A 950,660-nucleotide genomic window follows, 5' to 3' on the forward strand; every position below is an offset into this window, starting at 1 on the left:
TGCCTTTTCTAGGGCTACTTCCCATGGAATACGGAGGATCACAGCAATTCTGGATCCTCAATCCACTGAGCAAGGCCAGGGATCGAACCCACAACCTCATGGTTCCTAGTCGGATTTGTTAACCACTGCGTCACGACGGGAACTCCATTTTTTTTTCTTTATTGATGTTCTTTATTTAGTGAGACATTATTCTCATTCTTGACTTTAATTCTTTTTTTTTTTTTTTTGTCATTTTGTCTTTTTAGGGCCGTACCCTTGGCATATGGAGGTTCCCAGGCTAAGGGTCTAATCGGAGCTGTTGCCACCAGCCTACACCACAGCCAGAGCAATGCCAGATCCGAGTTGCATCTGTGACCTACACCAGAGCTCATGGCAACGCTGGATCCTTAACCCACTGAGTGAGGCCAGGGATCGAACCCACAACCTTATGGTTCCTAGTTGGATTTGTTTCCACTGCACCATGACGGGAACTCCGCCTTTAATTCTTTATACAAAGTTTTCTTTAGTTCTTTGAACATATTTATCATAGCTGATTGAAAGTCTTTATATAGTTAAGTCCAACATCCAGGATTCCTTAGGGACAATTTCTATTGACTGCTTTTTTTCCTATTTATGGGCCATACTTTCCTATTTCTCTGGCTTCTTATAATTCTTTTCTTGAAAGTTGGACTTTTTTCTTGAAAAAAAATTTTATTGAGCCATATACCACAATATTCACACTTTTAAAGTAGACAATTTCAATTGATTTTACTATACAGGTATACCTGGGAGATGTCGGAGGTTCAGTTCCAGACCATCACAATAAAGTGAATATTACAAGAAAGTGAATCCCATGATTTTTTCCAGTACATATAAATGTTATGTTTACAGTATACTATAGTCTATTAAGTATGCAGTAGTATTATGTCTAAATAATCTATGTATCTTATTTAAAAAATACTTTATTGCTAAAAAAAATGCTATCACCTGAGCCTTCAACAAATCATGGTAGTACCATCACAGATCACTATAATATAATAATAATGTAAAAACATGAAATATTTGAGAATTACCAAAAGGTGACACAGAGACAAGAAGTGAGCAAATGCTGTTGAAAAAATGGCACTAATAGATTTGCTCATTACAGGCTTACCACAAACCTTCAATTTGTAAAAAACACAATATCTGTGAAAAGCAATAAAGTAAAGCACAATAAAATGAGGCATTCTGATATTTACAAGGTTGTGCAACCACCATCACTAATTCCAGTACATTTTCACCACCCTCAAAAGAAACTCTATACCAATTAGTTGAAAACTGGACATTTAAAGTAATATAAAGTGGCAACTCTGGAAATCAGATACCACCCTCCACCAGGGTTTGTTGTTGCTGGTTAGTTGTTATTGTTGTTTGTTAGTAACTTTCCTGGACAAATTCTATAAAATATGTATTCCCATGCGTGGCCACTGAAGTGTCTGCTCAGTTAACTTAATGGTCAGCTAATGAATGAACAATTAGCCATTCCAAAGGGGTTGTGTGTGTGTGTGTGTGACCGTGCATGCACGTGTGCATACACACACATGCACTGAGACACACTTCGATGCTCCTGCAGTTCACAACTTCCTGCCTATGTAGGTCCTCAAAAGCATATACATAGCTCTTTACGTGTGTAGCCTTCCAGATGCCCAGTGATATAGTAAAGCTTTTCAAATCCCCCTATGACCATCTCATTCTCAAGGTCTTTTAAATTTCTGGCCAGGCTCTTGTTTGCCCCAAGGTATGCTTCTTTAGTCAGCCACAATGTTAAACAATTACTATTCACTGTTTTCGACAAAAGCCCTGGGTATTAGATCTCCTTTCCATCCCTGCCCCCAGTGAGCTGTGAATCAGGTCAAATAATAAAAATATCTTATTAATAAGGCTTTTTCATGGAGCTGCAAGACAGGTAAAATGGTGACAATCCTATGGGTATGGGGTTTTTTGAGGACCCCAAATCATGTCTACCCTTCCAGTGGCTGCAATGCTATTCATACTCATAGCTACTGAGACTGTGAAGCTGCCAGTTTTCAAGCTATTTCAGAATGGGGTTAGGGGTATGGGAATAGTGCAAGTTAAAATACCACGAAGGTTGCTATTCCTACCGAGATTCAGCAATTTTTCTTGAGTAAGTGCTCCTTGGGTTGTGGCAATTCTTTGGTTAATTTCCAGATTTCAGAAAAGTTGACTTTGATAACTTTTGCAAGTGTTCTTGTTGCTTTTATGGAAAGACAGATTTTCAGTAGTTCTGACTCCACCATTCTGGAAGCCTCCAAGGTCCACCTCTTTAAGGGAAGAGTACCAAAGAATTTGTGGGCATATTGTAAAACCTCCACACAACATCTATACTCAGAACCAAAATCCAAAGTCTTAACTTCCAACCTGGCTCATAGCTGCCCCTAGCAGTTATAAGATTTAACAGTAGATTTAAAGAGGTGGGGAGGCCTTACTGATGAACATTTTCCTTACAGCTGAACCAGATGTTTTTTATGGGGACTTTATCCTCTATTTGACCACTTGGAAAGCCTGTGCCCTCTGAAACCACCTGCCTGCCTTTTAGGGTAGGGAGGCCTCTACAATCAGGAGGACTGCTGGAGCCTCTCGTGATATAAAGATGAGCCAAGGGCAACCCAGGTGTCAAAGATCCATGAGCCTCTTGGAACCTCTAGGCTTTCCCAGTGAGGTTACCCAGTGTGCCTGGTAACACTTCTCCTTGCCTAGATGGTGCCCTACCAATTACTAGTCATATTCTTACTCTTGGCTAGCCTTCATGGCACTTTCTGTGTAGTCCATGGCACCTTGATAAGAGATTTTATGTGGTCTATAATACTGACCAGAAACAAGCCTCTCTGCTATTGGACAAATGAAGAAGTATTGTGGCTTCCATGGGATTATTTTGGAATTGTAACTTAGATCTGTACATTTGACCTAGAAGTAGCTGTCTTCAGAGTGGCCCATTATAAATTGTGTTCAGTGTGAGAACTAATCAGCAGAAGCTCCACACCCTTGGCTGAGCCATGTTTCCAGAAATGAATGGCTGAGACTAGGCTGATTATAACCCTTTCATGATGAAGGGCCTTCCTAGGAGATCCAGGTTGACAGTTCACTGGAGGCAGGTGGCCTTGGTTTGTGTCACATGTAAATATTAGATTGATACTACAGGGAATGTTTTTTGTTTGCTGTAATAAACCTAATATTCTATGGGGAAAGAGGCTGAGAGATTTCTGTTTTGCAATATACTTACTGGGAGGAAATGGCCCACACTGTAGAGGTGCCGAAGTATAACTGGAATGTACCTGCCAGACCTTGACTTCCTGTCAGTCCGTAACTAGGGAGTGTGGCAGATTAAAGATGGCTGCAAAGTCTTTGCTATTCCTCCTATGGAGAGTTGGAATTATTACTGGTCTATTACTTTCAGACCTTTAGAATATGGCCGAAGTGATTATATGCTAGTTTTAGGACTGGCCTTGGTCTTTTGGTTCCCTGAATCATCAAGTAGTAAGTCCAACTGGCCTGCTGTAGAGATCATGTGGCCATTGCAGCCAAAGTATCAGGCATAGGAGTGAAGCCATCTTGGATGCTGTGGACAGACCAGCAGCCAACTCAATACCACCAACTGACCCTAGTTGATACCACACAGAACAGAATTCCCTAAGCAATCTCTGGATCCATAGAACCATGAGATATAATAATAGTTTTAAGCCATTAGGCTGGGTTAGTTTGTTACATGAAGATATATAACTGGAACTGGGAGCTAGTGCCCTTCTGTGAGTGTCTTAACATGAGCAAGGGTCCAGAGTTAGACTCTGACTTTTCTGCAGCTCCATCTAAATGGGGTCCTCCTAGACCCTCCTAGGGTAGCAGGACTAAGGGGACTGCCCTGTGCATCACAGGATGGGGCTCCTAGGAGGCTGGGTGGTGTGCAAGCCAGCCACACTGAAGGAGGGTCCTCTTGGTGGATAGACCTTGTGCTTATGACCAGCAAATGAATATCTAGATAGGAAATTGCTGCGTTGTGAATGTGTCAATTTCTAAGGTTTCTGATGCATCCTGCCAAAGCGTATTCGGGAAAGATCCTACCAATTTCTAGTTCCTCCCACAGTCTATGAGAGTGCCTACTCCATGTCCCTTGAGTGAACACTGGTTGTTCTCAACTGTCATCTTTTCAGGAGTGTCATCCATTTGCACAACCTCAGTTTGTTCCCTTTGTATCCATTGTACCTTAGTGTCTGGAACAAAGAATTACACAATAAATTTTTGAATGTACAAAGTCTCCTAGGGCTGCAAAGCCCTCTCCTGTCTCTCTACTCCTGTCCTAGACGTCCCGCAAGGGCCTCACATTCATCATCCACTCAAGCTTGCTTCTCCCCCCGCAACACATGGGGTTTCCCATCACACTGCCTGGCTCATCCTCTCACCATCGGTTCAGTTAACCCAGCTAGAAACCTGGGAACCTTCCTTTGCACCCTTACCACTTGTGCTTACTCACCCCCTTTGAGCCAACACATGATCACATCCTGCCACTTCTACACATTCTTTACCTATTCGTACATTCTAAAAATATTTCTTGATGATCTACTATGTGCCAGAAACTGTTTAGGTGATAGAGATACAGAGAACAAAAGATGCAAAAGGCTCTGCCCTCTGAGAGTGCATATTTTACTTGGGGGAAAACAAAAAATAAACAAATTAACAATGACATTATCTAAGATGTCTGATGGTGATAACTGCTATGCTATGGAGAAAATTAAGCAGAGAAGGGTGATAAGGTATGGGGGAGGGGCTGCTGTGCTTAATAGGTGGTCAAGGGAAGACTCACCTGGGAGATGAAACTCAAGTAGAAACCTGAATGAGCAATCACGTTTTTCAGTATCTTCTACGTCTATCCACTCTCTGTACCTGCACTGCCGTCACCCTAATTCAATCCACCACCATGTTCCTCCTGGATTATTACTAGTCTCCTTGTCATCCATCTTCCAATTCACTATTTATCTTCTTCCCAGGGTAATGCTTTTTAAGTCAAAACCTGATCCCACTCTATTGTTTAGAACCCGTTAGCGGTTACCCCACACTTCTCAAGGTAAATACCAAAAACTCATTAATATCTCCAATGGGTCCCTAAGTCCTTCTCCAACTGTATGTCCCTATGGCTCCCCTCCCCACCCCAATAGCTCCAGCTACTTTTCATTCCTTCAGTAAGTATGACGCTGAACTTTTAAAAACCTTTTTTTTTTCGCCTTTTCTAGGGCCACTCCTGTGGCATGTGGAGATTCCCAGGCTAGGGGTCTAATCCTCCCTATAGCCACTGGCCTACACCAGAGCCACAGCAACACGGGATCTGAGCCACATCTGCAATCTACACCACACCTCACAGCAACACCGGATCCTTAACCCACTGAGCAAGGCCAGGGATCGAACCTGCAAGCTCATGGTTCCTAGTCAGATTCATTAACTACTGTGCCACGACAGGAACTCCTTAAAAACCTTTTTAAGCCCCTCTCTTCTTATTCTACAAAGAAAGTTATGAGATTTTATTTTCGGTGTTGGTTCCTTCTGATTTGGATGTAAGACACATTTTGGAGAACTTGGTTCCCTTTAAAAGAGCCATTCATTCAGAAAGGGTGGGTTTAGGGGCAGGATGAAATTTCTCATCAGTAAGGTAAGAGCTAATCATGCAAATGAGGGACGTTTCTAGCTTAACTAAGTCAGGGGCTGCAGCTTTACATTATTAATAAGCTATGGGACGGTGGCATGGCCCTGGATATTAATAAGAAAAGCTAGATGGACTCTAAATCTTGGTGTGACAAGTGTACAAAGCTCTGCATCCTTGAACAGGGAGTCAGTTTGCCCCACCAGTAGGGGTTAGGTTGTGGGGGGCGCTCTCTGCACTAGCTCGTGGGGTCTCTGAGTCAGGCTTCCTGAATGGGTAGTTAGAGTGAGGGCTTAGTGGGTCAGAGAAGCACCGTATAACTGGGGCTGAGCTCAGCCTTGTTTCCAGTGGACCAAGTCAGTGTCCTTAAGCTCTGAGATAGGTTGGGACTGCAGCCTGCGTCCTGCCTTGCAAATTTGAGCTGTGGGTCTCAAGGTCTCAGGGACTGCTCAGTGCAAAGCCATGTCCACAGCTAGGAAAACTGACAGTTACTACATGTCCTATTGTGGGGGTTTTAGAAACTGGTACTAACACAGCATCTGAAGGGTCAGATATTAACAAGGGGCAGGAGAGCCCAGGCAGGTAGCTCCCTGCAAAATGCTGTCCCCAAAGACCAGCCTCAGAGGCATCCTTCCAGAAGCTGTTCTCCATAGGCGGCTGTGGGAAACTTGTAAAATCATGGCCTCTAAATCTGACCAGTATCAGAGCATTGTTTAATTACCACGAGAAGGGTTAGAAATGAGTGGTGAGGGAGTTCCCTTCATGGCACAGCGGAAAAGAATCCTAATAGTATCCATGAAGATGCAGGTTCGATCCCTGGCCTCACTCAGTGGGTTGGGGATCCGGTGTTGCTGCGAGTTGTGGTGTAGGTCTCAGACACAGCTCAGATCCTGCATTGCTCTGGCTGTGGTGTAGGCCAGCAGTTGTAGCTCCCATTTGACCTCTAACCTGGGAACTTCCATATGCCCTGAGTACAGCCCTAAAAAAGAAAAAAGAAATAAAGAAATGGGGGGTGAGATGTGTTCAAGACATAAGCTTTAGCTGATAAGACAATATAGGCTTTACAACCATCTCATGAGTGAATTCAAAAATAAGAAAACCTAGAACTTGACAGCTACAGGATAGTACTTGGGGTCCTTGATCCTGTTTAATTATGGAGAATTCTGTCTCTAGATCTGCCTAGAAGATGAGGCTGATCCAGCTGTCAAAACATTTGTGTTTGCCTTGGAATGAACATTCCAGGAACCATGGTGGCAGGGAGGAGGGACAGAGAGTGGGGACTTGGCCGAACCTATGGAGCATGTTGAAAGGTGACTTGCTAAACGTTGTCCGTGGCTCACTTACTGTGCAGCAACCTATCCGCCAGCAAAGCTGTGCAGAGGAGGTATATTCCTCCTACTCACTTCCTACAGCGGAAGGAAGGCTACTGATCTTTACCGAAGGAATCCTACAAAAAGGAATCTCAAAGTGGCTTAGACCCATGCCATGGCCTAAGTGTGTGTGTTCCCTCCAAATTTATCTATTAAAATCTTAATCTTTAAGTGATGGTATTAGGAGGTGGGATCTTTGGGAGGTGCTTAGGTCATGGGGGTGGAGCCCTCATAAAAGGATCAGTGCCTTTGTAAAAGAGACCCTACAGAGCTCCCCGACCCCTTTCACCGTGTGAGGGCACAGCAAGAAGGTGCCAGCCATGAATCTGAAAGCAGACCCTCCCCAGACATCAGATCTTTTGGTGCTTTGATCATGGACTTCTCAGCCTCCAGAACTGTGAAAGATAAATGTCTGTAGCTTATAACCTACTCAGTCTCTGGTATTTTGTTCTGGCAGCCAGAGGGGACTAAGACGATCAGCCCCAGACGGAGGGTGGAAGATGGAGTGAATTACTTAGATGCTCTTTCTTGTCTTCCAAACTCTGAGTAGAGTTTGGGACGGTGTGTAAGCATCTGAGAGACCTGCTGGAGCACCACCTGCAGCACGCATAACTGTATCCAAGAGACACAGGAATGAAAATCTAGGAAAATTGTAACAGTTCATAATCCTGCAACAAACACTTAAGGATTTCTCTAAGCCCTGTGAAAATACTTTAATGTCTGTTATATCAGAGATGAGCGAATCAGAGCTCTTTAAGCGCCAAAAGGCCTACTACCTTGTACTTTATTAGCCTCTTAAAAATGGCTGAGTTAGCAGGATTTCAGTGCGACGTTTCCTCATTTTCAAAGAGCAACATCGCATCTCCTTCAAAGTCATTACCATTTCCTTCTACTGGGACATCAGAGAAATACAAGCATCTCAGAGCTGTTGGAGAAGAGGGTGGGAAAAAAACCAGAAAATAGATTTTTCTCCCAGTCTTTTCAATGTTTCGGTGAATGGGCCTGGGTTGTCAGAGGATAAAAACTCAATTCTGAGGACTGGCACTGACTGGAAAGCTTCCAAAGAAAAAGGGGCTGATAGAGTGAGGTGATTAGACCTCAGTGAAAATATAGAGGTTTTAAGCCTTAATAACTGCTAATTGTAATAGATATTCATTTTTTCTCTTTGGGCGTTGGATATCTATAGAAGCTTTCCTATGAACTGTTAGAAACACTGCACTAAGACCTATGTATATGTTTAGTAACATTATAGGAGTTCAAGGAAGGAGGCAGAAAAAGCCAAAGACATAAATAAACCAGGGGCGCCAGGATTACCTCTTGAGTGAACATCCCTGTTGCTTGTCTCAAGGACAAATACGCTGACCGAGGATGTGACACTGACAAATCACCACCTCTTTTCTCCTGAGCCTCCAAATTTGGCTCCTGTTCCCATCACTCCACCCAAATAATTCTCTTTGACGTGATAACTCATCCTTCTTTAAAACTCCCATGATCTTTCCATTCTCCTTATCATGGTCAGTCTCTTTGCTATGTGCATTAGTCAGGATAGGCTAGGTTATGCTGCACTAACAAACACCTTCCCAAATTTCAATGGCTTAAAACAACAAAGATTCATTTCATGCTTACATCACATGTCCACTGAGGGTCAGCTGGAGCTCTGTATCTTCCTCTCTCTGGGACCCAAACACTGAGTGGTCACTCTCTGGAACATTGCTGGATGTCATGGCAGAGGGGGCAGTGAGCCCTGGAGGGCTGCACAGAGGTAATTAAATGCTTTGGCTGGAAAGTGGCACTTCTCGACTCAAATTCATAGGTCACCTAGTCAAATGGTCCCAGCCAAACAAAGGAGCCAGGAAATGCAATCATACTATATTCCTGGAAGGTAGAGAACAGGAAATATTGTAAATCTGACTAAAAATTTCACACCTTTGTTTCATATAACACACACATAAACCATCCCTCCAAATGACACATGTCATCCCAAGAGATTCAAAGTTCCTGTGTATCCACTGACTCTCAGCAAGGTTTCGAACAAATAATTAAAAGAACAACCAATGTGCTGGCCCTCCTTCCTGACTAGTTTTCCCTCTGGACTAGTTTTCAGAACTGTACTCTGCTGATCCTTCTTATACTTCTGAGAGTTTTCTTTGGTGTTTAATTTCCTTTGCTTCCTTTTAAAAGAAAATTGCAGGACTTGTGAAAACACACCCCTTCAGCTCAAGTCCTCCCACCACTACCCTAGCTTGACACTTTCTTCAAGACTGTGGTCTAGTTCCTACCCCTCCATTAAGTTGTATTTGGCTAAGAGTAGTCAACAGTATTCTTTTTTTTTTTTTTTCCCTGAATTCCTCAAGTATTTGGTCTAAACCCTCAATGAGCTTTCAGCACCATGTTGGGTTGCAATATTCCATTGTTGGTTCATGTCTGTTGCCCTGTTCTTTCCACGTGACAGTCATATATTTGAAGGCAGGGTGTTGCCTTCTACCCCTTCACCTGGTAGCCTAATAGCTCCCAATGCAGGCTCCCTGGGATTGGCACTCAAAAACCTGGGTGCTGGTCCTGCTTCAGTCACTGAGTGTCCCCACTATCTTGTGTTCATATTTTTCACTTGACCCCCTCAGCAAACTGAGATGGTTGGGATGAAAACTCTCCAAAATTCTGTCTAGGTCTTATAAATCCATGACAGAGTGAATTACCGAGAAATTAATTGATGTCATCTCTTAACCCCCAGGTAAAATAAATACCCCTGGAGTTCCCGCTGTGATGCAGTGGGTTAAGGATCTGGCATTGTCTCTGTAGCTGCTTGGGTCACTGCTGAGGCATGGTTCAATCCCCGACCCAGTGCAGTGGGTTAAGGAACACCACAGCTGTACCAGATTCAATCCCTAGCCCCAGAACTTCTATGTGCCATAGGTGCAGCTGAAAAAAATAAGTAAAAAATAAATCCTCCCTCCCTCTTCTGCCTATGGGAAGGTTATCTGGGGACTGCTCCTGGAGCCCAAAGGGGCAGAAGAGGGAAGAGACGGGGCTCCCTCAAGCAGGATATTGCTATGAAACATCTAGGATCTCCCAGTGGCAGAAAGAAGGGATTTTGCCCTTTGGAAGAAAGAGGGGAGAGATGTCCAACCTGGACCGGTGCATCCCTGAAGCTGAGAAGAGACACAGGGGCTGTAGATTCCACGGTGACTCCAACCCATGCCCAGCTCAGTGCCTCCCAGAGGGCAGGACCTTGGGTGGGGGTCCTGACCGGGGGTCACCTGTGGAGGCTGGACTCTGAAGCCTGGGAGCACTGGAGAGGACCTCCACATCCAGAGCTGCGGCACCTGAGGGCAGCTGGCACGCAGAGCAGGTGATCAGGACACGCTGCAGACCACGTCCCCTCCTGGAAGCCTCCCCTTCCCCGCCCCAGGATGAAACCACAAAAAAACCCAGAGGTTGGACGTTTGCTGAGAATGGTAACTGAGAGCTCGGAGTTAGATTGGATTTTGGAAAAAAAAAAAATTTAAGTGATGTTTCCCACCTTGGTTTCCCATTTGCGAACTTGGAGATCCAGGATGGGACATTCCTCAGCAGAGGTGGCAGGAGTGACAGCAACCTCGAAGCCCAGGCAGAGGCCATTTCATCTGCTAAGACCTGGTCCCTAGATCGGACTGGAATCTTCGCTTTTAAGGAGAGGCGCATAATGCATGAGCAGACAATGACAGCTAAAAAGGAAGCCGGCCTGAGGAGCCAGACACGGAAGGCAGGTGTCCTGTGGTGGGGAGGGGGCCGAAACAGCGGAGTGACAGAACCAAGAAGGGTTGTTCGGCGGGAGCTTCAGGCTTCTAAATCCTGGGCTCCACCTGGCAAAACTCAGCCCTTTTTAACAACAGGGCCTGTCAGGGTGGCTGTCCTGTGCCATAGCAACAGGGCAGGTTTCCAGAGAGCCAGTCAAGAGCGCCTCAAAGAAACAGGTAAGATAATACAATTATTAAAATATTATATATCATGTATCTATAATACTTACTATGCGCCAGGCACCAAACACCCTCTTTTACTTGACAGAGTGACACTACTGGAGAGGAGCTATTACGGTGACTATTCTTCCATCTCGCAGATGAGGAAACTGAGGCTTAGGGCATGTAACGACTTGTGCAACAGCAATCCCCTTGTAAAAGACGCAGGTGCCGTCCAGAGCCGAGGTGGAGCAGAGTCTAAAACCCAAGCATCTTAGGCCCCGCCCTCCTGGCGACTCCATCCATTGGCAGAGGTCTGTGTCATCTTCCGTCTCCAGCCGGCTGGCCTCGGCCCCTGGGCCAAATGCTTTGGTTTCCAGGTTATGGTGATGTACAGGGGTGGGCGCTGGCGGGCGGGGGACTGCTGAGGAGAAGCTGAGGAGAGAGGTGACCCCAAAGCCAGTCCAGGTATGGCTCTGTCGGGGTTTACAGGAGGGGACAGAGCAAATGACTAGAGACTGTCCCCTGGACCTCCAACACAGCATGTGAGGTACCCTCTCTTTTCTGTAGGGATGAGGAGTTTTGGCCCCCGCTAAGGAACAGAGGGGTTCCAAACACGAACATCTGCCGGGGGTCCAGTCCTTACTCTGAGCCTTTATTTCCTCTGTGAAGGAGGGTGACCCTAATACCTGTCTCACAGGATTAGCGTGGGGATTTTTTCTTTTTTCTTTTTGCTTTTTAGGGCCGCATCTGCGGCAGGCGGAGGTTCCAGGCTAGGGGTTGAATGGGAGCTACAGCTGTCGGACTATGCCACAGCCACAGTAATGCAGGATCCGCACAGAGGCTGTCACCCACACCACAGCTCACGGCCACGCCAGATCCTTAACCCATGGAGCAAGGGCAGGGATCGAACCTGGGTCCTCATGGATGCTAGTCAGATTCGTTAACTGCTGAGCCATGGGAGGAACTCCAGCATGTGGATTAAATGGAAGTCTATGGTAAAGCATTTAGCACAGCATCTCACACATATTCAGTGTTCAATAAATGGTGTCTAAAATAACAGCAACTGTAAAATAAAAACCGTGAACAGAAAACAGGTATTAAGGGGTTTCCTGCTCTCTGGCGGTAAATAAATCCTCGTGAAAGAAAATGTGGCTGGTAGGTAATGAAAGAAGTTTGAGATGAGGAGGTTGCTAATTTTTCTCCTCCTGGAGTATCTATTTGCAAAGTCAGCAGGAATCTGAGGCCACATTTCTAAATGAGATGGAATATAATGGCCACGACACTCACGCGACAGCACCTGACTTGATTTCTTTTCAGTTGTGTGGACATAAATAAACCATATACACATTAAAAGAAATCCATGTGCAGCTTTTCCAGGTCATGGTGTTCTCAGGTTCCCAGGGACTCCTGCTCCAGGTGGGGGAAGGTCCTGGCATCCTGTGCAGTTTCAGACAGAAGTCTTCGGCTCAGGGGCGTGAAGGCAGGTCTTTCAATCAGGCACACTTCCTCCTACTCACACCCGGCTCCATCGGTGGAAATTCTTCTCTTGGGTTTGCAGCTTAGCTCACTTTGAAATTTCCAGCTCAACTCCAGGGGCTTTGGCATCTCATTACACTCCTGATAATTAGCTCCATCTCATTACACCCCGGCCCAGTCGGAATAGGATGAGCTGCTTTCAGGTGTACGGCTCTCGCTGCACCTCCTCAAAACTCCAGGCGGGCCTTCTGCCTCCGCCAAATTAGAACAACTACCTCCAGCTGTGCACACTTCATCACCACGTCCAGCGCCGGAAGAGCCGCCGCTGTACTTCGCATCTGGTCACACGCTTATTAATTACGTACTTCGTAGAACAACTGTGCCTAATTAGAAGGGAGTCGAGACCTTCGCGGAGCGCAGTCATCCTTTGTTTTCTTGCTCTTGGTCCCTCATTACCCTCCCTCCAAATGATGCCCGGTTTGTTGTGCATCCCTGCCACATTAAGACAGCTGCGCCCAGGTGTGCGTATTACTGCACACGCTTTGCTTTCCAAGCAAAATTGTGTTGATCAGTTCGCTTCTTGTTTTCACATCCTGCCAGAAGGACCGCCACTTTGCTGGTCTCCTCATCACGTCTGCCTCCAATGGAGGGCTTGGTGTGAAACCCTGGTAACCCCCCGCTGTTGACTGTGAAATATCCGTGCCCTGGTCCTGGGGAACCAGCCACAGCGCTATCTCAGGGCACGACTGCTGAATGCACATGGCCTTGGTACATTCCTAGGAACTGAGGCAGGAATCCATTTGTTCCATCAACTTCCAGGTACTTTGCTAGTTAAGGAGGGAACAGCAAACAATGAGATACAGTCCTGGGCTTACAAGAAAGGCAAAAAGAGTAGCGGAGGGTTGGACTGAAGATTTCAGTTCTCAATCCTTAATGAAGGGTAGCCTTAGGTAATCTGGGCTCTGGGGAGGACAAGACCGGAGTGGAAGTTGCGTGACTCTTCATCAGAGTGGAAGTACCAGCACCTCGTCACAAGGGACTGTCTCTTTTGTTGGCCATTGCATGAATCCGTGTCAGGATTTGTTACTGCCATAACAGGCAATTATATCTCTTGGACTGACAATGGATACCTTGGTGCTAAGACATTCCTGGATATGACCTGACAGTAAGAATGATCAGGCTTTGGTTGCCAATTCAACTTGGCTGTATTTGTGGTTTTCTTCTCAAGCTATCTGAAACATAAATAATGACTGGCTGAGAAAGCATCCGGCAAGAAGGAGAGGTTCTGGAGAGAGGCTGGGGAGTCTGTGCACGAGGTCACTCTACAGAGGGCAGTAATTCCAAGTGGGGGGGGGTCCCCACCAGATTCTTCATGACTGATTGTCTCAAGGGTATGGGCTGTGGGAGCTTAGGTCTGATCCTAGGGTTGATCCTCAGGTCAGAACTTGAGCTGACCTGGCCACTCCAACATGATCTTGTCTTTCATAGCCTGGAAGCAGGTCTTCTTCGGCCAAGGGCTGCATGAGGAACATATAACCTTGCTCCTTGTGAATCAGCAGAGATGTAATCGTATGCGGGAAGGAAACGTTCCACTCGGGCAATAAGATTAAAAAGCCCCATTGTAAATGTGGCATAAAAGCACGGTCCTAGGGTGAACGTCCCTGAGAGAAACTGCATGCATAGCACAGGTATCAATGAATGGCTCCTGGGGTGAAAGGGCACAGTATCAGAATACTATTTATAAATTAAGAGGTCCAGTGACAAGGGATAATAAGAGAATTAAAAGTAACAAAACCCTGCAGAAGGAGAAACCACAATCAGCAGTTCTGGGAACACAACTTGATTTACAAAAACCTCTCAAGCGCTGGATCCGATCCTCTGAATGAGTACCTCTGCTTCGCGGAGTTTATTCCAAGGGGTGCTAAGTTGGGAGAGACGCCATTAGTATTTTCTGATCCCCTGGATATACGAGGAAAGAAAGTAGTATGGGTGACACGGTTGCTGTGAGTACAGAATGGGACAACGTGTGGTACTTTACCAGAGAGTAGATGACAGTGACACAGAGAGAAGTGAGCTCTCTCGGTTGCTGGAGCTCGGGGAGCTAGTTCTCTGATGACCAGGCTGGACCTCGCCCCACAGTCCTCCCTCCTCTTGCTCCTGTCTGTTGTCCACCTCAGGACGCTTCCTCGTGCGCCTTCTCCATGGTGCTGTGACAGTCGTGTTTTACACCTGTTGATCCCCCTTGTCACCTCGTAGGAGAGAAAGACAAGAGTTTGCTTTGTTTTAGTGCCCTTTCTGGGGAGGCCTATTTTCCTGACCCTTTAAGCTGCAACAGGACCTTTGGGGAGTGGTCTTCATGGCTGGAAATGAACTCCTGTGGCTACATATCGGTGTGAGCACATGCTGGCCTCCACCCGCGGGGGGTCTGGCGCTCTCTAGCGATTTCCGGTCACGGCTTCGAGCAGCACACAAGCAGTCACACAGAATATCCCCAAACTAGGACCATAACAAGAAGAAATCCTCACTGTGTCCCCAGGGAAGGCAGGTCCTGAGGTGGCTGTGCCATCTCCATCCACCTGACCACCCACGGACTGTGGCAATGGCTATTCTTGATCAGTTGGCGAATAATGACGGATGTACCATCTTGCATAGAAATGTGGGCCTTGAAGGTCTTGGAAAAAGAACTCTAGATTGTTTTTTCTGTGCAGAATCACCATTTTTCAATCCCGTCATTACTATAAGCAAAGCAGGGAGTCTACTTTCCGAAATGATCTCTTGAAGCAGCATGTTCACCATTTGTCCGCTGGTTCTCAGTGATCTTGGCCTTTGACTGTCAAAACCCACATCCCTTTCCAGAGCCAATAAAATGCTCCTATAAACTCCCCCAGCCCACCCCTGGCTCTTCTGGCCTTCCTGTCACCACTCCAAGGTTGTTTTTCTAGGGAGGACAGAAGAGGGCAGGGGCAAGGCACGGAAGCTCTGGGCACAGGCCACGGCCACGGCGATCAGCACTGACCTCCCCCTGTCTCCTGCCTCCCGCCCCACTTCCAGGGAGATCACCTCCAGCAATGCTGCTTAGGACATTTTTCCATGATGGTCTCCCACACAGATTCAGCTTCTTCCCACCTGGGCCTCTGACGCCACATAGATTTACAACACTCCTTCCCGAATCCCCTGGAAGACTGTCCTCCAGCTGCCTGCTGAAGTCCCTACACAGCTACCCCACTGGCTTGATTTCCAACCCAGCCCCAAGTGCACACCTCTTGGGATCTGGGTCAGAGTCCAGATCCCATGCTGTCTTCGATGTAGGTGGAAAGAGTGTTCTCATTATCTTATTTCTGCTCCCACGCCCAGCAGCATTGGGTAAGGCTCTCAGGGAATGTTTGCTGAATAAACACAAGAGAAACAATACACGACACCTACGCTTCTCGAAATATTTTTTAATTTTCTGCTTTTCCCACCAAGACCTAAGTTGAACAAACAGGTGCGAAATTCTGGACCATCAGATCATGAGATATGACCTCATCTGGTCCGAGTTCTTTCAGCTCTCCCTTGCCTGTGTTTGCAAGCTGTGTCCCAGTCAGTGCATTGCTTTCTTCTGTGATATGACAGCCAGAGGCAGCAAGAAGGCTTGGAGATGTGGGGTCAGTGGGGAAGGCAAATGTGCCAGGAGCAGCGTGCTCCCGCGCCAGCCCAGTATACCTCAGAAACATCCTCAGCTGGTGGCTGCACAGAGGAAGGATATCGTGGTGGTTTTACCTTCCCTGCACCCAGTTTGGGTACCTTCTAAGGTGAGAAAGACCTTGGGTGAAATTGGTACAACACTGTAAATCAACTGTATGTTAATTCAACAAATATGTTAAAAAAAAAAAAGTACACACACACATGCAAGAAAGAAACAGACAAAAAGAAAAAAAGAAAAGAAAAAAAGACCCTGGGGCTTATAAGGAGGGTGAGCATTTAAGAACCAGTCACACCCAGACAATCTTTCCAGTGAGATTAAAAATTCTCTAACAATCATTTTCTCTTGGAGAGTGAGGAAAAAATCAGGAAGAGGGTTGAATTACCTTTTGTTCTTGCATTTTCATCATTCATTTCCTGGTTCTCAGTTTTAAGACAGTAGAAATAAAAACAAAAAGGCATCAAACCAATCCATAAGCTGTGTCCAGGCTACTGCATACAAGACTCTCCCAAGGTCTGACATAAGAGGACTTCCTCCCCCCAGCCCCAAAGGGGAAATTTGCTGAAAACTACCGCCAGCTGAGAAGCCATGGGCCCTGGTGACAGAAAGCAATGCACATGCACTTGCTTCACTGAACTGTCAATGGACAAGGTCAAGAGCATAAAAACCCTACTGTTTATGCAATAGAACCCTATTGAGAGGTTTACATAGGCAACAATCTATACTTATCCGAAACGGCTGGGCATTAGTAATCGTGCATGCATCTTGTTCTGAGTCCAATGTCACACAACCTTCCTTCCCATCCCACCCCCGGACCCTTTGCAATGGACGGCATTCCAATAAACGGTCGATCCCAACATTCTGTACTGCAAATTCCCTTGAGAGTTTATATGAAAAGCCAAAACCAAAGCGGAAAAAAAAAAAAAAAAAAAAAATCCTTCTACCTTCTCTCCACTTGAGCATCCGTGTCGAGAAAACTAAGTCAGCTCAGACTACACCCAATAACACAGCCAGAAAGGAGTATGACTAAGGAGACAAAAACAAGCCGTGCCCCTGTCCCCCTTCCACGGGGCGGCGGTTACACTGTAGTTATCTTCTTATCCTTGGTGGCTTGCTTGATGGCCGCCTGCTCGCAGATGATCTCCTTGAGCCGCTGAAGCCGCATGTTCTGGGTGGTCTGGTCTCCCACCCCCGTCTGGCTGCGGTGCAGCAAGGTCAGGGCGTGGATGTACTCCAGCTCCGTGTACTTCACGCCCTGGTCCACCACCAGGTTCAGGAGCTCATCGGCCGTGTTGTAGAGCATCTCGTAGTACTGCCTGGGAAAGCGAGACACAAGACCGGCTCTGTGGTCAGCAGTTTCTGTTCTATCGGTGCCAGGGAAGGCGCTGTTTCTAAGCCACTCAGTCCACCTATTCAATGAACATGGACTGATCACGAGACATTGTTCCAGGCCCTGTGGCAACAGCAGAGAACAAGACAGGCACAGTCTGTGTCCTCCTGGCACTCACCTCATGAGAAGCCGACCTAAATGAAGACCCAAGGAGACCACTCATCATTCACAGTCTCAGTTGACGCAAGACTTTTTCCTAATTTTGCATTTGCCTCAGGGGATCAAAAGAAAGACAAGTTTGGGCAGAGAAGCAAGAGAGAAAAATAATCACCTGGTAGGTGTTGCTAGCAGTTTCTGTCTCATTCAGTCCTTCATTCATTGGCTCATTCTTTGGAGGCTCTGAGAAATACATAGTTTTCTCCATAAAGTAGGCTAATAACAGGACCTCTTAGGGTTACAGGACCTCTTAGGGTTATTGGAAGAATTAATTAATCCATATCGAGTACTTAGAAAGGTGCCTGACATGATTCTACATGCTCCACACACATTAACTATTATTGGCAATATGTTAATGATGACGAGCGAATGGTAATGCAATAGTAGTAATTGTAGCATAAAAAAATGATGAGGACACGGTCCTTCCCTCCAAGAGCTCTGAGACAAGTAGAAAAGGTAGCAGAAAGCGAGAAATGGTGATTGCATTTCCATTGGCAAAGTTGATTTCTGTGTACGCTGTCAGGTAACCCTTACGACTCCTGGTAAGGAGTCCTTACCAGGTAAGGACACTGAAGCCCAAGGCAGTTAGAGGATGTGCCCAATGTCATAGAGATAGCCAGTGGCTGTGCCAGGATGAACCCAGGTTTCTAAGTTCAATACTCTTCTTCATGGACATGGACAAGCATGTTCCAAGGGCCTCGAGTGAGGTGTCAATGCTGTGAATTTACAGCAGAGGGGGAGTTCCTGCTGTAGCTCAGTGGAAATGAACCTGACTGGTAACCCTGAGGAGGCAGGTTCGATTCCTGGCCTCGCTCAATGGGTTGAGGATCCAGCGTTGCCGTGGGCTGTGGTGTAGGTCACAGACGTGGCTTGGATCCCACATTGCTGTTGCTGTGGCTGTGGCTGTGGCCAGCAGCTACAGCTCTGATTCCACCCCTAGCCTGGGAAGCTCCATGTGCAGTGGGTGTGGCTCTGAAAAGACAAGACAAAAAAAATTACAGCAAAGAGAAATCACTCCCTGATTGAAGGGTCAAGGGAGATTTCATATGGGGTAGGATACTGTCAGGCAGGGCTTCTGGGAAGGAAATTCTAGATGAAAGGAACATAAGAGAGATGAAAAAAAACAGGGAAGAGTCATCTGGTTAGCTTGAGGGGTGCAGCTGAAGAGCGGAGAGGCGTGGGCAAAGACAGTTAAAACCAGAGATAGAGAGCAGCACATCAAGCTAGTTAAGTCAAAAAAGAACTTTAGGCCTAGCTAAGTCAATAAGCATCCCCTACCGTGGGGCCTCAGGTATTAGTGAGAACAGAGGCTGTGCTTTGTTAATAAGGAACAGAATACAGGATGGACTGGGAGGGGACCAGATGCAATTTCGCAGTAAGGAAAGGGCTTGGGGTCCCGCTAAGGCACAAGGCATTGAGAACCTGAATGCAGCAGCTCAGGTGGCTGTGGAGGCATGAGTTTGATCCCTCACCTGATCCAGCATGGATGCGGTGTGGGTTGGATTCAATCCCTGGCCCAGGAACTTTCATATGTTGTGGGTGTGGCCATAAAAATAAAAAAAAATTAAAAAGTTTTTTAAAAAAGAAAGAGAAGAAAGGACTTGAGAATCATCTGGCTCAAGGCCATGGGCCCCGGTGCTGGACAGGAGTGGTGTCTGTGAGGTGGCAGGGGTTAGGGTGGGTCTGCAGTGCAGAGAGATGAAGGCGGGGGTCGGGGAGGGAGAAGGCTGCTACTCGCCAAACTTAAAACCAACAGGATGGGACTTCCCGTCATGGTTCAGCAGAAATGATTCTGACTAGCATCCATGAGGATGCAGGTTCGATTCCTGGCCTTGCTGAGCGGGTCAGGATCCGGTGTTGCTGTGAGCTGTGGTATAGGTGGCAGATGTGGCTCGGATCTCATATTGCTCTGGCTGTGGCTCAGGCCAGCAGCTACAGTTCCAACTCAACCCCTAGCCTGAGAACTTCCACGTGCCACAGGTACAGCCCTAAAAAGACAAAAAAAAAAAAAAAAGACCAACCCAACAGGAATGCACTAGCATCCCCCACTGAGTCTGCTGGGCCCTGAGGCCACAACCTGCCCAGCTACTACCAATGACCCGGGAAGGAGAATTCAGGTCAGGCTCTGAGCCAGTGACGCTATCTATCCCAGCCAGTTAGCCAAGGGACTGAGAGGCCTCCTCAGCTTACTTCCTTTTCTCTTCCTCACAGGAAGGGTAGTTTGGCCAGGATCAAGGGGACAGAATAAGACAGTGGGTCCAAGGCAACCCAGGGGGTGAAGGGACCTTGCCAACCAATAGGGATCATTTACTCAAACATCCTGTACCACTGGACATGGGGCCTTGGGACCTTGGATTTCTTTATCAGGAACGTCTTGGAGAAAGGAATATCCTTTGGGAGAAACAAGCCGTCCCTGAAGAAAGAACCATATCCTGGGAACTTGGTAATTTCAAGAGTGTTTTATAAATTGCTGCTACGCATGGGGATGTGGTAAGGGTGCTGGTGTCTTTTCAGGTGGCCGGTTCCTTCTCCTGTTCTGCTAAATCTCCTTTTTGAATGAACACTATCTCTTTAAATGGGACAAATGATATTAAATGATACTCGTCTTAGATTGCAGAATTTATGAGTGATCCTTGGCAGCAAACAGCTCAGCTTCCTAGTGGAGAGGATTTTCCTGGGGCTGGTCTTCTGCGGTGGTTCCAAAAACCTCATGGGGACACCTACTTAGGACAATGGTAACCTTGAACGTGGACAGAGGTACTTCTGAAAGAAGAGGTGAAGGAACTCTAACCTCCAGAGGTCTGGAAGTCCAGTGTGAGCCATAGGCAAGAATTTTCTTTTTATCCTTTTCAGGGCTACATTGGGACATACAGAAATTCCCAGGTTGAATCAGAGCTGCAGCTGCCGGCCTACACCACAGCCACAGCCACAGCCACGCGGGGTCCAAGCCGCACCTGTGACCTATGCTGCAGCTTGCTGCAACGCCGGATCCTTAACCCACCGAGCAAGGTCAGGGAATGAACCGCAATCTTCATGGATACTAGTCAGGTTCTTAATCTACTGAGCCACAGTGGGAACTCCTGGCAAGACCTGAAACTTCTCGTTAGCATAAAACTCATGTGAACTATCCCTACTCTGTAATACCTCTGCCGTAATAGAAACATACTATTTTTAAGAAAAACTTGATGCTGAAGGAAGATGCATCACGTGGACCCCATGCCTTCACAGGTCCCCGGCACACTCTGGCTTCCTTCCTGACACCAGCCCCTTTTGAGAAACGAGGCCCTCCATCCTCTAATTCTTTTTCCTTCAGATGCACAGTTGAGGGAGAGAGCTGTCCTTTCAGAGAACCACCTAAACCTACATTTGAAAAACTGTTCAAGAAGAACACATCCCTGAATCTAGATTTGCCACACGGAATGAGGAAGAACTGGGGGCTCATGGATCTTTCAAAGCTAGAAGGGACTTGATAGCTGTAGTTCTAGAATGATGGTTCTCAAACTGCAGAGTTAGTGGGGAGCTCATGAAAAGTACAAATTCCTAAGGCCCCATGTTCAGATACCGTGATTCCCAAAGGCTTGGAACCAGCCAGGACTCTGAGCCAGGGTCTGTGTGGTGCTGGAACAGTTACAGAACTATTTCCATCACCTTGAGCCCAGGATGTAATAGCATTAGAGAAAGAGACAGAAGCAATAAGTGGGTTGTTATGCTTTTAACTGAGATTAAACCAAAAGAACTGGATTTCTTTGTATTACGATGTTGATATTTTCATCATTTATCTTAAGAAGTAACAATGAGCCCATCAGACCAAATGAAATTGGATTTCTTTTGAAAAATCTGTTGAATTGTTTCCAGGGATACGGGCTGATTTTCTACAGAGACTGCTGTTCCATGCTGGGAGTGGACAACAAAACAAAGATGCCTGGATTTCTAGTCCTGGATCCTCCAGTGTGATAAGTGATAAAGGGTATGCCACTTAAATCCTTAATGTCTCAATATCCTCTGTGCAATGAAGACCTTTATAAATCCCAGAATGACACTCTGAAGGGGCCTGAGAGACTAAAAGAGTCCTCAAGAGCCTCGGATGAACAGTGCCCCAGAATTGCAAAGCTGAGTTATTAAACAAAATTGACAGGTAACTGATGGTGTATTTTCTATAGTTACCGGGAAAAAATTCCCCATAACCATGATGATATATTAGATCATAAAGAGACATAAATATTTAAAGACAGAATGAAATTCATTCATCTTTCAGAATAGTCCCCGGGAGCAAAGACTATACTAAATCAACACGGCAACAGTTCTACTTGGAGGTAGAGAAAGGGTGCTACGAGGTGCCCTAAGGAGGAAAAGAGGAAAGTGCCGCCAACTATACAATTAGAATGAGCTTCCATGATAAACACTGACACACTCAAATGAACACGTAACCCATCTGGGATAAATAATTTATCAGAGCTTACTGAGGCCCCCCCAGAAAATGAAAGCTCGATCTTTATCATTACAAACTAAAACAGCAGCCAAGGCTTCCAGGGGACCGTGTTTCATACCGGATAGCACTTTACCGAGCTCCCTGGATGGGACCAGGGAACACACATTTGATTTAGATCTTTTCTGGCTCCTGACTTGTGGAGCAAGTTTCTTCACAGCCTGTAAGATTCAGGGCCCAACTGCTAGACATGGACCAAATATCCCATTCCAGAAACCACAGACCTATGGTCCCCCTGAGGCGGGGAACATGCTGTGAGGAGATGGTTCTTTCCCGTGGTTTCTCACTCCCTTTGCTGTGTGCCTCTGAACGGAGTTCCCAACGTGTAATGAGTGGAGAGGGAGGGGGTGCAGAGATAGAAAAGTGACCGCGGGATGTCACAAAGGCCGGTCTCCCGGCCTGTAACACGGCAACATGTATATTTTGTTCTGGTACAAATTATTTTCTCATATCTTCCTCATGTTTCCTTTATCCACAGACTGTTCTTCCCCATGTTTTTTTAAAAATTTTTAGTTGTATTTTAATGCTATTGTATTGCAGCCTTTTCTCCCCAGTGATTATGTCTGAAAACATTCATACCGGCAAGGCATTTGGGTAAGGTGGGCAGATCTCCTTTATAAAGTGTAAAGTTAAGTTTAGTTTGGGGTTCTGTGATTGGAAAATTAACATGTGTGTAATATAGGATACAGACTATACAGAAAGATTGAGCAGAAAACATCACTCATATAATTCCATCGTAAGACATACCCCGTTTTGGCATCTTCTTCTAGATTTCCCTCCCATATGCAGTGTTCTACCTAATTCTTTCTTATAGTCGAAATATTTAGGTTGACACACTATTGGACACTTCAGTGGTTTCCAATTTTAAAAACCTTCCTTCCTGAGGACAGATTTCAAAAAGGAGAATTAGTCAAAAGATAAGTATATATTTTTAGGACTTTGGCAATGCTGGCAAATTGCTTTCTAGAAAAGTTGTATCAGTTTATCTTCCTATCAACAGCATATGACAGCATCTATCACCTCATGTTCTTTTTTGATTTTTTTTATTATAGTTGATTTACAATGTTCTGTCAATTACTGCTGTACAGCAAAGTGACCCAGTTGCACGTGTATGTGTGTGTGTATGCATTCTTTTTCTCATAATGTCTTTCATCATGTTATATCACAAGTCACTGGATATAGTTCCCTGTGCTATACAGCTCCTCATATTCTTTTGATTTACATGAGGTTGACCAATTTTTTTTATCTAAGTATCAGTTTAATGTACATGAGTATGCACATATATATAAGCAAACTGTGGATCTTTGTACCTTTTGCATGTCAGTGGTTTTTTTTTCTCTTTAAGAGCTCTTCATAAATTTCCAGACAAGAAGCAAGGAGCCTTCTTGTTTCTCATCCCTGGTTCTTCCTCCCACTTTACCATACTCAGTGTCAAAGCTTTCCCTGCATCTCTGAAAGCTACTAGAAACAGGTTCAGTTCTCTTCTTGGTCAAGTGATGGAAGAAAGCCCTAATACCACCAGTTATTTCCAACCCAGGCAATTCTCATTCCTGAACCTGTAGGTGGTCCATAATGTTTGGGTGAGGGGGTGAAAGGAAGGCACCAACTGGGGGGACTGTCCATGGTCCCCGGGGAGTGCTCTGCCACCTGCCTCCCTCTTGTAGGTGGAGTGCAGATGCCTAGATCCCCAAATGGAAACTGTATTTTCCACAGATATACAGCCATGTCTCATGCTGACTTTTAGAATCCGTCTTGACTGTATTAATTGCTACTGGTAATATCCAACTTTTAGATGCCTGAGCATATTCAACCCTTTGAAATAGCTACCACCAACACTCACACTTTATCGATGAGCAAACGGAGCTACAGACAGAGTGAGTGATTTGTCGAAGGCCTCAAAATAAAGGACTTTGAATCCCGTACTTGCTCCAAAGCCACCATAATTCAGAAACATCTGAAACTGTAAAAAGCAAATGTACTCACTGCAAAGGATATTTGTATAATTAATTCACTTTGGGTCATGATTTAGGAACTATGAATTAAATAAATATTCACATACTAACTCAATTCTCTGCCTTCCATTGTAAAGGAACAAGCCGGTATTGTGGCATTTCAAAATTCATCTATACCCTTCGCAGTAATATTTGAATAGCGCTGGATTTGATCTGGGAATTCAGTGCTCTAAGCCAAATAATGAAGTCAGGTGGTCTATTCAGCACTCGAGGGCTACAGGAAGGATTTTTGGCTTCTTCATTCTGCCACCTCTCTTTATGTCTCCATTTTTGCCCTTCCACTCTGGTAATGGACAAGATGACCTTTCTTCCCCAAAGTTGGCTGCCTTTCTGATTCATTACTTCCTCAAGGAAGAGGGATAATTAAGTCGTTTCATTTTGAAGACCTTCTGTTCTAGGCCTTCCTGAGTTAACGGTAGTATTAACGCCAATAAGAGAACTGGCTCGGAAGCTGGCTTCTTACATGTACGTTTCAAAGGAAGGAAAATTTACCTGAATGTAACTTAGTGTTGCCTGTAGCTCCTCAAATCCTTTTAGGCCAACAGGTGCCGCAGCATTATGAGCAACTTAATAAAAATCCTGTAGCAGGTGGGTCACTAAATTGTTAGGTAAAACATTCAACTCCTGTTTCCTCTGCTTCCTCAATAGGATATATGGTAACAAGCAGGGAAATGGGAAGAGAAAAGAAAGGAACTGAATAATCCATAAACTAGATAATCATCCCATAAATAATTGAGAAGTAGTTACTGCAGAAAGACACAGAGAAGTAAATACTCAAGAGATCAACTAAGCTCAGATTCTAGTTATGTCTTTCATTCTCCCCCTAACTAGCTGTGTGACCTTGGTCAATTGCTATCAGCTCTTTGAACCTTGCTTCCCATATGAAAGACAAAGAGGCTATAGGAGATGCTTTTAAGCACTGGTATTTTTGGATTTTTAAGCCTTTACAGCATCTTCTGCTTGGTCCTTTACAATCACGGGCTTCCATCAGAATTAGGTGGTATCGATTTTCCCTAAACCATGGTGAGCAAGATGTAGTAGTGATGGATTTGAAAACATTCTGAACAAGTGTAAACTTAGCTCAGATGTACTTTCCAGACCAATAATAAAGTAGATGGTAATTCTGTGTGTCAGAAGAATAAATTAGTTTATTAAAAATATAATATAATTGCTCTCATTTGTCTTCCCCTTCAAAGAGCTTAGAGTTTATTACAGACATGATTGAAAATTCTAATTTGAAAGAGTTATTTCCCTTTCAGCAGTGAGAAAACCAAGGTGGAGAAATGCTAAATAATGTTCAGAGAGTTAGGGGCAGAATTAGATTCATATTCCATGTAGGGATACTTACTAACACTCCTTATAACAAATTGTGCAGTTTTTGTTCGGACCAGAACAATCCAGAAGGAAAATAAAGAATGTTCTTTAGAAGAAAACAGTGCAGAAATTCCCTCAGCTGAGCGAGGCCAGGGATGGAACCTGCAACCTCTTGGTTCCTAGTCGGATTCATTTCCACTGCGCCACAATGGGAACGCCTACCTACATTTTCTTTATACAACATGGTGTGCGTACACACACACACACACACACACACGCTGCCTCCATCAATGGCCTGGAGTTCCTTACATGGAGTTACCCACTGGCCTGGTTCTGATAACCACCATGCTTCAGCAGTACTAGGGGGTGTGTGTGTATGGGGGTCTTTCCTGTGAAAATTTAAGTCAGCTGCAGACCTTGGTACTTTTGACAGCAGCGGTCAGAGCCTTGCTTTCTTTTTCTTCAGAAAAGACAACCACTCAAAGGAATCCCTCTGAGATTCAGCTCTTTGGAGACACTGACCCTCTCCCAAGCTCAGTTACAGATACTGAAATGGGGAGAAAATGTCTTTCTGTTCCCTTGGCTAGAAATTTTGCTCCCCACCTTTGAAGCACATCCTAAATCTATACATTTCTATGGTTAAAATTGCCTCCTCAACAACTTAAGGATTCACATGTCATTCTCTGCTATATCAGATAATTTTTTAAATTAAGTTTTCTACAACAGGGTTGGAGGAAGATCTGCATTTTAAATTCGTACAATTAAAACTGTGTCTCTTTGGTCTGGCACTGCCTTTGGTCAAACCCCATTTGTATGAATAATTATTCAGTCCATTAAGAAGTCTGCTCCACTCCTTCTCCCATTTTGAAGGTTTTAATAAATATTGATCAGGCACATTTCTGTTTGCACTTGCCAAAGCAATTCTGATGGATTCATCTTCTGATGTTATCAAATAATGAAATATGAAAGAGTGAATAGAATTACCCTCTTGTTCTGTGATTTTTTATTTAGGTCCTTCATTTTACTTTCATAATTGTGTTTGTCCCATACTCCTGTAAATGCTCTTTTGATTATCAAAAGGTGAGTCCAGGTTAAGGAGAGCTATGCTGTGCTGAATATCAGATTCTTTTCCATTAAAAATATATTTATTGAATATCACTTTAGAGAGTCTTTTCCATTAAAAAAAATTTATCTAATATCACAGGTTGATAAAAAGACACAGCAGGATGTATTTCAACGGCCTCAACAAGACACATTGTCTACCAATTAGCACAAGGCCTTTTGATTGGATATTATCTATATTTCTCAGATTAGCCATCTAGAAATAGCCGAATAAAAATAAATCAAAGGCCTTATGGCTTTTTCGGTTTTAAGTAATGAAATGGAATGATCAACTTTTCAATAAATAATGCAAAGAATTTCTTCAAAGGAAAATCCAGTATTATTATTACTAATGCTTAGGAAGAAGCTCTAATAACACTTTAAATGCTAATATAATATACGAAGGTATAGTCCTTGGCTTCAAGAAGCTTTTTTAAATCTTTAAAAAATAAAATCCAACCCAAACCTAGATCAGAGGTCTCTAAGATACCAGGCAAATGTTTTAACTTCAAGTACCAGCCTGCCTGCTAATTCTGCTACTTTCTTTTGGTACAGGAGAGAGGAGAGGAGTTGAAGGGTCCTAGCCAACGTACAGAAACCAAGGTTACTGCTTCAAGTGGCAATCAGAGTTAGGAAAGGGATGGAGAAGTGAAGCAGTAACAGGTGGTGGGTTTCTGTATGTATAACACAGAGGTTCTGCTCTACCTGTAGTATTTGGGGAGAAAGTCAGAGAGGACTGCATGACTTTGAAGGAAGAGCAGAGCATACCCATTAGAGTATTATGCCAATGAAGCCAGGATAATGGGTTGATTCTGGCAGGTGCCAGTTAGTTGTATTCTTTAGCTACCTACTCTGCCTCTAGCCAGCTACCTCGCAAGTGTGTTAAGACAAAAACGGGGTAAGGATAGGTCACAGCAAGCCATTATCACTGCTGGGGGCTTAAGATGCACATGTGCTATTCAGCCAGCAGTTGGCTGAGTTACTCAAACCCTGACTCCTAACCTTTGGGTCCTAGTATGCTTCTCCATAATATTATAGGAAATTTCTCTACTTTGTCAAGACAAAAGACTGTATCTTTTAGGACTGAGGGGCCAGAAAGAAAAATGGTTTTGGCAGAGGAACCAAAAAAATCAGGGGATTATTAGAAAAGTAAGAACATATGCAAATCAGTAGGTCCCAACGGCGAACACCTGAGGGTGTATTTACTAAACCCTTACGTTATTTATGAAAGAGAGAAAAACTAAACAAACCAAAGCTACAAAATGGGCCACCTGAGAGTTAAGAACACGTGACTCAGAATGCGTGTCAACTGGGAAAATAACAGACTACATCAGAAGGCGCTAATGGAAATATGTACAATATCCAGCAGGGTTTCCTTAAAGATCCAAATACTCTGACAACTGTGATGGATAGCTTTGGAGAGCCATATGGATTTGGTGGATGGAGAGGCCACGGTGGCGATACACATTTGGATGTCAGAGAACTATCTGACACTGTGCCTCTAAAAGATAAAACTAGCAAAATGAATTTATTCTGAATGGCTACCCCCATAGGACACAGACTGAAAAACAAACAAAGGGTAATGGTGGAGGCAAATCAAATTCAGAAGAGCAAGCCTCTCCTGAATGCTAAAGACACCGCCTTATAACTCATCGCACCTAATACTTTAATCAATGCGCAAGAACATACAGAGTGTTGAAAGGTCAAAAGTTATGAAATGGGGAAAGGTCAGGAATAGCAACAAAGTAACAGAACTAACATCGAGGACCCCAGGAAATGTAGAATTAGGGGCAGCAAAGAACAAAATGAGATTTATTTTAGGAAACCCAAGTAAATTTGTCTAGAAGAAATTCTAACCTCCTATATTCAAAAGTTGGCAGACTGCTTAGAACAGCACTGTTAAAAAATGGGCCAGGAGGGTGGGGGTAGGGGGAGGCATGGAACCTGGGGGTTTTCTTATATCCTATTAAAAAAGTTCCAGTTATAGGGCAAGGAGGTGATGATAATCCCTGTCTTTGTTGGACTTCATAGTTCAGCACTGCTTTCTACTACAAGCCAAATGAAATAAAATCTGAAGAGAGCATCAAATGGGATTAAAGGGACAGAAGGCTAGAGGAAAATAGAAGATTAAAAGGGATTCAGTCCCATTTTTGCTCAAATGTCAGCTTATCAATAAGTAAGGTTTTGCCTGACCACCTGAGCTAAAATGATAGCTGCCCCAACCTCATCAAGCTTTGTCCTTTTACCGAGCTTTCCTTTTCTTTTTAGCTCCCATCCCTGTCAAAAAAAAAAATAGAATTCCAAATATATTTTAATATATATTTGATCAACTTAAAAACGTGTGTATATGTACAATTAGAGACACGGCATAATATGGTGACAAAGGGCATGGATTCAGGTGTCGAGGGCCTGAGTTCAAGTCTCAGTTTTGCTTCTAAGAATTTGCACGGGCTCGTGGAATGTATGAATCTCTAGGTACCTTCCTTTCTTCATCTGAGAGAGGACAAAGTCAATGAGGTTGTTACAAGGATCGAATGACGAAGAACAGTGGCTAGAGCAGGGCAGGTGCTGCGTCAATATTTATGACGTTGGTGTCTGCCTCCCTCATAAAAGGGAGGCTCTGAGAGAGGAGGCTGGAATCCTCCCACTCGCTGTTACCCCTGGGGCTGAGAGGAGGACATCTAGTGAGTGGTGCACACGTGAAAAGGGGTGAAGGAGAGAGCCAGGCAGTCAGCTTCACTAGGTGACACAGCACAATGTACAAAGCGGTCGATGGTCCGCTGACACTGGGAGGGAGGAGCTGGGAACCGGAGGCTGCATAAAGGGCCTTCTGATGGAATCCTGAGACCGGGCAGTGGATGTTTGGATTAACTGGTTGCCAATGAGAAAGGGGGAGGGCCCAGAGGGGAGACCTCTGCTTTTGGCTCATGATCTGCAATCCTCCCCAATTTTTTTTTTTATTCTCTGGAAGGAATAAACATGAACCCCATACCTTTGACTGAACCTCTTGGACCTTAGAAAGGTCTTAGCCTATATGAACTGCAGCATCTTATGCAATGCGGTAAATAAAATAATATCACAGGGTAGGCTTGAGGATTAAATAAAATGGCAGGCTAGGATACCTGCTATGTAAAAATGGTAAAAACAGCACACACACACATATTACAACGTTTATGGTACTTTGTACTGGCCACATAGATTATCGCTTTGGATCTTACCCTGCCATAATTGTGTAAGGTATCATACCCCCACCACCGAAAGGATTTTTTTTTTTTTTGGCTTTTTAGGGCCGCACCTGCGGCATATGGAGGTTCCCAGGCTAGGGGCTGAATCGGAGCAATAGCCACCGGCCTACACCACAGCCGTCGCAATGCAGGATCCGAGCTGCGTCTGTGACCTACACCACAGCTCACGCCAACACCAGATCCTTAACCCACTGAGTGAGGCCAGGGATCGAACCTCTATTCTCATGGATCCTAGTCAGGTTCATTAACTGCTGAGCCACAAAGGGAACTCCAAGAGGATTTTTTAAACCTTCCCACTTGACTCTTGACTCAAAAGAAGGGTTTTTTTCCTGTCTGTTTGTTTTTTCTTTTTAAGATTGGCCTTAAGTCTTTGATCCCAATCCCTCCCAATGGATCCTGCTGGGGCTTTGTTTTTATTTCTAATTTTGTATCTAGTATCTAACCCTTTTACTGGTTCTTCCATATCTGCCTTCAAACATCATTATATTTCTCATATTTTGGAAAAAAACCCAAAAAACTAAACCAAACAGCAAACTCTAAGCCCTTCTTATAAACCTTGTATCCACTCTATATCTCCTCTTGTTTCTTTTCTCCCTTTCATTGTCCAATTTCTTGATCAAACTCATTTGTATCTGCTATCCTTCAAAAGCCTCCACTTGGTCTGAAACTGTTCCAGATGGTCACCAAAGACATCCTAGCGGACAAACAGTGGCATCTCCCTCAGCATTTTCCATCCTGCATTCACCCCCTTTGAGCCCCGTCCTTAGTCTGGCTCTTCCCCCAGCCCCCTGAGCTCCTTCCTGCCCTTTGTCGGCTCTGATTCTGTCGGTCCTGGGCAGGCTCTCCCCTCAGACAGGCACTTGCCCTTTGCTCTTCTCTCTCTGCTTCTCAAAGTCTTTCTCTAAAGATTTGGTCTCTGAATAGATCAAAGCTTCATTTTCACTGATCTGCAGACATTTCTACTGGAGGCCCTACCTGATGGGTGGTTTCTGTAACGTGCAAATGTTGCTTCCTGGAACTGTGGAAAATGTCAGTGTCACTTATGAGTCTTTACTCTTCATTTCTTTGCCTGATGATCACCAGGTCTGTGGAAGCAACGTCTTATATATTCATTTCTTCTTTCCAGTGTCATTATCACGGATCTTATCCACATCACATCTCCTACTTGGTCTCTCACAATCACTAACTCCTTTTAGACTAATCTTTTCCGGTTCTAACTGGATCAGGTCACGATCTCATGTTAACACAACAACAACTTGTGCATTCACTAGTGTTATAGGATAGAGTCCCAACCCCTAACACTAACATCCAAGGCCTTGGATTTGGCCCCCATTCCACCCTTTCTCCTACGTTCCCCCTCTATCAACCTTCTCTTTAAGTTAAACAGCTACCAAAGTTCTCTGAACAAAGTTAGTACTTTTTGGCCCTGGATTTGTGTATCCAAAGCCTAACCTTCAAGATTGCTGAAATCCCCTATTGTCTATGAAGCTATCCTGAAAAATTTCTTCTTTCTCTATTACTTCTGGCATGGGTCACCCATTTAACATGTATCATGCAGAGGAGTATCTGTTTTGTAAAAAAATAACTAAGATTTTTCTGGAACTAATGATGCAATTAAAAAAAAAAAAAAAAAGAAGGTACCAGGGTATTTACTTACTACCTAAGTACACTTGTGAAAGTTACCTCTCTGGCCTTCAGTTTTCTCATCCCTAAAATAAGGATATTGGCAACACCTACCTTATAGGGTTATCAGAAGGGTAAACAAGTTAGTCTCTAAAGTGCTGAGAACAGTACGCAGGACATAATACCTAAGTGTTTGTTAAATAAGGAAAATAAAAAGTTGAAAAAGCATACGGTGCAGAGTCTCTCTTTTACTCCGGACTCTTAGTCCCCGGCCCTGTCTCCTTTTCTGGAGATAATCGCCGTTAGAAAATTTCCAGGGTATCCTTCCAAATACGTTTCATACATATACAAGCATAGGGGTGTGTGTGCACATGTGTGCATGTGTATGAGTATTTACAAACACACACACACATATTTAAAGAAAAATGGTGTTTACAAGCGCTTCTGCGACTTGCTTTTTCCACGTAACAATAGATCTTAGAGATGGTTCCGTTTCAGTACATATTGACCTGCCTCATTCTTCTTAATGGCTGCAGAGGATTCAATTAGATGGATGTACCATAATATATATTTACTATCTTCTCCCAGAACGCAGCCTTCTTGATGACAAAGACTATGTCTGATGCCTCCCTGTAGCATCCCCAGTGCTTATATAGTACCTTTCAAAATTCTTTTTTTTTGTTTATTTGCTCAACAAATAGTTAAGCATCAGTTACTCACTAGGTAGCATATAGTAAGCACTGTGGATACAGAAATGAGTAAAACACAGTTCTTGCTCTCTGGAGATGCAAAATCTGGTGTGACAGTGGCCATGTAATTATAGTTAAGGTGACAGTAGTTGTAGTAAAGGTACAAATAAGACTCTCTCAGATCACCAGCATGGAGGGTTGGGTACTTCTTACATCTTTCAGGGAAGGCTTTTTTGGAGGAGACATTAATGAGGAGGCAAACATGAGGGAAAGAAAGTACTCTTACAAGCCAGAGAGGTGGAATGTATGAAGTGCGTGGGAAAGTAGGAAGAATACGGTATTGGGGGGGAGGGGGACGATTCAGATGGTTTATCTCGCACAAGGGGTGTGTGGATGGGGAAGGAGGGAGAAGAGTTACCCAAGTAAGCTAGGGCCAGATGACAGTGGAGACTCTGGACGTCTATGACTGGGTGGAAGAATGGACGCAGGGTAACTCAGTAGCCTTGTATTTTGCCCAAGTTATCAAGACAAATAAGTATCATCTTTATCACCAGGATTTAATAAAAGACAGTATTTTCATACTCCTCAAGCAAAAAAGAAATAATCTCCGAACAAAAGTTACATGTTTTCTTTTAGGAGACTCACAAACTCACTGCATTGTCATCATTTTTCGCATTTTTCTCAGGATGGTGAGGATGGTCTGGCTTCAGTTTACACCCTGGCATTGAGAGAACAAAAGCTGTAGTTGATGGGGAGGAATCTGGGAGAGAGGATTCTAGGCAGAAGGCAGACATGATGACACCTGGGCTGTCTCCAGGTCCTTCTGCAGTGGAGGGCGCGCGGTCTGAGAAGCAAGGGAGACTTCGGAGTGTTGGACTACCCAGCTCCTCGGCTTGCTCAAATCTTCCTCTCTCAGGCCCTATCAGTCGTCTGGGTTTCCTCACAACTCCTACTCCCGAGCTTGTAGCTGAAAAAATCAACCTCAAGGAGAAGGAAAGGTGCCAAGACGCTGACAGAAAACGACCTCCGGGTGCTCACCTCCAGGAGCACTCCTGGCACGAAGGGATGACAGTACCCACTGCGGGACTGAGGTGAGGCAGACAGGAAGGGGAAGGCTGGGCAGTAAGAACAGAAGAAAGCAGGAGGGGTATTTTTACCAGAAGGCATATGCTATCCCTACTCCTCCACGGGTCTGGTTGATCTAAGATACTTACGATGACATATACAACTATAAATCAGGAGGACAAGCACCATCTCATTTAACCTGCTGACAACCACACACAGGAGGCCTGATAACCTTAGCATGGCTGACAAACAGAGGGTCTGAGAAGAAGGTCAAGTGCTTCATGAGATGGACATTGGATTCAGACACTGGCCCTTTGGATTTGCCGCTACAGTTATGGGGCGCTTCTGGGAGCTCCCGTATGCAGACTGTCATATTACCTAGCAAAATTGGCACCAGATTCTTAGTTTAGAATCCAGATTTGAGTTCTGAGAGGGTATCTGGAGGGAAATGAGACATAATAGGATAAAATTAACCATAGGGAAATTCATTCTTAGGGTCAGCAGAGAAAATAAGGCATTGAGGGACAGAACAATAATTTTCTTTTTTTTTTTTTTTTTTTTTTTTGGAAACTGACCCTTTCCATTTAAAAAGACTAATAGACTGCTCAATAATGCCATTCTCTGACGTCTGTACATAAAGAAAAGGGCCTTTGATGGTGAGAATATATATAGCATTTGCATTCTTTTTTTAGGAAGAAAAACGTATCAGATTTGGAAAACCTCCTAGAAAGGGCAACTTATGAGAGAAAGGTCTTTGAGTGCGCTTAATACCTCTATTTAAATGCTAATGCTAACCTATAGCTCTGGACCACACAGAAACTAAAGTTTTCAAGGAGCAGAAAGTGAATTTAAAATGAAAATTTAATTTCTGGAATAAAAGACTTTTTTTTTTTTTTTTAAATTTCCGCAGAAAAGCTGAAGCACAGAATTTCATGAGAGGGTTACCCTTCTGATCAGAGTAAAAACCTGCCAGCGACCCAGTAGGTGGGTTTAATGGCAGAACGGGGGCTGCCTCTAGTGCAAATGGGAATTTCCCTCTGAAGACTTGCTTCTGGAGGTGACTGTTTTCCACAAATTATATCTGGTGGAGGGCGATGCTTTTTCCCCTCCTCTGTAATGGTCTGTGCCAAGGGAGCACCGCTACTTGGAAGGAACAATGGAAACCAAGGTGGGGGTGGGGGGGAGCACAAGGTCTGGGGTCAGGTAGCCCAGAGTAACCGGGAGGACACAGGACACAGTCAAGGGCTCCTGGGAGGTTCAGTGCTGCTTTATTTCCCCTGGGAACCAGCAGGAATGAATGCAGTGACCGAGGCCAGGAGTGCTGGGGAAATGTCTGTTCTAAAATCTGAGTCCAGCAGAGGCTGGGAAACCACATACTGCATGTGGGGTGCAGGAAACCGAACTCAGAAAAATAAAATGACACAAAATCAGGAGATACCTGTGCTGGGGTAATGACTAGGAAGGGGGCACAAAGAGGCTTCTGGGGTGATTCTGTAACCAAGCAGGGCCTTGTGGGTTTCCGGGCACAAAAGCCCTTCTGTGTCCCCCATTTCTTGTTCTTAGGAAATGGGTCTCATTCAGCCTCCATGACCTTCCCTGAGTTCCTAGGGACAGGTTCAGACAGTTGCTGATCAGGGAAGGAAGGGGATGCAAAGACAGGGGAGGAACAGGCGAGAAACAATAGTGCAGCCTTGGGGCAGGATCCTGGTTCCCTTCAAGGGAGACACATAAAGTGGACGCATCTTATACTCCTAAGAGAAAACTGATATACCGTATGCTTCTTTTAGAAATGAGTACTTTAAAAGTGAACAGCTTAGGGTCCTTCCTTGTCCTTCTGCCTGGCTTGATTGCACCCTAAACTCAATCACCCATAAGCTACCATTGCCTTCGGGTTAAAGATTATTAGCACACGATGTTTTTCAGGAACTTCCCTAGTTTGTTCTAACCCCTGATCAATATGCCCTTTTCGCAAGTACTGTTATTTTAGGCAATAACCCAGAAGACCCCCGTTGTGATCATGCCGAGATCTCCTGGCTCCAGCTTTGATGACGGAGATTCCCCCAAAGAATCTAAAGCCATTTCGCAGGGTTCCACAGAGACAGGAAGAAGGCATATTTGCCCCAATCCTGATTCCTATCTGAACACCTGCTCTCTCTTTTTTAGTATAAAACTCCTTGCAATTCTTTCCCATGGAGGGCACAGTCTTTAAGGCATTAGCTTGCTGTGGCCTCCTTTGCCTGGCAAAGTAATAAAAGCCATCCTTGTCTTCTTCCCCCGCAACTCTTTCTCTGGGTTTCAGTTCGGCACTGGCAGACAGAGGCTGAATTTTGGCAGCAAGTCTAACGTCCTGTGCTTTTATCTGGTGATGGTTATGTGAGTGTATTCACTCTGCAAAAGTGATCAAGTTGTATAGTTAAGATTTGTACAGTTCACTGTAGGCAGGGAATACTTCAATAAAAATATATTACCATCCGCCTCTACCCTTTTCTCCAGCAAAAAAAGAAAAAAGAAAGAAAGAAAAGAAAAAGAGAGTCGGCAACAGGCCAGGGGCTGGGGTTGGCACCCGAATGTGTAGCACGGTCTCAGATCCTAACACTAAGACAACTGCTAATCTTGTGAACCTTGAAAACAATGCTAACTAAAACCAGTTCATCACTGAAGATTACACGCTATATTTCATTTATATAGTATTCAGTATTTATAGAGTTCAGAATAGGCAAATCCACAGAGACAGGAAGTAGGTGAGGGGTTGCTAGGGATGGTGTGGGAGGTTGGGGAGTGACTGCTCATGGGTACTGGCTTTCTTTGGGGGGGGGTAATGAAAATGTTCTGAAATTGGCTGGTGATGATGGCTATACGACCCTATGATCATACCAAACCAGCCCCCTCCCAAACTCCAAAAGATCCCCAAGTGACCGGCACACTTTAAAAGGGTTAATGTTTACGTTATGTAAGTTACATTTCAATAAAGCTACTACAAAAGTGCTAGTTCTGTGAACTAGAACCCTGTCTTAACTATACAGAGGACCTGGCCCCAGTCAATATTGTTGTGACGATTGATCCACTAATCGAGACATTTGCTCCAGCTCCGTGTTCGTCTGAGACATTTGCAGAAAAGATGCTGTAAGCTGACAGATACAGCAACATTTTCACCAGCTCACATTTTCACTCAGTGACCCTAAAACGAACTAAAGCCATTTCACAGGGTTCCACGTTTTTGTAGGTTCTGTGACTCTCTGGCATCTTTGCACTAAATGCCCTTGAACTCCTTGCATCCCTACATTCTATGGTCAAGAAAAATTTATAACAACTAATAATAAATAATCTCTACTAGAAAAACAGGTTAGGATTGGGAATAATTCTAGGTATATGGTTACAGAGTAACTGAAATATAATTGAGCCAAAGATCCACTAATGACCATATGAATGCTTTTACGAAGGGGGACAGTGACCACTTATTGAACTCCTACCACATGCCAAATGCTTTACCAGTGTACCTGATTTCATCCTCACAATTGAGCAGCACAAAGGCGAAGTACCTAAGGTCAGCAGGCTGGTGAACAACGGTCAGATCCCCATCCTCCCTCCCCTGGATCATTCCAGAAAAACTTTGAGGTGGGGCATGAGAAAACAATTTCCAGCCAGAATCAAGCTTGGGGAGACAGAAATGTTTACTCATAGGCAAGAGACTCATTATGATCGTATTTGTGACAGCCTTACATAAATTATAAAGGGCTATGCAAATATAGATAGCTGGCATGATCATATGGATATTATTATATTATCAGATGGGGGAAATTAGAAGCTGAGGTGCAGAAGACCGCTCAAAGTAAGACTGGTGGACTAACTTATGCTGAATTAAGGTTGAAAGTTGTGGTTTCTTGCCATCATCTGCTCTTCCACACAGCTGATTTCAGATCTTTATTCATGCCAATGAGGGACTCTTTAAGGTTGAGCCGAGGCTGTACTAGGGAGGAAGGTACGGGCGGGATGGGTACAGTTTTAAAGGAAAAATATATTGATCCTTAATGGGAAAAGTTGAATGTTATTTAGAAAGTAACAGAAATAGTCTGGATTCCTGAAGCCCATTTTCTACAAATACTGCAGGAGAAGGTGGTAGGAAAGAGTGAGAGGGTTCATTCCATTTCCTTTGCACTTGCTACCTGCAGAATTAGGGTCTCCTAAATTCCAGTGCTTTCAAAAACTCGAATGAACTTCCAGAGTGCTTCACATACAGTCTAGTGGAGCTCTGTCAGCAAGCAGGATGGAGCCTATGATAATTCTCCTATGTCCCCAGGGAAACGCTGCCTTGGTGATCTGAGCATCAGTAGAGGAAATGAAATGAGTCCCTCTAAAATCAAGTTCCCCTGCTGAGTTTATGAGTAACCTCTTTATCCAAAACTTTATTCCCTTTCTTGTCCCACCCCTGTTCCCTGCAGGATTGAGGAATAGCAAAGAAAAGGGGGGGTCGAAATCAAGCAGGATGCTGCAGGACCTTCCTGGGTACAAAAGCCACTTGGTGTACCTTGGTCCTTCTTTGCAGGTCCTTCTTTGCAGAGAAAGTCTTTAGTCTACTGGACCTTTCCTGAGTTCCAAAGAGCATGCAAAGGCTATTACCAATCAGGAAATCGAGGGAATGCAGAAGCAAAGGAAAAGCAGTCAAATAAGAAAAGTAATGATAGCTTAAACAATAGTGTAGCCATAAAACAGCATCCTAGTCCCTCCTCAAGGGAGATCCGTAGTAATCTGACGCCTGTCTTTGAGTTGTTCTATAGAAACAATGACCCTCACCCAGGCAGAGGATGGTGACTACATAAGGACACCAGCAGGTAGACCCTAGACTGGTTGGAACCAGAAGCTCGATGGTTCTCCAAAAGAGCCTATCACCTCGCCGCCAACCAATCAGAAGAAAGTCTATAGACTGCAATCCTCACTCCAAATATTGCCTTTTAAAACCCTTCCCCGAAAGCCACTGGAGAGTCTGGGTCTTCTGGGCACAAGCTGCCTCTTCTCCCTGCTTGACCCCTGCAATAAATGCTGTGGTTTCCTTCTCTACAACCTGGTGTCAGACTGGCTTTGCTATGCTGCAGGCCAGAGGACCCACGTTTGGTTTGGTAACAGCATTATTTCAGGTCATCTACAAGTCAGGAGTAGATACGAGATTAAGCTGCTCTGCTTGGACCCCAAAGTTACTGATCTAGTCACTAGTTTATGTCCCGTCATTGATCAGGCCCATGCCACGAACCAAGATCAACTTAAAAACCCTGCTTGGGAGTTCCCGTCGTGGCGCAGTGGTTAACGAATCCGACTAGGAACCATGAGGTCGCGGGTTCGGTCCCTGCCCTTGCTCAGTGGGTTAACGATCCGGCGTTGCCGTGAGCTGTGGTGTAGGTTGCAGATGCGGCTCGGATCCCGCGTTGCTGTGGCTCTGGTGTAGGCCGGTGGCTGCAGCTCCGATTCGACCCCTAGCCTGGGAACCTCCATATGCCGCGGGAGCAGCCCAAAGAAATAGCAAAAAGACAAAAAAAACAACAACAACAACAAAAAAAACCCTGCTTGAACTCAGCGCTACCGTGACACTCAGTAGGGGAGTGTGGCAAAAAATAAGGAAGGAACAAGTAAGCTGGCAGTCTGTCCTTTCTACACTAAGTCTCTCTGGTCAGTTTCCTGTCTCATCTCTCCACACTTCTCAACACCTTGTCTAAATTCACAGGTACAGGCGGGAACTCGTCTGCTCCCCCTCCCCTAATCTGTAGCACTTCTCAGTGTACCTATTATAGTTCAAAACCAAAGAATGTCACAGTCTAAGGTCATGCTGGGAGATGGTGCATGTTCCTTCTGGACGAGGAAGGAATTGCACTGCCCCAGGGGGGGAGGGGTCCCTGATTGTCCCAAACCGGGTAGCTAAGGGTGGCTTCCCATTCCAGGCTTATATTTCTGTTGCAATGTTGCTTTACTGGCAAACATTTCGAACATTTTCAAAGGGAAACACTTCAAATGTGGTGGTGAAACAAACACTGGTTTGTGACCCAAATGTTCCTGCAAATGTTTTCTCAGACGGTGGGGGGGGTGCAAATGTTTACAAAACATTTGGGCAGGAGAACTGTGGTGACATGTTTCAGAAATAGTTGCTCCGGGAGGCGAGGGAAATCCCAGCGTTACCAAGTGCAGCCAGGATGTCACTGAGAAAATGCCCATGTGTTCTTTTATATTCTACGGCACAGGATAGACACGCTGTGACATCTCAGGGGCATCTATTCCAGTCCCGGCCCGGCCACTAGCTAACCAGTGATCATAATCATACCACTTAACCCCTCTGAACCTCAGTCTCCATATCTGGAAAAGTAAGTGGATTAAAGCTAGGATAGAGGACATTTAACCCCACCCCCCAAAATAAATAAAAAATAAAAACCATCCCAATCCATGAGGGACACTGATGCAGGTGGGAAGGGCTGCATTATTTATTTTAGAATAATATTATAAATATATATTATATATTTAAACATATATTTGTATATATTTATATTTAATATATATTTAAATACATATATATATATAATATTATAATATATATTTTATAACATTATTTCCATTTTCCGGGAAAAGAAATTGAGGCTTGGGGAGATTAGGGCCCAGGTCACACAGCTAATCAACAGCAAAGCTTTAAATCGGTTTCTTCTAAGCCCAAAGCCTGGAACTTTTCTATCTTACCACACAGGCTCGCTACAGTTTTTTCTGGCCTGTTGGCTTCTGAGGTGTCTCTTTACAAACAACAATGCGCCCAGTCATAGATGGCCCACATTTGTTATTTGTTCTTTCCTTTTCATTCTTTTTTTTTCCTACCACACATTGTGTCACTCGGTCTGCACTGGGAAAAAAATGTGCTTTATGACAAGAGCATTGAGCTCCCTGGGAGCGTGGTAGATGCAGCTTTATCTCAGTGCATATTCAATGGGAAGTCATAGTGGCTTCCTTGTAATAAAAGGCTTTATTGTGCTTTGTAATGAAGACACAAAGCACTTAGTTGAAATCACAGTCTTTTAAACTAATCTGCTTTCTATTCTATAGTGGAGTCACAGATACAAGGGAATTCAAAGCGATTTCTACAAAACGATTTACTCAAAGAAGCCATATGCGGCAACCTCTCTGATGCCCAGGTACTCTCTCTGGGGTCAGAGCTTCTCCCCCTCTCCCTTTTCCTCCCGCATTGACGGTGGGCACGCTCTGATCTTTCTCAGTGTTTATCCTGCTTATGAGGACTGGTAGATTTCCCCACAAAAACCATTACATATTATATGATCTCAACCAGGGTATAAAAATCCTGTACCACCCACCGTCTCCACACACACACACACACAGGCACGCACACACTCGCCCTTGCACACCAGAATACAAGACAGCTAGCTCGGTGGAGGGGAGGATTTTAAAGCTTTTAAATAAAGATGATAACTGTTGTTGGACTGCACAAAGATACAGAGTAATTAAAAAGCTCTTCAAAGAATGGTTAAATAATTTTTCAGAAACACTGTAAGAAACACTTCTTGCTGTTTCGTTCTCTCACAATGAAGCGAAGGAAGAATATCTCATTTTCCAAATGGAACTTTATGGAGTTTTCAATAAGCCCCCTCAGCACTTATCTAAATCTTTAATTAGTTCTATAATATACTGATGATATCAAGCCTAATTAAATTTATATAGATAAGGCGCAATGAAATTCTAACCAAGTGAGCTGGAAAGCATATATTAAATAGTAAATTTAATGGTTCAAGCTGATAACTACAATTTTATATCAAAAAATTAAATTCAATTTACATGTTGTATTCAAATTGATTTTGAGTGTGCAAATTATTGGAAAAATCTCTTGAATAGATCAGTAAAATTGCTAATCCAGCCTGTTTAAATATCAGTTATTAATGTCTGCATTTGCAAATAAGCCACACACATTTGCATTTTTACTGCACATAGTAAAAAATTATCTAAACCTTATGCCATTTTATTAAGAATACGAAGTGATTTTTCTTTTGGCTTCATGCATAAATTAAGGAGGCAAAGAAATGACTGACTATTGGCTTAAAGAAGAAAGAGTCAGCAACTTAGTATATGGCAAGGCAAAGATGACACACACATATATGTATATAGGTTATATATACGTATTTTTTTTTTTGACTAAAGCAATATATCTTACCCTTTGGGAACAGCAATTACAATGGTAAAAGTCCCTCTTACTCACTATCAACTAGACTGGAACTGTACATGAACATATGATGTCATAATCACAGGTAGAGAGGCTGCACACAAATTTGGTGGTGTCTCCCATTAGTTTGGGGAAGAGAAACGCTTTGCTGTATTTATCAGAGGGTAAAGGTAGAAATATGCTTAGGAAGTTATATTAAATATTCACTTGACTAGTCAAAGAGAAGGCCCAGTGACTTTACCATCTATGTTGATTGACAGGAGTACCAATTCTTCATTTCCACCGGTGACTGGCTACCCCTCAAAAGCATCAGCATTAAGCATGTATAAAACATATGAGTAGTGAGGATATGACAAATATTATTAATGGAGCCTCAGTGACCTCAGAATTAGCTGTGTATTTGTAAAGTGTGTGCAGTGATCACTCTGGGCCAGCCGTTATCTGCTTTTCCCCAAACATACCTGTATTAAAGGATAATAAAGGTGTCTTTGATGTCACTGGTTAGAGAGCTATCTTTGAAATAATCAAATATTTGTTAAACACCCATTATATGTCATGTGCTTGCATCATGGGAGATGCAAAGACTATGCCAATGACTTTAGAGGACAGAAGTAAGTAAGCGAGATGATTTTAGATTAGTAGTAGTTAATCATTCCAAAAAAAGGGGTGGGAGTGTGAGGCGTTTTAAGAGCGGGCAGTTTAAGAATGAGTAACAAAGGCCAGAAGAAAGGTCTGGAGACCAGACTCTAAATCACATGTAAGGAGGACTGTGAGATCAGTGGGAACAGAAGATTCTGGAAGAAATAATGGGAGAAGAAGCTAGCCATTTAAGAAAGGACAGTAATTAACAGAATTTTTATTCAAGCCTACAAAGTCTGTGCTGGAGAGAGTGCTTATTCAAAAAGTCACTCTATGGATTGTGCAAAAAATTAATTTAAGGGAAACGGTATCACAAAGGATGGCTAAAGTGACGAGACTAAAAGACATAAACATCAGCTACTGCACTGTTGTTTTATTTCAGGTGTGATGTGGTAGTGCTGGTGGGAAAAACAGAACAGGGGTCAAATGGAGCACCATTTTGAGGAAGAGTCCACAAGGGTATAATAGGCTCACATGACACATGGATGAACCACAACATGTGTTAGTTTTTGCAATGTAAACACTAAGGTTAAGGGATGGGGAATACAACTAAGATCCAGACCTGGCCGATCTTGAGCCTGCTCTTACAGAGAACCCCAACCAAAGAGAATGAACCTATTTTTACTGTCTGAAAACATGGAGGAACAATTGCTAGGACCAGAAAAGAAGGATAGAAGAGAATTAGGAGCCAACACCTGTCTGGATTTCCCCACTGAGTGGACAACACTGTCAAGTTTAGAAATGAAAGGTTGCCTTATGAGAAGATGAGTTTTTTCGAATGTAAACTCTTCAATAAAGTGAAAATCTGTGTCTTCTGAAATTCGATGCCCATGGTAGTTCATTCCATGGGGACAGCTAAGCAAAATGATATGAACCCCTTGGTGGGGGTGGGGGGTTATCTGCTCTGAATGGAGGACCATGACGGTGGACAGTGAGGACAGGTAAGATTGGACCATTTCATCACTAGCAAGGCTGTCTGTTATGATCCCTAACTTTCTGTTCAGAATGTTCCAAGGATGACAGAGGGCCAAAGAGAAAGGCTTTAGAATTTCATAGCACTTTACGAGAATTTGGTAAAATCATGGACTGTTTTGTCAGAGAAAATTAACATCCACATCCAGATTTTGCACATAATTTGGGGGTGTTTAGGACCCCCTGAAGTTTCATCAGGCACTTCAAGTTAGGATTATATGGCTTTTACTCAGAATACCACACTCCCAGATACACACACACACACACCCAACTTATATCTACATAGAGAAACACTCATCTTCTCTACATGAACATACACTGATGTGCATGCATATGTATTTATGTACCTATGTATCTATTAATAAGGCTGCATGTAGCTCTCTCTCACCTACTTCTTTTTCTCATCAATCAGAATCTCTATTCAGACCAGATGGAAGCAGGAGACTGGGGTAAAGCAAAGGTGGGTGGATCATTCCAAGGTGCAGCAAGGAAATTGAAGGAAGAAACCTTAGTTTCATCGGGAGTAGCAACGCAAGTTATGGGATTTACTGTATGGACACACATATGGATATCTTTACACATGCACTTGGAGTGCTTTGAGATTGCTGGGTAAGCAAGTGTTCAGTTATCTTGATTTTTAGGGTCCTTGCCTAGAGCCAGTCAAGCTCTAGAGAGGGCTTGGATCAAACTGATAGCCCAGGGGTCTTACAAAAAGCCCTCGTTATCACCGCTGGTGACATATACAGGTTGGGAGTGTGCTGTGCTACGTGTGTTCTGCTTTGTGGAGGTCAACACATCCTACTTCCTGGGAAAATGAGGGTTTGGGGGGCCCTGGAGGACAGCAAAGGAACCTAAGGCAAGAAGAAGTGAAAGACGTAAAACAGGAGTTCCCGTCGTGGCGCAGTGGTTAACGCATCTCACTAGGAACCATGAGGTGGCAGGTTCAATCCCTGCCCTGGCTCAGTGGGTTAAGGATCTGGCGTTGCCGTGAGCTGTGGTGTAGGTTGCAGACACAGCTTGGATCCTGCGTTGCTGTGGCTCTGGTGTAGGCCGGTGGCTACAGCTCCAATTCGACTCCTAGCCTGGGAACCTCCATATGCCGTGGAAGCGGCCCAAGAAAAGGCAATAAATAAATAAATAAATAAATAAAGTAAAACAGAGCTGAGAAGGCAGAGATAGGGAGAGATGAGGAATCAGAATGTTATGCAAGTGATTTCTCAAAAAAGATTAACTGACCCACATAATTTAGCTCAGCACTCTAGGACAACTTAAGAAATATGGAAGACAAATTAGAGAGGCCAACGACTCCTAAAAAACTGACTCTATGCAGTGGTTTCCAAAGAACAAAAATGCAAATGTAGATGCCTACGGTATCAACACAGCCCTTCGGGAAAATATTTTTATGTTACAACGCTGGAATTAACAAAGGCTTAAATCTTTTTATGTGTTCACTGGATCTTCATGGGCAAAGACTCAGGCTGCACGTTAAAATCCTAAATCTGACGTGTGAAAGTTCAGCAATGCCAGTCCGCCCTGGTGCAGAATGACTTCAGACAGTCTCCATCTGCCAGATATGCTAATTCTTACACAGTCAATACTGCAACTCCTTAGCCTCGGGTTTCTCAGACCAGCCTCAGAAAATGCAATGTCTGTTCCACTGCGCAGTCCTCTGTGGGTGAAGGAGGCAGACACTGCACTGGATTTTGTTCCCATTTAGACCTTTTAAAAGCAGGTAGTGCAGGCATTCCTGTCGTGGCTCAGTGGTTAACGAATCCGACTAGGAACCAGAGGTTGCAGGTTCCATCCCTGGCCTCACTCAGGGGGTTAAGGATCCAGTGTTGCCGTGAGCTGTGGTGTAGGTTGCAGACACGGCTCGGGTCCTGCGTTGCTGTGGCTCTGGCGTAGGCCAGCAGCTGCAGCTCAGATTCGGCCCCTAGCCTGGGAACCTCCACATGCCATGGGTGTGGCCCTAAAAAGCAAAATAATAATAATAATAATAATAAAAGCAGGTAGCGGAAAGACAAGTTACTTATTTTAGTTCCTTGTTATTCACAGGGCTAGGTATTTTGAAGACAACTCCCTGGGTTTGGAATCAGTTTGGGTTAGTAGTAAGATGCCAAGGAGTACTCTTTCACAATTAGAAGACAGGAAATAAAAACATATGCCTCTGCAAGAACTCCTGGGCTGCAGGTGGGGATGACAACTTGTAGAAAGTCTCAGGCAGTCTTCAGTTTATTTTGTTGTGACATCCTTTTCAACTAGAGCAACTGCTCTAAGGACATTTAGAGACAGAACAAGAAAGGTGACTCTTCCACTCAGGACCAGCGAAGCCCCTGAGGAGCTGCTACATTGTGCCTGAAATGTTCGCGTAGAAAGCCACGGTGCTAAAGCTACAGGGACACTGTTGTGCCTTGTCGCCTCAGCCTAGGATGTGAAGAGCAGAACGTCTCACGCCAGGCTCTCATCGCCATTGACTGGTGACTGACACGTGTTGTAACTCATTGAGATGATATGTTTGAACTTCTCTGAGCTTCTCTACCAGGGGAAAAAATGCTTGAGAAATTCAATTATTATTGAATTATAATCCTATAACACATTTCATCCATCATCTCATGCTTTTTGATTATCTGAACCTGATTTCTTTTTATAATTCAAAGTGTCTCCATGAAAAAATAAAGTTACCGTGGTCTCCTTCTGTGAGGAGACCATTCCACGGAAATGCCCTTCAATGATGCTCCCTAGGATCCAGCTCAGGGCCATGTGGGAGCAGCTTGCGATCTTTGATTGAGAAAACTTGGTCAAAACCGCTGATACCGTCTCCCTTTGGTCTTTATCCTTGCTGCCTTTCATCTCTCCCCTTGTTACTATATTCATGTTTCAGAAGAAATTAAATTCCTCTGCCTTGCCCCCCAATTTGACTCACTTTTCAATTATGTCAACCATCAAACACATAAAAACGGGGAAACTGGATGCTGGCTATCCCTTGGCATGTTACAACAGGAAGAAACAGAATTAACAACTGCCAGCACCCTCCTCATATTTATCCTAGGTACTTCCACTTGTCGTTTCATTTACTCCTTAAAACCACCCTAAAAGTCTCAACAAGTCATTTCCATTTTAGAGGTGAGATAACTAAAGTGTTCAAAGGTTAGGAAACTACTGCATATTATACAGCTAATATAATAAGTGGTAGAGCTGGGATTCAAATCTGGGTTTGCATGTTGTTTCCACTTTACCAAGTTAACAAGACAAGAAAGTTTGGAGAAGAGATAAAAATCCTTCTCTCTCTAAAGAATCTATATAGTACGGACAGGCTATCGTTTACCTAAAGAGAAGAAGGATCTTGTAGAATCTTTGTATTCTATAGAGCTGTTTAATTAAAGAAACAAACTCACTTAGCAGTTCCAAGAATCCAGATTTGACATATAAACCAGAAAGAAGGAAACTCTATTTCTCTATTTCACAGGAAAACAACCAAAGGAGGAAACCAGACAGAATGGGCTCTGTTTTTTTCTGAATTATGTCTGTAATTGAACCGAGGACAGGAATAACACGGACAGCTTTTCTTTACTAGGTCCACTGCTATGAACACTTATCAATCAAGGGAAAGATGAGATTCAGTGTGGCCATGCTGAAGTCTTAGGTTCAGGCTGAGATAGAAATTGCCATTTTCAGGGACTTCTTGCCAAGTCAAGTCAGCTGAAGAGTGGCTGTAAAAGGGCAGCTTTCCATTTCTGCTGCCAATGACTGGTTTAGTGGAGGGTGTGGGCCATACATGACATGAGGGAAAGTCAGCTGAGGAAGTGCTGGAAGTGTCTCCTTGCTGACAAACATTTGGCACAGAAGGGTGATACTCTTTCTCCACTGGATATTTTGTGATGCTTGGAAAGGCAGGGACCAGCCCTGGACCACAGAGGGGGCAGTAGAGTACGAGGCCAACACATCTTGAGGGAGAAAGAGCAAAGAGATGGCACGGACCTAGGTTCTCAATCACATCATTGGGCCACTGAATTAGCCAACCCTCAAGCCACCCTATCTTGGCACTTGACATTATGTGGGAGACAATATTTATTAAAATACATTTTTTAAGTCACTTAAGTCAGGATTTGCTGCTACACGCAGTCAACAGTGTCCTAATAAACCTCTTGATATGAAACATAAACACAGAGCTCACTTGTAATATTTCTCTCCTCTTCCTATATTTTATTGTTTTAGTGTGAAAATGCTGTACTTAGTAATTTAAATATATTACCGAAACCATTATTTTTACTTCTAGTGTCCTGCGTGTCTCTGCTTTTTGAGATGAAGCTATTAATGACCCTTTGAAAACCCTCCTTCCTCTGCTGTCCACGAATCAGCCTTCACGCTGCCCCCATCTTCCATCCCAGCTACATTTTTACATTTGCCCGCACTGTGCTGCAACCACAGTCAAGTCTTTCAGGCTTTGTCTGCATTCGTCCTGAAAAATTATGAAAAGCATTTACATTGCTGTGTGCTCTAAGCACCCCTCTGTGCTCGGCCTGGTGCCTGTAGGTATTACATTCCCATCTCCATTGGTCAGCCATGGCCCTGGGGCCTCTCAAGGAGGACGCTTCTAGAAGTTCACTTTGTATATGGACCATACATTTCTTGTATAGCTTCCCCTGAACCCCAAAATTTCCAGCTGACTTTCCTTTTTCTTGCAGCATTTGCATGTATCATCCTGAGGGGTCCCCTGCCCCCAACTTCTCAATCCTCCTCTCTACGGTCTTGATTCTTGCCCCTCCCCAGAGACCCTTCCGAGCAGGGGTAGTGTGAGACTCCACCTTGGATGGTTTCTCTGTCCTTTCACTGCTTTTCTGCATGGAATCAAGCATTTTGTGAACACTACATCTTCTAATTTGGGGGGGGGGGTTATTTGCTTGCTTTGCTCAAATACATGCTTAATTAGTTCCCTAGGAAGAAGAGCAAGAAAAGCAAACTTTCTGAATCCTTACCAATCTGAAAATGTCTTTCTCTTGCCCTCTGAATCGGCTGATACACTCTCTGGATATATAATTCTAGGTTGAGATCATTCTTCAGAGCTGAGAGGACACCAGTTCATTATTTCCTGGCTCTTAGTGCTATTGATCGCAAGTCTGACGCCAGCTGACTGTTTTTCCCCCTCCCTCCCTCTCTGTAGCGTTTAGTAGCTTTACTTTTGGCATTCTGACCTTTGCTGAGGTTGTGTTTGGGGAGGCTGGGTTTTTTTGTTGTTGTTTTTTGTTTTTTTTTCCATTCACCACATCAGGCAGCTGGTACATGCTTTTACGATGAGGACGTGTGCCCTTCCCCAGTTCTAGAAAAGCATTTCTACTAATTCTGCAGTGCTTTTCCTTCCCCTTCGTGTTCTGATCTTCACCCGAGACTCCAATTAGTGGGATGCTAGGCCTCCAAATATCGGCTCCTAAAACGCCTCTTCTCTGGGTGGGAGGTGTTCTGCCAGGGAGGATCACGTGGGTGGTGCAGCAAGGAGTGCTAACAGGTGGCTTTCTCCTTAGGGTGAGCAGGTAGGGTGCCAGCTGTCAGTCTGGGCACTTCTTTCTCCAGATGCTATGATGAGGAGGGTTTATTCTGGGCTCCAACATCCACACCAGAAGCCTCAATGTTCCTTAACTATTTCCCAAGATGGCTCTTTCAGGAGTAAATCCTGGATGCTGCCATGTCGGAGGGGTGAATAAAACAGTGCCATGTACTTTCTCATTTATAACATTTTCATTAATTCCCCTGTTTTCAGTTTCATTTGGTCCTCTCATTCTTCACTCTTTTTTGGGGGGGTGGGGGGATGGGTGGTAGGGGGTAACTGTTGATAGTGAGCCTGAAACTTCTCCAAAGCACTCACTGAACTTCCCAGACTGAGGTTTTATCCATTAACCGTGCCCCATCTTCTTCCCATCTTCCAGAAATCTGTTGGCACCATTTGTTCACTGGGAAATCTCTTCTAATTCTCTCTCTCTTTTTCTGTTTTTTGCTTTTTGTTTTTGGCTTTTTAGGGCCACACCTTGAAATTAGGGGTCTAATCGGAGCTGTAGCTGCCAGCTTATGCCAGAGCCACAGCAAGGCGGGATCTGAGCTGCATCTGTAACTTACACCACAGCTCACAGCAACGCTGGATCCTTAACCCACTGAGTGAGGCCAGGGATCAAACCCGCATCCTCATGGATCCTAGGCTGGTTCGTTAACTGCTAGGTCATGAAGGGAACGTCCCCCATTCCTTCTCGATTGTGGATTTGTTCCTTTCTGTTTCTCTGTGAAAGTACAGCAGTTGGTCTGCCATCTTGAACCCTACATATTGTGTAAGCCTCACCAGCTTTGTTAAAAATATCAGAGAAGACGCAGAACATTAAAAAAACTTTTAACGTATGGCACTGAAATTTGATGTACAGACAGGGAGGAGCCCAGTTTTGCTTAGGTGCCTTCATCTGCAGAAACAAAGAAAGAAGAGAGAGGCCAGGCTCCGATGTGCTGACTCTTAAAGGTGCAGGAGTCTGTGAGTGCCCAGGGCCAGCCTCATGGAAGGCCCCCCTGTTTCCACAGGTAGCAAGGTGACTATCACAGCGCCCTCACCAGCAAAGCGAGGGTCCTGGCTGGCATCACTGCTGGGAGGGTGGTGATGAGCAGTGGCAGTAAAGGGTGTCAGATGGCTCTGCTCCTGGGGTGGGCGAACAGCTTCTGCACCTTGACGTGGCATGGAGAGGTGCCAATCCATCCCATTAGCAGCAGGATGACAGTCGCAAGGGCAACAGCTTGCATGTGATGGTGATGACAGCAGCCACAGTGAGAACAGGCTGGCAGCTGCCATAGACACCCGAGAAGCAGCCACTGGACAGTGACAGCAGCTACAACTGCATGAGAAAGTGGTGACAGGCTTCGAACAATACATCCTAACACTTGAATGTAACAGATAGAAAATCACTTGCAATATATAAGAAACCGCTTTTGCGGCAACGTGGTCATGAGACTTCAGTATGCTTCAAGATCCCTATGACGAGGGGCCTCTTTCTAATACCTAGGTCAGAGGCTCTTATATAGGGCTTTTGTCACCATCTCTGTGTCAGAGTCTGATTCTCAGCTTGCAAGGAGTTAATCTGTTTCTAAAAAGGCGTGTTCTCTTTGCAAGGGCTGTACTCTTTGTTGTCATCAGGTGGCAATAAAGAGTCATAATTTATAATCCCAGCTGCTCTGGGTCACCAGGGAGATCAGACATTGAGCATTTTAAATCATGACTTTGTAACTAAACTCACTGTTTGTTAAAACAACCTGAACTGAGAGATTCGGTGAGAAACAAAGCTTAGGAAAGACAAACCTTCAATCGCAAATGCAAAAAAGAATCCCCTTACATTTCTGTAGCTGTGCTTAACTCAGTGGATCTAGAATGGAGTCTCAGATTCATTTGCACAGAAGTGTCTTTCTCTTCATTAGATGTATCTATTTTAACTTTGGAGTTCTTATTTCATGTAGCTTCTTGCAGCCGGGCTCATTTGCTATAATAAGAATGTCTTCTTCCAGTTGGGATGAAGTGTGTGTCGGATTTGGAATCAGCAATACCTGTTTCTTCCTTCCCAGTGTAGTCTATTCTTCCTCTGCCTGGAAGTTCTTTAGTCTTAATTAGATCCATAATCAACTCTTAATAACAATTTTTAAAAATCACTAGGACGAATAAAAGCATTCCCTTGCTACTAGAGGCAGTGATACAAACTTTGTGTCTTTCTTCAATCAGAGACAGAGAGAGAAAGAGAGAAAGACAGAGAGTCAGAGGGAGGGAGGGGGGAGGGAGAGGCCGGGGGAGGGGGTAGGAGAGAGAGAGAGATGGGGGCGGGTCCCTGACATTCCATACCACAACTCTCAATTTTTGTTCTTATTAGGTTTTTTGAAAACAGATTTATTGAGATATAATTCACACACTACATAATTCACCCATTTAAAGTGTATTCTTCAATGGCTTCTACCATCTTTAACGACATGCGTGGCCATCACTGCAAATTTACAACATTCTCATCACCTCACAAAGAAGCCCTGTACCTTAGCTGTCACTCTCCTGCCCCTCAGCTCCCCACCCAGCCCTAGGCAATCGCTAATATCCTGAATTTATAGACTTCCCTATTCCGGACTTTCATATGAATGCAATCATATAGTAAATGATCTTTTTTTTTTTTTCTTTTTTTTTTTTACAGCCATAACTGTGGCTATGGAAGTTCCTGGGCTAGGGGTTGAATTGGAGCTGGAGCTGCCAGCCTATGTCACAGCCACGGTAACAGTGGATCCAAGCCGAGTCTGCGACTCACGCCACAGCTCAGGACAATACCAGCTCAGGACCAACCCACTAAGTGAGTCCAGAGATCAAACTTGTGAACCTGTATCCTCAGAGACAATATCAGGTCCTTAACCTGCTAACCCACAACAGGAACTCTAGTGCGTGATCTTTTGAACTGGTTTTTTCACTTAGCATGATGCTTTCAAGGTTCATCCATGTTGTCGCATGTATCAATACTTTAATCTTTTATGGCCAAATAATAATCCATTGTACAGATATACCACATGTGTTTATCCACTCATCTAATGATGGGCATAAGGGTTGTTTCCACCTTTCGGATATTATGAATAATGCCGCTATAAACATTTGTGTACAAGTTTCTGTGTAAACTTATGTTTGCACTTCTCTTGGGTATGTACTTAGGAGTGAATCCTAGGAGGTTTTAACATCCTCTCTCATCTCAGCCACCTCTCTCAATTCTTATCCTACTGTATTGCTCCCATTAATGAGCCCACCCTGCAACATAGTGTGTAAGTGGGAACTGTATCTACATTTTTAAAACTCCAGGAACAGGAGTTCCCATCATGGCTCAGTGGTTAACGAATCTGACTAGTACCCATGAGGATGCGGGTTTGATCCCTGGCTTCACCCGTTGGGTTAAGGATCCAGTGTTGCCATGAGCTGTGGTGTAGGCTAGCAGCTGTAACTCCAATTTGATCCCTAGTCTTGGAACCTCCATATATATATATGCCTTGGGTGTGGCCCGAAAAAGACAGTCAATCAATCAGTCAATCAATCCTCCAGGAATGGTTAGCTCACAAATGTTCAATAACTACTTGATATATGGACACATAGCCCCTTGACAATTTGTCATAACCACCTCGAGCAACTGATTTCCTTAGGAAATGATACAGACATTGAAACAGTTTAAATAACATGCTTTGGTGCTTTTACCTGGCTCTGGTCATTAAGGATATCACTGGTAAGAAGCTCCCCATGGTAGATAGTTCCAGAGACATGTGTGAGCTTGCGAACAGGCTGTTTTAAAAGGACCACCCAGGTGCTAAAGTGAGGCAGAGGCTTAATGTACAATAAACGAGGGAGACATCCAGCAATGTATTTTGGATAATGAGACTATTTAATATCAAGGAACACGAGTGTGTGTCGATAGTGAAGAAAAGTCACAACTGTTATCATTTCTGCTTTAATTGACTGAAGCAAAAAAGGTTCAAATTGATGTGGGCAGAGCAGATTTTTTTTTTTTTTTTTGTCTTTTTGCTATTTCTTTGGGCTGCTTCCGCGGCACATGGAAGTTCCCAGGCTAGGGGTCTAGTCAGAGCTGTAGCCACCGGCCTATGCCAGAGCCACAGCAACGCAGGATCCGAGCCGCATCTGCAACCTACACCACAGCTCACGGCAACGCCGGATGGTTAACCCACTGAGCAAGGGCAGGGACCGAACCCGCAACCTCATGGTTCCTAGTCGGATTCGTTAACCACTGAGCCACGGCGGGAACTACGGCAGAGCAGATATTTCTAGCTCAGGGAGAACATGGCAATATCGATAATAAAAGCTAATCAAATGAATACTCTTTCTGAGCTTATTTAATCACAAGGAACACGAGTGTGTGTCGATAGTGAAGAAAAGTCACAACTGTTACCACATAGTCATTTCTCTTTGTAAAGACATGTCCAGCAGCAGTGTTATTCTGGTTAGTCTTAGAGAAGGCAAACATTAAGGGGAGTGGGGTTAACAAGACATCCTGAGGGTTGTATCAGAAAATGGGAGGGGGTGGCTTCAAACCACAGGATGAGGCCCCTTCTCCCCAGGTTGTCTGTCACAGCCCTAGGGCATCAGCGCTTCTGATGTGATGGTGCACTTGTGAGCCCTTTTGATATCAGCCTGCAGGAGGCATCAAGCTCTCCAGGAGGGAGCCTTGAATGGGGAGTCAGGCAATCAGGGCTCTAGTCCTGTCAGGACCTGTCACTGACCAGTTGCTCCATCTTGCTGTGCCAATCTCCTGCCTCTTAAAGGAAGGGGCCAGATCATACCACCTCAAAATTCTATCCAGCAAAGCCTTTCTAGGCTTTTGGAAAGACCATATGATCTAAGAGGTCTGAGAGCTCATCAGAACTCTTTTTACCAAATTCTATTTTGTTTTCTTTCTGTTTTTATTGATATAATTTACAATACTGTGTTAGTTTCAAGGGTACTGCAAAGTAATTCAGTTGTACATCTATCTATCTTCAGATGTTTTTCCATTATAGGTTATTACAAGATACTGAGTATAGTTCCCCGTGCTATATACATAGTAGGGCTTTGTTGTTTACCTATTTTATATATAGTAGTGCGTATCTGTTAGGCACAAACTACTAATTTATTTCTCCTCCTCCCCTTCTTACCACATTCTAAACCCCTCTCTACCCTCTCTGGCTTTCTCTTTTTACCAATCACTTGAAAACTGCAGTCAGTGTAGACGGTTCATTTTTTGATACTCTCTCCTCATACTCTCAGTTATCTTTCACTGTCTTTGAGACAGAGAGGAAGAGCGAGAGCTGGGCTCCTTTTCTTTCCCTCCTCTGCACAGGAGACAGGGAGTAAATGAATTCATATTCATGGAAACTTTCAGCTTCATAGGAGGACTATAAATGCAGCAATGCAGATTACTATTACATCTGATAATTTCAGCATCTATTGTTGATCAAAGTGACAGAGGACAACAAATGAATATATATTTGACAAGATTTTCTTTTCCTTTGACAGCAATGACCTGGGAAGTTTTATTTTTGTATGAGCCCCCGAAATACTTAAAACACCCACATGTTACACTCAAGGTTAAAAAAAAAAAAAATCTTCCTTAGAACCAGTAAATCTGAAACTGTATAGTATGACACCCTTCAGTAACCAAACTCTCATTTTCTTAAAGGTACAGTTTAAGGAGAGCAGTAGCATCCCCAAATTATACTTTGTAACCTTCTTTTTAATACCTTTTGGTTCTTGAGAAAGCAACCCTTCCACTCTTCATGATATCCTCCCATGGTTTTCTATATCTTACCACTTTCAAAGTACAGGTAAAAAAACTGCTTCTACATTTTCCTCTAATTATTCCAATCCACTCTAACTAGTGTCCCAGAAACACGTCTAACTTTTTTTTAAAATGCCTTTTCATAAAATAATTTTTTTAATCATCTATCTTCTTTGGCACATAATAAACTCACTTATTGGCTGTGCTACTCACATTAAATTTCACTCATTCAGCAAACTGCTATTGGAGGTAGTGGTTATCTCTTTTTGTTCATCCAGCATCCATCTATTTCTTCTGGTAACAGAACCTTTCCTTTTCTCTGGAACCTGTTCCATGAGGTCCAGGTTGGACCGATCTCTTCCTCCCTGTCTCAGTGGGGAACATAGCCAAAGTCACTTCAGAATCACTCTTCAAGGACAGTGGCATGAAGATACCAACGCTGAACACAGAACACCACATCTTGCTCTGCTGCCAGCAGAACTGGATGCTGACTGTGCCACAGCCATGGCCACTGCTGCTACCCCAGGTGACTGGAAGTTACTACTCCTGTTGCTGCCACGTCACAAGACTCTCCATCATCCCCGCACTCGGAGCCCCGAGCTCTCTGATCAGAGCTCAGAGTAGGTGCATCTGACTGCCCAGCTGCAGGTGGGTTCCGGTGGAGTAAGCAAGCCTGGATTGTGTGTTTTTATAATGGAAGGTGGGCTCTGCCTCCCTCAAAGGCCATATTGTGGGGAATTCACCGAATAAAGCATGAGATCTAGTAGCTAGGTGGTCCAAAAATGACAAATGTCAACCATGATCACAGGTGTATTTTCTTTTCTAAAATGACTACAGTTTCTCTGGAAAGAATGAAAACGCATGGCTTCTTTCTCCCCCTCTCCTTTCTGAATATGTTAAAATCTTTTGGAAAAAAACATGGCTTCTTAAAAGCTCTTTGAAGACAATTTCATCCGTCATGGTATCATCACCACATGCCGGTGTCTTACTGATACTTGACACTTTGGGAACTGAGGTTTGCATTTGGCAGTAACCGCTCTCCCCCTGTGCTGTCCGGTCTACCTTCCTCCCCAACTCAGACACCCCCTAATGCTGCTGCTGGACCAGGTCTCTTGGTGGACCTGTCTCCCCTTCTGGCCCGGTTGCGCCCAACAGGGAATGTGATCATTCCTAGACAGGGCTTAGGTGCTGTGCTAAAATCCATTCCCATGACCTTTTTGGTCTTCTTTTGTTTATTCCCACAGGCCAACAAAACAATCTCTCCTTTCATTTTCCCTCAGGAAAGATAAAAAATTGTCACCCCTCCTTTAAGCCGTTTCAGCAAGGAACCCACCATCATCATCATTTTAATAGGCTCTGTAAAATCATGGAGGCTGTGGTCTATCTTCTTGAAATACTAATGCATAACATTGGCATGAGCTGTACAGCACAACAGCTAAAGTGCAGACAGACCTGGCTTTGAATCATGATTCTGTCATTTACTAGTTGAATAGACCTCGGGTTATTTAATCTTTCAGAGACTCGATTTTCCCATCTGTAAAATGTAAATGCTAATAGCGAAGCACACCAGGTTATTACAAGGATTAAATGAGATAACGTGTGTAAATCACCTAAGTAGGGTGCTTAGTAATAATAAGAGTAAAATCATAAAAAATACTTATTTTAAGCAATTGGTTGTTACTACCTCGTTTTACTTATATGTGGAAAAATGAAGTGTGATGACAAGACTTATAGAGGAATGAAAACTTCATGATGAAAAGAAAACAAAGGGTATAGTTAATCAAATATTCTGGTCTATACTGAGATGCCATGTTGAATCATCAATTGTTTTCTTTCCTTTTTTCTGGCTGCATCCACGACGTGTGGAAGTTCCCAGGCCAGGGATCAAAGCTGAGCCACAGCAGCAACCTGAGCCACAGCAGTGACAATGCTGGACCCTTAACGCGCAGTGCCACAAGAGAACTTCAAGTCATTAATTTTGAAAAAGCAAAACTCATTACAATATATTTACTTTAGCACAGTAATACTAAAACTATGCTAAATGCCGCAGTATTCTTTAATGAAGGACAGGGTCTTCCATTCTCAGGGGCAAACGTCACAAGCCCCAATTATCACTGCGATGAGAAAACACCGACGTCCCCATTAGTGTGATTTTTCATACACAAGAATGCTTAATAACCAATTCTTACTGCTTTTCTATCTGGTTCTAAACATGACCAGTACTGCAAAGATAGAGACCGATGCAGAAAAGGGAAAAACAAACTCACGTTCTAAGAAAGGGATAGCCTGATATGGGAGGGTAAGCAAACCTTTGAAGTTAAGATGTATAATGGCTCACGGATCAGGAATGGACAAGACAGATTAGACAGAATAGAAAAACTTACTATTAATATTCATTATTTGAGTTAAAAAGAACTGTGGACATGTATAATGTATAGTTAACATTTTTAGGAGTGAGCCAGCCTCAGTGCCAACAGCAGGATACCTCTCTGCGATGGGGAGTCACACTGGCCCCTACAGAGTCCTCCCTCCGGTACCTGTGTGGGTGAGGACCCCTTTTAAGACAGGGGCCCCAAGGAAACTTCTCTCTCATTCTACAGGTGAGCTAACACAGGGCTGGGTATGATCCACGCAGATCTGCACAGGTCCCATCAGAAGAAAGAGACCTCAGGAAAGGGAGCTGCAGGTTTTACTGGAAAACTTTTTTTTTTTAATTTAAAAAAGGCAAAAGAGCTATTAGAGCGCTTTGGCTTCAGGGCCCATAATTTAAACACATGCCATCGGTAAGGAGCCTCAAAATGCCTGAGAGCACGTTCTTTCCCTCTGCACAACAAAAAGTAAATATTTAAAGCTCATTTGAGGAACTGGCAAATAGCTGATAGCCAATGGCTACACATCTAAGAAGGCAATCAGCTCCCTGGCAGACATATGCCTCCCTTGTTCAAATGTTAGTTATGTGTCATTATCATTTCAGTACTTTCATCCCTGGAGAACTAGGAAACTAAAAAAGGGGAGAAAAAAGCAAAATTTCTGAAAACTGAAAATTCTCCTATGGTCTATAGAGTTAACAGCCGAAACAGACCCACCGACCACATACGTGACGTGGAGGAGAGAAGCTGAGACTCCAAATGACTGATTTACCACAGCAAGTAATTACTTTATGTTTTTCACAAACATTTGAAACCTATTATTACTTTCACAGCGGCACACATCAACAGAAGACTGTCACCTAAGGGAGAAATGGGGAACTGGGCTGTAATTAATTTCTGGTCGAATATATCACGAAGCCTTTAACGTTGTCAATAACCTGCTCTAGCCACACACACAAGAAAGAAAGTCCCCCACACCTCACCCTCCATCCTTTGTCCCTAGGCCCCTGAACTGTTTAATCAGCATCTTTGTGAACCAGATTGCTGAAAGAGCATGAGATGCCAGTATTCATGCCAGCTGCAGAGTTGGGACCATTGATGGACTCCTTCCCGTGACCCAGGTATCCAGAGAGAGGTGTCAATCAAGAGCTGGCCTCTCCTACCCGCACTTTTTTTTTTTTTTTTCCTTCCCTATTTGACTCCATTTCCAATTGAGAAAAACAGAAGGTGTGCGATTCTTTGGAGAAATTTAAACATTCAGATGCCAAGCAATGGAAATCATTACGGCAGCAACCGAAGCCTGTATCCTTAAAGGTTAGAACACAAAGATTAAGGGTGCCTTCAGGAAAAAGTGAAATGGCTGATCTGAATAAAACCTTTCCATCAATTGGGAAACCACAGCCCGGCAAAGGCAATGAAGAGCTACAGCAGATGTGACATTTATATTTCTGAGTACCTACATGTTTATTTTTTGAATTACTGTTCAGAGCCTTATGAGACCTTTATAGGTCATGCAAAAAAGCAGGAGCCAGCTTCTCTAAGTGTCCAGCACATGTGAGAGCAAATGCTACAATCATGATCTTGGCTGTGAAAAGAAACAGGCCTACATTGCCTCATTCATTCATTCATTCATTCTTATCCACACGCATTAGTTTGTCCATACAGTCAACCAATCCTAAAGTGCCTGTTATGTACTGTGTATCTCCGAAGCCTTTACAGGGTCCTTATGGAATTTGACTGAAGTTCTCTCTCTTTAAAAGCCTTTTTACTGTGATCACCTCTCTTGAGAGCAGTGGTGGAGCTGGAGCTCTAGATCCCCCAACTCCATCTCTGGCTCTACATCACGGGAATCAGGGCAAGTCTTATCTACAAGAGACCCTAGAGTTGATCTTCAAGTCAAACCCTCATTTCATAGATAAGGAAACTTCAGCCAAGAGAGCTCAAGTGACCTGCCCAAGTTGACGCAAAAATCAGGGGTTCGACTTGTTTACCAGACAAATGACCTAACATTTTAGTTCACCCCCAAACTTCCAAGGACACAACTTGACTCTGCCTGAATATAATAATGATAAGTAAGGAGTTTTAAAGGATGATTTAACTTAATCCAGAAAGTGCCTTCAGGTCATTTTTACTTTCTCTGTCTGCAGCAGGAGGAAAAAAAAAAAAAAGAGTAAAGGGGACTAAAGGAGAATAAAAGGCTGAGAAAAAAAAAATGGCCTGGGTACTGTAGAGTCCCAAAGAACATGCAGTTGGGTCAGTATTTCTCCAAGCGTGTCCGAGAGCTACCTGGACTGGATCCCGTGGGCACTTGTTTAAATAAACTGCATGCGCCTGGCCCTTCACCTCAACTTTTTAAGTCAGAATTTTTACGGATGAAATCAGAGACTGCCACCCAAAACAAGTTCCCCAGGAAATTCTAATACCCTCTAGCTTTTTTTTTTTTTTTTGGCTTTTTGCCATTTCTTGGGCCGCTCTCATGGCATATGGAGGTTCCCAGGCTAGGGGTCTAATTAGAGCCGCAGTCGCCGGCCTACGTCAGAGACAGAGCAACGCGGGATCCGAGCCATGTCTGCAACCCACACCACAGCTCACAGCAATGCTGACTCGCTAACCCCCTGAGCAAGGCCAGGGATCAAACCCGAGACCTCCTGGTTCCTAGTCGGATTCGTTAACCACTGAGCCATGACGGGAACTCCCCCTCTAGCTTTTGAGAATCATTTGGTTAATGGGCTTGGTGTTTAATACAGGTATTCCTGCTGTGGCGCAGAATCTGACTGCAGCAGCTTGGGTCACTGCAGAGGTGTGGGTTCAATCCCCGGTCTGGCGCAGTGAGTTAAAGGAACCAGCATGGCCCCAACTGTGGCGTAGTTTGCAGATGCAGCTGGATTCAATCCCTAGCCTGGGAACATCCATATGCTATGGGTACAACCATTCGGGAAAAAAAAAAAAAGAGTGAAGGCATAGATAGCTGGGATGAAGGACAGTTTACCAGTGATGTGAATCACGTGCTGGTTCTAATGTGCAGTCTAGTTCCAGGAGCATGGTCTTGGGTGTCCAGTGCTACTGCTCCAGGACAGTTGTGTGGAAAGTGGGCAGAAGACCAACAGGTGGCACAATACCTGATGGTGAGCAGAACCAGCCCCAACACATTCCAGCCTAAGAGGGGTTTGCAGACGTCTCCAGTGACACTGTTAATTAAAGCTAATTACAACTGCTGTGACCAGAACTTGATGGAGACACACAACCAGAAAAAAATAAAGGAAAATAAAATGTTTGAGAGAAGAGCCTAATTGAAATAAACCATGTATATATATAGAGAGAGACATATATGTCTCTCTTTCTGTACATATATATATGTATGTGTATATATATTTTGTGTTTTTAGGGCTGCACCCACGGCATATGGAGGTTCCCAGGCCAGGGGTTGAATTGGAGCTGTAGCTGCCAGCCTACGCCACAGCCACAGCCACGCCAAATCCAAGCTGCATCTGTGACCTATGCTGCAGCTTTCAGCAACGCCGGATCCTTAATCCACTGAGCAAGGCCAGGGATCGAACCCACATCCTCATGGGTACTACTGGGGTTCTTAACCCAATGAACCACAAGGGGAACTCCGAAACCATATTCTAATTAAGCGAATCAAAACAGAGACCTAATATTTACCAAATGACAGCCCAGATTTCAAGTGATTAAGAAGTTCACATTCTGGGATTGAACTGACCAAAATTTAACTCTTATTATTATGTAAACTGAGAATTTACTTAGCCTCTTCAAGCTTTAGTTTTTTAAACTAAAAAATGGGGTAATATTAACTACATACTGAATCAGGGAGGATTGAGTGAACCAAGGTAGGTAAAGCATTTCCTACTGTTAATGTCGTATATTGGGGTCCATGATACAACAGTAAGAATAATTACTCTTTTATTAAAATGGTAACAAAGCATCATCATCACTGGGAGAAAGCACATAATTTAGGCCTCTAGGTGATTTACACTAAAGTTGCTTGAATTCTAAAAGTTTTTATTGTTGTAATGAATGCAGTTTGCAGTCAAAGATCTATAAGTCCAGGCACAGAGCTAAGGAGGTTCTCGGAAACGTGCATGGAAATTCGTGGAAGTTCATATTTATCAAACATGACCTGAAACTTAAATTACATTCATGAATACCTTTTTGTTGTTGTTGTTTCTGTTTTTTAGCGCCCCGTCTGCTGCATGTGGAAGTTCCCAGCCTAGGGGTCGAATTGGAGCTACGGCTGCCAGCCTACACCACAGTCACAGCAACTTGGGATCCAAGCCGGGTCTACGACCTACACCCCAGCTCATGGCAATGCCAGATCCCAGACGCACTGAGCGAGGCCAGGGATCGCACTCCCGTCCTCATAGATACTAGTCGGATTCATTTCTGCTGCGCCACAATGGGAACTCCCATTCTTGAATACTTTAGATTGCTGATTATTACAGAGAAGTACAAGAAAACAAAGTCCAGAAACCAAAATTACCAAAATATAATCATGGTAACCAGTCACAAGAAGTTTAAAATAAAGTGGGGAGGAAGAACATGTTAATAAAACATAGAACAATAAAATATTAAATGATGGGTAATCTGCACCCATATGAACACAATGTATTAATTTCAGAGAAGAGAAAATCAAGGCGGAGGGAATTATACAGAGAGAAATCGATCTGGGGGCTGACTGTTAGGGCAAGTTGAGAGTCCCCTCTCAACTTGGGTTTAGCCCTAGGGACTGGCTGGGTGCCGACCACTGAGTTCACTGCGGCCCCCGACGTCCTTCTGCGCTGTGGTCTTATCCCCTAGACTGGCAAAGGGTGTTAAGCCAAGCAGAAGCTGGGAACAGAAAGGCTTTCTGAATCAGATGAAAAGAAAGGGGGTAGAGATCCCTTCATGGCTCTGTAGAAACGAATCCGATGAGTATCTGTGAGGACACAGGTTCCATCCCTGGCCTCGCTCAGTGGTTAAGGATACAGCGTTGCCATAAGCTGTGGTGTAGGTCACAGACAAGGCTTGGATCTGGCCGTGCTGTGGCTGTGGTGTAGGCCAGAGGTTACAGCTCCAATTCGACCCCTAGCCTGGGAACCTCCATATGCTGCAGGAGTGGCCCTAGAAAGACAAAAAAAAAAAAAGCGGGGGTCGGTGGGGGGTGGTGAGGCAGGACGTCTGGCCTTGAAATGGTCTGTAAGGGAGGGTAGCTCTACTTTTACCACTACAGCCGTTGTACCTACTTCCTCCTCCTAAGCGTCAAAATTAAACACTCTATCTTTATTTAGACAACAAGAAAGGTCAGCTTCCAGCCTCCACTTTTTTGGTAAGAATTCTAGCAGAGCCAGTAAATGACCATTCTTGGGCTTTAGTCACCGAACAAGCGTAAGGTCTTTTTCTAGAACAACACACTATTTTCCCAGCAGAAAAATGGGCCTCCCTGGGGGAATTCATTTAATTTCCAAACTAAGGCGACTACAGAGGTAGTGGGGGTCTATACATAGCACAATTTGATGAGAGATTTTGGACGAGTCACTTCTGCTTTCTGTTCCTTGGGATCTTTATTGGGAATAATAACACCTGTCATCTGTGCTAATCTCTGAATCATTCCAATGTTGCAGTGGCGCTACAAAGGGAAGAAGATGACCGCGGGCTGCCAATGATCTTGAGGAATCCTAAATTATACATTGACATTTTACATATATACAAGGCACGGTGACATTAATTGAGCATAATCAAAAGAAACCTTAGTTAATCAAAGCCTCACACATGAGATAGGTTTATGAGGAATCAAACCCCAGTACTGCCGGGTATGATGAGACCCTTCCGAGTACTCGCAGTTCCCCGGTGCTCTCGGGGGATATGAAGATCGGACGGCTTACTCACCTGCCTTCAAAGAGCCCTAATTAAGCAATTAATTATCAATTAATTGTCAGAGTGCATGAAACCTACCGTAAGTGCAATAAACACAGAAAAAGGAGATGGGTAGAAAGTGGTATGGTGAGAAACAGGTATGCTCAGAAAGTCCCGTCAAGGTTTGATTAGGGAGACAGAATGCTATTTAAATCTGCTTAAAAAGATTTTTATGAAAATTTTCTCAGAGATCAAGCCATACAAATTTGTGTTTTGTGATTCAATCTTGGTAGTCCCTTCCTCCAGGCAACAAAAGCTATTTAACCCCTCGTGTTTCCCAATTTCCTTGGGGACCCGGCTAGCAAGTCTGGGCTAGCTCTGCATCGCCATTACATTCAAGGGAGCTAACAAAACTTTTCGTGTCATCAGTGAAAGAATTTTAGTAGCAAACTAATCTCTCCTATAAAATGAATCACAACGCCTCACGATTAACAATCTTGAGTCAAAAAATCAGGGGTATTAGGGGTAGAGGTTGGAAAAAGGATAGGGGACTCCAAAGGCAGAATAAAAGTTAGGGACAAATGTGAAAATGATATAAAAAAATATATCTTCAGAACCAGGAAGTTGCTCTTTAAGCAAGGTAGTCAAAGACAATTTTTTCTGATAAGCGAGGGAATTTCCTATTTGCAGCCAAGTCACCTCTGAAGCCTGCCTATAGCCTAGACAGCCCCCACCTCTGACTCAGAGAGACAGGGATTTTAGAGACCGCAGGTCCGTCTGGATGTCTGTGGGTGTCTCCAGTAGATGGCAGCATGTCATTGCTGATCCCTGTCTATTAACCCGCGCCCTGGTCACTCCAAATAAAAAAACCCATAACCTTCCCTGCAGAAAACCAAAGTATCCTTCCTGGTACAGTGGGTTTGTAGGAATTAAGTCCACCGAAGCAGTTCCCTTGAAAGGAATTCAATATTCTCAGCTATGCCAGAGGTCATTCTTGGCCTTGGAGAAAGGCTAAGATCAAGGATACAGCCAGGGTCTGAACGGATACACTTCATTTCCAGGCTGCCTTTGCTACCTTGAGGAAAGCACCTGAACAGTTTACCTCAAAGGGGGAGAGGGGGTGTTGGAGAAATTAAAATGAGAAGATGCTTTCATTTACTAAGAAAGATGCCTTGCCAATTTGTGGGCAAAGCACCATTTCAGGGCAGGCAGCCCTGTCCTTTTCCGGCTCCTGTGCTGCCGGGCCTTCCCTTCCTTATCCCCTTCAAAGGTTCCTCTTCCCTCTCATGCCCTTTACACGCTGGGGTTGCTCTGGAGATGGTCCTCCAGTTAGAAACAATCGTGTGAAGCAGTTTGAAACAACGCCCCTAAACTGAGGATTCCCCAAACTGTTGGATCCAGCCCCTCCGCCCCCCAACCCCCCTTCTCTGAGCTTCTAGCCTACACCTCCAGGTGCTTCTGAGCCATCTCCACTTGGAGTCTCACAGGCACCGTACACTTGTCACCTCCACTGCGGATCCTCCCTCCACCAAGCCTACTCCTCCCTCCCCCAGGAGGCGTATCCTGTTTGATGGTAATGAGATCCAGTGAGACACCCAGGGCAGAGAGGGGAGGGGCATCCCTGACTCTCTTCTTTTATCCGCACCATTCAATCACTCTTTAACCCCCCCCCCACACACACATTTTTGTTCATTCACACTTCTTAGGTCTGCCCCCACCTCCCCACCAGCACTGACCTAGTTCAGGCCCTGCACATCTCTCTCTTGACCGTCACCTTCCAACCGGTCTGCAAAGTCTCCAGTTTCATTGCATGGTCCATTGCCTACAGAGCTCCTGAAATAATCTGCTTAGAATCCAAATCTGACCATCTCACCCTCTGCTTAAAGCGCTTTAGTTCACCAAGAGGATCAAGTCCTAGCGCCACAAACAGTTACAAACAGTTACGGGCACGCCTCCTGCAGGCCAGGTACTGTTCTAAGCCCTGAGGCTACAGGAGGGAACCAGAGTCCCAGCTTTCGGGAGCTCACATTCTACTTCCGGTAGACAGACAAGGAGCAAGTCAACAAGTAAATATAAGACAGGTCAGACGGTGATATGTGCTGAAGACAAAACAAAACCAGGGCAAGGGAATCAGGGAGCTGGTGGGAGAGGAAAGCACGTTTAGAGAGAAGGCCTCGGACAAGGCGGGGTCAAGCCGAAGCTGGTTTTGATTTTCCCTCAGGTCTCACAGTCTGCCACTCCCTTCCTGATCTGCTCCTGTCCCCCAGAGCTGCCCTTCCTCTTCCAAAGGGCTCTCTCCCCACTCTGGATAATTCTATTGAAGGTTAATACTAATTATCACCTCCTCCAAAAATCCCCCCTGATCTCTTTTCTCTCCAGATGCGTTAGGGAAACTCACAAAGAGTCAGTTCCTTTACCAAGTTCCCCATGAATGTGATTGTAAAACTTGGGCTATTCATTTCCTATGACAAAACATTCAGGACTTTTAAAGCTTTACAACTCAATCTTTTTTTTTTTTTAATTGAGGTACAATGGACATAGATTAACTTTTTTAAAAAAATAGCTGTATTGAGATGTATTTCACATGCCATACAAATCACACAAAGTGCACCATGAAATGTCTTTTAGTGTCGTCACAAGGTTGTGCAACCATCAGCACAATCTATTTTAGAACATTTTCATCACCACAAAGGGAAACCTTTAACCAAAGCCCCCCATGCCCTTCCAATCAACCCACTCTAAGTAACCTCTTCTCCTTTCTCTCTAACTTTGGCTATTTGGGGCATTTCATATGAATGAGTTAAACCATACATGGTCTTTTGTGACGGGCTTCTTTCATTAAAAAAAGGCTTCAAGGTTCATCCATGTTGCATCATATATCAGTACTTTCGTTTTCATAGCTAAATAATATCCACTGTATGTATGGACTGATTATATTTTATTTATCAGTTGATGGTTATCTAGATTGTCTCCACTTTTTGGCTATTACCAGAAATGCTGCTGTGAACATGTGTGGACAAATTTCTGTGGACAGGTATGTCTTCACTTATCTGGGGTATACACCTAGGAGTGGGACTGCTGGGTCATATGGTAACTCTATGTTTAACTTTCTGAGGAACTGGTGAATTGTTTTCCAAAGCAGTGGATTCGTTTCTGCTGCACCACGATGGGAACTCCCTGTCTGTCTTTGTGATCATGGCAGTTCTAGGGGGTGTAATGTGGAATCTCACTGTGATTTTGATTTGCATTTCCCTAGTAACAAGTAATGCTGAGCATCTTTTTAGGCATATCTCCTAAATCCTTTGCCTATTTTTTTTATTAGTAGATTTTATTTTTTCCCAATAGTTTTAGATGTATAGAACAATTGAGAAGATAGAACAGACTTTTCCCATATAACTTACACCAAGGTTCTATCATTAACCTCTTACGTTAGTATTATATAGTTATCACAACTGATGAACCAATATTGATACAAGATTATTGTCTATGGCCATACCACAGGGAATGTGCTCAAACTCGTCTGATAAAACATCATTATTAACTAAAGTCCATATTTACATTTCCTTAGTTTTTAATCTAATGTCCTTTTTCTGCTACAGAACCCAGTCTGGATACTACATTATAGGTAGTTATCACGTCTTGTTATGTTCCTCTTGACTATAATAGTTTCTCAGATTTTCCTTTCTTTTTCTGGCTGCACCTGCGGCATGCACAATGTCCCTAGCTAGGGATAGAAACTGAGCCACAGCAGTGACAACGCTGAATCCTTAACCTCTAGGCTACTGGGGAACTCCCTAACCTTGACAGTTTGAGGAGTACTGGTCAGGTCTTTGCAGCATCTTCTTATGTAAGAATCTGTCTGATGTTTCTTTCTCTTTATTATATGGGTGTAATGGGTTTGGGAGAAGATCAGAGGTAAAGGGCCATTCTCACCCCCTCATATCAAGGGTACAGCCATCAACATGATTTATGCATGGTGATGCTGTGCCTGACCACCTGGATGAAATACTATTTGTCAGATTTTTGCACTATCAAGTTACTCTCCTCCATTCCATATGTACTCTTTGAAAGGAAGTCATTATGTGCTAAGAAGTGGGATGCTAGGCTCCCCTATCTTGAGAGGTAGCTATATAATCTATTCAGAATGCTTCTGCACACACGAGTTGTCCTTTCCTCCTCATTTATTAATCTATTCAATAATTTATTTATATTAGTATGGACTTAGGAATATTTACTTTATATGTTGGGTTATAATCCAATAATACTTTATTTATTTTGTTGCTCAAATTGTCCCAACTTTGCCATTGGAAGCTCTTTCCGCTGATTCCTGTGCCTCTTTGACACAATGTGTTACGTGTGTGCACATTTTTAGTACTTCCTTATTTGCCGGTACTACAAGACGCTCAAGGGTCATCTTGTGTATTTCCTTCCCCAGTCCTAAAATGAGCCATTGTCCCCAGGAGTCCTGCTTCCTTTTATGGAAGAATAGTACTTAGAAACCAAATTGGGGTACCAGGTGTGCTCATTGCTACTGGGATGCCTTGACCTAGTCTTTAATTAGATTATCTGTTTTTGTATTATTGAGTGGTAAGAGTTCTTTATATTCTGGATAGAAGTCCCTTATCATATATATGATATCCAAATATTTTATCCCCTCCTACTGGTTGTCTTAACATTTCTTGATTCAGTCTCTTACTGAGTGAAACAAATATGGTGTATTGTACTTCTCCATATAAACCTATGTCCAGAGGAGGCAGCTCAGGCAAGATTTTTTTCTCCTTTGGACCCTAGGTACCAAATGGTTCTGCCTTTACCACTGAGATCTTTCTGTTGTCTTCTGTGAAGCAGATGTTCCCATGTGTGGACACTAGACAAGATATATAAGCCTTCACTGTATGTTGATTTAACCAGTGAAGGCTTATATACCCTGTCTAGTGCCCATACATAGGGCACTAGAAAGGATATATACATCAGCATACATAGAAATGGCTCCAAAGCTAACACGGAGCTGCTGAAGAGGGACTGGGGCTAGAGAGGGGTAGGGCCTTAGGAGCAGAGACTGCCCATCATTAAAAATAAAAAACCACTTGGTTAGGACCCTTCTAAGAATGATCACAACTCTGCTTCATCATAGGAAATGCAAGTTGAGAACCTATGCTGGGAAGAGCAGCGCTTTCTTAGAAACCATTCAATGAGAACAGAGAGGCTGCCACTGTGGTCTTTGATATCACATTAGAATCACTCTAATTGCATTTTTGTTTTCCCTGAATGCTTCAGATCCTACCTATGGAGTTGAGGAGTGAGAAGTTTTCCCCATATATGCGTGAAGCTTGTTCCTGTACTAGGTAAGGTGCGTAGGGAAAATAAAGCAAAGCAAAAGCAAAGCATTCCATTCTCTTAGCAAGTTCACTGGTGGCCAATTCTCTGTCCTAAGCTAATTTAACCAACCAGCAGAATTTGACACAGATGAAGACCTTCCTCTTAGAACACTTTCTTCGCCTCTGGGACACACGCCTCTTCTGGTGGTTTCCCTACTTCACCGGCTGCTCCTTTTCAGGTTTCTTTGCTGGTTCTCCTGCAGTACGCCAACATCTAAACAGCAGTGGACCCAAGGACCAATTCTTGGACAGCCTTTATTTTTTCTCTACTTGTGTTCTCCTTGAGATCTCACCTCTCACTCTGTCTCATTGCTTTAAATCTCATATATATATATATATGGTAATGAATCCCAAACTCCTATTTCTAGCCTAGACCTCTTTCCTAAACTCTTGACTTCTATGTCCAGTTGTCTCTTCTTTGTCTCTCTTCAGATGTCCAATGGACATCCCAAACTTAGTATTTCCAAACCCAAACTCTTGATAGACCCTGTGTATTCGCCCCTTGGCACCCCCCCTCAACTCAACTGCCTTTCCCATGGTCTGGCTCCTTTTCGTTTTAGGAAATGAAAACTCTTATTTTTTGAACTGCTCAGAACAAAACCTTTGGAGTCATCTGTTCACTTCCAATCTGTCAGCACATCCTGTCAGCTCTACTTTTAGAATATTTCCTAAGCTGACCACTTCTCATCCCTTCTACTGCTACCATCTTGGTTTGAATCACCTTTCTCTTTCACCCAGATTATTGCAGTAGTTTTCTAAAGGAACCTTCTGGTTTTGCCCTTGTCTGCAACCTCCTCTCCTAAGGAAAAACAGAAAATTCTCTATTTTCAACAGAGCAGCCAGAGTGATTCTTTTATAAGTCAGAATATGGCACTTGTCTGTTTCAAACCCTCTAACAGCTTCAAACCTCACTCAAAGTAAAAGCCAGTGTTATTACAACCATCTTCTAGATGGCAGCTTCTTAGATTACACCTCTGGCTTTATTTCTTACTCTTTCCCTTGTTCATTCACTTCAGCCATAGTAGACTTTCTGCTGTTCTTTAAATGCCAAACATACGCCTTCCCCTAGTTCTCTGCTCTCAGAGCGCCTTTCCTGCTCTTCTAGATTATCCACGTGGCTTGCTTCTACTCTCCCTTTCGGTCTCTCCTCATTGTTACCATCTCTTTAAGGACTTTGAGAAACATTCCAAAATCGCAGGTTACCTTCCTCATACCCTGGCACCCTCTCCCTCATGTCTCATTTTTAACCAGAGTGTATATATCACCATCCGACAGACTTTGTATTATACATATTTATTAGTCTGTCTGTCTTGCTCAAAATAATGAAAATTCCACAAGGGCAGGACCTAGAGAGAAGGCACACCCAATCAATATTTGTTGAACAAATGACTATAAGGAGGAGGAAGCTTTCTTTTTCTTTTCTTTCTTTCTTTTTTTTTTAGGCTGCACCCACTGCAGATGGAGGTTCCCAGGTTAAGGGTTGAATCGGAGCTGTAGCCGCCGGCCACAGCCACAGCCACGTGAGATCCAAGCCGCATCTGCGACCTACACCACAGCTCATGGCAACGCCAGATCCTGAAGCCACTGAGCGAGGCCAGGGATCAAACCCGCGTCCTCATGGATGTGAGTCAGATTTGTTTCCACGGAGCCACGATGGGAACTCCTGAGGAAGCTTTCTCATGAGTTAGAACCTAACCCCTTCCTGAACCTCAGCTTCCATTTCCTTATTTTTTGTCAGACTCAAGAATGAGATACACGACTAGTCTAAGGAAAACCAAAAGGACCACAAAATCAAGGAGACATGAGAGAGGCAATAGGAGAGATGAAGGAGAAAAGACGGGCGACACACACAGAAGGGAGATGGAGAAGGAGATGGGAGTTCTGGGAAGGAAACGGGGATGTTTTTTCAATGATGCCTTCATACGAACTGCCGGGTCCACCCTGGGCACTTCAGTGCCCATTCAGACGTCTCCCGTCATGCGCTGCCTGGACTCCTGGGTTGTTTCAATGACTCAGTTCTAGAGAAGCACCTGGCAGCTGAGGGTAAGATGATGTGTGTTGAAGAGCACACTGGGAAAGGCCTTCCACTTCCTAAATCGTCTGTACTGATTTTTCAGGACAAGGCCCCTTGGGAGTCTAAAAATCACCGGTTGGGTAAAAAGTGTCAAAACTCCAGCAGAGATCACTACCACAGGGGACAGGGGCTCTGCCATCCCCGTAATGTTATAAGCTATCCTGATCTCACCCAAGATTTATCCACATGAGTGATTAGAGAAAAGGCGTGTATTTAAAAAAAAAACAAACAAACAAAAAAAAAAAGAGCGAGAGAGACAACTTAAGACCACAAGTAGAAGAATCAATACAGATGGAATCAGTCCAGATCTCTCATTTCTTTATGAGGAAAAGAGTGTTCTATTTTCCAGTGGCCAGGAAGGCCATGAAAATGAAACACTACAAGAGCCTTGGAACTTCTTGTTAAGTTTTCTGACACACGGCAACTAGTGATTAATTACTGTGTTAGAAGGTAACATTCCTATGGAGACTTGCTGGAAATACAGATGCTGTCCATGCTTGATTAGACATTGCTTAAAGAATGCTGAGACACGCTACTGCAGTCTATTATTTCTGGCTATTTTGGTAGTGCTGTTACATTTATTTTACATAGCTTCAAATTTATTTGAATTGATGGAGCCCATTTCATAAAACCTGTCCCTACTAAAAGCAAGAATAGAAAAAAATAAGTCTATAAAGTGTGTTTATGTATATGAGTTTACATGAGAGCAAAAGAAAATGAAGCTGAGACTATGAATGGCAGGGATACAGTACTCCTCTCCTTTTTCTGGTCTTTTTAGGGCCACACCCGTGGCATATGCAAGTTCCCAGGCTAGGGGTCAAATCGGAGCTGCAGCTGCTGGCTTATGCCACAGCCACAGCAATGCCAGATCAGAGCCTCAACTGCGATCTATACCGCAGCTCATTGCAATGACAGATCCTTAACCCACTGAATGAAGCCAGGGAGCAAACCTGTGTCCTCATGGATGCTAGTTGGGTGCATTTCCACTGAGCCATGGCAGGAACTGCCCAGTATTTCTTTTTGAAACACTTCCCTCTACAAAGAAAGAATTGTAAGGGAGATGCTCTGTGTCTCCTCAATCCACCTCGGCTGGTTAAAATGTTCAGTGCATTAAACATAAACTTAACTTTGTCATCATCTAAGCTCTTTACCACAAAAAGAAGTCTTCATTTGCTACGTATTCATTCATCCAATGTACAAAAGGAACACTTATTCTAGACCATGTACTGAGGAAAAAGAAAAAAATCTGGGCCTCTTGGAGCTTGCAAGACCAGTAAAAATGATGTGGTATCTATGCTAGCCTACCTCCCTTCAAAATCCATTCAGAGTAAAGAGTAGGGAGTCCCGGTTGTGGCTCAGCGTAATGAACCTGACTAATATCCATGAGAATATGGGTTCAATCCCTGGCCTTGCTCACCAGGTTAAGGATCCAGCATTGCCGTGAGCTGTGGTATAGGTCACATACTCAGCTCTGATCCCACATTGCTGTGGCTGTGGCATAGGCCAGCAGCTGCAGCTCCAATTCGACCCCTAACCTGGGAACCTCCATATGCCACAGGTGTGGCCCTAAAAAGCAAAAAAAAAAGTAAATAGTAATAATACTAGTATTTTTCCCAGGCAGTCAAATTTCAGCTAATCCACTTCCTTGGGTATCATTCAAAAGTCCAACTGTGAAAGGCATGGTTTTTCCTTTGCTGGTACATGGCTCATCAATGCCAACCTCAATACTGCCCAGTCAGCATTTCACTATTCAGATGGTAGGTTTTTTTTTTTTTCCCCCAGTATGTGTTCGGGCCCCACACTGTCTGACAAAAGCTGTGTTAACTTACTTACTTCAGCTAAATAAAAAAAAATCATTTAAAAAAAGGATGATTGAATTTAGGAATTATATTCCTCAGAGAATTAGTAATGCTTCTCTGTATCCCTCAGGCCTCCATGTTCTTAACGTCTGCTTGTCAATGTTATTATGAATAGACTAATTCAATAATGAGCTCATTCCCCAAAAGAGAGACCAAGTAAATGCAGCATTCGGTCACACCTGGTTTCCCTAATCTGAGCAAGTAAGGCTTTCCACCAAATTTAGCCTAAAATCGGGAATTTAATGAACACACATATGCACAAACAGGAAGAAAAAAGACAGGGAAGCAGGACAGAAACACAAAAGAACAAGGTAGCAACAGAACAGCTGGAGTGATAAATGGGAGAAGAAAGATTAAAAATGAAGATACATGGTTATATGATTTCAAAACCAAGAGCTAGCTTCTGTGTCTTAATAATCGTCAAAGTAAGAGCACATTTCGTCATCACCTTAAACATCTCAACAAATAGTTCAAATTTTCTTGGATTTCTCTTGGAGTCAAAAAATCATGTGAAAAGACAAAGAAATGCTAAATATCAGACAGGAGCATTCTGGACTATTAAAAACAAATGACTTCCCAGCCACATGAAGGCTGGTTATACCTAGGTATAACCAGCAATAAAAAGCACCAATACCGTAATCCTCTTCAAAACCAAAGATCTGCTGCTTTAAGAAAGGCAGGGAGAGTGTTCAGACCATCAAGAGAGAATACAATTAACTCTTACGTTGGAAAAAGTGTATTACAAGGAAACACTAAAATCTGAGATAAACAAACCTAGAAAAGCAAAAGCGAAAATGTTATTTAAAAAAAGAAACCTCAATTACATGAAGGAATAACCTGGAAGGAGATGAGTAACCACTCCCCCCTCTCCCCTGTCCCGAGTGAAAACAAGAAGGAAAGACAGGTTTCAACTGGTAAAGAGAGAAGAGGTGAAGAAATAGACTGATGTAAAAATACACTCACCATGTTATTAATGATGAGAGAAAATGTAAAAAATATCCAAGTGTCTACAATTAGATAAATCAGATTTACTTAGCTCATGGAACATTGGTTCAGGTGTTAAAAATAATATTTTCAAGGGATCCAAATGGACATGGGAAAAAGCATGTTTTCAAAGTATATTATTGATACTGATAAACAGTTAAATGAATAAGACACCCAATAACAATTTTGTAGAGAGAAATGATATACATGCCTAGGTATGACAACCCACCTCCACACACAGCACATGTATAAAAACCAGGAGAGACTATATCAAATATCAAAGTCTTTAGATTAAAAGTTTATGAGTCATGTTTATAGTCTTCTTCATGTTTTATATTACGTATTTTATGCAATGAGCATGCATTACTTTTAAATTGAGGAAAAAAAGTTATTGAAGTTTTATAGTAAGAGAACTTAGGTTAGACAACAGGAAAAATTACCTGCTTAAGAGTTGTTAAACATCCAATAGAACTACTGTCTCTATGACCAAAGAATATCTAATTGTTCTATTTTCCCTTTCTTTAAATGGAAGTATAATTGACATACTAGTTTCAGATGTACAACCTAATAATTCATTATCTGTATGCATTATCATCAAAATAAGTTTAATTAACATCCATTATTTGTTTCCCGTTTTTAACTCACTTTTTAAGAACTAAGAATGCATTTAAAAAAATGACGTTGTGGACAATGAGGGCTTAGCTTTGGTGTAAGGAACTGAGCCCAGTCTCCCCTCCTACCTTGCAAAATCCAGGTCTGCCTCCCGTGACATGGTGATGTTGGTCAAATTCTGCTGAAGGACAAAAATGTTCCGACACATTTTCTTGATGCCGGACTCACTGATGCGCCTGAAGTACTGGGCACCATTAATAAGGATGCAGGAGATCAGGTGTCCTAGGCCTGAGGGATCAGCACAGGGCAGTGGGGAGCAAAGAGAAGACGGATTAGTGCCATCCTGCAGAGACTGACTCAAAGGATTTCTCTCCTCCACATCTCAGAAATGGAAAACTTATCTCTGATGGTTATACCAGCTGATCTTACAATGATTTCAGAGTATTTATTCACAGCCCAAGCAGTTACAAATGGGGATACTTTTTGCTAGCAAAACAATCTGGTATATCTGTAGCTCCAGTATTGCCATACACAGCTGAAGCCACCATGCTAGGGCTTAGCGAATATGCCTGGTGGTTTTAAACTACTGATCTGCATACAACGCTTGTTTTTCTGTCTAGTTTTTGTTTCGTTTTTCTTTTTATAGCTGCACCTGTGGCATATGGAAGTTTATGGGCTAGGAGTTGAATTGGAGCTGCAGCTGTGGGCCTACGTCACAGCCACGCTGGATCCAAGCCACAGCTGTGATCTCTGCCAGGTCCTTAACCCACTGAGAGAGGCCAGAGATTGAACCTGCATCCTCACGGTGACTATGTTGGGTTCTTAACCTGCTAAGCCACAATGGGAACTCCTCTGTATAATTTTTTTAAGGTGGAGAAGAATACATGTAAATATATTCTTGGCTTCCTTTTCCTCCCACAGGACAGGCAGAGGTGTACTTTTGGCACAGAGGTGGACTGGGAACCTACATAGGTAAAAATAAATCAGTAAGAGATCAGATTATTGGTGTTAATGTTAAAACACCTCCACCCTGACAATGGAGTACATTCTCAAAGTAGTGACTAGAGAGTCTGTAATAAGAAACAAAGTGGGAGGGAAAAGCAGATCATTCATTAATTGTTGAGTGCCCATGACACACGGGCGGATTTTTCACAAGCGGCTTGTTCTCAAAGCCAAAGGACCGTCTTAAGGTCTATGAAATTTGGCAAAGGGCTGGTTAGTACATCAACAAACGAAGAGGTCCTATTCAGGTTATCCTAGGTGGTTAAGCTGCCGAATGCTGGTTCAGACAACCTGAGGCACATGTGGGTTACCCTTTCTAGAAGTTAGATTTTAACTCTAACTACTTGAAAATAAGTAAACCTCTTTTCCTTTTCTTTCTCTTATTCTTACACATCTGGACTCCAGCAGGACATTTCCCCCAGAATTCTACAGCTGGGTGGACTATTTGGGAGGGGTCTGTTATTTTTGTTTTGCAGTTATTGGGCAGATCAGAGCTCAGGGTGTAACTCAGGTTCAATGGTTCCTTCTGTCTTCAAAATGAGTTTTCCACAATAGCCAAGACATGGAAACAACCTAAATGTCCATCAACAGATGATTGGATTAAGAAGATGTAGTATACATACACAATGGAATACTACTCAGCCATAAAAAAGAACATAATGGTATAATTTGCAACAACATGGATGGAACTTGAGACTCTCATACTAAGTGAACTAAGTCAGAAAGAGAAGGACAAGTACCATATGATTTCACTTATACCTGGAATCTCATATATGGCACAAATAAACCTTTCCATAGAAAAAATCATGGACATGGAGAATGGACTTGTGGTTGCCAAGAGGGAGGGGGAGGGAGTGGGAGAGACTGGGAATCTGGGGTAATAGATGCAGACTATTGCCTTTGGAATGGATAAGCAGTGAGATCCTGCTGTATGGCACTGGGAACTATGTCTGGTCCCTTGTGATACAGCATGATGATGTGAGAAAAAAGAATGTATAAAGGTATGCGTGACTGGGTCATCTTGCTGTGCAGTAGAAAACTGACAGAACACTGTAAACCAGCTATAACGAAAAAATAAAAAGTCGTTATATATTTATAAAAAAAGAAATCAGTGAAAAACAAACAAACAAACAAATTTATCCTGATTAGGATAAATGTAGGAAAAAAAGGGACAGGAGAAGGCATTCTTTCCTGCTTCAGCTCCACTCACCCCATGTTGCTTCGAGACCTGTGACAGATTCACTTTTATGTGCCACTATTTGAAAGTGAAGTAAAAATCTTTTCCCTTGAAGAAAAAGAAACGTAATATGGATTGTACACTTAAAGTTAGATAATTTATTTATGTGAAAAAATCTCTGGAAGTCAAGTTTTGTGGCGATTCCCGTGAGCCTGTAACTTGAGGCAGAATTTTGTTCTGCTGTGGCTTAATGTGGTCTCCACCCTAAGTGTAGGCCGTGAGGGGAAGCAGTGTTTGTAGAGAATAACAACGGATGAAAGAAATAAATGTATATAATAATTACAATAATAACACCAATTAAAAGTTGGTCTGCTTTATCTTTCACCATACACCAGGAATTCTTAATGTATCTGTGGTAAAAATACCCCTCCTTGGCGGAGTTCCTGTCATGGCTCAGCAGAAATGAATCCAACTAGCATCCATGAGGATGGGGGTTCAATCCCTGGCCTCACTCAGTGGGTTAAGGATCTGGTGTTGCTGTAAGCTGTGATGTAGGTTGCAGACGTGGCTTGGATCTCAAGTTGCTGCGGCTGTGGTGTAGGCCATCGGCTACGGCTCCGATTTGACCCCTAACCTGGGAACCTTCATTTGCCTTGGGTGTGGCCCTGAAAAGCTAAAATACAAAACAAAACAAAAACCCTCCTTGAAAAGGGAACCCTCTTATACCGTTGGTAGGAATGTAAACTGGTGCCACACTATGGAGAAGAGTATGGAGGTTCCTCAGAAAACTGAATAGAGAACTACTATATGATGCAGCAATCCCACTCCTGGGCTTTATCCAGACAAAACTACAATTCAAAAAGATCCATGCACCCATGTGTTCATAGCAGCACTATTTACAATAGCCAAGACATGGTAGCAACTTGACCATTAACAGATGAATGGAATGAGAAGACATGGTACATATATATAATGGAATGCTATTCGGCTATAAAAAAGAATGAAATAGTGCCATTTGCAGCAACATGGATGCAATTAGAGATTCTCATACTAAGTGAAATAAATCAGAAAGAGAAAGACAAATGCCATATGCTATTACTTGTATGTGGAATCTAAAATATGGCACAAATGAACCTGTCTACAAAACTGAAACAGATGCACAGACATAGAGAACAGACTTGTGGTTGCCAAGGGGGACAGGGGAGGGAGTGGGATGGATGGGGAGTTTGGGGTTAGTAGATGCAAACTATTACATTTAGAATGTAAGCAATGAAGCCCTGCTGTACAGCACGGGGAACTATACCCAGTCACTTGGTATAGACTAGGATGGAAGATAATATAAGAAAGAGAATGTATTATGTATGTATGACTGGGTCACTTTGCTGTACAGCAGAAATTGGCACAACACTGTAAATCAACAATACGTTAATAGAAAAATATGTAAAAAAAAAAAAAGTACTTCTCCCTAAAAATAGAATAAAATAAAATCTCTCTTTGTCACACACAAGAAGACTGGAGCCACTGCCACCTCCCCTACTTGGGAAACTCAACATTATGTCCTTTAAATTTAGAAAATGATATCACAGATTTTTATATAGGAAGTCTCAAGTATATGATTTTTTTTTTAGATAAAAATCTCTCCTATGTCTAGGAAGTTCCCATTGTGGTGCAGTGGAAATGAATCGGACTAGGAACCATAAGGTTGAAGGTTTGATCCCTGGCCTCACTCAGTGGGTTAAGGATCTGGCTCTGCCATGACCTTCGGTGTAGGTTGAAGATGTGGCTCGGATCCCAACTTGCTGTGGCTGTGGTGTAGGCCAGCAGCTATAGCTCCAATTTGACCCCTAGCCGGGGAACCTCTATATGCCATGGATGCAGCCCTAAAATCAGCAAAAAAAAAAAAAAAATTCTCTTCCATGTCAAAGGATTAGACCTGTATTTGAAGATACTGTTTCCCAGTAGGATTAGATGTTAAGAAATGTCTGGGTAAGATGAGAGGACAGCACTGGCAATGGTGAATGTTGATACACAGGGCTTGGAAGAGCCACAGTTAAGAGCAAAAGGGAATTTTGTGCAGTAAGGGAAGTGATTCCTCAGACAGGTCCTGCAACTTCAAGTACAGAGTATTGCTGCTGCCTCCAAAGTCACAGTGCTATGGGGTTGACTAATAGCTAAGTTTTAATCACTTTTACTTTTTAGCTAAAGCCTTTCAGGGACATTCTCCCTCAGAACATATCTCTATCAATACTACATCATTCAATGGAAAAATAGTGGGGTTTTTTTTGTTTTTGGTTGTTCCAAATTTGCTGGAACAGAACCATTTCAGGAAGCAATACATGGTCATGCATTGACACTTTCTTTCCATCTCAGGCTGCCACAATTCTTTGCGCTAAGTATCTTCTTAATTGTTTTAAATAACACTGGCTGGATTCTGTGAGACGTCACAGAAACTTTTGGCCCCCACATCTTTGTACAAACTAACCAGAACAAGAAAAAGGGGGACATGATTTGAAGTCCTAAAAGGAGTCCTTTGGAGGAATCATCACGAAAATGATTTGGCTGGCAGCAGATTTGGTTAAATGTTGAAGGCAAATGCCTTTGGATGCTTCTGTCTTTCACATCCTTCCTGGCTTGCTTGACCCTGAAGCATGGATGTTTTTTAACACCTCCACCTGTGGGATATGGAAGTTCCCAGGTGAGGGGTCAAATTGGAGCTGCAGCTGAGATCTACACCACAGCCACGGCAACACTGGATCTGAGCCTCATCTGTGACCGATGCTGCAGCTTGCGGCAATGATGGATCCTTAACCCACTGAGTGAGGCCAGGGGTCAAACCCACATCCTCACAGAGACAGCATCAGATTCTTAACCTGCTGAGTTGTACGGAGAACTCTGGATGCAGCCTTCTTAAAACTACTGCTCATCAGAGGTTTCTGTTCTTTTTAGATAACAATTCATTCTCTAAGAGAAATTTTCCCCTTCCAGTGATAATTTTAGCCAATGAGGGGATCTGCCAGGGTTCGTTCTTTATTGTGTGTTTCTTTTTCCTTTATGAGCTCCTCTTGAGTTAATTTGTGGTCCGCTCCATATATTTACCCAACTCTCATGAGCGGCATATCAAGGGGGCAGCCGGGCTGCCATCTGCCTTATCTTGGATTAAATCTCCTTATCAAGAAGGAGCAGATGGCAGCCATATTTCTGCCTACCTAGCCTTGCACAGAGAGCCTAGGTATCACAGCTTTAATGCAAAAAGAAAAAAAAAAGCAACCTTTTTCTACAAGTTTTGAACTTCAGCAATAGAGGAAATCAGAGAAACCTTCACCCTTCCTTCCTCCCAAACTCCGAGGGCCAGGGCCAGGGTCTGACCTTCAAATATATACTGGAACTTGTGTTGCTGGAGGCTGGCACTCATGGCCTCTTCAATGGCGCTGATGTCTTTGTTGAGCTTGACCACCAGAGGGTCATAATCCATACTTTCCACATTGGCCACAATGGCATAGTTCCCTTCCTTCGCCAGAGGGATGAGATAGTGGAAACAGTGAACCCTGAAAAACAGAGGGATGGGGAGAGCAGTTGGTAATAATTCTTTCTGATGACAAGAATCATCTTGTCACAGAGCAGCCAAATATTTAAGACAGCAGTGGCCTGGTACATTTTCATGTATCCTGCCCTCTTTTCACCAAAATGCCATCTCAGTGATTCCATAGAAAAGATCAGTGCTCTTGAGCAAGTCAGCTTCTGTGATCCCTGCATGTTTAATCAGACACTGGGGGTGAGAAAAAAGATAAGCTCTAAAATCTTTTCAATGATGAGATCGTGTGCACCCTGTGAGAAGCATTATCTCTTTCGGAAGAATCTCTTGTAGTGAAAATGAGAGGCTGAGGACCCAAATTTTTGAAACATTGGTTCCAATTCCCATTTACTAGCTGTGCGATCTTTTTTTTTTTTTTTCCCCAGAGTCGCACCCGTGGCATATTAAGATTCCCAGGCTAGGGGTCAAATCAGAGCTGTAGCCTATGGCCTATACCACAGCCATAGCAACGCCAGATCCGAGCCATGTCTGTGACCTACACCTACATCTGGCAATGCCAGATCCTTAACCTGCTGAGGGAGGCCAGGGATCGAATCTACATCCTCATGGATGCTGGACAGATTCGTTTCCACTGAGCCGTGATGGGAACTCCAGCTGTGTGACTTTTGACTGCTCTTTCTAGGCCTCGGTTTCCTTATCTGTGAAATGGGGATGATAACAACACACACCTCATAGGGTGCTCTGAGGAGCTACCGCTAGAAAGAGTACAGCGCAGGGCCTGGCACTATTAGGACACTTATTACTGTTACTCTATTACCTAAACAAAACACTTACTGAACACATAAATCTATCAGAAATTGTGCTAGGCCCTGGGAATGTAAGACACAACTTGTGCCATTAAAGATGGCAGCTTAATGGAGTTGACCTCGGAAAAATAACCCCAAGAGGACAGCTTCTCATTCAGAAGCACATGTACCCAGGGCGCCATGGAAGTGTGCGGAGACTGTGAGGACAGGTTCAGAACGGGAGGTGATACTTGTCACAGCTGGGTGACCCTGAGGAAGGAGTGCATCCCTATGGTTGACATGCCTGAGTCAGTCTGCTCATGCACAGTTCTTAGGGTCTTTTTGGTAGGTATCACTAACTGCCAAAGAAGTATGAGATGGGGAAGGACTGGCTACACCATAACCTGTATACTAAGCTGTAATGAAAGCAAGTTTCAGGCCAAATAATTCTACCACACACAGAAGTATTTAGTAACCCCCCCCCACCCCCACACACAAAGAAACCCATCATTGTTGGCAGACATAGTTCAAACAGGCTGTTTTGTAAGTTCAGCGATTGTTTTAGGTGCTCTGTCTGACCTTGCCATGGGAAGTTCAATGGAAGTAGACATGGTGACAATCCAGAGTCAGGATTCTGTTCTGCTTAGAGTTGGCATCAGGTAACAAGAACTGCTCCTCAATAATTGGCCACAGCCTTGGGCATTATCCCTAACGACTCAACTATGGTCTTAACCTTAACTTACATCTTTGGTAAACAGTATGCATTTGGGTCTTATCGTGTTATTCAGTCTGACAATTTTAGTCTTTTGAGTATTTAACCCCTTTATATTTAATGTAATTATTGATAAATTTCAATTTTAATTTAACTTTTTTTCTTATTTATTCATTTTTTAATCTTTCTTTTTAAAGTCAGGTTTATTGACAAATAATTTACAAACAGTAAATTCACCTTATACACAGTTTTATGAGTTTTGACAAAGGCAACCGATTGTATAAGTATGACCATAATCAAATTATAGAGCAATGCCATCACCTCCAGAATTCCCTTGTGCCCCCTTGAAGTCAACCCCTACTTATATCCCAAGGCTCTTGCAACCACAGACCTATTTTCTATGCCCAGAATTTTGTCTCTTCCAGAATGCCATTTAAATGGAATCATACTGTATGTATTGGGAGTTTATTTCAGTCTGCCTCAAGCCTTTGAGGTTTGTCCATGTTGCTATTCATTCCTTCTTATTCCTGATTGGCCTCACACATGTGGATGTGCCACAACTTAACCAATCACCAGCTGACATCTGAGTGGTTTCTAGTGTGGGATGATTATGAATAAAGCCGCTTCATGTACAGATTTTGTGTAAATAAAAATTTTCATTTTCCTTGGGTTAATACCGAGAAGTCCCTTGCTGGGTCATATGGTAAATGTATGTTTAATTTCCTAAGAAACGGCCAAACTGTTTTCAAAAGAAGCTGTGCCATTTTGCTTTCCTACCAGCAATGTACAAGAGTTTCCATTGCTCCGCATCCTTACCAGCACCTACTGTTGTCAGGTTTTAAAAAAAGGAAATTCAGCCTTACTGAGGTACGATTATAAGATATTGTAGTGATTCGACATTGTGAAATGATTCTTCCCATCTACTTAATTAACACACCCATCACCTCACATATTTATCCTTTAAAAAAAAAAAAAACAATGACTCCAACATTAGAGTACCACTCTCTCAGCAAATTTCAATTATGCAATACAGTGTTATCAACTATAGTCAGACCGGTTTACATTAGATTCCCCAGACTGGGAGTTCCCGTTGTGGCTCAGTGGTCAACGAATTCAACTAGGAACCATGAGGGTGCAGGTTTGATCCCTGGTCTCGCTCAGTGGGTTATGGATCCGGCATTGCTGTGAGCTGTGGTGCAGGTCACAGACGTGGCTCGGATCTGGCGTTGCTGTGGCTCTGGCAGAGGCCAGCAGCAACATCTTCGATTAGACCCCTGGCCTGGGAATCTCTATATGCTGAGGGTGCAGCCCTTAAAAAAAGATGAAAGACAAATAATAATAATAGATCCCCAGACCTTATTTATCATAAAGATTGTACCCTTTTACCAACCTCTAATTTCCCCCATCCTCTAGCTACCACTTTTATACTCTGCTTTTATGATTTTTTCTTTTAAGATTTCACATATAAGTGATACCATACAGTATTTGTTTTTCTCTGTCTAGCTTATTTCACTTATCATAATGACCTCAAGTGTTTGTCAGATTAAAAAAAATTAGTCATTCTGATAGATGTATAGTGTTTTCTCTTTTTTTGGCTGCACCGGTAGCATGCGAAGTTCCTGGCCAGGGATTGAACCTTTGCCACAGCAGTAACGGCACTGGATATTTTAACTGCTAGCCTACCAGGGAACTCCCAGATGTATAGTGGTTTTAACCTGTATTTTCCTAGTGACTAGTGATCTTGGACATATTTTCACATGCTTATTTGCCATCCATATGTCTTTGTGCTCACAACATTTGCCTCATTTTTTATTGAGTTGAGTTCTACTGAGTTGTTTGTTTTCTTATTATTAATTTCTGAGAGTTCTTTATAAATGCCGATACAAGTTACCAGACATGCATTTTGTAAATATCTTCTCCTAATCTTTGGCTTATTTTTTATGTTAACTAGGTCTTTCAAAGAATGTTTTTACATTTTGATGAAGTTCAATTTATCATTTTTTTTCTTTCATGGATGGTATTCTAGGTGCCAGCTTTAAGAAATCTTTGCCCAAACAAAGTCACAAAGATTTCTTTCTATATTTTCTTCTAGGAGTTTTACAGTTTTAGGTTTTACACTTAGATTTATGATCCAATTTAAGCTAAGTTTTGCATAGGATGTGCTGTATTCTTATAATCTATTCATGTAAGGGAATCCAAATATCTTGACTACCAGTTCATTTTCATGATAGGTGATCATCTTAACAGCTGCTGGTCAACGAATGATTAATTTTGCCAATAAAACCTCCCTTCTCACCTTCCTGTGCAAATGATCAAAACGTATAGTTTTGATCCAGGATACCAGTAACTGCACCAGGGGCAGCCCCCTCCAGAATGTGACCTTTGTGATATAGTGAAAGTTGACCAACCCTGGAGTGGTATTCGTGACCAGGGAAACTGACTGCTACTATGGTTGAAATTTAAACTAAGAAGCTCCTAGTTGAAGATCAAATCAAGCCATCAAAGCTAAAGTGTCTTCATAGTAAATTCTAACTGCAGACAATGCAAGAGCATGTACAAAGACATGAGGGTGTGAAAGGAAGACAATTCCTTTTGATACAAACAGATCACATGACAGAGGCATGAGGTGAGCCTGGGGAGATGGGATGGGGTCAAGTACATAGGCTTTGGGGGACATCTAAGAACTCTGAACCTTATCTGAGAAGTCACAGGGAGACTTAAGAGGATTTTAAGAGGTGAAATGATATACGGTTATGAGATTTGGCAAGATGATTCTGGCACAGTATAAAGGGTGGATTAATGATGGAGAATGGCAGAAGCTGAAGTTGAGACCACTTAGGAAATTACTATGAATTGGTGGTGAGTTCTTATGAGCTCCTGAAGTGAGAGGCAGAGAGGGGAGATACAAACGGTTTTAAGGTACTACCCTCCTCTCCCAAAATGATTAGAGATGAAAGAGAAATTAAAATAGTCAGTGGCAAATATCAAGTGCAGAAAAACTAGGGTTTTTTCCTTTTGAATCCTGGCATGTTATTTCTGACCTTAACATGACTTTGGCATTAAGGTTTTCTGCAAATATGGCTGATTACATGGTGGGACGGTTGATTTTCAGAAAGTGCATACTCCTACAGCGACAGGCAGTTACTTAGAACCCTCCTGATGGTGAGAGAAACAGCTGATAAAGGTGACATTCTTAGCATCTTAGACTCAAATGGCAACTTAATTTTCTTCTAAAGTTCAAATAGGGGAAAAAAAACCTCAGCAATTTTTAATGGTCTCACCATGTCTTTCATGTCTTGGGGGTGTCACATGCCTTAAGCTTCAAACTGTAAAAAGGCACTGCTTGGTGGTTAAATGTGACTTATAGTGACACAGGTAAAATGTCGAATGCTCCTTGGATGGGTCCTTCCACACAGAACCCACTGGATTTAAGAACATTTTTTTGGTTTGAACTTTAACAATGCTAGAGAAAAAGACAGGCTGTGGATATAAACGTATTTGGGGGAATAAGACAAATTTTTGGCACTTGAAGGTGTCGTGGACTCCTTGCTAGCTTCTCCCATTCATTTTTTTCCCATTCATTTCTGTGGGGGTCTGTTCTATCTGTGCTTTCTTATTACAGTGACTTCTTGGGTAAAAGTGCCAGAGACAGTGCCTAGCCAGCCAAGTCTTCATTGCACCAGCTCCTGGACGACAAGGGCCTGAGTTCGAGTTTTCTTTCACAGCAGGATGGGAACAAAACAAACATTAGCTGGTTATGATGACAAGGAGGATGGTGGCCCTAAAGTCTCTGTCCCTCTTCAGTACGTGGTGTAGACCGCCAAGCGAAATAATCTCTAAACCAATTAATGGTCTTTAGTGAGCAAGGGGTTTTGTTGAGGGGAAGTGGCACTTACTTTATCTGGGTTTGATTTCAAGCCAGTTAATTCTCAGGAGTCACTGAAGGTTTGACTGAGCACCCATTATACAGCAGGACTGTTCCATAGCCATGAATGGTGCGCACCTGATTGCTGTCTTCTAGGCACTAATGGTTTCTTCTACAATCACCCTCCGCAGGTACCCAGGGTGCTAAGCCATCTCTATTCTAGCACTGGAATACTACTGTAAAATAATTTACTTAAGATTTTGTTTTTGGCTTTTTTAGGGCCTAAGGAAGTTCCTAGGCAAAGGTTGAGTTGGAGCTGCAGCTGCCAGCCTACACCACAGCCATAGCAACGCCAGATCCGCGCTGCATCAGCAACCTACACCACAGCTCATGGCAATGCCAGATCCTTAATCACTGAGTGAGGCCAGGGATCAAACTTGCAACCTCATAGGTGATAGTCGGCTTAGTCACTGCTGAACCACAAAGGGAACTCCAGCTTGAGATTTTTCTTATTCACTTTCTATCGTCAACTATAGAAACAAACAAAAACCGTGTTACTGTGACAAGGAATGAATAAAGTGTGTCAACATTCACTTATCGGAGCCATTCCTAGAGGCTTGAAAAGGCACTAAGACAACCTGGAGCACTTTCATAAGAAAGCAATCTGAATGGTGCAACCATGGTATAGGAAGACATAAGGAAATTTAGTTTAGAAAAAATAAACATGATTAGTGTTTTCATTGAAAGTCAAGGAAAGCTAATTCTGCATCCAGGACTCTTAAACTCAGTCTTTTTTCATTTAGCCTTAAAATGACCTTTTTTTTTTTTTTTTTCTTTCCTGTTTTTAAACTAATGGTGTAAATACAGCAATAGGTGTTACAGTATTGAATATGACCAAGAGATACAAAAATAAAAAGGGCAGAAGAGAGGTTAAGGATTTAAAGGCTCTCACTCAAATGCCTTGAAAACATCCCACTTGGAATTAACCGTACCATAAGCTGATAATTCTGAACGTAGAATACATCATGTACCCACACGATCAATAGTGTACATTTCCGGAGCTGTGAGAATAATTAATGTGATGTTCCCTTGCTTTTCTGTGTAGCCCACGTAGCAAAAGTATCAGAGTGTCACTGGATGTTTTTTCTCCCCGGTCAATTGCATTTATCTATTCACAGAAAATACCTGATTTATTCCACTCTCAGCTTGTAAATAAATAGAAAACACATCTAAAAATTATCATCAAACAAATTAAAAAGCACAGAGGTAAAGTATTTCTGAATAGCAGAATGTCAGAAATAAAATCAGAAACAGTGCTGAATAAATAGATTCTAAATCTACAATGCCACTTCTCTTGCTCTAATCACACAGCGTTTCCAAGCCATAAAGAAGTATCTCGCTGGACAAGATAATGAAGAATGAAAAAAGCAAGCAGCATACAAAAGTACCATCAATACACTGTCAGTTAAGCTTTGCCTGAGCACACGTGAAAGACAGCCAAGTTCTAACCGGTGTCCAAACATACAAACCAAAATCCTATTTACATTTTTAAAACCTCAATCTAGTAAAGACTCTAAATGAAAAGATGATACTTGGACTTCCCGTTGTGGCTCAGCAGAAACAAACCTGACTGGTATCCATGAGGATCCGGGTTCCATCCCTGGCCTTGCTCACTGGGTTAAGGATCTGGCATTGCTGTGAGCTGTGGTGTAGGTCGCAGACGTGGCTCGGATCTGGTGTTGCTGGGGCTGTGGTGTAGGTCGGCAGGTGCAGCTCTGATGCGACGCCTAGCCTGGGAACTTCCATATGCTGAACATACAGCCCTTAAAAAAAAAATAGACAATAGTGTATCCACTCTAATAATGTCTCATGGTAATACAGAAGATGGATTACTATACACATTCTGATCCTGGGGTTTTTGATCCTGACATTTCAAAGGTATATACCCAAATGTCGATGTGACATGGCCACCTAGATGTCTAATAAGCATCTCGAACTGAACAGCTCTGAAGTGGAATTCTTGATTCTACCCCCCTGCCCCCCACCAACCTCAGTCTCTCTCACCTCACTCAATGGCCTAGGCATCCACATAGTTGCTTTGACCCCAAAACTGGTGGTCCCTCTGGAGTCCTTTCTTTCTCACTGCCGCTGCTCTTGCACCCAACCCAATCTATCAATCAATTTTATCAGCTCTACCTTGAGAATATGTCCCAAAGCCAATACTTCTCACACCTTCACTTCTGTCACTCATATCTGGTCTCAACCAGTCACTCTGTCCATTCATATTTTTCCCTGCATTTTTCCCCCATACAAGAGCCAGAGTGATCTTTTAAAAATGTGAATGGGGGAGTTCCTGCCATGCTCAGTGGTTAATGAATCCAACTAGGAACCATGAGGTTGAGGGTTCAATCCCTGGCCTTGCTCAGTGGGTTAAGGATCAGGAGTTGCCATGAGCTGGGGTGTGGGTCACAGATGTGGCTCGGATCTGGCATTGCTGTGGCTCTGGCATAGGCTGGTGGCTGCAACTCTGATTCGAACCCTAGCTGGGGAACCTCCACATGCTGCAGGTGCAGCTCTACAAAAGACAGAAAGGCAAAAAAAGCAAAAACAAAAAATGTGAATGACTAAATGAATGGATGGCTCTCTCTCCCCTGCTTGAAACCCTTCTGTAGCTTCTGGATATACTTGGAATAAAACCTGAACTCTTCCCTTGGTCTGTAAGACCCTGTCATGAGCGGGGCTCCATGACCCCATGTGATCAGGCTCCCGTCTGCCTCTTTGCACCTTTCTTGCCACTCTTCACCAAGCTAATCACACCGGATTCCTCTCTGTTACTCAAAACTGCTCAGCCTGGTTTTGTCTCAGGACCTCGTGAGCGCCGCTGCCTCTGCCTGAAACGTTTTTCCACCAGGTCTTTGCACAGATGGATCCTTCTAGTTACCTTATCACAATTTCTCTGACCACTTTATCTGAGAAGCAAAATACCAAATCCACCTTTCTAGTCCATGCCAGCCATTCTCTGCTCTGTCTAGTATGACAACACTAGCTCTATGTGGCAACTGAGGACTTGAAATGTGACTAGTTCCCATTTTGATGTGCTATAAGTGTAAAAGATGCAGGAGATTTCAAAGGCTTAGTCCAAAAGAATGCAAAATAGCTCATTAATAAATTTTATGTTGGGAGTTCCCATTGTGGCTCAGCGGTAATGAACCTGACTAGTATCCATGAGGACGAGGATTCGATCCCTGGCCTCACTCGGGGGGTTAAGGATCTAGTGTTGCCGTGAGATGTGATCTAGGTCACAAATGCTGCTTGGATCCTGCATGGCTGTGGCTGTGGTGTAGGTTGGCAGCTGTAGCTCTGATTCGACCCCTAGCCTGGGAACCTCCATATGCCATGGGTGTGGCCCTAAAAAGACAAGAAAAATGATAACTTGTATGTTAATTACATGTTGAAATAATATTTTGGATATATTGGGTTAGGTAAAATATATTATTATGATTTACATGTTTCTATGTTTTCAAATGTGATTATTACAATATTTAAATTATTTCTGTGGCTCACATGAGTAGCTCACGTTATATTGCTACTTGATAGCACTGTATTGTTTTAGTTACCCCAATCTGAAATTTTCCCTTTTATTTACTCATTGGCTGTTTACCCCCAATAAGAATGTAGCTCCATAAGCACAGGGATGTGACTGCTTTTTTCACTGCTCTATCTCAATCCTGAGAACACTGCCTGGCACAAAGAGGCACTCAATAAATATTTATTGAATGAATAAATGAAAGACTGGAGATTTCCCAGTCTTTTCTTCCTACTATTTCTCCAGTGTGAGAATAGAGTCTACTAAAGCTAATCAGAATATTCTGCCCTTCAGAGGAAGAAACATAAGTCCAAAAATACCACCTCTTTGAAACTACTTTCTTGAATTATTATCAAACTTAATCTCTTCAATTGGGTTGTAAATTTTTTCCCCCCATTTCTAGGGCTGCTCCCGAGGCATGTGGAGGTTCCCAGGCTAGGGGTCGAATTGGAGCTGTAGCTGCTGGCCTATGTAGGATCCGAGCCGCGTCTGCAACCTACACCACAGCTCACAGCAACGCTGGATCCCTAACCCACTGAGCAAGGCCACGGATTGAACCCGCAATCTCATGGTTCCTAGTCAGATTTGTTAACCACTGAGCCACAACGGGAACTTCTGGGTTGTAAATTCTTAAAGGAAGGAGTCATGGTTCTTGCATCTGCATACTCCCTGATTAGCAGAGTACCTGACCAAAAATATTGACAGCAATACAGTCACCATAGTCAAAAAGCTACCGTATTTTGAGCACTTCCTTTATGGCAGGCATTGTACTTACTACTTGTTATTTCATTTATAAGGTCTCTAAGTTAGAAATTATTGTTTCTATTTTTTTTTTTTTCTTGTCTTTTCAGGGCTGCCCTTGTGGCCTATGGAGGTTCCCAGGCAAGGCGTCGAATCAGAGCTGTAGCTGCCAGCCTACACCACAGCCCCAGCAATGTGTAGGATCCGAGCTGCATCTGTGACCTATACCACAGCTCACTGGCATTGCCAGATCCTTAACCCACTGAACAAGGCCAGGGATTGAACCCACAACCTCATGGATACTAGTTGGGTTTGTTCACCACTGAGCCACAACGGCAACGCCTATTGTTTCTAGTTTTAAGCAGAGGAAACTGAGTTAGTAAAGTTAATGAGCTGATTTCCAAAGGCCTAGCCAACTGGCATGGACATTCCAATCCAGATCATTCATGTATAGACCACGCAAACTCCGAATCACCGGATTCACAATATGGCATGTGCTTTCACACTGTGAAAGTGACTAGAACCAAAAACACGGCCAGTATGATAAAAAGAACAACCTCAACAGTAAGAATTAAAACGTGGGGTCAGAGTCTCCGAGAGAGGTGATTTGCGACCCACGGCACATTTAAATCACAAAGTCTTACGCGTGGCTGTGTCATACCTGACTTCTAGGTGTAGGACCAGCAAGCAGCGGTCAGCCATATCCTGGAAAGATTTGGCAAGTTCACTCAGGGTCTGCATGATCTGCTCTGACACCGCAGGGAGATCCATGTTCACGTGGTTATCTTGAGCAGGAGACAGATCTGAGAGAAGGGGAGAGGAGAAAACACCAATCATTTCATTAGAGGCCTACGGATATTTTTTAAAGCGCCGCATGATTTTTGCTGTTCATCATGTATCAATTGGGCTAATGCTAGTGTTGGCAGCATTAGCCATCTGAGCCGTGATAGACTGTTTCTGTACGTGATTAAACATAGAAGCCCAGCTGATTGTCTTAAATCAATTCACAGAATGGCAGAAGCAGAATCTCAGAGTTGGAAGTGAACTTAGTCATCTGGCCCAACCATGTGGGTCTATGCTTGTCTTATCTGTACATCTTCAAGTGGCTGTTGAGCTTCTGGTTGGACACCTACACAGATGTTTGTGAAAGGAAACTCAGCGCCTTTGGAGGCAGCCCATTCCATCTCTGAAAGATGGGACCATCTCCCCCGCGCCATGTCTGTTTTCATTGACTTTGAATCATTGGCCCTCATTCTGCCAACTTTACAATCACTCCTCTGTGTGGGGGTACTTGAAATACTAAAGAATGGTCTTTTGGCTTCCTTGAAGTCTTCTCTTTTCTGGGCTAAATGTCCCCAGATTTTCAATGATTCTTCAAATAATACAATTGAGTCATTTTATAATTCTCCTAATTCACCAACGAAAACATTCCAATTGTACTCTATCTCTCTTGAAAGGTGAGCATCAAGATCAAACATAATGAATGCTACAGAGTAGGCCAACCTGTCCCGAGAGAGTGGTCAACTCCCCTGTTCTAGATGCCACCCTTCCTGTGTGCAAGACTAAAATTTGGGGTGGGGGGGGTGCAGTGAGGCAGCCTTGGGCTGCATTTCCCTTACCATCAGCTCATAGCCCTGAAAAGGTCTTTTTGGAAAATTTGATAAACCTACCTTCTCTCTCTCTCCCATTTGATACAATATTTAATAGCACTTGGACATTCTCTTCAGGAAAATACTAAGCAGCAGAAATGTGAACTACATTTATTTACGTCTAGACTTCTGTTGTGTATCCAGTTCCCCACAATGTCTCAAAGACCACCACCAATAATTTGGGGGCGTTCCTTGGTTGTCTAGGGGTTGGGCTCCAGTGCTTTCATTGCTGCAGCCTGAGTTCAATCCCTTGTCTGGAAATTGAGATCCCATGTTACGAAGCTGCACACCATGGCCAAAGCAACAACAGCAACAACAACAAAACCAAAGCCCGAACAAACAAACAAACACCCAATAACTCGGCATTTCATTCAAAAGTTGAGTTCTCTAGAGATTCAAAGGCTGGCTCTGAGTCCTGTCCACACTACTTACTTATAATTGTGACCAAGAGCTAATTGCTTAAATTCTGTATACCTTAGCTTATTCTGTAAAATGGAGTTAATAGCTAATAGTCCCAATGTTTTGTTGGGAACACTGAATGGTTAATGTGGATGAAACACTTAGGGGAACTTCCTTGTGGCACAGCAGGTTGAGGATCCAGTGTTGTAAATCTTTCCTGATTCTCCAGGCAGGCTCACTGCTTCCTGTGGCTGTGTTTTTCACACAGTTCTATTATACTAGTTATCACATTCCATTGATACTATATGTTTATCAGGATGTATCCCTACCAGACCATTAAGTCTTTCAAGGAAGGGGCTTTATGTATAAATAGACACACACACACACACACACACACACTCCTTCAGAGCCAGCAGAGTAATAGGAGGTATTATAGGAGCTCAATCAATGCTTTTCAAACAGAGCAAATGATTTAATTGGCCAATATAACATGATACATGATTCACATAAAAACAGATGGGACAAAGATCAGGTAAGAGAAGACTTGCCATTTACAGCTGTAACTTTTGCCGTAGTTTTGGGAGTATGTTCTAGGGTGAGAGTAGGGTTGGGGAAGCAATTTATTATAGTTGGTTTCCTGAGCTGTCTAGGAATCTTGCAGAAGTACATTTGAAAGCATTTCGGGCCAATCCCTATAGCCTAAGCACTTTTTCTATAAACTGTATTGTCTTTGGAAGTCACTTTAATTTCATGAGCAGCCCAGACCCGGGGTGGGGGGGGGTGTCTCTCTTTTCTATTGGCATAAAATCCCTGGCATATCAAATACACAGCATCTCTCAAGGAAAGCCATATACTAACTGTCATGGAGAAGCCATCAGCCTAGGACATTAGGACGTCTCAAGTGGTTCCACATCCTAATATTAACCAGACTGAAATCTGTTTAGGTCTTAAAATTAGTCAAAATTGGACTCATTCAGACCCAGAAGAGCATCTGTTTTCAAGGATGCAGCTGCTCCACTCTCAATGGCAACTTACTGTGACTTCTTTAATTGACTCATATGAGGACGTCCTTGTGCATCTGCAATATTACCTAAAATTGTTACAACATTAGCTTAGACGAGTATCAGCTGTCACGAAAGCGATAAATTGCAAAGGAGAAGATGGTTATCATGGCAGGCAAAGAAAGGTTAACTCCGTGAAGTCAAACTTTTTAGAAGATGGAAAAAGACAATAAAGAATGTTCTCATGCCATTTTCTCACTGGAAAACATTTTAGAAGATCCAATGTTGGAATCATCATCATTTTCGATTCCCCTTCCTATCTGTACAGAGAAATGACAGATACCACATAATGATCTCTGCTTGAACCTGGGATAAAACTATTTAACTTTCAATCTTCAGTTTGCCCATTTAGAAAATTATGGCACAGGACCTTCCTAACTCCTGTGTATTTTTAGGTTTTATAAATAATTTTGAGATCCTTTGATGTCTAATGTCTGGCAGACGTTATTAAAAAATAAAATTAGGGATACTGATTAGACCTCTGACATGAAGAACTCATGCGGCTAATGGAGTCAATGGACGTTGTGATAGGAGACCCTTCATTTAGCCTCTTATTTCTCCTTAAATATCTGTGCGATATGTTACTATCAAGGCCAGCGCTAGGGTAGGATTTGAAAGTGTCACACGGCTAGCTCTATCCTCAGCTTTTTTTTTTTTTTTTTTTTTTTTTGCTTTTTTTAGGACCGCACCCACAGCACATGGAGGTTCCCAGGCTAGGGGTTGAATTGGAGTTGTAGCCGCTAGCCTAACCCACAGCCATAGCAACACAGGATCTGAGCCGTATCTGCAGCCTACAGCACAGCTCAAAGCAACGCCAGATCCTTAACCCACTGAGGAAGGCCAAGGATGGAACCTGCGTCCTCATGGATGCTAGTCAGATTCATTAACTGCTGAGCCACGAAGGGCACTCCATATCTTCAGCCTTCTTAATTTCTCCGCACCCAGTGTCTCTACTCTTACTCATTCCCTTAAACTTTTTAACACCCAGCTCCTCTTTGCTAACAGTCCTAGCTTTAGCCCCATTATCAAGTCATTTATTTAGTCACTCTTTCCCATTGTCCTAACAATTTAGAACCCCATTTTAAGTTCTTTTCGACATAAGGATGGGGCCTTATCTAAGGAACATGTTTGGTAGGTTTGCTCCAGTTTGCCTATTTCAAAAACAATGGTTCTTCTGTCCCTAAAAGAAGGACTACCTCTTTTTAGTCCTGGTTACTCCAGAAATTCTGGTTGAAGCTAGCAAAGTCAGTTGATTTAGAAAACAAAAATGCCACCTCAGATTGTTTCTTGATCTGTAAAAGATCTATGACTGCAACGGATGGAAACATGTGATACATTATTCAGCCAAGACCCTGTATGTCCATGCAGACACGTGTGTATAACCAGCTCTGGAAAATCTGCCTGCTCTGAGACTTAACACCCAACCAACAGATCCTTTTATATCTCACAGCTGTGTGACAAGAATGCCAACCCTTTTCACTGCTGCCTTCGAAGGCAGCTCTCTTTTGTCCACGCTTATAGGGGAGGCAAATGGAAGAGATTTTTTAAAAGCTGGGGCAGAGAAAAGTAGAAGCAATTCATTCCTGGGAAGGAAAAAGGAGTTAAGAATGGGGGAAGTGAAGGATGCAGGGCAGGTGTCTTATTTATATTTGCTTTTCTAGGCCTAATTTACCTAAATCGATAACATATTTACGGTCAAAAACCAAAAAAAAAAAAAAAAAACCAAACACACTTCCATTGGGCATAAGAGGTAAGATCCACTTTTTTTCTGTGGTACTATTTGTTATTTAATGATCAACTGTTTGAAGTTCCTGTGTGGCACAGCAGGCTAAGAATCCAGCACTGTTGCGGCTGTGGTGGCATGGCTGACAACTGTGGTGCAGGTTTGATCCTTGCCCTGGACACTTACACATGCTGAATGTATGGCCAATAAAAAATGGTCAGGTGGGAGTTCCCACCACGGCTCAGCAGAAACGAATCTGACTAGCACCCACTGAAGACCCAGGTTTGATCCCTGGCCTCACTTAGTGGGTTAAGGATCCATCCAGTGTTGCCGTGAGCTGTGGTGTAGGTTGCAGATATGGCTTGGATCTGGCATTGCTGCGGCTGTGGCTAGCAGCTACAGCTCCAATTTGACCCCTAGTCTGGAAACCTCCATATGTCAAGGGTGTGGCCCTAAAAAGACAAAAAAAAAAAAAGATCAAGTGTTCCATCATTTCCCTCTATTAGTCATAAGATGATGGGCAATATAAATCCTCAATGTTCCTTAGAACATCTCCTGCTCATGCCTCTCTCTCTCTGAAATACCTTATAGCACCCTAACTATAGACAGAACTCTTTGGGGAAGAAAGGATATGCCAGGCACACTCACTGCTCAGCCTAAAGTCTCAAGTGTTCGGGAACATTTATTTAGGAATTTGTTATTATATGGCAAAAACAAAAATCCAAAAAAAAAAAAAAATCCAAAGATCAAACTTTTAAAGAACTTGCACTCGAGTCCAAGTACGATGCCTAATTAAGAGTCGTTTTCGTTTCCATGAAATCATACTCTATTTGGTTGCTTCCCAAAGGAGTAAATTTTATCCTTCCACTTCTTTTTTCCTTAAATGATTTTTACTTTTTTTCCATTATAGTTGGTTTACAGTGTTCTGCCAGTTTTCTCCTGTATGGCCAAGTGACCCAGTTATACACATAGAAACATTCTCTCTCTCACATTCTCCTCCATCGTGCTCCATCACAAGTGACTGCACAGAGTTCCCAGGGCTGTACAGCAGGATCTCATTGCTATCCTTCCACTTTTTATCACCATTAGAACACGTTTCTTAACAACTCTAAGTCTTGTTTTCCTCACCTCTTCCTCCTAGAGAGTTGTGAGGCCCAAATGGGGAGGGTGGCCCCTAATTCTGTGCCTGCCACAAAGCTGGAGACCGTCCCCCGAACTCTAGTAACTCCGCCTTCTTCTTTCAGCCTCACCGCTTGCATCTCGCGCTATATTTGCCTAGAGAATCCCTGGTAAATTGTGAGATCCATGACAACAAAGGCAATAATTTATTTTCCTAGCATCTCTCATATCCTATAGCCTTCCTTACATCCAGCAATAATGGCTGTTGAATTTAATCTTCAAGTTAAGGACACATCAAAGAATTTCACAAACTTTTTTTCTCATTACCTCTTCACAATGCTGTTAACCTAACATCTTCCAAAGAGTTCATCAGCCTGTGACATTATTCTATTTCAAGATAAGAAACCAAAGCTCTAGAAAGCCTATGAGGGTTTGAAACTGCAGAATTATTCCAAATACTGACCTATATGGGAAAAACAAAGGAGATTTGTATAAAGCCCATTGTGAAGAGCAAATCAAAAATAAGAACCAAGGCTGCTCTCCTTGGCCACGACCTGTTTCTGCCTTTTTTTTTTTTTTTTTTTTTTTTTAGACAGGATCATCTATTCCCTATTTTAGAGTCCACAGATAAGTGGTACCATGTGGTATCTGTCATTTTCTTTCTGGCTTACTGCACTTAGTACGAGAATCTCGAGTTCCAACCATGTTGCTGCAAATGGAGGGGGGAAGGAGGAGGGAGTGGGATGGATGGGCATTTTGGGGGTTTGGGGGGTGCAAACTGTAATATATAGTAATATATATGTGTGTGTGTGTACGTGTGTGTGTGTCTGTGTGTATATATTTGCTTTTTAGGGCCACACCCACGGCATATGGAAGTTCACAGACTAGGGGTCAAATCAGAGCTACAGCTGCCAGCCTATACCACAGCCACAGCAATGTGGGATCTAAGCCATGTCTGTGACCTACACCACAGCTCACGGCAACACTGGACCCCTGACCCACTCAGCGAGGCCAGGGATGGAACCCACATCCTTGTGGATACTAGTCAGAATTGTTTCTGCTGCACCACAACAGGAATTCCCATAAACTGTTGTATTGGGAAGGGATGGGCAAAGGGGCCCTAGTATACAGCACAGGGACCTGTGTGACTGGGTCACTCTGCTGTCCAACAGAACTTGAAGAAGCACTGCAAATCAACTATACTTTAATAATAATACAAAAACAAGAACCAAGGTTAAGAAGGATAGCCGTTGTCTTCGGCTACCATAGGAAAAGAGGCCAATTCTGAGCCTCCAGTTTCCATGACACGTCACACAGTTTCCTAGTGGGAAGATCACATCTAGTGACTCACGAAACATTGCTTGATGGTCACAAGGCTGAGCGGGCCTGGTCCTCCACAACATTTAGCTTTAGAGTCCTACCTCCGTGCGGTGCAAACCAGAGCACGGACACACACACACACACACACACACACACACACACGATTTCTCCACCTTGCAAAGGACAGAACAGACCTCAGTCTCTTTGGGTCCTGGGGGGAAACATTAAGATTGATTTTTCTTTTATTCCAAATAATCCTCCCTGAGGCTTGGTACAAAGCTAATCATCTACTAAAAAGGCATGCGGTGTGGCCAATTCAGGTCCTGCCAGACATGAAAGAGAAATAGGGGGAAAAGCTAATGAACAGCTCCTGTCCTTCTGCTGAAAGGCACTATTGTGGAGCTATATTAGATTTCCACGGACCGTGTAAGCCTTTTGTACGTCTGCAAAACCCTGCGCCAAAGAGCGTCTTAAAATGTTAATAAATACTTAACCAGCCATTTTAACTGAAAAAGTGACACAGATTTAAGTTTTAACAGAATTTTAGAGGCAAAAATATTATATGGCAAAGAGACAACATTTATCTGTGTGTTCAACTGGATCCCTCCAGCTTTGCACTGTAAATCCTCCAAAGACCCTTAGGGGATGGCTTATTCTCTGCGTAAATTAGAAACATTAGGTCCATTTGCAAATGGTGAAACTGAACCAAACAGAAATGAAGCACGGATCCCAATACGATAGCAAACAAGGGCGGCAAATAAAGATAGAACTAAAGAAGTTCAAATGCAAGTCCTGAATGTGGTCTCTCTTCAACTGAATTTTTTTTCTTGTGGCCTTTTGTTCATGAGTTTCCTGTTCAGGCAGCTGCGTCATTCATAAATATGCGCCAAGCTGAGAAAGAACCATCACCTTCTTGACTGACAGCAGGTACTACCTCCCTTTTGTCTTTCTAGACCCCTGTACACAGTGCAGTTTCTGGAGCCAGCAGTTAAGTATCAAGTTCTGTGAACAAGAAGGTACCCTTTGGAGAGAGACAGACTTGAGTTCAAATGCTGACTTTGTCTTACACCATTTGGGTGTAACCGATTCCCCACTTACAAAAGGAGACTCTTCATACCTACCTCATGGGATGATGGATATTAAATGAGAAAATGTATAAATGCTTAGAAGAGCATTTGGCACACAAGGACTTCATACACAGCAATGACTACTACTATTACATATCAATAAAGATGTGTTGAATGAAAAACTGATAAAAATCCAGTATCTTTCTCCTCTATCTATAACTTTAAGCAGGTAAGGGAACTATTAAACTAGTTTTATACCTTTAATGGCAAAACCCAACAAGCTACTGTCATTGCAGAAGAAAAACAGGCAGCATCCTAGAAGCAGCGGTCACTCTGATCCTACTGTTATGTGGACAACACATAGACAACTGACTTATCTGCAAGCCAGAGCTGTCCAGGCCACCAGCCACACCATCACCGAGGCTAGCTGTGTCGTGGGTAATGGCCCCCTTTGAAGCAGGCTGGAAGTAAGAAGCATAGGGAGAATGGACTTGCTAACACACAGTGCAGGATTTGCAGTTGTCAATCTTACGAAGAGAACGCTTGCACAGTGAAGACAAGTGCGGCCATTTCTCCAGTACGTGGTAAAGGTAACAGTTAAGCACCTCTCCTTTCATTTCTCTGCCTCCGATTTTCCCTGTGCAGCCTGAATTGATGAAGGGGTGCCACACGCCCATTGACTAACGCCTCGTGACGGTGCATAAGACACAGCCCTATTTCTGTCTTTATACATTAGTAACACGTGCGTACTGCTCACGCATCCATTCTAGTCTCGCCATATAATCCCTAGGAAGATTAACAGTTCACAGAGATGCTTCCAGAATCAACTTTCTGAAAACCGAAAGATGAACCATCTATTTTTATGCCAGTTAAGGGTAAGCTACACAGAAAAGCAATCATGTATGTATCAGAAAATTACCCTAACTTGAGGATAGTGCCTAAAAATCTAAATAATTTTATTTCCCTAAGTAAACAGATACGTGTTCTCATATTAATTACGAACCTGATTTTTCTACCTACCACAGCACTTCTTGTGGGTTTTTAGGCTCAGAAAGTAGTGGTTAAGTTCTGACTCAACTACTCCTGAGTGGAATAACCTTGGGCAAATTGTGAAAACTTTGCATTAAAGCAGTTACTGTTTTGGCCTCCAAGGGTCACTGCAAGGATTCAATAATATACAACACTCAAAGCTTTTTCTTTTTTCTTTTGTCTGTCTGGCTGCCCCATGGCATATGGAGTTCCTGGGCCGGGATCAGACCTGAGCACTGGCTGCTCCCCATGCCACAGCTCCTTTAACCCACTGTGTTGGGCCAGGGATCGAACCTGCACCCTGGCACTGCAGAGACACCACTGAGCCTATTGTGCAGGAACTCCAAGCACACATAAAGCTTTTAGGACAATGTTCAGCACATCATAAGTGCTCGGCGCTGGCCTTCTCAGTAGGAACCCTGGGAGAGTCAAACTCCAAGACTCATCTCCTTACGCATGAAAACACCTTGCAGAAAAACAGGGGAGCTGTGGGCTTAGGTGCTCATGTGGTTAATAGGCCAAAAGGAAATGACATATTGAGATATTAAGACATTTACACCATGGCAACTCATGACATTTTGACCTTCAAATAAGGAACTGCAAAGGCCTGAGAACGCCGCGGAATTTTCAAAATGTTCAAATCAGTGGAGACATGCAGGAGGACAACGGGATTCAGGGTGGCAGCCTTAAATTTTACCCTTTCATCCACAACAGGGGGAGAATGATTTTCCCCAGAGCTGCAAATCCAGTACAAGACGTGGCCTTTGGGGCGGGCATGAGAAGGTGGCACTTTGCGGGAAAGCAAGAAAAGACATTTGGAAGCAGCTTGGGAGGGGACAGGTAGTGTTTCTCACCTTATTTTGAGGGAGGAATGACAGGGATCACTCCTTTCAAGAAAAGGGTATCCCGATGCTTGATTCTTTAGCCAAGTGAACCTGGGTGTTACCTTAGGAATTCAAAAGGATAGTCAACAAAGCTCTGAAACTGTGTTTCTGAGATCACAGGGCTGCCTTGCTCACATATGGACTGAGAGGCCATTTTCCTATTTCTTTTTTTTTCTTTTTTTTTTGGTCTTTTTAGGGCCGCATATGGAGGCTCCCAGGCTAGGGGTCGAATTGGAGCTGTAGCCACTGGCCTACACCACAGCCACAGCAACTCGGGATCCGAGCCGCATCTGCGACCTAGACCACAGCTCAACACTGGATCCTCAACCCACTGAGCAAGGCCAGGGATCGAACCCGCACCTTCATGGTTGCTAGTTGGATTCGTTTCTGCTGTGCCACGATGGGAACGCCTCTATTTCTATTCGAATCAGCATTTATTTCATGGTCACGATTTATTTCCCCTCCTGCCAACGGCATTGTGACGAGAGAGAAGAAACACACATGAGTGTGTGTCCATGTGGTGCAGGCAAGGGGGTAATGACTATGAACCTATACAGCCTCTGAGATTTTGACCTGAATGATAGAAACTGGGATTTCATGTGAAGAGATGGAAACTGCATTATAAATTATCTCAATATGCACATAAAGACACCGACAAGTCAGGTCTTCTATTAAGGCTAACACAGCTGGAGTTCCTGTTGTGGCGCAGTGGTCAGCGATTCTGACTAGGAACCATGAGGTTGTGGGTTCGATCCCTGGCCTTGCTCAGTGGGTTGAGGATCCGGCGTTGCCGTGAGCTGTGGTGTAGGTTGCATACAAGGCTCGGATCCCTCATTGCTGTGGCTCTGGTGTAGGCTGGTGGCTACAGCTCTGATTAGACACCTAGCCTGGGACTCTCCATATGCTGCAGGAACAGCTCTAGAAAAGGCAAAAAGACAAGAAAGAAAGAAAAAGAAAGAAAGAAAGAAAGGAAGGAAGGAAGGAAGGAAAGAAGGGAAGAAAAGAAAAGAAAAGAAAGAGAAAGAAAGAAAGAAAAAAAGGCTAACACAGCTGAATCGGGCTTCTCTTGGAAGGCTGTTTTTCCTATTTACTATCTAGGAGACCTATTATTTTATTTGCTTTCCTGGGAATAGGTTGCCTTTGATATCACCCTAGATTTAGGTTGTGGTAGAACATGAGCTAGGAAAACACCTTGTGCCTCTCTGACTTGGCATCCTCCCAGCCCCTTTTCTGGAAGCATAGGAACGGCATTTTCCAACTTCTTGCCGGCAGGGTTTGGAGTTTAGACTCCGCCAGTGGGAGGCACTCCCCGAAGATGTAGAAGGCGAAAAGAAAGCAAAGGCATCCTTTTCATTTTGCAGTGGGAGAAAGATGCTCAAGCAGATGGCAAATAAGAGGCTTGTGGCAGCTTCCAGGAGAGCTCCGGCAACAGCTGCTTCCTCACTGCAGGCACGTGAAACCAAGGCAAGTTTTTCTATATTTCCGCGTCCCCCTGGAAGCCAGCAGCTAGTTTCCTTGCTCTCTGCTTCCTTCCAACTATTTTCCAAGCCCTTTTAGCAATTTTTAAAACATTGGATTTCTTGTATTAAATTTCCTCCTGCTTGAAATCCCTAAAATGACTTTTATTTTCCTGACTGACCCCTCTTTTTCTTGCCCTTTTTTTTTCTTTTCTTTTTTTTTAGGGCTGTACCGGCAGCGTAAGTTGGTTCCCAGACTATGGGTTGAATCAGAGCTGTAGCTGCTGGCCTACGCCACGGCTACAGCAATGCCAGATCTGTGCCACATCTGTGACCCACACCACAGCTCACAGCAACGCTGGATGCTTAACCCACTGAGCGAAGAAGCCAAGGATTGAACCTGTGTTCTCATGGACGCTAGTCAGATTCGTTTACGCTGATCCATGAAGGGAACTCCACCTAAGTGACTCCTGATGACCAAATACAACCTTCTACTTACTCATGAGGTATTTCTGCTCTAAGGCAACTCTGATCTCAGAACATCTGGAGCAGGAAGGAGTGGGCTGAAGGATCGCTAAGACTTCCTGGGCTGCTCTTTAAAAGGTGGGTTATGACCACGAAGGCAAGGATTTTCAGCGTGTGCTCTGTGGCGTTCCTCATCTCCCAGGCTCCATCCTCTCAGTTCTGTCCTCTGCCACCTGGTCACAGAAGCTCCACTTTGATGTGTTTCCCCTAAGACTTGGCAGGACAGGTCTGTTGCTTAAAGAGCTGTTTGCAAACCACTGCCCTGGAAGAGGAAGGATCTGCACAAGCAAACGACTTACTCCAACCTCTGTGCTCCAACCTCCAAGTGTCGGCCAAAGTGGGAATAAAGCCCAAACAGTCAAAATACAGTTCAACTCCTAATTGCTGGGGAGGAACACAGGTCTTGGTTCTTGCTTTCTCTTTATCATTGCTCTCATTCTTGGTAACTCTTGCCCAGAGCCCCCTGCAAAATAGATTCAGTCTTCCCTTTGGAAAATGAACCTTTTTTTTTTTTTCCCCCGTCTTTCCAGGTCCACACCCGTAGCATACGGAGGTTCCCAGGCTAGGGGTCTAATCGGAGCTGTTGCTGCTGGCCTATGCCAGAGCCACAGCAATGTGGGATCCGAGCCGAGTCTGCGACCTACACCACAGCTCAGGGCAACACCGGATCCTTAACCCACTGAGCGAGGCCAGGAATCAAACCCTCACCTCATGGTTCCTAGTTGGATTCATTAACCACTGAGCCACGACAGGAACTCCCCACAGACCCATTTTGCTGTCTAATTCTTCAGGAAACTGTACCAAGGGCTTTTCTACTATTTTCTGAAGAAATCCCAGAGCAAAGATGTGGGATCAACAAAGCAGACTTCTTACCTCAGTGAGGTCACTCAGTTTGGAGTTGCTTTCAGTGACTATACAAAAGACTCTGCTTTAATACTGAGCTATCTGACAAAATGCTCTATGCCTGTGAGAACACTAATTATGTAGGAACTCTGGGTTTCATAGTTTGGATCACCAGTCCTTTGGCAACCAGGTTAAAGGCATGAAATTTAGAATCATCTAAGTATTGAGACAAAAAAGGCTTAGATCTCTTTGTTTTTAGGCTTATTCCTTAGAACACGCACTTTTAAAAAGTTCATTATTGGAGTTCCCTGGTGGCTCAGTTGATTAAGGATCTGGAGTTGTCACTGCTGTGGGTCAGGTTACTGCTGAGCTGCGGGTTCCATCTCTGGCCCTAGAACTTCTAAATGTTGTGGCCAAAAAAAAAGTGCATAATATTCTTGAATTTTTACATCTTCCTCTCTCAGACTGACTAATAGAATTTCACTTTCAGAGAAACAATATTCTGATATTGGCAAATCTTGGGGTTTTTTGGTCTTTCTAGGGTTGCGCCTGCGGCATATGGAAATTCCCAGGTTAGAGGTTGAATTGGAGCTGTAGCTGCTGGCCTACACCACAGCCACAGCAATGCCAGATCCGATCCACATCTGTGACCTATACCACAGCTTGTGGCAACCCCAGATCCTTAACCCAGTGAACAAGGCCAGGGATCGAACCTGCGTCCTTACAGATACTAGTCAGATTTGTTTCTGCTGAGCCACAATGGGAACCCCTTGGTTTGATAAAACGTAGGAGCTAAGCTGAAGATATATTGACGTCCACCTGGAAATTAAACATACACATTTGAGAATGTGGCTAGACTCGCCTCTGCCACCTAATTATATGCATCTATGCATAGTGCACCCATTATCTCCACTGCAAATCCTGTCCAGTCTCTTTCAGGGGCCCCTGGGCAGCTAGGATGCTTTTCTTTGCCTCTTGTGAGCCCATGTTTGCTCCCAGTACTCACCACATTCTTTTCTAGGTGCCAACAATCACAGTGGTTCTAGGGATCATTGTCAAACTTTTGCCTATAGTTTCTAGAATTTCTTCAGCTTTCATCATTCGAAGAATATGACTACCTGCTGTAATTTGGTGTTGTCATCTTTCACATGCTCTGCATTTTCTCAAATCCAGCACATTTCATTAAACACCGGAAATAATGTATTTGACCTCTGCTTTAGATGCCAGATGCCATCTGATGCTTGCCTCACAACTGCTTCTGACCACAACCTGTCCTATCCTTTCATTTGATAAAATAGTCCCCTTTCTAAATAAGACAGAAACAAAAGAGAAGTGGACGGGGTGTGCTTTCTCCTAAGGAGCTTCACCACTTTAGCAGCTGTGGGGCTCGTTCCTGTTTTCCCGGCCTGAGCATCCTCAGCATCTCTAACGACCATCGAGTCGTGCTGGGTTTTTACCTCCCTGACGCTTTACCTACAGGCTCACCTTGCATTCTGCGTGCCTGCCACACACTCACCTAGGATTCCTCTAAGCGAGCTCATCGGAGAGTCTGATGGCTGCTGCACAATAGTGTCGTGGTTTAAAAGGTCAGAGTGGAGGCACACGGCCCAGGTTCAAATTCCGGCTCGACCAATTGGCAACTAGCTATGTGTCCTTGCGTACATAATTTCACCTCTCTGTGCCTCAGTTTCTCAGTATGTAAAAAAATGGAAATAACCATGGTATCTACGTTATGAGTTATTCTAAGGATTAAGTGTAGTGAGTGTGTGTGTTTTAAGAATACCCCTTGGCACAGAGTGCATTTGATATATATATAGAGAGAGACATTTATATTTTGTCTTTTTAGGGCCGCACACGTGGCATACAGAGGTTCCCAGGGTAGGGGTCCAATTGGAGCTGTAGCCACCGGCCTATGCCACAGCCACAGCCACACGGGATCCGAGGCACATCTTCAACCTACACCACAGCTCATGGCACTGACCACTGAATGAGGCCAGGGACTGAACCCTCATTCTCATTCATTAACCACTGAGCCACAACGGGAACTCCTTGATATTCTTTTTTTCTTGTTGAACTTACTTAGCATTTTATGGTTCGCATTTTATGTTGTATACTCTCCCACCCCTATAGAGTCATGAACTATATTCATATTCCCTTTGACTGGTTCTAACTACTGGATCATATCTATATTTTAAAACCTTTTTTATATTTTTTCCGAAGGTGTAAAAATGTATTTTGCTATCTTTGTTGTGTAAACTCTGATTTGTAATATTCTTCAAAGGCTATTATAACTATTTCTCAGTGAATTCTTTTTTTTTTTTTTTTGGTCAGAATTAACCACAGAACATTGAGTCTCTACATTTTTTCCCCTCTTGAGAAAGAAAATCCATCAAAAGACAAATCAAGAACTTACATCTTATCAAAGTTTAGTTGAATCAGACTTTTGAAAACGTCAAGTTAATTGAAAGCTCCCATCACCACTATCACCATGATATCGAGAAAGCATCATCCATAGTCTAGACCTCACTGAGCGGGCTGCAATATCCTTTTACAATCATATAACTGGCTTCGTCTTTTTATGTTTGTTTCACTCTTCAAATGAATGTTATTTCCAACCTCTGCTCAGAGAGGCGAATTTTCATGAAACATTTCTTGCATTTTACCTATTAGCAAAGATGGTTACTAAATTGTGGTTTTCTTCCATAGGAGAAAAAGAACTCAAAATAAATGTACAGACATTTCTACAGTGTTTTAATTGTCAGGGGCACTACAAATGGTCCATTTTGTACTTCAGCATTATTTGACATAAAAGCACTATAGATATAGCAAAGATCTGGGTAAGTAATTGCAAAATCAGTTGTAGAGTCAAATCCCAATGAACCTTACACTGGATCTCACATTTTCATTTTAGTTGGTAGCGTCAACCTCTTCCTTCATTAAACCCGTCACGAGAACTACTAATAAGTTTATTGTCCAGTGTGGGAATTACCTCTGAACCCTTACAGGTTATATATCTTATAACAAGCTTATAATTTCACATATTAATCCATAAAGAAACTCCTGTTTCACTCTATCATCTCCCAATATGGGGCAAATACAGGGCATGAAAAAAAAAATGACATGCGAATGAGTCCATTTTGATACATCCAGCAGGTCTGCTAGGAAAACACTATTAATAATTTAATAACGATGCTCCTTGCCAAAGATTAGATTTGTGTATGAGATCAATTATTATTAATACCACTATCTCTCTAATTAAAAAAATTTCTGTGAACCAGTCGATTGACTATATGTCCTAAGGAGAATTTTAGGCAATAAATTTCTAGTTCAACTAAATAATTTGCATAGCTTCCTTTAGCTGATGGATTTAGATTTAAGCTGTACTACACAACCATGATGGGCAGGAAGAGTCTGATTTTAACGACTGTCATTTTAACAAACAGCCCTACTGGTAGAGCTAATTCCAGATCCTGGCACAAAGCTTGGCATCACCAGAGAACACCCAGTTGTATCAACAAGGAACCTGGAAAGGCTTTGGATGCCTCTGTCTCCTGCCCCTCCTACACCCAACGAGGAAGGTCTGCTGATCATTCTTCCATAATATCTCCGAATCCATCCTTGCTGTTTCTGTCTTCGTCCCGTCTTTCACCATCCATCAGCCATACTACTGTAGCAGATTTCTAATTAATCCCTTTGTCTTGGGAATTAGTCCTCTCCAATGTACTCCCCTATATGGTCTTGCTGAAGAAATCGCTCTGTCTGAAATCTTTCTAGAGCTCAACACTATCTTCCAAATAAAATCCCAACTGGCCTTTGCCCAGATCTCCAGCTTCACTGGCTACTGCTCTCCCACAGTAGGCTTTCTGTTCTAGCCTTATGGAATGTGTGAACTCACTGGATTTTATTTGACTTTGTAGCCTTTTCTCCTCCCTCCCCTTTCCTTTCTTGGTTCTGCCTCTATATAATGCCTTTCTGTCTTGGTAATTACTATGTCATCGTTTAAGACCCAGATGAGCTGCCACCTTCTCCAGAAAGCTTTCTCTGGTAATTATATGCTCCTTTAAAATGTATACGTTATATATGCTCATCATATGCTGGGCTTACCCCAAAGTTGCCCAATCACAATATGGTATAATTACTCTCATGCCTGTCTTTTCCAGGACTTAGAAACCCCCTGCAAGCAGGGTCTGAGTCTTGTTTATTCACGTCCCCAAGGCCCAGCACATAGCTGGCACTGTGTTATTTGTTCAGCTGGGTTGATCCACAAATATTTACTGAATGAATGAGTATCCTCCCTGATGGCCCCATAAGACAGTGCTTCACTGATCTAGTAAATTAAACTAGATAAAGTTTCCATTTATCCAGTAGAAATTAAGTATTGGATAAATTCAATAGAACACATGATTTATGAATCCTTGTCTATACCTGTAACCACTGTGACTCACCAGCTACATGACCATGTGTCTTTTTTGTCTCCTCAGGGGTGGATACCTACTGGAGAAGATGGATGGAGGGTGAAGCAGCTGGCAAAGCCGGGGAACACCAAAGACTAGACAGAGGTCAAAGGCGAAAACAGAGAAAGGCAGATTTACTTCTCTAGGTCACACACTTCCAGCCCTTCCTTATTCTCTGCAGATTCAAACACCCCATAACACAGAAAATCACAGAAACTCCCCTAATATAGAGAGTGAAAAATCTCTAAATTTTTGCATTTGCAGTATTCATCTAAGAGCTGCTTTATGTGAACCTAAAGACATGTGAATAATGCTCCCTCCGCACATCCTACCACAGTGCGCCTTCACATAAGCTTTGAACTTAATGAAGCAATTCTGAGGTTTGTTCAAATGTCACTATACTTCTTTTACTAGGTAAGGAAATACCTTAAATGATAAGGAAGAGAAGTAAAGGGCTTTCTAATGCAGCAATTAGAAAGCACATCCAAGAATCACTAACAAATTTTTTAAGACGGCATTATTTATATAAGGCCCTTCAGATGAATGTTTAGTGAAAATCTGTCACAGGAGGAAGTGGGCATCGCAGAACAGACAGACCCATCCTGTACGATGAGGTGCGCTGAGAGGAGGCGAAGGACAGAATTTGAAAAGAAAAAGTTAGAGAAGTAGAGAAAAATGTCTTAGTTTAATGAAATGTAATGTGGCTCCACCGTCAGTATCCCAGCTCTGTCACTGGTAAGCACAGTTCCTACTTTTATGCCTCAGTTTTTCCATCCATGAAATGGGAATAAAGACACTAGCTTTCTACTTAGCTCAGAACGTGCCTGTGGGGATGAACCAAGGGATGAGTGTAGGATAAGTTACAAATGTATAGCACTCGAGAGTTTCTGTTGGGGACACAGCAGCAAGGCAAAGGGAAAGGGAAGAAAATGTTTAACTGGACGGAACAGCTTCAGCGCTTCTTTGGTAGCCACGGCGGCTCATTTCAATGAAGTCAGGAGGGATGGCCAACGGCGCTCGGAGGGTGACCTCAACTCATTGAGATGAGCTGGGCTGAGCAGGCCCGACCACCAGCTCAGCAAACACTAATGATGAAGAGACTGCAGGCTGCCACTGGCGATAAAGAGCCAGCTAAACACTCTATTAGTTTTTCATTTTGTGAATTAATGTCCTTCATGGCGTGTGTACACCAACCAGTAATGAATGGGCTCCTCGGAACTGCCTGGAGTACGCCTCTCTGCAAGAAGGCATGCATGTCACATGGAAATTATAGCACTTTTAGGGGGGGCAACAATTCCTTTTAAAAAAAAGTTTGTTTTCAATTAGTTTGTGCCAACATCCTGCCTTAAGAAAATGTGCCCTCTTCCTTCCCTCCTTCCTCTTCCTATTTTACAAAACTTACAGAAACAAGAGGCAAAACAATCTTCCATAAAATTTTATCGATACATAGATCTGATTTACATAAGGGCCCAGACAGAAGCTAGGGATACGTTTAAAAACCAACAACCTGGACACCCTGTTCGTCTTTTCCAACAATATAGGGAAATCAGTCTTTCACTAGTCAAGCCTCACACTTGAACTCCGATGATTAAGGTCCCTGAAACCTTCTCTCCCCACACAATGAGGCAGCCAGGCCGGGGCCTCTGAGGCCCCCCATCACACGTCCTATCTCTGGAGCCTGTCACTGCTGTCGCTCACAAAGGACTTCAGGGTCAAGGCCCAGGTTCGCTTGAACCAGCCTCTCCCTGGCTCCTGCACCCAGAAGATCTTTCTTGAGAAAGCCAGGTCTGGGGAAGGCCATTTACAAACTGGGGGCTTCCTTCCAGGGGTGGCTGCTGGCTCTGTGGCTGATGATCTTGAGCCAGGGAGGTACAGACGGATAAAAGTTTAAAAGCCTGAGAGGAAAAATACGGTTGTTTCTTCAACTCGGCTGGCTTTCGCTTTTACTACGAAAAGTTACTATCAAGGAGACAGTATCGTACTCTGACATAAAGATCTGTAGCCAGAAGCCCTGAGTTCTGTGATTGGTCCTTCTCCTGATTTTTCTAAGAGGCCTTTGGATTATGTTTATCCCTAGTGATTCATATACTGCCGATTTTCCTAAGAATGTGAAGTTCTTTCTCCTATATTCTCTTGTATTAGCCTTGAAGATTTTAATTAAAAAGACTTCACAGGGGCATACGCACACATCAAAAAACCATCTCATAAAATGTATAAGACAAGTCGCTGTTTCTAAACTTAGTCTTAACATTCATCCCTCGCAGTGGAACGAACTGCCTCTTTCTTTGCTCCAGCATCTTCAACATATCCTAGGTGACTGTGTCAAAAATAAAACAAAACCCTCTGTGTTCCTGTAACCATGTATCTGCATTCCCTTATGCAGATAACAGCCTGACCAGGCTCTAAGGCCCACAGGGCCTGGACCCCAGGTCTCCTGCTCACCTGAAGCCCTCTGCCTCCCCCAGGCCCTGGCACAGAGCAGATTGGATGACTGAAGGCTCCACCGCACCCACTTCACCCTCCTGTTTCCCTTCGCTGGAAGTCTCATCTCTTTCTTTTTTGACACTTTACTATCATGGATTCCTCTCTAATAATTTAAGTATAAAATCGGTTTTTCCCCCAAATCCTTGCTAATCATCCCACAGTCTAGTGCCCAGAGCATGTATGTTTAGGGCCACACCCATGGCATATGGAAGTTCCCAGGCTGGGGGTCGAATCGGAGCTGCAGCGGCTGACCTATCCCACAGCCACAGCAATGCGGGATCCGAGCCGACTCTGCGACCTGCACCACAGCCAAAGCAACACCAGATCCTTAATCCACTGAGCGAATCCAGGGATCGAACCCGTGTCTTCATGGATACTAGTCAGGTTCATTACTGCTGAGCCACAGCGAAACAACTCCTACCTGTCACTTTCCTGAAACTCCTTGCCTTACTTGGCAGACACACTTCTGAGTGCTAGCATTTCTTTTGCCCCCGGACTGCCTCTGGTCTAAAGAGAGGTTCCTACAAGTTCAAAATTCCTGCCTTCCACTACGGGACATCTTTTGTAGGTGATCATGCCGCAGTGGTGCTTATGTGAGGCTGATGGTTTTTGGGTTGGTCGATTCGCATTTATTAAACACTTAAGGGTACATTCTAAAACGTGCTCTAAAATGAAAAGGCATTCACAGAGTGGGTTTTTAACAACATTTCTGAGCCCTTTAACAGGAGCCCCATGACAACTTTTCTGGGGCATCTGATGAGGGGAGGAAGATGAGGCGCAAAGGCAGGGGGCGATGGGGGTGGGGACGGCTGTAAAGGGAGGAGCCAGGGGGAGTGGCCACAGGCTCCCTCCTCGAGGAATCAGCTCCTTGTTTGCATAATGCCTGCCACCCTCGCATCTCAAAGCCATCCCCGCATGTACAGCATGAGAAAACATATTGAAAGCCTCTCTGGATCACAATACATCTGTTCTAAGAGGCTGAATGAGAGATGCCAGGGGAACATTAACTCAGAATTTCCTAACTCGAGTGCAATTAAAATCTCAGCCACAGTACGGAATTAATGTAGCCCTTTGCATTTTAAATACATATTTTAATTAAATGACACCCATCTGTAGAATATGAGACCGCATTTTTATTGAGGATTTCAAATGATATAATCTGTTCCTATGAAGCGTAAATGGCTTGGTTCATGTTTCCAGAAACCTCCAAAGAATTATATAGATCTGGCATAAGCACATGTGGTGACACTCAATTTTGCTTAAATTTAAATCTGTTTAACTTGCATGCTAAGTGTTGTTTGTGTGCTAAGATTTAGATTATGTATAAAAGTGACAGAAAATAAGAGCACAGCCCTTTCAACGTCTTGAACCATTTCTCTGGCGAGTCTGGCAGAGGAAACACAGGGTCAAGGGCAGGGCATCTCTGCCCTAGCTCGAGCTGTACATTCGCGGTGATCATCTTTTAATTCATTTAACCTAATGAGAGGCTTCATCTAAGGTCAAAGATATGTTAATGAGCCTCGTTACTAAATTATAGACAGGACAGCTACCTGGGAGCTGCACAGTGAGTTTTGACAGAAATGATTTGGGATAGGTATGCAGTGTCTCAGGAACCTGAACTACACTGAGAGGCAGAGAGCAAATGCACCCTTGTCTCTCTGCAGCATCTTTGTTCCAGGAATTTTTTTGTTTCTTGTCACCTCTGTTTCCACATTAAGTACCTTCTTCAAGAAGATGAAGCCCTGGGAATTCCAGTTGTGGCTCAGTGGTTAACCAATCCTACTAGGAACCATGAGGTTGCAGGTTCAATCCCTGGCCTTGCTCAGTGGGTTAAGGATCTGGTGTTGCCGTGAGCTTCGGTGTAGGTGGCAGACGCGGCTCGGATTCCGCGTTGCTGTGGCTGTGGTGTAGGCCGGTGACTACAGCTCCGATTAGACCCCTAGCCTGGGAACCTCCATATGCCTCGGGAAGTGGAGGCATAAAAGGCTCTAGAAAAGGCAAAAAGCAAAAAGCAAAAAAAAGAAGAAGAAGAAGATGAAGCCCTGGAGGAGGCAGCAGGTAACCCGGGTTCTCAACCTAGTTGTGGCCCCACATTGATGTATCACCTTGTGAAAATCAGACAGTTGGTGCTCAGTTTTCTTGTCCATCAACTGCAAGAAGATGGCAAAACTCTGTTGAGATTTAAGGGTGTGGGCCTTGAGTCTAACTGCACAGATTTAAATCCTGCCTCCATCACTCTCTTTACCAGCGCTCAGCCTCAACTTTTGCATATAAGCCATGAGGATAATCACCACCCCTGATAGGCTGCTGTACAGACTGGACAAGACGGCACGGGGGAGATCTTAGACCAGGGCCTGCCCCGCTCTTGGTTGGGGTTCAATAAATGCAGCTACAATTTCAAGTGGAAGAGTGAGGTTTCATGCTTGGGAGACCCAGGAATCACACTGTCCTAGCTTCCAGTCCCAGCTTTGCCACTTACTACCAGCACGCTTTTAGAGAAGCTACTAATCTCTCTCTCTCTCTCCCCTTTATTTTTAGAGCTGCAGATGCGGCATATGGATGTTCCCAGGCCAGGGGTCCTACAGAACTGCAGCTACAGGCCTACGCTACAGCCACAGCCAACTGGGATCCAAGCCGCATCTGTGACCCATACCACAGCTCACGGCAATGCTGGATCCTTAACGCTCTGAGTGAGGTCAGGGATTGAACCCTCACCCCTCATAGACACAGGGTTTGTTATCACTGAGCCGCAATGGGAGCTCCTCATATCTTTTGAAACTTATTTTGGTCATCTGAAAAACACACAATAATATGTCTATATCAGTTTCCTATTGCTATTGTGACAAATTCCTACAAATGTAGTAGCTGAAACCAACATAGATTCATCATCTTTTTTTTCTTGCACCTGTGGCATGCAAAGTTCCTGGGCCAGGAAGTGAATTTAAGCCACAGCAGTGACCAGAGCCATAGGAGTGACAATGCCAAATTCTTAACCTACTGAGCCACCAGGGAACTCCCAGATTTATTATCTTCCAGTTCTAGAGATTAGAAATCTGATACAGGTCTCACTGGGCTAAAACTGAGGTGTCACAGGCTCTAGGGGTGAATTCATTTCCTTGCCTTAGCTAGCTTTTGGAGTCTGCCCACATTCCTTGGCTTGTGGCCCTCCCCCCAGCCCAGCCCAGCCCATGTTTAAAGCCAGTGATGGCGGGTTAAGTCTTTCTCTTATTGCATCACTCTGGCCTATTCATCTGCCTCCCACTTCTGCTTCTCCCCCTCACCCCAGTCTTTTTAGGAACGCATCTGCAGCATATGGAAGGTCCTGGGCTAGGAGTTAAATCAGAGCTGCAGCTGCCAGCCTACACCACAGCTTGTGGCAATGCCGGATCCTTAACCCACTGAGCAAGGCCAGGGATCGAACCTGCATCCTCATGGATACTAGTTGGTTTGTAATCTGGCCTACACCATAGCCATAGCAACACAGAATGTGTGTCTGCAACCTACACCACAGCTCACAGCAATGCTGGATCCTTAACCCATTGAGCAAGGGTAGGGATCGAACCCGCAACCTCACGGTTCCTAGTCAGATTCGTTAACCACTGCGCCACGACGGGAACTCCTCTCGTGTGTATTTATGCATGCGTGCAAGCACGTATAACATATGGGCTTAAAATGTTTTATCATACCTAAAAGCAAACAAACAAACCTAAGACAAATGATGAGAGTTCTACTACTTCTCATGGAATTATTGCTAATAAACTGAACCCAGCTCCATCTACTCTATGTTGGGCATCCTATTAATTTTAGCTATAACAATTCTTATGAAACCAGAAAACATCTTGGTCGAGACAGGGTATCCATGAGCAAGACAGAATATGGAAGAAGCCACCTGGGATCTAATTAAACACTGGATAGTAAAGCTTTTATCATCTCACCTAAACTCAAGCAAATAAATTCTTCTGGTAAGATTTGGGTTTGGAATAAAGATTTTTAAGGACCTATGGTTCTACAGCTCTCAGGCTGCTGATTTATATGTAGTAGTATGTGTATTCTTACAGTTTGAAATTCTTACCTCTTGAAAATCAAAATAAAAGTACAGAAAAGATTTATAATCAAAGGTTTTAAAGAACATGAGTTTATTACAGTGAAAAATTATTTCACAGTCTCAGTTTTAACCTTTCTCCACTAGGCTGGCTTTTTATTATATTATTCCCCTGCCTCCGTAAATCTTTTCAAAGAATTCCTTTTCTGCTGAACAGATTGTATTTATTAATAATAATTATTTTTTGTGTATAAAACATGATCCAACTGGTCAGCTACTGATAAATAGGAAGGAAAAAACTAGAAACAAAGAGCTTGTTTTTTAAAAAATTAACCTCGCAATCAACAAGGATCTACTGTAGAGCACAGGGAACTCTACTCAATATTCTGATAAGCTCCATGGGAAAAGAATTTAAATGGATACGTGTATATGTATAACTGAATCACTTTGCTGTACACCTGAACCTAACACAACATTGTAAATCGACCACACTTCAATAAAAATTTTAAAAAAATTAACCTCAAAAAAAAAGATTTGGGGTGGAGAGTTAACTAGGACCCCAACTAGGATCCATGAGGATGCGTGTTTGATCCCTGGCCTCGCTCAGTGGGTTAAAGATTCGGCATTGCTGTGAGCTGTGGTGTAGGTCACAGACTAGGCTTGGATCTGCATGGCTGTGGCTGTGGCTGTAGCTGGCAACTTATAGCTCTGATTCAACTCGTAGCCTGGGAACTTCCATATGCCACAGGGGTGGCCCTAAAAAGACAAAAAAATAAAAAATAAATAAATAAAATAAAACTCAAGTTTCACAGGAGAAATTGCGAAAGCCCAGATTCCAACCGACCCTGGGAAAGTCTGTTTTTCTCTAATCTGGGGATTTCTGGAAGACTGAACTAAAACTCTGTGGACAGTAGGTTCGTCACTGATTGGATCTACCTAACCTGCTCACAGAGTAGGGTAAATTATTCATTAGCATTGATTAAAACTTAAAATTGAGGATCTCAGTGAGGACTTTTGCTACTGTAATCATTTTTCAGTTCACTTCTTATTTTAATCAAATCTAGATATGTACATAGATGAAAGAGGCCAAGTAATTTTCATAAACTTCATCATCAGGCAATGACTTTTAACTCTTAGTTGAGTTCCTTAGTTGATCCCTATAGAGTTAAGGAATTTGCCTAATGTGCTTTTTGTTGTTTTTTTTTTTTTTTTTTTGGCTGCACCTGCAGCATTTGATGCAGGCAAGGGATCAAATCTGAGCCACAGCTGCAACCTACATTACAACTGTGGCAACGCCAGATCCTTAACCCGCTGTGCCACAGCAGGAACTCCATACTTGGATGTTGCTTGATTTTTCAGGCTTAGGTGTTTAGATGAGGATTTAACTCCCTCCCCATACACACTCGCTTTACTTTCTTACCAAAGTTGTCTCCTAACTGTGGTGAGAGCAGTATTTCATGTTTCGGTTACAACGATATCGAGGGCCATGACTATGGCGCATCTTCTCCCTGCACAACGGGTTTATTTTCTCCGGTGCCAATAATAATGGCCTAGTTATTTTGCATAGTTTTTTACATACTTAGGGATTGTTCAACCCCAAACGCTTCCCTGATTCAACACTTTCCTCTCAATAAATCCCAATACATTGGGTTTTCTATCAACGTCACCTTCCTGAGCAAATCTCTCCCAAGACCTTCTGAATCGCTTCTCTCTGGGCCAGTTCCTCCCTAGGCCTGCTGCCATCTTGGCACCTCCAGCCATGATCATTTTGGGTTTCTTTCTCTGTGTTAGACTCACCATTTCTTGTATATAAGGCCTTCCTATTTTTAGGTAAAATCTTTCATTTTGGTAGGTTTTGAGGAAGGCTGCATGGCACTTAAGTTTTTTGAGATCTTGTGTGTCTGAAAAAGTTTTATTCTTCCCTCACACAGAACTGATAGCATGGTCAGATATACAATTCTAGGTTGGAAGTCATTTTGCTTAAAATCTAAAAGGTATGTTTCTATTGTCTTCTAGAATTACCTTTGAGGTGTAAGTGCTTTTTTGCTTCTTGATTCTTTCTCTAAAACCTTTTCCATGCCCTGGACACTTGTAGAATTTTCTTTCTGTTCTGAGGGCTCTGACATGTTGCAATGGCTACCTTGGTGTCAACCTAGGTCTATTTTCATCCACTTTGCTGGGTACTCTTGGCCCTTTCAACTTGAAAATTTATGTTTTTTTGTCTGGGGAAGTTTTCTTAATTTTTCTTCGATGACGCTCTTTTATTTCTTTTTTCTCTCTGTGGCCCTATTATTCAGTTGTTGGACATACTGAACTGCTCCCGAGGGTCCTTTATATTTTCTATTTATCTTCATGGTATACTTTCTGTAGATATCTGTTCAAGTCCTTCTTCTAACCTTTCTTATGAGATTTTTATTTTCACTATTTTTTTAGTACCAAGAGTTCTTTTTTGTTTTCTGAATATGCCTTTCATGTGGTGTACTACTCTTATTCCATGGAGACAAGATCTTCTCTTGCTTCTTCTTCTAGGGATAGTAACTAGAGGTTTTTTTTTAAGTAATTTTTCCTTTCTGGAGAATCCTTGTTCCAAGTTATTATTAATTATTATTATTACTACTACTACTACTACTTTGGTTTATTTCAGTCGCTGTGTTTCTGATTATATGGTCTCCTTAAATGTCTACTGTCCTTGGCTGTCTGCTCATATTTAAGTGGGACTGACTGAAGTTTTGTGCCTGCGAAGATGGAGCTTATGGGTTGAGGTCATCATTGCAGGTGATCCGGCTGGTCTGTTTCACTAGAGAACCACAGATGTCAGTGTCTTATGGGTTTTGTTTTTATCTCCTGGGCTGATCAGATTCCTCAGGGAAGACTTTTCAGTCTCTTGTCTGAAGTTACAGACTTGGCTGCCAGCCACTCTGGGGAAGAAGAAAGGTCTCAACCGTCATTGAGGTGAACTTTGAATTAATTGTCCTAATGTCAGGATGGTGGCCCCACAGTCAACTGTGTCTTAATGTCTCTCTGAGCAAGGAGTTTCTTCTTAACCATTTTTAGAAAACAAATCTCCAGTGCTCTGTTGTCATTGTGACAGGAGAAATGTCACAACTATGTGAAGTAGGGGAGAAAATCTGAGGGTAAATGTCAAACATTCTTTCAGCAAGTCTTCCTAATTTTAGTGCTATCTTCTTTTTCTCAGCAGTAGCTAGCTATGCCATTTTTTTTTTTCTTTTTAGAGCCGCACCCACAGCATATGGGGGATCCCAGGCCAGGGGTCGAATTGGAGCTACAGATGCCGACCTACACCACAGCCACAGCAACACAGGATCCGAGCTGTGTCTGTGGCCCACACCACAGGTCACAGCAACGCCAGATCCCCAACCCACTGAGCGAGGCCTGGGGTTGAACATGCATCCTCACAGATACTAGGTGGACTTATTTCCACCGTGCCACGACGGGAACACCTTTTTTTTTTTTTGAATGTTACGTGGAATAACTTCGTGTTTTCTCCATTACTGGATCCCTATTTTCTTGGATTTTTCTCTTCTGTTTCCTTTACTCCCGTAGACTTATACCTTAACACTCCTTTTTTTGTTCTGTTTCAGTGGGGTTGATGGACGGAGCAGAGAGAAACGCATTTCTTTGTCTGTCATATTTTTTACAATTACTCAAAGCTCACACTAACTGACAAATTGTTCACCTTTATTAACTTCATGGTTATGTTACCGCGTGCTTGGACCTGGAGTGTACTTGACTCAAAATGGTTTTCTTCCACTTTCCCAGGCTATAGGTCCATCAATTTACCGAATGTCCCTCCTAAATTCTATGCCTGCCCCCTCCCTGGCAAACTGCATGCCTCGATGTACCAAAGCCATAGTCTACGTAAGGAACAGGCGGGCTTCAGGCATCACAACCCATCACTGTTATTTCAATGTCTTGGGAGGAAATCTGCCAGGAACAACATAAAGGATGAAGATGGCAGCTTTTATTGATTTTTTTTTTAAAGCCTCTGACTCTGGACATGAACGAGTCACAGCTGAGTCTATGAGTTGAGTTAAACACGAATCTCAGTCATCGCCTAACATTTAAGAAGGGGCTCTGGAGAAAGCCCTTCTGCTCTAGACAGAAATCCTAGAACTTGGCCTGCTCAGAACCCCTTTATCCTGTCTGTAAACCACTGCTTTGGGGCAAAAACAAAAACAAACAAACAAGGAGGGTCTAAGTCTACAAGGCATTCATCTGCTGGAATGAACTTCGAATTATTTTTTGAGAAGATACTTGACCTTGTCCTTAGCACCTCCTTTAGTCCAACTGCAGACAGGTTTTCTTAACTGGCTCTCAGAAATGCTTCCTGGATCTATGCCACAATATTCCCCTAGTGATGGCACTGCTGGTCGTCCACATCACATTATGACGGTGGGATCTCACGGTAAGGAGATGTTAAAAATCAAAACAATGTATACATGTAAGGATAACCTGACCCCCTTGCTGTACAGTGGGAAAATTAAAAAAAAAAAAAATCAAAACAAGGGTGCTCTGGGGACCTGTAATGCATCTGGGGAGGAAAGTTCTCTCTGAGATTCAGCACAGGGGACTAAGTGCTTGGAGACATTCAGATAGAAATGTGTATTTCCTCTTAGTATTATAATATGAATAATATTATTAATAGAGGTTAAGGTCTATTGGTCGGTCCGTTTATTTGCTAACTGATAAAATCCCCACCTTTTTTCGGTCCCTTCTGTGTTCTAGTTGGTGGTGTAACAAGGAAAGAGGAAAAAAGCACATACTTTCAGAGTACTTGCAGTTTGGTTGGAAAGGCAGATACAGATAGATAAATGGCATAATGCAGCATGTAAAATGCTAGAGATAGCTCTTGGGTATTTTTAGAGCTCAGATAAAGGTTACTTAATTCAGTCTGAGAAGGCCCAGTAGAGTTTCCTGAAGTGGGGATGCTTCAGCTCAATTGTAAAGGAGGAACAGGAATTAACCAGGGTGATGGGGCAGGGAGAATGGAGGCGAAAGGGCACTCAGAGGGGACACCCTGAAGAAAGGCAAGGAGGTGAGGAGTGGCATGGCATCAGGAGAACAAAGGGCAGTTCAATGCCCATAAAGTCATCTAGACTGTGAACGACCTTCTACGTCCTGCGAAGGATCTTGGACACTGGCCACAGGATGACAAGAAGCCACTGCAGAGAGTTAGCCTATCTGCATTTAGACAGATCACTTTGGTATCGCCGTTGTATCAGAGGAGGATGAGGAGAATGGGAACAGTACAACCAGTGGGAGGCTATCAAGACAATTCGGGTGAGAGAGAATGAAGGCGCACAGGTGTAAATTAGGGCAGGGACAGTAGGGATGAAGGAGGGATGTCAGATGTATAAATGTATGCTTAGAAAGTAAAATTAGCAGCTCCTCATAGGGATTATCAAAAATAGGCATTATTATTATCTCTGATTTGTAGATGAGAAAATTGAGACTTAGTGGAGATGAAAAATCATGTCCTATATCCTATAACCAGAAATAACAGTGTTTCTATGGAAGAACCATATCCAGAGCTTCTAGCAGTCAATTTACAGAAGAACTTCTGGAAGGGAACACACTCAGTGGCTGCTGAGCGACGACTGGTGCCAAAACAGGTGTTGAAGGAAAGACTGTTCGAGGAAAGGAAAGGTAAGTCAAAGTAGAAGCTCCGAAAGGACATTTTCAGTAAATAAAATGCATATTTAACAAGAGAAAATTGATATATGATTACACACATTGCTTTAAATAAGGACATTAATGACTAACAATATTGTGGTAATCGTACTGGTTAATCCTAGGGGAAACCCTTTTTTTTTTTTTTTTTTTTTTTTTGCAAACCAGAGCCACAGCAGTAGCCCAAGCCACAGCAACACTGAGTCCTAATGGCTAGGCTATCAGGGAACTCTCTTCATTTTTTATTTTGGCTGCATCCACGGCATGCAAGAATATCTGGACCAGGGGAACCCGAGCCACAGCAATGACAACACCAAATCCTTCACCACTAGGTCACCAGGGAATCTAAGGGAAATTCTTATCAAAGATAAATGGATGACTTGGGAGGAATTTTCCTGTGCTTTGTAAGATAACTTTTACTAACAATGCTTGAAATAAGAGAGGAGGAAAGAGAATGGCAGTACCTGCAGGAATAAGAAAGGGTTGGCTCATTTGGAGACAAAGATTTACCAGCCAACTCAGCAAATGGAAGAAGAGTGGCAGATTTCAAGCCCTCACTGGAAGCACTTTGTTAATTTAATTCAATTTGATAAAACACTGACTGAGTACCTGCTATACTCAAGGAGATATGCCGTGGGAGTTCTCTCATGGTGCAGCAGGTTAAGGATCTGGCACTGCCACTGCAGCACCTCAGGTAGCTGCTGTGGCATGGGTTCGATCCCTGGCCCAAGAACTTTCACATGCTGTGGGTGAAACAATTGGGGGGGGGGAAGAGCTGTACTTTGAACTGGCTTTATTATTGATACGGATAATTAATACTGGCCTTGTCGACATCGGGACTGACACGGAGTATTACTTCACTAGGCCCAGTGCGGCACATCTGGCTGAGGGCTGATTTCTACTTGGTGCTTTGATGTACAATCTGAGCCAACATGGAGTATTTGTGTGTGTGTGTCTTTTTAAGGCCACACTTGTGACACATGGAAGTTCCCAGGCTAGGGATCGAACTGGAGCTACAGCTGCCAGCCTACACCACAGCCACAGCAACAGGGGATCCAAGACACATCTGCGACCTCCACCACAGCTCAGGGCAATGCCAGATCCTTAACCCACTGAGACCAGGGATCGAACCCGCGTCCTCATGGGTACTAGTTGGGTTTGTTACTACTGAGCTGCGACAGGAACTCCCTAACATGGGGTATTGATGAGGGAGAAGAGTCTCGGTGCTAGCTGGTCTGGCAGTGGTGGCTGGGCTGTTAACTAATTCACATGACTAATTCAGTGTGGAAAGCAGAAAATTAAGTGAATTGCAACATGGGTAATTGATCCCTAATGAATTTAGGCTGAAGAGCCATTTCCACGATTCTTATTTCTCAGCCCTTCTAAATATATTATTGGGATGCATTTCTCAACTGTTGAGATGCTGCAAATTATTCTGCTGAAGTTAATAGAAGCTCTGTGATAATGAAGCCTTTTTGTTGTTTCACAATGTAAGTGAAACCTTAAGATGTGATCCCTAGTAAACGTTTGGTATACAGAGGCAAACATGGAATAATCCGTTACGTCAGTAGTGGACATAGAAAATACTATATCAGCACTCAAGAATCTTAACTCTTAGTTGAAAGACCAGAATGGCTTGAACTCCTTGGACCCTTATGAGAAAAATCCTGCTTTGGACTAAATTATCCTTTGCCATCAGGATTGTATTCAATACTACAGACTACAGTTAATATAATCTCAGTGTGTTAAAGTTACAGTAGATGTTTTAAATTAATGCATATTTATTTCTCATTTTAAAACTTCCACTGTTTACGGCATTAATGACATGTCAATATCCTGCTGTTCACCTTCCTAGGGATATTAGGGCTACTTAGATATTTAACAGTCTGTACTAATTGTGCTTTTAAAAAACAAAATAATTTATGACAGCTAACTAAAAGAAGTCCATATAATCAATCAATTCAATGTAACATGCTACAAGTTAGTCCCTAGTGAACAAGAGAATGAAGCGAAACGCACAGACTCCTTTGATGCCTCTAAAAGGCCCAAGAGGTTTAGAGCCACTACCGGCTCTGCAGTTGGACGGTCTGTCGTTTTTTGTTACGGTTTTTACTAAAACTGCAGTGCAGCAGCTTCTTCATTTCCGTATCTCCTGATACATGGAAATGCATGTCTACAGACAAAGTCATTTAATGAAAGCTGAGGTTTAACCTTAAGTTTCATTCACGGTGGCCCTGAATAAACACACTCTTACTCTGTGCCTCAGGTTCAAGGGCCACATGGATTTTGGAAGCCTGTTAGACATACGTGCTCTGATGCCATTCACGAAAGATCCCTTGACGGCAAAATGAAATGAGCAAGCAGAACGGCCCAGTTATCAACAGAGGGACAGGAGAAGGGGGAAAACCTTGAGGCAGACTGGGTGCCGCACACTGACAAACACTGTGGGCAAATATCGACAGTAAAGTCAAAGGGGCAGAAAGGAAATATTCTTAGGATGGTTACGAATAAGGAAATGAGTTTAAAGAGAGAAGCATCAGGAGTTCCTGTGTGGCTCAGTGGTTAACGAATCTGACTAGGAACCATGAGGATGCGGGTTCAATCCCTGGCCTTGCTCAGTGGGTTAAGGATCTGGCATTGCTGTGAGCTGTGGTGTAGGTGGCAGATGCGGCTCAGATCCCGCATTGCTGTAGCTGTGGCATCGGCCAGCCAGCTACGGCTCCAATTAGACCCCAGCCTGGGAGTCTCCATATGCCATGGGAGCAGCCCTAAGAAAGACAAAAAAAAAAAAAAAAAAAAAAAAAAAAAGAAGAATCAGAAGAGGAAAACTACCATTTATTGAGATCAGTGTATGGCAGGCACTGGATCAGGTGTTGTGTGCACAATAGTTGATTTGATCCTAAAGGCAATCCTGTGAGGGATTTAGAAGACAGACAACACCGTCATGATGGTAAAAGGGCCTTGTCCAAGGCCAAGGCCAAGCCCGTGCTGCTCTGTGGAGCCAAGGAAGAGAAACAAGGCCAGATGGTAATGTTAGACGTCAGCCTTGCCTCCGCAGCCCATGGCAGGGCTGAGCCAGGGGAGAGAGAGTCCGGGCACAGTGTCGAAGAAAAGCATTCCTCCCCCTGCGAGTGTGGGAACAGGAGGTGGGGTGGGAGGAGTTTCCAGCCACTGGTGGCGTTGGTGGCAGCCATCTGTCTGCTGGTGACCGGTGCTCTGCTTCCTGGAGCGAGGCAGATCCAGCAGCATATGCAAAACTCTTTTGTGGGGGCGTTTCTCTAGCACCCTTCCAAGATTTCTGTGAAAAGCCCAAAGGCTGCTGGCTTGAGCCAATGCGTTAATTGGGCTTGTGGTACCTTTAAACAAAGAATACGATGGATGGTGGATTTTTCGTTACATTCCCTCTTTCAGAAGGAGACATGACAGAAATTCCGAACATCTCTCTCTGGGTAAAGATTGAGCAAATATTTTCCTTCTAATTAGTGTATGAAAAAAAAAGAAAAAAAAATCTCTAATGTTATTGCTGTTTTGATGCTTATAATAATCCATAAATCTTAAAATTAATATTCCAGCGAGAAGTTCTCTCTACAAAATCTTTCTCAGTATTCTGATACCACTATTTAAAGACCACAGCAAAAAAGGTCCAAAAATCTTGTCATCGGTTCTTGAGGGATGTTCCCTATTTCTCTAAAAATTGCGTAAGAGATTCCCCTTGCAGAAAATGGAAAGGTCCTCAGTTGGTCCAAGGAGAGAGTCTCAACTTTATTCTGATCCTTCGTTCAGGCTGCCTCATCTAAACCTCCCGGGGATTCCTCATTACAAAGAGGAGAGACTTGATCTTAATTAGAAAATACAACTATGCCAATGGGAGGGGCCAAGACAGAACCTGGAATGAAATGTAACCACCTAGATGCACCTGCTATGAATCAGGTCCAAAGCTGGAATAAAGTACAAGCGTCTTTTTAAAAATCACTGATGGTGAAGCACAGGGAGCTGAATCTTTCCAGCCTTAAAATGGTAAGATTCTCAATAATGAGCTATACAGAAAGAGAGATTATTTGAACTAGTATCTCCTGCCCCTTTCGCCCCCCCCCAGGTGTTAGGCTAATGACTTTATCAATTTCCTTTCACTGAGTTTCTCATATAAAGACAATTTTTATATACAGAGACCCACTTACATAGCTTATCACCACCTTTCCTGAGGTTCATTGATATAATAATTCCGATAATACCTTGTCTTCTGCCAACATCAGGCTACAGAATACCTCATTTTGGCCATAACTGTGTGTTTTAGAAGAATGAGGTTCCAAAGAGACACAGAATACACATATATTGGAAAATAAAAAGAACAAAAAAGAAGAGAGGAAACCCCCAACTGCAATTAAAACACAATCGTCTTCCACGGCGTGTCCCATGCTAGTTAATACAGACGTTTCCAATAACTTTAATCTTTAAGTGGTGATTGTGGGGGAAAAAAAAAAAGAAATCAAGTTTGCGTTTCTTAAAAGACAAGAGGGAAGAAAATGACTTGTCATATCTGACTGGTTCGGAAATATAAAATCCAATTCTGAAGAAGTAGAGATAAGAAAAGTGCTGTGGAAGTGCCATCAGCTTAGCAAACACTAAATAATGAACAATGCAGAGACTGTCCAGCATGATAAAATACCCTATTAGAGGGACTGTTTTTAAATGAGTGATAATTGTGGCACGTCCACAGTGAAAGGTTATTGAATTTTTATCTGTAGCAGGAAGCTTTTGACAGACTTGCTGAAAAGTCACCTACAAATCGCACCTTCTTTAGATGAATTTGACCAAAGGGGTTTTGCAGCTTGTAACATCTTTCTGACATTTACAGGACTGTTTTGCTTCCTTGAAGAATCAGATCAGATATTCTTGGTTTCTAGACAGACACTTAGGTTTTTCATCAGTCTTAGAGGAAAGTCCTCATTATTCTTCCTTTCGGAAAAATTGGATTAAGCCGTTAGTTAAGAACTCTAGTCAAACCCACCTAGGATTCCAGGACCAGAGCTTAGAGATGTTAGTACACAGGATTAACTGCTTTTCAAAAACAGCAAAACAACACTGTGCCTTGGAGACCTACACCCGACGCATCCCTGTACCTCAGGTGAAGGAGGAAGGAGATCTTTTACATTTTGATCGCACGGTTCATAACACTGGATATAAGTTACAGTATTGCATTTAGAATAATAAAGTAAAAGAGAACCTTTTCCTAAACACCTAACTACAAAATCTGGCTACAAAATAGATCCTTGGCGGGGTGGGGGTGGGGGGGTGTTCCAGCATTGAAGCTCCAGTTTCCTGCAGTGGGTGAAGGTGAAGACGACCCCTTAGGAAGTGCATCCGATGTCATTCACAGATGCGCTCAGGGACAGCACATGGCATTCATCTCGCTGCTGGGATCGGGGGAGAGGACTGGAGAGCAACATCATCCCTGCGGGGAAACAGAGGTGCGCCGGCCTGGGGGGACGAGGCACACGAGCAACAGGCGAGTATAGGCTGTTTTTCTAGATGCTGTGGTCTGCAGTCTGAGACACAGTTGAGTTCAGTCTAAATTTTGTCACCATCTCATTGTGACCTTGGGCCAATGGCCAAACTTCTGTTTTGTAAAACTGAGAGTGTAACGGTTGTTAATTCCAGCTTTAGGCGGGGATCAGGGATTAAGAATTAATGATGATAAAGGTCCTTGAGAGTATGAAATGCAATCTAAATGCTGAGTGCCATTATTGTCATCGCGGCATCCTCTGGGACTGTCACATGCACACACATTTGCACATCCCGTCCCTCTGCTATACTTTCCTGGGGCTGGCCGTCTGGAAAGGGTCTTTATGCACTATTGATTAATAAGTAAGCTGTCTGACAAAGCAGATCCAGTGTACATTTGGGACATTTTTCTAAATCCAATCCCACAAAGGGATGGAGTTTTCTTCCATTAAATCCAGGCCAGTCCTCTATCGTCTTTCAGCCTTCGTCTCTCCCACCCACTGCATGTGTGGTAGTTTCAAGGGTGAAGAAATGAAAAGACATACTCATTTTCTGATGAGGCGTTCATTAAGTCATGGCTTCATGGTGGCTAGGCGGCTTAGCTCACGTTTTAAAGCACCCAACTATCTGAGGGCTTTTCCAGATAAGAGCTTAGATCTAATGGCACAATCAGTGTCTTTTGGTACAATCTGTGGCTTGCTTCTCATTCACTGTGAGAAGCTTTGTCTGTTGGACAGCCACAACAGTCCCCTCAGACTTCTCATTCAAGTCCTGCTGCCTTAGAAGCCACGCCTCTCCACCTTGGCTCAGCATATCAGCCTCGGGGTGTGTGTGTGTGTGTGTGTGTGTGTGTGTGTGTAATTCTGCATTTCCACCTTCAGTCCGGCTCTGCTATTTCTGCTTGCCATTTAAAAAGCCCTCTCTTACTTTCTACCTTCCTCTGCCTCCCCCTTTCCTGAGAGATTTTCATTTCTTCCTTCCTTCCTTTCTTTTCCTCCCCTCAAGTCTATGCCACAGCCAGAGCAATGCCGGATCCAAACCACGTCTGTGACCTACACCACGGTTCATGGCAACGCTGGATCCTTAACCCACTGAGCGAGGCTAGGGATCCATCCTGCATCCTCATGGATACTAGTCAGGTTCATTAACCACTGAGCCACAATGGGAGTTGAACTCCCAGAGATTTTCGTCTCTATTTTGTCTTGTTTCCATTTTAGAGTTTTGTTGGAAGATGCAATTATTCAGCTGGAAGCTCACAGCCACCACACTTAAGTCATCCATGATATTACCACATTTTAATAAAATATTTCCTTTATGGACACAAATGTTGGCATTTTCAATGAAACAGGTCCATAATTCTTTACAAGTAGATACTTAGAGCTCCAATATTACATCAAAAACACCCACAGCACGAGCCTCCTGTAGCTTCACAACTGATAGTCACCTCCTAGTGGAGAGAGGCAGGGTGCTGTTTTCTAATCAGCACAGGACAATGAAATCTACAGATGACCAGCTGATTGACAAGAAGGAATTGTAGGTGGTTCTGGCTTGTTTTTCAGCCACATAAGAATGCTCTTTTCACAGTTTTGAAGGACACAAAGGACAGATGTTAAAAGAGCTTTAAAAGCAACCTCAAGACTTGAGATAAAAGAGAACCCTGAAGGGGCAGGAGAGCACAAAGACCCAAGACTAGGACAGCAGTGCACTGAGCAAGAGCCCTAGGGACAGGATTCACAGTGGTGACCCCAGGAGCCCCATACTGAGTTCCCACTGTTTGTCACACACTGCTAAGAACGTCAAGTTCATCATCTTATGTAATGGTTGTGTCAACCCAATGAGTATGCACCACCTTATCTATTTAACATGTAAGGAGGCCTCTTGAGTTCAGATAGGCTAAATAATTACCCGCTGGTGATACAATACCTTGCCTCATTTGTCCCCAAGTGTGCATGACTTCAAAGTCATTATGTACATATGCCTCCTAGACTAAGGGAGAAGCCTGGGAAAGAGTCTATGAGTTAGAACAAGACCACAGAGGTTAAGAGAGAGGCAAAATGATCATGATCAGCGACCATGTGAAGGTATTCAATGAGAAAAAAGAGGAAACAATAAAATAAAAGGAGAAATGTTTTTAAAGGGGACTGACCCTCGTGTATCAGTACATAAGATGTGCCAAGAACAAAGGGACCCACGGGGTCAGTCTGAAGCCTAGATGAGGATCAACAGAATAGCACCTAGGACACCAAATGGGGGAGGAGTCAGAGGGCTCTGGATGTCTCCCTTATAAAGTGAGAGGATTACCGGCATCTCCACTGTTTTGGAACAACAGGGGTCTCAGAAAATTCCCAAGAGCAATCAGGTAAACACCCCGAGCCCAGGGACTTTCCACACAATTCTTTCTCCATTAAGATACATTTCCATCAGTTTACAAGTGATAAAAGCGTACAGTTAAGACTGAAAATGAACAAAGCTGAATCATCGTAAAATTATCATTTGGTGTTCTTATTCCTACAAAACATATAATTAGTTCTGAAAGTGGTATGACATGGAAAACTTGGCCACTTTCAAGTTTTGTTTTTTTGGGTTTTTTTTTTTTTTTTTTTTTTTTTTTGTCTTTTTAGGGCTGTACCCACGGCATATGGAGGTTCCCAGGCTAGGGGTCTAATCAGAGCTGTAGCTGCTGGCCTGCACCACAGCCATAGCAACGCAGGATCCAAGCTGCGTCTGCGACCTACACCACAGCTCACGGCAATGCTGGATCCTTAACCCACTGAGCGAGGCCAGGGATCAAACCCACAACCTCATGGTTCCCAGTCAGATTTGTCTCTGCTGAGCCAGGACGGGAACTCCTAAGTTTCTTTAAAAGTGATAAAGGCTCATACTAAAGAAGAAGTTGTATTAGTCAGATAAGATCAAAACCAATTCCAAACTGGACAGTAGGTGGGAAAGTCATGAACAAGGCAGAATACCAAGGGTAACATAATTACCTCAGTAAACAGCCTGCTTCTGCACCTAACCAGTGACAATGAACTTGGAAGTTGGCACCCAGAGCGGAAGAAGAAAGATAAGAGACCACAGAATGAGAGTCAGCTGGAGAAAATGACAACTAATAAGACCAAACAATGATTACGGCAGAGAAAGTCCAGCCCCAGAAAGATGATTAGAAACACTAAATACGTAGAGTTAGGCTAAGCAACTGCTGAGGAGGAGCTGGCTGATAACAGTCTACAAATATTTGAAACTTGTAAATACCGAAGCAGGAGAGGAATTACCATGCATGGAGTTTTAATTAAAAATAATCAGATGAAATTATGACAGGAAAACTCTGGCTTAATGGTTTGACAAAAGCAAAGCTGAAACAGGACAAGGTCCCATGAGATCCCAGCTAGGGACATTGCTATTCTCCTTTGTGTCAAGGCAGAAAAACAAACAGCAAGGGGAGGGGGAAGGAGTCTGCATTTTATCTTTCATTTGCTATTAAGGCAGAAAAAGCCTATGATAGCACGCTCTATTCATTTTCAATTCCTATTCTACCTTCTAGAAAATGTTAAATCCTCACTGGCCATGCACAAAGGCCTGTTGGTTTGCCACAAAACCATGCCCTTGAGGGATGGGGGTGTAAAGACACCTGCACCTTGTTCATATTTATTTTCAATGATCTAATGGACTTGTAAACACTTCCGCATTCATTCAATCCATTTGGCAAGGGCAGCCTTTCGTGTTAGGAGAGAGGCTTATTTCTGTGCTTGTTTCATTTAACTGATTTGAAAAGGGTAAGAAAGTTTTTATTTTTAATCCGACATGGGGGACAGTTTGGCTAACCAGGAATTACTGACCAGAGGTGGGTGGCTGTCCTGACTCCGGCACAGACACGAAGTACAATACTCTGAGCCGGTGTTCCTCTCTGTAAAATGGGAAGTCACGTTAACACCAAATTTTTGAGACAAGAACTGGCAAAATAACTATAATGCATTTCCCAAATATAAGAGCCCTAGAAATTTAAGAAATTTGGGGAGGGAGGTTTTCAAAAATTAGTGGGTCTCCACCTTGGCTAATTTGCTGAAATTGCCTGAGGTGATGGTTAAAAGCATGGTACCTGGGCACCTCCCCCAGAGAGTCTGACAGAGGCTCAACAGGTGTCTCTAAGAGAAGCCAAGCTTGAGTGCTAATCCTTTCCATCTGTGGTTTTCCACCACTGACCTGAATGGTCTGGGGATGCCCAGGCCGCACCTTGGAACAATTCACTGTCTATCTCTGGGAGTGGGACACGGCAACATTATTTTTAAAACTCCCCAGCTGATTACAGTTGATGTGCAGCTAATTTTCAGAAATGATATCGTAAAAGGACATTTCTCTGGAAGTACATTTCATTTGTCAACAGGTTTTTGAGTCAACATTGCATATTAGAGAAACTATTTATTTTTAATTTTTATTTTTTGGGGTCTTTTTAGGGCTGTACCCATGGCATATGGAGATTTCCAGGCTACGGGTCGAATCTGAGTTACAGCTTCTGGCCTCCACCACAGCCACAGCGACGCCAGATCTGAGTTATATCTATCTGTGACCTGCACCACAGCTCACGGCAACGCTGGATCCTTAACCCAGTGAACGAGGCCAGGGATTGAACCTGCATCCTCATGGATACTAATTGTGTTCATTACCACTGAGCCACAAGGGGAACGCCATACAACTTTATTTTTAGGGAAGAGAATTTGGGTAACTCTTAATCTCGGCATGGCTTTGTCTGAAATTAGCATGGTTACAGACATTTACTAAGGAGGGTTTAGCACACGTGGCACCAAGAAGTAGCTGCAGGTCCTGAGTGGCTTAGGGTAGGAAAAAACAGCTCCTCCCCCATAAACCCTTTCAGATACACAATCTGGATCTGATATTATAATCTTACAATATATTATAAGATATTGTAATATTTTATCATATATAAAACACATAGTATATGCGATATATAAATACACTATTATAGATGTAAATAATTATATATAATAAAATTAATATATATAAAATCATGTAATACTATATATGAAGATATAATCTTTATCAACTGCATAATCATTGAAAGTAGACTATTCTTTTTTCAGCAGTTATTCAACTTATCCAAACACTGAGCTTATAATAGACGCATCTATCACTTTAAAAAAATAGTCACTAGAGGGACAGACAAAAGCAATTCGGGGCGGGAAAGTGGAAAGTCGATCTAAAATTCAGAAGGAACTGTCTAGAAGGGACTACATGAATTGGAGGCGTAAAAATCAACCCCAGAAGATCAGCAGTGATAATTGCATCGATAGGCGCTGTCCTTGATAGATGTGATGGGAATGGTTTATCCTTTTCCTTCCCCAAATCCACATGCCCAGTCTAGTCACAAAAGGAGATTACACAGACCCCTTGTTTTTGTTTTTTATTTTTTGGGGTTTTTTTTTGCCATTTCTAGGGCCGCTCCCTTGGCATATGGAGGTTTCCAGGCTAGGGGTCTAATTAGAGCTGTTGCTGCCAGCCTACGCCACAGCCGCAGCAATGCCAGATCCAAGCCGTGTCTGCGACCTACGCCACAGCTCACAGCAACACCAGATCCTTAACCCACTGAGCAAGGGCAGGGATCGAACCCGCAACCTCATGGTTCCTAGTCAGATTCGTTAACCACTGAGCCACGATGGGAACTCCACAAACCCCTTGTTGAAGGACATTCTGCAAAATATCTAGCCAGTGCTCCTCTGAATTATCAAGGTCATCAACAACCAGGAAAGTCTAGGAAACTGTCACAGTCTAAATGAGGCTAAAGGGACAATGACTAAATGGATTAAGATATCCTAGATGAGATCCTAGAACAGGAAAAGGACATTAGATAAGAACTAAGGAAATAGTAAAAAAAAAAAAAAAAGTATAGACCTTTGTTAATAATAATGTAACAATATTGGTTCATAAATTGGGACAAATGTTAAGATGTTAGCAATTGGGGAAACTGAGTATGAGAAACACAGGAAGTATGTCCTGGAATTATGTACTATCTTTGCAACTCTAAAAGTATTCTAAATTAAAATTTTTCTTAAAAAAGTCAATTCCTGGGGTCCCACAATGGACATATGAGCATTCGTCAGTGAAGTAAGGTATAGAATTATATTAGTAGCTGGAATTTTTGAGAATTGTGAGGAAAGTGTTAATGACTGGTGAGCAGTCAGGTTTGAATCAGGCAAAAAGAAAGCCACAGTCATTTTATATGGGTTGACCTGAACATTTCTCAAAATAATTAAATCAAATAATAAAATAACCAAATTGCAACAGAAGAGCCATCTGATGGTGTGCAAGTTCGCCAGTAACATGGAATCACATTCCTACAGTACTGAAACCTGTCCTGTCTTGTGGCTGACTACATCAGGAGAAACAACAGATTCTGAACAAATTATATAAACATAGCATAGGCAGGATAGCAGTTCCCAGAAGTTCCACGTACGAAAATTCTTGTAAGACACTCTGGGTTGAGACAATTCCATTGATAAATAAGTCTGGGAAACTCTGCATTGCTAGAATTACTCTGTTAATATATTAAAAACCTTAAGTTGTACTGTGTGCAGGAACTAGATTTCATGTTCTTTAACCTAATGTTTCTCTGGTATATTTGACCATTAAACTCTTTTCCCTTTAGCATCAAGAGGAAAAATTTTGGACAATGCTAAGCCTCAAACATACTTCTCTGTCAAGGGATTTGGAGACTGAACAACTGAAGTATTTGTGCATGTCTTGATTTAACTAAGGTGGACATCTCAAGTATGTTTCAAAAAGCTAACTGTACAGACTGGCATTACTTTAGACCTTTCTCAGTAGCGACCTAGGTGATAAGTTATAGCACTAGCCGACAGAACTTTCTGTGGTGAAAGAAATAATCTGTAACTGCACTGTCCAAAACAATAGTCGCTGAGCATCTGAAATGTGGCTGGTATGACTAAGCAAATGCATTTTATATTTTAGTAACTTTAATTGATTACAACAGCCACGCAAGATTAGGGGCTGCCTAAAGGACAGTGCAGCAGCTAGAACATGTTCCTGGGGTCTCATAATGGACATGTGAGCATTCGTCAGTGAACTGAGGTATGGAATTATATTAGTAGCTGGAATTTTTGGAGTTCCTAACTTGGAAAACACTTGGAGAACAAAAAAAAAAAAAAAAGAGGGTGAAAAATTAATAAGATACTTTATTACAAGTAAAATGAAAGTCAAAAGGGATATGGGCAATACTCCCATATATTTAAAGCATAGAGAGTCTGCTTACACATAAGATAATGATGGTTAGGAATGACCATATGTGAACGGTAAGCGGTAAGCATTAAGGTGCTTCCCTTAAAACACATATCATGACCTTCCTGGACGGTTTAAGAGAAATACTTTCTCATTGGAATTGCTATCAGTGCCAGTACTTAACCTTGGTGCTGGTCAAGACACTGATAAGAGAAAATTAAACTGGCAGTTTGAGGACTTGTGTCCCTCCCAGTTCAGGCACAGACATCCCAGTTCAGGCGTGGACACGCAGACATTCTGAAGCCTTAATTTCTTCATGTGCAAAATAACTGATGATGATTTCGAGATTCTCTAGCATTAGTTCTACTTTAAGAGAGAAGTATATTTGCACACGCATGTGTCACTGCAGCATTATTCACAATAGCCAAGAGATGGAAGCAATCTAAATGTCTACTGACCGAAGCCTAGATAAAGAAAATGTAGTATAGCCATACAACGGAGTATGATTCAGCCTTTAAAAAGAAGGACATCCAGTCATACGCTATAATACGGATAATATGCTATAATATAACATGGATAAACTTTGAGGACATTACACTAAGTGAAATAAGCCAGTTACAGAAAAACAAATACGGAATGACTGCACTTAGATGGGGGTGTCTAAATGCAAAGAAAAGATAGTAGAAAGTATTTACCAGGGGATGGGGGTGCGGGGGAAATAGGGAGTTGTTCAGTGGGTAGAGAGTTTCAGTTACTCTGAAAAAGTTCCAGAGATCTGTTGCATAGTAATAAACACATAGTTAACACACTGCTGTACACTTAAAAATGGTTACGATGGTGTATTTGATGTGCTAGAGTTCTCACCACAATAAAAAAGTGAGAAAAAAGAATGGGTACATGTATGTAGTAACTGGGTCACCACGCTGTACAGTAGAAAAATAAGTGTATTGGGGAAATAATAATAAAATAACATATAGAAATAACTGCATGACTAATACTGCAATTCCTGAACCAATTCTAGGAACCCAAATTATGAGATTTATTCTAGCTGAAACTTAGAGGGATGTTCAACCCCGTGGTTTCTTATATTAAAAAAATATGATGGTAGGGCTCTTTATTACCCATGCATGTGGGCGCAGCAAGAACTGTAGTAACGGGAGCTGAGGGAGTCGGAGACGAATAAGCTTGGTGTCAGAGGAACTCGTCAATTGGACCACGTTCACAAAGGCCCACAGTCAAACCACCATCCAAGAGAGTGTTCGTGAACTTGGGCTCCTAATTCTGCTGGATTTGGTTGCCCTGGACTCAGGCACTGGGACCTTTAGGCCCCAAAATCTTTAATATCCAGAGATGGGCAGGTAAAGGCCAGGGGAATGTTTTTGGACACATTAAAGTATTTTATAGAAAAAATATTCAACATTTAATGTCTGAAGAAGAGGATAGAAGAAAGAGGCTTAGGCTGAAGCAAAGGGACTTTAATAAAAAATAGATGACCTCCTTGATGGTAAGGTTACTTAAAGAGCAGAATATATAATCAAGGAAGTTTTAGATTCTCTAATCCTAGAGACTTTTTACAGAATCCAAGACAGAGAAGAGCCCCCGCCCCGAGGAAGCAAAATAGACAAAATAAGCCTCGGAATCCCCTTCAAGTTCTCTGTAGTCTATTTGAAAAAGCAATGCATTCTTAAAACAAAAAGATAAAATACGAAAGAAAATCTTTAGTGTTCCAATTGAATACACTCTAACAATTTTTATGGAGGTCACATTAGGCTGAGAATTTTCTTAACCATAACACTTAATCTCTGCGTTTTTATTTACGGTTCTTATAGCAGATACTCCAGAGGACAGATTATTATTCTGTACGTTTGCTACAAGGTTGAAATTGAGATCAGTGGGAGAAACTGTATAAACCCAGATCTTGAATGCCCAATGCCAAACAGGGGCCTGCCTAACTTCCTGGCACTGAAAGCATATTTGTTAGAACAGATCCTGAAAATGAAGAGATTCTAGAAGAGGGAGACTGAGTCATGGAAGGGGGGATAAAGAGTCAGAAAATATGGTGTCTACAAAGAGAACCTGAGAGACCCACGAGAGAAGGTCAAACTAGATCAATCTAAGTCTTCTCTAGGACTCTTTTGGGATCTCTTGGCAAAAATGCTTTTCAGAGGGGATCAAATAATCTTGGGGCTGTGGTGGCCAAGGATGTGGTCATATGAAAAGGTCTTACCTGGGATGGAAAGCAATAGAAGGACTATACCAAGAAATACAGAAAGGGAGAGAGAGAGAGCGCGGGTGTGTAAACATGTTTGTGATGTGACATTATCTTGTGAACCTCTGGATCCAGCCACACCTGAAGTCTTTAGATGTACGAGTTTTATAAATCAATGCATTTTTTTCCCTTTAACTGGGTTGTAGGCTTTCAACAGAAATTAACTTTTTTTGGAGTGGGGGTGGGGGGAAGGCTGCACCTGCAGCATAGGGAGGTTCCCAGGCTAGGGGTCGAATCGGAGCTATAGCTGCTGGCCCACACCACAGCCACAGCAACACAGGATCCAAGCTGTGTCTGTGACCACAGCTCATGGCCACGCCAGATCCTTAACCCACTAAGCAAGGCCAGGGATCAAACCTGCATCCTCATGGATGCTAGTCAGATTCGTTAAGCACTGAACCATGACGGGAACTCCATCGGTAGAAATTATCTTAAGTAGAACAGGTTAAAGGAAGATTGAGCAGTGGAATACCACAAGCAGTGGAGCAGGAATCATGGAGTGGGATAGGATAAAAGTAAGAGCAGGTGTAGTCATATGAGGTGAGAAGACCCTTTTAAATGCAAAGACAGAGTTAAGGCAAATACTGAAAGAGATGGAAAGACTATCTTTGAAAAAAATGGTTAACTCTTATCTCCTGGACAAAGGACCAGCCAAGCCCTGCAACTAAAACTGAAACATCCTCTTCGGTATGACACAAAATATTTCAAGTGGAGGAGACTCCTGCTGTAATATCTAGAGATATTCTACTAGAAAGATAATTTTCTGCCAGCTTCATTCCCTCCCATTCATAGCTTCTTAATTATAATAAGGCATGGAATGACCATACCAAATAGTTAAAATGATGCAGACAGAAAAATCAAACTTTCACTCTTCTCTTTTAGACTTTGGCGCATCCTGAGTATCCATGAGGGCGAGCTAAGCAAAAGGCTGGCATTTGCTTCATGCTGTCTCATCTCCAGACTTGGCAACCCTTTTGTTGAGGTAATCATTTGGTTCACTTTTCAAAAGAATAATAAAAAGCTGTCCCTTATGCCCTCTCTCAAGTCGCACTGACATGGAGCCATCAAAGTAACCCATTATCAGAGAATCCCCTGCTTTGTTCAAATTATAAACATCAATGGGCATTTCTCCTGGGAATTCGTGTGGGTACACGAAGCACATTGTTCGAGAGAATAAACCAGGTTCGCTGGGTGCTTTGTTTAACAAAGACAACATAAGTAGTGATTACGGTTCACTTGGGTTTTGCACCGATCGTCAAAATGCTGCCAGTCACTTAAATCACTCACTGGGTGGAATAATCACCCTGAAAGGAACGGAGAGGGTACAAGTTGCATTATAAGATGGAACTGAGCCCATGAAAGGTATTCACGGGCATGGCCCAAGAGATCTTTGTCAGAAGAACAGAGCTGATGGACCTCATAAATTAGACATCAGCTGTAGTGGGGACTCTTCGTGCCATGAACGCGACAGGTGAACTGTACATGCACAAAGCTGAGCATAGCTGTATCTCATCCTCCTCTTTGGGAGAACAGCTGAAGCCAGGTGAGCTGGTGGGAATCACTCAGTGGCTTGTTCTAGCAGTTACGTCCTATTTTGCCTTGTGGAGCCTTTTTAGAAGGGACAGAACAGAACTCTGGAAGACTGTGCTGCTCAAAATAAGAGACTGCATTATTAATTACCAGATGGCGATGGGCCACCAAGCGAGAGGACCCCTTCTAGTCACCACTAACAAACCAGTCCATGCAGCTCTGGGTTTTCAAGAGTCAAAGGACACCAGGACAAGAGGCCTCTGGTCCCTTTTCAGAGCCGTTCATATTGCAACGAGCAAGGGGGACCATCAGGGCCTTCTGACGTTTCCTTTTTTCTTTTGGTGGAGTGGGCTGAGGCTGGGAGATAAAATGGCTCATTTCAACAACTACTTGTGACAGGTTCCCTGATCTGATGGGATTATACAGTCGAACCCCTCTCAAGGATACCTACTTAGGCAGTTTGCTCAGACCCCTTCCTGTGCCCCACTCTCCATAGTGGGTGAGTGCAGCTGGAAGAATAAAGATGTATAATCTCACCATCGACTAGAAGGAATATTTTAAATTACAAAAAGTGTAAAAATAAACATATAAACAAAAAGTAGTATTTTAAGAAAATGTCTAAAGCAGAGTATATGATCGCAGAAGCCCCTTCCACCCAATTTCCTCGCCTCTTACCGACCCCCAGCAGAGCGCCAAAACCAGCACAAATTTGTAAGTAATTAGCATGCAAAGGTCCCCTAGACTCTGTCTGTGGGGCCTTGTGTTCCAGGGAATAATTTACGCCAGTGAGTTTCATCCATATCTCTCCCTTCTCTGGGCTGGAAATCATATTTACCGCCTAAGAAGAACTTAACCAAAAAACAGTGATAAAAAAATAACTTTGAAGATCAGAGTCCAAATAATATAAGCATTTTCCTTCTAATAATCTTTCAAACAGCTCACTCTAGTATTAAGTTCAGAGCTGATTTCGTCTCTTTCATGTTCTGGCTGTTATTATGATTTGGTTTTGTTTTGTTTTTTCCTGTCCTGCTTTCTATCTCTCCGTTCAAGCATTCAAATCTGCCATCTCTTTATCCCTTCTTCATATTATTTTTTCTCTGCCTTTATTTTAACTGCTTAATATTTCTGAGCCAATGCTTTTAAAAAGTATTTATGCCATAGTTCTTATTATCATTTTTGGGGCCGCAGCACACAGCAGCTTGATGCGGGGTCTCAGTTCCCAGACCAAGGACTGAACCCGGACCACAGCGGTGAAAGCGCTGAATCCTACCCACGAGACCATCAGGGAATCCCCTCTGTAGAGTTATTGAATAAAATACACATGTACTAAAGTTTTCCAAATTATTTTCTCCGAAACCCTGGTCCCTGATAAAAGAGGTTTCCTGTTTTTACTTCAAACCCTATCCCTTAATTTCCTTGAAATGTACAATGAGGTTATCTTTCAGCCACCTCTTTTCCAGAATAAGTGTTTTTCTCATTGTCTTTATTTTCTAGCACCTTAATCACGGTTATCATTCTCTTTTTAGACACTTTTTCATTCGTTTTATATCAGTTAAAATAAAAACATCAAGCACGTGCTCAGCTTGGAGTTCTGAGACACAGTTTCTCCCCTGGAGACGTTGTAACAGGACACAATGTATTGCTTTCTGTTCTTGAGTCACAGTGGTTCGATCTTACACGATTCTGTGTTTCTAAGGTTTAATATCAGGCTATGTTAACATGGCCCGTTTTTGGCTTCCCATGTCCCGCACAGGGAAGCTGAGATTACTTCCTTTCACAGAATCGCAAAGGGCTGGAGGCTCGGCGCGAGCAGAATTCTTACACGGACCTTCTGACAACTGAGACACCATAGGAGACGGGGAGACACACTCACATTTCAAATGCAAGCACTCAATCTAGTGTCTCGGCGGTTCTCGCAAGAACTGCCCTGCAAGTACTTACTCTGGGATGTGGAAAGGTTGGAGAAGGCTGCCTTTGTTCGACCTGCCAACCATTCCAGGCTTTCATGCATGTTGGCCAAGGCTTTGAGGTCGCTGACGTCACGGAGGATGTCTTGTGGAGGGATTAACTTATCACCCAGGTTCCCAATAAGTACTTCTGACTCCTTGCCAAAGGCTGCCCTGCAAAACAAATCAGCATGGAAGAAAACGGGTGGGTAAAACTCTCGAAGGCATATCTAGCAAAATGGTTATTATCATCACTACAGCATGCTATTTTTCCTAGCCTTCATTTTGAGAGAAAATTATCATATATATATATATGTGTGTATATATATATACACACACACTGGCTCAAAATTACTCTGGTGGGAGAAAGAGCCCTTGGAAGAAGAATGAAGGGACCCTGGTGTTTGTATCTGCAACAGAAACTAGCGTGGGCCCTACCTACAAGCGACGGTCCCTGAGGAAGGGGACCGTCCATTCCTGCTCTTTTGTAGGTGTTTCCCTTGTCTCGTCTGCTGTGGAAGTTGACGAACAGCTTAGGGTGTTAAGTATATACATCATTTGAAGGTTGTTATAATATATAAAACAACCAAGCTCACCTGGAAGTGAGAAACTGTTTTAAGCTGTTCAAAAGCAGAGAGATTCTTAAATCTCCCTCTTTAAGAAAGGAGATTGTGAATTCCCACTGTGGCTTGGCAGGTTAAAAAGCCAACTGGTATCCATGAGGATGCAGGTTCAATCCCTGGCCTCACTCGGTGGGTAAAGGATCTGGTGGTGCTGCAAGCTGCAGTATAGGTTGCAGATATGGCTCAGATCTGGTGTTGCTGTGGCTGTGGCATATAGGCCAGCAGATGCATTTCTGATTGGACCCCTAGCCTGGGAACTTCCATATGCCATGGGTGCGGCCCTAAAAAAAAAAAAAAAAGAAAAGAAAAGAAAGTAGGTTTTAATTGCAATGTATACTAAGCATCGGTCATTCATTCTTTCATCCATTTACTTATTCTAAAAAGGATCTGAGGGGGAGTTTTCTCTAGTAGCCCAGTGGTTAAGGATTTGGCATGGTCACTGCTGTGGCTTGGGTTTTACCCTGGCCGGGGAACTTCTGCATGCTGTGGGTGTGGCCAAAAATAAAAGAACCAATAAAATCATAAATAAATAAAAACCACCTGAGGCAAAGAAGCTATAAAGCATGTAGGCATTCATTATTTGGACAAAGAGTCCAGTAGAAACCAGCAAAAGATTCTTTTACTAGCTGGAAAAATATAACAGAGTGGATTTCACAGAGAGCCCAGTGTCTTCACAATATTTTTTGTTTTGCAGGGGGTGGAGGTGTTGAAAAAATCAAGATGTATGGGGTTCCCATCGTGGCACAGTGGAAATGAATCTGACTAGGATCCATGAGGATGCAGGTTTGATCCCTGGCCTCGCTCAGTGGGTTAAGGATCCAGCATTGCCATGGCTGTGGTGTAGGTCACAGATGAGGCTCTGATCGGGCGTGACTGTGGCTGTGGTGTAGGCCACAGGGTAGGTGTTGGCAAAACAAAAGAAAACAAAACAAAACAACAAAAGCCTGGGATTACAGAAGAATGAAATTGCAAGGGACCCTAGAGACCACAAGGCACAGCCACCACATAGAGAAGGAACTGGAGGCTCAGAATGTTAACTGTTTGGCCTACATGACACAATTCTCACTCTCTCAAAAACAGGGGTGAAGTCACACATGAGGACAGAAGATGCTAGGGAAAAAACAAAAAGCAACAACAAAAAAACATGTCTTTTCAGGAACGTTCAGGTGGGTATGCAGAGCTGATGAGGATAGAGCCGATACCGAAAGGGTTTTCTGCACGTCCCAAAGCTTTCAAACCTCACAGCACCTTACGGAAACAGAAGCAAGGGTTTGTTTAAGCAGAACCAGCCAAAGTCAGTTTCAGGCAGGCAGCGATGATCAGCAGCTGACAGAGAGTCAGAACACTGCTTCAATGACACAGAGGCATTCAGGGCCCAGCACTACAGCAGACACCGAAAGAATAAATACTGGGAGTTAAATGCTTATTACGCTATTATTAAATGCTATCAAGTAGGGACTCATGATCAGGATTTTTGCTTCCAAAGACAGTAAGATTTTTTTTTTATTATTATTAAGGAAAAGTCAGGAGTGACTGACTGGCTTGGGTAAGTCATGGCTATGGAGGCAACAGCAGTGCAGTGGGCAGAGCACAGGAACCTTGACCGTGCGTACAAACTTACTCTGGGGTCGCGTAATAGGTCTTGGCGGGGACAGGGGACCCAAAAGTCTGCATTTCTATTCAGTTTCAGTCTCCTTGTCTGGGAAGCACACGCTGAATAATAAGGGTTAGAGCACCAGTTTCTAAAACCTGGGTCTGCATCCTGAATCTGCCCCACACTCACTACGTGGTGCTGCTTAAATGCCCCGAGCGTTGTCAGCCAGGGCTAATAGTACCAACATCCTACGAAATAATCTAAGAAGATCTTTACGGGGAAAATTTCAATTAATACCAAAGTAGAAAGAAGAGCACAAATAATAATAAACTTCCATGGAGCCATTGCTCAGCCTCAATTATTAGCAACTCATGGCGAGCACTAGTTCATTTATCCACATCTACCCCCCCACTGGAATATTTTGAAGCAAACCATTGCACTGATGCTAAGTGCATAATACAGCACAAGGAACTTGGTGAAGGCTAATACACTGTAGTTATTGTTATTCTTAGGTCTGCTGAGATGGCTAGTTTACTCAGCGTCAACCCAGGGTATGCTGTGACAAATCAATTGAAACAGAAGGGTGATCAGAAGTAAATAAATTAGATCTCAGGGCCTAGTTTTACAAATGGAATCTTGTAACATTATAGCAAACGTCACTGTGTCTCAGAGTCCAGACTTCTCAGAATCTTCAAGAGGTCAGTCATTGGGACAGAAACCCTCCATTGCCTACCTGGGGTCATGGCTGCCATAAGCCATGTACCCAGATTAAAAACAAGATGAACCGAACCAAAAACCCTGCTCGATTTCCCAGCCCCTCCTGCAGATATGGTGGTCAATGAGAGAAAAACTGGAATCAGGAAATGGGCTTTCGAGAAAATTCTTTTGAGCAGTCTTAGTTGGCAGGGACCTCTTCTGCCTTCCCCTTTCTGGAATGCAGCCATGGTAAGTGAAGCTGCAGCGGCTCTTCTTCAAACACCCGATGACCTTGAGCATGAAAATAATGCTGAGAATAATGAAGCCAGAGACGGGAGGGCATGGGGGCACTGATGACATCATGGAACTGCCAAGCTGGCCCAGATGATACACTTCTGGGCTTCATGTTATAGGAGAGAAAATGAAACCTTATTTAAGCCACAGCTATTCCAAGTTCCTGCTACTAGCCATGAAATATAATTTCAACTGACACAATTATCTAATTAGCATAAGTGATGCCATCCTCAGAAAACTTTCTCTGAATTCAGCTGTCCTAAAATCGAGTTACTGGGGAAAGCAAGACAATATCTCCTCCATGATTTGAGCCCAGCAGGCAGTTATAATATCTTCCCCTTGGCTGTCACTCAGTCAAGTTGTAAATATTTAGTTTTCTTAATCTGTCCTTATATATCAACTCTCCCAGCCCCTTAATCATCTTTGATAGATAGAACACAAAAAAATGCCTTGGAGCTGGGTGGTTTAAAAAGCAACAAGAGAGGTGAACGGCTTTGAAAACCCAACTCGGAGCCATTTTTATGCATGTAGGTGTCACCCTGGGTGGAATGTGACAATCAAGACAAATGTATTTATGTCGCAGTCTAATCTGCTTATGTGCGGATCCTGGGCCCTGGGCATGTCTGCCCCGTGCTTCCAGGGCTCGCTGCCTATCCCATTTCCCTTCGGCTCACCAAAGATTGGCTCAGCCTCCTCCTCCGACGGGAGAGCAACAGACTGAGAAAAACACAAACTGCCTCACGTTGAATACAGAGTAGACATCTCATTTGACAGGAATCCGTAATCACCCCCTAACGACCTGGAGCGAGCACAGGAACCATGACATGGAGGGTACATGATTGACAGCCAGGACCATTTCACACACACAAAATCAGTCCTTCGAGGGTTTGTGTGTGTCAGAGAGCTTGGTGGATGGTTTTTATGTGTTACAATAACCTTCAGGGGATGGCTTTAGCTGCTCAACTTCAGATTTTTTCCCTAAACCCTCTAATTTATTAAATAAATGATGTCATTTCCACACTATGGGAAACTATGCCGCTGTTAGAAATTATACAGTATAAAATACTTGGGACCCTAGAAAAATGTTTGATATAGTTGCTTTTTAGCCATAATATGCAGGTAAGTAAAATAAACTTATAAAACTGTATGATATTCAAAAAGAATATAATTATGTATCTATACGAACTGGAAAAAAGACTACATATCTATATACCCACATGTTAATTGTGTGACTGGATTATGTTTTGTGTTTCTCTGTATTCTCTATACTTTTTCCAAGAGACATATTTACTTTTTAAAGAAAGACAAAAAAACTGAAAACGCTATCACAGATGAGAAAAACTTTCAAAGGAACACATCAAGTATTTCAGCCTGGAAAATTGGAGGACTCAGGTATTACAGCTACTTGAGCCAAACCAGAGGCACTAGTTGGTCAGTCTAAGGGCTGATTTGGACTGTGGCTGCAGGCTTGCTGAGGATGCAGTCTGAAGGGAACCCTACTAACACTGCTGGTGCAAATGTAAAACGGTGCAGTCATTATGGAGAACAGTGCAGAGGTTCCTCCAAAACCTAGAAACAGAGCTACCCTATGATCTACCAATCCCACTCCTGGGCATATATTCAGAGAAAACTCTAATTTAACATGACACCTGTACCCCAATGTTCATGGCAGAACTAGTCACAATAGCCAAGACACGGAGGCAACCTAAATGTCCATTGACAGGTGCATGGATAAAGAAGATGTGGTACATAAATGCAATGGAACGTTACTTGCCACAAAAGAATGAAATAATACCACTAGGGGCAACACAGATGGACCCAGAGATTAGTTTACTAAGTGAAGTAAGTCAGATAAAGACAAATATTATAGGATATCACGTATGGATGGAATCTTAAAAAAATGATACGAATAAACGTATTCACAAAACAGAGACTCACAGACATAGAAAACAAATTTATGGTTACCAAAGGGGAAAGGTGGTGAAGAGGGTAAGTTAGGAGTTGGGAATAACAGATATACACCACTATATATTAATGACAAACGAGTACCTGCTGTAGAGCACAGGCAACTATATTCAAGGTCTTATAATAACCTAAAATGGAAAAGAATCTGAAAAATAATTGCTATATATATATGTATAACTGAATCACTTTGCTGTACACTTTCAACACTGTAAATCAACTATACTTCATTTGTTTAAAAAGCTCTCCTAACCCCCCCCCCCAAATACAGTGTCCACTGCAGGAGTGGACTTACTGCCAGCATCAGGGTCAGTATGAATTCCACTTTCTAGATCTGAATTTATATCAGGCCTCGTCTTCTATTTATCATGAAAACACATTATTTAATGAAGATATGCCATATGTCTGTGTGAAATGAGCAGCAGAATAATCATTATCCAGAGATGGTGAAGGAAGAGGGGGGCTCCGTTATGGACCGAAGACTGTCGGTCACATCCAGGAAGAGATCTCAGAACCCCAAACCTGTAGGTTTCAGGCAGAGATCCTTACAAGTGAGTAGTCACCTTTATCATCAGTAGGCCAACATCCTCAAGTAGAAGCCTAAGAAACTGCAGCAGAGTGTTAAACCTGTTAAGCTTAATTTTACCACACAATTATCATCTTTAAAAAGCTTGATCTGACAAGAATTCATTTAAGAGGATTTTGCCAAGAGTGTAAAACCTGTTTCACTTAATTTCACCATACAATTATAATCTTTAGAGAGGTCTGTCTGACAAGAATTTGTTTAAGAGAATTTTGCGAAGATGCTGAAAATGGTCTCCATTTAGTCTTTAAATAATTCTGTTATTCCCTGAAATCTTAGGAAGGAAATAAAAATGTGCACTTTCAGCAGGCCAAATGCACTTATGGAAGAAACATCACAAACACTTTCAAAGGGATGGATTTGCAGATCTGGGCTATATCTGACCCCATAACCTATAAGATCAGACCCTGTCCCCCTCCCCAAATCTTCTACCATGGCTTCCCACTGCTGACCCCGCTGAAAGATAACTGCCCCAAGAGCAGTCCCCTAGGATCCAAACAGGGCAGGAGAAGGATACGGACTGGCTCAAATGGAGAAGCAGACTGACTGCTCCTCCCTCCTCCTTGCGTCCTGGAGGGAGCAGTGCTGTACCCACACTAAGTATGGAATTGCTTTCTTCACTTCAAATGTTTCTAGCAGCACCACTATCAGGAGATTTACTCACGGTCTTATTTGTAATCACGCTATTCTATTCAACAATGTTCCTGGCCTAGAAACTTACTGGGTGAAATGGCTGATGCAGGACTCAGCTATGGTCCAGTTGGAAAACAACATTTATAAGGCTGGAACACTGGAGCACTCTGACCCAGGGACTAATATATAGTACTGTTATTCCCCACCCCCACGCCCGTAACAAGAAAATATGGATTTGGGAACCCAAGGTTTAGAAGTAGGGATGGTCCCTCTTCTCGTTATTAATATCACTCATGGCGTTTCTGCGCTTCCCCCTGCAATGCTCGGCTAAATTGGTCTAGAAGTAACCCAGGAAGGAAAGCTTCCACCTGAAAACACAACTATGACCGAACTGTAAGGGCTAGAGAGATTGTCATCCGGCTATTTTGGGCTTCTCACACCGCTGAACCAACACGCCAAGACAGGGGTCACTTTGATGCCTGGAATGACTGACGCCGACCACCAAGGGCCAAATGAATTGCTTCTATGCAGCAAAGGTAGACAGGACTATGTCGGATTCACTGGAACCCCTTTTAGTATTTCCAGGTCCATAGTAATAGCAAAAGGGAACAAAACCAAAAAAATAGCCGAGTACGAAAGACAGAACTGCAAGAACTCAGCTTTTCCAGGAACAAAGGCTCAGTTCAACGTGAACAGGTAAAACAGAGGCTGAACAGCTGGCAGAAGGTCAGGGCAACAAGGGATGGATGGCAGAAGAAGGAAGTGATAAACGCCACCAGTTAGAGAAGATACGGAGACTGCAGCAGCCCTGCATTTTTCTGCATGTGTTAATCAATGGTATCTTTCTGTTTTCCACTTACTGTACTATTTTAATTGAGTTATCATTGATGTACAATGTTGTGTTAGTTTCAGATGCACAGCAAAGTGATTCAGTTATACGCACATCTTCGGATTCTCCATTAGGGGTTATTACAAGATACTGAATACAGTTCCCTGTGCTATACAGCAGGTCCTTGTTGTTTATCTACTTTATATACAGTGGTGTGTCTCTGTTATTCCGAAACTCCTATTTTTTGTGGCAAGACAGACATAAGGTAAAACTTACCATTTTAACCATTTCTAAGTGCACAGTTCAATGCCATTAAGTACATTCATAATGTTGTATGACCATCACTGTCTCTTTTCAGAGCATTTCCATCTTCCCAAACAGAAACCCTGGACTCAGTAGCTTCCCATTTCCTCCACCTCCTACTAAGTCCCTGGTAACCACTATTCTAACCTGTGTCTATGGATTTGCCTATTTTAGATACCTCATCTAAGTGGAATCATGTATGTCGCTTGTGTCTGGCTTATTTCACTTAGCATAATATTTTCGAAGTTCACCCATGTTGTAGAACGCATCAGAATTGCATTCCTTTTTAAGGCTGCACATTTCATTGTGTGTACATCCCACATACTGTTTATCCTTTTATCTGCTGATTGACATCTGCATTGTTTCCACCCTTTGGCTATTGTGAATAAGGCTCCAATGAACATGGGTGCACAAGTATCTGTTTGAATTTCTGCTTTCAATTCCTTTGGGTGTATACAGAGAAGTGGGATTGTTGGATCATACAGTAATTTTATGTTTAGCTTTTTGAGGAACCATCAAACTATTTTCCAGGGTGGCTGGAAAACATTCCCCCCCAGCAATGCACCAGGGTTCCAATTTCTCCAAATCCTCACCAAAATGTTTCTGTTTCAGGCTCAATTTTAATTTTTTTATACTAGCCATCCTAATGGGTATGAGGTGGTATTTCTCCTAGTATTTTACATGAGGAGCTGGTAGTATTAACTTTTCATTTTTGTTCAGTGGTCACCACATATGAGGAATCACATCTGACTTGATGCGAGGGATTGCAGAGACCCTGGATTTAAGATTAAATTCAATGACAGATGAGGCTGACTCACCTTTGCTGAGGGGGAAGGGGAGAATGCCTTTATATGAGGACTAGTTAGTTACTTTGCGTCAGGCAGAAGTACCAAGTTTTATTGGATACAAAATTAAAAGGGGGTGAACCCTAAAATCCTAGGCCTGTTCACCCTAAGATTCATTCCTCACCTTTCCTCTGCTCTGATCGGCATTAGGGGGAGCTGACCCTGCCAGCTGTTTTCTAGGTTCTCAGCTGGATGCTGACAATGGGAAACCTCAGTGGGAAACTGAAGGCTAACGGGTAGGAAGTACCCAAGGTGTATTCTACTTCTTTCCCTCCCTGGCTGCCGTGGGTGATATCACCAGAGACAGATGCATCTCCTTTTTGGCTCTAGCTCTACCATGCTTCAAATTCCTTTGGGTGCCTTTGTGCTTCAGTAAATATCTCTTTGTCTCAGCACTCCATGGCTGCTTGCTACTGCTAATCTGTGGGTTCTCTAATTGCCTCCTGTTATTTTTTTTTTTTTTTTTTTGCTTTTCAGGGTCACACCCATGGCATGTAGAAGTTCCCAGGTCAAATTGGAGCTACAGCTGCTGGCCTCCTTCACAGCCATGGCAACATGGATCCTTAACCCACTAAGCAAGGCTGGGCATTGAACCTGCATCCTCCTGGTTCCTAGTTGGGTTCATTAACCATTGAGCCATGAAGGGAACTCCTTAATGTCTCCTGTTTGATGCTCAGACCCTCATTTACCTGTATAGCCAACTGTCTACATTTAATCCCCACTCGAAGCAATTTAAAGGGATACCTGAAGCAGTTTCTGTTTTCTGGGTCAGATGTATACGAGACTTACATAAAACCTAATAAGATGTCTGACCATAGGCTAAAGATGTCAGTGTGGCTGGAAATTGATTATAGTCTTTGGCATGGGATTAATTAGTTCTGTTGTATAGGTAGAGAAACAGAGACATGTTAAGGTGACCCACAAAGATCACTTAGCTATTAGCTGTCAGAGCTTAAACTGATGGAGATTATAAAAGGGTCAGGTCACCTACCTAGATTCCTAATAATACTGACTCTTACAAGATGCGACAATGACATTTCCATCTATCACTTCTGCTTTTCACAACTGTTCAATCTTCAACACGTCCAAAACCTGTCTAATTTGTCTGTGTCAAAAATAATGGAGGTGGCACCATTCTGATGGGTCCTTTAACCAGGTTTCCAAAAACTGTTTTTTCTAAAGAGATCTTGGCTAAACCCTCATAAACAGGAAGAAAGAAAACAGTCCAGTTATCTTGATTACAGTATTATTTTTTCCTTCCTAGAAACTGCTAAATCTCATCACGAAGTCTACCCTTCAGTAGTTTTCATCACATACGATACTGTGAGTAGCTATTTTTCATATTTAAGAAGTAATTGCTCCTCTTCAGAAATGTGTCTCTTTCTTCAATAATCAAAATCAAGAATTTTTTATTTGCTTTCTTTGCCTACTGTCTGTCTGCGATTTAGAAACTTGCAACACTTTGGACTGGCTGGATGTGGCTGAACAGAGGGAGAAGCGAGAATGAGGTGGGAGGGTCCTGTGTGTGTCCTTTACAAGCAAGGTGAATATGCGCGATGCCAGCAGCTTCCCCTGGGTTCTGCCTGAAACGTGTGTGTGTGTGTGTGTGTGTGTGTGTGTGTGTGTGTGTGTGTGTGTGTGTGTGTGTGTGTGTGTGTGTGTTTTGGTGGCAGAGAAATTGGGGTTTCTGGGTGTCTACTCACTCAGAGATGTCGGCCAAAGAAATTAATCATGACTATTACAAAAGTGTGTTGAGGGGTGACCACAAGCTCTTTCCCCTGTGCATTCATTCATTCATTCATTTTTGCTTTCGAGTCACACCTGGAGGTTCCCAGGCTAGGGGTTGAATAGGAGCTGTAGCTGCTGGCCTATGCCAGAGCCACAGCAATGCAGGAACCGAGCCGCATCTGCGACCTACACCACAGCTCATGACAATGCCTGGTCCTTTAACCCATTGAGCGAGGCCAGGAATCCAACTTACATCCTCATGGATGCTAGTTGGGTTTGTTAACCACTGAGCCACGACGGGAACTCCTCCCTTTTATTTTTAAATCACCTTGGCTATTGGGTTAAGCACAAAATATCGGACTTAATAGACTGATGGTGTTTGGGCACTAAGGACCTTGGTAGTCCATCTAAACTAGTAGCTAAAACCCTGGCTATACATTAACAATTTAACTAAGGAAGCTCGAACATAATACTCGATGCCAAACTCTACCTGTTGAAATTCTGATTTAATTGGTTATGGGTGGGCTCAGTCATGGGCATTTTTTTTTTTAATGGCTTTATTGATACAGAATTCACATACCATAAAATTTACCCACTTAATATGCGCAGTTCAATGGTTCTTAGTATAGTCACAGAGTCACACAATCCTACAAGTATTTGGGACCATTTTTATCACTTCCAAAAAGAAACCCCACACCCCACAGACTTCCCATTTATCTCCAAGCCACCAAGGCGACCACTAACCTACTCTCTGTCTTTATAGATGTCCCTCCTCTGTCCATTCATATAAATGGAATCACACAACAAGTCATCGTGTGTGACTGGCTCCTTTTACTTAACATGGTTTCAATGTTCATCCCTGTTCACGCATGCAGCAGTACTTCTTTTATTACCAAATAGTATTTCACTGGATATATCATGGAGCTATCTTGTGTTTCTCTGTTCATCCCTTAATGGACATTTGTCTTTTTTTCCAAATTTGGCTATTATGAATAATGCTGCTGTGAACATTCACGTCTAAACTTTTGGGTGGGTGTACGTTTTCATTTCCTTTGGTATATAAACCAAGGAGTGGAATTGCTAGGTCACACGGTAACTCTAACCTTTTGAGTATATGCCAGACAGTTTTCCAAAATAGGTGCATCATTTTACATTCCCACCAATAGTATATGAGGGTTCAAATTTCTTTACATTCTTGCCAACACCTGTGATTACCCGTCTTTTAAAATTATAGTCATCTTAGTGGGTGTGAAGTATGATCTTGTGGTTTTGATTTGCATTTCCTTGATGGCTAACAATACTGAGCTCCTAGTTACTGACCATGTGTCTATCTTCCTTGGAGAAGGGATCATTTTTACATTGGGTTACTTCTCTATTATTGAGTCATACATTCTTTAGCAGACATTTACTGAGAATGCACTTTACCCAGACCTTGTCCTAGTTCCTGTAGTATGTTCAAAGCCCACAAGAATGATGTCATAATTCGTTAATATGCCATGACTCAGAGTTTGAAAAAATATTGCGTTAAAGTCTGCCTGGCTCCGCACATATGTTTTTTTGACTGGGCCTCCCACCAAGATGACAAGCTTTTATCAAGTATTTTATAGAGAAGCTGAAGCCCACAGAAGATGTGCTCATTTTGTACAGGTGGAGCAAAGATGAAAGCAAAGCTAGTTTTTTTTTTCTTTGTTTACTAATCAGGGCCACAAACCATACTCTCTCACATAAGTTATGGTAGCTTTAACATTTCCCTTTGCCCAGGGATTTAAATAGGACCCCTTACCAAGACATACAACAATTGCTTATCATGGAATTGGACTTTCTTGAAGATTCAACTCTCAAATAGTGTTATAAGAGGGGAGACATACAGAGATCTCAGCATAGAGCCCCTTAATAATAATAGGCATCTTCCTACTTTTTAAGACAAAGATGTTTAATTGATGGGTAACTACCTAGCAAGAAAGTGAATCAAAAGGCTCAAAGAGAAAACAGTGTTTGTTTCAGGTGTGTGATGTGTTCATAATTTACAAATAATGCAAGAGTTTATGTGGGGGCAGAGAGAAGGAGGACACAAAACTTAAATTCAACATGGGTGGACTCTGAAAGAAGAGAAGGGTTTTCTGAGGCTTCCTGGGGGACAAAGGCAGCTACTTGTCCCCAACTCTGCCATCCTGGCCCTTAATCTCAACATGTAATAGGAAGGAAAACACATAGGTGGGTTAAAGAAAGTATTTGTAATCAGTCATGATCATCTTCAAACATTTAAATCATCCGGATGTGACAGCACAAAGACTGGCCCAACACCAGGCATCCACGTTAAAATTAGGTAAGGAATACATTCTCCAGTGCAAATACTTTCAATTCTCTTACCACCATTCTTCCTTTTTATAGAAGGCTTTCCTTCCAATTATGCCTGAAGCAATGGCTAGTTGAAAGCCACCAATGAAAAGGGGCAATTAAGAGAAAGAGGCGATGTTGGGAGGGAGGAGGGGAAGGATGAAGAGAGAGACGTGGAGGAAAAACATTTTTACAGAAGGATGTCAGCTAATGTTTTAGACCAAGTTCATCAGTGGATGCTACAACCGCTGGTTGAAAGGTTATAAGAGAATAGAAAAATCACATGGTCTGAAGATATTACCCCAGAGATCACTAATCACAAAAGGAAATAAATGCATCTTTACAATGGGACACCTGGCAGTCACTACCTTAACCAAACAGGCAAGCTTGGCACTGCTGGTAGCAGCACAGTCAGACTTCACGTGAAGTGACACAGTGGGAGGAACAAAATACCACTTACATGGTATTTTTGATGGAAGTGTTCATTCTGGATATAATCACAAAGAAACTTTTGGATAAATCTCTACTTGGTAATTGGCCTAGACTCTTTATCAAAGAATTCCATGTCATGAGAAACAGAGGGGGCTGATGAAGATGTTGTAGATTAGTAGAAACTAAAGAGACATAATGTGTGAATCTTGATTGGATCTTGGATTTTTAAAAATCTAGATGACCCATTTTCAGTAATTGGAGAAATTTGATTATAGACTGTATGTTGGATAAACTTTGAATAAAGGCTGATTTTGTTAGGTTTGGTGTGGTAGGCAGAGTAATGGCCCTTCCAAGATGTCTATTGAATCTTGGAAACCTGTGACTATGTCACTTTATAAGGCAAAAGAGATTTTTCAGATGTGGTTAAAGTTAAGGACCTTCAGACAGGGAGATTATCCTGGATTATCTGGATGAACCAAATCCAATCACAGCAGTTCTTCAAAGTTGAGAAGCTTTCCTAGCATGGTCAGGGGAAGAGATGTGACGATGGAAGAAGGCTCAGAGAAATGCTAGGTTGCTGGGTTTGAAGATGGAGGAGGAGATGACAGAGAATGAGGTTGGTCTCCAGAAGTTGCAAAAGCAAGGACATGGATTCTCCCCTAGAACCCCCAAAAAGGAATTCAGCCTTACAGACACCTTGATCTTGCCTCAGTGAGATCTGTGTTGGACTTCTGACCTACAGAACTGTAAGAAGATGAATCTGTGTTGTTTTAAGTCACAGAGCCTGTGATAATTTGTTATCGCCACAACATAAAGCTAATAGACATGGTAATGCTGTGGGTGAGGAAGAGAATACCCTTGTTCCTGGGAGAATCATGCTCAGGGTTTAAGAGTAAAGAGTTGCGCCTACCTCTGCATGGTTTGGAAGGAGGGAAGTGCGGGTATATATTTAGAGAGAAAACTGAGAGGTATGGCAAGACGTTAACAGTCAATCCGAGTCAGGGTATATATGCATTCGTGGGACTGTTATTTTAACTTTTCTAAGGATTTTAAAAATTTCAAATTAAAAAAATGTTTAAGCTTGGCAGAAAAATCAGAAGCAGGCAATATAGATGGAAAATTGACCCACGTTTCAGACAGGAACCCAGGGCTCGGCTCTCGGTTTTCTCGACATTCCGTAGCCCCTTTTTTGATACCAAGTAGATGAGTGCACTGACCGATCAGTGTGTAAAGACAGTGAAACATTCCATGAAAACCAGTACTAGGGAACAACAAGCAAAGAGCCAACTGTGAAGCAGCACGTTATTTTCAGGTGGATGGCACTGCTCAGACCTCTGCTATGGACTTAACTTGGAATAAAGCTGCACATGAAATGCTCTGTTAGCTCAGAACATGAAGGCGTTTGTCTTTAGCCAAATCACTCAAATGGGTCTGGCTACTAAATTTTCTTTGGAGGATGTTTTCAGGCCACACGTGATAGAAACAATAAGGTATAAGGCTTTTTTCTGTACGCGCTGGGACTTCCAGAAGTGTGTAATTTCTCTGCCAGGAGCCAAAAAAAGTTCTGCTTTCATATAAATAGCAACAGCTTTCCACAAGAACACTTCTTAAAGCTTCAAAACCAATGATCAATATACAGGATTAAAATAACCAATAATTATATGTTATACATTGAACATATACTTTTGTTTTTCAACTACTGAGAACGATTCCAGATGTGAAAGTCAAAATTCATATAGCACGAACTTGCTCATTGAATAGTCCAGCTTATTGATGATTCTGGTTATTTCTCAAAATGCCATACAATTTCGTTTTGAAAAATTTCAATCTATTCAGAATAGAGACATTGAACAATTGATCTCAAGCAGTAGCAATGATTCCGAAACTAAGCAACTAAGTGTCACGTCTTCAAGGTAGCTCTCTGGGGAAGGGGTTGAGGAATTGGTGGGGTTCTTAGGAGGAAGACAAAGAATGAGATGGGAACCTCTGGAGCAAAGTAAGATGCTACAGAGAGGAGTAAATACTTTGCATAAAACTGGCAGAAAAAGTGGAGATGGCTCAAGATTAAGATTTTTTTTTTTCAGGGATTAAAAAAAAAGTTAGAATATCTGTGTAGAGTTTGGAGAACTGGCAATAAACAGTAACAGGGTTTGAGGGCATGTGGAAATGTTTTGTTTTTGTTTTCATTTTATGGCTGCACCTGCAGCATATGGAAGTTCTGAGGCCAGGGATTGTATTAGAGCCACAGCTGTGACCTCTGCAGCAGCTGTGGCAGTGCTGGATCCTTGAATCCACTGCACCAGGCCGGGGATCAAACCCACGCCTCTACGGGGACTTGGACCGCTGCAGTCAGATTCTTAATCCCCTGTGTCACAGTGGGAACCCCTGGGATACTTCTTTAAGCAAATAAAAATTTTAAAGCTAAGTACTCATTACTCACGGTTAAACAACCAATATTGATAAGCAGTGATCCCCTGTCCCAAACCTCCTCCTCTCAGTCTTGTGCCCCAGAAAGAAGCACCTACAACTTAAAAAAAAGAAAAAGATTTCTGTTTCTAACTCTTCTACTGCTACATAATTTGTAGAACCGGCCACTCACTGATATATTCATTTGGGACATTTTATACTGACCTCCTGCTCCATGGATGGGTGAGGAATTAGCTTACTCATGCCCCCTCTTCCCACCCTCCAATAATACCAATTTCCCCTTCTTAGCGTGCGCACACACACACACACACACAAACACATATAAAATATAAAATATGTATTAATATATTATATGAATAATATAAATATAATATATATTTCAGTGTTTCTACTCATCTCTTTTTATATATACTTACACTTTATCTTTACCTCTAGTAATAGCGCTCACACTCTATAAACTATTTAACTTGCCCGCAGACTGTGAGATCCTAACACAGGAGGAAAGTGGAGAAGATGCTGTAGGAGTTGACACCTGAACTGCATCTTGAGAGCTGAACTGGACAGGTGCAGGAGGCAGGGGTGGGATGAAGAGAGGACATCTCAGGAAGAGGAATGGGCAGAGGCAAAGGTGAAAGAGCACGGTAGACCGGGAACCCGAAAAGGCTCCATGAAATCGAGGTGAGAAGGCCAGTGGTCCTTCATCACCTGGCAGGGAAGGAAGCCGCAGCAGAGAGCAGCCGTCAGTAGAGATGGCACTGGGGCGCAAACAGCGGGCAAAGAACTTGGCAGTGGTAGGTGCGGACTGTCTCATGCTGGTCCCTGTCTTAGGAAGACCCTTTCCTGCTCCCACCCAGGCAAGGCAGGTGTCCTTCCCACCGTCACAATAGCACAGAACATCCTTCTCAGCCTCGCTTTCAGAGGGGACTGAATTAGAAGGATTAAGGTTTTTTTCTTTTGTTATGATTCCAAATGAGAGAAAGAGGAATAGCATTCAATGTACATCTAAGAAAAGTTAAATAATTCCATGATCTAAAATTAAACAAAAAATGAGATGTAGAAAATACTGTATTGGTGACTTTTTAATGATATTAACAAATAATGATAATCCTCAAATAACTGTCTCAACAGACCAGCGTTTACGTACTATATAGAGATTTACATTTTTTCATTCACTGCCAATCTTATGCTAACGAGAGTACTATGATTTTGATATAACAACAAAGTGCCTAATTCAATAATCTCGAACATTAATTGATATGTTTGTAGCTGGGTCTCCAGTTAATTACCTGTCTTTTCTGTTTAATTTTGAGATTTAAGTCTGCTTCTCATCGTCTCGCCTGTCAGTGCCTGACATACACCTATGACCTTCATCTCGTGTAATCGAGATGGAAAAACATTATTTTAGCAAAGCATTTTCTACTCTTGTAGGTATTTCATATAGTCACCTTTTTTAAATTCATCTTTCTTTTTATATTTTAAAAGTCATATCGAGCCTGCAGAGACAGCAAAATAAATGGGTCTAATGAAGGTTTTGTTCTAGCTAGCTAAAGTCTTTTTTTTTTTTTTTTCCCTGCATCAGATCTTTTATCTATTCCTTCAAATTTATCTAAAGATTCTTCAATAGCTATAGTTATCTGGAACCTTTTTATAGTCATTGCTTATGTTGTTTTGAGAACCTTTAAATCTCCAAGGGGAATTTTTCTGAAGGTTATTTGTGCTGTATTTTATTAATACCATGTTAACATCCAAATACATTCCTAGGCTTACTAGATTTCGACCTCTCTTAATTGATTAATCTCAGCTACAGCTACCAAAGGCAAAACAAAACAAAACAAAACAAAAGACATTAATTTATGGCACTGCTGAGGATTAGAACTCAGGCCTAAGAGCTTCCAAAAGGAACATGTTACTACACCTGTAACTTTCAGGGAGGCCACTGAAAGCGTTTCCTTCCGGTTAAGGTCTTTGGCTCTTCATTCTTTATTTTTTATCTGAACAGTGAATGAGCCTTCCTATTTTTTTTTTTTTTTTTGGTCTTTTTGTCGTTTTCTAGGGCCATTCCCACGGCATATGAAGGTTCCCAGGCTAGGGGCCTAATCACAGCTGTAGCTGCCGGCCTACGCCAGAGCCATAGCAACTCGGGATCTGAGCCGCATCTGTGACCTACACCACAGCTCATGGCAATGCCGGGGGGATCGTTAATCCACTGAGCAAGGCTAGGGATTGAACCCGAAACCTCATGGTTCCTAGTCGCATTCGTTAACCACTGAGCCATGATGGGAACTCTTAAATTCAGTTTCTTTCATCCCACATTTACCGAGGGTCTACAATGTACTCTTTGGGTCCACAGAAGGTCAAAATGCAAACCTGCCCTCTTTTATTCTGACGCTTTTTCATTAAACATCTAGCACAGAATTCATGCCAAATAAAATCTTAGGAATTGCCTTGCTCTTTGAAAACAATATTTGTGCTGTTCTTTAAGCACTCTGAGTTCATAATTTCAAAAAATAAAAGTCCAAAATCAGTCTTGATAAACACATCACTGATATATTTCTCCAGATAAAATAAAAAGTTATCTTCTAAAGAACTCTTCAACTAAAAAGAGCTAAAAATGTCCTTTTGTTTCTCTTCTTTATTCACGTCTGTATCACACACTATTCGAAACCTATATAATTTGTTTTACATCATTTTTATATTTTTGTCCCCTTTGTATCTTTTTTCAACAGTGATTGCTTACTCAGAGGAAAGAGAAAACAATAAATTTGTTTTTTTGTTTTTGTTTTTTGTCTTTTTAGGGCCTCACCCATGGCATATGGAGGGTCCCAGGCTAGGGTCAAATCAGAGCTGCAGCTGCTGGTCTACACCATAGCCAAGGCAACGCCAGATCTGAGCCGCGTCTGCCATCTATACCACAGCTCATGGCAACGCTGGATCCTTAACCCACTGAGCAAGGCCAGGGATCAAACCTGCATCCTCACAGATGCTAGTCAGATTCATTTCCACTGAGCCACGACAGGAACTCCCAAAACAATAGGTTTTAAAGCAGCTACATTTCTGGTTTTGATATGTTGTCTTTTCCTCAAATTGCTGTCTATTCTGTTACCAATCTGTTATTGAAAAGGAGAGAACCAGCAACACCATAATACATGAAATATAATACAATTAATTATCATTTAACAAACTAAATCTATAGTAAAAGTACCTGTGTGATCAATGTCTGTGGCATTAGCATAAAATTACTAGGATGTCAGCCAAGATTCTGATGATCAATAAAAATGAAGGCATAACTCAAATGTCCAAAAGTACAAATTCTTGACCCATTTTTTAAGGCTCATTGATCACACTGTGGTAGGTCTGGGAGCCAGGATATCTGACCTCAATTTCTAGCTCCATCACTGAGGAGCCCTGTAAATTGGGGGAAGTCACTTAATTTCTTTGCACCTCAGTTTCTTTATCTGTTGAATGGGAATAACAGTGCCTGAAAATGTCCAACACTGTTGTTTAATGCCAGGTACTTACTGTCAACTCTGGCTGTTGTAATATATTACATGATCTTTCTGGAAATTCTATTCTTTATCTGCTTTCTGCATGCTAGAGCTCGAGACTCATTTGTAGGTTTCATATATTCCTTGACTTCTATCATCTAAATACTCTCCTCCCGGTCATGCCAATCACATCTATCCACCTAAGGATTTTCAAACCTGGGTCTACGGAAATGATTCTCACTCTCTGAAATTCGGGGGTCCCCGATGAAGTGGGGGTAACAAATTTGGGGGACAGCACCTCTAAGACACATGGTCTCCCCACCGCCTTTACTTCAACACCTTACCGCTTCTGCTAATTACATCTCCTGAAAGAAGGACTGCTTTTTATCAGCAGACATTCATTGATCTCAAAAGGATAAATATATACATATATATGACAGGTGCAAAGACAATGGGCTAAAAAGCCTGCTTTCGGCTTCTTTGGGGACAAAGGGATATTTGCTATTTTTCGTTTTTCTATCAAAGCCCTGGCCTGACCTATTTTCTTTTCCCTTTTATTCAAAGTTAAGCCAGGAAATAATACATTTTATTTCTTAGTCAAAAAAATAAGAACAGAAAAGGGCCTCATTTAGTAATGAAGGGAACATACCCTTTATTCAATGCAAAGGGCACTGGGTTCGATATTCATCTGGGCGCCAAACAGCCCTCTAAGCTTTAAAAACTAATTACAGGAGGAGAGTGTGATTTTTCAGTCTTTTTGGCTCACGCCACACGCTATGGTGCTCCAGTGTGCTAAATCAGGGCTCTGTCAACTCTACCACATTGGAATATCAATGAAGAGTGGCCCCCTCTACTTACCTTTGCTGTGAACTTGTAATCAGGAAAGAGAATGCGACAGGTTTACAGAAAAGAACCAATCATATACAAAACAAAATAGATCTAAATTTTTTCTTCTTCCATTAAGGCAAATATAGTTCGTTTTCAAACCATGGATGTCTGCATGCAAAATGGACAGATATCTTGAGCATGACGTTCAGCAAAAGCAATCAGACACTATGGTTAAATATATATAAAATTCGAAGGCGGTCAAAACTAAATTATGTGGTGAAAGTCAGAAGAGTGGTTACCTAGAGCGCAGGACTTCCAGGGTGCTAGGAAAGCTCCATATTTTGATTTAGGAGGTGGTTACATGAGTAAAATCACACATGAACATTTCACCGAGTCATACATCTACGATGACAATCTACTTCGTGGATATAATAATTCACCAAACCCTGAAAAAACATGTGTAATTTGTTTTGCCTCCTAATTCAAGATGGAAGGTGACGATTCAGGGAGCAAAAAAAGGAGAAAAGCAAACCAAGACCTCAAATTCTAGCTCTTCTGACTCAGAAGAATTGGGGGTATGAAGAGGTTCCTCTCTGGATTAGCGTTGTCCCTTCTGAAATCGGGTTAGAAACCCTTCCTGTAATTCTAAGCTATTGAAGATAATTAACACAATTGATTGAAAATTACTTTGCAGGGATAAAAGAAAACAAGGAGTCATATCATCATAAGCTAAGGAACATTAGGAAGAAGACTCACCATCATTTAAAGTAACCTGAAAAGTTGGGGAAAAAATTATCCTCCAGAAGTTACTTCTAATACAATTAATCAGGTTATGGCTACATTAAATGAGTACACTTCAAGAGAAAGAGTGGGGTGATGTTTACCCGGACCCCTTAAAAATCTGGCAGCAGGAAGAAAGGATAGTAACACAGCCCGACCTCTTCCTTAAGGTCAATTCGATTATTCCTACTCGGTGCTGCAATTAATCAATGTCGCCATCATTCTTTACCTCTCTTGACTGAAAAAACCATGAGGCCACTGTCTGCTACTATTGCTATGACAACATGATCTAAATTAAGAGGAAGTGTAGAGAACGGAGATAGGAACAAAAATTTTAAGAGTGTACAGCTTATTTCAGATGATGGGGAAAAACATATTTATTGCAATAAAAGTTTTAGAGAAAAACACCCCGTCCTTTAGCATAAGCAACATTCTATTTATTAAAAAATAAATTTCACTTATTAAAATTTTAAAAGTCATTTTATTTAAAGACACCACTAAAAAAGTAAAAAGGTTGGAGTTCCTGCTGTGGCTCAGCAGATTAAGAACTAGTATCCATGAAGATGCAGGTATGATCCCTGGCCTTGCTCAGTGGGTTAAAGATTCAGCATTGCTGTGACCTGCAGCAGAGGTCACAGGTGCGGCTTGGATCTGGTGTTGCTGTGGCTGTGGTATAGACCAGCAGTTGCAGCTCTGATTTGACCCCTAGCCCTGGATAGGCGGCACCCCATATGCCACAGGTACAGCCATTAAAAAAAGAGAGAGAGAGAGAGTAAACAGGCAATTTGTAAAGTGGGAATGGACATTATATACCTGCCTGTCTACCATCTACCCAGCACAAAGTGTTACATTCAAATATATATATTTGTATTCGATGCATACAAATAGATAGGGAAAATATAGACAACTTAATTAAAAATAGGCAGTAGATCTGAACAAATATGTTGTAAAAGCAGATAGTCGAATGGCCAATAAATACATAAAAGTATATTAAAATGTGTTCAACTATTCGTCATAATAGAAATGCCTATTAAACCACAATGAGCTATGTCTGCAAACCTACTAGAAGGCTAACATTAAGCAGATGGAAAATATCAAGTACAGACAATATACAGAGTCACTGGAACTTTCATACACTGCTCCGAGAGTGCTCTTGCTACCACTTTGGAAAACTATTTGGCAGTGTGCACTACAACTAAACATATGCATATTCTACAACCCAGCAATTAGATTTCTAGGATATGAAGCACAAGAAACATATACATATGACTACCAAAAAACATATAAAAGAATCCAAATTCCATTTAAAAAGAATCCAAAAACAGATTAAACTAATCTATGTATTTAAAGGTCTGGTATAGGTAACTCAGAGAGGCAAACAGTGACAAGAAGGAAGTACGAACAGGGTCACTATTGCTTTGTTCTGTTTTTTGTTGCTATCATTCTGTTTTGCGATCAAGATACGGGTTACACAATGGAAGTATGAAAGCATGAAAAATTTCCAAGTGGTGCCTTTGATGTGTGCACATATAAACTACAGGCAATGTAAGCAGAGAGATGGGAACTCTAACAAAGAATCACAAGGAAATGCTAGAAATCAAACATGGCATAACACAAATGAAGAATGCCTTTGATGGGCTAATTTAATAGACTTGGCATAACCAAGGAAAGAATCAGTGAGCAAAAATTTGCAAAATCAAAATCCAAAAAGAAAAAAAAAAACAATGGAATAACAGAACAGAATATCCAGGAACTGAGGCACAATTTTAAAAGCTGTAATGTATGTATAATGAGCCTCCCAGAAGGAGAGGAAAGAGAAAAAGAAAAAGAAATATCTGAAGCATTATAACGAGTGAGAATTTTCCCCAAAAGAATGACAGACATCAAATCACAGATCCAGGAAGCTCAGAGAACACCAAGCATGAAAAACACACATACACCCAAAAATCTACACCTATAAAATATTCAAATGACACAACCTTTAAAAAAAAAGCACGGGGGGGGGGGTTATCTTGCAAGAAGCCAGAGGGAAAAACTGCCTTACCTATAGAAAAACAAGGATAAAAATTACATTGGACTTTTCTTCAAAAACCATGGAAGCAAGAATACTTAAAGTGTTAAAAGATAATTACCAACCCAACCAGAATTTTGAACCTTGTGAAATTATTCTTCAAAAGTGAAGAAAATATATACACTTCCTCCCAAGAAAAACTGAAGGAATCTGTCTTTAGCAGAAAGGTTGATCAAAGTTCTTTAGAGAGGAAGAAAATAACATAGGTGAGAAACTTGGACCTACAATTAAGAAAGGGAGTTAAAGAAGGAACCAGTGAAGGGAAATAACACATTTAATTTCTCTTTTTCTTCATTGATCTAACAGGTAATTACAACTTATGGGTAAATAAAGTGGAAGGCAGAAATGTTATAATAAAGGTTTGGGAGGAAGGAATGGAGACTGCTTTGTCATAAGGTACTTGCATTACTTGTGCAGTTGTATAGCACAATTTAAAAGTAGACTTGGAGATTAGTTACAAATGTATATTGCAACCTCTAGGGCAATCACTAAAAATGGTTTTTAAAAAAAAGAAGTATAATTTATATTCTAAGAGAGGGAAAATGTGGAATCATACAAAACTTAAAATCCTTAAGTTTGACTTTGCTAAAATTAAAAACTTCTGCTCTATGAAAGACACAGAATGAGAGGACAAGGCAGAGACTGGGAGAACATTTGTGCACAACACCTATCAATTAAAGGACTGGTATCCAAAATATTCAAAGAACTTTTAAAACTCAACAATAAGAAAACACACAATCCAATTAAAAAATAAAAACAAAAAGCAATTAAAAGATCTGAACAGATATCTCACCAAAAATACATATAGATATCAAATAAACATACAAAAAAGATACTCAACATTACATGTCATTAGGGAAATACAGATTAAAACAATGAGATCACCATACACCTGTTAGAATGTACCAAATCCGACTGACAACACCACATGCTAGGAGGATATGGAGCAGTGGGAATTCTCATTCATTGCTGGTGGGAGAGGAAAATGTTACAGCTCCTTTGGAATACAGTTTGACAATTTCTTACAAAACTAAACATCCTCCACATACAACTTAGTTCCATTCCTCAGTATATACCCAAATGAACTGAAAACCTACATCCACACAAAAGCCCCCACTTGAATGTTCATAGCAGCTTTATGTCTAACTACCAAAACTTGGAAGCAACGAAGATATCCTTCAGTAGGTGAATGGATAAATAAATTGTGGTACACCCATTCGAGGGACTATTATTCAGAGATTTTTTTTTTTTTAAAGAACTATCAAGCCACAAAAAGACATGGAGGAACCTGAAGTGCATACTTCTCAGCAAAAGAAACCAATGTGAAAGTGCCACACACTGTTCGATTCCAACCAAACGACTTTTTGGAGAAGACAGAACTGTGGAGGCAGTAAAGGAAATGGTAGTTGCCAGGGCTTGGAAGGGAGGAAGGGGAACAGAGGATTTTTAAGCCAGTGAAACTATTATTCTGAATGATAATGAAATACTGCACTCACTGTAACCAATGAATGCATAAAATTATTACACATTTCTCAAAACTCATATAACATACAACACAAAGAGTGAACCCTAAAGTCAATGTCAAAATGTAAGCTAATATTGATACAGTACTATTAACTAGTTGCATTACTACTAGTTGACAATAATATACCAATACTAGCTTAACAGCTTTAACAAATGTGTCAAACTAATGCAGGATGTCAAAAACAGAGGAAATTTGGAGTGAGGGTGGGTGAGGGGATATATGGGAACTCTGTTTGTATTCAATATTTTCTATAAACATAAAACTTCTCCCCTGTGCAAATAAAGTTTATTAATTTAAAAAGTAAGCTATATATATATATATTTTTTTTTTCCTACATTAATGTAACTAGCTTACAAGTGTTTCTGAGTTAATGTGAATAAGAGCAAGAAAACAAAAAAGGAAGGCTTTAGGTTAAATCACAGGTGAACTTTTGAGTCTCATGAGTTTGAGAAAGTTTTAAATGGCATGATAGTAATTTTTCATGATCAAGTCTTGGCAAAAATATGGCACTACAGTGTGTGAAAATGGGAAACCTTGTGAATAGGGAAGACCTGTTTACCTACAGTTGCAATCCACGTTCTAAGAAAGAGATGAGCTCATCATACCATGATGAATTAAAAGGAAAATACTGGTCACTATTTCTCTTATTCTTTTTCTGGTTTTTGCTTCTTTAAAGCACTTTTATTTTATTTTATTTATTTATTTATTTATTTTTTTTTGCTATTTCTTTGGGCCGCTCTCGTGGCATATGGAGGTTCCCAGGCTAGGGGTCGAATCGGAGCTGTAGCCACTGGCCTACACCAGAGCCACAGCAACGCAGGATCCGAGCCGCGTCTGCAACCTACACCACAGCTCACGGCAACGCCGGATCGTTAACCCACTGAGCAAGGGCAGGGACCGAACCCGCAACCTCATGGTTCTTAGTTGGATTCGTTAACCACTGCGCCACGACGGGAACTCCAAAAGCACTTTTATTTTATTTCATTGTTTACTATTTATTCATTCACTTGGATAGGCAAAAGAAAATAAGAATAAACCTAATTCAAATGTGACAAAATATCGCCTCTACGTTTTTCCCCTACTTCACACAGCTCTAAAATGCCAGAGGGGAAACTATTTCACGCTGGCAATCCAGCCATGTGAAAATGGGGAGCTTCATCCAATGAAGCCACATTTTCATGGCTAAGTAAATAATTTAAATTGTACAAAGGTAAACACTGATTGATAAAGTTGAAAGAGAGACCTTACTTTTGTCAAAATTAGTAGAAAGCAATTGGAGATGATACACGGTATAGGAACACATTTAGGAAGCACCTTCATATTTCTAGAAAGTTCGACTAACAGCTCTATGAACTAAAGAACATGCCGAGAACAACTGCAACAGACTTAGGGCAAGACCTTGATCTTATTGTCATGTTAACTAGGTATGGTACATAAGAAGGTCCATATAGCTTTGCTGAATAAATACATAAATTAATGAATAAATTATCTGTTTCCCCTAAGAGGGGGAAAGGACCTACAAATTAAAAGATGTTTCAACTTGATTTAGTAATGTTCCAAATTTGATTCATAGCAATCCCTTCCTTTTATAGTTATGCACACAAGCTGTACTTGCACGGGAGATGAGGTATGGTAGGATTAAAAAAAGACTTTAATAAGTTCAGTTCACTGCTGTTGGATATTTAGAATTGGCCAAAATGTCACGTAAGAATTAGCTAAATGGATGTTTCTCCCCCCCCCACCCAGGTTTAGTGCCACATAGAAGCAGATCTTTTACCTTAAGAAATCTTCTTCCTCTTCTCTCTTGGACCTCAGCTGCTTGGGTTGAGCCATATTAACCCAGTTTGGAAGAGATTTCAAGAGCCTGCTGATATCATCATCTTTCGCCCAAGATGCGCTTATGACAAGTTTTTCTTCCGACTGGACAATGCCCCTAAATATGACCAACAGAAAAGAGACACTTCAGGACACTGCCTGGTTTCCAGTGAGCATTTCCCATCTTCCTTTGCTGTGGAAAAAGGATACCCCACCCATTTCTCTGGTTAACACCATCCATTATCTAGTTGGAGGCATGACATGCATTAATCAGTCACCTTTGTGGGAAATACCATTTCTAGATGCCACTCTTAGCGTCATCATTTTTGAGTGACTGCGAAACTAATAAGACGAATTTGTTCCCCTTATAATTAATCCTTTAGGATAAATGCAAGTGTATGGTAGGTTTGTTCAACAAGAAAGATGTTGGACAAATCAGTGTATTAACTGTCTAAGAAAGTGCAATTCAGTAACAACATAAATGATAACTGCGAGGTCATGGAAGCGTTACACAAGGCTGTTCTCTGACATCTTGATTTAAACTACCCATTAGCTTCAACTTGAAGGTATTTTCTGAATCATGGACACCCCAATATTCAAAGCAAATCTACCATCACAGAGAAATCTTCTGCCCCTGATGCCAGACAGGAAGAATCTCTGATTACTGCTCTCTCCAGTGGGCTTTGACCAGTGACCTAGAGTGACAGCCTTCAAATCCTGTCATAGGGCCCAGGGGTGAGATGTTAACACTCTTCTTACCGAAATGGACCTGAAAATTCATGGTACATGTTCAATTTCAGCTTAATTAAAAAGCTTCCCTTTCTGTTCAGCATTTCTCTCACTATAATTTTGATGGTCTAAAAATCCTCATCAGCAATTTTAGGTGACAGAATGACATTCATTTATGAAGGGACTGCCAATGAGCTGACTAGCCCTCGGGAGTTGATCAGAACTACAGGCGTTTTCCCTCCACCACAGGCAGGAATTTATCTTGGCAGAAGGGTTATACTGGAGGACATGATGCACTCCTAAATATTATATATTATATAAGCCTCCTTTACCCAACAGACAATTAATGTTTGTAAACACAAGTCATTGAAGCCTAAACTCCTTGACTCACGACAACCTAACTTGAGTTAACATGATTTCACACTGTAGGCAGCAATATGGCCCTGGTTCCCTGAGAATAAGCTAGAATAAATAATTGACCCAGAGTTGGTTTCCAGAAATCGCCTAACTCATTCTAAACAAAAGCAGAAATTTTCTAAGAGTAGCCATGGTCGGCGATACAAAAATTAAACCATAGACCCTGCTTCCTGGGGATCTCCCAGTGGTATCTTCTCTTACTGTTTTTTCCTTATTTTCTTGCATCTTTCCTGCAATATCTATGGATTAATCCCACAATATAATTTTAACATTTTTGTGCAAGGAGTGCTGGATGCAATATTATAGAAGGGCACCATCTCAAATTTATGGTAATCTATGTCAGAAGAAAGTTCAGTGTTCTTGGCGTTCTTCTCACCTGTCTTTGATCAGCTTCCTCTCATTCCTTCTATGGCTATATACATATTTTTAAGGGCTGCACCCATGGCATATAGAAGTTCCCAGGCTAGGGGTCTAATTGGAGCTATAGCTGCGGCCTACACCACAGCAACACAGGATCTGAGTGTGGCAAGGCCAGATCCTCAACCCACTGAGCAAGGCCAGGCATTGAATGCCTGTCCTCATGGCTACTAGTTGGGTTTGTTATCATGGAGCCACAACGGGAACGCCTGTCCATGGCTTTTTTTAAAAGCATTGCCCTTCCTTTGTCTCCTCATTGCTTACCCTACACATTCTTCCTACCTGATAAAGAAAGGAAGGGACCTAATTATATACTTTCTAACAACCCACCACCTATCCCCACAGAAACATGTTTCATCCTCATTCATTTTCAGTAATCCCTCTACCTAGTGCTTAGAGATACTTTCTCCTGTACACCTAGGGTCTCTCTCAATATATTCCTTAATCCACTATGTTATTGATTGATTGATTGATTGATTTTTTAGGGCCGCACCTGTGGCACATGGAAGTTCCCAGGCTAGGGGTCGAATCGGAGCTGCAGCTGCCAGCCTACACCACAGCCACAGCAACGTGGGATCCGAGCTGTGTCTGCGACCTACACCACTGCTCTCACGGCAGTGCCAGATCCTTAACCCACTGAGCGAGGCCAGGGATCAAACTCGCGTCCTCCTGGATTCTAGTTGGGTTCATTTCTGCTGAGCCCCTGCGGGAACCCCCATGTTTTTTTAAATAAATGAATGTCCTGCTGTCTCTAGCATTTCTCTGCAGTAAAGCACCTCTCCCTCCTTCACACACACACTGTCATCAAGTGAGTGTGGCCTCCATTCAGTGACTTCATGTTCTCACTTCCCAATCACTTTTTCAATTCACAAAGTCTCCCTCCAGGATCTGTTTTGTGATGTAACCTATGTATCCCTTTTTGCAAATTTTTCAGTGATGGTATTTTTTACTTCTAGATTTTCTATTCAGCTCTTTCACAGATCCACTGGCTTCTCCCCTCCAAACTCTCCTCTGCTGGTATCATGGATTCTGTTTCTTCCTTCATCTATTTGCAGTCTACCCCTGAGCTATGCCCTGCTCTTCCTTTATCTTTCTGAATATTTTTAAAGCAGTCATTTTAAAGTTCTTTCTATGTGGCTCTGTATTTTTGGTTAGTTCTTTGGATGTCAAATGTCCTGTTACTCGCATTTCCCTTCTTTTCTCACGATGGTGAGTTTTCTAATGCGGCTTGCTATTCTGGTCTGCAAGTTCTAGTTCAGTGGGACTTAGCCCTTGCAGGAATCCCACATGTGCCCTGCACTTTGGAGATATCACTCTTAGGTCAGTTGTATTTGTCTCTCCTGAATCCTATAGGTTTCTGGAGTTCCAAGTTAAGTTTTTAATTTCTTTTCCTTCCTTATGTTGGCTTAACACGTTCTCTCCCTACATGGGTAGTGCAAAACGAAATACTTAGTTGCACATGTCGCATGTGTAGGATTCTGATTTGTTTTAGGGCTACTTCTACTCCAAGTACGGTGGCTCATTCCTAAGCACAGAGTTTTCCTGGTTCCATTTATGGGGTAAAGAAAATGCGTAACTTCTGCACAGATAAAATTCTAGGCCATTCAGGTGTTAGTTCCTCTTTCATTTCAGGCACATGGAGAATTCTCTTTCTTTCTTGTGACTTTGGCTACATATTTAAAATATATTTTTTAAAGCATCTATTTTTATCTGGACTTTCTATGTGTTAAGAGCAGGAAAAGGGTTTCTTAAATCTATCCATTTCACACTTCTCACTGAAGTCAAAACTGAGTATTAAACCAACTGCAGTCAGGGTTCTAGAACCACTCCTCCCTGAAAACTGCTTTATCAATCCATGGGCAGGTTTTACTTTAAACTCTGATTATACAGAAGCATTTGCTATTTTTGACCAGTCTTCTTCTTAAAACATTACTCATTTGATTTCCATATTATCATCATCTTCTCCTAAGGCCTTTCTTAGTCAAACTGAGGGTTCTTTTCCTCTGTCCCTACTTTAAATATTGGTATTCCATAGCATTCTGCATGTCTCACTTGGGTCATTCATCTTCTTGCCAGACCTGACCGACCTACATTCTGTTGACTCTCAAATTAACATCTTCAGGGCAGCCTTCTAAATCTTCAGATCTGCATATCTAAAGGCTAACTGGAGAACCATACTCAAAAGTCTTAACCAGAAAATAAAATCAAAATGGGGAGCTCCATTGTGGCTCAGTGGGTTAAGAACCCATCTAGTACCCAAGAGGACGTGGGTTTGATCCCTGGCCTTGCTCAGCGGATTAAGGATCCCACCTTGCTGTGAGCTGTGGTATAGGTCACAGACATGGCTCGGATCTGGCATTGCTGTGGCTGTGGCATAGGTTGGCAGCTGCAACTCTGATTGGACCCCTGGCCTGGGAACTTCCATTAGCCATGGGTGGGGCCCTAAAAAGAAAACAGAAAAAAAAAAAAAAAGCAAATCGAAATGAATCAAAAGGAGTTAATTTATTATCCACCTTTCCCTCTCTCACTAAACATCTAATAATCCCTATTTTGGTCAATAGTCCAATTATCCATTCTGGAACTCAGAGTGAAGCTCATCACCCACAGAAACCACATCCTGCCAATTCCACGTCCTTAGTATCTTATAAATGTGTCATTTCCTGTCCAGATCCACTGCTCTTAACCTATATTTAGACCTTCATCACTTCTTACTTGGACCTGGCAGTAACCTGGTTGGTAACTGAGTGTCTCGCCTGGAGCTTCGAGACCACGGTTCAACTCACCACACTCATCAAAAGACTCATCTTTCCACAATTGTACAAATGCAATCATGTTTTCTCCTTCTTAGACTTCTTTAATGATTCCTAAATCTAAGACCAAGTCCAAACTTAGCAAAGCATGAACATCTAACTTTTACAGTGTCATCTCCTGGAACTGCTTTCCTCTTCTGTCTGCTCACTACTTCCTCCCAGCCAGACCCCTGCCTCTGTTGGCTGAACACCATACCCACAATGAGCACTCGAATCATTTCAGAATGGGACATTCGGTTTCCTGCTTCTGTGTATTACTTCTGCCTCAAGGGCCTTTTTTCCGTCTTCCTTGTTTGCCTCTGCGGATCAAATGTTTTGTCAGCTCTTCCCTTGAGATAGCAGAGGCCTCTCTTTTGTGCCTTATCACCCTTTTCCTGAGGTTTTCAACCCTGACCGCAAGGGGGCTTAAAAAAACAAAAGAAAACAATACCAAAAACTAGATGGTCTGGCCACATCTAAGGCTTAGTAGATCAGAGTCTCTGGTGGGTGGTTTCAGGGCATGAGAATTTTTACGAGCTTCTCAGGTCATGCCAATGCCACTCAAAGGTGAGCGTCACTGCCTGACACACACTCTGCTTTCACGGGCCCCATCACCCTTCTTGACGCGTTGGCATCCCTCACTAGCTGATGTGTTCTCCGAGGAAGGAGTTGATTTCTCATTAGTTTTTGTGCCCTCCGTGCCCAGCATGCTACCTGGTATTTGGCAAGTGTATAAGCACTGAACGGGACATAAAAATAAGCTCTCTTTAGTGTTAGAGATTTAGATACCTGATGAATTAGCTAAAACCATTCTAGTGGTTTTCCTTTACTACTTCTCTGCACTGAACGACTTGGGTGAGCCATCAAGCCATCTGGCATTTTGACCAAATTACAGCTCACTCTGCTATGCTCTCACCATACTTCTCTGAATTCAATACAAATCAGAATAATGGCTACAGATGTGTCCCCCTCTGGAAAAAAAAAAAAAAAAGCCCAACATAAAAAAGTCCTGACTCACAAAACAAAGAACCAAGAAAGTGATTACTGATAAGCTCTGCCCTTCCACTCCTCTTATTCACTGGTGCTCTATTATTGGAGAGTCTTCTCAAAGCCTCACTTTCTCTGTGAAGAATTGTTGACTATGTCAACCAACAGTCATCTCCCTCTTTGGAAAGCAAACAAATAAAAGTCCTCCTTTAAAATCTATCACTTATAGGAGTTTCCGTCGTGGCTCAGTGATTAACGAACCGAACCGGACGAGTCTCCATGAGGACATCAGTGCGATCCCTGGCCTCGCTCAGTGGGTTGAGGATCTGGCATTGCTGTGAGCTGCGGTGTAGGATGCAGACACAGCTTGGATCCTGCGTTGCTGTGGCTGTGGTGCAGACCAGCAGCCACAGCTCTGATTCAACCCCTAGCCTGGGAACCTCCATGTGCTGCAGGTGTGGCCCTAAAAAAACAAAAAAGACAAAAATAAATAAATAAATAAATTTATCATTTATAACCTCATAATTAGACCTTTGTCTGTATAAATGGGTTGGAAAAATAATGGTCTGTTAAATCTGCCCCATCAGCTGACTCTGTATGTGTTGTCAGCTATGAATAGTGTTGACCTTAAAAAATTTTTTTAATCAAAAGAAGAAGAATATTTTCTGACATGTGGAAATTATATTAAAGTTACAATTCAGTGTCCATATGAATAAAGAACATTGGTTGAGTGGTTCGCTTACTCCTATATCCACACTATAAGACAGATTCTGCTCCACAGAGTTAGAAGACCAAACCCAACTCAGTATTCTAGCATCTAAATCTTTGAGCCCATCCATGCTGGCCCACATCTACCCTAGGGTTCAGGGAAAACTTTGGGTCTATAAGTGTGAGATGGTACTGTGCATTTGCAGAATCTAGAATTTTTCTCTTTAGCATTGGCTGGAATGGAAAAAATAGCATAGTAGAACACTATATTAAAAGTATTCACATTATTTAGTTATGTATTTTTTAAAGACTGGTTTAATTCAATCATATGGTATTACATTACTGCCTTCACTAACATCCATAGATCCCATCTTATTAAAAAATAGTAATCCAAATTAACTAGCATGCTACCTACATACTGCCCTCAACAATACATTATTAATTCATATTGCAATGAACATCATCCCAAAAGCAATTCCAAATATTCTAATTTGAAATATTAGCATTGATTAGCAACACACGATTGCCCTAAAGGGAATTTGTTGTTCAAATAGCAAAGTCCCCATCCTGACTGAGTGCATTTATTAGTTTATAATTTTGTGCCAAACTAGATTATATGGGTTACAAAATTCCAGCATGTATGCAAAGAGCCTCAAAAAAAAGGAGAACTAAATCTACAGCAATGATTCCACAAGAGGAGCAGGGTTAATCACCACTACCAGGACCATCATCTACTAATTAATTCACAGCTCAATGGGCCACAGACAGAGCCATCTGTGTAACTATTTGTACCTGTTCCCAGAAGGAAGAGGAAAAGAGGTATATACCTCTTTGGAACAGGTGATAAGGCTGCCATGGGAAGAGTCCACCCTCTAGACACAGCTGAGTGAATTTCATTCAGAAAACATCTGTTGGTGTCAGTGGCTTTGATGTGCACTGCTTCCTCTCCGGAACAGTTGGGAAGTACAAGTGTGCCTGGTCCCTGGACACAGCTGGGGTGCTGAGTCTTTCATTAGGTAAACAACCAGGGGCAGGTGGGGCTAATTGGATTCATCGGTTTGGTGACAGCCTGGGCATAATGTTTACTTTCCCAGACTGAATCTTCTAGACACTTCAAAAACTAGGAGCCAAGCTAGCCAAATGAGCCCTGGACAAGGCTGGTCCAAATTAAGCTACTGTAATTGATATTTGACCAGTTGCAAGCCAACTGGGTAATGTCCAGTAAGACAGTGATAATGACAATGAGGGACAAAGAAATAAGAACTGGACTCTGCTATTGATTAAAACAAAATAAATGGGAGTTCCCGTCGTGGCTCAGGGGTTAACAAATGGGACTAGCGTCCATGAGGATCCAGGTTCGATCTGTGGTCTCGCTCAGTTGGGTTAAAGATCTAGCACGGCCGTGAGCTGTGGTGTAGGTCGCAGACACGCCTCAGATCTGGGGTTGCTGTGGCTGTGGTGTAGGCTGGCAGCTACAGCTCCAATTCAGTCTCTAGCCTGGGAACCTCCATATGCCATGGGTGTGGCTCTAAAAAAATAAAAATAAACAAAATAAAAAAGCAATGACTTAAGAAACTCCTTGATAACTCTGGAGATGGTAGATAGAAAAGCAAACATTTTAAGAAGGCCCAGGGAAAAGGACTTGGAATTTGAGAGCTTACAGAAGCTAACCCTCAGGGACAATTTCAGAACAACCTTTAAATAAACAAGTTCTCAAATGAAGGTTCATGACTGTTTGATATTTAAACAAACCAAGAAGAAAATAATTATATCGTAACATAGTAGATCAAGAATATAAAATCTGTCTCAACTGCCAACTGTTCACATTTTTAAACAAGCAAATTTATATGAATATCTTTAAGGTCTTTATGAAAAGATTCCAGACCAGGTAACCTCTGGTTTCAGCCTTATGTGAACATCTTGCAATTGCATTGAGACTAAAACTCAAATTCCCTGGTCTTCAAGTTCTTCATCAATGGTCGTTAATCCTGGCTGCACATTTAAAACCCTTGGGAAGCATTTTTTCAAATACATCAATTGCACATTCTGAAGTGGGGCTCAGCATGGGTATTCCTTAAGCTCTCAAGTGATTCTAGCGTGTAGCCAGAAATAATCTACATGATCTAACCCCTCTGCCTACCCAAGTTCACTCCATATTCATATTCAATCTCCTTGCTCCTTCTGTTCTGGTTACAGTAACCTTCATTCAGTTAAGTCTGTTTCCATCTGCATATCTGCTCCCTCCTCTGCCTGGAATGCTCCCCCTGTCTCTAGGTGAGTCCTCTTCATCCTCTAGAATTTAGCTCAAACATCATGCCTTCAATGAAGTCTTTCCTGATGCCAGCCCTCAAGATGAATCTTTTGTTTGTTAACCACATCACCCTTATGTCTGAGAAATTTATTTTGTGACTTGCTTATTTTCTACGTCCCTCCATTAATGAGTGTAAAATCCATCAAGGCAGGACCTTGTCTAGTTTACTCACTTATATACCCTAAGCTCTAGAATAATGATGCGCTCTGGAAGTGCTTGATAATTACGGGATGGATAAGGTAATGGGCTGAATGAGTGAATGATTGCAACTACTAAAGGACAGAAAACCAGGGATATAACAGAGGGCATAAAAATATTCTTTTTTTTTTGGCCATCTTATCAGAAAATATCAAAAATATTGTCAATGAATTAATTCAAAAGTAAATAATAACAAGAACAGCAGCAGCAATAATAAATAATAATACTGGCTGAGATTTATTTAGTATTTACCATGTTTATTTATTATTTATCAACTGGTTCAGTGGGCAGGATCTTTATTTGGCAGGAAGGCAGCTGATGTGCACTAAATGTTGGAACAATTAGGTGGAAAAAAATCATAGTAACTTCCTTCTAGAGCCCCAGAATTCAGATCAGTAACACATATAAGAATCACTTTGGGGATATTTTTAAAGTACTTTTGCCCAAGCCCCAGTGCTCAGTGGGTCTGGTGTGGGAAATTTAGTTTATGTGTTTTTTTGAAATCTCCTCAAATAACTCTGAGTCCACAGCTGAAAAATAGCATTTTCAAGAGAAAGGCATGTAAACCAACAACTGATCAAATAATACATAAAATTTCTTTAAATGTCAATACAGTTGACATTTAAATACCAACATAGAACGATGCATAATAAGTTTTAGGAGCACAACTAAAAGCTCTCATTTTCTGAGTGCTCTCTATGAACCAGAACCTGGACCTATTGTTACAAGTGTTCTTTTGTATCTCTTCAATCTTTAACAAAAATGAATATACCAATCGTAGGTAAGCCAAGAGACTGAAGGATATAACAGTTTCAAGAGGCAAACCAGAAGGCAAGCTGTCACAGAGCTTACAGATCACTTCCCTGGCCTATGCCTTTGGATCTTGTGAGGATCCAAATTAGTTAGCTGGTAAAGGCCAACTCAATTAGACTCTCACTCCTGCAGGACCCTGGCCTCTGTCTACATCAGAAACCCAAAGAGCTTCACAAGCCATCACAGCCCACGGTGTCCAGTCTCTGCTATTTATTTAGTGAGAGCTTCTTCTTTTTTTCTTTCTTTTTTTTTTTTCTTTTTTTTTAGGGTCACACCTGCAGCATATGTAGGTTCCCAGGCTAGGGGGGTAAATCAGAGCTGTAGCTGCCAGTCTATGCCACAGCCACAGCAACGTAGGATCTGAGCCATGTCTGCGACCTACACCACAGCTCATGGCAACGCCAGATCCTTAACCCACTGAGCGATGGATGCCAGGGATGGAACCAGCATCCTCATGGGTACCAGTCAGGTTCATTAACTGCTGAGTCTGGATGGGAACTCCCTAATGAGAGCTTCTTAAAACACCATTTTGATCACGGAGGTAGTAGGTCATCCTCTTCCCCAAGATCTGTGATAGTGCTCCTTTAATTACCATGAGAATTAAAACAAACAAAAACAAAAAACCTCCAAAACACCCAAACCCTATTCTTCCCATTCTTGCCCAACTACACCGCCCACTCTGGTCATTTTCATTTCTCAACCTCTCCCCCCACTCGTCCTGTCCACCCGTGCAGCCCTACTGCCTGCTCGCCCTCTTCGTCTATTGGGAATTTCCTCCTTCATTCAATAAACATCTTGAGGGCCTACAGGGATCCAGCCCTGTGCCAGCCCTGTGCCAGCCCTGGTTTCTGCCTTTGGTGATTCCAAGTTTACCTCCACGTCACTCTGCCTTCATGCTCTAGCATGAGTTCTCAGGCTTCTGTGGAGAAGTGGTGAAAGGTGGGCCCTGGTGATGGCTACACCTTCTCTTAATTAAAAAAAAAAAAAAAATGCTTGTGTTTTATATCAACTGAGCTTCTAAGATTCAAAAATGTTTTCTTTGTATTTTCCCACCAGGCCCAACACAATGCAGGAAGCCCCCTCTCCGATTTTTGATTAATGAACTAATGCTAAATTGGAACACACAGAAACCTTAAGAAACTGTGATTTTTTTTTCCATCTTCAAATGACTATTCTGGGACACATAAGCTGCTGCTGGTACCTCATGGCAAAGAGAGAGATGGAGCTTTGAAGGAGTGGACCAATATACCAGCTGCCTGGTCACTAATGTAGAGCCCCAGAGAATTCGCTGCCGAGTTTTCCTTTAAGCCCCAAGGGGTGTGATAAATTAAGAAAAAGACTTCCTAGTCCTCATCTCCCTTTTAGGAAACCTCTCTTTATCCAAAGCATGTAACATGACATTGTTACATAGAATGAGCTCTCTCTCCAGAGTGAGGTGCTCTCAGAAAGGTGAGATGTTTTTGACCTTCCTCCAGGTCGCTAAACTCCCAGAGGAAGCTCGGGTTCCCATGGTAAACTGGGAAAACACGCCAGCTCTCAGCAGAGGGCATTGTGAGCTTATGGATTGGATCATTTCTGTCAAAGATAGCTGCTGAGAAAAAAATCAGATTGCCATGTCTCCCAGCTCCCTTCCTCCTTCCTCAATGTTATATCATTTGGGATCATTTGAATTGTATATGGCTTTCTATTTAAGTCAGTCATTTGCTGGCAGCAAAACTAGAACATTTCCTGTTTTTCCTCTCACTGTAATCAGGAGTTGGCTGTCCAAATTAGGACCGCCCTAATTACTCCCTGGCAGGTGCCAATCTGGGGGAGGGCAATGAAGAGGAAGAGAGGAAGTAAGGACACTCCGCATCTTCAGGCTCATTCCATGAGGAAACACCTTCTCCCTGGCTTGAAAACCTGATTAAGTAACAGGTAACAGGCACCAGGAGGTTATATGTTGTGTGTGTGTATACACGCGTGCAGTTGTGTAACAACCACGTAAATGATTTTCTATATAATCCCCTCCAGAGCTTCACTGAATGACTTTTCCCAGTACTGAGATAAATTCATCCAAGGCCTCTAACTCAGCAGCTATGATAGACAACTACAGGTATTACCCTGTATAAGGAAGGATCTGACAATAGGTACCAATAAGTGGGCATCATTCCAGAGGATTTGGCCAGGTGGGATACCAAAATGGTACAGTCTCTTGGGGGGAGAATCATGATACTCGATGACAGTGTATCAATAATCAAAAACCACAGCTATGCTGTTCCCAAGATGCAATAAAACAGATACAGTTGCATTGCTTGGACTAATGGTGAAATACAAATGAGAAAGGGATAATTTAATTCCTGTAAGAAGGACAGAGCATGGTGAACAAAACTATTCACATTCCTATCTAAAGCTTGTTCCTACACTTGCTCCATTGCCTCCCACTCACAAACATCAGTAATTTCTCCTTTATTCTAAACGATTTTCTTCAAATATGAACATAGACTTATTTCTACTTAAAATAACACATAAAACAATACCAAAAAAACAACCCTTCAGGTGACCTCAGCTTAGCAGCTATTCCCCCATTTCTCTGTTCCCTTTTGCAGCAAAAATCACTGTAAAAGTTTTGCCTAGAAGGGATTAAGATGGCAGAATAGAAGGACTGGAGCTCAACTTCTCTCCTAAAAACAACAAAACTTACAACCAAATGCTAAGCAATCTTCAACCAAATGGACCGGAAACTTTCAAAAAGATATCCTATTCCAGAAGACAAAGAGGAGGCCACATCAAGAGGTAGGAGGGGTGATTATGCAATATAAGCAACCCCATACCTCCTGGGTGGGAAGCCACACAGACTGCAAAGTAACTGTATTACAGAGACTCACCTACAGGGGTGAGAGTTCTGAGCCCCACATCAAATCCCCATGCATGGGGATCTGGCACTGGGAGAAAGAGCCCCTGGAGCATCTGGCATTGAACGCTAGTGGGGCTTGTGCGCAAGAATTCCACGGGACTGGGGGAAAAGGAGACCCCATTCTTAAAAGGCACACACAGACTTCCATGTGCACTGGGTCCCAGGGCAAAGCAAAGTCTCCATGGGAATGTGGGTCAGACCTGACTGCAGTTCTTGGAGGACATCCTGGGAAAACAGGGGTGAATGTGGCTTGTTGTGGGAGAAGGACATTGGAAGCAAAGCTCTTAGGAATATTCATAGGTGTGCCTCTCTATGGAGGTAGGCATTTTGGGAAAATATGGCTCCACCCATCAGTGCTGAGAAGCCCCAGGCCAAACAATACTTCAGGTGGGATCACAGCCCCGCCCATCAGTAAACAGGCTGCCTAAAGACCCCCCAGGCACACATCCCCTTCTAATCCCAGCCAGAGACAAAGCCCTACCCACCAGAGGGAGAGGAATCAGCTCCACCTACCAGGGGGCAGGCATCAGTCCCTCCCATCAGGAAGCCTACAGCAAGCCCCCCATACCAACTTCAGCTACAAGAGGGGGTAGAGGCCAGAAGTAAGAGAGGCTACAATTCTATTATCTGTAAAAAGGTCACCACACCAAAAACCTATAAAAATGAAAAGACAGAGAACTATAACTCAGATGAGGGAGAAAGAAAAAGCACCAGAAAAATAGCTAAGTGATCAGGAGATTCTCAGCCTCCAGGAAAAAGACTTTAGACTGTTGATGCTGAAGATGATACAAGACATTGGAAATAAGCTGGAGGCAAAGATGGATAATTTACAGGAAACACTGAGCAAAGAGATACAAGAAATAAAACTTAAACAAGAAGAGATGTGAAATACAATAACTGAAAGAAAAAATTCATTAGAAGCAGCTAACAGCAGAATACAAGAGGCAGAAGAACGAATAAGTGAGGTGGAGGACAGATTTGTGGAAATCGCAGAGGAGGAACAGAAAAGAGAAAAAAGATTGAAAACAGATGAAGAAAAGTCTCAGGGAACTCTGGGACAATGTTAAACGCACCAACATCCATATTATAGGGGTGCCAGAAGGAGAAGAGAGAGAGAAAGGGACAGAAAAAATATTCAAAGAGATAATAGCCGAAAACTTCCCTAACATGGGAAAGGAACCACTCACTCAAATCCAGGAAACGCAATGAGTACCACATAAAATAAACCCAAGGAGGAATACCCTCAGACACATATTAATCAAACTGACCAAAATTAAAGACAAAGAGAAAATACTGAAAGCATCTAGGGAAAAGAAACAAATAACATACAAGGGAACCCCGATAAGGTTACTGGCAGAATTTTCAGCAGAAACTCTGCAGGCCCAAAGGGAGTGGCATGATATACTTAATGTGATGAAAGGAAAAAACCTCCAACCAAGATTACTTTACCCAGCAAGGCTCTCATTCAGATTTGAAGGAGAAGTTTTGCCTATATTTACATGTTCTCTACTCCCAGACTCTTAAGTCTACATCAATTCAGGTTTCACTCCTACTAGTCTATAGAAACAACTCATGTGACAATCACCAACGGCCTCCATGTTGTTAAATTGATCACTCGATCAAAACTCAGTCCTAACACTGACTAAAGAGCAGCATTTGGACCAATGATCCCTCCCTCCCAGGATATCACATTCTCTTGGTCTTCCTCCTACTTCACCAATTGCTGCTACTCAGTCTCCTTTGTTGGTTTCTCCTCATCTTGCAAACTTCTTCAGGTTCCTAGTCCTCTTCTCTGCCATATTTATATTCATTCCTTTAGAGATTTCTTCTAGTCCATGGTCTAAATTACCATTTAGATCTACTACTTATATACTGATGGCTGCCAAACATCTATCTCCAGGAAAGACCTCTCCTTTGATTCATATATCCAACTACCTATCCGTATCTCCATGTGGATGTCTAACAGACACTCCAAATTTAAATCCCGATCTGCTTGCCCCTGAACCTGCAGGGTCTTCCATCTCAAGAGCTGGCAACTCCAACTTTTCACCATTCAAATGAAAAATCCTGTGTCATTTTTGATACCTTTCTTTCTCTCACTCTCTACATCCAATCTGGCAGGGAATTCTGGCTGGCTGGCCCTTCTTAATACAGTTGACCTTTGAGCAACATGGGGGTTAGGGGCACTGACTCACGCACAGATAGAAAACTACAAACTGCCATTTCTACCTCAAAAACAAAGGATTAATAAGTGACTCACTGAAGGGCAAAAAGTTGTATATTTTGGATAGGATCAGGACCCAAAACTTAGTTCCTTGGATTCCACCAGTTGTGATCTCCAACCAAACACAAAATTTTCCCCATACTTAGTTAATTTAAAGATGTGCAAAATAAAAATACAGGTACTATATTTATTGAAAAGCCCTGCATATTAGTGGACCCATGCAGTTCAAACCTGGTTTGTTCAAAAGCCAACCATACATTCAGAATTCAACCAGTTCGCACCTCCTGTGCCACCACCAACCAGTATGAGCTGTCATCAACTCTCACCTGGATTACCATATCAGGCCTTAACCCATCTCCCTGCTTCCATACTTGTCTCCACACAGCCTATTCCCAATACTTCCATTTTAAAGTACAAGTTTGATCATGCTGCTCTTAAGCATAATCCTGCAATGGCTCCTCATTTCAGAGTAGGACCCAACATCCCTACAGTGGTCTATAAGGCCCTACATGGTCTGGCCCTTTGTTTCCTTTTGGATGTCTTTCTAGTGCCCTTGTGGATCACTTTACCCCAACCACACTCTTCTTCCTGCTATTCCTGCAAAGTGTCATGCAGAGTCATGCCTTTGTCCTCTGTCAGGGCACTCTTTCCAGGTATATTATCTAACTCCCAAAACTCTTCTAGCTTTTTATCAAATTTCAACTTGACAGGGTCTACCTGGACACCCTATTTAAAACCGCAACCTGGAGTTCCCATCTTGGCTCAGAGGAAATGAATCGGACTGGCATCCACAAGGATGCAGGTTCGATCCCTGGCCTTACTCAGTGGGTTAAGGATCTGGTACTGCTGTGAGTGGTGGTGCAGACTGCAGATGTGGGTTTGATCTGGCATGGCTGTGGCTGTAGCTGGCAGCTGCAGCTCTGATGTGACCCCTAGCCTGGGAACCTCCATATGCTGTGGGTATAGCCCTAAAATAAAAAAGACAAAAATAAATAAACAAACAAACAAACAAATAAAAACTGCAACCTCCTTCTCCTATACTTCAGGCACTATTCACCCTCTTCCATTTCTCCCTGCAGTACTTACTAACTTCTAAAATTCTTTATAAGATTATGTATTAGATTTATTGTCTGTCTCCTCCCTCTCATCTCCAACAGAGTATAAACCCCATGAAAGCACTATTTTGTCTGTCTGGTTCATTGCTTTTATCTACAAACTCTTGTATAAGTAAGCAATAAGCATTTGTTGAATGAATGAAATTACAGAAACCAAGTAAATAAATAGTTTTAAGGATGGAGTAATCAACTATGCCAAAAGTAACTCAGGTCAAATAACATTCTGACAGGTTTAATAAATTTAGGTAAGAACTTCAGGGCACAGAAATAATTCAAAGTTTAGAATCACAGAACCACTGTTAATAATCTTTGAGGCTTCCTTGGAAGATGGGAGAATTCCTCAGAGCAAATGCCCTGATATTCACAAAAGAAAAGAAGGTAAATTACAGAAACTGGATGAGTTTGGAACTATAGGCAAAATTTGAGAACTGATTATTTATTTATTTTTTGCCTTTTCTAGGGCCACTTCCTGCAGCATATGGAGGTTCCCAGGCTAGGGGTCTAATCGGAGCTGTAGCCACCGGCCTACATCAGAGCCACTGCAACTTGGGATCTGAGCCGCATCTGCAACCTACATCACAGCTCACGGCAACGCTGGATCCTTAACCCACTGAGCAAGGTCGGGGATCGAACCCGCACCCTCATGGTTCCTAGTCAGATTCATTAACCACTGTGCCACAACAGGAACTCCGAGAACTGATTATTGATGATGGTTTGTCAACTCTTAGGAAGAGTTGAATGAAGACATGGTAAATTTGACTCAAGGTCAAGAGACCATGTTTTCAAGGGTAATTTGTACACTGTGTCCAAGATGAGAATTTTTAACAAAGAGTTTCGCAGGGCAGGGGGCAGTGCGTCCTAACAGTGAAGATGAGAGGATTCTAGAATAAACAAACTAAGGACTGACCATTGTTGGGTTGTACATGCCTATCTTGAGGAGACATGGGGGAGGGTTAGCTGCATTGAAAGGATCAGAACTGGAAGGACACCAGTAAGAAAGAAATCTAAGCCCCTATTAGAGTGAACGATGCAATACAGTGGGTATTGTCATACCTGGTAAGAAAAGGTAATCTTTGTCACCATCATCGTCAATATCCAAAGAAGCGCTAATCATTTGGGGGAGGGGCTTACTATTTTACTAAAAACAGTTATAAAAGGTTGACATTTTCAAAACCCTCCTATGAGGGAAGAAGTACTATTATCACTTTTTGCACATGAGAAAACAAAGGCACAGGGAAGCTAAGCAACTTTGAAAAGTCATGTAACTATTAGGTTAAAAAAAAAAGCAAGTATATAAATTTAGGTCCCAGAGACTGCTCTTGAGCTACAGTCTGGGTTTACTGTTACAAAAACATGAACCCCCGAAGTACTGAGTAATATATGGATATCAATCTCAATGGAAATCTTGAGGTGTGCCCCCCAAACTCTCAACACAGACCCTTCTCCTGTTGAACATTTTAACAAAATGACATACACAAAGAAACTAAAAGATTGCTTATAAAATCAAGAATGACACGGAATTTGGAAGAATAGTATAATTTTTTGATGATAGAATGAGGATTCAAAAATATCTCAATAGACTGAAATGATGAGATAAACAGCATTAATGGGTAAATGTGAGAACTTGAAGTTAAAAAAAAAAAATCCCTATAAGGAATTCCTGTTGTGGCTCAGTGGGTTAAGAACACAACTAAGATCCAGGAGGATAAGGATTCCACCCTTGGCCTCCTTCAGTGGGTTAAGGGTCCCGTGTGGCCAAAGCTGTGGTGTAGGTCACAGATGCTTCTCGGATCTGGAGTGGCTATGGCTGAGGCGTAGGCTGGCAGCTGCAGCTCTGATTCGACCCCTAGCTGGGAACTTTCATATACTGTGGGTGTGGCATGAAGAATTAAAAAAAAAAAAAAAAACCCTACAGATACAACTGAGAAAAGATAAGGTTTTTTGGTTTTTTTTGTTTGTTTTTTTGCTTTTTAGGGCCACACTTGCGGCATATGGAAGCTCCCAGGCTAGGGGCAGAGTTGGAGCTACAGCTGCCAGCCTACACCAGAGCTGCAGCAATGCCAGATCCGAGCCATGTCTGTGACCTATACCATGGCTCATGGCAACATCAGATCCTTGACCCACTGAATGAGGCCAGGGATTGAACCCACATCCTCATGGATCCTGGTCAGGTTCGTTAACGGCTGAGCCACAACGGGAACTCTGAAAAAGGTAGTTTTAACTAGTATTTCTGCTTATATTTCCTCACTACTTACAGCCAAACAGTGGCCACGTCCTACAAATTCACCTCCTTAATGTTGCCTCATGTGCCCCTTCTCCTCCATTTTCCCCGCCTCCCCTCTAACTCAGGCCTCCACTGCCTCTCCCCCCTGCACTGCCACACTCTTGCCTTTCCAATCCATCTTGCACAAAGCACAGAAAAGTGCCCCTGAAATCCGCGCAGGTCTGCCCTGGCACTCCCTGTTTAGTTACTTTCAGGGACTCCCACTCCTCCATTTGAAAGGCCAAGTTCCTTGAGTCTGGCATTCAAGAAGCTCCATTTTGGCTTCGCCATCTTTTCCAAAACCCAAAGATGTATCAGTTGTTCTTTCTTGGTCTACTCGTCCCCACCTCATGACATTGCTCGGTTCCTTCATGCCGTCCCCTGAAAGCCTGTCTAAATCCTCCTCATTCTTCACGAAGCCTCGTTCATCGCCTTCACCAAGCCTTTTTGGCCTCTTTAAGTAATTTCTTCCTCCTACAGCATGTCATCATTGCTGTACCTTATTTTCTGTCATAAATTAAGGCTGTGGACATACATACATGTTTGATTTTTTGTCCCCTACTTTCTTCTCTATCTACCAAGAATGTAAGCTTTTCAAAGGCATAATCTGTAGCTGATGGACTTCTTTATCCCTTCACACTCAAATGCGATGAAAGGATGTAGTAAGAAGCCCTGTGTCCAGCACTGGGTTCTGCACAAGGAAGCGAGTGGTTTTGCACATCGGAACACCGGCTTGGGGTAGAGAACTTCTGTTTTAAGACACTGTCAGGCTAATGGCAGCAGAGAAAGACGAGTGGGACGGTCTGCAAACCCAGGACCCGTCAGAAACCGAACATGTCCAATTGAGGGGGAAAAACCAAAACTACTAAATGGACCACGGTAGCTATCTTCACGTATATGAAGGGCGTTCATGTGTAAGGATGAAACTGATCTGGAGTCGCCCCAGAAAAAAGAACTATGCCCAGTGGCTAGGGAGTAGCATTTCAAAATAACCTGTTCAACAGTGACCACGCTGCTTTGTGGATTTAGTAAGTTTCCCATCACTTGACAAGTTGCGAGGTAGGATCATAAATAAGGAAAAGTTGGAGTTCCCATCATGGCTCAGTGGTTAACGAACCTGACTAGCATCCATGAGGACATGGGTTCAATCCCTGGCTTTGCTCAGTGGGTTAAGGATCCAGCGTTGCCGTGAGCTGTGGTGTAGGTCACAGACGTGGCTTGGATCTGGCATTGCTGTGGCTGTGGTGTAGACTGGCAGCTACAACTCCAATTAGATCCCTAGCCTGGGAACCTCCATATGCCATGGGAGCGGCCCTAAAAAGATGAAAAAAAAAATTGTTCATCAAGAATGATAGACTCACAGACTTTGAAAAACTTATGTTTACCAAAGGGGACAGGTTGTAGGAGTGGGGCCTGGGAAGGGATGGACTGAGACTCTGAGATTGACAGATGCACACTGAGGTATAAACTTTTTAAAAGATTTCTTTAAAAATAACAACAACAACATATAAATGACCACCAGTGGAGCTTAGATGCTAAAGTCAATTTTACTATATCCTGCGCAGGGTATATAATGTCTCTATTATAATTCATAGTCACTGGCATTATTATTTGTTAGAAATTGAGTTGCTAATAATGAAATAAAAGAAGGAGAAGACATACCTTTGCTTTACTAAAAAGCTTAAATTTCAATGGAGGTTGAAATAAAGATAAAAAATATTTTTAAATATGTTATTTGACTCTCATTCGGTAGATGTGATATTGGTACAACCACTTTGGGGTTTGGTTTTGTAAAGCTGGAAATATAACTCTGTGGCCCAGATGTTCCACTCTCAGACAGCTAACCAAGAGCAAGCCTTCTTTTTTTTTTTTTTGTCTTTTTGGGGCCACACCCACAGCATATGGAAGTTTCCAAGCTAGGGGTTGAATTAGAGCTTCAGCTGCCAACCTACGCCACCCACAGCAATGCGGGATCAGATAGATACATGTCTGCGACCTATGTCATAGCTCACAGCAATGCCAGATCCTTAACCCACTGAGTGAGGCCGGGGATTGAACCCGCATCCTCATGGATACTAGTTGGGTTATTACCATTGAGCCTCAGTGGGAACGCCAAGCAAGCATTTTGCAATTTTCATTTGTGTATGTCTTAAAGGAATTCTGAAAAACCATATTCTCCTTCCCACACTTTAAAGGGAAATTTAGGATTTTCTTTTAGCATCAACTTAATGGTTACATAACATATAAGTTGTGGCACATTATCAATATTAATGCCTTAAATCACTATTTTAAAGTGCATCCAGTGGAATCTCAATACCATAGGGATTTGATAGCCTATGGTAATACCTTTAAGATATACATAAATGAGCTCTTTTTTAACAGATATTTTTCATTTTTCTCTTCAAATTTCTTATTTCTATTTCATTTCCTCACAAAGGTTTATTCTGACAGAATATTTATGCTTGAAAGTATTTTACTATTACTCTGTTTGCACTTGTCTGCAAAACATTATTTGTACAAATTAAAATCTAAAAAAGTCAAAGATTTCTTTACCAAAAGACTAAATGTTAACATATTTTATGTTTGAAGTGCCATTTGAATTAACATTTGGTACACAATGGAGTACAGAATAATTTTAACCTAAATGTATTATCATTCTTTTTTTTTAATTAAATTTTTTTGTTTGTTTTGTTTTGTTTGCTTTTTATGGATGCACCTGTGACATATGGGAGTTCCCAGGCTAGGGGTCTAACTGGAACTATAGCTGTTGGCCTACAGCACAGTCACAGCAAGGCCAGATCTGAGCTACTTCTGCCACCTACACCACAGCTCAGAGCAACACTGGATCCTTAACCTGCTGAGTGAGGCCAGGGACTGAACTCATATCGTCATGGATACTAGTTGGGTTTATCACCACTAATCCACAATGGGAACTCCCTAAAGTTTCTTCTCATGTTTTAAAAGTTTTATTGAAGTACAGTTGACTTACAATGGTGTGATAATTTCTGCTTTACAACGAAGTTATATATGTGCACACACATCCATTCTCTTTCAATCCTTTCCCCCATAGACCATCACAGAATACTGGGTAGATTTCTCTGTGCTATACAGCAAAGTCTGTGAGCCTATCATTCTTGATGAACAATTTTTTTTTTTTTGTCTTTTTGTCTTTTTAGGGCTGCACCTATGGCGTATGGAGGTTCCCAGGCTAGGGGGCTAATAGGAGCTGTAGCTGCCAGTCTACACCACAGCCACAGCAATGCGGGATCCAAGCTGCGTCTTTGACCTACACCACAGCTCACGGCAACGCCAGATTGTTAACCCACTGAGCGAGGCCAGGGATCGAACCGGCAACCTCATGGTCCCTAGTCGGATTTGTTTCCGAGTTCGACAGGAATTCCCTTGATGAATAATTAATGAACAAAAAAAAGGTAAAATATTATTGGGAGTTCATCACTCAGTGAGATGGTTGGGTTTCTTTCCTTTACTTGATTCATGTTAACTTGTGGATAAATACCACTTATTGCTGCAGTGAAGGAGGTCAAGCATTCATCTTTGTTGTACTGCTTGGCCAGATTAATCTTCCCTCAACACTGTAGCCGGGCTTACTTAGAATGGCTCCTTATTATCTACTATTAAACATCTAAATCTCAGTTTCATTTTTTATGATTTGCTCTTACTTTTCTTTTCTTTCTTTCTTTTTTTTTTGTCTTTTTGCTTTTTCTAGGGCCGCTCCCGTGGCATATGGAGGTTCCCAGGCGAGGGGTCGAATCGGAGCTGCAGCCACCGGCCTACACCAGAGCCACAGCAACGCAGGATCCGAGCTGCATCTGCGACCTACACCACAGCTCACGGCAATGCCAGATCCTTAACCCACTGAGCAAGGTCAGGGATCGAACCCTCAACCTCATGGTTCCTAGTCGGATTTGTTAACCACTGGGCCACCACGGGAACTCCGGTCTTACTTTTCTTATTCAACATTATTGACTACTACCTTCTCCGAGGAACTCTGTTCCATTCAAACCTCCTCCTCTTCATCCCCTTCACATGTTGAATATCAGGCGTTTGTGCTGCCTCTCCATCCATGCAATGCCCCTATTTATTCTTTCCACCTCCCTGAATCTCATCTACCTTTCTAAGGTCCAACGCCTATCGCATCTTCTGTGAGAGTTTTCCTGACTCCATCACCCTGTCACTCTCACGTTTTATTCCTTCTGCTCTTAGAGTCTGTATCATGAAAGCAGTACTTGATTAGGTGCTGTACTGCACCTATCTAGCCTTAATTATATATCACATAAAATTTAGTATTTTATTACACATTCTTTTCTTCCCTAATTGTTTCAGATCTTGTCAACCAGACCATAATTTGTTCCTATTATTAGCTTTTTTATAAGAAGTGCTACGATCTTTTTCACCAGCTCAAAGAAAAGCTTTGAACCCAGAGAAAAGAAATCGGACAGAAAACTAAAGGTTTTCAAGTTCACAACAATGACTTTTCATTTCCACTGAGGCTAAAAACAGGTGTTACCATCCTTTCATGACATAAAGAAGGATACAGATCCAACATCAGGAGGAGGACATTTGTACAAACCAAAAAGAAATCACATTACAGATTATTAAGGGCTACTAAGTGTTCAGAATTGCTTTTTTTGTTTTTCCTTTTTGGCATATGGAAGCTCCTGGGCCAGGGATCGAACCCACACCACCAGAGACAATGCCAGATCCTTAATTCTCTGTGCCACAGTGGGAACATTGAAATTGCTTCACTTCAAAGGTCTTTTAGAGTAATAAGAGGGACTAATAAAGTGCTGGAATTGCCCTGAGGAGGACACATCTTATGATTCTAGACTTTCATGAAAATCGAGGCTGAACTTTATCTAAGCCACCCAAGGGCAGTCCTCATAGCTTTGTCCCTTTGTCCTTTTCATCCCTTCTGTTGCCATGACTCCTAGTCACACATGTGTCTAGGAGACTATTTCTTTAGAGCATGTTCTTATCAGGCCTCTTGATAAACTCAAGGATGAGTCCTTTTCCATCATGATGGAAAGTCAGGCTACGAAGGCAACATCACAGACCACCCCAACGGTCAAGTTCTAAATTAATGGCTAAGCTCCCAACAGAAGCTCTACCTGTAGGCTGCAGTGCAGGTGTCTTTGTATTCCTGGAGCTTCACACACACCATGTTGAGGAACTGATCCGAGTAAGCACTCAAGTCATGCATCAGGTTCATGAGGTCTTGCACTGTCTTCTCCAAAATGATTGTGCTCTGGAAGAACACAAAGACAGAGGACACAGAAACTCATGAGTATGTTGACTCAAGTGTAGGACAAGGAAGGACAACTTTAAAAGGAGGCAATCACTTAAGACACTTGGGCTTTCCTGGAAGGACATGACATGTAAAAATATTCATTAAAACGAACAACAAAATAAGCATCGTACATAGTGCTGATCTCTAAACGTGGTGTTGTTTTGTTTTAAGGGAAGGACACAGGACAGGGATTTTCAAATTGACTTCATGGAATTCTTGGCATCCACAAGACAGCTCCGCTGCTTTTCAGAAAGACAATGCATAACAGTTGGAGGCTGATTTATCGCCCCCAGGGTTCTGCTTTGAGATTAGGGACCTATGACAGGCAGCATAAAGAAAAAGCCTTCCAGGATTTGTTTTAAAAGTTTCAAAACCATCAATCTATTAAATCTATTAAGAATAACAACTAACATTTGTATTGTGCCTTACAGCTTGTAGAATGTTTTCACATATACGGCATATATTACCTCACTTGAAACTCACATAATATGCATGATAACCATGCGCATTGGGGATTCTTACAGGTGCAAAGTGCCCGGCTAGGCGTTCTACATGCTTTACCTCATTTAATTCTCTCAATACACTTACCTGAGCTGAATCCCTTAATCATCCCCAGTGTAAAGAGGAGGCAGCAGGCTTAGAAAAAGAAAGACGCAAAGCAAGGGCGCAGGGCTTTGCTCTTTTAACTCCACCGAGTTTCTGCCTCGGAAACACTTTCTCATGAAATCACAGTATTTCCTACTGTTTTTGTCTCTAGAGAAGCAGTGTCCAAATAGACTCAGATGTGCTTTTTTAAAAATTTATTTCGCTTTTTTATTTTTTTGCTTTTTAGGGCCGTACCTGCGGCACATGGAAGTTCCCAGTCTAGGGGTCTAATTGGAGCTACAGCTGCCAGCCTTACGCCACAGCCACAGCAACACCAGATCTGAGCCACGTCTGCGACCCACACCACAGCTCATGGCAACGCTGGATCCTTAACCCACTGAGCGAGGCCAGGGATCGAACCCACAACCTCATGGTTCCTAGTCGGATTTGTTTCTGCTGCGCCACGACGGGAAGTCCATAGACTCAGATGTGCTTTAAAATGGAATTAAAAGAATAGCCACAGGAAAAAAATATACCCATCTTAGAGACGCATGGTCCTGCACATTAAATCAGCATTATACCCGAAAAAAGGCATAGTCAATATATTCTAAATCTTCGATTAAGACAGTGTTGTTTAAAACCATTAGTTTACATCTCTTTTGATAGGAGTACAATTACACTGGAGTAAATATTAATGACATGCTTAGCACTTTGGGATCCTTTGGTCAGTAACTGGTTTGCTGAATATGTATTTACATAGAATTATATAAGCAACAGTAGGCTTAGCCAGAAAAGTAAGCATTAATTTTTTTTCCAGTCTGACCAGTAACCTGTAAAATAAACAATGGCATTTTATTATGCTTAACTATAGACTATGTCATAAGAGTTTGGGGTTTCTTTTGTTTTTTCCTAAAAATAAAAAGAATGGAGCAGAGAGCACAGCTTTTCTCAACACAATGGAGGATCCACATGAGTTATGAGTTTGCATGTACACGCTTATTCTGGATTACTTATTCTTAGAGGTTTCTTCCTTCCTTCTCCTCTCCTCAAAACCCCAACTGAAATAATCAGAGGGTGCAAAGGAAGGAGCAGGTATATTCTGTAAGGCAAACTTCACAGGAAACCAAATTACAGTCTCTCTAGAATCCCCACAAGTTCAACTTCCTTTTCTGTATTGATTTTAAGATTAAAGCACCGCAGCTTCATCCTGATCCATAATCCTGTTCCTCTGAATCTGTGAGTGACAGGAATTGATTCTGCTTGGCTCCATGTCCCCATGCTGCTAAGAAGAATCTAAAATCCTTGCCTTGATTAAGGACACAGGCTCTCCTACAACACGTGGACGGCAACTAATAAAAGAGTGTGGAATCCAGCCATCCTAACAAAGGCCATTTAAAGTCTAAAATACTGCAGGGAAGATGAGCAGAGGGAGGTTGCTCAGATGACCGAGAGAAAGGGCCTGGTAGCATCCCAATGATGCTACTGCTAAGTACCTCCGGGGTTGGGTAGCCCTTTCCTTCCTTGCGACTCAATCTACTCTCCTAGTAGCTAAGTAATTTGATGACTCCTCTTCTCTACTGGTCCTCATCCCTCAGCGTCTTGGTGCTTTTAGATGGAGGGAATGTTGGGTCATGGTTCCAAGTCATCTCATGTGTGTCTGTTCTTCCTGATTATATCGCCACCTACTCAAAAGTGAGGTGGCTGGTGTTTTTACCCCGAACCATCTCCCATCTTTTCCTTCCCTCACTTGTCTATAATTTCTCAGGATCTTCAGAACAACCCTACTCATAGAAATAGTCCGGATCATTTTAGCCCCTACAAATAACGTGAGGAAGGTCATACAGTTGAGGGAGGCTAGACATAGCCATCTCTGCCTTTGGAAATGTCTCTGGGTGGATTCGGTTTGGTCTGTATTTCTCCCAGTGCTGTTGGGGGACTAGAACCCTGCTGATGACAGTCCGAGTGGAAGGGGAGACTGTTAGCACACAGGAATATCCCCTGGAGATAGAGGTTTCGAGATAAACAGGAAGGACCTACAGGGACTGAGTAGAATGACATGGTTTAATTCTCATGGTTGTGCTCGACACAGAGCCTAGGTGATGCTATATGATTAGACACAATTTTCCAGCTATCTGGTTGGTTTACCTTGTCATGGCAGCACTCTGGATAATCCATCACTACATTCTCTTCAAGGAAAATGACTCTGGTAGTGTGCCAAATGATGGGTAGTTTTACAGGGGGAAAGAACGAGTTCCCATTTTCCAAGAATTTATAACAATTTCCAAATCAGTGGCTCTGACAGACAAATACTGAAAATATCAAATTTGTAATAAGGTCAACCCTATTTTTATTTATTTGATCTCTCTGGCATCACCAATGATTTATTGTCTCATTATTAATTTGGGGATATGCCAGTGCTGATGATAATGACTTCATAATAAGTAAAACCCTGGTTTTATTCATTATAATTCCTATTAAACATATCACAAGTGATTGATATTTGTTTAAAAATAACTCAATTCTCATTCCTTGCAACTTATTACCAGGTAATAAGTCTGAGCATGACATGAAAAATGAGAAAAGGAAAAAAAAAATCCCAGGATAGCGGAGGCAATAAAAATATCATTGCTATGAAAAATCAACTAGCTAAAGTTTCTTACAGATACCCCAGGAATCTAACAGAAGAAGACTGTAGACAAGGACTCGCTCTTGTGTCTGCACTCAAAAATTTTAATGAATGAATGAAGGTGATGGGACATTTAACACCTTGCCCATGGAGCCCAAGCTCTAACAGGGTATGATGACCACTGGTTCACTTCTTTGTTTACATCTTCTTCCATCACACTACAAATTCCTTTTGACCTCGGACTATCCCTTTGTGTCACTACTGCCCAGCAGCAAGGTATCTGGCATACTGCAGGTGTTCAGGAGAGGTTTGTTAGATGAATTAATGTACATTCAGAACAGGGTGAAAAGATCAATGTAGAGAATAATTATAACGCAAAATAGTGGGTCAAAACTCTGATTTGGGGGGGTTCCCTGGTGGCTTGGCAGGTTAAAGATCTGGCATTGTTTTTTTATTTTGTTCTGTTTTTTGCCTTTTCTAGGGCCGCTCCCGCGGCACATGGAGGTTCCCAGGCTAGGGGTTGAATCGGAGCCGTAGCTACCGGCCTACACCAGAGCCACAGCAATGTGGGATCTGAGCCACATCCGTGACCTACACCACAGCTCATGGCAACGCCAGATCCTTAACCCACTAAGCAAGGCCAGGGATCAAGCCCACAACCTCATGGTTCCTAGTCAGCTTCGTTAACCACTGCGTCACAACGGGAACTTTGATCTGCCATTGTTAATGCTATGGTTTGGGTCAGTGTTGTGGCTCAGATTTGATCCCTGACCCTGAAATTTCTCTCTCTCTCTCTCTCTCCCTCACACACACACACACACACACACACAGCCTGATTTGGTAAGGTGGAATCAGATCATAATTGTATCATAATTCTCATGATTCTAAAGACTGAACATTTATTATCACTAAAGGTTTTAGACTTTTCTACAAAGACATTCTTAATTTCACCTGATTTTATTATTTCTATAATGGCAACTCATAAATATATACACACAACTAAACGCACTAAAGTTTTAAGATAGATAAATAAATTTGCAATTCAGGAAGTACAAACCCAAAAAACTTTAGTTTGGAGAATGCAGTCTCTGTATGTGTGTTGTTTTAGCCCTGGAGCAGGGATGGTTAGAAATGCCACAAAGGACCTAGGGTCCTGGTTCTTTAGGAAGAATTTGAAAGAAAACATAGAGTAAAACCACACACATGCACACACGCGTGCACACACACACACACACACACACACACTAGCAACTATGGAGGGAGGGGGTTTCACAAAGGTCTGGTGATGACAACAACACTCTTTATGGGGACATATCCAACTATAAGTCACCAAAACCTGTCATGCCGTATTATTCTTCCAATTACTATCAGCTCTAAGTTGGAGTTGGTTGTAAACAACAACTATGACAATGACAGTAAATACAGAAACTGAAAGGAAATCTGCTTTCTGGTTTTTAATCTACATTTAAAAATTCATGTGATGTTTAAAATATTCTGAATGGGTTTGCTCCTTTAATAACCTAACTGTAAAAGACTATGCATCCAGGGCTTTGGTAACTTAGGAAACTGCCACTTCGACTCTCTTCCAGTCAGTCATCCCCCGCCTCACAAGTAGAGTGATCTTTTATTTATTTTAATGAATTCACTGAGGTTTTGAGGGCAGGTAACACTATTTCCATAGTTTTTTTCTTTTCTTTCTTTTTTTTAAGGGCCATACCTGCAGCATATGGAAGTTCCAGGGCTAGGGGTCGAATTGGAACTGCAGATACTGGTCTATGCCAATGCCACATCTGAGCCACATCTGCAGCCTATGCTGCAGCTTGCAGCAATGCTGGATCCTTAACCCACTGAGCGAGGCCAGGAATCAAACCCACATCCTTAAAGACATTATGTCAGGTTCTTAACCCACTGAACCACAATGGGAAATTCACAAGTAGAGTGATCTTTTAAAAAGTTATGTCTCCCATAGAAGTGATTACTTAATGTCCATATGGACAAATACATAACTTGTCCTTCATGTCTCAAAAGGCATGAACACAAGTCATCAGAGCAGATTTATTCACAATAGCTGAACAGGTAAATCAACTGTGGTACGTCCATACAACAGAATACTGCAGGGCAAAGAAAAAGGACAAAATCTCACCACACATAACAACATGGATAGATCTTCCAGACTGTGTGCGAGTGAAAAGAGTCAGACAGAAAGGAGCACAACTCTGTGATGATTTTTGTCATCCCTGTAATTCAAAAATAGGCAAAAGGAACCCCTAGCAAGGGAAGTCAGAGGAGTGGCTATCTTTGCAGGAAGTGGTCTGATGGGGAAGGAGAGAACCTTCCAGGGGCTGGAAATATCTTGAGTGGGTGGTTGTTGCAGGAATAAAAATATTAAAAATTTTTTGCCCTTGGGACTATGCACTTTACAGTTTGTAAATTTTACATCAAAAGAAAAAAATGTAAATTTCTATCTGATTATGTCTCTACCAACTTAAAGATCTTTAATGCACTAGGTCCCATAGTCTTCATACAAGCCATTGGGCCCTTCATGGAAGGGCTTCTATCTACCCCCCAAGCCTCACATTCTGCCATTTCCCCCTTGCCTCTAAGATCTGGCCGCTTCGGTTCTATATTCTTATCTCAGAGCTTTGTACCCACCTGCAAAGGTTCTGCCCCTTGTCTTCCTTTCCTAGAGTACCTTTTCTTTTTTTGGCAGTGCCTGTCACACACAGAAGTTCCCAGGTCTGGGACTGAACCTGTGCCCCAGCAGTGACCCAAGCCACAACAGTGACAATGCTGGATCCATAACCACTAGGCCACCAGGGAACTCCCTGGAGTACTTTTTCCTGTTCTTCAGGTCTCAGCTAAAAACTCCTCTGTGTGGGAAGACTCTCCCTCACCTCCATTAGGTCCTCCTGTTAGAAACACCTAGAACATATCTATCTACCTATCCATCTCCCCTTCCTCCACTTTTGGTTCTGGTTGAGAACTCAGACTAACACTCGCTGTTGGTGGAGGGGGGATACTGACTGGGAGGGACATCTGGTTAGTGGTTATATGCATGCATGTTAAATCCCAATTTTAAACAATTTATGCCCAACCATCACACAAATGAACAGGCACCCTTTCCAAAATTTGTTTGAGAATACCATCTGTAAGTGTGTAAGTCTTCTATTATAATGGTTTTCATTTAGGGGTTATTTTTAAAATGTGAAGATGTGGCAGTATTGTTAGCAATTCGATTATAGACCACTGCTATGGATGAGAACTGTTCAGAAGGATCAGAAGTCTTGTGAAGAAAGAGCTGGGAATATAAACATTAATTAAAGGGATTGTATATTTATTAAGTAAATATTTCCTCTGTGCCCAATATGAGGCTCACGGTAGGAGATAAAAAGCCAGATGAGACAAGGTCCCTGCCCTCCAATGATCACAGAGAGGAGGAGGAGACACACACGTTCACAAATAAGGACAACGAAGGGTCACAGGTGCTGTTCTCCTGGGCATCTGTATATTGTACAGCAGGGGCACAGAGGAACAAACAGTTCATTGGACCAGATTCGAAGGGGGTGGAGGGAGTCCTGAGAAAGAGGAAGTTACAACTGACCCGGGTCCTCAAAGATAAATAGCAATGTGTCAATTGACAAAGATGCAGAAAAAGCACTTTGGGTAGATGGAGCAGCATGAAGCTGAAAATCCCAGGGGATGTGGGGAATTGCATGTGCTTCTTCATGGCTGCGGTGAAGGGTGTGTGTATGTGGGGGGGCTGGGGTGAAGGGTGTGTGTGTGTGTGTGTGTGTGTGTGTGTGTGTGTGTGTGTGTGTGTGTGTGTGTGTGTGTGTGTGTGTAGAATGGGAGGGCAGGCTGAGAGAGGCAGTGAGAAGCCAAATCCTGAAGCTTCTTTTACAATACACACATACCTGGTACAAAACATTTTGAATATCCCTCTTTTCCCCTTTTCCGCTAAGAAAATATAAACAAATTAATCCAATCTGTTGTCACTTGTCATTAGATGATCAACTTCTAGTGCAGGAGGATAATTTCAAAAGGTTCCATTCTACCATTCAGAAAAGACAAATATACTAAGATAGCCAAAAGGGAAATACATTCCAAGTTCTGGCAGACTAAAGAGTTAGATGGAATTTATAAGGAGGCTTAAACAAAGAAAATATGAGGTCAAACTTTGGGCAATCAGAAAAACCATACATCCCTTCAGAATTCACAAAAGTGTTCGTAAAATTTATTTGCTAATTAAAAACTTGGAAACTGTATGTGATGTAGATTACCACTAATATTTTTTTCAGGCATTTTGGGTAGAGGATCATTTATGGTTGAATAAAATCTGCACCTAACATATCTTATAAGCACAGCTGGCTTTTTAAGAGGTTTATTGAGGGGTGTATGATTCAGAACAAAACAAAATAGCAGGGGAGGAGAAAGAATACACAACAGTTGTGCTTAATTAGGTAATATGAGATCCCAGGGGACATCTGTATTTCCCAAGGTAAGACTAGGAAATAAAGGAGTATTTGTTGACTTACATACTTCTCATCGATGTAACTCTACAGCCAGGTTATCAATTCCCCTTGGCATATAAGAGACACAGAGGACAAGGAGATCAAGGAACAGGTAAGCATTAGCATTTGCAGGAAATATTCCCAACTCCACCCTCCCAAGCCCACAGACACCACACACAAATTGCAAAAGCACTTTTTTTTTTTTTTTGTCTTTTGTCTTTATAGGATTGCACCCGTGGCATATGGAGATTCTCAGGCTAGGGGTCTGATTGGAGCTGTTGCTGCCGGCCTACACCACAGCCACAGCAATGCCAGATCCGAGCCGCATCTGTGACCTACACCGCAGCTCACGGCAATGCTGGATCCTTAACCCACTGAGCAGGGCCAGGGATCGAACCCGCAACCTCATGGTTCCTAGTCAGATTCGTTTCCACTGTGCCAAGACGGGAACTCCCTCAAAAGCACATTTAGGTTACCTATCATGCAAACAACATAGTGTTACAGATTAGGAGCAAACAGAAGTATAACGGGACTAAAATTAGCAGCAACACTACAGCACTTCTTTTTTCCCAAGTCGTGTTCTTGGCATAATCTAGTTGGTATGACAGCATTTAGAGCAGGCAACAAGTGGTATTCCAAGAGAGTCCAAAGACAACGTAGGAGAGCAGGAGGTGGGGAGCCTGCACTGGGATCTAGAGGGGGGATTGGATATATGGAAAGAAGGAGACAAGGCACTTCAGGCTAGAGGAAAGAGGCAGGCTACGGCTGGGGATGAGGTGAAAGCTGTCTCAAGCAAAGAGAAGACAAGGGTGGTTGGCGGAGGACAAAGTGTTGACAGGACAGGAGGAGCCAGCTGGTGGCAGGAGGCCTGAATGACAAGCGGAGGGCTTTCACCTACAGATGGAGAGAAGCGGGGCAGGGTACTAGGCGGTGGAGCTTAGAATCCCAGTTCCAGAGCCGAAAGTACCTTGCCGCCCACAGTCTAATTCTCTGAAGCCACGTCATCATGATGGTCCTAGATGGAATCCTAGTTTGGACAAACCAGTCGTGAAGAACATGTCTGTGACATTTGGGAAATGTCAACATGGACTAGATAGTATTCAATATTAAGAAATTCTTACTAATGTTGGCAACAGTGGCAATGTCATTTTGATAACGGAGAAAATGCTCTTGCTTGGCAGACAAGTAATACTAACGTATTTTGGTACAAAATAGCTTCAAGTCTTGGTTTACCAGAAAACCAGAGGAACTATATGAAGCCATTGTTTTCAGATGCTGGAAAAGGAAAATAAGTGAAGGGAGCCTCACTTATTGTATACAAATCAAAACTACCACGAGATACCACCTCACACTAGTCAGAATGGCCATCATTAATAAATCCACAAATAACAAATGCTGGAGGGGGTGTGGAGAAAAGGGAACCCTCCTGCACTGCTGGTGGGAATGTAAGTTGGTACAACCACTATGGAGAACAGAATGGAGATACCTTAGAAAACTATACATAGAATTACCATATGATCCAGCAATTCCACTCTTGGGCATGTATCTGGATAAAACTTTCCTTGAAAAAGACACATGCACCCACATATTCATTGCAGCACTGTACACAATAGCCAAGTCATGGAAACAACCCCAATGTCCACTGACAGATGATTGGGGATTAGGAAGATGTGGTATATATACACAATGAAATACCACTCAGCCATAAAAAAGGACAAAATAATGCCATTTGCAGCAATATGGATAGAACTAGAGACTCCCATACTGAATGAAGTAAGTCAGAAAGAAAAGGACAAATACCATACGACATCACATATAGCTGGAATCTAATATATGGCACAAATGAACCTTTCCACAGAAAAGAAAATCATGGACTTGGAGAATAGACTGTGGTTGCCAAGGGAGACGGGGTGGGAGTGGGGTGGGTTGGGGAGCTTGGGGTTAATAGATACACAAACTATTGCCTTTGGAATGGATTAGCAATGAGATCCTGCTGGGAACTATGTCTGATCACTTATGATGGAGCATGATAATGTGACAAAAAAGAATGTATATATGTATGTGTAACTGGGTCACCATGCTTTGCAGTAGAAAATTGACAGAACACTGTAAACCAGCTATAATGGAAAAAAATAAAAATCATTACATATATAAAAAATAAAAATCATTACATATATAAAAAAACTATAGTGAGGCACAGTATAGTCCAACTGCTGAAAACCAAAGATAAATAGAAAAATCTTTAAAAAGCAAGAACGGAAAATGCGATTTGAAAGGGAAAAAGAAGAAATCAGGCCTCTGATTCTCATCACAGCATTCTCTTTACTATCTCAGACTGTGCCTCATCCTGAGGCAATGGTGTTAGGAAGACAGACCTGGTTGGCATGCTGGGGTTGACTGGAGCTCTGTCAACCCCAGTAATATTGGGGTGGCTTGGACAGTCGAGACAGGAGGAAAAGAAGACCCAACAGAGAAAACAAGAGAGGGACAAAGACAAAACAACCAAGAAAACAAGAACAATAAAGGCTAAGGAAGGAGTTTCAAGGAAGAAGGGTAGTGTGAGGGCACCTGACTTTTAAGAAACCAACCAACCACTCACAAATCCTCCAATGGAGAAATAAAGACTCCAAAAGAGGACTTACTCCTGGTAATAGTCTTTCCAGGAATTTTATTCCCCAGTTGTAACATTCTAAACATTCTCTTTCTGTTCAAAGGGCCCAATATTATTCCATGCTCTACAGTCTAGTTGTACACACATTTAAAAAACCCAAAATATTCTTTTCCTTAACCTAACCAATACAGGTGTTTTTTTTTTTTAAGTTAATTTACTCAAAAAAAAGTTCTAATAGGAAGCTGCATAAAAGTGAACAGGCAGGAAAAAGAACAGTTTAGATAAGATTGAAGAAAACATATACATTCAAAGACAATCAAATTCTAACCCCTACTTGATTGATGAAGGTAAAACACTCATATATCTTTGTTTCCTTTCTCTTATGTTGGATATACTTGTAAAAATAAAGAGCATGCATATTATAATATAAATGGGAATGTTAGAATGAGCTACCTACCCATCATCCATTTGTCAATTGGTCCAACATTTACTGAGCACCTACTATGCACTCAGCAATGGATGCTCAGTTGTACAACTGTGCTGCCCTCTGGAAACACAAGTATAATGAAGAGTGCCATAGGGTGAAGTGCTTTAATGTCTTATGTCATTTAACTCCCCATAAATTTTATTTATATAATACACATATACTATCTCTAAGATGGATACTATCATCCCTATTTGATACCTAAGGAAATGGAAACACTAAGAGGTCAAAGAGCTGTCCAAGGTCACATGACCCGAAAGTTGTGGTTCCAGCCAGGATTTGACCTCAGGCAGCCTGAATCTTTCCGTACTTGGAGGGAAAATGTGGAAATAGTAAGTGATGAGCTCATCATTCCAGACAGTCCACAGTGACTGGTGCAGCAAGGTCAAGGTGGATGAGTACCAATTACGGAAGAAGGTTACTGTGACCTTCGCATAGCAGTTCCAGTGCTGTGACTAGTGAGACCAGAACCATGTTTATAGGATGCTGTGGAGGGAGTCACTCAGTTGAGACTTCTGTCAGTGAAGGAAGGTGTGGGGGAGCTCAGCAAGCAGGCTGGATGGAGTCAGGATGGGGAGTGCAGATGGAGCCTGGTCACCAAGCTCTTCTGTATGACCAGCCATCTGCAGCAACAGGCCACTCCCATGCCAGCAGCCAAGAGACTTAGTGACAATTTTCAGCCAGCAAGGGCTCTGATCTCTTCACACTTTCCTGATACCCTGGCCTCTTAAAGCAGCCAGAACTGATACCAAAGACAAAAGGACTGGACACCAGGACATAAGATGGCCAAACAGGCTTAGGCTAATCATTCAAAGTGTCTCAAGCTTATCGTCCTGAAATTATACTCTTGTGTAATCTTCCATGCCCTGCCAACGTCATCACTGTCTCGTTCTCTAACACCCTTCTTCCCGAGAACTTGGAGTACTTCGTAAATATCTCAATCGATATCCCAACAGATTGTGAGAAAGTAGAGCAGTCATTATCATCCCTAAATTTTTTTTTAGCAAGTCTCACACTTACAGCAGTTTCAAGGAACAAGTGTAATAGGAAGAGGTTTCGAAGGACTCTAGCACACCAAGCTGCCACCAAAGGTGACCTCCAACGCTCACGTTTCGTTCCATTTCTCAAAATCTCAATCCATGCAGGCTAGTTGCTTTCATGGCACAAAGCATCTACATTCCCTGAAACCCCTCTCAAGGTAGCGATACTATTCAAGCGTTTCATGCGATTATTTTGTCCTTTTAAAGATTACATGTCCTCAGCCCCTCCATTTAGTGCCAGCAAACAAGCAAGCCCGGAAATTCGTGGCGCAGAGTCTTTACAATTCTTTTTCCTGGCAAAGGTGAGGTCTCTTCAGCAGGAGGTTCCAATGACCCACGATGGGGCACAATCCATAAGGGAAGAGCTACAGATACATAAATCAACACGTCAGAGGAGGAAGTCCGGCCGGACCCAGTGGGAGATGCTTCTGCATGCATCTGCATTTGTTCCACTCTTCGCAGGACCCTGTCTTTGGTGGCCCACACCACAGTAACAATCAATTACGCTGACAAGCTTGCCTCCAAATTGTTTCAGCCTCAGTTACTCAAGCACCTCAAAGGTGAGAGCCGGAGTCCTCTGAGGATGAGAATGAGGAGGGAGCTTGGTTTCCAGGAAAACAGAACATATGGGACTGTCTGGGGGAAAGAGTGTGCAAAGAAGCGTGCAAGTGTGCACATGCAAGGGAAATTTTGTTCAAGGCTGTAGATCCAACTCGGTTATGACTCACCCTGGGAGGGACAAAGGAATTTGAGAAGAACTGATGAATTTCAAAAAGTAGATCTTGTGTTGGACAACACTGGCTGTTGTAAATTTTGAATTCTAGCTCATACTACACAGTTTACTGTTCTAGGTGATCTGGGCACGCGGAGCACAGCAGTATGCAAGGCTGGGCAAAGGTCAAATCGCTAGCCACCGGGACACCTGGGTCCCAAACATGATTTTTAACCCCAACTGCCTTTAGGATATTGCACAAGTTACTCTGTCTTCACTTGGGTGATATTCTTTATGACTCATGGCGACATCTCCAGCTCACCTGCCATAAAGTCAGTTTGAGCTTTCCCTCATTTTCCCCCAATTTAGGAGTGGTTCACGCGTATCCTAGTTAGCAAAACACATCGTTTGTGAAGAGAGAGGCCTGTATGAGCTTAGGCATTACCAGAGTGCATCTGACGAACTCAACTCAATGGCATCCCGCCGAAGTTTGCATGAAAGGAACAGTACTAGAACCACCCACACACTGCCCAGGGAAGAAGCTTTTCTCCCGAGTCCAAGAACAGTTAGGGGTTAGAAATCAGAATATTGAAGCTTTGATATATTTCCTTCTAAGAGACATTCTTCACACAGGAAACGCCCACACCATTGGGAAAGACTCAGCCAACACGGACGTGTACAATAATTTCTAGACTTTGGGATTTCACCAACCAGGGACAATAAATGGACCGGCATAGATCCAACTTTTTACCCTGCTAAGTTAGGATGCTTAAAACAGATCACCTGCAGTATCACCGTTTTTATAGAAATAGGATAAAAGGAATATTTTAGCACCAAAATAGGAATATTTTAAATAGGAATATTTTAACACCCCCTCCCCAAAAAAGAGGAGGAAAATGATGTCAGAAAAAGGACAGTTCTTCCCCTAAAAGTAAATTTAAAAATGCTCCCCTTCCCCCTTCTCTCTCTCTCTAACCCACCTACACCCTATTCACACACCTTCCCCCCCCCACCCCCTTGACCTTGACCGAGGGGTCCCATTTTGGACTGGCTGGCCCAGGGTGGTGGATTGGCCTTTGGAAACCACAGCTCTAGAAGGGAGGTGTTAGGTATCCTTAACAGAGCATATGTTTCACAGATCACTATGCCTGATGAGATACACACGCCAAAGGAAAACGCTCAACTGCTGGGTTGTTTTCGACTTTGAGGTGGGGGGTTGGGGGGCATTCTATCAAACCAGGGCTTCATATTGTTTTGTGGAGTTTGTTATTAGACTAAGGATGAAAACAGAGACAGGCTCACGTGTCTAAACGTAGGAGAAATTAAATACACAGAGAATCGGCTGTCATGATTTTATCTCTAGGTTGTAAGTCCAACATTTTTTGCAATACAAAATTAATACAGAACTCAAAAGTACTAAATGGAATAATAAAAGTGTTCAACAGCCTCTTACTGTGGGTAACTTAGGAGGCACTTTAAGAACATGCAGATATAATTTGGAAAGAAAACTCTAATGATTCATAAAATTACCACCGTTCCCATGTAGCTGAAAACAATAGAGCCTACTGCAAAATACAGACAGAGCATTCAAATCATTTTAATGGTTTCTCATTTTTTTCTTTTAAACTCTCTGCTCCTTTTATCACTATGATTTTTTTTAATGAAAAGTGGAATGTCCCTGCTGCCCATTTTCTTCTTTCATTGTTTCCCTTTTGTTCTAAAAATGAGGGTAAAATTAAGTGCTTAGATCACTGGAGATTTCCAGATGGTCAGACAAATGAGAACTGGGCTCCTGGGCTCGCGTTTTTCATAGATATGGACATACATCTCTCACTTGGTCTCCATGGCTCTTGTTCAATACAAATTTGATTTAGCCTAAGTACCTTCAGTCTGTGACAACCCAATTTCTGCCTAGAATGAGGAGCAAAATTGGTTTAATTGCTTACATGAAAAGGGGAAATTTCTATGCAGTATAAAGTATCCCTTTAGGTTCTTGGTGTGTACATTTAAAATAAAATATACACTGTTTATACACTTTGCTTTTTGTAGATTATTCTGAAATGCAACTGTTTCTCTTCTGATTTATTTGTCTCCTTTCCTCATTGCCACCTTTTCTCCAGGTTATTTCATTAACGCTTTTCCCAGAGCTACTCATCCTGTCTTACAGCCCCAGGATATTCGTCCTCTTCTTTCTTGCTACTGTCTTAAACTGTCTACCACACAATAAGCCCGTGGGAAAGGGCTCAATAACAACAGGAACCGTTTATTAAATAAATATGCATATATGGCTTACGATAGGCCAGACATTACTCCAGGTGATTTTAAAATTATGAACTCATTTAATCCCCATAATAACACTGTGAAGCAGACACTGCCATGACCTCCTCTCGACAAATGGTGACAATGAAGCACCACTGAGCTCAGTCACAAGCCCAGGGTAACACCGCGGAGTGAATGGTAGAGCCAGACATGAGGCCAGTCAGTTAAGCTCCAGGTCCCTCGCTCTTAAGAAGAATAAAGAGGAGGAGGGAGAAGAGGGAGGGAGGTGAAAATAGAGGGAGAAAGAGAGAAATGAATGACTGGTTCACTGGGGATGAGAAGGATGGAGGGAAGGGCATCTCTAGGGCCGCCCTGGAGTCATTGTAAAAATCCGACCTGAAGTTCACAGAGCCCTGGAGCAAAGACGTGGAAGGCAGCCGTGACCACACTGGGGGAAGAGTTTTCATGGATGTGGTTCAAGATCATCAGTGACTGGAACACTGGCAGCAGTAGAAGAGGATGGCATGACTGGTCCTGTGCTGGAGAATGGGTGACAATTTTCAGGGAGATGCGGGAATCCCAGTGGGTAGTTTGCTGGTTTCCATTTGTAAACACTCCCACCCTGGCCCATTTCAAGCTGCCAATGTGATATCCCTGAACTCAGTCGGGAAGAGATGCACAGTAACCCAGCTGGTATAATATATAGCGTTTCTGCCATCAGCTATGAGAGGTACAAAAAACTAAGGACAGAGATAATAGTTAAGATGTAAAATAATCAAGCAGTGATGAGCTTGAGTATGTACTACCTTTTTTGTTGGATATCACAGAACTGACGTTTTAGTAATGGCTGTGTCTAATAACTGGCTCATGGGATTTCTGAAAATTTATCAGTCAGCTCTTGGGAACTGTGGGAGCCAGCTTCCCCACATCACTGAATGTGACCACCCAAATAATCTGGTTCTCAAATAAGTGGGTGGAGTGCTCTGGAGACTTGACCTTCCCAATGTCCCAAATTCGCCACACCAGGAAATAAATGCAGGAAGAAGGGCAACAAGCAAAAATGACAGAGCTTATAAAAAAACTGAATAACCATTCTCATCTGATGACTGGAGGGAGAGGGCAAGTGTGAAAAAGGGAGTTTAAGAAGTTCAGAGAAGGCCCGAGTCTATGTTCTCCAACATGTTATAGGTCATGAGCTGCAAACAAAAGAACTCGGTGGAAACTTGCCACTCATCCTAGCGCTGTCTCAACGAGGTCCTGCCTCTTCATGCTCTATGTAGACTCTATTCATGGGAAACAGAGATAAAGAAGGGACAGAGGATGTCTCATGAAATGACTCGCTTTAGGTGAGCCACAGCGATACACTGTATAAAAATGATGTGGGAACATCATGAATACTATTTTTCCATCAAATCTAGATACAGCCTTGAGAAAAACCGGCATGTAAAGCTCTGCTACAGAGAAAAGAAATAGTCAAATATCACAGGGAACCAGCAATCCCTGGAGAAAGCCAGTCTGATTCACTCACTAAGGTTTCCCCAGAGTCAAGCACAGTAACAATCATATTCAGTAAGTATTTTTTTTCCCACTAAATGAATCTCCATCCTCTCTTTCCATGAGGAAACTGTCTTTGAAATCCTTGTCACTTGAATACAAAGTGATGCTTGCATGTGTGAGAGAGGGAACTGTTTTTATGGAAAACGTTCTGCCTTTTTCTTTGTTGCTCAAGATTCTAGCAATATTTGAAAATTCATGAGCTCACAAAGGAAGGCACATTTAAAATTTCTGACCTCGAGTTCTTCATGTAACCTTACTAGGTGCAGCACAATGTAGAATTTTATGTATATAGCGCTTATCAAATGCTTGTCGAATGGGAAGATGAGTATAAGATCCATCTCATTACTCCAAGCTGCCAAATAATGGGCTGTTTTGCTAATTGACACCTGAACATATAATTATAACTGGCAACCCTACATAGCAGAGCACCTTAGGTCAAAAAATCAGCTAGCTTCCGGATCCCAAGTGGCAAACTGTGGATTGAATTGGAAGTTAGTTAACAGAGTTCTCACTTTTATAATTGCTAAGAGGAAGCACAGCTGTAAGCCCGAGGTTGGCTTTGGTAAAGCCAATACTGAGATTAAGGCCCTTTCAGCTTTATCGAATACTGTGTTTCTCTGTCCCCCAGTGTCCCCTTATTCAGGTGCTAAGAATTTCCTGCCATAAAATTCTGGTTTAGAGGAGGGATTCTACCTATTGTTGATGTGCTACAGCTTGGATGCAAAAAAATTGCATAATTATGTCTAATGGAGAATCTTAACTTACTTTTCCAGAACAATCATTCAGTGAATATTGTTGACCATCTGCTGCAAGAAAAACACTATGCTAAGAAGATATGAACACGGAAAGGGGGTGGGGAGACTGACCTTTATTAAGTACCTCCTATATGCCAGGGATTATGCCAACCAGGGCCACATGCTTCATCTCATTGAGTCACCAAGACCTCTTATCATGGAGAAGATAGGGAGCTTCAAGGGTGAAGTTCCTTGCCCAAGACAACAAAGTTCTGGGGCTCAGAGATGCCCTCAGACTGGTCCTATTTATTCCAAAGCCTGTGTTCTTTCCATTACACCACATGGCAAGTTAACTCATGAAATCTCAGGCAAGGCCCTGGCATGAAAAGGACTATAATCCAGTCTTCAACTTCTTGAAAAGAAAATACAAGACACATACATACACAGAACTCGAGGGATATATGAGTGCTTTTCATCATAGCCTGAGATGTTCTGGAAATGTTTTACAGACAAGGTAGAATCTGAGATGAGTCTCCAGGGAAAGAAAGTAGAAAAGGTGGACCTTAAGGGTGTGGGGAGGTAGGAAAGAAGGGGGCTGGCTGTTCCATTTTCCTCCAGTTGCCTGATGGGAGAAGCAGGGCAGGGCCTTATGAGTCAAGAGAAGAGGAATGACAGATGTACTTAGGCAGGAAGCTACTTCTGGGTAAAGAAAGCAGATTGAACATATACCGATCTGTTCTCTCTCCCTTCCAAAATCTCACTGAAACGGCAGTAAAGAGATTACTTTTGTCAAAAACACAGACTTACAAGGATAAAGGAAACAGGAGGGAGAAAGGAAAAGCAATGCAATTTCAGAAGGTGGAAAGCAGATCGGCGCGGTAAATACCTCTAATAGGCTCAAGAGAGTGGGCTCTTATGTCAGTAGCAGGAAAAGCTGAGAAGCAATTCACTTTCTGCTGCGAATTCCCAACAGCCCAGGTTCATCCAGATGTGGAGGCGAAACAGAAGGAGTGACGAATACAAGGATTAGCTGAAGGTCTATTTAGGAAGTCGTCAGATCCCAGGAGCCTCCCCGCTTCCCCGCCCCCCAGGGAACTGTCTCTCCTATCCTCTGGGAAAAGTATGAAGGTTTAATCCTTGGGAAGAGTAAAATGGAGGGTCTCTGGACCAGGAGACAGGATGAACAATGAAGGATGGGGGAAAAGAGGGAATTAAGTGAATTTATGCATATTAGATGCCAAGAACCCCCAGCCCTCTTTCGTCCTCTTCCCATTTGGTTTCCTGGATGCTGGCAGTGAGGCCTTCAACCTCCAGAGAGAAGATCACTGACTCTCTCTGCAGACTGGTCCCAGAGGAATGACCTAAAGATACTAACACTGGAGGCTCCCAAACAAATGGCCCAGTCAAATCTTCAGGGTTCTATGACCCTGGCCCAAGATAGGAAGTGAGATTAGAACAAAGAAAAGCTAAAGAGCTCTTACCCTTCATATCTGAAAAACAGAGACAATTTCTTTGAACCAAACTCCATAGAGAAGTATTAGTAAAGAGAGTTTCAAGTATTTTACTTATAAAGGAAAATTCTTGTTTTTCACCTTCTGTGTTCTTGGCAATTATTTGATTACCCGATTGATGAAATAAGCTCACATTCATGCTGGTTTAAATGAGAAGGCCATTAGCACACATGCTTTAAAGATCCCTGGGAACCGTATGGTCAGATAACACACCAAGTGCAGTGCCCAAGTTATAATCTTCCTTTAATTAAGTTAATCAATACACATTTGCTCAGGTTCTACTGAAAGGACCTGGTCTCTTTTCATATGCACACCCACCTCTGAGCCTTCTACAAATTAGTCTTTGGCAGGTTTAAGTAAGAGATAGTTTTCCACTGTTATTCTACAGGTCAGACCATGTATCACATTTAAGTGAAAGTGGCAGGAGAATCTTCAGAGAGACTGATTTCTCTTCTAACTCCCACAGGAAGCTTGGGTGTGTGTGTGTGTGTGTGTGTGTGTGTGTGTGTGTGTGTGCGCGTGCATGTGTGTGACACTCTAAGGATATTTCTCTCCTCGTCTGCTCCCACTTGTAAGAGAATAACCGAGTCTCTGCATCCTCTGGGCAAGGATTCACAGCTTCCTTTTGCTCTGAGGAATTCCCCCAAAGAAAATCTACCATTCGGGTCTCTGAGAAAGGAGCTGGGGTGCTTCAGATGAGCCTCTGCAGGCTGTGAAAGGAGTCGGGTAGTGATGGCAACAGCAACAGCGAACTTTCATGGAGTGTGGACCAGTGTGTCAGAAAGTGTTCATATTAGGAGGATGAAAGATATGGAGTTCTGTTGTGGCTCAGTGGTAATGACCCTGACAAGTATCCATGAGGATGTGGGTTCGATCCCTGGCCTCACTCAGTGGGTTAAGGATCTGGCTTGCCGGGAGCTGTGGTGTGGGTCGTAGACATGACTTGGATCTGATGTTGCTGTGGCTGTGGTGTAGGCCAGCAGCTGTAGCTCCGACTCCACCCTTAGCCTGGAAACCTCCATATGCTGCAGGTTCAGCACTAAAAAGTAAAACAAAAGAAAAGAAAAGAAAAAGAAACAAAGAAAGATAGATATGATGGAGAGACAACTATAAACTCTAAAAAGACACAAAAAGACCAAGAGAAGGTATGAGAGATTCATCAAGTAATCAAGCAAGAATGGAAAGAATAGAACTATCACCAAAACACAAGAAGACCACGTGTAATATGCTGGGGGAGAGGGGTAGATTTTTTGGTGCCCGCCTCATAGGTATCTGTTGTCTCTTCCTTTTTTTAATCTTGACACGACTTAATAGTAAACATATCTAAACATAAACCTGACTGGAAAAGTAAATCCAAGCCAAAGCAAAACCCTGGAGAAAATTCATCACACCATGTTACCCATTAAAAGACGCTCTAGAAAAAAAAAAAAAGCATAAACATATTCATATTAATATTTAAGTTAGAAATTTACATATTAATTTATTTAACCCTTGCAACAACCTTGTGAAGAAGGTATTGCCATTTACAAAGGAGAAAACTGAGGCACAGAGAGGGTAGATGCGCCGAAGGCACATGGCTAGTAAGTGGCAGAACAAGGACTTGAACCCATGCAGTCTGGCTCAGAGCCCATTGGCTTCATCATTCCTGGTGGGAATGCCTAGACTGAAGGGCTGTAACTTCCATAAGTGGCAAAGCTTCTGCTATATATTCAGGATCCCTGACGACATGGAGCCCAAGGCTATGCTATAGCCACGAGAGCCCCAGGCCAAGGTCCAGTGGTTGAGTTTGGTTGGCACGAGTGGAAGGATTGCAGGGCACAGAGGAGCCAAATGTTTTCAAATCAACTCTGAGAACTTGCAAATGTGCTGCTCAGCAAACACTAGGCTAGAGAGAACCCATTTCCATAGACAGAGCATGCACATTTCTCTCGTCATTAGAGAAAGCTGCGCAATTCTTGCAAAGCTCTAAAAACTCAAAGCTTGGGAGCACACGTGGGCTCTCCAATCCAGAAATGAATCAAAACGAGTCCTACTTTGCAGCAAGGAAAACAGATAAATAATTAAGTTGGAAGACACCTGTCAGAGCTGAGACCGAGGGAAAGAAGGAAGCAGCAATGCTCCCGATGAACCATCCCCAGGGCCCAGTTTGAAAAACCCCAAACTTCCTCACCAGGAATGGTAATGCAGTCTCACCAGGATGGCCTTTCTAGGTGGCATCACCTCTTGCCTTCTTACCCCATGATCCACAACTGTACGGAACCATACACCCTCTGCCACATCTGAGCTCTAGGACTTCCTCTTTCCAATGCCTGAAATATCCACCTCTCCTTTCTCTGCTCGCTGCCTTCCTGCTCAACCTGCAAGTGCAAAGTCAGCTTCTCTGTGAAGCCTTCCTTGACTTTTTCCAAAACAGTCATTTATTTCTTTGTGCTCCCACAGTGCTTTGGGCAAATGCTAACTGTGGGATTACTTGCTTGCCTATCTCCCAGCTATTTCAATGGAACTAGACCTTGATACAGACCAGTGGCTAAAACAGTACCTGGCACCCAGTAAGCCCAATGCCTGAGGGAGGCTAGAGGTAGTAGAGTCAGAGGCAAGAGTCAGAACGACCGGGATTCACCACCAACTGCCAGGGTCTTGCTCTGTGACCTCAAAGAGTCACTTAGTATCTCTCCACCTCATCAGTGCTGCAAAGATTAAATGAGATCCCAGCTATGAAAAGCATACGGTTCAAGAATAATGTTAGAATAATGAATGTAATCTCTCAGAGAAAACACTGAGAAATAAATATTTTCTTTATTAAGAAAACACACGCAAGAAAACAGATGTCTCCAAGTTCCCAATGGCTGGAGAACAACCAGCTCGGACCCAAGCATTTCTATGGCGGAACGGGTAAAAATAAACACACAAATGTAATAGACAGGAGGACAATCTGGTCCAATTGTATGTTGGGAGTATTAATGCAATTGAAAAGAACTGTTTATACACTGAATTTATATACACTTCTAAGTAAATTCTATGGGAGGACTCTAGAAGTTTTCATCATAAACAAACCACATGTATGTTCCCATCTGTTTGTTTCAATGCATTGCCAATGAATTGCTTAATCTTCATTTCTACAGGTATAAGGTTTCCATTGCTTTTTTTTTTTTAAGAGGATGAAAACAAGAAATTCACTATGAATAAAAAAATCTTAGAAATTATCTCACTTCTGATTGGGCAAAGGAAATGGGTCAAGAAAACAACTTTATCCCATGAAATTTATCTAGCAAAAATGTTAAGGTATTATATAATGTTAATTATCTTTCAAATTAGATATATAATTATCCTTCACTATTCATTTTCATTTTCTTAACAAAGCTTCTCAAAAATCCTAATTCCTAACAAGTGGTTTACTTGTTTCAAAATAATATTTAATAAAACAAAATTCCCATACAACCATATACTTTATATATATGTTACACTCCCATCTCTGATGCTTTTTAAAAAATATATTCATACATTTCTGCCCCTTAGAGAAGACTCCATAGGTCTCAATGTAACCCTATAGTGACTCATTAAGGATTAATGACTCATCATTATTAATACCAACCTTTCTGTTTAGTAAGGAGGCCATGCCCATAAAGACTATCAGAGCAGGCAAAGCAGTTTGTACCCCACTTAACTGGCTCTAAACAGTAGGGCATTTTATGACTGTATGTAGTTTTTCCTGTAGAGACTGGCAGTTTTAAATCTCAATACTTTGAATTAAAAATAGCAGTAGATTCTCATTGTTGTCAGTTTCTGCAATTGCTAAGTTGCTGCTCCTTAAAATAATGTGAACCAGAAAGTCAGACAGACACACTTTTCTGGAAAAAACAGGCTTTGACTAAGGGTCTGTGGGTAAAGTACATGGGCTTTGTACCTCGCTTTATTATGGTTGCTGTTCACGTAACTCAGAAGCTTTCACTTTTGCTTATACTAACCAACTTTTGGTAATTTTCTCAATCCATCATATACTTGGGGGAAATAAAAGGCAGGAGCATCACTATCCTCTCCAACAACAAGTCAGGTGTGCAAAAAGTGCTATGGATGCTTTGACGAATGGCAGGATTTATGACACAGGTGTATTTTTCATATACTTGTGTTAAAGTTCAAGTTTCTTGAAAGCAAAGCCTGGGACCATCCGTTTCTGTCTATCTCAGAGCACTTAGTGCTGTGCCCTGTGCATACATACCTAGCAATCAATTATTATTATTATTATTCTTGAAATAACCATAGGAGTAAGAGGAAAAGACCTTTTGGTATTTCATCAAACGCACCAACTGCCTTCAGTGGATAAGAGCCACACATGCGGGCCCCGCTCCCTATCAGAGTGAAGAGCACGGTAGGGGCGGCGGGGGGGGGGAAAACAACTCACAAGGGTGTAACTGGGTGGAGAAACCAGAGGAGGAAGCCAGAAGATGTGCACTTAGGGGGGTCCTCCCCCTCCACCGTCCCCAGGCCATCAAGAATGCTCACGGGGTATGGGGACTAGCTGTCCATTCCCTGGGTTTCTGCTCTCAGGGCTCTTGGGCTCAGAAATCTGATCATCTAGCCTCCTTCCTGCATTCTCACTTCTGACCATGGAAGACGACCAGATCCAAATACACCACGCGTGACAGTGTTTACGTTTCCACATCTAGCATCCGTAATTTACTTTCTAAATCCAACATTTTAGTGACGGGCAATCCATCTCTTGTTCTTGAATTATCTAAACTAACCGAACGCCTCTGCCTTGCCTAATTTGAGTACAAACATCTTAAAGGCCAGAAGAAAATGATCTGGCAACGTACTGCTTATCAGTTTGCCACGGGTTGATATTTGGTAAGTTACTAAATACTAATATTTGTAGGGAAAGTTCAGGAGCCAGTAGAATCACCTAACAATTCCTACCAACTTCTATAAATTAACAAGACCCCCTAAAACCTTCTTCTTTTTTGGGGGGTAAGATTTTTATTTTTTCTATTATAATTGATTTACAATGTTCTGTCAATTTCTTCTTGATCCAGAAGAGGCAGTGTAGTTGAGTGGGAAGAATCAGGGTTTAAAGCTCTGGATACTAGATTCTGATCTACCACTTACTAACTGTGCTAAGTTGACTGAGTCCTAAGTCTCTTTCTCTTGAAAAGCTAAGAAATAACCTACCTCACAGGTTGCTGTGCACATGACTCTGGCTCTAGGTAAAACGGCATCCAAACCATTCACTCGTACTGTCAATTTCTACATAGAAGTCAGTGGACCTAGTCAAATCAAGTTTCAGGAGCTCATGAATAAGTAGCCACAGCAGCCACACAATGCTCTGGAGCATGTCATTACTGCTATGTATGCGAAGTAGCCATCAGAGGTTACAGCAGAGATGGTCAGCCACCAGCAAAAGAAGGGACGATTGTGACAGTAGTTAAGTCCTAAGCATGGAGAGGAGAAATATCAGAATCAACAGGAGACTCTATAGTTATTATTGCTGTTAATACTGTCTTAAGCATGTACAAATGGAAAACAACGGAATGGCCACTTAATGCCTGTTGTGAAATGTTTATTCATAAAGCTCTGTTTGGTCAGTAGATTCCCGAACTGTTTGTTGTGACAATTGTCCCTCCCTAGTATGTCCGAGCTTCTAGTATGCCATAGATGGGCATGTTTTCCAAAAAGGAAAACCATCCCAAATTAGATGGAGTCCTCTAACGCTGGGAAAATGTTTAAAGGAAATGGAATACACAAACAGAAAAGTGCATTTACCATAAGCATAGAGCTCAATATAACACTGGATAGACACTTTTAGGTCTGTTTTTGTTTTGTATGTTTTGTTTTGCTCCATATCACATCTCTAAGATTCATCTATATTGTGGCATTGGCAAGAATAGGTTTGTTTGTTTTTCTTGTTTTCTTTTTAGGGCCACACCAGCAGCCTGTGGAAGTTCCCAAGCTAGGAGTTGAATTGGAACTATAGCTGCCAGCCTACACCACAGCCAAGCAATGTGGGATCTGAGCCGCATTTTTGACCTACACCACAGCTCACGGCAACGCCCGTTCCTTAACCCACTGAGCAAGGCCAAGGATCAAACTCGCATCCTCATGGCTCCTAGTCAGGTTCGTTAACCACTGAGCCACAAGGAGAACACCCAAGAATCTGTTCTTTTTCTTTTTTAAACTAAAGTGTGGTTGACTTACAAGGTTATGTTAACTTCTGGTGTATAGCAAAGTGACTCAGTCACACACACACATCCTTTTTTAAAAAATATTCTTTTCCATCATGGTCTATCCCAGGAGACTGGATACAGTTCCCAGGGTTATACACAGGACCTTGACTTTTATCCAAGGAGTCTGTTCTTTTTATTGCATTAGAGTATTCCATTAAATAACCATACCACAAATTATTTATCTTTTCTTGGGTTTATAGACATTGAGTTGTATCCAGTTTGGCTATGAACATTCTAGTCCATGCCTTCTGGTGAACAGAGGTGCATAGTTTTATGGGATTTAAACCTAGGAGTGGAACTGCTAGGTAACAGGTTATTTATTTTTATGATCACCTTTAAGAGACACTGCCAAAACGTTTCCAACGTAGTTGTGCCAATTTGCACTCCTACTACCAGTGTGTAATAACTCTAGTTCCTCCATCCTTACTGTACGCAGCATGACAGCTTTCGTTAAGCCGTTTTGTTTGATGAGTAGTATCTCAATACAGTATTTTTCTTTTTCCTTTTTTTTTTCTTTTTACAGCTGCACCTACAGCATATGCACGTTCCCAGACTAAGGTTTGAATTGGAGCTGCAGCTCTAGGCCACAGCCACAGCAACACCAGATCCGAGCCCCATGTACAACCCACGCCACAGCTTGTGGTAATGTTAGATCCTTAACTCACTGAGCGAGATCAGGGATAGAACCCACATCCTCATGGGCACTCTGTCAGGTTCTTAACCCACTGAGCCACAACAGGAACTCCTCAAAATGCTATTTTATTTTCTATTTCCCTTAAGACTAATGAGGCTAAGCAACTTTTCATATGTTTATTAGAAAAGCTTATTTTCATAAGTGCCTATTCAAGTTTGTTGCCCATTTTGTTAACTGGGTAGTCTGTCTATTTGTTACTAGTTTAAGTTCTATATACATTCTGGATACATATCATTTGTTGTAAGTATGTAGTACAAGTATCCCCCCCACTCTGTGGCTTGCTTTTTCACTCCCTTAAGGGTGTCTTTTGATGAACAGAAGATCTTAAATGAAGCTCAAATTATCCATCTTTTCTTTCAGCACTGTGCCTTTTATCTTAAGACATCTTTGCCTGAATCATGAAGATATTCTTCTATAAAAGCCTTATTTTAAACTTCCAGTTGGATACCTAGTTGAGCAAACACCAACTATTGAAAGCACACAGCCCTGCAAGGGCACTTTTTTCCAGAAATCAGGTGTTGGTTTGTTCTGACTCTCTATTCAGTTTCACTAATTTCTCCTTAATGTAAAAAATTATGCTGATCTCCTTCTAGTGCTATTTGTACTTTTAATATTCATTAATAAAGAATATTTAGGGAGTTCCCATTGTGGTGCAGTGGTTAACGAATCCGACTAGGAACCATGAGGTTGCGGGTTCGATCCCTGGCCTTGCTCAGTGGGTTAACGATCCGGTGTTGCTGTGAGCTGTGGTGTAAGTCGCAGACGTGGCTCAGATCCCGCGTTGCTGTGGCCCTGGCATAGGCTGGTGGTTACAGCTCCGATTCGACCCCTAGCCTGGGAACCTCCCATATGCCGCGGGAGCGGCCCAAGAAATGACACACACACACACACACACAAAAAAAAGAATATTTAATGGGCCAAAGATACTATGAATTTAGTAATGCTTATAGATCATATTATAGTGTAGTTGTCATTATAACGTTTATGTGTATTGACAATAGTCCACTTATGTATGAGATCTATTATTCAGATTCCTGATCCCGGCAAAATCTCAGAAACTCTTAGCCTAGTGACTGTTGATTTAGAAGTCAAATTTTCAAAGCTTTTACTCACATGTTTTTGCCCTAATATAATGTCTCACCATTGACATAAATCTATCACCGCCATCAAATGTAAAAAGAAACATGTTTGTATGTACGTATGTGTGTTTGTATGTATGTACTTGTGTGTGTGTGTAAGTATGTGTGTATGTATGTATCTACCTATCTTTAGTTTACTAAGTAAACTTGGCTTCTTATAGAGATCCTTGCAAAACTCAGGAGCAGCCATGAGTTGCACAGCTGAAAGCAGTGATATAGTTTATCTAAAGGTCATCTTTGGTGCTATAACCAGTACTTCAGTTAATCAATCAATCAATCAGCCCAATAACTAAAATACCTCAATTAATGAAGCCTCTAGGAATAAAGCTCTTTTTAGTGAAGCAGGACAAAGGGGGGACAAAGGATAAAGAAAACTAATGACATGAGCCATGTGGGCCAGTGTGCCTCACGGCGTTATCGGAACGTTGCTAATGCGACGCACACAAAGAAGAGCTGATCATGTATCTGGTCCAGGACTTTTATTCATAATCACCGAAAGACAATGGGTCTGATCTTAGACTGGACTGTGAAAGCCTCACTTTGAGGTTTCCAAAATTGCCTTCTTTTTGTGTGTGTGTGTGGGGGGGGGAGGGTTAGTCTTTTTGCCATTTCTAGGGCCTCTCCCACAGCATATGGAGGTTCCCAGGCTAGGGGTCCAATCGGAGCTGTAGCCAACCAGCCTACGCCAGAGCCACAGCAACGCAGGATCCGAGCCACATCTGAAACCTACACCACAGCTCAGGGCAACGCCGGATCCTTCACCCACTGAGCAAGGCCAGGGATCGAACCCTCAACCTCATGGTTCCTAGTCAGATTCGTTAACCACTGAGCCACGAGGGGCACTCCCAACATGGCCTTCTTTACTCTTCATTATTTGACATGTGAGCTCCCTCTCTCCACACTAGTGTTTCTCAAAGTGTGGTCCAGAAACAACTTCCCCAGGACCACCCTGGAGGGCTTATTAAAATTGTGGATTCTTGAGCCCCACTCCGAATCGAGAGAATCAGAATCTGTGCAGTGGGGCCCAGGAATTTCCACTTTTAAACAAGGTCCCCAGGCAATGCTATGCACGCAAACTTGAAAACCACTGTTTCCTACTGCAGCTTTTTCTCCTTTCCTGAAAAGCACGGAGGATCCCTTCCACAGCTCAGCACCTACTCTGCCTGAGCATAGGGTCTGCTCGAAAGGAATCTTCCCTTTTCATGACTCAGTCCCTTTTCTGACTTGAGAACAGATTGGGAGAATTACTTCTAGCTGAGGAAAACCAGGGCTGGCTTTGCGAGGTAGATGGCAGTTAAGCAAGCATATGTGGCTATTCGGAGATGGATGGAAAGACACTCCAAGGACAGAAAAGTGAAGAAGGAATAAGAATGTAAAAGCAAGAAGGCTCTCACTGTGTAAGGGCAACAAGGAGCTGCTAGGCTGAATTATTTCTAGCTATACAGAGAGAAATAAACCTATCGCTGTTGACATCATGTGCAGGATGCATGCAAGACATTTAGGTAGATCATGAGATTATGATGTGGCGATTATGATGCATGTGGCAACTCTTTTAAAAGCTTCAAGTGTTTTCAAGATTGTACATCAACTATACTCCAATAAATTGAGGGAAAAAAACATGAAATTTTTAAGTTTGAAATGTTTTGTATAAGGTATTATCGTTTCATAGACCTAAAATTTTAAATTTCATGCCTGAAAGCTGGACATAAAGAGGAAGAACAGAAATAACACCCAGAAGCACTTAAGCATTTTGATTCTATACTGGGTCCTTGACCATTTGATCGCCAATTCACCTTTCTCTCACACATATTTTCCTTTGTACAAAACCCAAACTAGAGGACATTAAGCTGGTTGCCCTCATAGTCACAGAGCAGCTATAAGGGCGGGAGTGGGGCAAGTTTGCTGTTCAATAGGCTTTGCATGGTTCCTCCCTCTCTCTCACAAATTGCAAAAATTAAAGTTTTTTACGGGCAGTGGCAGGTTTCAGAATGAGAAGCTGCTGGCTCTTTTACTTTTATCTTTAGAATCTATAGTTTGATGATCTCTCACGCCCTGGTATCCAGCGAGCTGTCCAGCCTGAGCCTGTCTGTGTCACCAGATGTTCCCCTCAGTGGAGCAGGGCTGAGGCCTGTCTCTGACTCACGCAGCTAATTGCTTAGCCTTGGGCTCCTGTCAAGGACACATGGGCTCTGGCCTACAGTCTTTGCAGTTCTTTCAAAGGGGAAAACATATCTCTGGGCTGTTGGCTTTCAGAATTCTGTTTTAAAAGCCAGCACCGTTTAGGGCAAATCACATGAAATTGCCAGTATTTGGCCTTGTGTGACCTAAGAAGGAGGTGATGTCATAACCTGGCAGAAGCGGTCCACACCTGCTCGAAAGAATTTTTTTTCTCAGCTTCCGGCTCTGCTTTCTAGACGATCACACAACTATTTGTTAACAAGATGTCTTGCCTTTTAAAGAGCTTCAGCGTACAAAACAGTGGTGACACTGACCGCTACATTTATAAGCGCGCAGAGCAATTTTCAGCCATTGTCTTATTTCATCTGCACCATCCCATACGCGGAAGACACACACACACACACAATCCCGTTCTTTCTCAACTCTTAAAAACTCCTAGAGAACCTCTTAGGCTAGGCCATTTATTCTACCTCTGGAAGGATTTTGTGATTTCACTCAAAAAAAAAAAAAAAAAAAAAAAAAAAAAAAGGCCAACCAAACCCTCCTAAGTGGTAGAGGATGGCAGGAAAGCAGCTTGCTAGCCCTTGACTTCAGTATCATTTCCTTCCGGTGCTGACGACTGGAAGCTGCTACCCTGTGAATAAGCCCATTTAGGTCTCCAATGCCAGCTGCAAATAGGAAATTAAAGTAAATGGCAAGCCAGACGCTGCTGCAGTTCCAGTGTGGGTACTGCCTCCAAGAGACACTCATCCATTAACCAAACAGCAGCACTTTCAGACCCAGCGGGAACCCGTGGCTCCCTGCTGAGAAACAGAAATTAACTTTGCGAGCAGAGAAGATAATTTGTCTTTAGATGGTTGTCATATTCAGAAAAGCTCTTCCAGGGAGGTGGTGGGCGGAGTGGGAGGAAAAGTTCCTGATGACACAGCCTCAGATAAAACCAAAGCTTATCAGGGAGCCAGGTGGCACTGCAGAGTCGGGTAGGAAGTCTGGTTACCTCGGGGATGGAGGCTTGAAATGTAATGGGAGCTGGGTGCCGTGTAACCACTAACAGATGCTCAGGAAAATGAGGACTGCATCAACAGTGGGTGCAGATTTGGCTCAAATGAAAAGGATCAATGAGACAGGTGGAACAAGGTCTTTAGGAAACAAATTGATGCCACCGGGTGGGGTTTTGCAAGGTTTTGGGGGGAGAAGAGTCCAAGATGCCAAAGATGGCAGCAAAACAACCTGCTGGAGTGGAAGGCTGTCACAAAATGAGCAACTGGAATTTGAAATGCGCCCTGGGATTGGACAGCAAGTGGCAACAGGATGCTGCTTGCTGTTCAGAACAGATGAAGCGTAAGAGAGACCTAAGACGGTGACATTATTTTGACTAACTTGAAACTAATTTAATACTACAGGGTCTGGCAAGTGCCAGGAGGATGAAAGAATGGAGAAACTCTCCGATGTTTGTGAACGGAGCGGAACACCCATTCCAATTCAGAGTCAACATTTCTTGAGCACCTGCACAATGCCAAGTCCCTACCCTCAAGGAATTTCCAAGATGTGTGATTCCAGAAGGCACTCAGAACACCTTCACCAGAGCCATCTGGCAGGTAAAATGATGCTGCGTCTCAGGGCATTAGAGGACCATCACCTACACAGATCAAATGGAGGTATTATTTTTTTAAAAAAATGCTCTATTTCCCCACCTGCACTCCTGGCTTTAGAAAAGAACCCATCAAGCGAGGAACTTGAGATCTAGAGGTGTTAAGAAGCTGAGGGATGTAGAAGGGAAGCAGAGCTGGCCATTGCCCTACCAATTCAAATTTTTTGGTTATTTTTATAAACGCAAGCGACGCTTATGAAGCGCAGCTGCCTAAAATGTATAGTAGGTGATAAAATCATGCATTTATTCATTCAACAGACTCTTTTCTAAGCTACAACATGTTAGAAACCCCACGAGGAGATGCACGTGCAATGAGCAGACAGTCTCTGTACTCAAGGAATTCACAGACCTGTGGGTGACAGAGAAGTGTGCAGCCATTCCAAAAGAGGTGACGTCACACTATCGGTAAATGGCAGTGCCAGGAAGACGCCTGGGAGGCATGCCCAAGTATACATGCTTAATGGATACGATGCTCTCACAAGTCTAAGTCGCCATGGCATCACACATACATTTTCAATTTACAATTGCACGAATAAGTGAAATCTGTACGGAACTCACATACATAATGTACTTTTATACGCATTACTCATTTAATCCCCACACTGATGCTGTGGAGGGTCAAGTTAGTACTATTTTCATTTTATAGACAAGGAAACAAAAGCTCAAGGAAATCAGGCTTCCTGTAAAAGGCCATGCAGCTAGTGAATGACAGGTCTGGGGTCTGAACCCACGTCTAAGTCCAAAGGCCATGCTTTTTTAACTATATGGGCGAGCGTCTTAAAATCAATATTCATGTAGGGTTTCACATTACAAAGTGCTTTTGCATGTTCCAGATCATTTAATCTTCCAGACAACACTATAAGGTAAATATCTCAGATTATAGGTCTATGATGAAAGATAATATAAGAAGGGAAAGTTTTACATATATATGTATGACTGGGTCACTTTGCTGTACAGCAGACAGTGGCACAAAATTGTAAATCAACCATACTTTAAAAAAAAGACTAAGTATGGAAATTGAAGCTCAGAGATGTTGCGATACCATCCTTTTATACAGCTAATAAATGGTAAAGCTAAAGGCTTACACGCAGGTGCATCTAAGTTGATGCTTTTCCCACTAGAGGCTACACATGTGACAACTGTTCACCAACATTCTTGAGTGTGAAGGGGAATGCTTTGACCGGCAGACAAAGCACGGGGAGTTGACTTAATGCCAACTTTCCCATTCCTAGCTGCTTCCAACCCTCTCCCCAAATAAAAAGGTACACGCTCCGCTTCTCAGGATCATTCATCATTCCATATTACGTTGAGTACTATTACATCACCACCTGGGCACTTAGCACAGAGAAAAGGAACTTGGAGATTTGAAGGCTACAGGCTAAATATAGATCCCAGGGCCTTAGACACAAAGCCATTATCACCTTGTGCTGGTATCCTGATAAGTGAGAGTCAGTCTTGCTTACCCGATAAGTGAAAGACATGGAGGTGGGTGCTTTTTTAGGGCCAAATCTGTGATGGAAGTTCCCAGGCTAGGGATTGAATCGGAGCTACAGCTGCCAGTCTACACCATAGCCACAGCAACACCAGATCTGAGCAGCATCCCACACCTACACTTCAGCCCATAGCAAAGCCAGATCCTTAACTCACTGAGTGAGGCCAGGGATCGAACCAGCATCCTCATGGACACTAGTCGAGTTCGTTTCTGCTGAGCCACAACAGGAACTCCTGGATGTGGGCACTCCTAAATCCTCTTTTCATATCTTATTAGACAGAAGAACTCTTCCAGGGCATCTGCTGTAGTGTAGAGGCGCAGTGCAATGAAGTTGGTTTTCTGGCTTAGATTATTCCATTATTTCAGAAAGGCTGGTGGCTTGAGAGAAGCGTGTAAGGAAGTAGAATGACTCTACTAAGTGCCTGGGAAAAGCTGAACACGAGAAGCCACCGTACACTTCTCTCTGCGGGTAACAGAGCTGATCTGTTAGCGCCTTGGGAATAGGAGGGGCCATTGACAGTTTCCCCATCAGCGAGAGGGCAGCGCTGTTACGTCATCTCCTTCCTTCAATGAGACACGGACACTGAGAACCTCGCAAGAAGAAGGGGTAAGATACTGCACGCCTCTCTAGCTGATGATCTATTAATTAATAAAGGCTTCTTCCTTTATTAATTAATACCAACAGACAAATTCTTCTTCTTTTTTTCTTTTTTTGGTCTCTAGGAAGTAAAGGGATGGTGAGGAGGATTGATCGAAACAGAGGAAATGATTAAGAGAAAGACTTGGAAGGTGGGGGTGGGGGAGGAGTTAAGGCCTTGAAAGTTTAATACGCCTCAGGGTCCCACACAGTCTCTCAATTTTGCTGATGGCTGCGCTTGTGTTTTAAAAATAAAATATCTGCTGACTGGATTAAAGGAGTGAATTGAATTCCTGAGGCTCCGATTACCTTTCCCTTTGCCAGTTTTTATCAGCCACGATCAGTAAGACTGTCAGATCTGATGTAAACTTTTTCCCTCTTGCACTCGTTCTAGTTTCAGAGCATAGGAAGCTCAGGATTACATTTTCTTTTTCTTTTGAATGGTTGAGCCCAGGAGGAGAATATGCTAGAAAAACACCTCGTAACCAGGAAACCAGTAAGAGGGGGCAGGCATGTATGTATGAGGGGGTGCTGTCCTCAGAGTCTTGGAAAGCACTTCCCTGCATCGGTCCCAGGGTCCCTACACACCCGGTGTCTAGCACTCAGCTCTACCTCACTGCCCCTGACAATCAGGAAGCAGCACAGCCAGTGTGTGGAGAAGCAGGTGCAAAATGACACTGATGATCCATCTTTAGGAGGCCTCTGCCTGCAGTCAAATGGGATGGACCGGTTCACATACACCCCCTCCTAGGAACCCTGCCTCTCTGATGGGACCGCTGCCTGCCAGCCCCTGGGTAGGGCTGTGTCCTCTGTGTTCATCGCATCTCAAAGTTTCAACCCTCTCCCTCCATTAGGCAAAAGTAAACAGTGTACCCACCAGGGACCAGGAACGGCCGGAACCTCTGTGCTCCCAGACCAGTCAGGAGAAAACACACCTGGAGGCGGAGCAATCTCTGAGGAGGGAGGAGCAAAGCCTGGGCTTGAAGACAGCGTAATTCATACCTGTTGCTCAGCTGACATGAACCAATGGGTTCTTCCCAGGTTAAACCCAGTTAGAAGAGGTGGGAAATGAGATGAATACAAACACGAGCACCTGGTAAGGGTTCAATAAATGCTTGTGGATCTGAACCAAAAGGAACCGTATGGCCAGGGAGCGGCAACAGGTGTGAATGGTTTTCGGGGCCGCAGGTATGCCGAAGCCTGATACCAAGCATCTTCGCTGTTTGGGCAAAGAAAGATTTTCTTTCCCCCAAAATGAGAGGTGATAATTACTGAAACAATAGATGAGATCTTGACAGAAACAACAGTAAGAAGGAAGAAGAGGATGCAACAGAACCCAGCCAGCTACATGAAGCAGGTGTTCCAGCTGGTGACTAAGCACGCAGTTATCTTTGCTGTCACGCTAAAAGATGGCGTTGCTCCCAAAACCTTGATGGCTAACACAGAGCCAAACTGCACTTTCACAGGCACTTGTCTACCTTAGGCTAGAATCATTTACTGGATTCTGAACATCAGGAGAAAAAGACAGGTAATTGACTAAATCCAGCTTCTAGTAATTGAACCTCATCTCAGCTCTCCCAGGCCTTTAAGGAGGACTTAAGAGCAAAGACAACAGATTGTCTTTAAATTTATTTGCTATGTTTTGTGTTTTTGTCCCTAGGTCAATGAGGGAGGGCTCAATGCATATAAACTTGTTTTGTATGAATTCATGTTGGGCATGGATTTTTAGTGAGAGCAGATGCTGCTACTCGGTTCTCTTAGAATGCTTTTGTCAAAGAAGACTCCGTGAGAGTTTTGCTTGCTCCCTAATCTCCATTCCAAAGACAGAATGCTGCCGTTGTTTTTTTCAATGAGATAAAATAAACTTTAGAAAGAATTGATTAAATTTCAATCATCTTTGGGGTTATAAGCATTAAGAAAGGGAAATGTTATCTAAGAGCTATCCTGCATTCAAGGTGTTCTGTACATTTTTTCTTTTCCTATAGGATTAGTAGACCAAATGATCTATATGTCTTCAATGACTTTGAGGGCTTTCCTTATGGTAAAAAAACGGAACAGATGACAGTTCATGGAATCAAGCATTAGCAGATGGTTGAAGAGCTTTACCGAGAAAGGGATGTTTAATGGATTCTTTTCATCCCAAAGAGATGCCCATAACAGACTACGGTCCTTGGAAGTAACTGTACGACCATTTTATGGATGACGCTGCATAAAGGCATAGAAGACGTCTTTATTCAATTTAAGAAAAAGAGAAAACTGAGAATGCCGTTATTACTGTGGATGATAAAGTCAGCATTCAACAATTTCCTGATAAGCAGGAAACCAAATCAATGAAATTTAAGAGCAACACATATTTTTTCACGTAGATTCCAAATTACTGGCTTTGTCATTAGCATAAGAAAAACATAAAGACTTGAGGTTCATAATTTATCAAAAATCAGTGGGAATTAGAAATGTGATCAGAGTCTTAGAAAAATAACAGCAACAACCAAAAATTGAGAGCTGGGCTAACGGCAGTCAAGTGTTCTATCAAAGTGCACTATCAATCTAGGTCAGATGCAATGGAATTACCCTTGAGAAGTGCATGTTACTCGCCCCTTCTCTCACTCCACCCCCCAACACGGTCTTTCCTTCCACCGACAGTACTACCCACTGATGCTCTCTTCTTGGGCTTCTGTGTATCATTCAACAACAGCTCATACACCACCTCCCTAGAGTCCTTCCCTCACCACTGATCTAAAACAAGCCACCTCCTTCCTACACACTTTTTGTCTTTTTTTTTTTTTTTTTTTTTTTTTTTAAGGGCTGCACCCACAGCATAGGCGGTTCCCTCCCAGGCTAGGGGGCGAATCGGAGCTACAGATGCTGGCCTCTGCCACAGCTATAGCCATGCCAGACCGGAGCCGCGTCTGTGACCTACACCACAACTCACAGCAACACCAGATCCTTAACCCATTGAGCAAGGCCAGGGACTGAACCTGCATCTGCATGGATACTAGTCAGATTTGTTTCTGCTGAGCCACGATGGGGACTCCCTAAATACTTTCTATCGTAATAGACATTCTTATCTTATTGCCTCATGAACATCTTTGACTCCCTGAGGTCAGCTTCCTCAATGTAGCTGTGCACTGGTTTACTTGGTTTCTCCACTTCTAGACTGTAAGCTCATGACCGTCTAGCCTTGCCTATTCTACTGCCTTCCGTATTCCCAGTGTCTGGACATGTTCCAGCCAGACTCCTGGTTCCAAAAGAATCTACTGACTAAAACGTGGAACATTTGTGCTTGGGAGACCACAGCAGACTCCGTTTAATTCTAGGGATCTCCTTTTGAGACAGTCACAGGACATTATCCAGAGCAGAGTAATCAGGAGGGTGAGAATTCTAGAAAATTCTTCAACAGGAAGAGCTGACTAAAGTAGCACTGTTCAGTTTAAAGAAGAGGAGGCTAACAGGAAGCATGACTGTTATCTTGCAGGAAGGAAGCAAACCTGTTTTACCAAAATTCAGATGGCAAAACTAGAAGGGACAATTTACAAAGAAACAGATTTTTGGTTCAGTTATAAGGAAGAGCTTTGTTTTAAGAAGAAAAAACGGAAAGGAGGCCAGAAATGGAGTGGATGGACTTTGGAGTGGTGAGTTTCCTGTGAAGCTGGCATTCAACAGAGGCTGAATGGCCACTGGGCAGGGGTCATGTAAAATGGATTTTGACATGGAGGTGGGAATCAGGAGAAGTAGCCTCGATAATGTTTTGGGGGGGGTCCTCAATTCTAAACATTATTATGATTCTGTAAGTCTGTCCATGTGTGACTGTGACAGTTCCCAAAGAGTACTGCTTGGAACATCAGGTCCTGGGGACCCTCTGGTGAGAAAAAAAAAATTCATCGGGAATTTTTCCCCCTGTAATGTGCTACAGTAAAAATACTGTTTAACGTTAAACTAATTTTTTCCTAAGGCCGTTTTTACCTTGGAACCAGTTCTTACACAAAACCTATAAACATCCCCTAGAACTGGAGCCTGTGGAACACATCTTGAGAAATGTTGGCCTGTACTATAGGAAGTGTATGATTTTCTCCTTGACGTTCCATAAAGTGCAAAGATATTAGAATCTCTAATTCTGGTCAATGCCAAAGCTTTAGGCTGAAAATATGGAAGTTATGCAGCATCTGAAGAAAATGTTATAATTTTCCACAATTTTATAAAGAGCAGTAATGTCCACATCACAGGACTTGGCAGTGTTCTGTGGTTTAGAAGAACACAAACAGATCAAAGAAATGGACATTCTACCGAAAAATAGCTCCCTAATATATTTACATTATGGGTTACCTGCCTCGTAATATATTTGGACACCATGCCTATGAAATTACTCACATACCATAAACTGTGAGATGTTGAAAATATTAATATTTCATAGGTTGAAGTGCCTAGAGATGAACGTTCATTTAGTAAGTATATTGTCAAAGCTGACCAAAACCAAGAAAACAAAATGTGGTTTTTAGAAAAAGAAACCCCGATCTTTTATTTCAAGATGTATTGATGTGGTGAGAATGCGAACAATCGGAATGATGCATTCGGTCAACAAATACCTGAATACCTACTATGTGCTAGGCATCAGCGATGCAATGGTGAGCCAACCAAGACACTGTCTGTGCTTTCAGAGGGCCTGTTACTTAAGGAAGGGGGAAGTCAGACCATTACAATATATTGTGATAAGAACAGTGGGCTGGAGCTGACTCCTATTGGCTCGTAAGAGTGAGTTACGACTTTAGCAAACCAGTTGTTAAATACAGACATTTCTAAACACACCTGTTATTACTTTTATCCATGCTCTTGAGGTTATTTATGTCTAATGCATCCATATGGTGAAAATTCCATACAATGATGTACATCTCTCGGCACTGCACTCAGCACCACGTTGAGAGGTTAAAATTGACCAGGGCAGGGAGAGCTACAACCATGGAAATTGACAAAACCACAAATCAGGACCTGATCTATTGATCTCCCTCCCATCTCCCCAATTTTTTCCCCCAGAGAGCTGGTTGTTAAACACAGTTTCCAGAACACCACTGGATAAAAAACGACTTTCAAGTCCCCAAGGTTCAGGTTAAAATAGATGAGAACTCCATTAAAAGGTAAAAGCTATCAAACAAGGTTTTTTTCTTGATATTTTCTTAGCTTCTGAAGCTAAGTACAAAAAAAATTAAAAGTATACTTTTCTGTAAACATGTTTTCACTCACTTAACACGTATTAAATGTCACACACAGGACACTAAGGGCTAAGAAAATGCCACTTATGTTTTTTCTTCATTTTTTGCTTTTTAGGGCCACATTCATGGCTCATGGAAGTTCCCAGACTAGGAGTCAAATAGGAGCTACAGCTGCTGGCCATAGCCACAGCAATGCCAGATCCAAGCCACATGTGTGACCTACACCACAGCTCACAGCAACATTGGATCTTGAACCCACTGAGTGAGGCCAGGGATCAAACCCACATCCTCATGGATACTAGTTGGATTTGTTTCCACTGCATCACGATGGGAACTCCAACACTTATGCTTTTGAGGACAGTCACCAGACCGATCAGAAACCATATTCAATTCTATCCAAAATACAATTATCTGGAGTTCCCGTCATGGCGCAGTGGTTAACGAATCCGACTAGGAACCATGAGGCTGTGGGTTCAATCCCTAGCCTTGCTCAGTGGGTTAAGGATCTGGCATTGCTGTGAGCTGTGGTGTAGGCTGCAGATGAGGCTCGGATCCCATGTTGCTGTGGCTGTGGTGTAGGCTGGAGGCTACAGCTCCGATTAGACCCCAGCCTGGGAACCTCCGTGTGCCGCAGGAGCGGCCCAAGAAAATGGCAAAAAGACAAAAACAAAAAACCAATTATCTTCCATTGCTGTCCCTTATGGGACATGTTTACAAGCTAGCTTCATTAGTGTTAAAACTATTGAAACGGGGGAAGTTTCAACATGATGAAACTTGAGTTCAAGGACGCTTGCGTTTCCTTGAGTCGAGCCAATCCTCCCTGGCTAGTTTAGAGTTTTCACCTGAGAATACTTAGGTGGGAGAGAGACCATCCCCACTGACTGCAGGTCTGACATAAAAGCTATCAAGAGCACACAGGCATCAGCTCATTCTCCTATAGGATCCTCCTGAAGTTGTGCTATCAGGCCCGAAGGGCCATTTCTGATTTCTTTCTTTTGTTCCGTGGCACATTGCTAGGGTTGCCAGCCAGAATCCTATGCATAGGAACATCTCCGGGCCAGTCTACCTCCCAGTGTGGGGCTCTTTGACAGCTTGCAGAGGTTCTGCCCACAAACTTGTTAAGTTCCAAGATACCTTGACATGGCTGTGGGAAATTACAAATGAATCCTAATCCTCTGCTCCTCTAGGAAAACTCCCCTTGCTGCTGTTAATAATATTTATCAGGAGGAGTTCCCGTAGTGGCGCAGTGGTTAACAAATCTGACAAGGAACCATGAGGTTGTGGGTTGTGGCCTTGCTCAGTGGGTTAAGGACCCGGCATTGCCGTGAGCTGTGGCGTAGGTCGCAGATGCAGCTCAGATCCCACGTTGCTGTGGCTCTGGCATAGGCCGGTGGCTACAGCTCCGATTGGACTCTTAGCCCAGAAACCTCCACATGCTGCGGGATTGGCCCTAGAAAAGGCAAAAAAAAAAAAAAAAAAAGTAATAATAATACTTATCAGGAAAAAAGGCTATGTTTACACAGTACTTCAGTGAATAAATCTTATTCATCCATGTTATTCCATTTAACTTTCTAAGGGAGGCATGAAAAGGGCTATTTCTACAAATTTTACAAATAAACATCAACGTGAGGAGACCCACATAAGACCACACTGTGATGATAAAGGTTTGTACACATCAACCACAACTCAGCAAAGGATGGGAGAGAGCCTGGGCTTACAAGGGACCTGGCTAACGTCAAGCTGACCTATGGTTTCTATTATCAGCATTTTGAGGTTTCCAGGAAACGGAACAAAGACAACTGAATAGAAAGATAGAACTGAAGACCTAAAAGATTAAATGAAAGCCTAAGGTAATGAAGCAATCGAGCAGGCTAGACATGGATTTTTATCAAACTCCAGTCTCACTTTGCTTCTTGAGTTGTCTTTTCTCAAATGCCCTTTCACTTTATCCCCTATTTCTTTGCTTGATTGAAGACTGACTACATAAATATTAGATAAATATGTTCTTTTACTATGTTTTTCTCTAATTAGAAATTTTCCCATATGTGTGTGTGTGTGTGTGTTCTATGGGGGTAATTACACAACTCATTGCAAAGCCTGTTGGGTTTACTATGGTGAACAAAGGCCTGCTTTTTATGTTCTTTTAAATCCTATAAAATTGATAAGTTTAGCCAGTCAACCAAAGATACTTCATTTCTCCCACAACAACAACAAAAAATGACTGCACCATCAGCATTCTGACACCACTGCAGCAAAGACCAGATTACTGAGACATGTGTTCTTGCAGGATTTTTCTCTTTTTTTTTTTTTTTTTTGCATTTTAGGGTTGCACCCTCAGCATATGGAAGTTCCCAGTCTAGGAGTCGAATTGAAGTTGCAGGTGCTGGCCCACGCCACAGCCACAGTCACGCAGGATCCCAGCCGAGTCTGCGACCTATACCAGAGCTCACAGCAAGGCTGGATCCCCAACCCACTGAACAAGGCCAGGGATCGAACCCGCAACCTCATGGATACTAGCTGGATTCGTTTTTATTGTGCCACAATGGGAATTCTGATGTGATTATTAAACGGACCTTTCATCTATTAAAGGAAGCAAAGCTTCCTCCACCTCACTGCCTGACCACTCAAAGTGTGCAGCTGCAGTTCAACCAAGCTCCAAACAGGTCTTCAGAAAGATGGGATTTGTTGGGAGAAAGGGAGGTGACATGGCTGGGACATATGCCAAGTGTTTGTGTCTGGGAGAACACCCACCAAGCCCTACGAAGGGTTTTCGACTTTCCAGGAGAATCAGATACCCAACAGTCTGGGATGAGTCTAAGCCACAGATCTCTTAAGTCAGTGTACCGGGCAGAGGCTGTAGCTGTCCACCTCCGCTATGACATTTCGACGGAATGGAATGTTCCCAGGGGGCCATCTGTGGTAAGAAGACCCAGGCGAAGGAGGTGCGTGAATGACGCAGCTGCAGCTCTTACACTAGAAAGAACAACATAAAGCACATGCCTGCCTGGTCTGAGTAGGCCTCCGACCGTCTGATCATCTTTCTAAAGAGGGAACGGTTTATTCAGTCTTTCACATAAAGAGAAAATGCAGCAACAGTAAAAACCAAAGTTTCCGTGATGCAGGGGCTATTTACATGCACAAGTTTCAATTTCATGGTCAAAGTTTAGACGTGCAGTCTTGAGGTAATGAAAGGCCCTTTTAAATGAAAAGAAAAAAGAAACTCACATGAGAAAGAACAAAATCCATTACAATCAAATAGAAAATCTAGGAGTTCCCATCGTGGCTCAGTTGTTAACGAATCCGACTAGTATCCACGAGGACCTGGGTTCAATCCATGGCCTCGCTCAGTGGGTTAAGGATCCGGCGTTGCCGTGAGCTGTGGGGTAGGTTGCAGATGTGGCTTGGATTCCGCATTGCTGTGGCTGTGGTGTAGGCCGGCAGCTACAACTCCAGCTAGACTCCTAGCCTGGGAATCTCCATATGCCATGAGTGTGGCCCTAAAAAGACCAAAAAAAAAAAAAAAAAAAAAAAGTAGAAACTCTAGTGTGGTTTTAACGTAAACACAGGTATTTTCACAGGTTAGTTTTGAGAGGGTCTACCATGCCTGTTTTCAGTTAGGAATGGGCTTCTGAAGAGGACTTTAAGCTTGGTTGTAAAAATTGAGGAGAATCTGAGGAAAAGGATAAAGCGATGCCGTTACCCCTACAGAGGCACGGCTGAGAGGTACGGTCGGTCCAGAACACGAGAGGACAAGTGAGCAGCAAGGACCGCACGTGTCAAACTGGTAAGAAAGGAATGTGTGCTATGGCGAAGAATCAGCCAAATGAAGCTGGTTGTCTAAAAATCTGAAAGAGGGTGTGTGGTTTGAGGTGACTGTTGAAATTAACGGAGGTGTGAAGACGGGCAAACGGGCAGGTTCTTTGCAGGACTGCGGGGGAGGTGGTGGTGACTTACACTTACCTCAATAAGTAAGTATGAATAATAACCTGTGCGTAGAATCAGAATGGGCCTAGAAGGAACGACAGCTGCAGCAGCAAAGGCCTCACCAACTGCGGATGGTCTATTCCCTATCTCAGCAAATGCCGTCTTTCTGATCAACATATTTAAATATCTAGGATCATGTAGGCCCCGACGTTTTATCCTCACCTGAGTCAGTGGCTTTGTGATTCTACTGCCTAATCCCCCCTCATACCTATTCTTCCATTACTACTGCCTTATTTCAGGGGTTTGTCTTCTTTTTAACAGTCTCTCTTACTGTAAAATATAACATATATATTTCACAATAACATATATACCACTATGGCACAGTGGAAACGAATCTGACTAGTACCCATGAGGATGTGGGTTCCATCAGTGGGTCGGGGATCTGGCACTGCTGTGAGCTGTGGTGCAGGTGGCAGACGCGGCGCAGATCCTGCGTTGCTGTGGCTGTGGTGTAGGCCGGCAGCTACAGCTCTGATTCGAGCTGATTCTGAGTCTAGGAACTTGCATATGCCAAGAGTGCGCCCCCCACCAAAAAATATATATATGTATGTATGTATATGTATATATGTATGTATTATAAACTTTCATATGTATATGGACATCTTAACCAACAATTATAATGCAAACAGCCAATGGACTCAATGGAGTCTGGTAAAGAAACAAAACTTTCCAGTATTCCGAAACTCTTCATTCCAGTCGAAACCATCTCCCTTCCCATCTGCGGCACCCTTTTGTGGTTATTTTTGATAAATATATCTTTTAGATATGTATCCCTAAACAATATAGTACGATTTCACCTGTTATGAATAATCATTTACACACACTTTTGGGTCTTACATTTTTTGACCATTATTTTGTTAGATTCATCCAGGCTCTGTATACCATGCAGTTCTATCATTTTCTCTGCTGCAGAGAATTCCATTATAGGCATACATAATGATGTAACTATTTCCCTGTTTCCCTAAGGTGCTGTTCTACCTCATGCTTCCATATCTTTGCCAATGCTTTTGCCTCTACTTCCAATATTCTCCCACCTTTCTATGCTCACCTTAGGATTCACATCCTTTACGAAGTCCTTCTTAAATGACTTTTTCTTCTGAGCTTCCAATATGCCATGCACATATATAGATCACGGCAGACATGACACGGATCTGTTAATATGTCTGTTGCTCTCTTAACAGTAATGCAGGTATAGCTTATATAAGGCAGGTATAGCTCTATAACAATAAGGCAGGTAGAGCTTAAGGGCAGGTATAGCTCCATGTCTTAGACCATGCTGAATGCTGAGTAAACATATGAGGCATACTGGCTGAATACGTGGAGAATAGTTAGGTAACTTTCAATTATAACAAGAACTTCAAAGAAAGAAAGTACGTGTGATCTACATCAACCATCAGATTAAAAAGGTAAATCTAATACACAGGCCTGAGCTTCCTAAGTTTAGACTCTAATTCTCCCATAAAGCACCTGTCACTACAGAATTGGGTAACTGGCAGGAGTCCTCCCTGGCTGATGACCCCCTCAGACTCAAGAGTATGCATAAATGGTTCTCATCTTTGGTCTTCATTCTTTGTTGACTTGAAATTCTTGTGTCCATTTCTCCACTACTGGCAGACAAATAGGCAAATGCTCACCAACCTTGCCAAGGAAAATACAGTGAAGATGAATTTATTAAGAGCACAGATTTTTCGCCAGAGCACAATCTTCAAAGCGATATGCTGCACTGTTATTATCTCATTACAGTAATTTCAACACTTACTCCTGTTAACTTATTAAAAAACATTTTAAATCATTTTCTTCATTGCAGGCACAACAAACTCTCTCATTACCCAAATATGGATCGGTGCCAAATGATATGGCAAGGGATGTGATAAAAGAAATGCACATATGCAGGAAAGAGTCATAGTTCAGAAAGAGGCGTGCACATAACAACATATAACTCTAAACCGCTGCGAGCCAAACTGGAAGTGGTTTTTTAAAATGTCACCATTATGCTCCAATAGCCCTAAAACTTTATTCTTAGTCCTCTAGAGGGAAAAGATATCATTGTTTGGCTTAATTTTTTTTTTTTTTTGCATAAGTCAGTAGAGCGCAAATTAATCTCTACCCACTTTATATATGTTCCTAACATGATAAAAAAATCTTATTCAACACTGGGATGAAAACCTTCAAGTTTAAACACACACATATCATTTCAAAGACATCGTCTAAAGCAGGGGTTGGCAACGAGGTCCGCACACCAAATCCAGTAGCTGCCTTTTTTGGTAAGTCAAGTTTTACCGGAACGCAGCCACGCTCATTCATTTCCATATAGTCTAGGGTTGCTTTTATACTACAATGGTACAATTATTCAGAGACCATATGGCTCACATACCCACATGGAGATATTTACTATCTGCCCTTTGCAGAAAAAGCCTGTTGATCCCTGGTCTACAGCCTTGCTACTCAAAGCAAGGCTCGTGGACCAGCAACACGAGCATGACAGAGTGCTTGGTCAAAATGCAGAATCTCAGGACTCCGCCAGGCTGACGGAATCAGACTGGGCACTTAAAAAAAAAAAAAAAAAGGACATCCCTTGGTGACTAACACGAATAGTAAAATTTTAAAAGCGCTAATCTAAAGAATGCACTCGGAAAGATAAATAAAATTACCCTGCCCCCCAAAAAGTAGGGCTTACTATCAGAGTCACGGTATTTTATTACTAGACAGTAGAGGAGAGAGCAGCTCGCAAAGATTTTTCTAAAGCTGAAGAAGAGGAAAAAGGAGTTGGATGACAAATTGTGGAGAGCAGAAATGTTGCATCAGAAGGGGGGAGATTCCTAGCAGCAGTGTATACCCCAGAGAAGATGAGACGTGAGCAAACTACCTCACCCCCGATGGCTCGTTTTTTTTGTTTGTTTTTTGTTTTTTCCCTAAAGAACCATTACTGCTGAAAGCAGGTCTAGGCCCCATATTACTCTCCCTAGTGCAAAAACGAGTAAATAAGAAACAAATTTGCCTATTTCAACCAAGTCCATTTGGTTGTCATATTCATTTCCTTTTTAAATTCCCCATTTTCCCTGAGTAACAGGAAAACTGTTTTTCCAATAAGGCAAATGGATTATGATTTGCTCCCTGAAAATAAACATGTTCTAAAATCCACTCTAAATCTCTGTTTTTATCATGTGTCATTTGGGTTCCATTTACAACAGGCTCTATGCTGTCATTCTGGATTTACTTTATCCGACACTAGAAGGATTTGACAAGAACTGAGTCCCATTTCCTCCAAAAAGCTACAAAGCCTGATCCATCATGGGGTTTATATTTGATATCTAAGTTTCCTAAGTTCTTAAGTTGGCAAGTTTCACCACAGCCAAACCACACACCTCCAGAGAGAAAAGAACAATAAATAAAGATGGATGAGAACCACTGTGTCATCTTTTCTTCCGGTCGATGGACAGCGAAATTCAGACTTGTGAAAAACACACGTTAGCATGAGCATCCTCACTGGAACAAACAGCTTCATAAGCGAGCAAAAAGATGGCAAGCAGGCGTTTGAGAGGGAAAGATACTGCTCCATTGCTAACAACTTTCAGTTGCTTAGAGAGTCTTACCTTGTGACCCCCAACACACCCTACGATGGGCAGTACCAGACTTAGCAGGTAGAAAATACATTCAAGAAAAAGTAACCTTTTATTTAAAAGCTTTCGGCCTGGACCATCTTTGATTTATTTCAGAGGTGACAAAGTGGAGTTCCCATCGTGGCTCAGCAGAAACGAATCTGATTAGCATCCATAAGGATGCAGGTTTGATCCCTGGCCTCACTCTGTGGGTTAAGGATCCGGTGTTGCCGTGAGCTGTGGTGTAGGTCGCAGACGCGGCTCAGATCCTTAGTTGCTGTGGCTGTGGTGTAGGCCGGCAGCTGCAACTCTGATTTGACCCCTAGCCTGGGAACCTCCATATGCCGAGGGCATCGCCATAAAAAGACAAAAAAAAAAGGACACACACACAAAAAGAGGTGACAAACTGACTTCTGTCACAGGAAATTTACTCCTTTTACTACCTCCCAATTTTTCAATTAACTCTTACAAAGAAGGAATGTAGTGCGACCTATGGCCTTTTTTTTTTTTTTTTCCCCCCAGAACATCATGGGATAGATGCTAGAAGGAAATTCTGAAGTGGCACAATATCCTTTATTTAGATGAGAAATTGAGGCCCATAGAGGTGAAGTGTGCCACCCAAAGTCACATCACAAACAAGGTGGTGGCAGAGCACCACAATGTCCAGTCCTACAGCAGTTTCATGTTAAAGCTTAGTCCCCCTTTCTTTTTCTTCTTCTTCTTCTTTTTCTCTTTATAGCTGCACCTGTGGCATGTGGAAGTTTCCAGGCTAGGAGTCGAATCAAAGCTGGAGCTGCCAGCCTATGCCACAGCCACAGCAATGCAGGATCTGGGCTGCATCCTTGACCTTGCAGTAATGTCGGATCCTTAACCCACTAAACGAGGCCAGGGATGGAACCTGCATTCTCAGAGACACCGTGTCGAATTCTTAACCCACTGAGCCAAGATAGGAACGCCAAGTCTTTGCACTTCTAATGCTCAGCCCAGTGCCTGGTATACAGTAGGCATTTGGAAATTGTTTGTTCAGGTGTATAAAGATATCTGAATTCTGGTCCAAAGTTTTTCCCATTGTACCACGCCTGAACATGTTTAACAATGGATTAATCTCTCTTTTATCTTCCAAAAGAATCAGAAGTCACATTTCAAATTATGCTTTTACACAGGTGTAATTAAATCTTTAAAAGGTGGGACGGCAAAGAAATTAGAGGCTAGAGCATAACAGACATTTTATAACCTGCAGATGCCAACAGCAGGCGGCCCACCCTACTCCACCCCCTTCCCCCACAGTATAACGGCAATTATATTCCAGGGTGAATAATATAATTATCTAAATGAAACCAGCCAGGAGGGAAAAAAAAGCACACAACATAAAAGGATTAGCTGCTCAAGGACTTGGAGTTGGGGGAGGGAGGAGAAGGGATCCAAGCTGACAATTTCATAAAGTAGCCATCAATTATTTAAATCATTGTGACTTTTCAGACAGCATTCTGGACAGTAAGAGCAAAAAAAAAAAAAAAAAAAAAAAAAAAAAGAAACAAAAAGAAACACTTTCAAATTCTGAAAAGCATGAATTAGGAGAGTTGCTTGTTATTTGGTTTTGCAGTGAAACGTGCTCTGACTTTTGAGAAAGAAGCAAAAGAAAAAGCAGAGTCACCCTCAATAGGAGGTGGTTCGAGATGACACTCTTCTGGAAGTTCAGTAGAACGAGGTATTTTGCTCATAGCACAAGTGTTAGTGCTGTTAAAAGTCCAGTGTAAATACTCAGTACATGAAAGAGTAGTGGGTCTTAAATAATCCTGCAGATAGAAAAGAAAGAGAAGCGGGGCAGCAGGAGAGAGACCTGGACTCTGCTTTTGGAGCTCTCATTTATTAGATGTGTCTCCTAAGACAAGACACGAAACTTGGTCGCCTTGACTTCACTCATAAGAGCCGGATTAAATTCTAGCGCCAAAGTTCTTTTTTTCTTTCTTGGCTGCCTCATGGCGTATGGAATTCCCAGGCCAGGGATCAGATCCAAGCCACAGCTGCGACCTATGCCGCAGCTGTGGCAACACCCTCTGTGCCAGCCTGGGATGGAAGCTGTGTCCTGGCGCTTCAGAGAGACCCCGCCAATCCCACTGCACCACAGCAGTAATTCCTAGCTCTAAGATTCTACTGGAAGCGTTCCGGCTGTGGTGCAATGGGTTAAGAATCTGACTGCAGCAGGTCAGGTTGCTGCGGTGGCACAAGTTTGATCCCCAGCCTGGTGCTGTGGGTGAAAGGGTCTGACATTGCTGCAGCTGTGGCTTGGATTCAGTCCCTGACCCAGGAACTTCCATAGGTTGTGGGCATGGTCATAAAAGGAAAAAAAGTTACACTGGAATCTAGTCTCTATATGACAGAGAATATTAACACCAACGGGGGAAATTATACTGAAGGCTAACCACACACAGTCGGTCCTTTACCAAATAGAGTTATGACTTACAAAGAATATCTGTCCCATGTACAGAGTTTGGTCACACCATCCCTGTCTGCTCTGTTCTATTTCTCATCTACAGAAACCAGCCTGTGCTTCTATGTCTAGGACCCGAAAGAAGTAAGGAAGCTGAACTAAAATAAACCTCAAATTTTTGCCACTACTCGAAATATTTGCATTTGCCAAGCTGGCTGTAAAGAATTTGATTGTTTCTACCCAGGTCCAAGGTCTGTTGCAATCAGGTTAGTATTCATGAGGTTAATCTGGTCAGTAGTTTCATGAACCAATTACCTTAGTTTTCCCTAGATAGAGCTTGTTGAGAAAGAGTAAAAATAGCTTGCAATCCAGTTACTTGAGATTATTTCTAGAAAACTCCTCCACAAGAAAGCAGGCATTATAAATATGTAACTAATCACATAAATTTTTAACAACCGCCTTTTAGACAAAAACACAGCAAGATACTTCAAGATACAGTTACCAAGGGATTAATTTAAAACTTCCACCAACTAAATTGTAACATTATAAATTACAACTTATTTCTGGTTGTTTTGTTGTTCACTTACAGAGAAATCTGGAGTTTTCTCCTCTTTCTGCTCTATGCATCAAAAAGTTTCTGATCACTTGCAGCTTATAAATTTCTTGTCCTGCAGGGTGTCGGGGAGAGTCCTTTCTATCCTTATAATTTGACCCCTATATTTATTATACTCTTTTCTATGAATTCCTCTGTAAATGAAGACAACTTGCTAATTGAAGCTGAGCTTGTGTGCACGTCCCACTGTATATTCAAGAAAGGTATGCGGGTACCACCTGTCGGGCATCCCATCTCCCAGGCGGTAAATGTACTTTCTTTCTCCCTCTATTCCACCTTCTTCGCCACTGACTGGGGTGTAAGTCACTCTCCAATTGGCCCAGTAGACTCCAGGCCACCAACACTCAAAAGTGGGCAAGCAGGAAACAAGAGGCATTTTAACCTAAAAGTAAATTTATCTATTGTTACTTTTGCCTTTTTCTTAGACTCAACAGTTGACTCTTATGTTCACACCTTTGTGAAAGCACTTACCATGTGATATACTTGGTTTTGTAAATCTGTCCCATCGCGCACAACCCCATTTATTCTATACAGAGTTAAAGCAGTACCCAACCAATTTGAAAACTTATGACCACAGAAAAATCTGAATGTGGATCTTGACAGCAACTTTTTTTGTGATGGAAGCAACCAAGATGTCCTTCAATTGCTAAAGGAATAAACAAACTGTGGTATATCTACCGTATACCACATTCATCATCCATAGCATGGAATCTTACTCAGTGGTGAAAAGAAATGAGCTGTCAAGTCATGAAAAGCCATGAATGAATCTTAGGTATAGTGCTAATTTAAAGAAGCCAGTCCGAAAAAGCTAAATAACTGCATGATTCCAATCACATGGATTCTGGAAGAGGGAAAACTAGAGAGACAGTAAAACCATTAACGATTGTCAGAGGCATGGGGAGAGGGACAAGGGCTGAGTGGATGAAGTATAGGGAACTTGGGGGGTGGTGAAAACCATTTTGTATGATACTCTAATGGCAGACACATGACATGATGCATTTGTCAAAACCCACAGAACTTTAAAGGACAAAGAATGAACCTTAGTATGTGCAAATTTTAAAACTTCATCTGGGAAGTTAAAGGATATCAAGATGAAGGGCAGAATGTGACAAAATCATCTAATTGTATTACAAATGTATAAGCCTTCTTGAAAGGAAGGTGGGAGATATAGGTGGGAACCAAAGTAATTTTGGAAATTAGTAGAAACTGTAAAACTAAAGGCAAAAGAAATTGTACATAAGGACTGCACATCCACTGATAAAGTTGTTTCCTACAGAATATGGATTATCAACTCTCCTATTGCTGTACATGAATTGAACAGTTCGGTAAATGGCTTATGGGTGGTAAGAGTCAGATTTTCCACTGTTGGAGAGGGAACTTACAGACAAGCAATGGGAAGAGGCTAGAGTAGTCTATATGGCAATGCGTTGGAGCTGGAGACCTCAGTATTAACTCAGTTACAGCTTAATAAATAAAGTAGCCACACAGAGAAATATATAGAAATAAGAATATATACAAGGATCAGTATACACACATATTTACTTTCTCTGTCAACTGAGAAGATCTAGAAGTAAGGATGCCCAAGGAGCAACACGCATACAGAATCCCCACATCTCAGTTACTAATTCTCCAAGAACAGGAACCAGAGCTTCTTGGAAAAAGGGCTGATTCTAGGACTGGGCAGGAAATACAAAGGATGGATCTTGGAGCATCTTGGAGTGTCAGAAAATAAGGAAGTGCTAAAAACAAAAAGTCACAAAGATGGTGACAGAGGAGCTTCCAGTGGTCAAAACTAGAACAATCTGAATAACAAAATGCAGTACTGAATTATAATCTATTACATGTGACACAACTCTATGAGGTCACACGGACACAGATCAATGAATGAATAACTACAGAAAGGGGAGAAAAGAGACAAAATTTCTCATGTAGAAGCATTCCCAATAACTTATGTGGGTATTCTGTCCTCCAGAACATGGAGCCCAACACCCCATTTCTTTCCTTTTTTTAATCCCTACTCCTTAAGTGTGTGTGCTGTGCATGGTGGCCCCTTTCTAAAGAGCAGACTATGGAAAGGGGGGGATGGGGAGAGTAACTTTCTGGTGGAGGAAGCTGACAAACACCGCTTCAGCCAGGTGACTGGGGTTGGCATTGACAGTGAGACGTCAAGTTGATGGCAGATACAGTTGAAGTGACGGATCTGTGGTCTTCCTCCCCAAATGCATTACCTTAGTCAAGTCATGAGAAAAACATCAGACTAATCTGTATCTCAGGAATTCTACAACATACCTAACTTGCTGTTAAGGTCATTAAAAAAAAAAAAAAAAAAAAAAAAAAAAAAAGCGGGTCCCAGAAATTGCTATGTGTGAGAGGAGCCTGAGGAGATAGGACAACTGAATGCCATGTGGAACCCACATGGCACACAGGAACAGAAGACATTAGGTAAAAACAAGGCAATCTGAATAAAAGTATGGGCTTTAATTAACAACAAAGTATTACTACTGGTTCATTATTTGTAACAAATCGACCACGCTAACATAGGATGATAACAATCCGGGAACCTGGGTCTGGGGTGTATAGGAACTGTACTATCTTTGCCACTTTTCTGTGCATCTGTTTATTTATTTCTCACCTAAAACATTTAAAACCCCTAATATTTAGAGCTGCTTTCCTTGGCAAACAGCCGAGCTTCACTTTTCCATACCCTATCCCTAACTGGGAGCTGGAAGGCTACCCCTTCACTGCTGGCAATTTCCATTTTACTCATTCAACCAATGGGTGCCTACTACGCATCAGACATTTCTTTTGGCTCTAAAGCAAAACTCTGAGAGGAGGGAAGGGAAGAGAATACTTCTTATTTGAGAAGTAAGAAATTCACACACTGTCCAGCCCTCTCTTGCTCAGGCAAGCTGCTCATTCTGGGCAAAGCCTCGGAAGCCATGGGCAGACACAGCAAGCAAGGTCATAGGAGCCCTTCTGCAAGCGCCTGATAGGCAGCCTTGACCTTGGAATGCCAAGGGGAGAACAAATTAAAAACTGCCTTGTGGGATAAAAAGGGAGGCACAATTAAGCTCCTGTGGTTGAAACGGGGCAAAGAGAAGCAGTGTGGGTCTGAAGAGGAGCACACAGAATGGCTCTCATTGAAGAGCAGTTATCTGAGTTTGACTTTGTAGCTATTTGCAAGTGAATAGGCAGGGTATTCTGGCCTCCATAGATAGGACCATCCATCCTGGGAATAGCTGTTTAACTATGGAGGGAAAAGAGCAGATAAAGACGAGGAAGAAAAAGAAAGGGAAACTTGAAGCCTGGATGGGATTTTTCTTTCTCTTCACAAGACTCTATTTCCAATATGTACAATCCAAAAAGGACACAATGACACAGACAACCTGTTAATGAGCTCGCTGCTTTTCCCCAAAGCAGGACGTAACTGACGGAGCTTCTGTGCATCTAAGAAGGTAATAAATGAGCGATGTACAGCTTGATCTTTAGACAGGTATGAACATGCTGCAAGCCCAACAGCTACTCTCATGGCCAGAGGTGAGGGAGGTCTCCACCCAGTCACTGCCTGTGAGGGCTCAGAGAGGACAACCTCATGACGACTGATGAGCACAACACTTATGCCACCAAGTAAGCCTGTCTGGTTTGTTTGGCCGAAGATGAAGATCAATTAGAAGAATGATTTCAAATGGGAACCAAAGGCTGGCGCTCAGCAAACCTCAGGCAGCCATGAGGTTACTACCTGAAGTTCCTGTCTGGAGAGAAACACTCAATGGAAATTTTCTTTCTTCCTTTCAAAGCTGAATCACTGGATTCCTGCTTTGGCTGGCCTCTTGGACTCCAGGCTTCCTGCTCTCTAATCTTGCCTGTGAACTGCCAAAGCCCACTCTCCCTTAAAAGAGCATCTATGAGAGGCAACCTTTCGCAACTCTGAACCTCTGCCCACGTCAAAAGGGACCCGTTTCACCAAAAATGAAGACCTCTGCAAGAGTCCTGTGTCTTTAACCTTACTCATCTCTCTCCCTCCCTTCACTCACCTAGACTATCTTGCCGTCACATGAACACCCCTCTTGGGTGTCTTCACTTAAGTTATGTTCCTTGTTTGGGTCACTTTCTACTCCGCCTTCTCCGTTTCTACAGGTCCTACAATTCAGGACCCACCTCTTGCCTAAAGTTTCTTGACAGCTGTAGCCCTCAGTTGAATCCTCAGCTCCTCAATGGCAAATCTTCTGACCCATCCCGTTCAGGGTTCAGGTGCAAAACACCCGCTCCCAGTATCACATTCACAGGCGTAAGGAATTCTGATTCCCTAAGTTGGAAGGTCCTGAGAAGCAGGAGCCATGCTTTCTCTCTCTTCCATATCTCCACATCTCCCTGTCCAGGGACAGTGCCATGCAGGTGTTTAATGGGTAAACATCTAGCATTTAGTCGTGTTAGAATTTCAACAGTGGACATTATTCAACTGTGCCGTGTCACTCTCATGACGGTGGATGTGTCAGACTTTCACCAGCCCATCTTAGGGTGTCTAAGCTAAGATGAAGTACATGCACGTTTTTGAGTAGGACAGGATCTTTGAAAAGTATAAGGAAAAACATTTGCTTTATTTGAACAGTTCATCTTTAACGGCCATTTAACTTTTTTTTTTTTGTCTTTTTGACTTCTCTAGGGCCACACCCATGGCACATGAAGGTTCCCAGGCTAGGGGTCTAATTGGACCTGTAGCTGCCGGCCTACTCCAGAGCCACAGCAACGCATCTGTGACTACATCACAGCTCACGGCAATGCTGGATCCTTAACCCACTGAGGGAGGCCAGGGATCAAACCCACAACCTCATGGTTCCTAGTTGGATTTATTAACCCCAGAGCCACGACAGGAACTCCCCCTATTTAACTTTTAAGCTAAGATAGTCTTCTTTCTTTTCTCATTAGAACATCTCTAAGCCAGAGCTGCAATATCCAGATAGGACAAAAATGACTTAGGAAGAGAACCTCAAAAATTTCCACTGAACAGCAGTTCTCTGCCTACACTCAGCCGGCTTCTACGAGGAATCGTGCCAGATCAGCAGCTCTGCTGCTCCCAAGAACGATAACTATCATTTACTTGGGCTGTCGGGCCAGCCTTTTCTCCCTTGGTATCTTTTGATGGGATGCTTTTCCTCTTCTCTAGTGTTGGAGGAAAAGAAAGACATCTGAAGATGCTTTTGTTAGCAAGCAAAGTCAAAGCTATTTCAGACAAAGGCTGCTCTCTGACGGTCAGAGCGACAGAGCGTTAGTGCAGTTCAGTCCCTGTCAGCAGATCTGTCATAAGCCATTACCTTCCCTCCTGCTCATCCAGCAAGGTGTGGCTGAGGCATGATCAAAACAGAGAGCAGCCAATCAATGTCTCAAAATTCTTTCCCCAAATAAGCCCTGCTACATGGAAGATGACGCCGAAGATGGCCATCGGTGGGCCTGCCTTTACCTAGAAAGTAAATTCGGAATCCTACTTTACTTTCAAACCCAGGGCTTACCTGGGTTTGACGTCATTCTGAAATAGCCTGGGGCTCAGTTCGGTTTCGTAGTACCACGCAAAGCCGGTAAACAGGTATCACGAACTGAAATTACTTTCTCCTTCAGCAATCCTCCTGACTCCTCTCTCCATGTGGATAAGCCCTTCTAGCCCACTCATTTTAAACTGACCTCGGAACCCAGATATAATAAACGAATTCTTGAAAAGTTGCATCTAAACTAAAATCTGTCCCAAACATATTATGTGAACTGATGGATTGCTAAAGAAAACATTTAGAATTTCAATGGACTTCAAAACATAAAAATGTCAGGAGTTCCCATTGTGGCTCAGTGGTTAATGAACCTGACTAGTATCCATGAGGATGCAGGTTCGATCTTTGGCCTGCTCAGTGGGTTAAGGATCCAGTGTTGCTCTGGGCTGTGGTGTAGGCCGGCAGCTACAGCTCCGATTCTACCGTTAGCCTGGGAACCTCCATATGCCATGGGAGCAGCCCTAAAAAGACCCCCCCCCCCAAAAAATTAGATCACTAATGATTCTGGCACCATGTATATAGGGTTGGCTGCAGATTATTTTCTACGGACAAAAGAAAAATAATTTCTTCATTTCTAGCCCCTCTGGGCTTTCTCCAAAACCCTAGCTGGCTATACCCTATAGAAGTTAGTTTAAATAGACACACACACACATGCACATATTACAAACTTTTTCTACCCCCTTCTTCTTGATTTACAAAAGCCACTTATAAAAGTCTAGTTAATCAGGGACTTTCTAAGAAAACTAGCCAACCAGACAACACGATCCCATTCCTTCTTCATCTAAGACTATAAATATACTTATAAAAATTCAATTTGATCATATTATGTGCTTATTCTGCTATATATAAAAATCATCCCTAACTTGCTCACTTCACAGTCTTTTTTCATCAATAGTTATGAGGGCAAGCTCCCTGGTAGCATCATATCAATAAAAGCAGTACTTATGGATTAATCATAAGCACGAGTCGGTCAATTTCCTATTCCATGACACTAAAGGAAATGTTTGGATGGGTACTTTTAGAAATTGAGCTCTCTTAACAAAGCAACTACTTTCCCACTTAATCTATTTGTCTTTATGTTCAGACTTTCTAAGTAAGATATTAAAACCCTATGAACACCACCAGGGTCGAGTACTTAGGGAATGACTAGGAATTCAATTCTGGGAGGGCTCAAGAAGTTTTCAACTTACCAGGTAGGTGATGCTGTGACACACATTGAGAAAAGTATTCACTGTAGAACCTGGAGTGTGTAGGTGGGTTTTTTGTTTGTTTTTTGGGTTTTTTTTTTTTTTGAGTCTTTTTAGATGTTTTATATATTTTCCTAATGAAATGTGGATTTAAAAAATCATCTAATTGTGTATAAAACAAACTGCTTGTAAAATCCAGTGAAGCCTTTCATTTAACAGGGAATGTTTTTCATTTCTATAGATGTTTTCTTAGCATCATTCTCTTTAACGCTAATGGAGTTTCTGAATGAGCATGTGGACGTGTGGATCAATAATAACAACAGGTAGGAGACAACAATTCCATATGTAGAGCAGCTTAGAAGGCCCTGCTGAGGACATGAGTCCTCTGAACTCCTCACCTTAGTCTTATGAGGTCATCTGAGCAGCATCATTCTCATTCCAAGGATGAGGGAAGTGGGGCTCAGAGAAGATAAGAGGCTTGGGTTTGTCTAAGGTCATGTGGCTGATAAAGAGACCAGATACCCATTTCATATGCTTTACCTATCATGCCATGGTGAAATTTACATGAGTTATTTTCCTGAATGGTTATGTAGAATTACAACAGAAATTAAAACGTGTTAACCTATTAATTCTGTTGAATTAATAATACAAAAATAACACAACTTGATAAGACAATTTCAAGACACGACAAATGTCATGAGATTCTGGAAGTCCCCATCAGCAATGGCTGAATTTGCTCAGCTGCCTCAGAGGTGGACAGGTGAGTGGTGATAGCTACCGTGACAATGCAACAAAGACAAGAACAAAGCCACCTTCCACCCCATCTTCCTGGATAAATCCAGAAGCAGCCACTAGTGCTTGGTTACATGAGGTCTCCCTATGCCATGAAAATCCAAACAATACTGTAGGTGAATAAAATAAAATTGCATTTTATTTTCATTAAGTAAAATTCAAAGAAAAGCAAAACGACAAACTGTGGAAATTAGTATTTCTTTAGGTTTAGCTAAACACTGAAGGATCAGATTAGACCCCAAGGCATCTTGGTTCTAAGACTTATTTGAGCGCAGTGAGACCATGAGCACCACGTCTCGGAGTTTACAGGGGAGGAAAAAAAGTAATAAAATCAATTGATCAGCTCTCTTTTCAACTTAATGATTTTCATGATGACTTGCAGCATACCTTAAATGGGACTAATCTATTTACGCTGATAAAAGCTGAATCTATCCCATACCACAGAGTGGAGTGGCCGGAATGCAAATACCACTCAAATCCAACATTCGTCACATTAACAAAATCTAATATGATGAAAACAATATGCTATCGCTGCTGGCCACACTTCTCTGGAAAATCAACAAGAGGTTACTGGCAGCACCCTGGCTTAGCTCAGGGAGCTAATAGGTTTGGGCATCAGTGTAATTACCTCTGGGAAATCATTATACTCTAAGCAGCAGTGTCTACCAACCTTCAACAAGCCTTAACTGGAGCTCTGGCGATCACTCTGCCTACCAGAAACTTTCTTTTGGAAGCTTGCCAACACCAAGAATTTAGGCCCCCCCGGCCCTCCTGTGATACTTCTACACTGCCCCCTGCCAGAGGTGTTCCAGGAAAATAGAGCCAGTTGAATATGTTGTTTTCTCTACCATGTGCTTCCAATCATTAACTCTAGTGGATCCAATAGTGTCCTCCCAACATTCCACATGGAATCGCAGAATGTGACTTTACTGGGAAATAGGGGCTTTTTGCAGAAGGAATTAAGGTAAGGGTGAGATGAGATCATGCGGATGAGGGTGGGCCCTAGATCAGTGAGAGTGTCCTGATCAGAGCCAGAAAAGGAAACCTGGGGACCACGGGACAAGACATGTTGAGCTGGAGGCAGAGACTGGAGTTGTGCGTCCAGAAGCCACACGGTGCCAGGACCACCTGAGGGTGGGGGAAGCGAGGGAGATCCTCCCCTGCAGCCTTTGGAGGGGATGTGGCCCCCGGCCTCCAGAACTAGGAGACCATCGGTGCTTGCTTCCAAGCCACCAAGGTTGCGGTAATCTGTTATATGTGCCCTAGGAAACTCACGTACTTACTTGCATGGTTATAAATACCGCATGCTGCTTCTGCTAACAAATGATCAGAGGGTGAAACAGAGGGCAAATCCAGGAAGAAGACAAAGGACGTGAAACAACATCATCTCATGCTGTCATCCTAGGACAGTGGGAGGCAGCAACCAGAGGTCACTGGGTAGGAGTTGGAGTACAAAGAACAGGAGTGAGTACACGGCTCGTTAGTGATGAGAGGAGATGCTGTGAACTCTAGAAAGAGGCGGCAGGGGTGAGGAAGCACACTCAGTAGAAGTCAGACGTCCATAAAGGCGAGACTTCAGGAGCAGACGTGTGACCCGATGAGGAGGCTCTACAACCATGACTCCACCTAAGCGTTAGAAATGATGCCTGCACTCCTACGACACAGATTTCATCTTTCTTGTTTTATAGAGGAAGGCCTAGGTACACAGTGGTTAGCAATTTGGTCCTACCACAAAATTATCCACTGAAACACCTGGGATTTAAATCTACTTGTATCTGATTCCCAAGTTCATGTATCAAGCTTGATTCAAATGAAATATCAGACAGAGCCCTCTGTCACAAATCCGACTGAAGAAAAGAATAACTTAATTATAATTTTTTGCACACCTTCTCTCGGGGCAATAATTGAATCTATGGAGTAAAAAGATCCAGGCCAGGCGTTCCCGTCATGGCTCAGAGGAAATGAATCTGACTAGCATCCATGAGGATGCAGATTCGATCCCTGGCCTTGCTCAGGGGGTTAAGGATTCAACACTGCTGTGAGCTGTGGTGTAGGTCACAGACGTGGCTTGGATCTGGTGTTGCTGTGGCTGTGGCATAAGCCAGTGGCTATAGCTTGAATGGGACCCCTAGCCTGGGAGCTTACATATGCCATGGGTGTGGCCTTAAAAAGACCAAAAACAAAACAAAACAAAACAAAACAAAAAAACCCACCCAGGGCAGTGGCATTAATTCTGGCAGCATAAGCTGGGATCATCTGGACATCTTATAAAACCTGGATGCCCAGGCCCCATCCCTGATCAACTGAACCAAATTTCTGAACTGGGCTCTGGATGTCTTTAGAAGGTTACGGGGTGATTCTCAAGGGTTGTGCGGTTGAGAACCACACACCCCCAGGTGGCAGTGGGAAGTGCAGGGGGCTGAGGAAGAGATGAGAGGTGGGGTGTGCAGGTGGCTTCTACCCAGCTCACTTCTCAGAAGGACTCTGACACATACTGGAGCAATGAGGAAAATGAAAATGTGCTTTATTTTCTTTTTTTGCTTTTTCAGGGCCATACCTGTCGCATATGAAGGTTCCCAGTCTAGGGGCTGAATTGGAGCTGCAGCCACTGGCCTACGCCATGGCCACAGCAATGCAGGATCTATACTGCATTGTGACCTATACTGGAGCTCATGGCAAGGCCGGATCCTCAACCCACTGAGTGAGGCCAGAGATCGAACTCACATCCTCATGGGTAAGAGTCAGGTTCGTACCCCTCGGAGCCACAACAGGAACTCTGAAAATATGCTTTAAATGTTGCAAGATTATCTACAGTTTTTACTTGCACAGCTTACAGGTTTTTTCCCTCCAATGATGCAGGAATTGAAGTCTAAGCATTAGGAAAGCTGTCTCTGTCTCACACTGCCCTACATGAGCCAGAAAATGTAGGCGCATCCTGTGTTTGGAAAGAACTTGGCAAAATTCAGCCACGTGCTAGACTAGGAAGCAGCTTCTGCTGCCACTGCAAATATTGTTTTTACAATTTCTGGGCCTTATGAAACAAAACTGAATTTTTTTTTTCTTTTTTAAGTAACTACTGTTGTTCACCACAAAGCTACCAGCCCACAGCGTTAGAGCCCAGTTCCTACCCTCCACCATGGCAGTACTATGTAAGGTAATGCTTCCAAAACTTTCATCTATGACAACCACCAGAGGGGCTGGTTAGAGCAGATTAGCCTGAGCCCCGCCCCAGAACAGAGTGAGGTTCAGGAATTGCATTTCTCACGGGCTCAGGTGATGCAGATGCTGCCAGGTCATGGACCATATTTGGCGTGGTGCTGGTACAAGGCAGTGCTTCTCAAAATCTAATGTATGTATGTAAGCAATGAGGTCCCACCGTATAGCACAGGGAACTGTGTCCAATCTCAGGGATAGAAGATGATGGGGGTGGAATGAGAAAAAGAATGTACATATGTGTGTGTGTGTGTGTGTGTGTGTGTGTGTGAATGACTGGGTCACTGTGCTGTATAGCAGAAATTGGTACAACACCTTCAATCAACCAGCTATATTTTAATAAAAAATATGTACATTAAAAAAAAAAACATCAAAAAACAGGAGTTCCCTTCGTAGCTCGGCAGTTAATGAACCAGAATCCATGAGGATGCAGGTCCCATCTCTGGCCTTGCTCAGTGGGCTAAGGATCCAGCATTGCCATGAGCTGTGGTGTAGGTGGCAGATGCAGCTCCGACCCTGCATTGCAGTGGCTGTGGCGTAGGCCGCTGGTAGCTGTTGCTCCAATTCAACCCCTAACCTGGAAACCTCCACATGCCACGGGTGTGGCCCTAAAAAGCAAAACAAAACAACCTCATGTACATACAAATCACCGGGGGATACAGCACAAATGCAGATTCTGACTCAGAGGTCTGATGTTCTTGTCCACCGACCACCAGGTAACAAGGATAAAGGGTATTCGGCTGGGGAAGGAGGGGAAAGCTCTGCTCGAATCTTCTGTTCACACAGATAAATGTCCGCTCAGCTGTGTGACAGGTGAGGGATAAAAACCCTAAGCATTAGTGCTCCCCCACTTTTCTGGATGGAGACAGTGAAGAGGAATAAATTAATTACATCCCCAAACCAATGAGAAGCTAGGAAACTGAGGGAGTGAGTGTTTCCTTACGTCTAATGAATAAAGAGTTGGTAGACTCCTGCTGGCATCTAGCACACGAGGGGGTATCCATTTCAATCACTCCCATAGCTCCACGTCCAGAAGGATAGAAGACTGACTCAGGAGAATGAGAAATTCCTCTTAATGGATTTCTTTCTTTCTTTCTTTTTTAACAGCCACACCTAAGGCATATGGACATTCCCAGGCTTGAGGTTGAATCGGTGCTGCTGCTGCAGGCCTATAGCACAGCCACAGTAATGCCAGGCCTAGGCTGCATCTGACCTATGCTGCAGCTTTGCGGCAATGCTGGATCCTTAACCCACAGAGCGAGGCCAGGGATCAAACGCGCATCCTCATGGATACTAGTCGGGTTCTTGACTCGACTTAGCCTTGACAGGCACTATGGATTTCTTGGATTTGACTCAGCAAGCTTTGCCTTGTAATGGATGGAAGCCATTTTGCAGCAGAAGCGATGGTAACAGAGGACTCTCCAATGCTAGGACCACAAAGTATACCCCGTCCTGCCTCCACCTGATAGCAGCGGAGGCATAAGAACTGTGATGTTTGAATGTAAACACTGTCAAGAATCTTAAATCCACGGCCATGAGTCTTATACTGTGAGGGCAAAAGATGCACACACATGCCCTTGCACTAAGGAAGCATCACTATTTAATTCACTTTCATCCATGGATCCATGGATTCGATACTGCCTTCTTTATAGCAGGCGTGGTTGTAGGAGTGGGAGGGAACCGTCTGTGACAAATATCCAATCTCTTCCATCTGCTGGGAAGTGCCAAAGACATTGAGGCAAATGATTGCATTTGGAGCAGATAAGCAATGAGATCCTGCTGTACAGCACAGGGAACTATAGCTAGTCATTAGCGATGGAATATGATGGAGGATCATGTGAAAAATGGAATATATATATATATGTATGACTGGGTCACTTTGTTGTACAGTAGAAATTGACAGAACACTGTAAATCAACTATAATGGAAAAAATAAAATCATAAAAATTTTAAAACTAAAAAATAAAACTCATAACACTTTAAAAAAAGAAAGAAAGATGGTTGTTTGTACATTTTTACTTCCTGGTGAGGCAAGATATGGATTCAGAACAGTGCATCTCTGACTCAAGTGAGAGGCTGGTTCCAAACCCCACCCTCATCTGTTGCAGATTGATAATTTTAGAAAATAAATAAAAATGAATTTGTAGAAAAAATGTAAAGCCCACAGTGATAAAAACACAAGTCCTCATTTTTTATGATTAGATCCAACAGACAACACCAAAGTGCTAAGGGAAAAAAAAGCATCTAAATGCTTGCTCTCAAATTCTGTACATCTCACAGGGGACTGGTAACATTTAAATTGCAGACAAGTTTGAGCCAATAGTTTGCTCTTATTGAGCAAATCTGGGTTAGGGCACCAACTCCAGGGTTAGGTTGCCTGGGTTTGAATTACAGTTTCTGGCACTTAACTAGCTGGGTGACTGTGGGCAGTTATTTAATTTCACTGTTCCTCAGTTTTTTTCCCCACAATAAGAATTATCACCTTCACAAAGCTGCTGTCATTGCGTATAAAACATTTACAAGTCAATACACAGAAAGCACTCAGCAGAGTGTCTGGCTTATAGGAAACGCTGTTAAAGTGTTAGCTGTCACCGTTACTACCATTTGCTATTATGAATGCTATCATTACTACTATTTACTACTTCTACTGTTACTATTAGTACTAGGCTGCTGAATCATTTGGAGCCAACATCTGCCCAGCTGTTTCCCCTGTAAAATGGCGCTTGTTATTTCTTCCTTCCAAATCCTTCCTTCCCTCCTACGAATTCCACGCCTAGAAAATAAAACTACCAATGTGAAAGCACGTTATCACCCAAGTAAATGCCCCTTTAAAACGAACTGCCTAAGAGTTCCTGCTGTGGCACAAGGGGATGGGTGGAGTCTTAGGAGCGCTGGGACACAGGTTTGATCCCTGGCCCAGCATAGTGGGTTAAGGATCCAGAACTGCCGCAGCTGGGGCTTAGGCTGCACCTGCAACTCGGATCTGATCCCTGGCCCAGGAACTCCATATACTGTAGGGCGGCCAAAAAGGAAAACAGAAAAAAAAAAAAAAACAAAAAAAAAAACAACCAAAACCTCACTGCCTCTTCTGACCAAATGCCATCACAGAGAGGTAAGGACCAAGTGTCCTGGGGTTCTCTGTGTCTGCACATCATCAGATAAATGGAAACAGCGCTCAGACAGCTGTCCGTCCATTCTCCCTGGAGCATCCAGTTGGGCTGATGCTTTATGACAATGCGTGCACCTCAGGGGAAAGGCCCAACACTTTCTAGGTGAACAAACAAGAGTCTAGCACAGGGAATGACTTTGAAGGACATGTAACTGAACATTTAACCCACCTGCATCTGTCACACATACATACATTGTCCAAGCTCCTTTTTTTTTTTTTTTTTTTTTTGTCTTTTTGCTATTTCTTGGGCCGCTCCCACGGCATATGGAGGCTCCCAGGCTAGGGGTCCAATCGGAGCTGTAGCTGCCGGCCTACGCCAGAGCCACAGCAACGCAGGATCCGAGCCGCGACTGCAACCTACACCACAGCTCACGGCAACGCCGGATCGTTAACCCACTGAGCAAGGGCAGGGACCGAACGCGCAACCTCATGGTTCCTAGTCGGATTCGTTAACCACTGCGCCACGACGGGAACTCCCCCAAGCTCCTTTCTTAACAATTGTTTTGGATTCTCAGCTAAAAGATTTGAGAATTACTTCTCAATCATTTTTCTTTTTTTAATAATGATTTTTATTTTTTCCATGATAGCTGGTTTACAGCGTTCTGTCAATTTTCTACTGTACAGCAAGGTGACCCAGTCACACATACATGTATCCATTCTTTTCTCACATTATCATGCAACATGGATGGAACTAGAGATTCTCATACTAAGTGTAGTAAGTCAGGAAGAGAAAGACAAATACCATAAGATATCACTTATATCCAGAATCTAATAGTTCTCAGTTTTCTTTAGATCAGTTACCTATAATTAGCTGAGAATAAAAATATCAAGGTGACAATGAAACACATTTGAGAAACACTGAAACTTGAACATGGGAAATTATGTTAGAAAAAAATTTATAATCATTATAAAGCAGGAGACTTTCTCAAAATGGGAAAGGAAAATAACCATCTACCTTGCTTTTTTAAGCTCATAACTGAGAATATTAACCAAATTCATTGATATGATCTAACTAATTTGCCTTCTCATAAAATAAAATTTTTATGAAGAAGGAGAGGAGAACAAAATAACCAAATAAGAAAGCAGGTGTTTGGGCTCTGGAAACAAATTTGGAGATTAGCAGCTTGAATGGTATTACTTTTAAGATTTATTCATTTACATATAATTATCACATCTTTTTTTTTTTTTTAATTTTGCCTTTCTTTTAGGGCCACACCCATGGCATATAGAAGTTCCCAGGCTAGGGGTTGAATTGGAGCTACAGTTGCTTGACTACACCAGAGCCACAGCAACACGGGAGCTGAGCCATGTCTGCGACCTACATCACAGCTCACAGCAACGCCAGGTCCTTAGCCCACGGAGCGAGGCCAGGGATGGAACCCTCATCCTCAGGGATCCTAGTCGGGTTCGTTAATCGCTGAGCCACAAAGGGAGCTCCCATAGTTATCACATCTTGACAAGGTCAAAGAGAGAAGAGAGAGAGCTGGAGCTCTTACCTAGCCTCAGAGTGGAAGAACTGACTTAAAGAACAAGAGGCACAGGAACATGAACCCATGGCTGGTGACGAGGTAGGGAGGCCTTGACAGGCAGGCACATGGGTAGACTGCCCAGAGATGTGCGTGACCCTGACACAGCCCAGGCTGTTGTCATCTAGTCAGCAGTCTCAATGTGTCTTTGTTACTCAAGTTGAAAATTATCCTGTTAAATGAGCCAGCATCTTTTTGTTCCCAGATTTACTCTGGGGTGCGTTCTTTTACATTTGCAACACTAAGCATTTCAAAATTGCTCTGTACAACATGGAACATGACACCTGAGGGATATACATACTGAGAGGTATTCTGATGGAGAGGAAGTTAATGATATGGTCAGACATAAGATAAATGTAAACAATTTTCTTTCTTTCTTTCTTTTTTTTTTTTTTTTGTCTTTCATCTTTTCTAGGGCTGCACCTGCAGCATATGGAGGTTCCCAGGCTAGGGGTCGAATCAGAGCTGTAGCTGCCACCCTACACCAGAGCCATAGCAACTCGGGTCCGAGCCATGTCTACAACCTACACCACAGCTCACAGCAATACCGGATCCTTAACCCACTGAGTGAGGCCAGGCATCGAACCCGCAACCTCATGGTTCCTAGTCAGATTCGTTAACCACTGAGCCACGACAGGAACTCCGAATTTTCTGTTACTCTCTCATCTTCCCTCTCTGACTCTGCAGTTAGTTAAGATTCTCAAGACATATTCAGTGTCCATCCATCCACCCATCCCCATAGCCATCTTAACACATTCATTTGACAAACTGTCACACACCTTCCTACTGTCTGACACTGTGCTATATACTTTGGGAACAATTTCTAGCAGGAAAAGATAGGAAATAATCAAGTGGGAAATAAATAATTACAGTTATGCTAAGAAGGAAAAAAGTTTAAAATGTTAAAACAGTGATTAACTGGGGGATCTACTCAGGATTCTAACAAAAAACAAAATCATTGTAGGCAGATGATTAACTCGAGAAATATCAATGAAGAAATGACGTCCAGAGGTGTGGGCAGCACTCAAAGCAGCAGCCAGACATGTGGAGGGACCAGAGAGCAGTATCAGCAGAAAGCCATCATCAAGGGACAAGGGGAAGAAATGGTGTCGCCAGAGTCCACCGAGAGCTGGAGCCAGGGAGGCAGTGTCATCTGGCAGGACCGCTGGTTACGGAGGAAGGCACGCGAAGCCAGAGCTAGGATCCAAAGTGGCTAAGAACCTTTCTTCTCTTACCCCCCAATTTCCTGCTTCCTATTGGCAGAACCTGACCATCAGTCACCAGGAGAGGGAGTTTTGGTGATACAGTCCATGATGTTTGGTTTCGGTGTTGAGATGAGCATGGGGCAGGTGGGGGTGGGGAGGAGAGGGGAATGGAGAATAACCAAGGAAGGGGCCCTACCTAGGTGGCTTCTCCGTGGAGGTGGCATTTAAACTGACACCAAGAGAAGAGGCCAGCCGTGCAAAGAGCCAGGGCAGGAGTAATCCAGCAGAGGGACGAGTGAGCACATGACGAGAACCTTCTCTCTCTGCTTCCCATACTCAGTAAAGACCCCTCACTAGGAACAGATCTAACACAGACTCAGACAATCCATATGAATGTTTTCCTAGGGGTGATGCCTTTTTTTTTTTGGCCTTTCAGGGCCACACCCATAGCATTTGGAAGTTTCCAGGCCAGGGGTCAAATTGTAGCTATAGCTGCCCGGCACAGCCACAGCCACGTGGGATTCAAGCCACATCCTCATGGATCCTAGTTGGGTTTGTTATTGCTGAGCCATGATGGGAACTCCCAGGTTTGATGCTTTCATTCAAGTTCTGGGAGAAGTGAATGCCTCTATTCCATTTTCTCAATACCACAGAAGACTTGGCTCATAAAAAAGAATGCTCATCACTAGGACAATGCCCTATGACAGGGCCAACATCTCTATTCCTTCTAACGTACAAAGAAGGAAAAACCAAGGAAGACATATATACAGGCAGGGACGGGCAGGTAACTAAAGCAGCTGTAACTCCCTTCCATTCATGTAACTTGCCTTAAGAGTTTAAGTCTCCACAGTTTGAAATATCCTCATAAATTGCAACTTATGTAAAAATATGCTATTGTGTCCTCATTCTCTTAAATGAAGAAACACTATAAAGATTTGATTCCAGAGTAATAAGCATTAATGTGTAGCCATCATGTCAATTCACACTAATGTTCTTTTTAGTTTTATGTTGATCTCCAAGTCACTGGCTTAAAGCATATGATGTAAATACCTCAAGCCTATTAATCCAAATATCTGACCATTCCTTTATACAGTGAAGGTAAACTTTTCACATTAACATGACCATCATTCAAATTAATAAATGATCTGACTTTTAAAAGCCAGTGTGCTAGGTGAGTTCCACTTCCCCGTGAGCTGGCCAAGTTCTTTATAGTAAATCTGCCCTCAACGTGGCACAGAAGGTCTATTGCTGGTAGCTGAGATTAGGCAGGGTGCCTTCCTTCCTGTGGATCCTTTGCGCTTGCATTCACCATGGGAAAAAGAATTCCTTTCAAGGACAAGTTCCAGGCAAATAATAAGAAGTTGCCTGCATGTTAATAAGACTCACCATCTCCCATATTCAAAGCTCGCTACTTTCTTCCTCGAGATCTTCAGGAATTTCCATTACCTCTACATTCGGCCTTCATCTCCCTAGTGCCTATTTAATTTCTTTCCTCTTGTTTTGTCCCTGATGAATATGGAAACAGATGGTAATTCTTCTTCGTTTTCCCATTTGTGACTCTTGCCAAGTCAATGAAACTGCTGATAAGAATGCTAAGTTCAAAATGGATTAAAGACCTAGATATGAGACCAGACACTATAAAACTCTTAGAGGAAAACAAAGGCCAAACACTCTCCAACATAAACAGCAGCAACACCTTCTCAGATCCACCTCTTAGAGTAATGGCAGTAAAAACAAAAATAAATGGGCTTAATTAAACTTAAAAGTTTCTGCACAGCAAGGGAAACCCTAAACAAAATGAAAAGACAACCCACAGAATGGGAGAAAATCTTTGCAAATGAATCGACTGACAAGGGATTAATCTCCAAAATTTATAAACACCTACTCCTCCATACCAAAGAAACAAACAACCGCATCAAAAAATGAGCAAAAGATCTAAATAGACGATTCTCCAAAGAAGACATACAGATGGCCAAAAAACACATGAAAAGAGAAATGCAAATCAAAACCACTATGAGGTACCACCTTAACACCAGCCAGAATGGCCAGCATCCAAAAGTCTACAAACAATAAGTGCTGGAGAGGGTGTGGAGAAAAAGGAACCCTAGTACACTGTTGGTGGGATTGTAAATTGGTGCAACCTCTGTAGAAAACAGTATGGAGATTCCTCAGAAAACTCAAAATACAACTACCATTTGATCCAGCAATCCCACTCCTGGGCATCTACCCAGAGAAAACCACGACTCGCAAAGACACATGTACTCCGATGTTCATTGCAGCACTATTTACAATAGCCAAGACATGGAAACAACCTAAATGTCCATCGACAGAGGAGTGGATCAAGAAGACGTGGCACATATACACAATGGAATATTACTCAGCTATTAAAAGGAACGAAATACCAGCATCTTTAGCAACATGGATGGACCTAGAAATTATTATGCTAAGTGAAGTCAGCCATACAATGAGACACCAACATCAAATGCTTTCACTGACATATGGAATCTGAAAAAAGGACACAATGAACTTCTTTGCAGAACATATACTGATTCACAGACTTTGAAAAACTTATGGTTTTCAAAAAAGATAGGTTGGGGGGCAGGGGGATGCGCTGGGGGTGTGGGATGGAAATCCTATAAAATTAGATTGTGATGATCACTGTACAGCTATAAATGTAATAAAAAAATAGTAAGTTCAACGGCTGTTATTACCTGCAGGAGAGGCCGCTGCACACCCAGCACCTTCATGGTGTCTGCATTAGCTAGGATCTTCAGGGGGTCGGATGTTTTCGTGACCCCTTCAATCTCCTTGTTGATCTCAGCCAAGACCTGATTGAGGAAGATGTTTTTGATGTACACGGTGAGAAACTCTCGAAGAGGACACTGTTTGGCTGGGCCAAGTCCCAGGGCATGCTCTATCTCCTGAATAAACCTGAAAGACACAGAGAGCACAACCGCTGTTAAAGGTATCAGAAAGATGGTTAGAGAAACATGCCCCAACATGCATGGGTATCTCTGGCTTTGGCTATTTCCACAGAGAGATGTGGGGATATTAATCAGAATTCTAAACAAGAGCAAGTCACTCTATTATTCATCTATGGATGAGGTTTTTCTTTTTCTTTATCTTCTTTTTATGGCCACACCTATGGCCTTTGGAAGTGCCCGGGCTAGGGGTCAAATTAGAGCTGCAACTGGCCGGCCTATGCCACAGCCACAGCAATGCCAGATCTGAACCTTATCCACGACCTACACTGCTGCTTGTGGCAATGCAAGATCCTTAACCCACTGGGCGAGGCGAAGGATCGAACCTGCATCACCATGGTAGTATACTAGTCAGGCTCTTAACCCGCTGAGCCACAGGAGGAACTCATTATGAGGTTGGTTTGCCTGTTTTTTTTTTTTTTTAATTCGAGTTATTTCACTTATTCCATAGAAACAGGATGAACAGAAACAGAACTTTCAAACTAGGTGGAAAAAAGAGAGAGATAAAAATATTTTTTATTAATTCAAGAAGGAAGTAAGAATATAAGAAGCAAAAGAAAGCATGATAAACAGAAAATAAATTATGATGCAAAGTAAAATGTACACCTGAGTTCCCTGGTGGCTCAGTGGGTTAAGGATCCAGAGTTGACACTGATGTGGCTCAGGTCACTGCTCTGGCATGGGTTCAATCCTTGCCCTGGGAACTTCCATATGCTGTGGGCATTACCAAAAAAAAAAAAAAGTTCACCCTAAATACATCTGTTCTTATTAAGATCTTTATATGTGTAGAAAGAACTTTAAAAAGTATGACAATAAAGGATATTCTTCAAACTTGTGAAAATATGTAGATTGGGAGGTTATGAAAGGAAACCAGATGGAAAGTAGGGGCAAAGGAGAACTTCAATCTTATTTAAAATGATCAATTTTCTTTATGAGAAACACGTAAAGCATGTATAACCGAATGTTAGTAACTGCCAAAATTCAGAGATGAGCACACAGCTATCTGTTACGGTATTCTTTGTACTTTTCTATCTTGGCAGTTCCTGCTCTGCGTGGTTCTAATATGTACAAATTTAAGTTACTACAGGTTAGTGAATAACACCGGGACCACAACAAGATTTAAAGTCTAGTTACCGCAATATATTAATTGTGACTAATGGCATGAAGTACAAACCCTAGTGCTTTCAGGCCAGAAATCCCACATAAGTAATTGATGTTCATCATAAACAATGATCATGTCGCTTCTTGCAAAGTCAATGACTGGTCACGGCACACCTGTTATTCAGTTCATGGACAGACAGCAAAGTATGTAGCTGTGTTGTCGCCTTGTCTCCCAGTGATAAACCCATGTGACAGTTTACAAAAATGGCTAAGTGAAAAAAGGAAGGATAAATAAACCTACAGAAAAAACCACTAGGGCGAGATCGAAATTGAACGTCAAGAGATCTGCAGAAGAAATAACTGACCCTGAGAACACCGACACCGGCTCCTGTTCGAGGCCCCTGCAGCCAGAGGGAGGGTGAACTTCCAGACCTTAAAAGAGAACGTGGTTATGATGAAGGAGAGGGAGACAACCCCGAGGAAGTGATGCTGGCAAAGAACATTCCCTTAAAGGAACTCTTGGAGCTATTTCATGACATTGAAAGGCAAAGAAGAAAATGCTGGCAACTGATCCAAACTGAGAAGGAAGTATGACGTCTCACCAAGGCATAGAAAAGACGCTCGCTGTGTATTGTAAAGGATCCAGCAAAAAGATGTTCGAATTACTCTCGCTAAGATTTTAACTCAGAAATAAAACACTTTAATTTTCACTGTTTCTTTTTTTAATTACTCAATGAACTTATTACATGTATAGTTGTACAAGGATCTCACAACCCCAGTACATTCCCCCAACCCCCAAACTGTCTCCTTTGGGAGCCATGAGTTTTTCAAAGTCTGTGAGTCCGTATCTGCTCTGCAAAGAAGTTGATTGCTTCTAATGTTACAGTGTACTCATAAATACTAGTTTTCTTATTTTTCATTTCTGTATATATTTACAACTGGCAGGAGAGTTTTTCATGTTTGGAGAAAAAAATTTAAAAGTCATGCAGCAGTTGTGATTTCCCCCCACTGCAATATTGCTTTGCATGGTGATCCTTACAGCTCTGCAGGGGCCTTTGCAAAGCAAGGGTGGCCTTGGACTTGACATTTTTCTCGAAAGAGTGGAAGTAAAATAAAATGAAACAACGGGAAAAATAAATTATTAACTGGGGAGATACATTTATAACTTATGCCACAGATGACAAGTGGTAAAAAAAAACGAACAACACAGTAGAAAAATGATCAAAGACATGAAAAGACAATTTATAGTAAAAGAAATACAATGGCCATTAAACACAGGAAAAAAATTTTAACTTCATTCCTAATGAGAAAAATGAAAAGTAAACTATACTGAGATACCATTTTTTACATCCATACAATGGGCTGGATTCCAAACATTGGAAAACACACACTGCTGGTTAAAGTGTGGGGAAAGAAACGTTCTCAGACATTGTCGATGGGAGTGAAAAAAATCTTACAGCCCTCATGAAGGGCAAGTTGGCACCACCATTTAAAATTATAATTGCATTTCCTTTTGACCTAGAAATCCCACTTCTGGGAAATGCTTCTGACAGCTATTATCTGAACACACATGAGATGATCTATGTACAGGTACAGAGACCAGTGTAGCATTGTTTTTATGGCAAAAGACTGGAAATAGCTTGGAAAGATCCATCAGAGATCAGTTTAATAAGCTGTGGAAGCTGTATGTATGAATGTATGTCTTTTTAGGGCCACACCTGCGGCATATGGAGGTTCCCAGGCTAGGCATCAAATCGGAGCTGTAGCTGCTGGCCTATGCCACAGCCACAGCAACGCCAGATCCAAGCCACGTCTATGACCTACAACAGAGCTCATGGCAACGCTGGATCCTTCACCGACTAAGCAAAGCCAGGGATCAAACCTGCGTCCTCATGGATCCTAGTCAGATTTGATTCCACTGAGCCACAATGGGAACGCCCCAAATGTGGATGCTTTTTGATGCACTAATGTGAAAAGATCTCCAGGATATATATTGTTAAGTGAGAAAAGCAAGGTGCATATCAATATGCATTCAGTAGTGTTTACATTTACCATACTGACCTTTGTATAAGAATTATATAGTCCTCATTGGTTTATTTTATTATAAAGACACCTTGGGAAGATTCATAAAAAAGTAGTAAAAGTGAGTACCTATGGAAGCAGGGATGCAGGTGGGATCTGACAGAAGCGTGGGAATAAGTCTTTCCAATTATAACTTTTTATAATCACTTGATTTTTAAAAATTGGACTATATTAGCTGCTCAAAGGAAATTAAATTAGACAATATAAAAATTATCTACATATATCAAAGACTTGTACTTCACAAATTGCTTTCTAATTAGACCACATTTAAAGTTTGGTGTATAAATGTTCCTTAAGTTTAGCTGTTTAACTTAATAAAGAGTTTCCTTTACTTAAGAGATAAATACATTAAGTAATATATTACTTAAAATTAAGTAATATTAAGTATATTATATTAAGTAATATATTTAACTGGTGATATGGTTAATCTTCCACATCACCAGTTAAACATGCCATTAACCTCTGGGGCGTGTGTGTACGGTGGGGGGGACAGAAGGAGAACACACAGGATTATTACAGTGAACAAGTCACCCAGGAAAGTGGAAATTGGGAAGCCATGAGAAACAGATCACAGGACATGAAGAGCAGACTTGTGGTTGCCAGGAGGGAGCAGGGAGGGAGTGGGATGGACTGGGAGCAGTTCGGGCTTGGTACATGCAAACTATTCCATTTAGAATGGATAATCAGTGAGGTCCTACTGTGCGGCACAGGGAACTGCATCCAGTCCCTTGGGGTAGGACACGATAGAAGACAGTATGAGAAAGAGAATGTATATACGTGTATGTCTGGGCCACTCTGCTGTACAGCAGAAATTGACATGACACTGTAAATCAACTATACTTCAGTAAGAAATCAGAAAGAAAAGAAAGGAAACAGCAATGAGGTTCCTTAACTGATGTTATCAATGTGGAAGGGGAAGTAAAAGGCTGACCCCCAAACAAGATACAATAAATCTTTAAGAAGAGACTGAGTAGAAGAAGGCAGGGGGGAAAATGAGGAAATAAAAAGTAAAGAGTTAACCGTGGCTATAATTTTATGACCTCCCAATCCTACAACGTGCTTTGTTGATTCCTGATCTCATCCGACCTCAGAGAAATCCTCACCCAGGTGCACCTGGGTCCCCTGGGTCTGAACCCGAAAGAAAACCACAGTTATTAATTTGATAACGAGTAAATACACCAATCATCAGAATCCCTACTGCTTTTTTTTTCAATCGGTCTTAGAAGAAGAGTTTTCTGAGCAGAAGTACTTCCACCATTTTCAAAGTCTTGAACAGTTATTAGGATGAAATTTTTATAGTTAACCTGCTCCTAAACAGAGTCACAGAAGGCTCAAAATTTTCCATTTTTCCCCCAGTCCCTTGTTTGCCTTTGTTGCCTCTAAAATATGAAACTGCTCTGAGCAGCACGGATGCTCCCAACACTTTCAGCTGCATGATTTCCGTCAAATACAAATCATTTATTCCCTAAAGCACACCCATCAGTCTAAAATGACACATCCAGGTTGATGCTGTCATCTCTAACTCGAGGGGACCCATTCAACATGTTTCCAAATCTGCTCTCAGAGCTGTGAGGGTCCTTGTTGTGCAGAAAGCAAAAAAACGCAAAAGAGAATGAAAGAGAAAAATTAGGGCTGTCTCACCAGCCTCTTCTTTACTCTGGTCAAAAAGGAGAAGCCATCACATTCAATGGGCAAAATGCCCTTTCTTGGGCAGGAGGGACACAGGATGAGGACTTCCCGGGGCATCCAGGAAATAAATCACGCTCAAAGTCGTTGCAGAGAGGAATGGTTTAGGAACACTGAGTGGCCAAGGGCAGGACACTCCAAGTGGGTATTCTTGCGAGTCTTGAATCTTGAATGGACAGACTTGGGCAGGCTACCTGGCCTGTCTTATACTCTTACTTGTATGTTCTTTAAAACGGATATAACACACTGATGACTAAATAAGGAAGTCAAAGCTAAGCACTCAGCATAGAGGTTGACACACAGTTCACTGCTATGGGGTGGCTGCTGCTATCTGCATAATTATTATCAGTACATAAATCCCAATGAGGTTGGAGATGAGAGGAAAATGTGGCATATTTTATGATTTCTTTTTTCACTTGCTCCTTTGCTTTCCCATGCAATTATCCATAAGTGGCAATGTGGAGCACTAGATTATTCCTTCGACTATTTCAGCAACACACAGCTGTAGCAATGACCAAAACCCATGTGGCCAGGGGCCGAGTGTAAATATCTCACTGCAGTATCCTCAGCATCTAGTACTCGCCTCTGGCTAGCACATAGGAGGTTCTCGGGAAATATTTGGTGTATTGGGTGAATGAAGCGTTGAATAAAATAATGAATAGGTTCTTTAACTTCAATCCATAGTTTCTGAAACTTGGGTGTGACCTTTGGACAACAGTGCCCTTCTCCCAAGGGTGGGGACTGGAGATTAAAAAAGAAGGAGCAAGAAAATCACCCCAGATCTCTATCACAGCTGCTTCTGGAGGAAAGAGCATGCCCTGGTCCCTGCCCACATTCTCACATTGTTTCTTGCTCAACGAATAGGAGTTGTTCACACTACTTATTTGCCCCAAGAGGGCAGAGGATAATCCTCATGAGACTCACTCTATCGCGCCAACGGACGTTATTAATCCAAGTACCTATGAAGGAACGTTAATGCTGCTTCCAGGTTTGATTCTAGATGACCCTACAGCGAATACCTTCATTTGGCTTCTGTTGAATTATTCCCACAAGTTAAAATACCGGGAGTAGCTCCTCATCCCTTTTCACGGGTGAGTCTCTGTTTCATTCCTCCCAGACTCCCACAGTAAGCTGCATGGATCCTTTTGCCTGTGAAGTACCTTGAAAATAATCTGTTGCATGGGAGACAGGAGAGAGAGTCAAGGGGGTAGAGGAGACTCCAAAAGGCCCAGTTTTTCCAACAATGCTCCTAATCAGCTCTATGGAAGTAAGAAAATATTGAATTTTGAACACTGAAAAGCAGCTCATTAGGAAAGAAAACATTTCACTTCAAAGTTAAGATGGAACACAGATGGAACCCTGTCAAAAGGATATTATCTAATCTCGAGAAGTGCTTTCACACTGGGGATTTCCTATCCTTGTAAGAGACGAGAAGGCAAATACAAGCTCAGGTACATCTGTGTACAGGCAAAGAGAGAAAATGAGAATCAGAGAGAAGGATCTACATAATGCTATATGCAGAGTATCTCATTACAGGATTTTGACCAACTCTGTTCAGACCAGCCTCCCAAACCTGTAGCTGTAGAGTAAGGATAAATCAAAAAACAGGGAGTTCCCGTCGTGGCTCAGTGGTTAACGAATCCAACCAGGAACCCATGAGGTTGCCAGTTCGATCCCTGGCCTTGCTCAGTGGGTTAAGGATCCAGTGTTGCTGTGAGCTGTGGTGTAGGTTGCAGACGCAGCTCGGATCCCCTGTTGCTGTGGCTCTGGCGTAGGCTTGGCAGCTGCAGCTCCGATTAGACCCCTAGCCTGGGAACCAACATATGCCACAGGTACGGCCCTAGAAAAGGTAAAAAGACAAAAAAATAAATAAATAAATAAAAAAGAAAAAGACTGTAGGAAACCTATTTTTATTGCCTTTGAGTATCTTCAGCATGGATCTTATCCCCCAAATTCTAATATTGCTATATGTGAATTTTTTTTAAAGAAAGGATCATACTTTTTAATGTGCTGAATTCACCGGAGTATAATACCCTTGACTTATTTCCTATCAAATGTGACCTTGTGTAAAAATAACCATATTCTATGATAATATGTTTGTATAGTAGGATTAGGGCCAGAGCAAAAATGAAAGGTAGAGCAAGCAAAAACATAAGTGTTCATGGAAGAAAAAAAGGATTAACAAGTCGATGACATGGAGTATGGACCTTTTTTTTGGGCTATAAAACTTTGGAAGCTCCCAGGCCATGAATTAAACCCATGTCACAGCATCAACCTGGGCCACTGCCATTTATGTGTGAATATTTAACCAAAGGTTTTTTTTTTCAGACTATCATCAACCAGGGGGCCTCTAAAAGTCTGGATACATGCAGTTTCTATATTTTAAATTTACCCTTTCTTACAGCAAATATGTGTCCTCTGGAATGCATACATGAGCACACAGTACCCACACTTGATCCAGTATTTTCAAAATTTTTATCCTGATTTGATTTCTATCTAGGAAAATTGTCAACTAATTAAAATTTCACTCAAGCTTCCCAAGCCCGTGCTTTAGCCCAGACTCTTCATCATAAATTCCATCTTCATTTCTTCCATTTTATCTCATCCAAGAATTATGACTGTTAACAGCGGAAAATATCCTTGAACACAAAGGTTTTATACTGTATTTTAGAAGCTGCAATAGAGCAATACTCAATTGAATAAAAATATTGCTGTAGGAGTTCCCTGGTGGCCTAGTGGTTAAGGATCTGTCATTGTCACTGCTGTGGCATGGGTTCAATTCCTGGCCCAGGGACTTCTACATGCTGTGGGCATGGCCAAAAAAAAAAAAAAAAAGTTGCTCTTACATACAGATGGCCAATAGGCACATGAAAAGATGTTCATAATTGCTAATTATTAAAGAAATGCAAATCAAAACTATAACGAGGTACTATCCTCACACTGATCAGAACGGCCATCCTTAAAAAAATCTACCAATAACAAATGCTGGAGAGAATGTGGAGAAAAGGAAACCCTCCTACACTATTGGTGGGAATGTAACTTTGTGTAGCCACTACGAAAAGCAGTATGGAATTTCCTTAAAAAAAACTGAAAGTTTTTTTCCTTAAAAAAACTGCCATATGATCAACAATCTCACTTCTGGGCATATATTTATAAAAAAGCATTAATCTGAAAAAAAAATGCATGCACCCCTTTGTTCATAATGGCACCGTTTACAACAGACAAGACATGAAAACAATAAATGCCCAAATATCTCTAGAATGGACCTAGATATTATCATACTAAGTGAAGTAAGTCAGAAAGAGAAAGACAAATATCCAATGATATCACTTATACGTGGAATGTAAACTATGACACAAATGAACTTATCTACAAAACAGAGAGACTCAGATATAGAGAATAATCTTGTGGTTGCCAAGGTAGAGGGGAAAGGGGGGAGTACTGGGATTAGCAGATGCAAACTATTATACACCGAATGGATAAACAAGGTCCTACTGTTTAGCACAGGGAACTATATTCAATATCCTGTGATAAACAATAATGGACAGGAATATGAAAAAGAATATATATATATGTGTAACGGAATCACTTTGCTGTACGGCGGAAACTAACACAACATTATAAATCAACTATACTTCAATAAAATTTGTTTATAAAGGGAAAGAAATAGTTGCTCAATACTTATTTACGAGTGTTCCTTGCAGTCATAGCCTACTAATTTAAAAAACTCTACGGCCAACATTGTCAGTAAAGGAACACGCTGACATCACATGCCATCTGACATGATACAGAGAACAGCCTAGTATCACCTCTCTGATATTCTTGCTAAAAATGCATTACGTGAATCCTATCATGGGGAATTAACGTCTTTCCACAGAACCGAAATGCAAAATCAAAGGCACAAATCTCAGAAAATTCAAATTCAGAATTCTGGCTTTTGGAATACAGGAAATTCCTTCATGGCTCTCTCATGAACAATGTGTCACCGTCTATTGCTAATTCTGCTGTTCATGTACATATCTATATGTAATGCATATCACACAACAAAACATCTTAATTCTCTGCACTTTGGTATCTCCTGATCTTTGTCATGTATTATCACACATATGTTTTGGTAGCTTAGGCTGAAGCATGTATACAAAATATTTATGTGAAAGGCTTGGGAATTTTCTCTTGATCCCATGTGTTAGAACCAGCAGACATGTATGATTTATTCCTCTGAGCTCCTCCATTCTGCAGAATCTCACAACGTACCATTGCCACTAAAGAAACTTCTCCTCTAGTCGTGGCTCTCTGCCGGAGGCCACCATGCTTCCTTCCACCAAGAAGCCTTGAATCTCTTCTACTGCATATTGGCTTCGAAAACAAACCATCTTCTTCCCCTCATTTTTAGTTCCAGGTTTCCATGTGACAAGTTACCAGACTTTTACAGGCCTGCAGAGGCTCTGTTAATTCGTCAAGTCCCCACGTCACCATCCTCTCTGTGCCGTGCTCCCCTGTCGCCTTTAATACACTTACACTTAATAACGTCGCAGGACACAGATATTTATAAATATCTACATTAAGAACTTAATTGGCAACAGACAGTGATGCACCACTTATGACAGAGACAGGAATAAACAATCGTGCTTTCAAAGCCCGGATTCTGAATATGAGTTTTCTGAAACCAACTTTGTATTTTGGCTTTAATGAAAAGAATGCAAACCACCGCAGTAACGAGAGCCTTAGAGCATGAATGACACAGTAGTTATGAGAGACACACAAAAAAATGCACATTTTCCCTCCCATCCAGTAAACAAATAATCTGGATGGGATTATTCACCCAGAAGGAGAATGGAACATTGAATGCCACACACGGGACTTTTCTGGAGAAACATGGGCCCCTGTGAAAAGAAGCCAAGTCACAGTAACCACGGAATCCTGCATGCTGAGGACACTTCTGCGCATCGCTCTAAGGGGAAGCCCAAGTTTTTAGGAGAACATGACACACTCAAAATCCCTGCCACACTTGATTGGCATGGAAAAAAAAAAATTAATCTACAGCCCAACATCAAATCCATTCCCAGACCCAAGCCCATGCTTGCACAAAGAACTGGGACCAGTTAGCTGCACTCAGGGAAACGGGCCTTTGGAATCAAACCCAAGTGAGGCCGGGCAAAGGCTGGAACCAACTCGGAACAAGAAGGAGTTACCCAGCAAGCACGGCTCCTTTACGACATATTTCCTACTCAATTACTCGTGGATGTGACATGTAAGGCACACAGCAAACTGAAAATAACCTGGGCAAAGAAGGAAAGAAGCCTCAGAGGGATGGACTGGAGATATATTCTACTCACTTGGATTATGTGACTCGAAAAAGATCATTTAGAAATGATTTACAAGGGACTCTTTCAGAAACAGCAGCAACAGGCATATTTAAGACCATAAATCAGTGGAACATGAAAACCGAAGAAAAATCCATAAAGGTTAATGCACTTTGGAGCATATTTGCCTCTTAATTCATGGGAGTGAGTCCCGGGCACGTGGGGAAGTGCCTCCCCCAACAGCCTGTAATTGTGCATGCTGCGTATAACTGGTGTAACTGCTTCTATGACTTCTGCATAGAGAGAGGTTTCTGGGTAAAAGTGCAAAATAAGCTCATCATCCCAGAACCCAATCATGTCCTCAGCCCATACCCTTAGGAGACAATTTGCTGAACTAATGAAAGAGAGAGCTGGGTGCTCTTATTTGCAACGAGGGAAATTCACGCCTAAGACCAGAGGAGAAAAGAGGCAAAACGCCTCAAGGAAAGGAAGAAAAGAATATTATCTGCCAAACTTGAATTGTAGGCTTGTAAACAAATTTAACTTTTAAAAATCTTACCGTGAGGGTATTGCAAGTGATGTGTGACTACATTTAAGTATTCCCTCTAGACTGAAAAGCACTTTAGGTAAAATGGAGTCAGCCTCTTTATAATGACAGCTGTTTAAATTTTTTAAGCGTGTGATTTGGAAGTTGAAATACCTCAAATGCTAACTCTTAATATCAAGCAATCATTTTTAACCAAAAAAATCATATAAAGAGCCACTATTGATATAAAACGCAGAGAAAATGATAACCCTGCTTTTCCAATAAGCCTGGAATTCTGTTTTTAGCCTTTTCACTTAACTTCTTTATAGTAAAATAAACTTTCCTTGGTATTTTTTTTTTCCGGTCTTTTTTTTGTTTTAAGGGCCACACCCATGGGCTAAGGGTCAAATCAGAGCTGCAGTTGCTGGCCTATGCCTCAGCCACAGAAATGACAGATTTGAGCCATATCTGTGACCTATGCCACAGCTTGTGGCAACCCCGCTGGATCCTTAACCCACTGGGTGTGGCCAAGAATCAAAGCCGCACCTTCATGGATACTAGTCTTAACCTGGAGAGCCACAAAGGGAACTCCCACCCTTTGTATTTTTAATGGAAGATAAGGCTGTTGGAAAATTTTTCCAAAAAATCCTAATTTATTATGAGATGTCACATCACCTGAAAACTTCTGTGTAATACGTTAAATATACTTTGAGTGCTTCACATCAGTCTGGCACATCTCCTACCTGTTGCTATGCCAGGAGGAGTGGTATTAAAACCTGCTCTACTGAGTCCTTACCATGTCCTAAATGAAGCGCTTGCTATAGATGACGTTATACAGTTCTCACAATAAGTTTATAAAGTCTGCCCTATTTTTTTTTTAATCTTTTTAGGGCCACGCCCAAGACATATGGAGGTTCCCAGGCTAGGGGTCAAATCAGAGTTGTAGCCACCGGCCTACACCACAGCCACAGCAATGCCAGATCCGAGCCGCATCTGCCAACTACACCAGAGCACATGACAACGGCGGGCACTTAACCCACTGAGGGAGGCCAGGGATCGAACCTGCATCCTCATGGACGCTAGTCAGATTTGTTTCCGCTGAGCCACAATGGGAATTCAAAGTCTGCCTTATTAATATCTGTATCTTATGATGAAACAGAGCAAATGAAAAAAAAACAACAGTAACAATAATACCTGACAGCTATACTGCACTAATAATATGCTGGCACTGTTTTAAGTAATCACCAAGCTTTGCTTCACTTATTCCCTCCAACACCAAGGAGATAAAGTACTTTTATCAATGTCATTTGGAAGAAGTAATGAAGGCATTAAAAAAGTTAAGCGCTTATAGCCAGTAAGTGATGGGGCCAGAATCGGAACCTGGATGGCTTGGCTCCAGAGCCCAAAGAGGACTTTATACAACCCTCTTCTAAAACTGTTGCCTCCCAAATGTTTGCCCCTGGAGTTAGAACTACTGAGGAAGGCTTGTGCAGGAGACACAATCACCAGAATCCACGAGGAAAACCCTAGTACGTGCGCGGATGTCGTGGAACCGTGTGTGGATTGAGGGGACCGTGTAGTGCTAAATACAAATACTGCAACACACCAAAGCCCAAGCCGCTTCTCTTGATGTATAAGAAATACGATCTCCAGCCCTAACTTCTTTCCCCAAGGCCCTAACCTGCATTTTCAATCACCTGTTAGACGGGTCCTCTGGATGTCCTCTTGATAATTCAAACTCTGTCCAGAACAGAACTTCCTGGCTGCCTTCCCCTTTTCCAATCCTCTCCTCCTGTGTTCTCTATTTTTGGAGCATCCTCATTCAGCTACCGTCTCAAACGTAATTATCTTTCACTTCCTCCTTTTATTTTCAGCCTTGCTCCTCATGCACGATGCTCCCAGACTTGGAGACATTTTCTTTATGTTAGCTCTTGATTCGCTTGTTTACCCTTTCATTTATTTAAACAACATCTATGCTGTGTCTACCTTATGCCATGTGCTGTGTCTTGGGCTAAAGCCTCCACTGTGAAAGTATCCTGGCTCAGGACCTGTCACGTACCATGGCACATGATACGAATGGCACCCCCTCAATTAGTTCCATGCCAGTGCCTGGGAGAACATTCCTGCTTCTCCATTTGTAACACCCAGCGCCATACTTCAGCCTCTCGTTGGATGAAATGATGTAGATGAATAGATGGAACTTAACATAAGGTAATTTATTGCCCAGGCCTCCCTAAAACAATCCCCTAACCGGTTTTTCCATCTTTTACCCCTTCCTCCTTCAAGGTATCGAATGTACAGCTGTAATATTAACTTCAAAAAAGGCACAGACTATAGGGAGTTCCCTTCGTGGCTCAGTGGTTAAGAACCCAACTAGGATCCATGAGGATGTGGGTTCGATCCCTGGCCTCACTCAGTGGGTTTAGGATCTGGTGTTGCCATGAGCTGTGGTGTAGGTCACAGACGTGGCTCAGATCCTGCATTGCTGTGGCTATGGCGTAGGCCAGCAGCTGCAGCTCCGACTAGACCCCTAGCCTGGGAACTTCCATGTGCCTCAGGTGTGGCCCTAAAAAGCAAAAAAAAAAACAAAACAAAAAAACAACGAAACACAAAACACAGGATATATAACTACTTGCGGTTTCATGAATGTGTCCTGTTCTCTTACTCCCAGGTCTCTGCCAATGCTGGTCCACTTGCCTAAACACTCCAGCCATACCCCTTTTTCCAAATGCCATGTGCCTATAGTCACTCCCTTAGATATTACTTTCTCCTGGAGGGCCTGTCCCTTGAGTCTAAGGTGAATGCCTTTCTCGTTGCACTGCCCACGCCCCACCCCCTGCACCTTAGGTCCACAGAGTGTTTCTATTGAGGTATCTGTATTCCCTCCTAGTGTGTAAACATCTTGAGGCGAGGAGATGTGTCTTGTTCACTGCAGAAAGGAAATTAAGAGGGAAGCACAAAGAACTCTACCCAACATTCTGTGATAATCTATGTGGGAAAAAAATCTGAAAGAGAATGGATATGTGTATGCGTAGCACTGAATCACTTCATTGTACAGCAGAAACGATCACAGCTATACTTCGATAAAACTTAAATAAAAGAAGCCTAACGTATTCCCACTTCTATTCATCAGCAAACTCTGTTTTCTGTGTACTCTCTATATTTAAAAAAAAAATCAACTACACTTCAATAAAACTTAAAAAAAAGAGTGTAACGTATTTCCACTTCTATTCATCAGCAAACTTTGTTTTCTGTGTACTCTCTACATTTAAAAAAAATTCGATGCCTTTTGGCACGATGTCCCTGTGGTCTACTTCTAGGTCCTCCATGCATTTTCTCTATTGTGACAAAAAAGCAAGAGTGGCTGTCTGGAGAACTGACTTATTCATGATAACCTCCCTTCAAGGACCCATTCAAAGCTCGCTCACTCATAAACTCTTCCTTGACTTCTTTAAGCTCCTTTATTAATGTGAACGACTTTACTTCATCACACAGCATTATTTTCCTCCCTATGTGTTTTTTTCTCTCCGATCAGAATTCAGCTCTTTCCGAGCAGCAAATGTGCTTTGTGTATTTTCCAATCATACGTGAAGCGCTTAACACTATGTCAAGTACAATGGACATCGTTAATAAATGTTTGAGGAAATAATATGTTTTGATCACAACTTACTTAGGCTTGTCTGAAAGGTCAGTGCTTTTTCAAAGGGTTACAATGCCCCGATTATCGTAAGACTACATTTGAGGGTATACATATGGGGGGAGGGGAGGCACGGAGAAGAGCAGGAGTGAAAGAAAAAAGAAAAGATGGTTGAGTTCAATGATGCACGCTACATTAGGTGACATCTATTAATGCGGGGCATTTTTAGGCGAGCTGTTAACGAATCGCATTCTGGTCACCCGCCTGGTAATGTGAAATTGAGCGAATCGGGGCTAAACGGAAGAGCGCTTCGCGATCAGTGACAGAAGTCAACCACGGGATGGATATCACATGTCAAAAACACGAACTGTGAGCCTGCTGGGATAAAATTACCGTATGTGTTTGCTGGGAGAGACAGGCTGGCTACTGGGTTCTCTCCGTTGCTCAACAGGATGGATTTCGTTATATTTAATAAATGAATGCTTTGGAAAACTCAGTTTGAATGATCTCTAATGAGCCTATTTGGCAGCTAACCTTGTTCCTGAACTTAGCTTATGATTATTTCATATCCCACTCTTATGTTTATCATCATTTGATTAGCTGCCAATGTGAATGCAAAGTGCTCTGAGAAAAAGTACCTGGGAGAAGCGTGACTGACCCCCTCATCGACAGTGATGGCACATGGGAGTCACAGACATGTCCTGCCTAAACGTCTTCCGTTTTGCCTCCTTTACTCACTAACAGTTTGAATTAAGCCATGATCATCCTCTCCTCTCACTGTTGGTTCCAGCCTCTGTTCTTGCATCCACACTTTTCCAGACCAATAGGGAAAATTATCCTGCAAATATTCACCAAGTCATTTTCTAGAGCAGTTTAAAGTTCTCCTCAAATTTGCCTCCTGTGGAGCTCCTTCCTATTTGGAAGAGATCTTCTGCTTTCCAGAGTCTCACTTTGGGCCATTTAGAGTCCTATCACACTCTCAGGGTTTCAACATGACACAATGGGTTGGAGGAACAGCAATTTGCTATTGAAAGTCAACCGTGCTAAACATTTTTAAAGCCATCTCAGCTGCCGTTCCAGTGTTATAGTCCTACTTTCCTTCCAGAGGCCTGAGAGTCATTTCCTAGTTTCATAAATAGGTCCACTTATTGGAGGGATTAAAGACTTTAGCACTCCAACCATCCTATTTATTCAACTTTACTTATCGTCTCTAAGGCTAAATCACAATTAAAAATTCTGCTCACAAATGTGAGATGCAGAAAAATATAGACTATTACATTTGTATGTAAAATAATACAGGAAAAAAATATAGCCTCTTGTCTAGCAGATTACTTGTAGGTAAATATCTATCAATCATATAGGCATTAAAATGATGGAATATGCAATATTTCTGAAGAAAAACTAGACCCTACAGAAAAATTTCGATTACAACTTTATCAGTTCCTGCAGAACTGATATTCCTCTGGATGACGCTGATGACAAATACCACATCACAGAGAAGATAAAAGGCCTGTCCAGTAGTCAGTGTCTGCAATCAGGTAACTCTGTTCAGTAAGTTAAACTCCTGGGCTGATTGTTGCTACTAATTGCAGCTGAAAACGCAAGAGAGAGAAAAAGCCTATCGAAGTAGCCTGAGATAGCAAAAGCCTATAGAAGTAGCTTGAATATGAAAAAGAAAAAACTAATGTAAGCCCTGGTTTCATCTGAGAAATATTTCATGTTTTCAAAGCAATGGAAAAAAATGCAATGAAAATATGATTTATCATAGCACAAATGTGAAGAACATCTTAATGGAAAAAATTATTTCTGAGAACGATTTTGTTTCATATTAAACTTGTGAAAAAATGTCTAGCCCATTAGACTGCAAATTCCCTCTCATGGTTTATTTTCAATAAGATAGCAATAGGTTGTATTTTATAGACATACATACATATATATAAAACATTATATATATACACATGATGACTGTTAGGATATGTTAGATATAGGATTAGGTTATATTGTATATTATATAATTATGTATTATATATTATATATAACATTATCATATGATAGGTTATATATGTAGGATTAGATTACATTACATATATAATATATGACTCTATATTATATATAAGGCTATATATAATGTAATTCAATTGATAGAATTAGGTTATATTATATATAAGGCTATATATAATATAACCTAATTCTATCATATTGAAATTATTACACAGATGATAAAATTATATATTTTATAAAATACTAATGACCTAATATTATCAGATAATATTAGGTTCCAAAGTCCCTGCAGATACCGAAATCCGTGGATACTCAAAATCTCCTCTATACAATGGCATAGGACAGTCAGCCCTCTGTATCAACCCTCAGAAGAGGGCCAACTGTACACAAAAACTGTCTATTTTTATGAGGTCAACAATGAAAACCTATAGCCATAGGCATGAAAGCCACAAGTACAAGGGTTCTACATCTATCATTTACGTATTCAGATCGTAACTATGCGCATTCAGAATTATCAACATCTTTAAGTGTTTTTATATCATTTCCCACACATGCATATTTTGTTTTGATAGCCATATAATAAGCTCCTTTTGGACAAGAGATAGCCATGGTATTTCTGTTCTTTTTAAAAAATACACAAATTTGTTTTTGATGAATTCTTGGCAATCATCATTCAGGTGAAATCCCAGCAATTACCTGACTGGGTAGTAAACCTTGCTATTATTTAATCCATTAATGAATTCAATTAACATTTCCTGACCTTGTCTAAGCCACGCCCTAGGAGGGAGGGAGTCAGGTCCTCCAAGTGCAGGGGATGCATGATGATCTCTTAGACCTCCAGTGCCTGTCAGCACTCGCCAAGGACTTTCACAAACTTGAACCTCACCCTGCCTTGACAATGGTGATTTTACCAATAAAGAAACTGCAGTTCAGACAAGTTAAGTAATCTGCTGAAGGTCACACTGCTAGCAAGTTTTAAGATTGTGTCTTGTACCTAGATCTGGCTCCTGATCAGTTCACCATTCTTTATTTTCTAGAAGAAAGATTCTTCTATTCTTTCTTTCATACCCTCAAGATGGCAAACCACATATGCATGGAAATCCAGAAGAAAGTAAAATAAATGGTCACAGATTCAGTGATTTTAAAAATTTCCCAATGTGCTCATTCCCAAAGATGAAAGGCATTATGCTTCACAACTAAGTTTTAGCTATTTTGGTTGTTTTAAAAACACTGGCAAAGTCAAATACATGCACCTTAGTTGGAAAAAATGAGTGGGCAAAATGCATGTATGAAAAGGAGAGATGTGACAGGAACGTCCACAATTGGGGTGCTTCTACAGGAAAGGATTCCAGAATGTGTTATGACCTGACACCAATGCCATACAAGGGCCTGAGGAGCTGAGAGGAATCTGGAATTTTTGGATACGCAATCACAGTGTTAGGCCAAGCACAACATCTGCATCTTTTGCCTCTTGGTTCAATGTTCTATTTTACAATGACAAAAGTGAAAGAGTAATTAGACTTTGTGGGTTTCTCTTTAACCTGGTTGGCCATTTCTTCTAACAGCACAATTACCCTGCTAATGAGATTAAATTTGGTTTAACTAGGGGATTATTCCACAGCAGAGCCCCCAGCTGACTCCAGTTCCCACGGGATCCATCTTTCTGAGGCTGCACCCACCTAACATTCATTTGCCTTAATGAAAGCCAGACAGAAGAATTGGGCAGGCACAGTGGTGAGAAAACACAAGGGCTTTTGTTTATATTGAAAAAGAGCCTCATTTAGTCAATCTGAATCTTCCTAATACCCAGTGAAATATTTATTAATGAGTATCAGCACAGCCAGCCAGAAAGTCTTATTTGCATTCATTTAAACCATAAATAATTGAAGGTAGATTTCATTCCTTAAGTCACGGTTTCAGAAGAAAAAAAAAAATCCTCAATAGCATGCTGCATAAAAAGAGACTATTAGGGAAGTAAAATGTATTAGGAGTTGAGGGTGGAAGATGTTTTGTCTACCCTTGGTCGGCATGGATTGTTTCTCAATAATACGTAATTCATTATCCTGTTAGACTCACCTCAGTAGAGGAGACACAATGAGACATGGATGCCTTCTTTTTCTGTCAGTCAGGATTATAGGGACTCTATCTGTGCTATCTGTCAGGGTGCATCAGAAATTAGTTTGGAGCAGGTCTGGGTGTCCATTTCTTTCCTCATTCACCAAACATTCAGTGTGCTTACGACATGACAAGCGCCACCAGATGACCAGAAGGAAAAGATGCACAAAACACAGAACCTGCTCTTAAGACAGAGCTCAGGCTAAAGTAATGCTGAATCCAAACCATAATTTACAGGCGAGGGGTCATGAAATAAAATGAAAGGATCTTGCAATCAGCACTGAGACACAGCGTTGGGGTGGGAAAGGACGGAATAGGATAGAAAATATCAGAGTGTATATTACATGTATTAATGGTAAATGTCAATTTGTATAATTTTATCTCAAATGTGTGTGTGTGTATTTATTTTTTAACACACAGCGAGGTATTTCCTGGTGTGAAATACAATTTTTACTGTGAAAAAAAGTATGGAAGCCACTGATCCCGAGAGTAAAGACTGAAGAATTACACTCTAGACAGGCTGACATCACTTATGGTCCTGACCACTTGGTGATGTGTTTACCCAACCTCATCCCCTCACATGACTCTGGATTCTTTGAGGAAGGATACTGATGAGCTTTATCACTGCATTACCCTCAGAGCTCAGGACAGTGTGTCAGCAGAAGCTCAGTGTAAACCTTCCCGCACAAAGGGGTAAATGAAGCCAGCTCTGAAAATATCTTGATGTAAGCCAACCAACTTGGGTCTGTGATTAACTACGTCTATGTGAAGAAAATGTATATTCATTTGCTGTTGGCTAGTGTTTACCATCATTCTATGCTTGTATCCTCTCTACCCTTGACAATTAGATCTAAATTCATTTGTGTAAGCTCTTAATTAATTCATAGCTCTTTCTGTAGGAAGCATTCAGAAATTACAAACAATACTGCTGCTAAGACAAACTGTGCCTCTCATTAGTTGGGGAGGCAGTGATGTACTGGGGAAGGGAGGGTGGGGAAGTCAGCCTATTGACTATTCATAAAGAGCAAATACAGCATATTCAACCAACAGGAGAACATAAGCATGAGAGGATGCTAGTCAATAATGTCTATCTCACAGCCAACAAGAAGAAAGTCATTTCCAAATAGAGTCCATGCCTCTTATCTCACTGCTCCCTTGGAAATTAGCACAGGAATGAAGAGCACTGTTAAGAAAGCAGTAACAAGTAGAGAGACACCTTCATGCTCTTGCATCACCCTGGCCCCACAGGCCATGCCTTCATCATCAGCCCTCACAATGTACAAGAATCTGCCATACAGGTTATGGCTTTTGGCCAGTTATCATGTAACAATTTTTTTTTCATCTGAATAAAACTAAACTTGATCAACTTTGACCAGAAGGCTGAACCATTCTATGTTTCTGTTCCCCAAGGTAATGTTTGTAAGTTACAACACTGGAAAGGAACAAACACATAAGATGATCTTAAAAAGTTCATATCTTTCTCTCTGACTTGAGAAGTTAAGCATGATTGAAACGTTGTAGTATTTTTACTAGAGGATAGAAGATGCTTGCCTGTTAGGTCCCACACGGGGAAAAAGTTTTAATTAGATGTCAACACTGTCAGTTACTTGGGTCACCTAAACCCTGAAAGCAATGACCAGGAGATGTCCATGAAATGGTGAACTTGAAATGAATGAACTTGCTTTTGACCACTGTTTCTAAGATTGTCTGAACTTCCGAAACAAAAGAAAAAAACCGTATCATCAGGAGAGTGAAAATTCAGTGCAGGAATATTACTTAGTATCACTATTATTTAATACTGTTTATGAGGAAAATAAAAGGGATATTATTAAAATGGCAAAACTTCTTTTTGGAGTTGTGGCTCTTTCACTCAGAGTATTATCAAGAAAACCAAAGTGATTTATTTTATGTCCTGAAGAAGAGAAGGAAAACTCCCTTCTTTGATCAATTAATTCTCTCCTAGAGGTGCTGTCAGAAAAATGCAAAAGGAATCAGAATACTTCGAAACTGGATCACTGGAGGATGTATTTCTTTTCAAGTGTACAAGCAATACATAAATTTACTTCTCTAATCTAAATATGATTTTAAGAGACTCCAAAAGGGATGAAAACTAAATAATAATAACCATAATGTTTCAAATTTGTTTCTAGAATTTGCATTGCTTTCATATTCATTACCTAAATCTATGCCACCAACATAGTGCTACACTATGTCTAGGGACGTAATGTGTTTGTGAGTAAACTTAGAGAAGGAAGAAAAAATATGAGATGGATGGATGAAATACATTCCAAAAAGCAATAGCTAGCTGATTCAATAATTTCTTGGTATTTAGCTTACTCCTTCAAATGGACCTCCTTCCCTTTCATGAGATCAAGTAAGGTGAAAAGGCAACAAAGTGTCACCAAACAAGTCCCCTTCTCTACGACTGGTCTCTAGTTCTGGTCTACACCCTCTTCTCCTCGACTCTTAGAACCATCTCTAAACTGGTCTCTCCCAGCCCCACTTCACTAGCCACCCCAGGCTCCACCTCCAGATTAATCCACATCAAGAGATCCCTTGCACAGGGAAAGACCATTTCTCACACACCTTCGGTGGCTTCTATTTCCATCACGTGAATCTAGAATTCTCTCTGGCTTTCAGGGCTCTCCTGTGATCTGGCCCCATTGTGTTCCCACATCTCTGCAGGATACTCATTTACTCATTAATGAAGAATCCCAACTTGTACCTGCCCTTGTCTTTTCACTTGTGTGTTCCCACTCATTCAGAGCACACCTCCTTTGAGTGAAGTTTCACAACACCCATATTCATTGTATATGAATCAACAACACACCAGCCGAAAGGGAGAGCAATGTAAATTCTGCAATGTAAATTCGCTTGCCTTTCTACCTGATGAGAATATGGCCCAGGGTGAGCAGGACAGGGAGGCATGAATCCAGGTCTCTCAGTCAGATCCAGTTCCTGGCTACCTTCGGTGAGGTCAGCATCTAGCTACTCTGAGTGTGACTCTAATCGGATATTTTAAAATATGGTTTTTTTGTTTGTTTGCTTTTGAGGGCCGCACCTGCGGTATAGGGAAGTTCCCAGGCTAGGGGCTGAATCAGAGCTAGAGTTGCTGGCCACAGCCACAGCCACATGGGATCTGAGCTGTGTCTGCGACCTACTCCATGGCTCATGGCAATGCTGGATCCCCGACCCACTGAGTGAAGCCAGGGATTGAACCCACATCCTCATGGAGAGTAGTCGGATTCGCTTCTGCTGTGCCACTATGGGAACACCTTAAAGTATGTATTTTTAATGTCCTATTAAAATAATGCCTATTATTTCTAAGGTGAATACTTCTTTGGAGCTTAACCAAAGAGGAAAAATGGAAAACCTCGCTTTTATTGACCACACTGAGAGATATAGTTCATTTCTAACTCGCTAAGTGATTTTCATAGGCAATCATGATGACATCAGATTTTAGGTGGAGGAGTAGTTTCTAACACCCACGTTTGATTGAAACGCTACGACAGCACCTACCTCAATTCCACCTGTCTCCTTAAAGCTTAGTTTCAAGTCTCTTGTCTCCAGCCTGCATTAATCTTTCTCTCTTTCCTAGCTCTCACAGACCAAGGAACGCAATTATGTGTTTATACCTCATCTTTCACTGTCTGCTGTTATTTCTCATGTAATCATCTCTTCCCAACTATATTTTCATTTCTCCGAGGACTAAGACTATGCTTTTATTTTTTTTCTCTATTTCTCATGGTTCCTAACATAATGCACCACTCAGACTAAGACGTCGGTGGTATGATCGTTTAGACAACATCATACACAGAAGAGAACACAGAGTCTGGGGTCAGACAGGCCCATCTCATCTCATCTCACTGGAATCTCATCTCTCTCAGGCATTTAACCAGAGGCCTTCTCTGACCTCCCCCGACTCCTAAGGTACAAAAGTCGAACGTAATAGCTCCCCTAGAGGGTTACTGTAAGGTTGGTAGTGATGCATATATTCAATGAATACCTTATACATGCCTTATAATGTACCTAAGCAAAGTGCCTGAAATATACTAACACTCAGTATATGGAAGATAATACTTCTAACGATTAATTCATTTGTTCATTTATTTGCAAATAAATGATAGATAGAGTATTTGTATCATGAAAGTTCAGTCATCACAGAGTCTCTCTCTCTTTTTTCAGGGCCGCACCCACAGCCTATGGAGGTTCCCAGGCTAGGGATCTAATCGGAGCTGCAGCTGCTGGCCTACACCACAGCCACAGCAACGCAGGATCTGACCTGCATCTGTGATCCACCACAGCTCACAGCAAGGCTGGATCCTCAACCGAGGGAGGCCAAGGATTGAACCCTCGTCCTCATGGATACCATTCGGGTCCTTAACCAGGTGCGCCACAATGGGAACTCCAATGAGTCTCATTAAGCAGGAATTCCTTTGAAACTTTTAAAGACTCAGTTTACAATAACAGAACTTTCTAGAGCTCACTTGGAGCTTACTCACCAGATCTACGTCTTGTGTATCATTTCGAGTTTACAGCACCCCTTCATACCTATTATCAGTCTTTCCAAACTTCAAACCAGAAACATTGGGGACCTTCAACATGCAAAACAACCTGGCAGCACCTCGAGTCTTGCTGGTACCACTGACGATACACCTTGAAATGTATGCTGGGCCTCAGAGAACGCCGGCCCCTCTGCCTGGACGGTTCTTCCTCCCAGCCTCGCAACTTACTCCCTCACTTCAGCCAGGTCTTGGCACACACGTCCTCTTCGGAAGAGGTTCGAGGCAGGCCTGACAGCTCCCCAACCACAATCTCCTTAAATTGCCTCTTCTTCTTTGCAGACCTTTTCATAACTGGATACCATATATTATTTTCTCACTTTTTGGCTGATTTTCCATTGTAAGTAAGTGTAAGCCTCAGGAGGGCAGGGACTTAGGTCGGTTTACAGATGTATTACCAACAACCATGTGAGTGAAAAAAACGTTGCTGGTCTTATCAGTCAACAAAGGATGTGTCAGCCTTCATCCCAAGACATGACAGCCACCCTGACGGTGAGCTCTGAGGGAACTCAGGACTGAAACAGGACGGCTGCAATCCAGCCGTCAGCCACCCCAGCCACCTCCCAACGGTGCACCCTGAGGAGACTCAGGATGAGAAAGCCTAGGATCCTGGCCCCAGAGAGCTGAGGTGCACATCAAAGGCATGATTTCAATGAGCCCAGAATTTTCCAGCTTCCCATGCATAGAAATGTACTCAATTCATTAACTTGAGAAGTCTGGTTTTCTTTAATTACAAGTCACCATTTGTTTGTTTTTAGAGCTGCACCAGAGGCAGGCCAGGGGTGGCATCAGAGCTATAGCTGCTGGCCTACGCCACAGCCATGTCTGAGAATGCAATGCAGAATCTGAGCCATGTCTGCGACCTACCCCAGAGCTCATGGCAACGCTGGATCCTTGACCCACTGAGCAAGACCAAGGCTCAAACCTGCATCTTCACGGATACTAGTCAGGTTCATTATCACTGAGCCACGACAGGAACTCCACCAGTCACCTTTTGATTTTCCAACTACCTGGTCTTTATTGCAAAAACGTCTATCAATCCTGCTCCTGTCTTAACTCTTGGGAGCAGTCTCTCAGAGCTGAGAGGCTGTATCTCAGGCTTAAGTCCTCAGTTTTGTCCATCAAATAAAACATAACTCCCGACTTTCCGGATGTGTGTTATTTTTCAGTCAACAACTAGGAGAGTGCAGACAGCACTGCAGGTGCTCTAGAGATATGTGTTGAATAAATGTAAACTTGCCAGGTCCTTGTCTAGTTCTAGCTGCGAACTCCAAGGGCTGGAAACTCTAGGAGGTGATGGTTCTCTCTGAAGCAATTAATGAATGAAGAGGCGTGGAAAGGCCTTTACCACCACCCCCCCAAGCCCCTCCCAGCCAGTCGTTCGGAGAAGAAGCTGCAGAGCCCATGTCCACTTCCCAGCTCTTACACTGGGTCCGTCCCACGAGCCCCTTGACCTTCGGTGGTGCCAGGCAGTCAAACTGGCCTCTGAGAGAGGAAAAAAGCGCGGCTGCGACACAGTGCTCTGGCCCTTGTCACCTTTCCTTAATGCCTCTTTGAGATCATTGTTTGATGATCATCCCTTAAAACAAGTTTAATGACATTCCTTGGGTGGGCAGAATAACTGAAATTCCTTTTGAATTATCACTGGTAGCACATTCTTGCATGTTCCAATCCTGCAGCTCTCAATCTGGCCCCCTGTAAAAAGTAACATATGCTCATAATAAATCTTTAAAATGGCTCTATTAATAGAGTGGCTCCGGTGACAGTTTTATAAATGGGCCCCATCTTTATGCAAACTGTGTTTTATTAGATTGCATTATAATGATTTGTAATAAGAACAGAGAGATGAATTCTGAGAGAAGGAACTCCAAATGCTCCTGAGCCGGTCAGGGGTTTCAAAGCCCATGAATTCTGTGTGGCGGACGGTGTATTCTGGGAACAACAGACATCAACAGATTAGTTTTGCTACAGTTGTATGCGTCTCCGCCTGCTTTTTCCAATCAGATAATAACAGTCTAATAACTGGCTTTGTGTCTGTCAATCCAATTACTTCCTATTTGGGATGTGCTGACACTTCATTAAATCGGCAGACAGATGGCAGGGTCTTTCATTACCCTCCGACTCAATCGTTAGGTTCCTGGGCACAGAACTAGGGAAGCAGCCCATCTATAAAGTTAGGTGTCTTCCAAATAAAACCAAACACACAGATCACTCAAAATAATCTCGTTAGTCTAATGTTATGTCGACGCCATGCCTAAAATAGGCAAAGCTATCTGGTTTACCCTTTGGTCCACTGCAGAGCCTGGCTGGGCAGCCTTGACCAGGAGCAGTGGTCCTTTGGCCGTATTTCCACTAGACCTTTCCCGCTAGAGATCTCACTGGTATTCACTTCGGGAAAAGTACCACCTCGGTCTGGGATCCAAATGCTGTCACTTTGGGAAAGCTAACCTGTTCTGCATCCAACCCAATTCCATTGACGAAATTAAAGGATTTTGATACTCATTAAAATAAGCTGCCTGTGGAACGAGTAAAGTACAATTTAACCTAAAACTTTTAAAGCTGAGGACTGCGGGCCTGCAGTAAAATTCAAATATAATCATACGAATTTTAACAAAGTTATCTTATAATTGTAAATCTTGATAGGATGCTTACAGAACAATTAAGAAACAAAATTTTAAGGAAGAACCATCATCATATGTCTTCACAGTCTGCACTCTATTGACCATAAGGATCAGCGTTTAACAGGTGTCTCATAAACGCTCTGTGCCTCAGCTTAAAGATGTCATAAAGAAGTTACTAATAATCATGGTAATTTTTCAAAGGAAACATGTGATGCAGTTGGGGAAATTAATGCCCCCCAATATGAGCGCTTACTCCTAAAAACCCACATGGTCGACAGAGACCCTTTTCCAGTCCTCTTCCCTCCTGGAGCAGCTATGGAACAAGCCTCTCACTGTCAAGGTCGAATTCTAGTTAGCTATGTGGCATTTCACACCGTTCAGTGGGTTAGAACCCCAGGAATCAAAGAGGTAAATGAATACGGAGAGAGCATGATGTCATGGAAAGAATACGGCCTGGGCAAAGACCTCGTCGTTTCCAGGCCGGACGCCCCGTGATAACTGTGGATCCCTGGACCTCAGGTTACTCACTGGATGAACTTGGCAGTCTTCGCCAACGCGCCCACTTTACACGATTCAATACGGGAATCGTATGATGTGGCCCTTTCCCGGGAGCTAAGCGTTATTCCCTCAGGGCCCTAAAAGGGACCTGGAATATCACCACTATCCCATTATGAATATTCATTTCCAAAGGCCACACAGACTAATAAACTGCCAGCCACAGGGCACAGAGGGTCAACGTACTAAAACAGTTCTAGAAGCGAGGAGGAGACATTAATGTGGTGAATCACTAAAGCAGACAACTTTATAGCCCTTTAATGGGGATTATATTTTTTCATAGTTGTGGTGAAATGGAAAGGCAGGCTGGTTAACCATTGGTCTTGCTTTTGTAAATGTCTTTATTCCTTAGTTATTGAGGACAATAGTTATGTGCAACAATAGTACTATATGAACTTGCATATGTAATATCTGAAATTTTTTTAAGTTCTCTGAATACACAATCTTTTTTTTTTTTTTTTTTTTTTTTGTCTTTTTAGGGCTACACTCGCACCATATGGAAGTTCCCAGGCTAGGGGTGAAATCAGAGCTACAGCTGCCGGCCTACACCATAGCCACAGTAATGAAGGATCTAAGCCACATCTGCAACCTATACCACAGCTCAAGGCCACACCGGATCATTAACCCACTGAGCGAGGCCAGGGATTGAACCCACGTCCTCATGGATACTAGTCGGATTCGTTACCCGCTGAGTCACAACAGGAATTCCTACGCAGTCTCTTTGATTGGACACTTAATAAATCACTCATAATGAGCAGCTGCTGTGAAAAACAGAGCAACGAGCCTGGGAGAAGCCCAGTCAATGGAGCCAAAGAGTGAGAGTGGAACCATGATCAGTGGGGACCGACTGTGACATACCCAGGCTGTTGCTATGTCAGCCTGCTGCTGGACAGTGGCCAAGAAAATCAATATAATGATAGAAGGAACACTTGGGCTGTAAGAACTGAAACCTGAATGGGTTGAATTGAAGGTAGTGCCAGTCAGGGCCCAAGAGAAGAGATGGAATAATTTAGTGACTAAAATTCAATATTGGGAAAAGGGTGGTTTAATTTTGAGATTTTATAAATGCTGAACATTAGGTAAGAATGGGAGGCTCTGCTTCCAGGCTCACCAGGGAGGATCAATGCTTCTAGTACTGGTAACAAGAGGCTAGGCTCTCGGTAGCTTTCTGAAGTAAATCACTGTTTTAAATGCGAGAAGAATGGTCTACAGCTCTTCTGAACAGCAGAGGTCAAAATGCCACCCTAATTACTGAAGTCACCTGAGTGTTTATGAGATGGTATCTCTAAAGAGTTATTTTTTGGAGTTCTCATTGTGGCTCAGGGCTAACAAACACTACTGGTATCCGTGAGGATGCAGAATGGATCCCTGGCCTTGCTCAGTGGGTCAGGAATCCAGCATTGCTGTGAGCTATGGCGTAGGTCGCGGATGTGGCTTGGATCCCACGTTGCTGTGGCTGCAGTGTAGGCTACCATCTACAGCTCCCATTTGACCCCTAGCCTGGAAACTTCCATATGCTACAGGTGTGGCCCTAAAAAGACCAAAAAAAAAAGTTACTTTTCCAATTAGGAGGCCTCCTGAAGGAGTCAAAGTTGATTAGCGACTGGAAATTAGAAGAAAAAAAGAAATTAGAAAACCCACTCAGCAAAATAATGTGCAAGATACATGAGGAGAAAATGGCTTCCCAAGCTCAAGGTCTTCAAATCTAACCCTTGAATCATCTCCCACCGTATCAGGAGAGCTTAGCGGGGGCAAGACCTACAAAAGGCAAGTGTATTTTCATTGTTGTTAAGAGAGTAACTTAAAGCCAAAAGTCTTCTTGGAGTCATATGTTTGAGACTCACGGTTCAAAAGTTATAGAGCGTCTGATAAACTGAGTCAAGATCAACAGAGCGTGACTGGCTCTGTTGACATCCCTTTCAAATCACTAGAATTCAAATCATCCAGGTGAGATGAGAAGGCTCCCCACCCAGCTCCCCTCTGAAGATTCTAAGTTCGGTCGGCTCTTATGAACCATTTCATTTGCCACTTAAGCCCACTGTGCTTGTTTTCCCAATAATCACTTAATTTCACAGGTAAAGGAGAAGGGTGGGGGGTGGGGTGGGAGAGGGTGCCTCAAAAAAGCCAAGGGTGGGAGTTCCCTCTGTGGCTCAGAGCTGTGGTGTAGGTCACAGCAGCTGCAGCTCAGATCTGGTGTTGCTGTGGCCGTGGAGTTAGCCAGCGGCTACAGCTCCAATGTGATCCCTAGCCTGGGAAGCTCCACCTGCCACGGGTTCAACCCCAAAAAGCAAAGTAAAAAAAAAAAAAAAAAAAAAAAGCCAAGGGAGCCTCCACCTTGCTGCTTTCTTGCACCTTGACCATTCTTGCACCTGCGGCTGTTCCAAAGATAAGCACACCCTGGGAGAGCAAAGGCCCACCTGGCACTCTCGGTACTAACCAGCTAAAGCTGACTACTCCTTTTGATACCTCCTCCTGAAGAGCTAGAAATGCATATTATTTTTATGCACTTTTTTCAGAGCCTCAAAATTGTCTCAGTTTTTAACAGTTGCATTTCCATTTAAGAGACAAAAAATGTATATTCTACAATAGCTCCACTTATGGCTTCATCACAGCATAGTAATTTATGTTTTTGCTCCCGTGAACAATTTTCTTCTAAAGCAGGTTTTTTTTCTCATTTTCCACATTTTTTTTAAAAAATGAAAATATCTTAGTTGTAAATAAAATAATCCCCTTCTGTGGACAATGTGAAAGTGCCCTTTGGGGTGTTTTAGATGATGAATCATTATGAGCTGTTTAATTCTGATCTGAGCAGAAACAAATGTGCAAGCCCCCAAGACAACCTCCCGGACTATGAGAGGGACGAAAGGAAAGGCAGCAGATTCCTTCAACCAGAGTCCTTAGCCTGGGGTCTGTCAATCACCTGAGGCCATGTGCAAAACTGCACGGGTCTCGACTTTCAAATATTTCTCCAGGGTCCACAGCTGCCATCAGATTCTCTACGGCAGCTGTAACCTCCCCCCCTCCCAATTCCCTGAATCACAAAACTCTCCTAGATTCTCATCTGCATGGAAAAAGCAATGTTCGGTTTAGTTGCTGCACATCCTACATAAGAATGAAAGTAAAGTAACTATAGAGCTAAGCTTTATTTAGAGCCACAGATGTTTGCTTTCTAAATTTTAGATAACATTTCTATTTCACAAAGAGGAAACCTACAAAGAAGCGAGCATTGTTTTAAATAATATGTTTTGTGGTGGCAACACTGTGTGGGCCAATAGCTCTGGATTCTAATCCTGATTCTGCAGCCACTCCACTGCTCAGCTTGGAGCAAGTCTTGCTGGGTCCTAAATCAGAACTACCAGAAGCAGTGAATACACCCAGAACTTAATTTACTAATTTACTCTAAGGGTTTTTTGTTTGTTTGTTTTTGCTTTTTAGGGCTACACCTGCAGCATATGGAGGTTCCCAGGAAAGGGGTCAAACTGGAGCTGTAGCCACCGGTCTACACCACAGCCACAGCAACGTGGGATCTGAGCTGCGTCTGTGACCTACACCACAGCTCATGGCAACGCCAGATCCTTAACCCACTGAGCGAGGCCCGGGATTAAATCCACAACCCCATGGTTACTACTCGGATTAGTTTCTGCTATGTCACAACGGGAACGCCTAAGATTTTGTTTTGAAGTATTTTCAGTAACCAAACCGCATTTAGTAAACAAAATTTATTTCTCCTTTAAAAAATCAATCCAAATGTTTATAACTGCCAGCTGAACTTCTGATCAGTGCATCTACCGATTTGTCCAACCATGCAACCAACAAATAAGTTCCTAGCATGTGTGAGGCCCTATTTAGGAAGCTAAGGACACATAACAGGACTAGGCAGACCCAGCCTCTGCTTCTACAGAGCCTACAGTAAACGCTACACCCTGAGCGGATAGAACCCCAACCAGAATATAAATAAACCTCTGTAATTTTGTAGCCATATCATGAAGTGCATCCATACTCATGAACAGACTGAAAATAACTTGTGAAGCTTATCACCAACTTCACAGACTTGCAGGGGATGGGCAGCCGGGACAGTCAGCTGCTGCATGAAATCAGCTGTTCGATTCCTTTTGGTTCTAAAATAGTGCAATCTCCCCATTCTAGGTGGAGGAGAGAGGATCCCTGACTATCCAGCCCTGATAAAATGAGACTTCAATAATTAAAACATGCCCACATCGCCCCAATCTACACAAATGTCTTCCTTCACTAAAACCTAATTATGTCTATAACTAAAGTAGATATTTATAATGATAATTCAATCGATGTAATGTACATCTTCCTCTATGCGTCAGAGAGTTGAGTTTAAATGCCTTTTTTGATGACTAATTATTTTCTAAGTGAGTTAATGCTTGTGAAAGCTATTGGGACCACATGCCTGAGAATGAACGTTCTGTTTCTTTGACACGCAGGTTCCACGGAGCCCCCAGGAGCACGCAGCGCAATTCTCTACCCGCAAATCTCCACCTGGGAAGGCTGGTCTTATGAAACTGAGGAATATTTCAGGCATGATTTCTTCCCTTCAGTTGCTGACTGGTTCTAAGTCTTAAGAAAGAGGACAACCCAGCTCTAGTAATAGGAGAAAAATTATATAAAGAATTTGCCTGATCATTTATTCCAAATAAAATGCATGTGACCACTCAGGAAATAATTATGTCAAGCAGGACTAATTATGTGAAGAATAAGTTTGCCTTGAACTTGCGTTAAAAGCAAAGAGCTTTGGAGTTCCCAGTATGGCTCAGTGGGTGAAGAATCCAACTAGTATCCATGAGATGCAGGTTCGATCCCTGGACAAGCTCAGTGGGTTAAGGATCTGGCACTGCTACAAGCTGAAGTGTTAAGTTGCAGATGCGGCTCGGATCCAGAATTGCCATGGCTATGGCATAGGATGATGGCTGCAGTTCCAACTGGACCCCCAGCCTGGGAACTTCCATATGCCATGAGTGTGGGCAGAAAAAAAAAAAAAAAAAAAAGGCGTCAGCAAAGAACTTCTCTGTCTTCTACCAACTGCGTGAGTTCTATCACTTTGGTGCAATTTGAGGTGTTCTGGCCACCACGTCCATTGCTCCAGGAAATCAAATCATGGGGTTTTTTTTTGCATCATTTGTTCCCGCCTACTCAGGGCTTACAACTTGTAAGTGCCCCCAGTGGGATGGGCAGAGGCTCGTTAGCAGCATCAAGCTTTAGGACTATGAAGCAATCTCAGGTGACGACACGACTCAGACTTTTCGAGTGAAAAACCCATTCATCAAATTCCTTTCCTGCCCACATTCCATTGCATGCTCTACTGCTCCTAAAAAACGCTTCTTTCTCCTCCAGCTAGCGCCACTGCAGTTCCCCCAGCACCACTGATCCACTGACCATTCTGCAGACTGTAAAGCAGGCTGACTCTGCTTTCTGTTGGGAAGATGAGGTTGTGTTGGATACATGCTTGTTATTGACTAGGCTGGAGGCAGCATCTGACTCCCTCAGGAGCCACCTCACACTCACCGCATCAAGTTTGTTACATAAGAATATACATATTTCTTCTAATTATATGGTCAATTATACGGCTAAAGATCTTGCTGTCCAAAAAAAAGGGGCAAGTCCTGGGACTCTTTAAGCTGGATGATCAATGTTAACTCCATTTAAGATGAAAGAGAAACTAAGATACAGTTGTAAGGCTTCAAATGCACAACTTTAGATAAAGTCTTGAACTACTTTCAACAACATTGTAGTTTGAGAAGCTGAAATGGAAAGAAGAAAGTCTTTTTCCATTATGTTCTACAAAGAACACCAAAATAACATTTTTCTTTTGAAATGGATAGACTTAGATGGATTAGTCAACCTGTAATTATTATAAGGTAACTCCAGCTTATAAACAAACTAAATAACTGAGGTATGGAGTTTTATAAGTTACCACGGCTATACCTCGGTCAATAGTCCTAAAACCTAGAATTTTCAAATCCTCTTCTGGTCTTCTTTCCAATTCATTGCTTTGTTTTCCTTTTTATTATCAAATGTAATCCTATGTTGTTAGTGTGATTAAATATAAAATTATACTATTTATTGCTCAGTGGGTTAAGGATCCAGCGTTGCTGTGAACTGTGATGTAGGTGGCAGATGCAGCTTGGATCCCGAGTTGCTGTGGCCGTGGTGTAGGCTGGCGGCTACAGCTCTGATTTGACCCTTAGCCTGGGTCAAATTCCATATGCTGCAGGTGCAGCCCTAAAAAGACAAAAAATACAAAAAAACAAAACAAAACAAAAAAACCAATAAAATTATTCTAGAAAGAGTGCTGGAAATTAACAATGGAACAAATCAAGAGATGCAAAAAGAAAACATGTGCCATTTTGTGGTAGCATCAGGTGAGATAAAGTGGCCTAGAATTGAATCAAGGTCCGCACAATACAAAGTGGCTCAAGGCGGAGAGTTTCTTTACAGCCTTAAGCCTGAGGAAAACGTGTTTCTCAACCCAGTGTTCCAGAGTTTTCAAATAATTTTCTTCTTCCCTCCCTTCCTTCTTTCCTTTATACTGCCTTTACTTAAGATCTAATTTACAGACCATACAATTCACCCATGTAAAGCTTGTCATCCAATGGTTTTTAGTGGATTCACAGAGTTGTGTAGCCATGACCATAACCAACTTTAGCACATTTTCATCACCCTCCCATGAAGCCCCAGACCCATTCGCAGGGATGCTCCCTTTCCCCTTTAGCCCCACCCCACTTTCAGCCCTAGGCCACCACCTCCTGCTTCTATACATCTGTCAGTTCCAGACTTTTCATATAAATGGAATCATACAAGAGGTGGTCTTTGTGACTGGCTTTACTTAGCACAGTGTTTTCAAAGTGCATCCCTGCTACAGCACGGATCTGTACTTCTTTCTCTTTTTATTCAGGAGAGTATTCCACTGTATGGATAGACTGCATTGTACTTATTTATGCATTCATCAACCGATAGAGGACTCTTGCTTTTCAACATGTTAAAATCCCTCCTCTGAGCGCTTCACTAACTTTCAGTCCACACCTATCACGATTTTTCTTTTTTCATTCATCATCACTAATGGAACAGTGACCAAGGAAACCAAGGCAATCAAAAGATGACCTGAAAGCCAGATGAAAGATAACTGAAAGGCTTTGGATCAGTGTGAATAATAACCAAATCAACTGTAAACCGTTCCCGGAATACCAAAAGAAAGCGATGTGGATCTCGGGAACTAGGTGACATTACCCAGCAAAGTGCTGGTGTGTAGATTCAACGGCATCACCACGCAACAGCGACCAAACAGAGACAGCGGGTTTCATGGCGCCTTCGCGATGATTTCTCAGCACGTCATTAGCAAAAGGCAGTGTCACGGCTGGAGCTACTCATGTGCCAGCTCCTGTGTCTTGCACATCTTTGAACCTCCGCAAAAGCCTAAAATAGCATCTGGTCCAAGTAGAGTTAACAAATATTTATTAAATGATCACATATTCCAGCTTCAGGGTTTCCTGTGAAAATGCCAGATCCATACCCTGGGATCTGACAGCAAACTTTCTAAGAGACACGCTCTTTCAGGTCACTGAAAAGTCTACAGATATTTGATCCTTGGAATTGTACTTAAAATGACTGATTTGTTTAATGTTGAATAAACGTCTGAACCCAAATGCTCATCAGTTCACAGGCATCTGTTGAGTATCTACTATGTGGAAGGTATTGTTCTAGACACTAGGGACCCAACAGACAGAGATGCTGACTAATGCAGCTTACAATCTGGTTAGGAGAGAAAGGCATGAAGCAGACATGCATCAAGTAGTGGCTGATGCTATGAAGTAAAATGAGATAGACTGGGGGATGGGAAGTGGTGAGCAGTTGCTCTTGTACCTGAGAGAGTCAGGGCAAGCCTCTGCTGAAAGTGACATTTTAAACAGAGACAAGAAAGTCAAAAGTGGTGCATTTTCTGCTAGCTACAGCATTCCAGGATGGGGGGAATAGCAAGAGCCAAGATTTCGAGCAAGAACTTATCTTTGGCATTTGAAAAACGAGAATGAGGCAAGTGTGGGTGAAGCAGAAGGAGGGAGAGAGTCACGAAGGATGACACCAGAGGAGTCAGGGGGGGCCAGGTCTAGAGGGCTTTAAAGGCCATGGTAAAGAATCTGAGTGAGTGCCACGATTGACCCTGTGTTTTAACAAGATCGATGGCCAAGTGGACCACAAAGTGGAAGGGCAAGAAAAGTAGTAAGAGCTTCAGAGAGTAATCTACTGAAACAATGCACATGAGAGATGATGCTGGACTAGATCAGAGTGGGAGCAGTGGAGACGGTGTAAAGTAGCTCGATCCTCTGTATAGCCTAAAGGTAGAACACATAAGCCTTGCTGTGTACAGGGCATGAAAGAAAGAGGTGTCAAGCATGGCATGATGAGTTTTGGTTGGAGCAAACGGATGGATGGAACTGGCATTTACGGATGAGTATGACAATAAGGAACAGGTCTGGTGAGAAACTAAGACTTTTGTTTCAGACAAGATGAGGCTGCCAGTTAGAAACCTTAGTGCAGAGTTAAAGTAGGCAGTTGGATACATGAGTCTAGAGCTGAGAGGAGAGACTGGCCGTGCAAGGTTAAAATTTAGAAAATATTAGTGCATAGCTGGTATTGAAGGTCATAAGATTAGGAAGAGCATCTGAGAGAAAAGAAGAGAGGTTCGGAGAATAAGCCCCGAGATAATGTAATCTGGAGAGAGAAAACATAAGGAGAGGCCAAAGAAGTGAGAGAGAGGGAGAACCAGCCAAGAACCTAATAATTGACAGTGTTTCAAATATATATGAACTTTATTCCCTTTCCTCTAGGAAATGCCCTAAAATGATTAAGAATATGAACACTGAGAAGAAGGATCAAGGTCATGCAATTACTACCTATGTGACTTTGAACACGTTCTTTAACCTCTACGAGCCTGTTGCTTCTCTACAAAACAATATCACCTATATGTTGATGGAGTTAAACAACGTAGCCCATAAAAAGTGCTCAATATAGTACCTGACAGTAAATGCTCAAAAAATATTATTTCTCTCTGTCGTTACCTATGAAACCTTCCTCTTTTATGTCTAAAGCACTTTCCATCCATACACTGATCAGTTGGGATTTATTTACAACCTTGAAGTATAATGGTACCTACTTCTGGGTTTATGTCTTATATTGTCAACTAAAGGGTAAGCTGTTTGAATTCAAACACTCATTCGACATCCTTATATTCTCCTCAATTTGAGCAGAATACTCTGAGCACTGAACAAGGCTGAATATATATTAGTGGACTAATTGCATTATTTTTTTTTTTTTTGACAGAGCAAAAAAGAAAATGGGTTTTTGGAATTTTCTTCTCCATTTGCGTGGATAGTTGGAAGGGAAAACTTAATATGCAACGAACTAATATGTTCCTTAGAGATTCATAAAGCAAATACCAGGGTGATAAAGTCACCACTGTGAAATCTTACCTGGTCTTTTGTTGGATGGGGGAAGAAGTGGCAAATAAGAGAATAAAATCAGTAAAAGGTAACATGACACCAAATGCAGACCTTCTATGTGGTCTTAAGCCTGAGGAAAAATGCATTTCTAGACCTACTGTTTCAAACTTGTCAGGTACTAAGATGCTCTGACAAACTTCATTACATTTCTGGGACGAGTGCTGGTCTAAAAGACACTGACACCCACTTTTTTTTTAAGTCTTTTTAGGGCCACAACCAAGGCATAAACCACAGCCATAGCAATGTCAGATCCAAGCCACATCTCTGACCTAAACCACAGCTCATGGCAATGCTGGATCCTTAACCCACTGAAGCGGGGCCAGAGATCAAACCTACATCCTCATGGATTACTAGTTGGGTTTGTTACCACTGAGCCTCGACAGGAACTCCTGACACCTACTCTTGACGAACTAAAATGAAGCCCCTGAAACCCTGAACAACGAGGACCCTTTGAGGATGGCCCACCCACGCCCATTTTCAGGGAAGAATCCATAACCCACAGGGAAGACAGACTCTTTGAAACTAGTTTTTTTCTGCTGCACGGCCCTGTCTTTATATGAAGTGACTTACATGGTATCCAGAGATATGTGGCCAAAGTGGGAGAGCTGAGTCATGCAAAGAGCACGCTGCAGAGGTAAAGTCAGACTCCTCTTGCACAAGTCCCCAGAGCTGTCCTGGTTTCCGTCCTCCCAAAGGCTTGAATTCTATCAGACATTCTATTGTCCTTCCAAAAAGTTTTCTTTTGATATTGGTTTCTTTCTTACAATCCAAAAAACCATCATTGATATAGTTGTATGAGATCTCAAGTAAAAAGACTTTTTAATGTTTTGAAAATAAAACCAAAAATAGAGAACATTTGCCCACTTCCTTCCTCTATCTCTTCCTCTGACCTCTTATTTGGTGATGGAGACAACAGCTTTCTCACGGGCTGAGGATGGAAGAAGCCAGGCAGATTCAAGAAAGGGAGAAAGGAAGGAATCTGGGGTGGTTTTTGTCCAAGTCAACCTGGTTCCTCCCTCTCTCACCACTGTCCCTGGGTTATTCAGTCAATCAAGATAAAAGCCCTAAATCATAATACAGTAAAATACACCAGACATATATGGGAAAGAAAAAAAATCTACTGAGGAAATTTCTCACTTCTATAGACGTGCCAAAGAAAATAGTTACTGAAAAACCTAAGACTTGGTTAAGTACCAGTATTATTTTTTATATGTAAAAGGGAGCATCACAACTGAAAACTAGAAAGGAAAAAAAAAGATTCATGTACAAGTATGAGCTGATTGTAGTCACATTTCTGACATACCTGATGTGTCAGCTTTTTTCTACAATCAGTTCAACAACTCTCCAGACCCCACCTGGATGTCTAACGATTTAATTCAATTCGGTTCTGATATTAACTACCCCGAGTCAGTGTTAGGCCCCACAAGTTCAAGGCTCAGTCCTACAAGACTGCCCCCACTTCAGTCAGACACCAGTCACAAGGCTCAGGCCTTTCATGCTTTGACTGACTGGCGAAATAGGAGCTACTAAGTCGTGGGACAAGGATGTCCTCTCTGGGTTTCATAATTTGCTACAACTACTCACAGCATCAGGGAATACAGTTAACGATTACCAGTTTATTATAAAGAATATCATAAAGGAAAAAATGGACAGCCAGGGGAAAAGCTACACAGAGCGAGGTCCAGAATGGACCCAAGCACAAGACCTTCTGTCCCCGTGGAGTTGGATGTGTTCACCAACCTGGAGGCACCATGAATCCTGCTGTTCAAGGGGTTTTACTGAGTCAGGCATGGTTGATTAAATCATTGGCTGTGGGGTAGTAACTCAATCTCTAGCCTCTGTTTCCTCCCAGGAGGCCAGGGGGTGAGGCTCAGAGTCCCCATATTCATGCTTGGGTCTTTCTGGGCACCAGCCCCCATCTGGAAGCTCTCCAGGGGTACCCAGCCACCAGTCACCTCATTAGCATACAAAAGACAGTGGGTCACTCCAGGGATTTAAGAGGGTTTTAGGAGCTACATGCCAGGAACCAGAGACAAAGATCAAATAAATACTTCATACCGTAGCACAGTGATAATACTCTAATTCTAAAAATTAATTCTAAAAATTGCTTGCCCCAGTAGGCCTAAAAGACGTAGTCGTATTCCAAAAGCGGTGGGCCTTTGGGCCTAATCAACAGAGGTTTTTTTCCAGAGTCCCTTTTTCTTTCTTTTAGTTTTACACTCATTATTAATTTCATAATAGGTTTGCTCTGCCAGAGCAAGTCACTCCTTCGTAATTTTCCTGTTTTAAAATGCTCCAGACTCCCTTTTGCTGTGAGACAGGAGTATGGGAGATGGGCAGCCAGGGTTAGAGATACGGTAACTAGTGATTTAATCTAGTAAAGTTAGTTGGTCCTATAAGAAGTAAAACACACAGTCTTGGTCTCACTCAAACTGTACTCCAATTAACTACAATATTCTATTCTAGAGTCATGCCGCTGCTGATAGCTTCCTGGAATAGCACAACTGTTCAGCAGGCAAGCAGTTAACTGCACTGGGGAAAGAAAAAAAAAATTTTTTTTTTTGAAAGAAAAAAAAAAAGCCTTCTTTTTTTAAAAGTTTGCCTGAGTGCAGCTGTGATTCTTGAACAGCTTGTTCTGAACCACATGGCCTTCCAGCCTCCCAATCTTCCCACTATGTTCCATGCTCAACTGGCTTTCAACAGCTTTCCTGAAGCATACTAAACTTGGGATTCTTTCACACCAAGTAACACTTTTCTCTCTTTAATGGGATAATTTAGCCTTCTGACTTTCACAGCAGATGCATTTAAGACTTAGTGATGTCATTTAATTACAGACGCTGAAGAAATCTGAAAGCATCATTATAACTAGCCTGTGCTGTCAGCTCCCTGACGGAGCCCACCAGCAACGCGGGTGTATAAGAACCGACTCCAGGGAGGAAGAAAGAGAAAAAGGCACAGGTCAAGGCCTGTGCTCCATCACCTGAATACTGATGTCTGAGGCTCTCCATCAATCATCTAGTTAAATGGAGATAAAACTCAGAAAGGCAAAGACAGAGGGTCCAAATTAGAAGGCAAATGAATGACCAAGTCAATATAGCTAGTGAATAATTATTAAGGTGTATTTTCTCAACTAGAGCGATCAAATTAAGATATCAAAGGTACATTTTTTCTGTGCTCTTAATGGTCTCATGAAGTCTTAACCACTAGAGTTCAATAACTACGATGCACCATTACAAGCAATTGCACTTGACCTTTTGCCTAGAAAGAGAGAGATGATGAAGACTGAGGGGAAAAAGTATGAGCGAAGAAAAGCCTATGTGTTCATCAAATGGGAAAGTGCTTTAAGAACAAAATTAAATGGCATAATTAAAATTTTATTACTTGAATTCCTAACATAATAAGTATTAGTAATATTATTATTGAAAATGGAAGGATAGATAAAACAGATACATATATATTTTTGTCTTTTTGTCTTTTTAGCGCCACACCCGTGGCATATGGAGGTTCCCAAGCTGGGGGTCGCCTACACCACAGCAACAGGAACACCAGATCCGAGCTGCATCTGCCACCTACACCACAGCTCATAGCAACACCGGATCCTTAACCCACTAAGCGAGGCCAAGGATCGAACCTGAAACCTCATGTTCTTAGTCGCATCCATTTCCGCTGCGCCGCGATGGGAACTCCAATAAAACAGATAATTTTAAACTAATGATTCTTTAAGAACATAAGGATGGGGACATGAAGAAATTAACACATTCAAAGTTGCCCAAAGAAAACAGATGAAAACAAAAAAAACAAATACACATTTTCTCTACTGCATAAAACTTTCTCTTGGTATTCACTGCCATAAACTAAGGGTCTGAACAACTAAATTGGATAGAAGAGTTTAACAAAATTTGAGAGCATCACAACCCCAAATCTGTATTACTTCCTCGTACTAAGAACACATATCACTGACATATCATAAAGCATAGGAAGAAAGACGAAACTATACCTGTTAGTGTGTGAGAATCCAAAACGTCCTCCTTTCCAAAATAATTTACAATTTGAAAAACTATCTACAAGCAATGATTCTACCCACTGACTCTCCACACAGTTCACTGCAGGCACACTTTATTACACCACTTAAATGCAAGAGTTCAAGAGCCCACACATGGACGAGTAATTTGGCACATGGTGAATGAGAAGAACACGCTGGCCTTTTGCCACTAGGAATCATATAAAATTCATTGTTCATAAAAGCAGTTAATGTCATGAGGGAACTGCAAGCAGATAATGGCCAGGGCCAGGGCTTGATATCATGATGTCACACACAGCAGTGCTTCCTGTGTAAGCATCAAGGTCCACATGGGTATGTGATGTGACCCCCTCTCCCTCAGGCAACCACAGATAATCCCTGGTCTCTGGATATCTCCAATCAGAGCTGGACTTGGCAGCTATGAGATTTAAGGAGGCTATGAAGATACACATGGTCTAAGTTCTCTACTACTGGGAAGGAGCTAAAAAAAAGTACAGCATTCCAGGGATACAGTGGCTCACATTCACAACAGAAGATAAAAATTATAGAAGGTTCTTTTAAAAAAATCACTTACTGAATAATATGAACTATATGAAGGGCTATATACATGCTATTACCACGAGATAAACAACTCATTTTATTTTATTGTTTGTTTGTTTATTTGTTCTCTTTTTAGGGCCACACTGGTGTTATATGGAGGTTCCCAAGCTAGAGGTCGAATTGCAGCTGTAGCTGTTGACCTATGCCACAGCAATGTTCAGAGTCCAAGCCTCATCTGTGACCTAGAGCACAGCTCACAATGCTGGATCCTTAACCCACTGAGCGAGGTCAGGGATCAAACCTGCGTCCTCATGGATACTAGTCAGATTCGTTTCCGCTGAGCCACGGCGGCAACTCTAACATCCTCATTTTCAAGCTGAAGCACAGTGACTTGACCTGTCCAAAATCAACAGGCAAATACAAATGGCATATAGTTGGGATTCAAATCCTAGTCTGCCTTAACACCTGGGTCTTTCCCCTCTGTCACCCGCTACTTCGCAATGGCTTGAGCCAGGGACCAGAGCAGGATCCACTGGTGTGTGGCCTTGAAGCCAGAGGACAGGACTGCGGAAACTCATCTGGTCTCTTTGTATATTCCATACTACACCATCAGGCCTTTGATCTCACACCTCTCTCCCAGTATAATCTATACAGTATCATTGTAGTTGCATAGGTACCTGGGTCCTAGGAACATTTAATCTAAAGACAGTGATTCCCGGCATTCTTTAACTGGATTTTCTCTACAAAATAATGCGTTTCAGGGGGCCCATTAAAGGGTGACTTGCCCCAGGCTCCTCTTCTACTGTGGATGATGCTTCCAAGAAAGTCTCCCACGTTGGGATCATTTTTCTGCCCTGATTTGAAACTTATCCTTTGACAGCTTTCAGCCTGCCTGATCTAAGTCTCATTTGTTCAAACGAGACTCCTTGCCTAGTGAGATCAACATGCAGGGAGCATCAGATAATTTCTAATTGAATTTTGCATCACTTTGATTAATGTGAATGCCCTCAAAGCCCCGAAGAGGGGTGCATTTGTGTGATTCGAAATAATCCAACAATTGTATAAAACCAAGAAAGGATATTTGCTTATTGGTAAGCCTAGAGGCCCAGGTATCTAACTCGTTTGGATCTCAGAATGACTGTATCTCCTCGGAGATAACATCTATTTTAGTAAACTTAGATATGCATAAACACAACATTTCCCGATGTAGCGTTTTGACAAATAATTACTGATGTCTGGATTGATGACTTCCTCTAAGCTATGGAAGCTCCCTTGTTCTCAACAAAAGCTTAAAAGATGCTATGAACACAGACAATACGGCAACCCTTGGCAGCCTTTTCGTATTGACCCAACTTGGTTGTATTCATCCCCAAAAATAAATTAGGTGGAAAGACCCATACAGGCCAGGATTACCAAGAAACAATAAAGAATATATCTTAGACGCCAAAGGGGAATGATTAAAATTAGAAGTGGTTAATTCTGACTCAACAATTGCTTTTTTGTGTGTTGTCATTCATGAAGCGACATTTCTAGAAGAAGAGGTATGATTTGTGTATTGTAGCTGGTGAAACTATAAATGCATTAGACAAGTTGCCCAGAGTCAAAAGAGGTGTTGAGTCAAGAAGACAAGTCAGAATTGAGACTCTGTGCCCCTCCCTCACCACAGATCACAGTCAGTTAATGCTCAGTCCCAAAGGGGAGACACTCACAGGAAAGAGGCCCCCTGCCGGACAGATTCTGTGCAGATGTAGTGCTCTCTCGCATCAGTTTCAAGTATGGGGGTGGCTGGGCTTCCAGCTACAGCTCTGATTAGACTCCTAATCAGAACCTCCATATGCCGTGGGTGCAGCTCTAGAAAAAGCCAAAAAAGAGAAAAGAAACAAATGGCATGGAAAAAGCCCCTGGACAGAATCAACAGATTTTAAAATTGACAAAGGGTCTCTGCATTCACTGGTATTTCAGTTATTGGATTTTGCAGGTAAAGAAACAAAGCCAGAGTGGCTGAGTGATGTGCTGAAGGAAACCCAGCTGGTAAGTGGCAGAGACAGATCCCAACTTGGGTCTACCACCTCCTAGCCCATTTTTTTTTTTTTAACGATTTTTATTTTTCTCCATTATAGCTGATTTACAGTGTTCTGTCAGTGTTCTGTCAGTGTTCTATTGTACAGCAAGGTGACCCAGTTACACATACATGTATACATTCTTTTTTCTCACATTATCATATGCCATAAGTGACTAGACATAGTTCCCAGTGCTACACAGCAGGATCTCATTGCTTATCCACTCCAAAGGCAAAAGTCTGCATCTATTAACCCCAAGCTCCCCATCCATCCCATTCCCTCCCCTTCCCCCTCCTCCTTGGCAACCACAGGTCTATTCTCCAATTCCATGAGTTTCTTTTCTGTGGAAAGGTTCATTGGTGCCTTATATTAGATTCCAGATATAAATGATATCATATGATATTTGTCTTTCTCTTTCTGACCTACTTCACTCAGCATGAGAGTCTCTAGTTCCATCTATGTTGCTGCAAATGGCATTATTTTGTTCTTTTTTATGGCTGAATAGTATTCCATTGTGTATATTTACCACATATTCCTAATCCAATCATCTGTCGATGGACATTTGGGTTGTTTCCATGACTTGGCTATTGTAAATAGAGCTGCAATGAATATGCAGGTGCATGTGTCTTTTTCAAGGAAAGTTTTGTCTGGATATATGCCACATTTTTAGAGAACATCATTGCAGGGTGGACAAAGCATCTTTAGATTTCAGAACCTACAGAAAGCCAATTTGCTTTCATCATGAACTCAGGAGCCCTACAAATTCTGGTCTAATCTAGAGGTTAATGACCCCCCTGGGCTACCAACCAATGAACCTGATAACCTAACTCAGCCTTGAAAAGTTTCCAGTTTCCAACAGCCTTTTGCATAAACTGTTTTCAATTCTCCATTCAGAGAGGGTTTTTTGCTTCTTGATACTTTATATTTCCCTTTCATACTGTGACTAGCTAAGAGTCATCATTTTCTTTTAGAACCAACGTGTTGAGGGGAACATAGCAGCATGTTCTACTCTCGTCACTGTGGCTGATGTGCTGGCCAGCGCCTCATGCTTCCAAAGATAACAGAAGATCATCCACTCAGTTTGGGGATGTCATATGTGGAGTCGCCATGAAGCAAGGCTTCTATAATTATATAATTAGAGGGCTCTTCAGAGGCTCAAGTAAGCACTTCGCATTTCAGGAGGCAAAATTTAACAATTCCTAGTTTTAAAAATACCAACAGGGCTTGTGGCAGCCAGGGAGATGGATCCACCTAGATGTCCCTTTAAGAGACAGCCCTGGGGGGAGCACAGCGTACCGTCAACCTCTAAGGGCCACATCCTCAGACTCCCTTGGTGTTCACTGGGGCCCACGTTTTCCAGAGTTGCTCCCAGCCAGTGACTAAGCATGTCAGGCACACCTGAGCCAGGCCACTGCAGCCCAGTGTGGGATCTTTATGATATGCTGCTCTGCTTCAAAGCAAACAAAAGACATGGCTCTTGGGAATTATTAACAGTAACTCTAGTACACACCTGGTAAACCCAGGAGAGTTGCTAAATATAATCAAGAGGTTTACTATATTGCAAGTAACAAATGCTGAAGAGGGTGTGGACAAAAGGGAACCCTCCTACACTGTTGTATATACGTTGATGTGTTCGCTATGGAGGTTCCCCAGAAAACTAAGGATAGAGTTACCATATGACCCAGCAATCCCACTCCTGGGCATACATCCAGGCAAAAGTATAATTTGAAAAGATACGTGTACCCCTGTGTTCGCAGCAGCACCCAAGGCATGGAAGCAACCTACATGTCCATTGATAGATGAATAGATAAAGAAGATGCCGTACATGTACACAACGAAATGCTCCTCAGCCATGAAAACAATGAAATAACACCATTAGCAGCAACATGGATGCAACTAGAGATTAACATACTAAATGAAGTCAGAAAGAGAAAAACAAATACCATATGATACCACTTATATGTGGAATCTAGAATGTGACAGAAATGAGTCTCTCTACAAATCAGAAACAGACTCACAGACAAGGAGAAGAGGCTTATGGTTGCCAAACGGCAGCGGGCTGGGGAGGGATGGAGTGGGATGTTGGGGCCAACGGATGTAAGCTATCATACCTGGACGGGATAACATCCAGATCCTACGGTATAACACAGAGAACTATATTCCATGGCCCGTGATAAACCACAATGGAAAAGAGTATTAAAAAAGAGTATATACATGTGTAACTGAATCACTTTGCTGTACAGCAGAAATTAACACAGTATTATACATCAATCGTACTTCAATTATTAAACAAAGGAGGTTAACCTCGAGGCAAACTATTCCATTTAGAATGGATCCGCAATGAGGCCCTACTGTACAGCACAGGGAACTATATCCAATCTCTTGAGGCGGAACATGATGGAAGATGATATGAGAAAACGAATATATATGTAAGACTGGGTGGGTCCCCTTGCTCTTCAGCAGGAATTGGCACAATGTTGTAAATCCACTGTACTTTAAAAATAATAAAAAAAAAGAGGACATTATTAACATAAAAGGGCAGTTTAAAAATATACACGTTAAGGAAGAAATCTGTTTAGTGACAAGCTCTTAAAATCAGTTTTTGAGCTCCCAAATCTAACACATCTCAGAGGCTGCTAATATCATTCATGTTTCTCTTTTCCATATTCACAAAAATAGAACAAACAAGAAAACCTCTTATTGACTTGGTAACACTGTCAAATGAAATGCTAAACATGAAGCTTTTTTTTTTTTAAGATTCTTAAAAAGCAACCAGAGGAAAAAGAAATTATTTCAAATGTAAAGAAAATGAAGGCTTTTTTTTGGGGGGGGGGAAAGCATGTTAACTGTGAATGTTAAGGCGTTTAGAGGACGGCTTGATGACTAGAAATAAAAACATAATGGATTGCAAAAAAAAAATTGTTAGTGACCATTAGTTCTATGATAATATCACTTATCAAGCAAAACCCATCCCGTTACCTTTGAACTCCTGCTTTCCCAACCTACTAGAACACACCGCCCTGCTCCTAGTACAGCATCCGGATGAGTCCTCTGACCTAGTTATCAAGAAATCCAACTGAAATTTGCCAAACGATCCAAAGGGCTACTGAGTTCTAAAAAGTTTCAAAGAATAGAATTTCAAAGATATTTGTACATTCTCTTTTTTCCCTTTACTCTTTGCTTTTTATTGTATCATAAATCCATACTTCTCACCCAGCACTACATCAAAAAGAAGAGTTAGTGGTATTGAGAAAGCCATTTAAGAAAGAAAAAAAAAAATCCTTCGTCCTTACAGACAAGGGTATTAGATGCATAGCATTTAAACTTCTCACTTATGTAATGAAGACGGCAAGTAGATATAAATTTCACAGTATCTAAAAGCAAAATGCTTTGGCCTACCAAAACAAAATTGCCTTTCTAATGTGACTTTGCAGATGGAATTTAAACTCCAAAGGTAACTTTGCATCCAGGGTACTTCCTGATACATGAATTATACTCACAAAGACGAATCAATAGAATTTATTTGATTGCTTTATCATTCCTCCATTATAACAAATTTTCTAAGGCAGCAGACAAGATTATAAAGAATGTCTGAGGATTGTTCATTTGAAGATACAGAGGAGGCAAAATCCTATCATACCTATTATTGAATAGAGCCTGACCATGAAATCCTAATTAACACTGTAACAATTTACTTAAAGTCTCTGATGCAGCCCATGTGAGGCTAAATCAGAAGGGAAACGCTGTTGGCATTTTAGAAGAATTAAATTAAAAGGAAAAAATCGACATGGCAGAGGCCACATTATGGACTAATAAGGGATTAGATAAAGCAATCATTGCTTGGGTAGTGTTTCTGCTAGGTGACAGAATGAAGGGGAAAACAGCTCAGAAACGTGGGTCAGACTATAACTTTTAGAATTAGTAATGGTGGGAAGATAGCAAATGAACCACAACTTTCTGACTCTATCCATACTCTAGAAATAGTGGGAAAACAAGATAACATCTCAGATCAAGTCCTACTAAAGTCTACAGGGGAATCATGAGGAATTTGGCTTATATTTTTTCTCATTAATTATACCCTACGATCTGAATGAAGAGACAGAGCAGGATTAATAGCAACTTGAGTAAAACTCTTAGGCTGTATCCTCTGGACCTTTCCTTTGTTTTCTTCACCTGGCGAGGGTACGGTGCCAAGACCATCTCCCGGATGACTCATCATAAAAGCGCTGTATATGTCTAGCTATTTGCCAGAGACGGTTTTAAGAACTTCATGTGTATTAGCAAGCTTAATCCCTACAACAGTTGTATAATATAGGTCCATTACTATCCTCCCCATGTACCAGATCGAAGGTCAGAGCGGTTGGTGACATGTTCAAGGTCACACAGCTAATAAATGACTGGGCCAGGATTGGACTCTAGACAGGGTATTTTGAAGTCTGCATTCTCAACCATATGCCATATCTCTCATCTATACTGCTTATCGGCCTCTTCCTACAATTCCAAATAAGTCCATCCCTGATTCTACCCATAGTCATAATATTGTTTTATTCTTTAGAATGGCACTAAGAATGTGAAAGCACTTTCCGGTTCCAGAGCAGCCCTCTGCAGCAAGTTTTTTTGTTTTGGTTTTGGTTTTTTAATCTTTTTAGGCCCACATCTGTGGCATATGGAAGTTCCCAGGCTAGGGGTTGAATCAGGGCTGTAGCGGCTGGCCTATGGCACAACCACAGCAACACCAGATCCAAGCCTCATCCGCAGCCTACACAGCAGCTCACAGCAACACTGGATCCTTAACCAACTAGGCTAGGCCAGGGACTGAACTCAAGAACTAGTGGATACTGGTAGAATTCGTTACAGCTGAGCCACGATGGGAAAGTGTTTTTACTATAAATTGTGAGCCAAAGAGATCCTCAGATTGTCTAAATTAGAACTGGCTATACAATTCAATGATAAAGTTTCCTGATCATTTCTTCCAAAAATACATCTGTAAAAAGCAAATTCAATTGATTTAAAAAAAAAAAAAAACTCAGTAGAAATTCTGATAAGTATCATGTTATTCTCCTTGACAGAAAACAAGAATCATTAAAGCTCATAGGAAAATCATTTTAAACCTTAATCTTTGCAGACTAAATATAAAAAATCAATATCAAAAGACAATTATGAAATAATGTCTGAAAATATAAGTTATGTAATTTCCTTAGCCCTCAAGTGGTCCTATATTTAGGACAAAATTAAAGTGTGTGTTCTTTTCTGTCTTCACTTTAGTTCTTTCCAGAAGGCTAAAGGGGTCTTCTTGGTACAGGAGAGTTCTGTTTCATGTTTTTAATATGGTAGTGAACGACGCATAAGTATTCTTAGATCCAAAACAGTTAGGAGGACATCGATAAAACAGGCAACAAATTTGTGGCCTATAACTGGCAATAAAGAAACATGGAAAATCATACTTTGTTAAGAACACCCATTCGAAGATCCAAAGCAGTAGGTTTCTGAACCTTATCCAAATTATTGGGCAGATGAATAGGTTTACTTGGAGCCAAATGTAGCTCTTGAATATTTGATAGCTCTTAAAAAATAATATTTCGATGATTTAAGAGGAAACAAATCATATACGGATTGAGTTTTTCATAAACTACACATGATCTTACAAATTAGAGACAGGAGTGAATGAATCCTGTCCACATTCACAATGGAACCCAATTCATCATTCGTGTGCTGCAAGTCCTTCACTCACAAAGAGGTCAATTAGTCTTCGCTGGTGGTCCCTTTTTCCACATAAAGGGATTGAACTTGGGGCAACACGTGCCAAATGTCTGGAACGAGGGACAAGATGTTCAATTAACTCCTGAAAGATGACTGCATAAATTAACATAGAACTGAAAGAAATGTACAAATCATGTCAGTGCAGTCAGCATCAGAAAGGGAGAGGAGGGGTAGCCTGAAAGGAGGATGCTGTGGTGGTGTTTTACTGCGCAACAGCATAAAGCACCACCATGTTTATTCCTAGCTACCAAAGGGTGGAATTAGAAAATAGAATGTGACAATCCACAAAGAGACAATAAAAAAGAAAGAAAGAAAGAAAGAAAGAAAGAAAGAAAGAAAGGAAGGAAGGAAGGAAGGAAGGAAGGAAGGAAGGAAGGAAGGAAGGAAGAAAGAAAGAAAGAAAGAAAGAAAGAAAGAAAGGAAGAAAGAAAGAAACCAAAGAACTCCATTTCCTCAAGTGGCTAGCCTCTTTCTTAAAGTCATACATGCTGGCAACTTTAAGTCTCCACTTTAGCTTTCTAACCTAGCTAGAGTTATAGTTCTACTTTATTTTGCCCTATTTCTTTGATTTAAGAGTGCTTTTCATCCACCGAATACTCACAAATGTTCAAAGCACCTTAAGCCCACTAAGATTATAAACAAAAAGAAGATAGATGTACTTCCTTCAAGAGAATGGATGATGTCGTTTTCTCCTAGCACTGGTTCTAATTCTATACTCCCTAGAAGTCCTTATCTGAAATTTCAAGAATGCCCAATTTCAGGTTTTCTTTGATGGATATTACAACATCCCAGATGGCTATAGTCATGACTTAGGACGTGCACTGTAGGCTCCATACCAGTCCTACTATAGCCTATGTATTCGTGGACTTAAGACAGTCAACAAAGGAGTGAATGAATAAGCTTTTATGGTTGCCCCACAAAAGACATGGACAGGGGAAAGATCTCATGAATTGTCTTGAGCATTCTGATTCCTTAACTGTGTCGCTGTCCTCTCTATGGTACTACATCCACAGAAAAACTATAGCGAGAATATATCGTAGATAACACTAATACAGATATATATATATATATATATATATACATTTTTTTCTCCCAGGTGCATACGCCACATATTTGGCAGATAAAATTAATTCGTCTTCTTGTCTAACTTCATTAAGGATGACAAACTAAAAGACAAGAGTACAAGGACAATGCTACATTGTGCACCCAGATTAAGAAAGCTGTGTGTTGACAGATCACCCTGTGGGATTATCAAATTGACTATTTTACTGAACAGCCTGAAGAGACTGCTCCATGACACTAGCTAAGAATGATCAATGTACACTCTCCTAATTTATATAAATGCTCAATGCATGGAAGCTGTGTATTTCATCCATGTTGATTTCTATTCCTTTTCCCCAAAGGACAGGCATACTGCAGATTAAAGCAAAATTAAGAAAACTTGGCATGTGACACGACATGGTAAAGAGTTTAAGAAGGAAACAAAAATTCCTCCCTTTTGACAGGACAAACTAAGGGGAAAAACCATGTAAAGTGTTGTCTACCTTTGGTTTTTTTGGCCATACCCACGGCATATGGAAGTTCCTGGGCGAGGGACCGAATCCAAGCTGCAGCTACAACCTACACCACAGCTGCGCCAACACCAGATCCTTAACTCACTGCCCAGGCCAAGGATGGAACCCACACCACCTCAGAGACGATGCTGGATCCTTAACCTGCTATGCCACAGTGGGAACACCTGTTTATTTTTTTTTCCCCAAACTGCCACAATTATGACTCCATAAAGAGTTAAATCCGCTTAAAACCCATGGACCTGGAGCCCTGGGGTAAAGGCAGTGCTCCATCTTGTTGCTTTACATCTGAGTCACTGCTGGAGGGAACAGACTTCAGTCAGGTTAACCATATTTTCATCATCATTTACTCAACTAATAAGGGGGGAGGTAAGTTGAGTGGAAGATTAGACTCTTCAGGGAAAAATAATCATAAACTTTGAAATGACATTGTGAAGTAGTCGTAAGCCTCAGTGATTCCTGAAATTGGTCCAGGGATGGGATTCATATAGCCCATTTAATTCACCTAAAAACATCTACTTCACTAAGCCCAATGGAAACATGAACTCAGGACTAATGTCCGTAAGTTAAGGATCATATACTGCGATATGCACAAATAGAGTAAGAAGTGAGGCTTCAACTAAGTGGTTATTTAAAATTGCTTTTTTTCCCCCCTAAATGCCCTCAAGTTTCCATATTTAATATCCATGGTCAATATGTCACTGATTATCAGCTATAACTTAAAACAGCAGTGGCAGAAGAATAATAACAATAACCTCAACTGGAGTTTACATTTATTAAAGGCTTACTATGTGCTGGGCTTTGTCTAAGCTAACTTTGTGTGTATATTATGCCATTATCTTTGATTGCCTTCTTTTTCCTACATCTTTATTCAATGTCATTCTACTTCCTCCTGGAACATCTTTAAAACTTTACCAACACTAAGAGTCCACAGCTGGTAAGGAAGCTGCATTCATTTGGAAAGCAAGCGAACCATTATAGTAACACACATGGAATTGGCTAAGCATAGGCTCTCTGTTCGCGGCTAAGAATGATTCAAGATACCAGCCTGGATCTTTGAGGATGTGGATGCCCTGCACCTCTGCAGCCTTCCCTGCTTTGCCCCAGCTGGTTAGCTCATAGTAGAAATGCATACAATGAGGACAAGACGATGGCTCAGTCTGCTTTCTGATACCAGCTTACTCTGCACAGAGAATAATCACACAATATCACACATCATATCCTTAATTCCAACTATGTGTTTTGAAAATATACATCTTTGATCATGAAGGGACAAGATGTAAGAGAGAATGGCTTTATTTAAACTCAGTTCTCTTACTAGGGTGGTAAGTGTGGGGAGATGAAACCCACCGCCACCACAAAACAGAACACATTCCAAACTGATAGTGGACAGCTTCATAGACACTGGCTATCTGCTCTCTAGTCCTTTTAGGTGGTAAGGGCTGTGGACAGAGGGGTGGTGGCATTATGTGGGGACCGTGGGGGCAATAGCTTTTGTAGATATGACCGTAAGGGCAGGGAAAGGAGAGTCAGTACCTCCAAGAATTAGATCATCAGCTTACTGCTGACATTTCAACCTCCAAAATGTAAAAGTTAATTAGAATCTACAAAAATGCGTCCAGAGAGTTTAGCAGCTGTTAGAAGGTAGCACATTTTGGGATCGGATCTGCTTCGGTAAGCAACATTTCCCAGGCAGTCATCCAGGGAGCTCAAAAAGCAAAAACAAATAAAAGAAAATCTAGCAAAGTCTACAGATTACTAGGCTCTGCTCCAAAACTACTATATTAGGTTTGTTCTCCAGGGGGATTAACAGGAGGAGAAAAGTAGAGTGGGGAGTGGGAAAAGAAACTCTCCAGGGAATCTTCCTTTGTCATGTTTGGAAACCACCACCCTAGACACATCAGTTGTGATACCTTGGGTTGAAAAGCTTGAATTTCTGCACATGGCTTGAGTGGCCACGAGGGGCCATGTCTCTAAAAAGAAACTGAGTAGGTAGCCTGTAAAAGAGCACTGTTTCCAACTAGAAAGGTGCCGAGAGCCTTCTTATGCCTCTTTGCAGGAGTCTGTGAGGCCCAGGCATGCCCGGGGGAACACTGACACATGACAGAAACAAGCAGAAGGCAACACAGGACCGCATGGGGACCCAGAGACAACCAGGAAGCAGCTTCCCCATTCAGGCTCCCTGAAAGAGGCAGGGTCAGCCCTACGCTCATTTTACACTTAAGGAAACTCAAGGTCAGAAAAGTCCAGTGAGGAGGTCCCTGGTGAGGGACACAGGTTTAGGATTTGGCATTGTCACAGCTGTGGCTCAGGTCACTGCTAGGGTATGGGTTCGATCCCCGGCCCCGGGAACTTGCACATGCCCCGCCCTCCAAAAGTCTAGTGATTTCCACAGTCACCTAGACATTAAGGTAAGAGGCAGTGCTGTAAAGGGAAAGGAGCAAGATTCTAGAAATCAGGAGAAGGGAGTTTCGGCTCGGGCTTGCCATGAAACTGCTGGAGCACTCTGAGCCTCAACTGTCCTTGTTTGTAAAGGGACTGGATTACATCATTTCTAAGGTCTCTTAAAATTTTTCCCATCGTATGATGTTTAAGCTGCCCCATGCAGCTGCCGCGTGGCTTGGTTTGTTTTCTAGCACAGGCAGGCCATGGTTATAGTGACGTTCAGCAAAAGGGGGCAGTGAAAATCTAGGTTGGGCACTACCGCAGGAGTTACCCAAATTTAACAGTTATATCTGAGACTTAATCATTCTAATGAATGCATGCAAGTTCGTCTTTAGTCAAGACAGAAGGAGGGGGGTGGGGGTGGGGCCTAATGGTTTGCATTCAACAGTGTAAGAAACTCTTTGTGTTCAAACGCCTAAGTTGCAACGATAAGTGGCATGTTCCATGAAACCGGGTGTGAGAGGCTGCTGTGAGAGCTGCTCTTAAATATTACCAGGGTTGCAGGAACCACTCTGTCTGCAAAATGCATGCTGGGCATAGCCTGGAATGCAGAGCCCATACTAAGTAGGACCCATAAATGTGCAGAACGGCTGTGTAATTGTTGAACTCGTGCCTCATATATTCATAGTTAATTTTGGCAACCGATTTCAGTTACGGGAAGGGGGAAGATGGGGAGGGGGGTGACTTCTCCCGTCCTTCAACTTCCCAGAAATGTATTAGAAATGACAGCCTATGATTGCTGCAGACAGTATCTAATTAACTGTCATTATAAAACACATGTCAGAGCCTGGGGCCCATGAGAGATCTGATGTCTAATTTCTCTCCAGAATAATAAGAGTCTCCTTTGAAACAAGCTGGTGAATGAATTTTGTTGTCTTATTAATCAACTGATTTCACTCTGACCCCCAATTTCCCTTCCATGCCTTATTCTTTCTGCGGCATCCCTCCCCACCCCCTAACTGCTTTGGAACTCATACTTTCGACAAGTGATGGATTTGAAACAACTTCTTGTCATCTTCTGCCTAGGCAATCTCAATAAAGAGCTACTGCAGAAATATGATATGGAAATGGGAGCTGTTTGTAAAAACTATTAACTCCATAATGAAACAATTATTCCTAAACAACCATGAAAATTACTTACAAGCCTTATTTTCTCTCATTTTGCCATACCACAGATTACAATTCTATTTTCATTCCTATTAATTAGAACAAAGAATGTAATCCTTTTCTCCTTCTATTATGCAAAAACAAGCGAGGTTATTAGGGAACTATCTAGTTGGCAATTAATTTTATTTAGGAATGAGCTGCAGAGACAGAATCAACACAGAAAGTCAGTAATTTCTGACTTTCTGTTCACTATTCCATCCACAAGATTACTCATCAGCTTCTCCACATGAGTCCATGGCACTCTGCAACTAAGCAAGGAGCAGTAACAAACGAGGCCGAATGAAATAAGAAAAGAGACTGTCATTTGACAGATGTTGTGTGAGATCCAGCATCTAACACGTCCAAGGTTACTCCCAGGCACCCCCTCCAGCACGGGTACAATGCACATCCACAACCATGTACAATTTCATGGGAGTGGAGGCCACATTTTGTACCTGGTTACTACGTGATCAAAGCATCATTTCTCAAACTACATCACAGCCAGCATGGAATGGACTGAAATGCAGTGGAGTAGGACAGAACAGAATAGAAAATACCAGAGTGTATTTTATGTAGCCATATGTGTTTATATATATATATATATATATATATATACATATAGATATATATATACATATAGATATATATGTATATATATATATAGAGAGAGAGAGAGAGAATGTATGTATGTACGCCTGTATATGGTTGGTTATGGCCAGAAAGTCTGAAAGTCCTTGCACCAAGGCAAAGAAATTGATCAAAAAATACTCCTTAAATACATAGATGACCTCAAAGCAAACCCAAGAGGCCCAGCGCTTCTCAGCTACTTCAGACTCTACTCATTAGACATAACTGATCCCATCTTTGTGCTACAAGGAGTAATCGGACAGTGTCAAAGGTCTAAAGATAAATCCATGACTTTTAATATTTTTTTAAATTTTCATTTAAATTTAATTTTTTACATTTATTTTTTTAATTTTTGATTGGAGTTGAGTTGATTTACAATGTCATGTTAGTTTCAGGTGCACAGCAAAGTGATTCATTATACATACACATATATCCATTCTTTTTCTGATCCTTTCCCCATATAGGTTATCACAGTATTTTGAGCAGAATTCCCTGTGCTATCCAGTAGGTCCTTACTGATTATCCTTTATATATAATAGTAAGCATATGTTAATCCCAAACTCCTATTTTATCCCTCCTCCCCACCTCCTCTTTGGTAACCATAAGTTTGATTTCTATGTCTGTGAATCAATTTCTGCTTTGTAAGTTCATTTGTATCTTTTTTTTTTAGATTCTACATGTAAATGATATATGATATTTATCTTTCTCTGACTTAACTTCACTTAGTATGATAATCTCTAGGTCCATCTATGTTGCTACAAACGGCATTATGCATTCTCTTTTATGGCCAAATAATAATCCATTATACATACATGCCATCTCTTCTTTATCCATGCATCTGTTGATGGACATTTAGGTTGCTTTTATGTCTTGGCTATTATAAATAGTGCTGCTAAGAACACTGGGGTGCATATATCTTTTTAAAGTATGGTTTTCTCTGGATAGAAGCCCAGGAATGGAATTCCTGGTCATACGGTAGTTCTATTTTTAGTTTTTTAAGGAACCCCCATGCTGTTCTCCATAGTGGTTATACCAATGCACTTTCTCACCAACAGCGTAGGAGGGTTCTCTTTTCTCCACACCCTCTCGAGCATTTATTGTTTGTAGACTTTTTGATGATGGCTATTCTGACCAATGTAAGGTGATTCCTCACTGCGGCTTTGATGTGCATTTCTCCAGTAAATTAGCGATGTTGAGCATCTTTTCATGTGCTTTTTGGCCATCTTACATCTTCTGTGGAGAAATGTCTATTTAGATCTTTTGCCTCCTTTTTGAATGGGTTGTTTTTTTATTTTGAGCTGCAAGACCTGTTTGTATATTTTGGAATTTTGGAGATTAATCCCTTGTCAATAGCTGTGTTTGCAAATATTTTCTCCCATTCTATGGGTTGTCTTTTTGTTTTGTTATCTAAACACAAACTTTTTTTTTTTTTTTTTGGCTGTACCTGTGGCACAAAGACGTTCTGTGGTCAGGGCTCAAACCCATACCAGAGTAGCAACCCAAAACACAGCAGTGACAACAATGGATCTTTCACCCACTGAGCCACCAAAGAACTCCCCCATAACTTCTTAGAGTCAGTTTCAACTTCTGTTGAAGAACTAGTTGAGATCTAGGAAACTGGTAAATGTTGAAGAAGCTCAATTATGTGAACTACTGAAATGTAAAGTAAGCTATAATATTTTATCTAAGTGATCATAGTAGATACTTACATTCTATTCTGAAATGCTTTGAACTTTACTTGTCAGAAGCAGTACTTAATTGTGACATTTGTGAGAGCCAATAAAATCCAGTAATCTATTTCTATATCAGATATCTACAACTGCCCGTGAGAGTACTGATAAGTAATTATTGTACTGAAAACCAAATCTGAGGTTCCCTACATTAGCTCAGCTGCAATAAATACCTTGTCCAAACTCTTATGTGGTTCTGGTCTTGGAGAGTGAAACTGGTCTAGAGATAAAACAAGGCTAATGAACTTTGTGAACCGGATTGCTGTGTACAGGGTCCCCTCAGGACAAAGTATTTCATCTGTCCACACATCTATCCATCTATCTAACTCATACTTACTGAGTGATAACCATGCATCAGGCCTCATGGTAAGTACTAAGGATATGTGGATTGAAAATATGTTCTTGTTCTCAAAAAATTTACTATCTATTAAGAGGATATCAACCTGTATACAAACAGAAGCATTAACCATTAGAGGTTCTGTGATGCAAATATATATCGTTTACGGCAAAGAGGAAAGGAGGGAGCAATTAGTTTCAGGAAGGGTTCATTAGGGGAAAGCTAGCTTAGGTTAGACAATAGTTGGAAAAGGAAAGGATTCGAAACATTTGGGCATGAGTGAGACAGAGGTAAAGCAAGGCAAATCAAACGACGACCCTGCAGAGCCAGGTCTCACATGGTTCACTGAGGCGTTTGGAAGGTACCTAGAAAGTGGGGAAGGGTAGGTAAGGTAACAAAGTGACTGGCTGGGCGTTTTAGAAAGACTGCTCTGGGAGAAAGACTAGAGTCAAGAAGTTCATTTACAAGTCATTGACTATGAACCTCTCCATTCAGGGTTCATCTTTTCAAAGTTATGCAGTCTATATCCCTCAGCACATAATTATCTAATACCCTCATGTTAGTTCCTGTCGAGACTTTATCACAGAAGAACTTTACCTAAGCCCACCTTTTTTTTTTTTTTTTTCCCAGCCGCCCCACAGCATATGGCACTCCCAGGCCAGGGATCAGATCTAAGCCACAGCCTCAAACCAAGCCTCAACTGTGGCAATACCCGATCCTTAACCCACAGTACTGAGCTGGGGATTGAACCCACATCCCAGCGCTCTCAAAAGGCTGCTGATCCTGTTGCACCACATCAGGAAGCTCCAAGCCCACCTTTTCAAAAGGAAAAAAGGGATGCCTTGAGATTTCCCCACTTACTTTTATGCTTCAATGAAAGAAATTTGACTGGACAATATTTATTTCACACATTCAGTATATTTCTATAATACCCAAAGCACCATATAGGATATTCAGAAATAAGACATCTACTTTCTAGACGAAAGAAAATTGTTTGGTGCAGAGGTGATAGTTCTCATCCTTGACGCCCAGCCTAAATGTCATCTCCCCCAGGGAGTGTACCCCAATCTCTTGGCAAAAGTACTTCTATCACCCTCTTAACTATGACACCATTTTCTTTCAACTATTTAATGCACGTGTTACATTTCACTTTTCATTCTGTATCTGTCCTACTGGGTTATGAGTTCCATCTTAAGGGAGCATTAACAGCATAAGCTTTTGAGGAAGACAAACCAGAGTAGAAACCTCAATTCTGCCCTGAATAACTGTGTGGGCTTGGCTAAGTCAGTTCTTCACTTACAGAACAGACGCCATCACTACCTACCTTTCAGGGTTGTTTGGAAGATGAATTAAGGTGCCTAGGATAGTGCTTGGTACATGGTTTGGGCTCAGAAACTGCTGCTTCCTCATCCTCCTCCCCTGACGAGGGGCTGAAATCATCTCTTTTTTGCTTAGAGTGCCCAGGAAAAGGCAACACGTCAAGGATATGTAATGTAAACTTGATGGCTGAATAGACACATAATGAAAACAATACATTAACTCAATAAATCTTCAGTTGCGGGGTTTAACTGCAGTATGAGACTCAAGGGAGAAAGACTTTTGGACGTGGTTACGTCTCTGGACCCCCTCATGTCAAATCATGAAGATGACAATCTCATGACTTTACAGAAAGACAGGTCTTATAGTTGGGGCTATAGCTTTGGAAGAGTCAATCATGTGATATAATTTTGTGGATTTCTTAGGACAGGTGATGAAACATGTTGCTAATTAGACGGAGAGACACTGTGAAATATCATGTACAACTGCCCACTGAAGGTGATTTATGAGTTTCAGTCATTACCCATCCTTCCACCACCAACCACACCACTAAGGTTGTAAATAGCAGCTTCTAAACCTCTGGCTGAGGCTTGGTTCTTTAGAGTCAGTTTCCCATGGGGCGGGGGGGGGGGGGGGTCAAACATGATACTTTTATGTGTAAAAGAAGCTAATCTTTCAGGATTTTCATGAGCAATTAATCAATGTAAGATGTCTTGTTTACAAGTTGCTGGAGAAGATGCACAGGGGCTAACTTCTTTAGCAATACAGACATTCTACAAGAGAGAATTTGCTATTAGGATAAAACAAAGAAATTTCTCGAGAGAACGGCTTCCCATAGTATCTTCTCTACATGACGATCAAGAGTTCCATAAAAGGCAAAGTAAAAGCTCCTGATGAAAGAGGACAAGCAACATTATTATCTAGATGTGAAGCTACTGGACTCCTTTGTTCTTTCAGTTTGAAAATTTTCTTCAAGATCCTCCTACCATCAAACTTCCACGCCTCACCTAAAAATACAGAAGTTGTGAAAGACATTTTATTACGGAGTGATGGAAGTTGCTTGGGTCATAGTTGAATATAATTCTTAAAATGTGTAATTCCATAATGGAAAATTAAAAAAACAAATTAAAAGGTAAGTTCTAATTGGTACTTGATTTAAAGATTATTCTTGGTCTTAACCCTAGTCCTAGATTAGAATCTCCCTTGGTAACTCATCTGGAATTCACTTCTCCAACATCAAGTCCACAGGAAGGCTTGTCAGTGGCATCAACACTTATTACAGCTAAAAACCAAAATCTCCTCAGCTATTATCAAAGTATATTGAAAAACATTCAGTGACTATTTTTTAATAGTCTTGTTGTTGGAGACAACATCTAAGAGGCTTTAGCTGGTAGGAGTCTCCCCTTTATTTACAAAGGAATAGAGCAGTAAGCTATAATCGATAGCTATGCTGAGAATCAACATGTCACTTCAATCACTTGTCGCCTTTCAAAATTATTTTGACTGTTATCTCTTTCTCAGGCCCTTTCTCTCTCTCTTCTCCTTCTGGGACCCCTATACTGTGGATGTCGGTGCATTTAATATTGCCCCCAGAGGTCTCTGAGACTGGCTTCATTTCTTTTCATTCCTTTCTCTAAATTATTTTGAAAGATGAGAGAACCCTCTGTCTTGTCCATGCCAGTTTTTTTAGAGCAGTCTACACTAGTGGTGGGTACCTCCTCAGCCACCTGAATGGCTCTCGCGAAACATGCTGGCTTGAAAGTGACAAGTGATCTCTTGATAGCGCTCATTCTCTCTGATGATGTCTCCACAGCATCTGACAGTATCACCTGACATCTCACACAGGAAGGAGACCCTGCCATTCTTCCATTCCTTGCTACACCTCCCTATTTCTTCTCTGCCACTCCTCTTAACCTCTTCAGCTTCGTTTCTTCCATCTAACTTAAATATAGGTCACCTGTATTTTTTCTTTTTAACTTTGTAGACCCACTCTTGAAAATATCATTTGCTATCATAGCTTCAAATCATCATACACACACCAATGACTAAATACAAAATTTATAACTCGTGCTTCAGACTCCGAATTGCAACTGCTTGCTGTACGTCTCCACAAGCATGACAGAGAGGAAAGTTAAATTCGAAATGGACGTGATCACTAGTGCCACCAGCTCCTCTCCCAACCCAAACCCTTGCTCTTCCTGCTGTATTCCATGTCCTGGGTAATGGCATTCCCATGTGCCCAGATGCTCAAATTAGAAAACTTGGAAGTCAGCTTTGAGGTTTTTTGCTTCATCTCTCAAATCCATCTCCTCTGTTCTTGCTTAATTACTGCCATGGCCTGGTTTCAAGTCCTCTTCATTCTGGACCCTGTTTACTATTGCAGCCTTTATGCTACGGCAAGAGGGAATTTTCCACACAAGAAATACAATGAGACGATTCCTCTGCTAAAGACCTTCCCAGGGCTCAACTACATAGAGGACCACTGCCCACTCCCTGTGGCATGCAAGGCTCTTCATCATCTGGAGCCAAATTGCCTTTCTAGCCCATCTCCCATATACACCCTTGCCACATTCTTTAATGATGATATGTCTCTGGCCTGGACTTCTGCTCCACCTGGACTGCCTTCTACTTTTGGCAAATTCTATTTTCAGTGCCCGAAGCCTCTCTTCTGTGAATTTTTTAAGTCAATCAAGTGACCACTCTTTTCTCTGGGCCTCCACATCTCCACTCACTGCGTAGGTCCGCAAGCCCCTCTGCTAAAACCCTCGGAGGTCCCTGATGTATTTCAGAAAGGAGAAAGTTCAGAATTTAGAAAAGTTGTTCAGGGCATGTACTATATATTATGTAGTAACTCCAAAAAGCCATATATAGCCTCCTATCAGTTCAGGTCAGGTTTCGGGGCTAAATGAGCCTCATACAAAAAAACAAAAACCTTTCATGTTTCAGAGCTTTTTGGAATTGGCAACTGGGTACTCTTGTACATTTTGCCAACTAAATGCAACCTTCTCAAGGTCAAGAGACAGCTTTTTTTTTTTTTTTTTTTTAATAAACTCCAGTGCCTAGTACAACGTTTGCTTATTATTAGCAAAAACCTCCTTGCTACATAAATATCTTATTAGGTCTGCATGGGTTCCAGCTTGCTTTCATTGTTTACAAACAAAACTATTAATAAGCTAGCAAGCGCTATCATCAAAGATCAAATGATGCTTAACATTAAGGACTGTCATGTGGAAGTCAACTTTAGAAGATCGTAGAAGGATTAAAAAGATGTAGTACAGGGAGTTCCTGCTGTGGCACAGCGGGCTAAGAATCCGACTGTAGTGGCTGGGGACGCTGTGGAGGCACAGGTTCAATCCCCAGTCCGGCGCAGTGGGTTTTTTCTAAGGATCTGGCATGAGGTTAGGTTGCAGCTGTGGCTCAGATTCAGTCCCTAGCCCAGAAACTTCCATATGCCAGGAGTGTGGCCATAAAATAAAAAAAAAAAAAAAAAAAAAAAAAAAAAGTTGCAGTATAGGCTGGTGTTTCAGAGCCTGGGCTCTGGAATCAAGTCGGGTGTATATCCCAGCACTGTGAGCTATATGATAATGGGCAAGTTGCTTGACTTCTTGAAGCCTTAGTTTCCTAGATAAACGCTATCACATAAGCATCTACGTGATAGGGCCACTGGGAAGATAAACAAGATAACACATGCCCGGCGCTTCATATAAGTTAAGTGATTAAAAAAATAAGTAACTCATATTAAGATTATAAAATGACTATTACATTTATAACATTTTCCTATTGAAACAGCTACTTGAGGGATTAGATACAGAAGGCTGTGCATGCTGATTTTACCAAGCTTGCTAAAGCAGCGACCCACTCTTTCCCAACATATAATTTGGTTATTTTCTTGATGTCTCTTCTCGGCAAAGTGGACATGTTTAAAATAGAGCTGATGAGGCTGGCGAACCAAAGGCACTTGCTATAACTACATGGAAAACGATTCTGTTCTGGAAAAAAGGGTGACAGATATAATCGGAGTGTGAGGCTCCCCGTGGTGACTGCTAATAGTCCTTCGAGCCTGCAAGCTAATTCCGAACAAAAATCGGCTCCTTTGGATATTAAACATTTATGATAAAGGGAATAAGGGAAAAGTTCAAAATGGTCTCAGATTTGCTTTGTTATCTAGAAAATAGGATTGATGTACTGCATTTAGAGATTTTCTTCCTCATTAGAAACTTTCTCTCAAATAAGTCTTCTTTTGCTTTCAAATGTTAACTCGCTCCCTTAGTTGTTAATAAAACGAATAATAAAAAAAAAATCATTTTTCTATCTACCGCATAGCTCAAGGCACGATGTGTGCAGACAGACTTTAAAATTGGAATAAAAACCAGACACAACCCCAGGACAGAAAGCCTTGATGGATCAAAAACATGCCTATTGCAAGCCTCTGAGAAAAACGGTGCATTTATTGGGAACGAAGCTTTCCATTCGAGTAGCCTAACCACTGGGTAGAAGCTTGGCAAGTCCAGCTGCCATCCAATACCAAAAATTGGCTTTCTTGGCAGTGAAAATCGAATTCTCAGCGTTTACAGTCATACAAACAACAATGCCCCAGGCCTCAGGCCTCAGTTAGCCCCTTGATGTTTCATTCTCACAATGTTTTGTGGTAAATGCTACAAGAGGATGTGGAAAGTGACGCTCAGAGAGGTTAAGGCACTGGGCTGTGCATGACCACTTAGCCTTGCACGTGGCTGGCGCGGTCTCTGGTGTATGAGATGGCAAAGTTGGTGTGTTTTCCGCTCTAAGAGAGAGCGTGCCCGACAGTCTCCCCCGTGTCTTCATCTTCCTAGTGCCTACTTTATCCCGAGACGCGTTTAAATGCCCCGGCCTCTGAGGTGACACCCTCTTTTCTATGTTCCCAGAGCTGCTCGTTGCATTTCCTTTGCAGCACTTAATACAATATTCCAGAATTATCCACTTCCCGATCCGACTTCTTCACGAGCCCAAGGCTCTCTGAGAAGAGGGTGCGTTCATTGGGCACGACCGCCTTTTTCCTCTTGTACCCAGCCCAGTGCTGGGTATACAGTTCGTCAGCTAAAAAGCATTTGTTGAATTGAACAGCTGTTCCACATGTGGCATCACATTTTAGGGAATTTCTCAGACTGTTTTCACGCAGCTAGTAGACACTGCTTTCCTATGACCCAAATACAAATATCAGATAACTCGGACTCCCTCTCAAAAAAACCAAACAACAAACAACAACAAGAAAAAACCCCATAAAACAACAACAACAAAAAAACCCAAACACTGTAGTATTTAGTTTTACCAATTAAAGTTCACTATCTAACCTTAGCGATGGTTTAAACTAAAGGCTTTATATATGTTAAGCCATTTGACTTGCTCTCTCACCTTACAATGTAGACTCTACTTCTGGCCCCATTTCATAAAGACCCTGAGGCTCAGAAAATTGGCAATTTACCTAAAGAGGCATGTTTTAAACCCACTTTTGTGTGGAGCCAAAGCTAAAGCTCTTGAGATAGAAGAGAAGGGTTTGTTTGGTTTTTTTTTTCTTAATGTGAATTAGGCAAAGTTAACAGGAAAAATATATTACCAAAAATGTAAGTTGGAATTTTAGAGGGAAAAACGAGTTTTAAACTCAATGAAGAAAATGAACAGCTAAGAATCAAGCCCCCTGAAGAGGTGCAAGTGTGCATGCAAAGGAAAGGGGACAGTTACATAAAGAAGAGTTCCCAACTCATCAGGAGATAAGTGGTGGACATCTTTTAAAAATATCAAGTGTCTGACAAAGAGTGGGAGGAAGAGGAAATCTACAGAACGATTTTGAAACTGAGAGAGGATGAAAAAAATAAAATGGAAAAAAACCAGCTCCACTGGGAATCTTATTTTTAACTCTAGTGAAAGACGTGCAGGCTTGAGAAAGTCTATAAACAGACCGAGTATCTTGAGGGATCCTAACCAAGGGATCTGGGGAATCTGACATCAAACAAATGCTTCAGAGAATGTGTGTATTAGAAAGAGAAGCCCGAGACACAAGGAATGGACTTGTGGGTGCTAAGCCGGAGGGGAGAGGAAAAGGGCTGGACGGGGAGGGTGGGGTGAGTAGAGGCAAACTATTACATTTAGAACGGATAAAAAGCAAGGTCCTGCTGTATATAGCACGGGGATCTACATCCAATCTCCTCGAGGAGACAATGATAAGAGGAAAAGAAAACTAAAAAGAATGTGCATACATATATTCACACGTATATATGTATAACTCTGTCACTTGGCTATACAGCAGAAATTCATGTGACATTGTAATCAACTATACTTTAACAAAAAAAGGTAAGAAAAAAAACTCAAAACAAAAAAGAAGTGCGTTTGCTGGGTCTTTAGGGATCGCTGTCAAGTACTAATTCTCCCCTTCTTTCTTCTAGAGTAGGTGATAAGGAGGTTCTGAAGGGCAGGGCAGGTTTTTCTTAAAAGATGAAAATTTATCCTTCAGTAGATGAACCGTATGTAGCATGGGACGGTGGTTTTGTCACACTGACCATTATACTCTAGAACTATGATTTCCAATTACAATTTGATATCAAAACATCTCTGTTAAGTTTTAGCCAGTCCAAATTCCGTCGAGGTCGATCAATACTTTTCAACTACCATTCTCAGGCCACATCGCTGCTATTATTTCAGAAAGCATATTAAATTGAAATTTAATTTAAATAGAAAGGGAGTTGCTTTCCTTTAAAGAATTACACTGTTTCCTGTGTTAAGCAAATAATAATTAACACAAGTACATACAGTTATAATTAGCAGGGAATTTAATTAAACAAATATGCCAACATAACCAGATGCATGACAAAGTAATTGTAATAAGCCTTCCCAATGTATTCTTTCCCACTTCATAGTCCTTACATAGTAATTATAAAGCTATCTCTGTCTTTTTTTTATAAGCACAGAAATTCTAAATATGAGCCTCCTGGAATTCATATTCAAGTAAAAGGATGCAAAGAAAAGAAATCTTACTGAAGGGGGAGCACGGGCAAATGCAATCAATTATTTGGCTCAAACTCCTGATAAAAGTTCAATAGTTCAATTCATTTTAATTCTTTAGCTCCATCCAAACGTCACCAGACTGCATCCTTACTTCAGTTTTATGGGGTAGGACCCTAAACTGGGCACCTTATAGAAAAGATTACAATATAGTGAAGGTGCTTAATGCAAAAAGAGAAAAATTTAATTAAGTCCTTTCGTGACTAACTCCAAGCACAAACGTTAACATCATGATACTATTGCTATACAAAGATGTTAAATACACTCCTTTTTTATTTTTATTTTAGATATTCAAAACACATGATGCTTTTAGCGATTAAGAAGCAAATGATTTGCCCATGGTTAAAGGGCTCATCTAGAGAGACACTTCGAATTCCTGAGCCTACCCGACTTACTCCATTAATCTTGGGTTTTCAAAGTGAGAACAAGCTGTTTTAAATTCCTATCTATTCTGCATACAATGAGTCAGCTATTCAGCTTTTAAAATGTTACCCACCACAGATTACAGGTAAATTAGTGATACATTCTATCAAAAGGCAGGTGGGTCATGACTATTTCTCTTAGACATCTCTTCCACTCCAATAATAAGTCCTGAAATCAAGGAGAAAAAAAATAGTGGTCCTAATTAGATATAACACCCAGTTCAATGCAAGTGTAAACTCTCCCAGAGCAACAGGATATGCTCATTTCAAAGGGTGTAAAAAACAAAAACAAAAACCAACCAACCTCCTCCCACCCCAAAAAAGCTTCTGTTCACAGGGTCACACGGAGATAGGAGCCAATAACCTAACAAGTCCTACCTACCTTGATGTGAAACTTGCTAAGTTTTCACAGATTTTACCTTATCTGATTGTCCAAACAACTATGACCGGCTAGCACGTGGAATCTGTGTTTAATAATGCAGCATTTGAGACCTGGAAAGGTGACACGTCCTGCCCAAGATCATCCCCCTAACAAATGACACAACTGGGATCAAAACCAGACCTTTGGCTTTTGAATATCTTGTCTTTTTCACCACCATGTAGCTGTCACACAAAGAAGAAAGGCCTGTATGTATGTATAATAGATCTCAAGACTCCAGATTAGCAAAAGCTTGATCAATATTAAGCAACTCCCAGCTGGGTTCGCTAATGGCGAAACACCTTATCAAGTGACTCAATACTCCTGACACTAACGTTCTCATTATTTCAAACATAGCTCAAAAGAAAAATAAATGGCAACTGTGCACATCTGAGATACAGTTTCTTTCCTAACTGCCTCACAGGAAATGACTTTTCTGAGACTAGGAAGTTTCTAAACTGGAAACATCAAACCAAACAAATTCCAGGGGCACGGTGGCCTCAGGAAAAATGCCATATTTCTGGGGCAAATCTCTCAGCTCACAGCTTGCTGGAGCTCTTCTAACAGGAGTCGATGGATGTGTCCCCAACTGAGAGACACCATAATGAAATACCCACAAATATTTCTTGCACTGGAAGAGAGTATAAGCCTTCGTATTTTCAGTGAATGAATTAACTTCTTAAAGCACATTGTCTCTTATTTAGCAGCACAAGTATCAAAAAGATCACTTCAAATTTTAACCTTTTAGAGTTTTTGAAAATGTATGCCAATCCTAGTTTTAAAAAAACAACAAAAAACCACTTTAACTTCCATTCAACATGGGAAAAGTACATAGAAATTGTGAAGAAAGATGAGCAGATGCGAAAGCAGGGAACTGAATCAGTTGTGTGCCTGGCAATTTGCTAGTTCATTTACCCCCAATTCCTCATTTAGTATTTATTTATTTTTTGTCTTTTTAGGGCCACACCCGCGGCATATGGAGGTTCCCAGGCTAGGGGTCCAGTCGGAGCTGTAGCTGCCAGCCTACTCTACAGCCACAGCAATGTGGGATCCGAGCCGCATCTGTGACCTACACCACAGCTCCTGGATTCTTAACCCACTGAGTGACACCAGGGATCAAACCCAGGTCCTCATGGATGCTAGTCGGGTTCGCTAACTGCTGAGCCACGACAGGAACTCCCAATTCCTCATTTAATCTTCACTTGTAACCTAGATGGAAATCAATATTGTCATCACTAACATAAGAGACATGGGCAAAAGCCACAAGATTAAGAAATTCTGATCCACAGAGAGTTATGCTTCTTTGTAGTTTATTTTTCTCTGGCTACAGAAATCAAAAGAAGACCAAAAAACTTCAAGTACTTTTGACAGGTTCCATAGTTGGTAAATCGTGGGACTATGAGGGCCACCCAAAGCAGAAATGTCCAGTAGAAATTTGTCAAATTGCTTTCAGAAAACTCTATTTTCTCTATGGCCCTTTTCTCAAGTTTTTGTACTTAAGAAAGGGATTAGAATTTCCCTCTCTTAAAAGGGTTTAGTGTTGCAATTTTTTTTTTTTTTTTTTTTTTCTGAATGCTCAAATAACTTTTTTGAAAACATTACAATGCAGGTAGTCCCATATGAAAGTCACACCTGCTGCTAATGTGTATTAAGTACTGGAGTTCCCTTTGTGGCTCAGCAGTTAATGAACCTGACTAGGATCCAAGAGGATGCGGGTGTGACCCCTGGCCTCCCTCGGTGGGTTAAGGATCTGGCTTTGCCATGAGCTGTGGTGTAGGTCAAAGATATGGCTTGGATCCTGAGTTGCTGTGGCTGTGGTATAGGCCAGCAGCTGCAGCTCCCATTGGACCCCTAACCTGGGAACTTCCATATGTTGCGGGTGTAGCCCTAAAAAGCAAAGAAAAAAGTATTAGGTACTACTCTAAAATGTGTATATTAACTCATTTCATCCTCCCAACAAATCCACAAAGTCATTTTACATATGAGCAAACCGGGACACCAATGCCACATTGCTAGTAAATTAAGGGAGCCGGGAAGTCCAAGTTATTTTTTATGGTTTCATAACTAGCCTCCTCACTTCTAATTCATTCAATAAACCAGCCAACATGACTGAAAAATTCTCTCTAGACCAGGCACTGCACCAAGTGAAGGGCAAATAGAAAGGAAAGACATGGCATTGAGTCCTCAGGACAGACACATATTAAGAGAGTGAGCAAACTGTACTCTAAATTTCCATGGGTTAGTGCTTGGTGACTTACAAAGAGATGAGCATTTATACTTGGTGCTTGGTCCTGCTTTAAATAAACCTAACCACCACTCATAACACTTTCTGTGTGGTCCCCAGACTAGCAGAAGCACCACCACCACATGGAAACTTGCTGGGAATATTCTATGGTGACATGCTAACCCCTTTGGCTAAGGAGACATCCTGATTTTATAAACTGGTGTCTGACAATTGTTTTAACTGTCTTCCCACATTATAACAGCAACACATGTTAACTGCATAACAAAATAAGTTTAGAGAAAAGAATAACCTTGGTCAATGTTTTGGTGTACTTTCTTGTCTTGTCTGTTCCAGACACTTTTCGATATCATTAAAAACAACTGGTAAATATTATTTGAATAACTGTGTAACACCCTATCATATGGATGTAGCAGGATTAATTTACCATTCCCCTATTGAGAGATAGTTTGTTTCCAATTTTCTATGTTATAAACAAGGTGTGATGATCATATTTATGCAAAAAATATTTACTCACGTATCAGTGTACTACCTGGGTATAAATACCTGTAAATGAAAAACACTAAGATTAAATATTCCCATACTTAGTGGTTATAGTAATCCATGATCCCACCGGCTGAGTCTAAAGCTACCTGTTGGCTTACCATTTAACAAAATTCAAGAAATCTGACAAAATTCAAGAAATGGTTTCTTATTATAATGCTCAGTTTTTGCTTTCTAGTAATAGTCACCAGCCATTTATGACATTTTTGCCCATATGTGATTTCATTGGTTGATTTTTACTATTTACTATTATGAACTTGTCCTTCAGTAGGTAAATTACAATTGAAAATCAGCAATTTCATATAGTTCAAACCTAACGGCTTCATTTCCATGATTTGAACTTGTCTCACACAGCGAGTATTTGGGACCCAGGACATATGCGCATGAAAACAAGAAGAATACATTCCTGACACTAGTTTCAGTATCATCTTTGTTTCCATTCAGAGCTCTGCCTCCTCCTACAACCACGTTCCTGATGGGATTACAAAATTTATAATCTCATCCTCATTGTTTCCTTTAAGAGAATGTCCGTTCCTTAGCAGAGTAAGGAAGAGACAAGGGAGCATTAGGAAAATCAGCGGAAACCTGACCCCTCCCAACCTCAGAATCCTGTGTCTTCCAGGCCAGGTCTCTACCCCTCTCACCTCTGTACCTGATATGACCTGCGTTTTGTCTCTCCTGCTCCAAAGAGACAGTCCACAAAGTCCAGGCATGAGAGAGCTGAACTCAAAGAAGTGGTGAAGAGCATTCACACAGCTCTTCACGGACTTTTTTCCCATCCCTTCTTGACACGCCACTTTGGTGAAGGTTCACATGAGAAGAGAGAAGACACGCTTTACGAGTAAATGTCCACCTGTATTAGCCAGTTGGTTAGTCCCACGTTAAGTGTAAGTAAAAAAATTACTGGGCCAGGTCAAAGTATTTGCTAATAATTACTGCTAGTAAGTCACACAGGGAGGTGGTTAGAACCCAATCAAGTCATACAGAGAATTCACTTATCAGCTATTACCTCAATCAGTGGAAGGGAGTGCACACTGCAAAGAACCAGGAAAGCAATGTGGTGGGGTGGGAAGAGCAGTGACCTTCTACTTCAGCTTTCAGGTGATCTGGGGTCTCTCCCAACTCTGGCACCCCTCTAGCCATGGGACCTGCCCTGAGTCAACAGCCAATCTATTCATCAGTTCACTCGTTTGTAAAAAGAGATAAAAGAGCTCTCAATTTTCTTTCCAGGTCTAAAGTCTATGAAGATGTTGGCAACTGGCTAATACTATAGTCAGCCTCTTTTCCTTCTAACTCTGGCAACAGTACATGTTATCAGGGGAGACTCACAACAAATCCTTCAAAGTGGGCTCTTAAGCACCCTTAAACTCTCACATATGCTAGAAAATACACGGCATTTTATGAGTTTCATGAGTCTATTGCAGATGCTTTAAGAGAAGTAGTGTTATCTAAGCTAATTAAATCATTTCATTTGTGTGGCTCTATGCAATTGTTGGGATTTTTCCAAAAATGCTCCTTAGGGGATCTTCCGCTTACGTTGTTTTGTTCAAAATTTCAGAGGTAAACATCAACAGAAAATGCTACTCGTCCTTTAAGACTTCTTAATTAGGGAAGGTTGAAGCCCCAGTAGATTTACTGTTAATGCTCAATTCTTAAATTATCAGTTGGTTTGCTCTTTCCCTGACTGTTGATAGGCTGAGGCATGCAAACTGTGCTGCAGGGTTGTGAATGTGCTGTCTTGTTTTTGCCATCAAGTCGTAAAGCCGGGTATTACAGGTCATATAGTGATTACAGAAAATCCAAAAGATGATATGGTGCTGTTTACTCTGTTGCAATGCTGTTGTACTAAATATTTCTCGTAATAAGGAGACATTTCCTAGGCCTTGAAAATATTTTTGTCACACAGACAATTTCTGTTGTCTAGGAAAAAGAAACTTTCATTTATTTTTTGTCTTTTTAGGGCTGCATCCAACACATATGGAAGATCAGAGCTACAGCTGCCAGCCCACACCACAGCCACAGCAATGCTGGATCTGAGTTGAGTCTTCACCCTGCACCACAGCTCACAGCAACACTGGATGCTTAATCCACTGAGTGAGGCTAGGGATCGAACCTGTGTCCTCACGGATGCTAGTCAGATTTGTTTCTGCTGAGCCACAATGGGAACTCCGGAAAAAGAAACTTCTATTTTTTTTTTTTTTTTTTTTTTTTTTGGTCTTTTCTAGGGCTGCACCTGTGGCATATAGAGGTTCCCAGACTAGGGGTCCAATCAGAGCTGTAGCTGCTGGCCTACGCCAGAGCCACAGCAACCAACGCAGGATCCAAGCCGCGTCTGCAACCCACACCATAGCTCATGCCAACGCCAGAGCCCCAACCCACTGAGCAAGGCCAGGGATCGAACCCGCAACCTCATGGTTCCTAGTCAGATTCGTTAACCACTGGGCCACAACAGGAACTCCAAAGAAACTTTTCAATCAGCCTCACAGGACATTAGATAGGTTGTGTGAGATTAAGAACTTTTTTTTTTTTTTTTTTAAGGAAAGACACTTTTGTGTAGAGTGGAGATGAGAGAGGAATGAAAGCCAGGAGACCCAGGCCCCGTCTTTGCTACCAATGTCTTTCCTAAATGAGGCCCAGGATGGTGCAAGGTCAGATGCCCTGGGCAGAAGGGAAGCCCCTGGAGCTGGAAAGCACAAGTGCAGGTACAGGTGACATCAGGTAGACACGTGAGAGGGGCAGAGACTGGTCGTGGGAGACACTGGATTCTACGATTCCAAGGGGACAGGCGGCCAATGATTTGACAGCCCTCGCTCCTCACTTCCCCTCGGGCTGAGAACTGACATCCTGTTAAAGGAAAAGACGACGATGTACGTATCCTTCCATATCCGCTCCCATCATTAAAACAACATTCTGAAAGAGCTTCTGTGTTAAATAAGAGTACGGGACATATTCAAACATAGTTACTGTACAAAGATACTACACCAAAATGCTGCTCTCTTCACTGCAATCAATTAAACCGACAAGAATAGGGCCCTCTCAATGCCTCTGTTGTACAAACCTGCTTTGACTCAATACCATGTGCGGTGTCCACAGGCTCTCAGGAGAGCTTTTGCTTTTTTTTTTTTTTTTTTTTTTTTCTTTTCAGGGCCACATCTATGGCATATGAAGTTCCCACGTTAGGTGTCAAACTGGAGCGACAGCTGCCAGCCACAGCCACAGCAATGTGGGTTCCAAGCCATGTTAGCTACCCACACCATAGCTCAGGGCAACGCTGGATCCTTAACCTACTGGGCAAGGCCAAGGATCGAACCCACGTCCTCACGGTTACTAGTCAGATTCATTTCTGCTGAGCCACGATGGGAACTCCTAGGATTATTGTTTTTAAGCTACAATTTAATACACGTTCGAATTACATGGCAAAAACCCTCCCTTAGAAGAATGGCCAAGCAGTTTTGACTCCAAAATCTCTCATGAAAAGAGCTGTCTGATGACTGTCCTCTTTCCCATCGCAACACGGCCATTTCCAAAGCTGAAGCATCCTCACGACACGCCTTTGAAAGCAGCTGAATCGCAAAGAGAACAGAGTCTACATCATAAATAAATGAGCCGCTTTGTATTTTCTGAAACTGATTTCTTCCCCTACCTCCTTGAACTCAGCGGAAACATCCTGAGCCATTTAACTAGAGCCATAAAATGCAACTTATGGTCAATGGTGTACATTCAAAAAATCACATCATTTCTCCACTATAATCGCATTTTAAAGTAAGGATTCACTGGCTTCCCACGGAAGATGATGATGCTGGAAGAAAGAGGGGCCTCATGTATATGAAGACTCAATGTTAGCATCCACTTCTGCTCTCGTTCCACACGGAGAACAAAACCTTGAACAACCAATTTCACAGACTGGTTTTCTAATAACATACAATGAAACTAGGGAATATACTCAGTTCCTCAGCACACATTTTTTAAAAGTAGCCATACAATTGTGATCGTGCCCACTGTTCCTCTCATTCTAGAAGCCTGAATTCAGTATTTCCAGGAATAGCTTCCAGAGCCACAATTTTCAACTACAGTAATAGTGAGTCTCCTCCGTTACATAATCAGATCACGCTCATGTTTTAAACTCATTTTGGTCAATGTTTTTATGTAACTTTACAATGTGTTCAAGACATGCTTTTCGGAATCTCTTCCCATATTCTGCCTTCTTGGTTACATAGCATTAGAGAAAAAGGTAGAATATTTCTTAGGTAGGAAATATTTTCTGAATTCTATGTCATTTCCATCCATTTTTCTTTCCTGTGCTTAGAGCAAAAGATTCTTGGTCCCTAGATGGTCTTGCAGGAAATATTTTATGTGTTTGTGCATAGGGGCATTTCTAATGAAGAGGATCCAAAGCTTTCACCATATATATTTTTTTTTGGGGGGGGGGCTACCATGTGCAGCTGCTTTATGTGGGACCTCATTTCCCAGACTAGGGACTGAACCCAGGCCAAAGCTGTGAAAGCACTGAGTCCTGACACTAGACCACCAGGAATTCCCCACCACTTCCTTAATGGAGAGCAGGACACACAAAAAACTAAAGAACTACCAATGCTATAAAGGTTTATTAAATTAAGAGTCATAGAGTCATGAACTAGTCATCATGTAAAAGGACTGAACGTCTTAGCGACAATCAAGTTCAACACCTTCATTCTAGAGGTGGGACAGTGGAAGCTCAGAGCAGTTAAGTCAATGTCGAGGAAGTTTTCTCCAACACCTTACCTTACCAAAATAAAAAGAAAGCGAGTGGCAATCGAAGCTTCTTTGGCTATTTAAACATGCCTACCTTCAACCTTAAATTCTAACTCAGGTATTTAGAGAAAAGAGGAAGTGTCGTCAAGATGGTGATTATGTGTGATTTACTTTCTGTAATGGGATAATACTGTTTCTATGATGAAAATGATAATTAGAAAAATTACATGGAAATATGGAAAATATGTATAAGAGAAAAAGCAGAATACAAATGAGTGCATGTAGCATTATACGAGTTTATACTCCTGAGGAAAATTACTGGAGGATATGGAACTAAAAAATGTTGTTAAGTTGAAAAAGAATGATAACTTTTTTTTTTCTTCACCTACACATTTCACTGGTATCACCCTGTTTTTCCAATGATTTCTTTGGGAAGGGAGCCACCATGCAGACTTGGGTAAAACAAGCTAAGTCTTGAAGGATGAAGAGGAATCAGAGAGGAGGGAGGGCAAGATATTGGGAGCGAACATTCCACCCTGAGTCAGGACACGAAGGAATTAAAAACAGGAACCTCTGGGTATAAGTTAAAAGGGTAAGTAAAGTTCAGGGAGTGGGAACACTTAGTTGTCGAGAAAAGAAAGAGACATGCATTGTGCCTATTTGCACAGGGCTTGGAGCATAGCAGGCTCCTAAAGACTCATTTATGTCTCTACAGCACTTACGATGATGCCATCAGGGGTGGAGTCTTTGGGAGGCGATTAGGTCATGAGAGTGGAACCTTCAAAAAACGGTATCAGTGCTCTTACAAAGGAGGTCCCACGGAAGTCCGTAGTCCCTTCCGCCCTGTGAGGACACAATGAGGGGTCTACAACTTAGAAGAAAGCACTCACTCAGACATGCTGGCACCCTGATCCGGGATGTCCAGCCTCCACAACTATGAGAAATCAATTTCTGTTGCTCATAAGCTGCTCCATCTGGTATTTTGTTATAGTGGCCTGAAGGGACAAAGACAATGGTATGATGGTCACAGAGCCTTCCTGGACCTTCTAGGTCATTTCATCCTTCTGGTACATCTTTACAGCATGAATGATATCTTGCTGTAACTATTAGGTATTTACATGGCTAATTTCTAGAATTTGGGGTTGTTGTTTAGACATAATCTAATCTCATCTCTGAATGTTTGCTAATATATTCCTTTACTTAAAACCATCTCGTTGGCATGGTCTCAATGTTTATATTCCCCCAACATGTGCATGTTGAAATTACAGCCCCTAAAGATGACGGTATTAGGAGTGGAGTCTTTGGGAGGTGATGAGGTCATGAGAGTGGAACCTTCAAAAAATGGTATCAGTGCTCTTATAAAAGAGGTCCTGTATCTACCAAGCATCATGTTCTGGGGTGTGCCAGTGATACCACAGTGAATAAGCTGCAGTCTCTGCCTCAGTCAGAGGGCCAAAAAGTAAGAGATTTAAGAAATACGCAGGTACAATGAAGACTACAGAGCTAGTCCTGGGAGAGAACAGCTATTTCAACTTCCTGGTGTTCATAGTCCTACTAGATGAAAGTTTCCTGTATTTATAAATTTAAATTGAAAAGATGAAGAACACATAAAAGAAGCACACACTAAAGAGATTTAGCTCTTTGATCTTTGAAAGAGATGGTCAACCCGGTGGAGAAAAACATCAAGAGCATTCTGCAGGGTAGGGATAACAGGAAGGGGGTCAGAGAATGAGGAGTGACCAGATTCGAGGGAAAGGAAGTAGGCATTAGCAAAACACGGGGCCAGATGCAGGCAGATTATGTGCACTAATGTCTGGCAGAGCAAGCTGAGGGTTCAAAGATTGAGGCACATTGGAAAACTGGGACTCTGGTGAAAGATGTGCAAAATCTGCTAAGGTCACCAAAGCATGGCCTATTTTAGCTCACCTTCTATGGAAACATCCATTAAGTTAATATTTATTTGCTCAGCAAAGTTGCTCATGACTTCTCTTAGTCTTTCCCTTGTGGCCCACCCCCTCCCCAAATTTAAAAATACTTGGATGGCTTCTGCTATAGCCTGAGTATTGGTGTCCTCTTAAAATGCATATGTTTAAACTTAATTCCCAATGTGATAGTATGTAAAGGTGGGGCTTTGGGGAGCTAATTAGGTCATAAGGGTGAGGCCCTCCTGAATGAGATGAGTGCCCTCGTAAAAGAGACCCCAGAGAGCTCCCCTTCTCCTTCTGCCATGCGAGGATACAATGAGGATGGCCACCTATGGACCAGAAAGAAGGCTCTCGCCCAACAGTGAATCCGCCAGTGCCTTGATCTTCAACTTCTTAGCCTCCAGAACTGTGAGAAATTCATTTCTGCTGTTGAAGTCACTCAGTCTATGGTATTTTGTTGTAGCAGCCCAAATAAACTAAGATAGCTTCTCTCTGTTTCTACCCTGTAATGCTCCTCTGGCATTCTGTACTCACTCTTTTTTTTTTTTGCTTTTAAACAGTGTTCATGCTACTACTTATTTAGTGCCCACTTTTCCCAAGAGATTATAGGCATCCTAAGAACAGAGACCATGTCTATCTTGCCATCCTCGGCACTGGCACAGTGCTTGCCAAAGAGCAAGGGCTCAATACATATTCTGAACAAATGAATGAAAGAATCCACAACCCAAAAAATGAACAAATGTAAAAACAAACAACACCCCAGAAAGATGAGTGCCTTTGGTCTCATTCTATGATGAGAAGAGCATCATTCTGAACTGTTAGCTAATCTGACCAAGCTCACAGAGACAGTGAGCAGCAAAGCCAGCTGTAAACCCAGAATGATTCAGACTCTCCCATGCAACCTTCTTCTTATCTGGTCACACACCTTCCCTTGGGCAGCGATGCAAGAAGAGTGAGCCATTGAGGAAAAACTAAATTCTTAAGTGCTATAGAGACATAAAGGAGTCTCATGGGAAAGGAAGACTAACCAGAAGAAAAGCTTTTAAATACTGGTCTTAAAGAAAATAAATTAGAAAGTCCAGGAGCTATAATGGAGTAGCCAATTCCAAGTGAGAAGAAGAGTAGGTAAGAGGGCAGTGTCAAGGGCTCTTGAAACAAGTTAAAATGGAAAAGTAGATGTTAAGTGTTTTGCAGTTGTGTCTTAGGACAACACATCAAAAAACCAGCGCGACAAAAAGAGCTCTATGTGAAAGTGTGGTTTTGATGAAGATGAAGAACAGCAAAGACCAAGATGCTGTTATATGTGGAGTTATTTGCTCACGTACATCCTCCGCCTACCTTTTGCTTTCCTGCTTTAATTCAGTCTCTGAAAACCAATTATACTTGAATAGAGTGGAAACCAAGCAGTTTCTTAGAAGATCGGATGCTGGTTCACACGCTGACAAACCAAATTCGGATAGAGGCAAAGCAGCAAGGAAATTTCAAACTATTTTGGGTGAAGTGTTTTCTCCGGTCTTTCCTGGCTAACCCTCGCCCTGGATATTTGACTAATTGGAACTCTAGATGTCAAGCAGAAGTCTTGAGCTGTAATTTGGCACATCTGCTTAGAAATGTGACTAGAATCTCAAACGACTCGATTGTAACAGTTGGGGATGGTGAACACCCGTGCAATTACAAATGACGACGAGAGAAATGCTAATAAATGTCACTTTGTTGGAAAAGAAGAAAGACAGGACCCAACTTCACACAAGCAATTAAAAGTGCCTTTGTGACCGTGAAATGCACTAGTCTTCCAAACATTTTTATAGCCTTCGATGAAACAAGAGAGTCAAAGGATTCAGTAAACCTCTTACTTTCCGAGTGAGGCTCCTTCTCCACAGTAACACCCTGGTGTGGGTATGAGATACAGATGACTCCTCTCCAAGTGCTCTGCCTCATGCATCTTAGGAAGCTGTACATTCTCCAATAATTGATTTTCTCAAGGCTTCCCACTGGCCAAGTTCAACACAAGTTTATAAGCCCCTTGCACGTCCACTACCCGCCTCTCATATCCCACACTGTCTTATGTTAGAAGTGGACTCCCCACAAAATGAAGCACCACAGGCATTTCTGCTTCACAAATATATTCATTCCAGAAGAATCCAGTGACCTACCAATGGTTTTCTGGGTCTCCATCCTGGGACGTGCATACAAAAATCAAAATCATCAAAGATTTCCTGAGCAATTGGAAGACACCCTGGAAAAAGCATTTTAGACCAATGATTCCTAAATGCATTGGGGTCTAAATATGCTTGAACTGTACCATACATTTCCATTAACCATTAGTAACAATGGCTCAATGTTAAGGGCATGCAGAATCCGGTCTTGGGAGAAAAGAGACAATGGGAGGCAAATGCGTTTGAGAAGCAGAAGCTCAGGTAATCTGAATCCCTAAATAATTCTACTATACAACATACCTTCTCTGCTGATGGCTAGCAAATTGCAACATTAGGCCTTGTAGCTTTCCTTCACTTCAGATAAATTTGAAGCAATCTCATTTTTAGTCTCAGACGCTTGCCTGTTTAGTATTCAAGGCACTAAAATCCACGGGCAAAGAAAAAGCCAACCAACCTTTATGAAGGCCAGTGGGGAGAAGAAGCAGGGTGTGTTAAACAAGTGGCTAGAATTCATCTTTTACTGATCCTCAAGGTACTGCAAAAGGATAAACAATTTTTTTTTGTCTTTTTTTTTTTTTTTTTTTTTTTTAGGGACATACCCTCAGCATATGGAGTTCCCAGGCTAGGAGTCGAATCAGAGCTGTAGCCACTGGCCACAGCCACAGCCACAGCAATGCAGAATCCATGTCTGCGACCTACACCACAGCTCACATCAATGCGAGATCCTTAACCCCCTGAGCAAGGCCAGGGATCGAACCTGTGTCTTCACGGATACTAGTCGGGTTTCCACTGAGCCACGAAGGGAACAAGGAGAAGCAATTTAGTGTGCAAAAAGAATTGAGTACCAACTTGACGTTAAAATATTAGTTCACACTGGATCCTGCTCAGTGCTTGAACTAGAGAATTTTAGATGTGATCCTATCCCTGTGAATTGCGACCTGCTTAGAGTCACTTATTACTGAATGACACAACCAGTCACATTTTTAGAGTTCTTCAGTCTGATTAGACATAAAGCTTTTTAATACAGGCAATTATCCATCAGGACCCAGAGACATGCGTAAAGGGGAAAAGCAGGCCACCTGTGGGCATCTCTCTCCTTTCCATCACTCCTTTGGATTCCAAAGTGCATCGGCTAGGGGAGAGAGCTCTTTAAAAAGAAGGAAAAGGAGGAGGAGGAGAAGAACAAGCACACGAAGAAAGAAAAAAGCTTGATGCTAGAATCTGATTTTAATTTCCAAGGAACCGAGTTCCCCCAAGTTACTACCACAGTGAGTCATCTTTGTTGAGGTGAGGGTGGGAGTGCTTTGCTATTATCTACAAAAAGAAGAATCTGACCTAAAGCCAACAGTCCTGGCTCCTGCCAGGGTGCCCTTTAGCCATCCAGCAAAATCACTTAAGGTCAATACCCGTGTGTGGAAAGGGACTGACACTGCAAGCCTGAGGCTTGCTACCTTGAGAAGGACCTGCCTGCAAAGTTGGCCCTGGGCTAGCATGTGGGATTTTAAATTGTGGACGTGTTCTTGCCTTTCCCTGACTGAGAAAGATGGTTTACCACGCCTAGAATGTTTGTGCAAACAGTGTGCTTCATGCCAAACACGTGCTTTCATTCTTAGTGTCTGGGTTTGGGGTGCAAGGCAGAGGGGGCCTACAAAACCCGGGGACCAGTCGCTGACTTGGGCCATCGTATCTCTCACATACGTTGTTGCATTTCTGTTGCTGGGAGAAGGTGCTCTGACCCTTTCATGGGAGAGGGAGCATAAGGAAGTTAGTACATGAATTCCACCAGACCTGTATATATATTTTACACTTATTGGCCAGTTATGTATCCCGACTTCATCACTGTCATAAATGTAAGTCATGACTACAACTCTATGCCAGGTTCCATGAGTCATAGGAATCTCCCAACATAGGAATGACCTTGGGGACTCCCAAGGGAACTATGAAATGACTTTCCAATCTTGGTCTCACGGGTTTCCTTGCTCAAGAGGGATTCATTCATTGGTGGGTTTCACATTCCCTCTCCTGAAACTTGTCCCAGATTATTCGTAACGTCTATTCATGAAAAGAATCACTGTAGCTTTCTAAGATCTGGGCCTTCCTTCAAAAGTGAATCATTTTTAATAAGTACCTCCTTCTGAAGAAAATATTCTCAGGTTCATCATGTAACCCAAAGTATTAATTCTGGGATAGGAAGATGTCAGTGCAAGAACTCATCACTATAAGAAGTACTGGAGGATAATCCAGGCTCTGCAGCACTTCAGCTCGTACTGCACCAGCAGTTTTTCGATCTGCAGATAGGGCTGGGCTTGCACAAAGGAAGGTTTTAAAGGACATACCCACAGGAAGAGAAAATCTACTGGTCTTCTAGCCTGTTTGACTGTTTAGATTCTTCTTTCTCACTGTGAGAACAGGGAGCAAAAAGTTAATGAGCCATTCTAAGTCTGAAAGACTAAATTTTCAATCAGGATGTAGATGTTGCAATTATGGTGATGGCTGATAGGCAAGAAAATAATTAATATTCTCCCTCGTTGCTGGTTTTTCTTGCTGAATCATACAGATTTTAGACACTGCCTCAGAATAGGAACAGTTATGCTGAGTTAGGGCGAAGGGGAGCAATGAAGAGGCTAAGTTGGGTTGCATGCTCAGGCTGACCTTGTGAAGAGCAAGGCAGCTCAAATCACCTTTATTTTTGAGCAGAATAATGCAATACATAAAGGGTCTGGAAAGATATATCATCATGATTTTGCCAACATACATTTTAATGTATGTGGATTTTGAAATCAACTCACAAATTATTTCATTTGACCCTCAGAGCATACCAATTTCTGATAGGATTTTTCTTTTTTTTCCTTCATCTTTTTAGGGCCACACCTGTGGTATACAGAAGTTCCCATATAGGCTAGGGGTCAAATCAGAGCTGTAGCCACTGGCCTACACCACAGCCACAGCAATGCCAGATCCAAGCCACATCTGTGACCTACACTGCAGCTCATGGTAACACTGGATCCCCAACCCACTGGGGGAGGTCAGGGATCAAACCCCATCCTCATGGATACTGGTTGGGTTTGTTACACCAGAACTCCCTCTGGTGGGATTTTAAATCAATCATGTTACTACTAATCCTCTTAGAGATTTTTATTACAAGTTAAACACACCAAATTTATTTTGTATACAAAAAAATAGTAACAGCAATATAAATCACCACAACTGCTGCCATAAGAGCAACAAGGCACTTGCCCTTTATTCTTTCTGCTAAATATTTAGCTGTCTTAATATTCGGGACTATGTTACTTTCGACAGTAATTGCTTTTAGGTGTGTTCACTGCAATACATCGCAATATTATATAGAATTTTTAAATAATAGGTCTTTTTTTGGCTTGTTTTTTAAGGGCTGCACCTATGGCTTATAGAGGTTCTCAGGCTAGGGGTTGAATTGGAGCCACAGGAACACAGTATCTGAGCTGCATCTGCAAACTACACCACAGCTCAGGGCAACATCGGATCCTTCACCCACTGAGCAAGGCCAGGGATCAAACCTGCAGTCTCATGGATGCTAGTCAGATTCATTTCCCCTGAGCCATGACGGGAACTCCTAAATAACAGGTCTTAATATACAGCAATAATGATATTTCAGAAAACTGAATCAGTAGCAATTTGGGGCTAATCTGACTTAGAGGCTCAGAGAAGAGAAGTCTGAGACCCTCAAAGCAACAAAGTGCTATTGGAAGATTCGCTACATCCAATTTATGTCACTTTTATCACAGGCTTGGAGACAGAGGTGCTTTTCTAAGTGCTTCTTGAAACAGCGTCTCTTCTGTCTTGATACACCCGAGTTCTAACCCTGCCCAGGTGGGGCTCTACTGGGCTAACATCCTTGGGAACCTCTGATTCTCCTCCTCAACATAGTTTCTTCTCTCTTTCTCCTGGTCGCCTTTGTTTGGTTTTTCTCCAAAGTGCTTCAGTGAGATCTTCTTTAGAAAAGAGACATTTCTGTCCTGACTTATGAGAACCAAGGCAGAATTCAGTGCTGTCCATCTGGCAGTGGACTGAGGAATTCTGGGCAAGATGGGATGCGTCTCTGCGACTCTGAAATGTTTCAGCAACAAGCTTTTGGCATTCTGTTTGAATTCTCTCTGTGTGCACCTGTGTGCATTGTTACAATCTGACTTCCCTCAGTTTCCCCTTCAAACTTGAGCACTGAGTTAAAGAGCTACCAGAGAACTTTATGGACCTCAGCACTGGATGCGAGGGCCCAAAAATTCACTGGAAAGCACAGAAAAAAGCATTTGCCCTCACTCGCTCATCTGCACGTAACTCAGCCTCTGGCAGAGATGCAGCGTGGCTTAGGGGGTCAAAAGAAATACTAGCTAGCAACTCTAGCGCTTGAGAAATTAATGATGAGTAACTGGCAGAAGGGATCTGTGACTTATTTTTTGAGTTAAAAACTGGAGTATTCATCTACACTAAAGTTTTAGGGTAATGCTTAACTAGCAAAATAACTGAAGCTCTCTATATAACTGGGAGCTGGTAATTATCCTAACCAAAAAAGAGTTTTAGTATGTTTAAAAAAATAGCAAAAAATTAATCTTCTTAGGATTTTTCTAGTTGGTTTTTTTTTTTTTTTTTGTTTGTTTGTTTGTTTGTTTTGACTTTTTAGGGCCACACCCAGGGCATACGGAGGTTCCCAGGCTAGGGGTTGAATCGGAGCTGCAACTGCTGGCCTACGCCACAGCCACAGCAATGCCAGATCCGAGACAAGTCTGCGAGCTACACTGCAGCTCACAGCAATGCTGGATCCTTAACCCACTCAGGGAGCCCAGGGATCGAACCTGCGTCCTCACGGATACTAGTCAGATTCTCTTCCTCTGCGCCACAATGGGAACTCCGAATTTTTCTAGATTGATAAAAAAAGCTAAAGCTAAATGTAAAAAACTAAAATAGATGAAGGCTGTCAGTTGGTATGATCCCATCAAAAACCACCACTACCAATAACAAAACAAATAAACATGTAATGTGAGAAACATTTTCCTACTATTTGCTACCTTACCATGAACTATAGCATAGCATAATAATATGCCTTTAGCAGGGCTGAGAGAAGTGTTTAAAACAGATTTTTTTTTTTAACTATTATAGAAGTTAAAAATTTTCTTTTTTTAATTGAAGGAAAGAGTCTTTAAATTCTACAGCGCTTTACAGTGTTCAAAAGTTTCACACACACACAATTTCATACAATCCCATAATAACCATTTGCTCCTCTTACTCTATACCGCTTCTCCTACCCCTCTCCCTCCTCCCACTGGTAACCACTAGTTTGTTCTCTGTATCTGTGGGTCTGCTTCTTTTTTTGTTATAGCCACTAGTTTGCTTGTTAGTTTGTTCAGATAGAAATTTTCTATTAGCATACTTGAAAAACAGAAAAGAAGTAAACACATTTATTCCACAGATATTTACTGAAGGGCTACCCCCTGCCAGACACTTGGACATGGGATGTGCAATGGCGGAAAAGGCCAGCCTGAGTCCCTTCCCTGGCAACTTCCATTCAAGAGGGAGATAATCGAAAACCAGGGAAACAGATCAATAAAATAACTGTGTACTGTGATAAGTATCCCAAATTTACAAAAATAAACAGATCAAGATTAACGGGAGGCAATGGTTCTAAAGCAAACCCTCAGTCTCTTTAAAAATGTTTCGGTGTTTATTCTTTATAGCTGTAATCAGACATCCCTTTCTATCCTATTTCGTTCATTTAAAAGATCTCTCATGAACATTTTCGATGTCATTAAACATGCCACATGAACATAACTGTATTAATAGTTTTATTATTAAATATGCTAACATTTATAGGGCACCGTGTACAAGGCACATTCTATATGCTAGCTCACTGAATCTTCCAAACAAGCCTGTTAGATAGGTACTTCTATTAGCCTCATTTTGTAGATAAAAAATTCGACAATAAATTTAACTAACTTTTTAAAGACTGCATAATTTAAAGCATATCTAAGATTCAAGCCAGGCCACTGGACTCATGTGTACTCTCTTATCCCATAATTAAACTATACTGTCTCAATAACTACGTAATATTCCATCACTCTTATTTGATACACACTTTTTATATGGTAAAAATTAAAATGACAAAGGTAAAAAAATACAGAGCCATAATAGAACCAACAGGTATGGGGGGGTGAGCAGAGAAAGAAAGAGAGAGAAATTTTCCTTGGGATGTCTAAATAAAATGGGTCAGGAGGGAGGAAGAAAATGAACATTCAAAAATTATCCCTTAGCAGACTCACAGATCTAGAGAAGAGACTTATGGTTGCCAGGGGCGGGGTGGGGGGGGGGAGAAAAGGATTGGGAGGTCGGGATTAATAGACGCAAACTATTATACATCGGACAGATAAACAAGGTCCTATTGCATAGCACAGGGGACTATATTCAATATTCTGTGATAAATCATAATGGAAAAGAATATGTATATGTATAACTGAATCACCTTGCTATATAGAAGAAATTAATACAGCACTGTAAATCAACTATACTTGGATAAAATTTAAAAAAAATACCCCACGGCAAATTTCTAAACATATTTAATTCATAAATGGCTGTGTACTTAGAACAACCTTTTTGTAAAGCAAAGGAGCAAATGCTTATGATGTACCATTTTCACGATGAAAGCATCGGCCAGAACCTTCCCAACATTTGGAATTGTGGGCAATAAACAGCAAAGATTCAGATATCACATGTGTTCTGGCTTAGCTGCGTTTGTACTTTCTCGGCCTCCGACAATCTAAAGAGTGCACAGAAACTTCTGAGGGCTTTGACACACCCTTATAAAAGTGAGACCCAGGGGAGTTCCCATCGTGGCGCAGTGGTTAACAAATCCGACTAGGAACCATGAGGTTGCGGGTTCAATCCCTGGCCTTGCTCAGTGGGTTAAGGATCTGGCGTTGCCATGAGCTGTGGTGTAGGTCGCAGACGCGGCTCGGATCCCGTGTTGCTGTGGATCTGACATAGGCTGGAAGCTACAGCTCCGACTGGACCCCTAGCCTGGGAACCTCCCATATGCCCCAGGAGTGGCCCAAGAAATGGTAAAAAGACCAAAAAAAAAAAGTGAGACCCAAATCACCAATCAGGACTGGTTTTATTTGCTGGAAATTCTACAACAGAGATTCACATATGCAAGCAAGCCCAACAGTGGTGGAATAATATAAGACCACGTGTGATGTTGAGAATTATGAACACTTCATTTCTGTCCAACATCTTAGCGAGGCGGCTACTCTACCAGCTGCTCTCCCGGCTTCGCTATGCCACCCAAGGACAATAACAAGAAGAAAGATGCCAGAAAGTTGACCAAGAAAGACAAAGACCCAGTGAACAAACCTGGGGACAAGGCGGAAAAGAAGAAGTGGTCCAAAGGCAAAGTTCGGGACAAGGTCAATAGCCTAGTCTTGTTTGACAAAGTGACATATGACAAGCTCTGTAAAGAGGTTTCCAACTATAAGCTCATAACCCCTGCTGTCGTCTCTGAGAAACTGAGGATTTGTGGTTCTCTGGTCAGGGCAGCCCTTCAGGAGCTCCTGAGCTAAGGACTTATTAAACTGGTTTCAAAGCACAGAGCTCGAGTAATTTACACCCGAAACACCAAGGGTGGAGATGCCCCGGCTGCTAGAGAAGATGCATGAACAGGTCCCACCATATACTGTACACTTTGAAAAATAAAACTTTATTAAATAAAAAAAAGAATTATGAACAATAATTCTCACCAAAGCTCGAGCTCTACCTGTGGCTCCTATCTTACTTTTCGAAGCTTCTGGGTATGTACGTTTTATTCCGTACTCTCCCATCCCCATGCCCTAGCATCACTATCATTAATTAGAGTTGCCAATACTGAGTAAAGATCATACTTCACACATTTCATCTTTCCCTAGAGAGTCTTTTTAAAGCTTCAAGTAAATATCATAATGTAATAAAAGAGTTAAGAACTTAGGCTTTGAGGAGTTCCCTTCATGGCTCAGTGGTTAATGAACCTGACTAGGATCCATGAGGATGCGGGTTTGATCCCTGGCCTCACTCAGTGGGTTGAGGATCTTGCATTGCCATGACCTGTGGTATAGGCCGCAGGCGTGTCTCAGATCTGGCGGGTTGCTGTGGCTGTGGTGTAGGCCAGCAGCTGTAGCTCAGATTCCACTCCTAGCCTGGGAACTTCCATATGCCGCAGGTGTGGCCCTAAAAGCAAAAAACAAAACAAAACAAAACCCCCAAAAACTTAGGCTTTGAAATTGGACTGTGCTGGATTCCAATCTTGGCTCCATCACTCACTTCTGATTTAGAAATTAGGTGGCAGGTTGTGGGGTGGGGTCAGTGTGCAGAAATTTTATTTCCTGTATCAAGGGAATCTTCTATAATGCTTTGTACATAGCAGGTGCTCAATAAACATCTTCCTATTATCTTCTCCCTTATCTAAATTTTCTCTGTGTATTTAACCAGATCTAATTCTCATCAACTTTTTTTTTTTTTTTTTTTGTCTCTAGGCAGTACGTACCTGGCAGATGTTTAACAGCTACATATCGGGAGTGAATGAAGTGATGTTGGTACATAATTTGGTTGTAAAGTTTATAAAGTGCCTTGAGCTGACAGAAATAGCACAAATGACGACTGTAAATGGGCATAAAACATGAAATATCTCTCTTACTAACCCATCTTTTCTCCTTAGGATTTATCTTTCCCCAACTAGGGATTCCTGTTTTCTTTCATCTGCTAAGAGGCAGACATACCAACCTCATATGCAGCAGTTAGAAACAGGGAGACCCTGATTTATTTAGAATAAGCATTGGGACACAAAAATGTCAAAGTAGCTCAAAACCAAAGATTAGGCTCATTGACCTAACGTGGATACATGGTTCACTAAGGCCCTGTAAATGGACAGTGATCCTGCGGATAAAAAAACACAAGGGGTGGTGGCCAAAGTATGGCAGTCATAGGGGTTTGAGTTGTTTCATGGCTTTGCAAAGGATGGCATCTAATTTTCCGAAACATCTTGTTTCTGGGAGAAATTCATCCACTATCCTCCACCGGTGCTTTGATACATAACATGTCACAGTGCCTGTGACTGGGCTTCTGCCAGTAGCGCAGAAACCGATGACATGAAACAGGTACCGGCAATGGCACAGCTGCTAATGGGTACATTTAAATCAACGCCTATTCTTCCCATGCCATCATGCAAAGCCCCCTTGACTGCTCTAAAACAAAGATAGCTTAATTTTATTTCCTGCCTGGCTTTGTGTAATTTTGACACGTCCTCAGTCAAACACGACCCAGTCCTTCAATCAGGCCCTATTTTTCTGGAGATGGGAAAACAAGAGGAAGCGAAAGCAATTATTGAAAACTCATAAGCAGCAGCTTTAGCCTAATTACCTTGACTTTCCTTTTTAATTTTTCTATCGATTGTTTCTTGTTAATATACAAGTATTGACTGAGCTGGTAGAGGCTGGTGCTACTATGATAAGAACTGATGCTGCTGGGAAAGAAAATGTAATTAGGAGACCCAATATTCTGCTCTTCTTCCACAGAAGCACACACTAAGAGCAGCGACTTTGGTTTAAGACCCTCTTAAGAATCACCAGCAGCACCTGCATAGCCAGGATCTTTGTTCAGTGCCTTTGCTGTCTGTTGTGCCTTGGCCACTAGGGGGCAGCTGGGAAAAAGAAAAACAACCCCTTTTCCTTTGTTCTTCTGATGTCAAAAGAATATGTGTCATCTACTAACACAGCAAACTATATATCTAATCACTTGTGATGGAACATGATGGAGGATAATGAGAGAAAACGAATGTATATATATGTATGAAGGGGTCACTTTGCTATACAGCAGGAAGTGACAGAGCACTGTAAATCAATCATAATAAAAAAATTTTTAAAAATACATTTCCCTTCTTTTCAGCACATGATCTACTAGACCTCCTGGGTCAATAACCCCAGGGGGACGAGCAACCCAAGAATGAAGGTGATGTCCCTTGGAGCTGCATGTGTTGGCTTTAAATGCTGCTGTATTTAAAGTTCCAACTTGAAAATGCCTAAGCACTACTGGGTGAGCTGCCCTGAATATTAATGTATCATTGATAAATGCTTTTAGCCATTCCTGATTCCTTTGTCAGGGAGAAATGTGACGTTTTCTTGCTGTAGAATATGAAACTCATTTTAAAAATAATTTTTTCTAAAGCACTTTCAACTTTTCCATGTCTTACATAGCTAAGTTTTCTAGAACATTAATAATGTGCTAGAGGTTGAGAGTCTTAAATTGCTAGCAAGGCATTACCTCATTATATGCAAACACAATTTAGGAACGTTGTGTGGCAATCAGTTTTCTTAGGGGCCAAGAAAACCCTGGCAAACTAGGGTGTCATGCTGCATTCTGCTTCATTTCACTCTTTAAAGCAACTCTAACAGAAGATAAAAAAGCAGGAGCAGTTAGCAAGGCTAAAATTAATCAGAGATATCTCAAAGGGGGAGTTCTCAGAAAAATATATCCTGCTCACAAATTCTACCACACAATCCAGAAGGAAAGAAGTATTCTTAAAGAAAAGACTGGAGGAGTTCCCATCGTGGCTCAGCAGTTAACGAATCCGACTAGGAACCATGAGGTTGCAGGTTCGATCCCTGCCCTTGCTCAGTGGGTTAGGATCCGGCATTGCCATGAGCTGTGGTGTAGTTGCAGACACAGCTTGGATCCCAAGTCGCTGTGGCTCTGGTGTAGGCCGGTAGCTACAGCTCTGATTCAACCCCTAGCCTGGGAACCTCCATATGCCTTGGGAGCAGCCTTAGAAATGGCAAAAAGCCAAAAAAAAAAAAAAAGGACAAGACTGGGAACAGCCATAAAAACCAAGAGAATGGTGCAAAATCCAAGAAGCAGGGGAGAAGTAATAGGAAAAGGAAGCCAATGGATCAAAAGGGGGAAAAAAAATAAATGAAAGAATCATTAGACTAAGGAAGAGAGTTAAGGACTGGTTTTCAGCTGAAATGGTGCAATGAACAGCAGAAGGAGGAACAGAAGTAGCAGAAATAGTTTAGTCCCTATAAAGCATACTATAATAACAACAAACGTCCATCAAATCTAAAGTAACAAGTTCACAGACTTGGGGGACAGTAAGTGAAAGGGCAAATGGATTTCTATTAAAATAACTTCATCAGCCCCTGAGAGCATCGTTGTCACCAGAAAGTCACAGGCATAAATACATCATCAATCCAGATCAACAAATGGCAAGTAATTATTGGAAGGTACGGAGAAAGTCACACTACAATCTGCACAACAGCAGTACATCCCATCAGAGACTAGCACAGATATTCACCTCTAATAGAGGTTTTAAACATGCATTAATGATAGGTTCAAATACCTTATATAATATTTAAGATTCAAAAAATAGCTTCAGAATTTTTCCTTTTAAGGGCCACTACATATGGAAGTTCCTAGGCTAGGGATCAAATTAGAGCTGTAGCTGCCAGCCACAGGCACAGCAACACCAGATCTGTGCCATGTCTGTGACCTACACCACAGCTTATGGCAATGCCAGATCCTTTAACCCACTGGGCAAGGCCAGGGATGGAACCCACATCCTCGTGGATACTAGCCAGGTTCTTAACTTGCTGAGCCATGATGGGAACTCCCTCTTCAGATTTTTAATTAAAGAATTCCAAAGAGTAATACTGTGATCTGCATGGAGCTGGGTTAGAACACCGAGACAACGTTGCAGCAGCTCAGGAAATATTTTCTGAAGGCCTACTATGTTCTAGACAATGAAATGTTGGTATGACCTCGTCTTTCTATCAAAGTCATCATCTCGTGGAGAGAATTACCATACAGTGTGCCAGAAACAATAGTTACCTTAGGAACAAGATAAAAAGGAGGAGAAAAAAAGGGGGAAGCTTCACTTTCAAAAACGTTGTATTTAAAGCAAATCTGTAAACATATTTGAATTGACCATCGGGAGGACAGTGTGGAAAGAGAGGTCCCAGCATCCTCAGGTCTCTCAGGCCTCCAGTGGGGAGCAACAAACTGATATTGATAAGAGAAAATCTGGATTTAGAAAGATCAGGGTGGGAAGGGAGATAAAGACGCTGCTGGGAGGCAATTGTAAGGAGACAAAGGAAAAGGCAGCCAAAAGGAAGGGAAAAAGCAGAGTCATCTTCCAGAAATTGAGTTCAATGTCTTAGCTGGTATCGGCATCCTAGTCATGGTATAATGGAAAGAACTATGGATTTGTCATCACATGACTTGGACTGCCGTCCTAGAGCCTCTATTTACTACGTACGTGACTGTTTCAGCCAGTATTCGTTCAGCCCCAAGTCATAGAAAACTGACTAAGAGTACAAACAGTTGGGGTTTCACAGGAAGAAACAAAACACACTCCAGTTTATTTTTTAAAGCAGAAATGGACTCCATGTAAGAAATTTGGTCCTTATGGTATCAGAGGAAGGGTGGATGGAGTGGGGTGGAGGCTGCATTTCCAGAAAGTACTCAAAATTAACACTAAAGAACTGACCCACCAGAAGAAGGACCACACCTGTCACTATTAGGATAGTGAGGAATTAGGAGGCTGCCAAGGTTAAGGTTATCTCTTCTAGACAGTTTTGAAATGAGTGAGTGACTTTTAACATTGTGGAAAAAACACATGTCCATTTTTGCTCCCAGAAAGAAGCCAAGCCACCCAAAATAGCCTTCCCCTCAGTTCCCCCCTCCAAAGGCCACACGAATGCACCTGATAAGAAGAACCTAATTCATCCCCTAAATTCTGCTGCAGGGAAATAAGGAAATGCAGTCGTGAAGGAACCTAGGAGGAACGTGGAATGTTCCCTGACTGCCATACCATCAGGTTCACAACTTGACTAAATAATCAAAATAATGACTGCATTCAGGACAAGAATCCCAAAGGCAGGGCAATCTCAGAATGAGTTAATTCAGCGTCTTGAACAACATCATGAAGAACTCAGGGTCTTTCCATTTTTCTCCTTTAGGATCAGAGGCTTGTCCCCTTCTGATGGCAAGATGGCTGTCATGGTTTGAGGTAACACATGTACGGTGGACATTGTGACAGAAACAAATGGGCCTCTTTCTTTCTGTTGTCTTTTCACCACAGAAAACCTTTCCCCCAGAAGCCTCTGGAGACCTTCTCTCAGATTTGCTGAACGGAACTGTATTATTTACCGACGGCCCAGATCATCTTAGTGAAAGAAATAGCATTAGCATGACTGGCCTAGAGAAGTCATGACGTACCCTGAGGGGCAAGAAAAAAGACTCTTCGCTGAGCACAAGGTCTTGCAAGAGATCAAGAATCAGCATGGGACAGCCAGGAGGAACTGGGGTGAGGGGGGGCCGGTAAAGGCAATGCAGAGGTGCAGCAGGCTGTTTATCTCCTACTCTCAACGTCTTACTTTTTCCTCAGTTCTAACATGAAGATGTTAACATCTGCTTCTTCAGCTAAGAGGACCACCGTTCCCATGGTACCCTATGCCTGTGGTCCAAGAGGGCTGTCGTCATTCGCATCCATGTGAAGTGATACAGGTAAAACCTCTGCAGATGATGTGCGATGTCATCCGTATTAGTACACGGTTAGTACCCAGGGAAGTGAGAAAGGAGACTTTTGTTCTCAGCAAGTACCACCCTCTCTGGCTGGTGTTAATTGAAAGGGCAAATGCTCGTCTTGAGGAAAAGCAATTTGCTGAGATGAGCGTTTTTTGAAGCGTTTTATACTGTCATTATGGAAAAGAGGGCTAGATTCCATCGGAAGAAAGACAATCAATAAACCATGAAACTGCCCAACAGTACTGGAGTGTTTCCAGAGAGAGAACTTTGTTGATTTGAGCTGTGTGGTTCTGGTGATGAAGCAACCATGTTTATGAAGCATGTTAAGCATCATCACAGCAGGTAGTAATGGATCAAAAGCCTGGAGTTGAGAGGACAGGGCTTACTACTGATGCACATGCCAATATCCACACAGGCTGGATATATAAAATGTGTGGATAATTGCAAACCCTCTAGAGTCGTGGAGTTTCCAAGAGTCATACCTGTTGCTTAGAGGATACAAGCTAATGCATATCAATTCCTCCTGTCAAGTTCACACTCCTTTGTACCCTCAGTGGAATTTCATTTCCTAAGGTTGTCTGAGAGGAGCAAGGCTCACTGCCCATTAATATGCTTATGGGATCTTTCTGCTTGCCAAAGTTAATTCACTGAATCAAATTACACTGTAATCGGAACTATTATTATAGAATTGATTTCATAAATTGATGATGAGACTTTTCAAAGGCATTTCCCCTGTAATATTCTCATTTATTTACTCTTCATTTTACTACATTGGAATCCTATACCCTCAAATACAATGAGCCATTATGTAGGATGCTCATCCCCACAGAAACATTAATGATGCAGTTAGATATACTGGCTATGCCTAGAATTTTGTCACACAGATGTAATGAGAAGGTTGGAAGAAGCTGTGATCTAAAGGATATTACCTTCTCCAAATGATAAAGATGTTACACGGGAAGGCTAATTTGTCGTATGGTAGTTGCGTAATGTGCCAATTTGGCCAGGCTAAACCACATTGCTCTGATTTCCTTCCCTGTGTTTCTGGTTGAGGTGGGCTGTCAAAGACTCGAGATGGCAGGGGGGTGAGTGAAGCAGTACCTACTGTTTTATAGATTGAAGAGGCTGGTCTCCTAATGCTGATGCAGGTTCAATCCCTTGGCATGGGGCACCGTTAGGCCCACAGCCACTCCACCATCCCCTGGGATCCTCTTACAGGTACTTTGACCCATATGCCAGCTGTGTCTTAAGCTCAGTGATGAAGGGGGCAACTTATCCTGTAGGATACTCATATCATCAGGGTTGGAGACAGTGAGAAGACACAACTGCTAGCCCATTCTCATGAGTTCTAACTTGTCCCCACTACCCCTTACTTATGTCCCTCTCCCCACTTCCATCTGCCCTGCAGACTTCAAACCATATATGAGCTGTAAAGAAAGTATTTAACCAGAGCCCACAACTGCACAAGGTCAAGTCCCTGTAACACATTTTTTTATTATATGTGTGTTTTTATATAATATACACACATACCTACACAGCCTTCTGCTTTTCAGACTGAACGCCAGTAATTTAATGCCATAATTAATTTGTCGGAATACCATTCAATGGCATACTGTCCATAAAGATCTTCGTTTTGAAGAGACATGACTAAAGGTAAGCTTTTTTCCTTACATTCCTACAATCCAGTAATTGACAGATGTGTGAATCATCAAGAAATGGATAGTGTAGACCTAAAGGGGCAAGAGAGATTACTACACAGTAAACAGAGATTTCCATCTGAAAGGTTCAAAAGCAAGTTTCAGCATTCAAAGTTAAACCTCAATTATCTGCTAAATTTTGCTTTCAAAACTTATGCCCCTATCATTCTAGAAAACCTTGGTGTTGCTAAACCTGAAATTTTGATTTTTCAAAAGACATAATTAGAAAAATGAAAATAGCATGAACAAGATGTTAAATATAGAGATCTCTAGAAAGGAGGAAGGCGGGAACAGCAACAGCTATTGTGCAAAGGGGTTAAATAACAGGAACCTTCTAAAGAACTTTTACTATTATAGCTAACACTCATATATATAGTTCTGCAAAAAACTTCATTAAAAATACAAGCCTGTTTCATGAGTTTCACGTGTAACCTTTCACCTCAACAACTGCTCTATAGGGAAAACTCTGATTACCCCCTTGTACTGATCAGGAAGCTAGGATAAGAGCCAGAACTTTCCTAGAATCCCCATAGGAAAGTAGCATGACAAGGTATTTTTGCCAAGTTCTGAATTCACACTCTCAGCCAAAATGCCATGCTACAATTTTTGAAATTTAAAAATGTTTTAATACTTATCATATTCAATTACTCAATAGACAGTGCCTCTTAATGCCACACTCGGATTCCCTGACTAAACCATCAACCACTTCTCTCTGATCAGCATGTAAGCTTCTTGAGGCCAAGTCCGTAACTTCTCCAGAACACTTTGGTACATCTGAAAGTAACATGCAAATAGTCACGGTTTTTATGAATCAATGGTTTGTGGTATTTAAGTGCCAACTGGTATAAGCCTCTTGATGGCAGATACCATCTCTCCTACTTCCTTGCATCCTCCTGCCTGCACATAGAACTTTAGAAACAGCAGATACTCAACAAAGCCCCAGGCTTTAAATAGTCAACTGCTCTCTAATCTGACAACAGAAGGCTGAAAACAGACACAAAACCAGATTTTTTTCACTCAAAGAAATCAATAAAACTGATATGCAGGCTCATTCACCGAACTGCTTAACTCTACGGCAAAGGGGGCCTTCCGCTGAGTCCCGTCGTGACTCAGCGGAAACGAATCCGAGTAGGAACCATGAGGTTGCGGGTTCGATCCCTGGCCTGGATCCAGCATTGCCGTGAACGGTGGTGTAGGTTGCAGACGTGGCTCAGATCTGGCGTTGCTGTGGCTCTGGTGTAGGCCGGTGGCTACAGCTCTGATTAGACCCCTAGCCTGGGAATCTCCATATGCCGCAAGGGTGGTCATAAAAAAAAAAAAAAGACAAAAAACCAACCAAACAGAAAAAACAAAGGGGGTTTATCTTGAAGCTTAAAGGTCATTTCAGAATAAATTCAAGAAAGTGTCATCAACAATGGGTAGACGTGTATAGCATTTCTTATTATTATCCAAAGAGGCAATATGGATTCAAAATTATAAAGACTGCAAAAGAGTTTTGATAAATTAAAAATACACATTCACTGTGAAAAAGACCAGGTAGGCTGATGTCACAATGTTCAATGTCATCCTTTCACAAAATGTCTTTTGTTGCCCTGTTAGGAAAACAAAACAAAACAAAAAAAGCACAGCCCTGTACTACCTGTACTCCAGTGGGTATTCTTAAAAGGCCAAGGAGAGGTAGGAGTGTCAGGTCTTGGATGACCGACCACACAGAGTCTGCAGCTTTAAGCCCTTGTAGAGTTTAGATTGCACTTTTGGATCGCAGGATTTGTTTCAGTCTCCATTTGCACCAGTTAGCTTCGCTCCCTTCCCCAGCTACGAGCTGTCAAAACAAGCCATCTATTTTATAAAATTTAATTTCATTTTATAAAAAGGAAAACCAGTCTAGAGCAGGTTCATCTCAGCTACTGAGGAAGATTCTAATGGAATGGAACACAACTTGGAGAAGGCATGTTGGTTCAGAGGGCACCCAAGCTCCTTCCTGCAGTAACCATGGATACGTAATTAACATTATCGTCACATCCGAAGAAGCTCATTGTTGGCATTTCCTTTGTGGCTTCCTGGTAACAAGCCCGACTAGTATCCATGAGGATTCGGGTTCGATCCCTGGCCTTGCTCAGTGGTTAAGGATCCAGTGTTGCTGTGAGCTGTGTGTGGTATAGGTCACAGACATAGCTCAGATCCCACATTGCTGTGGCTGTGGCTGTGGCTATAGCTCTGAATCGACCCCTAGCCTGGGAACTTCCATATGTTGCAGGTTCAGCCCAAAAAAGACAAAAAAAAAAAAAAAAAAAGAAAGAAAGAAAAAGAAGCAGCAGCTCATTGTTAAGGCAATCCCTAATAATTACTCCTTGAAAAAAGATTTTAAGTCATGTTCTATGACAATGATGGTCTCAAAATACCAAAAAGCACGTCCAAGATTATCTATGCAAAACAAGCCATGATGACTGGAACAGCTCAGCTCATGCAGAAATGCAAAGCCTGCTAGTTAATCTCTGTCAAACTCCTTATGGCAGGAAGCTCAAAGAGCACGAAGTAATCAGTTTGTCATTCCATTATCCATACCTTCAAGTATAAAGCTCATTCTGCTAAAAGAACCCTTCTTGTCTTTTAAAATGTTGCACTAAGCATTATACTGTTTTCCAGCAATGCTAACCACAAAGGTAATGATGCTGTACATTTAATTTTTCCAGCCTCCGTGTGTCTGCCAGCATTATAAATGAGTCATTAACAGTCTTGAATAGATTGACACTGTTGTTTGCCACTGCTGAGAAATCTCATTTCTTTTAAGACAGCGGGAGGACAATTTGGGTTTAATCATTGTGGGGCACAGAAAGCATGCAAAGTTAAAGGAATTTAAAAGTGTAGTGGTCCAACTTTCTCGGATATTTATTTTGTCCCTGAACTCAGAGGCTGAATGGCTTATTTCATCAAAAGGTCTGAGCTGGAAGATAGACGCTAGCTTGCAGAAAACATGAGAAGGGTCTCCAACAAAGAAAGCAGCAAAACCTCATCTTTACCTGGTATGGATCGAGGTGAAGAAGAATTTGCTAGACCAAGTCCCCGGATGTGCCATGCATCCCAATGAGCCACAAGCCGTCTTCAGATATGCAAATGCACTCTGTTAAATGATATCCAAGCAACTAGAAACCTTAAGCTACTTGGTGCCACGTTGACTTTGGAAGTCAAGTTACATGAGAAGGATCCACACAGCCTAGAACTTTTACGGCAAAAGCCCTCCTTCCTAAGGGTTTCGGAAACAAAATTAGAAAGCTTCCTAAGGTAGAACATTTATACAAGAAAAGCAATGTCAGAAAAAAGCTTAGAGGCAGGGGAACAGTAGACAGTCCAGTTTAGCTAAAGCACAGAGTCTTGTGGAAGATAGATGGAGATGGGTTGAAAATGCTGGCAGGGACCTGTCATCAACGCCTAGAATTTCCTGATAATGATATTCAATTACAGTCAATAAGGATCCATAGAAAATTTTAAAAGATACTGAAAAGGTTGGAGCTGAGCCTGAAAATTAACCTAAGAGCACTGGGGAGGACACAGGGGAGATCAGCTAAAGGACTATTGTAATTGTTCATATGTAGCCAGAAAAAGATTAATGACTGAGGAAATAGTGAAAGAATAGCAAACCAAGGAATAATTCTTAGGAGAGAACCTATATGACTTAGATAATAACTGGTAGTGGCAAAAAGGAAGATAAAATTGAAGATGAACGTGATTTGTATGTCAATAGAAACTAGAAAGAAGAAACAAAAAGTTCCAACAAGACAATAAGCCCTTCTTTGGACATGAGTAACAATGGTGTATGTAGGCAAAGATGTCTAAAAGTCAGTTTATCATGAGGACTCTTCTTTTTGGAAGAGACAGCAGAGTGATACTATATACATACCATGGTAAAGCAAAGATTTAAGACCTCCGATCGCAACTATAGAGACCAGAAGACCAATCTAGGTTCATATTTTGGGCAGAAGCAATACTTCAGGAAAAAAGAGAAAGAGGAGGCAAAAGAGGACAGAGAAAATGACCAGTCACAAAGACAGGAGAAAAATACAAAAATACAGTACACTGTTCCAACCATGAATATTCATGAGCTTAAGGAGAAGGTTTTTACCTATCTTGAATTAATAAGACAAGCCGAAAATAACACTGGGGAAAACCTATTAGGATTTAACAATTAGGGGGCTATTACAGGGATCATTAGGACCAATGGCTCTCAACCCCTGGCACATCAGCAATCTTCTGGGAAGGTTTTTTTAAATTATCAATGGGGAAGATTATCTCTGACCAATTAAATCAACATTTATCAGGGTGGTCGCCAGGCACTGGTAGGTTTTAAAAGCCATCCAGGTGATTTAAATGTAGCCACTTTTGAAAACCATTGTTGTAGACAAAATGATAAAGCAAGAATATATTAAAAGAAAGAAGAGAGAAGAGAAGGAGAAAGAGGGCAGAGGAAGAGAAAGAAGAGGGAGAAAGAGAAAAGAATAAAGTTGGGTGGCAGAGAAGAGAAACACAGTCTACTCTTTGGATAAACTTAGTGTAGAAAAGGCGGCAGTGTCTTGAAAAGACCTCAAGACAGGGAAAAGGTAGGATAAGGAGGTAATGAGTATGTATGGAGGTGGAGGGAAAGAAGCCAGTAGACAGAGAGAAAATAAATATTACGTGGGAACAGTGATAGGATTGGATTGGGGTGGACGGGGAGTCATGAAGCCAGACTCTAGAATATTTAGGAGAGGAGATTAAAAGCATAAATGGGGAGCTTAACATAGGTGGCAGAAGAAGATTTATTCCCCAGAAAAAAAAAAAAAAAAAAAAGAATAAAGGGAGAGAAGAGGAAGATGAAGAGAAAGTTTTTGAAGTTGAGTAGAGCAGGGACATAAGAGAATCCTCTTCAGATGGTCTCACTAGATTAATGAGATGAATAGGGGAGGATGTGGGGTTTCAAGGATTTGGGATTCACCTCCCAAAAGCACAGACCTCAAGATCCCATTGGACCAAGAGAGGTAAACAATCTTCTAATGTCGCTAATCAGACTTCTCAGGAGAAAAGCCAGGAAGATGACTGGAGTGCACGGAGAGGACAGATAAACTTGCCAGTCCCCAACAGGGCTCAAGATCAGAAGTCAGCCACCAATTGCGTTACAAAAAAAGGAAAGAGACTACTTGAACCAAAGTCTCAGCTGACCTCTATATTAAGTGTGAAGAAAGTCAAAGATCCAAACACAATTTTGAGTGAGGTGTGGCTTTAAAGCAGTTGATGAACCCTAAGGTAATCCTGTAACCTTCAAGAAACACTGACAATGAAGTGACAATGGTCACAATGTGTTCAATCCCTTAAAACTTCCAAAAGTTGCACGAGATCAATACAGGAAAATTAGAATATCAAGGAACCACTGGATTTCCAGAGGGCACATGGAAACGAAAAGAAACCTGAAAAAAATTCCAAAGATAACTTTTTCCCCAATAAATGGAGTCTAACAGAAACAATCAGAGATTATCTAATGTTTCTGCCTCATACCTATAATAGAAAAAAAAAAAAAATGAAGAATGTATCATGAGATAAGTGAACTTCAAAGATTCCATTTACATTCTGCCAGGTCCTGTTTAAATAAAATGGAAAGCCAATTTATGACCCATTACCATCTCCCTGCTTAGATGGGAGATAATGTGATAATGACCGCACAGGCTTAAAAGGTTTAATTTTAAATTCTTTCTAGTACTTGGGATGTTCCCATCAATAACTTGAATTTTTAAGTGTCACCAACTCTCACCCTGGGCTGCTAACGGAAGCTGTCCCCATGATACAATGAAGCTCTCCTGTGGATAACAAACAACCTACCTGCACAAATTTGATCTGCCAGAGGCGCTATTGTCTAGTGCTTGGTAAATGGTTTGTATAAAAATCCATATATTGAGTTCAGCAGAAATGAAATAAAGTCTGAGCAGTGACAGAATGTCAATTACGGAGTTGGCAAAATAGCCCTTTTAGAAAGTTGTTAACTTCGGCACTTTTTTGACTCTACCAACTTTATCTAAATATTATATTCCTCTGTCACAAGCTACATTTTAAAAGAGAGCAAAAACTGCTCAGTGAAGATGAGAACAATTATTCTTTTGGGCAATGACCTTCTTAGGACCTGACTAAAAAGGAGTAAAAATTTGCATGTTAAATTATAGCTCCATGACACATTTGGAACAGAGGGCAAATATGCAACAATACCCATCCCCTCTTATCAAAGTAACAGGTTACATGTCTCTGTCTCTTGCCTAGTTATCTTGAGGAATTCAAAGGGAAGAATCTCAATAGATCACCGCAAGATAGCTACAGAGATGCAGTGGGTTGCAGACGCTGAAAAGGAAGTCATCCTGGACTTATAAAAAGTAAAGCTTAGAGACAATAAGAATTAAAGAACGACATTCACATTTGTCAAATGTAAGGACAAAACCTCAACCTCAAGACCTGGCAAGGAAAGGTACTAAGAGGAGAACCTTCGAGGATGTGGCGTAATAATTTACACACTGACATTTAAAATGTGAGCTCTGAGATCAATACAGGAAAATTAGAATATCATAATTACCTCCTTGGTTCCCTACCAGACCCCCAAGAGGTAGGTAAAGCCAACTTCTATTCTACCCACTCTAGAGCTGGGACAACTGGGGCTCAAAGAGATGAAGTAACACTTGTCCAGAAGCAACTATCTAGAGTTAAGTGTTGGAGCCAGGATCAAACCGAGGTCTAAAGACGCCACATCCATGCTAGTGCACCATACCAGTGAGTGTTCTACTTGGCTGGACAAATGCCTACTGTATCTCTTTATCCTCTTCCTCTGTCATTGTGCAAATTAAATAGTCCTAACAGTATCATTTTTTTTTTCTTTTCTCCTTTTTCTGGATTTTATTTTATCCTTTTAAATGACTTTTATTTTTTCCATGATAGCTGGTTTAGAGTGTTCTGTCAATTTTCTACTGTACAGCAAAGTGAACCAGTCACACATACCTACATACATTTCTTCAAGTCTTTTTCTCACATTACCCTCTATCAGCTCCATCATAAGTGACTAGATATCGTTCCCAGTGCTATACAGCAGGATCTCACTGCTTATCAGTTCCAAAGGCAAGAATATTTGTTTTTCATACCCACCAATAAACAGGGTCTTCATGTAGCACCTAATACTTTATGAAGAGCCCAAGGATAAAGGACACGCTTTTATTTATGTGCTACTGTAAAGAAATCAAAAGCAATAAAAAGGGGATGGAAGAGAGTTCCTGTTTAGTGGGTAGGATCTCAGTGTGAGAAGAGGAAAAAGTCGTGGAACTGCAGAGTGGTGATGGCTGCACAACAATACGAACGTGCTTCATTCCACTGAACTGCACGCCCAAGAATGGCAAAAACTGTAAATCTGAGGTATGTATATTTTATCACGATAACAGCAGGTAATAAACCATTTTTTAAAAATCACACTAAAACTCTTTGTTGTTTGCAAAGTAAATAACTGCAAGATGCCATCTCCTACCGCTCTTCATTATCTACGTAAAGTAGGCTGCTCTGCTATTTAAAGGTGACCCTCGCTTTCAGTAAAATCTGAAGTAAAAAGAAAAAAACTAAATCTCATTTTCCATTTGAACAACTAGATTCACGTGGTAATGATCATCAAGCAAGCCCTGTAAAGTCAGATGAAGTCTGAGAGAGCAATGGAGACTGCTTCATCCTACTAAAGTACTCACGGCATTGACATGACCTGAGTACAGCTCACTAATAGGACCTATCTGTTCATGTGGGGGGATCCATGCAAAACAAGGGGGTGGGGGAGCAATAAAGGGCCGAATTCTAAAGCCTTATGATTCAACATTAGTATTTTTGGAGACTTCTTCCAAAACGCTTTGGATGGTAAGCTCCAGGGGCACAGGATTGGTCGCACTCTGCTTTGTTCAGAATTTACCAAATAACAAAAGAGATAAGCTTCAAGGATCTACTGCACAGCACAGGGAATATAGCCAATATTTTATAATAACTATAAAGGGAGTATAACTGTTAAAAATCATACATCACTATGTTGTACACCTGAAGCTTATGGAATATTGTAAATCAATGGAACTTAACAATATTTAAACACTTTAGTAAGTAAAAGCAATTAGCAAGTAACAGAAACGAGAGAAGGAAGGAAGGGGGGAGGGGGGCGGAGAAGGAAAACTAATAGCTTTATAAACACAACCAAACAGGTATCCAGAAAACTTGGGATCTGTCAAATCTAAACTGGCAGTTTACCAAGTAGACTTGATTATAAAAAGCTTTTTCCCCACTAGAGCCATGCTCAGCAGATATGGCAGCACCATTAATAACATCTTACCAATCTGTCATCTGTTTGAAAGAAATAATGGGAATTTAGACCATTTTAGTAAAGGTCATCACAGGCAATTAATCCGCAAACCCTGTGCTTGGGGATCCTGCTTGCTAACCTTTAGGATTTCCCCTATAAGATCCTTGTCTAGGTAGCGAATGTAATTTCAAACCTATTGAACAAGATTCCCATTATTGTCACCAGTAATTATTACCCTGAGCCCAGTCGTCTCATTTGTAGTATATACGTCAGAATAAGGTCACTAAAAATGCTTTATCTGTCTTTAAGATGTATAGAGGGCCTTTTTTTCCCCCCTTTTCCAACCTCTCTTGTTTTTTGCGGTTGTTAGAAATAGTACTACGGTTAGAGTCACAGGAACGCAAAGGCATGCTATTATTTGGTCAAAAGCTCCCATCCTATATTCCCTTCACCTAAGCCTAAGGAAAGTAATCACAAGAGGCCATTATTAGTCATTTGAATGCTATAACTTTTAATTTCCAGAGGTCAATTACTTTATATCTTCCTCTGGGAGGTTTCCAGATTAAGATTTAATTAATCTTATTCCTTTGACCAAAAGACGAAGCTCTTTTAGACCTAGAAAAAGAAGGTTTCTTAGTCTTCTCTGGTAAGGAGAAAACCTATCTCCTGAATCCATCAGAGTCTTTCAAAAAGGAGAATCCTGAAAGTGGATTTTGACTGTTTCAATTCTTAGAAACACAAATAAATAAAAGCCGTGAGTCTGAAGCTTAGAAAATGAGACTTACCAGGTCACATATAAAAACCTATAGCTGGAGTTCCTATCGTGGCCCAGTGGAAACGAATCTGACTAGGATCCCTGAGGATGCGGGTTCCACCCCTGGCCTCGCTCAGTGGGTCAGGGATCCAGAGTTGCCATGAGCTGTGTCGTATGTCACAGACAGGGCTTGGATCCCGCGTGGCTGTGGCTGTGGCTGTGGCACAGGCTGACAGCTGTAGCTCCAAGTTGACCCCTAGCCTGGGAACACCCATATGCAGCAAGTGCAGCCCTAAAAAGCAAAAAAAAAAAAAAAAAAAAAAAAAACCCTATAGCTAACTAAAAATAAAGTAACATCAGGAGAGTTTGGAGAAATCTTACCACACCCAAGGACCCAAGAAGATATCCTGCGAGCAACCCCCCGCTTCCAGGCACACCAGGTAATATCATTTCAACAGGAAGCATGATGACTCCGTTTCACGATGCCCTGATATGTAGTGACCCAACAGTGCCCTCTCCTCGTAGCTAAATAAGTATTTACCTCCATGCAGCTTTCATAGAAGTCTCCCTTCCCCATTCCTTCACACAGCACTTCTCCAGGTTTTCTGAGAAGTCTAAATGAGTCCAAATCCATTGCTCAGTGATGAATAAGCAAATAGCGGTGCTTTAACAATTACACAACATACCAGGGCAATAACTGTCTTCTAAAAGTAAGCTTTTTTTTAATGGCATAGTATATATTTACTCAACAGAGAGTAACCAGGTCACCTGTCAATCACTTCCACATTTCTCTTACAGCTGGCCCTGAGTTTGAACTTAGAAATGAAGCGTTTTGCATTTGCTATCTTTAACTGTTTCTGCAACGAATTCTAAGAAAAAAATACAGGGAGACGACTCATCAATAACCAACATTACCTGAGAACCTACAGGGTTTATAGGATAGAACCATGGTCTTGACATCCAAATATCTGAAGCATTATTTTGTGGAAGAAGGATTAGACTATTTCCTTAAAAACCCAAAGGCTAGAACAGGCAAGGACAGGTAAGGCCTTTTAGGAGACAGAGTGTTTGTGCTGGCAGAGTGCTTTCTAATAGGCAATTTCATTGAACGTGAATGATGAAGCACGTTTCCTCAAAAGGTGGAGAGTTCGGTATTGCTAAAGGTCTAAATGTTGGAATGGACAAAATTCAAGATGCAGGGATACTAGAGAAAGATCGCATCAGAAGACCGTGTTAGAAGATCCTCAAGGTTCATAGGAAAATGGCTTAACACAGAAGTCATTCTTACTGTTATGAGCTCTCCAGAAAGATGGTTAAAAGCCCAGAAGGAGTTTACAGAATAAACAAATTTTACATCATGTTACAGGGGGACATAAGGTAGGCTCCAAACAGCTAAAAGGCAATGTCCAGTAAGGAGAGGTTGTACCTAATAATACCAAGACAAATTACGGGCCAATACAACCATTTACCAAAGCAAAGACAGAAAACCCAGCTCCAGTCTGACAAGGGAAGGTATTGTTTGGTTGATTCAATAGAGTCAAAAAGGTCTGAGGCATTCTGTAACTCCCAATGCTATCCACAGTTCTGAAATAAAAAGCTGTCTTCAAAAAACACACTGTGACAACATGAATGGCAAGTCTCCATAAACTATCTGCCAGTACACACTGTGGCAGAAACGATCCCTTCAAGCCAACTCCTTAGCAAATAGTTATTTGGGGAAAAGCACAACGATGTTTCAGCTGAAGCTTCACAAAGCCACGAAGCACAGGTTCGGCTCCCCATGTAACTTCCCCTTTCCCTACCTGACGTACTACCATAAATTTTTAACATAACATTTTAAGGGCTAATGAAAAAGTTGTAAGTACTGACTTGAGCAGAAGCTTCTTCTCACTCAGAGACGCTCTGTTGATTAACAAGAAGAGTGTCATTTGGGGGCTGAGAAAGAATCAGATATTCATGTGTTGTTATCAAGTTAATAAACCGTCAAGTGGCAATTACTTAAGGGAACTTCAACAAAGATTGTCAAAGAAAAACAAAGAGAGAGAATTCACCTGTAATTATCTTAAGGCTTAAAAGTTAATGCTTAATCCTTTCAATGTAAACAATGTAAGAGGAGGCCCTGCAAGAGAAAGTGATAAAATTCCACTGAGGTAAGTAAGAACAGTGACCTCACACCAACCTCTTGGTGTTTGTTCCCTGCACAAACTTGGGAGCTGTAGTCACGGGCCTACACCACAGCCACAGCCATGCCAGATCCAAGCCAAGTCTAAGACCTACACCACAGATCACAGCAACGCCGGATCCTTTAACCCACTGAGCGAGGCCAGGGATCAAACCTGCATTCTCATGGATACTACATAGGGTTTCGTTACCACTGAGCCACAATGGGAACTTCCCATCTCACTTAATTCTTAACATACAAAACCTTATTTGTCTAAATTTACAGGTACAGAACTGAAGACTCCAAGAGTTTAAGTTACTTATAGCAAAGTCACAAGCTAGTCGTGGCAGAGCTGTATCTTAAAAGAGGTCTGTTTTATAGCCTTCTCCGCGCTCATCATCATTCCCCTCTAGTGCCATGCTCATGCCTACAGGGACTAAAATATCACGTGGGGATTAAAATAAACAACTAGAATCAAATGTAAGGGGAGAACTGTAGTAGAGCCATGACAAAGGTTTAAGAATGGATGAGCAGAGAGGGATGGCTGGAGCCCAAGTGGGGAAGTATTCACGGAGAAGAGGGATCTGAATGGGCCCCTAAAAGAACTGCCAAGATTTCAACAGGCAAAGAGAGACAGAATGCTGTTCCAAACATAGAGGAGTTTGAATAGAATGCATAAACAAAGAAATGTAAAATTGTAGGGCTTACTGGAGACCTGTGAATTGGTGTACAGTTCGGCTCACAGCCACATTCAAATATAAATTCCTGGGAGGTCCCGCCGTGGCGCAGTGGAAACAAATCCAACTGGTATCTGTGAGGATGAAGGATTGATCCCTGGCCTCACTCAGTGGGTCAGGGATCTGGCGTTGCTGTGAGCTGTGGTCCATGATGTGGCTTGGATCCCATGGGGCTGTGGCTGTGGCGTAGGCCGGCAGATGTAGCTCCGAATTGACCGCTATCCTGGGAACTTCCATATGCCACAGGTGAGGCCCCAAAAAGAAAAAATAAATAAATAAATACAAATAAAAAACATATTCTTGATCAAGGACTTGGAATTGATTTCCCCTTGGCAAAGGGGAGCCATTAAAGGCTCGTGAACAGAGGGTTTGCATGTTACAACCCACTAGCACTCAGTAGAGAGTGGTGTGTGGTCAATGATCCCTTGATTTGACAAATATACATGTGCTGCTAGGTCCCAGGAGCACTTGATAGGTATGGATGCATCTCTTTGACACGCTTTTGTCTGGCTGCTAAGACCTCTCCTTGCCTCTAACACACTGGGGCAGGCCAATCCTCAGATATTCTCTCTTCTTTATCAGACTCTCGCTTGAGAAGATCTTATTTGTGTCCATTTTAAGGTTTAACACCATTATTTCTGGTGACTATCAAGTGTATCTCTGCAGTCCAGCTCCCTCTCCTGAACTCCCCCCGATGCCTACCAGACTTTGCAAACTTAACGGGGCCAAATTCATCTGGGTTTTTCCCCCAATCTGCTCCTATCCAACCAAGTCTTCTCCATCGTAGTCCAAGTACACTACCACCTCTTGTCCATATCAGGGGTCAGCGAACTACAGCCCGGGGTCCTGATGACCTGCTAAGAAAGTTTCATCAAAACATGCCCATTCTGCTTCATTCTTACATCATCTATGCTGCTTTCACGCTCCAATGACACATGTGAGTAGATGTAACAGAGACTGACCTGCAAAGCCTGAAGTACTGGCTAGTCCCCGTCTGGGTTATTACAACAGCCTCCAAGGTCTTCTCCCTGCTCTGCCCTTTTGCCTCCCCATACACCCTTCTCCACGGAGCTACCAGTGAAATTTAAACTGATGCTGTCCAATAATGCTGGCCTGTAGGTACATGTTGCTGTTCAAATTAAAGCTCTATTAAATAAAAAATTTGGTTCCTGAGGTATATGAGCCCCAGTTCAAGCGCTCATCAGTCACGAATGGGCAATGGCTCCCTCCCTGAACGCCCTGCAATATTAGAACATTCCCATCATTGCGGAAAGTTCTATTGGTTCAGCACCATGGACCATATCCATCCACTTCTCTAAACCCTCTGATAACGTCTTCTGGTCAAAGTCTCGGCTAAGACCTACTATACGATCATCTCCCATCCCCAGGGCCCCACCACTGCTCTGTCCTCATCTCCTTTCAAATCCACACTCACTGTGGGTCGGGTCTTCACAGCGCCCTCCATGCCCTCCAAATGCCAGCCATGCACTGGTCTCAGGCACTTTGCACTTGGCGTTCCTTCTACCTAGACCTCTGTCTCCAAAGAGCTACAGGAATTATTCCCTCACTTCCCTTGCCCTCTGCTCAGACAGCACCTCCACAGAGATCCCTTTCCTAACGGGCCCATCAGTCAGTCCACTGCATCTGTCCATATAGCATGTCACCAGCTGACCCATGATATCTGTATTTTATCAATAAAATAAGAGCTATGCCATTATTAACATCTGTGTTTACCCACTCAAGCGTAAGCTCCAAAAAGCAGGAATTTTTTTCTCTAAAGTATCCTCAGAGCCTAGAACAATATCAGGTACACAGTAGGTACTTAGTGAATAGGTATTGAATGAGTGAGTGAGTGAATGAATGAGTAAGTGGGAACGCCCTGCAGAAGAGGCTCCAGAAGAATTCAGGTATGAGAAGCTCTGCTTTGAAATCTGCCTCACTGACCCATCTTCCAGGTGTGGGTTTAAAATTTTGTCTTTACTATCATGTGACATCATTCATATGTAGAATCTAACATATGATACAAACGAACTTATTTACAAGACAGAAAGAGACTCACACACACAGAAAACAAACTCACGGTTACGAAAGAAGAAAGGGTCAGGGAGGGATAAATTAGGAGTTTGGGATCAGCAGATACAAACTACTACACATAAAACAGTTAAACAACAAGGTCCTACTGTAAACATCAGGGAACTACATTCAATGTGCTATAATCAACCATTATGGAAGACGATGAAAAAGAATACATGCATACTCACATAGACATATATATGTATAAATGAATCACTTTGCCATACACCAAAAATTTACACAGCATCATACATCAACTACACTTCAATTTAAGAAAAAATTTTTTTTGTCTTTTTGTCTCTTCTAGGGCCACACCTGTGGCACATGGAGGTTCCCAGGCTAGGGGTCTAATAGGAGCTGTAGCCGCCAGCCTACACCACAGCCACTGCAACACCAGATCCGGGCCGCATCTTCAACCTACACCACAGCTCATGGCGATGCCGGATCCTTAACCCGCTGAGCGAGGCCAGCGATCGAACCTGCAACCTCATGGTTCCTAGATGGATTTGTTAACCACTGAGCCATGACGGGAACTCCAATTTAAGAAAAAAAAATTTTTTTTAATATTGTTTTTACTTCCACCAAAGCTTAGTTTTGCTGAGCTCTCTTTTCAGGTGACTTTGGAGTAACTGCTCATGAAATTTTCTCAACAGCTCCAATTGAATCCTCTCTGCCTCAAGCTGTTCAACAAAAAAGGCTGTAAGACTTTGGAAACCTCAGCCTGGGAAAACCAGATCTGACTGAGCAGCCCAAGGCCTCTACCAGCCCAAGGGCAAAACCTGCCATTGCCAGAACTGCCAGCCTGGGGTCATTATTAATGGTGATAAGGGTATTTCGGATTCTCACGTAATTTAGATTGTCATGACTAGTCATTGCACGTAAGATTTTTGTGTGTGTGTTTCTCTAAGTCACGGCTTCCCTAACTTTGAACAAGTCATTGTGGAAAGAGATTCCACTATTGTAGTAACTCAAGAGATTATCAGCCATCAAGTCGGGAGGTATTGTCCTATCTCTGCCCAGAGGGAGACACTACTTCTCTTGTTTTAAACTAAGTTCTCTTTCTCCATCCTAACCAGCTCCACCTGGGATTAAAGGAAGGAAATACACAGGAGGCGGAAGGGTGAAGGCAACTCTTCAAGGTTTAGTGAAAGTGGGTACCAGCCACAGCAGGGCCACCTGGATATACACCACCTGACCTCTTCTCTCTTTTCTGTCCTTTAAAACAGACTTTTGATTTGTACCAAAAATTGCAAGCCAGATTTTTTTTTTTTTTTTTTTTTTGCTTTTTAGGGCCGCACCCACGGTATGTGGAGATTCCCACGCTAGGGACTGAATTGGAGCTATAGCTGCTGGCCTACACCACAGCCTATGGCAATGCTAGATCCTTGACCCACTGAGCAAGGCCAGGGATCGAACCGGCAACCTCATGGTTCTCAGTCGGTTTCGTTTCCGCTGTGCCACAACAAGAACTCCAAGCCAGCTGTTTTAATGGGCAACAGATAAGTAGCACAAGTCTATTCACTCTTCTGACAGCTTTCATCTGGCCAATTTGCAACGGATGAATTCCAAAGCAGGTAAATAATTGAAGATTACTAATGTAAATGGAGAAGTAACATTTCACTTATAAATAATAATCATGAAAGAAAGGAATTTTTATCCTCTAAGGCATACGCATAAAAGCAAATCTATGAGATGATCATTGACCTAGGAAAAGGTTAAGAGCAGCTTAAATAATAAATGCAAAAATAGAATTCAGCCCGACATAAATTTATTTTTTTCCTGCTACTGCTCCCATATGGCAATAATCCAGATATGAGAGGCTGAACTTATGTGGCCGGGCATAACTCAAAAGCCTGCTTGTTTAAAAATTCAACAATTTAGGGTAGTCGGGAGTAATGATATGATACACTGTTCTGCATTTTGAATGGCAGGGAATTTTTACATTCATTTTCACAGAAGACACTTACATGAACACTCTAGTAAAAATTAGTGGATTATTTTCCCTATCCCAATGACCTCTGAAATGCCTAGAATTCCAACTGAAGTACCTAACAGTTACCAGGGCTGCTTACTACACCAGTTACATTTTACCAGAGACCTAAAGTTACAATCACATTTCCAAATTGGCTACTGACAGAGACATACAATTGCTCAGAGCCAGTCTAACAACAGCCAGCTTCCCTTCCCTTGTGAAAAGGATACATTTATTTCTTCTTTAACATTTCTTTCTGCACAATCTTGATTTTTTTTTCTAAAGGAGAAAGAAATGAACTATTTTCCTCCATTTAAAGAGCTTCTGCTTCCTGCCCCACCCCATTCCTAGATAAATGCAGAAGCAACAGGAACTTCATGAATTTAGGTAAAGTAGCTGTATACGTATGGCCAAAGATACTGTTTCCCACTAGTTTTTTGTTTTCTGTTTTTTTTTTTTTTTTTTGGTTTTGTTTTAAACTCTCAAAATCAAAATGCATAATCCATTGATGTCTAACATTTCATAGCAGTGAGATGAATGGTTTTAAGGCAAGTCCCAAATGGGGTAACAGGTAAAGCCTGTTTAGCAAGAAAATCTTATAGTTACATCTTATATCTTTAGTACCCCCCCGGCCCCCCACCCCTTCTTGTGGGTCAGAACTCTTATATATGCAGCTGCCAATTTCACCAGATGCAAAATTTCATCTATGCACCTTATTTCAAAATCATTATGTTCAAACGCAACTCTGTCAAGAATGTGAAGGGTCTTGCGATTTTACCCTACTTACAAGCTGACAAGTCAGCATGCCAGGGTTTCTAGGATGCTGGCAGAAGAAAAAAGCTCCCTGGGTCAGCAACAGAGTACACGTCAGTATTTTCAGCAATAATAGTAGCCAGGGTATTATCATTTCTTGCTCAGCTTCCTTGGGGCCCCTGTTTCCCCTGGAGTCACATGAGAGGGTCCAGGAAGTACATGACACATAGTGGGCTCCAGGAAGAGAGGAGAAGCCTGAGGTCAGGAAACCCCGATTCTTTATAATGGGATGCAAACAAACCTGCCCAATCTTTGCACACTGGATGGAGCTGTTATTTTTATGACGCTGGACAGTAAAGAAACCTGCCCTTTGCCCCAGAGGAGAGACACTTCTTCTTCCAAGGCTGTTCACTAAACAATCATCCTTGAGGAGACAATCCCCAACAGAACGGTACCATGCTTTTCTGTCCACGAGACGTGAAGAAACACAAGAGACCCACAGAAACCTGTCTCCAAACAAAGCTCATCTTACTATGTATTCCTGCACAGAGGTCACATGGAAAAGAGACACCTGCTTTAGCAGGAGGTCAGGAAAAAGACCACATGATGCTCTTGGCTGACGACAGGGGTTCAAAAACTTAACCGCATCAAATTACATCTGCTTGTTTCTTTCTCTAAATCCTACAATGGCCTACATCCAGTATGATCAAATCTGGTCTCTGACATGGTAACACAATTACAAGTAGGAATAAGACCTTTTTTAATTTTTTTTGTCTTTTTGCCTTTTCTAGGGCCGCTTCCGCGGCATATGGAGGTTCCCAGGCTAGGGGTCGAATCGGAGTTGTAGCCGCCGGCCTACACCAGAGCCACAGCAACACGGGATCTGAGCTACATCTGCGACCTACACCACAGCTCACGGCAACGCTGGACCCTTAACCCACTGAGCGAGGCCAGGGATGGAACCCGCAACCTCATGAGTCCTAGTCGGAATCGTTAACCACTGCGTCAAGACAGGAACTCCTTTTTCTTTTTTTGCCACACCACACTGCCTCGATATTAAAAGATTCACTATTTTATTAATGGTTCCAAGTATCAGTTTTGATTCCTAGGTTTTTCCCTGAGGACACTATATTAGCCCCAAATAGGTAACACTCAGAAAGCATGCCTGATGATGTTCCGAAGCATTTTTCTTTATAACAAGCTCCTAAGAGTATGGAAAACAGTGAACCGCAAGGTGATGCCATTGCTGATAAATGTGCAAAATATGGTTGTTTTTCTTAATCTTAATGAAAAAATGGAAATGAAGCTCCACATTTTCCCACCTCTACCCCAAACCAAGGCCAGTCCATTAATTTCGTGACAAGAAGAGTGGAGTCTCTGAATTTCAAATTCTCCTTTTTTCCTTAATTGGATATAGACAAGCGGGTGCAAGGGCACGTCTACCAGAAGCAAAAGGAACAGAGCAAAATGCCGGTCTTAACACCACACACCACTCAGCTGCACGTTTCCTGAGGAAAAGTGAAGGGTTCTATTTAATGCTAAGAAGTTCTGTTTTAGCCCCAAATTACTTCTTAAAATTATCAGGTAAATGTAAGCCCTAACACTGCATGTTTCAAAGGGCGGTCAAGTGTATCTCAAGTTGTCTGTTCCCTTGCTGGAAGGTTCGTTTTCCAGGTTCGTTCTCCAAGTGATCCACATTCTGTTTATTCACCACGGAAATGCTACCGTTTAGTAAACGCCACAGCTGGGCTGCCGTGAAGATCATCAGTGAGGTAAGAAAAATACTATTCTGACTCTCTTAAAAGGTCTTTTTCTCTGATTTTATTTCTTTGTTATTTTATTTTACTTTATTTTATTTTTGGTTTTTAGGGTTGCACCAAGGCATATGGAAGTTCCCAGGCGAGGGGTCAAATTGGAGCAACAGCTTCTGGCCTACACCCCAGTCACAGCAAGCCAGGTTCTGAGCCGCACCTGTGACCTCCACCACCGCTCATGACAACACTGGATCCTTATGCCACTGAGCAAGGACGGGGATATTTTAATAGAAAATGACTGAGGCAGAAGTGCCACATTAACTATCTTGTCACAAAGTTCTAGTCGTACTCACTGAAATATCTCCAAAGTATTTCTTTTTCTTTTACATAAATAAGAAAATAAAATACCTCCCAAATCAGATCCTAAGGTGGGCTGGTTTATGTGTGATGGTTTCCTTGTAAAAGTGGTCGTTTCCTTATGGGCAGGTGTGCCCTGAAATCTCATTGTCAGGATGGCTCTCAGGCAATATTCAGGAAACAAGCATCTCTGAATTACTTGCAGATTTAGCAAATTGAATTACTAAAATTCTGAAGTACTTTTCCTATTTTATTGGGGGGGGGGGATATTTTTAGTGGTGCCAGCAACATTGGAAGTTCCCAGGCCAGGGATCGAACCCGTGACAATACTGTATCCTTAACCTACTGAGCCAACAGGGAATCCCTGAAGCATTTTTTTAAATTAAATTTAACCTATTATTTACTAGGAAAATAAGCATTCTATACATTTCTTACAGATCAGGGAACTAAAACTCAGAATTCTTGAGTAGCCCAAGGCTCAGAATATAATCCTTTATTGGTGAGTGCTCTCAAAATACCATAATTCATCTGATTTCAGGGGCAGATTCACTTAGTGGAGACATAATCAAAGACCATTCTTTTTTTTTTTTGCCATTTCTTTGGGCTGCTTCTGCGGCATATGGAGGTTCCCAGGCTAGGGGTCGAATCGGAGCTGTAGCCACCGGCCTGCGCCAAAGCCACAGCAACGCGGGATCCGAGCTGCGTCTGCAACCTACACCACAGCTCACGGCAACGCCGGATCGTTAACCCACTGAGCAAGGGCAGGAATCGAACCCGCAACCTCATGGTTCCTAGTCGGATTCGTTAACCACTGCGCCATGATGGGAACTCCAGACAATTCTAAGCATTGAGTTAGGCATTGAGGACACAGTGAGAAGAAAAGAGGTGCAGTCCCTGTCCCAAGAGGCCCAAGGTCCAGTGATGATGATGGTGGAGACGCATTAGTCAATCATGCACCACCAGTCACAATCCAGGGGGCAGTGCTGGAAAACAGAATGCTAAGCAAGACACTGCAAACTGTTATAAAACTGAAAAACAATTATTTCTTGAAAAGGGATTGTTTCTAAGTTTGTCAGTCCAACTTAGTGAGAACTCACCAAAATCTACTTCAACCAAATGCCTTCAAATATATTATTTGGTAGTTTTTTATCTGCTCCTATGTCCTATGAAGAATAATTCAGATTACCGTTTAAACTCTTTTTTTCCCCACAATGCTAAGCTTCAAACTCTGCACGCCATGAACAGATGGACACAGGTCTGAAGGCACAGTGCAACTAAGATTACAACTAACCAGAAGCAGGCTGATGGCAAACCAAGTGGAAGTCAAAGTTCAAACAACTCACATCTGCAGCTTCCTGGAAAATAAATTACTTCTAGCCTAAAAGGTCTGTTTTCTGTTTCTTTACCTTTTAATATGCCTGGAATGCCTACCACCACATTTTTCTTCTGAAAAATTCCTCTACGTGTCATGCTTTGACAAGAAAATCTCCAGTGGCTCCAAACTGACTGGAGGATGGTTCTTTAATTTGCATCCCAAATCCAGTCCTAGCCTCCCCAAAAGGACCCTTTTCCCTGATAAAACTGTCCACCCACTGTTCCCAGAACATGCTCTTCCCACACAATTGTTCTCACTCCTCCCTTTCTTGAAGGATCATTATCCTTCCTTTTCAGCTCAAGTTCACCGAGTATTCACTCTGTGCTCAATGTCTATTTTATTTAATCCTCATTACAGTCCTACGAAGAATGAACTATTATTGTCCTAATCTCACATGTCAAAATATTGAGCCTTAGAGAGGTTAAGGACCTATGGTCACATAGCCAGTAAGTGGGCAAGTAGGGATTTGAACTGATGACTCTACTTCCAGGATCCACACTCTTAACTATTGTAGTGCAATGAGCAGGATTATCTGATGGTGACCCCAGAGCTCACTCAACGTTGCCTGGACAACAAACTAGCTGGGGCAGGTGGACACCTTTTTCCCAAGAGAAGGGACTGTACTTCAGATCAGTTCTCTCCAGTGCTAGTGGCCTCCTCCTTCAAAAGAGGAAAATGAAACTTCTCATGGGTCTGAAAGCATCTAGACCAGTTGGTGACATTCTTAGATGACTTCTGTAGGTAGCCAGGACACCAAACTGAGCTGCTTGGTCCTAAGCAGCCTAAGTATTCCTCCAGTGACAAGGATGCTTTCCTCAAACCTACGCTAGAGGCTCCTAAAGACCAAACCCACTATACCTCTGTGCGGTATGAGGGGAGAACAGAGGCAACTGGGCCTCTTTTCTCCTCCTGACTTAGCCATGTACTTTTCCATTTCCCTTGTAAAACCTATTCCCTAACCCATGCTGGGTGAGGTTGTGCAATCAGTCCTGAATCCCGGGATGTGATGAATGAAGACTTAGATGGAATCTGCTGGACACAACTACCACCTATGATGCCCTCTGGCATAAATCTTACCCAGTCTTTTAAAGTTGCACTCAGGTGCCATTTCTTCTGCAAAGAAGTTCCTGATTCTCCTTAGTGAAGGGATGATGTTATAGCAAAGATTATCCTTTGGCCTCCGTACAAAGCATACATTTTATATATAAATATATATATGTTATTAATCATGGCATCTTTTCCACAAACACAGACATGCCTCAGAGATATTGTGGGTTCAGTTTCAGAGCACCACAATAAAGTGGGTAACACAATAATGCAGGTCTCATGCATTTTTTTGGTTTTCCAGTGCATATAAAAGTTATTTATGTTTACACTGTACTGTTATCTGTTAAGTATGCAATAGCATTGTGTCTGGAAAAAATAACGTATAAACCTTAATTAAAAAATATCATTGCTAGGAGTTCCCATCGTGGCTCAGTGGTTAACGAATCCAACTAGGAACCATGAGGTTTTGCGGGTTCGATCCCTGGCCCTGCTCAGTGGGTTAAGGATCCAGCGTTGCTGTGAGCTGTGGTGTAGGCTGCAGAAACGGCTCGGATCCTGCATTGCCGTGGCCCTGGTGTAGGCTGGCGGCTACAGCTCCCATTAGACCCCTAGCCTGGGAACCTCCATATGCCACGGGAGCGGCCCTAGAAATGGCAAAAAGACAAAAAAAAAAAAGTCATTGCTAAAAAAAACATTAAGCCTCATATGAGCCTTTGGCTACTTGTAATCTTTTTGGCAATCGTTAACATCAAAGATCACTGATCGCAGATCACCATAATGAATTAATAATAATGAAAAAATTTGAAATACTCTAAGAATTACCAAAATGAGACACAGAGACATGAAGTGTGTAAATGCCATTGGGAATGACTTGTTTGATGCCGAGTTTGTAAAAAACACAGCATCTGCGAAGTGCAACGAAACAGCGTATGCCTGTACGCATTTAGATGCCAATGAAACTGAACGCTTCCCAGAGGTAGGGGAGGGGCCCTGTACATTTAGTATATTTAGTATCTTCAACAGGCCCAGTGGCAACCCTATATGCAACAGGGATTTAATGCATATTTGATGATGCTGTGGGTGTGTGTATGTATCCACATTTCATTCATTCATTAGATACATACAAGTACCTATTATTTGCCAAGCACTATAGAGTCCTGGCACAAGGAGCTCATAATCTACCAGAAATGTGAATATGCGAATGCCGCGTAACAATGAAATTATACAAGACCTTGGGGTGCAGTGGAGAGATCCTGGAGCGCCCCACCAATAGGGTCGGGGAGGGGTGCACATGCAGAAAATTCACACTTGAGTCAAGTCTTGATGAATTAAAGAGACTAAAAAGGAGCAAGCTTCTAGAACTGAATGAGAGAAATATGTGGACTCTTGAGTTACTAAATGAATAATATTAATTTAAAAGGAGAAGATTCCTATCATTTGTAAAATGATCAAGCTCACCTAATGACCAAAAGTTCTTTCGCCAGTTATTAACCTTGAATTACACAAAAAAGGGCAATCTAACTGACTTCATTCTTTGGCAGTAGCCACCTGAAAGGTTAAAGCAGAGCAATGAAACTTCCAGAAGTTCTAAGAATTCATCAATGTCTGAACTTCTTTTTCCACTTTGGGTTTTTTGGTTTTTGTTTTTTTTTTAAGGGCTGTAGAAAATACCAAACAGAATTACTCGCTAACAAGATTTTTCAAGAAACTTAAATGAATGATAAAGATAATTTGTTTATATCCGAGTCTAAGGAACACAGAGCTGGTGTAAATTATCATCAATTGCAGAAATACACTTTTAAAGATTTTCTAAAACTAATGTAAAACAAATTCTTCAATTAAAAAAATACTCTAGGAGTTCCTGTCGTGGCGCAGTAGTTAACGAATCCGACTAGGAACCATTGAGGTTGCGGGTTTGATCCCTGGCCTTGCTCAGTGGGTTAAGGATCCAGTGTTGCCGTGTGCTCTGGTGTAGGCCAGCAGCTACAACTCCGATTGGACCCCTAGCCTGGGAACTCCATAGGCCAAGGGAGCAGCCCTAGAAAAGACAAACAAACAAAAAAAACCTCTAGGACAAAACTCCAATTTGGGGGTTATTTATTTTTGTATTTCATGACAGGAAACCAGAACTACATAAAAAATCATTTTCAGCCTTCAAGTCAAACAGGCAAGGCCAGGTGTGAAAAGTGCATAAAGTTGTCCTCAGTATCCATCCCTTGGACACGTGGCTCTGATAGAAAATCCAAGCTCTTTATATACGATGGCATAGTATTGGGAGTTCCCATTGTGGCGCAGCAGAAACGAATCCAACTAGGAACCGAGAGGTCACAGATTCAATCCCTGGCCTCGCTCAGTGGGTTAAGGATCCTTCATTGCCATGAGCTGTGGTGTAGTTTGCAAAGGCAGCTCGGATCAGGTGTTGCTGTGGCTCTGATAAAACCCCCAGCCTGGGAACCTCCATATGCCACGGGTGCGGCCCTTAAAAAAAATTGATTAAATAGCATAGTATTTACATGTATCCTATGCACATCCTATATACTTTATTTATTTATTTTTGGTCTTTTTCTAGGGCCACATCTGCAGCATATGGAGGTTCCCAGGCTAGGGGTCGAATTGGAGCTGAAGCCGACAGCCTACACCACAGCCACAGCAACCAACATCACAGCTCAGGGCAACACCGGATCCTTAACCCACTGAGCAAGGCCAGGGATAGAACCTGGAATCTCATGGTTCCTAGTCGGATTTGTTAACTACTGAGCCATGATGGGAACTCCCCGCCTATGTACTTTAAATCATTTCTAAATTACTTATAATACTAATACAGTGTAAATGCTATGTAAATAGTTGTAAATACAATGTAAATGATATGTAAATAGTTGTAAATACAATGTAAATGCTACCCAAATAGTTGCCACATATGGCAACTCTAAGCTTTGCTTTTTGGAACTTTCTGGAATTTTTTTTTTTTTTGGTAGTATTTTCAATCCATGGTTGGTTGAATCCACGGATGTGGAACCCATGGATATGGAGCTGTTATTATTCTGTGAGTAGGGAGAACTTGTCTCACGGGTTCTTCTCAATGCATGCTCTTCTCTTTCAAAATTTTCTAAACTCATATTTATTTATTTTTCAAAGTTTCTGGCTGCAGCTTGTGGAAGTTCCTGGGCTGACCTGGGTGATGGACCATGCCACAGCAGGGACCAAAGCCACTAGAGTGGCAATGCAGGACACCTAAACCCCTGTGCTACAAGGGAACTCCTTAAACCTGTGTTTATGAATAGGCTGTGTTCACATATGAGTCTCTTTCATACGTACACAAGTATTTCAAGCTCTTTAACAAGCCCCTGAGACTACTCAGTTTGGTTTAGTTTGGTTTTGGGTTTTTTTGTTGCTTTTTGTTGTTGCTGTTGTTTTTCCCACCAAACTCAAAGTCCCTTAAGCTTTCTATTTAGGTCAAGGCTAAGCTAATTGCTTTAATGATTCTGCATCACCTATAAATGTTTTTTTCCATTTGAACAGGAAGAGTAGGACTATTCAACAGTACCTTTTCTATGAAGTATGCTTTCTAGAGTGAGAATAGGAGTTACCATGAGAAATAAACTGCCCAGATTCATGCGTTTGTACTACCAATATCCTTTCCTCTCCAAGTTCAATAATCAAAGGCACTGGAACCCTAGCACCCTCCCATTTCCTCCCTTCCTCACTCACTCTCTCTGTGAATGGTCCCAATAGTGAAAAGAACAGAAACAAGCAAGCAGTACCTGGAGAAATAAATGCCAAAGAGGTAAGAAGGGCTCATCTCCGAATTCATCAATTAGGACAGAAGCACATTCATTAATTAGGACAGAACGGCCCTGAGAAGTAGTTTAGGAATTAAGAGAAACACACAAAAGAAGAACAGAAATAAGGCCAAACATCTTTTAAAGTCCCTTAAAAAGAATACAAAATACAGGGGCCTTTATGTCTAAGACTCCGAATTACAGTAACTTTTAACTTAGAATTTTTAACCTTGGATCGCTCCTGTTTTTCAATGCCCAGTACTACTATCTCCCTACCCTCTCAAGAAATACTCATTAGAAAATATTCTTGCTTTTAATGACTACTTCAGGGTCAGAGGAAAATGGCTAGAGACCAGATCCATTTTTGGTGTCTCGGGTGAAGAAAGACCATTTCCAGTTGGGATTGTTCAGTGGTGGCAGCAAGGAACGAGCGGACAGTGAGGACCCCACGGTCCCGAAATAATGGCTTTGGCATTCCCACGCCTCAGAGACTGAAGTACAGAGCTGCTCACAGTTGTTATTCTCTGCCTTCTAGCTTTGTGCTAGCTACAAAACCCAGCATGAAACTGTTGCTCTCTTGTGAAGATTACAGTAATTTTCATAAAAAAGACAAAAGTGAAAAAAAAAAAATCATGGAATCCGGAGGTTTACACAAGAATATCTGGAGATCAACAGAAACAACCTACTTCACTATATGGAAGAGAAAAAATGAGCCTCAGAGATGGACATCTTGCTCAAGACCATACAGTGACAGAGGCTCAAGTCCAGAGATACTTATCCCTTTCTAGTCCAGAATCATTTTTATTATATTACGGCAGTGATTATGATATGAGTGGGAAAGAGTGCTGGAGTTGGGTTCCAAAGAAAAGGACGAGAATCCGGCCAAGCCTCGGGCAAGTCCCTTCCCCACTAGACCCTGTATTTCCACTCTCCTGTGACAGGCACGATGCTTGCTACGTGACTAGGTTACTTTCTAAAGCAATACTATATATTTGTACAGTACAGACTGTGGAATACAAATATCCAAGGTGATCTAGCCATCTGTGTGCTTCAGCAGCAAAGGAACCCAACAGGCCAGCCAATGACCTATCTCCTCATAGAGCAAGAAGTCCAAAAATGGGAGGGTGTCAGGAATGGGAAAATCAAGGCTCTTACACCAGTTGTTGTGATTCTCTTGGCTCTTCACTCCTCCACAGCCGGCCTGTCCTTAGGGTTATCATCCCCTCAAATTGCCAAAGACAGAAAAACCTCTTTTCCCACTGTGGAATAAAAATCCTTTCTTTCAGACTGATTGGGCCAGAAAATATTTTGGACTTTATCTTCTTCTTCGCTAGCTGAGCTGTTAAGACGACCTAAATAAGCAATGTTGGAAATATTTAAGGGCCATTATGCTGGCTCCCACTACAGGCATGTACACCCCAAGGCTGACAGTCTGAGTTCTTCAAAATGTAGGGGGTCTTCCACTGTAAATCAGCTATACTTCAATTCCAAAAAAAAAAAAATGTAGGGGGTCTTATTGGTATCTTGCTGAGTCTATTTTCCCTAAAAACATCCATGAATTGCTTAATACCATGTACTTCCATGAGACACTCAAAAGCGATTGAGGGTATCTTATCAGTGGGTTTCAGTCTGTGCATCCTTCTACAAAAATCCATGAAACCCTCTCCTTTTGAGTTTCACGAAATCCATTTCTCTCTTATTTCAGTCTGAGCACTGCAATCCGGCTCTACAGGTAGCAAATTGAAATGTTTAGTGGCCCATTGCAGACAGATTGAATCTGAAAAGAATACGGCCATAAGAAAGAAGCAAAGCATCAATATCATATAGTAAAGCTCTCGCCAACGACAGTGATGATGTAGGTGAATGATTGAGCATTTGTTAAACTTCTACCATCGTGAAAATAACCTATTATTTTCCTGGTTGTGCACTGAAATGCCTCAATCACCAATAGAACAAGTCAGTAAAAATGATACAGTTTATTTTCTATCATTGCTGTTCTATGGGGACAGTGTGGCATATTGTACCCACCCCCCCTCCACCCCCCCAGCCCTTGAACTCCACTTTACCAATAGTGTGCTTAATTTTCCCCTCTCCTTCCTTCACTTTGTAATATGTTTGATATACTGTTAGCGATAGCTTTTCCTTCTTTTTTTTTTTTTTTTTTTTTGGTTGTTAAAATTCAGCCCTATGGAGTCTAATTTGAAACTTCACGTGACATGGCTGTCTGATTTAGGATTACTTTTAAAAAGGAAAATGAAAAGAATGAGGCAGTCATGTCAAAGTAACACAATGGAAAATGAAATTAGCGGCAGCTGCCCTGGAATATTCTTCTTTGTCTCTGATGGACTGCACAACAAAAGCAGGTGAGGTTACAGGATAGGTCTCACATAGTAGCGGTTTGTATCTGCACCTACCAATTTATATCCCAACTAGTTTTCACATCCAAATCATCTCACCACTGAGCGTGATCTCCAGACACAGCGGGAGCCACAGCAGCTGCACTGACCCAAGTCCGTAAGCAAGTGAGCAGACACGGGAAGGTGCCTCAAAGGTCAGAAGATAAGTGTATCTGCAAGGTCTGCCCCACCATTACCTGTGCTGTTCCCGCTATGCTTCTTCCCAAGTGCTGTGGACTAAATGCTTGCGTGTCCCCCAGATGTGTAAGTTAAAGTCCTGATAACCCCCCGTGCAAAGATATTTGGAGGCAGGAATTTTTTTTTTTTTTTTTTGCTGAACTCCCAACTTATGGAAGTTCCCAGGCCAGGGACTGGATCTGAGCCACAGCTGCAGTAACAACCAGACCCTTAACCCGCCGTGCCACAGCAGCAGCAACTCCTGGAGGTAGGAATTTTAGGCAGTAATTAGGTCACAAAGGTGGAGGCTTCAAGAATGAGATTAGTGCCCTTTTCTCAGAGAAATATTCTCTCCTTCAGCCATGTGAAGATACACCAAGAAGGTGGCCACCTGCGAATCATCAAACAGGACCTCATCAGACGCGGATCTGCCAGCACTTTGATCTTGGACCTCCAGCTTCTAGAACTATGAAAAATCAGTATCTGTTGTTGTAAGGCACCCAGTCAATAATATTTGTGTTACAGCAGCCAGAACTAAAATATCAAATATTCTGTTCTAAATGCCTGACTACTACTACATGCAGTGTTTTATAAAATTCACAAGTTCTTTTATGGTTGATACAAATGTCTCAACACTCACAAACAAAGGACTGAGACTCTAAGAGGAAAGGCTCTTGTTCATCTGCCATTTGATGCTAAGAGGATAATGGACACCAATGAAATTGGCCTTGATGACGTGTCTGTGACAGTAAGAACATAGACAATCACAACTGTCCACAGAGCCCGGGCCAGGGACTCATCTAAGAGCTTTACTCACGAAAATCCTATCAAGCAGATTCTACTGCTCTCCCCGTTTAACGTAGGAAGAGACTGAGTCAATGAGAGATGAATTCATCTGTCCAGGGTTTCACAGCTAGGAAGAGATTGGCACCAAGGCATCTGGTTACAGAGCCAGAGCTTCTCACCACTGCACTAAAATCCCATGCCTCCCTAAAAATGAAATAGAAATCAAATTAGGATAGTGCTGATTCCAACACAGGAAATCTTAAAAACAATGCTGAACTCATGTAGGCAATGACTGGATATAACCCCGGAGTTACTAAAGTTTGGCCCAAAACATACTAAATACAATTAGGCCCCTTCTTCTATTGGCAGATGTAATCAGATGGAATCGAAACCTTGATGGGATGAGAAACAAGGTATCTGAACAACTTGGCAGATAACAATTCTAACCTGCTAGGGCAGAGCCTGGTGACAGGCCACTGCTAATAATCACTTTGCAGAACTTTTCCCTGTAGCTCATCAATAATGTGTGAAACTGCCTTCCCCTTCGTATCCTTTTTTTTTTTTTTTCTCTTGATGCCATCTCTTGAAGGCTAGTCCTTCACCAAGTCCAAGTATTTCTATAGCACCCCTCCATGTCAAATGGCAGACACTGCCTGATTATAATTGGCTGTCCTCTGCTATTACACAGACACACTATTAAAAAGGCAATTGCTTATCAGAACCCCTGTTCTGAAGGGAGTGCCCAATAAGAACCTTCCTGGCGTTTTTGAGGGGAAGCAATCATTTGTGCTACCAGATCAGAATAAACATATCAGATGTAATTTCTTTTGAAGACATAATCAAGCCCAATACTACGAAATGACTTCTCTGAACAAAAGCAACAGAATGATGAGCAAACTTACAGTTTTAACATCATTTAATGCCGGTGAGGTATTCTTAAAAAGACCGTGACCACGGGAGACGATATATAGCTGCGGAGCTATTCGGTGAAGGGGACAGAACAAACAAGGTTTAAGTACTGTTACCAGCTCCTGTTGGTGACTGGTTGCATTGTCTTGAACAACTTACTGAGACTCAGTTTCTTCAACTTTGAACTGCAAATAGTGGTAATGCCATAAGTTGCTATGAGACTTCTGAGAGAATACAAGTACCTAGCACAGGGCCTGTAATAAAACAGAAGCAACTCCCCCACCAGAATTCAAGCTCCATGATGGAAAAGACTCTTGTCTGTTTGTTCTCCAGAATGAAATAATTTATTGCTCAATAAATAGTAGGTCGTGATGATCATTGTACAACGATAAATGTAATAAAATTCATTGAGTAATTTAAAAAAAAGAAATGCATTTCCAATAAAGGTTGAATTTTTACATTAAAAAAAATAATAATCTGGGGAGAACAGAGATTGCAAAAGCATTGCCCTTTAAAGAGCTTATTTGATCCACGGTTAGGATATACATACCTTCATTAGAATCAGTAAAATAATGCTCCAAAATTTTATGCTAAGTCCACCAGGATAACCAAAAAAAATGGACAGCCGTTCCTTGTCCCCTTCCTTAATATATTTCCTATTCACATGAAAACTAGTTGAATGTAAGAAAAGAACAAAAGTTGAAAATAGGTGGTAAGACATCACAGACCCAGTGAAGTGCAGGTGTTAAGAAACATTTTTCTTCCCATTTAACTGACATCATCAGGAGCATACTTACCTATAATTTTGAATTTTCTTCTTTTATTTAAACATTTACATTGTAACATGACCTTTTCTCACGTTATTAAGTTTCTTCTGAAAATTTTTTAGTGGTTGCGTGATCATTATATTGTATGAATATGTCATCATTTTCTTTAGTCATTCCCCTACTCTGAGGCATTTTGTTGTTTCCATTGGGGGCTACTGTAAATAAGAGTGTAAGGAACATCTTTGTATGTATATTTTGAATAGTTACTACTGATGTATAACTAACATAATAAAATGACAAAGTGTAAAAATATAGTTAAAGAGCAGTAAAAGAATAAATGTACTGATTGCTTCTTTCCCTTTTTTGGGGGGTGGTGGGCAAGGAGAAAAAAATAGTTTTATTGCTTTGCCAAGCAAAGGAGGCCACAGCAGGCTGATGCCCTAAAGACTGCCTTCTGATTGCTTTCTTTCCTTCGAGCAATGCTGAGCCATGTTAACTTCTTTTTTCCAGTGATGTACTAAGAAATGTTTTTATTTGGACTAGGTAAACCCCCCAAACCACCTAACATCTTTGTTCTTTCCAAAATTTAGTACTAAAAACAAAAGAAGACTTTGTGATGATAAATGCCTCAAACTCCTCATTTTAGTTTACTAAGTCACTTACAAGGAATCCCTCTTTCCTGTATTGACCACAGAGTCTACTTTTTTGTCATCTTCTTCTTAATACTAATTCTTTTAGGTCAGGAAGATTCACCTGCATTATAATAGAAGGAGCAACAGATCTCCAGTGAGAAGTAGGATTTGCCTTAGCTGATGGCTGTGTGGTCCTGCCTCAACATTTCTGAGTCTGAAGGTTCTCATTAGATTTCAATAAAGCACTTATTGTATAAATCACATGAACTATAAAGCACCATACAAATTTTAGATATTAATTCTATTATTCCATTATCGAAGTAACTGCCCACTGTCACTTAAGATAATCAGAATTTCAGGTCCTCAAGTCTGTCAGAAACCAAAAATGACAGCAAAGTTTAAGAATTTGGGACTTGAGAGAAAACCAAGCAGATTTCTGTAATCTACTTTAAAATAAGAGAGTGTTAATCTAATTAGTACATCCTTGTCAACTTTTCTTTTTTTCTTTTTAGGGCCGTACCAGCAGCATATGGAAGTTCCCAGGTTAGGGGTTGGATCAGAGCTGCAGCTGCAGGTCTACACCACAGCCATGGCAGTGCTGAATCTAAGGCGCATCTGCGACCCACCCCACGGCTTACAGCAATGCTGGATGCTTAACCCACTGAGAGAGGCCAGTGGATTTTCCTCTGGCATTTTCTTAAGTAATCGCTGGTATCAAGCTGAGTTCTATAATTTTACCAGTAAAAGCTTCAACACAAACCCTTCAAAGCACTTGACAATTCAAAAATGATTCTCAGAGTTCCCGTCGTGGCGCAGTGGTTAACGAATCCGACTAGGAACCATGAGGTTGCGGGTTCGGTCCCTGCCCTTGCTCAGTGGGTTAACGATCCGGCGTTGCCGTGAGCTGTGGTGTAGGTTGCAGACACGGCTCGGATCCCGAGTTGCTGTGGCTCTGGTGTAGGCCAGCGGCTCCAGCTCCGATTCAACCCCTGGCCTGGGAACCTCCATATGCCTCGGGAGCGGCCCAAGAAATAGCAACAACGACAAAAAGAAAAAAAAAAAAAATGATTCTCTTGGCTTCAATTTTATACTGATTTTGTAAAATGAGAGGCAGGGAATGGCCACTAAGTGCATACACACACAAAATATTCTAAGAACTCTGGTTTACTAGGAATGGAGATGCGGGAAGTTTGCGGTAGGAAAGCAATTCCCATGGTATGGTCTGAATGCTTGTGCCCCCAACACCCAAGTTCACATGTGAAGTTTTAATCCCCAATGTGATGGTTGGAAATGGGACCTTTGGGAGGTAATGAGGTCTATATTAGATTTTCATGAAGTCACAGGGGTACAGCCTCCTGAGGGATTAGTATCCTTATAAGAAAAGGAAGAGTCAGGAGAGCTTCCCCCCTTTTTATCATGTGAGGACAAAGCAAAAAGACAAGCCAGATCTAAAAGCCAGAACTCCACTAAGCTGGCAACCTCATCTTAGATGTACAACTTCCGTCAGTGTGAGAAATACATTTCTGTTGACTAAGCACCTAGCTTAGGGTATTCTGATATGAAGCCCTCAGCTAAGACCTTTTTTATACTCTGTTCTATATTCATATTAACTAGGCCTGAGTGTGCAGGTGCATAATCTTTTGCGAAGAAAACTATTCAAATAACGGTGCACCTCCCACAGGAAGCTTGGTCCCAGCCCTCAGCACCAGGAATGTGTGTGGAGGCCTCCTGCAGCTGGGAAACAGGAGTACTTTTCCTCCCCAACCCGAGAAGGAATCAGCAAGGACTAGAAATTTCTATGGTTCTCATCCCTAATTTGAATTTGAAAAATGTTGCTGTTAGCAAAGAAAGAAAAATAACATAGACAGCTCTTTTGGCAGATATTCCTTGTGTCCACATACATTGAGGAAGCTGTCTTTTTTTTTTTTTTTCTTTTTTTTCTTTTTTTGGCTGCACCAACAGCATGTGGTAGTTCCAGGCCAGGGATCAAATCCATGCCCAGCAACGACTCTAGTCACACAAGTGACGACACTGGATCCTTAACCCACTATGCCACAAGAGAACTCCTAGGAAGCTGTCTTTTTTTTTTTTTCTACCCTGTGTTTCTTTCTTTTTTTTCTTTTTTTTTTCTTCCTTGTCTTTTTTAGAGCCGCACCCACGGCATATAGAGGTTCCCAGGCTAGGGGTTAAATCAGAGCTACAGCCGCCAGCCTACGCCACAGCCATAGCAACGCCAGTCCGAGCTGCATCTGCGACCTACACCACAGCTCAGGGCAATGCTGGATCCTTAATCCACTGAGCAGGACCAGGGATTGAACCCGCATCCTCATGAATGCTAGCCAGATTCATTTCCTCTGAGCCACGATGGGAACTCCTGCCCTGTGTTTCTTTTCCACTTCCTATAGTAGAGAAGCAGTGATTACTGGAGAGGCTGTTAAACCATCTATGACCTCATCTTTTTTTTTTTTTTTCTTTTTTTTTTTTGTCTTTGGTTCTTTTAGGGCCCCATCTGTGGCATATGGAGGTTCCCAGGCTAGGGGTCTAATCGGGGCTGTTGCTGCCGGCCTATGCCTGAGCCACAGCAACAAAGGATCCGAGTCGCGTCTGTGACCCACACCACAGCTCACGGCAACGCCAGATCATTAACCCACTGAGTGAGGCCAGGGATCAAACCCTCAACCTCATGGTTCCTAGTCGGATTCGTTCTCACTGCGCCACAATGGGAACACCCTACGACTTCATCTTAACTTCCTTATTCTCAAAATCCCCATCTTCCTTGCAACTCATGCTGCATGTGCACACGGACGAGCATCTCGCTGTGCACTGTCCAGCACAGTAGCCACAAGCCACACGTCCCCAGTAAGCACTTCCAATGTGGCGAGTCAAACTGAGATGTACAGTACACAGTTCTATCTAGTATGAAAAAAAAAATGTAAACTATCTTAATAATAATGTTTATGTGGATTACAGGTTGAAACGATACTTTGGAGGCACTGGGTGAAATAAAGTATATTACTAAAATTTTTCTCATCTGCTGCTTTTATACTTTTTTAAAAGATGGTACACAGTATATTTCTATAGGAAATAAATTTGGAAAGCGCTAATCTGTATATTCATTAGTCAACCATGTCTGAACTTGACTTAGGAGTCTGGATATGTGTACAAATGTAAACACTGATACACATACAAATGTGTGTGTGTGTGTGTGTGTGTGTGTGTGTGTGTGTGTGTGTCTACCACATCTGTAGGATGCTTTTGTTATTGATAAACCAAGTTTGTAAATTCCTATCAAGGAGAAGGACAGTACCATGCTGAAAGGTGTTTAATCAGATGTTTTCATCATCATAATTTTATTATATTGAGGCCAGTGGAACTAATCAAATGGAAAGGTGTATATACATACATGTGTATTTTTTCACACACAGAGACACGCATACATACACGTGGATGGTGGTTCTGAAGGGGCATTCATTCAAAATAGCTGGTAGGAAAATCCATTCGCACACCAAGAGAAAGGACAGGTGAATGCTGCACTTTTACTTAAAATTAAGTTTCATCATTTCTAAAGTTACAAATGCACTGAACTTCTAGCTCAATGCTATCTAGGAGAAAGTATAATTTAATATACAAGTAAAAATCACAGTCGGCCCAGCAAAGCCTCAGTGGAAGCAAACGCTTTAACAGTGCTTAAAGACGATTTGATTATTAGCTTTTGATCTTGTTGATCTTGTTTAATGGTGTTAATATTCCCCTTCATTAAAATCTTTAAGGTAATATTATGCTTCAGCTCAGCTCCCGTTCGAATTATCCTATCTTAGATTGTGAATTATGCAATTCTATTACGCTCTGCACAGATCTTTTTGAGGATGTGTAAGAGCTATTCAGCTAATGGGAAATTTCTAAAGCCTAAGACTACATTGCAATTTTAATTACTCAGGGAAAAATTCAACTTGGAAAATTAAGACTCTCTAGGTATTTCTAACCCTTTGGTGTAGTACCACTTATAAATTCAAAGATACTGTTTGTTTTCATTGATACCTATTTCTGCATTCTGATTCTCAAGCCTTTGCTTACCTGGTCCTTTCTGTTTATTTCACCAGATACGAACATGCTCTAAGATAGCTATTTTTAGATAACATATGAGAATTTAAACATCTAAGTAAGAGTTAAGTTTCCAAAGTACTTGCTTATGGGTATTAGATATTTATTGCAGAGCTGTGGTCACTGTTAAAACTATTCTAGCATCATTTTTAGGAGCTGTCTTCAAAAAATTAAATGGTAACATTTCTTTTTTTCCTTTTTGCCTTTTTAGGGCTGCACCCACGGTATATGGAAGTTCCCAGGCTAGGGGTCAAATCAGAGCTACAGCTGCCAGCCTACACCACAGCCACAGCAATGCCAGATCTGAGCCTCGTCTGAAACCTACACCACAGCTCACAGCACTGCTGTATCCTCAACCCACTGAGCGAGGCCAGGAATTGAACCTGCGTCCTCATGGATGCTAGTTGCATCCTCACGGATGCTAGTTGGATTCATTCCTGCTGAGCCATGATGGGAAATTCCAATGGTTAACTTTACTTTGTTTGCTACAGACTTTTTGACTATTTCAAACCATTCAAACCTCAGCCTAATGAGTGAAGCAGTAAACAAATTAGGCACTATCATCCGATATTAAAAATATATACACACACAAAATATACATAAGTATATATAAATATTTATAACTACATAAAACAATTGTACTTAATTTGGGGGTCTTTAAATTTCCTCTAAGGTAATTCCAAAGATAGATTTTTTTTTATTGTTTCAAACAATGGCAGTATTTTTATATTAAAAAAAACCTAAAGTATTTTTATGAATAAAAATTCAATCAGACTACCAAATCTGGAATGTTTAAAAATCGGTCTGTGATCATGTTTCTAACATATTGATTCAAAAATGAGAGTATGGCCAAGAAGAGCAGATTTGGGGTTCCCAGGTCAGGAGGGAGTGGGAGGGATGGGCATTTTGGGGGTTTGGGGGATGCAAACAGTTATATCCGCAATGGATGGGCAATGGGACCTTACTGTATAGCACAGGGAAACGTGTGTGACTGGGTCACTTTGTTGTACAACAGAACATGATGGAACATTGCAAATCAACTATACGTTAATAATAATTTTTTAAAAAGTTAAAAAAAATCAGTCTGTGATCATGTCTCTAACATGCTCCTTCAAAAATCAACTGTGCAGACAAGTCTGCCTTCCTTTCTTTGACCCTCCCAGCTCGGTATCATAGAATCAGTCATATTAGGTAAGACCTCCCACTTTTCTCTTAAGTAAACAGAGAGATGGAGTTGCCTGAGGTCATAAAGCTAGAAGACAGCAGAGTCTGGGGGCCTGAGGCACACTCCTCCCACACTAACTCCCAGCTAGAGCTCTCCCTTCCCTTTCCAGTCCAGAGAGACCATTCAGCATGAGTCAATTTCTCCTACTGAAATCCACAATTTCTTTTGTGTGGATGTTTTATTCCAGGCCACATTTAACCAAATGAAGCTACTTCTTCCCTTGGGGAAGCTATAAAAACTCAACTGTCCCTTCTACCATTATGAACCCACGTAGCGACAGCATTTATACTGCCTCGCACTGATGATCCTGGACACTCACGGGTTCTTTCTCTCTATGACTAGTGCTGTGGGTCCTCTCCCCAAACCTCCAATCTCTATTAGCTTTCTGAGGGTGCCTTCTCAAATCACAATATAACTACCTCTAACGACCCCCTTGTAATTAAACTGGAAATCATATTAAGCCTAGGATTTGAATTTGATAAATTTAAATGTTCTCCCAACAGATACTACGGAAACAATTTCCTGCCATTTTGGAATCTGTCAAAACTCACGGAGTAAGTCGGAGCCAAATCCAGGAAAAAAACCCACAACCAATATTTTTCCATTTCTTTTGTTCACATACAAAGTCAAGATGACTTTGACATAAATAACTTATGAACATCAGACAGAATTCATTCAGTACAGCTCCTCTAAATCGTATCTTTCAAAAAAAAATAGTTTTTTAAGAGAAGAGAAATTTTAAAGAGGGGTTGTGTTAATATATGACTTTGCAAAACACTGCATGCTATAGCCATCTCTTTGGCAATATGCACTTGAGCCCATTATAGTTCAGAAGAGTCCTGGAGTTTTTTGTTTGTTTGTTTTTGTTTTTTAAACCATTAAATTTTCTTTAACTGAAGGTTTTTTTCTCCCAATATTACACATTCTCCTTTACTGGACATGACTCCAGTTCCATAGCCTAAGGCCCTAGTGTCTGTGCAGCATAGTTTGGCAAATGCTGGTCTTGAAAAGTACATAGGAGGGAAAGAGAAATGAACACAGTGCCAACTCAGTTTAAGGAACATTCTGTATAACTTTAGCAAGCAATACAGCTGCTTTGGACCTCAGTTTTTCTAAAACCGAGAGTTATGGTGTATGTTGCTCACAGCTATATAATGCAAAATTACTCTAATATATTTTCCACTGCAAAGGCAAATCATAAACTTTATTCCTTAAACCAAAAATCAACCATTTAGTGTATAATCTTCAGACTCCACTGGGGCTCCTAGAGATGGTCCTTACATGAAAGAGCTCACATTTAGCTGAGAATTCTCACACTTCAGTAAATCACTACAGGGAGCTATTAGAGGAACAAATACTGATTCAGCCCAAAAGGGTCAGGCCCAGAAAGCTCTAAGGAGGAGGAGTGGACCTGAGGGATGAATATCAATTTATTCAAAGGGCTAAAGGTGAAGGGCATCCCAAGCAGAGCGGAGTTTAAGAATATGAATCTTTAAACAGTCTGAAAGTAAATACAATTCCTCTGTAAATACATTTCACCCTAGCCTCTTCAATGCGTGTTCTACTTCCACCCTTGCAAATATTAATATCTTATCTATCAGTGTGGCTCGTTTACAAGAAGGTTGATACTAAACAATAACAGTCCTTAAAAAATAACAGTACTTTTAAAAAGCAACCTTGGGTTAGTGCACAGTTTTATAAGAAATAATACGTGCATGGCATAGAACTGAGAAAGCATCTGCCTACTTCTATTGACTAATTGATTAATAATGACCCTATTTTCAATTTCCATATTACAGACACCCAACACACACAAATACATTAACCACCAACCCTTAAACGTTAACATTCTTTCTAAAATCTCAATGCATGGACTCAAAAAGCATCAAGAGAGAAAAACAAGAGCCAACATATGTGACACAAGAACAAACACGACATCAGATCTTGGTACAGAGTAACGGGTCCACTGAATGTTGGGAGCTATTTTCCTGAGTTTGAGAGGTAGATACATAGTCTGTAGTGCTAAAAATAAAGTTGTACAATATCTCTATGCTTCTTCTTTACATCTCCACTCAACAAGGTCTTTAAAAATAGCCTAAGGCTCTTTTCCAGGGAGAGGCACTGATACACAGAGCAAGAGGGGGGAAAAAAAAAATCATAGGTCACAAATATAAAGTGCACTTCATCTTTTTCTTTCAGAGAGCATTTGAGCTTTTTTTTAAATGAAGCATTCAACTGTGCATCTTTTCATTGTTCTTAAAACAAAATGTACAGGCAGGTAGCACAACACGTTTTTTTTTTTTTTTTGTCTTTTTTGTTGTTTTTGTTGTTGCTATTTCTTGGGCCGCTCCTGCGGCATATGGAGGTTCCCAGGCTAGGGGTTGAATCGGAGCTGTAGCCACCGGCCTACATCAGAGCCACAGCAACGCGGGATCCGAGCCGCGTCTGCAACCTACACCACAGCTCACGGCAACGCCGGATCGTTAACCCACTGAGCAAGGGCAGGGACCGAACCTGCAACCTCATGGTTCCTAGTCGGATTCGTTAACCACTGCGCCACAACGGGAACTCCACAACACGTTTTTAAAACAACTACTTTCAGTCTTAAGGTACAGCTGGTTATATTGAGAGACAAGAAGGGGGGCTCTTGAGTTATTCAACTCTGGTTTCTGAACCACACTTTACCACTCATTAGATGTGCGTGCGACCTTAGATTTTATCATCTGTAGTGATCTATGGGGGAATTTTGAAAGGGAATAATATTTACCTCACAGTGTTACTGTAAGAGCTAAACGAGATAATTAATCTCGGTTACAGTGCCTTCCCATTCCTTAAGCTTTAAAGTAAGACACTACATCTCCCCATTTCCTCAATTTCTAGTTTGTCTCCAAGAAGGAGAACAAAGAAAAGGAACAACAGAAATAAAGATAAGGACAACAGGTAAGGAAGACCAACCAGTCTAGGGAAAGGACCACTGTTGTCTCTCAACCCTGAGGGTACATGAGAATTACCCTGGGAGCTTTAACACAACCGCTTCCCAGGTCCTGGGCCTTACCTTAAAGTATCAGCATCACCAGGAATGGAGCCCAGGAATGTGTGTCGGCTCTAGTTTATTTCTTTTCAGGGCCATACCTGCAGCATATGTTAGTTCCCAGGCTGGAGGTCAAATTGGAGCTGCAGCTGCCAGCCTACACCAGAGCCATGGCAATGCTGGATCCGAGTTGCATATGCAACCTAAATTGTAGCTTGTGACAACACTGGATCCTTAACCCACTGTGTGAGGCCAGGGATCGAAGCCACATCCTCAGAGACAGCACTGGGTTCTTAACCCGTTGAACCTCAACAGGAACTCTTGTGTTGGTTTTAAAGTCACTCAGTAATTCTTTTTTATTATTTCCTTTTTCTTTTTATGGCCACACCTGCAGCATACGGAAGGTGCCCAGGCCACGGACTGACTCTGAGCCACTGCTGCAAGCTATGCCAAGCCTGTACCTCCTCAGCAATCCAAGCTGCTGCAGTTGGATTTTTAACCCACTGTGCCACAGTGGGAACTCCCCATAAGTAATTCTCATTGGAGTTGAGGTAATTCTCAACTGCAGGCTTATGTTTATAACAAATTTCCTTCCAGCAGATAACAGTCCTAGCACAAAGTTGGTTCCCAATAATGTCTGTTAAAGAAATACACTGCAAATGACTGATGGAGCCATTTGTGGTATCATTTAAAAAGAATCTCTGAAAACTAAACTAATAATGTCCCAGGCATAGGACGTTGACATATGAGAATTTTTGCCTTCAGAGTTTAATAAGGGAGGTTGACATGTAAACTGATAAATGAAAATAAAATTGTGATAAATGTAACAACAGAAACACAGCGAGAAGGAGAGTGGGATTAATGCACTGCTCTAAAGCAGCTATTTTCAAGAAACCCACAGATTATGTTACTTCAAAGTCAACAACAACAACAACAAAACCTGAAAGATTATATAGAAGAGAGACCAAAATTTAAGAGGGAATATCCATTTATTTTACATCTAGAATGTCATGCTTTAAATGCTCCTTGATTAATGGCACATTCTGTTCTTCAGCTTCCTGAGAAACAATACAAATGTGGAGAATATGTGACCCATATTTCTGTGTTAATTTTCCTTTAGGACAATAGCATTTCAAGCAATCCCTCATACAGCCACACTTCAGGGTAATAAACCAATCTGGATGGTCCTTTGGCTTTTATTTTTTACCATGATAGGATTTGATACACACGCAACATAACTGTTGAGATAAGTGTAATACAGATGCCTCGAGAACCGCATGGTCAACTTTTAAAACGCTGAGACAACTTAATGGCATCACTGATGATGAAGCCCAGAAAAGTTGCTGTCAGTAACAGCAATTACCAACCCAGACTTACTTAAGCTGCTAGTGTCTTGGTTGTGTCCCAGCCACTGCAAAATGACAGTAAGTCTTCTCTAAGCCGATAGGTTAGTTGGGAGGAGGCTCAACTTTTGAGGGTCACGTGGTCCCAGGTCTTCAAGTAGCTTCGGAACGTAATGGGGAGAGACAGACGATAAACAAGTCAAGCAAAGGGTCCCTGGGCAGGTGACAGTGAAGCTGGAAACCTTCCTGTGGTGGGGAAGGGCTTGGCATGTTTGAGAAACTGAAAGGAGGCCGGTGTGGTTAGAGCACAGCTATGTTATAGCACGTGTTGCATGTGACACAAGGATTCACATGAGAGATACATGTGCAGGTCTACACCGACCACTGGAAAGCTCAAAACACCCACCTCAGTCCACCTGAGACATGGACCAACACCAAGTCTGGTTCTGTCTGAACTTCCGAGCCACGATTTTCTTTAGCTTCCTATTTCTCATATATTGTTAAGTTCGGCTTACATACTTGTGTCTTGACAAGTCAGTATAAAAGGAAAGACTATAAACAAATGTATTTGTTCAGAGACCGAGTTACTTGATTTAGCAGAAGTGCTTCAAGAAAAGGCCTCCAGCAGAGAAAGGCCCGTGTCCCAGGAAGCAGAGTCAGCATCAGCAGCGAGGGGAGGAAGAGTGTAACAAGGAAAAAACAGCGAGATGGGGCCTCTGGACACATGTTTAGCAGCTGTTGTGGCTCATAGGTGTGGGGTTTAGAAAAGCTACCTGAAGAGGGTCTGTACAAAGTTTTGCTGCAAGATGATTTTTTTTTTTTTGGGGGGGGTGTCCTTCTAGGGCTGCACCCGAGGCATATGGAAGATTTCAGGCTAGGGGTGGAATCGGAGCTACAGCTGCTGGTCTATGCCACAGCCACAGCTGCAGCCATGTGAGATCCGAGTGGCATCAGTGACCTATTCCATGACTCATGGCAACACCAGATCCTTAACGCACTGATAGAGGCCAGGGATTGAACCCGTGTCCCCATGGATACTAGTTGGGTTCTTACTGCTGAGCCACGATGGGAACTCTGCAAGATGAATTTTGAAAAGTGATTTTTCTTCTCGTCAAGAAAACTGGTAGTCAAGATCTTTATTAATTCATAGCTGTCATGGTTAAACTGGTATATTAAGACTAGACCACGAGACTGCCCAGTTTTCTGTCATTTCTAAGTGCTAGAATAGAGATGCGAGAGGAACTGCTGAACACTAAAGAAGGCAGCTTCAATGGATCAGAGAAAGTATTTCAGCATGGTCACGGCCACTCTTTATCAAGAGGTTACTGGAGGTACTGGCTCTTTTACTTAGAGACTGAAACATAGTTTTCGAGACTGGATTTCTTTTCCAAACTATTTGACCCATAGCAATGAATCTGGAGATGAGAGGTACTGGGTTGCATACAGAAGAAATGATTTGGATCAATAGCAATATAACAGAATATACATATGGAAAGAGGACCTCTGCACAAGTTCGGGGCATAGACAGAAGACTGCAGATGCTCGAGGCATGGAGGAGAGACACCATTGGCATCCTTTGGTTTCTCGAGTATTCAGAGTGTAATAAAAATGTCAAAACTTTCACACAGAAACCAATGAAGCATCTCCTGACAAAGAGAAATGGGTCTGGACCATAGGGATAGGTCTTCTGAGATGTTTAAAATGACAGACAAGCTAAATTACATGGAAAGCTTTTATTTTTCTAAAGCAGACAAACTATATTTTTACTGATACTGAAAGACCATTTACTTGTTTAAAAAAATAAGTTCAGAGCATGTTCTTTTAGTTCCAGAGCTTCCCATACCCTCTATAACAGAGAATACTAATGACTAATAAAATTGGGCACCATGTCTTTTCTTATCAGTCCCAAAAGAGCAATAATCACCACTCTACTGCCATTTCCAGTGTAAAGTGAAATCACTAATCCACTGGGACTCAAAGTGAAAAGCTGCAAGATATGGTTTTATTGCTGCCACTTTTTCAATACATATTTCCATTTTTGCGGAAGACTTCTGTTTAATTACCCATGGACACCGATCACAGGAAAAACACATGTGGAAATGTACAGACTATATAATGCCCATTCTATACACTGTGTGCCTACAAACAGAATTCCATCTTTAGCTGGCTTCACAAAAAGGCTATCTTTTTCAGAGTTAATCATGCTATAAAAAATACTACCTTTTCCCCGGTTTTGGTGAAGATCCCTACAAAATTATGCAATGAACTCCAGGCATTGCCATTTGCATTACAGGGTGTCTAAGTCATGATTCTGACTCTGAGTTCAGTGGCATGTAAAGTGATGCTAAATAGTTCTACTCTGGACCAGCTATTTAAAGAGCGATTTAAGGCAAATACAGATATTCTTTAAGGCTGCTTAAAGGAATTTACATATGTCTGTGCACACCATTTGCTAGATGCATACGCAAGTATTTTAAGATTTAATTGAAATATTCATGTGAATAAATACCCTTACCCAACAGGCTCTTTTCTTTCAGGCACATTTCATGGCAACTGATTAATAGCTAGTTAAGCTAAGATAATGAGCAACTTCTTGAATACATTTTAAGGTCAGACTGAAAAATTTATCCAGTTTAGAGAAAAGTTAGTACTTACACTAATAGGTCCTGAGGGGTGAGGAGGGAAGGAGCTAAGGAGCCAACAGAGAGAGGGGCAAACGCCAATACAGAAACTTAAAACTCAACGTAGAGGGTATATAAGGACAGTAGAGAAATCCAATTGCTAAACTTAGTAATATTACAAAGCATAAATATTCTTTGCCTAGAGACTTATCAAAAACATAGGAGCCCATTCAAGTCTCAGTTTGTCCTAGATGATTATATGGAAATCACAGTCTGGGCCCGTACATGACTAGACGTACAAATTACATCAATTTATTCTCTGCCACAGTCACTGAGTGTTATCTGATCCACCTAAGGTGCTTGTTGATGGGGTCAGTCTAGAGACCTTGTTTCACTGTGTGAGTCCATCCTACCAAGCTAGAGCTAACTGGACAAAGGGGAAACATCTTATCCAATGGCAGCTAATTCAAAGCCAAGAGCACATTCTTACAGTCAGTAAGCTGACATTGAAATAAGGTAGTTGGTGGTGGGGGGGACAACGAAAGGATTATGATGTAGAGAAATAGTGGAAACGTTATGATATGTAAGTTGAATTTTTTAATTTTATGATTTTTATTTTTTTCCATTATAGGTGGTTTACAGTGTTCTGCCAATTTCCTGCTGTACAGCAAGATGACCCAGTCACACATACATGGAAACATTCCTTTTGCTCACATTATCCTGCTCCATCATGAGTGACTAGATATAGTTCCCAGTGCTATGTAGCAGGATGTGTAAGCTGAATTTTTAAAAGAACCTAAATTGTGAGGAAATAAAACTACCAGGAGGAAAAAGCAATCATGAAAGTTAGTTGAATCATCTACTAGGAGACAGCATCGGTGGGCCAGCCATCACTCATGTTCTGCTGTCTCTTTCTTACTCAGCTTTGCAACGTTTACTGTCATTCCTGTTTCCCCTGCCCTTTTTTTTTTTTCTTCCTTTCTTTTTAGAGCTGCAGGTGCAGCATATGGAAGTTCCCAGACTGGGGGTCGAATCAGAGCTGCAGCTGCTGGCCTACGACACAGCCACATCAACACAGGATCAGAGCCACGTCTGCGACCTACACCACAGCTCAGGGCAACACCAGACTCACTGAGCAAGGCCAGGGATCGAACCTGCGTCCTCATGGATACTAGTTGGGCTCATTTCCACTGAGCAGCAACAGGAACTCCCTCCACTGTACATCGCATCCATGCCGTAACACTTGAAATAATCTGAATGAGTCCCTGTTCTTTGCAAAGATCCAATTAGAAGACTGAGCTCAAGTTTTGCCAAAGGCTATTAAAACTGAGGTAAATCTCTAAGCTTTCACCTCCGTAACCTGCTCTTATCCATTTGACCAGATTACCATTGGAGAGAGAATAAAGATGGTAGGGTAGCCTCACATCCAGTATTCTTAGCGATTTTATAATCAGTAACTTGTTCACTTCCCACCTATCTCTTCCCAGGCTCTCCTTCCCAGCCCCATACACATCCCCTTTCTCTCCTGATAACACTCACTCACAAGACTGCATTTATTGCTGACAAATCGCAGTGACTGCCAGGTGTGAGAGAAATGAAACACAGTCATCTTCAACAAAATGTAGCAGATTATTTATTACTAAAGATATTCAGAAGACCAGGAGAATTTATGAACATAAAGGTGTTTCAATGGCACCTCTAATGATGTAAAAGTTCCAATTGCACCTTGCTCATTATCAGCCGACATGTCTCATTTCTAACAATTGCAAGTCCTCAGCCATACTGTTCTCTATTCTCTGATTTCACTTCCTTCTCCCCTCCCCTACATCCACCAAGGCTCAAAATCTCTCAATCAAGTAGAACGGATTTTATGCCACATCTGCTTTGATCTTTTTCCTATGAGTTCAAATATCCACTGAAACCAAAACGTAGACAGGATTTACTTCACCTCTATCCTGCAAATCCTTTCAGACTAAGTATGTACTTCCTTAAAGGAGATGTCACACTGCGTCCTATGACTACTCGTCGTTAAATCTTCACGTTGTTGGTCAAATTTTTATTGTAAAGTATTCAAGCAAACAAATGAGGGTAAAGCATAATAAATACTCATGTGGTTGCTACCCCGCTGGAGAAAGCAAATGTCACAGAATTAAGTGCTGGGCATGACTACATTCCTCTTCCGTCTTCACTCCCACTCCCAGAACAACAGACTTCAACGTCTGTCATTCAAAGTAAGTCTTTATATTTTGCACATGTACGGATTGCTAAAGAGCACAGGCACATATCCATATGTGCAGTTGCTCCTATTTTTAGACTTTATATAAATGCCATCACACCATATTCTTTACCACATGTTATATTTGGGAGATTGAGTCACCTTGATATACGAAGCTGCCATTCAATGACTTTTCACCTGCTGGGTACTATAGGAAGCTTTTTATTGCTGTAACATATTGAGGAATTTATCAATCCTTCCACCACCAATGAATGACTGAGATGTGTCTAGTTTTTTGCTAAGCCAACTAACGTAGTTGTACTCCACTTGCAAGTAATCTACCCTTTCTGTCTGCTTTTAATATCCTGGACTTTAGTGCTCTCCAGTTTAATTCTGCTGCATTAAGGCATGAGTTTCGTCTACCTTGCCTGCCTACAATTCATTACACTTCTGGGATCCAAAGATACATGTTTATCACTTCCGGAAATTTCTCAACTTCTATTTCCTTAGATGTGGCCTCTTTCCCAGTCTTTCTATTATCTTCTTTGGAAACGTCTTTCGGGGGATGTCAGAACTTCTCATCTTGTCTGTTGCACTTACCTACTGACGTGTGAGAAACCACTCCAAAACTTAGTAACAACAAGCATTCTGGGGTTGAGCCATTCACAGGGCAGAGCAGAGGTGGTCTGTGTTTGCTTCAGGATGGCTGGCACCTCCACTGGGAAAACTCAAACAGCGAAGAGGGACCCAGAGAGCTGGGACTGGGCTCTCCATACGGTTAAGGATTCCTCAAGACATCAGAGCCACAGGGTAGCTGGATTTCTTTCCTGTCAGCTCAGGGTTCCAAGAATAATTATTTCAGCAAACAAGGTGGAAGACATACAGCCTTTTCTAACTTAACCTCTGAGATGACATAATATGATTTATGCCACACTCTTGGTTCAAACAGTCACAGACCTGCCCATTTTCAAAGCTGGAGACTCCACTTCAAGATAGGAGTAGCATCAACAAATCCGTGGTCCTTTGTCAAAGGGCCACAGCATCCTACATATTTTAAGTTTCTTTCCTATTTTTCTTAATCTTTTGTCTTTATACACTGCATCTTAAGTAATTTCTTCAGATTTTTAAACAGTTTAGTTCTTGTTTGAGTACATCTAATCTAATAGCTAAGCCCTAATTTATTTATTTATTTTTGTCTTTTTAGGGCCACACCTGTGGCATAGGAAAGATCCCAGGCTAGGGGTCAAATCGGAGCTGTACCTGCTGTCCTACACCAGAGCCACAGCAACGCCAGATCCGAGCTGCATCTGCAATCTACACCACAGCTCATGGCAACATTGGATCCTTAACCCACTGAGCAAGGCCAGGGATCGAACCTGCATCCTCATGGATCCTAGTCAGATTCATTTCCACTTAGCCACGATGGGAACTCCTTAAATTACATTCTTAATACAAAGATGAAAATTCCATTCTAAGAGATCTATTTGGTTCTTTTTCAAGACTGCCTAGTGTTTTTCAGAAAGAAAAAAAAGCCTTATTCTTTTATAATGACTTTGATACAAATTTTATTTTTAAAATGTTTGAAACAAACCCATTTCATATTCTCTATCATTAGTAATTCTATTACTAAAGTAATTGGGAACTAATTCAAGTTATTATTTCAGCTTAACTCCAGCTCATGATTACTTATCACATGGGGCTGTGAACTCATGTACGAGGAAATTTTATCCATGGGAAGAACTAAGGCCTACATCAAGCACATCCCTCTGGAGAAGAACTGTTTGTTCCGCCAGGACAAATTTTCTTGTCATCTCCCTTTGCTGATGAGGGGATATTTTCTATTTCACCCTTTTACTGAAAATGCAACCCACCCAAAGTTCTAGGTTTAATACGGTAGTTTGAATCCTAAATCCCCTCTTGGCAAGGCCCAAGGTCCTGTCTCCAGCAGTGATCCAGCTGTGAAAACTCAAGCCTCTTGGTTAGTGAGACTGACAAATGCCCCAGGGCAGCTGCAATATCAGTATCAGCTTACTGCTCTGGATTTAAGTTTTCTCTTTATTTTCATCCCGAGGGGCCTCTTACTCTCTAACAAGGTCAGTAATACATTTAAAAGGAAGTTTATATCTTATATCCAGCTTTTCTAACTGCTTTGTACTGGAAAATTTTCCACACTTTTTAGGTTTCAAGCTTGCCAGAAACCAAAGTCCCTTCACTTTGTTTTTATGTGGTTATTTCTAATATTTTTTTTTTCCTTCCCCATTTCCTTTGACCCAGAACCCACAAATTTGTCACATAGCATGCACAGTCTTTTTACTTCATCAAACCTAATTATTAAACAGGTGATGCGGGACTTCCCGTTGTGGCGCAGCGGAAACGAATCCGACTAGGAACCATGAGGTTGCAGGTTTGATCCCTGGCCTTGCTCAGTGGGCTAAAGGTCTGGCGTTGCCGTGAGCTGTGATGTAGGTCTCAGACGTGGCTCAGATCCTGTGTTGCTGCGGCTCTGGCATAGGCCGGCAGCTGTAGCTCTGATTAGGCCCCTAGCCTGGGAACCTCCATATGCCGTGGATGCGGCCCTAAAAAGCTAAAAAAAAAAAAGTGATGCAATTTGGTAATCTTTAAAATTAGCAATCTTTAAATTGAAAAAAAAAATAAACGAATGGTAGTTTTGTAGTAAAATTGTTTTTAAAAGCATATCATCAAATTTACATTTAATAAGTTAAATCATAATTTTACATCATTTTCAAAGTTACAGGAATCCATTAAAACTGGAAGAATAGGAGTTCCCATCATGGCTCAGCAAGTTAAGAACCCGACTGGTATCCATGAGAATAGAGGTTCAATCCCTGGCCTTGCTCAGTGGGTTAATGGTCTGGCATTGCCATGAGCTACAGAGAAGGTCGTTGCAGATGAGGCTTGGATCCGCATTGCTGTGGCTGTGGTGTAGGCCTGCAGCCATAGCTCCGAGTTGCCCCCTAGCCAGGGAACTTCCATATGCCGCAACTTTTCAGGTGAGGCCCTAAAAAGAAAAGAAGAAAAAAAAAATGGCAAGAATAAACTTGTCTGGCATTTGAAATAAATTTTAAATTAATTTAAATTTAATACATCATGAAAGATGAATACTTTATCTTTCATTTGTAAAGCACTATTTCATAGTTTACATGTCATTGGGCCAAAAGGCAGAAGGATGATAAGACAGAGACATCTTTTCTGAGTTACACCTAGTCCTCATACAAATTCCTCCTATGTGTGCTAAGCAGTGTGCACTCGTTAAGCTTTCTTAAAGCAACTAATTGGATATACGCAACATGTCACACAGGCAGAATAACACACAGCAAGTGTGATTTTTCTGACTTTCTAAATGATCTAGGACAGCTTCTACACATGTCTAAACAAACTTGACAGGGCACTGTGATCATCTGCTTAATACACCACGTTTTAATAAAAAGGGGAGACACTTCTACCTTCTAGGTATTTCATTTTACATCCTCTTCTACATCCAAACATACAGGCAAATATTTACCAGCTTTTTATGTTTTGATGTTAATATTTATTACCTGCTTTTTCTTCCCATATGAAAGACAGTGTCACCCAAATGACAACTATGTTAACAAAACTGGCAAGATTGCTTTCCTTGGTTCAAGAACATCCAAAAATCTCATGTGAATTTCCCAAAGTTGGGCAAAATAGACAATGGTGTGCTGACCACAAAGCTATACCAGGAGTAAAGCGTTTAAATGAGGATTTTGCTGGAAATGATTTTTATAAGTGCTGAAAAATACTCAGTGATCAGTGAAAAAATAATAATCACCATGCTTTCTTTGGATCAAAAGCTACAGATATTAGTTATAATGGCTCAGATAAGCAGCTTATAAACCATTCATGCTTCTATTGCCGGCCGCTGGACAGTTTCATGCACACGTTGAAGAGTGAGCCCCAAGATATGAAACGACACTGCATACGAAATGAGCCCACGGTGAGCAAAATTAACAAGTCAGATGTGGAATAAGCTGCAAACTTGATACTGATCAATTACGCCCCAAGCAGAGCAATCAAGGAATGCCATCTTGAAAGCAAGCCTGTTGACCTGAAAGAATGAGAAGCCACGCTCACGGTGATTTTACCCCTTCTAATCTGTCTGATAACACTAACAAAATGTGTCAGCTGGAGTGAGCCATGTAATATAAACACAGAGGGAAGGAAAAGTGAGGGCCCCCAAAAACAGGCGGAAAAGAAGAGGAGAGATGACCATCAAAAGGGTCAGAGTGTTCAGAAAAGCAAGGTGAGAAGGGCAGTCTTTCAAAGGGGCTCTCGTATTTTTTTCTCCCTTTCATAGAAGGACAAAGTCTCTGCGAGACCAGAACACCAACTTGGTTAAAGAGAAGCATTTCCTGGTGTTCCACACAGAGGCGAAATCCATACATCCTTTTGCCATGTGTGGACCAGCTTCTTTCCTTCAAAAGCATGCATTGGAGCTTGAGAAAATAACACTTGTGCTCCAGGACCCAGCAGGTGTAGCTTCTGAATCATTTTAACAGAAAGACTCAGGCCCTATGCGGTGATAAAAGAGTCTGCTCATAAACGCTGCTTTCTATCTGGTACAGAACCAGTGGGCAAGGAAATGATAATGTGTGATGAGAAAGGCGGCTTCTGGAATTGTTCAGTGTACGCACCTCTTCCATAAAGCCACCTATACTTAACTGGGTGTTTCTTCAGTAAACATTACGGTACGAACCTGACAGTGTATGAAGTCTCAGAAGCAAGGCAAAATGGTTCGTTTGCGTATTGTCGGAATTTGGGTTTTGCCTCTGTGTGTCTCAGGGTTCCTCGTTTACAAAATGAGAGTAATAACTGTGCCTGCCCCATAGGTCATAAATTTTAGCTGTAAGGATTACAGAAATGAATCTACATAAAGTGATTTTAAACAGTGCTGAGTTGATACTACTGCAGCGTTGGTTATTCTCATAGCATTATTATTTTCATCCATGTTTAACAGACTGATTTCTAGAACATTAATCCAACCTCACTTTTCATATTTTTTATGAACTTCCATCTCAACCATGTGGATATAACATTCCTCCCAGTAAATGTAAACATATGTGTTACAACATGCATATTTCATAATGAAAAATAGAAAAGTATAATAGCAGATTTGCCAGAAGAAAAAATCCAATGAAAACATAAATAGAATGGTTTTGTTACTCTAAAATGGAAACAAAAGAAATTAAGTCAAAATCTCATCAGACTAATAACATTTTACATTGTACGGATGACATAGATTTTTCTGATACATATCATTGAATATGGTACCCAGAATGTCACTTCTTCTGAATAAAGTTGTTAAACATCTGTATGATACTTCTCATGTACTAGATGTTCTTTTTGCCATTTTATTTTGAAATAATAGTATACTTTGAGAAGAGCTACAAAGACAATACAGAGAGTTCCTATACACCCTTCATCTATTCTGCCTTATTTAACCATGCTGTAATTACCAAAACTATGAAGTTCACATTGGTATAATACTATGAACTTGTAGCCTTTATTCTTATTTCTTGGTTTTTCCACTAATGCCCTTTTTCTGTTCCAGGATCTAATCCTTGAGTTAGAGCTTTTTCACTATCATGTCTTAGCTTCCTCCAACCTATGTGAGTTCCTTGGTCTTTGTCTTCCACGATTTCAAAACTTTGGGCATATACTTGCTTGTTCTTTTGTTTCTTTGATGTTTTCCTAGGATTTGGGGGAGGAATACCACAGCAATGAAGTGCCCTTCTCATCTTACCCCATCACGGGACGCAGGATATCAATAGGCCTTATGACCAGCGCTGTAAACTTGGATCACCGGCAAGGTGCTATCTATCAAGCTTCCTCCCTGTGAAATTATTCTTTTCCATGTTCCAGACACTCTGGTTGTTAGAAAGTCAGTCACTATGTCCCGTCTAAGGGCAAGTGTTAATTCCTTACACTCTAAGGAAAGGAAATTAGCTTTGCCTCCTCTTGGAAGGAGGACTATCAAAGAATTTGTGGATTTACATTTATTTATTTATTTATTTATTTATTTATTTATTTATTTGTCTTTTGTCTTTTTTGTTGTTGTTGTTATTGTTGCTATTTCTTGGGCCGCTCCCGCGGCATATGGAGGTTCCCAGGCTAGGGGTTGAATCAGAGCTGTAGCCACCAGCCTACGCCAGAGCCACAGCAACACGGGATCCGAGTCACGTCTGCAACCTACACCACAGCTCACGGCAACGCCGGATCATTAACTGACTGAGCAAGGGCAGGGATCGAACCCGCAACCTCATGGTTCCTAGTCGGATTCGTTAACCACTGCGCCATGACGGGAACTCCTGGATTTACATTTAAAACTACCACAGTAGTTAATAAATACGTTGAGAGAGGTACTTTGAGGTGATATAAATATTCTGTTCCTGTAATTCAGATGTTTTCAAAAGCCATTTTAACCTACATCATTTCCTTTGACCTTCCCAAGAATTCTTTACCTTATGAATTGATAAACTAAGCCTGAAAAAAGATGGACTCTACTCACTACAGCAAAAGGATAAATTCACAAGTTAATGATAAGGTTATAAACCTACACGGCAGTGCGAATTCTGTCGCTCAGTATCAGCACTGGAAGACTTCACATCCAAAGACAAAAGGGGACAAAAGTAGGCAGGCAAGTCTACTCATTTAGATTAACTCCCTTCACTGCAGACTAAATTCGAATAACAGAAAGGAAAGAGGGCTGAGCTAGGAGACAGTTGAGAGCTGATAGCTGAGTTCTGTGTGCACAAAATCGTCATTCCCCTTCCAAATCGAGAGAATTATTTACTGACCTAAGAATGTTCACGTGAGTCTCTTCTCTATTAGAATAAACTAGACTCTGAACTACCTCATCAGTTCTCCATGGATACCTGAATCCCGGGGGGGATACAGTTTAGGCCGAAGCCTAAGATACAGTTTTACATAAACCTCTTTTCGAACTGTTGAATCATAGTTCATTCCTTGTTAACAATTTTAATAAATATTTTTATTAGTTAACATTGTTCACACCTGAAAGTTCATGATGCTGAAATTTTAAAAAGCACAAAAAGCCTCTGCAAACTTTTACGTCATATTTATAAAGCACTTTGACATATATTTCCTCATTCCATTCTTTCAACAATATTATGAGATAAACTGAAAAAAAAAAAAAAGATCTTATTTCCATTTTACAAATGAGACCTCTAAGATGTTACTGGTGGCATTAGGATTTGAAACTAGATAGAACTATATTATGCTGTAAATCTGCATTTGTTCTACACTGATGGACATTCACTTTTGTAATGATATCTGAATTTGCCTGAGCACACTTGGCTGTATCAGATCATTTCTTTTATTTATTTTATTTTTTATTTATTTTTTTCCCACTGTACAGCAAGGGGATCAAGTTATCCTCACATGTATACATTTTCTCCCCACCCTTTGTTCTGTTGCAAGATGAGTATCTAGACATAGATCATTTCTTTTGGACAAAACGCATGCTTGGCTACAATGCCAGAGCTATTGACACTTTGGAAAAATCATATTTTCGTCAAGTCATAAAACATATGTTCACCTGGTTAAAAATATATATATAAAATATAGAAAAAAACATAAAAAGTAGAAAGGAAAAAGAATACACAGGAATAACTATGTTTGCTATTTGCTATATTACCTCCTAGTACTATTTCACAGAGTTAAGATCATTTTTATCTATAATCACAAATCCACTTGAAACATACATTCTTTGCTGACCAAGGCTCTTCATGGACGTTTATTAGCATTTACCGCTAAGAACAAAAGCAAACAGCTATCTGCTGCTTATGCGCCTCAATGTTCTAAGTGCTTTACATATGTGAACATATTTGGTCTTCAGCTCTGCCCTAAGAGGTAGGTATTATTATCTTCATTTTAAAGAACAGGAAACTGACTTCACATAAACTATCTGAGAATACCATAACTGACTTGGCCTTCCCGCCCTTCCTTGATGTTTTGGATGCTCACAAATGATAAAACTGTAACGACCATAGTTAATGTTAAGTTCTGATACTGCACGTTATTAGTAACGTAAATGTAACATGACTGTTTGGCTGGAACTGAGGATTAGGCAAACTAAAAAGGGAAGCGCGGTCTTTTTATTTACTTATTTTTAATTTTTTCTTTTTACAGGCACACCTGCAGCGTATGGAAGTTCCCCAGCTAGGGGTCAAATTGGAGCTGCAGCTGCAGCCCACACGACAGCCATGGATCCAAGCCACATCTGCGACCTACAGTACAGCTTGTGGCAACACTAGATCCCTAATCCACTGAGTGAGCCCAGGAATTGAACCCGAGTCCTCACAGAGACAACGTCGGGTCCTTACCCTGCCAAGCCACACCAGGAACTCCACACACACAGCCTTTTTATTAGACATTGCTGAGTAAGTGGCTGCAAAAAGAAAAGGTAATAAAAAGCAAGGCCGTTTTTATACTTTCAAGACTCTTGGACTGACTATAACACTGATTCTAAGTCTCATGGCCAGAAACTCACTGAATCATGTTTTTCCTAAAGAACAGTCATTACTGGTGATGCCACCTTCCCTCCATGACCATAAGAACGGGTGGTACGGTCTTAGGAAAAGGAAACTGTGTCATGACAAAGCAAAACTACTCCAGTATGATCAGTCAGCCAACAGCCAGCTGCATCAGGAAATCATCTAGGTTAACTATGTTGTTCTGGCAGACCACACTGCCTTTCTACCTTCCAACTAAAGACAACGTTGTCAACTCCTTCAGAAATGCTTCCCTAGGAGTTCCTTGTGGCGCAGTGGTTAACAAATCCGACTAGGAACCATGAGGTTGCAGGTTCGATCCCTGGCCTTGCTCAGTGAGTTAAGGATCCGGCGTTGCCGTGAGCTGTGGTGTAGGTTGCAGATGCAGTTCAGATCCCCGCGTTGCTGTGGCCCTGGCGTAGCCCAGCGGCTACGACCCCTAACCTGGGAACCTCCATATGCTGCGGGTGCGGCCCTAGAAAAGGCGAAAAGACAAAAAGACAAAAAAAAAAAAAAAAAAAAGAAAGAAAGAAAAAGAAATGTTTCTCTAAACTTCGATGGTAAGACCTCTGTCCCTATACTAACCATACCAAAGGTTAGCTAAGTTTCAGTGAGTAGGCAAATGCGCCTTTACTGCCAGCCTGATTGTTTATAGGAATAAGCCACTGTCCTATTTTGTCATAAACACAGCCTTTTGCTCACTACAGATAGAGTATTTCTTTTTTAATGAAGAAAAAAAAAAGTTCCCCCTTGAAGCAAGCTTCCATCACTCAAAAGATACCTGGGGCTGAAATGCCCTTTACCTGCTTTATTTACATGAGAAACACGGCAGAAAGAAACTTTATGCTCTCCACCATCTAATTTCTCTGAGCTACAGCCATTGATTCTTTGTAAGTTTATTTATTCAAAACAACAGCACAAACAATCCTTTTTTCTTGGGTCAGCAGCTTAGAGAATTAACATCAATCATCAAAGGAGACGGGGCTGAAAGCAAGATGGAAGCCCATTTTCGCAGAGATTGATTTTTTAAAGCCAAAACACCCAGGCATAAGCAGGAGGCTATTTACCATTGAAAAGGTTCAACTTGAAAGTCACAGCTAAGAACTGGGCACTCACAGTACTGACCAGCTTCCTTGAAATCTTAAAAATTTTTTAAAAAAAATCACTTACATTTTTGTTTTTTGATGGCCTGTGAGAGTTTGATTACTTCACTTTATAAAGCCCACCTGAATAGATTAAAACAAGAGGAGGGGGCATTCCACAGCAGAGGGAAGTAAATCAATGTTGGTGTTTATTATAATGATTTTCTAATGGCTTCTCTACTCTCTTTACTCACTTTGATGTATTTTAAAATGGGAAAAGTTCATCAAAGACCACTTTGATTAGAAGCTTAAATACATTTAAATAACTATCTCTGGCATGCTTTAAAGGTGATTTGCTCCATAAGTCCTAGCAAAATCATTCTTTGAAAACCTTGATTTGCTCCTTGCTAGGCATGGAGCTCAATTATTTTTCCTTGCAAGGTGGGGGTAGAGGGTTCCTGTCTGAAAATGAAGTCAGAAGGGTCAGTATTCCCGAGACTAAGAACTGCAAAAAGTAATTGGTTTATAGCCATTTTACACCTTGTCGTGTCAGGGGAATGTGTTTCCTTCCTATAGCTCTTCTGGAGATTTATATAAGGTGAGGAACGTATTAGACCAAGCATGTATAAACTATTGGCCTCCTATTTCGGTAGAATGTGCTATATTCTATACTTTAGATATTTTTAAAGGTCTGCCATATTGTTAAATCAATTTCAGGAGAAAATGTGAGATTTTTCAGCCCAGGGTATAAGCAAATAAAGAAAGATGAAAGAAAGGCCCCATATATCCAGGTTGGTGAGTGGAAAGGACCCTGGTGTTATCACTATTTTCTGTCAAATTGAGACAAAAAATTTATTTCAGTTAAGAAGTTGATATCAAAGCCATCAATCACCCACTTGTCTGAGAATGAAGTGGGAACATCCATTTGCTCTCCAGATGTAAAAACAAAGATTTTTAGCCTTTAAGTCACAGGGATTATGCTGAGGAATAAGGGCCATTCCTTGGAAGGGAGAAAATAAATTCATTAAATTAAATCCATTAAAACCACAAAGGACGTTTACCTAATTTAAACACACACACACACACACAACTTGACAATGCGGTATAATCTGTTAACCATTTGGCACGTACTATTTACTCCCACCCTTAGATCACAGACAAATCAGCAAACTAACAGAAGGCATGTATTATTATCTTTGGCTATTCTGAGTAATCTTGTAGCGTCCACGTTCTGCAGGATGTTGTGCAGTGAGAAAATGCAAAATCGAGGAGAAAAACAAAAGGGCTGCCACAAAGAATGACAGCAATTTTAACAGATTATAAAGCATGATAGTTAATATAATGTCTATGCCCATCTCTGAGGATTAGGTGAAATTCAAGTGAAGCTACCTGCCCCCTCCGCCCCCCGGGCCAGCTCTTGGGCATAATCCACCAGCTTCAGGAGGAGACGCTGGAAACCCAAGCCAAAGTCGCTGTCTGCTCCAAATGGCTGTGCGGTGGCCTCCACAGTGAGAAGCGATCTCAGAGGCCTTCAGGGACGGGGGGATGCGTATGAGATCACAATCAGTTGTGAGGGGACCTCAAAGACAACGCTGTTGATCAAAATGCTCTGAGACAAGGTACGTTTGAAAGCGTGAGTTGGAACGAAAGTGGCAAAAGGAAGAAAAAGGCTTTGGTGCGCTCTGAAAATAAAATTTCCTAAGTGGCGCATCCATTCTCAGCATGATGGTCCAATCCCCAAAAAACAATATACAGGAGATAAGCATCGGACTTTCAGGGGCCGTCGGTGAAAATGTGTCTTACTTGTCCAAGGTCGGGAGCATTGAAAAACGTACTCCAAGGCAAAGGCCTGGGTTACTAACCTAAAATAGATGGGGGTTCTTTCAAACAAAACACAAGTCCTGAGACTGGTTTGAACCCAAGAAGGATAATACAGAAGAATATAAAAACAGGACATCAGAGTGAAAGAATTAACTTGAGACAGTTCCTGTGTGGCGCAGCAGGTTAAGCATTCAGCATTGCAGCAGCTACGGAGCCGGTCACAACTCTAGTGTGAGTTCGATCCCTGGCCTAAGAACATCCACACGCCTCAGAGGCGCTGGGCTGGGGGGAGGGAGAAGTAACTTGAGATCAACGAAGCAGGAAGAGAGAGGGTAGAAGTTATAAAGAGCTGGTGTGGTGACACAATGTGGAAATTTTAAAGGGGAAAAAGAAAAAGAATGAGACCAGGTGTGGGACTAAATTTACGAGCTCAAAAAAAAAAAAAAAAAAAAAAAAAATTTCCCCCAAAATAAACATAACCTTGAGAAACCAGTTACTTTAATAAAGGGGTCAGCATGAGGGAACCAGTTGGGAGTAAACTGCATTAAATAATTTCCTTGTGAGTGAACACACAGTGTAATAAGCTGTGAAGAGTGGAATTCTGTACTTACATCATGTTTTGCAAGCAAAGTGGGAAATTGAGAATTACTGAACCTTGCTTAAGTTCTTTTCCAAATGAGTGTTTCAATTAGTTAACTAAGATTTCATCTAGGTTTAGAACTGGGGCTAGGATGTGGCGCTCCATCTACGGTGCTGCAAAACGGCCCAGCCAATTCGTTATACATGGGATGAAATTTAACCAAAGAAGGCTATTTGTATTTATATTATAATATTATTTAGGGAAGATTTTCTACATCAGTCCACATATACATAACAGCTTTACTGAGATATCATTTCCATTCCATTAAGCTCATCCTTATTTTAAGGTTACTCCTAACTTGAACAAAATAGGAGAAAACAGAGGCTTATTAAAAACAGTCAATGGGAGTTCCCATCGTGGCACAGTGGTTAACGAATCCGACTAGGAACCATGAGGTTGCGGGTTCGATCCCTGCCCTTTCTCAGTGGGTTAATGATGCGGCGTTGCCGTGAGCTGTGGTGTAGGTTGCAGACGCGGCTCAGGTCCTGCGTTGCTGAGGCTCTGGCCTAGGCCAGAGGCTACAGCTCCGATTCGACCCCTAGCCTGGGACCCTCCATATGCCGCAGGAGCGGCCCAAGAAATGGCAAAAAAGACAAAAAAAAAAAAAAAAAAACAGTCAATGAAAGTTTAAGAGCACAATTATAGCAATGCATTTTAAGCCTAGTATGCTGGTGAATTCATAATAGGATATTAAATAAACGTACTAATTCACTAAATGATGAAGGCTGTCTAAGAAATACCTATCCACCAATCAAAGAAACTTAAACAAATCTTTAAGTTAAAACTAAAAAGAAAAAGGAGAAAAACCCAAGCATTCTATTTTGATGTTCTTTAGCAGAAAGAAAGGATTTAGGAGTGATTGCTTCCTTGAGTGGCTTTGGAGTGGGGAAAAGGAAAGGACCTTTCATTTATCTTTGTAACCATCAGGGTGGTTACAGTTTTCTGCACATAGCTATCACAAATATTTGCTGAATTAAGCTAAAGAATGAAGAAAGCGGAGTTCCTGTTGTGGCGCAGTGGTTAACGAATCCGACTAGGAACCATGAGGTTGCAGGTTCGGTCCCTGCCGTTGCTCAGTGGGTTAACGATCCGGCATTGCCGTGAGCTGTCGTGTAGGTTGCAGACGCGGCTCGGATCCTGTGTTGCTGTGCCTCTGGCGTAGGCCAGTAGCTACAGCTCTGATTCAACCCCTAGCCTGGGAACCTTCATATGCCGCGGGAGCTGCCCAAAGAAACAGCAAAAAGACAAAAAAAAAAAAGAATGAAGACAGCTAGAGTATAGAAAGAAAGCAAAAGCCAAGGTGAAAGAAAAAAAAAAAAAAAAAAGCAAACTTCAAAATACAAGCCTGTAATTCTGAATTGAAGCTATGGAATTTTATTCTTATGGTTGATAACTTGGATGACAGTCATTTTTTTTTTAACTGCATGCAAGACATTTGACATCTGAGAATTTCTACTACATATCCCTTGTGGGGTGATCAGGACGGCACTGACAAAGATGGAAGTGTCTAACTATGAAATCATGGAACAAATCTAGCCCAGTAAATCACCTGGATAGGGTACCCTGATCCATGGGTTTGGTAGAAGGCTTGTGGAATGACAAAGACATGGGGATTTGTCATCCGTCCCTATAAACAGCAACACATCTTAACAGTAACAGAGATGTCAATAAGAATCTTGTCCGTTTTTTTTTTTTTTTTAAGAACTTAAAAATGAGGAATAAGGGGCCTCGCTCGGTGGGTTAAGGATCCAGCAGCTGCAGCTGGATGCTACCCCTAGCCTGGGAATGTCCATTTGCTGAGAGTGTGGCCCTAAAAAGCAAAAAAAAAAAAAAAAAAAAAAAAAAAAAAGAGAGAGAGAGAGAAATAAAGGAAACAAATAACCAAACCAGTTGGCTTTATGTAATGAATAAGAAAAGAGGAGTTCAAGTGAAATAGAAAAATATTCTATAAGGATAAGATAAACATTACCAGTATAAACAAGAATGACCATCAAAACAAAGGAGGCAAGAAATTCAAAGCTTGGAGATTTATCATTTCAATTTCATCCTCTCTGTCTCTGTTTCTCTCCCATACACACACGGACAGACACACTGACTACATTTTTGTACCCACAAATAATAAGTTTGTGACTTTTTGAAAAGCTTTCTATAATATGCATTAAAACTTCTTACTTCAAATAAAAGGTCTTAATAAACTTTTTTTTTTGTCTTTTCTAGGGCCGCACCAGCGGCGTATGGAGGTTCCCAGGCTAGGGGTCTAATCAGAGCTGTAGCTGCCAGCCTACGCCACAGCCCCCACAACGTGGGATCCAAGCCACATCTGCGACCTACACCACAGCTCACGGCAACGCCAGATCCTTAACCCACTGAGCGAGGCCAGGGATCGAAGCCGCAACCTCATGGTTCCCAGTTGGATTCGTTAACCACCGCGCCACACCGGGAACTCCAAATCATAGACATTCTTTGGACAATTTTTTCACTAGTGAAAATTTTTAAGAAGATAAATAGTTCAAGGGCCTACATGCTGGAATGTCATACAGACACCAAACACCCTGTTAATTACCGTATTTACTTAATAAGAGAGAGAAAAGTAAGGCGATCTTGGGGAAAAAATGGAGAAGGCGGCGCTTAGTAAGTCCTTTTGGGAAATTAGTGAATCACAGAAAGTGTAGTTCCTTCCCCCCACTTTGTCTAGATCAAATCCCATCATGAATGCGATATTCAGTCTTGTTCCTACACATGAAAAGGACAATAATCTACTAAAAAGAACCAAAGAAGAGCAATCCAACCATAAAGAAGTCAGAGCTGTCGAAATTAGGGCTATTTAGCCTGGACATGATGCTAATGTGACAAATATATTTATGGCTGTCACAAAAGGATTAGATCTAGTCCATGGTTCTCTCCAAAATGTGTATACTAGATCTTTCACGCATTTAAAAAATACAATTCTGAGCCCAATCTTAATGTAATGGCCAGGTGAGGTAGAAGATACAAGGGTGATTGGACAAGAATCCTGTTCTTAAGGAGTATACAATCTAGAAAGGAAACTAAGACACAAAGTTACAGTCTAAGTACCATCTAGTATCTGGAAGAGTGCCTGGTATATAATGGCCACTCAACATTTTTTTTGGAATGAATGAATGACTGCATCTCTCAGCCCACTGATCTCATGACTCTCAGCCTGCCTGAGTTGCCTCAGCAGATCTGTCTGACTCATGGGCTTCAGCAAAGCCGCAGGCTCGCAGAGTAGGCAACCTTCCAAAATGTTGCCATTCTTTATTCATGAGACAAGTACAGATAATGCACAAGGCAGAAAGCATCAACTGCCAGAGAAGACAAATAGTGCTATGAGAATTTAAAGGATGAAGAAATGAGAAGTAAAAATTACAAGAAGGCAGATTTCATCTCAATCTAGTAATTGAAGATGTCCAAAAAAAGGAACAAGTATTGAACTCCTGGCTTCCAAAATCAAAATTGTACTTTCTGAAGCCTCTCATCATAGGGTTATTTTATCCTGTTCCCCACTCCTACCCTGTTATCTGGAAATACCATCCAGGGCTATTTATCTTAGCAGGGCCATCAGGAATAGAGTCTGCTCTAAATCGAAGATCTACAAAGTGCAATGATTTGTTCACACTAGAAGCAGACAACTAGTAAATCAGCCCTCAGAATCTTTCAGAGTGAAGTCAGCTCTCCCCTGATGGAGAACCACAGCCTAGAGTGCATTTCCATAATACACTGCCTGGTTGTTATGGATAACCTGGGGTTTTCTAAGGTGATTTAACATACCCTTAAATAGAAGTATGAAGACGAAAAGACTTCATAAGTTGACAGGCTATTATACACAGATACAAAGAGGTCATTCTAGTTGATGCTAAATACATCTTTATCTAGAGAAGCAACATTGGACCGTAGAGAGATCAGGAAAAGCTCTCTGGAATATCATACAATAAACAATAAAATTATGACCTTAAAAAATGGCTTTGGATGAAATGAGAAAACCCTTCGATACTTAACTTGTAACATAAGCCTACAGTTGATTCCTCCCTTTAATGGTGACTCTACTTATGATTTGCTACTAGCAAAACGCACATCACCAAGTCACTTGTCTATGATTTGATTACCATGAAGGTAAACCCTAGCTTATTCCTCTACCATCCATTGATTTCTGTATAAATACACAATAAAATTCAGCTATATTGATTTTTAAGGACTGAAAAATGCAACCTAAGTATTCTGCGTTTTTTGAGACATACGTACTCTACTTTGCAATACCTCACCTTATTCAGCACTCTTCTTTAAGAGATGCTAAGGGTTTTAAGCTGTTCATTTTCATGGAAGAGCCCTGGACATGTATCATGGTAAACAGGCATGACCAGGGAGAATGAAAATGGGGGCAGACTCAACTGGGAGAAGATAACTGGAGCGAGCAGTTCATTGTATAAACATTTTCATGAACTTATACTCTGAAGCACAATATCAAGCTGGCAGCCTATGAACCCAAACCAGAGTGCTGATGAATTTGATACGAGGCTGCAGTATTTAACCTCTAAAAATTAGATGACAATTGAATACAAGAGGTTTTTCACATGAAAATCGAAAGTATCTGCCTTGTTCTTCAAATGTAAACAATCTGGCTCCACTGAGATTAGACTCTACACGACAGAGAGGAGCTGGACCCGAGCACAGTCTGCCCGTTTAGATAGAACAAGGGTCCTCCAATTTGCCTCATCCACTCATTTATCAGCCAAGCTCCCAGAACCATGTACATCTGCACCCCTTTCTTTCATGGAACAAATATCTAACAATGGGAAATAAAGGCAAAGATAATACAAAAATAACCTGTATTGTCTGGGAATATAATAGGCATACATTTATACACACAAAGTTTTGAATATTCATGAGCTGCCTCTTTCTGGACGTCAACCATGAAATAGATTGTCCCTATTGGTCAATGACCACATTGAGGATCTGGCTTGCAGAGCCTTCATGTGTGGCCAACTGACAGTTAGGGTCACCTTGAAAACCTCGAAATTGAACGATAAATTGATAATGAAGAAATTGTGAAACAATGGCCCCCCGCCTCCATCCCCTACCCCCCCAAAAGCCCAAGAGTTTTCCATGGATGAAGGTGGTAGAAAATGCTACCTGCTTTTGAGAACACTTTCTTACTTGAATTGCTAATTCAGATTTGACATTATCTTCTAAAATGTGGCTAATATGACTGAGTCGTTTTCCTCTCCCAGTCTCATTACATTCAGATGCCAACACTAAGCATAATGTTAAGCATTGTAATTCTGCCTTTATTAGATTCAGGTATATAAATGGCATCCCAGTGAGCGTGGTGAATTCTGATCATTATTTCTCCACTCAAGTTGTGTTCATCTTCCTGCTGAGAGGATGATCATGGAGTTTTACCACAAGCCCAAGGGACTCATTATTTATATGACGTTTTATGGTGTGGAGTAAATAAATAGCATTAAAGTGCTAAATTCATTCACAGAGATGAACTGTATTCATAAACTGGAGAAATTCTTTAAATCAAGCCTAAGCTGCTAATAGGCTCTACATAAAAATGCAGAAAACATTCATTGTAACATGGCAGCAATAAAGGGGGCAGCTGAGTTAACACACAGAAATATTAGAAGGCAAACATTCTAGGCGAGGCACATAAATGGCATGTGTAACCAAATCACGAGGTTAAACACACAAACCTCACTTCGTAATCTGTCATTTTCATGTAACCGGATTGTAAAACTTCATACCTTAATGTAATTATCATAGTAGAAGAATTCAACATAAACGAAATGTGTGAATGCCTGAAGAATTCAGCAACCCTGACGCCTCCTAAGATGTCCCTTAATTACTGTGCTTTTTGTCTTAATCGGCTTGTCTTCTATTAAAAGCCCGTTGGGCAGGGAACGTGTGCGCATGTGTTGTTTGTATTGTATATAATCCACTCTCATTTCCTCTCAGACTTTGAGGGTTCTATGCAATTGCTATAAAAGATTTTCTAGCCACCAACCCTTTGGGATTTTCCTTTCCCATCCCTCATGTGACTTTTAATCAGATAAGGCAAAGCTACGACTCTGCATTTTCCCCTTGGCAGCTTGAAACCCAGTAGAGCTTGAGAGGGACACAGATTCCTCACCTCCCTCGGACTTCACTAAAAACAGCCAGCGTGGGTCTCAAGCGTCCAGCCCCCTACTCCCGGAGCACCTGCTCCTCCTTACACAGTGGTGCCCCAACACGGTCCACATGGCTGTATTTTAACAATAGGAATGACAGGGAATTTTCTGTGCCAATTATATAGCACTTGCTTAGTATCATAAGGTGGTACAATACACAGAACAAAGAAAATGAGTATTAACAAAGTATCCTCGTAAGTATTTAAAATCATAATTAGAGGACTGCCATAGGAACTAGAATCAACACATAAAAGGTAGCAAGGAGAAAGGCATGGCTGTTTTCTTTGTTTTGGAGATTTCTCCCTAAGCCGGTCAGATGACAGAAGCAATCTAAGGGGCACACAATGGAAGGTAAGACAGAGCCCGGTGCACAGAATAAAGTCACAGGTCTGGACACAACGGAGAACTTCCCAATGGAGGCATATTAGGAAAAAGCAAGACAAAGCAATGATGTGCGTGGTTAGAGCAACTAACCATCTGAGTCAGGACACAGGAACAAGGAATGGGACTGTTCCAAATTGAGGAAGAAATGGAGAAAAGAACAAGGGACAAACATAACACAAGAGAGAAGACCAGAGATACAAAGCCAACGGTCAACACAGCCCAGAAGAATCAAAAGGGAAGCTGAGGGGAAAACTTTAGATGGAGGTACCACAATACCCAACTTAATAAGCCAAGCCAATGTTTCGGGGAACCGGGGTAAAACTGCCCGCATCTTTCCAGCCATACACATTAAGGTCTTCATTTGACCTAAAAGTCAGCCCAGGCTAACTACACACAGCTAGAGAGAAAGCCTAGGGCCAGGCAGACATCTGGTTCTTTCTTGTCAACTGCTGAGATGAGAGGTGCTGATGCTGTTTCCACCCCCCAGCTTCTCCAAACCATGTCCTGTTAAAACGGGGTAGGGTGAAGTGGTAGAAAGTACTAGTGGGAAGGAGGTAAAAAGCACAGTCTGCAGAGTTCCCTTCGTGGCTCAGCAGAATCGAATCTGCCTAGCATCCGTGAGGACACAGGTTCAATCCCTGGCCTCGCTCAGTGGGTTAAGGGTCTGGTGTTGCTGTGGCTGTGGCATAGGCCAGTGGCTACAGCTCTGATTAGACCCTTAGCCTGGGAACCTCCCTGTGCCAAGATTTCGGCCCTAAAAAAACAAAAGCAAACAAACAAACAAAAAAGCACAATTTGGGATCTCAGTGCATGGACACTAAATTAGAGAGCATGTTTCCTCAAAATAAGTGTGTGGAAGCTGACTGAGGGATCCATTCATTTGTTCAATATTCCTTATTCTGCAATCACAAGGCAAGAACAACTTGCCAGGCGTGGGGATAAGCAGGCTTCAGAGAGCCAAGTCCTTAAGGGATTCAGTCTCTAATGAGGGTGATGCACAGCTCAGCAGCATTGGACAGAGTGGCTCACTCTCCTTAAAGCACTTTCTTCCCTTGGTTTCCTGGAAACCACTTTCTCTTGGCCTCTTGCTTCCTTACCATCTGTTCCTTCTTGAATGTCCTCTGCTGGCAACTCTGTCTACGTCTGCCTAACCTCTCCGCATTACAGGTCTCCACCCGCAGATGTCCTGTCTTCTTGACCCCCGCTCCCTCCAAGCAGACTGTATCCAGGCTCACGGCCTTACCCAGCACGGAAACGCTGATGACTTTCAAATTTCTATCTACTGTCTTCCATGCTGATCAAATGTGGGCATTCCAATTTAAATTCATGAAGAATAGGTAAAGTAAGACACCAATGCCTCAGTTGCACCAGCCACATTTGACGTGCTCAGTCAGGGCACATGGCTGGCGGCTACCCTAAGGGACAGTGGAGCTGGAAAATGTATTTCTATCACAGCAAAAAAGTTCTATAGGTCTAGTTCTCGCTTTCAAAATGTAGAGTCATGTAGTCAACTAATTACTCCACAGAGTCGCTTGGCTCTCTAGCAGACACCTCAAATTCGGCACCTCCAAAACGGACTTCATGACCTTACGCCCCGCCTGGCTCTTCCCACGGTCCGCGCCCTCTCTGGAAAGCATCCTTCTCGTTGCCTCTGCGATATGTGTCACTCCTCCTTCTGTCATAACCCACATTCGACCCACTGGCAAATCGTCATAACACACCCAGAATAAGACCACCGCTCAAGTCCACTGCTAGTGGTCCAAGCTAGTTTGTGCAGGTCACCATCTCTTGCCTGAAATACTGCAAGGGCGCCCCGACTCCCCGCTACTACTTTTGCCCCCTACAGCGTATTCCTCATATGGCAGCTAAAGCAAGACTTTACAAAAAGTTACATCGGAGTACGACGCTCCTCTATTCAAAACGCTCCACTAGCTCTCCACCTCCCGCAGCATAAAACCCAGAGTCCTGCTCTCCATCTACCAGGCCTGAACTAATTTTGTCCCCCGCTTCTCTGTCCTCAGCTCTCATCCTTGCTCACTCATCTTCAACTATTAGGGTCTCAGAGTTTGGGTGCTTCTTCTTTCCTCTGCCTGGAAGGCTTCTCTCCCGGGTAGCTTATGGTTTGTTCCCGAATTTCCTTCCAGTCTTTGCTTGAACACATGCACTGAGCGCCCCATGGAAAACAGCGCACCATCCTCCTCTTCCGCCCGCTTGATTCTCCTTCCCAGCACTGGCCACGCCCGAGGCATCTCTGCCTGGCTTCTCCCATGAGAACACACGCTCCATGAGAGCAGGGACTTCATTCCCTGCATTGCTTGGGACATAACAGGAACTAAATAAATAGTCGTTAAACTTCAACAAAAAATCACATCACTGTGACAAATGCCCTAAAGTGAGACGGTTAAAAAGAACATTCAGAGTTCCCGTCATGGTTCGGCAGTAATGAACCCAACTAGTATCCATGAGGATGTGGGTTCAATCCCTGGCCTCGCTCAGTCGGTCAAGGATCTGGCGTTGCCATGAGCTGTGGTGTAGGTCACAGACTCAGCTTGGATCTGGCTGGGGCATAGGCCAGCAGCTGCAGCTCCGATGCAACCCCTGGTCTGGGAACTTCACATGTGGCGGATGTGGCCCTAAAAAGAAAAAAAAAAATCTCCAGATCCATCAACTCAGTCCAGCAATGGGGAGGACTTCAATCAGGCAAATACTATCAATGAATATAAGGACTCAAGGACAAACATTCAAGAGAGCACCCCACTAATAACAAGTTACACAGGAGGAAGAAGGGAGAAGTAGGGAATCAAGGAAGGGAAGGAGGAAATTCCAGGGACTCCTGTTCCTGGGAGAGGCAAAGCAGTCTTGCATGTTGGGTGGCTCAACAAATACCCTCCAGCCAGAGGGTTTGTGTGTTTCCATCTGCTTGTTAACACCAAGCCAGGAGCACAGTCAGAAATGGAATCAAACTCAAACAAACCAAACATTTGCTGGGCCGCTAGCAAATGTCAGGACCTTTTCCAAACAGCATTTTAAGTTGACACTTAGAATAACACTGCCAGCTAGTTATGATTTGCCTCATTTTACAGATGAGGAGACAAGTTCTGGTGATTAAAGAATTTGCATGAAGTCACAAAGCTCACCAGGGGAGAATTTTCACCTAAATGTGACTCCAAAGACTCTGAAATCTGTGCTAAGTTAATACAGCTACTGAGGGCAGCATTCCACGTGGCACTGGAAGAGCCGACCTTTGCACTGGACACCAGATCACAAAGAAGCATCCACTCAAACCAGGTATTTGCAATTTGAATGCCCATCACCAAAACCAATCCTGAAATGAACTACCAAAGGTTGAGAAAACGAACCTCCAGAAAATTACCAAAATTTCATCAGAAACTTGAGTCTTAAAATAAAAAAAATAAAAATAAATGAGTTTTCTGTTTCCCTTCCTCAATCTCATAGCTACAAAGCCAAATTAGGTTAAAAAAAAAAAAAAAAACTTTATGACAATAAAACGTTTTCATTTAAAAATATTCTAAGAGAAAGAGCTGTCTTCAGAGTTCTTTTAGGTGTTCCTCAGAAATGAGAATATTCTCTCCTGAGCTTCAAGAAGCTTAAATGAATCAAGTCACTTCTGGGCATTTTTCTGAGTCATTTTTTTGAAGAGTTTTATTTTGTGTGTCAGTCTCCTATCCGCCCCATCTTTTCAACCATCCTTTTTGACCCCAGCCATACATAATTACATTTTACTGGAAATTTCTATTTTTAAAAAATAAAAATATTTATCTTTAGGTTAGATTTTAGATGATTCAGGGTCAAGGAATATACTTCCTTGTGTTTAAACAGAGTCAGGCCACTCAATGAATATGGTGCTTCATTAAGAGTGGTGTTTGAAAGTTTGTTTCCTGAAGTCCAGTTGCCCACACTGTCCAGGATCTGTCTCTGTATCACAAATTCTGATTCATCAGGAAAGCACCGAGTTTCCTTTCAACCCTCCACCACACCCCCACCCGTCTGCCCCAGCTTCGCCACGGGGTCAGCACTGTTTTTCTCTCTACACCTCTTATTAACCTCCTTCCTCACCTTATCACTGGCTTCCCCGACGCTGTGATGCGGGGATCCAGCCATGTATTTACACAGCCTCATGACTCACACAGCCTGGCTGGCTTGCCGTCGAAGCTCCTCTTCCTTACCGTACGGCTGCTAGAAACAGCCTACATGTAGTCCCTCCCTGCACCAATGCAGACGCTGTAACCACTAGAGACACATCCAGCTTGCTCCTCACCTTTTCTTCCAGCAAGGCCTCCTGGGGGAAGGCGGGCATCTGTTTGGATGCATAGTGGTACCAATGGGGGACAGAAAGATGGATGCTCTCCTACCCAAGGAAAGGGGGTTCACTCAAAACACGTTAATAACTAAAAAGGGCAAGAAGATCGAGGGTAAAAAGAGAGAGGCAAAATGGATTCCTTTGTGGCCATCAAGAAATACAGTCTATGTATGCAGGAATTTGTACCAAAGGCACTGGTTGTTGGAGCTGCGAGTAGCTGCAGGAGAAGCTTCTGATCAGGTATCATCGGAGGCATAGTGTGGTGTCACGGAAGTCAGGAGACGAGGGTTTTTTTCAGGCTCTGCTTTTAACTAGTTCTACGATCCTAGGTAGGTCACAAAGCCTTTTTCTACTAGCTTCAATTTCCTCTCAAGCTATAGGGTCTAATCATTCAAGACTTGGTGTCACGAATAAAAATAGCTTCCACAGACTGCGCATAAGTGTGAGTAGCGGGGAGGCAGTCTGCTTCCCTTTCACAGGCTGTTACTCAATCTGGGGGTGGGGTGGGGGGAACAGCTTTGTGGAGCACCTAGATGAGACCCTCACCAGCTGTGCTGGGAAAGCTGGACTGCCTGCCCATGTTCACTTCCAGTGCTGCCTGGCAAGTGGATGGTTAAAAAAAAATAGCCATGTCGTCAGTTCTTTAAGATGTGTTCCCAAGAGTACTCACTCCAAAATATACTTCTTAAGTAAGGAGATGATTGCTCCCATAAGCTTAAAAAATGCTGCATATGCTATTTGTCTCTGGAAATTCACAAGGGACCCTGAATATTAAAGGCTCTGAAAAGTTCTGTAATAAAGAGTTGTTTCAGGAGTTCCCATTGTGGCGCAGCAGAAACAAATCTCACTAGAAACCCTGAGGTTGCGGGATTGATCCCTGGCCTCCCTTCAGTGGGTCAACGATCTGGTATTGCCATGAGCTGTGGTGTAGGTTGCAGACGCAGCTCAGATCCTGCATTGCTGTGGCTGTGGCGTAGGCCGGCAGCTGTAGCTCCACTTCGACCCCTGGCCTGGGAACCTCCATGTGCCATAGGTACGGCCCTAAAAAGCAAAAAAAAAAAAAAAAAAGGTTTCAAAATCCAGCAAACAAAAAGTATATTACAATGGTACTAAGAGGGATCGAGGACTGTGTCTTAAATTTACCTTTCTGGCCACGGCCCTTAGCACCATCTCTGATATATGACAATGCTCACATTTTTTGAAAAACCAAAACAGTCTGGAGCCTGGAAATATGACCAATGTTTTTTTAACTGAGCAAAAAGTCAGATGTACTAAGAAAATGCAAATGTAAAAGTAAAGTGTACAGCAACAAACAACAGCTTTCCCTGAGGACACTAAAGTCAAATCAAGCCAGAGGTTCCTGGGAATCCCTTCCTCACTCAGTGAGGGGCAAGCCAGAGACCAAGCAGACAGCACACAGTTTATACAAGTGTTATGCTTCACATGGGCTCAATAAACATTAGCTGATGTTTCCCAGCAGTGTCCATAACTTATTTATCTAGCCTCTTAGGTTCTCAATGCCTCAATTTCCCTGTCTATAAAATAAGCAAATATTTACTGTAAAATAAAACAGCAATCCATACTCCCTGAAGAGTTAGGAGGCTTGATTTATGTTACAGAAGCATCTGGGACAGGCAGGTGATGGATGGGGTGTCGGTCACCAGTCCCATCACAACTGCTACTGTGGTCAACAGGTTCGAGAGGCGGCATACCAACGGGCTTAGCTCCTGAATTTCCTGTCATGGGGAAAGGTCCTTTTTCTAAAACCATACAGTACTCAGTTTCTTAGGGTATGGAGAGGAAGATGAGAATGGCTAGGTCAACAATACTGAGTACAGCTCAGTTCCAATGACAGGCATTAATCAAGACTTCTGTATCCAATCTCTTGTGAGAGAAGATGATAGAAGATAATATGAGAAAAAGAATATATATACATATACATATATATACATATGAGACTAGGTCACTTTGCTGTACAACAGAAATTGACATACTGTAAATCAACTAAACTTTAATAAAAAATTTTTCAAGACTTCCTTCATTAATTTCTGACAAATGTGTTTTCCTGAACACTGTGTATACATTAAATTATTTCCTAGGAACACTCAAGATATATAGTTTAAAACAATGAAAAGGGTACAGGCTTTGAACAGAGTTGAGACCAAAAAAAAAAAAAAAAAAAATCTTTGATGAGGAATTGATGGGTGCCTAATCCATCAGGTTTTAAGTTACTTGAGAACTGGGATCGTGGCAATCACTCTTCCATCCCGGAGTGTCTGGAATACATTAGGCGCTGAGGAAAGGTTGAATGAAAGAATGGATGAATGCCTCAATGTTTTATCAAGCAATAATCAAAATCTCACCAGCTCTATAAAGGCTGACAGTAATGATTCAGTTGTTTGTAAAATGCTTTTATAAATAATTTTAAATGTTACTATCCCTGTTAACATAAGCCTTAAAGGTAGGAGAAGGGAGGGGTGGAAGACAGCATTTATATACTTTATAAAATGTCCACCAGCTTAATATTTGACATGGCTATCAATCTGTACACCAGTCACCTCAATCCATTATGAAGAAAAATCATTGCTTCCACCATAATACACTAAAATAAATTTATAAATGTTAATAAAATTTTTAAAAGGTCAGGTCACTACTTCCTGAAACATATGTCAGGGGGAACCTAATACATCTCAGTATCAGGTCATTGGCAGGACAGCTATGACATTAAAGAACGGAGAAAATGAAATTTTTTCTCTTTTAAAATTAGTTAACCAGCACATCCGTCTGTTTCCCCCTTGGCTGCCTGGTATGGAGCAGCGAGCACTGAAACAGGGAAAATTTATTGAAACATACCGTTAAATCAATATGGCAGAGCGCTCTACTTTATATGGGGCTGTAAAAGTCATGCATGTGGGAAAGATGAAGGAAACACGTTGGCACTGAAAATAAGAACAGAACTTTTTTTTTTTTTTTTTAAATAAATGAATGGGTAGACTATACAAAGTTAGTAGATTAGGCAGCAAAACCCGGGTGTTGAAATTTGCCTTGTAATCCTTTCTTCTTAGACTAAAATTAGAGCTAGCCCTCTTACTCAAGAATCTAGCTTGAAAACGGCAAGCAAAAGTAAGAGGTCTGGCTGAATTATCAGAAATTACTTTGGAAGAAGGTAATAAAACTGGATTTATAGCCACAAGTCATAGCAGGGTTTTATTCAGTAACAAATGGAGATGCTATTTTTTGGTAGATCATCCACGGAGATTCAGAGGGCAGGGAGGAAACGTGTTGTCGAGTCATCCTGCAGTAGAGTAAAATGTGTTCTGAATATCTGAGAAGCCAAAGCTGAAAATACAGGATGTGTAGCTCATACTGACATTCTGAATAGATGTTCTAAAAAGTCCTAGACCAGGCCTGATTCGTCAATAGTACGGCTAACTATACCTCTTTACATATATATGTAAAACCGATGATTTCTAACAGTTGAACGTGAAAGATTTCTGTTTCCATATTCCGTTTACTTACATTTATAGAATATACTAGAAAGACTGCTTTGGGAAATCTTAAAATAATTTTAAGATTAAAAGGCATCTTAGAGATCCACTGTTCTAATAGCCACACTGGCATCATTAACTTAAAAGTTTACAGTAGTGCATAAAGCATTTCTACCCATGTGTATTTGATCCTAAGGATCATGTGCAATAGAAAAAGTTGACTAATTTAGCCAAGACCCCTCAGCTACCCATGTGAAAGTCTAATGGGGAAGAGAAAGACACATAAGTAAACAAGCTCCTCACTTAAATTAAGAATGGAAAAGAAATGCACAGAAGATGAAATCGACCAATCTGAATCACTATCACAAGCGTCTGTGAGTGAAAATAACAAGCAGCTAAAAAACTCAATTGAACAATTTGCATGACAAAGCCTATGCCTCCAAAAAGGAAACAAAAGAACGGTATCACGTTGCTACTGGGAATAAAGGTCGGAGCATTTCTACTTAATACAGCGCAGTCCCCCATCACTGTACAACAGCGCACATACCTTTTACAGCCAAGCGGCATGTGCTTACAAAAAGGAAAAAGGAAAAAGAAAGAGATACCATGAAAATCACCTTGAACTCTTGAACTTGGCTTGCAGGTTGCTTCTTTGCATGTTTGGATGCAATATTGTTGTTGGTTTGGTTTGTTCACTACCACTGTCAAGAAGAGAGAAGAATCCCCACCTTGCATGGCAGCTGAGCCTAGAGAGACCCACTTTGTCACAGGCCATTAGTGTTCATCATTACACAGCTTAATGCTGTTGTCTGTTCTCTTCAGTGAACTCTGCATAGATTTATCTTTAGCTAATGCAGCAGAGACTAAGGGAAACGACAAAGGTCTCTGGATTTGTGTGCCTTTATGAAATAGCATTTTGAAACCATTCTGGGCCATAGGGACTCCATAGAATTGGAGATGGTAATATGCACTTTTGCCATCACCCTGCCTCTACTAGGCAACGGCTGTTCATAGGGATAAAGATCTGGGTACTCAGAGGCACCTTTGTTCAGAGGTAGAAAGTCGTCATCTTGGGACTACAGCTTAGAAAGCAGGAGAAAAATTTTATTCTCAAGACGCATTTACTAACATACTCTGATTCTATCATTTCTGAAACGTCATCCACTCACTCAAACTTTCTAAGGACCTCGCCATGTGTGAGGGACCATTCTAGGTGACGGGGAAATAATAGTGACCAAAAGAGACAAAAATTCTTGCCCTTGGGTAAGTTACATTCTTAGTGGCAGGAGTTAGGAAATAAGCCAGAGGGAAGATAAAGTAGAGAGGGCGATAGAAAAAATTTTTAAAAATTGTTCTCCAAGAATGTAGACCGTGATAAGGGAAACAAAGAGCAAAAAGTAGAGCATATGCCAAGTATAAACAGGATAAGCAGGAAAGGCTTCACTGGGATGGTGACGCTTGAGAAGACTCAAAGGTATGAAGGTGGTGACGCGCAGGGACAGCTGGTGCACGTGCACTCACATTCAAAGGCTCAAGGGTAAGTTCAAGAAGACCAGTGTGGCTAGAGGAAGTGATCCACAGAGAGGGCTGCGGGAGACGCTCTCAGTATCAACCGGTAGGGGCAGACTACGTAGAGCCTTGCAAGCCACTGTAAAGAATTCTGGGTTTTGCTCTCCATGAATGACCACTGGAGAGTGTGGAACCAGAAGGTTTATATGAGGTGACTTACATTTTAACAGGACCATTATAGTTACGAGGGAGGAAAGCAAGGCATCAGGCATGAGACCAGCTAGGAGCCTAATTCACTAATCCCCGCAAGCAATGATGATGGCATAGATCAGGCTAGTACTTAACACCGAAAACGAGCAATGGTTACATTGATTTGGGGGAAAAACCAGTAACGTAAGCCGATGGATTGCTTCTGGGTGTGAGAAAAAGAGAGTGTGCCTCAATTTTTGGTCTGAACAACTGGCAAGAATGGTGTTGCCATTTATCAGAATGAGGAAGACCAAGGGATTGCAGTCAGTGAACAGATGGTGTGACATACTGGGATCTCAGTTTGGGACATTTTAAATTTCAGATTCCCATGTGACACAGAAACAGAAATGCCAAGTAAGCTAAAAGCATGTAAGGCTGGAGTTCACTGGAGGAGTCCAGGCTGGAGAAATAAATCTGGGAGTCAACAGCTTCAGATGGTATTTTAAACCCTAGCATGAGATGAGATCCCAAGGGAAATGGATGTAGATCAAAAGAGAGAAGGTGCCCGAGGACGAAAGCCTGGGTACCACAGGCTCAGAGGTCAGGTGGGTGAGGATGAAATGCACAGGCGGCCAATGAGGTGAGGGGAACATGGGAAGACTGCACTGTCCGGGTCCAATGAAGAAAGTCTTCTGAGGAGGAGGCGGTGATTAGCCACATCAAATACTACAGACCAGTTTAGGAACATGCCAAAGCAGCTGGTCAAAACAGTGGTGGCACTTTGTCCTGACCAGCAGGAAAAATGTAGAACAGGAAAGAATGCACAGAAGTGGAAAACTGAGGGTTATGTTTGTTCTATGCTCTCCCTTTTTCAATTTCAATTTCTCTATCACCAAGAGAAAAAAAAAAAAAGGAAATGAACAGCCTTGCCCAGGTCATATTTTATTTATGAGAATTGAGCATGTCTGTGCAATGCTTTGAGGACTTAGTAAAAAGCACAGAAAATCTCACTCTCCATAGAGTCCATGAACACATTTTGCACAACACCTGTTGCCTTCTTGTTTCTACTCCTTCTTTTAAGTCTTCCTGGGGAAGATTTAAAAAAAAAAAAATTCTAGTCTTATTGTTCTCGGTAAGGCAGACACCATGTTATCCCCCCCCCTTTGTTTTATATATATGTACTTATTAATTTATTTTGGAGGAGGGAAGGAATGGGACCAAAAAAAATGAAGAAAGTGTCAGTCTCTCATTTGCTAAAAAAATGTTCAAAACTCTTGTCCTAGACTAAATACACAAGGATAATCAACAAATAAACTGATCCGAAGCTTCAAAAATGAATGGCATACTGAGATGTGATTAAATGTCCTACTCAAAACTTTTCGAGGCCAAGTTCCCAAAGATGCATAATCTATCTAATAATTTCTTCTTCTTGATTTCTCTGCAGCTTTTTAAAATAACTCTCTCCTCCTCTAAACCCTCTTACATGGTTACCATAATGGGGCTTTCTTTCTACGTCCTTTGCTGTCTCATCACTTCTCTCATCCACTGAATGCGGCATGTTCTAAGATAAAAGTGACCTCAGCTTTCCACTATATTCAAGGCTTAGAAATCACCTCTGCAGAATACCTCAGGCATTAAGAGCTCAATTTAAACATCACCAAGACTTCTGTTTGAATCTCACTGTAAAAAATGACTAGTTGTGGGACCTATGGCAAGCTACAAAAATCTTGTCTGTGCCAGTTTCCTCACCTGTAAAATGTGGGGATTACTACCACCTGCTTCAGAGAGCTTTTGTGAAGTTTTTGTGAAAATTACATGAGCTAATCCATGAAAGCCTCATTACTGAGATTGGCACAAGTTGAGCATACAAAAATTGTTGGCTATCATTGGGACTCTCAACCACAAATTCCCAGCTCTAGCCTCTTTCAATTTCAAGGTTAATTTCTGTGGGCTACCAGAAGCAGTCATTTGACTCCCTCAAACTCTTTGTGAGCCAAAGACAAAATAATTAAGGGACATCAGATTAAAGAAGATCTACTATTGCATCATTAGTGAGTCAATTATAGCAAACCATTCAATAAACATTAGCCTAGGAGAGCGAATGGTCTTTCTGTAATGGAAACATAGCTTGAGATAGTAAGAATGTCTAGAAGGTGTTTTACAATCTCTTTGGTTTATGCCTCCTCCAACGATATTCCTCTATCTTCTGTGCCTCTGGTCACGTTTCATTCTTACTATTTTTGTTAAAAAAAAACAAAACAGCACATTTACTTAATCATCCCCACCTTTCATCAAGAATCACTGGTCTAGAAAATGTCATATAGAACTTCAGAACCTCATGTTTCTGTGGCATTTTCCTTTTCTTAAAAAAAAAGAAGAAAAAAAAGTACATATATTATCTTTTACATAAAAAATCATTTCCACTTCAAATACAGTATCTTATTATTCTAAGAATTGTTTTGGAGGCAACACAGAACATTTCGCACCGAAACCTGTCCTGCTCTCACCTACAAGAACATTCTAAAGTGTGTTGTCACACCAAACTTCTGCTGGACAGGTAGCTCACTGCATATTTTTAAATGAATCCTCTGTATCTGTTGTCAAAGCCTAAACTTCCCCATAATCTACTTCGAAATACAACTTTTCAATGCCATCAAAATGCTGTTATGTCACATTTATATAGCTCCTAACCACAGGTCGCTAATAACATATATCCAAAGGACCAATAAAATGAGTATTTTACCACTTCTGTGTGAGCTTTACACATTCTTTGGAGCCATAATCTTTTCACGTTTGCTCAGAAGAAGGGAGCAGAATACCACTGTGGTTCAGGTTTTGGAGGTGGTTACTAAAAAGTATAGAATTCCTCCTGTACTGCTCAATGACCCAACACAGTAAGGCGCATATGCGGTTCACTGCGATTTTGTGTCTCCTCCCCTCCAGCATCGGCTCCTAAAGGAGTGATTCCCAATGCGTCACCCTCTAAATACACAGGTGCTCTGTGGACACGGAGGAACAGAGACTGGAGAAGGTGTGCGTCCTCCCTCCTGGGATGCTGCTGAGTCCCCTCCGCCCCTGCAATTCTCAGGTGGCCCAACTCACTCACCCCCCAACCTCAAAGCCCTGGCTAGCTCGACAGCTGGGCTGGGAAGCCAATCAAACTTCCTGCCAGATAAATGTGAGTTCAATCTAAAATTGACCACGTGGTTCTGTGCTCGATGACCTTGAGCAAACCACTCTGTCTCTTTCTCAGATTCCTGATTTTTCAGAGCAAGCAACTGTTAAAAGAATTAAGACAAGATGTGGAATGCAGGAGGTATACAGCAGGGGCTTAAAAAAATGAATCCGGGCAGCTCCCTCCCTCCAGGCTATGTGGGGCCGACTTCTGCAGGCAGCAGCAGAGCCCTGCTCATCCACCCTTTCCATCAAATTCTGCAACCAGCTTTAATGAGGTGCTTCCTGCGTATCCCCATGGGATAAAACTGGCATTGAGTCTCCCCATAAAGTAATCAAAGGGAAGGAAGTTAAGAGAAGATGAAGGAGAAGGAGGAGGAGAGGAGGAGAAGAAGAAGAGGAAGGAGAAAGAAAAAGGAGAAGCAGCAGCAGCAGCAAGTGCTGAATTGCACTCAAAGGTATAGTATTCTTCTGAGTGGATGCTTTTCAAATCTGCAGAGTTCCATCAGACCCTTTCAGGAGGGAAACCATCTTTTCCACAGCTGATAGATAGCAACACAAACCACAAACAACGGTCATCAAAATGTTACCTGCCTATCATCAAGAGGTCTTTGGCATCATGGGGCAGAAATAATACCTTAAAGGGATAGGCATCATTACGGCCATTCCTTCTCGCCTGCTATTCATTCTTTTTTAAAAAATTATTGCAATAAACACAGGCACACAGCTGCCTGTCTCTGCCTCCACATTTCCTTCCGCCCCAGCTCACAGGCAGCGGTTTCCCCATGTTCACCTTTGCTTGGAAAATACTCTGTAAAGAAATGACTGGTAACAAATTAGTCATTCTACAGTCTATTGATTAAGCCACACTAAATCAGGGTCACACCGGGTGTGCTTTGGGGGAAGGGAAGCAATCAATTCAAGGCTGCAAAAAAAAAAAAAAGAAAGAAAAATGAAAAAACATGCGCAGAAGCTTCCATTCTTTTTTTTTTTTTTCTTTTTAACCTCATTTTTAACATTCAGGCTGTGGGTCCTGAACATATTGCCCAAGGGCAATAACAAGCCCTGCAACTGGAAAAGGGAAAAGCAGGTCATCAACTATTATCTCACTGAACGTGGGGAGCACACAGGTGTTAGCGTCTCGAATTTTCAAGAAATGGATGCTCGTAAAAGAACACTTATCCAGAGAGGCAGACGGTTCAGTCATACTTTACTCTTTTCTGGGAAAAAAATGTATACATTAAGGCTGCTAAACAAATAATTGAAAGTAAAGCAAGGAGGGTTTCTCAGGAATCAACGCTGCAGAGAGCTCACACAGCAAAAAGAACAGGAAAGCGACTGACTGCTAGCTTTCCTTAATGTAGCACCAAACGGCAAGTCAGTGGAACCCTGTGATCCTAACCGGTTACGGTCTTCAGTGTGCGTGTGGGATCCACCTAGAGAGCCTGGTGAAGGGGTAGATCCCCCCACGCCCCGCCCCGCGTTCCGAGTTAGCAGGTTCAAAGTAAGGACTGGGAATCCCCACTTTTAATAAGCTCCCCTGCTGATTTTGATACAGGTAGTTCTTGGAAGGCAGTCTGACAAACACTCTAAAAGGATGAAATAGAACCAAAATAAGCAATAATTTGGCTTTGAAGAAAAAAAAAAAAAAAAAAACAGAGGAAGAAATTCAAATCGTAATACAAAAGCAGTCATTTCCCCCTAGGATGAGGCGAGATGACAAGGCTCTTTGAACATCCTTAATATTTACTCACTTGGTGAATGAATGAGTAAATACCCTCATAGTTAAGTAACGGTCCCCTTTTATTGAGTACTTACGTGACTCTCAATAACTCTGTGAAACAGAAAGAGAAAGAAACAAAGATGAAACAACCTGCTCCACTGTCACACAAGCAAAACATTTCAAAGCTAAGTCTACCCTACACCACAGTCCCACCTCCTAACCATGACGAAGAATCAAAGACTAATGATTTGAGGGCAGTTTTCCTAAGAGGGGAGAGCATAGCTCCTTCTGTCCTGGAGAACCCAGACCCAATAATGGCTCTTTTCACCCTTTATCTTAATCAGAAAAATGCTTCTCACAGGACAGATGAAGGTAAGTTTTAACCTTCTGGATCCTGTAAGGCCCTAAAAACACACTGGGAGGGGTCATGTGGCCCATGAACCCCTGGTTGCATTTTCAAGCCATAGAAAAGAAGAGCAACCGCTGATGACCAAACAAGTTCACACCAGCACAGTCTGGTGACGGTACCATGGAATCCCCGAACTCGACGGTAAGCTCACAGACCCTCGAAGTCCAGACAGATGCGTGTGGATCTCTCCCTCTCCCCACTCGCTGTCTCTGCACATGCTCTGCTCTGTGACAGGAAAGTATTCCCGGCCGCTCCGGACCAAGTTCAACTCATCCTCCAGGTTGTAGGACATTTCTTCTTTTAGGAAGACGTGCGTCATTCTCAAAGGCTGAGCTGGGTTACGCTACTAGAGTCCCCCATGCTTTGGGGGCACTTAACTGTTTCCTTCAAGATTCCGTACCTCCCCTACTAGCCTATGAGCACCATGGGGTTGGGAGTACTACGCATGGCTGTTTTATGGGTGGGCACAGGCCTGAGCATGCATACCGGGCTCCCTGAAGTGGTACAAAGGGCCTGAAAGCAAAGACCATGACTTGATTTCTTCTGAAAGCTCAGACCAATGCAGACCATTAAAAGATGCATCAAAAAATAAACAAGCAAACCACCCCGCCCCCCAATATCTCTTGGTTCCAAGTATTTCCATGGAGCCTCAGTGACCATTCACTTCTCTCCCAACACTGATTCCATACTCAACCAAGGCAAGATCCACACTGATGTTGCAAATAAGAGTACAACTCTTACGGGATGAGAAAGAACTCAAAAAAATATACTCCCCCCAATGCAATATGCTCAGGAAATTGAGATCATTTCTGCTTATAACTCCAATTTATATTAAAAAGTATAATGACCCTCTTTAGTGAAAACATATTTTCTAACTTGGAACATCATTGAAATTCAATTGTGTCTGTCAAGGGGGTTGGGATAGATTAACCACTACAGAACTTCCAATGACTTTTAAGATCCGTGCTTAAAAAATGTCCTCAGCAACAAAACTCTAAGAACTTCTTCAGAGCTAAAATGCAATCTCTTTTTAGGGGTGAATGTTAATTATGAGCAGTGAGAAATTGATGTCAGTGACTCTCTTTTTCTGAACATCCTTCACTAAGTGAAGAAGACAGGAGGGATCCGCAAACGTGCAGCTGTGATCTATGCAGCTGGCATGACTTACATGTTTTAATCATGCCTCGGTTTCTAGAAGAAATGCCATTTTACCTTCCCAGACTAAGAGCAAAACAGCCAAGAAATAATACCTGCCACTTCTGTTGATCTTGTTGGCTGTTGTTATAGCTTCACAGCACATGTTAAAGTAAATGAATGCGGTTTTGTTTTGTTTTTTCTCCTAAATGCTACTTGTTATTTGGAATACTCTTCTGAATTCTTTTCATGTCAAGGCCCCAAATCAGAAATCCGTCCCTCCTCCCCCATGTCTGAATTCTTAAACCTGGAAATCCAAAGTAAAATACAGGTAAGTATGTTGTGTAAAATATTAAGATATTGCTAAGAAACCGTGCTACACAATTTCACAATGGTCTAATGGATGTTAACTAATTGAGACACATCACATAGAGTCAGGCTTGATTCAATTAGTTCAAATAATTGCAATTCTTGTTATTTCTGAAATTATCTTCTGCTACAGATGGAAACATTTTTAAATGGGTAGCCATCTATCCTTTTATTCCATAAGGGTTCACTACAGTCCTCGCAATAAGTTTAATGTAACTGTCTTTAAAGGGTAATTTCATCTATATTCTGCTGTCTTTTCATTTGCACCATTATTTTAATTAGCAGGTCATTCATCATTTTACTAGAGCTTTTTTTTTTTTGTATTTGAGGGAGCTACTGTCACCTCCATAGTATATGTATTTAGAATTTAAAAATAATTCTCACCATTCCAATTACATACTTTGGATACTTTTCTATTTCTTCCAATATCCAACTTTGCTATTGTCTTTGCAAAGGCAGAAAAGAAAGTAGCATATTCTATGATTAGTGTGTTGTGAATCTCCTCTCCAATGTTGTCTTTGTCACTAGAGCTTAAAATTCAGACCTTAATAATTTTTTTTTTTTTTTTGGTCTTTTTAGGGCCACATCCATGGCATATGGAGGTTTCCAGGCTAGAGGTTGAAATTGGAGCTGCAGCTGCCGGCCTACGTCACGGCAATGCCAGATCCTAGCCACATCTGTGACCTACACCACCGCTCATCGCAATGCTGGATCCTTAACCCACTGAGCAGGGCCAGGGATCAAACCTGTGTCCTCATGGATGCTAGCCAGATTCGTTTCCCCTGAGCCACGACGGGAACTCCAGACCTTAACAGTTTAAGTGTAAGCAATCTTTGCCCAAGTCTTCCAGGCTTCAATATAGGAGCAATATATCCTATTACTTTACCACGAATGAGCCCTGAGAGACAGGCAAAGAGGGAAGAGCTGCTGGGCCCAGTACAGAGAAAAGGGGTAGATACTCTATACTTCACCCCTCCCCCAACAGCTCCCAAATGGTGAGGCCTCTCAGATCATCTAAAAATGATAATCCATTTAACTATCCATTTTCAGCATCTATGATAATAACCTCTACAAACATCATTCAGCGAGACCTCATGTTTCAAGTGCAATTCTAAGTAACTCTGGTATATCTGCTCCTCTTCTAACAATCCCACTAAGCCAATGGCATTATTCCTATTTTACAGATGAAGAAACTGAGACTTAGGGAAGTTCAGTAACTGAAATGGGAACAGCACTTAGATGGTGTGACTCCAACACCTGAATCTCAGCAGTATTTCTGCCTTCAGGGCTAAACTCACGCACAGCTCTCAGAATTCTAATGAGCTGAAGGCACTCTTTTAAATTCCTACTGAGGCAGAGTCTTTCATGCAGAATTGATTTTTATAAACCCTCATTCACGCATGCACAGAACCAGTGCTGAGATCACCTGGCGTACTACTCGATTTCTCATTAACAAACAACTCCATACATCAGAAACCCTATTTTATGAGTCCCAAAGCGGGGGGAGGGAAACACATGTCATCTATGAGGAAACTCAGGCCTTCCCGGGATGGCCTGTATCTTGCCCAACCAGGTTTCTTAATTACCTCCTAGTGGAACATGAATCCCTCCAGCCCTCAATTCCCCGCTGTCCCAGGCACTCTGAAGCCTTTCTCCCACCTCCCACCCTTTCTCCCAATAGAGAGCTCCCCACGCTTACATAGTTCTAGTTTGCTAACTTCCAATGCTGTGCACTTCAGAAATAGGGACGCTGTCTGGAGAGTGGCAACAGAAAAATATTCATCAAGCTGGGCTTCCTTATTCTTACCTGTCAAAAGAGGGGGAAATGGAGGCAGGCAGGGGAGAAAAGTCAGCTCAAAGTATCTGCTGAACTTTGGAGAGTTTACAAGGGGTGAGGGGATGTTTGCAGAGCTCGAGACCCGAGACCCGGGGTGGGGGTGGGGGTGGGGAGGAGATTGGAAAGGTTAGCCTGTTAACCTGCTAGAGGGAAGCAGAAGTTCTAGAAGGTAAAGGAAGGAGTGAGTTGTGTTCCAACAGAAAACTGTGCAAAAACAGCACAGAGCAGTCTTGTATACCCTCTGAAAAACGACTCCGACACAATTTCACAAATGAAAGGGTGTGTTGGTACCGTGGGTGTTTTCAGCTGTGATGGGCACAGCTGATCCTGGTAAAGTGCAGAGGCCTGCCTTGGCCTTTAGGGAAAAAAAAACTTCTAAAAGCTGAGTTATGGTTTTGGATTCCAAACCAATTCTGTGTTAATAGAGAAGCTGAAAATCTATCTACCAACAAACGTAAAACGTTATTAGTAATATTAATAATGTCTTCCTTCCTCTGTGCAGTTTCATTAGAAGACACCCTCGGGCCCATCCAAACCTACAAGAAATGCTCCATACAGCTGCTCCACTGTGGGTGCAAGTATGTAACTTCGGGTTTCACAACCCTTAAAGGACACAATCTCATTTGTTTGCTCATGTTGCTCTCTTGCTAAAATTTACCCTGATTAGAAAACAATAAGCAATAACATTATTATTATATATTAAATTATTACTGTTATAATAAATGACGTCATTATTTATAGTTTTAAATTTGTCAAATGTGTTTGCCCTGGAGATTTGTAGTCTTAGGTTTTTCTTCTTACCAACTAGGAAAAGCGGGGTTAAAACTCAAGTCCAAAAAAGGTCCACTTTCATAGAGTGCCTGGCCTGTGAGTGTTTAGGACAATGCCGCAAAAGCAATTTTTATTTTTAGATCTGTAAGTAAAAATGGCTATTATGAATGAGAGCTTGGAGAATGGAGAAACAGTCAAAATTCCATTAAAAAAGGAAAACCAGCCAATTGCTCTGAGGCTGACAGACAATGAGGCACCAAAGGCCATTGGTCCCCAGGCTGCTTTTCCCTCAGCAGGTGCCACCCTGTCTCCACTTCTCTCTTACCATGTCTCCTCCTTGAATCCTGTCTCACTCTCCCCCCCTGTTTCTCCTTCTCTCTGGATCCATGACACTCTTTTCCTTCTTCTTTAATTCTCCTTTGTCACTCTCGACTCCTTTCCTTTGCCCGGTTCCCTCTAAGTGGCTTAAATAAAACTGAGAGCTTTGGGGTTCTTTAACAACAATGGTTGTGTTCATTAGAAACGCATTATAATCTCTATATTATGTTAAAGACAAATTAAATAGCCTATATTTCCCTAAGAACAAAAAGAGAGAGAGAGAGAGAGAAAACTGAATTTACCAGTATGTAGCCTTAAATTTCTTTGGGAGTCATCAAAAGAAAAAATTCCCCACCGTGTCCCACCTCATTAAAAATACGCTGCACCTCTAGGCTGTTGGTAAAAGTAATCACCATTGACTTTTTCCCCACACATACGCATCTCACAAAACATATCCTCCTATCATAAGTACTTATACGGGTAGTTTTCACGTGCACTGAGGTAAGTACTGTGGGATGTTATGAGGGAATGGCAGTTATAAACCATCAACAGCATAGCCAAATTACCTGGAAAAGGAAACCAGCCAGCTTTTCTGTTTATCTCTAAGCTAATAATGCACATCAATCTACCAAACAGTATCTGCCTCCTAGAGTTTCCGGGTTTCAACGTGAGGTCCTTGAGGGCAATTCTGGTATCAGAGCGAAGTCCTCAGAGTAATATTTAAAATCATCCTATTCAGTGAACAAACAATCTGTATCTTCATATTATGGTTTAATGCTATGAGGCTAATTCATACTACAAGTGATCCAAAGCCTATTCCTATTAGAGTCAACAATCCTTTTCTTATGATAATACCATAATTTTTCGGCTTAATGAATCATGATGTTTTTCTGAAAATGTTCAATTCAAAACAAACACGGGATCTGTCGTGCTAAGAGACTATGGAGGTTTAAGTTTTTTAAATCATTTTGTTTTGCTTTTTAATTTTTGGAAGCTACGTCCTCCGTTTCCTCTGTATGTATTCGAGTTTGAAGGAAAAGTTCCTGCCTCAGTTCAGAGTTTTGATCTTCTTGGCTATGATGTCTTCCTTGGCCCACACTCTAATGAGACGAAGTCTCCACGCAGGCTGTCAATCATCTACATCAAATGCTGAGCGTGAGGAGAAAGTGACTTTTTATTACAGAACTCCTAGCTCCTCTTTGGGGAGAAAAAGGGGGAACTGCGGTGCACAACTTCTTTCAGTGTTTCTTCTTTCGCACACGGTTGAGTACTTAGGACATACTCAAAGGAACTTTTATCATCGTAATAATTAAATCAGCAAAGAAACTCCCTGCCCCCCACTTTCTTCCCTTTCTTTGGGGATATGTAAGAAATGTCCACTCCAGAAATGAAACTGACCAATCTCAGTACCGAGAAAGTTTTATGTACAAGCTAAAATGAAAAACTTCTTTCGACTGTAGGATAAAATAACATAGAAAATAAAAATATGGCTCCTGGCTTTTCTCCCTCTTTGAATTTCTTCTACCACAGTTATTTTACAGATTCGAGTTAACGTCCCCATCCCCAAAACAGTAAATACCCAGCAGGGTAGGTTATTAATTATATTTATGGTAAGAATACGCTTTCCAGTCTGGGCTCTACCACCATATGAGGAGTCTGCCAGAATTATTAGTATAAAATCTTAATATAAGACTCACTTCCCTGTTCCAAGGCATAATTACTGTAGTAAGGGACCTTGAAATGGCCACTCCATTAGCTTTAAGTGGTGCTAATTAGGATTTATCATTTCCATCCTATGAAACACAGACGCAAATGTGAACCCCATAAAGTTTTGGCTCTTTCTATAAGAAAATACCAATCTGAAGATTAAAAATATGACTAAGTAGCCTTAAAGGGCATGATTTTCATTCGAGAAAGGAAATAAGCAGCCCCAAGTTGCTGCCAATGGGAAGAACAACTGAGTTTAAAGCTCCATTCCGCAAATTAAATTCTGGCTGCATTTTAACATCGAGCCTTTTTTTTTCCTTCCACAGTGCCAGAAATACATTCCAGAGCCAATGTTCTCAAAGTGAAAACATACAGTATTTAGACAAGCAGTAATTCGCTAGTAATGTTTCCACATAATCATTTCACACACGACTGCTAATCATGCCATGTGAGGGAAAGCTCTAAACTCGGGAACATATACTGGCCGTAAAATTAAATGATCAAAGTGATAAATCAAAGAGTGTGTTCTAAGATCAAAGTGATAAAGTGGTTCAGAGTATTAATAAAGTCCCTTTGGGATACTTACAAAAGGGGAGAAATTCAGAACATAACCAAATCTTAGAAATATAAACAATTCCTTTCTCTTATCTCTGAAATGTTTAGCTAAAACTATCCTTTTTTCCCCAAAGTAGTGATAGAATATTCAGTTGTTTCTCATTGAGTCACTTACCATGATAACTTCTAAGGACTAAAGGCCTTAAGAAATTATTTACTGGGGTCTATTCCAATAGTTTCCCCATCAAACGACATACTCCACCGTAACACACTCTCAAGCCACTAAAGGGTCGAAAGGGAGAGGTACGGGCTACACCAGAGCTTCTGAGGGCGTCCTCTTGCTGAGAAGCAAGGCATGGCATTCTAGACAACTCCATCGGCCTCCTCTTGCTCAAATGGAGAGACACAGAAGGGGGTGACTGCAAGCATCAGTGAGGGTTACAAGAAAAACACTGAGAGCAGGCATCCCCCCACCCCACCCCCGCCCCTCCCTGTCTTCTTCAGAAACACAAATGAGCACAGAAGAAGTCAAGTTATAAATAATCTTTAGTGGTTAAAAAAAAAAAAAAAAGTAGAAATGCTTCACACATGGCAGGATCTGGCAGAGTGGGTTATGGAGCCAGCTCATGAAATGCTCAGCTATCAAATTAATTCCAGTTGGCTGGGATATGAACCCTGTCACATATATTGAAAACGAGATGAAACATAACTAAACGTAATGATCAAGAGCAACGAAAGTGGTGCTGGAAAAGTAATCAGGGAGCTTCAGGCTTGTTTAATGATGTTGTCAATATCTGGAGAAGAGGAATTCCAGGGAACCAGAAGAAACCCCGGGGGGGGGGATTTCTGCAAACATTAGGAGGAAATTATATAAAGGGTTGGCAGTATCAGTCCTTTTAAAGGGGGGAGGGGGAACAGGGGATTATTTTAAGATAAAAAGCTCAAGAAAAGGCTAAGCTGAATTTTAAAACTTAAAATGATTTTCCTTTATGAGCGGTATACTGAGACTTAGCCCCACTCCAGAAAAAGTCCACTCGATAATCCCCCACAAAGGAAAACCATTCCTTTCACTTCTCTCTCTTCCTGATATTTAAGGCATGAGATGGAGAAGGACAGGAACATTAAGAGAAATGAATAAGAAAAACTAAATACCTCTACTGCTTTCCTTTCATAAATTGTTTATGGCACTGTTTCCCCACAACTTCAGGGTTTGTTTGTTTTGTTTTGTTTTGTTTTTGCTTTTTTAGGGCCACACCTGCAGCATATGGAGGTTCCCAGGCTAGGGGTCGAATCAGAGCTGTAGCCGCTGGCCTCCACCACAGCCACAGCAACACCAGATCCGAGCCGCATCTGCAACCTACACCACAGCTCACGGCAACGCCGGATCCTTAACCCACTGAGCAAGGGCAGGGATCAAATCCGCATGCTCATGGATCTTAGTTGAGTTCGTTAACCACTGAGCCATGAAGCGAACACCCACAACTTCAGTTTTTAACTGCTCCTCAAGCAAAATAACAGTTGTCCCCTGAACAACACAGGTTTGAACTGTACAGGTCCACTGACCTGTGGATATTTTTCAAGAGTAAATACGACAGTCTCACCCGGTCCCAGGTTCTTTGGATCCGAGGGAGCAGAAGGCCAACTATAACTTACAGGTGGCTCACCCTCTGCATTGCTCAAGGGTCGACTGTGTTTAATCAGCTGTCTCGCAATCTTTTCAGAAAAGGATCAACACTAAATGAACGCATAAGTGAATTTTAAAAATTAAGGAAATTTCTGAATCAAACTGCTCATCATTCACTCAAACTTTTTCAAATCAATATAGAGATGTGCCCATTTTTCCTCATAAGAGTTAGGATTATCAAGATGACACAAACAAATGTCCTGGGGTAAATCAGAACTGTTTTCCTCTCCTTTGATGGCTTCTATTCTATCATCTTGCTTTGAAATAAGGAACAAGGAATACATCATGTACATCAAGAGACAGGTATGTTTCAGGTCAACTCATAATAGCCACCATGAAGGCTAAAATACTTGAGAATTATATGATACTTGTCATATCTCACTGAAAAAAACAAGGTCCACAAGGGCAGGAATCATTCGAGAAATAACGTAATGCCACGAAATACATGGAAATGCTTGTATTTTCCGTGCATAAGCTTTTCAGACGATAATGCCAATAGAGAAGCTTCATAAAGAAGATATTCCTGCAGGTAGCACAAGGGCTCTTGAAAGTTTTCATTTCCCTTCCTATCAAGATCCAAAGCTGACAGGGAGACCACAATGTTCCATTCAAAAAATATCCAAGTGCTAATTCTTTCTTGCTATAGAGACATCCCTAATCTGTGTAGGGAAATTTTCTTTCGCATTAATTAAATTGTATCTTAAATAGGCTTGAAAATTTACCTTGGTTAAATTTATGTAATAAAGGTTATGGCATGCAAATAATTGTACCAAAACTCATCAGTTAAATTCCTAAAGTTTTCTTCGAAATCAGCCCCACCGTTTCAGACACTTATCCTTTAGAAGCAAAACCAGGAGAAGGGCATAGTGATGTCACCGTGACAAAGTACTCTGAGCGTCTGATCTTGACCTGGCCTGGGATGTCTCTGGGACCCAGAGCTGGTCATACTGCATCTTTCCATCATAATTTTCTTAAGAGAGAAATCATTTACTCTAACCCAGCTGGAGAATTATGTTTATGTACTACTTCCATGGATGAGTCCTAAAGCCTGAGAAACTTCCTATTTTAAGATTTTGGAACGGAGTCACATCCTTGAAATACAGAGCAGGAGGTCAGGACACCGGGGTATTTCTGCCTAGGCTTGAATCCTGGCCCCTCCATGTGCAGTAGGGTGATCTTGGTCAAACTCTCTAGGCTTCAGGATCCTCAGCTATGAAATAAGGAGAGGAATAATGCCTACCACATAGAGCTGTGGTGAGGCATGATAGGTTATACATATCACGAGGGCGCAATCATTTCAGTTATTTTTATTACTGTTTACCTGAGTTGACTGAGACCTTTATAAGACATGGGGAGACGGTAAAAACGACACCCAGAAAGTACACTTAGATGATCAATCCCACCCCACCTTACCCATTCCTAGAATTCAGAATGTTTCGAAGCTCTTATCTACTCCCTTACATATAATCTAAAACACAAGGATTCAAGATGTATATTCATTGCTCTAAGTACAAGTAGGAAACAATATTCGAGAAATGCAATGTTTGCATGGCGTCAAACTTGTGGTGGCAAATTGGATGTGAGCAACACAAGCACAGTCACTAGGACTGTATCAATAAACGGCCTCCTTATGACTTCAGTGATAGTTTTCCTGGAGTTTACTGTGATAATGAATATAGACAGCATCGATCCATTAAGGACCATGCCTGCTGCCTTAATACATTCCCTCAAGTAATTCAATCATGTTTGTTCAGGAGAGACTTTGAGTTATCTTAGGGACATTCAAACGCAGCTTTCTCAGGATATGCTAATGTATTTAAATTAGAGAGGGGCTTCCTGATTGCATTAGAAATGCATCCATCTTCCCCTCCTTGTCTTTGCAGAGGGCAAGCCACAGCCTTCATCACAACCAAATGCAAACTTCTAGGCTAGGGTTGCTAATTATATTTAGGAGAGCAACTGGTTTCTTTCTCTGGAGTTATCCACCAGCCACCAAACAGTGTCTGAACCAAGTGTAGCCTGCATAATCATATTTCATCCAACTCCCAGTTAAATCCATATGTGGGATTTTTTTTTTTTCAATTTGACCTCAACCACTTTTTTAAAATTATTTATCTTTTAGGTTTTTATTTTTTCTATTATCGTTGATTTACATTGTTCTGTCAATTTCTGCTGTACAGCAAAGTGACCCACTCATATGTGTGTATATATATATATATATATATATATATATACACACACACACACACATATGGGTCTTTTTCTTACGTTATCCTCCATCATGTTCCATCACAAGTGACTAGATAGAGCTCCCTGTGCTATACAGCAGGATCTCATTGCTTATCCACTCCAAATGCAAATAGTTTGCATCTGCTAACCCCAAACTCCGAGTACATCCCACTCCCTCCACCTCCCCCATGGCAACCACAAGTCTGTTCTCCAAGTCCATGAATTTGTTTCTTTTCAATATAAGGATAAGTTTGGGAGTTCCCACTGTGGCTCAGTGGAAACGAATCCAACTAGGAACCATGAGGTTGCAGGTTCAATCCCTGGCCTCGTTCAGTGGGTTAAGGATCTGGCATTGCCATGAGCTATGGTATAGGTTGCATACAAGGCTTGGATCCCACATTGCTGTGGCTCTGGTGTAGGCCGGCGGCTGTAGCTCTGATTAGAACCCTAGCCTGGGAACCTCCATATGCCACAGGTACAGCCCTAAAAGGACAAAAGACTAAAAAAATAAAAATAAAAAAGTAAGTTTTGGAAGAGAGTCTAGAAGACCAGGAAGAAGGTAAAAGGAAAAACAAAATTTTAGAACTATCAAGGCCTACTTTCCAGAGAAGGTAGGGAAAAAAAAAAAAAAAGATAATGGGATATAACTAATATTTGAAAGTAAAAATGTCCAGTTCCTGATATCACAGTTCAGTCAAACTGCTAGAAAGGATTCAAAATGTCAGCAGAGCCTTCCTTCCTCCCCACCTCCCCCAAGAATGAATCAAACTTCCTGCAGACTCTCCAAAGCCTGTGACAAAATGCTTCGTACACCTACATCGGTGATGGTTTTTCTTTTAGAGAGGCGAGAAAATACAGGAAAATAAAAATTTTGACAGCCTTTGTGATGTTCAGTAAGGTGGAAGGATGTTTGCAAACTTCAAACCTGAGTGACTTGTTGTCGCACCTTTTCTGACAGGCGACGTTAAACAAATGTCTCACATAGGAGGTACCTCTGGTGTGTGTGCTTGGGTTTGGGGAGCGGAGGAGAGAAGGCGCTTTATGTGCTGTCATGGGAAATTAACGGTCTACCTGAAGGAGTTGTATAGACAGTCACTTTAAATCAGACACAGGCAGCCTGTCAGCTAACACAAGCAGTAACGACAGCAGAAGAGGTGACTTTCTCTCTTGGCTTCCTCCTCATCTCTACAATGACCTAAATCAGAATCAATTCTCCTTAAATAACTTCGCCATAACCCACATTTGGAAATTTTGTAATTTACCTATTTGGATCTCAAAGCAAAGACCTTGAGTTTGAATACAATCCAATTCCTTTTCTCAACCCTATTCTTTTCCTTCTTTGCAAACGTCACTAGCAATGGAAGATGTTGGCATTTTCCCCTGATAAGGTTATTCTTTAACCTAACATTTTCACTAGGTATGGGTATATTATTTTCAAAATAAGACTGTGTCCAGCCCTGAGCCATCTCAAGATAATGTGTCAAGTGCCGTAATGAAAACACGGCTAAAGCAAGATAACGTATAAAATTCAAAAAGAAAGTTTCCAAAAATTCAAAAGGAAATTCATCTCATATCATTGCAAGGGTAAGTGAGTGTAAGACCAGGTAAAAACAGATAGAGAAGATGACGCCTGACTGAATCTGGAAGGACAAGGTGTGTGCCAGATAATGAAAATGAAGAGAAGGTCAGCTTGGGTGGGTAGATGTGGGACAGAAGTAAATTCAGATGGGTCCTATAGGATGACACATCTGGGGAAAAGGCAAGCTTCCGTGAGCATCTTCAAGGTCAACGGTGGCTTACACTCCACACAGAGGTATTCTGACCCGACGGGCAGACAACGGTGGTCATTCTGGCTTAGATATAAGATGGATTAGAGAAAGTTAGGTTTAGAGTAATGAAAACCCATTAGAAAACTGAGAGAGGAAAGCCATGGCAATAGATGTGGGAAGGAGAGAGTGGACTTGAGACTTAATTATGAAGCATAATTGACAGAAATGAACAACCGTGTACGAGTGGGGTAAGGCGGATAAGAACTTCCTAGATGGACACAAAGGTTGTTTTTTTTTCGTTTGGTTGGTTTTTTTCAGTCTCAATCACTGAAGAGCTGGAGGCATCATCATCTCTCAGGATAGGGAATAAAGGAAGATTAGAAGCAGGAGGAGACTGGGGCTAGGATATGAGTAGGTGTACAGCAGTAGAGATTGGGGATACAATTTTTTGACAGATAATTATTGTTCCCTCTGTTTTAGAACTGAACCTGCTTCCTGGACCTATGGAGAGAGCCTCATTTGGAGATGGCATTTCGAAAGTAAGAGCTAAGGCCACTGGATGGGTGAGACAGTGGCAGAGTGAGCAGAAGAGAGACAAGGAAGACTCTGGAGAGCTTGGGTTGAATGAGCCCAAGGAGAGAATGGAACCCTCCCTGAGAATGAATGGTCTGAAGGCGAACAAGAGGCCAGAGAGGGTAATGACAGAGAAGCAAAGAAGAAAGGTTGAAATACCAAAGCATGATCACTTGTGTAAGGTATTAATGAAATCAGGTAAGACGAGGCGGAAACATACCCTTGGGACTTGGCAGTGAGACGGTGACTGGGCAGGAGTGTGCAAATGAAGGGCAATGGAAGGAAGGAGATGAAGAGCACAGAATATACTTGAACTGCTTAGTAGGAAGGAAAAGAGAAATTTAAGTGATGTGTGGAACCATAAAAAGAGATTTTATAAAACAGGAGAGGCTGAGCATATTTACAGGTCCCAGGGAAGGAGGCGAGATAGAGAGAAAAAGACCAGAGACAGAGGATCTAACAAAAAGAACAAGGTCTCAGTGGGGGTGGAAGGAGGTGGGATTAAGTCTAGAAGAGAGAAGTTCCCGTCGTGGCTCAGTGGTTAACAAATCTGACTAGCATCCATGAGGACACAGGTTCAATCCCCGGCCTTGCTCAGTGGGTTTAGGCTCTGGTGTTGCTGTGGGCTGTGGTGTAGGTTGCAGACACAGCTCAGATCCTGCGTTGCTGTGGCTGTGGCTGGCAGCTGTAGCTCTGATTGGACCCCTAACCTGGGAATCTCCATATGCCGCAGGTGTGGCCCTTAAAAAACAAACAAACAAAAAAAAAGACTAGAGGAAAAACTGTCACTGCAAAAGGAAAGGGCACACAAAGAGATGCACGTCTACAACAGCTGAACATCTAAGAGTAAAGAGCAAAACTTAAGGAAACTCAGCACTAGTGGGTTAATGGATTTCTCTCTCAAGGATCTTCTTTTATTCTCAAATCACCAGGATGCTTTAATAGGAACCAAAACCTTCACAAAGGCACGGACAGTTTCTGGCACAGAGTAAATGCTCAATAAATACTTGTTGAAAAAAACTGAATAAATGAATAAAAAGTAACTGACAGAAAAATACGATTAAGTTGAAGAACTGCCCCCTGAAAATTCAGTTTAACTACAGTGAACTCCTATTGAAAGTCGGAGCTGCATCTTCAAAAATCAACATGTCAATCAAAAACAAGTAAAAGAGAAAATGTAATGAATTAAGGCTTACAAAGCAGAGGGCTTCCAACTTTCAAAGAAGGGTGTTGGGTCCTTTTTATTCTTCAGTGAAATCCGCATTTCAATTTTCTTTAAAGCTTCAAAATGAGAAAGAACTGTAGATTCACTCAGATGCATTTCTGAGCAATGATGCACACCTTTCTCAAACCTGCTCAGCATTTCTAATTTCATTTTAAAAAACAGATTGAGTAGCCTCTTTTCATACAACTTTCTTTGCTCTTCTTATTTCCGTTCTTCCATTTAAAAATAAATAAACTATGCAAACAAGATATCGATGGCTTTGCTGATGCCAGCACCCCCAGGCACTCTGGGCAGAAAGCAATAGCTGTCTGTGGGTGGCAGGCATCTCTGCTGACAAAGGAGTTCTAGCGGCCACGGGAGAGGCTGCAGACGGATTAAAACTCAGAAAACAAAGCAGCTATGACAAATATGACTGTACAGAACAGATGAGATTCTAAAAGTAGCTAAAGTGAAGGCAATGAATGGCTATAATTAACAAATAAGCTTAAAGTCTGAAGAGGTTAAAAAACACATATCTTTTAATAGGCAAGCATTAAATTGCAAGAGTCCAAGGCCTTCTAAAAGAGTATTTAATATCTATCAAGTTTATTTTGTGCATTTACAACCAGCCCACTCACTTACCAACGATTCATTTGCTCACTTACTCGAAACCTTTTTCCTGACTGTCCATTACAGACCGGAAGCCTGGCAGCTGGGTCCAGGCCTGCTCACTGCTTCCCCCTGGCTCCTGGTCACTCCCTCCGGTCCCACTTCTCACCGCCTCCTCGCCCACCCTGGGACTAAATTGACTGTTTCCAAGCATTAGCCACATATTGACATTTGTCAAAGAAGGTTGACTTAAAAGTTGCCATCTATTTGTCTCTGAAAAAAATTATTAGTTCAGAAGTAATAGGATTTTTTAACTTTTCTTAGCATTGAAATTCTTGTTCTTGAATACGACTGGCAAACTATATTGCTTCAAATTGTTTTTTTTTTTGTTTTTTTTTTTCATTGATTGATTCATAAAGCCCAAGTCTGGGAAATACAGAGTCGATAAATTTTAACATCCCAGGCTTTTACTTTCAAGGCTGTAGGACACAGTATACATTCATTATCTAGGCGATCTGGCTTCTGGGCATCCTGGCCCTACCTGACCCCACAGAGCCTCTCTTACTTACTCAGGTGGCTCCTTGTCTGCACAAGATAGGAAATCAAAAGATTTCTTGAATTAATTTATTCAATTTATTTTTTATGGCCACACCCCTGGCATACAGAAGTTCCTGGGCCAGGGGTTGAATCTGAGCCACAGCTGTGAACACACTGAGCTGGGCTGGAGATGGGACCTGTGCTCCCCAGCAACCTGAGCGGCTTCAGTGGCATCCTTAACCCACTAGGCCAAGGTGGGAATTTCAGAAAGGTGTTTTGAAGAAGTGTTCATTGTAAGCAGCTCTTAGGACCATCAAATCCTAAACAGTTCTCATTTATCCCAAAACAGGAATTAAATATTGTGTTTTTATAATTGCTAATTTCAGTGGTAAACTGATACAGTGACTGACACAAAGGAACCAACTTCTGCTGTTACTCCCAATTACCTGGTAAGTGACACAGACACGATGTTGCACCAAAGACACCAGACACCAAACACCAAACACCAAACAGGACTTACTCTACAAAGCACTTCATTTAGATGAAGTTCAAGCACAGGCAAAACCTATCTATCTACAACCACAGAAATTAGAATAATGACTACCTCTTAGGGATGGATATCGACTGTCAAAAGAAGGAATTCTTCTGAAGCACTGAGAATGATCTATTATCAATATTTCATATCTTGACCTAGCTTGTGGTTACAATTGAGTATATATGTAAAAATTCATACAAATATATGGATATATGTAAATATGTATGTAAGGATTCGTACATGTTAATATATGTCATATCTCAATAAAAATGAAAAAAAAGATTAGCTTTCAAAATATTTACAAATTTTGAATTTGTAGAGCTCAACTAAGTAAAATACTTCAATATTCTCTCACTAAGGAGCAATATTCCGGAACTTTGTGGCATCACACTCTTGTCTTCTTGCCAGGTATCAAACCCTTCCTTACCTATTTACAATGTAGTAGTTTGACTTGAAAGAATGCTCATTGATAGAGTTCCCGTCGTGGCTCAGTGGTTAATGAATTCGACAAGGAACCATGAGGTTGCCAGGTTCGATCCCTGGCCTTGCTCAGTGGGTTGAGGATCCTACGCTGCCGTGAGCTGTGGTGTAGGTCACAGATGAGGCTCAGATGCCGCGTTGCTGTAGCTCTGGTGTAGGCTGGTGGCTACAGCTCCGATTAGACCCCTAGCCTGGGAACCTCTATATGCCATGGGAGCGGCCCAAGAAATGGCAAAAAGACCAAAAAAAAAAAAAAAAAAAAGAATGCTCATTGAGTTTAATAATAATAATCACCAAATAATTTTCTCCCACAAATACTGAAAACTACTTGAGGACATCAAAAACTCCAGTATCTATTTCTTTGTTTTGTTTTTTTGTTTGTTTAGTTTTGTTTTTCCATTATAGCTGGTTTCGTGTTCTCTCAATTGTCTACAGCATGGTGATTCCGTTCCACATACAAGTATACATTCTTTTTTCTCACATTATCATGCTCCATCATAAATGACTAGACATAATTCCCAGTGTTATGCAGAAGGATCTCATTGCCTATCCATTCCAAAGGCAATAGTCCAGTATCTATTTCAGTTGCAAGAGAAAAGAAAGGACAAACCCAGCATTTCAAAGTTCAAAACTACTGCCCTTATCAAAAAATGAAATGGGAGTTCCCGTCGTGGCGCAGTGGTTAACGAATCCGACTAGGAACCATGAGGTTGCGGGTTCGGTCCCTGCCCTTGCTCAGTGGGTTAAGGATCCGGCGTTGCCGTGAGCTGTGGTGTAGGTTGCAGACGCGGCTCGGATCCCGCGTTGCTGTGGCTCTGGCGTAGGCTGGTGGCTACAGCTCCAATTGGACCCCTAGCCTGGGAACCTCCATATGCCACGGGAGCGGCCCAAGAAATAGCAACAACAACAACAAAAAGACAAAAGACAAAAAAAAAAAAAAAAAAAATGAAATGAAGGTAAGTAAAAATTGAATCTTCTTTTATGATATTTCTACCTCAATTCCTTAAACTGACTGTGCTTGCTTCTCTTGCTTGAATCAAAGAACTCTACTTTCCCACTTATTAAACACCAGTCTCAAAAAAATACTGTGCTTAGTTTGAGATTTCTTTTTGTTTTTAACCACATAAAGGAAAATTAAAAGGGTTTCTTGACCATAAAATGGAAAATATTTCACATTCAGTACGACATATTAAAAAAAATAATGAGTAGTATTAATGATTAAATGTTCAAATGACATTTAATGAAAGTTAGAAAGTTGAAAATGACCAAGGAAGAGCCCAAAGCAGAAATAAGAGAACGAAATAAAAAAGAAGTATGTTTTCTGAGGGGTAGGAGGAATGATAAGATAATCTTCCAAATGATATTGAGAAACAATGTATAGCCAAACACCCGAAGGAATGTAAGTTATTAAAGGGAGAGATCAGGTTTTTCCTCTAGGTATTCCTATGCTGTTTTTGATACCAAATTAGATTACCAATTTAAGTTTCAAAATCAGATGTAAATGGGCCTCTGGCTGGACGTAAACCTATTTCGATGAATGCTGAATAAGCATATTTTGGCTATTGCAGTCCAAAACAAATACATGTTCAGAATACATAAAAAGCAACACACAAATGATGTCAACATTTTGCACTGCAAAGAATCTTCTCTATAGTCTTTTATGTGTAAGCCTCCAATAATGTGCATTGATAATTATAAAATTTAATTGGTAACGATAAGAAAACCTGCAACTAAAATATCACTGTAAATCTTGATTGAAAATCACAGCAGCAGTTGTGATGGGTTTAGATTTATTTGACAATATAGCTTTAGTCCCATATTAGTTCTACAGCAGAAGCAAGCCTGCTTTTGACTCAAGAATCACTGAAAGGGTTAACTTGCAATCACATGGACCCTGTTACTGGCATAAGAAAAAAAAAATAGAAAAACAGAAAAATTGGAGCAGGGAAGGAAAGAAGAAGATAGAAGGAAGTCCACTGTGGAGAGGGGTGCAGTTCCTCTAACGACTGCTCTATATATAGCCATGACCCAAGTTTCTATCTTACCCTGGGTCAAAAGAAGAAAGTCAAAGCTGTAATGATACGGAAGTCAACTGAAACATCTTGACCTGGTCAGTGATGATCACTAGCACTAAACTGAAATATTAAAAAAGCAACCCTAATGAGCAAGATTGGAAGAAATATTTCTACCCAGATTCTGAAGCTGCATAGTATATTAGAAAGACGTCCAATCACAGATTTAAAGAATGTAAATCTGACAATTCAGCATCTTCTTAACTGCATCTTGAATTCATCTTCTGATTAAGCATCTCCAGGAAGGATACTGACTTCCAAGGAAAACTTTCCTATTTGGGGATTGCCTTATTCATCAGAAAATTCTCATTATGTAGAGTCAACATTGCTGCTGAAATGTTGAAATTGACATGTGGGCTGGAACCTTGAGGGGCTCTCTATTTCACTCAGTAATATACAATTGCCAGTTAGCTGCAATTAGTGTTTGGCCACACATCACACAACATGGTTTGAAAATACCAAAGTAGAAGAAGAGCTTAGGAAACAATTTTATAATCTCTAAAAGTTACGTTGTTTGAAAATTAAACGCATTTAACATTTATAAGTTCTAAAGGAGAGACTCAAACGTGGGGTTGGAAATCTCACTATACCACCGCTCAAGGGTTTCACGGGCCTTCACAGGTCAGACAGTCTGAAAAGAGCAATATTTTTCATAATTCTGAGGACAGGGAAAAAACCCATTGTGTTTCATAAAGATGCAACAGGGCAGCCACATTTCCTCCCATGCATGAATAATGTATGATCTACAATGTTATTTGCTAGACTGTCTAATCACCAGCATCTTTCAAAATGTCTATATAAGCTTTAGCTCATTAAGAACAAACATGTTATCTGTACAAAAATATCACATACCTGTGAACACTCAGAATAAAATTCTGCTGGATGCCAATGCGCATATCAAACTGACATGGGTAAGCTAACTTCTGTCCATTTCTCAAAGATACAAATATTGGGAAAAGAAATACAGAAGAATTTAATTTCAGTTTGTGAAATGCATTCATGCTTAATCAAACGCATGCACACACAAACACACACACACACACGCACGCACACACACTTTATCTACCTAGTACCAAGAAAGAATCAAGGGGCTATGCATCCTTTTAAATAGAAGTGGAAAAAAAACTTAACAGAAACAGAAGTGGCTACTTAAGAAAGCTTTTAAAGCAAGGTTTCTTCTATTAGAAAAGGTTTTATAATCTTGAAAGGGGCTTCCATAATTCATGAAAGAATAATAAGGCAAAGTTACTTTGTGCAATCATAAGCTTGCAATGTGATAATAAGACAAAGAAGAGGAGAAAGGCAAAAGTAAGTTTCTGATAGGTACTAAAAACAAAATACGAGATTAAATTAAAAGAGTAGTAGTTTAGGACCAATGCTGTTTAAAAAAAAAGAAAAAAAGGAAATTTCTAAATTCACCTTTTCTATATTTTATCATTTAATAAACACTATAATTATGATAGAGGTAAAATGATGTTAAAAATAGCTTGCCAGGAGTTCCCGTCGGGGCTCAGCAGTTAAAGAACTTGACTGGCATTCATGAGGACACAGATTTGATCCCTGGCCTTGCTCAGTGGGTTAAGGATCTGGCATTGCCGTGAACTGTGATTTAGATCCCAGACGAGGCTCAGATCCCAGTTCCGATGGCTCTGGCATAGGCCAGCGGCTACAGCTCTGATTGGACCCCTAGCCTGGGAACCTCCATATGCCGTGGGTGTGACCCTAAAAAGACAAAAAGACAAAAAAAATTAAAATTAAAATTAAAAAATATATATAAATTTAAAAAAAAATAGTATGCTGGAATTTCCTGGTGGCTCTGTGGGTTAAAGATCCAGCACTGTCACTGCTGAGGCATGGGTTCAATCCCTGGCATGAGAACTTTGGCATGCCACAGGTGTGGCCAAAAAAAAAAAAAAAAAAGTATACCATCTGTAGGTACAAAGGAAAGAATGACGTATTTCAATATCATATTAAAAATAATTTCCTTTATATTTTTAATAGTATCTGATTAAAAAATTCGCTTCAAATCAACAAGTATTTGCTAAGCACGCCTGTCAGCTTCCTATTCATTCTTTAAATAAATATTTATTGTTTACCCCACTTATACAGAAGACACATCTGAACCACTATCCTCTCTTTTATTTTGGACATAACATTAAGAAAAGATCCCAAAAAGGGAAGATAATGAAGGGCAGAAATCCAGGACGTTACAGGAAAACAGACCTGGAGGTTTGAAGACTTAAACGAGTCTTACCAAATTCATTCCTTTGTTAGTATCAGAAAAAGTAGAAAAGAATTTTTGTGCTAGAGTAGGTTTATATGTATGTGTATATATATATACACAGACACACATATACTACAGAGCAGGTTTAGACTAATATAATATTTAATGCATATGGAGTGACGTGATTATCCCTGATTTCTTTTTTTTTTTTTTTTTTTTTTTTGTCTTTTTAGGGTCACACCCACGGCATATGGAGCTTCTCAGGTTAGGGAGAGGTTGAATCACCACAGCCACAGCAACACCCGATCCGAGCCACGTCTACAACCTATACCACAGCTCAGGGCAATGCTGGATCCTTAGCTCACTGAGCGAGGCCAGGGATCCAACCTGCATCCTCACGGATACTAGTCAGATTTGTTTCCGCTGCGCCCCCATGAGAACTCCCCGGATTTATTTTCTGTTCAAAATGGTTAAATTTGTTGGCCAACTGTATTACAAAGCACAAAACAAACCACAGGTCTTCTGCACAGCCGTTCATCAAACCATACCACTTCTTGAAGAGAAAACAGCCATCGCTAGCTCAGCCACAACTATTTAAAAACTCTCATCTATCTGCAGTGTCACACAGAAAAACTCCTTCATCACATCTTGGGAGGCTAAAAGCATAATAACATTCACTTGACATCTGTGGATAATACTGCCCAAGTTGGCTATATAGCAAAGACTTACTTTCCACTTCAGGAGAAATAACTGTTAGGCGGGATAGAGGATTTCACTGTACCAAACAGGGGAGTGTTACTGGCTTCTCCCTTAAAAAGAGGGCTTCCTGAGAGTCCAAACTATACTAAGATAAAGCCACAGAAAACAGTTTTTACTGGGAGCCATCACAGCAGGCTTTCGAAGCCTTTGCAAGTTTCTGATCTAGTCGCCAAAGTTTCTTATAAATGTAAATACAATGTCCTCCGAGCTGTTTAAACAAAAAAGAAGGAATTTGGCCTTCTTTACCCGGTGTATATGCTCTACGCCTCTTTCCCATCATGTGCACCAGTGACATCCATCCCCATTCACAGTTCCTTGAACCTATTCTTCGTCTTCCTTTTGATTTTTTTTTTTTTTTTGGCTTTTCACCACCGCACCTGTGGCCTATGGAAGTTCCCAAGCTGAAGGTCAAAGCAGAGCTGTACCTGCCAGCCTACAGCACAGCCACAGCGATGCGGGATCCAAGCTGCATCTGCGAACTACACCAGAGCACACAGCAACACAGGATCCTTAACCCACTGAGCGAGGCCAGGGATCAAACCCGCATCCTCAGGGATAATAGTTGGGATCGTTACCGCTGAGCCACGACAGGAACACTGTCGTCTTCCTTTTCACCCACCGTAACCCCTGCCTAGGTCACTCTCCCCAGAGAGTCACATGGGGTCCTCCCTCAATTCATTTTTAAGTCTCATCAAATGCCATGTTCTCGGCATGGCCTGCCCAGTTCACCCCATCTAAAATACCATGCCTCTACTTCATCCGCCATCACGTCCCTAAATCTTTGTTGTTCTTCATGCAGCTATCACTACCTCATACTGTTTGCCATGTATATTAGTTTATTTTTTTATTCTGACTTTTCCACTAGACTAAATTCCACCAGGGAAAAGTTATTGTTCGTTAGATGGAGAAGACGTGGCACATAGTAAGTGCTCAATAAATTTTATTCAATGGATGACTGGAGTTCCTGCTGTGGTGCAGCAGACTGAGGATTTGCTGTTGTCTCTGCAGCAGTGCGGGTTCAATCCCAGGACTGTTGTGGTGGGTTCTGGATCCAGTGTTGCCTCAGCTGTGGCTCAGATTCTATCGCTGGCCCAGGAACTTCCATGTGCAGCCGAAACAAAAAGGAGAGGGGGATGAATGGATTTTTATTAGGAACAACTGTAACAATGAATTTGATATACCTCTGATGAACCAGTATTGTCAACAGGTGATATTATAAGTACCATAATTAATGAAACACACAAATATAAAATTGTAACTCACAATGATCATTGACTTTGGAAAGTCACTTTTAGGAACATGTTAATGGCATCATCAATTTGGGAGCCTTACATTGCTCCAGGCTGGGTTTTGGCCACTTCTTGACCTCCTAACTCCAAACGCTCCTTAGCCATCACGGGTATTTCAAAGCTATTTCACAACCGGGTCGTGGGTAACTTTAAACCAGTTCCCTCCACTGCGCTAAGTGGCAGTTTCTACATCTGACAAGATTAACTTTTAGAAGTTATTCTTCTCCATAATTACAGGCAAATACGATTAGGCGGTATGATTGCAATTACTTGCTGTTCCTACTACTGTTTGCACAAAGAAAGGCACGTGGGCGACCAGAGAGATGTTGTCTATCACCAAGGCTCAAGTGGTCAGGAACGTTTCATCGCCCCAACTGACCCAAAAAACCAGCCTACTCCTTACTGACCAATAAATATTTCATTTTCGGTTCTACCCAGGAAGCCTCTAAGTGCTGCCCAATTTAACGAAGTGTGGCTGAAAATAGTGAGAAATGTTCACAGTCCGGATGTGGAACATTCCAGTTGTGTCCAAAGAGAGGAAGCATCAGTCACATTTTTGCAACTTTAAATACCATCATCATCCCCCATGCCTCTAGCCTCTTACCTCTGCCAAGTCACCCCAAGACCGCCAACATCTGCTCTTCAATTTTCTCATAAGAAACGTACTTTACAAATACAAAGTGCTTATTTCCCTAAAGAGCCACACGCCTTTTAAAAGCTGGTTGAAGCAGATCAGCAAAAGAAACAACACTCTGTCGTGTGGACTTTTAAATTTTAAATGTCAGGCCTTTGGAGTCCCTAAACATTATAAAAGCATTTCTCAGTCACAAAAATCATAAAACTCGAGCGAGAGAAGACAAAATTCAGACCAACCAACCCTTGTATTTACAGCTATGTAAAAACTCAGACCAACAGTGATTTGGCCAACATCAACGGTAAAAAAGTGTCACACCTACACACCCCCACCCACTTTCAGTGGTCTATATCCCCTGTATCATGCAATTTATACAAAACTCCTTTCCACTGCAACAGCTCCCAGGCTAAAAGAATGCCTGAGGCCCTACGGGTGGGAGCATAACGGTGGCATCCTTGTTACAGGAGGCTAGGTGAGGACTCAGTAAAGAGACTTCTTTGGACCCCTGTGTCCTCAGCTCTGACCTGTCTTGGCTCTGAACACTTGAAATTTTTGTTTCCGAAGTGATGATGGGCTGCATTAAATCCCATCCTCTTTCTTTGATGATTCCCTGTTTAAAACCCAACATCTAGGTGTGAGACGGGGCAGATGCACCAATCAGATGTGTGACTTTGGCTACATCAGTAACACTCCCCACTGATGTGCCTAATTGTTTTGGAATGAGCACAATAAAAAATGCATGAAGAGAGAAAGATAAACCTAAGGCTATTTCCTAAATACTTTGGTTAGATGTTGTAATTTAGATTTTTAAAGGAGTAATTTTTGTTGTGACCTATTTTTTGTTACATGAAGGAACTGTATTAATAAATCTATGGTACAATATAATCTCTGTTTTTAGGCTTTTAGAGAATGAAGAATAATGAACAGTTAAAAAAACAAAAGGAAAACTAAATCTGCACTCCTTCCCCTCAAAACCCCACAAATAGCAGCCACAAAGTAATTTCAAATTTCCAGAAATGGCTAGATTGTATATTAATTGTAATTAAAATAACCTTTGCACAGTAAAATGAACACTTTGTTAGTAAAAGCTTATTTATACTTAGATCACAGCTAATAATTACTATGAAGTAATTATTCAAAAATAAAAATATTCATAAAAAAATCTAAATACACATCAGACCTAGACTAAAGAAAGGAACTATGTCAAATTTCAACATTAAACTAACATAACTTTCTATGTCAACTATATTCTGATAAAATTCATTTTTAAAAATAAAATCTATTTATTGGAGTAAACCCATCCATTCCTCTTGAATGTTTCCAGAAAAACTAAAAAAAAAACAAAAAGCAAAAAAAACCCAAAAACCCCAGCAAATACGCCTGGGTGGGGGGGGGGGGGGAACCAGTCCCATCATTTTCTGGGTCTATATTTTGGTGAAGTATTTCAGAATCTAGCTAGGCTTGGTTCGAAATCTTTTTATTTCAATATGCTTTTGTTCATTTAGACCCACAGGCAGAAAAATTGATTAGATGAACTTTTATCACCGAAAGCTTACATTAAGGATTTAATTGCACACAACGTCTTGTTCGGCTAAGTAAAGCAACAAGATAAAGAATACTATCACCCACCTTTCTAAAACTTTACTTCCTAAAGACAAATTGCTGGTTCCTTAACTGGAAACAAAAAAGAGTAAGGAAAAGAATTAAAGCCAAGGGGCCAAAAGAATTAATGGGTAGTGGACCAACTGGAAGTTGGTATATTTGCCTCTAGAACCCCATAGGGTTTCCTAATGATGAGACTGCAGTGGTTATGACACAAGTACAAGAGTAAGTTTGCAAGGTTACCAGATCTGGGACCTTGTACAATGATATTGTAGGAGGACAGTATGAACAACTGCTAAGAATATACGAAACAGAATAATGGGAATCTGCATCTCAGTGTTTCCAGTAGTGAAAACCTTTAGGTTGCAAAGAATGCACAGCCAATTAAATAAAAATTATGAAAATATTTTAAATAAATGAAGTACAAAAAAGTTGTATTCATGGAGTTCCTGTCGTGGCTCAGTGGTTTACAAATCCAACTAGGAACCATGAGGTTGCAGGTTCGATCCCTAGCCTCACTCAGTGGGTTAAGGAGCTGGTGTGTAGGTTGCAGACCCAGCTCGGATCTGGCATTGCTGTGCCTGTGGTGTAGGCCGGTGGCTACAGCTCCAATGAGACCCCTGGCCTAGGAATCTCTGTATGCTCTGGGTGCGGTCCTAGAAAAAAAGGCAAAGAAAAAAAATACAAAGTAAAAGGTCGTATGCTAAGTTTGAGGAAAACAGAATACAGGTGTTGCTGGACAAAGGGGAAGAGTAGCAATGAAAAAGGAAGGACCCACACACTTCAGGGTTCTCTCCTCCAACAAAAACATTTGAGATGACCCTGAGAAAGCGTGAGACAACGACATACCGTTTACATTGGTGTTGGCTTGTTATAAAAGCCAACTTGTGAGAAGTCCCTTCTAAACTTGCTTTTTGAATACAATTTAAGTTATAAATAAAGAGTAATTACTATAATCAATTAAAGAGAATTTGGATGGAAAAATGATGTGAGTCCCTCCATACAAGTAGAAACACATTAGGAGGCTACCTACTGGGTAACAGGATAGGTGACAGCTCAATAAGGTCAAACTGGTTTTGAGAGGCTGTACCGATTTACACACTGGGTATAAGAAATCCCATTGATCCACATCTCCTCCAGTAAGTGGTGTTTTCAAGCTTCTTAATTGTTCCCACTCAGACAACTACCAAGTAAGTACCTTTAAGGCAAGGATTTGATCTTGTTTCTTTTGTTTCCCCAGGACCTGGCATAGAATCAGAGGCTGATAATATAACCTGTGAGTAAAACCGAAGGCATCTCAGATTTAAACCTAGATAACCTATGGGGGTTTCCATTTTTAATTTCAAAATGTGTGCTTTTCAGTTTCTCTACCCTGTCTCTCCCGCTATATTGTCTTTTAAATAGTAAAATGTAAAATCCCTTTACTTATAACAAGCATGGACACACACACACACAAAGCAAAAGACATTCTAAAGGATGGAAAATTATATCGAAACCTATTATACTTAAAGAATCCCATAAAATTGAAAGTCACTATTTCTTAACTAGAGTCCAAATCTAATTTAGAGAAGGAAAACATGTAAGTGCTTACTAGACACTTGAATGAAGTGTTGATTATGAATAAATGAATGAGTATAGGAGAAATGAGAAAGCTTTATAATTGTAAAAATGAAATATTCTATGTATGATAATACATGCTGGTTCTTCTCATTACCAAAACTAAACTTCTAAACTTTAGCAGAAACAATAAATCCAATAGTCAGCCAACAACGAAGTGTAAAAACTGAAATTAAAACAAACCCCCCCCCAAAAAAAAAATCACTAAGAGATTTTAGTTATTTTAAGTTCCACAAGCCTATTATGAGTTTTCAGCTAAGGCCCTATAATGAGTTAGAGAAGCAAGGTTACAATTTGACCCAATGGCTAATTTAAAGTCTATAATGATCACCTGCTTAGGAAGGAATTCACTTACCTTGTAGATCATATAACTGTCTTGTGACTCCCCCTAAGAGTTACACAAAGAATGATCAACTACCTGCATTACCCAACAAAACTTTCTCCAGTTCTAATCAATAATAAACGAAAATACTGAATGAAAGTAGAGACCAAACATGCAAATAAAACTAGTAGCATTATCAAGCCTTAAAACTTGGAACATAAATATAAAAAAGGGCTTGTTAAGAATATATTAAACTCTACCTGAAATGCACTTTATTGTGTGAAATAAGTATTTTTTCCATTCTCCTAACTTCCCATTTAAAAAGAATAAGTTTATGCAAAAAAACCCAAACTCTTGAAATGTGCTTATTGACAACACAGCTAAACAAACTTCCAAAGGGTCTTCTTCCTTAGTTCAGAACAAACGTAAACATAAGGATTTCATTTACTGAAGTCATAGTGTAACCTGGTAGTAAATTACGGCGTTAAATCTAGGTTAGAAGATGCCTATAATGATTAAGCTATCTTCTCATTTTCCTAACAATTAGCAACACCAACTAAGTAGAAATCAATTGTAATTGGAAAAGCGAGTAAGTACTAAGTGAATTACCAAAGTCAGTTGATATTTATGAGCACTGTTAGTCAATTTTGGAATTCTATATGCTGTATTTATTCTCTCTCTATATATATATAAAATGAATTATGTATACTAGGTATATATGTAAATCAACTGAATTAATAGAGGAATAATTCTAATTCTCTTAATACCATGATTCTTAACTCATCTTAATTTACTTGCTGCAAATTTTGCTAAAACATATTTTTAAAGTTAGTGACATTTCTTCAAAAATCTCTTACTTTTAATTGTGTGAAAGTCAGGTATTTTTTGTAGATCAACTTATATATTTGTGTTCTTGCATTTAAAACTAATTGGGTAGGGAATTCCCGTTTGACTCAGTGGAGAAACAAAACTGACTAGTATCCATGAGGACATGGGTTCAATCCCTGGCCCTGCTCAGTGGGTTAAGGATCTGACATTGCTATGAGCTGTGGTGTAGGTCGAAGACATGGTGTTGCTCTGGCTGTGGCACAGGCTGGCAGCTGCAGCTCCAATTTGACCCCTAGCCTGGGAACTTCTATATGCTGCAGACGCAGCCCTTAAAAAAAAAAAAATTAATTGGGTAAAATGTTCCACTACAATGATTGAAACTGGTTATGTGAGTAAGAAATTTGAATTAAGCTAGTTCTAGTGATAATAATTTAGGAAGTGCTGGATAATGAGAAGGTAGGTAATTCCAGCAATAGATTGCTTATGTTTTGGAAAAGTATATACACTATTGTCTCTGGCCAATGCAGTAGCATTTGATTGACTGTTATTCCAAATGCCTCAAATATTATAGGAGTTACCTGAGAAAGTTAACACGGTGATCTGAAGTACTGAACTTCTAATGAGTTTCTGGTCCACCGCATGAAAATGCAGCCAAACTAAATACTAGTTCGTCATAGAGGCAACATAAAATTAATATTAAGTTGCAGATCTGTGTCCCCAGAATAGCCCTTTTTGTTATACTCAAAAACACACAAGACGTAACATTTCTTAACCTTTCCTCGGTGGGCAGTGCAGCAGCGGTGCGAGTTGTAGGCACATTGTTGTGTAACATCTCTGCGACTTTTTCATCTTGTAAAACTGAAACTTAATAGCCATTGAACAACAACTCCCCACTCTTACACCCCCCAGAAAGTATCCTTTTGAAGATATTTGGGACTCCGAACTTTTTTAAAATGGAAGTATCACAGATTCTTATTTTCTTAAATCATTGTTATCGCAATAAACTGAGCAGATTTCATTCTAATCACCATCATGTTACTCTTCAATATATAAAACCGCGTATTTGATTGATACAGTGTCTTTCAGTTTTTATAAATCGCATGTGTTCAGAGACCTGCCAATTCGCAAGAGGTATTTGAGTCATTAGGGCAATCAGTGAGACAGATCATGGGTCTACAATTTTTTCCTGCAAAAGGCCAGTAAGGAGGCTTTGAGTGCCATATGTGTTCTGTTGCAAATATTCAACCCTGCAACTACAGCATGAAAAAAGCTATGGGCAAATTCATAATGGATAAGCATGACTGTGGCATATAACAATTTATTTACAAAAAAAGTGACAAGCTAGATTTCTCCTGTGGGCCACTGTTTGCCCATCTCTGAAATAGTTTAGGAGGGGAAGGGAGAGACCGTGACAAGGAGCGGGGCAGAGAGTAAGAAACAAAGAAAATCAAATAAATGAATTTATGAAACATTAATCCTCAGAGAAAGTAGCTACTTAGTAGAGATGACCTTGTTTTTCTTTCTTTTTTTTTTTTTTTTTGGTCTTTTTGCCTTTTCTAGGGCTGCTCCCTCAGCATGTGGAGGATCCCAGGCTAGGGGTCTAATCAGAGCTGCAGCTGCGGGTCTACACCACAGCCACAGCAGCTCAGGATCTGAGCCACGTCTGCGACCCACACCACAGCTCATGGCAACTCTGGATCCTTAACCCACTGAGCAAGGCCAGGGATTGAACCCGAAACCTCATGGTTCCTAGTTAGATTCGTTAACCACGGCGCCACGACAGGAACTCCAGGGATGACCTTATTTTTCTATTGTTGAACTAGATTGTGAAGCCTATAAAATGGAGCAAGTTCTCTTTATGACTTATTTTAACACTGACTGACCTACTGGCATTCAGTACATCAGCATAAATAATGAAAAGGTTGATCTTACGCACATAGGATTTGGCTTACCTTAGTAATGGATGGAATATGACAGTAATATTTCTAGCTCCTGGTTTGCAGACAAATTTTGTTCCTCCACCTTCAATTAAGTTGTCATCAGGACCCCCTTTTAGAAAAAAAATAAATAAAAGGGAGATTAGCTTATTAGAACTTTTATAAAGAAATAAACCAAGGCTATCAGATGGATGTAATATTGTCATAAGGAAGACCATCTTTGAAAACAACTGCCTTCAATATTTACAAAATTACTGTGAATGACTTCGATATGACAGTCTTCCCCATAAGCAAGCTATGGATAAGCCTGTTTACTCTGGAGTGAGAGCAAGGAAGCACTGTAAGAATATTTGCAGAAGCGCCCGTTGTGGCTTAGCAGTAACAAACCTGACTACTATCCAGGAGGATGCGGGATTGATCCCTGGCCTCGTTCAGTGGGTTAAGGATCTGGCGTTTCTGTGAACTCTGGTTTAGGTCACAGAAGCAGCTCAGATCCTGCATTGCTGAGGCTGTGGCATAGGCCGGCAGCTGTAGCTCTGATTGAATCCCTAGCCTGGGAACGTTCATATGCAGTGGGTATGGCCCTAAAAAAAAAAAAAAAAAAAAAAAAGACCAAAAAAAGAATATTTGTGTATTTGAGGAAATAATGCGAGGGTATAACCCAATTAAGGCTAAAATGTTGATCTCTATTAACCAGTGTCAACCTTGGACAGCACAACACATGAAAACTTCAGAAGGAAGAGTGCCATCGAAGCTAGTCCAGGGCTAAAAAGGTTGGAGCAGAAACCCATCTAAACCTAATGATATTTCATCAAATCTACGATACACAAGGTACTATTGCTATAAGGAACACTAAGAAAAATAAAATCCTGCTATCAGAAGTATATGTTTCCTTATTACTTGAATCTTTTTTTTCTTACTTAAAGTTCTTTACTATTGAAATATATAGAACAAGGTTAAATCACTTATAAGTAAATTTAAGTCCTCATTCAGATTTTTTTTTTTTTTTTTTTTGTCTTTTTGCTATTTCTTGGGCCGCTCCCGTGGCATATGGAGGTTCCCAGGCTAGGGGTCCAATCGGAGCTGTAGCCACCTGCCTACGCCAGAGCCACAGCAACGTGGGATCCGAGCCGTGTCTGTGACCTACACCACAGCTCACAGCAATGCCGGATCCTTAACCCACTGAGCAAGGCCACGGGACCGAACCCGCAACCTCATGGTTCCTAGTCAGATTCGTTAACCACTGCGCCACGACGGGAACTCCTCATTCAGATTTTTAAAACAAAGAGATGTTTAGCACAAATCTCTCATACACATATAATGAGGAAATTTAAGAAAAGTAGTTGGTTAAGGTGTTTTTGTTTTTGTTTTTTTCAGAGCGCACTGTCGGCAAACCTAGGGGTCGAATTGGAGCTACAGCTGCTGGCCTACGCCACAGCCACAGCCACAGCCACAGCCACGCAGGATCTGAGCCCCGTCTATGACCTATGCCACAGCTGACGGCAACGCCAGATCCCCGACTCACTGAGCGAGACCGGGGATGGAACCCATATCCTTATGGATACTACAGATTCTTTTCCACTGCACCACAATGGGAATTCTGGTTAAGGTATTCCTCAAACCATTTAATGTTCAGACCCCAGCTCTTCCGAATGCCTCAGACTTGCCAACAGCTTTGCTTTCTAAACAGTGTCACTAAGTGGAAATTCTTTTTTATACACAGATTAATATAAAAATCTTTTTTTCTGTTTTCTTATCATTGCTCAGTGATAACAGTGACATGTTAGATCGGAAATCAGAATCAAAAAGAGAGAAGGCAGATATAATAAATATTAAACTCATGAAATGGAGCCTAAAGTGGAAAACTTGCCATGTGCATTAGACAAGGAGTCCAGGCCAAAAAAAGCAATCACAGCTGGTTAGTCCATGAGCCCATTCCTTTGCTGTGGTTTACAACGGGAATGAGAGATTTTAAAATCTACTGGATTTCTTAAAAGAATACATTCAGTATTTCCTCCAAGCTGCTCATATTCATTCTGAGAGGTTCACTGTGGATATGTTTCTGATGCTCTTAGGTGTTCCAACACTAACCAAGGCTCATACTCTTTCCCCAAATGGTTCTTAAGAGGTTCACTGGTGGAAATATTGAAAAAGTCAAGATGTGAAGAATGACCATTCAGCTCATCCATACTGAGGCAAAACCAACTCATTATGTCTTTTTTTTTTTTTTTTTTTTGTCTTTTTTCCTTTTCTAGGGCTGCTTCCTGCGGCATATGGAGGTTCCCAGGCTAGCGGTTGAATCAGAGCTGCAGCCACCATCCTACGCCAGAGCCACAGCAACGCGGGATCCGAGCCGCGTCTGCAACCTACACCACAGCTCACGGCAACGCCGGATCCTTAACCCCCTGAGCGAGGCCAGGGATCGAACCCGCAATCTCGTGGTTCCTAGTCGGATTCGTTAACCACTGAGCCACGATGAGAACTCGCTCATTAAGACTATCTTCTGGTCAAGAGCCATTAAGATGCCATTGATTGAAGCTATATGCTAACTTCGGGGTTTCAAATGTGACAAAAAGGTACATTTTGGGGTGCTGGGAGAAATTCTCCCCTTGCTTCCCACTCCTCATGGTCCTTTCCATTAGAATGATGCTCAGTTAAAGTAATCCTGGCCTCTTCTCCATCATTTACACACTGAAGTTAGTGAGATAACTCCTGTGACAAAACTAAGAAGAAAAAGCTGGGCATACATGGCTCAGCAACCTCCTTATTCCACTTTAGAAACCAGTGCGCCTGTGTAAAGTCAGTGCCATCTAAGTTTAGCAACACAAGTCCTGTTCTGTCACAGAAGTACGAAGCGATCCAGCACCTTTTGTGACTAAGTAAATTTGTCTAATTTTGTTTTTTTAAATTTGTTTATTTGTTTGTTTGTTTTAAGGCCACACCTGTGACACATGGAAGTTCCTGGCTAGGGGCTGAACTGGAGCTGCAGCTGCCGGCCTACACCACAGCCACAGCAACGCCAGATCCGAGCCGCATCTGTGACCTACACCACAGCTCCTGGGCAACGCCAGATCCTTAACCCACTGGGCAAGGACAGGGATTGAACCCACATCCTCATGGATTCTAGTCGGGTTCTTATCCCACTGAGCCACGTCAGGAATTCCCAAATCTGTCTAATTTTAATGTTCAATTAGCAAAGTCATTCTGCTCTCAAACTAGGCTACATCATTCAGTCTACTTTCTATTGACATAAAAGTGGCATTTCATATTCCATCCACCTCCTAATATTATTTCAACATAGTGTCAGAATTCTGAGAGCAAAGGCAGATGCTATTCAACAGACTTCCCCAAAACCCTAACAATCGACCCCTACAAGACTGCATTTCTCTTTCCTAAGTCAAAAGTTTCTTAATTATAGTTCTTTGCATGATGCCAAACATAACTAAATCTCATCTGATTTATTATCTGCCTTAATGGTCTCAGAGGTATCTTGGAAATTGACTGATAAAAACATGTGAAGCTTTAGAAATCCATAGCCTGGATCATCAAGACTTCCCGGAGGCATCTGAGTCTAGACAAATCCCATTTGGATCCCTTGTTTCCACCAACTAATCAAAGGATGGTTTTTCTTAAGAAAAAGAGAACATATAATGGCATGTACAGCTCTTGATTCAAAAATCACGAGCTGTTTGTTCTCATTTGGAAAAAAAAATCCATCTTGCATTATTATATTTGCATCGGCAATACTGGTGTTCGGCCACATTGGTAGGTTTGCTCGGTTAAAAGGAAAGCAGAGGGAGAGCATCAAACTACAACAAACAGCACATTCTAATCAAATTCCTCCTCGGAAGGTCACGTGGTGTGGCTACAAATGAAAAAAAAATACAACAGAATAAAAATATCTTCCTTATTAACACTTCTCTAAGATCATAAAATCAAGTCACAGTTGAGTCACCAGGGATGCGTGGTATGTCCAGAAGAAAGCAGGTTGTACTCTGCACTCCAGGAACAATGTAAATGACAGCCTATGAAATAAATAAATCTGCCCATAAAAAAATAACGCACTAATCTACTCAACATGAGCAGACCTTGAAAGGACAGATGTGAGCTGGACTACATCATCTCTAAGGGCCTCTAAAAACTCTGATTTTAGGTACTCAATAATTAAACACAGACCTGGTGAACCCAGCTCCAGAACAGGGGAGCACACTGTAGGCACGACCTCCTCAGGGGAGCACACTGTAGGCACGACCTCCTCAGTGCCTCGGTCCACACTGGGTTCTATCTGGGGAGCCCTCTCCCCTTCCACCATTCCTTTAGGGCCCCCTCTCCCAGTGTCCGCAATTCCATTCCCGGTGACTCCGCGTAAAGCAACCCCTACGAGCTTAACACAGGTCCCTTCGGTTACCGTCATCTGTTTTCTCATTCTTCCGTAACTCCTTCCTCACATGGAAGGTAACTTCCGGGAAAGTATTTATAAAAGCACAGGTTGTGCCGTGACTGAAGGAAGACATGACGGCCTAACTTAGTCGGTTGTTATTAGAATCAGATATGCAAGGCCACGTGCAAGCCCTCGGTGAACTGCCAAACACCCAACCAGTGTCAGCAGTTCTGCCTGTGTCCCCCAAGCCTTGCAGGCAGTAGACGTGCTACATCAACATCTGCTGATGACAATCAAAGACGACAAAAGGCAAAGACGCGATGCCAAAAATAAGGCACGGAGGCCACTGGAAATGTCAGTGAGAGGAAGATTTGGCTGTTCCAACAAACTGTAGGCCAGGATGGGCAAGGATATGAAGCAGATATTGTATATTGTAAGGTAAGTGGCATCATAAGTGGCTACAATGACAAAGAGAAGAGAAATACATGTACTCTGGGGTCCCATCACGGCTCAGCAGAAATGAATCTGACCAGTGGCCATGAGAACGTAGGTGTGATCCCTGGCCTCTCTCAGTAGACTAAGGATCCGGATTGGCTATGAACTGTGGGGTGGGCTGGCAGCTACAGCTCCGACTGGGTCCCTAACCTGGGCACCTCCATATGCAGCAGGTGCAGACCCCCCTACCCGCCCCCGCAAAAAAAAAAAAAAAAAAAAAAAAAAAAAAAAAAAAAAAAAGGAAAGAAAGAAATTCGGGTACTCTAATAATCATCTGCAAGAGGATAATTAAATGTTCAGAAAAATCACAAACGAAAATAAGGCAGTTTCACACTTTTTGTGACAGCAAAGGAAGTTTTCTAAGTAGGTCATTAAAATGGATGACTGTAGAAAAGAAACTAACATATTGTAATGCATCATAATAATATACGCTTCCTTTTAAAATAGGATCTTCCTCAGAATATTTACGTGCTATGAGCTCTGGTTCTTTTTTTCCTTTTTTTTTTTTTTCATTTTAGGGCCGCAGGTGTGGCGTATGGAAGTTCCCAGACTAGGGGAAACTAAAGGCATGAGGAAGGACAATGCATCAAGCTAGAAACTAAGAGTTTCACTTGCTCTAAATCTCTGCTAGCTACATGAAGGCTATTACCGATTCACACAGTAGGGTTAAACAAATTAAAAAGAAAAGATTGGGCAACATTATTTAAAAAAAAAAAAAAAATCTTGGAGTTCCCGTCGTGGCACACTGGAAACGAATCTGACTAGGAACCATGAGGTCGCAACTTCGATCCCTGGCCTTGCTCAGTGGGTTAAGGATCCCGTGTTGCTGTGAGCTGTGGTGTAGGTCACAGACGTGGCTTGGATCTGGCGTGGCTGTGGCTGTAGCTGTGGCTGGCAGCTACAGCTCTGATTGGACTCCTAACCTGGGAACCTCCATATGCCGCAGATGCGGTCCTCAAAAAAAAAAAATAAAATAAAATAATGGAAAAGAAAAAGAAAGAAAGAAAAAAAATCCCCTCTATTCCTCAACCTGCAACCAAAATTCCACTCTCGGGAACGTGGTATACTCTTCCATTACCAACTGCCATCAACAGTGCATTTGATGTGATTTCCTCTTTGCAGAGCGCAAGTCCAAATCTAGCTTCCTAAAGTACTAATAAACAGCACCAACCCAGTGAAAACAGTCTTGAAAATAAAGCTGTCAGAACCCAAAGCAAAGGCCACGGCCAAAGACCATATGGCCTGGGAGTCTCTATTCTCTGAGGTTTATTCTAGTATTTTAATATTCTGGGAGAGAACCAAAACCCACCTCTCCTTGCACCACCCGCCCCCCGTAACCAAGTAACCTGGGAGCCACTGTCATGACCGTTCTTAAGGAACTCGTCACCTGATCCTGAGATGAGCATGGGGAGGGCGGGGGCCTCTCCCTTCCCCTTCATTCATTATGCTTACAGTCTAATCCCGGCTGTCAGAGGCCAGGGGACAGGCACCAGAGAAAATGCTGGATGATGATGGATGGCTGCAAAGAAAGGGGACCTGACAACAGTATTACAAGCCGAATATCTATTGTACAGACAGGAGGGGAGAAATGCCCCAGTCATATTTCCTGTTCCTAATAAGGACGGCAATGGCTGACAGGCTTCCTCGGACGACTGGCAAAATGCACCAGGGCCACCCAATGGCTGTGGGGGTGACAGCAATTTAGTGCTCCTGGGCTAGGTCCTTCTTTTAGTTTAGACTCCACCTGTGTATCAGCAATGAGCTCTGCAACGTACTTAGTCCCTGCTTCGTCCCAGCTGGACCCTGATGAGGTTTCTAATGAACACCATCACATTAATAAATCAGAAAGCCCAAGTCTCAGAAAGAAACGGATATTCTCACTGAGAAGACTACGGTATACTGCAAAGAATCCCACAGATCTGGGGCAGACCCCAGATCTCTACTTGCTATTAGTGTAAGTGTGATGAAAACACCTAAATACTCTAACCCTCAACTTTCCCATGAATAAAACACAGATTGCAGGAAACTTGTTCAAAGTGGTAATATTTATGTAAGATAATATACTCCAGGGCATTCAGCACCGTGTCTGAGATCCAGTACATCTCAAAAAAAAAAAAAAAAAAAAAAAGGGGGGGGGGGGGCATCTACTCTTTCTTTTAGAATTACCAAGCAGTTAAGGATCTAAATGATCTCTCTCTCACACACACAGACACATACACACAATTATCACTGGAACATGAACTAAAAACCAAAAGGTTCAAATTTTTAAAAATGTTACCCTCGCTATCCTGGTGTTTAGGCAACACCACACCGGTCAGTATCATTAATGAGACCAATTAAAACACATCTGTCTTATTTGGTGGGGGGAAGGGGAAACATCATTGCAGTGAAAGTTTAAAAAAAAAAAACTACTGAAGAATACTTACAGTCTGACAAAAGGAAATTGGTCTTTCTCTGAATTTTTCAATTTAAAATAATCAGTATTAAATGCATAGATGTTAATTAAAATTATGAATACTTTGTGTCAAGAGCTTAGATGAAAATAACAGAATTTGATGGTCACCTGTGTTAAGCCACAGAAAGCATTATGCTTCATCTGACATTTTTAATGTGTTGTGGATTTAAAGTTGGCCTTTCCACACAGAAAAGAACCAGAGTGAAGGTGAACCTTTTTACAGCAAATATTTTGCTTCATAAATTCTTCCTAAGGATTATGAAAATGCATACAGTACAATAAATATGGAATTCCTGCTGCACCAATAAATAGGTTCTTTAATTGGCTCTAGGAGCCAGGTGAGTGGCCTAAGAATTCCCTGAATTCACAGCTGTCACCTTGCCAGAGTGTTCTTTTAGATTAAGGTCTTTAGCAAGTGCCTATTCTTAGAGCACAAATTATCATTATGACTTAATGCTGTTGCTGCTGCTACCACCACCTCCAAGTTTGTAACAAGGGTCTGTACATGAGCTTGGTGTGAGATTAAGAAGAAAATAAAGATGAAATACTTCCCTTACCCTCAGATGACTTACTATTACAGAGAGTCAAGCCAATCAGGATTGGTGACAACTTTCTATTGCTATTGGCTCTAGGTAGAAAAATCCAAGCAATTAGCCCCTTTGAAAAAAAGGATCACCTCTTACCTAGGGTATAATGATTAATAACAACACTGTTCACATACTGTTTTCACAGATGTACCCCCGTGCCTAGGATAATTCTGGCACATAATAAGCACTTGGTGAATGTTTGTTGAATAAATATGTGAATAAGCATGGACAGCACCAGGAACTATATTCAAAATCTTGTAATAACCTGTAACTCAATCACTTTGCTCTACACCTAAAACGAATACAATATTGTAAATCAACTGTGCTTCAATTGAAAAATATATGACTAAGCAAATGAACGAACAGAACATGGTCAAGAATATCTCTTTTGGACCAAATTCTAAGCAAAAACCACATAGAAACAAAGAGCAGTTGTGTTTTACAGCAACTATACTCAGTTGAGGAATCTGTTTCCATCAAGCGCTGAAAAAGTATATTAAGATACTATTTGACAGAAGACAATCTCCCAAACAGACACAAATTCGTCGTCCCCACCATAAGGGAATGGCTGGCCTGTATTTCATTGCTCAATCATGTTTTACTCTTGGGTGGCTCTGATGTTATGCTGTTGATAATTAAGACAGGCGTAAAGCATCACACAGGGGGTGGGAAGAAGATCACGAGGGGAAAAGGGGATTGGTGTTATTAAACATTAGCTAGGAAACTGGTACTGATACTCACTTAAGCCTAACAACAGCCCCATAATACTATTACCTAACGGAGATGAGGAGACGGAGGCTCATGGAGGGCTTTGGGGGATGTGTCTTGCTCAAGGTCACAAACGTGGTAGGTTCAGCATTCAAACAGTATTTTCCCAACTGCATATACTACCACGCGTTTAATACCATTGTTCGGTCCCAAGAAACTCACAGGTTGAATCAAATGATGTTGATGATGGGGCATACAGCGAAATTCTAAAATAGGAAGGAGTAAACCCTGATTTTACTGTGGTCTGACACGTAAAATGCATCTTCCATGTAATCATCACTAAATACCAGAGGTGGTTTTCCTAGTCAATGCACAAGAAGCCTCTCTGACCAAAAATGGAAGAGAAGCTTAAGATAAACAACCTTCTAGGGATAAAACCACGTAGAAAATGTTTCCGGGGGGAAAACACATTTAATGGTTCAACTGAAGCCAGAAATGACGCTTTCTAATACAGTCCCAGCACAGAACCTGGAAGTCTACTCCCCCTTCTCCAAACTCGCCACTAGGAGATGTAACGACCCCTCCGAATCTAAACTGCTGGGGGAGGGCTCCTTGGAGATGCAGAATCCTGAAGGCACAAAGACAAGAAAGGGCTGGGGGCTCCGGGGGGGAATTGGGATAGTCTACTTATATTAATACTTAACACACTGAAAGAAACTCATTTTTTTTTTTCTCCTTTAGGTAAAAAATTCCAACAGCCCTTCCTGGCTTCTTCTTTTACTATTACTACAGGTCAGTTCTATGTGTCTACTCATTGGAGACCCATACAATGTTTTACAATTGTTGTTTTTTGGTTTTGTTTTTAATTTTAGCAACAGAAGAAAAAGGGAAGATGAGAAATACATTTTTAAGAGTCTCAAAGTTCTCACAATAAAATAAGCAGTCCTAACATGTAAATGAAGCAAAGTTTATTTTTTCCTCTTTGTAAAACTTAAAACCTTGTGTTTCTGCAGTTTTACTGAGGTAGAACTAACAAAACTGAAAGATATTTAAAGTGTACCTCGTGATGATTAGCTCTATGTACCCACTATGAAAGGATTCCTCCATTCATTCACTCGTCCATAACATCACATATTATTTTTTCATAAGAATACTTAAATTTCACTCTCTTGGTAAGTTTCAGTTATAATATACTCTTGTCTCTCCTTCTGTTGTCCTTGGTAATTCTTGAAAATCCTGAGCATGAATTTGGGACTAATACTCATGAAAAACACTCTCCCTCTTCTGACCTGCAATCACCCATAAGTACACATAAACCTGGCAAACCTAGTGAGAAAACCAAGTGATGCTGGTGGGCTCTTTCATCCTCAAAACTTACAATGAAACTGAGATGCCATGTGTCACTCAGGATGCCATTCATCCTTCTCACAAGCAATGGTAGTCACTGCCAACTGAACCAGAATCCTTCTGCGTTCCAAGTAGCCCCAACAGTTGTCAGGAGTCGAAGCTTAACATCCCTGCTGCGAGCAAAAAAAAAGTGTCTCTTTCTCCACATTCTTCCTTCACTGGGATCCAAAACCAAACCCAAACAATCGAATAAACAAAAATTGCTCTCCTGGGCATTCTGTCAGAGGACTTTTATCATACAAAATAGGCCTTTCAGGGAGTACCATGAAGAAGCAAAGAAATAGGAGTTCCCGATGGGTGCATTCAGGCTAATTTCCTTAGTGGGTGAGTGGTACTGAACCGAACTAATCTTTGAAAGGACTGGAAGAAAAAATATTGAGGAAGGGTTCCTGGATAATGCTTCCATACTGCTAAAGGCCCAGGAGAGAGAACATAACTGGAATTTATAGCAACACCATATAATTATGGAACATTCTAGAAGAGAAAAAACATGTGAAGGAGAGAGACTTTGAGAGTCAGAGGTAAGGATTTACCAGCTGGATGTGTTAGAAGAACAGGGAAAAAAGGACTTGAAGGTTCTGGTAGGACAAAAAAATTCAGGTGATTAACCAGAGATGGGTCAAGACTGGATAAGAAAAGAAAGGCAGTTTGAAAAGGGCTTGAATGAAGAATATAGTGGAAGCTGACGTGTAAGCATCTCTATAAGGTCAAAGAGCATTGAGGCTGGAACGAGAGTGAGAGATTTGCAAGGAATGCAAAGTTAAAAGAGAGAAAACATCCTTAGAATTATACTCATCCTCACTTTCTCTGGGGTCACAACCATGGAGCCCTCCGTGAATGAGAAATGGGGCAGTGAATGTGGGGTCAGTTAAGTCTGATGCTTAGTAGTTAAAGAACTAGGCAGTTGCAAAGTTTGCGAGTGGGGTTAAGACCAAAGAGTGAAAGAAGGAAAGGAAATTCCAGGGGTCTCAGCTCAGAGGAAAAAGGCAAGTTCCTTTGGACTCTACCTAGCCACTCCCAGGTAAAAGGTGCAAGGTAGGGAGAGACCCTCTGAATTAGAGACTATCTAATATGAGGCTATTGTGAGAAGGACAAAGAATACACGCTTGGAAGCATAAAGAACAGTAAATATGTGCGTGTGCAGTATCATGTCTTTTGGAATTTTCAATGTGAGTAGCCTGCTCATATTCAAATGACTCATTTGAGTTTTGTTTCAAGGAAGACGATCTCGCCTAGATTTCTGGTTAAAGCCTGTGAGAAATTTTTCATAAGAAAATGAAAATCTTTTTTTTTTTTTAATTTAAATTTTTTCTTTTTTGGCTGCGCTCATGACATGCAGAAGTTCCTGGGCCAGGGATCAAATTCACACCACAGCTGTAACCAGAGCCACAGCAGTGACAATGCTGGCTCCTGAACCTACTGAGCCACGAGGGAACTCCAAGCAAGAAAATTGCTATTTTACACTTTAAGAATTGAATACATCCTAGCTCCTAAATGAGAAGTGAAACTCGTAATAATTATTACTGCGGGGTGATTTCTTGGTTTAAAAAACAGAAGGAAAAAAAAAAAAACCCAGTTCCTTAATTATCTTCCTAACAATTAAGCAGGAGAGGTTATGGAAGAGAGGATGACCAGGAACAAAGTAAAATGAAGTAATAATTTTTAAGGTTAATAATAGCCCATCCTGGAGTTCCCGACGTGGCCAGCAGAAACGAATCCGAGTAGAAACCATGAGGTTGAAGGTTCGATCCCTGGCCTCACGCAGCAGGTTAAGGATCTGGCGTTGCCATGAGCTGTGGGGTAGGTCGCAGGTGCGGCTTGGATTTGTCCTTGCTGTGACTATGTTGTAGGCCAGCAGCTGTAGCTCCGATTAGACCCTTAGCCTGGGAACCTCCGTAAGCCATGGGTGTGGCCCTAAAAAGCAATAATAATAATAATAATGATAGCCCATCCTGACCCATCAGTAAAATGTGTTCGCCTGGAGCTCTTCCACGAATATGAGTCAAACAAAGTTCCATTAGTAAGAGTGCTGACTGTTTCTGTGATGGAGTCTGCACCGGCATGCTCTATGAAGAACAAAATGTGAGATGTGAGCCAATTACCAAAGGATCCACAGTCACTGCACACAGATTTTTAAATGGTTGATCAAAAAGGCACAAGGGAGCTTGAACTGACCACGGTTGAGGAGCATTCCTATCTTAGTGACATTATCCCCCAGCTCACTTTAAGCTACATACGGGGACCACATTGATTCTTTCTTCTCTTTCCACTGTCTAACAGCTTCTCTAGTTTTAATTATCTTGGATCTATGAAACCTATTTTAGAGGCTGGTTGGATATATCTGGCTCAGAGGTTCTCGCGTGTGTAACCTGGGGTCCCCACCTTACTTATCAAGTGTGCCTGGTTTCTTAGCCTCAAGTTCGTCTATGTTGTAGCATTTATCAACACAGTACTTCATTTCTTTTTCTGGTTGAATGATATAGCCATGTATGTATATGCCACACTTATCTATTTACCAACCAAGGAACATCGGCACGCTTCCATTTTTTGGCTATTATGAACAATGTCACAGTGAACATCCATGTACAAGGGTTATGTGGACATGCGTTTCCTCTTCAGTCTATAACTTGAACCTGAACTGCTGAGTCACAGGGTAAATCTATGTTTAACAGTTTGATGAACGAGTAGACTGTTCTTCAAAAGTCTACGTCCTCATGCTCATTGTTATTGTGTTTTTAAATAATTAATTCTTTAAGAGAAAAGCTGAATGTGAGTGTGTTGGGGTGGCGGTGGGGAGTTTGTGATGGGCAGCACAGAGAAGAAGCGTTAAGTATTTTCATCTCCAGAAAAACCCTTCCCCCACCAGCCCGAGACCACCCTCGGACTCCTCCAGGGTGGCCCTGTCTGTTTTGAACCTTACGGAAACATGACTGGGTGAAGGCAGAGGCATTTGGGCGCTGGTACAACTGGGTAACTATCAGTGCTGTCTGCACTGGTTCATCACCTGTGATTAGAACAGACAATAAAGTTTCTCTCCTCACTCAAGTTTCAGCCTGCAGGAGATTTGACTGTTTGTTCAGCAGTACTTGTTAAAGTATAGCAGGAGTGATAAGAAGGATGACAGGATACAGAGAAGTTCTCTCATCATATGAGCCCATCTCCAGGCTGACCTAACACGTACATGTGACTAGTCAGGAGTCTTCTGATGATGTCTTGCCAGCTAAGCGGTAGATTTATGGTGCGAATAAGCACCGAGCTGAAAACAGACTGAGCCCATCCATCTTATTTTGCCTGTGAAATGGTCTACGATGGAGCCCAGGCCACTAGAAATGATTAGTGCATAAATATACTGGTTCATTGGAAAAAAAACGGTATTAAATGCTGCCATTGCCTCCACCCTCCAAAATGTGCTTAAATCCAAGTACTGCCGAAGTTTGAAAGGGATTATTTTGCAGGGCTTGAGGGAATGGGTACAAGGTGTAACAGCTCCAAATGGCTATCACAAGTAAGAGAGATAAAGGCTTCTTTAAATACAAGTGACAAAACATGGTGGCATTCAGCTTACTGACAAAGATAATCAGTGCTGGCACCCAAACAGAAGCAGTATTATTTCATGGCTCACTGGAAGCATCTGGATTCCTGAGGCACAGGTGGCTTTAAATAACTTTACCAGTCACTGTTTAGGTTTAATCAGCAACAGTCAACTTTCCAGGCACTCTGGGCAACAATTCTTGCAATATTCTCACAGAATTAAAATTGGTTTTCCAAGCCAGCTAAACATGGCTTGAGCAAGGACATGATCAACACTCAGAACTTCAGCCGGCAGAGGCATTTTGTTTGTTTTTTGGTTTACTGCATATCAACAGAGCACAATATAGGATTGTGCATGTCCAATGTTCAGCATATAACTCAAAACTAATCAGTGTTTTACATCCTACGTAGGCTCTCCATTCCTTGCAGTTCTCTATGTCCAATATACTTTTTTATCTTAATGGAATGTCATATTGATAAACAATTAAAAAAGGAAATACAGTCCTCGCATTTCATTTACAACTGAAATAATGATAATCAGTAAAAAAATAATAAAAAATTTAAAAAAGATGCACCTTCTATATTTGAAATCTTGACTTCTGTCCTTCATTAAATGCAGTTAAGTTCAATGTCAGCCACCCACCAAATCAAAACGGAGTGCATTTGTAGAGAATTTTTCCAATCATATTTGTTCCACATTTTTCTGGCACACGTATTTTGTACATATTCTCAAAATTTTAATTTTCCATTTGATCAGTCATGACTGTTGAAAAGCACATGCCCTAAGTGTTAATATTTCATATGCTACTTAATCCCCATATTTCGGCTCTAGGAATTTCCTCATAAGCTCAATTAAAAATGGTATCATGAGTGAAATTAAGATTTGAGAACAAGGATGTTCATCACAGAACAGTAAGTTAAACTTAAAAAAATCACATAAAAAAGTAAAACAACAAGAGAATTAATTATAAACATAAAAACAAATATGTATATATAATTGATACAAAATTTACAGATATAGGTACCTATAACTAGAATATGATGTAGCCTTATTTCTGCAATAAGGTAAGAAAAAGGTATAAAAGGCAGGACCCCATTCTGGCAAAAGGATATTAATTAAAATAATATTGTGAGATAAGCCCACATTACATGTCTCATAATTACAATACTAGAAGATTTTGCTGGTCTGCTTCTTATGTTTCTTTTTTTTTTTTTCTTTTTGCCTTTTCGAGGGCCACTCCCGCGGCATATGGAGGTTCCCAGGCTAGGGGTCCAATCGGAGCTGTAGCCACCGGGCCTCCGCCAGAGCCACAGCAACGCGGGATCCGAGCCGCGTCTGCAACCTACACCACAGGTCACGGCAACACCGGATCCTTAACCCACTGAGCGAGGCCAGGGATGGAACCCACAACCTCATGGTTCCTAGTCGGATTCGTTAACCACTGCGCCACAACGGGAACTCCTCTTATGTTTCTTACCTCTGCTGGGTCTTATTCCTGAATCCTTTTCTTCCTGTATGTGTTCTGTATCAGGTATGTATATGTTTTATAAGCTCATTCCCTTAGAAATTCATCTGGAGCAATTCTTTGAGGCCTGGTTGAAAGGTACATTCCTCCAGAACACATGAGTGATAGTAGCTTCTACTAGTTTACCTGAGGGAACTACCAACCTAAAACCCATCTGAAACTAACTTCTCACCTTGAAATTTTCTCACATCATCCAGGGGATGTATATTTATGCAAAAAACTTTGTTTTTCTAGCAATTTTTTTTCCCCTTTCAGTCTATGCCAACGTGATCAATTGTGTTTCAGTCCCTTATAAGAGGTGGCGAGTTTATGGGAAAGAGACAATGTTTCTAGATGATCCATATACTTATTCTACGTGGAGTACGGGGGTGTGTTCTACTAGATTCCCCAAGGTGAGCGGGTTCTGGGCTTTGCAGATTCACCTGGGTTTGGCAAATACCCTCAGAGTGAAAACCACCTTGGTAGTACTTTCTCTCACATCTCTCTGAAGTCTATTTATTTGGGGGGGGGGGGGGAAGGGCAGGGGCCTCAATAATCCTAAATTTCTTGTCAGCTCATCAAAGCAACTTAATGTATTTGAAATGTTTTATCCAACAGCTTTAAAAATTTTTCATGTGAAGTTCAGTGAAGGTCCCAGTCATATTGCTAGAAAGAGAAGTCTCCATATAATCTATTCTTTATAAAACAGTCTACAAATAACTTCCCCTCTGAATCCAATTCTTCCTGTGCAAGTATCTTTGGAATCTATTCTCATATTCCTATTATTGACTGTTTTTAATCAATTTTCATAGTTATCCTAAGATAATCATTACAAGTAACACCAAAAAAAGAATTAAAATAAATACGGCTCTTGCCTTAAACATTATCAGTTAACTTGATATAGTAAAATATAACAATATATAATAAAATATAAATTATAAAATCAGGTATGAGGAGAATAAAGTTCTCTTCTCAACTTTGATATCAAGTAATTATACGGCATTAAGTTGTTTAAGTACCCTGAGCCTTCTATTTCTTGTCAGTAAAATAAGGAGGATAAACCAGATAGTGTATTCTCGAGAAACCCTTCCATTTATGAATTGTTATTTTCTAGATTATAAAATTTCCTTTACAATATATTTTACCCATTGGTTTCAATTACATTTTCTGATATTGTATAACATACATACCTTTATGAAGTAGAAACTTTTGCCAATTCTTATAATCACTGAGATATCATATGCAATAATTCTAAAGGGAATTTAAATGAACTGTATTTTTACTCTGGGATATTAGTTATGCTTCAGGGAAAAATAATTACTATCATTTTGGGCTGACATTTTTACACCACCTGATTGTGATTATCTTATGCTCTTCTTCTTTTATGGGCAGCATCTTAAATTCTGCCTTAATTATCATAAGAATTCCCCAATGCAGAGAAATAAAATGGGCAAAATTCATGGCATGTCTGTGCAATTCTGAGCTACGATGTTTCTCGGTTTTTCACCCTAAAGCAAGTATCAGAACTTTAAACAAATCACTAAAATCAATGGTTTTCAAAAAAGCAATTACAACGGAAACATACTTAACAGGAAAACACTATTTAATTGAATTCAATCTGTAATCAAGAACTCAGCATTTTTGGGCCTGGGAATCAGGTCATGGTGATATAAAACTAGCTAACAGAACACCAACAAGTTGTTCACGACACCAACAAGTTCAGGTTATGATTGGAGTATAATTAAAGAACACACCAAAAGTCAGAAATAAAGTTACTATAAAACATAATGAAAGAGTGAAAGAACAGCATTCCATGGAGATGAACTATTGCTCTTGAGTTTGGAAACCAACTTGCAGAAACACAATAAAACTCAGAGAAGATATGTGAAGTTTCAGTTGTTTGGCAGAGAAAATACACCATTGTTCCTCTACAAAGTAGCCTGATATTAATAATACTAGAAAATAGATTGGCCAAGATAACACATATAATAAAGAGCTCCTAATACCTGGTATTCAATAAATACTCCATTTGGCTTATCAAAAACAGTGACTCAATCACATAACAAAGGAGCTACTTATCAACATTTTCTAAATACATCATGTAAAATTATTGCTACAACCACTTCCTGGGAAAGTACTTTTCTTTTTTATTTCTTCAACCATCAGTGAATCTACTTTTAAATGTTGTTTTTCAAAAATCTAAAATACAAACAAGGCTTTTATTAAAATACACAAAAGAACGACTTGTCAATTTAGCTCAGGAGGGAGCAGAAATAGGCGGAGATTACTAAAAAAAAAGGCTCTGAAGATACTAGACAAAGCAACTTAGGCTGAGAAACTAATGGTCCCCAAACATAGCTTCAGCGTAAACATCTTTTTATCTCAACAATCAAGCACCACTCCAGCAAAAGAGAACTAAAGAGAGACTAGAACAAAAAGACGAGAGGCGGATTAAATTCAAATACATTCACCAAGTATTTATTAAGTACCAACAATATACAGGTACCGTATACAAGGTCCTGGCAATAATAAGTGTAACATCAACCTTTGCTCATGTCAAAAACCCTGGAGTCATTCTCCCTCTTCTACTTTTTTCACGTCTCTCATCTAATCCATCAGCAAATACTGTCTGGTCAGCCTTCAAAACAAAGAATTCCAGCACTTCTCACCACCCATGCTGCTACTACATTCGACCACCAAGCCACCACCATCTCTCCTGCTTCCTGGCATCCCAACTGGTCCTCCTGCCTCCATCCTTGCCCCTTTTAGGAGATTCTTAACCTTCAAGGCAGAGGATCCTGTTAAAATACAAAGCCAATGCAGTTACTCCCTTCTCTGTAGAATGTTCCTCTCTCTAGCATCTCATTTGAATCACATCGCATTTGAAGTAAGAGCCCAACTCTTTACAATGACCTAGAAGACTCTCTACTACCAGCCCCTACACTTTTCTGGGTTCATTCCCTACTGCTCCTTCCCCGTCTCCCTCTGCTCCAGTTGCACAAGCTGTCCTGCTCTTTTGTGAACACGATGCACACGCCTCTTCCTCAGGGCCTCCGTTCATCCTGTTCCTTCCACCTGGCAACACTCTTCCCAGATCCATTCGGCTCACTCCCATAGCTCTTTCAGGTCTTTCCTCAACTATTTCCTTCCCAGGCATGCAAAATCCAAGTGAAGTATGCATTCATTTAAATAGTAAATTGAGTCAGTAGAAGGCACATGTTTCTACAGACCAGCAACTGTAAGCCTATAAAAAACTGAGGTCCTAAAATCTGGCCAGGATGATAAAATTCTGAGAAAGACACTACACAGGGAAGGCCTGCTCAAACAACACACTAACACAAGCACACAACAAAAGCATACACATAAAAAAAATTGAAACCATGCATATAGTAAAGATCTGCACCAGCTTTCTCCTCCTAGTTTTCTCTCCTGAGTATTTTCACGTCATGAATTCTTCTTTAAGGACATGATTATCAAAGGCTAAAATAGCAAATATTTTAGGGACACATCAAACAACAACCATTCAGCAACTATTACACAGCCTGTTACATACCAGGCACTATGCTGGGTGCTGGAAAAGAAGAATGATCAAAAAAAGACATGGCCCAGGAGTTTGGGGTAGTCTATTACATTTCAAACGGATAGGCAACAGAGTCCAACTGCATAGCACAGGGAATTTTTATCCCATCTCCTGGGATAAACCATAATGGAATGGAATATTAAAAAAAAGAAGAAGAATATATTTGTGTATAACTAAGCCACTCTTCTGTACAGCAGAAATCAGCACAACCTTGTAAAGCAACTATACTTTAATTTAGAAAGAAAGAAAGAAAAAAAAACCACAGAAGAGTTACAACAACAACAAATATATAGCCCATGCCCTTATGGAGTTGACCATGTGGTAATGAGACAGACACTAAGCTATCACACAAATAAATATGTATTTACCCACTGTCTTCTATGTTAGGAGATTGGAACAGAGTGGCAGGAAATGTCATGATACCTATAAAATACTTAACAACTATCTCTAAAGTATCCATTAGGGGCTAACTTAGTTCAAGGTCAGATGAAGTGACATTTACACAAAGCTTGAAAGATGAGTGGGAGTTGGTCTGTAAAAAATTGAGGAAAGAGGGTTCTAAGCAGAGAGAACAGCACGTGTAAAGGCCCCGAGGCAAACATTCAAGGCACTGAGAGTGCAGAGTTCAGTGAGCAAGAAGCGTAAAACAAGGGGGAAGCAAGCAGAGATCCCCAGAAGGTCTTGCTAAGGAAAAGAGACGTTGTAACCCTAAGTAAATAGAAAGCCATTAAAGATTTGGAGCGACAGAACAGTGTAGATCAACTATAATATAAACATTTTTAAAAGGATTTGGAGCAGGAGAGTGTCGTAACTTAATGCCAATATGAGAAGATGCTGTTTTTTAAAAGCCAAAGTAATCCCTAACACAACCCTCTCCTAATTTTTATCCTCACAAAGTCTTGCCTTAAAAATGCTTCTCATCTCTTCTCCAAAGCAAAGTGAAGTCTCCTGCAATTCTATGTGCTAAGCAGCACCCAGAGTCTGCAGCTCCTAGGACCACCATCGACAAAGCCAAAGGTGACAAGACCTCTGGCCACTTTGCCCAAAGCCTATGGCACCTCTCATTCCTACTTCATTGGCTCATCAATCTCCTTGGACAGCACCTAAGTACCAACACCCTGCTCTCCTCTTTCTAACATTCTGAATTGCTCTGTTCCTGATTCAGACCCTACTTTTCTCCAACCTCCAAAACTCCTCACCACCATCCCTGGTTTTCTACTGTAAACACGACTTCTCCACAGGCCTCTAAGTGCTAATTCTTTCCCCTCTCAGAGGCCGGAGAAGTGATACTCTAGACTGCGTGGGCTCCCTAAGCAGCTTCCAGACCCGTCCCTCCAGGACTTGAGTAACAACTTCTTCAACATTCTGACACTTTAGGGCCCCTCCCATCAGGCCGTGTCACCCCATCCTTTCTTCCTCACTCCCAGTTCACAACCTACGGCTTCCCCGGACTTCTTCCAATATCTAGGATGACGACCCCAACGTTCATGCTCATGGCCCAACAAATCAAGGCCACTGAGAGCTGTGACGTTTTCATCTCCAATGACCTCCCTCGTTTCACCTTCACCACTATGGTTGACACAGATCCGCACTACCCCGCAGAGCGGTTCCAGCTGTCGGCCGCTCCAGGGTCTGCCCCTTCAGAGCCTCTCCTCTGGAGGCCAAGCTCGGCGACTGGGCTAGGCAGGGGTATAAAGTCCCCACTACTTCAGCTTGATGCAAGACAGCAGTGATCAGTTGTGATGGGCAAGATCCATGCCGCTGATCCTTGCTGGGTTGGGAGAGGCTCTAAGGAGCCCTCCTCCAATTTCACTTTTCTCTCTGCTCCATCCTAATTCCACGCCCCTGACACTTTCCTGGGTGCTGAGTCCCACTGGATATCTGGCACCTTTGACTGAGCCTTGATGTCTGCCTCTGGAGAACCCGACCTCCCACAGCGGCCCCCTCCCGCAACCCCCGCCTGGACCCGTTAGCATTTATTCCCACACTAACCACTAAGTTCTCACTCTGCTCACACACTCTTCTTTAACTCCATCATGACTTCCAATCAATAGGCCCTTCATCTTTCTCCCTTTTCATCACCTTTTTTAATCTTTCATTTCTTCCTTATTCGACCAAGATCTCATGATGCATAATGTAAGGACCACTCTTGTTAATATCTTCACTCATCCTTCTGTCCTTTCAAAATACCATCTGATAAAAGCCAACCATGGCGGAGTCCAGTTACCTGCCCTCACTGCGTTTCCACCAACCACTGCTAAAAATCATCGCCCAGCAAGGTATACTGGGCTCTTCAACACTGCTTAGCAAGTCAACTCTATTTTTCTGGATAATTCATTCTCCCACCACCCACAACAACTCTGCCAACCCTTCAGTATCCTCAAACCCCCCAACCGGACTACGTTCACCCTCACTCTCACCAGATGGCCTTGCTTTTCACTTTATGGAGAAAATAGGTATTAACAAGCTGGATACCCTTTCGCTTCCCTTTTCCAGAAAAACAAATGTTCCTACATCTATACCCACTCTAGCTTTCTTCTAAGCATTTCAGAGTTTCTCCAAAAACTAAAGCTAATACCTAAAATTCCTGGAACATTTTTAAGCATATTACATAAATGAAAATGCAACACCACTCAAAATAACCAAAGAGAATTGATGGCACACATTAAACTCTGACAGGAATTCAATACTATTTAATGAGGTGTGACAATAAAGTAATAAGACAAGTTCCATAAACCAGATTTATTTTTTTGAAACTTATTTTCTTATTGTTTATAAAACTAACAATAAATTATTTTGAAACGCTAACATTTGAAAAGAATGGAAAGTATAAGAGAGGGTAAAATATATATGTGAAAGAGACAGAGAAAAGCAGGGGGGTAGGGGTGGAGATCTGGTTAGATTTTTAACCTATAAAATGTTTATTACATACATACGCATTTAAAAGAGTCGGTAGGTTCAGCCTAGAAGAAGACATCTTTGCCCTGTGGTATGGATCTCAATGAGAGCTGTGGCTCTACCAGAAGGGAAGTATTAAAGGCAAATCGCTTATTTATTGAAGAGCCCACCTCTAAATAATTTCCTGATGAATAATCTTTCAGAGAAGCAGACAACATGGTGATGGCTCTTCACCTCGGTGAGGTCACAAAAGCCATTCCGAGTCTGATCGAAACTACGCATCTTCTCCTCAGAAAACACACACACACATACATGAAAACAACATTTTACAAATAATTCCAGAGGGTACACAGACAGCCTCAAGACCAGAGACCCCAGGTGCAACAGAATTAGCAGACTTTCTGGAGTCTGGAAAGAGCTGGATTCAGATTCTAACTACACAGCTTCCTCTAGGTGTGTGTCCTGGGTCAAGTCTTTTAAATTTTTCCAACTTTTATTTACTTAATCTATCAACAGAATAATACATTCCTTGCCCTCAAGGACTTAATGTAAGAAACAAACAAAATTATGTATGTAACACTCTTTGTCAAATTTTTGTAAAGCACAGTGTAAATGAGAGCTGTCATAACATGGAGTCAGTTATGTGTCTTGCTAATCCCCACTCCAAAGAAGTTTCCAGAGTCAAATCCTCAGAGGAAACCAAGTTCCAATCATGGTTTTATCTTCAGACATAAAAAAAAAAAAAAAGTGGGGGGGGGGGGCTGAAGAAATGGGAAATGTTTAGGTTTGACGAATGGAGAGTGTGGGGAGGCGTGTGACTGTCTTCAAATATGTGAACGGCTACATTCGGAAAAAGGGGGTGAAACTGTATTCTGTGGTCCCAGAGACGAGATCAAGACAAACAGTTTGGAATCTTCAAAAAGGCAGATCTGACTTAATAAAAACTTACCAAGGATTACTAGAACATAAAAAAAATAAGGACTATTTTAGGAGACAGTTTCTTCCTTGTAACATAAGATCTGCATTTTTTGTTTTTCCTGAGACAAGCCAGATGTCCATCTGTCGAGGTACCATAAAGGAGATTTAAAGCAATGATTGGAAAGTAAGAATCAGTTGCAACAGTGAGATTCTGAGATTTCATAAAAATGTCCTAAGATTAAACCCATAAATATTATTAAATCAAAGACCATCACCAAAGATTCTGCAGCAGTTAACTTCCCTGAAGAATTCACCATTATATTCTGTCACAGTCACGGAGGATCATAAAACTGAAATTAAACTTGTGTCTAATTATATCCAGTTATGTCGAGTCATATCAAGAATAAAAGGACCTACTGCCCACATTAAAGAGCACATGATTATAAAGCAATGTGAACAGAATATTTTTAAAAGGCTGAGGGTACAACATAATAAAGCAATATTTAATCCTCTCATTTTACGAGTACTATAAGATAGGATTTATAAAATACCATGTACTATATATATGCACATGCTACATACATATACACACACACACACGTAATATATAAAATACTATAAACTAATATATAAAATACTATAACCATATATGGTAAAATCATATACAGTCTTCATGGACTAGAACCACTGCCGTATTAGTAAATGTTTAATAACCAGCTCTCTGAGGGGAGCAGAAGCTGATTTGTAGCCCTTGCTGATTTCTGGGGTGGAAATTTTCACATCAAGGCCAATTTCAAGCTACCAATGTGATGTCACAGAACAAAGAGCAGGAAGGCGAGGTACAGGTCAGCTCCACCCAGTCAGGGCGAGTCTGCTCTGCCCACCAGGGAGTCTGAAAGGATTCTCCAGGTTCTTACTACGTAACTTTACCACCGCCCCTTCCCTCCCCACCAAAAAAAAAAACAAAAACAAAAAACAAAAACACCTCTCCTTTCAATACAGATTTTTCCCGTTTGGACTTTAACTGTGTTTTACACATGTATGTGTATATTCATATCTCAATTTGAGAACTGCAGCATATAGGAAAATATTACTCTATTAATATTTCTCCTCAGCCGACATCTACACACTCCCTATGCTTCTCACAACAGAGGGAGAGTAGACTAATTGCCTTGGACCTATTATGAATTAATAATATCAGAAAATTATTAATAGTTTCCAACTCACAGCAGGCACAATATAGACTATAGAGAGCAGGCACAATGTACACGCACAATTGGAAATCGGCTAAATTCACAAAAGTGAGAAAACATTTGGTGTACATTTCTGAAGCAAAACCTTGAACAACTACAACTTCAATTTAAGTATGGAAATATGTCATACCTAAAACATAAAAGTTCTTGATTTTTATGTTGGATTTCACGTAATAAAATTTTTTTTTTCTACCACCTCCCCTTAGTTGGTGAATCTTTAATGAGGCAAAATATATAATGAGAGTTCCTAGCATTTCCATGGAGCTCAGGACAATATTAAACAATTGTCAGAACTGTGGCTGTCTAAGCAAGTATCCTCAGTACTTAAAGATGGATAATCAGGCATGCAGGGATAAAAATGATACACTGTTTGAGAATTGCTTGTAAATACTTCAGCAAAGAATTAAAAAGGAAAATCCAACAGGAGACGAAGCAAATAAGGTAAACCTTGATAACTACTGAATCTGGGTGATGCTTATATAGAGAAGTCATATATACACATATGAGTATGCTTATGTACGTATGCATATGTGTGTACATATATATGTCCATACACACACATACACTGTGTATATATATACACACGGTATTTCCCCAACTTTTGAGTTTGTCTGAAATTCTTCCCAATACCCCCCGCCAAATAAATAAAGCTACCACAAATACACTACAGATGGTCCCTGACTTATACTGGTTCAATTTACATGACTTTTTGACTATGATCTTCCTTTTACTATGATGATGAAACAGCAATATGCGTTCAATAGCAACCATAATTCAAATTTAATTTTGATCTCTCCCCTGGCTAACAATATACATATGATACTCTCTCAAGATGCCCAGCAGCAGCAGTGAGCCGCAGCTCCCAGACAGCCACACAACCACAAGGGTAAACAAGCAACCCACTTGCAGCCATTCTGTGCCCAGACAACTATTCTGTTTCTCACTTCCAGTACAATCTTTGACAAATGCCCTGAGATAGTCAACACTTTATTATAATATAAACGTTCTAAAAAATGTGAGATGACTTTGCCCAACTGTCAGTTCATAGAAGCATTCTGGGTATGCTTAAGGTAGGCCAGGCTAAGCCATGATGTTCTCTAGATTAGGCACATTGAATTCATTTTTGACTTACAATATTTTCAACTTAGGATGGGTTTATTGAGATGTAATCCCACCGTTAAGTCGAGGAAGATCTATAGTTGTATTGAACACCGAAAACATTTAATTTTCCCTGGATCCATTAAAGTTAGTGAATGCCCTCCTAAATCCGGTTTCGGCATGTCTGAACACTAAATATACATATTACTATTAACAATTGAAGGATAATAACACAATTTATCTACTAAAGCCGAAACTGTTCACAATACCCTCTAATTCAAACATACTTCCGTGAAGCCATAAGACCTTCCTAGGGTTCCTTTTTAACCTTGCACAGGTATCTTCACTGTATTCACAATATTAATTGTTCTCCTATTACAAGAGACTCCCTCAAGGTAAACAGCTGCTTTCAGTCATTTTCCACCTCTTTTGCTGCATACTGGCCTAGCAAATAGTACACACTCAGGGAGCCATGACTTAGGCAAAGCAGAAGGCTTGATAGCATGACACTTAGTGTGTATCATCAGAAGCATCAAGTTTAACAGGAGTTGCTTCAGGGGTGGATTCAGTGGTCTCAAAAATATCTAAGTAAAGAAATAATCGGACTTCACACATGCGTACAGTACCCCTCCAAATCATGACACAGGCTGGAAGCAAAACATCACCATTAGGTTCACGGTTGTTGCAGGTTTATCAAAACTGGAGAGAAGTTTTACTATTCTGGGCCCAGATCGAATGACTGCTCTGCTAAGCTGTTCTTAGGTATCTCGTATTCTAAAATTTGACTTCATTTTTATTTTCATTCCATTTTTCAGACAGTTAAACATCTCTCCCCCGGGGAACTGTGACCATCGCGAAGGCAGGGTCTTTTTAATCTCCTGGTTAAGTATAACGCCTAAAGCTTTAATATAGTGTTCGGTGAACAATGAACACAGTAATATACGACCGTTCTGAGGAAGCAGAAAGCAATTACCACAAACTTCAATAATGTAATCAAACACACTGTTCACCCAGACATCCTTGAGGAACCGAAGAGAATTCCTTCTTCCTGTTTTCCATGGACCCCACAAAAAATCTAGTCCTGATCTCAGATTAAAGTGTTCTATGCTAAACTAAAGATCCAGAATCTAGCTTAAAAGAAATTCCCAGGAAAATTCTGATATGAAATATTGAACAGTTTCAAGTTGAAGCATATTCTAAAATGCTTCAACTTGAAGCGCCTTATTAAACGCCTTATTAAAAAAAATCGGAGGAGGAGTTCCTTCCAGGCTCAGTGGGTTAAGGATCCACCATTGTCACTGCTGTGGCTCTGGTTACAGCTGTGGTGCGGGTTCGATCCCTGGCCTAGGAACTCCTGCATGCTGCAGGCGGGGCCAAACAAAAGTCAATAAAGGATGACTTAAAATTTCTTAAAATCATTACATTTTGCTTCCTTCCTCCCCCTGTACATCCTTTGTTGGCAAATTCAAACGTCAGAGCCATGCTTGTTTGTTTTCCTAAAATCTATTTTTGTACTTCAGTGGTACATAGTTTTATGCAATGGTTCATTTTGTATCGCTCTTTGAACAAAAGAGACAGCCATATAGCTACATTCCAAGCACAGAGCAGGTTCACAAGCACTGACACAAATGTATCCATTATGGCAATTTGCATTTCTACTGTCAATGCTTTTTATGAGACATCTATAAAGCGATTATAGTCTTCTGATCTTCTCAAAGCACAATAGAGAAGGAAAAATTTGAATGATCATAGAAGGCTCGTGGTAATACAATTTCACTCTGATCTCTTTCATGTACAACTCCATGGAGATCTCGAAGGCTCCTCTTGGCGCACTATAATTATTTACTAAATTTCTGAGCTTGGTGCCATGAAATGAATTTAAATATTGTTATGCAGATGACGCTTAGGTACAGTGTCCTCCTGGTGCTTCTTAATCTATTTTTCTTCCAGTACTATCTTGTCTAAGATCCAACACCATATGTATTGAAATAAGTTGTTCTTCAGTGTTTCAAAATCTGATTTATTAGTTGTTCTCATTCCATCTGCCTCCAAAAATGGCCATGTGCCTTAATTTTCACCGGCTGCACAAAAGGTTGAGGCTCAGTTTTCCTCCACTTTATCATCTGATCAGCATAGCTGACACATGTGTTAAGTTCTCCCCTCAACTATATAAATCACTTAAAATTCACACTTTAAAAAAAGAAGAAGAAGAAGATCAGGCCAGTACAGCAGGCGCTGGACTAATGCATTTGTCATCTTCCATATTTACTAATGCTTCAAAAAACTGGTCTCAAAAAACTGTCCTTGCTATTGTAAAAAACAGTGAAGCCAGGCTGAAAACACTGAGGCTTGCCCAAACCGGGAAAACAAAATTATTATTAGCAAATACAGATTGCATGATCTACAAGCTGGGGGGGGGGAATGGAACCAAGTTAAAGTCTGTAAATAACTACAATAAAAATATTAACAGATGGAATAATCTAAGGGTGTGGGAATTTTAGGGAGAAGAGAAAGAAAATGGTCTGGAAGGCAAGGAAGACACCTATCACATCTCTTTATGGGATAGAAAGAGCCACCATTTAGAACAGCAGCAACAGAAGCAGGCTCTCAGGAGTGAGATAGGTTTCAGTTCCAATTGCTCTAGGAAAAAGGTTAAAATAATATTCTTTTCTTCAGTAAAGACATCTGATATAGAGGATTCACAATGATGAGACAGGTAACTTCACTGGCCAGAGGAGGGAAAGGGAGATGTATAAAATGCAATTGGGGAGAAGGGGCCTGAGAACATCAGATACCTGGGGATCCAAGGCTCATTTCAGTAACTGCCATGAATGAGATACTGGGCATAGTGAGAGGGTCAGAGTAGAGCAATGAGCATGTAAGAGTTCTGGAGGATTCGGGGCCACGGGAACGACCAGGGACAGACACAGCTGTGGGGCCCTCACCTTCACTCTTTCCAGTGGAAACTGCCCTCATAAAATGGTCTTAGCCAGAGAAGAACTCTCAAGCCTCATCTTTCTTACTGGATGGAGCAGCATCAATTAACTCCATTAGCCACTGCTTTCCTGAAACACTGTCCTCCATTCCCAGGATCCTACCACCACTTGATTCTTCTTCCTCGGAGGCAGTGCTCCATTTTCTTGTGCTTCCTCCTGAGCTCCCCAACCTCTGATTAGTCAAGTACGCCAGGGCTCAACCCTTTCTCTGCTCTAAATACAGGCCATAGAACAGAGTCCCCATCGTGGCACAGAGGAAATGAATCCAACTAGGAACCATGAGGTTGCAGGTTTGATCCCTGGCCTCACTCAGTGGGTTAAGGATCTGGCGTTGCCGTAAGCTGTGGTGTAGGTCACAGATGTGGCTCGGATCTGGCATTGCTGTGGCTGTGGTGGAGGCCAACAGTTACAGCTCTGATTCGACCCCTAGCCTGGGAACCTCCATGTGCTGCAGGTGCGGCCCTAAGAGCACAGAAGACCAAAAAAAAATAACATAATAAAATAAATAAATAAATAAAGGCCACAGAAGATTACATTTAACCTTGTGGCTTCAAATATAAATACCCTCTATATGCCAACGACATCTCAATTCATAGCTCCCGTCCAGACCTCTCGCCTCAACTCCAGACTTGTACATCCAACTGGCAGCTCAGTATTTCCACTGGGAAGCTAGCAGGAACGACTCTAACTGAACACCTCCCAAACCAAACTCTGAGCAACTTCCCGCTCCCTCCCTCTCCTCCAGCAGTCTTCCTTATCTCTAAGTACTGACTCCTGCTACAACATGGCTGGACCAGAAAAACATGATGCTAAGTGACAGAAACCAAATACAAAAGGCCACAAATGGTACCGTTTCATTTATACTGAATGTCAAAAATACGCAAATCCACAGAGACAGAAAATAGATTAGTGCTTCGCCGGGGCTGAAGAAGGAGGGACAGAGTGACAGGTGATAGACAGGGATTTCTTTTTGGGGTGAAAACAATGTTCTGGAATGAGACAGCGGCGAGCGTTGCAAAACCCTGTGAACATACTAAAAATCACTGACTTGTACACTGTAAAGTAGTAAATACTGTGGTATGCGCATTTTATCTCAATAAAAACATTTAAAATAAAAATAATAAAAGTTTATAGGAACTTTGTTTTGTTCTTGTATCTCAAGCACCTGTAACATCATCTGACAATAAAGGGTACTCAGAAAATTTCTGCTGAATAACTGATGAACTTTAGTCTCTCAAATTCATGTGTGTGTGTGTGTGTGTGTGTACACTAGCTGTATATATATATATATACAGCTACTATTTTGCTGTTCTCTCTTCCATGAAAGAGGAGCAGAGGTAAGACCAAAAGTCCACCATTCTGTCTTGAAATCAGCTCTAAAAATTAATGTAACTATGAAAGAAGAGCTAAATAAAAAGTACCAAGTGTTTCAATTTTTTAAGTTCAGAACTTCCTCAAGTTTAACTTTGCTTATTTAACACTGCATTAAAGTTCAAAAATAATTTTTTTGTTGGGCACAAAAATCAATCTGCAAATAGGTATTATGAAACAGTTTTGCATACAGTATAGTGAGAGAAAAGAATAAATCTAAGATACAGTGTCCTGCCAGCAAGGAATTTATCATCGACATGGGCTGAAAATAAATACCCAAGTCCTAAAACTTCCAAAGGTAAAAGACCAGCAAATAAAGGGATAAAACGCTGTAGGATTTTATTTGGTAGCAATGCAAAACAACCTCATATCCAGTGTTTTTAATTTTTTCTAATTTGGCACTTTTTTTTTCCAGTGTGGAAAAGAACTGATTGTTAACTGGGGTACTGTGAGAGAGTCAACAACTGTTTTTATTTAAACAGCTATAAATCCAGAGTGTATCTTAAAACCCAGAAAACCACACACCTGACACTCAACAAACTTTTTTTTTTTTTTAAACACACATAAGAAAGGAGCTCATTTTCACATCCCATTGGCAGGCAAGGAGATCATCCCTAACAGCATGTGTTTCCCAAGTGGGCCACTGCCTGGGGCACTCATGCCAAGACACAGGAGACACCTGTCAAGAAGAGAGGTCCAGCTCAAGCTGAAGTATCTGTCTATCTCTGCCCTCGCCCTATCCTATTCTTCTGCCTGTTCATCCATAATCTTTTTTAGATGGGTTTCTCCTCCTTTCATCATGGCAGCATTGTTTTGTCTGAAATTCAATCACAGATGAATTAGACTTTCGGAAACATTCCCATTCTAGCTGTGGAGTCACACCAGAAACCCGAGACCCCGTGTTAATTTTGTTACAGCTTTCGGGTCTCGCATTTCAATGCAAAATCACTTTCCCCTGGAGAATGCCACTGATATTGGCAAGAGAGCAAAAGGACTGCCACACAGCTCAATCGCCAATAACAACCGGGAAAACTCAACCCTCAGCAGACATTAGTAATTACGGGAAAACGGCCAGAACTTTAATCACAATTCTTTCAAAAACAGCCAGGGATTTCAAAATGCTGTTATTCTAGGATATGACCCTAATACGGTGCTTAATCAAAGCCACTGCCAGTACAAGAATAACCTGCAGACTTTAATAAAAACCAATTTCATTAAAGTCAGTGTGTCGGCATCATGCTGAACTCAATTTAGCAAAACTCTAAAAAGTTTACATCTATACACATTCTCCAGATAAAATCTGTTGAAGATCCCACATAGCACTTCTCTACCTGGGACTGCGAATTTATACAAACACACACACATGTATTTACTCTGCACCAGCAATGTACACTGCCATGCTGGCACACGATCACACAATGATGGTTATATCATCAACAAAAGCACTGCAAAATGTGAACCTGTGTAACTGGTGACCAGCTGGGTGGGCAGGTGCAGGATCTGGATCGGATTGCCCCCACGTCCCAGAGATGGCCTGGAGGCTCTTTCTTCAAACTAGAAATTGGGGACAGAGTATTTTTGGTGCCAGGCCTCTGCTGGCAATAGACTCAGGTCCCAGATGTTCACAGAGCCACAAGGCTTGACTTAACTCTGCCACAAGCTCTATTTTTAGGCTACATCCTGGTGCAACGGCAAAGGCCATGATGGTACCTCAAGTTACAGCAGCTGCCACGACTGCTACTGTAGCTGGAGGGAGCACAGCCGAGCTCTCCTTTGTCATCAAGGAGAAGGAAAGAAAAGGGAAGCAGGATACTGCTTCCCCATCCTGCCTGCCATACCCCCTCTTTAGGATTTTTCCCTTCTCCTTGTCCCCAACTAGGAGAGAACTGAGGAAAGTAGCGGGGAGCAGAGGGGCATGGAGAGGGAGAGAGAGGCTGAACTGAAGTGTTTTGATATATTTATAAAGATGACTTCCACCATCTAACAGCCAAGTCAGAGTGGTTTATAGCTTAGTAGAATTGAAAGGAGGAGTTCCCGCTGTGGTGCAATGGGTTAAGAATCCCACTGCAGCAGCTCAGGTCACTGCAGAGGCGCGAGTGGGATTCCCAGCCCGGAGCAGTGGGCTAAACGATCCCACGTTGCTGCAACCGCAGGGCAGGTCTCGGCTGCAGCTCAGATTCAACCCCTGGCCTGAGAACTTCCATACGCGGTGGGTAGGGCCCTTGATTTAAAAAAAATATATAAACTGACAGGAGTGCGTTCACTCTTAATGCTTAAAAAACATATATGGCCATATGTGAGTATATACAAACACATACACATATGCATACACACCAAATACTTCCAAACACTCCACCAGCTCTTTCTACTAATAAAAGAAGAGAGATTCCTCTGAATAGAAATAATGTAACTCTAAGTGAATATTCTAGGCCAGTAACACCAACAAACATCAACATTAAGCATTTCAATTAACTAAACAAACAACCTGAGTTTTTTTTAATCCCTTGAAAAAGTACCCCACTCACAAAGACATCTATGGTAAGAATATGCCCAATAAATTATTTCTTAATTTTTTTTTAAGTAGCATATAAACAAGAGAGAAGCTGGACAAAGGAGCCTAGATCTGTCACATTTCTATTCACTGTTATCAGGACAATCTTTAGGCAATTATTCTCAGGATCAGTAATTCACAGCAAACCTGCTTTCAAATGTATACTGACAATATTTAATCATAACTTTCTTGGCATAATCTGTATGTAGTTTATGCATCTACAGAAGCTAAGACATGGGCTATTTCACAAATGTCTGTTCCCATCGGACCAGATGAACATTTAAAATACTAAGAAAATAAGTCAATGATGCTTTAAGCCAAAACCCTTCACTGGTTAGAGGCATAGATACGCTTCAGTCCCACAATAGGCCATGGGGGAAACAAAGGGATAAGACAGCAAAGTTATAAAGCTGCTTATTTTCATCTGAGTCACAATGAAAAATTTTTTGTTGTTCTTCTTTTGTTTCCTGAGTTATGAATTCTTGGAGCATCAAAGAGACCTGTATGTAAAAGCTGAAATATCTTCTAAACGATTCCCTCATTATCTGCCTTTCTGGATATTCACAACGTTGATTCTCTCCATTAGTGCAAATAACAGAGGGACCTCTGCACCTAGACAACTAGGCAAGTGGGAAACTGGAGCGCCCTCGTTTCACTGAAGAAGAAGATAGGTCTACACAAATAAGACCTTACAGCAACATAGCTGCTAAATGTTCAGACTGCTTTTGCAATCATCCTCTCCTCTGAGCCTTGATGTACTGTGTTATCGAAGCAGCTGATGAGTAAATCAAGATACCAAGAGGTGCAGCACGTTGCCTCTGATCCCTGCAGATGGTCAGCAGTTGAAGATGCTGGGCAGTGCAAGGAACATTCAAACATGTCCAAAGTCAAGGCACCTGTCTCATTTCCAACACCTGTCCTGTAATTAACTTGCAGTGTGATATTTGGGGGAAATAATGTGAAGCTGGACATGAATTCGTAGTTTGTAGATGAAGAATCACACTGCGCCTCCTCCCCCGACCCGCCACCGAAATACCCCATCACATGTACCAAGAGAAATGAAATAATAAATAAGAGGTAGGCTTTTGGACACAAAACACTGCACATCATTTTAATGTGTAACATCAAACTGGTTCCCCTTTAAGGTTTTTGGCAACTCTCAAGATTCTAAAACTTCTCGCCCAGTTCAGGCTGTGATAGTTTTGCCTCAAGGACACGCAGAATGGTCAGTATGACTGCCTTTGGTTTGAAGACAGTCTCGTAATCACTATTCCTCAATTCAGCTTGTTGGAAAAAATTATTTTTACCAAATGTACAGCTAGGCATCACAGGAGGTTTTTTTGTTTTGTTTTCTTTGCTTTTTAGGAGGTTCCCAGGCTAGGGGTCAAATCAGAGCTGCGGCTGCTGGCCTCCGCCACAGACACAGCAATGCAGGATCTGAGCCGTGTCTGCAACATACACCACAGCTCATGGCAATGCCGGATGCTTAATCCACTGAGCAAGGCCAGGGATTGAACCTGCATCCCTCACGGATGCTAGTCAGATTTGTTAACCGCTGAGCCACGACGGCAACTCCAATAAATACATTTTTAAAAAATCATTAAATTCTACTTCATCCTTATGTAAGCACATAAAATGTGTATTTTGAAAGGAAATTAGAATGCATTTATTCTTGTTTTAATATTTAATCAGAACAAAACACAAAATGGGTTTACTTTTATGTCCTTAATAATTTATTTTCTGTATTGTTTTTAAGATGTATATTTTACTGTGTTTGCTCAAATATGCTTGCTCATGTATTATAGAAACATGCTGTTATAAGAATTTTGGGAAAGTGAGGTGCAGGAGTTATGAGAAGTAAGTGGGTGTAACAAGAAAAGGACGGTCTCTTAAAGCCAATCCTTCTATGTGTGGAAAATAGAGAATGGAAGACTCTAACCATCAACGGGATGTCTATAATTCAAAAGCTTCTATCCATCAAGATCGCCTCTGATCATACCAATCAGCCAACTGAACTTCACTCAGCTATTCTTCTTCGTCCAGACTGCCAAAGACAGCTGATGCCCATTTTAGACTTACTTAGACTTTAGTAATTCTGGGAGCAAGACGCCCTATGGCCTCAAGATTTCCAGATGGATTATCTCAGCTCTGAAGGTTATGCCTGCTGGGGAAGGATTACCAGAGCTAATTTCAGATAGTGAACTGGAGATACCAAGGCTAAGGGAGGAATGCAAATCCCCAAATAGAACAATAACGCAGCAAGCTAGTCTTGCCTTGACAAACCTCTCCTTGCCTTCATGTATACACTCTCCTGCTGCCCTTGTAAAAACAAAACAGCAACACAATACTGCTCTGCAGTGCACAAATGGTGATTGTTGACGGTACTTTTCCTCTCCCGAGAAATGAAGATAAAAGTATTACTAAGACCAAAACAAAAGACTTTCCCAATTGTTTGAAGACTGCATCCCTTTGATTAATACCCATTTAGTTGTTGGATGGATCTTTCCAGGCTTTTCTAGAAATCCCAGGAGTGTATATCCCTGTATGCAATGTAGCAGCCAAAGGGGAATGCTTGCCAGAGGCTTCTTAGGTTGCACAGACCTCAAGTTCAGATCTTGCCATGCTTTTGTTTGGCCAAAGAATAATCCCAGCAGGTGAATTTTAGAGTTCAGAATGAAAGGAATACAAAAACTGGTAAGCAGACTCAACAGACTCAAATTACATCTTCAGGATACAACACACATCACTGCTTCATGTCTACCTATCTGAATCCAACTTGTTGCCCAGCACAGGGCAAATCAAAGCAAAAGAAACAGTTCTCAAACCTACATCCGTCAGATCCCCTGCAAACCAGCCAAATGTCATCTTTTATATGCCATTCCGCCCAGCAGTGCACAGGCCTGAGAAAACTCACTTCTGCAAACAGTTAAATAAGCCCCTTAACAAATTCAAATCAGCAACTTAATTCTAGAAGGTGTATTTTTAAAACACACATATACAGTGTTTAAAATGAAGGAAAAGAGTTAGTGTTGTTAGGAAATATGACGACTGATTATATATTTTAAATCATTCATTTAAACAGAATTACATCAACGTAGCTGAAAAGGGAGCAAAAAATGCTAGATCATCATTTCCTTTTTACTTCTCCTATTTGACAAAAAAAAAAAAAAAAACAGAAAATAATGGCAAAAAGGCAATCTTTCTTATTATTCTACTCAATGGCTAATAAATAATTATTCTCCCATACAGAAAACCAGAAATAAACAAGTCAGAAATACTGAGAAAAGTAGTGTTTTGTTTGTTTGTTTTTTAGGATGCTGTTTACTATTTCTCAAGGGTTGGGTGGGAAGGGCCAGGTGGGGAAAGAGAGGGAAAAGAAAATCATTCATTTTATGTATTTGGTATTTAATTTCCTTTCTGGATTGAACTGAGATCTGATCTCATGAATCTAAATGCTGCCACATGGCCCAGTTCCTAATGATTGGTCTATTACACTATAGTTGGATTTATTTAAACAATTAAATGGCTTGTACAAAACAGAAGGCATACCTGCCTCCCAGTAGATCAAATGCACAAATTCCCTTAGGGGATGAATATAGGACAGGAATACAAAGAAGTGTGCCTAACAATGGTAAAAATGTCAGGAAACAGAAAATGTCAAATCCCCAGGGGAAAAACGAACTCCAGCTTTGGCTGGAGCACAGGCACCACTTTTTTGTGTGATGAATTTGTAGTCCACATCTCCCCTGCGGGAAAACAACTGCTTCGACTAATCAAAGGGTAGTGTTTGGTGGATTTTCTTTTTTCAAAGTTCAAAACAAAAGCAATAGCATCAACATAGCTTTCATGTCATTGTTGGCAGGAAATTTAACTCTTCTCAAGATAACTTTTCTTTGGGGGGTGGGGGGGAGAAACCGAACCAGAAATGAGAGTTGCACATTTCTGAGTTCCTCTTTCTGATTCCAATTTCCTGCCTGGTAGGCTGGAAGCTACAGAAATCTGGAGGACAAATGTAACTGTTAATTATATATTCAAGACATCATCCGATTTTGCTGATGGGTTCCAACAATGATGCTGACGCTTGGGAATTCCACTGAATATTTGCTCAGGCTGACACGCAAACACCTTGTAAAAAACAAATGATTTGAATAAAGTTCGTTATGGACTCCCCACCTGTCCAGTCCATTTCAGTATCAGCATGAGCACTGGCGTTTCACTTAGTTCTGAGTTTAGGCAGTTTCCCCTCAGAGGTCCAGTTTTCATTATGAAACCCAAAGGTACCGCCATCCTCATTCAAAGGCTCCAAAAAAGCCATACATGCCTGATGGAGGCCAGGAGTCTTTATTCTGGTTTTGATTTTGCAATCTTAAGTGTCTGGCCTAATAAAAATTACATGAAACAAGTATTAAATATTTAACTTTCATGGAATATTATCAATCTCCTCTTAGATATGAAAGGCCCCTTTGCCACCACTTCCAGTTATACGTTGACATCGTGTCCATTTCTTGTCAGGACGATACATTCTCACTGCAGTAAAAGTGGGGTGAGAGGGGAAAAATAGAGCTCATAACAAATTTCTCCATCAGTGCAAGGAGCTCCTAACAGAGCTGAGGTCCAGGCTGAGATCTAACCACACACTCCTAGGCAAACAACAGCGTGTTATAGACTAAGTACAATGAGTCTGTCAAGTGTTTGGGGATTTCTAAAAAGAAAACTCCACAGAGAGGCCTTCCCCAGCCCCATCTGAAAGTCCCACCTTCCTTCTTCATATTTCTTTTTTTGTTTGTTTGTTTGTTTTTGTTTTTGGTCTTTTTGTCTTTTGTTGTTGTTGTTGCTATTTCTTGGGCCGCTCCCGCGGCATATGGAGGTTCCCAGGTTAGGGGTTGAATCGGAGCCGTAGCCACCGGCCTCCGCCAGAGCCACAGCAACGCGGGATCCGAGCCGCGTCTGCAACCTACACCACAGCTCACGGCAACGCCAGATCGTTAACCCACTGAGCAAGGGCAGGGACCGAACCCGCAACCTCATGGTTCCTAGTCAGATTCGTTAACCACTGCGCCACGACGGGAACTCCCCTTCTTCATATTTCATGTCTCCCTTTCCTTCTTCAATTTTTCTCTTTGGCAGTTACCCTGATGAAATCATGATCTATCTCTTGCTTATCATGCATCTTCTCTTCTAGGACGTTTGTTCCACAATGAAAGGGATTTTTGTTCATTCCGTTCACTGCTGTATTCCCACTGCCCAGACAAGCACCAAAACAACCACTTGTTGACAGACGGCACAAATGAACCTTTATGGGCATGGAGAACAGACTTGGGGTTGCCAAGGGGGCGGGGGAAGGAGTGGGATGGACTGGGAATTGGGAGTTCATAGATGCAAACTATTGTCTGTGGGATGGAGAAGCAATGAGATCCTGCTGTATAATAGCACAGGGAACTATATCTAGTCACTTATGACGGAGCATGTTAATGTGAGAAAAAAGAATGCACACATGTATGGGTGACTGGGTCACCTTGCTGCACAACAGAAAATTGACAGAACACTGTAAACCAGCTGTAATGAAAAAAATAAAAATCATTGTAATAATAAAAAAATAAAAGCAAAAAATTTTGAAAAGTTCATAAACAGACCAAAAAAAAAAAAAAAAAAAACAAAAAACAAAAAACAAAAACTACTTGTTGAAAAAGTTGAAATGAGTGAGATGACCTGAAGGGCAAAGATCAGAAATATTAACTACTGTGCTTCCCTTGTTTCACTTGGTCAGTTTAACCCACACGACAGCCTATTTTACAGGTGAGGAATCTGAAATTCAGAAAAGTAAGTTGTTCACAATTACTCAGGTAAGAGGCAGCCACACAAGTCCTTACACAAATCACTCAAAGCTCATTCAACACCACCCCCAGGCCTCCTCCTCAAAGAGGAAATAAGACTTGAATTGCTGACTTGGGCCTTTGTCTGAGCGAGAAGGAGTGAAGGTGGTAATGGAAACAGCGTAAGAAAAGGCAGCAATGAAAATTCAAATACTGCAGAATGGCAGAAACCTGGTGATTACGCTGAAATTTATGTTCCCAAAGATAAATCAGAGAAAGACTCCACAGGGACTTAAATGCCAGGACCTGTATTTTTACAAATGAACACTTTCAAACTTTATTTTTCTTAAGCAGGAAAGTTCTTTGCCATTTGAAAGCTTATAAAGAAATCTGATATACTAAGTAGATAAAAGTCTGAGGAAAACTCTAGAGACAAGAAGGGAAGTTAAGAGAAAACTACGCTAGACTCAAAGGCCTGAAAAACAATAACACAAGAGGAAAAAAAAGAAATGCCATATCTGAAAAGTACTGTAAAAGAAAAAAGCAAAAGAACTTGGTGACAGATTAGGCAAAGGCAACTGCTAAAGAGAACAAGCAATTTTGGATTCTGACTACACTGACACTGCTGTTATCCTGAGAAAACAAGGAAATTTCGGAAGAAGTAGATTTTGAGGAGAAATAACACCTACTTTAGGTAGGTGTGGTCTCCACACTTCCACGAGTGCCCAGGCCCCCGAGGTTCTGATCCCTAGTTCTTTGTTCTTCTCCTCGTCCTGAATGATCAAATACACAATCGTGGTATCAATTACTGCCGAAGTACCAGGAAAACCCAAACACGTGTATGGCCTTGACCTCTCTCCCAAGCTCCAGATTTCACATGAGCATCTCGCACATTTCAAATTCAACCACCTGAGCTCCTGGTTTCTGTATCCTGCCCTGCTTCTCTCAAAGCTAAGCCCTCCGCCACCCCATTTCCCATGCCAGGGGTCATCTCACACTTCTCCCTGTCCTTTTTACCTTCTCCTTCCTCCACCCAGTCAGGAGGAGCAAAGACGTACTGTCAACTTTACTTTGCACCTTTCTCCATTATTTGAATCTATGCAAGAAGTATATGTAACTTCCCTAACTTAAAAATCCACAGAGTCAACAGAATATAACAAGTGTGGATAAAGACGGAGAGAAACTGGAACCTATGTGCACTACTGATGGGAATGTGAAATGAAAAACAATACGGTGATTCCTCGACAAATTAAAAACGGAATTACTCTATGGTCTAGTAATTCCATTTCTGGGTATATATCCAAGAGAACTGAAAACACGGTCTCAAGGAGATATATGTACACTGTGTTCACAGCACCATTACTCACAAATTGCTACTTTTATAGCTAAAAGCAGGAAGCAAGTCAAATATAAAACCAGATGGATGAATGGGTAAACCAAACGTGGGCTCTAACCACAATGGAATATTACGCAGGCTTAAAAGGGAAAAACTTGTAACACACATACACTACACGATGAAACCTGAGGACATTATACTAAGTGAAATAAGCCAGTCACAAAAATATAAGGAGTATATTATTCTATGTATATGATGTCCCAAGACTAGTCAAATTCACTGAGACAGAACGTAGAAGGGTGGCTGCCAGGGACAGGGAGAGGAGGTAGTAGGGTCTTACTGTTTAATAGGTACAGAGTTTCAGTTGGAAAAGATGAAAAATTATTAGAGATGGATGGTGGTGCGTGCACATAATAACACTGTACTATTCACTGAGGAAGATGATAAATTTTATGTGTACTTTACCACAATTAAAAATTTTACAAATAAGTCAATTAAGCAACTTGAGAAACCCCAACTACATAATTATGATAAATAGTAGAGCTTAAAAAAAAAAGATGTTCATAGTATGAAAGATAGTCAGACTAGATCTATGCCTTACACTACACCCAAGAGAGGTCTTTTCTTAGCAAAAGAAATAATGCATTGCAAGAATAAACAAATTCAGTAATATAATGTCAGGTATTACATTTTCATTTCAGACACAAAACGCCAATATATTATACTCTATGCTTAAGTATCCTTTCACTGTTAATTTTAAATAAAACTCTTTATGGATGGCTAGAGACCTAAAAGTAAAGTATCAGTACACCATTAATATTTTAATTGAATCCATGAATATTCATAGCCATTTATTTCTTTAAAGAACAAGATAACTAAGTTATTCTAATATGCTAATTTAAGCCCTGACAAGACTGCTTACCTTATCTACATTACAAAAACCAATGCATGTAGGGCCCATTCATTATTTATGTAATCCTGGAGTTTTCCAGGTTACTAGGAGCTACTGAACAGAAGCAGCATTTTCTCAGATGGAGCAACAGTAATTGTGGTATTCCAAAGTCATTTTGCCCTAGCCATCTGAGAGCGTTGTATTTTATTTTTTCCTGACTCTAAACTCATTTCAACATCACCGCCAAAACCTGTTCTTCGCTACAAACCTAAGAGATTAAGGAGAATGCAGTGTTATAAAAGATTTGTTTCTTTGATTTTTCCTTTCAATGGCCTGGGACACTCTGGCTCTAACACTACAATGAACGCTAAGAACTTGGATGGTTTTTCCAATTGTTTTATTAAACTATTAGTTCATTTTTTTAATTATTAAAAAAATTGTATGCAAAACAACTGATAATCCCCCAAAGCAAAGCAACTCATTTTGATGCAATGGATATAAATAACCTGTTATTCAAGGACTAACCAAAGTACCTCACCACATCAGGATTTTATGTACAAATACACATAAAATTAAATCATGTTGTTATTTGAAGTGAACCATGATGATAAGAAATATAATGGCTATAAGAAATTCTAATTCTCATTGATTCTGAGATAGAAAAATACACCCCAAGGAGTTCCCTTAGTGGATCAACAGTTAACGAACCTGACTAGGATCCGTGAGAATCTGGGTTGGATCCCTGGCCTCGCTCAGTGGGTTGGGAATCCGGCATTGCCATGAGCTGCGCTGTAGGTCACAGATGCAGCTCAGATCCTGATTTGCTGTGGCTGTGGTGTAGGCGGGCAGCTGTAGCTCTGATTCAACCCCTAGCTGGGGAACTCTCATATGTCACAGGTGCAGCCCTTAAAAAAATAGAAAATAAATAAATAAAAAAATACACCTTAAGTTAAAAAAAAGTGACTGAAGAATGTGACTTGGTCAGTGTGAACAAGAAGCTGGATGTTTACTAACCCAAGAAGTAATTAGCAATGTGGATGGGAAATTCCCTTGTGGCACAGGTGGTTACGGATCTGGCATTGTCACTGCAGTGGTTTGGGTCACTGCCATGGCACGGGTTAGATTTTTGGCCCAGAAACTTCCATAGGCCACAGGTGCAGCCAAAAATAATACTACTACTACTTAGGAATGTGAAACTGGATTCAAGGTTCTGTAGCATTAACTCAAGTAAAAAGAGTCCTTTCCATGGACTAAGAATGGCCAGGTAAATCATGAAAATCCCACTAAGTATTTGATAAGAGATGCAACTGAGTTCAAAGGGAAAAATACGGCCAAAGTGGGGACAGAAAGCCATGGGCTTTCTTTTCTTTGAATCCAAAAGACAAATACTACAATTTCAACAAATTAATGTAAGAATAATAAACATCAAATGCACGTACCGAGTTGAAAAAATCTGTATCTACCTATTGGAGGGTTATGAAGGGAACACCTGTACTATTCTGAAAATCTGTAATCTCTGTCATTTTGATTCGTCTCCAGTCATGAACACATACTATCATAATGCGATGGTGCTGGCATTTGATGCAATAATGTCCTTCCAAATAAACCAGATGGATCCATCTTGGTTTCTTTCTTTAACAGAAATCAGAAAAATTGCATTTGCCAAAAAAAAAAAAAAAACCAACAAAAACCTACCTACCAGTTTCATTTATTCAGTCAACATATTTGATCTTTTTACTATATAAGGCCAGTGGGAAATAAATTTGAACACACTTGTTCTATTATTAAAACATGGATGAGGAGTTTTCACTGTGGCTCAGCCGGTTAAGAATCCAACGTAGTATCCATGAGGATGCGGGTTTAATCACTGGCCTTGTTCAGTGGGTTAAGGTTCTGGCATTGCTGTGGCTGTGGCGCAGGCCTGCAGCTGCAGTTCCAATTTGACCTTTAGACTGGGAACCCACCTACGACACAAGTGCAGCCTCAAAAAAAAAAAAAAAAAAAAAAAAAACATGATTGAAAACATTGTTAATAATGGCTAGACTGAAAACAGCACACCCTTGACTTTTACACTCGATTCATCCAGAAGGAGAACGTGATAGGAAGCAGCATGGTTAGAAACAGAAGTACTGAGTGGGAACAAAGAGATCTGGGTTCATCTGCAGACTCCAAGACTTCAATTGCTCTGCCGTCCTAAACAAGTCACCTAATTCTGGGGGTCCTCCGTGATCTCTTCTATAATGCAAACCAGACTTTATCCAAGAGACCTTCTAACTTTATTATAATCACTGGAATAACTGGTAGGAAAGGTCGTGCTGGGAACAGTTATTACATGGAAAAGAAGGAAAATGCTTTTGGTGGTGATCCAGGAAATTACAAGGTGGCATTTTTATAATTCAAAAACTTTTCCTAAAGAAAAACATTACTATAAGGGGAAAAAAAAAATGTAACTTTCCTACTTCATCATCTATTTGTCAGATTCCTAAACTCTGATGGCTGCCTTAAGTAGACTGATTATTTAAGGGTGAGTGGAAGTAACACATTTTACTTTTCTATTCTAAAATATTATCCAAACCTTAACAAAGGTGTGTCCGAGCTTTATCATCTATATAATGTATTCTTTGATGATGTCTATCTTTAAATTACATTGTGAAAGAGACAGCCACGTCCAAGTTTCTGTGTAAGTATGTAAGCATCTTCGTCCATTTATTAATAAATGAAAATAAATATCCAACGCTGAACATATTATCTTTTTCTGCTCATTCATGTACTCACATGCACACACGTAGCGAATAGCAGTACTGGAGAGGGAAAAACAGATTAAGTTAATTTATCTTAACATCTTGTTATAAGCAGAAATAAATGTCCATTATCACTAACACAGGAATTAGGTGTTACAACAAGACTGCTGTACACGCTGGTAATTACACAAAGGCTGAAAGTGGAACGACCTTAACCATGGATGTTTTAAAGGTCATCTTCTCCTGTGTCATCACTGAAGTGAAACAGATGAAGTCATTTGCCCTCAATCTCAAGGCCCCCCATAAAGACTTGCTGGGCTGTGGAAGGGCTCGGCGAATGCCAAGGACTCATGGCCCTCCCCACCCCGACCCCCAGCAGCCTGTCTCCATGTGGGCAGCCAGTCTTCAATGAGATGGTTTCACGGGTCTCGTTTCTTTCTTCCCCTGAGACGGTGGTAAGACCATCTCTAATGTAATGTGGGTGGTGAGTGTTCCTTCCCCTTAAAAACCCACCTTTACAGAACTGGGATAATCGGGATCCCCTCCTTTGCTCATTTTGATTTTGCTGGCTGTTACTAAATTGGCCAATATAAGAAAATGTTTTCAATAACTCAAGCTCAATGAACAGATGCCCCCTATAAATGGGTTAAATGAGTTTTTGTTTTTTTCTTTAAGGCACAGTAACATACTACATGGATGGTAATGTGATTGTGACGGAGACAACAGATTAAAATGAAAGAGACAAGCCAACCAATCACTTTTCTTAAGGTGTGATCTGCCAATTATCTCAACCAACACAGATCCTAATATTATCATTCTAGGCCATATGTGTAATTCTCAGGCAAAAAATATATCTTTTAACAAGTCTGTAAGAACTGTTGGCATCCATTCATGCCAGCCTGCAGTAACATCTTGAGGATTTTCTGTATTCAAAAAAAAAAAAGGAGGGAGCAGAAGAAGTGGGAGAGACCCTCGCCATAAATGTGATTTAGTTAGAGGTTTCAGAGGTAAAGATCCAAGCGATTCTTCTTGAATTGGCTAATAGCGAGTAAAAAAAATGCTGGCTGTGCTCACCCCTCACAAGCTGAGGGAGTGTGCGGGGGTCCAGAACGCTCTCAATATTCACGGTGCCCATCTGTCAGCGGCACAGCCACCCAACAGAACCGGCAATTACCAAAGCCCTTCTCAGATATAATCTGTCAACCACATCTAGTCTTCCTGCCAAGAGAAATCAGAAGAGAGGAATGCAAAAACAGACTGGCCGTATGGGACCACGGAGAGGTTCATTTAAGATGAACTTGGAGGTGAGAAAGGGAAGGCGGAAATTAGAGTGCAGTTAAAGCCACTCCCCAGAATATGCTTCAACTGTACAGGCTGGGCTGGGCATCGCAGCAGCGTGGAGGGGCAGGGGCACCACCGTAGTACAATCCCGCTTTGCACGACTGCGATTATTACTTCAAGAAATTGTCTGCTCATTCCCAGAACTGATTCTTTCTGACGCGGAACATACTGGACTGACCCCCACCTCGACAACCATCCCATCCCCGGTCACCAAAGCAGTCCGATTTTTAAAGCCGGAAACAGTATTAACTCATTAAATATTAATTAAATGTTTGCAACATCGAAAGCAGTATTGAGTGAGAAATGGCTCCACAATTGTTTTTTCAGGTGAAGAGGAGCTCTTAGTGACAGCGTTAATGCTCTGCTACAAGTCAATACTTCTGTCTACTGTGTGGTGGCGCTTTCCAGTCGAGATGTAAATAAAATGTGCTGCGAGGAGTGCAGGATACAGAATGGATCTGAATTTGGAGGGAAAACAGGAGGAGGACCATAAGGCAGGTGTGAGATGGTGCAGACCTGGGCAAGACAGTCGCAGCGAGATTAGGAAGCCACAAGAGGTGAATCTAAACGGAAGGGGAAATGACAGGGTGACAGGTTAGATCTAGGAGGTAAAAGAAATGCAGTACCTCTAAAAGTCCATTAAAGAATACATACTCATTTCCTTGGGGTGGGGGGGGGATTACTTTAAAACTTTTTAGGCTGAGAAAGAAGCACAGTGCTTTCTTTTCAACAAATGCGTATCATCATAAGTACAGTTATTTGATTATTGGTGTGCACGTCACTGATCAACCAGGGAATACTGAACAACCAGGTCATCCATTGCATGAAGAGTGTCATGTTTCTTAAGGTATTCCTTCTAACAACTTGCTTCTAACAGATTTGTTACCACCACTGAAGATAAAAGATAGCATTTTAGTTTTTAAGGGGTTCCAAATCTTCACCAAATAGCACCTCTGCAGGTGACATCTTTTCAGATGCACTTGGATGCAGAAGGCAGGGTTCTAATGAGACGAAAATGAGAGGAGCCAACATGAAACACCAGTACAACAAAATCCTAAAACAGGTGAAGACATGCATTGCAGAGAAGCCCTCCTCCTGCGGATCACCAACTGCATCTTCCATGCTTGTGGAAAGCAGACCTTTCGGGATAAAGGCAGTTAGCAGGGGTGGCAGGTCAGCAACACTTTTAGACAAACTGACTGACACATGGAAAGAAAGAGCCCTGACCTTATTTATCCTTCAGAAAAAAATCAGCACCTTCCTTAGCACTAAAACCACCGCAATCAACAAATATGTGTATCAGCATCTACCAGTGAGAGTAACGATAAGGTCATTTTAAAATGCTTGCTCTTAAAAAGCTTACGATCAAGTTCAAAAGCTTATTAAAACATAAATTGAGTCTAATTCTCTCCCTAATAAATCTTCAAAGGCATGTGTATGCATGCATTGGTATATATGCATTCAATATTTAAATAAGTATTTTATATAGATTTTTACACATGTAGAAATTGTATATATAATCATACGTATGACTATATATCATTATATATGTATGTGCATACATACACACAGACACACAGTGTTGCATTCAAAAGCCAGCGCTTCTTCATATACTACATGCTTTCTACTTACTCATTGTAAATATTGCTTATAAATAATCACATATAATTATTACCCAAACTTTTATTAAAAAGCTTATGAGAAGTCTTACAATAGCCAATTTTATGAGGAAGTATGTTGAAAACACAAAATCTCTTATGTGTACTAAAAAATAACTGAAAAAATTATAACGTATAAACAAAAGTAGTTTAAAATTTTTCAAGGCTGCAGACTATCTTCTCAGAGCAGATGTAAAGTTTCCGGCAGCTTTAATGAATAATTGACACAGGAACATACAACCCTGATGGCTATAAATCAAAACCCTAGGTTGGCGGTTAAAGGCCTGGCTCTAGGTCCATGAAGTTTAGAGGATTGCATACTTTGGGGTGCATTACCACACCTCCCTAGGTCCCCGATTCCCCACTTAGAGTCACCTCTGATGACTCCTTAACTGGATGGGCACAAGGAAACGACCAGAGGTGAAGACTTGCCAGAGGATGAGGAGGAGACCAAAGTGCTACCCTGTCTACACCACCTGTCACTGAAGCTGGTCCTTCCTCCACTTTTCTCAGTAGCCCCATGGCTCATACAGACTGGTGCTCCCCACCAAAAAGCTGGGTTCCTACTTTTCTCTGTCCATAAATAGTCAATTTCCTCCAGATCTCAGTTTACTAACATAAAAATGAGATTCCTTCCAAAGCTAACACTTTAAATGTTTGGGTATTAAATATACCATAGACTCATACTGCTTTTTATTCATCAGAAACTTTAAAAAATCAACATTTAACTGTATTCAAGACCTAATGATTATGTATTATTACAGCCATATGTGGCCATACTCTCTTGTTTTTAGAATTACTATAGTTTCAAATCACCCACATAAAGTAACTTTTATCATACAGCCATTTCCTTAAAGATTATTTTACAATCTGCTCGGGCTTCATGCTAAGTGGAAGATATCTTAAGCGAAAAATTCAAAAACAATAGACTGTTTCTCCCAAATATTTCCCAGCTTCATAGTGTGGAAATGAGTTTTTTAAACTGGAAAATTTTCCAGTAGTTCTGAGTAGGAGATATGCTCTTTCAGCAGGACAGTATTTAGAGATGTCCCCAGAATCCCAAAGGCTACTCAAATCAGTAATATATCTATCCCACAGTTTATTATTTTATTTTACCATAGTGATTTTTGCTATGTCATAAGGAATGCCTTTTATATATTTTTTCTTCATATTTCTTTATTCTGCCATAACTTTTCAAAGGCTAGAAATCTTTCATATGCATCCGCACAAACTATCAATTCTTTTTGTTTATGTTGTTCAAAGTAAAACGATTATCTAAGCAACTCATTTATTATTCTTGATTTATTGCTATTTTTATATTGAGTAAGCTTGAACAAGCTTTTTCCCTACGCTCATTGATTTTTCAGTGCCAGTCGTCTTTTCCAGGCAGGTTCAGGTTTGAGTTTATTCAATTATTCACTGCTAAGACTCAGATTCACTGTTTGCATTGCTGCAAATTTGGGACAGAAATTTAGATAACATTCTAGTCAAGAATTTAGGCTGTAATGATGGGGAAACAAAAGAAAACAGGCTGGAATGTTGTGTTAAAGTACCTCTAGCCACAAACAAGTATGACCATTCTAATAACTGCCTGCTTTTTCCTTTTTTTTTTTTTTTTTTTTTTTTTTTTTGCTTTTTTAGGGCTGCACCTGCGGCACATGGAGGTTTCCAGGCTAGCGGTCCAATCAGAGCTACAGCTGCCGGCCTACACCACAGCCACAGTAATGTGGGATCTGAGCCACATCTGCAACCTACACTACAGCTCACGGCAACACCACATTCTTAATCCACTGAGCAAGGTCAGGGATCAAACCCACCACCTCACAGTTCCTAGTTGGATTTGTTCCTGCTGTGCCACAATGGGAACTCCATGACTGCTTTCTTTAACACCTACTAACAAATTCTTTATTTGCAAATACTACTGCATTTTCCATTAAATTCTGCCCATCATCCTCTAGCTTACTTTCAGGCAGTGGCTCATTACAAAGAAAATCTTCACGTCTAACTCTTGCATGAATCCTAATTTTTCATTACATTTCCTTCAAAAGGTATTCATTTTTCTTAGTAGTTTCCACGCCCACTGGCTCCCTTCTGCCTGAAGACACTGGTCTATATGGACCATCCAAGGGTTATCTGGCCGCTGCTCTGGCTCACCCTTCTCTCTTCTCTTATGAACCCTGATATGACCTAGACCCTCATAAGTCATCACTTAATAATGTTTTAATATTGTTCCTTAACTGCATATATATCTAAGTTGGCTGTTCCCTAAGTTACTTAAAGGTAAAATTCTGAAACAATTCTAAATTCCACTGTCTAGGTGGGCAAGGCCACCTGAGATACCCAATAGGATAAGGACTGGAAAAGGTGACGATACCAATATTTAAATCAATGTCTCTAAATAGTTTCAAATTAAATCATCTTTAAACATTAGTCGTCACAGTCTTTTTTTTTTTTTTTTTTTTTGTCTTTTTAGGGCTGCACCCTCAGCATGTGGCAATTCCCAGGTTAGGGGTCGAATCAGAGCTGTAGCTGCTGGCCTACACCACAGCCACAGCAAAGCAGGATCTGAGCCATGTCTGTGACCCACACCACAGCTCACACCAATGCCAGATCCTGAACCCACTGAGCAAGGCAAGGGATCGGACCTGTGTCCTCATGGATATACTAGTCGGGTTCATTACCACTGAGCCACAACAGGAACCACAGCCTTACTTCTTTGAAATGCCTATATAAAGGCTGCTTTTTGGAGTTCCCATCATAGTGCAGCATAAACAAATCCGACTAGGAACCATGAGGTTGCGGGTTCGATCTCTGGCCTCGCTCAGTGGATTAAGGATCCGGCGTTGCCATGAGCTATGGTGCAAGTCACAGATGAGGCTTGGATCCTAAGTTGCTATAGCTCTGGCATAGGCCGGCAGCAAGAACTCCCCTATGCCACAAGTGAGGCCCTAAAAAAGACAAAAGACGAGGAGAGAAAAAAAAAAAAAAAAAAAAGGCCATTTGTGCTGGGCAATTTTACTTGGGTTATTAAGAAGCCTACATCATGCTAAGCGGTGAATCATGCTGATTTTGGCTACTTCCTAAATCTTGTCCCCAGCGTCTAGGTGGAATCAGCCACTTCATTTTCCGCAACGTGAAAACCATACATCAAAACCATGTTGAAGAGTGTGTGCAAGTCCTGGTTTCACAACTTCCTGGATTTGACACCTTGGCTATATAACATCCACGTGCTCCAGCTTCGTGTAGGACAGACTACCCTTCTCACAATGTGGCACAAGTGCCACCTTCATCTGAGTGGATACTTATTTAAAATGTAGATTCTTGGGCCCAGATGCCAGACCTGCCAAATCAGAATCTCTGAGGATGGAGCTCAGGAGACTGTACTTTTTTTTTAACCAACCTAACCATTTGGCGTGCACTGAAATTGAAGAACCACTATAGCAAAGGAGCAACATGCGCTGAAAAATAAAAAGCAATAAAGGAAGTCAGAAAACCTGATCATTAATCACACATCTCTGCCACCACACTGGCTTGTACACTCAGAAAAAAAACTTCTTTAGGTTTTCCTCTCCTAAACTGTAAAATGGGGTTGAACCGGATAATCAGTAACTGCTGAGGCTGGAAGACCTCAGATTCCCAATTCCCATTCTACAGAGACCTGGCAGCCCTTACTGCACCCAGTGTGAAAAGCCTGCAGAGGTTCTAAATACATGAGGTCGGCAGTACTCACACAGTATCATCTATCATACAGTACATCCTGGCACTAGAAATTGACTTTTTTAGACCAAATTCGAGCCATCAAAGATTTCCACTTAACCCACAGAGGCCTTTCCTGCCAGCTCACTGCCGTCTTGGCACAAAAGGAGTTAAGCAACTAAGTGCTACATTATTGCATTTTTCCATTATCTTGTAAAAATGAGAGGTGAAAAGCAAAACAAAAGTGTGTACACTCCTGATTAATATAGGTCTCATAATCAAACGCCAGTGGAGATACAGGTGTCAAACATGAGTTGTGCAAATGTACAGACTATCTAGCAGCTGCCACCTGTTCTCGGCGAGAAGTCGTGAAATCCTGAGGATTCACTTACAAACGAAAATTACAATATTAATCTTCAGGTGTGAAATGCAGAAGACAGACCAAAAAATTGAAGAATTATTAGATATTTTATACTTCTCTTGGCTCTCGGGAACAAAACTTAATGCCCTACCATAGTGTCTGTGTGTGCCTGTGTGCACAGGCACACACAGGCATACACATATACGAAACATAATCCACATATTTTTTCCCCACGATACTGAATGTTCTTCATTCTTTATTCTTTTATTAACATCAGGCCAACGCATGTTTAACTACAAAGCTATTTACCTCTACTCTGCTTTGAAAACAACTTGGTATCTTTTCCAATTGAAAATAACTTCCTGTTGGTACCTGACATCCTATTTCATACACTTTTCTGAAGCTTGTGTCACTTTACACATTTCTTCCTATGTTCAAAACTTAAGGAGTTCTCCTGTAGGGCAGCAGGTTAAGAATCTGGCATTGTCAATGCAGCAGCTCAGGTCACTGCTGTGCTGCAGGTTGGATCCCTAGCCCAGGAACTTCCACATGCTGTGGGCATAGCCAAAAAGAAAAAAGCTTTAAAACCACACACAGACACACACACACAAAAACAAAAACAAAAAAAAAGAAGCTCTTCTCTGATCACTTACATGCTTTGGACATATGTCACAACTTTGTGCTCCCGTCACACAAGTCCTGCAGAGCAACTAAAAACTCACGGCTTACTTTTAACAATTGTATCAAGTGTTATACATTTCCTCAAGTGATAAAGCTTCTTTTTCTTTATCACTTCTTTTTTTTGGGGGGAGGGGGGGGTCTGTCTTTTGAGGGCCACACCTGCAGCAGATGGAGGTTCCCAGGCAAGGGGTCAAATGTGAGCTGTAGCTACTGGCCTCCTCCGCAGCCACAGTAACATCAGATCCGAGCTGCATGTGTGACCTACACCACAGGTCACAGCAATGCCAGGTCCTTAACCCACTGCAAGGCCAGGGATCGAACCTGCATCCTCGTGGATCCTAGTCAGATTGGTTACAATGGGACTCCACAATGGGAACTCTCCCTCTTTATCACTTCTTATGTCATTCTTTCACCTAATTATCTACGGCTCTCTTTTATTAATACTTAATGGCATTTTAAAAACTCTTTATTAATTATTCTTGGTTCTCAAAGGGAGTTCCAAAATCATAAAATTGTTATGTTATTGTTCTGACACTACCATCCTCTCCATCTTGAAAACTGACTCTCTGAAGTTAGTTTCCCCAGTTTTCCTCATTAGTTTTTTTTTTCTAGATATATATATATATATATATATATATATATATATATGCATCTATTGCTAGGGATGCCAAACTTATTATAAATGTGAATTATATCATCAATCTATTCACATAATAGGCTCATCATTCTTATAACTCAGACTGTACCTGTTCTTCTAAATCAATTTTTCAGTGAGCATCTTATAAATCTAAATTGTTTCAAGACACTAATCACTTCAAAAATTAGTAGGGTCTACATATCTCCTCAGTATGAATCCTGTCCTTTATTTACTTATTTTTTTTTTAGTCCTTTGTCTTTTTAGGGCCGCACCCACGGCACATGGAGGTTCCCAGGCTAGGGGTCTAATCGGAGCTGTTGCAATGCCAGGCCCGAGCCTCATCTGTGACCTATATCACAGCTCACGGCAACGCGGGATGCTCAACCCACTGAGCAAGGCCAGGGACCGAATCCGCAACCTCATGGTTCCTAGTCAGATTCATTTCCACTGAGCCAAAACAAGAACTCCCGAATGCTGTCCTTGACACAGAAAGCGTTAACCACTAATTGTGAGTGTGTGTGTGCGCGCATTCCCAAACATCTCTACCATTGTACATATCATGCTTCTGCAAATTCTATCCACCCTACCAAGCAATAAGGTGCCCTATAAGTGCATCTAGCAAAGTTCCTAGCACATAAATGGTACACAAAAAAAATTAGTGAGGTCACAAGTAGAACAAAGTCAAAGCATAAGTCAAATGATTTTTTCATAATTTATATTTAGATAATTTCCAAATGGATTAAAAAATTTTAAGCAGGAGTTCCCGTCGTGGCGCAGTGAGGTTACGGGTTCGGTCCCTGCCCTTGCTCAGTGGGTTAACGATCCGGCGTTGCCGTGAGCTGTGGTGTAGGTTGCAGATGCGGCTCGGATCCTGCGTTGCTGTGGCTCTGGTGTAGGCCAGTGGCTACAGCTCCGATTTGACCCCTAGCGTGGGAACCTCCATATGCCATGGGAGCGGCCCAAAGAAATAGCAAAAAGACAAAAAAAAATAATAATAATTTTTAAGCAAAAAAAGAAATTATAAAAGTAATGAGAGAAATTATGAATAAATTCCTTCTAACTATATATATGTAATGTAATTTACATTACATAATCTATCATATAAATTCCTCATATTATAACCTTATAAGCCAGTAGAAATCTTTTATAGCTGTGTCATAGAAAACAAACAACCAAAACCAACAAAAGGCAAGCAAGCCTGATATTTTTTTTTAACAAACATTTCTGATGAAAAAACTATGGTAAGGAAAATCAAGAGATAAATGGAAAAAAATTGGAAACTCCTATCTCAAAGTGCTAACTTGTCTGATAAAGAATTCCTACAAATCAATGAAAACGGGAAAATGATACAATTAAAAATTACTCAAAACAAAATCGACAGTCACAAAAAATACAGAAAGTTCTTGAATGTATGAAAAAATGTTGACCTTCACAAGAAAAAGTCAAATTCAAACTAAAACAAAACAGTCTTTTACGTATCAGAATAGGAATGAGTTAAGAGTTAGGTAATACAATGTGTTGATAAGAATGTGAAGAAACAGCCTCAAACATGGCCTGGCAAAAGTATAAATTGAGCACTACCACAATAAACTGGCATAGTGCCACTATGGTGGGCAGTAGAACAGTGTCCATCAAAATCACAAATGTTCATGTCATTTGACCCCTAAACTCTACTTCCGGCATTTAGCATTCAGATACATTCATACAGTATGAAAGGACATTCATACTGCAGCTTTGCTTATGATAGCAAAGGATCAGAAACAAGTTGAATTCCCACTAATAGGGGAGTAGTGATATAAATACAATGAAATACTCTCTTATCACAAAAAAGAATAAAGAAAACTCCATGATATATTAAATGAAACAAAAAGTTCAAAACTATTTATAATGTACTACCATGTTATGTAAAAAAGAGAGAAAAGAATACACATATATTTGCTTATTTACACAAAAGATATCTTTGAAAGCAAACAAAAAGCTAATGAGGGAGTTCCCATCGTGGCTCAGTGGTTAATGAATCTGACTAGGAATGATGAGGTTGAGGTTCGATACCTGGCCTCGTTCAGTAGGTTAAGGATCCGGCATTGCCGTGAGCTGCGGTATAGGTCACAGACACGGCTCAGATCTGGCGTGGCTGTAGCGTAGGCTGGCAGCTATAGCTCTGATTCAACCCCTAGCCTGGGAACCTCCATGTGCCACAGGTGCAGCCCTAGAAAAAGACAAAAAAAAAAAAAAAAAAAAAAAAAAGCTAATGATACTAGTTTCAAGTGGGAAAGATAACAAGACGGCTGGTATTAGAGGTTGCATGGAGATGTTTACAATTTATATTTTTAAACTTTGGAATTCTGAGGCATGCGAATGTATTACTTATTTACATTGGCTTTTTTAAACTAGTTTTTTTTTTTTTTAAGGTAACATAGTATATTAAATGATTAAAAAGAAGAAGGAAACAGCAGTTAAGTGCTTCTATTCTCACATCAGTACTTTAAAAAAATGTGTAAAAACCTTTCCATTTCTTCTTGGTACTTTGTGTGATTCTGAATTTATGCTCAGATTTGTTGTTTTACATATTCTAAACCTTCGGTCTAACATTATAGCCATAAAAACTTACTCTTTCAATATAACAAGATTACCTACATCCATAAAATCTTTAAAAACAGTTTATTGAAAGTGTTTGCCAATGGCAGTCATCCTTCACTCTTTCCACAAGTACCGGATTATGTGAAAAACACTGGTCGAGACAGTAAAGATAAAACAGAGAAGACAATGAGCATGGTTCCTGCATTTTTGAAGCTAAATCTAGTAGATAATAAACCAAGGGACTACATTTAAATATGCATCTTTAATTAATGCATATTGATTTTTGCGTCATGAATCAATGCTGTTTCTTGGTCAAAAACAAAAACAAAAACAAAAAAAAAAACAAAAAAAAAAACCAACCCAACTTGATTCAGAGGATTTATTAACAATAGCTTAAAAATTTATCCACCAAAATGAAGATTTGAATTTTGTTAATCCTAATCCTATTTTAGCCAACATTTAAGTGTTTATTCCATGCTAAGCCATGTTGCATGTGTCCTCTCATATGAGAGCAAGCTTACAACCAGGCTATGGAGATAAGTATATTATTATTTCCACTATACAGATGAAAAACTGGATTTGGGGCTAAATAACTGTCCAACTCTAAAGCTTATGAAATAACTACTCTCAGATACTCCCTCTTGTGTGACTAATTTCTAGTCTCTGACTTAGAAAATATAAAGAACAGATGAGTTTCAAGTTTGGCCCTTGGCCCTCTCAGCCCAAACCTAAAATACAATTCCTGGCATTAAAAGGCTATAAATCTGAAATTCATGAAGATATGGCTAAATTAAAAACATGCTAAAAAATGGAATCTATTATTTTTACTTCATTTAGGCCAATGCATTTACATATCTTCATAAATGACACTGACTTCATATTCTTTATTTTTAAAAATCACACCACATAGCTGTAGTCCCCACTGAACTGTCACGATTTTGACACTAACATTACTGCATTTTTTTCTTTGACATCCTTTGAACTTGCAGGGAACTTTATCTACATCATGCACTGCAATTATCTGAAAGTCTATTATCACAGTCCTTAGTTCTAGCCAGGCCAGCTACTGAGAGGTTCTCAAAGTGTGGTCCTGAACCAGCAGCAGCTATGTCACCTGGGAGGGAACTCATTTAAGAGGCAAATTCTCAGGCCCCACACAGACTACAACTGTCAGATTTCGCAAAATCAAAACAATAAACAAGATGCCCAGTTAAATTCAAATTTCAGATAAACAATGAATTTCTTTTTTAGTGTATGTTCTAAATATTGCATGGGACATACTTTAAATATTAGTTGCTGTTTATCTGACACTCAAATTTAACTGAGCCTCCTGTTTTATCTGGCAACTCTACACCAAAATCAAAACCCAGGCAAAAACTCTGAAGGTGGATCTCAGCAATCAGTTTAAAAACATCCTGATTCTGATGCTTTAAGCTGGAGAGCCACTGGCTTAGACTTAACTCTCCCTGGAGCCATTTCTAACCAAGTCTGTCAAAGTTAACTCCTTTGAGTGGATAGGATCTATAATAGCCAACATATTTATTGAACATTCAATATGTCCCAGGCACCCTTTGAAGAATTCTCCATGGATGTTCTTTTAAGGCCCATAATAACCCCATAAGGTAACTACTACTATTAACTACCATCATTTCACGGATGAGAAAAGCAAGAATAAGACATTAGGTCCAGGATTCACCATGCTTGGCAGAGCCCACCCAGTTATGACCTTCCAGAGGCACGCCACCACCCATGCCCAATCCATGGGATAAGCTTCTCCCTTGGCTCCCACTTAGCTCCATTTTGCTCTAGTTCTGAATGGGAAAGTCTTTCCCTGAGTCATTATGATTCTAAAACTAAACATGGTACAACTGGATGAACCAACCCCACCAGTCACAAAATTAGAGATTTCTTCGCAATTCCCCACTCACCAGATGAGACCCCTGGGTTATCTGCAGTTGGCTGGAGCTCCTTGAACAATACCATTCAAACAGCTGGTTGTAACCTTAGCAACCTCAGCTCACAGGCCTCCACTTGCAATCTCTGTGGCAATGCTCATTGCGAGTATAATTAATATCTCTTTTCCTCTCTCTCCTCACAAGACATGTCAAAAGCCTAACATACTATAAACCTTGAAGAATTATTGAATGAACAGTGAAAATCTTAGCCTGTCTTCTACCAGTCAATTACTCACCGAAATTTAGCCTTTCAACTGGTCCTGACTTTCAAAGAGGATCACTACAAGTTGGTTTAGAAGGTACAGTTCATAGTATGATATCCAGTAACTGAAACATCTTTATTATATCAAATTTAATTTCTTATTTAAAATAAGTTGAGCAAGAGGGCAAAAAGGTGGGAACTTAACTTTGATTTGAGTAAGCAAAATAAAAGAATTCCTGCAACGCAAATGATCGTTCAATAAAGCTCAATTTGAGTCATGCCCACATCAACAAAAACAAAACAAAGTCTCAAAAGCTTAATTTTTTCTCACAGTTTCTTTCAATTTCATATGCCATTAAAAATGGCCATTAATTCCAGAGTGTGACAACCTACCAGTATAAATCAAACAAATGAAATATAACTCACTTCTATAGAATTACGCCCAAAGAAATAATTGAACAAGAAAACTCAGACGGACAAAGTGGCTGAGGTCAAAATACAGGAGTCTCAACATGCAATTAATTCAATTCCTGGCAGTTTTGTAGAAACACATTTCTATCATCACCAAGTTTTGCCTTCATGTTGAAGGTGTAAACGTGCATATTTGAACCACTATGTTTTAAGGCCCTATTTTGCAAGGTCTTCATCTAGGAAAGGAGTTGCCTCCAACCAACTTATGCCCACTGGTTTTAGCAAATCCACTTCCATGAAAACACTGGCAAGACAGACCACGTATCAGATGCCTCCCACTCAAACCGCCATAACTAGGCTACAGCTTGTGCAGATTCAATTCAATTATTAACGGGTGTTTGGAAGAAAAGGCTTTAACAGAGAAGCACGCCTGTCTTCAGGTTCTTAAAAATGACTGGTGTCTCTTAGTTTTTCTACACAAACAAACCCATCTGACCCAGGCAACGGCAGAAAAGAGAAAAGAGAGTGGCAGATGAGAGTGGACGGAAACTGGAACAATAAAACTAGAAACCTCTCAGCCAAGAGCACCTGCAGGGCCATTAAACTCAATGCTTATAGATGTTCGTGAGAGAGAATTGCCCAATTTTGGGCGGGGGTGGGGGTTAAGGCCACTCGCATGGTAAATGGAAGTTCCCAGGCTAGGGGTAGAAACAGAGCTGTAGCTGCCGGCCTACACCACAACCACAGCAACACAGGATCCAAGCCATGTCTGTGATCTATGCCACGGCTTATGGCAAGGCCAGATCCTTGACCCACTGAGCAAGGCCAGGGATCGAACCCGTATCCTCATGGATACTAGTTGGATTCTTAACTTGCTGAGCCACACAGAATTTGCCCAGTTTTGATTTACTTTTTAAAAACATATATCTGTTTACATATATCCCCCAAAAGAGCCTATTTCATTCTGGATAGGTTAACAATTAAAAACACAGCTTTCCTTCTAACACTCCAGTCTCTTTCAATTTCATCTGTCATTAAAAATGACAATTAAAAATGATCACTAGTGCCAGAGAGTGACACCCCAGCAGGACAAATCAAACCAATGAAATATAATACTCAACCTCCCAAATGCTAGCCACTGACAGCCTTTCTTGGCCTAAAACAGTCATTTCGCTTTTTTTTTTTTTTAAGTGACACAATGACCAAAATGATTTCATCCTCTTTGTGACTTGGCAAGTCAACAATCTACCCCAACAGACCACAGCATTCCTAATGAGTCTTTCTATTATTAAAATTAATTAGTAAAGTATTCAGTTTGGCCACAGGGGGGCTAGCAATACAGAAATGTGATGACTCAGGGACAAAAAATTAAAAGCTCTTATTAAGAGGCATGAAGATTACTAAGGACACATTAAGATCCTTTTATTTTAGATTTTGTAAGTAACAAGGTCCCAGTAAGATACATGAACCCATAATGCATCAGTTCCATCATTAGAAACTCCCATGACTGAGTGGCCTCAATCCTTCTTTCATTTTATTGCCTTAGTACAAAACAAGAATATTTCAGCTGTGCTTATGTGAAACTAATTGCAATTTTCCAGCTCTTTACACACTTGTGAAAACAGCCATGGCTAAAATAAAGCTAATATTTCTCCTAGGTAAGAAAGAACTCTATTTGTCAGGGGTATGCCCTGACTGCTGAAGCAATGAGACCTAATGAAAATGACAAGTCTGGAAGTGCCAGATGAATGGGATTTAGAGAACCATGGGAACCAAAAGCACAAAGCTGCAATTTTGGGAGGCAAAGGACCCTAGTAACATGGAACTCAGGCATCAGAGACGCCCCATGAGCATCTCTCTAATCCAGAAGTCAGATATGGTCCCATGCAGCTGCTGTCTTCCTATCATCTGAACAGAAACCAACCCCTGGGCAAGGGCAGTCCAGAACAGAAGAGAGCAGATGCACCCTTTACTGAAGCTCAACCATTTCTTCACAGTAAAAACAAATGGACAAACACAAAGAGACACACTATTCCGACTAAAAAGGAATGGCCAGGGCAATCTAGGATTAAAGAGTCAAGGAATGACATTTAAAACTGATGGGAATGAAATGTAAATGAGTTCTATTGTTTCTAGGACTCTGGACAGGTAGTAGGCAAGTAGGAATAATGGCTTCTTAGCAATCCTTGAGAGGAAAAAAAAAAAAAATGAAGTATTAACCAGACATAAAGAACAGGCTTGTTGCCAAGGGGGAGGGTGCAGGATGGATGGGGAGTTTGGGTTAGTAAATACAAACTATTCCATTTAGAATGGATAAGCAATGAGGTCCTGCTATAGAGCACAGGGACCCGTATCAAGTTTCTTGGGATAGACCATGATGGAAGATAATGTAAGAAAGGGAATGTGTATATACATGTGTGTATGTATGTGTGACCCACATATATATGAGTCACTTTGCTGTACAGCGAAAATTGGCACAGAACTGTAAGTCAACTATACTTTAACTTTTAAAAAAATGAAGAATTAATTAAGGGGTGCAGGAAAATAATGATTAAAGAAGATAGAGAGAAACTTAATCATCTATGGTACAAAACTGGGTTTACACAGTTTAAGATATTTTCAAGGGTGATTTTTCGCATTATTTGCAAAGATGCTGACTGGCTACCCAAGGCCAATCAACCCCACTTCCCAAGACAGAGACTAAAATGCCAAATGCTTGCTTTTGTCAACCTTATTTGTATAGAAGAATGGTCACATGAGCAGACATAAGGGAGGTGACCTGAAATACCTTTCATTTTTCTGACAAGGGAACAAACTGACATATCCCATTCCCTATCCTTCTGCCTCAAGCATGAATGCAACGACTGTCACTGCATTAACGATCTTGTGACCACCAGAGAAAAGCCAAATGAATTAAACAGGATCAGCGCTGATTTCACCTAGGCATTGAACTAACTGCCAATCTTCAGAGTTTTTATGTAAAGTAATAATAAACTCCTGCTGTAATCGGGTTCCCTGTTACCTACAAGGGAATGCATTCCTAACTGACACAAGTGCCATCTGTTGTATCCTAAAGGTTTGCCCTCTGTGGAAGATGCAGTCCCATCATTTCTCTCAATGTAAACAGTTATCCGAGTGCCAGGATTATAGGAAACCTTTGTTTACTTCCTTTACTCACATGTGTTGGCTAAATTATTATTATTCTATGAAGCAGTTATTTGCTTAAGTACAAATTAGGAATGAATATTCATTTGACACTAATACAGCATGTAAGACAATTTAGCACAAAAGAAATATTGAAAAAAAAAAAAAGATAAAGAGGCATACCACGATTGTGGTCTCAGAATAAGAAGCCAATTCTCAGCTTATAAATATAGAAGTTCAATATATTCTCAGCAAAAAAATGATGGGATGTGTAATGGAACTTGACATGCTGATTGTAAATTTCATCTGGAAGAATACCAGCCAATAAAATTTTTTTTTTTTTTTTTTTTTTTTTGTCTTTTTGCCTTTTCTAGGGCCGCTCCTGCGGCTTATGGAGGTTCCCAGGCTAGGGGTCGAATCAGAGCTGTAGCCACCAGCCTATGCCAGAGCCACAGCAACGCGGGATCCGAGCTGCCTCTGCGTCCGACACCACAGCTCACAGCAACGCCGGATCCTTAACCCACTCAGCAAGGCCAGGGACCGAACCCACAACCTCATGGTTCCTAGTCGGATTCGTTAACCACCACGCCACGATGAAAACTCCCAATAATATTTTTTTTTTTTTGTCTTTTGTCTTTTGTCTTTTTGTTGTTGTTGTTGTTGTTGTTGTTGCTATTTCTTGGGCCACTCCCGCAGCATATGGAGGTTCCCAGGCTAGGGGTCTAATTGCAGCTGTAGCCACCGGCCTACACCAGAGCCACAGCAATGCGGGATCCGAGCCGCGTCTGCAACCTACACCACAGCTCACGGCAACGCCGGATCGTTAACCCACTGAGCAAGGGCAGGGACCGAACCCGCAACCTCATGGTTCCTAGTCGGATTCGTTAACCACTGTGCCACGACGGGAACTCCCCCCAATAATATTTTTTAAAGAAAAAAAAAATAAGAAGGTGCTTGTCCTACAGTTTTGTAAGGACAACAGCACATGGCCTTAAATTGGAACTGGCAAGGGTAAACAGCTTATTTATCATTTCTAGAGAGCCTATAACCAGAACTAAATACCTAAGATACAGTAAGCATTTAAGGAAGTATTAGCCTTTTAGTATGTGCCTTCTTCTGTATGGTTCTCATTGGGCTGGCTATGTTTTTACATGACTTAATTTCCAGAAAACAATGAAGGGAGCTGACCCAAACTGAGATTTTTGGACTAGAGATGAAAAGAATCAGTCCCTTTCTGAGTATAGGAATAGCTAAGGAACCATTTATAAAAAGACAAGTTTATAGTAAGAAGAAAAACCCAGTATGTGGAGATGAGAAATGAAGACAAAGAAAATCTGATGGCATCTGAGTCACTGGCCATAGCTGTTTCCACTATTAACTATTCTGTGTTCTGATTAAACAAAACAAAACAAAAAAACCGTTCTTCTTAATAATCACCCCCTTCTTATCAACAAAATCAATGTGATACATCACATTAAAAATCTGAGGTTGCGGGTTCGGTCCCTGCCCTTGCTCAGTGGGTTAACGATCCGGCGTTGCCGTGAGCTGTGGTGTAGATTGCAGACGCGGCTCGGATCCTGCATTGCTGTGGCTCTGGCGTAGGCCGGTGGCTACAGCTTCGATTCGACCCCTAGCCTGGGAACCTCCATATGCCGCGGGAGTGGCCCTTGAAAAGGCAAAAAGACAAAAAAAATAAAAATCTGAAGAATAAAAATGATATGGTCATCTCAACAGATGCAGAGAAAGCTCTTGACAAAATCCAACACCCATTTATAACAACTTCCAGAAAGCTGGCATAGAGGGAACCTACCTCAACATAATATACGACATATATTTGCCATGTATGACAAGCCCACAGTTAACATCATTTTCAATAGTAAAAAGCTGAAAGCATTTCCTCTAAGATCAGGAACAAGACAAGTATGTCCACTCTCACTACTTTTACTCAACATAGTTTTGGACGTCCTAGCCATAGCAATCAGAGAAGAAAAAGAAATAAAATGAATCTAAATTAGGAAAGAAGTAAAACTGTCACTGTTTGCAGATGACATGATACTATACATAGAAAATCCTAATTGCTACCAGAAAACTACTGGAGCTTATCAATGAATTCAGTAAAGTTGCAGGACTCAAAATTAATATACAGAAATTCCTCATGTTTTTATACACTAATAACAAAAGATCAGAAAGAGAAATTAAGGAAATAATCCCATTTACCATCACATCAAAGAATAAAATACCTAGGAATAAACCTACCTAATGAGACAAAAGACCTGTACTCTGAAAACTATAAGACAATGATAAAGGAAATTAAAGACAATACAAACAGATGGAAAGAAATACCATGCTTAGAATTAGAAGAATCAATATTGTCAAAATGACTCTACTACCCAAGGCACCCTACAGATTCAGTGCAATCCCTATCAAATTACCAAAGCATTCTTCACACAACTAGAAAAAAAAATTTTTTAATTTGTATGGAAACACAAAAGAGCCCAAATAGCCAAAGCAATCTAGAGAAAGAAAAATGGAGCGGAGGAGGAGGAGAAGAAAGAAAGAAAAGAAACTCACAGAATGGGAGAAATTCTTCGCAAATGAAGTGACTGACAAGGGATTAGTCTCCAAAATATACAAACATCTCATTCAGCTTTTTTTATTTTATTTTATTTTTTTAGGGCCACACTTGCACCATATGGAAGTTCCCAGGCTAGGGGTCAACTTTGTAAGTCAACTATATTATAATAAATTTTTTTAAATAATAATAATTACCCTTTTTGGCTTAAGCTCACTAAGCTGGTTCCTTTTCACCTAAAATCAAGAAATCCTAATTATGCATATGGGGATTAGAATATATTTCAGGAGTTCCCGTCGTGGCGCAGTGGTTAACGAATCTGACTAGGAACCATGAGGTTGCGGGTTCGGTCCCTGCCCTTGCTCAGTGGGTTAACGATCTGGCGTTGCCGTGAGCTGTGGTGTAGGTCGCAGACGCGGCTCGGATCCTGCGTTGCTGTGGCTCTGGCATAGGCCAGCGGCTACAGCTCCGATTCAACCCCTAGCCTGGGAACCTCCATATGCCGCGGGAGCGGCCCAAGAAATAGCAACAACAACAACAACAACAACAACAAAAAAAAAAAAAAAAGACAAAAAAGAATATATTTCAAACCAATGGAGGAAGAACAGGATTGATCAATAAAAGGTGGGTAGTTCACTAATTTCACATCTCAAAAAATTAAGGTGAAGTTCTACTTCACATTCACACCAAAATAAATTCCATATGGATTAAAGACCTAGATATGGTAAGAAACACTGAATGTGCATAAAGACTTGTAATAAGGAAAAATTTACAGTCTAGAGAAAAATGTTTTTTTAATATTGAGGTAGGGAAGCTTTATTTAAACAAAATTAACAATCAAGAAGCTGTAAAGAGGAGTTCCCATTGGGCTCAGTGGCAATGAATCCAACTGGTATCCATGAGGACACGAATTTGATCCCTGGTCCCACTCAGTGAATTAAGGATCTGATGTTGCCCTGAGATCAGTGTACACTTAAGACGCAGCTCGGATCCTGCACTGTTGAGGCTGTGGTGTAGGCCGGCAGCTACAGCTCCAATTCGACCCCTAGCCTGGGAACTTTTCATATGCCACAGGCGCAGCCATTTAAAAAAAAAAAAAAGAAGAAGAAGCAGCACTAAGCTGTAAAGAAAAAAAGACGATAAGTGACAAAATTTTAAACTTTTGCACAATAATAGATACTCTAAACAAGGTTTTAAAAAAGCAGATTACAGTGGAAGAAAATGATTTTGCTATACCTGAAAACATGAAAAGTTATACATAACATATACGAATTAACAAAAACTATGGAAAAATGGTCAAGGATTAACAGCAGGCAATTTGGAAAGAAAAAAATAGAAACACACCAAATGTAAACCAAAGTTCAGGATAATTTGTTTAAAACTTCATTACTGTGCATTATCATCTATTTCCTCTTATGCCCTTTAGTCTTAAAAGAGTATAGAAGCTAATCAAGTTGGTCACATGGGACCCTGGGGTACCAGAGCTGAGCGCAGACTTTCATTTTTCTGCCCCTCATGCTTTTTTCTGAGGACAGTCAGCAGCAGCGTTTTCCTCCTGAGCAACTGCACATTTATGAAATGATCTGAAGACGTATCAGCAGTGTTAACTGTCAAACATCTTAAACAATCAGGATTCCATGATAAAATTTTTATCTCATATCCCTTCAGTGAGCATAAGCATAGCTTATGGGGACCATCAGAAACATTTTAAATTAATTCCTTTAAAATTGAAAAAAAAAAGAAAAAAGGAATATGAATAACATTTGCTTGTAATTGCCAAAAGTATTGTTCTACCATTAAAATGGGGAGGTGTTAGCTTAAACACATTCTTCCCATTAAATGAGTCAATATTTTACTCCCTCCCCCCAAATGCCACAGGTATTTCATGCATTATTCATACATTACATTGAAGAAATTGATTATTATTGAAGCTGCACCTAGAAAACGAATGTGAATTAAAATATTCAGTAACTCTTTTAATTTCAAGTTATATCTAAATTCCAGAAAGCCACAATACTAATGCAGTTATTAGATTTTACTTTTACACATTTCCTGAGAATTACATTTTTAACAGATTCCAGGGCAAAATGTTTTTACTAAAAAAAGAAAGTAAACCAAAATGCCATCTAACATTTCCCTTCAAGAAGCATTTCACCATGGGTGTTTTAAAAGACATATTTCAGCTTTGATCAAGGAATAAAAAGCAGATGAATTAACAAACATATGACAAAGGTCAGAAGCAAAGCGTGAGGGGAAAACACTCTCATTCCCAATGCATGTGCTCTTTTAAGTACAATGAAGAACAAGCTGTTGGGTTTGGGCAGTTAGTATCAGGAGAATCCTCTTTACTATTCAGAGCGCCATCAAAATCATGCATGCTTTACGCACCATACACCTGCATCTCAACATCCGGACTAGTTCTAATAACTCTATTTATTTAAAAAAAAATTCTGAAGTTCCCGTCGTGGCTCAGTGGTTAACAAATCCGACTAGGAACCATGAGGTTGTGGGTTTGAGCCCTGGCCTCACTCCGTGGGTGAAGGATCCAGCGTTGCCGGGAGCTGTGGTGTGGGTAGCAGACGCGACTGGGGTCTGGTGTTGCTGTGGCTGTGGCGAAGGCCAAGAAGCTACAGCTCCGATTCGACCCCTAGCCTGGGAACCTCCATACGCGGTGGGCACAGCCCTAGAAAATAAAAAAATAAAAAAAAAATAAAAAAAAAATTCTAATGTTTAAAAGTTCGTGAAAATGGAAAGCTTTGTTTTTAAGATCAAATCATTAGCACTGGGCTTAAGAAATCCCAAGGCAATTTGTAACATGCATATGGCACAATCAGCTCACTGGCAGAGAACCGATATGCAACCTAAGATTGCTGTGTTTGTTTTTCTTGGAGGAAGAGACGAGGCTAGGTGGTATTTAAAGGCATGTGATGGGAGTTCCCGTCGTGGCGCAGTGGTTAACAACCGACTAGGAACCATGAGGTTGCGGGTTCGGTCCCTGCCCTTGCTCAGTGGGTTAACGATCCGGCGTTGCGGTGAGCTGTGGTGTAGGTTGCAGACGCGGCTTGGATCCCGCGTTGCTGTGGCTCTGGCGTAGGCCGGAGGCTACAGCTCCGATTCGACCCCTAGCCTGGGAACCTCCACATGCCACGGAGCGGCCCAAAGAAATAGCAAAAAAAGACAAAAAATAAATAAATAAAGGCATGTGATGACCACAACACTCTGAGGAAGTCAGGCTGAATAAAATGTGTGTTGTTTATGGTGAAAGGATGGGTCGCTCGCTGCCTCTATGGTCAGTTAACTGTTTTAGGTTAGCTGCTCTCCTCTGAAGGGCTAGATGAGCAACACTGGGGCGAGAGGCACTTACAAAGTCCCAAGAAGGCCCATCCTCTAGCTGCCTAACAGCTCCTTTTTCTCTGATTTAACGGCATTCGCACTCCCTCCCTCACTGCTTGAACAGAGGGAAGCAGGAAGCCTCTGAGAAAGCCCCTCGCAGGGAGCTCAATCCAGTCCTTAGGGATCGAGAACACTTCCTTGCTGGCTTGGCGCCTTTCCTTTTCACTTCTGCCCACTCCGGATGCCCCCAAGACCAAGACCAAGTCTTCAGGCCTCTGCACTTGAATCCAACCACTCTCTCAGCATTTCCGTCATCGTTTCCATCAACACCCACAAAAAAATACTCCACTAGGGCCTTATCCCCCTCGTGTGAATAGCCCCATAATTCCTCCCAAAGCGGTTCATTCCTACCATAATGCCTCCTCCGTAGGTCTTTAGCGTTTAAGTAAAAAGGCTCCTCTTACACACCGAAACTCCTCCTTACTGTGGTGCTTCTTATTTTGTTTCTTCCAAAAACTAACATGGTACATCCTTATTAAATGTAAAGCTGGGACTTGACTTCCTCTTTCGGGCCAGCATGGGAGTCGTGAACTTGGCAGTGATGCGAGATTGAAGATGAGGTGACCACGAGGAACTGGTCAACTAAAATTAAGCTCACCTCAAAATGGGAGGAAAAAAAAAAAGAATGACAAAGGAGGGCAAGAAATCTCCTTTCAAAATAAGAAGAATTAACTCTAGATATGTATGGAAATTCCATTTAGGATAAGAATCAGCGACAGCAACAGCCAGAAGGGACTATTTGTACTGAAATACAAGCCATTAACTTGAGCCAAGCTAACAGCAAACGACTGCAGTGGCAACTGTGGGCTGCAGATAATTAGTTTAGAACCTATTTGAACATGAATATTTTATCATCCAGCACAAAACTCGTTATGGAGAAGGATTAGAGAGCCTGGATGTCCAAAGGCTCTGGAGAGGTGATCTGTCAGGTCCCAGTAAGGAGCCTTCTAGGAGAAAGCAGGTTTAGTGATTCAGCTAGACTGGATTTCATTAAAGTTACACCAATCCATTAAGAACCTATCTGGTGACAAGTTAAAGAGCACAGGTACCAAGTGACACTGCAACAACTTAACTATGGGCAACAACAGTCAAGAAAACTGAAGTCAGTGAAAAATCATCTCAAGCAATTGTAATTCCCTCAGTGATGCACACATCCCATTTCTATGAGAGACTTCTGTCATAAAAGCAGACCTACCTTATATAGCTACATATAAAAGGTAAAAATCCAAAATTCTGAAAATTCAAAATTACATGTTTTGGGCTATGCGGGACTAGATAAACTCGAATTTTTATTTTCAAAACAGTTGCACATAGGATATATGTTCAATTAGTTAACAACCATTGTTAAAAACCTTATTTGGGGAGTTCCTGTCGTGGCGCAGTGGTTAACGAATCCGACTAGGAACCATGAGGTTGCGGGTTCGGTCCCTGCCCTTGCTCGGTGGGTTAACGATCCGGCGTTGCCGTGAGCTCTGGTGTAGGTCGCAGACGCGGCTCGGATCCCGAGTTGCTGTGGCTCTGGCGTGGCCAGTGGCTACAGCTCCAATTCGACCCCTAGCCTGGGAACCTCCATATGCCAAGGGAGCGGCACTAGAAATAGCAAAAAGCCAAAAAAAAAAAAAAAAAAAAGTCTTATTTGCATTTTCTCATTTAATCCTCAGCATCACCCAGGAGGTAGATATGACTCTAGTCTGTTTTGTAGATGATGAAACAGCAAAGAGATGCTAAAGTGACTATGTTTAAGATCATGTGGCTGAATTAGTGCTGCCAAAGTTTCAACCCATGCAGTCTGATTCTAAAGTCTGGGCTGTTTCTCTGTGTATGTGTCTCAAGTGACTCTGAGGCTTCTGAATGCAATGCTAAGTTCTTAGAAGGTCAAACTTAATGTCTTTGAATATAAGCAAAAAAAAAAAAATTAAAAAAAAATAAAAATAGTAGCACATAGGTATTACTCAAAAATATTACTATTGTAAAGAAAGAAATGCAGTTTAAAAAGAATAAAGTTACAGGTTAGCTGTGAAAATGAAACATGAAATGTCTTACCTGGGAAGACAGTTAACGTATGACTAATGTACAACCATCTTCTTAACCATCACATGCTCAGCGGCCAGCAAAGAAAGTCAGCATTTTAATGATTGCTAGCTTTATAATCTATTGATATGCTTCAGTCTCTACACAGAATAGCCGCATCCAGTACAGTCCCTTAGGCAGATGGAGACTCAATAAATATTTGCTCATTGTTATTTAGATAAATAACATGCCTAGATCATTCTGTGTTATAGGAATTAACCCATACCCAAGGGGCATTACAGGCTAGATCCAATTTTGCCAATAACTTCTAATCCACTGCTTTCCTAAACATTTTTTCATCCCTAGCAGTCCTGGGGGTTTCTATTTCACGACATACTGCCATGCCGAAGGGGAGTTAGAAGATGAGGAATCCTCTGACTGTTTATCCATCTTTTGATTCCACACACACTCACGGCATGTAGGGTGCAAGACACAGGGTTTTAAACAAGAAGACAGACATGATTCCTGCCCATTAGGGTCTCACAGTTGAGTTGAAGAAAAAAACATAAATTAAAAATTACAATACAGTGTGATAACTGTTAATGCATAAGGAGCTAAAGGAATAGGAAAGAGAAGAAATTAAACTCCAAGAAATCAGGTGGAGCTCTACTGATGAAAAGTGACATGCAGGATGCTAGCCTGCAGCATCAGACGGGACTAGGGACAGAGCACGCTCAAGTGCAGTAACCAAGAGGAAATGACAACAGCCACAAAACCTAATATCGGAAATGAGCCCTGTGATTGGAATTCTGGTTCATGGTAATTTTGTTGGGGGTTGGGGGGGGGGAGTCAATTTGGTTGCACATTTTGAAGCATAGATCAGGCAGATTGGCACAGATACAGCCCAAGTACTGGAGGCTGGAGGATATAGCAATGAAATTCTCCACCAGAGATTAATTTATTTTGAAATTGACCAAGATTATAGCAATTCTACTTTGGCGTAGCGGGCTTGGGAACTTAGAGTGTAAACGTATTTTTCAAGATTCTTGTTAAATCAACCCTTCCTAACAATAAAGACTTTTAGAGAATAGTATTAAATTACTGAGAGCCAAGGGAGTCCCCACTGTGGCTCAGTGGGTTATGAATCCAACTAGTATCCATGAGGATGCAGGCTGGACCCCTGGCCTCGCTCAGTGGGTTAAGGATCCAGCATTGCCATGAGCTGTGAGGCAGGTCGCAGATGTGGCTCGGATCCTGTGTTGCTGTGGCTGTGATCTAGGCTAGCAGCTGCAGCTCCAATTCCACCGCTAGCCTGGGAACTTCCATATGCTGCAGGCAAGGCCCTAAAAAACAAAAAACAAACAAGGAATACTGAGAGCTAAAACTTAAAATCTGATCAACCTGTGATAATACAGTCTGTAAGCATTTTACAGTTTTCAGGAACAGGCCTGGGTGACACTCTATATAGACATTTCCATCTACCATGAAATAAAGTATCACTTAAGAAAAGCTGATATGTAAAAATCTAAATTTACTAACAGATAAACTGAAATTTTTCAGTATACACAATGAATTTTTACTTTCAAGACAGTTCATCTCTGTATTCCTCTATACAGCCTAGTTCATGAAGAAATCATAAGATTTATTTTAAAAAATATTTCTTTAAATTTTGCATTATATATATGCATACATACATACACACACACTGTGTGAAATGGGAAACTTACAGATCTACATACAACCTACTTATTAGGTAAAGGAAAATTTAAGCACCACAGAAGGGATGTGGGTGAGGGAAGGAGACACCAGAGGATGACAGGCTATAGGACACATAAAAATCTACCGCAACTCTCCATTTTCCAATAGTAAAATAAAACCTCTCGCTGTGTTGGGAACAAAAAAAAAAAATTGGGTCATACTGCCTCCCCCTGGCGGCCAACCCTTATTCTGGTTCCCATTATCTATGCCATTTCTAGACAAAAAAAAATTGGGTCTGATAAAATACAGGGAATAATTAAAGGCAGAAAATCATGTTTGAGGTGGACTTTGAAAGACAGGTCAGATTTTATTGAGTAGATACAAACTGAGTGTACAAAGAAGAAAAGCGGAGTTCCCGTACGGCTCAGCAGAAAGGAAGCTGACTAGCATCCATGAGGATACGGTTTGATCCCTGGCCTCACTCAGTGGCTTAAGGATCTGGCGGTGCCATGAGCTGTGGTGTAGGTTGAAGATGCGGTTCGGATCCTGCATTGCTGCGGCTGTGATGTAGGCTGGCAGCTGTAGCTCCGATTCGATCCCTAGCCTGGGAACTTCCACATGCTACAGGTGCGGCCCTAAAAGACAAAAAAGACAACAGGATTCCAGGTAGAAGTAACAGCACATTTAAAGGCACAGAGGTGGCAAGCAGAGAGTCTGAAGCACAGCAAGTAGTTCAGGAAATGGAATGGGCAGAAGAAGAGGAGCAGGAAATAACAGCTGGTGGAATAGACAGGTGACCCCATGAGGAAGTTTTGAAAAGGAAAGTAACATAATTGGAATATTATTTCAGGACTACTCTACACATTCTATAAAAGCCAGAGACAGGAAATTCATTTAGTAGAAGATTAGATATAATCCAAATGCGAAGGAGGAAAACGTGTGAATTAATTGGAACAGGGGGATTAAAAAAATTAGACAAATGTAATATGATATACTTTATAAAATACTTTATAACCGTTATCTTTTTGATTCTCATAATAAGCCTATAAAGCGAGTAGCATATAAAACATAAAATGCTGTCCCCATGTTATCAGTGAATAATCTATGCTTGAGATACTGTAACTTGACCAATGTTACCTACCCACTAGGCCAAGGGTAGTTTTAGACCCCAGTGCATGTTAACCCAATGATTCTTCAACCTTGCAAAAAGCAAACAGATTAGGCATGAGGAAGGGTAAGTTCTGCTCCCTTCCTTTCATATCTCAAACACATTTTGTTCAAATATTTAATAAAAGTCTTCAAAGATATGGGTAAATACAACATATTAAAGGGAAGACGTGCCTTGATTTCAGAAATATTTAAATGTAAAAAAAAAAAAAATCACGAGGAGTTCCTACTGTGGCACAGTAGGTTAAGGACCTGGTGGTGTCTCTGCAGCAGCTCAGGTTGCTGCTGAGGTGTGGGTTCAATCTCCATCTGGGTCCAGTGGGTTAAGGATCCGGAGTTGCTGCAGCTATGGCATAGGTCACAGCTGTGGCAAGGATTCAGTCCTTGGTCCAGGAACTTCCATGTGCTGCAGGTGCAGCCAAAATAAATAAATATAAAAAACGTGAGTTTTCTTATCAAGAAAATATGGTTTTTCTACTTTGTTCCAGACACTGTGCCAGGGCCTATGAATATGGTGGAGGATACATTCGTGCAGGCTGACTGGGCTGGCTGTGTTGATTAGCTGGCAACCATCAGTTCTATCACTGGTTTAGGAGAACTTTTCCCCACCCCCATTTCCAGTCATCACTGAATTTCAGCAAAAGGAGCCTGCACTAACAGTCCAAGCTACCAATCTCCTGTTCCTAGGAGGTGGCTCTCAGTGGAAAAGGAGGTAATGCCTAATGTATCTGGCATTTGAAGTAGCTTCAAATTATCAATAATTATGCCTCAATTTCTCTAACATGTGGGCATCGACAAAATCTCTCTGGTTAAAAGTTTCCAGTGTTGGCTAGACCATAAACGAGAAGTACCTTTTTGCTTTTACATGACGACAGTAGCACAAAAACATCTTCAATGATTTCTGCCCTGTCTATTACAACAGCTGCTTTGAAGGAAAGCTAAAACATTTAAGATGCAATGTAAAACAATGCTAGCTGACATAGAAACCAATAACTCTGTCTGGAGCTTCGAGAAGCATTTTTATGAGGTCTGAAATCCATGGTTCAATGGAGCCATGTTTTGTTTCTTGCTTTTTGGGTTTTTTTCATTTCTGAAATCAAAGGTTCTTGATGATATAAAACAACCGCAATATCATGCAGTCAGAATGCAACTAGTTTTATTACTTTTAGATGCAATCAAAATGCCAAATGCCATTCACAATACCATTATTCCTGAACCATGAAAACATACTTAAATTCATTATTATTATTACTTTTAAGGATGCCCCAAATGATCTATCTCTATCTTCTCGTGGAGACTCAATAAAACAACAAAATTAATTTCCCTCTCCACAAGTCAGAACGGATACCCTACTCCCTGCTGTTAATGAGGTGACAGAAACACTTCTGCTATAGCACAAATGCACTCATTTAATGACTTTTGTCACTTGGCAATTACTATAATAACAGCAACTCATCCCAAACTTCAGTGTTTTAACACTGGCGTATTATTTCCATTTCCATATTTAGTTTGCTTACCTTGTGGACAAATTTAAATGAATGAAAATCAGCTAGATTACAGGTGGTAAAAACCCCAAAAGAAACACCATATGGAAATCCATATGCTTTGGCACGCTATCAGCATGTGACAGAATCCTGGAATATAACTTAGAGCATAACTGACATCCCCTCTGGACTGGTGCTCTAGAACATTCACATGTGAGCCTGGTGCTAACAGATCCTACGTCGAACTACTGCATACAGCACATCAAAATGCACAGCCGTTACTTTTCTCCTTCCAAAAAAGCAAACAGAGCAATTTCAAAACAACGAAAATTACAGAAACATTATCTCCCTACACTCTAGACCAGAAAATTACCAGATGAAACTTCCCTTCTGAAGAAAAACCTGGACCGAAAAAAAATCAAATGGCAAAGCCGTGAGCAGCTATAGCAGTACGGTTTTAGGGCAGCTGCGCAACTGAAAAGTCTGCAAAATGGAGACATGTCTCACATCGCAAAGAGCCTTTTGAAACATGTAACACAGGCACAGACGGATGAATTAGGAAACATGCTTTGCATCACACTGTTCATTAAAAAATGATCAGGAATCACCTCTCTAATAGGGTGACGTATGAGTCATGGTTGAACCAGAGAAAAAGAACGAGTAGGAGACGCACATTAACAGAGTGTAAGTGACTGGGGACCAGCGAGGCAAGGCTGAAATCCGCAAGGCGGGCGCTAATCCCCAGGCAGGAGCTGAAGTTGTTGCCAGACAGAATTTCTCCTTCAGAGAAGCTACAACTCTGCTCGTAAAGCCTTTTGCTGGTACAATCAGTCCCACCCAGATATCTAGGAGTACCTCCCACACAAAGTTCCAATTGTGGGCCTTAATCATATCTACAAAATAACTTCAGAGCAACCCCTAGATTAGCATTTTATTGAATTAACTAGGGACTGTGGTCTAGTCAGGTCTACGCATCAGAAAGAGCATCACAAGTAATAATTTGGCATCTGGCACCATGCCCTTATTTGTGGTTGGAAAATAGCAGACAGCACTCCTGCACGGTAGCTTCAGCTACATTCAAGTGGGTATGCTTTCTTCTTTTTTTTGAATTCATAAAAGTGGGGGATCAAGTACCAAAACACCTTAAACTAATGATGCTGCTGGTGTTAATAAAAAATAGGAAAGCCACTGCTCTTGGCCGAAAGCTAGATGTCATTAAACACAAGATTTGCTCAGAGATGTAGCTTTCATAGTCTCAAACTTGGAGATCTAGTTTTTTGGGGTTTTGTTGTTTGTTTGTTTTTTTAAACCTTTATTCTTTAAATTCATGCAGGTAAGATAACTGTTATCTTAAAGGATGACCAGAAATATATGATCATCCAAAAATATATAATAAAACAAGCCTAGAAAAGACCTGGTATTTAATACAACTGAACACAGTACATTCTGCTAGCAAAGGAGTTGGGGTCTAGAGTTAAAGATTCTTATTTAGGGAGTACCTGCTATGGCTCTGGCACTCTGCGTGATGCTGGAGTCTGAGTGGTACACCAGGAAGACACGCCCCTGCTCTTAGAAAGCTTATTTGGTAAATATAAATGATTTACTACATAATATCTCTTCCTTATCAGTGTAGGGTTGATTAATACATACTGAAAGTGACAAGAGTTTCATAACAAACCTTGGCTTCAATTCAAATACAGAAACATCTTACAACATACTTCATGAAAGTTTTGATTCATAAGAAAAAGTCAGTTCAGACACAAAATTCATTACCACTTATGGATAATGGAAAGTACACGATCACACGTATTCCAACATTAAAACCATCAAGGAACAGAAGCGACAAGAGAAATAGGAATTTTAACAAGTAATGATAGTTTGATAGTTTCAAAGACACGTAAGTAAGCAGAACAGGTTACTAGACCATTACGTGATGGAAATCCAAGATAAAAACTATGTTCCAGACTTCAACAAAGCACCTGCCAAGATCTCTTACGGTGGCTTTGGTTAAAATATATATATAAATATAAGCAGAACAATAATGTACTTCGGTAGCTTAATTAAACCACAAGACTAAAAGACATTGAGAAGTGAATAGACGTCAACTCAGAAAATGTTATTCGTGTCAAACAAGGGTTCTGCCTCGGCTCTTGTTTTTGGTCATCCTTTTTTTTTTTTAAATAACATGGAAGAAAAATACAGCCACAATGTGTATCATAGTTACGCATGTCATGAGCTTGAAAAGACAATAAAGACAGAATCAGAATCCCAACAGACCAGCATAGTCTAGAGCTATGCACCCAAAGCTGAGATGAAGAAAATGTCAAAGAATAAAGGTCAAGTTGCACAACGAAGCAGAAAAATCGGCCTGGTAAGAAGGGAGGGGTATCGAGAAAAGGCGAACGTACAAGGACCGAAAGGGTGCCACACCTGACGGTAGGGGAAGAGACTGACTTTAATAAAGGGGCAGCAGGGAGCTTCAGAAAAGGAGTGAAATGTTCCATCAGTTGTGATTACACGACTACGTACATGTGTCAAAACGCATCCAACGGTTAACCTAAAAAGAATGAGTTTACTGTATATCAACTACATCTCAATAAACTTATTTTAAAAAATAATAAAGTGGACAAACAGAGCTATAAAACAGCACCAATGGAGAATCCTTAAAACTCCATATGGATGAACAGAGTAACTAGCTATAAAATAGATCTAGAGTAAGAGACTAATAGAAGCTTGCATGAGCAGACATACAGTGTGCAGAACAAGAAAAGTAAACCTTCCAGCTCTCCCCTGGACAGATTAAATCTGATCTGGAAAAGAATAGCCATTTTTTTAAGAGCAAACTGAACCAACTGAAATATTAAGAAGATCAAACAGAACATCAAAGGCACTGGAAAACCAAAAACATCAACTGGGACCGGAGGGCTTCCACCTGAAAAAGACGACGTTCAGTGAGAACATTCTGGCCATCCGCGTGTATCACAAGGACTGCCCAGAGAAAATGGGAAAAGACACTCTCTGAGGCCGGACGGGATCAAAGGGGAGTTCCCGTCGTGGCTCAGCCAACCCCTCTAGTGTCCATGAGGATGTGGGTTTGACCCCTGGTCTTGCTCAGTGGGTTAAGGATCCAGCATTGCCGTGAGCTGTGGCATAGGTCACGGATGTGGCTTGGATCTGGTGGTGCTGTGGCTGTGGTGTAGGCCAGCAGCTGCAGCTCCAATTTCACCACTGGCCTGGAAAACTTCCGTATGCTGCACATGCGGCCCTAAAACATAAAAAAGAGGGACCGCTATGTTTTAAGCAATGGAAAGACTGGAAAACTCCTTGAAGAAGTAATGCAGAGAGAATTCAAGTATCCCAAGAGTCGTTAAACTAGAAGGCTTTTAAGACCTTTCAATATTTATTGACTATATTCAAGTGAGTGATAACAAAAAAATCTGAACTGGGAAACCTGTAGCAAATATGGAAAGGAAGATAAGAAAACTCTGTGAATGCAAAATCTAAGTGAATCTGTGCCTATGACAATGTGAAGAAATAAGAAAAAGGGAAGTTAAACCAAGTTATGATCGTTACCATGAAAAGTCAAAGAGCCTGCTATGTATTAAACGGCTATTGGTAACAAGTACTGTCCACAGTTACTCCTCAGAACAACCCACTGAAGGAGTTATTATGACAAGTCTACCTTTAGAAAAGAGGTAACTGAAGCTCAGAGAAGTTCGATAACTTGTTCAACATCTAGAAATTGGAGGAGCTGGGATTCTTTCTTGGATTTGGCTCAAAAGCCTACCCTGTGCCCACAGAACACGAATGTGATTCCCAGACGTAGAATTCCGTTACCTGGAAAATTAACTTCTGAGAGATGCTTTGCTTCTTAATGATACTAACACATGAGGCATTACTATACTTTTTTTTTTTTTTGGTCATCTCGCAGGAGCCCTGAACCTAAAGCCTAGAAGGGGGAAAACGTGAGAAATAACTTTCACACAGTCAAAGAAACATAAACAAGTTGTTTAACCTTTTTATCTCTTGCAACTTTTCACACATCAAGCATCTATATAAATCCCTGGACTTTTAAAAGCCCAAACTGAAACAGAATGAAGAAAAAAAATTAATCAGAACAAAAGATAAAGAGTTATCTTCCTACTCATCCAAACCTTATCTCCTACTTTTTTCATATATGAGATACAAAGCTCTGAAGCATGCTGACCAGGAAAAAGAAGGAAGGGAATCTACAAATGGAAGATAACAAGGTTTTTTTTCTGCAGCCAATCACCCCAGCACATCAATATCCTGTTTCTTTAGAAACAGAACATAAAAGGTTATGGCTTTAATTCCCTTGATTTGGTTAAAACTCACACTGGACAAAATACCACCTAACCAACTTATTAACAGGGTCCTGGACATCAAGAATAGAAGAAAGGCGGGGGGGGGGGGGGAATGACAGTGCAGAGGTTCTGAAAGTTTAGCTAAAATGTAGAACGAAAAGGAATTAGATACTGCAAGGTGACCTAATTTAATTTGTTACAGGCATTGATAAAAATGGATTCTGTAGTCCTTGATCCTGACTGACAAAGAAAAGACATTTCAAAACAAAGGTATCTGCATCACATAGAGAAGTAAGGTAAATCAGTGTCCTACTGGGAAAACAAATGAATGGCGGAAGTGACTATAAAAGTCACTCTGCCAGCGGGAGCTGTACTAGATTTCAATTTAACTTGATCTTTAAATGATTACGGGACTAGAGGGAAGACAGATAAAACAATGAAAACATTAGGCCTAGACATGCTGTGATTATCAGCATTTGAAAATTTATTTTAGGTCTGAAAAAAAAAAAAAATCAAAGCATTAATACCGGATAAAAATTTATCTTGAGCAAGTTCTTTTTCAGTCTGCCTGGGTGTAATTTTTAAGTTTGGTCTCAGGCAGAGGTGATGAGGAATCCTTTGTTCTCTTCAGGAAATATGTGCTGTGTTCTTAACACCTTTATTTTTCCCAAGGCACCAGTATTTGGTGCTAAAAGTCAGGCAAAAAAAAAATATATATATATATATACACACAGACACATACATACATATGTAATAATAATCAAAATATAGCCCCTAGCCTTTACTATTTAACTTTGTTCAGAAAGGTATAATTCAAAATTTTCTAAGTAATGCTATTTCTGGGAGAAATAAGATAAACCTAATTTCATTTGCAGCCTAACTAAGGAGTGAGGGTCCATTTATCATTTTTAAAATGCTAGCCAGCAGATCAGATTAGTCTGTCACTCACAGCACTGTCAAGATGACTCAATGTGATTGCAAAGTCGATTTTTATGGCCATATTTGAACGAATAATAAATGTTCCCATAGAGGCTTCAGTCTGAGGATCTCGAAGAATGTGACTGATACAGAGGATAAACGACAAGCACACTTCTGGCAGGAGTTTCATTGTATAATCTCATCCCACTCCTTTCTAAAGAAGATCTATCTGGAAGAAGCCCCTAAAATGATTAAAGCCTGGATAAAAGTGGTATAGAAATAAAGCTTGGAGGAAGCGAGATTACTGTGGCTGAAGAAAAGACAGCATAAGGATAACCTAATAATAGTTATTAAATATGTGAAAGCTTATTGTCTGAAGGACAGGTGAAGCTGTTCAAGCAAGCAACTGAAGCAGAAATGGGAAGGAAGGAATCACGTAAAATGAAGGGACTCGCCCACAGTATAATCATTAGATACCGAAAGCTATAAAAATACTCTTCGGAAAATCAACAGTGGGGAACAGCCACGGAATAATACCGTCAGTGGAGTCAACGGAATTAAATTTTATCTGAATATTCAAGATAATCTACTGAGATTCCAAAGAAATATTGAAAGAAATAGAAATATTAAATTCAACAGAAAGGGAAAAATCTGCTTTCAGGAAAAAAATCTTAGGCCACTGAGATTATTTCAGGATACACAATTTACATTCAAAGTGAATTCCGGAAGAATTATAAAAAAATCTGATGGCCATAAGTCATTATTAAAGGGAACTAAATATCAAAAACAAACTGCAAAGCCAACCGAGAGTTCAAAGCCACATCTAAAAAGCTCAAGTTTCCCAAAACACTCAAGCTGTTATGTCTGTGGTCTAACTGAAAATATGGAACTTTTATAACTTTGGTCATCTTATGGCTCTCAATTGGCATATTTCTAGTCTAAACACATGATATTATTACTATTTTTCATCTGTAAGTTTCATTTCTGAATTCATTAATAAGTTTGAAAAAACAATTTCAATTTTTCAGAAAACATACAAATAAAACTGGTACCAATAATCAAATATAGAATTTAATGTCATCAGTTAAATCAGTTTGAAACCATTTTGAAGCATTTTGTGGACACTTTTTCTTTTTTCATTTTTTTTAGGGCCGCACCCACAGCATATGGAAGTTCACGAGATAGGGGTCGAATTGGAGCTCCGGCTGCCAGCCTACACCACAGCCACAGCAACGCAGGATCCCAGCTGCATCTGTGACCTACACCGCGGGTCACAGCAATGCCGTATCCTTAACCCACTGAGTAGGGCCACGGATCAAACCCACATTCTCATGGATATTAGTTGGGTTCTTTACTGCTGAACCACAACAGGAACTCCCTTTGTGGACACTTTTAAGTGGACATTCTCTGGCTATCTTAAAAAAAAAAACAAGAGATAACAAATGTTGAGAATACGAACAAAAAGGAACCCCTATGCATTGTTAGCAGCCACTGTATGGAAAACAGAACAGAGACACCTCAAAAAATTAAAAATAGATCTACCATATGATCCAGCAACTCCTCTTCTGGGTATGTATGCAAAGGATACATATATGTATACAACAGGCTAGCAAAGAGATAACCCGAACTCCCCATGGTCACTGCGCACTAATCACAATGTCCAAGATAGGAAGACAACCTAAGTAAGTATCCATCAACAGATTAATGGATAAAGAAGGAAGATGTGAGGTCACTCACACACAAACATAATGGAGTATTATTCAGTCATGAAAAAGAAGGAAACCCTGCTTTTTACAACAACGTGGCTAGATCATGAGGCTATGCTAAGTGAGAAGCCAAACAGAAAAAGGCAAATACTGTATGCCAGCACTCCTATGTGGAATCTAAAAAGGCCAAACTTGTAAAAATCACTGAGTTGAACGGTGGTTACCAGAGGCTGGGGGTGGAGAAATTGGGGAGATGCTGTGTAAGGGTGCACACTTGTAACCAGTGGAAAAGTCAGTCCTAGAGATCTAATGCATAGTGATTATCGTCAACGATACTGTACTATAAACTTCAAAATTAAGGGACCAGATCTTAATTGTTCCCACAACAAAAAAGAAATGATAATTATGTGATTGGATAAAGGTCTTAGCTAATGCTATGGTGGTTATCACACTGGAATATATAAACATTCAAACCAACACACTGTACACATTAAACTTAGACAATATTATCTCAATAATAAAAAGGTAAAGGTAAATGGGTCTTCTCCAAGCAATATATTATCTCAAAGTAATCTCTGAATTAAGTTTTTACCTGAGGCCTTCAGCTAGCAGCCACACTCTCTAGCCGCAGTCAAGTCTTAAGTGACCACAGTCCTGACTGGCGCCTGTCATGCGAGACCACGGGCCAGAACCAACTAGCTAAGCCGCTCCTGAATTCCTGACGCATAGCAATTGTGAGATGACAAATGTTTGTTGTTTTAAACCAAAAAAAAAAATTTATTATTATTATTATTTTTTTTTTGGTCTCATTAGGGCCGCACCTGCAGCATATGGAAGTTCCCAGGCTGGGGGGTCTAATCAGAGCGGTAGCTGCCAACCTACACCACAGCTACAGCAACACAGGATCTGAGCCACGTCTGCAACCTACACCACAGCTCATGGCAATGCCGGATCCTTAACCCAGTGAGCAAGGCCAGGGACTGAACCTGCAGCATCATGGATACTAGTCAGGTTCATTACCACTGAGCCATGATGGGAACTCTCCCCCCACCCCACCCCCAATTTTTTTAAGAAAATGCACTTATACTGTGTACTAATAGAAGAGACAGACTTAGGTGAGAGTTCAGGACCTTGGAGTTTCCTAGGAATCAAAAGTGTGTGACCACAAGAGACCTGAGCCTCTGCCTTCCCCACTGGCAGCCCTTCACTCACATGAGGCAAATAGAATGTCTGCACAAAATTTCTTTCCTCCAAATTACTCCCAACTCTGCCTAGAATTTTTCACTCTATCATCATGCTGAAACACCCACCAAGTAAAGGTCCAAGTGCACGGATAAGAATTTTTCAGTAAAATAGAAATATACCTGGATGGATGATTCACACCTTAAAAAATATATATATTTATGGGGGATCATGTATCATTATTCCCAAGTGTTTACAGCCAATAGCTTTCAAAGCTATTAGAGAGATGCTAGCGAGCAGTGCAAAAAAACTGAGCAGGTAACACTGACTAGACATTCAGAAATGGAAAATTAATGCAAAGGCCATTTGGGCACAGATTCTTGAGAGATGGCATACCTAACTTTGGTTTCCTGTGCGGTGCACAAATTCTCAAATTGTTTGGGGAAAAAATGGGGACAATCATTTCCAGTAAGAAAAAAAAAAAAAGTAAATAAAGACTAAAAGCAGCTTAATTAAACCTAATTATCTCATGTAGACAGAAATATTCAAAACATGAGCCAAGACTTTATTGTTAACATTTTTTTTTTTTTCCCACTGTACAGCAAGGGGGTCAGGTTATCCTTACATGTATACATTACAATTACAGTTTTTCCCCCACCCTTTGTTCTCTTGCAACATGAGTATCTAGACATAGTTCTCAATGCTATTTTGTTACCTATTTTAATGAGAAAACGTTCATGTGCCTAGAGTTATAAATACAAATGTTAGTGACATCAGCAATAGGGAACTAGCTAATGAGAGAAGTGCTTTGATTCATTATGTAAAAATACCCCACATATCAAGGGATTTCACATTTCAAAACATTAAGTTTTTTAAGTTTTTGGATGAGAAGAAAATAGAGAATAAATAACTTATTTCTGCAACCACATCTTTCTCGACCTTATAATGGGAAGCTAGCTATTTAGCTTTGCAAGAGAAACTGGCCAAGTCCATCAGGTCCTTATACTGTCCCATAACATGCAAACTGATAACTGCTGGCAGAAACCTTTCGGAATAAGAGACTCAAAGCTTCTGAATAAGGAAGCAATGGTAATTTACCAGAAAAACACACACATGCATATACACAATGAGCTACACATTAGTAAATGAAAGCATAGATTTGGAAATTGTGTTTATAAATTTGAAAGTAAATAAAAAGGCAACTTAGCAATTTAGGAAATGGTTATAAAAATGAAGCCATGCATGCAAAACTTATTAATGTTCTTTTAATAGTTTTCTGAGGTAATAAGAACTATGATGGGGTAATCAGTTGGAGTTACCTGGTTTTTAATCTACTTTCTTCTCCTGGGCACCCTGCACCATATGTTCCTAAAATTTTTCCATTAGTGGCTCATTGACAAATGGGACAGAAACAGTATCCTAAGGCTGGAGTTTCAAGAAAAAGACATCCAATGGCAACATTTAGATGGTATGTGGTTTACCACAGATTACATAATGACAAAAAGTGGCCATCAGGAATAAAATTGCAGCTCCTGTAAGCAATTGCATTAGTGAGGCAGGTGCTACATAAATGATAACAAGTAATGGCAACAGTAATAACAAAAAATGCCTTATGTTTATCTAGTGCCTTCCTTCTAAAGCATTCAACACTACCAACAGGAATGAGCTAACTGCTCCTCTAAGGTTTTAGAGGTTGCGGGCAGTGATATTTCTTTTTTCAGTATCTGAATTATAGAAAGGCTTATCAAAGAATCATAAAGCAAGAAGGGATTCTGGGAGATTATCTACAGCAAGCCCACTACTTCTAAAGCAGATGTGCCCCTCCGCATGCCTCCTAAGAATTTTCTGGGAAAGAGTAAAACTTCCCCAATCCAGGGACTCATAACCTTCATAGACAGTGTGAAGAACTTCTTCCAGAAGGACAACTGCAAATTCAGATTATATCCATGGTGGGATCGAGGGAAAGCTTTCACGCTTATTAATCTATATCACAATTTCCTTTCCTACAATGAAAACTGCTATGTCACCTAAAAGAGGGGAAAACTCCGAATTCTTAAATCATCACCATCTATACAGATATTACAGTTAGCTTTCAGAGAGAACCTATGTCTGAGACAATGGCTTTTCCTCTTCTTGATTAACAGGTACTATGACTGCCTGTCTTCAGTTAAATCAGTGAAGAATAGAAGGCAACTGAGATCCAAAACTCTGTGACAGGGGAGTTAAGTTCATTTGAAAGTTCAGACATTGGCAGCTATGCAAAATGGAAAGATACAGCCCAGGGGATAAGGTTAAGGACAAAATGAGATACAGGAGAGATGGTTATTTGCATCAGATACCAGCTGGCAACAATAAAAGAAAAAAACTCTTACCTAATCAAAGCATCACAGTGCTTAAAGTAGGTCAGAGTACAGAATGGTTTGATTCCCATTTCCATGCAGGGTAGGACACTCTGCCACTGCCTCCTGTCCTACTCTTTGTAATTATAAGATGATGAGCTGCTTGTGGGCATAAATATAAAATTGTCCTTTTCTAGAGTAATGGAGGAAAGCCACATCTTAAGTATGTCATGGGTACAAGACACACAGGTAAACGATAAAGGCAATTAAGTACACATTTCCAGAACCGAGAATGCCGGAGCAGAATCAGTTTATATTAAAAACATACTGGATGAAGAATACGAAAAGAAAAGAAAAACATACACATGTAGCCATTTCACCGAGGCAAGTGAGCGACCCTTTCCTCATACATATATCATGTATCCCAAAAGAAAATTCAAGCTCCTTGAGAGCATGAATACAATTTTTTAATCTATATTATCAATTCAACCATAGGGGGGCAAAAAAAGAAAAAAGGACTAAGAGCAAAAGATTTTAAGGAGAGGAAAGGAGGTCTTTGTTAAGCTATGGATGCAGAGAAAACTGGTTAACAGCAAATAAAGGAACACAACTGTACACCAGCTAACATTTTGGTTCTCCCATGAAGGATGATCCATCATTTAGGGGAAAAAAAAAAAAAAAAAAAAAAAAAAAAAAACAGCAACAGATTGAGAACTCACAAATCCGTGGTAAGTGAAAGAATGTGCCTATTTTCTAGTTCTTACACCAGAGTGCAAAAGCAACTGTATTTGGATTCAAAAGATCTAGGTCTGGATCCTAGTCTGCTGCTGACTAATTATATGACCTTGGACAAGTTATCCAATCTCTGAACCCAGCTGCCCCATCTATTGAAATAAAAGCATCCTTATGGCCTGTCAATCACAACAAAGCATGTGAAAAAAGCAGGGGAAGTTCCTGAAGTTGTTTCTGTTATAAAAATAAGACATTTAGTTATAAGAGAAAACAAAATGAACCAAAAGGATGGGCTACTGTGATCCATATGTCAAACTTTTAATAATTACATACATCTTCAAAACAGTTCACGATTGTACTTGAAAACTGATATATCTTGATAAAAATAAACTGGAAAGTTCTACAGCACCATAATTCTGGCTGAAGACAATATTAATATCCTACATGTAAAATTATTACTATTTTTTATGGCTGCACCCATAGCATATAGAAGTTTCTGGGCCAGAGATCAAATCTGAGCCATGGATGCAACTTACACCACAGCTGTAGCAACACCAGATCCTTTTAACCCACTGCGCCAGGCCAGAGATTGAACCCACAACTCCACGGGGACCTGAGCCTGATGTAGCCAGATCCTTAAGCCATTGGGCCACAGCTGGAACTTCTCCACATGCTGAATTACTTTCCCAGAGGAATATAAAGAAAATAGTTCAACATGGCATTCTGCTAGACTTGCCTGCTACGTGTACAGCGCATGATCATGATGGCTGATTCATGAGGCAACAAAGAATCTGACTAGTAGGACCACTTTTCTCTTGGTGAGAAATGAACAAAAATAGAGCACAAGTGGTATTTATTTCCAGAGATAATATAGACTTAAAAAGATGAAGCACAGTACAGAAAAAGGGACATGTCCTACTTTGCCCCTGCCTACTTCCTGATGACTACTATGTGGATATGATGGCAAGAGTTCAAGTAGCCATCCTGGACAAAAAGGAGATACTGGGAAAGGAGAGCACACGTGCTGGAACTTACTAAGAAAGAGCCGGTTCTTTGAGGATATCATGAATCAAGGCCACCATGCCAGGACTTGACTGCCAGACTTGTGTGAAAGAGAAATAAAATCCTGTCTTGTTTATACCACTGCTGAGTCTCTTATTTAGAACCAAACCTACTTTTACAGCCAAGATGAAGCAGGAAGTCTGTCAACTTGATAAGGAGAGTTTTTAAATGGATTGACAGTAAAACAGAAGCAAGCTTAGATAAAATAGTTAAGTAAAAGGGGAGACATCCGGTATGACTGGAGAAAGTAGTATGATGCAGATTATACCCAGTCATACTTTGCTGAAATGAAAAAACAAAGCCTGTTACAAACAACACTGATGAGCGGATGAGCCTGTGTATCCAAGAGCATAGACAGAGCCATCTTCCAAAGCCATCTTCCAAGTGGGTAAGCATAATAACCTCCTAGGAGTCACTAAGGCTTTGAGGCTGTACATCGAAGGAAAAAGAGAGAGGGGGATGGAGAGAGAAGGGGATGGAGGAAGAGGATGAGGGCGGGGAGAAAAGGAGGGAAATTATCCGGTTAAAAAAAAAAAAAAAAGTATGGGAAACAATACTGCATATAAAGGAAAATTATAATTTATTGAGCACACACTCTAAGGGACTGCATGCTATGTCTCTTCAGTTGACCTACTGAATCCCTGCAATAACCCAACTAATCCCTATTATTGCAGATAAGGATAGTGTGGCTGGAAAGTTTAGTAACTCAAAACGCTACTAAGTAGAGAAGCAAGAATCCCAATTCAGGCCTTTGTCTCAAAAGCCCACACATTTCCATTCCATGGATGGTGCTGCTGCCTCAAAGCTCTATTTCTGAACAAAACTAACTAGACCCAGGTATTTGATTTTTGGGGGTGCAATTTAAAAAGTATTGTGTTTTTGCATTCCTTTTCTAAAGTTTCATTGTCAGTATACAGAATGCTACTGATTTTTGAATGTTAATCTTATATCCTGCTACAATGAGATCCTGCTGTGTAGCATTGAGAACTATGTCTAGATACTTACTATGCAGTACGACAATGGGAGAAAATATTATGTATACATGTATGTGTAACTGGGTCCCTGTGCAGTACAGTGGGGAAAAAAAGTGTTGGGGGAAATAACAATAAAAAATAAATTAAAAATAAAAAATAAAGAAATAAACACACACACACCAAAAAAAAAAAAAAAAAAAAAACCTAACTAGATCCAGAACAGAAGCAAAGTAAAACACTCAGTTTGGCATAAAAGACAAGAGAAATAAATGTGACAGCACTCTATTAAGCTGAGCCACTGGAAAAGAAAGAGATAATGTGTCAGTCACAGAAATTTTGGAAGAAAATGAATATGTTCATTCAGAGTTTAGAGCAGCAACAAAATGTATGCTGGAAATGCTTAAAAAAAATGTGCACTCACTAATCTTAACAGAATGAAGAATCTTAATGAAACCTAACAGAATCACATGTTTAGAAGATACATGCGATTCTAGGGCTAGAGTCTATAAAAGAAAATAAAATCTACAATAAGGTAATGTTTTAATTGGATGCAAGAATTGATATTACTTTACAAATAGGTATTACACTGGCTTCCATAAAAGAGTACCAGAGTCCTGATCCTCATGCTGTCCTTCGTTTGAATGTAAATCCTACAGCCTCCGGAGAGAATGCTGCTATCACCCTTGCTTTCTTCAGTGTTTCCAATGTTAGTGCTTATCCTAAGTGAAGTCAGGATTCACAATGACTGTGGTCACTCAGATAGGACTGTAAGCAACAAGGTGTGAGAAACTTCCTTTTTCTCTTTATACCCATACCTGAGGCATATGGACGCTTCGGGCTGGGGGTCAAGTCAGAACTGCAGCTGCAGGCCAGTACTATAGCCACAGCAACACCAGATCCAAGCCACATCTGCAACCCACGGCAGAGCTCGCAGCAATGCCAGATCCTTAACGCACTAAGGGAGGCCAGGGATCAAACCCGCATCCTCACAGAGACAGAGACAACATCGGGTCTTAGGCTGCTGAGCCACAATAGGAACTCTGCGACATTTTTTTAGAACACATTCCTTACACCACCATTTGTGATCATGTCAACTCTAAACAAAAAACCTATCCCATCTACCTCATAGTTTTTCCATTTCTGTCCCCAAAGAGCATATTTTCAATCAAGCAGTTCTTTTGTTCGATAGGAATGACTCAAGAGGACTGAAGGTAACTATGCTGTTTATGTTGGCTGACTTGAAATCACAAGAGAAGCCATCCTCAAAATCTATTTATTTCCTCCCTTTGTTTGATTCAGTCTGATTGACTTTGAACACTGATGTAACACTACTTGTGTGTGTACGTGTGTGTGTTCGTTAGTGTATATACATGTTAATGTAATTCAATACGACGAGGTTAAACTGCAGAGAAAACATTTCTCAGCCCTTGATTAAGGCCTGCATTAAGCCATCAGGCCCCATCACAAGCCTTGCTGATGAGTAGCTATTTGGACACACACAGAGCTGTGATTTTCATCCACTTTACTAATCAGCAAGTTCAGATTTGCTGCTAATGTGACAGTGATGAACAGGAATGATGCTAATGTGACAGTGACGAACAGAAATGACAGCTCAGGGATGATTAAAATTAGCTAAGGCTCTTCATCCCCGGACAAAATGACAGGGCTATGAAAATAACTACAACCAAACGTACATCTCTGAGACAGAAAGCAAATACCAAAAACATATGTTTACCGATTATACATAAATTTGAACAAATACACACTGCAATGTGACATTGTTTACAATGTAGCCAGTCGTTATTCAGGTCCTACACAAAATCAAAAATGACAATAAACACATGACTACACCGAACAAAAGTGCTGAGCAGAACGAAACGTCGAAGGGTAGAGAATATGATTTGATTACGTAAATATAGGGCAGACTAGAAACACAAGCCAAGAGCTTACTGGCGCTGAGATAAAATTCTCTGATCTACACTAATTTAGGAAAAGCATTGTCAAATGCGACGTGGACTTCACACACTTGCTGTTCTCAGTCGTGGAGTTGGATCTCTCATCCACAGCCTTCAAGGCAAGGACCGTCCTTTCCTTCCTTTTCCTTTCCTTGCTTTTCTCACCATCCACTCCCCGAGGCCAAATCGGTACATATGAGGAAGCTGAACTGGATTTTTAAGAGTCAAAATGTAAACCTGGCAAAACTAAAGAAACTAGTAACATATGTATTTTCTGACACACTCCTCTTAAGCCAACCACCAATGTTTCTTGCAGCATATTACAATTAAACAAACAAACAAACAAAAAACAAGCAAATCAAAACCAGAAAATCTACACAGAGAAGGAGAGTCAGCTATGGCACTGCTACAGCTTTTTATGGCAAGCTGACCATGAGTAATCCACACTGTACAGGCCACCCCCAGATATCTTTTTTTTTTTTCTTAAAGTAAAAGTCCGTGAATACATTCTGCCACTGCTCAATTCTAAATAAAGTAAAGCAGATTCTCATGTTGACATTGTAGAATTTAATTCCTAAGGAGCAGATTTACTCAAAATATTACCTGCATCAAAGAATCATTCTAAACGAGCTGGCACCCATAAGCTATAAATGCCCTGGCAGAGGCCCTCACTCGAACACTCAAGTATTTCAACCCAAACATTCATATAGATGAGGTTCTACAAAGAATAAGTAAATATATCATATGCCAAAAACATGAGCCTCAGAATTCTAGCAAATTTTATTTCAGGTTTTGTATGTTACTACTCATCAATTGACATATTCTACTGATAAACACGAAACAGAAACACTAAATGACCTTCTAGGAGCCCAGAAATCTATAGATAAACCAGACACGTTTTACGAGCATTTCTGAAAGGAGGTAACAAAGGAGATCAAAGAATAAGATACACTGCTCCGAGCTTCTGTAATCAGATACGGAAAGTCAATCAACACAGGCAAACCTTCAATTACTCTATTCCCAGTGGCAATCATTGACAGGGGTGTTTCTGGGTCATACTTCATCCATGTAATTCTCACCCTGAAATCTCAGAGAAGAGACTATTTCCAGAGAGAATCTCTCAATTTAAACTCTATCTATAGTTACTCCCTTTTTAGCAGATAGTCTTTTCTCATGCATAATATAATTGTCTAAATTATCGTGTATTAGAATTCCTTCTCAAAAGCAAATTTTCTGAAATTATCTGAATTACCTTATTGCTTCTAAATAAATCAATTATAGACGCCTCCAAACAAATTTATATTGGAGTAAATAATTCACTGTGTTTTTCCTCCTGCTAAGGTAATCAAATATGATTTCCAGACCTAAGAACAGATGATGCCGATTTGTATCTTAGCCACACCAAAGACCCGTTTGCCTCTAGATGAAAAGAGTACCAAAAGCAAGCTTTCTCCTAGGTCAGAATTTCCTTTTAGCACTAGGCTTTATTTTTCTCCATTAACTTCCGACTACAGCACCATGTATGAAAAGCCCTCAGCAATTAGGAAAATAAATCGCCAACTAAACTAAGCACCACCTCTTGGTCAGTGAGGGTGGCTCCTTGACTACGCTGCTCATAGCAGGAGAATGCAGCTGACACTCATTTCCTGAGAGGGTTTTCAATGAAGCCATTTATCCTAAATCTTGTCATTCTGAGACCGCCCCTCCTTTTATTTTTCTAAAATACTGAATTATGATGGGGCACATGCGAATGGATATAGTTCCAGAGTCAAGTTCAGGCTAACAGAGAAAGAAGAAGTGCAGAGAACTTGTGCAAAGAACTGGGCTCCCTAAAATGAGAAATAATAAATGCTGGACACTTCCAAGCTTTTTGTGCTCAAACCTTATCCCTAAAAACTATTCAATGGGAAGGGTTTTTTTAATTAAAAAAAAAATCACATTATTACAAGTCAGGTTCACTGAAAAGAAGCAGTACTAATGAATTCTCAACTGTAACTCCAAGAATGATCCATATCCTGAGAACTAGTACACTTTTCACATGAAAAAAAAAATCTTTGCTCGTGCCTTTCTTCATAATGAGCTTGATATACCTGCTCACAAGCCTTGCCATAGTCTCAAAGAAGTGCTAGTGCCACAAGCCCCAACAGTCATCCTTTGCCTCCCCGCCAACTTCCACCAGCTTGTCAAATTTAACAAAAGGACGTAAATTCAATTAATGGGTGTGTAGTCAGAAGTCAAGTAGACCAAAAATGCTAAACATGAAATGGTTTATACCATATCAAAACTGGTTAAAGATAAAATAAAAAAAATTTCCATTATAAAAAAAAAAAAAACCTGATAAAGAAACATGGACACTCCGACATGGATGGTTCCATGTCAGATTCCATAAACCACAGATGGCAGAATGTATGGTTCAGAAGTTAAATTGGGAAACACCATATAAGTACATTAACAGTCAATAAAATAAAATAAAGATACCTTTTCTTATAAAAATAGTATCAGCTATATTTTAAAGGACATCAAAAACACTATGTATGGGGGGAGGGTTGGGGGGTTTTTTCTGTCTTTTTAGGGCCATACCCTCGGCATATGAAGGTTCCCAGGCTGGGGTCTAATTGGAGCTGCAGCTGCCGGCCTATGCCAAAGCCACAGCAACATGGGATCCAAGCCGCAGCTGTGACCTACACCACAGCTCATGACAACGCCAGATCCTTAATCCACTGAGCAAGGCCAGGGATGGAACCTGCAACCTCATGGTTCCTAGTCGGATTCGTTTCCACTGTGCCAGGGTGGGAACGCCAATATAATTAATTTCAATTAAAATATCTTCCTCACTAGAAATCTCACCCCTTCCTACAGTTTCGCTTTTGCTCCAGAAAATATGTATATTAAGAGGTGCTTGCATGTATACGGATATTATGAACTATTACTCCACTCAAATGTTCAATGATTAGGGTCTCTCCTGGGTCCCGCTTCCTTGAGTCTTGCCATGATGACAGAAAAGTCACAAATCTTACTGTACTTGAGGAAAAAGGATTAGGGTAAGCCCCTCCACTGCACTTGAGGTTAGCAGTTAAAAATGCCAAAGCACCTGACATCATTGCTTGTGTCCTCACGGAGGCATAGGGATGGGAAAATGAACCAGATTCACATCCTTCATCTCCTTCTATCTTTGACAAAGCTGTGTGTGTGCAAAACCTCTCTTCTTTCGCCGTCACTGCTTTTTGCTATTTTATTCTCTAAATCACCATGTCTATTTACACTCAATTAGAGTAACTGAGAAAACATATAACCAACTTTCCTGGATTAATCGCAAGTATACAAAGTAAGTACACGCGTATTTTAACTTCTCTTTATGAGATTAGTATTTAAGGAAGGACACCTCTATTGTCTTCATATTTTCTATTTTGCTGATAGAAACAGAAAATATCCAGGTGTCCAAATCATTTACCTCTCTTTTTCCTGGCTTTGATGTCGCCCATTCCCATGTTTTCAACTGCCACTTCTTGGCAAGGTAGCATAGATTGAGACAGTGATTTCTAGAATCAGATGGCAGCTCTTGCACCAACTGTACACTTGCAGGTTATATTAGGCATATTGTTTCAGTGCTTTGGCCCTCATTTTCCACCTCTCTTCCTCTACTTCCTAGGGGATTAAATGAAATAATGCATGTACGTGGCTGGCACACTGCAAACTCCAATATATATTAGTAGAGAGGTTGAAATGTTTCCCTCTAATTACAAAGGAAGCTCCAGATTACTATTCCTCATCATTCCTGCCTATTTCATCTGCAAAGAGTGAATAATCCTCCAACTAAGAAAATGACGACCTGGACATCATTCAGAATATCCAGGTGAAAGCGCTATTTTTACGCTTTCTTTAGTTGACTTTTTCTTGTTCTGAATAATCATGCTTTACAAGGAAACAATAATGCCACATGAAAAATGAACACGGATATGTGAATTTATATATCACTCACCCAAAGTTTGCATAAGTAGCCCAGAGAGAGACTGCAGAGTCAGAATGACACAGGTGTAAATCCCTGCTCCCCAATTTACTAATTGAGTTATTTGATCTTTCTGATGCTTCGTGCCCCATCTACAAAATGGAGAAATAATACTTAAAGCTCATAGATTTATTACCACAATCAAATGAAGTGATACGAATGAAGCACCTGGCACAAAATAAGCATTCAAATCCCAACTCCCCCCGCCTTGATAAGCATGATGAATTTAAATTGCAACCTCTTCCCCAGCAAAGTTGCTTTTCAAACCCAAGGGAGCAAGGATGTCTGAATGGTAGGGATTTATTTGTGGAAATCTGTTCTTAATATTCTTCTGGTTACATAAACAAGTGATGTGTACTAATTAGACCGGGGCTTTATTTTTTTGAAATAAAAAGCACAACATACACCATAAACATAACAAAAAGCCAAAGAAGAGGGAGGAGAGATAGCAAGGGAACAGCTGGTATAAACTGTGCACATCATTCAAAGAGGCAATGGGGCCAGTAGAGTTTTTCAATAAAAGCAAAGAGAACACTAGGTGGTAATGGAATGGATACTTTAGATGTGGGGAAGCAAAACATATTCACTGCTCTTCAGGATGCCAGGGGAGGCCTGGATAACATCTCCTGTCTTAATGAGCTATACTCCATTCCCAGCTGTTCAGAACAATGACAGAGTTCACTGCGGCAGGGACTCCACATACAAAAACTCCAGAGTCCCTCGAGCCAGAGGTACAGGGCAAATGCTAAATCATACATCTGTTGGTGTTTGGATGTATAAATGAAGAAGGATTTTTTTTTTTTTTTTTTCGAGAAAATCCTACCTTGCACGTCCAGGGTCTTTCTTCTCCAACAGCTGTCAAACTCATGTATATTTCTAATCCCTTCTTTTTTGCTTGGTTCTGAGCACTTTTTAAAAAATTAACCAACTTTATTTTTCAGGATAGTTTTAGGTTTACAGAAAACTAAATAGTACAAAGAGCACCTATATGGCCTTTCAATTTGTAAGGGTCCTGACTCATTTAAAGTATTAAATGGTCCCCCAGAATTTGAATGAACCAATAAATAAAATGACCAAAGTAGAGAATGTGAGACCCTATTAAGATTTGCATTAACCAAGTGATGGTGACAACAATCTGAAAATAATAATTACTCATCAGAAAAAAAAAAAATGTATAGCTGAAGATTTTACAACCCCAACGAGGGCATCACTAAAGCCAAACTCAAAATCACAGTAACGAATAAAACATTTAAAGTGTATGTGTAATAATCAGAATTAACAATACAGTATCTCCTTAAACATCATATTTGCTAAGACTACAATGAAACATTTCATAATGGGTCTTTCTCCAATCTAAAGGCTCCTGAGATCAAGACTCAGCTTTCTTTTTATGCCTATTAAATAGCTTCTTTTAACTTCTTTTGTTTTTAATAAGATGAGGTGCTCTATTGGGCCATACAGACACATTAAGCAAAAGAGCATCTGGTAAGTCATCACTTGGGCTAGGGAACAATTACACTGATGATGCAGTTCTGAGGTTCTCAAAGTGTGGTACCTAACTTGTTAGAAAGGCAAATTTAGGGGTCCCACCCTGACCCAATATTGAATCAGAAATCTCTGGGGAGGGGAGCGGCAGTGGCAGGGGAGAACACACACACACACACACACAGAGTTGTTTTATCAAGCCCTCTAGGTGATTCTGATGCAAGAACAGTTTGAGAATGACTAGTATGTTCAAGGATGACTGACCATGAAAAGAAAAAAGGGGAGGGGGGAGTAAAAAATGAACAGCAAATATGTACCCCCACTATTTTTGGCTCAAACCAGGAAAGAATTTTGACTGTTGTTAAACAATGCTGTATTTCATTTGAGAATTCCAATGACTGTCTTATAGGGCTTGCTACAGTAGCCTACTGAATAGAATACTTGCAACTACTGCCAGTTTTCTCATCCGAGAACAACTCACATTTTTCATGCATCCTAAATCAAATGAAACCCTTTGTTTCACTGATACACAATGTTTCTCTTCTATACAATCTGAAAAATACTCTTAACTGGGATTGTTAACTTATTTTTTTTTCTTTAGTTTTCCAGAGGCTTTCCAACCTTTCCAGAATACCTTCCACTTTTCTGCCTAAATCTTCTCTTTCCTTTACCTGTAGCTCTAGATATAATACAGCAGACACATCTGAAGAAGATCTGAGATAAGGGTCTCTAGGTGTATGCTCCGAGCCCTTAGTTAACAAAAGGCCCAAAATATTGCATGACTCAAATATGTATTATTTACTTCAAATCAACTACAGCTTGATGCAAGAAAGAAAAATCCAATTAATAGGGAGAATATTACGGATAGGGGCCCTAGAGCTTTGCTCTCTTGTCTATTCTCTTCTAAATCTCCTTCCCAGTAAAACTCTCCAGTAAATCAGCTTTCTTCTTACTGCTAATTCTCTCTAATGTGCCCACAGAAGTGAAATGTCTATATAAATCCATAGTTTGTTGCACTGAAGCTATATCCTGATAATCTGCTCTCTTGAGAAGTAGAATGTAGGATCAATGGAAAAAGTTTTATATAAGCTCAGGTCACATGTTAAAAAAATAAATAAATAAAACTCTTTGCAAGTCAGTTTGGTCTTTCCTCTTAGTCCAGTTTATTTCAGGTGACCGAACCTATATCACAAATGAATTCCTAGCCTGGCCTCAACTTGGATACAGGAGTCGTCGTCAACATTTATAAATGAGATTAACTTATTTGGGCAAATTGGAAACAAAAAGAGTGGCTATTTCTGTCAAACTGATTTATGCTTTGGCCTATACCATTCCAAAGAAACAAGAATTTCTCAACAGTTTGGCTAACAAAATGGTACTGGTCTCCCAAGTGAAGAAAGAGCCAATTACTGGGGAAAGGAAAATAATGACCAAACATATGTCTCTCCTGGCAGAAGAAGCTAAAGAGACTGAAGCGTTAGCAGCATTATCGGCCTCATCTGCTAGTGGGTAAGAAGTCAGCCCTTCAGGAGCAAAGAGCAGGTAATGATCTCACACTGGAATACTGGCTCAGGAAAAGCACCTGTCAGACCCGCAGGAGGCCCTGCAGAAAGGGGGAGGTACTTAACCTGAGGTCCACAGACAGAATTCAACGAGGGTATGACCTCAGATGGGGAAGAACATCTTGAATCTACTGACTGCTAGTTGGAAATTAGCATTTTCTTCAATTCTTATTATAGGCAACAACAGTAATAGTATTAACATACTGTAACTTTGTGATCAACAGAAGTCAGTACTATTTTAGTAACATATACAATTGTAGCAAGTACCTCAAAATTACACTTATGCTAACTTAACAACTGCCATTAGATATTGGATCTTTTGTTTTTTGTCTTTTTAGGGATGTTCCTGTGGCAGGCTAGAGGTGGCCAAAGCAATGCCAAACTGTATCTGTAACCTATGCCATAGCTCGCAGTAACGCTGGGTCCTTAATGCACCAAGTGAGGCTAGGGATCAAACTCATGTCCTCATGGATACTAGTCAGGTTCTTAACCCGCTGAGCCACAATGGGAATTCCCCATATATTGCTATTTCAACCATTTCAACATAGTTGGTTCCTCTTGCGCTCCTATGACTTTTAAAGTCAAAAGGGTTCATGATTCAGAAAAGGCAAAGAACTCTACCTTAGAAAGAAATAAGTAAGATGGAGAAGAGAGAATAATCCCAAGTGGTCCCAGAAACTCGAGCATAAAGCCCATCAGGAGGAAGAATTTTCCAAGACAAAAACAGGTATACTGTTCTCTTCTGAAATCCATAAACATGTTAGGAAACAATACCAGCTTACTAATCTCACTTGGAAACTACAATAAAACCTTAAAAAGCTTGAGATGTCTTATTTGGTCTCAAGAGAAATAATTTCCACCAACAGGCTTGACCTTGGAAATCTTACACTAGCAACAGTGGCTGTTCCAGGATAGGAAAAGGCAGTTCTGCAGCAGCTCTGCAAACAGGTTACACTTTCCTCAGTCCAAAACAGTACCTTAGGTACTACTGAAGTGATGCTGTAAGGCACTTCCAAGAACCATGGACCTTACGATACGGTAGTCCTGACTAGCAAATAAACCTATGGCAACTCAAATGGCTAAATGTCACACTCGCAAGCTAGGACAGGTCGAAGCTCTCTGTATAAAAAGGATTTCAAATGCCCCAAACAGAATAACTTTGTGAAATTCTAAACGAGATTAAAACAATCACAAACCACCATCTTTATAATTATCAAATATGTTTTAATAGCGCAATCTCTGTACATAAGGGATGCTGCTGAAACAGTGTTGTTTGCTTGCTTGCTTGCTTGTCTTTTTAGGGTCACACGTTCAGCACAGGGAGGTTCCCAGGCTAAGGGTCGAATCGGAGCTCTAGCTGGTGGCCTCCACCACAGCCACAGCCACGCAGGATCCAAGCCGCATCTGTGACCTTCACCACAGCTCACGGCAATGCCAGATCCTTAACCCTCTGAGCAAGGTCAGGGATCGAACCTCCGTCCTCAGGGATGCTAGTCAGATTCATTGACCGCTGAGCCATGGTTTTGATGTCAGACACTTTCAATTTGCTAAGAGCGAGCTCATTATTGAAAGGAATCTTAACAGGAAGATTTGAGTTGTCTGGGACCATGGTTAGGAAAACATGACAGTAAATTATCTCAACACTGCATGGATCTATCCAAATGAATTTACAGGGAGCTAGTAATCTTAATATAGTCAAATCCCTACAGAATCCAACATGTAGCATAGCTCTTGGGCACTTCAACATGTAGAGGTACCCAAGCGCTAACATCTCTTATTTATGTTATGAGATTTTACATTTAAACTTTTTTTGTTTTTTGAGGTTTCTTTTAGGACCACACCCGCAGCATATGGAGGGTCCCAAGCTAAGGGTTGAATTGGAGCTGTAGCCACTGGGCCTACACCCCAGCCACGGCCCCACCAGGTCGTAACCATGTATGTGACCCATACCACAGCTCGCGGCGATACCAGATCCTTAACCCTGAGCGAGGCCACGGATCGAACCTGCATCCTCATGGATCCTAGTCAGTTTCGTTTCCGCTGAGCCATGACAGGAACTCCTCAACTTTCAACTTTTCTTTCCAGCGTGATCTTTTCTTCTAACCTATTCCAGAAGTGGGTGGTCTCGAGCAATCGGTGCCTCAGAAGTTGTGGCATTTTAGAGCTATTAGCTGGAATTTTAACGGAGGGTAACTAAAAACGATCACTATATGATGCGCCTTTACAAAGATTTCTGCATGGCACTGGGCGACAGCAAACACAATAGGCAACCTGACTTGGTTCCGAAATGAAACGTTGCAAGTGCCCCTCAAATGGGACAGTTTCTGAAAAGAGTTCAAAACCAATGACCATGGCTTTCACACGGCCACACCATAGGGCAGATGGGCTTCTACTTTATTCTGTTCACTCATAAAATGAAACGACATAAAATCATGTGTGTGCGAGAACCTTACAAAGGGTTATTTCTGAGACAGTCTGTGCATTTTAAATGCTCTGCAGTGGCAAAATAATACCTCTTCCCTCCTTGAATGATCGATTTTCTACCCTACCATGCCACCTCAACTTTTTTTAAAAATCTGCACATGCAATTATAATTCAGTTGAAAACAAAGATAGTGCCACTATAATTGTGCCCAATGAGCCCAAAATATTAAACTTTTATTTTCAAGTGTGGCTTTCATCACTCCCTTCTCCAATGCGGTATATATGATAATATATTACTTGTTATTCAGAGGGGAAGAGTTCCACACAAAATGAATGGCTTCAATTGCCTTATAAATAAAACATAGATAAATGTCTTGGTAAAATAAATTAAAGGAGCATTCGTACTTGATCACTCCATCATATTACTGTCTTTATCTACAAGCAGAAGGTGTTGTTGTGTACTTCCTGAAATTCATTATGTGTAAAGTTCATAATGGAGAAAAATCACTACTAATTTATGGCTGAATCTCAAACAAATCACATATATTATGCACCCCAGAGAGACCCAAACACATTAAAGGCACAAAACTCGGAAAAGATAATGGTGGCCCACACCTGTAGTTTGGGGGGTTGTTTATATGTTTGTTTTGGGAAAGCTCTTGCCAGTGCATCTCTTTTATAAATTAAGCTGTAACACATCAGTAAAGGTTGATATTGAACTCGACTTTTACTTCTTAAAGTTTTCTCAAATTGCTGAAGAGGATGAATATTAGTCTTGATGAAATGCCTCTGTTGATTTTGATCTAGTAAATAGGAATCATGGACTATTCAAATCCATTTTTAAGGAAAGCTGAATCCACACCACTGTTATGGCACTGTTAAAGTTACAAATATAATAGGAAACAGAACTGGAATAAACAACAAATAATAAACCTCAAATATTTTGCTCAGGGGTGTAATTCTACGTTATCCTTCATTTTTCCCATTATTGTTGAAATATACTGGGAGCAATACACATTTCAAAACCTATAGAAATAAATAAGGAAAGCTGATTGTTTAAGAAAAAGCTTTTTTAAATAGAAATGACAAAAACTATTTTCAGTGAGAAAATCATGAAAGGAAAAGCTTTTTCCTCACATGCTACAGCAGGGTGATCTACAAACAAAATCTTAATTACAACCATCATGAAAGCTTAGGTAAAACAAAAACCATCCAATTTCTAAGCATTTCAAATTTTCAACTAGTGTTTCTTTCCCATAGCATAAATGGCTCTAAAAGAACGATTAAAATAACAATATTAAGTGTATTCAATGCAGTAAAAGTTAAAGGCTGATTCATACAAATGTCACCGTGCAAATTTATAAACACCGTCATTTCCAGGAGCCAGGGTTAAGCTGGCTCAGTTTACCATCCAGATCATGTAATGTGTGCATTTCAGCCCGGAAGGAACATTCCACATAACATCCTTTTATTTATTTTATACACCATCGCCAACAGTAATCATTCTGCATTTGAAGCTTATTTCCCCTCATACCAGGGCTATCTTCACAACATACTTGATTGGTTTTTACGGCTAAGTGGGGAAAGGCACAAACTCAAAACCTTCACTCTTGCTCAGCTTGTCGTGGGGAGAAGTGGGGACAGAGAGAGAAAAAGGTAAAGGAGAAAAAGGAGAGAGGTGAAATATGACAGGCAGAATAAAGCTAGGATTTCGGGAACAGAAAAGGAGACGAATTAGCAAGAACAGCAGAAAGATCTTCCGTAATTTCTACATGTGACAACTTGTGTTATTTGCAGTTATAACTTCCATTACCACTCATTTTTCACTGGACTATATATTTCTTCTTTTAATATTCTGTACCAAATACTGTATTTGGTGCAAATAAAATTTGTACAACATTTTAACCAAACACTGTTTTCCCCTTTTCTTAAATCAGCTTCATCAATTGACAAATTCATTTGTCAACATTTCATACCTCAGGAAAACAAGGGCCCCAATATCCAATTCCTTCCCACTCAGATGCTACTAAATTCCTTCTATGGGACAGATACAATACAGTAATAAAAACAACTGAGGGTAAGTATGTTGAGAGACATGCCCAGATCTTCTGGAGCATCCAAAGCAGGCTTGCATCTGCTTAAGAGTGAAATTCGTTGTTTGTGACAAAGTGTATGGAACTAGAGGGCATTATGCTTGGTGAAAAAAGAGAGAGAAAGATAAGTACTGTATGTTTTCAATTGTACGTGAAATCTGGAAAATAAAATAAATGGAAGAATATAATAAAATAGATTCACAGAGAGAACAAACTAGTGGTTAACCAGAGGGCTAAGAGGTAGGGTAAAAGAGGTGAAGGAGATTAGGAGTACAAACTACTAGGTATAAAATAAAAAAAGAAGTTCTAAGGATGTAATGTATAGCACAAGATAGTCAATTTTTTATAATAACTCTGTATGGAGTATAATCTATAAAAATATCAAATATACCTGAAACCAAAATAATACCATAAGTCAATTATACTTCAATAAACATAAACACGTAAAATACATAAATACTCAGTTACTCAGCTTTACCATCCTGCTGGTTTCCAATTAACTAATTAAATAAAATCTTTCACATATGTTCATTTTTAAAAATTAAAAATACAGTGTTAGGCTGCTGGGAAGAAACTTTAGCCTTTCTGACATTATTTTCAATTTGCTTTACTTATTATGGTGATGGCTACACACCCAGGTATATCCTACAAACCACTGACTTGTACATTCGAATGGGTGATTTCTTTGGTCGTGTGAATTATATCTCAATACAACTGTTATACATTTGAGTTTTAAAAAATAGAAACAGAATAGACTCCACTTGTCTGTCATAGGGTAAAGGAGCTGTCATCTCTCGTGATGGTCGGGAAAACTAATTTAGGTGAAGGGCCACATGCAGGGTATTTTTCATTGCTTTGTTTCTTGAGCTTCAAAGGCTATATGCAAAGGGGTGCACCAATAAAGCAATAAGAACATATAAATTTGGAACTTGTATCTTTAAATGTGTTAGTTTTCAAAAGAGTTTCTTTATGAGAACCATCCACTTATTTTAATGATCAGTATATTCCACATTCTTCGGTAACAGAATTCTAATCTGTTACAAAGGAAATCTATTTCATTATAATAACACCTTCTATTAAGGGAAAAGCTCAATTTTTGACCCAACGAACTGTCTTGCTCACCAAACAGCTCTGAATTACTACCAAATCTGTTCATTAGGAATAAAGACTTTAAAGTTTGAAAAAGCAAAAAAAAAAAAAAAAAAAAAAAAAGTTACAAAAAGTAACAAAAAAAAAAGAGAAAGATCAAAACAAAAATGCTCTCTAAAACCTTCTAGTGTTCATACAGTTGCTGAGACTGTCACATGGCCCACGTCAGAAATAGCGATGTGTCAAAATTCTTCCAACATTTTAAAAACACTACTCTTGAGAAACAATTCAAAGACCTATTGATGAGATGTCAATTAGCAACAAAAACCAATTTTCTCCTCAGATTGCTGAAACCACAGTAACTGACAACAAAGCTCTTCAGTGGTATATTTTCGTTATTTTGACCATGTTTCTAAATTATAAGACAAAATAAAAGAAAAAAGAAAAAGAAAAGAAAGTAGTTTTCTTATGGCTCAGTGGGCTAAGGATCCAGTGCTGTCACTGCGATGGCTTGAGCCGCTACTGTGACACAGGTTTGATCCCTGGCCCAAAAACTTCCACATGCCATGGGCATGGCCCCCCAAAAAATTTTTTTTTCTTCTAAAAAGACAAGCTGTTGTTAAATTCTTTAGAAACTGGCCATACTAGAATATCTATTTTTGCTACTATAAAAACGTGGCTATTATGACAAACACATGCCTTTGGAAAATTCAGTGACCTGTGCTATACTGATAGAGAGACCTCCATGGTCAAAGAATGTAAAGATCTTACAGCCCGCCTCAAGAGCTTCTTGCAATACACTGTACCATGCATCAGTATGGACCAGGTGCAAAAAATTATCAGTCCCTTTATCCCCCTCATCGTATAATAGTTAAAACCAACAGTAACATAAAGTCATAGACCGCAAAATGAGGAGCTGGTACATAGTAAACTATCTTGTAGAGATATGAAAGAAACGTGCTCTAAAAAATTTGTCCTTTTGGCAGTGGAATATACTGATCATTAAAGTAAGAACTAGATTTTAATACTTGGTTTAGCAAAATGAACTTCTCAGTAACAAAGAATACAGTAGTGGCGGCAACAAAAAAGTTTGGAAAGTTCTTAGTCTATTGCATCAGAGAAAATTTTCTTAAATGCAAAGGATCTAATTTACCAGAGTATAATGAACGTTAACTATTGAATCAAAAAATAATCCACACTCTCCTGTGGAGAACCCAGATTTTTCTCATTATAGTTTCTGGTTCCTAGCACCCTGAAGTCTAAGCCCTCAGAGTTTTACTTCTATCTAATCAATTAAAAAATGTTAACCTATACTTGGTTATACATGTTTGTATTTTCATTTCTCTTTTTAAGAACTCTGGTGGCTCTTGTTGTCTCCATGGACAGCCTCTAAATGTAGACTAGGCAGCCTCTCATCAATAATTCAGATACTGAAGGAGTTAACTGGTGCTGCACACAAGTACCTCTTTGTCAAATTTTCTAGACCATTCATTCCAGAAGTGGATTTATCAGAAATCGCATGAAGGAAAAAATAGCTGGTTGTTTTAAATATAGGGATGTGCCTCTGAGTTGAATATTCGAACTAAATTAATCAAACTGAATTATCTAATAGCAAGAAAATGTTATCACCTAGAGCAATGCCTGGATATAACAGAAACTGAACAAAGGCTGGGTATCACACTACATACAGAAATTAACAAGCATGATATTGGACCCTGGGTCAGCCACAAGTGTGCCAGGAAAACACCACTCAATGGAACAACCAGTTCTGTTCCCGGCCCAATTACTGTCCAGCAAATTGGGAGAGCAGATACAGCTCCCATATACCCAGCAATTTCATGAATTCAGATAATAATCAAGAATTGGAAGTAAACAAAAAAGGCTGCTCAAGGGACAAGATAGATGGTACAAATTTCATAAGCCTTACTACTCATCTTATGTCTATTTATTTTTACTTTACAGAAAGAGCAACACCATCCTTATACCCAATCTCTACGTCTAAAGGAAAGAATGCCAACAAAGATTACTGGCGGGAGGTAAGCTAAGAGCAGAAGAAAAGGTCTGACAATAAGAGAATGAATAAATAAACAGATAAATATTAAATAAACTCAAGAACCCCAAGAGCCAGGATACTGGATGTTTCAGATGGAGGACAAACAGACTTAAAACTTAGTATAATATTCTGTCTGAAGTTCATAATGATGACTCAAAGTTATCAGCAAAAACTTGTTTTAAGTATTCTTTTCAAGAAGAAAAGAAATACGTGAAGTATCTTAGAAAGTTTTTTCTTTTTTTTTTTTTAGAAAAGGGTACAAATTTTTAAAAGAAAAATAACATCAAACATAGGGCTAAAATGGAGTTCCCGTCGTGGCACAGTGGTTAACGAATCCGACTAGGAACCATGAGGTTGCGGGTTCGATCCCTGGCCTTGCTCAGTGGGTTAACGATCCTGCGTTGCCGTGAGCTGTGGTGTAGGTCGCAGACATGGCTAGGATCCTGCGTTGCTGTGGCTCTGGCATAGGCTGGCGGCTACAGCTCCGTGATTCGACCCCTAGCCTGGGAACCTCCATATGCCGCGGGAGCGGCCCAATGAAATAGCAAAAAGACAAAAAAAAAAAAAAAAAAAAAAAACATAGGGCTAAAATTTGCATATACTTTATCTTCAATTCTAATGGCCTCCCTTATTAAAATATGTACTTGCCCACTGCAATTAGAGCTAAAGATGGTTCTGACCTGCCAAGCCATACGAACAACCAAACAGTACAACTATTGCATCACCAGAAGTATCATCATATAGTTGCTACAGCTTCTGCTGTGATCTGTACCATCCTGTCCATAATGCACTGAACAAACTATCACTCGACAAGGCTAGTTAGTCATTTGCAGCCTTATACCCCCCGTTATCTCCACTCACGGTGCATTACTGGAAAAACAAAAAACAAACAAACAAACAAACAAAAAAAACAATGTAACTATGTTTAAGTATGCTTTTAAAACAATATTACTTATATGTCTCCACTGTTTAGGTTTCTCAATAAAGGATCCCATAATACTTCATTTAATCTTCACAGCAATTCCATGAGGAAGGCTATATCATTATCTTTTAGAGAGAAGGAAATCACAGATTTTAGAGATGAGCAGTTAGGGAACTTACCTAAGGTCACCAGACAATTAACGTGAGGAGCTAAGGGTCAAAGCCAGGTGCCCCCAAAGCCTTGCAGAGCAATGTTCAAAACAGCCAAATAGTGGCAACAATCCAAATGCCCATCATTGATGAGTGAACAAAATGCAGTATGTCCATGTGACAGAATGCCATTCATCAATACAAAGTAATGATACACGCAGACAAAGCTCAAAAACTATGCTAAATAGAAGAGGCCAGAGAGAATAAACCACATCATTGTAGGATTTTACTTATATGAAATGCCCCCCGAAGACATAGAAACCTATAGAGACAGAAAGCAGATTAGTGATTACAGCCGGGTAAGCATTTACTGTGAACAGACACAAGAGATCATATTGGGGTGATAAATAATGTTTTAAAACTGGACTGTGCTACTGTTTGTACAACTCAGAAAATTCATCAAAAATTACTGAGCTGTACACCTACCATGGGTGAGTTTTGTTATTTTTATTATGGCTCAAGAAAGTTGTTAAAAATAGAACGGGTGTCTCTGACCCTAAAAACAAGCTAGTTCACTGGGAGGAAAGAAGACGTGTAAAATGACAGGGATCCAAACATGTGGGATAATTTATAATGACCTTACAGGATCAACAGTGAAAATACCTCCTAGGTTTTAAGGATACACCCTTCTTTAAAAGGAGAAGAACTGCCACCTCCAATATTTACTTGCAAGATTTACTTGCAAATTGCAGAAAATCCAAATAAATTGCTTATATAAGACAAAGGTTTATTTCGCTCTGCAGTCTAAAGGAATAGAGTCCAGGGCTGGAATGCTCATCAGGGGCCATCAGGGACGGAGGCTCTTTCCTGCTCCACCAACCGTTAGTGCTTGGCTCCCAACATCAAGGTGGCCTCAGTCCAGGGTGGCTGTTCAAACTGCCACTGCCGCATCCCAACTTCAAGCAGAGAGAAAGAGGAAGGGTTGATAAACGGGTACCTCCCAGCTGAGTCGGCTCCTTTTAAATGTGTTCACAAAAGCCCTATCCAACTGCCTCTGCTTCTATTTCATTGATCACATCTACTTGCAAAGTACACCTGGAAATGTGTTTTTTAAGCTAGGAACACTACAGTCTAGACAAAAAACAGGAAGGGGATATTTTTAGGAAAAGGAGAAGCAACAGGAAGGTAAATGGATTCAGACTAAGCAACCAGCAAGTTCTGCTCAATTCCCTTTAAAATTGCTCAAGACCTAGCCACAGCAATTAGACAAACAAAAGAAATCAAAGGCATCCATATAGGAAGAGAAGAGATCAAACTGTCACTGTATGCAGATGACATGATTCTATACCTAGAAAACCCTAAGGACTCAACCCCAAAACTCCTTGAACTGATTAATAAATTCAGCAAAGTGGCAGGATATAAGATTAACATTCAGAAGTCAGTTGCATTTCTGTATACCAGCAATGAAGCATTAGAAAAGGAATACAAAAATACGATACCTTTTAAAATTGTACCTCACAAAATCAAATACCTCGGAATACACCTAACCAAAGAGGTAAAGGACCTATATGCCGAGAACTATAAAACCTTAATCAAAGAAATCAAAGAAGATGTAAAAAAATGGAAAGATATTCCATGTTCCTGGATTGGAAAAATCAATATTGTGAAAATGGCCATCCTACCCAAAGCAATCTACAGATTCAATGCAATCCCTATCAAATTACCCATGACATTTTTCACAGAACTAGAACAAACAATCCAAACATTTATATGGAACAACAAAAGACCCAGAATCGCCAAAGCAATCCTGAGAAACAAAAACCAAGCAGGAGGCATAACTCTCCCAGACTTCAAGAAATACTACAAAGCCACAGTCATCAAAACAGTGTGGTACTGGTATCAAAACAGACAGACAGACCAATGGAACAGAATAGAGAATCTGGAAATTAACCCTGACACCTATGGTCAATTAATCTTTGACAAGGGAGGCAAGAACATCAAATGGGAAAAGGAAACTCTATTCAGCAAGCATTGCTGGGAAACCTGGACAGCTGCATGCAAAGCAATGAAACTAGAACACACCCTCACACCATGCACAAAAATAAACTCCAAATGGCTGAAAGACTTAAATATACGACAGGACACCATCAAACTCCTAGAAGAAAACATAGGCAAAACACTCTCTGACATCAACTTCATGAATATTTTCTCAGGTCAGTCTCCCAAAGCAATAGAAATTAGAGCAAAAATAAACCCATGGGACCTCATCAAACTGAAAAGCTTTTGCACAGCAAAGGAAACCCAAAAGAAAACAAAAAGACAACTTACAGAATGGGAGAAAATAGTTTCAAATGATGCAACTGACAAGGGCTTAATCTCTAGAATATACAAGCAACTTATACAACTCAACAGCAAAAAAACCAATCAATCAATGGAAAAATGGGCAAAAGACCTGAATAGACATTTCTCCAAAGAAGATATACAGATGGCCAACAAACACATGAAAAAATGCTCAACATCGCTGATTATAAGAGAAATGCAAATCAAAACTACCATGAGATACCACCTCACACCAGTCAGAATGGCCATCATTCATAAATCCACAAATAACAAGTGCTGGAGGGGCTGTGGAGAAAAGGGAACCCTCCTGCACTGCTGGTGGGAATGTAAACTGGTACAGCCACTATGGAGAACAGTTTGGAGATACCTTAGAAATCTATACATAGAACTTCCATATGACCCTGCAATCCCACTCTTGGGCATCTATCCGGACAAAGCTCTACTTAAAAGAGACACGTGCACCCGCATGTTCATTGCAGCACTATTCACAATAGCCAGGACATGGAAACAATCCAAATGTCCATCGACAGAGGATTGGATTCGGAAGATGTGGTATATATACACGATGGAATACTACTCAGCCATAAAAAAGGATGACATCATGCCATTTGCAGCAACATGGATGGAACTAGAGAATCTCATACTGAGTGAAATGAGCCAGAAAGACAAAGACAAATACCATATGACATCACTTATAACTGGAATCTAATATCCAGCACAAATGAACATCTCCTCAGAAAAGAAAATCAATCATGGACTTGGAGAAGAGACTTGTGGTTGCCTGATGGGAGGGGGAGGGAGTGGGAGGGATCGGGAGCTTGGGCTTATCAGTCACAACGTAGAATAGATTTATAAGGAGATCCCGCTGAATAGCATTGAGAACTATGTCTAGATACTCATGTTGCAACAGAAGAAATGGTGGGGGAAAAACTGTAATTGCAATGTATACATGTAAGGATAACCTGACCCCCTTGCTGTACAGTGGGAAAATAAAATTAAAAAAAAAAAAAAAAAAATAAAATTGCTCAAGACCGAAAATAATCAACACAAAGTCCAGAATAAAAGCTCAACACTAACACACAATTAAACACCTAGCACAAAGATAGGATCTTTTCGCAGTATTTGGTCTTCTTAAGAATGTGGTAGATTTCCTTTGTGGGACGGCAGAGCAAGGATCCAGTGTTGTCACTGCAGCGGCTCAGCTCCCTGTGGAGGTATGGGTTCGATCCCTGGCCTGGGAACTTCCACAAGCTGCACGTGCAGCCAAAAAAGAAAAAAAACAAAACCGAAATTACTTAATTAACAAATTAATTAATTAAAATGTGGTGTTCCTATTACAAGTATCTAAACTGACTAATCATTTTTAACACAGAATTAGGGTCTGCAATCTCTGTCGGAACACAGAGTCTGAAAGCTGGTCCTCCATCCTTTCCCTAAACATTCTCCCATCTCCAGCTCTGCAATTCATGCGTAAAACCCAAGTGTAGGAGGCTTGCACAAACACCCAATTATAGAGTCTGGTAATTGTTAATTTGTTACTATAGCTACAGGTTTTATGTCATTTGATGGGAATGTCTCTTTTCCAATTGCTCTATGCCCAGGGGGAAAGGTGTAAGGTGGATGATCTCTTAATGCACATGTATAATTCTATTAGGTTTGATAGTCTCCAGGGAAAATATGACAATTCTTAAGTGCCCGGGTATTAAAGAGGCAAGGAAAGCAGCTGGTCAGAGACCACGGGGCTATCCTGACCAGCACCACTTTTCCTAGTTTTATTACCAGGCTTAGAGTAGAGGGTGTCAAAGTGAGTCCTGTGAACCATCAGCATCACATAAGAACATGCTGGAAGTGCAGATCCTCAGACGCTACTCCTTACTGATTCAGAAACTGGGGAAAGGGAGCCCAGTGGTCTCTGTCTTAACAAATCCTCCAGGTTTTCTGATGCGCCCTCGAGTTGGAAGACACAGTCTTAGGCTATACCCCCTACTGCAACTCTTTCTCTGAAAAGACGTCATTTTTAAGGACAAATAAGAAATGTCCTTATAGGAGTTCCCATTGTGGCTCAGCAGAAATGAATCTGACTAGCATCCATGCAGACACAGGTTCAATCCCTGGCCTCACTCAGTGGGTTAAGGATCAGGTGTTGCTGTGAGCTGTGGTGCAGGTCACCGATATGGCTCGGATCTCACGTTGCTGTGGCTGTGGTGTAGGCCAGCGGCTACAGCTCTGATTCCACCCCTAGCCTGGGAACCGCCATATGTCTCAAGTGCGGCCCTAAAAAGACAAAAAAAAAAAAAATCTATGTAGCACTGAGAACTGTATCTGGTCACTTACGATGGAGCATGATAATGTGAGAAAAAAGAATCCAAACATGTATGTGTAACTAGGTCACCATGCTGTACAGTAGAAAACTAACAGAACACTGTAAACCAGCTATAATGGAAAAAATAAAAATCATTATGTAAAAAAAAATTTTTTTAAATCTCATACAAGCTTTCACTGCCAACATTTTTGAAATAGCAAATTTGGAAAATGTGTACATGGGATCACGTAATACATATTATAAACACAAGGAACAGGAACCAGAAGGATGCACACTGAATTAATTTCTTTTTTTTTTTTTCTTTTTAGGGCCACACCCATGGCATATGGAAGTTCCCAGGCTAGGGATCGAATCGGAGCTGCAGCTGCCAGCCTATGCCACAGCCACAGCCACCACAATGTGGGATCTGAGCCGCATCTGCGACCTATACCACAGCTCACGGCAACGCCAGATCCTTAACCCATTGAGCGAGGCTAGGGATCGAACCCACATGCTCATGGATACTAGTTGGATTCGTTTCTGCTGAGCCACGTTGGGAAATCCTGCACACTAAATTTCTTACAGTGGAGAGTCTGGGCAGAGGAACTGGAGTAAGAGGTTAAAATGTTTTAGTAAATGTTTTTTAAAAGTACACTCATCAAAATGAGAACAACAATTTCACTTATAAAATTAAAACACACAATTTTACAGAGCAACACTTCAAAGAAAAAAAATTGAATCAAAACATATAAAAAAACAAGGACCTTAAGCTTCCCTTGTTGGAGCTGTCAAGGGATGGCTGGGAATCCTGACTAGTCAATTTCCTAAACCTTTTCAAGCTTCTAGGTGTTCTAGAACAAACGCGGTTTTAAAACCACTAAACTGTATTAACTCAGAAAATGGTTCCTAGTCCCACAGGAGAATATAATGTTTGGGGTTTAATACCACTAAATCCATCCAAATTTCATTGACACACATGAGTATAATCAGATTACTAGATCACTACCATGGCGTTACCTTCAATTTAAGTCAATTATACATAAATATCAGACATGTATCTTCCGCATATTCAGATATGCAAATATTTCTTCAGCATATCTCCTATTTCAAAGAAACTCCAGTTGAACAAGACTACTTGCAAGTTTGTAGACATTCCTTAAACACACAAAGGAGGGACTGTTCATTCATCCTGTACTAAATACTGATGGGCAATGACTATACAGTAAGCAGGAGACTTCAGCAGTGGTTAGTGGCAATAGTGTGGAACACAACCATAAACACGTGGCAATCAGCACCCCGAGAGGAATATGGGCAGTCATCCAAGCGATCAATCATTTATAACATTTTTTACGCTATTGAAGGGAATCCAGCTACAGAACATCAAGCTTTTGTTATTATACTATTAAGCTTCTGTTATTATGCTACCAAAGCAGTTAGAGAGAAATCTGAAAACATTAATACGATTTGTATCAGTACGAAGTTCTTAGAGGAATCAGACTGAGTCTGGAGTCTTCTCAGGCACTTGGGAGGTTTTGCAATTGCCTGGGCCTCAATGACGAGGCCATGAATGAAGAGGCCTAAGAAAGAATAAAGAGGCCTCAATAAAAGAGACAGGGAGAAATTCTTGGTGCTATATTTTAGAAAAAACTTTCATGACTCCGATTCACTTCATGCATCAGAACAAAACATTAAAGATGTGATACCATTATTTGTCCAAAGACTGACCATTATCACAATGGTCGCAGAAGCCATACGATTCTAACTCAGAAACGTGCATTCAGGAGCGGACTGCTAAAATCATTACAATAAACCCATAACTGGGCTTCCAGAGAGAGGTACAGTTATCAAAACTGACAAAAGGGCACTAGAAGCCAAAGCAAACATTTAATTATGGTTACTGGGGATTCTAAGACCTCAACTAGATGAGTTTTTTAAAAAATTGATGGGGGAAGATTTTTTTATACTCATAACCTTAGTTATCCACTTTCCTCGCTCGCCCTAATTTATTTAAGACACTGTTCATGGCTCCTGAACTATTCTTCTTCAACCAAGACTGAGTTCTGAGGTTTTCAATGCACTTGTCCCTACTTTTTAAAAAGCTTGACAACTCCAGAGTTTCTACCACATCTATCACATAGATGCTCTGTGAGTGTGCTTTTTTCAATTCCTGATCTAAATCTCTCTTAATCCATTGCTTTGAACCCTGAGGTTTCAACCTTTCATTTCAATGACCAATACTGGCTCTCATGCTCATAAAAATCTAATGTTTACAAATTAGATTGATCAGGATCTCAAGAAAATGAACATCTTTTTCCTACTATCTCTAACTGTTCCTACTATCTATTTCTGTTAGAACAGGATTATCCTTATCAGATCAAGTATTTCAGTGGGAATTGGGATTAAAGACGTGAGTTTTAGACACTCAGTAACAATGTAATTGTCCTAGTATAAATTTCAATAATAAGTAATTATAGATTTAATAGTTAAATATCTACATATACATATATAATCATATAAACACACGAGTCAATCACTATTAAAGATTGATTATATCTTAAAGTAAAAGCTTTCCTTTCCCAACATGGCCAGCCAAGATTGTTTTTTTTTTTGGTCTTTTTGCTATTTCTTTGGGCAACTCCCACGGCATATGGATGTTCCCAGGTTAGGGGTCGAATCGGAGCTGTAGCCACCGGCCTACACCAGAGCCACAGCAACGCGGGATCTGAGCCGAATCTGCGACCTACACCACAGCTCACGGCAACGCCAAATCGTTAACCCACTGAGCAAAGCCAGGGATTGAACCCACAACCTCATGGATTCCTAGTCGGATTCGCTAAACACTGAGCCACGACGGGAACTCCCCAGCCAAGATTTTTAAATAGCCTTCTTCCACGTCCATCATCCACCACTGTGCAAACTGAGCACACAGCAAATCAAACAAAGCAGAAATGCTGCCAGTAGAACAGCTGACACCCTCACCCCACCCCAGGGAATTCCAGAATGTAATATGGTTATTACCAATTGTAAGCCTCTTAAAGCAAATCAAGCTTCTCAATTAATTTATTGATTGAGCTATATCAAACTATATATTTTTTAAAAAACCTAACAACAGAGAAGGAAAAACTTGGAATACTCTTGTTTTTTTTTTTCACTCCACTAAACAATAATCCTTGCTTTCTACAAAGTGATTTATATTAAATTACCATGCCTTTTCTGATTCATTTTCCCAATTTTTATCAACTCAATTATTTCTGCCCACCTTTGATAGTCAAACATTTGAATGCAGGTGTATTTGTACTTAATTCACACTTCTTGTGAATTTTAGGATATCATTTTAGGTGTTTTTACTGAAGTTAGTTTATTGTTTTCTTCTATAGAAATAAGGCTCACGAAGTTGGGAACTATATTATATATTACTTGTAAATGTGTGTATTTACACATACACACGTAATAATAGCATTCTGCAAACCTAGTGAAAACTAGGCAACTTCTTTCCCTCCTCCCTGCAAACGTGCATACAATGACGGGGTCACAGATTCCCTGTAAGCCATCCATGAGTCCTTTACCCTAACACATGCACACATAGGTTACCAGTCCCTAATTCACCTGCTTAAAGGCTCCCTATGTTAGGAACTTGGAAATGTAGAAACATTTTCCAATGGGGGAAAAAAAATGTATAGAGCTAACTAACACTGTAAGTTCTTCAACAAGTATTCATTTGACATCCAAAAAGCATACAATTGTCAACATCCAAAAATGTGAAAATCGGCACCGAGGCTGACGATGACAAATCTAGTAAGATCAACTCTTCAGCCTTTGATTGGCAGTTTTTCCTCCTCCTTTTCCCAAGATTAAACTGCAGCCAATATTCACCCAGCCACTGATGGATACTTTCACCAACAAAGGAAGGAGGGTTAAAGCAAGACTGACACATCAAGTTGAGAATCCACAGTGGGACTGCAAGAATGACAGACTAGGTCAATGAATCATGTTCCCAAATCAGAGATGCTTTCGAGCAAGAAACGCAAAGAGCAATCACTGACTATATAGATGTCGCACGGCCTCTTCCATTCATGGTTAGCATAGTCCAGAAAATTGCTTATGAAGGTATTTTTCAAAATAACCCCAGGAATCTCACAAAAGCTCCTGCCCTTTATGGAAATAGAAAAAAACCAAGTCTGGGAGAAGAGGAAATAAACCAGATCCACACAGACCTGTTACATCTTCAACCCCCAACCTCCATGCCAAGCCTAGGAAGGTATCCTTAACCTGTGGTCATCTTAGCACTGGATGCCAACAATTTCCCTGACGTCAGTAAGTAGGGAGCCCATAAACAGTACAGATCAACAGCTTCCGGAGTCACAGAGCACCATCGTAAGTGCAAGACAACAGGGCAGTGACGGGAAGGACTGACTGGTGATTTAACAATATTGACGCGGTCCCTTGACTTAGGAATCTTAGAACCTAACAGAGGAAGAGGAGAAAAGTAAGAGAGCTACACCGGCACAGTGAGCAAACACAAAACACGCCTTGCGCCTCTATTTCTCAGCTGAAATTAGATATCTAAAATAAGAGAAAAGAAGGCGAAAAGTATTTTGCAGAACAAACCAATTTTCCTTATGCCGTACCTCCTTGGGGAACCCCAGTTATGCGTATGACAGCATCCGCTTTGTTTTACAGGAGGTCTGGGGTTGCCGTACTTCTTACCACAGACACCTAAGCTTGACCAAGGGCATGTACCATGAAACGGTAATCTGGGTTTTGAGATAGCTCACTACCGCAACTGTTCTCAAGTGATTGAAAATAATTACAAACACCAATGAAAATAAATCAACTCCCAAAATAGCAAACCACCATTTAGAAAAGAAACTTCCTTTCTTTCAATTTGCTTTCAAATTTCTAAGAAATGTGGGCCTCTCTCCAAAGCATACGAACACTCTAAATACTTGTTCAGCCACTGAATATCTAAAAGAAATCTACCAGCGAAAGACTGAATAATAAATAATAATGTAGGAACAAAATATATTGCTGTGTTTCTAAACCATATTCCAAGCAAACATTTACAACAGATACTCTGCATGGCAAATAGGCCACTATAGAATCGGGAATTTCAGGTTCTTGCATTTTCAGATTTTTCCTTCTTCCACTTCCCTGAATTTTCTATTGCCTTAATAGCAATCTCAGAATTAAAATCAAAAGGCAATTTTTTTTTTTTTACATATAATTTCACACTCTCCCACCCCCGCTTTGCTGTCAAGTGTCTGACCCTGGTTTGATAATCTCATTTCCTGAGAATCAAAAAGCTGGAAATTTAAGCTTCCTAGAGTGTTAATTGCGGCCCTGCTCCATTGCTAATCAAAAAATTGGATGTTTTGCATGAAAATGCTTCTCTAATTAATTCTCAGTCATAAATCGCCCTGGTTTTAATAACCCCTCCTTGATTGGATAGCCTTTGAAGAGACAGTGCAGCTAATCCGCAAAACTAGAAAAAACACACGCAGAGGAAATAATAAGTGGGCTTACAAAGTATGAACTAGATGATGGCATTAACACTGTCAAACCAAAAAAGTGAGTTTCGTGCCTTTCCGGCCTCCGCCTGCACCCCCAGAAAATAAACCAGGAATCTAGGAATCACCGACAGAGGCGACTGCCAAAGAGGTCAGACATCGAAAGTCAAATCTTTCCACCTTCCTTCCATAAAACAGCTCTTCTGATCATTTTTGTAAAAGAGGTTTCCCTTGACATTTTTTTTCCCCTAGAAACTGAAGATCCAGCAACGTCCACTTGTCACACTGTCTATTTTAATAAGACAGGGTTTTTGCTTCCCCCTTTCCCTCTGCCTCTGACTGACAATATATTATCATACATATCTCTAAGAGGTGCTGAACTGAATTTTCATTATCCCAAATGTCAGGATTCGTTTTTGTCATCAGAGAACACAGCTGGTCTACACCGGCAGCCCTTTGATTAATTCAAATGGAACAAGTCACCTAGACATAACTTCATTTTCCCTAGACCAGGTCTTGCATTCTGCAAGTTTTAATTTACAGCTTGTCAGTTTAAGATACCATTTGCTGCCATGGTGGCACTCAAAGAAAAACAGAAAATCTTCATCAGCAGCCTTTTGCATGAGCCCTGTGATTACTAATAAGGCAACGATTGGGATGGCTTAGCTTCAGAACAAGACTTGTTTAGAAGTCACTCACTGCTGTTGAATAATATTATACAAACTTTTAGAAGATGCTGGAAGTATACTGTAGATACCCAATAAGCAGGACTTATAGTAAGCACTGCTTTTAACATAGGAACAAGTATATACGAAGCTCTCCAGTTGTAAAATAGTCTATATCTATATACGTACAACCTTCATGGAGGTAAATATTTTAATAGTTACTTCAAAGGAAATAAGTGATCCATAGGTCTGGACCACTTATTACAAGAGAAAAAAAGACTTGAGGTGGATTCTAATCTGAATTCAGAATGCTCAAATCCACAGTCGTATTAACCTTCTACATCAAGAAAACATTATGTTAAAGACGTTCAGGCCACCACAATAAACCATCATTACACACTCATTTGCAAGTCTGAAATTACAAAGATTGACAAAACCAAGGTTGGCAGACACTGCTGGTGGAAATATAAAATGATTTCATCATTTCAAAAAAACTGGCATTTTCTTAAGAAGTTAAATACACACCTACCATGTGATCCAGCAAGCCCACTGTTGAGCACTCCCAAGGGAACTGAAAATACGCGTCCCACACAAAGACTTGTACATGAACGTTTGCAGCAGCATTACTCAAACAACCAAAAACTGGAAACAATCTCAACATACATCAGTAGCTGGAAGGATAAACAATGTGACATGTCGCTATCCGTCACAGTATATCCATACAATAGAGGACTACTCAGCAATAACAAGGCGCAAACTACTGAAATGTACAATATGGGTGAATGTCAAAATCATTATGTGGATGAAACAAGACGACACAAAATTGTATGCGGTATGATTCCATTTATATAAAATATAGAAACTGTGAGCTTATCTTGTGGCATAAACCATTTCAATAGCTGTCTGGGGCTGAGAATGAAGGGAGAAACAGGCTCAAAACGGCACAACGAAACGAAACTTCCGGGTGATGAAAATGCCTGTATCTTGATGGGTATCCATATTCATCAAAACTCATCAAGTGGTTCGCTTTTAATGTATGTGGATTATTGCATGCAAATTATCTCAGTAAAGCAGAGTGGCTCAAGCCATTTCAAATCTCAGTTATTCTGAAACTTTATAAACCTTATCTAATGAAATTAGTATTTTTTTTAATTGTTTAACTCTATCATCTATTGGTTTTGTGACTGTGAGCAGGTTCTTAATGTGTGTAAGCTATGGTTTCTTAGCCATTAAAGTGAGAAAAGAAGACCTACTTGAGACAAGGATTGTGAGAATCAAGTGATAGTTATGTACATACTCAAAAATGCAATCTCAATAACTTCACTCTCTTCTCTCAAACAATATTAGTTTCCCTTAGCTTCCTTCTTAGTATAGTCTATGATATATTACTATATCTCCTCAAGTATTATTAGCATACAGGAAAAAGTTCCAAAGGTGGAGAGAAAAGAGCTAAGCTTCAGGAGTTCCTGTTGTGGCTCAGTGGGTTAAGGACCTGACATAGTGTTCATGAGGATGTGGGTTCGATCCCTGGCTTCACTCAGTGGGTTAAGGATCTGGCATTGCCACAAGCTGTGCCGTAGGTTGCAGATGCGGCTTGGATCTGGCACTGCCATGGCAATGGTGTAGGCTGGCGGCTACAGCTCCGATTCAACCCCTAGCCTGGAAACTTGCATATGCTGCAGCTGTTGCTGTAAAAAGAAAATAAAAAAACTGTCTTAAAAACAAAATAAAACAAAAAAAGCCCCTAAGCTTCTGTCTAGTTCACATTTGGTTAATGTGCAACATTGAATTTCTTTTCATTTGTAAAAAAGCATGAATAATGAGCTTACTGTATGTCTGACACTGGACTAAAAGCTTTAAGGAAACCACAACTGACAAGGCTTCTGCCTCTGTGGAACTTAAAATGAGTAAGTATATGTTTCAAACAAACAACAAGTAATTAATTGAATAACTATAAACATGTCATGTGCTACAAATAAGGACAATAACCTTGCCTGGGAGAATTGAAACAAACAAAACAAAAACTTCCCAAAGGAAGTTAAGAAGATACAAGATACTCCATGCAAAAACATTTAGAGTACTGATTGACACATGGTAAGTACTTACTGTGTATTACACTAAAATCTTTTCATACAGCAAAGGACCACCTTAAAGATGAGAACAAGTTATGAAGGAGAAGATAGGGGTGAGCCACTTGCAAGGAAGGAAGGGCCAAGGCTGAATGAGCATGACAAGCTGAGAAGTCCAGCAGGGCTGTGGTGAGAAAGGGGGCCAGGAAGAGGCTGGGTGTTAGTGGAGGCCAATCACACAGACCCTATTAGGCATATTAAGGACATGGGGGTTAGTACAAGGGACATAAGAAGTTACCAAATACTTTGAAAGCATTCTGGTTCCAGTATAACCAATGGTTTGGAAGGGTTCAAGGTAGAGGCAGCACCAACCAAGAGGTGACAGCAGTGAGAATCTGGGCAAGGCAAGAGACCGTTTTAAAAAAAAGCAATGGGAGTTCCTATTGTGGCTCAGCGGAAACGAATCCAACTAGTATCCATGAGGATGTGGGTTTGATCCCTGGCCTTGCTCAGTGCGTTAAGGATCTGGCACTGCCGTGAACTGTGGTGTAGGTCACAGACGTGACTCAGATCCCACGGAGCTGTGGCTGTGGTCTCACTAAGCTGAAATCAAGGTGTGAGTCAAGGGTTGTAACCTTTTCTGAGGCTTGAGGTCCTCTTTCAAGCTGATTCAGATTGTTGGTAGAATCCAGTTCTTTGTGGTTGGAGGACTGATGTCCTTGTTTTCCTGCTGACTGTTGGACAGAGATTACTCTCTGCTTCTAGAAACCGAGGCCCTTGCCCTATGGCCCCCTCTTCTCACAAGAATTAGTTCCTCAAGGCTAGCATCCTTATTGCTTCTTGTCTCTTAAGGACTCACTTGGTTAGGTGTCAGGCCCAACAAGGGTAACCTCCCTTTTGATTAACTCAAAGGTAAATCATTAGAAACTTTAATCCTATCTACAAAATCCCATTACAGGTGACACAGGATGTAACCTAATCATGGTAGTGATATTCCATGATGTTCCCAGATCTGGCAGACACAAGAGGAGAAATTATAAAGATCATGGGTAATTGGGGGTCCATTCAGAGTTCTGCCTGTCACCAGTGAGAATATCAATACGATCCATGCAATAAAGATATACTTCAAAATAGAAAACCACTGACCAAAAAAAAAAAAAAAAAAAATGGCAGAAAGAGAAGAGAGGAGGTATCTTTACACTCCACCACAAAAGCGATGACGGATTAATAGGGGATTTATAACAAGAAAAGCCACCCAAGAACCCTGGGTAAGGCCACATTTACACAATCAGGACTTCCTAGGAATGACAAAGGGTCACTTTGCTAGGAAAAGCTATAAATCAGCACATTGGAAAATAGCCTTTAAACTGAAAACTCATATCCAGAAGTAGGGAGACCTCAGAAAAAAAAATTTTTTTAAGTAAAGTAGACTGCACAACCACCAGATTGCAGAAAACTTAGTAGGGTGACAAAATCATATGTTAGTGAGAATGTAGAATAATAAAATTCTCAAACAATTTCTCATTCACTTTTGTAACTGTAAAGTGCCTGTTAAATATCTTCTAAAGCTGAGCACAGGCTAAGCTCATGACCCAGCAATTCCAGTCCTAGGTTTATCCTTGAGAGAAATGCGTGCCTATGTACAAAATTCTTCAGAGCAGACATGCATATCATAGCCCCAAAGTGGAAATGATGAATGTATACTAACATGGGGAGTGGATAATTAGCCCTACAATCATACAATGGAATAGGCAACAATAAAAACAAACTATGCCCTAAATAACATGAATGACTCTCCAGACATTATGGTGAACAAAAGCAGGCAGATACGTAAGACCCTGTGTGATTACAGAGAGTTAAAGAATACGCAAAACTAAGTGACAGCATTAGAATTGGAATCCTGGTTACCTTGGGGGTGGGACCGACTGGGAAAGGGCATGAGAAAACCTCCTGGGTACTGGTTACATGATTCTGCATGCAAAATTCTGGACGTGTGTTCAAGATAAGCACACTTCACACACTTCACTGTAGCCATAGTCTATCTCAATAAAAAGTACAATAAGGAAGAAAAGGTAGAAAAAAGGGAGACAGTTCACAGGGAACCAAAGCTCAAATGTTAGAGACATAATTTCTATTTATACCACTAATATAAATACTTTTAAAGACATCTGAGGCAGTGACAGATTTCCAAGTGCAAAATAAAATAATTGTGGCTAAAAACTAAGCAAACATCATCTAAAAAGAAGCGTAGTATTCCCCTTGGGGCATTATCTTTGCCTAAAAATATCCTAGCAGCGAAGGCAAAAAAAGAACCGTACTGACCAATCTAGGGATGACAAAGGATTTCAATTTCTTAGGAAATAAGACCAAATTATCTATTTTGAGGAACCACTATCTATTAAGTAAATCAGAGTAAACAGTTTTGAAATGATCGCAGTCTGTCACTCAAATGAGATGCTAAAGAATTTTTGTGGCAGAAGATCATCTCTTGAAAAAAACTTTTTTTTTTTTTTGCTTTTTAGGGCTGTACCCACAGCGTATGGAGGTTCCCAGACTAGGGGTCAAATCAGAGTTGTAGCCGCCGGCCTACCCCACAGTCACAGCCACGCAGGATCCGAGCTGCATCTGTGACCTACACCACAGCTCACGGCAATGCCAGATCCTTCACCCACGGAGCAAGGCCAGGGATCAAACCCGCAACCTCATGGACACTAGTCAGATTCATTTCCACTGCACCACAGGGGAACTCTGAAAAAAACTTTTTAAATGATTCATCAATTATTTAAGAGAAGTTGGAATGACTGATTCCAACGGGTTCCAGTAAGAGCCATAGGTAGATGGTGGCAGGATAGATAATCACTGGTGAGTGAATGGTCCATCCTGTCCACAGCCTCGCTTTTATCAGGCCTTTTTCTACATTCACCACGCGTGGGGAGTAATGACCACACACAGTTCCCTGCTCGCCTTCCAGGTCCAGTCACAAATCCCCCTTTCAGATTAGCTGTAATTTTTTTTTTTTTTTTTTTGGTAACTTTGTTTCAGTCATACATCTTTTATTGGTTTTAAGAATTTATGTTGTTTTCAAAAGATCATTTCCATTTATTTCCCTTTAAGGCACTCATCAGAGCTCTCCGCTAGCTCTGGGAGTTTTCCACGCTAAGAGTTGTTAGCAAATCATGAGATAGAGTGTAACTTCGTTTTTTATTTTTCATGTTCACAAGTTACAAAGAAAGGATTTCAAACTGGAAGAAAGAGGAAAGCAAAACAAGGCTGTACATAAAATGTTGCCAAAGACTCGGATGTGAAGCAGTTAATTCATAACTAGAAGGAATGTCCATGCTGTTTTTTGCCATTCCTTTTTTTGCCATATAGTCATCATTCTAAATTTTATGCGTAGCAAAGTTCGGAGTTAGTGCCATTGAAGAACTGAAATAATTTTGAAGAGAAATGGCTGCTTTCACTATTGCCACGAATATTTATCTCTGGGAGGGGGGATAAATATTCGTCAGAGCAAATCACTGAGGAGTCCCTAAGTGTTACCCTCTTATGGTTAGAGATATATGTGAATTCCACCCAGACGACCACAGTGGGTGCCACTTAACATTCTAAGACTGGGGAGTTCCCATCGTGGTGCAGCAGAAACAAATCCGACTAGGAACCATGAGGTTATGAGTTTGATCCCTGGCCTCGCTCAGTGGGTTATGGATCTAGCATTGCTGTGGCTGTGGTGTAGGCCAGCAGCTACTGTTCTGACTCAACCCCTAGCCTGGGAACCTCCATGTGCCAGAGGTGTGGCCCTAAAAAAAGACCCCCCCAAAAAAATTATAAGACTGGGATAATAGGAAACATGTTTTCTCAACCCTCTAACTAAAAGGACGTCTGTCCAAAAAAAAAAAAAAAAAAAAAAAGGCAGAAAAAAGGAAAAAGAGCTTCTATAGACCACTCTAGGATATTCCACTTGAACTTATCTGTCCATTAGCATGCTTATTCATTCTTTAATTTACAAAGAATTTATCGAGTGTCTCCTACATGTGAAGAAGGATGCTAGGTGTTGGGGGTGATGGCTGGGGGGCAGTCATAGATAAGTTAACAATAATTTACATTTACTCAGTACTAAATATGTGCTGGGCACAGTTCTAAACACTTGTACACATATTAACTCATTTAACCCTCACTATGGTCCCATGAGACAAGTGTGTTATATCATAGTTTATAGAAAAAGACACTGACACACAAAGGAGTTAACGTTCCCCAAATCATCCAGATAAGAAACCTAGTTGCAGACACCACACCGACTGGTTCTCAGATCAGTGACCAAGCAGCTGAGGCTCAAGCATCTAGACCTTTGGACAGAATGGGTCACAGAAATCATTTAACTTCTCTTTACAATTGAGAAAATCAGTTAAGTGACTCATACAAAAATCATAAAGTTATTAAGAATGATGATTTTAATGATAATAAACATATAGGATATATCTAGAAATAAAAATTAAAGAATTCGCATTCTTCAGAGACTTAAGAGGGCACCAAAATGAACAGATCAGTCAAATCCTGTAAAAGAGAAAGCAGCATTTGCAATTTAAAAATAGGAAGAAGATGAAGGAGGGTAAAAACCTTTAAGTCCAACGCTCTGCGCTTTGGAAAGATAACAGGTAAGCAGACACTGCTGAAAGCCTTCGTCATGAGGCAGTAGATTATAGATCAATTCAGTGGGTTAGATTAGCTAAGGTTAGATTACCTGGACCTAAACAAAAAGGAGAAACATGAAAATAGACATTTAAAAAAGCTATCTTTGCCCCTAGCTAACACTCCATAAAAACAGCTTCTCTTCTTGTATTTCCTAACTTGCAACAAACAACACCGTGATCCACCCAAGTCACCAGATTGGAAAGCTGGGAACCAAGCCTATCTCTTGCTCAAACTCCCCACAGAACGCGGCATCGTGTCCAACTGACTCTACCTCAAAATTAGCTTTTGGATCTGTTCCCACCTGGCCATCCTCACTGCTATTACCCTTCAAAAAGCTGGCATCGTCTTCTACAAGCTCTCACCTGAACCAACACAATTTGCCTCCTTGTCTCCAATCTCACCGCACCGGTTCTCCCCCACAAGCCGCCAGACACTTTTACTAAAATGCAGAATTGAGGCAATGCCCTTGCAGCACAGGGGATTAAGGATCCAGCATTGTCACTGCAGCAGCTTCTCCGATCCCTGGCCCTGGAACTTCCACACGGCTCAGGAGCAGCCAAAAATAAAATAAAAATAAAATCAGGAGTTCCCATCGTGGCTCAGTGTTAAAGAACCCAACTAGTATCCATGAGGATGCAGGTTCGATCCCTGGCCTCACTCAGTGGGTTAAGGATCCTGTGTTGCCGTGAGCTGTGGTGTAGGTCACAGACGTGGCTCAGATCCCGCGTTGCTGTGGCTGTGCTATAGGTGGGTAGCTGCAGCTCCGATTTGACCCATCGCCTGGGAACCTCCATATGCAGTGGGTGCAGCCCTAAAAACAACAACAACAACAACAAAAGACAAAAATAAAATAAAATAAAATACAGATTTGACTATGTTAAGTCTCCTGCTTTAAAGCTTTAGAGCACCCCTTCTCAGTCACAGAACAGAAACTGTACCTTCTTGCTATCAGACCAGGTCCTAGAGATCTGCCCATCATGCCTCCTTGTCTAGGTCCAGTCTTCTCCGGGTGCTTCAAACACAATGAAATCCCTACAGCCCCACGATGCTCTCCCATAGCTGTGTGCTGTTTCACCTCTTCTACCTACCTGCAGTGAGAATCCTTCCTCTGATCAGTGCAGTTAACTTATCTTTTCCAATTTCAACACAGACTCTTCCTTTCTAACGCCTTCTGTGACACTCCTAGGAATACTGCCTTCTCCTCCACGCTCCCCGAGGTACTGACAACATTTCTTAAAACTGGCTGTTTGCATATCTTGCCTTCCAGGGCACAAAGAACCCTCCCAGATGTACATGTTCCAGGAGGAGGGCCTAGAATACCGCTGGCCTAGATATGTCACCTGCACGCTGTCGCCTCCAATACACTGCTAGACCCCGAAGAAAGAGGCAGAGTGTGTGTCACGAGCTTGTTACACAGATGAGTAATCGGGGGCTCAGAAGGGTAAAGTCACTTGAGAGTAAAAGCAAGATGAGTAACAAGTACTCTTTCCATGAAACCACGCTGCCCGCCCAACTGTTCAAAGCACAAACAGCCGCACCAAGATCCCACACATGAACCTCACTAACCAACTGAACAGGGACATGCAGATTAGTTAACTGGTGCAGAATCAGGCGTTAACGTGCAAACAAACAGGGACTTATTTGAGCTAAGTGGGCATGAATATGCAAATCAACTGGCTGCAGTTCCGTGGATGTCATCACAATTCTAGGAAATGAACATCCTATCTTATGACTACTGTAAGATTTGTGTAAGATTCATACATACTAGCCTGCATTACTGTAATATGGGCTCTTTGAGTTTAATATTGTAGGGTGAAGCCAAAAGTTACTTGATGTATATTTTCCTTTTTTTCTAAATTAATGTTGTTTTTTTTTCCATTATAGCTGGTTTACAGTGTTCTGCCAATTTTCTGCTGAACAGCAAGGTGACCCAGTCACCCATACACATTTCTTTTTCTCACATTTTCCTGCTCCATCATAAGTGACTAGATACAGTTCCCAGTGCTATACAGCAGGATCTCACTGCTTAACCATTCTTGATGTATATTTTCACCCCGCACCGCAATTACGAGCTGGAAATCCAACGTGAGCACACAGAACTCTGCCATCTCCAAGCTGCCTAAGGTGAACAAGGTACTTTGGGATGAGGTTAGGCTGGTCCTTCATGATCCAGGCGCTGCCGATTTCTCCAGCCAAAGCTGCCATGCTGAGTCTGATACAGTACACAACAATGGTTGTTTAGAAGTTATTCTTCCTATAGGACTTGCAGTGATAAAGTGGCAGGACTATACCACTCGAACAACACTCAGAAAAACCGGTAAGTGATCACATTTAGCTCTTGTTCTAGTACACTCATGACGTTGACATTCCTGTCATCACCGACACACCACTTGTGTTACAATGAACCAGAGCCAAAGCCATTCACAACAGCTGTGAGGTTCTCTCCATCATCTCTGGTTCCCAGAAGTAACAAATTATAACCAGGAGAGGTCTGTCTACATCAACTGCTCTCCTTAATTCACAAAGAAGAAAAAAAAAGTTGTATCTAATTCATGTTAGGAAACAAGAAAGGCCTATACTCTCACGTCCATGCATTTATCCTCCAAGCCCACTGCCTGAAATGCCCACCCCTCTTTATCCACAAAGCTTTTCTTCAACCTTTTTAAGCAGCTTGACCATTAAATACTTATACAAGCCTTCCTGCCTTTCCCAGAACCTGTGTGCACATCTCAGCTACATATATACGTGCAAATCCAACATGGAGCACATCACAGTCCTGTGATCACTTATTTATATGTCAAATTAATGAGAATATATGTAGGGCTGCAAGTAATAGAGAATCCAAATACTAGTGACTTAAACAAAAGTTTATTCCTCTCTCACAGACAAGTCTGGGTGGCTCCAGTCATCAGAGTGTGACTCTGCACAGTACTCAACACCCAAGCTCCTTGTAAACCATTGCTGTCCCATCCCTAAGGTGACTCCCCACAACACTTCACTCATAGTATGTGTGTGTGTGTGTGTGTGTGTGTGTGAACATCTTCACACAGCACACAGGCTTTGAGAGCCCGGCCCTTCCCTTTAAATAGAAGACCTGAAGTTACGTCCATCACTTTCACTCACATCCTATTGGTTAGAATTCTGTCCATGGCTGGTTGCAAGGAAAGCCTAGAAATGTTTGTATTTTGGGTGGCCAAGTATCCAGCTAAAAATGCTCGAAGACAAGTGCCCATCTCTGTGACACATTCACGGTTTCTCTCTGCTCTTTTGCCTTTCGCAGGCAAAACTCCAAACCTGATCCTGTTCGTTACTGTATCCTAAGAGCTTAGGGAAGTGTCCAGTTCGAACAAATACAACTAAGTCTATACTGATTCCATAAATACCTAGGAGGTCCTAGAAAACACAGGAAACAGAGTAGAATAGCTGCTGACCTCCCTTACTGCTAGGTTCTGACACCCAGATGGAAGAAGAGGAACAGGAAGGCACAGGCCAGGGGAAGGGAGCCCTCCTGACCCCGAAAGTTGTTCTTCTCATCAGCTCCTTAAGGTACGGTATTAGTTCAGTAATAACGCAGAGCGTTGGCAGGGACGTGGAGTTCCAGTGGAAGGGTGCAAGCCCAAGAACCAATCCAGCTGTCACAGAAAACTCCAAATCTGGTTTAGACTTGAAGATGGCAGCATTACACTACATCCATGGCTTTATCTCTGGTGACATAGAGGCCTTTTAAAAAAATTTTGTATTTCTACTTTTTATGAAATGTTTTATACATACACATGGATGTACATGACATTTATAAGGTTCTAAAAATACCAAAACAAGCAACAGCATTTCTATCACTTAGCTTAAGAAACAGAAGACTACTACTGCCCGTCAAGCCCCATGCGCTCCTCTCTTTGATTAAATCCTCCTCCAGAGGTGATCTCAGAGTGTCATGCCCCCATCTTACCTTCCTCACATTTTTGTCACATAAAGATGTATGTGTAAAGAAAATATTATTCGGTTCTGCTTTGGATCTCGGTAGAGATGAAATTAGACTCACTCTATACACACACACACATACTCCTATGTGATGGCTTTTGAGATTCAACCAAGTTAATGTCTAGCAGAGCTCATTCATTTTTACTGCTATGGAGTATCCCACCACGTGGAATTGTGGCTATACCAGGATTTAGAATTCCTTTCTCCTGTCTAAGGCACTTGAGTTGTTTCCAGTTTTCTGTTATTCAAACAATGCTGCTGTGAACCTACACGTGCAAAGGTTTTGCCTTTCGCATTTGGGTTCTCAACCCAGCAAAAATGCATTTTCCTAAATGATACGAGATTTAAATCCCATGTCATTTTTTCCTTTATGGATAACAATTGACTCATCATCCATTATTGATTAGTCAGTCTTATCCCTTTCAATCTATAATGTCATCTCTCTCCCAAGATCGAATTTTCTGCTGTGGAGAAGTCTGCTTCTGGGAGTGGGAGGTTTCCTCGATGTCCCCCAGAGGAAGGGGAAAGGAGCGAGTGGAGTGGGGTCTAAGCAGGCAGGGCTCCGAGCCCCCACCCCCACTTAGTCAAACCAGCTCCACTTCAAGCTGTTTTCTATACGCAACTGTGACATAAGACTTAAGAAATAGGAGTTTAAAAGCACTAGGTTATGAGCCTAAAGCACTTTTTTTTTTTTTTTTTTTTTTTTGTCTTTTTGCCATTTCTTGGGCCGCTCTCGCGGCATATGGAGGTTCCCAGGCTAGGGGTCTAATCGGAGCTGTAGCCACCGGCCTATGCCAGAGCCACAGCAACGCGGGATCCGAGCCGCGTCTGCAACCTACACCACAGCTCACGGCAACGCCGGATCGTTAACCCACTGAGCAAGGGCAGGGATCAAACCCGCAACCTCATGGTTCCTAGTCGGATTCGTTAACCACTGCGCCACCACGGGAACTCCTAAAGCACTTTTTATCATCGAAATCTACTGTTTCATTTTCTAGACATCCTAGTATGTGTTTATATCAATTTCTTCTGAATTCTGAAAACAGATCATTTCAGATAAGGTAACCTCTAACTATTAGTACTCCTAAAAGACCCAACCTTCTTTTTGAAAATGTAAAATTACCCTATGAATAGTGTCCTATTGGGACAATGACAAATTTGTTACATAGCATTCTCACTAGTTTCTGATAATTATTTTCCTCACTACATACCATAAATATTTATGGCCTTCTCTGTTTCCTAAAAAATCTCAAGTCAGAATTACATGCATCATGTAAACTATCCGAGTTGCCAAAATAACATTTCCTATGGTCCTAAATAAAAGTCCAAGAAAAAAAAGTAGTAATAGCAGTGCTATTATTTTCACATTATTAAAAAGTTAATGTGAGCCAAATGGTGAAAAATATGAGAAGCTAACTTATAGTTTTTCTGTTACATCATGATAAAAGATTTTGTTGTTGTTTTTTCATTCTTTTTTTTTAATTATAATACAGATAAATATACAGGCATATATATCACTTTCAAAACTCAAATATGTATCTCATTTAACAGCATTCCCTCTTTTCTCATAACTGTATGGATGAATGAATGGGTCCAATACAAGTTTTTTAAAAATAAGGTTCTATGTCAATGTCATTAACTAGTTCTGCATGATGACCAAGGGTCATTTCTCAAAAGTGAGGCTGTTAGGTTTTACCAAGGCTTTGTGATGGCTACTTTGCACTGTCAAGACTGATTTTTTCATGACTGGTTCAGCTACCAGAGGTTCATCCATTGGGTAGCAAGGATGTTGTATGAACTAAACTTCTTCAGAAAATAAATCTATTTTATATAAACTAGACCCACAAAAGAATATTTTAAAATCAAATAAATATCTACATTGCATAGATTAAGGCTAAGAGCTGGTACACTCAATAACAATTGTGGCATAAGAACACTTTCATTTTCTAAATGATGTGAAATAATGCATTTGTCTGTTCAGGACCTGAGGAAAGTGTATTTACTACTTACTACTTCTTAGGAACAGATAAAGTAATTAGCATTCATAAAACTCTATTATAATTTCATGACAAGACAAATCTTACATATAAGTAAGTTAAGATCTGTATTTTTAAAAAGAATGTAAATATACAAAAGGAAGATAAATCAATTTTCATACACAATTTCAGAATGTAAAACAGAAACCATAACTCTAAGAGATGATGGTTATTTTAAAATAATTATATGCAATTTTAACAAGGAAAGAAAGTGCTTTTTTTTCCTCTGTCCCCTGAATACTGTTACAGTTATTCACAAAGTCATTAGGCAAAATTTTGAAGACTACAAAGAATTTTCTAATCAAATTTCAGGATATAAAGCTTTACAAGTACTTCTTGTATGTAAAGCTGTAGAACAAATGGATGATATGAATGTAAAACCACTGTACCTCACTTCAGCCACAATGTCCCTGAAAAATGTGTACATGAAGGAAATCTTGCTTTAAATGCTCCATTCTAGAACGGCTTACTACTTCGGAGACTCCTACTATAAATCCTTTTGTCAAAAGGATCATCAGCTCATTTCAAATACTGCCTTACCTTAAGGCAAGGCCCCTCTAAGCAGATTAATTACATGGGATAGTATTAAGTATTCACAACCCCAGTTCCCAACTACTCAGAAAATTCAGGTCAGGTCAGCCTAAGAGCCCAGTTTTCCCTGATCCCGGTACTTACATATTTACTATGTAACACAAATCCTCTTAAAGAAGTCAATTCTCAACTGGTTGGACCTTTACAGAGTATTTCAATGTCAGGGCCATAGAAACGCCACTCATTAAACTAATGGGAATAAAGCTGATACTCTCAAAGGTAGTATTATTGGGTACAAAGAGAAGTACTACGTAGCCCCAAGACAAAGGAAACTGTAATCAAAGCTGAGCATACACCTCAGTTTGATCAGTGACAATTAAAGTACGATACCCATTTATGAGATTTATCATCTTGAAAAATGGGCAAAGACAGGGAGTTCCTGCTGTGGAGCAGTAGAAACGGATACATGAGGATCCAGGTTTGATCCCTGGCCTCACTCAGTAGGTTAAGAATCCAGCGTTGCTGTGAGCTGGGGTGTAAGTTGAGGACGCAGCTCGGATCCCAAGTTGCTGGCAGCTATAGCTCCAATTCAAGCCCTAGCCTGAGAACTTCCTGTGCCATGAGTATAGCTCTAAAAAGCGGGAAAAAAGGGGGGGGGGGGCAAAGACAAATCACAAATCCTAGTCTATTTATTAAAGCTCCCTCTACAGTTTCTCAAATAAGTAGGCTTGTACCTACAAAATCAGGAGATTTCAAGGTGCCTCCTTCATCATGGATTTTCTAAGTGCCTAATTCGAGCCAAGCATTGCCCTAGGCACTGGAAGGAACTAGTAGGTAAGGGAAGAAAAGTTTTAACAAGTTAACAAGATGTCCATATTTTTTAACCATATGAGGAAAATTCTTTAACTGCTGTGGTTAAGATGGATAGGAAGGGAGGGGGAGGGGAGAGAAGACACTGGAAGAGATGAGGAAACGACGACATCTGGGCAGCAGACCAAGAGCTGGAGATGTGGAAGTCACCTGCACTAGGTCCTAAACAAAGCTTGGTTTGGGCTGAGATCACCTGGGAAGGGTCTCCACAGGGAGCACAAGAAAGGTTCCAAGACTAAATCATGAGACACTCCGAGAAGCCCTAGAGAAGGCCCAGGAAGAATATGAGCAAGAGAAAAAGGAGCACAGCTGCTGAAAGAGCAAGTGAGATGAACACTGAAAAGCAAACTCTTCATCTACCAAGACGCAGGTCACTGATGACCTTGAGGAGAGCCGACCCAATGAGAAAGGGAGATTGGAAGGGAAGAAAAATAAGAGCTAAAGAGGCGGATATAGTTTTTGCCGTGCCCCAGTGATAACTTTTTTCAAAGCACCACTTCAATTTAAATCAATTATAACTATCCTCATTTTTCCAGAGTTTTAATAGCTAATTTTAGAGTCACACTATCCCCCTAAAAGAGCCAGAACTCATGACAGCTTTATTTTTCAAATGAGAAAACCAAGGCACAGGGGACTGATTAACCAAAGAGCTTATTTTGGTCCTGGGCAGCAGTAAGCATTTTGATTTTATTTTTTAACCCTCACGAGATAATGTGTTCATCAGCAGTCTTATTCTCCTGAAGAATCACATTAAAAGCAAGATGCTAGATTCAAGCTAAATGTTCCTAAAATGAGTGTCTTGCTAACCTACAACACAGCGAAGCCATGCAATGAAGCAGTGGAGAGGCTCAAAACAACAGGACGCCTATGATTAACGTCGACACATCCGCAAGCTAGAGTTCCACCTGTTACCCTGCACGCTATGAAGCAGCACCCCCACCTCCTCGGCGCAATTGCCAACAGCAAACTATATAATGAACCATCTGTAACTTAACAGAGCCAATTGAGATGGGTTGATGATACCAAAGAAATCTCATTTGTTCATTCTTTCTTCCCCTTGCGTGCTGTTAGGCTGAGGAACATTTTTAATTGCATGATGAATTAGAAATGTTGGCAGGAACCTAACTTTTGTCAGATTTGAGCGTTTTTTAATGTTACGTTGAGGCTCTGTCTTTATCGCTCTCCTGCAAAAGAAGGGAGAGCTGACCTTATGGTCCAAACCACTGGGGAGGTGAAGCCGGCAGCTCCACGGCATTAAGAGAAGACACAAAAATCAAATGTGTCTCAGGATCTGACTCAACTATTTAACCACACCTTTGCAGGATAAGCTGAAAGGCAGATCTCACTGTGGTCCTTGGACTAGCCAGATTAACAGAATAACTGAAAAAGAATGGCTGTTTTTAATGGAAAAGAGTCGTGACCCCTCCTTTTTTCCCCTGCTGAAATATTAAAAGAATTCATCAGAGAAACGTTTGTTCCTCAAGGAAACACCACCAAACTTGCACAAAAATTGGTCATCTGATACGCTCTCTCAACAAGCTTGTGATATATCAGCTCAGCTAAATTATTTTTTAATGATTATTATGAACATGATATGTTTGCCAACTACTTTCTCCCCCATTTAAATTCTTCTATTTTGCTGAACGCTGGTAAGTACAATAGACCATGGCTTGGAAGTTCCATATTACAATTAATGTTTTGAAGGATGGGAAAGTTACTGGTTAGATTACGGTGATTTTTCAATTAACCATCCTTGGAGAATCTAAGTCCGCTGTGACTTAGTTGGATTATAAAATGTTTTTCAATTACATACAGCAGTGTTGTCCTAGACCAGACAGCTCAAGGGCAATGGTTCTATTTAACAAAGCTACATAAAACTGCAAAGAACAAATACACACACACACACACACACACACACACATATACATATGTATCTATCTCCCCTCCTCTACTTTGGCTTAAACTTAAAAGCTAACGGAAACCTACGAAGCTGATAATGGCTGTCAGTGGCCCGTATCTTTTGGGGCCTTCCCTAACCTCTCAACGGTTTAGACTCTGCTGCCCTCATTCCTTCTGTCAGTGAATCAGTCGGTATTTACTGAACATTTACTACACCAGGCACTGGCCGAAGCAGAGGAAATAAAACGCTAGGTCCCTCATGGGACAGTGCCGCGGGGAAGGAGATCGCGAGGGAACACCAAAGATGTGAGCACACGGCAGGGCCCAGGGCCCAGGGGGACAAAGAGAGTGTGGGGAGGGAAGGAGGCGAAGGGAAGGGCTCAGCCGAGTGAGGGACAGCTACATTTAAGGTGGAAAGCGGAGTAAGGTTTAGCCCAACGAGGAGACGAAGAGAAGATACATGAAAATTCTCAAGCGACGGTACTAGTAATAATATAATAACAATATTGGAGGAGAGGGAGGAAGCCCTAATGTGTACCACTGGTCAGGCGCAGCATCTCAGCATGTCCAGAGCTTAACTTTAACAAGAGCCTCATTGAACAGGCACTGTTTCTTCTATTCCCAAGTAGAGAGAAGGCAACAGGCAGAGAGCTTCCGAAGCTAGGAACCTGGGAGCGAGATTTTTTTTTTTTTTTTTCTCTTTTTGCTATTTCTTTGGGCCCCTCCTTCAGCATATGGAGGTTCCCAGGCTAGGGGTCCAATCGGAGCTGTAGCCACCGGCCTACGCCAGAGCCACAGCAATGCGGGATCCGAGCCACGTCTGCAACCTACACCACAGCTCACGGCAACGCCGGATCCTTAACCCACTGAGCAAGGGCAGGGACCGAACCTGCAACCTCATGGTTCCTAGTCGGACTCGTTAACCACTACGCCACGACGGGAACTCCCTGGGAGCTAGATTTTAAGTGTTGACAATAAGGGCCCAGAACCCTCTACGCTTCACTGATTGGCTGTACTCTCTCCCAAGAGATCATGGACCACAGGTGGGAGTGGGGGTGGGCCAAAGACAATGCTTCGGCCTGGCGAGAGCAGGAGGCCGGGGGCTCACTCCCCATTCTCACGAACCAAAAGGAGAATCGACTATCCATCATTTAACCGCGTTCACGAACGATGCTTGAGTCAGAGCGAATGACAGCTTGCGTTGCCGTCCCATTAGTTACATACATGGTCTGCCTTCTCATCTCTGAGGGTCAAGTGAAGGGCTTGATCGGGGTGCGGGATGCTGAGGGGAGGGGAGGGAGCGCGTATGTGCGAACAGGCGCTACTCTCTGTACATTCCGCCCAGGTTTTCTGTGAATGGAGAAGTGCTCTAAAAAACTAAGTTTATTAAGAGACACGAAATGATCAAGATTCAGGTGAAGAGGAGGAGGAGGAAGAGACGGATGGGGGAGGCGGAGGGGAGAGGAGGAGGAGAAGAAGGAAAAGAGGAAGAAAGGCTTTGTGTGTCCCCATTAAAGGAATTTCACATACTAGAAGCCGGTGGAGAGGAATTACGGAGGTAAACTTAAACTATCCCTTCGGCCAACTCTGGATTTATAAATAGGACACTGTGAACAAACAGGCAGATAACAGACGATCTCTCCGACCCTCCATCACGGCAGCGCCCCCTAACCGGCAGTTCAAGCAGGATCAAACCCATCATTTCCTTCCAAGCCCCCACCCTCTACAGCTGGGGGACAGCTGCCTGCAGAAGCCCAGTCTCCCTCCTCCTTCCCTCCTGGTGACCAGAGAGTGGCTCAATCTTTCACTGGGCCCAAATCTAACTGCTTCTCTGTACTCCTGGACGTCAAGCCTCCAAGACACAACTTCGGGTCTTCCAGGATGCACAGCAATACTTTAATGTTAAATAAAATGCTGGCAAGCTAATGTCCTTTTCCCCATACCCTCGAACATATTTCTAGGCTTTCAGTCTGGGCAGTTGGGTCTTGGAACTGTGGAATTACTACCAGGATGTAACTGTGAGTCAGCATAGCAAAGTCTTTGGAAAAATCAATAGCTGTTTGGGTTAATACGGAAGGTGAAGGTAGGAATGATTAGGCAACAGACTTTTAAATCCAGAAAGGCTGGCTGGTTGTTTTATCATATTTCGATGTAGAATTATGATGAGTCTTAACTACTAAACATTTAATTGTGTAGGCTAGTCACTGCAAAATATTCCAAGTGCCTGCAGTGCATCAAAGATGGTGAAAGTGTTCTTACCTATCCCCTGGGAAGAAAGCCCATGGTTCCAAAATAATTTAAAGACACACTCCGTTCTCAGCGCCTCCAGCAATCTGAAGGAGGAGTCAGTTGTCACCACCGATGGCCTGATATTGGTGAGTGATATTCACTCCTTACTTTCATAACTGGATCTTAAGGCTTTTATCTCATTTCCTTGTACTCTACCTTCATCCCTTCCAGTGCTTGGATGTCTTAGAGTTTGCAGGCCCTCATAAATCTTTCTCCATTTTTTTTGCTTTTTAGAGCCGCACCCACCACACACAGAGGTTCCTACACTAGGGGTCAAATCAGAGCTGTAGCTGCCAGCCTACACCACAGCCACGGCAACGTGGGATCTGAGGCGCATCTGTGATCTACGCCACAACTCCAGGCAATGCTGGATCCTTAACCCACTGAGCAGGGCGAGGGATCATCATGAATACTAGTCAGATTCATTTCTGCTGCACCCAAACGGGAACGCCGCAAACCTTCCTCAATTGTCACCTCTACCAGGATTAGCCTCCTTGTAGTCACACACACACAGTTATTGGTCTGATTTTTTTACTTAATTAAAGTTGCATATAATTTATTCTCTTAGTATTTTCTTCTGCAGATTCTAACTTCTTAGTGACCATCCATGAGCCTCAAATATCCCGTGTGTCACAGTTAGGTGGATTGGAACATATTGTTGAGAGACAGCTTTCTTCCCTTTAAATCATGACACAGGCTGCATCTGCACATTTCCAAATCTCAAACACTCCTGCCATGTTCCAAAAGGTATTGAAAACAATAACTAAGAAGCAGCCACAGAAGTCTAGAATCCCCCAGGCTGTGACTGGACTCACGCCTGCCATCTTTAAGCAAGAAGACGCTGACCTCATTTCCCGGTGCTTTGTGTTCCCACTTGAACGGTACACCAGGTCCATTAGTCCTGTGGCCACAACAGCAGTGTGAGCTGCTTGGCAGCAGGTGTTGGGAAGTGACAGAAGAAACAGATTACCAAGTCCTTAAATCTTTGCTATCTTGAAAGAATCCCATGAGTGCAGACCTCAAATTCACATGCTATAAAGACTCCAGGTCTTCCTCCAGAAAACTCCTTTTTCCAAAGAAGGTCAGTTACCCACCTTGAAGTTCTCCACTCCGACTGTACAGCTCCCTTCTCTGTTCTCGCAGATAGGCGCTCATGCTGATGGCGTGGGAGGATGATTCGAACCTGCAACGAAGGGCAACATCAACAATACGGTTCGGCAGCAACCAAGTGGTGGGGCGGAGAGGAGGGGGAGGGGCAGCCGTGCCTATTCCAGACGTTTTCTCCTCTAGCCCGTGTGATGCTCCCTAGTGTTCAATGGCCAAGACTTTCTGGCTATTCCAGGCCAGGGCAGGCTGGGCCAGGCCTGATTTGTGAACCATATTCCTGGCTAATGCTCCTCCATGACAGTGTCTGGATCTCTGCCTATTCCCATGTCAACTGATACAACGTATATGTTGAAGTTTTCTTTAGCGGCAGAATCCTTGCCAGGATCCCTACCCGCACAGCAACAAGAGCATCCTATGAAGTCATTCTGATTTTTGCTCCTATGCTGTTCAAAAGCCATCAGTGACTGCCAGATGTCACCACAGAAACACTGGCTCCTCAGAGCAGACTTCCTGCCTTCCTAGCTACCCCCCGAAAGGGCTGTTAGAAATGACATAAAACAACTACACCAAAGAAACAGGGAATCTGTGGTCTTTCCTTAAAGTCCTCAAAAACAATGTTCGTTCTTTCTTAAAATTTTTTAAATTTACTTTTTATTTTTTTGCTTTTTAGGTCTATACCCGTGGCATATGGAAGTTCCCAGGTTAGGGGACGAATCAGGGCTACAGCTGCCAGCCTACGCCACAGCCACAGCCACACGGGATCCAAGCCGCATCTGTGACCTAAAGCACAGCTCATGGCAACACTGGATCCTTGACCCACTGAGCAGGGCCAGAGATGGAACCCACATCCTCATGGATGCTAGTCAGGTTCATTACCGCTGGGCCATGACGAGAACTCCAAAAACAATATACTTTCTAAATGGCTGCCAGGATTCTTACCTGCCACCTACCACACAAAATACTTCCAAAGATACCAAGCTACAAATGTTGTTCACACCTCCCCAGGAACTGTTTCAGGGAGTAGAAACACAGGGGATAGGTTCCTGATATCGAAGAGGTCTTTAAGAGCTAAAATAATGACTACATAATAGAAAAAAACAAATCACAGCCTTTAAAGTAACTTGCTGGTAAGGAACAACAACAGCCAAAAAAAAACCAGGTAAAACTATGACTATATCAATCCATAACTCCTTTGATGGGCAAAGAAATTCCATTTCAAACCTGAGATTTTCAAAGTCAGGATAACAGGCTGCCAGGAGGAATCCTTCTACGAATGACAGCCACGTAGGGCTAAACAGCAGCAAGTCAAAGAGTGACAATGACAACGGGGTTTCTGGCCACAAGGAAGGAGCACCAACATTTTCTTAATGACGCCTTCTTTACCCATTCTTTGACAAAGAAGATGAATACCAAGACGAATGCTGGGCCGAGGGAAACACTTGGGTTACGTGATCCTTTCTCTGCTCCCTGCCAAGAACTAAGAGGGCCCGAAAAGCCAGAAGGAAGGCAACGTGTGCAGCACTTCAAAAGTGCCACCTGCCAGTCAAGTGCCGAGGAGAAGCCACTGACCTCCCAAACGCACGCTGACAGCTATTGATCAGAAACGGCACAGGGAAAGAAACACAACTCTCGAGCAAAGAATAGAGAGGCACACATTAGACAATAAGGGAGAACTTAAAACACACTTAATTAATCCTGACGAGGGGCAATTAGAGAGAGTGATAAAGTTCTTCGCGGCTGTGATAAAAGCAGGTGACGGCTCGCCAAAATCTGAATCCGTTGTGACCTGACGCACTCAGGAATCCTTTTTGTGTTTGCAACAAGTCACAGATAGCTATCATTGTGCAGTACAAGAGGCGCCAGTGATTAGCCGGTCTCAGCTCCTTACTTTAGAGCCAAAGGCACTGAGGCCCACTAAGACAGGAGCACTATCCTGGCACAGGGCTCGTGAATGGTGGCACCCAGGCCAGAAAGAGGCACATCTCCAAGAATGGCCTAATTCTCTGTGGATGGTGCGTTTTTATCACTATGGAAAAAGTAATAAATGTGTAATGATAATTTAAGCGCATTTATTCATTTTCAATACGAGCTTCAGGACTGGATAAACGCCTGGAAATGTCTCAGTGGGTCTGAGGTTGAAAGTGAGGGGTGAGGGTTGGGAGCATGAAGTCTAAACGTGCTGCTTTTGCAATTCTCATCGAAGAAGAAGGGTAAGTGAGCTTGCGAGGGGTGTGAGGATGGGGGGGCGGGGGGGGCACAGAGAGAGAGAGAAGCCCTAACCGTGGGCCTGAGGGCCTCTGTGAGGCAGCCTTAGCCGCCTCGACAGCCACCTTCCCTCCTGCCGTCTTTCCCGCTTGCTGTCACAGCCCCATCTTCTGTGGGCCTTCGGCTTCCTGGCTGCCTCTTCATGCAGCGGGGTGCTCAGGAAGAGGGGCTCCCTCTCCAGCTGGAGACGGTCCCCAGAGAGGAACCCTGACGGGTTTCAGACCTCATCATGGTCTGTTTCCCCTGGCCAGTGACTGCTTTCGGAATGGGCCTGAGACCCAATGCCAGTTTTCTTGAGGACAATTTACAGGGGGGCCTTGTGTCTGGTGGGAAAGATTAACAAATGGTTAACTAAGAATTAATCCTTAATAATAATAATAATAAAAAGGATTTGAAATGGTACAGCCATTCTGGAAGGTAGTGTGGCAGTGTCTGACAGTGGGGTAGAGTCCAGTAATCATGCTCCGAGGTAGTCACCCAGATGAGCTGAATACTTACATCCACACAAAAACCTGCATATGATTTTTTTTTTTTTTAATGTTTTTTATGGCTGCAGGCGTGGCACATGGAGGTTCCCAGCTAGGGGTCAAATCGGAGCTACAGCTGCCGGCCCATGCCACAGCCAGAGCAATGCAGAATCCGAGCTGAATCTGTGATTCACAGCACAGCTCACAGCAACACCGGATCCTTAACCCACTGAGTGAGGCCAGGGATCGAACCTGTGTCCTCATGGATACTAGTTGGATTCATTTCCACTGAGCCACAACAGGAACTCTCTGCACGTGAATGTTTACAGCTGCTTTATTCATAATTGCAAGAAGCTGAGAGCAACCCCGATGTCTTTCAATAGTTGAATGGAACAAACTGTGGTACACATCCAGCATGAGTAGCAGTATTCAGTAATACAAAGGATGCTACAAAAAGCCACAGAAAGACATGGAAGAACCTTAAATGCATATGGCTAAGTGGATGAAACCAATCTGAAAAGGCCATGTACTACATGATTTGAACTTTAAGACATTCTAGAAAGAGCAAACTATAGAGGTAATAAAAAAAGATCAGTCATTTCCAGGGTTTCAAGGGTTAAGGAAAAGAAGCAGGAACGAATAACTGAACAACGGAAGGTGATCAGGGCAGCAAAACTTCTGTAAGATACTATAGTGGCAGATATAGGACATCATGCATTTCTCAAAACACACAGAACGATATCGCCCAAAAAAGCCAACCCTCATGGAAACGATAGACTTTATAGTGATGTATCAGTATTGGTTCATCAATACTAACTCATGTGCCACACTAACTGTGGGGAAGGGAACATACGAGAAAGTTCTATACTGTCGGCTCAACTTTTCTGTAAACCTAAAACCACTACAGAAATAAAGCCTACTAGTTTAAAAATAAATAAATAAAGATTTGCAGGACGAATCACAAGCTATTTCCTTAGCAGCACCCTTTTATCAGAGCAGGACTGAATGCAGAGACGTGGGCAGGGCTGGGTTCTTAATGATACTCTACTGATGGATTAAGGAATCCTCGATATTCAACCTTCTGTGTTGTAGCAACAACAACTTCCCTATGGGTGAATCTATTCATTTGGGGTTCGATGCTACTTGCAGACTAAAGCATTTTAACTGATATTGCATCCAGCCTCTGAATAAAACTGTTAAAAAAAAAAAAGAAGAAGAATGAAATGAATGAATTCAATAAACAGCATGGATTTTATTTCAGTGTGGGCACAGAAAAAATCTCCACTAGATCACGAGACAAATGAACTGTTGAAACTTTCCTTAATGATTAAGGAACTCTATGAATCCCTGATAAAAAACAAATCCCAGAGTGAATCAAGAGAAGATACTGGCCCTTCAACTATTCAAAAAGAATGAAATCAAGACAGTGGGGGGACACTTCTGTAGCCACTTTACATGCTAAGATTTACAGATACAACTTCTTATCTATAATTTATCTGTAACTTCTCAGACAGTGGGGGGGACACTTCTGTAGCCACTTTACATGCTAAGATTTACAGATACAACTTCTTATCTATAACTTCTTATCTGTGTTCTCAGAAGAACACAGGTCTGCCAAGGTTTAAATCTTGTTACTACCATGGGAGTTCCCGTCGTGGCTCATCGGTAACAAATCCGAGTAGTACCCATGAGGATGCGAGTTTGATCCCTGGCCTCGCTCAGTGGGTTAAGGATCTGGCGTTGCCGTGAGCTGTGATGGAGGTCGCAGATGCAGCTCAGATCCCAAACTGCTGGGCAATTAGACTACCTGCAATTAGACTCCTAGCCTGGGAACTTCCATACGTCGTGAGTGTGGCCCTAAAAAACCAAAAAGAAAAAAAAAAAAAAAAATCTTGTTACCTCCACTTGTTAACCATGTGAACTTACTAAGTTCCTGAACCTCTCCGGTGCCTCAATTTATTTTTAATGTGTAAAAGAGAATAAAAAATAGAATATACACACCACAAGACTGTTACAAGGAATGAGGAAATAAGATAATCCATGAAAACGGCTTAACACTTCGACTTGGACTAACAAAGGACCCAGTGTCGACCATGATGCCTGCTATCGAAATTTGATAGACTCCAAATTAAATTATGTTTAAGTAAGCTTATTTTGAGAAACTCACCTACCAAAGTGCCTGGTACATAGTAAGCACTCAAGCACGGCACGTAGCTATTATTATTATTAATGTTAATAATAACGTTAACTGTTAGCTATTACCAGGTGACATACACTTGGGATACACTGCCAGGTGAGGTTAGTTAATTGTAATTAGCTAAAAGAACTTCCAGACTGTTCCTTTATTAAATCAAATAAAAACCAACACTACCCAGCAAGGGAGATTTGCATGACTTTATTAACAAAGGCTGTTTCTTGGCACCTGGGGCCTTTTCAAAAGGCTGAAATACTTCATTTCCTTTCATTTCCTATAAAATTCCCCAGAAACAAGAGAATTTCATTTCTTTTCATTTTATATAAAACTCCCCAGAAACAAATTTCAAAAATTTTTATTAAAAGTTGTAGCTAGTCCCGTAACCATATTCCAAAAGAGCCACTTCCCTCGTAGAAAACAAAAGTACACAAAACTGAATCCAAGTTCACTTCCTATAAGTTATTTCAAATCAACACTGGCTTAAGTAATGGCTGTCAATCAAAGACAAAACCAGCCTACCTGAATCTAACGTGCTTTGACACCTATCTTACCAGCAGGGAGATACTTACTTGAAAAGAGAGTTTTTTGGCCTTTGAGGTTTCTTCTTGGCAAAAAAGGCTGCAAACTCTCGTCCAGTGCTGGCATAACTCAGTTGCGCTGATGGTTCAGAAGCCGTACGCGTATTTTTCATATCCAGGTACTCAGTCAGCAACATCTGTACAATCAGAAACACAACTTAGCACACATATTTATGTCGCGCGATTAAGAAAAGGCCATTTTAGGAGTTCCCGTCGTGGCTCGGCAGAAACGAATCTGACTAGAATCCATGAGGACACAGGTTCCATCCCTGGCCTCGATCAGTGGGTATGGATCCGGTGTTGCCATGAGCTGTGGTGTAGGTCACAGACGTGGCTTGGATCTGGTGTTGCTGTGGCTGTCGTGTGGGCCACTGGCTACAGCTCTGATTCGACTCCTAGCCTGGGAACCTCCATATGCCATGAGTGCGGCCCTAGAAAGACAAAAAAAAAAAAAATCTGAGCCACCTCTGTGATCTACAGCACAGCTCACCACAACACCAGATTTGTAACCCACTGAGTGAGGCCAGGGATCAAACCTGCATCCTCATGGATACTAGTCAGATTCGTTTCCACTGAGCCACGATGGGAACTCCTGAAAAACCTATTTCAAATCCATGAAAACCTAATTCTAAAACCTCCTTGAAATTCAGAAGTATATTAACCTAGTGATTCCTATTTCTAGCTGTAGACGTCAAGAAAGATTCATTACAGAAGGTCATCTACTTGCTACCTGCTCCTAAAACTGGGAACAGGGAAGCAGGGGCATTTGCACACAGGGATAAAGCGAGTGTTTTTATTGAGGTTCTGCTATGTGTCAGGCACTGTGCTGGGTGAGTTCATCAATATACTCCTTGAGTCATAATTCAATCCTCATTAATTCCAAATTATAGCAGCAGCAATGCCATAACAGTTATTGAGTTTACTTGGCTATAGGCAAGAGGCTAATCCATTTGGATGTGTTATCCTGTTTAAAATACGAATGTTTATCAGGTAAGTAAGTTTTCAGATTTTAGATAAGAAACTGGATCAGCACTCTAACAAACCTGCCAGCCAGGGTGGCAGAGGCCACAGCAGACTGAGCAGCCCCGACCGGCAGTAATTTCTAGGGCCACTATTCATCTTTAGTGCTTCAAAACAACAAAAGCGACAGCTCTTTTGATCACTACTCCCAGCAGATCCTGCTTATACACATGAATCCACCTTAGAGCCTCCAAAGTTGGGGGGCTGGGTAAGAATCAGCTATTCTACTATTTCTAAGACAAGTGTTATATAACGTTCCCACTGTTGTGAAAGAAAAGAGCAGATATGGGAAAGAAACCGCCATGGTGCCTAAGAATATATAACCTGGGACAAAAGTGTATCAACTCATTTCCATAATCGCCTGCCACATTTAAAATCGCGAGATAACCAAGTGGCATACGTACAGAGTACATGTGGGCAAACCATTCTACTCGTGACTGACGCGAAAGCTTTTCAGAGAATCAGGGTCCCATATTAAGGACTATTCCTGTTCATATGTTTATAATCAGTCATTCATTCAATAAAGGTTTGAGGACCATATTAAGCATTTCATCAAAAAACACTGATGGGAGTTCCTGTGTGGCCTAGCGGGCTAAGGATCCAGCATCGTCACTGCAAGGACTGGGGTCACGGCTGTGATATGGGTTTGATCCCGGGCCTGGGAACTTCCACGTGCCACAGCTGTGGCCAAAAAAAGAAAAAAAGAAAAGAAAAAGCTTTCAAAAACCATTTATAGAGCACCTATGAAGATACTGTTCCGAGTAAGTTTTAAAGCCAGTTCTGCCTCTATTATGAGCCCATACGCCTTACTGAGAACTAGGCAAATACCTGACATTTTAAAAACGTGATCTTACTTGATCCTCAACTCTGTGAAGTACTACTGTCATTTAGAGATGAAGAAACGGAGAATTAGTGGCATCGAGAATCCAGTCTATGTGCATGTGTGTGGGAGAGCAGCAGTTAAGGCAAAATCTCCCCTCAATTTCACTGTGAATTTTCAAGTTCTCTTAAAAAACACAAACAAACAAACAAACAAACGAAAAAAACTTACAAGAAAGAGGAGCAAGGGGGAGGAAAAGAGGTAAGGGAGAAAAACGAGAAGAGGAGACGGAGGGAGGAAGAAAGGACAGAAGGCCTGAAGGAAGGAGAGAGAGGGAAGAGCATTAGCCTAAGGTCGTCACAACGCAGAGTAACAGGCCAGGGTTTCAACTCCAGTTTAGTTGACTCCAAAGTTCTTTTCCCCATGACACTCCACTCTCACCAAGAGCAAAGAAACTACCGATGAGAATGATTACGGGGGGCGGTAAATGGACTTAATTTATTTTATTTTCCATACAATAAGGAGTTCACCGGAAAAGCATAAAACATGTTAAGAGACCAATCGATGCGGTTTTGTTTTTTTTTTTAATTTATTTATGAGGCCACTGGAGAATGACTCAGCATGCTGATGAACTAATACAATGACAAACACTATCTTGGTCCATCTATCACCCAAACTGAGTCCCAGAGAATACTGAGTGGGGTCTCCACCTGAGTAACAACTCCGATGAGGGGCTCCGTTATTCCGTGGACGTGGCAGTGCTGCTAACAAGGTTTGCAGGAATCTGAGATCAAAAGAAGGCTCGTCACTCCGAAAAGAATTTCAAATGGTTACAGCAGAGAAAACGCGTCTACCAACACCTTGTTTCACTCAAATGTTGGTTACTACACAGATAGGATGTAATTATGTTGCCATCAAAGCTCGAAGATACACTCAACCAAGTAATTCTTTGGACGTAATTATTGTCCTAGAATTTCATGACTGTCCTTGTATGATAAAACACTAACTGACCCAGGACCTACCTTTGCAGCATCCTTAAAACCCAGATATTTTAGGATCATGGTTCTTTTTCTACATATCACTCAAGTGCCCTTATTAGCGCTCAGGGTTGTTCAATTTTTTCTGTCCACCGGCTTCTCGCTTTCTATCTACACACACGTCCTGTTTCTCTACCTTCTCAACAAAAATCTTGCTTTGGTCCTCAGGTTCTGTCTATAATCTTATTTCCTTTCATCTTCAGAGTCGCAACTTTAAAATCAGCCTTCACAGGAGTCTCTTCCCTGACTCGACGCGGGTCATCCCTCATTTCTCTCCCAAGCTCCAGCCCCACGTCCCACTGCATATGCTTGACCTGGTCACATATTTCACGGAGAAAATCAACCCTACATTCTGAAACACAGTCATCTCCCCATGAAATCAGTAAATCCTTCTGTCAACTTTCGGTTTTCTAGTATTTTCTTATTCTCACTCATCTCCAGGTTTAAAACTTCAGATGTTTAATGTATCTTCTAATCCTTTGTATCCACAAAAGAATTCGTGCCTAAATTCAGTTATCATTTTTTTCTCAACTCTCTGAGTTCGCCCCGTCTGGTCCTGTCAGACAGTTGCCATCTTAGTTCAACTCAGTTTTTCTCATTGAGTTTTCTGCCTCTCATCTCGCGGTCTCCCAGTCCTCCTCCCATACCTTCGACAGAGGTATCTTCCTAAAACACAGTGGCTGCAACCATCACAGGAATCCTCATCTGATCATCTCCAAAGGTCTGACCTCAATTTTGCAAACAGACCTTATCCTCCCACGCAGGAACCCGACCCTCCAATCCAGATCACTTACTTAACCCTTACCTGAATACGCCTGAGACTGTGCCTTCCTGGAATGCCTACCCTAGATAACCCTCTCTCCTAATGCCTATCAGACCCTTCCAAAAAAGAGTTCCAGTGTTTCTCTTCAAGGACTCCTTTGCCAGGCCACTAGAGGGGTCAGCTGTCCCCTTTTCTGAATTCCTTAAGTACCACACATCATTCAGTAAGGATGTGCCTATACCTGCCCGATACTATTAGCGATTATTCAATAAAAAGATGCCTAATCATTAATAAATATGAGGAGTTTTCATATTTCTTAAAGCATTACATTTCTTAATTTCTTCCAGAGCCATGCAACATGCCAGTGAATCCAAAAGTATAGTGAACCAATGAAATGCTAAAAGCACATGATAGGAAGTTCCCATCGTGGCTCAGTAGAAACGAATCTGATGAGTACCCATGAGGATGCAGGTTCAATCCCTGGCCTCACTCAGTAGGTTAAAGATCCGGCATTGCCCTGAGCTGTGGTGTAGTTTGCAGATGTGGCTTGGATCTGGTGTGGCTGTGGCTGTGGTGTAGGCCGGCAGCTGCAGCTCTGATTCAACCCCTAGCCTGGGAACCTCCATATGCCACAAGTGCGGCCCTAGAAAGACAAAAGCCCTAGAACCACCGAATTTCTAAAAGCACGTCACCGAATTTCTAAAAGCATGTGATAAGAAGTCTTGATGTATACGTTCTTGTATGCAAATTTGAAATTGTCCCCAAAATAGAAAGAGCCCTGTAAATGAGTCCTTAACACAAAAACCTATACTGTGAGCCAAATGAAAAAGGATAGGCGTGACTTGCATCAGAGGCTTTGTGAATGTTTCCTTCGCTGTGTGCGCCTCTTTTTCCTAACACCATTCCCCACCAGCTAAAAACTACTGCTTTAAAACAGATAAAGTTCTACACTGACACCCAGTTTGGTCAAAGTGCAGATTTTTAATATCTCAAAGAACAAATAAGCCCCTACTTCTAAGAGGCTTGGATTGTGTTTGAATGAGGCTACATCCTCTACTACATAGTCTTGACACAAACGTCAGATGCCTTGTGTTAAAACATTACCAATGGTTCTTGGTGATTCTACATCATTGTGGATAACACACTGCATCGTCCAAAGTATCTATAAATATCCTAAGCACTCATACATGAGTTCAAATTTCCTTTTTTATGAAAAGAGATAAGCTCTACACCTTGTCTTTTGCCTGAGGAAAATCACCCAAGATTGGAATTCTGGGGCAGAGGGCACTACATCTAATACCAAATACATCCCGCCCAGAACATCTGCAGAAGATAAGCCCATGTGTGTTCCTGCGGTTCTAAATTCCTCCATGTCTCATTCATTTCTTTTCTCCTTTTACTTACCAGGAATTGCTATTTCTTGTTGACAAAGAGTTCAAAAAATTAAAAGTCATTGTGTTTCAAGTTTAACTTAAAAGGTATTAATTTGTAAAACCAAAGACAAGACATATGAAAATAGAATTGAAAAGCACCCTAAAATCTATAAAATCCCAATGATACCATGATTCACTTAATTTTTTTTATCTTTTTTTTTTTTTTTTTTTTTTTAGGGTTGCACCTGAGGCATATGGAGGTTCCCAGGCTAGGGGTCAAATCAGAGATATAGCTGCTGGCCTACACCTACACTATAGCTCACGCCAATGCCAGATCCGTAACCCACTGATCAAGGCCAGGGATTGAACCTGTGTCCTCATGGATGCTAGTCAGATTCATTTCTGCTGAGCCATGATGGGAACTCCAGATTCACTCTGTTTTTTTTTAATATCTGGTAAGTTAGATGGTTCTACAGTAGAAGAAAAGAAATAGAATGTGTTAATGAGAATATAAATTGGGACGGTCATGTATCTCTTCTGCTATAATACTGATCAGCAGTTGCTAAGATGCTATCAGCAATCTCATGATATATAAATCAGGGTCAAGATTTTCATATTTATAACTTGCTAGAACATTGGTAATATCATTTTGAATGAACCCCTCATTTACTTTAATCCTCTTTAATTAGCATAGGAGTTTCCCAGTGGCTCAGTATGTTAAGGATCTGGTGGTGTTGGTGTTGTCACAGCTGTGGCTTGGGTCACTGCTATGGCACAGGTTTGATCCCTGGCCTGGGAACTTCTGTAAGCTGTGGGCACAGCCAAAAAATAAAATTAAAAAAAAGACAAATAACATACTGCCTGTGGCTGCCTGTGGTTATACACATCAAATTTTCTACAAATAAATGTGAGATTTATAGACTCAGAATCCGTTCATCTCCTGTCTTCAGCTTCTCCATTTATCCAAGTAGCTACTCACTGAAACACCTAGATCCTTCTAGATACTAAAAGTGGTGGATTCTTTTTAGAATCGTCCCAGCTTACAAAATCCTTGCCTCATCTAAGGACAGTTCATCACCTACACAACAGACTTGGGTAGCCAGGACTGTACCCTGGGATCGCGCCTTCTCAGTCAGAGGCTGCTTTGTCAGGGAAAGAACCAACCTCCAACCAGCCAATCAGATTCTCTTTCCCAGAAACGTGTTAGTAGGATACAGTCTGTGCTGGTCAATGTGAATGACAAGACGTAAATACTTCGGGGTAACCACCTTTTACCATGTGGAGGAAGAAAAATCAAAGAAAGCCAATCCGTGCAGAGAGAATAAAGAATAAGCCAGACGATGAGAAAGAAACAGGAGACCCACAGAAGAGAAAGAAGAGAGTCAAAGATTGCAATCTCAGTTTTCCATAACGCAAAGGTAGTAAACCCAGTTGCTAATAAGGTTCTTATATTTTCTACTCTTGGATTTTATGACATATCCCTAGAGCTTTTAATACCTTTTCCTTATGACAACTTGAATGAGTTGCTGCTTCTTCACTAAGATATTTAGGTATAAGCGAATACATACTAATACTCATCCAGTGACATTCATATCACAAATACTATTTTGCTAAAACACTGGTATCTCATGACAACAGGAATAGTGGTTTGCACAGATTTCAATCTCTGCAACTAGGAAGACAATTCTGACTACTAACCTCAAATGTTCAATGATTCACAGCAAAGCCATACTGTACCTATGCCCACCCACCCGCCCATGAATCTGAGAATTATACTGTTTCATAATGGGGGAAAAAAAATCACCTTGGGCTCCCAACATGCACTAAGGCTCAACTTTCTTGTGCAGTATCTTAAATGTGCCTCCAGTACATACTGTTACTTTCAATAATGTACTCTTTTAAAATGCAGATGCCCAGGAGTTTGTGTTCCAGGCACTGCAAAGTAGCTTCCACCTAGACTAACCTTCATACTGATAATAACTATAAAAGCTGAAAAATGGATTAAAAAATTAATTTGGGGAATTCATTTCGTGGCTCACTGGAAATGAATCTGACTAGTATCCATAAGGACGCAGGTTCAATTCCTGGCCTTGCTTAGTGGATTAAGGATCCGGCGTTGCCATGAGCTTAGTGCAGGTCACAGACACACCTCAGATCCCACATTGCTATGGCTGTGGTGTAGGCTAGTGACTACGGCTTTTTGACCCCTAGTCTGGGAACCTCCATATGCTGGGGGTACAGCCCTAAAAAGACAAAAAAAGCAAGAAAAGAAAAAAATAAATTTGAAGGCCCTTGGGAGAAATCAAATTAGGTAGATATTGTTGGCTACAATCTCTGAAAGAAAAGTTAAGCCGACAAGGTAAGTTCCTCTGTTTTTTTTTTTTTCCCCCCAAAGAGCCCCTTTAAATTTCTAGGGAGCAAGGCTAGAACCCAAGCAGAAATTACAGTCTTACTGGGTGGAGGAGATAAGGTCTAGGTAAAGGGATTCCAAGACGTCCAGAATTTGAGAAGAAAACTCTAGAGGAGGAGGAGCAAAATCAGGGTAAAATAACCCTCAAACCAGCACTCTTGATTTCAGAAAATACTGAAAGACTGAAACAATATAACAATATTTTTTAAAAAATTAGGACCACCATTTAAAATTACTAAACACTCTCAGATTTCTCCCATAAGGTAGCTAATGGATAAAATAAGAAATGACACAGAAAATACAAGAAAAGTTATCTTTCGAGTATAACAGTCTCATTCCCCTCACTGTGTAAGGACTAAAATATTCTGTAAGGAAACCAAAAGAAAAATAAACAGTCATTCTGCAAATGGAACGGCTGCCTGTTTAATTATACTCATTATCAACTGCAATTGTATCATTAAAATCACTATTATTATGGTCTTGTGAATAGCTCCTAGTGTTCAAAGCTAAACATACCGAAAAAGACCAAGAGCACACATTTACTTCCTGCACCTCTGTCAAATTCCTGATAGGCAAAGTCTCGAGAGCTCACATTTAAGCCCCCCCGCCCCCCGACCAGCCCCAAAAGAAGAGTTTTTAACAAAGGAAACCCAGTTTTTGTTTTTGGGGGTGTTTTTTGCTTATATTTTTAGGGCTGTACGCGAGGCATATGGAGGCTCCCAGGCTAGGGATCAAAACAGAGCTACAGCTGCTGGCCTATACCACAGTCACAGCAATGCCGGGTCCTTAACCCATTCAGCACAGCCAGGGATCAAACCTGCAACCTCATTCCTAGTCAGATTCGTTTCTGCTGCGCCATGATGGGAACTCCAAGAAAACCCAGTTTTTAGACAGCTTTGGAAAGAAATCTTTCATTTATTTTAAATGAGACATATATTTACTTAATACATAAACTATGCAAGGAATTGTCCTGGATGTAAAAGGCAAGACTAGAAAAATAGAATCCTTCTATAATATCAAAACAAGTGAATTTTACTATATGTAACTACAAATTTTGGAGTTCCCGTCGTGGCTCAGCAGAACAAATTTGACTACCATACATGAGGACGCAGGTTCGATCCCTGGCCTCGCTCAGTGGGTTAAGGATCCAGAGCTCCCATGAGCTGTGGTGTAGGGTACAGACATGGCTTAGATCCCATGTTGCTGTAGCTGTGGTGTATGCCGGCAGCTGCACTTCCAATGCAACCCCTAGCCTGGGACCCTCCATATGCCTGTGGGGCATGTGTGGCCCTAAAAGCCTAAATAAATAAATGAATACATACATACGAATTTTAAGTGATTTAAAAGCCAAATCAATCAATCCTTCCCTCAATATGCCTATCTAGTAACAGAGACACACGCGAATGACTACCACACAGGGACAAAGTGAGAAGCACCGGGTCAAAGAAAGGGCTGTGAGCATTTATAGAAGGACAAGATTGCTCCCAACCAGAACAATGGAAAACTTTCAAGACCATGGCACTATAGGTCCTAAATATCACCTTAAAATATGTAAAAGGCACAGGAAAAAAAAAGGGGGGACCAATACAAATACAGAAATAATGCCAGGGAAATTCTAGGTCTCTTTAGTGGCCTTGCAAGTAGTTCAGGTAACGTAAAAATGAAGTCTGAAAGGTAAAGCCAGAAAAGGTGACAAAGAGATAAATTTCTCAGGGCCTTTAACACACCAGGCTCAGCTGCTGAAGTCCAAAATGAGGAGGCAGCAACAAGTTCTGAATAGGAAAATAAAATGTTGATAAATATACTCTACGTTGGAGTTCCCGTCGTGGCGCAGTGGTTAACGAATCCGACTAGGAACCATGAGGTTGCGGTTCGGTCCCTGCCCTTGCTCAGTGGGTTAACGATCCGGCGTTGCCGTGAGCTGTGGTGTAGGTTGCAGACGTGGCTCGGATCCCGCGTTGCTGTGGCTCTGGTGTAGGCCGGAGGCTACAGCTCCGATTCAACCCCTAGCCTGGGAACCTCCATATGCCTTGGGAGCGGCCCAAGAAATAGCAACAACAACAACAACAACACAACAACAAAAAAGACAAAAAGACAAAAAATATATATATATATACTCTACGTTAATCCACCAGCAGATACACTAACAGATTAGCAGGCAGTGGCTCATTTGGGGCAAAATTTGAGATGAAGGAAGTGTGAGAAAGGCAAGGGGACAGGAAGGACAATCCTACCAAGAAAGGAGAAATTTCAAAAAAAGAAAAGATTTTCAAGCAGTGGTAATGAGATGGTAGAATCAGGAAGATATCTGAGTCGATGCAGAGAAAAGAAAAAAAAAAAAAAAAGAACAAAATTTAACCAGTTATTCTACAAAGGAAAGAAAGGTTTAATTGCTTCAAAGAGTGTACATGTGAGGGACTAAACAATTGTAGTGCCATGAACAATGATCAGGAGCGCAGGAAAAATGAGTTTGAGAGGGACAGTGAATTTAGTTGGGGATACAATCCGTTATCAATAGTCACGTGTACCCGCAAATACGTAATTGTGAAAGAGGAAATAACGTTGATGAGATTTCCATGATTTACACATCAGTTAGCTTCCATTAGGACTGTTGAGTGTTTGTCTACAAGCCCTCTGAAGGACACTGGGAAGAGCATAGGTGTCCGAATTTTTGCAATCTGATTTTATTCCATAATATTTTTTAAAGTTTCGCTGAGATACCACTTACGCGCCACAAAATTCACCTATTCTAGTGTACAGTTCAATGGTTTTTAGGTAAATGGATGCAGTTGTGCAACCGTCACTACAACCATTTAAAACCCTGACACTTCAAAAAGTTCCCTGATGATGTTAGCTGCAGGTTTTTTACAGAACCTTTTATCAGGTTGAGAAAGTTTCTTTCCTGTTCTAATCTGCTGAAGACTTTTTTGTTTTGTTTTCTCTCTTTTTCAATCATCAGTGGGTGTCAAGTGCCTTCCTGTGTCTGCTGAGATAATTATATGGGCTTTTCCTTTATGGATATGGTATATTACATTGATTTTTTTGATAAATTCCACTTAATCATGGTACATGATACAGTTTAATATTGATAGATTCAATTTCCCAATATTTTGTTCCAGATTTTTGCATCTATGTTCATGAGGAATATTGCTCCAGCTCCCTGTGCTATTTCGCCTTTTTATCAGAGTAATAATGGCCTCAGAGGATGTGTTGGGAAAGTGTTTTCCACATCTCTCTTTTCTGAATGAGCTTGCAAAGGACTGGTTAATGTTTGATTACACTATTTGTGCACCTATGTATATGTAGGAAATAAAATTTTTAATTACTTATTTAATTTATAGCACAACTTCCAGATGTTGTGGGTTCAGTTCGAGGCCACCACAATAAAGTGAATAATACAATAAAGTAAGTCACCTGGATTTTTTTAGTTTTGCAGTGCATATAAAACACATGTTTACACTAACTATACTGCAGTCTATTACATATGTTATAGCATTATGTCTAAAAAAAAATAATGTATACACCTTAATTCCAAAATAATGCTATTGAGGAGTTCTCCTGCAGCACAGCAGGTTGAGGATCCAGTCCTGTCACTGCAGCAACTTGGGCTGTTGCTGTGGCACAGTTTCGATCCCTTGCTGAGTGAGGAACTTCCACATGCTGTGGACACCATATTAATAGTAATAATAATAATGCTGTTGAAAAAAATGGTTCTGATAGATTTTCCCAACACAGTGTTGCTACAAATCTTCAATTTCTGAAAAAAATTGCACTACCTGCAAAGCACAATCAAGAAAATTGCAATAAAACGAGACATGCCTGTGGAGTTCCCATCACGGCTCACTGGGAAATAAATCTGACTAGTATCCATGAGGATGCAGGTTCAATCCCTAGCCGCACTCAGTGGATTAAGGATCCGGCGTTGCCATGAGCCATGATGTAGATCACAGACTCGCCTCGGATCCTGCGTTGCTGTGGCTGTGGTGTATGCCAGTGGCTACAGTTCCGATTCGACCCCTAGCCTGGGAACCTCCATATGCCATGGATGCGGCCCTAAAAGACCAAAAAAGAAGAGAGTCACACCTAGATTTGCTATAGGACAATATAGATTTTCTGTTCCATCTTAAGTAAGTTTTGGCATTTTGTGTCTTTCCAGGAATTTGTCCATTTCGACTAAGTTGCCTAACAATTGGCATAAAGTTGTCCATAATAATTCGTTATCTTTTTAACTTCCATAGGTTCTATAGTAATTTCTCCTCTCTCATTCCTAATTTTGGTATTACTTGATATTTCTCTCTTTACACTCACCAATCCAGATAAAGATTTAATCAATTTTTGATCTTTTCAAACAAATTTTGGTTTCATTACTTCTTTGCATTATTCCTCTGATTTTTATTTCATTGATTTTTCACTTTAATCTTTATTGCTTCTTCCTTCCGCTTGCTTTGGGGTTGGTTTTTTTCCCTCCTTTTTCTAGAAACTTACATTGTTGGTCTTTAGGTCTTTCTCCTTACATCCATGGTGTATTCAGAAGTCTGTTGTTTTATTTCCAAATATTGAAGAGTTCCAGTTTTTTCCTACTGTTAATTTAACTCTGTTAGGGATGGAGAACACACTTTGTGTGATGTCAATCCTTTTAAAGGACTGAAACTTAGTTCATAGAGTAGGATGTGATCTACCATGAAGAATATTCTATGAACACGAAATAATCTGTATTCTGAGGTAGTTTGGGTGTACCGCATACGTCACTTTAAGTCAAGGTGCTTGATGGTATTGTCCACATCTTGTTTGTTTTTAGTCCAGTTGTTCTATTAATTATTTTAAAAGAATACTGAAGTCCCTGACTCTAGTTGGAGACTTTTCTACTTATTTCAATTCTACCAGTTGTTCCTCCATGTATTTTGGGTCCCATAGTATTTTCATGGTTTGTTATTTATACTCAGAGAAAACAGAAGGTAAAGAAGTCATGCTAGGGAAAGACACCGAAGTGGTCTCAACGCTCAGAGGCAACATCCCTAACTGCAGCTCACTATATTCCCTGTCCGTTTCACTAAAATATATTTTAAGTTTATTCCACATATTTATATCTCTTTCTCCTTTTTTCTCAAAGTTGGCCACCAAGCTCCTTGATTTTCTTATACAATTACAAAAATGTCAGCTTTGCTGTTACAGTCTTACTCTGTACTAAGACACACAGGCTTCATCACAATATGTTAATGACTCCTTTTATTAGTACCCAGTCTTTCTCAGTCTCAATTCCAGTGAGTGGCCTCTACTCTATTATTCTTGACGTTCTTTCTCCTTTGGGAATATTCTAAGGTCTCTAACTCTCAATTCTCCTCTCTGACCACAATGTTTTATCTCCTCCAAAAAAACACATACATCTCTTCATTCTCGGCTTGTGCTAAAATTCTACAGAGTGGTCCATACGTACCAATCACTTGAAGAGCAACTTTAAAATAAAGATTCATGTGCCCACCTTAGAATCGCAAAATGAGAGGACAATATAGAAAGTCTGTGCTTAAAATTAGTTCTACCACTTATTAGCTATGTGACCCTGTCAAGTTAATCTCGCTACACCCTACTTCCCTCCACTCTCTATCTGTGAAATAAAGATAATACAAGAACATACTTCATAGAATACAAAAATTAAAATAACATATATAAAATGCTTGACTCATAACAGGCTACTCTTATCTCTGAGGATGAGGGTCTGAAATGTGTGGCTATTTTTTAATGCACCCCAGGTAACTAAGACATTACCACTCTGTGCCTAACAATCTGGGTTTCCTTATCTCTAAAACAGGAATAAGAGTACTTATCCCACAGAACTACTATCAGGATTAAATGAGTTACTGCTGTAAATCACTTAGAACTTTACATGGAGCATAGTCCTTTACACATGTTATTAAATAAGTAAAATTATCTCTATAGCCTCATCATCTTCTCACTGCTCTCACTCTTCTTTCCTCCTCTCCTTCTTTCTATGATTAAGACCTCAATCACTAAATGTAGACTTCTGCTAAGAGTCATCTCTAAACTTTTGGTGTTTGCTTTTTCTTAACATTTTAAACATTTTTTTGACTATTTCAACATCCTTACTCTTGTTCGTTTGCATTTTAGCTACATCTACGTTTCAGATGACTTCTAAATCTTCCCCTACCTTCCTAATTTGTCCCAAACTCTCCAGAGATGCATTGTCATTGCCTGCAAAAGTATCTTAGCAAGTAAGGAAGTGGAAACAGCACAACAGACAGTAAGAAAGTATTAGATGCTATCACTTATATGTGGAATCTAATTTTTAAAAACGATACAAAAGCACTTATTTACAAAACAGAAACAGACTCACAGATTTTGAAATCAAACTGATGATTACCAAAGGGGAAATGGCAAGGGGAGTGATAAATTAGCAGGCTGGGATTAAAATACACTCGCTACTATACATAAAACAGGCAACTAACAAGGACGTAGCGTTTAGCACTGGGGAATCCACTAAATAGCCCGTAATACTCTCCAGGGGGGAAGAATCTGACAAATAATGGATATATGTATATGTATAACTAGTTCACTTTACTGTACACCTGAAATGAACACATCGTAAGTCAACTATAATCCAGAAACATTTTTATAAAAAAGAGAGCGAGTAAGGGGACATGAGGTCAACAAACAACCTAACCAAACAAACTCGTTATTATCACTTCTCTTCAAGAGGAAGAAAGGAGTGGAAAACCGAAGAAATCCAGGTTCCCCTAGCGGTCCTCCTCGTTAACACCTCTGTCATACCTCGGACCTCCCAAGATCAAAATGTGAAGCTAGTTCCAACTCTTCTCAGCCTTTCTTTCCCAACAGCTGAGTCCTTTCTTTCACTACATATCTCACGTCCACTTCCACTTTCCAACATTTCCACTCCTACCTTTTGTCCCTTTCAATCTGATCCTCACTATCCTGCACCCAGTTTAGCACAACAGTCTCCCAACTGGTCATCGGCTTATGCCCCCCATGACAATCGTACCCCACAGCCAGCTAAGCTCACCAGGGCAGAGCTCAGTGTCGTCCTTCTTTTGCTCAAAGCCTTCAACGGAGTCCTTGCCAGCGAAATGATCCGATGTCTCCCCCCTGTTAACCAGCACCTTCCACAACCCCCGATCGTCTGCCGCTTTATTTCCTATTAGTTGTTTTCACAGAATGACCATTTTGTTTAACCTAGATACTTTCCTGCTCCATAAATGAGTCCCCAGGGTTTTTGTCCTGTCTGAGTCTATCCTTCCTTCCCCTCTGCTTGTAACTAACTCTACATTAATTAAGCATGGGAGAATGAGATAACAAAAGTGAATTTAAGTTATTAGCTTGATTTTTAACACATTACAAGTGCTCTGTGCAGATGCACACATGCCCAGAAGAGAGGCCAACCCCCGGCATGAGGAAGCAGAGGTTGGGGTTACACCTCTGAGGTGTCATCTTCTCACGATGTGTTACTTCTACCTTCTTTCCAAGGTTCTTTTTTCAGTGGTCGTTTTTGTCACTTACCCGTAGGCTTATGATACTACAACTAGCTGCCCCTATCCCCACAATGTATATAAATGTGTGACACGTGCTGGTGGGTAGGACAGACGTTTCTCAGCCTCTTCACTAGCTGACGGTCAATTGCCCATCGGCAGGCTGACACACAATCTGCCACGATCAGACAATCGGTGAGCATATCTCCAAAAGATGCTGCCCTGTTTTTCTCGTTTTCACATCTTCACCGTACACATTTTAGATGAACACCAGACATGACTAATTCATCTTTCAAAGGGGCAGAGCACTTATGTGAAAATTGTAAAAAAAAAAAAGCTTCTGATTGACCTAGCTCATATTTACCATTATATGTATGGATATACACACATGTATTTGTTCATATTATTATGTATACATACACATACATACATACCATACACCTGAAACTAAGACGACATTGCAAGTCAACGATACCTCAAAAATGTTTTTTAAGAAGAGAGGGAGAGAGAATGAACATGAAGGAGCATATGGTGTGAACCACTCACGGTCCCTTCCTTCCCGTAGGTTACCAGCTGTCTTAACAGTTAATGACGGTATTTCACTCTCATTGAAATCCACACTGCAGTTCGTATCTCTCAAGGATTTTATTGTGTGGTTGCCTTCTCTCCCACCTCTTAGTTCAAGCCATGCCTTTTCTTTGCATTCCTGTTAACGTCTAGCCCAGTGTCTTGAACAAAGTAGATGCTCCCTAGTAGCTTAGCTAAATTCAAAGGAAGATGTTTGAAAGGGCAGCTGCTTATTGATGTTTTACATTCACAGATGAGCTCCTTGGAGGAGAACTCTCAACACCCGTGGTGAAACTTCAGACTTCGTGAGGTACATTAATTTACTCACATCCCAGGAATACCATTTATTAAATTTCTGCTCCAATGAGATAAGTGCCACCCTGATGACCTGAAAGAGTTAATGCATTTTGGAAAAGACCCAAATTGCTCTCCGGAGACAGTTTATTCAATTAAGTGGCTACGACCCAGAATTTTCAATTAGCAATTCAGTTACTAGAGAGGCCTTCATTTTGATTATCTGTAATCTGTGAACATTGACACACCTACAGAAAAAAAAAAAAAAAAAAGCAAAACAATGTTTGCTTACAGCTCATTCAAAATGGAATATTTAGGAATAACAAGTGCAAATTCAGATTTGCTACATTTATATTGTACCTACTGAGTTAGCACATTACATTAGGATTTAAGGGAAATACTGTTAAGACTGGGAGATAATGAGATTTGGAGGCACTGAGAATACAAAGCACAAGGATGAAGTGATTCCTTTCTCTAAGGAGTTCACGAGGAAGATTTCAGGCTCTTCAGAGTCTGGTTGCTATCTCATCACACGTGACACCCTTCTATACAAATTGTGTATATGGTTAATTCAGTAAGGCACTCGCTGTTGGCATACATGCATATCCTACCTATCTAGAAAGACCTTCCCACATGCCTGAAGACTAACCTTCCTTCAAGAGCCAGGTCCCACTACACACACAAAACCTCCTCTGGCCAATCTATCTTAAGCCACCTCTTTGAATTCCTTCAGGACCTACGGTTGGTTACCTAGCTTTGGTAATTAGTGATATTCTGCTCTATAGTTAACATCTCTGGTCCTTATCTCTGCAACTCCCAACATGAGTTAATGAGAAGGCACTTTGTCCCTTTATTACCACAAATCCATGCCTGGCTGAAATACCTTAGCTAAAATCCTATAAACCTGCAGAACAACTTAATATCACTCACTTCTAGACTTTATCAACTCTTGTATTTACAGGAAAGATTTTGACTATAACATGGAACAAAATTCTACCTAAAGGTGAAGATATATATCCCTTAAGTAAGACATTAAAAAAAAAAAAAAAAAAAAAAAAAAAAAAAAAACCTGTTGACAGCTTGGTTCAACCAAAAGTAATCTTGTGTTATCAGCTTTGTGGCCAGAAAAACATTTGTTTTCCAAATCTGTAAGAGCGCTATGATTATTATACACTATTTCTACTGAAATATTTTATGTTAATTCAAAACATGGGACTAAACTATTTATCTACTACACTTTAGGTTAGCCTCTAACAGAAAACATTAACCAGCTAAGTGCATAACCAATTAGTTTAGATAAGTTTATAGTAAACACAGAAACTCTAGGGTCTAAAAATGGAGAATTACTTCATTGGTATTTCTGGCATCAAATTTATTTTTTTCAGAACAGGCTTCCTATTTAAATTTATTTTTCCCAAATACTTCCTTGTTTTATTTTGATCTTTTATTGAAAAGCAATATATGCTCATAAAAATTTCACCTGGTATAGAAACATCTAAGGATTTAATATTCTTTAATAATACTGTTATAGGCTACATATTTTAATGATTTGCTTTCATTGAGACTTTCATTATTTTCTCCTGTCATTCCTCTAAATGCTAATACAAACTGCCTAAGAAATGCATTATATGCATCTATCAGAGAGCCCAATTCTATCGGCAAGTGGTGAAAAAACCTGCCAGATTGGCAACACATGGTTCAATAGAAGCCTCTTGGCCTTTAACCACTTACTTCCCATTTTCCATACATCACAGCACGTCTCAATTTGTCGATTATGCTACATGGACTCGCTCCAACACATTGACCTCCACCTTTCTGTCCCCACCACCCAAGGGCAATGTCTGAATAGCCTACCAGTTTAGAAAGAAGTTGCATACCTGAATCATGTCTGTTTCCACAATGTTCATCTTTTAACTCTCAAAAAGACTACTACACCCAGTAGAGGAATGCAATAAAAAAAAATTCATGCACTCTATGTTTTCATTTACATGCGGAATCTAAAAAACAAATGAATAAATAAAACAGAAACAGACTCACAGATACAGAGAACAGACTGGTGGTTGCTAAAGGGGAGAAGATGAGGGGCAGGAACAAAGTGGGGAAACGAGATTAAGAGATACAAACTACTAGGTATAAAACAGGTAAGTTACAAGGATGTAACGTACAGCACAGGGAATACAGCCAACACTTTATATTACCTTTACATGGAATACAGTCTATTAAAATAATACATTACTATGTCGTACACCTGAAGCTAATATGATATTGTAAGTTAACTATACTTCAAAAAAAACCACAATGCAATAGGATGATGAATCAAACTCCTTACACCCTGAGACTGAATGTTTGTAAACATGACTTCAGAACATCAATGGGAGGGGAAATGGAGCCTAGCCCTCCTACTTACAAAAATTATTACAACTCCACCTAAGTTATCGTTGGCCCTATTCCACCACTCGGTAACAAGCTGATACCATAAAGCAAGTCATAGGAAAGAAAGAGACAGCATGCTATTTAAATACCAACCATGTTAACTCAGAAGCAATACGGTACAACGCATGTACCTCATGTTCTCTGCTAATTGCTTAAGACATCCTGCTAAGGAGAAGACAGCAACAGTGGCCAGGCCCTAGTCTTCTGTAAATGCCAGCTCTTAATAACAAACTCCAAAAAAGGTCTTAATTGCATTTACCAGGAGCTCATGAACTTTAAAAGTTGTTAATCAGATTTCCATGTAAATGGAATGACGATTAAAGGTTAAGTACAGGTTTCTGAAATTTCAGAAGTTGCGAATATATTGCCCTTCACAGGAGGAATTAAAAAAAAAAACCTACCACTGTAGTTCCTAGACAGGAACTAAACATCTTAATTAAACATGCAGAAGTACCAAGCTTATTTTTACGTGAAGTTCTATTTTCAAATGTCAAAGTTAATCACGCACTTGAGTAAAAAGCGTGCAGTATTCTTTCCGCCAGAGCAGAACTGTCTTGGTATTCTTTTCTGAGACAACACCTGCAGGGCTCCCCAGACTCCTCTGGTGGCCCTCAGACCTCATCTCCGCCTGCGCTGCACAAAAACCTGAGAATCGTAGCGAAACGCCTTCTGCAGAGAGATCTTAATTGCCCTCCATCTGAGGAGTAATTGAGAGCCCCACATTTTCAATCAAGTCGGCTTCCTATTTACGTGGCCCGGGAGAAACACAAGGTGCTTCCGCCACAAATTTGCTGCACCTGTGGCCCTGGAGTGACATGTTGACAAATGAACATGACATCTCCTCAAACTCCAATAAGAATTTATGATTGTTTGAAAGAATATATTTGATCCATTAGGGTGTCATCACAGTTGAAAGCAAAACCATGTCTTTGGAGTGTGCTTCATCAAATTTGCAAGCACTTGTATTCTGCAACAGGATAAATGGCAGATCCCAAACCCCCCAGAGTCAGGTCCTCATTCCAGCTTTAGTGCTCAATTTCAGACCCTCCGGTTTAAGAGGAGCTGGGTACAACCACCAACCACCGCTGAGTACTGTCACGGCTCAGATAAACAGCTATGTAGTGCTCTAGATAAAAGAGCAGCAGAATGCAAAATTGCCAGTTATTTGCAGTGTAATAATATCTAGCCAATAAAAAAATCATTCTTTTATCTAGGAAAGGAAAAATCCCATCTGCAACCCTACTCTTTTTCTGCTTTTGTCTCTGATTATACTTCTAGTTCTTCTGATTATACTTCTGATTCTCCCTTCTTCTATGCCTTCTAAACGTCTGAGAAACGTTCGGTGTTTGCTCAGGACCAAGTACCCGCATGCTTTAAAGCAAAGCGTAGGTTCTGAGTGTTACCACCGGAGCTATAACCACCACTGCTGCTAGAATTACCTGTAGTAATTGTGCAATCAGGATTAACTTTCTCTGAAGAACAAGCCAGAGCTCATGACTTTAAAAAAGAAAAAAAAAAAAAATCCACAAATGAAAATGTAATACAACATAATGGCTAGCCAACTTAAGGTGGAAAAAGAGGAATCAGAGAATTTTTCAGCGGCTATTTTCGGAAAATGCTTTTGCTAAATCATGTGGTCCCTTTAGCAACATCTGCAGTTGCTTTTTAAGGGCTGGCACAACAATGGGACATGCCCACTTCAGCTCCCTCTGCCTGAGCAGTTTCCAAGTTTGACATTTGAGGCAATCTACCAAGTGTCAATTGGAATTTTTTTTTTTTTTTTTTATCTTTTTAGGGCCGCCCCCGAGGCATATGGAGGTTCCCAGGGTAGGGGTTGAATCGGAGCCGTAGACACTGGCCTACACCACAGCCACAGCAATCTGTGCTTCATCTACAACCTATACCACAGCTCATGGAAACGCGGGATCCTCAACCCACTGAGGCTGGAGATGGAACCTGCGTCCTCATGGATGCTAGTCAGATTCGTTCCCGCTGAGCCACCATGGGAACTCCTCAATAAGACTTTTAATAAGCAATCTGATTGAGAAAACGACCTACTCAATATGGTGACCTCTAAGCTGCAAGAAAGTAGGTGTGTTTCTTGCTACAGCTTTGTCACCAGCAGCATACAGGAAGGTCCCGGACCAGGAGTTAGGAGATGTGTCTGTGAGAATTTTTCAGTAGAAGTGTCTCACTTCCTCAAGAAGCAGGCACAGAGTCCTTCTCTGCGTGTGTGCACACGTGTGTATACACGCACACGTGCGCCACAATCAACACCAACTTCATGGTTTTTATGCAGAAGAAAACGATAAGCCTGGCCTTATTAGTACCCTGTTCTCCTAAAGTAGTTTTATCCAACAAGATAATCAGGACAGGGCATCAATAAAGACAGAACACAAAATTCCCAGGAATTGCTTTTTAAAACACCCTTTTACAACCATTGCTGTCCGGATACCCACCGCAGGCCTCTAATCACACTGACCTCTCCCGTGTCTCTCAGAAGTAGTTAAACTCATTCCAACATCTGTGCCTTTATTCACAGTCCTACTAATCTGAAAACCCATCTCAATTCCCTCTGCTACAGCAGATTCAATCACCTCTCAAGACCCAGCAACAACATCGACTTTTCACTGATATGTCTATTCACTCAACCAACATTTTTCAGCACAAGGTACTGCACAAACACAGGTGCATACGCCAGTTTATGCTCTGAAAGGGCTCTCGGCATTGCTCAATGGTCTCCAATTCCTCTGAACCCCAGCATTTATTTCCCTGCTGGCTTATACAACTAACTCTGCAAATAAAATTAACCTTTAAAATAATACGAGGAGTTCCCATCGTGCCCCAGCAGAAACAAATCCAACTAGTATCCATGAGGTTGTGGGTTCGATCCCTGGCCTTGCTCAGTGGGTTAAGGATCCAGCATTGCCGTGAGCTCTGGTGTGGGTCACAGATGGCTCGGATCTGGTGTTGCTGTGGCTGTGACATAGGCCAGCAGCTGTAGCTCTGATTCGACCTCTAAAGCCTGGGAACCTCCATATGCCATAGGCATGGGCCTAAGACAAAAAAAAATTTTTCTAAATAATATTACAAACATGACACCAAAGCATGCACCCAGAAAAGTACCACTAAAGCCAACTCCAGCCACTGACTTGACTCGTGTCGTTGTTCTCCATACTCTCTGGCTCACTGCTATAATTTCCTTTATTAAACAGTATTTATGAGTACCTGCAATGCACTGGGCACTCGTATAAAGACCTTCATTTGTCCCCTCACTGGCTGTGTGGAGCGACTCATTTCTCCAAACCATCCGTTATATCCTCCAACCTTGGGCTCTGACACCCGATTCTATACGGGGAGCAGCTACAGCCCAAGAGGGAGCTCTGAGAACCAGAGAGGGCGCATCTACGTTCAAGGACCAGCTGACTCTCTGCGCCATCCAGAGCGGCTTGCGGAGCTCAGTTCAGGATGTCTCCCAAGTTTTCTGATACGAGACGATGATTAGACAGACTAGAGTCTAGTTTGCTATCACTACCCAGTTGACCACAGCAGCTCCCTCCTGATCTCAAGTTCCTCTCCCTCCTGATCACATGGAGATCACGACGGGCGCTGCTCCTTCAAGGCCAGGAAAGATTCCGTTCCTGACAGGGATGTACTCCCACATGGTGAAGATATCATGATTAGTGCCTATCTTGTTCATCTTGGAACAGCTGTTCTTTCTTCCGGACCCATAAAGGCATTATCTAAACACTTTCCAGCCACGTGTTGACCCCTCTGGAATCTGGCGACCCATACGAATACAGTGATTCTACGTTTCACTTACAGTAACTTGCAAGCAGAAATAAGAATCATTAGTGACAATGCATAGGCTGGGATACAGTTCGTTTCCTTTGCGTTTACTTTTTTTTTTTTGGTCTTTTTAGGGCCCCACCCAGGGCATATGAAGTTCCTAGACTAGGCATCTAATCAGAGCTGTAGCCACCAGTCTATGCCAGAGCAAGCACGCTACTTTAGCTCAAAATCAATTATACGTATCTAGGTGGTATTCCTGAGCTCTGTCCCAGATGAGCTCAAAGTTGGCAAGATAAAGATTCTGTTAAATAATAATCACATATTGCCACCTTAGAAATATGCTCTATTCTTAGCAGGAAAGGAGTTTGATGTTTCATAACCTTTAGCCTAATAGTGAACCAAAGCAAATCCTCTTAAGGAATGAAGGTAATGTCAGAGAAGTAATTAAAAACATAATACAAAACATAAAAACAAGGGGTTTAGTACAGAAGAAATTTCCTTTTAGAAATAGATTAAGGAAAATATCTCAATCTATCAGAGACTGAATATTTAGAATGTTTTCAAAAGTCCAGTTATGTGTGAATAGGGGTAAAAAAGTAATAATAGCCTGTCTCTAGTTTTCTTTAAGACTGGCATTTAAAAGCAGCCCGAACAGACACAATTTAGAACTTAATCATATACTGTCTTGAAATGTCAGTGTTATTAAAAATAATATTAGTTTGAGTTCAACTCGGGAAAAAAATCTAAGAACCAGCACTTACACTTTTTCTTTATCTCCTGCATTATCTATAGAGGCTGCTCAATTCCGACGACATGAATAAAGCAATTTTATATAGAAAGGAAATAATCCTGCTTTCAAAATAACCTAACTCTAAACTGTATAAGAGTTATATATTAGAAAGAAAACTTCCTAAAGCAAAATATCCCATCTGCTAAAACAGCTAATGAACCAAGAGATGATCCTTCAATCATCTTCCATTGAATATTCTCTTCAATACATGCTTAAAAATAGCTTCCATGTTTATGGTTAATTTTCCTTATTAATTTTTGTTAAAATAGACCCAATAGACAGCAAATTTTGCTAAAATAGATACAAAAAATTTAAGGAGAGTCTCTTGATGCTTCATAAATAACCCAAAATTCAATCGCTAATTTCAGAGAAAGTTTTTAATTAAGTGAAAATATAATGTTTAAAATTTTCAGTATAGAAATGTCTATTTTAAAGGATCAAAATATGTATGTTATTTTCTAAGAGTAAATGTAAAGAGAAAAGGGAAAGATTTCTTTTGATGACATCTTGGTAACAATAAAAAGCAAATACAATCTCCAATAGCAAATAGCATCCCTGTAGCATGGTATCAACGATCACCCAGAAATTTTACTATGGAACTTTCTACTCTATTCCATGTCCAATATGGTCGACCAATGTTATCGAAATCACTGAGCATTACTATAGGAAGAAATATACTTCCACTTTCATATACAATGACTTCTATAATCCTGCTGTATTATTTATAAACCACAATGATTTTTATATTCTCACAGTCTACTACAGATTTTTCTTAGTGATTTATGTTAGGTTTCTCTAAAGGCTCCTCGTTCCTATTTATGGTTTATTCTCCTCCCAGGAAAGGTAACAATCCATCCCACGTATATGTGTCATGATAAAATCACAGACTGAAAAGGGTGGACACACGTGGCATTTACATAATGGAAAGGAGACTGATGAACAATTGGGGATGCCGTTTTAAGGTAATTCTCACTTGGAAAAATAACAGAAAATGGACTATAGAACTGAACAACTAAGCTCGCGGGACAGCATTTTAAACAGACATATATTTCAAAATGTCCATATAGCCCTCATTTGCTCCAAGGAAACACGAGGGTCAGCTGCTCACATATGTAACACTTTGTTGGCTAGTCTGTCATTATTACTAAGAACATGTTTCCACAGGACACATCTGTTACACTGTCAGTTGCTGTCAGTGACCCATAATGGCAGAGAATCAAAGCAACATACTTAGAAATAATTCTGATGGGAAAAAACACCCTATTACCTAGATCAATGAGCATTAGCTATTCGGGATATCTGAGATGGGCCGAGAACTGAAGATCGTGTGGCCTATGAAGAAGGCAGTGGGTGCTGAGGTCAGCATGACTCCTGACCCTTCTTATGCCTGGGCTGTGGCACTGATCTGCTCTTTGGTCACCAGCATCCCCGAGACCCAACATTTATGGCTTCTCACCACCATCCATAATACCCTCTATTTCTTAAGATTCTACAATTCACATTTTAGCACTTCTCAAGTAACTATCTTTTATCTTTAAAAATAATTATCAACAGTTGTTTTACAAGGGAAGGACACGCTTAAGGTATTTTTTCATTTCCCCCTTATCTTATACTTCTTAATACCTTCGATGAAGGAGATGAAATATTCACTAAGACTGCTGCTACAGGGACTAGTTCTAATCTAAGCTCTATCGCTCTTGCCTCCTCTCTGCTTTTTTATTTTATTTTACCACTGTCTTCAGTTGTTTCTCACACACTTCTTTCACGGATTGTTCAACAAATCACCGTGCATTTGATTAACAGCAGAGCTTCGCCTCTTCTCAGATGTGGGAGAAAACACAACGACGTCAATATACGTAACTGAACTGCGCTTAAAAAATGGTTAAAACGGTAATAAATTTTGTTATGTGTTTTTGCCGCAATTTAAAAACAAAATTTTTTTTTAATGGAAAAACAAGGCAAGAGGTCTTTCTGGAGTCATCTTGGTATGCAGCTATGTCTTCTCAACTCATAACCACTTTTTTTCGTTGTTGTTGTCTTTTTAGGACCACGCCTGCAGCATATGGAGGTTCCCAGGCTAGGGGTCGAATCAGAGCTGCAGCTGTCGGCCTACACCACTGCTCATGGCAATGCCGGATCCTTAACCCACTGAGCAAGGTCAGGGATCAAACCCACATCCTCCTGGATACTAGTTGGGTTTGTAATCTGCTAAGCCATAAGGGGAACTCCCCACCGACCTCTTTTCATCACATCAATTAGCTCTGAGCTGAGCAGATATCCCAGATCAACACAATGTAAGCCAGCAACATGCTTGGAGATCTTACTGAAGAAAGGTCCAAAGTGCGGGTCCATTTCACATTCTGCCCCTTGCATGGCAGTTCACTGATGGGCAGCAACCATTCAAATCAGAAGTAAATCCCTGCAACTCTCTCTCGGACTCAAAGGTTTTAAATAAAATATGCTTGGAGATAAGGAAAAGTAAAATATACAAATAGGGAAAAGGGAAAATGTTTAAATACTATGAGGTTATCAAATGAATGCAAGAAATATTCATTTGCTCAACATATGCATTTTCGCTCAAGAATGCAAGAAAAAAGGTATTAGCAAATACCTGAGTATTGATATTAATCTGTGTTTAAAATATACATTTAAAATTCCTTTCAAAGCTGAAGAAACTAAGATTAAAAGATGATCTTGGAGGGCCCTGTGTGGCTCAGGGAATTAAGAAACCAACATGGTCTCCATGAGGATTTGGGTTGGATCCCTTCTCACTTAGTGGGTTAAGCATCCAATGTTGATGCAAGCAAGCTGCACTGTAGGTCACTGATGTGGCTCGGATCTTGCATTGCCATGCCTGTCGCACAGGCTGGCAGCTGCAGCTCCAATTCAACTCCTAGCCTAGGAACCTCCATATGCTGCAGGTATAGCCCTAAACAAATAGATAGATAGATAGATAGGTGGAAGCAGGTAGGTAGGTAAATAAAAGATGATCTTGCCCTAAGTTACAAGTCAACAGGACATTTTTAAGTAGAAATGACAAATCGACACTGGACTCTGAAGTTAAAATGTAAAACCGGTATTTGGCTAGTAGCATCCCACACAGTCTCTCCCATACAGTGAGTAAAATATTTGTGAGGCATTCTCGTCGTGGCGCAGTGGTTGACGAATCCGACTAGGAACCATGAGGTTGCGAGTTCGATCCCTGCCCTTGCTCAGTGGGTTGAGGATCTTGCGTTGCCATGAGCTGTGGTGTAGGTCGCAGACGCGGCTCGGATCCCGCGTTGCTGTGGCTCTGGTGCAGGCTGGTGGCTACAGCTCCCATTAGACCCCTAGCCTGGGAACCTCCATATGCCATGAGAGCGGCCCAAGAAATGGCAAAAAGACAAAGATAGATAGATAGATAGATGGATAGATAGATAGATAGATAGATAGATAGATAGATAGATAGATAGATAAAATAAAACATTTGTGAGTGCTCCAGAAGACAAACAACAACTCCTAACACCACAACTCTGGAGCCACATACAAGTACCCTCAGAATCTTTAAATAATTTCCACTAAATGAAAGGGCGATGGAATAGGAATTAAAACCTACACTTTTTTAGGAGTCCCCTGTGGCTCAGGAGGTTAAGGATTCAGGGTTGTCACTGCTGTGGTGCAAGTTTGATACCTAGCCCGGGAACTTCTGCATGCCAATGATGCAGCCAAACAAAAACAAACAAAACCTACACCTTTTTAGTTTAAACGTAATAGTAACTGCTATTGGAGGGAAAGTGAGTCTGCTCCCTTGGGAACCGGTATACAAAACCTTTTCCACTCTCTCACCATCTGTACCCTCCAAATCAAACCAAAGCAGGCAACTGGCTTGAGACACTAAAGCCCACTGCTTACATGCCACACAAACGCTTCTCATCCCACATCCACTGGAAATAGCACTGCAAATTAAACCATTTGCTACAAAGTAGGAAAAGACTGGCAATGGAGCTCTGACAAATAGAATCTTCTCATGTAAGAGACTACAGATGAAAATAATCATGGAAAATGCATTTATGTTTACTTTAATATGTCATCTATTTTCTGTGTACTAGGGAGCCAGGGAGTAATGGAGGATGAAGATTCCATCTCAAGGAAATAGATTTGCATTATATGAAAACCAAGAACCGAGCTGGCAGACATACACATGAAATTGACTTCTAGCAGTAAAACTCGAAAATGATTTCATTAGCACCTAAATGTTTAAATAATAGGTTAAGAAGCAGTCTTCATATTGGAATAGTCAGCAAACATTGGGTCTAAATGGACTTCTGTGCATTTGAGAATGAGTAAACAGGAAAAAGAAAAAAAAATGAGGAAAAGATACATTTCAAGAAACTGGAAACATGAAAGCTGCAATAAATTCTGGCAATTCCAAATAGTATATAAGAACACATGGCCACTTGCAATAGTAAAAAACATCTTTAAAGAGAAAAAAGGCTGAAAAGAAAAGAAACCAGTGTAATGTAAAAATGGACAAGAAAAATACTATCAAGAAAATGAAATATTAGAAGAGAAAACTATAATAAAAGTGCTAAGTTAGTCATTGATAGTCCATCAAATAAAATCAGAGGTACAAAAAAATTTGGGAAGCACTTCTAAATATGGATGGGGAAAAAAAAAAAGGTTGGAGGTTTGGAATAGATGATAGATTATAAAGATTTGAGAATAAGGATTCAATCCAAAAGTTATAGGAAAAAAAAATGTAAAGATATCTACAGCTGCACACATACACACATACCCTGAAGTGTATTTTCTTGCTTTTAAGGGGAAAAAAAGTACCATGAGTAAAACAAGAGTTTATCAATTTAGGGGTGTGAGGCAGGGAAAGCAGTGAAATGACCCTTATCTAAATAAACCTAATTTATGAAGCAAATGAGAAAAAAAAATTTGGCAGAACGAAAGCTTTAAAAAAGTACAAAAAGCAAGACAGCTTTATACTTTCCGCAACACTACATGATGGAGAAAATTATGTAATAATGTCTACAGATTTTTAAGGGAAAAGTGCATGCCAAAAAATAAATTATTTTTAAAAAGCTCAGAAGACATAACCTGACAGAGTTCAGAAAATAAGGAACCCGTGTTCTTGGGAGTGTATTAGTTTCTTAGGGCTGCGGTAACAAATCACCCAGACAGGATGGCTTAAACCACAGTTAATTACGCTCTCACAGTTGTGGAGGAGAGAAGCCTGAAAGCAAGGTGCTGGCAGGCTGCGCTCTTTCAGAAAGTTCTAGGGGAGGAGCCCTGCTGCCTCTTTCCAGCGTCGGCTGATGGCTTACAGGGGCATCACTTCCATCTCCCACGTGTCTCTTTGCCGTTTCTTTACAGGAACCCTAGACTCTGAATTAGCCTGGGCTCACTCTAATACGCGGTGCCCTCATCTTAACAGGATTACATCTGCAAAGAGCCTCTTTCCAATAAGGTGTCATTTACTGGTACTTGAGGTTAGGACTTGAACGTATCTTTTGGGGTACACAATTCTACCCATTACAGTGCGGTAGTTTTAAGACACACTGTAGGCCATGAGGAATGCCTACAAATTTAAGACTGAAAGCATAAGGAAGTCATGATACAAACTGGCGGGTTTTCGCATCCTCAAGGCTAATAACCCAAATGGACTGAACGTAGTGGGGCGCACTGTGTGTGTGGGTCAAGGGCCAAGTGCAGCCAGAGAACGCTCCCCAGTTCTGCATCTTTCCTCTTCTGCCCTTCACCAGGAACCACTTATTTTGACCCACAGTCAAAATACTTCAGGTAGACATAAGACAGTAACAGTGTTCTTTCTACCACTAATGAGAGCTCAACTATTATAAACACATTTGGGACAATATCCCAGGGAAACTATCTAAATAAAAATTGTGTTTTTCTTTATAAAAAGGGGCAACTACGTTCTAGCCTTTTTTTAACTAAGAAAATTGACAATAATGTTTCACATCTTTGAAACTCATACTGAATGACCTAAATCATTAACCTTTTTAAAAATTATTATTAACCCTTCTCTCATCTAGGTTTTGTGACTTTGCCTCTATGAGATAAGCTTAAAAATAATTAGGATATGAATTCAACTATGCTTTTAAAAACTGAAAATGAGTAAATATATTGAAAGTTTATCCATAGGATGTAGAATTCTGGGTGATTTTTTTTTTTTTTTTTGCTTTTGCTTTTTAGGGCCACCCTCTCAGCACATGGAGGTTCCCAAGCTAGGGGTCGAATCAGAGCTGTAGTCGCCGGCCTACACCACAGCCACAGCAAGGCAGAATCCAAGCTGCATCTGCAACCTACACCACAGCTCGTGACAACACCGGATCCTTAACCCACTCAGTGAGGCCAGGGATGGAAACTGTGTCCTCATGGATGCTAGTCAGATTTGTGTCTGCTGAGCCACGGCGTGGACTCTGAATTCTGGGTGATTTTTACAGTTTTCCTTATTTTCTAAACATGTCTACATGCACGTGTAACTCCTTTTATAAACTGAATCAAATGGCTTATATATGTGCATACATTTTTGCATTTCAATATGATGACAATTTTACGATTTTTAAGGAAGCAAAAATTTGGAGAAGAAAATCCACTAAAATGTGACAAGACTTATTTCCAGGTGCTGGAAACATGCAAAAGTTAACTTTCCTTCTTCTATTTTTCTGAATTTCCCAAATTTTCTGTAATGATCAAGCCTTATTCTTACAACAGGAAATAATAATGCAAGAGAAAAGGCAGGAAGCCTGGGGGACTCTGGGGAAATTGTGGAGAGCCAATCTTCCTTTTTCGTCTTTAAGATCCACATACCCTAGCAGGGAAAGAAGCAAGCAGAAGTCCCTGATTGCCTACATCAATGCGTAATAGAAAAGGATCAACACTGGTGTTTCCACATCTCAATACGCTTTAGAAAAGAGTATCTTCTAGAACATAATAGTGCAGAGTCAAAATACACCTGAATATAAAAAAACAAAAAACAAAACAAAACAAAAAAAAAAAACAATGGTATTCTCATTGCGTCTCAGTGGGTTAAGAACCCAACATCCGAGAGGATGCAGGTTCACTCAGTGGGCTAAGGATCCAGGGTTGCTGCAAGCTGTAGGGTAGGTTGCATATGTGGCTCAGATCCAGTGTTACTGTGGCTGTGGCGCAGGCCTCAGCTGCAGCTAGGATTCAACCCCTAGCCTGGAAACTTCCATATGCCATGGGTATAATGTCAAAAAAAAAAAAAAAATTATGAGGGAGTTCCTGTCATGGCGCAGCAGAAACGAATCCGACTAGGAACCATGAGGTTGCGAGTTCAATCCCTGGCCTCGCTCAGTGGGTTAAGGATCTGGCATTGCCATGAGCTGTGGTGTAGGTCACAGACGCGACTAGGATCCTGTGTTGCTGTGGCTGTGGTGTAGGCCGGTGGGCATAGCTCCAACTCGACCCCTAGCCTGGGAACCTCCATATGCCGCAGGTGCAGCCCTAAAAAGCAAAAAAAAAAAAAAAGAAAAAGAATAATAATGAAATGCTTAGTTGACTTGACCAGAGTCACTTCAAAATGGAAACATATGCTGCCAAAGCAAAAACTGAAAATGATTTTTCCCCTTTAGTTCTTGACTCATGGTTAAAAATTCACTATTAAACCTACCAGAATTGTCTGTGTCTTCAAAGGGATAAACAAACATATGGAAATGTAACCACAGCACAAGGAGGACAGGTGGTAAATAAACGGTCAGAAATAAGTTTAGAAATTTAGGCTGTAAATTGAGGCTGAGTCAGGCTGATCCCCATCACCAAAACCTTTAAGTTTACTATATCATAGTTTGTCACTCTACGTCCTTAAAAATAGTCCCAAACCAAGTAACTTATCACTACTCATCTGAAAAAAAGTGGGGGTGCTCCTTAGTTCCTTCCCTTCCTGCTGGATTCAGAGATCTAGTCCAGGCATCTAGGAGGGGGCATCAGTGTTCATACTTTTGTAAAGCACAAAAAGAGTAAAATTTTAGAAAGACACATATGAATAAACCCTAAGTTCCAATTTTATTTTTAATACGCAGTTCCACAGACATAAAATGACTTCGTGCAATCACTAAGAGTTCAATCTAATCCCTGTACTTAGCTCGGCGAGGGTGGGTCCCAGTGAGCCTACTAGCTAGTGTGGTTGGCTTAATGCCAGCTTAGCAGCCCTAATACAGTCAAGCAAGAAGCTGGCTATTTAACAGTTAACACTAGTTAAATAGTGAGAGAATCACTAGTTAACAGTGAGAGGACCTGAGAGGAAGCCTTCTCATCTTAATCCTGCTTTCAAAAGTGGGAGTCACTATTCAAAACACCATGAGGAGTTCCCGTCGTGGCGCAGTGGTTAACGAATCCGACTAGGAACCATGAGGTTGCGGGTTCGATCCCTGCCCTTGCTCAGTGGGTTAACGATCCGGCGTTGCCGTGAGCTGTGGTGTAGGCTGCAGACGCGGCTCGGATCCTGCGTTGCTGTAGCTCTGGCGTAGGCCGGTGGCTACAGCTCCAATTCGACCCCTAGCCTGGGAACCTCCATATGCCGCGGAAGCGGCCCAAGAAATAGCAACAACAACAACAAAAAGACAAAAGACAAAAGACAAAAAAAAAAAAAAAAAAAAAACACCATGAAATCACTTGAAAGAATTTGACAGCACCAAGAACAGAGCAAAAAATTACAAAAGCCTATCTCTCAATCCTAAAATCTGGACCAACTCCCCCTTTCAATGAGAGGTCAGTTTTGTCTTGTATATGGCGACAGCCACGGGGGATCTGAGCCACATCTGCAACCTACACCACAACTCATGGCAACACCAGATCCTTAACCCATTGAGCGAGGCCAGGGATCGAACCCCCGACCTCATGGTTCCTGGTCAGATTTGTGTCCGCTGCGCCACCACGGGAACTCCTACAGTATGATTCTAATGTGCAGCCAAGGCTGAGAACCAGTGAGGCTCTGGCTCAGAAATGAAAGCCCTGGCTTCTATGGGGCCCTCACAATTTTCAGTTGTGTTGCCCCGTACGAATCACTTTGAATTCCAGTCCTTACTCTCCACAACCACAACCGTAGGGGAAAGATCATCACACCTTCCTACCTCCCAGGAGTTTGGGAACGTCACCCAGCTATGTGTTTCCTGTGAAGCACTTTACACATGTGTCAGCAACCTTTTCAAATACAATGTTTACTAAGAGAGAGGTTTCAGGGACTCTTAATAAATCTGAAGATCAGAAACCTATGACTGTCTAGACACACTTGAGCAGATTCAATAATGAGTTTAGAAAAATTTCAATCTGTCAGGATGTAAGTTGAAACCTTTGAGAAATGCTGGTTCTTAGAAATCAAGGAAGGGGGAGCCCAGCAGTCATGACATATGCGACCTGGAAATATGGGGGGGAAAATAGGCACTTACAAAATCAAGCACATTCACACCCCCAAAGTTCTGCGTCATTTTTTAAAAGTCCTGTGTAAAATTAAGGATTGCATATGAAGTTTATCTCTAGGCGAACAGACCTGATTAAAAAAAGAGCCCCACGGGGGGAAAAAAAAAAAAAGAGCCCTACGCAAGTGTGAAGCGAGAAGCGATCTCACCCAGTCCTATGACTTTAACGTTTCCTCTCTCAGCCCGGATCTCCCCCCTCAGCACCCAGAACCGGCCTCTGCCTCCCGTCTCACAAGCACCGCCAACAGTGTGGCCAAACACAAGCCCCCGCCTGCCCCTCACTTTCTCCCATCGGGCCGTGACTGGCTCCTTCTCACCTTTCGAGGCTCACCGCCAGCATCATCGTCGCTTCACAAAGAGAGCTTGCAGCCCGTCCCGGCCTGAAGCCCCCTCCCCAACAAGTCACCCCCACAAGCGCTGCTCCCGCATTTTACCTTCTTCAGAGAAACTCATCAGGAGGGACAATACGGCCTGTACGCACGTGCGAGTGTACGGTCTCCAACTGCCCACGAGGCCCCGGGGCTGAGGGGACCCTTCTACATCCCAACCCCGAAACACCATCTGATAGAAAGTCAGCCCTCAGTCAGTATTACTCTCCAAACGGGTGTGCGTCTAACAGAGACCAACCAGGGGGGGAGATTCAAGAAGATTAACAGAAAAGGAGCTAATTACTCACACCTGGTCAGGCGCTTTTAAAGTGTTCTTTTTTCACATTTGAGACCATCTGTACCCCGATATCTAAAAATGCTCACTTCGGTGCAAAAAAAAAATCATTCAGACTGTATTTGCTAGTCTCCACGCTGATCCTGCCTTTTCTGGTCTCCTGGTCCATTACACTGGCTCTCATCCAGAATCTTCCTTACCCCCTTCAGACCAGAATCTCTCGTGGTCAGCCAGCTTGACTATAATTTGGCTCTTCCTGAAGACAATACTCAGACTGGACCCACTGCAGCCACCCACCGTCAGTGAGCCAACCAACCCCACTCCAACGTGGACCTAGTTCTCAGCATACCTTTCTGGCCGGGGTATCCGTACACCCAAGCCTACTGGAAACGAGAGGACAGAAAGTGATCACAGTTTCCTGAACCACATAGCTCCTGGGGTCTATCATTTACCCCCAGTCCCAGCACAATGGCCAAGATGAGGGCAATACTCCCCCCACCCCAAGCTTTCGATGTCTGGGCACCATCTCTGGTGCAAGGGTTTCTTGTTTGCTTTCTTGGCAGAGAAGACAACACCTCACTTCACCACACTCCACTCAGACAAGCTGACCCCTCCGGGAATATACCTCTGAGAGATAGGGATGAGGCCCCAGGGCCCTTAGAAATTAGGCTTGGGTCTGGCCCCACATCACAGCCAAGAAGACAGGGAAACTTCCTAAAGGCCGCTCTTACCGCCCACTGATACCCACCAAAGGAGGCAACTGAAGGCAGGAAATGCAATCTGCAGAGCAGCAGAGAGAAGCCTCACCCAGAGTATTCACAGACTCCTGCGCCCTGGTGCTTGCCTAGGGAAAGGCACATGGTGAAGTTTTTGTGCCTAGGTTAGCATCACCACAGTGAGGTAACCACAGACTCTGGGGCAACTACGCACTTCACAGGCCAAGTCTTTACCCACAGCCCTGATTTCTGACTCCATCCAAGGCTACCCAACTGCTCTCTGGTGAAGAAACCAGTGCTGAGCCCACAGTCTGCACTGCGCAGGGGACAGTTAACCAAGAGGTCAGTGTGTCTGCTCTTCATCTTTCCCCTTGCGCGGGGCCTCTCCTGCTAGGCCTTCCGGGAAAGCCACCCTGCGATCCTACTTCCAGCACTATTTCTAGTTCCCACACAGGTCTGACCTCCACCGTCAGTCCTTGCCTGAGATCTTGGACAAACACATCACCCCTGCAAGACTATCTGGACATCCAGGCTAGGGAGCCAGCCAGACAGGGAAATGAATTGTCGTAAGACTCATTCCATGCCTCCCTTCACAGCAACCAGGACTCTCACAAGCTCCCTCCACCCCCCTTCTTGCAGACATGCAACGGGTTTGATAGATTACATTATCAGGATCCCTCTCATCTTTGATCAATGGCGCTCACCCTTATCGTTCACAGGTCAACCTTATCAACCTTCGCTACAAGCTTCCTATTGGACCATCAGCATCTCAAACCAGTGGGTTTAAAACAAATCCATCTTCTTTTATTACGAACAGCACCGTCATTCTTTTAGTTACACAATACTGTTTACTTGGTTAGCTTCGATTCCTTTCCTCTCTATGCAGCCAATCTTCAAGTCCCCCAAATGCCTTCTTACAGTCAAAATGCATTTACTCCCACTTCCTCCATCTTCTTTCATTTAATTTTCTCTTCTCTCTCTTTGATCCTAAACCAACCCCTCCTTCTCTACTAGGTTCTCTCCTTTAAGCTTATGAAGAAGCTCAAATATCACCCCTCTCACACTACCCTTGAGTCCCGTCCCCATGCCTAGTAGGCTGAGGAATTCGCCCCCTTCCCGGTTCCCACAGCACTTCAGTACTGTTTTATCATTACGCACATGGTGGTGTCACAGTTTACTTATCTGACTGCCACCAGTGAGGGTTCTTTAAAGCAGAGGATCCAGTTCTTTCAACTTTCCATCTCCAAAGTACTATAAATTTCAATAAATGTTTAATAAGTAAACATATTCTCCCTATATCCCTTTTTTCCTATTCTAACTGTCCTTCTTCTGTCCTTCTCATCTCATGCTGCACTTTCCACAGGGTCATTTTCATCAGCCTAGAGTTATCCCCTCCAACTCATCAGAAAACTACATGCAGTACACAGCCTTTCTCAAAGAGTGATTTCCTGCTATCGACTCTAGAATGTCAAAAACACACAAAACACAGAAAACCAAACCAACAAAAAAACCTCCAATGGTTCCCACTGCTTAAGGCAAGCCTTGTCAACAGGTTGATCATTGGAAATTAACAGATCTGAAAGACCAAGTGGTCAGAACTGCAATTCACACAGCTTTCCAAGATGATTCACAAGAGGAAAACTCAGCCAGCCAGCAGTGCTGTAGTCCTGCCCACTCTGCTCATGGCCACCTTTCTCAAGAATATCTATCAGTTCATACATTGTGTTTGCATATGTGTGTGCACCAAAACAGACACATCTGATGCAAAGCCTTGGGTTTTTTTTTTTTTTTTTTTTTTTTTGCTTTTTAGGGCCACACCCATGGCATATGGAAGTTCTAGGGGTCGAAAAGAGCCATAGTCGCCAGCCTATACCACAGCCACAGCAACACAGGATCTGAGTCGCATCTGTGACCTACACCACAGCTCACAGCAATACCAGATCCTTAACCCACAGAGCAAGACCTGGGTTGAACCCACATCCTCATGGATCCTCAGTTTGTTAACCACTGAGCCACAAAGGGAACTCCAGGCTTAGAAGTTCTCATCAGAATTAACCCCACTGCAATATTCATAAGCTCTCTCCCTTAGAGAATGACTGGAGCCTTAGAGGGAGTGATTCATGACTCTTTAAGATGTTAAACTGAAAATCTCTACTGGGATTTCTAGACCCTTTATGACTCAGCCCCAAGGAACCTGGACAGGATTTTCTCTCATGCACGTCTTACACGTACAGCTTCTGTGCCAGTCCGTTTGGCACAGTCCCTCTCTCCCACCCCCCCTACTCTCCCGCCTCTACCTTTTTCTGGTGGGGTCCCATCTGTAATACCCTTTCCATCTCTACCTATTTCCAATAACGCAGTAATCTCTCCTTCCCTTTAACTCCTCTGGAACATGGAGCCCACTATCAGTGACTTGGCATTTACCACTAGCCATTAAAGTTAGAAACTTTTTTTTTTTTTGTGGTCATTTTTAGGGCCACAACCATGGCATATGAGGTTCCCAGCTAGGAGTCTAATCAGAGCTGTAGCTGCCGGCCTACACCACAGCCACACAACACCAGATCCAAGCCACATCTGCAACCTACACCACAGCTCACAGCAATGCCGGATCCTTAACCCACTGAGTGAGGCTAGGGATCGAACCTGCGTCCTCATGGATACTAGTCAGATTTGTTTCCACTGCACCATGACAGGAACTCCAAAGTTAGAAACTTGTGAAATGGAAGATTTCACCCAGAACCTCCCAGTCGTACTAAAATATGTCCGGTCAAATGATGAACACTGATGAGCAGATGCAGCAGGAGGAGTTCCTTCTAGGCCTAAAAGTGCTTGAAAGCAAGAGGGAACCGAATGGGCACCCAGGGGTAGAGTTAAAGGTGAGAAGAACAACGGAATGAGAGCCTCCATAAAAGTACAGAGCTGATTCCAGGACTTTGTTCTGTATCCATGAATATGTCAGCCAGGTACAGTAAGACTCAGTGAAAACTTAAGAAGAAATCGGATGGCCCTTGCAGTTTCCAGGAACCATGATAACTTTTTGGAAAGTTTAAAAGGTCATTGACGTTACCTTTGCAAGACCCTAGCTTGGAAAGAGTGAAAATGCGTGGGGGCTGGGAGAGGGTTGCTGGGAAGTGTTTATTCGATTGGGCTACCAACCTTGCTTTTAAAAAGGCTTTTAAAGGAACCCATGTAAATTAAAAGGCAAAAATAAATAAAGAGGTTATAACTCACTAGAGGCCCTGTGCAACCTGAGTTCGGTTCTTTTGAGCTGTCTGAACGGAGTGACAGATGGGAGAGTGGCCCACTGAGTTATGGTCGCCCTGATTGCTTTATTGTTAGCAATCTCGCCACACTCCATGACTCAATGGTGAAGCAAATCCAGGGGAAACACGAGCAGAGTCGTTGGGGCTGAGAGACCGATAGACCCTCACTGCATCTTTGCTTCTTTTGTGTTATAGACTTTGTATATTTTAATAAATCCTGACCCTTCCATGAGGACCAGGTCAGTGGATGCATCTTTTTTGGTCCCAGGTAACCATGCGTCAGGAATTAGAAAGTAGTTTCAAGTGGCATCACTATCCTCATAAATACACACACACACACACACGCACACGCAATGTCTCCTTGATTATATGATGCACATTATTTCACATTTTAACATCTCTCAAATTGGGGGGGGGGGTAAATGATGACATATGAGAACTGAAGAAACAGGGTGCATGTCCTCTCAACTTGCCTATAGGAACTTAAAGGCAGAGAACGCAACCGAGATTCAAACGCTGACCGGAAGGAATGTTAGTGATATATGTCAACCACCTCCTATTATCTCTCTCTCTCACACACACACACAGAATCAGAAAGAAAAACAAACCTAGAATCCAAAAGCTCCTGATTCCCAGTCATCGCTCTTATAGTGTGTAAGCCTCTCTGCAAAAATACCGATAACCTGACTCACTATTACAGGTAAACAATAGGAAATCAAGGAAGTTTTTGAGATGAGGAAGACGTGAAGAAAACAGTGCCATACACTATAAGCACTGCAGGATCAGGGCACAAAATTCTTCTTGCTCAGGATGATATGCTGAGTGCCCAGCATAGAGCCTCGCAAACAGCAGACATTTCAGAAATTAATTTATGAATGAATGTTCTGAAATGATAAATCTGGCTGTTGTACGGAGGGTAATTAGCAGGCAGGAGCAGCAGTGCACAGCAGAGTGGCCAGTGACCACCTCATCAAAACTTCTTAGATGCCTGTTAAAAATGAAGAGATCAGGAGTTCCTGTCGTGGTGCAGTGGTTGATGAATCCGACTAGGAACCATGAGGTTGCCGGGTTCGGTCCCTGCCCTTGCTCAGTGGGTTGAGGATCTTGCGTTGCCATGAGCTGTGGTGTAGGTCGCAGACGCGGCTCGGATCCCGTGTTGCTGTGGCTCTGGTGTAGGCTGGTGGCTACAGCTCCCATTACATTAGACCCCTAGCCTGGGAACCTCCATATGCCACGAGAGCAGCCCAAGAAATGGCAAAAAGACCAAAAAAAAAAAAAAAAAAAGAGGATATCTAGGCTCTTTCACAGCCCAAATGAGTTAGAATTTCTGGGTCTAGGAAATTAATGGTGATTTTTAACAATCAATTAATGGTGATTCTCACATCTATTCAAGTTTGAGAACCAGACTGCATAAGAAAATAACCTAACAAGAGGGGGGAGTTCCCTTCGTGGCTTAGTGGTTAACAAACCCAACTAGGATCCATGAGGTTGCAGGTTCAATCCCTGGCCTTGCTCAGTGGGTTAAGGATCCGGCATTGCTGTGAGCTGTGGTGTAGGTTGCAGACACAGATTCCGTGTTGCTATGGCTATGGTGTAGACCAGCAGCTGTAGCTCCAATTTGACCCCTAGCCTGGGAATTTCCATGTGCCACAGATGCGGCCCTAAAAAGAAAAAAAAAAAAAATTACCTGCACTGGAGGCAATGGAAAGAAAGGAGAAAACATTGGAGAGGATAAAAATTTAAACCTAAAAACACAGGGAATTAGATAAAGAAGAGACAACTTGGATGATGGGGGTAAAAGCAAGGGGAAGTTAGTTATAAACTAATGTGAAATCTGTTTAAATATAAATGTACAAACATCACAGAATCAGGAACTCTGAGGAGCCCTAGGATGAAGGATTAATTCCATCAGTGTGTAAGAGGCCAGGGGTACCATCTGAGACATCATTAGGATAATTAAATAATTAACACACGTAGGAGTAAAATTCCTCTTGGGGAAAATGCTAATGAACAAGGGACACCTAATGTAGTTTCACAAATGACTCTTCAAACATCTACAGACAAAGACAGATCTGAACTAAATATGGAGAAAAGTGAAAAGTATCTCATTATAGTCAGCTCAAACTTTGAAGAGTGAGTTGGAGGTAGCAAATTAATTCACGCTACTCAGGTAAGTTAGACGTGAGTAGACGAACTTTTAAAATTATCAAGGGGGAAAAAAGAGCAGGGAAAAGAAAAATGCTGCTAAAAATGGAGTGGGGGTATAGAATTAATGAAGACTAAACTAGCTCCGAAACTGAACTGATTCTTTTTAATTTGTCTTTGACAAGAAAAATGAAGAAGACATATTTGTATAATTAGAGAGAATGAAGACTTTGCAAAAATAGCGACTGACAAAAGCAGATGGGGAACACTTGACAAAACTGAACTCATACCAATCAGTAGGCCCAGAGGATGGGAAGCTAAACCTCTTAAGGGATTTCACTCACACACTCGAGGAGTCACTTACAATCATTATGGAAATATCACCGAAAAATGGGGAAACAGAAGATTTGAAGGGGGGGAGATTACCTAATGAAATATCCTATCAGTCTTAAAATGGTTACGAAGAGACATTAGGGATAAATGAGTCATGGGTATGAAATGTAAAGTGTGGGAAATACAGTCAGTAACTGTGTCATATCTTTGTGTGGTGACATAGTGTAGCTAGACTTACTGCGCGATCAGTTTGAAATGTTTATCGAGTCAGTAGGTTGTGTGTCAGGAACTAACAAAGGGTTGTAGGTCAATGATACTTCAAAAACAAACTCCAAATTCATAAAACATGATGAAACACAATGTGAGAAAAAGAATGTATACATATGTGCGACTGGGTCACTTTGCCGTTACAGCAGAAATTGAGCGAACATTGTAAATCAACTCTAATAGAAAAAATAAAAATCTTACCAAAAAAAAAAAAAAAAATCAGATTTGTGGTTACTAGAGATGGAGGGGGGAGGGGGTAGGGGAATTGCATGAAGGTAGGCAACAGGTGCAAACGCTCAAGTTACAAAATCAGTAAGAAATAGGACTGTACTGTACAACATGATAAATACAATTTACACTGCTGTATGTTACATATGAAAGTTGTTAAAGAGACCAACTCCTGAGACTTATTTTTACTGGGAACTTTTTCTTTAATTTTGTATATGATGGATGGTCACTCAACATATTGTGATTAATTTTTTTTTGTGTGTGTTCCTTTATATTTCTTTGTCTCTTTATGGCCACACTGGTGGCATACACAAGTTCCCAGGCTAGGGGTCGAATCAGGGCTACAGCTGCCAGCCTACCCCACAGCCACAGCAACACCAGATCCGAGCCATGTCCGTGATCTACACCACAGCTCATGGCAACGCTGGATCTTTAACCCACTGAGCGAGGCCAGGGATCGAACCTGTGTCCTCATGGATGCTCGTCAGATTCGTTTCCACTGAGCTGCGACAGGAAGTCCTATGGTGGTAATTTCACAACGTTAAGTCAAACCATTATGCTCAACACCTTAAACCTATATGGTGCTGTATCTCAGTTATACCTCAATAAAACTAGGAAAAAGTATTTAAAAAAAAAAAAAGAAAAAGAAAAAGTTGGTGGTAAAACCAGTGACCTCTTCTCCCACAGAGACTGTGAGCTCCATGAGGCCAGAGACATTCTTCCTCAGCACCCAACATCAGCTCTAAGTTGGGAGCCAAGAGTGAGGGACCACCAGATGGTAGAACACGTATAAATTCAAAGAGCTAGACAGGGACTGCAACCAAACTTTCCCATTTCTTCTGAGCAGAAAATTGTACCAACTATACTCATATTTTCTCTAATGTATAAAATGATGTCATAGCAAAAGGTAAAATGCCTGAACATCTGGTGGATAATTAAATCATAAACCATAATCAGAATAAAAACCTAAAAACTCTAGTAACATAAATACAATAGCCTGGAGAAATACAAAATAAATGTAAAAAAATTTTATGTGTACTATAAATTTGAACAGATATTCTCAGTGCTTCCTTTTGAAAAAAAAAATCCTCAAATGTATTTAGGGGACGCACTAAGATTAAAGAGAAATCAAAAATAAACAAAAATCCTAAAAATGACCTTTATTACAATCACTATATAATTTAATGATTAACGGAAGTTCCTCGCACACACATTCCAAAAAACCTCCAGCCACGAACACTCAAATCTATTTTTATTCATTTAGCCTCAATTTAAAGACAGGGCAGACAGGCAAATTTACATAGAGGCATATGCTTTCAGGAGGTTGACACAAAGCTAATAGGAAAAGATCTCAATTATAAACATAAGCAAAAAAGACTAACTGCTGCATTTCCTACAAGCTAAATTAAAAGGGGAGGGAGACTTCATCTAGGGGTATCTGTCTGTGTAAAGCATGCTGCACTGCAGGGAGCACATATTAATAACTGTGCACGGATTAAACTGAACTGATGGCCACTGAACTCACCTATAGGAAAGGTGCATGACACTTACGAAGACCGTTTACGCCCCAGGTCAGTCTTAGTCTTCTGACCAGGTCCCTAGAACTGACCTCTATAGCATTAGTGCAGAAGGACTGGGCTAGCAGACCATCTTGAATGAATGGAATAATGTTAAGCATTTTTCGTTAATTGGCCACAACTGTCTTCTCTCAGGCAAAAGAAGACAAAGAGAAAAACAAAAAGAGTACTGGTCCCGATTCTGGGGAAAGTGTGTTTCATCATTTATGACTCAATGCCAAATGAGGAGCAAAGGAGAAAGCAGACGGAAAGGTAATCATATCACTTCTATGAATAGCAATAGCTCTGACCTACAGAGGAGAGGAGAGTCAAAATCGAAACCTCATTCAAAAGGCCGATCTCGGAGGGCACAGATGGGCAGGTCAAGACATACCAGCCAAGACAGTGAAAAGGGAGTACAAGGAGCCCAGACCACTGTAGGTTTGACCAGTTCATATCCACTCAGTGTATCTGGGTGCCAAAAGAAAACTTTCAAAAACCACCATATATTGAATACCAAGAAGGGTATATACAATATGTGATATAAGGGTACCACTATCATTTAAAACAACTGCCAAGAGTAAATTATCTCCTTAAAACAGCACATGAAAAGAAAGCTGCTTAAGATAATTCAGGCGTTCCCCCATCATGGCTCAAGAGGTTAAGAACCCGATTAGTATACATGAGGATGCAGGTTCGATCCCAGGCCTTGCTCAGTGGGTTAAGGATCCGGTGTTGCCATGCACTCTGGTGTAGGTCACAGAGGCAGCTCCTATCTGGAATTGCTATCTATGGCTGTGGCACAGGCTGGCACCTACAGCTCTGATTCAACCCCGAGCCCGGAAACTTCCATATGTCACAGATGGGGCCCTAAAAACAGGGGGAAAAAAGGATAATTCAAACAACCTTACCCTTAGGAATAAACGATCAATAAGGACAAATTAAGAGATCGTTTCCCTATCTTGACTACTGTGAATAATGCTGCAATCTAAGTGTCCCTCAGTGGATAAATGGACAAGGAAGGTGCAGTATGTTTACCTATGTGTGTACATACAACCGGTTTTAGGTATCATTTGCATGCCACTGTCAGCATAATAATATCTAATTTATCTGGCAACCTAGACCACTGAGAACTTAAAAGGATAGGCGAGAAAAAGGGACACACCGTAGCCAAAATTTACAACATTCACAGTTAACAACTCAAGCACCTGATGCCAGAGAGTGCTTCTCTGTTTACTGTTACTCTGTTTCTCCATCAATTCCAACCACCCTGTTTGCTGCCCCTGCAGCTCATACCACAGGGGTTGGGCAACTTAGACAGCAAAAGGATCGTGTGGGAGACAGACACAGAAAGCAGCTAGATGTGATAACCTACAACCACACAGCAAGAGACAGAGACAGACAGCCTGAACAGCAGACAAGGAGACAGAAAGAAGGCGAAGCGTGCGTGCGGCTGGTTCCAAGTGGGGGCAACACTGCACCTGCCTCCAGAGGCGATAAGACGACCTCAGGCGCTCAGCAACACACTCGATAAGGGGAAGGGCTGCTGAGTTCAAGTGAAGCCTCTGCTAACAGGGTTCAAATGATGGCCTTCGATCGTCCCCATGAAAAGTCCCAATGTGCTCGGGACTTTGTGACAAAAGGAGCTGAAAGAGTTCTGAGCGTGTCACCTCAAAATATGCCACTTTGGCACATTAACTCTTTTGACTCAAAGGCACTTGAAAAACAGCAAATATAAGAAAAGCACTCTGGTCTTCCTTTTTTTTCTTACACACAGGAGAGGAAATTCCTACACGCAAGACATCCTCTCGCCACCGGAAGGAGAGTAACATGCTTATCATGGGAGGAAGGGAAGTTGAGACAGAAATAATTCTATGTACACAGACTTGATTAAAATAATTCTTATCTTTCTTTGGCCCCTCACACAGTTGCCATTCCTGCCGCTCTTTGTTGGACCTAATCTAAGACAGCAAGTAGGTTTTGCCAGGTCTTTGGGTCGTCATTTCCACCTGAGGGTTCCCACATCACATACAACGAACAGTAAATAAATGAGGAAGATTTTCTCCTATTAATCCATCTTTGTCAGTTTCATTTTCGGACGCAGTCAGGGACCCTAAGAGGGTAAAAGAAAACTTTTTTTCCTCCCCTGCAGACCCAATTTGAGAAAGGCATTGTATAAAATTTTGCATTTAAGCAATGTTAAAACACAATCTTTGGTGCTTTAAAGACGTGAGACTGTTTCCTGAAAAAGTAAGCTACACTGAAAATCAGATTCCGAAACAGCGCTAAATAAATTGGGCATTACCCATCTTTTTTAAAGAAAACATGATCCAACAGTTAGGAGTTTACTTATAATCAGTCTTTATCAGAACAAAGATAGCCATTTGAGAAGAAGCATGAGGATAAAGCTTTAATTGGGAAAACAAAGAGCCATATGGCTCTATTATGACAGCACAATCCTGAGGTCTGCAAAAAGGCACCTCATTTCAGTCCTGGTGCCCAAGCCTTAAAAAATAGTTAAACAAGCTCAAAGTATTTTTTTTGAAGCAACATCAATGGTGCATTGGGTTTCCAGTTTTTTTCTCCACTGAATTAAAAGTTAATAAATGTTCCAGGCAGTTCCTCTGCGTTCCTTAATCCACACCCCGCCCCAAACTCTAGGAAATAAGGCAGCTGGAACCAGCACTTATATTTCAGTCTAGAGGGCTTGCAAAAATGACATGGTGGGGGAGCTTTGAAGTTTGTAATAATAGAAAGAGAAATATACCAAGAATGCCAGAGGGGGGAGCTCAGAGCAAAGGGAAAGATCATGTCTATGCCGGGCAAGAAAGGGAAATTCTGAAAACCTCCTGAGCTTTTACACAATATCCTTTTTTTTCCCCCTTTTTTCAGTGTTCTCTTTTGAAGGATGAGCTCCGATACCCTTTGAAATAAACAATCTTTTTCCCTCTTCCCAGGAAGAGGGAAAATAAATAACAGTACTGCTGAGGGTAGCCGGCTTCAACAATGGGCAGGTGTCTGCCACTCTGCTTTTGGGAAGTCTCTGGCACACAGCCTCCCCGCTCCCATCAGTTTTGTTTGCAAATGAACCTGCACAGTAGGTCTGGCATCTAATGATGTGGAGGCACAGTGAAGGAATTAGCCCAAGACAATCATTATTTTAAAGGGGTGTTTGGCCTCCTCCAGATGCCTTTGTATGTTTACTTCTAAAGACAAAATGGAATTTTAATAGGCTCTTTCCATAATTAAAGGGACCATCTTTGTGTATTCACTGCCCTTTTCACCACGGAGGAAATACCAACAAGAAAGGAGCCAATGGCCATTATCTTCTTTGAGAAATCACTTCCAAGTACAAAACAGGTTTGCAGAGAAAGCCAGGGTCAACCAGCGCCCCTCTTCCAGATCTGAAGCACTTCTTTTAACGGGGCTTTCAATCCTGAACAGTTTTGTCAGTTACCAGAAGACACAAAATTGGCATTAAGACAGGTACAATCAAACAATAAGGGGTCTTTTTTTTTTTTTTCTAAGAGAAACATAAGGTTCCCACATCAGTGATCAAAGAAAATCTTTAAAAGAAATCAGCCCCCCCCCGCCCCAGCCGCTTTGTATCTGTTAGTTACTGCCCCAGCAATACGGAGTAACAAACCACCTTAAAATTTAGCAATATACAAAAAGCATTTCTTTCTTGCTCACATATATGCTGGTTATCTGGGATTCAGCAAAAGACCAAGCCCAAATGCACAAGCATATTTCAAGCCTTTGCTAGTGGCATATCTGTGACCACTGCATTGGCCATGGAAAGTCACATGTCCAAGCCCAATGTCAATGAGAGCAGGAAGCACACTGCTGTCATAGAGGCAGGGCTGGGTGGTTTGGGAATGGAAGCGGATTGGGAATGAATATTTACCAAATGATAACTCAAGCTACCACATCCTCAAAGGCAGGCTGCTAGAGGTTTTTTGGTTTACCCACACCTGGTATCCTGCTGTTAATGGAATACAAAGATCCTGTCACTTATACCGTGAAGATAAAAGAGACCTAGTCTTAGAAGCTTGCCAACTGAAGGGACCATTAGAAAATAAGAATCAAACAATGCTTTAAATTCGGAATATATTGTATTTCTGAGTATGAATGGACAGGATTAAAAGCTGTACTAGCACCTCAGTAATCTGTTGACTAATAAATTGTCTACCTTACCGCAGCATCAACAACCTTTTATGCAGTATTAGCTTTCCATAGAAACAGCCCACTAGGCAGCAAAATTACAAAGAAACGAGAAGGTAAAAAAGATTCCAACTTGGATAATATAAGCACTAGTGGTAGCACTGACAGAAACTGGAAGAGAATGCAAAGCACTTGATAAACAGATTTCTAGCAGCTATAAACAAATCTTTACAGTAAACAACACTGGAAGATCATTTTCAAAGGTTCTGATTATCCACATACATTTAAGATTTAACTTGACAACCACCTAAACAGTTCAATCCTATCAGAAACAAGATATGGGGGGGGGGTGTGTGGAATGTGCTTACATGCACACATGTGTGCGTGTGTGTCTTGGGTGTATGTCCGTATGTGTATACATGTAACAAAGCTTTATTAAGGCGCTCCAAGGAGCCCCAAGTTCAGATGCCACTAACAGCTACTGAAGACCATAAAATACCTCGACAAACACAAAATCCATGTCGTAAGGAATTATTATTATCCCTATTTTACAAACGAGTAAGTGAGCCTTGGTGAAGTTCTGTGACTTAAAGACTACCTAACTCATTAGGCATAGGATCAAAATTTGAACATACATCTTGTGAATAAAACCCCGGGTCTTTTTCCCCACCGCCTCATGCTAATCCCTAAAAAATTCCTTTATTTCTTACCTTAACAGAAAAGAGAATTCTTTCACATTTTCTTGCTCTTAACTCCTAACAGTACAGGGATGTAAGAGACCAGAAGTACAATTAGGACTTCAAAAGCCTTATGACCCTTCCTAGGATGTGTCTCACAGATCTGGACAAATACATCCAAAATTCAGAATAATCTATTAAACCTGTTACTTTAATACCAGGTATCAATCAGCTGAGGAAGAGTTTCAGAAAGGGGTTAAATCTCAATACCTTCAAGAAACGTCTTGATATTCTGTTTCCTGGAATGAGTTTTAACTAAAGTAATTGAACTGTTTCCCATAAGGCCTTGTAAAATAAAGGCTTTTGCCAAAAGGAAGTGTAATATATATACTCTGTGCATTCAAAGGCTCTAGATTTTTACCTATGGCCTTTGCACAGCAATTCTCAACTTCATTGCGGGTCCGGTCTATAAACCTATCCTTCATGGCACACAATTCCACTTAACATGCAAATGTGGCTCCGAGAACACAGCCTCCGATACAGGCTAATCTATGCTTACTTACGCTAAGCTACATTTAATTCATACAAATATTACTCTGGAAGAGCAAAGTATGGAGGCAAGATTGATAAAATGGATTCTTCCATCTACAAGGGTGATTAACAAAGAAAAGGATACCAGTAAATAGATATAGAAAAACTGCTCTCACTTTCAGATAATTAGTTGTGAATTTTTAAGGCAAGTGGCTCACAGGGGAGGGAACAAATTCCTTGTCTTCCACAATCTAATAATCTTGGAAGCTATGAAAGTTATCTATTTATTGATGGGCAACTGTAATTTATCTTCCCTAGGTAACATGCAGTTATTTAAATGTTTTTTCTCCTTTTATGAATGCTGGCCTCAGCAATAAACATGTAAATGACTTCACAAGAACAAAAACCCTCATTAAATGTCAATAAATCCCCAAAGCAAAGTTATAAACCGTCAGAAAATGCTGTACCAGGTCAGCAACGGCCCACCAAGCTCAGGAAGAACTGTGAATTTGAGATGATGGTGATGGTAAGATCCTGACAAAGAAATCAGGACTTCTAGCTATCGCTCTGCCATTAAGTCTGTGACCTGTCTTCTCTGAGCTTCACTTTTCTCATTAAAACACAGCGGTAGATGTTCCCTTTGGCAGCACATATGCTAAAACTGGAATGGTACGGAGAACACGATCATGGCCCCTGAGCAAGGATGACACACAAAGTCATGAAACATTCCTTATTTTGTTTTAAATAAATTTTATTGGAGTAAAGTTGACTTAGAGAGTTCTGTTATACAACCACTAGGGAAAACAGTATGGAGGTACCTTAGAAAACTATACACAGAACTACCATATGACCCAGCAAGCCCACTCTTGGGCATGTATCTGGACAAAACTTTCCTTGAAAAAGATACATGGACCCGCATGTTCACTGCAGCACTATTCACAATAGCCAAGACATGGAAACAACCTAAATGTCCATCAACAGATGAATGGATTAAGAAGATGTGGTACATATACACCACTGAATACTACTCAGCCATTAAAAGGAACAAAACAATGCCATTTGCAGCAACATGGTTGGAACTAGAGACTCTCATACTAAGTGAAGTAAATCAGAAAGAGAAAGACAAATACCATATGATATCACATATCTGGAATCTAATATATGGCACAAATGAAACTTTCCACAGAAAAGAAAATCATGGACAAGGAGAATAGACTTGTGGTTGCCAAGGGGAAGGGGGAAGAAGTGAGATGGACTGGGAATTTGGGGTTAATAGATGCAAACTCTTGCCTTTGGAATGGATCATCAATGAGATCCTGCTGTAGAGCACAGGAACTATATCTAGTCACTTATGATGACCATGATAATGTGAGAAAAAATAATGTACATATGTATATGTGACTGGGTCACCTTGCTGTACAGTAGAAAATTGACAGAATACTGTAAACCAGCTATAATGGAAAAAAATAATCACTAAAAAGAAAAAAAAAGAAAGTTTTGTTAGTTCCAGGTGTATGGCAAAGTAAATCAGTTCTACATATACATATATCTGTTCTTTTTCAGATTCTTTTCCCATATAGGTTATTACACATTCCATACATTTTGGGGAAATGCAAAAGAAGACGGGGTACATATATACAATGGAATATTATTCAGCCATAAAAAACGATGAAATAATGCTATCTGTACCAACACGGATGGACCCAGAGATTATCGCACTGAGAGAAAGACAAATATCATGTATCACTTACATGTGGAATCTAATAATGATATCAAAGAGGTTATTTTTAAAAATAGAAACCAACTTACAGATATCAAAACCAAGCTTATGGTCACCACAGGGGCAACAGGTGGGGAGAGTGAAGAATGGGGAGGATGGGAATAACATGTACACACACTACTACATAAAACAGATGATTAACAAGAAGCTGCCGTAGTGCACAAGAAAATCTACTCAATAGTTTGTAATAACCTATATGGGAAAAAAGAATGGATATATTTATATGTATGACTGATTCACTGTGCTGTACACCTGAAACTAATACGACACAGTAAATCAACTACCCTCCAGTAAAAGTAAATTGAAAAAAACACAGAGGTTCATATTTGATACAATTCATTCGTTCAGAAATATATACTGAATTCCTACAACTTTAGAGCCCTCCTCTCAGAGGAGTGGATACAGCAAATGAACAAGGTGCCTGACCTCAGTCAGGGACCTCACAGACTGTCCATTCCAGTGGGAAGGTGAATGCATTAGAATCCCTCCACCTCTAAAATTCTATTACCTTTCAGAAATTCAGGTAATAACTTCATCCCAGTAAACGTGATGTCCAAAAGGGCAAGAAATAAAGACCAAACTTATTTTATCAGAGTGTCAGTTAAATTTCAAATAACATGCCCAATATAGTGGGAATATAAAATTGTGCAGCCAATTGGAAAACAGTTTGGCAGTTCCTCAAAAAGTTTAAACACAGAGGTGCCAAAGGACCCAAAACTTCCTTTCCTAGGCATACTGAAATTATAAACATATCTTCATGCAGAACCTTGTACATGAATGTTCATAACACTGTTACAGCTAAAAAGTGCAAACAACCCAGATGTCCATCAACTGGTGAACAGAAAATATCGAATGACCACACAATGGAATACAATTGAAAGGTATGCAGTGCTGATACATGATATAACACAGATGAAGTCTTGTAAACACTATGCTCTTTGAAAGAAGTCAGGCACAAAAGATCACATATTGTACTATTCCATTTATATAAAATGTTCAAAACTGATAAATTCACGGGGACAGGAAGTGACTCGGGGTTGACAAAAGCTGTGGAGGAGGAGGAACGGGAGTTACTACTGATGGCGAGTTACTGCCAATGACCAGGTTCCTTTTATGCATTATGAACGTACTCTGCAATTCAACAGAGATGACAGATGCACAGCCCTAGGAACATACTAAAAACCACTGGATGTACACTTCAAAATGGTGAGTTTTATGGTATATGAACAACAGCCCAATTTTGAAATCTAGAAACATTTTTTAAACTATGGAAAAAAAGATGGGTCCCAATAGCTAATCAGTCACCTTAACAAAACTTAGAAAATGGCCTATTGCAATAGAAAGGAGATGATGTGCTTAAAAGGATACCTAGTAAAATATCTTAAATATTCAGATTCTGATTTCAAAGTCCATTTGACACTTGGCTCATTATTTTAGGTCCAGGGCAAACACTGTTAAAGGTGATTAAAAGACTTGAAAAGCCAGGTTTCTATCAATTCTTTCCATAATATTCTAGCCTAAGACATCATTGCTCTAGAACCCTTGCACCAATTACATCAACATACTCTTTCTCCTTCATCATTGTTTTCCTTAATCCCTATCGTTCGTTATTTCAATTCCCGTTCTCAAGTTCTCTCTCTCCTGGTTTATACTTTCCCTGCCTCTCTTGCTTTTCCAAGCTGTCAACGGTCCTACCATCCCCCTTAAACAGCTTTTGACTCATATCAAATCAAGATTTTCAGGTATCCACATCTATATAATATTTATAAAATAACTCTTGGTTAGTGAAAAAGAGGACGAGATAAAGCACAAAAATGATGATGATACCAAAATTAATTTTTTTTTCCTTTTCATGCTTTTTAGGGCCCCGCTTGCAGCATATGGAAGTTCCCAGGTCGAATCAGAGCTACAGCTGCCGGCCTACACCACAGCCACAGCAATGCCAAACCTGAGCCGCACCTGCGGCCTATACCATAGCTCACGGCACACCGGATCCTTAACCCACTGAGCAAGGCCAGGAATCGAACCTGCATCCTCATGGATCCTACTCAGGTTCATTACCACTGAGCCATGACGGAGACACCCCCAAATGAACTGTAAGCCCTGGTAAAACCCAAATTAGAACTAAATACACACAATAAGCACCAATAAAACGTTTGTGGAGTAACACGACAACACACTGACACAGAATGAAGCTGAAGGAACCCGGAAATTATATGAAACAAGTCTTAAAACCACAAGTACTAAATCCATTTCTGGGCCTATAAATGCTACAGGAGCCTCTTTCTGAACATGAAGTTGATGCATACTGAGCCAAACCTCCAGAAGCTTCGGGGATTTTTAGGAGAACTCTATGAGGGCCTACATCATCAACATCAAATATCAGCGTAGAGTCATTACCATTTGTTCTGAGTTGCTTCCTCCTGACCATTCCAGGGCAGGTGCTCCAGTTTGTGGCCCAGGCTGTGGCTGCTTGGAATAACAAATGGCACTTAGATGTCCGCAAAGGGCAAAGTCAAGGGTGAAGGACATGTTAGTTCATTCTCTGAGAAGCCCCCGAGGGGAGACCTCTCCACAGCTCAGTTTGGTAGAAACTCACCTGCGGTTGAGCAATTTACATTCTACAACACAAGACCCCAGAAAGGACAGCTGCTTGCTCCTCACATCAAACCAAGGGAATACAACTGGCAAATTTTCAATCAGGACCTTCTCTTTGCTGAGGTTTAATAATCCGTAGACATACAAATCACTGTCAGGTATGATCCAGCAATTCTGAGCGCTGCATTTTAAGCTTCCGTGAGGCTGGAGCACTTTCACCGTGATCTCATCAGTCATAAGCTGAGCGGTTCAATACCCTTTTCCTCAAACTCCTGAAAGCATCACAGACTGAAAGCAAATAATTTGCCAACATGAGGTGGTTATGTCTCTCATGTTCTTCTGTAATAAGGAGACTAATTCTCTCCTCAACAACTACCCACTGAGTTTTCTCTTTCTTTTAATCAGGATTAGGAAAGGTACTATCATTTCTCTACCCGGGAACCTCAATCTGAAAGGAAGTACAGCGGAAGAGTGGATCCGAGCGGTGGGCGTGGGTGTACTGCCCTCACCCTCCAGAAGCAGAGTAAGAAAATATTTGGCTGCCAGCCTTTCGAAGCCTAATCTCTACACTGGCAATCGATGGGGAGGACTAGCAGACAGAGTCCCCCAAGGCACGAGCTTCATTTCCAGAGTTCAAGGGTTCGACCTTCCTAGGCCCCCCCCATGTTCCACACCCCAACCCACATGTCACCACTAGATGGCAAAATGAGGTTGGAGAGGAACGGACACAAACGAATTCCAGATATCAAACGCTGTTTTCCTTTTTGACTAGATGCTACAATCCCTTCTCTAGCAAAAAATTACAGCAAAAGTCCACTTCTGTTCTACTTCCTGTTTTACAAACAGTAGGGGATGAATAACCACACGGAGCGGTATGCCGTTAGGATAGTAGTTCCAAAATGATGGCACGATGTCAGGCTTGTTGATGAAACGGCACAGAAGTGAGCAAAATGCCTGAGACCCAGCACAAAGAGAGCCAGCAAGACAGCAGCCTGGTGGGAGTGGGAATCGCCCGATCGAGGGAGGCATTCCGTGGATAAGCCCAGCCTGGAAGGTCGGAGAGAAAAATAACTATTCCTTATCCCTACCAAAATGCGCCCTCGCTTATGCGGCATCTGATACACAATCCAAGCGAACAGCCCACAAGAACGGATTATCTTGAGAGAATGAAAGAGCTCGTCTCCTCACCTTGATGTCCCTCAAGGAAGCGGCGCCCAGGAGCGTGGAGACGCGCAGCAGGAGACAGCGGGCTCTTCTGAGTGTGGGGAGCACGGGGCAGAGTTTAGAGACACCTTTTCAAAACGAACCCAACCACTCATGGGCAGAAAAGGCAAGACCCCCACCATGGATCACACCGTCAATATAAACCACTCGATTCCCTGTGTGGCCCTAAGAGAGGAAACGTCTGAAGTTTTTACCAAGAAGTTGACATCCAAAGATGTTCATGAGAAAAGATAAACAGAAAGTCAATCCGAACTGAAATACATGAGTTCAATAATCCATTCAATAATAAGAACCTGCGTGTTGGAGTTCCCATTGTGGTGCAACAGAAATGAATCCGACTAGTATCCATGAGGATGCAGGTTCGATCCCTGGCCTCGCTCAGTGGGTCGGGGATCAGGTGTTGCCGTGAACCATGGTGTAGGTTGCAGATGCAGCTCAGATCCCGCATTGCTGTGGCTGTGACATAGGCCAGCATTTGTAGCTCCGATTCAAGCCCTAGCCTGGGAACTTCCATATGCCTCCCATACACAAGTGCAGCCCTAAAAAGAAGAAACAAAAAACCCTGTGTATTACGTACGTAATGAAGCTTATGATGGTGGCCACTTGTTTAAGGCAGAAAAAAACCCACATGCAATTAACAGTTCTTCCTTCCTTCTGTAGTATGTGTACACAAATACTGTCTTGAGAATTGCCCTTGGCAAGGCAATGATAGCAAGACAAAGTAACAGTTTCCACAATTTCTATGAAGTATTTCTGGAAGAAAGGCAAAAGCAACCAAGTATTTATCATTTTCCACAGGAAAATTAGCAGAAAATTGAGCCATGTAAATAAACTTGCCATAAACATCCAAACAGATACTATTATTATCCCACACTTCATGAGCAACAGTTATTTGCATGTAATTAATTTGCTTACTTCTGGTGCCTCAGACAATGTAATATGCTTATCAGCTTGGTTTTTAAACAATAAGTGTTTTTAACTCTTCCTTTTATATTTATTTATAAGAAAATATTTATCTTGCTCTTTCCTTGACAGATGCAGAGCCATCTGCAGGCATAACACAGAACTGTTTTTGCGGTGGTTACAGTTCCAGACCTAACCCCCAACTGGGGCACGATGTCACCAACAATAACATGAACGTGGAATTAACCCAAGGTCAGTTCAGTTAACAGCTCTACTATCCAGGCAGGCTTGTGGACCAGTGACTTGTGTTCCGTGCAAAAAGCATCTCCAGGAACAGAGGAAACACCTAAGGGAAAGGGGTGGGGGAGGGGCACAATCGGCCCGAACTCCAACTACTAAAACCCCGTCCTCCCTTGAAAGGGCACCCCCCTACCCACGTCCCCTAGTCCTCTGCAGCTCACTATCCTCAAAGGCCTCCTCCCTAGGGACCCACAACCAGAATTCATGGAGCACATTCCCCTCCCCTGAAGGGCACTGTGCCAGGGTCTCCTTGCCCCACGCCCGAGCTCCAGCCCTGGGAGAACAACTTCGCTTCCTTCACTGGAATTGCTGCCACCACTGACTTAGTCTGTGGCTCTGAGAACTCTCTTAACCTTGTCTAGGCACTGGCCAACCTAGTCACTAGAAGCTTCGTTCCCAGAGAATTTCGGTAGTCATTTGCTAAGTCGCGGGTTCAAGATGATAAATGTCCCAACTGCTGATCCCCTTTCCCTTATTCTTCTGTTTTCTTTTAGGGCCGTGCTTGTGGCATATGGAAGCCCCCAGTCAGACCTGAAGCTGCAGGTCTATGCCACACCGGACCCTTAACCCACATCCTCACATACACTATGTCGTGTTCTTACCCCGCTAAACCCCAGTGGAACTCTTTTCTGGCTTTAAGGTTAGCTTCTCTCTGACAGCATATAAGAGTAAGAGTCAAGCTGGTCACAGTTTTTATGGATTATTGACTACATTCATAGCGCTAATAAACCTTACAGCACAGAGACAGTATTCTAAGGGCCAAACAATGATGTTACTTATAAATAGTTCTGGCATATCTCTGTATGAGTAATACTTGTCGAGTGTAGAGTTATGTGAAAAAATAATAAATATCCATTCATTCAATAACTAGTAAGTGCCAACACAGTCCAAGGGCAGTGCTAGGCACCGGGTACCTAGGGAAAATAAGGTAACTGCACGATTCTCATCTTTGATGAGCTTAACATCTGGTAGGGAACTGACACATGTATACACGTGTACATACGTACACGCACACATGAGTAAGCACACGCATGAGTGCACATACATATACACACAATTACAAAATGAGCAAAATGATGTAAAGGTAAGATAGAGTAAAGGTAAAAAAAAAAAAAGTAAAGGTAAAAAAAAAAAAAAAAAAAAAAAAAAAAACTACATATGCCTTGTCTAAGACAAGAAAAAAAGGATACAAGGTGTAAGCCTGCATTGGTTTTACCGGTGGTTTCACTCCTCTGTACTATCGAGTCTCCAAAACAATTTTAGAATTATCTCCAGAAGAATTCTCACTTCAAAGAAAATTATTCAGCTCATCCTTGGGTTATTTCATTAATTCTATTATTCTCCCTAATGATATTTTCAAAATAAGACTAATTAATTCCTTTTCGTTTCAAAATATAAGCATTCCTGGAGTTCCCCTCGTGGCTCAGTGGAAAGGAATCTGACTAGTATCCATGAGGATGCAGGTTGGATCCCTGGCCTTGCTCAGCGGGTTAAGGATCCGGCACTGCCGTGAGCTGTGGTATAAGCTGGCAGCTGCAGCTACAATTTCACCCCTACTCTCGGAACCGCCATGTGCCATGGGTACAGCACTAAAATCAAAATCAAAATAAGCATTTCCCACAACTTCTTTAGTAAGATAAAGCTTCACGTATTTCTCCAAAATTCTTTCTACAGATTTTTTTTCTATTTTGTTAAAAAGAATGAGATTCCTGTTTTTTTTTAACTGTCCATAACTCCCCAAGGGACTTTTCACCAATGCTCACTTCAATCAGCTCTTAGTTGAATGTCATTCTGAACTGGGTCATTTTGAAGAACTGCAGAAGCCTATAAAACATATAACCTATATAACCTCCATGTGAGGAAAATGTGGTTCTAAAAATCAGCCCTCTGCTGTTTAGCTCTAATTCCACTGACTTCTACCTAATTTATACACCCATTTTATTATGTACTGCAAGCTAGAGGGAACACAACTCTTATATCGGGCAACCTTTTACGATGCAATGCAAAGTGTGTAAGTACCCTTTTTATTACATAATGCAAACTATGGGGAACACAGAGATCTTACATGAAGTACCTTTTCTGGCATTTAGCACAAATTACATAAGCACTCTTTTATACGTAATGCAAGTTATTAGGAACACAGAACCTCTAAGACCAACTTTTAAATATGGAAATGTTCAAATCACCCCCAGGTAAGGGCAATTCGGTTATCCTTCGAGAGCAAAGAACTTCCCTGACCAAGTTTTTTGGTTTTTTCCTAAAATCTCAGATCTGAGCCTCTGTTGTCACCCGCTTTCAGTTTTGCCTACATAGTTGTGATTTCTGCTATCTACTCTAATAAAGAAAGGCATATGTGGCCTGATTGCCTGAGCTGCTTGCAGGGCTCCGAGGCATGGGGTGGGGGGTGGGAGGGTCCAGAAGCATGAGTCACAACCTTACCATCAGAGACAAAAGGGCTGGCTACTTGCAAACAAACAAACAAAAAATGAAATTTTTCAATGGCCGTTAAGTAAGGCTATCAAGCAAAAGATACAGATCACATCATATGAGCTACACAGAGGCATCTTCCTTTCTCCTTCCTAATATGAGAGGTGGTCATTTGCATGTCCATCTCCATCAGTAAATTAACAATTGCTTGAGGGCAAGGATCATGTTTCTGCATCTCACATCTCTAAAGTGCCCTGAAAAAGTACTCAATGATGGTTCAATAAAAGAAGGAATATAATTGGCCTTTGAAAATGAACTCCATAGACCTGAAGGGAGAAAAAGGAATACGCAGTTAAGGGATTTAAGAAAACAAAAGTTTAAGTACCATACTCCTTGGGCCCTCTTTTCAGCGTTCTTGTTGAAAAGTAACAGAAAATAACGCAACATAGCTTAAACAAAAAAGAGGGGAATCAATCATACGAATTTAGAGGTGTGGTATACAACTCAAGGGCCAAAACGTAGCCAGAACCAGGAAAAGCAAGCAGGCAATGGGAAGCAGAAAGGACCTCTAGGAGTGGGTCTTCTGATTTGCTCGGAAAGTCTAATTTCTCTCTTCCCTCTGTGACAAGATTTCTCTGTCACTCATGCCACAGAGTAGAAAACAGCTGCACTAAAGCTTCCGAGCTTTCTCATCTCTTTACCCTAGATCAGCAAGGCCAGAATGGCCATCTTTTGGTTCCAAGTTCAAATTTGCAGATGGAGAACGCACGCAGCCCTGTCTGGGTCAGGTGTCCACCCCTGCTCTGATAAACATGACCAAGGTACAGTCAGGACTTTCAGGCGCCCGCTTCGGTGGGAAGAGAGCAGCGCTGTGAATTAGGCATCTGCCACAGGAGTTCACGCCAACAGTCTGAACACTTTACCAAGAACTTTCACGTCCTTTAACTCATTCAATTCACACACTCACCCTCTAAGAGAGGAAGGACGGGACTCACCTCCCAGGGCACGGAGGCCAAAGACAGGCCATGACTTTCCTATTAGGGCAGGGAAAAATCCCCACGTCCCACGACTCACCAACTCCCATGACCAAAAAGGAATAAAGGAGAACAACCACTTCTTTCCAAAAAGTCAAAGTCAGGAATTCAAAGACTTACTCAGGGAGAAGCGTCTGACCACATCACAAACGTCAAAAACACGACACTAACCGGAGGTGGTGACCTCGGGGGAAGTGGTGGCAGACAGGGTAAGCTCTCCGACGTGGATAAGCCTTTACACAGCAAGTTATCTTGGCCAGAGACGTCTACACCTGGCTGAGCCAGGCCCAAAGAATCGTCTTCTCTCTAAATCAAACTCCTCTGGCACCAACCATCCAGAACTCGGCTTTTCAAAATGTCATTGCCTGGGGAATACAGTTTCCGTGTAGACATTGAGTTAGTAGGTGTTGAAGACAAACTCGAAGGCGGCCCTCATGATGCCCTCGGCTCCCGGTACCCACACTTTTTTATAATCCCCCTCCCACCTTGAGTGTGGGAGGGACCTGCGATTTGCTTTTAGCCAGAAGAATGTGGTAAAGATGATAGGATGTTATGTAACATTATATAAGACTCTGTGTTGAGAGGAAACTGTTTATTAGTCCGTCAGTCTCCACTGTCAGCTGGCTTTGAAGAAGCAAGCTGCCAAGAATCCTGGAGCAGCAATGAAACGGAACTCAACCGACCATCAAAGAAGGCTGGAAGCAACCTCCTTCCCACTGGGTCCTGAGGCAAACCCAGCCCTGACCGACACCTGGACTACAGCCTGGTGAGAGACCCTGATAGAGGAGCCAGCTCGGCTGCCAGGACCGCTGACCCAGAGAACTTGTAAGGTAATAAATCCATGTGCTGTTTCGCATCACTGAGCTTGTGGTCATTTGCAAGGCAGCCACAGGAAACCAATAGAGTTTGGTAGGTCTGGGATGGGGCCTGAGCCCTGGACTGTCAGTCTGAACAGCAAAAGCCTTCATCTGATACCAACATGTGCTGTCCTCTGTTTGGGCGGACCTTTCAAGTTGCTCTTGTCCCAATCGGACTACAATCTTCTTAAAACACCAACCACATGCACCAAGGCTCTTAGGACAGTACTCAATAAATACCTGTGGACTGGCTGTGTATGATCATACACCTATTACCTTCCTGATAGCAGTCATTGAGGCTTCAATTTCCTTGATAAATCTTTTTCACAGTAAAACACCACAGGCAGGGGGTAAATTTCTCTACAGCTGGTTCTCAAAACTTTTTTGTAAAAAAAGTTTAATTGAAATATAATTGCAAAACACAACAACAACAACAAAAACATGAAGTTCCCGTCGTGGCGCAGCAGAAACGAATCCGACTAGCAACCATGAGGTTGTGGGTTCAATCCCTGGCCTTGCTCAGTGGTCTAAGGATCCGGCATTGCCGTGAGCTGAGGTGTGGGTCGCAGATGCGGCTCGGATCTGGCGTGGCTGTGGCGTAGGTTGGTGGCTACAGCTCCGATTAGACCCCTAGCCTGGGAACCTCCACCTGCCGCAGATGCAGCCCTAGAAAAGGCAAAAAAAGAAAAAAAAAAAAAAAAGAAATATAATTGACTGGGTGCAGAATCACTGAAGTCTAGTTAACATCCATTACCACACAGAGTTACAATTTTTGTGTGACGAGAGCTTTTAAGATCTACTCTCTTAGCAACTTTAAAATAGGCAGCACGGTATTGTCAACTATAGTCACCATGCCGCACGTTACATCCCAGGACTGACTTGCTTGATAACTGCAAGTTTGTACCTTTTGACCATCTGCATCCAGGAAACTTCCTCCTTCATTCTTCCAATGATGATTACCAAGGTGCAGAAGTGGAGAAAGTCAAACTTGCATATTAAGTAAGCCTTTCATCTGTTCTAGGCTATGAGCCTCCTTTCCTGATATTCCTTGTCATTTTGCCAGGCCTTGGGGCCACACAGCAGCTCATGTGCCCCTGTCCTGTTATTCCATAACCACCAAAATGTTCCAGCAGCCGATGGCTCTGGCGTCCTTCATGTGAAAACCACCTTGTTATTTTCCTTAAACCACTTTTCTACCTTCTTTAATTCTGCCTCGACACCCTGCTGCTCGCAATGAGCTATTCGGAGTCTCTTCTGCTGCACAAAACCCCTTGAATTCACTCATGCCAGGAAGGTCCTACTAAACTGCTTTTCACATTAAACAGCACAACTAAACATAGGCAAGGATGATCTCTTTCTCAACACTGAAAATATCTATCCTTACAGTATTTCCCCACAAATGTCCATTCTTTTTTCATTTTTAATTAAAATCCTACAAGCTTATCATGTATGAGGACTTTATCTAATCCTATATCCTACATAAGAGTTGCTATGAAAGAGCGAGGCAATCAATTACAATGGTCTCCCAGCCCCAGAGGATATTCACCAGCATTGTGGCTCTTAATTCACCTTATATCTAATAATCATAATAATCCTAACTGCAGTTACAGGTAATGAGTATATATACTGATTCAAAGAAGGATTAAAGAAAAGGTAGACTCCCTGGAGTGACAGCTTGAGCACAAGTTCAGGAAGTGGATCATGCGTATTTATAAAAGTGTTTTTTCTTTTTACAGCCACACCTGCAGCATATGAAAGTTCCCAGGTCAGGGGTCAAATCAGAGCTGCACTTGTGGCTTACGCCACAGCCACAGCTACCAGATTCCGAGCCACATCTGTGACCTATGCTGCAACTTATGGCAATGCTGGATCCTTAACCCATTGAGTCAGGCCAGGGATTGAACCCACACCCAACGTCAGGTCCTCAAAATATGGGAACTCCATGTTTAGAAAAGTTTTGACCAGAGATTCTGCTGTGGCTTCTTGAAGACTGTAGCCCCCAGCCCTACCCCACGAGAATCAATGTACTGACTGACCACCCCCCTTTTTTTCCTCTCCAGCACTTCACCAACCTGTGTACATCTTTGATATTGGTCTTAGTAATTTCTAACACATTGTTTTTTCATGAAAACCCTGACTTTAATTAAATAGTATCTTTGCAGTACGACACTAAAGAGGCACATTGTTCAGTGTTCTCTAGAAACCGACACACAAACTTAGCAAGCAAAAAGAGCTAACTGGCCAACCTTCTGATCTAAGCTACTTGCTCATTCCTTTCACATTCAGATGAAGAAAGAGCAACCGCAGTAATCAATACTAAATTTCTAGACACTAATGTACTACATCAAAAAAAAAAAAAGGTTGAGTTGGGGATCCAAATGATCACAGCCTATGACTTAAATATGTTAAACACTGAGCCAGAAAGAAACCAATAGGTGAATTTGGTGTGAATTATTGTCCTTTGTCCCAGACTTCATGGGATGCTTGATGACATTCTCTCCATGGGATGAGTAAAACTGCTAAAACCGCTATGATCTTTCTGTTACGAAGAGGGGCGGGGGGACTTGGGAAACAAGAATTATTTCAGAATTTTCAGTAAAAATCAGAAAAACTTACTTAATAATAAAATCAAAAATCTGTTGATTGATGCCAGTGGGGGAAAAACTCATGCAAAAACTGGAAATGTATTTAAAGTGTTCACATGTAACGTGTAATCCACAAATAAATTTAAAACACCTTGGCTTTTATTTCAAAGTTAATTCACTCTAAAATGACATTTTAGGAGTTCCCGTTATGGTGCAGCGGAAACGAATCCGAACTGGGAACCTCCATATGCCCCGGCTGCAGCTCTAAGAAGACAAAAACAAAATAAATAAATATAAATAAAATGAAATTTAAATCAGAGTAAAAACACATGGAGCCCAAAGGTACTACTAAGTAAGATAGGCTGGTTAAGCATGACTGCAAGTCATGGGAGATACAAGTGATGAGACCACATTGTTTTTTATTGTTGTTTTGTTTTGTTTTGTTTTTGTTTTTTGTCTTTTTTTGCTATTTCTTGGGCCGCTCCCGCGGCATATGGAGGTTCCCAGGCTAGGGGTCGAATCGGAGCTATAGCTGCCGGCCTACGCCAGAGCCACAGCAACACGGGATCCAAGCCGCGTCTGCAACCTACACCACAGCTCACGGCAACGCCGGATCGTTAACCCACTGAGCAAGGGCAGGGACCGAACCCGCAACCTCATGGTTCCTAGTCAGATTCGTTAACCACTGCGCGACCACGGGAACTCCATGAGACCACATTGTTAATGCTAAGAGTGAAAAAAAAAAAGCTTGCAACTATGGCATGGATATTTCCCAATGTCTTACTTAGATCTTTGGCTCTTTTCTGGCTAAAACTGATGTCCAATCTAGCTTGCCCTCATCATCACCATTTTTTTTCTGCTCTTAAACTAAAAACTAGATCTTCTTACCCATTAACCTTTTGATCATAAAACCTTTTAACACCCTATGTGTTTAAAAGGTTTTTTCCATTGACATGCAGTCAGACCTTCCATCTTCACAGCCTGCCCCTTCTCTCTGAATTCTTCCCCCAACAGGAAAGTCTCTCTCTCTCAAAATAATGCATTACAATATCAGATGGCTCTAATTATTGGTAAGTTCTTTTGCTGAGAAGGGATCTTCCTTCGACTCTTCAGCCTGAGTTCTTTTTTTTTTTGTCTTTTTGCTATTTCTTTGGGCCACTCCCGCGGCATATGGAGGTTCCCAGACTAGGGGTTGAATCGGAGCTGTAGCCACCGGCCTACGCCAGAGCCACAGCAACGCGGGATCCGAGCCGCGTCTGCAACCTACACCACAGCTCACGGCAACGCCGGATCGTTAACCCACTGAGCAAGGGCAGGGACCGAACCTGCAACCTCATGGTTCCTAGTCGGATTCGTTAACCACTGCGCCACAACGGGAACTCCAAGCCTGAGTTCTATATTCTACTAAAATAGGCTTAAAAGAGTTATCACATGGGTACTGTTCAAACTTCTCCAAGGAAATCACCATGTCTCCACCAAATCTTTCATCTACAGCCCTGTGAATCCCCTCCCTTGTATCACACTTTCTGGTTGCTTTTCTTCAATGCCAACTTCCAAAGCCTAAAAATCGCCTAGAAGCAAACACCTCATCATGCATACTGTCTAAACTCAAGTGAACTCTCAATGTTACTGGACAACCCATTGAGTCAACTGGCTTTTACTTTCTTGCTCAAAGAAAGATATTCCAAATGCTATTCATTCTCTTCAAAACGCCACATGGCTGCCTCCATCAGTGTAGGACCTCAGGTCAGCCCACCGAGGGCACTGACCATGCCCTGCCACCATTCCTCCTCTATGCCAGTGCTGGCTTCTGCCCCATCTCTCCATACCTCTCTCTTTAAAATCTGGACCCTGTCAACCTGAGTTTCCTAGAGTGGTTTCTCTCAATTATTTCCTCTCAGATAGCTGGGAGGGCGAGAGCCATGAGGAAATACTAACACATATAGACCATGAGTTGGGTGTTTTGTGGGCACTTTGTACACATTCTCTCATGCAACTGTTCCAGCTTTTTGATGGCTTTCCCCTAAGATCTCTCCATGCTAAATAAAGCTCTTCCTTTTTTAACTAAGGTATATTATTCATGCGTCTACCATATGCAAAATACTGTGCTTGGCAGTGGCACAAAGATGAATCACCCATTACTCCCTCACCCAAAGGATCTGAAGAGCTAGAAAGAGAAAGAGCCATATATGCAAATATAATGTTTTTAACAAGGGAGGAAGGAGAGGAGACATGAATAAAGTAGCAGTCGCTCTCCAGTTCCTAAATCAGAGCAGTGTTGCTGTGGCGCCACTTAGAAATTCCAAGCTGTTCACATGAATGATGGTCAAGTCCTGCGCCAAGTTTGGATGTGCAACGCTAAAGAAAGTTCTTTGTGGGGTTCCTGCTCTGGCGGAGTAGGTAAAGAACCTGGCTGCAGTGGTTCAAGGTGCAGCGGGTTAAAGGATCCAGCGTTGCTCCATCTGTGTCTGGGATGCAATCCCTGCCTGTAGGTGCGGCCATTGAAAAAATAAAAAGTCCTTTGTCCCATCTTTCCTTTTCGGCTATTGCCTTATTTCTCTGCTTCAATTCACTGATAATCTTCTTAATGTGTTTTACTCTATCTCACGTGGCAAATACTGCTTCCCTCCCAAAAGTGAAATTTGAACCTTACTTCTCAAATCAAAACTCCATCCTCTGAGAATATTAATGAGCTGATTATCACACAAAAAGGTTCTGTTGCTTTTCTTGAACAAGACCACATCCCCTCCATCTCCACAAAATTTGACATTGGTGACAACGCTTACTTGGTTATCTGTAGTAATAAATGAGTCTTAACTTATGTCTTTTTGACCAATCTTTATTTCCTGTTTTGCATATCTCACCAAAATGGAAGCATGCACCAAAGCATTCCTGGGATTTCCATTTTTTTATTCTTCCTCAGAAGAACTTTCTACTCTCACCACATCAGCTACCATTTTCCATAGTTGCTTTTATTTATAAATAGAGAGATGTTTTTATACACATATACACAGAAATAATGTAGCAAACAACTCTATCTACCACAGTGATTTAACAAATGCTAGTATCTGACTTACTAGTGTCATGCCTTTCTTTGCTTTAAGAAATGATAAAAACATACCTAAAGCACCACCCTCTCATCTCTTCCCTTTTTTAATACTTTGATTATATAGATATGTATTGAGAAACAATATATACTAATGTTCTGTATGCTTTTATTTATTTTATTTTTTATTTTTGTCTTTTTTCTATTTCTTTGGGCTGCTCCCGCGGCACATGGAGGTTCCCAGGCTAGGGGTTGAATCGGAGCCGTAGCCACAGGCCTACGCCAGAGCCACAGCAACGCGGGATCCGAGCCACGTCTGCAACCCACACCGCAGCTCACGGTAACGCCGGATCGTTAACCCACTGAGCAAGGGCAGGGACCGAACCCGCAACTTCATGGTTCCTAGTCGGATTCGCCAACCACTGCACCACGACGGGAACTCCTCTGTATGCTTTTAAAATGTATAATCAAGAAGCCACACATGAAAACATGATCAACATCATTAGCTAAGAGGGAAATGTACATTAAAACCACAATGAGATGCTGCCTCACACCCACTAGAATGTTTATCATAAAGATGGAGGGTCACAAGTGTCAGCAAGGATGTGCAGAAAAGTGAAACCGTCATACACTGCTGGTAGAACACAGCCGCTCTGGAGTTCCCGTCGTGGCTCAGTGGTTAACAAATCCAACTAGGAACCGTGAGGGTGCGGGTTCGGTCCCTGGCCTTGCTCAGTGGGTTAAGGATCCGGCGTTGCCACAAGCTGTGGTGTCGGTTGCAGACTCGGCTCGGATCCCGCGTTGCTGTGGCTCTGGCGTAGGCCAGGGGCTACAGCTCAGATCAGACCCCTAGCCTGGGAACCTCCATATGCCGCGGGAGAGGCCCTAGAAAAGACAAAAAAAAAAAAAAAAAAAAAAAAAAAAAAAAAAAAGAACATAGCTGGTCTGGCAAACAGTTTGGTCGTTCCAACACAGAGTTTCATTAGCATGTATTCCAGCAATCCCAATCCTAGGTACATACCCAAGAGAAATGAAAACATAATTATGTCCAGAAAAACTTGTACACAATGTTCACAGCAGCATTCAAAAGAGCCAGAAAGTGGAAATAACCCAAACACCCATCAGTTGAGGAATGGATAAATCAAATGTGCCATCTCTCTAAAACAGAATAGCATTTGGCAATAAAAAGAAATGAAGGACTGATAAACGCTACATGAACCTTGAAGAGATGCTCCACCTGCAAGAAGTCGGTCACAAAGGACCACACATAGGACCTCATTCATATGAAAGTTCCAGAAGAGATAAATTTATAAAGACAGAAAGTAGATTGGTGGTTGCCTAGGGCTGGAAAGGAGGGGAGCCTTGGGGGGTTGGTGGCTAAGGGTTTCTTTTAAGGGTTATGAAAATGTTCTAAAGTTGACCATGGTGACAGACACACAACTCTGTACATACACTGAAAGCCACTACACTGTGCTATTTGGAATAGGTGAATTATATGACATGTGAATTCTCTCTCAATAATGCTGGTTTATTTTTATATATATAAACATAGTATGCATGTATTGTTACAATTATATTACATATATTACATAATTTACAATGGTTATATTACAAATATATAATATAGTCTCTCACAACATACGCACTTAGTATTATATTTATTTAGCACAAGCTAGTTTACTGATCTTAACTGCTCGAGTGCATAGGGAGAAAATTCTACCAGATTTATCAGTTCCCCTACTTGTTTCTCTCTACTTGAAGTAGTGCGACAATGAACATCCTTGAACACGTCTCATTGCCTCACATGTGACAAATTTCCGGGCTAACCTTAAAAGGAGAATGGCTTCATTGTGAAATACGCACATCTTCAACTGTACCGGGTGTTTCCAAATTGATCCCAAAAAATAATACGGCAATTTATTCCCATTAGGCATGTACAAGAGTTCCTATCTCTTGTCCTCCTTGCCCGCACTTGGCGTTAGCAAGCGTATTAAGTTTTGCCAATCGATAGGTGTAAAATGGAATCTCACCAGGGTTTTACTTTTTCATTTCCCTGATTATTGGTAAGGTTGAGTGTTTTTCATAATTGACCATTCAGTCTTCTTCCTCTGGGAATTGCCTAGTCATATCCTTTGCCCATCTTCTATCGAGTAGTTTGTCTTCTTCTTATTGATTTGTGTGACTTCTGCTGAACCCTGGATGCTTATCTTTCATCACACGGAAGAGTTGCAAATATGTACTCTCAGTCTATGGTCTGGCTTTTCATTGTGTTTTTCATGTCTTTTGTTACAGTGAAGATTTTTATGTTAATATATTCCAAAGTGTCAGTCTTTTCTCTTAGGGCTTGTGATTTTTATGTCTTGTTTAAGCAATTTTTCCCTAGCAAATGTCACGAAAATAAGCATTTTGTCTTCTCCTATGAAAGTTTTAGAGTTTTGCTTTTTACATTTGGACCTACAACTCATCTGGAATTTATCTTTCTGTATGGTATGGGGTGAATATTTAAATCTTTTCATATGCATAGCCAATAGCTCTAGGTTCATTTACTGTCTATCAAATCCATCTTCACCCCTGTTAGTCAGTAATTTCAAATACATATTACCCATTATTTTCAAATACATATTACCCATTTTATAACCACCATGTATTAACTGACTCAGGCAAAAATCAAAACTATCTGGTATCAGGTTGTTAAGAGGATAAGCAAATGGTCTCTGAGTATCATTGGACAGATTGCTTACTAATTATAAAGGAGTTCTATCTCAAAATAGAGAGTTGGAAGAAGACTTTCATCAAGTGATCAAACTCAGCATCACCAATAACAGAAGAAATATGTACTTCCTACAGATAAAATGGAAAGTATACAACACTTCCCATGTAATAGTCTTGCCAAAATTTGCCAAGCTGAATCTAATCAGGAGTAATTAATTAGACAAATTAATTATGGAACAGTCTTACAAAACAACTGTGCTGCACTCTTTAAAAATACCAGTAAAAACAAAATAGGTGAAAGGACTATTCCAGATTACAGGAAATTAAATGGGCAGGACAAACCAAAATGTAATATACAACTCTTAGGTGGGTCACAAATTATTTTTAAAAGCCCAAAGTAAAAGATCTTTTTGTGTAATTGGAGAAATTTAAATAGCGACTGCATATTAAATAACATGACTATTATCAATATTAAACTGTGTGTGATAGCAGTACTAAAGCTATGTAAAAGAATGCTCTTATTTTAAGATGATACAGGCTAAAATATTTAGAAGTGTCTTGATGTGTGCAACATCGTGAGTGTTATAGATACATAAATATTTCTATAGTTTTATATAGATATGTGTATACACATAATATGTAATATGTATACATACACAGAGGGAGAGATTAAATAAATATTGGGAAATGCTAAGAACTGGCAAATCTAGGCGAAGGATATATTAGTTTTTATTATACTATTCTTTCAATGTTTTTCAATGTTTGAAATTTTTCTCCAAAAATGCTGCGAGTAAAAGCTATACTGTCTCTCCTGAATTCTGTCTTGAATTACTACTGCCTTTCAGACATTTCATCTTGGATGCCATTGTTATTTTAATATTAACCTATGATAAATACATTTCCTGACATAACCTCTCTTTTTTCTTTCTTATTCCTAGTAAGTTCTTTCAGTATCTACTTTAATTTTTTTTTTTTTTTTTTGGACACGCATCTTGCATGCTAAAGTTCCTGGGCCAGAGACTGAGCTCACGCCACAGCAGTGACAATACCAGATCCTTAACCCACTGAGCCACCAGGGAATTCCTCCCCTATTGTTTAGACTCCAAATATTGTAGTCAACTTGGAGGATACCAGGAGGTTGCTAATTAATAAATACTATAATGATTACTTATTAAAACATGTTACTCATTTTTATAATTATAGTTTAAAAAGGATTTCTCCCAAATAGTCTAAGAAGTAGAGCAAGAATGTTTAATTTTGTGAAGGAATAAGCTTGTTAATCTGTGAGGGACAAGGTAAGTCAAAGGATGACTTTTTTAAAAAGCTAGACCAAAGACACTCCTCATCAGAGAGAGTGAATACAGACTTGCTCCAATTTCAGACCTCTTAGATCAAAAAGCCATCAACTGACAAGACATCTTGGAGCCATAAAGTACAGCTGATCACGTATCAGGGCTTCTCCCAACCCAAGGCTCTGGGCTGCAAGTCATCGACACACAAAGCAGACCTCTAAACCTGCCAAAGCAAGTGCTGATGTAACACAGAGCATCTGCGCATGCACCCCAGCACTGGGCAGTAGTCCCTGACTCCTGGGACCTCTCAGGGTCATAACCAAGTTGTCTGGATTTCGTGAGAATTTGACCATAGTCGGAGCAACACAGAATCTTCCATCAACCAGCTTTCCAAAGAACATTTATTGTCTGCCTATGATGTGCCATTAACACCATTCTGCATGATGAGAGACAAAACATAAAAGCAACGTGGGCTCTGGGCCCAAGAAGGTCACAAGGAAAATGGTTAGGAAAACACCAAGTTACCACAGTGTCTGAGAAACAGAAATGCATGTCATACACAGACCAGGAAGCTGATCATTCTTTTTAGGAACAGGTTTTCCCGACAGGAACTCTGAAGGCTTGAATGGAACTTGACCAGGTGGACCAGAGCACCTGCAGGGCACACCGGCAAGAATTAAAAGCACGTTCCCAGGTGAAGAGGCATCAACAGCACACGATGTTCCGGCCTCTTGTGTGCACTGAGAAGCTAAAGGGTACAAGATGAGAAGGGAGTGCCACGCTGGAGGAGAAGCTCTTGACTACCATGCTAAGAAGAGCGTGAAAGGCCAAGCTGAAAGGTTTCGAGCCAACAGGAGACAACCATGTGTGCAGAGGAAGGGGTGTGTGAGTGTGTGAGTGTGCCTGTGTGTCAGTATTGAGACGACTGTGATTCAAAGGAGTCACTACTCAAAGGAAGTAACGCAAAGCACCAAAACCTGTGCCAAACATTATCTCATTTAATCCTCTCAAGAGCTTTATGATATCTATCTTAATTCCCTCATTTACAGAGCAGGCATCTAAGGCTTAAAGAGACCTATTAATCTCTCAAGGCCATGCAGCTGGTAAGCAACAAGGCTCCATTTCCCAGCACCTATTTTATTAGTACCTATTAACTCTGGCTTCATTCACTCCCTCAGAATTATTACTCCAGACTCTTCCCTGTGGATCCATATGGACCAGATCGAACACCCTAATACACTGCTTTTAGCGTATTACTTCTGTGCTCAAATCATCTCAACGGCTTCTCATTACCTATAGGAAAAGATCCAGATTCTATCATTAAATCTCTACTCTCCAAATTCCCAAACTGAGATCCTCAGAAAACACACTCTGAGGCAGTTTAGTATGCAGGATGTTTATTAAGGCGTATTCTTGGGATCAACACGCACAGCTTCTTTTCAGAGAAGCAATGGAAACCAAATGGAGCGGAGGGAGAGGTTAGGCCACAATGATGGCCAAATGACAGCATCAGCTAACACTGGGGGGAGCAATGGAGCTAGGATGGCCCTGTGGAATCCTCCAGAGTTTGGCTGAGACCGCCTGGCCTTTCTACTCCCTCACTGCTCAATGCGAGCCAACCCAAAAAGAGGCGTCTTGGGTGATGGGGCCCTTGGCAATTTTGGCAGTCCCTGAAGGGGCTGATAGCTAGAGTCCAGGGCACCAGCGCATCTGGTCTGATCTACAATACAATTATGAATGTTCCCCTATTTTAAAGTCTTCACAGGCTTCACTGCCCTTCCGACAAAGTCCAAACACATTAAGCATAGCCCACAAGTCTCCATGGGGAAACTGAGATTTGTGAAAATTATGTCGCTTGTACAGTATCTCGGAGGCAGCCAAAGTGGCTGAACAAAGGCAAGCTTTGATCTGACATCAAAGTTACTTCAAAAGTATCCATGATGTCATCAATAAAATGCCAACCTGAGGGTATGGAAAGGGACTCAAGCCAGGGATGGCTCAAGAAAGTCTATCCACAGCGACATTTTCCTACTGGCAGTTCTACCATCTACCTAGGTCCCAACAAAACATGACTATTAAATAGAGTGAATTAAGAAAGCCCCCTGGTAACTCCTTTGGATGTAAGCACTAAGCAAAATGACAAGGAATTTGGTTTTGAAATGGCCAAATTACCAGTTTCAGCGTAACCTCCATTGGAGCTTATAAATCAGAAGAAAATTCAACGAGCTGTGCAAAAAGGAAAATCACTGAACTCAACAGAAGGCATCATTCTGAAATGGGCCTTCAGTAGATGGAGCTCTCCCCTCTGAATCGGTGCTGAACCACAGAGCAGGGAAATCTGAAGAGCTGGAAACAGTCATTCAGACGAAGGTTCCGAACATTTGCACTGATTAAAATGCCAATCACCCTTCTCCTAAGAGCACTGGCATTAACCCTGGTGTGCCAGCCACGTTTCAACCCCGAATCATGTTATTATTAAACATGAACTGTGCACCAACAATGCCTTCAGCACCCTGACGAAAGAGACAGAGCCCCTGCCTAGTACTTTGCCATCAAACACGTGTTCTGAGAAAGACAGCAGAATGACTGCAAACTACTTCTGGATTTTATTTTCATGAGGAAAAAAGAAACCCTTCAAACTTCTTTTCCTGTAAATCGTAACACAATTTGGGACTTTATTATTAATGGGGAAATGTCCTTTATAATGACTGTTGTCATATCAATTAGGCTGATGACCAGGCTCTGTTTAATGAAGAGGTTATTTGATTCTATATGCTGGTATGACATTAGCATGTAATTGTGAGGTTGCAGAACTGGGCTGCCCTTAGATGCCAAAAAAAAAAACCCTTGTACCCAAATTTGGGCAAAGAGTTAGACATTACTCCCAAACAAAGATGGAAATGTTAAAATACCCAAATATAGTCCAACAAAAATATGCCTAACCCTCCAAATGCTCCACCACAACACACATTTTTTTAAATCAGGCTAACTAATGCTGGTCCATCACTTGTTGGGCAAGAAGAGCTCAATGCTAAGGACACACCAAGTATGAATCACAAATTCTGCACAGCCTGGAAGCTCTTCCAAGGCTTACAGTTAGATTGCCCACTGCAGAGCAGGACTAACTTTGGCCAGCAGCCAAGGAACAACTTCAAAAGCAACACGCCCTATAAACAAGCTCAATCAAAGACAGGTGATTATTATTTAAAGGCTCACTTTAAGATTTGGGTCCCACCTCTTCCTTTCAAAGGCCATACTTAGAAGTAAACTGTATTATTAGAGAGGAACAAAAAACTTGCAACTCAACACGAAGGGGGAAAAACTGCTCTATTACCGTGATTTACTCTGATTTTTTAAAGGCAGAAGAGAGACAGCAGGTGAGAACACACATTCAAGTATTTCAGTAGAAACAACAGTGCATGAGTTCCAAATAAACGATCATGTCCACCTGACACTGGGACACAGCTTTTCCGAAGCCAGCATACTTTTGTGACCTTGAAGCTAAGTCTCTCCTAATCTGATCATAATTTGCACCAAGAGGTACCTTCACTGGGGTATTTGATGTTGGGATTTTTGTTCAAATGACTTTCTGGGGAATGTCAATTCATGTCTAGATGAAATGTAAAGACCAAGAAATTGTTCTACTTTTGCTGATGCTGAGTCCTGAAAACATTAAATCCGTAGATACATAATCTGTGATAAGATCTAGTTAAAATTCTGCAAGTGTAAGGATGTGCTAAGTGCACTGGCAGAGGTCAGGAAAAGGGAAATGTTTTTATAATGCATCAATAACAGCGAATATTTCTATTTAACAAGAATTCTCAAGTTTAATGACATCCCCAACTATAAAAGACCATTTAATGATAAAGAGATTCAATGAGGAGCAACCATCTATAGATGATAGAAAGATGCTTCAACTTCCTTACATTTGATAAACATTTTTTTTTTTTGTCTTTTTTGTTGTTGTTGTTGCTATTTCTTGGGCCGCTCCCGCGGCATATGGAGATTCCCAGGCTAGGGGTTGAATCAGAGCTGTAGCCACCGGCCTACACCAGAGCCACAGCAACGCGGGATCCGAGCCGCGTCTGCAACCTACACCACAGCTCACCGCAACGCCGGATCGTTAACCCACTGAGCAAGGGCAGGAACCGAACCCGCAACCTCATGGTTCCTAGTCAGATTCATTAACCACTGCGCCACGACGGGAACTCCATGATAAACATTTTTAATAAACTATTTGAGGACTTTTCCTTTGTATCCAAAAATGACTCTACAGATGTAAGATATGAGGTTTAACTGCTTCTTACAGAAGCAAATATGAGTTTACACTAATGTCCACATATTCTTTTGCCAAGTTCCTTTTGATACAAAGGACATCTTTAAGATGGCTGATTTAACTTATGTATGCATATTTTTATAAGTATGTGTATATATACATATAATTTATAATCTATAGCCAAAAAAAAAAAATAGAACAAAGTTAACTGACCCAAGGATAGCCAGTATTTGTAACTTTAGCCTCTTTTTTTTTTTTTTTTTTTTTTTACTTATTTTTGTCTTTTCTAGGGCCACATCCAAGGCATATGGAGGTTCCCAGACTAGGGGTCGAATCAGAGATGTAGCCGCCAACCTATGCCAGAGCCACAGCAACACCAGATCTGAGCCGCGTCTGCAACTTACACCACAGCTCACGGCAACGCCGGATCTTTAACCCAGTGAGCGAGGCCAGGGATTGAACCCGCAACCTCATGGTTCCTAGTCAGATTCGTTAACCACTGAGCCATGACGAGAACTCCTAGCCTCTTAAGACCATAACCTCATTCCATGCAGTGCTGGTCCTAAACTTAATTAAGATGGAAGATGTTGACCTAGCACAATTTAAACGGTTTAGACCTATTGATGCTAATGTGCATTTCAAACATTAAGTTTGACTACCTTCTTTTGGGGGCTTTAGATGTACTTACCCAATCAGAAGACAAAGTAAGACAGTAGACAGAGACCCACGTACACACAACATAAAACACATATAGAACAGAGAAGAAATTCACACACATGCAGACATATATTCCTCAATCTTAAGGTGCTTTTAATAATTCTATTCAATACTCTAATCTCCCTAACGCGTTTCTTTTTCTAATATGCTTTCTTCTCTCCCTCCTCTGACATCCTGTAAGATTTAGGTCCTGATAAGAAAAGCCTGAGCTACCTTAAAACACATGCCTGACACATTATGACGATTCCTGCAGGCTAAATGTGGGGTGCTCATGGACATAAAACCACTTCAAAAGCACACTCACTGCATATTGGCTCAGCAGGATGGGCTGTCTGGAGGTGGGGAAGAAATGCAAAGGTGTTAAGCCAGCAGGCCCAGGTAAAATAGTGTTTCATTCCTTAGCCCCGAAAAGATACCCCTTGAAAATCTATATGCTTAGTCTCTATGTCTTTATTTGTAACAACAAGGCTAGTACTTCTGAATATTCTCCTAAGGAAATCATACAGATAGGCTATGTAACAATGATAAAAAAAAAACGAGGAAAATGCAAAATTCTTTAAAAATGGTAACTGTCATCAGGTCTCCCAGCAAGAAAGGTCTAGTCATTTCTAGTTCTTTCATTCATTTTCCCTCCCTAGCCCTGCAAAGCTAACTAACCCAGAGCCATGAAGAGCGAAGTATTTCCAATGCTTATCAGGCTGGCCAAAAGTAGCATTCCTCAGAACACCAGATCCCTGGGGCAATTAAAGTGTAGAGAACAGAAAGGAGGAATTAATTGAATGACCACAGCTTCCCAAATGAGTAAGGCTGAACAAGGCTCGTTGGTAACATATACGTTCCACAGTAAGAAAAGTCGAGCAGGGGTCAGGAGGAGGATAGAAGAAAGTCACACTGTGCTCTGAGCTAGGGATCGCGAAAGGTCATCACGGAAATGCTCGGAAAAGCAAAAGCAAGTCAACTCCTCTGGCCATTTGTGGAAGCATTTTGAACATAAAGAAATACCGCCTCCGGCACATTCTGCTTCTCAGAGCTGGTGCTACTCCACGTGACCGCAGGGCGGAGCAGACATTACCTGCAGCCCTGCTCTCCTTGGGCAGCAGGCAGGTTCAGCACTGGGAATGGATTAATTAAGTCAGGGTAAACCGAACACTGTTAAAATCCTGGTATTTTGACGCCATCAGAACAGTAGCTCTGTCGGCGGAAAACAAAAACTTCAATCAAGTGGCAATAAAGCTTGATCATTCTGTTGTTGTCTTTTAGCTAAACATTTCTGAATTTGCTAGGTGATCGTATAATTCCCGATGAGCAATGGGGAGGCACAGCCCAGGAGTAAGGACGATGATGATTTATCTATATCCTAACCTACTGGGAGGTTTATCTGATTTTGATTACACTTCTCTTTTATGCAGTCACTCAAGATAGCTCCAGCAAAAGAAAACTGTCTACATAAGATGGTCCTAACACAGGCTACCTACAGTGCTTCAGAAAGGGCTTTTGGGGAGTTCTCGCTGTAGCTCAGCAGTAACGAACCTGACTCGTATCCACGAGGACATGGGTTTGATCCCTGGCCTTGATTAGTGCGTTAAGGATCCAGTGTTGTCATGAGCTGTGGTGTAGGTCACAGATGCAGCTCAGATCCGGCGTTGCTGTGGCTGTGGCGTAGGCCGGTGGCTAAGCTCCGATTCAACCTCTAGCCTGGGAACTTCCATGTGCTGCAGATGTGTGCCCCCCGACCCCGAAAAGAAGGCTTTTGGTCTCATAAGGCAGCAAATATTAAAATATCCAAAAATAAATAAGAACCACTGATACCTGTTTGACCACCTTCTCTTAGCCTCACAGTCCCAGAATCCATGGCTAACGTCACCAATCTATGAAAACATAGAATTCACACAGGGGAAGACTGAAAAGAATGTGGGACGCAATATAACATTTAGTACAATATAGGGGCATTAGGGTCAGACTGATTCAGGTTCAAACCCAACCCTTGCTACTTGGTAGCTAAGGAGTAAAACAGGGACAGCACATTAAAATGTAGGTAAAATAAGAACACAGAGCTTAGAACAAAAGGAATCCTAAGCCAAGACTGCCACCTCTAACCACCACCACCTACATCAGCACCACCTCTACCACCACCACACTAACTTCATCATCACCACCAGCACCGACACCATAACGATAGAGGACACAAACAATTAAAGGAGACCAAGTATACATGTAGAAATCAATTATTAAGAATGAGCCAACTGGAGTTCCCCTTGCAGTGCAGTGGAAACGAATCTGACTAGGAACCATGAGGTGGCAGGATCAATTCCTGGCCTCACTCAGTGGGTTAAGGATCCAGCACTGCTGTGAGCTGTGGCGTAGGTCGCAGGTGTGACTCAGCTCTGGCGTTGCTGTGGCTGTGGTGTAGGTTTTCAGCTGTAGCTCCAATTAGACCTATAGCCTAGGAACCTCCATATGCCGTGGGTGCGACCCTAAAAAAAGCAAAAAAAAAAAAAAAAAAGAATGAGCAAATATCCTACTAAACTCACTAGTAGGATTATTGCTAAAACTGAACCCAATAAAGGGGAACACAGAAGCCCAAGGTGAAGGCCTCATCACAAAGAGGGCTAGAGGAACCTAACTCAAGTTTGATCAAATCCAAGAGTAAACAACCCCAGAATGAGGGCAAGAGGAGCTGTCCTAAGAACAAACTTGAGGCTCACAGCATCCACTCTAGGACATGCATACTGGCATCAGGGGACTGTGCCCTCTCACAACTCAGTCCAAGCTGAAGATTAGAATACTGCTTAACATTCCTATCACATATTAGGTTAACTAAACCATGGATACATTCATTTTTAACAATTGATACTGTCAATTGATAATGGTTGCAGCCTAAATGAAGGCTTTCTGTACAAGCAGATACAAAACTAATTTCAACTACAGAGAACTATATAAAACTGTGTTTTATTTACATGCTAGAATCCCAGGAAAAGGTTTCTTTCCCTAACGTTCCCTCTAGCTCTAAGAACTTTTCACTTTGTATTTTATCCATACAGAAAGGAATTACAGGAGGCAAAAAGAACCAAAAGAAATTTCGAGATATATATACCCTTTGGACTACTAAATTAAAAATACAATCCCAGAAAACGGGAAGGGTAAAAACATGTTTTTTAATGTTTTAAAGCAAGAGAGACCCAAGAGGTGATCCAATGGGCAGAAATTTAGTTACATTGGTTCACAATGCTCAAAAATTAAGCATTGGAACATGTGCCATAAATTAAAAAAAGTATTTTTTTAAACCATGATCTTGAAAACTTGCTGAGTTCTGTGAGGTATCTGCACAGCTGCCCATGGACGTAGTACAGATCATGCAAGAAAACAGCATGGGATTTGGAATTGAAGTCTACCCTGAAGAACTCAATCTACTCTCTCTACTGGGTAGCTCTGTGCCTTTGTGTACATCACTCTCAGCTTCAGTTTCTTCATCTGTGATGTAGGAACAAAAGGAGATAAAGCACAAGAAAGAGCTTCACAAGCAGTCACTCACTCGATTCGGGTATTAACTACATTGAGAATACCAGAGCAGACTCACACTTGAGATGCTTTTAAAAGTCTTGGACACATGGTATCCTCAAGATAATATGTATCTTGCTTACAATCTCAGCATCTAACACAGTGTCTTGCCCACAGTAGTCACACAAATATTTGCCAAGTTGAGGTGGATGGAGAGGTGGGTAGATGGATGGAAGGACGTGCTTTCTTTCTCTTTGGCTAGCTCTAAATTATACTCCCATGACCATCTTAGAGTGGTGCATTTGCCCTAGAAGGCACATAAAAGTCATATTCAGCAAACATGAAATTGTAACACTAACATTTGTTAGTAAGTCTTGGATTATTTTACCATGATCTGAATAGAGAAGTCACAACAAGTAGCAAATTTTTTACATTTTCCCCAACCTCTCTATACCTTCTCAAATATCTGCTAATGGTCTTAACGATTATTATCCTAGATCGTTTCCCTCTTCCTTCATATTTAATACAGACCATTGCCTAAAAACACAAAATTATGTTTTCTCGACATTTGCTCTACATACATCATTAAAACTTTACGACCAAATCAACATTGTATGATGTTAATACAAAGTTTCTAGAGCCTCAAAAACACTGAAAATTCTGCCTTAGACAAAATAAAGATATAATACCAAACTTTTCTCTTTTTCCATTCAGCCTCTTATTCAATAAATAATTCGATGTGCCAGCCACTGAGACGACACCTATCTGACTTTTCAACAAATGATGCTAGGAAAATTGGTTATCTGCAAGCCAAAGAATGAAGCCAGACCCTTATCTAACATCATCTACAAAAATTAATTAAAAATAAGGACCTAAATATATAAACTTAAAACTACAAACCTTTTAGAAAAAAACATAGGGCAGAAGTTTTACACTGGGTTTAGCAATAATTTCTTGGACATCTCATCAAAGGCACAGAGAGCAAAAAATAATAGGAAAATTGGACTTCTTAAAAATTAAAAAATCATGCATGTCAAAAGACAATTATCAACAGAGCAGAAAGGCAACCCAAGAAATGGGAGAAAGTATTTGCAAATCATACATCAGATAAGGGGTTAATATCCAGAATATATGGAGAACTCCTAAAACCCAACAACAAAACAACAAACAACATGATTTGAAAGTAGGCAAACGACTTGAATAAAAAGATACAAAAACAGCCAATAATACTGCCCATGAAAAGATGCTCAACATTACTGATCAATAGGGAAACGGAAATCAAAACTACAATGAGGTTAAACTTCACACCTATTAGATGGACACTATTAAAACACATACACACACACAGATGATATAACGAGTGCTGGCAAGGATGTAGAGAAATTGGAACTCTTGTACAGTGTTGAGGGGAAATATAAAATGGCACAGCCACTGTACCAAAAAATTACAAACAGAATTACCCTATGAGCCAGCAAGTCTTTAACTTCTGAGTATAGACTCAAAGGAATTAAAAGCACAGTCTCAAAGAGACAGTCAGACACTTGTGTTCACAGCAGCATTATTCATAATAGCTAAAACGGAGGCAATCCAAATGTCCATTGAAGGATGAATGGGTAGGCAAAAGTACTATATACATACAAGGAATAATATTAAGCTTTAAAAGGGAAGGAAATTTTGATAGATGCTACACCATGGATACGCTGTGAATACATGATGCTAAGTAAAATAGATCGATCACAAAGACGCACTGTATGATTTCACTTATACGAGGTACTTAGAGCATTCGAAATCAGAGACAGGACGACAAAACGGTGGCTTCCAAGGGCTGTGGAGAGCAAAGAAGAGAGTTACTGTTTAACAGATACAGTTTCGGTTTTACAGTTTATCAAGACGGATGGTAGTAATGGTGGTACAGCGGCGTGGGCGTCGTAACTGGTGACCTGAACGAAAGCTGGAGCCTTCCAGCGAGAGAGAAACGAGAGGGTTTCAGAGATCTGAGGGGGTGCAATTGTTAAACTCGAGCAATTAATATGGAACTTTTTAAAGTGGAGCATCTGGAATGCTAATATTCAGACGTCACTAAGCAAGAGGACACATCCAGCGCTGAGTTAAGCAAAGACACAGAACTCAATAATGTTGGCATCACTGCAAGGGCCAAACTCATTTCTACGAACACTGACAACTCATGGAAACGTTCAGAACTTGAGTTGTGGGTCAGAGGTGATGCCCTGCCAGCGGTCTTTCCACAAATGCAGTGCGATCCGAGTAATGAGGGGGAACGGATACTGAAGAGGCAGGAGTAGAGACACAGTCCTTTACAGACCTCGAAAAACTCCCAATCTCTCAAGGCAAGAAATGCCAAAGGATGGTGTGCGTGTTTCCCAGGAATAAAAAGATTTCTTCCTTTCATTCCAGAAATATTACTATATCTTGTTACTCAAAATTGTGGTCCACACAAAATTGCTATCACCTGAGAGCATGCTAGAAATACAAATTTTCTAGCCCCACCCCAGAACTACTGAATACAAGTCTGCATTTTAAAAAGTCAAAGGGAGTTCCCATTGTGGTTCAGCAGTAATGAACCTGACTACTACCCATGACGATGCAGGTTTGATCCCTAGCCCCAATCAGTGGGTTAAGGATCCAGCTTTGCCATGAGCTGTGGCATAGGTTGCCAGATTACAGTCCAGATTCCATGTTGCTGGGGCTGTGGTGCAGGCTGGCAGCTCCAATTCAACCCTAGCCTGGGATCTTTGATATACAGTGGGTGCAGCCCTAAAAGATAAATAATAAATAAATATTTTTTAAATTACAAAAATTAAAAGATCAACAGGAGATTTATACTCATTAAAGCTTAAGAAGCACTGAATTAGAGGTTTGGTCCATGACTCACCTCCCTAAAGCTAAGATGTACACATCAGCCTTGGTGCCTCCAGACCTGAAGGGGTAACTCAACAGCCACCTTCAAATTTTGCAGCTTACAAAGCAGTACATCCTGGTACTTGCTGGCAATTAAGTCCAGGGTCAAAAGCTAACTACCAGATTCCCTGCATTCAGTAGGCCAGACTACTTAGGCAAAACTAATGTAATTATGATCTGTTCTCGTTTTAAATACTTTCCAGAGGAAAAAAATCTCATTTCCACTACACATGTATTTAGTAGAACAATAGATAATTTACATACTTATAACTCATCCCCAGTTTTGTAGTTTCCCAAAGGGCTTTGCAAAGTCCTTAATTATATATTAGTCTGGAACAACTATTTCATTAGCTAATTTTCTGCCCACCCTCTTTGTCAGGTGAAAATGTGTTACCACGGTTCTTAGAAGAGACACGGTTAATGTGTTTTGGATAGTGATTTGCTTAAAAGGGGTAATTAATATTCCTACTTCCAAAATAAACACATCTATTAAAATAATGCATTCAGGAATAGATTAAAAGGTTAAAGAAGCTAAACTTACATCAAAATGTAGACAAAACCAAAAAAAAGTCATGCAAAAAGCGATGTATATATTATTTAATACCTTTTTTTTAATCTTCAATGAAGAAGATTCAGACTGATGACTTATCCTCTCATTAGTTAAAGGACACAGAGCACTGTCCATTTAAGACCAAGTTTTAAAACACCTAAAATCCTAAGAGGTTAAACAACTGACTGAATGGACAGCGTAGAAAATAGATACTTCCCTATATTGGATCAGTATTAATACGAAAACCACTACAAAGAGGCTCGAGTGCTTCAGACTGCCCAACACACACGTGCACTTGGCATCAAGAAACATCATAAACAGGGAGTTCCCGTCGTGGCGCAGCAGTTAACGAATCCGACTGGGAACCATGAGGTTGCGGGTTCGGTCCCTGCCCTTGCTCAGTGGGTTAACGATCCGGCGTTGCCGTGAGCTGTGGTGTAGGTTGCAGACGCGGCTCGGATCCCGCGTTGCTGTGGCTCCGGCGTAGGCTGGCAGCTACAGCTCCGATTCGACCCCTAGCCTGGGAACCTCCATATGCCGCGGGAGCGGCCCAAAGAAATAGCAAAAAGACAAAAAAAAAAAAAAGAAACATCATAAACAAACAGCAGTGTTAACTAAGATTCTTAGGCACATGGTGGAGTGGCATCAAAAATCACGCAACTCTTCCAGTTGGTTCAAAGAACACTTGAAGGAGTTCCCGTTATGGTGCAGTGGAAACAAATCCAACTAGTACCCATGAGGATGCGGGTTCGGTCCCTGCCCTTGCTCAGTGGGTTAACGATCCGGTGTTGCCGTGAGCTGTGGTGTAGGTCGCAGACACGGTTCAGATCCGGTGTTGCTGTGGCTGTGGTGTTGGCTGGTGGCTCTAACTCTGATTCGACCCCTAACCTGGGAACTTCCATATGTCCATATGCCCCAAGTGTGGCCCTAGAGAAAAAAAAAAAAACAAAAACCTTGTAAGACATTTTTATAACATGTACCTCTTCCTGCACAAGTAGACTTCAACCATGAACCTATGGCTACACACAGCTCCTCCCATCACCACTCTGAGGTCTCACACCTTCTCATTTTCTGTCTCATTTTCATTCTATGTGTATTTTACTCCCTGCATCTATCTGTTCTTCTTCCCTTCCTTCTTATGTCCCTAGCACACAATTCATTTCCCAGAATACCCACCAGCTACCAATCTGTACACATCACTATCTCTCTACTCATCCTCTCATTGTCTAGTTTACTAACACATCACGTCAACACAAAAGAGGAACGAAACCCCCCAAGAGGTGTCGTGGAAGGCAAAGAGGGCCCTGAGACAAACGTTACTTACTTGTTATGGCCAACAAGTGCTGAAACGAGGAGAAAGAGGTCAAAAGTAATTCCTCAAAGAGATATGGCTTTGGATGCTAAAATGATGAAGTGAAAATGAAAAAAAAAAAAAAAGAGAGAGAGAAACTATAAACTCGTTACAATGATCTGACATTAGCATGCTGCTGTAAAAAAGAATAGCAAGAATTCTTAAGAAAAAAATGGAGAGAGTACCCTTCAGCCAGTAGGGTGACTTCTTAATACCCTGTTGTTTATAAGTATTAGGAATCACTTACTATTGGTTGCCCCCAAATTAACCAGTGCCAAGTGAGCAGAGGAGCAGAGTGAGCAACCAACCAACCTAGTATGGAGATGTTATCTACAGAAGTTATCAACCTAGTAAAGAGATGTTTTCCAGGTAAGAATCTACCAGCTAAGTACTCATCATATTATTATAAATTCTTACATTAGATAATACAACAAATAATCCAGAAATCTAAAGTCTCGATTTCTCTAGGATCATCAAGCAGCAGGATTTAAAAATTTTAGGACTAAACCTAATCCAAGGTCTTATCATATCATGTCTGAGCAACCTTAATAGTCTTCTAACTGCTTCTCCTGCCTCCAGTCCCATTTTTCTACAGGCAGCTCATAATTCTTCAGTGCCACTAATCCCGCCCGCTGCAGCCCTATCTTGAGTGGAAACTCTAAATGCATATAAAAGCACTAAGTATTACGCCTAACACACAGATGGTATTCATTAAGTGTCCATTTACTATGAATCTTTGGCTGGCATTCCAAGGCCCTCAAAAATCTGGCTCCTACGTCCCTCTCAAATTTGAATGGTGACTATGCCCTCAAAGGAACCATCTACTGCAAACCAAGTAACTCTCTGTAACCAGAACATGCCACGTGCACGCTATCTCTATGTTCCCTGTTTGGAACATAATGCCACGCGACCCTCCACCTTTTCCCGTCCTTAACTCAATCCTACTCTACTGTCCAAGTGCTCTATCCCCGGGCAGCCCGGCTCGCACCTCACCTCCACGTGAGGCTTTTTCTCAAAGGGCCCAACTTCACTCCTGTGATATCCAAGAGTATATTTTATCTACTGTCACACACGAGGTATGCCTCTCTTTCTGTGAATATTAGGCGCAACTTTAAACCACTGAAATAAAATTTCTGCAGTGGATCAAAATGAGTTTCATAAGGGAAGCAACATCTCAGTGTGGAAACTCCCTGTGCCCAGAATTCCAACAACAATCGTCTTTGTGTCTCTCGTCAATAAGGCCACATCTTGCATACAAAGGAGCTTAATGAACACGTGATGAGAGAGCTTCCAAGTCCCTGACCATGTGTTATTTCTTGATCTGGACATCGATTACCTATATATTTAGTTTGTAAAAACAGATGAAAAATAGACACTGACAACACGGACACATTCTGGTATTCTTTAAAAAAAAATACAAAATAAACAGGTAGAGAAGTGCAAGTGAGGAAGATGACAGAGGAAAACCTAAGGTATATAATCTGTACAAAGGAAATAAATTAATTCTCAAATATTGGCCCGGTACCATCTCGGGAGTTCCAGGTACCCAGTTATCTTCGAGGGTATTTAAGAATGTTTACCTTTAGTGGTTTAAAAGCTATTAATCACTTTCACCTTTTTAACAAGGTATAGTTCGGCTGAAATAATAACTATAAACTAAAAACGTCAACATTTCAGAGGGTAATACAGACATAATTCATAGCAATACCAGGAGGACCAGCTAATTACCTGAATAAAGCACTTTGGAAATGTAAATGGTATATAAATTCTAAATGATGATGATAATGATGGTTGAGTTATCAATATTTTAACCTTTATAAATGTAATTTAAAACTAATAAACACCTAAATACCGCTTTACATTCTCTGATCAGTTTAGAGATAGTAATTAAGCCACAGGTCATCCTGAGAAACATGTGCAGATAATTCCATTTAGAGAAAATGGAAGTGAAGTCACTACGTTAGGCTCACTCCGACAGCAACTACAGGGAATCCAATTCTCTCCGGTCCTCGGGACTTCAACTGAGAAGGTGGAACCTGCAGAAATAAACCTAAGAAGACCACAAACACTCAACTTTTTCCTTTTGCTTCTCGCTCCCTCTGGAAACCTGGCTTCAAGAAGGAAAGAATTTCCTTCTTGAAGAAATTCCCTCTGGAAAGGGAATGTTATTAGGACGACAAGCTGGCCCTGCTATGTTCTGGGCTACCCCAAAAGTCCAACACACCTGAATAAAGCAAGGGCAGAGAGCCAGTGTAAAATAAAGAACAAGGTTCACATGCGAGGATACAAAGTCACCAAGACCCGAGTTTGAAAGGGATTATCGATAACCCTGTTAGGCTGACAGAACCGTATTTCCTCATAGGACCGTGTGTACCCCTTTACCCTCACACCGATGCTGGAATCTACTGAAAATGGCACCCATGCTTAAGCATGAACTAGAATGAGGAGGCGGCTTGAGCCACGTGAAATACATCTTAACCTGGGAGGCTGTGGCCCTTACAGTCCCTTGTGATGTTCAAGTCCATGAGTTCCCATAGTGGCTCAGCAGGTAACGAACCCCTGACCAGCAGCCGTGAGGACACAGGTTCAATCCCTGGCCACACTCAGTGGGTTAAGGATCCGACGTCATCGTGAGCTGTGGTGTAGGTCGCAGATGCGACTCAGATCCTGTGTTACTGTGGCTGCGGCATAGGCCAGCGGCTGCAGCTCGGATTGGACCCCTAGCCTGGGAACCTCCATGTGCCGCAGGTGCAGCCCTAAAAAGACCAAAAGACAAATAAATAAATAAAAAGATATTCAGGTCTGCTTTGAACTTGTATATCATAAGGGACTATATGGGGCACGACCTCCCAGGAATAAAGATTTCCAAGACTTTATGTGCAGGAGCAGGAGTTCTGGCCTGAAAGGCTTGTGTGATAGTCTCTACACATTTTTTCTCAGATGCTAAGTATGTTATGCGTCATACATGATAAGATACCATAATGAAGGGAAGCAGACATGCCAATAAACATTTACATAAATTTTGAAAACAACGGAGGCAATGCATATGGGGGCTAAGTGTCTCACTGGAATTAGACAAAAGAGTTTAAATCCTGCTTGGCCTCACCACTGAATAGCTGGAGCTAGTCACGTAACTTCTTTAAACCTCACTTTTGTCACCTATAAAGTAAGAATGAAAACGGCACTATCAGTGTGGGCATTAAGTGGGATGTGTACTAAGTACTAAGTAAGCATAGAGGCATCTGGAAAATGCTCTATATGTGTCGGCTGTCATTTTTACAGGTTTTAATTATTAATAGAGAGTAGTTTTAGGGAAAAGAATGGTGTATCTACACAAACGGAATGAATGGCAAGTACAAATGCTCAGAGGTAACCGCGACGAATTATGAGTACTGAGAGAGAAAATGATACACACAAGACAGGTTTGGTTTGGTTTGGTTCTGTTTTTTTTTTTTGGTTTTTTTTTTTTTTTTTGAGGACAGGATTTAAAGTAATAGGAAACAATAGCAAGATATGGAAGGATTAAAATGTTAATTTCATGACATTACTGAGGGGTCTGCCATGAAAGAAGGTTAGTTTACAGAAAAAAAAACAAGTTTTCCTCAATCCTCAAGAGCTTACAATTCAGCTGAAGAGACTGCAACTTTAGGTCATAGACAGGGGTTAAAAAATATACATGAAAGAGAAAGGGAAAAAAAAGGAAATGTACAGGTCCAAGCAAGACAGCTAAATCAGCTCTTTTTGATAGAGTCAGACCGGTCCAAAGATGCACCAAGGCTTGAGATGGACAGACCTATGACTGTCGTGACCAACAGCAAAGTTGCAAGGCGACGAAATACCTCAGGTTTGCCAACGGACTCCTACATACAACACAGGCAAAGGTGAACGTCAGCGTCATTCGTTTGTATGGCTTTGCTCTTTGCAACAGGATGGGTACAGTTGCAGGCTCACACCACCAAGACGAACAGAAGCAAACGGCAGCGCTTCTTTCACTTGAAAGGCGAAGATGACCTTGAAAAAGTCACTCCTCTCTGCTCGTTCTCCCAGTTTTAAGCAAAAGCCTCTCTGGGAAAGAAGGGCCACACGTCACAGGTGGTGACGGTCATCTACGGAATCAACTAAGTGAACAAAACTAAGGGACTGAGAATAAAGGAAGAGGTGGGACAAGAAACCCGTTCTAGGTTTATCCTCTCGTTTGCTTTTGGCACTCAGCTGGCCGTGTAACTTCTTGGGCACAGTCCTCATGACGACACACGTGGTTGCTAACAAGTCACAAGCACAGTCACTTAAATTTTTTTTTTTTTTGAATTGTCCTACTCAATAGTATTTACAACAATAATTGTTGCAATAAGACCAGAATTCAAAGGCTGGCTTTGTTGCTTACCAATCATGAACTTGGGCACACTGTCACCACACGGGCATTGGGAACAACAGTACCAAGCTCTCTGAGGGTTGAAGCAAATAATGTATTTAAGGTTTAGCCCACATCGTATCACTCGTATGAGTGATTATGAGGTTTGAACACCACTATTTCCTTATTACAATCTGGTGTCTAATTCCTCAGTTCCCTTGAATGTCAGAAGAATCACGAGGGCTTGTTTAACACAGATTGCACAGCCTTGTCCTCCCAGAGTTTCTCAAGCAGTAAGTCTGGGATGGAGCCCTAGAATTCACACTTTTTTTTTTTTGACCGTGCCTATGGCATGAAGTAGTTTCTGGGCCAGGGATCGAACCTGTGGCACAGCAATGACCCGAACCACAGCAGTGACAATGCTGGATCCTTAGCCTGCTAGACTAGAAGGGAACTCTCTAGAATTCACACATCTAACTTGCTCCCAAGTGATGCTGATAATGCTGGTCTGGGGACCACACTTTGAACCCCCAGTCTGTCTAAAGTCATTCCTGATGCCACTGCCTACTCAGGTATTTTCATATGACAAAGAATTGAACCTCTTCCAGAAGGAGTCAGAATAGGCTAACACTAAAAAAACACTGTAATAGTTTGCTATGTATACGTGCAATACAGAAAAAAAAAAAAATCCGAGTTGGGAGCTAACTAATCTCTAAAGAGAAAGTTTGGGTTCCCCCCACACCCCTCTGGCACCTTTTTTCATAAAATGTTAGCACAGGTTTATTCTGTACAAATCCCAAGTGATTCATGTCAGATTAAATCCCCACAGAAATGAGGCAAAATGAACAGATGGCTTTTTCCTTTCTAAATGGTGTGTGTTATTTTTTTTACTTGAGCAATAAAACTCCCTGCCTCCTGAGTCACACCGGGTCTAAATATGAATCATCTCAATGCATTCACAACCACAACTCTGGGGTCTCATACACTTGCTCCTCCAATACCGTGAACTGCTCGTGCCCTTTTCAGATCCCAGCTGGCCATGGATGAAAGGAGATACAGTAGATAGGAAATCAAGAGCATAACAGATAGAAAAGATGAGGCTTTTCCCGAGCTCTTCTGCCTGCCTCCAGGTTTGTTATTTTAAAGAGAAGGGCACTGTTCTTCATGGCACACACTTTCCCATGTCTCTCGCCCTCTGATTAATGATCCCAGACAATGACCAACAGCTCTTCACATGTATCAGAATGGCGGGTATGGGTGGGTAGAGCAAAAGTAGAACACGATTAAAAATGCAAACTTTGGAGTTTCCGTTGTGGCGCAGTGGTTAACGAATCCGACTAGGAACCATGAGGTTGCGGGTTCGATCCCTGCCCTTGCTCAGTGGGTTAACGATCCGGCGTTGCCGTGAGCTGTGGTGTAGGTTGCAGACGCGGCTCGGATCCCGCGTTGCTGTGGCTCTGGCGTAGGCCAGCAGCTACAGCTCCGATTGGACCCCTAGCCTGGGAACCTCCATATGCCGCGGGAGTGGCCCAAAGAAATAGCAAAAAGACAAAAAGAAAAAAAAAATGCAAACTTTCAAGTGCACATTTTAAAGAGCCCTTCTTTCACTTTAGAAATTTCATCTTTAACCTTCCCCAAGTAAATGGATTTTTCATCACCTCTGATGGCTACCAGGTTTAAAGAAAATTAAAAAATTAAAACAAAAAAAAACAAAACAAAAAACAGACAAAAGCACCGCTCTTTGACCAGCAACAAGGTAAAGACTTGGCGACCGTGGCATAATTATACTCATTACCACAGACTAGCTGCGCATCTTCAAATTGAGGCTCTCAGAAGTAATTTACTACCACAAACTGATTCAAGTACAGCAATTTTAATTTCGTATTCTTGTAGTTCCTTTTGCCCATTTTTTTCTTCCTCTTGTAACTTTGCTGGTCTTTAAAAGGGCGCTGTCACCTTTGGTCGGATCTTTTTTTAAGCTAGATTTGTAACATTCTCTTGAAGCTTGAAATTAAAATTTCTTTTTCCTACCAATTTAGTCCCTTCCCACTTGGCAAACATCTGTTTTGATTCCTGCATCTCTTACTTTTTCAATGCTTTGATTATGCAAAAGAATCATCAATGATGTGTGCATGGTACTTTCTGTATAGAAACCCAGGAGTTATAGTCAAAGCCTTCCCTTTCTATAGCACCTCATCTCCCAGAGGACCACAAAACACTAGACAAACCACACTCAGAGGACACACCTCCACACCACTCACTTGGAGCTGCCCCTCAGGTAAAATGCATGCTCTGATTAAACAGCATTTACTCAAAAGAATTCTATAACAGCAGCTCTAATGATCCTAAAGAAAGACTTGACACTCAAAGAAGGTAATTGCACACAAAAGATATCACTGAAAGAAGTGGATTTAATTTATAGCAAGGGTGGTTCACTTACAGCAAGACAGGAAAGAAAACTTTCTTAGTAAGGATAAGAAAATCAAAATGAACTATCAAACAGTAAGTCTTTCTTTTCAAAAAACCAAGAGCAGTTTTTGGAGAGTTTCGGCTTAACCCGCTATCAAAGTTGTCACAATTTTTCCAAAAGCACTGTCACACCCACAATAAAAAGGATGCTGACGGGCAAACACCGTTATCGTTAGGATGGCAGAGTCGTGAGCAACAGAGGCTGGAGCAGTAAGTTCGCAAGCAGATTTATCAACCAACAGAGTGGCCAGGACCACTGAGCACAGAGAACTCAGGCTCCCTGCTATTGAGGCAAGGGCTTTTTTAGAGTTAGGGTTTCGTGTGATACGTTACACAGTCTCAAGGAGAACGGGGATGGGGGCTTGGGAAACGGCGAAGAGGGATTTAGGTTATTACATGTGAATTATTATTCTTATTTTCTTTTTCTGTCTTCTTAGGGCCGCACCCGCAGGATATTAAGTTCCCAGGCTGGGGGCTGAATTGGAGCTGCAGCTGCCGGCCTACACCACAGCCACAGTAACGTGGGATCTGAGCCGCGTCTGTGACCTACCCCACAGCTCATGGCAACGCCAGATCCTTCACCCACTGAGCAAGGTCAGGGATCGAACCTGCATCCTCATGGAGGCTAGTCAGATTCATTTCCACTGAGCGACGATATGAACTCCCTAAATGTGAATTTTAACAGTCCTTTTGGCTCTGTTTGAGGTTCAACAGCTCCTTAAATGATCTTGTTCCTGGGGCCTTCATCCACGCGGGAGTCTCTCTCCTGTTTGTTTGGTGTCTAGAGTCTGGGTGGGATCTCGATGGTATGGTTGTGTGACATCCTCCATTTGGTATTCTCCCTCCAGTTTCTAGATACCACCTAACACCACCTAGTAACAATACCCAGGGATTGAAACCCTGGTAATGATTTAACTGCCAGCCAGCACAAGAAAGGATGAACTGGTCTCCTGGGAATGTAGCAGCCTTTCAAATCTTCAACATAACGCTTTCGTGAGTCCTCTGCCACTTGATGTTTAAATCTACAAAGTTCGTCGCATTCACAAGGCGTTTAAAATTCAATCCTAAATCAACCAATCAAATGATACGTATTGGTATCCACTACTCATTTCACTCAAGCAATATTAATTAGGTGCACACTGTACCTAAGAAGCGGTGCCCAATTCCTGGGAGGCAGGACCACAATCAGTAACAGTCCCACCCCTTCTCTCACAAGGCTTAAAGACTGGTTGAAAAGGAATTAAAAACTCCACGTGGGAAAGCGCTCCGAGACACTGGAAGACGTGTAAGAAAATGGCCCTCCGGAGGACTCTGACATGATTTAAAAGGAAAGATGTAGATTCAGCAGAGGAAAAAATATTTAACTATGAGACATGTCAAATGAGTAGTAAAACAAGAAGAGCCGTGAGTTCTCAAAAGGAAACGCTCGGTGAATGCTTCCTAGTGGAGACAGGAGATAGAGCAGACCGCAGCACAGGACAGAAGCTGTTTGGAAACCGGGGCACAGACAGTGGGAAGGAAGGGGAAGGATCGCCAAGCACTGGTATGGGAAAGGACAGAGAGAAAATCCGGTTTAATTAGAACACGGCCTTTCTATAGGACGAGAGTAAACTAAACAGAAAAACAGCCCTTGTTCAAATTGTGGAAGTATTTGAATGACAAACTAAGGGGCGGGGGAAGCCCTAATCCCACCTACAAATTAATACAGGGCAACGCAGACTACTTGTAATAAACCTAAATTTCAATTTGCACATCCAATTTGCTTCTTTGATTACACAAAGATCCTACTACAAAGACGGGCACACACATCACCACCAAACCACAAACAGCCAAGCTTTTCTTCGGGAGCCTTGACTCAGCCAAAAAGTTGAAATTGCCACATTTTTACAGGACCAAGGAAGAGTCTATGGTCACCCAGGCGGCTGAATCGCCTTTTTTCTGAAATTAAAATCCTGGGAGACGCAGGAGGGTCAGTTGTGGGATTCACTCCTGCAGCTCTCGGACTCCCAGAGCAGGCCTGCCTGCAACCCTCTTGGGTCATTAGGTGTCTCTGAAGAAGACCCTGACCCCATACACGCCAGCCCACTCTATCAAATATACCTGTCCTCAGTAAGGGTCTCTATGGACTGCAGTGGTGCTGCATCCCAAACAGAGGAGAATAACTCCATCAGATCAGGGGAGATGGCGCCGGGTCAACCTTGGGGCAATCAATCGCCACGGTAGCCTATGTCCATCAGCAGAGCATCTAAAGTGTGCCTGGATGGAGAAGAACAGGAAGTGCTATTTCTTTCTGATCACGGCAGGTAAACAGATCATCAACCAGGGCCCAGAATCAGAGAAGAAAGAAAGAAACAAAGCCTGCAGAGATATTCAGTCTATTTCCCTCCTGATACACATTCAATCAAATAGCCGCAGGAAATTCAGCCCCACAACTCTAAGGGATGATCCTATGGCCCAATATTCTCACTGTAGAAATATTTCCTAATAGTCAGTGTACCTTCTGCATTTCTTAATTTCCTTCTGCTGTACTCATCTATACCTCTAGAAAAATAAACAATCCCTTTATTTTATATTTGATTTTTTTTTTTTTTTTAAGAGCTGCACCTGCAGCATATCCACGTTCCCAGACTAGGGGTTATAGCCACCAGCCTACACCACAGCCACAGCCACACCAGATCCAAGCAACATCTGTGACCTACACCACAGCTCACAGCAAAGCGGGATCCCTAATGCATTGGGTGAGTCCAGGGATCGAACCTGCGTCCTCATGGATGCTGGTCAGATTCATTTCCACTGAGTCAAGATGGGAACTCCTGAATATTTTTTTAAATTACTATAAAGTCTCACCCCCATTGTTCCCAAGTTTAACATCTGCCTTTGAATTTTAAATCAAAAGCGCCAGGTCCACATTGTTCATTACAACTGTGTAGTCCTTGTCCCATTATAGTAGGCGCTGCCGTCCTTGTTGAGCCCTTGAGGCACTGCCTTCCTCTTTGAGCCCTCGATTAAAAACACGTACTTAACAATAAGTAAGTACTTAATTGTACCTTGGAGGGCACCCCCCTCCTCCCGCCTTTGCTTTTTTAGGGCCATGCCCACAGCATGCAAAAATTCCCAGGCCAGGGGTCAAACCCATACCATAGCAGCGACAGTGCTGATCCCTAATTCACAGAGCCACCAGGGAACTCCTGGAGCCCCTTTTTTTTTTTTTTTTTTTTTTTTTGTCTTTTTGCTATTTCTTGGGCCGCTCCTGCGGCATATGGAGGTTCCCAGGCTAGGGGTTGAATCGGAGCTGCAGCCACTGGCCTACACCAGAACCACAGCAACTCGGGATCGGAACCGCGTCTGCAACTTACAACCACAGCTCACAGCAACACCGGATCATTAACCCACTGAGCAAGGGCAGGGATCGAACCCACAACCTCATGGTTCCTAGTCAGATTCGTTAACCACTGTGCCATGACGGGAACTCCATGGAGCCCTTTTTTGATGACTTGCTATCTATGAAAATGCTTGAGTAACCCCTCAAAAGTGCTCTGTATAAAACCAGTGCCAACGACGGAGTCCTGACTCTCTTCGGAGTCATCCACTTTACAATGATGCTCTTTCTCCAGTGTCAACCTCTCCCCGTAAAGGTTAACATCTCTGTTCAACGTGCTTGTTCCTCAACACACCAGTTCTGCCCCAAGCTTTGAAACTTGCCTCATCGCAAGTCCTTCATCCCAGCAGATGCTCAGCTTGGGACTCCCACCCGTGTGTCTGTCATTCTGGCGTACACGTGCCCAACACTCGAGGCAGCAGCCCAGATGTCACCTCACCGGAACGGGGGAGACGGGGAGGATCAGCCCCAACTCCGTGACCAGATGCTGTTTTGTACAGCGCCGCCAGAAATAGCGCTGGCCTTTCTCAGTGCCATATCACGCTGCTACCACACAGCCCAGGCGCTGTCGTGCATCACCCCCGCGGGACCGGCTACTGCGTGCTGAGCATTCGTCATCGGCTGCAGTTCACTAGGTGGCAGCCCTCATTTCCCTTAGATGGAGTCACATCCAAAGCGATGAATTTTGCTCTCCCTGTGCACCTGACAGTTTTCAGTATCCTTCACAAGTTTCAGGCAGCTAACCAAAAGAGGTTCATGCCACTCGCGCGTGTGACACAACTCTTGGGCAACACCAACACACACCTGGGGAAGATCAGAACTACTGGGAAACAAAACAAATCTGCACCTTTGAATGCACTAGAATTTGCTTTCTCATCTTATGCAAGATAAAAAAAAATTAAAATGCTTTCAAAAAAAATTCCCCCCACAGGGCCCAGCATTTGTTTGTTTGTTTTTTAAATACCCCATTATAGTAAGGGCGTAGATGTGACAGCAAAAATGTACTTTGTCCATCTTTCTATGACTAGGCAAAAATAAACTTAAAACATAGGTGGGTGAATGTGATGCTGTTACAAGTTTGAGAGAGATCGCCAAGGAACACATTTTCTTAAGAAGTAAGTTAGGATGGACTTTTTTATGACCAGCTGTAATTTGCAGGGCTTCCCATGAACCACTCTCCCTGCACTTGTGGGGGATTTAAGAGAGGAACCAGGAGAGGGTAACAGGAAACTCCTGGTGCCCACCTACACTTACCAGTTCTCAGACATGACGTAGCCACAGCGCAGGCTAATGCAGGGAAACAAACAGCAAACAGCCTCGACCTCAAGGTCTTTTCCTAATGGCTGACCCTATGTACTCTTTGTCTTGCTTGCTCTGCTCCTTCAGTTCCTTCAAGGCTCAATTGTGGACCTATTAAAACCATCTAGTATTCCCTCTGCAAGCCGTCTGTCCATATCCCCTAAGGAATGGCCAGCTTCTCTAAGCCACCAGCCCTAACCTGAAGGGCATTTGGGTCTTGCTTAAAAATCTGCTTCCATATCACCCGCACATACTGGAAAAATGCTAAGCAATGGAAGCCTAAAGGTGGCATCACGGTGAGAAATTCCAATCTCTGGAGACTCTCTAATTTGCTACTTGCGGCAACAATGGAGAGCGGACTGAGCTGATGAACTGCTGAAGGAAATCAGTCCTCATTGCACTTTCACGCTCCTGAGTTTCTGAGCTGGTCCATTGGAACAGTCTCAACCACGTCCCCCAAGGAGAGAGATGATCCTGAAATGTCCATCTCCCGCCCTAACCTCTCCCCTAACCTTCCGTGCACAATCTCTAGCTGCTGGAACACAATTCTTCAGGGATATTCTGCCAACTCCTCACATTTAACAGGCACAGAGCACCGTCTTCCTGATCCTAATTCCCAACCACACAGGCTCAAGACTTCACCCTGCCTCAGAGCTCTCCATTGCTTCGAGTCAGTGTTAAAAGGGTTTGAAAATTCATTCTTCTTTCAAAATCTCTTCCATCTCTGTCCTCTTTCTTTTCACTGGCCCTGCCCTCATCTGGTCCTTCCTTCCTGTATTGAGTGAACCTGCCCTCTCATTGGCATCTCTCCATTTTACTGCTTTCTCCACCAATTCATCTTGCAAATAAATTATCCTAAAAATAACACTTTCATTCTTTTACTCTTCCATCGAAAAAAACCGACATCTAATATCATCTATGAGGTAATCTCGCCCCCCCAAATCAACTTAAATCTGATTAAACCTCTTGATGTAAGTTGCAGGGCAACAATAAACAGCAAATGATACCACGGGGAAGCCATCAACAAAACCAGAATGTGGGAAACACTATGGGTCAAAAAATCTGGTTTCTTCAATACACACATTTGAAGAGGAATTTTCAAATTTTGAAAACAATGAGATGGAGAGGAATTTATACGTTCAAGGTTTTAAGTTACTTACCAATCATACTGAAGCGTTTAATCTTTATTTGAATCCTGACTCAGACAAACTGTAAAAAGTATACAGTTATGACATTTGAGACAGCTGGAAATGTGAACAGTGGCTGGATATTTGACGGTAAAACAAAAAACAAAAAAACATTATGTTTTGAGGTTATGGATCTATTTTTTAAAAGGAGACTTTACCTTTTCGAGATCCATACTGGGATATAGATGAAACAATATGACCTCTAGGATTTTTTCAAAATAATAAGGGATAGGGAAACAGGCAGAAGCAGTACTAAAATGATATTACCATAAATTAACTTCCAAAGCTGGTGCAACCAGACAATGGGTTCATGGCGGTTCATTATACATGTCTAGGTACATCTGGACACGTTTGAAATTTTCCATAATAAAAAAAGAACACAGAACTCCCGTTATGGCGCAGCAGAAATTAATCCGACTAGGAACCATGAGGTTGCCGGTTTGATCCCTGGCCTCACTCAGTGGGTTAAGGATCTGGTGTTGCCGTGAGCTGTAGTGTAGGTCGCAGACACCACTCAGATCTCAGATTGCTGTGGCTGTGGTGGAGGCCAGCAGCTATAGCTCTGACTGGACCCCTAGCCTGGGAACCGTATGACACGGGTGCAGCCCTAAAAAGAAAAAAAAAATTGATAAAATTAAATTAAAAATTTTAAAAAGAGCAAAAAAAAAAAAAACCATAAATAGCAGCCCACAGCCAAAAGGAGCAAGTCCAAACCATCCAATCTCTTATTCAAAGATCTCCCTGTCACCCTAAAACATTTAATCTTACTTTTTTGGTAACATTTTGCAAAAACAAACAAAAAAAAAACCCCCAAAAAAAACCTTCTTCTCCCCAGCTCCCTATAATACCATTCGTGTTATGTATTCAATCACAGCCATGTTAAGATGAGCTGAGTCTCCCATGAACTCAACTACTTTAACCTGTTCTGACCTAACCTTCTATGTCTTCTCTGAAATTTTCCCATAGGACCATAAACGGCTCTGTGTTATGTTTTTGTCTTCACTTCCTGCAAGGTTAAAATAATTTCTTAAATTCCTTTTATATAAATATCCTAGAAAAAAAAATACCTATTTGTCTCTCTAGTTAAAACAACAAATTTCCATTAATATAAATTTTAAAAACTCATATAGATAACAAATAGGGGTAGGGAGAAAGAAACAAAGAAAAAAAAAAAAAACCTTTTTTTTTTTTTTTTCTTTATGGTTGCATCTGCAGCATATGGAAGTTCCTGGGCCAGGAAGAGAAACTGTGTCACGGCAGCGACCTGAGCTATAGCAGTGACAACATCAAGTCCTTAACCACTAGGCCACCAGGGAAGTCAAAAACCTCTTTTCTTAATAAAAAGATAATAATTACTAACATTCTTATATGATTCTTTCCATTTCAAAAAAATCTTGAATGAAATAACACAGTTTGCAATGTTCTCAACAATTCAAGTCAGAAAGAGGAACTACTTAGGTTGTCTGTCTTTGGGCTGCTACTCTAAAGTGGACCAAAATCTCTGAATGCAGATTAGTTACAGCACATGTAGTTTTTGTCTTCCCTTCAAAGTGAGTTTAATTTATACGAGAACATTTTCCCATCTTCATGGAGCTTCAACATGGGATCATCACTTGCTACACAGCAGAGAATACACACTCTGAAGGAGTGACGCATTTTTCCAAATTAAACTTTTTGTAAATTTCACCCACCTCCTTGAGACTGTCTTGGTTTTAATATGGCCAAGCCTATAATACTTGCTTAACCTAGCATTAGAAATAGCTGAAATCCTACTGAGAGAGACTTCCCCTGTGAGGGTCCACTGATAATTCTGATTGGAAGGGAGGAAGGAAGGGACAGAGGAAAGCTCAATGACTAATAGCTGTGACTGCCAAAACATTCAAAACACTCAAAGGATCTAATCTAAAGCCGCTGCCAAAACATAAATGAAATTACCTTCGTTTTCTTGACCCTATAGAGTAAAGCAAAGGCTTGTACTGATGTTAGTCCATTGAACAAAGTATTTGGCATTTGAGACCTTGAAAAGGCAAATCTCTATTCAGTGACTGCTTATTTTTTGAAACTTAAAATTCTCAATTTTCACAATTTGAAAACATGTATACATATATAGGTACAGATCAATTTCTTCACATGCAAACACTTAGTCAAATGCCTAGTGAGACACTCCCCAATACAGGCTCTATTTTAAAAATATGTGAACTAAAATCATTTTAGCTAAATGAGTCAACTAAAAGCATCACAGATTCTCAAGTTAAATGTCAAGATGCCAAAATATAAGGCAAAGGAGGCTTGTAAATCACTGACTTAAACCTTCAAAAGGAAAGCTAGGGAGGGCATGCTAAGTTCTACATTTGACTCTGTGGTGCTATAAACACGACTTAAAAACTCCCACCTCAGTTTCTCCATCTCTAAAATGGGGAAAATGGAGCAAATGACAAAGAGAGAAAGGTCAAAGGAATTAGAAAAGATATAAGACATCATTTTAGTGCTTGAGTCTCAAGTGACAGATATGACCGATAAAGAGGAATTACTCTCAGAATTTCATAAACTCACTTGAACCAAGCAATTCCATGAAAGAGCTGTATTTTCCCAAATGCATTTTACCCATCTCTGTTTTCAGTTGATCAAAATGGTAAAATTTGCCGAGCCTGATAACCACTGAGATATTCGCTAACCAATTAAGATCAGTAGGCAAGAATAAAATCCTGGTCTTTATCTTGTGACAAAGTCACAGCAACAATAATCCAATAGCATTGTCTGATTCTGATGGATTACTCTCTAAAAGCAAACTTACAAACCTTACCCTATTGTGATAAAGTAAAAACTGCTACGATTTCCTTGCCACTCTTCCCATTGAGTAGACTATTTTCCCTCACATGAATCCTGGATGCCCTTGGGACCAACAGGATGTGGCAGGGTGACACCATATAACACCCAAGGCAGGGCCGGAAGAGATCACCACCTCACCCTCTGCCTTTCTGAATGCTCCCCATTGGAAGCCTGCGTTCACATAAGAAGTCCAGCTACCCCGAAAGTGCCATGCTATGAGGTCCTAAGGGGAGTGAGAAACCACGTGAAAACACCTCTTGGACCTTCTCACCCAGCCCAGCCTTCAGCTGAAGCAGCCAAGTCAATGATCTCAGCTGACACCCCATGGGTAGAAGTGCCACCCAGGTGAGCCCTGAGGGAACTCCTGACTCACAAAACAGAGAGCAAATAAAAAGGCCGCTGTCTTAAGCCACCAAATTAATGTGTAATTCGGTATGCAGCAAGAGACAACCTAACCAAAAAGCTATCACTATACTCAAGAATTTAGGCACATTCTCAAATTACTTCCACCATCAGACTAGGTTTAGGGAAAGGAAAGGAAAGGAAAGGAAAGGAAAGGAAAGGAAAGGAAAGGTAGAGCTTGAGTATTAATTCAGGAACATATCATCGTTGTTGCCCAAAAATCTTCTCCGGCAGCCGAAAGTAATGCCAGGGAAGCAATGCCAGATGCTTCAATTTCACTCAAATCATAGAATGACAGGCTACATCCCATTATTTCACCTATTCATCACCACCATTTATTACGGCCTTTTGGTTCCCAGCAACCCCCTTGCTTCGGCCCAAGTACACCAAACCTTGATAATCATACGGCCTCCACAAGGACACTTAAATCACCAGTAGCAGTACAATATCTGACTTGGCTCTCAGGGGTTCACCCTCCAAAATCTCAGATGAAATCAGACAAAGAGAAAAGCTTTGAAAGTGGTGGGTTGGAAGGAAGACCTGTTCTTTCTACCCTTGGTCCCCTCAAGCACGACCTAATCAGGCCCAAGCAGATCCTTTCTGGGCAACTTCGAAATTTAACGAGAACAGACTTTCAACCAGATCCATCTCTTCCGGGTTATCAGCCACCAAGCTCCTGTCTTCTCTTGACCCAGTGTATTAAGATGCTCGTGACATTCACAGTAAGTTTCTCTGGGCCATAGACACTCAGAGCTCTGACTCATGCACCTGCCACATGTGAGCTGGGAGCCAGAGGCATCTCCATGGTTACCCACAGTTTCCTGATTTAAGAAGTGAACAGAAAACAACACAGGGGAACGAACCCTGGTGCTATAGAATCGGACTTCAATTCATAGGATGGTTTCTCCCTTACTTCCACGTGCTAACGTCATCTATTCATTGGGCAGCACACTGTCCGTTGACAAGACAGAACATAATTTCCAGGCCCAAGCACCACCTTTCTGAAGACTCAGCGGCCTGGCTGACAATATGCCACCCCAAATAGAGGCTATCAAAAAGTCGTAAAGGCTGGAAAAACTATGTCTGCAACCATCATCTCTCAAGTTAACTAACCTGGAGTACCGAAGGGGGAAAAGAAATAGCTAGTTTTGCTTTAAGAAATGGAATCCTCAGCAAACCAAAGCATCAAATGAAGCAAAATCTATGAAAAACCTAGTTTCAGACCTGGATTCAAATTAGAGATTGGATCTCCCTCCTGGAAAAACCCCTCCAAGTCATGGAAAAGTACCAGTAAGATGTGTGGATTTTCTGACCTGATAGCAAACTGGAAGTTCTCTCTGTGCGAGGTTAACTGTTCACTGTTTAGGCATTTAGATGCCAGTTAACAAAAGTAAAATGATTGCACATTCTGTCTCTGTTCATCTCCAGAAAGAAAGATCAGGACACTAAAAAGTGCAGTGACTTGTGGGTGTCACTACCCATGGTAAACAGGATAATTACAACCCACTACCTCCACCTACAGAACTCCACTGAGCACACTAAGGGGTCATGCACTGAAGCCAACAATGGATAATTGGGCAGTTTTATTTTGAAAAGAGATATGGAAAAAAAAAAAAAAGAGAGAGAGAGAGAGAGAGCTTTTTCAGAATCATAACACCTGAAAGTTGGACTTGTTCAAAGCGACCCTCTTCATATCCCACGAGAGATGGAGGATCTTATGTGTCTCATGTACTTCAGCCTTAAACACTTGAAAATGTGCAGCTAACAGCATGACAGGCATGTCACTGAGCAGGTGACATTTTGGAAGGTGCTGCTGCTGCTCAGAAGAGCAAAAACATGTATTTCTATTATCACAGTTTCAAAGACTGTAAAACTGAGAAGGGGGTTCAACGGTGTGTGGTCACAGGGCTGACACCAGGAGAAAATGCTGGTACCCTGTTAGTCTGATAGCTGCAGCCCCGTCTCCCTGCACGGCTGTCTCCAGACACAAACACGTCGAGACAAACGAGCCTTCCAGCTACCGGACGGACTCAGCCTGCCAGAGACAGGCCAGGTTCCAGGCCAGAAAAGCTGAAGTCTCTGTGTGATCAAAAGCCATGTTCTTTGCCAAGATTTAATAAATCAAAGCATTTCCATTTTTCAGCAAGAAATATTTTCCATTCAAAGAAATATGAATTTCAACTCTCAACACGCATATCTCCATGTATCACATGGTCCCATCACCTTCATTCACACTGGCGATGATTAACTGTAGGCATCTATTGTTCTCAAGGGTGTCTGTCCTCCAGGAATGATTTCAACCTACAGAACATTCCACCAACAAATATATGAAAATCAAATTGACCCTAAGCATAATGAAACTCTGCACGAAAACGTAAACCAAAAATTTCTTTCTAAACCACTCTGGCCAACATTCTCACGTGTTAGTTCTTGTGCCACGTGACGAACAGTGAGGTGCGCGCTCCCCTCAATTCACCAGAGGGAGCTCTCTGACTCTCCCGTGTTCATCTCCATTCTCCACTACCCAGAACACGGGTGGCCCTAATACCACAGCACTAAAACATCACTAAAATGGCTGTCACATTGGAAACCAGCCCGATGAGTTGACTACATGGTTTTACAGACTTTCCCAAAGACCTCCAAAAGTTTTGCAAATCCTTCTCTCTTCTTTGAACTCCTTTACCACGCCTCATGAAAGCCTGTCTTATTTATTCCACGGTTAAGGCACTGCCTCAGGTAATATAACCCAGAGACGCTCCATCAGCCTACAAAAGAGTTTCTCCGACTTGGGATTCCCCATTGTGGTTTAGCAGGTTAAGAACCAGGCTAGTTACCCATGAGGATGCAGGTTCTATCCCTGGCCTAGATCAGTGGGTTAAGGATTTGGCATTGCCATGAGCTCCGATTCAACCACTAGCCTGGGAGCTTACATATGCCACGGGTGACACCCTAAAAACACACACAAAAAAGAAAGAGCTTCCCTGCCTTAGCCTCCACCCTCTACACTCAGTCCTTTTCATTACTACCATACTAATCCCACCGCCTCTCACCACACCCCAATCAAAAATCCACAATGGACCATTATCACCTAAAACAGAGGCCCTCAAACTGCAGCGTGCATATGAATCACCACCAAAAGGGCTTGTTAAAATACAGACTGCAGGGCCTCAGCCCTCAAGTCTGATTTGGTAATTATGAAGCAGGAATAAAAACTTGCGTTTTTAATATGTTCCCAGGTAACACTGATACTATTGGTCCAGGAAACATATTTTGAGAACCACTGACTCAGAGCAAAGACCCCAGTTACAGGATCCTGAACAAATGTATCAGAATCATCTCAGGAGCTTAAAAAAAAAAAAAACCCAACAGAAAACAAAGAATCCAGCTCTTTTCCACGAGTGATCCTTTTTTGTATTTTCTTTATAAAGTGTAGTTGATTTGCAAATGTTGGGCCTATCCTTGCTGTATAGCAAAGTGACCCAGTCATACACATATATACATTCTCTTTCTTTTATTATTTCTTTTTTGTCTTTTGTCTTTTTAGGGCCCCACCCGCAGCATATGGAGGTTCCCAGGCTAGGGGCTGAATCGGAGCTATAGCTGCCGGCCTATGCCATCGCCACAGTAATGCCAGATCCGAGCCACATCTGCGACCTACACCACAGCTCACATTCTCTTTCTTAATACTAACTTCCCTCATGGTCTATCCCAAGAGAGGCCTCTAGACATAGTGCTCTACGATCCTTAGTGAGAAACTCAAGGATGGGGCTAGGAATCAATCCAGAGATAAATCTAATGCAAACCCAGCTTCAGAAACCATTTGCCTAAAGATAAATCACAACCCCCTTAGAGGACACTAGAGGCTGCCACAATCTGAACCCCAATCTACCTGCCTGAACTTACCCTCTTGGCCACAAAATTAACCCCTAGCTACAGCTAAACCACTCTTTTGCTTACTTATCCCTGAAGCTCTGATTATAAGATACTCAAGAGATGTACAATCGATGCTTCTTTAGTGTCTTAAGTACATCTTGAGGGAGAAGGGAGTGGGGAATGGGAAATGACTGCTAATGCTTTTCAGGGTGATGAAAATGTTATAAACTCCTATCATGGTGCAGTTGCACAACTCCACAAATAATACCAAAAAGCTCTGAAATCTATACTTTAAACAGGTAAAACCTCAATAAAGCTCTTTAAATAAACAAATAAATAACTCATTCTGTAATATTAAGCTAGGATCCCTTGATCATCTTTTGAAATGATGTATGTGAAAGGTATAACTTATTTAATAAGCCAGAAACATACTTTCATTCATTTTTGCATTTCAAGTTAATTTCTGATGGAACTTAAAAGTTCCTTAGTTTATTATAAACATTTTTAATATGAGATAATGAGTTTTGTTTTCAAAAGTGTAGGAATTATATATACATTTGACAAATCCAAAGTAAATAGGGCTAAGAAACACTGAACATCTTACTTCATTCATAACTATAATTAATTCTTCACAATAGTACTATCAATAGTATCCTAGCAGATTCAAAAGTTGTTTTAAATTTAGGACATTACTGGAGCTCCTGGCGTCAAATCTAACTAGGAATCATGAGGTTTCGGATTCCATCCCTGGCCCTGCTCAGTGGGTTAAGGATACAGCGTTGCTGTGAGCTGTGGTGTAGGTCGCAGACAAGGCTCGGATCTGGCGTTGCTGTGGCCCTGGTGTAGGCTGGCAGCTACAGTTCTGATTGGACCCCTAGCCTGGGAACCTCCACATGCCACGGGTGTGGCCCTAAAAGGAGAAAAAGACCAAAAAAATAATTAATTAATTAATTAATTTAGGATATTAGTTTTAGTCAAATATCAGCATCAAAAACTTAAGTATTTTTATTAAGTCAAAACTTACAACTTTTAAAGTACTATAATGAGCATCCTAGCACATTCAAAAGTTCAGTTCAAAAGTTATTTTTAACTAACCTCATGACAATAGATTACATCATCTGTAACATACTTACTAGGGCTTCATGTATTCAAGTTTTAAGTGCCATAAGAACTATGAAACAAATAATTCCATTTGATATTATATATTCTAATAGTGTCTGATATATTTGCATAATACAAAATATCTTTATTAGTATTTCATGGTACATCTCTTTCCGTTCATATACTTTTAATCTACCTCTATCTTTATATTTAAAGCATAACTTTTAAACCCAAAATGAGGAACTTGTATTAAAAGATGGGGCTATAGATGGAGTGTATTCTTCAAAATGGCACTGTTACAGTAAAAGGTAAAGAAAGGCCATGGACCTGTTTGAACTTAAAGGAAACTAAAGAGACATGAAAAGCAGATGCAGTATCTAATGCTAGACTGAATTCTCTACTGAAAGGGCAAAAAAATAAAAATAAAAATAAAAACCTGTTTTAAAGAATATATTGGGTCCATTAACAAAGCTAGAATAGAGACAACAGATTAGATAATAGAGAAAAACACACAGAAGAATATATATACATAGAAGAAACAATTTGTAAAGTACAAAACCATTGAATATGAATAAAGAGGTATACAGGTACCATCTGTACCATCCTTACAACCTTTTTAAAAGTTTGAAATTATTTTCAAATTAACAAATAAAACAAAATGCATCTCTTGTAAACAGCATGGCTGGGTCTTTAAAAAAAATTTGACAAATGCTGCCCTTTCACTGAATTATCTAGTTCATTTACATTTAATGTAATTATTTATATGGTTGGTATAATTCTAACATCTTGTTTTTTTTTCCAGTCTTCCTATCTTTTCTGTGTTTTCTTTCTTTGTTCTTCTTTCTTCCTTTCCTGCTCTCTTTTGAATTAAATATTTATTCGCTATTCAGTTTTATCCCCTTTACTTGCTTTTTCATAAGCTAGACATCTATTTTACAATTTCATGTTTGCTCTCGGGATTAAAATATGCATCCTTAACTTACCACGGTTGACCTTGAACAGTGTTATCTCTTCACGTATGAGAAACTTAGAGCAGCAGAGTTTCATTTACTCTACTCCCAACTTTTATGCAATGATCATATTTTATTTCTAAACATATTATAAAACCCATATACATTATCATTGGTTTTGCTTTAAACAAGAATTAAGAAATGAAGAAAATGTTATTTTATTTTTACCCACATATTTACCACTTCTGGCCTTCTTTACATCTTCCTGTAGATGAGTTACCATCTGGTATTATTTTCCTTCAGCTTGAAAATCTTTCTACAACATTTCTGCAAGTGCAGGTCCCATGACAACAAATTCTTTCAGCTTTAGATAATGTGAAAATGTCTCTATGTCACCTTCATTTCAAATGATTTTTTTCAGCGAATATAAACTTTTAGACTGACAATTTTTCTATTTTCCAGCACTTTCAAGATGACATACATTGATTTCTGGCTGGTATTGTTTCTGATGAAATGTTAAGTGAAAATTTTTATCACTGATTCCCTGTAGGCAATACGTCTTTTTTCCTCTGGCTAAGGGTTTTTTCTTTGGTTTTTCAGCAACCCAACAATCATCTGTCTAGGTATGGTTTTCTTTGTGTTAATCTTCCTTGGGATTTGTTGAGCTTCTTGGATCTCTGGATTTACATTTTTCATCACATTTAGAAAATTTTGGTCATTGTTTCTTCCAAAATTAACTGCCCCAACCTCTTTCTCTTCTCTTCATCTGTACTTGCAAACACACAAATGCTAGACAGCCTGATATTGCCTCACAGGACATTATGGCTTTGTTCATTTTTCTCTTCACTCTATTTTCTCCCTGTATTTTAGACTGGATTGGGTTTTTTTGTTGTCTTTCGTTTTCTGTTTTTTTGGGGGGGTCTTTTTGTTTTTTGGGGGTTTTTTGTTGTTGTTTTTTTTTTTTTTTTTTTTTTTTTTGCTTTTTAGGGCCGCACCTGCAGCACATGGAAGTTCCCAGGCTAGGGACTGAATCAGAGCTGCAGCTGCTGGCCCATGCCACAGCCACACCATATCCAAGCCACATTTGTGACCTATATCACAGCTCATGGCAACATCAGATCCTTAATCCACTGAGCAAAGCCAGCAACTGAACCTGCATCCTCATGGATCCTGGTCGGATTCATTAACCACTGAGCCACGAAGGGAACTCATGGATTGGTGCTGATCAATTTTTCTTCAAGTTTTCGGACCCTTTCTTCTACAGCGTGCAATCTGCTGTGAAATCCATCTGGTAAAATTTCCATTTCAGACACTAATTTTTATCAGCCTTTTAAAATTCCCAGTTGAGTCACATTTTTCTGCTTTTTTTGTTAATATAGTAATTGTATCCTGGACAGTGGATGCTTCATTATTGAGAATATGGTTCTTACTTTAGAGTAAATTCTGTTCTGGCAGGCAGTTAACTTATAAGTGGATGAGTCTGATACTGTGGAAATTTGGTTTGAGCTTAATTATGTGAGATCTACAGTATCCCTTATTCTATGCCTATGACAGCCCAATTTCTAAAACATAACCTTTCTGAGGTCACAACTGAAAGCACAGGCTGTTCACCAAATTCTCCCCACAGTGGCTGGTCTAAATTCCAATGTTTTCAATCATTTGGCAATTTCTGCCATTTCCATTCATCTCACACAGTCCAACTGTGGCTATTTTCTGCCATGACTTGGGAGTACGTGAAGCTTCATATTTAACCAAAGGCTTGATGGCACTCTTTTCAAGGTTCTTAGGCTCTTTCTCTGTGCAGTCCCCTCTTCTCCAGTATCCTAACCCACAAATTGCAGCTGCCTCCATATCCCTGAACCCTGATCTCTGCTTCATCTGCTCAGAGAATCTGCTGATGTCCTTTCACTTTCCTATGCCATAGTTTGAAAAGTGTTCCCCAGGAAAAAACCTTGGATGAATGTGAAACTGACCTCATGTATTCTCTTCTCTCAACTGCCATGGACAGAACCATAAGTCCCTAACTACTCATAAAGTAGCTTTAACATCTATTATATTATTTCAAACTTAAACATGTTAACCTGAAAAATGCATGTTTCCATGACAGATTAGCAAACCAAGATATAAAATGTTAAATAATCAGTTTCTAAGCAACAAAAATATTTTACTCAATTCACCAATATTCATCAAGCACCTACTATGGGCACATGGTAATTGACAGAGCATCAAAACAAACTCAGGGAATACAGTTGCAACATACATTCTTTCTCTGAACCCTCAATAAAGCAAACTGACTACAGTCAAAAAACTGTCTAATGAATGAATAACAGGGAATCAATCAATCAAACAACTGCATGCCTGTACTCTCAAAAATGACTACAATTTACATTCATGATTTATTTTTTCCTGCAAAGGCTCCTTTTTGCCATGCAAATAATTCCATTTCTACAGTTACATTTTTCAATTCCCTATATATACTTAATTTTATTTCTATTAGTAGATAGTGTCTAACCAAATCACTTCTATTTAGCTATGTCAAATTTGTTTCAGCCAATTCCTAATCATATTTCTAATTTTCATCTGGCCAAATCAAATATATTCTCCTGGCACATGGAGAGAAAATATAATAACATTTCTAAATACCATCTCTGCAGTATCATAGCAAACAGTACTATCATGTCTCCAATCTTCAACAAATCAATCAAAATGATACATTTAACCTTACAGGTTATTTCATCTCTTAAAAATAAGCTCTTGAACTGTCTTTTACCCCAATATATTCAAGAGTTGACTATAAGAAAATTGTCATAAAATTAAGCTACATGTTTATAAAATAATGTTTAAGAACATTTTAATATTGATTACATAGACATATGACTTACTCTAGTGAAGTCAAGTACATTACAACAGAAAGCCAGATAGTATAGATCCTTGATTGCTACACTTTGAGAATCTTCTAATTTTAAAATCTGGCCAAGGAGTTCTCATTGAAGCTCAGCAGTAATGAACCCGACTACTATCCATGAGGATGCAGGTTCCATCCCTGGCCCCGCTCAGTGGGTTAAGGATCTGGCGTTGCCATGAACTATGGCATAGGTGACAGACGTGGCTTGGATCTGGCATTGCTGTGGCTGTGGTATAGGTTGGCAGCTGCAGCTGATTCAATCTCTAGCCTGGAAACTTCCATATGTTGTGGGTGTGGCCCTAAAAAGACCCAAAGGGGGAAAAAAAAAAAAAAAAGGCCAAAAAAAGCTTTTTTAAAAGGTCTTTGGAAGACGATAGACGTCCATAACATCAGCAAGCATCACCTTGAAATGGAAACATTATATTCTCATTCTATTTAGGATTAAGGGACTATTTTAGGTGGCTGATTTTTTTTTTTTTTTTATGTTCTTCCTTGTTACTCTGAATCAAGAGAGCACCTTTTGTAAAAGGACCTTACCTGCAGAACATCTTGGATCTTCACCCACACGTCTGCCATGTCATACAATTTGACATCTTCCTGCTGCGTCAGTGGAGTCACAACAGTGTCTTGCAGGTATCCCAGGACTACAGAGTGTGCAGTGGCAACAGCATTGAACTTGTCAAACAGCAACTCCAGCAGTTCTAGAAGTAACCTAGTGAAAAAAACAAACATTTATACACACACACACAAACGACACTGGCCTGTAAGAAAAACATCTAACTAAAGTGAAGTACCACACTACTGTGTAAACAGCACCTTAAATTTCAACAGATTTCATTTCAAATGGCTGACTGATTTACACGACTTTTGAAAATTTATCTAAGCCTCAAGTTTCCGCTGCTGTAAAATAGACATGGTAAAGTAAGTCAGAAAGTGCTACAGGATGACGCATATATGGGGAATCTAAAAAATTATAATACAAATGAATCTACATACAAAACAGAGCAAGACTCAAACACATAGAAAACAAACTTATCACCAAAGGGGAAGGGGGGGCACAGATAAATTGCAAATATGGGATTAACAAACTACATAACAGATAAGCAGTAAGAATTTACTGTATAGCACAGAGAAATACATTGAGTATACTGTGATAACTTATAACGGAAAATAATCTGGAAGAAATATATATAACCAAATCACTTTGCTCTATGCCTGAAACTAAGCTAATATTGTAAATCAACTATACTTCATTGTGCTTTTTTTCTTTTTCAGCCACCCCCATGCCATATGGAAGTTCCCGGGCCAGGGATCGAATCCAAGCCAAAGCTGCAACCTACGCCACAGCCGCATCAATGTCAGATCCTTAACCCACTGTGCCAGGCCTGGGATTGAACCCATGCCTCCACAGATACAAGCCAGGTCATTAACCCACTGTGCCACAGCATTACCTCCTATATTTCAATTTTTTTTATTGGACATGGTGTTGAAATTTTAAAGATAATTGTAAAGTCCCTAAAACAGTAGTAGCAGCTGTTCCTTTTTAATAGAATTCAGTGACCACTATACTTGAATTCATACAGGCAGTTTTCACAAGGAATTCAGGCAATTTTTCAGACAACAGTTCAAATGCTACACAGAATATGCTATTCTCTAGCAATAAATTGGACACTTTGGTAAGGATGCTAATCCTTTTAGTCATGGAAAGTTGCGCTTACTACCATTGAAATGTATGGCCTAACTTGTCTGAAAAAAACTACACAACCGCCAAGCAATCTGACTTTCACCACAGGGAGCAGCTTAGGCATCAGCATTATCTCATTTTTCATTGTGAGAGATGCTGGATACATATTATTACATCAATTTTATATACTCAAAGACACAAAATGAGGTTGCAAAGCAGCTAAGCCAAGAACAAAAGTTGATTTCCATGTCAGTGCATTGAGCCACCTACCACCCACTACAGTTCTGCATGTAGAAAGATATTCAGAGATGGCCCAGAGCTTTATGTCATGGATGCAAAATAATTCCTCGGAGCCTTATAGCATCACTAATCACCCACATGTGCAATCACCCTTTCCTCCTCTGAACTTGTACTTAAAACCCAGTTTTGAACTTATGGTATGTGGCTCCCATCTCTGACTCAATCAACATGGGTCACATTTATTTATGCATAGACATTTTATCTCTCCTTCTCCATTATTAGTCTTTTTTAGATCAGGCAGTGCTTTATACACCTCTACATACTTAGCAGCACTCAGAACAGTAACCAGCAAATATCTGCTAAATGAATTTAATGCATATACCATGAACGAGTATAAGCAATTTTGGACTGTGGCCTTTGATGTGTAATATGTGGTTCTTAGTTCATAGTTCCTAAGTAGACTTATAAAGCAACCTGGAAAGCAGAAAAGGAAAGAGAAGAGCTTGTCAACGGTGTCAATTAACAAGATTTTATTACCATAAATAAGAGGCTATAACTATAATCCCATCAAAACGTATAGCATATTATCTAATCCTATGGCTTCTTTACTGCCCAATTACTATAATTAATGTGCCAATGTGACAGCCAATAACTATCTTATGATAAGACCCTAATACTTATTTGACATTTTAATTTAGAAAAGACAGAATAAAAATTTATGTATTACTCCTAGTCCAGAAAATATATATATAAGCTAGAAATAACACATCATATTTGTAAATAGGAGCTTTGTAAATCTACCTTTGAATGATGATTTCTTTAAATCTTTTAAAGGTCAATTCATATTTATACTTAAATTTACCTAAAACAATTCTTCATTTTCATGTATGTCATATAAGAACTACGTCTCAGCAGAGAGAGGTACAGAGAGGAAGTTAGGTGCATCTAAGATATACCTAACTTAACAACTGAAACAGTTAATTCAGTGTGGCTAAATAATCTCTATGAGACTGGTATCTGGCATACAGAGAAAACACTCGATTAAGTTAAGGTTAAATCAACAGAGTACCAAAAAAAATTAATTTACTTTTATGAAGTGTCAAAATATGGTCTTATTTTTCTTATTTTGCCATCCACCACTGAAAAAAAAAAAAAATTATGGCCTACGGATTGATATTTGGGAATCACAGGCTTACAAACTCAGCATAAATCTTTATTTGAAAAAGTAGAACCTTAAGATGCTCAACATCTTAGTCCAGTTATAATGTCCCTCCTTGACAAAATTAAAACTTAGTAATTTTATGCTGTACCTTTGCTTTTTGTGGTCGTAAGTTTTGCTTTTTGTGGTCGTACCTGTGGCACATGGCAATTCCTGGGCTAAGGGTCGGAAAGAGCTGCAGCTGCCGGTCTACACCACAGCCACACCAGATCAGAGATGTCTGAGGCCTACACCACAGCTCGCGGCAATGCCTGAGCCGTACCCACTGCATGAGGCCAGGAGTTGAACCCGCATCCTCACGGACTCTATGTCAGGTTTGTAACACTCTGAGCCACAATGGGAACTCCTATACCCCAGCATTTGTTGACATCATATTGATCCATGACATTCAGAAGCATGTGGCTCGCTGGTGCCCAACTTCCCAGTGGCATGAAGTTCTAGGCACGGGCCTCTAAACCAGCTACGAAACAGAAAACAATGGAAAAGAAGTGTTCCTCTGAATGAAGGGGCTGCTGTCAGGTTCTCTCTAGGGCCACCCAGACTCCAGGACTACACACACCCTGGCTGCCACTCAAGGCCAAGAGCAACTCAGCAACCAGGGCAGAAGGGGCCTCAGGAGAACTGAGGTGTAAAATGAGGCCCATGGCATCTTAATATTATGGAAACGACAATCCCCGGATAAAATGCTGACACATGGCCACATTCTGTCCCTCCTGGAGGATCAAGCCCAAGACAGACACATCGTAGTGTGACCATCACAGGCCCTCGACAGGCTACACAGGGAAGGAAGAAGGGAAGAAGCCAGACCAGAAGTGGAGAAGTTCTACTTGCGCTTTGCCTACTTTCAAACATCCGCCTGCTGAAGAGAGGGAGGCTCCCCACTGCCTCACCACAGCACAATCACAGCAATAGTAATAAAACCCACGGCTCAGACAACAAAATTTCTCCATGTCGGGCTGCAAGTGATACCACCAAGAAGGTGAAAAGACAACCCAAGAAATGGGAGGAAATATTTGCAGAGAATTTATGTGATAAAGGGTTTATACCTAGAATGCCTAAAGATTTTCTTACACCTAGTAAAAAAAAAAAGACACCCGAATTTTTAAATGGTCAAAGAATTTGAATATACTTTTCTCCAAAGAAGATACACAGATGACCAAGAAGCAAACAGAAGATGCTCAACATCTTAGTCTTCAGAGAAATGCAAACCAAAACCAGGAGCTACCACTGCAACCCACCTGGATGGACATACTCAAAAAGATGGGCAATAAACAGTGCTGGTGAGGACGCTGGAAAATTAGAATGTTCCGACAGCACTGATGGGAAGGTAACATGGTACAGCTGCCTTTGGAAAACACTCTGGCAGTTGCTCAAACATTAAACGGCGACCATACAGACCCAATAATCTCACTCCTACGTTTATATCCAAGAGAAAGAAAAACATATATGGACACAAGAACTTGTACACAGCAGTATTCATTATAGTAAAATATTGAAACAGTACAAGAATAATAATAGAGTAAAACCAGAAAAGTAGAAATGATCCAAATGACCATCAACTGACAAACGGACCCCCCCAAAAAAAGGTGTATTCATAAAACACAGTATTATTTGGCTTTAAAAGGCTGACATGTGCTACACCGTGAATCTTGACAACATTATGCTAAGTGAAAAAAGTCACAGAAGACAACGTACTGTGATTCCATTTACATATAATATCCAGAATAGGCCAATTATCCAGATGAAAATATGTTAGTAGTCACTTAGGCAGGTAGGATTTGACCACTGAAGCCTGTGGGGCTTGTTTTGGGGGGAAGGGGGACAAAATGTTCTGGAACCACAAAGCAGTGATGGTTGCACAACCCTGTGAATAAAAAACACTGTTTCAAGGGGCGAAGTGTGCAGCATGTGAATTATATAAACGTTTTTTAAAAAATAAGCAGCTCTGGCTTTGAGTGAGGACAGTGAGGGGCCCAACACCTCCCTTGTGATGAAGAGAAAACATAAAGAAGAGTGAAAAAGGAAAACTGATGTCTCAGAAAGTGAAGTATTAAGAAAGCTGACTCCTTCAGCATCTTACTACCAGGAGGATATTAGGTTTTTTTTTTCTTTTGGTTCACGTAGGTTTTTTGTTTGTTTTTCCTTCTTGTAAGATTCGCCTTCTTTCCCAGCAGTGATCATTCTTAACTCTTTAATTATGAAACAATCTCTCAACTTCACCAAGTGTCTCCATCTGCGAAACCAGAGTATTCATAAATACCTGTTCCAGAAGCCTCATGCAACGACTGGATGGATCCCATTTGAAAATGGAAAGAACTAGTTGAGGCAATGGTACCATGTTAAACAGAGAGAAGGGGTCAGGATCCCTTTATCCAGCTTTCTGGCTTGAGCAGCTCTGAATATAAAGATCACCCTTCCTGAGAGAAAGGTGGGGATGGAGAAAATTACAGGAAAAACAAAAATCATTGAGGGAGAGACGCTGGGTTGAGATCTGAACTGTGAAGTTTAAGGTGCTATGTTATAGTACTTGGGTATGCAAGTCTGGAGCTCAGGAGTGACCCTGATATTGGAAATTTACAAAGCGATAAATATTTGAGAGGATGTGATTACTCAGAGATAATACGCAGAAGCTAAGGGAAAAAAAAAAAAAAAAAAAGCTAGCCAGGTCCAGAGCCAACACTCCCGAAACAGCAGCATTGACAAGATGGTTAGGAAGTAACGAGGGAGGAAGAAGGAAGACGGGAGGAAAGTCGCAGAAGACAGAGGAGAAGAGAATAGCGACAGAGTCAAGGCTACACAGTGGTCAGGTGAGGTAATGCCAGAAATGTACAGCTCACAGGTTCCGGTGACCCGAAAGCAGGAGGGGTTTCAGGGGAGCCCTGGAAGCTGAACTTGGCAGTGAACGGCTAATAGGGGGAAAGAATCCAAGTCAAAGACACACTTTGCAAAGGCCCACCATGCCTCTGCAGCATAGACCCTCCTAAAAAAGAAAAAGGAAAAAGCAAGATGACTCCCGATGCAGCCAAGAATCCAAGAACTCAGGAATCACTCACATCAACAGGACGTAAACTGCACGAGTCTGGCCCAATTTACAGCTACCAGCAACAAGCTGAAATACGCTGTTAATGTTCATATACACTCGCCAACTGCCCACACGACATTAAATTGAGAAAACAAGTGTTTGCCTTTATCTGCAGACACACTTAGGGTAACCCACACCCACAAAGCCCCGCAAAAGTCATCCCCACCCACTACTCCCCCCCAAAGTATTAGCTAAATCAAAGAAGAAATAAAACATGACATTGCAGCTAGCTCAGCTGCTTAAACCCGGGTAGGCTCAAGGTTTTCACCACTGATCTAAAAGACTAAGGAGCAGGCAGAATGACTAAATGACTAGTCATTTCTTAAACTGAATTGAATACGAAAAGGCCTTGGATAGGAATAAGCCTCAGAACCACAAAGATTAAAATTTCAGTTAATTGCCATTTCTACCCTTCAGAAAAAAATCACACAAACACACAGACACACAGATTATTTCCAGAATCATAAAATAGGAATGCAGTAATGCCACATCACAGTTGGCCAAAGAAAATTTCAATCCAGGGAAGGCCATGTGCTATAAATGACGATATAAAGGCCTGGCACTAGAAAGCCGGACTCGGCGCCAGCTCTCTGCGGAACAGCCACGGGACTTTCAACACATCATCGAGTTGTTCCAGATCTCAATCTCCTCAAACACAAATTTCCCCAATTAGAATTTCCTAATCACAGACTGTGAGAATTAAACCCAATATTTTACTAAAAAAACAAACTCGCAACCACAGCAAATTGCTTCCTGTATCTTTTTTGCAGGGTCATACCCTCGGCATGCGGAAGTGTACAGGCCAGGGATCAAACCCATGCCACAGCGGCCACCCCAGCCACTGCAGTGACAAGGCCAGCTCCTTAACCCACTGTGCTTCCTGTAGCTCTAACATTACCATCGGGGTGGGGGGGACACTCCAGATGTCCCCATGGCCCAGCTGCCTCTCTGTCCTCCCAGCTTGGTTAGTAAGGACCTGATTATTGTCCATAAGACTGGCCAGGAGTTCCCGTCGTGGCTCACTGGTTAACGAATCCGACTAGGAACCATGAGGTTGCGGGTTCGATCCCTGGCCTTGCTCAGTGGGTTAAGGATCTGGCCTTGCCATGAGCTGTGGTGTAGGTCGCAGATGCGGCTTGGATCCCACATTTCTGTGGCTCTGGCGTAGGCTGGCAGCTATGGCTCCGATTCGACCCCTAGCCTGGGAACCTCCATATGCTGCAAGAGCAGCCCAAGAAATGGTAAAAAGACAAAAAAAAAAAAAAAAAAAAAAAAAAAAAGACTGACCAGTATCATTCCAACAAAACTCTCTTTAATTAAGGTAGTCAGAGGTGGTTCTGTCACTTATAACTCAAAGAGGCCACATTCGAAGAATAAGGGCAAGTTTCTTCATCTCTCTTTGATTCCATAACCCCCGCCAACCAAAGAGATCATTGCAATGGACTGAGAGAGGTGACAAGAGAGCAACATGCATGGCCTCCTGGGCCGGACAGTGAAGAGCACAGTCCCCGTGTGTGGTAGTTATATAACCAGACCTCTCCCGCAACACACGGCCAATGCCCAAAATGGAGAGCCTGGTCAAGCTGCGTGGGTGCCTGAGTACAAGAGGCAAAGAATCAGCAACTGAGCTTGGCTGTATCAGGAAAGTAGCATTAGAGCCACCACCCTGGGGTCCTCTGCGTGGGGCTGGCAAGTCAAGCTGTTATGGCGGAAGAGATCCCTACAAAGGTAAGGCTGGAGTGAGAAGATGGTGACAATGACAAGGACCACGACAAAGACCTCTACGTCATCACAACCACACTGATGACAACAGGCCAGGTATGTGTGAAGGGCACACTGAGTCCTCAGGACTCGCCTCCGAGGAGGGCCCTATTTCTATCCCCACATTATCAACAAGAAAACTAAAGCTCAGAGATGAAGAAATAACAAAGGCCTCAGTCTTGGAGAAGGTTTCTTTTAAGGGGTGTTAGAAAAAAGCAAAGAAAGTAATTTAAGAAAAGGGGCCGAAGAGTGATCAATACCATACAATGCTGGGGCATCCGCGGCTGGAAAGAGTCAGTGCAACTGTCCACACTGCCTCTGCGTTCTCACTGCAAACCGGTTCTTAATCCTGGCCCTTGAGTAAGATGATTCTCCTCCAAGTCTCAAATCATCATCTGCCCCATCGACAGACCCTCTTCAGTCCTTATGCAAACAGAGGCAGCGTTTGTTTCTACTGGCCGCTTGCTCTTCCTTGAAACACTGCCTCCCACTGGCTCCAACCCTACACTCTTCTGCTCTCCTTCTACCTCCCTAGTTGCTCCTTCTCAGGAACCTCTTCCTCTGCCTGCCGTCAACTCTTCTCAATCCTCATACGCTGCCTGGGCAGCTTCCCTCACCACCATGTCTTCAGTCACCCACCCACGAATGACGCCCAAGCATGTCTTGTGGCCAGAGGGCTCTCCTGAGCTGAGACCTCAAACCCAATACAGCTACAATGAAACTCATCCTCCTCCCAAACCTCCTTCTCCGCTTACCTATGTCCGTGATCGCTACCACTCGCCTCGGCAAATCACCCTCCCCTCCCCTCTTCCTCAAATCCAATCAATTACCAACTTGCTGGAGTTCTCTTGGGGCACAGCAGGCTAAGGATCAGGAGTTGTCACTGCAGTGGCTTGCGTCGCTGCTGAGGTGCAGTGCCAACCCCTGGGCCCAGGGAACTTCCACATGCGATGGGTGCAGAAAAAAAAAAAGAAAAAAAAAGGAAAAAAACCTTCTTTTATTTCTGCCCCTTTACCACCTCTCCTATGGGCCTACTTCAGTCCACTGCCACTGTTACTTGGCCAACCCAGGCCTTATCTCTTCCCTGGATTATTCAAACAGCCCTTATAGGAATCTCTCTTCCCCCAGTCCTTGCCTCTCCTTGTCTAGACTGTCAACTCAATGAGGGTAAGAAGTGCGTCTGATTTATCGCTGTATTCCAGTATTTGTCATAACAGTCAGCCTATGACAGGCAATAAATGAGTATTTGTTGAACAAAAGAATGCAAAAATGAGCTCCAGCAGGAGGGACAGATAGAGGCCTGATTACAGATAACAAGTGGTGAGGAAATATGTATTAAAGATTATAATCTCCTGGTTTTAGAAACTCACAACAAAAATATTTCATACAAAACTCTCCTCTCAAGAAGACAGCCTCATCAAGCTAAACGTAAGAACCACAAGAAATACAGTTACAGGTGAAAGGTATATGCATACCTTGAATAATACTATAATAAAATCTATTTTGTATTTTTGAAAAAGAAAAGGATCAAGATACACAAAGTATTTGTTTGTTAAACACACTTCCAATTACCTGGCAGGTTTAACAACAGCCTTCTTACAGACACAAGCAAAACGTTACCTATTCTCCCAGATATTCTACTAACTTCCACAGCCGTCCCTATGCATCTGGTCTTGGAGCCCCCGCATGGAAAAAGGCAGAGGATGAGGAGGAAGCAAAGGTTAAGAATAGTCACAGTTGGAGTTCCCATCGTGGCGCAGTGGTTAACGAATCCGACTAGGAACCATGAGGTTGCGGGTTCGGTCCCTGCCCTTGCTCAGTGGGTTAACGATCCGGCGTTGCCGTGAGCTGTGGTGTAGGTTGCAGACGCCGCTCGGATCCCGCGTTGCTGTGGCTCTGGCGTAGGCCGGTGGCTACAGCTCTGATTCGACCCCTAGCCTGGGAACCTCCATATGCCGCGGGAGCGGCCCAAGAAATAGCAACAATAACAACAACAACAAAAAGACAAAAGACAAAAAAAAAAAAAAAAAAAGAATAGTCACAGTTGCACAAGGCAAGCAAAGTCTATGGTATAAAGCTCTATCATCAAGCTGTGAAAAATGTTCAATATTTAAGGTGAGATCCGACTCTCTGAATCTAAATTTAACATCCAGGGAACCTTGAATTAGTCATTTGGCTGGAAAACCCATGTTCACAGCCAAGAAGCTGCCTTACTTGGTCACGAAGCAAAGACACACACAAGGTAGAAAATCAGTTTTGCTCCACTACTTATTTGCTGAGACCTTAATATCAGGTGGTACATTTTCCCCACTGCCAGACAAAGGCAATAACCAGAGGATATTTATTTCCCTACCTCTATGCTCTAAAGGATCAAAAAACACTAAACTCAAAGCTTAGGTTTTATGTGAAAAATTAAGAGAAACTGATCATTAATTATTTCATATCAAAATGGTCTTAAGTTTTATATGCCTGTCTCTCACGTACACATTTTCATAACGAGCCTGGCTGAGCCAGTATTTTTCATTTCAAACAGGACATTTAATCTTCAAGGTTATCTAATACCTACTTCTAAAGGATGGAGATTGGTTTCACCACTTATTAATAACAGTCTTCGTGTGAAAAGAAGTTACTATTTGAGGAGTGCTGACTAATTCTCCATCTGCACTATGAAAAGAATAGGAAAAAAACTATTAGCAATATAGAATGAAACACAGTAAAAATAAAAAGAACTGGATTCTGGTTCTAGTAATTTCCTTCCTGTGTCACTTCCCGACCTGTCAATCAGACTCTCATGCTGTTTCTGAATTCTCAGTAGATGACCTCGGATGAACTTCTAACATGCAACACATTAGTGCCCGAAATTAGAAAACAAACCCAGGCCCTCTATTTCTTTATCAATGTCATTCTTTCAAAAGCCTTTCCCGGGATAGTCTCTTGAACAAAAAAATGATGGGAAAACTGGATAGTCCCATGCAAAAGAATGAAACTGGACCACTATCTTGCATCATATACAGAAGTCGACTTGAACATAGACCTGAAACCATATGACTCTTACATGATGCTAAAAGCCCTGGCATCAGTCTTGGCAGTGATTCTTTGGATTTGACACCAAAAGTAAAAATAAGCAAGTAGAACCACATCAAATTAAAAGCTTCTGCACAGCAAAGGAAATCAAGATAAAAGGCGACCTACAGAATGAGGGAGAAAAGTATCTGCAGATCCTATAACCCATAAGGGGTTAATATGCAAAATATATGAAGAACTCACACAACTCAGTATCACCAAACACAATCAGACTAAAAAATGGTCAGAGAAACTGATTAAGACATTTTCCCAAAAATATACGAATGGCCAAAAGGTCAACAAAATGTTGCTCAACATCTCTAATCATCAGGAAGATGCAAGTCAACACCACAAGGAGATCGAGCATCACAAAAGCAGTAAGAGCACCGGGGAGGTTGTGGGGGAAAAAGGATCCTTTGTGCATTGTTCGCTGGGAAGGCGAACTGATGCAGCCACCGTGAAAAACAGCATGGAGGTTCTTCAAGAAATTAAAACGGGAACTACCATAGGATCACCGGGAAAGAATCCACTTGTAATGAATTCTTTTCTTTACAAAAAAGAAATGGCACAGGTGTTAGCTAATGCTATGGCGGTAATCATATTGCAGTACTTGATTCGACACACTCCAACACCTTAAACTTACACAGTGTTATCACGGCCTTGATCCAACACGAACGATTATACCGAAATAACGTCACCAATAACATAAAATGTACATTTTATCAATCATTCCCTTAGCTGGCCCAATCTCTAATTTGAACCTGCATTCCATTTCTGGGTATATACCCAAAAGAAATGAAAACAGAATCCCAAAGAAATACCCGCATTCCTATGCTGCATTACGCATAAGAGCCAAGATACATACACAACCCAAGTGCCCATCAGTGAATGAACAAACATCCATTCCCACATACACACCATGAAACAGCATTCAGGCATGAGAAAGAAGGACATCCTGCCATTTGTGACAACGGGACAGACCTTGAGGGCTACAGTGAAATGAGTCAGGCAGACAGAGTAAGACAGATGCTCTATGTTCTCACAAGTGGAAGCTCAAATAGCCATAGTCGAAGGAACAGAGACTAGAGTGTTGGCTGCCAGGGGTGAAGGAAAAGCACAAACTTCCAGGTAGAGGCTAAGTAAGATCTGAGGAGCTGAGGTCAAGCATGGTCATTACGTACTGTATTACATACCTGAAAGTTGCTACGGAGTCCACCTTTACAGTGATCACCACAAAACAGAAAGCGTAATTACCCCCAGTGACACAGGTGTTAGCTAATATTACGGTGTCATCATTTTGTAATATTTGTATATCAAAGCAACACACTGTAACACCTTAAACTTACACGGTGTTCTGGGTCAATTATATCTCACTAAGGCCAGAGGGAAGGAAAGCCGTTCTCATCATAGTGTGACATTGGAAAAACTGTCCACAAATGCAACTCCCAAAGATGAGAGTTAGGGTTTTCGGTGTGTATTCTCAGTACTTTGTTGTGTAACAGTCTCAGTACAAAAAGATGTACAAGGGTTCTGGGGGCCTTGTTTAAGTTTATCTCAGTCATCAGTTTGATTCTCAAGTGAGCCAATCAAGACTCATGTACCCTGTGGCTTCTGGTCACACTTTTTCACAGGTCCAGTCATTGCTGGGAGGCCGCCACTGACCACAGTGGGGAGGATGGGTGGGAGAATGGAGATGTCAGCACAAATACTGCCCTTATCAAGCAGCACAACAAAATCAGGTACAGGAAATGAATGAGGAACGCCAACTTTACACGAACCAGACAGCAGTCTTACTTGGCGGAAAGAGACGATGTCCCCTCTTAATTCCACCACCACCAAGCTTTGTGAACTGTCAAATTATTGCAGTTTTCACGTTTCCCTGGGTTAATTTGGGATTAATAATAATGCCCCTACCTGTGATGAGGCCAACAGTGAGGCTCACTCAGGTGAGATGCCAGATGGCAGAATGCTCTGCAAAGCAACGATGCTACAAAACTGCAGAACCCCGTGATGTCTGAGATCTCAAATTTTAGAGTGTTCTCAAATTTTAGCATGCAGAGAATGATCTCAAGTCGAGACTTCTGTGGGTCCTGCACCCAGGGATTCCAATTTAATCACCCCTCTACCACAGGGATAATTTGCATTTCTAACTCTCAAGTGGCATTGGTATGTACTGCTGATCCTTAGACCCCACTGTGTGCAGTGCCAAGATTTTTTTTAAAAAATTTTAAAAAAATCTCCTTGTATTAAAAAATTATCTTCTTTGCATTTTTCTTATTTATTCATTCATTAAACTTCCTGGGCATTTACTGTGTGCCCAGCCCTAAATAAGGCTGCAAACACAAACTTAACTCCCCCCTCTTAGAAGCTCAAAGCCCCATCGGATTAGAGAACATAATGAGGATGGGGCCAGGAGCTAGCAGAGCCCAGAAAGTATCAACCACAGCTTGAGACACACACAAAGGTGCTTTCATCATATCTGACACCACTCCTAAACATCACCTACACATCGGATTTCACTTGACACAGTTTTTGTTTGCATGTTTTTGCTGTGAAAAAGATTCGGTGTCAGTCTAAGTGTGCAATATCTTTGTGTTGTGACACCAACAAGCACACAGAAAATGCCAAGATCTAAGGCAGCTCCTACTATCTGCCAAGTGGAGAAGCAGCCTTGATCCAACACGAAGGATTATATCTAAATAACATTACTGATAACATAAAATGTAGACTTTATCAATCATTTCCTTAACTGGCCCCATCTCTAACTTGAACCTGCTTTCTTCTGCAAAGCAAGAGAAAGTGAAAGCAACTTTCTCGTGTTTACTCTGACCAATACAAAACAAAGATTTAAGAAACGTAACACTAAGTATGACTTGGAAGCCTCTTCAGCCATGCACTCTTTCTCCAGAGACTATAACCAAAAGACATTTACAATCAGAAAGACAGCTGTCCTCTGCATGTTTACCAAAGAGCTTAATTCACCTGGTATGTTAAGAAGCTCTCATCAATTAATTTGTTGAAGTCTTACTGGCAGATCTGGGACCAGTACTACCTTCCATGGTAATGAATTGTGTATTTTAGTTAACAATTGGCGTAGTAAATCCCATATGTAAAGAAGTAATTCCTTTCATTTGTTCTAAAAAGAGTTCAGTAAAGCTGCAGGGGATACAGTCTACTTGAGGAATAGTGGAATTTCTTCTATATGTCCCTGGTTCATCCTATTCATACGCTTCAGTATTTAATAGTTGGGTGTATTTAAAGCATGTTCTCACTGATATGTGTAATCAAAAGTACAGATTTAATCAAACGGAGTCATAATCACTGAAGTTCAATTTACTTGCTTCCCGGTTGCTTTGATTCAAATTAAATACTCATAGAAATTACACTGAGGCCCTTCCTGATTCCAAGCATGTCCGGGTGCTACATGCAGTGCTTGGGGATGGCTACCAGAAGCCACAAGGACAGATGCTTGACCTTGCTTCAGAGCTGCTCTTAAATGACTGCTGTAAAGAAAATGACCAATTCCACCAACTCCTACATGTCAGATATTATGGAGAAGACTAACTAATAGAGAAGGAGAGATGAAAGGAAATGCCACTCATCTGAAAAAAAATCATTCCTGACTCTAGTCACAGATATAAGGAAATCATGAGAAATACTTCATTCATTTATCTCTTCACAACACTGTACTAACTTGGGCCTAACTAACTAACTAACTAACCTTGGGCCTGAGCCTTTAGACTTTCTCACAGGTAAAATCACCTCGGAAGACTGCCCTATCACAAATGGAAACCCTTATTCCAAGTTCTAGGCTCTGAATTTTTCAAATATTTTTAAAATATATTTTGCCAACTTCTAGAGCAATAATCTAATATACCTCTATAAATCTACTGCTTTCACAGACTGAGAAACCATGAAGAAAAAAAAAAAAGTTTTAGGAAATAAGGTCAATACCAACTATGAAAAAGGCATGACTATAAAGCAGGTGATTCAGTGTTAGAAATACTTAGCAAGCATTCATCTAACACTGACAATCAATTGTGTAACAGAGGCTTAGAAGGCAGAAATTAAAGGGGTATACAGTCATTTACAATACAATGTAATATGTGTTATGACTGCTTAAAAGTAGTATAGCCACTCCTTCAGATTCAAGATACATTAAAAATATTAAGACTGTACTAGAAGCATGGGAAATTTTATTCATAACGTAAGAGGAAGACCTAAGTTCTGACACAAAATCCAGAACTATAAAACAAAACACTGCTAAGTAAAGCATCATAAAGATAAAAACAATGTCTACATGATCAGACATCACAAAGTCAAAAGAGAAAGAAACTAGGGAGCTAGAAAGCCCAAAGAACGAATTTTCTTCACATATAAAGAGTTCCTACAAATCAATAAAAAGACAAACATTGGAGTTCCCGTCGTGGCGCAGTGGTTAACGAATCCGACTAGGAACCATGAGGTTGCGGGTTCGGTCCCTGCCCTTGCTCAGTGGGTTAATGATCCGGCGTTGCCGTGAGCTGTGGTGTAGGTTGCAGACGCGGCTTGGATCCCGCATTGCTGTGGCTCTGGCGTAGGCCAGTGGCTACAGCTCCGATTCGACCCCTAGCCTGGGAACCTCCATATGCCGCGGGAGCGGCCCAAGAAATAGCAACAACAACAATAAAAGACAAAAGACAAAAAAAAAAAAAAAAAAAAAGACAAACATTATCATTTACAACTTATCTTGTTTTAGTTTTATCTATACTTGCACACAACCTAGATTATTATGAAGTAATATATCCAGATACAATATATACATCATAACAAATTATTTCTACACAAATGAAAAGAAGAATAACCTCAAATTTTTTCTGAAAAATGCAAATCAAAACCTTGGAAATATCCTTTTTCATCTATCAGATTGACGAAGATAAAAACATTTGATAATACAATCTGTCATGAAGGATATTATCTCTAAGAATACCTGGCAATAATTATCAAAATCTATTCACCCATAGAGGTCAGCAGAAACTTTAAAAATTTCCTATTTGCTATCAAGAATCAGGATACTTTCCTTCTCAGATCTTATGTGTTGATGTCAAGCGAACTGCACAACAAGAATAACTAAGAGGTGTTATCAAGTGACTGGAGCGTGCTAACTACAACAGTATAAAACAGCAATAAAAGCCACCTTACTTAATTAGTTAAAACACACACACAAGATACCCCTTAATGACCATGGACCCAGACCAGATCCGGTACCCATATTTATATGCTTTCAAGGCACATCTTCCGGGTTTTTCTGTTTGTTTGGGGGGTTTTTTGGTTGGTTTATTTGTTTTTTTGGTTTTGGGGGATTTGGTTTGTTTGTTTTTGCTTTTCCTCTATAGCACTTAACACAGTTTGTTAACAATATACATCAGAGAATTCTCTGATTAATGCCTTTGTCCCTAAGGACAGGGACTTTAAAATTCCCTAAGGACAGGGACCATGTCATATTTGTTTGGCTTTTTAACCCAGTTTCTGGCCCATAACAGAAATTCAATATACGCAGAATTCCTTCTTTCATTCAAAAAATATTTATTATGAGTTTGGTGAGCACCGTGCTACCTGCTGGAAGTATGGTGATGAACAAGGCAAACTAATTATTGCTTCTCTTAAAGCTTCCACGCTAAGAGTAGTCAGAAAAATCCTCTCCCCGCCCCCCTCACTCAGTCACTCACTCCATAAAAAGGCATCTAATGAACATAATCCAGCTGATCTACAATCGGGTGTTATTAATACTCTCAACCAGCATTTCCAATTTTTAATGATTTCCTCTGAGTAAAATAACTTGAGCAATACTTTAATTCTTACTGTATTTATTTTTCACTGTAACTTAATCACATTTACAAAACAGTGGGGGGGAAGTACCTATAACCATACTATCCAAACACCACTACTTTTAGCATTAAAGCTTATTGCATCTGGAGTTCCCACTGTGGTGCACTGGGTTAAGAATTTGACTGCAGTGGTTTGGGTTACTGCAGAGACTTGGTTTTTTTCCATGAATTTTCCTTCAATATCACAAGAAGCACAAAGTATGCAATGTTCTCTGCTTTTTATAGCAGACACTTACTCTTCCCTCATTCATATCAGAGATCAAAGAACACTATAAAATGGTCTTCTTCCAAAAGGGGGAAAGTTCTCCCTGGCAGCCATGGCCTCCACTGATTGCATCCTTTCTGCTCTCTTCCAGACCAAGTTTCTGCCCTTTTCTAGACCAACTGATTTTCCAAAGTGCAGCAGGCCTGCAGCACTCCCTGTTCAGCTCATGTTTAAATAAGACCATTTTCAACTAAGTCGAGTAATTAATTGTTCCACACATGCCAATCCTTCTCTTTTGCCTCCCACATTCTTCTCTCTCCCATATTCTTGGCAAGATAGGACACCTTTACGATTTTGTTTCTTCCACATATTTCTCATGCTTTTCTTACTTATTAAATATCAGAGAACTTTCTCCAGCTTTTTTGAAACAAAAATGACAGGAAAATGCTCATGAGCTAGATTTGGAGAACCAATTGCTGGGCAGCAGGGGTTCATGAAATTGGTTTTGAGTTGTACAGGTTGCAGACCACATACACCCTCTGAAAGTGAAGACACTGCCTACCTTTCTGAGGAAATTATGGGTAGCAGGTGGTTCTGGGAGATTAAAAAAGCACGTGGTACCCTCCCGTTCATCAAGTTGTCAACAACAGCAATTGAACACTTCCGTTTCTTAGCAAACAGGTTCCTAGACATTAGACAATGAATGAAAATAAAGACAAACTATTTCTCCTGTAATTATTCAACAGATAGTTTGGAGGGTAACAAATAAAGTAATAAGGGGCTGACCAAAGTGAATGCTGAAAGCTGGCTGTGAAAGTATTCTGGCTCTGCAGGAAGTAAAAACAAAACAGAATTCTCTAGTCTGGTGCCTTCTGCTTTTCTAGCAAAATGGCACGCAACATTAATTCCCTTTACATAAAGACAAATGAAAAGAGGCCTGCAATGCATCACAACCAGAACATACTTAATAAGATGAGGTTGAGCAATGAAACTTTTAGGGAAAAGTTACAAGACTGGTACCTAGCTTCAAAGTAGCAATTATATGCTAATGATTTGGAAGAGGTTATCTCATGGCAGGGTGAGGGAGAGAATCCATGTGGAAGGATTCAGTGTTCTTTCTGCCTATGCTCCAACTTCCTTTAAGCAAAACAGACTCAGCGTTAAGAGTCCTTGATCAGTAAAGAACATAAGTAAATAAAAAGTAAATTGTAATAATAGTGCAAAGTATTCTGGGACTTTACTTCTCTCTAAAATAATGTTATTAATATCTTCCCAGTACAACTTAACAAAGTACCAGGAAAGCTTCAAGGATAATCTGACAATATCCCTTCGGAAAGTCTAAACCTCTGGAAGCAACAATGCTATTATCAGTTGGGAATGAAGTTTCCCACGTAATTAATTCTGGAGAAGTTTTAAAGCATTAGTTGGCACATGGCCACCACAGACTGGATCAGAATCATCAGTCATTTGGAATCCCAACCCAAGAATTTAATCTTTTTCTTTTTTTTTTTTTTTTTTTTTGTCTTTTTTGCTATTTCTTGGGCCGCTCCTGCGGCATATGGAGGTTCCCAGGCTAGAGGTCGAATCGGAGCTGTAGCCACCGGCCTACACCGGAGACACCAGAGCCACAGCAATGCTGGATCCGAGCCGCATCTGCAACCTACACCACAGCTCACGGCAACACCAGATTGTTAACCCACTGAGCAAGGGCAGGGACCGAACCCGCAACCTCATGGTTCCTAGTCGGATTCATTAATCACTGCGCCACGATGGTAACTCCTAATCTTTGATTTTTTTTTTTTTTTTGTCTTTTTGCTATTTCTTTGGGCCACTCCCGCGGCATATGGAGGTTCCCAGGCTAGGGGTCGAATCGGAGCTGTAGCCACCGGCCTGCGCCAGAGCCACAGCAACGCAGGATCCGAGCCGCGTCTGCAACTACACCATAGCTCACGGCAATGCCGGATCGTCAACCCACTGAGCAAGGACAGGGATCGAACCCGCAACCTCATGGTTCCTAGTCGGATTCGCTAACCACTGCGCCACGACGGGAACTCCTAATCTTTGATTTTCAACAAGAGTGGTTCACTCCAAATATATGCTTTCTCTGTAATATGTTCTCTCACAATAAAGAGTTTTGGCCCAAGATTTCAGATCTGTACGTTTTATACAATGCCATCATGTTATAGACATGAAATCAAGACGAACAGCTGGTTCATTTACCAGTGTCCAACATATCCCGGCTGCAAAAACCTTTAAAATACTGATGAAAAAGCTGAGGAGGAAAAACCCCCCTGCTGACTCATTCCTCATAGAAAAACATTTCTTACTTCCCAGGGCAACATGCTGAATTTCCACTTCTACAGCTGTAATTTCCATCTGTGAATTCTGGAAGAAACTAAGGGAACGAAAGAGGATGAGGTCAAAATCCTAGGAAAGACACATTGCTTTGAAGGGTCTGTAATGAGATCTGCAGAAAAGTTATTGATCCGTGCCCTTTTCGTTTTTCTCCAATATGTACTATGGTTATGCTATTTCCCTATGAAAGTTCAGTGTATTCATCTAGGGACTTGCAGCAACAGGGCAAATAGCAAACCCGAACTGAGTGTTCATTAGTAAGGACATGAAAGGTCTTCACAAAAATCCAGGCAGCAGGCAAAGAAACAAGAAAAGCACAGTTCACTTGAGAACCATTCCCAGCTTCTCTGGATCTCAATGTGAGTGATCAACGAACAAGATGTAAAAGGAGCTAAGGATAAATAAGAGGAATAAATAAGAAGAAATAAATTTACATATTCAAACACACACAAAGGCATGCAATAATACTGGCACCACTCTACCAAGCTCTAAGCATACAACCTCATCCAACACACGCCTCTAAGACAGGTGTAATTTTCCTCCGTTATAGGGCTGGAATTCAAAGTGAGCTCTGCTCGACTCCAAAACCCAAGTTCATCAAAACATGTGCTGGGAAATATTCCATGGCAAAAGAGGGATGGGCAATGTTTTCTTCAACAATCGTGCTTCTGAATGAAGTTCACGGGGAATGAATTTAGAAGAGTTTTGTTTGTTTGTTTTTGTCTTTTTGCCATTTCTTGGGCTGCTCCTGCGGCATATGGAGTTTCCCGGGCTAGGGGTCCAATCGGAGCTGTAGCCACCGGCCTATGCCAGAGCCACAGCAACGTGGGATCCGAGCCACATCTGCAACCTACACCACAGCCCACAGCAACGCCAGATCCTTAACCCACTGAGCAAGGGCAGGGACCGAACCCGCAACCTCATGGTTCCTAGTCGGATTTGTTAACCACTGCGCCACGATGGGAACTCCCTAGAAGAGTTTTAAAGTATAATTAAAATCAATGTTATTTAGAAAAACAAAAGAATGTATAAATAGAATACATTAATTTCTTCAAAATTTTTAAGGTAAGTTTGCAGAACTCCATACTAGGCTATTATTATATATTTCTCTTTAAATTTGCTTATATTCTTTTTTTTTTTTCATTTTGAGGTCCCAAGTACAAACAGAACTTTCTTAACAATGTATCAACAAGATGAGATCCCCGTCTTAGCTCACTCATTCCTCATAGAAAAACTGTCTTGCACCTGCCAGAGCATCTCAAAAGAAATGCTCTACTTTGCCCTCTGTTCTCAGATAAAACCATAGTTTTCACTGGACTTCACCCCTCAATGCCAAACTGCTACCTTGCCCATGCCTGGTGTAGTTGGGGCGGGTTGGGGAATAGAATGGAGAAGGGGGAGCAGGGAACAGACAGTTCATCTTGGAATTTCCAGAAAAGCCTCAATGTGAACAATCTTGGCCCACCATCAGAGGACATTAGTTTATTATGCCCTCAGCTCTGGTTTGGCAGACAAGCTCACCCAGTGAATGACAGTCAAGACAGAACTAGGATCAGAGGACACTTTCAGTTTCCCCCTTAGGAAACAAAAATTATGAAGTGCAAACCTTACTAGTTGTTCCAAGGAGATAAAAGAACTTTTGAGACTGATTTGTCTCCTGGCAAGTATCACCCCACATTAAGGAAGAAAGCAGGGGACAGAGGAAAGACCACGGACGCGCACTCAACTGTAAGACCATCCACTTGTTCTGTGACCTTGAGCTAATTACTTCATCTCCGAGCCTCTGTTTCCTTAGTTGTAAAATGTGGATACTATACAGGTAACTGGTAAAACTGTATTGAGAATTAACTAAGATAATACACATAAATTGCCTCAACACTGTTTAGTACTTAACAAGTATTCAATAATTGCTACATTATTTCATTTGAGTATGGACAATATGCTTCACAACTTCTCAACTACAGCAAAAACCAGCTGAACCATGCCTGTTCAAATTGTTTTCACCATCTTGAGTTTGTATGAGCCATAATATCCCAAGTTCAAGAAATGAATCAACATAAGATACTTACTTACCCCCTATCCTAGAAAGGTACAGTAAACACAATTATCAGAAACACAAACCACAGTCCCTCCTACCTTGGTTGGTTCTCAGCAGTGATGTTCTCTCCCCTCTGGTAGCCACTGTCGGCCACCTGGGTTGTGGACCTCTTCACAATTTGCTTCAGCTCCTGCTCCAAGCGTTCTTTGATTGCCTTCACTGTCTCTGGAATCTTCTTCAGTTTGGCCAGCCCCTTGATGAGAATGCCCATAAAAAGAGTGCTATTCTCTTCCGGATCCAATTCCAAATCTTCCTTGATGTCCTGGAGGCTTATCTCCTTCACTATAAAAAAATAAAATAAAATAATTAATAAATAGCTACAGATTCGGGAGTTCCCGTCATCTGCAGTGGAAACAATCCGACTAGGAACCATGAGGTCACAGGTTCGATCCCTGCCCTCACTCAGTGGGTTAAGGATCCAGCATTGCCCCAAGCTGTGGCATAGGTCACAGCTGCAACTCTGATTCACTATTCAACCCATGTGCCATAGGTGCAGCCATAAAAAGGAAAAAACAAAAACAACTCTGGCATAAAAATAATTCTCTCATTTTACAAACGGTTGGATTAAGGGAGACAAAAGCCAAAGTGAATATAAGCCTAGAGATGGACCCTAACGAAGCTGTTTCATCCTCCCCTCTCCTCTATTACTCCAAACAACTGAAAGGTTTTTAGAATATGATATCCTGAAAGAACATGTGCATTCTTCTTTGCAGACTCAACTATACAACACATTTACTCAAAGTTGTCTGGCACCACTGGGATGTTTTGAAATCAATTTATTTAGGGAAGAATGAAAATATCCCAATATATGGAGTAAGTCCTTGCAACTACTGCATCAAGTTTTAGAAACCTCTACTTCAGATGACACACAGGCTATTCTCAATATCTTTTTTTGCTCCAAACTCATAAAATGCACTTAAATACGAATATTTCATTTTCATTTAATGACATGCATGATTAATTACTTACACAAATTTGTTCTTAAATCCTTACATAACCCATAATGCTGTTATCTTGCCTAGACTCACTAGACCCCAAAACCCACAACGAGAGAGAGAAGCACAGAGAATGACCAAATCCATATGGTTTTCTTCATATGCAGAGGGCATCTGATGATACGGTATTTGATTTTAAAAATCTAATGCTAGCAAACTGAACAGAACCGAGAAGACTTAAGCCTGTATATTGATATGACAATTCTGAAGGCAAGCCAAAAAAAGTCATCACTGGAAAAAAAAGGAAAAAAAGAGGGAGTTCCCATTGTGGCTCAGTGGGTTACAAACCCAGCTGGTATCCATGAGGATGTGGGTTCGATCCCTGGCCTCACTCAGTGGGTTAAGGATCCGGCGTTGCTGTGAGCTGTGGTTGTAGTTCGCAGATGCAGTTAGGATCCCATATTGCTGAGGCTGTGATGAAGGCTGGCAGCTACAGCTCCAATTCAACCCTTAGCCTGGAAACATCCATATGCCACGGTGTGGCCCCAGAAAGAAAAAAAAGTCATCGCTATCTCCAAATGTAATACTCCAAGCGCCGACATTTCAATTACTGGTTTTGTTTTACACATGAAGAACTAGACACCTCCGGCCACTGAAGTACTCCATTCTGCAAAACCAACCCCAAGAGCAAAAGAGAAAAGAACTCAGCAGCCAGGGAGCCACCTAAATTCAGCATGGCACGGGGGAAATGAAGCAAAATTCTAAGCAGAGCTTCAGGCAGCAAAGAAAGTAATAGAAATTTAGCTGGGATAATATGATCTTCATAAAAGAGTACATATGAGTCACAGACAGGACACATGCAAAGGGCCACCTCAACAGTGCTGTTGCCAGAGTGATGGGTGACACCGTAAATGTACTTGGAACCAATAAACCCCTAGAGTACATGGAATAGCTACTGATATGCACACTACTACGACAGATCACCTATTAAAAAAATAACAAATTAGCAAGGTATGAATACTAAAATGCAACAGCCCCAAATGGCACATTTGTTTACAACCTTATCTTTGTCTCCCAAAATCTCCTAGAGCATCAACACTGAACAGAGCCAATATTAATTAATTTATATTATCTATTTCACTTACATCAGCTGAAAGTTAAAAGGCAATTTAAAAGATAATATAATCAACCATGAAGACGAGTCTAATAGTCACAAAAACCCTGTGAGGTCAGACAGAATTACTGGTGCTTCAAGGAAAAAGCCTCGTACAAAAATAATTTAGCTAAAATTCAGTAAGGCCTCACATCACCATTCAAACATACACATTTCCAAGCTAAAAAAGCCCAAATCTTTCTACTGAATGTATCTCTGTTGCTGTAATATGTCCCCAATGTGTAGGTTTTAGAGCACTTTAAAGTCAGAAATGCGCTAATTCCTTTTCCCAGTGCTCTTAACTATGATTTTTTGTTTGTTTGTTGTTAGGTGTTTTTTTTTTTTTTTCCCTGAGGACCTTATCAAGTGAGGATTTGATTTCTTGAAGGTGTTTTTGAAGACTTTCACTGACAGGGCAGTGCTAAATGTTAAAAGATTTTCATGCTCTTTAACCACTTATTTCTACTAAAATTCTGTTGGCCCCAATTACTTCTTTTTACAAACACGCACACACACATACACATTCCTAAATAGATAAACAACCAGATCAGACAGATGGACAGACACAGATGTGTAGGTATATATGCTTAAGTGGATATAAACCTGTCCATGTGGAATCATGGAAGGAGGATTTAACTAGACACTGTGGTCGTCATGAAAGGATTAACTAGATGCTACCTAAGGTCTTTTCAAGCTCTGTAAATCTGTGATTCTATTTACTACACTAACTCTAGATATTTCTGGTTACAAGGTCTATGGCTAATTACATATACCTATATTACAGGACCCCCTTTGAAAAAATAGCAGATAAGCAAGGTGAAAAATCCATTTATGCAGCAAAATACTTTATAAAAGAAAACTACTTTTTGGTTTCCCAAGTGAGAATAGAAGGCAATCCAGACCAGTCCCTGGCTCCTTGTTTATCTCAGTATGTTTGGTAACACAAGGTAACACATCCCCTACCTACACATGCCATCAAGTTACACAAGATAAAAGGCCCTAGTAAGACACTAACCACTGAACCTGCTGTGTTATTTCATCTATCACTTATATATGTCAATTAAGGTATAAGAGATAATAGCATGTTTACTACAGAAACCCCTGGAGATGTCACTCCTTACACCGCTTGTGGTTCATAAAGTACGTCAAGTTCATATATATGATTTCAACCTACAGAACTTCATTTACATTTTGCGTTCAAGAACATTATGCCCATTGAACAGGGTTACTGTCTGCCACTATTGAACAGAATTCAATACAAAAAGGAGCCTTCCGAAAATTACCAAGCCTAATTAGACCACAAAGTATCAAGAGAATTACACATCCTCAGTGCTGCCCCCACAGATGGAGCCTGGCCTCCAAACACTGACAACATTCTCAAATAGAAAACAAGAAAGTTACCACTTAAAAATAATTCTTGTGCTTCTGATCAAAATGGCACTGTAAATTCATACTTGAAATATCCAACTGTTCAAAATATAATTATACATGAAATGTAACTTAAGAAAGCAAAAACAGTCAGGTCAAAATTGAGAGTAACATCTTTGTAGACCAGAAATGCCGATAAGTTGAGCCAGAGTATGTTTCTCATGAGCTCTGAATGGAGAAGCTGGCAAAGATAGGCAGGATTTGGCCCCCGTAAGGTTAGACACACTTAACAAGCTCAACTTCCACTAACCAGGTGAGCTGACAAAATCCTCCATCAAAGGCTGCAGCACAGAACCAAGCCAAGACCTACACTGGAAGGCTACTGACCTCATCCAAGCCCTATCCTCATCCATGTCCCAAGTGGAAGTACTTGGTCAACTACTTATCTTAACCACCATTGGGTTCACCAATGAAAAATTACTTCTAACATCTTTTATTCTAATTAACGCACCCACTGGTGCAGATTCAGAGAGCAGTATCTGTTGCACTGGTGGCCTCTAGAGTATAGAGTCTTGATTAGGGTCTTTCAAATGTTAACTAACTACCCCAGGAGTGTGCCTTCCTGATTAAGGTGCTTCAAAAATGTTAACGAAGCACTCCTAAGGTGCAGATTAAATTCCTTTAAAGAAAGCTACAGACAATACAATACCACACTCCTGAATGGAGCCTGCCAAAAGCTGTTGCCCGCTGCAACTTGGGGCGATCATTTACAAGGGGCTAGGAGGTTTTACCGCCTCAGCACAGGGAGAGTTTCAATTCAGAGGTGGAGAAGATCCCCCCATTGCCCTGAGTTTTGAAAAAAAATGAATATACACTGGTCCTTCCATAGTGAAAGTGGGCTGTGGGGGGAAATGATGGCATGTTTATTCTGGAGAAGGCAGAGTGGAATACTCCCTGAGGATCAAAACACACAAAACTAACATCTGTTGAATCAGCTTTCCTTGGGACGGCACTTAAAATCACATTAGCTCACCTTATCTTCCATAAAGCAAGGAGGATGCACCTTTCTATGTCAAGGAGTAGCAAATAATGGAGAACAGTCTACCAGAAATTTAACAGGGATACAGTTAAGAGACAAGAACAGATGTAAAAACTGAAAATTTCTATTGCTATTCATGGAAGTGTGGTCCTTTGTTAATATAAGATCTTTCAAGTTCAATTGCCCAGTGGCATAGTATAATTTGGTAGAAAGAACAAGAAGTAGGCATCATTTTCAATTTAATGATTATGTCTACCACTTCTAGTTGTGTGATCTCTTTCAAGTCTATCAAGTCTTGCTGGACCTCCATTTCTTCATTCGTCAATTGAAAATAAAATCATCTACAGAATTAAGTGATATAATGTGACATCAAAACAAACTCTAAAAAAAAAAATTGGCTGCTTAGATCCCTGTTTCTCAACATTTCCTTCCAAAACAACACAGAATAAGAAACAACACTCATAAAAATCATGCCTTCAGCCTAACTTGAAGACAAAAATTGACCCAAATTCAAAATAACTGTAAATAAAAATAAGGAAAAAATACCTAATCCAATGAAGTGATTTCTCATGCTCCTGCCCAACTCCTGCTCTGCCTCAAGGCTTTGTTATAAGCAAAGGTTTCTATAAAAAAACTATGATGAAGAGATGAGAAAGCAGTTAGTGATGAGCCTAAGTTTGATCTAAAACGATCGCTGGGAAAGACAAAGTTCATCCTAAGTTTCAAAATACTAAAAAGGTATCCAAGCAGATCACAGCATGGACTATAGGGAGGGGACTTAAAAGCAGACTCAATTTGAAAGAGCAGTTTGAAACACGTACCCTTTGAGGAAGAAAGAAGACAAAACGGAAGAGAGAAATGCCCTTTGGCTATGGATGGTGTAGGGAGAAAAAGGCCAAAAGGAAAAATTCAGGATCCTACAAGACAAGAGTCAAAATTCAGAGAAATGTAACAAGCCCCCACCACCACCAAAACAAACAAAAAGTCCACTAAGGTATCTGGAGTTTGCTATAATGACAGAAGAGGGAGCCAATGAGCTAGGAATCCTAGAAAACACCCCCATATCATAAAAAGAAAAAAAGAAGAAAGAATGAACGGATTCATAGGAGAGTATTACCAAAAAACTCCAAACACATCAAGGAAGGAAAATTCCCTCCAATAAAACAACAATGAAGCACAAGAAAACTAGAAGACAACACTCCAAGGTGAGTTAATAAACTCAAAAAAGAATTGGGGAATTTGAAAGCCACCTTTTGTCAGAAATCCAAAAATCATGACAGACATGGACAGTGAAAAGCAAAGTGTGAAAGGAAAATTTACTAAATCAGGAAAGAGATGGAAGAGAAAGACAAAATTATCTCAGATATGAACAATAAATTACAAAATACCCCAGGGAGAACAGGTTCAAATGAGTGTTTTATAAAGGATATTGAGGAAATACAAGGAACCAAAAGAGAGGATAAAATGGAGATTTTAAAAAGTGAAATCAGGAGTTCCCATCGTGGCCCAGTGGTTAATGAATCCAACCAGGAACCATGAGGTTGCGGGTTCAATCCCTGGCCTTGCTCTGTGGGTTAAGGATCTGCCGTTGCCATGAGCTGTGGTATAGGTCGCAGACGCAGCTCAGATCCTTCGTTGCTGTAGCTCTGGCGTAGGCCCACGGCTACAGCTCCGATTCGACCCCTAGCCTGGGAACCTCCATATGCCGCGGGAGCGGCCCAAGAAAAGGCAAAAAGACAAAAAAAAAAAAAAAAAGTGAAATCAAAAGACAAAAGAGAAAGTAGTGGAAATAGAAGACAGGCAAAGAAAAAAATACTGTGATAAGACTGATAAAGAAGAAAAGCCAAAAGAATGCTTAAATTTGTAAACCAAGAAAACCTACCCCCAAAAAAGAAAATCACAAGTGTACAAAATCAAACAACAGCCCATTGGGTATCCAGGAAAATTAACTCTAAAACAATCAACTCCAAGACCTATCTTACTAAAACTATTGAATTCCTAAGACTGGAAAGAAACTGTCAAGGATCCTAAAGAATCCTAAGGATCAAGCAACTTACAAGAGGGAAAAAAAGAATTAGGCATCAGAATTTTTATAAAGTACACAAAGCAAGACAACAATGAAAAAAGTTATTTACTAAATTTCAATAATTAAAAGTGTAAAGCAAGGAATCTGTATCCTTCCATGTTGTCCTTTAAGTGTCATGATTATAAGAAAGGCCAAAAAGAAAGTTTTCAAATGATGGAACTCTGCACCCATGAGCCCCTCTTGAGAATTTTCTTAGATGAAGAACTTCGTCCAACCAAGAGATAACTAGGAAAGTTCAATAAAAAATCTGACCATGAACATTTAGAACATTTTAATGTAGATTTAATACAAAATAAAAATGGTAGAAGACAACTATACAAAAGTAGTATAATGTGAAAAACTAAAAAATGGCAAAAGAGATGAAAAGGAAAACAGAAAACTTATTGTTTCTTATCTAGGCAGTAGATGAGAATTAAGATACCAACAGGGAGTTCTCACTGTGGCTCAGTGGAAGAAAATCTGACTAGAATCCATGAGGATGCGGGTTCGACCCCTGGCCTTGCTCAGTGGGTTAAGGATCCAGTGTTGCAGTGAGCTGTGGTGTAGTCTCAGATTCCACGATGTTGTGGCTGTGGTGTATGCCAGTGGCTACAGCTACGATTCGACCCCTAGCCTGTGAACTTCCATATGCCTCAGGTGCGGCCCTAAAAAGAAGGAAAAAAAAAGAAAAGAAAAGATACCATTAAAAACAGAGAAATCTGGAGTTCCTGCTGTGGCTCTGTGGTAACAAAACTGACTAGCATCCATGAAGTCACAGATTTGATACCTGGCCCTGCTCAGTGGGTTAAAAGATCCAGCATTGCTGTGAGCCAGATGTGGCTTGGATCCCGTGTTGGCTGTGGCAAAACCCAGCAGCTGCAGCTCCCTAGACTGGGAACTTCCACATGCCACAAGTGCAGCCCTAAAAAAGACAAAACAAACAAAAAAACAGAAATCTCAGAGTAAAGGTTGAAGAAAAAAGGGGCGAAGAGTATTATTAAAAGGTTTACATTAAAAGACAAGCATTAGGGAGGAAAAAACTTTTTTTTTTTTTTTTTTTTTTTGTCTTTTTAGGGCCACAGTCGCGGCATATGGAGATTCCTAGGCTGGGGGTCGAATCAGAGCTACAGCTGCCGGCCTACACCACAGCCACAGCAATGCCGGATCCTTAACCCACTGAGTGAGGCCAGGGATCAAACCCATGTCCTCGTGGATGCTAGTTGGGTTCATTAACCACTGAGCCATGAGGGAAACTCCTGAAAAAACTTCTTAAACAAACAAAAAAAGTCTGCATAGCTTAAAGAACAGAGAGAAAGAAACACAGCATATGTAACAATACACATACCAATAAAATACTATGGTAGAATTGAGAAAAACATACCCGTCATACCAATATGTATCAATGGATTCTACTCATTAAGAAAGGATTTTCAATTTGGCTTATAAAGCAACTCCAAACTATATATGCTATACACATACTAAAGTCAATTTAGAAAGTCTAAAATGAACAAAGGTGTACAAGTCAAAAAGCATTAAGCCTGACAACAAAGGGCATTTTTTAAATACCAAAAGCCACAATTTACAATGAAACTACAACACTTGTGATTATTTGTTCATATACCAAATAAAACAGCAACCACCATTTTTAAACAAAAATACAGATGATGCAGAGAGACTTAGAAGAAAAATACACTAAAAATAAGAATGGAGATAGAAGATCTAGACAACATAATTAAATAAGGTGAATCTCATGAATATTTATCAAACTCTACACCTGACAATAGAAAAATGCATCTTCTCGAGTAGCCCCTGGGACGTACAAAAAATTGATAATATATTGTCACAAAGAAAATGTCAGTAAGTTCTATAATGTAGAAATATTACAACAATGAATCCAATGCAATAAAACTAGACAATATTAAGGAAAAAAAAAAAAAAAACATGACAGACTCTTTCATCTTTAAAGTTCTTCATTCCAAAGCACTTGGATTAAAGAGGAAATAAAAACTGAAGTAAATCCATTTTAAGTGATGTCTACATTTATAGTAGTGATGAGAGAAAAATTCTTATCACTTAACAAAAATGAAGGAAAATACATAATTGCAATTTCTAGCTCAGAAAAAAGAATAAATGAAAATTAAGTATAAAGAAGGAATGAATATAAAAGCAGAAAATAATGAGGCAAAGAACGCAAAAATAGACCTAATCGATAAAACAAAATCCTGGTTACTTCTTGGGGGAGAAAAAAACTTACCACAATAAACAACCCATTAGCTACTTTGATCAAAGAAGAAAAGGGAGCTAGCATAAATTAAAAATAAATGACAAAAAAGGAAACCAAAGAATTTCAAAACTGCAGGACAATACTTTACAGATCTCTATATAAATAAAATTTTTAAAATGAAATTAATAATTTTCTAGGGAAATAAAGATTATTAAAATTGAACCCAGGAGTTCCTGTTGTGGCTCAGCAGGTTACGAAGCCAGCTGGTATCCAAGAGGATGCAGGTTCAGTACCTGGCCCCACTCAGTGGGTTAAAAATAAGTGTTGCTGGGAGTTCTCGTCATGGCTCAGTGGTTAATAAATCCGACTAGGAACCATGAGGTTGCGGGTTCCATCCCTGGCCTTGCTCAGTGTTTTGAGGATCCGGCATTGCCGTGAGCCATGGTGTAGGTCACAGACATGGCTCAGATCTGGTGTTGCTGTGGCTCTGGCGTAGGCCAGCAGCTACAGCTCTAATTAGACCCCCTAGCCTGGGAACCTCCATACGCCGCAGGAGCAGCCCTAGAAAAGGCAAAAAGACAATAATAATAATAAAAGTAGTAGTAATAAATCAGTGCTGCTACAAGCTGCAGTATAGATTGCAGATGTGGCTCAGATCCCATGTTGCTGTAGTTGTAGCATAGGCCGGCAGCTGCAGCTCCATTCCAAGCTCTAGTCTGGGAACTTCCTATATGCCTTAAAATGAAAACCAAAAAATTGATCCTACTGCAGAAATAAAGTTTAAAGAGAAAAATTCCTATTGATAAAGCAGAGAAAGTTAGTTTAAAAAAAAAGAAAAAGGCTTATCAGACACAACCTAGAATAGATTTACAAGGAGATCCTGCTGAATAGCATTGAGAACTATGTCTAGATACTCATGTTGCAACAGAAGAAAGGGTGGGGGAAAAAACTGGAATTGCAATGTATACATCTAAGGATAACCTGACCCCCTTGCTGTACAGTGGGAAAATAAAAAAAATTAAAAAAAAAAAAAAAAAGAAAAAGAAAAAGAAAAGAAAGTAAGTATTAAGGGAAAAAGGGAGAGAAAGAAAGTATTACTGGAAAAAAAATGCCAAGAAGTTTAAAAAAGCAAAACTTAAATTTGATGCATGCTGGCAACTATTCACATAGCATGTACACTGTATTTATAACTATTTCTATAGCCTTTATTATGTATTAGGTATTATAAAGAGTCCAGAGATAGAAATAAATAAATAGCCTAGAGATGATTTAAAGTATAAAAAAGAATGTGCATAGGTTATGCAAATTGTACATAATTTTATATTAAGAATTTGAGCATGCACACATTTCGGTATTCGCACGGATCATGGAACCAATCTCTTGCAGATTCCAAGGGACAAATATAATGACGATTCACAAAAAAAATTTATAAAAATGGATCTAAAATACAAGAAACATTGTACAAACCAACTCTTAGAAAAATACAAATGGAACAATACTGTGATACCGTTTCTCACCTAGCGAATTGGCAAAAAAATATGAAAAAAAGCTATTATCGTTTGACTCAACTATCCCTCTATTTCCCTTAATGATTTATCTCCAACAATATGAAAATGCATATTCATTGCATCACTGCTTATAACAGCAAAATACTGAAAATAATCAATATATCTCTACATAAGGGGATAACTCAACTATGGTAAATCAACACAATGGAGTACTATGCAAGCGTGAAGAAAACTTCATGAACTAAGGTGAAGTGATTTCTAGGACACATTATAAAGGGAAAACTGCAAAGTTTATTAGGAGAGTATCTATAGTATTCTATCCATCATGGAAGAAAGAGAGGTATAAGTACACATACATCTATCTGCTTATTTGTGCAAAAAGAAACCCAAGAAGGATAAACCACAAGCTGAGGTAGATTATCTAAATGGGATGGGTAGAAATAAAATTAAAATGTGACATGTCTGCACATTTGTTTACATAATTTTAACGCTTAGAACACTTTGTTTCATATGCCCTCCCCCATAAATAAATGGAAATCAACCAGAATCAGGGAGGGGGGTGGGAAGGTACCCAAATGAACTACAAATAGTAAGAAATGGGAGCTCCCATCGTGGTGCAGCGGAAATAAATCCGACCAGGAACCATGAGGTTGTGGGTTCAATCCCTGGCCTGGCTCAGTAGGTTAAGGATCTGATGTTGCCATGAGCTGTGATGTAGGTCACAGAAACAGCTCAGACCTGGCGTTGCTGTGACTGTGGTGTAGGCTGGCGGCTGTAGCTCTGATTAGACCCCTAGCCTGGAAACCTCAATATCCCGAGGGTGGGGCCCTAAAAAGACAAGAAAAAAAAAAAAAAAAACATATATATATATATATATATATATATACACACACACACACAGTAAGAAATGAATCTAAGTGTATTACAAGTAAATAACATAACCCTACCAAGTGAATTAGGGAAGGAAAGAACTAGCCTACATCCCTTTGTTTTGACCAAATACCTTATGGCATAGAAATACAATTATACACAAATACTGTTCTCAATAAATCTGGTTTTCACTGGGACATGAATTGTTTTTCATGGGTTAGCAATTCTGAAATTATATTATGTGTCTACCAGGATTGTGCGCATAAATTTTTTAAAGAAATGTACAAACACAAGCAAACATGCATGTATTATTTCCTAGCTCTGTCATCCAAGAGGAACTGTAATAACAGTAGCACAACAGTAACTACACAACAGGAGCAATGACTACCACTACAGCAGAGATCTTGGTTACAAAGGATCATTCACTTAAAAGAAACGAGAGCTCATTAGAGAAATAGTTCATGCCAAGGCTAGCGCAAGGAAAGGAAAGGTGAGCCTGAACTGTCTTATGCTAACAGAATGCAAGAAAGTGCCCAACAAATGATGGTGGCATGTTGCGGGGACACAGGAAGCAACCTGAATGACCTACCAGTGGCCAAATCTGGGACAAATGGAGCAATAAAATCACGGTGGCAACTGATTATAACTTATAGAACAAAAATAAACACCCATGAATTAGTACTGATATAATTAATGAATAAAATATGCAGAAGAGACAGTTTTTCATCACAGTAGAATTCCAATTAGTAAATGTATCAAGAATGATAGAAGAAAATTACAACTTGGCAAAGACCTAATAATTGCTGCAGGCAAGAATCATCACTTGGAACATGTACTCCATTTGAAAGCAGAAAAATAGATGGTTGAGAATTTTTAAGTATCTCTACAGCACAGGAGATAACCAAAAAGAAAAAGAAAATACAATCTATAGCTTCCCACCCAGGCTAAGAGTAAATAACTGGTCAAAAACTAAGGGTAAATATCATACTGAATGGTGACATTTTAGCAGCATTTCCATTAAAGGTGAGACCTGCTATTATCTCCTCTTCAATTTTATGCTGCAGGTTTTCCTGCTATGGAAAAATTAACAAACAAAGAGAAAGGGAAACAAAGAACAAATTTTAAAGAAATAAGGACAAAATTACCCTTACCTGAGATATTATAACTGTTTCCCGCCCCCCCCCCGGACTAGTGTTCTTTTTTTTAAGATATTATAACTGTTGACACACAAAATCCAGCAAGCTACATAAAAATATATTTCAAATATTTTTTACTAATTCAGCAAAATTGCTAGAAAAAAGTTCAACACGAAAAATTCATACTGCTTAGAAGTATAGTCAAACAGCAAATGTAACAGAAAAAAAGTTCACAATAACAACAAAAAATATTAAGTACTTAGGAATACATCTAACAAAATATAAGCAAGAAACAGATATGAAGAGTTAAATGATGTTTATAGGTGGGAAGACTCAAAAACAAATTCTCCCAAATTACTCTATAAATTCAATAAAATTCCAATCAAAACCCCAACAGAATGTTTAATAGAACTTAACATCTTGATTTTAAAAAGCATATATACGTAAGAGTAAAGGGCAAGAATTGCCTAGATAATTTTGAAGGTGAGGAAAATGGGAATACTTTTCTTGCCCGTCATCAAAACAAACAATAAAACTGGGAGTTCCTACTGTGGCTCAGTGGGTTAAGAACCCAACATAGTGTCCATGAGAATGTGGGTTCAAGCACTGACCTTGCTCCGTGGGTTAAGGATCCAGCATTGCAAGTTGCAATATACATCACAGATGCAGCTTGGATCCTGCATCCCTGTGGCAGCTGCAGCTCCAATGTGACCCCTAGCTCAGGATCATCCATAGGCTGTAGGTGCAGCCACTAAAAAATAAAATAAAAATAAGCAATAAAACAGCAATGTCAAAACAGTGTGTTATCAGTCCAGTGAAACAAAAAGTCTATGAAAGCGTGCATATATGAAAACACAATACAAGTGGTGCAAAAAAACCAGTGGGACTATGTAGTCTCTTTGCCAAGTTTTCTATATATCAAAAGATATATTTTTAAATAAAAGTCCACCCTAAAAAAATTTTAAAGTCAGTGGGGGAAGGACAGACTACCAGTAAATGTTAGAATAATAGCTATGCATCAGAAAATGAAATGCAGGTCCTCATAAAATAAGTAAATAAAAACAAATTCCAAGTCGCTTAACAGTCCTATAAAATAGTGAGACAGGTAAATACTTTGTTATGAAATCACAGTAGGAAAGGCCTTCTTAAAATAGAAGGAATACAAATTATAAAGAAAAGTATTGACAAATTTAACTACATTAAAATCTAAAATATATGACAAATAAAAACATAAAGAAAAGCTATAACTAGAAGATATCTGCCAGCAACTCACAGTAAAATTATTAGCACCTACTTACATACTAAGAAGTGGCTTAAGGAGTTCCCATCGTGGCTTAATGGAAATGAATCTGACTAGGAACCATAAGGTTGCAGGTTCGATCCCTGGCCCCACTCAGTGGGTTAAGGATCTGGCGTTGCTGTGGCTGCGGTGTAGGCCGGCGGCTACAGCTCCAGTTGAACCCCTAGCCTGGGAAGCTCCATATGCCATGAGTGTGGCCCTAAAAAGGAAAGGAAAGGAAAAAGGAAAGGGGAAAGGAAAGGGGAAAGGAAAGCAAAGGAAAAAGGAAAGGAAGAAAGAAAAAAAGGGCTTAAGATTGAAAACAATAGACAATTCATAAAAGAGACACGAATGACCAATATATCATGGAAAATGCTCAAACATCAAACATCACTAGAACTAAGAAATGCCAACTAAAATAACTAAAAATAAAAATAAAAACACAAAGCCTGTCAGATCTGGAGGAATCAATTTGCAAAATTTAAAATCTAACAAAGCCAATTTTAAGGGCAGGGAAGTAGAGAATCAAAAGTTCAGGAACTGCTTGGAGAAATGCACATGGGTATGATCACTTTAAAAAGCAATTGCAAGTAAAGCTTAGGAGGTGCAACATTCCTGTCCATATACACACATGCACCCTAAGGGCAAGGCTTCTCCACCCTCTGGGGATCATGGCACACATAGAAAACAACAGTATTAAACAGCACAACTAGGCTACATGTGGTAGAAAGGACCTGCCCAAGACCCAAGACCCAACTGGCTACTCCCAAGTCTAAACAGCTCAGTGTCTTAAGATACATCTATAAACCATTACCAGTGGTTGGGAAACTCTGTCCTAGAGAAATATGTACAAAAATCTTCATTGCTATCAAGTTCCTGATAACAAAAAAACTGGAAGCTTACACCTTATCTATAAGGCCATGGATAAATGTGGTCTATTTATGTAATAAAATACTATACGACGGCAATAAAATTAATAAAGTCATAGCTCATGAGAAAATCCAAAAAATATAATGTTCAGTTAAATAGCAGAACGAGACATGTATTATACAATTATAAGTTAATGGAGCAAATTACATAGTTAAGTAAATAAGTAAATTATGTAATCTACTTAAGCCTTAAAATAGTCCAAGGACAATATGGTTTGTATATACAAACATAAAATTTATATATAAATATATCAACTACACATATTCTTTCTGTATTTATAAATGCACAATATACATACACACACATAGTAAAAGGAAGAAAACACAGAATAAAGATATAGAACGATTTCCAAATAGCATTTAACCTCCAGGGTAGAAGTGAAAGCAAAGAACTGGGAAGAAGTCATGCATTCAAGGGGATGGCAATCATACCTGGGAAGTTTTATTTTTAAAAAAAACAAGAGAATATGAAGCAAATACAGAAATAAAGTAAGATTTATTAATCTTGTGGGAAGGAAGCACGTAGATGATAGTTCTATTGATCTCTAGTGCGTAATGTAATAATCATATTTTACAATAATTATATTTATTTTGCTTTTGAGGGCTGTGCCTGCAGCATATGGAAATTTCCTGGCTAGAGGTCAAATCGAAGTTGCAGCTGCTGGCCTACACCACAGCCACAGCAACATGGGATCCAAGCCAAGTCTAACCTACACCATAGTTCACGGCAATGCTGGATCCTTAACCCACTGAGCGAAGCTAAGGATGGAACCTGCATCCTCATGGATACTAGTCAGGTTTGTTTCTGCTGAGCCGCAATAGGAACTCTCTATAAATACATTTTATCAGTTAAATACAGGCTACAGGCATGTCTTATTTTATTGTGCTTCACTGTATTGCCCTTTGCTTTTTTTTTTTTTTTTTTTTTTAACAAATTGAAGGTTTGTGGCAACCCTGTGTCAAGCCAGTCTCTCAGTCCATTTTTTCCAACAGCATTTAATCACTCCGTCACATTCTGGTAATTCTCACCATATGCCTAAACGTTTTTATTATTATATTTGTTACAGTGATCTGTGATCTCCGATCTCTTTTAATTATCTTGGGGTGCCACAAATCACACTAGCTAAGACCGAGACCTTAATCAATAAATGCTGTGTGTGTTCTGATTGCTCCACTGACTGGCCTTTCCCCTCGCACCTCAGGCCTCCCTATTCCCTGAGACATAACAGTACTGAAATTAGGCCAATGAACACCTCTACAAGGGCCTCCAAGGGTTCAAGTGTAAGGAGGGGTCAATCAATAGAGCAAACTTCAGTGCTGCCTTAATAAATTGCCAGAGCTGCCCCAAACTTCAGTAACCACCAGCCTGATCAGCTAACCTCCATCCACACCAAGATGAGACTCTCCACCAGTAAAAAGATTATGACTCACTGAAGGCTCAGATGATGGCTGACATTTTTTAGCAATAAAGCTTTTTATAATTAAGGCATCTACATTGTGGAGTTTTTTTTTTTTTTTTTTTAGATATAATTACACACTTGCTATTGCACACTTAATAGACTATAGTATAGTGGAAACATCACTTTTTTTTTTTTTTGCCTTGTTCTTAGGGCCGCACTTACGGCATGTGGAAGTTCCCAGGCTAGGGGTCAAATCGGAGCTGTAGCTACAGGCCTAGGCCACAGCCACAGCAACACAGGATCTAAGCCATGCCTGCGACCTACAACACAGCTCACAGCAATGCTGGATCCTTAATCCAATGAGTGAGGCCAGGTTTCGAACCCACATCCTCATGGATACTAGTTGGGTTTGTTACCACCAAGCCATAACAGCAATTCCCGAAACACAACTTTTATATACACTGGGAAACCAAAGAATTCCTGTGACTCACTTCACTGTGGTACTCTGGAACCAAACCCACAATTATCTTCAAGGTATACTTGTATTTATATCCTGTATCTTTTTCGTCTTCGTTTCATCTTTTTACCATGTGTATACATGTATATGTGTATATTACACTGTACATTTGTAAATATAGTCTACGTATTTGTATATGTGCATATATGCTAGATAGCACTTATTTATAAATGAGCTCTATTATTTTTTTTCTATTATTCCTTTTAGTAGTTTTAATAAACTCTGGCCTTGCTTCATTTTTACATTTAGAAACATTTGATCTATTACTTCTATTTTTTCTTCTACCTTCTATCTACCTCAGCTCTACTTTTGATCAATTGTGGAAATCAAAAGAGCAAATGCCAGGATGCTTCGGGAATAGTTCCTTTAAAATACCAAGAGCGGTCCGGTCCTGAGGACACAAGTAATTCAAAAGGTGTCAGTATTCTAGAGCCTCAGATCTTCACTCTTCCAGAGTTCCAAAAAGAGAGACCTCATCTCCTTTTATGTCAGGGTTCATAGCACCCACCCCTTTTTAAATATTAGACCCAAAATTCTCAAAATAAACACAAAGTCTCAGGGTTTTATGAAATAAAACATACATCAGGAAAACAGCAGCAAAGGGGGAAAAAAATCATTTAATGTGTGCTCTAAGTTGTATTGCTTAACCTATGCTGGTTCCAGAAAGAAAAGGAGTGAGAAGTCCAGTTTCATTATAGTTATATTCACAGCAATTCCAGCAGGAGCATGAATGAAATGAATAAAGAAGCCACATATGAAATGCCTGTGTACCCTGGGAGTAATTGCTCAGTCAAAATGTTCCAAAGGCAATTTGCCAAATGCAAGGACATACTGGGAATCCACAAGCTTAAACTAACATTTTACTACAATTATTGGCTTTTCTCCACACTTCTCCCATCTTTCTACCTAAGTTATAGCTGAAGTACTACATCTAAATTAAACACCAGTTTCCCTGTACATTACAAAATACTGTGACTAATGAGAGTAATAGAAAAAAGGCTTGCAAAACACATCCTTTACAAATTTAAAGTGAGGACAGCATGAGGCCAGCCTCCAACAACTACCGTTTTTGGTTGAACCTGGACAAATCACTCAACCTCCCTGGATCCAGTTTCCATACTTATGAGTTTTAAAAGTAACAATTAACTGGCGGGTGTAAGCAGTTTTTCACATATTTACTAGCATAGGATACCCTCTTATGCAAATTGTGTGTTCATATTTTCGCCTATTTTTCTGTTTTAATGATTTATAGGGGTTCTTCATATATTCTGGATACTTCTTCTCAGATAAATGCTAATCTTTCCATGTAAATGGACTCTTCAGTGAATTACCAATTTTTGCCTAGTTCTTTATTATGCCATTGCTTTTATGCAGCAAAGTTAAGTGCATGCTAATCTTTTCCCTCTTCATGAATTGCTTGCTTCTGCCAATCTGTGCCTTGATTTTGCATTTTGTATTTAGTTTTATTTTTTAATTAGATGATATGTACACAGATATAATTCTACACTTTTATGATAACTTAAATATCTGATAATGCACTAAAATATGACCAATATGAATATAATACTCATAAGGATAATGACACCAGTACCTTCCCCAACCACCTCACAGGACTGCTGCATAAGCTGAATGATGTAGCCAGTCTTGCAAACTATAACATGTCAACTTAGATAGCAACCCTCTCACAGCAAAGTCACTCACAACTCCACCTCGAAATGACATCTGAAAAACGACTCATTCGCAAGCCGTCTAAATTCTCATTTAATTAGTAATAATCTGCAAGTTCTCAGGAATCACCTCCATCCTTAATTTATGGCACTACACTGGGAGATCTATTCTACCCAGGGATTCCCTATTGGAACTTCCTCTATAAAAATGTCAGTTCTAATGGATTATACCCTCCATCCTACTGTTTCACAAGATGAGAGAGGAGCTTTAAGAGCCTCTGTTAAATTCCCCACTCAAAATGACTATTACTCTCTAGGCTGACTTGCTGAGTACTTCACAAATAGACTATTCATTATTAGAGTAAGACAAGCTTTCTGTCCTTTGTTGTAGTGTATTTCATCAGCCCCACACTGTTATGTGTATTTAGTAACATTTTATGCAGTTCTTTACATAATTTACATCTTCCTCATAATTTACATCTTACAAACCCCTTTAGTGACGTGACCCAGATTAATACAGTCCTCAAGACTACAACTGCAAAGACTTCACTCAATTTCAAGAAAGTCTAATGTTTATACATTGGATCCTAAAAATAATCTCAGAAAGAAAAAAAAAAAAAAAAAAAGGCAATGCAGAGTGTGACAAGCAGAATAATGGTCCCTGAAAGATCCCCATGTCCTAATCCCCAGAATCTGTGACTATGTCACCTTACCAGGCAAAGGAGACTGTGCAGATGCGATTAATGTTAAGGACCCTGAGATAGTAAAAGTAGCCTAGATTGACCAGGTGAGAATCAACTGACGCACACGGATCCTTAAGAGAGGGAGGAAGAAGCAGAAGAGTAGGTCAAAGATGTGTGAGGTGCAAAGGGTGTGACCCAGAGTCCCTGGTTTTGAAGACGGAGGAAGGGGGCCACAAGTCAAGGAAAGCAATGGCCTTTAAGAACAAGAAAAGGGGGAGTTCCCGTCATGGCGCAGTCGTTAGCAAATCCGACCAGGAACCATGAGGTTGCAGGTTCAATCCCTGGCCTTGCTCAGTGGGTTAAGGATCTGGCATTGCCGTGAGCTGTGGTGTAGGTCGCAGACGCAGCTGGGATCCCTTGTTGCTGTGGCTCTGGCGTAGGCCAGTGGCTGCAGCTCCAAATGGACCCCTAGCCTGGGAACCTCCATATGCCAAGGGAGCGGCCCTAGAAAAGGCAAAAGGCCAAAAAAAACCAGAAAAAAAGAACAGGAAAAGGGAATAAATCACTCACCTATAGAACCTCTGGTAGGAACAGAAATAGCCCTGCCCACTTCACTTTAGCCCAATGAGACCTATATTGGACTTCTAACCCACAAAACTCTAAGATGACAATGATGATTTATGTCGTGCTAATTTCTTGTGGCAGCAAAAGAAAACTAATATCTAGTTTATTTGCAGGAAAACAAACTGAGCATACGCTGGAACCCAGCTCCTGAGCTGAAATCACAATTCTACTATTTGTCAGCTGTGTCAACCTAAACCAATGCTTAACCACCTTCGGGCTTAGTTTCCTCAACTGTAAAATTGAGCTAACAGTGTCTCTCTCATGATATTGCTGAAGAACTAGACGAATTAATTCATGTAAAGCACTCATTTCTATTGTTTCCCAAGAAAGCACTAAACACATCTTAACTACTTCACTATTACGTCTTAACTATTATTGACTTATAATTGATAATAATTTAACTACCTTCTTTTTCAGTCACCCACAAAGAAGTCCAGGGATCAACAGTCTTCCATAGAGTGAAGAAATGAGCCCTTCTAAAAAGAAAGGTTTTGTTCACAAGTCTACAAGCCACCTTCACAATGGTCTCAGGCACCACTAAACTACCAGGCAATTCTTCAAGTCATTCGCAGTGATGAAGGAACAGATGGCTGGAGTCAAAGTGTCACTGTGAACTCCATTCAATGATAAAGGCTAACTACAGGGCCTGACAGAAAAAGTGTGCCAAGAGTAAGAGCTGTCTTATTAAAATAATAGATGTTGCAAAATTAGTTTCTACTGAAATTTGCCATAACTGGTTTTTTTTTTTTCCCCCAGCTTATTTGGTATTCATTCAGTACTCAAAATGTCTGGCCCATCATCTCTCCACAATTAAAATTTTTATTTCACTTGGCCATTGACTCAGCAACATTTATGTTAATTGGTATAGCTAGGCTAAGCCATGATTCACATGATAACAAGACAAAGATCTAACGACTGGTAATTTCCACAAAAAGCAGAGGTAAAATGCAAATTAAAAGTATACATTTTCTATTTTATAACTCCACACTCTACAACAGCTCTAAGCAGTGTCAAAACTCAAATACTACATCAGAAAGGGAGAGGAAAAACAAAATCTTTTAACTCCAAGAAAAGGCTTGAGTACAAAGCTTTGTAAAGTGTCATAATAAAAATAAGCGTTCGGATTAAAAAAAAAAATCAGTAACTAAGACTAATAGAAAAATCTATTATAAATCAATTCCTATACTTTTCCTATAGTAAAAGCAATTAACTTCAAGACTTCAAGCCTAAATAACCCTAAAATTTAAATTACATTTTATAAGGTAATTAAATATGCCCCAGCAACAATATATTGTTAGGGCCTCAAAAGAAACACTTTGTTAGTTGCACAAAACTTACTGATTGAATCCTTTGCACCATTTTAAGCCCTATAGGATTACAGAACTAGTAAGAACTACAAGAACTAATTTTTATCTGAAAAGCCAATGATAATCAACTATTACTATTACTATTTCTTTATAAGGCACTGAGCACTTTGGCTGTCACACAAAGGTAACTGTGGGACAGCCTACAAAAACACTCCCCAGCTCAAAGCTGCAACAGCAAAGCAGGTATGTTCAGCTGCCTAGAAGCTCTCCAAGCCCAGCTGAACTGATGGGGCAGGTCTACGCGCTCAGGACGAATTCCCCTATATCTCCGCATGTGTTGTCAAAGTTCACCATCCCTCCCTCCCCCACCAACCTTAAATATGGGCAAACATGGTTTTCCTTTGTCTTATTCCACACAATGTTAGGTTGCCCAAGAAGCAACAAGATTAGTTTCCGGCTATGTCCTCAGGTAGCTTTGTGTCTGTGCACATGCATGTACACAGGCACATGCAGACATGGAGAGGTTGCTGGAAGATACGCGGAATCAGACGGGGTCACGCACTCAAAAGCTCTTATGGACCAGACTAGGGAATGCAGAATGTGCAGCAGTTGGGTAAAAGCTAGTAGGAGCAAGAGAAGTTACAGAAAAAAAAAAAAAAAAAAAATGTGATCCATCAAAAAGCATTCAAATTCAACTTCAGAAAAACAAGCAGTGCTGGTCAAATAAAACACTGCTGGAGTCAGCAGAGAGGCCAGCTTCAGCCACCAGTTTTTAAAACCGATAATGCAACAGGCCCAACCAATCATCTTATATCTTATTCCTTCTGAGGGTGGCCAAGGGCTCACCACAAGCTCCAAGGAGCTCACCTTAGGACCTCCCAGCCCTGGCCCCACGGGCTTCCCAGGTGTGTGCGTAGGAACTGCTGCCTGCTCAAGGAAGTTGAATGGCTGAAGAATTCATCAATACTTACCACTTGAGCTTCCCGGAGTAGAATACTGAGAGGTGTCGAGGAATTTTCGAGGAGTAGGAAGGTTTGTAACATCAAGTAGAGGAACAGGAGAAGCATCTTTCACAAGGGAGCTGAAAGGGGAAAGCAGCAGGAATTATTCACCACTCTCTCCAAACTCTACTCAAGTCCCACTACACGCCCCTCCCTTTCTGCTTCCTCTTTGACACACGTCCTCTTCATACTGTGACCTCAAATATCTCCCAAGTATATTTCAAGTTGAGTAGTAATTGTCACAGACAGGAGACTCAAGATCGCATGTCGAGGATTCTGAGTATTTACATTTTTATTTTGTCTTTTTTATTTCTATACCAGGTTAAATTAGGTCAGGTACACTCTGATCATCTGGATGACCACCTTATAACCAAATTATGCCACACAATTTCAGAACCTTTGTTTCTAAGTTAAAATTCATTTATCAGCAAAGAAACATCAAGTAACATCTGATCATGTTAACTGAATGAATGTTTTAAGTAGTTAAGCCTAGTTTAACGTGTGTTTTTCAAGTTGGAGTTTTCTTTTTTTTTTGACATATTTTGGGAGTTTGTTGCATTCCGTTTCCTTTAAAAAGGTTCATAAATTTCAACGAGTCGAGAATCGCGCCTATAAAAGATGATTTAAGGAATCTCAACCAAGTTAATTCAGTATTTGATTACCCATTTCACCTTTTCCAAAAAGGCCTGGCAACTCATCTTAATAATTAACTTCAGAGTCTCCAAAATAAACACATTAATTTTAAATGACACAAAGACTATAAAAAACAAATTTTCAAGTTAATTCCCATTTACAGGCATCTGTTAAGTGCAAGAATGCAAGCAATGCCAAGGCAAATAACACCTGGGCCCTACTCTGAAGAAACAGAATCATCTCAATCACACTGCATCGTCAACAGGAAAGCTTCTCTAACTCAGGTTTCAAGGGTAGACAGGTCAAAGCCACATTTCTCACCTCTTCCCAGCCTCAATCAGATCACCAGTAACAGTGGCTGCCCACGGAAGTGATTCTCAAAGTGGGCTATAAAGGGAGAGCAGACAGGAGGGGAGCAGGAACAAGACGACACCTTCCAGAAAGCTTCCTCCAAATGGGATTTAAAAAAAAAAAAAAATGTGTGGTTGAAGTTTGAACATCAACCTCCATAGTGAAATACATAGCGCTATGTCCCCATCCCCCTCTTACTACACCCTCTGAAACCAAAGTGCTAGGTATGTGTTTACTATCAAGCTCATAAAAAAAATACCCATGTTCTTTCAGAAAACTTCGAAAAGCCCACTGTCCACTAAGGGGTGAGATGATCCTTTAAGGTATTATTCTCATCAGGTGTTAACAATGTGTGAGCCATTGTCCTAGGCCCTGGGGATAACTATGAGAGTCATTAACTTCTTTCTTTTCACTTATTAAAGGGAAGGAAGAGTCATTACACCAACAAGTCTCAGCATCTGTTATGTGCTTGGCACTTCACTCAGCACCGAGGATCCAAGTATGACTAAGATATGAGCTATACCAAACTTAGCGCATTTCCAAGTGCTGGAATCACTTACAGACTAATGTGAAGTATAAAAGTAACAGAAATAGCATTTACCAGGAATTGAACTAACACAGTTAGTTCCAGTAACTCTCTTCCTCCAATAGAAAGCTGTAAGGTCCTATTTGCCTACACTATCTTAAGAAAATCCAAAAGAGCCTTCAAATCCTCTGATTTGTGGAGTTCCCACTGGGGCACAATGGGATCAGTGCTGTCTTGGGAGCGCTGGGATGCAGGTTCCATCCCCAGCACGGCACAGTGGGTTAGGTCGCAACTGCAGCTGGGATCTGATCCCTGACCCAGGAACCCCATGGGCCATGGGGCGGCTGAAAAAGGAAGAAAAAAACAATCCACTGATTTGCTACAATAGTCTAATCATAAAATCAATTAGATCACAGATTTATCCATTCATCTTTTATATACCAACTACTGCTGTTTTCTCATTTTTTTCTTCCATTACATCTTCCTCTTTTACCTTCATTTTACTCACAGTTGGAAAACTCCCTAGGCCTGGATATACATGCTAAAAGAGACAAGGATCATCACAGATGTTTACAGTACTGTTACTAAGTTGATTGCAATTTTTTTTTTTTTTTTTTTTTTTTTTGTCTTTTTGCTATTTCTTGGGCCGCTCCCGCGGCATATGGAGGTTCCCAGGCTAGGGGTCCAATCGGAGCTGTAGCTCCCGGCCTACGTCAGAGCCACAGCAACGCGGGATCCAAGCCGAGTCTGCAACCTACACCACAGCTCACGGCAATGCCGGATCGTTAACCCACTGAGCAAGGGCAGGGACCGAACCTGCAACCTCATGGTTCCTATTCGGATTCGTTAACCACTGCTCCATGACGGGAACGCCAGTTGCTTACAATTTTAACTTAGAGGAAAAATGGTTTGATCAACGTTATAAATATTCCCATAAAAAAGAGGAAGAGCTATTTTTAAAACACTGATAAAGGAAGGTACCAATTAGCAGGAAATTCAGAAACATGGCTAGAATACCACCCACCAAGGCTATAAATGAGGCAGTCCAGTAATGCACACTGCTGTGTGTATATATGAGTATAACACACTTCTATAAACACATGTGCACACGATTCACTTTGGATTAAAACCTGCAATTATTTTCTCAGTTTTAACCTAAAACGTATTTCAGTTAAATATAGGGTGATAAATGGCTTGCCATTTGAACTTTGAAAAACATAACCTGCTGACTTTATGATCAGAGCCAGAAGGGCCCTCAAACTCCATCAATAAAACCTTTGAAAGTCAATTTGCTACAAAACCATTTTCATAGATTCACCCCTTTCTAAAAATTTTCCCTTGGGCTTCAATTTTCTCCTTTGTGAACACTAACCCAAAGGCAAGTAACTCTGGAAATGACTTTTAGTTTTTCTCTTTTTCTTTTATGGAAGGACTTAAGAGTTCAAGCAAAAGGAGAAACACCCACTCATTTAGCTTCTTCAGACATGAAACTTGAAGGTAGATGCTCTTAGAGAACAGTGCATTCAACCAGTACGTACCTCAGTTTCCATTTCAAATGAGAGAAAAGACCTCACTACACATCAGAAATAAAGTTGAGAGGTATCAACACCCTCAAAGGGTTTATAATCTCTCAGAGGATGTATTGTCGGAAACAAAAAATAAAATCAAAAGTAGATTGTTCTTAAAAGGAAAGAAATAACAGATGTTGGAGAAAATGTGGGAAAAGGTGAACCCTCATTTGCAGGAATGTAAATTGGGGCAGCCACTACAGAAAACCATATAGAGATTCCTCAAAAATTTTAAATAGAATTACCTTATGATCCAGTTATTCCATTTCTGTGTATTTATTCAAAGAATATAAAACACTCATTCAAAAAGATACATGAACCCTATTTTCACAGCAGCATCGTTTACTATAGCCAAGCTATGCAAACAACCTCAGTGACCATCAACAGATAAACAGATAAAGATGTGGTATATGTGCATGTATGTGGGGTTTGCGTGTAACATAGACTACTACTCAGCCATAAAAATGCTGAAATCTTCCTCATCTGTAACAACATGGGCGGACCTTGATGACATTAGGATAAGTGAAGTAAGTAAAATAAAAAAAAAAAGACAAATATCTATGATTTCACTCATATATGGAATATGAAAACCAAACACAAACAAGATAAACGAACAAACCAGAACAAAACAAGTAACACAGATAAAGAGAACAGAGTAGTGATTACAAGGGGGGGAGAGAGATGAGCGGGGAGGTAAACAAGTAAAGTGGGTCAAATGATTGGTGACAGATGAAAACTACATTTTTGGTGGTGAGCACACTACCGTGTATACACAAGTGGATATAATGTTGCACACGTCAAACTTATATAATGTTATAAACCAGTTACCTAAATTCAAAAAAGGATTGTTCTCAAGTTTTTACTATGAATCCTCTGGACTGTTTTATTTTGAGAGAAATATTGATAGAAATTTTTGTTTTTAAATACCCATGCTTACAAAAATCTATTCAGAATCAGTCATAGCCGAGTTGAAAAAGACAACCAAGGCACTAAACTCCTTCCCAGTGTAAGATACCCCCCAAACTAATAACCATATATTGTGATTAAGTTGTTTGCTACTTAACAGCCACAGGGTGGCAGACAGGAAAACTACAAAGCAAATTAAACCACACCAAAAAGAAAACAACCCCTACTACCATAACCCCAAGGATTTTCTGGCCATTAACCACCCATCCAACTAGTAAGGATCTACGTCTGAATGTCTGCGATTTTAGTATTTCAAACCATGAGGTTTATCCTTTTAAGAAGAGTTAGAAGTGCTAACGGCTTACTAAACATTGGCTTTTCAATTAGAACTTGTTTCTGTGCCTTCACTGAGTAATAAACATGCCCAACTATGTCTAAAACTCACAGCAGCAGTTGATCTGGTTGATTTTATCGTCAGGCTAAAACTTGACAGAGGTGAGCTGAACTTTAAGCTGTAAATCTAGTAACTCACACAGTCACCTCTGTAACCCCAACAACTGGCACAGTACTTGTCAGAGAAAGAATTTGTAAGAGTTTGTTAAATCAAATTCAGCTGAGAAGTTTCTATCAAAGATAATTTGACCTTAGAAAATTTCCTGGAATAATGAATCAGGAAAGTCTGGCATGGTAATCCTCTATGGTTCTAAGATCTGCCTGACCACACAGGAAGAAAAATGGGCCATTCAGAGGGTCTAAAAGCCAAAACGCAGGCATGGGCTCCAATAATAAACCAAGAGTGAAGACACACAATACAAAATAAAGTGAAGCTAAAATCTAAGCAAAGAGGAAAAGCAAAGAACTCAAAGGTAACAAAAAGCAAACAGACATAGGTCAAAAGAAAAATATGTTCAAGACGAAATAGCTAGGGAGCCAATAATACAAAGGAGTCAAGGATGGGCACTCTTTACACACTCAGAGACAAATACGGTCACCAAAATCTACAGGTCTCAAGTCTTCTCCTCCGTGAGCCAGAATATCCAGGGAAGCAAGGTCAAATCAAGTGTTAACCCAGGATGCCTGCAGTTAAGTGAAAGGATTAACCGGTTGTTTGGGGGTTTTTTTGTTTTTTTGAAGCACCTATGCCAGCAGTTGTGCCCAAACCACCGCAGAGACAATGCCAGAACCTTAATCCACTGCACCATAAGGGAACACTGGATCAACGCTTTCTAAAGTAACTTCATATTCATTTTATCTGCTAATAAACGTATCGAAATGTTCTTTTTTGAAAATATGAAGAAAACGAAATCATCTACTAATATAATTATGGTATAATACCTTCAAAATAGTTACCAGAAAGGAGTCTCTCCATCCACACACACACACGCACACACACACACACACACTCATGCTTCTTCAACACTCAGGATCATCCCATATAAAATCTTAAGACTCTAGTTATTCCTTTTAACAGTCAACATTTTGCCACTTCTTTAAAAATTATCTTCAAAAGTATCAACAAAAATAGTACTACTATTACTCAAGTATTATTGTTTAATACATGCTCCTGGTGAATACATTCCAAGTGCAGAGGGTACGAAATATGTCCTTTTTATTATTCCCTGCCCTCCATTTCCATTTCCCATAGGTCACTCCTTTTATTGGTGTTTTTCAGCATTATTCCAGGAAGCTTCTATACATGTATAACATTTACACGTACATATAAAAGATAAATATTTAAATATCTATCCTTTCAGTTCTTACACAAATAGATTCATAAGGTACATACTGTTTTTCAACTGACTTTTTTTGAACCCAAGATACACCTAAGAAATCTCTTCCTATCAGCATAAAGGGATCTCTCACTCGTTTTAATGTCCAGCATTACACAGCACAGATACACCACAATTCACTTAAACCTAGTCCACGTGAACATTTAACTTGTGCATCTTTGTTGTTCTTACCCACAGTGTTCAATCGACATCCTGTTAAACCTACTTTTATGAAAAAGGACTATTTCTATAGGGTGTGGGCCAAAAATCCTCCAACACACATATTCTCCTCTTTTCCTAATGCTAATAGAAAGTTTCACTTGACTTTTACAAGTTAAATTTTTTCTAACAACAGGTAGGCATCTAAATTTCTTTTCTTCAAATAGCTGGCTGTCTCAATACCAATAACTAAATAGCCTTCATTCCCTTCACTGACAACTATCATTTAAAAAGATTAAAATCTCATATACGCTGTGGTCTATTTCCAAGTTCTGTTTTCTTCCAACAGTCTGATTGTCTGTTTGCCTATCTGTACCATTTTGGTTGAAGTAGCTTTACAACATGATTTCTTATTAGATGAGAAAAGCCTCCCTTATAATCTATCTTCTCAATTTTTTTTTAAACAATTCTTACATGTTTATTCTTCCAATGTGAACTACAGATTTGACAGTTTCAAAAAACTGAGTTTTTACCTGGGATTTATATCTTTATGAGTTAAGAACATGGAAAGTTTCCATATTTGTTGTGGTCTTGTTTCATACCCTCCAAAAAACATTTTTATATTTTTCATGTAGACATGTACCTTCCTATTATCAATTCTACTAGCTGTCCATTTCTTTTTTTTTTTTTTCCCCCGACAGCTGCATTTGCAGCATATGGAAGTTCCTAGGCCAGCAGGTGAATCAGAGCTGCAGCTATGACCTACACCACAGCTACGGCAACATCGGATCAGAGCCGCATCTGCCACCTATGTCGCAGCTTGCAAAAACACCAGATCCATGACCTGGTGAGCAAGGTGAGGGATGGAACCCACATCCTCACAGACACTACGTCCCGTTCTTAACCCACTGAGCCACAATGAGAACTCCTACTAGTTGTCTATTTGTACTTCAGAAATATCTGTCCTTCTTTATGTGTGTGCCCTCGTATAATTTCCTTTGTTTTCTCCTGTAATAGTCTGTTGTTGGGTATTTATTTTTGGATACCAGCAACTGCAAAAGTCTTTGTATTTGGTCTGGGTCAAAGCCAAAAACCAAGAGGGCCACTCTTCCTACTACACAAGTTGAAAGAGGCCAGACAAGTCTCAGGCTCAAACAACTAGATGCTTCAAGCCAGGACTTTGAAACTTGATGAAGTAAGGAGAGATGCCGTGACATTTAGAGGTCATTTACATGAGAGTTAAGAATCCAGCAACTGTAGGCCATGATGCAGCAAGCCAACCAGACCCCTTCTAAGGCTTGTCTTAACGTACACTCAGCTGTTGCATTTCCCCTGATCCCTCCAAGGTTTTACAGACTAATTATACAAACTTCCTTCCCTTAGAAACTGTGACCTACCTAGTAACTTTTCACTAAATGTCTTTCCTTGTTTTATTACCAGGACTGATTTCTGTTATTTGCAATCAAGAATGCAGGCTAAGAGTTCCCCTCATGGCGCAACAGAAAGGAATCCAACTAGGAACCATGAGGTTGCGGGCTCCATCCCTGGCCTTGCTCAGTGGGTTAAGGATCTGGCATTGCCCTGAGCTGTGGTATAGATTGCAGATGCGGCTCGGATCCTGCGTTGCCATGGCTCTGGCGTAGGCCGGTGACTACAGCTCCAATTTGACCCCTAGCCTGGGAACTTCCATATGTCGCGGGTGAGGCCCTAAAAAAAAGACAAAAAAAGAATTCAGGCTAAATCATCATACTTTGTGATAAAGAATATTATCTCCTCCTGTTGTCTCTAGTGACTTTTCCTATAAAATCTTTAACTATGCATATCTAAGTTAATGAAGACAAAATTAAATCCTTTACATATATTTTCTCTATTTGTTAAAATCCAAAACAACTTCTGACTCCTTTTGAGGATTCAGTGTTCCTTTCAATCTCCTGCCTATCCAAATTTCCCAGTCTCTACCAAGTTAATGTGGGGATGTAAATCCTGTTTATTAGAGAATATTCTCCAGCCACATAGACCTTCTTTATCAAAAATAGATTTCAGCTCATGTTTCCCATCTCACAAAAATATCTGTCACTTATTTAAATGCAAACCTACATACTAATGTTGTGTAGTCCTGGAAGCAGTTTCAAACTACCTACAACTTTATTGTTCTCAAGCTGCTGATTTTGATTTATAGCTTACAGTCCATCTTTCAGAATTTCTCAGAAAAAGAACACTAGATTTTGGTTTTTTTATTACTGTGTATCTCTGTGCTGAGAGATGTCTCTGTGCTGTGTATCAGTGTCCACTTGGCTGGGTATAGAAATCTTTGGTCCCAGTTCCACCCCATTCAAAAGTTTGTCGACGTTGCTCCTCTGTCTTCTGTCATCTTGTGTTTAGCAGATCCTAGTGAACACTGTTTTTCCTCTTTTCTATTTATCAGGACCATGTTTAATTGCATAAAATACAAGGCCCAAATAGCAGTGGCCTAAGTACAACAAAAGGTTTTCCTTCTTTTCCTTTAAAAGATACAAAACACATTAAGGCTAACAAAGGCCCCATGTCATTAAAGAATTTAAGATCTCCAGAGTTACCATTGTGCTGCAGTGGAAAACGAATACAATCAGTACCCATGGGATGCGGGTTCAATCCCTGGCCTCACTTAGTGGGTCAGGGATCTGGCATAGCCTCAAGTTCTGGTGTAGGTTACAGACGTGGCTCAGATCCTGTGTTGCTGTGGCTGTGGTGTAGGCCGGCAGCTGCAGGTTCAATTCAACCCCTAACCTGGGAACTTCCATATACTGCAAGTGTGGCCCTAAAAAGCAAAAAAAAAAAAAAAAAAACAAAAACAGAATTTCAAATTTGGCTTCCATGTTCAAGGTCATCTACTGTCCCAGATGACGCAATGCCACCAATCCATACCTTGGACGAGAAGTAAAAGAAGGCAGTGAAAAGTCAAACGGTGAGCACACCAGTTTAGTTGGCGCCTTTAAGGAATATTCCTATGAGCCCTGTTTCAACAGCTTGCAAGCAGAAGTCTCACCCATCACCTTTAGCTATCCAGGAGGCTGGAAAATACAGCCTTTTTGCTGGGCATATGGCCACCTGGAACAAGCTAAGGGTTGTCCTTTAAAATGAATTAGAGAGTAGATATTGGGTGGGCAAATAACTATCTGTCAGGGCAGGTCACAATTTTTCTTCTTGGTGCTTACATTACGTTTTTTAAAAATCATAAAAAAATTTCTTGATCATATCTCAGAGTTAGTTTTTCATTAATTTTACCTTGACTCCTCATGAGTTGCAGATCTAAGTCTTTATTTATTTTTTTTTCTGTTTCAGTAAGTTTATTTCTTTACCCTCTAATTACTGCTGCTGTTCCTCTGTATTAGTTTGCTAGGGTTGCACAGACTGGGTAGCTTAAACAACAGACATTTGTTTTCTCAAAATTTTGGAGGCTAGAAGTACAAGATCAATTTTGGCAGAGTTACTTTCTTCTGAGGCCATTCTCATGAGTTTGTAGATGGCTGTTTACCACTATATCTTTATATGTTCTTCACTCTGCAGACACGTGTATCCAAATTTCTTCTTATATGGACACCAGTCATACTGAATTAGGGCCCATGCCAATGACCCCATCTTAACTTAGTTACCTCTTGGAAAAAACCTATCTTCAAATTTAGTCACAGTCTAAGATACTGGGGGTTTTAAAATTCAGCCCATAAAAGTATCATTTTAGTGTCAGTCTGTAGAATACCTAAAATCATTTGATCACTATTCTCCATCTTCCACAGTTATTATTTGTATTATTTATTTACTATTATTTATTCTGCATAATGAGGAAAGCTTTCCCTCCATAACACGGATTCAGTTTTAACTTTTTTTTCAGTTTTTTAAAATTTTTTTATTAAAGGATAGTTGATTTACAATGTTCCTTCAATTTCTGCTATATAGCAAAGTGACCCAGACACCCATACACACATTCTTTTTCCTTTTTCATTTTTCCATCATATTCCATACATAGTTTCCTGTGCTGTACAGCAAGACCTCATCATCCATCTGTTTTAAATTCAACAGCTGTGCATCTACCAACCCCAGACTCCCTGATGGTCCCTCTCTCTCCCCACTCCATCCTGGCAAACACAAGTCTGACCTCCATGGCCATGATCTGTTTGTTTTGTAGATAGATCACGTGTGCCATATTTTAGATTCCACATAGAAGTGCTATCATATGGAGTTTGTCTCTCTTTCTGACTCACTTCACTTAGTGTGAGAATCTCTAGTTCCATCCATGTTATTGCAAATGACATTATTTTGTCCTTTTTGACAGTGGATGGTATTTCACTGTATATATGTACTACACCTTCTTAATCCATTCTTCTGTTGATGGACATTTGGGTTGTTTCCATGTCCTGGATATTGTAAACAGTGTTACAACGAACATAGGGATGCATGTATCTTTTTCAAGGAAAGTGTTGACCAGATATATGCCCAGGAGTGGAACTGCTGGATCAAATGGTGGTTCTATATTCAGTTTTCTGAGGTACCTCCAGACTGTTCTGCATAGCGGTTATACTAATTTACATTCCTACCAACAGTGAAGGAGGGTTCCCTTTTCTCTCCACATCCTCTCCAGCATTTGTTCTTTGTTGACTTGTTAATGATGGCCATTCTGACCAGTGTGAAGTGGTACCTCATTGTAGTTTTGAGTTGCATTTCTCTAATAATTAGTGATGTTGAGCATTTTTTCATGTGCCTGCTGGCCATCTGGATGTCGTCTTTGGAGAAATGTCTATTTAGGTCTTCTGCCTATTCTTCCATTGGATTGTTTGTTTTGTTGTTGAGGTATATGAGTTTGTTTTGGAAATTAAGCCTTTGTCAGTTGCATCATTTGCAAAGATTTTCTCCCATTCTGAAGGTTGTCTTTTCATTTTTTTATTGGTTTCCTTTGCTGTGTAAAAGATTTAGAGTTTAATTAGGTACCACTGGTTTATTTTCATCTTTATCATCATTATTGGAAGAGGTAGATCAAACAAGATGTTGCTCTGATTTATGTCAAAGAGCATTCTGCCTGTGTTTTCCTCTAGGAGTTTTATTATATCTGACCTTACATTTAGGTCTTTAATCCATTTTCAAGTTTATTTTTGTGTATGGTGTTAGAGAATGTTTTAATTTCATTCTTTTACATGTAGCTATCCAGATTTCCCAACTCCACATATTGAAGAGGCTATCTTTCCTCCACTGTATGTTCTTGCCTCCTTTGACATAGATTAGTTGACAATAGGTATTTGGGTTTATTTCTGGGCTTTCTATCCTGTTCCATTGATCTGTAGTTGTGTTTTAGGGCCCGTACCATACTGTTTTGAAGTCTATGGCTTTGTAGTATAATCTGAAGACAAAGAGCCCAAATCACCCAGTTCCATTTTTTTCTTTTCAATGTTGTTTTGACTATTTGAGGTCTTTTGTGTTTCCATACAAATTTTAAAATATTTTGTTCTAGTTCTATAAAGAATGTCATTGGCAATTTGATAGGGATTGTACTGAGTCTACAGATTGCCTTAAGTAGTACTGTCATTTTGACTATACTGATCCTTCCAATCCAAGAGCATGGTATATCTTTCCATCTGCATCATTGATTTCTTTCATCACCATCTTATAGTTTTCAGAGCACACGTCTTTGGTCTCTTTAGGTAGGTTTATTTCTAAGTATTTTATTCTTTTTGATGTGATGGTAAATGGGATGGTTTCCCTAATTTGTCTTTCTGATCTTTCATTCTTGGTATATAGGAATGTAATTGGTTTCTGTGTATTAATTTTGTATCCTGCAACTTTACCAAATTAGCTAATGTACTCTAACAGTTTTCTGGTAATGTCTTTAAGATTTTCTAGGTATAGTATCATGTCAGCTGCAAACAGTGATAATTCATTTCTTCTTTTCCAATTTGGATTCCTTTTCTTTTTCTTCTCTGATTGCAATGGCTAGGACTTCCACAACTATACTGAATAACACTGGTGAAAGTGGACATCGATATCTTGTTCCTAATTCAGCAGAAATGCTTTCAGTTTTTTACCACTGAGAAAGATTTAGCTGTGGTTTGTCATAAATGAATTTTATTATATTGAGGTAGTTCCCCTCTATGCCCACACTCAGGAGGATTTTTATCAGGAATGGATATTGAATTTTGTCAAAAGTTTTTTCTGCAGCTATTGAGATGATCATGTGGTTTTTATTTTTCCATTCATTGATGTGGTGTATCCTGTTGACAGATTTTCAGATATTGCAGAATTCTTGCATCCTGAAATAAATCTTACTTGATCATGGTGTATGATCTTATTAATATGTATTCAGATGCTATTTGCTAATATTTTGTTGAGGATTTCTGCATCTATCTGAGGTGATATTTGGCCTGTAATTTTCTTTTCTTTTTTTTTTTGGGTATCTGTTCAGTTTTGGTATCAGGGTGATGGTGGCTTCATAGAATTGAGCTTGGTAGTGTTCCTTCAGTTCTATTAATGTTTTAGACAGACTTAATTTCCCAACTCTATTTTGGTTTTCCTTACATTCTGTGTTAGGTAGCTCCTTTTGCATCTCTCTCACTTCCATTCACATAGCTTCCCAGTAACATTTCCTAGAGTTATATACTTCCTGCATACAACCACAAAATCTCAGTCACGTTCAACAATAAACACGTATTTTTGAGGCTGGCTGATCCCCACTAGGCAGCTCAGCTGATCCTAGCTGGATCCACCTATCTTTGACCCTCCTCCTGGGGCCAACATCATCATCATGGCAATGCAGAGGCATGACAGAGCATGCTCCCTGGCACAAGCATATTTCAAACCCCTCATGTCATGTGCTAACCATTAGCAAAAGCAAGAGGCCAAAAATCAAAGAAAAGGAAATATACGTCTCCCACTCAAGTGGAGAAGGAAGGGTGATAACTTTGAGCAATAATCTAACCTATCATATCATCTCGCATCTTTTGAGAAATGTCAACCTTAAGATTCCTAAATTTTTCCTTTTTCAAATAAATGCTTTTCTTTGAGACCTCAAGATAATGTTCATTTTCCATTATGCATACTCTATTTTTCCCTTATTTTTATAATGGAGTGTTTTTTGTTGGTGATGTTGTTGTTTTTTAATCCTTGCATGGGAAGATAACTATTTAGATTTGCTACTCTCCACCACATCTGCGGAAGGAATTTCCATAGCACTGATCCCACCCACCATTTGATGCTCCAAAGAGGAGCAGTTATTATATTCAGATCCAGTGCTCAAACTAAATCTCAGGTATACAACCCTCAGCTCGATTTTTGTGCCCAGTGGAAGACGATGGTGGCCATCTGCAGAAAAGAGATGGAAACTTCTCTTTCTTTTTCAGTCAGAGACCACGACCAAACTGAGGCATCACACACAAAGCTGTCAATTTTGGCTTGAACAGGATGGGACTTTACAGACTTCATTTCCAGCACGCACTGCTTACAGGGTTCCTCTCATCTACAGCCAGATGAAAAAGTACCTACAGCATGAAGTGCTAAACTGTATTTTAAAGGCATGGCGGGAGGACATGTGACATGCACAAGTTAATTGATACAGGTTCACAATGCCCATGTCCCACCCTCCTAAGAACTGACCTTATTCTCTACCAAATCTCCTCTAACCTAATCGATTTCCACCCAGGCCCTTAAACCCAGGAGCATCCTACCACAAGCGCAAGGATAAAAGAAAAGTGTTCTCTCTCAACCTCACCTGAGCTACTCCACAAAGAGGACTGGCTAAAGCTGAGCATACCCTTGAGTAAAAAAGAATCTTTTAACTTCCGTTCATACATCTCTATTTCTTAACTAGGCTGACTTCCCTATCCTAGTAAAGGACTTCTTTCGCTTCCTGAGATATATCAGAGTCTCTCCAACCTAGTACATTAAAGGCCCACAAGTAAATGTTTCTTATGCATCTTTACATGAAAGGACTACAAGATATGCGTGATGAGGGAATGAACAAATGGTGACTGTCGGCCTTTCAAAACATGGAGTATTTGCTACCCTAAAACCACCTTACATTTTCAGCGACAGTATGTTTCAAAAAGAAGTAAAATAAACTCCAGCAATATTCTGGCAAACAATTGATAGATATTCCTTAAAATTCTACACCGCCACAAAACTCCTCTTTAACTAACCTCATCCTCCCCTTTTCCTTGTTCTGCTGCACAACTCGGCTCGTGGACTTGATATAAAGGTGCCGGTGCAGTTCATCTATGAGAACCAAGTGAAGGTTCATCTTCTTGCTGTGAAGCTCCAACCTGAGGTCGCTCAGGCCTTCCACCTGGAGCAAGGGGCCCTCCAAAGACTCGACTGCTGACACCTGAAAAGAGAAAAAAATGATGAAGACAACTAAAAAATCTAGCACTGTTACTAAATATGAAGGACTACCTTTCAAAGATACTGTTAAGAGTTTATGAGAAACTTTTATCAGCATACATGGTACTTTGTTGAGTATAACGTGGACAGGCCCAGTCCTGCTCTTGAAGGAGACAGAATGCTGAGTAATTGTTTATTTTAATGGCCACACCTGCAGCATATGAACGTTCCCAAGCCAGGGACTGAAGACAAGCCAAAGCTGCAAACTACACCATAGCTGTACCAACGCTAGATCCTTTAACCTACTGCCCCAGACTGAGGATTGAACTTGTGCCTCCATAGCAACCCCAGCTGCTGCCATCAGATTCTTAACCCACTGTGCCATGGTGGGAACTCTCAGGAAGAAAACAATCTTGATCAACATGAAGGCATCAAGGAGTTTCTGTCATGGCTCAGCAGAAATGAATCTGACTAGCATCCGTAAGGACGCAGGTTCGATCACTGGCCTCACTCATCGGGTTAAGGATCTGGTGTTGCCGTGAGCTGTGGTGTAGGTTGCAGACACGGCTCGGATCCCACGTTGTGGCTGCGGTGTAGGTCGGTGGCTACAGCTCCAATTCAAACCCTAGCCCTGGGAACCTCCTTAGGCTGTGGATGCGCCACCCCCCCTCAAAAAAAAAAACTGCATGAAGACATCTAAAACAGCTCAGCAAAGCTGTACATACTATTAGTTCCCACACACATGGCCAAGTAAAATGACCTTCTGATTAAATAATTCATACTCTCCCAAGATTATTTATATCAATTTTTAGCCCAAGTTAGCATTTTAAGATAAAATAAAAGCACAAAATATCCATTTTTAAATAATTCTCATGATGATCATGAATCAGGGCTTGGTTAGCCTATGTCTACATGTGCGTTTAGATATAGTTAGTCACTCTTGCTCTTTCTTGTATTCACAGACACACAGAGGTAAATATATTTTTACATCAATGCTACAAGCAGAAAACAGCAGTGATCACCTCTCCTTGGAATAACCCAGTTTGACAGAAGAAACAGAATTTGAAAGGTGAACAGAAGATAAACCATGAAGAGGGAGTAAAATGCAACTTGGGAGATTTTAAAACAAAAAGGACTGATTGAATAAAAATGGTGTGAGAATGCCTACAACAGAGAAGACTCAGGGAACTTGGAATAATTCACTTCGAAACCAAAGTGAGAACTGCAAAGGGGAGAAGAACAAAAGTACTTATTATATAATCCCATTTATCCATGTATAGAAAATTTTATTCATATCTTTCTATATGTGAAGAGCTTATGTATTTATTAAAGAAAAAAAGAAGTGAGAAGTATACACTAGGTACTGTTCCTTGGGAGATTAAAAAAAAAATACCAAGACTGCTAATAATAACAATAGTTGCAGTATCAGTGGGAGTATTGGTAACAACAAGAACAATAATAATAATGCAGAAGTGATGACTACAAGCTGAACTCAGGGAGGAGAGCCCTACCAAGCTCCCCGAAGGAATTCAGGTGCAATGATTACGCTCCACTTTGGTTATGCATCTAAATATTTCTCACTTGCACAGGTAAACGTGATAACTAGTAACACTACTTCAGGGTAAATATAATTTATGGATATAAATAAGCACCCAAATGAAAAAGCATTTATACAAAAGCAATAAATAATAGAGCCATGAAACTTATCAGTGATCAAAAATGATGATCAGAGATCTACCCCAGTATATGCAGAGGGAAGTGAAATGCAACCAGAAGAGTGTGGGTAGTGAACAGAGAAGGCTTTGCAGCTACCAACTACAAACTGGGCTGAGATGGGGAAGAAAATGCAATGGCTTAGCCACAAACCCATCACTTGTTCTGTGATGTGCTATAATCAAATGGCATAGCAAATAAGTTTCCTTAAGTTACCCAGGACAGAATGGGGGAATGCAAAAGTGACAAGCCCTGGGCCAGCTCTGCCCTCTGAAGCCTGCCAGTTCATTTTCACGCCGACTTGCCCCTGTCCCTGCTATGAGAGCCCCTGGGCCTGGTGGGAGCAATTCCAAATAGAAAGGTAGCCTCACGAAATGACCAAAGTGTCCCCAAGGAGGAGAGAACAACAACAAATTCATTTACACTTATGCTCTAAAATGGATTTTAACTCCGGTCTCTAGCAGAGAAAAGAGGATGCATTAACCTTCAGTGACATCAAGACCCAGAAAATGAAAAATAATTTGGTAAACCACTGGCCCATCATGTAGCCTCATCCCTCACGGTAATTAAATCCAGCTGAGATATTTAAGCTTAAAAACCACCCACTGCACATCCACACTCCATTTGTTTGTAGGAATTTGCATGAAGACTTCTTTTTTTTTTTTTTCCCCCGTCTTTTGTCTTTTTAGAGCTGCACCCACAGCATATGGAGGTTCCCAGGCTAGGGGTCTAATCAGAGCTGTAGCTGCCAGCCTACACCACAGCCATAGCAATGCCAGATCTGAGCCACGTCTGCGACCTACGCCACAGCTCAGAGCAACACCAGATCCTTAACTCATTGAGCGAAGCCAGGGATCGAACCCTCAACCTCGTGGTTCCTAGTCGGACTCATTTCCGCTGCACCACCATGGGAACTCCAGCATGAAGATTTTTAACCCAAACAGCTCATGTTCCAAGTACAAAACTATAGGATAGTGTCAACTTTCAAGGCTACTTAAATTTTTCTTAAATGCGGGTAACGCAATTAGCATAGTGCCTGGCACATACCGAGCACTCGCTGTTTTTAACAGCAACTATTATGTGGACAAAGAAACTTCAGAGGGTGTTTCCAACATGTATTAATGAACAATTTCAATAAAGGTTACTTCCACCATAGAATCATGATTGACCACTCAAACAACAAACTTTCTGAATTGGTTTTGACCCAAAAATCCAAGCACAAGTACCATATATACAATCAAGGTAGTCTCAGAACTTCAAAGATTTGCAAACTTTTACGACAAATAGCATAGAGAATAACCTCTTATTTCTGTATGAAAGCACTTTATTTTCTGGCCTTCACAAATTAAAAGTCTCTTTACAAAGCTCCAATTATGGCAGCTAAGCAAGGTCACTGTCTTGCTCTACTCTAACCTAAGTGGTACTCAAACCAATTTGAAGAAAAGAGTTGTCAATGCTATTATTGCATCTCTAGAACATCAGTTTAGAAACCTGATATTTATCTTATGTGGTTTTAAGTAGCTTGTACCATGAGCCTAAACCTAAGGAAAATGTGGTGAGGCAGCAGTGAACCCAGGCACCACTGATGATGAATTCTGTAGTACTGGGGAGGAAAAGGGAAAATTTGGTTTCCAAGTATTTCATAACATTTAGCACTTACTGGAAGAGAAATCATTAAATGTCTATCTACGGTTAGAAATGTGCATAACTATTGATAAAAATACCAGTAACGGGGTTTTTTTTATCATATGGGAAGCAATCATTTTATAAATCATTTCACTGTGTTCCAAATGTAATGACTACATGTAACTGAGCAGGACCCTATGTGCCCTTTTCGGAACAAGATCCCCACCCCCACTGTCCCATGTCCTTTGCTTGTCTCTTGTCGATTAAAAAAAAAAAATTACTCAAATTATTATTTAGAGGAGTGAGAAAATCCAGAAAAAAAGGAAAACAGTCAGGCAAGACAAAATAATACTTTAGCCATGGACCTCCAGTTCCTGCTCAAAGACTATAGATAATACTCTGAGCTGTGTCCTTTGAGCCATTTTGCTGATACTGAAACCCCCGCCAGGGGGAAGAATTTAACTGCAGGCTGCCCAGAAGCACACAGACGCCAGACCAGTTGGAACCAGAAGGCTGATGTCTCTCGACCTCATCACCAACCGGTCAAAAGAATGTGCACGAGCTGATCATACACCCAGCGACTCCCCTCCCCTGACCTTGTCCTTAAAAACTTTTCCCTGAAAGCCTTCAGGGAGTTCAAGTCTTTTAAGCACAAGCTTCCCTAGACCCTTTCCTTGATGCCCTGCAATAAGGCCACAGTTCCTGTCACTACGGCCCAGTGTCAACAGACTGGCTTTACTGTGCACACGGGAGCGGACCCACATTTGGCCCAGTAACTTACAGAGCACTTTATTTTTTTATTATTTTTTGCCCACACCTGGGGCATGTGGAAGTTTGAGGCCAAGGATCGAACCTGTTCTACAGCAGCAACATGAGGTGCTGCAGTGGTAACACCAGATCCTTAACCAACCCACTGCGCCGCAAGGGAAACTCCCAGAACGCTTTCTAAATAAATCACTGATGAAACATCAAGAGATGCAGGTGGATTAAAGGGGGCAGTTAATAGGTTATTTGAGAAATAATGAAAATCAGGTTCAGAAGTCTAACACACAACAATGAATCATATCATAGTATATACCAAAGTGACAGGATGAGATACTGCAGGAGTTCCCGCCGTGGCTCAGGGGAAACGAATCTGACTCATATCCGTTAGGATGCAGATTTGATCCCTGACCTCTCTCAGTGGGTTAAGGATCCGGCATTGCCGTGAGCTGTGGTGCAGATGGCAGACGCAGCTCGGATCTGGCATTGCTGTGGCTGTCGTGTAGGCCAGCGGATACAGCTCCGATTCAACCCCATGGATGTGGCTCTAAAAAGACGAGAAAAAAAAAAGGTCCTGCCAATGCAAGATCAGACAGACAACACACAGTGGAACAGTCCACTGGTGAACGCTATGTATCTGCTCACAGATGGACGCCATGAATAGCGTGGTCCCAAATGATCTCTCCCATGACCTTCTAGAATTCTCAGCTCTGCTGCACCATTTCTTAAAGGTAGATTACACCATAATGAGCCAACTACATGTGTTTGGAAGTTTTCTTACACATATTTTCAAAAATTAATTGGGGAGGATAAAGGGGGAGTGGGTACTGACAACAGGGCATTTTTTCACAGAACATCTTTTCTGGTTTTTTTTTGGGGGGGGGTTGGGGTCTTTTTGTCTTTTTAGGGCCACACCTACAGCATATGGAGGTTCCCAGGCTAGGGGTCGAATTGGAGCTACAGCTACCAGCCTACACCACAGCCACAGCAATGCCAGACCCTTAACCCGCTGATCCAGGCCAGGGATTAAACCCACAACCTCATGGTTCCTCGGCGGATTGGTTTCCACTGTGCCACAGTGGGAACTCCAGAACATCTATTATAATGTTCTACTTTAATCTAGAGATCTACTTTAGATCTTTAATGTTCCACTCATCAGAGCTGGAAACTGCTCACAGGGGTAACAGCAATCTGTTTTGGAGCTGAAAACAAGAATTTCTCTTAGGGTTATGAAAAGAAGCAAACATCTACAAAATGTTTTCAGACATGATAGTGAACAGGATAGTATGTTTCACTGTTAGAAACCTATCCATTTAAGAAAACAGCCATCTGAAAAACTACTTCTATAAATCAAAAAATAGGTCAAGGGGTTATTAATAGAATGTACATAATCAAGAATTGTCTGGCGTTTCAACAAATTTTGCCCTGAATTGAGACATGAGTCTACAACAAAGGAAATCTTTGTCATTAGGAACGACAGCACCCTTTAATTTTCTTTCCCAAATGCCCACTTCTCAACTGCATTTTAGGTTCAGGTGGGAAATAATTATTTCATAGTGAAGCATTTGTCCTCTGCCGGTCTTGCTCAAGCTGATTAGGTGAACAGATCTAGTTGTGTGCTTTAACATGAACCAGTGGGAGTTTTCGTGGAACGCCAAAGTTGGCCATGCTCAACAGCTGCTTAAATGAAGAAATGCTGGAAGAGAAAGTACCCATTTTTATTTTAGCTGGAGGAGGTGAGATATACCAAGGTAAAGGAGAATACTAACTCTTTCTAAAGAGAATAAAGGTTCAAGCCAAAACAGAAGAACACCTTTTAAGCACAAACAAAACCAATTTAGAAAAGGTCTGTTAGCTAATAAAAATGCTTATTTTGGCAACAATGTTCCCTAAAGAAAGCAAGTGTGTTGCCCCTGTTGGGTCCAAAACAATTATTTCCTTTAGGACTTTGATGATGACATCTTTCCAAAATGTTCTATTACTTTTCAACAGGTCAGGACGTTTCCCTTAAAGGAGTATTTTTCTTATAAAACAACATAACCACTCCGAAAATGTTGCCTTGGCCCAACTTACATATGCAGTAGAAAGATACAAAATAAAAATATTTCAGGAAACAAATCTGAGTCTATCCATGAGGTCCCTGGCTTTGCTCAGTGTGTTAAGGATCCAGCATTGCTGTGAGCTGTGGTGTAGGTCATGGACTCGGCTCAGATCTGGCGTTGCTGTAGCTGTGGTGTAGGCCGCCAGCTGGAGTCCTGATGGGACTCCTAACCTGAGAACTTCCATATGCCGCAGGTGCAGCCCTGAAAAGACAAAAAAAAAAAAAAAAAATTTTTTTTTAATCAAAATAAGGATATTCCAGAGAATTGATAGCTTCCCATATGTATTTAAGACACAAGTTAAATTTTTTGAACAATCTCAACTAAATAAGGCCACTAAAAATCTCTGGCCATGAACGGGAGATTGACTTAATATCCAGGTCATATGTATGCTTCCCATATGTATTTAAGACGCAAGTTAAATTTTTTGAACAATCTCAACTAAATAAGGCCACTAAAAATCTCTGGCCATGAACGGGAGATTGACTTAATATCCAGGTCATATGTATGCTTCCCATATGTATTTAAGACGCAAGTTAAATTTTTTGAACAATCTCAACTAAATAAGGCCACTAAAAATCTCTGCCCTGGAACGGGAGATTGACTTAATATCCAGGTCATTGGCCTGCTGCCCCTGGGCCCCTGAACTGGAGGAAGGCCAACTCTGGTGTCTTTAGTCCCTCCTGCTCAAGACAGCCCTCCACCTACAATTCTCCGCATTCAGGCCCAGGGTGTCCCGGATGAGCCCAAGATGTCTCCTCCTGGATCTCGACGCAAGATGTTCACCACCAGGAATCCTGAGTCACTCACCAAACATCTCCATTTAGCCTCATTGTATTTCCCGAAGATAGATTTTACTCTTCACCAGAAACTGGTCAAAGAAACCAAAAGCAGGTTAAAAACAAAAACACAGGATTTCCTTTTCAGTTTGAAATTTGAACCCTATGATACTGCTGTTTTCTTGAGTCAAAAATGATCAACTATTGCAGTTCCCCTTGTGGCACAGGGGAAACGAATCCGACTAGGAACCATGAGGTTGCGGGTTCGATCCCTGGCCTTGCTCAGTGGGTTAAGGATCTGGCATTACCGTGAGCTGTGGTGTAAGTCCCACACTCGGCTTGGATCTGGCATTGCTGTGGCTCTGGCGTAGGCCGGCAGCTACAGCTCCAAGTGGACCCCTAGCCTAGAGACCTCCATGGGTGCGGCCCCTAAAAAGGCTGTGGCCTTACATAGAGCCCTACATGTAACTGCATAGGGAAACTAAGAACAATTTTACTTGCACAATATAATCCTATTACATGTATATGATTCTAAAAAACAAGCATGTGACCCCAAAGAGTTTTGTTCACAAAAATCCTATTAAATATAAACTTGATAAAGGCAATCCATCCAAGGCTCAGGGCTATCATGGGGGTTTCAAGGAGTCTTAGAGGATCTGGAGGAAAAACAGAATCCCTGATCCCAGGTGCACTGGAGAAGACTGAGAGATTTCTGGCTCCCTCAGGTTCGGCCAGCCCTTTGACTGAAGGCCTCAGGTCTACTGAGTTTGGTACTGAAGGCAGACGTCCCAAGAAAGCTGCATCACAGCGTGGAAAGCAACATAACGTCTCTTCTGTCCGAGGAAATTTTGGTGACTCCAATTTGCTCTGGTTTCAAAGCCTTCCTGTGACCCCTCCTTCCTCTTTCCTTCTTCTCCCAGTAACATTTTGTTTCAAATTAGCCAATGGAGATGAATGTGCGCCCTGACCTGACCACTGGGATGGGGACGGGTACATCACCTGCCTTAGGGATAAATAGGGGAGGGTCTTTCCTTCTTCGCACGTGCTTTTTGAGCCCCCGCGCCCTCTTGCAGAGGTCAAGAGACTTGTTGAGATCTCCCCGTGTTCAGGTGTCTCATTTTCCCACACTGACAATCTGAGCCACATCCCCAACAACAGGAGCAAGGCCCAGTGCCTGGAGCAAGAACACGTCTCCAACCCCACCCCCAACTCCTCTGCTTGGGGCCAGTCACCGGGGATCAAATCAATCGGGCCATCAAAAAAGCCCATTCTTAAAGTCAGTTTGCTAACGTAATATTGATCAGCCCCATTCAGGTGCCCCTTCCTCTCCCTCAGGAAACCCAATAGCTGTGATGCAGACCCAGCAGGCTCTCACCACTCAAACAGGATGTTGTCCACCTCCATTCCCCCTTCGGTGTCGCCAGGGTTATTGCCTGTTTTTATTTAATAAACCTTCATCAGCTCAAATGAAGGGTTGTTATTAGTTGAGCTAACAGCCAAATGATAATGCTCCGGAGAGATATCAGTGCTTGCTGGTGCATTAACAAAGAGAGGAGAAGGGCTGAGGTCAAGCACGTGTCAATGTAAATGAGGCGATATTAGGTACTAAAGGCTTAATGCAATAGACTGCCTGGGAGATAATGGAATTTACAGGATAAAGCAAATGAGATGAAGTTATTGATAAGTGAAGGAAGGGGGGGCTGTAAACTAAAGTGCTGTCAAAGAAAAGGCCTTTTACACATGAATTTCTTTCAAGGATCTTCAAATCTATCTCAGAAAGCAAAACTCAAAAAGATCAACTTCGATTTCCAACTTCATGAAAGAGCTCATCCTGTAACTGCTGGTGAAATGTTTATTCTAAAAGCAGACCACCTATTCACTCTTTTTAAGATTTCTTTGGGGTTCTCCCAAATTTTCTGGTTTTTCGTAAACAGGGCACACTACCAGATATAATTCTCATTTTATGAGAAAAAAAGCATATTATAAAGCAAACCTTTTTTTTTTTTTCCCCTCCTTTTGTAAAGTATAGGAAACCAAGTCTTCAGTCCAAGCTTCACGGAATGACAGTATCTAAGAAATGAAATGTAAGCATTTTCCATTGTAAGGGGCCTTTAAAAGTTAACACTGAGGCCCCAACCCCAATTTTACAGACTGGAAAAAAAAAGGTGAGGCCCAGAAATGTACTTCTCTTCTTAACCTTTATGTTTCTTTCAAATTATACAAGTAATAGATGTTCGACCAAGAAGACAAGAACAACAAAACTGAGGCAGGAGATAGATGGGCTCCAGGATAGACATTTACAACCAGCTTCTTGTTTCCACTTCTTGAGGCAGGAGATGGTTGGGTTCTGGGATAAACATCTACAATTTACAACCAGCCACCTGTCTATACTTCAAGACAGAACTAACAACAGGTGTAAGGCAAATAAATGGTACGTGTCTTCGGTGAACTTGTTAAACAATGGTAATGACAGGATCAAAAGACCTGCTTGGGCAAAAGGTCAAGAGGTCACATACTTCCCATCCTCAGGTCAGGGAGACCCCCAACTACACATGCGCAAAAAGACCCCTCCAGGTCAGAAAGGGAGGGGGCACCAGGCCATAGTAAGTCTAGATAACCTTCCTGCCATGCTCATCTTTGGAATTCATCTTGGCCAAAAGAGGCACAGGCAGATCAGGGGAGGGCCCTGGGTCTGGGGTGGTGTCAAAGATAAAAAGGCAATTGGCCAAAGGAAGACAAAGACTTGGAAAAAGTGTCTGTATGTGACTTAAATCACCTCTCTGGCACACTCCTCACTCAGGGGGATGCCTGCACCCTCGCTTCCCCTTTGGGAAGCTTTGCTTCTGCCTTAAAATATGTATTACAAAATAAACTAATTCTCTGTGGGCTCCACCACATGTTGTACTGTGTTTCTAACAATAAACTCTTTTTACAGTATGTGTCTCCTCAAAACATTCTTGCTTTCAACAGGGCACAAGAGTCAGGGCAATTCTGCTTTCAGCCTCCAGCTGGTCTAGTGGCTAGGATTCCTGGTTTTCATCCAGGCTCCTCAGGTTCATTTCCTGAGCAGAGAATTAAGATCTCGCTTCAAGCCATCACCCACTGCTGTCTCTCCAAGATCAGAATTACGAAGCAAAAAAAAAAAAATCCCCATTTTTACTAATTTTATAAAGTAATATATTTTAACCTGATTCCTTCCAATCATTTTTCCACGGGCAATTTTTACAAAAATATTGTTATTCTTAAATATGCTTTTCTCACTTGGCAATGCATTGGGAACATCTTCCCACCACTAAACATATGATGTTTCGTGTTTTCCTACTAGTTCATAATATGAATATTTCTCAAATGACCTAAATCAACTCCCCATCACTTAGGAATTGATAATTTTTACTTCCATAAATCTTAGTGTGATAATTATCTTAGTATACATTCCCTGAATACCTCAGAGTTAAAATGCTTAATTCCTTCCCCAAAATAACAGTCAAGAAGTAGAATTCCAAGTGCAAAGTTATGCAGACATTTAGGGCTTCTAATGCATAACGCCAAATTAGAGCCTTATTTTGTTCTAAATGGACTTACAAGAGATTTGTTCACAATCACTTTCATGATGAAATGAAACTGTACCTCACACCTTGTAAGATAAGAATTGTAATTGCTTATGGAAAAGCTCATGAAAGAAAACCCTTCTTTGTTCTTAATCTTATGATCCCTTCAATTCTCGGTTCCCATCAGTGCTCCATAAAGAGAGCATTAAAACCTAGGTTTCTACTCTCTAAAATCCAAGAGAAGAGACAACTGGGCAAGATATTTGCATTTTTAACAAGTGTCCCAAAGTCACTTGCCTTTGTCATCTTATTTGTTATTTGAGGAAGAGAAAAATTTACACAATACTCTCCTCTGAAGGGTTGGCAAAGAGGTCTCTGTAAATCATTTTAGGGTCACCTAAGTGAATCAAGACAATTTCACCCACACTTGGCAAAAGCCCCAAATCCATTAGAAATGATCAGCATTTCTGTGGCTCTTCACCAACATCAACTCTTAAAATCCCACAACAGAATGTGAAATGACAACGGCTTTTTTTCATTCTAAGAGCTAGGCAATCGTAAGTAATTTGTATCAGGATGAATCAGATTTTTTTATTAGGGCCACACCTGCAGCATATGGAAGTTTCCAGGCTACAGGTAAAATAGGAGCTACAGCTGCCTGCCTACACCACAGCCATGGCAATGCCAGATCCGAGCCGCATCTGCGACCAACACCGAAGCGTGAGGCAATGCTGGTTTCCTTAACCGGCTGAGCGAGGTCAGGGATCAAATCCACACCATCGCAGGCACCATGTCAGGTTCTTAACCCACTCAGCCACAGTGGGAATTGATCAGAGAAGACTTCTTTCTTTAGCAAACTCCCCCTGTCTTGTCAAGGTCAAGCAGAAACTACCGACCCGCATCCGCAGACCACCATCAAGTTGAGAGAGGGGACGCCCAGCAACGACAGTGTGTTCCCACCTGCAATTTATGCATTTATTGGGTCCCCAACTGGCCACAGACTGACCAATCAAAACCTTGTTCAAGCGAGTCCCTAGGTAAGGCTAAAACCCGAAATGTGATGGAGGATATCAGCAAAGGACTTGTGTATTATTCCTGACTGAGGTCATTCCTCCTACAAACTCAAGTGTGAAAATGTTTGTGCATGTGCATAGAGTTAATCTGATTAAAACATTCCTACCCTAGTGATCGCAGCACTGTCCAATGCAACAAGCCCCAGACTACCACTTTTTCTTTTCACCTGGCCCTGTGTGACAGTGATGACAACAATGCTACCTACCCCACCCAAATTTGTATACCGCCGCTCTATTTCACAAAGCACTGTACCCATACAAAATTTCATTTTATTCTCACCATCACTCTATAATGTAGACAGGGTAAGTAGCTGTATAGCCACTCTACAGAAGAGGCTACTGAGAAAGTGATGCATTTATCTAAGCTTACAGAATGGGGGGCTTGTTGGGTTGGGACTAGACTTAAGAACGTCTGGCTTTTCGACACATTTTGTTTTCATCATACCATGTTGGACCTAGCCACCACTGACCCATAAACAAATCTGTACTCCAATTTCAATCCATTAAATCCCAGCAGTAAGATAAAAACACAGTACAGGTACAGAAATCAGAGCACCAAGACGACGGCTTCAAAAAGTTCAAGTCATCCCAAACCTGATGAGCATCTCGTTTAATCATTAGAGCATCTCATTTAATCATTAGACAAAACACACTGACCAAATATTCCAGCTAAAAAATCTGAATAAGAGCCAAATAACCATCAGCTCAATCCAAAATCTGCAACAGAAGATAGCAATACAGCAACTTAGGTCAACATACAACTACTCCATGTCAATGTGAATATCACCATGTGTGTCTTATGCAGTATTTGCTTTCTATGTACCAGTTAGAGCAGGTGTTAAATGAAGTCAGGGACAATTAGTTTTAGCCTATTGCACAGTAGAGGGCATACCCTCCATTAATGGTTCCAGGTTTGTCTCAACACTAGAATCACCTGGAGAATGCCAAAAACTACTCAAACTAGGGTGTCCCATCCCTCAGAAATTTCAATGTAATCCATCAGTCTTCTAGGGTGTGACCAGGCTTTAGGATTCTTAAAAGATCCCCTAATGTGCAGAGTTTGGGAATCACTGCCCCACAGCCAGGTGAGCCAGTTAAAAACTGCTGAACCTTATGAGATTAGTGTAGTAAAACAGAATTTCTATTTGCTTTAAAATAAAAGAGGCAAATGAAGAGCAGATTAAAAAAAAAAAAAAAAAAAAAGCAAACTACAACACAAGGAAAGGTATTACAGTAACCCAGTGCCTATCGGTGTGGCTTTTAAAAACCTGAGCCTGCAAAAACAAAGTCAAGGGCATTGAGCAACAAGAAAAATAGTTACTGCAAAGCCCTGTGCTTTCATTCTCGAGAAGAAAAATAATGCTGCCACACCGAAGTTACTTAATTTAGGACACAAAAACTGAGGCTACTCACTTAATATCTTTCCTTTCCGGCTTTTTCTTAATCTTTTTGCAAAGAAATTTAGATCTAAGTATTTGAGGGAATGCAGGGGTCCCAAATGCAGTCAAGAGCAGGCACAGCTGACTCCCCCGATTTAAGCAGCAAGCCAGGAGTTCCCATCATGGCTCAGCAGTAACGAAACCGACTAGTATCCATTGGGCTGCAGGTTCAATTCCTGGCCTCGCTCAGTGGGTTAAGGATCCAGTATTGCTGTGAGCTGTGGTGTAGGTCACAGATGCAGCTCAGATCTGGCCTTGCTGTGTTTGTGACATAGGCCTGCAGCTGCAGCTCCGATTGGACCCCTGGCCTGAGAACTTCCATATGCCACAGGTATAGCCCCCAAAAGCAAAAATAAATAAATAGCAAACCAGGAGTTCCCTTGTGGCTGAGTGGGTAAAGGATTCAACCCTATCATTGCTGTGGCTCTAGTTACAGCTCTGGCATGGGTTCAGTTCCTGGCCCAAGAACTTCTGCATGACACATGCGTGGCCCAAAAAAAAAAAAGCAAACCACACATACTACTCTTCTCCCACAACCAGTATTCCCGAATCCCCTACCTTGTTGTACTGATCAGGATGTGAGATGCTGTTTCTTCATCATCTGTTTCTTCCTACTAGTATGTAAGCTCCCTCATGATTGAGGCCACCTTCACAGATCCATATACATATAACACAAGAGATCAGCAATGGCACAGTGACATTCATCTGTCTATCAAAATATGTGCCAAATTCTTCCTGACTAATTATTAGTACAGAATATTGGCTTTCAAATCAACATTCCACACTAGGAACAGATGGGCTTTAATGGCGGCTATTTCATTATTGATCACTGATATATTTTTTATCATGTTGCAGAAAAATCTATATGGAATCTTGAAACATCTCTGCAATCACTGAACCACTTTCAGATTAAGTCCAGGAAGTTCACTATAATGTCCAGCTCCTGTATTTATAGTGCTTTCACCTCAATACCATTCCCAGAGTCATGATGGGAAAAAGCAGTCCTGTGACATCTCAGAAACTTTCAGGTCACAAGAAAGGGATATGCATTTTGGCCTTTTTTCTTACTTTCAGGCACTGAACCATTTCATATTGGATGCATGACCACCCATTCCCCACCCATTTTCTAAGAAAAGAGGAATTAGTCTATTCGCTCGTGACATAGAAGGACCAATGAGGTGCCAGAAAAACTATCTAAGGACTGTCAGAAACAAAGCTTAACCTCAACTATTCTACTACTAAAATCAACGTTTTTTGATAAGCTGCCTCCGACAGTGAACCGGCTTACATCTAATGACAACACCCAACAGATTAACACATGTAGTTACCTAAGACTAGACTTTACAACAAAATGATCTTGGATAGTTTACAAGCAAATTATATTGTTTATAATTAGACAGTCAACAAGTATCCAACAAACATATACTTGATGTAAGCAGAAGAGTTGACTGATGACAATCTTAAATTGGTTCATGCCAATTTCCCAGAATACAGCATATAACCTTGGGGTCTTGGTCATGCATCTGCGTATGTATTAGAGCAGACTAGACTTGTTCCCTGAGACATGATCTCTGACTGTAAGACTTCCTTAACCTTATAAAATGTGGGGTAGGTAGTCTTTCATTCAGCCCAATGTCCATGTTGGGCAAGAAGAAAAGGAATCAAAACGGCCTAACCTAGGGAGTTCCCATTGTGGCTCAGTGGAAATGAATCTGACTAACATCCATGGGGATGCAGATTTGATCCCTGGCCTTGCTCAGTGGGTTAAAGATCTGGCTGTGAGCTGTGGTGTAGGTCGCAGATGCAGTCTGGACCCTGCATTGCTGTAGCTGTGATGTAGGCCGGCAGCTACAGCTCCGATTAGACCCCTAGCCTGGGGACCCCCATATGCCAAGGGTGCGGCCCTGAAAAGACCAAAAAAAAAAAAAAAAAAAAAAAGCTGTTTAACCTACCCAGCCCTACTTCAATTCCTATCAGCTCAAAACCTGTACAACTCAGACTGGGTTTTGAGGGCATAAATGGGAGCAAGTACTGTATCCTTTCCTACACTATCAGTAAAAATAATCAATTACAAATAACATTCCTAAGGTCTTACTATATATACTGTGGGAACTTCATACGTATAGCTTTGTATTTCATTTAATCCCTTCAACAACCCTTGGGGGCATTTATCATTCTCAACTCCAACTTTCAGACAAGTCAAATTAACTATTTAGCCCCAAGTCACTCAGCTAGTAAGAGTCAAAGCTAGGATTTCAAGCACAGGTCCATGGGCCCACTAAGGCCCATACGGACATTCACACCCTTGACTGTTGGCCAACAACTGCAAAAGATCTTGTAAACTAAAAATACTACAAGTACACTTATTTTTATTATACAATCTTAGGAAACCATGCAATCAAATAGCTGAGAGTTCCCATCATGGCTCAGTGGTTAATGAACCCAACTAGTGCTCCTAAGGATGAGGGTTCGATCCCTGGTCTCGCTCAGTGGGTTAAGGATCCAGCATTGTCATGAACTGTGGTGTAGGTTGCAGAAGTGGCTTGGATCTGGCATTGCTGTAGCTGTGGCGTAGACGGGCAACTGCAGCTCCAATTCAACCTCTAGCCTGGGAACTTCCATATGCCAAAGGTGCAGCCCTAAAAAGAAAAAAAAAAAAAAAAAAAAGCTGTTTGACTTTCCTAATCCCAGATGTGGCCACATTTTCATAGGGTAAGTGAATTAATCCTGCTATACCATTCACTCAGCAAAGCACTCTGGAATCCTCTGGGAAGAAGGCTGCTAACAAAAATATGTTATTATAATTATAATAATCCTTATCTTACTATACAGATATGGATTCTATTCTGAAAGGCCTATCAATAAAAAAGACAAAAATGATCAAGAGACCTTAAAAATCTCTACTATCTCAGGAAGCCTTAGAAAAGAAAAATATTATTTTAGTTATACGCCTTGTGACTGTCAGCTAAAGTGCTTCCCAACTACTCACACTGGCTTGGTTTCCACTGATTGAATGCAATTATGAATTGACTTCTAGGGGTGGATACATCAGAACCTGTGTGAGTGGTTTTCAAAGCTCATCTGTGCAATTTCAGTTTGACGCAGACTTCCACACAAATTCTCCTTTTAAAAAAAAAAGTTCATAAAAATATTGACTATCATGAAATACCTTCCTGGGTACCTCATGCCACTGGGAAGAAGCTATTATTCTTATATTAATAATTCTTCCCAGAATTAATCAGTCATTGTACATTAGAACCAGCAGCTGGAGTGTTTTGAGTGATAATGAAACCTGTAACAAGGCATCTTCAGCCGTCTTTTCAAGACAATAAGGGAATTAAAATTTCAATTTAAATGCAGAGGTTTGAAACACGCTTCACTGGCAAAATTACTTCAATTAATGTGAGTGGAATACAAAGGACAGACGGCAGAAATGTGATGCAGCAACCAGAAATTCGGTCATTAACGGGCTTGCATCAATCCGGCACCACGACTGCAAAGGTCTAATTTAAACCATACATATCACAAAGCTACAGGCTCCAGTATTAATCAACTCTCTGATTTCAACGTGACGGATACAGGCTTCTCGTTGGGTCACTTCTAGCTTTTCATAAGCTAACCACAGCTGTTTACCTTGAAGGAGGAAACAAAAGGCCATGCCTATTTGCAGACATTCCCCTGTCATGACAATTTCATTATTTTAGGCAGTGCTCAGGTTATCATATCCAAAGAAATAAATATCCCATCTAGCAGCCAAGTCTATAGCTCTCAGCCCATTCTGATGGGGAAGCAGGAATTGGAGGCGCTGACAAGAGCCACGGGTCACCACTGATTTATTTACTCTGGATTTATTAACTTGAGTAGGGATTAAATTACTGGGCATCTGCACCTGCCTTAAAATGGAAATGCAAAAGCTTCTGATAAACAGATCCAAGGAAATCAGAAGGTTTTGAAAGACTAGATTGTCCTGTCTTCACTTTCCTCCAATGTCTCAGCAAAGATTTCCATTTGGACCCTTGAGACGCCTTAAGTAGATTTTACTTCTAATAGCACATAGCCACGGGGAAAGGAAATAGGATTATTTGCTCCTATGAAGTCCAATGAAAAAGCAATTATGGACCTTACTGTTCACTCTTATATACAAGGGGCCAAATTGAAGAATATTTCTTTTGAGCATGCTTTAAGTCCTACCTTTATGAAATCTTCCTGTATATTAGGATATGCTAAGCTTCTAGGTCCTTCAAAGCAACTACCTCATCTGCAAAATGGGGAGGCTATCAGAAAGCTCTCTCTCACATGGGCTCCTGAAAATGCAAAGTGTTAACAAATGCAACATACTTACAAGGATACCAGCACACAGGGAGGGCTGAATACATATTAGCTACTATTATAATTATACTGTTTTTGTTGTTCATTTCAATATTGCAGGGGGGGAAAGGGTCAGAAACTAGAGAACCTTGCTGTTAAAAAACAAATGTGAATAGATTTACAAGGAGATCCTGCTGAGTAGCATTGAGAACTTTGTCTAGATACTCACGTTGCAACAGAACAAAGGGTGGGGGGAAAAATGTAATTGTAATGTAACATGTAAGGATAACTTGATCCCCTTGCTGTACAGTGGGAAAATAAAAAATTAAAAAAGAAACAAATGCGCAACACAAAACCCAAACCAGAAGAGAAAAAGCAGACCAGAACCCCTGGAGATAAAAGTACCCTTTCCTGTTTAGTGGTGTGAAAGTCTTCCATGTAGTTACCCATGTGGCCAATCATCTGTGAAGGCTGCCAACATGAAGTGCATTATGCTAAATACAGGGTAGACAAAAATAGGTAAGATACATAGTCCCTGTGCTCAATGACCTACCCTACAAACAAAAGGAGTTATAGTTCAATGAAATACATACAGCTTATGGAAACAAAGAAAAGCATCTACTTATGTGTTAAGTATTCTTACCACAACAAAAACATGTAATTAAAAAAAAAAAAAAAAAAAAAGAAAGAAAGAAAGAAAAGCATCTAATTACCTGGGACATTCAGAAACCGAATGAAATTTGAGCCCAGTCTTCAAGAATAAAATCATTTTCCAAGCATGATTAGGATTAGGTTCAGGGAAATTTATCATTTGTAAAAAAAATAAAAATAAAAATCTATCACACCCCTATCTATCAGCAACACAGAACGAGATAATATCATTAATAAAGAGTGATTGTTTTAAAAAGGAACAAAAAATAATAGCCAAAACTAACAAATACATGAAAGACCTCTGGGGAATACCTTACTAAGCATTATTATGAAGGACATACATGAAGACTATAATAAATGAAATACCCTGTTTACTGAAAGATTTGTTATTACTAAGATGAAATTCTCTTAAATTTAATCAAAATCCCGTCAGGTTTTTCACAGAATTTGACAGGTTGACAACCAAAACTCACATGGAAGAGTAAAGGGCCAAGAACAGAACAGACAGTTCTGAATGTCAAAGTGATGGAATGTCTTCACCTGCAATCAAGATTATTATAAAACAGTAGTAATTTAAAAAGCATGGTTTTAGTGCAGATACAGACAAGACCAACTGAACAAAATAAAGAGCTCAGAAACAGGCCCACGCATTAAGCGAAAACTGGGAATGTGACCAAGGTGGGAATGTGACCAAGGTGGAATTATCTATCAGTAGGAAATGAAGTCAATAAATGATCTGAGCCAATTATTAAGCTTATGTAGAAGATAAAATTAGATCTCTAGTTCATACCATATATGAAAAGAGATTTTAAATGGATTAACGATAATGATATAGGATATTCTCTTTACGACAATCAGATAAAAAAATTCTCTCAAAACAAACATCACCTAACAAAGGAAAAAAGAATGAAAAACATTATTGGATTAAATTTTTTAAACTTTTTAATAAGAGATAATCCAAAAAAAAAAAAAAAAAAAAAAAAAGATACACCACCAACTGGAAAGTGGTATTTACAATACATCAAACAGACAAAGGATTAGTATCTACAATACATAAAGAACTACAAACAGATAAAAGGAGCTTCTGGGAAATGTCTCTCACACACTTTTCTGGAGGTGACTGCCCTTCCTTCCCAGCCAACTCCTCAGGCCCCCTCTTCCCCCGACCACATGGTTTTTAGTTAGAACTGACAATCACAGCTCCTAAGCCGGCCCCACCTAGAACTGACTCCCATATTTTCAAATTACAACAAAAAGATTATTTTCCACGGCAAAGCTAGAAAGATGTAAGATACAGTGTACAATCCTTCTTTTCCTCCAAACACCCAACCTGCCCACACGTGGAAGAAAGTCTACAGTAAAGCAATGAAGAAAACACACAGGAAGACCATACAGATGGCATTCCACACACACTTCCGTTCCTTCAGCAGATTGGGTACATGAGTAAAGCAACTGCCTTACTACGTAAGTGAACTAGAGCTGAATTTCTCTAACTTGAGACCATGAATTTGAAGAAGTAGTTAACAGGGTCCTTAAAAAAATAATTTAGGGAGGTCCCGTAATGGTGCAGTGGTTAAGGAATCCGACTAGGAACCATGAGGTTTCAGGTTTGATCCCTGGCCTTGCTCAGGGGGTTAAGGATCTGGCGTTGCCATGAGCTGTGGTGTAGGTTGCAGACGTAGCTTGGATCCTGCATTGCTGTGGCTCTGGCATAGGCCGGTGGCTACAGCTCCGACTGGACCCCTAGCCTGGGAACCTCCATATGCCGCAGGAGTGGCCCTAGAAAAGGCAAAAAGACAAAAATAATAATAATAATAATAATAATTTAGGAGTTTCGGTTGTAGTGCAGTGGAAGCGAATACATGAGAATGCAAGTTTGATCCCTGGCCTCGCTCAGTGGGCCAGGGATCTCGTATTGCCACAAGCTGTGGTGTAGGTCACAGAAGAGGCTCAGATCCTGTGTTGCTGTGGCTGTGGTGTAGGCCAGCAGGTGTAGCTCCAATTCAAACCCTGGCCTGGGAACTTCCACATGCCGCAGGTGCAGCCCTCTTAAAAAAAAAAAAAAAAAAAAAAAAGGTGCAAAAAATAATTTTAAAAAATAATAATTTTTAAAAACCAGATTCATTATTAATTAGCTCTTAAATAAATTAGCCCTTAAGGAATAAAGGCTAATCCTAAAATCTGAAATCCTAAAATGAACATAATTAACACAGAAATAAATACTAAAAACCTTTATTTTCTTCTTTGGCCACCTGGCAGCATATGGAGTTCCCAGACCAGGGACAAGATCTAAGTTGCAGCTGCGGCGATGCTGGATCCTTTAATCCAACCCACTGTGCTAAGGCCAGGGATCAAACCCACATTACAGCCCTCCGGAGATGCCACCAACCCCACTGCACCACAGAGGGACCTCCCTAACTACCTATTTTAGTATATGGCATTTACTTCAACGCAGGCCCACTACAAAAAATGTTTCAAGTAGATGTATATATGCTACACAAATATACATAAATGAGCTTGTCTACTCTGATTGCTGCATCTTGGTAATTTGGCACCTATATGCCTTCCTAACACACAAACCAAGAGTAAAGCTGAGAGGTGACTCATTTTTTGGCAGACACCATATAGTCATTATTAAAGAAGACATCACTATAAACAGATCCTGAAAATAATCAATTATTTTGCCACTCTGAAGACAAGACCATAGTCAGTAGTGAAACTATCATATAACCAGGTTTTTATGACAGAGTATCACGGCACATCTCACCTCTTGGTTACCAAATTTCCTTAAAAGCTTCTTATGATGGACGTGGAGCAAAATTCTTCTTGAAAGTCTGAATGAATTAGAACCACTTAGAGGACTTAACCTGTTTTTCTCCCACTAATTCCTCTCAGTGTTTCTTTCCAGGGCTGCAGCCAATCTAATTTGTTGAAACAAAGATAAGGGACCTTTACCTATTGTGGAAAACAAAATCCAAATACAGTCCATCTGCTGCTGAGAGTTTCTGTTGTCTCCAGACAACTCTGAGAAGGCAGCGGGGGAGTGTGTGTGGAAAAGGCAGGTAGAAAGAAGAGCAGCCCTCTCTAGGAACCACAGGCCCTGGGCAAGGTGGAACTGTTAGGGAGCAAGATACTGCATTTTTATTTCTTACTCATCTTTCTGATGCTCAGCCTCGTGTAGCACCAGCTGCAACCCTCTGTGAATTTTCATTTCTAATTCAAAAAGTAGCAGAATGGACAAAATGGAGGCTAAAGGCTCGGCTGTTGGGTACCCTTGCTTGACAAAATTACTTCCAGAATTATTCCAGCCAGAATTACTCCTTACCAATGTAAAGGAAAAAAACAAAGCTCTAATGTGAAAGTGCCTTCATAGAATTCGGGGAACGTCAAGTTTATTAGTCTCCTAGCATCCTCTCCCATGCGGATCACACTCTTCAAAATGAGACTCACTGACTATCTTCCTCTGAAGCTAAAAACAACACCTCTCGTTACCATTCCAACACGACTTAGGTACTGGTTTCTCACCACCATGCTCCTCACTGTTGTTCCAAAGCAGGCAATACATCAAGAATAACTGCCTGCCGTTTTGAACACTGAAATGAGGAAGCCAACTAGCCAGGCTTCACCTGCCAGGGCTTGTGAACCCCAAAAGAGCAGTGCGTAATGTGCTTCACGAACGGCAGAATTCGCAGAGAAGGGAAGGAAGGCTCTTTGACCTCAGCATCACAGGAGCTATGCCCTTACCAGCATGTCGGTGGCACTGAGGTAGTGCTTGCTCGCCATGCACTGTTCCAGCTTTTGAGGCACTTGCTTGATATTCTCGATTTCATCCAGCAGGTTCAGGACATGCTTATGTTCAATCCCTTCAATCCACAACTTCCGCAGTTCGTCTCGTTTGCAGTGCAACAGCATCTTACATGAAAGCAGATTCTCCTTCACCTGCAACACAACAGTTTCAAGCTTGGGTCAGTTCCAAGTCTTACCAGCCCAAACCTGCAATGTGGTGTGTGTTCTGCACCGGCACTGTTTCTAAGCACAGTTCCCAATTCTCACTCCTGTTCATTCCCTTCTGGCTCATCTGCTTGCAAAATTCCGAATCCCAGTTCTGACAGGCTCCCTTGCATTGTGTGACCATGTCTACGTTTGTACTTTCTCTTCAGTGACATGCAAAAATGACTCCCCACCTTTGAGGATATCCAGGAAAAATTGCTCAGGATATCAAGCACCCTGAAACTATCAAGTTCCCATAGCGAAGTTCATCTATCGAAAAGAGAATGACTGCTTTGAGAGTCCACGCTACTCTTCCCTGCCCATTCTTCCTGGGCTATTTCCTATTCAGCTGATAGGTGACTGGGTCCATCCTTCTGGAGCGAGAATTTCAGTTTAAGTTTCCAACCAAGGAACTGGGAGTTCACCTCAACTGACCAAAATCTAAGGCTACTTTCCAGAAAAGAAATGATACATCCAGGGATAAACTCAAAATAAAGCGAATGGGGACACACGGCCATGTATTCCAATTTTTAGCTACTAAATAAGACAAGTGCAGGGGTGATCATTGATCTGCACCGTTTGGTGACCAGCATACAGGCACAGCTTGATAAAAGGAAGAGGAGAGGAAAAGGGACAGAACCACAAGGTACATAATTAGGACATTTTCATCTTCTACCCTAATGACAAGTTTTTGATTTTTATAGCGTGCAAGAGGAGAATCATGATCTTTCAACATTCACAGAACTCTTTTCATAGACTTTTGATATTCCCTTGGATGTGTTTTTATTTAAATTAGGATTTTGTATTTGTTTACAGTTTTGGTTTTGTTTTCAGGGTGAGATTTACGCATGACTGCCTCAAGTGTACCATTTGAGGAGTTTCAGCCAATGCACACATCTGCGTAAGCCAAACCCTCATCACTGTCTAGGACATTTCCGCCACCCTACAAACTCTACCGTATTCTTAACTATTGAAAATCTGTCTTCTTCTATAGTATTTGGTGTGGTGGTGCACAGACTCACTGATGCTGTATTTCTGGTAATTGCAAAAATAAATTTCAGAGTTCCCAGGTCATGGCGCAGAGGAAACGAATCCAACTAGGAACCATGAGGTTGTGGGTTTGACCCCTGGCCTCACTCAGATCCTGAGTTGCTGTGGCGTAGGCTGACAGCTACAGCTCTGATTAGACCCCTAGCCTGGGAACCTCCATTTGCTGTGGGTGTGGCCCGCCTCCCCAAAAAAAAAATAGAACAAAGAGATTTAAAAAAATAAAAATTAAAAAATAATAAATTTCAACATTTTTCCAACAAACAAGGAAAACATGAAGATAGAATGCTAAAATTAGAAAGCGTTCTGGGAAAGCATCTAATCCAATCCTACAACGTTAGGACAATGCCTCAATCATAGTTTTATCAAAACTCTCTAATGTAAAAAGAGCCCTGAAAAGGGGGATTTTGCAATCACTCTTGTTAAGCATAGTGGTATGACTGTTAGCTTTGGTGGGAGGGTCATTAGACTCCTTTGAAGACCTGTTGAAGAAGGTTCTATACCTCTATTCCTTCCTGGAATCCCATCAGAGGGCCAAAGCATTTTATTTATCTTTAGCATAGAACAAGAAAAGAGAACAGAGAGAAGGGAATGCCAAAGATGACGAGAAAACCTTGGAAGCCATCGAGAAGATGAATGGCACCAAGTGGGGTTGCTAACACTGCAAAGGAGGCACCGGGGAAAGACACAAGGAGGCAAGAGAAGAGGTTAAAACTGAGTGTTTTGAGCCCTCATCAAACATCCTCATCAAACCACGCAGATACACACTCCCCTCCTCCCAGCAATGGTCAAACAGGAGAGGTACAATCTGAAGAGCGTCAATTAGAAAGAATCTGGGCCAAGAAATACCAGACACAGCTGAGAGAAGAGTGTGAGGCCCTGGAGAGAGAACAGGAGGATGCAGTCCAAGTGGACCCACGGACAAATAACGTCCTCAGTGCTCTCTGGACCCTTAGCCTCCTGGGCTGGCTCCGATAACACGCAGCTTGACTTTGAGCCCCAACACAGGAAGCTTAGGGCTTTCCCCCGGGAAGGCAACCAAGTGCCAAGGGCTATTGATAGTCCTATCAGAGGTTTCACCAAGGAAACCGCTGGGTCCCCACCCAATCAGCACTAAACAAGCCCCACCACATGCTCCGAATTTCCAATCATCTTTGCAGTACACCTCCCTCCTCCATCCAAAGTGTTAGACAAGGATCACCATTAAGTCAAGCAAAGCCTGCAATATGGAGAGACAGGCATCAAAAAAGAAAAAAAAATTACTGAGGGGGGTAGAAGAAGAAAAACTAGGCAGGAAAAAAATGTTTAAGCTTTAATTAATATCCCTTGGGGGGAAAAAAGAAGATATTACAATGAAACAAGAATGGGATGCTATTAAAAAAAATCAGAGCATGAAAAACAGCTCTTGGAAATTAAAAATGACAGAAAAGGAGTTCCCGTCATGGCGCAGTGGTTAACGAATCCGACTAGGAACCATGAGGTTGCGGGTTCGGTCCCTGCCCTTGCTCAGTGGGTTAACGATCCGGCGTTGCCGTGAGCTGTGGTGTAGGTTGCAGACGCGGCTCGGATCCCGCGTTGCTGTGGCTCTGGCGTAGGCCGGTGGCTACAGCTCCGATTCAACCCCTAGCCTGGGAACCTCCATATGCCGCGGGAGCGGCCCAAGAAATAGCAACAACAACAACAACAAAAGACCAAAAGACAAAAAAAAAAAAAAAAAAAATCCAAAACAAAGGTTAGAAGAGACTCTTGAGCAAAGTTCCAAAAAAGTAAAACACAAAAACAAAAGAAAGGAAAATAAGAGATTAAAGAAAACGGGGAGACTGCTGCACGAGGTCCAATGCTTAGCAAATTAAGAATTCCAGTAGAGGAAAAAAATGAGACAGAGGAAACAATTAACATAAAATGTTCCAGAGCCAAAGACACGAATTTTCAGACGGAAAAGGCATACCAAGTATTCAAGATGAGGGAATAAAAAAAGACCCAAGTCAGGGTACACTATCCTGACAAATAAGGACACAAGGATATAGAGAAAATCCTAAAAGCTTTCAAAGGAAAGGAGCAAAAAAACCCATACAAAGGACTGTGAATCAGAATGCATCAAACTTTTCTCAAGAGCAACACTAAAAGCTGTAAGACAAACGACTAATAGATCTTCAAAATCCTAAGAGAATTATTTCCCAGAAAAACTATCAATCAAGTGTGAGGAAAGAATAAAGACATTTTCAGACATGCAAGCTCTCAAAAAATAAACCTTATCTCAGCAAGCTACTGGAGAATGCTTTCCATCAACAGAAGGGAAAAACAGAAGGGAAGAAACAGGATCCAGGAAAGAGGGAAGCCGATGCAGAAGAAAGGAAATGGGATGTTTCAGTCACTTCCTCCAAGGAAGTCAACAGTATTGCCCAAGGAAATACACACCACTGTCTACAAAACTGCTAAGTAACCAGAACTATTGTATAGCATAGGTAAATCTCAATACTCCATGATAGCCTATGTGGGAAAAGAATCTGAAAAAGAATGGACATATATAAATTTGTAGAAAACTATGCAACTGATTCACTTTGCTGTATACCTGAAATTAACGCAACATTTAAGTTAACTATACTCCAATAAAAAATTTTCTTAAAGGAACGAGTATGCTGGATAGCTTAGATGTAAATGTTTATGTCATTATAATAAAATAAGTACTAGCTATTTAACCAAAAACTGAGATACAAAGGGTTTGAAGGAAGATGAGGTGAGGTGGGAGAAAAAGGGAGAACCACAACCAGCAATTCACATACAGTGTCTAAAAGAGAAAAAGCCAGGTGTTCCCACCGTGGCTCAGTGTAAGCAAATCCGACTAGGAACCTTGAGGTTGCAGGTTCGATCCCTGGCCTTGCTCAGTGGGTTAAGGATCCATTGTTGCCTTGAGTTGTGGTGTAGGTCGAAGATACGGCTCCGATCTAGTATGGCGGTGGTGTAGGCTGGTGGCTACAGCTCTGATTAGACCCCTAGCCTGGGAACCTCCATATGCTATGGGTGCGGCTCAAAAAAGAGAAAAAGGCAAAAAACAAAATCAAACAAAATAGAAAAAGCCAGAAAAACAGGGTGTTACTTAGAAATACAGAAATATTAAATATCTGGTGGGGGGGGGACTTCAATGAGTAAAGGTCTATGCCTCTGAAGTGTTGGCACTGGGACTGGGGTAGGACGAGGTAAGGGAGTACTGCATTTTTTTTCTTTAATCAGCACTTGTGGTTTTATTTGATTTTTTGAAACACATTTTTCAAAGCCATTCCTAGATCCTCTTAGAATTCTTGGTCTCTGGCTTAAGAACTCCTGCGATTAAATCTATCGTATTTTACCTCTTAGTTAAAACCTATTAGACTCTGATAGCTGATATTCTACTTAAATCACCTTGGTTCCGTATTTCTCAGCATTTTCCTCTGTGTGTAATAGTTACCACACAAACGGTTAAAAATAAATTTTGTGTCATACAACACACAGCTAGACGCTTCATCAAAAGAGTGGGAGACAAACTTACAGAGTGTCCTTAAAGCTGGGCAAACTCCTTTCTGACCATGAGAGCACTCCACACTAGGATATATACCATATCATCAGCTCACTCCTCATTTTCGATTACTACGTGGAGAGAAGACGAAAAGGAAGGTGGAATTGGGGTGCGTGTCTGGGGTGGGGGAGGGGACATCAGGCTGTGTGCCAAATGAACACGACCCAAATTATCCCCTCAACTGAGTTTAGCCAAAGCTGCCGGCATAAGCAGCTCACATGAACTTTTCATACTAAAGCGCCCTGAGGCTTCAGCTTTTTGATCAGAAAGTCACAGTTTCAAAGAAATGTTCTTTTAAAACTTGGGGCAGCAAGGGGAACATTACTCAGCAATAAAAGGGAAGAGACATGCAGAATCTTAACATTACGCTGAGTAAAAGAAGCCAGACACTAGAGTATATGCTATTCAAAGTTCTGGAACAGGCAAAAATAATCTCTGGTGCTAAGAATTCAAATCAGGAGTTGTTTGGAGCAGGACTGGGTGGGCTGGGGGGTGGGGGGAATTGCCTGTGAAGAAGCAGGAGGACAGTTTCCAGATTGGATACAGTCTCCATTCAAGGATACAAACATTTGCCAAAACTCACTGAACTGTACTCTAAAAATTTTGTATGTAAACTACAGCTCAATAAATACAATTTTTTAAAGAGGGAGGGGAGAAGCGGGGCTACATTCACCAACGCATAACGGCATCTAAAGTAAGAAAGGTACCATATTATACCTAAACGTTTATTTCTCAAATGCCTGGGGGTTTTTTGTTGTTGTTTTTCTTTTTAGGGCCATACCCATGGCATATGGAAGTTCCAGGCCAGGAATCGAATCGGAACTACAGCTGCCGGCCACAGCCCCAGCAACGCAGGATCCAAGCAGGGTCTGCGACCAACACCACAGCTCACAGCAACATCAGATCCTTAACCCACTGAGCAAGGCCAGGGATCGAACATGCATCCTCACGGATGCTAGTCAGATTCGTTTCCGCTGAGCCACGATGAGAACTCATCAAATGCCAGTTGTTTTAGAAATGTGGTGACAGCATTTTAATTCCATTATAATTTATCAGGATAATTAAGACTGAAAAATTGTGTTGCTCTGTTTCTCCCTTAAACAAAACCACGAAGAGTCAAGCTTTTCAAATCATGATATCAAAACCCAAGAAACTGGAGTTCCCATCATGGCGCAGCGGTTAACAAATCTGACTAGCAAACATGAGGCTGCAGGTTCGACCCCTGGCCTTGCCCAGTGGGTTAAGGATCTGGCGTTGCCATGGGCTGTGTTGTAGGTCAAAGACGCAGCTTGGATCTGGTATTGCTGTGGTGTAGGCTGGCAGCTGTAGCTCCAATTCGAACCCTAGCCTGGGAACCTCCATATGCCGTGGGTGCAGCCCTAAAAAGACAAAAAAAAAAAAAAAAGAAAAGAAAAAGGAAGAGAAAGAAAGAAATCTTTCCTCAAACATATTTCCTTTGCTTTCTTAGAATTCTAGTAACTTCACGGTTGGTCCAAATCATCCATTCAGAAATTATTTCAGGGAGTTCCTACTGGGGCTCAGCAGGTTAAGATCCCAACTAGTATTCATGAGGATGCAGGTCCAATCCCTGGTCCAGCTCAGTGGGTTAAGGATCCTATGTTGCCGTGAGCTGCAGCACAAGTCACAGATGCGGCTTGGATCTGGTGTTGCTGCAGCACAGGCCGGCAGCTACAGTTCCAATTCAACCTGTAGCCTCGGAAAATGTCCTATGCTGCAGATGCAGCCGAAGAAAGAAAGAAAGAAGGAGGGGAGAGGAGAGGCGAGGAGGAAGGACGAAAGAAAGGACCTGGCATTGCCACTGCTGCAGCGCGGGTTCAATCCCTGAGAACTTCCATATGCCACAGGCACAGCCAAAAAGAAAAGAAAAGAAGGAACACAGGGCCCCAAAGGTTACTGTGAATGGGTATGTGAAAGGTTACAGAAAGCAGAGAAATAGATTTTTGCAACCCTGCCTTGGGAGAGAGCAAGCAAAGAGGAAACAAACTGGGGCCTCTGAAGAGCACTGTGGGAGTATTTGACAAGAAGGATGCTGACGGAGGCCCCGGGGGACATGGCCGAGGTCCTCACTTTCAAGTCAGGAAATCAGCAAAGCACTAAACCTGGATCAAGGATAAGGTAAGAGGGAGTTCCCGTCATGGCTCAGCGGAAACCAATGACTAGGAACCATGAGGGTGCGGGTATGATCCCTGGCCTCGCCCAGTGGGTTAAGGATCCGGCATTGCTGTGAGCTGTGGTGTAGGTCGCAGAAGAAGCTTGGATCCGCAAGGGTTGCTGTGGCTGTGGTGTAGGCCAGCAGCTGTAGCTACAATTTGACCCCTGGCCTGGGAACCCCCATATACCACAGGTGAGGCCCTAAAAAGCAAAAAAAAAAAAAAAAAGGAATAAGGTAAGAGGAGGAGAGGAATGCCTTGGAATGTGCCTATTATCTGTAACAAAGCACAACAAATCTGCAAGCACCTCACTGAAACTGTAGACGAGAAATATCCTGTGGGGTTCCCCATAACCAAAGGCTGGTAAATGAAAATTAAAGTAATAATCACCATTATTCTTACTTCTAAAAGTACAAAATATCCTTATTTTCTTTTTGTGGTTTAAAAAAAAAAAAAATCAATCTTCCTATAAGCATTGTCATGGGTTTCCTCTTAACAAGTGTCCAAACCATTCCTTCCCCGTAGTCTTAAAGCAAGTGCCTAGAAGGAATGAACTTTAGAAACACCACTCACTGGTCTGTTTAAAAGCCCTTTAGAACTATCGATCATTTTTAAATTACCTTCAAACTTTTATTTCTCATGCTTTTTTTGCCCCTTCGTTTTTTAGATTCCATTTTAAGGTCTTAAATGCTGAGAGGTTCCACTCAGCGCTTTCCAAAGGCAATACTTTTGAGTTGCAGAGTCTGTTACCAGTACACAAATACAGATACTGTTAAACTTAATGCAAAGCTTCCCTCCTAGGAAGCCTGAGATGGCATTAATGATCCAGGCCCATCTAGATTTTAAGTGGCAGTATCTCGTTACTGCCCACAGTTTGGCATGTCCATTTCTAGGCTTTTTTCCCTTTCTCATACAAGTAGCTTGGATCTTCTATCATTTATCTAGACTTAAACAACTTCCTACCCAAACCATGTTGTTCTCTTGTGATGGTGTCCGTATCAAAATTTTCTTCATTCTCATTCTGCCTCTCAAAGTATACGTTACGTTCACTTAAAAAGTCACACAACTATTTTCGCTACATGTCAGGTAATGAATATTAGATTGCTCAATGATTAAGCCCTAACAACTTCGTATCAGTAATCACCTATGGTTATTTCCAATTACACGCAAGAAGAATGAGTTAAGAACTTGACTCAGCATTAACAGAGCAGCCTATTGGGGGGAAATATAGTGTTTATGCACACATCACAACACGGATATGTTTCTTTGTTTTCCCTTCAGCCTATCTGATTCTATGTTAAGTATTAGATAGATACTTAGTATCTTTAAAGAAATTTGATGCCATCTCATCTACTTAGCACAGGTCAACTACTACCAACAAGCATCACCCATACATACAGCGCCAAGTCCCCAACTCATCATCGATTTTCAGTGATGCTGCGGCCATTAACAGTCATTATTATGAGAGACACTGGCAGAACCAGTGGATTCGGGGGGTAGGGGGTGTTTGATTCTCCTTTTTGTTTTTACGAATGCACCTGCAACATATAGAAGTTCCTAGGCTAAGGGTCGAATCGGAGTTGTGGCTCCCAGCCTACACCACAGCAACGCTGGATCCTTAACCCACTGATTGAGGCAAGGGATCAAATTCAAATCCTCACAGAAACAACATTACGTCCTTAACCTGCTGAGCCACAACAGGAACTCCAGATTCTGAGGTTTTTCTAAGGCAGCAACATCTCCTTTGTACTCAATAACACATTCGGCAATAAAAGGAGAGCCCCACTATTTTACTTACTATTGACATTAATTGACCCGATCAATCATACATGGCATTTTATTTGCATGTATTTTTTTTTTTCTGGAAAAAAAAAATTCCAGAAGGACTTGATTGATTTATAAAGAAGTCTGGAACATCTGGGAAGAGTCAAATCCACCTATCAGCTCCTATTATCCTCAAGGACAGATTCTACCATAGATAAATTCATATATAAAACAAACACCAAAATGGGAAATGTACACTCAACAGTTCTATGTTCTCAAACTCTACAAGGTAACAAAGCACAAACATGAACATCCTTGTCTGCTTTGGCCCCCACTAAAATCTATTCTCATTTTAACACCTACAGTGAAATTAAAAAAACAAATAAAATAAAAAAGGAGTTCCCGTCCTGGCTCAGCAGAAACTAATCTGCCTAGTTTCCATGGACCCACAGGTTTGATCCCTGGCCTCGATCAGTGGGTTAAGGATCTGGCATTGCCATGAGGTGTGGTGTAGGTCCCAGACGCAGCTTCTATCTGGCGTTGCTGTGGCTGTTGCGTAGGCCAGCGGCTACTGCTCCAATTCGACCTCTAGCCTGGGAGCCTCCATATGTCCCAGGTATGGCCCTAAAGACAAAATATTTTAAAAAATGAAATAACACCTAGAGTGGCCCTTTTAAAGGTTGCCCACAGTGTGCCATTCTTGGGCTCAAAACCTTACGATTTTCCATCATGCCTAGAGTTAGAGTCACAGTCCTTACAGTGATCAGCAACCCACACGACCTGGAGTTCCCGTGGTGGCTCAGTGGTTAACGAATCTGACTAGGAACCATGAGGTTGCGGGTTCGATCTCTGCCCTTGCTCAGTGGGTTAAGGATCCGGTGTTGCCGTGAGCTGTGGTATCGGTTGCAGACACGGCTCAGATCCTGTGTTGCTATGGCTGTGGTGTAGGCCAGCGGCTACAGCTCCAATTTGACCCCTAGCCTGGGAACCTCCATATACCACGGGAGCAGCCCAAGAAATGGCAAAAAGACAAAAAGAAAAAAAGAAAGACCCCACATGACATGACCCTCCACCACAGCTCACCCTTCAGCTCTCTCATCTCTGTTCCTTCTCCCCACTTCCCACTCCAGCCCCACTGGCCTCTGCACAGCTTTCCCCCAATTCCAATCATGTTCCTGCTTCTGGAACTTTCTATATCTGCTATTCCTTCTTCCTGGGGTGCTTTTCCAGACTCTCTGTCACCTCCTTCCAGTGCTGACTTGAATATAACCTCAGTGAAGCATTCCCTGACCACTCTGTTCAAAACAGCAACTCCCTACTCTTCTTCCTTGCTGGCTGTGTGTGTGTGTGTGTGTGTGTGCGCGCGCGCGCGCACACTTTTTAGGGTGCAGGCACAGTATATCAAAGTTCCCAGGCTAGGGGTCAAATCAGAGCTGCAACTGCTGGCCTAAGCTACAGCCACACTGGATCCTTAACCCACTGAGCGAGGCCAGGGATCGAACTCATATCCTCATGGATACTAGTTGTGTTCGTTACCACTGAGCCACAAGAACTCCCTTCCTTGTTGTTTTGTTTTGTTTTTTTAAGCCTAGCATTTCTTATCACCTGTTATAACCTCTTTTACTCCTTAATTTATTGGCATTCCCTTGTGGCTCAGTGGGTTGAGGACCCGGCACTGTCACTGCTATGGCTCGGGTTGTTGCTGTGTCATGGGTTTGATCCCTGGCCCTGGAACTCTCACAAGCTACAGGTCCAGCCAAAAAAGAAAAAAAAAAAAAAAAAAATAGCCTGTCTCCCTAATCGAGTATGTAAAATCCACAAGAACAGGAAATTTTGTCTATTTTATTCACTTCTAAACCCCAGGACCTAGAGCAATGCTCAGCACAAAACAGACACTTAATACATTACAAAGGCTAAATCTGTGTTGCTACATCTCATCTGTCTTCCTGTCTCCTCCCACCAGCCTGTAAGCCCCATGAAGACAGGGACTGGTGGTTTCCATTCTATGGAAATCGAAAGCAGATCTCAGAATCTAAAACAGTCCCAGCATACGGCGCAAATATTTGTTGAGTAAGTCCTCATTCCACTCTTTTGGCAGAGAGCAGAAAGAAAATGTCAACTCAGATCCACACCTTCTCAACATCTTGCTTGGCCCTGAAATAAGGGAATCCAGTGATTACTGAATCATCCGCATTTGTACTTTAAAAATACACACACTTTTTTTTTGTATATAATCCAAAGTGCAAGTAAAAACCAAAAATGACAGGCAAAGATTAGTGCGGAATCATCAGTGTTTCCTTGGTGATCCGCAGTGGACTTTCACAGTACAAAATTGTCAAATTACACAGCGAAAACAAATTCGCTTTCATTTCTCCCCCCAACAGTTTTCTTCTTCCCTGTGTCAATCATTAAAGGCTTCTTTGAAAAGAGATTTAGCCCGTTCTTTCTCTTGCCAAGACTGAAGCGAAGCCCTCAGAGTTCTGTGACATTTACTTTCTTGACAACTGCCTGACGTCATAGACACAAAGTTGTCTTTGTTGTTTTCTTGTGCTCAAAACTCCCGCACTCTTAAAAATGAGGGCAGTGCCAAGACTCCGGCGACTCGAACAAATGTGAAATCCTCACGCTGAGGCTCTTCCGTTTCAGCACCAGCCAATACTCTGTTTCGGCCAAGATCCTATCGACTCAGAGTGATAGGGAGTCAAGGCAGAAACCACCGCACTGCTTGCCCTGAGACTAGGACAAAGTCCTTCCAGTCAAGGGCACTCATCAGAAAACACCAGTACCACGAGCTCCTTCACCCTCACTGTGATTACCCGAGGCAAAGCCAGCAGGTCAGCCGCGCTATACATTCGTTTTCTGACCCCTCCTGAGCTTAGCATATTGGGTCAAAACGGACTACAGTTACTTTAAATCTGGAGTCAATCATCTATAGCTTTACCTTGTTTCAGATCAATCCATAGGATGAACTCACCACTTGAAAAGGCTAAGAACGGTAGGATTCCTTTTGAAACTGCCCAGTTAATTTTAAAATGTGAAGAGGTTGGCACATTGCTGCAAAAAAAGGTTATGAGCCTTCTGAGAGTGAAACCGTGCTCTTGGAGGCCCAAACTTTTTAACAGCATTCTTAGAAGAATCATTTATGTATCTACTCACACCATAACATAAGGCTAGAGGGCAGGGGAGAAGACACGGGAGGCTGTTGTAAGCACAGCTATCACTGGGCAGGTCCAGACCAGGGAACTCCTGAACCGATCCAACAGCACAAGGTAGGTAGTGCTTCAAACGGTCTATGCAGCCCTCTGGCCACAGTGCTGGAAGGTCAGCTGCTGAGTGCTAAGGGGCCCAGTATGAGCCTTTGCATCTCTAACCCCAACAAAACAAGAGGTGGCTTGTATGCTGGGGTTCTGCAAAATCTCATTTACAAAGAAGCAGCTTATGCTTAAACGACGTCTGAAAACCAGCAAAAAGCATCTCAGAGCAGGGAGACCAGAGTTCAAATTCTATACTTGTTGAGTGAGAAACAGACCTTAATCATGCTTGGCAAGGAAGCAGTGCTAAGTGCTGGCAGGTGTTATTTATCAGAAAGTGGAAGTCTAAGTATTAAAGGAGTGACCCTCAAAATGCACAGCCGAGAACCACATCACCATGATGTGACAGTACATAACCTTCATTTGAGTAGCTCGTCCCTTGACCAAATATAGAAATACCCGATGAACCCACTTTATCCTTCAGCGACTAAGAAGTCGGCATTCGAGAGTGAAAAGGTTTTCCAAGACCAACCCTGAGAGGAAGGAGGTGAGGGGGTAGGAAGGATGAGCCAAGAAGAGGGAAGAGGGGGAGGAAGAGAGAAAGAAAATAAGAGGAACAGCTCAAGATATGTAACACAATTACAAAATAAAAATTAATACATGCTTGTCACTAAAGAATGATCTTCAAGAATTTCAGGATTCATAATATTTTAACTATGTTTAAATAACTTGTAAGTTAGATTTTTCTTCTCCCAAGTTAGCAAGAACGAACACTGACTTAACAGCAATCACAACCAACCTCAAATGGAGTGACAGATTCAAAAATCAGAATTTTTTTTTTAATGTTCAACTGCTACAGCAAACACACACACACACACACACACACACACTCATGTGTAATGTGAGCATATTAAGTACATTTGATACATTAAAATGACACTCACTAACAGTAAAAGGCCCTAGAGGCTTAAAACATCTCCCCTTTAGGCTTCCTCAAATTGAGGCCCTCTCCTTTGTGTCATTTCACGCGGCAAGGACAAGTAATGGCCAGAGTCAAGGATCAGACACACGGGAAAAACGCAGCAACGCCAGATGCCTTCTGTGATCCTCTTCAGCCCGGCCTTCCAGAAACTTACAAAACTCCTTGCAAAGCATCACTGCGAATCACCCGTGAAGGCCATTACCACCACCAGAGCACCTCCCCGAGCTACAACGCCTGGGCAAAGGGAAGGCCCTGCAATGGCCAGACCAGCAGGATGGAGGCCCACCTGCTTTATCTTGTTCCGGGAGTTGGTGATGCGCTCTGTGATGCTCTGGTACGTGCGAATGGCTGTCGTCAGTTCTGTGTAGTGCTGCACGATCAGTTCATCCAGGTCTCGGTCACACTTCTCGTAGGCCTCTTCCAGGCGCCCCTTCTCGTTTTCTCGGTCTTCAACGTCATCACTGGTCGAGAGGGTCCTGGTTAAGACAGAATAGATCAAGCCGCGTCCAATGCGAACGCCAAAGGTACAAGAAAGGGGACTTCGGCAACGCGAGCACATTCATCTCACTCACTAGGACATGACACAGGTTACTAAGAGAAAAGATGGAACCATGTGCACAGTATATTCCAGGAGCCCATCTAAGTGGATTTACTGGTTTGCCTTGCTGAGGAGGCCTTCCCTTCCCTTTTCCCCTTGGCAAGGTCAGGTGAACAGCCAGCATGAACTCTCCAAGAGTCTGAGCAGCTCTCAATTTGCTGGAGGAACTCCGCAACTTCCATTGCCCTTACCAGTGGCAAGCCCGGCCAATGAGACCTCAGGGCATCTAGGAATGGTTTTCTTGCAACAAGATGCACAGGAAGCAGGTGCCTTTTCCCAACACTGCGATTGTCATACAATGACAAAATACTCCAATCCACTAGCTGTTTTACAGTCCTGAACAAGAAAGCTAAGACACATGCGCCAAGCTACTGCCATGACGTCCCTGGGCCCCCAAAGCAGCCAGCCCACAGCTGCCTTACTTTGCAACTGCTTGTGAAGGGAGATAACATCCACTGTTAAGTCACTTTGGCCTGGTCTTCTTTTATATAGAGCCGAAAGCCTCCCAACTACACAGGTGCTTCTGCACTGAGGAACCACCTTCCCAACAGTTCATCCCAATGACCTGAATTTGGAACCGAGCCCCCAAATAAGGTCACAGTCATTCTAAAATCCACTGCAACAGCAATAATATCAGCTATCCTACGAGAGAGTCCCCCCATTCACTATTCTTCCAACAGCACTAACAAGATTGATATGAATCAACAATAAGCCGGGAATGAGATAGATACACTTATTAAAAAAATCTTCCAATAACTTCGTTTGATACATGGGCCACAGAGCTTTGTTTCTTCTATTATCTCTCTTGGATAATTTTTTTTTTAATTTAGTGTTATAATCAGTAACAAAGAAACCTTTTCCTCTTATCTGTTGGCTGCGGTAATTTAGGGTTTCATTAAATTCCCTCGGTTGTCAGCTTATACATGCAGCAGACTCTGTTCCGTTCATCTTTTTTAATTTAGGGAGGGGGTGGTTTAGGCTCTCAAAGAGGGATGCCGTCAATTCTGAGTCGATCATTAGAACTGCCTTCAGAAAGGATCTGTCAGGGAATCAATCGCGTGTCCCCTCCTCGCATTTTTGCCAGCGCGATACTGTACGACAGCCTTCTCCCAGCGGCCACGTAGAGCAAAAGATCTTCCTGCATGAGGCACCTGACGTATAACATTGTTCTTTCCATCTGGAGGGAGACTCAGCAGACCTAACCTCCAAAACGAATTTTGTACATGTGCTAGGGATGCCCAGAGATGGGGTCCAGCATAAAGTGGGGTGCGGGTGCGGAGAGACTGACAGGGAGTGAAGACAACACCCAAGTCTCTAAGGGCTGTGACATACACTCAAGGAAAACCACACACTGAGAACCCCGAGACTTGAAGGAAGGCCTTTCCCACACCAGGTCCTGTGTCCTCCTCTGTCACCCGGGCAGACGACCGCCAAGCTTCCCTTCAGGTAGAAAATACCACATGGGCATTTGACTAATGAAGTAAATCAGAGCGGAGAACTTAGGGGGAATCTGGTTGTAAAAGCAGAGCTCCCAATCTTACTTGCAATATTCGGGTACAGGATGGCGAAGGATGTCCACCTGTTGTTTCAATGATACATAACATTGCTCTTTAAATCTGATACCTTCCAGGCTGTGAATCTCGAGTCAAGCACCATCAGAAAAGGCTTTCAATTTATCAACTGTCCCAAAGGGAAGAGCTCCTGGATATTTAACTCTCCTACTTCCCCCCTTCGCCCCCCATCACAGCCACAGACTTTTCAAAGCTACAGGGGATCGGCCAGGCATCGTCATGACGCTGTGTGACCCCCCCCACCGCCCCCTCTGTGGAAGGAACCGTGCCCAACATCTCCCACTGTTTACAGTAACTAGTGGAATTACCATTAAGGAAAATGTCAGGCTGAGAGAGAGGACAATTTCTCAGGGGCATCAGCTGTCAGTGTAACACATTACCACAGCATTAGGAGTTATTTAGAAAACAGAGAGGGTTACTCAAGCCAAGATGAGACACTAAACTGGGTCGGGGGTGGGGGGGCTAGGTTCTAATTTCATTTTCAGAGAAAATATTTATACAAGGATCCAGCCTATGCCATGTCGCCCTGCATTTCAGATTCATCCTCCTTTTTTGGCCACACCTACAGCATGCAGAAGTTCCTGGGCCAGAGATCAAACCTGCGACACAGCAGGGACCACGCCAGGTCTTTAACCTGCTGAGCCATCAGGGCACTCCAGAAATTCATCCTCTTTTTGTCTTTTGAGGGCCGCACCCATGGCATATGGAGGTTCCTAGGCTTGGGGTCGAATCGGAGCTGTTGCTGCCGGCCTTCGCCAGAGCCACAGCAATGCCAGATCCAAGCCATGTCTGTGACGTACACCACAGCTCACAGCAACGCCAGATCCTTAACCCACTGAGCAAGGCCAGGGATCGAACCCGCAACCTCATGGTCCCTAGTCGGATTCGCTAATCACTGAGCCACAACGGGAACTTCTTTTTTTTTTTTTTTTTCTTTCTTTTTTCTGGGGGGAGCTATAGCTGCCAACCTACAGCACAGCCACAGCAATGCCAAATCCCAACCATGTCTGTGACCTAAACCACAGCTCACTCTAATGTCAGATACTTAACTCACTGAGCAAGGCGAGGATCAAACCCACATCCTCATGGATACATTTCCACTGAGCCACAATGGGAACTCCCAGAAATTCATTCTCTCGATGTCAACTGGGCTGAATGGCATTTTGCCTTTAGTCAAAAATACTTAAAGAACTCTGAGGACAAAACCACTAAAGTTTTTTGGTTATTGTTTAACTACAGAAAAGTAGTAATAGTAATATCTAGAGAGGTTGTTCATTTTATAGAAGGTATGTTTAACCCTCAGAACAGCCCACTGGAGAGGGTCTCTCTTTTTTAAAGACGAAGCAACATGAGATTTGAAGAAGGTACATTAATTTGCTCCACCTCACCCAATGAGGGGGAGGGAGATAATGCAGGGATTCAAAACCCAGCTCGGTCTGTTTTCAGATTTTGCTTCTACCTGCTAGAGTTGTAGGCTCTGGAATCCAACTGCCTGGATTAGCACCCTGGCTCCACCATCACTGCCCACAGGATCTTGGTCACAGTATCTTATCTGCTCATCTATAAAATGGAAACGATAAGTAACCTTCCTTATAGGGTGGTAGGTGAGAATTAAATGAGATCGAACGAGGCCTGGCATATCACTAGCACTCCACAAATGCCGGCAGTGGTTGCTGGCTGTCATTGTTAGGGCAACAGCAGAAAAGGCAGTAGCATTTTTCCACAATGTCATGGTAACGGCATCCTTCGGAGACAAAGATTCAAGCTTCATCACCCCAAACACTAGATCATTCGGCACTGGGCCTGAGATTTGACCCCTCTTTCACTTTACTCCTTAACATCAAGAATCATGAAGATTTAAAAAAAAAAAAAAAAAAAAGAATAGGATAAAAGTTAAAAAAAAAAAAAAAAGAATTGTTAAGATTTTGAGATTTTTATCACACTTACAAGCTAACAAGTTAGCCTGCCACAGTTTCATGGATACTGGGAGAGGTCATACAACTCCCAGGTCAGAAGCTTAGGACTTTATTACTCACAGCACAGCAAGCAGCACGAGCATCAGTGTATTTCTATCAGGTTCCCCTGTCCCCCAAGTCCCATGAGTGTTGGGCAAATGGACCCCAATGGATACCTACACATACTGAGTTGCTGAAAAGGAACCATCAACTTAAGACACTGAATCTTTTATACCCGACAGTTAACATGCTTGGCCTTTGCTCTAGAGGCAAAGATTACCCCTATCCTCCAAACATCTGAACATGCCCAAGAATCTCCAACCAGTGCTTTGCTCACAAGAACTTCAGAAACATGACCCTCCCAAAGAGAACAGTCTCCCAACAATAATGAAACCAAATCCGCTGGGTTCCTCCACGGACTGCATGGTGGCAAGCAACAGCAGATGGGAAACAGAGATTCATTTCCAACCTGCTTTCTTCTCTGCAAAATGAGACCAGAAATACAATGTCTCACATGATGAAGATTTGCAAAATGAATGAAAGACCGACCATAAAAGTTGATGAACTCGAGGGAGAAAAGTTCCCGAAACCTAGCAAACGTCAGGGTGGGATCATCTGACTTTAAGCCAGTGACTTGATCATCCAGTTCACACTGCCTGCCAGGTCAGGAAGCTCCCCTCAGCCTTCTAAGCCTCTGTGGGAGGGAAAGCTCACTGGCTCACAAAGCCATTCACTGCAACTCTGAACAACCCTACGTGTTACAAAGCCTTTCATTTCAATAAAGTACAATCAGCCTCTTTATAATTTCTACCCATTGATCCCAGTTCCACCTTTTTCAGTAACATAAAACAAGTATTTCCTCTTCCATAAAAATCTCTCTTTAAATGGTAAAGGGCTCTCAGTACTTCTTTCTTCTCAGGTTCAACACCTCCAATTTCTTCATCTGTTTCTTCCACAACGTGGCAGCCTACAGGCCTTGTTCATTTCTTCTGAAGCCCCCTCGAAAATGGTTAACCCTCTATTTCACCACATTAATCTAAGAGGTTTGCACATAATAATTTATTCCTGACAACAACCCTGTGAAGCAGGTGCAATTATTCCCCCTCTTTTTACATATGAGGAGACCAAGTTGTGGTTTAGAGGCACAGAACTTTTAAGCAGCAGAGACAGGCTTCAAATCTGGATAGCCTGGCTCCTAAGGTTCTCTATCCTGCCTCTGGAGATGTGGTACTCGTAACTGACACAACATACTCCTATTATGGGGGTGACCAGTCCAAAGAGAAAAAGCTTCTATATCCCGTAATATGGGTGCTCAATTTCTAATAATGTAGACTAAAACGCTATAGTATTTTCATAAAGATTGAGTCCAAAAATGATCGAAGATCTGACAGTAAGTGCTGACAATCTAGCTCTCATTCCCCGACTTTGGAAATTTGAAAATTAAATGGACACATTTACATGCATCCCTGTGTCCCACATTTTGAGAAAAGAAGGTCAAAGTGAGGCAGGGGATATAAATAACTGGGTTTCTATTAAACACCAGACATTGCAGAAGTTCTTTTGCCCACGTGGTCTAAGGCGATACTCAAAAACCGTCTGGTGAGACAGTATCACCATCTTTTTACAGATAGGAATCAAAGCAACAGAGATGTCAAGTCACATGCAAACCAGCACACAGCTAACAACATCCCAAATGAAATTAAAAAACTCAGTGTGCTAGACTCTAAAACCCATGCCCTTTCCACCATACATGTTACGAAGTCCTGCCCTTCCTGACTTCAGCTCCAAGGCTGCAGAACCACACCCTCGTCAAGCTACCGCTCTCGTGTAAAGAAAGGAGTGGACAATGGGAGATGTGCACAGAGCACTCAGCAGCTTTGTTAGCAGCAACAATCTTGAATCTGGACAAGGATGTTTAAAAGCCATGACCTAAAAGAAGACATGAAACAGGAGAAACTATGTAAAGCTGCCATCTCATGATGCCATCAAGTCACTCAGTCATTCTGTAGAGATTTTTCCATTCCTATGTCAAAACCACGATGCTTTCCAAACCATTGCCAAGTTCATGGAGGCACATAAAAAGCACAGATTCCAGGAGTTCCCGTTGTGGCGCAATGGTTAACGAATGTGACTAGGAACGATGAGGTTGCGGGTTCAGTCCTGGGCCTTGCTCAGTGGGCTAAGGATCCGGCATTGCCGTGAGCCATGGTGTAGGTCACAGACGCGGCTTGGATCCCACGTTGCTGTGGCTGTGATGTAGGCCGGCAGCTACAGCTCTGGTTAGACCCCTAGCCTGGGAACCTCCATATGCCCTGGGAGCCGCGCCAGAAAAGGTAAAAAGACAAAAAAAAAAAAAAAAAAAAGCACAGATTCCAGTTCAGCTGGGCACAGAAACATTTCTGGATCACTAAGACAGCTCTGGCATTTGCAGGATGAATTACATCTCCAACCATGACTAATTAATCCCAGGAAGGAATCTATTTACCTGATGGGCTAAAAGGACCATGGTACCTATGCTAAGCTATGGTTAACAGCACCTGGTAGAACACACAAGTTAAATGGTTCTAGTGAATTCACCACCATCGGCTCCAAGCAAGCCCTACAAACAAACAAGCATAAAAACCCAGGGTAAATAACTACAGATCTAAAACTAAATTTGTCAGTTTCCTTTCTGATACCAGCCTCTGTATTTCAGTGTAGCCGGTCAAGTGCTTTGAAAGGAAAATAACTAGTCACCATCGCTGGCTCCTTCTACGGAGCAATTTTGCTTTCATTTTGGACTTAATAGAGTAATGGAGTCCAGACAGGAGAAAATACACAAAAGCCAGTATTACTCTTTAAAAAGACAAAAGGAAGATCAAATACAAGAAAAAGCACACCTATGAAAATAGCGTTAGAAACCCAAAGGTAACCCATCACTCAAGAGGAACAGTAACTGTCAAAGACAGAGTAAGAGGATGCAACAAGAAAAAAACACTCATCTAGAATACCACCATGAGCAATACACCAGGGGTGTCTTAGTCCTCTCAAAACAAGGTCAACCATAAGCTGTCTGCGACTTTCGAGCTCTCTGACCTTGGGCAAGTCACTTCACGGCTTTGGATCTGTTTCTTTCCTTATCAAATAGACAAGATAGTAAGAGCACCTGCCTCTCCAGGTTACCGTGAGGACTAGAGAAGTGTGTGAACGTGCTTTGTAAACATCAAGTGCCCTCAACATGTGGGCTGATGCGTTGTTAGAAACAAAATCAATCATTTGTGAATCACAACACTGTTCGCCCAAACCCCCTAAAGCCAAGCCTCCCCCATTGGCAAATTCCTGAGGGTTACTTATAAACTAACATCAGAGCTTTTCTCCACATTCTTCTGGTAGCTGTTCCATTAAGTGCTTAGGAAAAGCTAAATAATGAGCATCAGCAAAAGGCAGGAACTGAAAGGGGTCACGGAGGGTCCCTGCCTTAAGAAACAACTGCAACTAGACGATCTCACACAGAGAAATACCTGTTCCCCAATCTCTAGGAAAGGACGAGTAACAGTTCACTGGACCCTATTTCGTTCATTTAGTCACTGAACAGTCTGTACTGCACCTGCAACTTAGCAGGCACAGTTCTAAGTGGCTAAAAAGACAGATGTGAATAAAAGCAATCCCTCCCTCATGAAGCTTCCAATCGAGTCTAGTGGGGGAAGCAGGCACATGGGAAGGCCAGCGGGGGGGTGGGGGGGAGCAGGAGGAGGGGGACACTCTGGCACACAGGGAGGCCAGGAATTGCCTCTCAGATCAAGATGGCATTTGAACAGTTTTCTAGAAAGCTGGGGGCTGCCGGGGCTGGGGGGGGAGAAGAGGTGGCATTATCTGGGGAAACTGATTCCAGAGACAGCAAAAGAGGCACAGGTCCTGAAACCAGCTATGTTTGGCCTGTCCAAGGAACAACGAATAGCCAGGCAGTCAACGTGGCTTCAGAAAAGCGAGGAGGGGCAACAGAGATAAGAGTTAAGGTCGAGGAGGATGCTGGGGGCTGGGTTAGTACAGCTCGGCAGGCTTTTACTCTGCAAGTGCTCTCTGAAGTCACCTAGGAGTTAGAACCCAGGCAAAGCATGACAGCTTTCAACCAGCATTTAGTGGTGAATAATGAGTAATAATACTTCCACGTTTCATTTCAATCCTACCCCACCTCTTTCCAAAAGATCTGAGACAGTTCATACAAAAATACAGACAACACAAATGAGAAAGGGGAACTAGTGAGAGATGCAGGACAACAAGGCCACACACATGTAAAACACAGGTACGCAGGTCATAGGGACCAACGCAGTGTGTATGAAGTGAGCCCTCTGTCGAACTCTGAGGTTCCTAGCAGCCAATGCAAAAAGGAAACAGCTACGCAATTCTCATGCTCAAAAAGACAGATCCAAGCTCCTCTAAAGAAGTAAACTTTAAATTAGAACTAATTTTTTTAACCTTTCAGTTAAAATAAGATGTTATACAATATAGCAAACAATGTCCTCGACAACCTTCTAAAAACAGATAAATGACAATTTTTTCTAAGTCCCTCCAAGAACGTAATACTCAAACCTAAGAGATTTTGAAAGACTCTGAATATAGTTTGAGCATTAAGCTTTACAAAGATCCCTTTTTTTTTTTTTTTTGTCTTTTTGCTATTTCTTTGGGCCGCTCCCGCGGCATATGGAGGGTCCCAGGCTAGGGGTCCAATCGGAGCTGTAGCCGCCGGCCTACGCCAGAGCCACAGCAACACGGGATCCGAGCCGTGTCTGCAACCTACATCACAGCTCACGGCAACGCCAGATCCTTAACCCACTGAGCGAGGGCAGGGACCGAACCTGCAACCTCATGGTTCCTAGTCGGATTCGTTAACCACTGCGCCACGACGGGAACTCCCCATTTTAATCTAAGAGTAGAATTGAGAGAAGTCCGACGACTAAATGGATCTGATCATGTCTCATTAACTTCCTCCTCTCCGCCACCCTTTTTCCATAGTTCAAGCTGACCAGACAGCCATTCTTTGCCAAGAGTTCACAGTACAAGCATTTGGGATTAGAGAGCTAATAAAAGACGGTCAAACCTTAAAACACACAAAACCATTTAGCAAAGGTGACAACCAACTGTAGAAAAGTACCCTGACCAGGGCTCTTCCTTGAGCCTCAAGATTGCCAGACTGTCACTCTGGGGGCACCTTAGTGTTATCTGAACAAAGGAGTAAGACGTCTCCAGAGCACCGCGTGTATGGACTGAATTGTGACACACGCACCACCCACCTCCCCCAGAAGCCCTCGCCTCCAACGGGACTGTGTTTGCCAAGAGGGATTGGAGGGAGGTAATCCAGGTTCAGTGAGGCCCTGTGTCCAGGGCCTTAATGCTGCGGGACCGGGGTCCTTATAAAAAGAGGAAGAGACCCAAGACAGCGCCCCTCCTCTATACTCAAGAGCAAGGGCCGTGCAAGGACACAGCGAGAAGGTGGCCACCTGCCAGCCAAGAAAGAGAGGCCTCTCCAGAAACCAACCCTGACAACACCTTAGCCTTAGACCTCTAGCCTCCTCAACTGTGAGAAAAACTATTGTTTAAGTCACTCTGGCCATGGCATTTTGTTATGGCAGCCTGAGCTGGCTACTACAGCACCCTGTAAGACAGAGGCAGCATCACACTAGCTGGGTAAAACCTCAAGGCAGATGTTATCAGTCACCCCCCCTCCCCCGCTTAACCATAGCAACGCAGATGCTTTCACAAGCAGAGTTAGCTGCCCGATGGAGTCTCAGATAACTCAACTAATTAACCTGCTATAAGAAATTTTAACATAATACACCTGAATTTGGGTGACACCTGCAGAATAATTAGCATTAAGTCGGGCTTTCTGAAAACAGTTAATACACTTAATTGTCTTCTAAAGGCATTCCTTGTTGGCATCCCATGACCTCTCCTCCAGGAATAATAAAGATTAAGGAAACAATTAATGGAAATCCCTTCAAGCAACTCAGAAAAACTAATTACAAGTAAAGCTCCACATATCCAGAAATCACCTATCAAGAAGTACAGCTCTACAGGGGAAAATCCACAGCTACAAGCCAATCTCCTCAGTAACCCCCACTCTGGGAAGCACTCAAAATGGGCCTCTTGGCAGGCAATCCGGATGCCACTGAGCCCCTGCCCTTTTTGCTCCTAAGCACCTGAATCCCTCCATCAGTACCGCCCTCTCTCATGAGAACAATTCTAACGAACATTTTTACCTGCATAATGAAAAGAGCAGAAGACAAGAAGCCATCCTCACCATATAGTCAAACACGTTACCTTCCGACCCAACCTGAGTAGTTTTACACTCTCAACAGATATCCAAGGGTTAACAAGTTTCAGAACCTCCAAGTAGGAAGAGAATGAACAATTAACTAACCCATCTTTCAAAAAGGAATATAATATTCCTTGTTATTGACCCCAACACAAGAAAAAATCTAGAGCCGACGTGATTCTTGAAAACGTGAATTCTATTCTCTTTCCCAAACCGCTTTTAACCAGCAAGGTATTAGGTTACACTATGAGATCTATTTAGCCCTTATCTCACACTGTGAGTCAGGTTTTCTTTTCCTTTAAAATATGTAACAGCCAACCTACGAAATGCCTGACAGTAACATATGCCTATTAGGTCAGCAGAAGTACTAAAGACACTTCTGAGCAGAGTGAAAGTACAAACTGAGAAGGAGGAAAAGAGGTTACTGAGATGCTGAACCCTAACCAACAAAGTTGAGAAGTGGTCTTTAAGGCCCACAAAGCAGAGCACTTTGTAGAAGATGCATAGTCTACAAATGCTTAAAATGAATAATAAAAATAAAAGAACCTCGGAGTTCCCTGGTGGCCTAGCAGGTTAAGGACCCAACATGGTCACTGCTGTGGATGGGGTTTAATCTGCGGCCCAGGAACTTCCACATGTTATGGGCGTGGCCAAAAAGAAGACTCATTATAATTCTGAGTTTTGTGGAAGAAAAGAAAAAAAAATCACACATCAGATTATAAGATGGGTATCACTATATAATCACATAAGATAGGGCTTCACTCAAAGCATAACCAAATCTGCATTACACTTTTAAATCAGATTTTATTATATTCAATTATACACTGCAATTGCTTGTTTAACTGTCTTATTAGATCCCACAAAATACAAGATACTACCAGCCCAACTGATAACCATTCACAATGACAAGTCCCTCTGAAAAAGTTTTCTGAAACCTAAAAACAACATTCCATAATTCACTACTAAGAGATTCAGTTAATAACAAGTGACAGTAAACAATTTCTGCTTTAAAGTCAATTGAAAATTCACTGGCAGCTTGCTTCAAGACAGCACTTAGGGCCAATTACGACACCCGACAGGCAGTTTTTCTGTATTTCAATTAACTTGGTTATACAGAACACTTCCGGAGACCAACAGCTATAAATCTTGTAGCTTAAAAGAGAAGACCATTACCAAAATAAAGTAAAATCACCCCTACTAAAAAATCAACACAGTCCAGGGTCAACAAAGTCAACCTAAAACCTCCCCCACCCTTCCTGATCCAAACTCTCTTTTCCACTCGCATTTTAAGCCCTACATCCTTTTAAAACACTGTCTTCAGGCACCCCATTTTTCGCCTCCACTGGAATGTTTCTGTTAGTACAACACATTACAGCATCTGATCTTTTTTTTTTTTTTTTTTAAGGGCTGAACCCGTGCATATGAAGATTCCCAGGCTAGGGTCGAATCAGAGCTACAGCTGCCCACCTACACCACAGCCACAGCAACGAAGGATCCTCAACCCACTGAGCAAGGCCAGGGATCAAACCCATAACCCCATGGTTCCCAGTCGGATTCACCTCTGCTGCGCCAAGATGGGAACTCCCATCTGACCATTTTAAATGTGTATGTTATTTCCTAATGAGGAGTTTCTGGTGAGTTCCTCAGAAACAGTGTCTTCTAAGATATTAATAGATGTCACGTGATAATGGGCTCTTCTGTAAATTCTGGGTTACACAAATTGAAGCAGGTTTCCTAACAGCGTTCATTTTCAGGAGACTTTAATATGTTAATGTACAAGGTGCTTCTGGGAGGGAGGAAGGGGGGGAGGGCAAGGTGGACAGGACGTGAATATATTATGTAGCATTTCTGCAATTTATTAACCTACGTAACCTTGTAATTTCCACCACCTTCCCTCTCCCCAGCATATACATAAACATACATACACATGCGTTTTGGTGTTTTTTTTGTTTTTTGGTTTTTTTTTTTGCTTGTTTAGGGCCACATGTTGGGCACATGCAAGTTCCCAGGCTAGGGACTGAATTGGAGCTACAAGTTGCTGGTCTACGCCACAGCCACAGCAGTGAGGGATCCAAGCTGGTCTGCGACCTACACCACAGCTCACAGCAACGCCAGACCCTTAACCCACTGAGCAAGGCCAAGGATTAGGGATCGAACCCGAATCCTCATGGATACTAGTCAGATTCGTTTCCACTGAGCCACGATGGTAACTCCCCACATGTTCATTTTTATGGAAATTCCCAAACATGCACGAAATTAAGAGACTCCTTGAATAAACCCAGCTTCAACAATTATCAAACAATTCCCATCTTGTTTCATTTATACCTTCACTGACTCCAATCTTCTTCCCTATTATTTGGAAGCAAATCCTAGACGTTATTTTTATTGCTGTATATATTTCACTACGTATCTCTTACGAATAACACTTTTTTAAAAATAGCCATACCATTATCTCAGCCAAAAGTTAACAATGTTAATTGATTTCTTACAACTTCTTTTCCCAAATTATCTCCTAAGGGCCACTCAAACTCTAATTCACCTGAGACTCTTAACAAAACTGCTGACTCTTAAAAAACTGCTGATTCAGGCCAGATGGTTCAGCAGGTGCCTAAGATCTCCTAAGATCTCCATTTCTAACAAGATCTCCATTTCTAACAAGCTCTCAAGTGATACTTTAAGTATAAAATACTCACTTTAAGTATAAAATATTCTGTAATATTCAGCACAATGATAGGTATCAAGTTTCCAATGGAAAAACACCTTCTGCATCATGTGCCACTGAACTTTCTGCAAGAGCTTTATAAAAAACTTTTAAAAGAATAAATGTCAGGAAAGGTTCTCCTAAGAATCTTGAAATGGTTAAATTTTCCTTACAATGTCAAAGGATACGCGAGCATTTTCCCTTATAGCATCATGTTAAATGGTGAGTCCCTACGTTTTCAAGGTGAAAAACACCATAAAGAAAGACCAAGGTCATAACTCATTTCATAGCTTGAAAGCAGTTAACAAACATGGAAGGGGCAACAGAATATAAGACAGTGGGGAGAGCTGCTCACGACTGCCAACTGAAAAATGCAAACACAGGTTGCAAAAGCATCCACATGCAAATAAAAACAACCAAGAGAAAGAGTCTAAGTACTATGCTACCCAAAGAAAAGCCATTTACCAGCCACACTAGACCTCAGGCTACAATAAACTGTACCCTCACAGGCATTCAACAAAGAACTCTATTTTTTAAACTGAAGAAATATACAATCAGACGCATACTAGTTCCAAGGTATTTCTAAGAGTTCTGAAAGAGTACTACATGAAGTAAACACACAACACAGTAAAATCAGAAAAACCATCAATGCTGAGATACCTAGCTCACTTTCGTGCCACAACATCTGCTTACCTTCTTCTTCTTCTCTGAGCCTATGCACCCTAAAACCCGACCCATGAAAATGAGAGATATTCTTTAAGACAAGAAGCATGGCAGGCTTCTACTCCGAGACAGGATGGAATAACAGCACATGGATTTACTCTCCCATCTGAAACAGCGAACAAACCAAACAGATTTGAAAACCTTGGACTCTTGCTGTTCGCCAAGCAGAGTGCTGGAGAGAGAGCCACCCCGAGCACCCTGGAGAGCTGTGGAGGAGCTTCCTTGAGTCTTCATCTGGGCATGCGGGGTAGAAAACTACTCAAAGCCACACCAAGAACCACCTGAAAGCATTAGCGAGAACAATTATCTCAAATCACACACAGCCAGAGTGAAAAATCTCAGCACTCAACAAAGCACTGGATGGAGCACTCAGAAGGATTTTGCCAAAGCACAGAGGCAAAATGGCCCTAGACTAAATGTTACACTGCTCCCAATTAGCAAAATTTTAAAGAGGACCTGAAAGTGCCACCCTGTTTCCGATTAACTTAACCACATCCCAAAAGAAAGCTCAAGAATATTGACAGGAGAACAAAGATATCCAATATCAGTATCCAACAAGGTGAAATCCACAAAATCTAGCATCGAAAAAGTGCAAGGCATGTAAAGGGAGGGGCAGGAGGCATCAATCAACCACAATGAACCCCAAAATGATGACAGATGATAAAATTAGTGAAAACATTGAAATAGTTACAACACCTGTATTCTATATGGTCAATCAGCTATGGGAAAGTCTGAACACGTAGGCAGAGATTTAAAGACATTTTTTAAAGACTCAAATCAAACTTCTTGGAGAGCAAAACCACAATCTAATAAACTTATATTACATGGAATTAACAGCAGATTATGAATTGCAGGAATGATTAGTGAACTTGAACACACAGTAATAGAAACTATGCAAAAGCAAACATCAAGAAAAAACAAAGAATGAAGAAAAAGAAAGAAAAGTCACCATTCAGTGAGCTGTAGGACAACCTGAAGTGTCTTAAAATACTTAGAGGTAAATCTGACAAACAATATGTAAGACTAACACATTGAAATCTACAAAAAAAAAAAAAAAAAAAAAAGGATTGAGGGAATTAAATGGAAAGAGATACCCTGTAGATGAATCAGAAGTTTCATACTGATACAGTGTCAATTCTCCCATATTAATCATCCCAACCAAAATCCCAGCAGGCGTTTTTTTTAGAAATTGATTAGCTAATTCTAAAATTAATACGGAAATGCAAAGGACCTAGAAGGGCTAAAATAAATTTGAAAATATAATACAGCTGGAAAGCTTACATGATATGTAAAAAAGCAGTCAGCAAGGCTGTGTGGTATTGTCAACAAGATCAACAGATAAATGGAACAGACTAAAGAAACAGATCCACAGTAGCCAACTAACTTCTGACAAACACGCAAAAGAGTCAGCGAAAAAAAGAACAGCCTACTAAACAAGTTGTGTTGGAACAACAGGAGATCCTTAACAACAACAACAAAAACTGAACTGGGAAAAAAAAAAATTGGCAGGGATGCTGGAATTGTTTTCTACCTTGACCTAGGGAATGGTTACACTGGCAAGAATTCATTAAGCCATTAAATCATACAATCAGTATGTATGTGCTTTACTCTTTGTATGTATATCTCAAAATGGAGACAATAAAGTTAGCATATACTTTTAGCACAGAGCACATCCCATATTTCTGTTAAAATATATTTCTATCTATACATCCAACATTTCATACAGAGAGACAGAGATGGGGGTGTGGGTAACTTATGGAGGATAAAGTTTAGCATATTTTTTTTACTTTCATCTTCACATTTTTCTACATTTCTATTATTTGAATTCTTTATAATGAGGGTGGACTATTTTTATAACAATGCAATGATTTTTGAAAGCTGGAAGCAAAGTTATTAACAGTGATTAATTCTGAGTGAAGAGAATTTGAGTATATTTCCGTCTCTGTAATTTTCTACATTTTTAATTTTTCCCAGGTAAAAAATATTTATATAACCATATAATACTTACATTATCTTGTTATGCTAAAAAAATGTTAACTTTGTTACAATTACAACTATTAAGCCTCCATGTGTACCTGGACAGGATCCACACAAAAACCTTAAAAACAAAAACATTGTTTTCAGAAATAGTATTTTTGGACAATGTTTCTCTTTAATGATTTTTAATAAGTTTACAGAAATTAATTTTTATAAAGGCAAATGGAAAAAGTTACATTGACAGATGTGCAGAAAAAGAGATCAAAAAGCAGAGGATGTTGCCAAAGGTCCCGCACATATACAGCAATGGAGAAAAGGTAACCTTTTCAACAAATGGTATGACAACTCAACAGTCACAAAAAAAAAAAAAATCTAGACAGAGATCTTATAACCTTCCCAAAAATTAACTCAGAATGAATATGAAACCTAAACACCAAAAATCCTAGAAGTTAGCATAGGAGAAGCTAAAGATGACCTTAGGCATGGCAATGACTTTGTAGCTGCACCAAAGACACGATCCATGGAAGAAGCAACTGATAAGTGGATTTTATTAAAATCAACAACTTCTGCTCTGGAAAAGACATTCTCTTCCTAGAAAGTAAGATGAAAAGCTACAGAGCAGGAAAACATATTTTCAAAACATATATCCACATACATTTGACATCACTAAGTGGCAGTGAGGCAAACACTCCCGTCTTAACCATGCGATAGAGTTAGTGGAGACAACACCAAAAAAAAAACCATTTCGAGAGTTCCTATGTGACTCAGCGGGTTAAGAACCTAACTAGTATCCATGACAATGTGGGTTCAATCCCTGGCTCTACTCACTGGGTTAAGTATCTGGCATCGCTGTGTGCTGTGGTGTATGTAGGTCGCAGATGCAGCTCAGATCTGGTGGGGCTGTGGCTGTGGTGTAGGCCCGTAGCTGCAATTCTGGTTAGACCTCTAGCCTGGGAACTTCCATATGCCGTAGGCGCAGCCCTAAAAAAAGGGGGAGGGAAAAAGAAGAAGCAGTTTCAGCATTCCTCTTGTGGCGCAACAGGATCGGGGCATCTCCACAGCGCCAGGACACAGGTTCAATCCCCAGCCAGCAACAGTGGGTTAACAGATGCAGCGCTGCCACAACTGTGGCACAGGCTACAACTGTGGCTTGGATCTGATCCCTGGCCCAAAAGCCATATGCCAAAAAAAAAAAAAAAAAAAAAAAAAAAAAAAAAAAAAAAGACAGTTCTGGCAAGAATATGAGAAAACAGGTACTTTAATAGACCACTTGTGGGACTGTAAATTACCATCTTTCTGGAGGACATTTTAGTTCTATTTGTCAAAAGACAAAAAGCACATATACTCCAAAGCAGCTATTCTATAGCAACTGCGATGAATTTACACCATGGATATGCAGCCAATGAGCACGACTCCTCACTGCAACTTATCTTTAACAGAAGAAAAAAAAAAAAAATAGAAGTATATGTTAAAAAGTCGGGGGTAGGGGTCACCAATTAAATAGATTATGGGGTATCCACGGGACAGAATGCGCACAAGCACTAACAATGAGAAAGATCAACATGTACATAGTATGATCCCACGTGTCTAAAGATTATATGTTACTGTTATGACTATTCCTCACACAGAGAAGCTCAAAAACAATACCACATGTTAATATGTTAAAAAACAGATCCCCTTTGGGAGTTCCCATCGTGGTGCAGTGGTTAACGAATCCAACTAGGAACCATGAGGTTGCGGGTTTGATCCCTGCCCTTGCTCAGTGGGTTGGGGATCCGGCGTTGCCATGAGCTGTGGTGTAGGTTGCAGACGTGGCTCCGATCCCGCATTGTTGTGGCTCTGGAGTAGGCTGGTGGCTACAGCTCCCACTAGCCTGGGACTCTCCATATGCCTCGAGAGCGGCCCAAGAAATGGCAGAAAGACAAAAAAAAAAAAAAAAAAAAAAGATCTCCTTTTGTCTAAAGATTATATATTCACACATACTTAAATATAGTCTACTATTTTTCTCATGAAATCACAAGACACTTAACAGGTGTATATTTCAGGAAGGAGATGAATAGGGAGGGAGAAAAACTATTTTGCACCCCTTGAAATATCTGAATTTTCTAAATATGTAACTAATTTTAGAAAATCATGTATATAATTTTAGAAAATCACAGAAATCATTTTTTTTAATGGCAACAAAGTTTATCTAGATGGAGATCATGGACCCTTTGGTTTGCTCATTTATAGTTTGTGTCTTTAATAAATGTTTTACATTTGGGAGTTCCCGTCGTGGCTCAGTGGTTAACAAATCCGACTACGAACTATGAGGTTGTGGGTTCGATGCCTGGTCTTGCTTAGTGGGTTGGGGATCCGGCGTTGCCATGAGCTGTGGTGTAGGTCACAGACGCGGCTCGGATCCTGCATTGCTGTGGCTCTGGTGTAGGCTGGTGGCTACAGCTCCACTTCGACCCCTAGCCTGGGAACCTCCATAAGCCGCAGAAGCGGCCCAAGAAAATGGCAAAAAGACAAAAAAATAAATAAATGTTTTACATTTTATGTCTGTTCATATTTTACATGTTTTGTATACAGACATAAGCATATATATATTTAAATCTAGCTTCTTCAGCTGACTCTCAAATTATCAAATAATTACCATCTTATTTCAGCTACACAAGGTTTCCTAGTTACAGAGAGAACATTCTGACAACTGGAATCAGGCATTCTAGTCAACCCAGCAAGAATATTTCTGATGGAAAATTATATCCTGGCTGCTCTCTGGCAAACTTGATATTCAAATCAAATTTCTAACCAGAGAAGCTGGTGCTCCTGCAAAGAAGGAAATGAGCATCTGTGAGCCTTTTCTGTGCCAAACTGTGCTAGGCACGCTTACATACTCTTATGCAATTTTTCCAAACCCACAGCACATTGTGTTATTATCCCATTTTACAGATGACAAACTAAGACACAAGGTTTAAGTAATTAGTCCAAGGTCAACTGACATGGATAATAGACTAAGTTTCCTCTAACTATATCGCAACTTCCACTGAAAACTGTGACCATATTTACCTATAAGAAATGGCTTAAGGAGTTCCCGTCGTGGTGCAGTGGTTAACGAATCCGACTAGGAACCATGAGGTTGTGGGTTCGGTCCCTGCCCTTGCTCAGTGGGTTAACGATCCGGCGTTGCCGTGAGCTGTGGTGTAGGTTGCAGACGCGGCTCGGATCCCGCGTTGCTGTGGCTCTAGCGTAGGCCAGTGGCTACAGCTCCGATTGGACCCCTAGCCTGGGAACCTCCATATGCCGCAGGAACGGCCCAAGAAATAGCAGCAACAACAACAACAACAACAACAACAACAACAAAAAGACAAAAGACAAAAAAAAAAAAAAAAAGAAATGGCTTAAAAAACCTGACCTAACACCCAACATTAAACAATATGCCTTGGAGTACCCTTGTGGCTCAGCAAGTTAAGGATGTGGTATTGTCACTGCAGGAGCTCAAGTCAATGCTGTGGTGCAGGTTTGATCCCTGGCCCAGGAAATTCCACATGCCACAGGTACAGCCAAAAAAGAAAAGGAAAATTAGAAAACTATATGCTTCAAAGTCTTCAAGAAATTTCACTGCTAAAAATTACCCATGAGGATAGAAACTTAGACATGGGCTCTCAAGATATTACTTCTGTGTGTTTAGCTAGAAAAATGGGAATTCTTTTGTCCCTTAAATCTATAAAGGCTGTCAGATGCCCCAGGGCTTCCAGAAAGTTTCTATGTGGTTAGTCTCCAGATATTCCAGCAGTAATTTTCAAGCAGTACTATATCGCTAGAGTCAAGATTCTCCAGGGACCAGAGAGAGATGGAAACCCTAAAAACCACTACAAGACAGGCTCGAATGAAGAGATGAGTCAGTGCTGGAAAAACAATAGCAAAGCCCTCACAATAACTTCCCAGACTGCTCTGAACAGCGCCTCCTTTCCTGCTTCAAGGCTATTGGTTCAGAGGTCTGATCAAAACTCGGACCCTTTCAACAAAGTTTACTTTGAATGAAATACAGGGCTGACCAAGATGCTCTCAGAGAGGGAAGGGGATTTAACAGGTGTCTACAATAAAGGATGTTCTACGTTTCTGAAAATTCCAACGTCTGTGAACACATAAAAGTTGATGAAAATGTGTGCCTTCAAAGCTCTCTGACATCTGTAAGCAGTCTGTCCACAAAAGCTCTGCTCTGAGGTCTCAATGAGGTCCCCTCAAGTCACAGCCGAAGTCTGTCTTCCCAACTTATAAGGAGAAGAGAGTCAACATTTAATTGGTAAGTAAATCACCTAACAGTTAGCAGCAGACACATTTCCCAATTAAAAATCTGACAAGACCTCACAAAAATAAAATAGCACCTCCAAAATGCCATCTTGCTTATTTCCTATTTAGAAAGGCTGGCCACCCCAACCTCACACCAAACAAAAGATGGGGGGGGGGAATCAATAGAAAAGTAGGAAAAATGCTCTGTATGTACGCGTGTGAGCCCATAAAACTGTCCAAACTGTGCATTAGCAGGTAATCAGGACTCAGTCCACCAAGTTAGCTTCATTTTAAAAGGGCCAGTGGCGAGACTTAAAACCAAAAGCTGAGGTCAGTGGCAGTCTCCAAAAGATTCAACCCCAAACACTGTCTCCTGATTCCTCATCAAAGCCCCACCTCAAAACAGAACCACTCTTCTGCAAAACCCCAAAGTCCACTCTTTGAAACATCTGACTGTCCTGACACATTTTGATTCAGTACTTTATAAATGGTTAAGAATTTCATGTATGAGTCTCAAGGTACTTAAGAATAACCCATCTACCAAATGTAACACTTTCACTACAATTACACTGTATTTCTTTAAATTATTTTGACTTCTAAATGCTTTAAAGTGGTGGACTATCACACTAGCAAAATGCTTATCATTTAACTATCTGGTACCATGACTGCAAATTCTGATGAGATTTGAATATTTCTCATGTTTACACCTACCCTCTCCTCAGGTCAAATCCTTATCCACTCAACGTGGTTCTTCCAGTTAAAAGATGACCATAACAATAAATGCTGTTCCAACAAATAGGAATAGTATGAAAATATACATATGAAGTGTTATGCTGATAACAGTACAGAAATGACACTTTTTACATATCAGAGAAAGAGAAATAAAGAATTTTTAATATTCACTATTCAAAAAGGAAAAACAACAGCTCATCGATAGAAAAAGATAAAGTGAAACTAATTCAACTCTTCAAAGGACAATGGACTCTATCACTAACGAGTAATTTATTTTGTGACAAAATGACAGGTCCAAGGAAACAAGAAAGAGAATTAGCACGTACTAGATACATCTTCAGAATGCTCAGATTTTAGAAACACAAAGCCTAAAATCATTTTCCTTTTTGAGGCTTGTTGCCAAAGCAACCAGGAAAGCTAGTCTTTGAAAGAGAATTTGAAAAGAGGTTAAGGATAAGAGGTAATCAAAGTTTTATGTAAGGAATTTAGAATCATGAATACAATGTGGCAAGAAGGGTGACACAAAGAATACAAATTGGACAGCCAAACGAAGCAACTTCAGAGTCACAGAACAATTTACTAATAAGAAATGTGCACACTCCATTCTTTTTATTTCCCTTTCACTGAGATATATTTGCCATATAACATTGTAATTGTTCAGGGTGTACCACATAATCATCTGATGTATGTGGCTATTGCAAAATGATAATCACAATAAGTTAGCATCCATCACCTCACAAATGGTTTTTCTTGGAGTTCCCGTCGTGGCGCAGCGGAAACAAATCCGACTAGGAACCATGAGGTTGTGGGTTCCATCCCTGGCCTCGCTTAGTGGGGTGAAGATCTGGCGTTGCCGTGAGCTGTGGTGTAGGTTGCAGACACGGCTCGGATCTACTGTGGCTGTAGCTGTGGCCAGCAGCTGTAGCTCCAATTCGACCCCTAGCCTGGGAACCTCCATATGCCACTGCTGGTGCGGCCCGAAAAAGACAAAAAAAAAAAAAAAAGGTTTTTCTTGGGATGAGAGCTTCTAAGGGCTCCTCTCCTATCAACCACATTCCCCTTTCCATGTTCCCCTGAGGTATGCTTCCCCTCCCCCAACTCTCCCTCACCCCAAAAAGGCCAAAGTAATACTTAACATTTTCCTCTCATTTACTGCTACTGTTAATGAATGTAAACCACTGGCTATGTTCAAAACACCTCAAGGAGGAAAACAAAGAGTTTGCAATAATCTCACTCCAACACCAAAATTTTCCTATTGCTCAGGGAAGTGCTGCAACACTCCACACCACCAACAACCAGTCTTAAACAAGGTCAAATAAAACCGTGAACTCCAGTCCGTATTACACTGGCCCAGGATGCTAGATCTGGACACTCCATGACAGCATGCTGGTAACAGATATAATAAAGTAAAAATGTTACTCAAGTGGTTAGGGATAGGGAAGACAAATGGAAGGCATACAACAGAAGTTAGACTAATTAATGCTGGCAACATGAAGGTAAGAGAGATGGAAATAATAGGTGGAAAACCAGCAAATCATATTCCAGACCATCCAGAAGTAGGAGATTCCCCCTGAAGAACACAAAGGTACAGTCAGTCAACCACAGGCAATGTATGTTTCGGATCAATATCAGTAAAAAAAAAAAAAAAAAGCTCTAGCTTGATATTTAGGTTTGTTTTCAAGTATAGGATATTTGGGGTACACTTAAATGAGCTTTAACCATAAGAGAAATTAGGCTACAAACTCACGTACACAAAGCTGAGATGATACACTGGCATGTAGCCACCACTTTGCCCTAATCCCCACTCCACATCAGTCAGAAGTAACCACTCCTCCTCCTAAATTCCCAGCACATCTGTCACTTCTAGTCTTATGTCACAATTGCTCCATATTTTATCCCTTGAAAAGACCATATTCTCAAGGGTAGCATCATGTCAGATCCATCTTTACAAAACTGGGGGCATTCACTCAGTCATTCGACAAATATTTACTAACTACATAAATAAGTGCCAGGCACCATACAACAAACTGACACTAAATGCATACTGTTTAAATAAATGTTGACTATAAAGCAAAAAAAAAAAAAAAAAAAAAAAAAAAAAAAGATTCAAAAAAGGATCCAAATGAATTCATGTATTATATTTCCACAGAGATTAAAACGGGACACTACAAATACTCTAGCTGGAGTTTCTGTATAGTGAGAAACATTTACAATACCTGGGTATCCTCACAGCAAAACTGTGGGTCCACAAGAGAATAGCATTTCCTCTGTATGGCCCACCAAGTATATTAATGTTTTCATACAGAGAAGAATTATCCTCTTAATCCTAAAGAAAATTTAGTAATAATGATGTAATATGCCATAATCTTAAATTAAAGGCCTCCAAATAATACCCATGAGAAGGATCTTTATTAGTCCTTGAGCAGCGGGCTCTATTCGATCTGTTCATTCATTCAAATGCTGATTAACTACCAAGTCAGTTGGGCCTGGGTTTTAAAAAGATCATCAGGACACTCCAGGAGCCCTCCAGGAACACAACCAAAGCTTTGGGGGTTCGGGGGAAGGGATGTTTTATGAAAAATACGTAAGTTGAAATTCAAATGCCAACAACGTAAAAACGTGTCACAATACGTTTTATTCAGGTTGTTTTAGTTATTCCCTGTATCATCCTTACGGGTGTTTAAAAGGGCCCTCCATCCTTAATTTATTTCACTTGCAGAATAAAGGGCCCTTAAAAGGTCGACCACTCCTATCCCCACCATATAGTCTGGGAAAATGCTATGCATATTTAGGATAACTTGAAATCTGCTTTGTTTTGTTTTTTAAGAAAAGACTTGGATAAGAAGGCAGAACAATAATCAAACACGGATATGCATGCCTTCAAACCCAGAGTCCTCCTACCAGCTCACTACAGGCTCGTTCTAGTATGAGGCTGTGGCCATTCACAGGTGGTTGGAGGTGTCCAACACGTGAGAACACAATTGGCAACTCGTGACTGGAGTCTCCGGACGCCAGGGCCTGACACCCAGAAAAGCGGAGGCGCCTTCCACAGTGAGCGCCGCTGAAGGCGATCAGTCAATAAATGTATGACAAAGTGAACACACCTGGCTTTCTCTACCGAGCCCCAAACAGCGTGATTTTAGGGCGTGGGCCCTAATGGAAAGCTCTGGCCCTAAATTAGGAAAACAGTGCAAAGCCGGGCTCCTCCCCCTAGCCCAACCCCAGAGAAAAGGAGGAACTCTGGGAGCCCTTGGAAGGGGCTCGGGGGGGAGGCAAGGAGGGAGAGGAGGGGTCAGCAGAGTGGAACCCAGCTAACCCTTCTCCCTGCCAAAGCGGAGATCGAGCCGCTGCCCCCAGTCCCTGACCCTGTCTCCTGCCTCCCTCACCTGATCACAGAGATGAGCAGCCCCGAGGGGTCTTTGCTTTTGCTGACTGTGCTTCTGTATTTCCCACCAGCTCCTTCTGCCGCCATCTTGGTACTCGGGGGGAGAGCGGGTGGGTTGGAAGGAACCAAGCATAAACTCTGTAATTGACGTCTCTGGGCAGTGTACCAATGGGAGGAGAGAAGTCCAGAGTCGCGGAACTGGATAATCCAATCGCTGAAGGGAGAAGGCAGGACTGAGGCAGTAAGTTTCAGAGCCCGACGCGCTCTCTAAGCATTCTGGGAATTGTAGTTTCCTTCTGTAGTTCTTGGGTTCACAGGGAAAGTAATCCAGCTGCGATGTCGTGAAGTTTCCTAATGTCTTCATTTACATTTATTCTGATCCTGGGTTTTGTCCCAGTATTCTTGTTTTTAGAATTTTATGAGTTTTTACATCAAGTTTATTTGAGGAAGCCAAAGTGCTTATGTAGGTTGTATATTCAAGTAGTGTCTATGCTTGGTGTCTGTATACAAAGTTTTTATTTTAAACAAAAGAAGTTTTAAAAAATGCAATAAAATGGAAAATGAATAGACACAGAAGTGCTTTTCTTTAGAATTCTCTAAAAAAACTAAATATTTGTGCATTCGTTTAATGTGTGAATTCAATTATTTTATATTTCCAGATAATCCTAAAAAATATGCAAGCAGGAACACACAAATGAATGTTGATAAAGAAAAGACAAAAATACCAAGAAGGAAAAGTGATCAGACTGCAGATTCCCCTTCTTCCCAAGCTAAATTAAGCATAGTTGGTAATGATGCACAGTTGTGTTTTATTAATATTTTTACTGGGATGATTTCGTATGCCCTGCATATGACTCTACTGGCTTACTCATTAATTCAGTAGATTAAATGAACAACAGTCACAAAAAAAAAAAAAAAAGATTAGAGTAAGAATGGAAAGTGCATAAATCGAGGAACAAGATGAAAACTAAGGAGTTCCCTTGTGACTCTGCAGGATAAGGATCTGGCATTGTCACTGCTGTGGCATGAGCTCAATTCCTGGCCCAGGAACATCCCCATGCCAAGGGTGAAGGCAAGAAGAGAAAGAAGAAAAATAAATATTGAGAAGGAGAAGGTAGTGGTCTGCTTAGTAGCACCAGAGAGAAAAGAACTTCAGAGATGAATAGAAAGCAAACTCAGAGGTCCTAGAGTTGCAAAATAGCAAGCACATAGCAAATCCACTACTTTGATTAGGCATATATAAGCTAATAGATTTTTTAAAATAAGTTGGAAACATCATTTTTTTAAAAGTTCCTTGCCTTTAGCCCAATAATTCTGGTGCAAGGGACTTTGATACTAAAGAGAGATACAAAAAAATATTGAAATTTTTAAAACATAGAAGTATTAAGTTACGGAACATCCCCATGAGGATACAACATATATAGCAACTAGAGATGATAATTTTAGTGGCTTTTAATGAAGGGAAGTTGTTGAAAGCAGGCTATAAAATTAAAGAACTCACAGGGGAATTCCCTGATGGCTTAGTGGCTAAGGACTGGGCACTTTTACCCTGAGGCAGGATTAAGACTTCTTGATTTCAAAACTTACTAAAAAGCTACAATAATCAAAAGTGTAGTACCTGCAAAAAGATAAACACATAGATAAATAGAATGCAATTGTTAGTCCAGAAGTAAACCCATACAGCTATGATCAACTGACTTTCTACAAGGCTTCCATTATCATTCAATGAATAGTCTCTTCAAAAAGTGACGCTAGAAAAACTGAATATCCACGTGAAAAGGAATGAAGTCAGATCCTGTCTTAGTCCATCCAGGCAGTTGTAACAAAACACTACAGACTGGGTAGCTTATAAAGGACAGAAATTTATTTCTCAGAGTTCTGGTCAGTCAAAAGTCCAAGATCAAGATGCCATCATGGTCAGGTTCCAGTGAATGCTCTCTTTCTAGTTTACTGCTATTGTGTCCTCACATATCCGAAGAGCCTAGGAATCTCTGTGAGGTCTGTTATAAGAACACTAATCCCTAATGACCTCCAAAGGCCCCACTTCCTAATACAATCAACATACAGGTTAGAGTTTGATACATGAATTTTGGGGGTGGGGAGGTTGACACCTATTCAGCCCTCAAACCATATGGAAAATTCAACTCAAGATGCATCAAAGACCTACATTTAAGAGATAAAACACTTAGAAGATAACATAGTGACCTTAGATTTGGCAATGAATTCTTATATTATGACACTGAAAGCATGAGCAACTAAAGGAAAAATAGATGTTGGACTTCATCAATATTTAAAACATGTGTGCATCAAAGAACACTGCAAGAAAGTAAAAAGACATCCTACAGAATGTGAGTAAATATGTGCAAATCATATATATGATAAGGGTCTTGTATCCAGGATATGGAAAGAATTCTTACAATTCAAAAGCAAAAGACAAAGCTCCAATTATAAACTGGGCAATGGGGAGTTCACATCGTGGCTCAGCGGAAACAAATCTGACTAGTATCCATGAGGATGCAGGTGCGATCCCTGGCCTCAATCAGTGGGTTAAGGATCTGGCGTTGCTGTGAGCTGTGGTGTAGACAAGCGGCTACAGCTCCGATTCTGCTGGGAACAGCCTGGGAACCTCCATATGCTATGGGTGCTGCCCTAAAAAAAAAAAAAAGACCAAAAAAAAAAACCTGGGCGATGGACTTGAATAGACATTTCTTCAAAGGAGATATACAAATGACCAATAAACACATGAAAAGATGCACAACAAATTTAGTCATTAGGGAAATGCAAATCAAAACCACAGTGAGATGCCACTTTATACCCACTAGTATGGCTTTAATTTTTTTAAAAAATGGAAAAAAATGTTGACAAAATTGTGGAGAAATTAGAAGGCTCAAGTTTTGCTGGTGGGAATATAAAATGGTACAGCAGCTGTGTAAAACAGTTTGGTGATTCCTCAAAAAGTTAAACATAAAATTCCCATATGACACACCAATTCCACTCATAAGTATACATTAAAAATAATGGAAAACAGGTGCTCAAAAAAAAAACTTGCACAAAAATGTTCATAGCAGCACTATTCACAGTAGCAAATAGGCAGAAACAACTCAAATGTACGTCAGTGGATGAATGTGGTAGAGATGATATGTGGCATATGACTGAAGTATAAAAAATGTGACATCCATCCAACGGAATACTATTCAGCCATAAATAGGAATGGAAAACGGATGCAGTCTACTTCATTAATGAACCATGAAAACATGACACTAAGTGAAAGAACCAGACACAAAAGTCCACACTGGTTCCATTCACACAAAATATCTAGAATATTCAAACTCACATAGAGTCAGAAAGAAGAGGAGTGAGTCCCAGGGGTTACGGGGCGACAGAAATGGAGAATGACAGCTTTATAGATACAGGGTTCCACTGGGGATGATGAAAATGTCCTGGAACTTAATAATGGTGGTGGTTACACAATTTTGTGAATGTATTAAAGGCCACTCAATGATACACTTTAAGATGGTTAAGATGACAGAGTTCCCTTTATGGCTCAGTGATAACAAACCTGACTAGTATCCATGAGGATGTGGGTTCAATCCCTGGCCTCAAGGGTTAAGTGGGTTAAGGATTCAGAGGTGCTGTGAGCTGTGGTGCGGGTCGCAGAGGCAGCTCGGATACGGTGCTCTGGCTGTGGCATAGGCTGGCAGCTACAGCTCCAATTTGACCCCTAGCCTGGGAACTTCCATATGCTGTGGGCACAGCCCTACTAAAAATAATAATAATAATAAATTTAAAAATAAAATTGTTAGGATGATAACTCCTATGTTATATTTATTTTACCACAATAAAAAAATGATGTAGGTTGTGCAGTAGGACTGCCTAGATTCAACCCCAGAACTCCTCTTGCTTGCTAGATTATCTTCAGTAAATTACTTAATTTTTCTATGCCTCAGTTTCCTTATCTGATGATAAGGAAAACAGATGATAACAGTACTTCCTTTAGAGGGTTATTTTGAGACTGTATAAGGCATGTATGGTCACCACTTTGTAAATATCAGCTATTGTTACTAAAGAATTGTATTAATCCTGTTTAAAATACCTCTCTTTAGGTATTATAAAGTTGTTTTGAGGAGCAAGAAAAAGATAATTTTTCATTGTTTAACTCTTTACTGTGTTCAGATTTTCCCTGAATGGGCGTTACTTTTATAAACTGAAATTTATATAAAAAGCAAGAATTGGATAAGCCTCCAGACTGGAAATGGAATGACATGATAATTAAAGCAACACACTCCCATTAAACCTGAATTCAATACATTGTTTTTGCTTCTCTGTTCCACTTCTTTCACACTCACCTCAGGAAAGCTTTGTACCATTGTACCTCTCATTTTCAGGTGACAATTATACCTTTTCACATTGCTTCTATTCTAGGTGACCTTCTAAACCAATTTCAGACTTGCACTAAACTGTGAACAAAGGGGGGAAGAATTCCAGGGAAGGTATAGCAGATCTGTTCATTTGTAATCTTCAGTCTTCATCGCAGACTCCCAAACTCAGCAGGCTACCTGGAACCAGCTAAATACTATGAACATCAAAGGGACTGACTATAGATTCCTCTGCGTGGAGAGGCTGACATGCTATATACCCAGAATGAAAAGAAAAGGAAATGATCATAAGGCACAGCATCACCACCCACAGAATAAGAGCATAACTGCTGCAGATGTTTCAATGGGAAATAAGCAAGAAAGGCTAAGATGCCATGGCAGCCTTCATGGAATAGGTGGTATAAATAAGCTGGACTGGAAAAAAGAAAGAAAGAAAAGGACAGACCTAGAACACCTGAAGAGGAGGAGAAGGACCTTCTAGAACTGGTTAAGGTGCAAAGTGAAAGCATGCATCCTATGTTAAGGGAATAATTGGACTAGAATAAAGAATCCATGGAGAAAAGTGAAGTCCGAGGTGAAGAGCTACATGGAGATCTGCTCAGAAAAGACCTTGAACCCCATGGCCAGGCATCGGATGTATCTGCACAGGGAGGGTGAAAAGCAGTGTATGTTCAGGTATTGTTTTACGCTGTCTATTATATTGTAAACCAGGGCAGACGACTTCTTATTATTACATTTGTAAATATACCCAGAGGCTCTTAAAGCCACGGGAACATCCAATTAAATTAAAATGCTTTGACCTCTTTGGAGGGAGGCTCTATATAAATCCAAGGTATTGATATTCTTATTATTGTGGATAAATGAAATGTACAAGTGAGGCTAGCTCAGCAGCAGAATGGCTTCCCTGAGATTCATAAAAAAAAATAATGCCAGGCCTGGGTGTTAGCAGGACGCCCAGATCCGGGGGATTTTAAAAAGAGTGTCCCAGAATATTAGCCATGTGGGCAGGACTCTGAAAAAGGAGCTATTTCATGCCCCCCTCAACACTGCTGGCTCACCTAAGATATAAACAACATGCTTTAGGCATGGCTGAATAAATCAAGGCACAGCACATAGATTATAAACTGTAGGCAAAAGTCAATGATGCTTTCATCATGGCAGAAGGAACTGTTTTCTTTATACAAGATTTCAATTTTATATCAGTTTTTCACTTACTTTGATTTAAATAGATCTTACATAAATATAAGCTTAGATTAAGACAGACACACATCGTATTCTATCTGAAGGGAAATTTTATAAGTAGATCACAATAGGCCGTCTGTCTCTCTCACTATGGGTTGATTTTTGCTGTTTCCTCAATAGCTGGTTCAGCCTGTGTTGTCTGATCAGGGAAATGTGGATTAATCTTGAAGTTGCATTTGACTTTCTGACTGTTTTAGGAGGTTGGCCAAAAATAGTATCTTCCAAAATAAACAACCACTTTGATGAAGGGGGCATATCCTTTGTTTCTGTGGGATACAGGCTGACAGCTTGTAGCCAAGGAGCAACCATTCCCCAGCTTCTCTCCCAGAGTCCCTCAATCAGCATCAACATATACCATAGGAGGCTCCAGGCACTGTAGATAGCCAGGTCTTCTAGGCAACCCCATCTAGATTGCCAACCAACACCTCCCACTGCACTCACTTTTCCTACCCATTTCTCTCCTCACTGGCTTCTTCCTCTGGGTTTCCTATTTCAACAAATGTCTTGAGAATCTCTTGACTGAAAAGATAACCTACATGCAGAAGCATGGATGGAACTAGAGACTCTCATTCTAAGTGAAATAAGTCAGGAAGAGAAAGACAAATACCATATGATATCACTTATATCTGGAATCTCATATACAGCATAAATGAACCTTTCCACAGGAAAGAAAAGCATGGACTTGGAGGACAGACTTGGGGTTGCCAAGGGAGAGGGGGAGGGAGTGGGATGGACTGGGAGTGTGGGGTTAATAGATGCAAACTATTGCCTTTGGAATAGATAAGCAAGGAGATTCTGTGTGTAGCACTTGCAGGCATATCTAGTCACTTATTATATCTAGTCACTTATCAATTATCATGAAGCATGAAAAATGTGAGGAAAAAAGAATGTATATGTTTATGTGTGACTGGATCACTTTGCCATACAGTAGAAAATTGACAGAACACTGTAAACCAGCTATTATGGAAAAAAATAAAAATCATTACAAGAGCTAAAAAAAAAAAAGATAACCTAAAAAATAGGAAAACACTTTGCAAAGCCTATATATCTGATAAAAGTTTAGTATCCAGAAAATAAGTGTATTTTTAAAATTTTACAATTCAGCAACAAGGCAACTAATTCATGTTTTTAATGAGCAAAGGATCTGAATAGACATTTTCCCAAAGGAGATGTGCAAATGGCCAACATGCCCACGAAGAGATGCTTGACACAATTAGTCATTAAGAAAATGCAAATCAGGAGTTCCGGTTGTGGTGCAGCAGAAATAAGTCCGACTAGTATCCATGAAGATGTGGGTTCAATCCCTGGCCTCATTCAGTAGGTTAAGGATCTGGCATTGCCATGAGTTGTGACGGTGGCAGATGTGGCTGGGATCCCTCCGGCGTTGCTGTGGCTCTGGTGTAGGTTGGCAGCCATAGCTCTGATTCGACACCTAGCCTGGGAACTTCCATGTGCTGCAGGTGAGGGCCTAGAAATAAAAGCAAAAAAAAAAAAAAGAAAGAAAAAGAAAAGAAAAAAAAATGCAAATCAAAGCCACAATGAAATACCATTTCATACCCTCTAGGATGGCTATAATTTTTAATTTTTTTTCAAAAGGAAAATAAGCACTGGGAGGTATTGGAGGAATGGAACCCTAGTACATTATCTGTGAGAATATAAAATGGTGTCACTGCCTGGAAAACAATTTGGTGATTCCTCGAAAATTTAAACATAAAATTCCACATTACCCAGCAATTCTACTCATAGGTACACATGCAAAAGAACTGAAAACAGGTGTTCAAATAAAAACTTGTACCCAATATCACAATATTGTTTTCACAGGTGAAAACAACCTTAATGTTCATCGATGGCCAGATGCATGAACCAAATGTGGTATATCCATACACCGCAGCATTATCCAGCCATAATGAGAAACGACGCACTGATAGATTCTACAACCTGGCTGAGTCTTAAAAACAGCATGCTAAATGAAAGAAGTCAGGCAAAACCTCACATATATATGATTTCTTTTATATGAAATATCCAGATAGGGAAAACCAAAGAGAGACAAGTAGATTAGTGCTTATCAGGGCCCAGGAGAAGTGAATATGGGGAGTGACTGTTTATGGGTAGAGGGTTTCCCTTTGAAGTGTTGAAAATATTCCAGACCTAGATAATGTTGCATACCACGTGCATATATTAAATTGCACAAAATTGCATATGTTAAAATCACTAATTTCAGGTTGCAAATGTTACCAAAAATACATATAATATATATATATATATATATGTACATGAATACACACACTCACACACATGCGGATAGGAAACAACAAAGTAGGATTCTTTCGATCACCTTTCAGTTGGTCACCAAGTTCTATCAATTTGACCTGCACGATATTTGTTAAATTTGTTCCCTCCTCAGCATTCCCAGCCCATCACCTTGCTCAAGTCTTTATCGTCTCGTCTCTCAACTCTTTCCACAGCATCCCACTTGATTTCTCTTCCTTTTACTCCACCCTCACTCCAGTCTACGTACCACTTAGTCAAAATCTGTTGGTTCAGGTGTGTTGTACACATCATTTTTGGCCTTTGCTGACGTGAGGCAGTCCTGTGGTTTTCTTCTCAACTAATGACTTAGTGATCAAACTTTGCACTATGGATTTAAAATATCTTTCTTATGTATTATATCCAATCTACCACTGTATGAGTAGAAATTAATACTTTATGTGGCTTTTGTATGTTGCGGTATTTCTTCAAATAAATATCTCCTGTAAACAATAAATAAACAAGGCAGAAATCTGATCCTTTTACTTCTGAACTCTCATTATCCAAAGTATGGACAGCTTTGCAGCTTCCTTATTCATGACTTCCCTTGATACCCAACTATGCCAGGGGTCCTATATCTCCCTTTTTCCTACCTACTTTTGCTCAACCTAAAATGTCTCTGAGCCTGGATCCCACATTTGTTAAAAATGTAGCCTCCTAGCTTCAGGTTTGCTGAGATACTAGAGATAATAAAATATGTTGGTAGGGCACAACATATTTTTTTTTTTAATGTCTTTCAATTAAACTGGTTAAAATTCTGCTTACTTTTAAAAAAAACTTTTTTTTTTTTTTTTGTCTTTTTGCTATTTCTTTGGGCCGCTTCCGCGCATATGGAGGTTCCCAGGCTAGGGGTCGAATCGGAGCTGTAGCCACTGGCCTACGCCAGAGCCACAGCAACGCGGGATCCGAGCCGCGTCTGCAACCTACACCACAGCTCACGGCAACGCTGGATCGTTAACCCACTGAGCAAGGGCAGGGACCGAACCCGCAACTTCATGGTTCCTAGTCGGATTCGTTAACCACTGCGCCACAATGGGAACTCCAAAAAAAAAAAACTTTTTATTAGAGTTGATTTACAACATCGTGCCAATTTCTGCTGTGCAGCAAAGTGACTCAGTTATATACATATATACATTCTTTTTTATATTATTTTCCATCATGGTCTACTCCAGGTGGTATATCCAATAGTTTGGGGTTAGCAGATGCAAACTACTAGATTTAGAATGGATAAACCAAAAGGTCCTACTATACAGCACAGGGAACTATATTCAATCGTTTACTCACCGTTTAAAGCCAAACGTCAACAGCTCACTAAGACCTTATGCACCACACACACAAACACACACACACACACAGAGTACAACTCCCTTAATTCTTGGTCAGTAGCAGCTGTAACAAGAGAATGTGATTGTTATAAAGAATGTGTTTGTCTCCTTCAGTGTTGTTCGTTTGCAAAAAAAAAAAAAAAAAAAAAAAAAAAGAAACACTGTTGAATTCATTTTTGTACATTTAGTGCCTTCCACAGAACAGGGGCTCTGTAAGCATCTGTTGAATTAAAGCATCCTCTCTACTCTAATATTTAATAAGGTTGCAACTGAATCTTCCAGAAATACTTGATTTTAAGGAAAAATGACACCTGAGAGGCTGGTAAAAGTCACCAGAGTCATCAAACTAATAACAAGTGATTTAGACACAGTATTTCCTTTAGCTATTTTATTTTTTAATTTTTTATGATTTTTATTTTTTCCATTACACTTGATTTACAATGTTCTGTCAGTTTCTACTGTACAGCAAAGTGACCCCGTCATTCATATACATACACTTTTTTCTCGCATTATCCTCCATCATGTTCCATCACAAGTGACTAGATATAGTTCCCTGTGCTATATAGCAGGATCTCATTGCTTACCCGCTCCAAAGGCAGAGAATGACAGCCTGCTCACACTGTCCTTTAGCAATCTTAAGAGGACTTCACCATTTAGTTAAATTAATTCAAACCTAGGTTACCTTTTGGGCTCAATAACAAAAACAAACATTTTTGATAGATTTATAGATTATAATCACATCTTAACATACAAAATCAGGAGGAACATTAAAACAGATCAGCAACATGATTTCATGTCTGAAACTTTTCAAACTGTCTGGAGTAAAATCCTCTAATGGCACTGTTTAAATTATCATATATATAAATAAAACTGTAGATAATACAAAACCCCATGTGCTTGTTCTGTAAAAACGCTTAGAGATGTTTATTATGGAATGAAACAAATATCCAAAATACGCAAGTGGGAGTTCCCGTCGTGGCACAGTGGTTAACAAATCCGACTAGGAACCATGAGGTTGCGGGTTCAGTCCCTGCCCTTGCTCAGTGGGTTAACGATCCGGCGTTGCCGTGAGCTGTGGTGTAGGTTGCAGACGCGGCTCGGATCCCGCGTTGCTGTGGCTCTGGCGTAGGCCAGTGGCTACAGCTCCGATTCGACCCCTAGCCTGGGAACCTCCATATGCCGCGGGAGCGGCCCAAGAAATAGCAACAACAACAACAACAACAACAAAAAAGACAAAAGACAAAAAAAAAAAAAAATACGCAAGTGTTTAAATTTTTATTTAATGACTTTTTGGTGCTTGTCTTTGTCCTTAATTGGCTCATCAGCAACTTAGGAGACAAAACAACTTGTACCATCAGTTACATAGCGACATTGTCCATTAAGGTTTAGGCACAGGTTTCCCGCACTATCCAAAATTAGGCAGTTCCTCAGATATTTCTCCAAAGACATACAGGTGGCCAAAAAAACACATGAAAAGATGTTCAACATCATGAATTATTAGAGAAATGCAAATCAAAACTACGATGAGGAATCATCTCACAACAGTCAGAATAAGCATCATCAAAAAGTCTATAAATAATATACACTGGAGAGGGTGTGGAGAAAAGGGAACCCTTCTGCACTGTTGGTGGGAATGTAAATTGGTGCAACCACCATGGAAAACAGTATGGCATTTCCCCAGAAAACTAAATACGGAACTAACATATGATCCTGCAATCCTACTCCTGGGCATATATCCAGAGAAAACTCTACTTTGAAAAGATACACACCCAAAGAACACACACAGATGGCCAAAAAACCACATGAAAAGATGTTCAACATCACTCTTGATTAGAGAAATGCAAATCAAAACCACTATGAGGTAGCACCTTACGCCAGCCAGAATGGCCATCATCAAAAAGTCTAAAAACAGTAAGTGCTGGAGACGTTGTGGAGAAAAAGGAACCCTAGTACACTGTTGGTGGGATTGTAAATTGGTGCAACCACTGTGGAAAGCAGTATGGAGATTCCTCAGAAAACTAAACATAGAACTACCATTTGATCCAACAATCCCACTCCTGGCATCTACCTAGAGAAAAACATGACTCGCAAAGACACATGTACTCCGATGTTCATTGCAGCACTATTTGCAATAGCCAAGACATGGAAGCAACCTAAATGTCCACTGACAGAGGAGTGGATCAAGCAGATGTGGTACACATACACAATGGAATATTACTCAGCCATTAAAAGGAATGAAATACCAGCATCTTTAGCAACATGGATGGACCTAGAAATTATCATGCTAAGTGAAGTCAGCCATACAATGAGACACCAACATCCAATGCTTTCACTGACATGTGGAATCTGAAAAAAGGACAGATGGAACTTCTTTGCAGAACAGATGCTGACTCACAGACATTGAAAAACTTATGGTCTCCGGAGGAGACAGTTTGGGGGGTGGGGGGATGTGCTTGGGTTGTGGGATGGAAATCCTGTGAAATTGGATTGTGATGATCATTATACAACTACAGATGTGATCAATTCATTGAGTAATAAAAAATAATAATAATAATAAAAAAAGAAAAGATACATGTATCCCAATGTTCACTGCAGTACTACTTACAATAGCCAAGGCATGGAAGCAACCTAAATGTCCATTGACAAAGGAATGGATAAAGAAGATGTGGTGCATATATGCAATGGACTATTACTCAGCCATAAAAAAGAATGAAATAATGCCATTTGAAGCAACGTGGATGGACCTAGAGATTATCGTACTAAGTGACGTCAGACAGAGAAAAACAAATATCATATAATATTACTTATATGTGAAATCTAATAAAAGTGATACAAAGGAACTTATTTTTTAAAATAGAAACAAACTCACAGATTTCAAAACCAATCTTATGGTCACCATAGGTGAAACCACTGGGGAGGAGGGAAGAATTGGGAGGCTGGGAATAACGTATACACACTATTGTATAAAAGAGATAATTAACAAAAACCTACTGTATAGCACAGGAAAATCTACTCAGTCTGTAATAACCAACATGGGAAAAAAAGAATGGATATATTTAAATGTATGACTGATTCACTTTGCTATATACCTGAAACTAATATGATATTGTAAATCAATACAATTAAATTTTTAAAAAGTTAGAGCATTCCTAAGAAACCTTGTGTTGGCTCTAATAGCCTAAAGGGGAGAAGTAGTTAACTTCAGACAGATCTTGGTAAAGGATACACAAAATACATCAACATAAAGCACAGACGCACAAAGACAGAGTTCAAAGCTATGGCAGCTTGATGCTGAGGTGCTGAGTGTAATTTCCAGGGAAGGAGCTTGGCAGAGCCGCCCTCCCTGCACTGAGTGTGTGCTGCCTCTATAATGGCTTGCTACAGAAGGAACGCTGAACGCAACTTTGGTTTTTCACCTTTTTTCGTAAAAGTGAAAATCCTGTTCAGATTTTTCAGTTAGCCTGAAATAGATTCCAATGTACGTCTTTTATAAAAACGAAGTGGTGTAAGGAGAACTTTCGAAAACAGAGGATACCTGTGTTACTGTCTCAAGAAATTCAACCACCCTGAAATCAGACTTCGCATGGCCATGGGTTCTGGCTGCCAGAGCGAGATCATCTCCAACTCTTCTGAGAGGATCTTCAACCATCCACAGAGATCATTTTATTTGTTATGACATTGCCCTTTATTTTATTTTATTTTATTTGTCTTTTTAGGGCTGCACTCACAGCATATGGACGTTCCCAGGCCAGGGGTCCAATTAGAGCTGTAGCCACGGGCCTACGCCACATCCACAGCAACGTGGGATCTGAGCCACGTCTGTGACCTACACCACAGCTCACGGCAATGCCGGATCCTTAACGCACTGCCTGAGGCCAGGGATTGAACCTGTGTCCTCATGGATGCTAGTCGGGTTCATTAACCACTGAACCACAACAGGAACTTTGACAATGCCCTTTAATACCCAGAGTTTGAAAGGCATCACATGGAAAACTGATTCACAAGTAGCATCAATTATTCTGTATGGTTTGAACATCTATTGAACAGAGGTGATCAAACAGAATTGGCTCAACCTGTAAGGGAAAAACAGCAACCTATATGGTACAATTTGATTTGCCCACCCAAAATAACCTGCCTCTATTAATCCTATTTCATAAAAACCCTTGTGAAAAAAGCTATTGTGGGTGTGGAGAGACTAATGTGTTAAAATTTATTTATATTTTATGTCCATATTTTCCTAACAGATATATGACTATGTATATACCAAGAGACATGTAAAAAATATTCATTGCAGAATTCTTCATAATATCCCCAAACTGACAATTGCAGAAAAATACCCAGCAGTGGAATGCATAAAGAGTGCCACCGTGGAGTTGCCGTCGTGGCGCAGTGGTTAACGAATCTGACTAGGAACCATGAGGTTGTGGGTTTGGTCCCTGGCCTTGCTCAGTGGGTTAAGGATCCGGCATTGCCTTGAGATGTGGCGTAGGTCACAGACGTGGCTCGGGTCCCACATTGCTGTGGCTGTGGCATAGGCCAGCAGCGGTAGCTCCGATTGGACCCCTAGCCTGGGAACTTCCATTTGCCGTGGGTGGGGCCCTAGAAAAGACAAAAAAAAAAAAAAAAAAAAAAAGAGTGCCACCGTATGAGAGAATACTCTAGAACAATGAAAAAGAAGACAACTTCCATTACCCACATGAGCAGGTGTCAAAAATACAATGTGGAATAAGCAAAGACAGACACAAGAGAATCCATACTGTCTAATATCATCTATATGGAGTTCAAAAACAAGCAAAATAAACTACACTGTTATAAGTCAAAATAGTGATTACCTTCTAGGTAAGAGGGACCAAGTAGTGACTGAAGGGGAAGAGCACTGATAATGTTCTCTTTCTGGATTAGGTGTGGTTATGTGAGGCATGCCTTTGTTTTATCTTCCATTTGTATTCTTTATATTCTATTTAAATAAAATTTTCAAAAAGATTTTACCAACTTTTCTTTTTTTTTGTCTTTTTGCTATTTCTTGGGCCACTCCCGCAGCATATGGAGGTTCCCAGGCTAGGGGTCGAATCGTAGTTGCAGCCACTGGCCTACGCAAGAGCCACAGCCACACCAGATCCGAGCCGCATCTGCAACCTAGACCACAGCTCATGGCAACGCTGGATCCTTAACCCACTGAGCAAGGACAGGGATCGAACCCGCACCCTCATGGTTCCTAGTCGGATTCGTTAACCACTGCGCCACGACCGGGAACTCCTGAAAACATTTTTAAATTAAGTGATTGTTCAAAATCTTATCAAATTCTTTGGTGATGTCAATAATTACTCAGAAGCACCACTTTTCTAAACACTTGTATATATTAAGTCAATGAAAATAGATGACATTTGTTTAACTTTACAGGTTTGTGAAACTCCCACACTTAATTTCAAAACTATTAAGTAAATAAATGTTCAGATATGCACACAATTCTTTTAAAAAAAAAGTCATTACCACCTGTTACCTGTTCAGTGCCAACCCATATAAATTAATAAATATGGTTTTTACCTGAGCACCGAATACTGGGTTCTTTGGCTGGAGTGATCATGTAGAAAATGTACTCTCCTCGGAGGAAGCATAAACAGGACTGTTACTATGACAGAGTGAGTGTAATGAAAAGCAAAATGAGGAGCTCCCATCGTGGCTCAGTGTTTAACGAACCCGACTAGTATCCATGAGGATGCGGGTTTGACCCTGGCCTTGCTCAGTCGGTTAAGGATCTGGCGTTGCCATGAGCTATGGTGAGGTCACAGATAAGGCTCGGGTCCTGTGGTGCTGTGCTGCGGTGTAGGCTGTCAGCTATAGCTCCGATTAGACCCCTAGCCTGGGAACCTCCATGTGCCATGGGTGTGGCCCTAAAAAGACAAAAGACAAAAAAAAAAAAAAAAGAAAAAGAAAAGCAAAATGAAGAGAATTATGGGAATGAGTAACAGGACGATGTAACACCTTAAATGGTAAAAACTGTTTAATCCTAAATCTATTGTGTAACTGATAAAATATCAGTAGTTCCAAAATAATAATTTTAACCATGATCTCATTTAACAGGTGGGAAAAACTGAAATAGAACAGAGTAATCTGGAATAAGTCTGTTCAAAGTTCATTATTTTAATCCAGGAGTGATATTTAATACATTAAGAATAATATGACTGAGGGAGTTCCCTTCGTGGCTCAGCAGTTCACAAACTCGACTAGGATCCATGAGGATAAGGGTTGAATCCCTGGCCTCTCTCAGTGGGTTAAGGATCCGGTGATGCCATGAGCTGTGGTGTAGGTCGCAGAGGAGGCTTGGATCCCATGTTGCTATGGCTGTGGCGTAGGCCAGCGGCTGCAGCTCTGATTCAACTCCTAGCCTGGGACCTTCCACATGCTACAGGTAAAAAGCAGGTGTATATATATATATATATATATATATATATATATATATATGACTGAGAGTTCCCTGGTGGTCTAGTGTTAGGATTCGGTGCTTTCACCACTGTGGCCCAGGTTCAATTCCTGATGGAATTGAAATGAGATCCCACATCAAGCAGCTTCACTCTGATGCAAAAAAAAAAAAAAAAGAAAAGAAAAGAAAGCGGGTGGCTGCTCAGGCAACAGCTATTTCTCAACAAATCAACAGTAAACAACATTTCCATACTAACACCAATGCACCTGTGCTGCACTCATCAGTAGACATCATCCCTGTTCTAATCCTAATGCAATCTCCAGCCCCTCTAAGATCTTTCTAGGCAGAAATAATCATTCCAGGTTCCACCAAAAAAGACAATGGGAGAGAAACAATAAATGAATGACTTTGAACTTCCACCCTCATTCAAACTGACTTTTTGGATATAAGAACAAAATGCAATTCATGAACCTCAATGGAATCCTAGATTTTTTTTAAAAAGCAATAGCAACAACTATAAGAACATTTTAGAGCTGGTTCTAGGATTTGAAATATGGACTGTATATTATTCTTTTCCTTAGGTGTCATGATAACACTATGGTTATATAGGAAAATGTCCTTTTTTTAGGAAGTGTGTATTGCACTATTTATGGGCAAAAAAAAATTTGTGATTTCTGTAGCTTATTTTCAAATGGTTTAGAAAATAAATAAGATATACATAAACAGATAAATCAAATGTGGCCAAATATTGGAAACTAGTAAATTTAGATATACAGGTTCTCATTGTTTTATTTTTCCCAACTTCTCTGTAGGTTTGAACATTTGAAAAATAATACATTGTGGAAGTTCCCTGGTGGTTCAGTGGCATTGCCATTGCTGTGGCTCAGGTCACTGCTGTTGTGCAGGATCTATCCTTAACCCAGAAATTTCCCCATGCTACAGGCTCAGCCAAAACCAAACCAAACCAAACCAAAAACTAATACACTGAAAGGAAAAATATGAAAAGTATACGTGTACAAAGCATATTTATTGGTTTTTTGGGTTTTTTTTTTTTGGTCTTTTTAGGGCCACACCCATGGCACATGGAGGTTCCCAGGCTAGGGGTCTAATCGGAGCTGTAGCTGACAGCCTATGCCACAGCACAGCAACACAGGACCTGAGCCACATCTGTGACCTACACCAGAGCTCTCAGCAATGCTGGATCCTTAACCCCCTGAGCAAGGCCAGGGATCGAACCGAACCCATGTCCTCATGGATGCTAGTCAGGTTCGTTAACCACCGAGCCACGACGGGAACGCCTTTATTGGGTATTTAATACATACACAGCAATGAGCCAGACATGGTGGAAAATAAAGGAAGTGTGAATGCAGCTCCCTCCTTGTAGAAATACACCAGCAAGTTGGAAAATAATGCGGGCGTGGTGCATGACTGCAATTTGACATTACTACATGGATTTAGAACTGGAGTGCTCAGACAGAAACACCAGCAGTCAATGACACACTGAGGAATAGAATGTTTCATGGTGTTACCAGAAAGTGCCAGCGTGTGGCTCAAAGCAGGATCTTTTAATGCAGCTGCCAAGCAGGAAGTGGTACTTTCAACAAAGGGGGTGAAACAGCTCTGAGATGATCACTATCCAGGGAACGTGAATGGTACCAAAGCTAAAAGAGACCAAGGATGCAGGGTGTTCTCAGCAAAAGGAGCGATGCTGCAGCACCCTGCACCCACTCTTGTTAACAAGTCGAGCAGGCAACCAGCAAGTAATTTGCAGAACACATGGTAGGCAAATCTTCCATAGAAAATTAGTTAAAAAGATTCAGTCCTTAGCGTTGATGCTTTGACAGGCAAATGAGTCTGCATTTGCAGCAAGAAAAACATGGAACACATAAAAGACAGAGCAAGCGAGACCCAAACCATCCTCTTTCAACATACTGGTTAAGGGTTTTTACCAGGGTGTAAGAAGATACGCTTTAGTCTACGTTTAAGTGCCTAGAGACAAATAAGCTATTTTCCTTACTGAGTACACTCGGTATTTCTCCACAAATCTTTGCTGCCACTTCCATAAAATTTTGAGATAAGATATTTTTTCAAAATATTATATTTAGAAATGAAGCTCGTGTCACCAAGTCTGTATTCCCCTAACCTGAGCAGACAAACAAAAGCTAAGCTGTCCCTTTGGCAGAATCTGAATTCAACAGTCTTATTTCTATCTAGGATGATGTGGTACATTAACATAAGGGACACCAAGACTTTTAAAAGATTGGAAGCTGAGAATGGGACTCGGAGAAACAAAATTGAGGGTGAGGGAGAGGAAAAAAACATTAGGAAACCCAGAAATATGACACAGGATGGGGTAGCATGGGATGGAAGGATTTGCCGATTGTAAGGATGAATCACAGGAAGTTTCCGCTGTGGTGAAGCAGTTTAAGAATCCAACTGCAGCAGCTCAGGGTCACTGAGGAGGTACGGGCTTGATTTGCAGCCTGGTCAGTGGGTTAAGGGTATTCAGCATTGCTGCAGCTGAGGCGTAGGTCGATCCCTGGCCCAGGAACTTCCAAATGCCATGGGTGCAACCATGCAAAAGAAAGAAAAAAAAAAAAAAAAAAGGATGAGTCACAAGGATAGGCACCTGTGGGATGTAAACACACACACACACACAAACACATACACGGTTTTCACAAATATCTGTATGACATGAAAATTCTATTCTCAGAGTTCCTCTTGTGGCTCAGCAGTAATGAACCTGACTAGTATCCATGAGGATGTAGGTTCGATCCCTGGCCTCACTCAGTGGGTTAAGGATCCAGCGTTGCTGTGAGCTGGGGTATGTATATGTCGCAGATTTGGCTTGGATTCTGCGTTGCTGCGGCTGTGGTGTAGGCCTGCTCCAGTGAGACCCTTAGCCTGGGAACTTCCACATACAGCATGTGTGGCCCTAAAAAAAAGAGAAAGAAAGAAAAAAAAGGAAATTCTCTTTTCCCCACAAAATCAGAACCATTCTTTCTACAAAAGGAAGCGCTCCCTGGCTGACCTCCCCTTCGCAGGCATCCACCCCACCTTCTACTTCCTTCCTTATCACTACAAGACGAAAGCTCAAACAGCAGCCTGCAGCAAATTCTAAAAGGCCTTTGGCATATCGCATTGGTTTTGCATCAAATTTATTGCTGAATTTCACTGGCTTCTCCTGATCTGGTTTATTGCTGATTTTAATCTTGTTTGTTTTAAGCCTCTGAGCCTACTGCAAAATATCTAATATACTCTTTGTAGCTAGAGATTATATACATAAAATGTATCATATTCCCATTATAACCGCACTCTATCATCCACGTTCCGCAGCACCCATAGGTGGCCTACATTTTTAATTATTTCCCCCCAAAACTCTAAATTACCACAATGAATTTAGAAACTTCTCCACCTCTCATCAGAGCAAGTAATTGAATCCTCTATTATGATAATAAACGATTTTTTTCTCAGAAGCGCTCATTCCCAGAGGGCTTTGCTCTGCACAGCAAGTCCACAGGCAGTAGCTCTGAAAGGGCGATGTGCACTGTGTACTCAGATAATTATGCTTTGTTATTTTGCCTCAGATCCTAAACTACCTTTGGTCAAACAAACCCTCCCTGTATTCTGTGCCCAGCATGTCAAGGGAGCACCATTCTTTGGGTAGTAAAGTGATGCACAGTCTCTGGTAAGGAGGATGTTTCTATACTTCCCGATCCAGAGAAGGCAGCTTTCCCAGGAAATTCCCTGGCTTGTTTCTAGAGAGACGTCAGAGAGCACTTCCTGCACCTGCTGCTTCTAGAGGGCCTTCAGCTCCAGAGGAACCGATGTGCCAAAGCAGCATCTTGGGGATGGCAGCCTTCACCCTCGATGGGCAGCCAACACCATGGTGAGGTTGGAGGGCTGGTAAAGGGACTCACTGAATAGCTTCATCTCCCCCAACAAGCCACAGGGGTGATGCACACCACTCATCCGTCCTACACATCACATCAGAACCCCTGCTGAAAAATAAAAGTAAAAGTCATAACCAAGAGGAGAAGGATGACAGCATCTGCTCAGCACTCCCTTTAAAACCTGCAGCTTCCTGGTCACCCAGAAACAAACTCTCCCCCCGCTCCCCATAGCTTTCAAAGCCCTCTTCTGTCTGGCCCTGTTGCTTTTCCCATCTGAACTCTTAACTGCTTTCCCCACTTAACTCTGGGCCTTCTGTTCATCCAGCTGCTGCTATTAAATCCATTTTCTCTAGAAGTAATTCTTCTCCAAGCATCTTTTCTAAGGGGGGGGGAGCTATTTACCTGACCTGGGCATGGGAACCACTGACAGCAAATGCCATCAAAGTCTCCCAAGTGCCTCTAGGGTTTTCATAACAGAAGGATTCCTCATTCACACCGCAGTGGAAAATGGAAATACAGCAACCAGCAGTAGATCTTCATCAGAAACTCAAGCTGTAATTGATAGTGCAATGACAGTGTCATTCTCTTGCACTTCCAGTCCCTTCACACAAAAGGGCACTGTGTGCTGTGTACCCAGCTCAAAGGGAAGAATCTGTTCCCTTGGGGGCGGGGTTCTGAGGCGGCACCAGGAGTACCAGGAGCCCCAAGACAAATGTGGAGCTTCTTTCTGACCCTCGTCCTTTGCATCACGCAGCCCTTGTTGTTCAAGTGACTAGCAAACAACTGGGAGCATGTGTGGTGGCTAAGCACGTCTCCCACAACAAATCAGACAGATTCAGGACGTCAAAATAAGTCTTCCAAAGGAAAATGCAAAGGGGCAAGAAGGAGCTTCTGCAATGCCTGTCATGTCCAATTCCTTAATCTGGGTGGTAGCTACGTAGGGGTGTTCATTTTGCAAAAATCCATGCCGCTGCATACTTATGAGTTGTTTACTTTTCTCTGTGTGAGTTATACTTCAATTAAAAACCTCATTAAAGTATTAAAGAAAATTGAATATGCTAAGTATATGTACTATTTGAAATTTTAAAGGAATTTTCATTAACTCTGTAAATGGACTAAATAGTAAGCAGTCAGTTGAAAAGTTATTGTTCAAAATTCACTAATTCTATGAAATAGAATAATTAGATTTACAAGCTGAACTTTAAAACTTAGGAAAAAATATGATTTAGCCATTAAAAAGAAGAAGGAAGTACCAGTACATGCCACAATGTGGATGAACCTTTCAAACATTATGCTGAATGAAGGAAGCCAGACACAACAAGTCACAGATTGTATGATTCCATGTAAATGAAATGCCCAGAATAGATACATTCATAGAGACAGAGAAAATTAATGGTTTCCAAGGTCTGGGAGGAGTGGGAAATAGGGAGAGATTGCTTCCTGGATAAATGGTTGTACTTTGGAATGATGGAAATGCTTTGGAATTAGATAGAGGTTGTGGTTACTAAATGTCAATTACTGAAAGTACTAGATACCACTGAATTATTCATTTTAAAATGGCTAATTTTATGTGAATTTCACCTCAAAAAACTTAAGATGAGATTTAGATTTTAATTCATAAAAATTTAATACATTCAATTGCCATTTCAAAACCTCTAAATATTTCTTTCTGGGCACCATAGCAACCCTCTAGGGCACACAAAGCCATCATACTTTCTTTTGGCTTTGAATGTGGGGGCTGTTGATAGGGTCAAGTCCGCGGTTAGGAACAGAAATCAGAGTATTCCTCTACATTCTTTGTAGGCAACGGCTTACTGACCCTAAAAATCCAATTTCATAGGTTCTCCCTAAAAAAATGGAGAACTAGATACTGCAAATAAAAATGCAATTGATTTAACCTGAGGAATTGTTTAGTCTTCGCCCCTGCCATGCAATAAACCTAAATTCAATCCCTTTGAGATGACCTTTCTTAACTCCTGGGAAGGCTATTCTACTAACTTTTTGTGATAGATCTTATACCCAAAGAGAAGGATTTGCAAAATATATCCAAGAGAATCATCCGACATGGGTGATCAAGGCTTCCTAAGGATATCCTACGCGGTCCATAAGGAGGTGGACATGGAGTTTACTTTGGGATTTAATTGGAGATGTTTGCTAGTTTGACAAAGGAAACTATCGTGATGGTTGTGGAAGTAACTGAGCATCTCTGGAATTTGAGGAGAGAGAGAAGAGATTCCAATATATACCTACTTAAAACATTTTCCGGAGTTCCCGTTGTGGCGCAGTGGTTAACGAATCCGACTAGGAACCATGAGGTTGCGGGTTCGGTCCCTGCCCTTGCTCGGCGGGTTAACGATCCGGCATTGCGGTGAGCTGTGGTGTAGGTTGCAGACGCAGCTCGGATCCCGAGTTGCTGTGGCTCTGGCGTAGGCCGGTGGCTACAGCTCCGATTCAACCCCTAGCCTGGGAACCTCCATATGCCGCGGGAGCGGCCCAAGAAATAGCAACAACAACAACAAAAGACAAAAGACAAAAAAAAAAAACAAAAACAAAACAAAAACCCAAAAAACAAAAAACATTTTCCCAGCATTGGCAGAGTGCGAACTGCACTTAGGAGCTTTGAGTGACTACAGACAGAAACTAAGAAACATTTGCGACTAATATGCATGTCCCAGTACATAAACATGGCTATTCTAACATAGGCCAGCAGGGGACAGCAACAATGACCTCAGCTCTGATTAGACTACATTCAGAGGTAGAAAGTGGATCTAAAGTTTAATTAGGCTAAGGTTTCCAGATTTAACAAATGAAAATACAGGGCATCCAATTAAATAGGAATTGCAGATAAAGAACATGTTTTAAAATTATGTATTGCATATACTTAGACCAAAAAAATGACTTGTCGTTTTCTCCGAAATCCACATTTAACTGGGTATCCTATATATAAATATGTTTGTTTTTTGGGCCACACTGGCAGCACATGGAGGTTCCCAGGCTAGGGGTTGAATCCAGAGCTGTAGCTGCCGGCCTATACCACAGCCACAGCAACCCAGGTCCCAGCCGTGTCTGTGGCCTACACCGTGGCTCACCACAAGGCCAGATCCTTAACCCACTGAGCAAGGCCAAGGATTGAACCTGTGTCCTCATGGATTCTAGTCAGATTCGTTTCCACTGAGCCATTACAGGAACTCCGGCGTCCAATATTTTATCTGGCAGTGCTGAATCAGCAAGGGTGTGTGTGTGTGTGTGTGTGTGTGTGTTTAGGAGGGAAACAGGCTCAAAGAAGACATGTAGCTCATTCCAGTTACACGGTCATATACAGTGAAATGGGGTCTCCATTCATTTCCCCCCGAGATGGTATGAAAAGGTGAAATACTCGTCCAGAAGTATTTGATCTCCTTTACTGCCTTTTGTCTTTCATGCTTTATGGCCAAGAAAGGTTCTAACTAACCTCGTCTCTTCCTTATATTGGCAACCAACTTCCTGGTTTCCGTCTCCAATGGAACCATCTTCTTCTCCCTGCTTCCTTATCCTGCGGTGTGTTTCATTTTGTTCAGGAGTCTTCTCAAAATAAGTAGAAAGTAGACGAGGACTGTCAACTTAGCTCAACCTGGGCCAAGCGGAAGTAGGGAGGTAGTGAAAAACGAGAAGCAAAAGAGAAGGAAAAAAATCACCTGTTTGACTTGCCCCTTTTGGGCACATAGCAGAGAAGGAGACTTGCCGTGAATGTGCATACTTACCATCAAAAGAAGCTTTATGTAAATTGCGTAAGCCACTTGACCTCAGGTTTTTCCAACTGTAAATAAAAATAATCTCAACCTGTGACTGCAAAGAGGCGCCAATGAGAAAAGGATGCGAAAGTACTTTAGGGGACGTTAAGGGCTATGATTATGGGAGTTATTTTGTTATATATCTTTTCCTTTTGGAATACCACATCAAACCCCCGTTTTGATTTCTACAAAAGAAACGTTGTTATTATATTCTCTTCACCTTCACCCTAATCCCAAGAACTAGTTACAGGTGTTAGAAGCGGTGATGGTGACGTTTCACTCAGGTGAGTCAAGTGCTACCTCCAGCGTAAATGACCTTCACCTTCCAATGTCTTGAGTTAAGCCCCTCCATTGGGAGCAGGCGACAGTCAGGGAAGAAACAGTCTCTTTTTAAAGCTTCAGATGTATGAAACACTCTGGAGCTAGTCACCAGGAAACATCTATCAAAACACAAAGGAAATGACAAATTACTTTATAATGTGCAGAAAAATATGCATTTGAATGATCATCTTTAAAGGCTTTTTTGGGGAAAATAACACATTTATAGATGTTATGCAGGAGGATGGGTGACTGCTTTATTCTTCTTTAAATTTTCCCAGAGAAGGAAACTTCAGGGACTCGAAAGGTACTTGCAAATCACACTTATAGCTTCTCTCTTTATCTTACTGGCCACTTTTGGACTTTTGCTCTCGATAAAGCACCACAATTCTGATGGCTACATCCATCACCCGGGTTAAGTCTCTGCTGTGATTTCTTTTTTTGTTTTGTTATGTTTTAAAAACATCCTTCTTGGGAGTTCCTGTTGTGGCTCAGTGGTTAAAGACCCCAATAAGCATCCATGAGGATGCGGGTTCAATCCCTGGCCTCGCGCAGTGGGTTAAGGATCCCCCATTGCTGTGGCTGTGGTGTAGGCCGGCAGCCACAGCTCCGATGGGACCCCTAGCCTGGGAACCTCCATATGCCATGGTGCGGCCTTAAAAGTCAAACAAACAAACAAAAAACCATCCTTCTTGTGACCTCTTCTTTTCTGCACCCCCAGAGATAGCTAAGTATTTTCTGGCTGTTTGTATTCTAATATCCCTTGCATTCAATCGGGTTTGGAAATCCAAGTTACAGCAATTCCCTCCCTCTTACAAAAGGGGATGTGCCTCTCAGGAGCTCTTGCTGTGGGCCCTGTAAGGCCACTGAACGCTATTTGTCAGTGTTAGTTGCCAGCAAAGGATTAGACCATAGGTCTCTAAAGGGGGATGGAGGGAGGGCATAGGAGTTAAACTTTGATAGCATATGGATCGATACTGCCACCCTCGCTTGGTGCCTTCAGTCATTTGTCACTGGTGATACGCTAAATGTCTTGTGAAGAGTGGGGATTCCACCGTTGAGACTGACAACGACCCCTCTTCTCATTTGCTCTATTTCACAGAATTGTGAAATACTGCAATTTCCATGTATACGGTAACACAGAATTACAGAGTATGTGTTTTAATCTTAATCCACCAAATTAAGAAGTAGCTTTAAAATATTCCTGTAGGGAGACCATGAATTGAATTGAATTTTTTTTTCTTATGGCTGTACCTGTGCCATAAAGAAGTTCCTGAGCCAGGGACTGAATCGAAGCTACAGCTGCAAACTACACCGAAGCTGCAGCAATGCTGGATTCTTTAACCTATGGTGCTGAGCCAGGGATTGAAATTATGCCTCCACAGCAACATCAGCTGCTGCAATCTGATTCTTAACCCACTGTACCACAGCGGGAACACCTGAGTTGAATTTTAACAATGTAAGCATAAAGGAACACACTGACAGAGTTTTGGAATTCCTAGCCACAGCAATCAGAGAAGTAAAAGAAACAAAAGGAATCCAAATTGGAAAGGAAGAAGTAAAACTATCATTATTTGCAGATGACATGATACTAAAGACACTACCAGAAAAATATTAGAGCTCATCAGTGAATTTGGCAAAGTCCAGAATACAAAATTAATACACAGAAATTAACTGCATTTCTATATACTAATGATTAAAGATCAGAAAGGGAAATTGGGGAAACAATCCCATTTACCATCGTATCAAAAAAAATAAAATACTTGGGAGTTCCCATCGTGGTGCAGTGGTTAATGAATCTGCCTAGGAACCGTGAGCTTGAGGGATCGATCCCTGCCCTTGCTCAGTGGGTTAAGGACCTGGCATTGCCCTGAGCTGTGGTGTAGGTTGCAGACATGGCTCAGATCCTACGTTGCTGTGGCTCTGGTGTAGGCTGGCAGCTATAGCTCTGATTCGACCCCTAGTCTGGGAACCTCCATATGCCACGGGAGTGGTCCTAGAAAAGGCAAAAACACAAAAATAAATAAATAAATAAATAAAATAGAATAAAATACTTAGGAGTAAACCTACCTCAGGAGACAAAAGATCTGTATGTTGAAAACTATAAGACACCGATGAAAGGAATCAAAGATGACAAACAGAGGGAAAGACATACCATGCTCTTGGATTGGAAGAATCAATATTATCAAAATGACTATACAACCCAGGGCAATCTACAGATTCAATGCAATCCCTATCAAATTACCAAGGACATTTTTCACAGAACTTGAACAAAATATTTTAAAGTTTGTTTGGAAGCACAAAAGACCAAGAACAGTAAAAACCATCCTGAGAAAGAAAAATGGGGCCAGAGGAATCAGTCTCCCTGACCTCAGACTATACTACAAAGCTACAGTCATCAAAACCATATGGTATTGACACAAAGACAGAAATATAGATCAGTGAACAGGATAGAAAGCCCAGAATTAAACTCATGCACCTACAGTCAACTAACCTATGACAAAGGAGGCAAGAATATGCAGTGGAGAAAAGATAGCCCCTTGAATAAGTGGTGCTGAGAAAACTGGACAGCCACATGTAAAATAATGAAATTAGAATAATTCCCAACACAATGCACGAAAATAAACTCAAAGTGGATTAAAGACCTAAATATAAGACCAGATACTCTAGAACTCTTAGAGGAAAACATAGGCCAAACACTCTCTGACATAAACCACAGCAATAACTTCTCAGATCCACCTCCTAGAGTAGTAATGACTATAAACACAAAAATAAATGAATGGGACTTAATTAAACTTAAAACTTTCTGCACAGCAAAGGAAACCCTAAACAAAACAAAAAGACAATCCACAGAATGGGAGACAATATTCGCAAATGAAGCGACTGACTAGGGATCAATCTCCAAAATTTATAAACACCTTGTGCAGTGCAATACCGAAAAAACAAACAACCCTGTCAAAAAAATGGGCAGAATATCTAAACAAACAATTCTCCAAAGGAGATACACAGATGGCCAAAAAACACATGAAAAGATGTTCGGTATCACTAATTATTAGAGAAATGCAAATCAAAACCACTATGGTACCACCTTATACCAGCCAGAATGGCCATCATCAAAAAGTCTACAAACAATAAATGCTAGAGAGGGTGTGGAGAAAAGGGAACTCTATTATTACACTGTTGGTGGGAATGCATATTGGTACAACCACTGTGGAAAACAGTATGGAGATTCCTCAGAAAACTAAAAATAGAATTAACATTTGATCCAGCCATGTCACTCCTGGGTGTCTATCCAGAGAAAATCACAACTCGAAGAGATACATGTACTCCAATGTTCATTGCAGCATGCTATACAATAGCCAAGACATGGAAACAACTAAAATGTCCACAGAGGGGTGGCTAAAGAAGATGTGGTATATATACACAATGGAATATTTCTCAGCCGTTAAAAGGAACGGAATAACAGCATTTGCAGCAACATGGGTGGACCTAGAAATTATTGTGCTAAGTGAAGTTAGCCAGACAGTGAGACACCAACATCATATGCTATCACTTATATGTGGAATCTGGAAAAAGGACACAATGAACTTTGCAGAATAGATAACTGACTCACAGACACTGAAAAACCCTTGATTTCTAAATGAGACAGGTTGAGGGGAGGGGGGATGTGCTTGCAGTTTGAGATGGAAATGCTATAAAATTGGGTTGTGATGATTGTTGTACAGCTATAAATGTAATAAAATTCACTGAGTAAAAAAAAAAAAAAAAGGCAAAACCATGCCAAAAAAAAAAAAAAAAGTTTACTGACTACTGGATGAAAGTCTGCATACTGGAATTTTCTCATATAGGCTCGTGAACTTATTTTTAAATTTTCAGGAGTATTTTCATGCTATCTGTTAAATACAGCTATTATTAAAATTTTAAGTATATAAATTTATAATGATATAAATTGTGTTAAAATCAAAAGTAGTCAATATCAAAACCTATCATTTCTTTATTATTTTACTATTATCTCTGCTCTTAAAGTTGTTTATATCTATTTGATCTGTATGGTGGTGTATTAGTTATCTACTGCTGCATCACAAATTACCCCCAAGTTTAGCAACTTAAAATAACAAACATTTATTAGCTCACCAGGGTTCTAAGTTAGGAATCTGAGAGCAGCTTAGCTGGTTATTTCTGCCTTAGTGTTTCTCATGAGCCTACAGCCAAGATGTCTTTTGGGGCCACAGCCATTTCAAGGCTTGATTGGGACTGGAGGATGTACCTTCAAGAATGTTAATTCACATGACTATTGCCTGGAGGCCTCAGTTCCTGCTGCATGAGCCTCTTAATCAGGCTGGTCACAGGATGGCAGCTAGCCTCAAAAGAGATGGAGCTGGACAGGAAGAGGGAAAGGTGGAGGGGGCGGGATGGTGGGGGGGAGTGGTGGGGTAGAGACGGGGAGAGAGGGGGAAGCTGCAGTGTCTTTTATAATCTACTCCTGGGAGTAACATACCATCACTTCTGCCATATTTTATTGGGTTACACAAACCACCTCTTGAACAGTAGTGGGAGGAGTATAAACATTAGATGTGAACACTGGAGGAGCGATCTTGGAAGCTGGATGGCATAGGTGGAAGCACTCTACAATGATGTGTTACTGTGTATCTCCCCCAGCTCCATACTGATTGTTCGAAATTGGCCATGGCAGAAGTATTATACCACAGAAATCAGCACATGGTGCAAAGCCAAGTGGTTGTTGTTTCTGTGTGTTATTTTGTTTGTTTTGTTTTGCCCAGAGAGCCGCAGTTAAACATTTACCAACCCGTCCCGCATTAGAGTATACCACCCCACTGTACAGTTCATGCTGTGTTTGCAAAGTAATGGGGGTGGGTACCCATCTGTAGGAGCACATGATTGGGAGGATCAGCTGTAAATTAGTTGCGGTTAAAGAAGCAGAGCAGAAGCAGCAAACCAAGATGGAGGTGGTAGGAGGTGGGATCAAGTGAGGGGCTGGCTCCTCGGTGGTTCTGAGGAAGGGCAGGGCAGCCTGCAGATGGCCAGATGCTCATTCTAAAGATCCAGGATGAAGAGAGACTAGACGGACACTTACTAATGCGTCATGGTGAGGACCCAAGCCTCCCACTCCGTAAGGGACTGACTGATTGGATCTGAATTTTGACTTGAGCTCAGTTCAGTGCCCTAGTCTGAGACAGACAGGAGTGAGTGAAGATTTGGCAAGCAAGAATTTGGTCCAAGAAACAAGGAGGAAATACATGGCAACAGAAATGCAGCAGCAGACAATGGGGATAGTCTTCTGGATAACAAGAGGCTTTTGCACAAAGAGTGAGCAGGACAATGACAATAATGGCCAGAAATGACTCTACCCTGTGAGAGAAGATTTCTTGGAGTCTTGATTCACTACTACATGATTAATGTAGGCTTGTTTCATCATTAATTTAGTCAATCAAAATTCAACTTAATAAGTGATTATTTAAAGTTGCCACAGACTGGGCTCTTGGGAATGGGAGTTGGGGTAGGAGGTAAGGGAACTGTATTAAACAATCTCTACAGACTTGTGGGTCTAGTTTATAACATTTTAATCTCTAATTTTTTTTCTGATAACAAGTGGGGATATTGGCATTTAAGTTTGTTTTATTTTACTGTGCTAAAAAATATACACAACACAAAATTTACCTTTTACCCATTTTCACATAGTTAAATGGTGTTAAGTATACTCACAACGTTGTACAACCATCACCAATATCCACTAACCGTTTTCATAAAATGTTCATCATCCCTAACAGAAACCTCTACCCGTTAGACAATAACTTTTGTCTAAGGGATGTTCAAACTTTTCATATTTTGGATTGCTTGTATTTTTCTTCTCCTTAATTTCTTCAAAATCTGGACATTTGGCATTAAATATAGAATCATCAAATCATTAGCCAATGTTACTGAACCCGATGTGGATTAAAATGTTTTAAACCCAAATAAAATAAGGCATTAACCTACATTGTGTAACTGCTGACAAATGAACTCAAAATTTAAAGATAAATGAAAGAATGGGTTAATCAATTTAATTGCAAAATTGGAGGACAACTGGATGCAATCAGCCCAGCAACAAAGACCAATTAGTTCGAATGTCCACTGAACAAAGAAATTAAACGGGCTGAAATAAGAGTCAGAGCTGTATCTTTTAGAATTTGGCCATCCAACTGTGTATGGAACCAGATGCATATCTGTCATATACATACAAACAGAACTGTTCTAGAGTCTAGCAGTCTGCCTACACCGTGCCCCTCCCCCATGTCTAGACTTGATGCCTAAATCTATTTTTTGTCTTTTAATTATTTTTTCAGCTTTTAAAGTTTTATTGAAGTGTAGTTGATTTACAATGTACAGCAGAAATGAACACAACACATATCTATTCTTTTTCAGATTCATTTCCCATATATGTTATCATGGGATATGAGTAGAGTTCCTGGGCTATACAGCAGGTCCCCATTGACCAGCCCTTCTATATACAACAGTGTGCATATATGGCTAGACCTATTTTATTTTCTTTCTTTTTTTTGGTCTTTTTATTTATTATTTTTTTTCTTTTTAAGGCCGCACCTGTTGCATATGGAGGTTCCCTATGGAGCTACAGGTGCCAGCCTACACCACAGCCACAGCAACAGCAATGCCATATCTGAACTGTGTCTGCGACCTACACCACAGCACACAGCAACGTCAGATCCTTAACCCACTGAGCGAGGCCAGGGATCGAAACTGCGTCCTTAAGGATGCTAGTCAGATTCATTTCCACTGAGCCTTGATGGGAACTCCTAGACCTATTTTATTTTCATAGCAAAGTACTATGGGAGGAGGGCTGGGAGGGCAGGTGGAGCGGGAGAAGGAGAAATAATACACCTCAGTTTAGTATTTGTCCTTGTTGGTACTTCTTTTTTTTTTTTCTTTCTTTTTTTTTTTTTTGGCTGCACCCATGGCATGCAGAAGTTCCCAGGCCAGGGATCAAACCCATGCCACAGCTGTAATCAGAGCCACTGCAGTGACAATGCCAGATCCTTAACCCACCGCTCCATGAGGGAACTCCTATCCTTGGAACTTCTTTAATTTTGAATTTTGTCAGAAGAAGTCCCTTAGACAATTATACAAGTGCAGGTAGTTTATGCCGGAGAAGCAGGAAACTCCCTAAGGGAATGGGGAGGTGTGATGGAGGCAGGAAGGCAGCCCATAAAGAGCATGTTATCAAGCTAACTTCCACTTAGGTGACACACGGAACCCCATAAGAAGCTCTGGTACATGGAATAGAACACACATCTGAATCATCCGAGCCAAGGGCTGAAGGACCTGGGGCTTTGTGGGGGAGAAAAAATATTTTTCCCTCTACTGTTTTGAGTTCTTAGCTGAGACCTCTGTAATAAAAGACAGATTAACAGGAGAAAAACAAACAGAAGTTCATTAGCCCGTACACTTCCTATGTACATGTGAGACACCCAAGGAAAAATGATTAACTCTCTGATGTGGCTCAGAATTGGGCTTAAATACCACCTTAAAAGGGCAAGGGGAAGGTAAATATTTTTTAGGAAATGTGAAAGGACCCTTCGAAGATTCTATGGTGTGTCATTTTGTGACAAAATTTGCCTGGGTGTGGTGTTGATTTCTAGTTTCCTTTCCTGTGATGAGTCAACCTTCCCTGGCTGAAACTCCTAAGGAGGGAATTTATGACTATTGAGTTCCTTTTGCAGCATCTGTCTTTAGGCAGATAAGTGTAGTTCAGAGAAACCTCTCCCATTACATTTGCAGTTTTTCAAATACCCACAGCTCAAAATAAGCAATATACCAAAGTGCTATATTTTGCAGTGACCTGCCCTAAACTCATACAGTCACATTTTGGAGTGGCATATTCTGCTCTTCTCCAGTATTTATATACCAATTCCCAACAGTCACTGTTCGAGGGCTGTCCTCGGGGGTTGATTTGAAAAAATAGCATAAAATGTAAGTCTGCATTTGAATTCATACGAGAAGCTGGAGAGGCAGACCAAAGGCTGCAGGGAGTTGAAAATAGGATGAGCAGTTAGAATTTTATTTTTGAAATCGAGAATTTCATCCAAGAAGTTACTTTTGAATTATTGGAAAGCATTTTCAACATGGGAATGTTATCTAGCTTATGTTTTTAGCTTACTCTGGCTGCTGTGAAGAATAAATCACAGGAGAGCAACAGTTAAAACAGAGAAGCTATTAAATTAGTAACTGGGGCAATAGATGATGGAAACTCAGGTCAGGGTGATGGCAGCGGATACTGAGAGAAGTGGCATCATTCAAGATAGAATGCAACAGTATGGTAAGTAAAAATTAAGAGAAAAGTCTTAATTGGTGACTCAGGTTTTGAATTGAACAACCAGCATAGTGGCAGTGCTAATTCTGGAAAGGCTAGAGAGGCGCACGTTTGGAAAATCAGGAGTTCTGTTTCTAACATATTATGCTTGACATGTCAGTTAGACACGCAAGTGAAGCTTCAAAGTCGGCAGTTGGAGCTAGATTTTAAAGCAGTCTGGCTTGTGATATAAATTTAGGCCTAATAACATCAATTTAGGTGTCAAGAAAACAAGAGATAACATTTGAAGTCAAGAGATCAAACGTCTAGTTTTAAAATAGTTGCAGAAGGGAGTTCCTACTGTGGCACAGTGGGTTAAGAATCTGACTGTGGCGGCTCAGGTCACTGTGGAGGTACGGGTTTGATCCCCAGCCCGGCTCAGTGGGTTAAAGGATTGCCATGAATATACTTAATGCTACTGAACTGGACACTAGTTAAGATGGTCTATCTTGTGTTTTTACCATAGGTTAAAAAATTAATGCAAAAAAAGAGATAAATAGATTTCTGTGTGGGCTCAATGTAACCACGAAGGCCTTCAAAAATGGAAGAGGGAGGCAAAGAATGAGAGAAATGCCAGTGTCAGAAGGACGTGGCCCATCCTTGCTGACTTCAAAGATGGAGAAATGAGTTATGAGCTGAGGACTACAGAAAGCAGCCTGTAAAAGCTAGCACAGGCCAGGAAACAGATTCTCCCCTAGAGCCTCCAGAAAGGAATGCAGCTCTGCTAACAACCTGATCTTAGCTCAGACCCATTTTGAACTTCTGATCTCCAGAACTGAAATATTATGAATTCATTTGGTTTTCAGCCCCCCTCTTTCTCTAAAAAGGTATTTTTAAAGAAAATCCAACTGAAGAGAGGCTACAATTATGCTAATTCCAATGAACTTTTTATTATTAACAGTTAAATAAGCCCTCAAGTTAATATGATACTGCATTGGTCTTAGCCCCTTCCTATAGTTGATATAAAAGTAATCAAAGCATAGTGATAGGAATGGCCAAGCAGATAAACCATAGGGAAATTCTTCCTGTAAGATACTCAATAGTCTGTTGTCCCCTTGCCATCCCTTTGCACAACCAACCAACCACAGTGCAGACAGCACCACCACAGGTTCTCAGTGAGAAGACAGAGACAGAGCGAAGGTAAGCTCCAAGACCTCAGGATCTCAGTGGTGGACAAGGGGGTAGGACCTCCTAGGTCAGGGCTATTTCCTAGCTGAACTCTCTTCAGAAGCCACAGCCAGGATCAGAACAGTAAGACTCTGGCACCAGGCCCAAAAAGGAGAGTCTGGGAAATACTAACCTGAAACACTATTGAAACTTTCATCTGCAGTGATTAGAAGAGTACTGAGAGAGGAAGCCCAGCAGTGAGAGAGAAAGGCCACCGCTCACCAGGCTCTTTGTCCTCTCCAGGGCTTAAGGGAATTTCATTCCCAGAAATGTGTACAGAGCCTCTGCCATTGTGTCCCAGATGTGTTCCACCTGCTGATCCTTTGAACTTTAGATTGCATTAGAAGAGCTAACATTTGCTTGTTTGGAAGGAGGCTGAGCTTCTTCTCCATCCTTCTCCCTGGCCATTTGAGAAAGTTCTGAGAGGGAGAATAATTCCTTTAATAAATGGAGACAGAGCGCCATTTTGCCAACAATATTTTCACTGATCTTTCATTTCACTATTTTAAAAACAGAATTCGAAGTGATTTTCAGATTTGCTACAATTCCTCTGATTCCCCAAGTCTGCAGATTAGTGCAGGACTTTCTGGCTCAAAGGGTGGGGAAACAGAGGCAGGGAGTGGGGGAATGATGGAGTCCAAGTCATTCAAATTTAGAAAAAGGGGAATTTCAGGGGGAAGGGTTAAATTGGGAATTTGGGATTAATAGATATACATTACTATAAAATAGATAAACAACAAGGACCTACTCTGTAACACAAGAACATATAGTTAATATTTTGTAATAACCTGTAGTGGAAAAGACAATGAAAATGAATACGTAATATACATTATATATATTTTCAGTCTTTGTATATACATATTGATATGCTTTTTCTTTGTCTATTCATATATGTACATTGTCTTTTCATATATATAACTGAATTACTTTACTGTACACCTGAAACATGGTAAATCAACTACAATTTAAAAAAGAAAAGAAAAGACAAAGGGGAATTTGAGAACCTGTGACAGCAAAATGAGTTGATGAGAAACTCATCCAGAAGCTTTCCAATTTTCTCCTCTCTCTTCTCCTCAGTGATTCCTCAGCATCTTATAATAATTATCTCCTCAACTTAATCTATAGCTGTCTTTCTTTCTTTTTTGTTCTTTCTTTCTTTTTTTTTTTTTAGGGCCACACCCGCGGAATATGGAGGTTCCCAGGCTAGGGGTCAAATTGGAGCTACAGCTGCCGGCCTACACCACACACCACAGCCACAGCGACGCCAGATCTGAGCCGTGTCTGCGACCTACATCACAGCTCACGCAATGCTGAATCCTTAACCCACTGAGCGAGGCCAGGGATTGAACCTGCATCCTCATGGTTCCTAGTCGGATTCGTTAACCACTGAGCCACGACGGGAACTCCATGCATACAATCATTTTTATTAGGACTTCCACAGCATATTATTTTTTACAAACTACTTTCTTATGTAATCTTCCTCATAAAGCAGTTTACTTAAGAAAGCAGTTTCTAAAAGTTGTAAGCTGTTAAGATGTTACTAAAGAAAATCATTTACGTGCAAAATAAAATATCGATCAAAGAGTTATAACTTGGAGTGAGCTCTCACATAAAAGAAAAATAAAACGCAAAGATGTAAAGGCATTCAAGTGAAGAAAGATCTAGAAATAGAATTAATTACTAAGAGGTTTCTTTTTTTCTTTTCTGTCTTCTTTTTTCTTTTCGGAAGGGCTGAAATGCCTTACCTGGTCATAATCTTCTCCTTTTCTTGCTCCCTGGAAAAGAATCGATGAAAAGACCTGATACTTATAAGGAACTACTTCAACAGAAGCTGTGAGAAAGGGGAGCCTTTGAAAGGATTCTTTAACAAATAACTAGTAGCCGATAGAAGCTATAAAAACAGCTTTCACCCTAAGGCAGAAAAGCCATGGACATGATCCTTCTGACATATTATATGACTTTAAAATAAGAATTAAAGAGAAATTACAAAGTTTTTGTGGTTTTTTTTGGTCTTTTGTGTTTTTAGGGTCACACCCATGGCACATGGAGGTTCCCAGCTAGGGGTCTTAATCAGAGCTACAGCTGCCAGCCTACACCACAGCCACAGCAACACCAGATCTGAACCGTGTCTGTGACCTATACCACAGCTCACGGCAATGCTGGATCCTTAACCCACTGAGCAAGGCCAGGGATCAAACCCGCAATCTCATGGTTCCTAGTGAGATTCATTTCTGCTGCGCCACGATGGGAACTCCAAAAAAGATATTAAAAAAAAAAAATCTTGGAAAGAAAAAGACAAATCTTGGGAAAACAAACCATGCTATGAATGATCACCTTGAGGATTCGTAAGAAATGAGCTGAGTCTGCCACATACCGGAGTTTTTCCCAAGTAATACCCCCAGATTAGTGCATTTGAAGCAGTGCCAGGATTCACTAATATCCACGCCTTTTCTGGGCTGCCTAAACATACATTGAGAGCACATTGCCATCCCCAGTTTACAGTTGGGGGTGACCTCTCAATTGAATTCAGCCCTAGACCTATTATCATAGTTGCCATGACACCCTGTAAGAACTCTCAGACCTCATGTACTATACACACCATTCTTTTTTAAAACTACTTTTTTTTTTTTCTTTTTAGGTCCATTCCTGCAGCATATAGAGGCTAGGGGTCAAATTGGAACTGCAGCTGCCAGCCTATGCCACAGCCACAGCAACGCCAGATCTGAGCCACGTCTTCGACCTACTGAGGCCAGGGATTGAACCCGCATCCTCATGGATCCTAGTCGTGTTCTTTAAGCACTGAGCCATGAAGGGAACTCCCCACACAGCATTCTTAATCTTTCTTCATTCCTTGGCTGGAGACAGGGGTTTCCCAGAGATTTCACATCCCTAGAAGATGATGGAACCATGAATTGTAAGGTGTCTGGATCCCTGAAACTGCAAGGAAAGCTGCCAATCCACTTGGATTGAGGTATGAGCAGGAAATGACCCTTTTGCTCTGTTAACTCTCTGAGCCTCGGGGTGATTTGTTATGGCAGACAGACCACCTTGATTAATACAGTGCTTATTAAAACTGCAGATTCCTTGCTGCATTCCAAGATATATTGAATGGGAAACTCTTGAAACGGGATCCAAGAATCTGGAATTCCTAACAGGTTCTCCAAGTGATTCCATGCACGCTGAAATTAGAGAATCACTGGTTTAAAATTTGATTTCTTTGAAATCATCCATATATATCAAATGAAATTTTCCTTTCTCTCTTCCTTCCTTCCTCTTTTTTTCCTTTGTCTTTTCAGGGCTGCATCTGCAGCATATGGAAGTTCCCAGGGTAGGGGTCAAATCAGAGCTGCAGCTGCCGGCCTACACCGCAGCCACAGCAACGCCAGATCCTCAACCCACTAAGCGAGGTCAGGGATTGAACCACATCCTCATGGACACTAGCTGGGTTCATTACCACTGAGCCACAACAGGAACTCCAAATGAAACCTTTTTTAAAGGTGTTAAATCGAACTATTCGAAAGAGTTTTCAATCTGTTAATATAGAACAATTCCTTTGACACAATACTAATCTGGTTTTCAACACCCCATTTAGATTTTAAATCATGTATGTCAGAGTATGCAACATTTATTCAACAAATATTTATTAAGTACCAATTCTGTACCAGGTCCTATGATAGATGCTGAAGATAGAGCAATAAAATAGTCATATTCCCTGCTCCCACAGAGCTTCCTATGGATGGGTAGCTGTAACATGTTGTGATAAGTGGAAATACCTGGAGCTCTGGGAGCAAACAGGAAGAAAAATTAACCCAGGCATGCTGGATTCAGGGAAGACATCTCTACTTAAGAATGAAGGATGATGAGGAATTCACCTGACGGAAGGGAAGTGGAAAAGGGAGGGTAAGACATTGAGTGTGCCGTAGGATCAAAAGGTAAGAAAGCGCCTGTAGCCTAATGTTGGGCATGGGCACGAGGAGAGCTGGGATTAGAGAGCTAAGTACGACCAGGTCAAAGAGGGCGAGGGGAATCAATTTAAGGAAGCTGAACATTTTCTTGAGGGGAATGAAGTGTCACTCAAGGGGTTTATGAGGAAATGCATGTTATCCCGCTGCATTATGGAGAATGGGTTGGCTGAGGCAAGACTAAAGGAAGCCCATTAAACATCTAGTTTGTATGTGTTTCATAATGTCAGTTGATGTGTTACCTCGTGAATTTGTTCATTCAATTTACTTTCATTGAGTCCCAGGCAAGGGGCTTAGGATACAAGGGCGACAAAGCACACATGATTTCTTTCCTCGTGGACTTTAGAGCTTAGAGACAGAAAGGGTCAGAGAGAAGCTGAGATTGAATATTTAATAAAAAGATGACAATCACTGAGAATAACCACGGCAAGGGTGGAAAGAGGGACTGGGAATTGACATGCAGGAGTGGAGGATGGTCTGCTGTCCGGCATGAATGGCGCCGCCATTCACTGTGATAAAGATGAAAAGGATCAGACGAGGTCAAAAGAGAGAGTGTGTTCAGTTTGGAACTCACACTGTTTTATTTCAAGACTTACTATAAAGATACAATAATCAAACAGTGTGCCGCTGCATAAAGATAGCTCAATCGATCAATGGAACAAAGAGAATTCAGAAAAAGATGCACGTGTATATGGACAACTGATTTCAACAGAGGCACAAAAGCAAGTCAATGGAGCTAAGATGAGATACTCTTCTCAACAAAAGATTCCGTAACAATTGGAAAACCATATGCAAAAAAACACTTTGATTCATACCTTGTGCCAAATTAGAAAAAAAAACTTAGAGTGGATTTTAGACACCTATAAAATGAAAAACTGTAAAACATCTAGAAGCAAAATCTGTAACTTCAAACAACGATGTCTCAGACACGATACCAAAAATACAAGCCATAAAAGAAAAAATGGATACTTTGGATCTAATCATAGTCAAGAACTTTGAAAGAGAAAACTTCATCACAACTAAGAACTTAATTAAGGGAATGAAAAGACAAACCACAGATTGGACGTAGGTATTTGAAAATCGCTTATCTAGTAAAGAACTTAGATCCAGAATATATAAGAAATTGTCAAAACTCAATAATAAGAAATTTATATTAAAAATGCGCAAAAGATTTGAGGACTCATTTCACCAATGAAGATATATAGATGAAAAATAATCACATGAAAAAGTGCTCAACATCATTGATCATTAGGGAAATGCAAATTAAAACTACAATGAGGAAGTTCTCATGTGGCGCAGTGGGTTAAGGATCTGGCATTGTAGCAGCTGTGGTGCAGGTTGCAACTGCAGCTTGGGTTTCATTCCTGGCCTGGGAACTTCCACATGCCAAAGCTATGGCCAAAAACAAAAAACAAAAAAAAACTCTACAATGAGATGCCACTGCATACCCACTAGAATGGCTACAATTAAGACTGTTCATGGGAGTTTCCATCATGGCTCAGTGGTAATGAACCTGACTAGTATCCATGAGGACATAGGTTTGATCCCTGGACTCGCTCAGTGGGTTAAGGATCCGGTGTTGCTGTGAGCTGTGGTGTAGGTCACAGACGTGGCTCAGATCCTGATTTGCTGTGGTTGTGGTGTAGACCAGAGCTGCAGCTGAGATTTGACCCTTACCCTGGGTGCCTTCCATATGCCATGGGTACATACCTAAAAAAAAAAAAAGACTGATCATACCAAGTGCGGGAGGGGAGGCAGAGTAGCTGGCACCTTCATTCGCTACATACACTGTACAGTGCTGGTGGGAATATAAAATTAAACATACACCCTACCATACGACCCAGCCATTGACTTCTAGCCATTGACTTAACAAAGAAAAATGAAAACATTTGTCTATACAAGACTTATATGCAAATGTATATAGCAGACTTATTTTATTATTATTTTTATTATTATTACTATTTTTGTCTTTTGTCCTTCGAGGGCCATACTTGAGGCATATGGAAGTTCCCAGGCTAGGGGTCTAATCAGAGCTGTAGCTGCTGGCCTACACCAGAGCCACAGCAAAACACTTTAAAAATAAAATTATATGGATAGGCCTCATCCAATCTGTTGAAGGCCTGAATAGAATCAAAGGCTTAGGAAGAAAGAATTCTATCTCTCTTGACTGTCTTCAAGCTGGGACATCGTGTTCTCCTGCCTTTAGACTTGGACTACGACTAGAACCTACACTGTTGGCTCTCCTCGTCTCTGGCTTGGGACTACAGATCTTGGACTTCTCAGCCTCCGTAATTGCAAGAGGAATCTCAATCAATCTCTCTCTATGTGTATATATGTGTGTGTGTATATATATATAAATCATATATAAAATTATAATTGTATTATATTTCTATAAAATATATTCTCTCTACATATAATTGTATATAGTTCTTTATACAGAGAATACAGAATGTATATTATACAGAGAGTCATATCGATAATGCTATAGAGAGAATATAGAATACGGTCATATATTCTCTGGAGGACGAAGACTAATACAGAAACAGAGAATGTGAACAGCTGGACCAGTCAGGGGTGCTACCTGGCCAGAGGGCTGAATTGGACAAGAGAGTTAAGCAAAGATAAAGCAGTGGAGACAGCGGAACAGAGGCGCTGGGCGCGGGGAAAACACAAGAGTCGGGAAGCAGTGCTGCCAATGGGTAAACTAACAGAGAAAGAGGGAGTGATGGGTGAATGGTGTTGTTGTCAGGACGAGAACTTTAAAGTGAACGTTTTCCAGGCAAACGCTGTCTGATATCCCTTATATGCGGAATCTAAAAAATACAACGAACTATTGAATGTAACAAAAAAGAAAACAGCACAGGGAATTCTGTCCAATCTCTTGGGTTAGAACATGATGGAGGACGTATGACAAAAAAAGAATGTGTCTATATACGTATGACTAGGTCACTTTTCTGTACAGCAGAAATTGGAGGAATATTGTGAATCAACTGTACTTTAATACAAAATTTAAAAAATCCAAACAGCCATTTGCAGCAACCTGGATGTAACTGGAGATTCTCATACTAAGTGAAGTGAGTCGGAAAGAGAAAGACAAATACCATATGACATCACATATAAGTGCAATCTAAAATATGGCACAAATGAACCTCTCTACAGAACAAAGACAGACTCCCAGACACGGAGAACAGACTTGTGGTTGCCAAAGGAAAGGAGGGAGAGTGGGACGGCCTGGGAGTCTGGGGTTAGTAGATGCGAACTAAAACATCTAGAATGGATGGTCCAACTGTATAACACAGGGAACGGTGTCCAAGCTCTTGGGATAGAACATGATGGGGGATGATATAAAAAAAGAAAATATGTATATATGTGTATGCCTGGGTCACTTAGCTGCACAGCAGAAATTGGCACAACATTGTAAATCAACTATAATTTTTTAAAAAGTGAAAAAAAAAAAAAGGAGACTCACAGATAAAGAGAACAAACTAGTAGTTACCAGTGGGGAGGGGTAAGAGGAGGGCCAATATAGGGGTGGGGAGTGGGAGGTACAAACGATTGGGTGTAAGATCAGCTACATGGACGTATTGTACAACACGGGGAAGAGAGCCAATGGTTTTAATAACTGTAAACAGAAACCAACCTTTAAAAATTGTATACTTTTTAAAATTTTAATTAAACAAAGTAAAATGATAGCTTTCAGCAATGGAGACAATCTAGATGATGACAAGATCCAGGAATGTGGCCGTGGAAGTCGATGACTGAGAAAAAGTGGAGGTGATTCTTCTTGGTATTGTGTGAACCAAGGAACGGATTGATCAGGTGTTGAGTCATTCACCTGTTCTTGGTGAGAGGAAGATGTGCACAAGTCCAGACGTGTTGCAGAGAGATATCAGCATCTCCTATTCACAAATTTCGCTACTGTACATGTTGCAGTACCTCTAGAGAAATTATACACCTAAACACATAAAATGGTCATGGAAAATATCATGCCCGAAATATTCTGATCAGAAAAATGGTGCATCCACTGTTCTAGACTGTGCAGGCTTTTTTTTTTTTTTTTTTTTTGTCATTTTACGGTGTTTTTAGTCTTGCAAGCTATAGGACTTAAAAAAGTCTCATTAAAAAGATTCCTTTCCTGCAATTGATTTCTCCTAATCCCTCACCCAGCAGCTCTGCTTTAGTAACTTGAGGAGTTATGATTGGCTAGGTTCTCTGAAATGAGGTCATTGGATTAGATCAGTGAGAGGTTCTGAACCTTTTTCTGATTATAGACCTTTTGAGAAATTTGATGAAAATACGACTCCTTTTTTCAGGAGGGCAAACATTTGCACGTATCCGCACAATTCTGCATTCAATTCAAAGGCAGTTCACAGACTGCCACTTAATATACCCTGGATTTGATTACTGTGGCTATCTTTTCAGTTCTACAATAGTATGACTGTAATTATACTACACAATCAGCTGGCTCATTAGCCAGAAAAAAAAAAAAAGTTTTAATGTCATTGCAATCCTTCCCCACAAACTTGTCTCTGAGATCCTTTTCTGTGACTGGGGCGGTCTAGAGCTACCATACAAATTCCTCTCTGATGGTGACTCGGTTAGTCTTTCCTAGTATGACCCTTCCCTGCCAGGGCACCTGAGAGTCATGTTATTCACCTCAACAGATTTTATTTAAAAAGGATCAGTCTCTTCAGTTGAAACAGCTGAGACTGATATCCTGTTTGCTGACTGGCGACAGCCCAACCCCACAGCTGAAGTGGTAGAAGGGACACAAGAGACACTTGCCATCCAGCCAATTCACTCTGAACTGGGAATTACGAGCCTGAGAGTCGGGAGTTTGGCACAGAAGGCCGTGCAGGGAGCTGATGGGCTGTTGACAGGGTCTCTGCTGAACACATTCGTGCTTGTGGTCTCAAGGGTGCTTGGAAATGACAAGCCTAGGAAGAGTCCATGGAGCGAAATGAGGAAAGAAAGGATCCCTCCCAGACAAGCAAGCAAGCTACAAACATACACCATTATCTTAAAAAAAAAGAAAAGAAAAGTCTAGAGATACCTGTTTTTATTATTCTTAAATTAAAACCAATCCCCAAGTTGGTATCTGTCTCTTTCTGTTAAAAAGTCACTAACCGTTTGTCCAAAGCAGCAGCAGGAAATCTATTTGTTCAGTATCCAGAGTAGGTGCAAATTCTAATCCATTTTACAAAATGTGTGTGCTCTATAGATCGAATTATTTGGGCCTGCTCTTCCTCTTGGGTAAAAAAGTTACCTTTATTCTGTTTCTATCTATGCCTTCTCTTTTTCTATGGCAGTTAATTCTCTCTCTACCTCTAATTATGCTCTATCAAATTCCTCAAGTGATGATATAAAAATTAGGTACAGATTATCTACATAAACTGGATTGTATCTATTGCCCAAAAGATTTGAAACAATTTATAATAAATATTAGAAAATCACTGAAAGTTAGCAAAAGAATAAGAGTCAAGCAATATGTGGATCATAGCTGTGTCATAAAAAACTTAGGCTCAATGAAACTACTACAATAGATCCCAAAATATAGTTCTGAGCTCCCTGCAAGCTGAGGTAAGAAATACAATTTTAGGTAATCTTCTCTACCTATTAAATTAAATATGCCAGCTTAAGAAGGTTTTTCTACAAATTCTAAAATGAATTTATCTGTCATGGAGACATTCAAATAATGTGGTGAATTTAAATATCTTCGATTTTATTTGAGATACCAGAATATTTTTATATGGAAAGTTCTCAATATATCCTTGATAAGTACCAAAGGGAGAATGTTAAGTCATGGATTTGTTAAGGTTTTCTCAGAGGAAGCTTAAAGGAGTTTATCATAATCTTTGCTAGTTTTTGACTTGGCAGGAGGAAAAACTGAGGCTAGAGGAATACATCTCTTTAGGTATGCTTCTTAGAAAATTCTTTTTAATTATCAGCTGTCTTAGGTGGTAATTAAGACAATGAATGGCAGGGAACTTGAGACCTAAAGCAAAGACCTTCCTCATTGTTGACAGAAGAAGATTCGTGTGAGGTATGTCTCTGGGGTGCTGATGGCAAAGCCAGAGTTTTATTATAAAAATTAAGAAGCTTGATGTATATTCTTGCCCAGAAAAAAGGTAAGATTCAGGTGTATATGCCAACAGTGCCAAAAATTTTCTCAGGAAAGAACTTTGGATAATCAATATAGCCCCTGGTAACTAAATTAAATAACAAAGTTGTTTAGTCTGGAAACTGGAGCACATAGAGTCATGGTGCCTATTTCGAAATTGGCATAATTAATTTTAGACTTTTCTTTTGGATAGCAGTTAATGAGTGGAAATATTTGCTGTCGGGTGATTGCTTAAGAGAGTTAAGACTATGCCATCACCAAAGAAAAGAATGTTTACATTCCTCTTTGCTATGGGGAGAGAGAATACATCCAGCTCATCTAAAAGCTGTACAATATATTGATAATGAGCTCCAAATATGCAGTTACTACTAAAAAGGAGTGGGATCTCTCATTTCTCCTCAAGACTCATTTAAAGGTGCTGTTGAAGTGAGATAGAGTGGGATCAGATTTACATTATTCATTTCGGTAAAGACAAAAGGGGTCATGGTACAAGCGATGAGAAGCAAAAGATTCACAACGTCAGCCTGATTGTCAGAACAAGAAGAAATTTGCATTATAGTTTTCCATACTATATCACAAACATAAAAAGATTTCATTTAGAGAGTCCAAGTTCACTCAAGTACTTTATCCTATGATTTAGCCTTGACAATAAAGAATTCCTTTGGCCGATTATGAGTTACTTGTTCTCTGGGAACAAATTTGTTCTCGGGGAATTTGGTTATCTTATAAATCAATTAATAGTCAGGCCGAATGAAGGTTCTCAGAAGAAGAATATAGTAATGAAAGATACTTCTTTGAGTTCCAGGATTGAAAAACAAATCTAACCAATGTTGATAGTGATACAATGAATAGAGGAGTATAATCAATAGAACCATGTGTACCCAAGGTCCAAATAAACAAAAAAACCAGCAACACAAAATGTCTAAGTTTTAAAATAGACTACAAGTTAAGATTGTTTATAAGCAACAAAGGTCACTATATAATGATAAAGGGGTCAATTCATCAAGAGGATGTAGCAATTGTAAATATATATGCACCCAACATTGGAGCACCTAAACCTACTAAGCAAATACTAACAGATCTGAAAGGAGAAATAGACAACAATAGAATAATAGTAGGAGACTATTCAATACCCCATTTTCAACAGTGGATAGGTCATCCAGACAGAAAATCAAAAAGATAACATTGGATTGGAGCTACACTTTAGTCCAAATGGACCTAACAGACATATACAGAACATTCTATGCAAGAACAGCAGAACATATGTTCTTCTTAAGCTCTCAAGGAACATTCTACAGGATAGATCAGATGTTAAGCCACAAAATAAGCCTTAGCAAATGTTAGAAGATTTAAATCATATCGGGTATCTTTCCCAGCCACAATAGTTTAACACTGGAAATTTTACAAATGTATGGAAATTAAACAACAGTCTCCGGAACAACCAATGGGTCAAAGAAGAAACCAAGAGGGAAATCAGAACATATCTTGAAAAAAATAAAAACACAACATATCAAAATTTATGGGCTGCATCAAAAGCACTTCCAAGAGGGAAGTTTATAAAGATAATTATTTACATTAAGAAAAAAGAAAGGAGTTTCCATCATAGCTCAGCAGTTAACAAATTCAACCAGGATCCATGGGGACGTGAGTTTGATCCCTGGCTTCACTCAGTGGGCTAAGGATCTAGCATTGCTGTGAGCTGTGGTGTAGGTCGCAGATGCAACTCGGATCCTGAGTTGCTGTGACTGGGGCATAGGTCGGCAACTACAGTTCCTATTTGACCCCTAGCCTGGTAACCTCCATATGTGGCAGGTATGGCCCTACAAAGACAAAAAGATGAAAGAAAGAAAGATCTCAAATAAGCAACCTAACTTTATACCTCAAGAAACTAGAAAAACAAGAACAAACTAGACCCAAATAAAAGATCAATGAAACTAAGAGTTGGTGTTTTGAAAAGATAAACAAAATTGATAAACTGTTACCTAGACTTACCAAGGGAAAGAGTTCAATACCCACAAATCAAGAAATGTAATAGACTAATTTCATAAATTAAAATATAAAATCATACTATTATCTAAATTGATGTAGAGAAAGAATTTGACTAAATTCAAAATACTGTATGATAAAAACTCTCAGGAAATTAAATATAGAAGGAACATACTTCAACATAATAAAGGCCATATGTGACAAACATTACACTCAGCTAATATCACAGCTAATATCACACTCAATAGTGAAAGGTTGAAAACTTTCCTCCTAAGATTAGGAACAAGTCAAGGTGCCCACTCTCACCACTTCTATTCAGTATAGTACTAGAAGTCCTAGCCATAGCAATTAGTCAAGAAAAAGAAGTAAAAGGCATCCAAATCAGAAAGGAAGAAATAAAATTTGTCTCTGCAGATGATATGATCTTACATACAGAAAACCCTAAAATTCTACCAAAAGTCTGCTAGAACTAATAAATGAGTTCAGTTAAGTTGTAAGCTACAAAAACAGCACACAAAAGTCAGCTGTATTTCTATATATTAACAACGAACTACCTGAAAATGAAATAAAGAAAACCATCCCATATACAAAAACACCAAAAATAAAAAATTCTTAGAAAAAATTAAACCACAAAGGTGAAAGATCTGTACACTAAAAACTATGAGACACTGATAAAAGAAATTGAAGATATAAATAAATAGAAAGATATCCCATGCTCATGGATCAAAATTAATGTTGTGGAGTTCCCGTCGTGGCGCAGTGGTTAACGAATCCGACTAGGAACCATGAGGTTGCGGGTTCCGTCCCTGCCCTTGCTCAGTGGGTTAACGATCCGGCGTTGCCGTGAGCTGTGGTGTAGGTCACAGACGCGGCTCAGATCCTGCGTTGCTGTGGCTCTGGCGTAGGCCGGTGGCTACAGCTCCGATTCAACCCCTAGCCTGGGAATCTCCATATGCCGCAGGAGCGGCCCAAGAAATAGCAACACCAACAACAACAAAAAAAAAGACAAAAGACAAAAGACAAAAAAAAAAAAAAAAAAAAATTAATGTTGTTACAATGCCCGTACTACCCAAATCTCTAGATTCAGTGCAATCCTTAAATAAATTCCAATGTAATTTTTTCACAGAAAAAGAAAAAATTGTCCTAAAATTTAAATGGAACCACAAAAGATCTGCGATTGCCAAAGCAATCCTGAGAAAGAAGAATAAAGCTGAAGGCATCACAATTCCTGATGTCAAATTTCTCTACAAAGCTATAGTAATGAAAAAATTATGATACTGGCGTAAAAATACACACAGACAAATGGAACAGAATTGAGATGTCAGAAATAAACCCATGTAGATATAATCAAATAATATTTGGCAAAGGAGCCAAGAAGACTCAGTGGGGGAAAGAATAATCTTTTCAATAAATTTTGCTGGGAAACCTGGATAACCACATGCAGAAGAATGAAACTGCACTCCTATCTTATCCCATTCACAAAAATTGATGCAAAATGGACTATGGACTTAATATAAGACCTGAAGCTGTAAAACTTCTAAGAGAAAACATAGGGAAAAAGCTCTTTGACACTGGTCTTGGCAATAATTTTTTGGATATGACACCTAAAGCATAAGCAACAAAAGCAAAAATAAACAAGTGGGACTTGGTCAAACTAAAAAGCTTCTGCATAGCAGAAGAAATAATCAGCACAATAAAAAGGCAACCTATGGAACTGGAGAAAATATTTGCAAACTACCTGAAAAGGTTAGCATCCAAATTCATTAAAAAAACCATACATAAGTAAAAAAGTTGATTAAAAAACAGGTAGGAGTTCCCGTGGTGGCGCAGTGGTTAACGAATCCATGAACCATGAGGTTTCGGGTTCGATCCCTGCCCTTGCTCAGTGGGTTAACGATCCGGCGATGCCGTGAGCTGTGGTGTAGGTCGCAGATGCAGCTTGGATCCCGCGTTGCTGTGGCTCTGGCATAGGCCAGTGGCTACAGCTCCGATTCGACCCCTAGCCTAGGAACCTCCGTATGCCGCGGGAGCGGCCCAAGAAATGGCAAAAAGACAAAAAAGACAAAAAAACAAAAACAAAAAACAACAAAAAAAAACAGGCAAAGGACTTGAATAGACATTTTTCCAAAGAAGACATACAAATGGCCAACAAGTACATTAAAAGATGTTCAACATCACTAGTCATCAGAGAAATGAAAATCAGAACCACAAGGTGGAAACAACCTAAGTGTCTATTGACAGAGGAGTGGGTCAAGAAGATGTGGTACATATACACAATGGAACATTACTCAGCCATCAAAAGGAATGAAATAATAGCATTTTTCGCAACATGGATGGACCTAGAAATTATCATGCTAAGTGAAGTCAGTCAGTCAATGAGACACCAACATCAAATGCTTTCACCTACATGTGGAATCTGAAAAGAGGACACAATGAACTTCTTTGCAGAACAGATACTGACTCACAGACTTTGAAAAACTTATGGTTTCCAAAGGAGACAGGTTGGGGGGAGGGGAGATGCGCTGGAGGTTTTGGATGGAAATCCTATAAAATTGGGTTTTGATGATCATTGTACAACTATAAATGTAATAAATTCATTAAGTAATATTAAAAAAATAAAAAATAAAAAAATTGAAAATTGAAAAAAATAAAATAAAACCACAAGGTGATATCACCTCACATCTGTTAGAATGACTACTATCAAAGAGACAAGAGAGGGGGTTCCCGTCGTGGCGCAGCGGAAACGAATCCAACTAGGAACCCTGAAGTTGAGGGTTCAAACCCTGGCCTTGCTCAGTGGGTTAAGGATCCAGCGTTGTCGTGAGCTGTGGTGTAGGTCGCAGACATGCCTCGGACCTGGCATTGCTGTGGCTGTGGTGTAGGCCAGCAGCTACAGCCCTGATTGGACCCCTAGCCTGGGAACCTCCACATGCCGTGGGTAAGGCCCTAAAAAGACAAAAATACAATAAAAAAAATAGAGACAAGAGACAATAAGTGGTGGCAAGGCTGTAGAGGAAACAGAACCCTGTGTACTACTGAAGGGAATGTAATTTGTGCGACCACTTGGAAAACTGTGGATGTCCCTCAGAAAATTAAAAGTAGAGCTACGGGAGTTCCCGTCGTGGCGCAGTGGTTAACGAATCCGACTAGGAATCATGAGGTTGCGGGTTCGGTCCCTGCCCTTGCTCAGTGGGTTAACGATCCGGCGATGCCGTGAGCTGTGGTGTAGGTTGCAGACGCGGCTCGGATCCCGCATTGCTGTGGCTCTGGCATAGGCCGGTGGCTACAGCTCCGATTCAACCCCTAGCCTGGGAACCTCCATATGCTGCGGGAGCGGCCCAAGAAATAGCAACAACAACAACAACAAAAGACAAAAGACAAAAAAAAAAAAAAAAAAAAAAAGTAGAGCTACCATGTGATGCAGCAATTTCACTTCTGGGTATGTATGGGCAGGAAATGAAATCACTGTCTCAGAGATAGTGTTCATTGCACCATTAGCCACAGTAGCCAAGCTGTGGAAATGACACAAGTATCCATCAATGTATGAATGGATAAAGAAAATATGGTGTGCACATAAATAGAATGTTAGTCATAAAAAGAAGGACATCCTGCCTCCTGTGAAAACATGGAGGGACCTTGAGGGCATTGTACTAAATGAAATAAGTCAGACAGAGAAAGACATATCCTCAAGGTTCTCACTTATATGTGGATTTTTTTTTTAAGCTGAGTTAAAAGAAGAAGAGACTACAGTGGTTGTTGCTAGCAGGTAGCAGGTAGGAGAAATGGGAAGGTATTGGTCAAAAGATACAAACTTTTACTATAGGAGCCATTTTGCCATATAAACATGTGTATGAAATCCTCATGATGTACACCTGAAACTGACATAGGTGATGTGTCCGTAATATCTCAATAAAGCCAGAGTTCCTGCTGAGGCACAGTGGCTTAAGGATCTGGCATTGTTGTGGCTGTGGCATAGGTCACAGCTGTGGTTTGGATTCAGTCCCTGGCCTGGAAGCTTTCCTATGTCATGGGTACAGCCAAAAAAGAAAAAAAAAAAAAGAGAGAGAGAGAGAAAAAACATTTGGAAAATAAAGTTTTTAGGTCTCAACTTGAGAACTGATTGTGTGTGTAAGAGAGAGACAGAGAGAGACAAGGATTCCATTTAAATAGATCAAAACTTCCTGGGAGTTCCCGTCGTGGCACAGTGGTTAACGAATCCGACTAAGAACCATGAGGTTGCGGGTTCGGTCCCTGCCCTTGCTCAGTGGGTTAACGATCCGGCGTTGCCGTGAGCTGTGGTGTAGGTTGCAGACGCGGCTCGGATCCCGCGTTGCTGTGGCTCTGGCGTAGGCCGGTGGCTACAGCTCTGATTAGACCCCTAGCCTGGGAACCTCCATATGCCTTGGGAGCGGCCCAAGAAATAGCAACAACAACAACAACAACAAAAAAGACAAAAGACAGAGTTTTCACCAGGGCATTATTTATGTGCTGCTTGTGAGTTTCCTACTAAACATGCTTTGCTAAATACAGCAGTGGATGAATTGCCTTTTCCCATGTCCCTGGAAATTTAAGAAATATTGGCCATATTTCTAAGTAGACTCTAATGTAACAGCTCTATGGTGATCTTGTAAATACGGAATCCACTGGGCAGAAGACTATCATGACTTTGCCACACTTCACTCAACGCAAAGTTCTGACAAATTAAGACAAGTGCCTAAATTTTGGATTTTTTTTTTCCTATTTGCACAATCAGTCCCAGAAAAGCCTGGCTTCTTTCTTAGAATCTACAGACCCTATTACTTCTGCATCCATGGAGGAAACAAATCTGCTCATGGAGATCCAGATGTTGTAGAAAGCTACCATCCCAAAGGTCCCTGGAGTCAAAAGCGTAAAACTTGTAAAAACTGCAGATTTTCCTGGTTTAATATGGGTAAAATAAGCTTTACATGTGTTGCATTTTCCTATAACTAATCCCCTATAAGACTGTCATTATTGGAGTTCCCATTGTGGCTCAGTGGTAGCAAACCCAAACTATTACCCCTGAGGATGTCGGTTCGATCCCTGGCCTTGCTCAATGGGTTAAGGATCTGGCATTGTTGTGAGCTGTGGTAGGTTGCAGATGTAGCTCAGATCCTGCATTGCTGTGGCTGTGGTGTAGGCTGGCAGCTGCAGCTCTGATTCAACCCCTAGCCTGGGAACCTCCATATGCCGTGGGTGCGGCCCTAAAAAGCAAAACAAACAAAACAAAAAAAGGGGGATTATTATTATTTGCTTACGGTGACTGTTTAATAGAGGAAAAGCAAGGCAGGAGTGGGAACGATTTGTCACCAACTCTCTTCCAGCTTCTATGCTGAGTCCTTTGCATTAGCTGTCCATTTACTATTCACAACAATCCTATAATGTGGGCCTTATTAGCCTCTTTTTCAGATTTGAAAGTTGAAGCTCAGCAACATTAATAGGCACTCCTCAAAAGTAGGAGGATCAGAATTTGAAGCCAGGTCTCTTAGACCCTAAAACCTATGTTTTTCTACTTTGTCCTTGGGTATATGGGACATGGGACACTGGGAGAGGGGTTAGAGTACAGTGGCCACTTAATAAATGTATGACCTTATCCCAGTGCTGCCCATAGAAAGGTGATGCCCGATAATGTGAGAAAAAAGAATCTATTCGTGCATGTGTAACTGGGTCACCTTGCTGTACAGCAGAAAATTGACAGATTGCTGTAAACCAGCTATAATGAAAAAAAATAAATCATTTTATATAAAAAAAAGAAATGTGATGCTGGTCATATAACATAATTTAAAATTTTCTAGTAGCCATATTTTGTTTTATCCTTTTGAATTTAGCACTTTTTTATTTTAATTTTTATTGAAGTATAGTTGGTTTACATCTAGTAGTCACATTTTAAAAGTTTGAAAAAAATGGCTAAAAATCATTTAAACCATGATACGTTATTGACTTCATTAACCCTAGTATAGCCAAAATATTATCATTTCAACATATAATCAATATTTTAAAATTATTCATGAGATATTTGATGCTCTTCTTTTGGTACTAAGTTGTCAAGATCCAGTATGAATTTCACTCTTGTAGCATATTTCAGTTTGGACTGGCCACATTTCAAGGGCTCAATAGCCATCTGTAATTAGTAGCTACTAAATTAGGCAGTTCAGCCTCAGCCTGTATCATTTCCTCTTTTGTAAAATAGAAATAATAATGTGACTCTCAAGGCTGTCTTCAGCGATATGAGATAATTGATCCAAAAATGTTCTTGACGAGTTCCCATTGTGGCTCAGAGGTTAACGAACCCAACTAGTATCCATGAGGACATGGGTTCGATCCCTGGCCTTGCTCACTGGGTTAAGGATCCAGCATTGCTATGGCTGTGGCGTAGGTTGGCAGCTGTAGACCCCTAGCTTGGGAACGTCCATATGCCATGGGTGCCACCTTAAAAAGACAAAAAAATAAAATAAATAAAAATGTTCTTGGATGAAATAATGCCATTTGCAGCAATATGATGGACCTAAAGATTATCATAAGTGAAGTAAGTCAGATAGAAAGATGAATATCATATGATATTATTTATATGAGGAATTCAAAAAATGATACAAATGAACTTATTTACAAAACAGAAACAGACTCAGACATAGAAAACAAACTTACGGTTACAAAGGGGAAAGGGAGGGAAGAGAAAAATCAGGAGTTTGGGATTAACATATACACGCTACTATATATGCAAATAGATAACATACAGGGACCTACTGTATAGCACAAGGAACTATATGCAATATCTTGCAATAACCTGCGGTGGAAAAGAATCTTAAAAAGAATGTGTATATACGTATACATACACATATGTACATACAACTGAATCACTGTTGTATAGCAGAAACAAAAGTAACATTGTAAGTCCACAATACTTCCATTTGAAAAATAAATTAAAAACACATACATAAATTAAAATGTCCTTAGAATAAATGGAATGAGTAGGATAGCCTGAATAATGGACACCTCTAAAGATCATGCTAATTCCTGGAAGCTGTGAATATGTGACCTGATGGGGCAAAAGAGCCTTTGAGCTGGGATTAAGTTCAAGACTTGGAAGGGAGACGATCTTGTATTATTACCTGGTGGGCCTGAGAGAGTCACAGGGTCCTGTATAAGAGCTCTGGGGGCTGGAGATCAGCGTGAGCTGTGGGAGGTGCCATGACGGAAGCAAGAGGTTGGCAGAAGGTTTGAGGAAAGCGCCTTGAGCCAAGCAGTGGGGGCAGCCGCTTGAAACTGAAAAAGGACAAGGAAATAATTCTCCCCTGAGACCTTCCTGGGCAACCGGTCCTGCCAATGCAGGAACTTCAGCCCAGTGAAACTGGTTTTGGACTTCTGACCTCCAGAACTGTAAGATAACAAATTGGTATTGTTCTAAGCCACCAAGCCTGTGATCATCTGTAATAGCCGCAATACAAGACAAATACAACAGGCAATGTAAATGAAGGGTATCATTGTCGTCATGTGTTAATATGTCAACATACAAGAGACCATTGTAGGCTTGTCAAGAATTGAGCTTTAACAGTGGGTGGTGGAGGGGCTGGGTGTTGGCTATTGCCAGATGGAGGGGTGATTCCCCACTCTTATCCTCATCTATTTGCATTCAGAAATAAGAGGCAATGGAGGTACCTCAGAAAACTAACTATAGAACTACTATATGACCCAGCAATCCTACTCCTGGGCATATATCCGGACAAAACTTTCACTGAAAAAGATACATGCACCCCTGTGTTCATTGCAGCACTATTCACAATAGCCAAGACATGGAAACAATCTAAATGTCCATTGACAGATAAATGGATTAAGAAGATGAGTTACAGGGAATTCCCATTGTGGCTCAGTGGAAACGAATCTGACTAGCATCCATGAGGACGCAGGTTTGATCCCTGGCCTCACACAGTGGGTTAAGGATCTGGCATTGCTATGAGCTGTGGTGTAGGTCTCAGACGAAGCTCAGATCTGGCATTGCTGTGGCGGTGGCATAGGCCAGCAGCTCCAGTTCTGATTTGACTCCTAACCCTAACCCTAACCCTAACCCTAACTTCCATATGCCATGAGTGTGGCCTTAAAAAGACCAAAAAAAAAAAAAAAGAAGAAAAAGATGTGGTACACGTGCACAATGGGATATTACTCAGCCATAAAAAAGAACAATAATAATGCCATTTGGGGCAACATGGATGGAACTAAAGACTCTCATACTAAGAGAAGTAGGGCAGAAAGAGAAAGACAAATACCATGTGATATCACTTATATCTGGAATCTAATATACGGCTCAAATGAACCTATCTACAGAAAAGAAATAAACTCATGGACATGGAGAACAGACTTGTGGTTGTCAAGGGGGAGGGGGAGGGAGTGGGATGGCCTGGGAGTTTTGGGTTAGTAGATGAAACTATTGCATTTAGAGTAGATAAGCAATGAGATCCTGCTGTATAGCACAGGGAGCTAGATCTCATCACTTGAGAAGGAACATGATGGAGGATAATGTGAGAAAAAGAATGTGTATATATGTATGTGTATGACTGGGGTCTAGTTTGCTGTAAAGCAGAAATTGACAGACTATCATAAATCAACTATAATAAAAAAAAAAGGAAAGGGAACTCGAAAAGAAAAGAAAAAAAAGAAAGAAAGAAACAAGAGTCAGTTGAGCCATTGGGCGGGGGGATTACTGGACCCTAAATCCTTCCTGCTGAGAATGAAATATATGAAGTTATGTGTGTGGTAGACTAGTCCTCCGGCCCAAGGCCAGACTGCAGAACATTTGGATCCCTGAAAGAAGATACCACAAAAGAGAAGGAAATCTGTGTTGGTGGCTGGACTTAAGATGAGAGGTTTGGCTCTCTGAGAATAGTGCTGGTTTGGAACAGAGCCCATGGACTAACACTTCTCACCCAGCCTTCCCAGTACTCTGAGGGGTGAAATGGCTTTAAACGCACAGAGCTGTACCCCTCTGAGACCCAGGCAGTCATGTGGCTGGCTGCCCCTCCTGGCATTCCATTTAACCTCATGACGGGGAGCAGAGATGAAGACTTCAGGCCAGGAGAAGACCCAGCAGGTGCCATTGCTATTGACTGGAAGGTTGACCTCAAGGGCAAATGACTTCTTCTCCTGGCTGCCATCAGCAGGCAGACCCTGAGGGATCTTCCCAGGAGAAAATGTGTGGGTCTTGAAATCTGACAAGTAGGACTCAGTGGTGTGATAACCAGGGGTCTTTTTTTTTTTAATTGTTATTTCCCCAATACAATTTTTTTTTCTACTGTACAGCATGGTGACCCAGTTACACATACATGCACACATTCTATTTTCTGACATTATCATGCTCCATCGTTAAGTGACTAGACATAGTTCCCAGTGCTACAGAGCAGGATCTCATTGCCAATCCATTCCAAAGGCAATAGTTTGCATCTATTAACCCCAAGCTCCCTATCCCTCCCACTCTCTCCCCCTCTCCCTTGGCAACCACAAGTCCATTCTCTGAGTCCATAATTTTCTTTTCTGTGGAAAGGTTCATTTGTGCCGTACATTAGATTCCAGATATAAGTGATATCATATAGTATTTGTCTTTCTCTGACTTACTTCTCTCAGTGTGAGAATCTCTAGTTCCATCCATGTTGCTGCAAAAGGCATTATTTCATTCTTTTTTATGGCTAAGTAGTATTCCATTGTGTGTATATACCACATCTTCCTAATCCAATCATCTGTCAATGGACATTTGGGTTGTAACCTGGGGTCTTAATGAAAAAGGAAGCATCTTATTTTTGCTCATAAGATTGTGGTTTTGGATACCTGGCTTTGTTTGGGGAACTTTTCAGTCCTACATTTGCATCAAGAACTAAGAAATGACCATGGCTAAGTGATCTGATGGGATTAGTGTCCCCCCCCCAAAAAAAAAAGACATTATACAATGTCCATTGACAGTGATACTCAAAATGACCACCTTTCCTGGGGAGACTCTTCTTGTCTTATCAAGGAAGAGTCGCTTGAGCAGAACACCTGCATATTTAGGAGGGGGGCCCCTGAAGCGAGAGGAAGGAAGCAAGGCTGCTCATGGACAGTACTTCTTAATAAAAGGGCTTATCTCTGAGAAAGGGCAGAGAAGCTGTCAGAGATGTAAGACAGCTCTAGAGGGGAAACGCAGGGGAAGGTCTGATGGAGGGCCTCAGGGATTGTAGTGTGTGCTGGTAACGCTGGCCCCATTGCCATGGGCTGTCACCACTATTCCCAACACTCTCTCCCTGGGGAGGAAGCCATTAGTGTCCATTTGATATTTCAAACCATCAGGGCAAATTTTAAGAGTGAAATCCTGGGCTCTCTGCCAATAAGCCTGTGGGCAAGTTTTGCTGTAGGGCAAGTAACCCTGGAGAGAGTGAAAGGACTGTGAACGTCTTTGCACGGTGAGTGTGTGAAGTTGCACAATTGCTATAAATAATGCTCTACTTCCTGAAATACCTGGCACTTGGTAAGACAGTCAGTCTCACCATGTCACTCCTGCTCAGACATTGCACTGTCTTATTGTCCAAAACCTCAACCTGGGCCGTCTCAGGAGAAGAGGCTGGGAAATGCTCACGTAATCTTTTTGCTGCCACCTTTTGCAAACAGGACTCCAGACAAGCATCCCTGGGTTCGTCTGCCATTTGCCAAATTCCTACATAAATAACCATTACCTAAATCTCTCGCAGCTGGGACATAAATAAGATTTAATGGGTTCAGATTGATAAGGTGGTCAATCCAGCTGACTTTGTTTGGAAACAAGATTAGATCCCCTTCTAGGAGCCATGAGCATATAAGTATGTGCTAAACGTGGCCCTGAAAGCTTGTTAGACACAGCTCTGGGCTTCACAGAGGTGTGAAGGGAAAGAGATTTCCTCGGTGTACAACCGTAGGACATTTTAACCCCCTCTGTCTCTGTGGATGAAATACTGTCATCCCGTGTGGTCGAAAGCCTCTCTGTGTTCTTCTTTAATATTCAGTTTTATTCAGAGAAAATGATACACGGTCATTTTAAAAGGGAGCTATCACTGGAAGAGGTCAGGTTGGAAAAATGAACTGCTCCAGGCTGCTGGCGCTCTTATCGAGGAGACAAGACAATGGCAGATGAAGACAAAGACAGGCTTCAAAGACGGAGGGATCGCCCAGAGCACGTGGGTAAAGAGACTGGAAAAATCTTTTTGGGTAGGGAAACGACCGTTATGGAGCTTCCACGGTGCTGACCTGCGGGGGTGGGGATGGGGGTTATAAGTCTCTCTTTGCAGCAGACCTGAGTTCAGTCCAGGCCTCCTGATGCAATGAAGGAAGCTCTGGATATACTCGCTTGCGTGAAATGCAGTGAAAGGAGTTGAAGTCCCGGGAGGAAAGAGAAGGGACCTGGTGGCAGACAAGGCCTCTGGGAGAGTAGGTGTCCATCCACTTCCTCTCCAATATCTTCCGACTGTTCGCTGATGTTCAGAGTTAACAATTCAAATCCGCCCCGGATGTCAGTAGTTGAGCTGGGGTGGGATGTAGCTCTGCCACCCAGTCCTGGTCATCTAGTTCGGTGAGCGCTTTCCACCCGCAGGGGAGTGTCCTGCTTGCAGCAGAGACAGCGGGAGGGACAGCAAGAGTCTAGAGTCTAGGGAAGTTTCCCAACACTCTGAAGTTGTTCGGTGTCCCAAGATTTACAGGAGGAGGGCTGTGCTCATGGCCCCGTGGTGGAGGCAGAGGTTGGGACAGCGGACATTTCCATGCATGGCTGCTTGTAATTCACGTGTCAAGTCCCAAGTTTCAGGGACGAAGCCGAAGGTCTCTGTCAGCAATGGAAGAGTCAGGAAAGACATAAGGCACACAGAGTAGGCCATGAAGAGAACACAGGCAAGTCTGTCTTGGTGCTAGTGACAGGTGTAGGTCATGGAGATAATTCTTTGTTCAAGTGTGACATAACGCAACCAGCCCCAGACTTCTTGTATTTCAGCTTCCTTAAAACTCTAAACCCCGGGAGTTCTTGTCGTGGTACAGTGGAAACAAATCTGACTAGGAACCATGAGGTTGCGGGTTCGATCCCTGGCCTTGCTCAGTGGGTTAAGGATCTGGTGTTGCCGTGAGCTGTGGTGTAGGTTGCAGACACAGCTCGGATCTGGCGTTGCTGTGGCTCTGGTGTAGGCCGGCAGCTGAGGCTCCGCCTAGACCCCTAGCCTGGGAACCTCCATATGTCGCAGGTGTGGCCCTAAAAAGACAAAAAGACAAAAAAAAAACCAAAAAAACAAACAAACAAACAAAAAAAACCAAAAAACACCAATACCCACAAAACTCTAAACCCTGTCTCTCAGGAAGAGCTAGATGCTGTATCGGGTTGCTTGATGGGCTGAGACCCATCAATTTCAATACCCCCAGATTATGGCAAAATCGTTGAGAGGCTCCTCTGACTGATGGGCTATTCTTTTTCTCTTCCATCATCACAGCATGTCGACTATGTTCTTGCCGTAATGAACTAACTTAATGTTAATAGCAAACTCCAATGATGTATATCAGCCCTCAAACTCCCTGAGATCTTAAGAGGAAAAAAAGGGAGAGAGGCTAATTTTTTCCCCTTGCTTAACACAATCCCCTGGGGAAATCAGAAGCTGAGGAAATTTCCAGCAAAGAAATTAAAAACTATTCCCTCAGTGGATTAATTCAAATAATAAGGAACAATAATGGCTGTAAGTTAACTGTAAGGGACATTTTAGTGTCACTTCAGAGTTGACAAGGCTGTCACACAATTGGCCTTCAAAAAAAGGCGAAAGGAAAAGAGAGAGAGCGAGGGAGAGAAAGAGAAAGAGATTAAGAAATGAGGGACGGATGTGGGAGGAGAGAAAAGGGCTGTGGAAAAAGGGTTTCCTGACTGAAATGTAGCTCTTATTGTTTAGGAGGCTAATGAGGAGAGGGACTAAAAATACACACACACACACACGTATGTATGTGTGTGTTGGAAAAGTACTTATTTGCTTATAAACACTTTGGTTTATATAAATAGTTACACTGACATAAAACTGACAATCAGGAGCATCCTGGAAATAGTTTATTGCAGTAGGAGGAGTCCCCCGAAAACTGCAGTGTCATGCTTGAAGTTATGATACTGAGTGGCATCTGGAATGGGAATAAATGAGGCTAAGCTGAGTCAGGTAAAGATAAAACTTACCGGGAAAAGTGTTTCTCCTAAGACTCTTGAATCAAAATGAGAAAACAATGGTACCTCACAGTCTCAACCTCTTTAAAAAAATAATATATATTATTCATATATAAATATATATATGTTATAAATATGTATAACTATATAGTGTGTGTGTGTGTGTGTGTATATATATATATATATAAAACGATATATATAGTTTTGAATTAAAAGGTTCAGTTGTCGAAATCAGGGTTCACTTAAGACCCTTCCTGGTGACTAAATTAAAGCCGTCTTATAACACTTGAGATCTATCTTGACAATGTGGATGCTGCATATTAGAATAATATTGACAGATGACTGGTCCCAGTCCATAGCGTTTTCGTTTGGGGCTCAGAGTGAGGATAATATACACATTCATCACTCTGCCAAAAATTCTAAATGAAGGGTGTGACCCTATTCCACAGATACTAATCTAAGCCCAATTAAATATAAAATTATATACTTTAATTATATATTATAATTTCTCAAGTTCCTCTCTTGAACTCAATTGAGAAAGAGTGAAAGAAATGTAAAAATGGAATGTAAAGACACTGGACTAAAGGAAGGGGAAGATGAGAAGAAGGAAATATAATGGAAAAGGCCTTGAGAGGTGATCAAAACGAAAAGATATTCCAAAAAAGGTCATTGATTAAATGGTCAGAACACCACCCCATAAGCTGGCTGGCATGACACCAACAGAAATATATGTCACCATCTCCCAGAGGAGCAAAGCTCTTGCATCTGAAGCAGAAAGTCTTAGGTCCAAAGCCATCTGCCTTACCCCCTCTTGTGCCCTTTCTCAGCCACATCTTCCATATAATTCAGACTCCACCCTCCAGAGTGTAGGGACCTGAACATGCAAACTGGGCAGGAAGTGAACAGCAGGGCTCATTCAGCCCAACCTGCTTCCTCAAACCAGTAGGGTTCACACAGGGACTTCCAGTTTTCTTTCCCACCAACACCTTCCTCTTGCCAGTTCTGGGATATATATCCTTAGACACACTCTCTCCTTTTGTTCTGTACTAGCCAAGTATCTTTCTTTTACTTCCTTGTTCTCTTAATTTATAAGGGTTTATATTTTATTGCATCTTGGTTTATTAGTTGTGGATTATAATTTGGGAATAGACAAAGAAACCAAGATTTTTTTGGGTAGTTGTTGCAAGTGACAGACATCTAACTCAAAATGACTTTAGCACAAATGTTACCTACTGGTTCTTAGTATGGAAAAATCCAGACCTTCAAGTGTGGCTGGGTCCAGGGGTCTTGAACCGTATCAGATCATTATAACACAGTTTTCGTCTTCTGTCTCTTCTGTATCAACATCATTTTTAAGCTATTTCCCATATGGGAGCTCCCAGCAGCTTCAAGCATCTATCTTCCTTAAATTAATAGCTAGAAATATCTGCAAGAGCTAATCTTTCCTAATAATTCTGGTGAAAGTCCCAGGATTGAATTGCATACCCATCACTGAACTAATCAGTGTCATCAGCAAATGGAAAGTACTGGCCATGCTTGGGTCATGTGCACATTTCTGGACCTACTGTGTGTTGGGACGGTCAATCCCACAGACCCACACAGACTGGGGGTGGTGTCATGATGAGAAGGGTCTGCAGAAGCAATTAACGTCCACCATCTATTCTTTCCCTTTTCCTCCCCATTCCTGGAAACGTAAAAAGGTCCTTTCCTGTCCTTTTCGGGAATCACTTCTCCTACCTCCAATTATAATCAGAAAATGAATTTCTCAGCTACATACAACCTAAGTAATGCTCTCCTCACCCCCTGCTCTCCTTTCTCTTCTTCCAGGCTTTCAAACCAGGCGAAAAGATTCCACGCCACCTCACCCCATCATTTGCTGTCTGCTTTCAAGTCTCTGTAGATGACCTGCCTCTGCTCAGGAAATTGCTTCTTTTTTGAATTCATCTGCCTTCCTCCCTGTTGGATCACATCCCTCTACACCATTCTGCTGCCTGGCCCATGCCTCTTAAGGCTTCCTCTTTGCTCCTTCTTTGAACTTACAGGCCTAAAGGGCCATCAGCCTGCCAAACAATGCTGACCTGAGCACAGAGTACCACAATTATTTGTTGAACTATTACCATAAAGGAAATAGTATTTTTAAGATGCACAGGCAATTGGGGGGTGGGGGGAATTGATTATAGTAAGTGATGGTAAAAGTTGCAAAATTATTGCACGTGGGTAAACGTATGGAATGGTTTTGCGTTGCGTTCCAGCGGTTAGTAATCTGGTGGTGTGATCAGTACTCTGGGAGGTTATAAGGACAATGCTCAATTTATAGGCTGGGCTTTCCCTCACAAAATATGCAATGCCAAGGGTGCAAATTCAAATAAACAGAAGCCTGGCAGGTTGGCAGGGCAGAACTGGACCTCAGACAGTAGAGGGGGATGGGGACGGCTAAAGGGAAACACGTGTGACTCTTCTAATAGTGGTGTGGAGCGGTTAACAGCACAGATTCTGGAATCAGACCATCTGAGTTCAAATCCTGGTATCACCGCTTCTCACCTGTGTGATCGTGGTCTAAATACCTGACCTCTCTGGGCCTCAGTTTCCTATCTGTAAGATGGATATTTTGGTGGTTCCCACCATCTGAGTATTGTAAATGAAGCTACAATGACCGTTAGCGCCTAAGTATCTGGGTGAATTCCTGGTTTCGGTTCTTTGGGGTATAGACCTAGGAGGACAATCACTGAGTCATTCGGTAATTCCAGGACTAACTCTTCGAAGGACTGCCCAACCATTTCCCACAGCTGCCACACCATTTTACATTCCCATCAGCAATGGAAACACACTCCAACTTCTCCGCAGAGATGTTCTTGAACTGAATTTCTGCCCTTAGTGGGCACAGGCCACGTCTGTATGCCCTAACCTCACCGCTCACGTTTCTGGGATTGAGGATGCTACGGGGCCCACTTAGGGTGAGTGAGAGGCCCCCATGTATCAGGAGACGATGGAGGGAGGGGGAGGGATCGTGTGATACAGATGTGGTCACCTGGGGGAGGCACTGTGTGAACTAGACAGCCAATCCAGGAGGTTTGTACAACACTCAATTTCCTCTTTTCTGATATGGGGATAATACTACGTAATACCGTGTACCCATGAGGATTAAAGGAGATGATGAATACACAGCAAGTCTTTCATGATCACCCAGCACTCAGTGACGGAAGGACAGCAGCATGGTCTGAGAGTGGGGGAAGGATGCTGGGTGGGCAAGCACAGCTATTCCCTGCCAAGTGCCAAGGACACCCAGCTTTCCTATTACAAAGGAAACCCTCTGTTGTAGATTTATAAGTCTTGAATTTATCCAAAGCAATTTTCAGACCTATTTCTATGTTCAACTTCTATCGCCTTCGGGGGCGACGTTTCATTTCTTTACTACCTGCTCTGTCGAGTAGTAATTTGTTGTATTTGTCCTGAAGCCACCTCTTTGGAGCTCCTCAGACAGCTTCTTGTTTCTACCTTGGTGGCCCGGGAGACCCTCCCCACGAGGACTGCTCACAGTCCTGAATCCAAGTGCATGGGAATGTTTGCACAGGCCTTGGGCTTTCTTTCAAGTTACATTCCCAAGCACTTATTCTCTTTGCACATCTTCACAGATAAGCTAATAGCCTTTTTAGCTTTATGGACGTGTCAGAAGGAAATCAGTTCTTTACAGCATTCAAGCAATTGCTGCCTATGAGAAGGCCAAAGCTGAGATGCTGAATGGCTGCTTGGTGGGCAGGTGTCACCACCAGCTGCAGGCCTCCTTCCTGGCACTTGGCCCCCAACACAGGTGGTCCAAACTCATGCCTCAATGAAAGGACAAATCACCTTACCTGCCTGTGGAGGTACTGTGATTACAAACCAAAATTAGTGACTGCAAGTCTACCGATTCAGAATGTAGTGAACACATGTACCTTTTACCCTCTTTATTCCTTTTATGAGTCAGGGTGCCATGAGGGACATCTGAAAAGCGATTTTTCTCCATATAAAACTACAGAGATCCTCACACTCTCTTCCATCACGTGCTATCCCAAGAGATTCGACACAGTTCCCTGGGCTGTGCAGTAGGTCCTCATTGCTTATCCATTCTAAATGAGAACAAGAATGTGTACATATATATTTACATATATACACATATATACACGTGTATATATATATATACATATCTACGACTGGGTCACTATACTGTACAGCAGAAATTGGTACAACACTCTAAATCAACTATCCTTTTATTTAAAAACTATAATAATAATAATAAAAACCTAGAGATGCAACATGCTCTTCCTTGGGCTCCACCAACTGAGTTAATCATGTTAACCCAAACTCTGAGAACTATTGCTGTGATATGATCCACGTATGACGACTGTGTATCTTCCCCACATACAGTCACCTCCCAATTATCTGCACAAATGCAGGGGTGCGGTGGTGCAGATAATTCAAAACAGCAAACAGTCCAAATGCCATTTCTGCTTGGCTTGAGACTACATTATGCAAATTTTGACAGCAAATTTACTTTCTTTATTACATTTTGCTTGGATTCATATTAAAAAATTGTTTGCATTGTCTATGAGTGTGTGTGTGTGTGTGTGTGTGTGTGTGTGTGTGTGTGTGTATGGGGAGGTGGTAGGAATGGCATCCCTGGAGTTCAAGAGAATCATAAAACCTTGGCACTCACAGGAGACTTAGAAATCTCCTCCATTTATTTATTTAGAGGAGGCAGCCAAGACCCAGAGAGGTCATGTGCTTTGTGTGCGCTCCCAACGTAAGCTGGTGGCAGAGCAGGAACCAGACTTACCTCCCTGACTCCCTCCCTCCAAGGAGAGAAACACACACTGTTGAATGAGAAGCCCGACTGAGCGTTCCAGCCTTGTCTGGACAAACCCAAACACAAAAGCAATCTTGTCACTGCTGCCAAAGGGAGAAGCCATCTGCATTCTTACTGCTGGAGGCATCAAATGTCCCGAAAAGGCTGTATCAGGAGGCTCCACCTCCGTATGGACTCGATAACACCTGTTCTCCCAAGGCAGCTAGTGGCCCAGGTGGGCGCTGAGCCTTCTCACCACAGGCTGTCAAGATTTGAATTGCTTGGCATTAGCCAAGCGCTCTCAAGGAGGGTCACCCGTCTTCTGTGTGAGTTGCGAGTAAGGCATTGCAGGGAGGCTCCAAACACTGGCATCGTCGGGTCTATACCTTGGGAAGTGCAGCGAGGGAGAGCAAAGTAAGCACTGTGCTTTGAATCAGGGCTCCAGGAGCACATGCCAAGCTGATGGGTAACCTGGGGCTTGGCTGCCAGTGAGTTAGGCTGACCTTGAAATAACCGCTAAAGAGCAAACACGAAGCAGATAGGCAGGGCTCCACCTTTGGCTAACCTCTCCAAGAGGTACAGGAGCGAGGTCGGAGAAAAGACGTTCCTAAGATTGGCCAGCCAGCAAATAACAGCTCTGGTGCCTCTGGGGAGGTGGGCAGCTGCAGGAGACTGTACCAGCTGTGCTGGGTTGCCACATAGCCGCCCATCGCCTTCCGAAGCGACAGTGTCTTTTCCAGGGGTCATTATCAGCTAATGGCTCTTTGTAGCTTGGAGCCGACTGGCAGTAGTTCCTTGAGCTTTTCTATGAGGGCAGGTGTTCTTCATGCCTTGGGTCCTCCGGGAGCAATTCAGCAGGAGGTGCTGGAGCTTCTGGAGGTGCTCAGAGGCTGCCATGGCAGCGGAGGCTGGCTTCCAATGGGAATGGCCCCAGGGACTGATGACAGGCTCCGGGCAAGGACCCAGGCAGGTTTGCTTGGGCTTCCAGTCTGGCAAGTCAGATCCATCAATACCACACGCCTGTCCTGTGCGCTTTTATTTTCTGCCAAGAATGAAGACAAATATTTACCTTTGAATCCAGAATAATGTCTGAAGCGCCTTACGGGGTGAAAGTTCTTCCTTTTAATGAGACCAGTTGTATTAAGGCTTTATTCATTCTTTCTGGGCCGAGCCTTTTTCTCTGCTCATAGCAACATCGGCTTAGAATCGCTAAGGCTGTCAATAATACTCTAGGCCAATAACCTACTAGGTAATAATATACTAGGTTGCTAACAGGAATACATAATAACAATAAAACTAGTTTATGAAATGTTAACGTCGATGCAATAGTTTGCTTAGGATTTCCCCCTTTATTCTCCCAATAGTCATTTTAATACTCCGGGGCTTCGGGGAAGTAAATGGCTTATCCAAGGACACAGGAACCAGGAGATGAACCCAGGTCTTACCATTTTTTCTCCAGGTTCTACAGCTCTACCTTTCACCCAGTAAGTAGCTTTAGACATTACTCTGCACTCAAAGGTAATGGCAAATATTTGGAGCGGGGATTAAACGGCTTATGATAAGACAAAGTGAGAGGTAAAATCACAGAGTGCTCAGTGTGGAGCAGGCGGAGCACCAGCATGACCTGCTCTGCCCTAGATCACACCTGCCATTTGGATTGAGAATCTTCTATGACCAGCTCATCGAGGACCCAGAACAGGGAGTTGACTGTTTAGGGTAGTTTGAGCTCATCAGAAAAGAATTAGAAATGTAAAGTTTTAGGCCCTATGCAGACCTGCTGAATAGGGTGTCCACTCTGGGCTGGACAAAGCAATCCTCTTAAACAGGCCCTTTGGGTAGTTCTGATGCACACACTCACGTTCCAGAGCCACTGGCTTAGACCAGGGGTCAGCAAATCTTTTCCATAAAGGACCAGAGAATAAATGTTTTAGGCTTTGAAGCTACACAATCTCTGTCAAGATTATTCAGAGTTCCCATCGTGGTGCAGCAGAAAAGAATCCGACCAGGAACCACTGATCCCTGGCCCCGCTCAGTGGGTTAAGGATCTGGCGTTGCCGTGAGCTGTGGTGTAGGTTGCAGATGCGGCTTAGATCTGGCATTGCTAAGGCTCTGGCGTAGGCCAGCAGCTGTAGCTCTGATTAGACCCCTAGCCTGGGAACCTCCATGTGCCTTGGGTGCGGCCCTGAAAAGACACACACACACAAAAAAGATTATTCAACTTTGTCATTGTACAACAGCTGTAGAGAATATGTAAATGAATGGATGATGCTATATTCTAATAAAACTTTATTTAGACTTAAAATAAGGGTTCACCTGGTTAACGGTATTAGTGTACACTGAGTGTAACTAGAAAATAAATTCCTACAAGTAAAATTGATTTTTTAAGTGCATTTTACAAAAGTAAGAAGTCCTATTTATTTTTTATTTATTTTTTTGTATTTTTTGGCTGCACATGCAGTATATAGAAGTTCCCAGGCTAGGGGTCGAATCAGAGCTGTAGCTGCCCAAGCCTCAGCTGCAGCTACTCCAGGTCTGAGCCACATTTGTGACCTACAGCAGCTCACAGCAACACCAGATCCTTAACTCACTGACCAAGGCCTGGGATCAAACCCCTGTCTTCATGGAGACTAGTCGGGGTCGTTTCCACTGAGCCACAACAGGACCTCCTATTTTTATTTTCTAATGACTCATTTCTAGTTTAAGATAGTTAGCTTTTCAGTATGAAAAAGATATCTAAATGTGCTGTTTGCCATTTTAAAAAAAACAAAATCACATTCTTTTTAATATTGCATCAGATGTGCTGCCTAACAAACTACCCCAAAGCTTAGAGACTTAAAACAACAACCATTTATTATTGCTCTTGATTCTATGGTTAAGCTGGATGATTCAGTTCCTCTGGGCCAGGCTTGGCTGAACTTGACTGGGCTTGCTTCTGTGTCTGTGGTCAGCCAATAGATTAGCTGGAGGCTTCCTGGTCAAGGATGGTCTTACTCACATATCTGGAGGTTAGCTGGGGTAATGATGGTGACTGGGCTGCTTGTCTCATAGGAACTAGCCCAGGCTTATAGCTGGGCAGGGCTCTAAGAGAACTGGTGGAAGGTCACGAGGCCTCTTGAGGTCTATGCTTAGAACTGGCACAACTCACCTCTGTCCTATTCCATTGCTAATGCAATTCACAAGGTCAGCCCGGATTCAAGGAAGAGAGAAGTACACAAGTCTTCTTGATGGAAGGACCCGCAGTCACATTGTGAAGTAATTTGGATTCAGGCAGAGGAATAACTGGCCATTTTTGTAATCTATTATAGAAATATTTGCCATTTTTAATATTTGCTTTCAGAAAGTTCTGAGAGGAGTTCCCACTGTGGTGCAGTGGGTTAAGGATCTGGCATCGCTACAACTGTGGCATAGATTGCAGCGGCAGCTCAGATTCCATCCCTGGCCTGGGAACTTGCATATGCCAAGAGTGCAGCCATAAAAAAAAATTCTGAGAAAAATTGTGTTGATCATGTAGTTAACACGAAGTCCTGCATGACACTTTGGGTTTCTCTGTTCCCACTGGTAGATCTGGAAGAGTTATATTGAACTTCATGGCTTATGGGATCTTAATGACCTACCCAGTAAAGACAGGAGAGGCCCAAAGATGTAGGGTTATTTTAGTCTCATCTGACAATATGTGAAGCTAAAATTTTGGGGGAACAATTGTCCATGTGCTCTATTTCTTCACTCTCTTTCTGAGATACACTGTACGTTTAATAAAGTTTACCCTTTTTATTTTATTTTTAGGGCAGCACCCACGGCATATAGAGGTTCCCAGTCTAGGAGTCTAATCAGAGCTACAGCTGCTGGCCTACACCACAGCCACAGCAGCATGGGATCTGAGCCACGTCTGTGACCTACATCACAGCTCGAGGCAACACCAGATCTTTGACCCACTGAGTGGGGCGAAGGACCAAATCTGTATCCCCATGGACGCTAGTTGGATTCATTTCTCCTGAGCCACGATGGGAACTCCCAAGTTTACCCTTTTCAGGGTGCAGTTCTATGAGTGTGACAAATACATACACAGTTGTTCAACCCCCAGGACAATCCAGATGTAGATTAATTCCATTACCTCAAGCACCTTATTCCATCACCTGAGCACCGTTAGTCAACCCCACACACACTCTACCCTGAGTTCCTCGTAATCACTTATCTGTTTCCTATCCCTGTAGTTTTACCTTTTCCAAAATGACACGCAAATAGAATCATATATTATCTAATCCTGCAGTTCTGGCTTCTTTATCCATGTTGTTGCATATATCGGAAGTTTGTTCTCTTTCATTACTGAATATTATACTTTAAGAAATTAACTTTGGCCAAATTCAGAGGTAGGTTCTAATCATACAGACATGTTCTTTTCTGATCCGAAGCCAATACAATTAGCATAAGAGCAGAAATAAAAAGTCCATGCCCAAAAAAGCCTTTATCTAGTCCTTTAACATGCTCTTTTCATAATTTTCACATCCAAGTGGTTTCTTACCTTTAAAGTTTTTAATAAGTGCCTTTCAAACTAGATGTAGCCAAGACATGGAGACAACCCAAATGTTCATTGGCAGATGACTGGATTAGGAAGATGTGGTGTATATACACAATGGAATACGACTCAGCCATAAAAGAGAAAATAATGCCATTTGCAGCAACATGGTTGGAACTAGACTCTCATACCAAGTGAAGTAAGAAAAGAGAAAGACAAATACCATGTGATATCACTTACACCTGGAATCTAATATACGGCACAAACGAAACTTCCCACAGAAAAGAAAATCATGGACTTGGAGAATAGACTTTGGTTGCCAAGGGGGAGGGGCAGGGAGCAGGATGGACTTGGAATCTGGAGTTAATAGATGCAGACTATTGCCTTTGGGATGGATTAGCAATGAGATTCTGCTGTGTAGTGCTGGAAACTATATTTGGTCATGTATGATAGAGCATGATAATGTGAGAAAAAAGAACCGAAGAACCTATACATGTATGTGTGCCTGGGTCATTATGCCGTACAGTAGGAAATTGACAGAACAGCTATAATAGTAAAAATGAAAATCATTATTAAAAATGTATACCACCTTGGAAAAAAAGTAAAACTAAAACTAGGTGAAAGTTCATTGAGTTAAAAACTATTTTAAATTAAAAATAAATAAAGAGAAAAAAACTAGGTATAAGTTTAAAGATCACCTGATATAATCTAGTTATTATTATTTTTAAATTTTTTTTATTTGCTTTTTAGGGCCACACCTGCAGCATGTGGAAGTTCCAAGGCTAGGGGTAAATTGGTGCTGTAGCTGCCAGCCTACACCACAGCCACAGCCACTTGGGATCCAAACCGCATCTGTGACCTACACCACAGCTCACAAAATGCCTGATCCTTAACATTGAGTGAGGCCAGGGATCGAACCCACGTCTTCATGGATACTAGTTGGATTCATTTCTGCTGAGCCACACGGGGACTCCCTAGTTATTATTTTTAACAAATATTTACGGTTTGTTTCTTTTTCGTCTTTTGTCTTTTTCAGGGCTGTACCCTCAGCATATGGAGGTTCCCAGACTAGGAGTAAATCGGTGCTGTAGCTGCCGGCCTACACCACAGCCAAAGCAATTTGGGATCTGAGCCATGTTTTTGACCTATACTGCAGCTCAAGGCAATACCAGATCTTTAACCCACTGAGTGAGGCCAAGGATCGTACTTGAGTCCTTATGGATGCTAGTTGGGTTCATTAACCACTGAGCTGTGACAGGAACTCCAATATTTAGTTTTTACTAAATTATCGCAGGTGGGTAATTTTTAAAAATCAGGAGTTGCCTTTATGACTCAGCAGGTTAAGGACCCAATGTAGTCTCCATGAGGTTGCAGGTTTGATCCCTGGCCTCACTCAGTGAGTTTAGGATCTGGTGTTGCTGTGGCTGTGGTGTAGGCCAGCAGCTGCAGCTCTGCTTTAACCCCTAGCTTGGGAATTTCCGTATCTTGCAGGTGCAGCTGTAAAATGAAAAAAGAAAAAGAAAAAAAAGAAATATGGCTAAAAGACATAACTAAAAACCAGTCTCCTGCCCCACCATTTCCTGATGGCCCATATGCCAACTCCTTCACTTTTAATCCTTTTATTTTTCTTTCTTTTATCTTCCTATTTCTAAATCATGTGCTTTTTTTTTTTTTTTCTTTTTTTTTTTAGCCATAGCCACAGCATAGGGAGATTCCCAGGCTAGGGGTCGAATCAGAGCTATAGCTGCCGGCCTACAGTACAGCCACAGCCACAGCCACTGAGGATCTGAGCTGCAACTATGACCTACACCACAGCTCATGGCAACGCCAGATCCTTAACCCACTGAGTGAGGCCAGGGATCGAACCCACAACTTCATGGATGCTAGTTGGGTTCGTTAACCACTGCGCCACGACAGGAACTCCCGTATCTAATTTTTCACCCAACACCACCTCAATATAATCTTCGGACAACCATTCATCGGACACATTCATCAGACAACCAACCAGTTCCTCCCTTCTCCTGGAACTTTCTACTCTCTTGCTCCAATCTTGACTGCTTGCTCACTGGGCTTTCTAGTCAAATTCTAATTCTCTTTTTTCTCTCTCTTGCATTAGATCCCCGAATACCTATTTCCCATATTTTTCTCTGCTTGTTGTAATCCTTTTTATAGACTACATGTTCTAGTAGCTTCCTGAGCATGATTAATGAGAGGGAGAAAAATTTAGGTCCTTTTATACCTGAAAATGTCTTTGTTTTAAACTCACTGTTGATAGTTTGGCTGGTTATAGCTAGAAAATAATTTTCCTTCAAATATTTAAGACGTTTTTCCCTTTATCTTCTAATTTTCCAACAATGCTATTAAGAAATACAATACCATTCTTTTTTTTTTTTTTTTTTTTTTTTTTGCCTTTTGTCTTTTTAGGTTAGGGCCATACCCGAGGCATGTGGAGATTCCCAGGCTAGGGGTCTAATTGGAGCTACAACTGCTGGCCTACGCCAGAGGCACAGCAACGCTGTGTGCCAGGCGGGAACTCCAAAATACAATACCCGTCATGGCGCAGTAGAAACGAATCTGACTAGGAACCATAAGGTTGTGGGTTCGATCCCTGGCCTCGCTCAGTGGGTTAAGGATCCCGGACTGCCGGGAGCTGTGTTGTAGGTCGCAGATGTGGCTCGGATCTGGCATTGCTGTGGCTGTGGTGTAGGCCAGCAGCTACAGCTCCGATTGGACTCCTAGCCTGGGAACTTCCATATGCCATGGGTGTGGCCCTAAAAAGACAAAAGACAAAAAAATAAACAAAATACATACCACTCTGATTCCTGATCTTTTGTATGTAACTTAAAAAAAAAAAATCTCTAAATGTCTTAGTCTCTTTATTCCCAATCTATTGAAATTATACAATAATATCCTTGGTGGGGGTGTTTTTCATTTTTTGCATTGACATTTCTTTCAATCTGGAGACTCATGTACTACAAATTTCTTTCTTGGTTTGAGCCTCTAATTTTTTAATTGTTTCTCCAACATTTTCTTTTTTTTTTAGGACCATACTCGTGGCATACCGAGTTCCCAGGCTAGGTGTCTAATTGGGGCAGTAGCCGCCGGCCTACACCACAGCCACAGCAACACCAGATCTGGACTGTGTCTTCCATCTACACCACAGCTCATCGCAACCCCGGATCCTTTACCCACTGCGTGAAGTCAGGGATCGAACCTGCACCCTCATGGATACTAGTCAGATTTGTTACTGCTGAGCCACGACAGGAACACCCCTTTCTCCAATATTTATCTCCTTTCCTTTTTGTTATATGCTCTGAGGGATTTCCTAAACTCTTTCTTCTACCCTTTTATTAAGAATTTAAAGAAATTTTTGTTGTGATATTTTTCATCTTAAGAGCTCCTTTTCTGACTTCTCTGTTCCTATTCTTTTCCCATTGACACATTTTCATTATGTCTAAGAATATCAACTATATTGATTTTTTAAAAGAATTTTTTGCTACCTACTTGTCTCCATTTCTTCCTGGTTCCCTCTTTACCTGTACGTGTGTATTTTATTTATTTAGTGTCTTTCATGTTAGAGGAATTCCTCAAATGTCAAGAGACACTGGTTGTCAGCTTACGCTGGAAGAGGAGCTCTTAAAGAGCTGACTGGAAATTCCGTCTGTGGAGTGGAGCTTGCCCACCTCTTTGTAGGTTGGTGGAGTCATAAGCTACTTGATTTTTGTTGTAGGAATTGACAACCAACTGTATCTCTAGGTCTTTTTTTCTGGAACATTCGGTTATTGCAGAGAAGAATTCTACCTTTTACTTTCTTTGGGTAGAGGGTGTGGAGAAAGGAGGAGGCCATGGCCATCAGGCTGGTTCCCAGTGTCCTCGCAGCCGAGCCTGGGGCGGGGAGCGGGGGGGGGGGGAGGTAAGGGTCTCACTGTTTAACTTCATTTTTAGCCTCTTTCCTATTCCAGGCCTTCTACTGGGCTGGTATCCCCGCGTTTGAAGGTACTCTTTCAATTTCCTCTTGGTTCAAGGTATGAGAGAATCACTTAGCTGCTCAGGATGGGGTGAAGCTTTGAGGGGGTTCTCTTTGCTTTTTTTTTTTTTTTTAATTTTTTTATTTTTGGCCACCCTAGCAGAATATGGAAGTTCCCAGGCTGAAGCAGTGACAATGCCAGTTCCTTAACCCAGTGATCCACCAGGGAACTCCCTGAAAATTCATTTAAAATTCACTTTAGATTACTACACTTGACTGTATATAAGCTATACTTCAATTAAAAAATAACTATGCTATTTGACAGTCTAAGACTGATGTCTTTTTTTGGCCATGCCTGTGGCATGCAGAGTTTCCTGGGCCAGGGATTGAACCCACGCCAAAGCAGTGACAATGCTGGATCCTTAACCCACTGAGCCACCAGTGACCTCCCTCTGCTTCTCATCTATACTTTAAACCATTCATCCCATTTTAAGCCCCTTCCCTCACTCCTGTTTTCTGTGGTATTAAGTGTCTTAAAAATCCTATCGTTAACCAGCTCTCCAAGCTTCCTCCACGCTGCTGAGTGATTTCAATGCCCTCATTTTCAGATTTGTAGTTTGAGGATATAAATACGTCCTCACTTCACAGGTTATGAAGTTTGTGTTTGTTTCTCATTATCCTCGTTGGTTGCGGGTGATATCTGAGAGGAAAGGGGGCAGAAAAAACTTTATGCTCCCATCTTAAAATTGCAAGTCTCTGATAGCACATTTTCATTTTGACAGATCTTCTCAAATTGCCCTCCATACAGTTTGTACCAATTTATACATAACGATCTAAAAGGGTTCGTTCCCCGTATCTTCCCCATCTTAATATATTAGCTTTTTAATCTCAGTCAATCTTACTGAAAAATGGAGGTGGCACAAGTTTAACGATATATTTTGTAAAGGGCACCAAGACCTCATTCATTCTCGGTACAGTCCTTCAGTAAATACATGTCCTTGCATACAGACGTTTGTAGATAAATTACTATACGCTCCCATTGGGAAGCATCTTACTGCTCACTGTGCTGGCAGCAGAGTGCCAGAAGGGTGTCTACTGCCAGTGTCAGCAGAGTCATATTTATACATGAGAATTTGCACATGAGTGGGCTTGCCCATATATAATAAAGGGTCCAGGGAAGTGGAATCTTAAGAGCCCTGGCTCCTGGGCCATTTCCCCCTCGTTTGCCCTCTCGGAGTGCCCTCCAGGGAAGCAAGCAGAGGCGACAGAGAGAGAGGCATGAAGAGATTTATGCGGCATTGCGCTCTCATCTCTGACGCCTGCCTTCTTAGGGCTTGGTTTTTATACAGTACGTGTCCTCGAAGCTGTTCAAGGTGGGATAGAATCTCTTTGACAGTGAACATTTCATAAACAGCACAAGAGCCCAGCTGTTAAGACACCAGCCTAGAGGGAGACATTTGGGCCAGAAGCTAACCCAAATCTCTGGACTGCTGTCACCTATGGTGGTGGAAGGCGCTGCTGAGAAGAGGAAGTTCTGATTAGGAAGTCATGTATCCTCACATCTGAGAAATGAAAGCAGGTGGGATTTTTCATTTAATGGCTGATTCTCCACTGAGGGTCCCTGTCTTTCTAGAAATATAGAGAGAAAAACATGAATGGAAGGTATGTATGGGAGATTTGCCACATTTGAGCAAACTGAGTTGCAGCAAGTTGTGAAAGAATTTGCCAGGGTGTGGAAGACTTGTTTCTTTCCCCTTTATCGACATTTCATGAAAAGTTTTTTTGGCTGTGCCCACAGCATGCAGAAGTACCTGAGCCAGTTCCACACCAAAGGAATTCGAGCCACCACAGTGACAACGCCAGATCCTTAACCCACTAGGCCACCAGGGAACTCCCGTGACAATTTCTCTACCTAATTCCCAATCCCTAGCTTGTGCCTGTGGCTAGGATGGGGAAGTAACTGCAGTCCACGGAGAGGCTGAGGGCATAGGTAAAGCAAGACTCCTGTTTAGTGTGGCAGATGAGTGACACCAACACCATGACATCACCTCTTACTTGTAAAAAACTTGTTTTGTTTGAGCCTTGCCAGCGGTAGCTTATCTTCTAAGGGCTACTCCCTTCAAAGATTTAAATGGGTCTTCTGATGTTCTGAAAAATTTAAAAAGCAAACAAATGATGAGGCTGGTTTCATTTAAAGTGGATTTATGGTGCTGAATCTACTTCACTGTATTTCATCATCCTCATAAAAGGCAAAATGGAAATAGACCTGTCTTTCTTGGCCTGAGATGAGAAAACAAAACCACGTCGGCTTCCAGACTTTTCTAGAGTGCAATATAGATGAGGAGGTCTGCCTTATTTCAGAGAAGTTTCTCAGCATGATTTTTAGTTTCCCTAGAGAATGCCTAACACCTATGGGTCTCCAGTGCCCTATGGTATTTCTGCCTTAATTTAAGAGACACCCAGCAATTTCATCAATAAGCTTTTTTTTGTTGTCACTTGACAAGGGAACAATACATTGACAGACTAAGCCCACAATAGCATCTATCAATCAAGCACTTTGGGAAATCAGAAATGACAATGCAACTCACTGCATTAAATAACCCATGGTGCTGGGAATTAATCAGAAATCTGGTGTTGTTGAAAATAAATGAGTTTTTAATAAATTAGATTTGAGAATTACTTACAAGCTGTGGACTATGGGTCTGTGCAGAGGCGGCTTCTGATTCATTGGGAAATCCATGGGGGGGCAACTGCTGCTAAAGCAGACAGGAAAATATGCTCGTGCCCCTGGGGAGAAGGAGAGGAGGTTACCTAAGAAAGTGCCAACTTTCTAGCCCATTCCCACTTTGCCCAGGCCGAATCTTTGCAGGAGGTACTTATCTTCTCCAAGTTGACTTTGATATCCCACAAAACAAACAAAAAAAATTGCCCTACTTACGCTCTCACTCTATCCATCTGCTTTTCATCTTAGATTTAAATTACCTGAAGTTTTAGAGTAAATTATTTAAAATATGATGACACTCAATTTCATAATTAAATTCATCCACTTAGTTTGTTTGGGAGACATTCAATTAATGATCTCCAACAGGCAGCAAGACCCGGTCTGCCAAACCCTAACATTCAATTAAATTTCATTCAAGACAATACACCATTTAGTGATGGAGTACCTACTACGTGTCACATGCTAGGCTCGGCGTTAGGAATACAAAATTGCCAAAGCTCTCTTAACAATCTTAGAATCTCCTGAGTGAGCTAGATTTCAATACAAAGCGAGATGTCTTAGTGCCCAGAAGAATTGACAAATTGATGGAGTTCCCTTTGTGGCTCACAGAGTTAAGGACCTGACATTGTCTCCATGAGGATGTGGATTTGATCCTTGGCCTTGCTCAGTGGGTTAAGGATCTGGCATTGCTGCAAGTTGCAGAGGAGTTCACAGACGAGGCTTGGATCCAGTGTGGCGGTGGCTGTGGCATCCACCTGCTGCTGCAGCTCCAACTCAACCCCTGGCCCAGGAACTTCCATTAAAATGAAAATAAAAATGGGACCAACTGCTGTGGAATGGCAGAGGAGAGGCAGGAGATTCTAGCTTGAGGTATTTGGGAAGACTCACAGACAAGGGGGTATTTGGAGTGGATGTCGGAAGACTAACAGGTGAAGAAAGGGTTAATAGCATTCCTAGCAAATGCAACAGTATGAACAAACACTATGATGGAGTCTTGAAAGTAGAGGCTAAATATAGTCAACAACACTGTATTGTGTACTTGAAATTTGCTAAGAGGGTAGATCCTAAGTGTTTTTTATCACACACACAAAAAAAAGAAGGAAAAGGAAAGAGAAGAAAACAAAATATATGAGGCCATGGATATATTTATGAGCTTAATCGTAGCTATTATTTCACAATGTATGTGCATATGAAAACATCATGTTGTATTGGCACAACACTGTAAATCGAATGTATGTTAATAAAAAAATCAAGTTGTATACCTTAGATAAATACAGATTTTATTTGTCAATTATACATCAATAAAGATGGGGGGGAGAAAGTGCAGAGCACATTTGAAAGTTGTGATTGATTTATTCACCCAACAAGCACTGAATGCCTATTCTAGCTTAGCTACTGTACACTATAGCTCAACTATAAGTTTGAGCAAGAATATAGGAGGAGATGAGGCAAAGGAAAACTTGAGACTACAGTTCAAAGGACCAAGAATTCATATGAAATGTTTATTTTTGGAGTTCCCTTGTGGCACAGTGGATGCAGCCACATACACACAAAAAAAGAAGTGTTTTATTTTGCTTAATATTGTGTCCATAAATAGGGTTATAGTGAGCTTATTTTTCTGTCACTTAACTTTTTCACTTAATAGGTGTTGGTGATATTTCCATGTCCATATCTGCAAGAACACCTCATTTTTTTCCTATTTCTGCATCACACATAGAAATGGACTATAATCAATAATTTATTCAACTATTTTCCTTTTTATTTTATTTGTTTATTTTTGGTCTTTTCAGGGTCTCACCCATGGCATATGGAAGTTTCCAGACTAGGGGTCGAATCAGAGCTGTAGCTGCCAAAACAGCAATGCCAGATCCAAGCTGCATCTGTGACCTACACCACAGCTCATGGCAACACTGGATCCTTAAACCCACTGATCGAGGTCAGGGATCAAACCCTCATCCTCATGGATACTAGTCGGGTTCGTCCACACCACAGGAACTCCCTATTCAACTATTTTCTTACTGATGAATATTTAGGTTGGGGAAAATTATCTCAAGTATTTTCTTTCATGAAAAAAAATCAGCCCAAATGCCATTATTCTATCTAGAAATGTTTAAAGGACACTATGTTAGAACCAAGATTGGATAGTATCAGTCAACGAGTCAATTAGTCAACCAATCAATAATTGCCAAGAACTCTCTCAGAGTCGTGTCAGAAAATAGTGCATTCTGACTAGGTGACTGAGAAGAGTTTAACGAAGTCTGATAAAGTTAATAGCATTAATGATATGCTGTTTTAAAAAGTATAGGCATGATTTAGGGAAACTAACAAAAGATGGTGTTAAACCCTACAGGCTAACATCAAGAAACTGTCACTGACCCTAAGCCAGACTGGCACGGAGGGGGAGTGGTTATCAGAATCTAAGGCACAGGGAGAGGCAGCCAGGTCCTCGTGGAAGAGACCCCTCGGTCATACTGATGCTTATCTTTCGCCTGGGTCTTCCATTGGTCAAACCATTAAGCAGCCAGAGGGCAAGATGGTGCAGCCCACAGAGGTCAGCCTCTGGGTCACAAAGCAGGATGGAGAGAGAATCCGAATGCGTATTCAGAAAACTCCCAGCATAAGGAGCAATAAAGAGTTATCAATATTTTTGTATTAAATAAAATAGAATATAAGATCATTGGGCTATACTTGCCTGGAGTCAGTCACAGAGACATCAGTGGTTTAATGGATGAGAGAGCTTACATGTCTGAAGCAAGGTCCGGGAGCCACACTCAACCCTGTGAGGCATTCTTTACTCCCTGCGAGGGGTGGAGGGGGGGAGATTGCCATTTATAGGGGTAATTGGCTGTAGGTTGGCTCACTAATTACCAGGGAAACCAGCAGAGGAACAGGCCCCGCATCACCTTTTCTTTCTTTTTTTTTTTTGCTTTTTAGGCTGCACCTGTGGCATATGGACATTCCCAGGCTAGTATCAAATGGGAGCTACAGCCACAGCCACAGCCACAGCCATAGCAATGCCAACATACCTCACAGCTCAGGGCAACTCCGGATCACTGACCCACTGAGCCAGGCCAGGGATTGAACCTGCATCCTCATGGGTATTAGTTGGATTCGTTTCCCCTGGGCCACGACAGGAACTTCGACCCCCTTTGGATAAGAACAATCACTAGCTGGGGCCTGGCGCAAGTATATAGGAAGGTCAGCGCTATGAGTAGGGTGTAGACAAGCAGGCACTGGTCGGAGCAGAGGGGGATGTAAAGAGGGCAAGAGAACAGCCATCATGAGTGGCCTGACCATATGAAGATGGAGAGTTCTCATTGGGAGTTTTGTAACTGAGTGGGGCCCAGCAGGGCCTTCCCAGGGCCAGACTTCCCCGCACATCCTCTGGCTATAGCTCCTCTCTGAAGAAGCCAGATAATAGTATCTCATGCGTACCTCCTGAGGTTTTTCAGATGCTAAAAACCATGTAAGAAATCAACTACTTGAAGATCCGAAGCACAGAGCCCCCAGACCTACTGGCGCCTAAGGACTGATAAAGTCAACCTCTCCACTATCTCCACATCAGCCAGCAAGAGAGCTGTTCAGAGTTCATCACATACCCTGGGACCACGCCACTCACCCGGCCTTTAAAAATAATGCATTGCGGAAACCCTTTGGGGAGGTTGGGGAGGTTGAGGGAGGGGGAACGAACCGTTTGTCTCCTTGCCTGGCCCTGCAATAAAATCTTCCCTCTTCCAAATGCCAATGTTTTGGTATTGTTTGGCCTCACGGTGCATTGGGCAGTGGAACTTGCATTTGCTAGCAGCGTTAGCATAAGTACTTGTTGAGAAAGAACTTCAATAGTTTGAAGGGTCAAAAACAGACCTTCTAAGACATCCTACAGTCTACGCCACTCGTACTCCACAAAATAGGACTTCTGTATCTATCTCTTGATTCTTGACTTTTCGCCTGAGTTCCAGACTCAGATTTCCGTTGATGGCTGGGCATGACTTGTGTGTCCAATTGAAACATTGCATTCATGCCTCTCCAAACTTGTCCCTAAACACACCCCTTTTCATTTCCTCTCTCTGTCCCCTTCATCTTTCTCTCACTTCATTATAGGAGCTATCTGTGCTTCTTCCTCAACTAGATCACTGAACCTAAGACCAGGATGTGGCTCCTTCTTGCCTGTGTAGAGCTTGTCTACCTCCATCTTGGGGAGGAATAGAGACTTCCTCTCCTGAAGCAGCTCTCTTCCAGGTGATTCACCCTACTCTCTAGGACCCTAGTTTTTCCCAAACCATTCCACCTTTTTTTTTTTTTTTTTTTTTTGTCTTTTTGCCTTCGACCACAGCTCATGGCAATGCCAGGTTCTTAACCCACTGAGCGAGGCCAGGGATCAAACCCGCACCCTGATGGTTCCTAGTCGGATTCATTAACCACTGAGCCACAACGGGAACTCCACCATTCCACTCTTTTAAAAGCTGTTTCCTCAGGGTATTAATTGAAGCAGGGGACCATGTTTACTTGTGTTGCTAAGTTTCCTGGTTTCCTATTTTCTCAGGAAAGAACTTAGCACTCGGTAGGAGACCAGTGGCCACTGTTTCTGGTTTTTGCTCTCACTGTTAATTGTGTCTGGAGTAAACCAGGTCTCAGCTTGGGCACCATCTAAGTTTACTAGACCAACGTCAATGCAAGAACTAAGTTTGGATGTGTTATATTACAGATGGATGCCTGCTGTGTCAAGCCTCCCAACTGGGAAAATTGCTTTCAGTTCAGCCAGTATTTAACTGCTTTGTCAGCTGACATGAATATGCAAAGGAAAAAAAAAAAAAAGATCACGGGGTGGCTTGTGATTAGGCATTAACCATCAAAGTTTGGACAGAATGAGTCTTCAAGGGCTGCAGGTATCAAGAAAAGTTCCTAAATTGTTCTGATCTCTTTGAAATGGCTGTTAGACAAGACTGAAAAATACATGATTGTAACTCTCCCTTTGTGGGTCTTTTCTACACGCATTTGAAAGAGGAATGGCAGCTCATAAAGAATTGCAACTTCCTCACAAGGTTTAATGCAGAATTAAGGAGATGGCAACCTTGTAGCTAAAATAATAGAAAGAAAATTGAATTATTCTTCCCATATTAAATGCACATATTCCTGAGTGTTTCTGCCAAAATGACTTTGCTAACCCGTGGAGTGAAATACACTTTGTTTTTCACATGGGGGCATTAAACAAAGCTGTGGGCTCGACTACAACTGTTTAGAAGGAAACAAAAACCATCAGGATGAAAAAGTACTCTCGACGTATGGTTATATCAGCCCTAAATTGTATCCCAGCTGCTTCTGGCACCATTAGATGGAACACTGGGTAATTTATAGAAGTCATTTTTAACAATGTGATTGTTGGTATATATCTGCTGAATTGATTGGTTGCGGAGACAGATCTTTATTTTTATAATAGCAATAACATCCTTTGCAGATTACTGCTCAATTTATCCCCGATGCTAACATTACCAAGGCGCGCCTATCAATTTATATTGGAAAAATATGTTCTTATTTCTTAATTATCTGCTTAATTGTAGGGAGACGAGAGTCCCGTGACGCCCTGATTTGCCAGCACTGGGGAGCCTGCCAGTCTCTGAGAGTCTTGCTGTTTGGCTTCTAGAGGGCTCTTGGCAGCCTCATATCAACCACCTTTGCCCCTGTGTCTGAGAAGGTGCTTTTGCCCTGAATCACAGCTGCCCTTCTGCACCCGAGACGCCCTCTCCGAAAGCCAAAGCTGGCAAATGGCTCCTCCTTCAACCTCCCTTCCTGTTGATCAGAAATCCTTTTGATGACACCCTCTTTGGGGCCTCCCTTGAAGAGTGACTGACGGGAGGGTAGGACTACTCAAATTTTGTGATAGCTCCCAGGAATAAATTACAGGCCTTGTTTCTGACCAATGGCTTCTGAATGGCAACCATAGCAGCTATTCACCCCAGCTGCCACCACCATCAAATAGAAACATAAATCTATGCAACAGATGTACATTAAAAGGCAACTATAACTAAGTCCTATCATTCACATTTGCATGCTTTTTTTTTGCTTTTTAGGACTGCATCTATGGCATGTGAACGTTCCCAGGCTAGGGGTCGAATAGGAGCTGCAGCTGCTAGCCTACGCCACAGCTGCAGCAACTCGGGATCTGAGCTGTATCTTCGACCTACACCACAGCTCACGGAAACACCAGATCCTGAACCCAATGAGTGAGACCAGGGATCGAACCTGCATCTTCATGGATACTAGGCAGGTTTGTTACCGCTGAGCCTCAATGGGAATTCCTGCATTTGCACACTCTTGTGAGATTTTTTATTTTAAAATTAGTTTTCTTTTTTTTTTAAATATATTTTTAGGCCCACACCCACAGCATATGGAGGTTCCCAGGCTACAGAATAAATTGGAGCTGCAACCGCTGGCCCACACCACAGCTCCCGGCAACACTGGATCCTTAATCCACTGGGCAAGGCCAGGGATTGAACCTTGGTCCTCATGGATGCTAGTCAGATTTCCTTCTGCTGAGCCACCACGGGAACTCCTATTTTTAAATTATTTTTATTTATTTTTATGGTCAAATATATATATAAATATATACATAACCTAAAACCTACCGGTTTAATCCTGTAAGTGTTCAGTGATATTGAGTACACTCATGCTGTTCTGCATCCGTCGCCACCACGCATCTCCAGAACTTTTTTCCACAAGCGGAACCTCGCTACCCGTTAAACACTAATTTTCCATTTCCCTCCCCCCCATGTGTTTTCTTCCTATGAATTTGACCACTCTAGTTACCTTGCATAAGTGGAATCATACAATACCTACCCTTTTGTGTCTGCCTTCTTTTCTTTGTCAGAATATCTTCGAGTTTCGTCCATGGGGTAGCAGATAGCAAAACTTCATTCCTTTTTAAGGATGGGTCATAGTCCACCGGGAAACAGGGCGGAAGACATTGACCCGCTGAAACCAACGTTGCCTCCTTAAATAGGTTGTTGATTCATCGGCCTGAAACAGCACCAGCTTAAACTGGTTTTACCTCCTTAAATAGGTCGTTGATTAATCAAACCTTGAGTTATTTTTCGAACACAGCATAGGAACAGGATGGGAACCCATGTGTCCAGGATGACCGGAAACCGAATCTTCAGTCTACAGAATTTAAAAACTAGAAAGGTTGCCATCAGAGCCCGTAACTAAGTGAGAAGTCCTTCAATGAGGAAAAGCTGGCTTCCAGCAGCATGAGCAGCTTACACAGATGAATTCAAGACGAGCCAATCAGCTTCCAAGTCTTATCCTGACCGCTGGAGCCAGGAGACAGGTTTGAGCCTTGCGTCCTTCCGGTCAACCTGGCAATAAAACTTCTTTCCTCAAAAGTCAGAGCCATCGCATTGGCTGCTATGCTCTTCAGGCAGGCAGTGAGCTCTTGATCCATAAGAATCGTTTGGATAAATATATTTTATTTATCAATGGACATTTGGGTTGTTTTCCACTTTTGGCTATTGTAAATTTTTTTCTGTTCTTTCTTTTTAGGGCCACACCTGCAGCATATGGAAGTTCCCAGGCTAGGGTTGAATCAGAGCAGCATCTGCAACCTATGTTGCAGCTTTCAGCAACTCCAGATCCTTAACCCACTGAGCAAGGCCAGGAGTTGAATCCACACCCTCATGGACACTATGTCCAGTTCTTAACCCACTGAGCCACAGTGGGAACTCCTTGGCTCTTGCAATTTTGTGTAGTGGTATGCTTTCCTGGCCTCCCTTAGTGGGTTAGGGATCAGGTGTTGTGGCGGTGTAGGCTGCAGATGCAGCTTAGATCCCATGTTGCTGTGGTTGTGGTATAAGCTGGCAGCTACAGCTCCTATTTGACCCCTAGCCTGGGAATCTTCATATGCCACAGGTTCGGCCCTAAAAAGACAAAAGAGAAGAAAAAGCAAAAAGACACCAAGGCAGAGCAGGCTAAGAAACTTGCCCAATGGAGTTCCCGTCGTGGCGCAGTGGTTAACGAATCCCACTAGGAACCATGAAGTTGCGGGTTCGGTCCCTGCCCTTGCTCAGTGGGTTAACGATCTGGCATTGCCGTGAGCTGTGGTGTAGGTTGCAGACGCGGCTCGGATCCCGCGTTGCTGTGGCTCTGGCTTAGGCTGGTGGCTACAGCTCCGATTCGACCCCTAGCCTGGGAACCTCCATATGCCGTGGGAGTGGCCCAAAGAAATAGCAAAAAGCCAAAAAAAAAAAAAAAGAAACTTGCCCAAGGCCACACGTTCTAGGTCTGTTGATTCTTGGGTATATGTTCTTAATATTCACAGGTTTATAGATGCTTACTCTGTTGTTCATGGAAGTGGAAATAGAACAAGCTGTATTCCAGCCTTTTACATATAAATTACAAATAGGTACCTACTTCAAGATATTATGTTAACTAGCCTACCTCTACTTCTGTTTGCAAAGAGTAGATAACAGAGTTAAATAAAATTTCTGCCTTTAATTTTTACTGACCTAAGGCCAAGAGCTATCTAGAAGGCTGATATATTGATAATATCTTCCATGTACAAACATGCATAAAGCATGGAGATTCCTTATCTCATCTTCTGCTAAATATCTATTCTCAACATTCCCTGTCCTGGAAAGGAGACTATTAATCCTTTCTCCTATCTTGCCACCTCCATCACTCTCTGCAAATTGGTGCATAAGAGATAGTGAATGCAAATGGCAGTTCAGAACCAGAAATGATCTCTGCAGGTAATCCTTATGCAGAAAGCTGTCCATCCTCCAAAATCATTGGATAGACTGCTTATCTACTGGAAGGTCCCATTTCTACTTAAGAAAAAAAGTTTCCTAAGAAGTGTGGCTCTCCCAGGTGCTTCCCCCTAACCCCCGGACTGGGCCAAGAAAAGCTCAGAGCATGGAATTTTTTTAAATGGATAGCCTAGGAAGCATCTGTAATCTAAAGGCAGCTATGGGCTCTTGAAGCCCTCCTGAGATGGCAATGACTTCTCCTTTCTTAAGAGGAACCTGTAAGGATTCCCATCCTGCTGTGAAACTGACAGTGTGAGCCATACTCCAATGCTTCTCCGTCCCTGAGGGCTCAATATTCCCTCCCAAGCTTCCTTACTGCTCGTTGAGTTGGGTTTGAAGAACACAGGGTTTCCATGACTACCAGGTCTCAGTCTTTCAGGCAGCAGCTGGAGGAAGAAGAGACTGTAGAATTCTGCTGTCAAATCTTTACAGGGAAGAACTGGCTTTTGGGGCCCAGGACATTCATTCATTCATTCATCATCCAGCATCCTAGTTGTCCTGAAAAGTCACATATAATTAGTTGATTGGTTAGAAGAGTAATGATAACAATTTCTTAAGTTTCAACTGCAAGTCAGTCATTTAGCATTATTCTGGTTTGAGGTGAGAGCTGTTAATCTAGTCACATGCTTCCTAAATTTCTTGCTGTTGAGGGAGTTCCTATCATGGCTCAGTGGTAGCAACTGGGACTAGTATCCATGAGGACTTGGGTTCGATCCCTGGCCTCCATCAGTGGATTAAGGATCTGGTGTTGCTGTGAGCTGTGGTGTTGGTTGCAGAAAAGGTTCAGATCTGGCATTGGTATGGCTGTGGTGTAGGATGGCAGCTGCAGCTCCGATTTGACTCCTAGCCTGGGAAATTCCATATGCCACAGGTGCAGCCCTAAAAGACCAAAAAAAAGTTCTTGCTGTTAATCCATCAGCATCTATCGCATCCAATTATTCATTAGACTAAATATTAGAAGATCTCCTCACAGGGTATGACCCATCCCATGGTAGACTGGAGGCACCATCCTCTTATCAAGAGCTTGGAGAATTTTCGTTTGTCTGATCCTCTCGCACAAAGACCCAGTAGTTGTGGAGTTTTCCAGTAGAGAACTGATAATTCTGCATAGTGGATGAACTTCGTCTCTCAGATGGAGTGTGACACAGATGCTCTCCCTTGATGCATTTTATCCCCTCAGCCAGCACTTTCCACACATTAGATCGCATCCTCTGAATAACGTGCATCTAGTGTCCAAACCAATGCGTGCAACTTGACCAATGTAGGTTTAAATGCTACAGTGCATTACAACATGCTGCGTGTCACCCCAGGTTGTGTTCACCTCCATCATGGCTTAGGCTGATGGGCTGCAACCTAACAGGATGTGGCAAGCTGGGTGATGTATAATGCAGGGTTACGTGTTCTGCCTGCAAAGCAGCGTGTTCTCGGTGGGAGCAGCACATCACAACAGAAAGCCCTGCTCTCCACTGATGCTGGGTCTGTCAGTGGACTGAGGGGGAGCTGGCTCACTGGGGTAATGGGCTTGCTCAACACCTTAGAAACCACGGCTCAGTTTGAAGTTTCATTTTACCCAGTTTGATCAGCAAATGCTTTCAGTAATCGAAGCCTGTCAGCCTCAACAAAGAACCACCTCAGGAGAGGGATGAGCCTGGAATTTCATGTCTGTGGTTAGAGACTAGGCTTGCTGGAGATCTTGGCTTTGGCTTCCACTTGTGAGGGCAGTTTCCCACATAGCCTCTGAGGTGTTGGTCAGATTTGCATTTCACTCTGAATATGATCAAGTCACTGATATCAAAGTGTTGACTGGAAGCTACTGTTAGCCTAGAGTTCTCCATTTTGTAAACTGGGAAAAGGCCCTGTCTTTTCTATCAGGTACCTAATGATGGGCTGCATGTTCTAACAATAGCCACTTGCTACCCAGAGTGACCCTCAGTTCTTGGTCACTTGATAAGATCTCTAGCCAGTTCATCGCAGAAGACTTCCTCTCAAGTTATCCTTGTGTCTTGCCCATTGGCATTGCCTCCAGGCAGGACCACCTTCAGAGAAAACCTACATGGAGATGAAGTTGCAGGTTGTGTAGAACTCTGGCTCCCTGAGGGCAGGACCAAAGCATGACAATATATATCCCCAATAGTTATGTCCATAGAGAGAAAGTTCTGGCCTCTCACTGAATGCAAGATACCAAATCATGGTTAATAAATGAAGTATTGATGTTTATAAATAATTGGCTTTCCCAATTATAAAACTAATGTTCATTAAAGAAAAATAGGAAAATACAAAAAGTGCAACATAGAAAATTAAAGTCATCCATAAGCCTTCTATTCAGAGATAATAATTATCAATGTTTTGCTGTATTTTCTTCCAACTTTTGTTATAGATATACAAATGCATTAAACATTTCTTGAATTTATATATATATAAAATACATCTTGTGGAGTTCCCACTGTGGTGCAATGGGATTGGCAGCATCTCTGCAACACCAGGACGCAAGTTCAGTACCTGGCCCTTCAGGATCTGGTGATAATGCTGCAGCTGCAGCGCAGGTTGTAACTTCTGCTCAGATCTGATCCCTGGCCCAGGAACTCCCTATGTGGTGGAGTGGCCACAAAAGAAAAAAAAAAAAAATCAAAATACATATTGTTATGTATAACTATATAATTATTATGTTGTGTTATAATAATATGTATTATTGTATATGTGTATATATATAATTGTGTTTCCTTCTTTTTTCCACTTAATATAATGTTATTAACATGTCCCCATAATTTACTTTGGATAAATTCTAGCATAGGAATCACTAGATGAGAAGGACATTTGTAAGTCATGTATACGTAATTCAAATTACAAGAATATTGTCTGGCTTTAAAATCTTAATAATCTCTCAGGGCAGTGAATAACCATCTATCACCTGCCCCTGAGAAGGTCCCAGGTTCATTCCTGGAAGCAGCCCACAGTGGCTGGAGGCTGTTCTCATCTCATCTGCTGAGTCACCAAAACAAGAAATACATCCACCCCAAGGCTGTTTCCACTTTGATGAGATGAACCTAATGACTACCCCAGGAGTCCTGAGATCTTGCTTGGAGGCTTGCAGACCCCCAGGATAGGCTCCCAGACCTCCTCACCCTTCTTTCCCACCATTCTTGTCTTTCTCCGGAAGCCCGTCTTTTCATACACTCAGATCTGCAGACTGGGGAGGCGGTTCCGGCTCGGGGAGGGTCCCGGGGAGGAGTGAGGGCTGAACAACAGGGGGACCATGTTACAGAAGCCCAGGCTCTGCTTCCTTTCCTAAAGTCTTCCTCAATTCCCGAAGACCTCCTGGGAGACGTAGGGAATAAAGCATAGACATTTTCCATTAAACTCGTCCAAGGCAGTCGCCGCTGGCTCACGTGTGGCTATTTAAATGAAACAAAGGAAGATGGAATATAAGAAAATACTCAGTTCCTCAGTCTCACTAGGCACTTTTCAAGTGCTCAGTAGCATATATATATACACACACACACAGTATATATTATATATGCTATTGAGTGTATATATGTATACATAGTATATACTTTTCAAGTGCTCAATAGCATATATATACTCATAGTATGTGTGTGTGTGTATATATATATAATATATGTAATATATAATATACATACGTGTGTGTGTGTGTATGTATGTATAAAACATTTCCATGATCCCAGAAAGACTTATGGACAGTGCTGCTCTAATCAGTTCTGAGATAGCGGAGGGTAAATGCATATCCCTGGGATTCTGGAGCCTCTGCCAGAACTTCATCAGGGGAGAAATTTCTGTAAAGACTCTCATTTTCTTTTAAAAGCACGTGTGAATTTTTCAGTCTGTAATATAAAGCATACTTTATATTTGCTTTAATGTGAAAAAATGATTTTAAACACCAAACATTGAATGCAATTGACAAATCACAAAGGCCTTCGCTGTATCCTGTGGTTTTGCATATGGCTGCTGGAGGAACATAAGCTTTTTTTTTTTTCCTGATTGCTGATATTTTTATTTTCTTAAAATTAAAAAAAAATTTATCCAGTTTTTAAAGGCTACTTCCCATTTAGAGTTATTACAAAATATTGGCCTGTGTTGTGCAATGCTATCTTGAGCCTGTCTTACACCTAATAGTTTCTCCCTCTAACTCCCCAACCCCTGTTTTGCACACCCCTCCGCTGGTTCTTTATATCTGTGAGTCTGCTTCTTTTTTGTTGTCTTCACTAGTTTGCTGTATTTTTGATATTTCACATATAACTGATATCATTCAGCATTTGTCTTTCTCTCTCTGACTTATTTCACTTAGTGTAATGCCTGGCGGGGCCCAGCTTTGGGGACACTGAAGGTGTGGCTCTCCTCTGCCTATCACCAGTAGTGAGCCTTCCCGCCTTCCAGAAGAGAAGGGGCTATTCCAACAAAATGATTCATAATTAGGCTGGAGAGTGACACCTGCTCACACCTCCGCCCATACCCAGCGAGATACTGTGACCCACAGGGGACAGGTAGGGTCAATGCAGAAGGTCTTTCACTTTTTGTTTTTCCTTTTTTTTTTCTTTCCTGCTTTTTAGGGCTGCACCTGCGGCATATGAAAGTTCCCAGGCTCGGGGCTGAATCAGAGCTGCAACCGCTGGCCTAGGCCACAGCCACTACAACACAGGATCTAAGCTGCCTCTGAGACCCACACAACAGCTCATGGCAACTCTGGATCCTTAACATACTGAGCGAGGCCAGGAATCAAACTCACATCCTCGTGGATATTAGTTGGGTTCGTTACTGCTGAGCCCCAATGGGAACTGAACTCCTTCGTTGTTGTTCACCTTTGTTAAACTATGCTGGGACCACCTGGCCAGCTGAGTAGAGGCAAATTGAATTCAATTGACCAGATAACAGATATAATCATTAGCCTTCTGTCCTGGATGCTGTTCTCAGAGAGATCACCTCAAGCCTTGGGCTATGATTTGGTTGTTCTAGGCCAGGCATTTTCCAAATCATGTGGAGAGGTTATTGTACATGTGAATTCCCTGATAAAAAGAGGCTTGTGTACTTACATTGCATGTGGTCCTTTTATAACAACATTTATTGAGCACCTACTATGTTTTGGGGCATAGTAGCAAACAATGGAAATACCAGGCAAGTGATGATCAATTTCTAGAATCCTAAGATTAGGGGCAACCTCCAAAGGATATACAATCCACACCCAAGCCCTAAGTGGCTTCAGTTGGAAGCAACAGACTGACCCCACTTCCAGTGCAGGAGATCAGGTCCTTTGTTAACATTTTGGTCCATATTTTTTTTCTAAGGTAGTACTTTCATCTAGCAAAGGCTGTTTAATGATTGCCAACGAAGAAGATGTTCAGAATAATAGCAAGAAATTTTGTGCAGAGCATGGAGGGGGACTGTGTTGGGATTTGTGACTTCTCTGCAATTCTAAAGGCTTTGAGGGAATTAGATCAAATATCTGTGTAATCTCCTGTTTTAGAATCTAAAACAACAGATTTTTGCGTTGCTCAAATTCCTCATTCTGCAGTTGAGGTTTATTTCTTCTTTGTGCTCAGAAGGAATGGTAAAGGCGACTTTCCAACCTCGAAAAAAAAAAAAACATTAAAATCGTCTCCGAGTTTTAAAAGTCTGAATTCATGTGTTATGCAGATTTACCGCCCAGACTTAATCATCTCTTTTCACTCACCATCCCCCCAGGTGCTATTTTTCCAACTGGAACCACTCCTATTTGTTTCTGGATCTCCTCCAATTTACCCATGCCCACTCTTGGTTAAATATGCTGCACAGAATAAGGTCCCAGCCAGTGCCACAGAGTTGGATTCAACCAAAACTACCCCAAGGCCATCCAATTGCAACTGGCCCATTGGTTTTTCCTCTAACCTGCAGCCTAACACCTGTTTTGCTGTTACTGGAACCCCTGATGAAACCCCTCTATTAAGATTCTTTTAGCAGTCAGCCGTTGCAAATATATCATATATAGGAAATGTTATTGCAAATATTTGTTTCAATTAATTAGCTATGGCCTGATGATGAAGCCTGACTGCATTTTTCTATTGTAACCATGTGGTAGCCTTAGCCCCAGGGTGATGCACAGCCCAGCAACACTCCTTAACGATCCTCTTAATTACACAGTTGGGGTAACCATTCTGTCTAAAAAATCTGCTTCATAATTACAAAATCACCAGCCCAGCCAGCCATGTTGACCCATCAATCGCTTGCATTCCACTGTGTCCTTAAATTGTGCTCTGTCTTCTCTCCCAACAACAGGGAAGCTTTGGAAGCTGGTGCAGGTGGGGTGCAGCTGCTCCGGTAATAAATGTCTCTGCCTCTCTCTGCCCAGGGCTGCTCCACCGCTGGGCTTCTTCCTTTACCTCCTGCCATTTTTTCCTTGGCGATAGCCTCAAAACACAAAGGAAATCATCCCTTTCTTTCGACTCCATCTACAAAAAGCGAGTCGCGGTAATTTAGCATAAGCCCGAGAAAGTAATTATGGCCTCTCGGGTTGACTGGCTTGGTTCCTTGGATGCTGAAGCCGTTGTTGAAATTGCCTCTTCACTTGTTCCCATTTACTAACCAGGCTTGTGTCATCGGGTCCGAAATCAATGTGCGTCCCTCTGTTATTCTGGGTATTGCCCTGAATCACGATGATCTGTGGACGTGTTGGTCTCCTCCGCTGGGCTAGGAGTTGTGGGATGTAGCACCTAGGGCAGCGACTGGCCCGTAGCGCAGGCTTCGTGCATCTTTGTGGTTAAGTGTTGGCAAATGACAAACCTGGCAAGTTCTTCATTTCTCTATGTCACCTTGTTTCACTTTGAAAACACCTATTGGTAAGCTTGTCTTGACTGCATGCATCTTGAGGGTCTGCTTAGTGGAGCTCCTTTTTTTTTTTTTTTGTCTTTTTAGGCTGCACCGTGGCATATGGAGGTTCCCAGGCTAGGGGTTGAGTTGGAGCTGTAGCTGCCAGTCTGTACCACAGCCACAGCAACCCCAGATCCAAGCCTTGTCTGCGACCTACACCACAGCTCACGGCAACGCCTGATCCTTAACCCACTGAGCGAGGCCAGGAATCGAACCCGCAACCTCATGGATCCTAGTCAGATTCATTTCCACTGAGCCACGACGGGAACTCCTGGAGCTCCTTTTGGATGTCACAGAACTACTGTTCGGCTGTGTAATGAGAATTCCTGGCATCTTGGATATTTCTCTTATTTCATCCAGAATATCATCACATCCCTCAAACTGCAAAATTTTTGCTTGTCCGAGTGCCCTTTGGGAGCTGGTGGCCCCAAGAGCCGTGGCATGGGGGATTCTGAGGACTTGAACCCCAGTCACCCCCTCTTCCTATGGAAACCCTGCCCTCTAGAGCAGTGGAGATTGGCTGGGAGCTTTTCTTCATGTTGAGTGTGACATGTTTGAATCAAAAGGGAAGGCTTAGAGCAATAGGAACCCTCATACACTGCTGGTGGGAATGCAAAGTGATACAGTCTTTGGAAGAGAGTTTGGCAGTTTCTTGCAAAGCTACACATAGTCTTTTCATACGATCCAGGAATCGCGCTCCTGGGTATTTACTCAATTGACTTGAAACTTCACAAAAGCCAGCACAGAAATGTTTAGAACAGCTTTATTCATAATAGTAAAAAAACTGGAAGGAACTAAGACGTCTGTCAGTAGATAAGCGGATAAACCGTGGTACATCCATATTATGGGGTATTAATGGTAAAGAGAAATAAGCTATCAAGCTGCCAAAATACATGAAGGACCTTAAAGTTCCTGAGTGAAAGAAGTGAGTCTAGAAGGCCATATGTCATATGATTTCCATTTCCTATCAATCTGGAAAAGGCTAAATTATACAGCCAGTAAAGGGATCAGTGATTTCTAGGGTCTCAGGCAAAAGAAGGATGGGAGGGATGAATAGAGGAAGCACAGGGGATGTTTAAGGCAGTAAAATTGTTCTATATGATGCTATAGCAGATACATAACATTAGGCATTTGTCAAAACCCATAGTCCTGTATAGCACAGAAAGTGAACCTTAATGTATGTAAATTTTAAAAAACCATTTAGGGGGTTGAAGGGCCCCAGGAAGGAATGCAGATTATGGCAAGAGAATCTAAACATATGAAATAATCTCACTGAAGGGGGCAGGGGAAGTGGTGCTGACCTAAGTAGATTTGGAAATTGGAGGAGTCTGCAAGACTCAGAAAGAAAGAGCCTTGAAGAAAGAAAGAAACAATACACTGAAGCACTGTTTTCTCTGACATAATAAGAAATACGTATTTGGTTTCAGTCCCAGTTCCTGGCACAGAATTCCTAAAACTCTTGGAATTTCCTGAGCAATAGAGTGAGACGGATGTCTCCTATTATTCGAAATAAGCCCCTTCTCGACTTCCCATCATGGCTCAGCGGTTAACGAACCTGACTGGCATCCATGAGGATGCAGGTTCAATCCTTGTCCTCGCTCAGTGGGTTAAGGATCTGGCATTGCCGTGAGCTGTGGTGTAGTTCGCAGATGTGGCTCGGATCCTGCATTGCTGTGGCCCTGGCGTAGGCTGGTGGCTACAGCTCCGATTGGACCCCTAGCCTGGGAACCTCCATATGCCACAGGTGCTGCCCTAAAAAGATAGAAAGATACACACACACACACACACACACGCACACGCACACCCACACACCTCTTGACCATGTCTGAGTTTATGCTCTGAAGTGATTCTTGGAGGATGGGGACTGGTTGCCAGAGGAACTCTATCTGCTCCCGTGCTCCACCAGCCGCTGTCCTTCCAGAGAGGGAAGAGGGGCTAAAGATGGAGTTAATCACCAATGGTCAGTGATCTAATCAACCCTGCCTCTATCATGGAAACTTCGTCAAAACCCTAAACCAATGGAGTTAACAGAGCTTCCAGGCTGGTGAACAAATGGAAGTGCTGGGAGGCTGGCACACCCAGAGAGGGCATCAAAGCTCCGGAGTAGTTCCCTCTGCCTTGCCCTGTGTATCTCTCCCCTTTGGATGTTCCTGAGTTGTATCCTTTATAATAAATTCGTAAAGTAAGTACAGTGTTCCTATGAGTTCTGAACCCATTAAGGCAAATTATGGAACTCGGGGAGAGAGTTATGGGAACCTCCTATGTGTAGCCAAATCAGACAGGCGTGCCACTGACCTGCAGACCCACCACTTGCGATTGGCATCTGATGTGGGGGCTGTCTTATACGACTGAATCATTTGCCTGCTGGGTCTTCACCACCTAGTGTTAGAATTGCTTAATACGGAGGAAAACTCCACACATGTGGCATCAGAAATCCTCCATGGGTAGAAGAAATAGTATTTCTTTTAGCATGAAATACACAAGATAAGCCCAGAGCATCTTGTAGAGCCAGAAAGTAAGGAAATGCACGCAAAGAAACCAAAACCAAAACCATTGATGGGGATGTGTCAAAGGGATGCAGAAGCCAAATGAAAAGCTCCCCATGGCCCACGTTGGGACAATTTGAGCAACAAGATAGATAAAGCAGTACTGGGTTATAGCCCAATGTAGAAAATAAGTATCTTTGAATTAATACTTATATAATAAATGATTGAATAAAGTAAATGGGGGAGAAAAGAGACGTCTCCTATGCAAAAGAATTCCAAATAATTTATGTACTACTTCACCTTCAAATAATTCCCCTATTTTTAGGTGTCCCACTGGGTAACTTCCTTCCAAAGAGAACAGTATGGAAAGGGGGGAAAAATAACTTTCCAGTGCAGAAAACTAGCAAAAACACGACCTCAGCCAGGTGATCAAGGTCAGCATAATAGTCGTCAATCACGTTGATAGTAGGTGCTCCTGATATGTTGTGATAAAAATGGTACTTACTTCTGTGGTTTTCCTCCCCATAACCTATAACCTTAGTCTCATCATGAGAAAAACATCCAATTCCAATAGAGTGACATCCTACAAATACCTGACCCAAACTCCTCGAAAATGTCAAGGTCCTCAAACGCAAAGACAGTTTGAGAAACTACCTCAGCTCGAAAGAGCCTAAGGAGACATGATGACCGAATGTAATGTGATATCCTGGATGGGATTCTGGGTCAGAAAAAGGCATTAGAGAAAAACTAAGGAAATCTGAGAAAAACAACAGCATTTTTTTTGTTTTTTTGTTAGGGCCACAGATGCAGCATATGGAAGTTCCCGGGCTACAGGTCGTGTTGGAGCTGCAGCTGCTGCCCTCCTCCACAGCCACAGCAGTGCCAGATCTGAGCCACATCTGCAACCTATGCTGCAGCTTGTGGCAATGTCAGATCCTTAACCCACCAAGCGAGGCCAGGGATCGAACCAACACCCTCATGGATACTAGTCGGTTTCACTGCAGCTGAGCCACGACAGGAACCCCCTGGACTTTAGATAATAGTATGTATGTATCAGTATCAGTTCATTAATCCGGAAAGATGTACCATAATAATTTAAGGGGTTAATAATGGATAAACTGGGTGCAGGGTGTACAGAAACTCTGTATTACCTTTTCCACTTTTCTCTAACTCTGAAACGGTGCCAAAAAATAGTCTATTCAAAAAGGAGGAACACTGGCGTGCCCTGGTGGCTTAGTGGTTAGGAATCAGGCATTGTCACTGCCCTGGCTCATTACTGCTGGAGCACAGTTTTGATCCCTGGCCCAGGAAATTTGGCACAGCCTCAAAAATTTTTTTGTAAATTTTTAAATGAAAAGAGGTTGCCAAGGAGGGGGTGGGAGGGAGTGGGATGGACTGGGAGTGTGGGGTTAGGAGACGCAAACTGTTGCATTTGGAGTGGATAAGCAACGAAGTCCTGGTACCCAGCACAGGGAACTATATCCAATCACATGGGATAGAACATGACGGAAGGGAATATGAAGAAAAGAATGGATATGTATGTATGTAGGGTCACTTTGCTGTACAGCAGAAATTGACAGAACATTATAAATTAACTGTAATAAAAATTTTAAGTAGAAAGATAAATAAATAAGAAGGGGGAACAGGCTCTATGGCCATCAGGGCTACCATGCTACTGTCCTGGCCCTTTCTCATGCCGTCTGCCCCCCCATATTCCCTCATCACTTTTTCTCTCTGCCTCTAGAAGTTGTCCACTATGAATGACACCAACTGGGCTTCCATGCCCTTTGGCTTATTTGGGGTTTTGCCAAGGGAGATCATCGAAGGGAAGATCTTGCCCAGGACAAGAGAGCAAAAAGCAGAAGGAGAGAGAAGTTGGGGCGTTTATTCCCAATGCCCTGTGCTTGGCTGTGGGCTCTCGGTATCTGCGTTGTGCTCTCTAAGGCTGACTCTCTGCGTGGCCCTCTCGGCGGCTCCGTCCAGGTTTCCCTAACCACTCCCTCCTCTTGCTCCTTCAGGCCTAGGCTGCTAACTGGTGTTATTGATATCCAGACCTTTTACCATCACTTACTGGTTTCTCTTAACCCCGTCCACATCTTTGTTAGTAGCCTGTCCATTAAACTCATCCCAGTTTCCCCACTTGGACAGGTCACCTGTCTCCTGCCCTGATCCTATGGACACTCAGGGCCTCAGGGCCCTGATTACCAGCGATGCTCCCTTATATGCTTGATTCACCGCCCGCTGCCCTAAAACAACCCCTCCATCCCTAGCCTGTATCCCACATGCTTCTTTAAGAGAACATGAGAAGCTTACAGCCTCTGGCACTCTGAAGCCCACCCTATCTGCCCAGTGTGTGCGGACCAGGTAGAAGCAGGAGGATGAGAAGTGTACCAGTGGTGAATAGCCCTCTCGCTCCTTACCAGCGCCTTTCATTTAAAAACTGGGCTGCTTGGAGTTCCGGTGGTGGTGCGTGGAAATGAATGAAGTTGCGGGTTCGATCCCTGGTCTCACTCAGTGGGTTGAGAATCCGGCATTGCGGTGAGCTGTGGTGTAGCTTACAGACACAGCTCAGATACTGCATTGCTGTGGCTGTGGTATAGGCCAGCTGCTGTAGCTCCGATTCGACCCCTAGCCTGGGAACCTCCATATGCCATGGGTGTGGCCCTAAAAAGCAAAAATCAGGCAATAAATAAGGAGGTGGGAGGCTTGCCACAGGCCTACCTCATTTCTCTGTAAGCATTGCTAGTGAGAACAAAAGTGTAGTCATGAGTAAACCCCAAAGAAGCATACGCTAACATTTGGTAATCTTTTCTCCTCTTTAGAAAAGTAATATAATGTCTACGATATTAAATTTTTTACAGTAAGCATGTCTTCATGCATTACTAGTGTAATTAAGAGGCTATAAAGAGAGACTATAAACATAACCGTAATAGATGCTTATTTTCAAAACTCTGAAAAATATTTTTTAAATTTAAAGGAGAAAATAAAAATGACCCACGATGCTGGTGAGTCAAAAGAGCATGAGAATTCTCAGTTCAAATACTGGCTCCATCATTTGTCTGTAACCTTGCACAAGTCACTAAGCTCCTCTGAGCTTCATTTGTCACAGCTATGAAAGAGGGACCCTAATACCTCCCTTGCAGGATTGTGGCAAGAATCAGGTAGAATATGAGCAGGCCTGCAGCATGGTGCCTCATGCAGACTATTTATAAATAGGGACAGACCTGGGTTTCAATATCTGACCTTGCCAATTCCAAGCCGTTTGACCTTGGCAAAGTTAGCTAACCTCTAAGTCTGTGAAACAGGGAGATAAGAAATGGTAACTCTTTCCAGGGGTGAAACAGGGCAATTCATGAAAAAAAGGAGCTTATTGCAATGACCTACCCAGGACCAGCACATTGCATTACAGCTTGGTATTCATTTTCATCATCTTTGTACCTTTGTTAGCAGCAAGAACAATCATCTTAGGAAAGGAAATCAACCCTGAAGAGGCCCCCCCACCCCCGTGACGGGTCTGGTTTCAGGAATGGGGTTTTTACATATTCAGTGAGACCTGGGCGGAGGGGGAGGGGCCATATTGGGCCCATTTGCTGTCCCCAAAGTTACACCTTCAGAGATGTGTTTCTTTAGTCCGAGCCTATTGAAATGCAACAAGAAATAATACAGGTTACAACAACAACAAAAGACAAAAAGACAAAAATAAAAAAATTTTAAAAAAAATAAATAAATAAATAAAAAATAAAAAAGAAATAATACAGGTGCATGTGGGCCACCGAGCTTTTAAAAGGATTACTCCCGCCCCTGTGTTCTCAGACCTGTGACTCTTGGTGAGAATAAACTAGAGCTAACCTTCAATCGAAGGGGCGGAAAGGAATTTGGTGTGAGGAAGAGGAGGGAGAGAAATGGGGGTGAAAGCAAAAAAGAGAGGTAATGGGGGGCATTTGAGGAGAGGCTGTCTTCAATGGGGGAAGATGTGTCAGTTTCCTATTTATTTTGTTTGTCTGTTGCTGAAGAATCCCATAATTGTTCGATGGGCCAGGCACTGTTCTAAGCCCGTTACAATTATTAAGTTTGTTATACATATTTACAAGTATAATCCCTTGATTGTCTGTAGGCCTAAGCATTTCTGATTTTTTATTTTTATTTAAAAATTTTTAAAGTTTTTGTCTGTTCCACGGCATATGGAGTTCCTGGGCCAGGGATCAGATCCAAGCTGCAGCTGCAACCCATGCAGCTGTGGCAACACCAGATCCTACCTGTGTCCCAGTGCTGTGCCACAGCGGCAACTCCTGATCCTTTTTAAAGCAGCAGTCAAGAAAGATTTACTTGGAATTCCTGTTGTGGCTCAGGAGGTTAGGAACCTGACTAGTATCCATCAGTTTGCAGGTTCATCCCTTGGTCCCGCTCAGCGGGCTGAGGATCCAGCATTGTCATGAGCTGTGGTGGGCGGTGAAGGTCACAGACACGGCTCGGATCTGGCGTTGCTGTGGCTGTGGCACAGGCTGGCAGCTGCAGCTCTGATTTGACTCCTAGCCTGGGAACTTCCATATGTCACAAATGTGGCCCTAAAAAGAAAAAAAAGAAAGATTTACTGAGTACCATTTCAATCAGGGAAATAGCTCACATTGACCTCTCGGAATTGATATTCCAGTGGAAAGAGACAGACAAACAATTAGTTATAAGTAATTATTCTCAGGAGCCCAGTATTTCGGTATCTTTTGATAGACGAGAGGGTGGCAAAAGCCTGAAGGCCAGGTTTTGGAGAAGAGGGATGTATGGGGACATGTCAATTAGAGGAAGATTCGTGGGGTGACCAGAGGTCTGGGCTATTGCCCACTGCGCGTCTTTGCCCGGGGTCAGCCCAGGGTCCCTGCCTGAAGACTGCAGGACTTTGGCGTCTTTAGGACAAGAAACTCCTCCCAACCTCACCATGTTTCTCCAGGAGCTCTTGGATGTGTTGTGTACCTGCACAGTCTCCAAGAATCTAGGTGATGCTGAGCCTAAAGGCCTGGCAGTTCCAGGATTGCCTTATTTTTTATTTATTTATTTTTTGTCATTTTGCCTTTTCTAGGGCTGCTTCCTGTGGCATATGGAGGTTCCCAGGCTAGGGGTTTAATCAGAGCTGTAGCCACCAGCCTATGCCACAGCTCACAGCAACGCCAGATTCTTAACCCACTGAGCAAGGTCAGGGATTGAACCTGCAACCTCATGGTTCCTAGTCGGATTCGTTAACCACTGCGCCATAACGGGAACTCCAGGGTTGCCTTATCTTTTTATCTCCTTCAGGGAACTGTTTCAACAAGACAGAGGGGAACTGGGGATGATAAATTTTCTTAGGAAAATCATATTAAAGTTCAATTTGTTAAATCGGCCTCCTGATCTTATCCACGGTGGGCACTTGTTCTAGCAGCAGAGCTCAGAGGTGATAAATCCTTTAGGCTGAGTCCGCAGATGGTTATCCTGACTGAGGACAAAATTAACGGGGAATTCAGCTGAGGAATGGGCTTCTAGAATACCAGACTGGTAATACTGCTTGGTCAGATTGCAGTCCTCACTTTCCCCTGGTCTGGGAGTCATTTCAATAACAGAGCTCTCCACATGGTTGGAATTTTCCTCTTCTCCCGGCGACAGCAGCAGAAACACCTGTTACTTACATCCCTGCTTTCAGCACCCAGAGTCACCAGCTTACTGGGCCAATGTTTCTGGGAGAATTGGGGGAACAAGGCTGGGAAGGGAGGTTTTATGATGCTGGAAATGAATACAAAACCATATGATATAAGTGCTTCTCAGAGAGCCTTTGATGTGGAGGAAAGCATCCCAGCAGCCTGAGGGGAAGCATCCTGCCTCTGGGGAGACTTCGTGGGCAGATGGGGCATGAGGTTAAGCCAGTGAGTGTTTTTTAAGAGGCAGTGTAAGGATGGACATTTACCCCATTTATTTAGTTACCCAGTAAGTGCTGAGTATACTGTGTGCCAGGAATGACATAAAACAGAGGAGAAGCTGCTTGGACAATTATTCCTCCTCTGAAGGAGCTGAGGGTCCAGGGCAGTGTTGGCTGAATTTCCCCTGCTTACTTTCATCCAGCCCAAGGGCTAGAATGGTCTTTACATTTCCTTTTTTTTTTTTTTTTTTTTTTTCCTTTTTAGGGCCACACCTGCAGCATATGGAAGTTCCCAGGTAGAGGTCAAATGGGAGATACAGCTGCTGGTGTACACCACAGCCACAGCATTGTCAAGCCACACCGCACACCACAGCTCATGGCAATGCTGGATCTTCAACCCACTGAGCAGGGCCAGGGATTGAGCCGGTGTCCTCATGGATGCTAGTCAGGTTTGTTACCGCTGAGCCGCAATGGGAACTCTGAGAGAGTGTTCAAAAGAAAGAGAAGTTGGGGCTGGCTGGGTAGTGATTAATCATATCACAAGCAGAGGCCATTCACCTCTTGAGAGACGCTGGTGAGGGATCAAGGAAGGGGCCTGACTTGGTTTGGAGCTTTTTGGAGAGCAGAGCCTGAGACAAGAACTTGAGTGTAAGGAGTTTGTTTGGGAAGTGATATCAGGAAACAGGAGTGAGAGGGTGGAGAGAGTGAGATAGAGGAGACAAAAAGCTAGTAAAAGGCTTGTGTGACTGGTCACTGCTGGGGGCAACTGGGTCTCGGTCCTTCTGGGAACTCTTTGAGGAACAGTGCAGAACAAGCCTCAGAACTGCCTGTCCCGCCACAGGACCAAGATGCTGGGGTGTGTATTCTCGGGGCCTTCCTTGGTTAAGCTTGCATCACCACCTCTGCACTGACAGGCTGCCCCTGCCCCTGGCTGCTTGGGGTCTGAATCTTGGGAGAAAGCCCTGGGTCAGCAAAGCGGACACCTTGTGCCTGGGACCCTGCATGGCTCCATCCAACACATCTGTGCTGAAGTCCAGTTTCCAAGGGGATGTGGGTGCCGTGTACGAGGAACATCTCCTGCAGAGCTGCCCACACAGCTGAGAAGGAGCAGAATTAAGCTTTGGCCTCAGGCTATGATGCATGCTATTGGCCTAATATGTCCTGCTGCTGGATCCTCAGATGCCCTGGCTGGCCTCACAGCTCCTGGGGGAGCCTGTGCCTCATGTACTGGAAAGAACACAGTTCTGGGGGTCTGAAGGCCTTGGTTCCATCTGGAGCTACCCTTCTTGGTTTCTGATTAACCAGGGTTCTCCATAGAAATAGAGTCAATTACAGATACACACACACACACACACACGCGCGCGCGCGCGCGCACACACACACACAGGAAGACGTTTACTATAAGGAATTGGCTTATCCAAGTATGGAGGCTGAGAAGCCCCACGATGTGCTGCCTGAAAGCTGGAGGCCCAACAAGGCTAATGGTATCATTCAGTCTTAGTCTCAAAAAGAGGGAGCAGCGGTAGAGATTTCAGACCAGGTCTGAAGGCCTGAGAGCCGAGGGCAGAAGTTCAATGTCCCAGCTCAAGCAATCAGGCAGAGAGAGCCAAATTCTTCCTTCGTCTTCTTTTTTCTTCCTCAGGCCCGCGGTGGATTGCATGATGTCCTCTCAACATCTGGGAGGGCAAACTACTTGAATGAGTCCATCGATTCAAAAGCTAATTTTATGGAGTTCCCGTTGTGGCTCAGTGGGATAGGAACACGACTAGTATCCATGAGGATGTGGGTTTGATCCCTGGCCTCACTCAATGGGTTAAGGATTGGGGGGCTGGTGGGGGGGGTGCCGGGAGCTGTGGTGTAGGTCGCAGACACAGCTCAGATCTGGCGTTACTGTGGCTGCAGTGTAGGCCCGCCGCTTAGCTGCGATTCAACCCCTAACCTGGGCACTTCCATGTGCCACCAGTGCCACCCTAAAAAAAAACTGTAATTTTATCCAGAAATACCCTCATGGACACACCCATAGATAACATTAGTCCAGTTTCTTGTTACCCTCTGATCCAGTCAGGTTGACACATACGTTAACCATCACAGTTTCTGACTGGTGCTGAGAAGCTGTGTATAATTCCAGACTAGAAAACGACCTTTTCCAGCTCATACATCCATTTGTGACAAGGATTAAACATGTTTCAAGCTTCCCCAAAGAACAGAGTGCCACATACGCCTGACATTACTGTTACTGTCGTGGTGGTGGGGGTTGTTTCTGCCAGAGGCCCCCGTATTTTTTCCTGTACCACAGCAGACTTTTCAGAGATCGTTAGTCTCCCATTAGCAGCTTGCCAAGAACCCAATCTGTGCACATTTAGTACCTACCAGCAGGGGAGGTCTGCCTCTGTGGAGAAGATGGGTTCTCTAGGCCCCAGGATGTGTCTAATTACCCACTGGATGCTCTGACATTTTCTCACCGCTTTGTTGATCAAAGCTTCCAGCTTCCAAGCACTAAGGAACGGTAAGCAACCCGGAGAAACTGTAGGAAGATTCCTGTCTCTGACAAACAGACCAAACTCTGACCCGGACTTTTCTTTACAATTAAGAAAATAATAACAATCAGGAAGCCATGGGCCCTTTCTGAGCCCCAGCTCGCTTTCTTTCTTGGACAAGAAAAAGGGGGAGGCTACGTTGAGGTGGCAGATGGTAAACCTCTTCGTGTTACAGGCGTCTCGCTTTCCTGGGACCATTGAAAAGACACTTGTCATATTGGCAAGCAGTTGATCTTGGACTGTGTTTGCTACCTGTGCGATATCTGCGGAGGAACGAAAATGTCCTGTTGCTTTTAAATAGATGCAGAATATCTCACCCTGGTAGAAGGCAGGTTTCTTCAAAGGGAGAACTAAGCAGGGAGAGGGCGAGGGAGACGAGGAGGGGGAAGAGACGGGGAGAGCAGAGAGCTATCGCAGGATGCCATCCGTGCCCTGGGCTGTCAAAGAGGCAGGCGTGGAGAGAAATGATAGCAGTAGGGGATGGGCAACATCTGGAACTCACCGCTCATCACGTCTTGGTTCGGTCTAGGTGAAAATGTTATGAAAAGATCTATTCCCCTTCAATCCATTCATTTTCACAGCAGCCGAGAGAGAGGCACCGAGTATAACCAATTCCATTTTGCAGACACGGGAAGTGAGCGCCTAGTGTTCTATGACTGAGGGGCTGGAGAGGGAATCCAGAAACATCCCCTCCCTTGGACCAGCATTGGCTCGAAACAGCCTAGTTCCCTGAGATCCCTTGCTGCCCTTCCATTGCAAGTTCGTCCTTTAACCTGTAATAGCATTTCCTTCTCCAAGGGAATCACGAGTGGTAGTTCTGTGGTTCTGCCGTTTGGAGACATGATTTTTTCATAAGTTGAAACTCTCAAACCCTGGAGTCCATCCTTGAAGCTTCCTTCTTATTTTAAACATGGAAGGGCAGAGATGCTCACTATCCTTAAAGACAAGATAAATCAAGGGCAAGAGTTAAGCCCACAGCTACCGATCTGTCAGAAAAGATTTTCCCACCATTGCTGTGTTTGAAATTCGCAGCAAGAAACATGTGGTCATGTCAATTTCGTGCACGTGCCCTGTTTTGCAGACTTTGACAATCTCAAATCTCTCAATTTGAATATGTTTCCCCCCAGTCATAAAAGTCACTAGGTTATTCTTGTTTCTCCTTAATAGACAAAGGCCCCAAGACAGAGAAATGGGAAATGGCTTTTCTTGTGGCCTTATCAAAGTCAGTGAAGAGTGGGCATTTGGAATTAGCCCTCTGGAGTTCCCTCGGCTTACAAACTAACATGTACAGTCCAGACCTGGGCTGACCGGACTGTAATAAGCAAAGAATAGTAAACTAGGAAAACTCACTCTCAAGGGGATCTGGGTAATGCACATCCATCACAGGGCTCTTAAGACAAACACTGATGATCCCCCTCCCCAAATTAAATCAGGTCTGGAGAGCTGATCTGCTGTTTTCTGTGATGACCTTTCAAGTCCTGAGTAAGTAGAGAGTCAAGTCCATTCCTGGAACTGAGCCCGGCCATAGGCCTGATCTGCTGGGATTACACCACAGCCACAGCAACGCCAGATCCAGATCGGAGCTGAGTCTGTGACCTCAACCACAGCTCACAGCAATACCAGATCCTTAACTCACTGAGCAAGGCCGGGGAACAAACCTGAGTCCTCCTGGATGCTAGTCTGATTCCTTTCCACTGAGCCAGGACGGGAACACCCCTCTCATTCTTTTGACAGACATCTTTGTGGACCCACTCTGGCCTCGGCATTGCGTTAGAAACTGCAGACACGAAAAGGCTAATTAACAAATGGACCTTTCCTTTGGGGGAAATTACAGTGGGTTTTATGTTAGTGCTTCCTAGAACCACTCTGTCAACCATAGTATTGGGTGGGGCAGAGTAGGAAGGATAATCAGGGACCAGTCTTAAGCCCAGATGAACTTGGCTATTGATGTGAACTCTAGCGTTTCTACTGGGGCAAGAGTCATGCTCTGAACCTCAGACATTTTGACTTGGGCCTTGATAGCCTATCTGGCACTTATGAAATCACCTACCTAGTGTTGGGCTTTGATAAGGATGGATTTCTTGAACCTTGAGTGTGCCATTTTTCTACCTTCATGCATCTTAGCACCATAGAAACTTCTGCAGACGTGCCTCACCCAGTGGGCTACACCCCTACTTGTTTATGCCACCCCAGACTAAGTCTGAATTTGCTATGGCCCTTGGACCTTGGGGGTTGCCTGCTTGTATCCCTTCCTTCCTCCTGCCTTGGGACTAAGACCACTGGCTACTCTTCCTCGAGGGCCACCCAGACACAAAGTTAACAGGTCAACCCCAGCCCTACTTATCTGTGGCTTCTTCTCTTTCAGCTTGGCCTACAGCTGAAAGCCCAGCACAGCTTCAGGACAATCTCCACTTAGGATACTGTCCAGATGAAACCTTTCCCAAGGAAGACCTCGTCCTCGGTGTCATCCGTATCCACCTCCTTCCCCTGTCCTCCCATCGCAGATTCCTGTGTGAGTAGTGGGGAGGACGGCGGCCTGAAACTATGCTACTGCTTTTGGATCCTGGGTGGGATGATGATTCTGAACCCACGTGGAAAGTGGAGGTGAGCCTGACAATCAGCCTCCAGAGCCTCCTGTGACCTCTCCTCTAGCTAGTCTTCAACATAGGAGTTAAACAGGCACTTCAGGGGCAACAGACCCGGTTCTAACACCAGTTCTGCCTTCCTCTGTGACCTTAGACGTGGACTTCAGCTCTCTAAGCCTCAGCTTCTCTACCTGGAAAATGGGGCCAATCCCCTCCTTCAGAAGATTGTCAGGGTATTTAATGGGATGGTGTATTCACAGGCTTAGAAATCAGTAAGAGCTCAAAACTTGGCAATGATGATTCTTTTCCACTGTGATGGTTATTGTTTCTAAGGCTTCTCCCTCACTACAGTCTTAAAAGAGACTCAGTCCTAGTTTGCAATGACAGTGCTGAACTGTGTGACTCGGAAAGGCCTGGGGGAAGAGCACAGCAAAGTGTGCAGGTGACACGCGGGATCAAGCTGGGAGAGAAAAAGGCGGTCCGGCGGTCCTGTCGCGGAGGTGAAATGAGCTGATTGTGTCCCCCTTTTTTGGTTCATGTTCCTTTCTTGGGTTTCCCGTTCTCCTTTGTATTTTGGATGTGTTCACATATACACAAAGACAGCGTAATTTCGTCAGCCTCCCAGGGACTCATCATCCAGCACCCAGGGTTATTTGCCAACTATGTCAAACTTGCCTTGGTGCCTTAATTTCTCCCATGTATAGTAAGGAAGGACCAGCATCTAGTCCCCTCCTGGTTAACAGGAAAGAATGGTGACGTGGTGAGAACCTCCCCTCCCCCGCTTCCAATAACTTCCCCGACAGCCTTGATACACAGCATTTCATCATTTCAACTGCAAGAGGTTCAGGAAAACATTGACTTTCCCCCTTCTGGTGTCCCCATCCTCTTACTTGCGCACAAATCCCTATCACACTTTCTCTTCCCTCTGAACTCCTGTCATGTATTGCAATATGAAACAATTCAAGATTAAAGTGACAAATTAACTGTTACCTGCTGAATACTTAATGTCAAGAAAAAGTCACTTAAAACCCCGTAAAAATTCAGGCAATAAATCTAGATAGCATGGTGGTGGAGAAGTGTTACGTGAACTTAGATTTTGCCATACCTTAATATTGCCTTATAGCAGGCGTTTGCCAATTGGAGAAGGCACAGCACATTTACTGCATAAATTTATGAACATGTTCCAGTAACCCCATCCATTTTCTCTGCATTGTTTTCTCTTGGCATTCAGAGCAACTTCAGTTTCTCACTGCACAAGGATAAGTGATTTTTAAATTTTTTCTTCCAAATTTGGCCCTTGTTTAGAGGAGTGCACTCATGGCCCATGTACTTAGCTTTCATCGCCCTCAAAAAAATCAGGTTGGTTTTTTGAAACATAAGGGATAGAATCTAAGGCAGGACTGGAAAGGAGCTAAAACCCAAGGATGGGGACGCTCTGACTTCCCATCTCTGCCAATAATTCACTCTCAGATCCCAGGTTGCTACTTTTGATATCTTCTACTGAGGTTGCTGAGAGGGGAATAATACTTGTCACAAAGTCGTCCTCCAGAGATGTAGAGGGAGTTAATGAAGGAATAACAAGATGAAAATGCCTATGATTTTATAAATATTCCTTGGGATAAAGGGGTAAGATGAATGTGAATCAAATGAGAGCTTCAGGGTCTTTCCTCACATTGTCTTCACCTCTTGGAATGCATAATCTTCTTCTCGGCCTATCCACAGGGACAGCCTATACAGCTACGCAGGTTGTGCACTGCTCAACTCCAGGGACTCCGTTCACCCAGACCGCCATGTGATCCGCTCTCCAAACTGTCATGTCCACCTCTGGGAGGTCTTTCTTGATCCCCTCCTTCCGCAGGTCTCTCTTCCTTTGGTGGACATTCACGGATGCCACTAGGTATACCTCAGACAGGTGCCTCCAGCCCCAATCTCATCAGAGGATCATGCTCCAAAGAACCCCGAAGAACTAAGACAAGCTGCCAAGAATGAGCCAAGAGGGAAGCCTTAACCTCTCCACTAAAACTCAGTCCCTTCAATGATGCTGAGCTACTGGAGGAAACCACATCAAGTGTTCCTGGGCCAAGGAGGACTCACCCATTGCCAGAGGGAAATCAGATACAACCAGCTCTTTCTTCTGAAGGGAGATCAGGTGATGGTCCAGCCTGAGCTCCAGCTGAGTATCTCAGGATGCTGCTGCCAAAAGTCCCCACCTAGGAGCTAGGATAGAGCAGGACACATGCACTTTTTCCAGCTTCTACTTCCATAGATAGGAGTCTCAGGAACTGGGTTTAGTTGAGCTGCCACTAAATCTCACCTTGCTTCAAACAAGAGCCTAGAACTTTTCTATTAATATCACTCGGGCCTTCAGCCCAACTCCTGCTATAGACCGTGACCTAACCAGTTGGCCATGACCTTGAAGCCTGGACAGTACACCTCCCCATCACTGCTCTGTCCCGCTGTCCAGCCCTTGAGGCAGCCCAGGACAAGGCAGCTGTACTGGAAGTCTGACAGTTGTCTCATGTTACCTGGGATACGTGTCGAACATGGTATGCTATCACTTCAGCCTGGAGGACCTGGGCCAGTTTGCACTGATCTTTCTATTCCCTGGGGCCAGCACAGTGATGAACACACAGTGAGTATTCAGAAAGCATTTGTTAATAGGGTAATGCATATAAAATGAGCCGTTTTAAATTTCCTAAAGTAATAAAAAGAGCATAGCTTTAGTGTCATCTATTTTTTATGACCTTGTGTTTACATGCCTCTGGTTAGTAACCCAAACCTGTTTCCATGGTGAATGTGCAGGACTATAGGTTTATGGGTCTGAAACATTCTCTTCTTTTGAAAAAGCTATGTGATTACCAGAACTGTAACTTTATTTTCCTTTGTAAATTATTTCTATTATTTCGTATCTAACCCATCACTGCCAACAGCCTCCTGGAATTGGTTTCTCCTGCCATGTGGTTAACTGTTCTATGAAAAGTTCTTATACATTTTTTTTCTTCTTCTTTTTAGAGCTGCACCTGAGGCATATGGAAATTCCCAGGCTAGGGGTTGAATCAGAGCCGCAGCCACAGCAATGCCAGATCTAAGCAGCATCTGTGACCTAAACCACAGCTTGTGACAATGCCAGATACTTAACTCACTGAGCAAGGCCTGGGATTGAACCTGCATTCTCATGGATACTAGTTGGGTTCTTAACGCACTGAGCCGCAACAGGAACTCCTACTATTGAATGTTGTTAAAATTATTTAAATAAAATAAAAATTCAGTTCCTGAGTTGCACTAACTACATTTCAAATCTCAAAGCCACTTGTGGCTGGTGGTGACCCCGTGTGGTAGTGCAGTTAGAGAACATTTTCATGATCAGAAAGTTCTATTGGACAGCAACTTAGAGCACAGCCTTCGGTGTCGGGCAGACTGGGGCTGAGTCCTGGTTGCACTATTCAATAGTTGTGTAACCCTGGACAGCTAATTGATCAACATTTATAAAATGGAAGTAACAATAGTATCTGCCTTGGCCTCGGTTCCCAGAAAACAAAGCCTAAGATGGAGGCCTGTGTGCCAAAACTTTCCTGTGGAGGGTCCTTGCGGAGGCCAAGAGTAAGGGGTGGGCGAGTGGAGAAGGAAAGGCGGGAGAGCACATTAAGAAGGAATGTTGGAGCAGGCCTCAGTTATAAGCACCCATCTGCTTGATTCGGCGAGACTTCCTGCAAAGCCATATAAGGTGCAGCTCAGATTCACTCAGGGCAGCTCAGATTCTGGGGAGTGGGGAGGGATGGAAACCATTGATGTGTTTATTGGTTTTTACCCCCTTTGCTTCTCTCACTCAGGGTGATTCAGATACTCATCTCCGGACAGTCTAAGCTTTGGCAGCCTTGTCCTTGCCAGCCAGTGATCACAGCAGTCCTCACTCCCCATCAAAAAGAGCCCCTGTGGATTCCCTAGGTTGCGGCCTTGCTCCTCCCTTCTTGAGCTGTACAACAGTAGCTCCTTGTGGGCACTCAGGGTCAGTCGCCTGTGCTGGTATCATCATTCCTTTCTTAGTCTCCCTGTTCATCAACGTGGGGAACCCAAGGCAATCAGGTGGTGGTGACAGCTTCTTTCCTTCTACTAAGTTTGGGTTTTGTTTATTCTTTTTTCTCTAGTTGCTTTAGGTGTAAGGTTAGATTGTTTGAGATTTTTCTTATTGCCTGAGATAAGACTGTATTGCTATAAACTCCCCTCTTAGAACTGCTTTTGCTGCATCCCATAGGCTTGGGATTGTCCTGTTTTCATTGTCAGTTGTCTCTAGGGTTTTTGTGGGTTCCCCCCCTGCACCTTTGGTCCCTCATTTTTCTCCTTTTTAACTAAAGTATAGTTCATTTACAAAGTCCCTATCTCTAGATATTTTTTGCTTTCCTCTTTAATTTCTTCAGTGATCCATTGGTTGTTGAGCAGGTACTGGCAGCTTCAAGTTCAGTGAGTGAGTCCCCCAGTACAATTCCTCCCCATGCCATGTAGTGTAGCTTTTGGGGAGATAGCATCACATATCTTGATGCTATCACATATGTTTATGCTCCTTGGCATAGTTAATGCATATACTATAACCTGGGGCAAAATGTCACACCCCAACAGAGTGTTAACTCTGAGATGGAGCTTTATTGCAGATGACACTTCTCAGTAAAGTATTCCCTTAGGCTGGTTGCTTCTGAATAATGGGATACATGGTCAGACCAGAGGATCTTGTGGTCATGTATCCATTTTTGCACCTGTTTTCCATAACAAGCGATCTTTTTTACTAAGGCAGTGTTGTGCTGCATACCATGTTAATAGATCAAGCATTCTGTAGATCAATAATAGTGGCTCTGGTGGAAGAACTGCAGGCTGGAAAGGCAAACATATATGTGGAGTAAATGTCAATTCTGTGAAAAGCAAATTTCTGCTCCTTCTGGGGTAGGAGGATCTGATATAATCAACCTGCCACTGGATGTCTGGGTGGTGTCCTTGAAGAATGGTGCCATATCAAGGGCTCAAGGTCATTGTTTGCAGCTTGAACTTTCAATGGTCAGCCTTGTTGAGAGAGAGCCAGGCACAAGGATTACTCTGTTTCTAGATTCATTGTCTGCCACTGGAGTGGCTTAGAAGGAGACTGGCTGACATCCACAGGATGAGTCATCCTAGCTCTACACCTGAGTGAAGGTTGAAAGCCTCCACTTATCATGTGGCCCAAGTGTCAGGGCAGTCTGTCCCACCGCCTGGTCCCTGTTGCTGAATTGTTTTTGGTTCTGGATCCCACTTGAAAATGGGAGGCTTGGAGTTCCTGTTGTGGCTCAGTGGAATCAAATCTGACTAGTATCTATGACGATGTAGGTTCTTTCCCCGGCCTTGCTCCGTGGGTTAAAGGTTCAGCGTTGCTGTGAGCTGTGGTTTTAGCTCTCAGATACGGCTCAGATCCCGCGTTGCTGTGCTGTGGTGTAGGCCAGCAGCTGTAGCTCCGATTCGACCCCTAGCCTGGGAACCTCCATATACTGCAGGTGTGGGCCTAAAAAGACAAAAAAGAAAAAAGAAGAAAAGGAAAGAAAGGAAAAGGAAATGGGAGCATTTCTGTCACAATTTATTTCTGTCAATAAATTGGTCAGAAGAGTATTTTCAAGTGGAGGCCATGCTGCTTCCAAAATCCAAAAAGATTCATCAAACACTGCGCCTCCTTCTTAATGATAGGATATGTAAGATACAAAAATGTTTCCCCTACCTTAGAATGGATATCCAGGGACATCCTAGACTCTCTGGACTTCTAAAAATTTTATCAACTACATAGTTACAGGAACATGGGGGAACATACCAGAGGACACCACAGGGATCCCTTTAACAAAATCCAACCTGCAGAAACAATGACCCAGTTCCTTTAGTAAATACATTGCAAGAGAAAAAAAAAAAACAAAAAAAAAAAAAACAGAGAGATGGAAGGAGGACCGATCAATTAGAAGAGACTTTTAAAACATATTTATTAATTGCAATGTGTAGGTTTTATTTGTATCTTAAACAACCAACATAAAATATTTTGGTGACATTTATGAAACAACTGGAAATTTGAAACATGACTGAATAATTGATGATCTGAAGGAATTATTAAGCATTTTTAGATGGGAACATGAACATGATATTGTAATTATGTTAAGACGTCTTGTCTTTTAGAAGTATGTATGGAATATTTATGAGTGAAAGGATATGATGTCTGGGATTTGTTTCAAAATGACATGGGCAGGATAGAATGGAGTTACAGATGAAACAAAATTGTCTACAAGTTGATAATGCTTGAAGTTAGATGAAGGATACATAGTGATTTGTTCTGTCATTCTGTCTAATTTTGTGTATGTGTGAAATTTTCTATGATAAAAGTTTAAAATATTTTGGGAGTTCCTGTTGTGGCTCAGTGGAAACAAATCTGATGAGTATCCATGAGGATGCAGGTTTGATTCCTGGCCTCTCTCAGTGGGTCAGAGTTCCAGTGTTGCTGTGAACTGTGGTGTACGTCAAAGAGGTGGCTCAGATCCTGAGCTGCTCTGCCTGTAGCGTAGGCCAGCAGCTGTAGCTCCAATTAGCCTGGGAACCTCTAAATGCCTTGGGTGTGGCCCTAAAAAGCAAAAAAAAAAAGTTTAAAATATTTTAACTTAAAATTTAAAACATCACCAGTAGGTAACTACATCAATAGGGTGTGCAGCTCCAGTCTTTGTAGAATTTATCTCCACACACTGGGTCACTTACAAGGACATCCCATTCTCACCCGATCCCATCAGTATGACAGTCCTGATGTCCGATGGAGCGTCAAGACAATCAAGTCCCTGCAGACTCTGTTGGGGCAGAGACTAGAATTTAGCACAGCCCCGGGGCAAGACAGTAAAAGCAAACTGATTCTGATCCTCCCCATACTGAACTGGCTGGGGAAGAAAGCATTTGCCAGATCAATAGCCACATACCTGGAGTTAGGGGATAGGTTGATCTGCTTTAGTTAGGGTGCCGCAGCTGGCACAGCAGCTGCTATTGAGGCCATCACCTGATCAAGGTTTATGGTTGTCATCCACCCTGATTGATCCTGGGTTTTCTGTTTGTTTGTTTGTTTTTAATTTTAAAGCCTCCAGATAGGTGAATCGAATGGGTATATTATAGGAACTGGTACCCCTGCATCCTCTAAGCCTCTGATGGCAGCATTAATCTCTGCAGTTCCCATGGTTGCTTTACTGTCTTGGCCAGAAAGCTGGCGGAGGACAATGACAGGAGCTTCCACACTGTATTTCCTATCATTAATGGTTTTTACTCTAGAGGTCAGAGAACTAACAGGAGGATTCGTCCAACTTCTGAGTATATCCATCCCAATGACACATTCAAGGACGTTCTCACCACAACCCATGCTGAGCATAAGAAGAGAGGCTCCAGGGCAGAAAGCATGATACCGGAGGCTGATAACCGGTTACATCTATATGAAGCTGGTTGGACTGCAGGAGTGGTTCCTGAACGTTGGTGAGAGGATCAGATAAGTGAGGCTCAGAGGATTTGCAGTGGTATCCAGGGGGAGTCCCGTGCAGTCAAATCCATGTCAAAGGATCATTGGGATAAACCAGGTAACGCCGCATCGCACCTTATGTGCATAAATACTCAAAACTATTATCGACTCTGTCATTACTGTCATTATAATTATTATTTCCCCAAGGAACAGACCTTTTATTTAGGGAAAGAGCAAGGTCCAGAAAGCTTAGATTATTATACCACCAACTCCCATCATCTCTGGGATATTTTTCTTAAGGAAATCATTTTCTTGCTAGGCCCCATAAAGCACACACGACAATTAAAGCTGTAGTAGTAATTGATATTTTACCTCTTCCACCAGAATCTTTTCTGGTAATAACAAGTTACCTTGTTCAGCTATCTTTCCTCCCATTATTAATTAGTTTTTTACTCAGTAGCTATGCTGGATACCTCTCACTCCTTAAATTCTCTTATCGGAAGCCTGTGGTGATTTCATTATGGCACCTGGATTCTCAACTATCCTTATTCTGATCTTGCTGACTATATTGACTACATTATGAAGTGTAAATTCCTAGAAACTTTCAAACTAGTCTAGAGCGAAAAACCAAGAAAGGTAAAAATAAGCCATTTAAAATAAAGCAGTAGTTCCCATTGTGGCACAGCGGAAATAAATCTGACTAGGAACCATGAGGGTGTGGGTTCGATCCCTGGCTTTGCTCAGTGGGTTAGGGACCCAGCATTGCCGTGAGCTGTGGTGTAGATCAAAGATGCGGCTTGGATCTGGCATTGCTGTGGCTGTGGCTGTGGCGTTGCTGTGGCTGTAGCTCCGATTAGAGCCCTAGCTTGGGAACCTCCATATGCCATAGATGCGGCCCTGAAAAAGACAAAAAGACAAAATAGATAAATAAATAAAATAAACAAAATGAGAAATAAGAAAAGTAAATAAATACAGACTAGAAAGAAACTGTATACAGATGAGATGATAGATACAAACCTAAATAAATCAGTAATTGCTCAATAAAAATGGACTAATGCTTTAACTAAAACAGCAATTTTCAGACTAAATTTAAAAGATCCAAATACATGTTATTGATAAAGACTCATCTAAAATATGACACTATTAAAAGAGTAGAAGTTAAGGGATGAAACTTCTGCTTCCAGCCAAGATGGAATACCAGGGATCAAATTTAATTTACCTCTTGAAACAAACAAACAAATAATAAAATCAGACAAAATATTTAAAATAATGATTTTTGAAACACTGGACGTAGGCAATGAAGAACATCTCTGAAAGATGAGAAACAAATGAAGTGGTTCTTGCCCTTCTCCCAGTTTAAAGTCCTAAGAGTCTCCAGGTTACTGATGGGAAGGAGAGCCCAGGTAGAGTTTGGTGGAGTCCCTGGTTGAGGAAATGGAGCTAAGTGTCCAAGGAAACAGGGATGCATGGAGTTTGCAGGACACGGTACTGGGAAGGAAAGAGCTGAAGAGGTAAAGAACTCTGGAGACCTGCAGAGGGTCCCTTGAGTATTCAGCTGTGTGCTGATCAGAGCATGCATGTGAGGGAAACATCTGAGATGGGGAAAGAACCTTTGAAAGGATGCGAGGGAACAGTGCACCGCTCTCACACAGGGCTGAGAACAGCGCTGTTGCCAGCAGCCAGACTAGAAACCTCATTCACTGATAATTGGAGAGAGGGCTTAGAAGGGTCCTGTCTCGGGAGTGAGGAACAGTTAGTCCTAGGCTAACTACTGCTCTGGGTCTACCTAACAAAACTTAAAGAAAGAGCAGAAAAGATCAAATCGTTTCCAAGTAAGCTCACCACATCTCCAAACAAAGCTTAAAAATATTTAGAGGAATGCAAAACTACCCAGCACCCAGCAAGAGGAAATTCATAATGACTAGTATTCAGTTATAAATTATCAGGCATGCAAAGCAGCATGAAAATATGACCTACAAAGAGGAGCAAAATCTGTTAGTCAAAATTGACCAAGAACTGACAGACAGATACTAGAATTAGCAGACAAAGATATTAAAGCAGCTTTTATAACTGCATCCCATATATTTTCAAAGGTAAGTATAGATATGGAAGATACTCGTTTTTGTATAAAAAATTGAACTTCTGGATATGAAAATTACAATGTGTTGAGATGAAAAACATGATGGATGGGTTCACCGTAGGTTAGACATTGCAGAAAAAAAGATTGGTGAACTTGAAGACTAATAGCAATGAAAACTATTCAAAATGAAACAGAAAAAAAAAACCATTTTTTTTTAAATGAAAAGATCCTTAGTGAACTGTGAGACAGCTTCAAGTGGCCTGATGTATATGTTAATGGAATCCCTAAGGGGATTGGTAGAAAAAATATTTAAAGAAATAAGAGGGAATGATCTATTGATAGACACAATGTGGATGAATTTTTAAATAATTATGCTAGGTGAAAGAAGTCATACAGAAAAAGTACATAATGGAAGTTGCCTTGTGGCGCAGTGGCTTAAGGATCTGGCATTGTCACTGCAGCAGCTCGTGTCACTGCTGTGGCACAGGTTCGACCCCTGGCCCAGGAAATTCCACATGCAGTGAGCACAGAAATAAAAAGAAGAGGATTAGATTGGGGAGTGTGGATGAACAACACATGGATGACCCTTTCCAAAGATATCCCAATTCTTGGCCTCTACTCCCCTTAATAAATTTGCTTTCTCTTATTGCCTGAAGATGAGTGATGGGCCAATGCTGGTCAAAATGTGTTGTCACCCTTTCTTTTTCATGTCCTATATCAATAGTTTAGCTGTGTGATTGAGAACGTAAGGGTATTTTGCACCTATAGTTGGGGAGCCTGAGCCAAACTTCTGAGATAGGAAGACTCCCATATTTACATCCTATTACAATTCCTCATACTTCACTTTTCCCTGTCTTCATTTGCGGTAACTCGGCAAATCTCTTCGGAACCCAAAATCCAATTAAAGCCTATATATGTTGGTGAATAGGGTATTAATTACAGGCGAGGAAACAGGAGTTTAAATATCTTTGGAAAGTACTGGAGCATTAGTGATATTTGAAGCATATGGCACAAGATCTTTTGTTATTTCTCAAAGGGTGAAACAAATTTTACTGAGCAGGGAAAGCTTCTAAAGGCTGGCGTTGATTGTTGTCTGTATTCTGTAAGACATCCATCTGTGCGGCATTCTCTTGCCCCCCCAGAAGCTCAAGTCCTACGCGTAGGCCTCCCACTTACCCATGACGTAGTTCAGAGAAAGTTTCCATCTCAAGTCCAGAACCCAAAAGTTGCGGAGATCATTTTCACAATCTGCTCAGCCATGAGCAGACTGAAACACCCCAATCCATCAGAATTGCTGGGCAAAAAATAATGCAGCCAACTCTACCAGAGAGCTCACATAACTTACATTGGAAGGTCTCCCAGTCCTAGCTCTTGGGGTTGGGCAGTTAAAGTTCCACAGGGTCTTTCAGATACATCTCTCCATTCCCAAGTCTTGCCTTCTTAGATGAGGATTCCATATGGCTTATCTGGACCACAGTCTTCTGGAAGATTTTCTTGCCTCCCACCACTATCTACCCTGTAGCCAGGATAAGCCACTTAAAATACTGCTTTCATCATTTTCTTCTCTTGCTTAGTAGCTATTCTGGCTCTCATTTTTTAATCCAAGGCCACATCCTGGCTTTCCAAGTTTGATCTTTCTTTATCTGTTGGAAATACCCTATCCCTAACTCCAAATGTGTATCCCACGTCCCACCCCCACCTTGTCTGGTCTGTTGCTCTTTCTTTCTCACACTGCATACGCTCTTCCTGTTCCATTCCCACCCACTGCTAACCTAGCCACATGTTACCCACAGAGATTCTATGTGTAGGAGAATCTTATGCACTACTTGATAGAGTCAATCTTCATATGTCGGTCCCCTCCCCACCAACCTCATTGGTTATAATGTAGGGTCCCCCCATCATGTGAAGCTTTCTATTTCAGGGGAATGAGGCAGAAAGGGACACTGATTTCAAACTTTAATCAACAGGGCCTTCCAAACCAATCAATCTGAGAGCAGCCCCCTTTTGTGACACTTTCATTCCATTTAATTTTTTTCATAGCATTTATCATAATTCGAAATTAGCATCTTCATGGACTCATGGATTGTCTCCCCCTCCCTACGAGGTGGGATCCCCACTGGACAGTTGCCTGTCTTGTTCAACACTTTATCCCCAGCACCTGTGCATAGCACAGAGTAACATATAAAAAGAAAGAAAAGAAACGGTAACTGAATGAATGAATGAGTGAATATATTTCATGACGCTTTCTCTTATGCAGTGAGCTAATATTGATTTCTCACCTTCCTGACTGCTAACTGAGTTTCTCCTATTTGCTGTTTTGGTTATATCTAGAGTGGCAGCTTACTAAAGTTATCTGAATTTATTTTATACATGTATCTCTTATTTCCCCAAAAGAAGTATGTATATTTCTTTTCTCTTCCTTTCTTCCTTCCTTTCTTTCTTTCTTCCGTTCATTAACTCGTTTGTTTGTTCATTCGTTCTTTCTTCCTTTCCATTTATTTTTAGGGCTGCACCTCTGGCATATGGAATTTCCTGGGCTAGGGGTCAAATCTGAGCTGCAGCTGCTGGCCTACGCCACAGCCACAGCAACATGGAATCTGAGCCACATCTGCGACCTATGCCACAGCTCATGGCAACACTAGATCCTTAACCCACTGAGCAAGGCTAGGGATTGAACCCACAACCTCATGGCTACTATTTAGGTTTGTTTCCACTGCTCCACAAGGGGAACTCCCTGTATATTTCTTGTTGGTAAGATTTTAAGCTTGGTGATTGAGATCACTCGTTTTAGAATTAGACAGAACTAACTTTTGATTCTATTTATTAGCGGAGTGACTTTGAATAAATTACTCAATTTTTTGAACTGGCACAAGGTAAAAACAGCACTTTCCTCCAAGGATTGGTGGAAAGATTAAATGAGAAATCATGTTAAGGTGCTTGGTGGAGTGTTTTGGACATGGTAAATTCTCATTAAATGGCAGATGATTTTAATTAATAAGGGTACATACGGGAGTTCCGTGGTGGCCTAGTGGGTTAAGGATCCAGTGTTGGCACTGCTGTGGCATGGGTTCCATCCCTAGCCTGAGAACATCTGCATGCCATAGGTATGGCCCAAAAAAAAAAAAAAAAAAGGCAAAATAGAATGCATATTAATATACATCATAACATCTGTTATTTTCACACATAGCATATATTTTTTAAAAGAAAATAATATTACAACCATGTGCTCACTACTCAGAATTAACAACTGTTAACATTTCATCATTTTTTCAGATATTTTTAAATAAAAGAAATAGCCCATCATAGATACGCGTAGATGTGTCCCTAGTGCAAACTGTTATTATGACTATGATTATGATTTCCCTCAGAAGCGCTCCTTGAGGATAATAATCATGTCATATATTTTTTCCATTCCTGCCTTCTTCTGCACTGGCACTGCAGCAGTTTGGGTCACTACCGTGGCACAGGTTCGATCCCTGTCCTGGAAATTCCCACATGATGGGAACATGGTCAAATAAATAAATAAATAGGAACCATATAGGAGTTCCCGTCGTGGCACAGTGGTTAATGAATCCCACTAGGAACCATGAGGTTGTGGGTTCAATCCCTGGCCTCGTGCAGTGGGTTAAGGATCCGGCATTGCCGTGAGCTGTGGTGTAGGTCACAGATGCGGCTCAGATCTGGCATTGCTGTGGCTGTGGCCTAGGCTGGCGGCTACAGCTCTGATTGGACCCCTGGCCTGGGAACGTCCATATGCTGCGGGAGCGGCCCTAGAAAAGGCAAAAAAAAAAAAAAAAAAAAAAAATAGCAACCATATAGAGAGATGGGGCTCACATTCCACTCCACCCCAGAAGCCTTAGTAGCAGCATCCAGCCAGCTCAGAGAGGTTAGAAAGGCTTCCAGCAGGGAAGAGACGACTAAGAAGGTGCTAGTCCACTCAAGGCCCTCTCCTTTTGTGGACCAAAGCAGAGGGACCAGCGTTCAGGGTGCTGGGGGTTAATGAGCTGGGTGGCCCCAGTGAATAGAAGGAGCACCTGAGCAAGACTCCCAAGACCTGGGTCTAGCTGTTCTCACTCCCTGCCTTTGAGCTCAGGCTCCTCACCTTCCTAATGAATTGGTCCAAACAGGTGAGCTCTCAGGTCCTCCCTCACATTCTAAATAAGAGGATATTCTGAGTCCAGTGTGTTTCTGAACAGCCTGGCTCCCTCAGAGTTTGAAGGTGTATACTTATCCATTTCCATGTAAGAAGATACCCCAACACGTAGTAAATTAAAAAAAAAAAAAAAAAGTGTTATTTTCGTGTTTGTCTCAGTGTCTGGAGGCCCCGCATGACCTAAGCTCAGGCTGTCTCACAAGATAACAGGCAAGGTGGGGTCAGGGGCTGCAGTTAGCTCGAGGCTGGACAGAGGGTGGTTCTGTGCCCAGATGCAGTCAGGCGGCTGTGGGCGGGTCTCAGGACCTCGCTGGCTGGTGGTGGAGACAGGGATTCCTTGCCATGTGGGCTTCTCCATAGGGCTGCTGGAAACCAGGCTGCTGGTTATCCTCAGAGGGAGAAGGAGGAAGAGGGAGAGAAGAAGGGGAAAGGGAGGGAGGGAGGAGGAGGGCAGAGGGCCCGGAGTACCCAAAATGGAAGCCACAGTCTTTTTGCTAAGTTAATCTCAGATATGCCATCCTTCCACCTCTGCCCCATTCTTATCAGAAGGGAGTGAATAATCCAGCTCACACTCAGTGGGAAGGGACTGCCAAAGGCGTGCAGACCAGAAGGTGGGGATCACACGGCCACCTCTGAGGATACCTACCCTTAAATGGAAATGGAAATAAGGTTGGATGGAGACACAGACAGGATCAGGAGGAATTTACCTGGTGGGGACAGTGGTGGAGACATAGGTAGGCTGACCAGCCGATCTCAGTTGGCTCGAGACTTTTTTTTTTTTTAAGGGCTGCACATGTGGCATATGGAAGTTCCCAGTCTAGGGGTGGAATCGGAGCTGCAGCTGCCGGCCTGCGCCACAGCCACAGCCACAGTCATGCCAGATCCTAGATCCTCATGGATGCTAGTCAGGTTCATTACTGCAGAGCCACAACAGGAACTCCCTGCTTGAGACTTTCTTGTGTTTTAGTCCTGTATCCCAGAAAACCCCTCAGTCCCTGGTACATCCAGACAGTGGGTCACCCTGAGGGTGCTCTGACGATTACTAGTTCTCCTTTCCAGGGTGAGCTCTGTGGGTACAGATGAGCTGCCCTCTGTCACATTAGCTCGATGCAGACAGAACCCACATCACTCAGGAGACAGGGTCTACATTGAAACGGGCCATGCGTGACTTGCCGTGATGAGAGGCTTGCTCCTTTTTGGGCAGCTTGTGCCCTCCCTGGGAAGACCTTCTTGCTGAATGGTGCACAGTTTATTGTGTCCTGCAGGGCATTGTTGCTAATGCCGCTTTGGCTGGCACCGGGGCTGGTGGGGATTGGCATGTCATCCTGTGGCAAGGGCAGCGTGCCATCATGACAGATGGATTCGTGTGCTGGCATGTTGTGGAATCAACAGGTCCACCCAGGATGAAAGACAGGCAAGAAAGGTTTTCAGAAAAGAACTCAGACAGAATCCCAGAAGATTTAGGGACATTATCAAGGCTGTGCTAAGAGCTTTGAAATTTTTTGAGGTGGATTTTCTAAAAATGCAATGAGGTAGACCAGTGTCCTTTGAAAGGCTTTGCAAAAGAATTTGGCACCAGAGTTCCCGTCGTGGCTCAGTGGTTAACGAATCCGACTAGGAGCCATGAGGTTTTGGGTTTGATTCCTGGCCTTGCTCAGTGGGTTAAGGATCCGGCGTTGCCGTGAGCTGTGGTGCAGGTCACAGATGCAGCTTGGATCTGGCATTGCTGTGGCTGTGGCATATGCCGGTGGCTACAGCTCTGATTAGATCCCTAGCCTGGGAACTTCCATATGCCTTGGGAGTGGCCCTAGAAAAGGCAAAAAAACAAACAAAAAAAAGAACTTGGCATCAAAGAATTGTTCCACCCACGCTTGCTTTTTTTTTTTTTTTTCTTTTCCCTATCTTTGTGGCAACGAATGCCAAATGCCTAGGTGGAAGATCATCTCCTTCCCATGACCACGATCAATCAGAGCAAAACAGAGAAAAAGAGAAACAAAATCCACCAAGTCTAATTAGACTTTCAAACTTGCCTCCACTTTGCCTATTTATTGGTGCCTGTGTGGCTAAATCAGGTGTCAAGTTAATAGAAAAATAATTTGGTAACATCTCCTTTAAGAAATACTTTTGCGGGAGTTCCCATTGTGGTGCAGCAGAAACGAACCCTCCTAGTATTGATGAGGATGCAGGTTTCATCCCTGGTCTCGCTCAGTGGGTTGGGGATTGGCCTTGCCCTGAGCTGTGGTGTAGGTTGCAGACGCGGCTCTGATTTGGCATTGCTGTGGCTGTGGCATAGGCCAGCAGCTGCAGTTCCAGTTTGACCCCTAGCCTGGGAACTTCCATATATCATGGGTGCGGCCCTAAAAAGCAAAAAGGAAAGAAAGAAGAGGGAAGGAAGGAAGGGAGAGAGAGAAGAAGGAAGAGAGGGAAGAAGGAAGAAAGAGAGGAAGGAAGACTTCTTTTGAAAATAATCATAGATATCTCGTACATTATTACCAATTTTTACCTGAGAATCATCCTCATTCCACTAGAATGAAATTCGCCTTACCATTGTGGCGATAATTCCCTGTGTTTTCCTTAGAAATCCTGGGAAATGAACTCTCAGTGAAGAGAAATAAAATCAGGAATAGAAAAGGTATGTTTCGTGTTAATGCAGTTATTTCTCTTGGTAATTAATCGCCAGGGGGAAACCGCTAATAAGGCAAGGGCTGCACTAGCTGGACGTCGATAGGCTAATAGTTCAGCAGCTCATCCGTCTGGAGCTTGTATCGGGCTTGCCTTAGGCTGCCGTGGGGAGGGAGACAAAGAATCACAGATAGAAACCGCTAGAAGGGAGTTCCCATTGTGGCTCAGTGGTAACGTACCGGACTAGTAGCCCTGAAGATGCCACTTCCATCCCTGGCCTCACTCAGCAGGTTAAGGATCCGGGTTGCCCTGAGCTGTGGTGTAGGTGGCAGACATGGCTCAGGTCTGGTGTTGCTGTGACTGTGGTGTAGACCGGCAGCTGCAGCTCTGAATGGACCCCTAGCCTGGGAACTTCCATATGCCACGGGCGCAGTCATCAAAAAAGGCGGGGAGCATGAAAAGAAAAGGAAGAAAAAGCTGGAAGTTGTGAGACTGGGAGGAGATACAGAGTCTTGGCCAGGATGATGCCGTGTCAGCAGGGTCTGTTAACTGTTCTCTCTCCTCCTTTCCCATCTAAAATCCCTCCTTGCAGAGGAGGCAGGGAAGTTATTAACCTCACTTTATCTGGGAGAGAGGGGTAAAGAGACTTCCTTCACGTATCTGAACCCCCAGCCAGTATCTTATTTGTGCACCCAGAGAACGTCACTAGAACCTGTTCCCAGAGCTGACTCATGTATCCTTCAGTGCCTACGAAACCCAAATCTCAGCACTTCACACCCAATAAACAAGCCCCTTCACATAGTGTGACAAAGGGAAAATATTTCCTTCTTTCCCAAAATAGATTTTAATGTTATTTTAGACAAAATGCGTAATTCAATAGAAATACCATTTGACTTGGAGTCAAAGAACCCCTAGATTTAAGTTTAATTCCATTATCCAATTATAACTGGACTTCTCTTGCCTTTTTTCTCATTGACTTATAATAGATTTATAACATATTTGTTTCAAATACACAGTGGTGATTGGTATTTGTATGTAGGACGAAATGATCACCCCACAAGCCTAGGTAACATCTGTTATTGCACATAGTTACAAACTTTCCTTTTCTACGATGAGAGCGGTCAAGGTCTACTCTCCAGCATCTTTCAAGCATGTAGTACAGTATTGGCAACTGCAGTCACCATGCTGTACATCACATCACCACGATATTTATTTTATAAGTGGAAGTTTGTACCTTTTGACCCCCTTAATGTCATTTTTCAGTCCCCCCCTTCTAAGAAAGATGGATGCCAAGTAAGTTCTTTTTGTTGTTGTTTTTTCCTTTTGTTTTTTTAGGGCCAAGTTTGAGGCATATGGAGGTTCCCAGGCTAGGGGTTGAATTGAAGCTACAGCTGCCGGCCTACACCATAGCCACAGCAACTGTGGGATCCAAGCCATGTCTGTGACCTACACCACAGCTCACACCAACACCGGATCCTTAATCCACTGAGGAGCAAGGCCAGGGATCGAACCCACATCCTCATGAATATTAGTCAGATTCATTTCTGCTGCATTATAACGGGAACTCCCCAAAGACGTTCTTTTGTGAGGATTCAAACTGAGCGAGGTAAGAGAAGCTCTAAATGTTTCCCATGGGTAAAAGGGAGCTTGGGGAGCTGGTGATGCTCAAGGCCAGGTAGCTGAGAGTTGGCTTCATAGGAAGGGTAGGAAGGATATTGATATGGTGCTGCTGAGCAAACTGTAGTAGAGCTCTCCCCTTTGTCTTACCACAAAATCTGTCAAAATGCACACAACTAACTTCCCGGTGCTTTCAGAGTCTGAGTTCTTTTAGATGGACTAGTTTGTGTTTTGTGCTATTCGGGGGATGGGGCGGATGCCCTAAAGTGCTGAGGTGACCCCATGGGGAGCGCTGAGCGTGGACACTGCCCACACGGAGGAAAGCCCTCCATCACCCTGGTCAGAAATAAAGCACGGCTCAGTGGTTTGAGACATTAGACATGGTCCAGAATGTCACAGAGGCTTAGACATGCTCAGAAAATAAGGGGATTGGTTGATTTACTTTAGAGAATCCTTTAGGGTAAAGAACACTCTCAGATAATCAAGCTCAGGAATTGAATAAATAGGGCAGGCTTCTGGAACTTTATCATTGGGATGCCTTCTGGTTGACCCTGCTTGAGAACAACACAACTTCCTATCAAGAACAGAGCAGGGTATCAAGATTTCTTCCAATCCAGGCTAACTTTTCCTGTTTTCTCTGCTTTTCCTGATGATATGTTAGTTGAAAAGGGAAAGTGATGAAACCTGTCCCCTATCCATTCAATTATTTGTTTTGACCACTTCTGGCCAAGAAGCTACTGAACTAACTCCTTTGATCACCACAGCTTTAAAACACCAGATGGTATTAACCTGTACTTTAAAAGCAAGCAGGTCAAACACATTAGCAGCAGAAGCTTGTAAGAAGAGTCTTTGCACCAATCTCTTCCCGAGAAAATAGCCTTTTGCGGTTGCTGGCAATTAATCAATCTGCTGTTCCATGTGGGAGTCCGTGGTGCCCATGTTTTCCATAAGCTGGGAGCACAGTATGTTTCTTCTGAGTAACAATCAGTTCCCACCGGTCCTGAACCACAGCTGAACCAGAACAGAAGGAGTGATGCCCAGAAGTGAGGAGGGTGCCCAGCAATGGGAGAGGATTTACCCTACTGCCCCTCCCCCTGTGGCCTGAGTAGCAGGAAAAAAAAAAAAAGGGGGGCTCCCACATGCCAGTAAAACATCCGTGTCTGCTGCAGCAAACCCCCATACTCATTCCCTCTGCCTTTGGACTCATTGCAGGAATCTCATTATGAACTCATTTCATCTCTCCAGGGAGCGAGCTGATGGAAGACACCGTTAAAAATTGTATTTCAGTGTCTTGAACCTATTTAAAGCAGACTGCTGGGAGGTTATTATCATTTCTGTCATTAAAAGTGGAAACAATGCTAACCATAGTAATATTTTTACTGAGCACTCAAATTGCAAATATTTATTAAATAAGTATGATGTCTGCCTAGCCCTATTGGAACGTCAAAGCAGCCTGGTACCTTGCCCCTGTCTCAAGAAGTGTACACCATAGTTGGAAGACAAGATGTACCTTAAAATATTTTTATTAGAGTTGGGCTATGTCCTGGTGAATTTCAGCCCAGAGATACAGAAGACCTGGATTCTAGCTTTGGCCCCACCATTTATTCCCTGTGTGACATGGAGCAAGCCCTGTGGACCTCAGTATCCTTATTAATAGAGTGACAGGTTTATCCTCTATTATAGATTCACCAAATAGTTATCAAGCATGTATGTATCAGGCATCATACTGGGGTTATAGGAACAAAATAATCCACACTTGAGGGTGAGTTAGCAGCAAAGTCAGGAGATAATTATAGTCTTTTAGGCAAGGTAATGTAACAGAGATTTGTTCAGAGTCTGTTATGTGTTCATTTCACACCTACTGTGTGTTATGTCCTCTTTGGGTTGGGCTACATCAGTGAACAAAATGGACAAATGTTTCCTACCTTCCTGGAGCTTAGCAGGGAGAAGACAGAAAATAAATCGTAACAAGGGAAAGGAAAAAGGAAAAATGGATGTGGGAGGTTTTGCTTGAGGAGGATAAACTAAAGGGAGGGTAAATGGAATTAGGAATGAGGAGAGGATGGGGAGAGGAGAGGATGAGGTGAGGAGGGCTGAGATGATATTTTTGGGCTGCACGCGGAAGTTCCCAGGGCAGGGATTGAACCTGAGCCACAGCAGTGACAATGCTGGATCCTTAACCTATCGAGCCACCAGGGAACTCTGAGAAGGCACTTTTTGAGCAAAAGTTTGGTGGAAACAAGAGAGTTAATTACACAAATAGCTGGGGAAAGGGTATTCTAGGTGGAATGGTCCAGCCAACACAATGCAGCCTACAGTGTTTGAAGGATGGTGAGGAGACCAGCACGGGTGGAGCAGGTGAGCAAGGGGCAGATTAGCAGGTGAGGACAGTGAGATGTGCATTTGGTGGGGCAGACTGTTTCCATTCCAGTGGGGCCCTGGAAGGATGGATATTGGCTCTTAACTGGGAAATGCGGAGGTTTGGGAGGAGGTTAATCTCTCACACATGGAGTGAATGGCAGCAGTACCAGACGTCTCCATACCCCCAAGGAGCTTGACCTATAGTCTAAAGACAGCAGAGTCTTGTAAGCCCCGGGGTGACATTTCAACTATTTGAATTTTTTTTTTTTTTTTTTTTTTTTGTCTTTTAGGGCCACACCCACAGCATATGGAGTTTCCCAGGCCAGGGGTAAAATCAGAGCTACAGAGGCTGGCCTACGCCACAGCCACAGCAACGGGGGATCTGAGCCATGTCTGCAACCTACACCATAGCTCTTGGCAATGCTAAATCCTTAACCCACTGAGGGAGGCCAGGAATGGAACCTGCATCCTCATGGATACCGGTCAGATTCATTTCTGCTGAACCGCGATGGGAACTCCTCACTGTGTGAATTTTAGAGGGTTACTTCTGACAGTTGTGGAGAGAAAGGGTTGGCGTATAAAGACTGGAGGGGTAAAAAGAAGCCTCTGTTTCCAGCATTACTGAGATATAATTGACACATAACATTGTATAAGCTTAAGGTATCCAACCTCTTGCAAAGTGGTTCCTACTATAGACAGTAGCTAACACCTCCTTACCTCCCCTAATGATCATTTCTTTTCTGTGGTGAGAACATTTAGGGTCTACTCTCCGGAGTTCTCTTGTGGTGCAGTGGGTTAAGGATCTGGTGTGGTCGCTGTAGTGGCTTGGGTCAATGCTGTGGCATGGGTTTATTCCCTGGCCCAGGAACTTCCGCATGCCATGGGTGGGTGCAGCAAACAACCAATTACTCTTTTAGCAACATTCAGGTATATAATACAGCGTTATTAACTATAATCACTGTGTCGTAAGTAGATCTCAGGAGTTTATTAATCTCATAACTGGAAGTTTGCACTCTTTGACCAACATCTCCCCATCTTCCTCACCACATCCCAACCCTGTAACCACCACTCTACTCTCTGTTTAAAAGAAGCCTCTTTTTAAAAAGTAAGGCCAGCTGATTGGGATAGACCATGATGGAAGATAATATAAGAAAGTCTATATATATATGACTGGGTCACTATGCTGTACGGCAGAAATTTGCACATTATAAATCAACTATAATTTTTTTAAAAGTAGGGCATGCTGAAACTAAGACAATGTTAGAGATGGAGAGGGGAACACCAAATAAAATATCTTAAGGTGATAGAACCAAAAGGACTTCATGACCGCTTTTAAGGGAAAGGGCGGCCTCAGATTTCAGACTTGAACAACTGGCTGGATGGTAGTATGTGTTGCTAAGAGAAAAAGTACATAGTTTGGGATCAGGAAGGGTGGGTGGGATGGCAGAAGATTCATTCATTCCATTTCAGACCTGTTGAATGTAAGGTGCCTGCGGGCCACTGCGTGAAGATATTTAGTAAGTCGTGAGACGGACATGATCAGTGTTTGCCGATATCTGCCCCTGTCCTCTTTCCAGGCGCCCGGAAGCCTTCACTTCCGGTCCCCCTGCTTTGGGGCAGGGCCACGGGATTTGTTCTGACAGCTGAGTAGTGAATGAAAGTGATGGCTGCCATTTCTGGCACGATTTGCATATTCATCCAGCAGTTCTTCTTGAACACCTACTGTGTGCCAGCTACTGTGCAGTGAATGAAATAGACCAAGTGTCTGCTTTTAGGAATCAGTCTTGTGTAGGGAAGGTAGGTTGACAAAACATTTTTTCCACCTCATGTTATTTCTGAAACTGGGATGTACCATATAATTGATGGTATGTCATGCTTAATTGGTAGCATGTTTCCTTCTTTGTAGCATATAAAATAATAGTATGTCTTACAATTCATGACATCTTAAATTTGATGAAATATGGCTATAGTCATAATTGTCACTATATTATAAAAAATGACTATTAATTTAAATAAAAGTTCTGATATACTATGATGGTGTGTCGGAGGTGAACAATAGCAGAAGTGGTATAAATGAACTAAATTCTCCTTTGTCATTGTAGGAAGTCAGTGGATAATGTCTACCATGCAAATAACAGGATATGCAGGTTATTCAAAACACTGAGATAAATACTCAGGGAATTAGAAAAACCAAAAGTATTCTGACTGGGGTGGAGAAAGTTTGGGCAGGGGACTGCTGTTTGCCAGAAAAAGCCTTTTCACACCTTTTTGCTTTCAACCATGTAACATATCTCTTTGATTAAAATATAAACTTGAGGAGTTCCTGTCATGGCACAGCAGAAACAAATCCGACTAAGAACCATGAGGTTGCGGGTTTGATCCCTGGCCTCACTCAGGGGGTTAAGGATCTGGCATTGCTGTGAGCTGTGTTGTAGGTCGCAGACACGGCTTGGATCTGGCATTGCTGTGGCTCTGGTGTAGACAGGCAGCTGTACCTCCGATTTGACTCCTAGCCTGGGAACCTCCATATGCCTCAGGTGCACCCTAAAAGGGCATATATTTAGGCCTACATATATATAAAGAGAGAGAGAGAGAGTTCACGTTGTGGTTCAGTGGCTTAAGAACCTGACAAAGTATCCATGAGAATGTGGGTTCGATCCCTGGCCTTTCTCAATGGGTTACAGATCCGGCATTGCCACAAGCTTCGAAATAGGTCACAGATGTGGCTCAGATCCGGTGTTGCCATGGCTGTGGCATAGACTGGAAGCCGCAGCTCAGACTGGACCCTTAGCCAGGGAACTTCCATATGCCACAGGTGCAGCTGTAAAAAGAATATACGTATATACCAATTGTTAAAATAAAATGACTGTGCATGTGTCTTAGATTGTGTTCACTAAAAGCAGAGGCTGATGGGGATTCAGGTGCCTGGGATTAACAAGCTTCTCAGGAAATCTCTATGAAGAAGCAGGTGCAGCAGTTTGAGAAGGGAAGGGCTGAGCTGGGGAAGGCCTCCGCTAAAGTCTAGCCTTGGTGTGTCCATGGGAAGCTCTGGGTCATAGGTTGCTCTGCAGAGTGGTCCCACTTGAGGCAGGAGGCCTGTATCAGTTGGTCAGGGACTGACCCTTGGGTGGGATATGACTTCGTAGGCATCTCAGGGTGAAGGTGCTCTGTCCTCTGGGGACTAGCCTGTCATTAGCATAACTCTAGGAATAGGCCTGTCATTGGCATAACTCGAGGGCCACTGGTGAATGGGTTCATGAACTGGAAAGGTGCACTTCTGGGTGGGTCATCAGCAGTGTTTACTCTCTGCCATAAATCTCCGGGATAAATGTGCAATCTGTAGTAGTCAGGGCTCTTTGGGTTGTAAGTGACAGAGAGCTGCCCCCGACTAGCCTGGTGGAAGAAAGGCAGGGGAAGGATTTTATTGACCCATTTAAACTCAGACTTGGGGGTGTTCCCGCTGTGGTGCAACAGATCAGTGGGGTCTCTCCAGAACCAGGACACAGGTTTGATATCTGCCCGGCACAGCGGGTTAAAGGATCTGGAATTGCTGCAGCTGTGGCATAGGTTGCAGCCGTGGCTCAGATTCAATTCCTGGCCCTGTTGGAATTTCCGTAGGCCAGAGGGCAGCCAGAAATGAAAAAAAAATAAAATAAAATAAAAAATAAAAAAACAGAATAAAATCAGACATGGCTGCACGCAGGGTTCAAAGAATGTCACCAGGGCTCCATCCATCTCCCTCCCTCATACAGACCCTTTCAGTGTGATGATCATCTCGACATCCCACAGCCCAAGGTTTCCATCCTGCTGGATTAGCAAGTCCGGCGGAAGAAGAGGATTTCTTGTAGCTCTCTCAGAAGAGGACCAAGGGGGGGTTGCCGAGCGGCCCTGGGGTTGTACGCCTCTCCCGGAACCAATCGCTCCCGGAACCAATCGCTCCCGGCCCTGGGTGGGAGAAGGGGAGGGCACAGTCCTCTGATTGTGATGAGACACAGGGCGGCTCTATCCCCACTGCCCATGACAGAGGCATTTTCCTGCAGAAAAGAGGAATTCTCTTACCCGAAGCAACAAGGGATCTTAGGTGGGAAAAACCCAGTGGCCGTCCACACCCATCCATTTCCCCCCTGCTCTCATTCTCCTGTGGCCAGAACCTCATCGTCAGCAGGGAAATTTCACTCTTTTATTCACTCCAGCTCCACTTTGCTGACCTGAGCTGCCATCTCTAAGAAGCCCAGGGACCTATGCGAAGTAGTATTTGTGACTCCACTTAGTTCATCTCAATTCTGCTTTATGCCGAGAAGGTCTGGGGAGAGCAGGGGGCTTGTGAAAGGTCAAACTAGAAGTAAAAAAAAATTTCGACTCGGTGGTAAGACAGTAAACGGCATAGCCGTGAGGTCTTGAATCAGGATATTATGACCTTTCGCTCTTCAAGTTGGGTGCTCTGCCAAACTGGGAAGTCGCAAGGGTTGAGAGGAACCTGGGGGCTGGATGGATGAAATATCCTAGCATGATGCTTTCTAAAATTACAGTTTAGCTAAACAGGCCTCATGCCCTTTTCTTTCAGCATTAAAAACTATATTTTAATGAAATAGAGGATGATATCTTCAGAAAAAAACATATCCATTCACTTTTTCCCTGACTGACTTTATATTTCCTGTTCGCCTGAGCATTTTGTAGCTCAGAATCTCTAAGCTGCTTTTTATAAACAAATATTGCAGCTTGCCTCAAAAATTAGATTCTAGGGAGTTCCTATTGTGGCTCAGCAGGTTAAGAGCCTGACATAGTATATGTGAGGATGCCGGTTCGATCCCTGGCCTCGCTCAGTGGGTTAAGGATCCAGCATTGCTGCAAGCTGTGGTGTAGGCCTTCAGCCCCTAGTGTGGGAACTTCTATATGCCACGGGTGCAGCCATAAAAAAATTAGGTTCTGATTTAGACTTTAAACACCAACCAGCCTAAGATCTTGCACCTCCAAACCTCTCTCTAGCTCAAGACTGGACCTTGCGGACATATAGGGAAAAATAAAAGTTGAGTCTTAATAAAAATTATTATATACAGTGGGGACATAGTCAATACCAAAAAACAAAGTGATGGGGAAATGTCAAATGCCACAAGATGACGGTTTCTAGCCATGGAAAACAGGAAGCCCACCTTGGAGATACTAACACTGGAGCAGTAGTCTAGACCTTAGAGCACTATATCAGAATCACTGGGGGTGGTTATAGAAAAGGCAGATGCCTGGGGCCCCACCCCAAACCTAATGTGAATCACAGTCTCTGAGGGTGGGGCCAGGTGTTTACACATTTAAGAAGTTTCCAGGCATATATACACAATGGAATACTATTCAGCCATAAAAAAGAAAAGGAATGCTGTCTGCAACAACATGGATGGAACCAGAGATTCTCATACTAAGTGAAGTAAGTCAGAGAGAGACAGACAAATACCATATGATATCACTTATATCTGGAATCTAGTATATGGCACAAATGAACCTATCTACAGAAAAAAAAAAAAAAAAACTCATGGACGTGGAAAATAGACTTGTGGTTGCCAAGCAGGGTGGGGGTGGAGTGGAATGGACTGGGAGTTTGGGGTTGATAGATGCAAACTATTGCATTTGCAGTGGATAAGCAATGAAGTCCTGCTGTACAGCACAGGGAACTATATCCAATCACTTGTGATGGAATATGATGCAGGATCATGTGAGAAAAAGAATGTATGTATATGTACAACTTGGTCACTTTGCTACTCAGCAGAAACTAACAGAACATTGTAAACATAGTAAATCAACTATAATAGAAAAATTTTTTTAAAGGTATCTAGGTGATTCTGGAGGACATTAATGCTTAGAAATGCCACCTGAAACAGAAAGCCACTAAACTAGGTAGAACTGTCTCTTTGACACCCAACAGTACCTGGCACTTGATAGGCACTTAAATTTTAAGGCTGCTTTGGAGAGCTAAATCTTTGTAGGGACAGATAAAGAAATTAGCAATGCAGTTGTGATGTCCTTCTTCATAATATGATCACTTTGTAGAAAGAGGACAAGAAATGCTTAGCATGAAGTTAGTATTTTTGTCTTTTTTTTTTTTTTTTTTTTTTTTTACAGCCACTCCTGTAGCATATGGAGGTTCCCAGGCTAGGGGTTGAATCGGAACTGCAGCTGCTGGCCTACGCGCCACAGCCACAAAAACACTGGATCTGAGCCACATCTGCGACCTAACACCACTGCTCATGGCAATGCTGGACCCTTAACCCACTGAGGGAGGCCAGGGATCTAACCTGCGTCCTCATGGATGCTAGTCAGATTCGTTTCCCCTGAGCCACGGCGGGAACGCCGAAGTGAGTATTTTTAAAGAGAACGTACTATTTGATCAGGAAGCCTCTACCTCAAGTTTTAAAGGATAAAAGAACTGAAAGGATTTGAGAGGACTTAGAAGAGTGTTTCTTTGAAAAAATATTTAAAATGTTGCTTGAGTATTCAAACTTTCTGCTAGCCAGTGTCACAAGATTTTGTATATAAAAAGCTACTGCAGAGTAGCTGCATCTCTGAGAAGTGCCAAGTTGAAAGAACATTCATGATGAAACTACTACCTGTTCACCAAGGTCACCCCACTGCGTTCCTGCCGAGGTGAGCTCCCAGCTGTCAAGGCGAGAGGCCAGGGTGAGGGGGGAGAGAAACAGGAACGGGCAGCTCTCTCTCTTACATCCAATGGGAGCTACCAGTGGCTCTTTGAGAGGAAACTATTTTGTTGGTATTTTGGGGGGGTGGTTTAATTTCTGACTCAGCCTCAGCATGCTTTCAGCGTCCAAATACTTTTTGGACAAATTCCAGCAACCACGAAAACAGTTAGCTTCAAATTTCTTCTCTGTCGCTTCTGTCCCCGCCCTAGGGACTTGGTTCCTGTTCAGGTTACAATGTTCCCTCTCAGGAGCGATAACTTGAGTTCCGTATGGAGTGGTCCAGACACACCAAAGTCAAAGACAACACTGTCATGCTTACAAGTCGCACTTCCACATGGTCGTTCTGGTCTAAGAGGGAGCTCAATGTTATGGGAATGAAGAAACCAGAAATCAACTGCTGTGCCTTTGTTTATTTAAGACATTCGGTTTGTTACACTGATGTATTATCTTCCAGTGTCAGTGTTTGTCCACAAGGTTAGCAGGAACCACGTTCAAATTACCAACTTCTGTTGTTCCTGGGTCTGGATTATAAATTCTATCTCCAGCTTTTCCCAATAGAAAATCAGGGCTGTGGTAGTTGACACTCTTCTCCTCCTGGTCAGATGGACTTTGGTCCTGGGGTCCACTTTATCCTGGGAGGATGGCATCTGAAGGTGATAGAGGGTGAGAACTGGGCATCAGCATCCCATCCCAGCTCTGAAAGGCAAGAGAAGGCAGGGTGGAAGAAATAAAGAGGAAACTTGCCAAGAATTCTTCCTTCTGGAGTTCCCATCATGGCTAGTGGTTACAGAATCCGACTAGGAACCACGAGGTTGTGGGTTCAATCCCTGGCCTCGCTCAGTGGGTTAAGGATCCAGCATAGCTGTGAGCTGTGGTGTAGGTCGCAGATGAGGCTCGAATCTGGTGTGGCTGTGGCTGTGGCTATGGTGTAGGCCGGTAGCTGTAGCTCCAATTCGACCCCTAGCCTGGGAACCTCCATATGCCTCAGGTGCGGCCCTAGAAAAGGCAAAAAGAAAAAAAAAAAAAAAGAATTCTTCCTTCTGCTGTTCACAGTTCCACTAACCATTTATTCATCGATAGGGGGAGGCTGGCATCTCCTGCAGGGGTTTTGTCTACTGCGGAATCCCTGTGTTGGAACACCCAGGCAGCCCCATCATGAAGATGGTACCCATTTGAGACAGGTAAGGTTCATCACAGCTCGAGATTAACTCTCAGTTCTAATGTGTTGAGGTAAGATGCGCCTCCACTTCCCAGCAGACAAAGAGGCAAACACAATGATCCATGGAAGAAAGAAACAGAGATGCTGCCCAAGTGCAATGAGCCTTTATATGTCACCTTCCTCACCTTGTGTTTTTGTAGCCGTACCTTCAGGCTTGCAGATTGCTGCCGGAGGTTTACTGATGGTTTCTTTCAGGGATCATTAAAAGTGATTTCTGTGCTGGGCAAAGCTTTTATTTTTCGTGCTCAGGATTCAGTTGACAGCCTGCAACTTGGGAAGGGGTATCTGGAGGTCTGCTTCCACATCCAGGAAACCTTGTACTCTGGAAAGTCAAAGAGGGCTTCGACAGTCCATTGGTGGTTGATGGCGCAGGGCCGGAGCCCAAGGAAATGGCTCCTCGGGACTCTGGGTGAGGGTGGGGTGAGGGCACCTGCTGTGGCTGCCTCTCTTCCCTCATATCAGGCTGCCCCGTGAAGGGGGCCTGGGGAACATGGCCTACGTTCAGGGACCCTAGAGATCAGTGCTAATGCCGCAGGCAGGAGAGCTGTGCCTCAGATGACCAGGCTGCGCCAGGAGTCTTGGGCATATTTTCTTTTTTCCCATTGCTCCACAAACCTTGCTTCCCCTTGTCCCTGCTGGCCCCTCTTTCTTCTTAGGAGCTGTTTCTAGTTACAGGTGGATAGCACCTCTGGACTCGCAGACGCTTGCTGGCTCTCACTAAATTACTGTGGATGCAAATCTGCATATCAAGCTGCCCTCCTCCAAGATTCTAACCTCCTATCAGGCCAGCTCTTCACCCTGGGGTGTACATGTTCTGCTGTCCCACCTTCGCAGAGAAGGCCCTTTCCCAGGAATCCTCTAAAGGCAGAGCCGAATGCCCACCTGCCCAACTGGTTTTCTCTTTGCCACAGTAGTGACTGGAGCTACAGCAGTGACAGGCCAGATTCTTAACCACTAGGCCACCAGGGAACTCCTCACCATATAATTTTCATCAGCAGAAGTGCTTTGCACAGTACCTGCTTAATCGATGGAGTGACGCTGGTCCCTCTGTTTCTATGTGCGAGAAATACGCATCAACAGCAGTAAATCCCACTGCACTATGTGGTTCGGTGATAGGCCTGCAAAGAAACAGTCCAGAGACAAAATGTAAAGCAGATCCAATCCTTACGGGTGTGATGGTCCATTTTATGTATCAACTTAACTAGGTCCCCATTTGTTCCGTCATACATTAATCAAGGTGTCCCTGTGGAGTGCTGGGTAGAATTGGCTAACATGTACAATCAGTTGACTTTAAGTACAGGAAATTATCCTCAATGTTGTGGGTGGGCCTTACCCAATCAGTAGAAAGGCCTTAATTGCACAACTGAGGTGTCCCCGAGGAAGAAGAATTTCTGCCTCGAGACTAGAACATCAGCTTCTGCCCCAGAGTTTCTGAGCTGCCAGTTTCCCATCCTTTAGATTTCAGGTTTGCCAGCCCTCACATAAACCAATTTGTGGAAATTATCTACTATCCCTCTATCTGTCTATCTATCAGTCATTCTATCTATCATCTATCTATCCAATTACTCAATCTCCTACTATTTCTATTTCTCTGGAAAACCCTGACTGCTGCAACCAGCATAGTAGAAGGTGATAAAGCAGAGCCAATTCACAGTTCACAGAAGCATTGGTTGAGTTTCCCTAGCTCCCTTGTCCAATCCCTAAAACCCTCCTGTCCTGCAGCTAAGCCCTGATACCCTCTCTGCGGTGTGTAAACATACACAGAAACATTCACATATGTGTGGATGGGTGTATCTGTGTGTGTCTGTGTCCATATCTGTGTCTATTTCTAAAGTTTTCTCAGCCTTCCTCTTTGGCATCTCTCTCTCCTCCTCTCTTCCTCTCTCTCCCCCTCCCTTTTCTGCTGGTCTCTCTTGGAGTCCACCAGGCCCTTCGGCCCAGACCCACCATCCTCATGCCTCAGCCTCTGCTGAGTAGCTGTCTCTTCCCCAGGGGGAGGATGGAGAAAACGGAGACAGAAACGAGAGAGGACAAGTACATACGTGACTTAATGGGTAAGAGTGAGGAAAACAGGACGTATATTCTCATAGCTTAGTCACTTTTAATTTCTATTTATTTATGTATTTATGCACATATGTATGTGTTTATTTTTAGAGCCGCACCTGCAGCATATGGAACTTCCCAGGCCAGGCATGGAATCAGAGCTGCAGTGGCCAGCCTACGCCACAGCCACAGCAATGCCAGTGTTGAGCCATATTTGCAAACTACACTGCAGCTTGTGGCCACACCAGATCCCTAACCCACTGAGCAAGGCCAGGGATCAAACCTGCATCCTCACAGACACTATGTAGAGTTCTTAAACTGCTGAATCACAATAGGAATTCCCATTCTTTATTCTAGGAAGCTTTTCCAAGCTACTGTTACATTTAAACAATTAACAAATTTTCCTGAAGTCTTCATAACAACCTATAAGGCTATTTGTCTATTACCCTTAGACTGATATTACCCTTAGAGTAGGTTGATGTTATTCCCTTTCAAAGATGAAAAAAAAAAACAAGAATTAGAGAAATTGAAAGTTGGATCCAAGGTCCCACTTTAGGTCTCCCCTTACAAATCACAAAGTTGGGGTTAGGAGTTCCCGTCATGGCTCAGTGGTAACGAACCCAACTAGTACCCATGAGGTTCCATCCCTGGCCCCCCTCTCAGTGGGCTAGGGATCCAGCGTTGCCATGAGCCGTGTAAGTTGCAGACATGGCACAGATCCGGTGTTGCTGTGGATGTGACATCAGCAAGCAGCTGCAGCTCTGATTTGACCCTTAGCCTGGTAACTTTTGTATGCCATGGGTGCAGCCCTAAAAAGACCAAAAAAAAAAAAAAGGGGGTGTTAGAACCTAAATTTTCTGACTCCACAACCATCATGCCAGCTCTCTGTAAAGAGAGAATGTCCTTGGTTCACATTAATGAATCATTTAATAAACATACATCAAAAACAAAGGACACTAGATAGACTCAATAGGAAGTTAAATAAGAGACAACCCCCACCTTCAAGACCCAAGGAAGGAGAATGCGTGCTGTTACAAAGTCCAACAGCCCTGGTTCCTCACCACAGGCGGGAGAGAGACAGTCTGTGGAGGGGCCTGGCCCGGGTAGCATCTCCTGCCTACCTTCCCGCCTTCCTCACGGGGCATGGTTGGCATCGCTTGCCCCACATCTAGTGGCTGTGCGTATCTGTGAAAGGTCTGGATACAGAACGGCCAGAGATAATAGCATCCGCACAGAAGCACACACAGGCTCTCACCGTGGTCAGAAGAACTGGTCTGTGGGTCCCCCAGGGCTGGGGGACCAGCTTTGGAAGGAAAATCTCTAGTAAAAGAGTAACGTCAGGGCAGATGGATAAGGAAGACTTCAAAACGCCCATCATGAACTAACTCCCGTATTGCTGTTCCTGTGCCTCTTATTAGTTCTATAATCATATAAAAGATAATTAGAAGCCGAGAAAATGATTTTCAAGAGAAATAAGGAGAGGATAAAATGAAGGATTATACAAGGCAATAAAATGGTTGGACGAAAGTATTAGAAGGACTCAAATTAGATAACAGCAATTATAAAAAATTGAGAACAAATTTGAAAGATTAACAACTAAAAATAGACATAAAATGAATCAAAGTAAAAATTCTAATTAGTAGTATAAACCAAAATTACAATTAGTGTTATAAAGCAAAATTATAATTAATTATACTTTTTAAAGATGATAATTAAAAAGTAGAGATAAATAGTACCAAATTAAAAACTATAATTAATTAGTATTTTAGAAATGATAAGTATACCAATAGAAAAATGGGCAAAGAACATGAATTCACATATGAAGAAATGTGAATATTAACATGTATGTGCAAAAACGTTCTATCTTGCTAGTAATAAAATAAATGCACACTAAAATTATGAATTACTGATTTTTACTTAACAAGTTGGTAATGGTTTGAA

The 950,660-nt window shown here is 41.5% G+C and overlaps 1 protein-coding gene, 7 long non-coding RNA genes, 2 other non-coding genes and 1 pseudogene across 22 annotated transcripts; 4 read left to right on the top strand and 7 right to left on the bottom strand.

Moving 5' to 3' along the window:
• Nucleotides 1-15,869: 15,869 nt before the first annotated feature.
• On the bottom strand, nt 15,870-814,964 carry EXOC4 (exocyst complex component 4). Of its 9 annotated transcripts, XM_021078821.2 has the most exons (18): nt 814,858-814,964; nt 790,934-791,123; nt 777,634-777,828; nt 755,711-755,895; nt 741,613-741,722; nt 719,976-720,219; nt 698,901-699,075; nt 592,754-592,899; nt 587,246-587,334; nt 454,511-454,607; nt 253,858-254,077; nt 185,869-186,005; nt 162,835-162,990; nt 137,078-137,256; nt 89,502-89,643; nt 78,986-79,164; nt 73,569-73,728; nt 15,870-17,447 (listed from the first exon to the last, which is right to left on the bottom strand). In XM_021078821.2, exons 1-18 carry the CDS (start codon nt 814,941-814,943, stop codon nt 17,210-17,212), a joined length of 2,928 nt encoding a protein of 975 aa, XP_020934480.1. In that variant the 5' UTR covers nt 814,944-814,964; the 3' UTR covers nt 15,870-17,209. The 9 variants fall into 9 exon arrangements, 1 of the variants encoding a protein (XP_020934480.1); XR_014833792.1 differs by lacking the exons at nt 15,870-17,447; nt 73,569-73,728 and adding an exon at nt 74,905-76,253 and having other exon boundaries at nt 78,490-79,164; XR_014833790.1 differs by lacking the exons at nt 15,870-17,447; nt 73,569-73,728 and adding an exon at nt 74,905-77,345 and having other exon boundaries at nt 78,467-79,164.
• MIR4337 (microRNA mir-4337) lies at nt 67,395-67,472 on the bottom strand. The gene is given in 1 exon segment (NR_038592.1): nt 67,395-67,472. It is a non-coding gene; the product is annotated as a microRNA mir-4337 (primary transcript).
• LOC100524776 (small ribosomal subunit protein eS25 pseudogene) lies at nt 338,141-338,539 on the top strand (annotated as a pseudogene).
• On the top strand, nt 353,002-357,508 carry LOC146394932 (uncharacterized). The gene is made up of 2 exons (XR_014833829.1): nt 353,002-355,345; nt 355,851-357,508. It is a non-coding gene; the product is annotated as an uncharacterized LOC146394932 (long non-coding RNA).
• Nucleotides 511,755-515,143, bottom strand: LOC146394933 (uncharacterized). The gene is made up of 2 exons (XR_014833835.1): nt 514,587-515,143; nt 511,755-514,277 (listed from the first exon to the last, which is right to left on the bottom strand). It is a non-coding gene; the product is annotated as an uncharacterized LOC146394933 (long non-coding RNA).
• Nucleotides 567,336-576,423, bottom strand: LOC146394934 (uncharacterized). Its single transcript, XR_014833830.1, has 2 exons — nt 573,691-576,423; nt 567,336-572,413 (listed from the first exon to the last, which is right to left on the bottom strand). It is a non-coding gene; the product is annotated as an uncharacterized LOC146394934 (long non-coding RNA).
• Nucleotides 618,769-623,069, top strand: LOC146394935 (uncharacterized). Its single transcript, XR_014833834.1, has 2 exons — nt 618,769-621,781; nt 623,029-623,069. It is a non-coding gene; the product is annotated as an uncharacterized LOC146394935 (long non-coding RNA).
• Nucleotides 640,183-640,287, top strand: LOC146394936 (U6 spliceosomal RNA). The gene has a single exon (XR_014834461.1). It is a non-coding gene; the product is annotated as a U6 spliceosomal RNA (small nuclear RNA).
• Nucleotides 677,052-683,512, bottom strand: LOC146394937 (uncharacterized). The gene is made up of 2 exons (XR_014833823.1): nt 680,948-683,512; nt 677,052-679,443 (listed from the first exon to the last, which is right to left on the bottom strand). It is a non-coding gene; the product is annotated as an uncharacterized LOC146394937 (long non-coding RNA).
• On the bottom strand, nt 760,241-770,804 carry LOC146394938 (uncharacterized). Its single transcript, XR_014833824.1, has 2 exons — nt 762,665-770,804; nt 760,241-762,459 (listed from the first exon to the last, which is right to left on the bottom strand). It is a non-coding gene; the product is annotated as an uncharacterized LOC146394938 (long non-coding RNA).
• Nucleotides 814,965-871,109: 56,145 nt separating the features above from the next.
• Nucleotides 871,110-896,310, bottom strand: LOC100511483 (uncharacterized). Of its 5 annotated transcripts, XR_014833809.1 has the most exons (6): nt 896,154-896,310; nt 889,282-889,384; nt 888,653-888,745; nt 881,263-881,413; nt 878,109-879,159; nt 871,303-871,936 (listed from the first exon to the last, which is right to left on the bottom strand). It is a non-coding gene; the product is annotated as an uncharacterized LOC100511483 (long non-coding RNA). The 5 variants fall into 5 exon arrangements; XR_002340412.2 differs by lacking the exon at nt 871,303-871,936 and having other exon boundaries at nt 877,527-879,159; XR_014833812.1 differs by lacking the exons at nt 881,263-881,413; nt 888,653-888,745 and having other exon boundaries at nt 871,110-871,936.
• Nucleotides 896,311-950,660: the final 54,350 nt, after the last annotated feature.

The sequence above is a fragment of the Sus scrofa genome, chromosome 18, assembly GCF_054392235.1.
Source record: "Sus scrofa isolate SSC_HxYL_T2T_F1_AM1 chromosome 18, Sscrofa_HxYL_maternal_Yorkshire_Landrace_v2.0, whole genome shotgun sequence".
NCBI classification, from domain to species: domain Eukaryota; kingdom Metazoa; phylum Chordata; class Mammalia; order Artiodactyla; family Suidae; genus Sus; species Sus scrofa.

Coding starts and splice junctions, on each gene's coding strand:
- EXOC4 (XM_021078821.2), bottom strand. CDS start 814,943: ATGGCGGCAGAAGGAGCTGGTGGGAAATACAGAAGCACAGTCAGCAAA. Junction 777,829..790,933: donor CCCGGAACAAGATAAAGCAG/GTGGGCCTCCAT, acceptor GTTGTGTTGCAG/GTGAAGGAGAATCTGCTTTC. Junction 137,257..162,834: donor GAGGAAGAAGATTTCTTAAG/GTAAAAGATCTG, acceptor TTTGTTTTGCAG/GGCAGCCTTTGGCAAGGAGT.